This window comes from Dipodomys merriami, unplaced genomic scaffold, assembly GCF_024711535.1.
Source record: "Dipodomys merriami isolate MVZ:Mamm:240054 unplaced genomic scaffold, mDipMer1.0.p SCAF_3, whole genome shotgun sequence".
In the NCBI taxonomy this organism is placed as follows: Eukaryota; Metazoa; Chordata; class Mammalia; order Rodentia; family Heteromyidae; genus Dipodomys; species Dipodomys merriami.
Window position 1 is genome coordinate 46912540 of NW_027204492.1, and position 1153433 is coordinate 48065972.

At 36.1% G+C, this 1153433-nt stretch overlaps 1 protein-coding gene and 2 pseudogenes across 5 annotated transcripts; 1 reads left to right on the forward strand and 2 right to left on the reverse strand.

The window, feature by feature from the left end:
- Window positions 1-127669: 127669 nt before the first annotated feature.
- Diaph2 (diaphanous related formin 2) lies at window positions 127670-940414 on the reverse strand. 4 transcript variants are annotated; one of them, XM_070040098.1, is made up of 28 exons: window positions 940007-940414; window positions 891014-891046; window positions 888264-888440; window positions 873456-873560; window positions 867092-867112; window positions 764811-764950; window positions 734911-734985; window positions 734762-734831; window positions 730548-730684; window positions 727860-727968; window positions 722004-722114; window positions 716668-716786; window positions 713839-713955; window positions 711156-711274; window positions 709220-709284; window positions 704175-704279; window positions 699955-700233; window positions 698108-698222; window positions 608028-608129; window positions 606359-606453; window positions 585491-585592; window positions 572133-572372; window positions 551038-551167; window positions 464001-464126; window positions 368390-368553; window positions 325014-325149; window positions 293210-293305; window positions 127670-132384 (listed from the first exon to the last, which is right to left on the reverse strand). In XM_070040098.1, the coding sequence occupies exons 1-28, from the start codon at window positions 940136-940138 to the stop codon at window positions 132317-132319; spliced, it is 3288 nt and encodes a 1095-aa protein (XP_069896199.1). In that variant the 5' UTR covers window positions 940139-940414; the 3' UTR covers window positions 127670-132316. The 4 variants fall into 4 exon arrangements, with proteins under 4 accessions (XP_069896199.1, XP_069896200.1, XP_069896201.1 ...); XM_070040101.1 differs by lacking the exon at window positions 127670-132384 and adding an exon at window positions 291710-292113; XM_070040099.1 differs by lacking the exon at window positions 867092-867112.
- LOC138839461 (transcription initiation factor IIA subunit 1 pseudogene) lies at window positions 479334-481210 on the forward strand (annotated as a pseudogene). Its single transcript, XR_011375979.1, has one exon. The product of XR_011375979.1 is annotated as a transcription initiation factor IIA subunit 1 pseudogene (transcript).
- Window positions 940415-1131610: 191196 nt separating the features above from the next.
- On the reverse strand, window positions 1131611-1132302 carry LOC138839462 (chromobox protein homolog 3 pseudogene; annotated as a pseudogene).
- Between the last annotated feature and the right edge of the window lie 21131 nt (window positions 1132303-1153433).

Consider the following 1153433-nt stretch of genomic DNA (forward strand, 5'->3'; position numbering starts at 1 on the left):
AGTTAATTGCCATATAATGGGTTCTGTATAACCAGAGGAAGGTGAAGGGCTAAAGAAAAAACCACATTGGGGTTTTTGAATAGAAGGCAGCTTTAGTACAGATGATGCTAAACAAAATTTGAATTTTCATGCAATCTTCCAATTTAGGAAGAAAAAAATGTTTCTTACTGATTCTTTAGAAATGAGAAATTACCTAACTCATGTAAAATAATCTTATCTACTATTTTCCCAGCTAACAATACACTTTTAGCTGCTTGACTCAACGTATCTAAATAATTTATGAAGATTTTACTCAATAGTTTAATTGATTTTTTTTCCACCTACATATGAGAAGAACTTAACCAATGCTAACCAAGACTAATTTCCTGAAAGGTCCTGAAACATGCAAGCTAGAATTTACCAAATGGCACCCTAATGGTCTCTATATTGATGCAGCTTCTCCAAGTGTCTTCCTCTCCCTCCAGGAAAAGCACAAAGCTAGTCAAAACCCTCAGAGAATTTGGCTCATTCACAAGGAAAGATATGTGAGGATTACTCAAAGCGTGTTGATTAGACCTGAAATCTGGTTGATTTGGAGGTGATGTTCCCTTTGCACAGCTTTCTGACAGACAATTGAATCCAAGAAGAAAACAACTTGTAAGTGAAAGTATGTATGACAAATATTAATGAATACTAAGTACATCCTGCACTCCATGGAAATTTACAATGCAATGGTTTTAGTTAAAATTGATTTCTTCCAGAAAATAAGAACTGGTTCCATCCGAAATAGTAAGTAATGGAGAAAATGGCCTGATTTAACAACTATATATTTAAGTGATCACTGTATTTATCCATGAAGCCTATGTTAGTTGACATTTCATTATAATGGTCATTATTTTACTTAATTAGCATAGTTTTAGAACAATCTGTCTTAAAACTTGTGCCTTGGCTCAGATAATGTACAGTTACCATATTCTTAAACAAACATGATGTTTTGCCGACATCAGCTTTATTTCTTTAGAATGTTTTCAAAACAAGTAACAACTTTGAGTGAAAGAATAGAAGGAACCGCTGGATTTGTACTATTACCTACCAGACAGCTACATCTAATCATATTCATTTATATAAAACTCACAGAACGTAAAACTGATCCCTTCAAAATATAAAATTAAGTTTTATTTAGTATGTTCAGAATGTCATGGAAGCACTGAGTAGTTATTGCTCATTCCTCCCTCCCTCCAGCCCAGAAGCAGTCTGAATAATCTGCTGTTTGTACCTATAAATTTTAGTCTTGATTGTCAAAGTAATTAGACTAAGAGATATGTACAAGATTAGCAAAGCACATCTCCAATTGTGTCTGTGAAGGTATTCTCAGAGAGGATTAGCTAAGGTGAGAAGACACACTAATCTGGGTAACACCATAGATTGGAACCCTGGATTAAATAAAAGAGGGGAAAGGTGAAAGCACACCAGTGCAGTCATTATGTCTCTCTGCTACCTTGCCACCATAATGTGAGTTTCTTTCTGTGCCCCAACATGATGGACTGAAACCTCTGGAACCTTGAGGCACTATTAATCTTTTTTCCCTTATGTTGTCCTATCAGGTATTTTGTCATAGAGACAAAAATACACAGAAATATGCCTATTCCAAATATTTCATATAAACAGAAACATACAACTTATAGCTTTTTTGTGATTGGATTCTTTAAGTTAGCAAAAAGATCATTCACACTATAGTATATAACAGTACTTCATTCTGTTATATGGCTCAATGTTATTCCATTATAGTTATATACCATTACTTGTCTATCCAGTCATATGCTTGACCATATGATTGGATAGCATTTGAGTTATTTTAACTTGTTAGCTATAGAGAGCAGTGTTGCAGTGAACATTTACATACACATTTTTGCTTGAAAATTTATCTTCAATTCTTTTGGGTATGCTGTACCTCTAGGAGTAAATTTGCTAGATAATATAACAGGTTTATGTTTAACTTTTAGAGCAACAGTCAAACTGTTTGCCATAGTAGCTACAAGATTTTGTATTTCTTCCAGCAATGTATGAAACAATATGACACAATTTGTCCATATTATCACCAATACTCGTTATTTTCATTTTATATGTTTTTTTAAATTCTAACAAACCAAATGGGCTTGTAGTAGTGTGCCATTGTAGTTTTGATTTGCATTTTTTTAATGAGTAACAATGTTGAGGATTTTTTTCATGTACTTGTTTGTTAGTTGTATGTATTTTCTGGAAGTAGTCATTCAGGAACATGGCTTATTTTTATTTATTTTACTTTTTTAGTAGTACTTAGCTTTGAATGTTGAGCTTAGAATTTCTGAGGCAGTTATGATACCATTGAGCCATGCCTTAAACACTTTTGGCTTCAGCTATTTTTCCAGTAAGATCTTGTGTATATGCCAAGACCATCCTCCTCCTATTTACATGTGGCCCATAGCCAGAATAACAAGTGCACACTACATGCACGTTTGTAATTATTGGTTGAGATGGGAATCTCACTAACTTTTTCCCTGGGATGGCCTCAAAGTGCAATATCCCAATCTCTACCTTTCAAGAAGCTAGGATTACAAGTATGAGCAATCACTCCTAATAGAGCTTTGTCTTATCAAATATTTATAATTGTTATATATATACTACACACTAGACCCTTATCAGATATATGAGCTCCAAGTCATTTTTTTAATATATTAGCCTTCTGTGAAAATAGGCCTAGAGTGACATGAATTTGTAGCACTTATATATCATCTGCTAAAAACAAACATTCAGTAGAAGACACAATGAATTCCATCCTTGTCATTTTAGTAAGGAGCAAATAAAGTCTTCTTTTATCCTGGATACAATGAAATATTTGGGGGACATGAATTATATATCCTTCTTACCCCAGGAGATTGGTATAGTGTAACAAACTATAAGAAAAGCATTTCCAAAGCAACAGCCATATTCACAAAACATTATGTTGGAAATTATCTGTACAACTTGAAGGGGGATTGTAGGGGAGGAAACAAATGAGGTTATGTACTTATTACCTTACTTATGTAACTGTAACCCCTCTGTACATGACCTTGACAATAAAAAATAAAAAAGAAAAGAAAAGCATTTCCCCATTCATAAGAGAAATGGTTGTTAGAACAAGAAATATCTAACCTATAGAAGAGAAACCAAAGGGGATATGATAGCTGTCCACAAATATTTAAAGGACTGTCATATGAAAGAGCAATTAGAATTGTTTTATATATCTCCAAGAGGTGAAACCAAGGCAAATAGAAGAAAAAACCTTAAGGGAAATATATTTTCAAAGCTCTAAAGTATAAAACATTCTAATAATCAAACAAATCCAAGACTGGAATGGGCTGACATGGCAAAATTTAAACTTCTCATTTCTGATTAGGAATGCATAACCCTTTTATTAGGCAGAGAAGTTAGAACTCCAGTTTTTCCTTGTACACTAGGTATGAGGTCTGCAATGAAAAGCTCTTTCAAGACTCAGTTTCTTATATATAAAGCTGAGCAAAACAATGTCCACCTAACAGGAATGCTATAGTGTTTAAACATTCAGGCCAGGGCATATCCTTCTTGACTGTAAAGGTGAGTGAAATCAATGGTATTGGCTTCACTGGTAATTTCTCCTTCCCTCCCTCTCCTCTACCTCTCCTTCCTCCTCTTCATACTATCCTAATCCCACTTGACCAAATTTTATAAAAATAGAATATTTTATGTAATCCAACTTATATAAAACCTTTTGGAATTTCAATATTTCATATGCTATAAGAGCTGTAACTCCAACCTAGCATGTAGTGCTATAATCTATGATGTACTTGCTCTCAGGTTGCTTTAGGCCAAAAGAGAAGAGGTCAGTCAGTAAGAGGAAACTAAGTATCTATTATCTTGCCAATAATAATTTAGATTATGATTGGAAGCTGATCTATCCATAAAGGAAAATTTTACTTTACAAAGGAATTAGATTAGGAATGTTTTTGTGAAGCAATTATAGTATCAAGTAAACTTCCATAAGAGAAAAACAGGAAGGAACAAAAATAGGATAAAATAGCTACCCAAACACGCTATCCACTTCCTCTTCCTCCTCTTCCTTCTCTTCTTCCCCGTGTCCTTGCCATTCATTCATCTCCTGCTTTGTGCTCCATTTTTCTCCTCCTTTTTATAGTTTTACATTTAAATTTGCCTATGTTAAAATTTTTTATAGTATGACTCCTTCACTAGCCTAGAAAAGGATCCTGTGGTTGAAACAGGGTTAGGGAGGATGACAACCATACACATGGGCAGCCAAATAAGGAGTATCAGAACAGAAATTTGGAGAGTGATCTGTCGAACAGCCCAGCCAGAAGTTACCTACCAGAGTGTAAGAATCTAAGCCACATAGTGGGGTACTTGGTAAGATTTGTTGGAACACGGGCAAGATTAAGAGAAATCTACCTTAAAAAAAATGACAAGAGCCTGGCATGGAGTTCTAAGTTCATATGGGGTAAGGATATTTTGCCCACGGAATGAGGTTACAGCAACAATGAGAAATGAGTACATACTGAAAGACTTACTAAATTGAAAAAAAAACATAAAAAAAATTAGAGCAAGATTTCACTTTTTTGTGATACTTAGATTGTGCACTCAGAGACTTGCACTTGCAAGGAAGATTTTTTTATCCCTTGTCCCACACCACTCACTCGAGGATTCCTCAATGTCAGAAAAAAAATTAAAAATATGGAAAATAATAAACTCTATGATGCTGGAATGAAATTACAGCTAATGGTGTGAATATAAGGATATCAATCTACATAAATAGATAAAATGAACATAGATGCTAATTTGTAAGCATATCCCATATGTTTGGTTCTGAGTTTTTCATGGGGAAGCCATTAGAACAATGATATCTCAATACTAATAAATGTATCTACCATTTACATCTTAGATCCCCAATACATTTCTCCATTCGAAGTAACCATGATTCTAGATCTAGGGCAGGGAAAGTACAAAGTGATTGTGGGATATGTTACTGGTTTATATATATATATATATATATATATATATCCTATTACTCCTAGTATCTTCTTGCTTATATATATAACATAATATATATATATGATATATATAATATGTTATATATATGATATAAGAGCCAATGTCCACTGGCCAAACTTGAGAAAGTTTTAAGTATCCAACAAAGGTCCATCCTTCTAAAGTGGCGCTATGAGAAGCACTGGTGATATCAGGGTGAAGGAGAAAGGCAAGTATGATCAGCATTTTCTATCAGGACCCTTTCAACAACAAGAGTACTGCAAGAGAATGTCTGGAATGAAGATTTCAATCTTCCCAGGATCTAGTGATCAGCAGGCAGCAGCCTTGGGCAATGAGAGAAAAGGAAAAATCAAATTGAACATCTGGTTGTAGAAAATCATAAATCAACATCTCAAGATCAGGGGGAAAAGACACAAAATTAATGAAGAACTAGAGTCTGAATATCATCCAAGTATAGATAGAAAATAATCAGGAAGGTATCAATAATTTTGTGGATGTGTTTTTATGAGATAGAAGATTAGAAAGTGGCTGCAGATGATAATGAACCTAGTTGTGGAAGTCCAGATAACTGTGAGAATAAGTCAGAGTCATATAAAGCGGAATGTATTGAAGAATTCCAATCTTCTGAGTACCATGGAGAATAGAGGAGCTGTAAAGAAACAAAACAATGCAAATGCAATAATAAAATGGTGTACATTAAATCCAAGGGTTCAGAACTCCTTGGCTTCATATATAATATTTGTACTAAAAGTAATCCTTATTGTTATAACGCATAGGGAAGACCACTTATGGAGCACAGACCTTTGTATTACAATTTCAAAAAGGTTATTTTTATATAACTACAGAATATTCACTTTCAAAAATAGGATTACACTTTTATGGGTATGATTATAATTATTTTCTGTGAATAGTGAGTTGTATAAAATAAGAAATAAGTATAGTACTTAATTTCATTTTATACTAGGATCATCAACATTTTAACCTCCCCTTTTAACCTTTTCAAACACATTATGGTTAGACACATTTAGGTTTGGGTAGCTATTTTATCCCATTTTTGTTCCTCCCTGTTTTTCTCTTACGGAAGTTTACTTGATACTATAATTGCTTCACAAAAGCATTCCTAATCTAATTCTTTTGTAAAGTAAAATTTTCCTTTATGGATAGATCAGCTTCCAATCACAATCTTATTGTGATTGCAAGATAATAGATACCTAGTTTCCTCTTACTGACTGACCTCTTCTCTTTTGGCCTAAAGCAACCTGAGAGCAAATACATCTTAGATTATAGCACTACCTGCTAGGTTGGAGTTACAGTTGTCATAGCATATGAAATATTGAAATTCCAAAAGGTTTTATATAATTTGGATTACATAAAATATTCAATTTTATCAAATTTGGTCAAGTGGAAAAGCCATTCTTTGTGATAGGATGTAGAGAAAAGGATGCAGACTCACTTCTGAGATGCTCCTGCCCAAATCTGAAACATGGACCAATTAGGATGAACACTACACAACCCTAAACCTGATTTTTGGAATTTTTTTTTCTTTCGAAGACACTATTGGGACAATGGTAAAACATAACTAGTTAGTAATGTCCTGATTTGGGTGGATGTATTGTGGTCATGTAAGAGACAGTTTTGTTTGTAGAAAGTATGCACTAATCTGATATTATGCAGTAACAGAACATCGACTTGCCTCAAGTGATTCAAAATGGTGAGTCAACAATATAACATGTTGCTAATCAACTTTACAACTTGGAGGAGGGCATTGAGGGGGAGGAAAAATGGGAGAAAAATGATGCAGGGGGTAACAATGTTTGACAAGAAATGTACTCACTACCTTACATAAGTAACTGTAACTCCTCTATACATTACTTTGACAATAAAATTAAGTTAAAAGAGAGGAAAATGACATCTGTATTGTATTTGCAACTTTTCTATTATTTTGAGGTTATTTTTAAAAAAGGAGTAAGAAACCTAAAACCAATTTATAAACAACACTATTAGTACTTCAAGTGTATGAAGAGTCATTCGGCAACACCTGACTTATAAGAATCTGATTGCAGTGACTTTTGTGACTATGATTTAAAAGACCAATTCCATCATTTATCCCAATGATATTTCTTTTCTGTGGATGATACTCATGAACATAGCTCATTATCCTTAGTTTGGAGGTGAAGGGAGAATCAGGGAAGCAAAAAGCTGTCCAACAAAAGAGCTATGTGGAAGAGAGCACTACAGTACTTCAAACTTGGCTTTGAAGAGAGATGTTATTAGAAACTAATGCTTGCTATAGTTGCCTTAATTGATTTCTCTTCCACCCCCCAGTAGCTGGACAATTGCTCCACTCTTTGATGACAGCTTTGTATAACAGCATTTAATTAATGTGTTCACTCAACTAGTACCTTGCTGTTTTACTGGCAAATCCATCCATTTTAAAGGCCTCACTCCTGTCCAGAGTAAACTTGTTCACTTTTTAATCGAGAAAAAGAGAGCTTGGGCTATTTTATTAGGACATGGAATAAGAGCAGGGGACTTTAACTTAGAAAGGTAAGAGAATCTCTTTTCTTAGCATTATGACCAGGGAGCATAAAACAGTCCAGGAGCCATGACATAAAAGTAATGACCATCAAGTGTGAAGTTAGCATAACATAAATATAATAAACTTCAGGCAAAAACATCCAACCAGCAACACACAGTAAGATTACTCCCTCATCCTTTTATATTACAGAATGATAAAACCACTTTCAGAGAGAAATTGGGACTTCTCACAGTACTTGTGAAGTTATTACAAGCTTAGGCCCCACCATATGGGGTACATCTACAAACACCAACTCTTTAAAATAAAACTATATTTCAAACTCTCTGCCTTTCAACTTGAAAAACAACCTATACAGTCAAGGAAGGAAGGAAGGAAGGAAGGAAGGAAGGAAGGAAGGAAGGAAGGAAGGAAGGAAGGAAGGAAGGAAGGAAGGAAGGAAGGAAGGAAGGAAGGAGGAAGGCAGACAGGTAGGAGAGAGAGAGAGAGAGAGAGAGAGAGAGAGAGAGAGAGAGAGAGAGAGAGAGAGAGAGAGAGAGAGAGAGAGAGAGAAGAGAAAAGAGAGAGGGGGAACATCATTAGTCCACCAGGTATAAACAAGTGTCCTATTTCCTGAAGAGGCCTTTGCTGTAGAGCAGAGATCTGCAAAATATACCCTTTAGCCAAATTCAATCTGTTTTATATACTTACATAGTGGCATTACATTTTACTTATTGTCTGTGGTTGCTTTTTTACTACAATCAAAGTTGAGTAGTTGCCAACCCAGACTATCTGTTCCACTATACCTAAGATAGTATACCTAAGTGCCATCTGGCACTTTATAAAAAATTTGGCCCTGTTGTCACTGTATTTGATTTGGGTACCCTGGGTATTATATATAGGTTTATCTGAATTGGGGAAGGGAATGTGAACAACAAAATGGTGAGACAAAGGACAAAGAGGGAAACCAATGCAACTGCGATACTCACCAGAGTATCTGGGGGGGGGGAGTGGGAGAAAAATGAGGGAGGGGGTAACAAGTTCGACAACAAATGTACATATTACCTTACTTATGTAACCCCCCTGTACATCACCTTGACAATAAAATTAAAAAATAAAAAGATGTGGATCTTTGACCTAGAAGTACGTCCAGTCTGGAGATATGGCTATCCACCTAACTTAAAGCTGTCAATCCCATCCACCTTGCCTCTTTGAAAAATCTGAACTATCCACAGGTTGAAAAGAATAAATCCAGTGACCTAACCCACTTTTACCCTCTGACCCACTTCAAATAAGTCCAGGAAAAGAAACCCGGTCCCATTGCAAATGCAAATGGCTTGTGGATCAGCTAGTTGGAATTATCTGAGCCAAGCTCTGTGTACATGTCTGTACTGTTAGCTACCAGAAAGGCTAAGGCAGTATAGGGTTTGGACAAAAGAAACCAACCAAGTGGTTCAGGCAGAAAATTGGGGAGAGCCTACTGTCCACCTGCATGAGATGGAAGATGCATAGGAAGGGAAGGGAAGGAGAGGGGAGGAGAAAAGAGGGGAGGAGAGGGAAGGAAAAAGAAGGAGACAGGGGAAGAGAAGGGAAGGGAAAGGGTGGGGAGGGGAGGGGAGAGAAGGGGTGAGTTCTGGTGGGATTTTGGGGAGGAAGAGTGACCACTGACCTCAGATTCTGGTAACCTCCCAGGGTCCTAAAGCAGTATGACTGGGCGTTCCATGATGTGACCTAAAGAAATAGGAGCTAACTGCCCCCAAATGTGCTGGTCACTTGAGTAAAGCAGGTGCTGCACAGAGACTTATTTCTGCGGGAGGACTTGTGGTGTCCCGCATGGAAAACAAAAGAGGGGAAAGTCTACAAGCAGACTGGCACTAAGAAAGCCACCCTTGTCCCAGGCAAACCTAACAGGCAGGAGAATCTATTGACCTCTGATAATCAAGTTCAGTAAGGGCAACATAAAAAGTCGCTGTCTCAGGAGAAAAACAGGGTAGCATTCTGGGTTCCTTCCTGATTTATTGACTTTGCATCTTTATTGTTGGGGTCCAGGAATCTACAATAACGGTGAGATATTTGGACATCATGAAACTTTCTAAGTTTGAGCACCACCATTAGAGTCGTTGGTTCTTTTAAAGTGGTAAGAATTTCTTGAAAAATGATTGCAATGATGTATGAGCTTAATAAGTGGTACCTACATTGAGCTTTTTGTTTGATTGTGTTTGTTGATAGTACTAGGATTTGAACTCAAGTGCTCTATCACTGATACACAGTCCCAACACCAGCCCTGTGTTAGCTCATTTGCAACCAGTTACACCATACCACAGCTCACAGAAGGTATACATGGAATGGAAAGATGTTGATGGGATCAGAAAGGCACTTACCTTTAGAGGGCCTGCTTTATAATTTTCCCACAGGTCTGCCTCCAGAAAGTATCTACAGGTCATGTTGAAGTTCTTGGTATATCATTTCATCAGAAGTCACACTTGACTTTCAAGTGATGGCTACTTGACCAACAAGGTTAGGAATCTTTGTTACATGCGTTATAGAAGTCCTTTCTAAGTAAAGCTGGTCTCATGGGTTCTTGAACAACAATGCATCCTTCTATAAGCAGAAGAAAGAATTCGAACACTCCTTTGCTGGCATTTCCAAGGAGAGAAGCCAAAACTCAAAGGTAAGCCTTCCTGGACAAAAAAGGTAGCCATTACTGGAAAAATCCCCAATTCTATTTTTGTTCCTGTCTTACTGTTGATGAATTAAACAAAAAATATCATTAGGTTTTGGGGGTAACAAGCTTCCTTTCTTGTTAAATACTGTAAAGCCAAGCTTTGTAGGCAGCTCTGGCTGATTACCAAGATTTTCAAATTGACTCTTCCACTGTATAGAAGGAATTTAAATTCTGTATCTAATTTTAATTTGCATCACATACTCAGGCATGTTGTGTTAAAGCATCTGTTAGCATTTAAAGAGGGGGAGTTGATAATATTGATCTTTCTTGTGTAAATTGGCCAAGGTGATCAATTTTGGGTTGCAAACTTTTGGTGTTTAAATGCATTACCTCAATATCATTTAAGCACAGTCAATTGTCAACCCCATTGACCCATAGTGTTAAGTCTGAATTTGTATGTAATTCAACATTTCCAGGATGGTGACATGAGGGGGGGGGTGTTGGTAATTTGTAAGCCAAGAAGATCTGTCTTTCTCTGGCAAGCTAATTCCAGCATGTGCTACTGAAACAGTTAGTCATGTGGTCTTTGACATAGTTATACTTAGCACTGCTCAGAAATCATTCTTTCCTCCTTATCTTGGTTTCACTCATTAGAGAATAACCAGGTTTGTATTACATTAACATTCAGGAAGTTAGTATGCAGGCAAGGAATTATTAATGGTGGCATCTGCTGTTGCAAAACATCATGAGGTACATAAAAAGGCCAAACCTTGTTGGTGTGATGATACTGACAAAAAGAAGACATTTCATGAGTAAAGGGTGGTAACTAAATTGAGAACAAATAACTCCCTTTCAAGAGGACTTCTCTGTTCTTTGCCCATGCAACAGACTCCCACTATAAAGAAATACCTTGATTGAATTCTCTATTGATTTAGATTAGGAATAGCTAGAAGTAACAAAATCCAAAATACTACTGTTTTAAACACATATGGTTTAATTTCTCTTATAACAAATATAGACATTGATCCAGAGATAGCTAGGCAGTTCTGTGTAATTGCCAGAGACGCTGGATCCATCAACTCTGGAGTGTGCCTTCTGCTTAAAATTCAAGAGGATTGCTTCAATAATGCAATCATTTTCCTTTAACCACACTGCAGAAGTCGCATGTAAACCTCGTTTATGTATCAGTGGCAAGATATTGTCACATTACCATACTAAGGCACAAGGAAGCCTGGGAAAAATCATATATGTTTTTATCCCTTCCCATCTTCCCCCCTCCCACCGTACGCCCCCACCACCACTGTGCCACAATTGTAAAGTTCATTTTTCGATATAACATCTGGTACATCTCACTGTTGCAATGCGTCCACCTCCCCCTCAACAAATTATACCTACAACAAATACAGTGAAAACAAGGGATTAACCATGGGGGAGGGACATACAAAGCAACAAAGAAATATATTATAAATATGTTAGAAAGAATAGCAAGAAAGAAAAAACATTTGAATCTTTATCTTAGGGTTCATTAAGCCTAACATCAACTTATCTGACCTTTTCTACTTGTCTCAGACATATAATAGTTATTGCAAATAAGGGAAACAATGGCACCTATGTTTCTTTGTGCCTGGCTTACTTCACTTAATATAATTTTTCCAAGACTTTCCATTTCCTAAAAAATGGGGCAGTGTCATTATTTCTGACGGAGGCATAGAATTCCATTGTGTATATAACCACATTTTCTTGATCCATTCATCTACTGAGGGTCATCTGGGTTGGTTCCATCTCTTAGCTATGGTAAATAATGCTGCAATAAACATAGTTGTGCAGGTAGCTTTAGTATAGCATTGTTTGTGATCATTTGGGTAAAAGCCCAAAAGTGGGATTGCTGGGTCATAGGGGAGCTCTATGAGGAGTCTTTTGAGTAACCTCCATACTACTTTCCAAAGTGGTTGAACAAGTTTACACTCCCACCAACAATGCAGTAGGGTTCCCTTTTGTCCACATCCCCTCAAGTTCTTGATTATAACCATTCTAACTGGGGTGGGGTGGTATCTCAATGTTGTTTTGATTTTCATTTCTTTTATGGCTAGGGAGGTTGAGCATTTCTTCATGTGTCTTTTGGCCATCCTTCTTTCCTCTTCAGAGAAGTTTCTCTTTAAGTCTTTAGCCCACTTATTTATTGGGCAGTAGTTTCTTTGAGAATTTCTTGTTGGGGGATTTAACTTTTTGAGTTCCAGGTATATTTTAGATATATGACCCTTGTCCATTTTATGGCTAGTGAAGATCTTCTCCCAATCTGTTCAGTTTCTATTGATCTTGCTAGCTATGTACTTTGCCATGCAGAAGCTCTGCAATTTCATGCAATCCCATTTGTCCAACCTTTCTTTGATTTCCTGTGTTTCTGGGTCTCTATTAAGAAAATTTTGGCCTGTGCCAAGGAGACCTAGGGTTTCTCCTATTCCATCCTTTAATGTTTTCAGAGTGTCTGCTTTGACTCTGAGGTCTTTGATCCATTTGGAGTTGATTCTGGTGCAGGGTGATATATAAGGATCTACCTTTACTTTTCTAAAAGTGATTAACCAATTTTGCCAGCATTATTTACTGAAGAGGCTGTCTTTCTTCAGTTCTATATTTTTAGCTCCCTTATAGAAGATTAGATGGTTATAGGTCTGTGGATTCATTTCTGAGTTTCCAATTCTATTCCATTGGTCCTGAGGTTGGTTCTTCTGTCAGAACCAAACTGTTTTGATTATTATGGCTTTGTAGTAGAGTTTGAAATTTGGTATTGATATTCCTCCAGCACTTTTCCTTCTGTTGAGGATAGTTTTTCCTATTCAGGGTCTTTTATGAATTTTTGGATTGCCTCTTCTATTTCCTCTAAGAATGAGGCTGGAATATTGATAGTTATTACATTTAATTTATACATAGCCTTGGGAAGTATTGGCATTTTCACAATGTTGATACTACCAATCCAGGAGCAAGGGAGGTTTATACACTTTCTAAGCTCTGTTTTGATTTCCTTTTTCAGGTTTTTAAAGTTTTCATCATAGAGTTACTTCACTTCTTTTGTTAAGATAATTCCTAGGCATTGTATTTTTTTGTGGGGCTATTATGAATAGAGTTGTTTCCTGATTTAAGCCATGCTTTTCTCATTGTGGTCATACAGAAAAGCCATTGATTTTTGAGGGTTAATTTCATACCTTGCTGCTTTGCCAAAGTTTTGAATCAACTCGAGTAATTTGGGAGTGGAGTCTGGGATTCTTTAAATACAAGATCATGTCATGTGAACAGAGGAAGAGTTTTATTTCATTTTTCCTTATTTGGATCCCTTTTATGTTTGCAACTTGTCTTATTGCTGTAGCTAGGCATTCTAATACTAAATTGAAGAGAAGTGGAGAGAGTGGACATCCTTCTCTTGTTCCTGAGTTAAGAGGAAATGACTTCAGTTTTCACCATTAAGTATAATGCTGGCTGTAGGTTTGTCATATACAGCCTTTATTATATTGAGGAATGTTCCCTGGATTCCTAATTTTTCCAGAACCTTCATCATGAAGAGGTGTAGGATCTTGTCAAATGATTCTTCTGCATCTATTGCAATAACCATGTGGTTCTTATCCTTGCTCTTGATGTGAGGAATTATATTTTTTGATTTGTGTATATTGAACCAGATTTGCATCCCTGAGATGAATCCTGTTTGATCATGGTGTATGATTTTTTGGAAGAATTGTTGAAGTCGACTGGCCAAAATTTTGTTGATAAGTTCTGAATCAATGTTCATCAAAGAAATAGGTCTATAGTTCTCTTTCTTTGATGAGTCCTGGCCTGGTTTTGGGATGAGGATTATGATGGCTTCATAGAACGAGTTCAGTAGTAAACTCTCTCTTTAAATTTTATTGAAGAGTTGGAGCAGTAAAATGGTGTGAGCTCTGCTTTGAAATCCTTGTAGAATTCCAGTGTAAATCCATCTGGTCCTGGGCTCCTCTTTGATGGGAGGTATCTTATTGCTGTGTCTATTTCAATGCTTGATATGGGCCTGTTAAGATGGTTAACTCATCTTTGTTTAATTTTGGCATGTCAATATTTGTTAGGAAAAGGTCCATTTCTGCCAAGTTCTCAAACTTATTAGCATAAAGGTTTGATAACTCTGCCCTTATTATGTTCTGAATCTTGGTTGTTTCTGTAGTGATGTTTCCATTCTCATCTCTGAGTTTATTTATTTGGGTGTGTATTCTTCTTTTTCTGATAAGATTTGATAAAGGTCTGTCAATTTGTTAATTTTTTCAAAGAACCAACTCTTGGCTTTGTTGATTCTTTCTATGGTTTTCTATGATGATAATTCATTTAAATCAAACTTAATTTTAATTGTTTCTTCCATCTACTAGATTGGGTTTATCTTGCTGCTCTTTTTCAAGGAGTTTCAGATTTCTCATTAAATTGTTCATTTCAGATGGCTTCAATTTGTTGATGTAGAAACTCAGAGCGATAAACTTGCCTCTGAATATTGCCTTTGCTGTGTCCCAGAAGAGCTGGTAATTTGTGTGCTCATTTTTGTTGAATATCATGAACATTTGAATTTCCTTTCTAATTTCTTCATGACCCACTTGTGATTCAGCAGTGTGTTGTTGAGTCTCCATGTGTTACAGGACTTTCTTTGGTGGCTTTTAGTGTTGAGTTCTAATTTTATTCCCTTGTGGTCTGAGAGAATGCAAGGCATAACTTCAATGTTTCTGAATTTGGACAAGTTTGATTTGTGACTTAAAATATGGTCTATTTGGAAAATGTTTCATGTGCTGCTGAGAAGAGCATGTATTCTGATGCTGCTGGGTGAAATATTCGGTAGATGTCTGTTAAATCTAGTTGATCTCTGCAGTTGTTTAGATCTGCAGTTTCTCTGTTGAGTTTTTGGCGAGTTTTTCTACCTAGTGGGTATAGTGGTGTGTTAAAGTCCCCAACAATTAATGTCTTTGGATCTACATGAGATTTGAGGAAAAGTAGTGTTTGGCAAATAGATATTTGGAATTTTAATATCCTCCTAAAGTAGAGATCACTTAATTAGTATGTAGTGACATTCTTTATCTCATCTCAATAATTTTAATTTGAAGTCTATTTTATCTGCTGTTAGGATTGCAACCCCCACCTGTTTATAGGGGCCGTTTGCTGGGTAGATTTTGTTCCAGACTTTCACTTCAAAATATATTTGGTTTTATGGGCAAGGTGTAACTCTTGAAGGTAACAGATAGAAGGATCTTGCTTTTTAATACAACTAGATAGTCTATGTCACTTAATTGGAGAGTTAAGTCTGTTAAATTTGAGAGTTAGGACTGAGAGGTTTTTGGTAGTTCCTGGCATGTTATCCACCTTCTTGGGGGCTGCGAAAACTGGGTTCTTCCTATGGTTGTTGGATTCTCAGTTTGGGTGTTGTTTCTTGGCCTTTATTGTGGTCTTGTTGATTTTATATGGGTAGGACATCTTTAAGTATCTTTTGTAGGGCTGGTTTGGTGAACATATATTGTTTCAGTTTTTCTTTGCTATGGAAAGTTTTTATTTTACCTTCGGTTATGGATATTTTAGCTGGGCACAGTATTCTTGGTTGATAGTTGTTTGTCTTAAGGGCATGGCATACATTATTCCAGGCTCTTCTTGCTTTAATTGTCTCTGCTGAGAAATCTGAGGTGATTCTAATTGGTTTGTCTTTATAGGTGATTGATCGTTTCTCCTTGACAGCTATAAGGATCTTTTACTTGGTCTGAATTGATCCTGTGCAGATTATAATGTGTCGGTAGGATGTCCTGTTCTGTTCTGGACTATTTGGGGTTCTAAATGCTTCTTGTGTCTGAATAGGCCTATCTTTTTGCATGTCTGGGAAGTCCTCTGGTAGGATCTTGTTAAATACAATTCCTAGACCATTAACGTCTGTCTCTAGGTGCTCCTTTACAGCCATTATCCTCAGATTAGGCCTTCTGATGGAGTCTTCCAAGTGTTGAATAGATCTATCATATTTCTTGGATTTGTCTTGGATAGTAGTATGTTCTTTCTCTATAATTTCTAGGCTCTCTTCAATCCCCGAGATTCAATCTTCTGCATGGTCTAACCTACTATCAAAACTTTCTACTTTGTTTTTTATTTCCTTTCCTTATAATTGGTTGGCTTTGATGGCTTCAATTCTTTGTTGGAGCTTTGTTTTAGATCTTGTATGAACTTCTTTACTTCCTTAAGTTGATGTTCAGTGTTTATTCTCAAATCACTTAGTTGATTGGTTATGGTTTCCTTGGCCTCCCATTCCTTATTTCAGGCTCCATTCAACATTCCCTTTGTGGTCTCCCTTAATTCTTTCAGCAGTATGTTTATGGATTCCATGAATGCCTCTACTGATCTTTGTCTATTCTCATCCCGTTCTTCCAATTCTTGTATTACTCTTTGATTAGCTTTCTCACATTTATGCAATTCCTGTCTTTCTCTTTGAGTGTACTCAGCCTGCTCTCTCATTTCCTGTATTAATCTTTGAGTAGCTTCCTCATGCTCACAAGATTCCTGTATTAATATTTGGTTTTCCTCCTCTCACTCCTTATTACACTCACACTGAGTCCTTTGCAGCTTTTCAGTCTTTCATTCACCATGTTTACTTATAGTGTTTTAGAGCTTTTTGGGAATCTCCTCTGGATTATTCATTAACTGTTCTGTCACCTGATTATCAAGAGTGGGAGTTGAGATACCCGGTCTTACCATTTTTCTTGTGTTTTTCCAGCTTGTTCTGCCTATTTGGTATGAAAGTAACTCCAATTTTGTGCTAGAACACTATTTTAAGGCAAGCATCAACCAGAGTCCTGTAGTTGCACAATCAAAATAGCTGCAGATAAAATCTAGTTCAACAGATACAATCTATTCAACATCAAACAGCCATGGATTAATGGGCTAAGAATTGCAAAGAATAATTTGGCAAACCAGAAATTGTTTGATTTATGGAGAAATGTGGGTGAAAATAGGATTAGAGGGATGTGGAGCGGTAAAAGGAGAGTGAATTTAATGGAGTCCTAATCACAGAGACGGAAATGGATTGGACAGAATGATAGGAGAGAGATTAAGAAAAACAAACAAGAAAAAATGGAAAAACAAAAGTTTAAGTTTAAAAAGTGAATCACTTAAAAATTATGTAAGTATAAAGAAGTGATATTGAGACAAGAAAAGGATAGGATGGGAGGAGGGGAGGGAAAGACAGGAGACATGAAAAACTAAAAAACTAAAAACTAAAAAATAAACTATTAAAATAAACTATAAACTAAAAAATAAAAATTCTTAAAATTAGTTATGTGAAATATTATATAGGTATAAAGCATAATACTGCTATTAAAGAAGTTAAGCCTGAGAAGTTGTGAATTGAGTAATAAATTTCTGGAGTAAGTATGTACACAATGGGGGATAAGGTCTAATAATCAAAGACAGGTATATATCTGGGGATGAGCAGAACAGCAATTAAATCATGCAAAAAAAGAAAGAAAAAAATGAAAAGAATAAAAAAAAAAACACCAAAAGGTCAAACGAGAGTAACAAAGATTTTTTAAAAAGCACACACACATATATACCTAAAATAAAAGTTATCAGATAAAAAAAGATTAATAGAAACAATTAAGAAATAAAAATATTAAAAAATGTACAAAACAGAGTTCTTTCATTTTGGGTGGGAGGGGGGGTGGAATGGGAAGATCCTGTATCTCCCCTGTGTCTATAACCAGTATCTTGGTGCTTGTGGTGTTTGGTTTTCCTGTGGCTTGATTGGTTTCTTAGGTCAGTTTCTTTAAGCAGGCAGAAAAATGCTCTGCTTTACCCAGGATTTTGTGATCCTCCTCCCAGGCTAGTTCAGTGGGAGGGAGATCTGCTTTGAGTATCACAAAAGAGAGAGCTAGCTGTTTCCTCTAGTTTGGAATACTGTGATGAGGCTAGGTTCTGGGTAGGGTTAAGACCTTCATCAAACAGTAGCTTTTCCTTTAGGGGATAGCTCCTGAGATACTCACAGAGCCCAGCCTGGAGCCATTCTCAGGATTTATGTTTACTGAATTTCAATTGTTTGTCTAGACTGCTGTAGGGAGGGGCAGCCTCTGGCTCTGTTTACCCAATGAAAAAAGTCACTCTTCTACGGGCAGAGCCTTCTCTACCTGAGTGGGGTGACTTTTGCCTGGGTGGAGCTGAGCCTGGCAAGTCAGGTCAGGTTCCTGTGACCTGCTAAATGATTCTTTTGTTTTCTTCCAAGGCCTGAGTTGGAGCTAGCTGCTCAGCTGGGCCTTTGTCAGTATCAAAGATGGAGGTCTCAGGTGGTAGGGGAGGGTGGCCTGAGAAGGAGTGAGGATGTCCGGGTTCTATGCACTCCAGAGTCCTGGTTCCTGAGCAGTCTCTAGTCTGTGATCTGCAGGATGAAGATATCTGTTCCTTGTCAGGTCTTGCTGGTGGTGAGTAGAATCTGCTTGCCTGCCGCGTCTGGCACCTTTGTCCTGGACTCTCTCTGTAGGTATGGTGGCTATGGCCACCACTGCTGCTGCCATGCAGCCAGGGCTACTAGCAAGTGCTCAGATCTGTCTCCTTGCCCGGATTTTCCCTCTCTGGACAAAGTCTGTGTACTGTGATGGCACACTTGGAATGATTCTTTAGCCTAGGACTGTTCACTGGAACAGTAAAACTACTTTCTATGCAAGAGTGTGTTTAGCCTCCAGCTTCTTGTCCGCCATATTCCTCCTGACCCATCTTGGAAATATCATATTAAACACATGGTTTCATCAGACAAGTGGGAGAATAACTGAGGGCTCTCTGGATGGCTCTGCCCAATGTGTTTTGCTGGAGGGAGATAAAAGAATAACTTATTCAAGATTTTTGGTTTTTAGGATTTTATCAAATATCAACAAATTGCTTTTTGCCCATGTCTAAAGCCATCTAAGTTGCTTTTGATAGTTTAAAAAAGTTGGAAAGTGATCCAGTGAGAGCAAGTAGACGGGAAGAGGCATATATAATATCAGTGTTTCTCTCCTGAGTGGTTTCCAAACATTTCTCTGCAATTGCTTACTTTACATTAGTGCACTGTGGGCATAATCGGTGTTATCACTACTGGTTTACTAAGAAAGTGAGTTTTTTTTTTTAATGCATTGTCATCTTTTTTTTAAAGGAAGATGTTACATTGACATTTATTACATACTACTATCCACACATTAATCTAGAATCTATTATGAACATTCTAGACAAATGTATATAAATATTAACTAAAGAGTGCTGTTTGTATCACAAAAGAATAAAATATTTTTTGAATATTTTTTATAGTGAAAATACTGCACAGAGCGGTTACAATTACATAAGCAAGATAATGAGTACATTTCTTATCAAGCATTGTAGCCTCCTCCTTTGTTTTTCACTTCCCATCCCTTCCCATCCTCCTCCCGCCCCTCCCCACCCAATCCTCTTCCCCTCCACCAAAGTTGTAAAGTTCGTTTTCGGTGTAACAACTTGTACATCTCATTGATGCAATGGGTCCACCTGCATCCCTATTTATACGATTTGTTTTTTCCCTTCCCCTCCACAAATTATACCAACATCAAATACAGTGAAAGCAGGGGTTATACCTTGGGGGGAGGGACAAAGCAACAAAGAAATCATATTATAAATGTGTTAGAAACAATCGCATGAAAGAAAAAAACATTTGAATATATATCTTAAGGTTCATTTCCCTAACATCAAATTATCTGACCTTTTCTGCTTAACTCAGACATATACTAGCTATTGCAAATAAGGGAAACCATGGGACCTATGCTTCTTTGGTCCTGGCTTACTTCACTTAATATAATTTTTTCCAAGACTTTCCATTTCCTAACAAATTGGGCAATGTCATTCTTTCTGATGGAGGGATAGAATTCCATTGTGTATATATACCACATTTTCTTGATCCATTCATCTACTGAGAGGCATCTGTGTTGGTTCCATATCTTAGCTATGGTAAATAAGGCTGCAATAAACATAGTTGTGCTGGTAGTTTTAGTATGGTCTTGTCTGTGATCATTTGGGTAAATGTCCAAAAGTGGGATTGCTAGGTCATAGGGTCATAGGTCATAGTGGAGTCTTTTGAGGAACGTCCATACTACTTTCCAAAGTGGTTGAGCAAGTTTACACTCCCACCAACAATGCAGTAGGATTCCCTTTTGTCCACACCCCCTCCAGCATCTGTTGTTATTAGAGTTCTTGATTATAGCCATTCTAACTGGGGTGAGGTGGTATCTCAATGTTGTTTTGATTTTCATTTCTTTTATGGCTAGGGAGGTTGAGCATTTCTTCATGTGTCTATTGGCCCTTCATATTTCCTCTTCAGAGATGTTTCTCTTTAAGTCTTTATCCCACTTATTTATTGGCAGTTGTTTCTTTGAAGATTTGTTGGGGGATTTAATTTTTTGAGTTCCAGGTATATTTTAGCTATGAGACCCTTGTCTGTTGTATGGCTAGTGAAGATATCCCAATCTGTGGGCTTTCTATTGATCTTGCTAGCTATATCCTTTGCCATTCAGAAGCTCTGCAATTTCATGCAATCCCATTTGTCCACCCTTTCTTTGATTTGTTGTGTTTCTGGGTCTCTATTAAGAAAATTTCGGCCTGCACAAAGGAGACCTATGGTTTCTTCTATCCCATCCTGTAATGTTTTCAGGCTGTCTGCTTTGACTCTGAGGTCTTTGATCCTTTTGGAGTTGATTCTGGTGCAGGGTGATATATAAGGGTCTAGCTTTAGTTTTCTACAAGTAGTTAACCAATTTGTACAAGTAATTCAGCATTTACTAAAGAGGCTGTCTTCCTTCCATTCTATTTTTTTAGCTCCCTTATCAAAGATTAGATGGCTATAGTTCTGTAGGTTCATTTCTGGGTTTTCAATTCTATTCCACTGGTCCTGAGGTCTGTTCTTGTGCCAGTACCAAGCTGTTTTTATTACTATGGCTTTGTAGTAGATGCATTTGCATCTTATATTAAAGCATACTGATTGAGCTACTAATGTTTCTTACATAAATATAACTTATTTGTTATTTTGAATACTTTAATAGCATCTACCTACCTTAATCTTCTGTCATCTCAGGTGCCTTCTGGTTGTCCATGAGGAGTCAAATAGGAATTTGATTAAATTAAATTATGTATTTAGGGTCTATTGCCTAATTTGGGGAACATTGCCTTCTCCTGAGATCAAAGAATATTTTACTTTAGAATTCTTTTAGTACTTACTCTTAGGGATCTCTTTTCCCTGAGAACTTCTATATGTATGATTAAGTTTGTTGAACATATACTTAGAAATGAAAAACTCTGACTAGGATGATTCACAAGTTGAGGATTGACTATGCTGAATGATTTATCCCAGACTGTCTTTGCACAACTCTTTATTTTATGCATCTTGGTTGTCTTTTTGACTGTCCATCTATGTTTACTGAAGGAATGCAATTTTAAATTTAACGTGAGTCCAAGAGAAATATAATTGAAAGGTAACTTTCTCCCAAATAATATACAGGGGAAAATAGAAGTGATTTTAAAATTACCAGTGTCACATTCATTGATGTGGATAATCATGAAATAACTATACAATAAAGCCTCACTTTGGGGGGCCCAGTAATTCAGAACTTGTGATTAAATTTCTGTCCAGCTCCTGCTCAAATTACCATTACACTATCTCCGAATGAATGTCTAGCTAAACAAAGAAATACTGTAAACAAGATTGCAAAGGGTACATGGCATGTTTAACCCTGGAGGGACTGATCTCTTTTTAAAGGCTTTGAAAAGTTAGTTATTTGCATGCAAATGAGATCTACTCATTACAAATAAGTCTCATCTAGTCATTAAAACTTTTCTGACAGTACTTCATTTGTAAGCATTTTCTTACCAGCTAGTTACTATATATTATTGAAAATAACATCTCTATCTAACCTTTTAAATATATAACTTAGACCCTTCACCAATTGCTCTTATGTTTTCTATGTCACTGAAGTTTTATCATGTGCATGAAGAGCTTTGTTGCTATACACATGCTGAAATGAATCCACTTGTAGTGTAGTGGCTGCTCTGAAAGTTGGCCAAGTAGCTCTAGCTACATACAAGAAGGTATTCAAAATAACGTAAAACTATCAGACACACACAAGCTCTAAATGAGCTTGTGAGTAGGGAAGACACTGCTCAGGCATTCCAACTTTGATTCTACTCCAGTTACATCAAGTCACAGCCAATGTTATAAAAAAATATTATAAAAGACTATGTTTTCTTTGTTTTTGTAGATCAGAAAAATCCAGCTGCAAATTGGGATACATAGATATGTTTAAAACAATCTATTTATAATACTTTAATATATTTATATTTATAATATATTTCTAATACCTTTAAATACCAATGGCCTTTCGCTAGAAAACATCATGTAATTCAGTTAATTGCTCTATTATTTGAAACTCAAGACTTAGTTCCCTGGCCTTACCAAATAGTCTCATTCATTTTGGTTATGAGCACAATACAACAGAATCCAAAACTGAGTTTTTCTACTTTTACCTGGAACATTCTTTCCATCTCCTCACTTATAAAATTGAGGTCATCTTCCTCACTGAAAATTTAGCAAAGCACTTAGGAAATATTATCTTAATGATACCTGCCACTAATGCTATTGCTATTTTTTGAATTGAGAGACCAAGGAAATAATACTAAAAAAAAAAACCACTTTGGAAAGGACATATGGTCTCATCATTGGGAAGTTGCAACAAACTTGGGCAGTAAAGTCTCCATTGGTTGGCTTTTAGCCACTTACTGAATAGTTTTGAAACCCAGTTAACCTTTTTATAAATTGCCACTACTTGAAAACCCATCATGAACTGTGTGTGAATGTAACTGCAAAAGTCACAGTGGGATCAATAGTACCTTCCAAACCAAGCACATATAAAGTCTGTCCTCTGATTAGTAAGTGTGGCCACTATCCAAATTGTTTGCCACCTAGATTCTCTATATGCCACAACATATTGTACATACAGAAGAACTTCCCTGGTTCAAAGCATTTCAGTATTTCTAAAGATATACTCATAGATCAGAAAAAAACCTGGGAAAACAGCAATATAAAAGGACAAAATATAAAAAGGAAAAAAAATTGACTGGGACTCAGACAACAAAGCACATTCTTTTTGTTTTCTAACAGAACTGCAAAACTTTCAAGAGGAGGCCTTTTCATTCTTTCTTGGTATCTTAATCTAAGAATATTAATTCAATAATACAACAATCTATTTTCAGAAATATTTATTATAGCTTTACCTATAGGCTCAGACACAGGTTTACATGAAGAATTTAAAGAATATTGGTTCTTCCTCAAAATTCTAGCCAAGTAAATTAGAGATAGAACTTTCCAGATGAGAAGAAAATATGTATCAAAATTGACCGGTATGTATATCTGTAGCATGTTAGCTGGGCCTGTTGACTCATGGGAACTGCTTGGGAAATGCAAATCAAGATGGCAATTTGAGACCACCTCAGGCAAAAAGTTCATAAGGTACCCATCTCAACCAATAAAAAAGCTGGTCTTGATGACACACCTATCATGCAGCTATATAGAAAGCATAAATAGGAGGAGCACTGTTCAAGCCAGACTAGGCATAAACAAATACAGAACCCTATTGGAGAAACAACTAACACAAAACAGCCTGGGGGCATGGTTCAAGTGACAGAGTGCTTCCCTGGCAAATATAAGACCCTGATTTCAATCCCCAGTCAAAATAATGAAATAAAATGTTAGGACTATTACAAAGAATTTAATGAAAATAATAAAGCAAGAATATTGAAATATAATTTAATTTTTAAGAAGAGAAAATCAGTTATCCTTCTAAGATAATCACTTACATTGACCTACCCTCCATTAAAAGACAGAGTTATACACAGAAAACAGGTATTGCATATAACTCTGACATATTCAAAGGTGTATGAGTAGAAATCAACATCTCCTGTCTCCTGTTTTGTATGGCACAAATGGATAAAGAAAATTTGTACTATGTTGGAAATGAACTATACCACTTTTTGGGGGGAAGGGGGGACAGTGAATTGAAAGATCGTGACAGAAAACACTAGGAGAAAATGAGGTAGGGGGTGACACTGTTCCAAGAGAAATGTACTGAGTACCTGACTTATGTAACTGTAACCCCTCTGTATATCACCTTTATAATATGAATTTTAAAAACAATTAAGAAAAAAATAAAAAATAAAATTTCTCAACCTTCAACTTCTGTTCATAGTACCTGCCACGCAGGCATTGCCTTACTAATATCACATTTCATTCTGTCTTCTCACCCTCCCTCTCATTGCTAATTTCATCTCCTTCCATTCCTTCACATCTGAAGAATACTATATCTGAGCTTTATTTGTATGATTTATTTATTATAATATTTTAAATGCTATTTAGAAAGTTCCTCTTTTCTGTATGTGAACATGTGTTTTTGCAATGGGCCTAGCTCCTCAATGAGATGTGTAGATGATTTCACATTTTCCTGGTAACCAAAATCATGCAGAGGTAAAGAAATCTTGGAGAAAAAAACTTTACTGATTGACTTGTGTAAATTACCAAGCCCATATACAGAAATATAGAATGACATCTTCACTTATTTACCATATTGGTGTCATCACCATGTGATAATGAGGAAGTCTACCTACAGGAGTTGAAATTTTTCCAGTGTGTTCTTATGGCTATTAAATCTGTTCATTCTAAAGGGGTTAAAGAAATGCTAAGTAGTAGCAGTGTGGACAAATTTACTTAAAGCAATAAATAATGGAATCTATGTTCCATTTTTCATTTCTCAAAAAAGCAAGTACATCAGAAGGAAGCCAGTCATTTTTTTCAGCTTTGATAGTAAATTTGCAATTCAGAAATAATTCTTTGAGTTTTTATGCCTTCCTGCTCAATTTATCATTGACAGGTGAGACTGGTGCCTGTGGGTTGGTTTTATATTTATTAATACACAACAATTTGTGGAGAGTTACTAGTAAATAAAAGGTTCCTTGTTCAAACAGAGGGGGCCTGAAAAGAGGTTGGGCTGAAGGAGGTAAAGGAATGAATGCTGTAAATTCACGAAATGAAGTTAGAAGGCTCACAATAGGAATTCCTAATCCTGAATAAACCTCAATGTAATAATTGTCCTGTTTTTCATGATATATATTTAGCTTTTCATCTATTCATGTGTATCTAAGGTTCTGCTACCTAAACACTAAACATAACTGACCTTTCTGCTTTTTCCATTGGTTAAATATAATTGAGGAATAGTGTATTTCTTATGTTTGAATATCGTTGTTGGGTGATTGCATTTTAGGATAATGAAGTATTCCAAAATGAAGTAATACTTTATCATCACACTTTTTTTGTTTTTTGGTTTTTTTTTCGGTCATAGGGCTTGAACTCTGGACCCCAGAGCTGTCCCTCAGCTCTTCAGCTTAAGGCTAGTGTTCTACCACTTTAGCTACAGTGCCACTTCTGATTTTCTGGTGGTTTATTGGAGATAAGAGTTTCATGGATTTTTCTGTCTGAGATGGCTTAGAACCATGATCCTCATAGCTCAGCCTCCTGAGTAGCTAGGATTACAGGCATGAGCCACTAGTACCCAACCATCACACATTTTTTTAAAAAACAAAATAACTTGGCTGAGAGTTTAACTTGGGTCTGCATACATTAACAAACATTAAATAGCTCAATCAGATATCTCAAATACTGAAGACTAACATAATATTGTTATAAAGGCTAATGACATGATGAGAACTAAATTTAAAATATAAAATACTACCACTAACTTGAATGCCCTACTCTAGTCTTTTCTGTCTCTTTCAAAGGTAATTACTGTCTGGTATCTTATGTTTATCATTCCCTTCCCTTGCTTTCTCATGTACATTTACATCAAGTTATAATTTTTCTTAGTTTTATATGATTCCCACCATAAACTTTTAAAAACAAGAAAAAATATGTTCTTACTCAATTGGGTTTCTTTTTTCATACAGTGTTTTGAGAATCATCCATGCGGTTCTGAGAATCACCTTAACTTTTTCAAAAGAAGATTGAATATTTTGTTCTTCCCTTTTCTTCAATACAATGTCCTGAGAATCACCCATTTGATTGTACTTCATTTGTATTCACTATTATATACTATAAAGTATATAAAACAATGTGTTGATTTATTTTATTGTTCCTAAATATTTGGTTTATTCAAGTAAAGGGATACTGAGGACAGTAGTTCCATAAACATTATTGTTCATGTCTCATGTGTTTTAACTATTTTACTGTCATTCTAGTTTTGTTTTTCTTATTGATTTGTAGGCTTTATATAAGTATGTGTAAAAATTTGGATACTAGTTCTTTATCATATATGTTACCTTCTACCAAATAGTAGCTTGTCATTTTACTTCCTTTATGATGAATTTGTTTGGCAGGTATTTTTGCCTCATTTCAGTGGTGTCATAGTCCATTTTATGTTGCTGTCATAAAACATAACAGACCAGGTAATTTATCATTAATGCAATTTTACCTCACAATTGTAGAGGCTGTCTAAGATGAAATGGCTGCATCTGGGGAAGGGCTTACTGATACATCATAACGTATCTGAAGGCATCAAATGAGGGAAAGGTAATCCTTTTTAAAGAGTCACACTTTTACAATAATGTACCCATTCTCACAAAATGGCATTAATACAGTATTGAGTCAGTGTTTAGTCACTCCTTACAAATCCAACCTCTCAATATTTTTAGACAGAGATTAAATTTCCAATAAACAAACTTTGGAAGCACCCTCAAACCATAGCAAACGGACTTAAATTTCAACCATCCTTTTCTCTAGTCTGTGCTTTCTATATTTTTTAAATATTCTTTTACATCCTTAGAATAATAAATCTATTGTTCTTCAATTGCTTTCAAAATAGTATTTTTACCATTTACATTTAAGTCTTTGGTCCACTAATAAGAATTTTGAATATGTGAAATAAGAAATCTATTTTGGTTATCTATTGTTGTATAACCACCACCACAAAACCAAGTGTATTAGAACAATTTATTACACCAGTGAGTTCACAGATTGACAGTCCGTGTCATATGTTTTCACTTGGTGACCCACTTTTAACTACTGTCAGATGGTAGTTAAATCTGAAATCATCTGAATGGCTCCCCATTCATGTAGCGAATACCTGGGCTAGACTCATGTTCCGCATTCCACTTGGTCTCTTCATGTGATTAGATTCAATTTCTTTACAGAATCTCATGATAATTGAACTTCTTATATGAGAACTACCTTACCTGAGTGTAAACTTTTCAAGAGTTAGGAAGTGGAGCCTTCCAGTTTTAAAAGAACCAAAACCAGATATTGGCACATATTCTATTGTTCTGCCACATTCTTTTTTTTTTTTTTTTTTTTTTTTCAGAAAAGTCACATAGCCCACCTCTTTTTTTTTTTTTATTGTGAAAATGCCGTACAGAGGGGTTACAATTACATGGGCAAGGTAATGAGTACATTTCTTATCAAGCATTGTTGTCTCCTCCTTTTTATTCTCCTTCCCATCCCTTCCTATCACCCCTGGCCACACTCCCCACTTCCCCATCCCCCTACTCCCCACCCCCCGGCCAAAGTTGTAAAGTTCGTTTTTTGACATAACGTCTTGTACATCTCATTGTTGCAATGGGTCCACCTGTATCCTTATTTAAACAATTTGTTATTTCCCTTCCCCTCCCCAAATTATACCAACATCATTACAGTGAAAACAGGGGTGATACCATGGGAGAGGAACATACAAAGCAACAAAGAAATCATCTTATAAATATGTTAGAAAAAAATTGCAAGAAAGAAAAACATTTGAATCCTTATCTTGGGGTTCATTTCACCTAACATCAACTTATCTGACCATTGCTGCTTGTCTCAGACATATACTAGTAATTGCAAATAAGGAAAACCATTTTTCACTAGGAAAGAAAATAGCCCTACTAATATATTAAATAATGAAATTGCTTTTAATTGACCACTGAATCCAAATTTATTATTTCTCCATGCATAACTTTGGCTATTAAAATATGCATCTATCACTTTTAACCACTTCAAATGTTTTCAGGAGAGAGTTCTGGCAGTCCTCTCAATACTAAGTTTCAACACAGACAATTTTCTATTTCTTTTATTATTAATATTGGGTTTTGAATACAGTGTCACATGGTAGCTAGGCATGGTAGCTAGTGTCTACCACTTGAGCACATTACCAGCCCTTTTTGGATTAAATTACTTTTTTCAGATTAGATTTGGCATTTTTATCAGACCATAATCCTGCTGCCTGTGTCTTCTAGTAACTAGAATCACAGACATATACTAGTGTGCTAAAGTTTATTTGTTGAGATGGAATCTTGCAAACTTTTTGCTTGGGCTGGCTTTGAGCTGCCATCTTCCTGATCTCCACCTCCCAAGTAGCTACGATTATCGGTGCATACCACTATTCTCACCAAGACAACCAGTTTTCTTCAGAATCCTTCAGTGTGTGAAGGAGGAGTGTTTTTATTTCAAGGTCATCTTTACACTGAGGAAATAGTTTTTGGGAATCCTAGTTTTATATGAGCATAGGGATCTTATAGCAGATTTCTCATCTACTTTGCCTTGATCTTTATATCCTGTTACCCATATTTACAAGGTTATTTTTAAAAGTGAATTCTCAAGTTAACTCTTTGGCAAAGCCCTCAAGACAAAAATCAAGCTTACTTCTCCAGGTTCCTCCTTTCATTTTGTTTCTAATTTCCTCCTAAATTTCTTGTTAACTAATTTATGTACACACACACACACACACACACACACACACACACACACACACACAGAGAGAGAGAGAGAGAGAGAGAGAGAGAGAGAGAGAGAGCATTGTTAAAGAAGATCAATATTAATGAATGACACTTGTAGGAGAAGGGATAGAGGACATAAGATAACAATACCTTGGAAGCTCCCTGTTCTAGGACTGTGGAATTCAGTGAAGATTGTCATGATGTCCTTATTTTTGTAATATGTTCATTTCATGTTGTTTGTTTTTTAATAGTTATTGTTGAAGAAGTTAAGAATTGTGTCATTCAGGTATGAGAAAGGAATGAGGTGATGCAATACAGTAATCAGAAACAAGCTTTCTAAAGTTGTTACCCATTACAGCCATTTCCTGATATATAATTTGTATCATCACTTGATACCTTTAATTTAGTTGTGACATGTACAAATGATTATAAATGAGTAATATATGAAATAACACATGCCATGTAGAATTCAGCTTGTGCTGGTACTTAATAACATAAATGTTAGTTATAGGTGCTGTTGCTCTTAAAATAACCAATATTGTGAAATGAGCCTCAACAATGATACAGAAGATTACTGATATTTGTCCACAATGACAATGACAAATTTTCTGCCTCTTTCATAAAGACCATAATATGTCCTTTGTCTCTCAAAAGGAAATTATCAGTACATTACAAATAGTGTTTGTGAACAAGAAAAGTTCTAGTTTTATTGGAAATATGACCTTATTCCACCTTAGGTTGAACAACAGTGTCCACAACAAGGCAAGTCTATGGGAATATTTTAAATTCCAATATGCTCAATGTTGTTTATAATATTATTTACTTGACTGAGAAAGTGTTGAGTGAGCTGGCTTTGTCAGTGTGCAGTTGCATTTACAAACTTCTTTTTTAATGATCACCAACCACCTCCATAATTTGGATATAATAGCTAAACAATTACCTACTGCATTTGAACTGAAAACAGAAGAAAGAAAGTCATTTAATTGCTAGTAATTTTTCCTCATTATACAAAAGCCCTTCCGTATTGCTTAGTAACATAATAACAACCAGATAAAACAGTGATTTAGCACTCAATAACTCGTTTCCTTTCTTAATAGCCAAACTGTAAAGACCAAATGGCCTCATATAGTATAGAAGCCATAAGGCAGAAAAAAGTATATTTTCAATATTTAACCATCTTTAAAGGAAAAAAAGCAACTGGATTTTGTAAAAAGTTGAGAATAAGGGAGCTTTTTCTCCTAGTTCATTGTGTATTTGTAAGTCTAACCCAACAGGTTAACACAAAACTGTCTACAACTTACATTGCTCTTCCCTATGCCTTCCTCCTCATTTTTGGAATTATACATGCACTCACATACATGATCTTCTTACTCTATTATGTAAAGGACTTGCTATAATGACAGAGTAGATAAATAATTCTCTCTGGGTGGAAGAAAAGGAAAAGCATATGATATGCATAAATCTCATTCTGTGGTTTAACTCCCAGTTTAGCCAGAGCAACCCACAGAGGGTCTAATTTAAAAAAAAATCTTGAGTATCAGAAAGGTCACACATTTTCTGGCAACTTTCTTATAAACTAAATTCAAGTAATTTATTCATAATAGTAACTATTTCCATTGTAAACAGACAATGAAAGAAAATGTAGTCTGAACAGTGACTTGGAAACAGCAATTCTTCGGCTTTGCTTATAGCATTCGTGTCAGCTGCCTCTGTAGACTTGGTACATGCCAGAAGGCTACTCTAAGGATTAATTAGCTTCTTAAATGCTTTGAATATGAAAATGTGCTAATTGAACATGACAGATTGAACTCATGAGGAAAAAAGAGACCAAAATTTAGATGGAGAGAATGTAGAATGGCTACAGCATGGCAGATTATTTGATGTTTGTCATTTTTACCTTGGAACAATAGAAAGAAAATATCGTATCCCTAAGGGATATATTGCTTTGTATAAGCAAAAAGAGGGGAAGAAGGAGGTTAAAAAATCAACAAGCACTAATAAGAGTACTGAGATCCATAACCAGAGACTAGAAGTGGGAGACAGTGAAGATGAGGATGAACTATATAAGAAGACAGTGCCAGGCATTGTGGCTAGGAAAAAAAGTAGCTAATCTTTCAAGGAAGGAAATATGACACTGATCTTAGGAGGCAACAAGCATTTTGGTACGTAGAAAAAAGATACAAGAATAGATAATTAGACTTACCGCAGAGGAAATAAGTCAGGAAAAAGAGAGGGTGACTAACATGAATGTTGTAAGTAGATAGCTACTATAATACCAAACCAATGTTATTGAATAAAAACACACATGCTGATATGTGATGTAATCCAAATTGTAAGGAATGATTGAAAAATCAGATAAAAAAATTTCTACTGCAACATAATCTAATCATATAGTGCTTTTTATTAGTTGAGAAAAAGAAACAGTAAAAGTTACAGGTAGTAAAAAATGTGGTTTTGGTCAGGTATTAGAATATGAAGGAAAAGAAAAATGGAACCATTACACAAAGATAGAAAATGAACAGACATTAAGATGATACTAAGATGAGGAGCAAGACCTTAAAAGAAGAGATTTGTAGAATAATAAGGACCAGTATGGGACTTTGATGTGCATGTTACCTAGAACTTTAATAAAAAGTTTAACTGCATGTGTAGAAATGTTGGAAAATTAAAAAAAAAAAACTAAAGAACATCCGAATGTGTGCCATCAGGCAAACAAAAAGGTTAGAGTTCAAATGCAGGAATAGTATTATCACTTCATATGCTTTTCTCATTGACCGTTCATCTCTTCTTCATAATGGCCTTGCATGTCCCACATTCATTTGCTTCTGCAGAGTAAATGTGTATACTTACCTAAATCACTGAGTCATCATATTAGCCTGTAACACAGCAAAGTCACAATCAGAGCTCAGATTCACAGTTAGAAATTTGAATGTCATTATTCCTATTTCCTTTCAGGAGAGTGATTCCACTCAACAAGATTGCTAGCACTTTCACCAGTCCAGAACTTTGGGGGGAAAAGAAACATTTCATAGGTATCAAACTAAGTCTAGAACTTCAATTTTTTTTAAATTGTGAAAATACCGTACATAGGGGTTACAATTACATGGGCAAGGTAATGAGTACATTTCTTATCAAGCATTGTAGCTTCCTCCTTTGTTTCCCCTTCCCATCCCTTCCCATCGCCCCCTCCCCCCTCGCCCCCGCCCCCTCCCCCCCCCCCCCCCCCGCTAAAGAACTTCAATTTTTTGACAGGTTTTTTGAAAGTTAATACCTTGTTATGAGTTTTCCTTGACTTCTTTTTAGTTTGCATAGGGTTTTACCCTAAAATGCTTATAGAGCATTTCTTGAATGAACACTACAGAATTATTTGTGATTTAACTAGTTATGTCTTCTGAATTGGCCAGATAAAATCCATAAAGATTAATTACATAAAAAGTTTCCTCCTAAATATCAAAATTCCTAAGAATAAAATCATTTGCAGTATCCAGATCAAGATCACCAAGTATCCCATATAAGCTTAAGGCACAGACTGTTACTACTTCCCAGCTGCTTTGCCAACTCATTCCCACATACTTTATCCTCTGGCTACTCTGTCTTATGTCATCCTAGCTAATTAATCTACAGAACAAACATAGGCCTTGATTCTAAGCGAATTGACTATATGTTACGTTAAATGTTCTTGAATTGTTTAAACTTAAACAAATTCAGTATTCCCACCTGTAAGTTACATTAACTAGTCACTCAATAACTAGGTCATTTATGAATTATAGCAACTTTCTTGGTATGTTGACTTATTAGACCTATAACTTTTTCAATAAAAAGTAGTCAGTACTCATTAAAGAAAAATAAGTATACAAGGTCTGGAAGAAGACGGAGGAGGAGAAGCTGGAGGCTAAACAAGCTCTTGCATAGAAAGCAGTTTTAGTGTTCCAGTGAAGAGTCGTAGGCTAGAGAATCAACTAAGTGTGCCATCACAGTACAGTTTGGCCAGAGAGGGAAAATCCAGGCAGCTTGGTCAAGGAGACACATCTGAGCACTTGCCAGGAGCAACAGTGGTGGCAGCAGCTGCCATATCAACAGATAGAGTCTGGGACAAAGGCACCAGACACATTGTGTGAGCAGATTCTACTCACCAGCAGCAAAAACTGACAAGGAGCACAAATCTTCATCCTGCTGATCGCAGACCAGGGACGGCCCAGGAACCAAGAGTCTGGTGTAAGTAGACCCAAGACATGCTCACTCCTTCTCACGGAGCAGCCCCTCTCCCACCACGGGAGGAGAAGATCTCTATCTTTGATACAAAGGTCTGGCCAGAGCAGCTAACTCCAACTCAAGCCTTGGAAGAAAACAATAGGAACCATTCCAAAGGTCACAGGAACCTGACCTGAAATGCAGGGCTCAACTCTACCCAATGTACACTTGCCCTTCCCAGGCACAGGAAGCTCCAACTCAGAGGAGAGATTTTCTTCATTGTTTAAACAGAGCCAGAGGCTGCCCCTCCCCACTGCAGCCTAGACCTTCAGTCTCAGCAGCAGGAGGGAGCAGGGGGGGGGGGGTGGGGGGTAAAAAACAAACAATTGAAACTCAGTAAACATAAATCCTGAGAATGGCTCCAGGCTGGGCTCAGCTAGCCTCTCAGGGAAAAGCTACGGTTTGCTGATAAGCCTCAACTGTACTCAGAACCTAGCTTCATCACAGCAACTCCAAGCTAGAGGAAACACCACCTCCCATTTTTGTGATAGTCAAAACAGATCTCCCTCGCACTGAACTAGCCTGGGAGGAGGATCACAAAGTCGTGGGTAAGGCAGAGCTCCTTTCTGCCTCCTCAAACAAACTGACTTAAGAAACCAATCAAGCCACAGGAAAACCAAACAACACAAGCAGACCAAAGACGCTACCAAGAGGATGGTTATGAACAGAGGGGAGATACAAGATCTCCCCACACACACACAAAAAAAATCAAAGACCTCTTTTCTCTACCTAATTTTTTAATTTAAAAAGTTTTCTATTTTTTTCTTTCATAATTTTTATTTTAGGTGTGTGTGTGTGTGTGTGTGTGTGTGTGTGTGTGTGTGTGTGTGTGTGTGTGTGTCTGTTAATCCCTTTTAACTTCTTGGCCCTTTTTGACACTTTTTTTTTCTTTTTGGGGTGACTTAACTGGTTTTCTGCTCATCCCCAGATATGAACCTATTGTCGATTATTAGACCTTATCCATCATTGTATACATAATTCAGAAATGTATTACTCAATTCACAGCCTCTTTGGCTTAACTTCCTTAATAGTACTAGTATTTGTACTTCTTATTTTTTATTTTTTCATTTTTTCTTTTTATCTCTCTCCTCTCATCCTATCCTTTTCTTTCTCAATATCATTTTTAATACTTGCATAATTTTTGTGTTTCATTTTTTAAACTTAAATTTTTGGTTTTTCATTTTTTCTTGTTTGACTCTCTCCTTTCACTCTGTCCAATCCATTTCCTCTCGGAGATTAGGACTTGGTTAAATTCACTCTTTCCTTTTAGTTCTCCACATCCCTCTAATCCTATTTTTCCCCACAATTTTCCCTAAACATATTATTTTCTAGTCTGCTGAATCCCTCTTTGATGTTATTAGCCCATTAATCTATAGTACTTTGATGTTGAATAGATTTAATCTGTTGAACAAGATTGTATCTGCAATGATTTTGACTTGCAACTACAGGACTCTGGTTGATGCTTGCATTAAAATAGTGTTCTAGCACAAAACTGGAGATACTTTCATAGCAAATGGATAGAACAAACCAGAGAAACACAGAAAAATGGCAAACCCGGGTATCTCAACTCCCACTCATGATAATCAGTTGAAGGACAGTTAATGAATAATCCAGAGGAGAGGTGCCAAAAAGCTCTACAAACGTTACTGGTAAACATGGTGAATGACAAATCAAAAACCTGCAAAGGACTAAGTGTGAGAATGATAAGGAGGGAGACTAGGCTAACCAAAGATTAATACAGGAACTTCACGAGCATGATGAGGCTAACCAAAATTTAATAAGGAAACTTTTGAGCATGACAAATTTAATCAAAAATTAATACAGGAAATGTGTGAGCAGGCTGAGAACAGTTAAAAAGAAATACAGGAATTGCATGAGCATGAGATAGCTAATCCAAGAGTAATACAGGTATTGCTAGAGTGAAAGGAGAATAGACAAAGATCAATGGAGGCATTCGTGGAATACATGAACAGACAGCTGAAGGAATCCAGAGAGGTCACAAAGGCAATGCTGAATGGAGCCCTTCAGAAGGAAAGGGAGGCCAAGGAAACCATAACCAATCAACTAAGTGATTTGAGAATAAACCCTGAACACCAAATTAAGGAAGTAAAGAAGTTCATACAAGATCTAAAACAAAGCTCTAACAAAGCCGACCTATTAGAAGGAAAGGAAATTTAAAAAAAAAAAAAAAGGAGAAAAACTTGACAGTAGGTTAGACCATGCAGAAGAAGGAATCTCTGGGATTGAAGACAGCCTAGATATAATAGAGGAAGAACACACAACTATCCAAGACATATCCAAGAAATATGATAGATCTATTCAACCTTTGGAAGACACCATCAGAAGGCCTAATCTGAGGATAATGGGTGTGGAGGAGTACCTAGAGACAGAAGTTAATGGTCTAGGAAATTTGTTTAACAAGATTCTAGGAGAGAACTTTGTAAATATGCAAAAAGATAGGCCTATTCAGATACAAGAAGCTTTCAGAACCCCAAATAGACCAGAACAGAACAGGACATCCACCGTCACATTATCATCCCCACAGGATCAATTCAGACCAAGGAAAGGATCTTTAAAGCTCTCAAGAAGAAAAGATCAATCACCTATAAAGACAAACCAATTAGAATCACCTCAGATTTCTCAGCAGAGACAATAAAAGCAACAAGAGCCTGGAATGATGTACGCCATGCCCTAAAGACAAACAACTATCAACCAAGAATACCCAGCTAAACTCTCCTTCATAACTGAAGGTCAAATGAAAACTTTCCATAGCAAAGAAAAACTGAAACAATATATCTCCAACAAACCAGCCCTACAAAAGATACTTAAAGATGTCCTACACCTAGAAAATCAACAAGACCACAATAAAAGCCAAGAAATAGCCCCCAAACAGAGAATCCAAGAACCATTGGAAGAACCCACTTGTAGCAGCCCCCAAGAAGGTAGATAACATGCCAGGAACACCACTTAGTCCTAACTCTCAACATTAACGGACTTAAATCTCCAATTAAGCGACATAGGCTGTCTAATTGGATTGAAAAGCAAGATCCTTCTATCTGCTGCCTTCAAGAATCACACTTTGCCCATAAAAACAAATATATTTTGAAAGTGAAAGGCTGGAACAAAACCTACCAAGCAAATGGCTCCCATAAACAGGTCAGAGTTGCAATATTAATATCAGATAAAATAGACTTCAAATGAAAATTAATGAGAAGAGATAAAGAAGGTCACTACATACTAATTAAGGGATCTCTCCTTCAGGAAGATATTACAATTCTAAATAACTATTCATTAAACAAGGAGCACCCAAATTCAGCCAAGAAATACTACTTCCCCTCAAATCTCACATAGATCCAAAGACATTAATTTTTGGGGACTTTAACATAACACTATCCCCACTTGCCAAAAACCCAACAAAGAAACTGCTGATCTAAACAACTGCATAGAGCAACTAGATTTAACAGACATCTACTGAATATTTCACCCAGCAGCATCAGAACACATGATTTTCTCAGCAGCACATGGAACGTTTTCCAAAATAGACCACATTTTAGGTCACAAAACAAACATCCAAAATCAGAAACATTGAAGTTATACCCTACATTCTCTAAGACCACAAGGGAATAAAATTAGAACTCAACACCGAAAGCCACAAAAGAAAGTCCTGTAACCCATAGAGGCTGAACAACACACTGTTAAATCACCAATGGGTCACGGAGGAGATTAAAACAAAATACAAATGTTCATGATATTCTACAAAAATTAACACACAAATCACCAGCTCCTCTGGAACACAGCAAAGGCAGTATTCAGAGGAAAGTTTATAGCTCTGAGTTCCTACATCAACAAATTGGAGATATCTGAAACCAACAATTTAATGAGACATCAGAACCTATTTGAAAAAGAGCAGCAAGATAAACCCCAATACAATAGACAGAAAGAAATAATTAAAATTAAATCAGAATTACATGAATTAGAATACAAAAAAACCATAGAAACAATCAACAAAAAGAGAGTTGGTTCTTCAAAAAAAATTAACAAAATTGACCACCCTTAGCAAATCTTATCAGAAAAAGGAGAGAACACACCCAAATAAACAAGCTCAGAGATGAGAATGAAAATATCACCACCGAAACAACCAGGATTCAGAAGATTATAAGAGAATACTCTCAAAGCTTTATGCTAATAAGTTTGAGAACTTGGCAGAAATGAACCTTTTCCTAGCAAATATCCACATGCTGAAACTAAACCAAGATGAGTTAAACCATTTTAACAGGCCCATATCAAGCATTGAAATAGAAACAGCAATAAGAGACCTCCCAGCTAAGAAAAGCCCAGGACCAGATGGTTTTACAGTGGAATTCTACAAGGCCTTCACAGCAGAGCTCACACCAATACTTCTCCAACTCTTCAATGAAATTGAAAGAGAATGTTTTCTACTGAACTCGCTCTATGAAGCCATCATAACCTTCATCCCAAATCCAGGCAGGGACTCATCAAAGAAAGAGAACTATAGACCCATTTCTTTGATGAATATTGATGCAAAACTTCTCAACAAAGTTTAGCCAATCGATTTCAACAATTCTTCCAAAAAAATCATACACCACGATCAAACAGGATTCATTTCAGGGATGCAAATCTGGTTCAATATACACAAATTAATTAATATAATTCATCACATCAACAAGAGCAAGGATAAGAATCACATGGTTATCTCAATAGATGCAGAAAAAGCATTTAACAAGATCCAACACCTATTTATGATGAAGGCTCTGGAAAAATTAGGAATCCATGGAACATTCCCCAATACAGTAAAAACTGTATATGACAAACCTACAGTTAGCATTATACTTAATGGTGAAAATTTAAAGCCATTTTCTCTAAACTCAGGAATGAGAGAAGGATGTCCACTCTGTCCACTTCGCTTCAATTTAGTATTAGAATGCCGATCTACAGCAATAAGACAAGATGAGAACATAAAGGAAATCCAAATAGGGAAACGTGAAGTAAAACTCTCCCTCTTTGCAGATGACATGATCTTGTATTTAAAGAGTCCCACAGACTCCATTCCCAAATTACTCAAGCTGATTCGAAACTTTGGCAAAATAGGAGGGTATAAAATTAACCCTGAAAAATCAATTGCTTTTCTGTATGCCCATAATGAGAAGAATGTGGATGAAATCAGGAAAGCAACTCCTTTTATAATCGCAACCAAAAATAAAATACCTTGGAATTTACTTAACTAAATAAGTTAAGGACCTCTACAACGAAAACTTTAAAAACCTGAAAAAGGAAATCAAAGCAGAAGTTAGAAAGTGGAAAAACCTCCCATGCTCCTGGATTGGAAGGATCAACATCGTAAAAATGGCAATACTTCCCAAAGATATCTACAAATTCAGTACAATACCTATCAATGTTCCAACCTCATTCTTCAAGAAAATAGAAGGCTTGGGAGGACCAAGATGGCGACGGGGCAGTAGGGAAACGCCACAGCTCTCTCCAACCAAAAAGAGAGTTCGAGTTCCAACGCTTAATCTCCCCAACAAAAAGACGAACACTCAGAGAAAAACCAGAGGCGGAGAATAACAAAAAAAGAAAGAGAGGAAAAGAAGAATTTCAGAAAAGAGAAAAGCGAAGACCCCTCCCCCAACCTTTACTGGCCGCGCGGCAGTGCACCAAGCCGCCGGCCAGCCGGCCCGTCGGGGGCTGCGGGAGCCCCAGAGACACAGGGGGCCGCTTTCAGATCACCAGGTACCGATTTGCAGAACAGCGGATCGCCAGGAACACAGAAACCTACCAGCCGGGAGTCTCCACGAGGATCCCACCCCCACCCCTCACTCTCCACCAGAGCAGAGAGGCTCCATCCTGCCAAAGCCGCTGGGCACCAGCAGCGCGACAAAGGGACCACCTGCCCGATCGCGATCGCAACGACCCGGCGGGGTGCCACTCGGGCCCCAGAGACACCGCGAAGAAGCTGCCTGAGCATGGACACTTTTGACCCGACAGCTTCGACAGAGGCAGAGACAGAAAAGAATGACACAGAGCCACCACCGCCCAACCCATCCTGCAACCAATCCAACTGAACTCGGATTGCAACAACAACTGACGACCTACACCACACAGAAACAACCAGCTCCAGGGTGAGTACCCCACAGGGGAAGTGTATCCCTCAAGGGAGACCAGAGCTGGAGGGAATCCCCAGACCCTGACCTAGACTCCCTACTCCAACACCCGGACCACAGGACCCACTAAAACTGGGAACTGTTTGAGAGCTCCACCAACCCGTGGAGCACACTCAATTGGCCAGGCTAGAGCAAGAGCGCCCCTGGAAGGGAGCTTAAATGCCCAAGCCAGGAACAGTGCCCCTGGGTCAAAACTACCAACAGTAGAAGAAATTTGAACAGTGTCCCCCAGGCTGCATAACCTAGGTGGTATACACATCAGCACAGGCCTAACGAGCGCGCTCCAGGCTGGGGCCAGAACCAGGCCCGGGGATCCGGCACCTGAACAACACAACCAACTCCTCCCAACTGAAGTCAAAAGCTGAGCATACGCCTCAACAGAGGGGAGAAAACCAGGAAACAACACTTCCCGGGAAGCACGCCTGTGACAATAAAAGACCTGGAGGCCCAGGACAAGAGAAACCCAAACCCACCAAAACTCCACCCATATACCCTAGACTGGGAATTGGGCAACACAGGCTGCCAGCACCTGATAGTAAGCAGGAGCTCAGACTGTTAAGGCAGCTCAGCAATAGAGTGGTAGTCTTGGATGTATGAGGCCCTGGATCTGATTCCTCAGCATCACAAAATCAAAAAGAGTCAGAAGTGGTGCTGTGGCTCAAATGGTAGGGTGCCAGCCTTGAGCTGAAAAGCTGAGGGACAGCACCCAAACCTAGAGTTCAAGCCCACAACCAGCCCAAAACAAACAAACAAAAACACATCAGGAGCCCATAGCAGACTCCAGTATTTGGGAGAGTGCATCCAGAGCATCTGTTCTTCACAAGAGCACCCGTAGGAGCAAACACAAGCAGTCTAGGCTGCTCAACCCTTTCAAAGGGGGGAACTGCTAGCAATCTACAGCAGAGAGCTGAGAATCCTAAGTAAGTCAGAATAGCAGCTGGAAATAGGTTCCCAACAGAACCCAGATCAGGCACACACTCTCTCTACCAATACAGAATCAGCAACCAAGCAAAGACAGACACACCAAAACAAAATTGAAGAGCAGTCTCCTGAACCTCCATGCGAAAATCACAGAGAAAAATCACAAGGTTTACCACCACCCAGGACAGCAAGCTCACCTCAAAAGCCAGCAGCCACGCAGGGGAGAGCCCCAGTGGGAGCAAAGCAGGAATGGAAGACAAAAACTACATCCAAGGGTTGCTGGAGGCAATGACTCAAGAAATAAAGCGAGAAATTGACCAGAAATTGAAAGAGCACAAGGATGAACTATCCAAAGAGATACAGTGTATCAAACAAGAGATGCATGCAAAAATAGAAGCTACACAAACCTCAGTAAGAAGTGAGATAAATGCCAAATTAGAGGTAATGCATACCTCATTGAGAGGTGAGATCAGTACTCTGAGAACCAACATTGAATCCATAAAGGGATCCATTTCCTCCATGCAAACCACAATAGAAGCCACTGTCAACAGAGTGAATGAAATGGAAGGTAGAGTGTCAGATACAGAAGACAGAATACACCAACTGGACCAAAAAGTGACAGATATGGAAAAATCACTCAAATTAAACCAAAGGGAAATTCAAGAGCAAGCAGATGATGCTAAAAAATTTAACCTTCGCATAATTGGAGTGGACGAAAGTGAAGAATTCCAGAACAATGGAATGCAACACCTATTTAACAATGTAATCAATGAAAATTTTCCCCACCTCAAAAAGGACCATCTTAACTACATCACAAAAGCTTATCGAACACCCAACAAGCAAGACCCCAGGAGACACATTATAGTAAAAATGATAGATCTGAATAATAAGGAAACAATCCTGCATGCAGCAAAAATGAAGAAGGAGCTATACTACAATGGGAAAAAAATTAGAATCACTGCAGATCTCTCCACACAAACAATGAATGCAAGAAAAGCCTGGGAAAGCACCATACGAGCCCTAAGAGCCAATAACTGCCAACCGATATACTGATATACCCGGCAAAGCTAGCATTCACATTCGATGGAGAACTGAAAACTTTTAATAGCAAAGAAAAACTAAATGAATACATAAACATTAAGCCAGCATTACAAAGAATTCTAAGAGGAGAGACACAACCTGAAGAAAGCAACCAGGAACTGGAGCCTGCCCCAAACAGGCGTTACTCAAAGTCTAACTGAGCAAGCACAGGAGGAAAGGAAAGAAGAAAAACTTAGGAAATGGAATGGCAGGGACAACAATGCATCTCTCTATACTTTCTCTTAATATAAATGAGCTGAATTCGCCAATTAAAAGAAAACGAACTGAGGACTGGATCAGAAAACAAGACCCATCCATCTGTTGCCTTCAGGAGACCCACCTCTCAGCCAAACATACAAACAAACTCAGAGTGAAGGGTTGGAAAAGGATCTACCAATCAAATGCCCCCAGTAAGAAAGCAGGTGTAGCTATCCTGATATCTGACAAAATAAACTTTTCATTAAAATCAGTACAGAAAGACAAGGACGGACACTACATATTAATAAAGGGAACAATCCAAGAGGAGGATATAACCATCATCAACTTATATGCCCCAAATATTGGTGCACCCAGATATGTCAAACAAATGCTCTCAAACTTACAGAATAAAATAGATCCCAATACGATAATACTAGGAGACTTTAACACAGCACTCTCACCAAAGGACAGGTCTACCAACCAGAGGATTGGCAAAGAACCTACTGAATTAAGAGAGGCCATACTTCAAGCGGGATTAACTGACATCTACCGAGTATTTCACCCTAAAACAACACAGTACACATTCTTCTCAGCAGCTCACGGAACTTTCTCCAAAATAGAGCATATCATAGTTCATGCAAGGAACTTAAGCAAATACAAAGGGATCGACATAATCCCCTGTATCCTATCTGACCACAGTGGAATCAAGCTAGCTCTCAATAACAAAGCATACCGCAGAAATTTCTCTAATACATGGAAATTGAACAGCACACTCCTTAACAATGCCTGGATAACAGAAGAGATCAGAGAAGAAATAAAGCATTTCCTACAACTCAATGAAAATGAAAACACCTCACAAAGAAACTTGTGGGACACAGCAAAAGCAGTCCTGTGGGGCAAATTTATTGCCCTCAGTGCCCACATCAAGAGAATGGAGACAGACCAAGTAAATAATCTCATGTTGCAATTAAAACAGCTAGAAAAACAAGAAAAAATGGGACCTAAAGCTACTAGACGAAGCCAGATAACCAAATTGAAAGCAGAGATTAACCAATTAGAAAATCAGAAAACCATAACCAAAATAAACCAAACAAAAAGCTGGTTCTTTGAAAAAATAAACAAAATTGATGGCCCGTTGGCTAGATTAATTAAAAAAAGAAGAGAGGGTACCCATATTAATAGGATTAGGGATGCCACGGGAAACATCACAACACATACCCAAGATATCCAAACAATTCTAACGGACTACTTTCAAAAGCTATACTCTCTAAAGGAAGAAAATCGGACAGAAATGGATGCATTTTTAGAGAAATACAAGTTGCCCAAACTGAGCAAAGTAGAAATAAACCAATTAAATAAGCCAATATCCTATAATGAGATACAGGAAGCTATCAAAAGTCTTCCAACAAAAAAAAGCCCAGGACCAAATGGATTCACAGCAGAATTCTATAAGACCTTTAAAGAAGAACTAATACCCATACTCCTCAAGCTCTTCAGAGAAACAGAGAAGGAGGGAGCTATCCCAAACTCATTCTACGAAGCCAGTATCACACTCATCCCCAAACCGGGCAAAGACCCAACCAAAAAGGAGAATTACAGGCCAATTTCCTTGATGAACACAGATGCAAAGATCCTTAACAAGATTCTAGCTAACAGAATCCAGAAACACATCAAAAAATTATACACTATGACCAGGTAGGCTTCATCCCAGAGACACAGGGATGGTTTAACATATGTAAGTCAATAAATGTAATCCAACATATCAACAGAGCCAAGGTCAAGAATCACATGATTATCACCACAGATGCAGAAAAGGCCTTTGATAAAATTCAACATTCATTTATGCTAAAAGCTCTGGAGAAAATAGGAATAGAAGGAACATTTCTAAAAACAATAAAAGCCATTTATGACAGACCAAGAGCCAATATTATACTTAATGGGGAAAAGCTACAACCAATTCTCCTAAAATCAGGAACAAGGCAAGGATGCCCACTGTCTCCACTCCTCTTCAATATAGTCCTGGAACCCTTAGCCAGGGCAATAAGGCAAGAAAAAGACATTAAAGGGATCCACATAGGGAAAGAAGAAGTTAAACTATCCCTTTTTGCAGACGACATGATACTATACCTTCACTATCCCAAAAACTCCATCGCCAAACTCTTAGAAATCATAAATCACTTCGGCAAAATAGCAGGATACAAAATAAACCCAAAAAATCAGTTGCCTTCCTGCACAATGTACAAATGTACAAGAAGAGAGGGAAATAAAGGGAGCAACCCCATTCACAATAACCTCCCAAAAAATAAAATATTTAGGAATTAACCTAACCAAAGATGTAAAAGAACTTTTTAATGAAAACTACAAAAAGTTAATGAAAGAAATTACAGAAGACACCAGGAAATGGAAAGACCTCCCATGCTCCTGGATATGCCGACTTAATATAGTAAAGATGGTAATACTTCCAAAACTAATATACAAATTCAATGCAATTCCTATTAAAATCCCAATGACGTACATCACTGAAATACAGAAAACAGTCCAAAAATTCATATGGAACAACAAAAGACCTAGAATAGCCAAAACAATTCTAGGGGATAAAGGCAATATGGGAGGGCTATCCATGCCAAACTTCAAACTCTACTGCAGAGCTATAATAACAAAGACAAAATGGTAATGGCACAAAAACAGACCCGAAGACCAATGGAACAGAATAGAAGATCCAGAAATAAATCCACAGGCCTACAGCCAGCTGATATTCGACAAAGGAGCCAAAAACATACAATGGAAGAAACACACACTCTTCAACTGCTGGTGCTGGGAAAACTGGGCAGCCACATGCAGAAAACTAAAAGTGGACCCCAGCCTATCACCATGCACCAACATCAACTCAAAATGGATTAAAGACCTTAACATTAAACCTGAATCTCTGAACTACTGCAGGACAGAGTAGGAGAGACACTTGAACTAATAGGCACAGGAAGGAACTTCCTGAACAGAGTCCCAGGTTCACAACAAATTGGAGGGAGACTTGACAAATGGGACTACCTTAAAATAAAAAGCTTCTGCACAGCTAAATCTATTGCAACCAAGCTAGAAAGACAACCAACTAATTGGGAAAAAATATTTACCAGCAATATATCAGACAAGGGGTTAACATCCTGTATATACAGGGAACTCAAGAAACTAATCCCTCCCAAACCTAACAAACCAATTACTAAATGGGCAAGGGAACTAAAGAGGGACTTCTCAAATGAAGAAATAAAAATGGCAAAGAAACACATGAGGAAATGTTCATCATCCCTGGTGGTGAAGGAAATGCAAATAAAGACAACCCTGAGATACCACCTTACCCCAGTCAGAATGTCCCACATCCACAAATCAGCCAACGACAAATGCTGGAGGGGATGTGGAGAAAGAGGAACTCTATTACACTGCTGGTGGGAATGTACACTTATACAACCACTTTGGAAAGCAGTCTGGAGGGTCCTTAGAAAGCTAAAGATTGACCTCCCTTACGACCCAGTCATACCACTTCTAGGCATCTACCCTGAACAACAGGAACCAATATACAAGGACACGTGCACCTCCATGTTTATTGCAGCACTGTTCACAATAGCTAAGATATGGAAACAACCCAGATGCCCCACCAAAGATGAATGGATCCAAAAATTGTGGTATCTATACACAATGGAATATTATGCAGCCATTAGAAATGACAAAATAATGACATTTGCAGGGAAATGGATGGAGCTAGAAGGAATCATGTTGAGCGAGGTAAGCCAAGAGCAAAGAGGCAAATGGTACATGCTCTCCCTGATAAGTGGATGCTAAATCCAAAATGTTAGGTGATACGACAAAACTAACAGGACTTAAGAAACAAAGAACTCCCACTCATCTGGTCGAACCACTACTAAATATCTCCATGCTGCTGACCACATGTATGGTGTATAACGTGTACACCGATATATGTTATAGATTGTGATACACAATTTGCTCCAGGAAAGTTAGACTGAACTTGTGACTTTAAATGAGCATCATTATTCCACAGTACTTTGAAATTCGTGAAATTATGTAATCACTTAATCACAATCAAAAAAAAAAAAGAATCTCGGGGAAGGTAGAGAGGGAAAGGATGATAGGGGAAAACAGTGGAGGGGGTAACAATGCTCAATAGGAAGTGTACTCATTACCTTACTCATGTAACTGTAACCCTCTGTATAGTATCTTGACAATAAAAAAAATCTTAGGGGCTGGGAAGTGGCTCAGTGGAAGAGCTCTTGCCTGGTATGCATGAGGCCCTGGGTTCGATTCCTCAGCACCACATAAGCAAAAAAAGCCAGAAATGGCGCTGTGGCTCAAGGGGTAGAGCACTAGCCTTGAGCTGAAGAGCTGAGGGACAGCACCCAGACCCAGAGTTCAGGCCCCATGACTGGACCCAAAAAACAAACAAACAAAAAATATCTTAAAAAGGAAAGAAAATTAAGTATACAGGAAAAGAAAGGGAGGAAGGAAGGAAGGAAGGAAGGAAGCAAGGAAGGAAGGAAGGAAGGAAGCAAGGAAAGAAGAGGCAGTGGGGAGGGAGAAAGGAAGGAAGGAAAGAGCAAAGAATTTGAAAGGTATTTTTCCACAAATTCTATACAAATGGTCCAACAAGCACATAAAAGATGTGTGACATCATTAATCATTAGAAAAACATACAAATCAATCCTACAATGAGATACACCTTGTATCTGTTACAATGGTTACTACTGGATCGCTAGCTTCTGATCCAAAAAGCAGAAAGTGAAATAAAACAGTGATTAAAACAATTATTACATGAGTCCACTAAACTACATTGTTATAAAATGTTGTTACCTAAAGTTGGAGGGAGTAAACAAGAGAGATATTCAATGAGCAGTTTCTTTTGCAAGATAAAAATGTCCTAGAATTTTGTTGCACAAAAACATGTGAAAATAATTAAATATTCTAAATTGTACTGAAATGGTTAAGATGGTATACTTTACATTGTGTGTGTGTGTGTATGTGTGTGTGTGTTTAGCAAAATTAGAATTCTAAAAAATACAAGGAGTGGCTTGAAAGCACCTAAACAAAGGGGCTCACCAGTTTGCCAGGCCATGATATGAATGGGCCCAGGGTCTCTCTGCTGAAGGATACCAACACCTAACCAGCCACCAAATAGCTACCCAGTCACAAAACAACTCAGCCAATTACAGGCACATGTAAGAGCAACAAAGCTCAAATTATCTATCTATCTATCTATCTATCTATCTATCTATCTATCTATCTATCTATCTATCTATCTATCTATCTATCTATCTATCTATCTATGTATCTATCTATCTATCTATCTATCTATCTATCTATCTATCTATCTATCTATCTATCTACATATATATTACCCAAATATTTGAGAAAGAAAAAAAAACAAAAATTGCTCATCACTGAAAATCTTCCAATTTAGAAAAAATTAAGGGGAAATTTATGTAAGTATATATAATTATATAAGTATAAATATGTTTAAAAAAACACCTATTTGTATGCTTATTCTTATCATCCAATATTGTGATATTGAGCATTTTGTGGATATATATTATATATCCATAAATTTTAAGAGGAATTCTTGGATGTGGGATCTCTGGAGAAAAGCTACATAAAATAAATTACTCAAATGTCTTAAAAGCATCAACTGAGTCCTCTCAAAAATAGAGAATGAAGAGTCGGTTTTCCTTCAGATCCACTTACCACATTACACTTTTTTGAATCTATCCTTGTTCAATGAAAAATTCATTTGATCGATTCACTTAATAAGCGAAGAAAAACATATGTAAAGCACATATTAGTGAGTAGATCCTTATTGTAGATGAATGTTGCACAAATAAAAAGTATTTATTGCAGTTTCAATATCTTCCATCTCTATGAATTGCAGTGGTTTTCATTGCCTGTGGTATAATGCAATATATATTTCAGAGACAGAAAGCTGACACTAAAACATTGTATGTTAATAATACTATGAGCATCAATAAATTGCATGTTCATAAATCCCTTCACAATATTTAATTTTATCCACCCCCTGGAAGAAAAAAATATTAAAGTCTGTTTATGTTTCATCTTAGTCTATTTTAAATACCAGCTAGTCTAAAAATAGTATGTAGGAGAAGGTTATTCAGCCAAGACTATCATTAAAATGTTATCAATTGACACTTTTTTATTAAGCTTCATCCTAACTAAATATTTTGGCTTTCCAGAAAAGAAATTCCTGTTCTTTTGAAACAAGGATGTAATTAATTTTTGTTTTCTCTTATTATCTGCAATGCAAGTATGACCTAGATCTTGCATGTGCCCATGAATGAGGAAAAAGAAATATTTCCTTAAGTAGACTAGATGAATACAAACTAAGGCATTTGGCTAATGTTCAAGAATCAGTTACTTAGGTGACTAATATCTTTGGTCATCTCCCAAAAGCATTGAGTTACCATCAATAATGCATTAATGGAGTTTTGACATTTCTTGGCAATTCTCTGTAAATATTCCTCTGAGAATTAGCAGAACTTTGACCCAGTATACAAGGAACCAATAACAGCCCTCTAGGTCAATCTCTGGGCCTTAAATCATGCAAAGTTCTGTAGGAAGTAATTGTTTCAGTAAAGTTAGTGATGCTTGGAAGGATTCTATATGATCCTTAAGCACAAATTTCCTTTCTAACTCTGGAGTGTGTAGGTATTTTTGAGAGATTGGTGTACGCAACTACTATAGCATCTCCACTAATATCACAGCTAGAAGAAAGAAGTCCCAGCGAGCCCCCAAGAAAACAGTTTCTACTCCTGCTCTTTGAACATCACACACAAAACAAATGGTGGGAAACCATTTTACAAAATTTCAACAATAGAACTAAGTCAGTGTGAAAAGCCAAAGTAACTCCATTTTGAGATTAACCCCACCATCTTGTGCTAGGCTGCCCTCAGAGTAACCCCAAGAGAGAGAAAACAACAATTCTCAGAAAAAAACTGCAGGTTGCCGCCGACCCTGCCCACCCTTAAGAAACAGAACAATTGCCCAAGTGTTCCAGTAACAGAACATAATGGTTTTGCAACCATCAAACTGTCAAACATGGACCAATAGTTCAGAAAAAGGGCAGTGCAGTTAGGGTAGACTCAAACCTTGATACATGGGCCAATAAAAAATTGACTATGCAATCTTTATAAATGTTAACCAATCATGTAACTGCTTGTGTGGAAATTCCCTAAAGTTGTTTGTTCAATACTATAAAAGCTGTGCTGATTTTGTGCTCGGGGCCTCTTAGCATCACCAGTTACCGAGTGCACGGAGGACCAAGCTTGAGCTTGCAAATAAACGACTCTTTTGCTGTTTGCATTGGTCATGGTCTCTGGTGGTCTTGTAGGGGTCCTGAGTCTGTGTACAACAGTGCAAAATTCAGCACTAAACACAAATTTTGAAAGTGCTACCAGAGGATGATGGCAGAGGAGAAGCTGGGGGCTAAACAAACTCTCATGTAGAAACCAGTTTTAGTGTTCCAATGAAAAGTCCAAGGTTAGAGAGTCACACCCAGTGTGATATCATAGTATAGAGAGTTTGGCTAGAGAGGAAAAATTTCAGGCAGCTTTGTTAAGGAGATAGATTCAAGCACTCGCTGGTGGCCATGGCAATGGCAGCAGCGGATGCTGCTAAAAGCAGCATATCAACAGAGAGAGCCCAGAACAAAGGCACCAGAGGTGGTGTGCAAGCAGATTCTACTCACCACCAGCAAGAACTGACAAGGAGAAGTAATCTTCATAATGCTGACCACAGACAGTTGCAGACCTTGAACAGCCCGGAAACAAAAGGAAAGGTGTGAGTACCACACAAGACATCCTGACTCCTTTTCATGGAGCAGTAATGGGAAGGTAGCTCCTCCCCCACCACCTGAGAGGAACTCTAATCCTTGATATTTACAAGGATCTGGGCAGAGCAGCTACCACAAAACTCAGGCCTTGAAAGAAGACAATAAGAGCCATTCAACACGTGGGGCTAAGCTCTACCCCAGTCCAAAGTTGCCCTTCTCAGGCAGAGAAAGTTCTGCCTATGGAGAAGTGACTTCCTTCACTGGGTAAACAGAGCTAGAGGCTGCCCCACCCCACTGTAGCACAAGAAGCAGACCCAGATGCTGAAGGGTAAAAGAGAAACAATTGGAAACTCAGTAAACATAAATCCTGAGAATGATTCCAGGCTGGGCTGTGTGAGTGTCTCAGGAGCTAGCCCGTGAGGGAAAAGCTACTGACTGCTGACAGGCTTCAAGCCTACTCACAACCTAGTCCCATCACAGCATCTCCCAGCTAGAGAAATCAGCCATCTCCCTCTTTTGTGATACTCAAAGCAGATCACCCTCCCACTGAACTAGCCTGGGACCAAGGTCATAAAGTCCCTGGTAAGGCAGAGCTTCATTCTGCCTCCTCAAACAAGCTGATTTAAGAAACCAATCAAGTCACAGGCAAACCAAACACCATAAGCAAACCAGAGACTACAGCAGAGACTGGTTACAGACACAGGGGAGACACAAGATTTCCCCCCACACACAAAAAAATTAAAGATCTCTTTTTTCCACCTAATTTTAAAAAATTAAATGCTTTTAGATTTTTTCATTTTTCTTTTAATTTTTAATTCTATTTTCTCTTTTCTCTTTTGATCCTTTTTGGATTTTTTGCTTTACTTAATTGCTGTTCTGTTCATCCCCAGTTATACACCTGACTTCAGTTATTAGACCTCATCCTTCATTGTGCATACTTAATTCAGATATAATGGTGTAGAGGAGAGTCTAGAAACAGAAGTTAAACATCTAGAACATTTATTTAACAGAATCCTAGCAGAGAACTTCCCAAACATGCAAAAACATAGGCTTATTCAGATTCAAGAAGCCTTTAGAATGCCAAATAGACCAGACCCAATCAAGACATCTACCTGTCACATTGTAATCCACACAGGATCAATTGAGACCAAGAACAGAACCTTAAAGCTGTCAGGGAGAAAAGATCAATAACCTATAAAGGGAAAGCAATCAGAAAAACTTCATGTTTCTCAGCAGAGACAACTAAAGCAAGAAGAGCCTGGAATGATGCATGCAACACCATAAAGACAACTATACTATCAACCAAGAATACTGTACCCAGCTAAACTCTCCTTCAAAATGGGAGGTCAAATGAAAATCTTCCAAAGAAAAATTGAAACAATATATCTCCACCAAACCAGCCCTACAAAAGATACTTAAAGACATCCTACACATAAAACACCAACAAGAACATGATAAATGCCAAGATACAACCTCCAAAGAGTGAATCCAAAAATCATAAGAAGAACCCAGTTGCACAGCCCCCAAGAAGGTGGATAACATGGCAGTAACTACCAAACACCTCTCAGTCTTAACTCTTAATGTTAATGAACTTAACCCTTCAACTAACAGACACAGATTTTCTAATTGGATCAAAAAGCAAAATCCTTCTATCTTCTGCCTTCAAATGACACACCTTGCCTACAAAAGCAAATATATTCTGAAAGTGAAAGGCTGGAATAAAATCTACAAAGTTTGAGAATCTGGATGAAAGGGACGAATTTCTAGCAAATATTGACATGCACAAACTAAAGCAAGGTGATTTAACCAACTTAACAGACTCATATCAAGCATCAAAATAGAAACAGCAATAAAATATCTCCCATCCAAGAAAATCCCAGGACCAGATGGATTTACAGCTGAATTCTATGAGGCCTTCAAAGCAGAACTCAAACCAATACTCCTCCAATTCGTTAATAAAACTGAAAGTGAAGGTTTACTACCAAACTCTTTCTATGAAGCCATCATAACCCTCATCCCAAAACCAGGTAAGGACTCATCAAAGAAAGAGTACTATAGACCCATTTGTTTGATGAACATCTATGCAAACCTTCTCAAAAAATTTGGCCAATCGATTTCAACCACTCATTAAAAAATCATAATCCATAATCAAACAGGATTCAGTTCAGTGACGCAAAGCTGGTTCAATATATGTAAATCAATTAATATAATTCATCACATCAAGCAAGGATAAGAACAACATGATTATCTGAATAAAGGCTGTGTATGACAAACCTACAGCCAGCATATACTCAATGGCAAAAAGCTAAAGCCATTTTCTATAAATTCAGGAATGAGTCAAGGATGTCAACTCCCTCCACTTCTCTTCGATTTAATATTAGAATGCCTAGCTAGATTAATGAAACAAGATGCAGGTATAAAGTGTTAAAATGGGGAAAGATGAAATATAATTGTCCTTCTTTGCAGATGACATGTTCTTGTATTTAAAGCACCCCATGGACTCCACTCAAGTTACTTGAGTTGAGTGCAAAGTATTAGGGTATAAAATAAACCCTCAAAAATCAATTCTTTCACCCATGAGGAGCAGCTTCACCACGTGGCTCCATGTGCTGCACGTGGCTCCATGTGAAGCACCCAAAAACTGAAGAAAGCACTCAACACCAGACCCGTGGAAAGTTAGGAAGGAATGGTGAAGATCTCTGAGTCACAGGATGGCCCACTCCAACCTGACCCTAGGCAGCTAAGGAGAAGGAGCAAATCCAGCAATCACCGCCATTACAACTGCCAGAAATCGCAGAAATCGTCTACCACCAGCTACTGACCTTGTGAGCAACTCAATTGGGTCTACTACCTTGGGGTTTAAATTCTCTGTGGGATCCTGAAGCCCCCTTTCAAAAGGAAGGGATCACATCAAAGGTGAATACAGACCTAAGGTCTGTTCCTTAAGCTACTGTGGCTACCTGGGAAAGCCTGGGAACACAGCTCTAGGTCTGTGATAACAATGCACAAATTCGAATCCCCTAAACTTCCCTCCATCAGGCTTGAGAGAGGGATTCAAGGTAGCAACTACCCTCTCAGGTCAAATGGTCATCTGGACACTATCAAACCACGGGGAAAGTGGACTACTATAAGGCATATAAGGTTTTATCAGGAGTTTACTTAGAGGACTACATGGAGACTCTAGCTATCCAAACAACCCGAAAAACCCACTCTTTAGATGTTTTTAGTTTGTTTCGTCTGATCATTTGTTGTTTGTTTTTGTTTCTATGTGTTCTTTTATGTATTGTTTTTTAGGATTTGCTATTACACTTAAATCTTCTATTTTTCACTATTATTTAGTATTTTCTTCCACTTTTCAATTTCCTAATTTTGCTTTTTTCCTCGCACTCTCCCCTTTTCATTTCTTGCTACATGATACTACTACTTTGTCAGAGCTACCCGTCTAGTTATATACACAAAGTAAGGCCTCCTTCTATGTGTGTAAACAATAATTACAAGAATTATCTTAGCTTAAGCAACTTTTCAATACTCTTTGAATAAAACTTTTTCTAATCTCAGCGATTCTCCCAAATATATATAATTTCTTTTCTCATCTTCATCTAGATATCTAAGCTATTCCTTACATAACCTTTTTAAAAAAAAATTCTTTTCTACCTCTTACAATCTGAAAAAGTTCTCTATTCTCTTCCTACTACATGTACCTCTCCTCTAAGATGTTCTTAACCCTCTACTATGATTATACCCAATTTGTCTTCTGAACTTAAATTTATATCTCTCCAATCTTAAAACTTCGCTTCTCCATCTTCTCCAGTCCATTGATCCCTAACCGTTTATATCTGACCCAACTTACAGTTGGTTCCATTTTAACTGAGTACAAGAGGCCCATCTTATTAACTTTAAGGTGAAGACCACTTATCAGCCAGACACAGATTGTCTCAAAAGCTACAACTATATGTAATCTCTACCCCAGAACCACAACATCCCTCTCAAAGCAAAGAAAAAGAGCTAAATAGGTAAACACCTACCCATAATTCTGAAATCCTAAGATCTAAGCATCTACACAACACCAGGTTGGCTCTAGCCTTGAAAGACAGTATTACTATTGTCGTACTGGTGTGGTTTTTGTGTCCAAATGGGTAGAACTAACTACAGAAACACAAGAAAGAACAACTAACAAACAACTAACTAACAACTAACATCAACTAACTCCAACACCATCTCCACATAAACAAGCTAGAAAACAGTCACAGAATGACCTAGAGGATAGTGCTCAAGATATTTTAAAAGCCTGGTTGGTAAATCTGCTGAATGAAAAATTGTGCAGCCTGAATAGAAGTATAAAAGAATGTGATGAGGCCAACCATAAGCTAATAGACAAATTCATGGCCTCCACAAATAACAGGATAAAGGAATTCCAACAGAAGGAGAAAGAGTCCAATGAAAATATAGAAACCCAGGTAAAGCAGTGGAAAGATAAGTCCAAAACCAAACTCCAGGAGGTTAGGCAATCTATTCAAGACTTAAAAGAAAACCTCAATAAAGAGATATCCACCATTGAGAAAGACCAGCAAGAAGGAAGGGAGATAAACAGCAAAGTAAAAAAACTTGAAAGAAAAATGGAGGAGGCAGAAGAGTCTCTGAAGCAGAAGATAGTTTAGACTCCATAGAGAAAAAGAGTGCACAGATATTCATAACAAAACCAAGAAACATGACAGATCACTGCAGCAAATATAGGATACATTCAGAAAGCGTAATTTGAGACTCATAGCTATACAGGAGGGCCTGGAGAGGGAAGCCAATGGATTAGGAAATATATTCAGCAGAATCCTAACAGAGAACTTTCCACATATACAAAAGGACAGACCCATCTAGATACAAGAAGCTTTTAGAACCCCAAATAGACTAGACCAGAACAGGTCATCCCACTGCCACATTATATTCCGTAAGGATCAATAGGCACTAAGGAAAGAATTCTTAAAGCTTTCAGGGATAAGAGAATAATTGCCTATAAAGGTAAGCCAATCAGAATTACCACAGACTTATCAGCAGAGACCATAAAAGCAAGGATGGCCTGAACAGGTATGCCATACCCTAAAGTCAAGAATAATCTACCCAGCTAAGCTCTGATTCATAGCAGAAAGACAAAATAAAAAACTTCATCAGCAAGGAAAATCTGAAACAATATATCAATACCAAACCAGCTGTACAAAAAAATCCTCAGAGATATTCTTGACATAGGAAAACAACAAGGACAGAATATTGGCAATGAAATTGTCCACAAACAGAGAACTAGATAATCACAGCAAGAACAGCCAAGGAAGAGCTCCTTCCCCCAAAAAAATGGATAAAAGGGTGGGGACAGACAAACACCTCTCAGTGGTAACTCTGAATATTAATGTATTTACCTCTCCAATTAAGCTACATATATTGTGTTGCTGGATCAAAGCAAGATCCTTCTATCTTCTGCCTTCAAGAGACACACCTTGCCCACAAAACCTAAACATTCTGGAAGTGAAAGGCTAGAATAAAATCTACCAAGCAAATGGACCCTATAAACAGGTGGGAGTTGCAATCTTAATAGCAGATAAGAGACTTCAAATTAAAATTAGTGAGAAGACATAAAAAAAGTCACTACATACAAATTAAGGGATCCCTCATTCAGGAGGATATTACATTTCTCAATATCTGTTCAGCAAATAACAGAGTGCCCAAATTTATCCAAGACACATTACTTTCACTAAAATCTCACATAGAGCCAAAGATATTAATTATTGGGGACTTTAACACACCACTATCCCAGCTGAATAGATCAACCTGGCAAAAACTCAACAGAGAAACCTCAGATTTAAGCAACTGCATAGACTGACAAGACTTAACAGACATCTACTGAATATTTCACCCAGAATCACAAGATTACACATTCTTCTCAACAGCACACAGAATATTCTCCAAAATACACCACATTTCAGGTCACAAACCAAATTTGTCCAAATTCAGAAACATTCAAATTATGCCCTGCATTTGCTCAGACCACAAGGGAATAAAATTAGAATTCAACAGCGAAAGTCACCAAAGAAAATCCTGTAACACATGGAGGCAGAACAACACACTGTTGAACTACCAGTGGGTCATGGAAGAGATTGGAAACAAAATTCAAATGTTCATGTTATTTAACAAAAATGAACACAAAAACTATCAGTTCCTCTGGGACACAGCAAAGGCAGTACTCAGAGGTAAGTTTATAGCTCTGAGTTCCTACATTTACAAATTGAAGAGATTTGAAACCAACAATTTAATAAGGCACCTGAAGTTGAAAAAGAGCAGCAAGCTAAACACCAATCCAGTAGATGGAAACAAATAATTAAAATTAATGCAGAAATAAATTAATTAGAATCCAAAGAAGTATAGAAAGAATCAACAAAACAAATATTTGGTTCTTCAAAAAAATGAACAAAATGACCGACCCTTAGCAAATCTTATCAGATAAAAAGGAGAACACACCCAAATAAACAAACTCAGAGATGAGAATGGAAACATCACCACTGTAACAACCAAGAGCATTATAAGGAAATACTTCCCAAACCTTTTTGCTAATAAGTTTGAGAATCTGAAAGATCAGCATGAATTTCTAGTAAATATTGACCAATACATACAATTTTCATCTGTGTTAATTACTGTGCGACCTAATCTTTCATTTATCTTTATGCACTTAAAAGATTTGCTTACCCACTATCTCATTCTATTTTCTGTACTATTAATAATGTATCTCAAGGATGGGCAGGCCCTACATTCCTCAGGTAAGAACTTCACAGATAAGATAGAAACTTTAGTTAAAATGAAATATCTAATATATATTTTGGGTGTAGGTAAAACAAATCCAATCATAGTTCTTAAATTTAGAATAAGATAGAAACTTTAGTTAAAGCAAACCAAAAATATATTTTGGAGGTAGGTAAAAATAGAATTATAGTTCTTAAATTTAGACTATGATAAGTTATCTTCTCTAGGTAAACTAAAGAAAAAATTTAAATTTCTTCTTTTCATTCTACACAGAGAAAGAGACAGAGGCCAAGAGCAAGGGAAATTTTGTGTCTTGGTAAATATTATATTTGTGACATATAATGTTGAAATAATGTCTTTGAAAATAATTGGTCTAAAATAAAATGTAGGGGGGAATAATATTTCTTGAACCTACCACCAGAGAGAGGGAGAGATAGACAGATACACAGACACACAGACACAGACACAGACAAAGACAGACAAACAAGAGGAATATGTCAGGGCATTGTTCATTAGTGCTGTCTAGAGAAATCACAAAGAATTCTCCAAATGAGGAAAAAAATAATGTTCCTATTTTGAGAGTCAAACCACTCTTCCTAGTTTATATTAACAAGCATTTGTTTGTATTTCAAAGGGTGGGAGGGGTAATGGGGAAAAGCACTTCTTAATCCCAGTGAGTACTACCAATAAAAATAAAACATTTTTTCACACTGAAGTTAAGTATTTTTATTTAGGTTTAAGACCAGGATTTGAATTCAGAACCTGATGTTTTGTATTCTGCCAACTGAACCATTCCTTCAACCCTGAAATTATGTATTTTAACAGATTTATATAAAGTGTTCATATACAAAATCTATTAAGGGCTCTTCTCCAATTTAAAGATTTAAGTAATTCAAAAATAAAGCATTTGATATTTGAAAAAAGTGCAGGTTTACAAATTGTGCATAGTTTATCACAAAAACTGCAAAAAGTGATAGCAATTGTAATTTTGTTTTTGCTTTTTTAATATATATTTTTATTGTAAAGATACTGCACAAAGGGGTTACAGTAACATGAGTAAGATAATGAATATATTTACCATCGAACGCTGTTACCCCCTCCTTTGTTTTTCCCCTACTATCCCTTCCCTCCCCATCTCTCCAAATTCTCTCCCTCCCTCCAACTCGGAAGCTGTAAAGTTCATTTTCAACATAGTGTCATGTACATTTGAAAACCACATTAAAATCTGTTATATATTCTTCCCGCTTTTCCTTTTTGTTTTTGTTTTATAACACTCTTTTAAAAATGTAGAAACCGCCAGTTGCTGATGGCTCACACCTATAATTGTAGCTATTCAGGAGGCTGAGATCTATCTGTGCATTATGGTTCAGAGCCAGCCTCTGACAAAAACGGCCATGAGACGCTTACCTCTAGTTAAGCACCAAAAAAGGTGAAAGTGGAAGTATGGCACAAAAAAGTTGAACTCATGGAGACAGATGTGTGCTAAATTACAAAGGGTTCCTGTTTTCTTGGAAGTGTTGCTACGTGGGAGACAGTTTCTCCTAAGATAGAAACACCAGCCAGTATACTTCTGTTTTAGTAGATGCTATGGTTTCATTTTAAAAGATTCTCGCATTGTTGAATTCTATCCAAGAGACCAGAGACAAGTTTCTGCTGATGGGTTTGGTTCCTAGTCTCTGATTTGTTTCCATGGTAAGCATTCAATTTGCTCAGAAGGTAGCATCATTTTGCTTTCTCCAGGCAAGTCTTCATTATATGATCTAAAGGGAGTGGATGCATATTTTTACAGTATTTTTCATAAAATCTTTGCACATTTTTTTTCAATCCAGGTGCTTCCAAAAGGGTCAAATATTGTCAAACACTTTTTTGGTCAAATTTCACTCACATATATCTCTTTAATTGGAAGATCTTATTTTGCTATGAGAAATCTCTAGATATAGACATCATTCATCCTATAAATATTCACTGAAGAGCAACAGGGCCTGAAGTAGAGAGAAGAGCCATGCTTGTTCTCAGAAGCTAATACTCTCAGTTATGATATGTTTTTTTACTCATCAGTATTAGGTTGAAGCATATGATATTGCAATTTTGGTAGGTTAAAAATACTAGATTAATGGTAAATTCATGTGAAATAATATAAGTTGAATTGAAGGGGAAAAATGAAAAGTCCAGTGCAGTTCAGCTGAAAGGAGACTTCATTTTCACATGGGATTGCAGAGTGATTCGGAAGAGAAAAGAGAAGCTGTTGCTTTTTTCTGACTTGTTTATTTCCTGTGTTACTTTTTCATCACTATGCAATAAACACCTGGGAAAATCAACTAAAAAAGAAGAAATATTTACTTTGGCTCATGGTTTCCAAGGTTTTTCTCATGGACATACACTCCCATTATTTCTCTCTGGTGGCAAGGCAGAAGATCATGGCATTAGGGGAGAGGAAAAGAAAGCTACTCACCTCATAGAAACTGGGAAGTAGGAAGTGAAAAAGGATACAAGTACAAGATATATCCTTAAAAGGCACATTTCTAGTGACTTACTTCCTCAACTAGGCCCACCTTCTAATAGTGCACTCAACTATGATCTCACCAATGGTTTAATCTGATGATGAGGTGAGTACCCTCATGATTTATTTACTTCTCGATAGTGACCCCAGCTGAATCTAAGCATTCAATACAGAGATCTTGGGGAACATCTTATATCTAAATGACATTTCTTATTCTCATCATCATGAAAATTCCTTACCTGCCAATTCACATTGGTTTAATAGTTCTTTCGAACTTCAAGAAGCAGAAATGTGAATAGAGGAAGATTGCTTTTCAAAGAGGATATTGAATTAAAACCATCCAGGATATGCCAATGAATAGGGAGGTATGTGGTGCTGAAATGAATCTAGTTAGAGCATTGATGGCACAATACATAAGATGAGATGCTCTGTTCTCTAAAAACTGGGAAACTATGGTCTGGAGGAATGCGCAAAGCCCCAAAATTGTAAATGAAAGTACTTGTCTTTTTGGATAGTGCTAAGGCTTGGTTATGCTTCCTCCAAAACTCAGATGAAATAGAGCGATGGCTCAAAGTTGTAGAGCCCTAGCCTTGAGCAAAAGAGTGCACGGATAGAGAGCAGGTCCTGAGTTCAAACCCCATGACCAACAAAACTATGATGAAACTTAATCCTCATAGTTGTGGTGTTAAGTATTGAGGCCTTTAGAGTTGAATAAGCCCCCAAGTTTCTATTTTCATGAGTAGATTCATGCTTAAGATAAATTTGCCCTTTTTGTCCTTTGTGTCATGTGAGAATATAGCATTTCTTTCTCCTAGAGAGTTCAATAAAGACATGTCCACTTAGAGGCAGAGATCACCCCATCATCAGACATGTGGGTGCCTGATGGACCTCCAAGCCTCCAAAACTGTGAGAAATAACTGTTATTTTCTTTCTTCATATAGAAATTTATTGTCTTTAACTAGTTACACAAAGAAGTTTCAATTCAACATGTCACAAACTTCTGTTCTCTTTAAATTACCCAGTCGCAAGTATTTTCTTATAGCAGTACAAATATACTAAGAGATATTAGATGTTGAGCTTATTTTTCTGAGGGTGAAGAGACCTAGAAAATTAATCCATAAGAATCTCAGATATATTTAAGTCTGTGACTTAAAATCCATGACATGCTGAAAAGATATGTGCACACACACTTTTTTATGTGAATGTGTGTACTTGAAGAGAGATTATGCAGTAAATAGAGGCAGAAGGGTAACTGCCAATGGGAGACATTAATGAACAATTTGGGAAGTGTTTGGTATACATGGTTAGAAAATTTTTATGCAGTGGATTTGATCAGAAGTAATGAAGTCTAGTACAATGGAAGTGTTGAGAGGGGCAAAAAGACCGAGAAAGCAGTATAGGAACTAGACAGGACAGAATTGGCAAGATTTAATGATTAACTGATGGGACAAGAAAGGTGAAGGGTATGTAGCTAATGCTAAACTTTTAAATGAAGGTAAATGGAAAGGAGGATCTATTTCCCACTTAATGAAATTTTATATATTTTTATTTTTTAATGTTCTCTTTTTTAAAAATAAGTTTTTTTAATTGTAAAAATACTGTACAGAGATGTTACAGTTACATGAGCAAGGTAATAAGTACATTGCTTGCCAAGCATTGTTGCCTCCTCCTTAAACATTTCCTTATAAAAACCACACTGTACCCCATATTTGTACCTTAGTATATATATATATATATATATATATATATATATATATATATATACATGTACACACACACACACACACACACACACACACACACACACACCTCTGTTTTCTTCTCCTTAAAAAAGACAATGTACTTTTTAATTCTTTGTGATAGAAAATTTCAAACATATTCAATAATAGAAGGAATAATATATGGAACCCCTTGGTATAATGTCAATGTAATAATTATCATAAATGTTTATATAAAACAGGTTTCTGGTTTAGCAACAATATAATTTATACTGAAATTCTCCAGATAGCCTAATTCTCTATGGCTAGGTTTTTCTCAATAAACCTCCTAAGAATGTACATAAAATTGTTTATGTGGCTAGAGATGTTGGTCAGTTGTAGGGCACTTGCCTAGCACACACAAGGCCCTAGATTGAATCACTATCACTTTCAAAGAAAAACCAAACACTGTAAGTTTCTGTGTATTTGTAGAGGCACAGAGATTTACAACTTTTTACAAGTTCTGGCATACAACAATGTCTCATGAATGACCTGCTTCCCTCCCAAAATAATCTCTGGTCTTACCAAAGAGAATTATTTCAGAGTTGATTTCTGGAACCATGCGCACAAGTCAAGCATGACTCTTAATAGTCACAATGCTTCTGGCTAGAATTTGGTTGCTTCAAGATTAAGTACTAAAAATACAGGATTCTGAGTAGGTATATTCTTATTTGGAATCATGGAGATCTGGAACATGGAATGATGCTCATAGTGGATATGGATATAAATTGACATGCCTAAGATGACACCATGCTTAGCTACTAACTGCAAGTTCAGGAAGCTCTAAGAGAAAGCCTAATAAGAAAAGGGATGCTAATTGTATTCAGTCTGTATTATTTTCATTCTGCACATTTTGGGGATTGTCTATTATATATCAGGCACTATAGTAGGAAATATAAAAGCAGTCTCTATTTTTGTGAAACACTCCAATCAAAAGCATAGATGTCACTCAAGTTACCCAATAACTGTGTATCCACAAACTAAGGTACCTACTAAAATAAAAGACATTCCAAATAGCATGTTTAAATGCTTGTCCTGGAAACAAGTATGAAATTGGATCTGTACCCTAAATCATGGTCACTGTTCACAAACTAAAATTTGATTGTGGCTGATGCCCAGTACATGATGAAAACCACAGTGCATGCACAGTAGTATTTGAGGTACAAGTAAGGAGAAGATACACCTTGCTGGACAATAAAAGCCTTAGTAATGAGTGTTGTCTCTTCTTGCAGAACCTGTACTATGAAGTTTATAGTACAGGTCCTGCAAGGAAGGTGAGTAAGCTGACAGGATCATACCTGAATTTAGGGAAAAAATAAATTTGGAATGTAAATAAAAGTTGTATATCCCTTATCCAACATTCTTGCCATGAGAAATACTTTGAATTTTGGAATATTAGCATATACCTAATGAGATATTTTTGAAATGAGACTCAAGTCTAAACACGTTCCATATACATCAGCTACATAGAGTCTAAAAAGAATTTTATAAGAATACTTTAAATGAAGAAGTATTTTGAAGGTAGTTCATAACATACATGAAGTAAGGAAAAATTTTCACTTAGAGTATTATAATAATGCTCAAAAAGGTTTTGATTTTAGAGAACTTTCCATTTTGAATTTTGGATCAGACCTGTTTAACTTTTATCAAATTTGGGCAAGTACACATGAAGGAACTAGTTTGTAGTTCAGGTAAATTGATGGCTTTTGTAGTTCAGATAAATTGAAGGCTTATATTAGAATGGTGATGAAGAAGATGGAGATAATTGGATTCTATGGGAACCCTGTGCTTCAATATGGAAGCAATGCATTGCAATGGAAAGCTTGAGCCTCACTGCACATGTGCACATTGCCATTTATATGCTAAATAAAATAGTTTCCCGGTCATTCAAGCTGTTTAAGCTAGGGTAGAAGCTCTGCAACATGCTGAAAGTCACATAGTAAATGGCCAAATCAACCTCTGAGCACAGACCTATGTTCAGGCTGTGTATACAGGATAATAGCCACTGATTAATTCTACAGAAAACAATTGATGGGGTAACATATAGTCTTAGCTTCAGTCAATCAGCACAAGTTATTGACTGTGCACAGTGCAGAAAACACAAGTATCCCACAAAATAGACTCACATGTACAAAGAAACAGGCACTATCTCAATCTGCATTGAATGAATAAATTCTAAATATTGAATAGATCCTATTGAATCTAGCACTTGGCTCTGCAAAATTGCTAAGGACAACTCACAGCATAAGTACGCGGAGGAGTCTGAGTTTGATAGGGCAATTTCTAGCTATTAGAATGGGAATGTGGGGAAAGTCAATCCTCATAGGTGTAAATAAGGAAAGTTTAATGATTATTTCTCCTAAATAAAAAAAGTAGCAGGTCTGCTGCTTTCTCTTTTGATTCATCTTTTGCCAATGGTGTCTTTGTTTCTCTTTTTAAAGTACCTATATAAACACAACCACTATTAATGATGAAACAACAACCCCCTAAGACTAGGCTGTATTTATAAAAAAAAAAAATTCTAAAATCTCCACCTGTTACGGCTTTGTTTTCTGAAGAGTTATGTGTACAATTCATTTCACAAGCCTGAATGAACTGGCTGATATTGCTCTGCCAGCTTTTCAGAATCTCTGGCACTTTGAATCATCTAAGCTGATGATGTTCATAATAATCCTAAAGATCACCACTTCACTATCTACCATCTCCATTCTTGCCTGAATCTTGCCAGCATCCTGTTCATTGTTCACCATCTTTACCACTGCCAATTTCTGGGTTTCAATCAAGTTTCTCACCATGGCACATTGTGTGACACATCACTGGAATGCTGGGAAGAACATTCTCAACCTGTGGTTCTCACTCCTGAAGTGTGTGTCAGAATCACTTAGTGGAATTGCTTACAAATGGAGACTCCTTGGTCTGATTTTGTTTTAGATTTTCTGAAGGTGAGTCATAGGAAAATAAATCTTTGGAAGGGGAAAATTTCCAAGTTGTTTTGAAAAGAATGAAGTGTATTAAAACTCCTGAAAACTATTTGACTTTTTTCCCTTTAAAGGTTTCAGATTCTCAACAAATAAAAGACAAGTTGGCATGTTACCCTTTCTGTTCCTTTCAAGAAAAAATTGACTGTTTCCTAGAGCATGGCATTGAATTAGAGCAATAATACTAGCGCCACTTGTCACTGGGGCACAAGATGTTCTACTCATGACAACTACCATTTGTCTAACACTTAGTGTGTGTTATTCCCCATGAAAAGTGAATTTAGCAATTCATTTTTTTGATACTGACGTTTTATTAGACTCTTAACTAATTGAGTTCTTATTCTCAATTATAAAAAAATTGTATCATTCTCTCAATAATTTTAAATGGTTACTTTAAAATGTAGATGAACCAGGCACAGATGGCTCATGCCTGTAGTCCTAGCTACTCAGGAGGCTGAGATCTGAGGATCATGGTTCAAAACTAGCCCAGGGGCTGGGAAGGTGGCTTAGTGGTAGGGTGCTAGCCTTGAATGCATGAGACACTGGGTTCGATTCCACAGCACCACATAAGCAGAAAAAGCCAGCAGTGTCACTGTGTCTCAAGTGATAGAGTGCTAGCCTTGAGCTGAGGGACAGCACATAAGCACAGAGTGCAGGCCCCATGACAGACAAAAAAACAAACAAACAAACAAAAGCCACCCCAGGCAGGAAAGTCCATGAAACTCTTTGTTTTAATTGTGAAAATACAATACAGAAGGGGTTACAATTACATGGGCAAGATAATGAGTACATTTCTTATGAAGCATTGTTGCATCCTCCTTTGTTTCCCCTTTCCATCCCTTCCCATCACCCTCCCTCACCACCCCCTCCAAAGTTGTAAAGTTTGTTTTTCAACATAACGACTTATACATCTCATTGTTGCAATAGGTCCACCTGTATCCCTATTTAAACAATTTGTTTTTCCCTTCCCCTCCCCAAATTATACCAACATCAAATACAGTGAAAACAGGGGTTATACCATGGGGGAGGGACATAAAGAGCAACAAAGAAATATATTATAAATATGTTAGAAATAATAGCAAGAAAGAAAAACCATTTGAGTCCTTATCTTGGGTTTCTTTTCACCTAACATCAACTTATCTGACCTTTTCTGCTTGTCTCAGACATATACTAGTTATTGCAAATAAGGGAAACCATGGCACTTATGCATCTTTGGGCCTGGCTTACTTCACTTAATATAATTTTTTCCAAGTCTTTTCATTTCCTAACAAATGGGGCAATGTCATTCTTTCTGATGGAAGCATGGAATTCCATTGTGTATATATACCACATTTTATTGATTCATTCATCTACTGAGGAGCATCTGGGTTGGTTCCATATCTTAGCTATGGTAGATAATGCTGCAATAAACATAGTTGTGCTGGTAGCTTTAGTATGGTCTTGTTTGTGATCCTTTGGGTAAAAGCCCAAAAGTGGGATTGTTGGGTCATAGGGGAGCTCTATGTGGACTTTTTTGAGGAACATCCATACTACTTTCCAAAGTGGTTGAACAAGTTTACAGTCCCACCACCAATGCAGTAAGGTTCCCTTTTTTCCACATCTCCTCCAGCATCTGTTATTATGAGATTTCATGATTATAGCCATTCTAACTGGGGTGAGGTGAAATGTCAATGATGTTTTGATTTGCATTTCTTTTATGGCTAGGGAGGTTGAGCATTTCTGCATGTGTCTATTGGCCATCCTTCTTTCCTCTCCAGAGAAGTTTCTCCTTAAGTCTTTATCCCATTTATTTATTGGCAGTTGTTTCTTTGAAGATTTGTTGGGGGATTTAATTTTTTGAGTTTCAGGTATATTTTTTTAAACAAGTTTTTAACTTCAACATTTTATTTTTTTTAATTTTATTATATTTTATTTGAGAACATACTGTACAGAGGGGCTACAATTACATGGGCAGGATAATGCATACATTTCTTACCAAGCATTGCAGCCTCCTCCTTTGTTTACCCTTCACCTCCCTTCCCAGCCTCCCCCCTCCCCCCACCCAATTATATCCCCTCCCTCCCCCACACCGACATTGTAAAGTTGGTTTTGACATGACATTTTGTACTTCTCATTGTTGCAACAGGTCCACCTGAATCCTTAAACGACTTGTTTGTCCCCATCTCCTCCACATGATATACTGACATCAAATATAGTGAAAGCGGGGGTTAAACTGTGGGGGAGGGACATAAAAAGCAACAAAGAAATAATCTTATAAATGCGTTAGAAACACATGCATGAAAGAAATGAAAACATTAAAATACATATTTAAGGGTTCATTTTCCTAACATCACATTATCTGACCTTTTCCGCTTGACTCATACCTATACTAGATATTGCAAATAAGGGAAACCATGGGACCCATGCTTTTTTGGATCTGGCTTACTTCACTTAATATAATTTTTTCCAAACCTTTGCATTTCCTAACAAATGGGGCAATGTCATTCTTTCTGATGGAGGCATAGAATTCCATTGTGTATATATACCACATTTTCTTGATCCATTCTTCTACTGAGGGGCACCTGGGTTGGTTCCATATCTTAGCTATGGTAAATAATGCTGCAATAAACATAGTTGTGCTGGTAGCTTTAGTGTGGTCTTGTTTGTAAACATTTGGGTAAATGCCCAAAAGTGGGATTGCTGGATCATAGGGGAGATCTATGTGAAGTCTTTGGAGGAACCTCCATACTGCTTTCCAAAGTGGTTGAACAAGTTTACATTCCCACCAACAATGAAGTAAGGTTCCTTTCTGTCCACATCCCCTCCAACATCTGTTGTTGTTAGAGTTCTTGATTTTTGCTGTTCTAACTGGAGTGAGGTGATATCTCAATGTTGTTTTGATTTGCATTTCTTTTATGGCTAGGGATGTTGAACATTTCTTCATGTGTCTATTGGTCGTCCTTCTTTCTTCTTCAGAGAAGCTTCTCTTTAAGTCTTTCGCCCACTTATTTATTGGGCAGTTGTTTCTTTGAGGATTTGTTGTTGGGTGGTTTAATCTTTTGAGTTCTGAGTATATTTTAGATATGAGACCCTTGTCCGTTGTATGGCTAGTAAAGATCTTCTCCCAATCGGTGGGCTTTCTATTGATCTTGCAAGCTATGTCATTTGCCCTGCAGAAGCTCTGCAACCTTATGCAATCCCATTTGTCCAAACTTTCTTTGATTTGTTGTGCTTCCGGGTCTCTATTCAAAAAATTTCGGCCTGAACCAAGGAGACCTAGGGTTTCTCCTATTCCATCCTGTAATGTTTTCAGAGTGTCTGCTTTGACTTCAAGGTCTTTGATCCATTTGGAGTTGATTCTGGTGCAGGGTGATATATAAGGATCTAGCTTTAGTTTTCTACGTGTAGTTAACCAATTTTGCCAGCACCATTTACTGAAGAGGCTGTCTTTCTTCCATTCTATTGTTTTAGCTCCCTTATCAAAGATTAGATGGCTATAGGTCTGTAGGTTCATTTCTGGGTTTTCAATTCTATTCCATTGGTCCTGAGGTCTGTTTTTATGCCAATACCAAGCTGTTTTTATTACTATGGCTTTATTGTAGAGTTTGAAATTTGGTATTGATATTCCTCCAGCCGTGTTCTTTCCGTTGAGGAGCGTTTTTGCTATTCGGGGTCTTTTATTGTTCCATATGAATTTTTGGATTGCCTCCTCTATTTCCTCGAAGAATGAGGGTGGAATTTTGATAGGTATCGCGTTGAATTTGTAGATAGCCTTGGGAAGTATTGCCATTTTCACGATGTTAATCTTGCCAATCCAGGAGCATGGGAGGTTTTGCCATTTTTTAAGTTCTGTGTTGATTTCCTTTTTCAAGATTTTAAAGGTTTCATCATAGAGGTCCTTCACTTCTTTGATTAAGTTAATTCCTAGGTATTTTATTTTTTGTGGGGCTATTACAAATGGAGTTGCTTTCCTAATTTTAGCCACACTTTTCTCATTGTTGGCATATAGAAAAGCCATTGATTTTTGGGGGTTAATTTTATAACCTGCTACTTTGCCAAAGTTTTGAATCAGCTTGAGTAATTTGGGAGTGGAGTCTATGGGATTCTTTAAATACAAGATCATGTCATCTGCAAAGAGGGAGAGTTTTATTTCTTCTTTCACTATTTGGATCCCCTTTATGTCTGCATCTTGTCTTATTGCTGTAGCTATGCATTCTAATACTAGATTGAAGAGAAGTGGAGAGAGTGGGCATCCTTGTCTTGTTCCTGAGGTAAGAGGAAATGGCTTTAGTTTTTCACCATTGAGTACAATGCTGGCTGTAGGTTTGTCATATACAGCCTTTATTGTACTGAGGAATGTTCCATGGATTCCTAATTTTCCCAAAACCTTCATCATAAAGGGGTGTTAGATCTTGTCGAATGCTTTTTCTGCATCTATTGAGATAACCATGTGGTTCTTATTCTTGCTCCTGTTGATGTGATGAATAATATTAATTGATTTGCGTGTATTGAACCAGCTTTGCATCCCTGAAATGAATCCTGTTTGATCATGGTGTATGATTTTTTGGATGAATTGTTGAAGTCGATTGGCCAAAATTTTGTTGAGAAGTTTTGCATCAATGTTCATCAAAGAAATGGGTCTATAGTTCTCTTTCTTTGATGAGTCCCTGCCTGGTTTTGGGATGAGGGTTATGATGGCTTCATAGAATGTGTTCGGTAGTGAGCTTTCTCTTTCAATTTCATTGAAGAGTTGGAGGAGTATTGGTGTGAGCTCTGCTTTGAAGGCCTTGTAAAATTCCGCTGTAAAACCATCTGGTCCTGGACTTTTCTTAGCTGGGAGGTCTCTTATTGCTGTTTCTATTTCAATGCTTGATATGGGCCTGTTAAGCTGGTTTAACTCATCTTGGTTTAGTTTTGGCATGTCAATATTTGCTAGGAAAAGGTCCATTTCTGTCAAGTTCTCAAACTTATTAGCATAAAGTTTTGAGAAGTATTCCCTTATAATGTTCTGAATCTTGGTTGTTTCCGTGGTGATGTTTCCATTCTCATCTCTGAGTTTATTAATTTGGGTGTGTTCTCTTCTTTTTCTGATAAGGTTTGCTAAGGGTCTGTCAATTTTGTTAAGTTTTTCAAAGAACCAACTCTTTGTTTTGTTGATTCTTTCTATAGTTTTTTTGGATTCTAATTCATTTAATTCTGATTTAATTTTGATTATTTCTTTCCATCTACTGGATTGGGGTTTATCTTGCTGCTCTTTTTCAAGGAGGTTTAGATGTGTCATTAAATTGTTAGTTTCCGATCTCTCCAATTTGTTGATGTAGGAGCTCAGAGCTATAAACTTGCCTCTGAGTACTGCCTTTGCTGTGTCCCAGAGGAGCTGGTAATTTGTGTGCTCATTTTTGTTGAATAGCATGAACATTTGAATCTCCTTTCTAATCTCTTCCATGACCCACTCATGATTCAGCAATGTGTTGTTCAGCCTCCATGTGATACCGGACTTTCTTTGGTGGCTTTTGGTGTTGAGTTCTAATTTTATTCCCTTTTGGTCAGAGAGAATGGAAGGTATAACTTCAATGTTTCTGAATTTAGACAAGTTTGCTTTGTGGCTTAAAATGTGGTCTATTTTAGAAAACGTTCCATGTGCTGCTGAGAAGAATGTGTATTCTGATGCTGCTGGGTGAAATGTTCGGTAAATGTCTGTTAAGTCTAGTTAATCTATGCAGCTGTTTAGATCTGTGGTTTCTCTGTTGAGTTTTTGCCGAGTTGATCTATCTAGTGGGGAGAGTGGTGTGTTAAAATCCCCAACAATGGGGCTGGGAAGGTGGCTCAGTGGTAGAGCGCTTGCCTTGCATGCCTGAGGCCTTGGGTTCGATTCCTCAGCACCACATAAGCAAAAAGAAAAAAGCCGGAAGTGGCGCTGTGGCTCAAGTGGTAGAGTGCTAGCCTTGAGCTGAAGCGCTGAGGGACAGAGTTCAGGCCCCATGACCGGACCCCCCCCCAAAAAAAATCCCCAACAATTAATGTCTTTGGATCTATATGGGATTTGAGGGAAAGTAGTGTTTCTTTAATAAATTTGGGTGCTCCATTGTTTGGCGAATAGATATTTAGAATTGTAATATCCTCCTGAAGGAGAGATCCTTTAATTAGTATGTAGCGACCTTCTGTATCTCTTCTCACGAATTTTAATTTGAAGTCTATTTTATCTGATATTAGGATTTCAACTCCCGCCTGTTTATGAGGGCCATTTGCTTGGTAAATTTTGTTCCAGCCTTTAACATTGAAAATGTGTTTGTTTTTAGCGGCAAGATGTGACTCCTGCAGGCAGCAGATAGAAGGGTCTTGTTTTTTAATCCAACTAGACAGTCTATGTCGCTTAATTGGAGAGTTCAGTCCGTTAATGTTAAGAGATAGGACTGAGAGGTATTTGGGAGTTCCTGCCATGTTATCCACCTTCTTGGGGGCTGCGAAAACTGGGTTCTTCCTAAGGTTCTTGGATTCTCAGTTTGGGTGCAGTTTCTTGGCATTGTTGCAGTATTGTTGGTTTTCTATGTGTAGGACATCTTTTAGAATCTTTTGTAGGGCTGGTTTGGTGGAGATGTATTGTTTCAATTTTTCTTTGCTATGGAAGGTTTTAATTTGGCCTTCAGTTATGAAGGAGAGTTTAGCTGGGTACAGTATTCTTGGTTGATAGTTGTTTGTTTTTAGGGCATGGCATATGTCATTCCAGGCTCTTCTTGCTTTGATTGTCTCTGCTGAGAAATCTGAGGTAATTCTAATTGGTTTCCCTTTATAGGTGATTACCCTTTTCTCCTTGACAGCTTTAAGGATCTTTTCCTTGGTCTGGGTTGATCCTGTGTGGATTATAATGTGATGGTGGGATGTCCTATTCTGGTCTGGTCTATTTGGGGTTCTAAAAGCTTCTTGTATCTGAATAGGCCTATCTTTTTGTATGTTTGGGAAGTTCTCTGCTAGGATCCTGTTAAACAAATTTCCTAGACCATTAACTTCTGTTTCTAGGTGCTCCTCTACACCCATTATCCTTAGATTGGGCCTTCTGATGGTGTCTTCCAGGTGTTGAATAGACCTATCATATTTCTTGGACTTGTCTTGGATGGTTGTATGTTCTTTCTCTATAATATCTAGGCTGTCTTCAATCCCTGAGATTCGATCTTCTGCATGGTCTAACCTGCTGTCAAGACTCTCTACTTTGTTTTTTATCTCTTTTCCTTCTAATTGGTCAGCTTTGATGGCTTCAAGTTCTTTGTTGAAGCTCTGTTTTAGGTCTTGTATGAATTTCTTTACTTCCTTAATTTGGTGTTCAGTGTTTGTTCTCAAATCACTTAGTTGATTGGTTATGCTTTCTTTGGACTCCCATTCCTTCTGTTGGGTTCCATTCAGCATTCCCTTTGTGGTCTCCCTGACTTCCTTCAGCTCTTTGTTAATGGATTCCATGAATGCCTTTAGTGATCTTTGTGTATTCTCTACCTGGTCTCTCAATTCCTGAATTACTCTTTGATTAGCTTCCTCCCGTCTGTGGGATTCCTGCAGTTCTCTTTCTTCCCATTCGTGGGATTCCTGCAGTTCTCTTTGAGTGTTCTCTGCCTGCTCACGCAATTCCTCCCTTTCTCTTTGAGTATTCTCAAGTTGTTCACGCAAATCCTGTATCAGTTTTTGAGTAGCTTCCTCACACTTATGATATTGCTGTATAAACTTTTGGGATGCCTCCTCTCTCTCCCTATCACGCTCATACAGAGTCCTTTGTACATTGTCAAACTTCTCATTTATCATGTTTGCTATTAGTGTTTGTAGAGCTATTTGGGAACTCTCCTCTGGATTATTCTTTATCTGTTCTAATCCCTGATTATCAAAATTGGGAATTGAGATACCCGAATTTGCCATTTTTCTTGTGTTTTTCCGGCTTACTCGGCCCATTTGAGATGAAGATTGCACCAGTTTTGTGCTAGAACACTATCTTAAGGCAACCATCAACCAAAGTTTGCGTTTGTACAGTCAATAGTCTACAGATACAATCTAGTTCAACAGATACATCTATTCAACATCAAACAACTATATGTTAAAGGACTTCGAACCACAGAAAAGAATTTGGAAAACCAGAAATTATTAGGATTAGGGAGAGATGTGGGTAAAAAATAGGAATGGATTGGTGTGGGGAGGCACAGGGAGAGTTAACTATGTCCTAATCACAATGCAGGAAATGGGTTGGGTAGGATGCAAGTAGAGAGAGAGAGAAAAAGAAGAGACGGAAAGGGGAATGAAGAGAGACCAGAAAAAAAATAGAAACGTAAAAATTAATGTTATTATACAGGTTAAAAGACCGTCTATTTATAGAGGAATGTGAATATGTTCAGAGAAGGGGAGGGACATAGAGGAGATGTGAAAAACTTTAAGGATGGGAAAGGGAGAAGAAAAGATCAGAAGTTCAGTAGAGCTAGACAAAAAACAAAAAGATAATTAAGAAAGAAAGAAAAAGAGAAAGAAGACAAGAAAAGAAAGGAAAATGCTCGTTCACGTATTCCTAAAATAAAAATTATAAGATGAGAAAAAAAAAGTTACTGGAAAACAATTATTTTTTAAGAAGAGGCAAAAATTAAAGATTAATAAAAGTTTTAGAAGGGAAAAAAATTTATATATATATATATATATATATATATATATGGTAACAAAAAACAAAAAACAAGCAAAAGAAGAAAAGAAGAAGAAGAAAAAAAAAGAAAAAAAAGTCTTTTGATTTTTTGGGGGGGTGGGGGAGGAGTGGGAAGAATCCTGTATCTCCCTTTTGTCTGTAACCAGTCTCTTGTTGGAGTCTCTGGTCAGCTTGAGGTCCTGTGGCTTGATTGGTTTCTTAAGTTGGTTGGTTGGAAGAGGCAGAAAAATGCTCTGCTTTACCCAAGATTTTGAGATCCCACTCCCAGGTTAGTTTTCTGGGAGGGTGATCTGCTTTGAGAATCACAAAAGAGGGGGATGTGGTGATGAGGCTAGGTTCTTGGTAGAGTTGAGGCCTTTCAACAAACAGTAGCTTTTCCCTGGGGCTATTTTGTGATAAAGCTCACAGCGCCCAGCCTGGAGCCATTCTCAGGGTTTCTGTTTTTCAATTGATTGTGGTGGCTGCTAGAGGGAGGGGCAGCCTCTGGCTCTGGTTACCCAGTGAGGCAAGGCACTCCAATGGCTGGCGCCTGAGCTGGGTGACTTTTCCCTGGATGGAGCTGAGTCTGGCAGGTCACTTCGCCGTTAAGTTCTTGTGACCTGCTAAATGACTCGTTTTATTCCAAGGCCTGAGCTGGAGCTAGCAGCTCCTCCGAGCTTTGTCGGTATCCAAGATGGAGATCACCTGTGCTGGGGGGGGAGGGGTGGCCTTCCCTCCTCTGCTCCCTGAGAAGGAGTGAGGACGTCGGGCTTGTACTCACGCCGAGTCTTGGATCCTGGGTCGTCTCTGGTCTGCAAACAGCAGGATGAAGATGTCCGCTCCTTGTCGGTTCTTGTTGGTGTTGAGTAGAATCCGCTCGTCCGCTGCGTCTGGCTCCTTCGTCCCGGACTCTCTGTGTCTCAGGTATGACCCCGCGGGGGTGGTAGCCGCCGCGACCCTGCCGCCGCATCGGCAGCTGATGTGTTTCCTTGGCTTCCCCTCTCTTGTCTAACTCTCTGTCCTGTAATGGCACACTTGGTGTGATTCTCTGGCTTAGGACTGTTCACTGGAACTCTAAAACTACTTTCTATGCGAGAGCTTGTTCAGATTCCAGCTTCTCCTCCGCCATCTTCCCGGAACTCTTCAGGTATATTTTAGATATGAGACCCTTGTCTGTTGTATGGCTACTGAAGATCTTCTCCCAATCCGTGGGCTTTCTATTGATCTTGCTAGCTATGTCCTTTGCCATGCAGAAGCTCTGCAATTTCATGCAATCCCATTTGTCCAACCTTTCTTTGATTTGTTGTGTTTCTGGGTCTCTATTAAAAAAATTTCGGCCTGTGCCAAGGAGACCTAGGGTTTCTCCTATTCCATTCTGTAATGTTTTCAAAGTGTCTGCTTTGACTCTGTGGTCTTTGATCCATTTGGAGTTGATTCTGGTGCAGGGTGATCACATCAACAAGAGCAAGTATAAGAACCACATTGTTATCTCAATAGATGCGGAAAAAGCATTTGACAAGATCCAACACCCCTTTATGATGAAAGTTCTGGAAAAATTAGGAATCCTCAATACATTAAAAACTGTATATTAAAAGCTGTATATTAAAGGGTGTATATTAAAGCCAGCATTTTACTTAATAGTGAAAAACTAAAGTCATTTCCTCTTAACTCAGGAACGAGACAAGGATGTCCACTCTCTCCACTTCTCTTCAATTTAGTATTAGAATGCGTAGCTACATCAATAAGACAAGATGCAAAGATGCAAGCATAAAGGGGATCCAAATAGGGAAAGATGAAGTAAAACTCTCCCTCTTTGTAGATGACATGATCTTGTATTTAAAGAATCCCATGGACTCCACTCCCAAATTACTCAAGCTAATTCAAAACTTTGGCAAAGTAGCAGGGTATAAAATTAACCCTCAAAAATCAATGGCTTTTCTGTATGCCAACAATGAGAAAAGTGTGGCTGAAATTAGGAAACAACTCCATTTGTAATAGCTCCGTGAAACTCTTATCTCCAATTAATCACCAGATAACCAAAATGGCACTATGGCTCAAATGGTAGAGCACTTGCCTTTCAATGAAGAGCTCAGGGACAATGCCCAGGCCCATAGTTCAAGCCCCACAAATGACACACACGAAAAAGAAAAACTTCCATAAAACATAGATGACACTTTCCATAAAAAGGGGGAAATGAGAATATCTCTACAATTTTAAAACCAAAATATTCAGAAATATAGGCATGGGTTAATAAAATATTACTTTCTTAATTCTAGAATATTTGTTGTAAGCATACAGTAATTTTATATTTTAATGTAGACTTAACAATCTCATAATGATTTACAGTTGTTTACATTATTTAGAAAAGAAAATTAACACAGAGGCTAAATAGTTTTTCCAAAAGGAAGTGGCCAAGTTAGCATTTGAACCCTGGTCTGGTTGGTGACAAAATTCATGATCTTAATAAAAAAACAATCTGCTCTTAGACACATGGCCAGAATCTGATTTTAAACAAGGAACACAGATAAGAACCAAGTACAGGTCTCCATTTTCTGCTAGCTTCTTAAAACCTTAATATCATGAGCCCCAGAGTTATAATAAAAGATTCCTCCTAGAATTGGTGAAGTAATTACGGCTGGTAACACCCTATCCACTCACAAAGAAAGATTTCTTCTCACAGGTGAGTCTCAGGAGAAAAAAAAAACAGCTGGGATAACAAACCTCAGGCAAAATTGACAATGTTTTGTACACCCTGGCTGTTTTTAGGTTATTTCAGCATTACAATTCCAACAAAAGTCTCAGATATTCCCTCTATTTTGCTGAGATGCCATTACTTACTGTGCAAACCACACAGCAGACATGAGATTGCCAATACTGCAGGTGAATGTTGGCAGCAGCAGAAGTCCCTTGATGCCATTGTCTTCCTGACCACTGAAACTCTTCCAATCTCCTGCCCCTCTGCAAGCAGCATTTCTCTGTTCACTGACATAGCCAGATGCTTTTGTTCAGGCCCATAAATAGTGAAATAAACACAAAAAGGTATCCTCTACTTCATCGCTATTAAGGTACTGTAATTGTGGCAAAGTGCTGTGCTAAATTTGATGGGTCTGTGGCAGAGTTCTAAGAACTGGATAAGAAACAAACGGATTTTATAACAGATGGTATTCTCTTTGTGTTATTAGCATTTGCTTCATAGGTTTTATCTCTACTACATTTACCAGGGATAAGTAAACACACTAATCCTGAGGCTTCCCATTGTAAAACTCCTTTTGAAATATAGTACATTGTTTATTTATATTAAGATTCACAGCATTAAGGCAAAATGCCTGCAAATGCTCTTAATTTTACATGCAGAAGTACATTTTAGAAATAACCTCTATATGATGTGTAAAGTAACATTATTTTGGGGGATTTCCTTTCTCATGTTGCATATATTACATTTCATCTCAAACTGCATAACTTTGATGAAGCACCAGTCAATAAAAAGGATCTACTCATTTATGATTATTTATAAAAATAAGATTAAGGCTCACTGCTTCCTGAACAATCACATTTTCATGTAAGGGGTAAAACCACAACATAAGATGTAGGTTGCTCATTCAGCCACAGAATGGCTGCATGTGCATATTGGAGAGCCCTCTTTACCACCCTCTGAAAAGCCTTCTTTATCTTGTTTGCACTAATAAAGAGATACTGAAATAATTTGATATTGGCAGACTGTCTGTCAACTGAAAGGACAAATAAGGCATAAGTGAGTTTTCTTTGTTATATCAAGAGACACAAAAATCAGAACGACAATTTTGTCATTAATCTTTGATGCAGAGGATGATATATTCAGCCTTGCCTCTATTCACAGCAAGACAGCAAGGAAAGATGTGGTTTCATATGTACTTGCCCTTCTCAAGAGACACAGGCCTCTGATTGCCCTCTTTCTGCCATCTCAGTGTACTGATTAACATTATTTTACAAAGCAAGTCAAGCTTTAAATAAATGACAAGTCTTAGAAACACCATGACACCTTGTTTTGTGTTTTGTCCAAAATTTTAGAAAAGAAAACAATTGACACAAATAAAAGTTTTCTCATCTTTAAAGTTAACTAAGATTATTCTATGATGGGATCATGGAAGTTTGTGAAAAATCCTACCAGCAGTTTTTGTTGATATTGTTGTTTTGGTGGTGGTGATAGTCATGTTTTTCCCCCTAAACTCATTTATATATCCACAAGAAAACAGGTGCTTTAAAGGACTCAAACCATTAAACATATCTTCAGGCTAAATCCAAAATTTTGACAAGTCTGTTAGGAAAGACAGTTGCTCTCAGTACATTATTTTGCTTGAAATATTCCTATTTTGATACTTTGTGCTATTTTCTTCACACCATCATTCTAGGAATTTACAGATAAAAATGACCACAGAATACCTCTTTAGATCATTTTTTACTTTAAACCAATCTTGTCAGCAGCCATATCAGCCTCTAGATAGAGGGTGGATCATCTTTACCTGCATTGAATTATATTTATAGCAGTGTCCTCCTCAGGTGAGTCAGTATTTCTCATAAGCCTTCTTTGTAATTAGCAATTTAAGCTAATTCTTCGTGAAAACAAGATACCAGATACTAGTACCAAGTATCTTAGGTTTCGTCAGTTAATATTAATAAAGATAGATACCATTTAGTGGAATTCTATAACAATTAGTTGATATTGATTGCCCAAGTGTTTTGATGAATGACCAATTCCTTCACCATCTGCCTGGAAAATTTGCACAGGATCAAATGAATCCTCCAAGACAGACATTTCCAGCATATCTTTGGATACAGTGAACCTCTTTGCAGTGGTTTTCTCCTTCTTTGCTTCTCACATTTGTATTCAATACAATGGCTGTTTTGAAGACAAAAATCTCCCCAACTGGGGCAGTGGGGGGCAGGGAGGAAATCAGCAACTGGACAAACAAACAAAAAAAATCAACTGTTAGAACCTTAGAATTCAACAAGATGGAACGTTAATCAAAGCAAAATATTACATTATCAGTGACAATGAAATTTACTAACAAAGCTCTGCTCATCAATGTTTCCACTCACAACTCTTTTTCCTCCCACCTCTCCTATTTTTTCCCTTCTGCTGGTTCCTTAAAGCTGCAGTAAATCATGTTGTGAAATAAGATGAGTCTGCATAGCAAAAGCATTAAGTGTTCACATTCTGCAGCATACCAATGAACTGCCTTATGTTAGAACTCAAGGTTGTTAGTAAGGCTCACAAATATTATCATCTCCTGTGGTGGAAATTTACTACCCATCCAAGAGAGTGGCTTTTACTAGCACAGCCAATATCAACAAGGCCTCACAAACAGCAGATGGGGTCTCTTCACAATAGTTCAGCATTCTTCACTGCACGACGCCCAATTCATACTTGGAAGTGAAAGTGTCAGCATCTGTGATAGATCATATGCAAGCATCATGTTAATCACATGAGGAGAAATGTGGCTGAAATGGGGATTTCTTGTGGAGAAGTCAAGGTAGTTCCAAGAGAAAGCCATGGCCAATCAAGTGTGTTTGAGAGCAGCAATGCAATGTTAGAATCACCTCATATTGCATCAGTGAGGGAGGCAGGCAGACAGGCAGCATTTCTAGCTAATCATAACTCTACTCAAAACTTACTTATTGAGTAGCTTCAGTAAGCTTTTCTCTGTCTTCTGCTCTAATCCAGCCAAGAGTGTTTGGAGTGATGTTGGAGGAGCAGGGTGCATGTAAAATTGGTGGATAGGAAACACTGAGAAGATAATGGGAAATTTGGTTTTTAAGGGTCATCAAAAAAAAGTCATCAATGTCTCCATCCCTCTTCTCCCTTCTTCTCTCTACCATAAGGGGTCCAGAGTTTTTGAAAAAGTTAGAGAAGTGACATATTATACCACTTCCTAATGGAAGAGAGAAATTCAGTGAGTAATTATTTTAGAGGGAAAATCCATGCTTGGAGTGAAATAGGAAACAGTCTCTGTCTCTCTGTCTCTGTCTCTGTCTCTGTCTCTGTCTCTCTCTGTCTCTCTGTCTCTCTGTCTCTGTCTCTGTCTCTGTCTCTGTCTCTGTCTCTGTCTCTGTCTCTCTCTCTCTCTCTCTCTCTCTCTCTCTCTCTCTCTCTCTCTCTCTCTCTCTCTCTCTCTCTCTCTCTGTCATAGTAAAGTTTCTAAGACAATTTGAGTATACAGAAAAGGTGATAGCACTAGGAAGGCAAGTTTTTTTTTCTACATTTGATTATTAGAATTAAGCCCTAAAAGCTTTGAAACCTGAAATTTAGCACATTTCAAATCCATATTGGGGGCTAATTGCTCTGGCTAGTTAGGCGATAGATGAAGAAAAAATGTCTCAAAATTGACAGAGATCAGAGAAGAGATAATATGCTGATGAGAAACATTTTCCTAACTAAAAAATAGTTTTATAATTGGGGTTTTGACAGAGAAATTTAACCTCTGCAGGTCTCTAGTATAGAAATAGATCTTTTGATTTCTAATCTTAGCTTATGACCTGTAATCTATGTTGACTATAAATTCTTTCTCTTGAAGGCATGAAACCTATGTTCTCAAAGGAATAAAAGCAGAGATTTTTTTTTCATCTTGGTGGAAAACTTGAATGACCAGCAAATAGGAACAGTATGCTTTTTAAATGGTTTATCCTTCCAAAAGGACAAAGAAGATTACTAGGAAGAAAATCTCTAAAGGAAGTAGGCAGCAAGAGTCCTGCTGAGACAGAGGAGTGGGAAGTCTTATAGTCACTCATCACAGGACTCTGAGGTCAAAAGTGCTGTGGTCCCATAGGAGAAATGAAGAATATTTTTTAAGATTGACTTGCTTCTAGGAAATAAGAAACAAAGACTTGTGTTTCCATGCATACTCAAGTCTCCTTTCTTCCTGTATTTTCCTTAGATTCATTTCCTCAACAGGAAAAAAAAACTGTGGTTAATATAAATGTCATGTCATATATTACGAAGCAAAACCAAAACTTTTTCCTGTAGTCTGTTTGCCACCCTTCTCATCATTTGAGTTTTCTTCAAACTTCCAAATTACTCTGAGAATTCTCTTGTATTGATTTATACTTTTGTTTGTCTGTCTCCTAATCACTCCACTTCTCTATTGTATTATCTTTTTCCCTTAGAATCTCTTGGAACTCCCCCCACATTCCCATTTTACCACAATTCCTTTGAAGGTGTCTTAAACATTAGACCCAGAGACTTGCATATGATAAAATATAAAGCATTCTTTTATCTTGTTCTCTCTTATTTGAGTTGCCTATCCACCCTAGACATTTGGCTTTCTCTTATTTAATTCCCTGCTTTTTGTCACATTGACAATCATCAACTAGTTTTACTTCTGCTTATGAGTTATGGTCCCTCCTTCTTAGACTTGTTGCTAGGATTTGTCTGAACTCTGGGCCTGGGCCCTGTCTCTCAGCTCTTCAGCTCAAGGTTAGTGCTCTACACTTGAGCACAGCACCCACTTCCAGCTTTCTCTGTTTACGTGGTGCTGAGGAATCAAACCCAGGGCCTCATGCATGCAAGGCAAGCATTCTACCACTGAGCCACCTTCTCAGCTCCCAGGTAAATGTTCTTAACAGGCAGATCCTAGGTTACAGGCTTTTGCTGTTCAGCATGTTCCTCTTACACCAGCTCATATATACCCATGCCTATGAAAAGATAGCTTCATCTCTGACCTTTTTTGTACCTCAGTCTTATATCTAACTGCCTAATTGGCATCTCCACTTAGAGATCTTAATGATATTTCAAACTCTAAACTAATACAGAAACGTTCTTTCTCCCCAAACTTGCAGCATTTTTCATTTCCTACAAGGTAATCACTACTGCCCCCTTACTACTTTATCCAAACCACTAACAGGGCACTATTCACAACACTTTCTAGCCCCTTTCCTCCTGATTTTAATTTGAAAAATTTCTACCTCTCTTCTCTGCCGAGCTTTTTTCTATACTGGTACCACTACCCTATCTCAGGACACTATTACTGGTAACCTAGTCTACTACTACAATAAGTGCTTCACTGTCCTCTCACTACTCTTTGTCCTTGCTCAAATGATTCAGCTACACTACTGTCACTGACATTCCACTTTGATCAATTGACTGTTTTATTAGCTTGCATATGACTATGCTATTTTGTGATAAAGTCTCAAATTTTTAGATTGGATTATAGTTCTCCATCATTTCAACTTCCCTTTCCTATTCAAATTCTATGTCACTACACTTTCCTTATTCTAGCTCTGCTTAAGTTTTTTCTTTTTAAATCTGCCAAAATTTCCAGGTTATCTCTTTTCCCTAGTTTAGGTTTTGTTTTGTTTTACAATGTTGGAGGTGAAACCCAGGGCCTTGAGTAGGTTAGGCAGGCACTTTACCAATGAGTTACACTCCCAGACCCTTCCTTAGACTTCTGTACCTGTCATCTTCAGGGAACAATCTTTACTTCTGAACTGTCTTTTTACCTCTTTGCAAATGTCTTTACATGTCATCCTAAGAGTCACTTTCTCAGAGAGGATGTTGGGTTCAACTGTATATCTGCTTTTCCTCACATAGTACTCATTATACTTATGTGTCATTACTTGATTTTTTTTCTTTTTGCTAAATTCTAACCTCTCTGAGGGCAAGATCCTTGTATGTCTCACTCCTCAACTTCTCCCCAGTACTTAGCACAAGTACTCAATATACAGCTTAGCTAGTGAATGATTGATTTACTGATGAGGGAAATTTTATGGAAAAAAAAGTATCATGGAAATACTTATGCTTTCTTTATCCTGGAAGAGTGATTAGTAGTCTATGTAAATACCAACTCTTACTCAGGTTTTCCATAGTCATCTCTAGAGGAAATTTTTATAATACTTAAAGAGTTATCAACCAGAAGGACAATGTCTATATAGAATGAGAAACAAAAAATAAATGTAATTATTGATGATTTGGACTACTGCAGAGCCTTTTTAAATGCTCTGACCATGTGGTCGAAAGGCTCTTCTCCAGAATCAATAGAAGCAGGATAAAAAGTTGAGTGGGAGAAAAAGAGGATGACTAAGGGAATTGGATCCTCAAGGAGTGGTCCTGTGTCACAGTGAAGCCAACAGCAATTCTGAGCTTGTTCATAGTTGAGAACAAGCATTACAGATGCTAAAGTCATTGAAATACAGTCAGTGTTTGGAAAAGAGCAGCTACAGTCTTCTAGAATAAAAAAAGTGGAAAATAAACAGTAGATGATTCTCTGAAGCTAGAGGTTTTAGTTCCATCCCATCTCCTATGTACAATGGCAGTGCCCTCTTGTCCTGAGTTGAGGGAAGCTGGGCAGGTCTTCCCTGCATGACTATTTTCTTTTGTCCATTGAGCTATTATGTATATGTCAGCTGTCAGATGTGCCTTTCCCATTCTAGGTTTATATCTCTAGTGTAATACAAGCTTTTCAAAGAGAAATCACCCAGTACCCTTCCCCAGATATAACGATTCCTCTCCTGCTGCTTTCTTTCTAAACTACAAATGGAAAAGAAAAGAGAGGAGGGGAAAAACACTTTCAGGTTGCAAAATAAATGTGGGAAATGGTAAAGACACAGAAGAGAAATCAAACTTGGCACCTATGTGTTTCTGACTGAACAACATACTTTCCTTTTATCTGAAGATATTTGATTTTGTAGCAACAAAATTCTAGAGAATTCAAAATAGCATATTGAGCATGTGTAATGCCATATTGTCTTCTGTACCTTTACAAAGACATGCTGAGCTATGTTCCTTTGAATGTTCATGCATGTGGTTATTTGAACGTATGATTCAAAAGAAAGAGGAAAAAGAAACAGAAGGGAAGAGACCTTGAGGTAATATTAAGGACCATGAAACAAAATTGATCTTTTTCTATAGAAAGTTTCTTCCAGGAACCTGGTGTACTCTACAACATTGCCCAGAGCAGAAACCAAATCACCCACACTTAACAGCTGGGTTCATCAGTTGCAAAGGGCTTTTCAGAATTTTCATAACAAAAAGAAAATGAATTCATACAATAACAAAACAAGAGATAGGGGGACACATTAGAGTCCTGGAGATTTGCAATAACAGCTATTTGAGATTCACTTTAAAATCAAGTTCAGAAAAAAATGCTGTCTTACTTCCCAAGACTGAATTATGATACTTCCCTTAATTATTAAATGCATTAATGATGTATCTGCCTACTTTTAGAATTATAATCAATATTTCCCTCAAAAACAGCAATTTGTAAGTAGCAAATGTCATCAGGAATGAGCAAATGCAGTGTTTATTTCCTATCTCATTTCAGATTCTTCACAGCTAAGAGTTTTCTAAAAAAAAAAAAATACATGGATATCTAGTGCTTTGTTTCACCATGATTCAATGTTTAAACAGTGAATTCCTCATAGTAAGGGTGATTGCAACTATTTTTTAACCTGGATTTGCCTTCCCATCTCTCTCCCTTTTCTGCTTTATCTGTCTTCCCAGGATCTCTGTCGCTGTAACCGTGTGTGTCTGTGTATGTGTATGTGTATGTCTCCCCTTTTTTCTATCATTTCCTCCATCATTCTATTTCTGTTGTCTTCTGATGCTCTTAGTTTTAGAATCTATAACAGTATCAAGTCTTTGGTTCTAGTAGTCTCTTGTCTGCTAATGTCTATATATACATTTACTTATTTCCTGACTTCCCCCTTGTTAAATTTCTATTCACCATGCAAGGACTAATATATATATATATATATATAAACATTTTTCTTGACCTTCCTCCCTACTCAGTCTTCTACTCCCTTAACTTGCCTTTCTTATAACCTTTCACACAGCATTTAATATGCAATGAGAAGAGACAGCATGAGTGACTATGCCTGCTACCAGCCACACATAATATCTAATGCAGTACTGAAAAGAACCCTTGATTAAAATAAATAACCTCTACTTGAGTACTTCAATATTCATAATCTTACTTTGAGATCTTAAGCCTATTGCTGCTAAGATTAGAAGGAAGGCATGCTTCTCTCTGTCTATGGTCTTAACAGTGGATCTAAACCAATAGCCCAGGAACTAGTATAATAATTTCTAAGTTAACTTGGACAGAGTAATATCTTTTCCTAGACGCACCAATTCCTGCTCCCTGACACTGCATTTATAGGTTAGAATAACGTACCTTAAACTTTGTTATGCATCAGAATCCCCGAGGAAGCTTGTTAAAAACACAAATGCCTAGATCCTACCTAAGAATCAAATTTGGGGGGGGGGAGGGATACTAGGTATTTGTATTTCTAACAAGGTCCCCAGGGCATTAATGATATTCAAAGATGAAAATCTATCTTTAGGGAAGGATTTTTGTTGGTTAAGCATTGATTTCCTAGTTGGCCTCATTTAAAGTGAAAATACTCTAAGAACAGCCTCATAGTAAGTAACTAATGTCTCAGTATAAATGAGTTTACTATGAGGGTTCTTAAAGGCATGAAGGAAAACAATAAAAGAATTTAGCCTGCACTCTGCTAGGCACCATACTCCCATATTTGTGCAGCTGTTAGGCAAACTCTCCATTTCTGTGGTATTATTCACTATAACAACACTCTAGAATTCTCTTCTCACACTCACTTTCATCCTATGAATAGTCTTGCTATATAAAATACTGAAATCTTCATTTAACTTATATTTCAGATAACTAATGAATAAGATTGATAATATATCCTTAAAATGAACTGGAATGTCTTTACACTAAAAATCATTAACTGGTTATCTGAAAATCCAATTTAATTGTATTCTGTATTTGTATGTCTTAAATTTGGCAATTTTACCCATGGAAGGAGGGCTGAATTATCTTAATATATTTATTGTTTCATGTCTTATAATTGTAGAACTAAAGGCAATTTTGAGTAATTTGTCTAGTCTGTAGCCCCAAACTCCATTAGGTGAGACACCTCAAAGACTTCAAATAAAAAAGAAAAAAAACTATAAAACTCTTTTGACTGCATTTTCAGTTACAACCTTGAGTTCAGTACTATTTGTGATAAAGCTCAGATATTTTCCTTACTTGCCTTTATATCTGTAGCCTATTTCTGACCTGTATTTTCAGTCAGAAGTTAATTTTCTCTCCTCAACACCCACAATGATTATGCTACTTTAATCTTCATAGTGTCTCCGTGAGGTAGGTATTGTGATTCCATTTCACAATTGAAAAAAAAATGATAGGCACTGGAATAGGGAATGGACAGTGAAAAGTTTGATTCACAGCACCTGATTTATCCTTGGGTATTTGTTTAGGGACATTTTTTCACCTCATTAAAATGAAACTGACATCAGAATCCATATTTGACTTAGCTACTAAACTATACTAGTCCTAGTTAGGCCTGCTGGCTCACACATATAATTCTGTCTACTCAGGAGGCAGAGATCAGCTGAACAGAGTTTGAAGCCAACCTGGGCAAAAAGTTCATAAGATCTCATTTCAATCCTGAAGAAGCTGAGTATGATAGTATATGCCTATCTTCCCACCTATTTCAGAAGTGTAAGTAAATAGGTTGGTCATCATTCAGGCCATCTTAGATCCAAAAATGTGCCTCTATTTGACAAATAGTGAGCATTAAAACCACTCATTTCATGTCTCAAGTGGTAGTGCACTTGTCTAGAAAGCACAAGCTCCCAAGTTTAACCTTCGCACCACAAAAAAAAAATGTACTGGCCTTAAATCATGAGAAAAGAAACCCTTTCACTACTAATGATGTCTTTATCTAGTTTGACAAAAGAGAAAGTGAAGTATTGTCCGTTAACTCTCTTCCTATGCTTTATGAATGCACAAATAATGTTTTCTATAAACATCAAGGCCACTGACCAAGATAAAAGGCAGCATGCCTAAGGGGAAAAATTCCATCTCCTCAAACGTCAATTAGAAATGTTTATTACTGGTATTGGATTTAAAGGTTCACATTTATTCCAAGAAAATAGAATGAATCCTCTTTAGGCTAAAATGTATTAAAGGCTGCAGGTAGGATGTAGTGCTGCAGAATAATTGCTAAAGACAAATGACCTTCGGAATCTAGCATTAGTCAGTTGCAGGTAAGAAAAGAGAATATAGAGAATAGGTCTGTTCAAAAATCATCTCTAGATTTATTCAATGGTTCTTTATTTTAAGCTGTGAATATATACCATGCACAAATATTAGCTTTCTAAATGAATTAAGGGAAAGTAAGAATAATCACTGAAAATGATCCAAGAATGACTCCAGTAGGAGTATTTTTTTAGCTTACCTTAGTTACATGGAGAGGGGCATTTCATTGTTCTTTTCTTCAATGATTACAATATATTCCTATCAATCTCATCCCCTCTATTATTTTCCATGACCTGCACCTTACCCAAATATTTCCAGCTGTTTTCATTGTTCTGTTTTCATAGTAGCAAATATCTATTTTTATCATATTCAACTTTGTTGTTAGACTAGCGCAATCCTGCTGATCTGCTTCCTGAGTGGATGGGAATCTATTTCTCTTTCCTTACCCTTGAATATGGACATTAATATGAATCTGAACATCTGTGTCTGGACATTTGATTGAGAATTCCGTTGTGCATGTTGAGATGTTCCTATACATACTATTTAAACATGACCTTGTAGCACATGAGCTATAGCTCTTCTCATCTATCATGCTACAAATGAAATACAGACATCTGATGTCATGCTTGCCCAGCAAGAGTCACTAATGCAAGGTGTCTGCAGACTCAGCCCTGCCAAGTTATTATGCTAGTACTGTCCAGGGGAGAAAATTCATTAGAAGCTTCAACCACACTACTAGGTGGAGACTAAAGTCATTGTTGTCTTTAGGCCTATTTTCTCACATGCTGGGTATAATCCATGGATATCTGGGTGCTGCTTCCCTGCTCCACTTACTATGTTGGATCTCTCTGGTATCAATTTTTACCTGAATCAAACCCAAGAACAGCACACCTCTTGGGATATTTTTACAGTTGATTTTCAAGTATTGTTGTTAGAAGTAAACCCTGTACCCTTCTCTTCCATGATCATTTATATCTTCATCTTGTAGCTAGTTTGTTTTCTGCATATTTAGTTACACAATCATTCTCATTGGTGACCATTTCCCATGTTATTCAGAGACTCCTCACTCTTTCTTCTTGAGATTGTGTATAAGTCAGTCTTTATTGTACATGGATTGTATTGTACTGTATCTCAACTACATAAAAGTCACTCACCAAATAACTATCTGGAAGTATCCAGATAGTTAGGGTCTTTATCAGATCCTAACATGGCATTTGCTGCATCCTATATTTTGGCAGAAATAACAATATTTTCTTGGCTAAGGTAGATTTTTCTCCACTCCTCAAATGTCCTTTGATAGGCTATTTCTAAACTTCTAAGAAGCTTGAGGAATCCAGGTTACCATTTTTCTTTACCTTTACATATAAGGCATGAATCATGAACAAGTTGTGAAATATCTTTCTGGAATGCCATCCAACTTTTTTCCAGGGTCATAATAGCTAAAAAGATAAATAATTTTTGTAATGTTTGAGAGATTGACCATAATAGGTTCTTCATGCACATTTTTCGTTTGAACCTCAGTGCTATATTAAAATATAAAATAGTACATTAAAATAAAAAATAATATAGATTCTTTTTCTGGTTTCTTATCTGTTATTGTGTCTACTTCCCAACACATAGGAGGCTCTCCAATTTTGTTGGTGAATACACTAAGTTCTAGTGTTATAATATTAACCCTCTGGTTTACAGATGAGGCTTATAAATCTCAGATATGTGTCCAATAATATACAATCAACAAATGGAAGAGTCAGGGCTGAAATGTCAATCACTACCAAAAAGAATTTTTAGCTATTCAGTTATGTGATGCAATAAGGACATTCTTACACATTTGGTTACTCAATAGCCTCTGACATTCACTAAAGAATCCTAATTGGACTCTCCACCTAAAGCAGTGCCTATGGTACCTTATGACATTAAAAGGACCTGAATCATGAAGATAATCAGCCTTGTCAGATAATTTATTCTAAAGAGTTCTAGGATTAACTTTCCCCTATCCAGGAAAATACACGATGAGGAATGGCAATCCCAAGCAATATAGCAAACCACTGAAAAAATATTAGTGTAGGACTTTTCAGTGGGACCTTTCAAATCACAACACATGGGTGCTCTTATGTTTAAGGATATAAACACACTTATTCTTCTCTCTCCATTTACATTTAGCACATTAGTAAATACATATACCACATGTAATATCTAATATATTGACTATAATATAGATATTAGATACAGCAAATGGCATGAATGGGGCTGATAGAAGTAGTGACATTGATCAAGATGTATTTTGCTTATTGAAACTTTTTTGTACAATTAGTTAAAGATAATAAAAAAATTTAAGAAAAATATACATATATACATATATATACTGAATGAATATACTGAATGAATTCCTTAGTGGTGTAAGGTATAAATTATTGCAATGTACTGAAATATGAGATGTGACAGGAAACCATACTGGCTTCTGTCATAGAGCAGGGTAGAGAGTAGAACAAAAAAAAATCAGGCAAGGTCCCTATTTTTTGTGACCTTAACTTTTAGTTGAAGAGTTAAAGCAATTTAACAGTAATACAGGAACTGTCAGAAGGTTGTCTGTGATTAACTTCCAAATAAATGGTCCAGGTAATGCAGGCTGAGCTTAAAGGCACAAGACTTCAGTATGGACTAGGAAGGACTCATTTCTTAGCTGACACCTCAGAAAGTTGTTCCTTTGTTTCCTGGTAGCTGGCCTATTATTTTCAAAGCTTACCATTTTATTTTCTAAATGGGCCTCAGAATATTTCTTTACTCAAAAGAGTAGCCTAGGGCTGGGCATATGGCTCAAGCGCTACAGTGCTTAGATAGAAAGATAAGACTCAAGAGTTTAAACCCCAGTATCACAAAAAAAAATCCAAATGGTGTAATCTGACTGTGTAGCTAAGCAATGAGGTATCTTTCACCTGTGAATTGCTCCATCTATCTTCTATTGCTCTATACTACTGTATATGAAAGGAGAATCAGATGCAGCTGTTATGCTGGAAATGCAATTGACAACTGGGGGGTATTGACGGGAAAAGTAGGAGAAAAATGAGGGAGAAAAAAATGAGGGAGAGGGTAGCAATGCTCAACAAAAAAGGTACTCATTACCTTTCATATGTAATTGTAATCCCTCTGTACATCACGTTGACAATGAAATTAAATTTAAAAAAAATGCTCGTTTACTTCAAATTATATTTGTTGTGCTGTTATGACCTGGGGGCAAGACAATCCATGGAGGCACAGTTAAAGGTGACAAAAAATTTTATTTACACCAGAAAGGAGGCTGTGAGTACATCTTCCTGGGCTAGCTACCCAGAACCAAGAGCAGATTGGCCCTCCAAACCTCCAAAGATCCAAAGGAGCAGGCCTCCAGACATCTTGACTTCCCCCAGGCCTCTTCACAGGCCTCAGGCCTCTTGCCTTTCTGCAGACCTCTCCAGAGGCCTCAGGCCTCTCCAATTGCATCTCCGATCTCCTTTTTTCCACCTCTCCCCGGGCCTCTCACAGGCGTGGGAGGTTGCCTACCTGTAGGCCTCTTGCTCACTTCTCTCCCTTCTCTCTTCCCCTGGATCCTTCTCCTCTGTCTTCTCCTCGGAGCATGCAGCCTATTTATAGGCTGTGCCCCTGCCCCCACTCCAAGGCTAACTGCCCATTGGCTCCGCTCATTGGACCCAGCCCAAGCCACCTACTGTCCAAGTGCTCCTCCCATTGGCCCATTGCCCAACCACTCCCAGACAGGGAATGGGGGCGCAGGCAGTGGTGGCCTGGCCTGTGGAGCAATAACAGTAGGCCCCACTGGTTGTTACTGTACCACCTTTAAAAAAATTCAGCTTTTCCTACATTTACTTATGAAGTTAACCTATCAAAAATTCCAATTATTGCACCTTTTTACAAATCCACTGAATCACAGTTGCAGAAATTGTTATTTAAAATAATAAAATTTATGTTTTATGCATTGGCACATACTTATGAATAAAATTTGCTTCAAAATAATTGAAGTGTATTTTGTGATCCTTCTCCCAAGAAGGATGGCCAATAGACACATGAAGAAATGCTCAACCTCTCTAGCCATAAAAGAAATGCAAATCAAAACAACATTGAGATACCACCTCACTCCAGTTAGAATGGCAAAAATCAAGAACTCTAACAACAACAGATGCTGGAGGGGATGTGGAAAAAAGGGAACCTTACTGCATTGTTGGTGGGACTGTAAACCTTTTCAACCACTTTAGAAAATAGGATGGAGGTTCCTCAAAAGACTCCACATAGAGCTCCCCTACGACCCAGCAATCCCACTTTTGGGCATTTACCCAAAGGATCACAAACAAGACCATACTAAAACTACCAGCACAACTATGTTTATTGCAGCATTATTTACCATAGCTAAGATATGGAACCAACCCAGATGCCCCTCAGTAGATAAATGGAGCAAGAAAATGTGATATATATACACAATGGAATTCTATGCCTTCATCAGAAAGAATGACATTGTCCCATTTGTTAGGAACTGGAAAGACTTGGAAAAAATTATATTAAGTGAAGTAAGCCAGGCCCAAAGAAACATAGGTCCCATGGTTTCCCTTATTTGCAATAACTAGTATATGTATGAGTCAAGCAGAAAAGGTCAGATAAGTTGATGTTAGGGAAATGAACCCTAAGATATGTATTCAAATGTTTTTTTTTTCTTTCAGGTGATTGTTTCTAACACATTTATAAGATGATTTCTTTGTTGCTTTGTATGTTCCTCCCCCATGATATAACCCCTGCTTTCACTGTATTTGATGTCAGTATAATTTGTGGAGGGGAAGGGAAAAAACAAATCGTTTAAATAAGGACACAGGTGGACCTATTGCAACAATGAGATGTACAAGTAGTTATGTCGAAAAACGAACTTTACAATTTTTTGGGGGGGAAGGAGGATTGGGTGGGGGGTGGGGGGGAGGATGGGAAGGGATGGGAAGGGGAAACAAAGTAGGAGGCAACAATGGTAGATAAGAAATGTACTCATTATCTTGCCCATGTAATTGTAAGCCCTCTTTACAATATTTTCACAATAAAAAAAAAGAAATACATAGCTTCTTTTAAGTTTCTTTGTTTCTGTAGACTAGCTAACCTACTAGTATTTGAAAAGTTTTACAATGGATTTCACTAGTCCAAATAATTCATAGTATATAAAAAAGTTTTGCAAAAATAGAGGCCTTATAATTTGAAAAATCAGCAGCATTAGATTATGTTAGTAAATTTAGTGGAAGTTTCCTTGTCTCAGAATAATAAATGTGAGAAATTGTACTCTGTTATTCTGTAAAGTAAGGGCAATAATGACAAATTCCCAGAAGTTTGGACAGATGTGGAGTTGAAGGAGATTCATCCAGAAGGAGTACATTAACAAAACCTGAACATACAAAGCATTTTAAAAGACTTTTCTGGAAGACTTTTTCCCAATTGAAATGTTAAGTATGGTCTTGGGAGTAAGCTTTACTTACTAAAGCTTTGCATGACCACATGAAGATTTTCTTCAACTCATTTCCAGGAGTGCTATTTTTCATTCAAATATATTATACATATCACTGACAAATTTACCTGTCATCTCACAGAATTTATTACCAGCATTTCCTGTTCATGTCAGCTTCATCATGTTGATGTAGTCAATAGCAGCAAGTCTAAAGAAATAACAACATCTCAACTATGAATTAACTTTTCAATCAATTGTGAGCTAAAGCTCTTCTGACAGAAAGTAAAGTTGCTCTTACAATAAACCTTATTAGACTTTGAAATGAGGGGACTGAGTTTCTTAGTTCAGTCTCTATTTGATCTACATTGAAGACTAGACCCGAAAATAATTTTTAAAGCTGATCCATATATTAGGTATAGTCAAGTTACAAAAAATAGTGTGGCATGTTCATCATGTGTAAGTTAAACAAACAAACAAAACAAAAACTATAAAATATTGAATATTATTCTTTATGCAATTGTAAGCTCTCTCAACAGGAAATTCTTACTTCTCCATCCTTTGCTAATCTACTATTTGGTTAGCTCAGCTCTTCTGTCTGTGCTTTTCTGCTTCTTCCACTACTGACCAATTGGACAATTTTTTAGTCTAAAATAAAACTTCTTGTGAGTGAGGATTTAATTGGTTAGAATTCTTATGCCATTTGATCTCATCGATTACTTCTTTTTACAAAGTCTTCTTTATGTCTATTTCCAATGGAATTTAGAGAAAAAGAGTAGGCATCAAAAAAGTGGACATGTTCCAAATGTTTTCCAAATAATTTTTTAGCAATCAGAGAGATTATTTTACATAACAGATGGTTTTATTGAGAAACATATATAGAACAAAACTTGTCAACAAGGAAAGTATTTTCCAAATAGGTTTTCTAATTATACAGACCAATGGTTATATGTCCAAGTTTGAGAGGCTAGAAGTAACATTATGTGAAAAATATAGCACCTTGATAGATTATTTCATTATTATTATATTTTAAGATTCACCCTACTTTGGTTAGATTTTATTCCATTTGCCAGTTATAATACAGCACACTCATTTGAAGAATCATTATATTACAAAAGCTTTGCCAGCCCTGTGGAAAGCTACCCAAGTTAGTCCGATCCAATGGTCCTGCCAACAGCATCTCAGATGTTGAAGAATATCACTAATTGTATCATTTGAAAGGACAGTTAACACAGCCCAAATAAGAAGAAAATACAAATAGCAGGATATTTGAACAAATCAAGTGGTTGTGAGGCCAATCACTTTTGTAGTCTTCTTATAACATGTCTTTTCTCAGATGAACTGCAAGGACAGGATGTGATATAGGATGTTTAGAAAATTATGACCAATTACAATCTCATTTGGATTATCCAGTAGCCCAGTAGTTATGTTTTTCACTGTTAGAGTTTTCCTGGAACAAATGTCTTGAATCTTTTTTTTTGTTTACAACCATAATTTTACTGGGAGATTCTTGTTTGTTAATGTGCTCCTCTGTTTTATCAATGCTTTCTCAACACTTAATGTGAAATTCAGAATGATATGTCCCAGCAAAAAGTGACATGACACTATACTAGTCAGCATTCCCTATCTTCATCCCCAGCCATTTCTTGTAATTGCTCCTCTTTAATCTCACTTCAACTACTATAGTTATATGTATGTAAGAGTGAGATGGATAACTTCATCAAAGTACAATTGTTATGTGTTTAACATAGAGACATTTCATAGTGATAGTTAACAAGATTTGATAATGTTCAATTGCAACTTAATGACTTGAACCAGGTACCTTCATTATTATTTGATGCCTGGTTGGCTTCTAGTGAAGATCCCAATGGGCTGGAGTTATCAGGGGTATGCTTAGTTCCTCTGGATATAGTATTCGTGTGAAGTTTAAATATTGTGTGAGTATATTTTGAATGACTGTTCCTTTACTTGAGAATTTGAACGTGTTGCACAAATATACTTGCACACAGAATCAGGAGTGTCATTTGGGGGAAAAGTAGAGAAAAATTGTGTCATTGTGGTCTGCTTTGGGAAAGAACAGAAAGAATTAATCCTGTTCATTTACTTAAAAAGTATTTAAGTGCTTCCTTTAACTAGGCATGGTGAACATTGCCTATAACCTTAGTACTCAGGAGGTTGAGGCAGGGGCTCAAGGCCAGCCTGCATTACATAATAAGACTGTCTCAAAAACAAACAAATGCAAATTAAAGAACTAACTGCATACCACTAGATGATGAGGATAGAGTGTGACAATTAAACTTCATTATGATGTAGGTTCCTGGAAGATTTGCATGTAGAAGAAGAAATGGGCTTTAATCAAGTAATTCCACTAATACAACTGATTTATAAACACAAACAGGCACAGTATTTGAAGGGAAAAACATGATCATCTGAAAACATATAGTTTAGGAAGCTGAATGAAAGTAGGAAGCCAGAGAGGGATATCTGCAGAAGAGATATTTGAGTCAAGATCCCCAAAATGAGTACAGATTGACTTAGTGTATATTTGGGTGTGTGTCTGTGGAAGAATGCAGAAAAGCATTCAAAATTGACAAGACTGTATGTATGGATTCTTCAGCAAGGGAATTGTGTCTTGTCATTGAACTGAAAGAAAAGGGAAACAGTGAAAACTGGGACTAGAAGGTTAGGCAAGGCTACATTTATAGAGCTTTTTTGACCCAGATTTGATTGTGATCCTAATATCAATAGAAAACCAGAAGTAGATTTTATTCATGCAAGTGATACATGGGATTTTTGTATTTTAAAGACTACCCTGGTATCTATGTTGAGAATGAGCAATTAGCAAGAGTAGAAATGGACATAATAAGAACAAATGAAAGAACATGGTAGATGAGGTCTTGAATGAAGAAGTTTCTGTGGATGAATAAATCAAGGAGAATTACTTGACACCTATCTGAATATGCATGGACAGATCTACTCATCATCTTGAAGGGAGATTCATCTTCAATCTCCCACCTCTCTTTTTGTCAGCCTAGCTTCTGTCTAATTATCAAGAATCCCAATTTAATGAAGCTGAGTTAAGGTTTTACTTTATTAAAAGCATTCACATTTAAGGAAATTAGGAGAAACATTGATTCAAGAGATGAAGATTAGTGTTTCTTGGAGTTCCAGGAAGATGGCAGAGGATAAGCTGAAGGCTAAACAAGCTCTTGCATAGAAAGCAGTTTTAGTGTTCCAGTGAACAGTCCTAAGCCAGAGAATTACACCAAGTGTGCCATCACAGTACAGAGAGTAGGCCAGAGAGGGAAAATCCAGGCAAGGAGACAGATCTAAGCACTTGCCAGCAGCTGTGGCTGTAGCTGCGGCTGCAGTGGCGGCGGCCATAGCTGCCATACCTGCAACACAGAGAGTCTGGGACAAAGGAGCCAGACGCGGCAGGCAAGCGGATTCTACTCAACACCAGCAAGAACGGACAAGGAGCAGACATCTTCATCCTGCAGTTCACAGACCAGAGATGAACCAGGAACCAAGACTCGGCATGAGTAGAAGCCTGACATTCTGTCCTCACTCCTTCTCAGGGAGCAGAGGAGGGAAGGCCACCCTCCCCCCCACACTACCAGAGATCTCCATCTTTGATACTGACAAAGGCCTGGCTGAGCAGCTAGCTCCAACTCAGGCCTTGGAAGAAAACTAGAGTCATTTAGCAGATCACAAGAACCTAACCTGACCTGCCAGACTCAGCTCCACCCAAGGAAAAGTCACCCAGCTCAGCCCACCAGCCCCAGGAGTGGCTTTCTTCACTGGGTAAACAGAGCCAGAGGTTGCCCCTCTCTTTAGTAGCCTGGACAATCAATTGAAATTCAGTAAACATAAACCCTGAGAATGGTTGCAGGCTGGGCTCTGTGAGTTTCTCACAAGCTAACCCCTCAGGGAAAAGAACCTAGCATCATCACAGCATCTCCAAACTGGAGGAAACAGCCATCTCCCTCTTTTGTGATACTAAAAACAGATCTCCCTCCCATTGAACTAGCCTGGGAGGAGGATCACAAAATCCTGGGTAAAGTAGAGCATTTTTCTGCCTGCTCAAACAAATTGACTTAAGAAACCAACCAAGCCACAGGAAAATCAAACACCACAAGCAGACCAGAGACTCCAACAAGAGGCTGGTTACGGACACAAGGGAGATACAGGATCTTCCCACCCGTCCCAAAAAAATCAAAGTACTTTTTTTTTGTACCTTTTATAAAAATATTTTTTTCTAAAACTCTTTTTTTAATTTTTAATTTTTACCTTTAAAAAAATTGTTTTCTACTAACTTTTTTTTCTTCCTCATAATTTTTATTTTAGGGGGTATATGTGTGTGTGCATTTTTCTTTTTTTTTTCTTTTTGAAAAATTTTTATTTTTTTTTTTGTTTTTTGTTTAGCTCTACAGAACTTTTGGTCTTTTTTTCTTTCTTTCTCATTCTTTTCACCTTTTCTTCTCTTTCGTTCTTCTGTGTGACTTAATTGCTGTTCTGCACATCCTCAGAAAATTAGTGTTTCTTATAGAATAGTATTTCTCAAACTATTATCCAAAAATGTTAAAGTTGGAAATGTGGAAAGGGGAAGGCTTTATTTTTTTTTAATCAAATTCTGCTGGGCATGATGGTGAACACATTTAATTCCAGCAGCACCTGTGAAGGTGAGGAATGAGGTTCTGTGAATTTCTGGCACCATTGGTACATAGTGAGACCTTGATTCAAAAAATTATATTAAGTGAGGTAAGCCAGGCCCAAAGAAACATAGGTCCTATGGTTTCCCTTATTTACAATAACTTGTATATGTCTGGGTCAAGCAGAAAAGGTCAAAAGCTATGTACACACAACTTGATAAGATGATGTTAAGTGAAATGAACCCCAAGATAGGGACACAGTGTTTTTTTCTTTTTTGGAGGGGAGTCTGGTTGTGGGGCCTGAACTCTGGGCCTGGGCACTGTCTCTCAGCTCTCAGCTCAAGGCTAGCACTCTACCACTTGAGCCACAGCACCGCTTCCAGCTTTTTTTTTTCTGCTTATGTGGTGTTGAGGAATGGAACCCAGGGCCTCATTCATGCAAGGCAAGTGCTCTACCACTGAGCCACCTTCCCAGCCCTGGTTTTTTCTTTCTTGCTATTGTTCCTAACGTATTTATAATGCACCATGTGATTTTTTGTGTTGCTTTGTATATTCCTCCCCCATGGTATAACCCCTGTTTTCACTGCATTTGATGTCGGTGCCTTGCATCTTGTATATACACTTCTGTAGCTTGGGGAAGTGAAGGGAAAAAACAAAATGCTTAAATAGGGATACAGGTTGACCCATTATAACAATGAGATGTACAAGAAACTATTTTGAAAAACAAACTTTACAATTTAGACAGGCAGGGGGGATGGGAGGGAGTGGAATTGTGGAGGTTGGAGGGAAGGGAGGGTAGGGGAAAAACAAAGAAGGAGATAACAATGCTTGATAGGAAATGTACTAATTACCTTGCTCATGTAACAGGAAACCCTCTGTACAGTATTTTTACAATAAAAATGTATTTAAAAATAAAAAAAAGAGGACTGGGAAGATGGCTCGATGGTAGAGTGTGTGCCTTGCATGCCTGAAGCCCTGGGTTCGATTCCTCAGCACCACATAAGCAAAATGAAAAAAAGCCAGAAGTGGTGCTGTGGCTCAAGTGGTAGAGCGCTAGCCTTGAGCTGAAGAGCTGAGGGACAGCGCCCAGGCCCAGAGTTCAGGCCCCACAACTGGACCCAAAAAACTAAAAAAGAAAAAAAGCAAAGAAAAACATCACACACCTGGGACTACTGTACACCTTAATAGTCAGAATTTGTGGTAATGCATGGGAAAAGGCATGTTCAAACCTATTACCTAGCTTCCCTAGCTAATTGTAATGAATATTCCAGTTTGAGAACTACTGATTATGGTGGCTAATTTGGAGGTTGATTTTGAATAAGGAAAACCATTGTGACATAGAAGAATGGACAAGGCCTTGCTGGTAGCAAGTGGTCTTCACAAAACTGTCAGGAGCAACAAGCCAGTTCGATATAAGGAAACAGTAAAAAGCAACGTGGAGGTTCCTCAAGATTTAAACATACGATTACCCTATGGTCCAGTAATTCCACTCATAGGCATCTATCCAGTAGAACACAAACAAGGCTACAGTAAAACCACCAGCACTACCTTGCTCATTGTAGCACTAGTCACCATCACTGAGATTATGGAATTAGCCCAGATACCTCTCAATGGACTAATGGATAAAGAAAATATGATATATGTATATATATATATATATGATGTTTTATCTGTTAGAACGATATTGTATAATGCAAAAAGAAATGGAAAGACAGAATTATATTAAGTGAAGTAATCCAGACCCAGAGAAACACAGTTGTCATGGTTTCCTTCATTAGTGGTAGTTAGGATGTGCCGAAAAATGTACAAATAAACATGTTGGGTGGCATGCAAGCAATTCCAAATGAATTAACTAAATTAAAATAGACGCTATGAGATCTCTAATAGTACAATTTCTTTGAAAGACTAAGTAAAAACCCAACAAAATATGCATCAAGAAATGGGTACTTGCAAGGAGAGGAAAGGCCAAGGGGAGAGGGGTAGTCAAGGAAGGAAGGAGAGAAGTAAAATGCAGTCAAGAATTTATTGTATATACCAAAAAGTGAGAAATGTAAGGGAAGGGGAGGGTCATAAAGGGATGAGTATTTGAAGGGGTGACACAGATAATAATGCATTCTGTTCACATACTTCTTTGTTAAATGACACCTCTCTTGTTTAACTACTTAACCAAGAGTAAGCTATACGATCCTTTTGTTGGAAGGAGTGAGAAATTACCTTGAGTAGGAGAAAAGAAAGGAGAGAAGACAACATGCCTTAAATGACACAAGTACCAAAGATACATTGAGTAAAGCAATTTCTGCAATCTCACAATCATGGGATGAGGTACCTGAGGGCCACAAATGTGCAATTTTCTTCTCTCATAAAATGCAGTGAACAGAAAACACAATCTCTAGTCACTGGTCTGGTCTGAATGTTCTGATCTGAATATTTGTGCCTCTACCTCAAAGTTCATATGTTGAAATGGTAATCTCTGATATGATGGCATGAGGAGACAGAGAATTTCGGTGTTAACTAAGTCCTGAAAGTAGAGACACCAAATTTGTGGATTAGCTCTTATAAAAGGGATCCTTAGAAAACTAGCTCCTTACTTCACCATGTGAGGAAGTCTTACCATGTGAGAAAAGTTCATCTATGAACCAGAAAGTAGGTCTTGATCAGGCACCAATCTGTCAGAATCTTGATCTTGGATTTTCTAACCTCTAGAACTATGTGGAATAAATTCTCATTGTTTATATGCTACCTTAATTATGTTGTTTGGGGTAGTTATAAGAACCTTAATGTTTCCATAGCAAAGAAAAATTGAAACAACACATCCCCACCAAACCAGCCCTACAAAAGATTCTTAAAGATGTCCTACATATAGAAAACCAACAAGACCACAATAAAGCCCAAGAAACTGAACCCAAACTGAGAATCCAAGAACAATAGGAAGAACCCAGTTTTTGCAGCCCCCAAGAAGATGGATAACATGGCAGGAACTCCCAAATACCTCTTAGTCTTATCTCTTAACATTAACAGACTGAACTCTCCAATTAAGCAACATAGACTGTCTAGTTGGATTAAAAAACATTCCTCAATACAATAAAGGCTGTATATGACAAACCTACAGCCAGCATTATACTCAATGGTGAAAAATTAAAGCCATTTCCTCTTACCTCAGGAACAACACAAGGATGCCCACTCTCTCCACTTCTCTTCAATCTAGTATTAGAATGCCTACCTACAGCAATAAGACAAGATGCAGACATAAAGGGGATCCAAATAGGGAAAGAAGAAATAAAACTCTCCCTCTTTGCAGATGACATGATTTTGTATTTAAAGAATCCCATGGACTCCACTCCCAAATTACCCAAGCTGATTCAAAACTTTGGCAAAGTAACAGGTTATAAAATTAACCCCCAAAAATCAATGGCTTTTCTATATGCCAACAATGAGAAAAGTGTGGCTGAAATTAGGAAAGCAACTCCATTTGTAATAGCCCCACAAAAAATAAAATACCTAGGAATTAACTTAACCAAAGAAGTGAAGGACCTCTATGATGAAAACTTTAAAATCTTGAAAAAGGAAATCAACACAGAACTTAAAAAATGGCAAAACCTCCCATGCTCCTGGATTGGCAAGATTAACATCGTGAAAATGGCAATACTTCCCAAGGCTATCTACAAATTCAACGCGATAACTATCAAAATTCCACCCTCATTCTTCAAGGAAATAGAGGAGGCAATCCAAAAATTCATATGGAACAATAAAAGACCCCGAATAGCAAAAACGCGCCTCAACGGAAAGAACACTGCTGGAGGAATATCAATACCAAATTTCAAACTCTACTATAAAGCCATAGTAATCAAAACAGCTTGGTATTGGCATAAGAACAGACCTCAGGACCAATCGAATAGAATTGAAAACCCAGAAATGAACCTACAGACCTATAGCCATCTAATCTTCGATAAGGAAGCTAAAACAATAGAATGGAAGAAAGACAGCCTCTTCAGTAAATGGTGCTGGCAAAATTGTTTAACTATATGTAGAAAACTAAAGCTAGATCCTTATATATCACCCTGCACCAGAATCAACTCCAAATGGATCAAAGACCTTGAACTCAAAGCAGACACTCTGAAAACATTACAGGATGGAATAGGAGAAACCTTAGGTCTCCTTGGCTCAGGCCGAAATTTTCTGAATAGAGACCCGGAAGCACAACAAATCACAGAAAGGTTGGACAAATGGGATTGCATAAGATTGCAGAGCTTCTGCAGGGCAAATGACATAGCTAGCAAGATCAATAGAAAGCCCACCGATTGGGAGAAGATCTTTACTAGCCATACAAGGGACAAGGGTCTCATATCTAAAATATACTTGGAACTCAAAAAATTAAACCACCCAATAACAAATCCTCAAAGAAACAACTGTCCAATAAATAAGTGGGCGAAAGACTTAAAGAGAAGCTTCTCTGAAGAAGAAAGAAGGATGGCCAATAGACACATGAAGAAATGTTCAACATCCCTAGCCATAAAAGAAATGCAAATCAAAACAACATTGAGATATCACCTCACTCCAGTTAGAACAGCAAAAATCAAGAACTCTAACAACAACAGATGCTGGAGGGGATGTGGACAGAAAGGAACCTTACTTCATTGTTGGTGGGAATGTAAACTTGTTCAACCAATTTGGAAAGCAGTATGGAGGTTCCTCAAAAGACTTCACATAGATCTCCCCTATGATCCAGCAATCCCACTTTTGGGCATTTACCCAAATGTTTACAAACAAGACCACACTAAAGCTACCAGCACAACTATGTTTATTGCAGCATTATTTACCATAGCTAAGATATGGAACCAACCCAGATGCCCCTCAGTAGATGAATGGATCAAGAAAACGTGGTATATATACACAATGGAATTCTATGCCTCCATCAGAAAGAATGACATTTCCCCATTTGTTAGGAAATGGAAAGGCTTGGAAAAAATTATATTAAGTGATGTAAGCCAGGCCCAAAGAAGCATAGGTCCCACGGTTTCCCTTATTTGCAATATCTAGTATAGGTATGAGTCAAGCAGAAAAGGTCAGATAATGTGATGTTAGGAAAATGAACCCTTAAATATGTATTTTAATGTTTTCGTTTCTTTCATGCATATGTTTCTAACGCATTTATAAGATTATTTCTTTGTTGCTATGTATGTCCCTCCCCCACAGTGTAACCCCCGCTTTCACTATATTTGATGTCACTATAATATGTGGAGGAGATGGGCGCAAACAAGTCGTTTAAGGATTCAGGTGGACCTGTTGCAACAATGAGAAGTACAAAATGTCATGGCAAAACCAGCTTTACAATGTCGGTGGGGGGGGAGGGGGGTATAATTGGGTGGGGGGAGGGGGGAGGCTGGGAAGGGAGGTGAAGGGTAAACAAAGGAGGAGGCTGCAATGCTTGGTAAGAAATGTATGCATTATCCTGCCCATGTAATTGTAGCCCCTCTGTACAGTATGTTCTCAAATAAAATAAAATAATATTAAAAAAAAAAAACAAGATCCTTCTATCTGCTGCCTGCAGGAGTCACATCTTGCGCCTAAAAACAAACACATTTTCAATGTTAAAGGCTGGAACAAAATCTACAAAGCAAACGGCCCTCATAAACAGGCGGGAGTTGCAATCCTAATATCAGATAAAATAGACTTCAAATTAAAATTCCTGAGAAGAGATAAAGAACGTCGCTACATACTAATTAAAGGATCTCTCCTTCAGGAGGATATTACAATTCTAAACATCTATTCGCCAAACAATGGAGCACCCAAATATATCAAAGAAACACTACTTTCCCTCAAATCCCATATAGATCCAAAGACTTTAATTGTTGAGGATTTTAACACACCACTCTCCCCACTAGATAGATCAACTCGGCAATAACTCAACAGAGAAACCACAGATCTAAACAGTTGCATAGATAAACTAGACTTAACAGACATCTACCGAACATTTCACCCAGCAGTATCAGAATAAAAGTTTTTCTCAGCAGCACATGGAACATATTCTAAAATAGACCACATTTTAGGCCACAAAGCAAACTTGTCTAAATTCAGAAATATTGAAGTTATACCTTGAATCCTCTCTGACCACAAGGGAATAAAATTAGAACTCAACAACAAAAGCCACCAAAGAAAGTCCGGCATCACATGGAGGCTGAACAACACACTGCTGAATCATGAGTGGGTCATGGAAGAGATTAGAAAGGAAATTCAAATGTTCATGCTATTCAACAAAAATGAACACACAAATTACCAGCTCCTCTGGGACACAGAAAAGGCAGTACTCAGAGGCAAGTTTATAGCTCTGAGCTCCTACATCAACAAATTGGAGAGATCTGAAACCAACAATTTAATGACACATCTAAACCTCATTGAAAAAGAGCAGCAAGATAAACCCCAATCCAGTAGATGGAAAGAAATAATCAAAATTAAATCAGAATTGAATGAATTAGAATCCAAAAAAAAATCTATAGAAAGAATCAATAAAACAAAGAGTTGGTTCTTCGAAAAAATTAACAAAATTGACAGACCCTTAGCAAATCTTATCAGAAAAAGAAGAGAACACACCCAAATTAATAAACTCAGAGATGAGAATGGAAACATCACCACGGAAACAACCAAGATTCAGAACATTATAAGGGAATACTACTCAAAACTTTATGCTAATAAGTTTGAGAACTTGACAGAAATGGACCTTTTCCTAGCAAATATTGACATGCCAAAACTAAACCAAGATGAGTTAAACTAGCTTAACAGGCCCATATCAAGCACTGAAATAGAAACAGCAATAAGAGACCTCCCAGCTAAGAAAAAAGTCCAGGACCAGATGATTTTACAGCGGAATTTTACAAGGCCTTCAAAGCAGAGCTCACACCAATACTCCTCCAACTCTTCAATGAAATTGAGAAAGCTCACTATTGAGCACATTCTATGAAGCCATCATAACCCTCATCCCAAAACCAGGCAGGGACTCATCAAAGAAAGAGAACTATAGACCCATTTCTTTGATGAACATTGATGCAAAACTTCTCAACAAAATTTTGGCCAATCGACTTCAACAATTCATCCAAAAAATCATACACAACGATCAAACAGGATTCATTTCAGGGATGCAAAGCTGGTTCAATACACGCAAATCAATTAATATTATTCATCACATCAACAGGAGCAAGAATAAGAACCACATGGTTATCTCAATAGATGCAGAAAAAGCATTCGACAAGATCCAACACCCCTTCATAATGAAGGTTTTGGAAAAACTAGGAATCCATGGAAGATTCCTCAATAAAATAAAGGCTGTATATGACAAACCTACAGCCAGCATTATACTCAATGGTGAAAAATTAAAGCCATTTCCTCTTACCTCAGGAACAAGACAAGGATGCCCACTCTCTCCACTTCTCTTCAATCTAGTATTAGAATGCCTAGCTACAGCAATAAGACAAGATGCAGACATAAAAGGGATCCAAATAGGGAAAGAAGAAACAAAACTCTCCCTCTTTGCAGATGACATGATCTTGTATTTAAGGAAGCCCAAAGACTCCACTCCCAAATTACTCAAGCTGATTCAAAACTTTGGCAAAGTAGCAGGTTATAAAATAAACCCCCCAAATCAATGGCTTTTCTGTATGCCAACAATGAGAAAAGTGTGGCTGAAATTAGGAAAGCAACTCCATTTGTAATAGCCCCACAAAAAATAAAATACCTAGGAATGAACTTAACTAAAGAAGTGAAGGACCTCTATGATGAAAACTTTAAAAAATTTTTTAAAAGGAAATCAACACAGAACTAAAAAAATGACAAAGCCTCCCATGCTCCTGGATTGGAAAGATTAACATCATGAAAATGGCAATGCTTCCCAAGGCTATCTACAAATTCAACGCAATACCTATCAAAATTCCAACCTCATTCTTCAAGGAAATAGAAGAGGCAATCCAAAAATTCATATGGAACAATAAAAGACCCCGAATAGCAAAAACGCTCCTCAACGGAAAGAACACTGCTGGAGGAATATCAATACCAAATTTCAAACTCTACTATAAAGCCATAGTAATCAAAACAGCTTGGTATTGGCATAAGAACAGACCTCAGGACCATTGGAATAGAATTGAAAACCCAGAAATGAACCTACAGACCTATAGCCATCTAATCTTCGATAAGGGAGCTAAAACAATAGAATGGAAGAAAGACAGCCTCTTCAGTAAATGGTGCTGGCAAAATTGTTTAACTATATGTAGAAAACTAAAGCTAGATCCTTATATATCACCCTGCACCAGAATCAACTCCAAATGGATCAAAGACCTTGAAGTCAAAGCAGACACTCTGAAAACATTACAGGATGGATTAGGAGAAACCCTAGGTCTCCTTGGCTCAGGCCGAAATTTTTTGAATAGAGACCCGGAAACACAACAAATCAAAGAAAGGTTGGACAAATGGGATTGCATAAAGTTGCAGAGATTCTGCAGGGCAAATGACATAGCTAGCAAGATCAATACAAAGCCCACGGATTGGGAGAAGATCTTTACTAGCCATACAACCGACAAGGGTCTCATATCTAAAATATACTTGGAACTCAAAAAATTAAACCACCCAATAACAAATCCTCAAAGAAACAACTGCCCAATAAATAAGTGGGCGAAAGACTTAAAGAGAAGCTTCTCTGAAGAAGAAAGAAGGATGGCCAATAGACACATGAAGAAATGTTCAACATCCCTAGCCATAAAAGAAATGCAAATCAAAACAACATTGAGATATCACCTCACTCCAGTTAGAACAGCAAAAATCAAGAACTCTAACAACAACAGATGCTGGAGGGGATGTGGACAGAAAGGAACCTTACTTCATTGTTGGTGGGAATGTAAACTTGTTCAACCAATTTGGAAAGCAGTATGGAGGTTCCTCAAAAGACTTCACATAGATCTCCCCTATGATCCAGCAATCCCACTTTTGGGCATTTACCCAAATGTTTACAAACAAGACCACACTAAAGCTACCAGCACAACTATGTTTATTGCAGCATTATTTACCATAGCTAAGATATGGAACCAACCCAGATGCCCCTCAGTAGATGAATGGATCAAGAAAACGTGGTATATATACACAATGGAATTCTATGCCTCCATCAGAAAGAATGACATTTCCCCATTTGTTAGGAAATGGAAAGGCTTGGAAAAAATTATATTAAGTGATGTAAGCCAGGCCCAAAGAAGCATAGGTCCCACGGTTTCCCTTATTTGCAATATCTAGTATAGGTATGAGTCAAGCAGAAAAGGTCAGATAATGTGATGTTAGGAAAATGAACCCTTAAATATGTATTTTAATGTTTTCGTTTCTTTCATGCATATGTTTCTAACGCATTTATAAGATTATTTCTTTGTTGCTATGTATGTCCCTCCCCCACAGTGTAACCCCCGCTTTCACTATATTTGATGTCACTATAATATGTGGAGGAGATGGGCGCAAACAAGTCGTTTAAGGATTCAGGTGGACCTGTTGCAACAATGAGAAGTACAAAATGTCATGGCAAAACCAGCTTTACAATGTCGGTGGGGGGGGAGGGGGGTATAATTGGGTGGGGGGAGGGGGGAGGCTGGGAAGGGAGGTGAAGGGTAAACAAAGGAGGAGGCTGCAATGCTTGGTAAGAAATGTATGCATTATCCTGCCCATGTAATTGTAGCCCCTCTGTACAGTATGTTCTCAAATAAAATAAAATAATATTAAAAAAAAAAAACAAGATCCTTCTATCTGCTGCCTGCAGGAGTCACATCTTGCGCCTAAAAACAAACACATTTTCAATGTTAAAGGCTGGAACAAAATCTACAAAGCAAACGGCCCTCATAAACAGGCGGGAGTTGCAATCCTAATATCAGATAAAATAGACTTCAAATTAAAATTCCTGAGAAGAGATAAAGAACGTCGCTACATACTAATTAAAGGATCTCTCCTTCAGGAGGATATTACAATTCTAAACATCTATTCGCCAAACAATGGAGCACCCAAATATATCAAAGAAACACTACTTTCCCTCAAATCCCATATAGATCCAAAGACTTTAATTGTTGAGGATTTTAACACACCACTCTCCCCACTAGATAGATCAACTCGGCAATAACTCAACAGAGAAACCACAGATCTAAACAGTTGCATAGATAAACTAGACTTAACAGACATCTACCGAACATTTCACCCAGCAGTATCAGAATAAAAGTTTTTCTCAGCAGCACATGGAACATATTCTAAAATAGACCACATTTTAGGCCACAAAGCAAACTTGTCTAAATTCAGAAATATTGAAGTTATACCTTGAATCCTCTCTGACCACAAGGGAATAAAATTAGAACTCAACAACAAAAGCCACCAAAGAAAGTCCGGCATCACATGGAGGCTGAACAACACACTGCTGAATCATGAGTGGGTCATGGAAGAGATTAGAAAGGAAATTCAAATGTTCATGCTATTCAACAAAAATGAACACACAAATTACCAGCTCCTCTGGGACACAGAAAAGGCAGTACTCAGAGGCAAGTTTATAGCTCTGAGCTCCTACATCAACAAATTGGAGAGATCTGAAACCAACAATTTAATGACACATCTAAACCTCATTGAAAAAGAGCAGCAAGATAAACCCCAATCCAGTAGATGGAAAGAAATAATCAAAATTAAATCAGAATTGAATGAATTAGAATCCAAAAAAAAATCTATAGAAAGAATCAATAAAACAAAGAGTTGGTTCTTCGAAAAAATTAACAAAATTGACAGACCCTTAGCAAATCTTATCAGAAAAAGAAGAGAACACACCCAAATTAATAAACTCAGAGATGAGAATGGAAACATCACCACGGAAACAACCAAGATTCAGAACATTATAAGGGAATACTACTCAAAACTTTATGCTAATAAGTTTGAGAACTTGACAGAAATGGACCTTTTCCTAGCAAATATTGACATGCCAAAACTAAACCAAGATGAGTTAAACTAGCTTAACAGGCCCATATCAAGCACTGAAATAGAAACAGCAATAAGAGACCTCCCAGCTAAGAAAAAAGTCCAGGACCAGATGATTTTACAGCGGAATTTTACAAGGCCTTCAAAGCAGAGCTCACACCAATACTCCTCCAACTCTTCAATGAAATTGAGAAAGCTCACTATTGAGCACATTCTATGAAGCCATCATAACCCTCATCCCAAAACCAGGCAGGGACTCATCAAAGAAAGAGAACTATAGACCCATTTCTTTGATGAACATTGATGCAAAACTTCTCAACAAAATTTTGGCCAATCGACTTCAACAATTCATCCAAAAAATCATACACAACGATCAAACAGGATTCATTTCAGGGATGCAAAGCTGGTTCAATACACGCAAATCAATTAATATTATTCATCACATCAACAGGAGCAAGAATAAGAACCACATGGTTATCTCAATAGATGCAGAAAAAGCATTCGACAAGATCCAACACCCCTTCATAATGAAGGTTTTGGAAAAACTAGGAATCCATGGAAGATTCCTCAATAAAATAAAGGCTGTATATGACAAACCTACAGCCAGCATTATACTCAATGGTGAAAAATTAAAGCCATTTCCTCTTACCTCAGGAACAAGACAAGGATGCCCACTCTCTCCACTTCTCTTCAATCTAGTATTAGAATGCCTAGCTACAGCAATAAGACAAGATGCAGACATAAAAGGGATCCAAATAGGGAAAGAAGAAACAAAACTCTCCCTCTTTGCAGATGACATGATCTTGTATTTAAGGAAGCCCAAAGACTCCACTCCCAAATTACTCAAGCTGATTCAAAACTTTGGCAAAGTAGCAGGTTATAAAATAAACCCCCCAAATCAATGGCTTTTCTGTATGCCAACAATGAGAAAAGTGTGGCTAAAATTAGGAAAGCAACTCCATTTGTAATAGCCCCACAAAAAATAAAATACCTAGGAATGAACTTAACTAAAGAAGTGAAGGACCTCTATGATGAAAACTTTAAAAAATTTTTTAAAAGGAAATCAACACAGAACTAAAAAAATGACAAAGCCTCCCATGCTCCTGGATTGGAAAGATTAACATCATGAAAATGGCAATGCTTCCCAAGGCTATCTACAAATTCAACGCAATACCTATCAAAATTCCAACCTCATTCTTCAAGGAAATAGAAGAGGCAATCCAAAAATTCATATGGAACAATAAAAGACCCCGAATAGCAAAAACGCTCCTCAACGGAAAGAACACTGCTGGAGGAATATCAATACCAAATTTCAAACTCTACTATAAAGCCATAGTAATCAAAACAGCTTGGTATTGGCATAAGAACAGACCTCAGGACCATTGGAATAGAATTGAAAACCCAGAAATGAACCTACAGACCTATAGCCATCTAATCTTCGATAAGGGAGCTAAAACAATAGAATGGAAGAAAGACAGCCTCTTTAGTAAATGGTGCTGGCAAAATTGTTTAACTATATGTAGAAAACTAAAGCTAGATCCTTATATATCACCCTGCACCAGAATCAACTCCAAATGGATCAAAGACCTTGAAGTCAAAGCAGACACTCTGAAAACATTACAGGATGGATTAGGAGAAACCCTAGGTCTCCTTGGCTCAGGCCGAAATTTTTTGAATAGAGACCCGGAAACACAACAAATCAAAGAAAGGTTGGACAAATGGGATTGCATAAAGTTGCAGAGATTCTGCAGGGCAAATGACATAGCTAGCAAGATCAATACAAAGCCCACGGATTGGGAGAAGATCTTTACTAGCCATACAACCGACAAGGGTCTCATATCTAAAATATACTTGGAACTCAAAAAATTAAAGCCCGCAACAACAAATCCTTAAAGAAACAACTGCCCAATAAATAAGTGGGTGAAAGACTTAAAGAGAAACTTCTCTGAAGAAGAAAGAAGGATGGCCAATAGACACATGAAGAAATGTTCAACATCCCTAGCCATAAAAGAAATGCAAATCAAAACAACATTGAGATATCACCTCACTCCAGTTAGAACGGCAAAAATCAAGAACTCTAACAACAACAGATGCTGGAGGGGATGTGGACAGAAAGGAACCTTACTTCATTGTTGGTGGGAATGTAAACTTGTTCAACCACTTTGGAAAGCAGTATGCAGGTTCCTCAAAAGACTTCACATAGAACTCCCCTATGACCCAGCAATCCCACTTTTGGGCATTTACCCAAATTTTTACAAAGAAGACCACACTAAAGCTACCAGCACAACAATGTTTATTGCAGCATTATTTACCATAGCTAAGATATGGAACCAACCCAGATGCTCCTCAGTAGATGAATGGATCAAGAAAATGTGGTATATATACACAATGGAATTCTATGCCTCCATCAGAAAGAATGACATTTCCCCATTTGTTAGGAAATGGAAAAACTTGGAAAAAATTATATTAAGGGAAGTAAGCCAGGCCCAAAGAAACATAGGTCTCCTGGTTTCCCTTATTTGCAATATCTAGTATATGTATGAGTCAAGTAGAAATGGTTAGATAATGTGATGTTAGGAAAATGAACCCTTAGATATGTATTTTAATGTTTTTTTCTTTCATGCATGTGTTTCTAACGCATTTATAAGATGAGTTCTTTGTTGCTTTGTATGTCCCTCCCCCACAGTTTAACCCCTGCTTTCACTATATTTGATGCCAGTATAACTTGTGGAGGAAATAGGGAAAAACCAGTTGTTTAAGGATACAGGTGGACCTGTTGCAACAATGAGAAGTACAAGTTGTCATGTCCAAAACGAGCTTTACAACGTCGGTGGGGGGGGAGAGGGGGAAGGAGAAGGATTGGGATTGGGGGGGCGGGGGGAGGTTGGGAAGGGAAGTGAAGGGTAAACCAAAGGAGGAGGCTGCAATGCTTGGTAAGAAATGTACGCATTATCTTGCCCATGTAATTTTAACCCCTTTGTACAGTATCTTCACAAATAAAATAAAATAAAATTTCAAAAAAGAACCTTAATATACTAAGATAGTCATATAGCAATAATGGCCAATCTTGACTATTTTGAATTTATGTATTAGGTATTTGGCAAAGTATTTTTAAAGAATCACATTGTTTAATCCTCACAACTTCATTGTGCAGTATCTACTGTGATTATCCCTGTTTCATAGATGGAGAAATTGAGGCACAAAGACATAAGTAACTTGCTTATGGTCACATAACTGGTAAGTGGCTAAACCAGATATTTTGCTTGTCTTTACGAATTCCAACTTTAGTTAAAATGCTAGGCCACTCACATGAATTCTGACTCATGCCCATCATGGTTGGCTGTCCTTTAAAGAAGGGCACATGAATTCACTTGGACATTACAGTCATTCACTAAAATGAATACTAAAAGCCTTGGAGATCCACAGGGAATTCAGGTTTTAGTAAGGTTTCAAGATAAGCACACAACCACTTGAAGAACTTCTATAGTATTGCTTTCTAGACTGGTGATGACTACTTGAGGAGGTCAGAGTACTTGTGGAGGGTAGGCAAAGAAGGAACTTTAAAGCAATTTGAAAGAGTACTTATCTATCTGTTGATGTTAATAAAAATGGCAGCCTTGGCCAGATGTCGTGGTTCATGCCTGTGATCCTAGCTAATCTAGAAGCTGAGATCTGTGGATGGAGCTCAGGCAGGAGACTCCATGAGACTATTATCTCCAATTAACCACTAGAAAGTTGGAACTGGAGCTGTGGCTCAAGTGGTAGAGCTGTAGCCTTGGGCAAAAAGCTCAGTGACAGTTCCCAGGCCCTAAGTTCAAGACTTAGGAGTAGCACAAAAAATAAAATAGGGGCCTTCATTTTATATGGCTTTTTACGTTATATTTGTCTATTATTTTTGCAGTACTGAGGCATCAACATTATCCTTGTGCATGCTAGGAAAACCAAGCACTCCATTACTGAGCCATAAGCCCAGCTACAGTCATTTATTTTTAGGATATTTTACAGGGGATTTTATAAACTGAACATTGAAAAGGCAAAACAGCACAAAGCACCTGGTTCTTTATTCCAGACAGCTTATACTGCATGGGCCTAATGAGAAGAATAGAAATGTAAACAACTATCCATTGGATGATAATTTCAGATTTAAGTATAAATGGTAGCCTGACCAGTAGAACTGATCCAAACTTTTGTTTTGACATGGAGCTTCTTCTAAGTTACTGAATCAACTTCTTGAGAGTTATTATGACAGCAGGTTAGCATGTGAAAAAGTCCTTTATAAATAGTCTTAGACTCTTAGAGGTCATGCATTCAGTTCTAGGCAATTACTGTCAGTTTAAACATTCAAGATAAAAGAGAGTGTATAATTAATGAAGCAGAGGCATATAGACCTGAGTAGTCAATTCAGTGGGATAATGGCATGAGGGGTGGACAGAAAAAAAGAAATTCTTTTTTGTCTAATTCCAACGCTTTAATCATGAACTCAGAAAATTTCTATTGATGAAGCCACTGCATCTCTGGTATTTTGGTATAGCAGACTAAGCAGATGAATTCTAAGACCCCAGACACATCCATGACTGAGCCAGACTTGTAGCATGGGAACCAGAGCACATAGGTTACATGGTTGAATCTCCACATTCAGCACCTTGTTCAATGCTCAGAAAGAAATTCACTATCGAATAGAAAGTACCATATAGTAAATATCCTACTTACTCCTCTTGTTTAATTGAGAAAAAGAAATTCTTGCTATACTCATTGACAATATTCACAATCAGTTGTTAAAGAATTCAGACACTGTTTTGGGGGTGGGAGGTCCGGTTGTGGGGCCTGAACTCTGGGCCTGGGCGCTGTCCCTCAGCTCTTCAGCTCAAGGCTAGCACTCTACCACTTGAGCCACAGTGCCACTTCCGGCTTTTTACTTTTTGCTTATGTGGTGCTGAGGAATCGAACCCAGGGCCTCATGCATGCAAGGCAAGCACTGTACGACTGAGCCCCCTTCCCAGCCCGAATTCAGACACTTTTAATTTGTATGTTTGCTATAAGTAGAGCAAAACACAAGAAAGATTCAGTAGCATTAAAGATGTCCTCTTCTGCCACTATTTATTCATTTATTTTCTTCAACACATGACATGCCAGACCTTCTGCTTGACACTCATGAATATAAAGATTAAGCAAGTTTTATCTTTTATCCTCAAGGTGGTCATAGTATAATGGGCAGACGTGGAACAAGTTGTAAAGATAATAAAACTTCATAAGTAATAATGAAACAGTGTTTCTGAAAGGAGTTGATGTTTCCAAATGTGAGAAATAGTTTGAAAGAGCCTCTCAGTATTATGTCACTTCACACAACAGAGTAAAACAATAAGCACATTGGTTTCCTTCCTTCTTTCCTTTCTCTTATTCTTTCTTTCTCCTCTTTCTTTCTCTTTTTCTTTCTTTCTCCTTTCTTTCATTCTTTTTCTTTCCTTCTTTCCTTTTACTCTTTCTTTCATTCTGCTGCACTGATGAATGAACTTGAGATCTTGTATTCAATACCATATAGATTTCTTAATACAGAAAAAGTGTTGCTGGTGGGGACAGCCTGCTTTCACTGTCCAAGCCACAAGTGTGGCGAAGTTCACCTGGGTATGTAAATGCACACCAGTATCTTTGCAAGAGGTACAGAGGGCAGAAAAATGGCAGAATATCTGACATGCTTATCCTAACATGGTATAAAAAAGGGTTAATATCATGATTTGTTGTAATAAGAATGTGCCTATAAATTTATTAATAAATTCACTGTGTGGTAAAAGACACAAAATTACACTTGGATATAATAAATTTTATAGGACTCTAAATATTCACACAGTGAGACCAAAGGAGGATGTTCTTAGGAGTGGATCACAAAAGCTCAATAATAATGTACATATGATCATACAAAATGATGTTGAATGAAATGAACTATAAGAAATGGAAATAAAAGGACTTATGTTATTTTGTTTTTTGTTTTTTCTCTTTTGTTGCTGCTTTTTATTTCTGTACCATTTGTCTTGTATGTAAGTTGATCTGATTTGGGGAGGAAAATGGGAGACAGAAATGATGGGACAAAGGATGAATTAATTCAACAATGATACTCATTATGTTGGAAATGAACTTATACAATTTGTGGGTAGGTGGTCAGGAGAGAAAAACAGAAAATGAAAGAAGAGGTGCCGCTGTTCAAAAGGGAATGTACTCCTTACCTGACTTCTATAATTATAACTCCTCTGTACATAACCTTTACAATAACAAAAATATTTTTAAAAAGACCTATGAGAACTATAGAGGCTAAAATAAAACAAAGCATTGGAAGGAAGGAGACAAACTGCATTTTGGACTATAAACCTACAACAAGGAACCAGTGTTTAAAGAGCAATTGAGGCAGGGGAAGAAGACCTTTGCATTTCCTGCTCCTTTTCTCCTCTAAAGTACCTGTTACCTCTACACACTTAGAAGCTAAGGTCATCCATAGCTAGAGCATAACTCAAAGTGTTTGCTCTTGAGGCATTTAGGACATTGTACAAAGCAGCCAGTTCTTGGAACCTGAAGTCCTGACTCTCAAATCCTGCACTTCACAAACAGGCCATGTTCAATAACCCCTATAGACCTTGCAGACTTGTTGGGAGGCTCAAACAGGATCTAGATGTAAAAGCATGTTGTGAACTTTTAAAGGGTATGTGCTAATGTCCTCTAATGTGCCCTCTGTCCCTTAAACACCCTGTGGTAATCAAAAGCCCTTGAGGATAAGAGAGATAATCAATGTAGAGCTTGCTAAGCCCCTTAGGAGGAAGCTAGTGTGTAGAAATAGTAATAATAATGACCCACATCTGTTTCTTGCTGATAATGTGTCTCTTTAAAGTCTTGACACCAAAAGTGCTCAACACATAATGCCCTCTACTGTTGAAAGTGGGCTACATTACCATGTTTACTGCCACGATTTTGTTTGTAATTCAAAAACAAGTGGCTTTTTAAAAATTTATTGTTCTTAAGCTTTCATATTTCTTGCTAAAATTTGGCGACAGATATTTACATAAATGTCACATGCATACAATGATCATCTCTCTATTGTTTGAGACCATATACCCAATCATAATGAGGTATTGGCCACATCTGCTTAGACACAACGTCTTCAGGAAACTTTGAGATTGACATCACAGAAGAGGCAGAGCTCACAGAAGATCAAGGATGAAGAGTGTAGTTTTTAAAAAAAAATAAAATAATGGGATGATGGCAGTCCAGCAAATGTCTTAAAGAGCTCTTGGTCCCTTTAAATGCATTCCATGTTTCTGGTTTAGAAGGGCTTCACCAGTTACTAGGGCTCCCTCTTGGTGATCAGTGGCTCAGATCACCCAGAAAAAGCACAAAACAGGCTTGCTAGAAGTCCCATTATGAAGAGAAGTGGGCAATTAAAAGGCAGGCAGAAGTTGGCAGGGAGGCCAGAAGTAAGAAGAAATATTTCATGCACCTTAACTACCATAGGTCATCCCAGTCCAGATGCTTCCCAGTGAAATCTAGGGTCAAAATTATAAGAATCACTGGGATCCTGAAAAGGATCAGGAAGTAAGCAAAGTTGACCTCTGTAATTGACATCTACCCTTCCCCCATCCTGGGCCCTCCCTGGCCTTCCTAGGTTGCAATTCCTTTCTGCCTTTCCTTCATACTCATATTCCTGAGCACCTTCTCCAATTAAGCTCTGGCCTGGACAATTTATTAGCGATAAGGAATTAATAGCTGTTAATGGCTTTGATTCTGAAATGGGCTTTCTCTCTTGAAATAGTGGCAATTAGATGGTGAGGATGGAGTGAGGAATCACTTCCAGATATCTCTCCCTTCCCCGCCCCCCCCGCCCCTATCACATGATTAATGTGGTGACAGGCTGGCCTTCTAGGCCAGAATTTGCACTATAATGTAGAGATACAATTTAAAACATGGTAATATTTTTTTTATTTACCTCAGACAGAGAAAACTCAGTGGGCTAGACACTACAGTTCAATATATCAGGATTAAAGCAATTATTGCAAACTAACTTAATCATTCCTGAATATGACTTCTGAGGCAGAGGTATTGTTTTATCCTACTATTACCACCAAATAAATAGAGGCTTGTAAACAAAAAGGATTATCTATCCTCAAAGGTTCCAGTGCTTTGAATTAGAGAAGTCCCTATTACACACAATAGAGTGTCTGTTATGGCAGTATGAGACGCTAAAAACATGAATGAAGTACAGGAAAGGCATCACAGCTAATATGTGGCTGTTTTCATTTCCACTGCTTATTTTTGTTCAAAAGGCAACTTGAGTATAATACTAAGGAAATCTTAGCATTATCTCTGAGTGCATCTACTCAAGGCCAAAGACCAGGGAGTAATTTCAATGATTTCCTCCTTTTTTAGCCATGGATTTTAGATTTCTGTGTCCAAAATACTTCAACATGGAGTCACTACAGGAACATTCCAGAAGATGAAGAGCAGTGCTTCCCAGGCTTTAATGTGCACACAAATAATCTGAGCATCTTTTAAAATAAAGATTCTGATGCATTGGTCTGGAGTAACACCCCAGAAGCTTCATTTCAAACATGTTCCCTGGTGATGCTGATGCTTCTGATTCATGGAACATCTCTTGAGTATCAAGTAATGCTCTAGATACAGTATAGATAGAGAGTATCATTGACTTGTAGTAGTATATGAAGAAGCCCAGGGGAAAAGTAGCACAGTTTTCTTTTCTAGATCAAATGATAGGCAACAGAAACAAAAAGGATGTGTAAGTTTGATTGCTCCAGAAAGACTCAAATGTGAATATGATAGATTTCAAGTGACTCACACCAGAAAGGTAGAAGCTTTCTCAAGATAAAGAACACATGCCTAGTAGTTAGCATATGTGTTATGGGCTCATACTCCCTTTGTTCAAGTTCTACTCTAGCACTTACTAACAAGCACTTTGATCACACTATCTTACCCCCTGAGCCTCAGTTGGTTCATTTGTAACTTACGAATAATAGAGGCCATCTAAGAATGGTTGTGAGAATGAAATGAAAGAGTATACAGCTTTCAAATTATACCTTCCACATAGTATGCACTAACTGGTAGCCATTGTAACACTTCCTGTCTTTGAGCTGTATGATACTGTTAAGTACTACTAGGCTTCATTGAAGTGTTAGCCAGCTTGGTAAGTGCCATTCTGGCTTTTGATGTGAATCTCAAAGCAGCTTCTACTGTTTGAGACATAGGAAAAGTCAGTGATTTTGGATTTAGATGAATGGAATTCTGGAAATAGTATTACAAAAAGAAGGAAAACTCCATTTGAAGAAAGAGGCATTTCAAAATGAAAGAGCATTAGAGAAACAGATTCTGCCAAGAGACAATGTTAAATCTGGGTTATTTTCCAGTCTGTGGCAGCCCAGCCCAAGAGAGGGGAAAAGAAGGACAAAGGCTTGGAGAAAGCTATTCACAGGCCATCAACAAAGCACCAAGCATTGTCAAATTATAGGTACAGTGGTTGGATAAATAAAGGCAGTAGACATTACCTCACTTTCTGGGACTTAGAGTTTAGATGGGAAGACATTACAGTGACAATTCACACATGCATGCACACATAGAGAGATAATTACACACACACACACACACACACACACACACACACACACACACACACACACACACACACACACACACACACACACATATATACATGTAGCAAACTTCTGGTGAGGAAACCTGGTAGTTCAAGCAGAAGGCATATTTACACACAAAATAGATTAGTCTGAAAGGGAAACTTGGGTTTGATTGAAGGTGTTTAAATGTGAAATGTGTGGCCCAGGCAATTAGAGGTTAATGGAGGTATCATGTAGATAGGGGTGCTATAAGCAAAATAAAACTTCAGGAAGATTAATCTGGTAGTAGTTTGAGCAATTTAGCAATTATTTTACTGAGTTAATCAAATGGTAGAACATGGGCCTAATAAGAGGAAAGGCCCTGAGATCAACTCCAGCAACACCAAAAAGTGGGGCAGAGGAGAAGAAATGTTTGCTTACATCTTCCTTCCTTCCTTCGTTCCTTCATTCCTTCCTTCGTTCCTTCATTCCTTCGTTCGTTCGTTCGTTTGTTCCTTCCTTCCTCCCTCCCTCCCTCCCTCCCTCCCTCTCTTGCTTCCTACTTTCCTTCCTTCTTCTGTTTTCTCTTTATTTCCCTCTCTTTCTTTTTCTTCCTTCCTTCCTTTCTTCCTTCCTTCCTTCCTTCTTTCCTTCCTTTCTCTTTCTTTCTTACTTTCTTTTTTATTCTCTTTCTTTTTTTATTCTCTTTCTTTTTTATTCTCTTTCTTTTTTATTTTTTTGTCAGTACTGGAGCTTGAACTCAGGGTCTGGGCACTGTCTGAGCTTGTTTTGTTATTCAAGGCTAGCTCTCTACCACTACAGCTCCACTTCCAGCTTTTTGTGTGGAGTGAGCTGAAAATGAAGATTCTCATTCCTGCCCAAGATCATTTCAAATCACAATCCTCAAGTCTCATCATCTTCAATAGCTAGGATTATAGGCATGAGCCATTAGTGTATGGCTATATAGGTATGTAATATTTATCACCAAAGAAATATTCTCCATACCAATATTTTAATAACCTTGCTATTGAATGGCTTGGGTAGATGGAGTGGTAATGTATACATAGCCTTTGCTAACTTCTCTTAGTTGGAAATGCATGTGTTATCTACTCAAAGCATTAAGCATTTTAAATATAAATAGTAAAAATAACAATATACTATGAATAGTATTTTTACTATGGGAAGATGGAAGAGAAGAAAGTTGAATTTTCATTTAAACAACTTGGAAAGACTTTTTTGAGTATGTAGGTCATAGTGCTGAATCTTTGACGACACTTCCATGAGTAGTGGTTTCACTGAGTCATGTCAAGCAGAGGTCAGAGCTCTACTATCCAGTGCTGTAGCTTCTACCTGTAATATCTGAGTTGCTATTCTCTGGCAGAAAGTTCCTCCAATTGTCTGGCCTCAGTCCCTCCTGCTGTTGGAAATTTACTCTCTCACCTGAATCCCCTTTTCTTTGGAAAAGAAGGATATCCATGGGAACAAAAATGTGAAATCAGAAAACAGAACAAAATTATTGATAAAGGGGAAATCCTCTTGGTAAAGAAAAAAACCCAGGTCTGGGAAGGTGGCTCAGTGGTAGAGTGCTTGCCTTGCATGCCTGAGGCCCTGGGTTCGATTCCTCAGCACCACATAAGCAAAACGGAAAAAAAATCCAGAAGTGGCGCTGTGGCTCAAGTGGTAGAGTGCTAGCCTTGAGCTGAAGAGCTGAGGGACAGCATCCAGGCCCAGAGTTCAGGCCCCATGACTGGACTTTCCCCCCAAAATGAAAAGAAAGAAAAAAAACAGACAAAGGCTGATTAGTAGTCAGCCTTTGCCCCTTCTCCATCTTTGCTAAAAAGTAAAAGAGCGTCTCTCCCTCACTCAAGTTTACCAAGCTGGCAGCTTTGCAGAAGACTACTGACAACCTTGAGGCTTATCACCAGCTGCACTGAGTTGCTATATTAGTGAGAAGCTTATAATAAAACAATTTCTGTAATAGTGTCAATAGCATTGATAGTATTGGTTATGCTGACCAAACCAAAATTATGTTTTACCTATGCTCCTGTGACTTAAGGCTATGATTTTGCCATGGTTTGCTTCTGTAACCTTGATTGCTTGCCTCAGTAACAGGGCCTTAAGCCCATCAATTAAAGACCACCACTGACTGGTCCCACTATGAGTGGCCTATTGCAGATTATTACATACGATGTTTACCATAAAGAACAAATGAATTTAAAGGTCATATAACTATAACTAATGAAAATGTACCAAACCTGCCTTGCATGGTTTGTCTATGTAACTATATGTGACCTACCCCTATAAAAACCCATCTTACCCTGAGCTCAGGGCCATTATCCTACTTTCCTGGTGGTAGGAAGTGGTCCTCGTGCAGTGGCAATAAAGTTCCTAGCTCTTTTAACTGGGTGTCCTGGGGTCTTTTTTGGATATAGGACATTATACTACCCACATGTGGCTATTGAACATTAGAAATGTGACCAATATGTACAAATTAGGAATTGTCAGAAGTTTAAAATGCTTATGGATTCTTGAAGACATTGTATAAAAAAAAGAATAAAAATTTGCTGGGCACCAGTGACTCAATTCTTTAATCCTAGTTACTCAGGAGGCTGAGGTCTAAGCATTAAAGTTTGAAGCCTGCCTGGGCAGAATAGTCCACAAGACCCTTATTTCCAATTATCCTGCAAAACATGGAGTTATGGTTCAAATGGTAGAGTACCAGCCTTGAGAAAAAAGCCAACTGAGAAAAAGGCTCTGAATTCAAGCCCCCGTACTGGTACAAGTACAAAACTTTACAACAACAAAATTTACAAAATTTGTAATAAGTAATTTTTTTATTTTGACTATATGTTAACAGATAATATTTTGGATATACTAGGTCAAATAAAATATATTAAAATAAATTTTCTTTGTTTTTCTTTGCCTGTTTGTTTCATATGGACACCATATAATTGAAAATTACATTTATATCTTTCATTAGATTTCTCATGATGTCCAATGTGGAAATTTTCAGAGATTATTTGTTTAGGTCACTATGGCTGCAACAGAAAATGTACACTGAGAGTAGGAGGAAAGGTGGGTAGAGTAGGCGAGGACAAATTGTGAAGGATGTTGGTCACTCAGCTGGAGATTGACTTAAGCTGAGTTTGGACTCATTGTAGATTTTGAGTGTGGGAATCAGGTGGTCAGAAGGTTGCTCTGGAAAAGAATACAATTGTAGACAGCAAGAGCTGTTATGCTGGTAATCAAAGACGCACTCAAAGATAAATGTAAACTGTACTCTGAAAAGGACATTGATATAATTGAGTCGGGGATGAGATAAACCTCAGAGGACTTAAAGTTTTCAGCCCTAGAATCAGTACTAGTGATAAACATAATGAAATTTTGAGAGAGAACTGGATGAGGATCACCTGGGAGAGATGATTTTGATTATTGAAATGGTGAGCTTGAGGTGGATAACTAAAACCTAGGTCAGAGGGAAGAAGAGATGGGTTTTGGGATCACAATAGAGGTGATCCATCCAGTCTGATAATTATACCAATTAGTATTTGTGTGGCATTATAGCACATGGAATGTGCTCATTCTGTAGACTATGTTACATACTCATTATAGTAATCCAAGGCTCAGAATGTTTAAGTTTCTGGCCAATGGTCAGACAGCTATCACTGTAATGAACTAAATAATGCCTACTGGGTAAATGTACAGTAATCTTAGACTGCAGATTCTGCATTTTCAGTGCCTTCACATTCCATCTTAAGTTTAGGGCCAGAATCAACTCTGGACAACCTTAGGGTTCACTTTTGTCATCAATCTCTATCAATGATATTACAAATGTCAGTTTTAGGGATGAGGAAACAGAATCTGGAATGTTCAGTAAAAGATGAAAATGTCTACTAGTTTACAGTATGAACTCAGGTGTTTTAGAAGATTGTGTTTTGTTCCTGGGTGATCATTTTTACTTTTCTTCAAAGAGTACATCTCTACATCCCGCTCCTTTGCAACTGACGTGACCTTTGCGAATTGATGTGGCCTTTGTCATAGAACTTGCTTTGAACAATGGAATGTGAGCCAAAGTAACTTCCACCACATACAACTTGAAGCTTTAAAGTTCTTCATGGTTCAGCATCATCTGGTGTTTTCCCTTTCAAACATGTGCTTTTGCCACATCCAAAACAAGGGCTTCTTTCAGTCAAAATCCTATACTGCAGCAAAACCAGAGATTACTTGTAGCTACTTCAACTATCCTTCATTATGATAACTGAGGTTTGAGAGTTGTTTGCAACTATAACAAACTCAAAGTTGATAAATACATTGCTCCAACATATGAACTTTTTTTTTAACAATGATTGTACACAATTACTTGCTTATCTGGTTAACTTCTATTCATTCTTTATATCTTTCATAAAATATCACTTCATTGGTCAGGTATTTTTGTTGAAGAGGGTAACAATGGTAGAGCACTTGTCTAGTGTGCACAAAGTCCGGGGTTTAATTTCAAGTGTCACAAAAAGAGTTCTTTCATGAACTTCCAATATAATTTAGGTACTAATGTTCCCTACTGTATACAAGCACGCACACACACACACACACACACACACACACACACGCCATTACTTTCTTCTATAGAATTTATATTCTCTGCACTTACACGTTTATAATCATATATTGATTTAAATGTCAACATGTTCCACTTGACTGCAAGCACATGAAGTTCTGCAAAACATATTTTCATCACTATTACATAGTGTCTATCAGAATGCTTGTCATCTAGTAGGTGTTAAGTGTATATTTGTGGAATGTATAATAAAGAATTGCATAGCATTGTTAACATAGTAATTGACTCATAAACCAAAAGGGAATAAGGACACTGCAATTACAGAAATAAGATTCCTAAATAAACTCTGGGTGAAAAGACGAACATGTAAAGTTTCTTTTCAAATATTCTCTTTCAAGGAACCTGAAAGCAGTGGTATTTCTCAAAATGCTTCAAAAGAAATCTACTTTCCAGCTGACTTCTGTGGCCTGGCAGGTTTCCTGTCTGATACTAGAGATGGCTGCTGAAGCCTGCAACTGTAATAGAAGTACTCCTCTGAAAGAACAGACAGCTATTGCCACAGTGCTTACCCACATGGAATAAGACATTTTCCCACTATTCTCCTTTTGAGTGATTGATGAAGTTTAGCAAGAAATAGGGGAAAGAAAGAGGTTCTGGGGTGCAGAATGAGTATAGTAGATGCCTTTTTGTTCAAAATCAGAAAAACAAGGCAATTTCCTCTAATTTTGGTCTTCCTATTAGACAACTTAAGAAGTGACTCTGGACTACAATACCAAGCTACCCATGAAGAAAGACTATGAAGGCTTTGTGGACAATGGGCAGCTTCTCCATGACAGTGTCATATACACCACACAGGCTCAAGTTGTAGGAAGGAGGAAAATGGGACAATTCTGTGCTTCGGATCCTGACATCTCTTATATGGGGAAAACCACAAGGTCTCACAATGGAGAAAACCACAAGGTCTCACAACTTAAATACACACACACACACACACACACACACACACACACACACACACACACACACACACAAAAAGACAGAGAGAGAGGGAGGGGGAGAGAGAGAGAGAGAGGGAGGGGGAGAGAGAGAGAGAGAGAGAGAGAGAGAGAGAGAGAGAGAGAGAGAGAGAGAGAGAGAGAGAGAGAGAGAGAGAAGCTAACGTATACTTCCAATGGATAGTCAAGAACTCATAGAATCCCTTTCTTACCAGAGGTGTCCATTAATTCTGTACCCTGAAGCTCCTGTTTTCTGTGACTCCAGAAAACATAGCCAGGCTGGGTTCCTCAGTTAGAACAGAATAGAGGACTCTTATGGGGATATAGTGCTCTTTGAAGAAGTAAAATAAATGTAATAAAACCAGGCAGCATAATTGCCATGACTTATAACCCATGGCATTTGATTATAACAAGGTTGGTACATTACAAATAAGTTCCACATTTACAACTATGCCTTGATATTTACATTTATTAAATTGTTTAGGGAGGTGGTTCCTGGATGCTGGAGGCCCATATATAAAACGTTAGCATAACTGGAGTACAGCCAAATCCCTCAGTGTTCATTGCAGACACTTGTTAAAAGCTTGACCTTGGAGGCAAAAGCTTCCCACTTGTCTTCAACCAGTCATTAGGTGCTGAATGTATTCCTCTAAAATAAACCTGCTGTCATCACAGTTTGGAGAGTTTGTCCTCACCACTGACCTTAGACAGGTCCTAAGTTCCCAGGATGGTCATGAAAGCTACGTTCTCACCTAGATGAGAAAAATTACCTCTGATTTTTCTCCATTACCTGTACCCAGGTGTTCCTTTCCATTTGTTTAATTCCCTGAGAGGTAACACCATACATTAATTCACTGAGCAATTGCTTTGTATAAAGGCCCAGAGATGAATGAGAGAGTTATTGCCATCAAGGAACTTACACTTTAGTCAAGGATACAGAAAACCAACTTCAGTATAAGGCACAGTGAGATACAGACCATAATAGAAGTATGAATAAATTGCTATGCTAGCACACATTACACTACTTTAGTGGGATGAAGATAATTAAGAAAAGCTCAAAGAGTGGCCTTTATCCTTAAAAGAGAAAAAGGACCAGGTTGGGCTCTGTAGCCATACCAGTGTAACTGCAGGTTTGTAGCACGGCACAAAGGAATGTGCTCTTTGGAGGATGCCATCAAAAGTTTTCTTATCTTATCATGGCTGCTGCCATGATAATTCAGGTACAAGATGACTGCAGAAATATAGTTGAACCAATTTTGCCAGCACCATTTACTGAAGAGGCTGTCTTTCTTCCATTCTATTTTTTAGCACCCTTATCAAAGATTAGATGGCTATAGGTCTGTAGGTTCATTTCTGGGATTTCAATTCTATTCCATTGGTCCTGAGATACGGAACCAACCCAGATGTCCCTCAGTAGATGAATGGATCAAGAAAATGTGGTATATATACACAATGGAATTCTATGCCTCCATCAGAAAGAATGACATTGCCCCATTTTTAGGAAATGGAAAGGCTTGGAAAAAATTATATTAAGTGAAGTAAGCCAAGCCCAAAGAAACGTAGGTCCCATGGTTTCCCTTATTTGCAATATCTAGTATATGTATGAGTCAAGCAGAAAAGGTCAGATAATGTGATGTTAGGAAAATGAACCTTTAGATATGTATTTAAATGTTTTTTTTTCTTTCATGCATTTGTTTCTAACGCATTTATAAGATTATCTCTTTGTTGCTTTGTATGTCCCTCCCCCACAGTATAACCCCTGCTTTCACTATATTTGATGTCGGTATAATTTGTGGAGGAGAAGGGGAAAAAAACAAGTCGTTTAGGGATACTGGTGGACCCCTTGCAACAATGAGAAGTACAAGATGTCATGTCGAAAACGAACCTTACAACTTTGGTGGGGGGGTGGAGGATTGGGTTGGGGGGTGAGGGGAGGCTGGGAAGGGATGTAAAGGTAAACAAAGGAGGAGGCTGCGATGCTTGATAAGAAATGTACTCATTATCTTGCCCATGTAATTGTAACCCCTCTGTACAGTATGTTCACAATAAAAAATTTTAAAATTAAAATTAAAAAAAAAGAAATATAGTTGAAGAGTTCTGTCAGTTACAGGTTACTCTGAATCTGAGACCTTTGAAGTCCAAGGTAGTTTTATTAATTAAGAAAAATGAAAAAATTTGAAGAAGGCCAAGAAAAGTAACTTAGGAGCTATTTCTAATAGTGTGAAGGATGAACTGAGATAAAGAGAGAGAGAAACATCCATCTGGTTGGATATCAAGGGCTGGATATCAGAAGAAAGAAAATACAAAAAGCTGCTTCAGTAGTTTCTAGCCTTAGAAATTAGAGAAACAATAGTGCCAATGGTGAAACTGACAAATGGAATGGAAAAAAAGTTTGATGGAGAATATGTATGACTAGGCATAGAGGGAATTCAGTGTGATCTCCTATGTGAGTGGGAAGGTGGTTCTGGAGTGCAGGAGAGAGATCATAGAGCCAGCCATCTGCTTGAAATTGTCAAAGCCAAGCATGTGACTAACATCACCCTGGGTGTGGGGATAACACAAGTGAAAACTATAGAATTAATGACTACTTATTGTTCCTATGAAGACCATCACAGATAAAGGGGAATGAGTTTTCTCAGAGGCAAGGGAAGGCAGGGCTAGGTATACATGGTGAAAGACATGAGAGAGAATAAGCTGGATGAGGAGTCAGAGGCATTCCAAAGAATTGGAAATTAAGGAGTTATAGCCTTGAAGGACAAAGATTCACAGGAAGGTTGTAATAGAATAGTGGCATTTTGAGGATGATGTAGACTGAGAAGTAATGAGATGATGGAATAATGGATGCAAAAAGTGAAAGTCTTTTCAAAAGTACAAAGCACTACATAATATAAGGTCACCGAAAGTCAGCTTTCTATCACAGATGCTCTGGAGTCAGAAAGCCATTAACATGTGTAAGATATCTATTTTCTCATTATTCTGAATTCAGCTAGGGGCACATAGTATATGACCCCTTTCATTTATTACCCCTCCCTTCCTCCTCTAGGCACCACTGTAAGTGTTACCAGTTGTTCAAGTAATGTTCTTCGTTTCTTTTGAGTTGTTAAGAAACCTAGGCCATTGTGATATTATATGCCACAGGGTTCCTAAAGACTATTGAAAGAAAAATTCATAGTGTTTGAATATTTTCAACTTAATCCTCATTGTGATATCTGGGTTTATGTAGGAAAATAATGGATACATAAGATACTTGGGTTATGAATAGAACAAGTCGAAAAAAAGATTTGCATTTAGAATTGAATAATAGCAACTAAAAAGCTCTTTAGTGTTACATGATCCAGTAGTTAACTGTAGAAGCAACTTTATATTATCCTTTGAGTACAAATGTATTTAGCATAGAGGACACAGTTTGAAAATCTGAGATTCTCAGAAAACACTGTAATAGGACACTTTTCTGTTCCTTTAGAGTAGTAATTGTTCAAGAACCACTTAAATGTACAGCTTAAAATATTAACCAGACACTTAGGATGCTCTATGAACTAATTAAAGTTCTTCTCATGAATTACACTTCATGTAAATGTCTTTCTTTCCTGTCAGTATAAGACTAAACTAAGACCTAACATTTTATGTCCACTCAGCGTTTGTCAGTTTCTTCTTTGAAGTCACCTCATTTTCTCTCTCTGTATTATTGAAAAGAAATGAAAAGAGGGTAAGTATAGTCATTTGTGCAGCTACTTTGTTGGTAGAAACAGGAGGATCATGGTTTAAGCCCATATGGTGAAATAAACAAAAGCCCACTGAGACCTTATCTCAAAAACAAGTGGAATGTAGTGGAACTTTCCTAAGTTCCTGTTTACTCAAGAGGCAGAAATTCATAGATCAAAGTTCAAGGCCAGCCCAAACAAAATTATTATGTAACAAACAAAAGTAAAAAGAGCTATGGGTATAACTTAAGTGGTTGTTTTCCTAGCAAGTGCAGGGTCTTGAGTTTAATACCCAGTACTAGAAGAAATAAAAGGAAAACAAAAAGCAAGGGAAGAAAATGGGAAAAGAAAAACGAAAAGTAAGCAAAAACCTAGAGAACTTACCCTTGCTCTTATTCTTATAATCACTATCATATTACTGAATGAGTTATCTTGTCTGATCTATGTCTCTATGATTTGATGCTACTTGTATGTAAGACTTATATGAACCATTCAACCATACATTCACACACACACCACCACCACCACCACCACCACTACCACCACCACCACCACCACACCACACAGTAAGATCCTACCACGTAGCCAAACTGAGGCTGTACATATCCAATGTACCACTGAAAAGATAAATTCTTCTTTGTTCAAGTTTTCTATTGAAGATAGCTATTCAGGTCTGAAACCTCAGTGTCATATTTGACTCCTTCATTTCCTCATGCCCTCAACAACCAATTAGTTGTTAGTTCTTTAAATATCACCTGTATCTGACTCACCACTGCCACCCCAGCATGGGCTTTTATTTGCCAGAAGTATTACTGAAATAGCTTCTAACAAAGGTGGCCTTCTAAGATCTCTTATTTCTTTATCTGTCCTACATAGAACACTAAGGACTTGTATCTGAAATATTTCAGGTTTGTATTTGTAGAAAACCTTTCAGCGTTTCCCTATCATGCTAATTTTTCATGGAGCCTACACTCTAGTTAAATTGTTCAAGTGTTATATTTTCGGAGTCTAGGACTGTATATAGCACACAGTAGGTGTGAAGTAAATATTGACCATATGAATAAAATCATCACACATCCAAATGTACTTACATTTTAAACTTCAAGTGCCATCCTCTTCAAAGAATCTACATTGATACCTTCTTTCTACCTCATCTAAGATGAAAAGTAACATGTTTCTATGTAACTTCTGTGGTTATTATCCATACCATATTTTTTAAAAAAGAAACAGCTTCTTTGAGTGGGTACGCAGTAATTTGAACAGCCACATTGATAGTAAGGCTGAGAAAGCTTTAGCAAAGTAGAGAAGCTGTGGTTTTATGATATTTAAGATATTTTTTATTTTTTATTTTATTTTTGTCGGCCATGGGGCTTGAACTCTGGGCCTGGGCGCTGTCCCTCAGCTCTTCAGCTCAAGGCGAGTGCTTTACCACTTGAGCCACAGCACCACTCCCAGTTTTCTGGTGGTTTATTGGGGATAGGAGTCTCATGGTCTTTCCTGCCAGGGCAGGCTTTGAACCGCAATCCTCAGATCTCAGCCTCCTGAGTAGCTAGGATTACAGGTGTGAGACACCAGTGCCCAGCTTTTAGGATTTTTTTGTCTAATAAATCTTATACTTTGCTCATAAGCATCTAGAGGTAGAAATGTTGGCTGAACTTCAATTTGACAAGATATAGCTGAAAATATTATCTCAGCTAATTTCCAATAATTAGGGACAAAGTTTTGATTTGCATAATCTATGTATTTACAAGTTATATCTCCCTTTCAGTGTAATAATATTTCATTTTTGGCTATTGTGACTATAGATATATAAATAAATTTTCTGTAAATAGCATTTTTGTATATAGCTTTCTTTTTATTATAAATCAAATAGATAGCATGCTACATACATTGCATATATATCAATTTCCAGAAATTCAGCCTTTGGACTCCTGCAATTAAGCTTAAATTCCCCAAGTTGTAGATACTGTTTCTACACTTTCTACTGAGGATTTCACATATTTAGGTCTCAGAGGGAAGAAGGGGTAGAAAAAAATGAATGTACTTGATTGCTGGCACAAACTATTCCAAAGGAAACAATGAATTTGGCAGATGTGGGATCATATCAGTTATAGACACAGTTATTACACTGTCAAAGTGCTGATCATCAAGTCAGTCCACTGATGATGAAAGCTCTCCAGAGAACAGTAAACCTACAACTTTCCATTACTTATTCCAGATATTTACTCCTCTGAACATTTGAAGCCTGTTTGTTTTAGTGCTATACTCGAATAAATTTTTTCCATAAAAACAGTTTCTCTGAGGCAGATAAATCACCCTTCTGAAGTTTCTATATTTTTTAGCTATACATACAGCTCTCTACTCCTCTGGCAAGCAATGGGAAAGAATACTAAAGGAAGACCACATGATTCATACAATATGAATCTTTGAGTATGTCCTATTCAAAGATCAAATTCTAATGAAAACAATCTTAAACTTCTTTTAAATCAAAGCTCCTTGTAGAAAGTTTGCACATCTTGTCAACATTTCCTAGTTCATGGCATTTCATTAATCCTGAATAATTATCACAGGAAGCACAACACTTAATGCATATCTAAATTTTATTGAATTAGTAGGCATGACATAAAGATTACAAGTGATTCTTGGTTCTGCTTAGAGGCAAGTGTTTATTCCAAGGCAAAATGAGAGCACAAATCTAGTTTCACTGCTACTGAAACGCTTTGTGAAGGTTGTTTGATATGGCCACAATCTCCCTCACTACCTATTCAATGCTGTTTTTTTTGTTTTGTTTTGTTTTGTTTTTTACCTCGGTCTTCAGCTGAGGGATTCACAATGACTAAATTAAGTTTGTAAAGAATCTTCTGTGTTGGAGATAGTTATGTACCTACAATATGAATCATAGAAGATATTTGGTAAAAGACTCTATAAAAGGGGCAAAAGAGATACACAGTATAAAGACTGATTTTTTCAATCTAATTGGCCATAGTGGCAAAAATACCAAGCAAAATTTCAAACACACTTTTTATTTGGTCTATTAAACAACAAAGCATCCAGTAGTGTGTGCAGATAACAGCTTTTAGAGACAATCTTGGATTTTGCATGAGCCCCAAGGGCATATTTTCAAACATATATATTTATGTGCAATGACTAGTGTAGTGATTCAATGGTAATCCCTAAAAAACCTTTACACCGAATCTGTAAAATTACCTATATGGACAAAAAAGTCTTTGAAAATAAAAAATGGGGAGATTAGCATAGGTAATCTGGGTAAGTCCTAAATGCCCTCATACTTGTCCTAAGCAAGAAGTAGAGGTAGATTAAATATACACAGGGGTGAATTATGTAAAGACAAATAAGCAAGAGAATTCACAAGCCAAAGGAAATGATTTGGGAATTTTAGACCCTATTACTAAAATTAGGAGATTCATTGTTAGAAAAGTATGTTGTGGAGATAAGGCCAAGAAAGTAGGTGGACCATCTTTGGTTAGTGCTGAAGAGATTAGGCAGAGAAAGAGATTCATGAATTCTCTCAATGATCTCAACAGAAACCAAGGACAGAGATGAGATTATCCAGAAAAGGTCTGTGAGGCCCCTCTTTTCTAAAGATGTGAATTATATGGTGAATCAAAACATGTGACTCAAAACCCACTAGTTTTTTGAGACTGTTTTATCAGCAGAAATATTCCTAACTTGGCCTAAAAAAGAGATTGGACAAGAAGATCAAACTAGTGGCACTATGGCTCAAGTGGTAGAGCACTAGCCTTGAGCACAAAAAGGCTCAGGGTCAGTGCCTGGGCCCTGAGTTCAAGCCCCAGGACCAGAAAAAATAAAATAGAAAGACCAAGCTATCAGTTTACCAAAATTCTGCAAGCTGAAAATAGACTTCATCTAGTGCGAGGCAACCATAAGTTACTCTCCAAGTTAAACAATCATCAAAAGGGCAGTGGTGAGGGTGCAAAGTAGAGGCCCAGGCATCTGAGCAGAGATGCAGGTGTGAGTCAGGAGTACAGAGACTAAGGCCCAGTCCACTGTCTAAGAGGAAAGATCTGGAGATCCAAATGTTAAGAGTCAAGAGATACAGAACTCTGGCCCGGCCTTGAAGCCCATGAAGAATTTGTTTGACTACTTTTTTTAAGTGATTATGTCAGCTGACTCCTTTCTTTTTTTCACTATCTCCTTTATGAAATATGGATGTCTCATCATTATCCCATGCTGAGCCCACTCTTGCTATATTGGAAGAAAAATTTCCTTTCCCTTGTTTTAATGGTTAGTTTGTAAGTGAAGATGTATATTGTCCCAAGAATAATGATACACAGTTTTACTTATACTTGATTTGGATAATCTAGATGATGAAATTTGGAACTTTGGAACTAATGATACTTAGATGAGATTTCAGACATAAAGTTGGAGTTATAATAGGTTGAGATGAGAATATTGGAATAGGATGAATGTATCTTACACATGGGTCAGATCAAGATTTGGGGAGGTCAGAGGGCAGATTATAGTGAGCCGAATGTGGCTTCCAAAAACAGCATTTGTATGTTACTGTATTTGGAAAAAATGTCTTACAGAAAATTATATTAGAGATCTTTAGATGGCAACATTATTCTAAAATAATCTAGATGGTGTTATGTATAAATATATATCACCATAAACATATTTAGAGAAAGGCAGAAGATTAGGAATAAGGAGTAGAAAGTAACATAAAAACAGAGGTAGGGGCTGGGAAGATGGCTCAGTGTTAGAGCGCTTGCCTTGCATGCATGAGGCCCTGGGATTGATTCCCCAGCACCACATAAGCAAAAAGAAAGAAAAGCCAGAAGTGGCATTGTTGCTCAAGTGGTAGAGTGCTAGCCTTGAGCTGAAGAGTTGAGGGACAGTGCCCAGGCCCAGAGTTCAGGCCCCACAACTGGACCCACCCCCCCAAAAATAAACAACAGTGGGAAATGTGTCCATAGGCCAAGAAATGCTCATAGCCACCTGAAGCTAGACAAGACAAAAAGTCATCTGTCGTACCTCTGGAGGGAGTAAAACAATTTGCATAAATGGTACTGTCATGTGTGGCAGTAATAAAATATTTTAGTAAGACTTAGTCCTATGCTAAATATGGGTGATGATTTTCAATGTAAAACAAAACTGCAAGTGATTAGAGATCTATACCAAATGAGCAAACATTTTAATTAGGCTCTGAAAGGCTTTTGATGTTTGTGAAAAGCATGTAGAATTGCTTGAAATACAAATACATAATTTATCAATAATAGTGCTCCATTCTTACTTCTTCACAAGCTAGAAAATAAGGCAAGTTCACATCCAGAAAAGGTGATATAAACATCAGTATTTCTACCTTGACCAGCTTGATAATATGGCATGGCAAATACCCCCAATTTGAGGTGTTTTTCTATAACATGAAAAGTTATTAAGAGCCTCATAAAAGACTTTGTGAATTCAAAATGCAATAGATATTTACATAAATTAATAGAACCTAACCTTTGTGGTAGTTGTTAATAAAAAGAGTGCACAAAATTGATACATCCTTAAACATGTTTGTGTGTCTATGTGCATGTGTTCATGCAAGTATGTGCATGTATGCTTTTAGATAAGAAAAATGGAAAATTTCAGATATTGTTACTATTTGATTTCTCTAATGTAACAACTCCAGAGTTAAGAATCAGAACTAGTTGTTACTTGTTTATATTATCTCAGATGGTGACTTTTTAAACTAGCCATTGTTCTTGGGTGCAAATGTCTATAATGCTCTTTAGAGAAGTAAAAATAGGATTTTCTATATAAGAAATATAGATACAAAAATCTTTTACAGTAATCACAATATTCTGCATGAATTAGTCTTAAAATTATATTCTAGAGAACATATAGCAATTATTTCAACATGTATTTTCAACTTACAGACATGTTAAGTAAAACTTTCACTCTCTCAACTAATTAAAAATGTTGAGCTTGTTTTCCTTCTGAGAGTTATTCTAGCAACATTGTTAAATTTGTTAATAGAAAGTAAGTAAATATGATGATGACTGAGAAATTCACTTGTTACTGAGATATGGAATCACTGCAAAGATATATAGAGAGATATAAATATATGCAAACATATATACATACATATATAGAATTTCTTCTTCAGATCACTCAAGTAGGCAAGGGGAGTAAAAATGGAGAAAAACAATTCACCTTTTATTGCCTCCTTCATAAGAAATCTGTTTCCTCTCAAGTCTTTTAGAACTCTCTCCACTCCCTTCAAGGGGGTCAAGGGAGAAAGAATAGGGAGAAAAAAAACCACCACAAAATAGGAATCAGTGTTTTTCTTTAAAATCTAAATAAAGGTATTAGAATTTTCAGGTTCATCTCTAGCATAAACATTAAAATGTAGGTTTTTCCTCTTAAAATAGCAATATAAAGTATTAGTATAAACTAGATATCTATGCATAATTAGAAAATACTTCTTTAAGGTTTAAATCATTTTCCCTAACTAATTCTTTAAACTTTGGTTTATTTTTAGCAATGATAAGTGCCTGCAATATCATGCTGGAAAACTAGACTAATGATAAGTTTACTTTCAGCCAAAGTAAATGAATCCATCAGTTTTCACTTGTGACAAGATTCTAAATAACTTGGCTGGGGTAGAACAGTATGTTTGTTGAAATCCCCAAATGGTGGGCAATATGAGCCCCTTTTCAAAACATTAACATGAATATCTTCCTAGACCTTTTCCTTTTAGATACATAATAAATGGTAGAAGCAGATGCTAAATAATTCTATTTCTTTTGTTCTCTTGCTTCTTACTCTTCTTGTTGTTTTGGGGGAGTAGAGCTGGCGTGACCCAGCCATATCAGATTTAAATTTTTTGACAGATTGAATGTTTTTGAAAGCCTTAGAACTCTTCAATTTCTAATACTTTCCTCTTCAGAGCCAGGTTACACAATATATATATATATATATATATATATATATATATATATATATACATATATATATACACAACTAATATATAGCATTACCCTTAAGTGTAAATGTAATATTATAACCATGACAGTTGTGCTGAAATTAGTATAATTGTAGGAGGAGTACTGTTTACAAACACACACTACTTTATCCAGCTTGGCTTAACTTTACAGAAATGCATTTAGTTGACTCCAACCCTTGAGTGCATGTTTTGTTCTTCTCAAATTATCTGATTTTGTTTACTTAAATATTTTCATATTCTTTGGTATCAGCAATCACTTAGATGACAAGGTTCCTCCATTGTGGCGAGAGCGTGACCTTTCCAAAGGTACTCGTCTGTTATCTGTAAGACAAAAAGGAAAAGAACCAAAAAACGTGGTGAGCTTCAGATCTTGGCTATTTCAGGATGTCAAGTGAAAGGAGGTTTTCAAACATTCCTGAAAAATCACTTAAATGAATATGTAAATAAGCAACAAGGAGCCCAGATCTGAGGAGTTCACACTGCAGCTGCCTGGCTGAGTTCAAGAGTTCTGCAATCAGCAATAAATGACTTTTCTTGGTAAGCAAAGTCAGAATGATAAAAGAAATAGAAGAATTCTCTCAAGTACAGTCCCCTTGGAAATAGCAAGCAACAACAAAATTCCTTGGTAAAGATGTTAAATTGAAAGAATCTATGTTCATTGCCTTTTGTTAGAAAGCACTTCAATTCCCTGTGAGTTTTCAGTTTTATGTTGGTTACCTTTAGAGTTTGGGCAGATCAGAAAAGAGTTGTTTGTTTTTTTTTTTACAATGATTGTATAATATGGCAATCAAAGCAGCTACTGAATTTGCCTGATTGTATGATTTAAACAAATTCAATACATCATATAGTCATTATGGGAATGAATAATAAATGGAACCTAGAATAGGCCCCACCCGTCACAGGAAGAATAATCACTGCAGAGATAACTGTTGGCACAAAGCTTGGAAAGCAAAGTTTAAAAGCATTGAAAGTTGCTGAAAATAGTTTTTGCTTTAATAGGAAAAAGGTTTACAGCTCTGTATTGTGATGATAACTACTATATTATTATCACCTCTGTTTTATGCTCAGCTTAAATGCAGTTGATGTGGGTGAAAAATCCCTTTTTGACAAAACCATTATATACTTAGATTCTCTATCTCAAATGAGAGAAGGTCCCTAGAAATAAAAACCACCAGCAGCATTTACATAAATGCTAACACTTTACACTTGTTAATTTGCTAATTCACACAACATCCCCTGGAGGTAAACCCATTTCATTCCATCCTATTATCTCTGCTTTAGTGATGAAGGTTATACAGCAAATCAATGGTATGATAGGGGATCATACTGCAAAGTTAATGCCTGTCAGGCCTGCTTTATGCAGTGGCTATATGTTTGGACCTTTTTAATCTTTTTTCTAAGGTGATGATGCCCAAGAAATACATCTTGCCTGTCACAGGGGGAAGATGGCTTGAGAAGTTCTGAGGTGCCTTTCTCATCTCTTGTTAGCATCTCTTGACTGATTCTGGTTAGCCTGTGGTCAAAACACAGTGCAAACAAACTGCTTCCCCTGACCTTGGCTTCATTAAGGAGGGGATAACACTGTTCAAAAAGAAATGTACTCATGACCTTACCTATGTATCTGTAACCCCTCTGCACATCATCTTTACAATAAAAATTTTTAAAGTCTACTGAGAGCTTTGAAATGCAATAAATATCACAGGAAATAAGAAAGCAAGAAGGTATTTTCTATACTTGAAGATATATCAGAGTGATGGATTATTTGGGTATTCTTTTGAAGATATCATTAAGAAGTCTATTATTCAGTCTGTGATAATGGATCACAATTCAGCTAAAAATGTGGAGATAGCATTCTTGGATAAAAGGATTATTACTTAGATGTTCCTAGTTTGCATACAGATTGATTTGGGACTTCTTAGAAAACATTTACAAATGACTTATAGTAAAATGGCTCCTGTTACATTGCTAGCATTTAAGCATGCAACTTTTAAAAGTTACCTGTCATGGGAAGGACCTCCAAAGTCCCACAGGATTCTCCTAGGTTTGTGTTTTGGCCACAATGTGTCCTACATGCTAAGTCAACAGTCATTCATGCCTTCTCTCCAAGAATGCTTCTGCCTTCCTATATAACATTTAGATGTCCATTGACACCATCTTGCAACTTATCTCCCTTTTATGTGCCTAACAGGTCTCTGAGATAATAATTATGGGAAGAAGAATTTCTGTAAAGGTCACCACTTACATTTTCAAAATGTCAACCCACAACCTTGTTTATGAAAATAAATACTTTTAGAAACAATGGCAACAATTACTTATCTCAGTCTTTTGACTTATTTTCAATTCTCTGTACATATGTTAAAGCAAATTTATTTATAAAATGCATATATTTATATTCTAGACATGTATGGATCAAGCTATACGTGGAATTCAGAGGTTATCATGAGGCATATATATCTATATGTACACATATAAATCTATATATACATATATACTTATATATGTATGTGTGTATATGTATATATATATACATATACAACATTTTTCCATCTGTCTTTATATGTTAATGGCTAGCAATCTAGTGATAACTTTTTCTTTTTTAATTTTTATTTTTTATTATGAAATTACTGTACAGAGGGGTTACAACTACATGGGCAAGATAATGAGTACATTTCTTATCAAGCATTGTAGCCTCCTCCTTTGTTTCCCCTTCCCATCCCTTCCCATCCTCCCCCCTGCCGCTCTACCCAATCCTCCTCCCCCCCACCCAAGTTGTAAGGTTCGTTTTTCCACATAACGACTTGGACATCTCATTGTTGCAATGGATTCACCTGTATCCCTATTTAAATGATTTGTTTTTTCCCTTCCCCTCCACAAATTATACTGACATCAAATACAGTGAAAGCAGGGGTTATATCATGGGGGAGGGACATACAAAGCAACAAAGAAATAATCTTATAAATGTGTTAGAAACAATCACCTGAAAGAAAAAAAAACATTTGAATACATATCTTAGGGTTCATTTCCCTAACATCAACTTATTTGACCTTTTCTGCTTGACTCAGACATATACTAGTTATTGCAAATAAGGGAAACCATGGGACCTAAGTTTCTTTGGGCCTGGATTACTTCACTTAATATAATTTTTTTCAAATCTTTCCATTTCCTAACAAATGGGGCAATGTCATTCTTTCTGATGGAGGCATAGAATTTCATTGTGTATATATACCACATTTTCTTAATCCATTCATCTACTGAGGGGCATCTGGGTTGGTTCCATATCTTAGCTATGGTGAATAATGCTGCAATAAACATAGTCGTGCTGGTAGCTTTAGTGTGGCCTTGTTTGTGATCATTTCGGTAAATACCCAAAAGTGGGATTGCTGTGTCATAGGGAAGCTCTATACGATAACATTTTTTTCATGCTGAGAATTATATCTTCTTTGAATTACAAATTGAAAAATCACCTAATGAGTATTTTGAAATACAACATTCTCTATTTGTGGTATTAAAGACTAATAGTCCTCATAAGTTGGCATTCATTTATGTGAAAAGAACAAGTAATAGATATTATTGCCATTAGTAGTAACAGAGTAATTCAAGTGATTGTGAGAATGTTTCTTTAATTGTATATAGGTAGAGGTGGTAGGCACTTATGTGATATGATTTGATAGTTGAGATTCTTGAGATTCTACAATATCAACTCTCAGCCAAATTCACTTTTATTAGTCTCCCAACACTACTGATACTGCTGTGACTTAGCAGGCAAAACACTAAAGGTTTTATGCCAAGCCATCACTAATTTAAATTCATGTATTTGCTGGGTATGGTGGATAATGCCGGTAATACTAGTTACTTAAGAGGTGGTGATTGGTAAGATTATATTTCAAAACCAGCCAGGGAATACAAGACCTCATCTCAACCAATAAAAAACTGGGCATATTGGCCTGTGCATGTCACCCTAGCTATGTAGAAAGTAATTAGAAAAATCATGGTCTAGGCCTTACTGGGGTGAACATGGGGTAAGGAGAGAAGAGACCCTATTTGAAAAACAGTGAAAGCAAAAAGGTCCATGGGTATGGTTCAAGTGGCACAGGAAATGCTCAGCAATTGCAAGATCCTGGGTTCAAACCCTAGTATAGCCAAAACTTCCTACAAAAATTAACAGCAGAAATAACAGTTGAACGTCTCATATATCTATGATGTGTAGGGCTTTTTTAATAAGTACTGGCATCCCTTTCTAATTTTCCTGTTGGGATTTTGGAAATGAAAATGAGAAAAATGTGTACTGGTGGGGAGAGAAGTTTTCTATGTGTGTAGATTTATTTATGACATTATGAAAGGAGCTATATAGGAAACTTTCTCTACAAGAAGGAAAAATGACATTATTTTCTTTCTCTGTTTCCTTTCTCCCAATTAATGGACTAGCACATCATAGTAAATAAGAAATTCCAGGTCTAATACATCCTCATGGACTAAGAATTCATAAGACCAATCAATATATCTATATGGTTCAGAAACATGAAGATTCATGAAGTAATATGTCTAGGATGCCAATTCCAAAACATAGCATTCAAATCTATCATAGCTCATTGTAAGCAAAAGTGAATATATAGCCCTTGGTTATCAGTGGCTTGTTTTTGAAATATACCCAACATGAAGGCAAACAAATTCTGATATTATGAATGGACTTGGTCAATGAATGACGTTAAAGTGAAAGATATAGTTACATCAAAGTGTGTATGCTATGGAGTAAAGGTGGTCAAAATGAAATCGACATTCAATTTTTCACCCAAAGGGAATAAAAGTACATGACCCAGCTTTAACATGATTTTTCAGGGTAACCAGTAAAATCAAGCCTCGTCCTACTGTCATAAGAGTTATAAACTTCGTGCCCTTCATTTCTTTATTTCCTTTCTTTTTCTTTCTTCCTTCCTTCCTTCCTTCCTTCCTTCCTTCCTTCCTTCCTTCCTTCCTTTCTTCCTTCCTTCCTGCCTTCCTTCCTGTCTTCCTGCCTTGCTTGCCTGCCTGCCTGCCTGCCTGCCTGCTTGCCTGCCTGCCTGCCTGCCTTCCTTCCTGCATTCCTTTCTCTCTCCCTCCCCCCCTCCCTCCCTCCCTCTCCCTCTCTCTTCCTCCCCTCACACTCCAAATCTCTCTCTCTCCCTCTCCCTTTTTTTCATTTGCTTCTTCTGTGGCTTGAACTCAGGGTCTGGGCACTCATGACACTTTAGTTCTAGGCTAATTGATTACCACTTAAACCACAACTCCATTTCCAAGGTCTTTTTTTTGTAGTGAATTGAAGACAAGAGTGTCATGAACTTTCCTGCCCAGGCTAGCTTAGAGCCACAATCCTCAGATCTCAACCTCTCGAGTAGCTAGGATTACAGACAGGAGCTTTTGCTTTTTAAGCAAAATTTCATTTGGCATTCATCTCAAAACCTTTCTGAGCTTTGCAGTGAATGGATTAAAATCATTACTATATTCCTCTAGAATTCATGTGTGTAATCATTTATTTAGCAATTATGCACAGAACATATATGCCACGAAATACTTGAATATCAGTAAGTTTTAGATCCATACCCAGTCTATATCTTAATTTCCTCCTTACTGAAAATATTCTCAAATAACAGGTGAACAAGCACAGCCCCCTTATTGCCTAACCACAACATATCATGAGGCAGATTTAAAACTTAAGTATGCAATCTGGCAGTGTGCTATTAATCTCTTAATAACAAAGTATACACAAAAGTCTCTATTTTGCATATTTGCTAAGGAGGGTTCCATCCCAGCAGCAAACACAAATACTTTTAGGGCACATTTAGGCACTATTATAATTACAAAACAACTTAAGATACAGCTTAGAAAACAAACTCAGTGAATCCCAGGCTTGTCCTGTTTTGTTTTGTTTTTTTTAAAGATGGAGTTCTATGTGTTGAGTTACAATGAGCTAAGAGATACTAAGTTTTCCAGTAAGTTGGGATTTTGTTTTGCTATTTTAATTCGGTGGTGGAGAAGGTATTCAAATCTTCACATGTTTTAGTCAAGTTGTTTAACACTAAGATGCACCCCAGCCATGCCAGTGATGTTTTTAGAATTCTCAGCATCCTCATTTTCTTGGTAACCTAACAAGGCCTCTTCCCTTGTCTTCTCATTTGTTTTGGTGATAGCAGGCTACTTTTCTTGTTACAATACAACAGAGTCCAACACTAACCAAAAAAAATCACTGATTTTATCTAGATACTTTATAATTCTCATTGTTTTTTGCCTTGTCAAAACTAAATAACTAGAAATAAGTATATAATTTTCTGGGCAGGTGATAGAATCTGTTGGTTTGTAAACCCTTATTTTTTCATGTTTTAGAATAAGCTACCTTGTAGGAACCATAGGTATTAACTAGATTGAACTGTTTTATTCCAGTGGAATTGTATACACAGGGTGCTGTGGATAAGAGCTAATCAATTACTTCCATATAACAATTAAATAGTCCAAGCCCTATTCTGATCTCAATGTCATTGTAATGTTTTTAAGTCTAGGAACTGGCCCTGTTGTATAATCTATATTCTTCATTACATGCAAATAAATCCATGCAAAAACAAAACAAAACAAAACAAAAACAGAAACCGAGATTACTGTGGTAGTTCAGGTTGGCAGAAGAGAGGAAAGTTATTTTAATGATGATGGTAATGGAAAGCAATAATGTTAAAATAGTTCAGAGGCTACTGTGACTATAGATACACAACTCCCATTAACTGTAATTGGAGTTAAGCACATATAATGACAACAAAATAGACTCCTAAATGACTTTCCAATTGGAAAATAAGCAAATGTATTCCAGGAAACAGCATGCTTTTTTGTATTCTAATTGAGGTGCACAAATTATTTTCAAATTGATATTGCTGAAGGTATGAGGTTGATATTTTTCCTCTGCTTAGGGACATAGATCTGCTGGAGGCAGCATCCATACAAGAATGCCTTTCCTTTTCTTAATGCTCAGCATTCGTTATGTTATTAAAGGAAAAGTCTCAATAGTTGCAATGGATTTATTAATTCAGTAGCTTGTTATCAGCATGAAACTCTGCTGTGCTAGGGGAAAAACAAATTATATTTTACAAAACTGCAGTAGTGCGATTAAATCATTTTTCTATATTTCACTTTCTTCTTATCCTCCCTTCCAGGTAGTAACTCTGCTCTCTATCTCTATTATGAACCTCATATTTTGCAGACTATCAAGTCTCGTACTAATATAAAGGTACATTATCAAATAAACTCAATTATAGTAACTTAGGAAGATTGAAATAAGCGATAAAAGTAAAATCACATAGTATAATAATATTACTTCAAGGCATTAAAAACTTAATCCATATTAAGCTACCAATGCAGAAACTGTACAATGCTTACTTTTATCTATCAACTAACTTTTTGGGATTTTAAATGACTAACATTTACATAATTGATAACTTGAACATTTCAAATTATTTAGAAAATATGGTGCAGAAAAAAATAAAATCACTATATTGTTTAGTATTGCAAGTGACATGGACCTTATTCTTGATTGTATTCAAATGTCAAATCTAGTGGATAGCTTTTTTTTAAATGTCCTTGGTTTTGTCCATTAGCCACACATTCTGTTTGCTTCTTTACTGGACAAATTGTCTATGAAGTTGAAAGTCCAATGGCGATGCCTGCAGATATAGAAAATATGGCAACTGTTGACACCATAAATATATGAAGAATGTTAGACAACAGTAGAAAAGGCTCTCATGGAAATTATACAAATGAAATTTACATTGAAGAGCAAGTCAGCAGAAACTACATAACGTATAAGGAACTTCACAAGATATTTATTATAGTGACTTATAGGTAACAGTTTCTTACATTATACTATCTGATGATAAAGTAATTATCTAATCATTAGCAATGCCTCAGGAACTGATCTTTGAATTCACCTTCTGTTATGCTACTTATGGAGGGAATATATTTTGGCATTAGTATAAGGCAATACTTCCTTTTGTCCATCCATCTGCCTACAAATTGTTACTCTAGCATCTATCTGCAAGGTACCAGAACAGGCACCTTATACATTATTAGGTTGAGAAGGTGAATGTACCAAAAACTATAGCAAAGAAATCTGTAGCATCTACCACATTTTAAGCACAATGGAGTTTCAGAGTAAAGAACAATCTATGCTTCCATCAGAAAGAATGACACTTCTCCTTTTGTAAGGAATAGAAGAACTTGGAAAAATTCATATTAAGTGAAGTAAGCCAGACTCAAAGAAACATAGGTGCATTGTTTCCCTTATTTGTAATAATTAGTATACATCTAGGACAATCTTAGTAGATGAGCAGAATAGCTCAATAGCTATGTACAGGTGCATATAGGATGATGCTAAGCAAAATGAACTCCAAGACATGGAAACAAGAGTTTTTTCTTTGTTGTTGTTTTTAATGTACTATGTGATTTATTTTTTCTTTTGTGTTTCCTCCCTGCTGTCACTTTATTTGATTTTGGTACCCTGGGTATTGTATATTTGTTTATCTGAATTAGGGAAGAGAAGGGAAACAAAAAAATGGTGAGACAAAGGACAAAGGGGGAACCAAAGAAGCAGGATATTCACAAGACACTATGTTGGAAATGATCTGTACAACTTGCAGGGGAGGGAGAAGGAAAGAGGGAGAAAATGAGGGAGGAGGTAACAAGTTTGACAAGAAATGTACTTACTACCTTATGTAACTTAAAAAAATTCATTGTCAAGGTGATGTACAATCATATCCATTGAGTGCTGGAGTTGGGTATCAGCCTTAAATGATCAGTAGAAGCCAGGTGTTGGTGGCTCATGCTAGTAATCTACCTACTCAGGAGGCCAAGATCCAAGAATGGTAGTCTGAAGTGAGCCCAGGCAGGGAAATTTTTGAGATTCCTATCTCCAATTAATCATCTACAAAGGTGGAAGTGGAGATTTGGCTCAAAGAGTGAAGCACTAGCCTTGAGCAAAAAAGTTCAGGGACAGGGCCTAGGCCCTGAGTTCAAAACCAACCCAGGACCAAAACCAAAAAAAAAAACAAAAAAACGTTGGTGGATTTCAACAGGAACAAACCGGAGAATGGCTGCTAATTTTTGATTAGTAGCAAAAGAGAGTTTAGTTTCTGTGTTACTAACCGTTCATTGATTAGTCTTGCTATTGGGAGTAACCATCATTGAAAGCAATGAATATATAAATGGAGGATCAGAAAGCCTATACATTTAAAACCATTTTCCCTAAGAAAAAGAAAAAGAACTATTTAATATAATGAAAGGGAATGTGCTGTCAAAATCATAGTTATAAGGACAAAGATAAAGTAGTAGTTACTTCTACAAACAGGTGGTTTTCTTTCTAATTGTATTTCAAAAAGATGTTTTGTGTGTAGAAGATAGCAGTTCTTCTTTTGAAAGTCAGCAGAAAAAAAAAGGCATTTTGAAGTCATCTGGTGAGGCTCTGTTGTTGAAGCCTAGACAGGACTATGCAGAAGAGACAGTAGAAAAGCTGACTAAGGCAGATTGCAATGACCTGCGCCAAGACTGCTTGGCAGTGTGAGAGCTAGAACAACCAGTTGGATAGGTGCAGAATAAACTAGTTGTTAAATGGCTCTGGGGCTACACTGTTAATTCATTACTACCTCTAGTCATTTCTGTGTCTTTCTACTCCATGTGTGGCACAAATCACTGTGACTAAAAATCCTCAGCATCAGTGATTTCTTTATCTTTGATCATATGATGGACAATTCTCTGTCATTTTCTGTGACAGTTTTTTTTTTGTGATCTACATGAGTTTTGTGGCTGATATGCTGACCTAGAATATATTTATTTGTCATCTACTTTTGTATGAGAATCACTCACAGGCCATATATCTATTCTTTTTGTTTTTAACATGTGTGACTGTCTCTTGGGTTTTGGTTGCCTGTTTTTTTGCTGATGATGAAAGTTTTAGAGTAGTCAAAGTCAGTAGCTTAAGTAGCTGCAAGTACTCTGTGCTAGGGGATGTTGAGGGGGCAGTAAGCTAACTGTCTACAGCATTAAGGTTGAAATGACAGTCGTTCCTATTGCATGTTGCCTCTTGCTCCTGAAGGCCCAAATCATACAAATACAACATCAACTACAATTTTGAGTAGAGGACTCTTAATCTACAGCTTACAATGCAAGAGCTTAGAAACAGGTGCTTCCCCTTAGTAGTGGTCCCCATGGTAACCTGATTTTAATTGTTTAACCAGTCGTATGGACAAAGACAATCTGTATAGTTAATATTATAGACACTTCAGCAGCTGCCAGTGTCATTGTTTTAAAACAAACTGTCCCTTAAGGTAGAAGCCAGTCAACAGTTGTTTTAAACATGAGCAATTAGGACAGAGTTTAAACACAATTTTCAATTTCAAATTCATAACTGACAGAAGTACCTTTATAATTTTATTGTCTAATATAATCCATTTACACCATAACTGCCAGTCACAGATTAGAGGTGAGTAAAAATGGCTAGTAATTACCAACTTATCTCTTTGAAGTCTCAAAAAAAATCACTCCTGATATTAAATATATTACAATAAAGTCAGTCCTCAAATTATCAGGAAAAGGTATAAATATGAATGGTTGTTTTTCTATAGTTCTTGTAGCAGTGTTAATATTTGGTTAAATCATAAATACCTTGTATGTTATCTGGGACTAAATACAGGATGTAAACTATATGCAGTGCAGTATAATAATAATTAGTAGAAAAATACAAAAAAAATCTGTGATAGTAAATATTTTTTAGCAAGGCATGTATTATGAGTTATTTTCCCTACATCGTGCAGGTGATGGTATGTAAGGGTAGTGTGGAGTAACTTGATGCTAAATATTACTTTATGTTTTAATCACCGTTCACACTGGTAATGTGATAGTAGATTAGAGCAAAGCTAACTGATAAATGTATCAGTCTTTGAACTTACAAATGTAGGCTACTAGACATTCATATTCTAATTAGCTGCCCCAAATTACTTATTTGTAAAATGGCATTCTAAATACCAATTTCCTCATCTGAAAATCAGAGATAATAGTAATGCTTATGCTATAGGGTGAAAAGGAGGATAAATGAGATAACTTAACAATTGGTCCATACTGACTTTTTTTTTTGGTGATGGGATTTGAGCACTGTCCCTGATAATTTTTTTTTTTATTGTGAAAATCCCCTGAGATTTTTTGCTCAAGGTTAGATCTCTACCACTTTGAACCATGGTGCCACATCTGGTTTTCTGGTGATTAATGGTAGATAAGGGCCTCACAAATTTTTCTGCCAGAGCTGTCTTTGAACCACTATCCTAAGATCTCAGCCTTCTGAGTAGCTAGGATTACAGCCATAAGCTATTGACACCTAACTCCATACTGATTTTTTAAAGGTGTGACTACTTTCATCATGTTCACATGAATGCCCATTTGCAGCCACACAAACACATCAATAATTCTCAAGCAAAAACTTGTTACTTACGATTGCTATGCACAATGTAGTATTATAAATAGGTTAAAGTTCTTGTTGTATGGCCATATGAGTTTATATCTTTGTTCTACCACTTAATAGCTGTTGTCCTAAGTTTAAATTTCTCCTTTGTAAACATGAAAATAATACTAAAGTCCCTTCAACAGTGTAGTTATATGAACTAAATAATGTAAATGGACCAGAATGGTATCTGTTATAGGATAAAAATGTACGTTTTTTTAAGAAAAATGCACATTTCTTATTATAAATCAAAATCCAAAATTTTAGGGGCAAAATCTTATACTTTTTAACATCAAGAAAATCTCATTTTGACACTATGGCATTTTTAGCCGCTTTTGGGACAAGCTAAAATACAAACAGATGTTTATAAAAGCCTTCATTTCAGCTTAGCCTATATAAACAAAGACTTAAAAAAGACTACCCAGGAAGTCAGAACTAGATTATTTCTGGAGATTCCAGTGGCTTGAATGATGTATCTAGTAAAAGAGGTCACTCATTTTCTCCCCACCCTAGGATAGCAGAATTGCAAGGCAACCTGTGGACCTTTAATTTGGTTTCCTGAGTGGTCTATTCAGTAGAAAGAGGGGTGAGGATAGCAGGGGAAAAACAAGGAGGGGGTAACAATGCTCAATAGGAGATGCACTCCTTATGTAACAGTCATCCCTCTGTACAGTGTCTTTACAATAAAAAAAAATAAAAAAAGAGGGGCAGGAGATTTGCCTTCATAAGCAGAATTTATTCTCATGTTGGGTATAGTACCATCTGTCCAAAAACAGGTCTGCAATTTGTCTGAACTCTTTGATGTACCTGGCATAATGTGAGAGGGACACAGAGATAAAAGAGTAGGTCTCTTTCTTCAAGGAAGGCATTATTTAATTGCAGTCTTTTGGCTAAAAATTAGTCAGATGGAGATGTTAGGGTTTCCTCTGTACTCATTCTCAGCCAGTCAGCTTAATAACCTAGATTATATTGTATCCTGATACTTCAATATGAAAAAATTCAGCTCTTTGCTGCATGATATTCTCACTTAAATGTGGGTATCATACAAAGATAATAAGAATATAGGGCCAAGATGTGGTAAGAGTAGAAGTGTATTAGGACTTTTAGGAGCACAGAAAAGGAACATTCAGCTAAGCCTTGGGGAGACAAAGAGAAGGCAAAGCTGTGACTGACTGTTTAAGGCTAAGAATGACTATGGTCAGACTATATATTGGTCTTGTGTGCCATTTTATGGCTCTTGTATTTTATATGTGCAATAGAGAGGAAAATTGTAGGATAGTGCGATTTGGTGTTCATTTAGTAGATGAATTTAAGAGGACATGATCTGAGTTAGGGATTGGGTTGAAGATGGCTTGCCAAGCTTCTATAAGGCCCTGGATTCAATCCCTAACAACACACACACACACACACACACACACACACACACACACACACACACACACACACACACACACACACACACACACACACACACACACACACACACACACACACACCCCACTTGGGGACTAATTGGATGTAGTTGCTAGAGGAAAAAACAGGACAAATCAAAAGTTTCTAGTATATACGTTTGGGAGAATGGTGGTTCCATCAACTAGATAGGATATGGAGGAGGAGGAATTGCATTCAAACAGAAGATAATAAATCCAGTTTAGAAAGTTGGGCATGTCTGTTAAGCATTCCAGTGGAGGTGGCCAGTAAGCCATTAAATATTGTACAACTAAAGTTCAGGGGAGAGGGTTGGCCAATGATTTGGAAGATTCACTGCATAAATGGTATTTAAAAGATGAACTTAGGAAGAGAAATTGACAAAGAATGTACACAGCAGATATTCAGAGAGGTACAAAAACAAAACCCATGTGAGTGCACATTATGGAGCAGATATTTTGAAAAATGGATTAAGCAAAAATATCATATATTGTAGAAACTTCAGTAAAATAAAGACAGAAAACGATCTGATTTAGAAATATGGAGGTCATTAGAGACCTTAATGACAGCAATTTCAATGAAATAAGGGGAGCAGAAGCCAGCCTGCAGAAGGTTGAGGAACAAGTAGAGGCAATGAATATAACTTACATTTGAATTTCCCATGACCCTGTAAGAGCTGGTATTTCCTTAGAGCAAGAATATTTATCACCGGTCACTGTGCATGATATACCCAGCATCATTTCTTGCTGAATCTGTCCTGCTCATAACATTTTTTTAACTTAGGGAAGCAGCATCAAATATCCTTTCCCTTGATCCCAACAGTGTCCACTGCTTAGACAACAATGAACATCTGGCCCCCTATTCATAAGTTAGCTAGTACTTAACACAAGACAGGATTTGTGATTTTTTTTTAAAATGGACATTGCACAAAAGAATACTAAGCAAGTTGATGTGAGGCAGAAAGGAATGAACAGTCTCACAGGGGAAAAAATTGAAAGCTCATTATGCTTCTTAAGGTTTCCAGAATAAGATTCTAGTCTAAAAGAGCCCAATATAATATGACAAAGACATTAATTATATTATAATGACTCTCAAGGTCATAGCCAATTGCATTAAAACTAGTCAACAGAGCTATTATAAGATTATTTTTTAGAGTAGGGTATATTTTAAGTTTGGTTTTCATTAATATGTTATGGTAAACACTGTTGACAAAGGCCTATCCTATATCATCACTTTATAGGAAATGAAATGTCTTGTTCAGTGATATATCATGGCCTATGTGTACATTTCTAATGTACTAATGAAGGTGTCACAAGAATTTGAATACCAAAAAGTTTTCACAGTTGAGCTATCAGAGTGTGACACTACTGCATGTAACACTGTAGGTAAGCTGCATCATATGAAAACCTACAACAGAGCAGTCAGAACCATCATTTGGATGTGAACCAATATATTATGAGAACATAATCTTTGTGGATCAACTTATGTTCATTCATTGTAAAGTGAATAGTAAATATTCAATATTCTGTTACTGATCTATGCAATAAATGTACTACATGCTTCTGTATATACATTTGAATCCCAGCCTTATCCTCATGTGAGCAAGACAAATTTACCAAGTCATTGAGTTAAAACTAGAACTGGAAAGTTGCTCATCCACATAGAGAAACTTCTGTCAGAAAGCCCAGAAATTACTAACACCATTTTGTCCAGCCTGGTTATACAACAGGGGTTCTTTGAATTAATATCAATAAATACAAAATATATAAATCTATCATAAACTACATATTTCTATCATTATTAAGTGTATTGGACACATAAGTGGATGCTAATATTATTTTATGCATTTAATACTTTTAGTAACTATAACATACAGGATTTGTGCCTATTTTTACATTTCTTGGTATTGAAGTAATCATATATTTGAAATAATTTAAGCTAATTACTAGGGACCACATTGAGTTATGCTGCACTTAAAGAGATCCATAGTGACCTTTTATTACTCTTAAAATTTGAGAAAGAGTGCATTGGCAAGACAACTCACTATACTCAGGATTCAATGGATTTAAAATAAGACTAACCTGACTCAAACCTAATTTCAAGCAGTTTAAAAAGACAAAACTGCAATGAAAATGGGAACAAGTTAACTTTCAAAATGACTTCAGAGGGCTCATTGATTAAACTTCCCCACAAGATAAAACACATGAAGATAAAAGTGAACAGATTTCTGCTAAAGGGAGTAGCTCAGGGAGATTAGAATATATGTGTGTTAAATTTTGCTTTAAAATTTGTGGTATGGTGCACATACTTCGAGTTTTTGTGTTTTATAGTGTTTGTCTACAAGTCCCATTCCACACAGTGAGATTTCTCTTCTTTTTCTTTTCTTTTCTTTTTTTCTTTACTACTCCCTTTGAACCCAGTTAGGTTGGTTTTATTTGTTCTTTGTTCATACATATCATCCTACATATTTATATGCCTACTTTGCTGTTTACCCCCTTTTACGAAAACCTATTCTTCAAAGCCCAACAAAATTCTCATTTTTCTGATGCTTTTAACCTTCATTGAGTATTGTCTTCTTGGGAACTCCAGAAGCACATACTTAATTTGAATCATACAATTTAACTTTTAATTTTAGCCAGCTTCACACTCTTCAATATCATTTCATGTATTGCCTTTCCAAGAGGATAGTACTGGGATGGCAGATAATTCATCTCCACTGCCTTTTTATGATCTTTCTCAAAACAAAACAGTTGAGATATATGCATGTTATTTATTTTTAGAAGTCTGGGATTTTTTCAATTATATTTGTATTATCTTTAAGTGATTGTACAAAGGAGTTCCCATTCAACAAATCAGTTTATAAATACAACACATATTGATCAATGTCACCCCTTTCATCATTCTCCCCCATTACTCCTGATTCTTTTTCTGAATAAAACTTTTATGAAGATTTACAGATAAATATGTCATTTGTTCCCACATATGCATGTAAGTATGGGACAATAGTTTATCAACTATCTTTTTACTATATTCTTTCATGATGAGTCTAATTGTGGGCTAGTTCTAGAGATAGCTTTGTATTTTTAGGAGGATAAAGAGAAAGATAAGTTTTGTGAAGTATAACAGTTGGCAGCACTGATAGCTCCAGTGTTAACAACATAAAAACAGTGACATGAAGTGAAAGATACTTCCTTAGAAGACTTTCTTTTGACTAAGTTTATTACAATCTCAATTTTATATGCTCTATTTTTATCCTATTTAGAACACTTGTCACCAAATGCAATGACCATAATTTTAAGGCCCAGGCAAAATTTGTACACACTGCTTCTGAAAGATTCCCTGTCAGAATTATTTAACTACCTTTCATATGACACTTCAATAGCAAATGCTTTCTACCAGATTAATGTTCCAAGATATAATTTCCATAAGCAAAAAACGTTATACTATATGAATAAATTTTATAAATACAGATTCCACTGCATTGGAGGGTATGTTCCATGATGACTATTTATGGAAAAGATTATCTTGAATCAATAACATTCCCGCCTTAAATACTAATTTTTTTCTTTAATTCTTCATTTTCCTTGACCTGTCTGTAGTATATAATACTGTTGACAGCTATTCCTTCCCTAAAACTTGTTCTTCATTTGCCTTGTAGAATACTCTTGTTTTCAAACTATTTTGTCTAACCATTCTTTACTCTCAAGCTAACTGTTCTTTTCCTATTCACTATGTGAAAGTCATTTCAGAATTTTTTTTTTTTTTTGGTCGGTCACGGGGCTTGAACTCTGGGCTAGGGCACTGCCCCCTATGCTCTTCAGCTCAAGGCGAGTGCTCTACCACTTGAGCCACAGCACCACTTCCGGTTTTCTAGTGGTTTATTAGAGATAAGAGTCTCACAGATGTTCCTGCCCAGGCTGGCTTTGAACCGCAATCCTCAGATCTCAGCCTCCCGAATAGCTAGGATTACAGGCGTGAACCACCAGCATTTTTTTTTTTTTTTTGTCGGGCGTGGGGTTTGAACTCTGGGCTTGGGTGCTGTCCCTCAGCTCTTCAGCTCAAGGCGAGCACGCTACCACTTGAGCCACAGCGCCACTTCCCAGGATTTTTTTCGGTGGTGGGGTTTGAAATCTGGGCTTGGGTGCTGTCCCTCAGCTCTTCAGCTCAAGGCTAGCGCTCTACCACTTGAGCTACAGCGCCACTTCCGCTTTTCTGGTGGTTTATTGGAGATAGGAGTCTCACAGTCTCTCCTTCCCGGGCTGGCTTTGAACCGCGATCCTCAGATCTCAGCCTCCTGAGTAGCTAGGATTACAGGCGTGAGCCACCAGCGCCTGGCCCAGGATTTTTTTATGCCCTTTCCCCATGCTATTCTATATACCTTCCTTAAGTATATTCATCTATTTGTAAAACTTCAACCACTCTATCTCCCATATGCTAATGGATCTCAATTCTGTATTTCCTAGGCTTCAGGATACAGCTTCAGTCACCTTCAACCTCACACTCAAGATTCAAACTAAAATGATTTCTTTTTACTTCTTCATGTTTCCTTGTTTTAATGTCTGGGATTAGCCTATTTCATGAGTGGAAATGTGTCCCTATGAAATTCTTATAGTGAAGTTTTTAACTATCTATATCTAAGAAGAAAGTGAGTTTATTTGTAGTTAGTATTTTCTACAGTACTCCATTTAAAATCAAGGTATTAAAGTAGGTAGTAATTGCTTATGATAGAGTCATTATATCAAGGAAAAATATGGAGGCACACATTAAGAGAGAATGTATTGTGGGAATGACATTAGGGATAATGTGAGAATGAACACAGGGATCAGGAAATGGTTTGCGTTAGCCAAAGAATACCAAGTATTAACAAACAACCACTAGGAGCAAAGAGAGTTATCATGGACCCAATCTTTTCATAGTACCTTCAGAGAGAGCATGTCCAGGCAAATACCTTGATGGTAAACCTCCAGCCTCCAAAACCGTGAAACAATAAAGTTGTATTGTTTAAGCCCTTAATTTGTGACACTTTGTAGCAGAAGCCTAGTGCTTTATTATAGCAGCCCTAGAAAACTAATGCAGCTACCATACATCAGTCATAAAATAGATAGGTAAATGAATAAATCATCCTGGATGTCTCTCCACACATAACACCCCTTTCAAACTCTCATATGAACTTCCTCAACAAGTAAATTTAACTTATTCATCATTCTTGGCTCCAGTTCTTTACCACCCTCTTGATAAGCACTCTAATACAACAGATACTCTTTTATTGCTTTTGTTGCTATAATAAGAGAATCCTATTAACTGTAATCCCAATCATGTAGGAGGTAAAGATAGAATTGTGGTTTGAGGCCAGCCTGGGCAACACATCCTGAGTCTGCCTCAGAACAAACATAAAAAAAACAATAATGATCTGGGCATTACTTTTATCAGAGGCTGGTAGGAAGATCACAATGGCTCCAGAAAAGAAGTGGAAAATAAACTAAAATATAAAGGGCTGCAGCTGTGGCTCAAGTTGTAGAACATTTGCCTAGTAAGCACTGATAAATGATATATAAATAAATGTACAAAGAATCATATTTTTAAGTTCAAAAAATCCCAAAATCCCATTGCAACAACAAGATGTACAAGTCGTAATGTTGAAAAAGAAACTTTACAACTTTGGCCATGCGGGGTGAGGTGGGGGGAGGGGCAGATGAGAAGGGATGGGAAGGGGAAACAAAGGAGGAGGCAACAATGCTTAAGAAATGTACTCATAAATTAAAAAAAAAAGAAATGTACTCATACCTTGCCCATGTAATTGTAACCCCTCTGTATGTTATTTTCACAATAAAAATTTTTTAAAAATTCACCCGAATAAATGTGTGCATGTGCATATGTGTGCCTGTTGAAAACTATTCTTTTTATATATTTTTATTGTAAAAATACTGTACAGAAGGTTTACAGTTACATGAGTAGGGTAAAGAGTATACTTCCTATCGAGCATTGTTTTTCCCCTACCATCCCTTCCCTCCATACCTCTCCAAATCCTCCCTCCCTTCCCCCCCACCCCTGACATTGTAAAGTTCATTTTCAACATAGTGCCCAGTACATCTCATCATCACAATGGGTCAACTTGCATCCCCATTTAAGCATTCCGAGATATCCCTTCCTCTCCCCAAATTACAAAAATGTATATACAAGATGCAGAACACCAGAATCAAACACAGTGAAAACAGGGTTATACCATGGGGGAATAACATACAAAAGAAACAAGAGAATCACATGGTGCATTATAAATACATTAAAAACAATAGCAAGGAAGAAAAAAAACACTTGTATCTCTGTCATGGGGTACAAATTCACTTAACATAATCATATATAGTCATATGTAAATAGCCTTTGAACTCTGCTTATCCTAGGCATGTACTAGTCATTGAAAACAAGGTAAACCATGGGACCTATGTTTTGGGGGTCCTGGGTTACTTTACTTAATAGAATTTTTCCAAGTCTTTCCATTTCCTGACAAATGTCATTCTTTCTGATTGAGGCATAGAATTCCATTGTATATGTATAACACATTTTCTTGATCCACTCATCTACTGAGGGGCATCTGGGTTGGTTCCATATCTTAGCTATGGTGAATAATGCTGTGATAAACATGGCTGTGCTGGTAGCACTGGTATAACCTTGTTTGTGATCACTTGGGTAAATGCCCAAAAGTGGGATTGCTGGGTCATAGGGAAGCTCTATGTGGAGTCTTTTGAGGAACCTCCATGCTGCTTTCCAGAGTGGTTGAAAAAGTTTACACTCCTACCAACAAAGCAGTAGGGTTCCCTTTTGGCCACATCCCCTCCAGCAACTGTTGTTATTAGATTTCTTGATTCTAACTGGGGTGAGGTGAAATCTCAACGTTGTTTTGATTTTCATTTCTTTTGTGGCTACAGAAGTTGAGCATTTCTTCATGTATCTATTGGCCCTTCTTATATCCTCTTCAGAGAAGTTTTTCTTTAAGTCTTTAGCCCACTTATTTATCAGGCAGTTGTTTCTTTGAGGATTTGTTGTTGGAAGATTTAATTATATGAGACCCTTGTCCATTGTATGGCTAGTGAAGATCTTCTCCCATTCCATTGGCTTTCTATTGATCTTGCTAACTATGTCCTTTGCCGTGCAGAAGCTCTACAACTTCATGCAATCCCATTTGTCCAATCTTTCTTTGATTTGTTGTGTTTCTGGGTCTCTATTAAGAAAATATCAGCCTGTGCCAAGGAGACCTAGAGTTTCTTCGTTTCCTTCCGGTAATGTTTTCAGGGTGTCTTCTTTGACTCCGAGGTCTTTGGAGTTGATTCATTTGGAGTTGATTCTGGGGTAGTGTGATATATAATGATCTAGCTTTAGTTTTCTACAGGTGTTTAGCTAATTTTCCAGCACTATTTACTGAAGAGGCTGTCTTTCTTCCATTCTGTTTTTTTTAGCTCCCTTGTCAAAGGTTAGGTGGCTATATGTTTGTGGGTTCATTTCTGGGTCTTCAGTTCTGGGTCTTCAGGCTGTTCTTGTGCCAGTACCAAGGTGTAATGGCTTTGTAGTAGAGTTTGAAATTTGGAATTGATATGCTTCAAGTGCTGTTCTTTCAGATAAAGATTGTTTTTGCTATTCAGGGTCTTTTATTATTTCATATGGATTTTTGGATTGCTTCTTCTATTTCATTGAAGAATGAGGTTGGGATTTTGATAGGTATCGCATTGAATTTGTACGTAGCCTTTGGCAGTATTGCCATTTTCAAGATGTTAGTCCTCTGAATCCATGGGAGCATGGGAGGTTTGAGTGAATTCAGCTTAGATTCCTTTTCCTCGTGAAGAGTTAGGCATATCTGTCTTTCATAGTTGTTCAAGATATATTGCAAATCTTTCAATTTTCCTATGTGCTTTGAAGCCTTCAACAAGAGAATTCTACTGGAGATCGGTAAGTTCAGCACTTATTATAGGGCAGAATCAATATATCTTTCCACTCTTTAGATCTTTACATTTTTTTACATCGGTAAAGTCTCATTAAATAAGTTGTAGAAGAATCAAAGACAGTCAATTTGCTCTTAAAACCTTATTGTGACATGGTAAAACTGAAACATTGAATTACAACAGAATGCCTAATGCTACTTTCTTCTTCAATAACCAAAATTATATTTGATGTCATTTTATTTTAGGGAGAAAAAAGGTTGTGACCTCCATTGTTAGTAAGTTGGATGGGATAACAGATACTCTCTTCTCTCCCTCCAGTCATTAAGTCATCTTACATACTTTGCTTCCAGTTGGCAAATGCTTGAGAGCACTTTTATTATCTTTAATTCTTAAGAAAATCATTCCTAAAAATAGTCATCTCCTTTTCTTCCTCCCTACATTAGGCTATGACACCAATATACACACAGAGCCTAGTTAACACATCACACAGGAAAATCATATTGCCAAAAAATACTGTGATTTCTTGTGAATATTGTAGCATGTCCCTTTGGACCACAGCAGTGAAACTGTTCCACTAAACCTTTAACATAAATTTGCTCAATGGGACTGTGCATACAGGTGTGTAACAATTATTAGATCTGATATCTGAATGAGCTCAGGTTCCCATTAGAGTTTGACTGCTTGAATGACCCCATTATTTTCTTTCCACTGCTCCCCAAACTGATCAACTTAATTATTCTGACTATCAAAACATTTAGGACATGAATTTCTGATTTGTTTTAAACCATGAGGGACATCTCAAAGTGCTTCACTTAAAAAAAATCACAATGCAGAAGAAATGACTCTGAAGATATGTTAGAAGCTTGGAAGTAGGGCAGGGCCATGATCTGTGCTGGGCACACAGAAATCATACTTTCTTGGAATGGCTCTTCCATTTAGATTTCTCCCTGGTACCAGTTTTACCTTAGTGATATCACTCTCCTTTGGAATATTCAATGCAGAAAGCATTACTTTGGCTGTAGTGGGAGCAAGGGGGGGGGTAGAAGTTAAATCTGTGTTCCCTGTCATAATACATTCAGATTCTTCAAAGAACTACTATTCAGAAGAGCAAATAAGATGCTTTTCAGAGAGAGCCAAATATAGATACTCTTTGGCAAGAGGAATAAAGAAAGAACTCCGAGAATGGGACCAATTTTCAAGTTCATGCATAAGGAACACAATCTTTTACTAGAAAGTTAAGGTCAAACTGTATTCTTTAATTTTGTCTCTCTCAAATAAGGTAGCAGATTCACCTTAAACAATAAATAAAGTTGTTTAATGAATAAACACACGAGTGGTAAAATGGGAGAAGGGATACCAGCTAGAGCAAGAGCAGCTAGGATTAAGGTCACACTTCCACCCTGATTAGCAATCTCACTTTGGCCCAAGTCCCTTCCCCCTGCTGAGACTTCATTTTCCCACCATTAGGGAAGGAATGATAAGGGGAAAACAAAGGAGGAGGTAACAATGCTCGATTAAAAATGTACTCATTACCTTACTCATGTAACTGTTTTTACAATAAAAAAATGTACAAAAAAGCATATTGCCTTTGAAATACTAGATTTGAGCATTACCTATAGACAAAGTAGTATATTAGCCATTGTATGTACCAAAGTAAAAAGAGGACTATTTTGAGACAGAAATATACAGATTCTGATAAATCACAGTTGCTTCATAATTGGTGTCTTCAAAAGCAGCTCCAGTATCACCCATTATTTCAGTTTACATTAATGACTATTAAGAACATGTATGTTTACCTAGAAGAAAAGAAGAAGGCATTAAAGTTTAAAAGGTGCCAGTTTAACTCTCATCAATGAAGGCATCTGTCTTTTAAAAGAGTGAAACTGACATCAAAATGGTCCCCCTTGCACCCTGACTCATTTCACTAATGATATATAACCGCTGCTGAGCCTGCAATAAACGTGAGTGTGTCCAGTCAAATTCCCATCAGCTTACAGCCCAATCTGACTCCTTAAGATAATAAATAAGTAAATGAGGAAGGGAGACACAGGAGACTAGCACAAGTTTCTGCTGCCAGGCATTCCCTGACATGGGCCTTCACTTCACACTTCCGCTCAAAGTACCTGATTTGACAAAGTAGACAGAAAATCAGGAGACAAGTCTCTTCACCTCCTCTCCCAACTGTTTGACAGGAGTCAATAATGATTTGTTCACACAGCTACAATCTAACAATTTGAGATGAAAGTGTGACGAGAAACTTTCTGGCTATTCCTTACAATATTTTATTAAAGAAGGGTGCAAAATGCATTTGCCTCAGTGGGGCTATTCTCCTCCTCTGGTTCAACACAATCCATTTTAACTGTTGGCAGTTTAAATAACAGAAGTTACAGGCAGTCATGCACAGACTCTGCATGCCACATGAAAGTGATGGATTCAGATATGGAAACAAAAATGGAAAGAATTAAATACAAAAAAAAGCGTTTACCTTCTATAAAGAAAATTCTTTAATAACTGCACCTAGGAAAAATTTATCTGAGCTTGTGTCCTTCTCCTATCTTATATAAAGTCACTACCTTACTTTTCTTCCCAGCTACATCTACTGACAAGACTGTCAAAAACAACTCACCCCCTTATATTGCAATAATCATCTACTGTATTTTTAATATTCAAAACAAAATTTCTTAATACATAATAATACTGACAAATCTCTCTATAGTTCCAATGTAAAATGATCTATTTTAAATTAATATGATAATCATCAAAAAACCTATCCATAATTACTACTTTTAGGTTAAATAAAATATCAGCATTTTTAATTCATGTTTAAGTTAACATTTACAATTCAGCTGCTTGCAATATTTAAATGGAATTGAATATGTTATAAGAAAGCTTAAAAAAAAAAGAGTAGGACTTTAAGACTGTTTTTTTTCCTTGAGTGCCTTGTCATCCTTCATCCTCACCACTACTTTATAGAAAGCCCAAAGAAAACCTTAAAGGAAAAGCATCCTTGACATTAGCCAGATGATCTCATTGTTACCTATGAACTATTTTTCTATGCTCAATACCTGTGATTAAATTTCAAAATGGTAATGAATATTTATAATCAAAGCATGTCTATTTTTATAAACTGTTATAGATACAAGATTAAGTGATGATTTAATTCACAAGACTCAGAAATTCACATTTAAATTGGTTAATGCACAGGAACAAAAAGGATTGGGTTTGTCTTGGCATCATATAAACTTTTTATATGAACTCGGACAGCACTGATATCTGTACCCATCTAGGTCCCAGGATTTTCTCATAGAAGAAACAGCTCAGAAAAATAAATAAACAAATAAGTAGTAAATATATTACTTCATTAATTTTGGCAGTACTGAGTCTCAACTCAGGGTCATATGCTTTCTAGGAAAGCACTCTATCACTTGTACTTCACACCCCCCCAAGGCTATAATTAGCAAATATGTAAGTTAATGGACAGATTCTTTCCTATTGCATTGTGAGAAATGACTTCGGTCTTATTTAGTGCCCCATGTTTAGACTGTCTGACTTTAAAACACATGAAAGAGGAGATTCATTGACATTTTGCATTAATTGATTACCTTCCCTAATCATCTCCAGCTTCTCTAGCATTTTTTTGCATGCAACATTATGCTAAACACCTCTGGGATTTGGTAACATTTGTTCCCTCTTTATGAAGATAGAGTTCTTAACTATTTCATAATAAACCTGAAGACTGATTAGCCCCATAGCTTCTCTTTTGTTGGGTTTCCAAATGCATTCATGTTTCCACATTAAGTCAAGCAGAAAGTAGGTTTGTTTTTGTTTTTTGTTTTGTTTTGGGTCCGGTCATGGGGCCTGAGCGCTGTCCCTCAGCTCTTCAGCTCAAGACTAGCGCTCTACCACTTGAGCCACAGTGCCACTTCCAGCTTTTTTCTTTTTGCTTATGTGGTGCTGAGGAATCGAAGCCAGGGCCTCAGGCATGCAAGGCAAGCACTCTACCACTGAGCCACTTTCCCAGCCCCCAGAAAGTAGTTTTGATAGCACATTAGTTCTCAACTCATGCATATCAATAAAGTAAAATGTTTTGAAAATACACATATATTTTTAAAAACAGTCTCATGGACTTTTGTTTGGAATTATTCAATGGAACATATTATTTTAGAGCTGGGGTGAATTTATGGATTATTTAATTGAAGTCTAACCCTTTATTTGAGAATCAACTTGTCATAAATATTCTTTCCATACAATAAAGAGATGAAATTGAGAAGCTTAAATCAAGGAATAGGAAGTAAGGTAATGAAGCTTATAATGATAATTATTCTATCATTCACTTATTAGAGAATTATATGACTAAACTTCTATAAAGTATTTGTGAAGAAAAACAGCAATAACATGACAGATCACAATCATCTGATGAGCATAATAATCACTCTAGAGCAGTCATTAGGGAGTAAGAGGGAATCTGAAATTGCTAAATATTTTGTTATTCTAAAATAGCAGGAGTTGATTATAAGGAAAAGTTTCCTGGATGGGATTCTGTAATGTGCATTTTGATGGGACTAAAATATACTTCTAACAGGCACTGTTCATCAAGTTCCCATATGTACATTTTTGTAAAGACCTGAGAAGAACTCAGCAGCAGTATATGGGCTCAAAAAAAGTACATCCTGGTGATGTACTTGCATTTGTATTTAGGTACACATATTTAGTGTTTGGCATAACATCTTTATTAAAATGTATTAGATGTAGTTCAGATTCAAAAGTTAAAGCACTTCTAATGAAAGTTAACAAGGCCAACTGTACTGCTCTCTTGTGATTTCACCATGGTCCATAGCACTGATAGAGTTCAAACCTGCTGTTATCCAATAATGCTCACAGTCACTACTTTTGTCAATATTTGTCTTTAATACTATTAATAATATATGTCTTGATATGTAAGGCACTGTAAGGTTTTGCTGTAAGGTGGATATATTTTTACATTTGATTGCTTGTTAATAAAATATAATCCAAAGCCACCTGTCAGGTGAAGAAATTAAATAAGAGTTCTGTTTTACAAAGTCTCCATTTCTAAATATTTTCTGGAATTTGTACAAGCTGTATGACATCAACAAGTATTTAAAACTTAAGCAAAATTCAGTACCTTTTTGCATGCATTTTTGTGCCACTTACTATTGGATATACCTTTTTTAAGTTTTTTTTTTTTTACTGTTTTATAAAAATGATGTACAGAAGAGTTATACTTACATATGTCAGGTAATGAGTATATTTCTTTTGGGACAGTGTCATCGCTTTCCTCACTCTCTCCCAGTTTTTCCCTCCAACTCACCTATCCCACAAGTTGTATAGTTCATTTTCAATATAGTGTCTAGTGAGTGCCACAGTTGCAATTGTTTACCCTTTGTCCCTCCATTTCTATGCTCCCCTTTGCTTCCTCTATCTGTTTTAAAATGCTATAAAGAGTTATCTTTTACTTATTTCAACTCTGTAATGCTTTTTTCTGATCACTGACCTCTTATCCAGCTTTCATATTCCTGCAAGCCATAGTGTAACTAGAACAAAAGGAGATGGATGTTTATGTATACATAAATTTATATCCATGACTTACATAAATGAGTTCCATTACATTATAGCCACAATTCCTATTTATAAAATATTTCCTTTTCCTTCTGTTAAATAAGGGTTTTGAAATTAATTTTTCTCCATGATTCAGACTCACAATTTCTTCTGCCTTCACCTAGAACACATTTCCAATCTTAGTAACATTCTAGCAGTCTCAGGCCATAGCAATGTTATCATTTCAATTGTCTTCTGGATAATTTGTGATTCATGATTTTTTCCTTACTTGTATGATTCATCATTAATTTCCTGGGGTCATTAGTCAGTCTACCAATAACATGATCCTCTCTAAATAAAACTTCAAAAAGTTTGATCAGCTCATAAGTTAATTTAACTGAAATCATTAAATCATTAACGTAGGAGTCTTACTTCATATTTACTCTTCACTTAAATTGCTTATATAATTTTAAATTGCTGTGTATCAAAATATCTGAGTGCCCCTATAAAATTTTATAGCAAAAATATACATTTTAATAAGGAAAAGCAGCACATTCATTTTTAAGTTCTTAAAAATACACTAATTTCCAAATTTTTACTGTGTATGTTGTAAACTATTCCATAATCCCAAACACAGAGAAAAGCTTCTTTTCACTGGACTGGCCACTTGAAAAGAGCTATGGTAAAAAGAAAAGACCACACTGTCCTCATCTCTGCAGACAATTGCTTACTCTACTTTCATAGGGTTTTTTATTTTTTTTTTATTTTATTTTACTGTAAAGATGTTGAACAGAAGGGTTACAGTTACATGAGTAAGGTAATTAATACATTTCTTGTTGAATATTGTTACATGCAATAGAAATTGGTAGACAATTTTAGACTTTTGATGATTACTATTGAATGAGGCCCCTTTTGTACAGTGCCAGTGATGTAGATATTTAGTTACACAGGCACAGAGTAGGTCTTCAGTTCAGTGTTAGTGAGTCTTGGTTTCCTGTACTCGACAAATACAACGCAGACTAGGAAAGTTCCCTCTTGCCATTTCTCTTGCTATGTGAACTGCCTGCTGAAACACCTGCAGGTCTTCCAGACAAAAGTGACAGTTAACAGGCAAGAAAAAACTACTGAGAATTGAGAACAAATGGGAGCATGAGGCAATAGCAAGTTTATACTTTCTGCATGCATTCTGGGGGTGAAGCATACATATTGTAAAAAGAGTCAAAAGGCAGATTGTCAGGATTTATGAGGAAAAGATTCCATCTTTTCTCATTATATAATAAGCAATGATCAAAAAGTGCTTCATCAGACTTACGGGAGATAAAGAAGGGAGCTATAATTCAATTAAATCATGATTTATAGACAATGTTGCAACATCAAAATGAATATTGTATTCTGCCACAATCTATTTGCAAAGATATGTGCATATGTATTTTAAGGATAAGAAAGGTAGTCATTTTTCATTTCATTCACTTCTAATTAGCATGCACATAAATAACTTCCAGAAAGAAGATGCAAATAAATAATAAACTATTTGTATGTCTTCAAATTTTCTTCAGTATACATGCATTGTTATAGATATAATCAGTGTTTATATACTATCTAATTTATTTAAGAATCTTTCCTTTATATATTACTATGGTTTGTCAAGTAATGGTGCCACCAACACACTGAACCTGTTCCCATCCATCCTGTCTAGCACCACACATTATGCTGGACATTATGAAAGATATATCTTGCTATCTTAGTGTTATTTTACTTTGCCTTTCTATATTTGCTGATGAAGTCTCTTTCCATATGATTTCTGGAAGATTATCTTTTTCTCTGCTAAAGCATTCTAAATAGCAAGTATTCAATGTGATTTTATTTTCTTTGAGGTATTTGCTTACTAAGCAAATACTCTTCTACTTTAGCCATACCTTCAACTTAATTTTGCTTTCACTATTTTTCAAATAAGGTCTCACTTTTTACTCAGCCTGGCCTGGGTTACAATCTCATTTACACTTCCCATGTTTCTGGGATAGGACATGCACACTGCCATGCACAACTTTTTATTTAGTTGAGAAAGGGTCTCATGAACTTTTATTTGTGTGTATTGGCCTCAAATTCTGATTCTCCCAGTCTGAGGCTCCTGAATAGCTAGGATTATAGGCATGAACAACTGTACTCTTTTCAGTGGAACATTCTCCAATTGCTAAAAATTTCTATCGGGCATAAGTTTTGTTTCCTGCTTGTTTAGCTCATCCCAGAATTTAATACATTCCAGCATTTAATACATATATACAATGAATGTTAATAAGACACTTGAATGATTTAAAAGTGAGTATTCCCTATCTTCCCAAATAAAAAACATACTTCATCCTAACTGTCTAAGCAGATATCTCTTGGAAGAAAGGAAGTTGTCTTATATACAAGTCTTTACAAGGTCTGTGATTAGAAAGAACATTTTCTAAATTATTTTAAAATTAAAGCATTCTTTTGAGAAAATAAATTGGCCTTGAATGACTCCAATTAATAGGGGCTTTAGTTGCTTGTGGAAGTAAGTTTATCAAATTAGGAGGGTGGGTACAGATTACCAGTTGCTAGTTCATTACAAATGGCCTTTGATAGCCTGATATAGCAAGCCCATTGCTTCTCTAAGAGTGCAGTAACCAGTTACTTACAGTATTTCCTCCAACCTCGAGCATATTAACTTGTACTAAGGAAGTAAAAAACCTTACTTTTGGATGTCTGATGCTGATCAACACAATGATCACCATTGTGTCTCAACAACTTCCTGAACTAGGTTTTCATTAGCTAGAGTGACTGGCGTCATTCCTATACTGCTTCTAAGATTGAAAGAAGATATCAAAGCCTGCCAGCCTAGGAATACAGGCTAGCTTCTGATATTTTCATTTTTCCCTAAGTGTATTAAGGCATCCACACTAAAGCTATTCTACCACTTGTCAGCTCACTCAGGAGCCTCATGAGAGTTTCCTGTGGTGGATCCCTGGTAGCTTGGCATTTCACTTTCAGTGAACTCAGTACAGCTTAGTTCAGTTTAATAAGTTTTTGATAGCAAAAACTACTTCCTCAAAGTAATGAAAGTGATAATGTCTGACATTGAAGGAAAAATATTAAGTGCAAAATTATTCTCCAATTAAAGAAAAGGAGCATCCTTCATGCAGTAATAGATGATTCTTTCCTTTTTTTTTTAAAGAAAAAATATGTCCTTCCTTGCAGTGATAATGGAAAGTGGTTTGCACTATAAGCGTAGAATTAGACATGCTACTGTTCTCTCCTAGCTCTGAATGCATAAAACTGAAGAATTAATCTGTCAAATATCCTAAAATGTGCCTACTTTCATTGTCATCAATCCTTCCAATTGGTCACCCCCCATGTTGCTTTGTAATTCTATATGCCTGTTACATATTTAAAGGGTTTAATGTTTATCATTACTTCATTAAAAAAATTTTATTTCCTATGAAGGCAAGCTTTATTAATTTCTATAATAGTCCTTTTTCAGATTGTAAGATAAATAAAATAGACATCTAGCCTTCTCAGATATGCATCAATTTTATGAGAGCTAATTATGAGTTATGAAATCAATTAGAATTGTAATTTTTCCTATGGACATTTCAACAGAAAATAATGAAGAAAACACTGTTAAGTTTTGTTACTATTTTTCTGGATTGGGGGTAGGAAACAAAGGAGAAGGCTACAATGCTTATTAAGAAATGTACTCATTATCTTGCCCATGTAATTGTAACTCCTCTGTACACTATTTTCACAATAAAAAAAGAAAGAAATACAATTCTAATTGGGCTTTTCATTTTTATAAATAAAAAAATTATTTCACCATCCAACTATACTAACTTTAAGAAATGTATGTATAAGAAATGTTTAAGAAATGGACTATGTATATTGGAATAAGTAATAACTTTTCTGTTCTCACCTTTAGTCCAAACAAACAGATATTTCACAATTCTAGTTATCTTAGGATCTACCTTTTTAGAGAAGTTCTGTATCATGAATGATAGGATTAATCTCCATATGTATAAGCCTCATAATGTATAAGAAAGAACATTAAATTTAGATTTGGATGCCTCAGGCTCAAATTCTGGTTTGGCCTCATTCAATTAGAGGATTAGGAATGAAAATCTACTTTTCCAATCCCAAGTCTTCTCATCTGTAAAAGGAAAAGAAAAATACTCATCTACCTCTTAAGATGATTAAACAATGTTTTAAAGTAAGTGTTGATAAACTTAGCTTACTAGGAATTATTAAGTTTTCTTATAGCTGGCTGTATTGAGTACAAGTCCTACTTAAAAGACAGGTTCTTTTTCAAATTGGCTAAAATGCCTATTTCTGTTGTTAGGTTTCTATTTAATACTATGATGCTTTGAAAAGTAATCATGGTTTTAACATAAATATTCTATTCATAGAAGAATATTAGAAGAATATTTTCATTCCATCTCAACATATGCCTTGTTTTTATTTAGCCATTTTCTTTTTAGTTCAGGTTCTGCACAAGCAGCTCTGAGGAAGTTTGCAACCAAGATATCAATTGACACAGTAATGATCTGAAATGTCTGCAAGGTCCAATGGGAAGTTTTAGCAAATGCCAGAGGTTCTCTAAGGGAAGGCAGATCCTCAAGATGGAAAATGATTTGGGAGTTTAGTACGAAAGATATAGCAGTGTATTGAGGAACAGCTTGCTTCATGATCAAAGGTCAAGTAGCACAAGTTTAACACCCAGGAAAGTGAAAATTAACTAACATTGTGATTAGGGATGCTGGAGGGTACAGGATAATTTAAGAACGATAAAGCCAACTCAAGATCACATTTCAAGAGGTGTCAAAATAAATATTTTCAACCCTCTTCCTTCCATTCTGACAATTGCTTAGAAAAATCAACAACTGAAAATACATCCTAGGAAATCATCTGTCCAGTAGTCAGCAGAATATTATTGTTAAGCTGCATTTAAATGTGAAGAATAATTCACAGATTTTTCAGGGAAGAAAAACTATCTTGACATCTCTAAGTATAGTACTATTGGTATGTCTATCAGTGGCCACCCTGAAACAACAAATCAAAAACAGGTTGGACAAATGGGATTGCATGAAGTTGCAGAGTGTCTGCATGGCAAAGGACATAGCTAGCAAGATCAATAGAAAGCCCACAGATTGGGAGAAGATCTTCACTAGCCATACAACAGACAAGGGTCTCATATCTAAAATATACATGGAACTGAAAAAGTTAATCCCTCAACAATAAATCCTCAAAGAAACAACTGCCCAATAAATAAGTGGGCTAAAGACTTAAAGAGAAACGTCTGAGAAGAGGAAATAAGAAGGACCAATAGACACATGAAGAAATGTTCAACTTCTCTAGCCACAAAAGAAATGCAAATCAAAATAACATTGAGATTTCACCTCACCTCAGTTAGAATGGCTATAATCAAGAACTCTAATAACAACAGATGCTGGAGGGGATGTGGCCAAAAGAGAAACCTATTGCATTGTAGGTGGGAATGTAAACTTGTTCAACCACTTTGGAAAGCAGTATGGAGTTTCCTCTAAAGACGCCACATAAAGCTCCCCTATGACCCAGCAATCCCACTTTTGGGCATTTACCCAAATGATCACAAACAAGGTTATACCAACACTACCAGCACAACCATGTTTATCACAGCATTATTCACCATAACTAAGATATGGTACCAACCCAGATGCCCCTCAGTAGATGAATGGATCAAGAAAATGTGGTATATATACACAATGGAATTCTATGCCTCCATCAGAAAGAATGACATTGCCCCATTTGTTAGGAAATGGAAAGACTTGGAAAAAAATCATATTAAATGAAGTAAGCCTGGTCCAAAGAAACATAGGTCCCATGGTTTCCCTTATTTGCAATAACTAATATATATTTGAGACAAGCAGAAAAGGTCAGATAAGATGATGTTAAGCAAAATGTACCCCAACACAAAGACATGTGTTTTTTTTCTTTCTTGCTACTGTTTTTAATGTACTTATAATGCACTATGTGATTTTCTTGTTTCTTTTGTATGTCCTTCCCCCATGGTATAACCCCTGTTTTCACTGTATTTGATCTTGGTATAATTTGGGGAGCAGAAGGGAAAAAACAAAATGTTTAAATAGGGAAACAGATTGACCCACTGCAACAATGAGATGTACAAGATGCTATGCTGAAAAATGAACTTTACAATTTAGGCTGGGTGGTGGGGCGGGGGGAATGTAGTTGTGGAGATGGGAGGGAAGGGATGGTAGGGGAAAATCAAAGGAGGAGGCAACAATGCTGGATAAGGAATGTACTCATTATCTTGCTCATATGATTGTAACTCCTCTGTACAGTATTTTCACAAAAAAAACATAAAAATAAAAAAAAGAAATGAAAAGCGAGTATGCAAAATAGGAATAACTCTAGGATATGAAGTCTTTTAGCCTCTAAATTGTTTCAATATACATGGTAAATATTACAGATATAATTCTGATTCTAGTTTAACACTTTTGAGTTGGAAACGTTCTCCTACACCTAAAATAAAGTGCTTGAAAACCACTTCGTTACTCTCTTGATTCAAACTGTTCCCAGACATCTCTTTCCAAAATCTAAGTTTGATTTTTGCACTCTTGTGCTTAACATTTTCCGAGGGATTCCATCTCATGGAAAAGTTCTACCTCATGTTGGCTGCTGTCAAGCACCCAGCCTCATCTCCTACTTTCTTATTCTAATTTTAAGCCTCACATTTTCATTTCTTACATTTCTGAGACTAGCAGTGTTTCTTATTTGTCTCAGTTTTGGGGGCACTGTCTGTCAAAAAAATAAGTGATGTTGACTACATAGTGAAGCTTCTTTTTCTTGCTCAAGTTAGTTTTTAACTCTTCAATGTTCACCTTAAATATAAAGCCTTCCCTGGCAGCCTTCATCTCTTTCCCACTGAAGAGTAGGGTTTTCCTTGTATGGTGCTTACCCTGCATTCTGTATCCACTGCCATTATCTAACACAACAAACATTAGTGACTTTTTTTTTATGCTGGTCCTGGGGCTTGAACTCTGGCCTGGGTGCTGTCCCAGAGCTCCTTTTTCCTCAATGGTAGTGCTCTACCACTTGAGCTTGAGCCATAGTGCCACTTCTGGTTTGTTTTTGTTGTTGTTGTTGTTTGAGTAGTTTATTGGAGGTAAGAGGCTCACAGACTTTCTTCCCAGGCTGCCTTCTAAATGCAATCCTCAAATCTCAGCTTCCTGAGTATCTAGGATTATAGGCAGGAGCCACTGGCACCCAGCTTTTTGTTTGTTTTAACCTTGGTTCCTCAACTAGACTTGGGGACATTTTGAATTATTATTAGACAACAGGGATATGCTCTAAATCCCTAATACTTAGAATAGGGTCTGCATCATTGACATCTACTAATACATACTTGTTGACTAAAAAAAAGTGATTAATTCAGAATTCATCCTCATTGCTTAGGGACTAGTGCTAATGCTTACCTTGGTTTAGCAATCCCCCTCCCTGAAGATAATCTAAAAATAATAGTGTAAATAAGATTCAGAGAGTATTTAAAATGCTTAAGAGAATAAACTTTTCAAATCCCTTCAAGTATTTCATAAGCATCAATTTACATACAAACGGTCATATGTTAATTACAACTTAGTCATATTTGCTCATTAACATCAGGTCCTTGAGGATTGTACTAAGCAGTAATTCTTTTAATTTACTCCTTCTATGGGTTTCCATATTCTATTTTCATACATGTATATGAAGTACTTTGACCAAATTTACCCTCCCACTTTTACCCACTCCCAACAACACATTTTACATTCCTGTCATTTTTTCTTTAGTGTATATTAACTAGGAAGGGTTTAACTATGGCTCTGCAAACATTCATATACTATACTTTAATTAGATGAATCTTCTCTATGTAGGCAATGGTTTGAAATAATTGCATCTGGTTAACATAGTTTGTGCTCCTAAGCATTCTACATAAACAAAATGGCACTTGCTTAAAATATTCTTTAATTTAAATAATATTCTAAAAATCACATGGCCTTTCCAAATTTTCAAGATCAGTTACTTTATTTTAGAAGTTAAGGACATTGTTACTTAATGGATCAAAAATATTCACAAGCGTATGGGAAGAAATACTCTATTATTTAATGTAAAACCCTATAAACACAAAATAAGATCCCTCCAGCAGGTAAGGTCTGGCATTTAGTATCATCAGTGCATGCCAGTGCAGATTCCATACAACTTACCCTAGTGCCTACTTACAGAAACTCCTTGCATTCCTTGAGACAAGGTCTTATAACCCCATCTTCTTTTACCTTTTTATTTTTTTGCTTCCCCCTGGAACAGCCTTTATATATTCACAACCACTAATTTCATCCATGAATTCCAATATTTTTCACATCTTAACTCAAAAGCAGCAATGCTATAAAGCTTTTGTAGCTATCTTCAACAGTGTTAGTAACCTTTTCTCATGGTCCCATAGTATTTTGTTGAGATATATATTACAATACGGATGATACATACTATAATTATGTGACTATGTATACCCTAATTTGAATGCTATCTCTTAATGTGAGCATTAAATGTTATTTATTTATTTTATATCCCTGGGACAAAGAAGGCACAATTTGGGGGTTGAATTGTTGGTATAGATGAGTACTACCTTACTGGAAATGAACTTCTGGGGATTCAAATTGTTGGAATCAATTTGAAACATCATATTGGGTTACAGGGATCCCTAAATCTAAATGATGCTATAAGGGGAGAGATAGTTGGATTCCCAGAAGACACACAGAATGGAAAGGATGCCATATTATGATAGAGGCAGAAACATTGGAATGCTAGCAGAATCAATGGGAACAATTTTGGAAATTGCTGAAAAGAAACAGAAGAAAAGAGAGAAATAGAACTCATGCTATCTCAGGGCTTCCATATGCAAACAACCTTGCTGATATGCTGATTTCAAACCACTAGTTCACAGTTCCAGAACTGTGAAAGTTTGTTTGTTTTTAGAAATGGATTTCCCACTTAGTTGGTGGGAATATATTTCAGTAGTCACAGGCAACCCACTATATTTTTAGTGAATGCATAAATAAATGGATGGGGAAAAACCTAATAGAGAAGATCTGTTAGTAGAGGATCTATGTCCAGTGATCTTTCTTAAATGTTTACCCATGCCCACTAAGTTTCTGAGTCAGAACAATAATGAGTCCCTATATAACTTCCACCTATGTTTTTTCCAGGATAATTCTAGAGGCAAGATTCTGTCACAAAACCCATGGGTGGCTGCTTACATCCAACATAGTTCCCCCCTGGGAACAGAGCAAAGAGCTCAAATCCACAAGACCATAGGGGAGGGATAGTGTGAGAAAAACAAGGGAGAGAATAACAATGTTTGACAAGAAATGTACTCATTACCTTACTTATGTAACTGTAACCTACTCAGTACATCACCTTTAAAACAAAATAAAATTAAAATAAAAAGATTAAGGATCATGAATGATCAACTAAAATAGGTTATGGTTTGTTGGAAATTAATTGCCTCTGAAATTTTCCTTACTCAATGGTAGAATGGCAAAGCAACTGGAGGGTTGCTATTACTGCAATTGTTTAAATAACTATTTTAGTCTAACTTTACAACACAAATCACAGTAAAGGATACTTAAAACTGGGTAAGATATTGCATCTAGTTATTTCAATAACATGGCCTCTGCTAAACAAACATAACCATCCCCCTTTTGTAAACAACTTTGTTGTTTACAAAAGACTTTGACACACTGTCTTATTTAAAATCAATATAAAACATCTTTTATTCATTTTTTTCATTAAAAATTCCTTTTCCACCTTACTCTTTTTTTTAACCATGCTGACATTGATTTCCTGGTTTTTTATTTGAAGTCCTTCTCTTCATCTCTGCTTCTATTTTTCTTTTGCTTTTCTCCCATTTACAACTATCATCCATCATATTCAGTATAATGATGTTGCTGTAAAAAATATTTGTTTTCACCTTTCCAGCTAGCTCTTTCTTATTTCTCTCACTTAAAAGCCATAGAGTGAAATAAAATACAAAACTGAAGGTAAAGGAAGACTGAATTTCTTAAAGGTTGCCATATAGCTCTTTTTTCTAAAGAATGCAGCTCTGGTTTGTAGAGAATGGGCATGCAACTATTTGTGGGCACTAAAGTTAGCACCACAAAGAAGTAATATAACTCAATGAGACCCATATTCTTCCTCTCTTTCAGTGAGACGTTTAAGTGAAAACAGACACAGTTGAGTAATGGCAGAGTTTAAACCCAGAAAGAGATATACATTAATGATACAGACACTTGAAACACAGATTGTATAGCTCTGAAGAAACATATACCAAATGTCCCACCAGTCAGTTTTCTTAAACAACTTCTGGAAAGGCTTGGCTGAAAGTAATTTATAATACTATGTCTGCTGACAAACTCCAACACTAACACTGATAGACCTACAGCTGCCTTATTGGGAGATCTCAATTAGGTTTATAGTGGCTCTAGTTTGAAAGAAAGACTTGTCTATTTTTGTCTGGTTTGGGGGCCATTGTTGAGACACCAGATATTATTTGCTCTTATTTATGTAGTAAGTACAGTAACTTACTTTGTACCAGGAACTAATCTACCTGTGATATAAATCTGCTTACTCTTCATAACCCTGTGAAAGACAATCTGATTATCTCCATTTCTACAGAAGGAGATGGGGGGGGGTCACATAGACATCAGATAACTTGTCCAGATAATATCTATACTAATTCTTAGAGGTCAGTTTCAAATCCAAGCAGTTCCTCCCTTTTCTGTAGTCCATGTACAAATCAGCATTCTATCTCATTAAGTGCTGTCTTGAAGATTCCAGATTAGTGTAGGACATCTTCAGCCTTTCTCAGTTTCTTGGATTATGGGTTAGTTTCAAGATTCTGTCAGTCTTCATGATTTATTCAGTGACTGAGGTGAGAAAGCATAAAACAGATATTGCTGAAATTGTATGTAGAATGTATGTACTATTTCTCCTCTGAGAACTTAAAAATGAGTCAATTAAAAGGCCTTATGTAGACAAAAGAAAATTTACAAATATTTACAAAGCTTTATATGTATCAAGAGGTTGCTGAAGTATTGAGAAAAGAGGAAAGAAAGATTTGGGGTTTGTGTGCAACAATTCCCTGTAGATTCAAAACAGTATGTGTAAGTAATCACTAGATAAGCTGCTATAGATCCTACATATCTGCTTACAGAAAGATGTACAATTTGAGACTGATTTCTAGAGCTGAGTATGTCTCTGCTATGTTATCTACCATGAGGTTAAGACTAGCTAGTACTTGAACTCCACACACTGTAATAGTGTAGCAGTGGGTAGCTAGAGAATATAAACATAATATGTATGCATATTATATATCTGAAAATATATGTTCATGTACACAGGCACATATACATACATACACTCATATATAACTTGAAATGATTGAGAGTTTATTGTACATCACTTTTCTGAGTTCTTTACATGAAGCATTTAATAATCATCACACCAAACCAACAATATAGGTACAAAACTGAAAATCATAGTGAGTTAGTTAACAGAAGAGTAAAGATGCAAACATAGACTTTCTGACACCATAGACATATAACCTATTGTGTATCATTTTAGTTAGGCTCTACTTTGGTACATGTAAGTGTCATCAAAAGGTACTATACCTTAAAGTCTTAAACCTCAGTGTGGTGATACTAGAAAGTAGTGGATTTTTAATGTCATGGAGTCATGACCTTCAAGGGGATTATAAGATTCAGTCTCATTTTTTTCTCTGATTGTACATTCAATATTTGATCAATTGGTCCAATATATGTTCCCCTCACTGGGTGCCAATCTAAGGTGGCTGACTGACCTTGGATTTGAACTTCCAAATTATGAGTTAAATAAACCTTTTATTTTACCTTATAATTACTCAGGTATTTTGATATTATGATGTGAAGCTGACTGAAATAGGCTCCATGTTTTCCTACACTTTTTTTTTTGTCAGTCATGAACTCTGGGCCTGGGCACTGTCCCTCAGCACTTGAACCACAGTGCCACTTCCAGTTTTTTCTGCTTATGTTGTGCTGAGGAATCAAATCCAGGGCCTCATGCATGTGAGGCAAGCACTCCACCACTGAGCCAACTTCCCAGCCCTCCTACACTTTCTTACAGCCCTTTTGCTTTCATAGTTCCCCAAATATTTTTAAAAATCCATGTACTACATGAAGCCTTCTAAAGTCACTAAGAGATAAAGATCAAGAATTCATTTAAATGTCAAAAGCTACAATTTCTCATTTCAACACGGAAGTGGCCATATTAGATTTTTACAGTTTTCTTCCTAGGATTTCTCTTTCTGGATTAAATAATTGCTGCATATACAAGATCCATCTCTAAAAGCTCATTTTTATTTGTAATGAAGGAAAATTTGGAAATTAAAGGCAATGTAAAAGAAATTCAAATCAAAACAACATTGACATTCCACCTTACCTTAGAATGGCCATTATCAAAAAATCTAATAATAACAGATGCTGGCAAGGATGTGGCCAAAATGGAACACTACTACACTTAGTGGGAATGTAAACTTGTTCAGACACTCTGGAAAGCAGTATGGAAGTTTCTCAAAAGATTAAACATAGAGCTCCCCTATGACTCAGCAATCCTACTCCTGGGCATTTACCCAAATGACCACAAACAAGGCTATACTAAAGCTACCAGTACAACCATGTTCACTGCAGCATTATTTACCATAGCAAAGATATGGAACCAACCCAGATGCACTTCAGTAGATGAATGGATCAAGATGGTGTGATATATATATATATAATATATATAATATATATATATATATATATATATATATATATGAGTTTTGTGCTTCCATCACAAAGAATGACACTGCCACATTTTTAAAGAAATGGAAAGACCTAGAAAAAAATTATATTAAGCAAAGTAAGTCAGGCCCAAACAAAAGTAGGTTGCATTTGTTTCCATCATTTGTAATAACTACAATATGACTTTGATATTCTTTTTTTTATAGTGAAAGCAGGGGTTATATTGTGGGGGAGGGACATACAAAGCAACAAAGAAATAATCTTATAAATGCATTAGAAACAAATGCATGAAAGAAAAAAACATTAAAATACATATCTAAGGGTTCATTTTCCAAACATCACATTATCTGACCTTTTCTGCTTGACTCATACATATACTAGATATTGCAAATAAGGGAAACCATGGGACCTATGTTTCTTTGGGCTTGGCTTATTTCACTTAATATAATTTTTTCCAAGTCTTTCCATTTCCTAACAAATGGGGCAATGTCATTCTTTCTGATGGAGGCATAGAATTCCATTGTGTATATATACCACATTTTCTTGATCCATTCATCTACTGAGGGGCATCTGGGTTGGTTCCATATCTTAGCTATGGTAAATAATGCTGCAATAAACATAGTTGTGCTGGTAGCTTTAGTGTAGTCTTGTTTGTAAACATTTAGGTAAATGCCCCAAAGTGGGATTGCTGGGTCATAGGGGAGCTCTATGTGAAGTCTTTTCAGGAACCTCCATACTGCTTTTCAAAGTGGTTGAACAAGTTTACACTCCCACCAACAATGCAGTAAGGTTCCCTTTTTTCCACATCCCCTCCAGCATCTGTTGTTGTTAGAGTTCTTGATTTGGGATCACAATAGCACAATTGATAAATGCTTAGGACCATATATAATGAAGCATAATAACATTAACTCAAGAATTGTAAACAAGAGGTTATTATATCCTGTATGCAGTTATTTCTACTTTTTTCTATGTTAGTTTTCTGTACCCTTTGTCTTGTATATAAGTTTATCCTATCCATGGAAGGAAGAGGGAATCACAGAAACAGTAATGTGGTTTCAGTACTAGAATAGGGAGAATAGACACTAGTGTGGGGAGGCAGGGTGACTATTAATTGTGGTGGGGAGGCTGTACAGCAAGAATGAAGGAGGGTGAATATGGTCAAAATACTTTATATTCATGTGTGGTAATGGAACAATGAAGCTTCTTGAGGGTTTGAGAAGGTTGTAGGAGAAATAAGAAGGAATGATGGAGAAGGAGAATCCGATCAAGGTATATGGGGTACATATACGGAAATGTCAAAATAAACTCCTCTTTATGTATCCAATTAATGCTAATATCAATGTGGAAAAAGGCCATTTACAATAAATGAACCCCATAATACACTTTGCTATAAAGGCAACATGAACTGTGGATGAAAGTGGGGTTGAATGTAATCCCCAATGCCCACATCATCCTGTGCTCAATTAAATTAGATTAGAAAACTGGGCCATGTCACTGAGTGCTGGTGCCCAAATGTACTCACTATCTTGCCCATGTATTGTAACCCCTCTGTACAGTATTTTCACAATAAAAAATAAAAATTAAAAAAAAGAAAGAAAAAATGAACATAGCTGACAAAACTCTCCTGACATGTCATTCTTTCCAGATAAAGGCCATCCTACTCTTGCAGCATATTTATAAAATAGACACAAAATTAGAACTCACAACAAAGGGGCTCAGGAAAGTCACAGAGAATGAATTATACTTTTAAAGAGTGGGCTATGTGGCATATACTTGGGAATAAAAGAGAACTAATTATCTAGATTAAAATGCTGTTAAACTAGAAGTATGCTTCAGTTGTAGACCTGCCAATCAAGCTCAAGCCCTGAGTTCAAAATCCCAATACTGATAAGAAGCAGATCTTAAAGTTATGAAATCACCAAAAAAAAGTGTGATTGTAATGGATACAGAGAGTAGGGAGGAGGAGGAGAGAAAAGGGAAGAAGGTGGAAGGGGAACAACAAAAACAGTGGGACAAAGGGTGAAGCAATTCAGTAGTGAAATCTACTAGAGACTAAGTTGGAAATGAACTATACAACTTGGGTAGGGGGAGACAGGAGGGAAAAAACTAGGAGAGTATGAGGGAGTGGGTGACACTCATTTCAAATGGAAATGTATTCATTATCTGACTTATGTAACAGTGACCCCTTTGTATATTACCTTATAATAAAATGTTAGAATACTAAAGTCAACATAGTTTAACAAAAATAAAAGGGAAGGGGGGAGTGATGAAAAGAGAAAGACATATATGCTCATACACATAAAATAAAAATGATACTGTATTTGATTTTGGTTTCCTGTGTCTTGTATATAGGTTTATCTGATTTAGGGAAGGGAAGGGGAACAACAAAATGGTGAGACATAAGACAAAAGGTGAACCAATGCAACAGCAATACTCATAAGACAATATGTTTGAAATGAACTTTACAACTTGTGGGAGGAGGAGGTTGGGGGAAGGGAAAGTGGGAGAAAATGAGGGAGGTAAGTTCGGTAAGAAATGTACTTGTTACCTTATGTATGTTACTGTAACCCCTCAGTAGATCACCTTGACAATAAAATTAAATTTAAAAAATAAAAAATGAATGACAAGGAAGTTTGGCTTTGGATTGCACAAAGCATTCTGGCATCCTCATGTCTCCTCTTTTTTTTAGAAGGTACTGATTTCCATTGTCAGGAATGAGAAGGTGGGTTTGAATTTATGTCTTCTCCAGTGACTACTGGATCATTTATATCAGTATTGTTTATTAAAGACCATTTCACAAGAATTGATGTCAAGCTTACTCTAAATTGTTTGTAGAGGACAAATGTAAATAAAATACTTAGAGAAATGACATAGAACAGCACAAAGACCAAAGAATTCACAATTAGGTGGAGTTGCAGTCAACTGTTAACACTATAATTTGCCAGCTGTATGATATTAAGCAACAAATTTAACTTCTCTGGGTCTTGACAACAAAATGGAGATAATGATACTTATCCTATGAAAATACTTTCAGCATTTGATAACTGACATCATTTGCCCTACATTGCTGCTGGAAAAACAAAAAGTTAGGTTGTAGGGGCAAAGATTCGAACGCTGTAAACTGAAATAAGGCAAGGAAAATATGAAACACTTTCAAAAGAGATATGGGAGCTACAGTTAGTTCTGAAGAAAAGATTATCAGCAGCCAATTAAAACACTGATTTTATCCAAACAGCATGTGTGTAAACTAAGAGGCATGCTGTTCATGCTTATACATTAACAGATTAGGGATTAGCTCCTAACTCTCAATTATCCACAAGCAACTCTCAATTTTTGTCCTTTTCCCCTAACTTCTTTCTACCTATTATGCTTATTTTACTCTACTTCTTCACATTTACACTTCCTCTCACTTTAGGACAGCAAAATCTAGAAGAGATGATCCATTTAATTTACCCATATAAAATTCTCTATTTGTGGTGTGGAGTTTGAACTAGAGATGCAGTGTGTGTGAGCTAGGGAGAAGACAATTTCTTCACTTTTACTCTCAGTCTGAATGGAGAAACCATTGACGCCTCGGCAAGACTTGGGGAAGCGGGCATTCATCGCCGCTGTATTTGGGTCCTCATTGAATATTCCTACATTCCTCCCTCCCTCCCTTTCTCCCTCTGTCCTTTCCTTCCTTCTTTCCTTCCTTTTCAGTACTGGAGTTTGAACTCAGTGCCTTCTTCTGCTTAGCTTTCTACTTTTGGCTAACATTCTATCACTTGAGCATGCATCTAGTGTTGCTTTTTGTTAGTTACTTTGCTGATGGAATCTTATAGAGTTTTCTATCCAGGCAAAAATAATCCTCTGGAACTCAACTTCTTTAATAGCTTGAATTACCAGCCTGGGCCACCTACACCTAATATGGATCTCATGATTAGTATAAAATCAAGTTCCAAATAGAAATAATTTGGAGATAAATGTGCAACTTTTTCTTTTTAACGTGCATGAAAAAAAGTTAACAAAATGCTGCTTGGTATTTGAGAGAAAAACAGTAAAAGTGATTGACACATAAGAGGTCATATAGTCATGCTGCACAGAGACAAATACACTCTGTGGGAACATGATTGTAATTCTGCATTGCCTAGTGGAAGGACATCTATTATCAGCAGCCATATGACAGCTACATGAACTGAGAGATGGTTCATGATGTAACTTGACAAAGGTCAAAAAAAAAGTGAAGGGAAAAACTCCATAAGGTTTTATGCTTGCTGATATAAATGTACCTCAACTTCTTATACGTTTATTGAGCTTTGAAAGTAAGGTTATGGTGATAATACATGTAGCTACAAGTAAAAATTAAGAGCCACATTTTATTAGTTAATATCTAGGTAATAATGGAACAAACAGTACAAAATTCATTAGAGGAGGGAGATTCTTTTGCTTTTAGAAAAATAGAACCCAATGTTTTAATATCATACAAATCAATTCATTTTATTGCACTGGTTTTTCTTTTGATTTCCAGAGGATCACCTTAAAGACAGCCATATGGATTGTTCATATATTGTCTTATTTGAATTTGAGAATCTTCTCAAAGTGAATGATAAAGATTTCCTCAATCACTGAGAAGGAACTATACTCTTCCATTTTAACTCAGTTAAAAATGTGAGGAAATATTAAAAAGTAAAGACCACTTTTGAATTCAATTTGTTCTTTTTTTCTCATTAAGACTAAGTTGAAAATTGGATATCCAATTTACCACCGAGAGGGTATTCAAATATTTCTGCTCAATCCCTAATTGCTTCTAAATTCACTCAAAGGAAGATTATTAATTCCTCCTGACAGAAAATCAAGATTTAATGAGCAGCTGACAGCCCTTAGGAATTACTGGGGAAATTTAATATGATAGTTTTGACTAAATAATGTACTTTTTACATATATGAGAAACACATCATGCAGAGTAAGGAGCATAAAGTAAATGTTAGTTTTGTTGTTAAAGTTTGGACAAGTGATTAATTTAATAGTAACATATATATATGTATATATATATATATATATATATATATATATATATATATATGACTTTAAGGGAGAAAATGCCATCTCTGCCGATATTGTGACCTATATTATACATTTTGATAGATGGCTGTAATATTTTCTAGCACTTTTAATTCAACTTTTAAACTTTTAACAGTTGTCCCTTTTGCATGTACTTAGTTGTTTCTAAGAAAGTGACAGAGGTTTCTATTTTCGTGATTTAAAATATGGTGATAATCTAAACCTCCTTGAAAAAGAGCAGCAAGATAAACCACAATCCACTAGACAGAAAGAAATAATCAAAATTAAATTAGAATTAAATGAATTAGAATCCAAAAAAAACTATAGAAAGAATCAACAAAACAAAGAGTTGGTTCTTCGAAAAACTTAACAAAATTGACAGACCCTTAGCAAACCTTATCAGAAAAAGGAGAGAACACACCCAAATTAATAAACTCAGAGATGAGAATGGAAACATCACCACGGAAACAACCAAGATTCAGAACATTATAAGGGAATACTACTCAAAACTTTATGCTAATAAGTTTGAGAACTTGACAGAAATGGACCTTTTCCTAGCAAATATTGACATGCCAAAACTAAACCAAGATGAGTTAAACCAGCTTAACAGGCCCATATCAAGCATTGAAATAGAAACAGCAATGAGAGACCTCCCAGCTAAGAAAAGTCCAGGACCAGATGGTTTTACAGCGGAATTTTACAAGGCCTTCAAAGCAGAGCTCACACCAATACTCCTCCAACTCTTCAATGAAATTGAAAGAGAAAGCTCACTACCGAACACATTCTATGAAGCCATCATAACCCTCATCCCAAAACCAGGCAGGGACTCATCAAAGAAAGAGAACTATAGACCCATTTCTTTGATGAACATTGATGCAAAACTTCTCAACAAAATTTTGGCCAATCGACTTCAACAATTCATCCAAAAAATCATACACCATGATCAAACAAGATTCATTTCAGGGATGCAAAGCTGGTTCAATATACGCAAATCAATTAATATTATTCATCACATCAACAGGAGCAAGAATAAGAACCACATGGTTATCTCAATACATGCACAAAAAGCATTTGACAAGATCCCACACCCCTTTATGATGAAGGTTCTGGAAAAATTAGGAATCCATGGAACATTCCTCAATACAATAAAGGCTGTATATGACAAACCTACAGCCAGCATTATACTCAATGGTGAAAAACTAAAGCCATTTCCTCTTACCTCAGGAACAAGACAAGGATGCCCACTCTCTCCACTTCTCTTCAATCTAGTATTAGAATGCCTAGCTACAGCAATAAGACAAGATGCAGACATAAAGGGTATCCAAATAGGGAAAGAAGAAATAAAACTCTCCCTCTTTGCAGATGACATGATCTTGTATTTAAAGAATCCCATAGACTCCACTCCCAAATTACTCAAGCTGATTCAAAACTTTGGCAAAGTAGCAGGTTATAAAATTAACCCCCCAAAATCAATGGCTTTTCTATATGGCAACAATGAGAAAAGTGTGGCTGAAATTAGGAAAGCAACTCCATTTGTAATAGCCCCACAAAAAATAAAATACCTAGGAATTAACTTAATCAAAGAAGTGAAGGACCTCTATGATGAAAACTTTAAAATCTTGAAAAAGGAAATCAACACAGAACTTAAAAAATGGCAAAATCTCCCATGCTCCTGGATTGGCAAGATTAACATGGTGAAAATGGCAATACTTCCCAAGGCTATCTACAAATTCAACGCGATACCCATCAAAATTCCACCCTCATTCTTCAAGGAAATAGAGGAGGCAATCCAAAAATTCATATGGAACAATAAAAGACCCCGAATAGAAAAAACGCTCCTCAACGGAAAGAACACTGCTGGAGGAATATCAATACCAAATTTCAAACTCTACTATAAAGCCATAGTAATCAAAACAGCTTGGTATTGGCATAAGAACAGACCTCAGGACCAATGGAATAGAATTGAAAACCCAGAAATGAACCTACAGACCTATAGCCATCTAATCTTCGATAAGGAAGCTAAAACAATAGAATGGAAGAAAGACAGCCTCTTCAGTAAATGGTGCTGGCAAAATTGGTTAACTACATGTAGAAAACTAAAGCTAGATCCTTATATATCACCCTGCACCAGAATCAACTCCAAATGGATCAAAGACCTTGAACTCAAAGCAGACACTCTGAAAACATTACAGGATGGAATAGGAGAAACCCTAGGTCTCCTTGGCTCAGGTCGAAATTTTCTGAATAGAGACCCGGAAGCACAACAAATCAAAGAAAGGTTGGACAAATGGGATTGCATAAGATTGCAGAGCTTCTGCAGGGCAAATGACATAGCTGGCAAGATCAATAGAAAGCCCACCGATTGGGAGAAGATCTTTACTAGCCATACAACAGACAAGGGTCTCATATCTAAAATATACTTGGAACTCAAAAAATTAAACCACCCAAGAATAAATCCTCAAAGAAACAACTGCCCAATAAATAAGTGGGCGAAAGACTTAAAGAGAAGCTTCTCAGAAGAAGAAAGAAGGATGGCCAATAGACACATGAAGAAATGTTCAACATCCCTAGCCATAAAAGAAATGCAAATCAAAACAACATTGAGATATCACCTCACTCCAGTTAGAACAGCAAAAATCAAGAACTCTAACAACAACAGATGCTGGAGGGGATGTGGACAGAAAGGAACCTTACTTCATTGTTGGTGGGAATGTAAACTTGTTCAACCACTTTGGAAAGCAGTATGGAGGTTCCTCAAAAGACTTCACATAGATCTCCCCTATGATCCAGCAATCCCACTTTTGGGCATTTACCCAAATGTTTACAAACAAGACCACACTAAAGCTACCCGCACAACTATGTTTATTGCAGCATTATTTACCATAGCTAAGATATGGAACCAACCCAGATGCCCCTCAGTAGATGAATGGATCAAGAAAATGTGGTATATATACACAATGGAATTCTATGCCTCCATCAGAAAGAATGACATTTCCCCATTTGTTAGGAAATGGAAAGGTTTGGAAAAAATTATATTAAGTGAAGTAAGCCAGGCCCAAAGAAGCATAGGTCCCATGGTTTCCCTTATTTGCAATATCTAGTATATGTATGAGTCAAGCGGAAAAGGTCAGATAATGTGATGTTAGGAAAATGAACCCTTAAATATGTATTTTAATGTTTTCGTTTCTTTCATGCATGTGTTTCTAACGCATTTATAAGATTATTTCTTTGTTGCTTTGTATGTCCCTCCCCCACAGTGTAACCCCCGCTTTCACTATATTTGATGTCAGTATAACATGTGGAGGAGATGGGGACAAACAAGTCGTTTAAGGATTCAGGTGGACCTGTTGCAACAATGAGAAGTACAAAATGTCATGTCAAAACCAGCTTTACAATGTCGGTGTGGGGGGGGGAGGGGGGTATAATTGGGTGGGGGGAGGGGGGTAAAATTGGGTAGGGGGAGGGGGGAGGCGGGGAAGGGAAGTGAAGGGTAAACAAAGGAGGAGGCTGCAATGCTTGGTAAGAAATGTATGCATTATCCTGCCCATGTAATTGTAGCCCCTCTGTACAGTATGTTCTCAAATAAAATAAAATACAATTAAATAAAATAAAATAAAATAAAATATGGTGATAAAGGAGAACAGAGGAAGTAATATCATTGGGATACATTGTATGTGTATACAGAAATGTTAAAATGAAATTCAACTTTGTCCAATTATTATACAGTAATTTTTTGAAAATGTAAAATAATCTAGTGAATCATGGAGATAATACACAAAGGTAAGTCATACCCAAAGACCAATTGCATATGATGAAAGAAGATGAGGGAGAAAGAATATTGGATTTGAGGGTAAGGTGAAGCCATGATATGTGTATACTGAAACGACTTTATGAAAGAATCTGTGTTTGCAATGGGACTTGAACATAAAATTGGATGAACATGATGAACTCTCAGGGAAATGGGAAAGGTAAGGAATAGGCAGAGAAAGGAGCATTATTCATGTGAGCTGGACTATACTGTAGAGCTAGAAAACATCTATTGAAGGCCAAACTCTGGAAGTTCTTGTACACCAAGCTACTGAGTGTCTGATAGTAAAATATCACATGCTTACTTCATCAGTACAATTGTAACAGCCTTAAGTATAGAGACTGCTTTTCCTATGACAGCCAAATATACCATGAGTGGGGCACACAGTAAGTCATCAACTAAATCTCAGGGAATTATGGCAGCCAAATACACCATGGATAGGGCACAAAGTAGGTCATCAACTAAATCTCAGAGAATTGAACAAATTAAAAACTACATTTTCCAATGGTGTTTTTTACGCAATTTTTCTACTTTTCCTTAAGGCTTCTTCATAAACTTCCTTTAAAACTAGACTTGAAATGGCCTTTCTAAGATCAAAACATGAAGAGAATGTTAACTCAGTGATTCTGACAGCCTGAAGAGTCCTGACCTAGAAGAATGCCACTGTTGCAGCTCAGGGAGTCTGTGGAGCCTGGTGCTCCTTGAACCCAAACTGTTAAAGTAATATCTTTTGGTACATTTTACAGGAAAACTGACTTTTTGTTCAGTAAAAATGACATGGCGTAAGTGATTTTTATATGGGTTTTTAGCTTCCAGATAGTCTCCATAGGGAAATAACATCAAAACTAAAGTTGTGTGGAAAAATGGAGAGACAGCAACATTGGTTTTGTGTATTTGGTTTCTGGTGTCCCTCATAAGAGGAACGCTTTACAATAAACTAGAAAAAGAACTAGCAGGTAACAATCATTGACAAATCTCATTTAGTTGCTAAAATGACAATTGGGTTACTTTGGTTTCAGGTATTCTATGGAATGATTAATATTATTTTAACATAAAATAATATGCATTTAACCGTGCATAATATTGACTTAATATTCTACTAATTTTGATTACTTGGGAAGAAAGTATGTTTTATGTACTTGGAATCAAATTTAAATACATCTTACCAGTTTTCCCCTTCCCTTCCAGCTACAATTGCATGAGACATAATTCTCATCTTTGCGGTAGTAGAGAGATGACAATTATAGGAGTTTGATAGAGAAGGGCATTTCTTGTGGGTTTTATGAATTAAATATAATGTGAAGTAATCCTTTTTTTCTACCAAAGTTCAGTAATTCACTTACAAAGGAAGCTCAACAATTATTACAGTAAAGCAGCAATCAATTTACATTGAGGGATAGTGATAGATAAATCATAGTACCTGACACCAACAAGCACTCAATGTTTACTGAATGAATAACATATAAATATTTCTCAATACTATTAGATTTTAAGGGGTTCAACAATACCATAATCAGAGACATTTGAAAACATTTTAAACAACACTATGAAAGGATATTACAAAAAAGTGTATATAAATATGGTTCTACCTAACAATATGCTAGATTTGCCATAATATGGTTTTGTATATTTTCAGTTCTGTGATACACTACAGATCAACATATATTATGTGCAGCTTCTCTAATCTAGAGGTAGAATCTATCCTTGTAGTCTGCTTTGACCAGAAGAATACAGTACAAGTGACATTTGTGACTTTTGACCTAGGTCTTGAGGCTGTAATTTCCATTCTGAATTTCTTGGAACACAGCATGTGCCATGCAAGAAGAAACCTGAATGAACATCCCTTGGCAGATGTTATAAGGTTTGAAGCACTTGGCTAACAGGCCCAACTAACCATCAGACAGGTGAGTAAACCTACCTGGATCCTGGGGCTCCTATAGACACTCAAGATAACTGCAATTACATAAGTGACCTGAGGTGAGATTAGTAATCTGTGTGCTGTACACATATTGCAGAATAATGAACAATCCCTTTAAGCCATTAAATATTGTGAATTTTATACAGCAACAGATAGTGAACATACCTTCCCATAATTATTCCATTTCTTCTGCCCCTCATTCTTCCTATTCTTTGTAATTCTGTATACTTCCCATCTCAGTCTCAGTTTATTTATCCAGTATTTTTGAGAAAACTTGCTGTTTTCTCAAACACATACTGGGTATGTTTTTGCTACTGAGTTTAGCATATATGTTTAAGAGCAATACACGCTGTCTTATGCTCCAGGATCTAAAACCATATAACCATCACCTAACACTCTGTCAGGGAAGTAGATTATGCCTTCCTTGGCCATGTGTTACATATGTAAAAAATGTGTAAAAATGCAACAGGTCAAACTATCAACTTTGAATTTAAAATACCATCAAGAAAGACATACTGAGAAGTCTTGTTTCTTCACACTTACTGGGTAATTATAAGTCACTTTTTCTAAGCTGCCACCCATTAAAAATTACACTAGTTTCAAGCAAGATCAGTAAAGCATCAAACATGTCTATATTTATTTATATATAATGCAAATAACAGATGTATAATTTATTGGTGTTCTCTAAGAAACATTTGGTCCTGAAATTTTGGGCTTCTAGAACTTATTGTTAATTAAATTCTAATATAGGCCTCAGGTAGGGTTTTGTCCTCTTATCTATACCTCTGGAACCTGAAAACTTACTGAGGGTCTTCTGACTGGGAGATTGGCATAAGTGGTTTTTCTACTGTGAATATGCTACAAATTAATTGTGGCATGGCTGCCACTTCAGGATACCTACTCTCTGCTCAGTCCCATAACTATCAGATAAAAGAACACATTTCCATCTAGGAACAAGACTCAGAACTTAAAATCAGGACATAAACTGAAAAAAGAAGATAAGGTCCCATCCTTTGTAAAGTTAAGTTACAAGATTAGAAAATATGGGAGGGGCTAATTAAATCTGTTTTATTCTTTGAAATGGTAAAAACCTGGGAACTATTCCGTAATGGCTAAAGACACAGTGAAATGTATCGTAAAGTCCTAAAGATCACTAGGGTTTTTCGTAGGCCTCACTCATTTTACCCAAACCAACATATTGTCTAAGGATTAGATGTTGGTAGACTGTCTTGATTATCTCCCAAATATAGAAACTACTGATAGAAGCTGACTGAATAAGGAGCAGGACATGTTTATCTCTTTCTCTTTCTCCCTATTTTAACTCTGTTTTACAAATAAATCCTTGTTAAAATATAAAAATAAGATAACATAACACATTTCCTATCAGCTCTATACTGATTCAATGAAGTCACTCAGTTCTAAACCATATTTCCAAGTACATCTATGTGCAAAACATACCAAAAAATTCATTGTCAACCATCATTTCAATGTATACTGTGAGATTTCACTGTCTCTTTTTGCAGTGCCTTTTCAAAACACTTACAGGGTTAAAACAAAAGGGAAATGCTATAAAGTCCACCTCATTTGTAGTTTCTATATGAATATAATTTCTCATGAGAGGAAATAGAAAATATAGGTTAAATATCCCTAATTGCTAATTTGAAAATCCAAAATCGATATTTCCAAATTCTTAAATTTTTTAAGAGCTGACTTGGCTCCATAAATAGAAAATTGCACCCTGAACCTCATGTGATTAGTCACAGCTAAAACATGAGCACACTAAAATCACTACATTATCTTCAAGCTATGTGTATATAGAAAGATATAAGACATAAGGACATAATAAATTTTATATTTAGATTTGTGTTCCATCTCTCTATATACATATCTTTGAATCAAAAAAAAAAAAGGAAACACTTCTGGTACCAAGTACTTTGTGTAATGGACACTCAATCTGTGCCTCCTCTTTGATTGTGGGACCATATTTATCCTGATTTTTTTGTCAGTTGTGGGGCTTGAACTCAGGGCCTAGGTGCTGTCCCTGAGCTCTTTTGCAAGGCTTGTGCTCTACCACTTTGAGCCACAGCTCCACTTCCAGTTTCCTGGTGGTTAATTGGAAATAAGAGTTTCACAGGGACTTCTTTTCTGCTGGGGCTGGCTTCACACCTTGATCCTCAGATCTCAGCCTCCTGAGTAACTAGGTTTATGGACAAGAGCCACTAGCACCTGACTGACTTTTGTTATTATGTTCCCTGTCAACCCTTTTGTTTATGGCATACTAAGAAAGAAAATTCTAGAAAGCAATTACACTAGATGATCTTGGAGGTATACAGACATATATATGTGAGTACATAGACATACACAATATAAACATCAGAAAAGAGAAACAATATTTTGTGTTGCTCTTCCCTTCCCAGCACAAGCATATCACAACATAACAATGTAGAAATATTTGAATTCTTTTGGGGCATGACAGAAATGTACAAAATAAGGAAGTATTTGAGATCATTATGCCTTCCTGATGAGTATGTGAAATTATGAATTTGCCTAGTTTTCAGATGGCAGGCAATGCTGACAGGAAAAAAATTACTTACCTTTGGACATCATGTGATTTTGCTTTTCTATCTCTTAACTACAGTTATAAAATTATAGTACTTCTTTGTGACATAATAATGATTACTCCAATACCTTTAAAATGAGTTTCATCTCATTTTTAAAAGCGTTAAAAGCAAATACTGGAGTGGAAAAGTGCTCGTCACCCTGGTGAGGATCTAAGTGAATTGGGATGCATAATAAATGTAAATAATGATTTACTCCTTATCTCCTTGACTTTAATTTTCTGTACTTTTCTTGATTAATAAATAGAATTTGAGTTTGGAAGTTAATATTTGGGAAAAAATGTCATGGTCAATAGAGTTAGGTTGCTCATGAAGAATAGGCCATTTTGATTCCAGGTAGAAGATAGTTTCTCTCTTATCTCCAAGTTCACCTCAACATTTCTTGTTCTCACCCATGTGTGATCTCTCACTCTCTTTGTCACTCTGTCTGTGTAACCCCCTTAGTACAGTATCTGTACAAAAAATATTTTTAAAAAAGTTACTGAAACATTATTTTTAAAACCCTAACTTTAATGATATATAAGTAATGATTACTGAAGATACTAAATGTGATGCACCTTTATTTCTACAGGAAGTTTTCAACAAGGCTCCTAACCACTGTTTCACTCTTGGACTATCTTTATAGCTAATTGAGACACATTTTTGCACATTTTTTGTTTGCTTTTTTTTTTTGTCGATGGTGGGATTGGAACTCTGGGCCTGGACACTCTCCCTAAGGCCTTCAGCTCAAGGCAACCACTCTACCACTTGAGCCATAGCCCCACTTCCAGTTTTCTGGTGATAAGAGTTTCATGGACTTTCCTGCCTGGGTTGGCATTGAACCATGATCGTCAAATCTCAGCCTCCTGAGTAGCTAGGATTTCAGGAATGGGCTACCAACGCCCTGCCTTGTGCACAGTTTTAACATCTTGCAGTATTGCCTATTTTACACATGACTGATTTTTATATTTATATCTTCTAGTTGACTGCATAATGATAATCATTTCTCTACTAATAAGGTGGTAATACTTAATATTTTCTTAGGATTTTAATTTATAAACTGAGTTTTAAAAGCATTCCATTTGGGCTGGGAAGGTGGCGCAGTGGTAGAGCGCTTACCTTGCATGCTTGAGGCCCTGGGTTCGCTTCCTCAGCACCACATAAGCAAAAAAAAAAGCCGGAAGTGGTGCTGTGGCTCAAGTGGTAGAGTGCCAGCCTTGAACTGAAGAGCTGAGGGACAGCGCCCAGGCCCAGAGTTCAGGCCCCATGACCAGACACCCCGCCCCCAAAAAAAGCATTCCATACAATTAAAATATTTTAAAAATAAATCTGATAAACAATTTTGAATTTAACTATTACTTTAGAAATATGACAATTACTACAATATTCTACCAGAACTTTTGCAGTATCATTTAAAAACTATCCAAAAAAGAATTGCATCTTATTACAACTCTTGTAAAGTTGTCCATTTATAACTGACATTTCTAATTTCCTAGAACTATTTCTTGTTTAATTAAATACCACACACACACACACACACACACACACACACACACATACACACACACACACACACACACCCACACAATGGAAGGTAGGATTGGGAAACAGGATAAACAAAAAAATAACAAAATAATAAGAAACAGTATCCATTCTTGAAAAGAAGATGGCGGAGGAGGAGAAGCTGGAGTCTAAACAAGCTCCCGTATAGAAAGCAGTTTTACAGTTCCAGTGAACAGTCCTAAGCCAGAGAATCACACCAAGTGTGCCTTCACAGTACAGAGTCAGGCCAGAGAGGGAAAATCCAGGCAAGGAGACACATCTGAGCTCTTGCCAGCAGCTGCCATGGCGGCAGCAGCGGTGGCGGCAGCGATCCCAGACACCATACCAGAGCCACAGAGAGTCCAGGACGAAGGAGCCAGACGCAGCGGGCGAGCGGATTCTACTCAACACCAGCAAGAACTGACAATGAGCAGAAATCTTCACACTGCAGTTCACAAACCAGAGACAACCCAGGAACCAAGATTAGGCGTAACTTAAGAAACCAACCAAGCCACAGGACCACAAGCAGACCAGAGACTCCAACAAAAGACTGGTTAGAGACACAAGGGAGATACAAGATTTTTTGCACCCCTCCCAAAAAAATCAAAGACCTTTCCTCTTCGTCTTCTTCTTCTTCGTCTTCGTCTTCATCTTCGTCTTCGTCTTCGTCTTCTTCTTCTTCTTCTTCTTTTTTGGTACCTTATATAAAAAATTTTTTTCTTTTCTAAAACTTTTTTTAATCTTTAATTTTTCCCTTACATAAGATTCTTAAAGATGTCCTACACATAGAAAACCAACAAGACCACAATAAAGGCCAAGAAACTGCACCCAAACTGAGAATCCAAGAAACATAGGAAGAACCCAGATTTCACAACCCCCAAGAAGGTGGATAACCTGGCAGGAATTCCCAAATACCTCTCAGTCCTATCTCTTAACATAAAGGACTTAACTCTCCAATTAAGCAACATAGACTGTCTAGTTGGATTAAAAAACAAGATCCTTCTATCTGCTGCCTTCAGGAGTCACATCTTGCCCCTAAAAACAAACACATTTTCAATGTTAAAGGCTGGAACAAAATCTACCAAGCAAACGGCCCCCATAAACAGCCGGGAGTTGCAATCCTAATATCAGATAAAATAGACTTCAAATTAAAATTTGTGAGAAGAGATAAAGAAGGTCGCTACATACTAATTAAGGGATCTCTCATTCAGGAGGATATTACAATTCTAAATATCTATTCGCCAAACAATGGAGCACCCAAATTTATCCAAGAAACACTACTTTCCCTCAAATCCCATATAGATCCAAAGACATTAATTGTTGGGGATTTTAACACACCACTCTCCCCACTAGATAGATCAACTTGGCAAAAACTCAACAGGGAAACCGCAGATCTAAACAGCTGCATAGATGAATTAGACTTAACAGACATCTACCGAACATTTCACCCAGCAGCATCAGAATACACATTTTTCTCAGCAGCACATGGAACATTTTCTAAAATAGATCACATTTTAGGCCACAAAGCAAACTTGTCTAAGTTCAGAAACATTGAAGTTATACATTGCATTCTCTCTGACCACAAGGGAATAAAATAAGAACTAAACACCAAAAGCCACCAAGGAAAATCCGGTATCACATGGAGGCTGAACAACACACTGTTGCATCACGAGTGGGTCATGGAAGAGATGAGAAAGGAAATTCAAATGTTCATGCTATTCAACAAAAATGAACACACAAATTACCAGCTCCTCTGGGACACAGCAAAGGCAGTACTCAGAGGCAAGTTTATAGCTCTGAGCTCCTACATCAACAAATTGGAGAGATCTGAAACCAACAATTTAATGACACATCTAAACCTCCTTGAAAAAGAGCAGCAAGATAAACCCCAATACAGTACATGGAAAGAAATAATCAAAATTAAATCAGAATTAAATGAATTAGAATCCAAAAAAACTATAGAAAGAATCAACAAAACAAAGAGTTGGTTCTTCGAAAAAATTAACAAAATTGACAGACCCTTAGCAAATCTTATCAGAAAAAGAAGAGAACACACCCAAATTAATAAACTCAGAGACTAGAATGGAAACATCACCACGGAAACAACCAAGATTCAGAACATTATAAGGGAATACTTCTCAAAACTTTATGCTAATAAGTTTGAGAACTTGACAGAAATGGACCTTTTCCTAGCAAATATTGACATGCCAAAACTAAACCAAGATGAGTTAAACCAGCTTAACAGGCACATATCAAGCATTGAAATAGAAACAGCAATAAGAGACCTCCCAGCTAAGAAAAGTCCAGGACCAGATGGTTTTACAGCGGAATTTTACAAGGCCTTCAAAGCAGAGCTCACACCAATACTCCTCCAACTCTTCAATGAAATTGAAAGAGAAAGCTTACTACTGAACATATTCTATGAAGCCATCATAACCCTCATCCCAAAACCAGGCAGTGACTCATCAAAGAAAGAGAACTATAGACCCATTTCTTTGATGAAAATTGATGCAAAACTTCTCAACAAAATTTTAGCCAATCGACTTCAACAATTCATCCAAAAAATCTTACAGCACAATCAAACAGGATTCATTTCAGGGATGCAAAGCTGGTTCAATACATGCAAATCAGTTAATATTATTCATCACATCAACAGGAGCAAGGATAAGAACCGCATGGTTATCTCAATAGATGCACAAAAAGCATTCGACAAGATGCAACACCCCTTTTATGATGAAGGTTTTGGAAAAATTAGAAATACATGGAACATTCCTCAATACAATAAAGGCTGTTTATGATAAACCTACAGCCAGCATTATACTCAATGGTGAAAAACGAAAGCCATTTCCTTTTAACTCAGGAACAAGACAAGGATGTCCAATCTCTCCACTTCTCTTCAATCTAGTATTAGAATGCCTAGCTACAGCAATAAGACAAGATGCAGACATAAAGGGAATCCAAATAGGGAAAGAAGAAATAAAACTCTCCCTCTTTGCAGATGACATGACCTTGTATTGAAAGAATACCATAGAATCCACTCCCTAATTACTCAAGCTAACTCAAAACTTTGGCAAAATAGCAGGGTATAAAATTAACCCCCCAAAATCAATGACTTTACTGTATGCCAACAATGAGAAAAGTATTGCTGAAATTAGGAAAGCAACTCTATTTGTAATAGCCCCTCAAAAAATAAAATACCTAGGAATTAACTTAACCAAAGAAATGAAGGACCTCTATGATGAAAACTTTATAATCTTGAAAAAGGAAAACAAACCAGAACTTAGAAAATGGCAAAACCTCCAATGCTCCTGGATTGGAAAGATTAACATCGTGAAAATGGCAATACTTCCCAAGGCTATCTACAAATTCAACGCGATACCTATCAAAATTCCAACCGCATTCTTCAAGGAAATAGAAGAGGCAATCCAAAAATTCTTATGGAACAATAAAAGACCCCGAATAACAAAAACGCTCCTCAACAGAAAGAACACTGCTGGAGGAATATCAATACCAAATTTCAAACTCTACTATAAAGCCATAGTAATCAAAACAGCTTGGTATTGGCATAAGAACAGACCTCAGGACCAATGGAATAGAATTGAAAACCCAGAAATGAACCTACAGACCTATAGCCATCTAATCTTCTATAAGGGAACTAAAACAATAGAATGGAAGAAAGACAGCCTCTTCAGTAAATGGTGCTGGCAAAATTGGTTAACTACATGTAGAAAACTAAAGCTAGATCCTTATATATCACCCTGCACCAGAATCAACTCCAAATGGATCAAAGACCTAGGAGTCAAAGCAGACACTCTGAAAACATTACAGGATGGAATAGGAGAAACCCTAGGTCTCCTTGGCTCAGGCCGAAATTTTCTGAATAGAGACCCGGAAACACAACAAATCAAAGAAAGGTTGGACAAATGGGATTGCATAAGATTGCAGAGCTTCTGCAGGGCAAATGACATAGCTAGCAAGATCAATAGAAAGCCCACCGATTGGGAGAATATATTCACTAGCCATACAACAGACAAGGGTTTCATAGCTAAAATATACTTGGAACTCAAAAAATTAAACCCCCAACAACAAATCTTCAAAGAAACAACTGCCCAATAAATAAGTGGGTGAAAGACTTAAAGAGAAACTTCTCTGAAGAAGAAAGCAGGATGGCCAATAGACACATGAAGAAATGCTCAACCTCCCTAGCCAGAAAAGAAATGCAAATCAAAACAACATTGAGATACCACCTCACTCCAGTTAGAATGACTAAAATCAAGAACTCTAATAACAACAGATGCTGGAGGGGATGTGGACAGAAGGGAACCTTACTTCATTGTTGGTGGGAATGTAAACTTGTTCAACCACTTTGGAAAGAAGTATGGAGGTTCCTCAGAAGACTTCACATAGAGCTCCCCTATGACCCAGCAATCCCACTTTTGGGCATTTACCCAAATGTTTACAAACAAGACCACACTAAAGCTACCAGCACCACTATGTTTATTACAGCATTATTTACCATAGCTAAGATATGGAACCAACCCAGATGCCCCTCAGTAGATGAATGGATCAAGAAAATGTGGTATATATACACAATGGAATTCTATGCCTTCATCTGAAATTATGACATTGCCCCATTTGTTAGGAAATAGAAAGACTTGGAAAAAATTATATTAAGTGAAGTAAGCCAAGCCCAAAGGAACATAGGTCCCATGGTTTCCCTTATTTGCAATATCTAGTATATGTATGAGTCAAGAGGAAAAGGTCAGATAATGTGATGTCAGGAAAATGAACCCCTAGATATGTATTTTAATGTTTTTTTCTTTCATGCATTTGTTTCTAATGCATTTATAAGATTATCTCTTTGTTGCTTTGTATGTCCCTCCCCCACAGTATAACCCCTGCTTTTACTATATTTGATGACAGTATAACTTGTGGAGGAGATGGGGAAAAACAAGTCGTTTAAGGATACAGGTGGACCTGTTGCAACAATGAGAAGTATAAGTTGTCATGTCGAAAATGAGCTTTACAACCTTGGTACGGTGGTGGGGGGGAGGACTGGGAGGGGGGTGAGGGGGAAGCTGGGAAGGGATATGAAGGTTAAACAAAGGAGGAGGCTGCAACGCTTGATCAGAAATGTACGCATTATCCTGCCCATGTAATTGTAACCCCTCTGTACAGTATGTTCACAAAATAAAATTAAATTAAATTAAAAAAAGAAATAGTATCCATTCTCATAATCCTCAGAATATTAAAAAAATTCTCAGAACCTATCAGTACTTTGGTGCTGTATTCATATATTATTTGTCTCTTCTTTAAATTGAGCATTTGCTTGGTGCAATTATTTGCTGATTCAGACAGCATACTGAGTACGATAAGCATAAAGGACAAGCATTGTCTTTAGGGATCTTTTGCTGTTAAAGGAGATAGATAATCATAAGGTTTTTTATTTTTTATTTATTTTTTATTGTGAGAATACTGTACAGAGGGGTTACAATTACATGGGCAAGATAATGAGTACATTTCTTATTAAGCATTGTAGCCTCCTCCTTTGTTTCCCCTTCTCATCCTTTCCCATCGTCCCCCCTGCCCCCCACTAAATCCTCCCCGCCCCCCCCCACCAAAGTTGTAAAGTTCGTTTTCGACATAAGGACTTGTATTTCTCATTGTTGCAACAGGTCCACCTGTATTCTTATTTAAACGACTTGTTTTTCCCCTTCCCCTCCACAAATTATACTGACATCAAATACAGTTAAAGCAGGGGTTATACTGTGGGGGAGGGACAAACAAAGCAACAAAGAAATAATCTTATACATGCGTTAGAAACAATCACAGGAAAGAAAAAAAATACATTTGAATACATATCTTAGGGTTCATTTCCCTAACATCACCTTATCTGACCTTTTCTGCTTGACTCAGAGATAATCATAAGGTTTTAACTTAATATTTTTGATGACAAAATAATTTTTATCCTACCTCATTGTCTTATTTTAGAAATTGAGTATAATCATAACTGCTCTCCAATGGGGTAAACATGAAATATACATTTTAATGATTGGGTAAAATATTCTTAGAATGTGGGAGAGATAGTATATAAAGTGTAAATTTATTTATTTATTTAGAATTTTTTTTGTACCTGGGCACTGTGTCTGAGCTATTTTGCTCTAGATTAGTACTCTACCACTTGAGCCACAGCTCCATTTCTGTCTTTTTGGTATTTAATTGAGGATAAAAGTCTCACAACTTTCTTACCCAGACTGGCTTTGAACCATGATCTATAGATCTCAGCCTCCTAAGTAGCTGGGATTACAGGCATGAGACACTGGTGCTGTGCATAAAGTGTACATTTTTACATTATTTCTATAAGGCCACACAGTAGAAAAAGGTCTCAATAGATTTAAGTTCCACTAAGAAAATTAAGGATGATTACATTGATTGTATACCTGTTTGTAGAATCTTAGTATATGTGTATATATATATATATATATAGTATATATATATAATATATATTTCCGATACTTCTTAATTGTTTTTAAAGTGTAAAAATCAAATGAATACATAAAATAACCCATGAAAAGACCATACACACACACACACACACACACACACACATATAAGTATATCTGTCTGCATTATGGGAATATTAATATATTTACCAAGTCACCTATTTGCTCATTGTACTATTACTTAAGTATAAATATTCTGCTTTCAGAAAATGACATGAGAGCTGGATGCCTGTAATCCTAGCTACTGAGGAGGCTGAGATCTGAGGATCGTGGTTCAAAGCCAGCCCGGACAGGAAACTCTGTGAGACTCTTATCTCCAATAAACCACTAAAAACCCAAAAGTGGCACTGTGGCTCAAGCAGTAGAGTGCTCGCCTTGAGTTCAAGAGCACAGGGACAGCACCCAAGCCCAGAATTCAAGCCCCATGACTAACCAAAAAGAAAAGAAAAGAAAAGAAAAGAAAGACATGAGTTGGTATCTGGCATAGACAATATAACTCAAAATAAATTCAACTTAGTACCTGCAAATTTTTGTAGGTTTTGGCTTTCAAACCCTCATACATTTAAAGGTCAGCATGAAAAAAAAAGATGGACTATATTGTTTTACGTCCAGATAGTGACTTGTTTTACCCTTTGGAGAACCTTCTGCAAAGACCTTGTTGGGAGATTGAAAATCTGAGTACTTTTATTTTTTCAACTACAATGTCCCACTACACCTATTAATATCTTAAACACCAAAGACTTGGAAGCACTGAGGTCATTTTAACTACTTCCAAGTATTCTTGTCATTAAAAGATTACACGGCTATATAACTTTAAAAAATTTTAAATATTTACTGTTGACTGGGTTATAAAGTCAGCTATTAATGTAATGAGCAAACTGTTATTTGGTTTCCTCTATTCTTTTTAAGCATATTTGACATTTACAAAGTAAAAATTGCCTGTGGGTTATAAATGAAAACTAAAATTAAAGACAAGTTTATTCAATACGGTTGAAATTAATCTCAGTCTCAGTAAGGTGCAGAATCTATTCGTAGGGCAAGTTTCTTTATTCAGGATTTTAAACATAGATCTACTTAGAAAGAAATCAACCACAAAGGAAAAGTCAATTTTGTTAATCTTCACGTTTGACTTTATTTTAGAGGGGGGTTTCTGGCTAGTACAGCATCCTTTTCAATTTGTATCAGTATAATGTGCAGTAGATACACTTGATTAATGAACTGATTAGAAACTTCTCTAATTATTTTTATGGTAGTTTTTTCTTCATTATCAAAGCTGCTTTTGTAATGTTTTAAGTTAGAGTTCTTTAACTGTGGCATTCCAAAACTTTAAAGACAAGTGTGTTCTCCTAAATAGGATGAACCAAAGATATGAAAAATATGTACTTTCAAAATAGATTCCTAAGACGTTTCTTATATATGAATCCTATATTGTTCACTTCTCTAAAAGCTACAAATACAAAGAATCACTAAGCTTTTGAAACAGACTACAATTGTTAAGATTATACCAAGCATTATGGAAAAAATTATGAATTTATTAATAATTCATTCATCTTTAAACTATATTATATTATATATAGAAATAATGGAAATAAAATATTTGATAATTTGCCACAAAGATAAACCAGGCCAGATATTTGACACCTAACAAATTACAAAACTTAGTGGCTTATGATACGATGCTAAACATCTACTCTGTTGATTTTTACATGTTAAAAATCTGGGTTTAGCTCAGGTGGTGCCTCTGGACCCAAGATGTATTACAAAGCTGCATTGAATACAGTGGCCATAGCATGTGTTTCACTCTGAATGTTCCAGCAGCCCAGGACCTACTTCCCTGCTCATTCCCATGGTTACTGGAAGACATGTATTCCTAACATGTGGGTCTCGCAATGAATTGTGTAAATGTCCTACTAACAAGGCAACTGGTGAAACCTGGAGGACACAAAATACAAAGTTAATCACAATCTTCTGATAACCTAATCTCAGATGTGACATCTCATCCATTTTCCTCTATTCTACTGTTAGAAATCAGTGGTTAAACCAAGTCACACACACTATAAATACTAAGAGGCAATAGTCATGAGGACCATCTTAGAGGCTGTTTACCATACCTACAATCTGTTAAAATTAAGCAAACATATCTGCTTAAATAAACTTGAACTCTATGAACATCACCTTAGTGATCCCTGTCACTTCCAATCTACCATTCAAATGATTTGGCCAGTAGGCATTCAAAGATCTAGTATGATTTTGAAATTTGATTTATAAAAAAAATTAACAGTTCTTCTAACCAAGCAGAATATTGTTCAAACTACCATTCATATATTGGAAGAGTCATATAACTATTCCAGGATCTGAATTGTCATTCCAATTACAAGTAGTCTTCTAATTTTCAACATTATGTACTTTTCCACCTTCACACTCTGTCTGAAATACCTTCTTTACTGAACTTACATTCTTGTCCTCCTGTTGAAGTTCCCAATTGATGGTTAACCTAATCCTTTAGGATGGAATTCAAATCTGCCATTAATTCTTCTGAGACACACTTAGTAAAATTCAGTTCTGAGTGAGACAGTGGTGGCTCATGCCTGTAATCCTACCTACTTAGTATGCTAAGATTTGGAAGACTATAGTTCAAGGGTAGCCTGGGCATATACACAAGACCCCATTCTCAATCACTAGCTGGGCATGGTGGCATGTGCCTGTCATCTGACCTGCATGGGAGGCTGAGACTAGGAGAATCATGGTTCAAGGGCAGACCCAGCAAAAAGTTCGCAAGACTCGATCTCAATGAAAGAAACTGGGTATGGCAGCATGCACTTGTCATTGCCACACTATTCACAATAGCCAAGATATGGAAACAACCCAGATGCCCCATAATAGATGAGTGGATCCAAAAAAAGTGCTGCCTATATACAATGGATTGTACACAACCATTAGGGAGAATAAAATAATGTTATTTGCAGAGAAATTGATGAAACTAGAACAAAACATGTTAAGTGAGTCAAGCCAAGATCAGAGAGACAAATGCTGCATGATATGTGGAAATTAGATCTAAAAGGCACTGGGATATGAAAAATTCATATTTCTAGATACTCACATACAGTGTGACCAAAGGAAGAGAGTATTAGGAGAGAATCAAAATGTGTAATACCCAAGCACATACTCATATGAATACAAAATAATATACATACTGAAAAAACTCAAAAGATATGGAAACAAATGACTTTTTTCTTAATTTGTTTTTTTTCTTTTTTTGATGACTGTGTATTCTTTACCTTATATACAGTGTAGTCACATGCACATCTGTGGGAGGGTGAGGGAGGGGACAGAATCAGAGGAAAAGGTGTGAAAAAGTGCAGAAGTGGAGCACATTAGCTACATCAGACAGACATTGATGAAAGTGAACTAGGCAACTCATGGGTGGAGATGGGAGAGAATAAGGGAACAGATGACACTATGCCAAAGGAAATGTACTTATTTCCTGACGCATGTAAAGCACAATAAATTGAAAAAAAAAAGTAAAATTCAGGTTGGAAAATGTAAGTAATCCTAGTCACAAAGGATTAAGGCAACATGCAAGGGGAGAGAAAAGGAAAAGTAGAAATATACAAATGAGATGAAACATGACTAAATGGATAAGATGAAATATAACCAGAAGTAATGGAGTTTTTAACTGTCATTTCCTCCATGGGAGTAAGAAATGCTTCTTTCTTTTTCCATTTCTCCCTTCTCTGTTATACTCAAATAAATCCTTGCTAAATCTTTCATTTTATTAGACTTTCATTTCTTTGAGACAGTGAAAAATGCTTTTCATGAGTGTGCAAATCTCAAGGACCTGTGATTTTATGTGGAAAACAAGAAACTTGAGGGAACTCCTCTTCCATTCTCCAATGATAGAAAGATAAAGTTGAAACACTGGAGTCAGAATGTATATTCAAACCTTTCCTTTGGGAGAATTACTAAATATCTCTGAGTCACTACTTCTTCTTTTACACAACAAAAATAACAAAAGTACTTCTGTCAAGGATTATTACATAAATAATTTTATGTAAAGCACTTAATACAGTTGCTTTCACTGTTGGTACTCAGTGTAAGCTAAACTGCGTGTTAACTATAAATATGATAGGAACACTGTAAAGTGAGGACAAAGTTCTTTGGAGATAAGATTAAGTTTTAGTACTTTGTGTACAGTGCTTTGCTTTATAAGTTTTATCTTTTATTATAATAAATTGGAAACCACATGATTTATTATTTATTATGAATTATTATTATTACTTGAGAAATGAATGTTGAGCAACATCAAAAAAAGTAAGTTCCAGGAAAAAATAAGATAGTTGGAAACTACAGATTTTGGCTACTAACTCAGTTAAAATAACTTCCTTTTTTTCCAGAATCACTGAAATTATGTACACACACACACACACACACACACACACACACACACACACACACACACACACACTCACACACGATACAACTTGTTGGGAAGAGGGCATATATAGGTACTTGAGTATATGCGCTGCTTATAGAGCAGAAATTCTTTGCTTTTATTTTCTGCTCATTATGATTGTGTTTCAGTGAGTGCCCTACTGTGTGGTTGCAGATAACTGTGAATCCACCGAGAACATTTTCCTTTATTACAGCATTGTCAAAGGAAATCAACTAGATTCTCCAGAAAATTACCAGACTAAATTATTGTGTTTTCTCCCATTTGAGAAGAAATTAACACAAGATGACTTGCAACCATTGTAGTAAAAATTGGTTTAAAAAAGAATCATCAATAGTTGTTAAATTTAGAGGAGAAGTTGATGTACAGCAATATATTTACAGGGTCTTAAAATCTCTCTCCACAGATTGTTTATTAGTTGAAACAGGGAAAATAATACCTATAAAGTGGAGATACCAGGCAATATATGGATGAGATGATTGAAATTGACATCACCAATGAGGGACAAAGATATTATGTGCCTACAGAAGTGAAATCTTAAGAAGGACAAACTTAGCTTATGTAGTGATCTGGACAAGAGTGCATAACTTGAATTAATCATAAGAAAAAGAAGGTAATACAAAATAACAGCAGTATTTTTCATATTTAACCATGTGATACAATATCATGAAGATCTGTTGAACATTAAGGGATGAAAAAGACACAACACCTAAATGTAATATGAGATCCTGGATATTGGAGGGGAAAATTCCACAAAAGATATCATTTGAACAACTGACACAATCAGAATATGGAGTGGTAAGTAAAAGTATTATATTAATAAAATATTTCCTCAGCTTGTTTTACTGTTGCTACTCAAGTGAACAACTCTGTGCTTTAATAAACAGTCCCAGAAATATTGACAATAAAGGCATATAAGAACACAAATGTAAAATGGTGATGTTTGTTTATTTTAAGTTACTAATAATACAATACCATAGATTAGGGAAGTTATGAAGAGATATATTTATTATTCATTTATTTATCTGCACTAGGGTTTGAAATGAAGGGTTCATGTTTTCAAGGCTGGTGCTCTACGGCTGAGCCCTGTCCCTATCCCCTTTTTGGCACTGGTTATTTTTAAGATAGTGTCTCACATCTTGCTTAAGCACATTCCTGGATCATGATCAACTTAGTTAGGCTTCTTGTCCTAGGTGGGATGACAGACACACCTGACTGTGCCCAGCTTCTTCTGTTGAGATTCAAACTGTTTTGCCTGGTCTGGCTTGGTTTTATTCCCAATGTTAGCCTCCCACATAGTTTCAGATGACAGGCATATGACATTGCAACAAGCAGTGAGTTGAGAAAGGGGTCTCATGCACTCTTCTGTCCAGGTTGGCCTTGAATCATGATCCCCCAATTCCAATCTTCCAAGTAGCTAGTATTACAAGAAGGCGATATAGCACTTAGCTAAAAAAATTATTTTGTTTATAGCTCTTGAGTACAAAATGTAATCTGGTGGATTACTAGCAGAGTCCTAATGAAGTTCAAGGTATCATGTGGAAGATACAGGGAACATCAAGACAACTTGTCTTTTCTAGCCCCTCTTCTTACTCTCTTCTTATTAAGACCCCAAGATTCAGTCATGGGGATATAATTTTAACAACTGCATCTCAGTACAAGAAGCATTGGTGACACTGAAGCCATATTCCCTCCATGGCCACAATGATTCAGAGAAAAGGATCTGTAGTCAATTTTCTTATCTTATATGTAACTTTCTGATGAAATTCAATTATTGGGATGGAAGGAGTAGGGGAGGTAGGGGAAAGAAGAGATAATAGGGAAAAAAGGAGGGGGTAACAATGTTCAGCAAGAAATGTACTCATTACCTTACTCATGTAACTATAACCTCTTTGTACAGAATCTTTTCAATAAAATAAAATTAAAAATAAAAATTCAAATTATTAAAATTTTACAAGTTAGGAATAAAGATGAATTTGGGGAATCTAATCCAGGAAATTGATCTACCATGATAAAAATTGACTATATATGAACTACAGCAAGCAAAATCAAATTTTCAACTACAACCTTAGGTCTCTTGGACAGCTTATTGTGGTATAAGTCAAGTAAATGTATGTCCTCAGGACATTGAGGTGTGGAAAGGCCTTTCCTAATAAGGAAAAATTTATTTGCAGTTGTGTCATCCATTTCTTCAAACAGGATCAGGAGAGGAAAAAATCAGTGCACAGATCAAGGCACTTATACTTTGGGATTTAGAATTTAGCTTTTTAAAAATTTTTTTAAGCTACATTCAACTCTTTCCCACTCTTATTAGTTGCTTTCTTGCAGAGCCACTTCCTTTGTTTCAGATATGCTGTCTGCCAAGTGTGGCAGAGAAACCTCTTTCTAGAGGGAATGACAGTGGGCCACAATTCAAGATGGAATTAAATTTAGTGACACTTAAAATTTGGCCTGGACTAGAATGCAAAAATGAAATGTTGAAGTTTTATAGCACACCAAACTCCCTCTGCAATCACTCAGGAAAAAAAGTGTCCCACAGCATTCAAACTAGCTTCTCAGAAATATTATAGTTGTAAAATCTGTGACACCAGTAATAGTTGTGCCAAACATGGGTTTTATTTTAGCAAGTTGTTTACCTATGCCAATATTTAAGAGTACTTCTGTGCAAAGAGATGTGGATAATAGTTCTCTTTATAGAAAAATCAATGTACCCAGATAGTTATAAAATATAACAGTGTGTACATGTGCATGCATTATGCAAGTACAAATAGATCTATGTTGGGCCAGATATGATCTAATCATACTGGAAGTTTGGTTTAGGTATAAGGTGTTAAAAAGTGCTGAACAGGCTTTTCTCCTTAGAGTGAAGCCATATATTTCATATTATTACTAGCAAATTATATTTGACATGTAATTTGAAAATGAAGTTACTGTAATCTACAATAATTGTTCAACAACAGGGCTAAGCAATGAAGCCTTTCATAAGACAAAATGGATTTTAGAATTCTAGAGACTTTCAGTTACAAGTAATTAGAAATGCAATTTAGAACACTTACAATGTATTTCTTTCAATGGTTAATTACGTTAGAATAGCTATAGTTCCAAATGGTGATGGACTAATAAATTGTAATAATCACCTTACTAAAAATTGGATTGTAATATTTTAATAAGCAGCATATAAGACTATACAATCTCTTCTTTCCAATCCTGAAGTTACTTCAATAACCACTGTGTTGATATACATAGATGTACATAACAGGCTACAATCTCCTTGGGGGAAGAAAATCTTTCTCAGAGAAAACTATACATTCCTGCTTGAGGTAATTTTTGTTAGGAAAAAGGTCTGACAAGGCTCCACTGATACTAACTTGACCTGCCATTCCAGGGTAGAGTCATCTAAAGATGACGATGAAGTTACTGCGACAGTCAAATTTGTGAAGTGATTGCCAGAGGCCTGGTTTGCTGACATTGAACAAGGTCAGATTTCGGGATGTGAAGTAAGTCAGAAACATCTTTCACTTACTGCAGCCATACAAATTAGGTCTAGAAATCATGAGATGTATAGTAAACCAGGTAAACAGTCAGAAGAGTTTCTTACCAAAAGATTCAACATATAATTCAGAGGATTAACAATTGTCTATTCAGAGATAGTTTCAATATCATCACTATGAAAAAGGCAAAGTCACATAAAACAAGCTTGTAGTACACAACTATATGTGGGCTAGAACACTACAGCCTTTTCATGTACTTATTTTTCCTAATTAATTTATAAGACATAACAAAAGTAGAAAAAATATAATAATCTCTGATATCATAATATTACAAACCTTCTCTGCTGCTTGTTCATTTACTCATTCATCTATTCATGTATTCATATATGCCTGAAGTGCCTATTAAGTTCGAAGTGACAAGTTTAATGCTAGATCTACAAAGATAAACAAGACCTAGAGCCCCCAATGAACTTATAGCCTAACAAGAGAGACAGGACAGGAAGGCAAATAAACTAAGCATGGGGCAGTGTTTCAGTTCAGCAGGAATATCATGCTGGAAGTATCATAGGAGAACTGAGGAAGTGTCTACAGCCCTCTAGGTGATGGGGCCAAACTGTTTGAAAGGTTAAGCATGAGTTTGTTGAGTGAAGAGAATTAAGGGAGGGAAGGCCCAGCAAAGGAGCATAATGAATAAAGTTCTAAAAGAATGATAGACTGGAAAAGACAACACTGGAGTCTGGAATGCCATTTAAAATATAACTGCAGTAGTTTTGGCAAAGGATGATGAGAGAATTAGAATACTGGCAGTTAGAACAGTATTATGGTTACACAGTCAAGAAACAAATAATTAACAGTCAGAATTCAAAGACTGTAAGTGTTGATGGAGTCTATGGGAAAGAAGAAGCTATCTAGGTGTACTCACTAGATGGTGGGGCCATATACACAGTCAAACAGGAAGTGATTGTAGATGAAAATGTAGAGTTATGATTTTGACATGCTGACTTAAAAAAGCCTTTGATAACATCTAGGTAGAAGTGCTTAGCCGATGTTTGGTTATGCAAGTCTGAAGTTCCAGAAAGAAATGTCATTTGTAACTACAAATTTGGGAAATATTTACCTATAAAAATATGAGTGTGCTAGGTGTTAGTGGTTCACACCTACAATCCTAGCCATTCAGGAGGCTGAGATCTGAGGCTCAAGGTTCAAAAGTCAGCTCAGGCAGGAAGTCTATGAGACTCTTATTTCCAACTAACCACCAGAAAACTGAAGTGAAGCTATGGCTCAAGTGGTGAAGCACTAGTTCAAACCCCAGGACTGGTACACATACAAAAAGTATGATTGGGTAAGATCATAGAGAGATTCTTACATGGAGTGAGAAGAGCAGGGGCTGAGGATAGAACCTAGGTGAAAAATAACATTATAAGTGCAGAGAATAAAGGAAATATCATTGCCAAGGTAACAAAGGAAATTATTGTTAGAAAAATCAGGTTAAGTGTGATTTCACAGAAACAACAACGACATTTGACTTTGTGGAGAAATACATAAACAACTATGGAGATGACAGCAAAGGTACAATATCTTAATTATCTCTGTGTTTCTCTCTGAAAAGTATCTAACTCATTGTAAGTTCCCAATGAATATTTCTTGAATGAATGAATGGATGTTAATGTGAAGAATGTATATTGTTAAGTAAAATTTAAAGGCACATGGATATTGAGAGCACTTAAGTAATTTTCATTATGGTACCTCGGGTACTATCTTGTTGGTAATAAAATGGCAAATGAACATAATGATAACTATCCATTGTGGGAGAAGATTGTTCCTATATAAAAGAATATTTATCGCAGCAGTGGAAACAAGTAAGCTGTATAACGTATACAAACTAATCAAAGTATAACAAATATTACACAACTATTATAATTATTTTCCAACACTATTCTAGATATTGGGGAGTTTTTGGATAACTAGAAGGATTAGAGATTTTCCCTCATAGGATTTACATTCTAGTACAAGAGTAAGGAATAGTCACTGATGTAAAAATAACTACATGGTTAATAGATCCCAAACAGAGCCATTGAGCAATAAAATAAAGGAACAAGAAGACGTATTTATTCTACATTTTTACACTAGAATGTAAATGATTCTTTTTCCAATCTTAAACATGGTTTGAAATTTTATAAAACAAAAAATGCAAGATGAATTCTAGAGTCAGATAACCAACTATTCTGGGATGAACTGACATAGTATCAATAGGTTAAATATTGTTAAATATCTTGCAAAGCCGAAAAGAGTTGTAGTAAAAAATTATAAAATGAATGTGACAACTACTATTGGAAGCACAATTTATAGTGAGAAAATCTGTCTCTGAAACTGTCCAGAATATTTACATGGATTTTCCTCCCACCTTGTTTTCCCATCCTGCCCAAATACCTGCCCAAAGTAGGATAGAGTTGATAAGAAAAATTATGTCATGACACACTTTTGGTACAGTGAATCTTGGTAGTTGTAGAAAGAGGAAGTAATTTCCCTTGGCAGGCAGTATTATGATCAGTACTAGCAACGTTTGGCTAATTGGAATTCCAAAGGACAAAGATAACCACTTAAGTAAAATAGGATTATTAATTTGAATTGACATGAATGAGATGTACAACCCATCTAATCTTGGTCACTATCTCAGGCTTGTATCTGAGGTTAGTTAGAATTCTTTCAAATCATTTCTATACATATTAGAAAGGGCCAGTATTGCAAATAGGAATCAGGGACAAAGGAATCGCCTATGAATCCATTTATTTTTCTATCTGGTCTCAAAAAAATACTGGGTAAGAGGAAGTATGGAAGTGCAGATTTACAGAAGAAAAAAAAACATTCCTGTTTTCCACCTTTCATTTCAAAGTTCACTAAGCAATAAGAATAAAAGTCCTAAGAAAAAGCAGCCTCTTTGCCTTAAGGCTGAAATGAATTGCCACTGTTCACAGAAGCCTTGTGAGACAGAAGTTTGAATTAGTCTGTTCCTCCTTTTTTCTGGAATTTCCAAAGGCATGAAAGGAAACAGCACCACTTTAGATAATAAAGTCAGCCTAGCCCTCCTGAATCTGCTATGTAAAGTGTTAAAAACAAACAAACAAAAATACCTCTATTCTTTGCTTGTGATCACAAGTTCCATTTTCTTGTACCCTTTAATTCAAGACTGCTGCTGGGAGGAAACACACCACTAGGGAGGCTGTTAACTTGTGAACAAACAAAATCCATGTTTTTCCAAATAGGGAAAGGATTGTTCATGGGCAGGAGGTAAATATATTTACTATTTGCAATAATACACTTGTAGTTCCCCTTTTCCCAGCAAAAGCAAAAACATATAAAATATTAAGAATGACTAAGGCCCAAAAGAATGAATTCCATTAGCAACTCAATTATCACTAGAACCTAGGTCCTGATTTTTGTTTTGTTAACTGAGTGCTAAACTTGAATCTCACAAGCACCATATGAATGATTAAACACTCCTATAATCTGTTACGTTAAAGTAGGAAAAATTCTATAGTCACAACAGGACATGAGTTCTAGTGCTAAATTTTCTACTAACTACATATGGAAACTTGAATAAATTTTTCACCTTTATATGAAACAGGAGTTAGTTAATGTATCGAAATTCATTTTCACCAATTTCTATGATTCTAGGACTTATATAGTAAATGCTGTAGACAGACACCATTATTAATCTGAATCGAATAACAAAAGTTGTTTGGCAAAGTGGTTTTATGGTTCACATTTCCTAAACATTTCAAATAATTTATCATTTGAAAGACAGAGATGCACATAGTTGGTACTTAATAATTGCAACTAGAATTAAGCTGCTGATGATACAGGCATGTATTACAATGCCCAGCCTTATATTGTATAAGTTCTCAAAATTACATAAAAATTTCACTTGGTTTTGAGGGTGCATAGAGATAAGGAATATGTAAATAGGGAAAAGTAAGTGAAGGGAAAAGTAAGTGAGGAGTATATATCTGATGGGGATCTGCTGCCTTACACATGGGACCTGTCACTGCATCTTCGTGTAGCAGAAAGGACAAACAAGGTCCCTCAGGCCTCCTTTTACAAAGGCACTGACTTCATTCATGAGGGGGACACAAATACTCAAGAATGTAACAGGAGTGATAGTTAATTGTACTTCATAAATAAACATATCAAGGCAAGATTAAATAATTGGTTGATGAAACAGGTAACTATGAACTTTTTATCATCATTTTTAAAACCACTATTAAAAAAAAACAATCTTAGCGGGGAGGATTGGGTGGGGGATTGGGGGGGGAGGGATGTGAAGGGTAAACAAAGGAGGAGGCTGCAATGCTTGATAAGAAATGTACGCATTATCCTGCCCATGTAATTGTAACCCCTCTGTACAGTGTGTTCACAAAAAAAACATAATAATAAAAAAAAATCTTAGGTTTTGTTTTTTATTTTAATGTCTCTTTATTTTGTTAATAAAGATTGTAGAACACACAGTTTCCCTTTCTGTTCTGGCTTCCAGGAAGCTCAGAGTTAAATTTAATGCTCAACAATTGTAACCACCCTTAATTTGATAATCTGGAATGATTGTCTAAAAGTTTTTCTCTAACTTTTAATGTTGCTTTATTGACCTTTTATTGTAAAGTATCTGAAATTTTTCAGCGAAGTAGATGGGGGAATGATAGCTTTAAGGCATTTCAGACAGGAAGCAAAAGAAAACAAGAGGGAGGGAGGAAAGCAGGGAGGGAGGGAAGTAGAGATGAAGGGAGGGAGAAAAGAAGACAGCTGTAATGCAAACAGGCAGGCCCATAAGCTGCTACTTATCTGTAAAATTTAGATGATAGGAAGAAATATGAGTGACTGGAATTTCCTGATATTAAATCAGAGAATAACAGGATGACAAAGGAGACCAAGTTACCTATTGAGCTAGGGTGTAGTCAACATGTATCAACATTCTATCTAAACAGAGCAAGATGTGTGTGTGTGTGTGTGTGTGTGTGTGTGTGTGTGTGTGTGTGTGTGTGTAATTTAAAGACACAATAAAATTATAATCTGAAGAAAATCATTAGAAATAAATCAGCATTGAGTAATTATTTCCATAAAACCATTGCTATTGTGTGAGAAGTTTCTAAATGCTAAATAGATGTGGAACACAGAGCAATAGAGAAGGTAAAATTCAGTGCCTTTGGCCAATCACTGGCACTATACAGAGCTACAGAAAATTGTTTTTTTTAATGTGATAAAGCATTTTTGAAAATGCAACACTGTAAACTCTTTGAAGTTACACTATTTTAACAATTTCCTTGAAAAGCAGTCTCTACATACATCAAAAATATTTTTATTTCAACTGAAAAAAATGAAGAGGAAAAGAAGGTCTAAGGAAGCTAAGATTAAAGTAAAATGAAATAACATTCTTGTTATCCAGATTTGGTAGGTGAATTTTTTGATGCACTTTTAGAATGGAACATTGAAGGAAGAAGGGAGGATCAATGTTTCAAAAGAACAAAAAACAGTATATGGGCTGCAGAAAAATAAACAGCAAATAATTTATGTGACAATAATTGATGTCAGAAGCCTGGGCCATTGATCAAATATAACTCCTGCTGAAAATTATAAACAACTTTTTAAATGATAGTGTCAAGTATATTTCTTTTTGTTAGTTATATTGAGGGCTGTGCATGGATTACTATTCCTTTAAACATTTAAAAACCACTTTAAAGGCATCTAACCAGTTTTAAAGGAGAAAAATAAAACATTTAGCTGGTAAACATGGTATGTGAAATGTTATCTTCTAACCTGTTCTTGTAGACCTAGGCAATGACAATTTATTGCATTTTTTATTTGTTCCAGGAAAATTACCCATGAATTTGATTTTTTTTGTAGTACTGAGGTTTTGAATTCAAGGCTTAATGTGTGATAACTGAGCTGTTTTTCACTGGCTTTTTGAAAAGCCCATACTGAGGTTCTAAGGTTTGAACTCAGGGCCTTTGGCTTTCAAGGCTGGCACTATACTACTTGAGTCATGCTTTCATCCTGGCCTTTTGCTAGTTATTTTGGAGATAGTCTCATGGAATATTTGCCTTGGCTCGTTTTAAAACATAATATTCTGGATCTCAGCTTGCAGAGTAGCCAGGATCACAGGTGTGAGCCAACTGTAATTGGATACTTTGTTTGTTTATCAGGATTTTTTTGTGGGATTTTTGAGGATTGGGTCTCACTTCCCACCAGGGTATTGCCTGAGCTACAGTGAAACTATTTTAGGCCTTTTATTTGTTGCTGGGATGACAGGTGGGTGGTACCTCATCTTCCTTCTATGGAGACAGAGTAGCTCAGATTTTTCTGCCCAGGTTGGCCTGGCACCATGAGCCTCCAAATCACACCTTTCCATGTAGTTTGAAGTGACAGGGATATGCCACTATGCCCAGCTATGGGTTGAGAAGGAGTGTCTTGAACTTTTCTGCCTGATCTGGGCTTGAATGATGATCCTCCCATTCTCAGCTTTCCAAATAGCTAGGACTACATACATAAGCCACAAGTACTCAGCTTGAATTTGTGTGTGTGTGTGTGTGTGTGTGTGTGTGTGTGTGTGTGTGGTGTGTATAAGATATTTTCATTGTAACCATGAAAATAAGTAACTAAAATAATACTACAATGTATCTCCTTTAAAAACTAGGAGATCCCAAGGGGGGATGACTTTCTTGGTTTATCAAGTTTGCAAAATAATATCTACCATATTATTATTTGTTTAAATAAGCATTTGCCCATATCCCACTGTGAGCAAAACTGAAGTAGCCTACCTAGCCTGGCTGTAGCGCCTGAAATTGAATCCATCAAAATGGACTGTTGAGAATGTTCAATTCTCTTGTTTTATAGGTATCAAGTATTAATTATATATCCAACTCTCAATTATCTAGGCTAATGGAGAGGAACAGTACCATGGCTAATTTAAAACAGCAAATAATCCAGAAATTACTTATGTGGATTTGAAAAGACATTCTAAATCCAAAATTACCTTGGAGGGATGAGTCACTATCCAAGAACTGGCATTAGGAATCCTGAGGGCTGAACAAACTTTTACAGATCTCAAAGCATTATTATTCCCGCTTCTAGAACTGGAGGAGCAGCTATTATCCTCAGCTAGAGAGGAAAGCTTAAGAATGGGAATGGCAGCAAAAGCCCTGGAGGACAGTAGCAAAACAAGCTTCTTGTACAATCTCAAATTTTCTCATCGGGGAATTTCCCAGCTCATTTAAAAACTCAAGCTGCATTCACTTGTGTTCTAACATACAGACTCTAGTCTGCAGAGAAGTCCATAGTTTGCAAAACGACCCAGATTAAATGAACATTTCTGAGAGGAAAACAGAAAAAAAATATATGGACCTGAAAACAATTAGAAGAACTTTTGAAAGAATATCTATTCCAGTAGGGACTAATAAAAGGTCAAACTCTTATAGGGATTCTCCCTATCTTGATTTTTTTCAATCATTCCTATGCTATTCTCACATCAATTCCAGCTTCATAGTTAAATGTAAATGAATTCACTGACTTTAGATATCCAGTACATGAAAAATAAACATTAAAAAAAAAGAATTTGTGCAGGGAAGGTGGCTCAGTGGTAGTGTGCTTGCCTCACATGCATGAGGCCCTGGGTTTGATTCCTCAACATCACGTAAACAGAAAAAGCCAGAAGTAGTGCTGTGGCTCAAATGGTAGAGCACTAGCCTTGAGCTGAAGAGTTGAGGGACAGTCCCTAGACCAACAAAGAAAAGAACAAAGAATAAAGAATTCAGTGTTGAGCTAGGAAGGTGATGCACACCTGGAATCCTAGCACTTGAGAAAATAGATAGCAAGTTTAAGGCTACCCTGAGCTACATTAGTAAAATTTCTGTAAAAAAAAATGACTAAAACGTTTTGTTGAAGTGTACCTCACAAATCCAGCTCTTACTAAAATTGAGAAAAGCATAGAAGGAAACAAAATGGCCTACCTAGCCCATGCCAGTTTCCATGGCAGTGAGACTTTTCACCCATTTAAAATTTGCAGAGAGCTTAATAGAACTCTGGCCCCAGCACTCTTGCCCATTTGATTTACTGTAAAACTTTGCATTTGCAGTGCCAGGGGCAGCAGGAATCGGTCCAATGCTAAAGTGCCATTCATTTTCAGACCCACCTGAATTTCCAGGTGAGTAGCTATATTTCCATAGAGTTCTACTTCTATGGCTAACATCTTGCTTATCCTGTAAGAGCCATCTATTCTGGGGTTTGATGAGTACCAGCCTCGGGAGGTTTAACTCAGCATTTGGCTCTGTATAGGGAGGTTTAACTCAGGATTTGGCTCTGTAAAATGTGATTTTGTACTTCTGACATCAGCCATATGTCCAATGTTGGAAAAATTGCATTTTTGTCTGTAGGGTTTCTTTTAATAAAAACAAGGCTAGAGGAATGTGGAGATGATGTTTGTAAATAGATTTTTTAAAATCATAAAGTGTATTGGTTTCTGAGAGGCTCCAAGAGCATGTCTGACCAACTGACCACTTAGCTACTCAATGCTTTAAGATTTACTAATGAAATCAATAAGTTTAATTTTTATTAGTAATACCTTTTAATAGCAATTTGTTTTTCTCCTAATTTTTCCTTAAATAAAGATATTATTGTATCTAAGAAATGATTCCCCTAGACCCTGCTTTCATCCTGTCAATAATTGTGAGCTTGATATGTGAAAGGTTCACAATTTCTATACAACTGCCAGATTTTGACAAAGTTGCAAGAGACATGGTTTAAATTGCTCATCCTTATCAACTCATTGATAAGAATGAAGAATCAAGGATGTGAGGGCGATCTGGTTACGACATCTGTCACCCCATTGATCCTCAGGGTTAATTTGGCTGATCGAGCTGGGTAGGTGAGTGTCCCCTTCCTCCCTCACTGCTCATGTGCGTTCCTCCCAAAGCTGCATGCTGGGTTGAAAAGGATGAGCATCTCCCATAGAGGAATAGCAGCACTTCCCTGCTAGAACCTCCAAACAAACTCTCAAGAATCAAGATAAGCTGTTGAATTTATTATGTAATTTGTTTCTTCAAACTATGGAACATGTTTATAAATTAAAAGAATACACTCAGAAAATAAAATAACTGAATTAAATTTGCTACTTGACCACAGTAAACGGGTAAACTTAATAGCAATTTATTTTTTCCTTCTAATTTTTCCTTAAAATAAAGATATTATTGTATCTAAAAACTCTAAAATAAGTTTCAAATGCGCTATAATAATTTATTCTATGTTACTGTAAAGTGTCATGATGAAAAGTACTGGAATGAGGATTTGGAGCAATTCAAAAGTTAAATAAAAAAGGTGATTAATAATTAGGCTGATCATTCAAATCATTTCAAAATGTTCATGTGTATCAAAACATCATGTGATAGACGAATACGTTCAGTTTTAATCATTTATACTTCAGTAAACCTAGAAAAATGAGATGTAGAATTTTTTTTAATCTTGCATTATTACAAGTGAGAAAAAGGAAGATAGAATGAAAAACAAGTGGTCAAGTCAGGGAAATGGCTAAAAGTTTACTAGAAAATTAGCTAAAAGCGATGATACAGTATTTGTACGATAAACAAATGTCCTGGCCTCCTTTGTGAAGATGTCAAACTGCAGTGATCTTGTTGGAACAAAGGTTATTTACACATTTACTTTTATGTGTATGTTTTATTTTTCTAAGACTTAATTATCCAAGGAAAGAGAGCAGTTTTTATTTCTTTTTCTACTTCCCACAATAGTAAGCTCATAATATTTCTCAAGAAAAGACTGTTCACTCAGCACATTTGTTACCTCCTGAGTTATTCTATGTGTATGAATGTAGTTCTTCAGAAGGTAGAGTTCACTAATCAAGAAACTTTCCTAAATAAGAAATCTCTTCTTGGTTTAATTATGAATGAATTTTGGGACATACTACTCCACAGTTTGTCACCTTTGCATTTAAGAAAACATCAGAAACAGAAAAGTAACTCTTGACATCCCCTTGCTCTCTCCTGTGAAAGAGATCATAAAACCTTCACTCCAGATCTTATTTCCTTATATCAGAGGAAAAGAAAACCCTGACTATGAGAATATTAAGACATCAAATATCAATAACCAGGCCTCACTAAGTACTCACAGTTTATTACCATTACATTAACACCTTTGTCCAAGCATACTTCTCCATCTACCCTCAGACTTACCAAATCTAAGCATAAAACACGTAAGTTTCTGATTCTTCAGGTTTTCATTCCTTGATGAAGCCTCCTATATCATGTGAAACATACACACATATTGAATAAATCTGTAGTCTTTCTCTTATCTGTCTTTTGTTAAGTAAGGGGACTTAGCTATGAACCTAAAATGAGGAAAACGGTATTACTTTCTCATTAAACTACATAAGGGTAATAGACTCTACATAGCATGATGAAAGACCTCTGTACAATACACACCCTGTGCCAAAATCAAATGGAACAAATTTTGCTTTTTCTTATTACTCAGCAATATACCATTTTCCAAAGGAAAGGTCTATAAATAATACTTTGATGGGTATAAGTTATCTATATGCACTCAAACAACAACAACAACAACAACCGTGGTTTGTTTTACTGCTTGTTATCTCATGTCACCCATATTAGCCACAGGCATGAGAAGGTGGCAGAAGGCTTGTGGTGAGAAGCAGTTAGTATAATTCAAGAGACAGCACATGTGAGTTTGCTGTTCTCCGTTTTATAAAATTCTTTAAGTTCTCAGTTTTATAAAATTCTTAACAGTGTGAATTAGACACTTCTATTAATTTCCTTTCCATTCTCTATACTAGATAAGTAACATCATTAGTCCTGACAAAGATCATGAAACTGAAAGGAAATCAGTATATACAGTAGTATGCTTCAATTTCTTTCATTTATAATTAAGAATCTCCATTACTGCATTTTTCAGCCTCATTTTGTCAACCCTAAATCTATGCACAGAATGAAAAATGAGTAGTTCCTTAATAAAGCCAAGTATTTAGATTAATAGCAGTATGGTAGCTAAGAGGAAATGCCTAAGAGAATACTAGGAGTGAGAATAGTTCAGATTCAAAGACTAATAGAAACAAAGACTTAAATGAAAGGTCATGCAATTATTCTTAAATCTCATACCGAATGTAATTCTAATTTTTAGTGTTGAAAAGATAGATTTGAGTGGCAGAAGTTATTTGGTGATAAGGAGGGCACTAAGAAGGATAAATGACACTGAGTGGAGAACTTCGCCACTTGTGGGATGGAAAAGAGAAATACAGAATCTTCTGATCTCCATCTTGTATTACTAAGAATCCCATTTTTTCTACTTCTGGGTTCCTCCTATCTTCTCCCTTCTTTCTTTCCACTCTCGGAACTGTTCCATGTATCCTCAGCATTCTACCATCAGTTTTTTCTTTTTATTTGTATGACTTATGCTCTTTTTTTATTGTCAAGGTGATGTACAGATGGGTTACAGTTATATAAGGTAATATGTACATTTTTTTGTCCAACTTGTTAGCCCTTCTCTCATTTTTGTCCTGCTTTCCTTCACTCCCCAAACCCCCCACAAATTGTACAGATCATTTCCAACATATTGTCTTTGTAAATTTCGCTGTTGCATTAGTTCCCCCCTTGTCCTTTGTCTCACCATTCTGTTGTTCCTCTTCCCTTCCCTAACTCAGATAAACATATTTACAATACTATAAGTTTTAAAGAGTTGTGGCATTATTATACTTTATGAAAAGTATTTTTGAATTTCAAGTAAAATGATTTCATACAAATTAAAGCCTTCCAAATGCCACAAACTTAGAGAGCTTGAGAGTGGAAGCTCCATTTAAGAATAACTTTTTACCTGTCAAGAATATAAAGTGATCTCTTAGGAGCAAGCCACAATTTTAGAAAGTTTTTAGATTCAAATATGATTACTTCTAATAAAGAACCTAGATAATTAAGACTTCATCAAGAATAAAAGGTGCATTAAGATGGGAAGCCATTAGTAAGTACCAGAATAAGACATCTTGACAAGTAAGATCTGTTTGGAGTTCTTTTCCCTACATAGCTATTTAGGTCAGAAGTTTTAATGTAAAGATTCTTTAAAAGACATTACATAGCCGGGTGCTGGTGGCTCACACCTGTAATCCTAGCTACTCAGAGTGCTGAGATCTGAGGATCTCGGTTCAAAGCCAGCCCAGCAGGAAAGTCCATGAGACTTTTATCCCTAACTACCAGAAAACTGGAAGTAGTGCTATGCCTCACGTATGTGGTAGAGGAGTAGCTTTGAGCCGAAGAGCTCAGGGTCAGTGCCTCAACCCAGAGTTCAAGCCCCATTGCCAAAAAAAAAAAAAAAAAAAAGAAAAAAGAAAAAAGAAAAAAGACATTATATAGAAATGTTTATAAATATCTTCTGTTGTTGAAGGGTAGATTCCATTAATGCCTCAATCTTTAATTTAAAAATAACAATTGACTAAACTTAAAAACATATATTTGTGGATTTGCATATGCTTATGTCTATACATATAAATATATGTATAATATCTATCTTTCTACAAATACTTAGCACATGATTCTAACTTTGGGACTATTTAGGATGATAAGAGGAACAGGAGAAGGAGAAATAAAGATGGAGGGGAGTAAATAATATTGAAATACAGTGCAACTATGCATGAAGTCTGTATTAGTAATCTTAATGAACACTTCTGATCAGATGGTGAGGGAGGAGGGAAGAAAAAGCAACTGACAGGTCTATTATGAGCAAAATATAATATAGGCACATTTGAAATGCCACAGTAAAATTCTTTAATGCAATTAATACACATTCAATTTTGCAAAAAAGAATACCGCGAAGCAAACGAGCCTCTGATGGGGGACACCAAATACCAGTGGGAAGGGCACTAATGACGAGAGTAAATGAGGATGAATAAGGTTGATGTAATGTATTTGTAGGTATAAAAATAGAACAATGAAAGGAGTATTTTTAAAAAAGGGAATACTCTGCAACTTCAGGTGGGGGGAATGGGGAGTTGGGAGGAGTGTGGGAGATGGGGGAGGGAAGGGATAGTGGGACAACAACAAGGAAGGGAAAGAAGGGAAGGGGTAACAATGATCTACAAGTAATGGACAGATTGCCTTACTCATGTAACCGTAATCCCTCTGTACAGCATCTTTACAATAAAAAAGAATAGGTTAAGAGATAGAGAGTGAGGTTGATCAGGATATATTATAAAAATGTGTGGCAATTTCACAATGATGTCCCCTTTGCACAATTAATGCAAACTAATAAAAAACTGATTGTGCATGCATTATATGCATGTGGAAATAATAAAGATGGCTATCTACTCCATATAAAATAGCTATGCAAACAGAATTTAGCCTCCAATATTTAGTGACATTTTGGTGGGGTTTTTTGGTTGTTGTTGGATTTTGGGCTGGGGGTGTTTTCTTTTGTTTTGGTAGGTGTTGCTACCTTGGTAATATTCCTGACATGTAGAATAAGAGACAGCAACCTTTTCCTTGTAAAGTGCCAGATAGCAAATATTTCACACTTTGGGAGCCTCATATGGTCTCTCTTGCATAATCTTCCTGGTGTATTTCTTTTGCAATCACTGGAAATTAAAAACTTTATTCTTACCTGTAGTCTGCAAGTTTGATATGTCCCACTGACATAGTTTGCCAACTCCTGATCTTGATCATTGTACAGCACCAATACAAGCATATTGAATATGTGTTATAATGAATAATGTATTCTCAATCTCTATAATGTATAAGAAAAGTAACTAAGATAGTATGGTCAATACCTTCAAAGAACTGATGGATAAGAAAATGAGAAAAATGGACAGAATATACATAGAACTAATGGCAGTCAGTGTTCTGAGGCAAGTTGGAAATGTAAATAACATTTCAGCTGACTATTGGACAGGGCATTTAATGAAAAGGAGGTCAAATTAGTTCTAGGTGAAAATCAGTTCTAATAGCTTAAAGAGGCAATTTTGGAACTTATGGAAAAAATATATAGTCATTTCTATACCTCTGAGAAACTATAAACCAAGAGTTACAACACTTGCTGAGGTTACAATTAAAATTCCTTTAACTTGACATTTAGGCAAAAAATATCACTGGAATGTTAAGAATTAAGGAAGATATTTTCATTTGGAAAATGATTGATTTATTTGTCTTGTTTTAGTAATATGCAAAGGCCACTATTAATGTTATGAGGCAAACAAAGTAAAGTATTAACTATAAACCAAGTACTGAAATCCAAAAAAAAGACTTAGCAGATATACAGGGACATACTGACAACAATTCATTTAATGACTGATAAATAGGACAACAGAGACCTTCTTAATGAAATTTTGCATAAGCATTTTTGTACAAATTATTTGACATTTTTAATATGTCAGGACAGGTGTGGAGTTGGCTTTAAACTGTTGTTCATTTAGATGAAAACAGGTGCAGGAAATTTTGAAAAAAAAATCCCACAACATACTAAAAGGATAAATTTGAATGTTCTAGGATTGATGAGTTAAAAAAAAAAGAACATTATCTCATTTGCTGCATTATGCTTCAGTGATAACTATGGCAGAATTGACCTTTCTTTACTAAGTACTACATATGTTCATTCTTTACATGACATCCAAATGGATTCAAAATGTGATAAGGCAATTGGCTATTACTGCAAACTTCAGGATGCTCATTTGCACAAAAGAAGTTGTTCCATTCTGTTTTCCCTACATCCTAGGATAATATGCACAACCTAGGGCATCTTGAATCCTACTAAAAACATTCCTAGCTTTCGTCTGTCTTTGCTAATGTGGCTTCTGAGTATAGGATTGCTCCCCTCACCCCTTATCTTATATGATGACGGATGCCTTTTACTTGCTTACCTCTCTGTTGAAAGGCACTGTTGTAAGCAGTATAGTTTAACATGACTGGTGTCACACCCCATAATGATCATGATCTCATAGCAGACAAGACACAGAAAAGAAAGGACATCATCAATCCCAGAAGAGGCCATGGAGAAATTATGAACCATTTACCTGCATAATATGATGGTAAGACATCATAGACATAATAACTCACTGAGTTTTGAACTGACAAGGATGACCATTTCATACCCCATCTTCCACCTGTCCAATTAGGAAAGACAATATATGAAAAGTGTTTTCTGATATTTGAATCACTGAAAACACAGTTCTGACCTGTGTTTCTTACAGCCATGTAGCCTTTACTGGCCTATGTTTATTAGGTTGTGTGACACATTGTTTTCTATGTCAACATGTCTATTAGTGATTCACTCCTAGAGACCCATTTAAAAATCAAGTTTAGATTATGAGAAAGAATGTAGTGGCATTAAACACGTCCTCTGGGAACACTATCCCCTAAAAAACTTCATATTAGTGTGTTGTTTTTTCTATTCCTATATCAGACAGGGATTAAACAGAAGTGCATTGAATTTTGTTTTCTTTTTCATCTCTTCAACATAAAAACTGACCAAGTAAAATCACTTAGGTTGACTGCTATCATTGTGCACTGGAAAGAAACTGTAAGCACAAGATCTGTATACAAAGGCTGCTCTAGTGAGCAATGACTTATTTATCACAGACATTTATGTGGGAGTTAGAAAACAGATCTAGGATGCTTGCCTGGCAGCTGACTTACAAGAAAAGAACATTTGAGAACCAATGACAAACATTATAATCTTCTTTTGCTACAATACAAAAAAGACTTGTAAAGGAGCAGAAAATAAACTAATCTATGTACCTGACATATTTTTAAGAGCATTATTGGCTCAAGATGGTAAAAAAATAGGATAGGTCAGTCTAGAATTAGGGCAGATTATCCATTACATATTTATTAGCAAAGGAGCTAGAAAACATAGAAATTCCCAACTCATTAAACTACAAGGAAACACTTGGGAAAACAACAATGCAGAATCTTTCTCACTACAGTAAGAGCTCTACTAGAAAATACTATGATGTAGCTAAGATATGGAACCAACCCAGATACCCCTCAGTAGATGAATGGATCAAGAAAATGTGGTATATATACACAATGGAATTCTATGCCTCCATCAGAAAGAATGACATTTCCCCATTTGTTAGGAAATGGAAAGGTTTGGAAAAAATTATATTAAGTGAAGTAAGCCAGGCCCAAAGAAGCATAAGTCCCATGGTTTCCCTTATTTGCAATATCTAGTATAGGTATGAGTCAAGCGGAAAAGGTCAGATAATGTGATGTTAGGAAAATGAACCCTTAAATATGTATTTTAATGTTTTCGTTTCTTTCATGCATGTGTTTCTAACACATTTATAAGATTATTTCTTTGTTGCTTTGTATGTCCCTCCCCCACAGTGTAACCCCCGCTTTCACTATATTTGATGTCAGTATAACATGTGGAGGAGATGGGGACAAACAAGTCTTTTAAGGATTCAGGTGGACCTGTTGCAACAATGAGAAGTACAAAATGTCATGTCACAACCAGCTTTACAATGTCGGTGTGGGGGGGATGGGGGTATAATTGGGTGGGGGGAGGGGGGAGGCTGGGAAGGGAGGTGAAGGGTAAAAAAAGGAGGAGGCTGCAATGCTTGGTAAGAAATGTATGCATTATCCTGCCCATGTAATTGTAGCCCCTCTGTACAGTATGTTCTCAAATAAAATAAAATTAAATTAAAAAAAAAAGAAAATACTATGATGAACTTGGACATATTTTTTTTGGGGGGGGGTCTGGTTGTGGGGCCTGAACTCTGGGCCTGGGTGCTGTCCCTCAGCTCTTCAGCTCAAGGCTAGCCTTGAGCTACCACTTGAGCCACAGCGCCACTTCTAGCTTTTTTTCTTTTTGCTTATGTGGTGCTGAGGAATCGAACCCAGGGCCTCATGCATGCAAGGCAAGCGCTCTACCATTGAGCCACCTTCCCAGCCCCGAACTTGGACATATTCAAAGATAATTACTGGAAATTTTTTCTCATAACCAGATTTCTTGTATTCCAAATATTAGAATATAAAACATATGTAACTCTGAAACTAGCCTGAGCATATTAGAAGAACTTTTATTGTTTGAAAAGGAACTTTGGGGTATTAAATTCATCATTACATTCTGGATAACAGAGTTTTTCCATCGAATTTGATGCTATCTAATAACTACTTATTTTAAATAAGAAATATTCTGATACTTCTGAATGCATAAAATTACAACCAAAGCACTGTAGCCTATTTTCCAGAAACAAATAATTGCTTTTTATTTATTTTTATCTCCATTTCCTTTTGTGTGTGTGCTCTTGCTATTATGTTTCTCTTAACTTTCTTTCTTTTGTGTATTTACCTCACTTTTTCAACTTGTGCTTCAGTTTCTGTATTGATCACAGGACCATTTGGTCTGAAGCTACTTTTCCTCATTTAGGGGATCTAATTTTTCCATGAAATTCTGATGTTTTGCTTTCATCATTAAAGAAAAGGAGAGAATGAAAGAGTTTAAAGAAGAGAATTGTTTGGTTTATCCCAACATAAAGAATAGAATAAGAATGAAGTGGATTGAGTTCTAGTCTCTATCACACTTGGTTTGCTTTGTGCTCTGGAGGAAATCATATGATGCTCCCTTGGCCTGGTGTTCTTCTTGTGGAAGAACATGATTTGTACATGATTTGTAAGTGTTCTTCTGGCTCTATTATTCTCAATTCTAATGTCAACAATAACACAGGACACCAATCCACCAAGGCAATTTAAATACACAGAATTTCCCTGCAGATCTCACTCTGGAAGTAGATCTAGGTAGTCTATAATGTGTAAAGGTGGTGTTATTTCTTTACTTTAGTCCATTTGAAGTGTTCCGTTAATGGTATGTTTTCTTGAGGAACAGTTCCATTTCTTATTCTTATCATTATCTCCAAATAGTGTCTGGAACGTAGCAACAATGAATCAATTAAATTCAGGTCTTTGGAATTATTTTTTTTTCTGTAAAATGGCATGGCTAATGAAAGCAACAGCATTTCAAGAAGAAAGATTCCTACTTCATAAGGGAATCAGTGTTTACCTCTTAAATAATTCACTGCAACTCACTGTTAGAACTCTATGTACCAGTGGATGCCTCGTGTTACTTGAATTTCAATTCTTACTTAAAATTGTGATATTTGGAGTCAAAGGCCTCAGAAAAAAACTGACTTTGGGAAGTATAAAACTACAGCTACTGAAATAATTTTTCTAGTAAGACATTTTTGTTGCTTAAATTCCAGAAGTGAGTCTAAGCTAGTCTAATTAAAATTCTAATCATGATTAGTATTTCCCATGAATATTAGCATTTTAGTGAGAGCTGTAGTACAATAACTTCTCAGATTCATACACTGATCTTTAAAAAAGTTAGACAAAAATTTCTATACAAGATGCAGGGCATTGACATCAAATACAGTGAAAACAGGGGATATACCGTGGGGGAGGAACACACAAAGAAACAAAAAAATTACATGGTACATTATAAATACGTTAGAAACAATAACAAGAAATAAAAAACCACTTGTGTCCCTATATTGGGGTTCATTTCTCTTAACATCATCTTATCTGGTCATATGTACATTTCTTTTGACCTACACTTGGGAAGGGAAGGGAAAAAACGAAATGCTTAAATAGGGATATAGTTTGATCCATGGTAACAATGAGATGTACACGACACTATGTTGAAATATGAACTTTACAATTTAGGCAGGGGAGGGTAGTGTAGTTGTGGAGGTGGGAGGGAAGGGATGGTAGTGGAAAAACAAAGGAGGAGGTAACAATGCTTGACAGGAAATGTACTCATTATCTTGCTCATGTAACTGTAACCCCTCCATACAGTATTTTTACAATAAAAAACGTATTTAAAAATAATAAAAAGTTGTAGACATATTATCTTCCTCAAAGGAAAATGCTGGCATTTGTCTGGACCATTTTATTTTAAAAGTATGCTTTTTCTGCATCTTGAATTTTACATTTCTAACAGTTAATGATGATTAATGGTAACGGACACATGTAAGACTATAATGCACCTAAATGATACATTTGTAATTCATGTGAAACAACATAATTAGTTCTCTGAGGGTTCATCAATATATTATTCTACTAAACAGGATACTTGAATGTCCCACTTGAGTTTTAAATGCGATATGAAGCCTTTATTTTAAGCATGGCTTCCTCTGTGTAATATTCTCATAATTATTTTTCAGCAACAAGATATATTAGGTTGTTTTTTCTAGCTGTTATCCCCTCATGCTGTGAAGAAAGCAGCTCCAAGAATTCATTCATTTTAATGCAAAACTGATGCATTTGAGAAGCTATATTTAAAATGAGAAAAGGAAGAAAATATCTAATTTCAAAAATTTTTATGAAGTGACAAGTGGAACCTAAATAACTATATTTTAAAAGCTCAAAATTTATTAAAGTGTAGAAGATATTCTTACTCTCCTTTCTATCCCACCCCCTTGAAATATTAATATATTAGTGAATGAGTGAAAGTTTTAAATTTAGATTTGATTCATGTAATAATAACTTGTGATCTTTCGATCTACAACATTTTACTATATTTTATGAAGAATAACAAATTGCCCTAAATATAGGAGACAAATTACTGTTTAACACATGTAGCCTTTGAAAATAACATTACTATATTTTTTGCTCAAGATTTAGGTCAGAATTAACAAAAATCATATAGCTGATAAATCCCATAAAAGTTCCACCACTTCTTGCAACATCTACATGCCCATTAAATTAAAACTTAGAAACTCCATGATGCTTTACTCATGAGGTTTCATGAGGTGATTTAATGGCTATTCCTTCCACACTTTCAGTAATCTGATTTGAAGCCACCGTTATCAATTCATTTCTTTAGAAAATTCATGACATCAAAAAATAGTATACATCTCTGTTCTGTAGCCTATCGATGCCACTAGCTCTATGAAAGGAGAATATAAATTGGCAAGCATAAACCCATTAAAGGCTTCCAAAAGGACTGATGAGATTTTTAATTCCAATGCTGGACATGGGGAGGGCACTTGGTGGGAAATGTGTTCTAAATTACTTTGAGGTAACAAACTACAGCATTAACTTCACATTATTCCTTTTCTTTAGGAGGGATTGAAAATAGACATTTGAAATAAAAATTTTAAAAGTGTATTCAAGAATATAAGACAAAGTTACTATTTAAAAAATGATCTGGCCTATATATGAGAGTAGTAGAGGTAGTAGCACTAGCAATTTATGGCTTGCAAAGCAATAAGACTTACATGTATCACCAAAGGACTAAAAACAGTCAATTGAGTCAGCTTGGAAATTATTCTATACTATATCACTGCTCTGACAAAATGGATGTCTTGTAAAATCAGTGTACTCATAGATATTGTTACCCTAGTATATAAATGTGTAATATACTCATTATTCAGGTTTTACAAGGGGTACTTAACTGAAATAATGGATAGAAAAGCACTATGCCAGAGAGAAAAGTGCTTTTATTATTAATACTAAGTTCTTTCTTAGAATATATAAAGTTTAGTATAATCAGTTTGGCTCACCAAGACAAGGACAATGAAAGAGACTTGAATTTCTTCCCCTTGAATATACTGAGTATTGTTTAGTTTAAGAAATTTATTAAATTCTCCCTACAAAGTATCTAATGCAATGACACATTTAACTAGGGACTTTGCTAATCTCCTGGGCCAAGTTTTTTCTTGTTCAGTTTCAAATGAGTCCAATTCAACCTGGGCAGAAACCACAGTAATTTTGAAGGATATGGGGAAATATTAGATATTATGGATGCTGTAGGGAGGGGGGTCTCAAAAGGAATAAAAGGTCTTAAGAAACCCACCTGAAAATCATATCTGCTATGATTGCCAATGAAATATGAGTCATAAATACTAAAAGATTATTTAGCAAGAAATCGACATACAATTTGTAGAGAGCTTGCAGAATTCTATATTTTACTTTCCAATTTTACACAACAACATTTTATGCAGGATGTAGCAACAATATAACGTAGCAACACATTAAATTGTGGCCTTAACAAATAAGTACCTCACATTTCATATCTATAATCTAGAGTACAGTGACAATTCCTAAGTGCTGTGCAGATCGTCAATATGATTAATGTGGGACTTTGCTCTATCAACATAGAAGCAAAAAGATAAGAATGTTGATTCATGCTTATTATTAAGATGTGCTATCTTTCCAATGTCAAAAAGCAAGTCAACATCTAGAGATTGTTCATTAATGTATCACAATTGCAACCTTTCTGATCCTTGTTCATGCTATTTTAGGTACCTCATTGACAAAACAAAGCATTTAGTTTATAAAATGATGGCTCATAGCCAGAGATATAATCTCCAAGTTAATAAAAAGGAAGTATTGTAGAAGACAAAAGATAAGGCTAAACCTATCACAGAATAACAAAGGGGACATTATTCTGTTGTGCTGAGTGAGGCTCTGTAGAATTAAGAAAAGGCAAATAACTGGAGGATTATGTGTGTGTGAGAGAGAGAGAGGAGAGAGAGAAAGAGAGAATCACTTTTAAAAAAGAACTCTAAATATGAGAAGTATAAAGTAGTCTATAATGAAACACTTTTTAATCACATTGTCCAAAGCCAGGCAAGTTTTAAAGCAGTAAACAAAAGCTGGCTTCTAATGTATCAAAGACCCCTCATAGAGATCATCACTATATTTCTTATTAGACATCTTGCAGGCCAGAAAGAAATGGCACAAAAGTGCTGAAATAAAAAAGTCTGCCATTTATGAATATTTTACTTGAGAAATCTGTCTTTCCAAGGCAGAGATAGACTTTCCCAGACATATAATTGGGGGGAACTCATTATCACAAGATGTGAAGGGAATTTTTCAAGTTTAAGTGAAGGACTGCCAAACAGCAACTAAAAAATATGTAAGAATTTAAATCACTGGTAAAAAGCTCATAATTCAATGACAGAAAATTTGCCCCTGAAAGGTATGTGCAGGGAGGTTTAAGGGAAGGGGAGTAGATTAGTGAAGAAAGAAGGAGGAACAATACAGTTAAAAATATTCATGCATAGCCTATGAAACTAAGAAAACTGAGACTGAGGAAAAGGGTGGCATCAATCAAGATGCATTGTACTTATGAACTCATTTGTTGATTGGTAACTCCTTGGTACAAGTACTTAAAGATAATAAAAATACAATTAATTCATTAAAAAATAAAAGATATGGATACTACATATAGATAAACAAATATAGAATACAGCATTATTAAAATTCTTATTTATAAATCAATTAATTCTACCACAAAATTTGATTATTAAAATTAATCAGCACTATATAAATTTGTTAATAAATAAACACTATCAAATGCTGTAAATCAGAACAGTAATAACAAAGTGTATTTGATGTCGGTATAATTTGTGGATGGGAAGGGGAAAAACAAGTCGTTTAAATAAGGAAACAGGCAACAATGAGAAGTACAAATTGTCATGTCGAAAACAAACTTTACAACTTTGTTGTGGCGAGGGGGGGGGAGGATTGGGGGAGGGGTCAGGGGGAGGCTGGGAAGGGATGGGAAGGGGAAACAAAGGAGGAGGCTACAATGCTTGATAAGAAATATACTCATTATCTTGCCCATGTAATTGTAACCCCTCTGTACAGTATTTTCACAATAAAAAAAGAAGATGCCAAAGTATAATTTTGCATGTGATTAAAGACTAAAAGTTTTCTACCATTAAGCTACATCCTCTACCCTAGAATATTACATACCATGATGAAGTAAAATATGTTTGTATGAAGTAAAATGGTTCAACATATATGAATCAACTAATGTGGCAAACTACATTAATAGAATGAAGGATAAAAATAACATGAAATATCAATAAATGTAGAAAAATGTAGAGAAAATTCAGTACTACTTTCTGTCAAAAACTAAGTATATAACAATTTATACAATAAAGATGGCATATAAAGAGCTCACACCTTATTTATTCAATGGTGAAAACTGAAATCTATTCATGGCCAACCTAGACTACTTAGGAAAGCATGGTCTCAAAAAGAATTAAATAAATAAATAGTTAATTAAATAAATAATAAATAGAATTTCCAAGAGGAAACACAGTAAGAGTTCATTTTTCCTGTAACAGAACATGCATCCTTTATCTCTCTGAGTCTAACTTACTTCATTTAATGTAATTTTTTCCAGGTTTATCCATTTCCTACAAATGATATAATAGCATAATATCATTCTTTCTAAAGGATGAGGAAAATGTTATTAGATATATATGAGATATCTTGATATATATCTTATTTTCTTGATCTATGGAAGGGAATGACAGATTAAAAAGTGACTACCTGTTTGTACTTGTCTTTTAGTCATATATGTAGTATATATATATATATATATATATATATATATATATATATATATATAGGGTAGAATAAATTCTATTTATATATGCCATATATATATATATATATATATATATATGAATGGTTATAGGTTAGATAACAAAATGGGTAGAATTTGCTCCCATTCTGAATAATTCTATAAGCTGGTTACCACGTAAATACTGAATTATATTTTGTACTATGGTCTGGATCTTAACTGCCCCCCAAGACTCAAGTGTTGAAGGCTTGGAGCCTCTAGTGACACCACCGACAAGCAGTGGCCTAGTCAGAAGAAGTGTTTGAAGTATGAGGCCTTGAATGTTATACTAGGACCCTAGCTCCTCCTTTTGTTTATCAGGGATATTTTGTCAGAATGGAAAGCAGGACAACCATTAATGTTAGATAAACTCTATGTTGGGTTTGCCTTTCATTTCTTATGCTCTAGAATCCCAAAATACCCAAAGAACCCTAGGGTAAATAAAGGTATATTAAAACCAAATGTTATTTTCATGGTCTAAATAACCTCAGAGAATAAATGTAGGCAACTTAACCATAGCTGTGCTGTGAGTTCCATAAATGGTTCTCAAAAGCTATTTTCCCACTAATCCAAATTATTCATTAGTTTAAGGTAAGAAGTATATAACATTGCAGATAAATAAAAATTGTGAAAAACATTGCCATTCTACCACCATTTTGTCTTAAATTACTGAAGGTAACTTGTGTATTTCTCTTTTTTCTTTTCTTTGCAAAAAGAAGTACAAATTAGATGCAGTTTATTTTACTTGAAAAGAAATGCTGATCTCCATTCAGAGCTACTAATACCATTCTTTCTTTTTTCTTTTGTACACACAGAGGAAGGGAAAGCAGGATGTGGGGGAAGGAAGTATTACAAAGACCTTTTTGTAAAAGTGGGGATTTTTCTGCACCTTCAATTACCTCATGACAGGTGCAATGACCACTTTGTGGCAATTTGTACTTGCAAATATAACATATCAGTAAAAATGAGGCCATGCTGAAAATTTGCCCCCAGATGTTTAAAGGACATTGAGTTTTGCCTCAAATTTACACATACGTCAATGCCAAATGACAAATTTCAAGTGTCACAAATTCAGACATTGATCAGGGAATTGGAGCTTCAAAACCACAAAGCTGAAACTTTTGGACCACGAAATATTCAACAAAATCAATGCAATTTTTTCATCTGAAGTTAAAAAAATTGGCAAACTACAATGAAGACTTATTTTTCATATATTTTGTTCTGGAATCTTTGGGGAAGGGAGAATGTAATTCCAGTCAAAACCTGATGATAACTGTATTTTCTAAATGAGCTTTTCTAAATGGATCTTTTTGAACAGGTGTGGAAATATCATTTATTTGCATAACACTCCATTTACAACAGGTTCATACATATGTGTGTGTGTATGTGTGTGTGTGTGTGTGTGTGTGTGTGTGTGTGTCTATATCCACATTTCTTTGCACTTCAAGGCTATGAAGATAAGAGTAAGATTTATTCTCATTTTATAGAAGAAAGCATTGAGTATAAGATGTTTGAGATAAAAGAGCTAGAAAATTTGGAATTAGAAGTTAAGAAATTAAAAAAAAAAACTAGTGACTTTCATTTATGCCAAGCTAAGACAAATTATCTCTTGTTTAGACCTGATAATAGTTGATGAATCACCTTTGGGTGTGAGACAGGTGCTGCTGCTAGTCACACTTGTCTTTGGTATTTACAGTATCACATTAACATCTTATGCATCTTCTGCATGCTCATCAACTTTAGTAACTTCATGCTCCTTAGTTACATAGTCACTTGAGAATAAACTGCATATCTTATTGTATTACATACAGTTGATGATAATAAGCATTGTACTGAATGCCAGTAAGCATTTGCTATTACTTTAAGGCAATTTTTGTTATCACACTGGTTAAGGTAATATGATGGACACGATGTAGTATGTGTGTATGTGCATATGCACATAACAGTTTGGGGGCTTGAATTTAGGGCCTATGCACTGACTGTTAGCTTTTTTTGCACAATGCTGGCACTCCACCACTTGAGCCACAGCTCCATTTCTGGCTTTTGGTGATTAACTGGAGGGAGAAATTCAGCCCCATAAGCTAGGAAAATGGAGAAGAGAAAAAGAATAGTTCGGACTGGATCACCAACAGGCTAGAACTATTCATTGCGAGTGAGGTGCACAGACCTTCCCACAAGTTTGGAGGTTCTGTGATGGACTGGAATTTTGGGTGGGCTTAATGGGTCTTAACAAGGAAGCAGAGGATTAAAAAATAGGCCATTGCAACAATGAGATGTACAAATCGTTATGTCGAAAAACGAACTTTACAACTTTGGGGGGGGGTGGATTGGGGAGGGCGGGTAGAGGGTGGGGGGGGTGGATGGGAAGGAGAAACAAAGGAGGAGGCAACAATGCTTGATAACAAATGTACTCATTATCTTGTCCATGTAATTGTAACCCCTCTGTACGGTATTTTCACAATTAAAAAAAAAATAGGCTATGGTCTTTTCCAGGCTAAGGGCCGTGTCTTTGGTCAGGCCCAGCATGGAATGCTCTGCCTGGGAAGAGGGGCCTTTCAGCTAAGCCAAGGTCAGAATGACCTTCGTGCAGACAAGCAGGTGAGTGAATACCTGGTGTTGTGTTTGACCTGGGAGAATAAGGTGGGCGTCAATCTTTCATACTCCATCTTTAAATTCATAAAAAGATAAGGCCAAGAGGGGAGAGGCAAGTCCTTCATAAACGGTCTTTGGATACATGAAAAGGATTGTATTGAGAGGGGACCAACATTGAATTATGAGAACAAAGCAGATTTCCATCAGAGTCTCATGGACATTTCTGCTCTGGCTGGCTTCAAACCTCAGTCCTCAGGTTTCCACCTCCTGAGTAGCTAGATTACAGATGTGAGCCTCTTGCATCCTGATGGGCCTGATTTTAGTCTTACATATTTGTGAGCCATGAGAAAGCATTGCCAAGGTCAATATAGTATTGATTAGAATACAATATATTCCTTCCATGGATGGCAGCATGAACACATAGAAAAGAACCTATTTCTAAATCATAAAAGAAAAACAATATCAATAATACCAGCTCTGTATTGATATTGTAATCACCATCTACTGCTAAGAGTTTATCTTCATTATGTTAGTTAATCCTTAGAACAACTCTATTAGGCAAGTATTGTTATACATTTTATGGCTAAGGAAAGTTTGTGAATGTTGGTAAATTGCCCACATTCACACAATTCATAGCAGCAATAAATGGATCAGAAACCAGTTAATCAGTTTAAATATTGCTCTTTAACCATTCTGTCTCGGTACTCAAACTTCAGTCCTGTATAGAAGAATAAACCAAGGCACTTGTTAAAAATGTAGCCTCAAAAAATGTAGCCTCCTTGGTGCTATATAATACAACTTAGTAGTTCTGGGGTAGAGTCTGAAAATTGAATTTGAATAAGGTTCCCATGTGTGAAGTCTGAACAAAATATACAAATTTTAGGTTTGGATTCCATTTTGTCCAGGAATTGTGTCAGCAACTCCCCTTGATCCCCAAATTCCAGGAACAACCCTCTTTACAGTAAATTCCACTAACTATATCTAATCAGTTGATAACAGGAAAAACCCACAGTTCCAGATATTCCTGCAAGTTAAAGACCACTCAGTTGCAGCTCAGACCATCTGCTTTAGCCAATCATTTTGAAGAGCATCAACCCCATGAACCAGCTAATCCCCAGTACCTGGTCGGTTCCCACCACTGGTTATGCTAATCATCTTTTAAAATTATTCTATGATTTTCCTGCGGTGTGATATGATTTGTTAAGTGTTGCAATGATGCGTAAAAGTCCTTCAAAACCTCATAAAAACCCTGCTAGAGGAAGGGTTGGGGCTCTCAACTCTGACCTGCTGCGTTGGTGATGGTTGTGAGTCCAGGCTCCAGGTTGCAATAAACGACTCTCTTGTGCTTACATAGGAATCAGCTCCTTGGGTGGTCTTTGGGGATCCTTATCTGTCCATAAGACATGTAATTCTTATGCTGATTTTTTGGGGGGAAGGTTTTTTTAAATTATTATTAATTTTTTATTGGGAAAATACCATACAGAGGGGTTATAATTACATAAGCAAGGTAATGAGTACATTTCTTATCAAACATTGTTGCCTCCTCCTTTGTTTCCCTTTTCCATCCCTGCCCTCCCATCACCCCCCCACCTGCCCTCCAGTCCCGTCCCCCCCTCCCCGCCCGCCCAAAGTTGTGAAGTTTGTTTTTCAACGTAGCATCTTATACATTTCATTGTTGCAATGGGTTCACCTGTATCCCTATTTAAACAATTTGTTTTTTCCCTTCCCCTCCCCAAATTGTACCAACATCAAATACAGTGAAAACAGGGGTTATACCGTGGGGGAGGGACGTACAAAGCAACAAAAAAATCTGGGAGAAGGTTTTTAACCATACATTATACTGACAGTAGCTAACATTGTTTTGTCCTTACTAATTTCACAGTAGTCTTTTTCAAAGAAATTTATATATATATGGGGTAGTTTTTCTTTCCTTTATTTTTTTTAAAGACTCATGGCTTACTGTCTCACTATAGTCAAGAATCTCACCAGGAAAACAGAGTTTGTAATATAAGATGTGATCTGAGTGTACTGATATTTGCATAAATGGTTGAATAAGTATAAAACAAGTTTAGTCTGATTCAATTTACAGACATTCTCCTTAGGTATAAGTAGAGGCAGCTACATAGGTAAGAGAAAAGAAGACAGAATGGAGAGGTTAAGAATGAGAGAAAGGAAGCCAAACTAAAAGACTGAGCTACTTTTGGACATAAATAAGCACATTTCGCTCAAAAGACAAACAGGTTCTGATTAAAATTTGTGTTTTGGCAGCCCTGTCTTTTATATGGTTTTTTTAGGTCCTTAAATGGAATGACAGGGCACACAATCCAATTGGCAGTTGTGATTAAGAGGTCAGTCAATGAATTGTATTTTTTTAAATCTCTCTCATTCCCTTTCAACTGGCACATTAGGCTTCTAAGTTATTCATCTCAGCAGGAAGCAATAGCTGAACACCACCCTCCACTCACAAGTCTAAGGCCAAGCTTCATTATTACCTATCACTTCAAGGAAACAAATTCAAGGACTTTTAGATAATCCAGGCACATATATAGCTTTTCAGTCTCAATTATTGTTTTCTTTTTTCTTCCTTCTGAACTATTAATCTAGTATGAAAAGCTTAAAAAATTTAAAGGCTTTTTAGAAAAAGAATCACTTTTGTCCTTATACAAAAGATTAGCAAAAAAAGGTACTCCCAAGGACAGAATCCGTTAAAAATCAGATTATTTCCACCATGCTTCTCTATTATTCACCTGTCAGTAAAGTATGTTCTCTTATTGTTTTGCTTTGAATGCCTATTTTTATTTGACTGGAGCTATATGGTCATTTTTGTATTTATTACCAAGCTCTTTAGGTTTCTTCCACATTCTGCTACCCCCACCCCACTGCATGTTTTTCTGTTCTTAAAAACTGGGCCACATGTCTCTGAGGAGAAAGTAGAGCATTATTTCATTCCCACCTTTTCTTCTTTTTTGGCATCTCTGAGGCCTGCTATGCCCTGAAGTGCTTCCACTCAAGCTAGACCATCAAATCAATTATCACAGCAGTCTGCTTTCCAAATATGAATGGCAATGAATGACAACACACAAGGCAAACTTTCAGCTTTCATTTGTCATTGGTAATGTAAATCTTGTTTTTTTCTTTTTTTGATCACTTCCCCTTTTCCTTTTCTCCTTTTGATCCTTGCTACCCCCTCCATCCTTCCTCCCTCATAGACATTCCATTGGGCCAGAAGGAGGGTCCAGCCATTTGGCCAAATTCTTCCCCCTGTTGCCTGTGGCTCCATTGTATCAAACCTTCAAATAAAAGCTTCACCTTTATGAATCAAAGTCACAAGAGAAAAATGGTCTGGGAGACATTATTGTTATAAAATCTCTTCCTGCTAACCTCTAAGCCTGATGATTATTGCATCTGAAGAAGACAACAGTATTGAATCCTTATTTATTTGGGCTGCTTAAAATTCTTGCCTGCTTCAGTATTTGAAGCTTCAATTGTTTTGTGCTTAATGTTGTTCATTTCATATCTAGTTCTTGGTTATAGGAAATACTTCAATTTTTAAAATGTTATTATATTCTAGCTGTTAAAAATGATTGAGAATGCTATAAAGGGTGAGAGTGGTTTAAGCAAACTATAACTAGCTTTCATAATGCTGTATGTGGTCATTAATCCATCACGTTTGTAAAGATGTCTGCACTTTCTAGTGCATTATTTCTTTTCTCAAGCTGGCAACAATTCTTTTCATGGACAATGATGCTATACTTTTCCCAATTATATTTATAAACATTGCTTTAAAAATGAGTTCAAGGCAGTAATACCATTTGAAAATAGCAGGCAACAGAGTAAATTATGCCAACCACTGTTAACTAGAAATTCTGTGCCAGAATCTTAGACTATAGATTGTCTTGGTTTAGTCAAATAATGATGAGCTGGGTAAATCTGCACTTATGAACCAGTTTCAAAGATGAATTAAGTTGTTGATTGTTTTAATTAGTCTACTATCTTTGAAAATACTACATCCTACTTTATGACATAATAAAGAATACAGAATATGAATTGAGAAATCTAAGCAACTCCATTTTATTTAAGACCCCCATCTCAGTTCTGTGACTTAACTCATGACCCACTTTAGCCTCAATGCCAGGAATTTATGACAGAAAGCCATGCACAAACAATTCTTAGAGCCATAGATGGCATTTGCTTAAGGCAGGTGTTTGCCCCAGAGTGACTTTGCCCCTAGGGCTAAGAGTTTCAGTGAAAACCATATAATGTTCCGACCATATAATGTTCTGACCAACCGGTTCTTCAGAGCCCAACATGCCAGGCATACTGTTGGTCCAGATGTGACACATAACCATTTGTGGTCAAGCTATGGACCACGGATATTTTTCTGTAAAGGTCAACCAATCATATTTGCCCAGCTTAGCTTGCTTTAAATGTTAACCAATCATGTAATTTCTTATGTAAAAGTTCCTTAAAGTTGTTTGTTCAATACTATAAAAACTGTGCTAATTCTATGCTCGGGGCCTTTTAGCATCAACGGTTACCAAGTGAACAGAGGACCAAGCTCGAGCTTGCAATAAACAACTCTTTGCTGTTTGCATTTATCATGATCTCTGGTGGTCTGTGAGGGGGCATCTGAAAATGGGTTACTTCAGAATTATAAATTTAATCCTTTAGAAACAATACAGTTCAAGAGATAATGACAGAGACTTTGCCTTGACTACACCAGTCAGGATCCTCTGAAATCTTTTTTTGACTAAACCTAACCTTGGGCTGTCCTTAGGCAAACTGATTTACATTTTTGCAAGAATACTTGTGGATTCATTTTTAGTGAAAATCATATATCCTCAATATATGACTAGAGACTTTATTCCCAACCCTTACTATCCTAGCATCCTGGCTTGTCTTCAGGACGAGTTCTGCCAAGTCAATTTTGAGAATCAACCTTTATACCCATGCATCCTCTTAGTAATTTTCCATGTACTATGTTATAAGTACTTAGTACCTGTTGGATTTGGAGCTATCATTCTTGATCTGCTACTACAAAACTCCATTGTGGTAATACCCCTGCATAAAGTCTACCTTACCACCTTTAACAAGTAATTCAATATATTTTTTTGGGGGGGGGGTCTGGTCGTGGGGCCTGAACTCTGGGCCTGGGCGCTGTCCCTCAGCTCTTCAGCTCAAGGCTAGTGCTCTACCACTTGAGCCAGAGCGCCACTTCCGGCTTTTTTCTTTTTCTTTTGCTTATGTGGTGCTGAGGAATCGAAGCCAAGGCCTCAAGCATGCAAGGCAAGCGCTCTACCACTGAGCCACCTTCCCAGCCCTAATTCAATATTTTCATAACAAGCCATACAGAGAAAAGAAAAGTGTTATGTGCTAAATGTCAACTAGACAGTACACATCATGGAATTTCAGCATGGAGTGGTCAATGATGCTTTCATGAGGTAGATAAGATATGATCTATGCATGGTAGAAATACCTATTAGGTTTTCCATAGGATGAGTAGGAGTGGTTATTGCCAATGGGCTAGTGGGCAGCATAAATTGATTTACTCATGGGTTATTCTTTGCAATAAATATTTTTGAGCTCTAAAGTCTTTGACAATTTCTAAAAATAAATGTCGACTAAAACAGAATAAAAAGAAAAAAGAAAAAGAAAAGAAAACTTGTGCAAGGTAGAAAAATACAATAAAAATGATAAAACTAATAAATAGCTCCCTTGTTATTCTTAGGCTAGTGGGTATGATATGCTGCGTCAAAATGATTCTCAAGGGATCAATAATAGCTATAATTCTAGTTCAAGCTGATTAGTGTTCTTATAAAATAATCCTAATCTCTTAAGGAATTGAGAGTTGCTCCAAAGGAGCAAAGGCTCTTAATGGTCTATTTATATCCAGATCTATAAAGACATTCTGGGCAGAGAGAGTAGAAATCCTATAGTAGTTGCAATCTATGGCCCTTGGAATCCCAGCATATATCCCTTGGAGGGATACTGGACAGTGTCTATGTTTACTGTACTATTTTCCTTGGTCTGCTGAAACAATATACTATAAACTGGGTGAGTTACAGCAGAAAGAGATTCTCTCAAAGCTCTATAGGCAGGAACACTAAAATTATGTGCTGGCAAGATTGGTTCTTTCTAGAGCCTCTGGGGGAGAATTAATTTCATTCTTAGATGTTTGTTGTCATCATCAGTCCTTGGGATTCTCTACCATGTGGCTGTATCACTCCATTGTCTGCTTCTACAGTCTCAAGGAATTTTTTTGTGTATCCTTGTGCCCCAGTTTCTTCTCATGGCCTTCTTATAAGACCTCTAGTGTTTGGATTTAAGTTCACCGTAACTGAGTATGACCACAATTAATTTGATTACATTTGCAAAGACTCTGTTTTATGTGTTCTTATTTTATATGGTCCTATATATGTAGTTAGGACTTCAGCACATTTTTAGTAACACAATTTAAACCTCAATCTTTTCATAATGAATTATTACAGTATTATTTTCTACACAGGATTACATCATCCTATCCCAGTGATTCGTTTCCCAGCATTTTTACTTTTGTAGAACGTATCTACCTAATAAAAATCTGACTTTCAACTAAAATGGAACTTCTAATTTCCAATCAAGTTTAGTGCACATTAGAGTTGTTTTTAAAATCTATTCTCTATTTGATGTAAAAGGAACAAGGTAGTCCACTCAGAGTTACATTAGGCCCTGTTGGGAGATAAAAAAATTGATTAAAAAATTGGCTTCTACTCATATAGTTTACAGCCTTGAGGTTTCACAGCATAGAATGTTCAGAGTGGAAGGGATCAAAATCATCTCTTCTAAACTACTTATTTTATAAATGAGGCTTTTGAGGCCAAGAGAGGTTAACTAACTTGCCCAGAGCTCACAAAGTTAATTGGAAGGAACATGCAAAGGAAACAAAAGAGGGGCACAATTTTAAAGAATTTCAGCTAGCATTTGGCTTTCATATATGAAGTACACAGTATATGTTGATGATGTGCTATAAAGATATTAAATCAAAGCCATGAACAATTTTGTAGTAGAAGAAAATGCTCTTTGTCTCTTTTACTCTGATCTCATAAGCTTCTGAGGAAGCAAAATAACTCCCTAATACTTTTCCCCCATGGGAGCATGTGTTTAGTCCAAGTCTGTTTGTCTGGGGAAGCAATACTTTTACCGTGGAAAGGTAAGACATGTCTTCATGGATCAACTGTTCTGCTTGCTGTAATGATCCGATGCCCACAAACTGATGGTGGAGTTAGTTGTCGCTCAAGTAGGATGTGGATAAAGAGGAAAGACTCGGGGAGATCCGGGAAGATGGCGGAGGAGAAGCTGGAATCTGAACAAGCTCTCGCATAGAAAGCAGTTTTAGAGTTCCAGTGGACAGCCCTAAGTCAGAGAAACACACCAAGTGTGCCATCACAGGACAGAGGGTTAGGCAAGAGAGGGGAAATCAAGGCAAAGAGACACATCTGAGCGCTTGCCAGGAGCCGCCGCGCCTGCGGCAGCGGACGCGGCAGCGACTGCAGGGCACCATAACTGAGCCACAGAGTCCGGGACGAAGGAGCCAGATGCGGAGGGCAAGCAGATTCTACTCAACACCAGCAAGAACCCACAAGGAGCGGACATCTTCATCCTGCAGTTTGCAGACCAGAGACGACCCAGGAACCAAGACTCGGCGTCAGTAGAAGCCCGACATCCTCACTCCTTCTCAGGGAGCAGAGGAGGGAAGGCCACCCCTCCCTCCCCCCCAGCACCGCTGATCTCCATCTTGGATACCGACAAAGCTCGGCGGAGCTGCGAGCTCCAGCTCAGGCCTTGGAATAAAATGAGTCATTTAGCAGGTCACAAGAACTTAATGGCGGCGTGACCTGCCAGCCTCAGCTCCATCCAGGGAAAAGTCACACGGCTCGGGCGCCAGCCATAGGAGTGGCTTTCCGCACTGGGTAACCAGAGCCAGAGGCTGCCCCTCCCTCTAGAAGCCTCTACAATCAATTGAAAAACAGAAACCCTGAAAATGGCTCCAGACTGGGCTCTGTGAGTTTTTCACAAAATAGCCCCAGGGAAAACCTACTGTTTGTTGAAAGGCCTCAACTCTACCCAGAACCTAGCCTCATCACTGCATTCCCCTCTTTTGTGATTCTCAAACCAGATCACCCTCCCATTAAACTAACATGGGAAGGGGATCTCAAAATCTTGGGTAAAGCAGAGCATTTTTCTGCCTGTTCGAACAATCTGACTTAAGAAACCAATCAAGCCACAGGACCTCAAGCAGACCAGAGACTCCAACAAGAGGCTGGCTACAGATACAAGGGAGATACAGGATTTTTCCCACCCCTTCCAAAAAAATCAAAGAACTTTTTTTTTCTTTCTTCTTCTTCTTCTTTTTTTTGGTTCCGTATATAAAAGAAAAAAATTTTTTTTTCTAAAACTTTTATTAATCTTTAATTTTTGCCTTTTTTGAAAAAAATAGTTTTCCAGTAACTTTGTTTTTCCCTCTTATAATTTTTATTTTAGGGGTATGTGAAGGTGCGTTTTTCTTTCTTTTCTTGTCTTCTTTCTCTTTTTTTTTTCTTTTTTAATTATCTTTTTGTTTTTGGTTTAGCTCTACTGAACTTCTGATCTTTTTATTCTCCCTTTCTTATCCTTTTCACCTTTTCCCCTCCTTTGTTCTTCTTTATATGACTTAACTCTTGTCCTGCACATACTCAGACAAACCCATAGTTAACTAGTAGACCCTATCCCCCATTGTGTTCACACTTAATCCACAAATTTATTACTCAATTCAAAATCTCTGAGACTTACATTCCTTAATAGCAGTACTACCTCTTTATACCTATATAACATTTTAAGCCTTTCACATCTCCTCTACGTCCCCCCCATCTCTCATTATACTCACGTTCCTCTCTAAATAGATTGTTCTTGTTTCTCCATAATATCATTAAGTTTTACTTGTCTATTTTTTCTGGTCTCTTTTCATTTCCCTTTCCCTTTCTTCTTTTTCCTCTCTCTCTCTCTACTTGCATCCTACCCAACCTATTTCCTGCTTTGAGATTAGGACATAGTTAACTCCCCTGTGCCTCCCCACACCAATCAATTCCTATTTTTTTCTCACATCTCTCCCTAACCCTAATAATTTCTGATTTTCCAAATTCTTCTCTGCAGTTCGAAGCCCATTAACATATAGTTGTTTGATGTTGAATAGATGTATCTGTTGAACTAGATTGTATCTGTAGACTATTGACTGTACAAATTCATACTTTGGTTGATGGTAGCCTTAAGATAGTGTTCTAGCACAAAACTGGTGCTATTTTCATCTCAAATGGGCAGAGTATGCCGGAAAAACACAAGAAAAATGGCAAATCCAGGTATCTCAATTCCCAATCTTGATAATCAGGGGACAGAACAGATAATGAATAATCCAGAGGAGAGTTCACAAATAGTTCTACAAACACTGCTGGCAAACATGATAAATGAAAAGTTTGAAAACATACAAAGGACTCTGTATGAGCGTGATAGGGAGAGAGAGGAGGCACCCCGAAAGTATATACAGGAATATCATAAGCATGAGGAAGCTACTCAAAAACTGATACAGGATTTGCTTGAGTAGGCTACGAACACTCACAAAGAACTGCAGGAATCCCGCAAATGGGAGGAAGCTAATCAAAGAGTAATACAGGAATTGAGAGAGCAGGATGAGAATACACAAAGATCACTAAAGGCATTCATGGAATCCATTAACAAAGAGCTTAAGGAAGTCAGGGAGACCACAAAGGGAATGCTGAATGGAACCCAACAGAAGGAATGGGAGTCCAAAGAAACCATAACCAATCAACTAAGTGATTTAAGAATAAACAATGAACATCAAATTAAGGAAATAAAGAAATTCATACAAGACCTAAAACAGAACTTCAACAAAGAATTTGAAGCCATCAAAGCTGACCAACTAGAAGGAAATGAGATAAAAAACAAAGTAGAGAGTCTTGACAGCAGGTTAGACCATGCAGAAGATCAAATCTCAGGGATTGAAGACAGCCTAGATATTATAGAGAAAGAACATACAACTATCCAAGACAAGTCCAAGAAATATGGTAGATCTATCGAACACTTGGAAGACACCCTCAGAAGGTCTAATCTAAGGATAATGGGTGTAGAGGAGCACCTAGAAACAGAAGTTAATGGTCTAGGAAATTTGTGTAACAGGATCCTAGTAGAGAATTTCCCAAACATACAAAAAGATAGGCCTATTTAGATACAAGAAGCTTTTAGAACCCCAAATAGACCAGACCAGAATGGGACATCCCACCATCACATTATAATCCACACAGGATCAACTCAGACCAAGGAAAAGATCCTTAAAGCTGTCAGGGAGAAAAGGCTAATCACCTACAAAGGGAAACCAATTAGAATCACCTCAGATTTCTCAGCAGAGACAATCAAAGCAAGAAGAGCCTGGAATGATATATGCCATGCCCTAAAAACAAACAACTATCAACCAAGAATACTGTACCCAGCTAAACTCACCTTCATAACTGAAGGCCAAATAAAAACCTTCCATAGCAAAGAAAAATTGAAACAATACATCTCCATCAAACCAGCCCTACAAAAGATTTTTAAAGAAGTCCTACACATAGAAAACCAACAAGACCACAATAAAGGCCAAGAAACCGCACCCAAACTGAGAAGCCAAGAACCATAGGAAGAACCCAGTTTTCACAGTCCCCACGAAGGTGAATAACATGGCAGGAACTCCCAAATGCCTCTCAGTCCTATCTCTTAACATAAAGGACTTAACTCTCCAATTAAGCAAATTGACTGTCTAGTTGGAGTAAAAAACAAGACCCTTCTATCTGCTACCTGCAGGAGTCACATCTTGCCCCTAAAAACAAACACATTTTCAATGTTAAAGGCTGGAACAAAATCTACCAAGCAAACTGCTCTCATAAACAGGCGGGAGTTGCAATCCTAATATCAGATAAAATAGACTTCAAATTAAAATTTGTGAGAAGAGATAAAGAAGGTCGCTACATACTAATTAAAGGATCTCTCCTTCAGGAGAATATTACAATTCTAAATATCTATTCGCGAAACAATGGAGCACCCAAATTTATCCAAGAAACACTAATTTCCCTCAAATCCAATATAGATCCAAAGACATTAATTGGTGGGGATTTTAACACACCACTCTCCCCACTAGATAGATCAACTCGGCAAAAACTCAACAGAGAGACAGCAGATCTAAACAGCTGCATAGATGAATTAGACTTAACAGACATCTACCGAACATTTCACCCAGCAGCATCAGAATACACATTTTTCTCAGCAGCACATGGAACATTTTCTAAAATAGACCACATTTTAGGCCACAAAGCAAACTTGTCTAAGTTCAGAAACATTGAAGTTGTACCTTGCATTCTCTCTGACCACAAGGGTATAAAATTAGAACTAAACACCAAAAGCCACCAAAGAAATTTTGTAACACATGGAGGCTGAGCAACACTCGATTGGATCACCAGTGGGGTTTGGAAGACATTAGAAAGGAAATTCAAATTTTCATGCTATTCAACAAAAATGAACACACAAATTACCGGCTCCTCTGGGACACAGCAAAGGCAGTACTCAGGGGCAAGTTACAGCTCTGAGCTCCTACGTCAACAAACTGGAGAGATCTGAAACTGACAATTTAATGACACATCTAAACCTCCTTGAAAAAGAACAGCAATATAAACCCCAATCCATTAGATGGAAAGAAATAATTAAAATTAAATCAGAATTAAATGAATTAGAATCCAAAAAAACTATAGAAAGAATCAACAAAACAAAGAGTTGGTTCTTCGAAAAAATTAACAAAATTGACAGACCCTTAGCAAATCTTATCAGAAAAAGAAGAGAACACACCCAAATTAATAAACTCAGAGATGAGAATGGAAACATCACCACGGAAACAACCAAGATTCAGAACATTATAAGGGAATACTTCTCAAAACTTTATGTTAATAAGTTTGAGAACTTGACAGAAATGGAACTTTTCCTAGCAAATATTGACATGCCAAAACTAAACCAAGATGAGTTAAACCCGCTTAACAGGCCCATATCAAGCATTGAAATAGAAACAGCAATAAGAGACCTCCCAGCTAAGAAAAGTCCAGGACCAGATGGTTTTACAGCGGAATTTTACAAGGCCTTCAAAGCAGAGCTCACACCAATACTCCTCCAACTCTTCAATGAAATTGAAAGAGAAAGCTCACTACCGAACACATTCTATGAAGCCATCATAACCCTCATCCCAAAACCAGGCAGGGACTCATCAAAGAAAGAGAACTATAGACTCATTTCTTTGATGAACATTGATGCAAAACTTCTCAACAAAATTTTGGCCAATCGACTTCAACAATTCATCCAAAAAATCATACACAACGATCAAACAGGATTCTTTTCAGGCATGCAAAGCTGGTTCAATATATGCAATTCAATTAACATTATTCATCACATCAACAGGAGCAAGAATAAGAACCACATGGTTATCTCAATAGATGCAGAGAAAGCATTCGACAAGATCCAACACCCTTTCATGATGAAGGTTTTGGAAAAATTAAGAATCCATGGAACATTCATCAATACAAGAAAGGCTGTATATGACAAACCTACAGCCAGCATTATACTTAATTTTGAAAAACTAAAGCCATTTCCTCTTAACTCAGGAACAAGGCAAGGATGTCTACTCTCTCCACTTCTCTTCAATCTAGTATTAGAATGTCTAGCTACAGCAATAAGACAAGATGCAGACATAAAGGGGATCCAAATAGGGAAAGAAGAAATAAAACGCTCCCTCTTTGCAGATGGCATGATCTTGTATTGAAAGAGTCCCATAGACTCCACTCCCAAATTACTCAAGCTGATTCAAAACTTTGGCAAAGTAGCAGGTTATAAAATTAACCCCCCAAAATCAATGGCTTTTCTGTATGCCAACAATGAGAAAAGTTTGGCTGAAATTAGGAAATCAACTCCATTTGTAATAGCCCCACAAAAAATAAAATACCTAGGAATTAACTTAACCAAAGAAGTGAAGGACCTCTATGATGAAAACTTTAAAATCTTGAAAAAGGAAATCAACACAGAACTTAAAAAATGGCAAAACCTCCCATGCTCCTGGATTGGAAAGATTAACATTGTGAAAATGGCAATACTTCCCAAGGCTATCTACAAATCCAATGCAATACCTATCAAAATGCCAACCTCATTCTTCAAGGAAATAGAGGAGGCAATCCAAAAATTCATATGGAATAATAAAAGACCCTGAATAGCAAAAATGCTTCTCAAAGGAAAGAACCCTGCTGGAGGAATATCAATACCAAATTTCAAACTCTACTATAAAGCCATAGTAATCAAAACAGCTTGGTATTGGCATAAGAACAGACCTCAGGACCAATGGAATAGAATTGAAAACCCAGAAATGAACCCACAGACCTATTGCCATCTAATCTTCGATAAGGGAGCTAAAACAATAGAATGGAAGAAAGACAGCCTCTTCAGTAAATGGTGCTGCAAAATTGGTTAACTACATGTAGAAAACTAAAGCTAGAACCTTATATATCACCCTGCATCAGAATCAACTCCAAATGGTTCAACGACCTTGAAGTCAAAGCAGACACGCTGAAAACATTAAAGGATGGATTAGGAGAAACCCTAGGTCTCCTTGGCTCAGGCCGAAATTTTCTGAATAGAGACCCGGAAACACAACAAATCAAAGAAAGGTTGTACAAATGGGATTCCATAAAGTTGCATTGCTTCTGCATGGCAAAGGACATAGCTAGCAAGATCAATAGAAAGCCCACAGATTGGGAGAAGATCTTTACTAGCCATACAAGGGACAAGGGTCTCATATCTAAAATATACTTGGAACTCAAAAAATTAAACCCCCCAACAACAAATCCTCAAAGAAACAACTGCCCCATAAATAAGTGGGCTAAAGACTTAAAGAGAAACTTCTCTGAAGAAGAAAGAAGGATGGCCAATAGACACATGAAGAAATGCTCAACATCCCTAGCCATAAAAGAAATGCAAATCAAAGCAACATTGAGATACCACCTCACTCCAGTTAGAATGGCAAAAATCAAGAACTCTAACAACAACAGATGCTGGAGGGGATGTGGACAGAAGGGAACCTTACTTCATTGTTGGTGGGAATGTAAAGTTGTTCAACCACTTTGGAAAGAAGTATGGAGGTTCCTCAAAAGACTTCACATAGAGCTCCCCTATGACCCAGCAATCCCACTTTTGGGCATTTACCCAAATGTTTACAAACAAGACCACACTAAAGCTACCAGCACAACTATGTTTAGTGCAGCATTATTTACCATAGCTAAGATATGGTACCAACCCAGATGCCCTTCAGTAGATGAATGGATCAAGAAAATGTGGTATATATACACAATGGAATTTTATGCCTCCATCAGAAAGAATGACATTGCCCCATTTGTTAGGAAATGGAAAAACTTGGAAAAATTATATTAAGTGAAGTAAGCCAGGCACAAAGAAACATAGGTCCCATGGTTTCCCTTATTTGCAATATCCAGTTTATGTATGAGTCAAGCGGAAAATGTCAGATAATGTGATGTTAGGAAAATGAATCCTTAGATATGTATTTTAATGTTTTTTTTCTTTCATGCATGTGTTTCTAACGCATTTATAATTTTATTTCTTTGTTGCTTTGTATGTCCCTCCCCCACAGTATAATCCCTGCTTTCAATATAATTGATGTCAGTATAACTTATGGAGGAGATGGGGAAAAACAAGTCATTTAAGGATTCAGGTGGACCTGTTGCAACAATGAGAAGTACAAATTGTCTCGTCAAAAAGGAGCTTTACAATGTTGGTAGGGGGGGGGGGGAGGATTGGGTGGGGGAGGAGGGGGGAGGCTGGGAAGGGAGGTGAAGGGTAAACAAAGGAGGAGGCTGCAATGCTTGGTAAGAAATGTACTCATTATCTTGCACATGTAAGTGTAACCCCTCTGTACAGTATGTTCACAAAAAATAAAAATTTTTAAAAAATTTTTAAAAAAAGAGGAAAGACTCCACCTTACGTGTTTGCTAAAAAGAGTTTTGGTATTCACTTGAGACTCTTGTTTCAAAAACAGACCACATAGTTACTGATTGAAGACAAAAATGGTATATTACCTACCTGAAGTATAACCAATTCTTAAAATAGCTTAAAGGTCAGTTTGCAAGTCAAAGTTTTTCTTTCTTCTTTGATTTGCTTTGGTTTTTGTTTTGTTTTGTTTTATTGGTCTTGGGGCTTGAACTCTGGTCTTGGGCGCTATCCCTCAGCTCTTCAGCTCAAGGTGAGAACTCTACTGTTTGAGCCACAGTGCCACTTCCAGTTTTTTAGTGGTTTATTGGAGATAAAGAGTCTCAGGGACTTTCCTGCCGGGCTGGCTTTGAACCATGATCCTCAGATCGCAGCCTCCTGAGTAGCTAGGATTACACATGTGAGCCACCAGTTCCCGGCTTTTCTTTCTTCTCATAGAAAATATTTGATATATTAAAAAGGGCTACCAGTAAAGGCATTAAGGACCATTGTTAAAACAACAACAACAACAACAAAGTATTATGGCATTCTAACCTAATTAAAGACACAACAAAACATCAAAAATATTGGAAAAAAAGATAAATCACAGTAACAAATCTGAAATTTACTTATTTCATTATTTCAACTAGCATTCAATTGATTCAGTCTAAATTAGAGGAACTAAAATTTATTCTGATTTGTTTAATATAAGGATAAGTTTATATTTGCTCATAAAAAGGAGAAGATTTTAAATTAAGGAAGAAAGGTATTACTATCCAAGTGTGCTATTTTGAGGTGCATTGAAAAATTAACTATGTTTCTCCTAATTTATTCAGTATTTCTTGCAAAATATTCTTTACATAATTATATCTCTTAGAGCTAACTCTAAGAACTGCAATTTCAAATTAGGTGATTTCAAGTACACCTATATGCCTAGATGTGAATTATACCAATTTCAGCATCATCAGCTTGAAAATAAAGTTGTAGAACAACCAAGTAATATTTTATAGATTAACATAAACAAATTTACCTCATTAGAGAATCTAAGATAAAGCAGAGTGCCACATCCTCTTTGAGGTATTTAAAATAAATAAAAATTTGAAAAATATGCATTATAATTATCATCTCTATGAGTAATAGCTGTGGAATCAAATATTTGGCTTTACCAGTAGTAAAAATGGAATGTGTTAATGCATATCAGCCTTCTTGAGGCATTTTCATACACTTGTGATACTATGGAAAAATTAGGTTGTGACAAGATCAGCTTTACAAGAAAGTTATAATGCAAGCTACCTTGAAAATAAAAACCAACTTCCTAATTAAGTAACTAACTAAAGGAGTTGTTCTTACACTATCAGTTGGCTTCTGCCTAGAGAACTGAGTCGTGTCATTTATGATGTATTTGAAAAGGGAATCTCTTTATTTTTCATTACAAAATTCATGATGATCTGTAATTGGAAAAATGCCCATTACCTCATCATTAAATCTAAATTCTGTAATAGTCCCCACATTTTACTTTGATGGTCAAACACACACACACACACACACACACACACACACACACACACACAGAAAGAGAGAGAGAGAGAGGAGGGGGGAGGGAGAGAGCTCAATGTACGGTTCCAATAAGAAATTTATAGCAAAATATAATTTTACATACTAGTTCAAGTTTAAGAATGCTTCAGTAATTAATTCACCTCATGACATCTGTAGAGCTGATTCACTTGCATAACTTTTTCTTTCTAACAATATTTTGGAAAAGGATATTTTCAAATATCCTTTTTAAATAGTAGTATTACTCATTCAATTGAAAAATTAATTCAACAGCTCAGGTTGTTTTGAAGTCATACCTTATAGTATAAGTTATGAAATAAAAGGACTTTAAGTCCTTAAATAGTGGTTGGATTCTACCATTTCATTCCTCAGACTCAGGAGACACACAATTTAATTAACATTAGGCAAAAGGCAGGCATGGGAATGGTGGCAAAAAGGTTTGTTTTTTAATGTATATAACTTTGCTTTTTTACTGAATTTTGCTAGTTTAATTTGCAAATCCTCAGCTACAGAAGTAGCTTAAGTATAAATTTATATTTTCTACCACTAACATGTCAAAATATTCCTCCTCTTGACTCAAAGTGAAAGTATAACTATAGCAAGGGACAGTGGTACACACATAGAATCCTAGATCTTGAGAGGCTAAGGCAGGAGGTTCATAAGTTGGAGGCAACTCTGGGCTAAATATTGAGAGCCTGTTTCAAAAGATTATATAATTATATAATTATATATAATTATATATAATTATATAATTATATAATTAAAAATATATACATATATTAAAATGTATACATATATACATATACTTACACACACATATGCTGGGTGCCAGTGGCTCACACCTGCAATCCTAGCTTTCAGGAGGCTAAAATCTGAGGATTGCAGTTCAAAGCCAGATCAGGCAGGAAACTTTCCAGACTATTATGGACAATCAGCCACCAGAAAACCAAATGTGGCACTGTGGCTCAAAATGGTAGAACACTGATCTTGAAGGAAAAAGTTCAGCAACAGCACCTAAGCCCTGAGTTCAAGCCCACAAAAAAAGGACAAATGTGTGTGTGTGTGTGTGTGTGTGTGTGTGTGTGTGTGTGTGTGTGTGTAGGAAAAATTGATCACTAAATCACAATGCCATTGTCAAATATGAGTATGTGACTTGAACCAAAATGTGAACATGACTTTCATATGTTAATATGTGATTCATCTCTAAATAGACTCAAACTGATGATACATTACAGGTATTTCTCTTAAAATGGAAAATATTCTTTTTAAATATTAGTATTAACATGCTGGTTTCTAATAATACAAAGTAAAGCTGTAATGGAGCTACATTTTAAATGTAATATGATATAGATAGATAGATAGATAGATAGATAGATAGATAGATAGATAGATAGATAGATAGATAGATAGATAATAGATAGTAGGATTTCTAACATTTTCCTGATGACTTATATAGGGTGTTCTGTTGTTTTTATTTAAATAGGTCATTTTTTTCTTTAGATTTACAATAGCAATACCATTTTTCAGTCACTTTGCATAGCCCTACAATATTTCTCCAAATGTCCTACAGGTGCAACTTAACAACTACATTTACTTAGCTTGCATGGTAATTAAAATCTGAGCTTACATTTCAAGATGGTACTTATACAGCACTGACAACAAGCCATTTTCTTGACAAATAACCAATTCATTGTTAGTCTGCTTAGAGAAAGACATTCATAAAATAGCCTGTGCTTTTTCCCCTCTAATTCTAATTTCTACAGATGATCGCTATTTTCGGATGACTCTAAGTAGCTAAACACGAATAAAAAAGAATACCTTTCTGGCTCATTAAGGCAATTGCTCAAGCTGTCATTAGCATTACCTCTCTGAAAATGCAGTACAGGGTGCAGCAGTCCTTGTCTGTGGCAGAAACTAATAACTCAGAGCTACCTTTTTGACAGCAAGAGGAAATTTACATATTTTACATATTCAATGAGTAAAAGAATAATTTCCATTAATCAAATAAACTATGTTTGGGGGGATGTTTTCCGCATTTGAAATATACCTGGGTACCTTGTGGACTTAGCTATGACAATCACACACTGCATGAATTAATTGGACCAAAGCAAAAAAGATTCTTTACCTTTTATTTAACCATATTCATTTTCTATAGGGAAATTGTAAATTATATCTCAGAAGGTAAATAGTAATGCCTGAAAAGATGAGATGTACTGGTTTTCATCTTCAGACCTGCAAGGCTCACTACTGGTCAGATAAGGTAGAGGCTAGGATTATGCCTTGAAAAGCTGAGAAACGAGATTTTTATCATTAAATCAAACCTGCTGGGTTTAAACTCTGTGAACTTTAATTATCTCACATTTAATTAAAGGACTAGATTAAACCAAAAGTGGAAGGTAGGGGAAAGTCCAGGCAAAGGAGGATCTGAGAGTTGTTGGTGATGAGGTTACTTCATTTCCACAAATCTGATTTCTCATTTCTAATAAAGCCAGCTTGCTTATAGAGTAGATTCAAAGAAATCACTTAGGTGCACAATACTGGAGATTATCTAGTCCATCTCTGAATGATAATTTCTCATGTTTTTTAATTCTTGACAGTAAGAGGTTCTGCATAAACTGAAGAGGCTTCCAACTGTTAAGGGCAACATGAGTGAGTTTACCAGAGAATAAGCCAATGAAAATTTTTATACTTCACCAACTAAACAACAATGTGTTCCAAATGTTCCATTTAATATTAATATTACTTATCTCTCTGTAGGTAAGACAAAGCAACTATTTTCAGAATGCCTTGTTTCATAATAGAATAGTTATAAATGAATTATTTAACTAATAAGTATCCAATAGTAGTTTATTCTAATGGTCAGCAAATTTTCTCTATAAAGTATCTGGCACGAAATATTTTGGGCCACAGAGTCACGTAATTGCTTGACTCTGCTGCAGATAATACATAAGTGAATGAACATGTTTGTGTTACTCCCAAATTTTCTTTATAGAAAGTTGAATAGCATACATAATTTTCATATCAGAAAATACTTTTCTTTTTGTGACTACTTTCCAATAATTAAAAGAAATCTTAGATTTTACTAACCCCTGTATGTCAGCTACCATTCTCCTTTGTATTTAAGTCATTATGAAGGAGAGAGAGAATGTTATAAAGTGTAGCCACTTTGAATAATGATTGAGAAAGGACGAAATTATTTAAGGATTGACAAATGATATAAAACCATATGTAGCAAAGAGTACAAGTGTGTGAGACATCTCATAGGGGTTAAAAGTATACATGGGAAGACCATGACTCAGGATAGCTAGAACTGACACAAAACAACTCACATACCAAGAGGAAGTAACTGGATTCATTTAAGTGTTGGAAGAAAAAGAAAGAGTATTACAGGTGAAGGAAATAATAAGAACAAAGATGGAGCAATGTGAATTAGCAGGTTGTATCTTTGGCAAATTTGGAGAAAAGCATGTCTATATAAGTATAATCTGTAAGGTCTGCTCCTGGTGGCTAGCAGACTCCACCCTCCCCACAAAATCTCCGCCCAATACCTGCGTTACCTAGGCAACTGGCACACCTGGAAGAGGTCACATCTGCATTGCTGAGGTCACATCTGGATTCGATGTGGCCATACCCTTCCCCGCCCCTACCCTAGATAAGGCCTAGCCCAGGGCCAGATGCCCTCTTTCCCAGGTCTCTTTCCCAGCAATGTGAAGTGCCAACCGGAAAGATGAATAAACCTACCCCTTACCTGAATACCATGTGCGTGCTGTGGTTCTTACTCGGCTACCTCTTTTTAAAAACCTAACATAATCAATTGGAGAAATTCATTCATTCATTCAACACACAATTGAATGACTTGACACACAATTTTTCTGTGTGTCAAACAGTATGCTAAACACTATAGAGCCTGTGATGAGTCTTACTCAGCATTGCTTAGTCTGGGTAGAAGGACAAATAAGCAAACAATTGCAATTGGAAATAAAATTTAGCATATGATACACTAAAGGCTAAAGCTGTCTGATAACATCCGCAATAACTTTTAAGAATTACAATTCTGAGCATTCTACTCATTAGCATGGAACACAGAGATCTCTGATTTATAACCTTTAAAGGAATACAAATGCAAAATTAAGTCTCCCGTGTTGTCTCCTTGGCTTGATTATTTTTATATTTGAACAAAAATAACTGCTTTTCCTAGAGAAGTGGTAAAATCACATCAACTTCCTATAAAAAATTTCAAGACATCCTCTGAAGATTACAGTTTTAGGTGGAATTATTTTTTATTGGCTTGATTCACTAGAACAGGGCATTATGTCACTTGTCCTAGAAATATGCACATACCTGTCTGTAACCCTTTTCAGCAATGAGGCAAATTACTGTGGAAAAACCTGAAGTATTTTTTCACTAGAGATCTTTAAAAAAAGATTTATATCTACCTGCATGAGATAGCTCAGAATCAATAATGCCTAGAGCACAGCATGAATTTTCAACTCTGAAAACTCTTTAAAAAGTATTCCAATGAATATTTTCACCAATTAATCACTCATTCCTGAAAATATTGTGATACTACAAGTCTTACGAGGCCTAAAAGTTGAACTATAAGTGCACTTGGAACTATGTCCAAAAAAATTGTGAGCAATTTCATGAACCTTTTGCATGAGTTATTAAATGAAATGTAGCACTGGAAAGAAATAGCTTGTGGTTTGGAATTAGATAAACTGCTGTTCAGAATCTGATTCAACTATTCACTAGCTGTGACCTTGAGAAAGCTACTTAATTTCTCTAATCCTCCATTCATTCACACGTAAACCTGAAAAAATAAAACCTAATGCCCAGAAATGTTGTGAAACAACAATGAGATGGTTTATCTATGACACAACACAGTGACTAGCAAACAGGAGACAATGGATAAATGTTAAATTATCCCATTCTTTTTTCAATGTAAGCTTCAACTAAACCATTTTAGGGCAATGGCCCTGAATAGCAGAAACAAAGATATAATTTCTGGGTTGATTAGAGACCTAGGCAATGTTAGTGAACATGGAAGAGTAAACAGCATTCTGTATATGTGTCACCTTTCTCCTGTGATGATTATTGGTAGCATATCAGTAATGCTAGCTAAAAACCAAGTCTACTATTGAACCTATCTTCCTGAATCCTAACATGCATCTGCATTCCTCACTTCTTTTAAAATTATCTCAGCATGGACCCCTACTTAGAAGGGAAGGTTTTGGTTAAGGGCAAATAAGTGATGAAAACCAACCAACCAAACAACCAAGGAGAGCGTAATTTTCCTATCAATGCCTCTTTTGTTGTTGTTGTTGGTGGTAGTTGTGGGGGTTGAACTCTGGGCCAGGATGCTGTCCCTGAGCTCTACAGCTCAAGTCTAGTGCTCTAAAATTTCGAGCCACAGTACCACTTTTGGTTTTCTGGTGGTTAATTGGAGATAAGAGTCTCATGGACCTTCCTGCCCAGGCTGGTTTTCAACAGGCAATCTTCAAATCTCAGTTTCATGAGTAGCTAGGATTACAGGCATGAGCTACCAGAGCCGGACAATGCCTCTTCTAAAACAAAACAAAACAAAACAAAAACTATAGTTTAGAAATATTCTTTCCATCTTCTCAGTTATTTCCAAACTCATTCCCATACCCTTGGGATGCTGGAAAATCAATGCTGCCAGTTGTTAAGAATATGTCGTTCTTTTTTGACATGACTTGTACGTCTCATTGTTGCAATGGGTCCACCTGTATCCCTATTTAAACGATTTGTTTTTTTTTTCCCTTCCCCTCCACAAATTATAACAACATCAAACTTTGGTGGGGGCGGGAGGAGGGGTGTGTGGGGGGTGGGGGGAGGATGGGAAGGGGAAACAAAGGAGAAGGCTACAATGCTTGATAAGAAATGTACTCATTATCTTGCCCATGTAATTGTAACCCCTCTGTACAGTATTTTTACAATAAAAATAAAAATAAATAAAAAATAAAAAAAGAATATATCATTCTTGAGTCTCTGTTAAGCATTACAATATTTCCTTAGTAAATAATATATTGGAAAGGCTCTCTGAACTAACAAGCATACTCCTTTTGTGAGAACTAGCTCTCATGATATAGGAATATTTCCCATTTTTCTTTTTTAACCTGAATATTTCATATGCTTTGGGACTGAGTCAGTTGCATGATTTTTTTTGACTTTTATTAATTAATTTATTTTTCTGCCGGTCCTCTACTGGGGCTTGAACCTGTCCCTAGACTTCTTTTGTTCAAGGCTAGTAATACCACTTGAGCCACAGTGCCACTTCTGAATAATATATGTGGCAAAATATAGCTATCTTCTTGGTTTTTGTCTTCAGTTCACATAATCGTCACTTCAATATTAAACAGTATACATTTTTAAAAAATGCTTTCAGAGGATAGGGATCATGTCTAAAACATCATTTATATTGTGCTTAACACCTACCAGAATATTCTGAACCCTACAGTAGGCATATAGTGTCATATCAATGGAAGCTGGAAATATGCATTATAGACAAAAGCATCTTTTCTTCCTTAGTCTATATTTTCTTCCCAAGCATATATTTTGTTACCTGCCATGAAGTCAGCAATAAGAGGCACATAGTATATATTATGGCAGAAAGCCTTAGCAGAAAGAAAGAAGACTTAGTATCATATTTCTTTTAAAAACTCTTACCATTTGATTTCATAAAAAGTTATGTTGTACCACCAATCTAGTTTAAAACAGAACTCAGGTCAATTATGTAACTAATCTTAGATTTGTCCTTATTGCTTAGGGATGATTAATGATTGCAGGAAAAAAAAGAAAACTTCTTTGAAGTGTGTAAATGTATGAATAAATATGATAATACTAAAGTAAGGTGGTCAGTTCTGGCCAGCACAATATTCTAGGGTCTGGCATCTTATATTCATGCTGGGGGAAAGGAAACTCCCAGCCTGCCTCCCAGGTAATGGGTGTGCTTGGATCCCTGGAGGCAGGGGTGGGTACTTGACCTATGGGTTGCTGAATCTGTCAGTCCAGTGCCTGGGACTGGGATATTTCCTGTGGATCTGCCTCTGCTCCAACCTATTTAGCTTAGTGGCCATTATGCCATGTCACGTGTGTCTCTGTGATTGTGTCCTGTCTCCTGGCTCATCTCTGGTCATCATAATATCCCAATTCAGCTCTCTATTGAAGCTGAATTGGCTTGTTGGTATTGTTTTTGTTATGTCTTTCCTCTTTAGCATGTTTGCTAGCTGTGTTATGTGTATTTGGGGGCTGCAGACTTTTGTAACAACGGGTGGCCTGTAGCCTGTTAACTGTACAATAAAGACTCCAATATTTCAAATGTCAAAATGTGGCTTCTGTGATGATTCATCTTACAACAATACAATCTAGGACACAGAGTAAGACCAAGCCATGGCCAGGTTCAGGAAAGATCATGAGCTCAAGCCTAGTACGAGCCACACAGATAATTCAAATCCTGTCTGGGCTACATAGTGAGAGGCTGCCTCAAAAAACAAAACAAAACACCACAATACCAAACCAACCAATTTGTTTACAATATTGATTCAAATCTGTGCTACTGTAAATTAAAATGGAAATTTCAACAAATTAGACTGCAGATATTCATTTTTATTTCATTCATAATATGGAGGTCATGATGAATATGTCACATAATAAAAGGATAAACTGGTTATTGCCAATGTTCCAATTCCAGCTGCATTCTTGCTTATTTCTTTGGAAAGTAACAAGTTAATGAATAGATGCTACTCTCTATAATACAAATGTCCTTCACTATTAGAATCTGTTGAATTTAGCAATGAATACATATTCATGAATGTACGTTACTCTCAAAATAGGGATTTAGACAGTGTAGTCCATTAAACTTAAGTTTATTTTTCTCCCAGGTGTTAGCCATGGAATCAACATTTTGGTCAGTGACCTTTTCATGTTGTTTGCCCTAATGGATGCCACCTGGAAATAAAATCAACTGATGTTTAACGGAATAGGTTTTTTTTTTTAAATCTCCACTCTGGGAAGGGTATTGTTTCACAAAGAAGTAATTAATTCATAATATCACTGATGAATATAGATGTATAAATACAACTGTAATTTAACCTGGTAGTAATTAAATGAGTTAAAATTCTACAATGTGCTTTTTGTTATATATTCAAATTATATCATGAGAATAATAATTAGAGCCTATCTACCACAACTAATTTGATACTCTCATAGTTGAATTGTTCATTTTGGTCATTCTCCAATGGTTTCTTGCATATTTGTTGAGTTCAACTGTGTTGTCAGTTTGCTCTAGTTAGAGCATGTTTGAAAAACAGACTTACTCTGTTTCTTAGTGTTTTATAACCATAATTATTTAAGTAGTTAATGAGAATGTGAATATGTAATAATAGATATAATATATTAATAAGATATTAAGCAAAAGGTTCACATGAAACCTAATAAATCTTGTACCTCCATATTTGCTTGATTTTCTTTATAATTAATAATCCTTATTAAAAAAAGAATTCTTTAGCTGAGTGCCAGTCGCTGATGCCTATAATCCTAGCTACTCAGGAGGCTAAGATTTGAGAACTGTGGTTCATAGCCAATCTGGGCAAGAAAGTTCTCAGGACTCTTATCTCCAATAAACTACTCAGAAAAAGCCAGAAGTGGCACTATGGCTCAAGTGGTAGAGCACTATCATTGATCACAAAGATGCTCTGGGACAGATCCTAGGCCCCAAGGTTCAAGCCCCAGAACTGGCAAAAAACAAAACAAAAAACAACAAAAACTTCAATGTGCTCTTTAGGCTTAGCTAACAGACATACCAAGATCAAACTTATATAACATGCTTGTCAAATATAGAAGACACACTTTACACTATGAAAAAATAAATAATTTTCTCAAAAATTGTTAAGGTAAGATGGATGGAGAAGAGAGTCATAAAGTTCATATATATTATATATAATGTGATACATAACATATATGTATATATATGTATATATGTATCACATTATATATAATGTATATATATATATATAAATATATATATATATATACACATGATTTGTACAGTGGTTTGTTTTTGTGTTCAGCTAAGACCAACTACCATCTGAGAACCTCCTATGTGATTCTAGGGACTAATCAACATAGCATTTTTGTCCTTACAAACTTGTGTTACAATCATTCTATTCTAGTTAACCTAAGGAACTAGAGAGGTTACTATGGGCACTGGCTATGCTCATAAGTAACTTTGGCAAAGTCTAATATGCAGAGTATTATAATGACCTGCTCTCTGGGAAGAACTGTCTGTTGTGTGGACAGTGTGATGGAAGTAGGGATGCAACGTGGAGGAACCTTAAGAGGGAAATTTCTGCTTCTATTTTTTTAAGTATATATTTTTATTGTAAAGATAGTATACAGATGGGTTACAGTTACATGAATAAGCTAATGAGTATATTTCCTATCAAGCACTGTTAGCTCCTCCTTTGTTTTCTCCTACCATCCCTTCCCTCCTCACCTTCCCAAATCCTCCCTTCCTCCTCCCTCCCCAACCTGAAGTTGTAAAGTTCATTTTCAACATACTGTCTTGTACATCTCATTGTTACAATGGGTCAACCTGTATCCTTATTTCAGCATTTTGTTATTTCCCTCTCCCTCCCCAAATTAGAAATATATATATAAACAAAATGCAGGGCACTGGAATCATACCATGGGGGAAGAACATACAAAAGAAACAAAAAAAAAATCACAAAGTACATTATAAATACATTAAAGACAATGACAAGAAAGTCTGCTTCTATTTTTTAAAGAAGTATTCTCCTGACAGCTTGGTTTGATTGACAGCTATTACAGGCTGACCTAATGAACCTTCAGCCTGGATAAGCAGTGAACTAAGTTTTACCATAGGCATCATCTCTAAGCCTTGGTGATCTGACTGAAGTGGCACGCCTCCAAATACCACTGCAAATATTTATTGCAACCCAAATTCGATGTTCTCAAAGTGATTCTTCAGCTTTTATAGTCCCTTTGCAAATCAGATCCTTCCAGATTTAGATTAAGGATCTAATTGTGTATCCCCATGGAAAATGCTTGCTCTGTGCTAGGTCTTTCTACAGGGGTAAGTTACAGTACATGATAATACCACACTGACACAAAGGTACACATGAAATGATCTGTTTATTCCTCTGTAGATAGTGAAATGTACCTTCAAGCTATGCTAAATACTATTGTTTATCTTATTTACTTCTTTCATTTTTTTGTTCTTCCTTGTCATTGGAGCCAGCTTATCAATGGGCAACACAGATGAGATCTAAAGTCAGGATAGGAAGGATTCAGGACTGTGATTAATTCCAAGGAACACAGTACAAAAGCAGATCCTTGAGTCACATTTACAGGATGCTTCCACACTGCAGACTTAAAAAATAATTTCACAGCAATTGTGAGGAAACCAGCTATTAGAAACTGGGAAGACTGGGGCTGGGAAGGTGGCTCAGTGACAGAGTGCTTGCCTTGCATGCATGAGGCCCTGGGTTCGATTCCTCTGGAAGTGGCATTGTGGCTCAAGTGGTAGAGCGCTAGCCTTGAGCTGAAAAGCTGTGGAACAACACCCATGGCCAGAGTTCAGGCCCCATGACTGGCAAAAGAAAAAAATTTAAAAAAAGAAACTGGGAAGACTGTATTTATTAAAATATTTGTGCAACAGCAACAGAACCTGGATTGGTATATGATTACTTCTCTAGAAATAACATGATATTTATTTTGGGCTGCTTAAAGAAGACCACAGTTAGAACATGGAAAGCAATATTAACATTTCCAACTTCTCAAACAACTTTTGTGATGGAGTTTTCCTCTCTCTCTCTCTCTCTCTCTCTCTCTCTCTCTCTCTCTCTCTCTCTCTCTCTCTCTCTCTCTCTCTCTCTCTCTCTGAAACAGACACAATTCTAGAGTGAAACAGGGTTGTTTAGGGTTGTTTATTTCATGGAGTCAAATCACCTTATACAGTTCTAACAGTTCTAGTAAAAGTACTTGGCATAGTGATGAGCTCAAAATATGATCTATGTAGACAAAATTATGATCCATGTAGAACTACACGGTATGTTTTAAAACACAAAATTAGAATTATTAGAATTATGTCTACTCATAACACCTCTTTTCAAAGAATCTCTTTTATATGGTCCCAGAAAGAAATAACACTCTCTGCCCCATGTGATCTTGTCCCTGCCTGGGCTCAGTGGACACAAGTTGGACAGATGAGTTAAAGGGAAAAATAACCTATATGCTAGACTATGCCAGGCAGATTCCATCACAACAAGTTGAACTCAGAGAAACTAAAATCTCATAAGGATAATTACTTGAAGAAAGGGTCATACTACATTATAGCTGTAGCAGTCACATTCAAGCATGAAAATCTATGGAGAAAAAGAAGAGACAAGAATGAATAAAGCCACAGAAGAACAAAGAAAGCAACTTATATTTATAAAATCTTTTAATTTTGGTTCTATTTCAAGGCATTGGATATCCAGAAAAGAATAAATCTTCCTTTAGTTTACTTGAGTTGAATCTCCCAAACTACATGTAAGCATGCAAATACTATGACATGGTGTTATCGGGCTTTAATTTAGCTTTAGTTTGTCAATAAAAAATTTACACAAATATTTTAAAACTTTTCATGATTTTCCTGGGGTTGGAATCAGGGCCTCATACTTGCTAAATGAGTCTTCAACCACTAGAAATAAGCCTCCAGCAGTTTTTTTGTGTTGGTTATTTTTGAGATAGGGTCTTACTTCTTGTCTGAATATGTGCCTGCCATATGAATCACTGTAGCTTAGGCTTCTTGTCATAGCTAGAATGAAAGGTTTGCACTACCTTGCCCAACTATGGGTTGAGAAGGGGACCCTCAAACTTTCCTGCCTAGGGTAGTCTCAAACTGTGATCCTCCTGATTTCATCCTCCCAAGTATTTACGGAATGGCTAAATGCACAGAAAGTTTACAATCTTTTTGTAAAAATCAGATATTCAAATTCAACATATCACACCTGCTAGGATGATGTGCTGGTTCAGTCCACAGACCCTACAATTATATGATGACCTTGGACATGTTACTTTTTATTTCTTTTCCTCAGTTTCCCTCTTTATTAATTGATATAGAGACATGGGGTTTAGTGCAAAAAAAAAGAAAAGGGACAAATTGAATTTTTCTCACTGAAGTAGAACCCAAGTGTTTCTGTAAGAAGTCAGAAAGAGGAGATTGACCAGGGTAAGTAAAGCTTGCCCCTAAAAACTAGCTTAAAAGCACATGAACTCATGCTGGAAAAGATATCAAAACCATCATGAATGAACACATCTTGAGGAATATTGGGCTAGATGTATGCTATTTCCTGCCCTGAATTCCCTTATGACTCTCTGTATAAACACTTGGTTTAAATAACTTTTTGTCCTTTACAAACAGAAGAGGCCTAATTAAGGAAAAGGTTTATTAATATTACATTAATTTTAGTCTGAAAATTAAAAACTAATTATGTATGCACAACACAGAAGTTAAGGGATATCTCAGTTGCTTCCCATTTCAAAGATAATTTTTCTAGTGATCTCCAGCATTATTAACACAATACTCTCCTTTCTATCTTTCTGGGTAAAAGTTTGTTTTTTTGTTTTTTTGTTTTTTTTATCTTTAAACCACTTTATTTATAAAAAAATTCATGAGGGTGGGTAAAAGTTTTTTAACACCATCTCATCACCAGGAACTATATGGCACATGTCTCAAGAATGAGTAATTAATCATTCTATATCCATTTAGAATCATTACATTCATTTTGCTTAACATGATAGATAATAGTTGGAGCCTACATTCTTCCAATTAAAATGTGAAAATGTTCTTTTACTGATGTCCTTTACCCCTTACACGGCTAACCAAACTCTAGAGTATACTCTCTAATTAGCACCCGAAAATATTTTTTAATACTGAAAAAAAACAGCAACCTAAGCACAAACCAGAAGAAAAATAAGACTACTGCAAATTGCTACCAACTTTGGATGATTTATAGGAAACAAATTCTACAAAGCCTCCTTAATGGTAGGATATAAACAGTTTTTAATGCTATTTAGTTAAATGATAATTATAAAACTCATTGAACTGAATGAGAATTAGGATTGTCAGACAAATGCTTGTAAGGGGTTAATTAATTCATGTGAACCACACAACTTAGCTGAAAATGGGCTCATTATTCTAAGCTACCAACTTTGTCTTTTTCTCAGCATTGTCTTCTTTTCTCCATCCCATTCACCCTGTTACACCCCCACCTCCAGTAGCACATGTCAGGAGAGAGAATGTTTAAAAGGAAACGCAAGCTAAAGGCATTTTGCAAGGGTACAAAGATGTCTACTGGAACACTGAAATGGAAAGATTATTTATTAGTACACCATGGTTCATAACATCCCAAAGGGTTCAATATTTTCATTACTCACACAAACATCCCCCCTCCTCCTTTTCAAATGCCTCATTACAGCTAAGCCTGGAGCTTTTTCCTTAAAAACCTTTCCTCTGAAATAATAATATGGGGTTCCCTACAGGCCAAGGGTATTATTACAGTCAAAATGCATCTATCTATCTATCTATCTATCTATCTATCTATCTATCTATCTATCTATCTATCTATCTATCTATCTATCTATCTATCTACCTACCTATCTATCTATCTATCTACTTAGATACTCTCTTATATGCTATTTTTAATAACAAAGTATTTAGTGGGAAAAGAATTTGTAAGCTATATATGGAAAAGCCTAGAGGAAGATGGCAATATCCCCGATTTGAAGGAAACGGCTCTTGAAGCTTATTAGGTGGGTATAGGAGACCGTAATAGGATTATGAGTTTTGGTTTAGCCTGTCCATCATTTCAAAATCCCCATCACTAAAGGAAATATCTTCATAGGGGTCTGAGATTAATATTGAAGCTGCTTTATTTAATTCTTCCTACTTTATAATGCCGAGGGCTAATTAGTTCCATCTACTTTCTTCAGGCTTGTCAATAAGGCAAGTTGAAAGCCAAGAACCTGTGAATTATGGATTAACCAGTTCTGTAACAGCATATTCAAGAACTTAGTTAGTTAGCTACTCCAAAGTGTAACCCCATTACAGGCACTGTAAAGCAGAAAATACTGTTTTGTAATCTTCTGCTTAGAAGAAGACAAACTATATCCTGCAAATAAACTTTATTTTTTGATGTGTTAATCAACATCTTAGACAGGTCAAACTAAAAGAAATATCATTTAACAATTTGTCCGAATGTCCAAAATAGCCTACTAAAATAATAAGATTCTTAATATCTGCTCTAACAAATAATCTTTTGTTTTCTTTTTTGTTGTGGGCGGGGAAGTGCAGAATAAAAAATGTTAAAAGAAAGAAAATCAAAATATTGACACTAAAAGATATTACTTTTTTAAATTTCATATTAACTGAACCTGTATCCCTAATTCCTTGGGCTTTCTCATCACATTCCAACCCTGGTATTTCCATAGGCTCTTTTCTTGTTCAGCTAGAACCTTTTAGTGCCATAAATCCTGAAGTTAGAAGGCATGTTAGAGCTAAACTGATATAGCTCTTTCATTTCAGACTTGAATTACCTGAGATCCAAAGGTTAAGTGACCTATGTGAGGTCCTATAAACTAGATGACTATAGTGCTGGAAGATGAAACCAAGATTCCCAATTCTCTTTTCAGTACTTGTTTTCTTCTCTTTCATGCTAAGCAGCCGGTGAAACTGTCAAGATTTGCTACCTTCACTAGGCTGGTGAGTTAACCTCCAAAAACCAGTGATCCCCTTTCTAAATATGTTTCTTTTCTTAGCCAGGAGGCATTGAGCTGTAAGAATTTAAAAAAATCCCAATGTAAGTTTTGAGACACAAGCAAGCATGTGCATCACATCTTCAACAACATAGTCCAAACTCTTCAGTCTCCACAGGTATCTCCTTTCCTTAAAGGGCTCTGTCTGCTGTCTGTCTGTCTGTCTGTCTGTCTGTCTGTCTCTCCTCTTGGACAGTACTGGGGCTTGTTCTAAGGGTCTTGTGCTTGCTAAGCAGGTACTCTACCACTTGAGCCATACCTCGCTCCCCTTCTTGCATTGGCTTATTTTCAAAGGAGAGTCTTTTTGCCTGAGAGGCCTAGGCTCCAGCAATATTCCTATTTGTTCATACTACTTCACTTAGTCATTAGTTTAGATGGAATGTCATATATTATTATGCTTGGGCTGGCCTTGAATCCCAATGCTCCCAATCTCAGCCTTTCAAATAGGTATGATAACAGGCATGATTCACTGATAACCAGCTATAAATGCTAAACTTAGTTTATTTGCTATGATGCCCTTACCTATCTCTGCAATTACCTTTTTCTGGAAGAGGAGCTCTACCTACTCAGTACCATTGTGTGTGGTTCAATCACCACACACAGCTTTAAAGAATCATTTTGACTTCTATTATGTCATCAGAATGAGTATGTCCCCCACATTCCATCATCTTCTTTCTCCTACATACCAATTATATTCTATCTTCATTATCATTGGGGTAGAGATGGCTCTTTACTCCTCTCATAAATTAATGCTCTCTATAAATATTCTATAAACACCTTCAATTTCTCCCTCTTTAAAACAGCCTTAAAAATAAATAAAATAATTACCACTAGTAGTAATAAAAATGCTATTGTGTGCTAGATACCATTTTAAGTGATTTGCAGGTATTTATTCATTTACTTCTTGTAGTAACCTATGCGATAATTCTTGGCTTGTATAAATGTCCATCAAAGGTATATATGTTACAAATTGGTTCCTAAGGTCATGGTATGGAAGATAGTGGGGCATTTAGAATTAGGGGATTTGTGGGAGGTGCTTAAGTCACCGAAAACCTGCCCCGTAATAGGACTATGTGAATCTAGCTTATCCTCTCTTCTGTTTCTGGCTGATGAGGTTAAGTAGTTTGCTCTGTCACATGTTCCTATCATGATGTAATGCTCTATCAAGAACTGAAATTTTAGAATTGTGAGGCCAAATAAACTTTTTCCTTTTACAAGTATCCTCTTGTACTTCATTATATTACTATAATAACCAGGGAGACCCAATAATCAGCCAGGCCCAATAATCAGCATGTCCCCATGGCCGGGCTCCCTGGAAAGGGCAGGGAGGGCATTAAGAAGCGAGACTCACCAGACCCAGCCACTGGAGGGAGTGGGGTGTGGAAAAGCTGATGTCACCACCCCATGGGTCATATCCCCAAAAGGAGGCAGGGCATGCTGCTGGAGGGGGTGGGGCCTCAAGCCCTACATGGCAAGATGTCAAGAAGTGATTGGACAGTGAGCAGCTTGGGGGAGAAGCATGAATGACGTTTTGAAACCATTAGACATATGAAACCCCTAGTCCTGCTAGAGTGGGGGAAGCCTATATATAGGCTGCATGTTCCTATCCCTGGGGGAATGGAGAGACAGCAGGATGGGAAAGCAGGCAAGAGGAGTTTACAAGAGCAGAGCAAGGCAGGCCTATGGAGGGCAGGGTAAACCTCTTCCAGAGGTCATTTGGGCCTCCTTGAGGGGGTCATTTGGGGCCTTCCTCCAGAGAGGCCTGTTGAGAGGCACCTATGAGAACAGGGCAGGGCAGGCCTGAGGAGAGTGGAGAAGCCTGCAGACAAGGAGGAAGGAAAGAAAAGGAGAAGCCTGCCCCTTTGGAGGTTTGCAGACTAACTAATTGGTGGTTTGTAGTCCTACTAATATAAGAAAGGTCGGGGCTGCCCATTGGAGGCTTGGAGGTTTGGTGTTTGAGACTATCCTTGGTTCTGGTTATCTAGCTCAGGACAAGGTAGTTGCAGGCCCCCTTTCTGGAGTAAACGGTGTAAATAAAAAAAAAAAAATAGTCACCTTTAACTGTGCCTTGATGGATTGACTCGTTCTTTAGAGGTCATTGTAACTGAAAGCTGATGGATATAGATAGGTATTATTTGAAACAATTGAAATCTAGATTAGTGAACATGCCCAAGATAACCAAAATTTGAATGCAGAGAACTCAGGAAGTCCAAGTATTATGCTGTTAAGATGCATATAGCTATAGTAACCATGAAGAGATATACTCTAATGTGGTGTCCTACAAACTTGTCAGCCCAAAGAATTGTTTAGAAATTAAAACAAAAAGCTAGTATGCTACTTCTCCCTTCATATGCACTAAGTCACACTGTAGGAGTGGAGGAGTAGAGATGGGTAGAAGTCCGGAGAGCAGCAAATCAGAATTATTTAGAAAGCATTTTTAAAATTCTTATGCTCATGCCAATCCTGAGAAACCCTGGTTCACATACACATGGTAATTCCCAGGCCTCACCATATACTAGGAAAAGATTCTAGGGAAACAACAGCTTACTGAAAACTGGCAAAAAAAAAAAAAGGGCCGGGAATGAAGAATTTATGAATATTTGTTTTATAGAAGTAATTAACTATTAAAGAAGGAACGATAGAATATTGCTCTTTAAAAATGAGGAGATCTAAGTATATAAAAAAATTTTAAAATAGCCTGGCATTGGTGGCTGACGCTTGTAATCCTACTTACTCAGGAGGCTGTGATCTGAGGATCATGGTTCAAAGCTAGCTCAGGCAAGAAAAGTCTGTGAGACTCTTCTCTCCAATAAAGCACCACAAAACCCGAAGTGGCACTGTGGCTCAAGTGGTAGAGCGCTTGCCTTGAGCTGAAGAGCTGAGGGACAGCACCCAGACCCAGAGTTCAAGCCCCAGGACTGACTGACTAAATAAATAAATAAATAAAATGAAAAGAGATCTATGCAATGACTATCAATGTCTGCTAATATACCAAGGAGAATCAGCTAGCTACTATGTACTCCCCTGTAAAACCACATGAAACCAAGAATTATAAGGACATTTTTCCAAAAAGACAGAACCTAAATTTTTTCAATAAGCTTATAGAAAATATATAGAAGGAACAATAACCACAAAAGTTATATCAGTGAAATGCAATAAATGAAATATAAACCCTGTCAGACAAAAGAAATATGTATGGCTAAGATTTGCTTCCAAATAGTCAAGGGTAGAGGTATAGTTTAAACAAGATTATCCATGAATTAATTTATGTTGAAGATGGGCACTGGGTTTACGAGTTTTCCGTACATTATTCTATTTGAAAATTTCCAAGAATAGGTGTAAAAAAGCACTGACTATTGGAGGCGAAATATAACATGCAGCAATTGCAACCAAGCCACTCATTTAAGAGAGCTGGAGCTGGTTGCATACCATCTGTAATCCTAGGTAGTTAGGAGGCTGAGATTTGAGGATCACAGTTCAAAAGCAGTCTGGACATACAAATTAGATACTCTTATCTCCAATTAACGAGCCAAAAGCTAAAAGTAGTATGGTTCAAGTGATAGAAAGCCAGCCCCACTACTTGGACAAGGGAGAGAGAAGGGAATGAGTAGAGAGGGGGAGGAAGAGAAATCTCTTTCTGAGCCTTCTGAGGTTCATTTATAGGCATTAGAGCACATGCAAATTAATATCCTGTACATACAAATAGATCTTTTATTTCTTGCTTCTTTGATGTGTCCATGACTTCTCAGCTAGATAAAGGATAGTGGCGTACAAGATAGCAGTATTTTTCATTTATTGTTTAGTTGACTTATTGATATTTGTTTATTAGTTAAAAAGGAGATTACATCATTTCTTTAGAAAGAAGAAATCAATTTACAGTAAGACATTAAGAAGACAATAAGTATGATTCTGAAGGAGGTAGGACAAGTGAGATCCAGGAGCAGAAAAGAACTGACATTGAGGGAAACCAAGGGAACCTGGATAATACTGTTACTTACTGAAAATGAGTATTGAAGAGAGTAAAGAAAATCTGTTCCAAATACCAAGGCATGTGCTTCAGTGAACAATGAAAAAGATTAAGGAGATTGCTAAGCAGTGATGTGATGTAACTAATTCTATAAATACATCATATGAAAAATAAGGGCAATGAATTAATTTTTTATATTTATTCAGTTTTATGGTTGCTCTAGTTTTTTATATTTTAAGAGTAGGAGACTGAGGAGCAACTGTGCTTCAACTCCAACACTACTAATGGGGATCTGTGATTATAAATATATATTCTTTATGTTGTATACATTTTCTTAGGAAACTTGCCAAATAGCTTGAATAATTTATGACATTATTTTTGCACTTTACAATAGTTAGGAAACATGTGAATATTTCTTTTCTTACAGTGTGAAAACCTAGAAAAGTCAAGGGCCCACCAATGAAGGATACATCACACAAGGAAAACCTCATATTTGAGCAGATATATTTTGACAGATACCTGAGTTATTTACAAAAGAATAAGTATAATCAGATAAATATGTGTTTCCATTGACATCTGAGGCTAATCATTCAATGAAGAAAAAGAGAGAGAGAGAGGGAGGGAGTAATGCTTCAAGAAATAGCTATGGACACTTAAGAGAGGAAGCTTAGATATAATAATATTGCATAATTTAATAGGACAAATAGCAGCAGGGTAATTTCATTTTAAAATAGAAAAACCTAAAGATCTCTGCAAGCCAGAAACCTCAGGCAATAAGTTAATCTGGACAATTGAGTGCTTGTCCATCTCAAATAGCAACATATTTTATTTACCATTTTGCACAAAAATGTTTCAAAAAGCTATTGTATACTTTGCTGCCTTCATAAAGACAATCCGTTGAAAATACTTTTTTGAGGATTCATATAATTATCATGAATATAAGATGTGCTCTCAGTACAAGATCCAGAGGGTGCATACTGGGATGAGTCCTTGCTTAAATAGTTCCAAACTGCTCTATTTTTGAAGTTTTCATTTAAAAATAATGTTGTAATGGGTCAACTTGTATCCCCATTTAAACAATTTGATTTTTCCCGATCCCCAAATTATACCAACATCAAATACAGTGAAAATGGGTTATACCATGGGGTAGGGACATACAAAGCAACGAAAAAATCATGCGGTACATTATAAATACATTAGAAACAATAGCAAGAAAGAAAAACTTTATCATGGGGTTCATTTCACTTAACATCTTTTCCGCTAGTCTCAGATATATACTAGTTATTGCAAATAAGGGAAACCATGGAACCTATGTGATACAGGTTGACCCACTGCAACAATGAGATGTACAAGATGCTATGTCGAACAAAGAACTTTACAATTTAGGCCGGGCGAGGGGGGAGGAGAGGGGGGAATTGTAGTTGTGGAGATGGGAGGGAAGCCATAGTAGGCAAAAAACAAAGGAGGAGGCAACAATGCTTGATAAGAAATGTACTCATTACCTTGCTCATGTGATTGTAATTCCTCCGTACAGTATTTTCACAATAAAAACATCTAAAAATTTGTGGGTGTGTCATTCCTAAGCACTGTCCCCTGTGCTTTTTGCTCAAGGCTACTGGATCTATCACTTTAGCTACACCTCCATTTCATTTTGTTGGGAGTGCGATTAATTGGAGAAAAGAATCTCATGAACTTTCCTGCCCAGGATGGCTTCAAGTAGCTAGGATTACAGGCATGAGCCACCAGTGCCCAGTGAAAATTTATTTTTAATTATTATTTCATCATTAGCACATGGTCACTAAAGGATATTATACTATGTTTAAATGGGTTTAAATCACCCATAATATCACAGCATAGCCACAGAGAATTTTAATATTGCATGAGATTTCTGTTATTGTGACAAAGTATTTGAAATAATTTATTATTTATTATCTGAAAAAGGGGTTTCAATTCAATATATTAATATGTCACATCTTTTTTGTCAGTCCTGGGGCTTGAATTCAAGACTAGGCTCTGTTCCTTAGTTCTTTTGCTCAAGTCTAGCACTCTCCCACTACAGCTATATCTCAACTTCTGGCTTCTTGATTAACTGGAGATAACAGTCTAATGGAGTTTCCTTCCCAAGCTGACTGTGAACTGCAACCCTCAGATCCCAGCACCTTGATAGATGTCACCACTTTCATCATTCTTCCCCATCTAGAGAAATTTCATTCTGGGGCCACCTGGCTCCATTTCTGAGTACTGAGGTGAGGCTGATACATGATGGTGGAAGGGATAGTAAGGATATGGTTCACACCTCATGGTAGCAAAGAAAAGGCAAGGAAGGAGACAGGGAACAAGATACACATTTCAAAGGTATGCTCTTAGTGACCTCCTCCATATAGAGTCTGTCCCTAACACCACACCACTTACAAACGCATCATGGAGGAGTCCATTGACATTAAAGCCCTGTTGATCCAATCATCTCTCAATAGTGCCAATCACTGACATTCAAGAGTTGAACACATGACCTTTGGGGGACATTTTATATTCAAACCATAGCAAATATTTTCATGTATTTCATTCCAACATTTATTTTTATTTTTATTTTTTATTGTAAAAATAGTGTACAGAGGGGTTACAGTAACATGAGTAAGGTAATGAGTACATTTCTTATGGAGCATTGTTACCTCCTCCTTTGTTTTTCCCCTACCATACCTTCCTTCCCCACCTCCCAAGATCCTCCCTCCCCCACCCCCAAATTGTAAAGTTCGTTTTTAACATAGTGTCTTGTACATCTCATTGTTACAATGGATCAACCTGAGAATTTTGTTATTTCCCTTCCCTTCCTCCCCTCCCCAAATTAGAAAACTGTATATACAAGATGCAAGGCACCAACATCAAGTGCAGTGAAAACAGGGATTATACCATGGGGGAATAACATACTAAAGAAACAAAACAAAACAAAATCACATAGTACATTTAAATAAGTTAGAAAAACAATAGCAAGCAAGAAAAAAAACAGTTGTGTTCCTATCATGGGGTTCATTTCACTTATCATCATCTTATATGGTCGTATGTAGCTTGTGACCTTTTCTGCTTGTCCTAGACTTATAGTAGTCAATCTCACTTTGGGGCATTTACCCAAGGCTCTACTGAAGCTACCAGCACAACTATGTTTATCACAGCATTATTTACCATACCTAAGATATGGAACCAACCCAGATGCCCCTCAAAAGATGAATAGATAAAGAATATGTGATATATATACATGCATACATAAAATGGAATTCTACACCTCTAAGAGAAAGAATGACATCGCTCCATTTGTTAGGAAATGGAAAGACTTGGAAAAAAATATATTAAGTGAAGTAAGCTAGGCCCAAAGAAACATAGGTCCCATGGTTTCCCTCTAAGTCCAACATTTTTAAACAACTATAAATATTCATATAGTAGTGAGAAATCATTAGCAATTTTGTAGTTTGCTTGTCTGTATTCATGGGTGTGCACAGGGCCTTTTGCATGCTAAGCCAAGAGCTACACCATGGAGCTGCATCTCCAGACCTTTGTTTGTTCATTTGTTTGTAAGATAGAGCATTGCTATGTAGATCAGGCTAGCCTTGATCTCATTAGGTAGCCTCCCTTGATCTCGAACTGAGATCCTCCTGACTCAGCCTTCCTACAGTTTTGAGATTACAAGTATAAGGCTGGCTAGAGATGACCCAAAAACACTTATGTTTTTAATTGTACTACCTGTTTTTTTGATGATTAGCTCATTCTCTTCAATTTAGTGAAGATAATAGCTATCATTTTTCAGTACTGCCTGTGAGCCTACAAATATCAGCCTTCTAATGCTGATAAGCCATTTCCCATTTGCAAGGGAATGAAAACAACCAGAAACTCATGTTTGATAGAACAATGTCTAAAATAAGAATAAAGAGAATTTTAATGAGAGACTTAGAAGGCTCTCCAACAATGTGTGGATTAGACAACTTGGTCACATTCCTTTTGCCTGTTAAAGGATTTTTTTTTCCATTTTTCAAAGAGATAGATGGTATTTCCAGGTAAGTATTCTTGCTGAAACTGCTGAATTAGGAGAGGCAAAGTGGTATTGTGCTGCAATGCAGCAAATGACTGTGTTTGTCCTTCAATAATAGCCCTATTGTATGACTCATATGAAATATATAAATCTTGTAGTTAAAAAAATAAACTTTTTGTGGCTGAAACTAATAGTTTATTGTGGCTCTCTCTTCCACAGTAAATAATACATTCATTTGAATTAATGTTTATCTTTATTGTTAGAATTTGGCTATAATAAATCTTTGTTTAAAGATTATATATATACATTTGTAAAGAAATGTAAGGACTTAGAAGAAATTATGTTGTGAATACAGAAGCTAGACTAAGCTTACAAACTCATAAGTAAATACATTGTGTGGTATGCAAATGTATATAAATGTATTAACTGAAATGTGGGAGATTAAAGAGAGATCTCAAGTAATTCCTTAGAAAGCCAAAATCAAATTTCAGCAAGATAAGACACCAAGAAGCCAGTACTCGAAAAGAGTGGTATGCGATCAAGGGGAAAGGAAGTAGTCAAACAGAGAAAAAAAGAGGGGGAAAATGCAGACAAGAATACAATGTATATCCTACAAAAGCAAGAAGAGTGAGTGAAAGGGAGGGATGGGTGAAAAATGTTAAAAGTATCACATTCGTTAAAATATATTGTATTCATAAACTACTTTGTTAAATGGCAACTCCTTTGCACAACAACTTAAAGATAAAAATGATTTTACAAAAGAATACATTCATATGGATATACATATATAGCTATATATAGTTATATATGTATATACCGTTACATATATAACTAGCTATAAAAGATTCTATGATCTGACTTGGCTCAGGTAAATATTGCTGTGTATCTGCTAAGTGATAAAGAATTCTTATTTCACTTCATATGTGCTGATTTATAAATGTATTATATATAGAAAAATGTTTACTATAGCAGTATTTATGTTAGCAAAGCTGGGCACAGTAGCTCACATAAACAATACTAGTTATACAGGAAGTTGACATAAGATTATTGAAATATGAAGCCAGCCCAGGCAGAAGTGTCTGCAAAACTCTGTCTCAAAAATGATAAGCAAAGAGCAAGGCTGGAGGTATGGCTCAAGTTATCAAGCATCAGTTGTAAGCCAGAAAGCCAATTGAGAGAATGAGGCCCTGAGTTCAAGTTCCAGTATCATACCAAAAAAAACCCTAAATTCAATGATAAATTGTAGGCGTTAATAGTGAATTATCATATATTTATACATTGTGACAGTATGCAAACATTAAAAATGAGATGTATAAAAGGAGATTCATTCACATGTGAATACAAAGTTAGGTGAAAAAGTACGATATACAATGGTGTACATAGTACAGTTTAAGCGGTGTAAAATAGGCATAGAAATAGAAGTAAAAGAAAATAAACCAATGTTACTAACAGTTGTTTCTGAATATTGACACTAGATGTATTTGTCTTCATAGTTCATATATATCTAAATTTACTACAATGAGAATGTATTATCTTTTATGATGAGAAATATCATAGAAGAGAAAAATGATAATGGCATTCACATTTCCTTGTCAAGCAAAGAACAAATACAAGGAGTATATAAATGATAAGACAGAGTATGTATGTATTCATTCACTCATTTGACTAATCTTTACTGAGATACCCTATCTGCCAGGTTCACAATCACATGGGGGACTCAAAAAACTTTCAAATTTCCTTGCTATAGTGTTTATATCTTGGAAAATGAAACTAAACTGTATTGTTTTAGTCAGACTATCCTGGAATACTCACAAAGGGGTAATGCCCAAATTGTGATTTTTCTAAGCATCTCTTCTCATGTGCTATAATTATTTTCACATTCATATTCATCACCATCAAAATCAAATATAAAAAAATACCAGAAGGTTGTAGCACTTGAGAGTAAGAATCCACTCAGAGTTGTTTGTCAGGATGGTCTAACTCTGAATAACCTCAGCAGGAATTCCTAGTAATTTTTTTAACGTGCTGAATTTATCATTTGAAGACAACCCCTAGACACTGATAGCTTCTGCTTATGTTTCATGAAAGCAAATGGAATGTTACCATATTCATATTATCTTTATACTTCCAACAGTGCTGTGATGGCTATGGCTGTTCTAATCATGAAACTTAAAAAATGCATTTGTCTCTAATAACAGACACTTAAATCAGAACAACATGAAAATCTTTATAGGGATACTATTAGAAGTATGAAGAAGTTGTGCTTCTTTGTTGCATATTTAATTTTGTTTGGTTTTTTTAAGAAAGATATATTACTTTAGCAATCTAGTGTAACTAAAATATTTGATGTTTCAATCTATCAAAGCAAAATATTGGTGCTATGCTTTAAAAATCTTTTCCTAGATTGAAAAATAATGAGAAGAAAAAAGAATGACTAAACCCCTGAAATCGCTTGTACTTCATTCAAAATAATTTTTCTTTCAAAACATTTTACTGCAAAATATAGCTGAGGTAGGAAAATAAAACATTCTCCATATTAAAGATATAGCTAAAGCAAAAAAAAAAAGATTTCGTGATTGAATACAAACATTAGGTACAAGCACTATTTCCATTTCTTTGTAGGGTTAACACAGAAGCAGCAGATGAGTTTATCAGAATTATTTAAAACCTGGAAGTGTGTGAGGGGCTATTTAAATTAAGACTTGTTGTAATTGTCTCCTGTAGAAAATAATCATATTTATTATACATTGAAAGTGATAGGGAATGCAACTGGGAACTCAATATACTGCATTTACTACTGTTAAATACCCTATAAATTCTGGTTTATGTTTTAGTTGTTCATATGCTAAATCAATTATAGATATAAATGAAACCAATAATATTTTCTCCATATTAAAAATAATGGCAAAAAAGCCCTGCAAAATTTATATGGTCTCATATCCTTTCAACCATGAAAATCGTACTGTGTACTGTATGATCTCTCTACCCTAACTTAAGTTTCCCTTTCTAGCATAATGATAGTCTAAGGCCATATTTCCTCATGACCTTAAGGCAGTGTGAGATGAAGCAGGTGACATAAATACATAGTCACACAAAGCCTTTTGAGCTACTGTAAAAAAATATTTAGATTTTCACCTAGAGGCATTGATTTAATGTAGAGATAATAATCTTTAAATACTTTGAAGTTCTCTTCAACTTTTACATAAAAATTTTTAAATAAAAATTTTGAAGACATTCACATCCACATCTCACTTTATATTTACAATCACTGGATAAGGCAGTGTGTCTTTATTTGTGATTAACTTATGAATAATTTTATTGATATATGGGCAATGTTCTAGCAGTATGAAGATCTCCCAAAGTTTTTTTTTGTTACTAATTTTCTCTTTAAAAATGTGTAGGCCAGTGTATAGGAGGTTCATCCTGTGACTTAAAGCTGTCACTCAAAAATTGGCAATACACTTAAATGAAGGGTGCTAATCCTATTACTATTCTGTTCCATCATAGAAAACCAAAATATGTAGGTATGTTAAGAAAAGATACAGGCTATAATTACAGCACTTCAGTAAGTTGTGGGACATGAGAGTTCCCAGATTCTTCTGAAAATAGAGAAAGAAGTTGAAGGGTAGCAGAACCACCATTGTGGAGACTCAGAGACTATAATAAGAAAGTCTCTCACCTAAGGGAGCATAGGGAACTGGACAAATCCTAGAATGGCACTTAGTACTTCCACCACATCCCCAAAAGCTACACGTGTGTTCACAGAATATAGCTCCTTTCACCAAGTCAGATAGGCAAACAGGCTTTTATAATTAAAATAGGGTAAAGAATGTATATCTACTAATTTAAGATGTCCACAGGTGGCCCTTAGGTCTGAACCACTGTAAAAATATATACATGACATGATTTTATATTGTCTTTAAAAATTTTTACCTCTGATTATCCATTTGTCATTTACATTACCATTAAAGTGTAGCCTTAGTATCCTAACCAGCAGGTATGCATATGTAAGTTTTATTTATTAAAAAGGTCCAGCAGGCACTATTCATTTCCAGACAATGTAAAATTTGTAAAATAACATAAAAGTCTTCATGTAAATGCCACAGCACTCCAAAAACTTGAGCTGATATTCACACAATGCACAATAATTGCTTCATGTGCTTAAGTAAAAGGCAGCTGCTGTTTAGACTTACATATGCTACTCAATGCAGAGGACAGTACATGCTAAATACCATAGGCATTTGTCACTGCATAAGCAATTTTACTAAGTACAATGTTAGACACACAGCAAGCTTTCAGTGCTAAGTATTTTCCAAATTGATGGTGAAAGGTGCTAACCATGAATACAAAGGGACCCTCATTCATATACAAGTCCCCTCCTCCACTCTTTGTTCCTATGGTTACAGCTTTTATTTTATTTTATTTTGTTGCTTGTCATTTGACTGGGGATTTAGTCAGATAAAATTCCATAGGATGATAATACGAATTATTTTGTTTAAAGCCCAGCAACCAATTGAAAATACTTATTGTCTATATGTTGTTTCACAAAAGAAAATATAACTACATTGTATAAAGCTGTTTATCTGTTAATTAAGTTAGTGAATATTAGTTTTATTTAATTACAAGATTCATAAAATAAAATGCATATGCTGTAAATACAGTTTATATGACAAATACTTTATTTTTTAGTTGCCTTAGGACTATATGAAGTGGTTTGGGTTTAGCCCTTCTAAAAATCAAATTTAGTAGGTATGGGCTTTCCTTACATAACTGATATATATATATATCATATATTGATATATATAATATATATGTATCATATATTGATATATATGATATATACCAATATATATCAATAAAGGCTGAGACTTAAGGCTTGCAGTAATAACTGTGGGGACAGCAGGGCAAATTTATTATCTGTGATCCCTCCTTTATCTCTGTCTATTACATCTGGGACAACTCTAGTACTTAGGTGATATGATTAAATCTTATTAGTGAGGGCTTTTCTATCTTAATCACAAATCTAGCATTATAAAATCCCAAAGTAAAAAAAAATTAGCATAGCAAATGTCAGGAAACTAAACAAATTAAAAGATACTGTCAATAGCATGCGGCTCTGTGAAAAGGACTAACAGCCTCAGTTAAAAAGTATCAGGAATAGGGAATGGAGCTTTGAAAGGAGGCAACAAGGCAAGAAAGACATTAAATGTCAAAGCACAAAAGCTATTTCAAGCACAATAGCTATTACATGAAGCCACCAGTCCTTTGATTAGTATTTTAGTATTTGCATCACTGACATACATGGGTTAAAATAACATAAATCTGTAGGATTCTCAAATTATCAGCTTACACAAGTGCTAAACAGGAGTTGTAACAGAAGAGTCACTTGATGGCATTTATAAAATTGCAAAACTGGCTTAAATAGAAACTACAAAGATTATTAATGATATATAGTGGTTTCCAAAGAAGCTTACTTCTTGTTTTCAATTTTCTATTGCAATTTCCATAAAGGTTCACATAACAAATAATGAACAGTATAAATTACTCATGAATTCTGCTACAATTAGCTTATAAAGCATTCTAAGTATAACAAGAAAATAAGTTTTTGTGTTGTTACTTTAGAAAGCAAAACATTTGTGTGATAAAAAATATTAATTTTCTATTCTTCTGATGTGGAATTTTGGCATTATCAAAGGAGTTGGAAGAAAATACTTTGGTGTGCATATTGAATTTCTCAGTTTAATAATGAAGATGTGGTTCTGTGTAATCTGAAGTTAATTCAAAGCTACTGAATAAGAAGTAGTATTCTACTATGCCTGTTTTGTTCTCTCTTCTTCAAATTTAACAAGTGCTAGTAGCGTTCAGAACACTATTCACAAAAAGTTCAAATTAGATGTCAAATTTGAGTAAGTCAAACTTGCTTTCTATTATTTGAATGGGGGTTAATCAATTTTTTATATTAACTACTTAGAGAAAATTATTTCCCTCACAATAAGACTTGCAGCTTTATGAAATTAACTTCAGAATCAGTGAGCATTTCATAAATAGTGTTATCTGCAAGCCAAACCAAAGAAAGTGACATGTGGGATGAGAAAAGAGGAAGAATCGGAGAAAAAAAAACATGCTTTGGAGATGGAAGTTGAGCCTCAGCTAAGTCCTGTCATTTGCTGTCCCAAATGAAAGTCACCAGAATATCAGCAACACTGAATTAAAATAGTGACTTCTTTCATTTCTGATGTGGTTTTGGCCTATGAAGGATTTTCTCCCTAATGCATATATAGCAAGCAAACTCCAGGTCATCTCTAAAGGTGACACTACTATGACAGTAATCACAAAGCTTCTGATTGGAATTGTTTTTCTATTAGGAGTGATTGATTGGCAATTATTCCTTAATATTCTCTTGGATACTTTCATTATTACAATGAGATGCATAGTCAAATGACCTGAATGAAATTGACAAAGAAGCAGTAGAGGGGCTGGGCACCATGGCTCAAGCCTTTAATCTCAGCTACTCAGGAGGTGGAGATCAGGAAGATCATGATTTGAGACAAGCCAGGGCAAAAAAATACCAAGATATTATCTCTACAAAGAAGTTGTGTGAGGTGTTACATGCTTCTAACCTCAATTATGTGGGAGCTCTAGATAGGAAGATCAAAATTGGAGACCAGCCTGAGTAATAAGCAAAAGACCCTAACTGAAACAAATAACCTAAGGCAAAAAGGGCTAGTGTGTATGGGGGCTGTACCTCAGGTGATAAAAGCCCCCTTGCCTAGCAAGACAAGGCCTTGAGTTCAAATGCTAGTACTGACACCAAAAGAGGAAAAAATAGTGTTTTAACAAAAAACCTCAATGAGGCAATCACATCATTTACAAAGGGAAAACCTGAGACCTAGTCAAAGAATTTGTATCTACCTCAAAGCCTTGCCTGCTAAGAAAAAGAAAGAAATAATGACATGCAAGACCATAGCAACAGCAATATTTCTGAAGTAGGACACTTAGAAAAGGGCACAAACTAGTATTAATGTTTCTAGAGACATCACATTATTTCCTCTGCAGTTGGCATCTTAGTGGAAAGAAGTAACAGAAGAGGGGAAAACATGAAAGAATAGTTAGCTCGCAAGGAAATTTGCTTAAACTAATAAGGAAAGGAATTCAGAAACTGTTTCCTCTAATAATCTCATAACCCAAGGCTAGAAGAAAAGGTCATAGCTAATTGATACAAAAACAGCTTTGGACACACAGGTAGGAAGTGATGTTCTGTGATGAACTTCCTTCAACCTCCAATTATAGCAGGGCATGAGCCACATTCTTTAGAAACAAAAAAAAGAAGCAAAAAAAGGGACCTCATACTTCAAAATTCATAACATTTTCAAGGGAGTTTTCCTTTTCTGTTTTTTTAGGGGGTTACATTTAACTTTTATAACCCCATCAAATATGAAAACAAAATTTAATTGATGGTCAACAAGGGAAGTTAAGTATTAATTTGCAATTTTATATAATAAAAATATTCTTGCATAATTAGTATTTTTAAAAGAAAATCATAATGATGCTACTTCCCAAGTGCCATACTTTGATTTAGGTAAACAGATAAATGCACATAAAGGAGAGTCTCATTTTTTACTGCAATTAGCCTTCAAATTAAAAGAAATGTAAATGAATGAGGCTGTATATTTTTAAAATATCAGTGAAAAAGCATTACATATCAATTACTGATTACATTTCCATTTCCTTAGGAATAACTATTTTGTTTGAATGCATTTAGAATGACAAAAACCAAAATCTACTAATGTACACATATGTGTTGTTATTTGATAAGCTTGCATGAAAATATACTCCCTATATTTTTGTTTTAAACTTATTTTTTATATGTGTCTGTGTGTATACCTCCCGTATTAGGTATTGAACTCAGGGCCCTGTGCTCTTATTTGGCTTTTTTGTTCAAGACTGGCATTCTACAACTTGAGCCACACCTTCATTTCTAGCTTTTTTGCTGGATAATTGGAGATAAGAGTCTCACTGATTTTCCTGCCTGGGCTGGCTTTGAACCTGGATACTCATATCTTAGCCTCCTGAGTAACTAGGATTATAGGCATGAGATACCAGTACCCAGCCAGAATGTCTTTTGATGAACAAAATTTCTCAATTATGTAGCCAAAATTATCTTTCTTTTGTAGTATTTTGTCCTGAGTAGCTACGATTACAGGAATGAGCATGTGATGTCTAGCTATGTATACAATGTTATAGAGTAAAACAATACTGCAGTTATTTTGCTGATGCTTTACTATCTCACACACATAACTCTCATTAATTTCAGTGTTGATAAATCCTGGAAACTGAGGCAGGCACCAGTAGCTCACACCTATAATCTCAGCTACTCAGGAGGCTGATTTCTGAGGATCATGACTCAAAGCCAGCCTAGAGAGAACCGTCTCTGTGAGACTCTTATCTCCAAATTTGTAAGTGATGCTGTGGCTTTATAGTGATAGAACACTAGTCTTGAATAAAAGAGCTCAGGGACATTGTCTAGGCCCTGAATTCAAACCCCACAACTGACAAAAAAAAAAAAGAGAAAATATTGGGCACCAAGAGTTTTTCATCCAGTAATTTTTCTCTATCCCTTTCAAATATCCTTCATTACCTTCACTCTGCTACAAAGATCATGATAATTAAGCATAAAGTAAGAAAGGAGCAGTTGAAACAGTGTAAAGAACCAGCTTGTACAAGCAGAAAAGGTCAGATAAGTTGATGTTAGGTGAAATGAATCCGAAGATAAGGACTCAGATGGTTTTTCTTTCTTGCTATTGTTTCTAACATATATATAAGATGATTTCTTTGTTGCTTTGTATGTCTTTCCCCCACGGTATAACTCCTGTTTTCACTGTATTTGATGTTGATATAATTTGGGGAGGGGAAGGGAAAAAACAAATTGTTTAAATAGGGATACAGGTGGACCCATTGCAACAATGAGATGTACAAGACGTTATGTTGAAATTTACAGCTTTGGTGCAGGGAGTGGTGGCAGGGGAGGCAGTGGGAGAGGGTGGGGGGGAGGTGGAAAGGGATGGGAAGGGGAAACAAAGGAGGAGGCAACAATGCTTGATAAGAAATGTACTCATTACCTTGGCTCATGTAATTGTAACCCCTCTGTACAGTATTTTCACAACAAAATTTTTTTTAAATTAAAAGAAAAAAAGAAGCAGCTAGTCATGAGTGATGGAAAATTACAAAGGAAACTGAAAATGGAAGGATTGGTGAAATGATATCACCACGTGGTTCAGGCAGAAAAGATTCTACTTGGGGAGCTATAGTGCCAGGCTTCTCTAGAGAATGGTGTCATGTACCAGCTTGACTAAGGTAGAGAGAGATTATATAGTGAAGGGGGAGCATGACTAGAGTGGATGAGAAATGACCTGAGTGATCTCAGAGTCTGTAGGACCTCCTCCTGCCCCCAGGTGCAACAGTTACCTGGGTTACAGGTGCTGGGTGGGGACTTCTAGGGAAGGCTACCTGCAGTCTTGAACAGGGAGATAACAAATGGGGAGGGATCCAAGTGAGGTTTGGAATGGAGAGAAAACAAAGAGAAGGGGACATCCTTCCATGTGGTGGATGATAGGGTATTGGGTTTAACTGGCACCATCTTGTCTTCATGGTGGAGGCAGAGAAATCCCACCTCCTAGGTAATAGGAGGGCCTGAATTCCTAGAGACAGGGGCAGGACTTGGACAATAAGTTACTGGACCCTTCAGTCCTGTTCCTTGAATTTGGGAAACTTTTGAGTTTGCTGGGACCCTGCATCCTGAACCAGACACTATTTAGGCCTGGACCAGCTCAGGCATGGGTATGCCATGCTACGTGCTCCTATATGTTCCTGTCCTGTCTCCTTGCTCTCCTCGGTTCAACATGGAATCCCACTTCAGTTCCCCATTGGAGCTCATCTAGTTCATTGGAGTTTTTCTGCTTTTTCCTCTCTTGCTCTCATGGCTCAGTTTCCTGACACGGTTAACTGTGTAGTAGAAAGACCCCTACTCAGGCATGCATGCCCACCTAGTGATCGGGAGTGACAGAGCCAACCGCAACAAAGTTGTTAACAAAGAAGCAACTTTACTGAGAAGGTTCCTACACTGACCTGTCAGGGCTGCAGCACAGGCTCAGGAGCTGATACTGCGATCCTTAGCAGCCCACATATTTTGCCTTTTTATTTTTTTCCGTCCAAACAGGCAGGAAGAGGTCTTCTTGCCTTGTCTCTGAGAGGAAGCTTATTGTCTTGTTACCCATGGGCCATATATATATATTATTTATTTATTATTTTTGGGGGGGGGTCCCGTCATGGGGCCTGAACTCTGGGCCTGGGCACTGTGTCTCTGCTCTTCAGCTCAAGGGTAGCGCTCTACCACTTGAGCCACAGTGCCACTTCTGACTTTTTTTCATTTTTGCTTATGTGGTGCTGAGAAATCGAACCCAGGGCCTCATGCATGCAAGGCAGCGCTCTACCACTGAGCCACCTTCCCAGCCTGGGCTATATATTTTTTAATAAGTTTTTTATTGTGAAAATACTGTATAGAGGGGTTACAGTTACATGAGCAAGGTAATGAGTACATTTCTTATCAAGCATTGTTGCCTCCTCCTTTGTTTTCCCCTACCATCCCATCCTTTCCACCTCTCATGAGGTCAAGCCCGTCACTGTGCAGGTGACCAGTGGGGTTGTAACAACCACAAAGGATTGTACAGCCATACCAGAGCATACACAGGTCGCCAAGGAGGTTACAGTTTGTCTGTAATGGCTGTTTAAACCAGCCTACCACCTTGGTTTAAAATGGCATGCAAATTTAGCAGGTAAGGCCAGGTCTACCTTTCGGCAAAAGGCAGAGTTTACTATAAGCACATGCAAAAGGCAGGGTTTACCATAAGCACATGGTGTCACCAGTTTGAGCCAGATTATAACCTACATGTTTTTATGGGTCAGTCTTTAACTGAATAATCACGGGTGGGTTAGGTTAAGGGGAGGGGAACCAGATGCATTTTTTTTTCATTCTGTGAACTAGGCCCATTGAGTCTAAAGTCCCTAAAACAAAGGCAAAGCTCAAAATGGAATCATACCAGCTTAGGACCCATCTCAGGGTCCACTTCAAGTGTATTCGTGGGTCTGCAGGTCTTTGGACCTGCAGGAGTCCACTTGCAGATGCCAGCTTACCAATAAAAACCCCCAATTCAACCTCTTAAATTGTGGCATCTTCCTATCTCACCACTGGAATTCCGTATAACAATACTACACCTAAAGACAGAAGAGCTTTGTAGTACAGATCATCCCAAATTGAATATTAATTACCTACAATGATAAAGCCGTACCCTAGAGTAGAAAAAGTCATCTTATAGGAACCACATTGCTCCCCTCAAGTGATGACAGCTATAACAACTTCCTTGGAACCAAAAAACCCAGAACTTAGAGAATGATCAGACAGGTCACATCTGTAACTGTGACTGGTAAATTACACATACTTTTGTCATCTGTCCTTAATTCTTTTACTTAAAATCTAATGCTCATGTCTCCAATCATAAGATCGCTGAACAACATCTTGTCTTTGTATGGCATGCCTAAGCCACATAATCTCTTTCTCTATCTTATTTCTTCCTAATAAACATCCCTATAAGTTTCACTATGTTCTTATCTTGCCTGAATTATTCTCATGGTGGACCCAGGAAATGAGGGTGATTATCCATGCTGAATCTCCAGCAACAGTGGTAAATATTGTCAGTCTTGTCCAAGTTTTTCCCTAAGGGTTAAAAGGCTGGGACATGAGAAAAATCAAATAAGACGTCAAAGGACACTGAAACTGTGTTTCCCTCATCATTCCCAGTTTTTCTACCATCCATTGCCACAGTATGAAATACCAGCCTGGGGTGAGAAAGTAAGGAACAGTTTAAAAGACAGGATTGAACAGGATTGTTCTGACATAGGAAAAAGGAAATTTGAAAGGGATTGCAAAGGGCCTCAGGAGCACAGATTATGGGAAGTGAAAATAAAGTGACTAGGGAGTCTAAGGATAGTCTATAATATACAAAATCTGTATGGACAGCATTTAATATGATCATAACACTTTCTCTGCGTTTTGCATCATCCTCTGCCAGGAAATTTCAGTTTGAACTATGAAAACTGATGGGTACTATTTTTATTCCCATTTGTCCTTCTTGACTCTGTCCCATCTGAATTCAACATTATTATCATCTCTGGTAGCTTTCTGAAAACTCATTATTATGGTGGAACTTTATTTTGAAATTTACTTTCTGTTGTGGCCCATTACTTGCTAATCCATAATGGCCAATCACAAGGAGGGGCATCTTGGCATCTCCAGGTTGAGAAGTTTTTAGGGCCATTACCTGAAATCATTTTAATGTTTTCTAGAGGTTGTTAAGAGTTCATTTAAATTTGCATGGAAAATAAAACATATATTAGGAAAGGCTTTTGTTTTAACTTGGTAAGTCCCTTTTCAATGCAATGATGTTTATGTTTGAGTCAAATCTACTGATATAACAAAGGTTTAATATGCAGATATAAGGTAAAAAGCACCATCATTTTTCATTATCTCTATCAGGTATCACTGATATGCACAACTGTGCATATGTCATATGTCACATTGGATTGTCCACACACAAGCACACACCATCATTACAGAATAGCTGCACATATTTGAAGATAATCTATCAGTTTATGATGGAAGAAGATAAACATGTGCACTTTACTAGTTATCAAACTGCTAAAGCTCTAATAGGTATTACAACTGTGCAATAAAGAAGAAATCTATGCCTGGTAATGTTAACATTTCAAACAACCATATAAAAATCTTATCTTTCTTTTTGTGATTTTCATTTTTGTCTAAGATATACATTGACTTTCTGAAACCAATGCAGAGTTGTAAATAATGTATGGAATGAAAAAAAATCCTTGTTCATTGCCTACAGAGTACTACTGCTTGCAGTATACTACATCTATGCTAGACAAACAATAGAACAGACAAGTAAACTTAAAAATCTCACCTTAAAACCATCCCAACTGGAAAGGGAAAATACCATCCTAGATTCCAGTAGTTCCTCAAACAAACAGTTAAATCCTTAGAATGTCCCTACATACTAGATTAAAATCCCTTGAACTTCAAAAAATCTCATCTCCTGAGAAATTCAGTGAGAAAGTTGGAAAAGGAATTATTTGTTATTCTAGAAAGATTCACTTTCTCCTGTCTATTTTCTCTTTTACAGAGCATATTTGCAAAGATCAGACTACCTCAAATGAAACAAAAGGCTACATTGTGGTTATTTTTTTCCTTAGTTTTTGCCAGTAGTAGTTGTAAATTTTGCATTCTTTATCGTAGGTAAAAGTGAAACTAACTGTGATTTTTAAGAGTTTTAAGTCCCAGGTCCAAGCTCCATTGTTTAATATGTCAAGTCCACTCAACCCCACTATAGAAGATAAAACTGATGCATAATGGTAGAGGTCAGAGAAAAGAGATTTAATTAATGTGGCCCAGAGCACAGTGCATTTCAGATCATCTTCTTTGTACAGAAATTTGTGTTAGGTTTAAATAGAGAAAGAATAATTGGAGACAAGTGGAAAAAAGTATGGATAATTATTCAACAGTCCCAGTCACAGGGGTGATCTTGTAGGCCATAGGTAGTGGTCACTAGCTCATTGTCTCAATATTGGTCAGGTGGAGCGTTCATACAATGAGCCATTGCTACCTGGTATGTGTGTGGTGAGGATGGCGGTGTCTTTTCTCCTATTACAAGATGTTTATCCTTCAGTCCTGTCCTTGGATTCCAAAGTGACTGCAAAGTGACTTCAGGAAGGCAAGGTTTAGCCCAAAGAACACAGATACAAAATGATCACAGAGTTGTAAAGTTTTGTTTTTAGTTAATTCATGGGACTAAATAAGGAATCAGTGCTTGAGAAAAATCTATTTATAAGCACCAGTTATAATTTGAGAATGTCAAACAGGTGTCAGTCAAATGCAAGCATGATGGGCAGGAGAATTAGAGTAACACCTTATATTTATATAATATATGAATACATATGTTGGCATTTTTCTCCACCTCTTAAGCTAACTATAAATGTCATGAGCAGATAATATACACAGGGAAGTCAAGTCTGCCCATAATATAAGCTAAGATTTAATGGAATTCCAGTTACAATGATGTAGAATGAAATTTCTATTTCCTTCATTCTTCAAATTTGAAACTTCAGATATAGCATTTGTATTAAAAACGTTTCCTGATAGATCCAGCATTTTTCTGATAATTGTGAAATATTCACCTAGCAGTTGCCAAGTTTTACACTGTACTGAGTTATATACTAAATGCTAAGAGTAAATCACAATCTTTTAATAAGAAAATAGAGTTATAATCCTTATAGGACTTTTAGTATTTTATATCATCTACATTTGTAAAAGAGTTGGCATTGACCATAACCATAAAGCTTTCCCAGAAGAGGCGAGACACTTTCTTCAATTCAAAGTAGGTATGCTCACATGTTTTGCAAACACAAAGGATGCAATGAATAATCCACATACCTACTGATCTCTGTTTTCCTCCCTTTACTTTTCATGCCTCTTGTTTTAAAAGGAAAGGTTCCCCAGGGTTGAAGTTTAAATTTCATTTCTCAGAAGAGGTATGTATAAAGGTATAGCAAAAGTTATAGAGAGGCGAATCTGTCTGTCTTTAGCCAGTGGGGCAGCACATGGAAGGCAGGAAAGCAGGAAGGCAGGAAGGAAGGAAAGAAGGAAAAAAGAAAGGAAAGAAAAAGAAGAAAGGAGAGCCCTGTGGGTTGGACAGGTAACAGAACCTTTTCCCAAGCAATTTCAACAGATCTATGAGGGCCAAGAACAAAGTACTGAAGGCCAATATTTGAAGAAAGGAAGTTGGAAGACAGTTAAAGAATCATTTGTGTCCTTTAGAGACTCTGATGTGAAACTTTAATCACTTTCAAGATTCTTGTATAGAATCAACAAATGACTAGTATATCTAATTTTTCTTTCAAATATGTGACAGCCCTACACTTAATTTAGTCCAATTTTTTTATGTCAGTACAAGGGATTGAATTCAAGGCCTCTCACTCTTGCTGGTGCTGTGCAACTTGAGCCATTGTTCCAGTTCAATTCAGTCATATTTATTAAGTACTAGTTAGTAATGTGTGCCTAGTACTTTCCAGAAAACACCATTACAAACAGCAGAATTTTACTCTGCTAAGTTAAAAATGACCATCTTGGGCAGGGTGGGGGGAGGGAAACTGACAGAAAGGGAGAGACAGAGACAAAGAGACAGAGACAGAATGTTTGGGAGGTAGAAGAGAGATATGCCTGAGTTAATTAGGTGGATCAGGGAGAAGAGTGCAAAGTGGGAAAGGCAGAAAAAAAGAGATCATCATCACAGAATTTTGTCACCCCAAGGATTAACTGCTTTACAAATAGTGACAGGGTTATAGTTGGGGGATTATAAGTGGGAAAGGCAGAAAAAAAGAGATCATCATCACAGAATTTTGTCACCCCAAGGATTAACTGCTTTACAAATAGTGACAGGGTTATAGTTGGGGGATTATAATTCACATGTGATCCTGTTGAGATGAAGAAAGGAGGTGGTAAGAGGCAAATCAGATCATTCTTACACAGTGTTCTCAGCCAGGTGAGTTAATTTGTTTTTTTTTTTTTTTTTTTTTTTTTTGGTTTGATTTTGTTTGTTTGTTTTTTGGTAGGTGGTGGGGCTTGAACTCTGGGCTTGGCACAGTCCCTGCACTCTTCAGCTCAAGGCGAGCGCTCTATTGCTTGAGCCACAGTGCCACTTCCGGTTTTCTAGTGTTTTTTATTGGAGATAAGAGTCTCATGGACTTTCCTGGCTAGGCTGGCTTTGAACCTCCATCCTCAGATCTCAGCCTCCTGAGTAGCTAGGATTACAGGCGTGAGCCACTCCCCCTGCCACGCCCCCCAGCTGTTATCTTGGTTTTATCTTGACTATAAGCAGAGAGAGTGGATATCAAGAGTCTTAGAGAAGTGATAGATTCAGTGAAGGTTGAAAGTATGAGAGTGGATAAGATAATCTGGAGAGAATGTACGAAGTAGTGGACCAAAAACAGAACTCTGTAGAAAATATTTAGCTCTGGTTCTCAGTGCTGGCCACTTACTTTTACGTAGTTCTTAAAAAATCACGAACATTCAGTTTCATACTGAACCAATTAAATCAGAATCTGTGGATTTAGAACCTAGGCAACAGTATACATTAAAGCTACTCAATAGCTACCTGTGGTTGGGTACAACTCTAATCCGAACATGTAGGAAGCCAAATCTCAAAAAATAAAAAAAAAAATAGTAATTACGTGGATGGTTTTGCTGTGTTGCAAATGCTGAAATGTACCAATTTATGAGACTATCTTGGAACCTGGAACCCATGAGAGAACATGAAGTAATTGATTGTTTTGGTAGGGAGAAAAGAAAGTGTGAGATCACAGAGGTGAATCTGTGTCTTTAGCCAGTGGGGCAGCAGATGGAAAACAGGAAAGCAGGAAGGCAGGAAGGAAGGAAAGAAGGAAAGAAGAAAGGAAAGAAAAAGAAGAAAGGAGAGACCTGTGGGTTGGACAGGTAACAGAACCTTTTCCTAAGCAGTTTCAGCAGATCTATGTAGAAAGCTTTTCAAAGAGAAATGTTTAATAGCAACAAATACAACTGAGAGACCCTGGTGGCACATACCTGTAGTATTTGCACACAGAAGGTCCAACAGGAGGACTGTAATCTCAAGGCCAGTCTAGGCTACATAGCAAGACCTTGTTTAAAAAATAAATAAATAAATAAAACCCAGAATTAAAGCATGAACAAATGAAGGAGTGAATGTAAATGAGAGTATCAAGAAAACAAGGCTTGAAAAGGACCTATTGGATTTAACTTTCAGAAATTCATTGATGACCTTAGCATAAACAGTTTTAGAGAGCATGTTCCTGGGTGGAGGGTGGAAAATGGGGATATATTAATTGATTTAATTAAATTCTTTTTTAAAAATTTTTATTTATTTTTTATTGTGAAAATACTGTACAGAGGGGTTACAATTACATGGGCATTGATTTAATTAAATTCTTAAATGCCATTGCTTTGGAATACTACTTCAGCCATTTTCATCACTTCATCTGATGTTATTTTGAAGTGTGTACTAGTATCAGTTATATACTTTGGGTTTTTGTTTTATTTCTTAATGAAAATTAAATGTTTCTTTTGGAAGAGACAAGCACACATATTGATTGATAAAATTTAGTTTTGCACCCAAAGAAACATAGGTCCCATGGTTTCCCTTATTTGCAATATCTAGTATAGGTATGAGTCAAGCGGAAAAGGTCAGATAATGTGATGTTAGGAAAATGAACCCTTAAATATGTATTTTAATGTTTTCGTTTCTTTCATGCATGTGTTTCTAACGCATTTATAAGATTATTTCTTTGTTGCTTTGTATGTCCCTCCCCCACAGTGTAACCCCCGCTTTCACATATTTGATGTCAGTATAACATGTGGAGGAGATGGGGACAAACAAGTCGTTTAAGGATTCAGGTGGACCTGTTGCAACAATGAGAAGTACAAAATGTCATGTCAAAACCAGCTTTACAATGTCGGTGTGGGGGAGGGAGGGGGGTATGATTGGGTAGGGGGGAGGGGGGAGGCTGGGAAGGGAGGTGAAGGGTAAACAAAGGAGGAGGCTGCAATGCTTGGTAAGAAATGTATGCATTATCCTGCCCATGTAATTGTAACCCCTCTGTACAGTATGTTCTCAAATAAAATAAAATAAAATTTAAAAAAAAATTTAGTTTTGCATTAAGGACATCAGAAGCAGAAGATGGTAGTCTATCTTTGATCATTCTTTGACAACTAGTGAACAAATTGAACAAGGACCATTTATGCCCTATTTATATGCAAAAATGTTCTAAGCAAGCACTGATGATGTTCTTTATAGAAATTTCAATCATTTCTGCTTGTCTGTTCTGCTAACACAATATAATCAGCTCTGCTTCACATTTCCTCATTTGTGATCACTGCAGGACAGTAGGAGGTAAGGTCAATTCCAGATGATTTTTATGAGAATATGAATATAGCAGGCTTCCTTTAGATATTGGATATAGGACAAGTAAGGATATGCAATTACTTTGCAGCAATAAATTTCTCTTGGTAGTTTTAAATCTATGTCAACAATTCACAGACATGCTAACATTGGAAGCTAAACTCACACCTGCTTATTTACAAACCTCCAATTCAGAAACAACTGGTTGGAATAATATATATTAAATGAGTGATGCTAGACTAGTGTAAGTAGGTATTCTGAATTCACAACTACAAAAACCTACAAAGCCTTTATCAAGGCTGTCATCAGTACCTAAAATTTCCTTGAAAATTCAATACTTTCACAACTAAAGGTAAACAATTATTCTGCCTTCCTTCCTTCCTTCCTTCCTTCCTTCCTTCCTTCCTTCCTTCCTTCCTTCCTTCCTTCCTTCCTTCCTTCCTCACTTCCTCCCTTCCTTCCTTCCTCCCTTCTGTACTGGGGTCTGAAGTGGAATACCTCACTCTTGGTAGCCAGGTGTTCTGACATTTGAGCCAATCTGCCAGTTCTTTATGTGCTGGTTATTTTCAGAAAAAGGGTCTTCCTCTGTGTCTAGACTAGTTTAGCCCATAATCCTCCTATTTGTGCTTCCCTACATCACTAGGATCATAAGTGTACACCACTGTCCCCAGTCTTAGGTTCAGATGATAGTCTCATGAAATTTTTGCATAGTATGCTATGAACCATGATCCCTTGATTTTCACCTCACAAGTAATGATGATTATAGGCTTGAGTTGCCCTTCCTATTGCCTAAGACTATTTTCACACATTAGTCTAACTTTCTACAGGATTTGATTATGTTGACTAGTTCTCCATTCTGAAATTCTCTTCTTTTTTCTTCTTTCTCGTCTCTTCCTTTCTGTCCAATTTATTCCCTAGTCATTTGCTAGTTTCTCTATTTGTTTCTTAGTTATTATAATTCCTGCATGTGCCATCTTTTACTTCTCATTTGACATGTTTTCCCTGGGTGATTCTAAAGTTTCAATAACTACATCTGTGCACATGTTCCCCAAATCTTTATCTTGACCTTCCGTGCTTCTGCTTGATTAGGTATGTTGACACAACCCATGTGTACAACACATGTGTAATCCCAGCTACTTGGAAGGTGGAGGTAAGAAGATAATGCTTGTAGGCCACATAATTTCAAAATCCTATCTGAAAAATAAATTACAAAGTAAAAAAGGTGTGAGTATAGCTCACTTGGTAGAGCATCTGCCTAGCAAACATGAGGCACTGAATTAATTCCATTGTACTTGCTCTTTAATTAATTGATTACTTACATGATTAATTAAATTCCTGGCTGGATCTTTTTGTAAAAATGTTTTCATCATTGTCACCACATCCTTTTACATCTGCATCTGATGTCCTATTTCTTTGTTGTTCCTTGATTCTTGTTCTTCCTCAAAACATAGCTCATATGCTACTTCCATCATGAAAATAAATTTTTGTGAATCCTCTAGGTAGTTTGTGGCTCCTTTAGCATTTTCTGCACTCACATACCCTCACATTTATATTATGCACAATTGGCATAACACATTCGTGGGTTCTTCTCTATGAATGTGACCAAACATGGGTTAAAAATTTAAAAAGAAACAGGAGGCATACTAGATGTATACAGACTATATTCTTTTCTTAAATTTTTTTTTATTTTTTGGTCGGTCGTGGGGCTTGAACTCTGGGCCTGGGCACTGTCTCTCAGCTCTTCAGCTCAAGGTGAGCAGTCTACCACTTGAGCTACAGTGTCACTTTTGGTTTTCTGGTGGTTAATTGGAGATAAGAGTCTCATGGACTTTACTTGCTCAGGTTGGCTTTGAACCATGATCTTCAGATCTCAGCCTCCTGAGTAGCTAGGATTACAGGTGTGAGCCAATGGAGCCCGGGCAGACTATATTCTTATCATTATCCCTTAAATAATACAATTGTATAACATTTATACTATATTAGATATAAGTAATCTAGGGTTAATTTAAGGTTTCAGGTTGATGTGCATCAGTTATAGACAAATACTTCACCATTTCATGGAATTGCTTAAAGTATCAGATATTTTGATGGATTCTGTGTATCTTTGGTCCAATCTCCCGTGGATACCAAGAGCTCTGGAGGTCCAGCCCCATGCTTAATCCATCTTTTCACTTCAGGATTATCACACTGTTACCTGCCACGCTCAATAAATATTATTTGGATGCATGTCATACTTTGATTATTTGTTTGCATTATTTTTTTGTAACTAGATTTACATTGTATAGTGCAACATATTGAATTTACTATATACCAAATGAGGTTTAACGATCTAGCAGAAGGTCACTTTAAGTTCAAATGGCCAGATGTCCTTATCTAGAGGCCCTAGAACAGTTGCTTGATTCACTAACGCTCCTGACTTACCCTCTCTCCTAAACCAGATAAACAAACATGGCAGGCACCAGACCAAAATTTATTTTCAGCTTGGACTTTGAACAGATATCCTGAGTTGTCTCCCCACTTCCTCCAGTTGTGAACTTATTTCCCACCAACTGTCCCACTGTTAGTTACTTTCAAATCACAACGACTAGACAACTAACATTCCTTCATACATGCCATAAATACTTCAGGTTATAAGCAATAAGATCTTTTTTCCTAATAAACCTGTGCTGCTGTTGATCATCTCTTTGTTTTCTTTTGCCTTTCCCACACCTCTTCTTGAATCTGATAATCACTACATTTACAAAATAAGAGATTGTGGCACATCATGGGAAAGGACTCATGGAAGTAAACATTTCTGAATGACCAGTTGCACCTTGTAATAATAAAACAACTAACACAACATGCCAGCAGCCCTTGGACATCAAGGAATGAGGATGATACTGGGTGTTCACACAATCTATCATGGACTTGTCTTGTAGCTTACCCCATTATCCACATCCTAGATCTGGGGGCTGTGATTTAGAAGAGAAAGCTGTTTCTCTAAAAACTGTTGATAAGATGTAAAGGCCAAAGCAATACTATTTGCTACCTCAGTAGAGTAACAACTTAAAAGGAGAGAAAATTCCTGCTCTTCCATACACTTTACAAGCAACCACTGTGAAGTTCTAGTATTATGCAGTCATGTCTCACCAATTATAGAAAACAGCATACATGGAAATACATGGAGTTAAAGGCTAAAATGGAGGAACAGTATTGTGTACTCATTTCTGTCTATGAAAGTTGCCCTAAAAACTTCTAGGAATGCTTCAGAGATCCCTTATAACAGATGTGGATCTGAGGTATATGCAGAAACAACAGACAACAAAATTTGGGTTTTGTTATTTATGTGAGACACAGGCTTGAGGTAATGTGTTTGGGTTCTCTGTGAAGTTGTTTTTCCAACAATACCTAGAGTTTGTTCCCCCCCCCCATTGTATAATTTTATTTTCTTGTCCCCTATCTGTTCTCAAATGGTAAATTATATCTTCTTATTTGTACTGCTATCTTGATACATAAAACTAGGATCATGTGTCTCCTGAGTTTCTTCTTTCTTTCAAATTTAGTTTTCTTGGTTGCCCTGTGTGGTTCTAAAACCAAAATATATTTATTCTGTTTCCTGGTTTCATATCTTTGTAATGCTTCTCTTGTGAGTTTTATTAATGTCTAAAACTATATATCAAATCTAGTCATAGGCGCAATAGCCCAGTTACATATCTACCTATTGTAGGCAAGTCTGTTTATATTTACTTACAGTAGGCAAGGAAAGAAGTCATCTGCTTGGTTGGGGAAAGAGTAGCGAGGTCTAAGTATTTCTAGCAACTTTATTAATGAAACAGATTTGGAATTGTGCATTTGTGTTTTAAGGGTGGTTTTCATTCCTGTACTATCTTTATATGCTTCTTTCTTCTCCAAAGCATACTTTTGACCTTGTAACAACAAAGTCAAGAATACTTATAGATGAGTAATTTGTCACAAAGTGGATTATGAATGCATGGAACTTGAAACCCTATGAGATAACAACAACAAAAGACTGTAATAAAGGGGTCAATCTAGTTCTGGCAAAATGCATAGATTATAAATCCTGACTAGGTTATGATGTAACAAGAAGATTCTCCTTTCACATAGTAAACTTCTAGGGACATGAAGAAAGAAGGGTTAAGGAAAGTTCCTCCAACTCCTGTACTACATAAAGATATCTTTATCTCCATAATTCAATCATAATATTTTCTTTCCAAAATATGAGCAACTAGAGTCATATGATATTGTGCAGGCTTGGTTCCTAAACTATGAAAGAGCCTTCTCTTAGCATCATCATCTATTCACTGCACAGTGCCTGCATTCTGATTTGCAGCTTTATTACAATATTGAAAGGATATTCTTTTAAAGTCATGAGAAAGCTCCAAAATGATAAATCAATTAGTCTTTATCATTTGGATTCTACTACCAAATATGAATTGTCTCCTTAAAATTTCACTCTTCTTCTGGGCACTGGTGGCTAATGCTTGTAACCCTAACTATTCAGGAGGCTGAGATGTGAGGATTGTGGTTGGAAGCCAGAATGGGCAAGTAAGTCCATGTGACTCTATTCTCCAATTAACCACCAAAAAGCCAGAAGTGAAGCTATGGCTCAAGTGACAGAGTGCTAGCTTTGAGAAAAAAGCTTAGGGATAGCATCCAGGCCCCAAATTCAAGCCCCAGGACCAGCACAACAAAAAACAAACACTTCCCACTTTCTTTCCTTTTAGAACAAAGTCTGGATTTTCCTCCTACCTGTCCTTCCTAAGCTCTGCTTTTAAGGCCTGAGTGGAAGCATCTTCAAAACTCTTGTGTCTCTCAACTAACAAGCTCAAGAATGCAATCATTTTGTCATGAAATCTGTACTCATATTTCTCAAGAAGCTTATGAACATCTTAATTTCATTGCTCTGCTACCAATTTTAGCTTATCTTTTTCTATAATCACCACTCCTTTCCCTGTTCTTAATAGTACCACAATTTGTCCTTCTGGCCAATCAAACTAAAAACCCTAGGATTATCTTTGACACCTAGCTACTCTGACAGTAGACATGTAATTTATCATTTACTCCCTGTAGCTTAAAGGTCCTAATGCTTATCTTTGATCATGTTCCTATTGCTTAAAAACTTTCATTAGATCTCTATTTCCTAAGGAATTATATGCTAGGAACTTAGTCTCTTACTTCAGCACTTCAAGATGTGGCTCTAAGTCAATTTTTTCAGAATTATTTCCCTAATGTTCATTCTACTTTATATATCCTATTAACAATTGGCTAAAATTATGCTTTGTACTTGTTTACTTCTATGTTTTTATGACATTTCATTTGACTGGAATGCTACTGTCCCCACCCTCCAGCTAACACTGCTGAAATCCCTACTTAGTCTCCAAAGCCTTTTCCTTCAGGAGTATTTTTCTGTTATATCCAATAAGGCATGCTATCATCTTCCTCTGAACTCACATATGATGTTATTAACACCTTTTCTCTGATACCTCCTATCTTGTGTCTTACTCTGTAGTCTTCCTGCACATTTTATCTTTCTTACAAGACACAAAGGGTTTATAATCTTATCTAAATTATTTCTGCATCTTCTATAATGTCTAGCACAGTACATTTCACAAAACAGATATACAATAAATTTATCAATATTTAAGGGCTCAATTCCTAATCTAAGCTTGACATCAGCAAAGCTTGTGCTCTGGGTTACTATTCAGCTACTATGCACCAATTTAACCACAGAGGCGGTTTATTGCTGTTTATTACATTCTGAGTGGTGGGAGCTTACACTGTGTCATTTAGTAATATTTTTAGTATCATATCTCTTGATATGAGAGTCTTCTTTGAAAATATCTTTTTTCCTTTTTATTTGTTGGTGGTATTTGGATTTGAACTCAGGGCTTCATACTGCTTAGGCTGTTGCTCTACCACTTTACCACTTTTCCCATCATTTTGGCTTTAGTATTTTTTTTTCAGAGTCACTTGTTTATATGCCAAGTTGGCTTCAGACCATCATCTTGATACCTAAGTCTCCTATCTAACTGGCAAGCTCTGTCTTATATAGTTTATTTGTTGAGATGAGGGTATCACTAATTTTTTGCTTGGGCTGGTGTTAAATTGAAAGTAGCCTGATTCTGGAATTTATGCCTCCAAAGTACCTGGGATTACAGGTAGGAACCACTGTACCTAACCTCCATTTTATGGGCCAAGAACAATATTTGGGAGTTTGTTCTGAGAAGCATTTCATTACTTAATATAATGTCTTTTGGGAAGGATCTATGACTTAGGCAATTATGTAATTCATTAATTTTTTATTTTCCACTGAAAAGTATTGGCTATCATTTCATATTGATTAAATATAGAACTGAAAACATTGCATAAAAAACACAAAAGTAGAGTTCTGTATTTTTCATACAGTGATTTCTATCTACAAGTGATGCTAATGAAGATGGCCAATACAATAGGACAATTTTGCTGTGTGGTGTTGGTTGACTGATTTGATTGGGGGGAGGGGATGCATTGCCTCTTATTTTTCTTTCCTTGGGGGAAAATAAGTAGTCTTTATAATTGTGCTTTTCTCTCAACATATTCAAGTGGAACTTACTTTAAAAGGGCATGGATTCCAGTCAATGAAGAAAATCTAACCAAATCAATGGATATTGGAAAGAGAAAACAACTTAGGACCAGTAAGAAAAGATGATCTAGGTAGAAAGGCATGACAAGAAAGAAACCTATAAAAGTTCCTGGTGCCAGGCACTGGTGGTTCACACCTTTAACCCTAGCTACTTTGGAGACTGAGATCTGAGGATTATGGTTGGAAGCCAGCTCAGATATGAAAGTGCAGGAGACTCATCTCCAAATAACAATGTGAAAACCAGAAGTAGAGCTGTGTCTGAAAGTGGTAGAGCAGTAGCCTTAAGCAAAAAAAAAAAAAATCTCAGGGGCAGTGCCCAGGCCCTGAGTTCAAGACCCATGACAAACTAAAGAAAAAAAAGTTCCTGGCTCTGCTGCTTCTAGAAAGAGGCAAGCACACAGTTTTTTGGGGGAGCTTCCAGCTCTTCTAGTATTCCAGATGTTTAACCTACTTTTAGCACTGTGTGTTCCTAGATTGTCTTCACTTCTGGCTATCTGAATACTTTTGCAATTTGGCCAGCCAACCACAGCTATATGGGTTTTTTTTTATCTTATTTGTTTACAAGTACATTCTAGCTATGAACCAAGGGTGCCTTCAACTTAGACTATTCAGAATTAGTATTTTATACAGTTTGTGAATATAAGCTTGGTATTTCACTGTTGACAACACTATATTCCCTTCAGTATCAAACACACAAAAAGAACATGGAAAGATCTCTCTCCTGGTACTGTCTTTCTAGAATTGGAATGAAGTGAACGACTTTTCAGGCAGGGTCCTTTGCAAATGTGCATTTTTAAAATAAGCAGACTAGGAAGCTTATATAAAGTTTTTTTAATGGCCCAGAATGACATGCTTTTAATTAACAACATCTTAACAGAGAAGTAAAATGATACAAAAAATTAGTTCAGTTCACTTTTAACTATTATTGCTCTGATCCTTCAAGAAAGAACAGTGACAGCTTTTGTTTTCCTGTAGCATCAGAAGGAGCCTCTGACAGCATGGTAGAACATTCTCATTTTACAGATAAAGACCAAAGAGAGGTGCAATGACTGCCTCATAAGTGCGTATTAGCAAAGCTCTTAGCTTTCTGCCACGCAACATTGCCTTACAAAATGTATAACCACCATATAAATACATATTTTCTTATCATTTTCTCATGCCTTCTAGTCTTTTTGTAGACAATCTTCAATATCTTCGTAGACACAAAACTATCTTATTGTCCAACCAAAAGCCTTCTCTACTCACAACCAAATCAGCTTTAGGCTATTCTCCAGAGGCTGGCCCTAAAGGGAAGTAGTAGAATTTTACCTACAACCTATCAACATTCAAATAGAAAAAAAAAGATGATTATCATTTACATTAGCTTTGGTCACTAATATCACCATCACCCAAGGTTTTGTGGACTACTTTGCACTGGCTCCCTGTTCATTTATTGCTTTACTAAATTACATTGCTTTTCAAGCTATCAATTTCCATTCTAGTAACATAATTAACTTTCAGCCCACATACAGCACATGCTATTGAAGTGAAATCCTCCTTATTTAAATTAAATAGAGTTTACATATTTGCTATTCATTTTCTTCTTACATGTACTTATCTAGATAGCTTTATAGCCTGGGAAGGGGAAACTGAAAGTCAGCATATCTACTTTCTTCCTCTATCTCTAGAAATAGGACCATTGCAAATATAAAACCTTACCTGGAGGTGGTAGACAGTTAAACAGCTGGATTATCCTGAGATGAGCTACTATTTATCTCTGCAATTGAGTATGAATAAATAAGGACAACCTTCTAGTTCCACTTAAGAAGGGGTGGCCTGCTTCTTTTATATTTTCCTTCGTTATCAATGTTCATAGTGTAGCTTTATCAAATATACAGAGACAAATGTTCCAATGCTTTTTGATTTTTGATTATGGATTGGTTTTTTCTGTTTTCCTATTATTAACAAATAGATCATAATAAAAAACAAAATGGCCTATACTAATAGGCATTGTCTCAGTTTCCTTATCCAAAAATAGCTAATGGTTGCTGTGACATCTGTGGTCTAATTATTTATAATAATTTAATTTTATTTATGGTTTTAAATCACTTTCCACCCAAACCACATGGCCATAAAATAACAAGATATTTAATATTAACCACTGTAGGAGTTCTTATTTCAATAGTTACCTCAAGCTAACATTTGCTAACTTCAAAGTTTCAATCATGTAGATGTAGAAGCCTGCTGAGATTTCATACATGAACTGAGATCAACAGTTAGGAAAGAGTCTTCATGAAAAAGTCCACATCCTTTTTTATGTTTTGTTTTGTTTTTGCAAAGAGGTGGTTGACACCTAACAGTCACCTTTTCATGCCTATGTCACTTGGAGTGGGGTATTACCTGAGTTCCTTGGAATCCGCTTTCTACGGTCTCGGAATGCTGCACCTGATTGCAGGGCTTCTAGAAGATTATCCATCACACCAGTCTCATCACCCTCTGGAGGAAAGGAGAAATTGGAATTAATCTTGGAGCAATTAAAGTTAAACTACAGGAAAATAAAGGGGAAAAACTCCTGTCAGATTTACATAATACCCCTAAATTAAAGACATATATCTGTTTTAACATAATGGATCCTGTCAGTTTCTGGCACCACAGACTACTTTGCTTATTATGCACCATTAAGCAAAATTCATGCCAATCCCACTGTTCTTTCAACTTGAAGACCTTGTCTTTTGTATTATTGATGACACGCTCAGTATGCAAATAAACAGTAGCTGATCTGTTACTTCTGCCTTCTTATTAAGATTCTTAAAGGATATTTCTGAGCAAGAAACCACTGACCCAGCTTAATGCAATCAATGTGCAGGGTGCAATTTTATGAAGCTGAGTTATACAAGGTTAAATACTGATTGTATTAATGCTTCAGCATTCAACCATCATCTGTGATTATCTCAAAATACACTATTTGTAAAACACATTTGCATTCAGTTCTTATCTAATCCATATCTTTTACTCATTTTGAAATGATGACTTTGTATAAAGCCAAGGTGATTATGTCTTGTGAAAGGCCATATTTTATAATGGAGAGAATTCTTTTGTGTACCGAAGCTTCCTGTGGAAAAACTGTGTTGAGAAGCCATGGGTGAAACATTTAAAAAATGTTCATGGAAATGCCTGACAGAGACAGAATTTGAAATATTTCATCTTACCCGTATCATTGACAGCTCTGGCCATCAAACACACTCTGAGGATTTATTCCTATATTTTTTCTGAAGGTGTCAAATGTCAGAAACACTAGGAGGCAGCGGATAATTAAAAATCTGAGTCTTTCTCATCCTAATGAACTAATTGATGGGTTAGTTAAATGTGTAGTTCCTACACAGGCAGAAGGGTTAAGAAAAGAAGGATGGTGATGGAGAAGACATTGTTTTTGATGTTAGTCCAAGGTTAAACTTAAATCCTACTTTGCTTAAAGAATTAACTGTGAGGTACCAGATCACAGAGAAAAAAAATTCTCTTGTGGGACAAAGACAAGCTAAAATCTTTTTATGTGCTTCATTTGACTTGAGACTTCCTCAATATTAGTTACAGTAATTTATCCCGTTTTTTTTTTTTTATTTTTTGGTCGGTTGTGGGGCCTGAACTCTGGGCCTGGGAACTTTCCCTCAGCTTTTTAGCTCAAGGCTAGCACTCTACCACTTGAGCGACAGTGCCACCTCCGGCCTTTTCTGCTTACATGGTGCTGAGGAATAGAACCCAGGGCCTTATGCATGCAAGGCAAGCACTCCACCACTGAGCCACCTTCCCAGCCCAATAATTTATCCTTTTAAAGAAGACTTTCTAGGACAGGATATTGAATACAAATGAAGGGAACCAGGCACTAATGACTCATGTCTGCAATTCTAGCTACTCAGGAGACAGATCTGAGGAATGTACTTCTAAGCCAGTCTGAGCAGGAAGTTTGTGAGACTCAATAACTCCAGTTGGCAAATCAAGAGAAGTTGGAAATAGAGCTATGACTCAAGTAGTAGTGAAAGCCTTGACCAAAAAATTCTAATGGACAGAGCCCAAGAACATTAATAACCAGAACAAAAAAAGAAAAGGAAAAAAAAGATAAGGGAAACACAAGTTCACAGCTACAACATTTGGTGGAAAGAGGAAGAATGAAAAGAAAAACCTCACTGACTAAACAGAGAAAGAGGATTGTATCCTTTTAATATGCAGGAAGTTCACTGAAATCCCATATATAGAAAAGAGGAAGAAATAGTAGGTGGGCAGTAAGGAATACGGTGGGTGGAAATATATATGAAAGAACTAAATTTTATACAGTGGATGATTTATGTTTATTTTATGTTTTCATTTGGAGATATGACTTGAGATCAGGCAGACAGTAAAGCTACCATCACATTCCTAACTTGCCCCAGAACCTCATGCAGGTTAGTCAAGTGCTCTAGCACTGTGCCTCAGACTAGCCCTCTTTGCATGACAGCTAGGAGAAGGTAAAATGTATAAGGTACATATTAGCCAATTCACAGTTCTATGTAGGACCATGGAATTTGTCCAGCACTGTTTGATAATAAGCATGTAATACAGACCACAACTACAAGTGACATCTTAAATATTCTAACAGTCATACTAAAACAGGAAATGTGCAAAATTAATTTAATAGGTTAGGTAAATATTTAGCTAACCATATATAGAAATTAACAATATATTTTGCATTATTTCAATGAGACAGACTCAGAAATTTAATGAGTATTTCCTTTGGCATATGTTAATTCAGATTAACTGTAATTGAGCCACATATTGCTGCACTGAGTACCACAACTATCAGCTAGGAAGATACCCAATCAACTTTAGAAAGACTTTCTACATCACATTTGAAAGATGGCAAGGAAGAAAGGTAGGGTTATTTCTAAATGCATAGGATAATTAGGCAACAAATAAAGGCCTGAACTGACAGGAAAGCAGAATGGACAGGATGGATATTACAAAGATCTTAATATAGTGTAATAAGACTTAATTAGGGATGGGGAAGTTGAAGGAAAGAGTTAGGTTTAAGGAAATGTAATAACCTCTTTGAAATGACAGGAATATATTCTTAGAGGTCTCATATAAGAAGCTAGAAATATGGGTCTAGACGTGATGAGTAAAGTTGGGCAGAACTAAAGATTTGAGTGTATTTGGAAGATGGATGAGATAGTATATCCAAAGGAAAAGAGTGGAGAAGATATCCAATTCCTGAAGTCCTCAACTTCTTTTAAGAAACTAAAAATTATTTAATAGACAAGTAAAAATTGTGTATGCTTACCGTGTTCCAATATGATGTTTTGATATATGTGTACCTTGTGGAATGACTAAATCAAACTATGTAACATAGGTATTAGCTCACGTATTTGTAATTTTTGTGTGAGAGAGAACACTTAAAATGTACTTCTCACAACAAGTGGCAAGTAGACAATATGCCGTTATTAACTGTAGTCATTATGATGTAAAATGGATGTTTTGTACTTACCCTTCCTGTAGAAAAGAACTGTATTCTTTAACCTAATATCCTTTTACCATCAATTTTTCCATCCCCTAGCTTATTCCAATGTTTAATGGACAGTTGAGAAAGACAGAACTGAGACGGCAAAGAGGGAATTTTTCAGAGTAGAAATCCAAACAAAAGGAAAAGAACAAGGGTGCAAGTGATTTTTAAAAATGACTTCTAAAAATGGTAGTTATAAAGACTGTAGAAAAATGAATATATTTAAACAAGTGAACAGAACAGAATACAAAGCAGGATAGATGTTACTTAAAATTCTTTAATGGCATTATTTTGTGATTAGAATAAAAGAAGGAAAAAGCAAATATGACATAATGTCGAGAAAAATTAAAAAATAAATCCCTGCTTCATTTAGTGGGTGCCACCTGAAAACATTTACTGAAATATTTTGCAAGAGCAATGTTTTTCATCGTTTTTCATTGTTTTTTTTGTCATCCCTGGGTCTTTTTAGGCATCTTTCCCTGCAATGTTCCTCACTGTTAGAACTAAACACCATAGATATGTCTCTGTTGATTTACCATGGTTCTTTGAAGGATTTCAAAATGACTATACTATTTAAAATCTTTTTCTACCCACATTCCCAAGGCCCAATAGCCTCCCCCATGTGGGTAGTTGTGGGGTGCAAGAAAGTGTTCTATGGTTTGCTAAGAACAAACAACAGCAACAAAATTTGGTTTTGTACATACTACATATAAACAAGGGAAAAGTGGATTTCATTCTATTATCTTTAAAGGAATGAAGTGATTTTCATACTGAAAATATCTAATGTCTAACTGGACTGAATCAAAGATCTATGAATATACTCATAAAACCAATTTATATTTCAGAAAATCTTCTTAAAACAAAAATGGAAACCAACATGCTAATTTGAAACCCATTATCCTTCATTCTGAATTCATGTCACTGAAATTTGGTTTGTGGTTGAATAGTATAAGGTTGATAGTGTACCTTTAGGAAGGTCCGAGTTGAAGTTCCCACTTTTAGTTTAACATGCAGCCATCTGAATGAAAATCTGCATACATCTGCCTCATTCTACCTTAGTACTACTGTTACTAAACAGTCAAAAAAAAAAAAAAGAATGCAATCCAAAGGATTATGTGCTGTGTCTGAAGTGCTCCTATCCTTCATGATTGCTGGAATGCAGAGTTAATGGCCAGAACTCAAACAACTTCCTTGGATTTTGAGGTAAAGCCACATGCTAAGGATAACAGAGTAACAAGATTTTGACAGGAAGATGCCCTGTTAATCCTAACTATACTATTGGATGTTTTATGCAAGAAAGAAAAACATTAACTGGGCACTAGACAGTTGGTCATGCCTTTAATTCTAATTAAGCAGGCTGAGATTTGTGCATTATGGTTCAAAGATACCATTGTCAGGAAAGTCAGAGAATTTATTACCAGTTAAGCAGCAAAATGCAGGATCAGAAGTATGGCTCAAGTGGTAGGGCTTGAGCAAAGAACAGAAAAGCTGAGAGAAAAACTTAAAAAAATTATTTCTAGGGCTGGGAAGGTGGTGGCTCAGTGGTAGAGTACTTGCTTTGCATGCATGAGGCCCTGGGTTCGATTCCTCAGCACCACAAAAACAAAAAAAAGCTGGAAGTGGTGCTGTGGCTCAAGTGGTAGAGTGCTAGCCTTGAGCTGAATAGCTGAGGGACAGTGCCCAGATCCAGTGTTCAGGTCCCACGACCAACAATTAAAAAAAAAATTTCTAAATTGATAGAACATTAGAATATCTTATTCAGTTGTGATTAGTTGTAAATAGGTTTTCTGATTTAAGACTGTATTTAAAATAAAAAATATTTTCAATGGAAAAATCTGAATGAGTACATATAGAAAAAATGTTTTCTTACATCTTATAATACCTAGGTTACAGAGTGAAAGCATAAGAAGGGGAAATTTGGTAAAGCTTTTAGTCACTAAAATGATAGTGTATGGATATAGCTGAGAAGTAGCATTCAGAGGCCAGTTCATAACTTCATAGTGAAATCAGTCACAGATATTGAAGCAAGGAGGCCAGGTCTGGGTGCCCCCCCCCCTTCCCCCCATCACCTGCCTCCCAGGTAATGGGTGTGCCGGGACCCCTGGAGGCAGGGGTGGGCACTTGGCTGATAGGTTACTGAATCTGTCAGTCTAGTGCCTGGGACTGGGAATTTCCTGAGGATCTGCCCCCTGTGCCAACCTATTGAGGCCCTGACCAGCCTAGCTGCCAGGACTCCATGTAACAAGTGTCTTTGTGATCGTGTCCTATCTCCTGGCTTATCTCCAGTCATCATGGAGTCTCAATTCAGCTCTTTGGAGCTGAATTGGCTGGTTGGTATTGCTTTTATTATTTCTTTCCTCTTTAGCATGTTTCCTAGCTGTGTTATGTGTATTTGCGTGCTACAGGCCTTTGTAACAACTGGTGGCCTGCAGCCTGTTAACTCCAATATTCTATATTTTAAAATGCTAAGGAGCTAGGTGTACTGCTCAGAGACCAAGGACTCTGTGTAAGGTGCTTATTGCCACAAAAAAACATGTGAGTCATATTATCTTCTTGCTTCAACATAGTATTTGTCATTTAAAAGTTGAATGTCTTGCTGATCTTAACTTTCACCTGTGTTATGTTGACTTAATTTCCCTTCCAAAATGTTTGAAGATATTATAGATTAAACCAAGTAAACCATTTTTCTGCTATACTTTTATGCAAGACTATCTTCTGATGGTTGGCATACCTTTATTTTGATGCAGTTCTCTATGGCTTTCTCATTTTTGTGTGTATTTTCAAGGATTTTTTAAATAGCAACAATGTTGAATGACACAGTACCTCTAATGCAGGGTAAAAGGTAGGCCTGTCTGTTTTAAAGACAGATCATATGCTCCTTCAGGGAAAATGTTATTCAGGTTTTCTTTCTGCCTATTGTAACAGATTAGGGTTTCTTAAGCTTTAAGGCACATCCGCAGTGATGCAAATTCACTGTTTGTGTACCATCCATCTGGGCTCACCTTTGTGTCACCCTACAGGAGCTGGAGGGCAAGCAAAAGCAATATAAACCTGAGAACATAAAGCTTACAACTGCCAGCTGTACTGTGAGTAATAGAGTTCACATCTCTGATTCAGAAGTCTTGTGTTTCCTGCTATCTGCATGATACTGAGGCAGGCTAACTTGGTTAGCATGAACATAAGGTACAATTCCTGACCTTTGATAGTTTTTGAAACTATTTTGTTCTCTCTTTTCTTTACTACATGTTCATTACAATCATCCTTACTAATCTAGTAACTTAAGTGCCTAGTGTCTTTGATCTTTCTTTTACAACGACTGCTCTCTAATTCACTAGGCCTTAGAATAACCAAAGACAATGTAAGGTCAGTATCCCTTATCTGAAAAACTGGAACTAGAATGTTTCAGTTTTCAGAGTCTATTGAATTTTACAATATTTGCATAAAGTTTACCAATTGAGCATCCTTAATCAATCACCCAAGGGTTTTAAATTTTTTTTTTGTTTTTTTTTTTAACTGTATTTTTTTGTCTTTCCTTTTTTGGTACTGGGGATCGAACCCAGGACGTTGCACTTGTTAGGCAAGCACTTTGCCACTGAGCTACATCCCAGCCTGGGTTTTAAATTTTTTCTGATTTTGAAGCATTTCTAATTACTGATTTTCAGATTAGTGATATTCAATCTATACTATAAAAGACATTTTCTAAACCTGAACACTGGTAGCTCATGCCTACAATTCTAGCTATTCAATGAGCATAGGATCAGAGTTCAAAGCCAGCCCAGGCAAGAAAGCCCATGAGATTCTTATCTCCAATTAACCAGAAGAAAGCTGGAAGTGGAGGTATGCCTCAAATGTTAGTGATTTTCATTTGAGCAAAAAAAGCTAAAGTTTAGTACCCCATGTCCTAAGTTCAAGCCCCAGTACTGGTATTAAAAAAAAAAAAAGGCTTTAGATCAAGTGGCTTCTTGAATTCCCAAATGTATAATTAAAGATTTCTGCAAAACTGTTTAGACCTGAAGAAAGTTGCTATCAATAAGTCACTGTTAATTGACTGAAAATAAATGGCTTCTGGAAGTGGCATTATGGCTCAAGTGGTAGAGCACTTGCTTGAGCTGAAGAGCTCAGGGACAGCTCCTAGTCCCAGAGTTCAAGCCCCATGACTGACCAAAAACAAAATAAAACAAAACAAAAAACCAAATGGCTTCTTCCTGAGGTTAGGGAGACCACCTTTCTACATGAGGCAATACTCATACAGATAAGTTATGTACTCTCAACTGAGAAGCTGAAAAATACTTCATGCAGTGAATAGGGCTTAAGGCTCAGAATATATTGAATTTCTGTAGTACTTTACTTATTATAAGTCTACTTAAATGACTAAGAAATGCAATAAAAAATCAAATCCTAATGAATGGTTCAAATGTGTAAAAATTTACATATATAGAAATTTACACATTTTAAGTGTTCTGTTGAGGAATTTTAACAATGCTTATACCCACATAACTGATTGGTAGCCATGAATGATAAGGAAATGTCAAGGAACTTTATTTTAAAATAGAGGACAGGATCACAAGGTCTCCGAGGAAAACATTGTACTTAAACATTCTCAGCTTTTGCAACCTACCCAGGTCTTTCCATAAGATGGGATTTTTTTTAGTATCCCATCCACCTAAATATTAATGAAGGCTCTCTTCTAGCCTAAAGTGGATCAAGAAACATTTCCTAGAACAATACACCTTTAACTTACCCACTCAAGCCAGTAAACCATGCCCTAGAAGGCAAATGTAATTTAAGAAACTCCCCTCCACTCTGTCCCACAGGCTAGACTTAGAGAGAGAGTTTGTACTCCAACTCATCTACTTTAATAAAAACTTGTGCTGAAAAGGTATTGTCATTTTCACCCTAGTGATAACCTGACTTTTACTATATGGAAAGATTAATCTATTCCTAATAAAATTTCCTGTTTAGACAGAACTTTCTCATCACCTGCCCTGACTCTCCACTAACCTAACTTCTACCACAATCAAGATATTGAACATTTTATCACTGTGTCTATTTTGTCCCCTCCACTCAGGAAATTTTTATCTGATTTCTATCATCTTATATTTGTTTTACCTATTCATACCATGTATTTTAAGAGAGGAGAATCAATGTGATTTTGAAATAAAGCTCACATGGCCTGCCTCATGAACTATGAGGAGAGAAACAGAGTCGAAAGATGTAGGTAACTGTTATTTACTACAGCCAAGATATGGAATCAGCCCAGATGCCCCTCAATAGAAAAATGGATCATAAAATTGTGTAATATATATACAATGGAATTTTATCCATTCATCAGAAAGAATGACATGGTACCATTAGAAAGGAATTGGAAAGACTTGGAAAAAATAATATAAAGCCAGACCTAGACTGTATGGTTTCCCTCATTTGTGGTAGCTTAAAAGTGCCTATAATTCTACAAGTAAACATACTAGGTGGTAAGCAAGGGGTACAAATAAATTAACCAAAGTGTAACAGATTCTATGGAGAGTGAAAATAGTATAATTATCTTAAAAGATTAAATCAAAGCCCAACAAGTATCAGAAAATGGGTACTTGAAAGAGGGTAAGGTGAGAACAAGGCAAGGTGGGTAGAAGGGGAAATGGGTGAGAATGCAGGCAAGAATTGATTGCAAATACTACAGAATTGAGAAATATAAAGGAAAAGGTGGGTTGAAGGGAGAAGTTGTTCAAGTGATGACACAGATCAAGATACATTGTACATGTAAACTTCTTTGTTAAATGGCAAAAATTCAATACAAAAATTTAGATAGATAAGGGAAGGGCTGGGCTGGGTGGCGTGAGTGAGGATGTTGAAAGGGGTGACAGTGATCAAGATGCACTGTATTCATAAACTGCTTTGGTGACTGGCAACACCTTTGTACAACTATGTAAATATAATACAAATATTCAAAGAAATAAAATATAGAGGTTACAGTGATAAGATCAGCACAAAGAGACTTGTATTATCAAAGTAAGAAGTTTGAATGTGCTTCAAGATATAACGCTCGACAAGAAATGTTCTCACTATCTTACTCATGTAACTGTAATCCCTTTGGACAGCATCTTTACAATAAAATAGAAAAAAAGAGGAAAAAAGAGGAAAGAAATAAAAGATACTTTAAAAGCCACAGTTAAATATAACATGATGAAAGTGGCATTTATGATCAGCCTTATAGCAGTATGCAAAATGGACTAGAGGAGGTCAAGAAAACAACTGCACAAAGAATAGAGTTTAATTCATAGTGACAAATATTATCCTGCATATAATATTGGTTAAAAAAGACTAAGAAGAAAGTAAAATTGTCTTTGTGAGCAAGGTCATTGCCAGTAGTAACGGAGGTTGGCAGGATAAGAAGGCAGTGACAAGTGGAATGCAAGAAAAATCAGTGTTAAATTCAATCTTTGTTGCACTATCTATCATAGTCCAGATTAAGAACATGGTATAAGATGTATGGAATGGTTAATGACACAGAATTAGAAGACCATTCACTCATCAAAGGAAGGAAACAAAAAATTCCTTCTCTGGGAATCTACAAAAAAGGGATGCCTGGGGCTGACAAATAGCTGTTATAATTTAACATAGACCAACAGACGATAATAAGTAAAAGTCTACCTCAATATGGGGAAAATAAAATAGTGTGCTATAAGACATTAATATCTGCAGGATAAGAAGAATCATATTACCGCAAATGAGTCAGAAGAGAAACCAAACATTGGTTATATAAACAGACATATATCTATACAACTTGTACTGGTCCATAAGTATTCCTAGAAAGTGTATATCTGATAGGAGGGTTTTAGGGGGTTGGTTTTGTGCTTTAATTGGAATTGAGCTTATAGTCACTTGGAAAACCAGCAGATGACAACTAAGCTAATAGTTTATGAAGTTATTTATGGCCAGAAAATGTTGAAGAAAATCAAGGTATTGGCCCAAAGAGATTAACGAGGGCATAAGTAGAAACCACAGTGTTCTAAGGGAAATAATAATGGAGGTAGATATTCCTGCCTAAAACAAGAGGAAAGAGGATATAGAAGCTCAGAGAAAATGACTAGAAACTATGTGTTGTGTTACAAGCCAAGTAGTAATTACATTATTCAGTAGCTAAAAATTGCAATCAATAAAGAAAAATATAACATTTCTAAGCTGAGGCCTTACCCAGTGAGATGTGTCATAAAATTAAATTTACAACAATTAAAGTTAAAACCATAGAGAAAATGTTCCTTAGATAGTTCACTCATTCTGTTACCTCATCTCCTTAGCAGAACAGGTAACTAAAGAGATTCCTATAGTGAAATAAATCATCAGATTCTAGATAAATCTCTGAGCAAATATTATACTTTCTGAACTATTGTAACTTCAGGTTAAGGTTTTAAGTACACCTTATCATGAAATAAATATTATATGCTGGGGTAACAAAATAAATAGATATTACATCCACCCCAAAATGATGAAAGATGAATTGATTTTGCTCCAAATATCTACCTGAGAGGTGTTACCTAAAGTTTCTTAGGGAAAAGAAGTTATTGAATTAACTTTCTCTGATTATTTGCAACTGAAAGAGAAGCTTGTTAATATAAATGAATGAATTTCTAATGGTGAAGTTTCATTGCTGGATCATTTTGGACAGAGGCATATCTTTGGCAGTTTACCTAAGGCAACAGAGCTTAATAGTAAATGGTAGTTAAAAATATTGTTCATGCTTACTCCTTTTTCTTGGGTTACTTATTTGCTAAACGATTGGGAAAAGTAAATTATATTTTCTGCAAATAAACAGCCAATAAGCCTGAATGTTTATGCTTACCAGAAAAACACTTGTTGATGCCCCTGGTAAAATATCTCACATTCATTATTTTAAATAATTAATATTTGAAAGAAACCTTTGAAATAATTCTTGTGTCTTATCAGAATCAATCATTTACTAAGGGCATAAAACACTTCTGAAAGGAAAGGCAAACAGGAACAAACAAAAAAGGAACAAATTTAACTCGGTTCCAAACCATCTACCAAACTGAATCCAAGTTTGCTTTCAGAAAAGAAAAGGTGAATATATTTTGGGAGATAGGAATACTAATAGCAGCCAAGTATTTATTGAGAGCTAATAATATGCCAGGCATGGTTCTAAGGGATTTATATTGAATCCTATTTCATTTTTCTGGTAAAGAAACATATAAACTGAGGTAAATTAACTTGTTTCAAGTCACTTCGCTGGGAAGTGACAGAAATAACATTAGAATTCAGGAAAGTCTTGACTGTGGTTAAGTCCATCTGCTACACAGCTCACATGCTAAGGATAGATTTTGCATTTAAAATGTTTTTTTTTAATCTTGAACTAAAAGAGAATATTTTGTGTTTCATAAGAATTTTATAAAATTCCACTTTCAGTTCCCAAGTTTTACAAAAGCACATTCTTCATTATGGATTATTTTTGCAGTGTTTGGGTGAAAAGGGCAGAGTTTAGTTGCAATAGAGACTTTATGGTCTGCAAAGCTTTGGATACTAATAGTGGACCTTCTAAAGAAAAGGTTGCCTGCTCCTGTTGTAGAGTACACAACAACAATATGAAAATCATGCTAGTCCAGCCATTGCTGCATCTCATATGGTGCCTCTTATACTGAAGACTCTTGGCAAGGGCTAAAAGCTATATCATAAAACAGGGCCTTACTGCAGATGGAAAATGAGAAAGAGCTGTATTTAATATATGGGTACTTGTATTTGATATGCTTCCATTTTTGAAGGCCAAAGCCACAAAAAGATAGGATTATGATTCTGCTAATATATTTTAAGGATCAAAGTATTTCAAGTAAAGATTTTTATATTCAACTTTTTCAAGACAACTTTCTTGGCTAATGTGATCAAGGTTACTTTTTTGCATGTGTTTCCTTTATTTACTTATGTAATTTCACATAATCACTCACATATAGTTTCAATATCCCTTTTTCCCATCCCCCACTACGTACTGAATTCTTTTTTTTTATTGTGAAAATAGTGTACAGAGGGGTTAAAATTACATGGGCAAGATAATGAGTACATTTCTTATCAAGCATTGTAGTCTCCTCCTTTGTTTCCCGTCCCATCCCTTCCCATCCTCCCCGTCCACCCACCTAATCCTCCTCCCCCACCACCAAAGTTGGAAAGTTCGTTTTTCCACATAAAGACTTGTACATCTCATTGTTGCAATGGATCCACCTGTATCCCTATTTAAATGATTTGTTTTTTTCCCTTCCCCTCCACAAACCTCAAATACAGTGAAAGCAGGGGTTATACCATGGGGGAGGGACATACAAAGCAACAAAGAAATAATCTTATAAACATGTTAGAAACAATCACCTGAAAGAAAAAAAAACATTTGAATACATATCTTAGGGTTCATTTCCCTAATATCAACTTATCTGACCTTTTCTGCTTGACTCAGACATATACTGGTTATTGCAAATAAGGGAAACCATGGGACCTAAGTTTCTTGGGCCTGGCTTACTTCACTTAATATATATATATATATATATATATATATATATATATATATATATATATATATATATATATAATTGAATTTCTCATCTCATTAGACAACACAAGCAGTGCTGGGAAATGTAAGGGTTTATGTGGCTGACTTTGGGTTTTCATTATCCTAGATCATAGATCTGCCCACCACCTCCCCTTTACGATTCATGTCCATCAGTTGAAGTAGAAGACTTGTTGAGTTATTGTCACACCTCTCCCTAGCCTGTATTTCAATCAGAATTAGCTATTTTTTTCACCCTTTAAGTTGTAATAATAAAATGACTAACTTGAAATTAATCTTACTAAAGTAATCATCAACATGACAGTCCTCCAAGGTTTTTGAAGTTGTTCAGATTATATCTTTTCTATACAGACGTTTAGCTAATTTCTAATATGCATGCCTTAATACAGGTGGCTAGCTCACACCATATTTACAGCAGAATCTAAAAAGTGCATATTGTTTCCAGGTTCTGAAGGCTCACATTGGTTGTAATAATAGCTACTTGGGAAGCTGAAATCCAGAGGATCACAGTGTGATTCCCATTTTTTAGAATAAAATTCCAGGATATTATATCCTAAAACAAGGAGCAAAGACAGGACTAGTGGTAGAAAATTAGCTGAGCAAGCAAGCTAACAAAGCACAAGGCGCTGACTATAGGACAAAGGGGGAACCAATGCAACAGTTATACTCACACTATGTTGGAAGTGAACTTTACAACTTGGGGGGAAGGGTGTGGGGGAGAAGGGAAAGTGGGAGCAAACAAGAGAGGGGGTAACACTGTTTGACCAGAAATGTACTCATTACCTTTCTTATGTAATTGTAACCCCTCTGTATATCACCTTTACAATAAAATAAAATTAATTTTAAAAAAAGGATTATGAAGCAGGAGTTACACATTCATTTTTTTTGTGGGTGAGATGAAATTTAGGGCCTCACTGGAACTATACTTCCAGTTTCAGAAAAGGTCTTGCATTAACTTTGTCTGAGCCAGCTCCAACCTACAATTGCTCTATCTATATAACATCAAAAAAGCTGGAAATACTACGGCCACATCTAGCTTTCTTTTATGGGGCTTGAACTCAGGGCCTGAGTACTTCTTTTGCTCAAGGCTAGCGATCTACTACCTGAGCCATAGCTCCACTTCTGGCTCTTTGTTTGGAGTATTTTATTGGAGTAAGAGTCTCATGGACTTTCCGGCCCAGGCTGGTTTTGAACCATGATCCTCAAATCTCAGTCTCCTACATAGGCAGGATTACAGGCGTGAGCAACCAGCCCACCAATGCATGGTTTAAATTTTGTTTTGTTTTCTTTTTTCTTTTAGATAGGACTTCAGTAAGTTTTGCTTGGGCCTGCCTCCTATTCCATTTCTCTTAACATTGTCTCCCAAGTATCTGGATATTGAGGATAACATGTAACATGAAGGATTATATATTCACTTATTTCCAGAATTATATTTAAATGGCCTTGAAGTCCAGTTCTAAAAGAAAGGCCACATGTCTTGAGATTCTTCCTCTAACACTGCATACATTTAAATTTACAAAATTATCTAGCTCCTTTCTTACTGTCTATCAAATGGATAGACTTATTACAATATTGAACAAAAAGCCTAATAATCTTTTTTGCCAGTCTTGGTGCTTGAACTCAGGGCCTGGACGATGTCTCTGAGTGTCTATATTTTTGCTCAAGGCAAGCACTCTACCACTAAGCCATATTCTCAGTCGCAGCCTAATAATCTCATAAGAAATACAAACATAAGTCTAATGGGTCATTAGAGAGGGGCAGAAATAACTTGGACTTCCAGAACAAAATCCTTTGTAAAATGTATAGTGATAAAGGCATAGGCAAGTGTACATGGAAGTGATTTAGAAATCTATCCTTAAAAGTAAACAGTTAGGCAGTCATGATAAAAATCACATACAGAATAGCAATGGTCGTCTACCATGAAGTATAAAAAGGCTGGAAATGAGAGAATTGGTACACTTCATTGCTGCTGATGCTTGGCCTGTAGGAAACAAGTAGACAATTCATCAACTGCCAATCCAGATTTCTTCCTTTGTTTCTATACTGAATCAACTCTCCTGCCAACTTCCTGTACAACTGCAAAAAGGCAATAACAACTTCCCTCCACTTACATATAAATGGAACTACTGTTTATCTTTTAAGTGCCAGAATACGTGTGTGTATTTATGTGTGTGTGTATTTCTCTGAACACCTTAATTTTGAATGCCCAGATAGGTTGCATGGTTTCCTTCATTTGTGGAAGATAGAATGCACCTATAAATCTGTAAGTAAAAGGGTTGGGGGGTATGCAAGTGGTTACAAATGAATTAACTATAGTAAAATAGACTCTATGGAGAGCTCAAAATGTTAAATCTTTTACAAAGACTAGGCCAAAAGATTAGATTGATCCATATGAGATAGTCACTTTTATAATTCATAGATGGTCAAATACTAATAATTTCATATGGTTAACTGAGCTAATTAACCTATTCAGTCTCTTACCAGCCCCCAAGAAAATATTTCCAAATAGAAGGGTACACAAAGAAAAGTAGAAGATTATACAATGAAGAAGAAAATAATATAGTTTTTAAAGTAGTTTCTAAAATGCTTTACTTAGATCCTACAATTCCAATCTCCATCTTATAACTTCATGAATCACTAATACAATCAAGAGGTAAAGTTCCAAATGAGCCAAAACTTTCAACACAGCCAGCATGCCCTTTTGGTTATTATTTCCAAGATGGAGATGCTGTAGAACTTCTACTCAGGTCAATAATTTGTGATTCTTTCCCTAAAACTTCGAAATGATTTTGTAAGATCTCCCAGGATTCTGTCCCTTTGCTTCACTTCAGCAAAGGGATGCAAGGCAGCTTATCATGTCATTTTAATGAAACAACTTAGAGGTATGAGTTCACTGGGGAGAGATTTAGGAATCAAAGCTTAAGTAGGGCTTGTGAAAGTAAGTTATACAGTACTGAGCAAAACACAATCTCTAGAACTCATTTTTTCCCTCAGCAAGCATTAATGAATGTCAAACCTTTATAGATTACTTAATGTACTTAGAGAAAGAGAATACTTGCTTATTTTTCTAAAACCTTGATTCAGACAGTATTTCACTGAGAATTAAATAAATAAATACACATAGTGCTTTTTAGAGGGAAATTCAGCAATTTACAAAGAAGTCAAATTGACTTTTTCTATTGTAAGCAAATAAAGTAATGAAAATTGTGTTAATATTACCTAGCATATCAATATTATCTGCCCTGTCTGCACTTTCTTCTTAATTGTAATTTTATTTTGTGTATTATAATTTATCAGATAGGAGAACAAAATAACCAACTCTGCTCACCCAAACGCCTAATTACATTTTCCATGCTCCTTGTCATTTTACTGAGTTTCTTGAAAGAGAACGACAGCATAACTTTTATTAATGCCAGGAAATGCATTTTTCTTTTTTGATAAAAGAAGAAAGGAACTTTCACATTTAAAATTCATTTTTTTCTTGTAACATTTCCAATATGACACAAACCTAGGGCAAATAAAATTATTCTAATAAATATTAGAGCCAGTGGACCAGTGAGAGAAACTCAGAGCATGTTGTGATAGATCAGATACAAAAGAACATCTGAAATATAAAAATCATTGAACTTGTAGGAAAACTGAATAATTCAATAGTTTTTCATTAAAGAAAAAAGAAATGTAAACAATAGTAATGATTAACTGAGGTCTGTGGATATAACAGAGAGGGCTGATGAATGTGATGAGAAAGTTTTCAAAGTATGACACAGTGGAATATCATAGTCAGTAGAAATTACTAGTTAGAAGAGACTACTTTTACTTGGGTGCTGGTGGCTCAAGCCTGTAATTGTAACTACTTGGGAGGCTATGCTGGAAGAACTGTGGTTTATAGTTCAAGGCTGGTCAAGCCAGAGAGGTAATCTTACCTATTTGGAAAGCTGGTATTGTGAGAATCAACAGAAAAGTTTTAGAGATACCTTCTCAATTAAACAGCTGAGTGCAGTGGTGTACAGTTGTTACCCTTGCTATGACATGAAGCTTAAAATGGGTGGATTGAGGCCCAGGCATAAGCACAGGCAGGAAAAAAGACTTTTTTCTAAAAAATAACAAGTATGAAAAAGGGTTGGATGCATGACTGTATTAGAGCACCTGCTTAGGAAATGTGAGGCCCCAAGTTCAAAACCAAGTACTGGTAAAAAAAAAAAAAAAGGTCTGCTTTTTTATTTTCTTAATAAGGGCATTAAAAAGTTAAAAAGTTAGTTCTAAAGATTAAGCATTTGTTAGGAAATGGAAAGACTTGGAAAAAATTATATTAAGTGAAGTAAGCCAGGCCCAAAGAAACATAGGTCCCATGGTTTCCCTTATTTGCAATACCTAGTATATGTCTGACTCAAGCAGAAAAGGTCAGATAAGTTGATGTTAGGGAAATGAACCCTAAGATATGTATTCAAATGTTCTTTTCTTTCATGTGATTGTTTCTAACACATTTATAAGATTATTTCTTTGTTGCTTTGTATGTCCCTCCCCCATGGTATAACCCCTGCTTTCACTGTATTTGATGTCGGTATAATTTGTGGAGGGGAAGGGAATAAAACAAATCGTTTAAATAGGGATACAGGTGAATCCACTGCAACAATGAGATGTACAAGTCGTTATGTGGAAAAACGAACTTTACAACTTTGGTGGGGGGGGGAGGAGGATTGGGTAGAGGGGCAGGGGGGAGGATGGGAAGGGATGGGAAGGGGAAACAAAGGAGGAGGCTACAATGCTTGATAAGAAATGTACTCATTATCTTGCCCATGTAAATTGTAACCCCTCTGTACAGTTATTTTCACAATAAAAAAAAAAAGAAAGAAAATAACCCACAAAAGGCAGAGTTGGAGGCATGGTTTTAGTGGTAGTGCACCAGCTAAGAATACCTGTGGTCTTGAGTTTAGACCTTGATACTGAAGAAAGTAAGAAAGAGAAAGAGAGAGAAATGATAGAAACAGAAAGAAAGAAAGAAAGAAAGAAAGAAAGAAAGAAAGAAAGAAAGAAAGAAAGAAAGAAAGAAAGAAAGAAAGAAAGAAAGAAAGAAGGGAGGGAGGGAGGGAGGGCGGGAGGGAAGAAGGAAGGAAGGAAGGAAGGAAGGAAGGAAGGAAGGAAGGAAGGAAGGAAGGGAAGAAAAGGAAGAAAGAGAAAGAAAAACACTCGGTTGAAGGAATAAGACACATGAAATACCTGTAATAAAAAGAAGTATAAAGGCTACATTCTATAGCAATAGAAATTGTACAGAATCAAAGTGCTGTTGATGGTTCCCTGAATATCCATTAACTATAGGGGGATTATCTGCATTTTCACACTATTTTTCTTTTGGGGCATTAAAAACATGCCGTTTTGACCCTTTATAGAGTTATAGAGTTGTATTATATGCAGGCATATTTAAAGGCAAGGAAATGTACTGACTAATCTGGAGAACATCCTAATATTGTATAAAAATACAATCACAAAGATAAATTCAGAGGATTTATATTGCTCACAGTGAACTGTGCATTAAGCACAAGACAGATCAGAAGATATGCCATAAAATTCACTATTTCACACCCTATTCCATTACTGCCATGGATTGGATATAGTTTGACTGTGTCCCCCAAAGACAAATATGTTCAAATTTAATGCCCATTGTGAAGGATTACAAGGGTGGAAACTTAACCTGACTATGATGTTTAAAATGGGGGTCTTTAAGGAGGAGGCTGCAATGCTTGGTAAGAAATGTATGCATTATCCTGCCCATGTAATTGTAGCCCCTCTGTACAGTATGTTCTCAAATAAAATAAAATAATATTAAAAAAACATGATTAAGCTTGGATAAAATCAGCAAGGTGGCTTTCATAACAAGTGGGATAGAGATCAGAAGAAACACACACTTATGCTCCCTGCCTCTTGCCATGTGTAGTCCCACACTACCTTGAGACTCTGCCAAGTGAGAACTGGCACTGCCAGTTATCCCCAGGTACAATCCCTTGATTTTGAACTTCTAGAATTGACAGCTCAAATCATCTTCTTTCATTAAATCATACCCAGTTTGTGGTATTCTGGATTAACAATAGAAAACAAATGAAGACAATTATTCCTTGGGAATGTTGTGTAAACTCTCTGTAGATATAATGCCTTCAGTCACCTGGGATTAAATGAGAAATAGGATACCGAAAAATATATGAGAAATTTGAAGCTGTTTGTACAGAGTATGTAAAGTATTCATCAGAGAAATCTGTTCAAACCTACTTTGAGATGAGAATTATTTCTTAACATATCCAAAGAGGGTTGACGAAGATTATTTCTTGACAGAAGTTATCATGGGAAAAGCTCACTTTATTTGCTACAGAGATCTTGTTGAAATTGATAGGAAAAGAGAGACATTTTGAAATAAATAAAAGAGGTCACTTACAGGAAGAACCTTTTTATAGAAGTTGATTGGTAAATGAGCATTACTTATATTCAACTCAAAGCACACATTTTGTTTTATGAGAAAGTGTGCGGATTTTCCTGCCTTAAGTAATTGTGTCACTCAGTAAAACTCAAAGGTTTTGTAGACACGCACTGGGCAGTCTTAAGGGTCCTGCTATGGAGAGGGCTCCACGTATACTTATTTTAATGTATCTTGAAGTTTTTAATCTTTGATCAAGAGGCTCTACAATTTCAGTTTCTAGTGAGACCTGCAAATTATAGAGTAGGTTCTGGCAAAATAAAACCAATCTATAAAGTACGAACGATCTTGATTTTCATTTTTTCACAAATTGCATTTTGAACATTGGAAAAAAATATAGACTCTTCAAAATGATGTAGTAGTTCCTGATAACTTTGTAATACTATTTTCTTTTATATCCTTTTATAAAACTGTATCAAGAAAAATTTCCTAGTGGTTGTTACTTCCTTTAGAGGTTACACTGACTTCAACATACTCACTGTGTGATTTATTATGAAATTGTCTTATTGCTATAATTCTTTATAATTGAATAGATATTCTTGGTAATTAAAAACAAAATTAAAAGCAGAAAAGATAGAAGCAGTAGTTCAGGGTTTCCTTTCCTTTAAGTTCAGATACTTGATGGTATGACATAAAGATGTAAAAGTGAAAGCAATGAAAACTCTCACACATGCTTATTTTCTATTTGTAGAATGTTGAAAAAAACAAAATTAAGATTAAACAAAGAAGACTAATAAAAAAAGAAGGGGAAGAGAATGCAGAGATAATATTATATACAGACCCAAAGAAACTAAGAAAATTGAGGGGTTGGATTGGGTTAGGAGGGATGGGGGAAAAGTGCTGAAAAGGATGATTATCAATTCAGATGCATTATACTTATAAATTGATCTGTTGAAGGGCACCTTGTTTGTACAACTACTTAAAGATAATAAAGACAAGGGAAGGTGGCTTAGTGGTAGAGTGCTTGCCTTGCATGCCTGTGGTACTGGGTTCAATTCCTCGGCACCACATAAGCAAAAAGAAAAAAGCCGGAAGTAGCACTGTGGCTCAAGTGGTAGAGCAGTAGCCTTGAGCTGAAGAGCTGAGGGACAGCACCCAGGCCCAGAGTTCAGGCCCCACTACCAGACCACCCCCCCAAAAAAAGACAAAGTATATATAAAGACACATAAGTGTAATATAAAATAAGCATGCTAATATTATACTAATAACTAGTAATATTCAATAGATGGGTTAAGAGTTAGGCAATTCATTATCTAGCTACTTCCTATTATGAATGAATTCTATTTTAATACACCAAGGACAGTGCTCCTAAAGAAATTCGCTGATAATTCAATTTACAAACTAAGCAGACACATATATACAACATGCACATAGAATATACATGATCATTCCTTATTAAATCATTTACCTGAGTTCATTTCAGAATGTTGAAGTTTTCAAAACATGGCAATGTAATCAATCTAAGCCACATAGAACAACAAGCACAATGAAATGTCCAATGCTGAAGGGATCCTCCCAGCTTGTCATCGGAAGCCACTTGGTTTTGATTGGACCTTTCATTGGCTATAAGTTCTACATTTATAGGAATCACTGGGTGAAGGTGGCTCTTGTTAAAATCCTAGCTACTTAGGAGGCTGAAATCTGAGAATCAAGTTGTAAAGCCATCCTAGGAGGCAATTTTGTATGAGTCTTATCTCCAATCAATCAGTAAAAATCTGGAAGTGGAGGTGTGGCTCAAGTGGGAGAAGAGTAGCAATGAGCAGAAAAAAAAACTGGAGCAGGAGTACGGGGCCATTAGCATGAGTGCAAGCACAAAAACACACACACAGGATAAGACTTTCTCTTTCAAATCAACAGCAATCTCATGATTCAATGCAAAGAATAAATGAGAAAAATTGCAAACTCTAATATCCTAGAGTGTAGGAGAATAATGCAATGAGATTAGCTCTACTCTTATTCTACTATTTAGTCCTAAATTAGCCTTGTGACTTCAAGTAAGACTTTTTCAGTTAACAGACTATAAAATATGTCACTGTACATTTGTAAACATTAGTTGCATTGGAAAGGACATACAATACCCACCCAATCTGTCATTTAGTAGGTCTATGGTGAAGTCATAAACTTTATATTTCTAAACTAGAAACTTTCTAATTCTCAGGTTATATTGAAGCTGCTAATCCAGGGACTGAATTTGGAGAACCACTGCCCTAGCTGAATGCCAAGACAAGAATGTGAAGTGCAGCCCACAGCTGTAGGGCTCCTGAGGTACCTATGAATGTAGTATATTAACAATAAAGAAAAAAGCTAGGTTCTAGTGATTCATTCCTGTAGCTACTCAGGAAGCTGAGATCTGAGGATTGCAATTCAAAGCCATCCCAGACAGGAAAGTCTGTGAGACTCTTATTTCCAATTAACCACCAGAAAACTGAAAGTGGAACTATGGCTCAAAATGGTAGAGAGAAAAATCTCAGGGACAACACCCAAGCACTGTGTTCAAGCCCCATAACTGATGAGAGAGGGGAGAGAGAGAGAGAGAGAGAGAGAGAGAGAGAGAGAGAGAGAGAGAGAGAGAGAGAGAGAGAGAGAGAGAGAGAGAGAGAGAGAGAGAGAGAGAGAGAGAGAGAGAGAGAGAAAGAGAGAGAGAGAGAGAGAGAGAGACAGAGACAGAGACAGAGACAGAGAGAGAGACAGAGAGAGAGACAGAGAGAGAGACAGAGAGAGAGAAAGAGAGAAAGAAAGAAAGAAAGAAAGAAAGAAAGAAAGAAAGAAAGAAAGAAAGAAAGAAAGAAAGAAAGAAAGAAAGAAAGAAAAAAAGAAAGAAAAGCAGTTTTTATTTTTTGGAATGAAGAATCTAAGTCTAAACAATGGCAGTGGGTTGGTTTGGAAATTAGTAGTAATGATAGCAAGCAAAATGGGTGGGGGATGCAGAAGCTAAGTAGGGTTGGGTTGGGGATGAGCTACCAGGAAGCCAAGAGGTAATACCCAGAAACTAAGACTGATCAGTCTATGCAAGGCTTTCAATCAAAGAATTAAACTAGGGAGTACACAAAGTTACATGATGCAATTTGGTTTCTTATAAACTAGATGAGAAAGAATAAACTAAAATGACCAGAATGCATGATGAATGCTTTTGATGTAATGAGACAATTGGAAGGGAGGAATACATACTTTTTGGGTAATGATTCTGTCTAGGCTCTAAAAAGCTCCAAAGAGACTTTGTCACAGTCATTGGAAGGAAATTCTAAAACATGCCTCTTAGGCTGAAAGTCTAATTCCAACTGAATGGTTTGAAATGCAAAAAGGGATGAAGAGAAATAAATGATAAGTGTAAAGTGAATACTAACTGAATGAAAATAGTTACCTAACTGTTTTGTCCTAAGATTAGTAATGTAAGATCCTGGTAAAGATATTGCATGCCTTTCTAGCAGTTTTATACTTCAATAGAATTCTCAAAAATGACTAATAATAGTCAACTATATCATTCAAGAATAACACACAGAAATAGTTATGTGGCTATCTACATAATAATATGCATAAATCATATTTATTTTTATGTAAATTATATATATTTCTACACCAGAAGGCATCTTTGCTAATGAATTCAGCCTATAAAACCATATGCACATTCACATCAGAAGATACAGAGACAAAATTGTATTGATTTCGCCCACAGTTTCAGTCCTAGAAAAGCACCAAAAATACCTTTATATATAGAATCTGACAGTCAAGAATTTAGGTCTAAGTTTGATGAATTGTTTGTATCATCTTCCAAAAATAATACTCTACAAAAAATACTGTTTGAAGCACCTGTATTCTTAGGATCTTCCAGGAAAAGTGTTAGGTAGTAGCCTCATGCCAAATTCCACATTCTGAAATAACCAAAATATGAGAGGTATATTATAACTTATGGGACATTACATTTCTTGCAAAATTCTGAATCACCCAAATGTTCTTCAGAAATAGAATGAAAGAAGAAAAAAGACCTCCTGTAGTGCCTAATATAATTGTGAAAACACAAAGCAGAGGAAATGTAAGGAAACACAAAGAGACTGCTTAATTCCTTTCAAATAGAAACTGAATCGCTGAGGCAGTTCTTACCACTTTATTTATGTATCAGATGGCTCACAAATCATGATGTCACCCACCAGGAAGCAATGCATCAGGATGAATGTGACAGTACAATAACTCTGAATAAAGTGGGGAGAGGTGCAGTAGAATGATAAAATGGCATCATCAAGCTGTAAAACCAGTTTTATGGATAACTATCATATAAAAACATTACATGGAAGTCAGGATGAGGTGTCAAAAATAAGTGTACAGACAAAAAGAAAGGAAGCAGCAACAAAAATATGCTTATTACAAAGGACTTATATTTGGTGAACTAAGGTTCTAATTTGTTTATATATTTGTTTTTGTATTTATGTATCTATTTATTTTTGTGCTGGTCTTGAACCTAGGACATGGAAGCTGTCTCTGAGTTTTTTGTTTCAAGATTAGCACTCTACCACTTGTGCCACAGCTTCACGTCTGGCTTTCTACTGGCTAATTGAAGGTAAGAGTCTCATAGACTTTCTATCCAGGCTGGCTTCAAACTGCAATCTTCAGATCTCAGCCTTAGTAATAGGGTTACAGGAATATGCCACCTGCACCTGGCTAAGGCTGTAAATATTTAAATATCATAGGTTTAACATAGGGATACCCAACTTCTACAGAAACATTTTCTTTCTCTACCACATTTGAAGCAACCAACCAGCTTCCTATACTCCCTGTCAAATGAACAAACAAACAAACAAACAAAACCTAGCATATGGTCCAATAATACAATTTAAATGATACATCCTTTTTAAAACATACTACTTTTGGAATACATTTTTGAGAATGTCCCTCAATAATATTTACTCCTTGGTGTCATTTAGCATGTAAGCACTAATTATTTATGATGTCTTTAAAGAACCACATCCTTCTGTTGAAGCGTTAAATCATTGAAGTCTAGGTCACACAATATCATTTCTTAAGTTTATAATACCTGTGACTTTAAGAGAAAAAGCAAACACATTTTTTTTCTAAAAATGTTTGTATTATTCCTCTGAGGTATCAAGAGGAGAGAAAGGCTGACAGAAGATAGGCTGGAAGCTGTATGACAAACTTTCCCCGCCTGGCTCATTTCTACCAACTAGAAAAGGGGTACCTTTGGGGGTTTTATCTATTGTCATGGTTGCTCAAGTGAAAATGGATATTTTCAACATGCTTTAGTCACAGGAGTTCAGAAGGTTACTAATAAGCACAGGCTTATATGTATTGTGGGGGTAGAGCTTGCTTGCATTTAAAGCTGAATAAAACTGTAGTCCCTCAAGTTTGGTCTCAATTTCCCCTCAATATATGATCAGATAGCCCTTAGAACAAAGCAGTATTGACTGTGAGGAAAAAGAGATGCAAATAATACTATAACAAGATCTAATAATATAATGGATTCTGGTTACAACGGACAACAGCTCTGACTCAGAACCAGTTGCCTCAAACAAAAAAGCATCTTTAAAAACACTGGGAAAGACACAAGGGAGGCAGTTTCATATGCCATACTGAAGTTCAGTAGAATGAGGTCGGTTAAGCACTGTCCTGAGACACACACCTTTCATTTTCAATTGTTTCAAAATAAAAAAAGAGATATCCCCTTTTCAAGTTGGATTGTTTAAATGCACCTACAGCTACTCCTGTCTAGCAAAGGCTAGGCAATCTCTGCCTGCTGATGCATTTCAAAAAAGGTTCAATTGGCAAAAGAAAGCAAGTGCAAAGGGTTCTTGACAAAAGAGGACTAGAGGGAACATATTTTCCTTTCACAGAAATACTGTAGAAAATCAGACAAGGTAGCAAGCAATTCAACCAAGAATGCATATAATATTAGTGAGAGAAAGAGGACTTTTGGGAAAACTCCAAAGATCCAACTGCATCAAATTATTGGCTTAAAATTCGAGGTAAGGATCACATTATAAAATTAAGGAGCTAAATGGCCAAATAAAAATTTGTGAGAACTTTCCAATTACAGCATAGCTTAGCCCAGTATTCTCTTCCAATGCAACGGCCTTATTCCACAGAAACACATAAGTCAACAAAGGACCTCCTGAACTCTGTCCCATTCTCAAAAGGTCTATGCTGAAATCTTAGACATGTAAGTGTCTACCCTATTTATAATGTTTTAAATGATTCCTGGAAAACCTTGTCCAAGGCCCAGCAAAGAGACAAGACAAATCAAATTTAGGAGCTGTGAAATATCTACTATGATAACAACAAAAAAGCAGTTGCTTTTAAAAACAATGTATGCTTAAAGTAGGTTGTACTGGCTCAAGCTAATAAAAAAGGTGTTTGATTAATGTGTTTTGTTATTATGCCATCCATAGTTAATTCCACGTTTAAAAGGATGATTTTTTTAATTTGAATCATGCCATCACATACTCAGTTATGAAATAGCATATAAAGCCTGAAATTTAGATGATAGTCAGATATTCTAAGTTTCAGTTTTAGTATTTATCTAATATTATAAACAGGGCATAACTGCTTTTGAAACAAAGACATATTTTCTTACTCTTTTTCTCCTCAAGAGTAAAGATAGGTCATAGTTTATAGACTGTCCCTATGTGAATGGTATTACTTAGAAGGGACTATTCAAAAAGAAGACATATTTGGGGGCCAGTGACTCACACCTGTAATCTTAGCTACCCAGGAGACTGAGATCTGAGGATTGTAGTTTGAAGCCAGCAAAGTCTGTGAGACTATTAAATCCAATGAACCACCAAAAAAGTGGAAGTAGTGCTGTGATACTGAGTAGTAGAGCCCTAGTCTTGATGAAAAAGCTCAAGTACAGAGCCCAGGCCCTGAGTTTAAGACCAACAATAGACAAAAAATAGAAAAGGAAATGTGTGTGTGGCGGGGGGATATGGACTTGATCTCTGGGCTCTGACACTGTCCCTTAGCTTATTTGCTTAAGGCTGGTGCTCTACCATTTGTGGTAGACTCTCATAGACTTTCATGCCTTAGCTGACTTTGAACTGCAATACTCAGACCTCAGTTTTCACAGTAGCTAGGATCACAGATGTGAGCCACTGGTGCCCAGTGAAACATAAAAGTTTTAAAGTCAAATGTATATAAAATATGTGATGAAGTATGTCTTTTATGTATTAAATTCTGTACACTGTCCTTTGCATGTATTCCCATATGGCTCAAATATTTTAAGAGCCATTATTTTGTACAGAAGAGTCACACACAGAGAGGCAGAAAGTTGTATGGTTAATAACCCCTTAAGTAGGTTAATAGTCCTGAGGTACAAGATAACAATACTATGATTAGGGCATATCACCCTTGCTCAGTACACTGTAGACACTCAATAAATACTTGTAGAATTAAATTAAAAAATCACTGAGAGGTTTACATTCATAATAATCCTTTTGCACATTTAATGTAACAATAGATTTTGTCCTGATTCTGAAGCAGTCCAGGGACTCAAAGATTTGATGTGGGTGGAACTAATATAGTTTTCAAAAAAATGTTATTAGAGCCTCAGGGTTTGAGTGTAGTGTGTTGGTTCTATGAATCTGGTGGGTGTAATTAACTGCCATGAATCCAAATGCATTTGACAGAGAACAGAGTCAAGTTAATTGCAATGATGGTATATAACAGCTGTTATTCATTTGCTGCTTTCTTTTGGTAGTAAGAATTAGAATGTGGACCCCAAGCATATTTTAATAAATGATTAGGCCACCTACAATGTGTTTTGGTCTTTTCTTATAAATTCAATTTCATTGTTTTCACCCATCTGCTCCAATATTTTCATGGATTTCTGCCCAGTAAAGTTGAATAGGCATACATAGCAAAAATCAGATACTATAGAGAAAAGCCAAATTAGTAATTGCCAGCATAACTTATCTTCTACATAGGCTTGATAAAATCTATCTAAATGTTCAGCACATTGAAGAGAGCTCATAGAGATCTGCAAAGCTGAGATTCTACATTAGAATCTAAGAACTCTTAATGAGACCTAAGCAAATTACCTATCTTGTGTCTCATATTTATTTTTGTCTTTCCATTAAAAAGAATATTTTTAGTAGATGTAGAAAGTTGTTTTAATGCTAAGGCAGTAGAATGAGAGTTTAGCAGTTGCTTCCAGGAAACATGCCAAAAATGTAATTATTTTACATGTGAGGTCAGGAAAAATATTACTAGTGATAAGGGACTCAAACATACTATAAAAATAACTAAAAACTTCAACTCATCTAGAGTATAGTCTGGAAATAGTACAGATTAGGTGAACTCTTTTAATCAATGCACACTGACCACAGATAAACTAAATAATAGCCCACAGACTGGCAGACCCTAATGATCTACCAGTGAACACATATTGAGTGTTGGCCATGTATACAAAAACTTACGTCAGCACCAATACAGTTCACATTGTCACTTGTGTAAAGTTATGTGTGTGTATGTATATGAGCTAGATACCATTTCCTTCCCTGTCTTGTAGGCTGAGGATCAGAGAGGTTGGTTGAATTATTCAAGGAGATTCTGCAACAGGGTAGAGTCAGAATTTGAAATCAATCTTGTCTGGTTCCAATGGAAAAAGGATAGAATCCATTTCAGTTGCATGCTATACCAATGAAAGCAATGCCTGTTAGGTTGTGACTTATTATTTCATGTTTGCTACAATGGGAGCTCATGTTTGTACCTCAATCCATTAAACCAGAGCTTGAAATTAGAAAGTCCAGAACTATTTGTGGAATGAATGAGAGTATGGCATGATCAGTACCTTAAAGTAGGCCGAATGATGTTTCATTACATTAACACAGTAGCAGGGAGGGGAGAAGAGGCTAATACCTATAATCTCAGCTACTCAGAAGATGGAAGTCAGGAGGACTGCAGTTCAAAGCCAACCCAGGCCAAAATGTAAGGCCCTAACTGAAAAATAACTATAACATAAAGGGCTTCTGGTATGACTCAAATGGTAGAGGGCCTCCCTAGAAAGCATACTGCAAGAGGAGGAGGTAACATGCTGGAGAAGAAATATACTCATTACCTTACTCATGTAACCCCTCTGTACAGCATCTTTACAATAAAATAAAAATTTAAAAAGAAAGCATACTGCCGTACAGCAAAAATAATAATTATTATTGATTTCATATTAAAATTATAATAATAGACACACATGTATACTAAACATGTAAGTTTGTTGCAAGCTTCAAACAAATGAGCAACAAATCTTCATTGTACCAAACAATGTCATTTGAGAAAAACGTCAAATACCTCTCAAAGAAATACCTATAGAACAAGGAATAAAGCACTGATTTTGAATAAACATACTTTTTTTTTGAAACACTGGCTAATATAAGAATCAAGGTGATTTAAATGAACACAGTACCTGCCAAATTTTTTGTTATTGTTGTTTTCATTTCATAGACTAGGCTTTATTAAGTCAATGATTTTTCTCCAAGTATACAAACTCATTTAAATTTGCATTATTATCAATAAGCTGTTCATTAGTATTTATAAAATATACTGGAATTTCTGGGTGCTGGTGGCACAAGCCTGTAATCCTAGCTAATCAGGAGGCTGAGTTCTGACGATCATGACAGCTGAAAGCTAGCCTGTGTGGGAAAATCCATGAGACTCTTATCTCCAATTAACCACCAGAAAACCAGAAGTGGAGCTGTGTCTCAGAGTAGAAAACAACTAGCCTTGAGGGAAAAGAGCTCAGGGATAGCACCTAGGCTCTAGTTCAAGCTCCACAACTGGCAAAAAAAAAAAAAAAAAAAGGAGCTGGAATGCTGGATATATGGTCTTAGTAATTTATAGTATCAGAGGTGCTTAAATACTACTACTTTGATCAATTCCATTATTCATGGGCTTTGATCCTATAATTTTGGTTACTATAATTTAATGCCAGGGTATGACTTTAGGAAACATACCTTGGGACTGCTCAAATAAAAATGATGGAATTCAGATAAGTTTAATTACTTATAAGATGTAATTGCTTTAAATCTTGGTAGACAGCAAAAACCAAAATTGCTGTCAGTAACTACTGAGTGAATGTAAATACTTAGGTATCATTTATCAAAAATGTGCTAATCTCTTCTATGCAGACTAATTTATTGACAAGTCTGACTAAGGTGGCACATTCTTTGTCATCATCCTAGAAGCAAATAGACAATACTAATTTCCATCCAATCTTTATAATGAGGAGCAAAAGTACTCCTGATTAAATAATATCTACATAAGAACCACATTTGTAGTTGGTAATTCTAAAACATCCATTTTATGTAATCTTTTCTGTTGCCTCCTCCCAGTCCATGCAATTATTTTGATGACTTCTATAACTATGAAATATTTATTTACAAATATTTGATAAGCTTTCTCTATGTATAGAATCAATTAATCTTTCCTAGTGATTCCTAAGTTAATTTTCATTATATCAACATACATAAAGATTGGAGAACATAGGTCATATTTTCATAGTTTGCATACTGTGTGCATACATTTTAGAGTACATTTCTTGATTTAGCATAATTTTGCTGCATTTAAATTAGATTCCTCCATTTTACATTCAAATGCATGGTATATTACTATTCATGCTCTAATTATAATTATTTGTGAAATGGTGCAATAAATGTTAGCTAAATGAATTAAATACCTAAGATGCCAAAAGACATCAATACATACCTATCTATAGATAAAACTGCTGTTCTTGAAAAAAAAAATCCTTGCCCCTCAGTAAATCTGTTACTTGTAACTTCCACTGTCTCTTTTCATCCTTTCATACAATTTTTCCTTCCTATTACCACCTTCTTAAACTGCCACTGGTATAAAGTCCTTTCAAGGGAATCAGGTATGATTCCCTTTTTCCTTTACTTTTTATTCTTTTTCAGCTACATCTTCCTTGTCATCATCTCTCCTTTCTTGTGCTTCTGGCTTGCTGCCTCTTTACTCCAGAACAGGATTCTGACTATCAGTTGAGATCTCCTTCCTCATCATGCCAGAAACTCCCCACTCTCATTTCCAGGGCATTTCTCAGTCTGTCTCCATTCAACCTTTCCCAGGACTTTCCAAATAAAACTGTCCTCTAACAGTGACAACAACAGAAATTTTGCCCTGAACATTTATCCATAAGACACTGGCAGTTTGCCAAAAGACATCATTATATAGTTGCTAATTACACTAGGGTATAAATAATAACAGTCGGTATTTTCATCAATTACCTCAGTTAGCCCTCGCAAATAACAAAGCATGTATTGATATAATTCCAGTGTATATATGAAGAAATCCAGGTAAGAAAAAATAAAATACTTATCAGACATCCTGTGTAACCAGGACTTGAAGTTTGGGCCTATCCTTTTAATAGTTTCGATGTATTTCCCAATGGGCTATTAACAATCTACACAAAGCCTATTGCCTTTCCTGCTGACATATATACTGCTGAAATTGTTCCCTTGTACTTGTATGTTTTCAGTCAAATAGCATCCATCATTCAAAATCTACCTTGACCATTATGTCCAGGGACTACTTCACTTTCTTCATGAAACCTTAGGTTTGTTTCATCCATTTTATTGGCTTCCTCTTTCATAGTTCTACATAGCAGATCATCTGTATCATATCTATTAAACAATTTACTCTTTGCTGGATCAGATTTAGTCTCTCCAACAAAACTGAAAACTTCTCAAAGGTAGCGGTTATTTCTTGAGCTTCTTCCAGATTCTTCCATGATACTAAATGGCTTTCTTTCATAACCACCACCAACAAATATATTCTAGGCCCTGAGATATACACTGTATTTATCCATTCCACTTAATTGTCACTGAAACTGTAGTATAGTAGGTAAATGGCATTGTCCTATGGTATAGCTAAGGTAATTTATACATGAGGAGATAAAAGAGGAGAAGAAGGTCCGAACTAAATGGAACAGTTAATACTGATGTTCACAGTTGTTGCTGTTGTTCAGATTTTGAGACTCAGCCTCAGTGCCCAAGCTGGCCTAGAACTGATCATCCTCCTGCCTATCTCTGCTAAATACTGAGATAACAGGAATGTGACATATTGCCTGACTATTCCTTTCTCATTTTGACACCAAACCAAACAACAAACCTACCTATAATATACAGTCATTCCTGCTAACTAAGAAAACAACTTACTCTGTACTAATGTGGCTATAGCAACACTTTGTACTTAGGTTCACAACTGAACAAGATGTGCTGTTGTTTTGTTCACCTCGTAATACATCTATCAGTGCCTATAATGACTTCCAGTGCTCAATCCCCCAAGGAAGACTGTACTGCACTGTCAACAAATATGTGCCAACAAAGTGAAATTAGGGTTTGTGCCTTGTCTCCCATAGTGGTTTTTCATTTCATCTAATTCTCTTCAATCTCACCAGTGTTTCGTGAAGAGCGAAATGTGATGGTAAAATATATAAAATAATTATTTTAATGACATAAAAATTTGACTGGACCATCAAAAACCCTTTGTATAGAGTGATAAAAATATAAAAAGAATTATGAGAGAAATTTAAAGATAATTATGAATTGTCTATCAAGAATACAAGTATTATATGATCCCAAATAAATGAGATTATTTTGCCTTTTCTGTTCCTTAAAAAAAATCATAAATACTTTCATACCTTTGTTCATATCGATGAGCTGTTTCTTTTTCTTCTGGCGCTCTACCTTTTCTTGTTCTGCTTTCTCTTTTGCAAGCTTGGCTCTCCTACTCTTCTCCTCCATTTCTTTTCTCTTATTGTTTTCTTTCATGGCTTCCTGCAGGTAATTAAAATTAAACAAAAATAAGCTCATTACTTATATAATGGAGAAGTTGTTCTGTTTTAAAACTAATTAAATATTCAGACATGGAGAATGATCAAAGTGGCCTCAAAGTGCATGTATACATTTTGGAAAGAGATTGATAATCTTAAAACCTCTCCAGGAAAAGACAGACTGTCTGCAATTATTGTTACTTCAACTATCAGAAAATTAGGGACATTAATGTTACAGATTTAACAATAAAATTATTTTTTCCATTGTTGAATCTTGAAAGTTTTCATGTGTAAGAAAACACTTAAGACTGACTTAGTATTTTTTCTGTTATATGCACAATGGCAATTTACAAAAAAAACATTACTTCATAGCCTATTTGTGAAGAGAAATGAGTTACATATTTAAAGTGCTTAGAACAGAGTCTAATATATTCTAATCAAGTACTTTAAGTCTGAAATGATGGTTGTAGCATTGTGGTACTGGTGGTAATGATTACATCTAATGATGCAGGACACGAGACAATCAACAGTATCATCACAGAAAAGAAATAGCAGCAAGTTTTGTGACTTTTTCTGGGCCTAAGTTTTCAGAAATGCTAAAGCAGATTTCAAGCTATTGTCTGTTTTATTTGGGTAAGATAATTGAAGAATTCTAGTAAATGAGTATATCTCAGTACACAGTATTAAAAGAAAGTTGAAATGATCCTTTGGAATAATATGAGCTTCTCTTCAGTTACGACAAATCACTAATATAGACACAATCAAACATAAATTCCTTCCATTATGTTGCTCTGGATTTTTTTTCCTTTATGATTATCAATTATGTAGTCTTCACCTTATATACAAACTATTTCCCTAAAACTACTTTGTTCCAGAAACTGTAGAAGAAAAGAAAATCATTAACAAGAATACACCCAAAAGTTTTTGCCTGAAGGGAATATACTTTTTTCATCATATAAAAAAGCACAGTTTTGAAAATTGTCCTACAAACATTGCCAAAAAACCTCCTGACTTGCAAACTGTGAATATTTTTATATTCATTCATTGGTACCTCCTCTTTCTATTACGTCAACCATAGGCTAAGAACTCACAACTACCTGACTACTGTAGACAAGCTTAAAAGACCACCACTTAAAATTAAGTGGAACACTAGAGCCATAATTTTGGAGCAGTTTCTGAACCTCAGCACTATTGTCATCTTGGGCCAGATCATTCTTTATTATGGTTCTTTCCTATGCACTATCGGATGTTTGGCAGCATCTCTGACCTCTTCCCATTAGATACTAGTAGTATCTCTCCTAGTGTAACAACCAGGAAGTATTCTAGAGATTGTTAAATGTCACCTGGAGAGCAAAACTGCTTTAGATTAGGAACTACTAAATTTAACAGTTTCAGAGAGATAAATGATACTCAAAAATTACAAAGTACCCACACTGACAAATCACGTTTCCTTGTACAGAGTGAAAACTGAGTCTTAAATGAGTTTAAGTAATTTGTCTAATGAACAAAAAAGGAATGACACACTGGTACATAGTAAAACATGATGAAACCTTAAAACATACTAAGTGAAAGATGCCATATAGAAATGGTTAAATACAAGATAGTAACATTTATATGTAATGTCCAGCTTAGATAAATCTATCTCTAAAAGTAGGAGAGGGGCTGTGAGTGGAAGGGGGAAGCATAAAGAATAATGCTAATCAACATAGGCATTAGCACTGATGTCTGAAACTCCTGCTCTCAGGAGGCTGAGAAAGGAGTTGACACAAGTTTTTAGAGTTCTGGACCATGTAGAAAAACTCTATCTTAAAAACAAACCTTCAAAAGGTAGATTTCAACTCAGGGATAAAATAGACAATGAAAAGGTATCCAATATTCAGGTAGTGATACTAAGAACCCCTAAGATCTTTAAAAAATTTTTTAGATTATTTTATTTAGATTAGTTTTTAGATTATTTATTGTACATAGGGGTTTCAATTCAACAGCAGTTCATAAATTATAATGCGTCTTGACCAATGTCACCCTTTGCCTAAGATGAGAGGAAAAGAAGAGTGGAAGAATAAAGGGGGATTTTAGCCTATGAATGACATTGGTAGAATTTTTGATGCACTCAACAATAAACAAGATCTTGGTGGATTTTCCTACTATCAAATCAAAGATTTAGTAGCTTGTATTTATTTTTCTTCCAGTGACAGAACTTAACATATATTTGATCTTCTCAGTTTCCAGGCATGCAATTTCCTAAATCCTTGGAATATTCAAAGTGATAGTCCTTTTGTATGCTAATGAGCTGTTAAGTGCTGGCCAGGCACTAAATGTACAGTTTTAAGACAAACAAAAACAGGATTAAAGAGTTGGAACTTTCAATTTCCACTCTCTATCTCCAGGGACAGGTAAAGAGTTGAAGGTTAAATTGATCATCAATGGCCAGTGGTTGAGTCCATCATAAAATGCATTAATAAAACTCCAAAAGGAGGAAGTGGCACTGTAGCTCAAGTGGTAGAGCACTCGCCTTGAGCTGAAGAGCTGAGGGACAGTGCCCAGGCCCAGAGTTCAAGCCCCACGACCGACCAAAAAAAAAAACAACAACAAACTTAACATTTAGCCGGGCGCTGGTGGCTCACGCCTGTAATCCTAGCTACTCAAGAGGCTGAGATCTGAGGATCGCGGTTCAAAGCCAGCCCGGGCAGGGGAAACCGTGAGACTCCTATCTCCAATAAACCACCAGAAAACCGGAATTGGCGCTGTAGCTCAAGTGGTAGAGCGCTCGCCTTGAACTGAAGAGCTGAGGGACAGTGCCCAGGGCCAGAGTTCAAGCCCTACGACCGACCAAAAAAAAAAAAAAACTCCAAAAGGACAGGCTGCAAGCTCCTGGACATGTGGGGGCTTGCAGACCATAATCCTATGCAGGCAGGGAGATATCATCCAACTCTCTAGGGATGGAAACTCCTGTCTTTGAACCACTCAAAATCTCATCCTTCATCAAGCTGCTTATTTGTGTCTTTCTAAGTGTCATTTACAGCAAATCGGTGAACATATTTCCCAGAGTAATTTTAGCCATGCTAGAAAATTAATAGAACCTAATTAATATAACAGAACCTAACTAATCAAACCTAATTAGTAGAACAGTCCATCTACAAAGGTAAAAACCAAAGAACTTGGGTACCGCATCTGAACAAGGACAAGGCCATATTGGAGACTGAGTGCTCAATCTTACAGATCTGATACTAATTCCACGTGGATAGTATCCTTCCAGGACAGACAACTAGGGTCTCCTGCTCTAGAATCCCCTATAAGCAGGGAGAAATCATTATACCTGATGGGAATCTGCTTTGTTCTCATAACTCCCTGTTGCTCCCTCTCAGCCCAATCTTTTTATGTATCTAAAGTTGGAATGTGAAGGATTGACTCTTGCCATATTTCCCCAGCTCAAGCACAACACCAGGCTCCCACTCACCTGCTTGTCTGCAGGCAAGTTATTCTGACCTTGGCTTAGCTGAAAGCCCCCTTTCTCCCCAGGCAGAACATTCTACTATAGGCCTGGCCAAGAACATTGCCTTTGGACCCCAAATGGGCTCATAGCCAATTTTTATGTTCTCCTTCCTTGTTAAGCTCCATATAAACCCAGTTAAAATCTGGTTCCTGGCAAAACATTCATACCCATAGGAAGGTCTTGCACCTCTCTGGCAATAAAGAGTCCTAGCTTGTTGATGATGAAGTCCAGTCTATTCCTTTTCCATTCTCCTTCATTTTCCTAACAATACCTCTTTAGGTCACAAAAATCTTCACTCTTGATTATTGTGGTGTGAGAGTAGGAAAAAACAACAACAACCATATAGTTTTACTACACATGTCCTTGTATTGATATCAATTTTTCTTCCATGATGTTTTAAATACATACTATCTCATCTTTATTTAAGAAAAAGGGAGAAGACCCCCACAGTATAACCCCTGCTTTCACTGTATTTGATGTTGGTATAATTTGTGGAGGGGAAGGGGAAAAACAAGTCGTTTAAATAAGGATAAAGGTGGACCCGTTGCAACAATGAGAAGTACAAGTTGTCATGTGGAAAACGAACTTTACAACTTTGGTGGGGGGGGAGGATTGAGTGGGGGAGTGGGGGATGCTGGAAAGGGATGTAAAGGGTAAACAAAGGAGGAGGCCCATGTAATTGTAACCCCTCTGTACAGTATGTTCACAATAAAAAATAAAATAAAAAGAAAAAAGAAAAAGGGAGAAGTAAGCTGCCAAGTAGACAATATTTAATTTTATTTTATAGATAATGAAATTCAGGTTCATGTAGGTTATGTGATATGCTCAAACCTACATCCTTAAGTACTAGAACAAACTAGAGTTGCTGCCATCCACATCAATGTTCACTTGCATTTCTATTATACCAGGTAAACTATGTGATGCTCCATTAATTTTTTTTTTGGTCAGTCGTGGGGCCTGAACTCTGGGCCTGGGCCCTATCCATTAAATTTGAATTTCAGATAAACTGTGAATAATTCTGTTAGTATATGTATGCCCTATACAATATTTGGGGATATACATATTTTTAAAAATCATATAACTTACATATAATGATATAATATTACTATTTATCTAACATTCAACATTAAATGGGCATCTCAAATTGCTATTCCAATAATCTGGCAATCTTTAAGACTGTATTATTAATCTTCTCTAAGTATCTTGATAGAATAAGACATATAATGAAGACAGGACACATGATTATCTAAAAATACAAGTCCCAATCTAATTCATGTTTTCTCTCCCTTTCCTTTTTTATTTTTGTCGGTCGTGGGGGGTGAACTCTGGGCTTGATCACTGTTCCTCAGCTCTTCAGCTCAAGGCTAGTGCTCTACCACTTGAGCCACAGCACCACTTCCGGCTTTTTTCTGCTTATATGGTGCTAAGGAATTGAACACAGGGCCTCATGCATGCAAGGCAAGCCCTCTACCACTGAGCCAACTTCCCAGCCCCTCTAATTCATGTTTTAAGAATGGAATTGTTGATATCAGTTATTGGTAGGTATTATGCTGTCTATGGACTTGAGACATAATATTTTTAATAAAAAATTTTTAATAAAAATTTAAATCAAATTTATGTAAAATCAAAACCATTGGAGCTAGAAGAAAATAAGGCAACAGCTAACATGAAAGGATCTCTAATGGAGAAATTTGGCAAGTATAAATAGAATAAATTTCTGCTTGAAAAGGAAGCTTCCATGGAGCACTGCTGAAACAACATAAATGAGGCCCTAACACAGAATGAAAGAGACCAAATAATAGGTTCAGCAGTTTCTACCTTTCGTGATCAGGAATAGAATTAACTGCAAATAATCACACAATTTGTAATGGCATTCATAAGCCTCAAGAGGACAAAACACAAGAGGAAAATAATTTCTGTGGTTTGACATTAATAAAAGTAAATGAAAATATCTACAAAGGCTTATTGTTTACAAATAACACAGGCTGTGGAGTAAGAAGCTGGTCCTGATGTTACTTGTCGTGTTTTTATGAAATAAAATAAAAAAGAACTGATCTGAAAAGATTCCCTTTCTACTCTCTGGTTTGACTTTAGGGATAAGAGACATATGTTTGTATAATACTCTTTCCTTACAAAAAAAATTGATAAATACAGACGAGGGCTAGGGATGTAGATCAATGGTATAGTGCCTTCCACACATGTGCAAAGCCCTAGGATCAATTTCCAGCACAGCTCCCCTGCCCCCATCTGCTGCACAAAAATAGGGAAGAGAAAGGTAGGACTTTTTTTTCAGTACCAAGAATAGAGTTCAAGGCCTCATGGTTACTAGGCAAGCTAGTAAAGCTAGTAAAGCTACCACCCAAGCCTTTTGCTTATGGTCTGCTTTTCATATAGGGTTTCCTGTTTTTTTTTTTTTTCTGAACCCATATCACACAGAGATCCTGCAATCCCTGCCTCTCCCAAGTAGCTGAGATTGCATGCATGCACCACTATATCAATTATGAGAGATTATCTACCCATCTTCTCCAGGGCTGTCCTTTAGCCTTGATCCTCCTATCTCTACCTGTCAAATAAGAGGAAATAGAAATATCAACAATCTTTAGTTTTACTACGATGAAAGAAAAGAAATTTGAAGACATTAAAAATAATAATAAAAGTACAAAAGCTTATCGGGAGAGAGCTCTTTGGAGGGATGGGATGTATTCTTATCTTCATAATTTTTTACAAAACAGAAACCCAAGAAATAAAAGACCAAAACAATAAGAATAAATTTAATGTCAAATTACAGCTTTTAAATAATTGATAATGATTAGCAATATGGTACTTCTTATCCAATAATATTTATGCCTCTCAGACAATGTAAATTTATAACTTATAACTCAAGTATCAATCATTACTTCTTAGGGTTGGAAATTCCAACACATCTGTACAGGAACCCACTCTGCTAAAAGGATGCTAATTGAAAAAGTGTTCTGATAGAAACCTCATACAAGATAAGAATCTGTTTACAGAAAAAATTTCAGTTTCACTGGCATATCTGTTTTTCAAGAGTCAGAAAAAAGTACAAAAAGAACAAAATTTATAACAGAAAATGTGTCTAAGATTTACTATGAAACATTCATCAACCTAATTTTAAATCTCACACTGAAATCTCTATTGTCTAGTTGAAAACTAGAATAAATTAAAATAAATTAAATTAATTAAATTAATAAATGAAAACCAGTTGTTTGAGGATACAGGTGGACCTGTTGTAACAATGAGAAGTACAAGTTGTCATGTCCAAAATGAGCTTTACAACGTCGGTGCGGGGGTGGGGGGGGAAAAGGGGGGAAGGAGAAGGATTGGGATGGGGGGTAGGGGGGAGGCTGGGAAGGGATGTGAAGGGTAAACAAAGGAGGAGGCTGCAATGCTTGGTAAGAAATGTACGCATTATCCTGCCCATGTAATTGTAACTCCTCTGTACAGTATGTTCACAAATAAAATAAAATTAAATTAAAAAAAATAAAATAAATGAATAAATTAAACAAAAAATTTTAAAAATGAATAAATTAAATTAAAAAACATAAATTAAATTAAATTAATAAATAAATTAAATAAATTAATTAAAAATAAATGAATAAATTAAAAAAACATATTTCCCTTGCTGTGCATAATTAACAAATGAGATCTATGGACTAAAATTGTCAAATGCAAAAAAATCATATCAATGATAAGACCTCTCATTATCCCAATAAAGCTTTAAGAAACAGATAAAACTAATTCAAAAATTTTCAGGCATTTCTGATGCTAGTCTTGGTGTTGTCTAGCTTATAGGATATGAGCATCTTTCAACTTTGTGCTATTTTTCTTGTTTTTGTGTTTGTACTGGGGTTTAACTCAGAGCCTGGAGATTATTCTTTAGCTTTTTCTCTCAAGGCTGGAATTTTACTACTTGAGCCACAACTCCACATCTGGCTTTTTACTGTTGAATTGGAAAGAAGAATAACTTGGACTTTCCTGTTTGGGCTGACTTCAAACCTTGATACTCAGATCTCAGCCTCTTGAGTAGCTAGGATTACAGACAAGACCCAGGGCATTTAGTTTGTTATCTGAAATGATCACTGTCACCACCATCATCACAATAAACATTCCTATTTCAACCATCTCCAGTGGCTTATTTACTGCTTCAGTTCAGTGCTAATCAGATTGCACCAACTCTTGGCAAATACTGTAACCTCACTGAAGGCAGAAGGCATATTTTAGAGACAGAAAAGATTAATTACGAACAGGGTTCCTAAAGGCAGAGAAATCTGTTTTCAAACCTAAGCTCCATCACTTACTCTAGAAATCGTGTGACCTTGAACAAGATAGTTATCTCAACTTTCAGAGCTTTAGTTGTCACATCTGCAGAATGGAGATACCATAACTTACATCACAAAATTGTAAACTACGTAAAACTAAAATTATGCTTCTAACCTTATAGCTGTGATTATCATAGGAACATATGAAATTTTGAACCATAAGAATTTGCTCACTGACAGACAACTGAATATTATGTGTGTGTGTGTGTGTGTGTGTGTGTGTGTGTGTGTGTGTGTGTGTGTGTGTGTGTGTGTGTGTTTGGTGTATGGGGGGTCGTGTATGAATACTGGGGCTTCAACTCAGGGCCTGGCTGCTGTCCTTTGAGCTTTATTGCTCAAGGCTGGCACTCAACCTCTTGAGCCAAATGTCCACTTTCAGCTTTTTGCTGATTAACTGGAGATAAGAGTCTCAGGGATAATCCTCAGATAGCAGTATCCTGAGTAGCTAGGAATTAGTTATTTTGGCTCACAGTTTCAGAGTCTTCAGTCTATCATGGTGGACCAGAAGAGCTCACATCATGGCAACCAGGAGGCAGGGAGAGAAATGGCTGCATTAATGAGCTTTCCTTGATTCACCATTTATTCTATCCAGACCCCCAGCCCTTGGATGGTGATGTCGACAATGAGGGCAGGTCTTCCACCTTAATCCTCTTTGGAAACACCCTTATAATCATGTTTTTCTGATTCCTTAGATGCATTTCTATCAAATCAGATTGATAATTGAGATTAACCATTGCAACAAATTCCTATCATTTTTAACCAAAAAAGTGTTGGTTTTTAAATGTTCCATATTTCCTTTTTACTGTTTCATATAGTTACCTAACACTATCTTTGCTTTAATTGGTCTGGCTGCTAGTGTTTTCTATATTTGCCCAGAAACAAAGATAAAAAAGTTGGTAAGAAACACAGATCCTAATGTATAATAACTGCTAACTGATATGTTAGTTGGACTGAAGTTTTTATTTATTGTAGAAATAGTTGAAAATCTTACACAATATCAATAGCAGTAGCAAACTAATACCCATACTTGTCCAGATGTTTTCCTCATCTATTTTATTTTATTTTATTTATATATTATTTTAATTTTTTGCCAGGCCTGGGGCTTGAACTCTGGGCCTGGGCGCCATCTCTGGGCTCCTTTTGCTCAAGGTTACCACTCTACCACTTGAACCAAAGTGTCATTTCCAGCTTTTTCTGTGATTAATTGGAGTTGATTCTCACAGTCTTCCCAGCCCCATGTGGTTTAGAACCTTGATCTTCAAATCTCAGTCTCTTGAGTTACTAGGATTATAGGGATAAGCCACCAGAACTGGGGTGAATTCTTCTATTGTAAAATGATCACAGCAAATTACAAATAGAAAGCTAAGTTTTCAACATTTAACTCAGGAATCAAACATCTAGATGATTTTTAAAAACTACATAAAATGATGGCAATGATTCATTAGAATTTCCAACTGCAATTGGTGATGAATTAAGCCTTTCCATTTAAGAAAGGAAGGAAACCTTGTCTATAATTAACAACAAACATTAGATATTTTCTTTCATAGTTTTACTATGCTTAAAGGGCATACTGTATTGAAGAAGTCATAACAAATGCTAAGGATTTCAGCTGAGTTTTCAGCAGAATCAATCATATTCTGAGAATTAGAAACTCTGAGGACATTATCAGCACTGTAACACCACTAAACATTTTCTTTCCCAGAGATTTCCCCTTATTATACAAGTGACCTTTAAAACTCCTCTTATGAAAGATCTCATGAATACTTCATCAACCAATCAACTACGATTGCTACAGAGAGATATAACTTTCTTCCTCACTAGAATAATTAAAGTCTTGATTAGCTTGCTCAAATAGTTAGGTGTCTCAGTCATAGCAAACAAATAACTTGATATAGTAGGTAGATAAGTATTAAAGTCATGCTTGTTTAACCTATCATATTGTATGAATCATAGATGGATAGTGGGCCATAGATAATGTACTAAACTGCAGCAAACAAACTAGAAAATTTCTTCTTTCTGATTTCTAGCATCCTGTATTTCTTTCTTCCTATAAACTATGTCGTTTAGTTGGATCACCTTTCTAGACAGTACTTTCCTTTCTTTCCCCTAAAGCTCTGTCCTCATCTCTGTCTCACTTCTTTGTCAAAGAATCCATCTATTCATATTCATAGGTAAAAAATGAGACTTTTAATAATCCATTTGACCCTACTACCTCTCTGGCATAATCATATTCACAGCAACTGTGCTCATGACCCATTGGGGCCCCTCACTGGTTTTAACTAGAGGATCTCAGTTTCCTCCTCCATCCATGAAACACTACCTGATCACCTTTTACACAATAACCTACTAAATCCTTCCTGGTTCCTTCTTCCCTACTGTTGTCTTCAACACATATACTCATTATCTTGCCCATATAATTGTAACCCTTCAGTACAGTATTTTTACAATAAAATAAATAATTTAAAAAGGTCCAAAGCCAGTGAAACTTTGAATATTCTTCACATTTTCTAAGAATTAGCAGCTGGTGATACTTGATTTACATAATAACATTTTTCAGTCTGAGACTTCTCAAACCATTAAATTACCAAGAACATCTCTACACACAGTTCCCTATATAACTACTATTACTTTATTGTGAAAAACCTTATCAGCCTTGAAAAAGAAAACATTATCCACCATGAAAGGTAGGTTTGTTTCTAATCATCTACAGGTTATGGTTCACTGGCATCTATGATTATTTTTTAAAATCTCAATGCCTAGTGTTTCTGAGGCCTGATATCTAACATCTGTCACAGCAATGTAGCTCAATTTTTTGCTAAGAAAATTAACTTGAATAGAGATTAACATTTGTATACAGCCTCAAAGGTTAACAAAAAGAGATATGTTCTAATTGTGAAAATGAGGTCTTTGTTTTGAAGGGAATATTTGCAGGACTCACAAACAGTACTGTCTTGTGTTTCCAAAAAAATTTTGGTTTAAGACAAAACCTCAGGTCTAGTTGGCTGGTTTATACACAAAGTCTCTTGAATAGATTCCTATGAATGACTCTGTTTTGAGCAGAATAGAGACACCTAAAAGAAACTGATATTCTGCAGGTGAGGAAGGCAGTTGAAGTAAATTCAAGTGTTCACTGAAGTAGTCCTCTTTTATTCAACCCAAACAGCTTACAGCTCAGCCTCCTTAAGAAACAAATAAAAAATTAATGTCTTTCACTTGCAGTACATATTAGGAGGAATGACAGACATACAGATCTTTGCACACCAGCATGGTCGTGAAGAGAATCTTAAAGGTAAATTATTAACAACAAGAAGAAAGAAAAAAAGGTTGTTATGTGCAAATCTCCTTGGATATTAAACTTGCAGTTGTTTCCAAAGCGGTCATGCGCCAATAGTGATGGCTGGCTGTGATCCCCAAGGCCTTCTTTTAAAATTTGCCTTGCAACTGCAAAAACATGTGATCTGAAGTTAGAGGGAAAAATTGTCTCTCCTGTCACAGTCCATTAGAATGCTGAACTATGATTAGCTAGAAGTTAATCTGCAATCTGTAATACAGAAAAGGTTTTCCAATGCTGCGGGTTTCTGCAGACATTTTTCGTAGTAGGTATGTGAGTATCTGGCTCTGCAGCTAGGAAAGAAAAACAATTGAGTTCAACATGTCTCTATGGGCTTCTATTTGATTATATGAAATTAATCTATAACACTTCTTTTTGGAACAAGAGGGAAAAAAATGAAATTCTAGAGTGACTGATACAATATTTTAATGGGAAAATGTCTTGAAGAGGTATGAGTGTAGGAAATGACTAAATAAGTGCTATATTATAGGTTTGAGACCAGATTTTACTGCCATAGTACTGTCTCCATCTTTAAAGAAACAGTAGGAAACAGTACAGTGAATAAAGGTTTTATTATTGTTGGCCTGTGTGTATAGTATTCTGGAGATTGAATCTAGGGCCTAAAGCAAGTATTCTACCAGTGAACCTCAACTTTGGTTCCTTAATAAAGTTTTGATTATTTTAGTTTGGATGGGTTATAGAGCAACTTATAGGCTTGTATAAGAATATCTAATTGTCCTTGATAAGAAATGTACTCATGAGTTAGAAGAGAAGATGGCAGAGGAGACCTGGAGGCTAAACAAGCTCTCACATAGAAAGCAGTTTTAGTGTTCCAGTGAACAGTCCTAAGCCAGAGAATCACACCAAGTGTGCCATCACAGAACAGAGAGTTAGGCCAGAGAGGGAAGATCCAGGCGGCAGCAGCAGCAGCAGCAGCGGCCATAGCCGCCATACCTGTAACACAGAGAGTCCAGGACAAAGGCGCCAAATGCAGTGTGGATAAGTAGATTCTAATCAACACCAGCAAGAACTGACAAGGAGCAGACATCTTCATCAGGCAGTTTGCAGACCAGAGACGACCCAGGAACCAAGACTCCAGTGGGAGTAGAAGCCTGACAACCTCACTCCTTCTCAGGGAGAAGAGGAGGGAAGGCCACCCCTCCCCGACCCACTACCAGAGATTTCCATCTTTGATACGGACAAGGGCCAGGCAGAGCAGCTACCTCCAACTCAGGCCTTAGAAGAAAACTAGAGTCATTTAGCAGGTCACAGGAACCTAAGTTGAACTGCCAGGCTCAGCTCCACCCAGGGAAAAGTCACCCAGCCCTGGCTGCCAGCCCCAGGAGTGGCTTTCTTCACTGGGTAACAGAGCCAGAGGCTGCCCCTCCCTAGAGCAGTCTTAACAATCAGTAAACATAAACCCTGAGAATGGCTCCAGGCTGGGCTCTGTGTCTCAGAAGCAAGCCCCTCAGGGAAAAGCTACTATTTGCTGAAAGGCCTCAACTCTACCCAGAACCTAACCTCATCACAGCATCTCCAAACTGGAGGAAACAGCCATCTCCCTCTTTTATAATACTCAAAACAGATCCCCCTCCCATTGAACTAATCTTGGAGGAGGATCACAAAATCCTGGGTAAAGCATAGCATTTTTCTGCCTGCTCAAACAAACTGACTTAAGAAACCAACCAAGCCACAGGAAAATCAAACACCACAAGCAGACCAGAGACTCTAACAAGAGACTGGTTATGGACACAAGGGAAATACAGGATCTTCCCATCGCCACCCCCCCAAAAAAAAAAATCAAAGAACTCTTTTTTTGTACCTTTTGTAAAAACATATTTTTTCTCTAAAACTTTTTTTAATTTTTAATTTTTAACTGAAAATTTGTTTTCTAGTAACGTTTTTTGCTTCCTCATAATTTTTATTTTAGGGGTATATGTGTGTGTGCTTTAAAAAAATTTTTTTTTTTGTTTAGCTCTACTGAAATTTTGATCCTGTTTTTTTTCTTTCTCATTCTTTTCACCTTTTCTTCTCTTTCATTCTTCTTTGCATGACTTAATTGTTGTTCTGCTCATCCTCAGATATACCCGTGGTCAATTATTAGACCTTGTACCCCATTGTGTGCACACTTAATCCAGAAATTTATAACTCAAATCAAAATCTCTTAGACTTAAATTCCTTAATAGCAGTACTACCTCTTTATACCTATATAATATTTTAAGCATATTTATTTTTAAGTTTTTCACATCTCCTTTCTATCCCTCCCCTTCTCCCATTCTACCTATGTTCTTCTCTGAATATTTCATATTTTTTCTCTGAATATTTGCATAATTTTTAAGTATTGCACTTTTTAATTTTTAATTTTTGCTTTTCTAATTTTCTTGTCTTTTCTCTTTCTTTCTTCATTTTTTTCTCTCTCTCTACTTTCATTCTATCCAACATATTTCACGCTTTGAGATTAGGACTTAGTTAACTCTCCTTCTGCCTTTCCACATCCCTCTATTCCTATTTTTATGCATATCTCTCCCTAAATCTAATAATTTCTGGTGGTCCAAATTCTTCTTTGCGGTTCGTAGCCCATTAATACATAGTTGTTTGATGTTGAATAGATGTACCTGTTGAACTAGATTGTATCTGCAAACTTTTGACTGTGCAACTACAGACTTTGGTTGATGCTTGCCTTAAGATACTGTTCTAGCAAAAAACTGGTTTTACATTCATCCCAAATGGGCAGAGCAAGCCGGATAAACACAAGAAAAATGGCAAGTCTGGATATATCAACTCCCACTCATGATAATCAGGGGTCAGAACAAATAATGAATAATCCAGAGGAGAGTTCCAAAATAGCTCTACAAACACTGATGGTAATCATGGTAAATGAAAAGATTGAAAACCTGCAAAGGACTATGTATGAGCGTGATAGGGACAAAGAGGAGGCAAACCAAAGGTTAATACAGGAATATCATGAGCGTGAGGAAGCTACTCAAAAATTAATACAGGAATTGCATGAGCAGGCTGAGATCAGTCAAAGAGAGAGTTAGGAATGGCGTGAGCAGGTTCAGAACACTCAAAGAGAACTACGGGAATTGCGTGAACATGAGGAAACTAATCAAAGAGTAATACAGAGAGAGCAGGATGAGAATACACAAAGATCAATAGAGGCATTCATGGAATCCATAAACAGAGAGCTGAAATATGTCAGGGAGACCACAAAGGGAATGCTGAATGGAACCCAACAAAAGGAATGGGAGTCCAAGGAAACCATAACAAATCAACTAAATGACTTGAGAATAAACATTGAACACCAAATTAAGGAAGTAAAGAAGTTCATACAAGATCTAACACAAAGCTCCAACAAAGAATTTGAAGCCATCAAAGCTGACCATTAGAAGGGAAAGAAATAAAAAACAAAGTACAAAGTCTTGGCAGTAGGTTAGACCATGCAGAAGACCCAATCTCGGGGATTGAAGACAGCCTAGATATTATAGAGAAAGAACATACAACCAGCCAAGACAAATCCAAGAAATATGATAGATCTATTCAACACTTAGAAGATACCATCAGAAGGCCTAATCTGAGGATAATGGGTGTAGAGGAGCACATAGAGACAGAAGTTCATGTTCTAGGAAATTTGTTTAAAAGTATCCTAGCAGAGAAATTCCCAAACATGCAAAAAGATAGGCCTATTCAGATACAAGAAGCTTTTAGAACTCCAAGTAGAGCAGACCAGAATAGGACATCCCACATTCACATTATAATCCATACAGGATAAATTCAGACCAAGGAAAAGATCCTTAAAGCTGTCAAGGAGAAAAGATCACTCACCTATAGAGGGAAACCAATTAGAATCACCTGAGATTTCTCAGCAGAGACAATCAAAGCAAGAAGAGCCTGGAATGATGTATGCCATGCCCTAAGACAAACAAATATCAACCAAGAATACTGTATCCAGCTAAACTCTCCTTCATAACAGAAGTTCAAATAAAAACCTTCCTTAGCAAAGTAAAATTGAAACAATATATCTCCACCAAACCAGCCCTAGAAAAGATTCTTAAAGATGTCCTACACATAGAAAACAACCAAGACCACAATAAAGGCCAAGAAATGATACCCAAACTGAGAATCCAAAAACTATAGGAAGAACCCAGTTACCGCAGCCCCAAAGAAGGTGGTTAAAATGGCAGGAACTCCCAAAAACCTCTCAGTCCTATCTCTCAACATTAACCGACTTCACTCTCATAGACTGTCTAGTTGGATTAAAAACCAAGATCATTCTATCTGCTGCCTCCTGGAGTCACATCTTTCCCATAAAAACAAACACATTTTGAAAGTGAAAGGCTGGAACAAAATCTACCAAGCAAATGACCCCCCTAAACAGGCGTGAGTTGCAATCCTAATATCAGATAAAATAGACTACAAATTAAAAATCGTGAGAAGAGATAAAGAAGGTCACTACATACTAATTAAGGGATCTCACTTTCAGGATGTTATTACAATTCTAAATATCTATTCGCCAAACAACAGAGCACCCAAATTTATCCAAGAAACACTATTTTCCCCCAAATCCCACATGGATCCAAAGACATTAATTGTTGGGTATTTTAATACACTACTCTCCCCACTAGACAGATCAACTCCGCAAAAACTCAACAGAGAAACTGCAGATCTAAACAATTGTATAGATCAACTAGATTTAACAGACATCTACCGAACATTTCAAAAAGCAGCATCAGAATACACATTTTTCTCAGCAGCACATGGAGCATTTTACAAAATACACCACATTTTAGGCCACAAAGCAAACTTGTCTAAGTTCAGAAACATTGAAGTTATACCTTGTATTCTCTCTGACCACAAGGAAATAAAATTAGAACTCAACACCAAAAGCCACCAAAGAAAGTCCTGTAACACTGGTGCCTGAAAAACACACTGCTGAATCATGAGTGGCTCATGGAAGAGATTAGAAAGGAAATTCAAATGTTCATGGTATTCAACAAAAATGAACACACAAATTACTAGCTCCTCTGGGACACAGCAAAGGCAGTACTCAGGGGCAAGTTTATAGCTCTGAGTTCCTACATCAACAAATTGGAGAGATCTGAAACCAACTATTTAATGAGATATCTGAACCTCCTTGAAAAAGAGCAGCAAGATAAACCCCAATACTTTAGATGGAAAGAAATTACTAAAATTAAATCAGAATTAAATAAATTAGAATCTCAAAAAACCATAGAAAGAATCAACAAAACAAAGAGTTGGTTCTTTGAAAAAATTAACAAAATTAGCAAATCTTATCAGAAAAAGAAGAGAACACACCCAAATAAATAAACTCAGAAATGAGAATGGAAACATCACTGCAGAAACAACTAAGATTCAGAACATTATAAGGGAGTATTTTCCAAACCTTTATGCTAATAAGTTTGAGAACTTGGCAGAAATGGACCTTTTCCTAGCAAATATTGTCATGCCAAAACTAAACCAAGATGCGTTAAACCATCTGTACAGGCCCATATCAAGCATTGAAATATAAACAACAATAAGTGACCTCCCATCTAAGAAAAGCCCAGGAGCAGATGGTTTTACAGCGGAATTCTACAAGGCCTTCAATGCAGAGCTCACACCAATACTCCTCCAACTCTTCAATGAAATTGAAAGAGAAAGCTCACTACCGAACACATTCTATGAAGCCATCATAATCCTCATCCCAAAACCAGGCAGGGACTCATCAAAGAAAGAGAACTATAGACCCATTTCTTTGATGAACATTGATGCAAAACTTCTCAACAAAATTCTGGCCAATTGACTTCAACAATTCATCCAAAAAATCATACACCATGATCAAACAGGATTCACTTCAGGGATGCAAAGCTGGTTCAATACATGCAAATAAATTGATATAATTCATCACATCAACAGGAGCAAGAATAAGAACCACACGGTTATCTCAATAGATGCAGAAAAAGCATTCGATAAGATCCAACACCCCTTTATGATGAAGGTTCTGGAAAAATTAGGAATCCATGGAACATTCCTCAATACAAGAAAGGCTGTATATGACAAACATACAGCCAGCATTATACTTAATGGTGAAAAAGTAAAGTCATGTCCTCTTAAATCAGGAATGAAACAAGGATTTCCACTCTCTCCACTTCTCTTCAATCTATTATTAGAATGCCTAGCTACAGCAATAAGACAAGATGCAAACATAAAGGGGATCCAAATAGGGAAAGAAGAAGTAAAACTCTCAATCTTTGCAGATGACATGATCTTGTATTTAAAGAATCCCACAGATTCCACTCTTACATTACTCAAGCTGATTCTAAACTTTGGCAAAGTAGCAGGGTATAAAATTAACCCTCAAATATCAATGGCTTTTCTATATGCCAACAATGAGAAAAGTGGGGCTGAAATTAGGAAACCAACTCCATTTGTAATAGCCCCCCCCAAAATAAAATACCTAGGAATTAACTTAACCAAAGAAGTGAAGGACCTTATGATGAAAACTTTAAAAACTTGAAAGAGGAAATCAACACAGAACTTAGAAAGTGGCAAGAACTCCCATGCTCCTGGATTGGAAAGATTAACATCGTGAAAATGGCAATACTTCCCAAGGCTATCTACAAATTCAATGCGATACCTATCAAAATTCATACCTCATTCTTCAAGGAAATACAAGAGGCAATCCAAAAATTCATATGGAACAATAAAAGACCCTAAATAGCAAAAACGCTCCTCAACGGAAAGAACACTGCTGGAGGAATATCAATACCAAATTTCAAACTCTACTACAAAGCTATAGTAATCAAAACAGCTTTTTACTGGCACATGAACAGACCTCAGGACCAATGGAATAGAATTGAAAACCCAGGAATGAACCTAAAGACCTATAGCCATCTAATCTTTGATAAGGGAGCTAAACAAATAGAATGGAAGAAAGACAGCCTCTTCAGTAAATGGTGCTGGCAAAAGTGGTTAACTACTTGTAGAAAACTAAAGCTATATCCTTATATATCACCCTGCACCAGAATCAACTCTAATGGATTAATGACCTCGGAGTAAAAGCAGACAGTCTGAAAATATTACAGGATGGAATAGGAGAATCCCTAGGTCTCCTTGGCACAGGCCGAAATCTTCTTAATAGAGACCCAGAATCACAACAAATAAAATTTGGACAAATGGGAGTGCATGAAATTTCAGAGCTTCTGCATGGAAAAGGACATAGCTAGATAGATCAATAGAAAGCCCACAGATTGGGAGAAGATCTTCACTATGCATACAATGGACAAGGGCCTCATATGGAAAATATACCTGGAACTCAAGAAATTAAGTCCCTGAACAAGAAATCTTCAAAGAAACAACTGCCCAATAAATAAGTGGGCTAAAGACTTAAAGTCAAGCCTCTCTGAAGAGGAAAGAAGGATGGCCAATAGACACATGAATAAATGCTCAACTTCCCTAGCCATAAAGAACATTGAGATACCACTTCACCACAGTTAAAATGGCTATAATCAAGAACTCTAATAACAACAGATGCTGGAAGGAATGTGGACAGAAGGGAACCTTACTGCATTGTTGGTGGGAGTTTAACCTTGTTCATTCACTTTGGAAAACAGTATGGAGTTTCCTCAATAGACTCCACATAGAGCTCCCCTATGACCCAGCAATCCCACTTTGGGGCATTTACCCAAATGTTCACAAACAAGACAACACTAAAGCTACCAGCACGACTATGTTTATTGCAGCATTATTTACCATACCTAAGATATGGAACCAACCCAGATTCCCCTCAGTCTATGAATGAATCAAGAAAATGTGGTATATATACACAATGGAATTCTATGCCTCCATCAGAAAGAATGACATTGCCCTATTTGTTAGGAAATGGAAAGACTTGGAAAAAATTATATTAAGTGAAGTAAGCCAGGCCCAAAGAAACATAGGTCCCAAGGTTTCCCTTATTTGCAATAACTAGTATATGTCTGAGTCAAGCAGAAAAGGTCAGATAAGTTTATGTTAGGGAAATGAACCCTAAGGTATGTATTCAAATGTTTTTTTCTTTCATGCGATTGTTTCTAACACATATATAAGATGATTTCTTTGTTGCTCTGTATGTCCCTCCCCCAAGGTATAACCCCTGCTTTCACTGTATTTGATGTTGGTATAATTTGTGGAGGGGAAGGGGAAAAGCAAATCAGTTAAATAGGGATACAGTTGGACCCATTGCAACAATGAGATATACAAGTCATTATGTTGAAAAGGAACTTTATAACTTTGGTGCGGGGGGGGGGGAACGGAGGGGGGATGGGGAAGGATTGGTTGGGGCAGGGGGAGGATGAGAAGGGATGGGAAGGGGAAACAAAGGAGGAGGCTACAATAGTTGATAAGAAATATACTCATTATCTTGCCCATGTAATTGTAACCCCTCTGTTCAGTATTTTCACAATAAAAAATAAAGAAATGTACTCTTTATCTTGCCTATGTAATTGTAATTCCTCTGTACGGTATTCTCACAATAAAAAAACAATATCTAATTACCTAAAAAAATAGAATTAGAAACTCACTGAATAGGAAATATACTCTAATTACCTAAAACATAGAATTAGAAACTCACTGAATATGAAATATACTCTACTTAGACATAGCGTCCTAAGATCCATCAGGAACCTATCTTGATGATCACTCATAAAAGGAAATACCTCCTTATATCTCAGCAAAAGCTGACTGATTTTTAAGCCCCTTTCTCTTCCATGGACCTCTGTAAAAAAGAAATATGTTCAGCATATTTCTTTAAAAAGAAATTTCAAAAAGATATGGCTTAATCATAGCAAAAACTGTAGTGCCCAGTTTCCACAAATGTAAATAATTGTCAAAAGTAATGCAAGAATCTTAATTTTAAAGGAGCACGATACAGGCAGGGATGAGTCAAGGGTTCCTTCAAAAAAATTGTGGTCTTACACTAAAGCTACCAGCACAACTATGTTTATTGCAGCATTATTTACCATAGCTAAGATATGGAACCAACCCAGATGCCCCTCAGTAGATGAATGGATCAAGAAAATGTGGTATATATACACAATGGAATTCTATGCCTCCATCAGAAAGAATGACATTTCCCCATTTGTTAGGAAATGGAAAGGTTTGGAAAAAATTATATTAAGTGAAGTAAGCCAGGCCCAAAGAAGCATAGGTCCCATGGTTTCCCTTATTTGCAATATCTAGTATAGGTATGAGTCAAGCGGAAAAGGTCAGATAATGTGATGTTAGGAAAATGAACCCTTAAATATGTATTTTAATGTTTTCGTTTCTTTCATGCATGTGTTTCTAACGCATTTACAAGATTATTTCTTTGTTGCTTTGTATGTCCCTCCCCCACAGTGTAACCCCCGCTTTCATTATATTTGATGTCAGTATAACATGTGGAGGAGATGGGGACAAACAAGTCGTTTAAGGATTCAGGTGGACCTGTTGCAACAATGAGAAGTACAAAATGTCATGTCAAAACCAGCTTTACAATGTCGGTGTGGGGGGGGGGAGGGGGGTATAATTGGGTGGGGGGAGGGGGGTAAAATTGGGTGGCGGGAGGGGGGAGGCGGGGAAGGGAAGTGAAGGGTAAACAAAGGAGGAGGCTGCAATGCTTGGTAAGAAAAGTATGCATTATCCTGCCCATGTAATTGTAGCCCCTCTGTACAGTATGTTCCCAAATAAAATAAAATACAATTAAAAAAAAAATTGTGGTCTTACCAAGTATCCTAGGTTGACCTGGAACTTATATGTAATACAGACTGGCCTTAAAGTTGTGAAGGTAATCCTGCCACAGCCTCCTGAGTGCTAGGATTCCTAGTGTGTACCACCATGTCTGAATTTAATAAATTTAATAATGTTTAGATTTTCCTCTTGGTTTTCACTACTTGTTGGACACACTTGTTGGACATTATTTATAAATTATAGGCCTTTACATTCCCACATGTTTTTCTTTTTTTTTTAATTTAATTTAATTTTATTTGTGAACATACTGTACAGAGGAGTTACAATTACATGGGCAGGATAATGCGTACATTTCTTACCAAGCATTGCAGCCTCCTCCTTTGTTTACCCTTCACATCCCTTCCCAGCCTCCTCCCGCCCCCCCAATCCCAATCCTTCTCCTTCACCCCCTTCCTCCCCCCCCCCCCCCCCCCCCCCCCCCCCCCCGCACCGACGTTGTAAAGCTCGTTTTGGACATGACAACTTGTACTTCTCATTGTTGCAACAGGTCCACCTGTATCCTTAAACATGCTTTTCTAAGAAAGACAAGGAAATGTCTGGAAATAATACTCTAAGAGATGTGCTATTCAATGTCTCTCTGTTTTCAATGCTTTAATTTTAAAATGGAGCATTTCTTTCTTTCTTTGAAGTAGAATTGTAAAGTTTTGAGACTGGTTTTGATATTTCTGTGAAATTATGAATCCTGTCTTCAAATAGCCACCTTGAGAAATCCTAAATTGATTTTGGGAAGGGCTTATTATGCTGATCAAAACTCTTCTTTCAGAATTGATTTCTGAATCAAGTGAGATCTATCTTATTATTACAGAACAGAGGGGTTACAATTACATGGGCAAGATAATGTATACATTATCTTATTATTTTAGATTTACACCATTGTATACCAGAGATTTTTGTTAACTGATTTGATCCCCTATCATATGCATACAAATTGCTTCAACATCACTTTTGGCTGTTTCTAACCATAAAATCCACTTTCAATTTGAAAAGATTAAGTATACTCAGAAAAAATATAAAACTATATAGATATTTGGAGTAACCAAAATGAGTTTCCAAAAATTTTAGGGTAATGTATTTTGTTGCCAGTCCTGGAGCTTGAACTCAGGGCCAAGGCACTGTCCCTGAGTTTCTTTGGCTCAAAGTTAAGTGTTCTACCACTTGAACCACAGCTCCATTTCACCTTTTTTGGTAGTTCAGTGGAGATAAGAGTTTCCTGCCCATACTGGATTCAAACTACAATCCTCAGATCTCAGCTTCCCTAGTAGCTATGATTATAGATGTAAGACACTGGAGCTGGACTCAATGTCATTATTTCAACAATGGCAAGAGGTATAAAATTTCCTTTAACTATATACATTACATTTTTTTAATATTATTTTATTTTATTTGAGAACATACTGTACAGAGGGGCTACAATTACATGGGCAGGATAATGCATACATTTCTTACCAAGCATTGCAGCCTCCTCCTTTGTTTACCCTTCACAAAAAAATATTCACACCTTACAGACGGCCTAATGCATGCTGAGTACAGTCCCAGTCAACAAATCTTTTTCTGGTATCCTACACATGTCTTTGTCTCTATGCTACATTCTTAATGCTGTTAATTTACATTTTACTCATTCCTAATTAGCCTTGATCTTATTTCTGATACAATGAACACAACCTGTAAAATTCTTCTTCTTCCTTCTTATCTTGCACCTTCTCCTGCTCTTCCTTTGAATGAAGGGTTAGAAATCTCTGTACATACATCACCCTAACCATGATGGGAGAGACAAGGAAAGACAAAGTAGGCAAGAAAACACAGTGAAAGTAGTCTGATTAACATCCAGTGAGTTTTGCCTTCACTGAGATGTGGCAAAAGTAATTCATTATCCCATATGTTGTCCCATATAGTTCTCTGTTCTAAGAATTAAGACTGACAGGTAAGGCTTCTACTCCTAGTACAGAAGCAGTATTATTCCTTATTGGGTATATCTCCAACCTTGAACTGGCACACTATCTTAACTGCCACTTGAAATAATGTTCTAAACTTATGTTTCCTGTCATCATTGAATATCACATGAGAGGGACTAAAATCTTAGGGAATAAAGAGCTATTTCTTCAAATAAATTGAAATGGTGTCCTCAACTTGCTATTCACAAAGTTTTCTGGATTACTAGTCAAAACTTTGTGATCTTCTAAATAGGAAGTGATTCTTTGCTGATTTGTTGTCCTATCTTCCAAGTATTGACAGCAAAATGCACTTCCAGTAATTATTGGCTAGCACCTTTACCTTTATTGATATTGTCTGAACAGTCAGTGTACTTTTCAGAGGCAGGAAAATATACATATAACCGTAAACAATGGATGGATCCAAGCAAAACATATAAAAATGAGAGCCCTGATGAGACATAGAAAAGTAGAGGAATGCAGCACCTATAGGTTACAGTGGTCCATAAATTAAACCTCACACCACCATATTATATTGTTAGTAGGGATGATGAAATTTTCATTAATTACATGACAGTAGGCATAAACATAAAACCTTTTTTTCCTTAAAGTGGAGACTTCAAGATGTACTTTCTCTTTCTTACATATAACATTACGTATTTGTTATGCATTTCACACAATACAGTTAGCCTTTATGCCTAATTTGCTTCAGTTTTGGCTTGTTTCATAGCCTCAGAAAGGGTGATCACTTTGTTGGTTTAGTTCACTTCAGGTGTGATTTTCTTTTTTTATATGTTATTTATTGTAGAAATACTATACAAAAGGATTACAGTTACATGAGTAAGGTAATGAGTACATTTCCTATCAAGTATTGTTACTTCCTCCTTGGTTTTTTCCCCTACCATCCCTTCCCTCCCCACTTCCTCACCTCCCTACCTCCTCCCACCCTACACCACATTGGAAAGTTCTTTTTCAACATAGTGTCTTGTTTATCTCATTGTTGCAATGGGTCAACCTATATCCTTATTTCAGCATTTTGTTATTTCCCTTCCCCTCCTCAAATTAGAAAAATGTATATACAAGATGCAGGGCACCAACATCAAATACAGTGAAAACAGGGTTTATACCATGGGGAAGAACATACAAAAGAAACAAAAAAAATCACATAGTACATTTTAAATACATTAAAAACAATAGCAAGAAAAAAAAACAGTTGTGTCTCCATCTTGGGGTTCATTTTACATAACATCATCTTATCTGGTCATATGTACACAGCTTTTGACCTTTTCTACTTGTCCCAGACAAATAACAGAAACCATGGGACCTATGTTTCTTTGGGACTGGTTTACTTCAATTAATATAATTTTTTCCAGGTCTTTCCATTTCCTAACAAATGAGGCAATGTCATTCTTTCTGATGGAGGCATAGAATTCCATTGTGTATATATACCACATTTTCTTGATCCATTCATCTACTGAGGGCATCTGGGTTGGATCCATATCTTAGCTATGGTAAGTAATGCTGCAATAAATATAGTTGTGCTGGTAGCTTCAGTGTGGTCTTGTTTGTAATCATTTGGGTAAATGCCCAAAAGTGGTATTACTGAGTCATAGGGGAGCTCTATGTGGACTTTTTTGAGGAACATCCATACTGCTTTCCAAAGTGGCTGAACAAGTTTACACTCCCACAAACAATGCAGTAGGGTTCTCTTTTGGCCACATCTCCTCCAGCATCTGTTATTATATTTCTTGATTATAGCCATTCAAACTGGAGTGAGGTGGAATCTGAATGTTGTTTTGATTTGCATTTCTTTTATGGCTAGAAAGGTTGAACATTTCTTCATGTGTCTATTGGCCATCCTTCTTTCCTCTTCAGAGAAGTTTCTCTTTTATATCTTTAGCCCACTTATTTATTGAGCAGTTGTTTCTTTAAGGATTTGTTGTAGGGGGATTTAGTTTTTTGAGTTCTAAGTATATTTTAGATATGAGGCCCTTGTCCATTGTGTTGCTAGTGAAGATCTTCTCCCAGTCCATAGGCTTTCTATTGATCTTGCTAGCTATGTTCGTATGATTTTCTACTTAAATACTCTTAACAATAAGCCTAATATGCTACCTAATACAAAAGAGGCACACAATACCTATTTTTAGTTAATCAAGTCAGTGCTTAGTGGTTTAATGTAAATACTAGCCTAGCATGCATGCGAGCACATAGACACATGTTCACACACACATACACACACACACATGTATGCATGTTTGCGTGAACAATATTCTTACTTGGGTTTGCTTTTTGTGATACTTGGTCCTTTTTTTAATGAGCTGTACTTAATCTATAAGCTAAACTTACTTGTTTGAAGAATATGGGTAAACCTGAATAAATGTATTTTGAAAAGTAAGAGGAGCTAGAAGTTTGGGAAATGCCAAACTATGAACAAAAGATGAAAATTCATTCAATTAAGGGACAGAATTAGATACATAGACATAAAGTGGAAATTTATTGGAAGGACACACTTCTTGGATATTTTCTAGATTTCCAAAGTCAGAATAGTAGGCTCTGCATTGATATTTTAAGAAAAGGAACTCTAAGATATAAAAACAAAGTTATGGAAAGGTGGTGAGGCAAAGCAACCCAGTCAAAAAAATGCTTTCTGTAAAATAAATAAATAAATAAAATAACTATTTGAAAGGTTAGCTAGCTAGTGTCTGAACAGTCAGAAGAAATATGACAGAAGCCCTAAGCCCACAGAGAATTTCTCCATTTATATTCTGGGATGTGCTATTTCCATAGGTATATATGTCTGAGTCACTAGCTTATAAAACAGAAAAAAGAAAATGAATATAAAATTTCATGTCTCCCTTAAGCATCTTGAATTTTGGGTATGCTACCACCACAGAGACAGCTGATGTGTGAAATATCTGCAACCAACATAATGTGGATCATTTGAAAATTGGGTTTGAATGAGACAGAGGTCAGAACCAGAGACATTCTGCTTTGAACTCCTCTTTTCCAAACTAGAAATAATAAGAGCACTACTATATATTAGTGATTGCATTCTGGGAAGCAAGCCATTCTATCTGTGTATGCAAACTCTAGCTACATATCACAAACTCATCTCACTTGTGATTTTATCCTTGATCTTGACCTAGATTTGGCCGAATATTACTGCTTACTGATGGGAATATCCTTTCCTGGCTATGCTAATGATCTACTGCCCTCTCCTTTACCTCCCTCCTCTCAAGATAATATGCCATTATTTATAGAGGAGTATTCTGGTCACATTATGAATCTTGTTTAAGTTACCTTATTAATTGGTATAAAAGGATTTTTTTCCATTAGGTTGGACATGTTGAACAAATAGCTTACATGAGGATTTAGAGAGTTTACAGATGCACTGGATTTTATTTCCTGTACAAAACTTTGGAATAAGAAATGCCATGCTTCAAGATCAATAGAAAGCCCACCGATTGGGAGAAGATCTTTACTAGCCATACAACGGACAAGGGTCTCATATCTAAAATATACTTGGAACTCAAAAAATTAAACCACCCAACAACAAATCCTCAAAGAAACAACTGCCCAATAAATAAGTGGGCGAAAGACTTAAAGAGAAGCTTCTCTGAAGAAGAAAGAAGGATGGCCAATAGACACATGAAGAAATGTTCAACACCCCTAGCCATAAAAGAAATGCAAATCAAAACAACATTGAGATATCACCTCACTCCAGTTAGAACAGCAAAAATCAAGAACTCTAACAACAACAGATGCTGGAGGGGATGTGGACAGAAAGGAACCTTACTTCATTGTTGGTGGGAATGTAAACTTGTTCAACCACTTTGGAAAGCAGTATGGAGGTTCCTCAAAAGACTTCACATAGATCTCCCCTATGATCCAGCAATCCCACTTTTGGGCATTTACCCAAATGTTTACAAACAAGACCACACTAAAGCTACCAGCACAACTATGTTTATTGCAGCATTATTTACCATAGCTAAGACATGGAACCAACCCAGATGCCCCTCAGTAGATGAATGGATCAAGAAAATGTGGTATATATACACAATGGAATTCTATGCCTCCATCAGAAAGAATGACATTTCCCCATTTGTTAGGAAATGGAAAGGTTTGGAAAAAATTATATTAAGTGAAGTAAGCCAGGCCCAAAGAAGCATAGGTCCCATGGTTTCCCTTATTTGCAATATCTAGTATAGGTATGAGTCAAGCGGAAAAGGTCAGATAATGTGATGTTAGGAAAATGAACCCTTAAATATGTATTTTAATGTTTTCGTTTCTTTCATGCATGTGTTTCTAACGCATTTATAAGATTATTTCTTTGTTGCTTTGTATGTCCCTCCCCCACAGTGTAACCCCCGCTTTCACTATATTTGATGTCAGTATAACATGTGGAGGAGATGGGGACAAACAAGTCGTTTAAGGATTCAGGTGGACCTGTTGCAACAATGAGAAGTACAAAATGTCATGTCAAAACCAGCTTTACAATGTCGGTGTGGGGGGGGAGGGGGGTATAATTGGGTGGGGGGAGGGGGGTAAAATTGGGTGGGGGGAGGGGGGAGGCGGGGAAGGGAAGTGAAGTGTAAACAAAGGAGGAGGCTGCAATGCTTGGTAAGAAATGTATGCATTATCCTGCCCATGTAATTGTAGCCCCTCTGTACAGTATGTTCTCAAATAAAATAAAATACAATTAAAAAAAAAAAGAAATGCCATGCTTTAGGCTTGAATTCTTTCAATGTGAACTTCTGTATAGAGACTTTGTCACTCCTGGATATTAGTAAATGCAAACCACAATGTTAATTTCTGCATATTGTGTTTCATATTTAAGCACTATAAAGGAGAAACAGGCCACAATGTTAAATGCAAGTGATTTAACATGTCTAGGTTTTTTTGTTTTGTTTTTTTTTTTTTTTTTTTTGCCAATCCTGGGGCTTTAACTCAGGACCCTGGCACTGTCTCTGAGCCTCTCTGTGCTCAAGGCTAGTGCTCTACCACTTGAGCCACACTGCCACTTCCAGCCTTTTCTGTTTATGTGGTACTGAGGAATCGAACCCAGCGCTTCAGGCATGCTAGGCAAGCACTCCACCACTAAGCCACATTCCCAGCCCACATGTCTAGGTGTGGAGAACATGGGCAGCAAAGATTGCGCTCAGAGGGAGTTGAGTGGGCAGAGCCTGATTTGCTTTACCTTCAGTGCATAACCAGACCGTGGAAGCTTAGGTGCATGATAGGGTGTGACCTTCACAGTGTCTGGTTCCTTTTCCTTCCCTCCCATGACACGGTCTTTTTTGCTTTAAAAAGTGATTGCTATGTGTTAATAAATGAGTTTGAGTTCCTGCTTGACTTGATTCCCTGCTGCGTCTGATTGTCTCCTGGGCTAAGGGAGTCTTGCCTCCTGGCTTAAGGGAGGCTGGGGAATGGGCGAGCGGTACACTTATCTTTCTTCCAACTCCGTCCGTCTTTCGTGGGACAGACGAAGACCCGACATCTAAATTTTATCCTGTAACATTAATGACTATTTCACTTATTTTAAAGTACCAACTCCGCAAAAGAGAGTTAGAATTTTTTAATCTTTCAAAGATTCTTTGAAGTGGCAAGACTTAGAGAAAGCAAAAAGGTCAGGTATATGTTTAAAGACTACTCCTTCTCTAAGAATTTTATCACAAAAAGAGAAAAAAATATCATAGCACAATAAGTAGGTAAGTTGCTGGGGATGAATAAGAAAAACGTAAAGGATTATAATTGGTCCAAAACAAATAGTTAATTAAAAATGGCACTAACAAATGAGAGGTTTGATCCTAGAATGTTCAAATAACATGGAGTAAACTTGAAATACTTCTTGTTCACAAAGGACACAGGGTAGAGAGAGTAGTAGCACATGTCTGTAACCCCAGCACTTAGGAGAGGTGGCTTTGAATAAACATTAAGATATAATGAATGTGAATTGGTGATTGAGTAGTTCTAAATTCTGAGGAGAAAAAAATAGTTAGATAATTACTTCATTAACCAAAGATAACATGGGAGGAAGTAAGAAATGTAAACAATTCCATTTGGAAATGCTGATTTTGAAGTAGTTGTAGACTCAATAAACTATACTCTAGAGTTAAGGATTATGATCCCAACTTAGGAAAGCATGTAAGTCAGGAAAATAGGTATGAACTGCCCAGAAAATATATTCAATAAATAATTACTAAAATCATTATAGCCTTAGTAATGTGAATACTTAAGATGTTAAGAAAAGGATGACAATCTTCCTGCTACCTGGTGAAACCAATATCATCTTAAAAGATCCCATTCAGTGGCTACTTTCTCTGCTATGTCTGCACAATAAACTCTAAGTCCACAGAAAATTAAATAGGCAGAGAAGATACTTCTACTGATGATCAAAACCAAGAAATACTGCCATCATTATGAAAAAGGACTGTTTTAGTGATCAGGCTATATGAGTAATGTTTATCAGGGAGAAATAGAAAGTATAAATTATTTATTGTCTATCTACTCTACTACAGGCACAAACTGTCTTTTGTTTTCATGGAAGCAGTAAGATGAGGACTACAGGCTGAGCACGACTCCTGGCTCATCCAGTCATCCTGGAACCACCCTGTAGTAATTCTGTTTGGCATGCAAGATGAGTACAGAGTTTCTGCCTCAGGGGCCATATACAAAGTAGTAAATGCCACTTGAAAACAAAACCAGAAATCAACAGCTGAATTAAGCCCACATCTCTGAAGAACATCCTAAATTCCAGTCCCCTCAGAAGTGATCTCCTGTCTTAAGCTGGTACTACCTTTGAAGGTTAAATTCCAGACTATATTTGTTTCTGTCATTGTTCATACCTTAACCCCCTTAATTTACCTGCTGCAAACTTTCTCAGTTAAAAAAACTACATAGTTAATAGTTTCAGTTTTGTGCATCCTGTAAACTCCATTTCAGCTGCTCAACTGTAGTGTGAAAGAAGTCAGAGATAGTGCATAAAAAAAGAAAACTTTATTTATAAAAAGAGAAGACTGGATTTGGCCTCAGACCTCAAGATCTTCTATTTTATCCATTCTTTGACCATTACCAAGATGGGTGCTCTTTGCAGAAAAAGGCCAGCTTTTTTTGTTCTTGTTGTTTGAGCCTTGGATTCTTGCTTTTTTTTTCTCAGTGGTGTCACTCTACCACTTGAAGGGCCACCCTTCTGGTTCTTGCTTTTTTCTGGCTAAGGATTTTTCTACCCTGAGCTACTTTCTTTTTTTTTTATTTTAATTTTTATTTTTGTGAACATACTGTACAGAGGGGTTACAATTACATGGGGAAGATAATGAGTACATTTCTTATCAAGCATTGCAGCCTCCTCCTTTGTTTACCCTTCACATCCTGAGCTACTTTCAAACCTGATCTAAAATTTCATCCTCCTGAACAGCTAAAATTTTGGGTGTGAGCCACCAGTGCCTGGTAAAATGCCAATTTGAAAAAAAAAAAAAAACATAAAGATGCGTTATGAGAGAAAAAAATCATTAAACTTTTTTTGGTTGGTGGGGGGTGAGGAATTCCTACATATATGACATCCTTCCAGGAATGAGAAAGATTGTCTTTCCTCCAAGTATGTCTTCATTCAGCTAACTATGCTATAAGAAATGCTTGACAGAATTGTTCCAGTGGATTAAAGTATTGTCCTGAATTTAAAGGGCATGTAGGTAATACAGTGTGAGTGACACATTAGTACTGCATTAGTTTATCAGATCAACTACCTGACAGTTGGCAGTGAACAAGGACCAGAGGGCAGGAATTCAAGATGAACTAAATGTCTTTTTAAGTTACTTGTAATTTTTCATACGTTTGGCACTAAAATATGGTTCTACTCCACTACATGCTTTGCTAACACCTCATCTTCTGTCAGAATTTCTTCTCTAGGAATCCATTTGAGGATGTTCATGGCTGTCTTCTGAAATAAACTATATGGATTTCCTTGGGAAAACAGTAGACACTGAGAATGAATTAATATTTAAAATTAATATTTTTACTATTAAAATACAGTTTTGCTTTGTTTGCTCTTTGCTCCAACATGCTTAATTAACAGGGACAAGAGCCATAGACTTAGAAATGTCATTAGGAAAAGACCAAATGTCTTCTCATGTTTTCTTCTTTTAAGTTTTGTTTTGAACTTTATGTGTAAAAGTAGGTAATGTGCCATGGTTGTAGGTAAAGTTCGCTATTTTCATATCTTCCATATTACAGACATAATGTGACAAATATTTAACGGAAATAGTAGTGCCTTTGGATACACTCTTCCTTTAAATATTATAGAATTCATTTTTATTGCTTATGAACCATATAAGATGAAATAGGATTTGCATAAAAGTCATCTAATTGTAACTAGTAAAATGAATACATGATCTCTACAAGGAAAAACTTATGATATCAGTACTCAAATCTTAGATTATAAATATTGACTGTAAAATGGAACTGTGTAACAAATGTTAAAAGCAGCCAATATTAGATGGCCACCCATAGTATTTGTGTTCTAGCATGCAGTATAAATTTTCTACCAATGTTTATCGTTGATCATCTTGCTATCCCCCATGCAATTCAGGTTCCATAAGGGCAGAGATTTTCTTTTTGTGCTACTAAAGATTAAGCTCAGTGTTTTGTGTTTGCTAGACTGGATTTCTATCACGTGAGCCATGCACCCAGCTTGAGGCAAAGTGTTTTTGTCTTAATTTATGGAAAAAGTGTCACAGGTCCCGTGCTTAAAAAACATCTTGTCATTTGGTAAATACTCAACAAATAATTGTTGAATGGAGATAAAAGAGTGAATGAGAAACGTGAGTCAGAAAGCAAGCTGGAAAAGCAGTTATTTTTTGTAACTATATCCTAGCTAAAAATAACAAATAGGGAAGGATAACGTGACAGTAAATGAACAATGTTTTTGATTCACATTTCTATTTCCCAAGATGTTTTTTACTACTTAATAAGGACACATATACTTTCCAAAAATACAATATATTCATTTGTACTCTTGCAATTCCTTTCTCTCCCATTTATGTATGTATGCATTTACAGCATTACTGGGTGTAAACTGCCCTAGGCCTCGTGTTTGCTTGGTTTTTTTACTCAGCTGGTACTGTACCACCTAAGCCATGTCTCCAGCCTACCTTTTTGCTGCTTATTTTGGAGATAGAGTTTCAGAAACTTTTCTGCCTAGTCTAGCTTTGAGACATGATTCCAAGCATCTATTTTAATCTCTGCCTAGTTAGGATTACAGATATGAACCACTGCTTTCCAGCCATGTTTTTCACTTGTTACTTTTAGGATTAGGTTTCACTTTCTGTCAAGATGTACTTTAAGTTCCTATCCTTGATGGGAGACAGATGTATGCTACTGCTTCCAGCCATCCTTTGTAGAGATAGAATCCCATGGATTTTTCTGCCCAGGCTAGCCTTAGAACATTGATTCTCCCATTGTCAGCCTCCCAAGTAACTAGGATTACAGGCATGTGGTACTTGTGTGCAGTTTGTAACAGAAAAATTTGACAATGATGAGCAGGAATTTGTCTTTGTACTCTATCAATTTTGTTCATATTTTTGTTGTCTAACCCAATTTAGCCAATGGCAGGCTTCTCACTTGATCTTTCATACTATGTTAAAGTTTAAGAATAGAATATTTTCAGAGGAATATACTTCCAATACATTTAAGCATAATTTAGGCAAGTTATATCTTAAGTAAGCCTTTATGAAACAGGCCTTAATAAATAGGCCAAAGCATTTATCAAAACAATTGCATGACAGTATAAAACAAAGGTATCTGCATATTCATGTCTATTGTAGAACTGTTTCACAACACTCAAGTTATGGAAACAACCCAGATCTAGGATGGATGAATGGATAAAAAATGATGTGATCTGTGATGTGGTGTGTGTGTGTGTGTGTGTGTGTGTGTGTGTGTGTGTGTGTGTGTGTGTGTGTGTGTGCGCGCGCGCATGCGCACAATGGAACTTTATTCAGCCATTAGGAAGATTAAAATTATGTCATTTGCATGGAAATGAATGAATTGGGAAAAAAAGTCATACTAAGTGAAGTAATCTGTGCCAAGAAAGACAAAAGGGCACAAATTTTCTCAGATATCTGTATCTTATACACAAATATAACCTCCCATGTACCAACACAGGGACATATACAATCAATTTTTGTTAGTATATGCAATAATGAAATGCCACAATGTGAAATAAACCTTTCAAACTACTAACTGTTCAACAGAATGAATATCAGGAATCTGAAGCATGTTTTGATTGAGAGGGGTGGGCTAGTGGGAACATAGTAGATTAATGGAAAAGGGAACCATACACAAATACAGTTATAATACTGTAAGAGGAAATAGGAAAGTAAAACATTAGGGGAAGAAGTAGATAGAAGGTAAGAATGAAGGAAAGGGTGACTCTGATGAAGATGCACTAGATATATAAATTGATAAGGTGAATTGTAACCCCCATATATAACAATTTGAAAATAAAATTTTAAATAAATGAATGATTAAAAATGAAATAATACAAATCAATGAATACATAGTCCAAATTAAAGTTTGATAAGATAGCTCAAGCCTATAATATGAGATACTTGGGAGAAGCCATATGAACAAGGACATAATGGTACAGAAACTGTTAACCACAGTGATCAAATCAATAATTGAAGCTAATTTTAAAATATTAAAATTATGTGACAAATGGATGCACTTTTAACTTATCTAGTATAAATGTCTTGCATAAATTTTCTTATCTCATATAAATTCCTAATTTGGATCATTGTAAATTGTTTTCCAAATGATAAAAAAAAATATTAGCCAATAACCCTGAGGCCAAGATTTTCAATTTTAGGACTATTGAATTTTTTTTTATTAAGAAATGTTGTTTATCAGTTGTTTATCAACAGATACTATTAGCACCTCTTTTCCTTAGTGGTAATAACCAAAAATGTTTCTAGACCTTGCAAAATGTCCTTGGAAGGCAAAATCACCCTTGTGTGTGAACAACTGGCCTAAATTACTGCCCAATTCAGTCTTTTAGCAGGTCTTTTGGCCTAGATAATTTGCTGTCAGTCAATAAGGACAGCTTTCAGTCAATTAGTAATTGAACCTTGGTTATTGCTCATCCAAGCATATTGTGGATAACCTTTAAATCATAATAATTAGCTGATAACTGCTTCTGTGGCAATAAAATTGCTGTTTTTTCACTTTGAACTCAGCATGGCACACTAAAGTTAAACACCAAAATGATGTTGGAGAGAGCAAAATGGAAAGGATTTTTTTAACATGAAATGTCATTCGGAAGAACAACAATTATCATGCCCAGTATAGATGTCACTTATTCTGTAATGCCTTCCTTAATCTGCCGAAATGAATGCATCTCTTCTGTGCTTACTTGTTCTTCCTATATAGGTATCATATTTTCATTATCAAAATTTCTTCCCAGTAGAATGGAGCTCTGAACAGCAAACAATTGAATTATTCTTGGCTTGTTTGATTCATTCACTACCTTCTCAATTCATTAAATCAGTTCTATCTGTGCTTAATAAGTAGACCTGTGCATGCCTCATACTAGTTCAGTTATATTGCTAATCCTTGAGGATACTGCTGTGGACATATTACAAGATAAACAAATTAAGATGGAGATAGAAAAGCACATGGCAAGGATATGCAGATCAAAATGGGAGGGTAGAATTGTGCTTCTTACAGGAAGTAATTGAACAACTTGATCAAAAAAACTGGAGGAAGAATGAGGGACCAAACAACAAGACAAAAGTTGCTCAATGGACACAATTCCAGGCAGAGGCCTGCCTCTAATTGCTTTGGAGGGGTTGGGGATAGGGCAACTTTTTCTGATAAAAGGTGAATAAAGAATACTCACATAAAGATAAGCTGGGCATTGGTGGCTCATGCCTATAATCCTAGCTACTCAGAAGACTGAGATCTGAGGACTGCTGTTTGAAGCCAGAACAGTTTGTGAGGCCCTTATCTCTAATAAAATGCTCAGAAAAAGCCAGAAATATTGCTGTGGCTTAAGTGGTAGAGCACCAGCAAGGCCCAGGACCAACAAAAACAAAGAAAAGAAAGATGAATTAGAATTAAGAATTCAACAAGCTGAGAAGGTATTTGCATTAATCTCAAGGATCTCCATATGCAGGATATAATACAGATACTTTGATAGATATTTGATATACCTTGAGGTACCTTTGGTCAATATGAAGACTTCTGGAAAAGGTCAGTTTGTCTTCTGCATTTGTTTATCTTATAACTTTCTTATACTTCTGGCTTTTGGACATAATTCAGCAATAATTTATTTATGATGAACACTTATATGAAAAATCTATAGGAAATCTCAGACACTATACTTCATATTCTAGTCCTAATTCTTACTAAACATTAACAAAATAACTTATTTTTTAAACTTTTTCATTGTGACTATTATAATGCCTTCAATTTTTTTTTGTCACTCATGGGGCTGGGTACTATTTCTGAATGCTTTTTGCTCAAGTCCAGTGCTCTATCATTTTGAGCCACAGGACCACTTCGGGTTTTCTGGTGGTTAATTGGAGATAAAAATACACAGACTTTCCTGTCAGAGCTGGCTTTGAAATGCAATCCTCAGATCTCTAGGATTACAGGCATGAGCCACCAGCGCATGGCTTATACCTTCAGTTTTTAATGGTCAAAATTTAGTTAGTCACAAACAATTCTGACAACTTTCAGAAACATTTTTAAAAGCATTTATGATACTTTTATGTTTTATAATATTAATTTCAAATGTATACATATTTTAAAACCACTGAAACCAGAAGGCATTTTTCAGATGCTGGAAAATTGTACAAATATACTATGTAAACTATGTGTAATATTGTTACATATTCTTTTAGTTGTTCATGATATAATATTTAGTTTTATTATGTAAGGAACAATCATATCAGAAAATGAGGACATCCACTTCTGGCCCAAAGAAAAGAGTCAAATAGAATACAAGACATTATAGTTGACATGTTTTTTTGAAAATGAATTCAATGACATTTATATAAAGCATAGTCTACTCTCCAGCACAGCTGGGGAATAAAGTATTCTGGTCAAATATTGTACTTAATAGAGTTACCATATATTTTACATGGATTGCCTATTTTCAAAGAGTTGCAATAGATTAAAATAAACCTAAGGCTATGTAGCCAGGGTGGTCCTAGCTGAGCTCAAAGGAAATTATCTGGGTATGTGTGATTAACTAAAGGCAGTTGGTTGGCCCTCAGGTTTCTATTTGCATGAAATGATATATACTGGCATTTTATTTATACTTGGCTTCCAGGAAAAGAAAGATTGACGCCTAGGTGCCTGAACAAAAGTGAGGAAGGAGAGTAATGAAGTGGTACATGGTATTAGGGTCCTCTTCAGGTAGTTAAGAGTTGAAACATTTTTTAAAGCCCCTAAGGAGAAAAGGATCAGAGTGGAAGTGGAAGGAACTGTTTTAATGAAGTGTCCTGTGAAACACAGCTACTGATGCACTGAGCACCACACTACTATGTTAGTGGTGAAATTGGAGCAGTAGGAGGTTATATCCTTGGCTCACATATAGGCATCTCACTGAATGTGACTTCTAGATGTTTTGTCCAAAGGAAAAACACTTTGCAGGAAGGAACTGGATCTATAGCAAGACACAGCACCAGAGGGTTTTACCAATTATGTTCAAAACTATATATTCTAACCAGTGTAGATTAGGAAGTACTCAGTCGCTCATTTGTGCATTAACAAAAAAATCAGAACCATAGATGATACATTGTTAGCATGTATGAGACAACTCCAGATGAGTTGTGGAAACAGAGAATACAGGGACTTGAATCCTGCCAGTGTGTGGGGGGGAATAAAAGATTATTTGGAATATTTGTAATACTGTCAATAAGGCAATAGTTTTCTGAATCCCCAAGGAGTAAGACTTGGAGAAATTAAGCTTACCAAGAAAATTAAATTATTACTAAGGCACACCAGGATTTTTTAGTTTCTCAAGGTCATTTTCATAACATTAATTACCACATTATTAGTAAAGCAAAGAGAAATCATCTTATGAAGCATAAAATAGGGATTTGAGGTTACTAGAATTCTAGGTATCAGTAAGTCCACCAGTTTTATAACACCCATATTTCATTAAAGTTTCCTTTAAATGTTATGAGCTTTGTGAATTGAAGATTTTAATGAGTCTCAAAATAGCTTAGTGTTTTTGGATCAGGAATTATACACATGATGTTTTTGTGCAGAAATTCATTCTAATTTCTTCAAAGGCAAATTACCTTTAATGAATGAATAAAACTTACTGTATGATTAATTTAGCCTTGTAAGTCTAACTAAATGCAGATGTTCACTTTGGTTTTCCAATTATAGAATCGATTTATACAGGATTGAGGCTGTGGAAAGGTGAAGATGGTTTAAGGGAGATGAGAGGTTCTTGAAATTAAGTTTTCATACGAGAACATGGTTACAGAGAACTAACAGCAAGTTTATATTTCAAAAGAACAGTTATTTAAAATAGAAGGAAGAGCATCTCTGAGAACTGATCAAAGTTTGGACTTGGTTTCCATATTCTTTGTGAATACCAACTATGAGAACCATTAGGACATAAAGACCATTACACACTGGCCTCTTAGTCTTCTTGTAGTGTGTTGTTTATGTTTCTGTCTCACTAGGTAGCATAGGCTGCCCTTGAGTGCAAGCTCAATCCAGCTTCTCAAATTGTTGAGATTTCAAGTGTGTATCATCAAGCTACACTTACTATAGTTTGATACATGGTCAAAATTTCTCCATCCAGTAATGAATTTGCTGTTGTCTCATGTAACTTTCTAGATTGGGCCTTTCCTAGTGTGGGCAGAAATTAAATAAGTGCTAGTAGTCCATTTGAAACTAACCATAGATGTTCTAGCCATTAAGTACTTTTGTAAACAATAGTTTACAAACTATTGTTAACTATTCACAAACCATTGTAAACTTGTTTACAAAAAGAGCCCACAATAGATCTTCATTAACAAGTTTAATTGTGAAAATTCAAAGTTATCTTCAGGATTCCAGGACATGAGTCATGAGATCATTGTCACAGTCTAGTAGAAAATGGTAGAAGTCTAGAACTAAAAGTGTCACTGACCATGAAAAAAAAAGGACAGGCTCTAAAACTCCATCAGTATTTGATACCCTTCAGCCTGTGAAAAGCCATTTTAATGTTCATCTCAAAGCTGTCCCAAAGTTTATTTATCAAATAAATAATTGCACATATTTCTTTTGTTGAAAGAAAAACTGGTAACATGATTAATAGCAATGATAATATTTTAGTTTTAAATCATGTCAATGCATCTAATAAGTCTACTGAGCCTCATTCCTATATTTCTCCTCTATGAGGTATAGAATGAGGACACACACAAAAAATATTTACTGAGTGCCTGGGTAATATATTGTTTGTTAGAAAAACAAAACAAAAACATACAGAAGCATCAGGAAATTAATAGATTGGAAAGAGAAAAGAAGTATTTTCTATAATTTATTTGAAGCTATGAAAGTTATTGAAGTATAATACTTGACTCCAAACACTTTCTGAACAACTGAAATTAATTTTTTATGCCTAAGCAAGATATTGTATGGTGGTGAAACATATAAGGTTCAATCTCAAAAGAATAAAAGACTACAGTCAACTATTTGAACTAGCAGAATGAGTGAAGCGTAAAAGAGAATAAACAAAAAACATGTTTAGACATTGCATAGATATGAAATGAGTTTCTACCACAAAATATTTAACTTGAATTCAGGGGTTGTTAAATGATCTTGCCTATGTTATCAACTGATGAACTCTGAGAGAAACTAACTAAAAAATGTATATTCTCAATTTAGAACTGTTTCCAATTACACATATTCCATATGAATATACCATACATTTATTTTGAATACCTTTAATATTCTCATTAGCTGAACAGTAGATAATATAAATATTGATAACTAATAGAGCAGCATTAACCAATTTGGCTGTCATTCATTTGAATGTGAACATGTTGAAAAAAGTCTTAATCCATAATGTCAGCTCCTTCGGTTTATTTCTATTTTCTTCATCTTTTAAAGGATATCTTTCTTTGAGAAAGATTTTTTTGGTATATGCATTTTGTTTATGCTACACATGCCAAATAGATCTCCCAAGATGAAATTCTAAGCTCATTTGGAAGTAATTTTTGGTAGCACATGAATCAGAACTCTTATTTTCTTCTCAGCACTACTGGTATTTTATTGCTTCCATCTATAGTCCAATATGCTTTTAGCGCTAAGAACCCTGAGGCCAAACACACAAAGCACTACGAAAATGGGAACTTCTGGCAATTACAATTTTTGTCTCTCTTTCAGGGTTCTTCCCTCCCCTAGGAGAATGAAATCACTTTAAACTCACTATGAAATAGGAACATGGTGAGCACAAATGATTGACTGAAGTTGTTGATGTTGACTTAGGAGTCTTCAACTTATAGGTCAGGTATAAAATCCTTAAACATGCTTATCAAAATCTGCTTGTCAAACTCCTGTGAATTTTTCCAGACTCTGCTCAAATGTCACATTCTTTATGAAGGCTTTTCTGGCCAGCACAAGCAGATTTAGGCAATTACTCCTTTTTTATTAGGATCGTACTTTAACACATTACTATGGCAGAATGTAGCAAATTATATTACATTTATTTTTCTGTCTTCCTTTATTCATGGAGGAAAGGCTAATTCCTTTCTTTGATTTCTGAACCAGAATTTTATCAAAATAAAAAATTGGTTCTCAATAATTAATTGAAAGAATAGTCATAAAAAGATCAATAATAATAACCTAAAAGGGAATAGCATAGGTTCCAAGGTCTTTTTTACCTAGTGGTGAAAACAAAATGCAGTAATTAGCACACTATTTTATACATGAAGGAACAAATGCCTAGAGAGGTTACAAGATCTACACAAGTTCAAAACTGCTAATTTGCACACCTAGTTCTCTTGCAAATGAGATGGTAAGAATTTGCACACAGAAGTGTGAATGCTAGTGTTATATAAGACAAAGCAATGGCTGGCCTGAAGAAGAGAAGGTAAGTTAACTTGAGATTGGTTGACACATTGTAGGATAGATAATCTTACTTGTTTTGAAACCAACTGGAACAGGTCTCAGGAAGTATAGTACACATTAAACTAGACAAAAGAATTTCAGAGTATTCTCAATGAGAATAATTTGTGACAAATTCTTTTTCTTCAATCATGCTACATAGGCAGTGAATTCAGTAGAGAGAAAAAGACATAAAACATTCACGTCTGCCATTTCTGGAATTCTGACTACAACTCAAAAACTATTAAAGTGGAAGGAGTTGTTAGTGATCACTACTCTAAGCCTTTTATTTTCTTTTTTAATTGTTTTAATTTGAAAACACTGTACAGAGGGGTTACAGTTATATGAGCAAGGTAATGAGTACATTTCTTATCCAGCATTGTTGCCTCCTCCTTTGTTTTTCCCCTACCATCTCTTCCCTCCCACCTCCTCAACTACACCCCCACCCCCACCTAAATTGTAAAGTTTGTTTTTTGACATAGCATCTTGTACACCTCATTGTTGCAATGGGTCAATCTGTATCCCTATCTAAGCCTTTTTTTGTATCCTAAGCCTTTCTTTTTACAACCAAACAAAACAAACTACAGGAAGAAAATAGCTAGAAAAGGTAAATGACTTACCAAAAGTCACACAGCCAATTAATGGCAAAAGAAAGACATAAAATGCAGTCTTCTTAACAACAATATTTTTTTGTAAAGCTATAATTGAAAAATAATACAAGAGTAGTAACAACGCTTGTAAGCATCTGGTTCATATGACTAGACATAGGTTATAACACAGGAATTGTCCTTAAAAGAAAGCTGTGCCAGGCACCGTTGGTTCACACCTACTATACTCACTACTCAGGAGGCTAAGATCTAAGGATCATGGTTTGAAGCCAGCCTGGGCAGTAAAGTCTGTGAGACTCTTATCTCCAATAAACTACACCAAAAAAGCCTGAAGTGGTGCTCTTGATTAAGTGACTGCGCCACTTTCCTTGAGCTACAAAGCTCAAGTACAATACCAGGCTCTGAGTTCAAGCCACTAGACAAGCACCTTCTCTCCATGCCCTCTCCTCACCCCCCACTCCCCGCAAAAAAAGGAAAAGAGACGAAAGAAAGCTCTGAACATTAGAAGAATACTGCATCTATGCTGGTGCTTCTGTGTTTATTGAAAAAGAAGGCATGTACAGTGAGAGGCAATGGTTTAAATTTTGATTCATATCAAAACAAGACATTTTTAATGGAGACTGATAATACTCTGTGTGTGTGTGTGTGTGTGTGTGTGTGTGTGTGTGTGTGTGTGTGTATGTATGTATGTATGTACCTCCATTTACCCATAGAAATTGTTGGTGCAGAAATAATTGTTGGATTTTTTTCATTTCAATATGTGTAGAGAAATATATTTCTGATTTCCATTTGTTCTTGACATACAGTACTTCCCCATTCTATATGGGGGAGACAATGGACTTGTTTGATAACAATCATCCTGCTGGGGATGATTGCCAGGTTCTTTCTTTCAATATATAGACACGAACCTGTGTGATGTTAACTACCACTGATGCCTTTCTATTTCTTTTTCAATATTTTAACTGTCATGAGCCTTGAACTCAGGGCCTGGGCTCTGTCCCTGAGCCTCTCTAAGTTCAACTCTAGAGTTCTACCCCTTGGTCCACAGTACCATTTCTGTTTTTTTCTGTTTATGTGGTATTGAGGAACTGAACCCAGGGCTTCATGCATGCTAGGCAAGCACTCTATCACTAAGCCACATTATCAGCCCATGCTTTTCTATTTCTATCATAATCATAGTGTGTCCTTCTTTCTACTCCTTCATTAGATTAGGAGCTGTATTAATATTTCATATATATAAGACAGCTTTTATTATGATTTCTTCTAAGAACCTAATGAGCACATTAACTACCCAACCCCAACTAATTCCAATATTTATTATTACAGAGCTATAGACTAAAACCAGGGACCACATTCTGATAGTAAATTAGGTATTCACTAGCTCAATATAACACCAATTTCTTATTTAGGTTGCAAAAGGAACTTGTTCATCAATCACCATATATGATTTGTTAAGTAAAATGTGATTTTGGATACTAATTTTAAGCTGGGGGAAATTATAACATTATGCTATATAAGGCAGGTTCATTAAAGTACAGATTAATTCATTTTCTATTAAAATTTTCATAGAATCCACTTTGGAAAGCAGTATGGAGGTTCCTCAAAAGACTCCACATAGAGATCGCCTATGACCCAGCAATCCCACTTTTGGGCATTCACCCAAATGTTTACAAACAAGACCACACTAAAGCTACCAGCACAACTATGTTTATTGCAGCACTATTTACTATAGCTAAGATATGGAAACCAACCCAGATGTCCCTCAGTAGATGAATAGATCAAGAAAATGTGATATATATACACAATGGAATTCTATGCCTCCATCAGAAAGAATGGCATTGCCCCATTTGTTAGGAAATGGAAAGGCTTGGAAAAAATTATATTAAGTGAAGTAAGCCAGACCCAAAGAAACATAGGTCCCATGGTTTCCCTTATTTGCAAAATCTAGTATATGTCTGAGTCAAGGAGAAAAGGTCAGATAAGGTGATGTTAGGGAAATGAACCCTAAGATATGTATTCAAAAGTTTTTTTTTTCCTTCATGCGATTGTTTCTAACACATTTATACGATTATTTCTTTGTTGCTTTGTATGTCCCTCCCCCACAGTATAACCCCTTCTTTCACTGTATTTGATGACGGTATAATTTGTGGAGGGGAAGGGGAAAAACAAATGGTTTAAATAGGGTACAGGTGGACCTGTTGCAACAATGAGATGTACAAGTCATTATGTTGAAAACGAACTTTACAACTTTGGTGGGGGGGGCGGGGAGGATTAGGTAGGGGGGGCGGAGGGGAGGATGGGAAGGGGAAACAAAGGAGGAGGCTACAATGCTTGATTAGAAATGTACTCATTATCTTGCCTATGTAATTGTAACCCCTCTGTACAATATTTTCACAATAAAAAAGTAAAAACAAGAAAGGAAAAATATTTTCATAGAATATTTCCTACATATACATAAAGTTGAAGAGAATTCACTTAGACTCCCATTATACATTAATCCAGGCAATAATTTTTATCCAGGTATAAAACATCTGTCACAAGTATGAAATATCCATGAATTTCTGATAAAGTATTATAACATAAAATCAATATAGTCTATAGGCACATAACATTTTCAAGAAGCCTAGAAACAAGAACAATAGGCTTTTCAATGCTTCAAGATACATTACTCACCAAAAACAGAGTTCGGAAGTTGTTGAGATCGCCAAAAAAGTCTTCTATGCTCACAGTCTTAGAATCAAAAATGAAGTATTCTCCAAGGTTTTCATAGAGCTTTACCATGTTATTGTGCATGGTGGATAGCTTTTCAAATTGTTCTCTGGCAGTTTTGATAAAGTTGTAACTTTGTGTTAAGGAACCTGATCCAAAAGTATTTTTGGAACAATCATTAGATATTAACACTGAATCAAACCATGACTTTTATAAACATTTGTAGAGCACCTATACTTTTTTAATTAGTTTGTTAGGACTGCCATTATGAAAAACAAAGACTGGGTAGTTTAAACAACATACATTTATTTTCTCATATATCTAAAGGCTAGAAATCTGAAATGAAGGTATGGGCACGTGTGATTTCTTATAAAACAGCTCTTTCTTGGCTTGTAGATGGCTATTTTCTTACTGTATTCTCATATGGTTTTCCATCTGAGTGTGGTATTTATGTGATAATGTTTTCTTCATATAAGGACACAATTCATAATGGCTTAGGGCACATCCAAGTAACCTTTTATATTAATTACATCTGTAAAGGCCCTATCTCCAAATACAGTCACATTCTGAGGAATGTAGAATATTGGGTGCTTAGGACTTTTAAAACATATGAATTGGAAGGACCAAGCACACAATTTAGTATAAGTTGTTAGAGTTGATGAGTTTTTAATTGGTTAAAATTTGTTGAAGTTGATGTTTCATTGTTTAGTGAGTTTGGATACCTCTAATTTAGGCAGAACTAAGGCAAACAATATGGGAAATATCTCGATTATCTCATATCTTTTATGAATGAAGGTAAAAGCAAGCAACAACTTCAGATAAAAACTTTAGACAAAACTATACAAGTAGTTTTTCTTTTTTAAACATAATAGAGAATCAGACAGGAAGATACAGACAGACAGGCAGACAGACAGATAGACATTATAATGGGGAAAGAAGCTAAAAATGCTACATGTAAGTTACATCCATGTATACTTTACATCCACATAGAGAAATACATGTACTCATAAACACACACACACACACACACACACACACACACACACACACACACACACACACACACACACACACACACACACACACACACCAGATAAGTTGAAATAGAGGGCAAAGTGGGAGAAGAGAGTGACAAAATTCGGGACACACTACCCCAAAATTTGGTACGTGAGCATTTAAGCAAATAGCATAAACAGATTTCTCTTTCCGAAATTTACCCTTCTTGAGTGAAGCAGCCAGACAAGAATGATCTGATCTGCCTCCAGAGAAGGCCATAAAATCCTCAATCCAGAGCTCCACAACCTCCATCTGAACAAAACAATTTCTCTTATCTTGGGACATAAACACAGTGAAGAATCTGATTAGGTCTTGCTAGATTCCTCTCAATGTATGCCCAATTTATCCAATCTTATTTCCTCCTAACTGTCCACTATTTATAAAAATCTAAATATAATACATAATAATACATAGATGTTTTCTTTAGGTTTTCATCTCTGAAGTTTCCCATATATCATGAAACTTTTATTAATTAGCTAGGAATGTGGGGACATACTTGTAATTCCAGTACTCAAATGGCTGAGGTAAGAGGTCCAGGATAATCTGGGTTACATGAGACCCTATCTCAAAACAAACAAACAAAAACCTCAAACTAAAAATCAAATTAAATAAAATCAACAACAAAAAATAAATTACTTTAAGTAGATTTGTGTACATTCCTTTTGCTAACTTCTCTTTTGTTTCAGCCAAGAACCCAAAGATGGATAATGCACAGCTCACAAAGAGGAAAAGCATTTCAGAGACACAAGAGGAGGTGGGGATGGAGTAAAAAAGAAAAATAGTTGTTTTCAAACTTTTTGCTGGTTCTGGGGCTTGAACTGAGGACCTGTGAAGTCCCTGAGATTTTTTTTTGCTCAAGATTAATGCTCTATCACTTGAGACACAACTTCACTTCTGGTTTTTTGGTGGTTAATTGAAGACAAATCTCCTGGACTTTCCTGCCTGGACTGGCTTCAAACCGCAATTGTTATATCTCAGCTTTTTGTGCAGTCTTGAGCTACTGAGGCTCAGAAAATTAGTTGTTGTTTAGAAAGAATTTTGTATTGTTTTGGAACCCTAATCATTGAAACTCTTGTTTAAACTAGAATGCTTGTGGAGTCCCAGATGAAATGTTTGAGACGGATCATTTCTAAGAGGTTCCAAGATTATGCTAATGCTACTGGTCTAGAATCACACTTTAATAATATGTTCTACAAAATTACAATCCCCAGAAAGTAATTATAAGTTTATTTTTTAACAAATTAGTAATAACACCACCAATAACTACAACACTATCAAATATAAAAATGGCTCCTACTAATAGTATATTACTATGCATCCATGTATAATAAATATATATATATATATATGAAGAAATGATTATATTTACAGGAAGAAATTTTTCCTAGCTTTAGAAAATATATTGAAAATGACCTGTTATGTGACTTAAAAGTATAAAAACAAATACATTGGTAATAATTTCAAACAGATATTATGACACATGCTTATAGGAATGTTCTAGATAAATGTAAGTGGACTAATCCTAAATAAAAAAATCAATATTCTGAAATTAGATTCATTAAAAATCTCTAGTGATTTCGAAAGTAAAGATCCTTAGAAGGAAAATAAATAGACTTGTAATTATGAAAGCATAATAAAGGGTATACCACTTTAGGATACATTACAGTGAATTAATATTTTGCGGCAGAATTACTTTTTTTTTTTTATCAGGAACTGAAAACTGTGGCTTGAAATCCTGTATTTTATGGGGTTTTACGAATTCTTCCAATGTGTTTTATTATAACCTGGAGCCGAATTTATTTTCTGTGGGAACACAGTTCTCATTTTACAGTGGAAGTCAATGGGGAAATCAGACCACTTCTGGAAAATTACTTTGGAGCTGACACTTATGGAATATACCAGGACTTTAAAAAATGAGATGCCCCCTACCTATGGTTGTTTTTGTGCCATTAAACTATTAGTATTCACATTAAGCAACACAAGCCCCTTCCTACTAACAAGTGACATTAAATCTTTCAACTTGCAAGTCTATTTTGATATTAATGAACCTGAAAGAATCAATATACTTCTAATGGATACTGCTTTTATAGTCACAAAAGGATGCATAATATTTCATGTATATTCTAATTTTATTTTCTGAGTGTGTCACATATAGTTTTGATAATTAAGAACATGTTAATACCAAACCAAACCAAACCAAAACAACAACAAAAAACTAAAACCAATTCCAGGAACTTGCTAGGCAGAAACACTTTGAAAGGTCATTACTTGTAACCTATTTGCAATGCAAACTATGAAATCATTTGTTATGTGTCAGAAAGCTCAAAATCAGTAAAATGGTAAAAAAAAAAAGCCACAGATAACAAAGAAGGCATTATGTAAACATTCCTCATTTATTCCAATGCAGTATTCATGGGTTAAAACATGCTCATGTCGTGAAACACAGTTTTCTAAACTTGCACTTATAGTAGAAAAACTGATTTCAGAAATTGAGCACCAAAGTGAAAAAATGTGAAAAATTCTAGCAATGGTTTATCTTTCAGATAACAAGTGGAAAGCAGCCCACACTCTTTAGTCCTTGTATTCTCTACAAAGCCATTATTTATAAAACATATAAATGGAATTAGGTGTCTATATTTATGACATAATGTAACCCTTTAACTGTACTGTACTTATGAAAAAGGTGAGAAACACCTTTTAAACTAGCCTGCTGTTACACTTCCATGGGATTAAGATGGAATGTAACCAAGAATTTTTAAAATGTGTTGTACACTATTGGGATGGCTTTAACTAGACCAGACAATGTGCTGTTAGCTGTGTTTTCAGAGCACTCAGGGAGAAGCCCACAGCCATGTTTACAATGGAAAGGGAAAGCTGGTTATGGGCATATTGCTCTCTCAGGAGAAGTTCTCCTGACACAGTGCTCTGAGGAACTACAAAAAAGAATTGTTAGCAAAGTAGTGAAAAGGACATGTGCTTCAAGTGCCCAGAATTCCTGGCCTTTGCACTACAGTTCTAACAGTAGAGTACTTTGGTGAAGATGACTAGACTATTGGTGGATCAAAATGTAGGATGGCTTCTTCCATCTCTTAAGCAACCTTGAAGAGCCAGGAAGTATTTGTAAGTGGGGAATCCTGAGAAAATTATAAACTAAGATTTTAAAAAAAATGTATAGCCATATCAACAAATAGCATCGAATCAAAATCAGAGGAGAAAATGTAATTCAGAATATTTTTTTCTTACAAATCCCATTTTCAAAGTCCTTGTTCTATGAAGATAAGCGTTTCTGATGTTGTTTTAGCATAGGAGTCTATGAAATACACACACATCACCTCTCTAAAAGAAGTGTCCATTTAAGAGTTATAAAAAAGTATGTGTCCATTTTAAAATATTTTCAGGCAAAAAAGTCAACTATTCAAAAGCATTATTAACTTGAGGCCAATTGAGTGTTAATCATGATTCTGGGAAGTTACATTTATAAAACACATATCAAGTCCAGAAAGTATTTTCTTTTTTATTTTAAATAAGTTTTTTTTAATTGTGAAAATACCGTACAAAAGGGTTACAATTACATGAGCAAGGCAATGAGTACACTTCTTATCAAGAATTGTTGCCTCCTCCTTTGTTTTTCCCCTACCATCCCTGCCCTCTCATCTCCAAGACTACATTCCCCTCTCCCCCTCCCTGCCCAAAGTTGTAAAGTTCATTTTTAGACATAACGTCTTGTACATTTCATTGTTGCAATGGGTCCACCTATATCCCTATTTAAGCAATTTGTTTTTTCCCTTCCCCTCCCCAAATTATACTAACATCAAATACAGTGAAAACAGGGTTACACCATAGGGGAGGGACATACAAAGCAACAAAAATTCACGTGGTCCCTTATAAATATGTTAGAAACAATAGCAAGCAAGAAAAAAACCACTTATGTCTTTATCTTGGGGTTTATTTCGCCTAACATCTTTCTGACCTTTTCTGCTTGTCTCACACATATACTAGTTATTGAAAATAAGGGAAACCATGGGACCTATGTTTCTTTGGGCCTGGCTTACTTCACTTAACATAATTTTTTCCAAGTCTTTCCATTTCCTAATGAATAGGAGAAACCCTAGGTCTCCTTGGCACAGAACGAAATTTTCTTAATAGAGAGCCAGAAACACAACAAATTAAAGAAAGTTTGGACAAATGGGACTGCATGAAGTTGCAGAAAGTATTTTCATACTAATCTCTTGAAAATACAACCTCAAAAACAGTGGTAATAATGTAAGTTCCATATAAAATTGTCTAAAGCTTTTTTCTTTTTTTCTAGCTTTTTCTGGTGATTAATTGGAGGGGATGTCTCATGCACTTTACTTCCTGGGATGGCTTCGAAGCATGATACTAAAATCTCACCTTCCCGAGTAGCTAGGCTTACAAGTATGAGCCACTGGTGCTTGTTTTTTTCATGTACATTTGTAAGATAAATAAAAATTTATAGATTATATACTTTAGTAATGCAATAAATGGTATGACCTTAAATTCATTCAAAGATTAGTACCTAATGAGAAAGTAAACTATTTAATTTATACCTTCATTTGTACTTTATATATATATATATATATATATGTTCATATTACAGGTATCTATACCAACCTGTGCATATACTATCTGAAAATGAGTGTTAATAAACCTTGCTGTCTAAGTGGTAGCATGGCTTTACTTCATCAAATACTAGGTAGAGAAAACTGATTATTATTTAACTTAATTTTCATCTTAAGGTAAATTGTTACTACAGGAAAAGGCAGGTCATTATAGCTAGAATATATTGTAGCAGAAAACTGTACATGAAAGAGTTTCTATATCATACAGTTAATTGCATCAAATTCTTCCTTAAATTTGCTTATATTTGTAGACATTACATCAGTTGAAGTGTTAATAAAAATTTGAAACATTAAATATCATTACTACTGGATTGTTGAAGAATATGGAAAAATCAACTTGAGATCCACTTAACCTTCACACAATCTTTCATTAGCAACATGGCATAATTACTCATTTAAATAAAAGAAAATCACAAATGTTCACTCTATTGAAAAATACAGATAGTATTTCACCTTTCCACAGCTTGTCAGAAAAGATTCCCATAAATCCTAAAAACAAATTATGAATTTTTCCATTTAAATTTCTACTCAGAAATTATTAATATTTCACAGAAATTTCTTCAAAATATGAAGGCATATTTACACTAGCTGAAATTTACTTATGAACCCTGTAATATGTGATGAATACATCTTGAATAATATTTAAAAGTGTGAAACATTAACAGGGGCAATGTGGAACACATTTGAGTTCCATATGCTACTTTATGTTAGGTCTAGATACAGACTAAAAATTTTCATTAAAAATCATATGATAAAACAGAAGCATTGGACATTTAAAGTTTTGGTTTTTTGTTTTGTTTTGTTTTTCTGTCAGTCTTGGGGCTTGAACTCTAGGCCTGGGAGCTGTCCCTTAGCTCTTCAGCTCAAGGCTAACACTCTACCACTTGGGCCACAGTGCCACTTCCCGTTTTCTGGTGGTTTTTGGGAGATAAGAGTTTCACGCATGTTCCTGCCAGGGCTGGCTTTGAACCGTGATCCTCAGATCTCAGCCTCCTGAGTAGTTAGGATTACACACATGAGCCACAAGCACATGGCTCACATTTGAAAAATTTAACAGAGCCTATTTAAAAGATTCTGAAACAAAATCCTTAGTTTTTAACATTTAGGAGGCAATTATGCCACCAGAAAGGGAAATATTTTGTAATGATCCCACTTTTCCACAAATGGCCCAAGTACCTGTGATAAACAAAATGCTTTTAAATTAGCCTCCAGGGGCTGGGAAGGTGGCTCAGTGGTAGAGTACTTGCCTTGCAGGCTTGTGGCCCTGGGTTCGATTCCTCAGCACCACATAAGCAGAAAAAGCTGGAAGTGGTACTGTGGCTCAAGTGGTAGAACACTAGCCTTGAGCTGAAGAGCTGAGGGATAGCGCCCAGGCCCAGAGTTCAGGTACCATGACTGGCAAAAAAAAAAAAAAAAAAAAAAAAATCCCAGGGAAAGTTAAATTAGCCTCCAGTTAAAGGCACAAACAACTATACTGGTTATTGGAAAAATGAGAAGTACACTCAGCAGTCCTACTTTTGCCCTATCCTTAGTTGTTACTTTATCTATCTTTCATTCACTCTTTCTTAGAGGAGGGTAGATCTCTGTATACTTAGAATCACAACAGAGTGATTTCTTTATTCTTTTCACTCAAACACATACATTAAATGCCTAGTAGGAGATAGGCATTTTCTAGGTGCTGATGACAGCAGCAAGTTTTCAGAAAAGGGTACTGCTTTATTAGTTGATGACAGTTTAGTGTGGAAAATATAAATTGAGCAAAAAATTCAAAACTTTTTTTTAATGGCAAACTGAGGAATGTGACTGCAAAGCATAAGCTTTCATTCGACTGTATATTTGGAAATTCTAAACTTAGACTTGTAGAAACAGAAGTAGGCCATGAGTCTAGAAATGCTGCTTGAAGTAGGAAACATTTGAATGGAAAATGCTAGGAGAAACACCAAGGTTGGGTCAAGCAGAAGGTTCCTGAGGTATGAGAAATTAGACTTTATGGATCTATTAAAACATTTTTCCTGAAAAACATGCTATTGAAGAGTTTTAAACAGGAAAGTAGTAGAGTCAGATTATCTCTACTTTTGAATGCATAAAAATGCTACTTAAATTGAAACACACACAATCAAAAACTACTAAGATTGTCCAAATTACAAGAGTATAAATTTTATAAATATTCAATTGAAGTATATTTGATAAATGATAAAGAATGTTACATAGAATCATAGATTCTTAAAATATAACAGGTGTAAAGCAATATATAACCACCAAGAATGGCACATAAATAGTTGTGTCTGGAGTAACATATGAGTTATGATGATAATTTTTTGAGATTGATGTATATATCTTGGAATATCATTATTATTTAATATTCATAATGTGGCATATAAATAGATCAAGTTCTATCTATAGCGTACCTCACATTTAGCACTCAGAATCATTTATCATTTGGTGATAATGTGTAATAAACTACTACAGATTAAGTAGACAAAAACAAAGTGATAAGACATGGCTCCTAACCCTTGTTGAATATAATGAACTAGTGTTGGAAGATAGATAAATAACAATAGAGCAGCAGTAACAAGAACTAATGTTTACTGAGCTTCTAGAATGAACCTGGCCCTAAACTAACGAATATTTTTTAAAAAAATCTAATCCTCCCAATGCCCTATGACCTACAAATGCTATTAACCCATTTTACACATGATAAAATTAGCTCTAGCAAGGCCAGCCAAATTTTTCAGTGCCATATAGATAATAAGCAGATTCAAGATCTGAACTGGGGTTTCCTTTCCTATATGTTGGCTATATAAAATTATGTTCTAAACCAGCAGGTCAAAAGGTTTCCTCTGTTAAAAAGGGCAAAAAAAAGTGTGACTTCAAATCAACTGCATAAAAGTAATCAAGAAAGATGTGGGAATACAGAGAAAGGTGCAATTCTAGGGTTCTGAGTAAAGTTGGAGGAGGAAGAATTTTTCTACCCAGAGAAAGTGTTTTATAGACAGTGAGAACAGCATGATCAAAAGTATCCATGTATCTTGAGTCATCAAGCAATTGTGGCTATTTTGGGATAAAGTGGTTTGGGCACATTGGAGATATCAAGGGGGTTAAGCTTGGAAAAAGTTGAATATTTATTGAAGTTTTCATATTTTCTTTGTAAGAAATATGTACTCAGTGGCTTTTGTGTATAAGAGTAACACAATCTTGGGCTGGGATGGTGGCTCAGTTGTAGAGCGCTTGTCTTGCATGCATGAGGCCCTGGGTTTGATTCCTCAGCACCACATAAGCAAAAAGAAAAAAGCCGGAAGTGGTGCTGTGGCTCAAGTGGTAGAGTGCTAGCCTTGAGCTGAAGAGCTGAGGGACAGCACCCAGGCCCAGAGTTCAGGCCCCACAACCTGACCCCTCCCCAAAAAAAGAGTAACACAATCTTATGACTTTAACTTTGGGAACCGAAAGAAGGATGGTTTGGAGAAATAAAAAAAATGGAGCCAGAGAAAGCAATTAGAAAACAAAAAGAATAGTACTGAAAATGGAATGGCAGAACTAGATATAAGAAATGGAGGAAAGCTGAGAGTACTGGTCAGAACTGGGGAAGCTAAGGCAAGAGGATGATGACTTGAAGGGCAACTGTAGCAAAATGCTGTCTCAAAAAGAAAAAATAAAACACACAAAGAATCACAGAGAAGGTACATTGCATGGGACATGATAGCTGGCTAGTGATTCATGGTTAGGGAAGTAATGAAGATCCCAATTGAGTTTACTATCCTGGGAACCTCAGAGAATATTTTGTGTACTGAGTGAAGTGTGAGTTTACTTCTTTCTATTCAGTTATAAGACAAAGCAATTACAATAGAAATCTTGTTAGGATCCTTGTAATTGTAAAATAACAGATTCCATAAGCATTCCAGTCAAATGGAACTAAAAAATTTCCCCTTTGGGGAGATACTTTTCATAAATTTGTTTATAAATGCCCAATTTAGGGTTGGGAATTGAAATAATTAATTTTAGGTATGTACTAATAATATTCTTTCAATTAAAAAGTAGCTTCAAGTTCACTTGGTAATCTTTTACTATTTCATGTTTATGTTTCCTTGTACAATTGGCAGTGGGGTAAAGAAATGAGAGTGAGAACAGAAAAGTCACCAGGCACTGGTGGTTCACACCTATAACCCTAATTATTCAGGAGGCTGAGAGCTGAGGATCATAGTTTAAAGCCATCTTGGGCAGCAAAGTCCTCGAGACTCAGATTTCCAATTCACCACCAAAACAATCAGAAATGAAGCTGTGGCACAAGTGGTAGAGCTGCAGCCTTGAGCAAAAGAAGCTCAGGGCCAATGCCTAGGCCAAGAGTTCAAGCCCCGGGACAGACCAAAAAAATCTAAAATACATAAAATACATCAATAACCAACAAAGTACATTGGAAAGGCCTATGAATTGTGGTAAGAGATATGATCTTTTATTTTTCTGCATGTACATCTGAATTTCACTTCCTTCTGTTTAGGTACAAAATAAAGCAATTATAGTTGGAATTCTTTAAGGTTCCTTTTAGTTTTAAAATGACAAATTCCACAAGACAGGTAAAATGGAAGCACTAACATCTTCAGAAGAAGTAAATATGTTGATTTTTTAAAAGATGGAAATATTTGGATATGTTATTGGGCGGGTTGCATAATTTATGTCATCTTTTGATTTAGACCAAAGGCAGGTAATGGTAAAAATGTATTTTGTACATAATTTGTATGTCTTGTGATCTCTAACACAGACAGGCTTAAAGGACTCTATAAGTACATGACAATCACAATTTGACCTGTGGTTAACAACTTAAAAAGAGACACATTACTCTAAAATAAAATAATGGCATGAAAGACAACCGGTTGCCTATTAAGAAGTAATTTCTTTTCAGTCTGGCCTGTTTTTCACCCTTAACATTGAACTTCCAACTCTTATTTCCCTAACCTATGAAGATCTATGTTCATTTGTCAGAATCCATTCATGTTGTAATCTCCTATATGCTATCCAATGCACATCATCAAGTAACCTAACCTCAGCTTTGATGACTTCCTGAATAATACTTTTTGTATGGTTGCAAAAAACAAATACAATGAGGATATAAAAACTTATAATAATACTTCAGTCAAGGCAATCAAATATTTTAAAATGCTTTCTTGCTAATTATTCAATACAGGAAACAGTTTATGCTGGCTCAAGTGGGGACAAGAATTTCTATTAGGGATATTTTATTTTGTTGGAATGTTTTTCTTTAAATTATTGTTAGTAATAGTAGTAGTAGTAGTAGTAGTAGTCATCTTGGGGTTTGAGATTAGGGCCTGATGTCCCATTTTTTTTTCTGTTTTTCCCTCAAGTCTAGAGTTCTAATACTTGAACCACAACTCCACTTCTTTTAGTGGTTAACTGGAAATATGAGTCTCATAGATTTTTCGGCCCAAGCTTGTTTGGACTGAGATCCTTAGAACTCAGCATTCTAAATACCTAGGATTACAAGCGTGTATATGTGTGCCCAGCCTTCAAATTATATTTTTAAATATATTTCTTATACTTTTCACCAATTGCTTATTTCTATGTGATCCTAAATGTATACACATATATGAATACCATACATGTGTGTGGGTTAGTTTTGATGGGTCACTAATAGGTATGGTATTATTCTAATATCAATTTAATATGTCTTAAATAGGAAATATCATTAGGTACTTTTAACACTTTTAGACTTGTTACAGTGACATTACTTCTAAAGAGCACATTTCTTTGTTATTCTTTCCATTGTTGGAGAGATAAATATATACTCTGTGAAATTTTTTGCTTGAGGAAAACAAACAATAACAGAATAGCTTCAGTAGTGTTCTGTTTGTGACATGGATACAAACTAAGTCTGCAAATTGACTTTTAATGTATTTGTTGTCTCTGGGTGTTTCTGACATCTGAAAAACGTGATCTTAGGAATCATGTATGTGTCAATGTCAATGTGTTATTGGAAGACACATTGTGTAATAAAATAAAAATGTGAGAATTTTGAAGAAACCTCTGCACTTCTGTGTTCAGAGCAGCACTATGTATAATAGCTAAGAAGTGGAAGCAACTTAGGCATCCCTCAGCTGTTGAAAGGATAGGGAAAGTGAGGCAGATATTCACAGTGGAAAACTTTACAAAGTTTGGGCACCTTGTCATATATTACAACATGGATGAACTGTAAGAATATTCATCTAAGTGAAAAAAAGCCAGTCCCAGAAAGACTACTGTATTATCTCAATTGTAAGAAATATCTAGGACAGGTGCTGGTGGCTCAAACCTGTAATCCTAGCAGTAAGGAAGCTGAGAAATGAGGATTGTAGTTTGAAGTCAGCCTGGGCAGGAAAGTCCATGAGACTCTTATCTCCAATTCATCAGAAAACCAGAAGTCAAGCTGTGACTCAAATAGTAGTGCACTAGCCTTGACCAAAAAAGTTCAGGAACAACACCCAGGTCCTGAGTAAAGACTCATGACCAATTATTTAAAAAAAAAAAAACTCAACTAGTCAAACTCATAGCAACAGAAAGTGCAATGGTGGTTGACAGGGACAGGATAGAAAAATAAATGGGGAGTCGTTGTTCATTGGGTAGAGTTTTAGTCATCTCTGCCCAAAACACAATAGATTTTTTATTAATAGTGTCTCTTTAGTGAATACTACTGTATATTTAATATTTGTTAAAAGGAACTGATAATTTTATGTGGCTTTTTGATACAATAAAAAGAAAAAAGGTGAATAAGGACTAGCTCTACACATACATACCCATAAGCACACACACAATAAATAAAAAAAAATTCCCCATCTCTCATGACAGTATGCAAATGTAAGGAAGAGTAGTCTGGAGATTTCTCCTTCTCCCTTTTGCAATTTAGTATAGACAGCATTGTTTAGGAGTTGGGAGACAGAAAGAGACCGAAAGAGAAACAGAGAAAGAAGAATAGAGAGAGGGAGAAAGAAGGAGGAAGGGAGATGGAGAATTGAATGAAAATAAAAATCTACCAGTGAAGGAGAACAGAAAAAATTCCAGTAGTTTTGCCCAGATAGAGTTTGATATGTACTTTTCAAACTACATTGAGACAATGTGAAAGAAGTTATGTGTTATTATTTGAGAGCTGTGGTTATTAGCTTTTATGATCTCTGATAAAAACTGATGATAAGTGGAGAACCCTACAGTTCTTTGCTACCTTTTCTACACTACCTTTTCTACACTACGTCCTGTTGAAAGACATATTGCACCTGAGAATATGGAAAGTATCATAGGTTGTTCTAAGAAAACCGAGATGTAAAGAAAAAAAAAACAACAAGAACGTATAGAACAGATATAGTGAAGCAGGTAAACAAAAAGTATTACCCAGGCCAGGCCCAAAGAAACATAGGTCCCATGGTTTCCCTTATTTGTAATATCTAGTATATGTATGAGTCAAGTGGAAAAGGTCAGATAATGTGATGTCAGGAAAATGAACCCTTAGATGTGTATTTTAATGTTTTTTTCTTTCATGCATGTGTTTCTAACGCATTTATAAGATTATCTCTTTGTTGCTTTGTATGTCCCTCCCCCACAGTATAACCCCTGCTTTCACTATATTTGATGTCAGTATAACTTGTGGAGGAGATGGGGAAAAACCAGTTGTTTAAGGATACAGGTGGACCTGTTGCAACAATGAGAAGTACAAGTTGTCAAGTCCAAAACGAGCTTTACAACGTCGGTGGGGGGGGGGGAAGGGGGGGAAGGAGAAGGATTGGGACTGGGGGGGAGGGGGGAGGCTGGGAAGGGATGTGAAGGGTAAACAAAGGAGGAGGCTGCAATGCTTGGTAAGAAATGTACGCATTATCCTGCCCATGTAATTGTAACTCCTCTGTACAGTATGTTCACAAATAAAATAAAATTAAATTAAAAAAAAGTATTACCCAGGCACTAGTGGCTCATGTGTATAATCCTAGCTACTAAGGAAACTAAGATATGCGGATCGTGGGTCAAATCCAGCCTGGATTTGAAAGAAAGAATGTGAGACACTTATCTCCAATTAACCACCAGAAAAACAGGAGTAGATCTGCAGTTCAATGTAATAGAGCATTAGTCTTTAGCCTAAAACTCAGGGACAGTGACCAAGACCTGAGTTCAAGACCATGAACAGAAGAAAAAACTTACTGTTGCTGTTATGTATTTATACTATTTTTATTTTGTTAGTGGTGCTACTATGAATTGAACACAAGTTTGCATAGGTTAATACACATTCTAGCACTGGCTTACAGACCTAGCTTCAATATAAACTTCTATAGTATATCAATACTTGTATCTTCCTGAAGTAATACTTAGTATTATTTTAATGTAGCCATTTACCTTTTAACATCTGAGTATACTCTCATTTTTGCAGGGTGGGTGGCATTCAAATAAAAAATGTCCCTTTTATCCACAAATGTCCAGACATTGTGTAGACATAAGAATAAATAGTGCCAGAATGTTGGTCTGATATTCTTTTGCATAAAACACATCTCCAAGCACATATTAACTGAGCAGCAGATGGTAGTGGAAAGAAAATCAGTGAGATTGCAGTGAGGGTGAAACATGCTCAGTAAGTTCTGTAAAGATGGAAAGCTGGGCATGAGACACCATATTGAGTAAGCAAATGTAATGTCTAATCCGCTTCTTTCATCTTTACTGCTTTTAATTCATCCTGTCTCTATAAATAGATGATCACTTTTATCCTTATGGCTTAAATCTATTTTTGATGGAAAAGGAATTAGTTTACATAATAATATATTTGGGGAAATAATCTAGAAATACAGATTCTAAATGATGTATATAGTGCTTAACGTTCACCAAAGGAAAAATTATTTAGATGAAAATATTACTGTAGTATTAGCAAAAATGATGAGTATGGCTGTACAGTATATATTTTTGTTGTTTCTTTTTGCTCTTGTGGTTGTTTTTTTTTTGACAGAATGTGCTATGTAGCTCAGGCTGGCCTCAAAATCATAATCCTTGTCCCTCTGCCTCCCAATTCCTGGATGACATATTTGTACATTTACTATTAAGAAATTTTAGCTAATTAATATTGACACTTTATCAAAACTAGATTGAAAATGAAGTATATAAAGTAATTAAGAACAACAGATGCTAGAAAGAAAACAATGAGTTAATACTCACAGCTAATTAATATATTTTTTCAATAAAATAGTTACATAGTGAAACTAGACTCCAAGATAGTAGTTAACAACAGAGGAAAAACCCTGATATTTATAAAGGGTATCTTCATTTTAGATGAATTAAGAAGTGATTGTTTAAGTAGATTGTAGGGAAATATAAAAAAGTACTATTAGAAAATTCAATGTAAACTGTATGTAATAATCTCAGCACTAAAGAGGCTGAGGTAAGAGTATCCCCAGCCCTCACCCTGCCAGTACTGGGGCTTGCATTCTGGATCTGCGAACTGTCTCAAGAGCTTTTTGGTTCAAGGCTATCACTTGATCCTTAGCTCCATTTCCATCTTTTTGTGGTTAACTAGAGATAAGATAATGGACTTTTCTGCCCTGACTGGCCTCAAACCTCAATCCTCAGATCTCAAGCTCCTGAGTAGCTAGGATTACAGGCATGAGCCACTGGTGCCTGGCTGAGGCAAGATGATTTTAAATTCAAGGTTAGCAAGGGCTACCAATCAGGATCCTATCATAAAATAAAGGGTAAAGGATAATGTATTAGGGAAATGAATACTTTGAAAGGGTTAAACATAGAACAAAGAAGTGTTTCAAAATGAAAGACTTTGTAATCAGCTCAATAACACAAATTAAGCATCCTGATATTTTATAATGATACAGATTTGTGAGAATAAATACATTTGTAAGTAGTGTTATTTTCTCAAATTTTCAAACTGTCCAATAAAACAACCTCCTTTCCTTTTTTACTTTTAATCTACTCCTGTTTCTCTCTTCTACAAATGACCAATTAGGGACTCCTTCTATGAAACACATATATTGCTCCTAGGACAGAATTATATCAGATATCATGGCAGGTCATGAGTGAAGCTGTGACTTCCATGCTGAACTTAATGCATGCATATTTGCCAAGCAAAAAAGACTCTTCAACCAGGGAAAGTCACTGAGTGCAGCTTTGCAGAATTGCAGATCACAATGAAACTTCCCATTGATGCCACTTCGCTGAAACCTGAACTCAACCAACAGGGTTGTCCTGAGACCACATTTTCTGCAGTTCTAGACAGGCTGAAAATGGTATTATCATAGCCCATTATAATTTTCAAAGCAGCCATTCTAAGCTCTAGGAATCAAGACTATTTTGCATGCCTAAAAATCCCAAGGCCTAGGAGGTGGGTAGGTGATTATTTCTGGCTGTAATTTTGCTAAGTTTCTAAACCAGTCATACTTTAATTAAAAGCTTTTCTTTTTGGGGGGGGGGTCTGGTCGTGGGGCCTGAAACTCTTGGCCTGGGTGCTGTCCCTCAGCTCTTCAGCTCAAGGCTAGCACTCTACCACTTGAGCCACAGTGCTACTTCCGGCTTTTTTTCCCCTGCTTATGTGGTGCTGAGGAATCGAACCCAGGGCCTTAAGTATGCAAGGCGAGCGCTCTACCACTGAGCTAACTTCCCAGCCCCAAAAGCTTTTCTTTTTAGCTATTTTGATGTTAATAATATATGGCAGTGGCATTCCTAGTACATGTTCCCCAAACAGTGATATAAGCATTATTAAATCTAATGAGTGTTTATGGAGCATTCCATATGTGACCCACTGTGAACCTTTTGAAATGTCAGTTTAGTAGATAATGCAGAAAGAAGGGTTGGTATATACAATGACATGCTTTTGTTACTATAGTTAAGCCAGGCCCAAAGCAACATAGGTCCCATGGTTTCCCTTATTTGCAGTAACTAGTGTATGTCTGAGACAAGCAGAAAAAGTCAGATAAGTTGATATTATGTAAAATGAACCCCTAGATAGATATTCAAATGTTTTTTCTTTCATGCGATTGTCTCTAACATATTTATAAGATGATGTCTTTGTTGCTTTGTATGTCCCTCCCCCACAGTATAAGCCCTGCTTTCAGTTATTTGATGTTGGTATAATTTGTGGAGGGGAAGGGAAAAAACAAATCGTTTAAATAGGGATACAGGTGGGCCCATTGCAACAATGAGATGTACAAGTTGTTATGTCGAAAAACAAACTTTACAACTTTGGCCATGGACGGGAGATGGGAAGGAACTGGAAGGGGAAACAAAGGAGGAAGCAACAATGCTTGATAAGTAATGTAAATGTACTCATTACCTTGCCCATGTAATTGTAACTCCTCTGTATGGTATTTTCACAATAAATAATAAATAAATAAATATATAATAAAGCATACTAGAATTGTGCATTAAGAAATATTTAGCAAGAATCAGGCATGCTTGTAGTCCTAGTACTCAAGAAGTAGAGCCAGGAGGACTATGAGTTCCAAGACAGCCTGGGCTACCTAGCATGATCTTGTCTCAAAAAAGAAAAGTGAGGTATATATCTCAGTTGTACAGCATTTTCCTAGCATATACAAGATCTTGGGTTCAGTTCCTAGCACCAAACAAGAACAAACTACTAAGAACTAAATATAAGGAACCACACACTCAAAAAATACATAAAGTAAAACTACAAAGAAAAATGATGCAATGCATGACTTATTCTGCCTAGACATGGAAATGATAATGATTTCCAGACTGGACTATTTCTATGCTTTATACTGTAATGTCCTACCATTTGTATACTAATAGTCAATATTAACTAGATTATTCTATATTCCTGAAGATATGTACGTGGTATATGTATTTTACGTTGTTGAGCAATGCTCTCAAGGGTACTATGTCTTTAGGGAACACATTATAGATAAAGAATGTGCACTAACAAGGCACAAGATTAATCACAGAACAGTCTGTTCAGGAGCATGCAGGGGACAATGCAGGTTGTCCATTGGCCTTCATCTACTGCCATGTGCACAAATAATAATGACCAGTGTTTCAAGCCTTAAGATGATTGGGAACATGTTCAAGAAAAATAGTTCACTCATAGGAGGTAACAAGTGGCATTTCCCTCCAGGAGTCACGACATGGACATAGTCTTAAACTGAATATACCATTTCTCTATGGTACCATTTTCTATGGTACTACATGTAGATACCTCCAGATCTCTCACACATCTTGGTTTGTGTGTCAATTTTTGCAACATGTCTATTCAATTAGACAGAACAAACCCGAAGAATAAACATGGAGAGTCTATTATTAGGAAAGACAAGAGATGAAAAACAAGAGTTCTTTTTACAAAAGACAAATTTTGAGGAATTTATTATTTGATACTATGAATAAGGTTGTTTTGTCAGTGTACTGATCTTAGGGTGCTTTCTAAACACCTGGCAGGCAGAAATTTTTCTTAAAATAATTAATGAAAAGAATTTTATACAAAATGACAGAATAAAAATATTAAGTGTTACATCTGACTTTTAGCTATATGAAGCACTTATGTGCTCCTTTTACTGCTGCTTTCTATATCATCAAGCACCATTTTTCATGAGCACCCACATCATCCTCTGCTTGATCAAACCATTAGACAAAGTCATTTCCCAAATGGGAGTATCACTGAAAATTTTAAATTACCAAAAAGCTCTATTAAAGCAGAGTCAACTCTAGGCACCAAAGAGTAAATGTTTTCCTTAAAGTTGGATAATAGTAGAGTCAAATTGGATTAGGTACTGAATATAAAAGATGAGAGCCAAGTTTTAGACTTAGGTACAAGTTTTTTGCTTTAGTCTGTTAAAGAGCCTCTCCTTGTCTTAGAACTTTAAAAAACAGCAAGCTGAGTTGGGGAGGTGGGGAGGGTAGGGATGGTAGGGGAAAAACAAAGGAGGGGGTAACAATGTTCAATACCTTACTCATGTAACTGTAACCCCTCTCTACAGTATCTTTACAATTATATATATATATATATATTTATATATATTAAAAAATAACAAGCTGTAAATACAGGCAAAGCTCAAGAGGTAGAGCTAACCTTGAGCAAAAATAATTCAGAGATAGCACCCAGGACATGAGTTCAAGACCAAGGCACTAAATAAACAAATAAGAAAAGCATAAATTACTTTTACAAGGGAGGGGCTTCCATTGTGACATTTCCTACACAGTTCTATAGTGAATGCCAATCAACCCTACTCCCTCTATCATTCTCTCCTCTAAAAATAATTGAAACAAGATTCATAGTTTCTTCAGAGACAAGTATACTCTTTGGTTTTCTTAGGGGAGTGATCTGGTTTTTGCTTTTTTTTTTTAGTTTAACAACTTCTTGCTCAATTTCCTGTAATATTTCATATTGTATATTTATTATTATTAGGTATTTATACAAAGAGGTTGCAAATCCACAAGTCAGGTTAAGAGTACAAAGCATCTTGATCAATGTCATTCCTTCTATGGCTCTCTCCCACCAATTTTTCTCCCCTACCAAATTTTACATAATGTACATTGGCTACAATGACTACATTTATTTACCCTTCCTTCCTCCATTCATGTGCCTGTCTTCATTCCCCCTCGCCCCAGCATGCTTCTGCTTCTTAGTATTCATTTTGTTATATTTTGTTATGTTAGTATTCATTAGTTCTTCAGAGGAGCTACCACTGGACTCTTTCCCAAATATATCACTCTTTAATCAGGTGTGTATTTGAACATGCTTTTGAAAGACTAGGAGAAACTGGAGAAGAAAACTGTTCACTTTGGAAGGCTACATGATACTGTACTGCAAATACTAGAGATGTAATAGATCTTTTGTTATTAACCTACTAATTAGTCGGGTAGAAAAATCTCCAAGCCCCATCTTTAATCAAACTAATACTGTGAATAGTAGGTTTTCAATTGAAAGGGTTTCTTTTTCTTGAAAAACTAATCAAGATCAGAAGATTTGATGAGACTTTTAGATCTCTGTAAAACTGTACATATTAAATCAGTGGCTAAGTAAGACTCAGCAATGGTTTCTGGTGTTTTCTTTCTGTATGCCTTCAGGCACACACATGTAATTTTGTGCTTCAAGGATTTAGTGCTTCATAAAAATACTGAAGGATGGTTATAAAACATAAGCCAATGCCCTTTGGAAGTAATTAAAAATATGGCCCCTACCCATACTCATTTCCTGTCCTTTAAGCATTGATTCTTTTTTCATTCTATATTCAGCTTCCCCTCTAACTCACAAAATAAATTTCATTTTTTGTAATTTCTCATAAAGAATTATGTGCTTAAGCTTATAGAAATGGTTCACAATTAAAAGTAGTATGCTTCTTAAATATATTTTATTTTACTACTTGTGCTGGTCCTGGGGCTTAAACTCGGGGCCTGGTGCTGTCCCTGAATATTTTTGCTCAAGGTTATTGCTGTACCACTTGAATCACATCTCCCTTTCCTGTTTATTGCTGGCTAAATTGTAGATAAGTGTCTCATGAACTTTCCTGTGCAGGCTGGCTTCGAGGCTCAATCCTGAGATCTCAGCTTCTTGAGTAGCTAGAATTACAAGCATAAGCCACCAATGCCCAGCTCCAAATATGTTTTCTTAAAAAAACATTAATTCTAATAAGAATGAACTGAAGAAAATATTAGTCCCGATTTAGAAATTATATAGACTATTTTTTGTCCTTAAAATACGGTTTTATTGTCATCAAATGGGCCTCCAAAGTGAGAAATACAATGTATTTTCATTAAACGCAGTGGCACATGGTTTTGATGAATACATTAAAATGTAGATACAATTAGATTTTCAACTTTTTTGCTATGTGCTTTTTCATTTGACACTAACATTTGTTAATTCAAATGCTTTAATAACATTGCAAGTTTCTCAGATATCACAGTTTTTCTATTAAATGAGTTCAGTCCTTACAAAGTAAATGAAACGAATGTAAAACAAGTTTGTTTGGGGAGTGGATACCAGCAGGAGCACAGGAAAAAGTAGAAGTTGAGGAGGGTGAATGTGGTCAAAGTACTTTAGACACACCTATGCACATAGAACAAGGAAACCTGTTGAAATTGCTTTGAGATGGGAAGAGGAATGAGAGAAAAGGAGTGCATTGATAGGGTATATTTTATGTATATATAGAAATTTCACAATGAAATCCTTCTGAGAAATTAATGTATGCTAATAAAAAATGTATCTTTCCAAATTATGCCACTTGCAAATACATTTTTAAAGGCATAAATTAGCATATTTTTATATGAATGCCTAAAATCAAAATAATTTCTTTATGATTTTCAATAAAGACTAGAATTTAACTAAAGATCTGACAAGTAACCATCACATATATGTACATGAATTGGGCACAATATTATACACAATTCCATTTATCTTATATTACTTCCTTTTTTACAATGATAATATTCCTCCCTCTCTTCTTCCTTCTCTGCAATGTTTCCTTCTTCTCTTTCTAACGATAGGTCAACATTTTTGGTTATATACTAAAGACTATGCTAAGCCTATATCATATGCCACTTACATTATTTCAGATTCCTACTGTGTAGAAATTATATAGTTCACATGATTTGCTCAATATGATATATCCCAAATGAGATACACAGGGAAGTTAACTGTATTCTTAAATTTGTTTCCATATCACCGTAAATATCGCCCTGATTCCCTGGCAAGTAACATTATTTGAAGATTAATTCTCATTCTAGCTCTCTGAATCTGCAATTAAAGAATTTCTCGATGTTATTCAAATATTTGAGGTTACAAAAATATGCCTCTAGTCAGTCATCTCATAAATGATATCATAAAAGATAACTGGCAGCCATAGTGAAATCATAAATAATAAATGAATTAGTAATAAAAATCTCTTCTAGTACCATGTGAAATTAAAGATATGGCCTTTAATATAAATATTTTTATAATGTTCTGTTTTAATCCTCCTAGGCCAAATATGTTGTATAATTCAAGTAGAAGGAAGGGTCCCGTTTGACTCAGGTTTTAATGTTTGCCCTATATACACTGCAACTCAACTTGAGAGAGAAGATTGAGAGGGATTGATCAGTTCCTTGTCCCTGAAATACTCTTGGCTTTATACCACAAAGTCCTGGTTGGGGAAAAAAATTATTTCTTTGCAAAGCCTTCACAGAGGTCATATTTAAATATATGATCCTTAAGGCTGTTTAAGTATTTACAGTCTGATAATTACATGAAAATAAGTGTGTAGAAGCTGGGCACTGGTGGCTCACGCCTGTAATCATAGCTACTTAGGAGGCTGAAATCTGAGGATCACAGTTCAAAGCCAGCCTGGGCAGGAAATTCCGTGAGACTCTTATCTCTAATAAACCACTAGAAAACTGGAAATGGTGCTGAGGCTCAAGTGGTAGAGCACTAGCCTTGAGCTGAAGAGCTGAGGAACAGTGCCCAGGCCCAGAATTCAAGCCCCATGACTGACCAAAAAAAAAAAGTGTGTAAGCCTTTTGGTTAGGAAGAAATCTGTCAAGCTACAGAAAATTAGCTTTCACACTAATTTAATATCAATATTACACTACTATAATAGTATATATTGTTATATCTATGTATGTGTATATATACATATATATTGCAATCCTCTAATCTCTGCCTTTCACATATTTGGGATTTTATAGTCATACACCATCATATTTGACTTTTGATTTTTCTTCATACTTTTACTTTGCAACCTGTTCATTAATTTTCAAGAATTCTTGTTTTTTTTGTTTTTCATCTACTTTATTTTTTTAAATAACTTTTTTATTGTGAAATTATGGTACAGAGGGGTTACAATTACATGAGCAAAGTAATGAGCACATTTCTATCAAGCATTGTTGGCTCCTCCTTTTTTTTCCCCTACCATCCCTGCCCTCCCATGTCCACAACTATACTCTCCCCCCCCCGAAACTGGCCAAAGTGGTCGTTTGTTTTTTTGTCATAGCATCTTGTACATTTCATTGTTGCAATGGGTCCACCTATATCCCTATTTAAACAATTTGTTTTTTCCCTTCCCCTCCCCAAATTATACCAACATCAAATACAGTGAAAACAGGGATTATACCATCGGGGAAGGACATACAAAGCAACAAAATAATCACATGGTCCCTTATAAATATGTTAGAAACAAAACAAGCAAGAAAAAAACCACTTGTGTCTTTATCTTGGGGTTCATTTCGCCTAACATCAATGGAAAATACTCAAGTTTAACAATCTAGATGTATAGAGTTAAAAATAGTATTTTGAGGACTCTACAATAATACTTATAGGGTCTTTCCCCTTGAATGGGAAAAAACAAAAATGTACTGCTACTTTTGCTGCTTTGATTCTTCTCTATTTGAATCCTATAAGGAAATGTCATATATTTCTGATTTTATTACTAATATGAATGAGAAGCTCTAGCTAAGCTTAATGTTTCTATAGTCTTACTACTATACTTTCTCCAATTTTGGGTAGTTTAAGATATTGGTGATGATCTGACATCTTAAATACTGTAATCAAGTTACAGTGATTAGAATTACCAACAAGGTCATAATACACTGCTGCTGAAAGTAGAAGGGAATACAGATAATTAATGCTTCCTTTAATCACATTCACTCATATGTCATATGAAGAAGTACCACCACATTCTTTCATAAATTCAAAATGTAATATTCCACAATTCTACTAATTTCCCCCCAGCATTATTAGTGAAAAATACAAAAAATGCAAAAGGGTTCATATCTCTAAGATTGAATTCAATGTGATTGTTGTTAACACCAACATATCTCCTGTCAAATCAGTGTATGCGTTTGAACATCTCACTAATTTTACTTGAAAAATCATCGGATAATAAGCACAAGATCAACATCTGCTTATAATCAAGTGAAATACAAGACCAATCACTGTGAAAGAAAAAGGAATTTTGTTTGAACTTTTCTATGTATTCCCTCAGTCACACACACACAACAAAAATGGCGAGGCATTAAAAAAGCGCCCTTGTCGTTCTGGCCTAATGCTTATTTTCAATCATCTTTATAAGTTTGAGTTTAAGGACTTAATCAGGAGAACTGCTGACAAAAAAATGGACTGGACTGAAGAACTTAAATTTGCAATCAGAAAAAATGGTGATTGGGGCAAATGACAACGTGTTAACATTTTCAGTGTTCACCTGCTTTAGTTCATTTCTTACAGATTGTACCTGGAATGGACACAGGAATCCTTCTGGTTTAGGCTCAACAGAAAGTCATCCATAGTTTTCAGAAAATAATAGGAGCATTACAATAGTCATCACACAATTCATATTCCAAGCAATTTGCTTTCTCATCTTGTCTAGACACCCTGCCCTGCTTTCTATTATCCTTCTGTTTCGATTCATGTGATTCCCATTATGAAAGCTAGAGCACATCAGACTTTATCAATTTGGCATGGACCCCAATTTGTAAGCACATTTGCCCATCTACAAAAATGTTTGAAGATTTTGCTCCAGGAAAATGCAAACTTAGAGGAAAACTAGTTTTGTAAAACATATTTTTCCCTTACGGTGCAAATAAAGGCTATCTAAGTAAGGCTTGAAGTACAGTTAAAAGAAGAATAAGAAGAGGAAGAAGAATTGTCTCCCCTTAATAAATTGCCTATTCTACCTATTCCTTGATTTTGGGTTTCTGGGGCCTTTGCAAATCAGTAGATTTGAAGACAAGAAAGTAAGAAGAGGAAGAAAGAGGAGAAAGAAAAAGGAAAAAGGAAACAGAAACAGGAAGGACTATTTATTATATAAATTAATCATTGTCTTCATGGTATATATAAAAAAATCTTATTTGCATGGCTCACTTGGGTATAAGGATGAAGTTTTCCAAGGTTGCTATGGCAACCAGCTAGAAAGTATTGACTACCCTAAGGGGTTTGATATCACAACATGAAGTGGGTAAGACTTTATGAATCCCTGTTCCAGATATTCAAGTCTATGTAATTTAAAAAGAAGATGAACTCCACTGAATCAAATATAATTGAAATGCATTCTTTTGTGGGGATCCAAGACAAACATAAGTATAGATAGATGTCTTAAAGGATGTCTGATACAGTTCTTTAGGTAAAATCACAAGTGTAAACAGGATAGACATGTTAGACAGTGTTAGTCATCAGCACAATAAATATATGAAATTGTGTTTCTCAAGGTTCTAAAATAATACCCACACATCAAAAGTATAGTTCTTTACAACTCTTCTGATACAAGAGGAGTTTTTTTTTAAATCAAGCACTGGAATGGACATTTGAAACATGTCTCTCATTTTGTCATCACAATGGAAGGATGTAGGTGAGAGCTTATGGGGATAGAGAAGCTGATAATCATTTAAAGGCAGAACCAAAATTTCAATCCAGATTTTTCTGGCTTCAAAGATCGTATTTTTTCAGTTAAAACTATGGATTAAATATGATGCCATATTTGGAAGCTATATCTAAAATACAAGTATACATGATAACATATACAGGGTTTTTATGAAAATACAAACTGACTAAATGATAGTATACTTAGGGGAGGAATATAAAGGTGTAACTCCTCTGAACAACTAATTAACTGCTCAAAAATGAATACCAGGGGCTGGGAAGGTGGCTCAGTGGTAGAGTGCTTGCCTTACATTCATGAGGCCCTGGGTTCGATTCCTCAGCACCACATAAGCAAAAAAAAAAAAAAAAAAGAATACCAGGAAAGAGGGGGGAGAAGGAAGGCAATGAGGGAGGGACACAGAAATGAAAGGAGGAAGGATAAATAACTGCAGTCATTATTTTCATTATATATAATATAAAAATTGAACTATACAACTTTTGAATAGGGACAAGAAAGGAGAAGATGGGGGGAAACTATGAAAGAAATAACATTGAACAAGATTCATGTCTTCATAACCTAACATGGAATTTCAACCTCTTTGTACAACTACTTAAAAAATTAAGTCAAAAGAACAGTATCCTTTCAAAAAGGGTTGCAATGAAATCAAATTTATAAATGAGATGAAAGTGAATCTTGTATTGTGTATCAAGGAATGAAAGTAGAGCGGAATTTCCATTTCTCCTCCTCCTCCTCCTCCTCCTCCTCCTCCTCCTCCTTCTCCTCCTCCTCCTCCTCTTTCTCTTCTTCTCCTCCTCCTCTCCTTCTTCTTCTCCTCCTCCTCTCTTCTGTCTTCTCCTCTCTTTTCCCTTCTCCGTTCTTCTCCCTCCTCCTCCCTTCCTTCCTTCTTTCTTCCCCCTCCTCCTCCTCCTCCCTCCCTCCCTCCTTCCTTGCTTCCTTGCTTCCTTGCTTCCTTCCTTCCTTCCTTCCTTCCTTCCTTTCTTTCCTCCTCCTCCTCCTCCTCCTCCTCCTCCTCCTCCTCCTCCTCCTCCTCCTCCTCTTCCTCCTCCTCCTCCTCCTCCTCCTCCTCCTCCTCCTCCTCGTCCTCATCCTCATCCTGCTCCTCCTTTTTCTTTTGCAGTATTGGAGATCAAACCAATGGTCCTGCATGTGCTATGAATGTTCTACCATTGAGACATATCCCCAGTCCTTTGATGCATCCTGATGGAAACTCTTTGAGCCTCTTGGAAAATACTTTGAGAAATGATTAAATTGTACCATGAAACTTTAAAATGCACTTCACATTAATCTCCACTAAAAACAGAAGTTAAAACAGAAATGTATTTCTATTACATCACATCATACATTATATCCCTTGATTTATTTGTGTACTTATTTTTATCTCTCTCAGAGTTTTTAAGGGAAGAAATAAGAAGGATAAGAGTATAATTTTAAAAAGAAGAGAATGATAAAAATAAAAATTGGTCTGGAGACATAAACACAAAAAGCATGTTTCCATCAAAAGGGATACCATATTATTCCTTATCATCTATTCCTTTCTTACCACTTGTCTGTGGGAGGGAAATGGTAAAGATGTGAACCAATTCTGTTTCAAAGGATAGTTCAACAGAAGTATTTCTCAACAACAAAGTCCAGTCTGCCTTCCAGTGACTTGGGGATACACTTATGTTCACATAAAAACATATTATCCTGAAAATAGTAGTCTAAACAAACAGTATTTATGGTTTATAAATTTGAACAAACTGAATGAATCACTTATGTATTCCTCTAAATTCTTTTAGCATCTTTCCAGTCCAAGTTTATTTCTTCCTTCATAAACTCAAATGGAGAAGAAATCAGACCCCATAACCCACAAAGATAAATACCACAGATATTGAAAACTTAGTTAGAAAAATAAATCTACATCATAAGAGACTCTTATCTTTTACTATTGGAAACATGGTGACTCTTATTGAAAGTAGACTATCAGCATTCTTCATAAATTGTTATCAGTATTTGTTTGTTTATGATTTGACTAAAACTCAACAGTAGAGATTGTACACATTGTATTCTGCCATGATGAACTTGTCTCATACCTTAATGTACCTAAAGGAAATATATTGTCAAATGTTTTACTCTTACTATTATGTCTTCCCAAGTTATTCAACCTAGGTAAATGTGTATTCACATTTATTGCTTCATCAGAACAGTCTTACAGAACAGTGAGGCTTACTTTATCTTCACTCCGTGGTCTTATTTCCAAAGTCCATCAGAGAACAGAAAACAATCATTCCAAAGCGTATGTAACAAGATATTATCTAACAAAATCTGAACTGATTTTGAATGACAGGAAGTCATAAAAGTATACAATAAAGTAAGAGTAAAAGGAGCTTAGACAATGAAAGTAGAAAGAAGTAGCATGGTGTAAAATAATATAAAGTCAAACCTTTCAAAATATACTATATGAAAGATCATACTGATCAAGTATGAATTAGTATTTGCTATCAAAACTGGATTATTTTTGTCAGCAATGTGAAAAGATCTATAATGAATTCTGTACATGTCATTATCTTATGTCTACTTAGGGTCACTGGTATACAGCAACAAAACAGTACCCTGAAATTCAAGTTCAGTAACATAACTATAAAGCTAACCAGTTCAAAAAGAATATTATTTTTCTAATAACCTTAAGTTCTTTATTATCTCTGGTAATGCCAACACTATATTGTACTTCCCAATTGCTTAAACCAGTAACCTTCGACATTTTTCTTTATTCCTCTCATGCCCCACACATTCATCTAGTCTACACTAAAATTCCATTCATTCTCCTGGTGGCAAAAACTTAAGGACACTGGAGATTATAGTTCTTATTTATCAAAGAGGTTACATAATGGGAATTTCATATGCTTCCAATGGATGTAATTAGGTATAGGTCTAATTTATTTTACAAGTTCTAAACACTACTTTGATCTAAACCACTATTATTACAAAAGTATTCTACATTATTGTAATTATTTCTTCTCTGGCTTGCTTGCCACATTCATTAACTTGATCCCTTATTCCAAATTGAGACATAGTTTTACTATTTAGCCCCAGATGGTCTCAAATCCACTATGTAGCCTGGATTGGCCTTGAACTCATGATGCTCTTGCTTCTGTTTCCTGAGTACTGGGATTATAGGAAAGCTGCCACAAATAGCTTCAATCTGTTCTAAATACAACAGTTAGAGTGGGTTTATTTATACTTAAGACAATGAGTGTTTCTCCTCTGTTCAAAACCTTTCAATGACTTCTCATCTCTCCTTTATGTAAAAGATCAGGTCTTTTTTGTGACCCATACAGTTCTCTATTATTAAGTATGAAACTCCCTCATTTCTCTTGCTTTTCTGACCTTATCTTTCATTATAGCTCCATTCTCTGGCTTTAGACAGCAATACTCATGATATTAAATAGGATACACAAAGTATGTTTACTATGGGGGCTCAATGCCTTTGCATTTGGTCCTCCTCTGCACAAGTTAAATTTGAATCATTAAATAATCAAATAGAACAAGTAAAATGTATATGGTATAGAAGCATTCTGGAACAAGTAAGAAAAAATAGTAAATAGAGTATACAGAGAAAATTTGTCCACAGAGACTAATTTGCAGAAAAGGCAGACTATAAGGATAAATATTCAAAAATGGGGAGGAAGCTGAAAGTCTTAAGTAGAAAGAAAAGAGTTAAAAGTGTTATTTTGGAATTTAGACAAGTATATTATTCTTGGGTCATTTATAGCGATTGTCTTAGCAGCTTTGAATGCTCATTTGAGATTTGTAACATTTTAGTGTCTTTGACACACACAAGAACATGAAATGGTGAATGTAATTAACTATACTTTTAAATGCTGAAACAAAGTGAACATCTATTCTATCTAAAACACCAACATACCCTAAATTACTTTCTTTCTTTCTTTGTTTCTTTCTTTCACTTTCTTTTCTCCCTCCCTCCCATCCCTTCCCTCATCCATCCTTTCCTTTCCTTCCTTCCTTCCTTCCTTCCTTCCGTCCTTCCTTCCTTCCTTCCTTCCTTGCTTATGTCTTTCTTTCCTTTCTCCTCCTCTCCATTCCATTTTTTTCTTCTTTTTTGGCATTGCCAGTGTTGGAGATTCATGTAAGTACATCTACTATAGAGTTATAACCTTAATTCTTTAAATATCTTTATTTTATCTACTTTTTCCCTAATAGCAAGTACCTCAAAAAAAGTAAGTACCTTTCTTTTCTTCTGTATAATACAGTATTCACAGAGCCTAAAATGGTTGTCTGGTACATTAGAGAGCAGACATATTTTAAAATGAAGTTCATCATCACGTTAATTCATTCCTTTTTTTCCTTTTCAAAATCTCATTTTTGTGGCAATTTTCTGTCAAATTCAGAGTTAGGAAATCTCATGTGCTAATTTCAGTGAGGAGGGCAGGACAACAGTATAGTGAGAATTACTTTAAATACTTTTATGACAATGTTTAGTATTAAAATATGAGTCTAGGGGCTGGGAATGTGGTTTAGTGGTAGAGTGTTTGCCTAGCATGCATGAAGCCCTGGGTTCGACTCCACGTACCACATAAACAGAAAAAGCCAGAAGTGATGCTGTGGCTCAAGTGGTAGAGTGCTAGCTTTGATCAAAAGATGCTCAGGAACCTGATGCCCAGGCCCTGATTTCAAGCCCCAGGACTGGCAAAAAAAATATGAGCTTAGTCTTTATCTTTTCCTTTCCTTTCACTTTTTGTCCCTAGCAATACCACTTCTCCATTAAATTTCTTGTTATGGCAAGATTAGAATGGGAAGAGAAGAAATAACATCTGGTCTTCAGCATACTTTGTCTGCTAAACTACTTCCTCAACCACATGGCTCCATTTTTCAAGGACTTAAGTGATCTACATCACAAGAAGAGAGGAAATCTAAAAATTACCTCCTGGGTTTGTATAACTGAGCATTGACCAGAATCTATAAAATACTTTCGTCATTGACATGAAAAACAGTTTTAAGAAAATCAATATGAAAAATAGCTATAAGAAAATTAAGAGAAGTATGGGCCTTGAAATATTATTTACAAAACTTTTTTTCATAGCAATACTAGTAAAATAATCAATTTCAGTCCTTTTTTTCTATTTAAGTGCTGGGGTCAAATCCAGGCACTTTCTCTTTCAAGCTAAGAACATTTGCTCATGAAATCCAACTTTACAAAGTATTTTAAAAGTACAACTACAGTTCCTTTAGTTTCTTCTATGACAAGGATACCTTATTGCTAAAGCTAAGGGAACATTCAGAAATAGTATCTAAGGCATATACTTCATTATTATTTAAGCCTTGTCAAGGTAGCAATTAACACTGGATTAAAATTTTAAAAAGCAAAATTGAAGGGGTGGAGGGATTGCTCAAGTTCACGAGTGCCTGGCTAGAATGCAAAAAGACTTGAGTTTAAACTTTAATTAAAAAAACCCTAAGTAAATAAAATTTTAAAAATACAAAAGCAAAATTAACGCAAAAACCCTGATAAAAGAAAATGTGGAATCCAAATCTACTAGTTGTGGTTATTTTTTTTCTTCCTTTAGAACTTTACAACATCTAGAAGTGAGGGAGGAAATGTAGTATAAGACCAACTCAATGGCAAGATTAGAGCCCTCACACATCTCTGCCTTTTCAAATAGCATTGGCCTTAATAAGTACAGTATGGTAAGTCTTCTGATCTGAAGATTAGTCAAGCTCAGTCTGTAAGTCAAGAGTGGGTTAAGTAGTAATGAAATACTGTTTCATTTAATTATGAAGGTATGTGATTAATGCCTAGTCCATTCTCTTTCTTTCCAATCTCGACTCACACAGAATTATGTAAAAAAATAATTGTTAATATGCATGTCATGTTACTGTTTGAAAGTGATTCTTGTTACTCTCATAAATCTACTGTAAAATCAGTGATGACATTATCACTGAGACTTATTTTATTGGTTGGAGAATCTATATGATCTAAATTTCTAAGCAGCTAAGGCACAAATATTACCAGTGTCACCTTTCTGAAGGACAGGTGTAAAATACTAAATAAATGGGTTGGGGATACTTCCAGTGCTGCAAAAAAAAATAATAAGAAGAAAATTAAGTGTACACAAGAAACCTGTAAGGGAGATGTAGTTATGGCAACTTGCCTGTGGTCATGCTTTGCCATGTATACAACTAGTGTTTGCATTATCTTCATTCACACAGGATCTACAATCTACAGAAAGTGTATTTAATATTATGAAGCAATAACGAGAACCTTTGGAAGACTTCAAAACTCTCCTCAAGCAAAGACTATTGCTAAGTCACATTTAACTATAGTCTTCCTCTAATCAACTGATGATTCAATTTCCTAAGAGAAAGAATTTCATATTGTTAGAGAAGGCAGGGAGTTTCAAAAAGAAAAACAGGTCAAATGAGACAAAGGGAAGTAAATACTGCAAGCTCTTCCTTAAAGGATTTTTTCATACTCACACACACATACACACAACTGTGTACACCTGTGCATGTACATGCATGCCTATAGTGAACAAACTATTATTTCTACTTTATGGGAAAACAACCTTAGCTTCATATGGCAAGGGTTGTATAACTGGCAAGATAATCTTGGACATTCAGAAATTACCCTGTTTTTTCTATCTTCCATCTCATAGTGGGATGTGATGCTTAAATTTTATTTGCACTAATACTAAGTGCTGCTTCTTTAGCCACTCCAGACCATAAGGGACCTGATCTCAATGGACTATTGTGATTCTATCTTGTAATACCCCATTCACAATTTAATATCTATCCTACAATCCAATCAAATGTAACAACTCCTCCTTAGCTCTCAAATTTTCCCACTTCTCAGCCTCTGAAATCTCCCTTTAGTGTAGAAAGTCTTTCTCTTACTCTATCTTACTTTAGATACAAAGCTGAAAGTCAGTTCCTTTGAGATAGAGGATAAAGTTACAAAGCAAGAATTTATCAATTCCAAGAAGCTAAATTGGATAAATAAAAAAATATTTAAAAGAAAAATCCACATGGGGAAATGGATTTGTGACTGTGTTCCTTCAAGGAATGAAGTAATAAATCAGACTGCAGAGAAATGGAAAAGGCAGCTTTCCAGGATACCTGGCATAGAGTCTACTATTGATGATCTGGTAATGCTGAATTTCTTTCAGATAAGAAATGCTCAGTGTTTGTAAACCTTTCATTCAATAAGAATCTTTTTCCCTTCAATGATTCCTGATAGGTTCCTGAGTGAAAAAGATGGTTGGCACAAGACAATCTGAACTTTCCAGATCTGATGACAATATACAGTAAGAGGACAGCAAGGCCACTGATACGTCCCACAGCACCTGTAAGCCCTATCCCCAGGTCTGCCACTGAAGCAACTCTGGGGGCCAATGGGAGCTAGGTTAAATTCTGCTGTATGTACCTCTGCCCTCATTTCCTAAAACATGGTATATCTTTGACTAATTAAATCAGAAGCTTTTTCAAACTAAGGAAGGGAAAGGAAAGGGAAAGGCAGAAGGAAAAACCGTATTTCTTTGCTAACAGTCTGAATAGGACCAGAAAGGTCTTCTAGGAAAGTTTTTTCTAGAGTACTATAAATTAATGACACTGGGTTTTCTTCAGTAATTTTTTTCATACATTTTATTCAATTTTGTTCTATTTATTTTACAGACAACCCTTTCTGGGGTCAGGAAAAAATCTATAATGTGACCAGGTAATATGCTATTAAAAGCAGTTCCAGGTGAGGAGAAACAAACACTATCCACTCAAGTAGCCAACAATACCTTAGTAAGTGATCCCTCCCTTCCTGACTCCCATTCTCTGAGGATGTTCATAGTATGGTATCTCGCAGCTCCCACACATGGCTACACTATTAGATGGTGTTTCCTCTAAACTTGGGGTTGGATAATATCTATTGACTTTGGATACTTTCCTCCCAGGACTCTTGGACCACAGGGAATCTAATGCCCTTCCATATTCTGTGTCCTTGTGCTCACCTCTATCAAAGGATAGAGAGCCACAGTGCATTGCCTATATTGCTGTATCTACTTGAAAGTGTGGGCAATACCTTACAAATACAAAATAAACATCACTGCAAGTTCTTGTTTATAATAAAACCACATAATATACTAATCAATACATTAAAAATGACAATCCAACTATGTTGGAAGCAAAATACCCACTTTACAACATCACAAGGTGTATCACAGCATACAGAATGCAATTTGTGAAAAGACAGCTTCATGTCAGTGTTTATATGCAATAGCATCCTTTATTAAAAAGGAAACTGCTATAATAACTGCAAATCATAGTGACAGTAGAAATTGTGCTATCAACAAACCCATCAAAATGGAATCAGGCATCATGAGATGAATGCTATCATAGAGGTATGTACAAGTGTTTTTCCCCATATGGGATTCTCTGCCACTTCATTTTGAAACTAGAACAAGGGCAACTGTGTCTAGCCATATATCGATCTGAAATTTTTCAGTGTTATTCTGTTCCCAGTAATACTTCACAGAGGCTTTTATGCTGTAATACGAGCTTCTTTCATGATCATAGATTCAACATAGTCCCACATTCTTAATACTGCCATTATAATTACTCAAGTTCAGCCATTGTCATTTATTTTCAAATCACTTAATTCTGTTGTAAAACATGTTGAGAATGTTTTTAGTAAATAATACAGCAAATACTATGTTAACAGACTGAGAATGCTTGAATACTCTGTTTATGGTATACTGGTGTAACAGGAACATATGATCTGAAAGCTGCATCCTTTCTAATTAACAATAAGAAAGTTGGCATTCATACCTAGCTTTGTAACATTCTGATATCCTTCATGTACTATAATTTGTATTATTTATATAGTAGCAAAACACATTCTATTCTTCCTTATCAGGGTACCAATAAAGCATCCTTCAAAAACCAACCGCATTTGTCATTGAAAGTAAAATTCTATTTGAATCACTTCCTCTCCCCACCCACATCCAGAACATGTCAACAAGGATTTCCTATAATGAGGAATCATTTCTAATATGGTTTACAGGTATCTTACAAATAATATTTGAAAAGTTCTGTCCACTTTAGACCACTTTTATCCAAACCATAGTACATGGTTGAGATGTTAAAGTATCATCAACAGACAGACAGACAGACAGACAGACAGACAGACAGACAGACAGAAGACACACACACACACACACACACACACACACACACACACACACACACACACACACACACACACACACACACACACACACACACACACACACACACACACACACACACACACACACACACACACCTGGTAAATAACTTGAGTAATATATATCTTAGACACATTTAGAGTTTTAAAATGTAAGTCATAAGACATTCTGGAATAAATGGAACTGATTATTTTTTGTTAATCCAATATATCCAAAACTCATTTCCCATAGGCACCCTGACTCCTCCTCCTCCTCCTCCTCCTCCTCCTCCTCCTCCTCCTCCTCCTCCTCCTCCTCCTCCTCCTCCTCCTCCTCCTCCTCCTCCTCCTCCTCCTCCTCCTCCTCCTCCTCCTCCTCCTCCTCCTCCTCCTCCTCCTCCTCCTCCTCCTCCTCCTCCTCCTCCTCCTCCCCTCCCCCCCTCCTCCCCCTCCTCCTCCCCCTCCTCCTCCTTCTTCTTCTTCGGCTAGTCCTGGGCCTTGAACTCTAGGCCTGGGTAATGTCCCTAAGCTCTTTTTGCTCAAGGCTAGTACTCCAGTTTTTTCTGTGACTAACTGAAGATAAGATTCTGATGTACTTTCATACCCAGGCTGACTTCAAACTGAGATCCTCAGATCTAAGTCTCCTGAGTAGCTAGGATTACAGGCGTGAGCCACTGGTGCCAGGCTCACACTCATTCTTTTCTTTGCCTATTTACAAATTGTTTTAACAGGCCATCGAACAATATTCCGTAGAACACAGGAAGCCAGCACTAAACTCAATTTAATAATAATTATTTACTTCCAATAATTTGAAAGCAAGAACCGATAATAATAATTTTTGATAATGCTATTTTACCAAAACAGGAATTTAACATTTTGTGGAAAGTAACAGATTAAGAAATACAAGGGAGTCAGGCATTACTGGCTTATGCCCTAAACCTTGGCTTCTCGGGACTCTGAGATCTGTGGATCAGGGTACTAAGCCAGTCTTGGCACTAAAGTCTGAGAATTTTATTTCTACTTAACTACCAAAAAAACAGTGAAACTATAGCTCAAGGGGTAGAGTTCTAGTCTTAGGTAAAAACCTCAGGGAGAGCAACCAGTCCCTGAGTTCAAGCCCCAGCATTTATTTCTCCCTTTTAGACACTTGTTACAGAGCCAAGGATAGCCTGACCTGCTCACCATTATCTTGCTTCAGCCTCCCAAATGCTAGAATCACATTTATATGCAATGAGGTTCATCTCAGAAGCACTTTTGATGGCTGATCATATAGTGAGAATATGCAAAAAATAAATAAAAACTGCAACTAATGAACATATAAGAAAGGGTTTCATTGGCTCCACAGAATATGACGAGTGACATTTGTAAAAGGTTTATAAAGTTCCTAATACTTTGGGACATACAGTTCTAAAGTTCTATGCTTAGCTCTATGATCTAAACAAATCTAATAAGATAAGCCAAGCTTCTCATAGGGCTAATTTGCCATAAGATAAAATGCTGTCTAAATTTGAGACAGTGCTAAAGACAGTGCAAGGCAGTGAAGATTTCTTTTCATAATATCAATGTTATATTTATCTTTTTGTTCTGGCAAATGTCTGGGGTGGAATTCTATTAATTTTTCATATAACAAAAAATTTTTAAATACTCCTAATTTAGCCAGGCATTGGCTCATACCTGTAATTTTAGCTACTCAAAAAGCTGAGATTTCAGGATTGTGTATTGCATAGGGCATAATTATGAGAAAAAAGGTATACACACTTAGTATAGTTTTTCTTAATATTTTTGTTGGGTGAAGCTTGTTAAATCTCCAGTTTTGGAACCTACCAACTGCATGTGCCTTATTCAATGAATGTAAGGATGGTGTCGCATTTATACAAAAGCTACTCAACCAATTGGTAACATTTTCATACTTGTTACATTATCAATAAACACAGAGCTGTGCTTCTTGAATATTTTTAAAAATAAGCTATTTTATTACCATATAATAATAGTCACTTATGTCAGTCAAGTATAAGAATTAGGTTCTGAGCCGGGTGCGGGTGGCTCACGCCTATAATCCTAGCTACTCAGGAGGCTAAGATCTGAGGATCGAGGTGCAAAGCCAGCCCAGGCAGGAAAGTTTCTGAGACTCTTATCTCCAATAAACCCACTAGAAAACCGGAAGTGGTGCTGTGGCTCAAGTGGTATAGCGCTCACCACCTTGAGCTGAAGAGCACAGGGACAGCGCCCAAACCCAGAGTTCAAGCCCCAAGACCAACATAAAAAAAAAGAGAATTAGGTTCTGGCTTGTCATTTTTAAAATTATCTTTAAGGAGTTGTACAAATGAGTTACCATTACATGTCAGTTTATGAATAAAATGTAACTTGATCAATATAACCCCTGTTAAAGTGAACACCCTTCAATGAATTATTGTTTCTATATATAAACAAATACTGCATAGTCATTATAAGAAAATGTCCCACTACTTGTGACATATACTAAAATATGAAAAAGAAAATAGTATTATTGATTTTTCGGTAATAAGATTAGAGACAGTATCTGTTATTTATATCTACTATGTCTACCAAAGGATCAGAGGCAGTCAAATGTCCAAAGACTTGTAGAATAAGTTGTCTTATTTACATTCCTAAATATTTCACTCTATCACTCACTTGACAACTTTTTTTTTCAAAAACCTAAATGAGAAACTGATCTGAATAACATACATCTTAGTACTAGGTCCCAAAGTATGACCATTTGCCAACTACAGAAGGAATCAAGAAGGCTTTCAAATCTTTTAGCTGTCAGTCATTGTAATTACAATCGGTTACCATATTTGAATGGGTACTTCACTATTGAATGCACTTATTAATCTATAACTTATGAAGCATTAACTTTCTTAAGAAGCTGTATCACTATTCTGAAGACAGCTATATACACTATGAAGAACAATGTACAATTTATTCCATGAACTGCTATCAAGAACATCTACCATTTTAAAGTCTTTCAGGTGTCAAAAATGCCTCCAAAACAAACTCACATGTAAGTGCATAAGAATAGCAAAATATGAGATTTCTGCAAATAGCATAGAATTGCAAGTTCCCTATTCAACATTAATTCAATGCTTATCAGTGTTCAATGCATAACTGGGAACAGAATTCTCGTTACATCATTTCTATCTATGATCATGTTTACCTGTTTATTACCATACAGAGTTCCCAAGCATATAGTGATCTAGGAGAAAGAGGTGTAATAAACAAATCACAACTAGTATTTGAACAAAAAGAAAACTGTCACAGATTTTTCAACTGGAGTACAATTTAGTCGATTTTTTATTTTGAATGCATTTTTAATTTGTTCACATAGGGCATAAACTAACTACAAATGACATTTACTATGCAACTTTGATGAAAGAGTATTAAGTCTGTTTCCTTTCATCAGAACAGCTATATCTTTTTCAATGTATGTATACAACTCATCATTGTCTAATTGGCACAATAACACTTTTCTTTGGGGTGATGTTTCATACTTTCTTTGTATTATCCATCCTATATTTTGCTGTCACATTGGTAAAATGGAAGTAGCCCAGAGGATTTTCTGTGGATAAGATGTTTAGATTTCAAGAACTTATTTTGTCACTAACCTCAAAATGTCTCTGAAATAAATGGATTATATTCAGTGATTCCAAAGTTCCTAAAATTCAAATTTATGTTTTAAGTCTTCCTAAAGTATCTTGCTATCAATGAATTCATACAAGATAAAAATTTCAGCTAAAATTCCTTGGAGGGGATGAGTACTTAGATGTCAATACAGCATCTTCTTAGATTTACATCTAATATTTCCCCCTAAAACTGACATATACCTCCAATCCCTTGCTTCTTCTTTTTCTTAAAATTTTATTATGAGACCAAGTTTCTCTAAGTTGCTCTGACAGGCCTCGAAATCATGATCCTCCAATCTCAATGACCCAAGTAAGTGGGATTATAGGAAAAAGCTACACAATCAGTTCTTTCTAGCATATTCTGTCAGCACTCTCCAAAATGAATTTTATCCACAGGGGATGATGGGAATGTGCACTGAACACCTTCATTATGTTTAAACCTTAATTTTTATGATTTCACATATTAGCTTGTTACCTGAAAATAGTGTTAACACTACTACTAATAATGGTAATGGTGATTCAAAGCCCAGAGACTTACTCAGTTGAAGGCCTTATTGATGCTAATAATAATGTCCATTATTATTTATAAAGGATATTATGTGTGGAGGACTATGATGGACCTTTAATATTTTTCCCTTAGTCTGGGCACCTAGCTTCTATTACTTGTCCTCTTGATAAATCATTTCATGATTATCTAAAATAAAAGTTCAATTGGCCGGGAAATATTTTTTTAAATTTTACTTAATTTAATCCTTGCATTTATCAATTCAGCCTCAATAATGGAGGCAAGAAAAGGGTCTCATATCTAAAATATACTTAGAACTCAAAAAATTAAATCCCCCAACAACAAATCCTCAAAGAAACAACTGCCAAATAAACAAGTGGGCTAAAGAGAAACTTTTTGAAGAGGAAAGAAGGAGGGCCAATAGACACATGAAGAAATGCTTAACTTCTCTAGCCATTAAAGGAATGCAAATCAAAGCAACTTTGAGATTCCACCTCACCCCAGTTATAATGGCAATAATCAAGAAATCTAACAACAGATGCTGGAGGGGATGAGGCCAAAAGGGAACCCTACTGCACTGTTGGTGGGAATGTAAACTTGTTCAACCTCTTTAGAAAGCAGTATGGATGTTCTTCAAAAGAATCCACATAGAGCTCCCCTATGACTCAACAATCCCACTTTTGGGCATTTGCCCAAACGATCACAAACAAGTCCATACTAAAGCTACCAGCACATCTATGTTTATTGCAACATTATTTACCATAGCTAAGGTATGAAACCAGCCCTGATGCCCATCAGTAGATGAATGGATCAAGAAAATGTGGCATATATACACATTGAATTCTATGCCTCCATCGGTGGCTCACGCCTGTAATCCTAGCTACTCAGGAGGCTGAGATCTGAGGATCGCGGTTCAAAGCCAGCCCGGGCAGGAGAGACCGTGAAACTCCTATCTCCAATAAACCACCAGAAAAACCGGAAGTGGCGCTGTAGCTCAAGTGGTAGAGCGCTCGCCTTGAGCTGAAGAGCTGAGGGACAGCGCCCAGGCCCAGAGTTCAAGACCCACGACCGACAAAAAAAAAATAAAAAATAAAAAAATAAAAAGAATGACATTGGCCCATTTTTTAGGAAATGGAAAGACATGAAAAACATTATATTAAGTGAAGTAAGCCAGGCCCAAAGAAACATCGGTCCATGGTTTCCCTTATTTCCAATAACTAGTATATGTCTAAGACAAGCAAAAAAGGTCAAAAGCTATGTACCTAAGACCATATATGAGGATGTTAACCAAAATGAAACCCAAGACAGGGACACAGGCGGTTTTCTCTTTCTTGTTATTGTTTTTAACATACTAATAATGTACTATGTGATTTTTTTTGTTTCTTTGGTCTGTTCTTCCTTCAAGGTATAACCCCCATTTTCACGGTATTTGATTACGGTGCCCTGCGTCTTGTATATACACTTTTCTAATTTGGGGAGGGGAAGGGAAAAACAAAATGCTTAAATAGGGATACAGGTTGACCCATTGTAACAATGAGATGTACAAGACACTTCGATGCAGCAGTGCGGATGGAGTAGTTGAGGAGGTGGGAAGGAAGGAATGGTAAGGGGAAAACAAAGGAGGAGGCAACAATGCTCGACAGGAAATGTACTTATTACCTTTCTCATGTAACTGTAAACCCTCTGTATAGTATTTTTACCCAAAAAAACATAAAAAATGGGCTTTCTATTGGTCTATGGAACCAACCCAGATGGCCCTCAGTAGATGAATGAATCAAGAAAATGTGGTATAAATACACAATGGAATTCTATGCCTCCAGAAAGAATGACATTGCCCCATTTGTTAGGAAATGGAAAGACTTGGAAAAAATTATATTAAGTGAAGTAAGCCAGGCCCAAAGAAACACAAGTCCCATGGCTTCCCTTATTTGCAATAGCTAGTATATGTCTGAGACAAACAGAAAAGGTCAGACAAGTTGATGTTAGGTGAAATGAACCCCAAGATAAGTATTCAAATGTTTTTTTTTTCTTTCTTGCGATTGTTTCTAACATATTTATAAGATGACTTCTTTGTTGGTTTGTATGTCCCTCCCCCACAGTATAACCCCTGCTTTCATTGTATTTGATGTTGTTATAATTTGTGGAGGGGAAGGGCAAACACAAATCGTTTAAATAGGGATACAGGTGGACCCATTGCAACAATGAGATGTACAAGTCGTTATGTCAAAAAACAAACTTTACAACTTTGGCGGGGGTTGGTGGGGGTGGGGAGTCGGGGGAGGGATGGGAAAGGATGGGAAGGGGAAACAAAGGAGGAAGCAACAATGCTTGATAAGAAATGTACTCATTACTTTTCCCATGTAATTGTAACCCCTCTGTACGGTATTTTCACAATAAAAAAAATAAAAAAATAAAGGGGGCAAGAAGACCAAAAAATTATATTTTTCCCACTTTGTGTTGCGGGGATAAAATACACACAGGTTAAAGGACAATTGAGCTTCTTGATAATAAATCTGTGAGAATAGTGAACATCATACTCATTATTTTATAAATATTTAATAACAAATTTTGTATGCTGAGTTGTCTAATGAAAAATGTTATATTTGACATCAAATTTGATTTGCAAACATGATTTCCTTAATCTTCACATTCTTTTAAAGTTGAGTTTTATAGTTTTGCTATGATTATCATATGGTAGATTCCCTCACATTGTGAAAAACCCAAGGCCTCCCTGACTATTTCTTACTAAGCATCCTATCAAAAATGTAAAATATTATGTACAATCCATGTGTCTATCTGGGTCTATCTCAAATGAAAAACTAAAAAAAACCCTAAACTCATTTTTATCATGTTCCCTATTCATTCAAAACTTAAGAAGTTTCCTAAAGTTATGAAATATAAGATAATCAGTAGTAGGTTTACCTTTCTCTCAAACACACCCCTCTCTCAAAATTAGCATGCACATATTCTAAAGCAGAAACAAAACAATAGTCATAGTAGCTCTTGTCTTACCTACTAGAATCATAGCATTTTCCCTCTCTTTCAATTGAATAACACATTCATTCACACGTGCATGAGCACACACACATTAGTGCATGACAAATCAACCCAGAAATAAACTGGCAGAGTTGTTAGGGTAACTGGGTAGAACACTTTTCACTCACTAGCTCCTGTTTGACACCAGTGCTATTTTCATGAACAAAAATCTACAGGAAAATTTAAAATGCATATTACTAACAGATGGTTAGAGCCCTTGCTGTATATAAGTCTACATTATAAAAGAAAGACAATAGTATGCAAGGGCTGCTTCCTTATTTTCAAATTCTATTTTATTGTATTATTTTTCAATTAAAATGAAGCCATTTAATGATCAAGAATTTGATATAAGCTGATAATATAGGTCAAAATTTGGATATGCACTTTATGAAAATTATTTCTCCAAAGGCCACCTTACAGTTCCATTTTCTTACGTGGTTTGTTGCTTGTGTAATTTCTGTATATCAGAGTTTGTTAACGCATGATGTTAATGAGGCCAAGGTCATGAGTCTCATTCCTGTGTAAGCCAATTACAACCAGGTTGTACAGCCAGTATCCACCACTTTACCTGGGGTGAAAGTTCATCTTCTAGGTAAAAAGAGAAAATAGAGAGAATATAGATGGGGCTAGAAAAATGCCCCCCCCCACATATTAATGACAGCAAGCTGCTGCTTCATATTCAAATAGAGAACAATATTCCTAACATGTTCACATAAACAGTGAGAAATTATAGTATAAAATCACAGTCATATCAAATACAAATTAAAAAGAATTTAAGAATATATCAATAATATGTGCGTATGTATGAAAGGATTAAGCTTTCAGTGGGAAAGTAAGTAATATATACAGTGGTTTTTATATGTTCTGAAGACATTTGTACATAGGAAGATGTATAATATGGATAATTATCACTTATTATATACAAATAAGTGCATAAATAATATGAATTTGTTCATAACACAATTTATAAAAGAATAGTGTTCAAGAAAGTAATTAGAATTGCTTATAATACAGCACAAACAAGGAGGAATAGAGAAAATTCCTATGAAGGCCTAATGAGTGTGGAGTTACTCTATTTTTCTTGAGGATGGGGTGAAATAAATGTATCTAGCCATGCTTCAGGAAGATCTACCTCAGTACAGTGTATAAGATGGACTGGGAGAAGGTAGATCCTGGAAAAACTGGTTATACTACTAAAATGGTTTTGGCAAGAAATAACAAGAGCTCATATAATAAGAAAAATAAGCTGACACTATTGTAACAAAATTTCTGCAGAAGTAAAAATATTATACCACATGTCAATTTAATAAACAATTTAATGTAGTACTTAAGAGTTTCTATTACAGAGAGAGATTATGTAGCTGTGAGTCTCAGGTCTTTCATTTATTAGTCTTCCAACTTTATTTTATTTATTTCCCATGAATATTAGTTGATTGTACTATAAAAAGGGATCCTAATAACTCCTAATTTCTAAAGTTATTCTGAGAACAAAAGGCTAAAGATTCAACATATGGTAATTGCCCAAGAAATGAAAAAAGTACTATTACGTTATTATTATGTTATTATGTATTTATTATTATAAATATTATTATTATTAAATGAAAGTAGATAAAGAGAGTTATAAAGAAAGCAACTACAGAAGAAATCCATATAACAAAGGGCAGTGGTGATAACATTAAAAATACTAAGATTCTCATGCCTGTAATCCTAACTACTCAAGAGGCTGAGATCTGAGGATCACAGGCCGGGCAGCAAAGTCCATGAGACTCTTATCTCCAATAAATCACTAGAAAATCAGAAGTGGTGCTGTGGCTCAAGTAGTAGAGTGCTGGCCTTGAGCTGAAGAGCTGAGGGATAGCGCCCAGGCTCAGAGTTCAAGCCCCACGACAGACAAAAAAAAAAAAAAAAAAAAAAGAACTAAGATTCCAAATGTAAGTGAGTTAGTTTAGTATTAAACTACAAGTTTAGTTGGCCATGATGGTTCATGCCTGGAATTCTACAATCAGAAACGGACGGAGCAGAATCACAAGTTTGAGTCTAAGCTGGGCTACATGGTGGAACCCGTGTAAAATAAACAAAAAAGGGTACAGATACATTTGGATATAGGGAACACACACACACACACACACACATACACACACACACACGTACAGCCAACACAGAAAGCAAAGGTGTGGTGTGAAGAAGACTAACAAAAGTGATGTAAACATAATAGTACTATGTATTGAGGGATTGATGGAGGTTATGAGAATAGTAAAGACTGCCAAGAGAAATAAGAACAGAAGATATAAGAATGAATTATAAAGGTAGATGAAGTGTTTCATATCCAAATAGAAGAATAACTATATTAATGGAGCAAATAAAATGTATATTGAAAGCCATGTACTTACAACTCCATAAACGTTCATTGAAATTTTGCTCATAAAATGGCCCTCAACTTTACATCTCAATTGTCTGATCTTTGTACATTATAGAGAAAAAAAACATAATGATGCTACCATGTAAGAAGTAGTTTCAAAGTTCAACAGAGTATGATATATCTAAATTTTTGCATGAAGTACAATTGATTTTTTCTTGTTTTTGACATTCCTGTAATTATCTATGAGAAATTAATATAAAACACCCTGCCTTCTGTAACTAAAATGCACAAATGTAACGAATTAATCAAATTAAAATGCAATTTCTTTAAAAACCCTACAAACCTCTATAGGAACAATCTTCATCTTTAGATCCAATAAACATGCGACAAAATGATACTTAATGAAAACATAAGTGACTTCTTTCTGGGGCTCCGTTTTCTCATCTATCAATGAATAGCAATGGACTCAAATATTTCTAAGTTACTTTCTACTCATAAGAAATAATGCTACTCTCTTTCTAGAAATCTTGCTACTGGATAGTAAAAGAAAACAGGAGGCAGGGTCTGGGAAGGTGGCTCAGTGGTAGAGTGATTGCCTTGTATGCATGAGACCCTGGGTTCGATTCCTCAGCCACATATAAGCAGAAAAAGCTTGAAGTGGTGTTGTGGCTCAAGTAGCAGAGTCCTAGCCTAGAGCTGACAGTACCCAGAGTTCAGGCCCCAAGACCAACAAAAAACAAACAAACAAAAAAAAAACCCAAAAAACCCCAACAAAACAGAAAGCAGTCCAGGGTAGAAAGCAAGGGATAAATAGATAAACTGTTACCCTACCAAGGATTTAAAAAAGGAAGGAATACAGTTAGGAGTGACTGGTACATGAGAGATTGGATTCAGCCAATATTTTCTCCTAAATACCTTCCATCAGCTTATTTGTATAGTATTTTCTCTGTATATAGCAACCTGCATTCCACCTGGTTGCAGATAAGAAAATTTTATCATAGATAACTTTGAAATACTATTTTAATAATAGGAATAGTTTTAAAAATTCAAATAGTGTTGCTTGCAGCTCTACCCTGAAATGTAATCACAATTCATGTACAAATTAGAAACAAAGAAAGAGAATCAAGAAAATGTGAAAGCCTGACTCTTAAAAGAACGTTGTTTTTCTCTAGAGTATAATTAAGTCCATCTGCTTAAATTAAAATGAGGAAATAAATGCCTAAAACAATCCAAACATAGTCATTTTATGAAAATAATCAAATATTTATAAAAAAAACAAACATTTCACCAAGTTTACTTGCTATATCTATTAGGAAAGACCAGATATTCATATATTGAAATCTCTAGTCCTCACATTAATATCAAGAAAAGAAATAACAACAAAACAAATAAAATAAATATTATGTATGAGAACAAAATATCATAGAACATGAGAGATATTGAGTGGTTTATGTGATTTCTAGAATTTATACTTATAATGTACAAAAGTAGTTTTATTAGCTGGAGTCTTTTGTAGATTCACAAAGCCTTTTAAATTTCCATGATCCTACTCAATCTTCTCTTTTATTTAATTAGCGAATGCTAATCTCACTTGTCAGCTACTTCTGACTTTAATAAGCTTAAATGGGGAAGTCTGGTACATAACTGTTCAGCCAATAAAAGACTTTTTGATTACATAAATTTCCGAATGGCTATTATTTAGCGTACTACGTAAGAATTTATATCCTGATTGCTTCTGAATGCATTTAAAGGAACAAAATTTAATATATAAAAATTAAATTACATGTGAAAATAAGACAACAGCAGTAGATATTCTTGCACACAAGAAGTAATAGACAAGTTACTTTTGAAATTGTTGACAGAGCTTTTTATTAATATGTATTTTTAAAGGCACAAACACCTTTTAATCTTCACAATGATAGTTATCATTATCTTAATCTCCATTGCTTATGAACACTATGAACTTTAACAATAAAAATATGTATATTTCTTTCATTTTGGTTAATATCAGCTGTTCTCTCTTTCTCAGTCTCTCCCTCCTGTCATGGTCCTTGAGTTGCTTAGTTCACTTTCATCAATGTGAGGACCAAGCTTTAAGTTCCTTGACCGTAAAAGGAAACCAGGATACTTCAGACATAACTTTTAATCAAAGATCCAAAGAAAACAATCCACAAAGGAAACAGATATCTCTCCCATAAAGACTTTACTGGCATTAAACTAAAAAGTATTATCATGTGGACATGTACATAAAGGGTTCTGAAAACAGAAAACAATACCAACAACTAAAATAAAATTCAGTAGTTGTGCAGTAGAAATACTGCACATATAAATACTTTAAAAACTCTTTCTGGTGGGAATATAAGCTGGTACAACCACTCTGGAAGGCAGTAAGGAGGCTCCTCAAAGACTGAACATACAACTCCTATCCAGCAATACCACTCCAGGGCATTTATCCAAATGATCACAAACTAGTCCACACTAAAGCTACCAGTACATCTATATTCATTACAGCATTATTTACCGTAGCTAAGATATGGAACCAAGCCAGATACCCCTGAATAGATGAATGATTCAAGAAAATGTGGTATATTTACACAATGGAATTCAATGCTTCTGTCAGAAAGAATGGCATCTCCCCTTTTGTAAGCAAATGGAAAGACCTGGAAAAAAATCATATTAAGTGAAGTAAGCCAGACCCAAAGAAACTTAGGCTCTCTGGTTTCCCTCATTTGCAATGATTAGTATAAGCCTAAATTAGTCCTGACAGAGAATCATAATAGCTCAAGAGCTATGAACATATGCCCATACAAAATGATGCTAATTGAAATGAACTCCAAGACATGGAAACAACAGGTCTTTTTTTTTTTTTTTTTTTTAGTTGTCAACCTTGATGTCGCCAATGTAGTATATCTAGTTCTTTCTTCTTATTTTATTTCTCTTTTCCCATTGGTTTATCCCTGGTAATCTCTGTCTTTGATTCTGGTAACATCGATCAGGTATATGCATTTATCTGATTGGGGGAAGGGAAGGGAAATGAAAAATGCTAAAAGAAAAGATGACCCATTGCAGTAATGATACTATCAGGACACTATGGCAGAAATGAACTTTACAATATTGTGGGGGAGGAGAGGGGAAAGGTAAGGGATAGTGGGAGAACAACAATGGAGTGGGTAACAATGTTAAATAATAAATGTACCTTACTCATGTAAATGTAACCCCTCTGTAAAACATCTTTAAAATAAAATGTAAAAATCTGTTTCTATAAAGAGCTATTAAATAATGAAACTAGCAGTCTAGTATTTTAAATGTCAGAAAGACTTATTTGAATCCTGTATTCATCCATGGCTAGCCATGTAAATTTTGGCAAGTACCTTAACTGTCTCCTTATCTACAAAACATGGAAGATAATACATGACCAGCCTGACAAGCAGATGGATCAATGAAAGGCATTAGTACTCATTTTCTTAAAAGCAACTAGTAGTGTTTGGTCTCTACACCCAAAAATCTCTTTTTCTTCCAAGTGAATAGGTTTTATAATGAATCTCTGTTTTGTTGTGTGGGGAGGGTGCTAAACTCAGGGTCTGGGCGCTTTCCTTGTGTTTATCCATGCTCAAGGTTAGCATTCTATCCATTGAGCTACAGCTCTACTTCCAGCTTATAGTGGAAATAAGATTCTCATGGACTTTCCTGCCCAAGGCTTCAAACAGATTTTTTATTTTTATTTTTATTTTTTTTTGGGTCCAGTCGTGGGGCCTGAACTCTGGGCCTGGGCGCTAGCCCTCTACCACTTGAGCAACAGCGCCACTTCTGGCTTTTTTCTTTTTTGCTTATGTGGTGCTGTGGAATCGAACCCAGGGCCTCAGGCCTGCAAGGCAAGCACTCTACCACTGAGCCACCTTCCCAGCCCCTCAAACTGATTTTTTAGTTCTCAGACTTCTGAGTAGTTATGATTACATAGGTATGAGCAACCAGGGCCCAGCATTTTTTTTACATTTAAAATTTTTTTATTTTATTGTAAAGGTGCTGAACAGGGGGGTTACAGTTGCATGAGTAAAGTAATAAGTACATTTCTTGTTGAACATTGCTACCCATTCCTTTCTTTTTCTCCCACAATCCTGTACCTTCCCCACTTCCCCCCACAAGTTGTAAAGTTCATTTATAACGTAGTGTCTTATTGTTGCATTGGGTCATTTTTTGTGCTGGTTTCAGCATTTTCTTATTCCCCTTCCCTTCTCCAAATCAGATAAATGTATGTACCAGATGCTGGGTACTACAACCAAAGACAGTGATTACCAGGATAAACCAATGGAAAAAGAAAAATGAAATAAAATGAAAAGAAAGAATTAGATACAGTACTTTGATGACAAGGTCAACAACCAAAAAATGACCTGTCACCCGATTAATAAGTGGGCTAAATAATTAAAAAGAGACTTCCTTGTCAAGGAAAAAGAATGGCCAATATACACATGAAGAAATGTTCAACATTGCTGGCCATAAGAGAAATGCAAATAAAAACAACATTGAGATTCCACCTCACCCCAGTTAGAATGGCCATTATCAAGAAAATATATAATAACAGATGCTGGCAGGGATGTGGTAAAAGGGAATGCTACTACACTGTTGGTGGGAATGTAAGCAGGTTCCGCAACTCTAGAAAGCAGTATGGAGGTTCTTCCAGACTAACATAGAACTCCCCTATGATCCAGCAATACCATTCCTGGGCATTTATCTAAATGATCACAAGCAAGGCCACACTAAAGCTACCAGCACAACTTTGATCATTACAGCATTATTTACTATAGCTAAGATATGGAACCAACCCAGATGACCCTCAACAGATGAATGGATCAAGAAAATGTGGTATATACACACAATGGAATTCTATGCTATCACAATGACACTGACCCTTTTGTGAGGAAATGGAAAGACTTGGAAAAAAAATCACATTAAGTGAAGTAAGCCAGACCCAAAGAAACACAGACTCCATGGTTTCCCTCATTAGTAATGCTTAGTATATGTCTAGAATAGTTCTAGCACAGGATCACATTTGCTCAATAGCTATGTACATATGACCACACAAAATGATGCTAATTTGTATGTCCCTCCCCCATGGTATAAGCTGTTTTTACTGTATTTGATGTCGGTATAATTTGTGGAGAGGAAGGGAAAAAACAAATTTTTTAAATAGGGATACAGGTGGACTCACTGCAACAATGAGACGTACAAGATATTAGGTCAAAAAATGAACTTTAGAACTTTGGCCGGGGGGGGGGGGGGCGAGAGGGGAGGGTCAAGGGGGAAAGATGGGAAGGGATGGGAAGGGGAAACAAAGGAGGAGGCAAAAATGCTTGCTAAAGAAATGTACTCATTCCTCCCTGCTCCCCCCCACCAAAGTTGTAAAGTTCGTTTTCGACATAACGACTTGTACATCTCATTGTTGCAATGGGTCCACCTGTATACCTATTTAAATGATTTGTTTTTCCCCTTCCCCTCCACAAATTATACCGACATCAAATACAGTGAAAGCAGGGCTTATACTGTTGGGGAGGAACATACAAAGCAACAAAGAAATGATCTTATAAAGGTATTAGAAACGGAGGATTGGGGGGGGGCGGGGGGAGGATGAGAAGGGATGAGAAGGGGAAACAAAGGAGGAGGCTACAATGCTTGATAAGAAATGTACTCATTACCTTGCCCATGTAATTGTAACCCCTCTGTATGGTATTTTCACAATAAAAATAAAACAATAACAACAATAGTAATTATAACAATAAAAATGGTGCTAATTGACATGAACTCCAAAACAAGGAAACAACAGCTCAGCTTTATAATGAATCTTATATCATTCTTCTGCTGAAATCTGCCAGATCCCTCAACAAGTTCAAGAACTAATTAAACCCAGGACCTGCTGCACAGGCATATGCTATGTACTCCCACAAGAGCTCATTGCTTAAAAGGGCCTCATGCTAAAGCTTAATACATTTCTATTACCATCCTTATTTTTATTTTTGAGACACAATTTTGATATGTAGCACTGGCCTTTACATATGGATTCTCTTTCTCAGACTCTGAGTGCTGGGATTCCAGTGTGCAGCACCATTCCCAGCTTGAAATTCTCTTAAAGAATTTTCTAAGAAGAGTCTTATATTTTCATTTTTCATTGGCCCTACAAATTAAGTAGCAAGTCCTGATCAAACTCTTTGATTTTGAAATCTAAAGTCGATAGAATGTGACTCTGGCTTACCTCTCTAGCTTTGCCTACCAGCTTTCCCCTAGACTTTTTCTTAGGCTCAGTCATGCTGAAAATCTTTTAGTATATTGTATATTCTGTGCTTACTCAGTCATCTTTGTCTTTACTCCTACAATCTCCTTTTTCTCCCTTTGCATCATATAAGCTGAAGGCAAAGCAAATGAGCCTTTTCAAAATGTTCAAATAAAATCTTACTTCTAGAATCCAGCTGCATTTTGCAATACAATTTAAGGCAGATTAAAGATTACTGAGCTCTAATAACCAGTAAATATGTAGGCATATAATTATATATTCATCTTATATACATGTCATATATTACATATGTACATATTAATTATGTGTACATATATATAAATATATTTCCAAGTGAAATAAAAACAAAATGGAAGGCTTGAGATAAAGATTTGGACTGTTGTTATTTCTTAAAGCTCACATTGAGCACAGTCTTCTGAGTGGCACCAGTTGAAGGTTAGGAACTACCACCATGGTTTTCAGAGGTACAAATTTCATATTCTGTTTTAATTGGTCTGGGATGGTGCCTAGGCATCAGTATTTTTTAAAAGTTCCCCCAAGTGATTCTAATCTCTTTCCAGGTCTGAGAACCATTGAGTTACAAGAACATTAAAGAGCAATAAGTTAAATGAGATGTAGCAGCTCAAGGTGTTGAGGTATAAATAAGCCAACTAATTGCCAGCACAGAACTGCTGGGGAAGCCTATTAAATGGACAATGTAAGTGAAGACATAAATAGGCTAATGTTTAAGGCAAATGAAATTAAAGACATTAGGGGCATTACAGCATTTATTGTATTGGTGATTCATCTTGAATATTTCTGAGTGTCTGAATGGACTAAATAACGCCTATAAATGTTTACACTAGAGAAGATTGTGGATAAATGGTAAAAAATTATGGACATGTTATATTTTAGCATTCATTTATGAAGCAAGATCTCTATCTTTCCTGGATGCTAAGATTTCTTTAATCAATTCTTTATTTGTCTGGTAGATCCCACAGCTCCATGTGAGCAAATATTAGTGTGCTGACCTACAAAACATCCATAGAACTGGCACTGATGTGGTGAGAATTCCTCAATCAGTAAACCAAACAGATCAAATGATAAAGCTGTTACAAAAGAAGAAATGCTGTTGATAATTAAATTTAAAATAGAAGACCTTCATGATAAAAACAAAGGTGCTGGAGGGGATGTGGACAGAAGGGAACCTTACTTCATTGTTGGTGGGAGTGTAAACTTGTTCAACCACTTTGGAAAGCAGTATGGAGTTTCCTCATGAGCCTCCACATAGAGCTCCCCCATGACCCAGCAATCCCAATTTTTGGCATTTACCCAAATGTTCACAAACAAGACCACACTGAAGCTACCAGCACGACTATGTTTATTGCAGCATTATTTACCATAGCTAAGATATGGAACCAACCCAGATGCCCCTCAGTAGATGAATGGATCAAGAAAATGTGGTATATATACACAATGGAATTCTATGCCTCCATCAGAAAGAATGACATTGCCCTACTTGGTAGGAAATGGAAAGGCTTGGAAAAAATTATATTAAGTGAAGTAAGCCAAGCCCAAAGCAACATAGGTCCCATGGTTTCCCTTATTTGCAATATCTAGTATATATATGAGTCAAGCAGAAAAGGTCAGATAATGTGATGTTAGGAAAGTGAACCCTTAGATATGTATTTAAATTTTTTTCATGCATTTGTTTCTAACGCATTTATAAGATTATTTCTTTGTTGCTTTGTATGTCCCTCCCCCACAGTATAACCCCTGCTTTCACTTTATTTGATGTCAGTATAATCTGTGGAGGAGAAGGGGAAAAACAAGTCGTTTAAGGATACAGGTGGACCCGTTGCAACAATGAGAAGTACAAGTTGTCATGTCGAAAATGAACTTTACAACTTTGGTGGGGGGGGTGGAGGAGGCTGGGAAGGGATGTGAAGGGTAAACAAAGGAGGAGGCTGCAATGCTTGATAAGAAATGTACTCATTATCCTGCCCATGTAATTGTAACCCCTCTGTACAGTATGTTCACAAGAAAAACAAAACAAAACAAAAAAAAAGTTGCCTTTCCAAAGTTATAGGAAAGTGTGACTATAGTGAACTTAAGCAGTTCTTCAATAGAGAGAGTGAGAACTTTTGAGAAAAGAAAGGTATATTTTCATTAATATAATTTTTCCAAGTCTTTCCATTATCATACGGGCAATATCATTCTTTCTGATGGATGCATAGAATTCCATTGTGTGTGTGTGTGTGTGTGTGTGTGTGTGTGTGTGTGTGTGTGTGTATACCATATTTTATTGATGCACTTGTCCATCGGGGGGGGGCATCTGGGTTGATTCCATATCTTTGCTAAGGTAAACAATGCTTCAATTAACATGTTTGTGCTCTTAAATTTAGTGTGGCAGAGTGTGTGGTCAATTGGATAAATTCCCAGAAGTGGAATTGCTGTTAATAAGAGAATAAGACAGACCCAAATAAAAATAGGTTGCATGGTTTCCCACATTTGTAGTAATTAGAATGTGCCTATGAGACTACAAGTAAATACAATGGTGGATAAGACAAAAAATTACACTTGGAGTAAGAGCAAAGATGGATATTCTTAGGAGAGGATCACAAAGGCTCAACAGCTATGTGCATATAATCATACAAAATGATGTTTATTGAAATGAACTCCAAGAAGTGGAAACAAGAAGCTTTTTGCTATTTTACGCCCCCCCCACTGTTTTTGATTCCTGTATTGTTTAAAATCTTGTATATAAGTTTATCTGTTTTAGACAGGGTAAGGGGAAACACAGAAATGGTGGGACAAAAGGTGAACAACTGCTGCAGTCATGCTCAGTAGACACTATATTGAAAATGAACTATATACCTTGTGGGAGAGGGCGTCAGGAAAAAACAATGGGGAGAAAATGAGGGAAGAGGTGACACTGTTCATAAAGAAATGTACTCATTTCCTGACTTATGAAACTGTAAGCCCTCTGTACATCACGTTGACAATAACATAAATTTAAAAAAGAGATAAAAGTATAGTTAAGGACACTAGATCTGAAGTCAGATCTGGGCTTCAGTCGAACTATGCTACTTATAGACTAGCAATTGAATCTACTGCAAATACATGTCTCAGTTTTTCTCATTAAAAAGGACGGTTGAAGCCTAGGCAGGAAAGTTCATGAGACTCTTATCTCTAATAAACCACCAGAAAAATGGAAGTGGCGCTGGGGCTCATGTGGTAGAGTGCTAGCCTTGAGCTGAAGAGCTAAGGGACAGTGCCCACACCCAAAGTTCAGGCCCCACGACTGACAAAAAAAGTGGTTGAGAATGTTTCAAGAGGTGGTGTTGATCATAAATTGGTTCATTGAATGGCTAGTCCTTTGTAAAATTACATAAAATAAAAATTTAAAAAGGGGTTAGCTGGGCACTGGTGGCTCATGCCTATAATCCTAGGTCCTCAGGAGGCTGAGATTTGAGGATCACAGTTCAAAGCCAGCCAGGGCCGAAAAAGTCCATAAGACTCTTATCTCCATTTAACCAACTGAAAACGAGAATTGGCAGTGTTAGTGCACTATCGTTGAGATGAAGAGCTCAGAGACAGCACCTAGGCTGAGTTCAAGCCCCGTGACCCACAAAAAAGAAGGGGGCATTAATCAGTAATTGTTGAAGCAGAGGACAGGTATATGATATTGATCATATCATCCTTGCTACTCTTGTATATGCTGAATCATTGCCATAATTAATACATGGTAAAAGATAGTTTGTATTTTGATGGATTAGGATAAAGATTTACAAGGAACTTGAACAAGCTCCATTCACAGTAAATGTAAAAAGTTTGCTTTGTTTATAACAAATCTAGTCACTTTCCTCTCCAATTTCACCTTATTCTGTGTAAGCATGCTGTTCAACTATAACAGTACCCCACCGTCACTCTGCTGACAAGTCTATAGACAATTCAGCCAAAATTCAGTATTGAGCTTTGTCATACCTGGTTCACAGAATCATTCCCAGAGTTAATATCATTTTGAAACATTTATATGAGAGTTCAATAATTTTCATCCCTCACATTGGCACTATATAATTGCTTGTATAACAAAGAAATGTTTATTCCCTCTCTGAAATTTTAAACTCAAAATTTTGTGTACAGGAAGGGTGATCAGTTGCCCATATAAGAATCCTTTCTAAAGAGGAAACTCTGGAAAGGTGAGATTTAATACTAGAATCCAGGAAGAATAGGACAAGAAGAAAGTAACAAGCTGAAGGAAATGCATTATCCACATTAAGGAAGTTGGAGTGGGAGGAGGGGTGTCTCAAGCAGAGAAGATCATCTTTATGGCATGGAACACCCAGCCTGGAAAGCAAAGGAGGTTACATTAGTAACTTCAAACCTGTGAGGTTAAATTTGATAGAATTGCCAATGCTAGATGTTAGTTTTCTAGTTTCTCAATTAACATTGTACTTGGAAAAAAAATTACAGACATACAGCAAAAACATCCTGAGAAGGCCGGGCGCTGGTGGCTCACGCCTGTAATCCTAGCTACTCAGGAGGCTGAGATCTGAGGATCGCGGTTCAAAGCCAGCCCGGGCAGGAGAGTCCGTGAGACTCCTATCTCCAATAAACCACCAGAAAACCGGAAGTGGCACTGTAGCTCAAGTGGTAGAGCGCTCGCCTTGAGCTGAAGAGCTGCGCCCAGGCCCAGAGTTCAAGCCCCACGACCGACAAAAAAAAAAAAAAAAAAAAAAATCCTGAGAATTGCCTATGTTTTAATACAGCTACAGGGTAAGATATTAGCTAGGAAATAAATGTTGAAGAAGCAGCATGGGTTTGATTGTCAGTACTATAAAAGAAGAAATCAGAAAACAGGTTCATGTAATAAGATAGAAAATGCAATTAAGGTGGAATTTGAACAAATATTTCAAATAACTGAGTCTGTATGCAGATTTCATGCATTTGCAATTTTAACTTAAACATTTGCCAAAATTAATTATACAAAGGGTTTCATAGTAATAATCCACATATGCACACTTATATGTAAACACATATATGTAAATACACATATATATGTGTGTATATATATATATATATTTGATAAAACTAAACTCATCAGTGTAACATTTGTCATTGTCTTCACATTTTTGCAATGAGGACATGTACTGTTTTTCATCATTTCCTAAAGGGTCAATCTGCAAGCCAGGTTGATAACTGGCAAATTCAGAGGAGTAATTTGACTCCAGCAGCTCACAACTGTAATCCCAGCTACTGAGAATTGCAATTTAATACCAGCTGGACATAAAAGTCTAGGAGACTCCAATTAACAAGCAAAAAGTTAACTGGAGGCTCAGTTCAGCTGTGAGTGACAGAGCTGAGGTAACAGTTTCAATCCCTGAGTTCAAGCCTCAAAAATATATTGCAAGGGCCAATATCTTTTATTTATGCATCCTGATTGTCAACAGAATGATGTTTCATTACTGGGGCCCAAAGCTTTCCTTCTCACAGTTACTGTAGTAAGTTCTTGTATGAAAAGTACTGTACTAAGTAATTCATTATTTTGAAACAAGAAATATATACAAGAAAGTTTGGTGAAGTAAGAGTGTAAACTTGTTCAATCACTTTGGAATGTAATACAGAGGTTCCTCAAAAGACTCCACATAGAGCTCCCCTATGACCCAGCAATCCCACTTTTGGGCATTTACCCAAATGATCACAAACAAGACCATACTAAAGCTACCAGCACAACTAGGTTTATTGAAGCATTACTTACCATAGCTAACATATGGAAATAACCCAGATGCCCCCTCAGTGGGTGAATGGATCGAGAAAATGTGGTCTATATACACAATGGAATTCTATGCCTCCATCAGAAAGAATGACATTGCCCCATTTGTTAGGAAATGGAAAGGCTTGGAAAAAATTATATTAAGTGAAGTAAGCCAAGCCCAAAGAAACATAGGTCCCATGGTTTCCCTTATTTGCAATAACTAGCATATGTCTGAGACAAGCAGAAAAGGTCAGATAAGTTGATGTTAGGTGAAATGAAGCTCAAGAGAAGGACACAAGTGTTTTTCTTTCTTGCTTGCTATTGTTTCTAACATCATTTTTTTTTGTTGCTTTGTATGTCCCTCCCTGACACTATAACCCTTGTTCTCACTGTATTTTGATCTTGGTATAATTTGGGGAGTGGAAGAGAATAAACAAATTGTTTAAATAGGGATACAGGTTGACCCATTGCAACAATGAGATTTACAAGACATTATGTTGAAAAAATGAACTTCACAACTTAGGCGCGCGTGGGGGGGTAGGAGGGAGGGGGGAGTGTATTTGTAGAGATGGGAGGGAAAGGATGGTAGGTGAAAACTAAGGAGGACGCAACAACACTTGATAAGAAATGTACTCATTACCTTCCTCATGTAATTGTAACCCCTCTATACAGTATTTTCACAATAAAAAAACTTATTAAAAATGAGAGACTCTTATTAGACTTTAATCCAGCCTATTATTGCCATTACTCAGATTGGTCAGTACCTCTGACTAACCATTTTTTAAAACTTTAAAATATGGATCAAGAAAATGTGGTATATACACACACACAAACACACACACACACAATGGAATTCTATGCCTCCATCAGAAAGAATGACAACGCCCCATCTATTAAGAAATGGAAAGACTTGGAAAATATTATACTAAGTGAAGTAAGCCAGGCCCAAAGAATCATAGATCCCATAGTTTCCCTTATTTGCAATAACACTAGTATATGTCTGAAACAAGCAGAAAAGTTCAGAAAAGTTGATGTTAGGTGAAATGAACCCCAAGATAAGTATTCAAATGTTTTTTCTTTCATGCGATTTTTAAAAAAATATTTATAAGATGAGTTCTTTGTTGCTTTGTATGTCCCTCCCCCATAGTATAACCCTTGCTTTCACTATATTTGATGTTGGTATATTTTTGGAGGGGAAGGGAAAAAACAAATGGTTTAAATAGGGATACAGGTGGACACATTGCAACAATGAGATGTACAAGTCGTTATGCCAAAAGTGGAACTCTAAAACTTTGGCCAAGGGGGGGGGGATAGGAAGGGGAAACAAAGGATAAGGTAACAATGCTTGATAAGAAATGTACTCATTACCTTGCCCATGAAATTGTAACCCCTCTGTACGGTATTTTCACAATGAAAAAAAAAAAAGAAAGAAAACTAAAGCCCTTATATATCACCTTACACCAAAATCAAAATCAATTCAAAATGGATCAAAGACCTTGGAGTCAAAGCAGACACTCTGAAAATATTACAGGATGAAATAGGAGAAACCCTAGGTCTCCCTGGCACAGGCTGAAATTTTCTTAATAGAGACCCAGAAACACAACAAATCAAAGAATGGTTGGACAAATTGGATTGCATGAAATTGCAGAGCTTCTGCATGGCAAAGGACATAGCTAGCAAGATCAATAGAAAGCCCATGGAATGGGAGAAGATCTTCACTAGCCATAAAATGGACAAGGGTCTCATATCTAAAATATATCTGGAACTTAAAAAAATTAAATCCCCCAACAACAAATCCTCAAAGAAACAACTGCCCAATAAATAAGTGGGCTAAAGACTTAAAGAGAAACTTCTATGAAGAGGAAAGAAGAATGGCCAATAGACACATGAAGAAATGCTCAACCTCCCTAGCCATAAAAGAAATGCAAATCAAAACAACAATGAGATACCACCTCACCCCAGTTAGAATGGCAAAAATCAAGAACCCTAACAACAAAAGATGCTGGAGGGGATGTGGACAGAAGGGAACCTTACTTCATTGTTGGTGGGAGTGTAAACTTGTTCAACTACTTGAGAAAGCAGTATGGAACTTCCTCAAAAGACTCCAAATAGAGCTCCTTTATGACCCAGCAATCCCACTTTTGGGCATTTGGGCATACTAAAGCTACCAGCACAACTAGGTTTATTGCAGCATTACTTACCATAGCTAAAATGAAAACAACCCAGATGTCTCTCAGTAGATGAATGGATCTAGAAAATGTGGTATATATACACAATGGAATTCTATGCCTCCTTCAGAAAGAATGACATTGCCCCATTTGTTAGGAACTGGAAAGACTTGCAAAAAATTATATTAAGTGAAATAAGCCAGGCCCAAAGAAACATAGGTCCCATGGTTTTCCTTATTTGCAATAACTAGTATATGTCTGAGACAAGCAAAAACGTCAGATAAGTTGATGTTATGTGAACTGAATCCCAAGATATGGATTCAAATGTTTTTTTTTCTTTCTTGCTATTGTTTCTAACATAGTTATAAGATATTTCGTTGTTGCTTTGCGTGTCCCTCCCCCATGGTATAACCCGTTTCCACTGTATTTTATGCTGGTATAATTTGTGGAAGGGAAAGGAAAAAACAAAATGTTTAAATAGGGATACAGGTGGATCCACTGAAACAATGAGATGTACAAGTCGTTATGTCTAAAAACGAACTTTACAACTTTGGCTCACGGTGGGAGGGAGTGGGGGTGATAGGAAGGGATGGGAAGGGAAACAAAGGAGGAGGCAACAATGCTTGATAAGAAATGTACTCATGTTGAGAGATAGAACTGAGAGGTATTTGGGAGTTCCTGCCATTTAATCCACCTTCTTGGGGGCTGGAGCTCCTGGGTTCCTCCTATGGTTCTTGGATTCTCAGTTTGGGTGTGGTTTCTTGGCCTTTATTGTGGTCTTGTTGGTTTTCTATGTGTAGGACATCTTTAAGAATCTTTTGTAGGGCTGGTTTGGTGGAGATATATTATTTCAATTTTTCTTTGCTATGGAAGGTTTTTATTTGGCCTTCAATTATGAAGGAGAGTTTAGCTGGGTACAGTATTCTTGGTTGATAATTGTTTGTCTTTAGGGCATGGCATACATCATTCCAGGCTCTTCTTGCTTTTGGGTATTTACCCAAATGTTTACAAACAAGACCACACTAAAGCTACCAGCACAACTATGTTTATTGCAGCACTATTTATTATAGATAAGATATGGAACCAACCCAGATGCCCCTCAGTAGATGAATGGATCAAGAAAACGCGGTATATATACACAATGGAATTCTATGCCTCCATCAGAAGGAATGACATTGCCCCATTTGTTAGGAAATGGAAAGGCTTGGAAAAAATTATATTAAGTGAAGTATGCCAAGCCCAAAGAAACATAGGTCCCATGGTTTCCCTTATTTGCAATATCTAGTATATGTCTGAGTCAGCAGAAAAAATCAGATAAGGTGATGTTAGGGAAATGAACCCTAAGATATGTATTCAAATGTTTTTTTTTCTTTCCTGTGATTGTTTCTAACGCATTTATAAGATTATTTCTTTGTTGCTTTGTATGTCCCTCCCCCACAGTATAACCCCTGCTTTCACTGTATTTGATGTCGGTATAATTTGTGGAGGGGAAGGGGAAAAACAAGTCGTTTAAATAAGGATACAGGTGGACCTGTTGCACCAATGAGAAGTACAAGTCATTATGTCGAAAACGGAAAAAAAAAAAAAAAAAAGGAAACGAACTTTACAACTTTGGTGGGGTGGCGGGGGAGGATTTGGTGGGGAGGTGGGGGGGAAGGATAGGAAGGGATGAGAAGGGGAAACAAGGAGGAGGCTACAATGCTTGATAAGAAATATACTCATTATCTTGCCCATGTAATTGTAACCCCTCTGTACAGTATTTTCACAATAAAAAATAAATAAAAATTAAAAAAAGAAATGTACTCATTGCCTTGCCCATGTAATTGTAACCCTTCTGCACGTTATTTTCACAATAAAAAAAGAAATATACTCATTATCTTGCTCATGTAACTGTAACCCCTCTGTACAGTATTTTCACAATAAAAAAAAGAATGTATGTATGGTGTATATACAATTTACTCATCCATTAAAAAGATCTTGCATCATTTTGCAAAGAAATGGAAGAAACTGGAAAATAAGTCATGTTAAGTATGGTCCAGAAAGACACAAGACACTTGTTTTTCTCGCGTGTGGAAGCAACAATTTATAAACAAAATAAACACCAGGAAATGGGTACTCAAAAGCAGGAGGAGAGATCAAGGGATGGGGGTTAGGTGCATTAAGAGAGGAAAAGGGGAAGAATGCAGTCAAAGCATATTCTACATAATTAAGAAAACTGAGGGAATGGGTGGGGTTGTGAAAGATGGGGAAGAATGTGTGAAATGGGTGATATTGATCAAGAGGAAATGAATTCATAAACTGCAATGGTAACTGGCCACTCTCTCTTCAAGTAAAGATAATAATTTAAAAGGAAATAAATACCATGCAAAGAACAAAATATTGTGATAATGGCCAAACAGACATGGCCCTCATTTGAATATAAATAGATAGAAGTGGGAATAATGATTCTAACATATTCCTATCTGGGAGGCAATCCTTGCTTTAAGAGAAAGTCATTCAATACTAGAAGTTTAAGGGGTCAAAGATAGTACACAGTCAGATTCTTAGGTCTGCAAACTTTTTACCTGAGTGACAGTGGGCAAATTATTGTCCTTCTATAAACCCCCAAAAGCAGCGACTCAGAGGTTAATATCATTGCTGTCATCATTAGAAGTCATACATGAGTAACTTCATTTATAATGACAGTTTAAAATAAACATAAAATTAAAGAAAAACAACTTCCACAAAACAAGCACATTCTTCACAAGTAGACACATAGCTAGATAATAGACATAAAATTAAACAGATGTAGTAGTCGTGATTTGTCAACCAACTGGTTATATGACTACATACAAGTTATATAAATGGATAAAGAATGCAAATTTCACTCACTTATCTACCAACACCCTTCCTTTTTTTTTTTTTTTTTTTGGTTGATCGTGGGGCTTGAAATCTGGGTATGGGCACTGTCTCTGTGCTCTTCAGCTCAAGACCAGTGTTCTACCACTTGAGCCACAACGCTGATTCCAGTCTTCTGGTCGTTAATTGGAGATAAGATTCTCATGGACTTTCCTGCCAGGGCTAGCTTTGAACCATGATCCTCATCTCTCACTCTCCTGACTAGGTAGGATTACAGGTGTGAGTCACTGGTGCCTGGATAATACCCTTCATTTTAAAACTTGTGTGTGAGTGATTTTTTTCTTGCTTGCTATTGTTTTTTAACGTATTCATAATGTATTATGTGATTTATTTTGTTTCTTTGGTATGTTCCTCCCCCATAGTATAACCCCTGTTTTCACTGTATTTGATTCCAGTGCTCTGCTTCTTGTATATACACTTTTCTAATTTGGGGAAGGGAAGGGAAAAAACAAAATGCTTAAATAGGGATACAGGTTGACCCATGGTAACAATGAGATGTACAAGACATGATGTTGAAAATGAACTTTACAACTTTGGTGGGTGCGGGGGAAGAAGGGAGGTAGTTGGGGAAGTGGGAAGGAAGGGATGGTTGGGGAAAAACAAAAGAGGAGGTAACAATGCTTGATAGGAAATGTACTCATTACTCATGTAACTGTAACACTTCTGTACAGTACTTTTACAATTAAAAAATATTTTAAAAAGAAAACTTGTGTCTGAGACACAATTATGTTATATCTTAGTATCTCAGTGAGTAAAAAATACTGGAATGTAACAGAACACAAAACATATTACATCAAATTTGCTATGTAAATCAAGAAAGTCACCTATTAAAAATCATGTTATTGGTAGTGAAGAAAAAATAAATCAAACATGAGCCTAAATGAATATAGAGATCTTCTAATACATTACAATTGCTTCCCACTTCTTTTTAGTTACACCATGCCTGTGGCTGAAATTGTCAAGAAAAAAAACCCCAAAAATATAAAGTACATCTATTGAGAGGACAATAACAGAAAAGAATTAATGTTAAATTCAGTAAAAGAATATGCTTTTCTTAATTCAATTGGTCTGTTATTTGGATGTATACTTTTAAAAATTCACTGAAAGTGGCCACAGGGAAGTACTATTTCGGACTTCTGGGGGTAATTCAGTTCCAATTCTGCAGGCATAGGCACATTAAGACAAAATATAGGTGCCTTCCATTATTTATAAACCCATGAGACATTGTCTAGTTTATTGTTGAACTCTGAGCATATAATTTGTCAAATTAGCTTTCCCACTCCCCAAGCTTCCCAACTGAGTTGTTAATCATTAAAAAAAATGCTATTATTCCTCTCAATATTTTCTTTCTTACTTTAAAGTAACATGCTAATGTGGGTTTTAAATCGGAACACTGCCCCTTTCCTCAGTTATCATTAGAAAAGGCTAGTATTTTCAGTAACTGTACATCCAATGCTGTTATTATTAGCACATTTAATATGAATGCAGTATTTATCTTTTATGGATTTATAGACTAAGATATGAAGCTTTACATTATCTATTTCCCCTAAAGAATTCCATGAGTTTTGTTGCAAATGTATATGCAATATATTATTTTTTATCTTAAGAACTCTCTTAGGCATTTTAAAAGATAACACCATTTATAGGTAATGTATTAAAGAGCCTTAAAGATCTAACATTCATGAATTTCAGGAAATTTCAAGAGATCCTAGAAAACAGACTAGGAATCAGATTGAATCTGAATCTGTTTAATCATGAATGGCTACACCCAGGTTAAACACTAAGGGTGTTAATGTATTATATTTAAATTCTAAAGAAGAACTTGTTGCAGATGGATTGTCCTATTCCAACGATGTATTTATACATAAATACATATCACTTTTCACAAAACACTTTATCTGCATGCTGTGTCTCATGTGAGTCTCAATAGTGCTATTAAATATAAAACAATTGTAAGGGAGCATAAATAGTTTTACTCTCAGATTTGGGTTTAAGAAAATGTATCACGATACAGAAAACAGTAAATATTTCAATTTAAGACAAACTTGATTGGATGTGGCTGCTCATATCTATAATACTTGCTATATCAGAAGTGAGACTGAGAAGATCATAGTTTGATATTGGCTCCAAGCAAGAATGAGGAGGGCAGGTTAAAAATAACAAAAAATACAAAAAGCGCTGGAGGAGGCTTGGTGCAAGTGACAGTACCTGCTTAGAAAGTATGAGGCCCTGAGTTCAAACTCCATTATTACCAAAGGGAGGAAAGAACTTAGGACAAACACATTTATTTAACTTACTTTTAAAACTACTGAAAGCACACATGTAAAATAGCCGTAACTTGACTTAAATTAGTGATAGCTGAAAGCTATACAAAGGAATCTGGGGGTTTTAATTTTATTCATCACATTCTACCTCAGGGACCTGGGGAAATGCAGAGAAGTGCACTGAATATTTATGAGGCCTTTGGGACTCTAACAGGTTTCCAATTGCCTTGTTTGTTGCAATCTGCTTGTCAAACTATTAAAGGAAGTAAAATCCACATTCTATCCCCTATTGTATATACAGACTTTCCCTGTTAATTAAATCAAAACTACATGATTGCAAGAACTCAGAAAGAACATCTATAGCTTCGCAGCTTTTCCACGCTATCATTTAGAGAAATTTTTCAGTGGCTATCATATTAAATACACATTTTAAACTTGATTACTAACCATGTTCACTTAAACATCAGGTTTAGGAAGCCTAGTATTAAATGCCTCTGTGCTAGTCCTTAATTATAGGTACTGCAATATAATTCTCATCAGATGTGTAGTTAGTCACCACCCAGATGAGTCTTCACACTAAATAAGACTGTGAATAAAAAAGGGGGAAAAATGATGTTTGAAGAGGAAAAAATGGAAAATCTTTATCTATGATTTACACTTGTATCATCCTTAAAGTATTTATGATATAGAAAGTGGGAGACTTTAGAAGCCACTTGTAACTACAAGCAAGCCAACAGTAAGGCTAACTGGGTTCACTTTTCTTTTCAATCCAGACCTCAGCCTCGGCTGATTACAGCAGTACAAACATATATACAAGTCGCCTGAGCTGAAATAGTGCTCATTGCTAAGCACTATCATTTTGAATCTGGCATGCAAATAATTTACATCCTTTTAGGGTACTAATCTCCTCTAGGTTGGATTTTATGCAATGTGATATATAAAGCAGGTGATTAATTTTTAGGAGTTATCTAAAAAATAGATTTTCTTGGGGCTGGGAAGATGGCTCAGTGGTAGAGCGCTTGCCTTGCATGCCTGAGGCCCTGGGTTTGATTCCTCAGCACCACATAAAGCAAAATGAAAAAAGCCAGAAGTGGCGCTGTGGCTCAAGTGGTAGAGTGCTAGCCTTGAGCTGAAGAGCTGAGGGACAGTGCCAAGGCCCAGAGTTCAGCACCCACGACCGGACCCAAAAAAAAAAATAGATTTTGTTTGATATGCTGAACATGCTAAACATTTTTGGTAGGATAACACGTGTTTAGTGAAGACAAAATCCAATTTGGGGGTTTTATTATATTATCTAATCATTTCATTTTTGAAGTTTTTTGTTGTTGTTGTTTTGTTTTTTTGGTGCTAGTACTGGGACTAGAACTTGGTCCGGGTGCTTTCTTACTTAAGGTTGGCACTCTACCACTTGAACCACAACCCCACTATCAGCTTGTTTGCTGGTTAATTGACGATAAGAATCTCAAAGATTTTTCTTGCCAGGCTGGCTTTGAACAATCCTCAGATCCCAGGCTCCTGAGTAGCTAGGATTACAGACAAGAAGCATTAACATGAAATAGCACTCCATGAAATAGTCTCATGGCATTCAAAATGAAAGAGAAAATCATATTTAAATTCCCTATGAACATGTGGGAGCAAATTCATCATTCTGAGCTAGGAAAAAAATGTAAAAAGTAACTAGTTCAATTACTTCATTTTTAATAGTATTTTTATTGACATACATTTGTTATACAAGGAGGGTTTCATTGTCATACTTAATGGCTCCATTTTTGACAAATGAGGAACTGGGACTAGACAGATGAACTATTTGACAACCACTGGAGCATTGCTGTTTCAAAGGGTTAGGATTTGAACTCCTGTAGAGTTTAGGACTCTAACACTCCATGTGCTTCTTCAGTGGGAGTACCTTTTTTTAGAAAGCTCAAATTAACTTTTAATTAATCATATGATAAAACTTCTACCACTGACTAGAATGATTCTATTCAGTAGCAGTCTGTGCAGTTTAGGCATTTCTTAGTTTCATTTCAATAGGCTTTTCTAACTTCAATGCCTTAAATATGGAGTCATCTAAAATTACTCTGTTTCTATGGAATGGACACAAATCAACTTATTTGGGGAATACATGCTCATAGAAAAGCTGTTTATCATATCCCAATTAACATGTTTATGTTCAAACTTCTTAGTGTCACATTGAGTTTTGACTACAGGCATTTCAAATTCGTGAGGAGAATGTAAGCCATAAATTCTGGAGGGGATGACAAGTATGTTTCAGCTTGCATGACAAGACAAAGCAATTGCCTAGAATGTGTTGAGAATTCTGAGGTCATCTCTAATAGTGGAAAGACTGTGAAGCTATACAATCTAAAAATGAGAGATTTCCCCTTGGCTGTACTTGACAAAGGAACCTTGTATTTCTTTAAAAATTTCTTAGAAGTAAAAAACAAATCGTTTAAATAGGGATACAGGTGGACCCATTGCAACAATTAGAAGTACACTTCGTTATGTCGAAAACGAACTTTACAACTTTGGTGGGGGGTGGGTGGGTAGTGGAGGGGCGGGGGGAGGATGGGAAGGGATGGGAAGGGGAAACAAAGGAGGAGGCTACAATGCTTGATAAGAAATGTACTCATTATCTTGCCCATGTAATTGTAACCCCTTTATACAGTATTTTCACAAAAAAAAATAGATTGTGAAAAAAAAAAACTAAATGTGGCTGGAACTAAACGTGACTGTCTAGTCAATAGGCATGTGGCTTAGTTATGAAAGGAACTCACTATAGTGAATTAGCAGGCTTAGCCACCATCTTCTCCAATCTTTAAAGTAGTAGTATGAAAGCCAAACCAAGGAAAAAGACAAAAACAAACCAACTGCTTTAAAAACTGGGCCTGAAAAGATAATGGAAGAAAAGTTTTATTCTACTTATCTAACCAGCAAGATAACTTTTAGGTTTTGCTTCTTATAATAATTCTAGTTCTCAAGACTTCGTGAGGAGCTAATCAAGAACGAAGATATGTATACAAGAACATCTATTTTTCTTCTATAGTTTAGTCACAAGAAAATCCGAATTATTTTTGGTCTGTCTTTTCACACATCCTCACACAATTACCACAAACATTGCCTTAACAAGTTTAAGTCACTGTTTTATTTTCAAGATTTCACTTGGTTTAAATCATTAGAAAGAAATTAATGATGACCAAGTCTAGTTTGGGTTGGCAAGAATGTCAAAACCAAAAGTAAATATATGGAATTTTTAGTATAATAATGTGTCCTATAGTTCATGTATTAAAGTGACCAATGTAAAATGATATGTGAAACTAGGTACTGACTCAGTGGAAACATAAAATAATTACTATTCTAGCCCCCAGGTGGCCTAATTAGTCCCACAAACTTCTAGAGTCATTTTACATGTAAAAATTTCCTTTTATAGCTATGCTTACTGAAAAGTATCTGCATACCATGGATTAGTATACAATTTAGCTGATGCTAAACATTTCCCAAATTATTTATTTAACAATACAGAAACGTAATCATGTAATTGTTCATACCATCATCAGAGGTACAATAGAATGATCTAAATTCAAAACCAGCTCTGCCATTAAATGGGTACAAAACCTTGAGAATATTCATGTTTCTCTGTTTGTGAAATACAGTTGAAAATAGTGTATTTAAGATGCCTAAATACAATGACTAGTAGTTTGTATTCAATACATGTTATCTTCTTTACAAACTTGCAACTCAGATGATAGTTATTTTGTTTGTACCTAGGATGCACAAAGCTAAAATAATTATATATAGATTTATATTCAAAGGACCAACACAAACAAAAGCTGCTGCTTCTTGGAGCTACTACAGAGTTGACAAGGACATTTATTTATTTTACTATACTCCAAAAATGCCATAAATATCTTCTTTTATTTTCTTGTGAGGCATTACATGTGGTCATTTAATTTCCTGTTATATTCCCATCTTATAAATTCTGTAGTCTATTTGAATTATTTTCCTGTCTTCACTGATAGTTCCTGCACCTACTAATTTATTACCCATGAACGTAATTAAAGTGCTGTTTACTGGTACTCCTTACAGATCACTAATGAAATGTTAATTAATTACAGGCCTAGCACGATCAGCATTCTTACATAATGAAAGAAACTCTCCCATCCCATTATATTTTAGTTCTCATCCTAGAGTCATTTAACATGGGTCCTTGACTAATACAACGTCAACTTATCCTTAAAATGATCTTTTAAAAACTTATGCTGCATTCAGGTTTTCTATCCGAGCTAATTATCAGTAAGGCAACAAATAAATGTATGACATTAAGGTTATGCCACAAGTGACAAGAGAAAGGATAATAATTTGCTCATAAATAGGTCTTTGATGTTTTTGTAACATGGACATATACACCATTTTAATAATTTTAATATCTTGACTCATTCATATATAAGGAAAATGTATTTTTCATAGACATAAAATAAAATGAAATACTAATCCATACCCTTCTTCCCAAGACTAGCAAGCAGTCATCTTTTGGAGGAAAAAAATCTGATCTGAACTTGACTATAGAACTGTGTGATGCTCTAAAGGCCAATTGAATTGTTAGGGTACAGATTCAATATTTTTGTGGAATTCTCCACTATGATAACAATATTAGCCAGAACAATTGGCACCACAGGAGCACCCCATGACGGTAAGCCAAGAAAATGTTTCTATTGGACTCACATTGTGGCAGAGAGCTTTTTAGATGATAACATTGAATCTTTTCAAAGAGAATTCAGGACTGATCAATACTGAATTACCTTGCTGTCTCTCAAACATTTCATCCAGACATTTTTCTGGGGAAATCTGTGTCTATAGTTCTCTATTATTTAATATGGCAAACAAAACTTTAAAGAAACTCAACATCAAAGTAAAAAATGTTTTTCTTGTCGTGACTGCTTTTAAACATACTAAGAACAATTATGGGAAGCAAAACATTGATGAATACTGTATTTCACTCATTCACTCACTCATTGATTTGCTTAATCATTCAACATTCAAAAATATCTATTGTTCCTTTATTTTGCATGAGGCCTGATATTAGGTACTGTGAGAAATACAAGGCTCATTATCAGCCTCTGCATGTATTTTTGCAAGCCTGTGAAGAAATTAAGGCATGTATACAGGTACACTTAGCAAGCCATTGCTTATTTAAAAACCTAACTTGAAAAAGTGCACAATAGTTTTCATCAGCTTGTATCATTGATGTTAATTGCAACATCTTGGATAGCAATAAAACAACTAAGTAAAGAGCACATACTTTGTACTTAATGCACCTGGTACCATTCATTCTCCTCAACAAGTAGCACCTTGTACATTCTGCACACAGTAGGTACTCAATGAGTAACAGAATCTACTCCTTTCAAATGTGATCTTCTTTATGAATCTAGGCATGCAACAAATGGGAAAGACAATGCAGAACCCACATAGAAGATACATGGAATGATTTATAATACAAAGTTATGCGGAAAATAAAGTGCCTTTACAGGCAAAAAGCAGATACAGAACCCATAGGTGAATGTAGTAGCAAAAGCAGAGTGTGGCTCAATTCAAAACTCTCTAGTAATTACATCTATTTTCAAATATAGCTTGCTGTTTCAAGAGCTAGTTTGGTCCTTGTCAGTTCTAGAAAACTCAAGAGATCAACACAGCCACTTCTCAGGATTGCCAGAGGAAAGTTTCTAGCATCAGACTCAAGGAAAGGTGTTAAGATGATGGAGGAGTAATACAACATTACTTAAGGGGGTCATCTAAAGAGCTCAAAATCGATCTCTGCAAGTAACATGTGTGGCCTTGGGTAACTTAGCTCCTGCAGACTACAATATTCTCAGCACTTAAAAATGAGGTTAGCTGGGTGCCAGTCGATAAGGCCTGTAACCTAGCTACTCAGGGGGCTGAAGTCTGAAGATCGCAGTTCAAAACCAGCCCAGCCAGCCAAGTCTGTGATACTTCCAATCTCCAATCAACCACCAGAAAATCAGAAATAGCTGAAAGTGGTAGAGTGCTACTACCCTTGACCAAAATAGCTCAGGGACAGTGCCCAGGACCTGACTTCAAGCCCCTCAACTGACAAAGACATTGATAATAATATTTGTCTACCAAGGGTTTTGGAAGAAAATTTCCACACTTCACAGTTGTATCTTATTTTTTACCTATTCCACAAGCCCAAGGTCAGAGATGAATATTTCTCATCCTCTTAGATAAGGTATTTCTGTACACTTCACTTGAGCCACTTATTCAATCTGGAATATCATAATTGTGTTCATGCTGTGAATTTCCCCCTACAACACTGTGAATGGTTCAACGAAGGGATACTATTTTATCATCTTTGTTGGCCACTTTCAATTCGACAGTTGCTCTACCTAATGTTAACAATTGGAGAAATATAGGGCTTCACGTTTTATATATGTAATTAGAATTTATTACACTGGTTATTATCATCTTGAAGATGTGGGGAGATAAGTACCAGTCCCAACACTAAAAACTGAATAAACTTGAGCAAGAAGTGACAAGTGATTTCCCCAAGGTGACATAGTTGGTAGAACTAGGGACATAACAAGTCTTAGCTGCATGTTCTATCCCATGACAGCATACCATTTCAAAAATCAAATAATGACGGCAAGCATGATGTTCTGTTAATACTGTAATTTTCAGGTGGTCAGATAAATGGTATCAACATATCACCACAGCATAAGAAATGTGAAGCGATTTATGATGACAAGTTTTCCTCAGGATAGGGCTTGCCAAAACACTCAGTTAATGGGAATTGGAATGATTTAAATGATTTAAAAATAAAGCATATTATTTTGCAAATAGGTAAAATATAAATAATTAACAAGTGGAATTCTTTTTAAATGAAATTACCCAAGCATGTGTAATAGCACAATTCAAGGGTCAGTAATTTGTTTCATTTTACAAATTAATAATAAGGGGTGAAGTATAAGAGTGGGTTCCTCAAAACCTAGGGAATTGCCAAGAGCTACAATGGAAAAAAAATTAGAAATTGGACAGAAATCAGAACTTGCTTAATTTCTGCCGTAACTCTTTAATTATGGTAAATTGCCAGGGCCAACAGTACTTAACATTTTTTTAGGTTACAGTAGTTCATTTGGTAAATGACTGTAAATGACACCCAAGTGAATTTCATTTAGTGGCCTGAGTATATCTAGCCACTGGGGATCAAGAAACTTACATCCTTATTAAGAGGTGGAGACTATTTTGAACAGGGCCCTACATGACACAGGAATTATTCATGGAGGTCAAGGCAAGGCCATGTGATTGATCATACATTAAGTGTTCTAAGCCTCATGGACACTATTATATAAGAGGAAATCAAAGGGCTGGAGTGTCCTAAAAGGTAAGTATGTGAAAAGCCTATTTTGTGCCCCAGGTAATATCTTATTCACTAAGCAGGAATTGACATGCCTTGACATGCAATTTCAACTCCACTTAGTGAACTCAAGTCCTTAGTTCATTCAATAACCACTTCTGAGGATCAGAAGTTTCCAACACAGCATCTCAGGGACAAATTTATTTCTTGTCTGAGAAATTAAGAAGTTATTGGGACTCCCTCACTATGAGCAGTGAAGCTTGGCTATTTTTACTTTTTTGTATTTGCCAGTCCTGGGGCTTGAATTCAGGGCCAGGGAACTATTCTTGAGCTTCTTTTGCTCAAGGCTAGCACTATACCACTTGAGCCATAATGCCACTTCCAGCTTTTTCTGTTTATGTGGTCCTGAGGAATCAACCCAGTGGTTCAGGCATGCTAGGCAAGCACTCTACCATTAAGCCTGACAGCCCAGTAAGTTCTATTTATTTTTTTTTAAGTTTGCTATTTTTTTATATTTTATTTTTTTAATTGTGAGAATACCGTACAGAGGAGTTACAATTACATGGGCAAGATAACAAGTGCATTTCTTATCAAGCACTGTTGCCTCCTCTTTGTTTCCCCTTCCCCCCACTCAATCCTCCCCCCCCCAAAGTTGTAGAGTTCGTTTTTTCAACATAACGAGTGTACATCTCATTGTTGCAATGGGTCCACCTGTATCCCTAGTTAAACGATTTGATTTTGCCCTTCCCCTCCACAAATTATACCAACATCAAATACAGTGAAAGCATGGGTTCTACCATTATAAAAAGCATGGGTTATAAACATGCAATTGTTTCTAACATATTTATAATTAAGTTCTATTTCTATGTACTGGCCTTATTAATCTTAATGAGGGCACAGAGGTAAAAAAAACAAAACAGAATAATATTAAGGCTATTGCCAAGGTCAGTGTTTTTTTCCTATAATACTAGCCAAAGTAAACTCATTTTTATAAAGTAAAAAGGACATATTTAATGGATTAAAATATTATGCAAAAAGAATATGTGACAGATGGCAAAGCTGAGCAACATTTACTGAAATATTTAACTTGGATCCAGCTGACACACTCCACTACATGTCATACACAGTATTACTATTATTGATAAATCAGAAACTATGCAGACTCTTAATGTGTACAAAGTCAGGTGGAACAATAGATAATTGACAAAGTTAATTTATATTACAATTAACTTTACGTTGAGTCCAAGTGGCAACATCCTGTGCAAGAAAATCAATTCTTTTATATGTGCACGTTTCCAGTGCAACACATCATTTCTTGGTTTGATAACAGATATTGGAAAGATTTTTCTTGTAGATTAGCTATATTTTGCAACCTCAAAATAAGCAGTTTCTTCTATGCCATGGAATTTTATCCATACTGAAGGATGTGTCAAAAAAATAAGTTCTGTTTTAGAAAATCAACAGAAATCCCATTTCTAACACACTGTCTTGGCGAAAAGAATTAGTCTGTCAGTTTTGACAGATCCAACCAAATGCAGTAATTTCTCTTGAAAGGTAAATTTAAAATAGATTTGGCAATTAAAAGTATGTATGAGGTAAAGAAATTCCTGTAAACATGGAAATCTTTTTTAAAAAACCTGAATAACCATGCATTTATTTTTATTTAAAAAACCTATATAACCATGTATTATTTTTGTTTTATGCTTTACTGAAAAAAAAACAATTTACACATTGAAATGTGTGCTACTTTATCAGGATAAAAGGTTTTTGCTCTGTATTTCTTTATAAATGTTCTCTTCTCCCACCCCACTTTACAAATGAATCATGGCAGGGAGTTACATATGTGGAGATGTAACAGGATAGCTAACCACCGAAGAATCATTTGTTTAGAAGGAGACAACATAACTGCTTTGTATTAAAATTTGCCAGATGTCCTGGCACTGTTCCAATAAGAATGAGGATAGTCATTACACTAATCTTCAGGAACTACACATAAAGATAATAGTGGCCAAATGGAGAGTAAATGGAATTCACTCTTTCCAAAGACATCATCAAAATAAATGCTGGCAACAGATCCTTACCAGACAAAACAATCTGTAAAAAAAAAAAAAGAAAGAAAGAAAGAAAGAAAGAAAAGAAAAAAAAGAAAGAGGAAGAAAAGAAAAGGAACAAACAAAATGGCTAGAATCTGCACATTCCAAGTTGTACATAGAATTTTTAAATCTAATGATTATACAATTTACATCATAAATTATTTCATGACAAGTGCTATGATTATTCCCCATTAGCATCTGGCAGTTTGTGATTCACAGGCTGTCAAAAAATATTGTTACAAAAATGAGCAAAGTGTTCAATGCTAGGATTAAACTGAGGATCTGATGCATGGCAATCAAGCACCAATGAGTTCTAACCTCCAGCTCTTAAGCAACATTTTGTATATATGTCTGTAACAGAACCCCCACCCTCACAGACACACATCCATCTTGTGTTCTGTTGTAACAGAGGGAAAAAAATGCTCACTGAAGAAACTTAACTAGGCCCATACATGGCTTTTTTTTAATAATGTGTTTCAAGATGGGCCCTGGTGGCTCATGCTTGTAATCCTAGCTACTCAGGAGGCTGAGATTTGCAAATTGTGGTCCAAGTATAGTCTACGCAGGGAAGGCCATGAGACTCTTATCTTCAATTAACCACCAGAATACCAGAAGTAGAACTTTGACTCAAATGGTAGAGCACTAGCCTTAAGCAAAAGAGCTCAGGACAGTGCTCAAGGCCCAAGTTCAAACCCATGAGTGAAAAAATATTTGTGTTTCAAGAAGGCAAGAAAGAGAGGGCACTGCCAACAGAAGTTGAAGACATTTAGTGATGCTGTGAGAATGAGTTAGTCCTAAACACCAATTAACTTCATGAACTCTGAAAAATTCAACTTGGTATGGTAATATTACTAACCACTGAGAATGGTACAGTTACAGTATTATTACTCTTTCTTTCTGGCCAACAAGGACTGATATGCCTTGCTTATTACTAGCTCAGTACTCATCCATATTTATTTCTGTTTGGTTAATGACACGCCAGCCATGTCGGCATTCTGTTTCTTTTCTCAAGAAAATTTCATTTTGAAATTTACTTCTTCCATCCTTCCATCTTACCCTCATTCTTCCCTTCAGTCCTACCCCTTTTCAAATAACATTTGGTGTATTTCATTATGCTGTTTTCATGTACAAATATAGGAATATCCTTTGTTCTCTTCACTCCTCAGTATGTATTCTTTTCTTCTTTCCTCTCAAACATCCTACTTTCACATGCCCCATTACCATTACTATTATCAACATTTCAGGTCTATACTTCACAAATGACTGAGAACATAACAGATTTCACCTTTTTGAGTTTGGTTTACCTTGCTCAATATGCTAACAACCATTCAGTTTCATTCCTTTTTCTGGAAATGACATAATTTTACTTTTCTTTTGGCTGAGTAATATTCCATGGTAAGTCATCTCTGACAAATCCATTTCAGTTTATATTTGAAATTATTGTTCCAGTGTTTTTATAGCTTGCAATGGAGCTGTTTATAGATTTTCTTTAACCATCCATCGGTTGGCAGGCTCCTCAGCTGATTACATAGTCTGTCTATTGTGAACAGAGCAGTAGTAAATATGGTATACAGTAACTTTCTTAAACATAATAGGTTCATTTACTTTTCTACACATTTTTGAATAAGCTATTCTACCTACTCCAAATACATTTATCTATATCAATCACTGAAGTCTGCAATTTCAGGGCTCAGTTCAAATGTCATCTTAACAAAAAGGCCTTTTCTAGTTTCTCAATCTGAAATAGCTCCCCACTCACTGTTACATGACCAGGATGTATTTCCTTTAATAGCAGTTAACACTATGAAGCACTAACTTCTCAACCCCTCTTCACCCCAAACTAGGAATATAAGCTTTATTGAAGCAGGGAATTCATCCATCTCATTATCCTTAGTACCCAAAAGTCCCACTTAGAAAATACAGATGCGCCTAGCCTTTGGACGGAGTTTTATTACAATAAACTCATGGAAAATGGAAAATTCCCTAAGCTGACAAAATGCTATTTAGCACCACTAACATCATAGCTTAGCAGGACAATACAATTTTGCCTCGTATGATCATATGGCTGATTGGGAGTTATAGCTCACTGTTCCTCAGAGGTCCCTGCTCTGGTAAACATACCTTGAAAAAGGATCATTAAGCTGAATACTGGTGGTTTACACCTATATTCTTAGCTACATAGGTGACTGAGAACTGAGGTTCACAGTTCAGAGCCAGCCTAGGCAGGTTTATTCACGAGACACTTATCTCCAATTATCCACCAGAAAAGCTGAAGTGGAGTCCTGGATCTAAGTGGTAGAGTGATAGCCTTAAGCACAAAAGGTCACGAACAGTCCCCAGGCCTTCAGTTCAAGTCACAAAACTCACCAAAAAAAATCATCATCATCATCATCATTATAAGTATTAATTCTTTTATGTAGCTTCAATATTGATCATATAGCATTAACATACTATACATGAGGTTTTTTTTTTATCAAAGTAGAATTTTTAAAGTGTGTCATCACTGAATCCTTGAGGGGGGCAGGGTGTCAGGGCATCAAACACAGTATAGACTTGATAAACATTGTTGAATGAAAAGAAGAATTTGTTACCTATGGGAGTAATGTCACAGTATTATTTTTTTAATCAATCCTGGTAAAATGAATTGGGAAGGAGAGTAAGTCAAATGTAGCACTTAATGTTTGAGCAGAAGGATGGATACACTACAAAGGTCTATGAACATGAGAACTTTCTAGAATTGAACACAATGTGCAAGAGCACCTCGTACTACCATTTTATACTTAAGCAAGCTTATTTACATAATTTGGAAGTGTTTTCTTTTCCTCAGATTTTGTGAAGCTAATTTACTAAAGTTGATACTTATTTTTTCTTCTGGCAAAGGAAATGTTTTCAAAAACATTCTTTGTATGATGACATTAAGATTTAGATGCAAAGCAATGACTTTAAGAAATAACAATCACAAATTCCAAAGAGTTTTTCAGCAGTGTTGGTACTATGAATTGGAGAAGCATTAGTATATGAACCTAAGCACATTTTGGCATTTTATAAATCCATGAACAACAACAGATACAGAAACCAAATAGGAAAGCAACATGTCCCTTGTGTACTGACAGTTAATAAAATTATGGAAATCTTCCCTTAATTAACATACAAATAATGTAAATCTCCTAACTCTAGGTGTTTCACTCACATGCACTTGCAAGACCACACACACACACACACACACACACACACACACACACACCACCACCACCACCACCAACAACAACAACAACAACACCACTAATCAAAGGAATTGCCAGGAATTTTATGACCTTACAATTCAAAGTTATGACTTTGCAATCAAAAACAAGATCTTTGGTATTTTAAAAAAACCAATCATTTTAACACCTCCACTGCCTGTAGGCAGCAGGGTTCTCCTGTAAGTCTTACCCCTGGCAGCTGCATTTCATTTTTATTTGAAAAGACTGATCCAGTGTTTTTATAGCTCTTGATTAAGCTGTTTAAATAAAAAAAAGAGTAAATGTTTAAAGAGGAAACCACTGTTGTTAAGCTCTATGTAAACTAGTAATGGGCAAGTCTCAGGTGGTTTGAAAGTTGTTTGGATAAATACCTCAATCTATTCCAACCTCTTCAGTTGAAAAATTCCAGCTCCCACAAGGTTAGTAGAGCTTTAGGGTTTCTACTGAATCTGACATAGCTTTTCAAAAAATATCCACACTCAATCCCTAGCTAATAGTAAAAGAAACTTTGGGGGAAAGAAGTTCACAGAGTTTTTGAAATATAAAATGTCCTTGCTATTTGGCTCAATTGGAAAGATTTCTAAGTCTCCAATATTGAAATTGTACGAAGAATAGAAATCCAGTAAGACCAAAGGCAAGCAACTACATGCCAGGGAAAGTCTACTTAGCAAATAAGTTGTCCAGTTACCAGGGTGCAAAACATTTTTAAACACCTATAAACAATTAAAGATTCATCTTCATGTCTCCTCTGATTTTTTTTTCTAAAGGAGGTCTTGTTATGTAGCTTAGGCTGGTCTATACCCTCCCACCTCTGCCTAAGTAGCTAGAATTACAGACAGGTACGCAACTAAGAAGTCCTGGCTGAAATGTCATCCAGCCTACAATTCACGACTCAAGCATTAGCCTTCTTAGAAGAAACCCGGATGACTGACACACATTAGACTTCTTCAGTACCAGGAGCCATGGTTGTCTACTTAGTGGTTTCATATCGACCTTTTCCAGCAGAATAAAACTTCCTCATGGGTAAGTATTGCCTTTTGTCATTACTGTATTGTAAGTGCTTAGCACATATTAAGTCATCAATAAATAAATATTTACATTTAAAGAATATTTCAAGAATGAAGGCTTCAAAACATCATGAGCTAATATGATAGTATAATAGGTCTTCATCCCATTTCATCCAATTTCCTTGGCATACAACTCCTTAAACATCTTGTGTTTCTGAAGAGATGTTTCTATGCTATATGGAGTTGCTTGATATCTGCCAACCCCTGGGTATTTCTACATTGTGACCAGAAGTACCAAGGCAAGATTACAGGGTTGGAATTTTTAGATTAATTGCTGCCCCCAACGCCCAATCCCAACAGGCCTTCTGGAAGGGAAAAAGAAAGGAATGAAAGTTATATTGATCACTAATGGCCAAGGATTTAGACAATAGTGCATATGTAATGAGACCATCATAAAACTCTCAAAGCCAGAGGTTGGAGCATTTCTGGATAGCTGAACACATGATGAAATAGTCTGTGGCATTATCTAACAGATCTCTCTGTGCATCTTTCCCTTTGAGTGATTTAGAATAACAAATTAAAGATAAGCAAGTATTCCTGTGAGTTGGTGACCAACTGTAGCAAGAGAGACACACCCAAGGACAGGGCTGTGGGGGAACCCTGATTTATAACTGGATGGTAAAGATAGATATAACAAGTTGGAGAGTGGGGGGATTGAAGACCACAATCTTGAAACTGAGCCCTTAACTTGTGTAATTGGATGCTGTCTCTAGAGAGATAATGTCAGAATGGAATTGAATTAGAACAAACTCAGCAGGTGCCAGATGCTACAGAATTTTGTTCTAGCTGGTAGGGAGAAATCCACATATGGTTTAGGGTCACAGAATTCTGTGAGAGCAGAGGAAAACTGGCAGTATCTTCCCAACCCATAGTGAATATGATGGTATTTATGACACACATTTCAGAGGAGACATGAGAAGTTTGAAAGAGAATTTTTAAAGTATTTTGTGAAATATGATAGAAATTCAGGTTGTTTTGACTTTATTACAATATACTGTAGGGCAATTAAATGTATTAGTGAAGGTAAAGAAAAAAACCTACCTGGTCTGAAATTGGAAACTGTTAAGACTTCCTTGGATCAGTAGTTGGCAGGTAGCAAGTATTTGTTGATATATGTAGATACCAGGCAGTGACTTAGAAGCAGGGAGAAGAACCAAAATTCTTGGTTGTCAGTAATTTACAAGCCGCCAAATAGTATTTGAGCCATTTAGATCACTATTCTGAATCATTTATCCTCATTGGCTGAATTTGCAAGTATTGGTGCTGTAAGTCTCCATAAAATCTTTTTCTGACTTATTAAGTCAGAATGATCTTTCAGGTAGGTCTGGTGGTACATACCTTTAGAGCTTATGAGGCTAAAGTAGGGGGACTACTATTACATATTGACTTGAAGGGCAGCCTGGGCTACCTAGTAAGTAGGAAGAATCTGCCTCAAAAAATTAAATTGAAAAATAAAAATAATAAAAAGTACTTGTTATCATTAATTTGTGCAATGAACTTTGCATAAGTTTATGATATTTACCATGCACATAATGTCTAGTAATGGTTTGAGTATACTGTTGATTCTATTTTCTAGCTAAAGTTTGTGAAATGCAAATGCTATTATGTCTTAAATATATCACATAAATTAGAATTCCTGGGCTGGAAGGTGGCTCAGTGGTAGAGTGCTTGCCTTTCATTCATGAGTCCCTGGGTTCAATTCCTCAGCAACACATAAGCAAAAAAGGCCGGAAGTGGAACTGTGGCTCAAGTGGTAGAGCACTAGCCTTGAGCTGAAGAGCTCAGGGACCGTGCTCAGGCCCAGAGTTCAGGTCCCACAACTGACAAAAATAAAACAAAAATAAAATTAGAGTTCCAATGTTTTGCATACTACTCATACCTAGTCATCCCAAGAACAATTAAATAAATTATGGTTGAATGAAAAGGAAATATAAAAGAATGGAAGGCATAATCTCTGCATCAATTATGTACTGATACATGAACATTGAGTTAGCTATAATAGATGACCTAACACATATGCCCATTTGTATGGTATCTCAATGTCTATAACCAATTAATTACTGTTAGCATCTCTGTGAGTTTACACTAACTAATCAAATAATGTGGAAACCACCAAACAACAAACATAGTTTAATAATACATGTTCGTAATTTTTGTTGTTGTTGTTGGTTGTGGGGCTTGAGCTCTGGGCCTGGGCACTGTCCCTCGAACCACAGCGCCACTTCCAATATGTTTGTAAATTTTAAAAACCCATCATGTCTATATTGATTGCTGACTTTACATCTTTACTTTTGAATTCTACTACCCAATTCATTGTAAATGATTTCTGGAAAGTAAAATTAATATTTATTTGGTAGGGCTAAATATCAAAGATAGAACTCCATAAACTAGGCTAACACTTTCCACTAAGTTACATACACAGATCCCAAATAGCTTTTAATATTCATCTAATATAGGTATATTTAATGATGAGTATTACTGAATTTAAATAAATATATTAAATGAATTTCCAACTCAGAATCACATTTTAGATTATATATGAGAAGATGTAGCAAACTGGCTTTTTACTATGACCTTGAAATAAAATAAATCATATATGCATTCATTCATTCATTCATTCATTTATTCATGACCCTAAGACATGACTGCAAAACATCGTCTATTGGAGTAGAAATACAGTGGATAGAGGAAGGAAGAAAAGAGCAGGCGATAAGGCCGAGTATTATAGAAGTACACTATATCTGTAAGAAAGTAACATAATGAAATCCACCAAAAACCATTAAATGTGAGGAAGAAGGAGGAAGGTAGGATGGGTGAGGTGAGTCTGATCAAAGTACAATGTGTATATGTCATACATATTACAATGCTAATAAAGATGTTTAAAAGGTGTTATTATACTTAATCCTAATAGCAACACATGAGGAAGATTAAGTCCAGTATTTATATTTCAGTTTTACTAACGGGTAAACATTACATCTTTCCTAAGTTCAGAAAGATCAAGATACAGTTCACGTTTACTGAAGAACACTCAAAATAGCTTTATATTCAAAGGATTAAGAAAAACCCTTTGCATTTGTAAGAATATTAAAGTTTGGAAATATATATAATAAAATGAGCAGTACACACACATATTTATATATATCTATAAATACAATGAGCAGAACATTTCTCACTGATCTCTTTAGTTTCTTAGTCAGGTACATGCTAAAATATTCTAGATATCAATGTATAAATAGTTGCAGGGTGCAAATTTGTGAGTGCCTTATATGATATAAAAATGCCATTTACTAAACATTTACTTGATGAAAAAGGGGGAATGAAAATTTCACCTATGTACTGTATGTGAGTGCACACGCATGTGCACATGCAGGTGTACCTGTACTGGGGCTTGAATTTAGGGTCTCACACTTTTATTTGGCTTTTTTGCTCAAGGCTGAGAGACTGTCACTTAAGCCACACCTTACTTCCAACTTCCATATGCATCATTTTTATCTCAGTTACTCATACTTTTCTTTTCTATGACATTACAAGATGAGTATCTCCTGTACATTTTATTGATGACCTTTGCAAAGCCTGTCTATAACTCTCCTTTTAGTTTGCATTGATTTTCCATTCTCACCATTAGTGAATCTCTTAGTCTTAAAAGAATAGCTGAGATGTAATCCTCTTAAGTTCATTATAAGTCTAAATGTATGTGCTATGAGATATACATACATATGTGTGTATGCATGCATATATTTTACAATTATCAAAATTTAATTGGTTAATTTTCAGTAATAATAGTCTTATGTTCTTTACATATCTAATTTCACTAATGACTTGGGACAACAAACAAAATTATCACCCTGTCAGCACAAAAGATAGCATCATTACATTACTAACCATCTTAAATTGCTTTCTTTCAGATTTTTTTCATTCTTCACTTTATAAAATAACTTGTTTACCTCAAACCTTAAAACCAATGGAAAGAATAGGGATTTTTTATCAATTAAAAACCTCTGTTTACTTTCTGTCTTTTCTATAAGATAATCTGAAACAAAGTCAAAGTAGAAGTAAGTGAGTAGACTACCACAGTAAGACAGTAATTAAAGTTATACTAACATTCCTATGAACTCCTATAACTTACATACTAATCTTTAACTTTACATTAGAATAAAACAAACTCACAGGTTCATTATTATGCTCAATGTATGATCTTGTAAACATCACAATGTCTTCATATGAACATAGAGATATGCTATATATTATTTAGAATATATGCATGTATACCCCAAATAACCACATTGCATGACTCATTTTTCAAAGCTTCTTCTTGTATTAGTTCTATTCAACATGAATAAATCCCAGAAAAAGGTTTTAATCTCTTAAAACTTATGCTTCTAGCAAGAAAGATGAGAGTTTGTCAGGTTGAAGGTATATTAACTCTTTCAGACAAATTAAGCCCCACTTTATGTTCTGAAAAAGATGATTTCCCAGATCAGTGTCCAGTGGCCAAAAAGGGTTTATATACCCTTTTACCAAGCAATATATTCTCTTCTCACAATTAGCATTATGCATCAAATGTTTTATCAATTCCCTGAAGAATGTTTGAAAAAGATAAGACATAGCTTGTGCAATTTCAACCTGAATTTCAAACAAGTGAGACTCTTAAAAATAGAAAAGAAAAAAAAAACAAATCCTAAAATCCTATGCTCCATTCCAGCAGTTTCTTAAAATGTGATTTCTACCAAAAGCCATGCCAAGAGATAATATTCAATACCTGTATTTTACATGAAAAGATGATAAAGGACTCATGTTTGACCATATGTGAGGTTCCGTTCTTTGTCAAACTAAGTTCATGACAGCCAAACTAGCTAATGTTCTCAATTTGAATGACAGAATGCTGAGATTGAGATCATGATAGGATGAACTGTGAACTATTTAAATAAATATTTATTAAGCACTTAAAGCATTGTTCTTGGTTTCTTGCAGAATACTCAGTGATAAGTAAGAATCCTTATATCAATAGACTTTATAATCCATACCACAAAACAGGCATGCACAGGAACAGAGCATAGGCCAATGAACAAGTGTGATAATCAAAGGATTAAAATGTTATGAGAACACTGGGGATAGGGAAATTAATTCTGATTGCTATGATTAGAGAAGGCTTTCTGGAGGAGAAGCTAATGTGTAAATTAGATTACAATCTTTTCAAAAAGGATTATTTTTCCCATTTGAGGGGATGAGGAAAAGAAGCAATAAAATAGTTTCACAGAGAATAAATGTGGAATTCATCTCAAATGTACATACCTTTCTGAACTAAAAGACAGCAGAAATAGGTACACCATAGCTAGAAGAACAAGATGTCTGGTCCAAAAGACCAAATTTTTTATATGACCCTAAGGAACAATATTTGTTACTTGTGCAATTTCGACCACATGGTTCATACATAGTAGAATTTTCCTATTTAACATTTAGTTAATAACAGCTGCTTCCTAATAGGATACCTTCAGATATCGCTTGAGATAGAGGGAAATATGTATAGATATATATGTACACAGGATTGACATTTCTAATGTGAAAATATTAAATATGAAATGCTCAAATTCTAAAACAATGTGAGTTCAGATAGGATGCCATAGCGCAAACTTCCATGCCAGACATGGGCAAGTCACAGTGTTAGGTCTGCCCAGGAAAAATGGCCCCTTCCCTTTGTTCTCTCCATTGCACATGACCCTCCCTAGTAGTCCCCACCCAGCACCTGTAACCCAGGTAACTGGAACACCTGAGAGCAGGAAGATGTCCCTTTGGCTCTGAGGTTACTTCCTCATTCACCAGGTCATGCCTCTTTTGGACAGTGACAGGTACCCAAGGCTCTGAGGTCACTTCCTCATCCTCTCAAGTTGCACCTCTTCCTTGTCCTCCCCTGTATTATGTCTCTCTACTTTAAGTTCTCTCTCTACACACCTATATCTGGTGCAGGTTGGCTGTATGGTTCTCCTAATAAACTCTTTTCTGCCTGAATTGCATGGAGTTCTCCTTTCTCCATGCCTTACAACAGAGATATTAAAAATATTGTGTAAGATTATCCTCAATGCTGTGCTTTAGTGGCCCATGTCTATATTCTTAGCTACTCAGGAGATCCTGGGATCATGTTTCAAAGCAAGGATGAGCAGCAAATTCTACAAATTTTTTTTTTTTTTGGTTGGAAGTGGGGCTTGAACTCTGGGCCTGGGCACTGATGCTCAGCTCTTCAGCTCAAGGCTAGCCCTCTACCACTTGAGCCACAGCTCCACATCCAGCCTTTTCTGATTATGTGGTGCTGAGGAATCGAACCCAGGGTCTCATGCATGCAAGGCAAGCACTCTACCACTGAGCCACCTTCCCAGCCCCTACAAATATTTTTTTTTATCACAAATAACCAATAAAAAGCCAGAACTAGAGACATGGCTCAAGTGGATAAGTATCAATTATGATCAGGAAAAAAAAGAGAGTTCCAGACCAGAGTTAGAGCCACAGTACTGGAACATGGTGTGGGGACAGGGGTGAGATTACTCACAAGATACAAGTTTAAGATATAAATAAAAGTGAATTTCATGTGTGTATTAGGATCCCATTCCCAAGATACTTCAAAATTCCAAAAAAAATATGAAACATTTCTAGCCCCAAATTTTTCAGTTAAGATTTATACTAAACAGTGAGTACATGTGTATGTATTTTATGTATATTCCTAGTGTACTGACTGACTGTAGGGTAAAAATATTAAGGAAGCACCTTCAAATCTACATTTTGATTGGGGCTCCCCCTTGGTTTCTTTCCTTGGTCCAGGATAGCCTATTTTAGCAAAAATTCCTTTGGGGAAGTTTAGGCAGAATCTTGCCCAATTAGAATCAGACCGCTCCCTCACTATCCCTCAACTTCCATTCCCCAGTCTCCAAGCTTGTCATAAGCAAAAATCCTCATAAGTTGCTTTACCTAGAATATTTGTATCCATGGTATCTCCTCTCAGAAATTTTCTATCTATTTATCTCTACTGACCTGTGTGATCTGGATGTAGCCCAGTTGTATGCTGAAATTTTTCTATCCGTATTGCAATAATTCCTGAATAAAATTTGCCTTCACCATCACTTGGAATTTTGTCTCTTTTGAGAACAGTTTATATTATTGCTATTATATTACCATTTTTATTTTCTTAATCAATGTACAACTAAGTGAACTACAAATCTCTAAGACTATTATAAAGTATGTAGATTTAAAAAATGTTAAATTGTTAATTATTGATTTATTTTGCAATACTAAGTATCAACTCAGGGCTATTAGTACAAGACCTTTCTTTTTCAAGTAAGCAATTTTCTCCATTTTGTTTTTGAAAGCAATTTGCTTTTCAGGGTATGTGTCACATCCATAGCTGGCCATACTTTTACTTTGTCTTTTTAATCCTTTACTATTCCATATTATCAGCCTCATAAAAGAAATTCTGGCTTTGACTCCCCAATTCTCTGATATGATGACAGTAGGCTACAAAGGAAAAGATCAGAAAAACAGACATGGTAAACTTTTCTTCATTCTAATATGAAGTTTGAATATTTCTTTGGGAGCCAGAAAAAGATGTCGATTATTATATAAACAACAAGACATAGTGGGAATATAGGGAGGGGGATATGAGAATTTTTTCTATTTTATATGTCATTTACATTATATAGATTATCGTCCCCATAAAACTATTATTGGAATGTTCTGAAAGGTGATAAAAGTTTTACATGTGGTCAAATAATTACTGAATTTTCACCCATTTCAAATCTTCTTTTAATGGGGAATAGTGGAATAAACTTTAATATACTGGCAGTGCTATGTGTATACCCTCACATCTGTTTTGAATTGTCTGAGAAGGACAAAGTGCTTCCTCAGTAACTTGATTTGTAACTACTCAAGATGATTCACACAACTAGGAAATCCCAGGTGTTAATGTCATTAACATTCTGTCAGCTCTTCTTGTCAACCTGTTAATAGTACTCCTGATGCTCAGTCACTCCCTGCCCCCCAGTTGGAGAAAATATTTAGCCAGCAGTCAATCAAAAAGTGAGGCTGATTTTGGGCAACAGATACCTAGGCCATTGACAAAATATCTGTGAGTAAATGTGGTAAGAAATTTGTCAACAAGATATAAACAGAAAGGTCAATGTTGTGATTAAAAGTTCTTTTTTAAAGACAGTTTAACATGCTAAAGGTGGACCAGAAAACCTATTTCAAAGTCTAAAGCCTTCTTTTAAGAATGAGTTTTTCCCTGTCTGAAACAATTACACACAGTAAAAAAATAATGCAGGCAAAGAGAGGAGTGTGATAGGGGGTAGAGAGGAGGACAGGATAGGAAGAGGTAGAGCTCTGAACACAATAGCTTATGTCCAATAATAAGATACCTGGACGTAGCCACAGAAAAAGGAATGTCTCTTTGATCTCTTGTCCTCTGCAAATAAGGGATCACAGAAATTACAGTTCCTCAAACATGCAAAAGTTGCTGAGCTCCTTGTACTCTACCTAAGACTGTCATTTGAAGTTGGGCACCTGTGGCTCTAGCCTGTAAACCCAGCATCTTTGGAAGCTGAGATCTGAGGATTGCCATTCGAAGCTAGCCCAGGCAGAAAAGTCCATGAGACATTCATCTCCAATAAACTTCTCATACAAGTTCAAACGTGGCACTGTGCCTCAAGTGGTAGAGTACTATCTTTGAGCAGAAGAAGCTCAGAGACAGTGCACAGGCCCTGAGTCCAAGTCCCAGGGGTGGGAAAAAAAAAAAAAGAAAACTTCTATTTGAGAGGTGTCTTGACCAATCGACTTCAACAATTCATCCAAAAAAATCATACACCACGATCAAACAGGATTCATTTCAGGGATGCCAAGCTGGTTCAACATACACAAATCAATTAATATAATTCATCAAATCAACAGGAGCAAGGATAAGAACCACATGGTTGTCTCAATGGATGCAGAAAAAGCATTTGACAAGACCAAACACCCCTTTATGATGAAGGTACTGGAAAAATTAGGAATCTAGGGAACATTCATCAATACAATAAAGGCTGTATATGACAAACCTACAGCCAGCATTATATTAATGGTGAAAAACTACAACCATTCCCTCTTAACTCAGGAACAAGACAAGGATGTCCACTCTCTCCACTCTCGTCAATCTAGTATTAGAATGCCTAGCTAGAGCAACAAGACAAGATGCAAACATAAAGGGGATCCAAACAGGGAAAGAAGTAAAACTCTCCCTCTTTGCAGATGACTTGACCTTGTATTTGAAGAATCCCACAGACTCCACTCCTAAATTATTCAAGCTGATTCAAAACTTTGGCAAAGTAGCAGGGTATAAAATTAACTCTCAAAAATCAATGGCTTTTCTGTATGCCAACAATGAGAAAAGTGGGGCTGAAATTAGGAAAGCAACTCCATTCGTAATAGCCCCACAAAAAATAAAATGACTAGGAATTAATTTAACCAAAGAAGTGAAGACTTCTATGATGGAAACTGTAAAAACTTGAAAAAGGAAATCAAAACAGAACTTAGAAAGTGGCTAAAACTCCCATGCTCCTCGATTGGAAAGATCAACATCGTGAAAATGGCAATACTTCCCAAGGCTATCTACAAATTCAATGCAATACCTATCAATATTCCCACCTCATTCTTCAACGAAATAGAAAAGGCAATCCAAAAATTCATATGGAACAATAAAAGATCCTGAATAGCAAAAACAATCCTCAACAGAAAGAACAGTGCTGGAGGAATATCAATATCAAATTTCAAACTCTACTACAAAGCCATAGTAATCAAAACAGCTTGGTACAGGCAGAACAAACCTCAGGACCAAAAGAATAGAATTGAATACCCAGTAATGAACCTACAGACCAATAGCCATCTAATCTTTGATAAGGGAGCTTAAAAAATAGAATGGAAGAAAGACAGCCTCTTCAGTAAATGGTGCTCGCAAAATTGGTTAACTAATTGTAGAAAACTAAAGCTAGATCCTTATATATTACGCTATACCAGAATCAACTCCAAATTGATCAAAGACCTTGGAGTCAAAGCAGACAAACTGAAAACATTACAGGAAGGAATAGAAGAAACCCTAGGTCTCCTTGGCACAGGCCGAAATTTTCTTAATAGAGACCCAGAAACACAACAAATCAAAGAAAGGTTGGACAAATGGGATTGCATGACATTGCAGAGCTTCTGCATGGGAAAGGACAAAGCTAGCAAGCTCAATTGAAAGCCCACAGATTGGGAGATCTTCACTAGCCATACAACAGACAAGGGTCTCATATCTAAAATATACCTGAAACTCAAAAAATTAAATCCCCCAACAACAAATCCTCAAAGAAACAACTGCCCAATAAATAAGTGGGCTAAAGACTTAAAGAGAAACTTCTCTGAAGAAGAAAGAAGGATGGCCATTAGACACATGAAGAAATGCTCAACCTCTCTAGCCATTAAAGAAATGCAAATGAAAACAACATTGAGATACCACCTCACTCCAGTTAGAATGGCTACAATCAAGAACTCTAATAACAACTGATGCTGGAGGGGATGTGGACAGAAGGGAACCTTACTTCATTGCTGGTGGGAGTGTAAACTTGCTCAACCACTTGGGAAAGGAGTATGGAGGCTCCTCAAAAGACTCCACATAGAGCTCCCCTATGACCCAGCAATCCCACTTTTGGACATTTACCCAAATATGTACAAACAAGACCACACTAAAGCTACCAGCACAACTATGTTTAGTGCAGCCTTATTTACCATAGCTAAGATATGGATCCAACCCAGATGCCCCTCAGTAGATGAATGGATCATGAAAATGTGGTATACATACACAATGGAATTCTATGCCTCCATCAGAAAGAATAACATTGCCCCATTTGTTAGGAAATGGAAAGACTTGGAAAAAATTATATTCAATACGGTAAGCCAGGGCGAAAGAAACAGTTCCCATGGTTTCCCTTATTTGCAATATCTAGTATAGGTATGAGTCAAGCAGAAAAGGTCAGATAAGTTGATGTTAGGGAAATGAACCCTAAGATATGTATTCAAATGTTCTTTTTCTTTCTTGTGATTGTTTCTAACACATATATAAGATGATTTCTTTGTTGCTCTGTATGTCCCTCCCCCACAGTATAAGCCCTGCTTTCACTGTATTTGATGTTGGTACAATTTGTGGAGGGGAAGGGAAAAAATCGTTTAAATAGGGATACAGGTGGACCCATTGCAACAATGAAATGTACAAGTTGTTATGTCAAAACAAACTGTACAACTTTGGTGGGGGGGAGGAGGATTGGGTGGGGGGAGGGGATGAGAAGGGATGGGAAGGGGAAACAAAGGAGGAGGCTACAATGCTTGAAAAGAAATGTACTCATTATTTTGCCCATGTAATTGTAACCCCTCTGTACAGTATTTTCACAATAAAAATGAAAAGAAATGAACTTTTTGAAATTAATTTTTCCATGCATTTCATTTCATGCATTTGTCAATATCTCTGATGCCATTTTGCTAGCAGGAATCTTGCTATACTTGGAGAGAGAATCTCTTCTCTACACTATTTTCTTTTGAATCAGAATGAGAAACCAAGTTATACTGGATAGTATAAAGGAAAATGGGCTTACTCCAAAAAAGACACTGGGTTTAGGAGGCTAGAAGCAACTTTAGCAACTCAATTCATACAAGAGCTTTCTTTTTCATTGTGCTGTTTGCTTTAGTTTTTGAAAGTCACTTTAAAAGGCATGGACCATCTCTTTACAATGCAGATTATAACTTTTTGTGGCTATGCTCTAAAACGGTGATTTAATGATAATTAAGTACCTGTGTTGATCTATATACAATAAATTTGTTTTAAACTATAAAGACAGCACATCCCTGTTTGATCATGTACTTTTTAGTGTGCTAAATACAGAAGCCTGGACTTAAGCGCTATATACATACCAGGTGTTGGGAATTGTGATATACATATGATACTTAAAAAATCAGATAGGGTCTTGTATATCTCATTGTTAAAATGGGTCAACCTGTATCCTTTTCCAGCATTTTGTTATTTCCCTTCCCCTCCCCAAATTAGAAAAATCTATATACAAGATGCAGGGCATCGGAATCAAATGCAGTTAAAACAGGGGTTATACTATGGGGGAAGAACACATAAAAGAAACAAAAAAAAATCACATAGTACATTATAGGTACATTAAAAACAACAGCAACAAAGATAAAACCTCTTGTGTTCAATCTTGGGTTTCATTTTGCTTAGCATCATCTTATATGGTCTATGTTGAAAATGAATTTTCAACATAGAGGGAGAAGTTGGGGAGGTGGGGAAGGAAGGGATGGTAGGGGAAAAATCAAAGGAGGGGGTAACAATGTTCAATAGGAAATGTACTCATTACCTTACTCATGTAACTGTAACCCCTCTGTACAGTATCTTTAAAATGAAAATATATTTTAAAAAATCAGATAGTGTTACTGATGAGGGGCAAAGAACATGGAGAGCATGTAAATAGGAAACTGTCAGTAGGTTGAGGTCAAGTTTACCATCGTATGCACTGTAGTATTTTCAGTCTGGCAATACCTATAATACCCTAAGTGTAGAGTCAATATTGTGAAAGAGGAAGGATGAACATTATGGTGCTATTATGGCATAGCATGATCTCAGAATGTATTGCCTTTGTACCTTCATATTCACTTGTTCTGTAGATATTATGCATTCCATTGCTACTAACTCTAGCCTTGTTGCTGTTTTCAAAGCTCATAGGTCAAGAAGTACAAGGGGGATTTTGAACTTGGTTCTGATAATGAGATTAATCTTTATGTAGTGTAAGTTTCCCGTGGAGAAAAACTGCTTGGATCAGTATGTGGGCCTACAGATATCCAATTTAAAGGGCTAGTGACCGGAAGCAAAACAATTAACGGGAAAGGGAAAGAAAAACTGGAAACATTATCTACTACAAAGAATCTGTCTAGAAATGGAAACATGATTTTAATTTTTTTTTTTTTTTTGCCGGTCATGGAACCCAAACTCTGGGACTGGGTGCTGTCTTGCACCTCTTCAGCTCAGGGCTAGCACTCTATCACTTGAGCCACAGCACCATTTCTGGCTTTTTCTGCTTATGTGGTGCTGAGGAATTGAACCCAGGGCCTCATGCATGTGAAACAAGCACTCTAACACTGAGCCACCTTCCCAGTCCACTTGATTTTAATAGTAAAGCAAGATCAAGGGCCCTGTTATAAAATTTTTCTTCTCTTTTTGAACAGCCAGAAGGGGAGAAAAAATATTAAGAAGGCATCAGAATTCACATGTCTATGATAATTATTTATCTTGTTACTTTCTGGAAGGTTGGAATCTTCAAAAGAGGAAATGATCTGAGCACTATTTTCTTGCTGTAATTCACTAATGTATAATTTTTTAAATATAAAGTGATGTTTATTGAAAAGACTCCAAGAAATAGAAACAAGTGGTTTTTTTTTCTTGTTGTTGTTTTGCTCCCTTCCTCGCATTTGCTGGCGTTTTTGTTTTCTGTACCATTTGTATTGTATGTAATTTTATCTATTTGGGGGGAGTACGGGGCAGGGGAGGAAGAGAAATGGTGGACAAAGGATGAACTCAGCAGTGATACTCTCTAGACACTATGTTGAAAATGAACTATATGACTTGTGGGGAGGGGTGGAAGGGAAAAACTGAAGGAAACAAGGGAAGAGGTAACATTGTTCAAAAAGAAAGCCGCTCATTACATGCCTTAGGCAACTGTAACCCCTCTGTACATCACATTTACAATGACAATAAAAAATAAGGATATTTAAGATAGAAAAAAAGAGTAGCATCTCCCTAGGAGAGTTTCCACTCCTTTTCAAAGGAATATATATATATATATATATATATATATATATATATATATATATATATATATATGTATATATATATATATACATACATATATATACATACATATATATGTGTATATATATGTATATATATATATAAATACTGTAAAAATACTCTACAAAGGGGTTACAGTTACGTGAGTAGTGTAATGAGAACATTTCCTATTGATCACTGTTACCTCCTCCTTGGTTTTTCCCCTACTACCCCTTCCCTACACAACTTTTCAACTTCTCCCTCCCCTCCACAAGCTGTAAAGTCCATTTTTAACATGATGTCTTGTATATCTCATTGTTACAATGCATTAAACTATATCTGTATTTCAGTATTTTGTTATTTATAACTTTAACCAACTCAAATAAACAAAAGTTTTTACTCTGAAATAAATGTCGTGTATTTTGTTTAGTGTTCTTTAAACTGATATGCAAATTAAAAGCCCCATGCATTTTAATATAATTTTCAATTCCCTTGTGGACAAATAGTCACACTTTAGTTCCACTTAAATGAAGAATAGCTGTTCATCTGTAACATACAGATACAGAAGGCTCTGGATTTTCATTTTAAAGTGCTTAATTACCTGCATAAATAGAGAAATAAAATAAGGAGTCCAGGCCAAGTTCATAAAGGTTTTAAATTACTTTTCTTTTGCTAAATGAGCAACAAAGAATCAGTGTTGCAAGCTGTTGTGGGACATAAGCCAAATGTAGAAGAAAATGTTGAAAAGAACAAGAGGAATAGGAATTGAATTAAAAAAAGATATGAGGCATGAACCAAAATCAAAACAGAAAAAACAAACAAGAGAAAGTGTATGTGTGCATTCACGGAACAATATGAGAGTTGGATTTTTAAAAAATCAACTAAAAAAAACAAAACTGATATGGTTAGTCATTCAATGCAAAAATATTTGAGGACTCCTTGCTTCAAATCACTCATAAACTTATGCTTCCAGTATTTCTACTTTTGAAAGTACTCATTATCACTGAAGGACAACAAAAAACACAGTATTAATTTATGAACCAAAACAAATAAAAATGACTATTACAAAAGTCTAAATAGCCAGTCTAAGTAATTCTCAGATTAAGCATCTTGATGCCTAACTCAGGCTAGAAAAAAGTGGATCAGAGAAGAAAAAGACATCACATATAACCGTAAAACAAGCTGACTCTCCTATAGTTGTTGAAGAAATTTACTTATTATCAGATCAACAATTTACAGTATTTATTCCCTCTAGAGATATAAAATTGTTAATCAATCCGCAGTTCAAGATAGTTATTTACACCCAGTAGAAAAGGATATGGCTTTAACTTTTTAAAACCAAAATAGGAAGAAAAATTTGTCAGCTCTAATGTTGTTTATCTTCAGACACCAGCTTTAACATTAAATAATTCAATTTCTCAAGTTCTTCTTTCATAAGTTTTTGTAACTTAGATGTAAAATTAGGGTTTCAAATATATTTAGCTGGGAATGCTAAATGTTATATATAATTATCACTGGTTTAAATGTATCCCCTACTATAGACCCATTTCTTTGATGTACATTGATGCAAAACTTCTCAACAAAATTTTGGCCAATCGACTTCAACAATTCATCCAAAAAATCATACACCACGATCAAACAGGATTCATTTCAGGGATTCAAAGCTGGTTCAATATACGCAAATAAATTAATATTATTCATCACATCAACACGAGCAAGAATAAGAACCACATGGTTATCTCAATAGATGCAGAAAAAGCATTCGAAAAGATCCAACACCCCTTTATGATGAAGGTTTTGGAAAACTTAGGAATCCATGGAACATTCCTCAATGCAATAAAGGCTGTATATGACAAACCTACAGCCAGCATTATACTTAATGGTGAAAAACTAAAGCCATTTCCTCTTAACTCAGGCACAAGACAAGGATGTCCACTCTCCCCACTTCTCTTCAACCTAGTACTACAATGCCTAGCTACAACAATAAGACAAGTTACAGACATAAAGGGGATCCAAATAGGGAAAGAAGAAATAAAACTCTCCCTCTTTGCAGATGACATGATCTTGTATTTAAAGAATCCCATAGACTCCACTCCCAAATTACTCAAGCTGATTCAAAACTTTGGCAAAGTAGCAGGGTATAAAATTAACCCTCAAAAATCAATGGCTTTTCTGTATGCCAAAAATGAGAAAAGTGGGGCTGAAATTAGGAAAGCAACATTTTTAATAGCCCCACAAAAAATAAAATACCTAGGAATTAACTTAACCAAAGAAGTGAAGGACCTCTATGATGAAAACTTTAAAAAATTGAAAAAGGAAATCAAAACAGAACTTAGAAAATGGGAAAAACTCCCATGCTCCTGGATTGGAAAGATCAACATCGTGAAAATGGCAATACTTCCCAAGGCTATCTACAAATTCAATGCGATACCTATCAAAATTCTAACCCCATTTTTTAAGGAAATAGAAGAGGCAATCCAAAAATTCATATGGAACAATACAAGACCCCCGAATAGAAAAACGATCCTCAACGGAAAGAACACTGCTGGAGGAATATCAATACCAAATTTCAAACTCTACTATAAAGCCATAGTAATCAAAACAGCTTGGTACTGGAACATGAACAGACTTCAGGACCAATGGAATAGAATTGAAAACCCAGAAATGAACCTACGGACCTATAGCCATCTAATATTTGATAAGGGAGCTAAAAAAATAGAATGGAAGAAAGACAGCTTCTTCATGAAATGGTGCTGGCAAAATTGGTTAACTACTTGTAGAAAACTAAAGCTATATCCTTATATATCACCCTGCACCAGAATCAACGATAATGGATCAAAGACCTCGGAGTCAAAGCAGACACTCTGAAAACATTACTTGATGGAATAGGAGAAACCCTAGGTCTCCTTGGCACAGGCCGAAATTTTCTTAATAGAGACCCAGAAACACAACGAATCAAAGAAAGGTTGGACAAATGGGATTGCGTGAAGTTACAGAGTTTCTGCATGGCAAAGGTCATAGCTAGCAAGATCAATAGAAAGCCCACGGATTGTCAGAAGATTTTCACTAGCCATACAATGGACAAGGGTCTCATATCTGAAATATACTCAGAACTCAAAAAATTAAATCCCCCAACAACAAATCCTCAAAGAAACAACTGCCCAATAAATAAGTGGGCTAAAGACTTAAAGAGAAACTTCTCTGAAGAAGAAAGAAGGATGGCCAATAGACACATGAAGAAATGCTCAACCTCCCTAACCATAAAAGAAATGCAAATCAAAACAATATTGAGATACCACCTCACTCCAGTTAGCATGGCAAAAATCAAGAACTCTAATAACAACAGATGCTGGAGGGGATGTGGACAGAAGGGAACCTTACTTCATTGTTGGTGGGAGTGTAAACTTGTTCAACCACTTTGGAAAGTAGTATGGAGGTTCCTCAAAAGACTCCACATAGAGCTCCCCTATTACCCAAAAGTCCCACTTTTGGGCATTTACCCAAATGTTTACAAACAAGACCACACTAAAGCTACCAGCACAACTATGTTTATTGCAGCATTATTTACCATAGCTAAGATATGGAACCAACCCAGATGCCCCTCAGTAGATGAATGGATCAAGAAAATGTGGTATATATATACAATGGAAATCTATGCGTCCATCAGAAAGAATGACATTACCCCATTTGTTAGGAAATGGAAAAACTTGGAAAAAATTATATTAAGTGAAGTATGCCAATCCCAAAGAAACATAGGTCCCATGATTTCCCTTATTTGCAATATCTAGTATATGTATGAGTCAAGCAGAAAAGGTCAGATAAGGTGATGTTAGGAAAATGAACCATAAGATATGTATTTTAAATGTTTTTTTTCTTTCATGCATTTGTTTCTAACGCATTTATAAGATTATTTCTTTGTTGCTTTGTATGTCCCTCCCCCCACAATATAACCCCTGCTTTCACTGTATTTGATGTCGGTATAATTTGTGGAGGGGAAGGGGAAAAACAAGTCGTTTAAATAAGGATACAGGTGGACCTGTTGCAACAATGAGAAGTACAAGTTGTCATGTCGAAAACGAACTTTATAACTTACGGGGGGGGGGGGGAGTATTGGGTGGGGAGGGAGGATGGGAAGGGATGGGAAGGGTAAACAAAGGAGGAGGCTACAATGCTTGATAAGAAATGTACTCACTATCTTGCCCATGTAATTGTAACCGCTCTGTACAGTACTTTCACAATAAAAAAATCAAAATTTTAAAATATATATATATATATAAAATAAATAAATTAAAAAAAAATAAATGTATCCCCTAATTGTCAATTCATCTGACTATCCATTTATCCATTTATTCTTCCCAATCGTCCTCATTTACAGAAAAGACTCACCTCTGATTGTCCTATGAAATTTGTATGTTCCCTAATAATATGCAGTTGTATACATCAAAAGAGGAAAGAAAAATCTCAGAAAAAACTTGTAATCTCATCATTACCTTTAAGTACTTGGTTACATAAAGAGATTCTCATTTTAAGTTTACTCAATCTGCCCAGGACTTACCTTGCATATCTTGTAGACTTTCCAGTGAAATTCTTCTTTGACAAACAGCAATTTCTCTGATCTAATTGTTCCTTTGCCTACTCTACCTGGTTTAAAATAATTTAAAACAGAACTTTTGCTGCTAATATTTTTTTAAAAAAACATATACACAAATTCATCTGGACAGTGATACAGCATAGTTATTCACCACTTTTTAGTTATAGATTGATAAATATAGAACTAACCAATAGTAGACAATAAGTAGACAGACAGACCGACATAGGGACTAACAAAGAAACACTTAAATAAATAAAGGATATCTTCATCTTTTCCACAAACTTATCATGCGGGCTTTCTGGTTCTGGAAATCTCTTGATGTCACCTTCCAGACAGGCAATTTGTTCTTCCATTGCTGTAAGACTGCTCTTGAGAATCTGGGCTGAAACTGAGGAAAAACATATAAAATATTTAGAATTATTGATCACATATTTCACAAAACAACCGAAAATTGAGTTTGTTTGCGTGTGTGTGTGTGTGTGTGTGTGTGTGTGTGTGTGTGTGTGTGTGTGTACTTAATACGGACAATGGATTCATGAGTCTATTCACATTTTTTCTGAATTATTGCTCATAAAAATTCTACTTACCAAGAAATAAATGAAAATGTGTAATATAATACACCAAATCATCATGTTTAATATGGGAATGTCACCGTTTTACTCAGCTATTAGTTCAGATGAACCCATTTCTATCTAAATTTATTGATGGAATTCATAATAATTCATTCTTTAAAATCGAATTTGAAGATTAAAGAGAAACTAAGGTTCAAAGTGACTTTATCATATTAATGAATGTTCTTGGAGCTATAAATGATTTAAGGTTACATTATAGGAAAGGATCAAATATTTTTCTTTCTGTTAAAATATTGGGATTTTTATAAATGAATACTTATGGTAAAAAGTTTCCATCTTTAGAAGTTTCCATTCTCAAGAGATATGAAAAATAAGTGCTGTTACAAAAAGAATTTAGAGCAGACTTGAATGAACACATATGCACATACAAACCCAAAAGCTTCAGTGTGTCCTCCAACACTATCATTACTTGCTTTAATTATCCCTAACACTCTCTGCACTGTTCTTTTTTTCTCAGTGACAGCTAATAATTTTTAGTGTTGTATTCAAGCTGCTCTAAATACATGCATACTTTAGATCTCTCACAATGTCTTCTTTCTCAAAGAGGTACTTTAAATAGACATAACCATTTTATAGATACTCTATTATTGCATGACTGCCACTTGTGTCCAATGATATATCTATCAGTATCATTAGCATGGGGCAGGTTTTAATTGAAGACACAAGTTGATAGATAGCTAGTAAATAAGCTTTTTAACCACACCCCTCAAACACTGTTCTTTAATTAAACACAATGAAACAAAAATAGAAAAACATTGCAATATTTTTAAAGCAATTTTTGTCTTTCCTATACACATATGAATATTACAATGAAAAATTAAAGAGGATGACAAAAATCAATCTGACAAATTTTAGCCCTACTACTCTGATACAAATTCATCATTGACAGGCATACCTTTATAACTCAACAAGGAGAAATCACCTTAAATTTACATAGAAGTTCACAATTGAAAATCAAATACCAACATTAAAGACTACTTTTTCCCCTTATTAATGTCAGTTCAAATAGCTTTGTCCAATTTAGTTCCATTTGTTTAGATCTGACAAGTTTAGAAATTACTCTTTATTAGATTAGATTAAGACAGTTTTATCTTGCCAAAAACTTACTAATGGTCCAGGAATCATGGCTTGCTTTATTGAAGGATGGGTTTGCTATGAACAAAATAATTCTGACTTAAAAAAAAACAACAGCTTCTTCATGTATAGACTTGCTAATTATTCTCCTTCTATACTTGTTTGGCTGGAAAGTTAAAGACCTGAAATTGGTCAGCTAGTTGTGTCCTTTGGTATGTAATGATGGGGAGGCAAAATATAGAATTCCAAGGTATAGTTTATGTTGAGAGAATCTAAGAATCAACAAGTATGGGAGGTATTTAGTGAGGGTCCACTGAAACAGACTCAAGTGTCCTTTTACATTTTGTTTGTTTGTTTTTAACTGGCCAGTTGTGGCACTTGAACTCAGGGCCTGAGTGTGATTTCTAAGCTTCATTGCTATGGAGGCTAGCATTCTACCACTTGACCCACAGCTCCACTTTTGACTTTGTTACTGGTTAAATGGAGGTAAGAGTCAAATGAACATTCTTGCCTGGGCTCATTTCAAATCTTGATACCCAGATCTCACAGTCCTGAATAACTAGGATTACAGGCATGAGACACAGGTGCCTGTTGAAAGAGGTGTCCATCTTAATCCCTAAGTGAACCATCCTAATCTATGAAGATAAAGAAATAGGGAGAAGAATCTAAACAATTAGGGTCTGCTAAATTCCCCCTTAGTTTTTTACATCTAGCTTATATTTTCTTCTCCTTGCTACATCTTCTCAGGACTTCATATTCTTTAGCAAAACTAATACAAAAATCAGTCAATTTTAATTTTTCTTTAGGTCTTCATTTCCTTCTGAAAGTTCTGATGTCACAGAAATTTCAAATAAATTTGTTTTGTTAATGAATCTTGTGTTACAGGGGTCTCAACCAATGAACCTAAAATGTGTAGAATGTAAGATGCCCTTTTTTACTGTACAGCAGTAATAAATTCATGGTAACTTTCTGCATTAAAAATGTATACAAAGGCCACACTTAGGCCACAATAGTAATCTTTCTACTTAAGAGCAATTAATAAAAATGAGATGATTCCTTCAACTTTCACTAAGGAGAAGATAATAACTTGCATCTTTTAATTGTTCAATACAGAAACAGCTAAATTACTAAACAGAGAAGACAAACTAAGTCTGAAAAAAACAGGCTTGCTGAGTTTTCCTCTTCATTGTGTTGGCATTAGATAGTACTGTTTTATCCATGAAGAAAACTTACATTCTTAAATGTAAAAAGAGAAAGGTTGCCTTGGATCTTGGGTCTTTATATCAGAAGTTCCCTATTTATTTTAGCTTGATTTAAAACCATTTGTTTGCTATGACTTTTTTTTTTTTTTTCAGTTGAATATTCTGCTATTATTTTTATGGTAAGTAAGGTAAAGAATCCATTTTGGTATATGAAGAATGGTAAGGATCAATGTCAATGTAATCATAAGAATGTCCATCAATACTTATTGTTGTGCTTTATGCAGAATACATGAGAATATTTACTGCATGAATATGTACTTTTTAAGAAATCTTGGTACACATTTAAATTCTGTCTGTGTTATTGCAAGTAAAAGGATATGTAGAGGTTAGATACAAATGAGAAAGGAAAATGAAACAGAAGAAAAGTAAGAGATTTTTTTATAGTCTCTCAATGTTTTTTTCTGTCTTCTGTGTACTTAGGATTACAGATGTGAACCATCAATACCCTGGCTCCAAAAAGCTCTTAATATTCTTGACTTCCAAAGATAAAACATTAGAGATATAATAATCTAGGAGTTCTACCTTACATGCAAATTTATTATAATAGCATCAAACAAATAATGCCACTGTACAAAATACTTATGTTTTTTCATAAGAAATAAAAACTCAGGTTACATAGTGTCATTGAAATCATAGACTTAAGTTTCCATAACAGCACATTAGATTGAGTGTGCTTGTTAAGGCTTACAAGAAGAGAGCGCATAATCCTAGGAGAACAAACATGAGGGCAAAAGAAAAACAAAAACAATACAAAGGATCAGTTGTAGAACTGGCAGCAGTTTTACAAAATTCAATTGGTTGCTGGATGTCTCTGATTGTCTCCCATAGGGCTCATTCATGAACATAAGACCTGGGCAATCACACAGGGCCCACATTTACAAGGTCCATGAGCTTTGCTTAAAATGATGTTGTCAATGTGTTTTGAAACTCACCATGATTCCTGCAGTTGAGCTCCACATTTTTATTTTCCTCTGAGCTCCCCAACTTATATAGTCAGTACTGATCATCAGATAAAACAAATGTCTTTGGAAGTGCTGATTAGAGGGTTGATTAGCTGTTCATTTGCCTGCTGGCTTCTTCATATTTCCTGTTTCCTCCCTGGTGAAATTGGTTCAGTGGATATTAACTCACTGCACTGGTCTCCACTTGGGTTTAGGAAGGGGTGATGGCACACAAGGGGTACACAATAACTCCAGATAAGAAAACGTGTACATATGATATCATCATTAAGTTGTTGGTTTTTTTTTTTTGGTCAGTCATGGGGTGCTCTTCAGCTCAAGGCGAGCACTCTACCGCTTGAGCCACAACACCACTTCCAGATTTCTAGTGGTTTATTGGAGATAAGAGGTTGACCCATTGTAACAATGAGATGTACAAGACACTATGTTGAAAACTAACTCTACACCTTGGCGGGGAGGAAGGAGTTGGGGAGTGGGGAGAGAAGAGATGTTAGGGGAAAACAAAGGAGGGGGTAACAATGCAATAGGAAATGTACTCATTACCTTACTCATGTAACTGTAACCTCTCTGTACAGTATCTTTACAATAAATTTTTTTTGGGGGGGCCCAGTCGTGGGGCCTGAACTCTGGGCCTGGGCGCTGTCCCTCAGCTCTTCAGCTCAAGGCTAGTGCTCTACCACTTGAGCCACAGCGCCACTTCTGGCTTTTTTCTTTTTGCTTATGTGGTGCTGAGGAATCAAACCCAGGGCCTCATGCATGCAAGGCAAACGCTCTACCACTGAGCCACCTTCCCAGCCCCACAATAAAAATTTTTTAAAGGCCAAAAAAAAAAAAATGAGTCTCACAGAGTTTCCTGCACGGGCTGGATTTGAACCGTGATCCTCAGATCTCAGCCTCCTGAGTAGCTAGGATTATAGGCATGAATCAACGGTTCCCGGCCATTAGAAAGCTTTATATGTACTTATAATAAGCTGATTGAACTCTGTGTGTGTGTGTGTGTGTGTGTGTGTGTGTGTGTGTGTGTCCGTGTGTGTGTCCGCCCACGCTAATCCTAGGGATTGAACTCAGGGCCTGGACAATGTTGCATCAGTTTATCACTCAAGGTTTGTACTCTACCACAGCTCTGCTTTCAGCATTTTGGTGGTTAATTAAAATTAAGAACTTCTGGGGCGGGGGGGGGGGGGGGGGGGGGGGGGGGGGGGGGGGGTTGGGAAGGGGAAACAAAGGAGGAGGCTACAATGCTTGATAAGAAATGTACTCATTATCTTGCCCATCTAATTGTAACCCCTCTGTACAGTATTTTCACAATAAAAAATAAATAAAAATAAAAAAAAATTAAGAACCTCACAGACTTTTTTCTTGAACTGACTGTCTTCAAACCTGATCCTCACATCTCAGCCTGCTAGGATTACAGGTGTGTGCCAACAGCATTACTAGTGCAACAGCACACTTGAACTCCTATCTCTTACTTTTCATTATGCCTTGGTGCAAAAATAATCAAGTCTGCTCTCTATTGACAGGAAAAGCATCAATTGTGTCTTCTTAATCTACTCAGGCTATAATCAATTTCTTCAAGAATTCTAATGTTATTAAAGTCATTTCCTAAATACATAAGTAATAACTAACATTAACTAAGTCCTATAAGATAGATATTCTTCAAAGTAGTTTTACATATTAACTCCTCTAGTTTTCATTATAATTCCATAAGGTTCACACTGTTCTCAACCAAAGGCATTGTAAATGTAAAGCAATGCTTATAAAGCCTATGTTGTCACCATCCTGAAATCAAATCAGTAATATTTGCCACTCATTGATACAATGGCAGCCTACTTATATATGTAGTTTGTGAATAGAGTGTAGCCTCAAGAATGGTCATAGGAGGCAAGAACACAGAGAATTTAATCTTAGTTAAGGCAATAATGACTTGAGGTTTATTAAGCCAGTGATTTGAGTCTGTGGACCTTCATTTCCTCATTCACAAAAGGAAGGCAGATACCTTCCTTAAAAGGCATGCAAGTTAAATAATTTAACAAAGTATGAATTATTATACTTAGTATATAATAGATCATGTATAAATATTCCAACCATCGATATCCTTTCTCCCCAAATAAAAATTCAACTATATATGTGCCACCAAGAATTAAACAATATAGATACAATCTAAGAAAAAAAAGCAGACATTCTCTACCTTCCTATTTGCTTCCAGGCATAGCTTGATTGAATTTAGTATCAATATTCTTTCTTACCAATAGTATTTCACTTTCTGTTTCTTGACTTTTCAAGGCACATGGAATTTTAGGTCTGGAGATTCATGACAATTATACCGACGAACAGGCAAATTGTTAGAAAGTAAAGGAAAGATTCAAATTTAAAAGTATTTCTGGAAACTAAAGCCTGCAGAATACTTCTTATTTTCCTGGAGACAAAGTTATTTTGGCTTCCTAGATTGTCTAAAGATACGAGGCAAAAATAGTACACGAAATAAATTAACATGTGTTTATTACCTGCCTGGTTGTGTCCTCTGAATACATTTGCTTTAATCTTAACAGGTGGAAGTCAAATATTGTTATGATTATTTAACTGTTTAACTTTCTCTTAGCCTACCTTAATTTAATTGTGTATGGGGGTGGGGGTTGGGGCTGGGTTTGTGTGAGGTGGGAGAGACACAGGGAGGACGGGGGGGGGGGGGGAGGGCAGAGATGAACATTTTTACAGGAGTTTTAAAAGTCTATAGCCCAAAAGCAGTGGAAGATTGCTTGGGAACAATGACACTCCCATCACCTGCTGTCTCTTCGGCAACTATTATTTTGCCTGAAGCAAATGCTATGTGAATTTTCAAATTGCAAGCTAAAAAACAAACTGAAATCTCGTCCTCTTACCAACAGTCTTAGCTCAAGGCCAGGATTGGGAGTACAAAAGCAAGGTGAAACTTCCAAAAAGCAGCCTTGGATATAGGCTTGTCAGAATAATTTGTTCTCATCATCAAAAGAATGAACTTCATCAAAGAAGAATCTTTCTATTCAAGCCCCATTTACTTGGTACACACCTGCAATCCTAGCAATCCAAGGCTGAGTGAGACAGGAAGATCTAAAGTTTGACACCTTAGCTCAAACAAAAATTCCCCTCCTCGGTGCAATGCTTGGTAAGAAATGTACGCATTATCCTGCCCATGTAATTGTAACCCCTCTGTACAGTATGTTCACAAATAAAATAAAACTAAATTTAAAAAAAAATTTCCCTCCTCCACCTACTACCTTTCAAATGAAAATAAGTTAAGTCCAATGTTTATTAAGTGGATATCAGACCATTCTGATGTGTCCTTCCAAGGAGATTTTATTTAAATGGATGACAAAGTATTCATCCCCCAGCAAAGATTGCCAGAAATTTTCAATGTTGATACATCCTTTATGACAATTCTATATTAATGTCTTTACTTGACAAGACTGTAATGCATTCATCCATCAACTTGGACTTAGAACACTAATGGCAAAAGTAATCATTGTCAGGTTCTAAGCTATACATCTATTATGGATGTTATTCATTTTATCTTCCTGAACCAGAATGTAATTTCTTTATTTAGAATGGTATTCACTTAGAACCATTGCCAGTATGCAGTAGATGCTCAGTAAGGAAACACATGCATTATCTATAGCTGTACCTTTTTTCTTCTCTTAGTACTCTTTTGGGCAGTTAGCCAAAGTCCCTGCAGTAACTTTCCAAAGTCTTTGAAATCACACCCATTATAACCTGGCAAGTGTGAAGATTTGTTAATGATATAATCTTTTGTTAGTTTTCCTGAAAATAGTCTTCTCTTGCCCTGATTCTGGAAGTCCTATTTTAAATTTTAGAACCTCCTTCAATCCCTGACTTAGAGGATATTTTCACAGTTTTCTGGCTTTCATTGATGATATCAAGATTGATACAAAATCTGTGATATTAACCTAAATATCTATTTCTGTAGACTACTTTAACTGTAATATGTTGGTTGAATTGTGTAAATGTTGCTTTTTCTTTACCTTACACTCTTCTTCCTTTTTTGGGGGGGCGTGTTTTTGGTCGGTCGTGGGGTCTGAACTCTGGGCCTGGGTGCAGTCCCTCAGCTCTTCAGCTCAAGGCTACCACTCTACCACTTGAGCCACAGTGCCATTTCCAGCCTTTTCTGCTTCTGTGGTACTGAGGAATCGAACATGGGCCTCATGCATGCAAGGCAAGCACTCTACCACTGAGACCCCTTCCCAGCCCTCTTCTTCATTTTTTATGTGACAAAATCCTGTTCTTTTCTCATGCTATTCTACAGATAACTATATTTATTTTATCATATTACAGACTGTTCAATTATTATTTCTGAATATAAGACCTACTTTATTCACTTTATTGTCTCCCAAAACTTCTGACATATATTTCTCTTACATCATCATCCTCTCAATTCTTTGTGTGATATTTTGATTAGGTACTTTAAATCTTTGTATCTCAGCCTCCAAAGTAGCTAGGGTGTGAGGCATTGCAGTCTGGCTCAACAGAATTAATATGGTATTAAAATCTTTCAATATATTTCCCTTAAAAGTATCATTTCAATCACAGAAATGATGAGACAAAGGGTGAATCAATTCAACAGTGATACTCATGAGACACTCTTTTGGAAGTGAACTTTACAATTTGGGTTGTGTGCGGGTGATAACCAGAAAGGGGTTACGCTGTTCAAAAAAAAAGGTATTCATTACTTGACTTATACAACAGCAACCCCTCCCTCTGTATATGACCTTTACAATAAAATTTAAATTTATTAAAATAAAAAAAAAACATTGTCAAAAGTAGCCATTTAATATGACAATATGGGACCTTAAAATTAATTAGTAAAATTATAGACCAAAGGATATATAAAAAGTGAATTTGCTAATTAAGCCAAGAAGGAAGTAAATCCTAATTTAAGAAAAATGAAATGAGAATGGTAAACTTTGAGATTTGATAATATTTTTACATGTATGTTTTATTTTATAGAAAAACAATTGAGCTAATAGAAATATCTTGAAATACCAAATAGAAAACAACTTATATTCAATATTGCCAAACAAAGTTGTGATAAACCAGTGGGGTTATAAATGAGCATTTATAAATGCTTTTATGTAAGCAATGACTTAATTATAACATTACTAATGTGAATTTTTACTTCTATCATATTATATCCTTAATAAGATATGAGGAGATTCATGAAGTAATATACCATGAGGTTATTTTTCACATGCCTTTAATACAAATCAAACACATGTAGATAGAGCCTTCATGGAGTTATAATGCTATGTACTAAAAGAATGTTAGCCTTATTGTATATAATTTTTTGTGATCATGGTCACCTTTCCCATATACTATTTTTGAACTAATCAGGAAAGTTAATAGTATCACATGATTTGGAATATACTCATGTGCTTCACATAATTTTTCGGGGACAAATTTAGTGCAAGAAGTCCATAGCTTTTGTACAAACATGATGCCATCATTTTCATCTAAGTTGAGCAGAGGTTATTAATGACATCAGTGGTGTTATGTTGAGGTCATAATGCTGAAGCCATAACATTAGCTTCTATTTCACATTAGTGTGGCCTGGATTCATAATTGTTTTACTGTGTCAAAGTGTTATATATAGGTCAGACAAAGGGAATGCTTGTGCAGGTAGAAGCATCTTACATGGTAAGATACTGCACCGTAACTGTAGGTACTAAAATGATTATTACATGCCCTAAAATAATACAATGGCAATGTAAATTAAAACAATTAGAGTAATATAATTGTGTTAGATTTCTAAGCTTCTCACTACTGAAATTGATTTCTAAATTAAGTAAGGCCTGATTGGTATTATAATCTCATAAATGTAGTATATTTTTAAAATATTTTTTCCCAGTACACAAACAAATATAAAACAAATATGGGACTGTGGCTTAGTGGTAGAGTGCTTGCCTAGCATGCACAAAGCCCTGGGTTCGATTCCTCGGTACCACATAAACAGACAAAGCTGGAAGTGGTGCTGTGGCTCAAGTGGTTGAGTACTATCCTTGAGCAAAAAGAAGCTCAGAGACAGTGCTCAGGCCCCAGAACTGGCAAAAAAATATTGCAAATAAGGTCCAAGAGGTAGGTAGCAGTCTTCTAGGTCATGGTAAGGCCTATAAATAGAAGACAAACTTAAATTAAAAAAAGATAACCTTAAGGTATATGGGAAATGGTGGGAGGGGTTAATAATGAAAACAATGAAATAGTTGTTGAAACTTAGATAGGAGATGATGGTAGCCTGGATTAGGGTGGCCAAAAATGGCTCAGTATTTTGTTTTTGAGCTAGGAGTGGTGATGCAAGCTTTTTGGGAGGCAGAGGTCAGGGGATCATGGATTGAGGCCAATTCAAGAATAAACTTTTTAAGACTACATTTTATTCATTGTCTAGGTGTGGCAGGGTATGCTTGTTATCCCAATTATTGGGAAAGCACAATGGCTGGGTATAGTGGCACATGAATGTCAACCTCAGTGACAGGAGGAAGCACATATAGGAGGATCACAGCTCAAGCCAAAAGCAAGACCATATCAAGAAAATAACGAGAGTAACAAGGGCCTATAGGCACAGCTCAAATGGTAGAGCACTTACCCAGCAATCCCTATTACTATAGTACTGTCAGAAATGTGGAATGGACTCTAATAGCTTCAGTATTATGACCTTATGCAATCTCACTACTGTCATGACAACCAGTGTTCAATTTGGATGAAATTTTAACGTCTTCATGTTTACACACATCTCTAGACTTTTTAAATTACTCAGTGGTAGTTCTAAGGTTTGAACTTGCAGTCTATTGCTTGCTAAGCCATTGTTTTCCTACATGAGGCATGACTCTAGTACTTTTTATTTTCATGGCATATGATATGTATTTCAGATGTACATCTGACTGAACATCAAGTAGACGAAATTTAAGAAGAAAAGTATGGGCAAAATAAGAATAACTTCTGCATTTCTGACACCAATAACAGGAACAGAGCTATTCAGAGAGGAGATGTGGGAAACAATCAACGGTTCAGCTTTAGGCCTATAGTTTCAACCTTATGAATCATCTAAAATGGGACATGAAACTGAGATTTGAAATAGGCAGTTGAACCCTAATTATAGTAAAGAGGTTGTTTCTGAACACTGAAAATAGGAATATATTTGCATTTAGATCCCACTTACAACCATAACATCAACTTCATTACATTGTTAGGAAATAATAATAGTCCATAGCTTTAGTTTTCTGGTTATATAAATCTTAATAATAATTCTTGTATCCTGGACTCATTTTGAAATGCAAACATTTGTACATGTTGGATAAGGTCATTTTCCTTTGGGCTATGTTCATAATGTACTTGTATGTCCCCCCTCTCCTGTGCCTTTCCCTGTCTTACTCTACAAATACCCAAGTACCAGGCATATTTCTAATATTTCCTCCTTCAAATGGCTTATTGTTTCACTTCTCTTAAAACAAATGTTGCTGGTAACAACCAGGAAGTTAACTGCATTTGGAGACCCTGTAAACCATCAGAATTTCACCCCAAAGAAGGAGAAACTTGAAAGACTGAATTGTTTTTCACTCAAAAGGCACAGAATGCATGCATTAACACAGAAACAAGGACATAGGAACAAAGTGGTTGGAGATGGTTAAGCCAATTAATAGTCAGTGCATGCTAAGTCTTCTTTATTTCCTGCCTCTCTTCTACAAGCTTTACGAGGATATATTCAATAGGTATGTCTGTGTTCAAGTTATAGTTCCACAAACTTCTTTCAGGGTATGTAAATATTTTCCACATTTTACATATTGGATAAGTATATGGTCATTATTACTTAGTAGACTGAGCGATTGGGGATGCTGCACATGTTGGCTTTTGTTATCAAGGCAATCTGTTGGTGACCTGACTGTAATAAAGTCCTTTGAGAAACTCTCTCCTTCTCTTTAATAATCTAACCTGCTATCCACTTCAATAGATCCATCAATACAAGTTAACATTTGTTATCTTAATCTTTGGTTTTTGATAATTGAAATGAAAAGTATAATAATTATGGGTCATTTAAATAAAAACATTTTCCCCAGTATTTGGAGGGTCTTCTAGAGCATTAGTAATAGATTTTAAAAAAAATCTTCAAATCCACCCAAATGATAATTACTTTCAACATAGGACAACTGAAAATTAAGATTAATCATGCAGGTATATCAGGATCTCACTAAATTTGAAAGCAACTACTATTTCAATATCATATATGGTTGGCTGATTAACAGTTGCAGAATGACAATTTTTAAGGATAGGACCACAAGAAATTCCATGCATAGATCAGAATTTAAACTGATCTTACTGACAAAATAGATATGGGTCTTCCAAAATACTTTTTCTAGTGCTTGATACTAGACAGTCAATATGAAATATGTGCTGATATTTTAAAAATTGTATTCATCTACTGTTAAAATTATCCAGATTTGATAATGTCAAGAAATACATTTAGCCGAGGGCCCACCAGAGAAAAGTGCCAACTAAATGACAGTTGTTCTTCAAGTGAGACACAAATAAATGTGTCCCACTAAATAGCATTCCCCCAAACAAATTCAGATTAGTCAATAATAAATCATAAAATCTGGGTGCACATTATGCCAGACTTAACTTATTAAAAACTAAAACCTAATTTTGTCAGTTATAAGACTTAAAATAGTTCTCTAATTCAGATGTCTGCCATGGTATGCCAGAAAAAAAGATATGGCTATTTTAATCACACAAACCTGGTTTTAGGTCAGACAAGTCTAAACTCAAAAACTTATTAAGGTGATTAAATGAAATATTATATAGAATTCACTGATATAAACTACCTATATGTGATTTTTTGTCTGTGTGTGCTTCTGATATCAAAAACATATGTTAATAGACACAAGGCCCTTCAATATCTGACTTTCTTCCATCTATCTTTGACTTTCATTCAGTATCATTCCTGACCTGCCAACAGTGAATTGCTAGGTCATTCCTGCTATACTCCCTTGGTTCACATTTCATCTGGTTATCATCTTCTACCCTATTTCTGTCCTTTGACCTTCCAACCACATTAGCTGAACTCTTCTCAAAAGTATTCTAGGATCTTTTAGATGTAGTAGCTCTCCAATTCTTAATGCTTCTACAATACTTTAAAGGCCTTTTAGTTCTTTGAAACAAAGACTTAACAAAAACCTTGGTGCTAATGGTGGAATTTAGTGGTAAAAGGCTTATACAACATGTGTGAGGTTCTGGGAGTGATATCTAGCACTGCAATAAACAAGTGAGTAAATGCATATATACATGCAAGAGGATTTAAAATTTATTCTAAGCTTCTACTATATTTTTCCATTTATCTAATATTTAAAAAAATCTTTGACCTGAGATACCATTTCCTTTACTTACCCAATTAGAAAACATAGACTTTTAAATTGATTACCTTGTAAATCTGAGGGTACAGGTTACAGGAATTCTATATACTACTAATAGAGAAACAGATAATTCTTTTCTAGAAAAGAAGGAGCCGCTTAGGAGGCTTCTGAGTAAGTACTTACAACCTTTGACATATAATAAGAGTTGTAAACTGTCTTTATGAAATAACTTTCTCTTTTGTTTGTAGTGCCAGAAATGTGACATAAAATAAATGTACAGAAATAAAGAATGACTGAAAGAAAATAATGTACTATAGTGATATCAAGGTAATATAGACTATAATGTTACAAAAATAACAAAAATACTTCTGATTTCATGCAAGTAAAAAATTTTGAAATGTAAAAGCATATATAATGTTTGACCAGAACTGCCAATGCCACATTTGTGTGTGTGGGGGGGTCATATGTTTGTACTAGAGCTTGAACTCAGGCCCTCACACTCTCACCTGGCTTGTTCTATCACTGCTGGCCCAACTTGGGCCATGCCTCCAGTTTTAGCCTTTTGCTGGTAATTTAAAGTGTCTTAAGGATTTGTGTGCCTGGGTAGGCTTCAAACCATGCAACTCAAATCTCATCTGAGTAGGTAGGACTATGCACATGAGCTACTGGTGTCCAGCTGTAATTTGTTTTCTTTTTCTTCTGGTCCTTGGGCTTGAATTCAGAGTCAGAACACTGTTCCTGAGTTTATTTCTCAAGGCTAGTGCTCTACCTCTTGAGCCACAGTTCCACTTTGGGATTTTTTTTTTGGTGGTTATTTGGAGATAAAGAGTCTCAAGGACTTTCCAGCCCAGCCTGAATTCTTCAAACTGTCATTTTTAGAAATCAGCTTCCTGAGTTAATATGACTACAGGCATGTTGTCCAGCTGTATTTTATATTTTGCTTTTAATAAGATCTCTAATAAAAACAAACTCCCAAAGTGGTTGAACAAGTTTATATTCCCACCAACAATGAAGTAAGGTTCCCTTCTGTCCACATCCCCTCCAGCATCTGTTGTTGTTAGAGTTCTTGATTTTTGCCATTCTAAATGGAGTGACGTGGTATCTCAATGTTGTTTTGATTTGCATTTCTTTTATGGCTAGGGAGGTTGAGCATTTCTTCATGTGTCTATTGGCCATCCTTCTTTCTTCTTCAGAGAAGTTTCTCTTTAAGTCTTTCGCCCACTTATTTATTGGGCAGTTGTTTCTTTGAGGATTTATTGTTGGGGGATTTAATTTTTTGAGTTCCAAGTATATTTTAGATATGAGACCCTTGTCGGTTGTATGGCTAGTGAAGATCTTCTCCCAATCCGTGGGCTTTCTATTGATCTTGCTAGCTATGTCCTTTGCCATGCAGAAGCTCTGCAACTTCATGCAATCCCATTTGTCCAACCTTTCTTTGATTTGTTGTGTTTCCGGGTCTCTATTCAGAAAATTTCGGCCTGAGCCAAGGAGATCTAGGGTTTCTCCTATTCCATCCTGTAATGTTTTCAGAGTGTCTGCTTTGACTTCGAGGATTTGATCCATTTGGAGTTGATTCTGGTGCAGGGTGATATATAAGGAAGTAAGCCAGGCCCAAAGAAACATAGGTCCCCTGGTTTCCCTTATTTGCAATATCTAGTATATGTATGAGTCAAACAGAAAAGATCAGATAATGTGATGTTAGGAAAATGAACCCTTAGATATGTATTTTAATGTTTTTTTCTTTCATGCATTTGTTTCTAATGCATTTATAAGATTATCTCTTTGTTGCTTTGTATGTCCCTCCCCCACAGTATAACCCCTGCTTTCACTATATTTGATGTCAGTATAACTTGTGGAGGAGATGGGGAAAAACAAGTCGTTTAAATAAGGATACAGGTGGACCTGTTGTAACAACGAGAAGTACAAGTTGTCATGTCGAAAACGAGCTTTACAGTGTTGGTGCGGTGGGGAGGGGGGAGGATTGGGTGGGGGGGAGGCTGGGAAGGGATGTGAAGGGTAAACAAAGGAGGGGGCTGCAATGCTTGATAAGAAATGTACGCATTATCCTGCCCATTTAATTGTAACCCCTCTGTACAGTATGTTCACAAAAAAATAAAATTAAATTAAAAAATAAAAATAAAAATAAAAACAAACTCCCTGGGCTGGAGCTGCGGCAGGTGGCAGCAGCGGCTGCGCGGGGAGTGGCAGCACGGGGAGTGGCCGCTGGTGGTGGTTACCCTCCCCGGCAGCGTCCTCTTGGGGTCCTCTTGTGTGTGGAAATGGCGAACTCGGCAAATACAAATACTGTCCCTAAATTATACCGATCTGTGATTGAAGATGTTATTAATGATGTGAGAGACATCTTTCTGGATGATGGAGTGGATGAGCAAGTCCTCATGGTACTAAAAACTTCATGGGAGAATAAACTAATGCAGTCTAGGGCAGTAGATGGATTTCATTCAGAAGAGCAGCAGCTTTTATTGCAAGTTCAACAGCGACATCAACCCCAGCAGCAGCAGTATCACCATCATCACCACCACCATCAGCAAGCTCAACCTCAGCAAACAGTACCTCAGCAAGCACAGACCCAGCAAGTCCTTATTCCTGCATCACAGCAAGCCACAGCACCACAAGTTATTGTTCCTGATTCTAAACTGATACAGCATATGAATGCATCAAGCATGAGTGCTGCTGCTACAGCTGCTACCTTAGCACTGCCTGCAGGTGTGACTCCTGTTCAACAGATATTAACAAATTCAGGTCAGCTTCTCCAGGTGGTCAGAGCAGCCAATGGTGCCCAGTATATCTTTCAGCCTCAACAGTCAGTAGTTCTACAACAGCAGGTTATACCACAAATGCAGCCTGGTGGAGTTCAAGCTCCTGTTATACAACAGGTCCTAGCTCCTCTTCCTGGAGGGATTTCACCACAGACAGGTGTCATCATCCAGCCTCCACAAATATTATTTACAGGAAATAAGACTCAAGTTATACCTACAACAGTGGCAGCACCCACACAAGCACAAGCTCAGATAACTGCAACTGGCCAACAGCAACCACAGGCCCAGCCTACTCAGCAGCAAGCTCCATTAGTGTTACAAGTTGATGGAACTGGGCATACGTCATCTGAAGAAGATGAAGATGAAGAAGAAGACTATGATGATGATGAGGAAGATAAAGAGAAAGATGGAGCTGAAGATGGGCATGTGGAGGAAGGGCCCCTCAATAGTGAAGATGACATGAGTGATGAGGAAGGACAGGAACTCTTTGACACAGAAAATGTTGTTGTATGCCAATATGACAAGATACACAGGAGTAAAAATAAATGGAAATTTCATCTCAAGGATGGCATCATGAATCTTAATGGAAGAGATTATATATTTTCCAAAGCCATTGGAGATGCAGAATGGTGAAGAGTTGTTTCTTTTCTTTTATAAATAAAACAAAAAATTAAAAAAATTTAAAGTGGACGGTTTGAAACTTGGACATATATCAACCACAACTTCACTTCTGCATGTCTGCAAAGTGCAGTAGAAACAAAGCTACTGGAACAAAGATAGACCTTGATGACATAGACACTACTTCTAACTGGCAAGCCATGGAACTTTAGCACCTGGGATACTTGGGGTGGGAGGGAAGGGTTTTGTATAGGAGAACCATAATTGTCAATTTTAAATATAAGAACCTGCCACTGGTAATTAGCATGTAAAGCTTTGTCTATATACCTGCCTCCAACTTGGGCTCAACCAGAAGTTACTTGTTGGAATGAATTGAAGAAACTTCCCTTTTGATAGATTGAACTGAAATTGCTTATTGTATGTGGTTATATTTGATAAAAATTGCGCGTGAGCTTTTTACAAAAGGGCAAAATTATGTGTTGAATTTTAATTCACTTGTTTAAGGAAACAGTTTAAAACACGGAATAGGTCTTAAATATTTTTACTTGTTATTCTCCCTCAATAATATATATCTCTTCTTTGCTTTATGAAACATCTATTTAAGATGTACAGGAAATAATAAGTGATCACAGTTTGAAGACAGTTTGACCCAGAAATTGATATTTTAATTAGGTTTTCATACTTGTTAAATGTAATTTGAAGACTTAGGTCTTATCTGAGTTGAATGGAATTAAAATGGCAAATTTAATTTCCTTACTAAAAAAAACAAAACAAAACAAAAACTCCCTACCTTTAAGTGGTAAACCCCTATATAACTTACATAATCATTTGACATGTTACAAGAAAGAGATGTTTAGAGTTAGGAATGAGTTGTTAGCTAACAAACAATGAACTTCTTTAAATGTGTAGAGTGATTCTGTGAAGTAATACTCACAGAAAACACTATTGTATATATGTTATGCTATGAAAATCTGAATGACCTAATCATTCTTCTCTAAGACCCAAATACATGTCTAAATGATGCTCAGAGTTCTCACCCTATTCAAACGATACCATTTAAATCCAGGCAGTCTCTAAGGTCATAAAAATATAGAATATTGAAAATTTATTCATCTTACACAGTTGGGAAAATATCAGGCAATATAAAGATGAAATAAAAGCTCAGATATTTTAAATATCTTTGCAAAATGTTATGCAAGCATAAATACACAGATAATCTGGTCAGAGGCTCTTTGAGTTTTAAATGGTCACCAATATATTACTGAGATATTGCCTTGCATATAATAGATAAGTATTGAAATAGCTAAATAGATATGTATAGAACTGATTTTGCTATTCTAAATCAGTAGCTGGCAAAACACTTCCAAAAGGAAAAACAAGACTGTTGGCTATTTTTGTATGGCTTATGAGTTATGAGTGCTTTTTACAGTGTTAAGTAGTTAAAAATGAACAGTACTTTGTGAGACATGAAAATTGTATGAAATTCAAATTTCACTATCCACAAATCAAGTTTTATTGGGTTGTAGCCAGAGTCCTTCATTTACATAAGGCCCATGGCTACTTTTGTATCACAAAGTCTAAGCTGATTACCTGTGTCAGGGACTTTATGTTATCCACAAGGTCTAAAATATTTAATATTTGGCTCAGTACAGAAGACAAGTTTGCTGATCCATGTTCTAGATTTACAAATGTGAAGCCTTGGGAGGCACATCAGCAACTTTCCAAATACAGATTTCTCATGAGGAAACAAAAAAGAAAAATGAATCAAAATTGGAATAGCCAGGGGCACACAATCAAGGGTCTGGATTTTTTGCTTTTATATGAACACAAAACTACCAAGAGTTTTTGCATAGACAGTTCCTATCAAATGTACATTGTGGATTTGGATTCTATAATGTGGACCTGTTATTAACTTTATTCTTCATAATGTATCAATGAAAAATAATAGGATATCCTTCAAAAATAAACAAACCAGGAACTGTTTGATATTACAGTATCTAAGAGAGGAGGATCAAGGGAAATTCTACTTTAAATTTTTCAAATCAAGTAAATAAAACATAAATTTGACAGATGCATGTAGAAATGTAGGCAGGATATATGCTAGCAAATATAAACAGAAAGATCATGTACTATAAAACAACATGAAGTTCAATCTCAATGTCCAAATTACCACTTTTCAAAATAAGACAGAACAATCTAAATCAAATTTTCCATCCAAATCAAATCTCTACTATCCCATCATATACCTTCCTTTTGGACTTTTCTAAAGATTGAATAAATGACCAAAACATATCCTTTATAACTGATCTTTTTGTGGTTATAATAAGCTTTAAAATGATATTACAATACATTCCAGAAGTTACCAAGTTACAGATCTCAGCACACATGGAAAAGTGTGGTCTCACACACACACATGCACACACACACACACACACACACACACACACACACACACACACACACACACACACACACACAAAACACCCACAACCCTTTCATTCTCTTAATATTTCTACAGGATATATCTGGCAATTATCTGAATGTAATTTATGTAAAATCTAGGCAAACACCTAAATTTTCCTGAATGAAGGAATGGCTCAGTGTTAGAGCACTTGATTAGAAAGTGCATGGCCCTGAATTCAAATACCAAAACACCAAAACTGAAACAAAATCAAACATAAAATTTTCCTAGAAGTAATATAAGTAGGAAGCAACAGAGCCAACATTTGAAATCTATTCTGTATTCTGATCCTACATGCTCTACTGTCTCTTAGGGATACAAGTTTTAGGCAAACAAATATTTCCCATTATGGGACATACAAACTGAACTGTAAACCTACATTTCTTGTAATGGGTCAATTTAACACTTCCAGTGTATCTGCTAATGACATGTCACTGTCCTTTTGTAATGATAAGGAAGTAAGAGGAGAGAAAAGCACAATCTTTGTCTTCAGGAAGCTTATAATTTTGTAGTAGGTTAAATATTTTACATACGTGGTTGTATACTTGAATATACTTTAGATTACAATGGTGGGTATTTTAGATTACATTATAGTAAATAGTAAATACAAAAACATTTTAAAAGGGGAGAAATATAATACTTTCAGTGAAATGTGACAGCCAATAAAAGGAAATTTTTTAATCAACTTTACGATAAAAAACAAGAAATGATTATTATCTGGGAGTTAGAGGATGGACTCTTGTCTGAGGAGTATGGACATCATTTGGAAGTGCTCTTGCAAGGAAAAAAATAGCAAACTATTAATTAAATAGCAAACTATTTTGACTCTGGGAATCTAAGTTTATAAAGGTTATCAGGGTATGTCTTACCAGTAAGGGAGTTAAGACCACTGGGAGGATACAAAGGTAAAGCCCAGAAAAAACAAACAAACAAAAAACCTGGCTACTGTTTTCTCATTGGTTCTGCAGGAAAGGCTTATCCAAACCCAGTAGCCTTCTAGAAGGCTAACTGGATAATTCTTTTTTGTGTCCCTAGCCCTTAGTAAACAGAAGTACAGCAGAGCTACATTCTTGTGGGAGGCCATTAAGAGAAAAACCCACATGTCTGTTCATTGGACTGGAGGTAGATTGAGGAGTCTTGGTAGGTTTGTGGGGGAGGGTTCCTCTAACCCTGATGACACTGCAGCTCTGTCTGCCTCATAGAAGTCAAGCTTGTCTCCTTCCTCTGTGCTTAATATGGTCAGATGTGTTGTGTAAGTTTTCGAATTACCATTTGAGTATCTTATGTGAATCTGAGTGTTTCTGATTGGGGCCGGTATGGACATGAGAGTGAGGGGGAGCCTGCAGTTGTTTTTGTCAGGGCTAATCCCACTGATGAATTTCTTTTTGGTGCTTTTGGTCTATACTCCTATTTTCCCTTTTTAAAAAAGCTGATTTCTGATGGTGGCTGTGACTGGAGAAAGGCAGGGCTAAACACTATGCCTAGTGTTTCTGAATCTTGTCTTTACAGTCAGGTTTTTCCTGTTTTTGCATCTTACCCCCACTTATTACAGTTGCTTTCAAAATTAAAAAAAAAAGGTTATCAGGTAGACTGTGTGACTTTTGTCACCTATGCAGAACTTAGAATTAGAACAGAGAACAAGAAAAGCAGAGTGTGAAGAATAAAAGCTAAGGAGGAGGGCTTGGAGAACATTGGAAGGATTCTACGGTGCTGGATAATGTGTACTTAAAATGTGGAGATGATGTGCCAAATACTCTACAAATGTTGGAAGTAAAGAAAGAGAATAACACAGGAGGAAAGTAGCCCAAATGAGGGTGACGGACAAATCAGTTCATAAGATGTGAGCTATGTGGGGATGGTAATAGATAGAAAAAAAAATAGATTGGAATCTTGGTGCTACCCATTTTCTATGGCTGACAAGCTCTAGTGTTCATGTGTTAGGATGGAATGGAGACTAAGGAGCTCTGAAGCCAAGCTGTAGAATGGGATGGATATAATTTTTAACAGGCATCATTCCATTATAACTAAATAAACCAACTTCTAGATTTTCATGTCATTTTAAGGTATGTCTTTTTGCCATGAAGATTTTTTTCTTTAAATTGATCCTTATATTGATGGAGGATTAGGCTGTGAAGGAAGAAGTTTGTGGAAGAGGGTATGAATTAACAGAAAGTAAAAAATAATACTTTAGTACAATATTTTGTTATCTCTCTGGAGAAATGCAGATTGACAAAATTATAACTTGGTTCATTGAATGATATGCAAAAATAATTTTGTTTTCCTTATTTTCAAATTAGATAATATAAAAATAATTGTCAATTTTTTGAAACTGTGAAAGGCATGTTACTATAAAATTGTTTTTAGTGACTTAAATTACATGGAATTCATAAGTTATATAAAAATACTGGGATATTTTTAATATGACACCCTAAATTTAAGATTTTTTTTCTCTTGTATCCTTTTTTAAATGCATTTAAAACCGTGACATAAAGCTACAGTGAATTCTAATTAATTACATATATACTGTTTACTTAACCAAATTTATTTTTAAGTGTCAACAGTTTTGAAGTATAAATATGGAGTAGTGAAAAAAATAAAATAGTATATCCAGATGTTGAGAGATGAGTGAACTATTCCCTGAGTGAAATCCACATATGTTTTGTAAGCCAATTAACTCTTTTAAGGCCTCTGGAGGGCATCACTAAGAACTTTTTCAAGAGTAATTTACTAAAATAAAAAGCCAGAAGGAATTAGTATGCCTCAAAATGTGCCCAAAGTAGTCCAGTAAACAATAAATTAAAATTTGTGATCTAATGTGTAAAATACTATATGTACAGATTTTTACTCAGTAAAATACCCAATTCATCAGGTATCTTTAGAATTTATTTTGATGAAAGTGCAACATTACTTTCACATGATTCTTGAAGGAATGGACAACATAATAATGAAAAAAAGCTTGTTTTGGAACAGAAGACTCAGTTTCCATGTGATCTTAGTCAAAAGGCAAAAATCTCTAAGTTTTCTCATCTGTAAGCCAAAAATAATAATGTCTGCCATGTCAACTTAATTATGGTGGAGAGGGGGATTCTGTGTGTAAACATATAATAAAGAGTTGTGAATTTTTGTAGGTAGTGTTTGAGATATTAAAAATCTTTGATAGACAATATTATGAGTGCTAACAAAAAATTACACATGACAGCAGGATAGGGCTGTTCCCTGGGCTTTTACTTATTACTAACTATGAAAGGTAATATTTAGAAAGAAAAGTTCATGATATGAAATATAATTGTCATAGGAAAGTTCTCAGAAATGTCTAAATTTCAAAGCAAGGGCTATCTTTATTTGGAGGAACAACTTTACAATCCTACATATATGTAAATGCACCCGTTGGTACACTATGACTTCATTAACATTATAATTATACATACACATGCCACTTTCCTCAAGTACATTATCATGTTTACTCCAACAGAATCACCATTCTTCTACCTATCATTGCTTAAAACTATACATAATCTTTCATTTCTTTTTAATAACCAGATTCTGAGGATTACCATCCACTAAGACTTTTCAAAATGCCTTTGGCATCCATACATTTTTATTCATAAAACATACATTTTAAAACCCATATACTAATTATACATTAGAATGAGTTTTTTTGTTCTATTTTCATTCACTGGCATCCATGTTTTCCTTTGAGACTGGCGCTTTTATGAAGTTCACAATCATCTCAACAGGCCTCCTATCTTTCAAGCCATCTCACATAATACCTCTGGGAAAAAAACTATTTTTTAGAACACTGATGTCATCACATCACTCCTTGATTTGATGAGGTAAAACCTTCAATTACATTTGAAAACCCAAATGCTAACATAGGTTACCAAATAATGAATCTAACTAATATCCTGTGATAGTTTAACACAAATGAAGAGCTTTTTAGGATAAAACACAGTAAAGTCATACAAATTAGTGGGAAACTGAAGGGGTATCCCAAATATAAAAAAAAATCATAGTCAATGTGGTGAATATAAAATGAAATAGCTTTTTAAAATCTCATTTAGAAACTTTACGGTGTCTTGGGAACTAAACATGTACTTGTGCGGTTTTAACATCTCCATGCACAATGGTACATCAGTATTATGCACATCTGTCTGTGGTATATGTCATATACTACAAAATAAATCAATTCTTTAAATATGTCATTTTTCATGATATATCCCTCAATGATCTTGCAAAGACTAGCTCTCAGCTGCATTTTTAGCATGACACAGAGAGAAATCTCAATTTTGCCAACATAATCTTATTTTCTTGCACTTCTATAGTTTCTCCTGTGCAACTTGTTACCAATGTCAATCTTTAATAAGTAGCAAAGTACAAGGATTCTCATTTTATTTGAGATTTTATTCATTTAGGGGGAAAAAGTTCCATTACTTTTTAGAAATAGAAAAACTATGTCTTATTTACATAATTGTAAACTTCTCATTTCCTTTTCTCCATTAGCAGAATATTACTATCTAATAAAGGGTAAGATCTTAGGAATAAAAAAACATACCTACACTAATGAGTACTATCAGAGCAACAGACAACATTGGAAAAACTTTTGCTTGTCTTTCATACCATATATAAGCAGACTTCATTTTCTACATGAATTTTTTCTTTACAAAAACAATATTTTTAAATATTCAGTACACAGACTGCAGCATATAATCTCAATCATATTGAGGCCCAGGGACTCATATTGATTGGAATTAAATTCTAAGTATCAAGCAGGAAAATTAGAATTATTCTCCTAAGATTTTATAATATACCTTCCGGGTTTTCCAAAACAAAATGTGGACTAAAGACTTATTAATGTGAATTGTTTAAGGATCTAAACATCTACATAGGAATAATTTGGACATTTCAAAGCTGGTCTTATATTTACTGACCTACATTTAATTAATATATTTTAGCTTGCTGTTTACAGCCTTTTCTTATATGAAATAAAGATTAGCATTTTAGCAACTAAGTCTTGGCAAGACTTAGAATGAATTGAGAAATAGTTGAGATAATTCTTTAAAAGCTTTTTCATTTTTAGACTTAACCTGATGAAACCATCTATACTTATTTTTTTCTCAAGAAAAGTACTCTTTTCACCTGCATGTAGTTAACTGCTATTTCCTTTTCTTCACAAATGGATCATAACATACTAGCACATTATCCTATATATAGTACATAAGATTGTAAATACTGGAAGGAACAAGTATGTTACTCTCCAGTGATCTAATTGTTAATCCCTTAAGAATAAAATAAATTAAACCCTAAATAATCAATGGGAAAAATGGAGGAATAATTCATGATACTCACATGTAATATTGCCATTACTATTTTGTAAGTCTTTTACTGAGTTCAGGATAATTTGGAGCTATGTATAGCTAGGATATTTTGTTAAGGCAAGATATATTATATGACTAAAAAATGTGACGTAATTTTCACAATAGCCACATCTAGTAAAGAGCCAATATGCCCAACCATAGATGAGTGGATCCAAAAAATGTGGGTCCTATACACTGGAATTTGGCACATCCATTAGAAAGAATAGCATGATGTCATAAACCAGGAAATGGATGGACCTAGAAAAAATCATGTTAAGTGAGGTAAGCAAAGCTCAGAGAAAAATAGTGCATGCTTTCCCTCATATGAGGAACCTAGATGTAAATACCACAGAATAAATTATATAGTACTCTAGGTATTCACAGTGAGAGCAAAGGAGGATACTCATATGGGAGGAACACAAAGGCACAATGCCTATGGGCAACTGATCATATACAACAATATTGATTAAAGTGAAGTTCAGGAAATGGAAACAAGCGGATTATTTCATTGCTGTTTTCTCTGTGTACTGTTAGTCTATTTGTCTTCGGGAGGGAAATGGGGGGTATAGAAATGGAGAAAAAGTGTGGAAAAATATATCGAGTATTCATTAGACACTATGTTGGAAAAGAACTGCACATGTCTCTAGACATTCACAACTAGAAAAAGGAGTGGACCTCAAAGGCTCATATTATCAGATAAAATAATATTTTAAAAAATGAACTCCAAGATTTTAGCGATTCTAATGGGGTTGAGGTGGTATTTCAATGTTGTTTTGATTTGCATTTCTTTTATGGCTAGAGACGTTGAGCATTTCTTCATGTGTCTATTGGCCATTCTTATTTCCTCTTCATAGAAGTTTCTCCTTAAGTCTTTAGCCCACTTATTTATTGGGCAGTTGTTTCTTTGAGAATTTGTTGTTGGGGGATTTAATTTTTTGGGTTTCAGATATATTGTAGATATGAGAACCTTGTCCATTGTAGGGCTAGTGAAGATCTTCTCCCAATCCATATGCTTTCTACTGATCTTGCTAGCTATGTCCATTGCCATGCAGAAGCTCTGCAATTTCATGCAATCCCATTTGTCCAACCTTTCTTTGATTTGTTGTGTTTCTGGGTCTCTATTAAGAAAATTTCAGCCTGAGCCAAGGAGACCTAGGGTTTCTTCTATTCCTTCCTATAATGTTTTCAGAGTGTCTGCTTTGACTCCGAGGTCTTTGATCCATTTGGAGTTGATTCTGGTGCAGGGTGATATATAAGGATCTAGCTTTAGTTTTCTACAAGTAGTTAATCAATTTTGCGAGCACCATTTACTGAACAGGCTGTCTTTCTTCCATTCTATTTTTTTCAGCTCCCTTATCAAATATTAGATGGCTATAGGTCTGTAGGTTCATTTCTGGGTTTTCAATTCTATTCCATTGGTCCTGAGGTCGGTTCTTGTGCCAGTACCAAGCTGTTTTGATTACTATGGCTTTGTAGTAGAGTATGAAATTTGTATTGATATTGCTCCACCACTGTGCTTTCTGTTAAGGATTGTTTTTGCTATTCGGGGACTTTTATTGTTCCATATGAATTTTTGGATTACCTCTTCTATTTCCTTGGAGAATGAGGTTGGAATATTGGTAGGTTTCGCATTGAATTTGTACATAGCCCTGGGAAGTATTGCCATTTTCACGATGTTGATCCTTCCAATCCTGGAGCATGGGAAGTTTTTGCATTTTCTAAGTTCTGTTTTGATTTCCTTTTTCAGGTTTTTAACGTTTTTATCATAGATGTCCTTCACTTCTTTGGTTAATTCCTTGGTATTTTATTATTTGTGGGACTATTACGAATGGAGTTGATTTCCTGATTTCAGCCATGCTTTTCTCATTGTTCGCATACAGAAAAGCTATTGATTTTTCAGGGTTAATTTGATACCCTGATACTTTGCCAAAGTTTTGAATCAGCTTGAGTAATTTGGGAGTGGAGTCTGTGAGATTCTTTAAATACAAGATCATATCATTTGCAAAGAGGGAGAGGTTTACTTCAGCTTTCCCTATTTGGATCCACTATATGTTTGCATCTTGTCTTATTGATGTAGCTAGGCATTCTAATATTAGATTCAGATGCTGGAGGGGATGTGGACAGAAGGGAACCTTAGTGCATTGTTGATGGGAGTGTAAACTTGTTCAACTACTTGGGAAAGTAGTATGGAGGATCCTCAAAAGACTCCACATAGAACTCCCCTATGACCCAGCAATCCCACTTTTGCACATTTACCCAGGAACCAAGACTCCATGTGAGTAGAAGCCTGACGTCCTCACTCATTTGCAGGGAGCAGAGGAGGGAAGGCTACCCCTTCCTACCGCCAGTACCGGACATCTCCATCTTGGAGACCGACAAAGCTTGGCGGAGCTGCTAGCTCCAACTCAGGCCTTGGAATAAAAGGAGTCATTTAGAAGGTCACAAGAACTTAATGGTGTGACCTGCCAGACTCAGCTCCACCCAGGGAAATGTCAGCCAGTAAGGGCGCCAGCCATAGGTGCGGCTTTCTTCACTGGGTAATCAGAGCCAGAGGCTGCCCCTCACTTTAGCAGCCTAGTCATCAGTAAACAGAAACCCTGAGAGTGGCTCCAGGCTGGGCTCTGTGAGTTTCTCACAAACTAGCTCCCAGGAAAAGCTACTGTTTGCTAAAAGGTTCAACTCTACCCAGAACCTAGCCTCAGGACCAATGGAATAGAATTGAAAACCCAGACACCTAGCCTCAGGACCAATGGAATAGCCTCAGGACCAATGGAATAGAACAGACCTCAGGACCAATGGAATAGAATTGAAAACCCAGAAATGAACCTACAGAAGTATCGCCAGCTAATATTTAATAAGGGAGCTAAAATAATAGAATGGAAGAAAGACAGCCTGTTCAGTAAATGGTGCTGGCAAAATTGGTTAACTACTTGTAGAAAACTAAAGCTAGATCCTTATATATCACCCTGCACCAGAATCAACTCCAAATGGATCAAAGACCTCAGAGTCAAAGCAGACACTCTGAAAACATTACAGGATGGAATAGGAGAAACCCTAGGTCTCTTTGGCTCAGGCTAAAATTTTCTTAATAGAGACCCGGAAACACAACAAATCAAAGAAAGGTTGGACAAATGGGATTGCATGAAGTTGCAGAGCTTCTGCATGGCAAGTGACATAGCTAGCAAGATCAATAGAAAGCCCATGGAATGGGAGAAGATCTCACTAGCCATACAACGGACAAGGGTCTCATATCTAAAATATACTTGCAACTCAAAAAATTAAATCCCCCAACAACAAATTCTCAAAGAAACAACTGCCCAATAAATAAGTGGGCTAAAGACTTAAAGAGAAACTTCTCTGAAGAAGAAAGAAGGAAGGTGAATAGACACATGAAGAAATGCTCAACCTCCCTAGCCATAAAAGAAATGCAAATCAAAACAACATTGAGATACCACCTCACCCCAGTTAGAATAGCTATAATCAAGAACTCTTACAACAACAGATGCTGGCGGGGATATGGACAGAAGGGAACCTTACTTCATTGTTGGTGGGAGTGTAAACTTGTTCAACCACTTTGGAAAGCAGTATGGAGGTTCCTGAAAAGACTTCACATAGAGCTCCCCTATGACCCAGCAATCCCACTTTTGGGCATTTACCCAAATGTTTACAAACGAGACCACACTAAAGCTACCAGCACAACTATGTTTACTGCAGCCTTATTTACCATAACTAAGATATGGAACCAACCCAGATGCCCCTCAGTAGATGAATGGATCAAGAAAATGTGGTATATATACACAATGGAATTCTATGCCTCCATCAGAAAGAATGACATTGCCCTATTTGGTAGGAAATGGAAAGGCTTGGAAAAAATTATAGTAAGTGAAGTAAGCCAAGCCCAAAGCAACATAGGTCCCATGGTTTCCCTTATTTGCAATATCTAGTAAATGTATGAGTCAAGCAGAAAAGGTCAGATAATGTGATGTTAGGAAAATGAACCCTTAGATATGTATTTAAATGTTTTTTTTCTTTCATGCATTTGTTTCTCACTCATTTATAAGATTATTTCATTGTTGCTTTGTATGTCCCTCCCCCACAGTATAACCCCTGCTTTCACTATATTTGATGTCGATATAATTTGTGGAGGAGATGGGGAAAAACAAGTCATTTAAGGATACCGGTGGACCCGTTGCAACTATGAGAAGTACAAGGTGTAATGCGAAAACGAACTTTATACCTTTGTGCGGGGTGGGGGGGGATTTGGTGGGGGGGCCAAGGGAGTCTGGGAAGGGATGTGAAAGGTAAACAAAGGAGGAGGCTGCAATGCTTGATAAGAAATGTAGTCATTATCTTGCCTGTGTAATTGTAACCCCTCTGTACAGTATGTTCACAAAAAATAAAAATAAAAATAAAAAACTAAAAAAATTGAGCCATAATATAGAATGGTCTACGATTTTCTACTAAAAGTGTGGATGAAGGCTAACACAACTGAAAATAAAAACTCAGCTGATATAACTCTATTTAGTTTACTTTTATTTGAAAAATATGGGGAAAATTAGTACATAGAAATGAAGATTGGTATAGTTGGAAATGTATCTTTAAGTAACAAGAAGACAAGCAAGCAACCAGAGTAAAAATTTGACCCTTATGTTACTCAGTAAAATTGAATCGCTTAAAATGTCAAATATTAAAACTAAGAAAAATTCTCTTTGAACTCAGAACTAAAGAAAACTTAAGAACAAGAGCCAAGCTAAGGTACTTTTGCATTTTAAGACAAAGCAAAAACAAGCCTCTAACATATTCTAATCTCCAGATAATATGCTTCAAATTCAGGGATCACATTATATCAGCACTCTACTTTATCATCAGCATGCAAATGAAGACTGATTATGTGACCTTAAGACCTTCCTTTAAAATTTTATACCATATTATCATATTTGTTAAAGTGAATTTAGGAGCAATCAAATGTATGATTCATATTTAATATGTGTTCCCATGGAAATCAACTTTAATTTCAGTTTATAGGCTAATCTACTTTGGTCAGAAGTATTTAATCATCCAGGAACACATCTTTTCCTCTGTTCCCTAAACCAGACCTTATATTTTTCCAAAACTGAAATCAACAACAAAACATCAAAGAATGAGAGAACAACCCTTGATGTGGTTGAGATGCTTTTAAAATGTTGACTTTGAATCAGTTTATTCTAATCTGAAGTCAGTCTTAAAAAGCTTTACAAAAAAGGAACACAATCATTTTTGCTAAAAAGGGACACAATTCATTTCCATTAATTTTGGAAAAATTTTTCACAAGCATTTCCAGTGACCAACAGGTAAATATTATTTTCAATCAAAAGGACACAATATAACTACCTCTCTTTCTTCAGAGCAGATATATTAGTAAAGAAATCCTTTGCTTAATAAGTTACAAATTCCAGGAGACAAATCTCCATATCTGTGCAAACTATGGTTTTATTTGAGTTAGACTCTGAAAGTTTGGGAAAATGGGGATCATTTAATTTAAATATCCATGAATAAATTATTATTTTAACCTAAATTCAGCATAATCAATAAGATATATATATATATATATATATACTAATTTGAATAATATGAAACTAATATTTTGTATTGCAAATGTGTGAAATATGGGAAAATATAGATGGCTTGACCTAGTGTTATTTTTTTTTGTCCTGACACAAACTTCCAATCAACCAACTATGCATACCCTCTATAGACATCTTAGGCAGTAGAAATGGCAGTATCATTCCACTGGGTACATTGTTAGGGAAAAATAAGTCTAGTCAGGGAGTTATTTCATGTTAAATTAGGTCATGTCTTTTATCTTTTTTAATGTAACCGAGAAATTCAACAAACATGACACAAGCAATGCATTTATCATTTCTACAACATGCAAAAACAAATCCATTGAAATGTTATTTTAACAATGATGTTCCTATGATATAAATAGATTGTACAAACAAAGATTTATTTATTTATTATCATTGTTGTTTACATCTACTAATTCTTATACAACTGGACACCAAGGACAGTGAACACATTTCAGTAGATTAATTAAAATAAATATACACACAATAATTATCAAACAATGTAATAAACTGGTAGAAAAACAGCAAAGGAGTAAAATATGAGGCCACCAGCTGTAAAGTGAAGATTTGAAATAGAAGTTGGCATAGCTTGTCAGTAGATTCTCTGTAACCATGCCAACAGTACTGTGGAGAGGTTCTCTTCCCAGCTACCATCTGCTCTCCTCCCCTCACCCCCCACAACTTCCTTACTTTCCTCTCATCCCCATTGTACCATGGCAAAACCAGTGCTGCCCAAGTATCTCATTTCACTGTAAAACTACTATGCGGTGGCAGGGAACAGATGGTGGAACAGAAGTGTTTACCAGTAAACTCCCATCTTCAAATTTTTGCTTTCTTAGCTGTCCTTAAGACCTAAGTTAGATAGTGACATTAAAGGTCATCAGACACTTGTTTGTCCTTTTAAAATTTATAAGCATTTGATGAGATCAGACTGAGAAAGTGGATCTGTCAAAATAAAATTAACATCACTGAGGAATTCTAAAAATGGAAGTTCACTTGCCTAGATAGGAGATACAAAAATGGTAAAAATCTGAACAAAGGACAGTCAAGGAAACATATGGACAGAAAGGGGAGAAAGAATAAAAGACACTATACAACTAATGTGGTCTGACAATACATATAAAGGTAATGTGAAAATAATCTTAAAATATCAACTGTTCAACTTCACACATGTATGTATATGCTAAGGGTGAACAATATTAAAATTCAGTGCACTTGTTTAGGACAATGGCAAAATGAAATGTGAAAATTTTTGAAAAATGGAGGGTATATAATTAGTTTTTCATTCTTATACTGTCGAGATATGCTTGGTGTGCAACACATTGAAAATGTAAGCAATAGGGTTTCACAGACTTGTATGAGAGTAAACAAAATCAACAATATACCCAAAACATTTTCAGACAGTATAGGTAGGAGAAATAAACATGATAAAAATTATACTGATAATTTTTAATGGTTTACTATAGGTAGCCTAGGCATGTCAATAGATACAAAGTAATCCAGGAAACTGCAAATTTAGCATCCCAAGTGCCTTCTCATGAAGCAAAGATAGGAAGGTAGTCCCTCCCCCACAACCAGAGAAAAACTCCATCTTTGATATTTACACAGCCCAGGCTAGAGCAGCTAGCACAACTCCACCTTAGGAAGAAGACAATAGGGGCCATTCAACAGGTCAAACGGATCTGCTGACCTGCTTCAGGGCTCACCTCTACATCAGAAGGCCTAATTTGAGGATAATGGATGTAGAGGAGCACCTAGAGTCAGAAGTTAATGGTCTAGGACAATTATTTAACAGTATCCTAGCAGAAAATTTCCCAAACATGCAAAAAGATAGGTCTATTCAAACATAAGAAGCTTTTACAACCCCAAATAGACTAGACTAGAACAGGAAATCCCACTGTCACATTGTAATCTGCACAGGATCAATGCAGACCAAGGAAAGGATCCTTAAAGCTGTCAAGGAGAAAAGACCAATCACCTATAAAGAGAAACTAATTAGGCTAACTTCAGATTTCTCAGCAGAGACAATTAAAGCAAGAAGAGCCTGGAATGAAGTATGCTATGCCCTAAAGACAAACAACTATCAACCAAGAATACTGTACCCAGCAAAATTCTCCTTCATAACAGAAGGTCAAATAAAAACCTTCTGTAGCAATAAAAACTGATACAAGAAATCTCCACCAAACCATCATTACAAAAGATACTTAAAGATGTCCTACACATAGAAAATTAACAAGAGCACAATAAAGGTCAAGAAACAGCCCCCAGAGAATCCAAGAATCATAGGAAGAATCTAGTTGGCAAAGCCCCCAAGAAGGTGGATCACATGGCAGGAACTACCAAACACCTCTTAGTCCTAACTCTCAATATTAATACGTTTAACTCTCCAATTAAACCACATAGACTATCCAATTGGATCAAAAAGCAAGACTGTTCTATCTGCTGCCTACAAGAGATACATGTTGTCGACAAAACCAAAAATATTCTGATAGTGAAAGGCTGGAATAAAATCTACCAAGCAAATGGCCCCCATAAACAGGTGGAAGTTGCAATCCTAATATCAGATAAAATAGACTTCAAAGTAAAATTAGTGAGAAGAGATAAAAAAAGAAAGGTTACTACACACCAATTAAGGGAAATCTCCTTTAGGAGGATATTACAATTCTAAATATCAATTTACAAAATAATGGAGCACCAAATTTATCCAAGAAACTCTACTTTCCCCAAATACTCACATACATCCAAAGACATTTATCACACCACTATCCACCCTGGATAGATCAACCTGGCAAAATCTAACAGAGAAAACTTCTCTGAAGAGGAAATAAGAATGGCCAATAGACACATGAAGAAATGCTCAACTTCTCTAACCATAAAAGAAATGCAAATCGAAACAACACTGAGGGTCCACTTCATCCCAGTCAGAATGGCTATAATCAAGAAATCTAAAAACAACAGATGCTGGAGGGGATGTGGCCAAAAGGGAACCCTACTGTATTGTTGGTGGGAATTTAAACTTGTTCAACCACTTTGGAAAGCAGTATGGAGGTTCCTCAAAAGACTACACATAGAGCTCCCCTATGACCCAGCAATCCCACTTTTAGGCATTTACCCAAATTATCACAAACAAGACCATACTAAAGCTACCAGCGCAACTATGTTTATTGCAGTATTCACCATAGCTAAGATATATGGAACAAACCCAGATGCCCTTCAGTAGATGAATGGATCAAGAAAATGTGATATATATACATATATATATATATATAACATATATATACCACATATATATATGTACCACACATATATATATATATGTATATATATACACATACACACACACAATAGAATTCTACACCTTCATCAGAAAGAATGGCATTGCCCCATTTGTTAGGAAATGGAAATACTTGGAAATAATTATATTAAGTGAAGTAAGCCAGACTAAAAGAAACATAGGTCCCATGGTTTCCCTTACCTGCAATAACTAGTATATGTCTTGGACAAGCGGAATAGATCAAAAGCTATGTACATGTTACCACACAACCTGATGCTAAGTGAAATGAACCCTAAGATAAAGACACAAGTGGTTTTATCTTTGTTGCTATTCTTTTTAATGTACTTATAATGTACTATGTGATTTTTTTTGTTCTTCCCCCATGGTACAATCCCTGTTGTCACTGTATTTGATTCCAGTGTCCAGCATCTTGTGTCCTGCATTTTTCTAAATTGGGGAGGGGAAGGGAAATAATAAAATGCTGAATTAAGGATACAGGATGACCAATTGTAGCAATGAGATGTATAAGAATGTATGTTGAAGACAAACTTTACAAATTTGGGTGGATAGTGGTGGGTGGGAGAGGGGAGGGAGTAGTTGGGGAGGTGGGGAGGAAAGGGATGGTATGGCAAAATAAATGAGGGTGTAACAAAGCTCTATGTGAAATGGACTCCTGTCTTGTTCATGTAACTGTAACTCCTCTGTACATTTTACAATAATATATATGCATATATATATATATATAAATAATAAGAGACCATCAAATCAACCTATATGGCTAAGAATAGTAAAACCTATCATGAAGAAGAGGATAACAATCAAATTCCAATGATCAGGAGTTCTAATATATCAGATCCCACCTCTAAATGTAGAAACACAGGAACCTGAGATCTGAAGATGTCAGATCTTTGAAGGCAGCCAGACAGGAAAATTTGTGATACTCTTATCTCTAACTAAAAATAAAGAAGCAGGGAATGGAGCTATAGAAGTAGAGCTATAGCTCAAGTATTACAACACTAGCCTTGAGCAATAAAGGTGAGAGACAGTGCTTCAGCTGAGTTCAAGCCACTCGACCAGCAGAAAAAAAAAAAAGAGAGAAAAAAAAGGAGGCATAGTGGAATGTGAAAAATAAGAGAAAATGAAAGGCCAATCTAATTAGTTCTGTATATGAATGTAGGAATTATCATAATGAAACTCCCTTCAATAATTAACATACATTACAAAAATGAAAGATAGGAATGAAAAGAAATCTTGTCCTGGGTGAGGGTACTAGGGAGAAGAGGAAAGGGGAAAGACAGTGAATGTGGTCAAGCACATTATGTCTATGTGTGAACATAGAACCATGAAGCCTAATTTGTTTTGTAAGGCAGGGAAGATCAAGGAGAGTGATGGAGATGTGAGTCTAATCAAGGTAAATGATATGTATACATTGGCATGTAAAAATAAAACCCTCCTGAACAGCTAACTGATGCTAATAAAATGAGAATAAAATTTTTCAAAAATATTCCTAGGAATTTACTGAATAACTGTGACGATTTTGCATGTTTGCTGTTCAGTTTGAGTGTGTCCTTGCCAATCTTCTAAGTGGTCTATAATTCTCAGATAGTAAATCTAATCATTCTGACACCTACAAAATATTTTAGACTGTGGTCTGTGAAAATAACATTATAGCTTTTGATTATAAGTAACAGAAGTGTGATTGCATATTCCTATGATTACCTATCCCATAGTGTATGAATGTTAGATATATTAATTTTTTTGCAGGGGAGGTAGTTCAGTTGTGGAATTTGATCTCAGGGACTGGATGCTTCCCATGAACATTTTTGCTCAAGGCTATCACTCTACCACTTTGAACTACAGCACAACTTTGGGGTTTTTTGGTTGTTAATTGGAGGTAAGAGTCTCATGGACTTTCATGCACAGGATGGCTTTAAACCACTATCTTCAAATCTCAGTCTCTTGAGTAGCTATGATTACAGGCACTGAGCTGTTAGATCCTTTTATGACTCCATTTCTCTGCCCATTCAACTCCTTATATCTTCATTTGTACTGGGCATTATCCTAGCCTTCCTCTAAGATCAATAGCCAGCAGTTCAGGCTGGGAATACAGATCAGTTGTAGAACTCTTGACTAGCATGCCTGAAGACTTGGCAAACTTTAAACCCCAGCACTGAAGGGAAAAAGTCCATAAGCAAAAGAAACCCAGCTACTTAGTAAAGCTTCAAAAAGTTTAGATGATTGTTATGTGCAATGTAATCCACAGCACTGAGGTTCACATTGGTAGGAGTTATGAAACACTGTAATTCACTTAATTAGGTATCTTCTTATCCTCAAAGTATGTGATACATAGTAGATGTTTAATAAGTGTGTACTGAATGAATTAGTAAATATGAAACGACAAACATTTTAACAACATTATTTTCTATAGTAAATAAAAATACTTTTTGCATATTGCCCAAGAATATTCAGCTCCTTACTAATACTTAAAAAGTTATCAGTTATTGGAAACATTTTTTAAATGTATGAAGCAATATTTGTTGAAGCTTTGCATTGGATAAAACAAAGACAATTTTAAAACATGATATATAGAAGCATTTAGGTAGTTTTGGTAAATAACGGCAATTTGATAGGAAATTAAAGGACTGGCTTAGCTGTTAGTCTTGATGATATTAAACATAATAATGCCACAGAGTATGTATATTTTAACATTTTGATGAATATGTATTTTTTCATCTTGGATACATGTGAAAATAGAAGTATTCTCATGAGATTATGATGATTAACATTAAAAAGAAAAAAAAAACAAGAAAGAAACAAACTTCCCCAGTTCGATGAAATAAAAATTCAATCTATGTTTTTGGCTTAAGGCAGATTTGAAAATATTATTTCATTATAAAATTATTTTAATACATTTTCATGTCATCTTAGTTTTAGGTTGCTTTGATGAGCTACATACACTACAAGTAAATTATGCAATTCTCTCTCTCTTCAAGGTGATTTCTACAAAAAATAGAACACTTACCCATCATTAAGCATCATGCAAATTTTACATTAAAACACTTCTGACTGACACTAGTGGCTCATGTCTATGATCCTGGCTACTTAGGAAGCTGGGATTTAAGGATCAAGGTTCAAAATCAACCCTAGGCAGACAATACCACAAGATTTGTACTTCCTTAACCAGTAAAAAGACAGAAGTAGATGCATGACTTCAGTGCTAAAGCAAGTAAGCAACAAAGCAAGTAAGCAAGAGAGCGTAGACCAGAGTTCAAACTCTAGGATAGACAAAAAAAGCCAATACAAATCCAAAAACATGCATACTGAACAGGAGCTAGCTATAACACTGCATAATACCTAACCGGAAAGACAAAAGAGCAGAGGGATACAAATTCTGAGAAGAGTCACAGGATGTATAAGGTATGTGTAGGGGTATAAGAGTTCTGTTCCTTAACCATATTGTTGCCATCGTCAGCAAAGTGAACACATATATGAATCATGAAAGAACAATCACTGGGTAGGTTGGTGGTGCTAACTCCAAGGAAGCATAGCCAAATGGTACTCCAGTGGTCAGCAGGACCCAAGCCTAGCAAAATCTTAATTTTTGATCACAAAATGCCTTCAATTTGTTCTTCTGAATGATTTATCTTTTTCCTCAACTTCCCATCAACATTATCTTAGGATTATGTCCTGCATTATATGATAGAAACTAAAAGGAAAGTACAGCTTTGTAAGATCAATGGGTTTTGTGGAATGCATGCTTTCTGTAATGTAAGAAAAACAACTAATGACATAAGTGTATCGTTTGTACCAAAACTTGATGGAACATTACCCACACCGTTACCTAATCTTGCATAACTCAAAAAAAAAAAAAAAGAAAAGGAAAACATTCATTTCCAAACTGGACATGGTGGAGATCAATATCTTGTTTAATCAACAATGTATAAGATTTGTCAAAAAGAGGCAAAATGAATTTATTTGGTTATGCCAAATATTGAATAAATTTATAAATTAATTGACTGTGCTGATTTACTTTAAGTGTGATTTTAATCTCTCTATTCCTAGTGTCTATTTTAGCAAAACAATATTTCAGTTTGTAAGAGCTAAAGTGCAGTGTGTACTGATTTCACTGTCTTGTCCATTTCCCTTGCTAAAAGAGACAGAACAAAAATTTAAGAGAAGAGTGCTTTGTAGTAAGTCCAGCCCAAAGTAGCTCCTGGCCTCATCAGAGTTTAATGAAACATTCATTCTAAAAAATAAATTAAGTGACATTTTGGGATCATGCTTAATGAAGCGGATATCTACAGAAGTTCCACACTGCAATAGTGTTCTTATAATCTGTGGAGAATAGAGCAAGAGAATGTCATCAATCATTTGGGACAAAATGGCATTGTATGGAATAGAAACTGTTGAACCTCACTACCTCTTGGTCTCAATCATGGCCCAGAAATGATTTCCTGGTATGTCAGGACTGTAAAATAGTTTCCAAATGTGTACACTAATCCCTTAAATCAGTATCTCATCATTGTCAGAACCACATGAAAACAGTGTTTGGAACACTCTGGAATGAACAAAATCGGACAAAATTGATATTTGAAATACAGAAAACAAAATTTTGAAATAGTGAATATTCCTATAAGAGAAATAAAAGATAAAATGTTGAAGGGAAATGCCAAGAGCTATACTATAGAAGAAGCTTCATTAAAAGAAAAAACTTCATTAAATCATTAAAAGACAATACATATTCCTAACAAAGGAATGTACTTATCATAATACAGTGCTGAGATATCTATAAACTAGCATTAATATCTATGATTCCAAATGAAGAATGTCCCTAAAAATTAAATGAGAATAAGTTTAAAGTGCATTTGCAAATATAAGCAGATTAAATCATAGTTATAACTCTTGCTAAGATTTTTGACAATCATGTTTATTTAAATATAATTAAAATAAAGGATGGAAAAGCATTTGCAGCAAAATATGTTATAGAAGGAATTTCTAGAAAATAAAGAGCAAAAGATTTTATCTCAATCAATAAATGGGTAGCAGACACATGGAGGCAATTGAGCAGAGGAAGTAATAAAATTAGGGATTAAGAATCAGCTTAGTTCTTCAGCACCTATGAAGCAGGCTCAAGGCACTGAATTCAAACTCCTTTACTGCTATGCTCAAAAATAGGGAAACGCCACAGCTCTCTCCAACCAAAAAGAGAGTTCGAGTTCCAAAGCTTAATCTCCCCAAGAGACCAACAACAACAAAAAGACGAACACTCAGAGAAAAACCAGAGGCGGAGAATAACAAAAAAAGGAAGAGAGGAAAAGAAGAATTTCAGAACAGAGAAAAGCGAAGACCCCTCCCCCAACCTTTACTGGCCGCACGGCAGTGCGCCAAGCCGCCGGCCAGCCAGCCCGGCGGGGGCTGCGGGAGCCCCAAGAGACACAGCAGAGACACAGGGGGCCGCTTTCAGATCACCAGGTACTGGTTTGCAGAACAGCAGATCGCCAGGAACAGAGAAACCTACCAGCCAGGAGTCTCCAGGAGGATCCCACCCCCACCCCTCACTCTCCACCCGAGCAGAGAGGCTCCATCCCGCCAAAGCCGCTCAGCACCAGCAGCTTCACAAAGGGACCTGTCTGCAGACCACCCGCCGGCCCGATCACGATCGCAAAGACGCAGCAGGGCCATTCAGGCCCCAGAGGTACCGCAAAGAAGCTGCCTGAGCATGGACACTCTTGACCCGACAGCTTCGACAGAGGCAGAGACAGAAAAGAATCACACAGAGCCACCACCGCCCAACCCAGCCCGGATTGCAAGAACAACTGACAACCTACACCACACAGAAACAACCAGCTCCAGGGTGAGTACCCCACAGGGGAAGTGTATCCCTCAAGGGAGACCAGAGCTGGAGGGAATCCCCAGACCCTGACATAGACTCCCTACCCCAACACCCGGACCACAGGGCCCACTAAAACTGGGAACTGTTTGAGAGCTCCACCAGCCCGTGGAGCACACTCAGCTGGCCAGGCTAGAGCAAGAGCACCCCTAGAAGGGAGCTTAAATGCCCAAGCCAGGAACAGCGCCCCTGGGTCAAGACTACCAACAGTAGAAGAAATTTGAACTGTTTCCCCCAGGCTGTATAACCTAGGTGGTATACGCATCAGCACAGGCCTAACGAGTGCGCTCCAGGCTGCATAACCTAGGTGGTATACACATCAGCACAGGCCTAACAAGCGCACTCCAGGCTAGGGCCGGAACCAGGCCCGGGGATCCGGCGCCTGAACAACACAACCAACTCATCCCAATTGAAGTAAAAAGCTGAGCATACGCCTCAACAGAGGGGAGAAAACCAGGAAACAACACTCCCCCGGGAAGCAAGCCTGAAACAACAAAAGACCTGGAGGCCCAGGACAAGAGAAGCCCAAACCCCACCAAAACTCCACCCATATACCCTAGACTGGGAATTGGGCAACACAGGCTGCCAGCACCTGATAGTAAGCAGGAGCTCAGACTGTTAAGGTGGCTCAGCAATAGAGTGATAATCTTGGATGTATGAGGCCCTGGATCTGATTCCTAAGCATCACAAAAGCAAAAAGGGTCAGAAGTGGTGCTGTGGCTCAAACGGTAGGGTGCCAGCCTTGAGCTGAAAAGCTGAGGGACAGCACCCAAACCTAGAGTTCAAGCCCACAACCAGCCCAAAACAAACAAACAAAACACATCAGGAGCCCATAGCAGACTCCAGTATGTGGGAGAGTGCATCCAGAGCATCTGTTCTTCACAAGAGCACCCGTAGGAGCAAACACAAGCAGTCTAGGCTGCTCAACCCTTCCAAAGGCGGGAACTGCCAGCAATCTACAGCACAGAGCTGAGAATCCTAAGTAAGTCAGAATAGCAGCTGGAAATAGGCTCCCAACAGAACCTAGATCAGGCACAGACTCTCTCTACCAATACAGAGTCAGCAACCAAGCAAAGACAGACACACAAAAACAAAATTGAAGAGCAGTCTCTTGAACCTCCATGCGAAAATCACAGAGAAAAATCACAAGGTTTACTACCACCCAGGACAGCAAGCTCACCTCAAAAGCCAGCAGACACACAGGGGAGAGCCCCAGTGGGAGCAAAGCAGGAATGGAAGACAAAAGCTACATCCAAGGGTTGCTGGAGGCAATGACTCAAGAAATAAAGCGAGAAATTGATCAGAAATTGAAAGAGCACAAGGATGAACTAGCCAAAGAGATACAGGGTATCAAACAAGAGATGCATGTAAAAATAGAAGCTGCACAAACCTCAGTAAAAGTGAGATAAACGCCAAATTAGAGGTAATGCATACTTCATTGAGAGGTGAGATCAGTACACTGAGAACCAACATTGAATCCATAAAGGGATCCATTTCCTCCATGCAAACCACAACAGAAGCCACTGTCAACAGAGTGAATGAAATGGAAGGTAGAGTGTCAGATACAGAAGACAGAATACACCAACTGGACCAAAAAGTGACAGATATGGAAAAATCACTCAAATTAAACCAAAGGGATATTCAAGAGCAAGCAGATGATGCTAAAAAATTTAACCTTCGCATAATTGGAGTGGACGAAGGTGAGGAATTCCAGAGCAAGGGAATGCAACACCTATTTAACAAGATAATCAATGAAAATTTTCTCCACCTCAAAAACGACCATCTTAATTACATCACAAAAGCTTATCGAACACCCAACAAGCAAGACCCCAGGAGAAACACTTCTAGACACATTATAGTAAAAATGATAGATCTGAATAATAAGGAAACAATCCTGCATGCAGCAAAAATGAAGAAGGAGCTATACTACAATGGGAAAAAAATAAGAATTACTGCAGATCTCTCCACACAAACAATGAATGCAGGAAAAGCCTGGGAAAGCACCATACGAGCCCTGAGAGCCAATAACTGCCAACCCAGACTGATCTACCCGGCAAACTAGCATTCACATTCGATGGAGAACTGAAAACTTTTAATAGCAAAGAAAAACTAAATGAATACATAAACATTAAGCCAGCATTACAAAGAATTCTAAGAGGGGGGACACAACCTGAAGAAAGCAACCAGGAACTGGAGCCTGCCCCAAACAGGCGTTACTCAAAGTCTAACTGAGCAAGCACAGAAGGAAAGGAAAGAAGAAAAACTTAGGAAAACGGAATGGCAGGGACAACAATGCATCTCTCTATACTTTCTCTTAATATAAATGGGTTGAATTCGCCAATTAAAAGAAAATGAACTGAGGACTGGATCAGAAAACAAGACCCATCCATCTGTTGCCTTCAGGAGACCCACCTCTCAGCCAAACATACAAACAAACTCAGAGTGAAGGGGAGGAAAAGGATCTACCAATCAAACGCCCCCAGTAAGAAAGCAGGTGTAGCTATCCTGATATCTGACAAAATAAACTTTTCATTAAAATCAGTACAGAAAGATAAGGACGGACACTACATATTAATAAAGGGAACAATCCAAAGGAGGATATAACCATCATCAACTTATATGCCCCAAATATTGGTGCACCCAGATATGTCAAACAAATGCTCTCAAACTTACAGAATAAAATAGATCCCAATACGCTAATACTAGGAGACTTTAACACACCACTCTCACCAAAGGACAGGTCTACCAACCAGAGGACTGGCAAAGAAGCTACCGAATTAAGAGAGGCCATACTTCAAGCGGAATTAACTGACATCTACCAAGTATTTCACCCTAAAACAACACAGTACACATTCTTCTCAGCAGCTCACGGAACTTTCTCCAAAATAGACCATATCATAGTTCATGCAAGGAAGTTAAGCAAATACAAAGGGATCGACATAATCCCCTGTATCCTATCTGACCACAGTGGAATCAAGCTAGCTCTCAATAACAAAGCATACCGCAGAAATTTCTCTAATACATGGAAATTGAACAGCACACTCCTTAACAATGCCTGGATAACAGAAGAGATCAGAGAAGAAATAAAGCATTTCCTACAACTCAATGAAAATGAAAACACCTCACAAAGAAACTTGTGGGACACAGCAAAAGCAGTCCTGTGGGGCAAATTTATTGCCCTCAGTGCCCACATCAAGAGAATGGAGACAGACCAAGTAAATAATCTCATGTTGCAATTAAAACAGCTAGAAAAACAAGAAAAAATGGGACCTAAAGCTACTAGACGAAGCCAGATAACCAAATTAAAAGCAGAGATTAACCAATTAGAAAATCAGAAAACCATAACCAAAATAAACCAAACAAAAAGCTGGTTCTTTGAAAAAATAAACAAAATTGATGGCCCATTGGCTAGATTAATTAAAAAAAGAAGAGAGGAAACCCATATTAATAGGATTAGGGATGCCACGGGAAACATCACAACACATACCCAAGATATCCAAACAATTCTAACAGACTACTTTCAAAAGCTATACTCTCTAAAGGAAGAAAATCGGACAGAAATGGATGCATTTTTAGAGAAATACAAGTTGCCCAAACTGAGCAAAGAAGAAGTTAATCAATTAAATAAGCCAATATCCTATAATGAGATACAGGAAGCTATCAAAAGTCTTCCAACAAAAAAAAGCCCAGGACCAGATGGATTCACAGCAGAATTCTATAAGACCTTTAAACAAGAACTAATACCCATACTCCTCAAGCTCTTCAGAGAAACAGAGAAGGAAGGAGCTATCCCAAACTCATTCTACGAAGCCAATATCACACTCATCCCCAAACCAGGCAAAGACCCAACCAAAAAGGAGAATTACAGGCCAATCTCCTTGATGAACACAGATGCAAAGATCCTTAACAAGATTCTAGCTAACAGAATCCAGAAACACATTAAAAAAATAATTCACTATGACCAGGTAGGCTTCATCCCAGAGACACAGGGATGGTTTAACATACGTAAGTCAATAAATGTAATCCAACATATCAACAGAGCCAAGGTCAAGAATCACATGATTATCGCTACAGATGCAGAAAAGGCCTTTGACAAAATTCAACATTCATTCATGCTAAAAGCTCTGGAGAAAATAGGAATAGAAGGAACATTTCTAAAAACAATAAAAGCCATTTATGACAGACCAATAGCCAATATTATACTTAATGGGGAAAAGCTACAACCAATTCTCCTAAAATCAGGAACAAGGCAAGGATGCCCACTGTCTCCACTCCTCTTCAATATAGTCCTAGAACCCTTAGCCAGGGCAATAAGGCAAGAAAAAGACATTAAAGTGATCCGCATAGGGAAAGAAGAAGTTAAACTATCCCTTTTTGCAGACGACATGATACTATACCTCCACGATCCCAAAAACTCCATCCCCAAACTCTTAGAAATCATAAATCACTTCGGCAAAATAGCAGGATACAAAATAAACCCACAAAAATCAGTTGCCTTCCTATACACTGATAATGTACAGGAAGAGAGGGAAATAAAGGGAGCAACCCCATTCACAATAACCTCCCAAAAAATAAAATATTTAGGAATTAACCTAACCAAAGATGTAAAAGAACTATTTAATGAGAACTATAAAAAGTTAAAGAAAGAAATTGCAGAAGACACTAGGAAATGGAAAGACCTCCCATGCTCCTGGATAGGCCGACTTAATATAGTAAAGATGGTAATACTTCCAAAACTAATATACAAATACAATGCAATTCCTACTAAAATCCCAATGATGTACATCACTGAAATACAGAAAACAGTCCAAAAATTCATATGGAACAACAAAAGACCTAGAATAGCCAAAACAATTCTAGGGGATAAAGACAATATGGGAGGGCTATCCATGCCGAACTTCAAACTCTACTACAGAGCTATAATAACAAAGACAGCATGGTACTGGCACAAAAACAGACCCGAAGTCCAATGGAACAGAATAGAAGATCCAGAAATAAATCCACAGGCCTACAGCCAGCTGATATTCGACAAAGGAGCCAAAGACATACAATGGAAGAAACACAGCCTCTTCAACCGCTGGTGCTGGGAAAACTGGGCAGCCACATGCAGAAAACTAAAAGTGGACCCCAGCCTATCACCATGCACCAACATCAACTCAAAATGGATTAAAGACCTTAACATTAAACCTGAATCTCTGAAACTACTGCAGGACAGAGTAGGAGAGACACTTGAACTAATAGGCACAGGAAGGAACTTCCTGAACAGAGTCCCAGGGTCACAACAAATTGGAGAGAGACTCGACAAATGGGACTACCTTAAAATAAAAAGCTTCTGCACAGATAAAGCTATCGCAACCAAGCTAGAAAGACAACCAACTAATTGGGAAAAAATATTTACCAGCAATATATCAGACAAGGGGTTAACATCCTGTATATACAGGGAACTCAAGAAACTAATCCCTTTCAAACCTAACAAACCAATTACTAAATGGGCAAGGGAACTAAAGAGGGACTTCTCAAATGAAGAAATAAAAATGGCAAAGAAACACATGAGGAAATGTTCATCATCCCTGGTGGTAAAGGAAATGCAAATAAAGACAACCCTGAGATACCACCTTACCCCAGTCAGAATGTCCCACATCCACAAATCAGCCAACGACAAATGCTGGAGGGGATGTGGAGAACGAGGAACGCTATTACACTGCTGGTGGGAATGTACACTCATACAACCACTTTGGAAAGCAGACTGGAGGGTCCTTAGAAAGCTAAAGATTGACCTCCCTTACGACCCAGTCATACCACTTCTAGGCATCTACCCTGAACAACAGGAACCAATATACAAGGACACGTGCACCTCCATGTTTATTACAGCACTGTTCACAATAGCTAGGATATGGAAACAACCTAGATGAATGGATATGGAAACAACCACAGATGAATGGATCCAAAAATTGTGGTATCTATACACAATGGAATATTATGCAGCCATTAGAAATGACAAAATAATGGCATTTGCAGGGAAATGGATGGAGCTAGAAGGAATCATGTTGAGTGAGGTAAGCCAAGAACGAAGAGACAAACAGTACATGGTCTCCCTGATAAGTGGATGATAAATCCAAAATGTTAGGTGATATGACAAAACTAACAGGACTTAAGAAACAAAGAACTCCCACTCATCTGGTTGAACCACTACCAAATATCCCCATGCTGATGATCACATATATGGTATATAACATATGAGCACCGTTATATATTACAGACTGTGATAGACAATTTGCTCCAGGAAAGTTAGAATGAACTTGTGACTTTAAATGAGCATCATTATTCCACAATACTGTGAATTTCCGGAAATTAAGTAATCACTTAATCACAATCAAAAAAAAAAAAAAAAGAACCTTGGGGAAGGGAGGGAGGCAGGGGATGGTAGGGAGAAAACAATGGAGGGGGTAACAATGTTCAAGAGGAAGTGTACTCATTACCCCACTCATGTAACTGTAACCCTCTGTATAGTAACTTTACAATAAAAAAATTAAAAAAAAATAATAAAATTAATTGAAAGTACTTTTAGTTAGAGTAATAGGAATTACAATTTTTGGAGTGGTAAAAACAGATATTGCTTTAAAATTCCTATTTTTTCTTCAAATGGTTGTATAAAAGGTTTAAAACTTAACATTCCCATTTATGTATTCAGTGAATCTTCATCAGTTATCCTTTCCTTCATTTTGGTTCCTCCCACCTAACACTTCCCAATGAGTCAATTCAAATTTCTCATTTACTTTTTCATACACACACACACACACACACACACACACACACACACACACACACACACACACACACACACACACACACACACACACACACACACACACACACACACACACACACACACACACACACACACATTGAGTACTATGATTGTAAAGAAGTTAAATTGCAATAAAAGAAGTTATACCGGGGTGGCAGGGTCGCGGCAGAGTCCGCAGCCCGGGCCATAACTGAGCGCTCACACAGACAGTCCGGGACGAAGGATCCAGACGAAGCAGGCGAGCGGATTCTACTCAACACCAGCAAGAACCGACAAGGAGCGGACATCTTCATCCTGCAGTTCGCAGACCAGAGACGACCCAGGATCCAAGACTCGGCGTGAGTACAAGCCCGACGTCCTCACTCCTTCTCAGAGAGCAGAGGAGGAAAGGCCACCCCTCCCCCCCCAGCACCAGTGATCTCCATCTTGGATACCAACAAAGCTCGGAGGAGCTGCCAGCTCCAACCCAGGCCTTGGAATAAAACGAGTCATTTAGCAGGTCACAAGAACTTAATAGCGAAGTGATCTTGAAATCCACATAGAATTCACTTTCTACCAGATGTTCTTTCTCCATATGTGGAAATACAACATAATTACAGAAACACACACAGTGGTGTGAAGATCATTTTGTGTATGTGTGAGTATAAGGATGGCTCAGACAACCTGTGATTTCATGATGCTATTCAGAAAAGTGTACAACTTAAAATTGAAATGTGTTTTATTTCTGGTGTCAATTTCATGGATAGAAAATCATGGAAAATAAAACCTCAGAAAAAGGAGGACTACTGTATACAGTAAATGGTTCTATTCCAATTTCTGTATTTTCATCTTGAAACAAGTTGTTGGTGAAGGTTACAGTGAACATTTTCTCTCCTTTTCTGTAACAAACTTTCAATACCAGCTCATAATTGAAGCATTTCAAGTTATTTCTTTCTTGGTATCTCTGCCACTTCTCTGTTTATTAACATTTGATGACAAATCCTTTGTTATTAGCTTTGTGAATTTCATACCACTGCAACCATATTTTCTTTCACCAAATATCTGTTAGCATTTGTTGATATCCTAATGCATACAATCTTCTGTTATACCCTGCTTTGCTTCAGAGCAGATAAGAAGGCAGTAAGGCAGAACTGAATGAAAAATGGTAGAATGTAATACTGAAAATCCTCGTTTATATTGTTCTTTCTACATGCCCAGTAATATAACCAAACAAACATACATACACACATGTGTGGGTAGAAATTTTTCTAAAGGTATGATTGCCACCACCATTTTGAGCTGTGGATCCAAGAATGAACATCAAAATTTTGTTTTCCTATATAATTGTCACCACATTTCAGATGACTTTTTATTAGGGTATTGGTGATATATTCTTTCATAGTTTATGTCTCACATGGTAAAACTGAAAGTAGATATAATTGTAGCCATTTATTGTAATCAAATATTTCAAAGATTACTTAATTTACTATGAAATTGTGTTTTGAAAATCAATACAGCATAACAAATAGTTAACTTAGGTTTTCATTATTCATGCAGCTGTTTTCTATAATTCAAATGTTCAGGCTCTAAAATAAAACTCCTCTGCTGAATGCAAATCATGCTGGCGATCAACATCTAGTCCTTTTCAATCAACATATTGTATTTTTTCTTTCTCTCTCTTAATATATACGAAATAATATTTCAATAACAAGTTTGCAACATTAAGGAAGTGCTTCATGCCTAGATATTTTAAAGGCATTATCAAATCAGAGCATATGTTTCACACTGAAGATTATCCTTAGTACAAGACAAAGAAAGAAAGAGACAGGGAGAGAGACAAGGAGAGAGAGGCAGTCTGACAGACAGACAGACAGACAGACAGGCAGGCAGGCAGATAGACAAACACACAGAGATAGAGATAGAGATAGAGATGGAGAGAGAGAGAGAGAGAGAGAGAGAGAGAGAGAGAGAGAGAGAGAGAGAGAGAGAGAGAGAGAAATTTGCAATATGGTAGGTGAATCAGGCTAAGTTTGTATTACTTTCCACTTTCCAGCAACTTATGTACTTTTAATCATTTCTCAACTTACCAGTGGTACTACTCAATGTCAATTTCTAAATATATTTTAAGGTACAATGCTGAAACAACTTGTTATATTTTAATATTTAAATAGCCATTAACTATGATACCTATAATTCATGAACTGTTATTCAATATCTTTGGGTGTTTCATGTTTTAACTATCTCCCAGAGGGTAACATTTGCTTTTATATTTTTTATATCCTCATTTGATTGTAGAAGCGACTAAACTGACATGTGTCTGTCAAAATTTGCCTGTGTTTCTCATTAACTCTCATGACTAGAAAAGTGACCCATATGCCATGATCAAACAGTAGTCATACATCTGTTTTCTCCTCTGTTTTCTATTAGCTTTTGAGCTTTGAATCTGTCTGAAATTTATTTGAGGATACTCTGTAAGATGGAGAACTATCTTCACAACCCAAATATTTCAAAACAATTAATTGAATAATCTATACTTGAGAAATAAATTATAGATTTTAGGAACTGATTTTGATGGAGCTAAGATAAAAACAATTACCTCTACTAACTTGAATTTTAGTTTTTTCTCTTACAGACAAAATTAATATGCTCATATGTAGTGTTAAGCTATAAAGTGGTTCATTTAATCATACCTAATTGAATTTATAATTTGATAATGACTTCAGGCTTGCATTCTATAATAATACTGTTACTCTCTCCACTCCACAATCATCAAAGTATTGAAGGAAGGTTATGCTTTCTAGCAGCTAAACCCTTCAAAACAAACAAGAATTTTAACCTTGTTCTCGGAAATTAAATGGGAACAAGATGTTTTATTAAAATGGTATTCATATTAGGGAGGAAAATGAATGCCATTTAAGATTTCAAAAGGCAAAAAGTCACAAGTTTGGAGCTAAGACATGGAACATTTATAAGACTTGGAATCACTGGCCTGGGGTTCAAAGTTATGAGTCAGTTGTTTACTAGCTAGTTTTATGCTTTCAGACATATTAATTACAGTATCTGAATTTCATTTATACCATCAGAAAAATGGTATTAAAAGCAAAAATGTCCTCATAGTCTTATTGGGAATGCAAAGTCTGACAATGTATAGAAAAGATGTGCTAAAGCCAACAGAAATATATATATATATGTATATATATTATAACTATATAATTTCAGGTGTACAAAAGAAATAGAATCATCAATGATGGGTCTAAATTTTCCACTGAGGTTGATATCCTTCTTGCAGTAGAGAAATTAAACTGACTAAGCAGTTCCTTGGGTCAGATAATAATTTGTGAAGATGTTAAAAATCCTGCCTGATAAACAGGAAAATAAAATAAATGAATGTAACATATAATTAAATTCATTATGCCATTGTTTCATTCAACTCATCAGCATTAACCTCACCAGAAAATGAAATAGATTTTCTAGCACCAGGAAGCAACCAACTAGAAGGCAATCAATGTGTTTATTAAATAATACCAATGGGGAGATGACTCAGTCTTAGTACAAGGACAATGAAAACACTTTAAATTTCTTGAGAAGACAAATGCACCTTTAATTTACTTTTATAAAAAGAGAAATCAATAATTAAAAAGAGCTTGACAAACTAATTTAACTGAGTAATGAAGGTAATCAAATGCAACATTAGCATATTAAGACATAGGAAGTTTGAATCTGGTGAAAAAAATAGAAAATTGACATTAAGGTTAATTTAAAACAAGAAATGTATTATTGAGGGAGAGGAACAGGTAGTTTTCTACTTTATTCAGGGCTAAAGATGAGGGATGTGGATGCTTGGATTGTATTCTATTTGATGATGTCATGACAGTGAATGTGAATCTTGGTTAAATTTAGTTCTCTATCACCAATTTTCTCAACTGCATAATAAAGAAATTAAAGTAGACTAGTTTTTCTAACGTGTTATATGTCCAAAAGCATGCAAAGGTGAGGGGGGGGCACTGCATAAATTTCTAGTGCCAATGTCGGCTCATTCGTTTGAGAGGAAAGTTTCTACCCTTTCATCAGATCCACCATCTCATAAAAGTGGGATTATTTTGATAGGAAAAAGAAGACGTAAAAGAAATAATCTCTAAATACAGAAGCACTTCTTAATATTCAATCTATTTATATGTTTATCTTAATTTTTAATGTGTGGTATGTATGTTTCAAATTATTTAACTAGAGACTGTTCAAGACAGACTTCACAGATTAATATTTGTCTGTGGGTCAGGTTTGGACCCCATAGAGTATTAGGGAGAGCTCTTGTCTTCAAGGGCTTAATGCTCTCTTTTTGTGCTGCTTTTTTATAAAACAGGGAAAACATTACTATTATATATGTATATATAAACCAGCATTAGTATGGGGTAGTTAAGTATAGAGATGAAAAGAAATTTTAAGGAAGTACTTATTTTCACTTGTACAAATGCAGAGTCTTGTCTAGGATAAATTATTTGTTTTGTTTGTGGTTATTTTACTGACATGCATATTGGACACATAGCTATTTCATTTTTATTGCCTTCCTATGAGATGATTAGACTCATATTCATCTTCTCAGAAGGCACTTTTGGAGGGCAACAAACCCCATGCCACTGCCAACCCACTTCCTTTCCCTATATTTCCTGAAAAAATTAATTATAAAGTGATTATTATAAAAAATGCAAAGTTGACAGGCCTAAATTATAAAACGTGTTTCATTTATATAATTGTTGAGAACATGTAAGCATAGAATGCCAGTGAGTGAATAATGGGTTTCTTAAGGGTTACACTGAACGCTTAACAAGACAAATTGTTATACTAAAACCAAATTTAAATATGGTTAGATATCAGCAATCTCTGGGTATATACTACATGTGTGGCATTCTGAGTAGGATGGAATCCCAGTCTGCATCAATCCTGCTCCCTATGGAAGATTCAAAACACTTTCTCAATCTTACCTACCTTGGAATGTGAGAGAAACAACATAAAGTTGCCTAAAAGAACAGATTCAAGTATGTAACTTTTTATTTCTAGGTATGGGATCAAAGTCCACTCAGAACAGAGAAACGGGGAAGGGAGAACTTTATAGGAGGAAGAACTTCACCCTTTCTCTTCAGAAAATGGAGGAGTAAATAATTAAAGTCATCTATACAGCTCCACACTGAGGCCAGGACTTTTAACTTTCCATTCTTCCATAGGAGCAACATTGTATAGCACCCATGCCATTTTTTCTCAAGCTGCTTAGATGCTATGATTTGATAGTTTCAAAATGAAAACACCATAAATTTTACATCTTTTTTTAATGTATGTGAGTGTACATACTTCTCACACTTCTGTTTGTTTGTTTTTCCTATCAGTTGTTGGGACCGAACTAAGGGCCTGGACACTGTGAGTCATGGAGTTTCCTCCTCGACCTGGCACTGAACCACAATCCTCAGATCTCTGCCTCCAGAGTAGATAGGAGTATAGCCCTGATCCACCAGTGCCCACCCAGCTGTACAGCTTAATTTCTGCCAATTCACAGTAATAAAATGCCACCCTCAGAAAAATGTTTTAAACTTTTAAATCCTTTTTACCAATTATGACTAGTACACATTCTAGAATCAGAAATTTCCTATTGTACCCTGCCAATAACATGTAGAATTGTCACAAAACCCAGACCTCTCAAGATACAGGTACCTGGAGACAAGTGAAAAGCGCAAAGACAAGCAAGACCACCAATGTTATGAATGCACACAGAATTTGATCAAAAAGGAGATGAGCAATGCCTAAACAAGTGGCTGAAAAGCAAAGAATTAAATCTATCTGTTGACCAGTAGTTGATAGAATACTTTTTTGTTATTTAAGACTGGTAAAAAACGTTTTGATACTATGTAAAAACAGACATTTTCTAACACTGCTGCCTTTTTTTTTCCTGAGCCAAAACACCCATGCACTTGGCCAAGTAAAATTGCCCAGAATTTGAATAGGTAGCCTTTACTGCCCACACATTGTCAACCTCTGCATTTGCTCCTGCCCTAAGAACTACATCATCATCACAGTTGCCTCATTAAGCATCTCTTCAGGGCCTTGCCCTACTGAGGCACAACTGACACTACAAGTTAGATTTAAAGGTTACATTTTTTCACAAGCAGTCTAACTTACTTTCTTTCTCTTTTTGACTAGGCACAGAGAATGATTATTATTAATTTATAACAATTGCAGCCATTTGCAGTCAGAGATATTTGATGACAATGATCTTATGAACAGAGTAACCAATACAGGTGATTTGTTTGTAGTACTTGAGATGTAACTGGGGGCTTCCTACCTGGTAGACATAACACCTCTAACATTTGATATATATTATATCCCTGAAATTGGTGTTGTAAAAGATCATTTACAATGCTCACTTTGAAAACACATACATTAAATCTGATAAAAGATGAACATGATTTGTGTGTAAGGGTGACATGCAAATTCTCCAAATGTTCCACATTTTTATTATTACACACTGAATACAGGTTACTCTATGTGTGTCAAGTTAGATATTGAAGGCTCACACTTGTAGTATTAGCTACTCAGGAGGCAGAGATTGAGAGGATCATTAAAGCCAGCAAGTGAGCCTCTTTCTCTAATGAACCAGCAACAGAAGAGAGACTGGTGGCGTGACCCAAGTGGTAGTGAGACAGCCATGAACAAACATGCTGAATGAGAATGGAAGGTAATGAATTCAAGTCCTAGAATCCACCAGAAAAAATGTCAATAAAAAGCAAATATATTTTGCAAAAACATTTATAATTCACTATTCCTTTTCCTGAGATAAACCTTGGAATATGCAATGCTTCTGTAGCATCCTGCCAATACTTATCATGAAAGGAAAAAGAAGAATGGGAGGGAGTTTAACAAAAGATTCACAGGCCAATTTCTTTTGTGGTTTATTTCTCAGAGACTTCTAATGGGTTAATGTGACCCATGGAGTCACATTATTCTTCTGTTTTTCTAAATATTGCTGTTATAAGACTTGAAGTCAAACCTTGTTATTGATTATACTGGATTCACATATAGCTTCTTGTCAGTCATCCTTTCACTTGACTGCCCCATTAAACAGCCAGGATAATGTCTTTATTCATCTCTTGAACTCTTGAACTATTTACCTAGTTCCTCTCTAAATTCTCTATCTGCTGAATTTTAAATTCTTGTGTTCTTCCTCCTTACTTGGAGCTAAAATCACTGTCTTGGCAAAGTGAGAAAAAAAATAATCTTGCCAACTCCTATGGTTGTTATTTACCTTTCATCATTCCTTAATTTTCCAATACCACCTGGTCCATGCATGATTGTATATATGCATGAAATCCAAGATTGGGAATGCAAATGGTGGCAAACTCAATGCAAAAAAATGCACAATGCAAAACATACACACATTTTAAACTACAGAGAAAATCCGTTACACATTGCATGATGTGGCATAAATGTGCTTCTATTACCATAATAAAATGTTTGGAATTTATTTGTAAAATATGCACACATGACTGTAATTAAAATGCTCAGTAGCATTGTAAATTCAAAGGAATTTAGAGAACAACTATCATTGCTTTTACTGGAAAACTAGCATCTGTCTGTAATTAAAGTTACGCAGAGCAAAGAACTCAATTTCCTACCTTGCTGGATAAACTATGTACTCATTATTGAGCAATTTGATGTTAAAATCAATTAAATTAATAGAACAAACTCCCAGTAATTTTTCCACAACAAAGAGTCATCTAACTAGCCTTTTGCTTTCATCTCCAGAACTGTTGATTATACAGGAATACACAGCAGTAAGGGATTCCTTTTTCCATCATTCACAGCTATTCGTAGCCTATTGCTTCAGCTTCTCCATGGTGGCTCACGTTATCCAACATCTTCTCGTCCATACCTAATATTTTTCTGAACCTTTTTTCTGGAAGCTTCCAATAACTGTTATCCACCTGACTTGAAGGTCTCATAGCAGTACATACTTTTTTCAACTCCTTTGTGAAAGCTGATAGTGTTCTTTAACTCCCTGCTGTTCTAAAATTGCCTTTGTTCATAGGATCCTGAGACATAGGACCAGGTTTGTCTATCCTCCCTCACTTCTGTAACACTGTAAATTTTTTCAATCTTTTCTAAAGTATCATCTGTAATCTTTGTTATTTGCTATAAAGAATGAGTTCACCAATAGGTTGGGCAACTTGCAAAAATTTCTCAAAGTAGGAACATTTCTCCTAAAATTCTCTCTATAGAATGTGCCAACATTATACTAAATAGATCACTATTTTCACCCTGCCCTATCACCCCACTAGATACCCCTCGAAAAACTTGTTTCCAAAAAAGACATCAGTTTTCAAGCATCTTGTCTGAAAATCCTTACTTACATTTGCACTTTCGAATTTCCTTACCCCTTCATTTTTTCAACTGCTGGTTCTGTCACTGGACTAGCTCTACTTCTTTCAGATTTCTACAAATAAAAACACTAATCACATCTCACACAGACAATCATATAGTGACTCTAGTGTTCTTTAAGCCTTATTTCTCCTTCTTAGATATTATTAAATTTCAGCCAGAATATGGCAGTTTGTAACCATATTCTGATATTGGACACTGGCAATTTCTAATGTATGAACTACATATCAAAATAATACATTAAGTTATGATTCTGTCATATCTGTATGAAAGGATAACAGGATGTGGTCATTCAGGGTTACCACTCACCTTGAAAAAGGCACGTTTTTCATTATAGAATGAACTGAAAGAAAAGGCCTTAAGGTAGACAGGTAAAATGATATAGCTTCCCTTGGTATATAATTCATGAGTCATAAAATCCAGAATGATTGTCTTGGATAATGAGTAGCAACTGACACTCAAAATGTGAAGCAGAAAAAGAGAGTGGAAGGAAGTATCTAAAAACGTCTTTCACATTCCCTAGCTCTTCATGTAGAATAGGGGAGGACCTGTTGGCTGAATTAGCTATCAACCTAACTCCTGTGTTTGTGAACCAATCTGTTCAGATACCTTATACATTGACTTTTGGATCCTTAGGGAAAGTACTGATAAAAATGTAAACCACTCTCATTTGTGTAAAGAAAAATGAGCACCCTTAACTTTGCTCCACACTTAGGAATATCAAAATCATTATGAATTAATAAACACCATCAGAATGTAACATGTATTATGCAAAATAGCTCATGCTAACCTAAGTTATTAGCAATCCTTCCTTAGAGGAAGAAAAATATATTTATATATACATATATATGAAATATTTTTTATGAGGACTTTGGCCAAATCCTTCCTTGGTACCATTGTAGGAAAGGAAAGGCATACAAACAAGATAGCAGTAGTGTTGGGTAGATTTTAATTGGGTCTAAGAGATAAATTCAAAAGCTATTAATTATGAGACTGCTGTCAACACAGTAGGAAGTTTCTTCTGCCAGTCACAGTCATTTCTTCTTGTTCCTGTCTTTTCAACAGATTAGAGACTTAAGAGAAGCTGTTTGCCATTCTATATGTTAAATTTGTAAATTACACAATATGTAAAGGGATTGCTAATATGCCAGAAATCAAAATGTTATAACAGGTAGGAATAATGAACCTTAAACCAAACAAATTTTAATTTAATAGTGACATAAACAAATCTTACAATTTGTTTTTTTTAAAAGATCCAGAATTTGAGATAGTCCCACAATTTAAGATAATCGAACTTAACTGAAATTTGTGTATAAAAATAAAAAAACCCACAAAAACAATAAGCCTTTCAGTTGACCACAGAGACAAAATGGATTCACAGCAAGATATAATTACTATAACAGCTAAAATATCATGGTCTATCATTGACAGTCTAAAATGGGCATCTGTGCTCTGAAAATTGAACTTCTTAAGTATAATACATGCATAAGGCATGGATCAACTGTGTTCTACAAGGGCAAAATATATTTGAAATATAAGGGCTGACATCTAAGAGGGACATTTGATAGTTATAAAAAATGAATATATGAGCAACCCATATTCTAGAGAGATGGATAATCAAGAATACTTTGGAAAAAGCAACGTAACTATAATATAATATTAACTACCATAAAGAAGTAACTTAGAAAAATGAACAAAATGGAACAAGCTTCAGATATCTGAGTAACTATTATTAGAAGGAAGAATGTCTCCAATTCTGTATTGTCCCTAGATGGAACTGACTGAGAGCGAAATTCAGTATGAAGAATATATTTTTAATGAAACAGGAGCCCACATAAAAGGAGAATTCCATGTCACTGGACATCAAGCTCTCATTGCTGTTGTAGAAAGCATCGGTGCATTAGAAGAAGAGATGAAATTAGATCATCCTCTAAGGTCATTGCAAAAAATAAGATGATCTCATGATTCTGTGAAACAAGTAATAACCAAATCATAGAAGAATAACCAATTGAAATTGTCTACCATTTTGCAAGGTGTTCTTACTTTTCAAAGTATTAATTCAGATGCTGTGGGGAAAAAAAAATCTCGACTGCCCTAACATTAGTAAGATATTATTTTGAGTTCATTTGCCAATCATGATTGTTCTCACTGAGTCATACATGCTTTCCCCCAATTTTCCTAGGTGAGACAAATTTGTAAAGTGGCAAGGAGAATGTAGGATTTCAGCTTTATGAATGTAGGATAGGCATTTGCTCCTGTAAAGCTAAGGGAGAAAATCATCCTCACCAGACGATGAGCTAAATAGCTAAATTTTATGATAAACATCTTCCCCGGCACTACTCTGTGATACAAGTGAGTGTGTTAGTGTTTATGCGCATACATAGAATGTATCCATATGGATGTATCTATATGCACATATAAATGGTAGGATACATACTGACTTAAAGGTGCAGGAACACAGGACAGGAGTGAAAAGACAACAGAGTCATGAGATTTAACACAGCAACTAAGACATCTTTCTAGCAGGCCTCCAAATTAAAAAGTTAGAATGAAGGCCTTAATTATCAACAACAGGAAAAGAGAAAGAAAGGGAAAATAGAATAGGAGAGAGAAATATGAAAGCCTAGGACCTAAGTAGTAGATAATTCAACAGACAAATTATATACAGAGCTTCATGAAGTATGATTTATTCCAACATAATATTTTTTCATGATAATCATCTCATTATTTGGCCACAATTAGAAATATTGGTTAAATAAAATCTCTGAAACAGGAAAATTTCACCTGGTACAGGGTTATAGCACTACAAATCAACAAAAGCCAGTCAGAAGTTAATTGCACATTGGCAAATTACATTTTGCTGCTCATTAGTATCTGAAGATTAGTACATTCATTTCTAAATCCAAGAGCCTACAAAATACAAATAATATCCATTTTCTTTCTCATGTTTTGTTGTTCATGCAGCACATATTTATCTTAATGAGTACATGGCTTTTTAAACGATAGTTGTAAAACACTATTTCCATTTCAGAGTAATCAGTAATATCCTGCTTGAATTTTGTCCAGAACAAAAATTGTGCTAAACAGAATCTGTCTCCTGATGATTAGTATAAAATCTGAAATTATAGCTTTTAAATTCTGGTAGAAAATGATAAAAATGCTTCCTGCATGTGATATTAAAATTTAGAATAGACCTAGTCGAATACAGTGAAGGCAAAAACAAACAACACTCACCTTTTGAAAAGACTGCATTCCACAGGATTTCAAATTTATCTTATTTTCACTTCAGTCTTCTTTAACACTTTATAATCTGATCTCTATCTTTTCCAGTCTACCGAGATTATTTTGCTACCTCAGAAAAGTGGCCCAGAGCCAACAAATCCAAAGACTTTTTAAACTTCAACCCATGTGCTTTCTTTTTTAAAAATTTTACTGCTGGTGGGCTGGGAAGGTGGCTCAGTGGTAGAGCACTTGCCCTGAATGCATGAGGCCCTGGGTTTGATTCCTCAGCACCACATAAACAAAAAGAAAAAAGCTGGAAGTGGTGCTGTGGCTCAAGTGGTAGAGCGCTAGCCTTGAGCTGAGGAGCTGAGGGAGAGCGCCCAGGCCCAGAGTTCAGGCCCCACAACCGGACCCAAAAAAATAAATAAAAATAAAAATTTTACTGCTAACCCTTTTTTATTTTTTTTCATTGTTATTGTAGAGCTGATATGAAGAGAGGTTATATTTATAAGAATCAGATAATGAGTATAATTCTTTTTGAACTGTCTCCTCTTTAGTCACTTTCTCCCAGTCTTTCCTTCCTGTCCCCACCCACAAGATATCCAGTTCATTTTCCACATAGTGTCTTAGTGAGTATCACTGTTGTATTTGTTCATCCTTTTTCCACCTTTGATGTGCCATCCCAGTTCCACTCACATAAACCAACAAACAAGACAAAAAGAAAAAGAAAACAAAGACAGCAACAGTGACAACTAAACTTGGGAGTTCATTTCATAGAATATTATTTTATATGATCTCAACATTTGTCCACCACTCCTATACATAGTCTCCTTTGGCCTATGTATGTTAATGACAAGGATCCTATATAATTTATGGTGTCTGTGTGTGTGTGTGTGTATGTATGTATGTATGTATGTATGTATGTATGTTTGCATGCATGTCCATGTGAGGGCATGTGCATTTATTTATTTCAGTCATTCAGTGTGTTTACATATAGATTTATAGTCACATTCTAGTTACTACAAATGAGGGGAAACCATGCAGCCTAGATTTCTTTGGCTCTGGCTTACTTTACTTAGCATACTTTTTTTTCAAACTCTTTCCATTTCCTTACAAATTAACCCTTTTTTTTGAAACTTTCTCTTCTATAGGTTTTCAAAATAGTACCTTACCATGATTTCCCCAAACACAAGTTCTCATTTTCACCAAAGTTCTTTCTTTGCCTATTTTCCTTTCTTGCACTCTCTGCCCTAATGATCTCTATTAATCTCTTCATTTACATTACCTTTGTGAGGATAGTTGCCAAGGGAGGTACTAATTAACAAACACTATTCTTTTAATTCAAGCATCATATGTTTTACTCACTAGTAGAGAACTTTAGCTACATACTCAATTGATAATTCAAACCACTGAAATGGGAAAAAAAATCATTAGCCTTCACTCAACTTACTATTTTTGCCCTTCAAAAGAAAAAGAAAAAAATTCTTCCTGTTCAGTAAAGCTTATGATGGTATTTGATGCTTTGTCTGTATATGTAAAAAGAAGTCCTGATGTCAGTTACATTTCTGGCTTTTATTATTGTTTGGATGTTTATAGTAATAGTCTTGTCTGTCAGATCACCTGTCTCAAAAAATACTTCTTATATTCTTCAGCTACTATCAATTATTCCCTGCCCTCCTTCTGTTTGTATACAAAAGCCATTCTCCTTGTCTTGAAGTCGATGACCATTCTTGATGCATTTCCCCATCTATCTTTTCAGTTAAATTTCACTTGATACTATTAACATGTCCTAATGCTCCAGCCAGATGATCCTGATTACTACTTCTAAAATCAATTCTGTCCTTTCTTCACCTTGTCTCTGGATTGACTTTGTCCTTTCTATCCCAGATTTCCAATCTTTTTCTTACATATTTTGCCCCTAGTCAATAGAGATCATACCAAGATTTCAAACTTCTGAGATTCGACCCAGGGATGACTCTCACATTTTCTGAAATTCCTTAGCTAGTTTTCCCTACCTTCACTGAATTCCCATAGTGTTTTCCACAATGCATTTTAGGGTCCATTTTTATTGTTAAGGATATTGATAAATGACAATAATAGTGAAATAATAGTTGATGAGGCATTAAAAGAAGGTTCATAAATTCTTAACTATCCTATTCTATAGGCCATATTCATATATGACCATCTGGTTATAAAAACTAAATTAACAATACATTATTGGTCACATACTAGAAAGCAAAAAATTGCTAAAAAAATCACCTTTGCTTATAAAAGACTAACATTGTTATATTAACTGAAACTAGGACTAGGATAAGTATGTAGTAAAGCACTCCTCTGTTCAACACACACACTCAGAGTGGAATTATCACAAAATCATAGGTTCCCATTCATCTGGTAAATACTTAATGTGTATACATTAGTAATTCCATTACCACCATGAAATATGCCCATTTTTACTAGACATATGGTAGGATTGCTGCAATCTAAATTATACAATAGTTTTCCTAGTCAGTTTGTGCTGCACTAACAGAAGGTCACAGATTTTGTAGTTTTAAACCAAAGATTAGTTCTGATGGTTCTGGAGGCTAAGAGATCCAATAATAACACAATGATAGGTCACATTTAGGGGATTTCTCCCTGCTTCTATTATGGCATGTTGTTCCTGCCTCTTCTACAGCAAAAGAGAAGGAGTCCATTCTCTCAAGCTCTTTCATAAGAGGCTTAATCCAATACATAAAAGCTCCATCATCACAACTTAATCACTTGCAGTACTTTGAAACAAACAATTAAAATTTAACACATGACATTTGGGAGACATTCAGATGTTACCAGTGGTGAAATAAGGATAGGTCAAAGTATAATGCTGTCAGAAGTATATAGTAAATTAATTACTGTTCTGAGAAGCTCTGTGTACATCGGTCTTTAAATATTAATAATAGGACCAGCTGTTAGTGGCTAACAGTTTAAATCCAGAGTGGACAAAAAAATCTAACAGACTATTATCGCCAAGTAACCAGAAAAGAGCCACAAGTAGAGAAGTGGCTCAATTGGTAGAGTTCCAGTCTTGAGTGAAAAAGTCAAGTGGCTCTGAGTTCAAAGCCCCAGTAATCACATGCACATGTTAAACACACACAATAGGATTGCAGATGTAGCTCAGTGGTAGAGCACATGCCTAAGGTGTACAAAGCCATAGTCTCCAAACCACGAAGTATATGTGTGTATCAATATAAATACCCAGACTCAACACTAAAACAATAATTCTTTTACACATCTTTAAAAAACAGTAATATCACCTAATTTTTCTCTTCATCATTCCCTGAGAAAACCCTTAAATGTTATTGAGACTTGTAAACTACATTAAGTTGATAACTCTGCAATACAGAGAAACTCTGTACTTAATTGGTAGGAAACTAGAGCACAGAGAATTTATGTCATTGATGAAGGAAAGAAAAGGCATCAAGGTTTCTTATTCCCAATCTGGCACTTTTTTCAATAGACCAGGAAGAACAGGAAATTAGAAGATTAACTTTTTTTCTTTTCTTTTCTTTATAGTAAGATATTACAAAAGAAGGGAGAAAATAAATGTATACATAAAATTCCAAGGGAAAATTATTTATTCCCTTATGGTATTTGAACATGCAGTAATGGAGAAAGGAAGACCATACAGGAGAGGAGACCGGAAAACAAATGAATATTAACAGGGTTAAATGAAGACTTTCATACAAGGGTTTTGTTGGAAATACAAATTCAGAAGTTAGAAAAGTCAAAAAGTTTTGTGAGAAATTTGTAGCCATCAAAGTATAAAGAAACTAAAACTTGGAATTAAATTGTGAGAGGGCATAGGCAAGTGAATAAAATGCCATAATGGAGGAGAATTGAGTTTTCTACCTAAGCCACTTACTTGCTTGGTGATAGTTGACACATTATTGAATCTAATCTGCCTGTACCCTTATTAGTAAAATAAGGTGGGACAATAGAGAACTACAAGCTAATTCTAAGAGTACATGCTATAGATTTGTAATAGACTAACTAGGTCAGTCCCAGTTAGATGATGGAGGACAGGAATGGCTCAGTGTGTATTGATAACTACATTTGACTGTGCTATCAAATACCAAGCAAAATTTGAAATCTAGAATACGAATTTGCTTTGATTCAAATAAAGCAATTTTATATGATAACTATTAACAGGAAACACTTCTATCGTATAATAATGCTAACCAAAGAAAAAGAAAGGAGGATTGAAGACAAAGACCTAAAATGAAGGGTGGACAAAAAATGAAGAAAGATTAAAGGCCAATTAATTAGTAACCATGGGACAGTGCTATTTGGAACAATGGACAGCCATTCTTAAGATGCATGGATTCAGAGTAGGAAAAAAAGTTTATTCTTAATACTAAATTCTAGAAGGAACTAAACAATGAATATCTGATTTTATGATCTCTCTAATCCAGAAGTTCATTTTATCATGCAAGCCTGTCTTAAAGTTTAGATAATACAAAGAACATAATAACATATAGAAACTTCTAAGCTTTGCAACTGGTGACATCTAGATATATCTGTGAAGGATTATTCTATGAACCGTTGTATATAATAGACAAAAAAAATAAAAAAAACAACAATTACTAATGAGTGTAGGCTGTCAGTTCATTTATTTTAGGCATCATACATCTCAGAAGTAACCGACTTTTCTCACATTTTTCAAAGTAAAAATATTATCACTTTAATCTTTGCAGACTTATAAAATGCTTAAAATGAATTTACCAGAGCAAGTAGCATCTGACTAAACTAATCATAGGCAGCTGTCAGCCTATTAACTTTACATCAGTAGAAATGACCAAGGAGGGTAGAGGGAGTCTAAAAAGGCAGCATTTCCAACACAACTCCTACTTTAATACAAATGCAGTAATTAATCTCCATGCAGACAGACATCACTGTTACAAATAACACCATTTCATTATTCAGGCCTTAGCATACTGCCATTTCAGCTGCCAGCCAAATCAAGAGGCAGTTGAGGAATTTTAGTAACAGAATGGAAGAATGCAGTCCTTTGAAAATTTTTCACTTGCTCATGAATTCCTTAAATAAGAGTTCAGAAGCCTTAAAAATATTTTCTCCTGGAAGATGGTGGAGGAGGAGCTGGAGGCTCAGCAAGCTCTCGTATAGAAAGCAGTTTTAGTGTTCCAGTGAAAAGTCCTAGGCCAGAGAATTACACCAAGTGTGCCATCACAGTACAGAGAGTTTGGCCAGAGAGGGAAAATCCAGGCAAGGAGAGAGATCTGAGCACTTGCCAGAAGCTGTTGCTGCGGCAGCCGTACCTGCCATACCTACAACACAGAGAGTCCTGAACAAAGGTGCCAGATGCAGCTGGAGAGTGGATTCTACTCAACACCAGCAAGAACTGACAAGGAGCAGATACCTTCATCCTGCAGATCGCAGACCCAGAAACCAAGAGTCCAGCATGAGTAGAACCCTGACATCCTTACCCCTTCTCAGGTAGCAGAAGAGAGAAGGCCACCCCTCGCAACCCACCACCAGAGATCTCCATCTTTGATACTGACAAAGGCCAGGCAGAGCAGCTACCTCCAACTCAGGCCTTGGAAGAAAACAAAAGATTCATTTAACAGGTCACAGGAACCTGACCTGACCTGCCAGGCTCAGCTCCACCAAGTGGAAAGTCACCCAGCCCAGGCAGAGGAAAACTCCTGCCCCAGAGGAGTGTCTTTCTTCACTGGATAACCAGAGCCAGATAAATAGAGCTCCTCCCTACAGCAGCCTATACAATCAATTGAAATTCAGTAAACATAAATCCTGAGAATGGCTCCAGGCTGGGCTCTGTGAGTCTCTCATAAGCTAGCCCCTCAAGAAAAAGCTACTGTCTGCTAAAAGGCCTCAACTCTACCCAGAACCTAGCCTCATCACAGCATCTCAAAACTAGAGAAAACAGGCATCTCCCTCTTTTGAGATACTCAGAGAGCAGATCTGCCTCCCACTGAACTAGCCTGAGAGGAGGATCACAAAAAGCAGAGCATTTTTCTGCTTACTCAAATAAAATGACTTAAGAAACCAATCAAGCCACAGGAAAACCAAACACCACAAGCAGACCAGAGACTCCATCAAGAGACAGATTACAGACACAAGGGAGATACAGGATCTTCCCATCCACCCCTTAACCTCCCAAAAAAATTAAAGAATTTTTCTGTACCTTTTTTTAATTTTAAAATTAAAAAAAATGTTTTCTAATAATTTTTTTATTTTTCCTCTTATAATTTTTATTTTAGCTGTATATGTATGTGTGTGCTTTTTAAAAAATCTCTATTGACTTTTTGGTCCTTTTTTAACTTTCTCATTCTTTTCATTTTATCTTCTCTTTCGTTCTTTTTTTCTGTGACTTAATTACTATTCTGCTCATCCTCAGATATACCTGTCATCGATTATTAGACCTTGTGTACACACTTAATACTGAAATTTATTACTCAATTCAAAACCTCTTAGGCTTAAATTACTGAATGGCAGTATTATCTCTTTATACCTAAATAACTTTAAAATATTTTTTAGTTTTTCATGTCTCCATTCTATCCCTCCCCTCCTCTCATCCTATCACCATTCTTCTCTCAATTTCACCTTTAAAATTCGATCAATTTTAAGTTTCACTCTTTAAATTTAAATTTTTGTTTTCCATTTTTTTCTTGTCTCTTTTTTTCCTCTCTCTCTCCTATCATTCTGTCCAATACATTTCCCTCTTTCAGATTAGGACTTGGTTAATTTCACTCACCTTTTACCTTTGCACATCCCTCTATTCCTATTTTCCCCCACATTTCTCTCTAAACCTAATAATTTCTGGTTTGCCAAATTCTTCTTTCCTGTTCTTAGCCCATTAATCCATAGTTGTTTGATGTTGAATAGATTGTATCTGTTGAACTAGTTTGTATATGCAGCCTTTTGACTGTGCAACTACAGGACTTTGGTTGATGCTTGCCTCAAAATAGTGCTATAGCACAAAACTGGTGTTACTTTCATATCAAATGGGCAGAACAAGCCAGAAAAACACAAGGAAAATGGCAAGTCTGGGTATCTCAACTCCCACTCATGATAATCAGGTGAAAGAACAGATAATGAATAATCCAGAGGAGAGTTACCAAAAAGCTCTGCAAGCACTACTGGTAAACATGGTGAGTGGAAAGATTGAAAACCTGCAAAGGACTCAGTGTGAGTGTGATAAGGAGACAGAGGAGGCAAACCAAAGATCAATACAGGAATCTTATGAGTGTGAGGAAGCTACTCAAAGATTGATACAGGAATTGCACAAGCAGGTTGAGAACAATCAAAGAGAAATAAAGAAATTGTGTGAGCAGGCTGATAACAAAGAGATAGACAGAAATTGCATGAGCCAGTTGAGAACAGATAAAGTCCGGAATTGCTCGAGCAGGCTGAGAACGGTCAAAGAGAACAACAGGAATTGTGTAAATGTGCGGAAGCTAATCAAAGAGTAATACAGGAATTGCAACAGCAGGATGACAATAGAAAAAGATCAATAGAGGCATTCATGGAATCCATAAACAGACAGATGAAAGAATTCAGGGAGACCACAAAGGGAATGCTGAATGGAACCCGACAGAAAGAATGGGAGTCCAAGGAAACCATAACCAATCAACTAAGTGATTTGAGAATAAACACTGAACATCAAATTAAGGAAGAAGTTCATATAAGCTCCAACAAAGAATTTGAAGCCATCAAAGCCAACCAATTAGAAGGAAAAGAAATAAAAACAAAGTACAAAGTCTTGACAGTAGATTAGACCATGGAGAAGATCAAATCTCGGGGATTGAAGACAGCCTAGATATTATAGAGAAAGAACATACAACTATCCAAGACAAACTCAAGAAATATGATAGATCTATTCAACACTTGGAAGACACCATCAGAAGGCCTAATCTGAGGAAAATGGGTATAGAGGAGCACATAGAGACAGAAGTTAATGGTCTAGGAAATTTGTTTAACAGGATTCTAGAAAAACTTCCTAAACATGCAAAAAGATTCAGATACAAGAAGCTTTTAGTACCCCAAATAGACCAGACCAGAACAGGATATCCCACTGCTACATTATAATCTGCACAGGATCACTTCAGACCAAGGAAAAGATCCTAAAAGCTGTCAAGGCGAAAAGATCAGTAACATATAAATGGAAACCAATTAGAATCACCTCAGATTTCTCAGCAGAGACAATTAAAGCAAAAAGAGCCTGGAATGATGTATGCCATGCCCTAAAGACAAACAACTATCAACCAAGAATACTGTACCCACCTAAACTCTCCTTTATAACCAAAGGTTAAATAAAACACTTCCATAGCAAAGAAAAACTGAAACAATATATCTCCACCAAACCAGCCCTACAAAAGATACTTAAAGATGTCCTACACATAGAAAATCAACAAGACCACAATAAAGGCCAAGAAACGACACCCAAACTGAGAATCCAAGAAACATAGGAAGAACCCCGTTGCAGCAGTCCCCAAGAAGGTGGATAACATGGAAGGAACTACCAAACACCTCTCAGGCCTAACTCAACATTAATGAACTTAATTCTCCAATTAAGCAACATAGACTGTCTAGTTGTATTAAAAAGCAAGATCTTTCTACTGCTGCCTTCAGGAGTCACACCTCACCCATAAAAACAAACACATTTTGAAAGTGAAAGGCTGGAACAAAATCTTCCAAATAAGTGGGCCCCATAAACAGGCAGGAGTTGAAATCCCAATATCACATAAAATAGACTTCAAATTAAAATTAGTGAGAAGAAATAAAGAAGGTTGCTACATACTAATTAAGGGATTTCTCCTTCAGGAGGATATTACAGTTCTAAATATCTATGTGCCAAACAACTAAGCACCCAAATTTATCCAAGAAACAATACTTTCACTCAAATCTCACATAGATCCAAAGACATTAATTATTGGGGACTTTAACACAACACTCTCCCCACTAGATGGATCAACTCGGCAAAAACTCAAAATAAAAACCAAAGATCTAAACAACTGCATATATCAACTAGATTTAACAGACATCTACCGAATATTTCACCCAGCAGCATCAGAATACAAGTTTTTCTCAGCAGCACATGGAACATTTTCCAAAATAGCTCATATTAGGTCACAAAGAAAACTTGTCCAAATTCAGAAACATGGAAGTTATACCTTACATTCTCTCAGACCACAAGGGAATAAAATTAGAACTCATCATCAAAAGCCACCACAGAAAGTCCTGTTACACATGGAGGCTGAACAACACACTGTTGAGTCACAAGTGGGTCATGGAAGACATTAGAAGTGAAATTCAAATGTTCATAATATTCAACAAAAATTAACACACAAATTACCAGCTGCTGTGGGACACAGCAAAGGCAGTACTCGGGGGCAAGTTTATAGCTCTGAGTTCCTACATCAACAAATCGGAGAGATCTGAAACCAACAATTTAATGAGACAGCTGAGCCTCCTTGAAAAAGATCAGCAAGATAAACCCCAATCCAGTAAATGGAAAGAAATAATTAAAACTAAATCAGAATTGAATGAATTAGAATCCCCCCCCAAAAAAAAAACAAAGAAAGAATCAACAAAACAAAGAGGTGGTTCGTGGAAAAAAATAACAAAATTGACAGACCCTTAGCAAATCTTATCAGAAAAAGGAGAGAACACACTCAAATAAATAAACTCAGAGATGAGAATGGAAAATTCACCACAGAAACAACCAAGATTCAGAATTATAAGGGAATATTTCTCAAATCTTTATGCTAATAAGTTTGAGAACTTGGCAGAAAAGGACCTTTTTCAAGCAAATATCCACATGCTGAAACTAAACCAAGATGAGTTAAACCATCTTAACAGGCCCCTATCAAGCATTGAAATAGAAAGCGCAATGAGACCTCCCATCTAAGAAAATCCCAGGACCAAATGGTTTTCAGCAGAATTCTACAAGGCCTTCAAAGCAGAGCTCACACCAAAATCCTCCAATTCTTCAATGAAATTGAAAGAGAAATTTCACTACTGAACTCATTCTATGAAGCCATCATAACCTTCATCCCAATCCCTGGCAGGGACTCAGCAAAGAAAGAAACTATAGACCCATTTCTTTGATGAACATTGATGTAAAACTTCTCAACAAAATTTTGGCCTATCGACTTCAACAATTCATGCAAAAAATCATACACCACGATCAAACAGGATTTATTTCATGGATGCAAAGCTGGTTCAATATACTCAAATCAATTAATATAATTCATTACATCAACAGGAGCAATGATAAGAACCACATGGTTATCTCAATACATGCAGAAAAAGCATTTGACAACATCCAACACCCCTTCATGATGAAGGTTCTGGGAAAATTAGGAATCCATGGAACATTCCTCAATATAATAAAGGCTGTATGTGACAAACCTACAGCCAGCATTGTACTTAATAGTGAAAAACTAAGGCCATTTCTTCTAAACTCAAAAATGCGACAAGGATGTCCACTCTGTCCACTTCTCTTCAATCTACCATTAGAATGTCTAGCTACAGCAGTAAGACAAGATGCAAACATAAAAGGGATCCAAATAGGGAAAGATGAAGTAAAACTCTCCCTCTTTGCAGATGGCATGATCTTGTATTTAAAGAATCCCATGGACTCCACTCCCAAATTACTCAAGCTGATTCAAAACTTTGGCAAAGTAGCAGGGTATAAAATTAACCCTCAAAAATCAATGGCTTTTCTGTATGCCAACAATGAGATGAGGGCGGCTGAAATCAGGAAAGCAACTCCATTTGTAATAGCCCCTCAAAAAAGAAAATACCTAGGCATTAACTTAACCAAAGAAGTGAAGGACCTCTATGATGAAAACTTTAAAAACCTGAAAACGGAAATCAAAACAGAACTTAGAAAATGGTAAAACCTCCCATGCTCCTGGATTGGAATGATTAACATCGTGAAAATGGCAATACTTCCCAAGGCTATCACCAATTCAATGCAATACCATCAATATTCCAACCTCATTATTCAAGGAAATAGAAGAGGCAATCCAAAAATTCATATGGAACAATAAATGACCCCAAACAGCAAAAATGATCCTTAACAAAAAGAATAGTGCTGGATGAATATCAATACCAAATTTCAACTTCTACTTCAAAGCCATAGAAAGGAAAACAGCTTGGAACTGGCACAAGAACAGCCCTTAGGACCAATGGAATAGAATTGAAAACCCAGAATGAACCTACAGACCTATAGCCATCTAATCTTTGATAAGCGAGCTAAAAAAACAGAATGGAAGAAAGACAGCCTCTTCAGTAAATGGTGCTCACAAAATTGGTTAACTACTTGTAGAAAACTAAAGCTAGATCCTTATATATCACCCTGCACCAGAATCAACTCCAAATTGATTAAAGACCTCAGAAACAAAGCAGACACTCTGAAAACATCACAGGATGGAATAGGAGAAACCCTAGGTCTCCTTGGCACAGGCCGACATTTTCTTAATAGAGACCCAGAAACACAACAAATCAAAGAAAGAGATTGCATGAAATTGCGGAGCTTCTGTGTCAAAAGACATAGCTAGGAAGATCAATAGAAAGCCCACGGATTGCAAGATCTTCACTAGCCATACAACGGACAAGGGTCTCATATCTAAAATATACTTACAACCCAAAAAATTAAATCCCCCAACAACAAATCCTCAAAGAAACAACTGCTCAATAAATAAGTGGGCTAAAGACATAAAGAGAAACTTCTCTGAAGAGGAAGGGATGGCCAATAGACGCAGGAAGAAATGCTCAATCTCCTTAGCCATAAAGGAAATTCAAATCAAAACAACATTGAGATTTGACTTCACTCAATTTAGAATGGCTATAATCAAGAACTCCATAGCAACAGATGCTGGAGGGGATGTAGCCAGAAGTGAACCTTACTGCATTGTTGGTGGGAGTGTAAACTTGTTCAACCACTTTGGAAAGTAGTATGGAAGTTCCTCAAAAGACTCCACATAAAGCTCCCCTGTGATCCAGCAATCCCACTTTTGGGCACTTACCAAACAATCACAAGCAAGACCATACTAAATCTACCAGCACAACTATGTTTATTACAGCATTATTTAACATAGCTAAGATATGGAACTAACCCAGATGCCCCTCAGTAGATGAATGGATCAAGAAAGTGTGTTATATATACATAACGGAACTCTATGCCTTCTTCAGAAAGAATGACATTGCCCCATTTGTTAGGAAATGGAAAGACTTGGAAAAGTGAAGTAAAGCAGGCCCAAAGAAATGTAGGTCCCAAGGTTTCTCGTATTTCCAATTAACTACTATATGTCTGAGACAAGCAGAATAGGTCAGATAAGTTGATGTTTCGTGAAATGAGCCCCAAGATAAGTATTCAAATGTATTTTCTTTCATGCGATTGTTCCTAAAATATTTGTGAGATGATTTCTTTGTTGCTTTGAATGTCCCTCCCTCACAGTATAACCCCTGTTTTCACTGTATTTGATGTTGGTATAGTTTGTGGAGGGGAAGGGAAAAAACAAATCGTTTAAATAGGGATACAGGTGGACCCATTGCAGCAATGAGATTACAATTTGTTATGACAAAAAAAAGAACTTACAACTTTGTGTGGGGGGGCGAGATGAGAGGAGAGGAGGTAATGAGGTGGGAGATGGGAAGGGATAAGAAGGGGAAACAAAGGAGGAGGCAACAATGCTTGATCAGAAATGTACTCATTATCTGTCCCATGCAATTGTAACCCCTATATATGGTATTTTCACGATAAAAAAATATTTTCTCCTTTTCTTTAATGAGCCAAATAACACTTTATATTTTCCTAAGTCATGAAGTACAGAATTATGGCACCACCTATTGTGACCTTACTTAAATCCTGATACCAAAAGACAGTTGGTTGGATACTGAAGGAATAGTACTGGTGTTCAATGAAAGGTAAGTGCCTCTTTCCATATTTTTCTCTACGAACATGGTGCTCTGAAAACAAAGGAGGAGGATGTTCGATAGGAAATGCACTCATTACCTTACTGATGTAACTGTAACCCCTGTGTACAATAAAAAAAATATACAAAAAAGGCATTTGCAAAACAGCTGCAAGTCTATTTTTTGTTCATAACGTAGTGTGTTCATCTTTTAGGGAATAGTATGAATATTGTTGTTAACTCCTCTGTTCAGCATCTTTTCATTATAAGAAAAAAAATTAAAACTATTCCTAAGAGAGACACATAAATTCAGGTATAATCTATGCAAAATTTCACTCTTGTACAAAAGATATACAAATATATATCTACATTGGTAGCAAGTTTCATAAGGACAACCTATATAGAGGCTGTTAATTACATACATCATGTATTTTAATACTTTAATAGACAAAATAAAAAAACCCTGCAGTCATAACTGTGATGATCTCCATGAACACAAAAGTAAATGGAAATTAAATGGAAAATATTTTACTACTAGAAGTATACTAGGAATGCATAGTAATTTAACTGAAACCGCAATCATGAACTGGATTAACAACGAAGGTAGAGAATATAATATACAGTAGAGTAGAAAAAATGTCTGAGCCTACTAAACAGAATGTAACTCAGTTTAGCTGAAGAATATACTCTTAGGTGATAGGAAATAGAGGACTTGATGTTTACAGAGCAAAGTGTTCGGATTTTCATTGTTAAATAGCAGCATGATTAGTTCATATGCAATATGATATATTTGTTTACTCTTCATTTCCCAAATTTAGAGAAATGTATATACCAGATGCAGGGTACCAACATCATTAAAAAATCAGTAATATATTAATATATCATGATTCGCTGTGAAACAGCTTTTTTCAGCAAATACTTTTTGGCATTGTTTTGCATTGTTGGGAATGGATCTAATCAGTAAAATTGAAGAAATAACAATTCAGTCATATCTGATTTTCAAAGCATGTTAAAGCTACTTTAGGTGTGTCAGTGACAGGTGGCTCATGTATATAATTGTACTACTTGAAAGGCTGAAAAATGGACAGATTACGGTTTCAGGCCATTCCAGGCAGAAAAATGTCAGTCCATCTTAAAGGAATGAAGATGTACAGTGTGGTATGTGCCTGTAATCCCAGCTATAAGGGAAAAATTGAAAGAAGCAGGTCATGGTCCACATATGCACCATCATAGGAAGCAAGACTCTATTTCAAAACAGCCATCACAGATAAGGACTAGAGGAATAACTCAGAGTTGAAGCAGTTGCCTTGCAAGCAAAAGGCCTGAGGACAATCCCAGGACAACATACACATATACACAAATACACATACACACATACACACACACACACATACACACACACACAAAGAAATGTTAGTGAATACACATACACAAAGAAATGTTAGTAAATACACATACTCACAAATACAGAAAGAAATATCAGTATAAAGGGTTTAATTTTGTTTCATAATAATTTAATTAGCACTTAGTTTTCCCCAGAAAAATAAAAAATTTGTCAAAAAAGTATTTTTTTCCTTTCCTGTATATATTCAGGGCCTGAATGTTTGTTTATGAGCTCTTTTACTCAAAGCTCTTTTACTCAGCATTGTTTTTTATATTTTTTTTTTGGGGGGGGCGGTCCGGTCGTGGGCCTGAGCTCTGGTCCTGGGCACTGTCCCTCAGCTCTTCAGCTCAAGGCTAGCACTCTACCACTTGAGCCACAGTGCCACTTCCGGCTTTTTTTTCTGCTTATTTGGTGCTGAGGAATCCAACCCAGGGCCTCAACCATGCAAGGCAAGCGCTCTACCACTGAGCCACCTTCCCAGCCCCCTTACTCAGCTCTTTCACTGAGCTCTTTTACTGAGATGAACCACAGATCCACTTCTGACTTTTTGGTGGTTATTTGGAGAAGGGTCACAAAGACTTTAACTGCGTAGGCTGTCATTGACCTATGATACTTAGATCTCAGGCTCTTGAGTAGCTAAGATTACAGGCCTCAGCTACTAGGGTCTGGTACTCCTTCAAACACACAGACACACAGACACACAGACACACACACACACAGACACACACACACACACACACACACACACACACACACACACACAAAGCTCTAGCAAAAGTAACTATGGTAATTGTTACGTATTGATTTTTTGACAGTGCTGGGGATCAAATCCAGTACCTCATATATATTAGGCAAGTGCTCTATCACTCAGTCACATTCTACATCCAAGCCCCAATATTCAATTTTATCTATGGTACTACAGTGCTTTCACCTATAAGCCACACAAACATACTGGCAATCAGCACTATTGAATAAAACATTGCTGATGAGTATACAATCTGTCTTTGTGTGTAAATTGCCTGGAGTTCAGTTTACACAGAGTTCAAAAATCTAGAGAATGAAATAGAATTGATCTAATGCACATGAACTGTTTCTGACACAATTTGACAATTACTTATGGGAGACATTTGTACTTCCTCTGATATTTTACAATTTTACTTCCTCTGATATACTTACTTCCTTTGACCTTAGTTATTTGCTTAGAATTTAAAAATACAGTAATAACACAAATATCATAAATATAATCTTGTAAATAGCATCATTAATCATAATTATTTCTATGCTTTTTAAACTATATAAGACAAGAATAAGGCAATAAAATGAACAAGATAACTGATTATGGCTCTTAGAAAACCAAGAAAAATAGTTTACAGATATATATATTACTTTTCATATGCAATAAAATATGGCAGTGATTTTATTTCATAAAACATCATGCTCAGAAGGTGATTCTGCCTCAATTAATGACCACACAAAATAAAATTATACATTACAAACTATTTGAACTTCACAATCATTTAATATTACATTAAGGTTCAACGTAAACATTTATGTGCCAATTTGAAATGATAGTGAATCTAAGAGAATTAGTTTGGGGAAAAAAAGAGACAGACTATAAAGTTTAAAAATGCTAATTGTTTGGCACTGTTTTGAGAATTGATCAGACAGAATAAATTTTACATATCCCAAATTTAATTTATGATACTAGAATCTGAAATTATATTTACTTCTAGAATTTTTTCAGCATTTTTGAACATAAGTATTATGGCTGCTGGTCTCAGAAATAAAATCCATCAATAAAGGGTGATAAAAATAAATATAGGTACTTTTTTATTATTACATAATTTAGGAGCAATAGCTGAATATAAACATCATTCTTCTTATCTTGGCCATATTTCTGCCTTACTGTTTTCTTCACTCTCCATTACTGATACATCCCAAATTCAATGCATATTGAAATGCCACATAATTCTACAATTCTAAATTGAATTGTTTCACTGTTTATGACTCAGGTAAAAAGGGGGGATTCAAGATCATAAAGATACTTTATTTTTCATGCTGGTTATGGGGCTTGAACTATTGGCCTGGATGCTGTCCATGAACTTTTCTTGTTCAACATTAGTGCTCCACCACACAAGTAACAACCACGGTTTTTTAATCATTTAATTGTAGATAACACTATCAAGAACTATCCATCTGGCCTGGATTTGGACCCTGATCTTCACATGTCAGTCTGCTAGGATTACAGGTGAGTCACTAGAGCTCAGCTATTTTACATTTTACAAAATGAGATTTGAATATATAGAGTTTATATTGTGTATAAAAGATATTTAAAAAGAACATTTTTTAAGAGCTTAAATTCATTTTTAACCAATTAAAATTTTGAACTATATATTTCATTTAAAAATTATCTAAATGATCTAGAATTATTTGATTGTAAACAAATAATGTTGAAGGAATCCTTAAGCTAATATGACTTATATGATATTTTATTTTGACAATTTTATATTACTTTTATATCAATTATATTCATATTCTGATTAGGTATCACACTAATTACATAAATTGCCCAAAGACTAGCTGACCGGTAGCATATAAACATTGATTAGAAATATTGTAATTATTACCTTGTATAGTATAAAACTACATAGCCCTATGAATAAAGATTTAAAAGTTAAAAAAAAATAAAATAAAATAAGAGCAAGTGCTGGTGGCTCACACCTGTAATTTGAGCTACTCAGGAGGCTAAGATCTGAGTTCACAGTTTGGACCCAGATCAGGTAGAAATGTTCAAGACACTCTTACTTCTAATTAACCAGCAAAAGCTGGAATTGGTACCATGTTGAAATGGTAGAGCACCAGACTTGAGCAAAAGAAATTGTGTGAGGCTTTGAGTTCTAGCTCAATACCAGAACAACATATATGAAAAATTGAATTAATAGTATTTATATATGTATATACATATATACATATAGTATACTGTGTAAATAAATATAGGACAAGTCGTTTAAGGATACAGGTGGACCTGTTGCAACAATGAGAAGTACAAGTTGTCATGTCCATAACGAGCTTTACAATGTTTGTGCAGGGGGGGAGGAGGGGGCGGGGGGGGGGGGAGAAGGATTGGGACTGGGGGGGGAGGGGGGAGGCTGGGAAGGGATGTGAAGGATAAACAAAGGAGGAGGCTGCAATGCTTGGTAAGAAATGTACGCATTATCCTGTCCATGTAATTGTAACCCCTCTGTACAGTATGTTCACAAATAAAATAAAATAAATTAAAAAAAAAAGAACATTTTTTGATCTAAGAAATAATTTTTATTTCTGTAGACTAATTCTATATATTATTATTGTAGAGAGTTCTACATTGCTACTTTCACAAAACAGTCATAAAGTGGGAAAAATTTAAGTACCAATGATGATTTTTATATATTCCTCTACAGGAAAGAATTCTATAAACCATGTAACAGCTTTGGTGCAAGACCAACTGTATTTCTAAATTAGTTGGTCATCTGTATGCAGGTGGATATCATTAGGTACATATTGAAGCTTTACTTTCCTAAGCTTTATTTGGGCAAATAGTATTTTCCAAGTACAGCAATAAGCTAGGCTGGCATTTGGCTCACTTACTTCTGAAAAACACTATCTGACTGCATTGTTAACAATGCAAAGTGTTGGAAATGACTTGCTGGCCACCATATGCCAATGTTTTAGGCCTTGGAAGATTATACGCCAGTGTTTGCCACCAAGGCCTGCTTATTAGCCACCTGATTTATGACCTGCCAGCTTTCTACAATTAAAAAAGACGTGATCATTTGGGCAAATGCCCAAAAGTGGGATTGCTAGGTCATAGGGGAGCTCTATGTGGAGTCTTTTGAGGAACCTCCATACTGCTTTCCAAAGTGATTGAACAAGTTTACACTCCCACCAACAATGTAGTAGGGTTCCCTTTTGGCCACATCCTAGTCTAATAGTCTATATTTTATTTATTAGTAAGTATAATTGACATTATCTTTAATCTTGACCAGTCAACCCAATTCATGGTAGTATCTTGCCTCAATCAGTATAGTCAATAACCAAACAATATATGCCTTGTCTTATTGCAATTCATTTTTCCACCTAACAGCTTGCATGAGCCTTTGAAATATAAGCCAGATTGATACTACACTTAAGTGTATAGGAATGATATCAAGCTTGTTAATGGATTCCCATCAAACTCTGAATGACATCCAAAGTTCATTCAAGGCCTTTTAAGGTCATACATTCTCTGGCTCCTGGCTTCCCCTCCAGCCTCTCTATCTGCCATGTTCTTCCTCACTCTTTTTGTTACCACCACAGTGACTCTCTTATTCTCCCTCCAATCCATTAAGGATTTTCAAGTCTCAAGACCTTTTCATTTGCTCTTTCAATTACTTGTGGTGTCCTTCACTGAGATATGAACATGAATTGTTACTTCAGTTTCATCAGTTCAAATATTTCCTGCCAGGTGTCAATCTCCCTAACCACTAAATATAATATAAAATCCTATATCATGGCCTATTCCCTAGCTTTCTTGTATTTTAACTTGCTTTATTTAATGTTTGTTACTAAGTAGAATTACATGTATTTGTCTGCAGAACTTTTCTTTATTCAGTATTTTAGGTAAGGTGTTGAGAATTGTGCTAAGCCTATGACAGATGGGGCAGAATAATTATTTCTTTTTATTTTTTTTTCTTGAGTCACAGCGCCACTTCCGGCTTTTTTTCTTTTTGCTTATATGGTGCTGAGGGCCTCAGGCTTGCAAGGAAAGTGCTCTACCACTGAGCCACCTTCCCAGCCCAGAATAATTATTTCTTATGAAAATGAATAAATGAATGAACTGTATGAGATCAACTTAATGTTTATGATTGCAAATATACATACACAGAAAATTCTCATTATTCCTCATTATTCACAGACCTGATCACTTGCTAAAATCTATCTGGAAATTCATTCAATATTGATTCACAGATATGGAGAGTGGTGAGAAATTAGTGTTGTGACTTTCTCACATGAAGTTGAGTAACCTGATGCCCTGGCTTCAGTGTCCATTTTAGTGCCTAACTTCTTGCCATATTTTTCTGATATTTGCACACTATTTTTAAGGGTCTCTGTGGCAGTGTGTGGGTGTGAGCACACGCACTGTTGGTCATAAGGCTTGAATTTGGGACCTGGGTGCTGTCCCTGATCTATTTTTCCTCAAGTCTAGTGCTTTACTACTTTGAGCTACAGATCCATTTCCTGTTTTCTGATATTTAATTTTTATTTATTTACTTATTTTTGTTGGGGGAGGTAAGAGTCTCATGGACTGAGTGCCTGGGCAGTCTAAGAGCCACAATCCTCAGACCTCAGCTTGCTGAGTAGCTAGGATTACAGGCACGAGCCTCCAGCACCTGGAGGTTTGTATTTGTATGCACTCGAGACTGGCATTGAAATTACTGTATAATCAAGGCTGACCTCAAATTTATATTTCATAGTCTCAGTCTTCCGAGGGTGGCATTACAAGCATGCACCTGAGGAAAACTGTGTTATTAAAACGGTCCTAAGTAGCTGAGCGCTAGTGGCTCATGCCTGTAATCTTAGGTACTCAGAAGGCTGAAATCTGAGGAATGTAGTTCAAAGTCAGCACAGACAGGAAAGTCTTTGACACTGTTACCTTGAAATATACACCAAGGAGATAGAAGAGGAGTTGTGGCTTAAGTGGTAGACTACTAACCTGAGCAAGAAAAGCTCAAGGACAGTTCAAGCCCCAGTACTGATACACATACTTAAAAAATGACCCCACATATAATACTGAAATGCTGACTAGCATTCCAAGCAAAAGAATGCTATGGTGTCCTTGACAGAGAAAATACATGGGCTACATACACTTCATTCAAGTATGAAGTATATTGTTGATGACCATCTGAATAAATATGCTAATGCATTAACAATAAATAGTAAGTACAGTGTCTTAAATAGGAAATGCACATAAAATAAGAGCATGGAATGTTGAACTGATAAATATTGTGATCAGAGATTTATTGCAAACTAATAATTTAGTTTCTTTAGAAAAAATTGGTCAGTATTTATAACTCTGTGATCACTCTATTAAATATAGTTTCTACAGAAATTAGAATCAACTGTAAATAAATAAAAAATATAAATAAAATAAAAATAAATAATCAAATATGAATAAAGAAAAATCATTCAGGATTTTATGATTTAAAATTGATTTTGTGCATATTACTTAAAATTTTTATATATTTTCTTTTGCCAGGGAAATTTGTGTGTGTGTGTGTGTGTCCGGTCGTAGGGCCTGAACTCTGGGCTTGGGCGCTGTCCCTCAGCTCTTCAGCTCAAGGCTAGTGGTCTACCACTTGAGCCACAGCACCACTTCTAGCTATTTTATTTTTGCTTATGTGGTGCTGAGGAATCTAACCCAGGGCCTCATCCATGCAAGGCAAGCGCTCTACCACTGAGCCACCTTCCCAGCCCCTGCCAGGGAAATGTTTTAAAGATAAATTTTGTCAAAACATTATATGTATATACATTCTATGATTCACATTGTTATCGTTTGTCATAGAAAGCCATTTGAATAATTCCCAATGTTTAATTATTGTAAATTATTAAATTATTATTATATTGAATTACTGTAAATGGAATTCTTGTATAAAAATTCTTCTGCCCATTTATAATGAATTTTTTTAGGTAAAATATTTAAGGATTTCCAATTAACTTGAATTCCAATTAACGCTAATTAATTTTGCACCCTAAAAAATTGAATCTACTTTGAACTTCATTTCCTCTGTATGTCTTTTTGTTGTCATTGTTGGTTGTGGGGCTTGGACTCTGTGTCTAGGCACTGTTTCTGAGATTTTCAGTGCAAGGCTAGTGCTCTACCACTTGAGCCACAGCTCTACTTCCAGTTTTCTGGTGGTTTATTGGTGATAAGAGTCTCAGGGACTTTCCTGCCCAGGGTGGCTTTCAATTGCAATTCTCAGATCTCAGCCTCCTGGGTAGCTAGGATTACAGGTGTGAGCAACTGGCACCTACACCACTATATCTCTTTTAACAGCATTGACTATTTGTGATACACATTAATTTTTTATTTATTTATTTTTTTTGTCGGTCCTGGGGCTTGAACTCTGGGCCTGGGCGCTGTCCCTCAGCTCTTCAGCTCAAGGTGAGCGCTCTACTACTTGAGCTACAGCGCCACTTCCGGTTTTCTGGTGGTTTATTGGAGATAGGCGTCTCAGGATCTTTCCTGCCCGGGCTGGCTTTGAACCGCGATCCTCAGATCTCAGCCTCCTGAGTAGCTAGGATTACAGCGTGAGCCACCAGTGCCCGGCCACATTAATTTTTTTAACCTGTACCAATATGGTACATGAAACTAACTTGTATAATATTGGGATACTTCTGGGCATTTTTTCATAATTTGTAAGGCTGAACATTCTGAGATATTTTTCTTTTAAAAATGTTCAACCCATGTGCCATTTAAGGGATAAGAATCATTCCTACTAAATTTCGATGTAGCCTAAAATAATTCATAGAAATGTTTCATGGATCTGGGTTTTCAGCTGGGTGGCAGAGCTCTAGCCTGGCATATGCAAAGTCCTGGGTTTAATTCACATACCTACTTAAAGAAAATATGAGACAACTCATTTTCTTCTGAAGAATACTGCTTCAGTATGGTTTATAATAGCAAAAGACACAGGAATTATTGTACAAGTTCAAAAATTCGTCATTGTGTAGTGTGTTGCTGTTCTCAGTATTAACAAAAAATATTTACCATCATGGGTATATGCCGGCACACATGGCTTACTAAGGCAGATCTTGCTTTTTTTTTTTTTTTTAACCTGAGGTAGCCTTGAGTCATATTCTCCTGTTCCCTACCTCCTGAGTAGCTGGAATCACACATGTGAGCTGCTGCACTTGGCACTGTTAACTGTACTCTTAAAGCACAGCTAATTAAACTTTAAGGTACACTAGTATTTGTAACTTTTATGATTCTGTGTATTTCTAATTTAAATAATTAATATTCCAAAGCAAGGAAAGAATTTACCAAAGATAATATTGCTTCAATAGCATATCTTATATATATATATGCATATATATGTATATATATATGAAAACACCTTTTCCAACTGTGCTGCTGATATTACACTCAGTGCTACTACCAGTATAAAAATAAGGATACAGAAACATACAAAGAAATCTTAGCTCATGTTTAACTGTGTGATCTGGATCACTTTTCATGATTATTCTGAGAACTGGTCTCCACTGTTATAAAAACCATAAATAATAGATAATAAATAATAATAAATAATAGGTACATGTTAAGCCACAAAAGGCAGTAAACATTGAGCAGAAATACACTAACAAAATAACTTGAAATAAATACTACAAATTTATATTTACACTACCATTGGATATGTGACCCCAGGGAATTTCTTCAGTATTCTGTGTCTCCTCTTTGTTGAGGGTAAAATGATGAAGTGGGACTAAATGCCCCTTAGGCACCTATGACCATGGGTTAGATAATCTTTAAAGTTCCCTATTTCACTCTGTGTGTCTGTCTCTGACTCTCTCTCTCTCTCTCTCTCTCTCTCTCTCTCTCTCTCTCTCTCTCTCTCTCTCTCTCTCTCTCTCTCTCTGTCTCTCTCTCTCTCACTGTCTCATTAAACACTAAATTTATACTCTACTTTTCGCTTTTCTTCTATATTTCCTTGAAATTTGTCTAGATTTCCTCTAATTAGAACTTTTATCATTATTAATCCTGTGAAGCAATCAGACTGAATAAACAGATAAACAGTAAATATGATGACATGAAAAAACAGCAGATATCAAATACTGTAGTTGTCTATTAACATTTACAGTTACTTACATCATAGGAAATGTACACTGCTCATTAGAAACTCAACTAGCTTTACTCTTTAAGATAGTACTTACTTAACTGAAATAAAACCCCTTTTGGATTTATATAAAACCTTAGGATTAATTGTTCTTTCAAACACATTAATATAATTTTCCCCCTATTGAATGGAATAGTTTTAATTAAACTTTACAAACCCTATTGGTTTAATCCCTGGAGCTAGCTTATAAAACAGTAGAGGGTTTAAATCAAACTATAAAAATCTTTAAAGATGAAAGTTAAAATGATAGCAATGGGAGGGGAGGGGCGAAATAATCAAATATATCCAGGACACCAGCAATACTTTACAATATATATATATATATATATATATATATATATGTGCAGGTGTATATGCAGATATATTACACAACATACATATGTAGTGGTTAAAATGAATCACTAGGAAAAATTGAATTTTGAGAGTATCAAAAATAATTTCAGCTGGGTACTGGTAGATTGAGGCTGTAATTCTACCTACTCAGGAAGCTGAGATCTGAGGATAGGTTCAAAACCAGCCATGGAAGGAATGTCCAACTAAGCCTCAAAATAGCTGAAGTAGAAGTGTGATTCAAGTGGTAGAGCACTAGCCTTAGGTGAAAAAAACTAACTTACAGTGCCCATTTCCTGAGGTCAAGATCTAGTCCTGGCTTTCAATGTTTTAAAAGTATCAGTGTCCATAGTAACCATTTTCCTCTTAAAGAAAGATCATGATTGTAAGGATCTCCAGATTTATAATGTAAACTAAACTAAAATGAACAGAGAAATATTTTATCATTTTTAATAGTAATAAAGTTTCATTATATAATTGGCTTCTCAATTTCAAAAAGGCCATGAGACTGTTTAAAATAATGTGATATGTTCCCCTCCCTCACTTGGCTTGCTCACATCCCCTGTCCCTACAAGGATATCTAACTAAATAACTAAACAAATGTAAATAAAAACATAATTACTCCTTATGCATCATAAACTTCTTCCACCAAAGTACCCCTAATGGATAAAACTTTCTATTAATATCATATACTTCTCTTTACGTTTCAATTTCAGGTGATTTTTTTCTCCCTTTCAGGTGATTGTTTTTTCCTTTTCATCCTTGTGACATATATCTTTAGTGTTCAAAATCAGCTTTTCACTTGCTACATAGTTAGAAAAGATCTTCAATTTTTCAAATACAGTACCTAGATTCTAGTAATGCAAAATCTTAGAAAAAGACGTTAGTAGTAATACAGGTTTTTTCTTGTTAAATGTAAGTTGTATAGTATAATCATTAACTAATTTTTTCCTTCATCCTTGCAGATTTTTTGTTCAAGGTACCTTTTTGTTATTGAAGAAGGGCATCATTACATAAGGAGCAATTTGATTATTAAAAATTAGTAATATAGCAATCATCTGTTTTTGTTTTCACTGTAAGAGTGTGATGTGTAGAGCGTATTAAATATGGTATAGAAAGTGATAGAATAAGACTGAAATTGCTAGTAGATTAAACAAGACAAGTTTGATTCAAATATTAAGGAAAGGCATTTATCTATAAATAAGATATAAATGACTTGACTTTTCATTAGTTTGTTTATTCCTGAAGACTAACTTCAAAAGTATTTTCTCCTAAAGGTTTAGTAAGAAGACATTATGAAAAAAAGGAAATGGATTCTGAACTGTGATTTGGCATATGATGGCCAGTTGTCTTGGAGGACAGGGCAGGTGAGATTTCCAAGCAGAGGATGCATCATGAAGTCATACACACCGAATTATTAGAGAGGAATAAAAAGAGCTCAAGAGAATATATGTCTGGGTGCACTGAAGTGAGAACTAGAAGGAAATGAAGGAGGCAGAATGTGCTTAAAATCTCTCTGAGTTGAGAACTCAGAGACTGAATTTAATAGAGAAAGAAAAAGAGCTAGTCAAAACAACTTAAGAATGGGGATGGGAGGGATGGGGCAGGTGTGGGGGGGGAGGGTTGGGGGGAAAGGTGGAGGGTTGGGGGTGGAAAGGGATGGTAAGGGGAAGCAAAGGAGGAGGAAAAAAACGAATGGCGATTGCTATAACCCAAACACTGGGATGGGAAAACACAATAGAAAACACAGTAGAAAAACATGGCTGTTAAAATACATTTGAAAAAATAAGTTGGTGATTATCAGAAAAGAAGAATATATGTAAGGATTTAGCAAAAGCCCAGGGATATAAAACAAAACTGAATGTAATACATGCTTATCTGACCCTGAGGACATACATAAAACTAGTCCCTCCTAACAGGACAATAAAAATAATGTATTCAACATACACTATGTAAAATAAGAGAAAAAAACTGTATTATGCTTCTGGTGCATCAATTCTACTACTATGACTACTACCACTAAAGACAGTGGGTAAAACAACAGATAAATTCTTACTATATGTCAAGCTTTCTATTGGAGGCTCTTCATATGTTAAATCATTGAATATTATTATTAGTGTCATTTTATTTTACAGATGACAAAACAAAAACTTAGAAGGTTAAATTACTAGCTCACTGATACAGAACTAGAAAGTAGAAAAATTAAGATTAGAAATTGGTAATAGGACATTTTAAAACCTGTGTGCTATAGTCTACCTTTAGCAGCAGCAGCAGTAATGGTTAAATGTTATAACTAATGTCTATGTAAATATCTAAAAAACATCATACATACAAATGCAATCATATATTATTTGCAGAAATTATGAAAAATGAGTCATTGGGAGTATCTGTTGCTGTGTGAACATCACTGAATATTTGTACTTTAAGATAGCTATGACATCACAGATGGTATTATTTTATGTGATAACCTTCATATATACAATTTGGTGCATTTTTGACAGAAATATTATGCAGCACATATATAGTTATATCAGTGGTCATATCATTAGTTAAATATCTATATTGCATATGTAGCTATGTGCCCAAGCACTGCTACAATATGCAGGTATTCTCAAAAGACAATGTAAGTCAGGCATAATGAGAAGAGTGTAGGTCATGAGGGCTCTAACTTCCTCATGAATATATTGATGATTTTAAACAGGAATGAAACTGCAAGTTCATGTCTTGTTTTCTTTTATATAGTAATATCTTACAAAATATTCTCATTGTTTTGTTTGTTTCTGTAATTTACAGGGAAATAGTATTGTATTGGCATGGTCTCAGCTGGCTGCTAAACACTGTGTACATGAAGATTACCAGCGCAATACAGAATTTTGTAGAAGTTTGCGACATCCTAATGACAAAAATTGAAAGTGAAAATAGGTTACATTTCCAACAAGTTTTGACACAGTGAGAAGCTTCCCACTAGATCTTAGACTTTCAAGCCTACAGAAACAAAGCTGAGTGCATTATAAATTACAAAGTATGTGAGATGCAGTGATAGTAGCATATAGATAGATGTATAAATGTTAAATAAGTAGACTTTAGAAACCAAAGATTTTCATTATAGATTTCATTTTAGTTTTTCCATATTATTGCAACTATAATACATTTTCAGTTACGTTCATGTGAAAAAAAAACAATATAAGAATAAAATAGGGATACAGGTGGACCCATTGCAACAATGAGATGTACAAGACGTTATGTCGAAAAACAAACCTTACAACTTTGGTGCAGGGAGGGGAGGGGATGGAAGGGGATGGGAAGGGGATGGGAAGGGGAAACAAAGGAGGAGGCAACAATACTTGATAAGAAATGCACTCATTACCTTGCCCATGTAATTGTAACCCCTCTGTACGGTATTTTCACAATAAAAAATGTTTCAATCAAAAAAAGAATAAAATGCACAATAATATAGACAGAACATTTAATGTACCGGGTGCCGGTGGTTCACGCCTGTAATCCTAGCTACTCAGGAGGCTGAAATCTGAGGATCACGGTTCAAAGCCAGCTCAGGCAGGAAAAGTCCGTGAGTCTCTTATCTACAATAAACCACTCAGAAAACAAGAAGTGGCACTGTGGCTCAAGTGGTAGAGTGCTAGCCTTGAGCTGAAGAACACAGAGACAGCACCCAGGCCTAGAGTTCAAGCCCCACAACTGACAGAAAAAAAATATCTATATAGATATACTCTGAATGTTATTTCTTCTCATAATGTATTAAAATTCAGTTTACATATTTTACAAATATTTAAAAAATTCTGATAGCGGACAATCAAAAAGCAATAGAAATGGGCACTGATATCTCATGCCTTTAATCCTAGCTCCTTAAGACAATGAATGCTAAGGATCAAGGTTCCAACTCAGCCCAGGCAGGGAAGTCCATGAAACTTTTATGTCCAATTAACCACCAAAAAGCCAGAGTGGAGCCATGGGTCAAATAGTAGACCACTAGTCTTGAACAAAAGAAAACTCTCTGGGACAACACCAAGGCCCTGAGTTCATACCCCAGGATCACAAAACAAAAACAAAAACAAAAACAAAAAAAGTGATGAAATTTGATAAGTGTTCTGACTTCTAGAATTTTACATGTCAAATTATAATATAATATTCTACATATTATTATTTAAAATAATGACTTGTCAGTAAATGTGCCTCTAAACATAAAAGTTTGATTTTTAAATCCAAGAGGTAAGGAACAGGAGTTTTTTAGAAAGTGTTTCCAACCAAGCTGTCATTTCCTAGCATACTACAAACACTTGGCAATAAGAATATATATATTACCATGGAGCTAGAGTTTATCTTTTAGGTTAGTCTGGTTCTTGAGCCACAAAACAAGTTGCATTGGGTAAAACTGAAGAAGTACATTTCAGATTTGATTGACAATACGAAAGTAGCATAAATGACCACTGAAAAATGTTCATGAACAGTATTTGCAGTTTTATTGACCCACTTTTTGTCCTTCAAAGGACAATAAAAGATCTATGAAGTTAATATTTTACATTCATAGTTGGATAAAAAAAATGTTTTAGGTTCTTACTAAAAGTCCTCAAAGGAGTAGAAAGAGATAACTACAGTGTAATTTCAAATTATATATATACATATATTTCCAAGAATAGATAATACAAAATGGATAGGATAATTCTCTCACATTAAAATATTATAGGCATTGTTGGTTCTTCTTTTTGAGTCATTCCTCAATGTTGCCAAGTAACACCCATTTTATCCCTTAAGGAGGCTTTCCTGCCCACTAAAACTAAATGGCACACAATACTCTCCCACCAAAGTTGTAAAACATGAGGATACAGTGCTTTGCTCACGTGATGTTCTGTCTTCAAAGTAAGTCCCTAGCTCTTGTCTGTAAGTCCCTATCTTTACATTTTTACCTTTGGACACCTCTGTGAATCCATTTTTTTATTTTTTATTACAATATTTTTATTCCATTATTTTTTAAAAAATTTTTATTGTCAAGGTGATGTACAGAGGGGTCACAGTTATATAAGTAAAGTAATAAGTACATTTCTTGTTGACCTTTTTACCCCCTCCCTAATTTTTCTCTCACTTTCCCTCTCCCCATTCTTTCTCTTATTAATCGTTTCAAAATACTTTTTTGGTTTATCTAAACTACAGGATATTACCTTTTGATACAAACTTTTCACATTAATTCTTATTATATGGGCTTTTTCTGTGTATGTCTATATATCTACATGTCTTTTAAACTTCATAATTTACCATATGATGAAATTACTATCTGACAATCGTTTTGCAAAAAAATACATTTAAGTTATTACAAAATTAAAGCATCAATGCATTATCTTCTCAGAGGTATGAAGACTTCAATAGCCTAACACTGATTAAATAAAATAATGACAAAGCCTGCTATGGTGGCTCATATCTATAATCCCAGATACTTATAAGGCAGAGATAGGAAGGAACTCAAATTTAGGTTTAGACAGGTAAAAAGTTCATAACACTTTATTCTCAAGCAATGCAAAGCTGACTATGTTAAAAGCATAAATAGGAGTATCATAATCCAGGTATGCTTGGGCAAAAAGTGAGACTTATTTGAAAAAAAACAAAAGTAAAAGAGCTGGAGTGTGGCTCAAATGAAAATGCTTTTTGCTACCAATCAAAAAGTGCTAAGTTTAAACCTATGGAGCAGGAAAAAAAGAATTAATAAAGAAGACAGGTTTTTTTTTTTTTGTAGTTCCTATGTGAAAACAAAATACTCCCTCTTTTTGTTCCTCCTTACTTTAGCTTGTTAAAGTAAATCCTTCATAAACCTTTGAAAAGGGGAAAAAAGAACAGGTTGTCTGATATAAAATAATGGAAAATAGTTTCCTGCTTTTTTGTATCAGTAAACAAATAAAAATACTTTTATGAATAATGATGTTCATAGATTTCTTTTTTAACCATACCATTAAAAAAAGTACTAAGACCAGAAACAGCTTAAAAGCAGTAAAAAACAATTACCTTTGCTTGCACTCTCTACATGTTCCAGTTCATCAGGAAACTTCAGAATATCTCTGTATTTCTCCTCACAAAGTTCAGCAAGAAAATGCAAAAGTGTTGTTTTTTGATCTGATGACTTTGTATCTCTAATCTGGAAAGAAACAAGATGAAATTTTTAGCATTTTTTAGTCATTTAAATAACAAATATAAAAACAAAGATAATGAATGAAGAGTGAATTCAATTCATTGTAACTCATGTAAGGTTTTTTTTTTTAAGTTGTAGGTAAGTTTTTAATGGGTACTAGTGACAATACTGTGGATTTTTAAAATAAGCTCTAAATAACCAATAAAATAAGACTTATTCAATATTTTTAAAGATGTCTGAATTTTTGTGACAAACTATTCCAGTCATGAAAGAACATATATTTAAGGATTTGTAGTAATAGTCCCAGTTAAAGTGTTGTTAGCTGCATTCTGTTATCACTTAATTATAATAACATATTTTTGAAAGTTGGATTAACTTATGAGATATTTGTTTCCAGCCTTCACTGACACAAATTAACATAATAGATTAAGCAGTCGTTATCCTTCTTTACCTGAAAAATTGAACAGAAAATAATTTTGAGATCCCCTTTTCCCCCCAAAATACAAAAGGTTTCTAATCACAGAGTAGTGATAAAAAATTATTAGCTTGGGGCTGGGAAGGTGGCTCAGTGGTAGAGTGCTTGCCTTACATGCATGAGGCCCTGGGTTCGATTCCTTAGCACCACATAAGCAAAAAGAAAAAAGCCGGAAGTGGCGCTGTGGCTCAAGAGGTAGAGCGCTAGCCTTGAGCTGAAGAACTGAGGGACAGCGCTCAGGCCCAGAGTTCAGCCCCCACAACTGGATGCAAAAAAAAAAAATTATTAGCTTATATATTTTATTTCTTTTTCAGAGACACTAAAGACAAATGGCATAGTCAGAATAAAAAAAATCATAGTACAGAAAAAAGTACATATGTATAATAAAAATCTAATGTCTTTATTATAACTGTTTTATAACTAGACTAAGCTGGCAATGAACTTAAGGATTATTTAGAAACAGAATAAATTACAAAGTATCAAATTTTCTCATTCTTTTGGCTGTTTTAATTCTATAATCTTTAGATTGTCCACTGATGTTTATACTGAGTCAGGGGTTTTAGCTTTAAGGATTACTTCGTTTAAAATAAATCAGTATTATTCACGAACAGGTTTATTAAAAAGTTGCAGAGGATATTTAGGTAATTACAAAGCAAATTAATCTGTATGGTTTTAGTGATTAAGAAAGAAAAACAGGCAGTATTTAATAAAATCAGGCCATATTGTCTCTGTTTTGAATCATAGCTATCAACAACCATACCTATCATGATGATGTAACCAACTTCAAGGAAATATTACTCTCAAGGCTCCATCCACATAAAGAGACATAATGTTGACAATTCAAGTGCTTGTAATTATTTCTTTTAGAATTTCTATGAGGATCTTATCACATATAGGTAAAATATTAAAATTTTGCATACTCACAAGCATCCACTAAATACACTGAATTACTACAAGGTAGAGTGACACAATCCAAGGACTAGCTAGCAATCTGTCTTCAGTAAAGCTAACAGCCAGAGAGCTGGGAGGCTCTCATTCCTGAAGAGAGATCTTCACTTGGGGATTACTTTGATATATGCTTACACATTCCATTATTTTCAGAGTTTGGTGACTATTTCAAATAAATTAACATTTTCTGCTTACAAATTATTTATCCTCCTAAATCCTAAAAAGACCAGATGCTTAGTGAAATTTCAGGTATTGCTTCCTAAAGTAATCTGACTTATATTTTATGAAGTTTATGGAGGCAGAGACAAAAACAAAAACAAAGAATACAAAAGACCAACAAAACCCATCTCATTTTTAATGGAAACCAAATTGTACAAGTATATTGTAGCTGTAAAAAATGTGCATGCCTAACATGGAAATGAAAACAGAAATAGAACATTTGCAGCGTGTTCATATATCAATTTTATATGTGATCTTTTTTCTTTATCTCACATATTTTACATTATAAAACTTACGCTCTCTATGTATCCCTAGAAAAAATTATTAATATTTATTCAACAATAATACTACAAATAATTTAATTTCTCTTATGAAATTCAGCAGTGTCAATGCTCATATTTTAAAAGATAAAGCATAACATTTCAGTTAAATAAATATCTTAATTTCCACGATGAAATCAGAAAGGTTTGTCATAGGCCGAGTACGACTATGCTTTTTTTGAATCATAATATTCCCTTCAAAGCCAAGGCAAATATGGTCAAGTGTCTGTCTTGTCAACTGAGAAATATCTTATTTGGGCTGGAAGACAAACTGCTTAATACATATTGCAGTATTTATTTAAATAAAACCCTCACACAGTCAGTTTTCATGTTTCAAATTGGCAGAAAAATCATGACAAATAAGTAGTCTTTTAAATTTTCTGCAGGTATATGTCTTGTAGATTAATTTTTTAAGGAAATAAATAATAGTTGGAAATGTGACCTAAGTGATATAGCAGTTACCTAGGAAGTATGAAGCCTTGTACTCAAACTCCAGGACAATATATATATATATATATATATATATATATGCATATATGTATATATGATGTATATTCATATATACACATACATAAAAATATACGTACAAGTATATATACATGAAAGAATTGTTTTCCTTAGCATATTACATTTACTTTGTATTTTAAAAACTAATTTTACTATTATAATTAAGGTGTTCTACAGAGGGGCTACCACTGAGGTAATGAGTACATTTCTTTTTTGGAGGACGATTTCAACTCTTCCTTTAGTTTCCTCCAGTTTCCCCCTCCCATCCTTGCCTAATTTATGTTGTATTTTGATAAACCTCTCTCACCTCATCCATACCATTCACACTTTCTGGCTTTGTTTAGTTCATTGTCAGCACACAAAGCAACTAAAAACATTCAGTGTCATCAATTATAAAACTTAATGGAATTGACCCAATAATTGGCTTGTATAATTATAAATAGCTGGATAGATTCATCTCATGGAGTAGAACAAGAGTAACCTCATCTGAGTGTATACAAAATCACTTTCAAAGAGTGTAGGGCAATTTATTGAGAAATAAAATTGATTTGCATTCGATAGCTGGTTAGCCTGAAATCTTGTTAAAATTTGACATTAACATCACATAGGCAAACATTTTCCCAGCTCCTAAGTCCCAGTGGTAAAGATCTAGCCTGTGTTAAAAGGCCTGCTCTAGTCAGAAGCAAAATGCCTTTTGTCATTCCTGTCTGTACTTGCCTCTGCTTTCTTCTTGCTGGCCAAAGTTAAGCAGGGCAGGCAAGATACATGACTTCTTTTTATAAAACACAGAAGGCAGAACAAAATGGCCACTTCACAATCCTCCTGCTTGAATATATTTTTCAAACAATAAAACAAACACAAATAGCAGATTCAGAAATTAGAAATATTTGAAAAGGTTAAAAATGTTTTTTAACAGACTTTTTAGTGAATGATAACAATGATGACAACTGCATTACTTAAGTGTCATTAATTAACAAACCATGTACCAGTTATAATTGTATTTGTCTGACTAATAAATGTTCCACATAAAGATTAGCAGCTGAATTTAAATAAATTCCCTCTACTTAATCTTAATAACGTTGAAATGGTACATTACTAGAAAATTCCTCAACTAGAACAAAACCTACTTCTATAGTTTAACTGGATAGTTTCTCTTTTAAATAAGTATGAATGTTACATGAAAAATGTAATATCTATCTTTTGAATGTTTAAATACATGACAAAAACTTCTGTTATGCAGATTGCAAAATAACTCAATGAATAATTGACACTTAAGAGAGTTGTGTTTTTTTTCAATTTCCATACCCTCCTGCAAGCCAGAAAATTGTCAGTCTTGCTATTGCTCTGAAACCCGACTGTCTGAATCCACAGCAAGCCGCACACAGCCAGAGAGCTGGAGACAAGATTTTAATGATGTACATCAGTCACACTCATTCATTCTGTGAAGGACCCCTTCTGTAGGTAATTTTCTCTTTGGCTGAGATTGAAGCCTATTTCTTATTGCTTTGTCCCCAGTGGGAACCGAAAACAACTGGTCACTATCCTCTGTATAACAACCTCTCACAGAGGGTAAGTTCTCTTCTCTTCTGGTTCTGTTTTCCAAGCTAAACAACTGCAGTTCATTTACCCTCTTGACACAGATGCTAGTCTTCAAATATTTAATTTTTTTCATGTGTAATTGGGCTCTATTCAAAATGTCCATTTCCAAGGTTCCCATGATCATGTGGAAAAACATACAAATATCTAGGTTTTGCACACAGGCTCTTCATAAGCTGGCACTGGTCTGTCTTCCTAAACTCCTTCCTGCTGTTTCCAGTCTGATCACAACTGCTTCAACATATACCATGCAGTCTCATACCATTGTGCTAGCTTTCTACATGCCTTCTTGTCTCCTTTTTATCTGTGAGGCAGATTCCTACTCATTGTTAAAGACTATCCCAGTATACCTCATTTCGGAAGACTTCTTTTTCACATGATTAATTAAGGATTTGGGGGTGATTGATGTTCTACATTGTACACATTTCTAAACATGTGTCTGTCAATGAATACATTACCTTCTTCAGGGGAACAGAGTTCCAATTTAAGAATATCTTTGATCCAGAATAAAAACAAGAAGGTTGGAACATACTAGGGATTTAATAAATGTTTTAAATGAAAATTTCCTTCACTTTTAACCTCCATTTGAGTAGGCTTTAGAATAATACTTGCACATTTAACTTTACTCTTGATTTTACACACACACACACACACACACACACACACACACACACACACACACACACAAACACACACACACAGACAAGAGGTCAGACTGTTCCAGGACAATGTACATGCTGAGGTAAGTGAGAGTGAATGCCCAAATAAAGATATTTGTCTCACTGCAAGCAGGAGACTCTCCGGAAATTTTAGATGAGATGGTTAAGGATATATGAAAACTCTGAAGACTCGATTTCTGACTTTTGTAGAAAATGCAAAGTTCTACAGAAAAGAGGTGATGCATAGAATTCTGGAATGGCAAATACTAAAGACTTTTCTAATTAAAATGACAGAGTAGGTACAGAAGTAAAAGAAAGGGCAAATTTTAGACACTGCAGAAAAAAAAAACAAGATTTAGTCAGTGGACAAGAATAAAGAAATGAAAAACAACAGAAAATTTTCAGAACATTTAGGTTATAATAAAAGAATGATACCTTGTTTGTGATCATTTGGGTAAATGCCCAGAAGGGGGACTGCTGAGTCATAGGGGAGTTCTATCTGGCGTCTTTGAGAAACCTCCATACTTCTTTACAAGAGTGGTTGAACAAGTTTAACTCCCGCCAGCAATAAATAGGGTTCCCTTTTGGCTACATCACCTCCAGCATCAGTTGTTATTAGATTTTTTGATTATAGCCATTCTAACTGAGATGAGGTGGAATCTCAATGTTGTTTGATTTGCATTTCTTTTATGGACAGAGAAGTTGAGCATTTATTCATGTGTCTATTGGCCATTCTTATTTCTTATTCAGAAGTCTTTAATACTAAAGCTATCAGAAAAACTATGTTTGTCACAGCAGTATTCACCATAGCTAAGATATGGAACCAACCCAGATCCATCTCAGTAGATGAATGGATCAAGAAAATGTGGTACAAACACACACATACACACCACACCACACACACACACACACACACACACACACACACACACACACACACACACACACACACACACACACACACACACACAAATGGAATTCTATGCTTCCATCAGAAAAAGGGAGACTGCCCCATTTGTTAGGAAATGGAAAGGCTTGGAAAAAATCATACTAAATGAAGTAAGACAAACCCAAAGAAATATAGGTCCCATGGTTTCCCACATTTGCAATAATTAGTATACATCTAGCATAATTTCATCAGATGAGAAGAAAAGCTCATATGTACATATGACCATATAAGATTATGCTAAGTTCCAGGAAAATTAGAATGAACTTGTGACTTTAAATGAGCATCATTATTCCACAATACTGTGAATTTCCGGAAATTATGTAATCACTTAATCACAATCAAAAAAAAAAAAAAGAACCTCGGGGAAGGGAGGGAGGGAGGGGATGGTAGGGGGAAAACAATGGAGGGGGTAACAATGTTCAAGAGGAAGTGTACTCATTACCTCACTCATGTAACTGTAACCCTCTGTATAGTATCTTTACAATAAAAAAAAAGATGATGCTAAGTGAATTGAACCCCAAGATATGGACACAAGAGGTCTTTGTTCTTGTTGTTTTTAATGTACTATGTGATTTTTGTTGGTTTCCTTTGTATGTTCTTCCCCCTATGGTATATCCCCTGTTGTCACTGTACTTAATTTTGGTACCCTGCATCTTGTAAACACATTTGTCTAATCTGTGGAAGGGAAGGGGAATAACAAAACCCCTGTTTTCACTGTATTTGATGTAAGTGCCCTGCATCTTGTATATACAATTCTCTAGCTTGGGGAGGAGAAGGGAAAAAACAAAATGCCTAAATAGGGATACAGGTTGACCCATTGTAACAATGAGATGTACAGGACACTATGTTGAAACACTAAGTGGGGGGGGGGGCAGAAGGAGGGGAGTGTAGTTGTTGAGGTGGGAAGGAAGGGAGGGTAGGGGAAAAACAAAAGAGGAGGTAAGAGTGCTTGATAGAAAATGTACTCATTACCTTGATCATGTAACTGTAACCCATCTGTACAGTATTTTTACAATAAAAATGTATTAAAAAAAAGAAAAACACTGAAACAAGAACACAGAATGACCTATTGCAACAATGATACCCACAAGACAGTATATTGGAAATGAACTGCATTACTTGGAGAGGGTGTAGGAATGAGGGAGGTGGGGGAGGGAAGGGATAATGGGAGAACAACAAGGGAAGTTTTAACAATGCTCAACATGAAATGGACTCATTCCCTTACTCATGTAACTCTAACCACTCTGTACAGCATCTTTACAATAAAATAAAATTAAAGAAAAAGAAAAAAAATGACTCATTGTGTCCAGAACATAGAAAATAACAATAATAACTGGTTTTAGGAAGGAGTTGGCCACTAATGTTTTAAATAGATTTATTCCCTATTTGCATGTACTCGGAGAAGGTACTTATGACTATACCATTCTCTCTGATTCATTTTAACCTATGTTCTTCAATAAAATTGATTGTAAATATATATATATATATATAATATATATATATATAACCATATGCCTTGCCTTAAAAAGTCCAAGTATTTTTATTTTATACAACACATATAAAAATTTACATTCTTATTCATAATAATGATTGCACAAAGATTTTGGATTCACCATCACTTCCTACTTGGGAAAGTAGCTCAAACATTTCACATCCTAAGATATTCAGTTACTAAATAGGTAAATATTAAGATATGTTTGTGGAATTGATTAAAATAATGTATGACCATGACCATCTTCATTACCTTCCATACTGGAAGTGATGAAAAATATCTTACCCCACACACAGAGGAAGTCATCATCATCTCCTAAGTCCCTCTGTGATCTGACTTCGTAGGCGACCAATGTCTTTTCAGGTCTAGTTATTATTCTCTCCCACCTCCTCATAAACCCCTTCAGCTGGGTTATTTTCCCTGCATAATTCACTCAGCATTCCAAACATTGACACTCAATATGTATTTATAATACATTTATCATGAGCCTATGCACCAGGCACATTCATCAATTCTACAACTTATTTTTAATCATCAAAAAAAATCCTCAGTGAATTAGCTACTAATATGTGTACTTTACTATAAGATAGAAATAGTTTGAGCCAATCCACATGGATATTAGGGGTTGGTGCCAGAACAAAGCCTGACATACACACAAAGTAGACTGACTCAAGAGTTATGTATTAGAAAGATGTTTGTGTAAGACAGATGCTGTTGACTCATGCCTGTAATCCTGCCTATTAAGGAGGCTGTTATATCAAGATCGCAATTCAAAGCCAGTCTTGGCAGGAAAATCCATGAGAATTGTATCTCCAATAAACTACTCTGAAAAAGCCCTAAGTGGTACAGAGGGTCAAGTGGTAGAGTGCTAGCCCTCAGAAAAAGACTGTCAGGGACAGCACCAAAGCCCAGAGTTCAAGCCCCAGGAACAACACAAAAATAAACCAAAAAAGAAGAACAAAAAAAAAAAAGATGTATGAAGACAAGGATCAAAGCGCTCATTCAGGAAGAGTAGTGGTTGATAGAAAGGAGACTTTCCCAATTTCTTTGAATACAATGAATAAATTCTGCTTTTGTTTTCCCCTGATTTACATATATTGTATTTGTATCATTTAGTTTTATTATTGTTCATATATTAACATATATTAGAATGATATATATAAGTACACACCAATCACCATCAACCTATTATCAATTTTTTCAATCTTCTTTTTTTTTGGGGGGGGGGTGTCCGGTCATGGGGTCTGAACTCTGGGGCTGGGTGCTATCCCTCAGCTCTTCAGCTCAAGGCTAGCGTTCTACCACTTGAGTCACAGCGCCACTTCTGGCTTTTTTTTCTGCTTATGTGGTGCTGAGGAATCGAACCCAAGGCCTCAAGCATGCAAGGCAAGCACTGTACCACTGAGCCACCTTCCCAGCCCCTATCAATTTTTTCAATAATTTTGAAGGACTAAATGTTCCAGACAAGCCAAAAATAATTAGAATTAATTCAATGATTACAGAAATCTTCAGTGAACGTCAAACATTGTTTCAAAGCAAACAATAAATGGATAATAAATGTTGATTCTCCTTTCAAAAAAGGAGTGGAATATCACCTGCTGAACACGGCAAGGCGGCATGCTGGGCTGAGGAGGACACATGTATGTAAATGGCAGTCTTCACCAAATTTGTACAAAGAAAGGCTGAAGACGTGCTCTAGTAATTTGTGTTTTAACAAACTGAGAAAAATTACTGATAGAAGTTCAAGGTGATTCTGATGGGTGGTAATGTTTGAGAGCTACTAAAACAAAATTTGAAGGGAAAAATCCATGTGAGAAGTGCTTGGCAATTACTATCTACAGATTCCCTAGATACTCTCACAATTGCTCTTCAATATGGCAATTTAAATGATCAGCATGTTTTTAAAGCTTGGTGTCAATTAGAACTAAACTGACTAGAAATTTGTGGCTTCGGAAGGTCAGAATTGCTCTGAATATTCTTTATTAATTCATGAAAAGTGAGAATTATTCGTGTCATAATTTACCACTTGCTAATCTAACACCAGAGTGAATCAGTGCACTCCATGCTGTGAAGGTTACAAATACATCGTACATGTGTCTGTTAAACCATCCCTAATCTTTCATCTAATACTCTATTGAAAACACACTTAAATGCATCTATAATATGTTACATTGACTAGGTATTGGCAGAGGGATGGATTAGACAACCCAGGAAATGGCTTATGCCTTCTGCCCTAACCTGTGCTATAAATCCATTTTTGATTGATAAATTTAGTTGTTCACCTGCTTACTTGAGGAGTGCAAATCAGAGCAATGTGTGTGTGTATGCACGTGCACGTGCACACACACGTGTGCACACACAAGTAATAGGGCTGAAACTCATGAGCCAAGGTGTCTTAGCTATTTTTTGTCCAAGGTCAGTGATCTACCACTTGAGGAACAGCTCTACCCATGGCAATTTGGTGGTTAACTGAAGATAAAAGTATCATGGACTTTCTTGTACAGGATGGCTTACAACCATGACCCCTAGAGATCTCAGCTTACAGAGTAATTAGAATTAAAGGCATGAAAGACAGGTTCCTGGCACAAGATAACCAATTTTAAGATGAAGATAACAGGTTTCAATATTTTTCATAAAACTTCCTGAGTTATTAAGTATTTCCTATATCTGAATTTTGGGAGTATTATATTAGCTGAAAGGAGCCTATTGCCTTGACCCATGTCAAAGGGAATGTACTCATTTGGATCTACATAAAAAGAAAAAGAAAAAAAAGAGGAAGCAACATCCTTGTCCATGACACTGACACAGATGCTGATATGGACACTAGTATTTTTATTTGGGATTAAAGCCCTAGAATGAGAATGTTGGTAGATTCCCATGGACCAAACTGGTAGACCTTTATAGCTCTGTGCAAATCAGTCTTACACCTTAATTACAAAATGGTACAAAGAACTGTCAAAATGACCTCAGAAGCAAATCATGAGCCAGCTTCATGACAATACTTCCTCAAAGAAACAAGAATGTGAAGGAGGAATATCAGCTCTTCCACAAATTGCTGTATAATGTATATGGATCAGAGAAAAAAATGATTCGCATACAAAGAATATGAGAAAGGTGCCAGTGGCTCACACTTATAATCCTAGCTACTCAAGAGGGTGAGATCTAAGGATGGCACTTCAAAGCCAATCCTTGAGACTCTTATATCCAATTAACCATTAGAATATTGGTGGCGCTGTGGCTCAAAGTGGTAGAGCACTCAGAGACAGAACCCAGGCCCTGAGTTCAAGCCCCATGATTAACAAAACAAACAAATAGAGTATGAGAAAGAAAACAGAAAAAGCAGTGCATCTTTCACTTAAGGAAATATTTCTGGACACACATTTAGGCAGGTGTCTTATTAAAGTAGTATTAAAAGTTTAATGTAAGAGCCCATATCTATAGATAATATCCTTTCTGATCTTTTTTTCTCAGGGAATTTATTGATACAAATGGTCACATGGAACTCAGCAAAACTAACAGGCTCTGTATTGAAAGAAAACAGAATTGCCTACTCCCTTGCCCCAAGGAAAGAGTGCTAAAATATAGCAACACTTCACAACACACGCTTATATTAGATTGTCCTTGAAAGAAATGAAATCCTGAAATGCAGGAAAGGAATCTGGTAAAGTTGTTGAAATAAAACTCCCTAAACTACCAATAAGATGAGATGATTCAACTTTTTTTCTTTTTGTAAAATTTTTCCCCAATCATGGATTCTTTTATTCATATTATATTTGTATATTCGTGGAAGAGTTAATATTTAAGCAATCATGAATGCTCCAGTGCATCTATCAAAACAACTACTACTGCTTGCCAGTCTTGATACAGCATATGAATTCTAATGTTACTCCTTTATTTAAACAAAATTAAGTTCTGTGCTCTCAGCCAAGGATTGTTTACAAATTATTGCTTTCTTCAACACCACTACACATTGCAATAACATTGAGAAAGATAATGTATTTTTAAAGATTGCAATTACCATAAAGACATTAGCTCTGTAGCTACAACCAGACAGGTTTAATACATGCTTTCCTGGCTTTATTTCTAATTCTGTCACCAAAAATGTTTTCGTTTTTTTTTTTTTTTTTGGGGGGGGGGAAATGTAACATGACCAGGCCTGACACTAATTCAAATGTAAAGTACAGTGGAAAGATGTCTTCATTCATTATATAGACTTGGCTGTCCCTTTTTGTACTCTTGATTTTTGTATTATAATGGTATATTCAAGAAAATACAAGAACACATCCTATCAACTGTACAAACAGTAAAGCAAATTAAGAGCTTTATTACTTGTTAGGTTAATTTATGGTAGCAATCAGTGAAAGGAAAGCTTAGACTTGAAACTATGACAACATAACATAGAATAAGGATTCATCTCAATTGCTACCTTCAGGCCCAGCCAAAAACAAAAATACTTGATATTAGTGTCTTAGGGAAGACAAATAATACTTTCCTACTTTTCTTACTCCATTTCTCAGTCTTGTGCTCCCATTCATCTAAGGTACATGGCCTGCCTGTGCATTAGACTGAAGTTGCCAGGACCAGTGGCAAAAAAAGAACCATTGATGCTAATATTAAGAAGGGGCAGAATGTATTAATGACATATATCTATACTTTACAAAAGGAGTCTACCACTTTTATGTGCTTTCAATCAATCAACCTGTCTATAGCAGATTTATGGAACAGAAATTCTTCAGATAGTACTCTTAAGAAAAATATAATTATTTTAAATTGGTAAAGAAATAGTTTATAAGCACAACTATCTCTTAGGTATTAGGTAGTTTCTTCTCAGATATAGTTGAAATAATTAATACACACAAAGAGGATTTCATTTTACAAAATGGCATGAAGTCTGATAGGAAATAAATTTGTTTTACTCTTCCTTACCAAAAGGGTGCATGGGAGTAATTTGCTATGTATGTACGCACTAAATAAATGGCATCTGAAAGCCAGCCATAATGAGGAACAACTTTGATGGTCTAAGCCATGATTTTTTTGTGGGGAAGGAGGGTTCAATCAAAATCCAGGACTGGGCCAGACACTGATAGCTTATGCTTGTAATCCTGGATACTCAAGTGGCTGAGATCCATAGGTTAATGGTTTAAATCAGTCAAGGCAGAAGAGTTTTTGAGATTCCATGTCTAATAAAAACTGGCAAAAAGCATGGTTAGATACTTGCTCAACAGTATAGCACCATCTGATCAAGCAAGCTGTTTAAGCACAAGGCTGTGAGTTCAAATTCTGGTAATTGGACAAAAATCTAGGGCTGAGAAATAGATGGAAAAGTGGATGCTTAGGAATTTTTAACTATGTTGATGTTAGCAGCTATATTCATCAATCAACTATTTGCTGTCACTAACATATATGATTTTATAAGGCGAATAGACATATTTGTCTATTGAACATTGTCCTTAACATTTCCCTTTTTGTGAGTATGGAAATGATTTTTTCTGAATTACAGATCATTATTCATGGAATTATATCTAGGTAAAGTTATGATAAAAATGAGAAGCTGAGTTCTACTCTATTATACATGAAAACAATTGACTTCTGATAAAATCACAATATAACAAAATATCAAATATCCTAAGGACATGCTTTAAGAAATCAATAAATTCATGCATTTTTTCATCTACTTCATAAAGTTGAAATTTAGAAACAGAAAGGGATATGAAATAGTCCAGGCTATGATTGATTAAAAATTCTTAGAATCTCTGGCTCTCCTTCAAATTCTTGAAAATTATTTGTAATGTTTTTCCCTGGAACATATTTGTAAGTATTCTTTTTAATATGTTTTATGCTTTGGATATAGGAAGTGGAGTATTATTTTCAAAGATATATTTTGTCCCTGCCCTCCCTCTCTCCTCTGTTCTAAGTATGTCTGTCTCTGTCTCTCTGTATATCTGTCTCTCCTCCCCACCACCAAATACCCCACTAGTGTAGCCAGCTGACTCAGGGTTGAAAATTCTGAAATCATGAGTTTAAATAAATCTTTCCACCCTTTAGTGGTTTATCTCAGGTCTTTTATCACAGTAATGAAAAATTGACGAACACCTATTTGTACCTACCATGCTTAAATCTGAAGAATAAGATTCTTTGTGCAATATCCTCTAAATAGCTTCTATGATGTCCTACCCAGATATTTGGAACTCTATTAAGCCTTCACATGGAACATTTATTATCAATTTTCTTCATGTACACATTTTTTCCTGGAAAATCTTATAATTAAGTGTTGTTAGAAAGGTGATTTTCATGTTTGTGCCTAAGTACTAAGCCAGGAGTTATATGGACAAATAACTACCGTATAGTAGTTTCATTGCATTATTGTCTTTGAACAGGTATTGAATCATTTTAAATAAAACATCTAAATAAATGTAGAAAATGTGTAAGAACAAGAAAAAAATTACAATATATCCTCATTGCAGCAAAAAAAGGGGGAATGATATTCTGAGAAGCTAGATTTTAAATAAAGAAAACAAGGGAGATAGAAACACTGAGCAGCAAAGCTTTGTTCTTGTCCTCATGACAGAATCCAGAAAAGCAATATTGAAAATATTATTTGTGGGAAAGAAGCAGAGTACAAGTTGCAAATGGGTCTGGCATTGTTCTCTTCTTTTCCACAGGAGTGGACTAGCTTTTACAGCGTGACGCATCATCTAAGGGAGTACTTTATTGTCTTGTATTAGCCAGTGTTTATGTGCAGCTTAATTTATTTTTCATCTGTGCTATTATATAAAATCTATTCCCCTCTCTCCTGACATGCATGCATACATACATACACACACACACACACACACACACACACACACACACACGTGCATTCATGCACACAACCCTCCCTGTTCTTTCTTTTCTCTTGTTTTACTGTTATAATTCTCTATCTGCTAGCTAGCTCACAAGCAACTCGAGAACTGGAGATGGATTTTTTATTTCTCTTTTTCCCTGCAAAACTTCAAACACTTGTCTGCATAAAGACTCAATAAATGTCGTCTCCTTGCTGCCTAAGCAGCAACAAAAAGTATTAAAATGAATATAAATAATAATTACTTCTCCTAAAATTATCATGCAGTTGTATTTCAGCATTAGCTGTTAGTTTGTAAACCTCCTTCCACTGTCATTGGCCCTCCTCATTAAGGAAGTACAGGGCCTATATTAGGATAGCTCTTTGACAAGCTGGAAAAGCAGCTTGTAAGATGACTGGTCACATTCAGTCACAGTAGCCATGTTTTTGAACAACAATCTCATACAGGGTTGAAATCTCCTTTGAACAGAGCTTTCATAGAATAAAATTGCATTTGTTTTCAAACTTACTAATTATATTCACTAAACGCTGTTCATGTTGTCGACTTTCCCCCACTGTGAGAATTACAAAATCAGTCATACGATTAAACTCAGAAAATGACTACAGCAATTCACAGAATACAAAGCCAGCTGGGTTCATTTAAATCCTCTATAGAAACAGTTTTTGTGGTGAACCAAGCTAGCCCCATAAATCATCATTTTTTTTCTCTTCTTTAGGACTAAAAACATTTATTGTCACCTTTGATCTATGAGGACTCATCAAGAATCCCTCTCCCAAATTAAACTAGAGAATTAATCCTCTCTGCCAGCTACACCGCTCAGCAAAACATTTACCTATCATCTTTATTGCTTAGTCAGAATGATCTCAAAAAGCAGATTTACAGCACAGGAATTTTTATAAAAGTGTAAGAGCACTTTTTTAATTAAACAAAAGATCTATTAATTTTTTGGTTGTTCCTTGAAATGCATCAACATTTAACAATTCAAACACTAAGCCATACATCAATCTTTTATGCAAAGTAAATTGTACACTTCACTGTAGTTCTACAAATATATACATATTCTTAAATATTTCAGAATTATCACTTGCAAAAGAAGCATAATTTGGAAATTCTTACTTTGCACTTTAAAATGTAAATCTGTGGGCTTATGTGCAATAATAAATACTGAACTCAATCCTCTATTGCTCTGATTTTATAATCTGAAAATCACGACATTCCTTTAGATCTTTCTCTTTCCCTTTCATTATACTGCCCAATAAATTTGTCTATATCTGTCTCTCTCTACACCAACATGGACATACACTGTGTTTAACATGATCTCGCTCTTAATAAATTTTTCTTACTCCTTCATCATTAACAAAACTGTCCAAACTGCAATCTCTTGCACATAAAATTGATGTCTGCATAGACATTTAACAAGTAGGCCCAGTTAATACTGAAGGAAAGTGTGTGTATACACATGTATAACTATACCTCTTATAGAAATCACCCAGTAAATATAACATGTAAGTTAAAATCAGCATTGCAGTATTCATATCATTCTCCACAATAAGAACTTGGTATGTATGTATGTATGTGTGTGCATGCATGAATATGTGCATGCACCCATACACATACCTGTGCATGTATGTGGGTATTTGTTTTTAATACAAATCATTTTCACATACATAATAGAGAAAGATATTGAAGAAATATGAGGATTGCTCATAGCAGGAAGTTTTACAGAATACTAATCAGTTATCAATAGGTATGAAACTACAACTACTATTCTCTAGAAAAATTTAAAATTGAAAAATTAGAGGCATAATAAAGTTTTTATACAATCTGTAGTGTTATAAATGTTCCAGTATCTAAACAGATATAATCAAAATCTGAAAAAATAAACATTACATTTAAATATTCACTGATTAATATTTACTGAAAAATAAATAAATATTTCAACTTAGGAAAATATCTTTAAATGATTTTGTGAGGTATCTATTTTTAAAGGGTGGATGAGAAAAAGTAATTTGTTTTAGTGAAATCATACTGCATCAAAAGTACAGCAATGAAGAAGTATTTACAAACTTTGTCAATTATTGACCCATTTTTATTACATAACTTGATACATTTTTGCTTTGGGATTTTTTTCCTTTCCATCTCCTTTTCCTAACATGGGCTACAAAGAATCAGAAAGGTATAACAAATTTCCACATAAACATACAATTAGAAAACAAATCCCATTTGGAAAATTTGAGTTGACAAATAAATATCACCTCCCAAGGCTATTTTTTTACTTTGAACAATCTATAAAAGCAGCAATATAACATATAAATATACAAGAGTTTAAGTATTCTATACCTCAGAAGACTGAATAGCAAACTATTTTCTGAATCTAGAGGATTATAAACCCAAGGAGCCATGATCACCTGTTTCCAATTTTCAAAGAATTGCACTCTTTATAAAAAGCATGATCTCTGAAAGTGGTCTAGTTTTTATTCAGATTTTAAGTGACATAAAGAATATTAGAAGTAAGAATTTCACAATGGATTTCTGAGCTGGTATTCAAGTATCTTGCTTGGTGGAGGAATTAGATAACTGGAGCAATGTTTTTTTTTATTATCAGCATCAAACATGCACACGCACAAATGTCCACATGCACAGGTTAATAGCATGTGCATTAGAATACATAATGAGTAATATGGAAATGAAAAGACCTTACTGAGAACTATTTATGTACAAAACTAAATTGAGTGTTCTATAAAATTAAATATTTCTGTATATTTTCACTTAAGTAATATTAATGTTTGCCATTTCCTAAATATGAACTTTGTGTATTTATGTACATGAATAGGAAACTAAACCCATGACACAATCATCATAACAGAATCCAGAATGTCACCAAAGGCGGTATAATATCTTGAAGTTCAAGGAAATATTCAGTAGTTCACAAAGAATGCCGAGTAAGCACAGTACAATAAAACAATGGATTTAAATAAAGGTCAAACATCACATCAGCTGGACAAAGGGAACCATTTAAAATTAAGAATGATATCCTGTCCTCTTGTCATTCTACACTTCTGATATAACTATTTCAGAAGTGAATGTTCTTGCTTCCATGAGCCATAGACAATCCTTAAATTGAAATGTTTGCTTCCACTGCTCATGAATTATGAACAAATGGACACTACATAATATACTGTGTTCACTATGTAGTGTGCTGACATTTTCAAATGTAAAGTATGATGAATGAATTCTTTTCAGTTTTGCTGTAGCACAATTTTTTTTTCAATCACTGATGGGACGTATCACCAAATGAAAATTCTCTACTATAAATAGTCCCACAAAAGAAAAGCACAAGTTAAACTCTATGTTCATAATCCCCACTGCACTCTCCTCTTGTATGGTCAAGGCTTCTTCTTGTGATAGGCCCGAACCTTAGCCATCCTTCAAGATTGTTTTGTTGTTTTCCAACAGCACCCAAGCACCAGGGGACCTCATTTCTGAACTACTGTCAATGGTGATTACGTTTGTAATTCATTAACAGTGTACATTGTGATGTGACATAATAATTTACTTATTTCCTGGCTATTCAACTAGACATGCTTCTTGAGGTTTTTGTGTTTAATGTGCTGTTTATATGACACTGGTGCACAGGTAATCAGTTCAGTCTTTATTACAACCTACATAACACTCTTTCCTCTGTCCCTAATTTTTACCAGCCCTATTTTTGATAATGGTAGTTTTTGAGGTCATAATTTTGTCAATAAAGGTTCTGTGACCTCCTCTTGGACAATGAGTCACTTTGAAATCCATATTAAGAAAATGACTTTCTAATTAAACTATAAATCAGATAGGCAAGGATGAAGAAAATGGATAAAACTGGTATGTCCCAAAGCCAATCCTTAAAAGACTGGCAATTCATTCTTCCTACCTTAATTCTCTAAGCTACCACAACAGCTGTTCTTTAAAGGCCAATATTTCTAGTTTTTGCCAGTATGTGCTGAGCTATCTCAGATCCTTTCAATAAATTCTACTTTCTGCTTGAATCATGCAGTCATTTTCTACTTTTTTCAGGCAAAGACCCTTATCTGATGTACCTACAAAGCAGATTACAGAGGGAAGTACCCGGTGCTTCATAAATGCTTTGTTCATTTGTACATTATATATGCCATTACATACTGAAAACAAAAAGAACAAATGTCCCTGAAGTGAAACATGGCTACTGGTTAGAATTCTAATAACCAACAGGCTAGTACAACCCAGCTAAATCTGAGAACCCATCTTTATTGAAGTGATTTTTACTACAGTTCAGCACACTGGTTTGGTGACTCACAAAGTGATAATTCACTGCTGAAATTAACAAAGCATTTTCTGGTGTGGATAGTACTTACAATAATGATACCCTTTAGTATTATTTGACATTTTGATTAACCCATCTGTTTTCCTTGTTTTCCAGAAATCATAGCAGCCAATTGTGACCATCTGAATTGTTTTATACTACCTTACTGTAAGATACATATGATACGTTTGAATGCTTATTTCCTGGTTCACTCCATGAATAATTTAATGTACCTCCTGGCTCTTGTGAAAAGCAGTATATTACAATTTCAAATCACCAAAAGAAGGAAATGATTAGAAAAAATGAAAAAATGGAATCATTTTGAAGCATAATCAGTATTCTGCAGAGAAATTCCCCTACAAGTTTTAAGGAAAAAATTCACTAAAAATCATTCAAGTAGTCTATTATACGTGAAATTTTATCAGTAATTTTGAATTACCATATATCAATAGTTAACTTCTTTTGAAGAGATTACGGACCTAACTTCACTATTTCTATGTTCTTCAGTAAATTTACATCATTTTTAGACAGTTACATCTAGTCAGAATCCTTTGTATTGTAGGAACATTATTTTAATCTCAGACATTATGGTAATATCATGCATGTATATGATATTTCTCATTACTAATCACAAGTGTTTCCAAGTATTACCAAGCAGATAAAGAATCTATTGAAATTTGTGTATGCTGGGGAGGGGGATTTGAAAACCTTCACTTCTTTACATTCTAGAACACCTATAACTACATGATAGTATTTCCCGAAAGATGATATTTTATTTTATTTGAAGTTGGCAAAAATCTTTGTGCTGAATCCTTTGAGTATACCTCTAGTGATAGATGTCAGACCAGCACTGTATGGAAGAACTTTTATTTGACAGGTAGATGACAAGAAGAAGCCTCTCTCCAAAATGTAAGATGTAATAGTAAAATTTTTCTGTACATTTAATATAATCACATGTTCCTGTGTCTAAATGGCTTATTCATTCTTGTTTCAAAAAAAGCAATTCTTATAATTAATTTGAACACAGTGAAATTAAAGCACTTAATATGGAAATTCAAATTAGGATAGTTTTTAAAATTTTTTGTATGAATTAAATGTGAAATATATATCTATTATAAATTGGTAGTGATGTTCTTTAGGTATAATATTGTTGTCTAGAAAAAGCATTTTAGATTCATATATGTTGCATATAGCATAAATGCTAAGCTATTAGCATCTTAGTAAAGGATAACTTTATTAGTATTGGTTATATAGCTTGTGTTAGTTACTATATAAAATCCTAAATGGGCCATCTTATCATATAAATTTGGCTATGATTTATCAGGCTTATGAAATAACATAAATGTAAACTCTAGCAAGATGAAATTATTTATTTTGCAATATCTGTTATTTGTTCTCTTTCCTTTTGTTCTTCAAAGATACACATAATTCCACTACATATTTCGGGGGGGAGGTGTTTGTGTGTGTGTGTGCACGTGCCTACATCAGTCGTAGGACTCAGGGCCTGCACACTGTCCTTGAGCTTTATTTTGCTTAAAGTTCATGTTCTACCACTTGAGTCACAGTTTTAGTTTCAGGATTTTGGGGTAGCACATTGGCAACAGAGTCCCAGTGACTTTCCTGACAGGAATGGCTTCAAACTGCAAGATCCTTAGATCTCAGCTTTTGAAGTAGTTAGGGTGTGAGCTAATGATGCCCAGGAGTACTTCATTATCTATAAATGTTATTCTGTATATCTCTCTGGGTTATGTTTACCAGGAACAAATTGTCTTTATTCATATTAAATTGCTAGTCAATGGATATGCAATGTACATATATTTAGTATGCTAAAAGTAAGAAATTCACAGTTATTTCTAGATTTGGAATTCTGTGATAATGTACTTCAAGAACTAACTAAAATTCTGTGGTGTTTTGAGATGTGAGAGGAAATGGGGGAAAGTGGTGAAATGTCATAGACAAATTGCTTGTTTTCAGATTTGTTCTTATCTCAAAGATTTCTTAGAGGACTTAACCTAATTTGTTCAGTTTTTTTTTTTACTCTAACAGAAAAGTCTTTTCAAGGATATAGACATGTACAACTGCTTTTCTTTCTAACCCTTTCACAAGAGTTAAAACCTTAAAAATTATTCTGTAAAATGGTACAATCAAAACAGAATGATGATTATTGTTTATTTAAAAAACTATTAGTAAATAACACTTAAAAACGGATTTAAGCTTATTTCACAACCAAATGTAGTAAGGAGAAAAATTATTTTCCTAGACTACCATGAGAAAATTTTCTGCCTATTTTCCTCATCAAATTTACCTCCCCAAATACTTTTTGGAATAACATAAAATAAGCGAAAGGGATTAAAATACAATGTTTCTTGTATTTTATAAAAAGAATTTTGGGGCAATTTATAAGCTGCACTAAGATTTAATCAGCAAAAAGTAAGTACTACAGAAGTAAATTCATACAACCTATATGCATTTGACTGCAATACCATTTTAAAAAGGAATTTCTTTTCATTGAGATATAACTTACATACCATAAAAGTTGCTCATTGAAAGCATATGGTTTAATAGGTTATTATTTCTTTTTGATTAACTCTTCTCACAGATAAGATTATGGTTATCAATTAGCATAATAAAATAGAACCTTACCTTACAAAGAAAGTTGATCTTAAAACCCAAAGACTGGGCATTTCTTGAGCCTGAGTTCATGTAGTTTCCAATCAACAGAACTAACTCCAAAAGTTTGTTAAAGCTTTCACTTTTCTTCAGTTCTTCACAAGCAAGAGTTACTGCTATGATGCTGGGTTTGATGTTGTTGACATGTTCTTCAAAAGTGAGCTTGAAAAGAATGCTTTTGAGGCGAGATGGCAGCATTTTCACTGAGCTTATCTGCAAGATAAGGAATGCTCTCTGAGAACAGAAATTGAAAGCCACTGTTTTAATGGGGATAATTTCATAGACAATGATAAATTCCTATATGAAGTGAATATTCTCTGGGTTATGCAAATACTATGCTTTGCTTATTTTCAAAATACTCAAGAAATTTTTTAGCAATACTCCAAAACTATTGGCCATTCAGGTTTGTTTAAAAAGAAATTAATTCAGTCTTATAAAATTAACAATATGTTTACCAAAACTTAACAGTTGTCATATGTTTAACTGCATAATCATTAGCCGTTAAAAGAAAGCAAGTCCCACAACCTGTCTCTGAGGTGATCTAGGGAAATTTACACATAGGAATTTGATTTGAGTGAGTTGAACCACAGTTAACTTGTGTATTTGATGCCAGAAAATATGTCAAAAATTTCAAAAATATTATCTAACACTATGCTCTGTGAAATTACACAAAAAACTCTGTGCATTTAACAATTTTGAAACCTATGATTTCTATTCATAAAATATATTAAATATTTATGTACATTCTAAAGAATTTCACCTACATCAAAGATGTTGATTTTAGATAAGTCATGGAGAAATTACTGGAACTTACATTCAAGTACAATATGCAAGAATTTTGTGCTGGTTTTCTTCAAAACAGTTCATCTTGGGTTTTAATTATTTATTTCAGAGAATGGGCTTATGTTCTACATTCCCTTTGTTATACCTTCAATAATAATTTTGATTTTTTTAATTTAAACTTTATTTTACAGGTAATATACAAAGGAGTTACAGTTATGTAAGTCAGATAATGAGTACATTTTTAAACTCCCTCCCAAATTTTCTCCCACTTATTCCCCTCACATGTCCTTTCCTTCCAGAAGTTGCAGCTCAGCTCAATACTAGCCAAGCACCTTGGAATAACCTTATTTTTACTTTTTGATTTCCTATAGCTCAAAAGTAATTGCAGCAGAGAGATTTTGGAGAACAGACATATATAGGCACATAATGAAAAGAAATCATTAGACATCTTAATTATTAATTACTAGTTTCCCATAACAAAGACTCTAAAACTTGGCATAATATTCAAATTATGACCCATAATAATATGTTAATTAATATCAATCCTTGGTTTGTATACACACACACACACACGTGTGTGTGTGTGTGTGTGTGTGTGTGTGTTTGTGTGTGTGTGTGTGTAGACACCACTGTTAATGGAATTTAAACTCTGGGCTTTTCAGCGTTACTTGCCATTTTTGAATCACAGCTGGTGCTCAACTATTTAAGCTCCATTTCTGGCTTTTTGGTGGTCAAAATAAGAGTCTGATAGATTTGTCTATTGTTGTTCACTGGAAATATGTGTCTCGTGGTCTTGCCTGCCCAAACTCCCTAAGAACCACAATCCTTAAGCCTCCGGGCACAAAATCCTGAGACGCTAGTACTACAAGTGTGACCCACTCGAGAGAAGCCTTGCAATGTTTTTAACAAGTTTCTTATAATAATCTTTTATTTTCAATAGTTACCATTCTAGCTCGAATTTTAGGTATTTCAATGCACATTATTTTAATACTAATATTCTCTCAGAATATTCTGTTTTCTGCTAGAAATCTCTAATTAAGGAAAAATGATATCTCTATGAAAGGGAAATTATATATTACTTTTCTGACATACTGTGTTTAGAGCATTACTACAATATGTATGGAAATAGTAATAAGTGGGGAAACAGTTTAATGAGATAATTATTAGAGTTAGTGGGTCTGGGAATTACCTGAATCAAAGGTGTAGGAGAAGCAAGTGTACAGAAAAAAAAGAAATGAGTCAAGGACTATACTTTGAGGAGCACATAGAAGAATGTCTTGCATACATTAAAGTGTCAAATATTTGCTGGTTGATTTCAACAATGCTCCTTAGCTGACTAACCATTTTCTAGACCTTTTCCCAAGAGAGACAGATTGTCTACTTAACAAAATTAAGAACTGATGGTAATATTTTGCTTTCCCCTAAATAATGTTTTTAATTATGATTATTAATCTCTAACCCGTCAGATTAATTTTATGAAGAATTTGTGCATGACAAGGGAGTTGGGGTTGCCATTTTTTGGGAAAAAGTTTTATTTTTTCATTACTCATTTGCTACAGCAAGGTTTCATATGTGAAAAATGATATATGATTAAAAATGAATGATTATGAAATGATTCAATAAATATATCCATTATACGTATAGGGAGCAAAATGCTGCATTAAGAATATGTATAGTTGAGTAATAGGACAACATCAAGAAGGAGGATATACCTTATACAAAGTCATTTGCAATGACTGACACCACTTTAAGAGCTACCTTAATCCATATTTAGAGCCCCTTGGAAGTTTCCTTTTTGTACTAGTCCTGGGGATTGAATTCAGTGTATGGGAGCTGTCCCCTGAGCTTTTCTTTCCTTTGCTCAAGACTGATGCTCTACCACTTGAGATACAGCTTGATTACCAGCCTTTTGATTGTTAACTGGAAATAAATGTCTCATGGACTTTTCTGCCCAAACTGGCTTTGAACCACAATCCTCACCCTCCTAAATAGCTAAGATTACAGAAATGAGCCTCCAGCATCCAGCCACATATTTTATTTTAAGGGTAGAGTTCAAGAAAGTTATGTCTTCCATTCCCAGAAGGGGAAAAGATAATCTCTGTATACTGCAGACTAAAATGATAAAGTTGTTTTGAAAAAAACATGGACATTTGAATTACACATACATGTGCTTAAAACATACAGTTATATGTCATATAACTTTCTAGTTTATGTCATTGTGCAACTTACATAATATTTCTGAATTATTAAATTCTAATCAGGAAAGTGCAATTTCCGTTCAGATTTATGTAAGATACGAAAACCAGGTTTGATGGGACATGTATGTAATCCCAATTCCTTGGGAGGCTGAGGCAGGACAATCTGGCTTGGACAACATAGTAAGATGCTGTCTCAAATACTGTATGGCAGGCTATTTGCAAATCTCCTAAAGCAGCCATTGACACAATGTGAACACTATAAAACAATACCTACAGTTGTCCTTAATTTATTCTCAGAAATGCTTTCTAGCAATAAAATATGGTCCCTAATTTTCTCAAACTTGACAGCAAGTTCCTCTCATTAACAATTAAGAAATATGTGTTTACAGCACTCAATAACAAACAAAACTCATTATCCACTGGAAATACTGTAAATATTATGTTGACTATCATTTTTGCCACTTTTACATTATGACCTATATTTACTAACAGAAATGGTAATGTATTTATATGTGCTGATATGAACTCAAATGAGGAAATAGAAGTGGTAAAGCCCAATAGGTACCTTTCTTAACAATGAACAACCAATCAGTAAAAGCTTCTAACATGAATCAACAATCAGTAAAAAATCTCTTATAATGAAGCAATTAGTATATAGAAACCATAGGAAGAGAATTTTCACAAACACAAGTGTGATCTTTTATGATCAGAGACAATTATCATAGACAATAGCTCCATCAGGGGTTCTGACTTATAAGGGAATATCTTGAATAACCAAGTTTAGAAATAATAGGAAGCACAGAGCTACATCCCCAGACACAGATACAATTATGAAAAAGCCATGTCTTGTAAAGGCACTTAAGTGTACCTAAGTGATATAAGTAAATAAAACAAAAACTCTGCTGAAATGTCTATTTGTTTTTCATTGTGGTCCCTTGCAGCATTTTAGTTGACTGGCATCCTTTGTTTTATAATTCATTCCTTCAAGTGCTGTGAGATGCTGACCAGGGTTTTATATTATGTAGAGGATTTATTTGTGTTACACTGTACTTGTCTATCAAATCACATCAAGCAACTCTCATTTCTTTAGCTGATCTACACTACATTTAAAAAAAGTGCATTGACAGATTCAGTCAAAAAAAAAGCATAAAAAGAGGGTTATTTCCCCCAAAGAGTTAGGAATATTTTTGTTTATATAATTTGAATTTTTTCACTTTACATCTATACAGCTGGTGAATATTGATCTACTACCAAAATACCCTAGAAATCCGCAGAAAATGCTGAGTATAAAGATAATGGGAGAATAAGGACATTACCACATTCCTATTATATAAAGAAACCCACATTTAATGCCTATTCAATGTAAGCATAATTGAAACTCTTGTCTTATCAAAATATGAACAGTAGTAAACCTAAAGAGGACCAGGCATTAGTGATTCATGCCTGTAATCTCAGCTGTTTGGGAGACAAAGAATAAAGGATCAAAATTCAAAAAGCTAGCCTATGCAAAATGTTACCAAAACTGCACCACTGCAAATAAACTATGCTTGGTGGTGTGTGCCTGAGGTGCCAGGTAGGAGGTTTATAGTCCAAGGCCCACAAGGGAAAGAAGTACAAGATCCTATCTGTAAAATAAAGTTAAAAGGGCTGGTGTGTGTACCTCAAATGGTATAGCACTTGTCTGGTTATTACAATGCCCTGAGTTCAAACCCATATACTAGCAAATAATTCAATAGATTTCACAAAAACTACAACCTATATATATATATATATATATATATATATATATATATATATATATATATATATATATATATATATATATATATATATATATATATAAAATTGGGGGGGGGTCCAGTCCTGGGGCCTGAACTCTGGGCCTGGGCGCTATCCCTTAGCTCTTCAGCTCAAGGCTAGTGCTCTACCACTTGAGCCACAGCACCACTTCTGGCTTTTTTCTTTTTGCTTATGTGGTGCTGAGGAATCGAACCCAGGGCCTCATGCATGCAAGGTAAGCGCTGTACCACTGAGCCACCTTCCCAGCTCCAACCAATATATTTTTTAGACCCAATTTCCATTGCATAAACACAAGTTTTGTACTTTTTTTGGTGCCAGTCCTAGGGATTGAACTCAGTGCTTCGGTGCTATCCTTGAGTATTTTTCCTCAAGTCTAGCATTCTACCATTTGAACCACAGCTACACTTTGGATTTTTAGGTGATTAATTGTAGATAAGAGTTTCACAGACTTTTCATTGCAGTGATGGCTTCTAACTGTGACCCTCAAATCTTATCCTCCTTAGTAACTAGGATAATAGGAATGACACACAGGGACTCAAAAATTGGCCTTTTTGACACAATAATGAAGATGAATAAAGTCATGCTAAGGAAGAATGGATTTATGATATAAGTATAAAAGTTAACTAAATTAAGACTCAAACACAAGGACTGAGGAAAATTATGTCTCAAAGTATAAATAGATTCCTCATATTTTAGTAAACAATAACTTCCTCAAGAGCAGAACCTCTCCCACTTGTATGTTATACCTCCTGCATCATATTCAGTTTTTGGCCTGGACTAAATAATCAATAGAGGTTTACCTTCTATGTGAAACAAACAGAAAATGTTTGCACGTTACATGAGAGAAAAGGGCCATAGTTAATTTGTGAATAGAAGTTTTGAAAAAAATAGTGTTGAAAATGGATTCCACATCAGAAAAATAATGATGTGCTGATAGGGGATATTTCCCCAAAGATTTTGAAATGTAGAAATTATGCATCAACAAATATCTACTCATCTTTAGTTTAGAACAGGGCACAATAACAACGTCTGCCCCCAAAGACGCTGAAAATTCAGAAACATCACATTAAAAAGGTGAAAAAGAATTTCAGAACATCCTTTTGAAAACAACTGTTTGAGATCAAGGATAGCAATGAAAGCTATTGTAGTATTGTGTTATTGTGCTAGAGATTAGAAATACCCAGGAAAAAGGAGTTGTTTTTTGTTAATTTAATGAAAAACAATCAACTGACATCCATACATATACTGTAAAAACCAGTTTTTGAGTGGCTTTATTTTACCTTGTTTTATTACAAAATCTTGATGGGAATTAACAACCCTGTCCTAAGAATGGCTTATGATGAGAAGTTAATGAAATGAACAAGAATAAAAATACAGGGATTTGAGAATGAGTAAGGGTAAATTTTCTGTTTCCAGATCTCAAAATTATAAAGCCAACATTTTGTCAAAAAATACACATGTAGAAGAGGTGGGATTTATATAATAGAAAGAAATAAAATAGAAACAAATCAGTGTGTTTCATAGCAAAACTATGTACCGAGTGCAACCAGACAACATAAAGACAAATGTGATTTTGTTTCCCTATGAACACGCAGAAGTGAAACACAATGTAATATTAATGGTAAAAATGACATACAATTTTCTATCTGAGCTAAATGCTTTTTGTACTATGTTAAAGAAAAAAAGATTTTTAAGTATTTTCTTTTCATTTAAGGTATCTTAAATAGAGATTAGAAGATCTTATGAGAATTTAAAATAATTAAAAAGCATGACTACACCACGGAACTAAACACAGGCAGAAAACCTCTCCTATAGACTTTATATATTTGTGTTCGAAACAGAAAAAGAATTCAGTGTGCTGTCAGAAAAATCACATAATCTACAGTTTTCATTACAAAGATTTTTATCTCAACATCTTTTTGTTAGATTACAGCTTTGGAATGTTTTTAATTGAAAAATACGGGTAATTTGGAAGTCAGAGAAACAAAGTACCAATGACTAAGAGGACTAATTATTGCTTTCTTTTCTCAGAAGATGTGTTAGCTTAATAGATATACACAGAATTGGTCTCCATACTTAGTGCAAGACAAGTGGGAATTTCCACAGCTCTGAGGATTGAGAACAGCTGAGCTGCAAACACACTCTGTAAAAGCTCCTGCTGGGGGTTCTAACTGACAGAGCTTTCAAAGATCTGTGGTTTTCTTCCAGTAAAGGTACAGCATATAATTACAACAATGTTCCAAATTCAATTCAGTGGGAGGCAGGTTGGAAGACAAGTCAGTGGGAAGCTATGCAGCCAATATACCTCCTAAAAGAAGAATATGATTGACCACAAAACATGTGGGAGTTAGCATGGCCCACTTCCCAGGAGGGCTACTTCTAGACAGAGAAAGATCTCTGGGTTGTTTTTTGTTGTTGTTTGTATCTTCCTTTTACTTCTCCCCTCTCTTTCTTTCCCCAACAGATTAAATGTAACTATAAGCAAACCTAAGGATGTGACTGATAAAAATTAAAAATCAAAAAGGTTAAAGAATGCACTACAGTCCAGCTTCAGCTGTTTTTGCCAATTTTTATTGTTTTTGATATTAATCTTATGACTATCTTAATCAATCATACAGGAGTAATATCACTTCCAGCCTAGGTCTGTCCTTAATTGATGACATTTTTATCATTTACAATGTGATCGAGAAAATTCCAAAGGGTGATGCAGATTGGTGGAAGGGCATTACTGACTGAGGCACTGAGTTCTAGGTTTTACCAGGACAGTGGTGAGACGCGCAGGGGAAAAAAGATGTCAGAAATTGTTTAAATCCTTCAATGTTATTTTGTGCCATATGGATATAGAGTAAGAAAGGATAACAAAGGTATCATCTTAATATTCCATTCAGGAAATATATACAGCAAAATTTCTTTTTTTTTTTTTTGTCAGTCGTGGGGTCTGAACTCTGGGCCTGGGTGCTGTCCCTCAGCTCTTCAGCTCAAGGCTAGCACTCTACCACTTGAGCCAAGCAATACTTCTGGCTTTTTTTCTGCTTACGTGGTGCTGAGGAATCAAACCCAGGGCTTCATGCATGCAAGGCAAGCACTCTACCACTGAGCCACCTTCCCAGCCTACAGCAAAGATTTATTAGGAGCTTATCATGTGAATAAAATCATCACGATCTACCTGTAACAACTAGAAATCTTGTATGAGTTACACATTAAATAAAATACTTCATAAACATTGTATGAGTTACAAACATTCAATAAATAACTCCACAGTTAACAGTTAAAAATGTAGTTCCCAAGCCCCTCTGTACAGTATGTTCTCACATAAAATAAAATACAATTAAAAAAAATGTAGTTCCCATAAAGAAAAAATTTTTTAAAGCATGGAAAAGCTTAATAGAGATTTATTTTCAATTGATAGCTAAGTGATAAATCATTGGGAAAGCAAAGTTCACAATGGAATTCTATGCCTCCATCAGAAAGAATGACATTGCCCCTTTTGTTAGGAAATGGAAAGACTTCGAAAAAATTATATTAATTGAAGTAAGCCAGGCCCAAAGAAACATAGGTCCCATGGTTTCCCTTATTTGCAATAACTAGTATATGTCTGAGACAAGCAGAAACAGTCAGATAAGTTGACGTTAGGCAAAATGAACCCCAAGATAAGGACTCAAATGTTTTTTTCTTTCTTGAAATTGTTTCTAATATATTTATAAGATATTTCTTTGTTGTTTTGTATGTCCTTCCCCCATAGGGTTGTATTTGATGTTGGTATAATTTGGGGAGGGGAAGAGAAAAAACAAATTGTTTAAATAGAGATACAGGTTGACCCATTCCAACAATGAGATGTACAAGACGTTATGTCGAAAAATGAATGTCACAACTTTAGTGGGGCGGGGGGGGGGGGTTGAGAGGGCAGGAATGGTAAGGGGAAACAAAGGAGGAGGCAACAATGCTTGATAAGAAATGTACTCATTACCCTGCTCATGTAATTGTAACCCCTCTGTACAGTATTTTCACAATAAAAACTTATTAATAAAATTTTTTGTTTTGTTTTGTTTTTTTTATTTTGAAAATACTGTACAGAGGGGTTATAATTACATGGGCAAGATAATGAGTACATTTCTTATTAAGCATTGTAGCCTCCTCCTTTGTTTCCCCTTCCCATCCCATCCTTCCCCCACTCCCCAACCTAACCCTCCTCCCCCCCCACCAAAGTTGTAAATTTCATTTTCGACATAGGACTTTGACGTCTCATTGTTGCAATGGGTCCACCTGTATCCCTATTTAAACGATTTTTTCCTTTCCCCTCCACAAATTATAACAACATAACCTCTGCTTTCACTGTATTTGATGTTGTTAAAAAAAATTTAAAAAGATGAAACTTGAGAAATAAGCAGGAGAGCCTAGGGATGAGAGAGGACAGCATGCAGAGCATGTACAATAGTCCTGAGGTAGGAAAGTGCATAGGACATTCAAACCCTTGAGAATGAAATGCATTGGAGCTGACACATGATGAGCAAGAGTCCAAGAAGCAGGCTTGTAGCTAAAAATAATAGTACAACACTAATGTTTTAAACAGCAAATTATATGATATACAACAAAGATATTCTAGCAATGTCACACTAACAGCTATGTTGAAACCAATTAGGAGAAAGGCAAAATTTTCAGTGGGAGAAACAAGCTAAAAGGAAACTGTGATGGTTAAAGAGAAAGGCCAGGGTGGCACAGACTAACTCACCGGCAGTATAGATTGAAGTAAGTAGACTTGATGTACATAGTTATGATTGAGGTAATTAATGACTTTTCCTAGATCAATTTCAATGCATTATTCAAAGCAAAGTCATGACTGCTATTGGTTGAACAGTGAGTGAGAATTAAGGAAGCAGAGAGCAAATGAAGATTAATCTTTGAAGAAGCTAATGCTAGGAAATGAAGAGAGGTAATAGCTAGCAAGAGACCTCAGGGTCAGTGATGCATTGTCATTCATCCATCCATTTACTCATTCATTTTAGGAAGCATGTGACTTCAGAATGTTCTTTCTCAAGGGCACAGTAGAATTAGATAAAATGAACAAACAATAGGATAACTAATAGTAGTAAAGAATGCTAGAAATATTGCTGCTCTAAAGGAGTCAGGTAATAATGACACTCAAGGCAGAAGTAAGAAAATTAACATGTAATAGTAGAACATCTACATGTCTCTCTACTCCTTTTTTTTCTCTCTCTCTCTTACACACACATACATACACACACACACACACACACACACACACACATTTTCTTTCTCAGTAAGTACAGTATCCAAAAGCTTTGCTATGAGTACCATTTAGATTTGTCGCAATCAATACTAAAAGTGATAATGATATTAGTGATAATAATTTTTTCTCAGGTTTCATAGAATTCATAAATAAAAGACATGAGTTTAGCTATATAACAGGGAAACTGCTTGCCTTTGCAAGTATCAAATACTGGATTTTAATTCTAAACACAGTAAGAAAAAAATCATTAAGACAAGTGCAGTAGTGTCATGTACTGAAGAGGGTCACTTGAATTCACAAATTGAAAAATAGCCCGGACAATATGAGACTACATCTCAAAAACACAAAAGCAAAACAAAAGATTTGGACAGAGATGACTTTCCAGGTACATTTTTTCTTGGCAAGCAAGAATTTATGGTAGCTGTGTGCCAGTGGATCGATTCTGCAATTCTAGTTCCTCAGGAGATTGAGATTTGGAGAATCCATAGTTTGAAGCCAACATAGGCTGAAAAATCTGAGAGACTAAAACTGTAACCAGCAAAAAGCAGGTAAGGGGGCATGGTTCAAGTAGTAGAGTGCCATCAAGACAACTTAAATGGAATGGAGTTCAAACCCCAGTATGGTCAGTAAAAAAATTTTGTGTTGATGAAAAAATGGAGAGGAGTCAAAGGACTTGCACAAAGTAAGAAATAAATGAATAAAGGAAAGGAAAGGCAGAATGAGAATGTAAAAGTCTTGACCAGTAAATTCAGGGAGATATTGAAGCTATATGATACAGAAATCACTTGACAGACTTTTTCTTTTTGGCAGGGAGAGTCTTCAGGCTTCAATTCAAGGCCCAAACATTTATGTTTAAAGCTAGTGCGTGATCTCCACTTCCAAATGAGAGTCTCACAGACTTCCCTACCTGAATTGTCTTTGAACCACTATACTCAGATCTCAGGCTCTTGAATAGCTAGGATCACAGGCATGATCCATGAGCATCAGGCTAACAAACAAAATGCACAGTAAAGAGTAGATGGGGGAAGAAAACAGACACTAAGTGTCTCTGTAACCTGAGTGTCATTTGTACAAATGATTTGTTTTATCAAAGCCGTCTTCATTTCAGAATATTGATGCATAAGAGTAAAAAAGAATGCTAGTGTCTAAACAGAGAAGTCATTGAATTTTGAAATGTTTTAGCAAACTTTAACAGATTTAAAGTATGCTAATATTAAATTGCAGTCTCAAATTACAGATAATAATCATTTTGTAATTCAACTCAATAATCATTTACTGTCTATTTTGTATGAAATACAGGTCTAAGCACAGCAAAGCACACATTTAAATGACTATGGTAAATTATTATTTCAAAATATTATACATAAGATGAGTTTACCTAAACTTTATGTGATAACTCTTGAATAATAGAGTTGCAGGCAATTTACATAGTATACAATGCCTTGCAATGTCCTTGACTCTTTTCCCCATAGACATGAAGCTTCAGTACAGGGAGAGTAAATAAGAAGACTAAATGGATTCATGTACACAGTGTCCTAGAATTATTTACGGTTATGTGCATAAACAAGAAATCTTTTCCACTTTCAATTTTGCCTTTAGTTCAGAAGGTATATTGCTCTTTATGTCCCCAAAATTCATTTCATCAGTGTGGTACCAAGAATACGCTTCTTGAAGTACTAGCCTGGCAAACTAATACATCTTCCAAGATAAACTGCACAAAGGAAAAAAGAATAACTTCAGAGAAACTGTGTAGTATACCTACTGTAAAAGAAACATGACCCAGCTGAATTCTTTGATAGTGGATAGCTTTATTTCAATTATAATGTGAATTTGAGTAGTATAGGTTTCAAGTGAGGGGTCTAAAAAATGTTATTATTTAACATTGTGAGAAAGTGTGTATGATTAAACAGTATCTAACGAAATCAGTGGACCAACAAACAGATCTGCACAAAAAGAAGGGAAATAAGTGCTTCAGGTTTAGTGCTATGCTATATTTGATCCCAAGTACACATGACAGATTTCAGAGATTTGATAGAATCCTTCTTTGTTCATGTAATAATGCTATATCTAGAATTAAAAAACTTTAAATATGGGCAAGGAGTTATTGCTCATGCTCAAAAGAAACCAGCTCAGGTTCATTCAGCATAATTTGAGTTTAAATAGAATTTTTAAATGCAAACTATCAAATCAACTCAATTATAATGGAGAACTATTTGAAAAGATTATAGAATATTTTAAATGAAGCAGGATAGGTCTGAATATCAGGTCTACTGGCAAGTTAATAATTTTTGTTAGACAGATGGAAGATATTCAGGGAGCTAAAGTAAAGCTTGTAACCATAGCAGAGCTGTTCATCAGAAAGCAAATAAATTTATATTGAATACTTAAGTAAAAAAATAGCTTTTCACCCAGAAATTAAATAAATAATGATGCTCTTTTTCCTCTCACTTTTTGTCAATTATTTGAATAGCATGTTGGAGAAATGCTTAAAATATAGAACTATATCCTTTAATACATAATTCACACTTAGTCATCTTTTGAATCATATAAAATGAAAGGGGGGTAAGGAAAAATAATTCACCCCAATAATAAACACATGATGATTTAACCACATGAAGTATATTGGTAAGATTTCTGCTTCAGCTGAAATTGTACATTGCAAGCTTTCCATCAATTAATGACATCCTATAGGAAATCTGAAAAGAGTTGTGCTTTTTCTATCACAAAATATAGTACAGAAAATGGTCCCTAGTATTTTGTTACTTATCTAGATAGTGCTCTTTTATTTTAGACTAAATGATTCATGGCTGAAATCTAATAAAAGCAAAATTAGCACAATAGTACATATTATTTTGCACATGATAATCAATTAAAATAAGGGCCATAAAGATACTATGAAATATTTGGTCACATTTTATGGATGTAAAAATTAATTTTGCCATTTTTACACTACAAAAATATAATAGGTATATTAATATGATAATATACTAAGGAATATTGCATTTAATTATGTGGATACATAGTAGCAAAACACATCATCAATTGAAATGTCTTTCTTCTAGCAAGACTTGTTTTGTTTTTTGTTGGTCTCAAGGTTAATGCTCTACCACTTGAGCCACAACACCACTTCTGGTTTTTCATGATTATGTGGTGCTGAGGAATTAAACCCAGAGCCTCATGCATGCAAGGCAAGCAATCTACCACTCAGCCACCTTCCCAGCCCCTGAAATGTCTTTCTTTTTATTGTTCTGACAAGTTATGTCTGCTAGCTGAGTTTGTGGTCCTACATATTCAATACATACCACAACTCCAAACTGCTCGGACTCACAGAGGTCATCATATTCATTCTTCAGCTGCGCTAGTTCATTAAGTGTTTTCTGCTCAGGAAGATGCTTCACAAGATTCTAAAAAGAAATAAAAGAAGGTTAGTGGTTTGTTATTAGGATATACACATTGACAATTCTAAACATAATTATCTTGTATAGCAAATTTTGGTTTGGATTTATGTTATAGTACAAAGTATCTCCCAAGAATCACCAAAAATATGCTACAATAAAATATGAATAAAATGTACAAATTCATTTGGTTCACTCCATATGATAGTACACACATAGTAAATACAAGATAAGGTTAGTGCCAGTGGCTCAAGATCTGTAAGTTCAAAATACAAAACCAGCATACACAGAAAAGTCCACAAGACACTCTCTCCTACTAACCAGCAAAAAGCCAGAAGTAGAGACATAGTGCAAGTGATAAAATACCTGCAATGAATGAAAAAGCTGAGCAAAACTGCAAGTCCTTTATTTCAAGTCCTAGTACCAGCATGTGCAGAGACAAGTAGCACATTTTTTCTCAGACATGTAAGTTAAAGCTATAGCACAAATACACATGATAACATGCACAATGCTCTGTGCATATAGATACAAACTACCCAACTTAAGGACTATATACTTAAGGAAAGAGTAGGATGGTGTAATTCCTATGAACAATTAATGAACTGTTTACCAAAATGAGTATCAGGAAGTGGAAGTGGTTTTGTTTGTTTGTTTGTTTTGCTTAATGGAAGAAGTAATGGGGGATACATGAATGGAGGGGTGAAGGGTGAGCAGATACAGTCATTATTTTATGTTTATTATGTAAAAATTAAACTGAAAAAATTAGACTGCAGGGACTGGAGAGGACTGCAGGGGGAGAGTGATGCAAGGAGTGACATTGGTTAAGATAAGCTGTTATGAATGAACTGGAACCTCTTTGTATGAAGACTTAATAATAAATAAAATTTTTTACAAGAAAAGAAATGACCAGGCACGAACAGCTCATTCCCATAATGCTAGCTATTCAAGAGGCTGAGATCTTGAGAATTGAGGTTCTAAGCCAGCCAAGGCAGGAAAGTCTATGATATACTTATTTGTAATTAACAACAAAAAGCTGGAAGTAAGCTGTGGCTCAACTGATACAGCACTAGACTTGAACACAAAAAAGCTCAAGGATAGTACCTAGGCTCTGAATTCAAGACCTAGTACTAGAAAAACAAATGAAGAGACAGGAAAGATACTTTATATTGATGGAGAAATCTATATCCATATGTTGACATTAAAAATACTATTTTATAAAAGGCAGTTTAGGGCTGGGAAGGTGGCTCAGTGGTAGAGTGCTTGCCTTGCATGCCTGAGGCCCTGGGTTCGATTCCTCAGCACCACATAAGCAAAAAGAAAAAAGCCGGAAGTGGCACTGTGGCTCAAGTGGTAGTGCACTAACCTTGAGCTGAAGAGCTGAGGGACAACACCCAGGCCCAGAGTTCAGGCTCCACAACCAGACCAAAAAAATAAATAAATAAAAAAAATAAAAGGCAGTTTATGCTAACAAAGAAAAAAGTGAATATTATACCTAAAATTAGAATTAAAAATAAATCTATTACTGTTAGTTTTATACACACATGTAAAATTAGAATACTGTGAATAAGGGTAGATAATCAAATTAGTTAACATAGACAAAATGGACTAGACATATAAAAACAATGAACAATTTCATAAATAGAAAATTTCTATAGACCTATAAAAAACTAGACAGAATATGTCAGTAATCAAAACCTTCTGAACAGTGAGATGGCTAGGACTTAATGGTTTCAGTATTGAATTCTATGAAATATTTAAAGAATTAAAAGTGTTTATACTCAATGAAACAGGAAGAAAAGCTTCTGAACTCATTCTGTGAAGCCAATATGAGCCTATCCAAAGCTTCGCCAGAAAAGAAAACTAATATCTTTAATGAGCACAAATATAAAATTCTTGAAAATATACTAACAAATGGAATTGCGGAGTAAAACAGAAGACTAAGTTGCATTTATCACTGGAATTGAAGTGTGATTGAATAAAGAAAACTAATTAATGCCTTATACCACATTAATAAAGTAAAAACCCACACACTTATTTTAATTGATTATGAAAAAGCACTTTATAAAAATCAAACATCCTTAATTGGGAAAACACACTATAAAATAGAATTAAAGGAAGCTCTACAAACAAAATAAAGGTCATATATGAGAAAACTACAGCTGACATCATACTTAATGGAGACAGACTGAATGATTATATGCCAAGATAAACAAGAAAACAAGATGCCTGCTCTCACCACTTATATCCATTATATATTGAAGGTTCTAAAAAAAAAACAATTAAGCACATAATGCAAAAACTTACAAACTACTAAGGAAAAATAATTTTTTTTTCAGAGCTCATCTCATTTTATTTTTTTAAATTTTATTTTATTTATGAACATACTGTACTGAGGGGTTACAATTACATGGGCAAGATAATGCATACATTTCTTACCAAGCATTGCAGCCTCCTCCTTTGTTTACCCTTCACCTCCCTTCCCAGCCTCCCCTCTCCCCCCCCATCCTTCCCTCCCCCCACACCGACTTTGTAAAGCTCCTTTTTGACATGACAATTTGTACTTCTCATTGTTGCAACAGGGCCACCTGAATCCTTAAATGACTTGTTTTGTTTTTGGATAAGAAGATCTTAGGGGAGGAAAACACTAGTCAGTCCATAAATATAACACCACACAAATATATAAATTAAGCAAACTTTGGGTATATATAATAAGGAAGAAAAAATCAGTTTTATTTCATTCATTTTATGATACTATCCAAACAGCACCTATAAAATATTACTTTACACTTGGGACTATCTCTTATAGAAATGGACAATATCAATGGCAAGGAAATGATAACTGGAACTCTTTTGCATGGGTGGAGAGAGGGAATGTAAAAGTTTGGCCATCACAGAAAATAGTTTGATGGTAATTCCGAAATTAAACAAAGCTGAACCTTCCAGATGCCTATGTACTTCTAAAAAAACTATTATGGTTGTCATGGTGACATGGCCAAGAGCTGAGCTTAAACATGATTTCTGGATTTGTATGCAATGGTATTTCCGTATCAAGTTAGAATTTGAGTTTGTAGACTCAATACAATAAATTGTCCTCTTCCATATCTGGGTGGACACTAGTCAATCGAGGACCTGAACAGTATTAAGTGAAGTAAGCCAGGCCCAAAGAAACATAGGTCCCATGGTTTCCCTTATTTGCAATAACCAGTGTATGTCTGAGTCAAGCAGAAAAGGTCAGATAAGTTTATGTTAGGGAAATGAACCCCAAGATAAGGATTCAAATATTTTTAATGCAATTGTTTCTAACATATTTATAAGATAATTTCTTTGTTGCTTTGTATGTCCCTCCCCCACGGTATAACCCCTGCTTTCACTGTATTTGATGTTGGTACAATTTGTGGAGGGGAAGGGAAAAAACAAATCGTTTAAATAGGGATACAGGTGGACCCATTGCAACAATGAGATGTACAAGTCATTATGTCGAAAAACGAACTTTACAACTTTGGTGGGGGGGGAGGGGAGGATCGGGTGGGAAGGGATAATGAGAAGGGATGGGAAGGAGAAACAAAGGAGGAGGCAACAATGCTTGACAAGAAATGTACTCGTTATCTTGCCCATGTAATTGTAACCCCTCTGTATGGTATTTTCACAATTAAAAAAAAAAGTCAGAGGAAAGAATTCACCCTATTTCCTGCCAGTGTGCTTAAGGTGTCTTTGGACTTAAAGATTTTTACCATTGGCTCCCTTGATTCTTAGGCCTTAAGACACAGGACTTAGTCTATAATTATGACAAAAATTTTCCTTGAGCTACAGTTTCTAAATAGAAAGTGGTAGAATTGCTCAGCTCCCCTAAAATATTTGAATCAATTCCTTATAATGAATCTCTTTATACATGTATGATATTTCAATATATTGTATTTCATACATAATACATATTTTTCAAAAAATATATAGGCCATTGCTTCTGTTTCTCTGAAGAATTCCAATATACCTAAAAATGAAAATGAAAGAACTAACTCTACATAAATGTTCGTAGCATCAAGATTTATTATCCAAAACACGGAAAATATATCCATCAACAAATGCATGTCTGTCTGTCTGTCTGTCTGTCTGTCTCTCTCTCTCTCTCTCTCTCTGTCTCTGTCTATCTCTCTCTCTCTCTCTCTCTCTCTCTCTCTCTCTCTCTCTCTCTCTGTCTGTCTCTGTCTATCTCTCTCTCTCTCTCTCTCTCATACACACACAGAATCTTCTTTGGTCACAAAGCAAAGAAATTTAAATGCATGTTACAATAGGATAAATGGTGAAAGCATTTTTCTTAGTATTAAATTCAAAGGGACAAATATTGTTGAATTCAATTTATGAAAGATAACTGGAATGGGCAATATTTTAGACACAGAAATTAGAATGGACATAATAAGCTGTGAGGAGGGTATAAAGAGCTATTGCTCATAAGCTACGGAATATAAACTTAATGCTATTAAAGTTTACAATTAAAATGGGCAAAATACTAAGTTTTATGTCACATGGCTTTTCATAATAAAAATACAAGTAGGGTAGACAACATAAATTACTAGTAAAGCAAGTGTAATGTACCCCAATGTAAGTATCTTTTAATTCGCTCTCCCACTTTTTTTTTTTTTTTCTGGTCCTGGGGCTTGAATTCAGGGCCTGGGCTATATCCCTGAGGCTCTTTGTGCTCAAGGCCAGGGCTCTACCATTTGAGCCGCAGTACAACTTCTGGCTTTTTCTGAGTAGCTTATTGCAGATAAGAGTCTCATGGATTTTCCTGTCTGGACTGGCTTTGAACTACAAATCTTCAAATCTCAGCTTCCTGAGTATCTAGGATTACAGGCATGAGCCACCAGCGCCTGGCTTCCTTCTACTTAATTTTGTGTTTCAACAATTTTTTTTGAATACCATGCGACTGGCTTAGAAGAAAAAGATATGGATAAAACTACATAATATGAATATATTCAAATAAAATCAAGAGCACTTATTAATTTGAGTTATGAATGATATTTTTATAGAATAAGAAGGTAAGTAATTACCAAGGTATCCTTTCATTTTTGTAAATTATTTTGGATGCATTACTCAAATATGTTTTGTAAATGTTTCTGCTAGTGGCTTTAAAAAATAAATTATATCATTAAGAAAACAAACAGTTTGGTAACATGAATAATTTACATTTCACTAAAACAAAATTAGAGTAGGAATAATATTAAAATTATGAGATAAGTTAATCCTACCTACCTGAAACTATCTCAATTTTAACTTTGTGAAATAAATACAATGCAATGAATTGAGTCTAAAATAGAATTTTAGCCCAGAAGATGAAATGTTTTGTTGTTATTTTACTTTACTTCTAGCTATAGATATCTGTTAACTCATACTCTCAATGCAGGCTCCTCAATGGGAGGTGACATAGCTTTTCTTTCTCTGTTCAACTATATGAAATATTTAACACACTCAGTAGGTTTAGGTCTATTCTTAATCTAGCTTCTATTTTATAAGGAACTTCTACATTTATATAACTGCCAGTGTTCAGTAGGTTCAACTTGCAAATCATAATAAGAATAAAACTCACTGAATGAAATATGTAGAGACACAGATTACTATTAGAGTATATGATGCTTCAATGAGACAATTTCCTAAACAAAATCCCATGCTGCAATTAGCCATGGTAGCCAATGTTCACAAACATCTGATAATTTTTACATGCATATTAAACTTGGTAGACAAAAATCTTGCACTATCTGGATAATAGTATGTTATCATTCCTATAAATTCCTAAACAGAAGAAAGAAAAAGGAAGATGATGAAGAAGATGATGAAGATGATGAATTATAAATACACAGGACAGAAGGAAGGAGGAGGCAAGGGAGGGGAAGCAAGTGCCTAAACTCTTTTTCACCCATTCATCAAAAGCATATCAAAAGGGAAAGTGGGAAAAATATAGGGTTACAAGGAGGAAACTGAGGTTTACGTGTATGGTCATAGGAATTAGACTAAATTTTATCTGTGTGATGGACTAAGGAGCTTCCTAGGAGAAAATGCTTGTAAAGGAAGGGAAGCCAGAGAAGGCAGACAGGCTTAGTTGAGTAAGAAAAGCTGCATTTTGGTATCCAGGCCCCACCTAGTTACACCTCACCTTGTCAAATGTCAGCCCTGCCAAGAGGAGAGAAGAGCTTTCATACCGATCTAATCAAATATATTAGAATACAGAAGGGCTAACCTGGGGCATGGGGTGTAGGCCAATGGAAGAGCACTTGCTCCCCTAATGTGCCTGGGAACTAGAGCTTCAGCCCCAGCACTGCAAAAAATAACTGTGGGGGTTAGAAAATCAGATTTATATAGTTTCCATATAATTGGCATTTAGAAGGCTGTAATACCAAAGCCACTGAACTCTTCCCCTGGCCCCACACACAGCTGCCCCCACGAGCTGTTCAAAACAGGAAATGAGGTAAATCATTTGCAGCTATTACATGGAAGCTGACAATATTCATCTGAGAACTATGCACACAAGCTTCTCTGAGGCCAGTGGAACCACTAGGAGGCTTTTGAAAAAAAGTTGAAGTTCTATTTTCACTGCATTTGATGTTGGTATAATTTGGGGAGCGGAAGGGAAAAAGCAAATTGTTTAAATAAGGATACGGTGGACCCATTTTAACAATGAGAAGTATAAGATGCTATGTCGAAAAACAAACAACGACTTTTACAATTTAGGCTGGGGGCACGGGGGCAAATCACTTGATAAGAAATGTACTCATTACCTTTCCCATGTGATTGTAACCTCTCTGTACAGTATTTTCACAATAAAAAACTTATTTTAAAAACAGTTGAGGTCCTACAATGAGCTAACAGCAATTTAAAAAAAAGAAAAGAAAAGAAATCACAAAACCACATGCGAACTGATGAGGATCAGGTTGCAATTTATAAAATGTGCATTGCTCAAAGACTCTGTACTGAAAAAAATTAACATAGATCTGGAATTTAATGCGTCACTGACATTGTGACTATTTCTGAACTGTAAATAAATTGCAAAGGTGAGTTTACAATTCAGACAGCCTGTATGTGTGCTCTAAGTGAAAAGACATTCACAGACACACAAGCTAGAAACTACAAATTCTTAAATACAACAGATTCTGGCAAAATATTTGTTCATGGGCAAGAATTCTGTAAAATTTCAAGGCACCAATCCTATCTTACATTTCCCCTTCTCCTTGCCTCTGCCTACTATGAATTATCATTTCAGGTCCCCCACCCCCAATATTTCAGAGTTGGTATATTAAAGATCAATTCTGAGTCACAATGAAACCTTATTCTATGAAATGTCAATGAGCTGAAATTCAGAAAGAAAACAACAAAGGAAAAAGCAGGAACTGAGTCAGCAAATGAAAATATTTTCCTTCATCTTTTATGCATCAGAACTTCACTTTTGGATAATTGTCAGTGTTACCTGAAGGAATTTCTATTAACACACCACAGGCTTTTAACTACTTTTTACATTTCTGCAAATACTCTATAATGCTTCCAAAACGTTATTTCTTTTAAAGGTTAATTGCACATATAAAGGTTACTTAAGTAAAGGTATTGAACCTCAGTGCCCTTTCCTTTTTGCCAAAACATAACTTTTATATTTTGTCTTATATCTTATTAAGTCATATCAGTAGTAGGAGAGTTAGGTTCATTCCGATTAAGTCTATCATTTCCCACATAAATGGACTGCACCCACTATTTCTTTTTTAAAATATATTATTACAGTATTTTATATATGAATGATGCGCAGAAAGATGGAAAGATGGTAGGTAGGTGGCTCATGCCTCTAATCCTAGCTACCCAGGAGGCTGAGATCTAAGGATTGCAGTTCAAATTCAGCCGCACAGAAAACTGTAGAATTGAAAACCCAGAAATGAACCTACAGACCTACAGCCATCTAATCTTTGATAAGGGAGCTAAAAAAAAATAGAATGGAAGAAAGACAGCCTCTTCATTAAATGGTGCTGGCAAAATTGGTTAACTATTTGTAGAAAACTAAAGCTAGATCCTTATATATCACCCTGCACCACAATCAACTCCAAATTGATCAAAGACCTCAGAGTCAAAGCAGACACTCTGAAAACATTACAGGATGGAATAGGAGAAACCCTAGGACTCCTTGGCACAGGCCTAAATTGTCTTAATAGAGACCCGGAAACACAACAAGTCAAAGAAAGGTTGGACAAATGGGAATGCATAAAGTTGCAGAGCTTCTGCATGGCAAAGGACATAGCTAGCAAGATCAATAGAAAGCCCACGGATTGGGAGAAGATCTTCACTAGCCATAGAACAGACAAGGGTCTCATATCTAAAATATACTTGGAACTCAAAAAATTACATCCCCCAACAACAAATCCTCAAAGAAACAACTGCCCAATAAATAAGTGGGCTAATGACTTAAAGAGAAACTTCTCTGAAGAAGAAAGCAGGATGGCCAATAGACACATGAAGAAATGCTCAACATCCCTACCCATAAAAGAAATGCAAATCAAAACAACATTGAGATACCACCTCACCCCAGTTAGAATGGCAAAAATCAAGAACTCTAATAACAAGAGATGCTGGAGGGGATATGGACAGAAGGGAACCTTACTTCATTGTTGGTGGGAGTGTAAATTTGTTCAACCACTTTGGAAAGTAATATGGAGGTTCCTCAAAAGACTCCACATAGAGCTCTCCTATGACCCAACAGTCCCACTTTTGGGCATTGACCCAAATGTTTACAAACAAGACCACACTAAAGCTACCAGCACAACTAGGTTTATTGCAGCATTATTTACTATAGCTAAGATCTGGAACCAACCCAGATGCCCCTCAGTAGATGAATGGCTCAAGAAAATGTGGTATATATAAACAATGGAATTCTATGCCTCCATCAGAAAGAATGACATTGCCCCGTTTATTATGAAATGGAAAGACTTGGAAAAAATTATATTAAGTGAAGTAAGCCAAGCCCAAAGAAACATAGGTCCCATGATTTCCCTTATTTGCAATATCTAGTATATGTATGAGTCAAGCAGAAAAGGTCAGATAAGGTGATGTTAGGAAAATGAACCCTAAGATATGTATTTTAAATGTTTTTTTCTTTCATGCATTTGTTTCTAACACAATTATAAGATTATTTCTTTGTTGCTTTGTATGTCCCTCCCCCACATTATAGCCCCTGCTTTCACTGTATTTGATGTCAGTATAATTTGTGGAGGGGAAGGGGAAAAACAAGTCGTTTAAATAAGGATACAGGTGGACCTGTTGCAACAATGAGAAGTACAAGTTGTCATGTTGAAAATGAACTTTACAACTTGGGGTGGGGGGGGAGAATTGGGTGGGGGGATGTAAGACATGAGGGTAAGTGGTAGTCTAGACAAAAAGACCAGGTAAATTAGGTATTGGGGGATCACACCTGTTTCCTAGTTACTCAGGAGGCTAAGAGTGAACAATCACAGTTCAAAGCCAGTCTGGCAGAAAAGTCTCTAAGACCCCATCTCCAATTGTGCAGCAAAATACTGTACTGGAGTTGTGGTTCATATTGTAGAATACCATCTATCAGCAAAAAAAGCCAAGTAATAGGTAGTAACAATAGAAAAGTGATCTATTATACTAGTGCTATGAGAGTGGGAGGTAAGAGTATAGCTTACAGAATCCTTCAGTAGAACAGTCAGTAAGAATGTACTCTGAATATGATTGAAACTCAGGGAGGAAAACAAGAAGGTGGGTATGTAGTTGATACAACAAAAAGTAATAGGTATTCTACTAGTTATGTTTTCTGAAGTGATAGATGAGTGTTTAAATAGTTCATCTTTAGGTAAGAGTTTAGCAAAAGAAAGATGTTAGCATAAAAAAATATATCCAGGAGAACTATCTACATTTGTATTCTATTTTTTATCATTTTAAAAATTGCAATAGTTTTAACATATGCATATCTTTAATGTTCATAGCAACTTACTTGATAAGAATATATTTTGCTCCTTCTGTTAGCATAAATCTGAAGATGGGGGAAAAGGGGAATTTTCCAATGATATATAGGGAATAAGTGACTAAAACCAAAAACATATTGCTGACCACTATATAGTGAAAGTTTAGTATTTTAAATAAGAACAATGAAGAATAGAAATACTAAGGAGATTATATGGTAATTAGTCATGGCACTCAAGAAAGAAAGGCAGACATATTTGATTTTCCTGTGAGGAAAACAATACTCAGTTATGCGCATTGAACAAAAATTAAACAACAAAAGCCAAAATATTTACTCTCTTTCTCTCACAAAGCTGAAAAAATTTACTTCATTAAATGGCTCTGTCATACTAAATCCTTCATATGGGACACAATCAGTAATAATCTTAGTAGTAGTAGAGCTATGGTCTCAATTTAATAAAATGATATATATTAATGCAGAAATGGAACTCAATATTCCTTACATTGCTTTAAATAAAATAAAGTATATTCCTTGGCACCAAACTATAATAATATTACCATATAACGTAAATAATGGACAGCAACAAAGATATTTTTAATATCTACTAACATAGGGAATAATTCCTACTCTGTTTTGCAATGAGACACTGTCCACAATGTTTAGTTTTTAGACCTTTGGTGGTCAATATTTATTTTACTCGAACAGTAAATTTCATTGAGCCACCCATTTCCATACAGCAGGAAGAAATATAGGTCAAACATTGGGGGTGAAAAGAAAGTCAGTGAACTGAGAATCATATGAATTGAGATGCAATCCCAGATTGACTAGGATTATTTGTCTTACTTAAATGGTATATTTATTTTTAAAAACCTTTTACAAATGTCACACAATGCATTCAATAATATTAAGCTGTAATGGTAAACCAAAATGCCCACATAAAAAGTAATAAAGGCAAAAATCCTATTCACAAATGCATGATTCATCTGTATTCACAGCAGAAAAACAATTATGGCCTGTAATTTCAATAATGCTTGACTAGGTGTATTTGCAGTTTAATGAGAATGCAGCCTGTCAGAATGAGAGCTTCACATCAGTACTTTACATTTCTGGAAAATTGATTTTTTATAAACAAAATATGGTTATTTTGTTCCTGCATATACTATCCAAATCTTCAAAACCTGTCATGAAGTGTGTAATGAATATAGAAAATGAAAGCAAATAAGTGAAAGCTTCTGAAATTCTAAAACTTTACTATTTTCCAGAAATGTAAGTAATTGTAGATCAATAGTCTGCCAATGGAAACAAGTTTGTTCCTATGAGGATATTTATCAAAACCTGTAGGCATTTTGGTTGTCACAGTCTGTGGTGAAAATGCTACCAGAATTTCAAGGGTAGAAGTCATGGATACAGGTCAATGTCCAGAATCTACACCACATCACTCCACAATGAAATGTCATAATGCCTTAGATAAAGAACTGTACTTTAATCGTACACTATAAGAACTCATCAAATGTTTTTGTTTTTGTGGTTGTGAGGTTTGAACTCAGGGACTCTGTACTGTCCCTGAGCTTTTTTGCTCAAGGCTAGTACTCTACCATTTTGAGCCACAGTGCCACTTCCAGTTTTGTCATGGTTAATTGGAGATAAGAGTCTCAGACTTTCCGGCCCAGGCTTTGAATTGTAATACTCAGATCTCAGCCTCTTCAACGTCCACAGCTACTGGTGCTCGGCCATCAAACATTTTTAAATGTAGTTATTGTGTGATTACTGAGATATTCAAAAGGACAATACATAGGACAAAAATATGTAGGACAATAAGTCTCTAGCTACTGCAGAGCTTTTATAAGAGCATAAAATCTCCTGAATATATTTTCTTCTCTCTAAAAATAGTTTTGAAGAGGTTATTTCAGCTGCTATTATGTTATAATTATGTGGAAGTATGGTATAGCATGAATATTAGGTTACATTATATTGTAGTTGATTTATGTTTTTAATAGATTAGATTAGTATTAGGTACATTTTTGCTGGCACTGAAAATATGGAGTTATAAATGGAACTTGTAGGAAGCATAAGATATGTGAAAATTAATGTATATGAAACGTTTTCATTTATCTCATTCACATATAACATAGAGAAAGTGATAGTGCAAAGGCTTATAAATTATTCAATCTATGTCTAATCAACAATTGTGCCCTTTAAGAAAATGTATATATATTTAAAATGAGAAATAATATAGTAGGGAAAAAGGCATTGTTTTCTGTCTCTGTCATGAATTATATCAAGATCTTCAGTGACTGTCTTTTCTACCTCATATCTATTGCCTGGGAAATATTGTTTTCTAGTGAGAAGTAGACTCAGAGTTCATGTTAGAGTAGGAATGGGTAACAATTAGCCTTGTATCTCATTTCCTAGTTTACAGTTCTAGAAGTTTACTTAAAAACAAAGAAAAGACATTTTCTAAGTTCTGCAATAGCAAGGAATCCTCAACAACTCTAACATCACCTCAGTTCATTAGGTCCAATGTGTTCATAGGATGAAAGAACCAGAATTTAAAAGAATTTTCACCAGGACTTAAATCTACAAAAAAGCAAAAACAAAAACAAAAAACATTTTTTCTGATCTTGAGGCTACGTCTTGCCTAATTAGATTTTTTGAAAAGCACTGTTCTGACTTAAAATATAAACAGGCTTCGTTCATTGTATTTGATAAATATAGATTTCAATCAGTACTTAAACCCTGAATCTAGTGATATATTTGCAAAGCCCTGGGTGAAAACTATATTTCCATTTTTAAAAAAATTAATTACTACAAGAAATTTAATTAGTTTGGTCTACAATTACTTTATTGGTAAACTAATAATCAGTGAGGTTGACAAATCAAAGTGATAAATGAAATACTGGTATTACTCTGCAACAGACAAAGAAGACATTGAAAATATGCAGTTAAAAAGTTTCTTAAAATATGTCTGACTTAAAAAATAGATTTAAATGAGCAAACAAATGTCAGAGAAAACCTGAGTCAATGTACAAAAGATAACAAAATTTAAAAAAAAATCATCCAAACACTCCCTAAAATAAGCACTCAACAATTCTGTTAGAAATAAAAGATGAATAAAGAATACAAGCTCATCGATCAAAGTATTTTCAGATTGCAATAGCATGTCATAAAATAATGACTTACTCCATTGTGATGAGAAATAAGAGGTTCCTGTCATTGTTAATGTTTCATTTTCCCTAAATAATTATGAAAATGAACATGGTAAAGGCAAGTTGTTATTTAAGAAAAAATGTTTTCAAATTCTATAACACTAATGCTATTATAACTTTAATTAATATACTTGTTGTCTTCTATGGTCATCAACCATTGAAAAGTGCACAAACACATGCAGTCCTACAAGCCTGCATAAAATACAGATTGTCGATAGCCACGTAAATAGATCAATGATTACAAAGATGGATTGAGGAGACAAAAACAAGCTCTACTATTATACATGCATGAACTTCCTGACTACAAGAGTAATTATACTTTAGAACGGGTTAATTGAGGGAAGTTGAAGAATTTTTTCCCCTGCACAATCAATAGATAACTATCTATCTTTGATGACAAAGGTATAGCATTGTCTGGAATGGGGGAATGGATGAGATGACCTTTGCTTCACTCTAATCACTTTGTCAGTATTCAAGAATGAGTTCCATCAATCACATCATCTGTTTTGAGATTTAAAATTACAAATAGGAAAGCATAAGTATATGGGAACCTGTAGATTCTACATAGTGCATTCAGTACAGTAATAAATAATCAAGTAGAGTTCAGAAAAGTAACACAGACAGGATATGTAAAACTTTGGTGGAGGAGACAAGCTAGAATATTACCATAGAGAGATTTATCAACCATAGAGAAGGTATCTGTGTGGTTTCTGGGTCTGAAGGAGCTATACTATTTACTGAGGACAATTTGGGCATTTTATATAATAATAGTAATAGTAGTAGTAGTGGTGGTGGTGGTGGTGGTAATAATAATAATATTATTATTAAGTGAAGGGAAAGTAGGAAGGGTGGAAGAATGCAAAAGAATAGAATGAAGGAAAATTACAGAAACCACAGCAAATGGGAAGAAAGCAGTACGAATGCATTTGTCCCTTTAAAATGTTTGGAGATGGCATAAAGAAACTCACTGAAAGCTGTCACCAATAGAGATTGGGTGACAAAGAGATAGCAAAGGAGGGAGTTAATCTAAATAAAGCATAATATAGTCATGAGAGAGATATCAAAGTAAAACACTGTAACTATATTTGAAAATGAATGATAGGACAGTGAAGAACAGGCTATGTTGGAAGGAGGTTACCAGGGAAAAGGGAGACAGCAAATGGAGAGAGTAAAGTACTGTGAATATGGTTAAAGTACTTTAGATGCATGAAAGGAAATAGAGCAATGAAACTTGTTGAAATTATTTTAAGAAGAGGGAGAAATAAATGAGGGACAGTCATGGTAGGTGATGAGGTTGATTTGGATATATTGTATTCATACATGGAAATATTGTAATGAAATCTTCATATACAACTAACATATGATACTTTTTAAAACATGAAGAAAACTGTAGTAAGCAGAGAACAAGGGTCCAGAGATAAATAGATCATTAGTTAGATAAATAGATCATTTGTTTTAAAAATATGTGTTTGTTTTATAATGGAGATTTTATTAAGAAAGAAGGAATAAAACAATACTACTTAAATGACAGTGCAATTTAAAGAGATAACACTGCATTATAGGGTAACTTAAAAACAACAAACTGTAGGTTTCAAAAATGCTAAAGGTAAACATTTAGAATTTACTCCATAGACAAATGATAAAGGAGGATAGGGTTAAGCCAATTTAAATGTTTTAGAATGTTCATTTCTATGAAAACATTACATGGCATTCCAATGATTTGTATCACTGTCATGAATTTATGAATCAGTTAAAGAAAATAACTTTCCTCTACTGCCTTCTGGCCTGAGATGTCTCCTTTTGCACTGATCTGGTGCCTGCAAGGTGTGTGATCTGGAGAAATATAGTCATTGGCATTGCATTTGTCAATGTTTCTCAATAGGAGCCTGAAAAATGTCCATGGTCCTCATTGTCCAATAAGAACCTCTTTATAAATAACTCCAATCATCACTGTTTTCAATTCTGACCTCTTTTCTGACTTCCAAACCATTTTTCAGGTAACACCTGCAAAACTTAAGTCTTCTAATTTTCTTTTCTCTCCTTTCTTACTTCTTTATCAGTGATCCACTCAAGTTTCTCTACCACAGGGATTAAAAAAAAATATTTTTAACATTCTTAGCCACCTACATCTCCCTTTTCCCTACATTTGACATATTTTAGATCTTCATTATGCTTTATACTTGAAATTATTATCTCCCAATTATCTACTCTGTTGACATCTGGCCACATTATGGATACTCTAAGTTTTGCAATGTTCCAAACACAGTCTGACCATACTCAAACTTAATTGCTTGACATACAAGTAGTCTACCACATTCACAAAGATTGAAGCTTACAGGAGAAATGAGTCAGCTTGAGACAACTCAATGCATTAGGAAGTAGTAAAGTAAGTGGCAAATTGCAAAGTGTGTGACATTACAATTCCAACATTTAAGCACTACAAAGAACAAATAAAGTGCATTTGAGAGAAAAAGAGACTGTCAATAAGTCACTAGGTTGTGACCACTTTGTCTCTACACTATGATCTGGACCAATATACTCATCATCATTTATATTCTTCTCATAACCTCTCCACATAACTGAACTTACTAAGAATAATAAAGATATCAATCTTTATATACTGCAAGTCTTTGTCCACCCTATCAGTTTCTTAATCCTAATAAAACTTCAAAGCCCACTTTAAGTTTGTTCTAGAAAACCCACTTAAGGAAGAGCCCAATCTGAGCTAAGGCTCCTTTTTAGTGCCAGAAAGCACTTTGTCTTTCACATCCCTTCTTGAAATAGAATAAAATACATAAGGTAAAAAGGAAACTAATTAGGGCTGGGAAGGTGGCTCAGTGGTAGAGCACTCGCCTTGCATGCCTGAGGCCCTGGGTTCGATTCCTCAGCACCACATAAGCAAAAAGAAAAAAGCCGGAAGTGGCGCTGTGGCTCAAGTGGTAGAGCCCTAGCCTTGAGCTGAAGAGCTGAGGGACAGCGCCCAGGCCCAGAGTTCAGGCCCCACGACCGGACCCAAAAAAAAAATAAAAAATAAAAAAAAAAGGAAACTAATTACATTAAAACAGTTATAAATGTATTTACAAAAATAAACCATGATACAATAATACATTTGCTTCTTGATTAAAGAATTAAAAGAGTAAGATCTAGTGGCAGACCTAATAAGTACTTTACTTCTGAAGTAGTATTGAGTATAAACAATGTGTCAAGAAATCTGCCAGAATCAGAATATGATATGAAAATATTTATTATTCCTATTAGTGTCAGATTTAGAAGTATGATTAATACTACTTTAGTCTGCTGCCTATAACTTTAAGTGAAATACTAAATACTAATTAGGAGTAAATTAAAATAAAGATGTTATTTTTTATATATTCAAGAATAGGACTTTGAACTCATAGCTATCAACTCTTTTCTATAACATCTATAAAAGTGGTTCTGCAATAATGATACTCTACATGCTATGTGGATCATGTAATTTTCACACATGCCTCAGAAGTTTGAACATACATTCCCTAACAAAATGATATTTTTTCTGTACTTACTAACCATTCCAATACACTAAATATCTCAAAAAAGATGATTTACCTCTGAATCACTCTTTTGTAACTACTAATTTCATTTCTTTGTAAACTTTTATATGTAAATTTTTTTCAAATTATTTTTATCCTAACGCTATCTTAGAATTCACTAGTTTTATAGAAATCAAGGTAAATTACACACAAGCAGCTTTTCAAAGCTGGAAAAATGATTCTAACAATCACCTAAATTGAGTACACATTATTTGGAAGTAACTCATAATTGCATATATTAAAAGCTCCTCAACAACCTCAGATACACTGTACTTTTAAATGTTTCTATGTGTTACTTAAGAATTTTAGGATATTTCAGTTTCTTCCACTTGGTGACACCCAGCTTCTATCTTAAATTTGACCACTTCAAAAAACAGAGATATTAGTACTTTTATTAATAACCATAACATTTGAGCTTCATCTTGTTGATTAAATAAAAGTAGTTTTATTTATTTTTTTTAGTAAGGCATTTATCCATTCAAGTAACTAAAATCTATTCATTGTCTTGTAAGGAAGAATATATTGGCACATAATCAAGGAAATAATACTGGTGTTAATTCAATCCCTGGAAACTAATGTATACTTCATTGTTTTTTGTTGTATTTATCATGAGAAGACAACAATGTTACATGAAAAACAAACTATGATTATGCATGGTTGGAGTTTAGCACTGTAATCAAGCACAACTTACAACAAAGTTAATCTGATGATACATATTTAATGCAATGCATTATCGATGTGCTACATGGTAATTAGACACAAATGGTAAACAGCTCATATGAATGGCAAATAGATGTTACTTTTGCCTCAATGAAGCAAACATTCCTGGTATAAGAGGGTGAAAGAAATGCTTGTGATTATAGTCTTTTCTCTTACATGAGCAAAGCAGTCTTCTTTAGGGGATGAAAAGATCATACAATAGTTTACAGTGAAGGGGCATTTTCCTTGACCAAGAGACCAGAGACACTTTACCTGTCTAAATATTCACTGTCAACTTGAATAACTCATTGACTTATAATTTATGACTCATACCCAAGTGACCCTATTGTAATTATATAGATTATATTACATATTAAAGTGTTTTGCTTTCTTATAAGCAGATTACAAAAATAACTTTTGATTGAATAGAGTGAGGAATGAGAAAAGTTTTTAGAGTATCTGGCACTACAAAAGAAAGCAGGTTGACTTTTAAAAGAGTCAGATCATGTAGAAAACATGGGAAAAACAGAAGGCACAAAAATTAATGGGGCAAAGCCAGTTGCTAATGACTCAGGCCTGTAATCCTAGCTATTCAAGAGGCTATGATCTGAGGATCATGATTCAAAATCAGCCCCCACAGCAAAGTCCCTGAGAGCCTTATTTCCAACTAAATACCAAAAGCCAGATGTGGAGTTGTGGTTCACTATCTGTGAGCACATGAAGATCAGATACAATGTCCAAATGCTATGTTCAAGCCCAAAGATACCAAAAAAGTGAGCAAAAACATAATGACAATGACCACAACAACAATAACAAAAATCTTATATATGCATACACTTATAGGAAAAAGAAAAAAAGGATAAAGATTTAACAATATGGTCTAGAAAATAGGAAGGAATGAGACAGGAGTATATCAATACATACACTATAAGTAGAAAAGACACACAGAATCTGCTGCTTTGTATTATTAGAACACAATCACCAAACTGTACTATAATCTAAATTTTAGGATAACATGATTTAACTGTAGCTGTTTTCATGGTAAAACTTTTGATATTAAACAAATACTGTCAAGAATTTATACATAATTACTGACTTATTCAAACTTGAAGTAATTCATTCCTCCGAACTGCACTAGGCTTCCCAATTTAAAAAGAAGTCAATAGACATTGTCTATGCCATAAAAATAAAGTGAAGTACAAAAAAATCCCAGGTAATGTTTCAATACATACACCTTAACAAATGGCAGCATATGATGTATTCAATAAATACGAATCTCAGTTATAGTATTCCCTGAAGAGATGAAATTATACCTTTAAAAATAAGAAATGTTTCTTAAATTGTTACAGAGAAGTAAATATCATAGAACCACTCAGCACATTCAAATTTGATTTTATTTACCAAGGCATCAAGGAAAAGCTATTGAAATATAATGGACAAAATAATGCCAACATGGATTAATTCTTCAAAATCTTACCATAATTTGGTTATATAGAAGAGATCAGTAGACCTTATCTCAGAAAAGAAAAACAAATACAACAATAACAATAGCAAAACAAAATTATAATAATATGTCCTTCAATTAATTTGGAGTTCTATGTTATAAAATTTAAACAAGAAAGAGACAGACACAGAGTTTTATATGATGATACACACACACATATCTATCTACCTGTGTGTGTGTGTTTGTGTGTGTGTGTGTGCACACGCACACGCGCACATGTAGACCCGCCTGTGTGTGGGTAGGTACCAAATATGCACATATATATAAGTATAAATGGATGGATGGAGATAGATAGATAGATAGATAGAGAGAGAGAGAGAGAGAGAGAGAGAGAGAGAGAGGGAGAGAGAGAGAGAGAGAGAGAGAGATAGAGAAAATGAATTCTACGAAGAACTGGTACAGTATTAACAATAATGTAATTTTGATGAGCAAAACACTATAAGAAGAGGGGAACAAAAAATATAATGGATTGAGTCATGATAGTTCTTGTTTTGAATTCCAGTCTCTACTGTACAACTTATAAGCTAGGGGACCCTGGAAAAATCTCTAAGCCTCAGTTCTTTTTGTGTAATAAATAAATAAATAAATAAATAAATATATACACATACACATATGCTGAGTGTTGTGGCTCATGCCTGTAATCCTAGCTACTCAGAAGCCTAAGATCTGAGGATCACATTCAAAGGCAGCCTGGACTGGAAAGTCCATGAGATTCTTTTTTTTTTTTTTTATTGTGAAAATACTGTACAGAGGGGTTACAATTACATGGGCAAGATAGTGAATACATTTCTTATCAAGCATTGTAGCCCCCTCCTTTGTTTCCCATTCCCATCCCTTCCCATCCTCCCCCGCCCCCCCATCCCCACCCCCACCCCCGCACCAAAGTTGTAAAGTTCATTTTTCGACATAACGACTTGTACATCTCATTGTTGCAATGGGTCCACCTGTATCCCTATTTAAACGATTTGTTTTTTCCCCTTCCCCTCTCCATGAGATTCTTATATCCAATCAACCACCAGATAACCAGAGGTGGTGCTGTGGCTCAAAGTGGTAGACCACTAGACTTGGGAAAAATGAGCTCAGGGACAGCACCCAGGCCCTGAGTTCAAATCCCATGATGGACCAAACACACAAACAACAAAAAAAAGAAAATGTATTAGATCTATTAGTGCTTATCTTACGCTGATTACTATAGAATTCATTAAAAATTTTATATAATACAAATAGTGTTTAACACAATCCCCAGAATAAATTAAGCACATAACACAGTTTACTGTAATCTAGGCACTGCTGATTCAGGTATAAAATCCTGCTATTCAGAAGGCTGAGAATTGAGGATCGTAGCTCGAATCTAGCACCAGCAGGAAAATGTCTGGGACTCTCTCTCCAATTAAACACCTAAAAGCCAGAAATGGAGCTGTAGCCCAAAGTGTATAGGATAAGCCTTAAGCAAAAAACTCAAGGACAGTGTCCAGGCCCTAAATTCAAGCTCCTAGACCAAGAAAAAAAATCTTGAATGAGCTTTTTAACTTTTGACCACTTAGCTTTTACACTAATAATAAGGTAATAGCAATAGCTACATAATGGTGCATTTTGATGATAAAATAAATGTACTTTCACGTACAGTGAATGATAGGGACTGATACATCTACTTATATTTTAAAGAATATTAGCTTATTAATGAGAAAGAAAAAGAATTAGAACCCAGATATTGAGTCATCCTATTAAAATAAAAGTAATCATTGCAGATTCTATTATCCAAATATTGAAGAGTATTTTCTATCAACCCCAATGAGAAAATAGCAATTTAAAAATAGCTGAGAAAATAATTTAAAAAGTTATCCAACTTACCTGAATTAAAGCCTCACTCAGCATGTCTTCATTAACCTCCAGAATAATGTTTTTTATGTCTTCATATGGCATACGATATGATCCCAGGAAAATTGCTTTAAAAAAAAAGGTGATCATACTAAAAATAGAGCAGGATCAAAAATTAAGTCCTAATAAATATCTGGTTCTTATTTTATAGAATACAAACTTATAGAAATATGACAAATCCTAAGTGTCTGAATCATTAGTGTGCTCTGCATTACTGCTGACATTCATATGATGTCCTATTATGTATAGTTTTGTGGTATATACTAAATCAATATTTCCTGTCAACATTTACTCAGGTATATTTTATGTCATTGTGGAATAACTGAACAAATTATACTTAGAATAGCTCACATGTACTTAGGAAGTATTTATCAACAAACTATCCCATATTAATTTCCCATTAAATATGCTTTATTTAAAGAATATACATGTGCTCTTTTCTTGAAGATATTAGAAGTGAATTATATTTCCATGAAAATATCTGCATGATTTCACTGGTACCAAAAGAAAAATGAACCTTCAACAATGAAAAAAGAATTACCTAGATAGAAAAATCAAAGATCTCCACATCAAATTATGTTGACAGATATAAACCAGCAATAAAGATCATATTGTGTTTTCAGTGGAAAAAATCATGATCCTTAACTTTATAAAGAAAATGTATTATCAGGTAAGCAATGTACAAATTCACTAAAGGTATTATATTTATTTCTTCTTTTTTTGTGGGGGAAAAGGGTTTGCAGCTGCCAGTGCTAGGGCTTGAGCTCTCAGCCTGTGTGCCGTCCATGACCTTTTATCTTCAAAGGTTAGCACATAAGCTCCATTGCTGTTTATTTATTTATTTATTGGTGGTTAATTATAGGTAAGAGTCGCATCGAGTTTCCTGCCTATGCTGGCTTTGAACTATGATCCTTGGATCTTAGCCTCCTGAGTAGCTAGGAATATAGGGATGACCAGAACCTGTCTTTGACTACATTCCTAGTGAAAGGAAATTGATGAGATTTTGAATCTGATTCTCTATAGCACACTCTATTACAAAAAAAAATCTTCTACAATTAGAAATACTTGATGTTTTGAAGTTTCTCATGTATCATGTTTTGGTGTCCTTAGAATCTTAACAGTCTACTCTATTGTCATAAACTTCTAAATTTAATGCATAGGGGAAAATATGTCAAAGTACAACATAGATGTAGAAGGTCAGATTAACTATTCAGCTATTTTAGAAAAGTCATAATTAATGGATGACTAGTTCAGTAATCAGTTTTAATTTGTTGCAGTTAATTTCTCTGATTGCATCACGAACACTTCAAACATAACAAAATAGCAATGAAAAGACTTGCAGAGGTTGACTAGGGAGTACTCTAGTCAGAAGGGAAAAAATTAACATTTTTCCTTCAACTCTGCTGTATGTTTCATTAGTAACAGTATTTTTCAAAAGTTTTATCCATCTAAACTGACCAAAGCTGAAATTATAATTTTGCCAAAATGCCTGTAATAAAACATAACTCAAAACATATTTATACAGAATATTGTTGCTAGAAGACTCACTGTGGAAATAAGTTACACACTTTTAACTTGCATTCAACAGCCACTAACAACATTATCACTATGAGAAATAGTAAATGCAGAACATTTTACATACATAGATTCTGGGCTGTTTTGGTATCCAGAATCCTCAATTCTTTCATTTTCTTCTTTATAGGCACAGCCTTCTTTTCTTCTGAAGCTTCTGCACTTTTGGAAACTGAAAAAAAAACATTGAATCATAAACAATTATGGTATTAATCCAAATACATGAAATAACATTAGTAAGGTATATTAACTACATTAATAAAGCTCATTCTGAAATCAATATATGTGTTTATTTCATTAATTCAGAGAATAAACATAAAAATATAGAACTGCTTAGAGGTTTCCCTACAAATTAAATATCAGGACTTAACTAGAAAAGTTAAGCCAAATAAAACACAAAATCAATTGCTGCCTAACGTACAACATTAATTACTTCTTTACAGGTACCTACAGCAGTGCTGGAATTAAATGTACAGCAAAATCTCACTAATATGTACTAATTGAGGAAATAGGGAAGACATGCATTTCTCCTAAAATATGCTAAAATTGAGACATTTATTTCATTCAATGAACTTGCTTTAAAGTACCTAAGATAACCAACACTAAAGAGGTTTCCATAGAAAAATCCCTACTCTTTTGTATGTCCGTCCCCCACGGTATAACCCCTGACTAGGGATACAGGTGGACCCATTGCAACAATGAGATGTACAAGACATTATGTAGAAAAATGAACTTTACAACTTTGGCGGTGGGGTGGGGGGCGACACAGGGGAGATGAGATGGCAGTGATGGTAAGGGGAAACAAAGGAGGAGGCAACAATGCTTGATAAGAAATGTACTCATTACCTTGCCCATGTAATTGTAACCCCTCTGTATGGTATTTTCACAATAAAAAAATTAAAAAGAAAAAAGAAAAATCCTTGCTGAATCTGCTTTGAAGAACAGCTATGAAGCAGTCATTTACATATACATAATTGGAGAAATTCAATGATATGGTATTTTCAGTATGTTAGCTTGGTCTCTTGTATTATTTTAAAGATGTTACTGACTTTTTTAGAACAAAAGACTTACCATTACTTTCATTACACGGTTACCCTCTCACTCCAAATAGTTCAAAATACTGGTACTACCAGTAGTTGCCCTGTCAGCAAGTATGGGTCAAGCTACTACATAGTAACCATCTGCCTGTTCTTTTTTTAAAATTTATTTTATTGTAAAGATGCTGTAAAAGGGGGTTATAGTTACATAATAAGGTAAGGAGTACACTTCTGCTCTCTTAAAAAAATAGAACCAAAAATCAATGTGGTTGTCTGTTATGAAAATGAATCATGTGTCTCAATTCTGTAGTTATCACTGATGGTGCTCATCAGTTGACCTATTCCAAAGTAAAATAAGGTTTGTAGATAATGGAATAATCAATTCAAGAGAGAAATGGAAAGCCAACACTTACATTCCAATGGCTCTTGTCCCAACAATAATCCTGCTCAATTTCATCACCAATTCATATGTCTATAACCATGCTGCTTTCTCTAATGAGTGTTACAATTATCACTACATTCTGAGACAATGATACTATTATGAAGTATAACACAAATAAATTGTTATTGTTGTTTTTTTAGAGTAAAATCTCCACATATTCTTAGATGAGATTTTCTGGGTTTCTGTTTTGTTTTATTTTTGGTTGTTATCTTATTCTTGGATATTACCATCAGGGAAACGTTCATAGTATATTATAAGATACATGAAAATATTGTAAGCCTATTAAGATTCTCTTTGCTTTAATAGTGTAAAATAAAGAGAATTAAATTAGTATAGTAGAGAAAGAACAGATATGTAAATAACAAGTTTTAAGAGTTCTTAAATTTTTAACAGAGTGACAAGTCTGAATTTATATACAATCTCTGAGTAAAAAACATAATAATTACACTTGAAAATTATGGTTCTTATTAAAAGTATCAAGTAGTTTGTCATGTTGACTGAATGTACAGTTATTGCTAACACTGGAAGAAAAATTACGTTTAACCTATTTCTTTTTGAATCTTCAGAAAATATTCCACAAAGGATATTTCAAAGGGCAGAAAGGCCTTCTGAAGCAATAATCAACATTTTAGCTTAGTCTAACTTTTAAGGCACAGTCAACTTAAAACAACTTTATAAAGAATTACATGACAATTCAATAACCATTTCTTTTGTCTATTAAAATGAAATGTGTGAATCATACTAGCAGTATGTCTAGAAGTATTTAGAAAAATTAATTCAGTAAAAGGAACAAGTCAAGAAAATTGTTTTGATCTCTCAATTTGCCCTAAATTCAACTTCAGAAAACTACAATGCTGTACCATGAAGGATATATAAAAATTGTTCTGTAAAACAACAGTCTCCTGGATGATACAGGCATACATGAGTCATTAGTGTGAGTTCATTCATTATCATATTTTCCATTAAAATATAGTTGGAACTCTCCCATTTTTAATTGGAAAAAATGGTTTAAAATTAAAATTAGATGTCTCAAATAAAGTTCACAGCATTAAAAAAATCTTAGCATATTTTCCTTGTATTATATAACTTGGCATACATTCTAGGATCAAAAGGCAATCAGAATTTAATGTCTGAGCTGTGCTGTTTTGAGAATTACTATAGTATATCATGTTTAAAATAGTTCCTTAATAGGCAGGGGTTTTAAAACAATCATGTTTTTGCCATTATTTCTGGCAATTCACCAGTGGCTAGTATTTTGGATGGCTTCCTATTTTTAAAACATATTTTTTAGGAGAAATAAAGTTTATTAGGACAATAGTCAAGAGAGACACAGCAGGCAGGTAGCTGGTCAGACAAAGGGGTGGAGCTTCACACAAACAGGGCTAGGAGTGGGGGTTTTGCCTTTGGTTACACTACTTTTGGTTTGTCATTCTCTGGGAATCAATTTCTTGCACCAAGGTATAATTTCACATGTGAGAATGGCTCCTGGTTTTCATATCTGTGTTTCATCTGGCCCACTTCCCAGACCTGAATCACTTCCTCATTCCATTTGGACCTTGGTATTTCTCTGTCTGCCATGTCACCTTAAATGGGGCTCCTCAATGTCTTCCTCTCACAGAACAACAAAAGCTATCCTGGGTTAGTGAGGGGGAAGATCTCCTCTTTTATAACTTCTTCAAACTGGGCAACATCTTTAGAGACGCAGCCAGACTTTTTGACATCTCCCCAAAGGTAGGAAATAAGAGCTTGTGGGTAGTTTTGAGCTCCACTTTTATTTCTTTTTTTGTACATTTTTTATTGTAAAAATACTGTACAGAGGGGTTACCATTACATGAGCAAGGTAATTAGTAGTTTCATATCAAGCATTGTTACACCCTCCTACCATTCTTTCCTTCCCTACCTCCTCATCACCTCCACCCCTTTCCCTGCTTCCAAAGTTGTAAAGTTCTTTGTCAACATACTGTCCTCCTTTGTTTTTTCCCTACCATCTCTTCCCTCCCACCTCCACAACTAACCCCCACCACCCAACTGCCAAAGTTGTTGTAAAGTTTGTTTTCAACATAGAATTCAAATAGTATTGAGAAGTCAAATATCCTAATCCTATTCAAGGCTTCTTAAGTTAAAAATCATTGGTGTTCACAGTTACCCCAATATGTTGCTTGTACTTAAATAACTTTTCTCTCTGTTTTCTAAGTCTTAGAAAACTGAAAATAAATAAATTATAACATATCTATAATTACTTGAAATTATATTGATTTGACTTTTGTATAAAAACCTCCAAGAACTGACTTTGTTATTAATTGCTCTAAAGTCCACAGGTTCACAGTACAGCCTCTGGATAAATGTGATCTCCTCAGCAAATGAAAACTTATATTGCATCTGAGTCTGAATCCAATGGATTCAATTAATTAGAGTGCTTAAAATAACACTGCTAATCGACAGAATAATAATGAAACATTATAAAATATGGGTAGTAAGAATATAATGATGGGAATAATAACAACACTTGTATTATTGTTAAAGATATGTTCACGTCAAGATACTCATTATCTAATATAAAATGTCTACCGAGTATTCTTTTATTTTCTTCAATACATGGATTTTACAAGCAATTTTGCCATAAATCTGTTCCTTTAAAATGGAGGGATGCCAATCAGCATAAATAAACAGAGTCATACACTTTCCTCAATCTAATTTAGTCAATTTAGTCAATTACCAAGAATCCCGTATTAATTCTACTAATTTCAGCTATCCTAGTGGATGCATAGCACATGTGGCAAGATGTTCATCATTCCTAGAAAATATTAAGATATTTTAAATGAGAATACTTGAAGATTTACATAGCTACAACTAGCCTTAATGATGATAGTATTTTTATATAACTACTTTAGCTTATCTAAAACTTCTGGTGAGATAGATTCTTAAGTGTCAAAATCAATGATAATCATCCATCAATTTATTCATTCAGAAAATATTTGCTAAATGTCTGTATTTTCACCTATCATGAGCATACAGAAGCAGTTAGGACTGAAATACTCATATCTCATGGTCATACATAAACTACTAGTTACAGAAAGTGTCAAAAATTATCTAAAATTTATAATTTTCTTTAGTCGTAGCAATATAGTTGAGTGAATATAATTTGAATAGTAGGGAGGAAATATTGTATTGCATTTTATTATAAGGAAAATGTGAAATATTTGTCCTACATTATATTTGTCCTACATTATAGAAAAATTCTGAGTAAACAAAAATTAACGTCATATTCATCAATTAAATGCTTAACTCTTAGTTACATCTTTACAAACAGAAGAATTGTGACCTACACTGACCATGCATGGTAATACTTGCCTATCATCCCAAGGCCTGAGAGGAATAGGTAGAAAGATCACAATCCACAGCTAGGCCCAGGCAAAAGTACATGATCTTATTTGAAAAATATACTAAATCAAAAAAGACTGAGAGAGGAATGGTGCAAGTGATAAACTGCCTAACAAGTACAAGACCCTGTGTTTAAACTTCAGCATTATCAAATAAATAATTTTAAAGAGAGGGCTGATGTATATAGATTTGAACATATTTTATCCATGCATATTCAATTCATGGTATGATTTTACAAACAAGAAATTCTTTTTAATGCATTAGCTGAAAAGGGTATTTAAATTTCAATTCATATTTTAATCATGTTAAGATGAGGATAAGAATGACAATGGCAGACAGAAAAATCTATGAGTTCTGTGTATGATATCAGTGATGTTTTTTAATTTGGTATTTTTGTTCTCTTTGTGAATTACACTTGTGTTTTCATTTCTGGAAATATACAAAACTTATGGAAAAATGGGCAAAGATAGAAAAAGATACACACATATAACACAAAATTGAAAAAGAGTACACAAAAGAAACCAACACTATCACAATCACCATCAAAATCAACTGATATTAAATATATTCTTTGTACCTGGAACTAATTAACTTTTACATCACATTAACAAAGTCATTTTACAAATGAAAACAATGCCATTTAGCTACTAATGCAAAGATGCTCACAATCATTAGTAATTAGATAAATGTAACTTAAAATATCCAAAGGAAAAAAATTGTCATGAATTTGTAATTTTATTCATATTTCATACCCAAGAATAGTGGTATGTCCTTATAATCCAAGAAATCTGGAGGAAGAGGAGGAGGCTCTCAAGTGTGAGGCCAGTTTAGGCTACATAGACTCTGTCTCAAATTCTTTGTTACCCAATCAAGGCTTACTGATTAAATCCTTATTAGGAATATGGTCTCAAAATACTAACTACTAATGATGGTGTACAGAAGTAAGATTTTGGTGATGCTACTATTAATAGGAGAATGAAAAATTACACATCAATTTTAAATAACTATGATACAAAGTATGTTTATCATAATTACAACGTAACCACACATCAAGTAGTCAAGGAAACATGTATGTGTACTATAGCAGTGTTCATAGCAGTAAAAAATTACAAGCAATGCGCATGGCCAAGTATTAAACAATGGATAATGTGTGGTATAATAATATAATGGAATACAACTCCATATCCAGCAATGAGTACACAATAGATAAATATTTCAACAAGGACAGATCCAAATCTAACATAGAGTAGAAAAAAATAAACATGGTGGAAAATAGCATTCACAGTAGAATATCATTCATTTAAATTAAAAATAAAACACGGGCAAATGTCATGTATGGTTTATAGATGAATCTACATAGTACTCAGCAGATTAATGGCAGTGATTGCCTTAAGGGTGGGAAGTGATCCTGGAATAGAAAGAACTTTGGAAACATTTTATACCTCAAATCTTTTATTCCAATAAAAGCAAAGATCTGTAATAAACATAACTAAATGTTAACATCTACTACCTGTACATGACTGGACTGGGAAGCCCCATAAATAAGCCTCTGTGGACAATCACCGATAGCTCCTGCCTGTGATCCTAGCTACTCAGGAGGCTAAGGAGAATTGTGGTTCAAAGCCAGCCTAGGCAGTACAGTCCCAGTGAGATACTCATTCTCCAATTAATCACTCACATACCAGAAATGGTAGAGGGCTAATCTTGAGCACAAAGAGGCTCAGGGACTGCCCAGGCCCTGAGTTCAAATCCTACAACAGGAAAAAAATAAGAGCCTATGGAATTTTCTCATGGGGCTTGGGGGAATACAAATCACGAACAAATTACACAAAAACTCCAAAACATTTTTACAGAGTGTAAACTGAGAGCCTTGGTATTTCCAAGGACCAAGTGTATGGACACAAGTCCTAAGCAACACTGAAGACAACAATAAGAATACAAGAAACAACCATTTACTTTGGAAAGTCAGCACAATCTTTTCTTCAAATGTGTTCGAGTCTATTTTGTAAGGAATAGCGTCTTTGCTTCCCAAGTCTTCAAAGGCAAATCTAATACAATATGCAGTAAAAGATTGCATGGCTGTCTGTCTCCTTTTTCATCTTCCCTATTATAGCTGTGAAGCTTTCCCTTCCCATGTCACTTACAGCTTAATAGTAAGGCATCCAACAGAAAAGTACATTCGATCCTGACACCTGTGTAGTACCTGAAGCACTACTAGGAATGACATTATTAACAGTGTTCCTGGAATTCAGAGCACATTAAATAAGACTAATGGGTCTAATGGTAGGAATCACACATACACAAATACACACACACACACACACACACACACACACACACACACACACACACACACACACACACACACACACACACACACACACACACACACACACACACACAGAGTAATGATTAAGGAACAAATCTCACTAGTTATAGTTTATACAAGTAACCCCAAATAAGGAAGCACATGTTACTGTAAATTAACATATGCATAACTAATATACTTGCACACCTGTCCATTAAGCCAATTGCTGAACACTGCTAAATGTCACCAGAACACTACGTTTAACAACATGCATAGCTAATGTTGTATATTTTCAAATGGGCCTCAATAGCACAGCAGGTAATGTATATTTTAGGAAGGGCAAATAAGGATACTTTAGGGTTTTAAGAACAAATTTCACTTGGTTTTACTGGTAATTTTAATGCCTAACATCAGGTATCAGGGAATGATTCCTAACTAAACGTAGAAATTGAAAATTAAGGTTTTTGACATTCTTTCTGTTCACCATTAACCTATATGAAGTTTCTTACTCAAGCTGAGTCCACTCTTGGCTTTTTAAAAACTATCTAAAATTTTTCTGGCTACCCTAAATACTTAGAAAACTTCCTATTATGTTAACTTTCATTAATTCATGTCACAAATCAATGAGTCAGATAATAAACTCAAGGGGTACATGTGGCAAACACAAATGAATGTACTAAGAAAACCAAAAGAGTACGAAATATGATGGTAACAATATTGGTTAGGGCAATAGGCCATTTGTTGCTGAAAATACAGTTTAGGTTTTCATCATACACAAGCTTTTTGTATTTAATGTGGTCATTCTCAGATAGGTATAAATACTGCACTCAGTATTGCTCAACAAAGAAACAACTGACATTAGCTTCTTGGTTTTCCTTCTCCTCTTTTGTCACTTTTTTAAAATTATCTATACCTTTTGTCTTGTATTTAAGTATCTGTTTGGAGAGCACAGAAATGGTTGGACAAAGGGTGAATAAATGCAGCAGTGATACTCACTAGATACTATGTTAAAAATGAACTTTACAACTTGTGGGAGGGTGGCAGGTGAGGGAGGCAGCGGGCAGTAGGGAAAAACAGAGAAAATGAGAGAAGAGGTGACACTTTTCCAAAAGAAATGTACTCATTAGCTGACATATAACTATAACAGCTCTGTACATGAACTTTAAAATAATAATTTTTTAAAAGGATGCAGTTAACTTTGCTGAACAAGACTAAACATGATAACATCTTGAAATATTTGTAGGCAGGGTCTATTTCTGGTACATTTGAGCATATCCATATGTAGAGATCATCAGGAATTCATTGATAAAATGAGGCTAAAATGAGGAAAGTGTCATAAAAGAAGCTGGTTTAATATTTACTTCTCATATTTTGGCTATCTAAACTTGTTATGCAATAAACTTCTCAAATTAAGCGTATCCTAAACCAGTCCTAATGTTAATCCCTCCCTGTCCTTTTCCATCTTTTCCATTTCAACAAACAGCAACTCCATTTTAAATAGTCAAGCACAGAGAATATGGAATTATCATCTCACAGTTCATATCCCTCTCTTATATAAATCTAGTACTTAATTAATTAGCATTACCTTTGCTGCTACCTAAGTGTTTTAAGCCACCATCACTTCTGACTTAGGATATGATAGTATCTCATAACTAATTCCCATTCCACTTTTGCCAACTTCACGCTGTCCTAATAATCAATTACTTAATGTTATTACTTTGCTGAAAATTCTCTACTGACTTTCTGTCTTCCTCGAATGCCTCTTTTATTTCTCCTGTTGTTAGGACAACAAGACTCATGACTAATGACCCTCTTCTCAAACTAATAGGCATTTCTGTTACAGTAGTACGCTTCTGTGAAGAATGTCTGACACCATCTTTGGGTTCTTCTTTTCTCTTTTCCCATTTACTTGTAATCAGTATTCTAAATATTCTAAATATATTCATATCTACTAATTTTCAATGAATCATTATAGGTAAGCCCTTAGGAACTGTGCCTTTTATTTTTTTTTTAATTTTATTTTATTTTATTTGAGAACATACTGTACAGAGGGGCTACAATTACATGGACGGGATAATGCATACATTTCTTACCAAGCATTGCAGCCTCCTCCTTTGTTTACCCTTCACCTCCCTTCCCAGCCTCCCCCCTCCCCCCACCCAATTATACCCCCCTCCCCCCCCCCACACCGACATTGTAAAGTTGGTTTTGACATGACATTTTGTACTTCTCATTGTTGCAACAGGTCCACCTGAATCCTTAAACGACTTGTTTGTCCCCATCTCCTCCACATGTTATACTGACATCAAATATAGTGAAAGCGGGGGTTACACTGTGGGGGAGGGACTCCCACACTAAACAGGCACTGGTGGCTCACATCTGTAATCCTAGCTACTCAGGAGGCTGAGATCTGAGGATTGTGGCTTAGCAAGCTCAGGCAAAAAATTCTGGGAGATACTTATCTCCAATAAACTACTCTGAAAAAGCTAGAAGTAGTTCTGTAGAGTGCTAGCCTTGAGGAAAATGAAGCTCAGGGACAGCGCCCAGGTCCTGGGTCCAAATCCCAGGAATGGGGTTTGAACTGAAGAAATTCCTGCCCACACTGAAATAATTGCTCTACAGGCATATAGCACAACACCAGGATGACTCCATATATACTCTTGAAATTTACAAAGAAAATGAAAATATTATAGACAGCAATCCAGAAAAGTCTTCTGTAATTTATTGCAAACTTCAGAATCAAACAAGGAAAACAAAACTCTCAACAATTAGGACAACACTAATGACAAATAATAGTTTTAATGAATGATAGGGATCTTCATGGAACACTTAGTCAATTTTAAAATTAACGAACCAGATATAATTAAGTGAAGGAGTTTTCCATGTCTTTATTTGTACAGTTTCTCATTCTGTTAGGCATACAGAAGTTGTTAAAGTAAAAAGGTTTAATGGACTAATTAAAACTGTCTGTGTATATAATAAGTGGTAAAGTGCCCTTGTGACAGCTGTATCAATAAGAGGGTTAGAAGAGAAAACCAGGAAAAAATCTGCTATTGAAAAAAAAAGTAAAAAATAGTTTAAATAATTTATTTCTGCTTGGGAATTTCTCTCTTCTTTATCAGGTCACTGAAAACAAGCAAGATAGTTAAGGACATGAAATATGTGCAATAGGAAGAGAGAATACTTTATTCAAAGCTCTTTTCTTCAAAAAGGGAAACCATACTCCAATGAAAGCCTAGTTAAGTTTGACAAAATGCTAAGCTAGTACACTATTGCTGAGTGTCCTTCCCGTTGCACACTAAGTAGTCACTTTAAAGTTTGTGTGTGTTACACCAATAGATCTCAAGAAACAAATCCTAGTGAAAGTAGATATTCCTGAAAATAACTTGGTTTTATGTCAAGAAATTTTCTTATACTGCTAGCTAGTAGCATGCTAATGCCACCTATAAAGAATAATGATCATCTGAGTTCAAAATAAAAGGTATTTCTCAAAGAAAATTGAGTTAAACAATTCAACAGGCAAATTCAGTTTAATATTGATCCATTGATAATCACAAGTGGTCTCTGTGTATGTATATTATAAATGTATCACTGTTAGTTGGCTACAGTTGAACAACAAACTTCCATGAAGTACTTTATTCTGTGAAATGCCAGAAATACTTTAGAATATAGGCTTTTAAGAACTAAAACTAAGGTAAAATAAAATAAAATGTGCTTGGATGTGGGCCCAGCTGAGAAAAACTGTCTCCTGTGAGAACTAGATTTTAATAATACCCTATTTGTTGCCATAGAGCATTTTAACATTAGTGTAAAAGACAAACTATTGAAGAAGAATATGCACTTAGTAATTTACAGTGCAATAATTAGCAATTGTCTAATTACTGCCTAGTGCGTACCTTTTATTATTTTTGAGGCCAAGAGTTAACTAATAGAGGGCTTTTCATTGTTTATAAAGGAATGTATGAGATAAAAATCAATGTTTAAACTGAATATTACTCAGATGCCTTTTCTATCCTGCAAATATTATCCTTGCCCATTTTTTTCAAATCTGGAATGCACATAGACACATTAAAATTTCAAGGAAAGCTGGGCATTGGCAAGAAGGCCCAGTGCTGGTGGATCACTCCTGTAACCTTAGCTACTCAGGAAGCTGAGATGTAAAGATTGCATTTCAAAGCCAGGCCCGGCAGGAAAGTCCAGGAAAGTCTTCTATACAGAGATCCATCAGAAAATAAGAAGTGAAGCTGTAGCTCAACTTAGTAGAGTGTGAGCCTTGAACAAAAGAGATAAAAGAGATAAAGGAAAGAGCCCAGGCCCTGAGTTCAAGCCCTAAGAACAACAGAATAAAACAAACAAAAAGATGAAGTAAATATGTCATATAAAAATTAGAATGAAACCTGCATCATGTTGGGGAAAAAAATCAGAGATTCCTGAAAGATTTACCAGACAGTAACTAAGGATAAAAGGGAAAATAATAGTCCAGGTAAGAAACAGCTAGTAATAGAGAGAGCAAATAAATTTGCCTGGATCAAGATGGCAACCTGCTGGCTATTGTTCCTAGGAAACTATTTCAGACCTACTTTCCTGGCCATTAGGCTGGCCTTTACTTCACCTAGTCACTTTAGTACTACCACTATGGGGGATTATTGTTGCTTCGCTCCTGGCTGCCACCCAAGTGTTCCTCTGCTTTTAGCATAGAATATTTTGAATCTGAACTTAAGCATTGGTTATAACAACTGAGAAGGAGAAAGAAGGCATTACATAAAATGTGTAACTGGGTGTCAAAAAGGACAATCTTTTTAGTTTCAAACTGGCTAAAAGGAAATGATAATTTTTTATTTCTTCCTAGAAAATATTAAGCATCATGAAGTCCATGTAAGGGGAAATGTCACAAAGAAAACCATTAATCTATACAATTAAAATTTATTAGCAATATATATATTTGAAAACCAAAATAAGGTGTGACTTTCAATAAAAAAAAAGAAAGAAGCACTAATATATCAAGATTTCCATTTAGAGCTCATTGAATTAAAGGAGAAGACACTTTAAAGAGCGTGGATTGCCAGACATGGGTTACTCCCACCTGTAATCCTACCTAGTCAGGAGGCTGATATCTAAGGATCTTGGTTCCAACCCAGTTTTGTCAGGAAAGGCTTGGGATTCTATTCACCAAAAACTACTCAGAAAAAGCCAGAAATGGCACTATGGCTCAAGTAGCAGATTACTACCTTTGAGCATAGGAAGCACAGGGATAGTTACTAGGCCCCAGGACCAGCACAAAACAAACAAACAAACAGATATCAGGTATCGGGTATACTAGGGAAAAATGAAACATAAAGATCAGTAAGGATAAGTGGATATGGAAATGAAATTTCTTAACATGAATCCTGATATCTTGATTCATATATAGATATATACATGTATGTGTATATATGCAGATATGTACACAGATATACACATAATTATTAATGTTACATCATGAATTATTGTTCAGATGATATGCTGTGTGCCTAATATAGTTAAAAGTTTATGCGTTCTAATCCTTTTTTTTTTTGGTATGTGTATGTCAATCCTGAGCCTGGGAGTTGTCTGTCATATATTTCATCCCAAAATAGTGCTCTACTACTTGAGCCACAGTCTCAGTTATAGGGTTTTGGAGGTTTTTCGGAGATAAGACTATCCTGCCTGGGCAGGCTTCAAACCTCAATGTTCAGATCCCTGCTTCTTGAATACCTAGGATTACCAGCATGGGCCACAGTGCCTGGTTATGCATTCTAATCGTAAGAGGTTTTTGTTTATTACTTACTGGGGATAAGTATAATGAAGATAGAAAAGGTATGACAAGACTAAATTGGGTACAAAATGCTACGGTCTCACCTTACACATGTATCTATATTGTCCTACTATTTTATCTATCCATTAATGCTCAAATAAAATAAGTCATCATTTTCTCTATGAAAACTCCTCTACTTGCCTATAGCACTCACAGGAAGGTCGTTTCCACATACTGGATACCTTATTTAACATTGACATATGCACTTTATTATTTTACCTAAGGTCCAAACTCACAGGGAAAAGAACTTGCTCTATAGAGTTTTATCCCCCATCTCAATACTACCTCCAATCACATCTGCAAAATGGCACTCAGAAAATACAATGTGAATAAAATGTTTGAAACATTACAGGTGAAGGAAGATAAAAATACAGGAAAGAGCATATGTATTTGATTATCTGGAGTCAACTGAAGACTAAACAATGGGGATCTTTTAAAGGCAGGTTCAGAGAAAAAAGATCATCCAATTAAGAGGACAGAAAGAAGAATTTAAAAAAGTATGAGAGTCAGAAGTGCACTTACCATCACAAAATGTTTCAATAAGAAAAAGTATCAAAAGTAACAAAAAGGTCAAGCATAGAAAACAGGCATTTCAGGGAATACACAGCAATTTCAAAGGAACTATCATGACAGAAGCTATGTTAGAAAAAGCAAGAAAGGCCACACACAGGAGGCATTTCATAAAAAAATAACTTGAAGCATGGTGGCAAGATGACAGAAATGAAGCCACTTTGCATAAGCTTACTGATTACAAAAAGGCATCTGATTACCAAATTCAAGAGCAGCTTTTATGCTCAAAATAATTTCAGAACAAACCCAGCATTCAATGACTTACTCAGCAAGATCAATAGAAACTGTGAAAAAGAGATTATACTGTTCAGCGATCCATGTTGCATCAATATCTATAATGGAATGAGACAAGGTGATACAATGGCCCAACGCTTCCTGAAATTGCTCTTTAACAAAATCAACCAGAAATATAAACTCCACATAGACAAAAAGCAAGTACCACACCTACTTTTTAGTGATGACAAAATAGCATTTTACAAGGTCATAAGAAAAGTAGCCTGAAGCAGTAAACCTATAGAACCAGACTGGAATGATTGTTTAGAAAACTGAAGATGTGCATAATAAACAATGCCCATAAGCCATGCCAACACTTTGGCAAAGAAACATGATAACCACATTTTATCAGAGTCAACAAAAGAAAACTAATATGCTAAGTGGTAAATGACAGAAGCAGCAGCCTATATGCCATTTTTATTGGCATATAAAGTTAGTAGAGAGAAAACTGCTACTGAACATTGGAATGCTACTTAATTCTATTAATATTGAGGCTACACTAATACATGAAGTATTTATCAACAACACTGGCTGAAAAACATAGACTGGCTGACACCCAATTACCTATTGTGAATGTGTGAATTCTGACCGTATACAGGCCTAATGGTAGCTATTAAATCTTCCCTCTACTCCAAATACAGATGGACCAGGTATTTGGCCTGGCAATAAAACAATAGGTGGCTTTTACAACTTAGGAACTGCCTCTATAACCTTATTAAGTGAAACTATTTTAATCAATTAAATTTTCTGGGTCTATTTAGTTAGTTAAAAAGCATGTGTCTCAATATCAACCCAATAGAATTTGAGAAATAGTTAAGTTACTACTGGGAAGGAGGCAAGATGTAACCAAAGGAATAAAAGAATCTTGGAAACACTAACTAGCCTTAAAAAATTTTAAGAGTTGGCAGGTGCAGGCAGCTCATGCCTGTAATCCTAGCCACTCAGGAAGCAAAGATCTGAGGATACCACTTCAAAGCCAAACTGGTGAGGAAAGTCTATGAGACTATTAAGACTCTCATGTGCAAGTAGCCACCAAAAAGTCAAAGTGTAACTAGCTTGGCCTCAAGTGATAAAATGCAAGCCTTGAGCAAAAAAGCTCAGGGATAGCTCCTAAGCCCTGAGTTCAGGCCTCAAGACTGACACAGCATTATTTACCATAGCTAAGATATGGGACCAACCCAGATGCCCCTCAGTAGATGAATGGATCAAGAAAATGTGGTGTATATACACAATGAAATTCTATGCCTCCATCAGAAAGAATGATATTGCCCCTTTTGTTAGGAAATGGAAAGACTTGGAAAAAATTATATTAAGTGAAGTAAGCCAGGCCCAAAGAAACATAGGTCCCATCGTTTCCCTTCTTTGCAATAACGAGTATATCTCTGAAACAAGCAGAAAAGGCCAGATAAATTGATGTTAGGTGAAAAGAACCCCAAGATAAGGACTCAAATGGTTTTTCTTTCTTGCTATTGTTTCTAACATATTTAAAAGATATTTCTTTGTTGCTTTGTATGTCCCTCCCCCATGGTATAACCCCTGTTTTCACTGTATTTGATGTTGGTATAATTTGGGGAGACGAAGGGAAAAACAAATTGTTTAAACAGTGATAATGTGGACCCATCACAACAATGAGATGTACAAGACGTTATGTCAAAAAATGAACTTTAAAACTTTGGAGGGGAGCAGGGATGGTTAAGGGGAAACAAGGAGGCAACAATAAGAAATGTACTCATTACCTTGCTCATGTAATTGTAATCTCTCTGTATGGTATTCTCACAATAAAAAAACTTATTAATAAAAATTTAAAAAATTAACGATCAATATGATTATCAAATTAACATTTCAAGTAAAATCTTTAAGTTTTATATAAATTGATTCCATCTTCACATGTCTCTATGAGCCCTGTATAAATGTAGTAATTTGGTTTTCTATTGGTTGCTATTAATAATGTTGGTTATCTTATCTATTTGAAAAGCATGTTAAAATGTTTCCAAACCCTTAAAATTTATTGTATTAACCCATCAAAATGCCACAGTTAGTATTAAAAAAAAACTTACACTTGCACTAATGAAGTAACTCTGTGCTAATTACTAATGCAAATATGATTCAAATCTAGATCCATATCATTTCCAATCCACACTCAAGCAACTACAACACACTGCCTATCAATTAGTTAAGTGATCTGTTGTGAAACACAAAAAGGAATGTCTGCCATCTAATCAGCATACCTATAAAGACCAATTTACATTCAATGGTCCCTAACAAATGCATTCTATAGAGTAAGCTGCCATTAAAAAAAGAAATTCTTCAGTTACAGATAAATATAATAGGCACAGCAAAATCCATATTAAGAATGATAAAAGGAAAAAAAGTCTGGCTTCACAAAAAGAAGAGAAATCAATCCACAGGCTATCTACTGATGTACTAAGCAGTAATTCAAGCATGAGGCAATGACTTAACTGGTTCCCAAGACAAACATCATTATTCACTGGCAGATTTGGGGCTCCAACCTATTAATAGATGTGGTCTATAAAGACCTAACTCAGTAAAGAATCTTGCTTAAGTAAGTCCAGTCATTAATAATCCATTGCAAAACAAATGCATACTCAAAAATTATATAAAAATCTTCCCTTCTATTACAACATGGAATGAAATTTCCAGAGCAGAAACTACCTTTGAGAATGTTTTACCTCTTAGCAAAATAAATAGTATCAAAGCAATAACAAAAACCTGTCAAATACAGTAAGTCAAAAGAGGCTATATTTTCGGGAGTTATTCAAAGCTGGAATTTACCACCACATCAAGGCTCTCATAGCTATAGCCTCAATAGTTGGCCACACTAAAACCATTTAAAGCATAAATCAATGAAACTGAAATACACAAAAACACATAATTTAATAGACGAATGAGAACATTGTTACTTTAGATGAGAAATATATTAAGAAAGTTTTGATCTTTGCTCTCTTCACACCTTCATAGAAAATATCCCACTGAATTTAGGATTGGAAATTACATAATCCGAGTTGGGGTAATCTTTCTATCTTTCAACCATATTTATTATGATCCTTATATATACATCATTACAGATATATAACTCCACACTGGAAACATTCTCTTCAGTGTCTTTGAAGACCACATTTTCTAGTAAATAATCCTGCTTCTCACGATTCTTTGAATTTTCCATGTTTTTATTCTGTCTACTCTTTACATATCATTGACCTAAAAGTCCCCAAGCTCTAGAGGTTTTACTTTACGTTCTTATTTTGTATTATCCAGTACAGTTATTTGAATAATTAATTTTTGTGCTTACATTTTTCAATTCTTTATCATTAGCCCAGACTTTTCTTTTACACAATTGTGTAACTTTTCCAAAGGACTTTCAAATGAAGGTTCTCCAATATGAACATATTCCTGGTTATCTCATTTTTTTTCTTTTTTCTATTTCCTACATGAATGAAAGGCATTGTAACCCAGTACAGCTCATAAAAGGAAATATGAAATCAGCTGCTACTGCTGAGTGCCTCTCTAAGCTTGAGTTCCTCTGGTAAAATTCTGCTTCTATCCCTTCTGTCTTACTTAGAATTTCTAGTAATTATTTCCTGAGTCAAACAAGCATTAATACACTAAATTCTGCAATATTATAAGCAAAGTAAATAACAGTTAAAGAACAATCTCTGTTTTGAAAGGGAGTTGGGGGAGGGAAGGGAGAGTAGGAGCAAAACAAAGGAGAGAGTAACAATGCTCAATAAGAAGTACACTCATTACCATACTCATGTAACTGTAACCCCTCTGTATAACTTCTTCACAATAAAATAAAATTTAAAAAAATAAAAAATAAGTGTTACTAGAGAAAAAAAGCAATGTATTAATATATATATGAGGTACGAAGTTATAAGACTTCAAGGACTTTGTTTTGACTTTCATTTCTTTTACTTTTCCATTGGAATTTCTTCTAAACTTAATTCATTCCTGGTATAATATTTGTAACATTCTAAGATGTTATTACTTATCATTTAATTTTTCTTACTAACCATGAAATAAAGCTTAAGTTATAAGCGTGGTATTCTAGACATTTAAAGGGCTGAATTAAATCCACTAAATATCTCAGATGAGCCAATGTTCCAGCTACAGCTGAATACTCACAAAACCTGTACAACATCAGGAAATTACAAGTTTTTAAACCTCTGTTTAATGTTCTTTGTATCCAATCTTCTTCAGCCTCAACACATTTGGCCTGATGGAAATACTATCTGCTCAGGGATACTTTCCTGACCTCTTCCAAGTAGACTTAATTATTCCACCCTATGAGCCTCTCTAGAATTTTATTCCTATCATGGATATACCATTTAATATACTGTATAATACTGCTTCAGAGAGCTCCCTCATTCACTGTGAGTACCTTACATCTATCAGCCATGTCTTGCCCATCTTTACCATCACTAGAACTGAGTACAAAATTGACTTACTAAGCACTGAAAATAAAGATTGTTGAACTGAATAAAAGTATTGTGTGTGCAAACAAAACAAGAAAGAATGACAATGCCCCATTTGTTAGGAAATGGAAAGACTTGGAAAAAATTATATTAAATGAAGTAAGCCAGGCCCAAAGAAACATAGGTCCCATGGTTTCCCTTATTTGCAATAACTAGAAGAAATCAAAGACAAGCAGAAAAGGTCAAAAGCTATGTACATATGACCATATAAGTTGATGTGAAGCGAAATGAACCCCTAGATAAAACAACTTATTTTTTCCTTTCTTGCTACTGTTTTTATTGTATCTAAAATGTACTATGTGATTTTTTGTTTCTCTCGTATGTTCTTTCCGCTTTGTATAACCCCTGTTTTCACTGTATTTGATGTTGGTGCCCTGCATCTTGTATATACACTTTTCTAATTTGGGGAGGGGAAGGGAAATTAGGAAATGCTGAAACAAGGATATAGGATAACCCATTGTAACAATGAGATGTACAAGACACTATGTAGAACACGAACTTTACAAATTGGAGGAAGAGGGAGGAGTTGGGGAGGTGGAGAGGGAAGGGATGTTATGGGAAAAACAAAGGAGGTAATAATGCTTGATAGGAAATGTACTCATTACCTTACTCATGTAACTGTAAACCCTCTGTACACATTTTTACAATAAAAACATAAAAAGAAACAAACAAAAACACACCTAAATCCTATTTATTAGAAAGTAAAATGAATCCTAATTTGACCCCAAGGTAGGTTTTCATAACTCTTGGACCTTACTACTTATAACTATAATTCAGCTATATATAAGATGTCACATCCATTCATTAGTACATATCACATTTAATAATGGCTACTCAGTGATTCATGTGACTTTTATATTTCCATCCCTAGTAGAAAATATAGCAGGTGCCATATGTATTTCCCTGGTAAAACCCATTATTGGTTTTAGATAACAACAAAGACAGATTTCCTGTGGCAAAGTGCCACAGTGTCATGTCATTCTACAAGACAAGCACAACTTTTTTGAGTGCCTAGAGCCTGCAGTGATTATAGGCAGGCATTTTTACAGTCCTCAGCTGAAAAATCATAAGCCACACACATACAAACAGAAGCACGTGGCATTCATTAAATGTCCATTAATAAGATAACACTTTTTTACACTGAAGTGATTTTGTTTTTTGGGACACTCTTGTGAATAATAAGGGGAGAATGGTGTAAGAGTCATTGAATACATGAACTATTGATAAAATATAATTCTTACCCGTGAAATCATCACCTCAATTACTTTTGAGTTTTCAAGAGGTAGCTGTAATAATGTCTTATAAAATTGTGTGTAATTACCATAAATATATAGGGTTAGAAAAGGCAAGGTACCATAATTGGGACAAGTACCAATATTTCACGTTTAGGAAACAAAGTGCAAAATGGAAATAAAATAATTTTAAGATGTCTCATGTCTATACAAATATAGCTTACCTGGACCTTCTGCGTCTCAAAGTGTGGTAGCATATATATCTTCATATAAAGTAAATTTTATAATATCTTCACAATAATTTTTTTTTGGATTCTGGTAAGGTTTATTCATCGTTTTGACTGGCACCAGGCCATGTTGGCCCTCCACGTGGCTGGGAAAGGCCTGGGAAAGAGAGAGAGCTGGGAAAGAGAAGACAGCTAGAAAAAGAGCTAGAAAAGAGAGAAAAGAGCTAGAAAAGAGAGCGTCTGGGAAAGGTGGGAAAGAGAGAGCTAGGAAAGAGAAGGGAGCTGGGAAAGAGGAGAGAAGGAGAGAAGGAGAGAGCTGAGAAAAAGCTAGAAAAGAGCAGAGAGAGGTCTTCACAATAATTTAAATGTACAGATATGTGGTAACTAAAGTAAGGAAACCCTTGAGGCTAAAAGCTAAGTGAAAAATAAACTCCAATAGACAAAAATCAGCAGAGCCAGTTTGACCTGGAGTGAGTTTCTTAAACACAGAGAACTTTGAGCTTCCCCTTCCAGGCCTCAAGTATGAAGAACTAGAAATCAAGCCCATGGCTTCATGAAAGTGAAAAGTAACAGAAAATGGCCCCATAAGCCACAGAGAACTTATACCTAAGTTTCGCAGCAAATGAGAAATGGAACTTGCTCATTTCCATGAGGTCTTGAAAAGATAATTGGTCACTTCAAATCTTACTGTTAAGTAAGGAAGGTAAAAATTGTCTTTGAAAATTCCTAGGCAAAAGCAGCCTTCATTACAAGATTCTAAAAGAAAACCCTAAGCAAAAACTTGAACATGATTCCAGGATGGTAGCTATCTGGTAAAAAGCAATAGGAATCTTGACTGAGGAATATTAATGTGCAAGTAAGCCTTAAAATATCAGCACAGATAAATCTCCAAGAAAGGCAAGAGACTGAAAATGTTAATAAAGAAGGGGACAGTATAAAAATAACTAAACTAGGTACTGGTCGCTCTCACCTATAATCAAAGCTACTCAGGAGGCTGAAATCTGAGGATCGTGGTTCAAAGCCACCCAGGCAAGAAAGTCCGTGAGACTCTTATCTCCAATAAAGCACCAGAAAAGTGGAAGTGGCCCTGTGGCTCAAGTGGTAGAGCACTAGCCTTGAGCTGAAGAACTGAGGACAGTGCCCAGGACCAGAGTTCAAACCCCATGACCACACCCCCCCCCAAAAAAAGAAAACTACGTAGTTGTAAAACCAAACCAAATGAAATTTCTTTGAATTAAAATCAGGATGTCTATAGCAAAAAAACAAAACAGAGATTTGGATATTCATTTAGTGGAAGAGATAGATAAAAGAATTATCAAAAATATCTCACTGAGTGATTGATGGAGAAAAATAGGAGTTATAAAGAAAATATAGAATGGCAAAGTATAATTTCTATACAATCTAAATTCTAGAAGGTCAGAATGAATAAGACAAGCAGAGGCCATATTTGAGGATATAATGGCTGAAAACTTTCTCAGTATTTATATTCTTTTTCTTCTAATGTTCATTTCCAAAAGCATCATTGTTTTCATTATTGTGATGACAAGGATTATTATTATTATTTGAGATAAAAATCTCAAACTGTCCAGAAACTCCCTATATATCAAAGGCCCTGGTCCCCATGCTCTTTCTCCTTAAGTCTATTGATATCTTCCTTCTAAAATTCTTGAATACTTCCAAATTTCATATCAATTAAAATATGTATTTCTTAGGTTATTTGTGAAAGGCCCTCATGATGCAGCTCAAACAAACTTTTCTAAAACCTGTTCCTCACGTTATTCCCATTCCATCTTCAACAATAAACCTTATGGTCTAATCACATGCTAGGGACTTGATGGCCTAGGAAAATGATATAAACTTCAGGTTTTCAAAACAAAATTGTTGTACTGAACGCATATTTTCTCTTCTATTTCAACCACAATATTAAATGTCTGAATCAGATGTAGCTTTAAAAATCCAACTAAATTCCCTCCACTTCCAGGATAACTTCCATTAGCTCCCCTTTTTGGTGCTTCTCCATGTAGTCCTTTGAAACTAGTATACCACTTGATATTTATCTCATTAACAAGACTTTTATATGGGCAGTATTTAATTAGTTATTTACATATACTCTTAGACATGAAGCTTCTAGAAATAAAATAACTTAGATGTGTGGGTTTTTCTCTTTTCCTTTTTGGTGTCACCTGCATTTGACCTCATAGCTTCATCTGAGCAGGAACTCTAACACTTGAGTTATATCCCCATCCCTTTCTGCTTTGGTTATATTTGAAATGCAGTCTCTTATTGTATCTGGGCAAGGCTGTACCTCAATTCTTTCATTTATGCTTCCTGCCATAGCTGGGATGATAGACATTCACTACCATACCCAGATTTTTCTGCTGAAATGGGGAAACCTGAGCTTTTTGCACAGGATGGCCTTGAACTGCCATTCCTCAAATCTCAGCCTCTGCAGTAGCCACAGACATTACCCAGCAGCATTCAGACCTTAAAATCTATATGGACTACAATAGATAGCACAATATCTTCCACATAATTGGTGATTGATAAATATTGTTAGAATTAACAAATAGCTTGGCTCTTACAGACAATTCCATTTATAACAATTATATCAAAAGCTTTAAATGGGATTATAGGAACTGTAAATCTGTTTATCAGCTTTTTCTATTTTTCTTTTTTGGTTTGAACAGGGACAAGAACATGGCATGTGATACTTATACTCACTTGCTGAACCTCTACAAATTAAGCCATGCCTCCAACCTCATATAAGCTTAATTTTATTTATTTATTTATTTATTTTAATTTTTTTATTTTTATTTTTGTCTGTCATGCGGCCTGAAATCTGGGCCTGGGCCCTGTCCCTCAGCTCTTCAGCTCAAGGATAGCACTCTACCATTTGAGCCATAGCACCACTCCTGGCTTTCTTTTTGGCATATGTGGTGATAAGGAATCAAACCCAGGGCCTCATGTATGCAAGGCAAGCACTCTACCACTGAGCCATCTTCCCAGCCCAGGGATAGGTCTTGAGAAGTATGGAAAATCATAAATCAGATGGACATATTAAATAGGCTCCTCTGGAAATGATCTAGTTTAATGTAACACTCAAAGAGCATAACAAAGTTCTGTTCCCTTAAGCTAAGCCAACTTCTTTGTATGCTTTCACAAAACTGACACATTTGAATAAATACAAAAACGTTTCAATGTAAGTTAGTAAGACTATTTCCTTTCTAGAAAAGAACAAAAACCAAAAAACGTGGTTCAATTGTTTATAACTTGTTGAATTCTCATATAGATGTATCAATTTAAATTAAATCTTTTAAAATACTCGAATTATGCTACTACCATCTAATGAAACAAGTGAGAATACATGGATTCTCATAAAGCAAGAACAATAAAAGGAAAATATGATTCAAAGGGAAGCTTTGGTTTAAAAAAAAATCAAACATGTCAGAAATTGTTTTAAAAAGCAAGCATCTGATTATCATTGTTATAATACTGGAAGAAAGAAATGCTAGTAATTCCAAGATGTGTTTTAGAGAAAAATGTAGCACTAAAAAAGAGGATTATAAAATAATATATTTGAGAGATATGAGATTAAAAGCATATTAGTTTTCACTACTGGATAAAGCATTGACAATAGAGGGGAAAAAAAAAACAAGAAATGTCATCACATCATAAGCCCCACATTGTGACCTGATGAATAATGTATCTGACAATCTGGTGTTACACATTTCGTTGGGTGAAGGAATGGACTGTACCATTAGCATCACTGGAAACACCAGTAATTCAAATAATTTAAAAAGAAATAGAGCTCCCTGCACAGTGCTTAGCTTATAGTAAGTGCTCAATTATTATCTTGAGTATAATAAAAAGGACATAAAGTACACATTTGGGGCTATGGCTTACCATCCGCTATTTGTTGTAAGAACAGTTATCAAGCAATGCAAGAGTAAAGGGAAATTGAGATGCTTCAGAGGAAAAAAGGAATTAAATACAACTAATGTCAGAAAATAAAGTAGACAGAATATAAGACCTGAACATGTAGAAATGTGTTGCAACATATGATACTTCCCAATTATAATACAATATATTTTTTAAGAAAAGAGTTAGCATGCACAGAGTAAACTCTACAACACTGATCTTTTAAATTCATATTTCTATTTTATTTTTGGCTTATATCAATTATGTGGTGGGTTGAATTCATTGTTTTACATCTCAATACATGTTTATACTGAAATGCAAAGATGTATAAAGTTAGAAATATGAACAAATTCAAGAATTCTACTTATTGCACTACACAAGGAATTACTAAAGCTGTATTATGCAGTGGTATTTTTAAAGTGGAAATAGATTCTGCTTTCTCACTAAAACTCCTGGTTTAATTGTGTTGATATTTTAATTCCTTATTTAATTAACTGCATCACTGAAGCAACTCAATTATTGTTAATACATGGCCATTAGATAAATCTATATATTTTTCTTATGTTACTGCTGGTAAGTATTTGCTAGAGCTTCACCTTACACAGTTTATTAATTTTATTTATTAATTTTATTATTAATTTATTATTATTTAACAATTTTAAATAATTCAATTCATTGCCTGCAATTAGGCTACTATATATAGGTATGAAATTATCTTAAATGTGGACCACACTAATGACATATATTTAAAAGTAGAATCCCAAAATTTAGCTTAAATATTATGCCCTAAAAATATTTTTGTGTGTGTTTACCAGTATTGAGGCTTAAAGAGTCAGGACTTGGCTGCGTTCCCTTATCTTTTTCACTCAAAGTTGGCATTCTACCACTTAAGCCACACCTCCACTTCTAACTTTTTACTAGTTAATTCAAATCTCATAGACTTTCTTTTTTGCACAGGCTGGAGTTGAAACATGGTCCTCCGATCTCAGCCTCATGAGCAGCTAGGATTACAGTTGTGAACCACCAGTGCTATGGGAATTTTTAATATTTTGTACTCTGGTAACTTAAAACTGACAATTTTTCTTGTGTTCTAAGAGTAACAAACATATTCTATATAGAGGTAGTGGTCTTCATGAAGATGAAAGAAAACAAAAGGAAATATAGAGATTATATTGTAGATTTGGAAGAGAGACAGAGGAAAGGAAGAAATTAACAGTAGATAAACTTCAGTAGAGTATATATAGAAATGTGATTTGTAGTACTTTAATATGGAAATGTTTGTATGTTTGAAATGGTTCCAAAATAAAAAGTTAAAATATAAGACATGTGCCAAATACACATACCTACAATCCTAGCTACTCAGGAAGCTGAGATTTGAGAATGGAGATTCATAGCTAGTCTGTGAAGAAAATTATTTGAGACTTCCATCTCCAATTAGCCAGCAAAAGGCTCAAAGTGGAAGTATGACTCATGACAGAGTGCTACCCTTGTGAGAAAGGCAAGCAAGTTCATGACACATTGAGTAAAAGCACAAAAATAAAAATTAATAATAATAAAATTAATAAAAGTAAAAGTAAAATCCATGATAAAATATTTTTTCTTATTGTTTTTTATTTTGTTATAGTATGCTACTTCCCTGGTCTTGCTTTAAGGGAAATATTTTTAATGACTAAGTGATATTACCGAATAAAATAAAATCTATAAGCATTAAAGTACACTATCATTAATAGCATGGAATCCTAGAAGGGGTATAAAGACATATAGAAATATAATCTTTGGAATTATCTATGTATATGCCAAGGTATAATTTTGATAAAATTATTAATTTTTCATTAGAATGACATACAACAGAATCTGAAAATCATTTAACACTATCTAGTACAACTCCTTAATTTTCTATTATAAAACTGAGGTCACAGCCGGGCGCTGGTGGCTCACACTTGTAATCCTAGCTACTCAGGAGGCTGAGATCTTAGGATCACGGTTCAAAGCCAGCCGGGGCAAGAAAGTCTGTGAAGCTCTTATATCCAATAAACCACCAAAAAACTGGAAATAGCGCTGTAGCTCAAGTAGTAGAGTGCTAGCCTTGAGCCGAAGAGTTGAGGAACAGTGATCAGGCCTAGAGTTCAAGTCCCACCAATGACCAAAAAAAAAAAAAAAAAAAAAAAAAAAACTGAGGTCACACTGCCCTAGACAAGCAAAACTAAAAGAGCAGAATTTCTCTGGAGCTTTTCTACCTGCTAAAAAATACATTTGGCAAACTTGAACAATCAGAAATATTCAAGGATATTTTTATATACGATTTCTATGAAACTGAACAAAAAACATGTTTTATCCTTGAAACATAATCAAAAAGTTTAAAAGTTGGTAATTATGTAGCTTTATGTACATCATTTTTTATAAAAGTACTATGTAAAAATAACCGAATAAACTAGGAAAATACATTATTAGCATAGCAAGCTACCATTCCACATAAACTGTCTTCATTAAGTGTACTGTTGAAGCTAGAAAAATGCAATGAAATCTATTTTCATTGGCCTACTGACAATGCATGAAGTGATCTGTATTCAGTCATTCGTTTATAAGGTAATTGGTTTGCCAATATTTAATTTTCATACTCTTCTTGTGAAAAAAGTATTAGCGTAATTCAGCTAAACTAGATTTCTCTATTTTATGTTCATGTCTAAGTCACTACCTTGCAGTAACAAAACACATTAGCAATTGATTTGGTCTATTCTATCATCTTTTCAGTGAATTCATCATCCACATTGGAAATATATCCACAGTTTTTAAGTTATTTGTAATTCTTGATCTAGTTCTTATCCCAAATCTAACTTTAGTTGTTCAATGTTATGGTCACATTCTGATCAACAAAATAACAGAACCTCTATAATTCCACCTCAATCACAGTATCTGATGAACAATTTTCCTACTGCTCCAGTTTAATTAAATAACTTGCTAAATACATCTTACTTGGTTATTTACTTATTCATTAATTCGTTTTGTGGTGATAGGATCAAACCCATGACTTTGTTTAGACTAGGCAAATGCTCCATTAATAATCCATTAAAACTCTTATTTTATACCCACAGAGCATCTAGTTCAAATCTTCTTCAGAAACTCGTAATGCATCAGTGATCTAAATGTCTTACAAACTCAGTGGACACTATATCCATTGTGCATTTAATCCCTCAGCAGTATTTATTTCAGATCCCCTTTCCTGGAACATTTTTGTTTTTGTTTTTGTTTTGTTTTTTTTTTTGGGAGGGGGTCTGGTCGTGGGTCCTGAACTCTGGGCCTGGGCATTGTCCCTCAGCTCTTCAGCTCAAGGCTAGCACTCTACTACTTGAGCCACAGCGCCACTGCCGGCTTTTTTTTTTGTTTTGTTTTGCTTATGTGGTGCTGAGGAATCGAACCCAGGGACTCATGCATGCAAGGCAAGCGCTCTACCACTGAGCCCTACCTTCCCAGTCCCTCCTGGAACATTTTTATATCCTGGTTATGGATCCAAAGTGTCCTACTTTATCTGCCCAAACTGTCATTAATTTGGTGTTTTGGGATTTTGTGGATTTTCTTTTTTTGATCTTTTTTTCAACTTTCTTCCATCTCTAATTGATAGAAGGTACAAGGGCTTCTTTCCTGTACTTTTTTCTTACCCATATGCACAATCTTTCATGAATTGATTTCAGATACATTATTTTAATGTCATTTATGTGCTAAGATCTCAAAACAATATATCTATGAATTTTGACTTCAAATCTAATTACTTTCCTTACATGCCCAGTATAATTTCTATATAAAAGTATTTTCAATGTAATATGGCAAAGGCACAATTCTTCATTCCTAACCCCCAAATCTGCCACAGCCCAAGTCTTTCTTTACTCAGTAAATGCACTAGTTGTAACATATTTCAGTTAGAAAAGTAAAGAATTTTGCTTAGTTTTTGTCTTTTATTCCATATATCTAATTAATCAGCAAGTCTTAACTGTTTCAAACCTCAAAACATTTCTCAAAAAAAGTAAATAAAAAAAAATCAGTGAACAAAGTAAATAAGAAAACAATGGGCTGTTGAACAGGGGGAAAGCCAGGGACCCAGTGAACAAGTTTTGTTGTTGTTCTTGTTGTTGTTGTTGTTAAGATAAAGGGAGTGATTAATAGTATAAGATGTTGCTAAGAGGTTTAAAGAATGATTGAGAAGCAAACATTGAAGGTTTCTAAGTTTCTAGAGAAGTACAGACTATGGATTAATAGAGATTGAAATTTAATTGAAGTGGACTAAAGAGAGCAAGTTGAAATCATAAAGATAAATATTAACATAACAATAACAATATTTTCCCAAGGGTTTTACTCAGAAAATCAAAGAGATTGAGATTGGTCAGAGAGGACTATTAGACAAAGATAAGTCCCTTTTATCAAGAGAGGATATACTGGAGCAAAATGAAATATTGCTTAAAATAATCTAGTTGAGAAAAAAAAGTAAATATGGAAAGAGAAGCTTAAATTTTCTTTTACTACAAAAATTAAAGTTGAGGATGGGAACCAAGACACAAATGAACATGTAGCTCTTCTCCAAGGGCATGGACTCATTTTGTTCACAATAACAGGACATAGTAGGGAGACAGACACAGAGTAGATAAACAGAGGGAAATGAAGGGGCTGTTGATCAAGTGTTAGTGAAATATAAGGTACATTGTAAAAAGTGTGTCTATATTTGTGTGTCTCATATAGTAGTGTAGTGTGTGCTTTAGAAAAATACGCATGGAACATGAAAGAACTGAGAAAGGAAAGGTATAAAGGTGTGTTAAAAAGCAAGATGGAGAAGATGAGAGGGAATTTAAAATACAGCACCAAGCACCTAATTGGTTTATTGTAGAATAAATATATGTGTGTGCATTATATATACATATATATTCATGGATTATTCTTTTACTGCAAAAAAACACAATTTCTTTTTATTCAGAGAAGTGATTTTAGAAGACAAAACACATTTTCTTTGTTGTATGCCCAAGTGGAAAAAACTGTTGTTCACAAATGAAATGACACTATTACAGATAAACAGGATATTCATTTTTCTTTATGCAAATCTATTTCTATATAGAGATTTCAAAAAACTGTATTATATAAAAACATGCAATTAATATTACACTGGGGTAAAATTATCCAATTCAAGCATCTTCTGATTATGCTGTGGTTTACCATTATATGATTGGAAAGCATGATATCTTAATGTCAAGAGTATTTATTTAAAATTGTATCAAGTAAGCAAGTTGTATTTACCAAACCAGCAGTACTAGCTGAAATTGTTTGTCTTCTACTTAGCATTTTAATTCAAGGCTTTCTAAATGCAAATTAGGGAAAGAGAGATTGCTCACTAGGTAGCAGATTTTTTTTTCAAGTTTAATATCTCAATTGTATTAGTGGTGTTATTTTATTGGTAGTATATTTGCATACAGACCATGCATGGTCACCAAAATCCTTTATTAATATTAAATTGTATGCCTACAATTCTCTGCTAATGAATCTCTGCAATGTCGCTTTAAAATGATCCTCCAGGAAAGGTGAGGTATTCACTATTTTATATAAAAAGGTAAACTAATATTTGGCCATCTAATTTGCCAAACAAAAACAAACAAAACAACAATTAACAGAGTCCATTATACCTCTTCCCCCAAGGGTATCTAAAACCATCCCAAGTTATGAATGTCGTTCCATCTTAGCCTTTTAATTATTACAGAATTGAATTTAGTTATCACAGAATAACTAAAACACTATTTGAACTAAGGATGAGAATATTCAAAAGCATCTAATACTATCTCTCCATCAAATGAAAATAACAAAAGAGTGAAAGAGAGAAGACTTCTGTGAAAACTGTCTCATTATAAGTTTATAAAACATGAAATTATGAAATTGGAGAAATTTGTTCACATTTAGAAAATGTCGTTCATTCACATGAGAATATGTCAATAGGGAAAAATCAACCTGAATTCCAGTAACAATAACAGCTACAAAAATAGAAACTTTGAACTCTTAAAAACCAACCATTTAGTTTTATCATCTTTCACTCTGGATTAAAAAGAATTATATTTTCAAACGCTGAAATGAGTAAATTTGAATGATCAAAATATTCATGTGTAATTGTTACTAGGAAGTTATTTTTAAAAAATCCATTTCAACCTGGCACTCATGGTTTGGGGCTGTAATCCTCCTCTCAGATGGCTGAGATCTGAGGATCACAGTTCAAAGTGAGCCAAAGTAGGAAAACCTGTGAGACTCTTATCTGCAATTAACTATCAAAAAAGAAAGAAGTGGTGCTGTGGTTAAGAGGTACTGCTAGATCTGAAGTCAAAAGTTCAGAGACAGCACCTAGGTCCTAAGTTTAAGGCACAATATAGGCACACACACATACACAATCACACAATCACACACACACACACAATCACACACACAATCTATCAGTTCACAGTTGCATATCAATTAATATTTAAACTTTTTTGTGGAATTTCACTCATATGATTTCCATTAAACTCTTACAAAAACAGTAACTTCTGCAAGAGAAATTGCAGATTAAGATTAAGCAATTGCAGTCTACAATGTGTACAGGTGTCTAGCTTAAAGATATTCCTGTCAGGTTCTTTTACAAGGAGTAAAAGAAGATAAAGTCTGTATTCTACATTTCTAATGGTATTTAGTTCAGCTGAATGCTTTACTTCAGTAACAAGCCAACTTATGTTTGACCCAGAAACAATGTAAATAATATAAAATTTTCTCACTAATAAATAGATATGGCACGAAGATTGAGAATACCATTAAGAAAAGTCAAATTTTCCCATTATTTTACATTTTCTCAGAGCCAACAAATAATTAGTACTAAGGAAAACTATTACTTTACACAACACCACTGTCAAACTCTAATAGAGAAAATGTGAAGCAATATCTATCACAAGCAAGGAATAGCTATGTCACTCTTTTTTACAAAAACATCTGAAAAATAATTAGAATGTCACACTCTTTGAACTGAGTTGAACACCTTAAAAACAGAAAAATTTCCTTATGGGAAGGAGGAAGGGTGAATAAATGCATTGATGCTATTCTGTACATTATTTGGAAAATGAACTATGCTAAGTTATAGGCAGGGATTAGAGGGGAAAAGTAAAGGAAGGGGTGACTTTATACAAAAAGAAAAGAAATGTCTTCATTACCTGACTTATGAAATGGTAACCCCTCTGGAATAATACTTTAATAATAATAAAATTATATTTAAAAGAAAAGAAATATTTTCTTCTGTCACCAAGGCTTTTATCACTTGCAAAGTTTTTTCTCATATAACACTTCATTTTATTACTATAGATACTCAAGTTGGCAACCTCCTGCAGCATCTGTTGCAATGTCATACCACAAAAAGTTCTTGATAAAGAAATACCAGAAAAAGTTATGAATGAAATGAATGAATGCAACTAAGAAGAGGTGATTTTCATTAAGGGATAAGTCCAATATTAGCATACAATAGACAGAATACTGTGTACTTGTGGAAGCTCATAGAAGTATAAACCAAAATGGGTAAATCTTGATGTAAATTATGGACTTTGGGGAAAAATAATTTATCAATATTTTGTTTGTTGCAACAAATGCATCACAGTAATACAAAGTATTACAAATACAGGAAATTCAGTTAGGGAATCCTGTGAATGCTCACTTAGTATGTACCAGGCACTGAATTTTGTCCTCAGTACCATGTATCCAAGGGAAAAAAAAAATCTGTTGGTATGTGCGAATTCTGAATTTTCTTCTTTTCTGTAAGCCTAAAAGACACAGTTCATTCAAAACTGAAGAATGTCTTTTCAAATTAGGAGATTCCAGATATGTAGAAAACACTATCTTTTTCAAAAAGTATTATTTTAAAAACATAAAGAGGAAAAAGTAGAAACGGAATGCTACATAACTCCCAATGAGAGGTTACAGTCATCAAAAAAAAAAAAAGACTGAGGGAAGGCAAACAATTAAAACCATATGTATTATTTATTATTTTGATTTCTAAAATGTAGCAGGGCAAAATGCCTCCAGCACCATGTACAAATGTGTGTCAATCTACATATTAAAATGAAAACCCTTCAAAACAACTCAAACACTGGCTAATAAAGCTGAGGTATACATGAAATTCAAAGTGCATTCAATGCAAGCACAGGTCTAAAATGACTGAAAAGGATAAACCACCTCGAGGCAGGTTTGCTCAAAGCTCTGACATATGATAATGTGAGCTACAGTCCTGTCAGGCCAGGAAGGAATAATATATTTCATCTGAGAACCCAACATATTTCTAACCTGTAACAGCCCAAGTTCGGAAATGAAGGTTAGGCAAAATTATCATGAGATCTATAAGTAAAGCAGTACGCAAATTGATTTAGATATGCTTTGTTAAATTATGTAAACTGTGAAAACACTTTTATCTCACTGTGTTAAAAATGTCAATATGTTTAATAAATGTTTTCCATAATAATGCCTTACAAAGAATACTACTACAGATAACATATTCTGAAATACACACACACACACACACACACACACACACACACACACACACACACAGAGGTAGGTTAATTGCCAAGTTTCAGCCTACAGAGTTTTGACAATAAACAATCACATAATAAATCACTAAAAAGGAAAAAAAACAGTTTATTAGGTCAAAAAATTAGACTCATGAAAGTAGAGTAGAAATTAAGTGTGCAATGGATATCCATATTTAAAAGGTCCCTTAATATAATTTATTTGACAGAGAGTCAACTAACTTAACAAATATTCAGTAAAGTTTATGCAGAAGAGAAAGCATGCATAAGCAGGGTCTCTGGTTTTGATTCACCTACACAACAGCAATTTTAGATCACGTCCTTTCACTTTTCATGTTTTGTGTTTTGTATGTTGTCATCTTGACTGTCCTGGGGCTTAAATTCAGGGCCTGGTTCTATCCAGGAACATTTTTGCTCAAGGTGACCTTCTACCACTTGAGCCACAGGCTAATTCTGGCTTTTTGGTGATTATTTGAAGATAAGAGAATCATGACCATTCTGGCCTATGGTGGCTTTGAAATGTGATGTTAAGATCTCTGCCTCCTGAGGAGCTAGGGTTACAATTGTGAGCCACCAGTGCCTGGATTCATATGATTAGGTTTTATCACCTAGATAGGTTCAAATCTGTTTTTGGAATGATGACTGCCCCAAATTCCATATTTGTATGTGTTCCTCCTACATCAAAAAACTCTAAGGCAATGTACAATGATAGGGAGTGCCTCCCTAGAGCAGGAGGAACTGGCTCAGCTCCAATCATAAAGTTAGAAGGAGACTGAAATCCGGCCAAGAGGCTGTCACAGATGGAGACTCAGGAAGGAAAATATGAAAATAACAAATCTAGTACCATTTGAAAGGAAGCCAGGGACAATGAATAGCAATACATGTATAATTTCTCTTGAGTCTGTCTATATTACAATTATTACACTGCTCTGTTTTCCTGAAGAAACTCCAGTAAAACTTTTCAGTCTAAAGAGAAATTCTAGTTTAAATGATTCCACCCATTTTATACAAGCACAATGGGAACTTAAGTTCATCTTCAAATACCTTAGAAGAAAATTAAGATAAATGGAAAACTTGAAGAAAAAAGCACAACCCACATGAAGAATGGCTAATGTAAAAAATAAGAAAAATATTATTCCTTCAATATGGAAAGGAATAAAAACTGTATGAAAAAATGAACAAAAACATGAATGGCCAATATGTAATAAAATGCTTTAACAGATTAGTAAGCAAGTAAATATGAAAAATAAGAGTTTTTAACCCATCAATTTAGCTAAGGTTTTTTTTTAAAATCATGACATTTAAACTTCAAGAAGTCTCTAAATTAATGCCACTCATACATGAGTTGGAACAAAAACTTGAACAACCTTTGTAGAAACAAGTTAGCAATACACAGCAAGATTAAAATAGCCTTAATCCATATATATATATATATATATGTACATGTATAAAACATATACATAACCATTACATGTGGCATACCTAGGCCAAATAATTAGAAAACAGTTAAAATATTAAACGGGAAGATGGATAAATAAATCATGGTACACTTATTTAAGCATGTTTTGTGAAGATTGTGGGTTCGAAAATCAGGATAAAGTTTATATTACAAATACAACAAAGTTCTGTTTATAAAAAGTACATGCAAACACAAATGTGCACAATGAGAGAGTATATAACAAGATGTATAACAATCCGACTAGCTAGCTGTGGAGGTATTTGTAATCCTATTCTTGGGGAAACAGAGGCTGGAAGACAGAAATTTCATGGCCAGTCTGGGCTACACAATAAGTCTGAAATAAGCCTACAAGGGCAAGACCGTATCTCAAATCTTGAGGGAAAGAGACCTTATATTGTGGCAACTACAACAACAAAGCACATATAGGCCAGATTTCCAGCATTTGCAAGAACAAAAAAGTGTGAAATACTGCATGTCTACAATATGTACATATGCTTAGCTCTAGGCAGCAGAAAGCCTTTTATCACCAGCTCTACTAACACCCTGTTCAACTTACATACATTTTGTAATATAAAATAATGTCAATAAAGGTGGGAGTTCAGTATTGAAGGAAACCATATTTCCTCATGTAAAATACTATTTGTCTACATTTTTGCAAGATGTTGCATAGCCCCATGATCATCCATGAAAATGTTTCAGTTCTTGCAAAGTCTTAAAAAAGTTTATAAATGACTTTCAATGTTTTATTACTAATTTTACATCTAAAATTACTGAATTTTCTTCAATGATCCTGACTGTTCTAGCAGATTTAAGATGTCTGCAAATGAAAAGGATACAGAAAATGTTAGTGAAGTCAGTTATAAAATGACTTTATATAAAATCTAACCATATATATAAGCAATGCCAATGTTTCACTTTTTTGTAGTATGGGAGTACTTTTCTACACCAAAGAACCTTGTTACATTTCAAACATCAAAATAAGGGGGCAAAAAGTTGGCTCAGTTGAATACTCCAGTTGATATTTTAATTCTAATTTTTTTTAGTCACAGTTAAATATAGCTCTAATATTATACCCCTTGCCCTTTTCTCTGACTCCTCTTATCCAGGTCCTTAAACAAACAAAATAAATTAGTGGTTTCCACTTTCTAGGTCTTTCCTCAATAATGATTTACTTGGCAGAATCTAGGTTTAGCATCTCTCTAGCTAAAGGTACATACTTTAGAATGTAACAGCTCCACATTAACTTTATTTAAAATATCATGTTGAACATGGCACCAATAGCTGACACTTGTAATCCTAGCTACTCAGGAGGCTGACACCTAGAGCTTCATATCTCAAAGCAGAAAAGTTTACAAGATTCCATCTCCAAAATAATCAACAAAAATCTTATCCAAAGGCATGACATAAAAAGTAGAATACTGGTTGTGAATCAGAAAGCCAAACTAGAGTGATACTCAAATGTTAGTGCATTTCCAATTCGAGTCAAAGTTAAACTTCCCACTCATTAGCTTGATGGCTTATCTAAAGCACAATCTTGTTCCACACCTTATATATAAAAGTTTGTAAAAGATAGGTTTGTATTCATTTGATCACACTATCTCATGATCTGCAACTTCTTTTTTTTCTCCTCTAGAAAGTGAGATGCTGCAGAGTCAAAAAGTTAAAATGCTATTTAAAAATTCTTTATACAGTATAACTCCTGAATTTCTTTTCATTAACTTCATGCAAAAATTATTCCTAATAATGGAGTCCCATAGATCAAGACTGCTTATATGAATGTATTCATATTTCATGCTAATCAGTCTCTGTACATGTATCTCCTTCCCTAGTGTGACCAGTAACATGTGTCTCTGTCCTAGATTGCTCATTAAATCTGCTATAGTTCATTTGAGCACTGTATCAGTGTGACTGAATTAGATATTACAGAATCCAAGGCCTATGATTCCTTCCTCTTTTGTATTTATTACACGATCTTACAAGCAAAGCTCTGGTAGTATTGTTGAAATAATGCATACAGTAGTCGAAACATTCTGTAAGTGTATAAACAAGGTTATCACAAAGGTAGACTGGTCTCCTCAATACCTCCATTGTACATGCAGGTAATATGCCAAATATCTGACAAGGTTTGAGAAGTAGCCATCCTTATTCTTTTTAATGGGGACCACTGAGACCAACAGCATCTAGAAAAATGCTAAGCTCATAGTTACAGAAACTTTTCCTAGATTACTGTACACACACACACACACACACACACACACACACACACACACACACACACACACACACAAACTTTAAAAAAAATTAAGTCATAAAAAGAATTCAGAGTTATAATGGTAATATACTGACTGAAATGTAATGTTCTGAATCTAGTTCTTTATAAGTGACAGAAGGAGGTTATGTTAAACTAGCACAGTGGTGCAGGGGTCTCAAGTGTGGATTAATTTTTAAATCATTACATGGAGATAGTTTGATTTCTTTTTTCTAGTCCAACGTTATGAAAGAACATTGCTATAAGCTGAAGTTTTTTACTTTCCGTTCAGAACCAGTTCTGTGAAATCCCAAGGTAACATATTTTGCAGACTTGACAATTCCATATTGATTTTCACTTTCCTAGGTTTTCTGAACCTTAGGCTAAAAGCATTTTAAAAATCTTTCTTACATACACGATATAGAGTGTTTTGAAGACTAATATGTATATTACATGTATTTTTATTCAAAATTTATTTGCAACTTGATTATCTCCTTGCATAATAATAAAAATGCAGTGGCGTACAAAATATGCAGGATTACATATACATGTCAATTAGTTTTACCTCACTTTAATTTCTGTGTGCAAACAACTCTGACCAATTGCTACTTGGCAATGCCTCTAACCTGGCATTTGCCATTATTAAGTTGAACTCATAAAATACTATGTGAAAAAATGAATGCATTAGAAATACCCATTCTACAAGATATGATGCAAACTTTAAATTTGAAATTACTATTAAGTTATTAAAAACAAAGGATGTAACAATATATTGATTTTATGCCATCCTTTGTACAAGAAGTTATCAAAAGACAAGTTTGATTAATTTTTTCTTTAAATATATGTGTCTTTCTTAGGAAGCTCTTGTATAATACCTATTGATAACCTAAAAATCATCAAGATATGAGCCTATGCAACATTTGTGGTTTAAAAGACAACATGATTTACCAACTATTACAAAAACTATTTACATTCTACTTATATGTAGCACAAAGTAATTGACCTCTCAAAAGAGAATTTACCAATTCTCATAAAAATGACGTATCAACTCTCTTCTCTCAAACATCCCTAAAGGAAGTACTGTTTACTTATTTTTAGACATGCTCTATTGCTTGGTTTTCTTTAAATACAGGGAATTTAAATAATTCATAAAGTTCTTTATTTAGTTAAAAATTATTTATGGTAGATCAGTAATCATTGTACATAGAAAAATGGAGAAAGAAGAAAAATTCCACAAAGTAAGAAGAAAACCAAAGAAACTAATATAGATGACCTATGAAGGAGACATTCACTAGCACCCCAATACATGTGACTCAGTATATTAAAACTGGCATTTTTTGTCTATAGTACTGTTGTCTTACTTTGCAAAATTAATACATTTTAATAAGAAGATTTAAAATATGTCAAATTGCTATCTGCTTTTAATTATTTGCTAATCTTCCTGATAAAAATCTCACATGTTCATTTTTTGACATGGAATACATATCTAATGTAGGCATACCTATGGAAATATGATATCTGAAAAATCAAATATTCTCAACAAAATTTTAAAAACAACTCTATTTTTCCTAGTAGAAAAGAAGCAAAGTCATTGTGGATGATTAGCAATGAATTTGAGACATTGAAAATATATTAACCAAAACCTTTGAAAAGGATACTGAACAATGGTCTACATGTTCTTTGAATATAGTAGGACTTCAGTAAATGTTTCTATGAAACTATCAATTAACATCCACAATAGGCAGAAAGAGAGAAAAAGAGAGAATGGGGGGAGAGAGAAAGGGAGCTGGAGGAAGAGAGAGAGATCTGAGAATAGCATGAAACAACCACTGTGCTCAGTAATGAAGTCAGACTCAGAGGTCTATCCTTTTGGGCAAACATTTTCAAAGGCTGTAGGGCTAAGATTGTAGGTAAGTGCTACAACACATGCTTAACATGAACCCTGGTTTCAAGCACCAGTGTTCATGTACTAGCAGTGTGTGAACAAACTGACACACAATAAAAGGATGGAAATCAAATCAAGTTTTCATAATATATTGGTTTTAAAATGCTCTAGGAACCTGGTAATGTTGGTTCACTCCTCTAATAGTAGCCATTCAAGAAGTGGCATCTGAGGATTTTGGTTCCAAGCCAGTCCAGGAAGACGACTCAGTGAGACTGTTACCATCAATGAACTAGTAAATATCCAGACATAATACTTAGCTCAAGTTATAAAGGATCAGATGTGAGCAAAACAGCTGAGTGAAGGTCAGACACTGGTAGATTATTCCTGTGAAATTATCTACTCAGGAGGCTGAGATCTCAAGATCTTGGTGATTCAGAGCCAGCCCAGTCAAGAAAGTCCATGAGATCTCCAATTAACCACGAAAAGCTGGAAATGGAACTGTGGCTCAAGTGATAGTGTGCTAGACTTGAGCAAAATACCTCAGGGACAGTACATAGGCTCTGAGTTCAAGCCCCAGTACTGGCATAAAAGAAAAAGAAAAGGTGAGTGAGATAGCAAGAGTAAGGGTAGAAAAGTATGCTCTAGCAAAAATATTCAAGTACTTTCATAATCCCACTCATTTTTTAAAATATTTTACTATAATAAACTAATTATGAGTTTTCATTGTGAAAATTACAATATTCATATATTATACTTTGATCAAATTCACCCGATCTATGATATTGCTTTCTTAATTCTGTTTTTCCATTGTCCTTCTTAACAGATTTTTGTGATTTCATTTTCATTATGCTATTGTTTATATATATATAATACATGTATAATGCTATTGTTTATATATATATATAATACATGTATATATGTATTTTTAAAATTGAAATATATGTAATTGATATATATATAATACTTATATAAGTCACCCTTTTCTTCTATTACAGCCTGCTAAATTCTCTCAAACATCCTCAACTTTATAATCATGTTATATTTTGTTTCAGGTTTTAATTCTTCATCTGAGAAAAAAGGTGCAATATTTGTCTTTCCAAGTTTGGATCACTTAGTGTGACATCCAGTTCCATCCATTCTCTTGCAAAATGGCATAATTTCATTTGTTACAGCTAAATAATACACAACACTTAGAGGACTTGAGTGTTTTTTTATTCAGTGTAATACAACAGCAATAGGAGATATAAAAAGCAGCCAGAACTTAAAAAGGAGGGAAATAAAATAAGAAACTCTTTATACATAATGGCTATCACAGCTATCTAATAGAATAATACTGACTACTGATTTGACACTACATTGATCAACACTCAAACTTCCAATCAAGATTTCAAGGATAACTTTACAAAACAGAGTTGTAAATTAGAAAATTGAGGAATATACACATATAAACTTTAATCAAATTATAAAAATATTTTTTTCATTTTCTACAATTACAGAACGTATATCTCAAAGTTCTTATTCTTACAAAATTAGTCATGTACAATGTCTTGCCTAGATTTCTGCTGCTGTAAGGAGAAGTTAGGTCTCTTTATCTTAGAGCCAAATGCCTTCTCCCAGCTCCCTAATCAGTTCCCAATCATCTTGTATCATAATTCTAGCAATTTTGTACATATTTTAATATTTTTAATATTTTAACCTGACAATATTTTCTGCTTAACATATTCATATTCTATGATTACTTTAGGATAAAAATTGAAACTCCTACACAGCACATGCTAGGCCATTACTGAGTTGGCAATTTCTTGTTGTTCTAAGTGTAAGTACACTACCAATCACCTGAGTTATATAAAGATATCCTGGCACCCCAAACATGAACCTGTGCTTCAACAGAATTTTGATTCTGCCTAGAATTCCCAGCTACTACTTTCTTAATGGCTAATCTCCATTACGACTATGAAACTCAGTTCTACACAAATAGCTATGGACACTTCTTCCTTGCTCCTCTCCATCTAGTTCAGTGATTCTTCTTCTTCTGTAATCTCACAGTAATCTAATCATCTCCATTTTTGCATTTATCCATGTGAGAATAATAATCTATTCATCTGTCTATTATCTCTATTATACCTGAATTCCCTAAGGACCTCTTACTGCTGTCTATCATTCAGTACAGTGCCTATAAAAAATAGAAAGCACTTAGTAAATGAGTATTGACTTAAGAAAACAGAAAAGCAAGCAAGAAAAAAAAATAGTTGTGTTCCTATCTTGGGTTTCTTTTGTATGTTCTTCCCCCACAGTATAACCCCTGTTTTCACTGTATTGATGTCGGTGCCCTGCATCTTATATATACATTTTTCTAATGTGGGGAGGGGAAGGGAAATAAATGCTGAAATAAGGATACAGGTTGACCCATTGTAACAATGAGATGTACAAGACACTACGTTGAAAACCAACTTTACAATTTGGGAGGGGGGAAGGGAAGGGATGGTAGGGGATAAACAAAGGAGGAGGTAACAATACACTATAGGAAATGTACTCATTACCTTACTCATGTAACCGTAACCCCTATGTACAATATTTTTACAATAAAAAAACAAAGAAAACAGAAAAGCAACTGGCATTAACAGTTAACCTCTTTCAAACAAAATAACATACAAGTATGCAAGACCTACGTGGAATGATGCTAAAAAAACATCCTTTGAACAGGGATGTCTCAGCAAGGTTTAAAGAATTTTCTATGTTTTTAATTTACAACTTTGAATATTGTCATCAGATGATTTGGGGCTTTCTCCCCTATTGATTCTAATAAGAACATAAGGTCAGACGAGGTGTGTGTGGTATCATATCAGTAATTACAGCTGTTCTACAGGAAAAGACAGGAGGATCACAGTTCAAAGCCAGTCCAGGAAAAAAAAAGGTACTGAGATCCTAACCTATCTTAAAAACAAGATAGGTGTTGTGACACATGTCTGTAATACCATTATCATGGCAGATTGCAAGTAGGATGGTAAATCAAAGCCATCCTGGGTGAAGAGACAAAACCTTATCTGAAAAATATCTAAATAGCAAGAGCTGGAAATTTGGCTCAAGACAAACTGAAAGGCTAGCAATTGAAAGGCCTGGAGTTTAATTCTCAATACCACCAACATAAGGAAAAATAAACAAAAATGAAAAACAATAAAAATAAATAATAAAAGAAAAGTAAAGGGCTGGGAAGGTGGCTCAGTGGTAGAACACTTGCCTTGAATTCATGAGGCCCTGGGTTCCATTCCTCAGCACCACATAAGCAAGAAGCCGGAAGTGGCACTGTGGCTCAAGTGGTAGAGTGCTAGCCTTGAGCTGAAGAGCTGGGGGACAGTGCCCAGGCCCAGAGTTCAAGCCCCACGACCAACCAAAAATAAATAAAGAAAGAAATAATAAAATAAAATAAAATGATAACCCCTCTGTACAACACCTCAATGATAAATTTAATAATAAAATTATTTTTAAAAAGAAAAGTAAAGTAAATGATAAAAGAAAAAAGAAAGAAAAGCCCATTAATATCATTCCTCAAAATCTTCTCTTTATGCATCCTGGTTAAAACTACGTATGATATCTCAGGTGGGGCTGTAGAATCCAATGTCTTCCATACATAAATGACTCATCTGAAATAACTTGTGGACATCAGACAAAATATGTTCTAATGCAGTATGCTTGAACTCAGATACTAAGGCCCTATTCACAGTAGCCAAAAGGTGAAAATAACCCCAAATGTCCATCAGGTGATGAATGGATAAGTAAGATATGGTATTCCATGTTATGACATAAAAAAGAATAAAAAAATCCATACTATAACATAAGCTTTGAAAATTCATGCCAAATGAAATAAATCAGACAGAAGGACACAAATGACACACTATCATATGTATGTAATGCACAGATTAGGTAACTTCAAAGAAATTAGTGATTGGTTGGGGCACAGGACTGATGCTGGAAGATAAGGAGAGATTGCTAATGGCTATAAGTTTCTTTAAAAAGAAAACCAAAGTGAGTGAGTACCTTTATCAAGAATGTCTACTCAAGCATAATGTAAAGGAGGACAATGATAAGAAACAACTAACAGGGAGGCTGTAGAGACCAAAGATCCTGTTTTCAGTAGATTAACAAATATGGGTATCCTAAAAAGAAGAGAGGCACTGTGAGTGGACCTCATATTGAATATTACTGGCCATGAATTGGATACTCTTTGTTTAGATTTTCTTTTGAACATGAGGTTTGAAACATGGGGCCTATGCCTGGTCCCTCAGCTCTTTTGCTCAAGACGCCCCTATCACTTGGAGCCATAATGCCATTTCTGGTTTTCTTGTGGCAAATTGAACTTTCCTGACCAGGCTGGCCTTGAACCAAAATCCTCAAATCTCAGCCTCTTGAGTATCTAGGAACATGAGCCACCAGCTCCCAGCCAAGAATTACACTCTTAAAGCATCATTTAGATACTGGGAAAGAGTTATATAGAAAGCCATTTTATGTCCAATTTCAAAAGTCAGTCTATGGAATATTTTGACTTGGCTACTTCTCTAATGCAATTAATCTTCTAATGCCTTAAGAAGATTAAAATATTATTTATGCAAATGACCAACCTTATATTTGACATTGCTAACACTTTTTTCCTCATAATATAGAATTTTAAATTAAAACTTCCAATTTAGTACAATTCCTGTGTTTATTCTGAAGCAATTATTTTATTGCTCCTCAAAATACTTAGATGTAATTGCATGAAAAGCAAAAAAAGGAAACTAAACAAACTTGATGTTTACATGCACCAATGTATGTTAGAGGCTCTGGTTTCTTTTGGCATTAATTGAATGATACTCTTTATATAGGTCCATTGTGCAGTGATGAGTGAAATGGCTACTGATGCTCTTTTTATAAAAGACTCAGTCTTCCTCAGCAGAAGCAGGTGCTATCCAACAGCTACTGTTGCACAACAACTTTCCAGACAAAACCTTTGCACAAAAGGAATATACAAATAATTCCTGGGAAGCCTCCTCTTCCAATTTCCTAGACAATAGCCTAGCTGCAGTAATGGCATATGTGTCTTTTTAAGGTCAATTTGGTAGCTGTGCCATTTTTTAAAATATAAAATCCTACAAGCATATTTATAAGACACATATCTCGTGGAATTTGACATTTGGGGCTATATTTCATTACTGGAAGAATGTCTTACAATCAGGGCTTTACGGCAGACAATCTTTTGGAGGTTGATACTCATAGCATTAACATAATTAAGTACTGACAACAAATATCTTTATAGCCCTTTTCTTGATTACCCATCCTATTTTAGACTAATCTATTACTTTAAAACTTACTAATTGCATATGCTGTTTTTTCTGTACAGAAAGAAGAATCACAGCTTATGAAGAATTACAGCTTATGAAAATAGGAGGTGATATCATTATTGATAAAAAGAATTTACATTGAAAGTAATATTATGTGTAATTGCGCTCTGCAAATAATTTGCTTAAATGCATCTTCATCTTAATGGTCACAGACAATTTCTTTTAAATAACAGTGAGAGTGCCCAGCTGACATTGTATCACAGGTTTTCATATTCATTGACTTTTATATTTCTAAAATACCTATTATCTTAGAGTAGTCCAACATAAATCATGGAATAAAATAGCATTGCCACTCTGAAAATGAAAGCAAAAAAAGTGAATAGAACCATCTGGATTTATTTAAGTTATGTTAGAACTCTTTAAATAAAGCATCACCAACACTGAATTTATATGTAGCAAATTCTCCTGCAAGGAAATTCACAAGCTTTTTAAAAGACAGCCAAAAGATGGATTTTAAAAAATGTGACAAAAAATGTATTGCTGATAAACCACCAATAAGATAATTATCAGAAGCCTCAGGATGTAGTTATAAGCTGGATGAAAATAATTTTCCAAGAACTGTTAGGAGAGGAAAGGGGTAGAACAACAGTTTTCACCCTAAACATTGAACTAAAACAACAAGAGTCAGAGTCACCTGCAATTTGAAGTGCAGAATATAGAAAATTTCCAATCTATTTAGACCATTGTTTCTAAAGATGAGTATCCCAGAATACTTGGTTAAATTAGACTTGGTTAGGAAAGCAAACAATATAACTCAGATAGACTATAAAAGAAATTCATCATGTTTTGAAATATATGAATTGAATTTTTAAAAATAATAATACATTAATGTATTCAACATTAAAAAATTGAAGCTTTTATACTATTGCATTGGTTACTTTTTATTTTCAGATGAAATGGTAGCTACACCTGTGTGATCAATGATATGGTCCTATCAATTGTTCAACCACCGTACTGTGTATAAGGACAATCACCATTTTTTAGACACTATCTAAAATACATTATTTTTAAAGTGAACTTTGGATTTCAATGCCTGCCAATTGCCTTTATTCCCTTACCCAGTTGGAAACATAAGGGCTTTCAGCCCTATAGCAATATACTCTCAAATAAATGAAACTCCGTTTACATATAATGGTAGTAGGAAAGAGCCTGGCCTATTAAAAACTATTGGTCTGTTTGGAATGTTAAGAGACAGTGTTATACTTGGTGCGGAGCCAAGTCTTGGCTAAATCCTAGACTTTAAGGTTGTTAATGTTCAGAAAAGGAGAATAAATTAGTTCTCATTATTAGATTTCACAGTAGAAGGATATCCTTTCTATCTGAGATTTACCAGCGGGCTGAAATTGTTTATAATTTTCTTAGTAAGTGACATGACACCTAAAAACTTATAAAAGACTTGTTTTAAGCCGGGCGCCGCTGGTTCACCCACAGGCGTGAACTAGCTACTCAGGAGGCTGAGATCTGAGGATCACGGTTCAAAGCCAGCCCAGGCAGGAAAGTCCGTGAGACTCTTATCTCCAATAAACCACTAGAAAGCCGCAAGTGGCTCTGTGGCTCAAGCGGTAGATCGCTCACTCGCCTTGAGCTGAAGAGCTGAGGGATAGCGCCCAAGCCCAGAGTTCAAGCCCTATGACCGACAAAAAAACCAAAAACGAAAACAAAAACTTGTTTTAGAGATGTATATTCTCAATTGACCTTTTGACCCTTTTACTTTCATGATATGTACATGGAGATATATACATCTATACGTATCTATATATCTATAAACACATATCTTTTCTTTAAATTTAGATTCCATATATGAATATTTTACTTTTAAAGTCTGGCTTCACCCACTCAACATGAACGTTTCCATTTGCATCGGCTTCTAAAAACATTACATGATTTCATTCTTCAAGGCTGATATTTCTTTATCTATCATTCATACTAGTCAAATAGGCTTATTTTGGGGGAAGTGGGGAGGGCCTAGTCCTGGGACTTGAACTCAGGGCTTAGACTCTGTCCCTTATCCAATCTGTGCAAAAGGCTAGCACTCTATCACTTGAGCCACAGATCCAGTTCTGATTTCCTGGTGATTAATAGGAGATAAGAGTCTCATGGACTTTCCTGCCTGGGCAGGCTTCAAACTATGATCCTCCGGTCTCAGCTTCCTGAGTAGCTAGGATTACAGGCATGACCCACTGGCACCTGGCAACAATGCTTTTTAAAAAGAAGTTCAGAGGGCTGGGAAGGTGGCTCAGTGGTAGAGCGCTTGCCTTGCATGCTCGAGGCCCTGGGTACAATTCCTCAGCACCACATAATCAAAAGGAAAAAAGCCAGAAGTGGCGCTATGGCTCAAGTGGTAGAGTGCAAGCCTTGAGCTGAAGAGCTGAGGGACAGCGCCCAGGCCCAGAGTTCAGGCCCCATGACGGGACCCCCCCCCCAAAAAAAAAAAAAAAAACAAGTTCAGAGTTTATAAACTAACTTGAATAGATCAGGTTATTCCCAATTTGAGAAAGACATCAGAAATTTTAATAGGGAAGTTAAGAATAATCATATTGTATTTGGACCATAATGCTGCACCATGTAAATTGGGTATTTGCAACTTGCTCCTCTTCCTTCTCTTCCCTGCAGACCACACTCAGGAGAAACAAGTGGAAATAGAAGTCAAATTATTCAGGTCTGCACTTTAGCATATCTCTGTAAATTTATATTTAAAAACAATCTTCCAAACATTATGAAGTTGAGAGAGGAGCCAAGTAATAAATGACAGGTATACAAAGAGAGCTACTCTTGCCTTCCTAGCTTATGCAGACTAAAACAAAATTTTTATCAGATGTTGGGAACAACCTCGATCTGCGTCTTTTGCAAAGATAATGATTCTGGAGTATGTCTGGATGAGAGCATTAATGGAGGGGGGGGCTAGGGTTCTTTTGGAGATATTCTAGGATTCTTCAATACATTGTGATCTTTCAAATTTCTTCATTTCAATGAATTTGACAAGATTTATGAATAACATTAAGAGAATACCACATTATTAACAAAATCCATTGCCAAATAAAAACTTTTCTCCAAGTAAAATAGCCTAAGTATCAATTGGAAATATTAAAACATCTACTTTAATTAGTTCATCTAATCTAATGAAATAATGTCTATGTCTTCCTATGGGACTTGATACATAAGAAAAGTACACATGCCACATATATAAGTGAGGTAATAAAATTCTTGTTTTACCATGCTTGGTTTATTGCACATATAATGTCTCCTGCTTTCATCCTTGTTTTTACAAATGACACAATGTCCTTCTTTTAAAAGATTCACTAGTATTTCACGGTGTATATAACCCAAATACTCTTTATATCTGTTAAGGGATATATATGTTGTTTCCATATTGTGATTATTCACTAGTACTGAAAAGAACATGGTGATGCAGATATCTGCTTGACATATTCATTAATTGCTTTGGATATGTACCTAGAAGTGGACCTGCTTGATTATATTAATTTTAAGATTCTAAATATTAAAAGACACTAAGAGGAATACAAGGTGCTAATAATCCATCAAGATCTCATGTGAGGGGAAAGAGTCTTTGACTCTAAAAAACTTAAGAACTTTGTAAGAAACCAAGAAATCCCTTCATGTTATCTGCAACTTGTATGATATCTCAATCTTCTTATATGTAATAACATTTGTCAGTGAGTGACAATAAGTACAACTGCAAAACCACCTTGCTACAAAGTATACACCCCCAAAAGTTAACTGTTGTTAATTAGAAAGAAGTCCTATAAGACACAGTTCCATGCATGCATGCACAAATGCATAAACAATGTTGAAAGAATACTAAGTAAATTAGGAATTCTGTTCCCTAGTCAGCCAAACAAAAGTTAATTATATTATTTTTCAAGTTCATTCTTATTACAAAGTATATCAAAGTATGGCATAGCTGTCCTTTGTTAAAATTTGTTCATATGTAAACTGGTGTGAAGGAGCTACACAGCTGTAAATCCAACAACTTACGTACTGCTCAGCTGAGAGCTTGCATTTGCCTGGCCCTTTAAGACTTTTTTTTAATCCAGCTGATGTTTCCATTGAAATGGCATTATTCCCATTAGCTTTAGGGTACAGGTAGATTTAAAATACAGGAACCATAGCATTAATAATTTGATGAATTCCCCCAAGGATCTCTTTCACATAATGATGTGATAATCATAATCTTTCCTGGTTTTTATAACTTCATTAACAGCCTTATTTTTGTAGAAGACAAATTTCTGTATGTTACCAGTGGAACCTAAATCATTAATGTTTGGATTTGCATCAAAATAGACAAAAAATATTATCAGACAGTTTAAGTAAAAAAAAATTATTTTGGTAACTGTTCCTGAGAAGGATGCTCAAAGAAGCAAGTAACTTTGAATCAATAAATACACATTTGGAACAATTCTTTGTTATCTTCCCAGTTGAAAAAGAAGGAAGGAAGGGGAAGGAAGGAAGGAAGGAAGGAAGGAAGGAAGGAAGGAAGGAAGGAAGGAAGGAAGGAAGGAAGGAAGGAAGGAAGGAGGGAGGGAGGGAGGGAGGGAGGGAGGGAGGGAGGGAGGGAGGGAGGGAGGGAGGGAGGGAGGAAGGGAAGGAGGGAAGGGGAAGGAAGGGAGGTGGGAAGGGGAAGGAAAGCAGGTAGAAGGAAGGGAAGGAGGGAGGGTGGGAGGAAGGAAGGGAGGGAGGGAGGGAGGGAGGGAGGAAGGAAGGAAGGAAGGAAGGAAGGAAGGAAGGAAGGAAGGAAGGAAGGAAGGAAGGGATGGAGGGAGGGAGGGAGGGAGGGAGGGAGGGAGGGAGGGAGGGAGGGAGGGAGGGAGGGAGGGAGGGAGGGAGAAAGAGGGTAAAAAGGAAGGAAGGAAAGAAGGAAGGAAGGAGGGAGGGAGGAAAGGAGGGAAGGAGGAAGGGAGGAAGGGAGGGAGGAAGGAAATGAGTTAAGAAGGGAAAGAGAAGGGAAGAAAGGAAAGAGACTAGAAAAGAAACCAAATTCTTACCATTTATGTTCAAAATGTGGAAGCAACAAAGATGTCCCTCAACTGGTTGAAAGAATGAACAAACTGCCACACCTGTGCCATGGAATACTATTGCAATGATAAAATAAATGAGCTTTCAAATCATGAAAAGATACCAAATAAGCATATTTCTCAGTGTCAATTGAAAAGATTAGTAAAACGATAGAGACAATAAAAGGACAAGTGATTGTGGTGGGGGGTGGGTCAAATGTAGAGTAAGTTTTGGACAACGAAACTATTCTATATGACACTGTAACATGATTTCTCCAAATTCATAGAACTGTACAGCATAAGAAATAAAAGGTAGCAGTAACAGTAGAGGAAAATGGAGGGGTGGATAGGACAGATATAAAGTGGTGCTTGAAAATTATCTTTACTTGCTATTCTATTTTTCCATCAATGTAAAACTTACAAACAAGAAACAAAGGAGGAGGCTACAATGCTTGATAAGAAATGTACTCATTATCTTGCCCATGTAATTGTAACCACTCTGTACAGTATTTTCACAATAAAAAAATTCAAACCATGAAAAAAAACTTACAAACAAGGTCAGTAAAAAGAAACAAAAAAAGAATATTTAATTATTTCTGAGTGGCTCTTTAAGCAATTAGGTTCAAAACATGTCAAACATAATACAAAAGCAAAAATACATGGATGTGTCTTGTATTAGCAATGATCCTTCTCATTGTTTGATATGGGCTGCTACTATGATGTCATCTAACATTATGCCATACAACCAAAAGGGTCATTGCTAAAGCTGGTTGAATGCTGTTTGGATTTGGAGCCTTCAAAATTGAAAGCTAAGTAAACATCTCATTTTTATAAAGAATTCACCCTCAGTTATTTTCTTATTGTAACAGAAGATGGAACAAGATAATTACTTTGCAATAAACAAAAGATAATTTTAAAAATCTCAAAACCTCATTAAATACAAATATCTAAATATAAAAATTTTACACAGAATTTCCAAGATACTATCCTCTACTCTCTCACATACAAATAGACAAGTAAAATTAGAAGACTCAAAATAATAAAATACCTTCATATTATCTAAAATGAGTAACCAACAAGCAGGAAATACATGAATATAAGATGTTAGTGCTAGGAGAAACTTGAAGTATTTCGCCTCTTCTTGGACTGGTCTTATATTTAAAATATGGACACATACCTCAAAGGCATAAACCAGATTACCACACACAAAGGGTACAATATCCTGTCTGAACTATTAACCTCCAACAGGGTGTGCAAGCAACAATTTCCTTGTTCTCCTAGGGTTTGCAAGCAACAATTTCCTTGTTCACCTAGGCAACAAAAATTCTGCTGCATCTATGTGCTTCTCTAAAGTCCTGGTTCTTTACCATTCATGTTGGCATAAAGCACAAAGTAAAATTAATTAGAACCAGGCTACTTCCACTCATATGGCTTTTCCTACTCATATAGAGTCACATGAAGATAGTGGCAGTAATCAAGAAAAGAGGCAGTCAGGATTTTTTTTAAGTCACATTACTGTAAATTTCTTTTTATTTTATCTCCTTGTCGTTGAAATATTTGAAAATTGCTAAGGGAACTCTCATTGCTAGTTACGACTTGCATGTCAAACTACCATGGAGATGCACCATAAATTCACAGGTATGGTTAAAATACTAAATCAAATAATAGGTGATGTGATGTTATCTTTGGTTTAATTTAAAAGCACATATTTTCATTTATATTAACTATGTAAAAGAAAAAAGTGCTAAAACAAAGACAAAGAAACTTACAACTGAATATGCATGATTGTAAAATGTACTGAGAAGGTCCAGCTTTATCCTGGGACTCCCTTCCTCCCTATTTAAATTAAATCTAAATTCATGTGGTAATGCATGGTCCTTTATCAAACTTTTATTGCATTTATGACATTTTACTTAATATACTATTTGCAATCTCTGAAAAAAGTGTTCTTCCAATACTAATATCCAAATTGAAAAGAGAAGGGTAGACATTCTAATTCACTGGTGTACCAAAAGCAATATTCACACAGGGAAATTTAAAAGATTATTGGTAAATGAAGGAGGGGGTAACACTATTCAAAAAGAAATGTACTCATTATATTACTATGTAATTGTAAGCCCTCTGTGCATCATCTTTACACAAAATTTATCAAAAAGAAAAAAAGAAGCAGGGCGCCTGTGGCTCATGCCTGTAATCCTAGCTACTCAGGAGGCTGAGATCTGAGGATTACGGTTCAAAGCCAGCCCAGGCAGGAAAGTCCTTCAGACCCTTATCTTCAATAAACCACTAGAAAAATGGAAGTGGTGCTGTGGCTCAAGCGGCAGATCGCTCACTCGCCTTGAGCTGAAGAGTGCAGGGACAGAGCCCAAGCCCAGAGTTCAAGGCCCACGACCGACCGACAAAAAAAAAAAAAAAGGTTAGTGGTAACTATAGTCCCTTCCTCAATCATCACATGGAAATGATTCCGTTATTAGCAATTCTCTATTGAGACATATGTACTTTAGAGTTAAGATGTGCTTATAATTGTTTGTCACTATTAAAATACATATGTTCCAGTTAGGTATACCTGCAAAATACTTACAGATTACTTAAAAACAAAAGTGGTGCACAAATTCACACCTACTTTGACAGGAGCCTATAGAAGCACCCACAATCAGCCAGCGGTGCCAAGAACTAAAAAATAGATCATTTCAATTTAACCTGAGAGACTAGTTTCTGTCATGACTGAAGTATTATCTCCTGAATACCACAGAATGCTGATGAGCTATAGCAGGAGCTGAGACAAGTACGGACAATGTAGGCAGATGCAGTAATTGAAGCAATGATTCACTTTGAGAGATTAAAGCAAACTATATTATGTTGGACATCTTGGAAACTGTCTCCTTTATAATAATATTCTTTGGGCGAGATAGAAGGAATTTGTCAATAGCATTTCACCATGTAAATAGCGGCTCTAACCTCAAACTACTACGAAAAGAAAAAAAGACTGCACAGAATGAACATCAATTCCATCAACATAAGCATTGTATTAATAGTAAATAGAACTATCCTAAATAATTAGAACCATTCTGGTTATTAAAAATAAAGATTATTTCTCCAAATTTTCTTCTATTTTTTGTCCTAATATACCGCAATAAACTGGGCATTGATGCTTCACATTTGTACCCTCGCTACTCAGCAGTTGGAGAGCTGAGGATCAGAGTTTGAAGCCAGCCCAGGCAAGAAAGTCAGAAAGACTCTTATCGCCAATAAATCTCTCCCACAAAAGTTGGAAGTGGAACTGTGGCTATCAAGTGGTAGAGCACTAGTCTTGATCTAAAAGCTCACGGACAACACAAAGGCCCTGAATTCAATCTCCAGTACTGGCACCAAAATTAATAATGATAATTATGATGATGATGATGAAATCATATGAAAGTTATTCTAATACAGGAAGTATAACCAAATATGTTTTCACTTTCTGCTAATCTACCTAAACTCCCAGGCTAAGTGAATAGTTATACAAAATGAACAAGAACAATCTCAAAGAAATACTGAGCATCAATTTTATATGAATTAGCCACTGTTGGGTTTGCATTTCATGAAAAGGAAGATTAAATGTGGATTTCATACCTGGTGAACTGTCCCACCTACCAATCCAAATGAAAACAAAAAGGGTTGTGATTTTGTATAAAGACATACCCACCCCACCCCCAACCCAGCCAGGTTTGTGGTCTAAGAATAAAAATATATTCCTACTATACTAAATCAATTGTAGGTCTTGACATAATCATTTAAATTCTCACACACACAAAATAAAAGGTTGAATAGTTTTATAAGACATTCCTAGAAACAAAACTATTTAAATGTCATCTCAGAATGAAAGAAAAGATAGGGGAATTGATCGATATGTAGCTTTAGTGTATAAGATAGAGCACTGGGGTTAGAGCTATTAATTTTCTCTTACAGATACCATCTGCTGTAAATGGCTAGACAAAGCTATTCTAACAGTGATTGTGAGAACAGTATTTGCTTCAACTGAGGACGAAGTATTACATCTTGTCCCCATACAGAAGACATAAGCATGACATGCATTTACAAGTGGGCCAATACACATTAACAAAAGAAAGAAGGCAGGGAATAAACTTGACAATAGGTCAGTATATTCGATTCTGATTATTATAAGAAGCTCAATTGAGACTATCAGAAGCCAGGTCACTAAAGAACAAAAAGAACTCTGATAGAAATGACAATGGAGATTACTGAGCTGAGCTCTTCTCTATTAGGCATCAGTGAAAATGAAAATGAAATACTAGGGGATTTAGGGAAAGCAGAGCATTTATATAATAAGAAATGGAACTTTGTCAAATGCCTTTTAAGAAGTAATGATGGCTAAAATCTTTTTGGTTCCCATTCAACCTTATTAGAAAATATTTTAAGCTAATGTGATATATTTTGATGACTCAAAGACACTCTAAGTAGCATAACTTCTTTTAGTGAAACCTCCATATTATTCATATGACTTTAGATCATTAAAAGCACTCATCACATTTTTAATGCTTTCACCAATCCATGTTTAATGAAATTTAAACATATTATTTCAAAAACAAAATCAAGCTGAACACCAGTGGTTCACACTTGTAATCCTAGATTCTAAGAAGCTGAGATCTGACTATCTAGTTCAAAGACAGTCTAGGTAGGAAAATCTCTAAGACTCTCTCTTCAATTAACCACCAAAAAAGCCAAAAGTAGAGTTGTGGCTCAAGTACTAGAGAACTAGCCTTCAGCAGAAAAAGCTCATCAGGGATAGCACACAGGCCTGAGTTAAAAACCTGGGACCAGCAAACAAAAAATAAAATAAAATAACTGTAATGGATCAAATAATAAAATTGAATTAGACCCAAAATTTGGATATGCTTCTAACTCATGCTTTAAATGTATATAATAATAATAAATCTGAGTAACAATGGTAGCCCATATATATGTATATATATATATATTTTTTTTTTTAAGCATGTCCTATGGTACAGGCCACTATTTTTAAGTATTTTCAAGATTTTAGACCAGGAAACCCATAATTTCTTTGTGTAAATTACTTTAGAAATGATATTATTACCCTTTTTTACAGATGAAGAAATTGAGATGTTCAGAGATTATGTAACTTGCCAAAGTCACTTCTTGGAAGTGGATGAACAGGGATCTAAACCCAACACTCTCACTATCCAGCTCATTGCCTTTAAGCATTACACCAGTGCTTCACAATGTGCCTGCTATCTACTGTGAAAAGGACTGATGATGTCTCTTGCAAGTAGCTTTTAAATGCCAAATGTCTATGCCTAGATTTCTGAGAAGCACAGACTAAGGCATTGATCTGGTTCAATGTGGAGGAGGCTCAGGATTTATGAAGGTATTAGGGGAAAAAAAGATAAAAATAGGATGTTTCATGAGAAAAACGAAGAAATAAGTATAGAGAGAAATAGAGGCAAAGAAGAGTACACAGAAAAAGTAATACAGCAAAAGTAATAACTATTATAACTACTATTTCTACACTTCTGCTGCCTTTTCTTCTTTTAATTATTAACTATGCCAACTTCTGTGATGTGATAGTGTATTTCAGATTTTTTTCCTTAATTGACAAGTCTTAGAAAGCCCAGAGCTATAATTTTAATTATCTGAAACTCATCTCTAATAAGATATAACCACTATGCCAAAAAGGTATGCATGTAAAAATGGAAATAATTTATGACATTACAAACAAAACCCTTTGTCACTTCTCTGCCCTTATTTTCTAATTTCCTAGATTTATTTACCAGTGGAGATTTTGGCTCCATGATCAATTCTCAGTAATCCTTACATTGCCCCTTCCATGTCCACTGCTATTACCACAGTTTCAATGCTTTCATTGACTTTCTCGTTAAGACCGTAACATAGCTTTTGACCTTTTCTGCTTGTCCCAGAAATTTACTAGTTATTGCAAATAAGGGAAACCATGGGACCTATGTTTCTTTGGGCCTGGCTTACTTCACTTAATATAATTTTTTCAGTTCTTTCCATTTCCTAACAAATGGGGCAATGCCATTCTTTCTGATGGAGACATACCACATTTTCTTGATCCGTTCACCTACTGAGGGGCATCGGGCTTGGTTCTGAATCTTAGCTAGGGTAAATAATGCTGCAATAAACATTGTTGTGCTGGTAGCTTTAGTATGGTCTTATGTGTTATCATTTGGGTAAATGCCCAAAAGTGGGATTGCTGGGTCATAGGGGAGCGCTATGTGGAGTCTTTTGAGGATCCTATGTACATATGACCAGATAAGATGAGGTTAAGCAAAATGAACCCCAAGATAAGGACACAAGTGGGTTTGTTTCTTGCTATTGTTTCTAACGTATTTATAATGCATCATGTGATTTTTGTTGTTTCTTTGTACATTGCTTCCCCATGGTATAACCCCTGTTATCACTATATTTGATGTTGGTGCCCTGCATCTTGTATATACACTTCTCTAATTTGTGGAGGGGAAGGGAAAAAAACAAAATGCTTAAAATAGGGATACAGGTTGACCCATTGTAACAATGACATATACAGATTGACCCATTGTAACAATAAGATAAACAAGACACTATGTTGAAAATCGTTCTTTACAATTTAGGGGGGATAGTTTGTGGAGGTGGGAGGGAAGGGATGGTAGGGGAAAAGCAAAGGAGGCAACAATGCTTGATTGGAAATGTACTCATTACCTTGCTCATGTAACTGTAACCCTTCTGTACAGTATTTTTACAATGAAATTTAAAATTTAAAAATTTTTTAAAGACAGTAACATAAAAGGCTTGGCACTACTGCCTCATGCCTGTAATCTTAGCTATTCAGGAGGATGAAATGTGTGGAACATGGTTCACATGAATCACAGATCTCAGCAAGCCAAGGCAGGAAAGTCCATGCCATACTTACGTGCAAAAAGTCAGAACTGGAGCTGTGGATCTAGTAGTAGAGAGCACCAGCGTTAAGAACAAATACTCAGAGAAAGGACCCAAGCCCCAAGTTCAAGCCCCATAATTGGCAGGGGAAAATAAAAGGACAATGACATAGCTAAGATCAGTAACCCAATTTCACACACACACACCATTCTACTCATATCCAGATGCCAGATATGATCATTTTGAATATTACCCTACAAGACCCATCAATTTAGATTTAATCTCACATTCAGAATGTGTTTCCCAAGAATAGTTTCTCTGAATTTCCACTTGTCATCTCCATATATACATATATATACATATATATATTTCTCATTATTCTTTTCCCCCTTTGTTCCACTGTACAAAGGGGCTTCTTGATATTCCCACATACACATATATAATATACTTTGATGATCCTCATCCCCTCTATTAACCTTTTATTAATCACTCTCTCCCTTTCTAGTGCTCACAATACCTCAATGTGCATTTTCATAACTCAGCTGTAAGCTCCCATCCTATAAAACTTTGTAAACTAAGCACCTGTGTGTTTAAAAATAATAGGAACTTGCTGGGTTCAGGTGACTCTTGCCTGTAATCCTAAATACTTAAGAAGTTGAGATCTGGGGGGAGGAGGATTGGGTAAGGATGCGGGGGGTGGGGGGGAAGATGGGAAGGGGAAACAAAGGAGGAGGCTACAATGCTCAAGCATTATCTTGTCCATGTAATTGTAAGCCCTCTGTACAGTATTTTCACAATAAAAAAAGAAGTTGAGATCTGAAGATCATAGTTCAAACACAGCCTGAGCAGAAGAGTCAGTTAAACTCTTTTCTCCAATTAACCACCAAAAAGCCAGAGGTAGAGCTGTGGATCAACTGGTAGAGTGCTAGACTTGAGCAAAAAGAGCTAAAGGACAGCACTCAGGACCGAAGTAAAAGCCCCAATACCACACACACACACACACACACACACACACACACACACAAACACACACACACACACACACACACACACACACACACACACGTGTGCAATATTAAGACCACTGGGGTTATAAATAGGTAGCTGCACATTTCTTTATTAGGGTATAGGACTGTAGACAGTTTAAGACTGATGTTCATTCCAGCAAAATAACTATGCTGAGCCTTCCATATAATTAGGGAAAATCAGTAGTATTAAACTATTTGAGAGCCAAGGACAAACATATGTTTAAGTCAACTAGCCAAGTGTACACAACAGAATCTAAACCCAAAGTTCCCACCATACTACTTTCCTATTATTTTGCTTTGCACATTCCATCTCTCAACCCAATTAGACGTACGAGAATTTGCTAGTCCTTTCTTATTTTTTTTTATTCTTGTTTGTCTTCTGATACTGGTAGCTTCAAGCTTCTAAGATTATTCAGTATCTAAGAGACAAAGTGATATCACAACGTTTAATTTCTTCAATGCTAACACGAGGTACAGCTAACTATTAAGGTACAGTAGGCACATTGATAACCACACAAAGTGACAGCTGACAGCAAGGGAGAAGACAAAATACCTATAAAAAGCAGACACAAAAACTATTAGGTGGCAGCAGACTGGGACCATGAGCCTCTCCTGATATTCTCTCCATGCATTTCTCTCCAAGTAAAAACTGACAAGCAAGAACAGAGCATCTGTCCACCCCCTTTCCTTCATGTCTATTTTCTGCTCAATAAATACATAAAGAGAAAAAGGAGGTGGGCAGTTATTTTTCCAATCTCTTTGGTTTTCAATAAGTTTAGTTTGCAACTGCCTCTTTTTGCTTGTAAAGATGCTCACATAACAGATGAAGGCAATGTTCCACTCTCAGAAACTTAGTTAACAAATTCAAGGTGAGGTCCTACACAGGACTTTTAAGGCATCCATTTATCCCTTAAAACTTTTCTGTGGTGAAATCTTACTCATTCTTCAAAGTCCAAGGCTACTCTCTTTCATGGTCTCTGTAAATAGCTCAGGATTGTGGGAGCAATGCACATCACTCTCATAAATCTGGTGGTACCATCCCTATTTTCTAGCTGACAAAGTTATCGTTCCCGATTTCCAAGGTTTTCCAATCAGGAAGTTTTGTCAAACTTCAAAGGCCATGTTCTTTCTAAATATACTATGTTTCCTAAAAAAATTCTAGTTTTTATCATTTAAAGATATTAAATACAATAGTCTCTCACTGCTTTCTACAAGTTATGTGCTTTATTTCCTCTGTATGGTTTATTTCCAGCCCTGTATGGCAATTACTATAAAACTCAATTTACATAGTGTGGAGCCTGAAAGCAACTAGATAGATAATTGTTTTGAGTTCAACAATGAGTAAAACAAGGTTTATAATCCATTCCTTTTGCAGTAAATCTGGTGCTTTCCACAAAATTATAGTGCTGCCTCCAGAACTTTAAAAATATTCTTAACACAGATCATTTTATTATCCAACTATTTATAAAGTTGCCATGTACCAGACATGTTGAGTCATATTTAATATTTCTATTTTTTGTTTTCAATATATTAAATGGTTTATTGCATACAAATTACATGGTGACAAAGGATCTAAAATCAGCCATACTAGGCTGATTGTTCTTAGTAGAGTTTCAAATTTCTGGAGCTTCCTTTTGTGATTCCCTAATCGGACTCAACTGTGACTGTATATCCTAGAAAGCTTTCCCGGATATACCTCTATCAGAATATATTGTGCAATCTTCTCTCTCTAGCAAAATTCTTCATTCTTCAGAAACTAAATTAAATCCAAAGTGAGACTCAGTCAATTAAAATTCCCAGGGCAATTTTTCATATCCTTACATGTAGCAATTGTGACATCATAGTAAAACTGACCTATTCTCTACATCTATACTCATGTCTCAAACTAAACAGAATTCTTCCATGTCATTTTACTCATTAAATTTTAGTCTCAGCCCAAAGGGAATATAATATATGGCAGTTGCTCAAGAACTATTCATTTGGATGAATGACTAATAAATTAAGCAAGGATTAAACAATATATAATGCACTTGTTAAATGGAATTCTGGAGGATTGTGATGTAATGATGTTTTGTTGTGAATAGAGGAAATATCAACATGAAAGATATTTTACAGGAATTAATATCTTCATAAATTATTTTAGTTTGAAGAAATAACAGGGAAGCAAATACATTGGCAAACACTTGGAATTAGGACTGAAAATTAAGATTTTGCTTCTTGCCTTAAGTTGTTTTTGAAGCAGAACCACTTGAAAATGTCAACATGATCATAAATAATAACATATGGTTATAATAATACATGGGAATATTTTAAAAAGAGACAAAAGTTTGAGATATTTTGCTTCATCCAGAACATCTAGGGACAAATTTGTACAAGTGGACCCATTGCAACAATGAAATGAACAAGTCATTATGTCGAAAAACAAACTTTACAACTTTGGTGGGGAGGGAGGAGGATTGGGTGGGAGTGAGAGGGGGACTATGGAAAGGGATGGGGAGGGGAAACAAAGAGGAGGCAACAATGCTTGATAAGCAATGTACACGTTATCTTGCCCATTTAATTGTAACTCCTGTGTACAGTATTCTCACTAAATAAATTTAATTTAAAGGGAAAAAATAAAGAACATGGGAAACAAATAAAAGATAGTATGAAAGCTAGAAATGGTAAATACATCAAAAAGGAGAATGTCACTGGTAAAAGCAGGGGAGGGTTCAGGTGTATATTATAGATTACAATGAGAGAGAGCTAAATGTTATCATAAATCAGACCACAATTTAACTAGGTTTGATCAAGGACTGTTCAGTACTGCAATATTTTAAAGGTCTTAAAATAATTTCCTAACAATGAAATAAAGTTCTAAAGTTCATATATCATTTTCCTTTAAGAGATCACTTTTTACCATGTGTCTCTTCTACCTTTTGGTGATTAAGGAGCAAAATAAAATTAAAAAAAGAGAGATGTAAAGAGAAGTTAGAATGTAAATTATTCTTGCCTAACATCATAACATATTATAATGTGACCAATTTTATACAGTGAGTTAAAACAATAAGAATAAAAGGGAGCATATTTAGATCTTGACCTACAAATTAAATCTAATCTCCCATGGAATCGATATGGTCTTGCTTTAGGAAAATGTCGATTTTTATCACTGTTGTTTTCTTAACATTAGTTCTCCCAACAAGTATAAATTCAATTTTGGCTTAGCAATCAATACTTTATACATACTCTTAACAGTTCGCAGGAGTGGGACACATAATAATGATGCTTATATGTGTGTCTATGTGTATATGTATGTATATATGTATATATATTAAAAATAAGTTTTTCATTAGACAATGAATAAAAGTTTTAATAACATATCCAAACTTAGATAATAAAAATACATGGAATACTAGGTACACAGAGAAAAACCAATGTGCAAATGAATCATTAAAACTGTAGATACATGGATTAGATTTGACCCACTGAGTGACAACAGATTCACATCAGTGAGAAGAATGCACATTCATGGATTAATGATTTGAATTACCATGGAAGTATTTATTCATCAGCCTTTATATTGTTTCAGATTTACAACAGGAAACCTAATTTTAGCTATTTACTATTTTCTCTCCCTGATTTTGAAATATTCATTCTGATTTCTAAAAATACCTGCATAAAATTTGGAACAAAATTTAGAAAATCAATGTTTTTCCAAAAGCAGAGCTATTTAAATAAATTTCTACTTTGATAATCCAAATGGAAAAACTAAAAAACATATGTGCATTTTTCACTGTCTAAAGCTTATTGGACCTTTTTCTTTATTCAGAGATAAAAACTATGAAACAGACAAGTTGAAAGCTAAACACTGATATACATGATACTATTAATAAATACATTTAATTTGTGAGTTTCAACTAAATTAGAAATTCTAAGTACTGTACTTACCAGTTTTGTATTAGGTAAGCCAATTTGAAATGTTTGCATATTCAGCATTCCTCCAGTGAGGGGGTAAGAAAATATCTTGAAACAAATACCCACTAAGAAGGGAACAAAACAAATAGATGGACTGTTTCTTACCTAAGGGGTTGGAGTAGGGGAGAATGGTAGAAAATGAGAGAGGGGGTAATACTGTCCAAAAAGAAAAGTATTCATTACCTTACTATGTAACTGTAACCATTCCTGTATGTCACCATTACAATAAAATTTAAGTTTAGAAAAAATCTGTAAACATGTTGAGAAAGACCAATGAGAACATTGACAAGTAATGCAAGGGCATTTGGAAAGCAAACTGCACGAGTTAATGGGATGTATATTAAGAAAATGAAAGGCTCCACTTGGGCATACTTAACTCTTCAGTATTCTCAAAGCTGATATAAAGGAATAATTAGAAGCAAATAAGATTGTAAAGGAGGTAAGCACCATGATTAGATGAGTCAGAAGTATCACATATTTCACTTGGGGAAATGGTACATGACAAGCACATGAAGAGTCTGTAATTCATATGCATAAGTGAACAAGCAAACTGGTCTGGCTAAAGCAATGCTACATTTCAGACAATGAACACTGACTACAATGGTTAAGTGAGTTCAGTGAGTTTGAAAACAATGTAATTTAGTCAACTGGTACATAAAACCAGCAACTACAAAGTAAGAGTGCTATACTAGCCACTGAAGTAAGGAGACTGGGTCTAAGGAAAAGTCCTTAATAATAAAGGATATTTTTTAGTTTACAAATGAGTTTTAAGTTGGTAAGTTACAGAAAAGTCTTACTCTCCTTAGATGACTGGATCCTGATTTCCCTTGATTGTGTCTACATTTGATTTGTTTTTTATTATATTTAGCATCTTTGATAGATTTAAAAGTTCACTGTTTTTTACTTATTTTGTGTGGACATCTGATTTGCATTCTACTTTGTTAAGATTTTCATGCACCTTGTGTGGTTTGTGGGTTATATAAGCTTTGTAACTGGAGTCCTGCTGCCCAAGAGGGCTCCTATAAAGACCCAAATCAGTATTTTAAGTGGTGGCTTATCTGTTGCCTGACAGGGTCTACTATATAACACAACCTTATAGACTATGAAGGGAAATCCAACAATTTTAGTAAGAATATTGACATGGTCAGATGTTGAAGATCAGTTCTAAAAACAGTTAAGGAAGAACTGACTATAAATCTAGACATAGAAATGCCTGCTTCAAGGAAAGAATTGAGTAATAGGAAGTATCAAAACAATCATGTGAAAGGTACTGTTACAAATATTTCACAGATATTAACACATTCTGGAACTAAAACTACAGGAAAGATACTATTATCATTCCCATTTTACAGATGAAGAGACTGAGTTAGTAGGCTTGGAACCCAGAATCTGGCTCCTCTAGAACCTTCTTTTCTAATGTAATTCTACTTTCTAGTGAGTCTTTTTTTTTGTTTTTATTGTAATCTCCTCATAATACCAAAGCAATAATAATGCAAATGCAGGTGACTAACATTAATTCTAGGGTAAAGGATTAACATGGGTACAAAAATGTAAGTTTTCCATGTGTGTGTGTGTGTGTGTGTGTGTGTTTGCGTGTGTGTGCGCGCACGCGAGCGCGTGCGTGTGTATGTATGTGTGTATGTATGTATGTGTGTGTGAGTGTGTATGTGAGTGGGGGGTTATTTCCTTCAATATTGGGGAGGGAGGGCACTGCAGATCCTAGGTTTTGAATTCAGTACCTAGGATCTGTCCCTCAAAAGTTTCTGCTCAAGGCTGGTCTTCTACCTATTGAGCCAAAGCTTCACTTCCAGCCTTTTTTTGGAGGAGTTAAGTTTTTAGAGATGTTAATTTCAATTTTCTTTTCTGGGTGGGCTCCAAACTGCAATCCTCAGATTTCAGCCTACAGATTATAGGACTAAAGGCTTGCACCACTGATATCTGGCTTCGTTTCAATTTTTAATGATCTCCCTTTGTAGCTCAGGATAATTTTAAACTCAAGATTCTGTGCCTCAGATTTAAAATGCCATGCATACTTCTCTTTTCATATTTCTTATAAAAAATTACTGGTCTGGGGGAGTGGTTCAGTGATAAAGCAAGACACTGAATTCAAACCTCATTACTGTCACAACAGAAAATTAATACCTATTAGGCTACATTAACTGACAAAAATATTACTAATAATGTAGAAATCTGGCTTTCAAACTGAAAATCATTAATATATCCATCAAAACGTGAAGATTGTCATTTTCCTATCCATATAAAAACAAAATTAACAGATCTCATTAAAGTAAACTGATTCAAATACAATTATATTAACAAATAAAACTTCTCAGTAAATTATGTCAGAAAACATATGAGTGAAAAAGATTTTAGGCTGTTTTTCTGTCTACATTTGTGATTCACATCTTTTGAACAGGTATGCCATGGAGGTCAAAGGCCCACATAAAGTAATTGCTATATTTATTGAGGTGTAGTAGAAAAATAAATTCAGTATAGAGTTATCTTTACTACTAGAAATATGTCCATTTTAAATCCCAAAATGTAGATTAGAAGGATGTCCTTTAAGGAAGAAGTATTTGCTTCGTAGGTGAAATGTTGCATTTTAACTATGAATACAGACTTCCATGATTTAATCTGACAAAAATTAAGTTAAAAGATTCGGAGGAAGATAGCAGAGGAGAAACTGGAGGCTAAACAAGCACTCACATAGAAAGCAGTTTTAGTGTTCCAGTGAACAGTCCTAGAGTAGAGAATCACACCAAGTGTGCCATCACAGTACAGAGAGTTTGGCTAGAGTGAGAAAATCCAGGGAAGGAGACAGGTCTGAGCATTTGCCGGTAGCCACAGATTTGGCAGCAGCAGCAGCAGCCATAGCCACCATACCTACAGAGAGAGTCCAGAACAAAGGCGCCAGATGTGGCAGGCCAGCGGATTTTATTCTCCAATTAATCGACATAGTCTAGTTAGATTTAAGAACAAGATCCTTCTGTCTGCTGCCTTCAGGATTCACAACTTACCCATAAAAACAAGCACGTTTTGAAAGTGAAAGGCTGGAACAAAATCTACCAAGCAAAAGGCCACTATAAACAGGCCAGAGTTGCAATCCTAATGTCAGATAAAATTGACTTCAAATTAAAATTAGTGAGAAGAGATAAAGAAGGTAGTTACATACCAATTAAGGGATCTCTCCTTCAGGAGGATATTACAATTCTAAATATCTATTCACCAAACAATGGAGCACCCAAATTTATCCAAGAAACACTAGTTTCTCTCAAATCTCATGTAGATCCGAAGACATTAATTGTTGGGGACTTTAACATACCACTATCCCCTCTAGATAGTTCAAATCGACAAAAACACAACAGAGAAACCACAAACCTAAACTAGATCAACAAAACTAGATCAACTAGATTAAACAGACATCTATCGAATATTTCACCCAGCAGCATCAGAATACATGTTTTCTCAGCAGCACATGGAACATTTTCCAAAACAGACCACATTTTAGGTCACAAAGCAAACTTGTCCAAATTCAGAAACACTGAAGTTATACCTTGCATTCTCTCAGCCAATATCGATATGCCAAAGCTAAACCAAGATGAGTTAAACCATCTTAACATGTCCATATAAAGCATTGAAATAGAAACAGCAATAAGAGACCTCCCATCTAAGAAAAGCCCAAGACCAGATGGATTTACAGCAGATTTCTACAAAGCCTTCAAAGCAGAGCTCACACCAATACTCCTCCAACCCTTCAATGAAATTGAAAGAGAAATTTCATTACCGAACTCATTCTATGAAGCCATCATAACCCTCATCCCAAAACCAGCAAGGACTCATCGAAGAAAGAGAACTATAGACCCATTTTTTTGATGAACATTGATGTAAAACTTTTCAACAAAATTTTGGCCAATCAATATCAACAATTCAGCCAAAAACATCATACACCACGATCAAACAGGATTCATTTCATGGATACAAAGCTGGTTCAATATATGAAAATCAATTAATATAATTCATCACATCAACAAGAATAAGGATAAGAACCACATGGTTATCTCAATAGATGCATAAAAAGCATTTGACAAGATCCTACACCCCTTTATGATGAAGGTTCTGGAAAAATTAGGAATCTAGGAAACATTCCTCAATACAATAAAGGCTGTATATGACAAACCTACAGCTAGCATTATACTTAATAGTGAAAAACTAATGCCATTTCCTCTTAACTAAGGAACAAGACAAGGATGTTCACTCTCTCCACTCTCTTCAATCTATTATTAGAATGCCTAGCTACAGCAATAAGACAAGATGCAAACATATAGTGGATCCAAATAGGGAAAGCTGAAGTAAACCTCTCCCTCTTTGCAAATGATATGATCTTGTATTTAAAGAATCTCACAGACTCCACTCCCAAATTACTCAAGCTGATTCAAAACTTTGGCAAAGTATCAGGGTATAAAATTAACCCTGAAAAATCAATAGCTTTTCTGTATGCGAACAATGAGAAAAGCATGGCTGAAATCAGGAAATCAACTCCATTCGTAATAGCCCCACAAAAAATAAAATACCAAGGAATTAACCAAAGAAGTGAAGGACATCTATGATAAAAACGTTAAAAACCTGAAAAAGGAAATCAAAACAGAACTTAGAAAATGCAAAAACTTCCCATGCTCCAGGATTGGAAGGATCAACATCGTGAAAATGGCAATACTTCCCAGGGCTATGTACAAATTCAATGCGAAACCTACCAATATTCCAACCTCATTCTCCAAGGAAATAGAAGAGGTAATCCAAAAATTCATATGGAACAATAAAAGACCCCGAATAGCAAAAACAATCCTTAACAGAAAGCACAGTGGTGGAGCAATATCAATACAAATTTCATACTCTACTACAAAGCCATAGTAATCAAAACAGCTTGGTACTGGCACAAGAACCGACCTCAGGACCAATGGAATAGAATTGAAAACCCAGAAATAAACCCATAGACCTATAGCCATCTAATCTTCTATAAGGGAACTAAAAAAATAGAATGGAAGAAAGATAGCCTCTTCAGTAAATGGTGCTGGCAAAACTGGTTAATCACTTTTAGAAAACTAAAGCTAGATCCTTATATATCACCCTGCCCCAGAATGAATTCCAAATGGATCAAAGACCTCGGAGCAAAGCAGAAACCCTGAAAACATTACAGGACGGCATAGGAGAAACTCTAGGTCTCCTTGGCACAGGCCAAATTTTCTTTATAGAGACACAGAAACACAAGAAATCAAAGAAAGGCTGGACAAATGGGATTACATGAAATTACAGAGCTTCTGCATGCCAAAGGATATAGATAGCAAGATTAATAGAAAGTCCATGGACTGGAGAAGAGCTTCACTAGCCATACAACGGACAAAGGTCTCATATCTAAAATATAACAGGAACTCAAAAAATTAAATCCCCAACAACAAATCCTCAAAGAAACAACTGCCCAATAAGTAAGTGGGCTAAAGACTTAAAGAAAAATTTTTCTGAAGAGGAAAGAAGGATGGCCAATAGACACATGAAGAAATGCTCAACCTCCTTAGCCATAAAAGAAATGCAAATCAAAACAACATTGAGATACCACCTCACCCCAGTTAGAATGGCTATAATCAAGAAATCTAAGAACATCAGATGCTGGAGGGGATGTGAACAGAAGGAAATCCTACTGCATTGTTGGTGGGAGTGTAAACTTGTTCAACCACTTTGGAAAGTAGTATGAAGCTCCCCTATGACCCAGCAATCCCACTTTTGGGCATTTACCCAAACAAGACCATACTAAAGCTACCAGTACAACTAGGTTTATTGCAGCATTAGTTACCATAGCTAAGGTATGGAACCAACCCAGATGCCCCTCAGTAGATGAATGGATCAAGAAAATGTGGTATATATACACAATGGAATTATATGCCTCCATCAGAAAGAATGACATTGCCCCATTTGTTAAGAAACAGAAAGACTTGGAAAAAATTACATTGAGTGAAGTAAGTCAGGCACAAAGAAACATAGGTCCTATGGTTTCCCTTATTTGCAGTATCTAGTATATGTCTGAAACAAGCAGAAAAGTTCAGATAAGTTGATGTTAGGTGAAATGAACCCCAAGATAAGTATTCAAATGTTTTTGTTTCGTGCGATTGTTTCTAACATATTTATAAGATTATTTCTTTGTTGCTTTGTATGTCCCTCTCCCACAGTATAACCCCTGCTGTCACTGTATTTGATATTGGTATAATTTGTGGAGGGGAAGGGAAAAAACAAATCATTTAAATAGGGATACAGGTGGACCCATTGCAACAATGAGATGTACAGGTCATTATGTAGAAAAATGAACTTTACAACTTTGGCGCTGGGGCAGTAACGGGAGGAGGGGAGAGACGGGACGGGTTGGGGAGGGGAGATGGGAAGGGATGGAAAGGGGAAACAAAGGAGGGGGCAAGAATGCGTAAATAGAAATGTACTCATTACCTTGCCCATGTAATTGTAAACCCTCTGTAAGGTATTTTCACAATTAAAAAAAATTTAAAAAAAACAGAAATTTGAACATATATATCTATATCTATATATGTATATATATATAGATATATATTGCAATGGTTAAAAAAACTAAGTCAAAATAGTGGGCAATGACATTTGTAATAAAAACACAAATTATACAAATGATAGCTGAATATCTACCTTAGACGTTTTACCACTAAATTCACTGTTTCACCTTTAATGTTTATGTTAGCCACTGAAATATCTTTTCTATGAAGGAATATTGAAGACATTTAATATAATCAAAATGATCACCGTCATCAGGTGAAATGAGAAAGTCCAACAAAGAACAAAAACCTTGAAGATGGCTAACTAAATACGAATGACTTTAGAAGTAGGGATGGGAATACAGCCCAGCCTAGAGAAAGACTAATGATGGCTCAAGTTCTCCTGGAAGCCTATGAAACTCAGAAATGCTGCCAAAATGAAGAACAGCTGTATTCTGAGGTTTGAAATTCAGAGATGCATCTATAATCTTTAGTAAACAAAGGAATCAGGATTCTTATATGTCAAAAATAGCTTAATAGGACTGAATACTAAAATAATTTGAAAAAAATCTCTACAGCCATAAGATACCCATTTTCTAAACATGATTGAAAATTAGGTTAAAACATTATGATATGTGATGGATCATGGTAGCTCAGGCCTATAATCCTAGCTACTCAAGAGATGGAGATGTGAGGATTGTGGTTTAAATCATCCAGAACAGCAAAGTCTATGAGACTCTTATCTACAATTAATAATTGAAAACAAGAAAGTAGAGCTGTGGCAAAAGTGTAGAATTCTAGCCTTGAGGAAAAAGCTCAGGAACAGTTTCTTCTCTGAGTTCAAGGCCTAGAATGGAACAAAAGTAAAGAAAAAGTAAAAAGTAGAGCACCAGTGGTAAAAGCCTGTAATCCTAGCTACTCAAGAAGCTGAGATCCGAGGATCATGTTGGCTCAAAATCATCTCAGGCAGGAAAATCTGTGAGATTCTTATCTCCACTAAACTACAAAGAAAAGCCAGAATTGGAGCTGTGGCTCAAGTCATAGATTGCTATCTTTGCAGAAAAGAAGCTCCAGGACAGGGCCCAAGCTCTGATTTCAAGCCCAAGAGCTGGCATAAAAAAAAAAAAAGTAAAAATGAAAACTTATGACATGAGATTATTCTGTGCAGGAAATAATATATTTTACATACCATCTAAGCCTTTTACACACTGAAATAAATGAATTCACATTACTTAAACATCTGCCAGATACTAATACTACAGCATTTCTAAGGTTACAAAATAAATAAAGCATACATGTATATGCACTTAAGTATGGATAGATAAAACTCAATGGAAGAAGAAATTATAAACTTTGCATAGACTAACTTAACAATTTTCCATTCAAGTACTTACTAATATACATCGAAGACATAATCTTTAGATTTGTTGACTTTATGTAGTCACATGTACATATGCAGATTATATTTTATTATTAGACTTTTATAATTCCATAAAGAGGGCCAGGTGAAAAAAAACTCATTAAGAAACAACAATTCTTCTTTAGGTGGAAGCAGATTTAACTGATAACAATATATACTGCACCAAGTGATAAAGTATAACAACAAAATAACACAATATTCCAGTTTTACTTCACTACCTTTGATTTTTCATGTGCCTAGTTTAAGTGGGACTTTATAGACAAAATGGTAAATGCTAAATTCAATACCGAGGATCAAGAATTCATTGCATTCAACATAACTACAAGTATTTTATGGACTATCCAAAATCCAAATCCAAATGCATGGCATATATACATACTCATTGAGATTGACATAACTATAGCAATTTAAACTGAATAGCTATTAAATAAGAATTGCAGCTATGGACTAAGTTTTGACACAACATATACTCTCATTAAGGTAATATTTAATGAACTAGTAGTTGTAACTAAGAAAAGTAATAAGCAAAATCTGGCCTTATCATTAGAAAATTTCCTCGCAAATGTGACAGTATTGTCAGTGATAATTCAACCACCTAGTTTTTTTTCTGTCAACATTTTACTGACAAAATGCCCTAATAGAATCCTTGACCTTCAATAAAGAATTTAAATGTATCAAGCACAAATCATTAAGTATTTTTCAAAGGCAGACAGTAACAATTTTGACATTTTACAAGGTCATTTTTCATAAGTCTAAATGAAAAAAAGTTTTTGTTCTATAAAATCGCTAACAATTTTCATTAAATTGTATAAAATTAAAATTAATAAGGTCAATCATGTTTTAATTTTACTAGTATCAAAAACTATGTAACAAAAATAATGAAATCAAATTATATTTATTCTCAACCATTACACTCCATTGTGAATAAAATAATTTTAGGACAGAATCTCTACTGGAGAATTTACTTCCTAAAGAACTACTTTGAACTTCAGAGGTTTATAGCTACTTTTCTGACTTTATATTATTTCCAGGTGAATAACAGAGATAAATAAGCAATAAAATGCAATATGGAACTAACAGAAATCTAATGCTATAAATAGAATTAAAAGAAATTAATAATCTGTTTTAAGTCTCTATTTTAAAGGTTACTTAAATAAGACTGCATTGATTAGATTTAAATCTCTTTCTCTCCTCTCTCTATTAGCTGAGACAGAAAATGTATTTTTAAGATATTAAGTATGTTAACCCATATTAGAGTACTTTCAGATAGTGCTTAGAGAAAGCTAAGTGAATGCATTTTATTCATTTGTCAATTGTCTCCTTTCAAACTTTGATGCATGTATGTATTGCTGTAATATATTATACATTAATAAAACTGCTACTTTGCCATGATGAATTAGACCCAAATTTATTTCAATTAAATATCCATGAGAATATCTGATGAGGCTTCAACTACATAGCAACATGCCAACTCTTTGTCTCCAGGCCAGGTTGCATTTGTGAGTTCCAGACCATATAGTTTTTTAGTTGCTAAATATCTATCTCCAGCTGAGAATTATCCTCAATAGGACTCACAGTTCATTTTCTCTTTATCCTACAAAACTTTCTACTCCTTCTTGTGTTTCCTCAATCACTGGCATCATCAGATCCCTTCAATGATCCTCAACTCCAAAGAATTACAATATGACTTTCATTTATATCAACTGTTAGAAAATATAGGATAAAACCAGTAACATTCTCCATACTGGTAAACGGAAAAGATTTGTTACTGTCCTCCCTTGACATAGCATCTTGGGAATGCTTCCTTCTTCCCCATCCTCCTCTAGCTCTTCATTATGTAATCTTATCTATTTTAATGGATTTAAGTGCCATACATATGTAGATGAATGCCAGGCCTCAAACCCAGATATTCTGTGCTTAGATTTTTCAAAACACAATTGCCTTCAGAACATAGCCACTTAACTTTCATACATTAGGAATTTATTATTTTTGAAGATTAACTTGTTTTCCTAGTGTTCCCTGTCTCACTAGATAGTGCCATCCTCTGTGTACCTGCCTGCAGAAGTGATGTATAATTCCAGTTAGACTTGTACTTTCTCCTTTCTTATTTGTCTGTCACATTCCTATATTTAGTCACTAAAAACTGTTAATTTTGCATTCCAAATATTTATCCCTGCCTTAACTTCCTCACTTCCACTGCCTAATTCATGATCAACTGCGTTATTTTAAGTCTCCTAAGTGTTCTTCCATCAGTCCTAAACTTTGCTGCTAAAAGAGATCATCCCAAAATGGAATTTGATCATACCACTTCAAACCTCTAAATAAAAATACATTAGGTTACCTCTAAATCATAAAGAATAGTCCTTCCATATTTTCCAACCAAACATTTGAAGCCTGGCTCACCAAAATGTAATAATTGTACATGCCTATTCTTGTTCATGTAGGTTTTTCTGCCACAAACTCCCTTCTCCTATTAGAAAAACAAAATCCAGGGCTGGGAATGTGGCTTAGTGGTAGATTGCTTGCCTAGTATGCATGAAGTCCTGGGTTTGATTTCTCAGTACCACATAAACAAAAAAAGCCAGAACTGTCACTGTGCCTTGAGCAAAAGAAGCTCAGGGACAGTGCCCAGGCCCTGAGTTCAAGCCCCTGTACTGGAAAAACAAGAAAAAGAAAAAGAAAAAGAAAATCCACCTTTTTCCACTAATTTTCCTAAAAAAGAAAATATGATTCATCTTTAATTGTTCTGAAATAGGATGTTTTCATAATAATAAAGTAATTACAATAGTCAAAGCAGTTACCACATTGTACTATAGCAATTACTTTATATATTTACTTCCGTTTTCATAAAAAGTTCTTTTAGGACACAAACTATATCTTACCCATCTTATTCTTGCATTAATAATGGGGGACCCTGTTATAGTATTATCTCCCGAACAGCCAAAATATTATCTTTTGGGCCTTATTCACCAAAAAAGCTATGATAGGAAGTGCTTTACCCCTTTAATTAGCAAAGAACACTCTAGTCACTTACAGTGTTTTGTTATGGAGTGTTATATTAGTTCTGAGATAACATGCACGTTTAATTTTGTAAGTCTTTAAAGTTTATGACAAAAAGCATTTTAAAAACAAAACAAGGTAGGCCAGGTGAAGTGGCACACAAGTCAATCTCAGGACTTGAGAGTCAAGTGGATCTAGAATTCAAGGAAAACCTAAGCTACTTAGACCCTGTTTCCAACTACAAAGTCGATTGTATTTTTTTCCATAATAAAGCCATTCTAAGGTAAACCCTCTGTAAATATTTCAGATAGAAAATATGTCCATAAGAGGAATCACGATATTGGCAGCACACACGATATGAATTGTGTTTGTTAGGAAACATTCTTTTTTTTTTGGGGGGGGGGTCCGGTCATGGGGCATGAACTCTGGGCCTGGGTGCTGTCCCTCAGTTCTTCAGCTCAAGGCTAACACTCTACCACTTAAGCCACAGCATCACTTCTGGCTTTTTTCTTATGTGGTGCTGAGGAATCGAACCCAGGGCCTCGAGCATGCAAGGCAAGTGCTCTACCACTGAGCCACCTTCCCAGCCCATGTTAGGAAACATTCTGCTCTAGTTCATTTTCTCAGTCTTCTTCAAACTAGAAAACATGTGGTTGGTTCTTGTACTACCTTATTTTGTTTGCCCTTGTTAACTCTCCTTATGTACATTGCTCACATCATAACTCATTTTATTCTCTGACCTTCAGTCAGTTTATCATCATCACATTCGTGGTACTATAGATATTCAAAGTAAAAAGCAAAATCAGAAGTTTAAATAACAAAAACAAACATGAAGCTGGAAATAAAAGGAACAAGACACTGTTCAAAAACAAATGTATTCATTACCTGATTTCTATAACTGTAAACCCTCTGTAAAACACCTTTATAATAAAAACTAATTAATTTCTTAATTAATTTTTTAAAAAGGAACAAGAAACCATTTATCTTAGGGAAGCAGTTGGAAGAGTATAGGGAGATCATTCTATACTGTGCCTGTGCCCTGCAAGAAAAAGAAACATGGTGGTATGTAAAATGGCATGTTCACTGTTGTAATATTCCACTCATTATTTCATTTTTCATAGGAAACCTCCAGGACAGATCTCTTTCACAAAATACTTAAAATTTAAAAATAAGTACCAACCTACCAAAAAGCAAATAAAATGGCTGGTGTTAAAAAGATAAAGGGTAAATTCTTTCTGCTATGTGTTTTTATTATCTTGATTTTATTGCTGCCCTTTATCCAATTACCTTTTCATAGTTCTACAGAGGTTTAATGCCAACCAATCAGTATAAATACTATTATCAATAATGTTCATTGTTTAATATATCCAAATGAAACTAGACTCCTATATTCATCATATTAACATTTCAAGGTCAGAAAGTGGTTCTGCAGCATGAATATCAACAATATTCACTTATATTTGTGGAGTACATTTATCTACAAACTATAGTTTTTTTATTCCTTCTCCTATCACTTCCCTCTGCCTTCTCTAGGAGTCTTCCTTTATTGTGATCATTTTAGTTGTGTTGTACTGTTGGTTTTTGCCTCCACCAATGAAAGAAAACATGAAATACTTCTTTTTATTGGGTTGGTTCATTTCATTTAACATGATGATCTCCAGTTTCCCAAGAACTTTAAATTACTATTGGGAACCTTGATGATTGTGGAATTTTAGTGAGGGGTATTCCTCAACACACCTAGGCATATACATATAAATTCCAGGAAAATTAGATGGTTACTGAACTTAAAAGTTATAACACAGTAGCTGTTCCATTACTTCATTCATTCTAGGTATTTTTGAAGTTTGATTGCGTCTAAACAAATATATATGATTTGAGGCAGAGTAACTACATATGATATGCAGAGCTCTACAATCTCTCACTGTCCTAAAGATAGAACCAATATACTGTTGATTATATATAAGTTCATACATATATGTATATTGTTTTTATCCAGACATCCAGTATAAAAGTAGCAGTTTTATGATGCAATAAATTCTATAAGCACTACATTAAACAGAAAATTTCTTATACCTACTAATGTTATTTAATCCCCAGTGAAAGAAGCAAAACAAATGATGATTCATGATATAGTTTATAAGAAAAGAGAAATAATACTGTTACAATTAACAAATTCATAATTATAGCACATTAAAAATAAATAAATAAAAACTAAAACCAGACCCTGGGACAAAATGCCTTATATTCAATCACCATTTTCCTACTTACTAGCTGTGTTATCTTGTCTAAGTTACACAGCTTCTCCATGCCGTGGATATAAAGGAGAATAATGATGGCAATAAGAAAGTGTTATTGAGAAGATAATATGACTTCATGCATGTATCATAATAACAATGTCTGAATAGTAAGTAACATATGTCAGCCAATACTATTATCATGTGTTTTCCATCTTCCATCTGAATCAGTTTATTAAACTGGATATTTTTTTAATGTACAAGACCATAATGATTCCTACAGAGGTCAGAAGGTATACAAACGACATGAAATACATAATATTTTGAAATAAGAAGGTACTGAGGAAGAAAGAAAATTCTGAGGAATCTTCAAGACTCCAGTGATATTGACAGAATGACAGCAACTGTAACTCTTAAGGGTAATATTAGTCTTATTCTCAACAAAGATAAATAATTACATGGTCTTAGTGAAATTAGCTCCGTTAGCAAGGGAAACAGGAAGGCAAAGAGAAAGAGGAGGAAAGAAAGGCAAAGAGAAAGAAGAGGAAAGAATAGAGCATCTCAATATAGAGTATAATTTGAAGGAAATATGTAGAGTTAGTGGCAGAACATTTAAATACAGAGTTCCTTGTAGTATGGTCTGCCTAGACTGTCTCCAGACTATATGACATTAGTGTCTAAATTGCAGTCCCTCAGGTGGTATACTGACCTGAGGGGAGACAGTTAGGGAAGAAGAGATACTGCCAATAATTCAACCCCTAGTCAAACCTTCAGCCAGGCCCACACCCTGATGCAATGAAGACACAGCATGGAAAGGTTAAGGAGTTCTAAACCTGATACAAATCACTTTTTGTATTGCTTAACTCACTAAATTCTCTAGAGAAAACTTGGATAAAACTTTGTTAAACTCCCACCATGTTGAAAAAGCCACTGAATAAAGCAGAACCCAGTGCAATTCAGGACATGTACAGATGAGTGAGATGTTAAGTAGACATGCAAACAATTTATATAAATTCTAAGACATATTTATATGGGCAACTTAAGATAAGACACGAAAACAACATTGGTTACCCTTCTACTTCCATATGCATGACTAGACATGCTTTTAAATCTATTAGGATAACACTTCCAGCCTACAAAATAAAATTAAACTACTAAAATCATGTGACTGCTTTCCAGTTTTGCTAAACCAAATGTAAAATAATAATAATAATAATAATAATAATAATAATAATAATAAAACCATCAGAAACAGAGGGAAGACCAGTTGCCTAAAAGATAATTTCTATGGGGTTGATTAATCAGACAAACTAAGCTATCTTACAAAGAATAGCAAATCTCAACTGTAATATACTTTCCACCTGCATTAGAAAGCTGTTCAAAAAGATTATTATATCAAAAGCTACATTATCTGCATGAATGCAATTCTTTATAATGTAATTCTTTGCACTTTCACAAATGAAGTTATTAAAATGATGCTTAAATAACTCTCTGCCAAACTGAAATTAAGTAAAATATATTAGAGTTGACTATAACTCAATGGTGCAAGATAAATTTGGAAAGCTTAGCCAGCCTGCTCAGGATTAAGATTTGGTGCTAAGTTTTCTGGGCTATAAAACATGAGAAAATAATGAACAATGGCACTGTTTTACTAGTTCTATTCATTCTGTAGGACTGATATTATACAAACAATTGTTTAAACATGAACCACTGAGAAAGTGAGAAAGTGTTTGGCAATCTACCCTAATTAATTTGTAATACATCCAAACATCTCAAAATAGTCACAAAGTTTTTCATATAAATTCTAATCTATTTTGGCAATTTTAACATAATTAAAATGTTACATTTCCCCTTGAGGTCTAGAGCAAGATAATGTATAACCTCTTAAAATTTTCTATATACAGGATATTAAGTCTACATGGAAAGAGTACTTTGGAATATGGTACTATAAGAAGTCCCAAAGAAATGACCTACATTTCTTTCTGAATTAATTTCTTTTTCTATGAAAAGGGTTTTTATTTTTAATAAGTATACTTTTGGTGCCCCTCAGGCACATAAATAATGCAAAAAAAAAGCTTTCATAGATTACAATTACAGTTGTAATGAGAACAATATTCTCTCTTCACCAGTGTGAAAATTTTCAATTTGTAATTAATTCATTCATGCTGTATATACAGTATGACCTCAGTCTAGAATAAATCAAAAGAAACACTTAATAGTACAATATTCTTTTGACCAAATAGCTTAACACAGATAAAAATAAAAGATTGTTTTTACAAACAAATCAAAACAGGCAAAGACCTCTCGAGGTAAAGCAAAGGTTAATGATGAAGCAATAGTTTATTTCTAAGTATCAACACTGAGCTAATTCAAATTGTACTGTACATCTTATTTCTGAAAATATTAGGGGAACAGATCCAAAGTTGGTTTGTATTAATTAACACATTTGTTTTTTAAAGTCTTTTTCCATTTTGTTCCATAAGTATGAGCCTTTTAGGCCTTTCCTGATTGGATGGTTAGAATAATATATTCATTCACTGGACAGGTGTCTCTTTGGTGTAAGCCTTGGTCTTTTAAGGAATCAGCTTATCTGATTCCTGAGCTTTTCTCATGTCCAGTATCCAATCCATCCATGAGGCCTGCTGGCTTCAATTCTAAACACAAGTTTTTATATACTACAATTTATGTGCTTTGAAAACTTCTTCCCTTTACTATCATGTTTAATCCCCCACCTAAGGAATTGTAGATAATTATTTAGAACCACTAACACAATCTCAAATCCACAGTCACTGCATGTTTATTATTCTATCTTTTCTGTTAGTTTATAGGTTCTGAAAAAAAGACAAGACTACATTTGCCTTAATTACATGTATATCCTCCAAGGCCCACACTGGCATCTGGCAGAGTAAATGGCTCATTATATAGATATGTGAATTTATGAATGCATAGGAGATAAACTTATTGATGACTATTAATGGGCCTATATGGTCTAGAAAGTGTTTACTACATAACTGCTTGAAATTTTTAAAAAATACATTTTTTGATAAATTATAAGCAGTCCCTTCTAACAAAAATTCCATCTCTTAGTCTTTAAAACAAATGCCCAATAGCTAGCTAGCAGGTTGTACAGATTATCCTAAACAGGTTTTATTGATATCTTATTGTTTGCTATGTTTTATACTCAACTCCCATTTCTGAATTCTAACTACAGAACAACCACATTCACTGGATCTTATTTCTGAAGTTTGGAGCTTATTATTGTACTTGGAGTGATCCAACCCCCCACCCCCTTGCAGTGCTATGAATAGAACTCAGAGCCTTGCACATACTATATACATGCTATAACTCTAATCAATATCTTCATATATGGATCTGCTCTATTATAAAGAGTTTTAGAAAATAATGACAGGATACAGAAATCAGAGGGTAATCAAGGAGAAAGTCTCTGGAAAATATTGTCCACTACTATACACAATGGTTCAGTTATGATATGACACTTTAAGCCTATCTAAACAATAAAATAATAATTTGGACTGTTAAAATTCTTTAACATATTAGGAAAGAATATTTAGCTTGGAATGTAAGTCAATAAGCCATGAGTCTGGCAGGGCAAAACAAGGCAAACAAATTGTTTTCACCACTGAGAATTCAGTGTTACTCCTTCTATGGGTCAGAGGCCTAATAGAGTAATAAGTATTCCATGGAAAAGAGTACTGTATAAACATATGATAGAAATTCAGTACATTTGTTTAATGAGAAAATAAGACATGAAAGGCAGCCTCAATTACAGCTTGGAGAAATTGTTAGATTAATGCTGTTATCTCATGTCTATAACAAATTAGTCTCTATGTAGGCCATCATTACTTATTAACAATGATATAAAGAAATGTAGCTTATAATACCCAACTGTACATTGATCCAAGAGTTCTATCTGCCTCTGGTGACAGAAGGGAAATGTGAATGTCTGAATGTTTGAGAAAAATTGGTGGATAGACTTTTATGAAGTTCAGTTGCATCACATTTAGGTTTATGATACTATTTGCAATATTTCATTTTGATTAAAACTTAGCCTAAAATAATCTTCAATCAATAATAGAGATTAACATCAAATATATTATGTTATGGAAAATGTATCATATATAACCAACACTTTTGAACTGAAAATGGTCAGCATAATAATATACCAAGACTATTGAATAGTCAATTTCACTTGGTACTGGTGAGTTCTTTACAAGTATTGTTTCATCAAATACCTGACCATTCTGTCTTATAAATTAAAAATACTTTTATGTCTTAAAGAAAAAAATACTGCCCATTTTGATTGACAAAGAAGTAATATTATATACAACCCAGTTCCCAACGCAGTAAGTGTAAGGGAAACAGGTTGCATTAATTCCATAATTTTGAGGATATATAGCTTCAAGGTCAAAGGTATTTTAACATGTTTATTCATTCACTATTATATTGCTGTAATACAATATACATCATAAAGCAAAGCACATTTAAATTTCCTATCCAAAGATTCTAATGAATTTCAATAATATAAGTAAAATTCTGATGATCTCCAAACAACCATTTTACAAACCAAGGCTAATTCCACTACTTCCTACAAAGAAAGGTACCTTACTCTCACATGAACTTCCTCATTGGTAGGGTCATTAGAAACTTGATTCATCTAAAATCAAATCAATGTGAGTCTAGGTAGGTTCATAATGTGCAACTATCAATATATACACAAATATACATTACTAATACCAATGTGTATCAAAGTTCATGCTTACATTCTTATTTTAAAGATTCAAATTTAAATTACTGCACATAAATCCTCTAATCTAATATAAATTTAAAATTGAAGCCGGGCGCTGGTGGCTCACGCCTGTAATCCTAGCTATTCAGGAGGCTAAGATCTGAGGATCGCGGTTCAAAGCCAGCCCGGGCAGGAGAGACCGTGAGACTCCTATCTCCAATAAACCACCAGAAAACCGGAAGTGGCGCTGTAGCTCAAGTGGTAGAGCGCTCGCCTTGAGCTGAAGAGCTGAGGGACAGCGCCCAGGCCCAGAGTTCAAGCCCCACGACCAACATAAATAAATAAATAAATAAATAAATAAATAAATAAATAAATAAATAAATAAATAAATTTAAAATTGAAATTTCCAGAGAATCTGAGGGAAAAGACTATTCACGTTAAGCTTAGTGAATAAGTATGGGATTAGCATGAAGTAGAATGTTATTATAATTGATTGGGTATATGCATTAAATAATAAAATAAAATAATAAAAAAAACAGAGCTGGGAATGGGGCTTAATGGTAGAGTGCTTGCCTAGCATGCATGAAGCCCTGGGTTTGATTCCTCAGTACCACATTAAAAAAAAAAGCTAGAAGTGGCCCTGTGGCTGAGGCCCTGAGTTCAAGCCACAAGACTGGCAAAAAACAAAAGGTAAAAATAAATAAAAAATAAAAGCAGCATAGTGATATTTAATTTGGGAACTAATTTGACAAAAATTGTTCTTTTTCTAATTTTAAACTGCATCAAAACATTTTAAAGCAATCCACTTCAAACAGTATTTAAAAGGGATTTTGATAAGTTAACATATTATTTCCTTCAATGCTACATGCTGCCATGCTTGGTATTAACAGTCACCTCTTAGAAGACATTTGGAATGACTTTGGAACTCAAAATTCTAAAGCATTAATATTTGTATTTCAGGAATGATTATATATGTGTATATATATAGAGAGAGAGAGACAGAGACAGAGACAGAGAGACAGAGAGAATGTGTTTAGGTACTTAGTTTACAGTATTTATTTCTAACAGTCATATGCACTAGATGACTCCATGAAGGTTTAAGAATACTATTGGAAGACTCTACCCCATATAGTCCCTCGTTTTGGTAATGGCAAGTAATGATCAAAGCACGTAAAAACTACTAACAGTAATACTGGTTTAGAATCATCAGCCTTAAACATGGCAGTGAAAACATTGATTTCTTACCAAAGAATCCTGAGATGCATCCTACAGAGCAGTTCTACAAGGAAGGCCGTTTGGTAAGAATGCACTATTTTTTTCAACATACTTATAATGTACTATGTGATTCTTTTGTTTCTTTTGTAAATTCTTCCCCCATGGTATAATCCCTGTTTTCACTGTATTTGATTAAGGTGTTCTCCATCTTGTATATACATTTTTGTAACTTGGCGAGGGGAAGGGGTATAGCAGAATGCTTAAATGGGAATGCAGGCTGACCTATTTGGACGATGACATATACAGGACACTATGTTGAAAACAAACTTTACAATGTTGAGGGTGGGGAGGGAGGAGTTCTGGAGGTGGGGAGGGAAGTTCTGGTGGGGGAAAACCAAAGGAGGAGGTAACAATGCTCAATAGGAAATGTACTCATTACCCTACTCATGTAACTGTAACCCCTCTGTACAGTATCTTTACTATATATATATGTATATATATATATATATACACACACACACACACACACACACACACACACACACACACAGAGAGAGAGAGAGAGAGAGAGAGAGAGAACAGCAACCTTAGATACACTTTTGATCTTCCACCCAAACTGCAAATGCCTTCAAGGTTGATTCTACAGTGAGTATACGTATATGTCGAGAAGGAACAATATAGTTCAGACTCACACCAGAAATCAAAAAGATGAAATGGGAGCATAGTTTCTATGATAAGTACTTCAAAAATACACAAACAAAACTAAATTACAAGTTATTTCTTTCATGTAGATTATGTAAATTAGTTTATATGTAAAATATGTATTTATAAATTTTTATTTGATTACAAGAAGCATAGGACACGAATGGAAGACATTATGAGGTTTTTTTAAACAAAAGGATAGCTACTAAAAATTTAAGAGTTTACACCCATAATCCTAGCTACTAAGGAGGCTAAGACAGGAAGGAAAGCCCAAAAGACACTTATCTACAACTAATTACCTCCCCCCCAAATTTGGAAGTAGATCTGTGGCTGAAGTGGTAGAGTGCAAGCCTTGAGAGGGGGGAAAAAACCTCAGGGACAATACCTCTGGCTCCCTGAGTTCAAGCCACAGGACTAGTTCGCTCCCACACACATACCAAAATAAAACCTTACATAATACTAAGGTATTCTATCTATACAACACAAAGATTTTACAGCCATATTCTGATCCATTGTGCAGATATAATATATACATATAATATCCACCATGCAGATTTAGTAATAAAATTAATTATTAAAATACTAAATTGTCAATGTTGTAAAAGACAAAAGCAAGACAAAGAGAATCAAATACCAACAATTAGCAGGGGTTTTTATCTGACATTCACAAGAACAAAGAACAAGAAAAACCTAGAAGAGTGATAGCATCTTTCTTATTGCTGTTTGTACAAGGAAAAGAATCTAATAACACCAGCTTCTCTTTTCAAAAGAAATTACAAATATCCTAATAGCATCACATGTTACAGAGTAGTTACTCTTTTGCCTTCTGTTCAAAGTAATTACATGCTAAGAAACAACACATTTCTCACATATTGCCAAAAGCATATTATCAGCCTAGTCTTATCGCAGGAAACCAGATATACTCCAATCTCAGCAAACCACTCTAATGAAGGAAATAATGATAACTTACAATAGTTATATCTGCCATTTGAATGTCTCCCATATTTTGTTTGGCTCCTACAAAAGTAATTCAAATTAAAAATTATTATCTTTAAGCCATATCAAGAGATGGTCAAGAACATAAAGAGGAAAAGATGTGGACAAGCAGGGAGAAATGAAACTAGATTTACTACTTGCCAATAATAAGCCAAAGGAAGATTACATAGGCATGGAGAACTGAATGAAGGGTGCCAGGAGCTTAAATATCTTTCCCATTCTTCATACATTCAGTTTTATGTTAAAGGACATGTTTCAATATACCATAACCCATGTCATTAGCAGGCAAATTGTTTCGTTACTTGTGTATCTTTATGGGTATATTGTTACTGGGTCTCAAAAACTGAAATACATTAATATCCTGCATAAGCTAGATACAGATAGATAGGAAAAAAAATGTAATTAAAAGGACAGGAATTCACACATAATAGCTTGTCCTCTCCCTGTGGGAAAGATAATGGGGAAAATAAGGCTTGACCTGAAATTTCTTATCATAGAGATTTAATGAGTACAGTGCTATTACAGAAAGATATACCAGAGGTAAAAAGTCTAGGCCAGTGGATTCAAGATTATGGCTAATGCATTGTTTTTGTATGGCTATGCTCAAATAGCAAGCATAGCAAAGTCATGAAGAATACAGATTATGTGGAGAGCCTGCCTGAGCTAAACATCTAACTCCAATTTGTTCACCAGCAAAATATCATGATAGCTGGGTGCTAGCAGCTCACACCTGTAATCCTAGCTACTTGGGAAGTTGTGATCTGAGTGTCATGATTTGAAGCCAGCTTCAGGCCCTTGAGATTCTTATCTCCAATTAACTACTCAGAAAAAGTCTGAGGTAATGCTATGGCTCTAGTGGTAGGGTTCCAGCCTTGAGCAAAAGGAAGTTTATAGGACAGTGCTCAGGCACTGAGCTCAAATCCCAACACTGGCACAAAAAACGTCATCATGAACAGCATAGGATAGACAAACCAAATAAAATAATTCATGTAAAACTCTTCACAAACAAACTGGCATGTGGCAAATGTACAACCAATATTAAGACTTATCATGGCTGAAATTCTCAGTTTTCTTATGAGTCTGTAATATATATTTATCTGCATTTTCACAAACACTGTTGATAATTATTCTGTCTTATTGATTATTATATTTTACAGTTATTTAAATAGCAAAAATAAAAAATTAAGTACATTCCTTAGAATCAAGCAACCAATCAGCAAATAGACATTGGCTTCAACACAAAAAGCTTCTCATTATTTAACTGTAACAATGTTCCCATTTAAAAGACATGATGACATACAACTATAATCTCAGAACTTTTTGAGGCTAAGACTGGGCTACATAGCTTTGAGTATGTAGAAAGATGCTACCATTTCCCCAAACATATATATATTTTTTGATTAAGCTATAAGGATATATATTATCAATTAAACTAATCATAGGTCATTTTGAAAATCAATTTGGCTTCCAAATTTGAAAGCTTGAAAGAAAAGAGAAAACAAATATTAAAAATTATAGACAGTTGCCTAGAATCCTAACTACTCAAGAGGCTGAGATCTGAGAATCGTGGTTCAAAGCCAGCCTAGGAAGAAAAGTTCCTGTGAGACTCATATCTCCAATAACCATTCAAAAACTGGAAGTGGAACTGTCGTTCCAAGTGGTAGTGTGCTAGCCTTGAGCAAAAAGGACTCAGGGACAGTGTATAGGCCCCGTGTTCCCCATAACCAATAAAAAAAAATTACCCAAATGAAGATGGATGCAGTATGTTCTTTGTGTGGCAGATATCAAGAGGCCAGACAAAGCTAAAGATTAATATACTAGCCCCAGGACCAACAATAAATAAATAAATAAACTAGATGTGGTGGCAACAGATTGTGATTCCAGATGTGTAGTAGAGAAGATGTTTCAATGACTTCCTGAAGACAATGAATAATTTCAGTAATTACTGAAATATTCTAAACATAGAAGGGCTATGATCACTACCACTGAGCACTTGAATGAAGAGATAACAAGTGGGATTCATTTGAAGTCATCAAGGTAAAAGTTGTCATAGTACTTGTAATTACTAAAAAAAAAAAGTACATTGTATATGTCTGTGTAGTAGGCAATTTCTCAAATGGCTTTTGGGTGATTCTTGCTTCCTGCTTTCCATGCTCTTCAGTAATCTTCCCCAATTTCCATGAGGACTGACTTGATCTTAGGCTAGAAAAAGATGTTAATTTTCTCACTTGTTGCATTTTTACTTCATTCCTTCTTAACATGCTGACTTTGATGAACCACACAGCATTTTCTGGGCTCCCCCATTTGAGAGATTCACAAGTAAAGAAATGAAGACAGTTATTTTTTACAATAACCAATGGAGAAAAGAAGTACTCAGTTTGACAACCAAAAAGGAACTGAATCTTCCCAGCAACCATATAGGAGACTCCAACTTTGGCAACACCTCATCAAGCACTATCTAAAGGTATTACTTATATATAAAGTTATCAGAGTTGAACTTTTCTAAATTAAGAAAGGAAACTTCTCTTTTTTAACGCAGTCTGAGACTCGTCTAATATTCAGCTGAAACAAAGCATGACTCTATAGTTCAATACAACAACATTAGAAATATACACTGGATTCAATATAAAGTATTTCTTTTTGTAAATATAAAACTAATTAGCTAGAATAAATATAAATGAGAAGCTATGTGATTTGCAAATGTTATTAAAAGAACACCTGTTACTATTATTATGCTTGATTTATATATATTTAGAAGGTAAAAATGGAGAAAGGCAGTCTCACAAACTCAAAACTCAAATGAGTAATAATAAAATAACACAAGGTATCTAATGTTATAAAGTAGATTACTGGAGATAAGAGTCTCATGAATTTCCTGCTTGGGCTGGCTTCAGATTGTGATCCTCAGATCTAAACCTCCTGAGTAGCTAGAATGAAAGGCATGAGCCACCAGCTCCCGGCTTGTAAGTATACTTTCTATTTACACTATCTGAAATAATTAAAGTTTCCTCATTTGTTCTCTTCTGTGTTAAAGCTTACAATATGGATACATGCATATTGTGTCATTATGAGAAATTATTGGTTAGGGTATCACCTCTCTCCACTCACTTTAGCACCATCATATATGGGGAGAGGACACTCCTTGTTTTCATGTGAATTCTAAGAATCTCTATCCTGTGAAGATGGGGATGTATTTGATTTTTTTATTCTTGGCCTTTGCATTATTTCACAGAACTATCTAGCGAGGGTGGGCTTCTTTAGAGGCAACCAGCTGATTGTGAAACTAAGAAATACAATTTAAAATATAATCCTAGAAGGAAAATGCTTTTGTATAGATGTATATTTTCAAACTCAGTTCAAACATAATCTTAAAGCTATGCACAATATTTCAAGCACTGTAAAATTCCATTTATGTGCATTTGAAATATTTATAGCACCTCAATTTTCTGTTATTATTAAAACTAAATTGCACTGTAGAAATCTATTATTGAAGAAGCTAAATTTTATTAACCTCATGTTTATTTCTTATATTTCCTCTAAGCAACATTAAAACCAAAGAAATTGCTTACAACTTCCACATACACACTATCTTTGTTCTTCCTGAAACCTCTAGAGAACACTAGAAATTCTAATTAGAATTAGCAGTTATAAGCTACATATTATTTTGATTTTAGTTAATATTAACTATCATTACTTTAATTCTTATATAATATCATTATTACCTATAGTTAGTATAGTTATTTTAATAAGTATGACATTATCATTGTAGCCTTGATGGTTATATATCTCCAAATAATATCAAAGTTAATATAAATTTTAAGTAGAAAACAAACACAAATTCCAACAGTTATATATATGATATATATCCTAAATACACATAGAGTCCTTTCTAGCTGAATATATTGCATTAACCAAGAAAGCATCTTCTTTCTCTGGGCCTGGGCACTGCCCCTGAGCTTCTTTTGACTTAAAGGGAATGCTCTACCACTTGAGCACTAAAGAAAAATGGCCTGAGGGCATGGTTCATGTAGTAGAGTGCCTAACTAGAATGTGCAAAACCATGAACTGCCAAACCACTTTTTTTTTTATTTCCCCACTGTGGCCAAAAATATAAGTCACCCTTTTTCCCCATTTTGCTCTATATTATGCCATTTTCCCTTAGTACAAGCAAGCCTATGGAACTGGAGCCAGGTCTTATACTAAATGTTTAAAAAAAAACAAATTTAGTGTGAAGTTCTCCTTAACACCTCATGTTTTCTTACTCCCCCATGTAAACACCAAATGCTATTGCCCTGCTTTCAGTGCCATGTGTTTTTCCTTCCCCACAGTTAAATAGGTAATAGGCCTAAAGCTGTACCTGAAATCTGAGTACCTTAACAAACCAAAACCTCAGCTGGAGGCCTGGCTCAGAGGTAGAATACTTTTTTTTAACATGCCCAGGATTTAATCTCCAGGACTACACAGACACCTACATAAATAGTAATTTAGGAGTAGTAAATTTTTAATAAATGGCTAAGATGCAGCTAACCACAAACATCCAACCTTCAGCAAATCACAGGTAGCGAAGTGAACACATCATATCAAACTAAGGCATATGCTTAAGTACAGTTAGGCAGCAGATTTCTCTCCTTTGTTTCCATAATTAGACTGCAAATGCTGATCATCGATCATACTGTTGGGTGGAATTCTTAGGCCCTCTTCTGATTCTGAGTGCTGTACAATACATGATTGTATCGTAAAATCAGTATTTACTCAAGTAAGATCTGCTAAATTAAATTTGTCTAAAATTTTTTTTAAAAACTTTGCAAACAGCATTCCCTGAGATCAATCGCCTCTTTCCTGATTGAAATTCTACTTAAATGTCCAGGCTTAGCTCAAATTATATACTTCTGGGATGAGATCTCAATCTTCCCTGCTCAATATTAACTACTTCTAAAATTCACTCCAACTTCACTAAATACAGTCAGTGTCCACTTCCTACATCCCTCACTGTGTGGTTCTATGTGATGCTCAGAAGTTATTCATTTCTTTCACTCACATTTGCACATAGTAGGTACTCAACTATTAGCTAAATGAAAGACTTGTCCTACCCAAACACAAAAATAATCTGTTCTCAAAGTATTTCCTCTAAAACTTTAATAGGGCTGGGAATGTGGCTTAGTAGTAGAGTGTTTGCCTAGCATGCATGAAGCCCTGGATTTGATTCTTCAGTACCACATACACAGAAAAAGCCGGAAGTAGTACTGTGGCCCAAGTGGTAGAGCACCAGCCTTGAGCAAAAGAAGCTAAGGGATGGTGCCCTGAGCCTGAGTTCAAGCCCTAGCACTGGCACAAAATAAAAAGAAACCTTCTAAGAATAACTAATTCAAATAGAAAGTATAATTTTATGGCACTTTCAAATAGTAAATATTTACACACTTAAACATTATAAATATTATCACTGGAATATTTTTAAAGCTTTCTATTTCATAATTCTAAGCTACTTTAAATTTTTAAACATTGTCTTGAAAACACAGACTGGTAATATTTTACATCTAGGGAAAATACAGAAATGAACTCTCCAACACCCTGGTAGTATAGGGAATATTTCTAAAGTTAAGGAAGACTGAGTCTAAATGCTTTGGAAAAAGGTCTTAGAAACAAAGGATGTGTTCCTCATTCCAAAAGGCAGCTCAATGAGTTGCAATGAGCAGCAGATTGGGGAGTAAGTGAAGCCTTAGGGTAGGGAAGCCAGGGCAGAGCTCCAAGTTTACTAGAGCCACAGCCTCCAGATGATCTCTTGCTCAGACTGCCACCTATTGGCCAAAGGCTGAATCAAACCCAAGAGAAGTGGCAGGGAACATCAGCTACTGCAGGAAGACCACTGGATAGTTATTGAGTGATATTTTTAAATGATAGCTTTGTGTCATTAAAATGTGCTTTGACCATATTCAATATGTGTAGGATATTGTATAATATCTAACTGAACTCTTAAATATACCTTCAGAGTGGTGCTAAAAGATGCCCCTAGCCTGATACGCACTTAAGCATTCAAAATTAGGAGACGAAGTGCAATATCACGTAGAAAATTTAGAGAAGTAAACAGTAATAGCAATACAGCATTCACAGCAGTGAGAATATGAGTGCCTGTAAGTGATTTTTGTTTGATTTTACTTCGATTTGATTAGGCTTTAGCAGCTGCAAGAAGAGTTGCTTCTATTGTAACTGATGAGCTAAACAGAAGAGCAGGAAATCCTCTTGCTGAACTAATAGCTGTATTAATTGTCAATCACTTACAAAACACACACACACAACATGAGATAAATGAAGGAGAAATGAAAATTAATGCTTATTAATTGTCTGCTAAATACCAAGCACTGTGTTGGTATAACCTTATTTAACTCTCACAGAACTACTAGGCAAACATTGCTCCACTCACTTTATGGATGAAAACATTCAATCACTAACATTATAAGTAGCACTGCTGGAATGGCAGTATGGAGGACTCCATTGCATCTAGCTTTTAAATCACACACTAACTTGAGCAAGTCTGCTATAATGCTTTTGATAGTTTCCCCTCTATCTCTAGCATCAGTTTGTTTTTCCAAGTGTAATATAATGTGTGCTTAATCATTTGTAAAGGTCCCAGCTGACTGCAAAATTTTATGAAATGTATGTTTCATATAGGACTCAATATAAGAAAAAAATCAATTAGTAAAAGAATAGCTGTTCAATAAAAAATGTAGGAAGAATTAGAGAAAATTCATAGTGAAAGAAGATAAACTTGGCTATGAATAGAAAAAAAGCTGTTCAAGAGCACATTTATCTATTTCTATGTATATGTGTGTATGTGTATATGTGTATCTTATATATATGGCCTGAAGACAATTTTACCATATGTTTTGGTGCACGTATGTTTTGACTACAACCTGCCACATGAGGTCAAGTGTAAATTTTGTACTTATGGCATCATGTTAGTGTTCCAACAGCTTTGCTTCTAGAATTCATCCACAGATAAGTCTCACATTTGTACACAAAGGCATATATAGCAACATGTTTCCCACAGCAGATTTTGAAGTAGTAAAACACTGAAATTAATCTAAATTTAACTAATGGAGGGGGGCAAATGAAATAAGACAGGTCCATAACACTGAATTCTGTGTGGTACATGAAAACAACTCAAAGTGTTTTTAATGAAGACAGCAAGGAATAAGAAAAATAAACGCTGTAATTATCTAGAAGCAGTCTAATTCTAGAAAATAATGTGGAAAATCACTACTGTTTTTCTCAGACTTTTTAAGTCGCATTTAAGGGAAAATTATTTTTCTTCATCACATATTGTTCCTTTTTAAATTATTATATGAATACTTTTCAAGAAACATGAACATATTACTCCAAAAAATAAAATAGTAGAAGGAACGGAAAGAATTGTTTTAAATGCAAAATTCCCCCAAAATAGTCTACTAGCCCCAGATTACCATATATATATAAATGAACTTCAATTTATAGGGAACAAATACAATTTAAGTATTTCTGGTGTACAAGGTAAGGTAGGAGGATTGAAAATGAATAATAACACGCTGCCTTCTTCCTCTCCTCCAATCTCTCAGACACACTGAATTTTCCAAAATTCATGTTCAGGGCATGTTATAACAAATCAGACAGAATAGTAAAAATGTGAATTCCAAGGACATGAAAGTATAAAAGATTCATTCAGGCAGAAAAAAAAAATGATGTTTAACTGAGCTATTACTCCTGCAGTAGTTGGACAGACATGCTGAAATAAAATGCCAAAAAACTCATAAGTATCAATGATTATGTATGAGATTTAAAAGATGCCTGAATAGTACTAAAATCATGTGTGAAATACAGAAAAAGCTTAACTATGTAATCATATGGATTAATTATCAAATCAGTAAACATACTTATTGGACACCAGATTTTCACACTGATCCTGAAAGTATGCTCATAACAAAAATGATAAAGTTTTCTAGGAAACCAAGTTGGTAAGTAATATCAGTTTAAGAGAAAAGACTATATAAGCCCTGTCACCAATCTTATTCCAATTCTATAAAATCTTCTAAAGCATTAGTATTATCTTCCAATACTTTCTATTACCTAATACAGTAAAAATTCATCTCTGCTTCTTAGCAAAAGCAAGAATTTTATGTCTATATGCAGAATAACACACATTCTAAACATGAATAACAAAAGCTTTATTTTCAGACGAACAATAATATTTACATGAAACAAAATTTTAAAAAAGAAAATTTCCCCATTTTGTTATTCCCCTGTTTCTCCCCAGATATATGTATATACAAGATTCAGGATATCAAAATCGAGTACAGTGACAACAGGGGATATGCCATAGGGGAAAGAACATACAAAGGAAACAACAACAACAAAAATAATAAAATCACATGGTACATTTAAAACAGTAACAATAAAGACAGACTCCTTGGGGTTCATATCTTGGGGTTCATTTCACTCAGCATCAACTTATATGGTCATTTGTACATGGTTTTTGAGCTTTTCAGCTCATCTGATAAGATTATCCTATATGGATGCTACTTATTACAAATAAGGGGAACCATGTGACCTAAATTTCTTTGGAACAGGGTAACCTTACTTAATATGGTTTTTTCTAAGTCTTTCCATTTCTTAACAAATTGGATGGTGTTGTTCTTTCTGATGGGAGCATAGAATTCCATTGTATATATGTACCACATTTTCTTGATCCATTTATCTACTTAGGGGCATCTGGAATAAGGACACAGGATGACCCATTGCAACGAAGATACCTACTAGACAGTATATTGGAAATGAACTTTACAACTTCGGATGGGAGGAGGGGTGGGGGATAGGAGTGTGGGAGCTGAGGGAGGGAAGGGACAACAACAAGGAAGGGAAGGGGTAACAGTGTTCTAGAAGTAATATACTCATTGCCTTACTCATGTAATTGTAACCCCTCCATACAACATCTTAACAATAAAATAAAAAAACTTAACAAGAAAATTTCCTTTAGTTCCTGGATAAATTATAATTAATGTTAATCTATCTTTGACTCTATACAATTGAGGAAATTACACATACACACAGTATTAGAAATATATGTTTAACAGAGCATAGAATTCCAATACATCAGAATAGAAAACCTATATTTTAAAAAAAGTAAAATGTACCTTTTATGTTGGTGGCAAAATTCAAGGCCAATTTTGCAAAAAGATCTGGATTCTCAAATTTCTCTTCTTTTACTTTTAACCAGACACAGTTTTCAGATAAGTCTTTAGGCTCAATCTGAAACAAAAATAATCAAGATTACTTTCTAAAATATTACTACTTTTCAAAGAATTCATGTTCAGTAAAGTTAAATGAAAATCATTTTATCTATCTACTAAAACAATTGCCAGATTTCTCTTAAAACAAATAAATATTCACTAAAAAAAACTGTCAGAATTCTACTTGTATGTGGAAAGTTAAACCAAAGCAATAGGCCATTTATAAAATAATATTTAAAATATAACTCTCTGGAAAGGAACCTTGAAAATAATTTAGTAAATCCCCTTCAACTCACATACATTATTCTTGTTTATTGATGATTTTTTAAACTGGAAAGCAGAGACTCAGAAAAGTTAATTTCCCATATTCCTTGATAAAATTCAAGACAATAAACATAATATTTCATACTATGTGCCAAGGTATTGTTGTAAATGAGTTGGACACATTAACTTACCCAAGCCTAACAATAAACCTTTAATATAGAACCTATTAGTACTACAAAACTTAAAAAAAAGGAAGCTTCCCAAACTAATAAATGGCAGAGCTAGGATTTAAATCTAAAACATCTTGTTCAGAGAACTGTTTATCTTCACGGCAACACAATGCTTTTATGAACTATAAATATCATGACAACATGTGCTAAATAATGGAATGTCTCATCACACTTACATAAATAAGTAAAACCACAGATTATGGATCATATAGTTGGTGACTCATTCTTAATTAAATATTTGGTGGCTCGTTCTTAATTAAAAACAACCACAATCTGAGACCATGTATATGTGAGGAATCACTTTAGGTATGTTCTTGGACATATGTAAATGTTTTTCCATTAGAAGAGAAATTCCCAATGATGAAAGAAGACTTTGAAAATCTCTGTAATTATTTAAAAGGAAGCATATTGTTTGATAATACTAACAAAGCAAAAAAATTCATTGGAAAGTATTTTCATACATCATATCCATTGAAAAATAAGTTATATGACTGTTCCATATTGTTACTTATTCTATCTGAAAGCTTAAAGTTAAAAACAGAATCACTCTAATAGCAAAATTCACTAAGATAACAAGGTTCAGTAACAAAAATGGTTATATTATAATCTTCTTGTATTATATATTATATATATGTGTAGCTGTATATATGTAGATATATACATATATGTGTAGCTGTATATATGTAGATATGTATACACATGTGTATACATATCTACATATATTATACTACTAGCCAGGTACCAGTGGCTCAGACCTGTTATCCTAGCTACTCAGGAGACTAAGAACTGAAGATAGCAGTTATCTTCAATTAACTACCATAAAAGCTAGAAGAGGAGCTATGACTCAAATGGTAGAGAGATAGTCTTGACTACAAAAAATCATGGACAGAACCCAGGCCCTGAGTTCAAGCCTAAGAAACCAATCCCCCACAACACCACATACAAGCAATAGTACTGAACATTAACAATGTTAAAAGAATTCAAACAATTCAAACTATTATTCACTTGCTGGTGTATTTCCTGTATTAGTCTCTATATCCCTTTGATTTCCTTTTGCCTTCCTCATAATTTTGGAGGCAGGGTTAGCTCATGTTATCTGGGTATCAGATAACATGATTGCTTTCCTCACAAAGGAAAGCAATATAGTTAGCAAACACCATCTCAAACATTCTGGAGAATTTACACATAGCAAAGCACTTGTCATACCTTAATGGTCAACCATGACCAGAAAAAGGCAAAATACTTATTAAGTATTACCTTTGACCAATTGATTCTCTTCATGGACACTTCGGGCTTATAGATTTTTTTCTGTTTCATTCCATATGGTAGACTCATAGACACTCCTCCAGGGGGAGGTGGTGGTGGAGGAGGTCCCCCAAACAAAGGTGGTGGTGGTGGAATACCAAGCATTCCAGGTGGTGGGGGAGGACCTGATCCAGGTAGAGGTGGAGGTGGAGGTGGTGGTGAACATGGCCCAGCACCAGACATGGGAGGAGCTGGGGGAGGCCCTGTAGTACCAGATGAACCAGAGAATACCTGAAAAAGAAATGATCCAAGATTATATGTCTATAAGAAAATGCAGCAGAAAGAATATACATAGGTAGACATTTGTGCTTTAACATATCTGTCTTATTTCATGTTTAATATTATGTGCTTTGAAAGATTATGGAAGGGACTTTAGAAAATTTCCTAAATGTTATAAACTAGAAAGTAATTACAGCAAGACCTAAATGCTAGAGAAGTTAACAGTTGCTACAATTTTGCAAAATATTCCTCTAAAACAATGAAAAAATAGCCTTCATTACGAATATGTTCAAAGAAAAAGTATATACAGCTTGTTCCTGTTTGACTATTTTGATTAAGTAAAGAGGCTGGGAAGGGAGGTGAAGGGTAAACAAAGGAGGAGGCTGCAATGCTTGGTAAGAAATGTATGCATTATCCTGCCCATGTAATTGTAGCCCCTCTGTACAGTATGTTCTCAAATAAAATAAAATAATATTAAAAAAAAAAGAATATTTAAAACAAGTTCATGGATTCAATTCCTATGGGGGCCAATTACCTTTACACAGGAGTGTTTCACAGCACCACTGATCTAGCTGTCTTCTAATACCAATGATTAATACTAAGTAGAATCCATCTAAATAGTAATATGTGCCTTATCAACATTTTTACATCTATTATAGCTTTTTATCCTTTATATAAACCTTGTAATGCAGATGGGGCACTTTGAGCTCACCTTCACCTCAGTGCTGATAGATGAGAAAAGAGAAAGGACAAAAATCTTAATGACTAATCAAAGTTGCACAGTAAGAGATGTGATTAAAATTTGAATGTACTTCTCTGCAGAGCAATTGTGCTATTCCCAGTACAGCATAATATTCACTGTATACTAATTTATGAAAAGTTATCATTTGTCAAAAAAATAAATTTTGAGCAGAAAATATTACTTCTAATGTTGTGGAAAGACTAAGTTGATTCTCTAATATCAGTGGGAAACATTTTACTGCATATAATATTACTTTTGATGAAAAAATCGATACCAATTTTCTAAGAGTTACTAATCACATGCTAATTTTGAAACAATAAATACAAAGACTTCTTTAGTAACCACAATATGACGTTAGAAAGCTTTAAAACAAAAGAAATTTCTTGGTATGTTATTTTTATTTGTGATGAAGTCCTTTAGTCTTTACTAAAATGAAGTTTTAGCTTGAAATAGTGAATAGAGCTAACTTACAAATATCTCTGCAAAATAAATAATTTAAAGCATATCTTGGAAATAATTTAAATGACATTACTATTTACAAAAATATTGATTTTTTCATTCATAAGTATATTTGATTATGGAAATGTTGCCCATAATATTCACTGTAGTCATTAATGTGAATATGCATGTGTGTACATACACAAAATATAGAGGTAAAGTCTTTCTAATCCTTAAATGAAAATCCTCTCCTAGAAGGATATTATATTCTGAGATCAGGAAATATAAGACAGGATGAAAACATGAAAAATTCTTTTAACTTTGTGGTTAATGTGCAAAATTATGTCTGACTTTCACAGTCTTGACTGAGATTAAAGAAATTAAAAATGGATAAAAGTTTAGGAAATTAGCAACTTATTTTATAGGTTCTGCATTCAGATGGGTTTTTCTGAGTACTTTGAAAGGCAAATTTTCTCCCATATTTTTATTAATAGATAGCAAATTAAAATTATAAAATGGTAAATTTATAAACATCAGCCAAATATTTAGTTCATTAAATATTTCCTATGAAGCTTATAAAAGTATAAAATGTTAGGATTTAAAATAGGACTTGCCAGGTGGCTCACGCCTATAATCCTAGCTACTCAAAGCCAGTCCCTGCAAGAAAGTCCATGAGACTCTTATCTCCAATAAACCACTCAGAAAATCGGAAGTGGCACTGTGGTTCAAGTGGTAAAGCACTAGCCTTGAGCTGAACAGCTAAGGGACTGCGCCCAGGCCCAGAGTTCACGCCCCATGACCAACAACAACAATAAAAATAGGACTTTAGTGGTAGGTTGGAGCTTCAATTTCAAAGGGGATGTTTAACATGCATAGATGAGCAATAGTTAGTCTTTCTAACATGGAATAAAATAAGCCAACAACGCTCAATGTTCTCAGGTCTATGAAAAGTCTGTTTCCATCAGATATTAATAAGCATTTGGATAAACTGTTTTGTCATCAAAGGAACCAGAAAGTTATATGAAAAAGAGTATCATTTATGTACGTGTGCCAGCAATGGGGCTTGGACTTGGGGCCTTGTGTTCTCCCTTGGCATTTTTGCTCAAGGCTAGCATACTACCAACTGAGCGACAGCTCTATTTCCAGCTTTATGATGCTTAGGAGGAGATGAGTGCTCAGGATTTTTCAGCCCAGGCTTGCTTTACACCTCAATCTTCAGATCTCAGATTATGTCAGTGTCCTGAGTAGCTCAGATTACAGGGATGACAGCTTCTTCGATGTAGGCTATCTGAAACTCTTTAAACTTACTATTATAAATCTCCAAGAAAGAATTTTAGGTGTTCAAAATATGGAGTTTAGAGAAAAACTCTAACGTATAGGAAATATCAATAGAAGGAAAAGTATATAAGCAGAAATTTATAGACAAACAAGAAAATGTAACTCAGCTGCAGGAGAGATTGTAGTTAGAGGTATAATCAGGAACCATGTTACAAAGCACAGATAAGGCCATGCCACAATAACTTAAAATTCCTAGCAAGGAGATTTTATTTAATACCACAAGTAACAACTATTGGAGTAATAATACTGTTTTTACAAAGATTAATCTCCTCTCCCATAAAGGATGAATTTGAAGAGGAAGAGACAGTAAGAAAAGTATCTTTTGTAACAGTGCAGGCAAAGTGTAATGGGTATGAGTTTAAGGGATGGGATTTTGAACCAAGAGGGGGAAAAGTCAGATAATCAGTTTACATTAAACAGAGATAAATTTAGTTTGTCTAGAAAGACAGAGAAAAGTAAAGAACATACCAACCTTGCTGTTTTAAAGAAAAAACAAAAAAATAAAAAACGGAGACCAAGCTTTGATGTGAGGAAGGAGGGAGGGAAGGAAACAAATACAGCTTGATTTCAACATGAAGCAGAACATTCCTACGGGGATAGCTAGAAATGGAAGACAGACTCACAAGACTTGACACTTACTAAAAAGTGATATTTCACAATAAGACACCAAATGGGATGTCTGTGACAAGATATACATAGAGGAGGAAAAAAGAAAAAGAAGAGCAGAGAACAGAAAAGAGGGGATGCCAAACTAAAGAGAAACTGAATTCTCATTTAAAAGGGGAAATCACATGATATAAGGAAATGATAAAATATTGTACATTAATAAAGCAGGACACAGGCAGGAAAACATACCAGTAAGGAACTTTTCAATATATTGATGGGATAAGACATAGTAAATCAACCACCCCTAAGGAGCATTCACTACGTAAACATACTCTCATTTCTTAATATTCATTTAAAACATACAGTATATTGAGGAGGGTACTCAATCTATTCTGAAGTTTAGACACCATAAATAAGATTACAAATGCATACAGGAGCTTATCATCCAAGGGAAATATAAAGTGCATAGGTTTTCAAATGGCAGTAGTTTAGATTAAAAAGGGATCTGAAAAAGGTTTTGGGATAATTAAAATTAATGAGCATTTCCATATTCTTTTGGAAATGAAATACTATACACCCAATTTTTCATATTACAATGAAAATTGTATCTCAAAAACATTTTGCTTGTGACATATATTCTGTTAAAAAATTCAGGACAGTTTGAGAAATTGATGCTTTATTTTTTTTCTAAATATTAAAACAATATATTGTCCAGGAAGATCAAATTTATAATTTTTTCAAGTAAATGAGAAACAGTTAAAAATAGTCTATTTCCGGTCACAATTTTCTTTCTATGACATGACATAAAGTCTATATCTAGTTTCATTACCTGGGTTCGAAGTTGCTGGATTTCTGTTTCTAGCTCTTTGATTTTTTCTTCTTTTTTTTGAAGCTCAGCCTGAGCTTCCTGTCGAGCGGTAAATTCTTCATCGAACTGCAATGATCAACATGATAAACATACAGCAAAGAATATACTTTTAAGAAAGCTTCAAATATTATGTACTAAACAAGTGGAATGCTTAGCCTGGTCCAAAAATCACTCTGAAAATTAGAGCTATTAAGAATTTTAAGTATCCACTTTGGTAAGTGATATTTAAGAGAGAATATGCCCCCATCCATCCATGATAAGCAAACCAATATGACTTTTTAAAAAACATTTTTTAAATAGTTAGACTAAGAAATGTCTGTTCAAGTATTATGAGTACTTTTCCAGCATTAGTATTTGAAATATGATTATAGAGTATGTACGAATCCTTCAACCGATACTTTTACATTTAATATACTAGAACATGAAATCCAAAAATATACCACTAAGAAGTTTCAACTCCCTAATTATATTTAATCTTGAAGAGACTGAACTTTTAGAAGGCACAAATGAGTTATATTAACAGGAACTAGAATGTTTCTATGAAAATCTTAATTGCCTAGCATCAAAAAAGCAGTGTTCCACAAAATATGACAGTAGAATGATATATGCAATGTTCTCTACGGATTAATGAAAATTTTCTTTCAAAGTGATTTTTATTAATTTTATTAATTTTATTTTATTGTAAAGATGCTGTACAGAGGGGTTACAGTTACATGAGTAAGGCAATGAATACATTTCTTGTGGAGCACTGTTACCCCTTCTTTGGTTGTTCTCCCACAATCCCTTTCCTCCTCCAATTCGCAAACTACCCCCACCCACCCCGTCAAGTTGTAAAGTTCATTTTCAATATACTTTCTTGTACCATTGTTGCAATGGGTCATCCTGTGTCCTTGTTTCAAAGTTTTTTTATTCCTCTTCCTCTCCCCAAGTTAGACAAATGTATATACAAGATGCAGGTACCAAAATCAAGTACAGTGACAACAGCGATATACCATAGGGAGAAGAACATACAAAAAAATTACATAGTACATTAAAAACAACAGCAAAGAAAGACCTCTTGTATCCCTATCTTGGGGTTCATTTCACTTAGCATCATCTTATATGGTCATATTATATATATATATATATATATATAGACCTTCTCTGTTCATCTGATGAATTTATCCTACATGTACACTAATTATTGCAAATGAGGGAAACCATGGGACCTATATTTCTTTTGGTCTAGCTTACTTCACTTAATGTGATGTTTTTCCAAGTCGATCCATTTCCTAACAAATGGGACAGTGTGATTCTTACTGATGGAAGCATAGAGTTCCACTGTGTGTGGGGGTGAAGTGGGGGGTATATTTATATACATATATGTTATTATCTTGATCCATTCATGTACTGAGGGGGATCTGGGTTGGTTCCTTATCTTAGCTATAGTAAATAATGCTGCAATAAACATGGTTGTGTGGTAGCTTTGGTATGACCCTATTTGTCATTGTTTGGGTAAATGTCCACAGTTGGAATTGCTGGGTCATAGGGGAGCTCTATGTGGAGTCTTTTGAGGAACCTCCATACTGCTTTTCAAAGTGGTTGAACAAGTTTACACTCCCACCAACACTGTAGTAGGGTTCACTTTGGGCCACATCCTCTCAAGCGTCTGTTGTTATTAGTTTTCTTCATAATAGCCATTCTAACTGGGGTGAGGTGGAATCTCAATGTTGTTTTGATTTGTATTTCTTATATGGACAGAGAATTTGGGCATTTCTTCATGTGTCTATTGGGCATTCTTATTTCCTCTTCAGAGAAGTCTCTCTTTTAGTCTTTATCCCACTTATTAATGGGGCGGTTGTACCTTTGAGGATTTGTTTAAAGATGGTGGAAGGAAAAATATGGGGAGAATGGGGGAAAGGGTAATATTGAGCAAGAAACTTTATGCTTATAACCTGACTTGCATAACATCTATGTACAACTACTTAATAATAAGTTTTTGAAAAAGAGAAAGACTTTTTAAAAAGATGGAAAATGAGAGGTGAAAATACAATGTATGAAACCAGATCCTATGTAAACAGTGAATATACATTTCCTATAGCTTCTCCTACCTCTTACCTTCGTACAAGCTCTAAGCAGGCACAAAGTGGCCAGCACAATTACAGTGAATACTGTGTAGTTCCAGATACAAAACATTTTATTTGTCTTTTATTGTCAATGTCATCTCAAGTCATTGAAGAGATCTGCATATTATTCCAACAATGTTGTTACTGTTCCCAAAACATAAATTACTGTTCACATTGATCTTTATACTTTTGTCGAACAATGAAAAACTATTTAAAGTGTTAATAGTCATCCTCATCTAACCTTTGGAAATTTCAGAATGCTATTCTCATCAATAAGCAGCCAGGAAAACTGGATGATGATACTATTTAGTCAAATTTGCAATACAAAGTAGTAAGGCTTTTACTCATCTCTACTTGAATCCCTAGACAATGTCTCAATATTCCATAAAGACTGGTCCAAATCATCTTGAATGTCTTTTAATTTCAAAATGATCTAAGAGAGAGAGAGAGATCCTATATTGTGAACATCTGCAAATTCATGACTACCCATGTTATCTGAATTTATACTGAAATACCACCATCCAAAGTTCACTTCTCCTGTGTGGTATTCAAGGATGGCATCAATACAAACACACTGCATACAATTTTTCCCTATAAATGATACATTTCAAAGAGGCAAATGATATTTCTGTTTTTAACTTAAAGTTATCTGTCAATATACAGAATAGGAATCACAAAATCCTGAAATATGTCACCTAAAAGAGTTTTTGTCATGAATTCACTTTTTGATGATGAAGAAACTAAACTCCAAAAAGAATAAATAGCTTACTTGAAGTTTAGTTCAAATGCTAACACCTGCCAGAAATTTTTTAAAAAATATTTAGTGTATATGAATTGTGGGGGTATCAATAAGGTTTTCATTGATATGTAGGTAGGTAGGAAGGGAGAGAGGTAAGGAGGGAGGGATAGAGTGAGGGAGGTTCTTTGATGGATAGATGAATGGATGGTTGATGGATAGATAGATAAGATATAATATATATACATATATATATATATATATATATATATATATATATATATATATATATATATATATCAGTTACTGCATCAAACTCACCTTCTCCTTCACTCTTCTCATCCCTATACCTCCTTTCTTAAAAGAATTCCTACTAATTTCACTGACACTTTTGTAAAAACTACTTTACACTTTCTCTTAAAATGAGAGAACTATGGGAATACATGTAAGTATTGAGTACATTACCTCAATACATTTCCATTATAAATGTAGGGAGTATAACTGAAGCATTAAAAACTGACATTTTTCCATAAAATCATGACTCCTTTCCCCATATTATATGTATACCGATAACATTACTAGATTTAATCATGCTCTAATCTTCTGGTATGTACCCAAGGAATAGTCAAAAATTAAGGAGATACTAAGATTTGCAGAAGAAATTCTAAGGGTTGTATTTAAAGCAAACATTCAAAATATAAATGTCTACTAATCAAAAAGTATTCATTTTCCTTTGCCAGTAAAAGTGATAGCTTTACACAAACATTATACACAAAGCTCAAGCTCTTAAAACCATTCTGGTAACTAAAAGAGCAAAGACATTTTCTCCAGATGCCCTAAAGTAAGTCTATAATTTCCAGAGTGATAGCAAAAGTGATTATCTAATCTCCAAGGTGAGTCATAACTTTGAAAGGAAAGCACATTATCATGCTGTCAGAAGACTGAAAACGGGAGAACTTTTATAGTATGCTTCAGAATCTTATATTAAGTGAAGTAAGCAAGCCCAAAGAAACACAGGTCCCATGGTATTCCTTATTTGCAATAACTAGTATACATCTAGGATAATCTAACAAAACAAGCAGAAAAGGTCAAAAGCTATGTTCATACGACCATATATTAGATGATGCAAGAGAAATGAACCCCACGACAGGGACAAAATAGGTTTTTTCTTTGTCACTGTTGTTTTTAAGGTACTGTGAGATTTATTTTTGTTTCTCTTGTATATTCTTCCTCCATGGTATAACCCCTATTTTCACTGTATTTGATTTCAGTACCCTGCATCTTGTATATACATTTGTCTAATTTGGGAGAGGGAGGGAAATAAAATGCTGAAATAAGGATACAGGTTGACCTGTCGTAACAATGAGATGTACAAGACACAATGTTGAAAAGGTACTTTCCAACTTCGGAGGGGGGGAGGTGTTGTGAAGGTGGGGAGGGAAGGAATGGTAGGGAAAAAAACAAAGGAAGAGGTAACAAATTGCTCAATAGGAAATGTATTCATTACCTTACTCATTTAACTGTAAACCCTCTGTACATTATATAGAAAGAAGTAGTGACTACAAACAATTGAGTCTAAACTGGAGGGAGCAAAGCATCAGGAAGAACCATTCAATATCCTATTGATGACCACAGCTCCAAAATTTTGGTAAATACCTTACAGACCTCTAATACAAGTAAAAGCTACAGGAAAGCAATGTGGGAGTTTGTCTTGGGTATTTCTTTTCTTCTCTTACTTTTTTCTTTTTCTTTCTTTCTTTTTTGTTGTTGTTGAAACACCAGGACTCCAACTCAGCATCTGATGCTGTGCTCATTAGCTGGCATTCTACCAAGTAAGCCACACCTTCACCCCCAAGAGTAATTCTTTTCATTTTGGTTTTAGTTGTTTGTAACTATGTCCTTTCAGCAACCTAGTTTTCTTTGATGTGTCATTGTTAATATAATATGGAGGCTAGTTGTCTTCTTACATGAGATTAAAGGGAATGAGGAGAGAACAATAATAGTATTCTATCATTAGAACATAAATATTCTATGGTTATGGTTGAATCCAGAAAAGCAAAGTACTACCTAAAACAATTTATAAGGTTTCATATAAAGAAACAAGTAGAATATGCACTGTGATTAAATGTTTGATTGAACAGTATGGCTAATATTCTATTTCTTACCTTTTTTGAAAATTCTGCTGCTTTTTGTTCACTTTCTTCAACTTTTGCCTTGTTCACACAAGAATCTGTGCAATTAGAAATTATGGCATAAAATCTCTACCAAAGATGGCTACCAGTACAATCCTATACAGAAGGTATATATTTTAATGCTAGCTAGGCTGTTTCATTTTATCACTTTATCTCTCCTCCTCAATGCATTTGATTAGCAGCATACAATCATAAGTACCTAGCACACAGCACACAAAGCAAATGTCTGCTGAACTCCAATAGAGCTAGCAAAATGCAACAGTAAAGTTTGTGTCAACTAACATCTCTATTTAATCATAGCCAATGTATGTAATGTGGAAAAAATCCCATATCACTCCCTCTACAAAATATAGAATAAAACTATTCAGTTAGTCATTCTCAGTGAAAAAATATGAAGTTTTGCTGATGATGTAAAGTGGGATAAGCTGACTGAGAAGAATTTGGCCTTTGAAAATTTATATTCAACTTTCTAGCAGTCAACCCTAAGAAAATAATGAAAGTCAAACATTCATGTACAAAAATGTTTACAGAAGGTTCATTTATAATTGTCAAAACCTGAAAACAATTAAGATGTGTAATAATGAAGGACTACCTAAGGTAGATGATAGTCGATGAAGGGGAGTATTATGCAAACATTAAGGGCTGTACTTTGAAGGTTTGCACAGATCATATTACATACATGACACTCCATTGATGAATATAAACAGAGATATACAAAAATACATAAAGTATTGAATATTATGGCAAGCCTACCCTGTGCAATGCAGTGAAAAATAATATGTAATTGGCATCCAATAGCTGTTCCTTTCCTTCTTTAAAGACATTTGTGAATGTTTGAACCTTAGTAATGATTATTTTGATTAGCTATAAATAAAACCACTTTACTATACAAAGCCATGTAGCACACATATTTCCCAATCCTACTTAAGTTTTTCAACCTACTGAACATTATTCTAGATAACTACTAGTGATGATATAAGGACATTTCCTCAGCAATCATAGTGAAAGAATAAGATCACCTCAAATTCTTCCCTAGCTGTACCATCTCTGAAATACAGACTGATCTACTTGATAGTCTTGAAAACTCTTCTAATTTGCTGAAATAAAACTGTATTTCTTTTTTCAATCTTGAGAAGTAATAATATAGCTATACTACCAATGAGATCCTACTGTACATACAGTAACACTACAAAAATATCATAGATGCCAGGCTGACCCATTGTAACAATGAGATGCACAAGACAATATGCTGAAAACAAACTTTACAATTTAGAAGGTGGGGGGGGGTGTTGTTGTTGTGGAGGTAGGAGGGGAAAAACAAAGGAGGTAACAATGCTTGATAGGAAATGTACTCATTACCTAGCTCATGTAACTGTAGCCCCTCTGTATAGTATTTTTACAACAAAAACATATAAAAAAAAACATGAATTAAACGATTTCAGCATAAGGATATTAAAAGTGTAACACTCATCTATAATATTAAAATTTTGTATGGATCTGAGTTTAAATTAACCTCAGTAGTGTTGAAGCTTATCAAGCAGGCTAATATGTCTGATCACAGAACTCTCAGGCTCATTATTAAAAATTAATAGCATTTTGGTTTGGCACTGTATTTTTTCCCACTGATTTAGTGGTTGATGACAGGTTGTATAACATGATCAGGTTCAGTATATAATTATAGATGCGTGTACTTGTGTAAATGTTGAAGTGCAATGATGTACAAAAAGAGGGTTCACATGTTTTTAACAATAAACCACTGATAAAAATTAATAGCAATTGAGTACAAATAAATACAATGATGCACAAGTAAGCAACAGAAATTTACTGAGATGTGTACCTTTTAAGAAAGTGCCTACTATATAGAGGGTATAAAACACAACTGACCATAAGGATAGTATTCCTTCCATACCTATCAGATGAGTGAAATCAACGTCTAATCTTTGCCTATACTTGAAGTCTGGGTCCATACCACTGCAGTGCAGTACAATCTGTGAAACACACTCCTCAATTATTTTATAATACTGGGGCCTGAAAAACAGAAAACATTTGTGAATGCTTTTTGAACCTATACAAAATAAGTCTCTTAGGAAGGACTCAGTATAGCCAAAAATCTAAGCTTTTTTTTTTCTGGTAATACAAAACAAAAAACAACTCTCTCCAAGGTTAGTCTGGACCATATGTTGCCAAATTCATTGCCCTGAAATAGATGTAAATATGTAGTGCTATAATGTTCTACTTTGCAGGGATTCATGCTTGTGTTCAAAGATTTCTATGAACCTTATCCATCCACTTATTGTTCATAAATTTGATGAAAATAAATGATTCCTCAGTTCTGTATCCATGAATATAAAAATGTTCTACACATCCAAAAGTTCTCAATTTCAATAAGTAATAAGTCGCTTGGCAAGCAATGTCTTGAATTTACTGCACCATGTATGCTGATGATGGCTATACAGCTTACAAAACTGCACTGATGTATTTAAGTTACAGATCACTCCAAACATCTATGCAACATTTATTTTCAAAAAATCCATTTTATAAAAGCATAGATACTTAATATGCATCACTATAGTGGCATACTGTTTTAAGTGTGAAAGATTTTAAAGTATCTCTTAGTTCTGAAATGTATCAAGGTAATTCTGGCCTCAAAAAATACCACTCACATATTGCAAAACTGGCTTGTTTTTTAAGCCACTTTTTGCATTAAACTCTGAGGAAGATATAGTATCTGGCATGCACTAATAAACTCAACAGGGAAAATTTAGTAAAAAAATAATACTACTGTATCCAGGCTACAGTACAGTTATCTAGTCATTAATTGGAGATAAGAGTCTCATTGCCAAGCACCATTGGCTCAAACCTGTAATCCTAGCTACTCTGGAGGCTGAGATCTGAGGATCATGGTTCAAAGCCAGCCTGGGCAGGTAAGTCCATAAGAATCTTATTTCCAATTAACCACCAGCAAACCAGAAGTGGCACTGTAGGTCAAGTGGTAGAGTGCTCGCCTTGAGTTGAAGAGCTCAGGGACAGTGCCCAGTCCCAGAGTTCAAGTCCTACAGCTGAACAAAAAAAGGAAAGAAAGAAAGAAAGAAAGAAAGAAAGAAAGAAAGAAAGAAAGAAAGAAAGAAAGAAAGAAAGAAAGAAAGAAAGAAAGAAAGAAAGAAAGAAAGAAAGAAAGAGAGAGAGAGAGCGCGCGAGAGAGAGAGAGAGAGAGAGAGGGAGGGAGGGAGGGAGGGAGGGAGGGAGGGAGGGAGGGAGGGAGGGAAGAAGGAAGGAAGGAAGGAAGGAAGGAAGGAAGGAAAGAAGGAAGGAAGGAAGGAAGGAAGGAAGGAAGGAAGGAAGGAAGGAAGGAAGGAAGGAAGGAAGGGAGGAAGGAAGGAAGGAAAAAAAAACCACTACTGTATAAAAATCATGATCTAAATGCCCATTAAATATAGCTTGTCAACCTGCTAAAAGTGTGAAAATGAAGCAAACATATTGTAATAGTTCTTCTATGTCTTTAGTCATAGGGTTGGCCTTAGGATTAAGAGTCAAAAAGCAAGACAGACTAGGCATTGCGGACTTTTTTAAGTCACCATCAGATTTAAGGTAATTAATAGGATCCTTATAGTAAAGTTGGTGATTGTTTGGGTGAATAAGGAAAATGAAACCATTCTCCCTGAAGCACGGTGAACCATCCACAAATAAAATAAAATTGTGTGTCACACTTTTACTTCACAGGGATGCTCTTAGGATTAAAAGGAGGCCATTTGTGAGTAACAGCTCTTTTCTTCATACTTACTGTGCAACAGGGGAGTTTCATACAAATGGTGCCCCCAGGGTAAGTGAGTACTCCTCGGGCATTGTTAAGTGTATAATTTAGAAAGCCAAAATCATTTTTACCATTATCTTTCCTGCACGTAAACAACATATAACTTAATATTTTAGCCATCTTCTGTGTCTCTGTAATAGGATATCCATCAGATTCTTGTACTGGCCTGAACTATAATAATGCTCTATATTGTTTTGAGAGTTGTCATCTTCATTACACTTCCCTTCAATCAAACAGGTTTGGAGAAATCAGAAAACCTAGCTTGTCAGAATTTCATGCAAATTAGCATAAGAAGAACAGTTAAATATAACACCATGGTCATTAGCTTATAGATAATTTTAATCACTAAGAAATTTTTCATAACATTCCAGTTTTCAGATCTATATCTCATTAATAGATTCTATAACTTTAAACTCTACAGGCTATCATTAAACTTATTTATGTTGAAAACTTACATTTAAGTGAAACATTATTTTCTTAGAGACTAAGATGACATTTTTATTAAATAAAAAAATAATGGAAACACACTGCTTATTAAGATTTGTAAGATAGAAAATGTTCTATAATCTTCAATGTACTGTGCGTTACCATTATCTGTTACTGATAGTCTTCTGGATTGAATACCCCAATTAAAAATAAATTATTGTAATGTTACAGAAAGCTATGAAAGTACATATATTCTATGTATGAATATATTATCCAGGTAACACTGAATTGTTAATTTTCCTTTAGTACAATTTAGTTCAATTGTAAGTATACTAGTTCCAGAACTGCCTCTTACCTGATATAATAATCATTTCTGATCAGCAAAAAATGTTGTAGAATGGATAAAAAATAAGTTTCAGCAGCAGTGTCTTTCAACATATTATACAGAAGATGGTATACTTCATTCATATCAGTAGAAAATAAGTAAAGGAAAACAACTAGACTTTGATGAATGTTGCATTAAAAAAAAGCAGCTTAATTTCTCAAAATATAGACTTATAATTTTGCTTCCATTACTGTTTCCAAACCTTCAGCTCCATGCACAATAAGCATTTAAAAATTTATCTAAAGAAAATACTATGTAATTATTAAAATATTTTAATTAGAGAAGCAAATGTAAAGATCATTTTCAAGATCATTTGACTTCCAAAATCTTAAATGATCTTTCCTTCATTGTTTTGTGAAGTCTACATTCTAGTTGGTACCACTGGAATAGCAATGCCATTTATAAAAATAGTATGTTGTTAATCTCACTGTGGTTTTCATAGACAGGTTAATTATTTATTCAAGACACTACTGTTCTTTTTTCCCTTCCAAATGAGGAGAAAATGAACAACTTCTTAACTACTAAAACCCACAAAACTAGTTTTAGTTTGTCAAAATGAAATACTAATCTGAAATTATTAGTTGACTTCATTTGTGTTTTATTACATAATAAAAGATGAAGGCTAAACACAAGAGAGATTGAAACATACTTTTCTTAGAATATAAAAAATAGTAGATTACTTTTAAAGGTGGAACAATTTTTTTTAATTGTCAAGGTGATATACAGAGGGGTTTCAGTTACATAAGTAAGGTAATGAGTACATTTCTTGTCAATCTTGTTACCCGTTCCCTCAATTTTCTCCTACTCCCTCCCCCAACCCTTCTCCAAGTTGTACAGATCATTTCCAACAAAGTCTTGTGTATATCGCTGTTGCATTGGTTCCCCCCTCGTCCCTGGCATAAAACAAAGAAAGAAAAATGGATGAAACTCTAATGCCTAGAAAGAAGCAAAAATGGCTTTAAAACTTATATTTGTTATATTTCACTAAATTGTTATTTTAGTGATAATTTAACTCATTTTCTTGTTTAATGTTTGATGGCTCTTCTTCTTTACTATGATATGACTGTTTAGAGTATTCATAGTAGGAGAGGGCCTGAGTCCCTAGATTTGAACCCATGTCTGTTCTTTGTCATCTGAGCATCTGGGAACATTGTGGTCCATTTTTTTGTATCCCAATTTTCTCATTTGTTAGAAGTATTGATAACTAGAAGCATTATATCATGACTTTTAGCACAAGATAACAAATCTCAGGTATGTAGATCAAGACTGGTGAATGGTGCTACATATATGCTGTCTTATGTTTATGAAAAGAGTCTGAAAAATATTAGTATGATTTTTACTTTTTAGAAAGGACACGTGTTCACTAGAATAGATGCACAGACAGATAGGTAGATATTGACATAGTGTCCATTACGATGTTTTGATGTGTGTATAAATTATAGCACTGGTAATTTAAACTTGTTGCTATGTGCTTGAATTTGCATCCTATTAATAAGTTTTTCAGAAATTTTCAAATAAAAAGAAAAAATATAGTAGATGAGTAGATACTTTTTGTATATGAGAAAATAATTTCAAAAATGGATTCATTTTTATTACAAAACTGTGGACTTGTAAAACCAATGTAAAATAAAAGTAAAAAAAAAAATGTAATCCAGCATTCTAAAAACAACATTTTTTTCTGATGTAGAATTAAATATAGATTGAATTACTACTTAGATACCATGTAGGAATGTAGAGTTAAACTATCATAAGGTCTCTTGAAATGTAGAGGATGGATACAAAGTCAAATTTAAGAGATATCTATAAAAATAAACACATTTATTATTGATATGAAAATATTTACTATTAGAGAAGCCAATGTAGACCAGTGTCACAAATCTTGGGTAAGAAATTACTACAAATTATTCCTTATAATAATGTCAGTGTTGTTCATTGCATACACACTTATCAAATACTGGCATGTAGGAATTCAGTAGGAGCACTGGAGACGAAAAGATGAAATATAATGTTTCTGCCCACAATCTCAGAGGGGCAGAGGAGTAAATAAAATAGAAAAAATAAGGTACTATGGGAGTTTCATGTAAAGGAATATTACTTCAGCTTTCTTCGAAGGCTTGAAGATAAAGGAAAAGAACGTATCAATATAAAAAAGTGGAGCTCAAAGGTGACTTTGGTTTGGAATGTTTTCCCATGTACTATAATCAATAAGATAGGTATATAAATGAGTGTGAAACAAATGGGCAGCCATGATATGACCAACACCTCTAAGATTTTAGATTATTTAACATCACATCATTACCCGAAGAAAACTACGAGTTAGCTGTATTGCCTCAGTTACTTCCATAACATGCCTTGATATAATCAGATACTATAGTAGCTAAAATATTTTTTCTATTTTTAAGAAACACAAATATCTTATATGCAATGGAACATTGACTTCTACTGAATAACATAAACTGAAAATGTGTATCAGCCATGTCACATGTGAAATCAGTGAACATTTCCTCATATTTTTTTATATAATGTGCACTGGTTTAGGCTCCTGTCTATTGGAGAACATTGGGCAGAAGTTACGTATAATACAACAAGCCACTGTACTGATCTTAGTATAATCTATGCAGATCAACAGGATGGCCTGATGATTCCTTAACATGAATCATAGTCAGTCATAATCTCACAGTGAGGGTCCAAAGCAAATAAATGGGTATGAGATAGCCTATAAGAATTCTAATAATGGTCCACAAAATCACCCACAAATACTGTTTACACAAGTTATTTTTATAGTTTATCAAAGGATATTCCATTTCAGCTCGAATGTCATTGAGACGGTGTGATAGTTCAGTTATGTCATCTTCTTTATTCTCATCAAACACTCTTAATTGAATATCAAGCTCATCATTTTCTTTTTCTTTGAGATCCTAATATATAAGTAGAAAATTTAGCAGAGGAATAACAGTTTAACAACAGCATATTTTGATAATAAGGAACAGAAAGCAATTATTAATTTATACCCACAGGAACAATTTCAAATATTTACCTAGGCATTTGGATGTAGCTAAATTTTGTTACTTCAAAATAAAAGAACCTCATTGTTTCCACTTTATTGCCCCAGATAGATTATTCACATTAAAAAATAACAATCACTTCTACAACAAGAAAACGAAACACTAATTGCTAAAGGCCCAAATTAAATGTTTGTTTTGATTTAACATACTAATAAAAGATTGCTAAAGAATTCATGCAGTTAGAACATTCATGTATGCCTCTGTCCAAAAAAATAAATAGAAGACACACAGGAATCAATTATATTAATGAAGAACAAATACAAGGATATATTCAAGCAAAGCAGTCCCAAGTATGGCATGAAAGAGATTGTACAAATTTATATTAAATATTTTGTGATTTTTAAACCAAAAAATGCAAGGAAATAGTATCAAGCTCTATTTTATGCCAATTTTTTTTTGTCTTAGCGTAATGACAGAATAGCAACTTGAGGCATTCAATTTTTATTTTTGTAATACATCATTAGCACATGCATTACAAATTTCTGATAATTTTCAAAGTAATAGCAGAAAATAATTGTAAACATGCCATACTAGAGGACCTCTATGTCCATTATGCTGCAGTTTTCATAATAAAAATGAATAAACACAACTGTGGTTGCTTAAGGGTGATAGCAAAAGAGGTACTAAGATGTTCAGAGTTGAATTCTAAGAGGATATGTAAACATGATGTACTTCATATTAGGTAAACAAAACAAAATGGAATGCAATTATAGAGATTTAAAAGCTATTACTAAAGCCAAACACATATCTAAGGAATTTCTCCATCTTCCTTCTCTAGTATTCATGAGCAAATTTGTTTGCTAAAAGCTTATAAAACACATGAAAATACCTTTTAATATATTTCTATATAGTTTCATCAAAATAAATAATAAACATATTGGTATCCTCAAGAAGAACTTGATTTGGTTTTAATTGTCCCATTTGAAGTGAGATGAAGATATTTATTGAAATGCACAATTATCTAACATAAGTGGATCATATTAGGTGATTTCTGAACTATATTCAGAAAATTACAGAGGCCAGACAAAACAAATATGCTGAATTTTACAAAAATGTATCTTAGCAGGGCGCTGGTGGCTCACGCCTGTAATCCTAGCTATTCAGGAGGCTGAGATCTGAGGATCGCGGTTCAAAGCCAGCCCGGGCAGGAGAGACCGTGAGACTCCTATCTCCAATAAACCACCAGAAAACCGGAAGTGGTGCTGTAGCTCAAGTGGTAGAGCGCTCACCTTGAGCTGAAGAGCTGAGGGACAGTGCCCAGGCCCAGAGTTCAAGCCCCACGACCGACAAAAAAAAAATACAAAAACAAAAAAAAATGTATCTTAGATTCTAAAGACTTTTCTGTATTCTCATGTCATAACATAGTCTCTGAGACAGTCATAAAATCTAAACATATTCAACTGTTTGCAAAGTTAATAAATTTATTTTAAACAGTTCCAAAGAAATTTATGTTAAACAGTTCCATTTACTCAGCATTGGAACTTAACAAAAAAATGGAAATCAGTGAAAACAACTGTTAAATGTATAATTTATACAGTATGTTATAAAAAGATATACATGTATTAATAATATAAAATATATTAAATGTTCTTTATTAATAAGTAAATAAGCATATAGACATACATATATTTAGCTGAATTTATTAAATTCCCATTACTCAAGTGTCAGATACAGCCATAAATTCTTGATAAAAATAAAGATTTAATGAAATGTTTTTTAAAAATTATGTGGTACAATTAATATGATAAATATCCAATATCGTACCATGTAAAATACTTTAAATAAGTTTCAGTTATTTATTAACTAGAGTTATTATACACAGTCATCAAACTTTTTCTGCATAATCCTGGAAACACTTTAGTTACTTTCTAAATAGTTCACTTCAGTAAAATCAAAGCTTATTATCAGTATATTACTGATTACCAGCCAAGCAATTAAAATTGAGTTTTCAATACATAAAAGTTTGTCAGTCTTTTCTTTTCCTTTTCCTTTTTTTTCTTTAATTTTTGTGCCTCCTGGGGCTTGTACTCAGAGCCTGGTTACTGTCCTGGAGCTTCTCTTTGCTCAAGGCTAGTACTCTACAACTTAAGCCACAAATCTACTCTCAGCTTTGCTTTTTTGGTTGCTGTTGTTGGTTTGTTTTTGTTTTGTTTTGTTTTATTTTTGGGGGGGTGGTGCTTATTTGGCATAAGAGTCTCATGGACTTTCCTGACCTACTGGGTTTTGAATTGTGAACCTCAAACCTTAGTCTTCTAAGTAGCCAAGATTATAGGTGTGAGTCACTGGCAACTGGCCTGTCAATCTTTAATAAAAAACAAAACTGCCCCTTGTCTATATACACCATTTCTTACTACGTTATGTTAACTAAATACTTAATTTGATAGTTAATTAGCTCTTAACTTTTGTGTGTATGTCAATATGGGGAGTTGAATCCAGGCATTTGTGCTCTCACTTGGATCCTTCACTCAAGGCTGGCCCTGTAGTACCACTTTTAGATAGGAAGCTAATGAGATAGTAGGTGATATATAGGATACCTTGGTTCTACTCTAAAACTTAAGGAGCTTAAATAGGATGCTTGCTACCTTGCTGAGGATCACTGGGACCTGAGATTATGAGAAGTAGAAATGTTGAAATAATGTGATAGTTAACGAAAAGTATAATTGGAAGTAACAATGAAGAATACATATGGCAAAAAGCACATAGTGTGACAAGAAGCTTTATGTAGAACAAACGGCCAAGGGGAAATTATAACATAGATGCACTATTGCAAAATCTTAGCTGTTAGTTTAACCAAATGGATAACATGAGATCCCTGAGCACAGCAAACATTAATACATTACCACAAAAGTGCAAAGGTAAGGATAAGCGCTATAATGTTGTATCTGTTTTGAAAAGAAAGGAACTAAAATAAAGTGAGAATACTTTTTTGCTACTCATTCAGCATTACAAGTCTGAATGTTCACTTATCACCTGACAGGGAAATGAAAGGCAAAAGAGTAATAGCCACAACTAAGGCAAAATACACCGTGTAGAGAAGGAGTTCCTGCAGCCAGCAAACACCCAAAGATATTACTGTCCCCAAAGCAAACCCAGCACAGTAGGCACAAAAAAAACAATGAGAAGGCAAGTAAAAATCAAACTAGAATCAAGATCATAAGATTATCTCTAGCTATCTAAGGCCATAGACTTTACAGGAGAAGATAGTGATTATTTTAAAAAAGAATATATTACATATGCTATAATTGACACATTCACTTATATTTCACTGTGTTAACTGTACGCAGAATATCTATAATAATTACATAAACTGTTGCTTTGATTCACTCCAACCAATAAAGTTGATAAAGTCAAGAATTCAAAAAGTAGTAAAGATGGCTATCACAGAAATATCTCAAACCAGGATGGCTCAATCTTATATACTTCGTTATAAACCTTCTTTGAGTGTACCAAATCATTCAACTTATAATGAAGAACTTCATTTAAGAGAGTGTCCAATTAAAGCCTGGTGCTGGTGGCTCAGGCCTGTAATCCTAAACACTCAGGAAGTTAAGGTCTGAGAATCGCCATTCCAAGCCAGCTCGGGCAGGAAGCTCTGTGAGAGTCTTTTCTCCAATAAACAACCAAAAAGCTGGAAGTGAGTCTACAGGTCAGGAGGTAGACTGCTAGACTTAAACAAAAAAGCACTGAGTTCAAGAATAAAAAGACTATCAGAAACAGATATATAATACACATAAACTCTTTACCAGCAAACTTCCCTATTTTGATATATCTAATGTTTTTGTTCTTGTTTTCCTTTGCCCTTTATTTTCCCTTCCTTATTTTTAACACAGTGAACAGTTTAATAATATTTCACTTTTCTCTTTAATAATGTTATAATTTTAAAGAAAGTGATTCTTCAGTTAATGTATTTAATAAATAAAAAATAGAACCACAGTTCTATTTACAGAAAAGGGGTACTCATTTATCTCAGATAGAGACCATAAATTATTCTAAAACTATTTTAGCACTATAATAATTAGAAAAAATATCACATTAAATTTAAGTTTGAAAATAATACTACTTCTCATTAGAAAAGTTCCTAAAACACTCCAGTGAGAGAACTACTCTTAAGCAATGTGGCTAGAACATGCTATGCATGCCTATGTGGAAAATAAATGGAATGAATCTAAGTTATCAAAATAGAAAGCAAAACATTTTAATACAAATATTGAAACCAAAAAGACTAGTCTTTTATGTTTTCCAATATGCAAAAATTAAAAGATAATAACTTCTCTTTCGACTTACGACATAAAATCCCACATGATTTTGGGGTACATTATTAGCTGGATTCTGAATCATCACTATTAACCATCACAGTCACTGCAGTAAAAATATTGCAATATTTTAAAGTTAGAAAATGCCAGGTATTGAAGCCTCATGTTTGTAGTCCTAGTTAATCAGGAGGCTGAGATCTGATGATAATAATTTTTATCAGCTGGGGCAAGAATAGCCCATGACACTTTTGTCTCTATCCATGGAAAAGCCAAAAGTACAGATGTGGCACAAATGGTACAGGGCCAACCTTAAGGCAAGAAAAAGTTCAGGGACAATGCACAGGCACTGAGTTCAAGCCCCAGAACCAGGAGGAAAAGATGAAAACAAAGATGAAAAAGATAAAGAGGACAAAGGAAGATTGGGAAGGAGGAGGAAGAAGGAGGAAGGACTAGGGAGGGGTAAGGGGGAGGAAATGGGAAGGGGAGGGAGAGGGGTTATGGGGAGGAAGAGAAGACAGGAGGAGAGGGAAGAAGGAAGGAAGGAAGGAAGGGAGGGAGGGAAGGAGGGAGGGAGGGAGGGAGGGAGGGAGGGAGGGAGGAAGGAAGGAAGGAAGGAGGAGGAGGAGGAGGAGGAGGAGGAGGAGGAGGAGGAGGAGGAGGAGGAGGAGGAGGAGGAAAGAAAACAATACTAAAATGTCTAATGTTTTACAAAGGAAAATAGCATAAAGAACCATGTATATACTCTGCTTCAAGAGGTACATCTATCCAAAGAGAAAATTATTAGTTCATCAGTATAACATGTTTACATTGCACTTACTGGTAATATTGTCTTGAGGCCTGAACGAAGGAATTCATTCCTTAAATGTATTCGAAAATCAAGATCATATGGAGAAGTGACAAGGGCATTTATCAACTGCATGCATGCCACCTGCAATAAGAAAGTACATTTTGTAAAAAAAATATGTTTAAATAAACACTTAAGGAAGTATGTAGGTAAAGCACTCATAATATATTCAAACAGAAGATGTGATGGATGATCAAGTATGTTATGCTTTGCTGAACAATATAAGGTATTATACTCCCTATGTGAAACCTGGAGTTCCAAATGTGAGCATAAGGAACCATTTTGAAAACATCAAGAAATATGACTGTCATATCCAACTGTTCTAAGAGTGTACTTGCCCTCAATTCCATATATTTACAAATAACTTTCCAAACTAACTCGGATAATGTATACTAGTACCCTAATATTAAACAGGGAAAAATAATAATATACTAATACACTGATTCATACTGTTCCCATCCTCTTAACAGGATGGATTTAAATGAATACATAAAACATTAAATTATGTAATTAGAAATAATGTAATCATGGGAAAAAACTAACTCAAGCCTATTAAGGCAACTAGAAGGTGTTTTGAGACTAATACTAATGTATATTGTATAATAAAGTATACAAAGCTTTGATTTTGAGGTCCCTATTATAAAAGGGGTGTCATTTGCTTGAGCTGTAAATCAGAAGAGAATCTATAGAATAGTAATTCCCAAGTATTCAATATATTACTTCTGAACAGCATTTGTTGAAAATGCTGCTCAAATCTAAGGTAACTAATAGTCAATTTGAGAAACTGCACACTTAAATTGATCATTATATTAAAAGTATGCAATGACTAGAAAAGTGTTGAAAAACTTGCCTGAAAGGAGAATCCCAAAAAATGTCAAATGTAGGAAAGGTGTTAAGTATAAATAGAAGGCATATAAAAACAAATAGTATGGGAAAAAAACATATTAACAAAAGAAAAACGTTTCAGATACAGCTTGGCTAGAATTTTCCAGATCTAGTACTAAGATTTTCAAAATATAAAATTACTAAAAGGTATAACATTTTTTATTTTTGTAACAATATCTTATACCTAAAGCTGTTGAGGAAAGATTTGCCCAACTATCTGACATCAAGATTCAAAAGCCAAATATTACTTTTTTTAAAGGGAAAAATTGTATAAGATAATGGCAAGTATTTGGCAAATATTTAGTCAATGTTTGTTTTATTTTGACATCTAACCAGTCCTAGAAATTAGACTATACTGTTCATATATAATTTTGTTCTCTACTAATGTTATAAGCAATACTGGCAAAATATTCCTAAGATTCTATTTAAATCTATAGCAAAACTGGGATTGAGGCATACTTCAAGTAGTAGAGGAACTGCCTAGCAAACACCAGACACTGAATTAAAACCCTAGTACCACCAGAAAATAAAAATAAAATGTGGCTAAGAACGTGACTTAGTGGTTGCTTGCCTATCCTGCATGATGCCCTGGGTTTGATTCCTTGATACCACATTAACAGAAAAGCAAATATAATTAATAACATAAACAAAATAAAGGAATTATGTAAATCTCTACAGTTGCAATGGGTGAAATAGTAATATCCATACACCATTCTACATTACTGCATTTGCTTGAATAACTAATGCTATAAATATGATATGACCAAATAAGCCAAATGTAAAAGCCCATTCCAAAATTAACAAAGACAAAAGTTGTCATCTACTAGCATTGTTTTTGCAAAAAGCAATTGTAGTTTATGGCTTGTATTAATACCCTAAAAGTAGAACATTTCCAAAAGAGGCAAGTCCTATCACTGTATCTTTTAACAAATAAAATTACTTTGAGCCAGACACCTGTGGCTCATGCTTGTAATCCTAGCTACTGAGGAGGTTGAGATCTAAGAATCATGGTTCCAAGCCAGCCTGGGCAGGAAGGTACATGAGACTCTTATCTCCAATATAAATCACCAGAAAACCCAAAGTGGTGCTGTGGCTCAAGTGGTAGAGCACTTGCCTTGAGCTGAAGAGCTGAGGGACAGTGCCCAGATCCATAGTTCAAGCCCCATGACAAACAAACAAAAAAAAGTACTTCAATTAGGAGACAATAAAAATAGTAAAGGTCAGGGATTGAGGTCAAGGCTTTTCTTTGAGTGGGTTCAAACACTAGTACTACACATTTTCCTTGGTATAGGTGCCTCACACCTGTAATCCTTGCTATTCAGGAAGCTGAGATCCACAGATTATAGTCTGTTACTGAACCAGGCAGTAAAGCCGACTAGACATTGCAAGTTAGCCAGCAAAAGGTAGGGCTGTAGGCATGGTTGAAGTATTAGGACATCAGCCTACCACCTGAACTCAAACTCCAGGAAAACAAAGACGAAAATAGAAAATCTATATGGTTCTACTGCAAATATTGAAAAATTTTGGCACATTCCAGAAGTCTTATATATTGACCCAACAAAAAAATTTTAACACTCAGAAAAGTAAAAAAAATTCATCTGGTCCAGGGTGATATATACAGATCTAGCTTTAGTTTTCTACAGGTGTTTAGCCAATTTTGCCAGCACCATGAGACTCTGCAATAAACTATTCAATAGAAGCTGAAAATAGTGATGTAGTTGAAGTAATACAGCACTAGCCTTGAGCAAAAGAGGCTGAGGGACAGCACCCCAGCCCTGGCTTCAAACCCCAGGAGCAGCACCAATATAAATAAATAAATCATTTTAAAACACATTTGTGATTCTTAGAACATATGTAATCATTTGAATATAACAAGAACTATGGGATAAAATTCTATGTCTTTACAGTTAATAGAAGGTGCATGCATATTTAAGGTAGAGAAGCAACTGAATAGAGAAGACAAATATATATATATATATATATGACCATAATATACATATATATGTACATGGGCATGTGGGTAAATACAGAGGAGGACAAGAGAAAATAGGGAAAGAATTACTGAGAAGATCAAGAACAGAAGGGGAGAAGCTCATTAAGGAAACAGAGAAAGAAGAGTTAGAGGCAATCAAAGAGCAACAGAGCATGCTATCTGGAAAGGCAGGGGAAGTAAAACTTTCAAGGAGGTTGGTGGTCCATAGCGACAAGATTTGAAAGAAGTCACTGGATGTTGAAATTAGAGAATCATTATAAACCTTTAAAAATATAGTGAGAGTGCTGAGTTTGGAATGGTAATTTGGAAAGAGTAGAAACAAGTATAGATTATTCTTTTGGCCACATTCAGTACAAAATGAAAAGGGATGAAAGGCTGGCAAGAAGTGGGGAAAGAAGGTAGTACATTACACGAGATAGAAAAAGCTCCTGATATGAAGATGTTAATGAAGACAGCACCTAAACACCTGTAATTTCTTATGTATTCCTTTAAAAGACTGAAAAATAATGAAAATCCTATCCTACATACCAAATTTCCCTTCAAAGGTGAGTTAGGAAAACAACTCTACAAATAGGGGAAGTATATAGTTGTTATTTAAAAAGATAATTAGTCCTGTATTTTAACAGAATTACTTCCTGAGACTGTAATAACATTTTGAGAAGTCTCAGGATATTACCAAAATAGAAAAGTAATTTTGTTAAAAAACAGCACTAATTATATTTTTTAAAGAACAGATTTAAACTTTTGTTTTTCTTTTCTGCATTCTGAATATATTTTTGAACTTTTAGAGAATTATTTTTTCATTGACATTAAATACTCCTAATAAAAAGCCCACTTCACAATTCTTATGAGAGCACTAAGCTCTGTATATAACAAAGTACTAATATTTGTAGCTCATTCAAGTAAGGAATTTCAAACTGTAGCTTGCATATGTTTGCATCTATAATCAGTATTCAACAATTTCCTTAATACTTAGCAAGATGTTTATAATTCTTCCATATGTTATTTGTTAAACAATTACTATTTTCTCATTTCATTGTGTACAGCTTCCTGAAGTCTAGCAAATGTCAGATTAGACACATCTCTTGGAGTTAAACTACTGTATGGTAGAGGTATCATTTTAAAGGATAAGTAACACAATATATCAAAGTTGGCAGCTCAAAAACCTAAGTCAAATCATAGTTCTACTTCCTTAACAGCTGTGTGTTTGTAAGTAGGTGTCATCTCCCAGAAACTCAATTCCTTGATCAGTAAACTGCAGAGGATAATACGTAACTCATAGAATTATTATTAAAAATTAATTTTTAAATGGTATAGAGAAAGCATACAAAGAGGTGACATTGTTCACAAAAAGAACTGTACTCATTAACTGATTTAAGAAATGATAATCTCTCTGTACAACACCTTAATAACAAAAATTATATTAAAAACATTTCTTAAATATATAAATATTCATAGCTCAAGTGTGGTGAATTGAATAAGGAATGTAAAAAGTTGAATATAATTAATTACTATTTTCCATAATACAAATGGTGCAAGCAAAGTACCAATAAATACATATGCTTAAAGTCAAGGAAATTTAGTTAAGTCCAATCATAAGAATAACAACAAAATTTCAAAAAGGCACCTAAAAAAGAGACAGATTTCAATCTTTCACTAGAGGTAGGAAATTTTATTAAGATGAAATTTTATGACAAGAAGGAAAAGGAAAATTGGAAGCTATCTCAATTTAAAAAATCATATTTGATATAAAAAGGACACATAAAAGTATATCAAAATTTTACTCATAATTGAAGTAAAAGAACTGATACAGAAAAATCTTTAAATATTTCAAGAAGTATTATATTTTTATTACACTACAGATTCTATTTAGATAAGCCAGTTCATTTATCTGATAAATTTCAAACTCTGGGGGAAAAGAGTATAGATGCTTTTTAATCCAGTAAAAAAAAAAAGAAAAAGGAAAAGAAAATCAAGTGTGATTGTTTCACAAAAGATAAATAATATAATAAACAGTATAATATAACTTCATAAAATTAATGTGGAAATATATTCTCTGTTAAATGGCAAAGCAAGAGCTTAAAAAACATCACAAAGACCATTTTTCATGGTGCATTAAATGGCATAGACACTGATGAAAAAAACAAAAAACAAAAAAACAATTACTATCCGAGACCAAACTGGCATACAATTCTAGCTTTCACAAGGCGTGTTACCTTTCCACAAGAAATTTATCTCCCTCAGTTTATTCATCTCAGAAACAAAATAGAGCCAACATTTATAAAAGATTTTGAGAAATTAAATGCTATATGCAAAATAAAACATTTTATACAAGCCCTCATATTATAAATATGGGCAATAAAAATAAGTTCTCACTAATCAATAACAAAGTCAGCTGTGTCATTACCAGAATCCACCTAAGAATAGTCAACCTGTTTTGCCATTTAGGTTATGTCTACAAAAGGCATTTAGGTTAGGTTGTGTCTACAAAGGACTAGTACATGGACTCTGACATACGGGTTGCAATTCAATCCTCCCACTTTGGTAAGTAACACCTTCAGCTGCTGTCTGAATGGCACAGAGAGATGTGTTTAATTTTCTAAAATTTCTACCAAAACCCTAAGTTTTCTGTAACACTTGCAACAATGTGACATTGATTCAATTATTGTTTTTTGGCCAAGAGTATTACTGAAGCCTCTATTTCCACATTTTATTATATTAATCACTAAATTATGATATCAATGATAATCATAAGTGCCATATTTATAATTCAGAAGTAGTTTTCCTAATTTTAAACAAATTTTTATTCCCACAAACAAAATGTATAGCATCACAAAGTATTTTACTTTTACATTGCATTCTATTTAAATACCAGCTAAAATGCAGTTGGTGTCATACAAAATAAGTACTCTAAATATAACTAAAAGCAATTTAAAACAAGAGGAACTCACCTGTAACTGCAAGGCCTCATGACTTTCTAATCCTTCCACAATTAGTGAAAATCGTTCCCTGTTATTTCTTTCTGCTGCTGCCGTAATAGCCCCTAAAAGTTTGTCTAGGCTGTAGAGCAAGAGAGAGAGAGAGAGACAGCGAAATATAGAGAGAGATAGAGAGACAGAGAGAGAGAGAGAGAACAGAAAACAAAAAACAGAAATGACAAATATTTCTTACACGTTTTGCACATATATTATTCCACGTACACTTACCTATTTGATTCCAGTGTTTACAGCTTATATAGCTTTGTATGCCCCTCCCCAATGGTACGACCCCTGTTTTCACTGTATTTGATGTTAGCATAATTTGGGGAGGGGAAGGGAAAAAACAAATTGTTTACATAGGAATAGAGGTGGACCCATTGCAACAATGAAATGTACAAGATGCTATGTTGAAAAACGAACTTTACAACTTTGGGGGGGATGGAAAGGGGAAACAAAGAAATAGGCAACAATGCTTGATAAGAAATGTACTCATTACCTTGCTCATGTAATTGTAACACCTCTGTACAGTATTTTCACAATAAAAAGACTTATGAATAATAAAAAATCTTTAGTTCTTTTGTACTTTTTAAAAGAAAAGTTAATGTATGTATTTATAATATATAACACATATTTTGAACCATACATATTTGGGAAATGGCAAAAATCAACCAAAGTAATGTATACATGATCTCACATACTTGATTTTTGTGTATACATGACACTATTATTGTAGGTACAATAATGTACAACTCATTATATTAAGCATTCCTTCTAAGTGAAATAGTATTACAATATATAGATTGTTCTTTTGCCAATATACTTTTACAAGTCAAATACTGATGGTTTTTAAATAATTTTAGAGCATAAAAAATTAATTGGGAAAATAGCTTCTGTGTGAACTTTTAAAAATAATGCTTGTGGATCACATACGTGGCTACTCAGTAAGCAGATATCTGAGGATTGTCATTTGAGCTTGCCCAGACAGACCAATCCAAGAAACTCATTATCTCTAATAAATTTTTAAAAAGCTGGAACTGAAGGCATGGCTCAAGTCATAGAGTGCCAGCCATGAGCAAAAAAAGTACAGGTCCTAAGTTCAAGTACCAGTACTGCAAAAGAAAATTAAATTAAACCATTTATTCAAGTGTAAATAGAGTGACATTTTAAAAAGAAAAGTTCCTAGCAATTAAAAGCATCAGCATAAGCAGTGCACTGTGGCTAATGCCTGTAATCCTAGCAATTCAGGGGGCTAAGATCTGATTTGAAGCCAGCTCAGGCACGAAAGTCCATGAGACTCTAATCTCAAATTAACCACCAGAAAACCCAAAGTATGCTGTGGCTCAAAATGATAGAACACTAGCCTTGAGCAAAAATCTCAGGAATAGGTCCACTATCAAGTTAAAAAAAATTGTATGTAAGAAACCAATTCATCTAAGCAAAAGTACTGGTATCTCCATACAATGCTAAGATCAACTTAAATTCTATGTAGTATTCTATTAGTAGCAAATGATATCTAAAATTATAATTAAATCAAAAATTGTATGAGGTTAGTGTATAATTTATGGATTAAGAAGTGAAAATATTTACTAAAATATTGACATACAAACTGATTTTTATATATAGCATTAGGAAACTACTTTTGCTATTGGTATGTCATTTGGTATCATTGAGAAAAGAGTTAAATTTATACATAGCATACTTTTTTAACATATGTGTTTTTGATCTCTAAGCATGGTAGCTAGCACAAAGCAGCATCTCATTTATTCAAAAGGTTTTAAGAAAGTCAACATATTAGAGCATACATCTTGCCAGGTGCTACTGGCTGAAGCCTGTAAATCCTAGCTACTCATGAGGCTGAGATCTGAAAATCTTGGTTCAAAGACAACCCAGGCATGAAAGTCCATGAGACTTTGATCTCCAATTAACATCCAGAAAACAAGAAATGAACCTGTGGCTGAAAGTGGCAGAGTCCTAGTCTTGAGCAAAAGAAGTCAAGAAAACACCCAAGCCCTCAGTTTACGCACCAAAAACCAAAATCAAAAAACAAAAACCAAACAAAAATACTATGCTCAGCTCTATTTTGATTCACATGGAAAGTATCATTATCACACTATGTTTTCCCAAGAAATATTTTGTCTTTAGAATATATTTAAGAAGCCATGGCTTCTTAAAACTAGACTCATTAATGACATGAACTTTTAACTTTCACTTCAGAGTCAGTATTATTACCATGCAATTAATTGCCACACGCATACACACACACACAAAACACTATCAACAACCTTGGGTTCTTTTTAACAGTTTAAGTTATTTCATTTTGCAAATAATTTGTACAAAATTTAGTGAACATAAGTGAGTGAAAAAAATAACTTTCAGAAGTTAATAGTATAAAAGCAAACAGTGAATTCAGTGAGTCAAAAAACATGACATACAGTGGGGGAGGATGGGTGTATATTTATCAATTTTTAATTCATCTTTGAAGAATTTCCTTTTAGGATTCTTTCTAAACCTACTTTTCATACTATCAACAGAATATAGACACACAATATAAAATATTAACCCAAACTTTCCTACATCTAATATATTTTCCATGTAAAAACATAAGACTTAATTTCTCAAGTATCATTTTAAGTATAGTAAGTAAAATACAATAATACTTACATGTTGTCTTCTCCAACAATACAAATAGCAGAGAGTAATTTTACTATTTCAGTCATCATGTTGGGTTGTTTGGGGTCAATTGCTCTTGCCAATAGGAAAAGGCTCCTTTCATCTCCCAGAATTCTTTGCAATCCAAACTAAAGAAAAAGAAAGAAAGAACTTCCATTCAAAATTAAGATGGCTATAAAACATATCTTCCATGTTTAAAAAAAGTGACTTAAGTCACTTTTTTTCAAAAGCAAATGCTTCCAAAGTAAACTTCTACCTAACTATATAAACGGTTTTCAAATGAAATTACATCTTTGTTTCTTTATTTGAAATGACTGCATCTTGTGCTGTGATCATGTATGACCTCCAGTAGCCTGCACTAAGAAGTACATAAAAATTTCAGGAAAAATATAGGATCAGTATTTTTTTGGGGGGGGAGGGGAGGGTCCGGTCGTGGGGTCTGAACTCTGGGCGCTGTCCCTCAGCTCTTCAGCTCAAGGCTAGCGCTCTACCACTTGAGCCACAGTGCAACTTCCGGCTTTTTTCTTTTTGCTTATGTGGTGCTGGGGAATCGAACCCAGGGCCTCATGCATGCAAGCAAGCAGTCTACCACTGAGCCACCTTCCCAGCCAGTATTATTTCAACAAAGGAATATTGGCCACAAAATAATATGATTGTAAAATTATTCATATGTTACTTGGTATCCCTGAAAAAGTCTAGAATGTCTGGTTAAATTGCCCAGTACAATGAAGGTAAGCACAAATTTTTGGTTAAAATATAAAATCTCTATTTTATATTATGAGCCACTTACAAAAGCAGTAAACCTTGGTATGGATTTTCCCATACCTTCTTACAGTTATACTCCTATATCAAATAACCACAAACACTTTAATAGCAAAGAAATACAACCTGGTTTTTAAGAACCACAATTAAGCAAAGGAGACACCATTTTCACATAGGTTTTAAGCTAAACCCTACATAGGTGTATGCAAATGCACAAAGGTCTAATAGATATATCTTTGAGATTTGTTATACCAGGAAGACAGTGTTTAGTTTCATTTTTATCACACAAAACACTTCTCAGTTTCTCATAACTATTTTTCTTTCATTTTAGTCAAATGGTAAAGTCTAACATTTCATCAGATTACAGTTGCCACTTTAAAGTAAATTTTAGCTAAGTACTAAACATACGAATGCTAATTATAATAATTTAACTTACAAAAGAACTTGTGGTAGGGCAAAATATACCTAATGCTCTTAAACTTATAGGTCAAATCAATTAAATGAGATTGAAAACATTTAATTCTCTTAATTTTTAATTGTTTAATAATTTCTAGCATGTAGGGAAATACTATAAAACTAAAGATATAAGAAATAAATTGGAAAAGCATCAATCCAAATATGAGTAAAATTATGTCAATAGATATTAAGAAACAATGGATTGGTTTCATGGTCATACTAGTACAAGCACAGGGGAAAAGAGTTTTCAGAATATGCTAAACCCTAAAGGACCAAGATAATTCAATGCTTTAAGATTTTAAGAATTTAGGGCTGGGAAGGTGGCTCAGTGGTAGAGTGCTTTGCATTGCATGCCGGAGGCCCTGGGTTCAATTCCTCAGCACCACATAAGCAAAAAGAAAAAAGCCGGAAGTGGCGCTGTGGCTCAAGTGGTAGAGCGCTAGCCTTGAGCTGAAGAGCTGAGGGACAGCGCCCAGGCCCAGAGTTCAGGCCCCACAACCGGACCCAAAAAAAAAAAAAAAAAAAAGATTTTAAGAATTTATTGAAATGCAACCTCTGGTTTTTCTGTATCTGGCTTATTTCACTTAATACAATTCATAAAATTCAGTGTCCTATTGTAATTCTCTTCTGCAATCTGTTTCTGTAGTGGTCTTATCCAAATTTGAAAAATAAAGTTTTTTCAGTTAAAAAGAAGAATTTATTGCAATACAATATTTATTCCTACACAATGTTAATATATTGTATATTTTTAATTTTAATAGTTATGCCAATTGTCTCACGTGCTTATACTTTTAAAAGAACTGTTTATTCATGTTCTAAGCACCTATGTGAAAGACATAAATACAGCGTAAAATCTAACCTTAGGTTAGGATAATCGACATCAAAATATCATGTTCTTCAAAACTGCCAAACCATTACAAAATAGGAAAAATGTGCTGACGTATCAAGGTATATCCTGTAGGAATAGGATTTCTTAGAAAGGCTTACTACTACTAAAACTTCCTGGGGTGACTATTCTGATTGTAAGTCTTTGACAGTTGACAAGGGCAGTCAGTAGGAATTTGTAACTAATCTTAATTTGCAGATGGGGAGCATGATCAGCCATAGGTTAATTCATTTTCCAAACGCTATTTCAACTTATTAGTGGCAATATATAAACCATATCTCCTGATCTCTAGTGCTTTGTTCCCTTTCCAATATATTATCATGGTTCTCAAATGCAAAAAGAAATCTATCATCAACTCTCCAGAAGCAATGTTCAGTTAGCGCTTCTTGTTAGATATCACATACTTTGTAGCCAGATTAAAGAACACAGAAATAAAGAAATTATATACAGAACTGGTAGGAGCCTTTTTATAAGACATTACCAGAAACACCACTAAGAGTATATTCTATGAAGGAGACTCATGTCCACCAGCAATCATATTTGACACAATGCAATATTCCTTGAAGATCATAGAACATATGCATACTTATGTGTAATTACATATTCCTAACAAAGACTGTTTGCAAATTATTAAATATAATTGCAAAATGGTTGCCAGTGGCTCATGCCAGTAAACCTAGCTACTCAGGAGGCTGAAATCTGAAGACTGCATTCAAAGCCATCCGAGTCAAAAAAGTCCATGAGACTCTTATCTCCAATTAACCACCAGAAAACCAGAAGTGGTGCTGTGGTTCAAGTAGTAGAGCAGTTGCCTTGAGCTGAAGAGCTCAAGGACAGCACCCAGGCCCAGAGTTCAAGCCTCAAAAATGACTGGGGGGGGGGGGCGGTGGAAGGGCAGAACATCGCTTATTAATAGCTATTGTTCACATGTGGCAAGTTTCTGATTATTGTTACATTTATTTCTATTAAGAATTTTAAGATTATTAAAACACCTTCTAAAGGTAATTATGTAATTAAGTGAATGAATTAGCTTATAGCTATATAGAGGGAGAATTTATAAGACAAAAAAATTTAGTGTAAATTTTACACTATTGTACATACATGGTATTGTATATATTATATAACATATATTATATAAATTATTATATATTATGCTTTTGGAGGCATTGATCTGCGTAACCCCATCTGAGCTCCTGTGTGCCCTGAGGGTGCATCCAGGCATGCATTCCTCTGGGGGAGGAAGGGACACCCCTTCCTCCTTGCGGGGCAAAGGTTCTGCGCCCAGCACCAGAATCAGGTGATGGTTTGTAGAAAGTGCCATTCCTGCTTCTCTTAGTTAACCCCATAGAACAATGCCTCGAGACCCCCTTTGTGTACTCACTTGTGCTTTACCTACTTTTACAACCTTGATTACTGGAACTACTCCACATTTATTGACAAGGATTAACTTTTCCTGCTTACTGACTTAAAAGTTAAACTCTCTTTGTCTGTGTTCCCTTAAAACTGTTTAAGATTAACTCTCTGCCCCTGACTGAAGATTTACTTCTCCTGCCTGTGTGCTGTACACAAGCATGTGAAGTTTCAATAAACTTTGTCTATACCCGCATGGTGTATAGACAAAGTGCCTATACCAGAAATCTCGTTCCCACTGTGGAAACAGTAACATTATATTATATATAAAGCCCCTGCTGTCATCCAGAGATGTCTTTTACAGGCTAACTCACTGATATCATTAGAACATAAAAGAGAAATCTTAACTTTACAATGCCCCACACACAAGTAAAAGCTTATCCTTGATAATTTATTTTCAATTGAATAAAAACCTCTCTGAATGAAAATTGTATTCAACTTAAAACATTTAAATTTCCTATTACCATAAAAAGAAAAAATTACCAAAATTGGAAAGAATACTAGTAGGTTTGTGCAACTGCAAAACTTACCAATAAATATTATATGAAGTATTTTGAAAGTTATAATGATTTGCATCATAAAGACTTTTGTAAAGTGAATAAGCACACAGTATTTTTTCTGTTTCATACTTTTCATACCATTAGGCAAGTTTTCTTGTTTCATAATAGAGGCAGAAATAAATACAACTTACCTTATTATTCATAAATGCTTTGAGGCATTGAATAAGTTTATACTGATTCTTTTTATCAATATTTTCTTGCCTAAATAAAAAAAATAGATCATATTATATTGCATTTCAAATTTCCCTTTTGGTGAAATTTTTTAAATGTTTTTTCTTACTGTTTTTTGTCCAGGAGCTTTTCCAACACATCTAAAAGGAGTCCCAGACCTTCATGACCAAAGTTGTTAACCCAGCTAAGAAAGAAAGAGAATAACCAGATAAGTTCCTTTATTTTAAACAGTAAATATACAAAATGAAATTTTGGTTTTCAAATCTGATAATATTGTCTTTACATGTATCTATTTTTTCTATTTCTTTTGTTTCAAATATTGACTCTCTGAGGGTACCTCAGAGATATTCCAAAGCATAAACTTTGAAAGGCTTCAAGGTGCAAATAACTATTTTGATGCAATAAGGTTTTTGCACTATGAGTCTTCTAACCAAGTATGAACTTTTTCATTTCTACTGTACATAATCTTTATCTCGTAAGGTCTGATTTTATGATTGTTGCCACATACCTTACCCACCTGTATCAATTACTAGCTCCATAAATAATATATTTATCTTATTTACCTTTCCATCTTATATCTCATTTAGTAGAGTGCCTTATACATCATCACTAAATATTTATATCATGTATAGCCAACACTAAATTGATTCAATAAATTTAAATTTGTAATTCAAATCTAATTAAATTTACTACTTTTTGTGGCAAAAAGAATAAGGAGTCTAAGCTGAGTGCTGGTGGTTCACCCCTGTAATCCTAACTACCCAAGAGGCTAAGATCTGGGGATCACAGTTCAAAACTACCTCTGGCAGCAAAGTCCATGACACTCTTATTTCCAATTAACTGATAGAAAACTGGAAGTGGCTCTGTGGCACAATGTGGTAGAACACTAGCCTTGAGCAAAAGAGCTCAAGGATAGTGCCCAGGCCTAGAGTGCAAGCTGGAGCCCCAACCAAAGGAAAAAAAGAGACACCATCTAATACTGCTGCAGAAGTCCATAAACGTGTGTGTGTGTGTGTGTGTGTGTGTGTGTGTGTGTGTGTGTGTAGCAGACTTCTGAGAAGCAAGAATTAAAATATATAATCTCTCTATACACACACACATATGTATATATATATATATATATATATATATATATATATATATATATATTTCGTGATGCTAGGGCCTCATACATGTCAGATAAATATTATAGCACTGAGCTGGTCCTCATACATGACAGATAAATATTATAGCACTGAACCACATCTCCAGGGTCTATTCCATTCCACAATTTTTAAACTATCATTTCATAGCTAACTAAGGTGAAGCTAATCAACATAGCAGAGAACTGTATTTGTAGGAGAATATCAGAAAGAGTGATGGGGTCACTGAAGAAAATATATTTTACAATAGCGGATATTCAAAACCAATCAAATCGAGAATATATCTAGAAGCTCATTTTAAACAGATTCTGCTTTAATTTCTGTAATGGAAACAAGAAAAAAATCAATATGGCATTGTAATGTTAATTGGAAGCAAGCTACTATACAATTAAGGCATGTAATCACCCAGCACAATGAGCTATCTTCTCTAAATATACTTGATAATCAGTGAGATGGTGGGAGAACGATAAAAGGACATCAATTCTGAGTGTAATATAGTTTCTAATCTATGACAGCCAAAAAATCACCATATACTATAGCACAATATACCAATATAAATATAGGTATACACAATAAATAACATTGCAGTAATGTTAAAATTATAATGTTATAAATTATACAACTTTCAATATCTATCTGCCTTGGCATTTGGGACAAAAATCTGTAATTTCTTTAAAATTAGTATTTACAAATTGTGTTTAGGTTTTAAATTTGAATTGGATTCCCATATCTAGTGCTAAGAATTTTATCAGGATTATTTCTTTTTAGGTGTAGGGAATTGTTTGACACAAGAACATGATTTATATTTGTTCATTTGAAATAAGTTTACCCACACATGCCAGACAGTTTCAAATTGTGCAATTACTATTATTTTCCTCAAAAGTGTGGGGGGGGGATGATGGAGAGATATAATCATGAAACCTAAGTGTGAGGCAGAGGGAACTACTTATTACAAATTAAAGAGAAGTCTCAACTGAGACTATTTTAGGCTGATGGACAGAAGTGTCCTCTAAGAAATCACTAGACTTTTTTAAATGAAGAGAATAGGAGTCCCAAAGAGATGGTTGCTAGGGTAACAAAATAATTATGATATAGAATGATATAGAATCTTTGTTCCCTTTTGTCTTGCTAGTACTGTAGTTGTCTGTCTTTCAGGTGTCAGTTTCTGGTGCTTACTGTTTATACATTTTTCTGTCCTTTCCTCCTTTTCTTCCTTCCATATTTCTCTCTTTATATGAATGTATGAAGGTGTATATAAACACACATACATGCACAAAACACATGACACACACACACACTAAAACACACATACACTACAAATGAAATGAGGTAGGTTTTTAAAATTAATTTTAGCTGGGTACTCTGGCTCACACCTGTAATCCTAGCTACTTAGTAGGCTGAGATCTGAGGGTCAGGGTTCAAAACAAGCCCAGGCACCAAAGCCCATGAGACTCATCTCTTGAAGTAACCACCAAAAAGCCAAAAGTGGAGATGTGGATTAAGTGGTAGAATGCAGGCCTTAACCAAAATCATTAAGGGACAATGTATAGGCAATATGTTCAAGCTCCAGAACCAATTCTAGGGGGATAAAAAGTAGTTCAAAGCAAATTGTTAATTATAATACATGAGTTGGTATACCAGAAGTAAAAGTCAGTGATTCTCAAACTATGCTTCCAAACCAGTTTCCACATCTGGACTTGAATCACTACCATCCTCATCTCTGCCATTATGTCCCTGGGATTATAAATGTGAGCAATCATTCCTGACTAGTATTTGAATTTTTATACAATATATAAAATAGTCCAAACACATATTTCACTTCATCTATTCATGGGCAAAAAAATAAGACTATAATTATTGGAAACTCATATTAGTTACTTATATTTAATTTTAACCACATGTAATTTCTGGCCAGTTCAGATCAGCATAATCATGGAAATTACAAATAATTGGGGGTGAAAGGGGGGGAAAGAGAGAGCATTGATAGTTCATACAGAATCATGACAGTAAAAACTATATTTATGAGTTAAAGTCTTAAAATTGAAATATATTTCAATCTTTCACAAATTCTCAGGTCACTATTTTTATTATTTTTGGGGGGGCGTCTGGTCGTGGGGTCTAAACTCTGGGCCTGGGCACTGTACCTCAGCTCTTCAGCTCAAGGCTAGCGCTCTACCACTTGAGCCACAGCACCACTTTCGGCTTTTTTCTTTTTGCTTATGTGGTGCTGAGGAAACAAACCCAGGGCCTCAGGCATGCAAGGCAAGCGTTCTACCACTGAGCCACCTTCCAGCCCCTCAGGTCACTATTTTTAAAGTGCCAATATATACCAATCAGCATAATTAAAGGAAAGAAAATCTTACATTTAAGGAAAGTATCAGAGCATTCATTTAAACCTAAATCAAAAGAAAGCAAGATTCTCCCCTCTCTACCTCTCAAGGGCTAAATAAAATGGAAAAAAAGATAAAAAATCTTTATAAATGTACGTTTTATACTGAAGAATAGGATGACATTTGTTACCTAAGTTTCATTTTCCCAAAACCTCAGTCTTTTCTCCATGAATTAGACTTTCAGACTCTTAATTATTTAATTATATTCCATGTAAACATAACTTGTATATTTGGTAAACAGGAGTTCAGTACATTATAAACAATGGAGACTGCGTGTCCATTTGTGGTTTGAGTGACCAGATTTATGTCTATTAAAAGGTTAAAGTTAAAATTAGAAGTTCTATACTGAGTCCCACAAAGCTGTACAAGCAATTGGTCTCATGTGACAGAGTGCAATATTAGTCATGTCATCCCTTTATCACTATTTGTGCAATGCTAAAGTCTAGTATTGAGGGTTATGTGTTCTATACAAAGGATTTTATTTCTCTCTAATGGTCTTCTATTCCCATGTGTAATCTCATACTACAATCCAAATCATTGGAACATCAAATAAAATGAATGGTAGTTCAGCTTCATGGGAGAATTCAGAAACTTGGTAAAATTTTAACACATAAAACCAAAAATTCAAAGAGTTAAGGGAAGTTTAGAAGATTATTGTTAAGCACTTTTTTGTTTATTTAATGCCAGTGTTGCCAATGTAATGCTTCTCAATGCAATTAAAACCCAATCTTAATTATATACACTTAGGGAAAGAAAAAGGATCCAGGATGATTAAGAACAAAGTAAAGCTCAGCAAAACAATATTGTACATTTGATTCATGGATCAGTATCCTCAAAGAGTAGCCAAGAAGAACAATATCTTCATCAGGTTTAAGGAATAATTTGTCCAGCTGAATCAACTTCATAATGGTTTTCCTATCAACATGGATTTCAACTCAAAATAAAATGTTGCCAGGTGCCTGTGGCTTACACCTATAAATCATACCTGTTAGGAGGCTAAAATGAGGATTGTGTTTTCAGAGCCATCCAAACAAAAAAGTTGATGCCTTAGCTCCAAAATAACTAGCAAAAGTCAGGCTGATGGCATGGCTTAAGTGGTACAGTAAGAGTGTAATGAGCAAGCAGAGAAAATACAACATCTTGAGTTCAAATCCTAGACACTCTATATAAATTCCTAAAAATAACAAAAAAAAAAAAGAGGGAGGAATTTCAATATGGTATAAATGACTTAGAGGTTGTTTGGGTTTTTTGGTGTATTATTTTGTTTGTTTTGTTTGTTTTTGCTGGTCCTGGGGCCTGAAAACCAGGACCTTGGCTCTGACCCCAAGGCGCTTTGTGCTCAAGTCGAATACCCTTCCACTTGAGTCACAGTGCCACTTCTGGCTTTTTCTGAGTAGTTTACTGAAGATAAGAGTCTCATGGACTTTACTGCTCAGGCTGACTTCAAACCGGGATCCTCACATCTCAGCCCCGTAAGTAGTTAAGATTACAGGTGTGAGCCACTGGCACCAAGCAACTTGGTCTTAATCCAATAAAAAACTTACATATCCATTAGAGTTTGTGTATATGAAAGTAGAACTGGGCCTTTGAATGTCCTTGGATTCACTGTGACAGATCAGAACATGAACTGGGTCTGACCAATTATAAAGCACCTATTTAATGTGATACAGCCATTTCCAGACATTTGCCTTTGAAGCATGACATTTGCTGACCACTTAGTTCACCTGATTCATAGAAAAGTTGAATAATCAATTATTTAGCTTGCCCTCTTACTGGTTTTGACTGCAATGCCATGATAGAATACTACTCCCTAAGTAAACATCAAAAATCACATTTCATCTTTCTCTGTGGCTACATTTATTCTCACATCCAGTCTTATTGGAAGGTTCTTACTCTGTCTTATTGCTATGTGCATCATACGAATTTTAAAGAATTCCTTAAAGATGAAGAAATGTGTACTCTTCCAAGTTGTTTAAGTGATATGGAAAACAAATTCCTTAAAAAATAAAAAGAAAAACAATTCCTTTTCTATATTAGCAAGAACTAGTAAATACATGAGTTACACAGCATAGTCTCCTTAGGGAAAGAATTTAAGTAAAATTATTCTCTCAAAGGACACAGGTTCCTTATTCATTAAAATCAATTTCTTAAGCTGCCCAAATTATTTTGGAGTTAGTTTTAGAAATGGCTTAAACCCAAATTGGTTTAAATAACCAACAAGTTATGCAAGAGTACTACCTTCTCACATGTTTTTAAAAATTATCATTACAAGACATTATAAGACTTCTTTTCCCACAGTAATGGTAGGAGTAAAAATATGTTTATTTTTTAAAAGTCTACGAAAATGAAAACAGGCTCTTCAATTTCTAGTAAATAAGAGAATGTAAGAGGACAGAACATTCTACACCTTAACAAAGCCCAGTCACACTTTACATCTTCATATGCTTGAAATTTTGAAGATAATCATGTTAGGACATTTACTGAAGCTGCCTGCTAAGTGATACAACCAGTCAAACTTATAATAAACTGTTAACTTCCACAAGAAAAATGTATTCATTTATTTTCCTAGCTAAGTAATACATTTAAAATTCTATCCTGCACCCCATAAGACATTCAATTTCATTTGATTTAGTGGAATTTTATTAAAATGAACTCCATGCAAAAAAAAAAAATCACAATACTAATCAGTAAGCCCTGGAAATGAAACGGAGCTGACACGAAGTTTATCTGTCATGAACCAGGTAAGTAAGAAGCTCTTTGAATGCAATGAGAAAAACAGAGGCAGTAGCACATACCACCTACACATATACTTTTTTCCTAACCCAGTAGGTATCATATACAGTCCCATTCTGGTGGGAAATGAATTTAAATGAATTTTCTTGCTCTGTAACAGGGGTAAGGAGCACTGAAGAGTAATTGTTATTTGATTACTAAACAACACAAATGCAACAGTTCTCACCACCAGGTGCACTGCCAAAAACATAAAATTAAAGACTCATTATCCACTGTGATAGCTATGTAGACAAAGATAAAAAAATTTAACAGATCACAGCTATTTTTAGTATAGGAGAACCATAACCAAATTTTAACAGGACTTTTTCCTTACATTCTCATTTTGCAAATGCCCTGCCACCTCCAAAAAGATGATGGAAAAGTCAAATGTTTTCCCTCAGAATGGGATCTGTAATGGTTAATTGCTTGGGATTTTTTTTTTTTGGGGGGGGGGGGGGGAACCGGTCGTGGGGCCTGAACTCTGGGCCTGGGTGCTGTCCCTCAGCTTTTCAGCTCAAGTCTAGCACTCTACCACTTGAGCCACAGCGCCACTTCCAGCTTTTTTCTTTTTGCTTATGTGGTGCTGAGGAATTGAGCCCAGGGCCTCAGGCATGCAAAGGAAGCGCTCTACCACTGAGCCACCCTCCTAGCCCTGCTGGGGATTTTTATATATATTTTTAGATTGTTCAGCTCTGAGAAAGATACCATAGAGATGATGTGATGTACAGTGACAAAAAATTGTATATATCAAACAATTTGCTACACATATTTTCTCTCAACAGAGCAGGAAATGAAGCTAATTGAAATATGTATTACTTCACTTATTACTTATAACTTCACTTATCTTTATCCCTTTTGGTATGGTAAAAACGTAAAATCTACTTTCCAAGCAACTTTCAAATATACACTATACTGATATTTATTGTAGTCAGCTAGAAATATAGTAGATCTTGTTTATTCATCCTAACTACAATTTTCTATCTTTTGACACAATGTCATAATATAGCCAGTTTTACTTATTTTTAAGACATTAAGTTCTTTAATATTGCCAATGACTTTTAAAAATATAAGCCATGAAAAAATATATATATAAACCGTTCATATTTAAAATCTTTAATAAAAACACATTAAACATGTTGGAAATATTTTTTTTCAAAGTCAAATTAAGCCAAGATAGTCATCACTTTGGTTGAGGAAAAGTAACATAAAAAGAAGGGCATAGTCAGATGCCAGCTACTTAAGAGGCTAAGATCTCATGATTTTGATTCGCTAGCCCAAGCAAGAATGTGAGTAAGACTCATATGTCTAATTATCTACCCAAAAGCTAAAAGTAGAGCTATGGCTGGAGTGATAGAGTGCTAGCCTTGAGAAAAAAAGCTAAGGTATATCACCCAGACCTTGAGTCAAATCCCCAGGAGCAGCACAAAAAAAAAAAAAAAAAGAAAGAAAGAAAAAAGAAACTAGCAATTTGGATAGGAAGAAAATCTTCTAATGTTTTATAGCACAGTGGAGAAACTATGGCTTACAAAAATTGTGTATTTCCAATAGAAAAGACTATTTATTCCTTACACAAAGAAATACTAAATATTCAGAGATGAATATGGTAATTACCCAGATCAGATAAGTACATATTACAAATATTTATGGAAATGTTTTAAAGGGCTCATAAATATGTACAATTAAAATGTATCAGTACGAAATCCGAAAAAAATAGCAGATAACACTATAGCTAGCCTTCTTCCTCTAGGAGAAAGCAATGGACAATAACTAAAGTGATTTCTCATAAGATGAGAGAACACCCCCAGGTCAATGTTCCTTACCACTTAAAGAACAATGGCATTTTAACTGACACTTAAAACACTAAGCTCAAAGATGTTACAGAACTCCTAAATATCTTCTATATCAAAGTAAAATCTATGCATGTTTAATGTAATTATAGTGTTGGATCCATTTCATGTTTCTCACTCTCTGACAGATATTAATATATGAAAATTTATGATCATTTGATTTTTTAATTGTTTACAATATGCCATTCCTCAGTAGTTTGGGTTTTTTTTTTGGGGGGGGGGGCGGTCCAGTCGTGGAGCCTGAACTCTGGGCCTGGGCGCTGTCCCTCAGCTCTTCAGGTCAAGGCTAACGCTCTACCACTTGAGCCAGAGTGTCACTTCTGGCTTTTTTCTTTTTGCTTATGTGGTGCTGAGTAATCGAACCTAGGGTCTCAGGCATGCAAGGCAAGCGCTCTACCACTGAGCCACCTTCCCAGCCCTGTTTTTAGTTTTTGTTTTTGTTTTTGTTTTTGTCAGTTATGGGGCTTGAACTCCAGGCTTGGGCGCTGTCGCTCAGCTATTCAGCTCAAGGCAAGTTCTCTACCACTTGAGCCACTCTTATTGGAGATAAGAGTCGCATAGACTTTCCTGCCCAAGCGGGCTTTGAACCGTGAGCCTCAGATCTCAGCTTCCTGAGTAGCTAGGATTGAAAGCATGAGACACCAGCGCCCGGCCATTCTGCAGTAGTTTTGATAAGCAAATGTTGAATGAACATATCCAAGAAATGATCTCCACAAACCTCTTTTGAAAGAAAATATCAAAGGAGACAGGTTACCGCGTAAGGAGTATCCTCAAAACCAGGGAAAGTTGGAATCAATCTGAGTACTGCCAATAACACCAGAAAAGAGGTCTAACCATAAAATAGATCTAACAAGTGCAAATGAGCTGAATTGGGGTATAAGAAGGCTTGAATTTCATACTTAAATGACAGACTACTAAATCACCTAACTTAAAAGTTGTTTCATTTTCAAAGTACAATATGTGCTGGGTACCAGTAGCTCAGACCTATAATCCTAGCACTTTAGGAGGCTGAGATCTAAAGATCATGGCTCAAAGCCAGCAGAAAATTCTATGAGACTTTTATCTGCAATTAACCACAAAAAGCTCAAAATGGAGGGATGTCTCAAGTAGTAGAGTCGTAGCCTTGAGAAGCTCAGAAATACTGCCCAGGATGAGTTCAAGCCCCAGGACCAGCACCAAAAAAGAAAAAAAGTTCAGTATGACATGATGCTGTTTTCTCTATACTGCCTCTATACTACTGGACTCCATCACACTAACAACAACAACAACAAAATATTGTCAGATTTAAATTACCTAATGTGAAAGTATACACACTGATAGTGTTACTGCTGACCAGATGGGAAATATTTGAAAGTTAGTTGTCCATGATTTAACATCAGTGAAACAGCAGGGGTCATAGCGCAAATACTGTTATCTAGTACACAGAGATCTTCTTTCAATCAACCACAAAGACTAGCAGTTTTCTGTGTTAGTTGGCACCTTAATTCTGAGTTGTCAGATATCCAGGTCCTATAAAGAGATATTCCAAGGGGAGAGCCTTAGGGGCATTTCTCAAATAGAATACAACTTGGTAGTAGGTTAAATTACTAAAGAACTGAAAACCAGTAGTATTCTGCTAGGTCTTTGTACAAACACCACTACCTTGATGTTTTGTAAGTTATAGCCACATAGAGAAAACAGACATTCATAGAGATCCTCTGTACTTTATGGAAAACTATCAGCCACTCACTCTACTGTGTTCTACAATGCCCTTCTTTTGAAGACCCAGAAAATAAAATTCTCAGAGTACAGAATTAGAAAGAATGTCCCTTCTTTAAAAAAAAAACATAGAAGTGCAGTCATTTGTCAGGTCTGTCTTGCAATATTTACCTTTTCCTGCCTTGGATAAAAGGAAACTTGGAAGTACCTTATACAAGGGTCATTACCTTGCAATGTTCTAGGCTTTTTCTGCTTGCTTGTTGGCGCATGTATTTCCCCCATGTGTTAATGATAATTGTAGATGTGTACATCTTTTAATTATGCTATACAAGCAATAAAAACTTTGGTAACAGTTCTGTAATAGGGCTGGGAAGGTGGCTCAGTGGTAGAGCACTTGCCTTGCATGCATGAGGCCCTGGGTTCGATTCCTCAGCACCACATAAGCAAAAAAGAAAAAAAAAACGGAAATGGCACTGTGGCTCAAGTGGTAGAGAGCTAGCCTTGAGCTGAAGAGCTGAGGGACAGCATCCAGGCCCAGAGTTCAGGCACCACGACCGGACCAAAAAAAAAAAAAAAAAAAGTTCTGTAGTAATAAGAGGAGCATATTAATTAGTATAGTTTGTATCTTAACACATTAATCCATATGAATCAAAATAAAACCATTTCAAGTAATAAAAATCAATAATAAATTTCTTCCAAATACTTATTTTGAGTAAATAGAAAATGTAATAAAAACATATTAAATGCTTTTGAATGTGAGGAAATTAGTCTTCTATTAAGAAATCTAAGCAAAATGGCAGTGGCTCTGGCCTGTAATCCTATCTCCTCAGGAGGCTGTGATCTGAGGATCAAGGTTCAAATCAGGAAAGCCCTTGAGAGTCTTATCTCCAATTAACCACCAAAAAGGTGGAAGTGGATCTGTGGCTCAAGTGTTCATCTTCAGGAAAAGAAGCTCTAGGACAGAGTCAATACTTGAGTTCAAACCTCTGAACTAGTACAAAAAAAAAAGAGGGGAGAGGAGGGGAGAGAAGAGGAGGGAAGGGGAGGGGAAAAAATAAGGGGGGAGGGGAGAGAGGAAAAGAAGAAGGGAGGGAAAAGAGGGAAGGAAGGGAAGGGAGGGAGGGAGGGAGAGATGAAGGGAGGAAGAGGGAAGGGAGGGAGGAAGGAATCTAACTAGACAAGTGCCCATGGCTTATGCCTATAATACTAGCTGCTTAGGAGCTCTGAGAATGAGATCTGAAGATCATGCTCCAAATCCAGACTGGGTAGGAAAAGTCTGTGTTTTTCTCATCTCCAGTTAACTAACCCAAAACCAGAAATATGGCTCAAGTGGTAGAGAAAAAGCTCAAGAACCCAGGCACTTAGTTTAAGCCCCAGGACTGGCATAAAAGAAATTTAAATGGGCCTGGTACACTTGCTGTTGGATTTCATTGACTTTTATAATTATATGTTTAGTTATAAGTTTCTGCAAATTTTAGATAGTATATATATATATATATATGTGTGTGTGTGTGTGTGTGTGTGTGTATATATATATATATATATATACACACGCACATATATATAGGTGTTCTAATGAAAAACATTTAAATGGTAAAAATTGGAACCTTGGTACATATGTTATATATTAATAAAATAACTACCAATACAAATATTTTATCTCACTAAAACAAAACATCAAAACTTGGTAATTACAATATGTGGTTCAAATGGCCTATACAGAAAGCATGAGGTCCTGAGTTTAAAACTAAGTTTTGCCAACAACAATTAATAAATATGAATGCCAGGCATATAGTGGTACAAGCCTGAAATCTTAGAACATAGGAGTTTGAGACAAACTTTGTAGATACCTAGCAAGACTTCCTTGGGAAAAAAAAAATCTAAGGTTAGGTGTATGCCTATAATTTCAGCTAGATGGGAGGCTAATGGAGAAGGAAAGCTGCCTGAGGTTATCTGGGTAAGAACTTGAAACCTTAGTAGAAAAACAATGAAATCTTAAAGGTGCCATGGCATAGTTTGTAGAGTATTTGGAAAGAAACCATGAGAATCTGAGTTAAAACACTAAGCAAAAAATTTTAAAACAACAACAAAATCTTGGGTGCCTAAATCAAGGTTATACTTTGAAGTAGAGGGTATATGATTAAAAAAAAAAACACCAACAATAAATCAAGCTGGGCTAAGTATTGGTGGCTCATGTCTACAATCCTAGCTACTCAAGAAGCTGAGATCTGAGGATCACAGTTCAAAGCCAGCCTGGGCAGAAAAGTCATCTCCAAGCAACCACCAAAAAGACTCTGTGGCAAGTGGTAGAGAGTTAGCCTGGAGCTTAACAGCTCAGAGAAGTGCCAAATCCCTGTGATCAAGACCCAGGAATGGCACTAAATCAATAAAGATAAACAACCCCTAATCCTAGTTGCTCAGAAGGTTGAAATCTAAAGAATCATGGTTTGAAGTCAGCCTGTGCAGAAAAGTCCATAAGACTCCCTATTCAAAGTAATCAGCAAAATCAGAATGGTGATATGGTTAAAGTAATAGAACACTAGCCAAGCAAGCAAGCCCAGCAAGTCCAAGGACTGAAGTTGAAACCCTAGACCTAGAAAAAAGAAAAGAAAAAGTACTTCAAAGTCACTTAAAATTTATTACAGCAGTTAAATTAATATCAGTGTATCGCTGATAATAACTGAAAGAGTTGAGCAGGATTTTGGGGAAAAAAGTACTTAAATTGGCATAACTGCTATGGGTTTACTATTTGCTATTGTGTGAGGGTACACACACACACACACACACACACACACACACACACACACACACACACACACACACACACACACACACACACACACACACACACACACTCACAAGTTATTTTAAATATGTACTTGAGGGGGCTGGGAAGTTGGCTCAGTGGTAGAGCGCTTGCCTTGCATGCCTGAGGTCCTGGGTTCGATTCCTTAGCACCACATAAGCAAAAATAAAAAAGCTGGAAGTGGTGCTGTGGTTCAAGTGGTAGAGCACGAGCCTTGAGCTGAAGAGCTGAGGGACAGTCCATGCCCAGAGTTCAGTCCCCACGACCAGACCCCCCCAAAAAATGTACTTGAGCCTGCACAAGTGGCTCAGGCCTGTAATCCTAGATACTCAGGAGGCTGAGATCTTAGGATAGAGGTTCAAAGCCGGCCTGGGCAGGAAAGGCTATGAGACTCTTCAATAAACCATTCAGAAAACCAGAAGTGGCACTGTGGCTCAAGTGGTAGAGGGCTTGCCTTGAGCTGAAGAGCTGAGGGACAACACCCAGGCCCAGAGTTCCAGCCCCACAACTGACAAAAGAAAAAAGAATTAATAAAATAAATTAATTAAATTAAAAAATAAAAATATGTACTAGAAACTTAAAGCAACTACAAAATACCTATATTTAAAAAAACAGCTTTAATAATAGTGCTCACAGTGCTATCTTATGAGTTGCATTCACAATTGTAAATCCTGGTCATATTTCTACATCATTAAAAACAATGACCTCATCATTCAATTCTACATAGGCAACTCCCTGTGAAATACCCTGACTACTGATTGCACCTATCTTTATATTAACTCTCTAAGTAGTGTTGGCTGCTTTTCCAAGCTTTTAATAAGTTTGATAAGGCTGTTTAAACAGTTATTAAACTCATAATTGAGAATGTAATTCTATGCCTAATTTATATTGCTGTCAAGATTCAGCTATTTTCATTATGATGATTATGTTAAAACACATATTTGTTAATGTGCTTGAAAATATATTTAAATCTAAAGGGAAGAAATATTCAAATAAAAATAAATGCTCCAGAGGTAATACAAATAATAGCACATGTATAAAATCATTAAAGATATCTTCCGACCTTAATCAACTTAAAAACATTAGCTAAGGAAGCTGCAATCCATTGGGAAGTGAATATATAGACACTATGCCTTGAGACTGGCAGATAACTAGATCCCAAGCAACATAGAAAAAAAATATCTTCCTAGTGGGGTAAAATGCCCCTCAAAAGCTGTAAGGCAATTTCAGAAACAACTCAGAAAAGAATTGCATGCAATCACAACTCTGTGATACTATTCTTCAAACCAGTATTTGCTATTTTTGTCATTTGTTGAGAAATCATAGTGACAATGATTTATTGCTACACATTTTCTTTGGATCTTCATAAGATGTATTGCAAAATACCTATACATCCTTTAGCTGGTAATAAAATCACACAAATTCATTGGTCATTTCTCAGTAGCTGCTGGCTTCCTTACATACACTTTAGGAAAGGCATATGGAAAAAATAATTCTGTAAATAATGGAGTTCTCAGTCTAAATCAAACACAGATAATGATATTGTTTTATATTCAAAGCTCATGGATTTTTAGAATAGAGTTGAAAATATTCAATTTCATTAATTCAGCATGCAACAGTAAAAGTACTGTTGTATAAAGCATGCTATGCTGTCTGTAGCTTATGGATATGGTTCAAATGAAACCAATAGGTTTCTTTCCTATGTAAAGGAAGTCAGTAACATTCTTTTTCTCTGATTACAGCTAAAAATGCATGGCCACAAAACAGTGCTAGATTAATTCAAATTCATTCTCAATGCTAGAGAAGCATAGGTTGTTATTGATGTTGGGTCAATAACCACATCAAATCACACATTATTGTATATAAATTATGCAATATCAGCCATCAAGAAACAAATAAGAGGTCAAGTGGGTCTCTTCCCAAAGGAAATTAAAGTCAAAGTGAGAAAAGCAGTTATACAAGCATAAAACTATTATAGAATACAAGAATGTATATGTAAATGTATGCAGTAGAAAAATAAATGTTGAGGAAATATATAGTAAGGGAATGATTTGGGGACATGACCAGTTAATGATGGTTTATCAAAGGAACTTGAAAATGGTTGCCTTTAGCATAAAATAGTATAAAGTAATTATTTTCTTAGTGCCTTTTTGATCCAACTGATATTAAATACCATGTGAATTTGAAATTCATGACTCCACTTAATATTCCAAAATATTAGTGTGTATTTGTATTTATTAATATTTTTATTTTACTCAGGACAATGTGTATATGTGTGTATTTATTTATATTTTTATTTTACTAGAAGAAGAACCAAAAACATTAGTCATAACTGGTAAGGTAAGGCAGAAATCAGGCCTGAGAAGGCAAATGAACATGAAGTTCAATTAAATACTTAATTTTCATCAATATTTAAGTAATTATGAATATCTGCCTGGGGTTAATTAAATATAACTATAAATAGAAGAAAACAATGGGATAACAAGAAAACCTCAAGCTTTATGAAGAAAAGTTTTCTCCCCTCTGCAAATACTTTCTAAGCATGATCCTAGTTCCAGTAGTAATGGGAACTAGGCTAAAAGTAGGAAAACAGGAAAGAATGATGTTTATAGCTAGAATGACTCCATATGAGGCCCAAAGAATTCCACTGAGGACCAAGACTACCACAGAGAGTAAGTGCACAAGGACTAAAAAAATCAGCACATACATTCCATTGTGACTTTTCCACATAATAACACATCTTTCAGAATTTAGTACAACACAAATTTTGCCTTTATATAAGTAACAAGGTACATAACACTACATTACGGATAATAAAACTACCAAATGCTTTTTCTTTTTAGCTATTCAAAACTATTATATGCTGTACACAGGAAAAGAATTTTCCTGCTGTTATCAATGGTTTTAAGGATTATGTTCATTTGCATAATTCGAGGGCATATAATATCCACCTACCAATGCTAGACAATACCTTATTTGGGAAAAAAATCTTCATAGGTAAAATTAAAGGACCAAGATAACATTTGTATTGAATGTAGGTGAGTCCTAAATCCATTGAAAATATCCTTACACAGGTGACACAGAAACTTAGAAAAGGACTTGTGCTGATGGAGGCAGACACTGCTGTTTGTATACAATTAACTAAGGAATTCTACAAGCCAAGCTAAAAGATAATTTAGGAAGAGCTTCTCTACAACAAAGCCATAGTAATCAAAACAGCTTGGTACTGGTACAAGAACAGACCTGGGGACCAATGGAGTAGAACAGAAAACACAGAAATGAAACCACAGACCTGAAACCACCTAATCTTCAATAAAGGAGCTAAAAAGAAATAGAATGGAAAAAAGACAGCCTCTTCAGTAAATGGTGCTGGCAAAATTGGTTTAACATCTGTAGAAAATTAATCTAGATCGGTATATTTCACCCTGCACCAGAATCAACTCCAAATGGATCCAAGACCTCGAGGTCAAAGCAGACACCATGAAAACATTACAGGAAAGAATAGGAAAAACTATAGGGCTCTTTGATACAGGCCAAAATTTTCTTAATAAAGACCCAGAAACACAACAAATCAAAATAATGTTGGACAAATGGGATTGCATGAAACTCCAGAGCTTCTGCCTGGCAAAGGACATAGCTGACAAGATCAATAGAAAGCACATAGATTGGGAGAAGATCTTCACTAGCCATATAACAGACAAGGGTCTCATATCTAAAATATACTTACAACCCAAAAAATTAAATCCCCCAACAACAAATCCTCAAAGAAACAACTGCCCAATTAACAAGTGGGTTAAGACTTAAAGAGAAACTTCTCTGAAGAGGAAATGTGAAGAAATGCTCAACCACTCTAGCCATAAAAGAAATGCAAATCCAAACCACATTGACATTCCACCTCACCTGGGTTAGAATGGCTATAATCAAGAAATCTACTAACATATGCTGGAGGGATGTGGCCAAAAGGGAAACCCACTGCACTGTTGGTAGGAGGGTAAGCTTGTTCAACCACTTTGGAAAGCAGTATGGAGGTTCCTCAAAAGACTCCACATTGAGCTCCCCTATGACCCAGCAATCCCACTTTTGGGCATTTACCCAAATGATCACAAACAAGGCCACACTAAAGCAACCAGCACAACCATGTTTATTGCAGCATTATTTACCATAGCTAAGATATGGATCCAACCCAGAAGCCCTTCAGTAGATGAACTGATCGAGAAAATGTAGTATATATATAAAATGGAATTCTAAGCCTCCATCAGAAAGCATGACATCGCCCCTTTTGTTAGGAAATGGAAAGACTTGGAAAAAAATTATATTAAGTGAAGTAAGCCAGGCCCAAGGAAACATAGGTCCCATGGTTTCCCTTATTTGCAATAACTAGTATATGTCTAGGACAAGCAGAAAAGGTCAAAAGCTATGTACATATGACCATATAAGATGATGTTAAGTGAAATTAACACCAAGAAAGGGACACAAGAGTTTCTTTTATTTGCTATTGTTTTTAATGTTTTTATAGTGTACTATGTGATTTTTTTTTTGTTTCTTTTGTATGTTCTTCCCCCACAGTATAACCACTGTTTTCACTGTATTTGATTTGGGTGCCCTGCATCTTGTATATACATTTTTATAATTTGGGGGAGGGTAAAAGAAATAAGAAAATGCTTAAATAAGGATACAGGTTGACCCATTGTAACTGAGATATAAAAGACACTATGTTGATGAGGAACTTTACAACTTGGTGGGGAGAGGGAGGAGTCAGGGAGGTGGGGAGGGAAGGAATGGTTAGGGAAAAACAAAGGAGAGGTAACAAGACTCCATAAGAAATGTGCTCATTACCTTACTCATGTAACTGTAACCCCTCTGCACAGTATTTTTACAATAAAATCATGAAAAAAAGAAGTGATCCCCTTTGAGCCTCTGGAAGAGGCACCCAGGTAACTCCCTTGATTCATATTTCTGGCTACCATAACTGTAAGAAATTAAAAAGCACTCAGCTTCTAGTGATTGTTATAAATGTACTAGGAAATTAAAATCATAATGTTCAATGCTTTTTATCATTTCAGGGAGTGTTTTTCTCTTATATGAAATATTATATGCTCAAGATTAATTATCTCTCAATAGGATATTTTATTTCCTCTGCACCTTAATTCTTAAATAAATTGTTCTCATTCTTGGGTTTGCTCTTACATTGGTTTCTTCCTTGTTCAAATTGTATTGCTTCATTGCTTTTATTTACATATTTGTTTTTTCCAATAGGAAGATTAATTGATTCTTTGCTATGGTTTGCTGCAGTTGCTTATTTGCTAGTTTCTATGAGGCAGCTTGGGACTTTTATAGCGGAAGTTAACTAGGAAGTAAAGTATGGTTTATAGACAGTTTAAATCTGGTGGAAATAGGAGTTGTACTTTATACTATGGAGTGATTATAGGCAGTTATAAGAAACAAAAGGTGTCTCATTAAAAAATTTCAGAACACTGATAGGAAAGTTAAGTAACTTGCCTTCCCATAGCAATTCTATAAGCATTATTTAAAATCCATGTTGATGTTCACTGTAAATTTCAAAGAGGAACATTCTGTGCTACAGTTTTAGCACTTATTTAAACATCACATTTCCTGTACCACGTGTCACCTTGCAGATGAAAACCATACTTAAAGTATTAGTGAAAAATCTTAGAAAAACTGTGTAGAATAAGGAACTTACAAAATGGTTAATTTAGAAGAGGAAAATTTGGATGTGGGATGAACTGACCTTGTTTTGCAAAAACTTTCCCTCCACACTCTCTTCTAATCTTTGATTTACTTTCACTTCCCTTCCCCAAGGTTTCTTTAATCTTTTAAAAGCCAATCTTTTCAAGTGTTATTCTCTCTAAGCTCTCCTCCTCAGCTCCAGTTCTTACAATCCAGCATACATAAAAGAAAATGCAAATACTAGCCACAGGCAAAAAAGATGCCCAGCTAGGGATTTCAGACCTGGAGTCTCAAAGTAACCCCTGGTATACAGTTAAAGGCCCATCACAAATGGGTGTCCTGGAGAGCTTAACTTCTTCCCTCAGGGACAAGCTAGGAGAGAACCAGTTTTTCCATCTACTTCTGTCTCCTGATTAGTAAGCAGTAGACTTAGATTTTGCTACTACCACCAATTATTAACTTTGTGTGTGTGTGTGTATGTGTGTGTGTGTGTGTGGGTGTGGGTGTGTGTGTGGGTGTGTGTGTGTGTGTGTGTGTGAGAGAGAGAGAGAGAGAGAGAGAGAGAGAGAGAGAGAGAGAGAGAGAGAGAGAATTACCATGCTAGTACTGGAACTTGAATTAAGGCCTCAGTATTGACCATGAGCTTTTCTGCACAATGCTAGCTCTCTACAACTTGAGCCACAAGTCTATTTTTTGGTAGTTACTGGAATTCAGAATCTCCCATACTACCCTATCCATGCTAGCTTCAAACCTCTATCCTTAGATCTCAGCCTCCTTGAGGCTGAGGATTATAGGCATGAGCCACCAGTGCCAAACCCTATTTTGTTATTATTATTGTTATACATCTGTTCTATTATTTTAAGACAAATATTCCTTTTTTAGGAAAAATAATTGTTTTAGGGGAATTCAATCCCAAGATAAAAAGAAGTCACATTTTGAGAGGGCAAATTAAGAGTCTTTATTAGAAAGTTGGTGACTGCAAACAGACACATATCCTCAATAAATCTCATCTCGAATATCCATAACACTGTTAGAAAACCTAGCCATAAGAGTAGTAAAGCAAAGAAAGAGCAGAAAAACAATACCAACAAACCATATCAACTCAAATTGACAGCAGAAGTGGAAATACATGGTGACCTGAGGAGAGGCAGGAGACAGGGAGCATGGTGCAAAATGGTGCCTGAGCTGGTCAGGTCCTAAATAGTGTCCTGGTCAGGGTGCAGGATCACAGGTTGCTCCAGAGTTCTGTGAGTTCTTTGCACAGGACTGGCAGCTCCGGCAACCTATTGTCTTATTGTCCCTGCCTCTAAGAATTCAGGCAGTTCAATTACCTGGAAATGGGACTTTACCTTCAGCAAGCAAGAAGACAAGATGGCACCAGTTTATTCAAATTCCCTTTCATCCACCATATTGCCAAGATGGTACTGGTAGACACAGTATCCTTATTTCATAGTATTAAAAAAAAAAGAATTGAGGATGAGATTCAAATAGACAATAAAGATGGTACTGGTAGATGGTACTGGTAGACCCAGTGTCCTTATTTCATAGTATTAAATTGAGGATCATAAAGGTGATAAAGGTGATGAAATAGGTGATAGAAACAATCGAATGAAAGAAAAAAAACATTTGAATACATATGTTAGGGTTCATTTCCCTAACATCAACTCAACTGACCTTTTCTGTTTGACTCAGACATATACTAGTTATTGCAAATAAGGGAAACCATGGGACCTACACATTTATAAGATTATTTCTTTGTTGCTTTGTATGTCCCTCCCCCTGGTATAACCCCTGCTTTCACTGTATTTGATGTTGTTATAATTTGTGGAGGGGAAGGGAAAAAACAAATCGTTTAAATAGGGATACAGGTGGACCCATTGCAACAATGAGACGTACAAGTCGTTATGTCGAAAACGAACTTTACAACTTTGGTGGGGGGAGTGTTGTGGGGGGTGGGTTGTGTGTGGGGGGGGTGGGAGGATGGGATGGGAAGGGGAAACGAAGGAGGAGGCTACAATGCTTGATAAGAAATGTACTCATTGTCTTGCCCATGTAATTGTAACCCCTCTGTACAGTATTTTCACAATAAAAAAAAGAAAATAGGTGATAAAGGCCAAGAGAGCTGAATTGAAACGTTGTATAAATACTTAAAGATAATAAAGTTGAAGTAAAAATAAAATAAAAGGCCAAGAGACTTTGATGATGATTTTCAGGACTCAAAGGAAAAGACACTGGCATTCTGTTTCATTTCCTCTCCCATACACAGACACACTGAGGCACTGCATTATTTAAGTAACAGCCATGCCAAAGAGGTCAAATGTGATTCAATAAGTCCCATTTTGGGACAGTGACTGTGCCCCAAAAGATGATTCTGGAAGGCCAGGGACAACTTAATGCTCCTAAACCATTCTGTGCAGCTCACACTTTGCTACCTTCTTGGAATCTAGGAAAATCAGACCAAAGATCACCTACCATAAGGCATTAATGACTATAGACTACCTGCTGCCACCTCTGAACTCCCTGGTAACATAGAATGTTTTAAGTATTCCAATCTCATCAAACCTAAAGTCCAGTTTTGTACTATGATAAAAACACCTAAGGATGGCAAGGTTGGAGATGCCTGAGGATGGGCTGAAGGCCTCAGTTGCTATGGCATATCTAGACATGTATATAAACTCATAACTCTTCTATATGTTTGACCTAGTAAACTTTCCTATCACTTTTACTACACTCATATCTGATATTTTCTCATGCTGGACATAAAACCTGGAGTAGATTAGCTGAATTTATTGTGATATATTTTGGTGCCATGACTCAAACTATGTATGTCATTTTCTTTTTTTTCCCCTTTCCCAATCCTGAGGCTTGAACTCAGGGCCTGGGCACTGTCCCTGAACTTTTGCTAAAGGGTAGCACTCTACCACTCGAGCCCCAGCACCACTTATAGCTTTTTCTGCATATGTCTTACTGAGGAATCAAACACAGGGCATCATGCATGCTAGGCAAGCACTATACCATGTAGCCACATTCCCAGCCCAAGTATGTCATTTTCTGACTGGTCCATTGGAAAGCAACTCAAACTCCCTCCTGTTTCAAGTAGTAATGAACTAAAGCATGCTATTGCCATGATCCAGACACTTTTCCTTTTACCTGGAATCCTCTACATTCCTGTGTCTGAATCAGATCTAATATGTTATTTGTGTACTTTGTCTTTGATTTGAATGAAACAGGCTTTTTCTGACTTGATTAAACTGCTATCTAGGTTAAGGACATGCCAATTTGCTCAGCTCAATAAAAACTTTACTGTTTGATTTTTGCCTGACAATGTTACAGCTTCATTGCCATCTGCTGCCACCATTGCCTGCTGGCTTTCTACTCCCAGGAATTCAAGGAATGAAGTCCAGGACAGGAAAGAGAAAGAAAGGTGTAAAGAATTTTATTCAGAAGTGAAGCATCTTGCTTGAAGGCCAGTACTGCTACTCTATCACTTCTCTTGCACTGGTAGTACTATCTAGGCAATTCAGAGTCTAGGGACTCTGATACCCTGGTATGTTTTCTACTTGGTGGCCTTCATTATAATTAAATATTTTATAAGGGGATACTTATTGATCAAGTCCCACAACATTCTGATTTTATTTCGTGTGTGTGTGTGTGTGTGTGTGTGTGTGTGTGTGTGTGTGTGTGTGTGTGTGTGTGTATGTGTGTGCTGCTAGCACACAGTGCCTCATGTTCTTACTTAGAATACTTGCTCATGGCTGGTGAACCACCACTTGAGACTTGCCTCCAATATTAGTGTTTTGCTGGTATAACTGAAAGTCAAGTCCAATTTTCTTCCCTGGCTAGCTCCAAACTGAGATTCTCTGATCTTAGCCTCCTGAATATCTACGATTGTAGGTGAGAGTCACTACTGCCTAGGTACAATAGTACATTTTTAAAATACTGTATTTCAAAAACTATATGGAGATAGATGAATGGCTCAAGTAGTAAGGCCAGGCGAGTATAAGGTTCTGAGTTTAAACCCTAGTATACCACAAAAAAAAACCCTAAAAATCTACAAAGAAAAATTTTAAAACAAGTTTTAAATGTCTCTATCAGATTCTGAAACAAATCTGCATTATAGAGAACGTAAGTCATATAACTCAGATTTTTACATACCTATGTATTTTAACTTTTTTATGTTAATCAAATTCCTTGAGTTTCAGGTTTTATTAGATATATACACATACATACATATATTGTAAAACTAGAGGATTGAATTAGATGTTCTTTCTGATTCTTTTTAACTACTGTGTAAATGAAGTTATAAGTTATATTGAGGTTACTGATTTACCTCCAGGGTGCTTAGCAAATATGATGAAATTCAAGGACTCAGATCTATGACTTCTAAGGTATTTCAACTTATATGTACCTTTTGTTGATATTAAAATTTAAACACAGTACCTGGCACTTACTAAGGTGCTCTAACACTTATGTTACTCTGCCAGTCCCTTCTTAGGATACTCTTTTTGGAAGATTGGTTGTAGGACTTGAACTCGGGCCCTGAGCTCATTTGCTCAAGGCTAGCACTCTAGCTCTAATCAGCCACAGCCCAACTTCGGGTTTTCTGGTGATTAATTGGAGATAAGAGTCTCACGGACATTCCAGCCCAGGCTGGCTTTGAATCATGATCCTCAGATCTTGGCCTCCTAAGAAGCTAGGATTACAGGCATGAGCAACCAGCACCAGGCTGTTAGTTATTTTTGAGATATAACTTTATGCCTGTGACAACTGGACTGTAATTTTCCTATTTGTGATTCCTTGTGTTACTGTGATGACAAGCATATGCTATTCAACCCACCAATTGTGTTACTCCATACTTTGGAATGAGAAGTACATACTATGGCACCCAGACACTAGTTGAAATGAAATCTCATGAACTTTTACGAGCAAGTTTTCCTTGAACCATTATCCTCAGATCTCAGCCTCCTGAGTAGCTAGGATTACAGGAGTGAGCAACCAGCACCTAGCTTAAAATTTTAATGGTACTCTTCCACCAATTAAGCCTGTATTTTCACTAATAGAAAAAAAGCACATGAAGCTGGGCACACACCTGTACTCCTGGCTACACAGGAGATTGAGACCTGAAAATGATGGTTCAAAGCCTGCCCAGGCAAGAAAGTCAGTGAGAATATTATCTCCAATTAACCAACCAAAGAAAGTGAGAAATGGAGCTGTCACTCAAGTGGTAAAGTGCTAGCATTGAATAGAAAAACTTAGGGAGAGCATATAGGGTCTCAGTTCAAGCCAATGAGCTGAACCAAAATAAATAAAGTGCACCTGAAGCTAAACATATTATAAAACTGAGCTCTATATAGGTGCATGTAGGGGATTTTTGTTTTTTGTTTGTGGCAGTATTGGATTTTACAAGTGGCCCTGAAACTTTCTAGGAAGGTACTTACTTAGTAATGCCTCTAACCTGCATTGTTATAAGTTACTTTTTGAGAAAGGGACTTTCTTTCTACAGCGCAAGCACTTGAACTGACATCCATCTATATTAGGCTTCCCATCTCTGCTAGGACAACTGGCATGTGCAACTACGTCCAGTTTCCCACCACTGAGTGTTCCAGATGTTTGTCCACATTGGTGTAGAATGATTATCCTCCCAATCTCAGCCTCCTACCTAGTCTAGAATGACAAGTATTTATCACCAAACCAAATTAGGAGTTGGGAAGAGGTCAGGATCTTGTAAATTTTTCTACCCCTCTAGCCTCAAAGTATGATCCACTTATACTCAAGGGCCATCAGTGCCCAACTTAACATTTTTATTTTTTAATGCTAGGCTTATTTAATTCAAGTCAGATTTTTGTTTTGTGCTAATACTGGGGGCTTGAATTCAGCTGAATTCAGTTAGTTGGCGTTTTTTGCTCAGGTTTGGCACTTTACCCTTTGAGCTACTTCCATTCTGGGCCTCAAACCCAAGCATAGACTGGGCACTGTTCCTAAACATATGTGATAAATAATAGCACTCTACTTGTTGAGCCATAGGTCTACTCCCAGATTTTTTTGATCAGTCTCAAAGACTTTCCTCCCTGGGTTGGCATCAAGCCGTGATCTTCAGATTTCAGTAAATTGTGTCTTTCCTCTTTTCTAAGGATGTCATCTAGATTGAATTACTTATCTTTTGTAGGCCTCAGTTTCCTTATACTACTTACTACCTCATGGTATATGTAAAATTTGTTTATTTGGGGTTTGGTTTTAGTGCTGGTACTAGTCATTTAATCCAGGATGTTGCATTCTAATTTGATCATATTTTTGCTCAAGGCTGTGGTGCTATACCACTTGAGCCACAAGTTCAATCCCAGATTTTTGCTGGTTAGCTGAAAATAAAGAGTTTCGTGGACTTTCTTGCTCAGACTGACCTAGAATTGTGATCCTCAGGTCTCAGTCATCTGAGTAGCTAAGATTACAGGCAGGAGCCACCAGTACCTGGGTCCACTTCCAGCTTTTTTCTCTTTAATAGATATGTCCGACAGATTTTCCTACTTAGGCCAGCTTCACTCCCCCAAAGTAGCTAGAACTACAAGCATGAACCAACAGTGGTCTTGTAGCTTGCTTGCCTTTTCAATCAAGCTTGGCACTTCTTTTTGTTTTTGTTTTACGGTCATGGGGCTTAAATTCTGGGCCTGGGCACTGTCCCCTCAGCTCAAGGCTAGTGCTCTACAACTTGACCACAGCACCACTTCCGGTTTTGGGGTGGTTTATTGTAGATAAATTTCACGGCCTTCCCTGCCCGGGCTGGAATTTAACAGTAATCCTCAGATCTCAGCCTCCTGAGTAGCTAGGATTATAGGCGTGAGCCACCAGCACTCAGCTTATTTCTAACTTTTTACTCAAGTCAGATGTTTTTCTTTGTGCCAATCCAAAGGCTTGAATTCAGGGCCTGGACACTGTCTCTGAACTGTTTTGCTCAAGGCTAGTGCTTTACCACTTGAGCCACAGCTCCATTTCTAGCTTTTTTGCTCCTAGAAGGGGGATTGTTGTTTGGGGCCAATACTAGGGCTTGATTTCGGGACCTCACACTGTTGCTTGGCTTTTCACTCAAGCTTGGCACATTACCACTTGAGACACACATCCTCTTCCAGATTTTGTATGTGGGTGCTAGTCCTAGTGCTCAAACTCAGGGCCTGAGTGTTGTCTCTGAGGATTTATACTCAAGGCTAGCAGTCTACCACTTGAGCCACAGCTCCACATCTGGCTTTTTATTTCTGGTTAATTGAAGAGTCTCAACAGACTTGTCAACCAGGTCTGACTTCTAATCAGACTCCTCAGATCTCTGCTTCCCAAGTACAAAGTATTACAGTGATTCACTAGTGCCCAGCTAAGAATTTTAATTTAATCCAAATATCACAGTACTAAACTTTTTCTGGGTGTGTGTGCCAGTCCTGGGGCTTGAACTCAGGACTTGGGCACTGTTCCTAAGCATTTGTGGTCAAGGCCTGCACTCCAACCGCTTTGATCTACATATCTTCTTCCCACATTTTCCTTAGTAAATTGAAAGTAAGAGTCACAGACTTTTCTGCCCTGCTGACCTAAAAATGATTTGAGGAATATAACAGTATTTCGTCTTAAGAAATCATAAATCTGTGGCAATAAGCACTTGACCTTTTGAAATTTGAATCCAGGCTACCATTTTTAGCACATTTGAATGAATCAATTATACTTATAAAATTTAATAATTATAACAATCTAGGTCCAAACATGAAATAACTAATTTTAAGACAAACATATTCTCTCATCTTTTATATAGCTCCTTTTCTCCATCTGCCTTTCATTAATAAACATTATTTTAGGGAAAAACAGCTTCAGTCAGGAAAAGAGAAAAGTTCAAAACAGCATGGTTTTCTTTCAGCTTCAAATAAGGAAACAGTAAACTTCTAAACATTATAGTGCCAAGTTGCTAGAGGATGTCAGTTAGGATCTTCTGTTGAAAAGTCCCTCTTCTTAAAAGTCAACAATGTCAAGGGCAGGAGGCAAGGGCTTTTGGATGATGAATGTTTACTTCATGGTCTCAGACAGCATATTTGAAGGGCTCAGCATCCACAGTGGCCCTCATTGATCAGATGCTTGATGGCTTGCTGAATATTCTCAGTGGTTCAGCTGGGAAGCTCTCACTGCAGATCGCTGAAACTCTTGCCCTCCATGAGAGTGCACTTGTGAACCAAATGCAGCACCTCCTCCATGTGGGTGGACTGGCAAGGAATCTAGAATGCCACTGTTCTCATGGCTGCTGCTCCTGTGGCCACTGCTCTTATGGCTGCTTTGGTTGCCACTGCATTCCTCACCGCTCTCGTGGTTGCTACCCTCATTCCTGCCACCAGTGGTGCCCACCATTTCTGGCACCTTCTCAGATGCAATACTTTGCCCCACATAGACTGAGTAGGATTTTCCCAGAATCATATGTGTATTCACCATTTCCACAATATGGATGGTGAGCTCATTCACGTTTTTCAGTGGGTGGATACACACTATCTGAAGAATATTGTTTCCACCCAAATACTGGAGGAAACAGAACACTTTCGCTTAGGCCTTGACCATCACCAACTGCGTACCATTCTTCTCAACAACATCCTCAAGGGCATCAATTGGCTGTGAGGTGATATCATCAATTTTATAGCAAATGAATTTTGAAGTGACCTCAATTTTCTTGACAACTCCAATAACTGAGATATGGCCAAGTTCATGCCCGTTAAGGGTGAACACATTGTTCACCATAATAGAGGACAGAAGCTGGCTTATGCTACAAGGTAATATTCCCTAGACACACTGCCAGACTGCCTTCCTAATTCAGGGAAATTTGCCTCCTCTGGTGGCTGTTTGTGGCCTTCACTAGCACCAAATATACTGCTATACCTTCTCTTTTATATCTTGAGAGTAGCTTCAGCAAAAAGGGGACACAAGACCTACTGGGCTAAGTCAGCCCCTCTGTAGACTGCTTCTACATGCAGCAACTATGTCTCTGAGATCATCAGCTTCTTGTTTCAAGCCTAACTCACAATACATGGAAAACCATTCACCAGAGTGCAGAAGCCTCAAGGGAATCAGGACTTGACACATACTCACCATGACACCGTACTGTGAGGGGGACGCTTATTACTAGGCTGACTTCTTAAAGCTACACACATGATTTCAAGCATTTCTCACAATCTTTATAAGATTGGTTATTACTACTAAAAAAATCTGTCCAAACGTGCCCCCATCATTATGGAATGTCAAAATTTCTAGTTGTGTGTTTTGGAGGCTTTTTTTGTTTTGTTTTTTTGTTTTTGTTTTCGACATATGGTCTTCTTATATATAGTACAAACTGCTTTCAGATTTTTCCAGTAGCACAAGTTGGTCTAGAAATCATCATCTTGTTAACATGTTTCCCTACTGGTATGATTATATACACACTACCACAGCCACTTCATACTTGCCGCTTCTTTTTTTTTTTTTTCAATCATAAGGCTTGAACTCAGGACGGCGCCCAATACCCATACACCCACGTGAGTCACAGCTCCACTTCCAGCTTTTTCCGTGGTTACTTGGAGAAAAGAATCTCATGGAGATAGGAAATGTACTCATTACCTTACTCATCTAACTGTAACTCCACTGTACAGTATCTTTACAATAAAAACTATTAAAAAGAAAAAGAAAAAATAATAATGATCTCACGGACATTTCTGCCCAGGCTGGCTTTGAACTGTGATCCTCAGATCTCAATCCTCTGAGTAGTTAGGATTATAGGCATGACCCACCAATGCACGGCTGATTATTTCATCTTTAATCATTCATTTAATAACTACTCCAGTTAATCAACTGAAATTTTCAGCCAAAGAATTCATCAATATTTTACAGGTGCTACTGGTTTTGGTGTAGTAGGGTTAGGACTACACTCTCAAATCACTAACATGGTGAATAATGCTCTCTAAGAACTCACATCACTTGCTCAAATTATTAATTTTGGGGGCATTCTAGTAGAAATGGCACGATTGTCATTTTAAACATTATAATATCTAAAAATAAATCTCAGGTTATTTCTGTGATAATAAAGTTTTCATAAACCTACAATTTAAAATAATTCTACTAAATGAACTATGGCTATAAAAATAATTTCTATCAAATATTATATAAACCAAACCTAATTAATTTTAAATTATTTTGAAAGTTCTTTGTACAGATAAAAACTGCACAAGACTTAGCTGTAATATATGAGGAGAAAGCCAAGCACAGGTGGCTCACACCTGCAATTCCAGTTAGTCAGAGGACTGAAATCTAAAGAGCCCACCTAAAAGACAGCTTGAGCAGGAAAGTCTGTGCTATTTGATCTCCAATAACAAGGAAAAAGGCTGGAGGTGGATCCGTGGCTGAAAATGGTAAGAGTACTTTACTTGAGCTTGAAAGAGATCAGGGGTAGTGCCCTGGTCCTAAAATCAAGCCCTAAGACCAGCACAAAAATAATTATATATAATTATATTTTTCCATATGTATGTATATGTGTGTGTATGTGTGTACATCTACATATGTGTATATTTCTATATATCTATACATATATAGATATTACAGATTATTTCTTATATATAGATACTATACATATCTATATGTATATGTACACACATACATATATATACATATGTAGAAATCATGAATAAAATCTCACAAGATTTTGTATACTCCAGTAAAATCAGAATGCAAGATTCTAACAATTATATAAGTACATCCTCAAGCATTTCATGTTACGCTGACTATTTTTTATGTCATTTTATTGTAGGCCCTATTAATTTCAAGGCTTTGGTTAATGAAAACACATCACTGGAATCCATCATTGGCAAGGAGCCTCTCCCTTATCTATCCTTTGTAGCTAATAGCCAAAATGTACAGCATCTTAAAGAAGTTTGTTATTCTCTTTTTTTTTTTCAGGTGGCATCACTACAGCTTGAACTCAGGACCTGGATGATGTCTCTGAGCTTTATTGTTCAAGGCTGACACACTACCACTTGAGTCACAGCTTTACTTCCAGCATTATGCTGGTTAATTGTAGATAAAACTTTTCTCACTAACTTTATTGCCAGAGCTAGCTTCAAACCTCAATACAAGTGATGTCTCACCTATTGTGGGGGTATCTGGAATGTAACTTTTAAAAGGACTAAAATACCCAACTACTATTTGTAATTTGAACAATCATTATATGAGTTATATGAATAGGTTTCCATGGAAGTGGGTATTTCTGGCCCTGTTTCATAGAACTAGAGGAATGAAATATTCAAGTAATATTCCAATTCTTACAAATTATCCATTTTTAACCCAGCCTGAGAAGAAGGGATGGGAGGAGGATGTGGGGAAGAACTATGGAAGAGGTGACATTAATCAAGAAGCATTATACTCATAACCTGACTCATGGAATTGTAACCTCTTTGTACAACTACTAAAAAAAATAAAAATAGCTTATTAATTAAAGATTAGCTTAACCAAATGCATTGTTAATGCTTACAGCATAAACAATCCAAACAATACTACAATACTATTATTAGACATTATTGCTAATATTATACCTTAGGTCAAATAAATTTGAGGCTAAAGTCACACATATTCACAAATTTATGTACAATGTAAATTATTTGAATCACAGCAAAATAATATGAATCACCTACCTGACAGGATTGCTGGTTAAAGAAACCCTCAACGATTCCAGGCAGTTAAGAAGTTTCTCATCAGAAATGCCAGATCGTAATTCATGGACATACTCTTGTGAAGACAGGGTGCATTCATGTTTGCTATTTTTCAGCCCACCCTATGAAATAAGAAGATACATTTAATGATTTTTAAAAGATTTTAAAGTCAAATAGAATATATACGTAGTTTCTGTACAAAATATATTCCCTTCTTAGGCTGTACTAGTAATTAAACGTGTGTGTGTGTGTGTGTGTGTGTGTGTGTGTGTGTGTGTGCCGTGTGTGTGTGCCGTGTGTGTGTGCCGTGTGTGTGTGTGTGTGTGTGTGTGTGTGTGTGTGTAGTAGGCAAGTACTATAACTTTAAACTATTTTATCCAGACAATTTTTCTGTTGTTATAGTTGTACCAGCCACAGGACTTGAACTCGTGTGTGTGTGTGTGGTGTGTGTGTATAGTAGGCAAGTACTATAACTTTAAACTATTTTACCCAGACAATTTTTCTGTTGTTATAGTTGTACCAGCCACAGGACTTGAACTCAGGGCCTATCACAATTCTTCCCCAATTTTTCAGAATAAGAGGTTCTTCAGGAAACATAGATGGTACTTATTTTTCCTTCATTTCTATTCCTTTTGTTGTTGCCAGTTTTGAGCCTTGAACTCAAGGTCTGGGTGCTATTCCTGAGACAAGAGTCTCAAATTTCTGTGCTTAGGCTAGCTTAGAACAGTGTTTCTCGGCCTGGCGCCGGTGACTCACGCCTGTAATCCTAGCTACTCAGGAGGCTGAAATCTGAGATCGAAGTTCAAAGACAGCCCGGGCAGGAAAGTCTGTGAGACTCTTATCTCCAATAAACCAGTAGAAAACCCCAAGTGGCGCTGTGGCTCAAGCAGTACAGTGCTTGCCTTAAGCTGAAGAGCTGAGGGACAGTGCCCAGGCCCAGAGTTCAAGCCCCACGACCAACAACAACAAAAAAAAAAGAACAGTGTTCCTCAGATATCATTCCTTGTGTAACTAGGGTTATAGGCATGAGGTACCAGAGCCCAGCTTCAGCCCACAATTTTTTTGTGTGTTAAAAACTTAGTAGTAAAATTATATGATATACTATTCCAAGGTTTCTTTATCCACTTTACAAGAACTGTACTGCTAGTGTTCATGCCCTGAATAGACTAAATAGGCTTGAACTACAGAATTTAACAATCCTGAATAAGGATTAACCATAGGGAGTCCAGTTTATTTTAAGGTATTTATAGTCCATTCTAAAACAAAAAATAAAATTATTATAAAACCAAAATTTATAACAAATATCAAAATAGCACCATATCTCAAAAAGCAAATGACAATTTACTAAAATATAAAACAAAATGGTCTCAAATTAGGATGCTCAAACCATTCTAAAGCAACTATCTCTTCCTAACTGATACTTTCAAGTTGGAGATTAACTTTAAAAAGTCAAGAGACTGCTAGGCACTGGTGGTTCATGGCTGTAATTCTAGGTACTCAGGAGACTGAGATCTGTGGATTGCTTTTGGAAACCAGCCCAGGCAGGAAAAGTCCTTGAGATTCTTATCTCAAATTAAGTACCAGAAAACCAGAAGTCAGGCTGTGGCTCAAAGTGAAAGAGCATTACCCTAGACAAAAAAGGAGCTCAAGTACAGTGTCCAGGCACAGAGTTCAAGAATCAGGACTGGAAAAAAGTCAAGAAATGCATCTATGTAATATCAAATAGTCTTTAATTTTTCAAGCATAAGAATATTCCTAAGCTTTCTCATAGTTCCTTGGCTTCATTACCTTGCTATAACAATATAAGTAGTTCAGGCAATAGCCTGGGAAGAAAATATAAATACATTCACTGTACTAACACCTTAAATTTTACCTCCTAGATGTCACTAATTATAATTTCTGCTTTCTTATACTATAAATGTAGTCTGAAATAAAACTCTAGTTTGAGTCTTGTTTTTGAAGTACATGCAACTACACTAACTTTAAGAATGTTATCATTTGGATTTTTATAAAGTGTTCATAATAATGAATGATGCCTCCTAAATGCAACAGTAATCCATCATTGATCATTTCTGAATTTTAAAAGGCCCATTAAATAATAAATATTAAAGGCATAATAAAACCTACATTTAGGGGATCTGTACTTGGTTCATAGTTCTATGACAATATTTTCACTATTTTAGCAATCTTTTTTGTATGAGGAACTTCAAATATGACAACCACCACACACTGTATCTAAATGTAGTCAGTCTCAAGAAAAGAATGATACTTTTTAAACTTGTCCATAACAATTACTAAACAAAAATAGTTTCACATTTCAGCTCCCATATTTTGTTACAATGGCCTTATTCCTTTGTTAGGAGATAAGTGGGTATTGAAAATGCAGGATGAATTGCCACATGGATAATATGGTTAAATAAAAACCTTACTTTGAAATAACTTCTATATTCCTGTAGTTTGGAGGTATTTTGTTATTGTAGGTTTGTGTGTTTGTTTGTTTGTGTAGGTTCTGGGGCTTGAACTCAGGGCCTAGGTGTTGTTTCTGAGGTTTTGCTCAATTGTAGTGCTATAGCTCTATTCCCTGCCTTTTGGTGATTAAAAGGAAATAAGGAAACAACAGTCTCATGTAGTTTCCTGCTTGGGCTGGCTTTATACCATGACCTTCAGATCTAAATCTGCTGAGCAGCTAAAATTACAGGTACAAGCCACACTTCCCAAATATATTCCTATAGTTTATCTAGCCATCTCTTACTTCACAAGCAATAACATCATAAATACTTATAACAGTATAAATACAGAGCATAATTTTGAAGTTATATTAGTATAGAATTATTTAGTCCATGTACTACTTTGAAGAGAACTAGTATAAGAAATTAAAATTTTATAAGTCCATAGTCTAATTCCACTTTAATACAATCTTTAAACTTATTCTATTGACTAATAGATAAACAGAGCCTACTGAAGCACCCTGGAGGCTTGTATTTTGCCATTTTGTCTGCCTGAAAGATTTTTAGTCTATCCTTTAAGTATCCACCCATCAGTCTTCCTTTGCTCATTCTAGTTAATCTTCACTTTTTATTTCTCATGAACATTATTAACTTTATGTAAGTTTATCATGTGCCCTGTATTTTCCCTTCTAATTAGAACATACTCTATGAAGCAGGAAGATTGACTGCCTTGTTATCACTGTATCCCCATATAGTAAGAAAGAATTTAGCACCCTATTGACACTCCTTAGTTTTTGTCACAATGGTTGGATATTAAATTGCTGAATAGCTGATGAATTTTGAACTGCTTACATTTCCAAGTAGATTTTAACTCTAGGGATGGTTATTATTAGTGTCAACTTTACCAAATCAAGGGATGCATAAGTTAGTATTTTGACAGAGTTTTCCCAGAGACACTTAGATTACAGGACATTGCCCTGGTCAGGGATTTATTGATGGATTCAAAATTTGGATAGACTATCAGGAGGTGATGGGAATGTGGAAGGTAGAGACATGGGAAAAAGTCGAATGTCAGATGCAACTTTAAAGGGTATATCTTGGCACTGGCTTCTTCCTGCCACTCCTTTACTTCCTGTATACCATAATGTGAGAAGTTATGCTCTGCCATGTGTTCCCACCATGATGATTTGTCTTCCTTATGGCTCAAAGTAATGAAGAACTGAAACTTCTGAAACTTCACAAATTGAAACTTCACAAATTAAAACTTCTGAAACACAGTTGAAATAACTCTCTCAGAGCAATGAAGAATCTGATTAATACAGCATTATTTCATAATATTATAGGGCCTATGAGTTTTGAGTCAAGTCTATTCATAAATACTGAGAATACTGCTGGGGACAGCATACTCCTAAACCACATGGTTTGAATCATGCCCCAATCACTTTAATTTTAGAAACCTTAAATAAACAATAATCTCTGTAAACCAATTAGCTCATATAAGGTATGTAGGTAAGAAACACCTAAAATTTATGCTTGTTGTGAAAGTTAAGACTGTACACAAAGGATGCAAAACAGGCATTTCATATGTATCCTACTATGGACACCAACAAATATTAGTTAATTTTTTCTAATTAACCCTATGATTATTAATTTCATTATGAGCAGGGTGCTAATGGCTCACACCTATAATCCTAACTACTCAGGAGGCTGAGATCTGCCAGATCGCAGTTCAAAGCAAGCCCGGGCAGAAAAGTCCGTGAGACTCTGTTCTCCAATAAACCACTAGAAAACAAGAAGTGGCACTGTGGCTCAAGCGGTAGAGCGCTTGCCTTGAGCTGAAGAGCACAGGCACAGTGCCCAGGCCCAGAGTTCAAACCCCACAACCGACAAAAAAAAAATTCATTATAGACTAATACACCAGCTTAGAGCTCAACCCACCCTCATCTCCCACTACATAATCTAATAGAACATGATTGAAAATATAAAACTTTGTAGAACAAATAACTTTTGCTAAGCTTTGTAGGACTTTGGGGTTTCACATAAGTTTACATTTAAAAATTTTGAAAACATGATGACATGTTGATTGAGGGTAGACTGTCCTTGAAGATCAGTTCTAATAGGCTCATTACAGAAATAATGCAGCTCAAATAATTAGTGAGGTTGCAAGAATAAAATGCAAATATGATGGTCCTCAAATCATACCTTTAACCACTATATACCACTTTTTTGAATAAAAGATTGAAGCAACAAGTGTTTAATACTGAGATTTCTATTTTAAAATGTCGTCAAACTATCTTTAACATTATCAATATAGTACAACATAATATTTAAGAAATCACCAAATTAAAAAACAGTCGAAAGGATTAAACTAAACCTCACTATACTTAATAGGGTTATAATATAGAAATTGTTTATTATTAACATCCTGTTCTGATACTGAACAAAGGAAACAACCAGATAATGGATAGATAATAATGGAACTTTTAATTAGCTGCTCTGTATGAGATTAATGAAAATTACCACTGTGCCCATTTGATCTTTAAAAAATAATGCAGACCAAGTTAGCAATTAGCGTACATCATGCTAGTCTAAAGCAAAGTTTAAAAAAAAAAAGGTTCTGTAATTTTAAGCCATTTCTTAATTTGAAAAACATTAGGATGTAGATACTTTTTACAACTATATTGTATCCTTTTAAGCCAGTACTCAAAGAACTGAAACATATTTTGGGTGAATTTATTAATCGTGCATTCTCCATACTGATATGAAATATTAATATTCTTTAAAGCCAATGTTCTGAAAAGCATATTTTAAGTATATGGCAAAGATAACCAATTCCGAGTTTAAGTTGTTTTCACCCAAGCATATCTTTCATTCCTTAAGGTAAAAGCTTATTTACTTAAAAGTTACATAGTTCTAACCTGAAAGGAGTTATTGATTATACACTGGATTTTTCAGATATAGCATGAACACAGATAGCAATTGCTATTAAGAGTGTCATCTTCAAATAAAAGGGAAACACTGTCATGAAAGCAGTAATACTGTCACCGTTATTGACTGTTTTATAAACTTTAATGTAGTGAAGTTTCCTTGGCTATATTTTAATCAAGTGAGCTTCTTATCTTCCATTGTAGTTCCATGAAAGCACAATGTTATAGATTATCAAGATTGGAATTAGATATACAAAGGTATATAATATTCTTTAAGAGGTTCTTATAACTTGGAAAGTATTAGAAAATCCAGAAGCCATTTTAATCATCTGTTCTTTGAGATCAAGTAGGAAAAGTAAGTACCATATCCAAGTCAAACCACCAATTTGATCTAATAATGATATACTTCAGTGAGCTATACAACTCTAAAAACATTACTCAACATTTAAGATGGCTTCTATTTATTAAAGAAAAGTATCTCTTAAAACCATTAGTTACCTGATTCATTAAAAACATTAAAAGTAACCTAGATATATCACAGTGCTTCAAATAATGTTGTAAGAAATCTGCATTAAAAACGTTTTAAAGCCAGGTGCCAGTGGCTCACTCCTGTAATCCTAGCTGCACAGGAGGCTGAGATCTGAGGATCGTGGTTCAAAACCAGCCAGGGCAGGAAAGTCCATGAAACTCTTATCTCCAATAAACCACCAGAAAATTGGAAGTTTTGCTGTAGCTCAAGTGGTAGAGCGCTAGCCTTGAGCTGAAGAGCTGAGGGACAGTGCTCAGGCCCAGGTTCAAGGACCACGACCGACAAAAAAAGAAAAAAAGTTTTAAATGCCTGATCAAAAAATGCAGTGTAGGGGCTGGGAAGGTGGCTCAGTGGTAGAGTGATTGCCTTGCATACATGAGGCCCTGGGTTCCATTCCTCAATACCACATAAGCAGAAAAAGCCGGAAATGGAGCTCAAGTGGTAGAGCTCTAGCTTTGAGCTGAAGAGCTGAGGGACAGTGCCCAGGCCCAGAGTTCAGGCCCTACAACCGACCAAAAAATGAAACAAGTAGTGTAAAAATTACTATAGGTCAAGTATATATATGGTCAAAATAGTCAATATACATATATGAAAGCAGAACAATGAAACCTGTTGAAATTTTATTACATAGAAAAAATAAAGGAGAGTGATGGTGGGGCTGAAGTTGTATATATATGGAAATGTCATAATAAGCCATCCTTATACAACTAAGATATGTTACAAAAAAAGAAAAGCCCCATCAACTGAGGATCATGAGATGTCAGTGTCATTTCCCACTGTAGGAAACACTTTTTTAATATGAAAGCATATCCGTAGTGTGAAGGCAATATGCAAAATAGGAAAACATGTAAAAAGTTCTATGGCAGAAAGAAGTAATTTTTATACCAATATATTTGGCATATCCAGTGATTTCATTGTATTAGTTAAAGACAGAGACAAGATTGAAAACTTACCATTTGTTAAATTGAGACAAAAAATATGAAGATATTTAAATAAAACATTTCCCTTCCTGTTTCACAACACTTTAGAAATCCAATTTCAGGAATAACTTTGGACATTGTAACAAAGCTAATTTAATAATATTTGCATAGTTTATAAGATATTTCCTAAAGTCCAGATAGAAACTATATTTTAAGTAGGTAATGATGCTATAAAACTGTAGATGAAATAATGTTTCTTCTACCGCACAAAAAATTACCCATTTTTTTCAAACCCCTACTCTATCAAACAATTTAGTAAATGCTGTCAATCATCATTCATTTCCTTCCTTTACTACTAGGTAGGTGCCAGTAGTAAAGTATCCAAATCAAAAATAAACAAGAAAAAGAAAAACTGTAACTAATTGACACATGAAAATAAATCCATGTGTGAAGTGATACTGAATAGGACTGGCACATTAGAAATCTGAAATAATTTACATTTCTATAACACAGACAACTTTCCATGTACTGTCTCATCTAATTCTAATAAGAGACAATCTTCTAAAAACTATGTTCATATAATATGACAACTGAGATTATGTAACTAGCAAATAATTATTAGAAAATAGACTAGACTCCAAACTACAGCGTTCCTTTCTGAACACGTCCCAAACTGATATCCAAGGAACATAGTGTGTTCAAAATGGTGGATTATTACAAAAAGAGGAAAAGGATGAAAGCTGGGTAAATTATCTCAGTATTCCTTACCCTTAACAATATTGTGAATTTAGTTGTCATTGACTAAATTCTATTTCTATCTTACAAAATGGGAATAACATAGTTACTACTCATAGACTTGTCATTAAATATAAAATATGAACCTTTCAGTCACATGGTATTGGCCTCAGAAAATACTCAAGCCTTTCTTTCATGCCTTCTCTAAAAAGTATGCCAACATGGTATTCAACAAAGTTAATGCAGATAATTTTGAGGATGTGGCTGCTGACTGTGAAGTAAAAATGCATGCCAATCATCCAGTTTTCTAGAATAAAAGGTCAGAAGATAGGACAATTTGTTCAAGAGAGTAAGGAAAAGTACAAAATCACCATTAATGAATAGCGTAGTCACGTTTTCTGAAACACATGATCAGTCATCAGCTGCTGTAAAACTTGTAATTTTTTTAATTTACAGAAGTATGAAATATGGAAACTATAAAACCAACTGCTATGTGATTATAAATAACAAATGTTATTTTTACCCTTAAAAAAGGCCTAATAAGGCACAATGTTTAGTATAGAGTAAGCATTTAATGATTGCTGGTATGGATTATTGGTTGATTTAATGTATATTCTTTATCAATTTCCTAGTGAGAGGCACTAGCATTATGAAGTTATTAACTTCTAGTCACCTAAATACTTAGGTAGAAATGAGCTGTTAGATTTTTTCTGAGATCTTTGAGAAAAGGCTCCTACCGTAGGTAGGAGATTATAGACTCTTATTATCAAATGATATACTCCAAGGATCCAAAGAGCACCTTGAAGTATCTTAGAGGCTCAAGAGGGAAAGTGTGAACAGTAGGATTATTGGGAGTGTTCTAATCCTCAACTGCCTTAATAATGAGAGTATTTGTACATGTATATATTCATATTCTACATATGAAGTCTTATGGAAAAGTATTTCTGATGTTAAAGTTAAACCTGAGGGAGATGATCTCAATAGTCCTGCTGTTTTGAATCTGTGATTCAAAGTATGCTACTACATGCATACTAAAGAAGACATTTCTTCTCAAGTATGAATTTTTAATTGACCACCATATTCTCTGCACATACATTGATGATTTCAGTTTTAAAGTTCTTTCCAAAATGGTGTCACTGAAACATAAGACACCTAATACCTTTCATATTACAAAAGTACCACTTAATCTTTATTGAGTTCTCAGGAGGTTTCATGTTCCTCAAGAAGAGAGAAGGGGAGGCAGAAAGAGAAGAGGAGGCAAACAGCCTTCACTGTTTGGCATGCAGTAAGAAACAATAAGCAGAACATTATCAGAGTAGGTGAAGTAGATTGTGAGCTACAAGGACACAGGGCTGACTATCTGGGAGAAGGTAAGGCAGTCTTACAATACTGTTCACCTACCACAGAGAAGGTAAGTTTCCACGCTGTACTCAAAAATGACATGTTGAATTGAAACCTTTGTAAAACTCCTTGAAAAATATATAAATAAATAAATAGTTTTAAATTAAAAAACCATTGGGCAAGAATAGGATATGGCATTTGGGGGAATTAGCTAGTATGATTTTTTAAAAAAACTGGAACTCAGGGTTAATGATTCTCAAATCAGGATTATTGAACATAGTTGTAATGGTCTATAAACCATGGAAGGTAATAAAAAAGTTCTGTAGTTTCATTTCCTGATAAACTAGATCTCTTGAATAGCCCAACTTCCATCCAAGAACTGACTTGTAATCTCTGTGTTCACTGTTTTATTTGTGTGTGTGTGTGTTCACTGTTGTATTTAAAATCATATTATTATGGGGCAGTCAAACATCCACTAGCTCAAACTAAGAAAATAGTCTCAGTCTTATGTATAAATATTTGTATCACAGGAAGTGGCGTGGTAGCTCAAGTGGTAGAGTGCTTGCCTTAAGCTGAAGAGCTGAGGGACAGCTCCCAGGCCCAGAGTTCAAGCCCTACAACTGACAAAAAAAAAAAATCTGTACCACAGTAAAGATAAAATGACATGACCTCATGCTGTTTGCCCTCACAAAAAAATTTAACCACAGATCAAAGAATATAGTCTGCACTCTATTATGTTCACATTGTGAACTGCCTTTCTATTGACCATGTATACTTGTTTTTAATGGGTTACATAACAACATTAGTTTAGTTTATATCATATTTCATGTTAACAGAAAACTAAACAGTATAACTAAGATAGTAACTCAACCATAGGATCTTAGAGGATTTTCATTTGAAAAGGGGTCTACAGTTTAGCCAAACATGAGAAACTTCCATGGCTAAGAGAAGGCCTAAGAAGAGTTTAGCCTGTGAAGTTTCACAAACATAGCTGGGTTTTTTAATGGTGGTTCAAGTAGAAGCAGGTGACAGAGGAAAACAGAAGCAGTAGATTTGTTCAGAGACTTTCTAAAAATTATGGAGGAAAGGTGTGATGTAAGCTCATATTTAGAATTAGAAAACAATAGGTTAGAGCTTTTCTTTAACACATAGATAAGAAAATAGGAATGTGGGGGTGGCAAAGATGGAGTAACTAAAATGCCATCCAGGGCTAGGCAGCCCCTCTGAAGTTAGTTGTTAATGTGGGCATAGAAAATCTTGGGAGGGTCACATGACTTGGGGCCACATAATACAATTCTAAAATAAGATATCCCAAAATCAGATCTCAGGTGTTTGGGGTTTTTTTTGTTGTTTGTTTGTTTTTAGGTTTTTGCTTTGTTGTCCTTGAGCTCTTCAGCTCAAGGCAAGCACTCTACAACTTGAGCCATAGCACCTCTTCCAGTTTTCTGGTGGTTAATTGGAGATATGAGTCTCAAGGACTTTCCTTCCCTGGGCTGCTTTGAACCATGATCCTCAAATCTCAGCCTTGTGAGTACCTAGGATTATAGGCATGAGCCACTGGCACCCGGCTTGATCGCAGGTCTTTCTAAGGCTGGTGTGCTTAACCAGTGAACAAATTACCCTTTACTAGAAGTAATACAGTTGTGTTGAGGATTACCATGAAGAATATACTATGACCATGAGTAACAAACAGTTTACTCCTTGCCCTTCCTTTTCTCAAGGACTGAGAGAGCAAAATGCTGAACTGGGGATCAGCCTTTTCAACTGTTTACAACAGATGACAGAATGGGAGTCCACTGACTTTATTCCTTTATTAAATACAAAGAAAACAAGCCCCCCCCCAAAAAAAAAACAAAGCAACTAAATAGCTTTCTCTTTTAAAAATTTTAAATAACAAATGGCCAACAACTATAGGAAAAACTGCTCGATTTCACTAATCATTAAGAAGATGAACATCAAAAACTACAGTGAGTTGTCTCATGCCTGTAATCCTAACTATTCAGGAGGCTGAGATCTGAGGATAAAGACTTAACATCAGGTATGACAGAAAAATATGTGACGCTCCTATCTCCAATTAAACACACACAAAAAAGCTGAAAGTAGAACTATTGCTCAAGTGATAGAGCACTAGCATTGAGCACAAAGTATAAGGAGAGTACCTAGGCTCTTAGTTCAAGCCTTACAACGGTTACACACACACACACACACACACACACACACACACACACACACACACACACACACACACACACACACACACACACACACACACACACTCTGAGATATCGTGTCTGTCCAGCTAGAGTGATTGTTATAAAAAAGACAAAAAACTAAATATTGGTTAATATATGGAGAAAGGGAGTCCTTTTGGAATGTAAACCTAATACCTATTATGAAAAAAACAGAATGGATAATCATTTAAAAATTAAAAAGAGAACTATGATTTGATGTAGCAATCCCACTACTAGGTATATATCCAAACTAAATGAGTATGCTAAAAAGATATCTGTACTTACTTTTTTTTTCAGCATTATTGAGAATAGCCAAAATATGGATGCAAACTGAGTACTAATCAATAGAAGAATAAATAAAGAAAATGTTGTACAAATATAGGAAAATGATTATTCTATAAGGAGAAAGAAATCCTACCACTGAAACAACAGTAGAATTGAAAGTCAGTATATTAAATAAAACAGGTGGGTGTATGTATGTGTGTCTGTATATATATATATATATATATATATATATATATATATATATGCATATATATATCATAGTATATATTACATATTATATATATAGTATACATACTAGATATATTATTCATAGAACGTTATATATAACACTTATACTATTGTATATTATTCATATATTATACATATACTATTTTTATACATATATATTATATATTATTTATATACTATATGGTGTGTATATACTATATATATATTTATGTATACACACACACACACACACACACACACACACACACTATATGATAATAGACTGGTGGTTATGAGGGACTGAAATTTTAACAGGTGAAAGGAGGTCAGAGATATCAGTGAAACAATATAGATTTATAGATAGATAGGAATAAGTAAAAGAGCTCCACAGTACATTGGGAGATTATAATTAATGATGATACTATATATTTCTGAAAAATGCTCAGATTTTGAACATAAAATATTACCACCATGAAAATAACTGTGAAGAAATGCATTACTAATGAGCTGGCTTTAACTATTCTCATACACACTCAAACATACATTTCATAACACAATGACAAACCATTCAATTTTATATCAATTTAAAAAATAAATGTGAATAAAAAGAATCTAAGAACACTTATATTAAGAAGCCCACAGCAAAAGTACAGAACAAAATATTTTCCAAAGAAGTATGCATACAAAAAAGGCATTTTAATCTGTATATATAACTGATTACTCAGTTTTCATGTTCCATGACCTAAAAAAAAGTGCAAAATTACAAGTGAACACTTAGTTTTAGTAAACCCAAATGTTCATGTTAATTTAAAAAATTGCATGCTTGGAATGAAAGAATACTTTAATGGTATAGTCTTCCATTTTCAGTTTTGGGGAGGATAATATTAAACATTGATCTCATTTAAAAGCATGTATACTCAGACTATATTTACTGTTTTGTTTTGTTTTGGTCGTGGGACTTGAACTTGGCACTGTCCCTCAGCTCTTCATCTGAAGGTGAGCACTCTACCACTTGAGCCACAGCACCACTTCTGGTTTTATGGTGGTTATTGGAGATAAGAATCTCAAGGACTTTCCTTCAGGGCTGGCTTTGAACAGAGTGATCCTCAGATCTCAGCCCCCTATGAAGCTAGGATTACAGTCCTGAGCCACCAGCACCTTGTATTTACATTTAAAATAGACATAATTTATTCACTGGGTGGTTTGTAAAGTTTGAGGGGATTAGACTTCAGTCATATAAATTTTATTTAGATCAAGTCTATATGAATATACAAATAACATATTTTTGAATTTCATTACTTATTACAGGAGTTGCTTTCAGGTGTAAACATAAAGTATATAGCATCATGATAGAGTTAAGTATAGAATATATATTTAATCAACAACAACCACTTTTTAAAGTAGTGGAATTGATCCCAGGGCCTAACCAACCTGAGCTACATCATCAACTTTTGGTTTTTTTAAGGCTTAGACTTGCTAGGTAGCCCAGACTAACCCCAAACTCAGGATGCTTCCTGAGTAGGTGTTGGGATTATAGGTATGAGCCAACATACCTGGTACATCCACTTCTTGAATGTACTGTGTGCCAATTTATCACTATATGCTTATTAACCAAATCCGTAGACACAAACTTACAAAGCTAAAGATTATTCCCATTTTACAAATGTGAAGACTGAAGCCCACAAAAGTTTAGAAATTTGTCTGAGGTCAAACAGTAAGTAAAACAGATTCAAACTTTGTCCATTTTAACTCTCCCAATGTTCTATGTAATTTTGAGTCTACCTCCTTCTAAAATTCATCTGATTTCATCCTGCATTGCTAGATACTAACTTGCTGCTCTAACTCACTTACTCTGGATTACCCAAGCCTATTTGACATTAAATTTTATTCCTTAAGCTTGCATAAATCATCGTGAATTTTGTTCATAATTGCTGGCTTCCCATCATTCATTCCCATCTAGAGTTTATCTTTTGTTTGCAGCCCACCACTAAAACAGCTGAATAAATATATAGATATAAATACATAGATATATAGTGTAGCATATATACATATATATATATATGTATGTATGTATGTTTTAGTCTTTACTTATCTGTACCCTTTGTCTACATCACAGCTACTTGGGAGGCAGAGATTAAGGATTAAGACCAGCCTGGACAGGCGGGCTGGTGGGGAGGGGGGGGAGGAGAACTGTCCTTAACCAAGCCAGGTATGGTGTTGCAGGCCAGTGATCCCAGCTATTTGGCAGACAAAGGTAATGGGATAACATCCAGAAGTGAGTCTAGGCAAAAATCATGGGACCTTATTTGAAGGGAGTTGAAAAAAAAACAACAAACTAAAAGCAAAACAGTTAGTGTTACAGCTTAAGCAGTTGAAGGACTGACCATGAAGTATGGGGCTCTGAGTTCAAGTCCCAATGCCAAACAAAAAATAAAATACATGTGTACACACAAATACCTGACCTTACATTTGGGAAGATAAGTTACTTAGAGTTGATCATCATGAGAAATAATCTTGGTGGGATAAACTTGTGGAGATTTCTTGAAACACTACATAGCATACCACATACACTCGCTAGCATAATGACAACTAATTTCTCAACTTTGGTCAGATTTTCTTAGTTTTACATAGATCAGTACATTTCTTTTAATCTGGAAATGAATCTCTAGATTTATGGCCTTATATAAGCCAGAGAATCAATTATCCTTAATCACATGAGAACCCACAAATCAATCTATTTTTCTGGCCCACTGACAAGTCAATGTTGAACAGAAAGCTGTGTACAAGGTGTTTCTAGATGGGTTCCCGATTCAAACACATTAATACAAAACGAGTATGCTGACAAAAGAAACTCAATGGAGTGGAAATTATAGCCCTTAGAGTTTAAGCCTTGCACTGTACCAGTTTCCTTTATGTTAAGACACATGCAGGTGATCTGGCTGAATCTGTTTCCTTTGCTTATGAATATGAAGGTGCTGGTGTGAAAGAACTATATAAGGATGCTTGCATCTTGAAGATTTCACAGTTCTAAGGAGTAAAGTTATTGTCTGAGACCTGTGAGCAAAGTGGCTCAGTATCAGGACAGAACAGGGGATAAACTTTTCCCTCAAAGCCTTACCCTTAAGATTCCTACTGCTCCCTCATTGTTCTCCATAATTTTTCATCTACAACTCATCATAACTTTCACTATTTTGGTAGATTTCTTCAAAGAAAGGGACTTTTAAATGATTTAAACAATTCTTCCAAGAATATAGCTATAGCTCAACGTGTGACACACTATGACTAGAATTACTGAAAATCATGTCGTTTGAGGATAGGGCTTCTTTCTCTAGTGTATTTTTCATTTACTGAAGCATAAAAATCTGCATGGGGAAGCATTTTTATGAGAAATACCATATAAATTAGTAAGTTTAGAGATGCGTATCTCACAACTAATTTGTGACAATTCAAACAAAATGTCATGCACCATTACACTAAATACGGCAAAAAAGAATTTAATTTGAAGCATTCCAAAGCATTCATAGAAAAAGTTTCTTAAAATATTAAAAATTGATGCAAGCTCACTATCAAACTAGCTGAGTGTGTGAAAGCAAAAAGAATAAAAACTAAAAGGCAAAAATTCTATTCTTGGTCCAGAAAATAATTACTTCTATGGCCATCTACAAAGCGAAGCAATTACTGGTCAAAGCAGATCCAGTCTACAAGCTCCATATACTGGACAGCTTTTACACCAGAAATGTTACATTTTGAGCACAGAAGCATTCTTTGAGTCTTCAGAAATCTATTCTGTGCATATAAGACATTCATGGAGCCAGTAACTGGTAGTTCACACCTGTAATCCTAGCTTTTCAGGAGTCTGAGATTGGAGGATCATAGTTCAAAGCTAGCCTGGGAAGGAAACACCATTGAGCCTCTTGTCTTCAATTAACCATCTAAAAACCAGAAGTGGAGCTAAGTGGAAGAGTGCGACCTGTGAACAAACAAGCTCAAGGACAGTGCCTAGACACTGAGTTCAAGCCCTAATACTAACCTATCAAAAAAAGATATTCATGGAAGTAAATGAATTTTGTGCATCATTTTTACACTTTTAGCTTCTATCTCCGTGTGTAGTTAACTCAGTCAGTCACTACTAAGCAACAACCATGTTCTACAAACTAGCAAAAAAAATATCACTAAGACACAGCTCAATTCAGTTAAAAAGAATGAGAATAATATTTGGCTTACCAACAATAAATTTAGGGAAAATTTCCTTCCCCTTAGCCCAAAAGTTGTATAATGTCAATATTTTTTTTTCTAATTTAGAAAAAGTGAGATTAACTGGATGTTCATGGCTCACAGCTATAATCCTAGCTCCTCATGAGGCTGAGACTGAGGATCGTGGTTCAAAGAGCCCAGGAAGGAAAGTCCATGAAACTCTCATGCCCAACTAACCAGAAAATATTCCAAATAGAGGGGGGGGGCGGGGAGGGAGGAAGGGAGCTGGAAGTGGAATTGTGGCTCAAGAGGCAGAAAACTAGCCTCGAGTTTAAAAAGCTTAGAAACAATGTCTAGGCCCCCGATTTCAAGCCATAGGACTAGCATTTAAAAAAGGAAAAAGCAAAATCAATACATAGGTTTAACTTTGTAAAACTCATAAAAAGTACTGACTCAAATAATGAAGAGAAATTCTATTACATGTTACTGAAAAACTCATTGCCTATTTCTTCAAATTAAATGTCACCAATAACATTTATTTATTTATTCATTTATTCATTTATTTACTTACTTACTTATGTACTTATGTTGTTGGGGGCTTTGAATTGAGGGCCTGGGCCCTATCCCTGAGCTTTTTCACTCAAGGCTAGTACTCTACCACTTGACCCGAACATCCACTTACAGCTTGGGGTGGTTAATTGAAGATAAAGAGTCTCATGGACTTTTCTGCCCAGGCTAGCTTCAATCTATGATCCTCAATCTCAGCCACCTGAGTAGCTAGAATTACAGACATGAGCCACCTGTCCCTGGGTTATTTGGGGTTTTTGGGTGTTTCTGGGTTTTAAACTCAGGGCCTGGCACTTGCTGAGCAGACTGATCTACAACTTGAGCCATGCCTCTGTGTAATAGCATCGTGTTGATAATCACTAATTAGTCACTTCTTTTAAATAATGTCTGTTGACAAGATTGTGGGCACATATATACACAAATAAATAGAGACAGTCAACTAAAGTCCACATTCTGGATATGTTTAGGATCACTTGGTTAACACTAGCATGAGTTAGAATTGTCTAAATGGGGTTAAGTCTTGGAAATTCAAGGTAATTTGATCAACTGTCTACTATGTTAATTCACTTTGTCAGATATTGTGGATAAAACTGAGACGAAAAAATGGGAGAGGGAGAATGCTAATTAGCTTCAGTGAGTTGACACAATTACAATGACTCATGCATTTAAATACTGAGAAATTCATTTCCAACCATTTCTGAAACTTTACTGTGTAAGGAACATTGTGCTTAGTCTTAATAGTACTTTGACCAAGAAGTCAATGCTCAAGTTCAAAGTAAAAATGTAACCCTTAAGGAGTTTACAAACATATACATATAAACTATGTATAAGCCAAAAACATTCATATTGACAAAACATATACTCAGTATCAAACAAGTAGCTGACTGTGGATACAGAAGGAAACCAAGTAGAAAATGCTCTCTTTCTAGATGGTCTTTATTGTTTAGCAATACAAACAGAAACAGGGTAGTAAGAAAATGCATCGAAGGAGCTGGGCGCTGGTGGCTCACGCCTGTAATTCTAGCTACTAGATCTGGGGATCATGGTTCAAAGCCAGCCTGGCAGAAAAGTCCGTGAGACTCCGATCTCCAATAAACCACTAGAAAACTGGAAGTGGCTCTGTGGCTCAAGAGGTAGAGCACTCGCCTTGAGCTGATGAGCACAGGGACAGTGCCCAGGCCCAGAGTTCAAGCCCCATGAAGAAAGAAAAGGAAAGGGGAAGGGGAAGGGGAAGGGGAAGGGGAAGGGGAAGGGGAAGGGGAAGGGGAAGGGGAAGGGGAAGGGGAAGGGGAAGGGGAAGGAAGGGGAAGGAAAGAAAGAAAGAAAGAAAGAAAGAAAGAAAGAAAGAAAGAAAGAAAGAAAGAAAGAAAGAAAGAAAGAAAGAAAGAAAGAAAGAAAGAAAGAAAGAGAAAGACAGAATGAAAGAGAGAAAGAGAGAGAGAAAGAGAAAGAGAGAGAAAGAGAGAGAAAAAGAAAGAAAGAGATAAAGAAAGAGAGAAATAAAGAGAAAGAGAGAAAGAAAGAAAGACAGAAAGAAAGAAAGAAAGAAAGAAAGAGAGCAAAAGAGAGAAAGAGAGAAAGAGAAAGAGAGAAAGAGAAAGAAAGAAAGAAAGAAAGAAAGAAAGAAAGAAAGAAAGAAAGAAAGAAAGAAAGAAAGAAAGAAAAAGGAAGGAAGGAAGAAAGAAAGAAAGAAAATGCATCGAAGGATGCAACCCAGCTCTCTATAAAGGCTTCCTGGAAGAAGAAATGTCTAACTTGAAACCAGAATGCTAAACAGGTAGATTAAAGACAGGAGTGTGAGGCAGGTGCAGGACAAAGGCCCTGCAAAGACTGCAATGGAAGTTATAGTAAAGATAAAGTACAGCTATGGGGTGTGAGCATGGGTGGGGTTTTGGACTGGATACAGCAAAATGTAATCACTGAGGAGTTACATGTTTATAATTGTGTAGAAAGTGGAAGAAAGGAAAGGAACGCTAGAAGAAAAGGGAGTAGGTGGTTACTACTCTAATTCTAGGTTAGGGTTAAAGAGACCTAAATTGGAAAAGTAATGGATTGGAAATAAGAGAATGAGAAAAAGTATGGGAAAACAAGAAAAAAAAGCCATGGTCAAGGAGTACAAAATTAACTTGATAGGATGAATAAATTCTATGACTAAATATCTCAAAATAACTACAAGACAGAATTTTGAATGTTTAACCCAAAGAAAGAAAAAATGCCAAAGGAACATGTATGTTGATGTTTTTAAGGAAACTTCGAAGACAATGCTTTTAAAAAGCATTAAATATCTTACTATAATAGAATATCATTTTTACAATATCATCCAATGTTTGAGGATAAGCTGACATTTTTCCATAGTTGAAAGAATACATAATAGATTTCTTTAAACTGCCATATTGATAGAATGTTTTCATATTTCTGTATATTCCACATAATCACTTGAGTGCCTACCAGATATTCTTTTGAACACAAGGCCCATAATGTGAGTATTTTCCTCTTTTTCATATTTTCTGTCCACTACAATATTTTATTAGTATAAACAATCCAGCAAGGAAACACTTTTACCTTCTTTTGGATAATTAGGATAACTCATCAAAGCACTATATCACAGGTGTCAATGGCTATCCACATTTTGTAAAACTGTAAAATTGCTTTTCAAACAGATTTAATGCTACCAGCATAAGAATGTAATAAACAAATTCCATGGTAGTAAGTAATGTCACTTTTATTATATCCCCTGAATAGACTGAAATGATACCTTATTTTCAAATTTTCCTTTCTAAATTTGGGTTTTCTTTCACTTTCCACATATAAGCTGATGTTTTTGGTATATTTCTCCATCTGAATGGAAATGTTTCCATCATATTCTACACATTGCTTGGATGAGTAATAAACCTGTAATAAATTTGTAAATATTTTTCTTAGTCTTCTATTTTTAACTTTGCTAAGTATAGAGTTTACTCATTCACAGTTCCAAATTTTATCTTTAATCACTTCTATTCATCTGAAGCTTTCAAAATTTTCATTTCAATATTTATGTTTAATCTATGACTTTGACATGCAGTATGTAGTATGGAATTAATTTTTCCTCATTTTTATAGATTACTTATTTAGCGAACAGGATTACAGTACTCACATCCTCACCATTATTTTACAGCTTTACCATAAACAAAAGTATATATATATATATATATATATATTCTATTTGTGAGTTCTCTAACAAAGTAGCAATTATACCATATATGCTACATATACAGTATATATGTATATATATATAATAGTACACTATATAGTATATATAGCATCACATATACTATATATACTATAGTATATATAGATATAGTATAGAGAGAGACATAGATATACCAACTATCTATCTATAGTGACTCATAGTTGTCACCACATTTCAGCATTGGCCATTACGTCAGTAAACACAGTTGACAACAAGGCTGAACCAGTCCAATATATACCATAAACAGGCAGTGACAGTCTTGAATCACTTCTGTGTGTATGTGCTCATAGTAGGAATTAAATTAAGGCCCTCGTTTTCTGCTTAGCTTTTTTGCTCAAAGCCAGTGCTCTGCCACATGAGCACATTTTGACTCCCACCTTTGTGTTGCTTAATAGGAGCTAAAACCTGGCCTTTGTCTGCCCAGGTTGTGTTGGGGTTTTGATTTGGTTTGGTTTTTGTGCGTGAATTCAGAGCCTGGACACTATCCCTTAGCTATATTGCTCAGCATAGTGATTTGACATTCCAACTATAGCTCCACTTTTGACTTTTGGGTGGCTAATTAAGAGATAAGAGCATCACAGGTTTTACTACCTTGGCCGGCTTTAAACCATGATCCTTAGGTCTCAGCCTCCTGAGTAGCTATCAGTACTCAGCTCCCCACACCTAGGCTGCCTTTGAACCACAATCCTCTGATCTTAGCGACCTGAGAGGATGCCACCAGTACCTAGGTAGGGATCACTTTCTCTAGTGCCAAGCTATCTAGATATATACTTCAAGGGAATAAAATAAGCATTGCCATTTTACTTCATCAGATATCACTTCTATCAATGAAAATAATGGGTTCATACATGCATAAACTGTTTCAAACACATTTGACTAATAACAAATAATCTCAAGAGGAAATATTTAGCTCGTTTATTACAACAGGCATATATATAGTTGATTCCCAATACGGGATTAAAACACATGTTAGCTATAAATTAAGTATATCTTCCAATATATAGAAAGCAATAAGGTATAAGCATTTTCATTTAATATCGAATCATCTTATCCTCAAAACAACTATGCCTGATACATAGGTAGATAAGGACAGAACAAGGAAATGAGTAGATGCAGTATAGTAATTCAATCTTATAAGCCTAGTTATTAGGAAGGCAGGGATCTGGAGATTATATTTCAAGGCCAATTTAGGCAAAAAATATCTGGATACTCCATCTCAACCAATGACTGGGTATGGCAAATATGCCTGTCAAGGAAGTGCAAGTAAAAGGATAGAAAGCCAGGCTGGCTGGAACATAATAACCAATTGAAAAGGAGACTACAAATTTGGTTCAAATGGTAAAGCATCAGCCTAGCAAGCACAATGCCCTCAGGTTCCATCCCCAGTACTGTTCAAAAAACACAATGGAGAGTACTCATGCAGCTCCAAACGACTGGATGAAACAAAATCCAAGTGTGCTTTATCTGCTCTTGGTTAATGCTCTTTCCTATATCATGTATGAGCCTTTTAAAAGAAAAATCTGGTTAGTCCAATGTGAACATATTTCCAACTGCAAAAGAAAAGCAACATCATTTTGCAAAAAGTACATGAAACACATTTAAAATAACTTGGTTTGGTAACTATTGAAGATAGCAAAATTTTTGTCTTAGAATTCTACACAGTAATTCATTTTAAGTGTGTATTCGAAAAATAAATGATATCACAAGATATTTTACCTTGGAACTTTCACTACTGTGAAAAACCTATTCACTTCTGGTTAAAGAAATAATTTGCAGAAGTGGCGTGGTAGCTCAAATGGTAGAGCACCAGCCTTGAACACAAAGAGGCTCAGGGAAGTGCCCAGGACCGAGTTGAAGTCCCACAACTGACAGTTACAAACAATATTTTTAAAAAGAAATAATGTGCAAATCCTGAGCATTTTTAGAAATAACATTCTGAAGTGTTCATTCCAATGTAAAAAAAAAGAGAAAACTTTGAAAACATTTAGAAAAATTATACATCACACATTCCAACAACATTCACAATTATGTTCATGTAAAATAATCATAAATGAAATACCAAGGCAAGTATCTTCACTCTCTCCTTAATTTAAAAACAAACCAAAACAATTCTGAATTCAAAATGATACTTACTGCTGCCAGTTTTTGTCTAGTAACAACGTTCATACCTTTCATTTCATTGGTAATATTGAAAACACAAGTACAAAGACCCTGTTTTCTCTCTTTTGTTGTTGTTTCTTATGGATAGCACGTCAATTCGGCACAACAGAGCTTCTCAATAAGTACTTGAAAAGTAGCTACAGTCAGCTCTGAATTATCAGAAAGCTTGTTGTATCTTCTCTTTCTTCATATCTGGACAAGGTTTGCTTTTTTTTTTTTTGTCTTTTTGTGTAATACTAGGACAAATAAATATTCAGTGGTTTTGAGGTATACAAAATGCAACAAATTAAAACCTGTGCTATTAGAATTCCGCCAGAAATTTTAACATGTATTACCACAGTAAGAAAGCATTAGAGAAGGAAAAAAAAACTTGAATTCTATTTTTAATTCCTGAAACAAACCTAGCAGTTATATAACCTTGTATTAAGGCAACCAAAAAACATACCTGTTATCATCCAAAGGAACCAAGAGATCAGTATGTCAGATGGCTAATCAGAGCAAGAGCTTATATTACAGGAAGAATCAGGCATCTAATAGGCTCCTTTTCAGCACCATTCACATATCATACACATTTGGAGCTATTCCTCTCTCTATTCTCATGTAAATATTTTAATGCATTTATTATTGTTAGGAATTTATTGTATATGTTCTGTTCTTAATCAGAGTAGCCAATGACCCTTTGCTGGCTGCCATATTTCCCTCTCAATATTCCAGTTGCAGCAATTTGAACCAATGTACACCTCAAAGCTTAATTTCATATAAGATCTAGGTTCACTAATGTTCATTTCCAGCAAAGTTCTAAACCTGCCATATTTTATGTTTCCATCCTGTTCTAAACCTTGCAGTGTCCAAAAAAACTTGAAGCTTTAGCTCTGATTATCTACCATCTCACATGCTGGTTATATATTTTTAAAGCATTAAGCTCTTGTTTTTCCACATTGAAAAATGTTTTCCTACTCTTTGCTTATTTAATCTATACTCATCATTAAAGAGTCAACTTAAATATCACATACTCAGGAAAGCCTTCCCTGTCCTCCCAAATGAGATTTTCATAATCACTTGGATGTCTACTTTAAGTATGTAGGATAATGAAAATGGATAATGGTTTTATATGTCACCCCATCATCATGATGGGTACTAAACCATACTTATTTATTGCTGCACGCTTCTATAATATTCAATAAAAATGGACACTCAGCCAGGTGCCAGTGGCTCATGCTTATAATCTTATCTACTAAGGAGGCTGAGATCTGAGGATCACAGTTCAAAGGCAACCCTGGCAAAGGCAGTACTCAGAGGTAAGTTTATAGCTCTGAGCTCCTACATCAACAAATTGGTGAGATCTGAAATTAACAATTTAATGACACATCTAAACCTCCTTGAAAAAGAGGAGCAAGATAAACACCAATCCAGTAGACGGAAAGAAATAATTAAAATTAAATCAGAATTAAATGAATTAGAATCCAAAAAAACTATAGAAAGAATCAACAAAACAAAGAGTTGGTTCTTCGAAAAACTTAACAAAATTGACAGACCCTTAGCAAATCTTATCAGAAAAAGAAGAGAACACACCCAAATTAATAAACTCAGAGATGAGAATGGAAACATCACCATGGAAACAACCAAGATTCAGAACATTTTAAGGGAATACTTCTCAAAACTTTATGCTAATAAGTTTGAGAACTTGGCAGAAATGGACCTTTTCCTAACAAATATTGACATGCCAAAACTAAACCAAGATGAGTTAAACCATCTTAACAGGCCCATATCAAGCATTGAAATAGAAACAGCAATAAGAGACCTCCCAGCTAAGGAAAGTCCAGGACCAGATAGATTTACAGCGGAATTCTACAAGGCCTTCAAAGCAGAGCTCACACCAATACTCCTCCAACTCTTCAATGAAATTGAAAGAGAAAGCTCACTACCGAACACATTCTATGAAGCCATCATAACCCTCATCCCAAAACCTGGCAGGGACTCATCAAAGAAAGAGAATTATAGACCCATTTCTTTGGTGAACATTGATGCAAAACTTCTCAACAAAATTTTGGCCAATCGACTTCAACAATTCATCCAAAAAATCATACACCATGATCAAACAGGATTCACTTCAGGGATGCAAAGCAGGTTCAATATATGCAAATCAATTAATATTATTCATCACCTAAACAGGAACAAGGATAAGAACCACATGGTTATCTCAATAGATGCAGAAAAAGCATTCGACAAGATCCAACACCCCTTTATGATGAAGGTTTTGGAAAAATTAGAAATCCATGGAACATTCCTCAATACAATAAAGGCTGTATATGACAAACCTACAGCCAGCATTATACTTAATGGTGAAAAACTGAAGCCATTTCCTCTTAACTCAGGAACAAGACAAGGATGTCCACTCTCTCCACTTCTCTTCAACCTAGTATTAGAATGCCTAGCTACAGCAATAAGACAAGATACAGACATAAAGGGGATCCAAATAGGGAAAGAAGAAATAAAACTCTCCCTCTTTGCAGATGATAGGATCTTGTATTTAAAGAATCCCATAGACTACACTCCCAAATTAATCAAGCTGATTCAAAACTTTGGCAAAGTAGCAGGGTATAAAATTAACCCTCAAAAATCAATAGCTTTTCTGTATGCCAACAATGAGAAAAGTGTGGCTGAAATTAGGAAAGCAACTTCATTTATAATAGTCCCACAAAAAATAAAATACCCAGGAATTAACCAAAGAAGTGAAGGACCTCTATGATGAAAACTTTAAAAACCTGAAAAAGGAAATCAAAACAGAACTTAGAAAATGGGAAAAACTCCCATGCTCCTGGATTGGAAAGATCAACATCGTAAAAATGGAAATACTTCTAAAGGCTATCTACAAATTCAATGCAATACCTATCAAAATTCCAACCTCATTCTTCAAGGAAATAGAAGAGGCAATCCAAAAATTCATATGGAACAATAAAAGACCCCGAATAGTAAAAACGCTCCTCAACAGAAAGAACACTGCTGGAGGAATATCAATACCAAATTTCAAACTCTACTATAATGCCATAGTAATCAAAACAGCTTGGTACTGGCACAAGAACAGACCTCAGGACCAATGCAATAGAATTGAAAACCCAGAAATGAACCTACAGACCTATAGCCATCTAAACTTTGATAAGGGAGCTAAAAAAATAGAATGGAAGAAAAACAGCCTCTTCAGTAAATGGTGCTGGCAAAATTGGTTAACTACTTGTAGAAAATTAAAGCTAGATCCTTATATATCACCCTGCACCAGAATCAACTCCAAATTGATCAAAGACCTCGGAGTCAAAGCAGACACTCTGAAAACATTACAGGATGGAATAGGAGAAACCCTAGGTCTCCTTGGTTCAGGCCGAAATTTTCTTAATAGAGACCCGGAAACACAACAAATGAAAGAAAGGTTGGACAAATGGGATTGCATGAAGTTGCAGAGCTTCTGCATGGCAAAGGACATAGCTAGCAAGATCAATAGAAGCCCACGGATTGGGAGAAGATCTTCACTAGCCATACAAAGGACAAGGCTGTCATATCTAAAATACACTTGGAACTAAAAAAATTAAATCCCCAAACGACAAATCCTCAAAGAAACAACTGCCCAATAAATAAGTGGGCTAATGACTTAAAGAGAAACTTCTCTGAAGAAGAAAGAAGGATGGCCAATAGACACATGAAGAAATGCTCAACCTCCCTAGACATAAAAGAAATGCAAATCAAAACAACATTGAGATACCACCTCACCCCAGTTAGAATGGCAAAAATCAAGAACTCTAATAACATCAGATGCTGGAAGGGATGTGGACAGAAGGGAACCTTACTTCATTGTTGGTGGGAGTGTAAACTTGTTCAACCACTTTGGAAAGTAGTATGGAGGTTCCTCAAAAGACTCCACATAGAGCTCCCCTATGACTCAGCAGTCCCACTTTTGGGCATTTACCCAAATGTTTACAAACAAGACCACACTAAAGCTACCAGCACAACTATGGTTATTGCAGCATTATTTACCATAGCTAAAATCTGGAACCAACCCAGGTGCCCCTCAGTATATGAATGGATCAACAAAATGTGGTATATATACACAATGGAATTCTATGCCTCTATCAGAAAGAATTACATTGCCTCATTTGTTAGGAAATGGAAAGACTTGGAAAAAATTATATTAAGTGAAGTAAGCCAAGCCCAAAGAAACATAGGTCCCATGATTTCCCTTATTTGCAATATCTAGTATATGTATGAGTCAAGCAGAAAAGGTCAGATAAGGTGATGTTAGGAAAATGAACCATAAGATATGTATTTTAAATGTTTTTTTCTTTCATGCATTTGTTTCTAATGCAATTATAAGATTATTTCTTTGTTGCTTTGTATGTCCCTCCCCCACAGTATAACCCCTGCTTTCACTGTATTTGATGCTGGTATAATTTGTGGAGGGGAAGGGGAAAAACAAGTCGTTTAAATAAGGATACAGGTGGACCTGTTGCAACAATCATAAGTACAAGTTGTCTTGTCGAAAATGAACTTTACAACTTGGAGGGGGGGAGGATTGGGTGGGGTGGGGAGGAAGGATGGGAAGGGATGGGAAGGGTAAACAAAGCAGGAGGCTACAATCCTTGATGAGAAATGTACTCACTATCTTGCCAATGTAATTGTAACCCCTCTGTACAGTATTTTCACAATAAAAAAAATAAAAATTTTAAAAAAAGAAAAATAATGATTCTTTTTCAACCATTTCAGAGAAAATTTAAAGATAAAAATTGCTAATTACCTCAGAAAGGCATTCTAAGAAATAAAAAGACAAATATAAAACCAAAAAATTAAGAAATTAACAATGCAGAATATCGTACTTAGATTCAGAAATTTGTGTATAGGAAAAAAAAGCCTAGACTTAAAGCTGTTTCAAACAATTCACTTAACATCTTAATGTTCAATTCAGATACACCTGAAACCTAAAAACCAAGTCTGCCACTTAGTTGCTTTAAAATTTTGAGATTTTTCACACAAAACCTATAATAGAACAAGCTAAGCTCTACAAAGAAGGATTTAGTATTTTTTATCTTGCATGTGAGTACTTGTACATTTTACTTCATTTCCTTTAACTGTTTGAATGATGAATGAGGCCATTTGTATTTTTGTTAGTTTCTCTATATTTTTGTGCAATGCTATTAGAATCTCTACTATGTGATTTAAAAGAAATATCTAGTATCAGTAGAAAGACTTAGCTGTGGATTAATATGAATAAGAACAAAGGGATAAATATAATTTTATCAATACTGTAGTACTGAATATTTTCACACATCACATAAGGTGATACCAGTAATATATTTGTGTTTGAACACTGTGATACAAAGTGAAGCTATCCATAATTTTGAAAGAACCATTTTTCAATTTCAGAAGTAAGTCTAGACAAGTACAAAGACCTTCTTTACTAATTTGTCAAAAGGAAGCACTAAACATTTAAATCTAGAATATGCACAGCCGGCCCTGGTGGCTCAAGCCTGTAATCCTAGCTACACAGGAGGCTGAGATCTGAAGATCGCTGTTCAAAGCCAGCCCAGAGCAGAAAAACCCATGAGACTCTTATCTCCACTAAGTCACTAGAAAACCAGAAGTGGTGCTGTGGCTCATCTTGAGCTGAAGAGTGCAGGGACAGCACGCAAGCCCAGAGTTCAAACCCCATGACTGACAAAAAAAAAAAAAAAAAAACTTAAAAAATGTAGTAGATATTCCTTAAAAGTAAATGCCTAAAAAACATAAAATAGTAAGAAACTGAAGTTAACATGTGTAGTACTTATTGGAAAGGAAATATATTTGAATTTACTAATCAGAAATGAAAATTTCACCAACGTACTGATGGCTCTCATCTGTAATCCTAGCTACTCAGGAGGCTGGAGATCAGAGGATTGTGGTTCCAAGTCAGCCCATGCAGGAAAGGAAGGAAAGAACATTCTTATCTCAAATTAGTCAGCAAAAACCTGGAAGTGTAGCTATGGCTCAAGAAGTAGGGCACTAACCTTGAGCACTAATGCTCATGGATAACAGCCAGGCTCTGAGTTCAAGCCCCAGGACCAACACAACAGAGGGAAAAAAAAAAAAAGAAGAAGAGTAGAGAAGAAAAGAAAAAGAATATTTGTTTTTGAGAAACAAGAGGGAAACTGTGGCATACTAAATTTAATAAGATTAAAACTTGGTATTTTCTAAGGCTCTAATATACAAATACTCTAATAATAATTTTAAACCAAAAGTATGCAAGCAAATTTGTGTCTACATAAATGCATAATACTCTTAGAACAAGTCTTTATAACAACAATTTTAAGCACAATAAATTTGTTATTAATTGGGCAAAATAGATTACTATTTCATTCTCCGGGTCCAACACTGAAGCTTTCAAAAAGCTAAAAAAAAAAAAAAAAATACATACAAAGGACCTGTCTTCAAGATGGCTTAATGGAAACATATTCACTAGTCATATAGCTAGAATACCTTAGTAAAATCTTGACTCTTCCATTTTCATTAGGTTTTTTTTGAGGGGGGGGGGTCAGTTTGGGGGCTTGAAACTCAGGGCCTGCCTGGATGCTGTTCCTAAGCTCTTTTGCTCAACGTTGGCACTCTACTACTTTATGTCACAGCTCTACTTCCAGTTTTCCAGTGGTTCATTGCAGATAAGAGTCTCGTGCTGACTTTTCTGCCTGGGCTAGATTTGAACCAGGATCCTCAGATCTCTGCCTCCTGAGTAGCTAGGATTACAACTGGGCATCACTAGTGCCCGGCTTGGCTTCATTAGCTTTTCATCAAGATAAGTTACTCAGACTCTGAAACTTCTACTACTATACAGAGATGTCAAATAGGAATAATAACTGCGCTGCTAAATGGGATCTTTGCAATCCAGATCTAATTAAGTCACTTTTTTTTAACCTTATACTATTTATCAGCAACCCAAGCCGATAGTTTGATGCATCTATCTTTCCTTCAACAGTCCCTCTATATCTCAGCACCCTCTACTGTACTCACAAAACTTGGGTAAAAACAAATATTCCTTAAAAAACTGTTATTGAAGAACAATCAACTAAAATCCCATAGAAACTGTGAGTGCCAAGTAAAAGCATTGTAGTCTATAATTTCAGTAAATATGACATGAATATACTGAAAAGAATAAGACAAGTATATCTAAAAACAAAGTTTTAATAAATTTGATGAATTTGACCTTCAAAATGCTACCTGGAAAATGTCAAAAATACAGGAGCCATTTCCTAATAGTGTTTGAAACATTCAGTAAAATTGCAAAAGATGTTTGGCTGAATTGGAATGAATTGGGATGCCTAATGTCTATTTTATTTCAACCAATTAAATTGTACTTATAATAGTTTAAAATAATTGAAATAATTTACTACAGGTTTAAAATATTAAACAGATTAGATAGCTGACAGTCTAGAGTAAGGAGTTTTACAGAGATATACATTTCAAATTCATGTATTACTAAATAAAAATTTGAGCACAAAGTTTCAACTACCATCACAAAAAATATTACTGATTCTAACTGTAACTCACAAACAGTTAAATTCTGTGGCACATATACAATTACTTTTTTTTCAAAATCCAAATATTGATTAAATGGAATTACTGACATAAATTATGGCCTATTGCTATATTACCTTATTTAGTGTTGCTATCGTTAAATGCCACAAACTATATATTTGCAAAGAGCGGAAATTTATTTTTTTACTGTTTGAGGGCTGAAAAGTCAAAGATTGAAGAGGACACATCTGGTGATGCGTCATGACCTAATGAAGAAAGCAAAGACAAAAGAGAAGTGCAAAAGTCAGCAATGGCCAGGCACTGGTGGCTCATGCCTGTAATCATGAGACTGAGATCTGAGGATTACAGTTAAAAGCCTGCAAGGCAAAAAAAGTCTGTAAGACTCTCACCACCAATTAACTACTCAGAAAAAAAGGGGAAGTAGTCCTGTGGTTCAAGTGATAGAACACTATACTTGAGCACAAAGAAGCTCATGGACAGCACTCAGGCCCTAAGTTCAAGCCCCAGGACCAGAGCAGGATGAGGGGAGGAGAGCAGAGAACAGAAAGAAATGGCATGACTTGCAGCCAAGATTTTGGTTAGACATTCTCCCAGGCAGAAAAAAATCTATGAGACTCTTATCTCCAATTAAGTAGTAAAATTTGTAAGTGTTAACACTTGATAAAGTGTCAGCCTTGACTTGAAAACTCAAATGAAAGTGCAAGGCCCCAAGTTCAAACCCTAATAGCAGGATGTATATGCAAAAAATGTATGTAGGCAAAATCTTCACTCATCCCATTGTCTAATCTCAGAATTGAGATGCCATGCCAGCTAATCATCACTTGCTTTATTTGTATTTGACTGCCATTGAAACTAGCATTTGTAAATATAGAAAATCAGTGTCTGAAAAATCATTTCAAATATTTGTGCCTCCAAGCCTAAAGTAATTACTATGATTAGAAACAAAGGGTTAATACTACTTCTTCCTGACCTACAGTTCTAACAGAGTCAGACATTCAGCTAGTAGAATTCAAAATAAACATGTAAAACTCAGGAGCTTCTACTTTTTTGCCCTCTTTCTTTGATTTTCATAGGAATGAAAGGCCATGGAAAGTGATATCATCAAGTGAAAAAGCAGGAAGCACTGTTACTTCTTACAGTTTCTGGTACTGATTTAAGAGAATGTATCTATCCTTAAGTGAATTTACCTGAATTAGGTCAATTCACTAGGTATATAATCTTCGGACAGCTATTCTGTGCCTCAGTTCATGGTTCAATGAAATGGAATGAAAATACTGTCTACTCTACCCTGCTCACTATGTTAGGCATACATAAGTGCTCAAAAATCTCAACTATTGTTACAATTATCATACCAGCTCTTCTGTCTGCAGGTAGCTCACACCCATAATCCTAGGTACTTAAAGAATCTGAGATCTGGACGAACTTTTGCTTCTGAGTCAAGCCTCATAGACTCATCCCCCAAAATAACCAGCAAAAAGCAAGGCTAGACATATGGCTCAAATGGTATAGGCCTAACCTCGCCAATGAGAGGCCAAGTTTAACTCTCAGTATCAACTACAGAGGGAAGAAAGAATACTTGAAGATAATGATTTTTTTAAGACAGGAATTCATTTTGATGTAAACACATCATGTTATTTTACGGCATTTAATAATAAAAGAAAGGCCAATGGAATTTCTTATTTATTGTGTCAAGAGACACTTGTTGATAAACCCTAAGAAAAACAATATCCTAAATTCACTGGGAATAGTTTCCCCAAAATTTTTGTTAGGAAAACAGGAATGCACAAAGTGAGAAAAAGTCATCTAGGAGTCCCTTTGGTGTCACATTAAAAAACAAAAACAACCCCCCCCCCACACACACACACACAAAAAAAAAAAACCAGAAGCTTGTCCAATTATTCTGCATATTTTTTGAGGAATCATTCTGTATTTGCAAAGGAACTAAAAGGTTACTGGAACTAAGCAATATAAAGGTTATTGCATTCTTTTGAATAACTGGATTATGTCTGATGTAATATGGATTCATCATTGATTCAGATCATTTTTGCCATATTTTCCATATAATTGTTTTCCATCCAAAAGCATGCCAAATCTCTAATGACTTCATCATTCATGAGGAAAGATTTCAACAATTATTTCCTACTCCTGAGAAATTATAGCTGGGTAAAAAGAAACCAATGCAGAAATTAGGGTGGAGAGCAAAAATAACATTATTTTTCATAGCAATAATGAAAAAACAGAATTGTTGTCTTAGGCTTAATGGGAACATAAGAGGAAGAAGCAGCTCCAGGTGAGAAAACTTGGAAAATCATGCTCATAATTAAAAGGATCAAACTATATTAAAGCAAACAAACAAAAATAGTAGGAAGTACATAAAATTACATAACTACTGTACAAAGTAAGAATTCTCAGTGGATAATATTCTAGATAACATTTGTGATGGACAGAAAGCAATGAGTGATACTTTTATTCACATTTAATGAATCTAGTGTTTAGAATATCATTCGCTTTCTCTTGCTCTGATCCCCTAAAACTCTAATGAGGTGTGGTGGGGACAACAATGCTAATCTTGTCTCTATCATTTGTCATGAGCATTTCTCAGCAGAGAAGTTTGTGCCCTTTAAAAATTCTCTTCAAAAAGCATACTGAGGTAAATGCATTTTATCCCCAATCCTTCACTATTGCCTACTTTTTCTCCCCCAAAATTATCAGCAATGCAGACATGAAAATTACTTTAAAAGCTTAACGCTGACTGATTTTGAGCAATCGGTCAATTCACTTTGAATAGGCAGAAGATGGTTCACATTGCCAAAGAGCTCAGGCCCTCTATCTATTCAACAATACACTGTACTACTGTGGCAAACAATTGTCATGTACATTACTAGGCACTGCAGAAATAAAGAATTGCAATATGCCCTCCAAATTTATAGATTCTATAGCTCCAGGTCATATAGCTCAGATTAATGGGAAAAGAAACAAAACAGTGGTAGTCACAGCCATAAAAATAAAAAACATAATAAATTCCCATAGGACAACTTAAATTTTCACTTTAAAAGCCTGTGGGGTTACATACAAAAAGCCATTAATCTGTTTACTCTGTATGAATTACTAATCTACTTAATATACCATGGTGAGAGAAGGAGCTAATGTTTGTTACCACTCAATTTTTTTTCTTTTTCATTCTTTCTTTGTTTTGTGTGTATGTGTGTGTGTGTGTGTGTGTGTGTGTGTGTGTGTGTGTGTGTGTGTGCTGGAGACAAGATCTAATTAAGTAGTCTAGGTTAGTCTGGAACTCCTGACCTTCTTGCCTCAGCCTTATAAATGCGATGTAACATGTGTGTGTTACAATGCCTAGCTTAAACCACACATTTCGAAAACACCAGAGCATATCAGCAAGGAAATCCATACAATACAAATTATCTAAGTCTGATCACTACTTCATTCAATTTTTTTTAAAATAACTTCTAGAGAGTGGCCTTAGACTGCTCACAAAATGCACAAAATATTAAAACCAAAGAGACTACCATTTATTATTGAGTTACAACTACACATCAGGTCCTATGCCAAAGGTTTCTATTCATATCATGCCTAAACTCTTACTTTCAAGGTATGAACTGTTTCCTAATTTAGGAATAAAGAAAACAGTTAACTCCTTATGGCCACATATTAAACGTTGGAGGCAAAAAGTTGGAATCCAACCCAACTAGTCCCAAAGACCACACATGGTTTTCATTATACCTCACTGCCTTGATGGCATTCTATTCAGTACCTCTTAAAGCAGAAACTCCAAATCAACACATATTGGGTTATCAATTATTTAATTCTTTTATGCAAAATATACTTCTCAGTAACTTATTCCTTGATTCTATTTATGCTGTTTGGGCCCACACAGATTAAATCTATTGTTTTTTCCAGATCACTCCCCTTTAACTATTTGAAATAACATATTGTCCATGCACTCACAAAGGTAGCATTGTACAATGAAGGCCATGGGATGACACTGGAACATTGAGAGATAGGGAGGAGAGGGAGAATGAAACTCAACACTTGGGAAGTTAAGGCATAAAGATCACAAGTTCAAGTGCAGGCTGGGCTACAAAGAGATATCCTATCTTGAAAAGCAAATAAAAATAAACACACAAACAGTGTTCATTAATGTCAGTTTTTAATTTACTGGAACTAGATCCTCCAGCAGTCATTATGACTGTACTGCTAAAACAGGCACTATGTAGAACTCCAGAATGCTAGTGTGGCATACCAAAAGTAATTGTGATTTCATACAAAATTCACAATGTACTTTAAAACACCATGCCAAAATGGGCCAGATTACTCTACATTTTAACAAAAAGTCTTTCCTATGTTAGACTGTCCAAATTGTTATTAAAGAACATTAAATACATTATTAGAATAAATTATACTACTGATTGATTACACCAGAAGAATTTGCAGTCTCAATTGCAAAATATATGGGCTCGGGCACAGCTCATTTGGTACAACGCCTCCTGCCTAGCAAATACAAGGCCTAAATTTCAAATTCCAGTATTACATTCCATAAAAAAAAAAAAAACCTAAATGGAATTGGGCACTGGAGGCACACACCTTTAATCTTAGCTACTCAGGAGGCAGAGAACTGCAGATTGCAGTTCAAAGCCAGTCCTTGCAGACAAATTCTCAAGAGACTGATCTTCAAGTAACCAGTAAAAAGCTGAAAGCAGAGGAGTGGCTCCATTGGTAAAGCTCTAACCTTGAGCAGAAAAAGCAAAGCAAGCTTCCATAGATAACATTTGTCTTTCTAAACACTGACAGGTCTTATATAAATGGTGCTTCTCCTTTAATTTATACCTGATATCAAAAGAAATTAAATTGCCTAAGTCAAAGATGAACTGCAGAACTATTTTGACATATTTAGAATTTTATATCAAGAATTCCATGGAATGAAATTCATCTCAAATTATAATTATAAGTGCACAATTTCACTGCTTCTGGAATTGGAGTAATTATTTGTTAATTAGGCTTAACAAAGGACAGAAACAGGAAAAATTATGAATCATCTCATTAAAGAAAAGGGTAACACATCTCTACCTTTTGAATAAGGAAATGGAGTGGCTTTCCTAAGACTCAAAGGAAAACCCAACAAGATGTTAATGCTCCTTAATTTATCAAGAGCTTGTTCTTTTCCCTAGCACTTAGGCTTGTATGGAGCTGTAGGATTAATGTTCTTTTAATCATGCAGTCCATCTAGTATCTCTTTGAAATGTGATCAGTATATATTTTCATAGGATTGAGTAGGTAAATATCTCTAAAGGAAAAGTTCTTAAGTAATAAACATTATGTCCCTTACAAAAAAGGGCAGCTATCATTTCTATTTGGGGAAATAACTGTAATATTACCCAAAGTTATTTACAATATATTCTAGTTTAAGTATCCAGGCAGAAAAATAAGACGTTTATGACAGGAAGACAAAAATCTTTTTATAAAGAGAGGGGTTTTTGCAACTAAAAGTGTTTAATGATTAATTGCCTACAGGATAAGTGGAACCATCCCGTATGTAAATCCAGACTAATGATGGGCCAAGATGAAATTTTCCTAAGTGTTTTAATATAAATCTTAAAATATTATTTTTCATATTTCATAACCACAACAGAATTATAAGGGGAGTGCTAAAGCTTGCTAGCTTTTAAGAGCTCTGGTTTGTGGAATAAATAGTGTGCTCCCTGTTATCAGTGAATGAGGGAGTTCATATTGATGTGAATTAGCACTCCCTCTGTAATATGCTAAGCATCCCGGAAAAATCTGTGTCACCATAAATCTCCTAGACTCATTCCAGTTTGCTGTTATCCACAAAGCCATATGAAATCAAGCTATTACCACACACTGTAGAGGGTTAGGAATTTGATGGACAAAATCTAGTAAGCATTTAGAACACCATCTTTGTATATAAATTAACCAAAATTGTACTATTTACAGTAAAAAAGTAGATTTATTTCTGTCCAATTTCCTTTTCAGTGGAAGTGAAAAACATACATATGTGCATACATATATATGCATAAAGATTTAAATACATAAAGGAAAATAACAGTGAAGAATACTAATACCATTTAAAAGTTATGGCAATCATTATTGTCTTTAAATTATGCATTTAAGCAATTTTACTGAATGAAAAACTTGCCATTTTACTTTTATAAAGCTTATGTATAAGTAAAAGAAAGGAATAGGTTGATGGTAGTTTAAAAGGCTGTCATATTTTCTCACTTAGCATGAATAGTCAAGAATTATGACTGTACACTTTGTATACCTATTAGCAGAGAAGTTTTGGAAATTCATCTGTGTACTAGTTACAGAATACACTTGTAACAAAATTAATTGGGTAACAAATATTACAATGAGAATACTGAACTTACTTATCTGCATATCTGAAAGTGTATGTACTTTGGGGAGGCACATAATCTGTACAGGTATGCTATTCTACCACCACTGACTTAAGCTTTGCAATTTACGCAAATGATTTACCTTCTCTAAGCTTCAATGTACAAATGTCAGGGCAATGTGAGGGTTTCATAAATTGTGCCACTCAACTAATGCTACTTTTCTACTCACTTACAAATGCTCTCAAGTATTTGTGAAATTCCTTTGTATAGACAAATTATGGACATAATTATTGAAAGTTTTCCCAAGTCCAGTGAAACAGGGATCCTAAAATCCTGTAGCATGCAATGCTGTTACCATACTCTCAGATCATGCTTCTTTCAAAATCTTGTCACTTTAAGAACTAATTTACAAAAGTCTCTTCTAGAATAATCTTGTATAATTCATAACTTTGTATGGATACAATGGCAACAATAACCTTCGCATAGTTTAGTGCACTCCAACACAGGAAAATGGAATTAAAAACACAAGTTTGGGGAAAGGAAGGGTGACACCATAATACCAGTCATGCTTGATTTAGCTGTTCAAGTTAGCAAAGATTGCTACCTCCTACCTCCACCAAAGTGTGTTTCTTTCCCCTAAATCTGCACTTGTAAATCTAAAGAGCCATTCTTTAGTCACACCTGGATTCAGATCCCAGCTCTGCCATTTAATAGGTGAGTGATCTTGGTAATTAGATCACTTCGCCTATCTTCATTTCATCTTGAAAATGGGGACAGGCCACCAAATGCAGAGTAATATTGCCAATGCCAGATGAAATAATGTATGCAAAGCACCTAGTTGACATCTAATATATATCATTTTCTTCCCCTATAGATCTGCTAAAGTTAAGATTCCCAAGGGAATTCCAAGAAGTTTATAAGTTATATTACTACATATAATTCCACAATTATTGACTATATGCAACTCAGCAAGCGTTGAGTTTAACAAAAGACATATGCAATTACCACTGATGTTAAGAAGTGAGAAATTTGTAAATGAAAAAGTATTATGAGAATAAAAACCAAGCGGTCATTCCTGTGGAGGGGAGGGGCATTGATAGACAATAGGAGATGAGCAATATAAATACACAGACCTCAGCAAATGTGCAACAGGCTGTGCTGAACTGCTGCTGAACAATAGGAAACAAGCTGATCAGTTTGCATTTTAGAATGGTAACTGAAAGCATTGTTATAGGATTAGAGGTATAATCTGGAAGGCTCCCCTTTAGAAAGTCTTATTAGCAGATAGTTCATACCTGTAATCCTAATTACTCAGGAGGGTGGTATCTGAGGACTGAGGTTTAATGCCAGCCCAGGCGGGAATGGCCGTAAGACTCTCCTCTCCAATTAACCACCAAAAATAGCTGGAAATGGAGCTTTGGCTCAAGTGGTAGAGCAATAACCTTGAGCCAAAAAGCTCAGGGAACAGTGCCAAGTCCTTGAGTTCAAGCCCCAGAACCAGTAGTAGTAGTAGTAGTAGTAGTAGTAGTAGTAGTAGTATGAAGAAGAAGAAGAACAAAAACAATAATGTAGGCATAAGCCAGGAGGGTTGGATAAATCCTGTAATCCCAGCTACTTGGGAAGCTCAGATGGTTCAGCCTCAGATCAAGTATTACCACTGCTTCAGCCTTTGATGAAATCCTCCTAGCAGGATTATGCCATAAGGAGAAAGCACATCAAAAGTCAAAGAGCCTGCTTAGTTTGTAGTTTTATAAATCTGATTCTAAAGTCCCACCAGAGTTACCTTAAAAATCTCTTCTGAGGTATAGGGCCCAAATGACCTAAGAACCTCTTATTAGGCTATACTTCTTAAAGGTCCACAGTACATCAACATACTAGAGAATAAGTTTCCTACATATGAACCCTTGAGAGAACCACTCAAGCCATATCCAAACCAATGCAGAGGAAATGGACAAAACAGCATTGACACGATCATCACTAATGATGTATGTTATCTCTATTCTCTTACATAACTAGAGTGGAACAGAAAGGAAACATATCTCTAAACTTTTCAAACAATACAGGACAAGTTAACATCAAAAGAAACAAAAATCTGAGAGTGACAACCTTACTGTACAAAATCAAAAGGTAAATAAGACCATATTTTTCAGATAATGCCTTTACAGGCTGATACGCCCCACTTGGTAAGTTGTTAGCACTATTCTGATAGCATCAAATAATCATAGATAAAAGGATAGGAAAAAAATCAAACATCTGGATCTACACTCTCCAGTGTGGGAGCTATTATTTACATGAAACAATCTATCACTTGAAACACAGCTTATTGGAATTGAAAAGTGCTATAATAACATATTAAAGAATTAGTACAAAAAATTATGTATCTCAACTGATTATACATTGAAATAATACACTGAATATACTGAATTAACTGTCATTAAATGAATTTTATTTCTTTTTATTTTGTAATTGTTTCCAGAAATTTTTAAACTACATATGACTCACATTTTATTTCTTCTGAACAGCTCTGTTCTAGATGAAATTTTTACAATCCTTCTAGTGCAGTAATTCAATGCTATCAAGACTTCACTGTTGAAACAAGGTCTTGCATCTTTGTGCAACCTGATGGAAAAAAATCTAAAAACAAAGATCCAGACATTTAAAAAAAATAGCTGGGCACTGGTGGTTCATGCCTGTAATTTGAAGCTACTCAGGAAGCTGAGATCTGAGTATTGTGGTTCTAAGCCAACCCAGGCTTTTTATCTCCAATAAACTATTCAGAAAAAGCTGGTTGTTGTGCTGTGATTCAAGTGGTAGAGCACTAGCCTTTAACACAAAGAGGTTCAGGGAGGAAGTAAAGTAAGAAGGCAGGAAGGAAGGGAGGGGGAGAGTGAAAAAGGGAGGGAGGGAGGGAGAAAGGAGAAACTGAAATTGAATACCAAATTGACATTAAATACCACCAAATATAAAAACATAACCATCAACATTAATTGTAAGACAAATGAAATTTAAATTTATTACTTAAAAGCACTTGCACTGTCAGTAGGAAAGAGAAGTTCATGCCCAAGGTAAAATATTCTTTTGCTGGGGCTGGGAAGATGGCTCAGTGGTAGAGCGCTTGCCTTGCATGCTTGAGGCCCTGGGTTCGATTCCTCAGCACCACATAAGCAAAAAAAAAAAAAAAGCCAGAAGTGGCACTGTGGCTCAAGTGGTAGAGCGCTAGACTTGAGCTGAAGAGCTGAGGGACAGTGCCCAGGCCCAGAGTTCAGGACCCATGACCGGACCCAAAAAAAAAAAAAATTCTTTTGCTTCAATTAAACTCCTAAGTTAATGTTGAACATAATTTGACAAATATTAGGTATTTAATTGTTTTAGAAATGTAATTGTTTTAGAAGCCACTCACCAGCACAGTAAGAAATTAAGCCTCTTTAAATTAAAAATGACAATGTACCATTTCTCTAAGAAGTAATTAAATCAGAGTTCACAATTAAACAGAGAGATCCTCTATAATTTTTATGTCTAGAACACAGGCAGGACATTTTAGTTATAAAAAGGTAAGAGCACTAAATTTTAGCATATATTAGGAGTGAAACACGAATGTTTTAGCAGGAGAGAGGAAACTTTTAGTGTGAAAAACCATTTGGATATTTATACAATTCCTGGGCCATACAAAATGATCGATACAGGCAGAAACCTCTGGGAAGCCAAAGAGAAGCATAAGAGAATCATACATATTTATCACTTCATGTAGTTAATGATTTCACAGGCCTTGTATGGCCCAACAGAGAAGAGGAACCTCACCCCTTCAAGAGATAGGACTCAGGCAAAGAATGTTTTTGAAGTGAAGTGCAATAGAGGTGAAGTATAAACATTTAGGGGATGATTTAAAATTCTCTAACCATAAAGGCTTCATTTTTGTAATCAGAAAGAAAATGATTTTAATCCAGTCTGCCTGACTCCAAATCTACCATTGTTAAACACTTTATACATCTTTATGTATATGTGTACAATCATATATGTGTGCATACTTGGTGTGCACACCCTCCCCCTTCACATACACACACATCACCATTTGGATAAACTGCCTGAACGAATAATTTACTGTTGCTTCCTTTTGAAATACTCCATAGTAAGTATTTTCCCGAGATGTATTTATCTATATGATTTTGCCCTGCTAACTTTATTCTCATAAATCCCTTCCTTACAATTTATCTTATATACTTCTCCTACATGAGTATCTCTTGGAAAATCTGATACTATATATAAAATAAATCTACTGTAGAATTTAGGAGATTTTTCATTCTAATTAACAAATGAAAACTATACACAGCTATGAAGATTCAAACATATAGTTAGAAATGTGATGATAAACATTAGACTCCAAATTTTCTGGCAAGAGAACTCAGCTCTCTGATAGCACATTTAAATACTGACTTAGGGAAATTCATTACAATTCTGCATAGGCTTAGCTCCAATATTAGAAACATGCCTCTAGGCTCATTTGTACAAGAATTTCTTATTCAGCATCTCAGCTGCACAGGTTTCCATACAGAAATGAGCAGGTAAAAATGGTTAGAGCTTCATTATGAGTCAACATTAACATAATTACTTTCCATCTATTACAGTACACTGTTTGACTCTCTCATTTCTTTTCATTTCAATCATTCCTTAGAACACCCACAAGGCCCTGTTAAAGAAATGAGACTTCAGAGGTTGGGCTATAGAAACTGAGGGGAGCTAAATAGTTTTGTAATTTTCCTTTGAAATGATCAAGTGTTCCACACTAACATAAATGGCGCAATTCTTCATTCTTAATACAATATTTCTTTACATCTCTTAAAACAATGTATATAATTAGATAATGACGTGAGACTGATTTCCTTTGCTATCATAAAATGTGACAATAAATTAACTATCCTGCTTTGTTTTTTAACAAACAGAACTTAATCTTCCAAATGTGCATTGTCTATCACAGATATCTCAGGGACTATCTACTTACTATAATTATGCTGCCACTGCTGAAATCATTTCTGAACATCCTTTTGGGGAGGAAGAAATTACCTTCAGGGAGAGTTTGCCACCCAAACAATAAAACTTTTCTCATTTTTTTTTATATTTTAAGGCCAGGATTTAATCAATTTAGTCACTCAGCTTATTCATCAGACTTAGGTAGAAAATGGGGCTATTTCCAAAGATTATTTCCACATTCAGAAGATAAAGGTTTACTACCATCAAGGGTACTAGAGAGAAACATCACTTAAGTTCAAATATAAGCTTTAGAGCTTACTACCAAACCATTTATTGAGCAGCTTACTTCAATTTACACTCATAATCTCCCCAGTTAAAACAAGAAGATTATAATATCTATTTTCAGACACTTTCTGAGGGTATCTGATAAATAAGAGCATCTATAAGAGCAGAAGCAATGGTGCCTCAGAAGAAGTAAGGGAACAGTACATATATATACACAGTATTTATACTATGATAAAAGAATTTTAAAAACCATATATGAAAAGCAGACTAAAATAACTAAGGCATTCTGATGTGCCAACTATGATCCAAAAGGTCCACCCCATTTCAATCATTTAATACAATATATACATTCCTGAAAGTAACATAAATAATTTTATAACAAAAATTCAAGTCCTCCATCTACTTAGCATATTATAATCAAAACGTCAGATCATCAGCTATTTGTAAGTGTGGGATAAAATATAATTTCTGTTCTTAAGGGGTTGAATTGTTTCCAAGGTCTTTGGGTCACCTCCCCCAAACACACACACACATACATACAAGCATGCACGCATGCTCACACACAGAGACTAAACCATTAGTAGGGGTTAATATGTACATCCAAAGTTCCTCTAGGAAAGCCACTACCTAACATAGCTTATAGTTCCCAGGGCCTCATGCTTACTAGGACAGTACTACTTGAGACATACATTTAGCCCTTTTATGCTTGCAAGGAAAGTGGTATTTTCAGTGTGAACTCTGCCACTATATTGGTTAGAATGTCTTTATTCTTTATATTAAACATACTGACAATGCTGTCTTAAAATGAAATTAATCAGATGCCTATGATTCAAAGTTGAGAAAAATAGAGCCATCATGAAAAACAATATTTTGCAGCTTTTTTTTCCTGTAATAAATATAAAGAATTAGTCTAGGTAAGCCTAATTAGCCTATCAGAGGAAAGAAGAATAATTAACAATTAATTATATTCACTAAATTATACAAAATCTAAGATTGTTTTGTTAATAAACTAAAGTATAACTGGCTATGTAATTATATGGAAATCAATATTCCTTTGAGAGCAGTCATTTATCAAGAGAAAATCGATTCCATAACCAAATGGCATTTTATGAGTACATTAAACTGTAGATAACAAAAGTTTCTAAATCACTGTGTGTGTCTCTCACTCTTGCAAAAACTAGGTTCACAGTCAGACTTACTATTTCTATATTACCAGACACCATTTTCATAGTTGTATTTGTATTAAAATATAATATTTGGGTGGGGAGTAAGGGAGTAAGTATGCCAGTTACGGAGGTTAAACTCAGGGTCTAGGCATTATCTCTGAACTTTTTTTTTGGTCAAGGCTAGCACATTCTACCACTTTAGGCTGTGGCTCCACTTCCAGTTTGTTTGGTTTGGTTTTTTTAAGGTGGCTAATTGCAGATAAGAGTTTCCTGGACTTTCCTGCACAAGCTGGCTTTGACTGCAGTCCTCACATCTCAGCTCCCTGAGTAGGTAGGATTACAAGCATGAGCCACTGGTGCTAAAATCTAAAACAAAACCTGACAGGAAATATATTAGGCACGATAGGTTAGGGCAAGGGTAAGGGCAAATTTCAAAGTTCCCCAAGCTCCTTTTATTTGCAAAAGGTCATTCAAATCAGCAAACAAATCTACATGAAACCCAAGAACCTTTATGCACTTTAATATCTTCCTAGAGACAATCCACAGGGTAAAAAAAGACTGACATGATCTCTCTATTTGAAAGTGAAGGTATTGTTGAGAGAATTGTTAGTTCATATATTAAGAGGCCTTAGAAAGCAGCATGAACGACGTGTTCGATTAATGTCAGCTGCCATTATTATTGTTGTTTTGCTCTAACTTTATAGGACATATCCTCTGGATCAAGATAGTTTCCACATTGCCACTTTGTTTAAATTCTGGTTCTAATTTTCCTTTCCCAAGAACATTCTGTAAAGATCAAACAATAAAATGTTAACATTTTGGGGGGGAAAAAATTTGGGATTTTTTTGTAAAAAACAGTCCAGACTCCTAAATGTAATAGTGAATAAATAACAGATGTCCAATAATTAACTGCTGATCAACTAGTATGTTTATCTTCTTTCTTACCAACATGTTTTACAAAACTCTATATAATAAAAGGAGACCAATCTTGGTGGTGGTGGCTGACACACCTGTAATCCTAGCTCTCAGGAGGCTGTGATCTGAAAATCACAGCTCAAAGCCAGCATGATCTATTATCTCTAATAAACTACTCAGAGGGAGTAATAAGTGGCACTGTGGCTCAAATGGTAGATCACTAGCCTTGAGCACAAAGAGGCTCAGGGACAGCCCCTAGAACCTGAGTTCAATGCCAGGACCAGCCAATAAAAAAGATAAAAATTAACCAATCTGGACTAAATATTTGAAATTTTAGTTTCCATAAAGAATTGTTACTGGTACCTGGTGGCTCACACATACGATCCTTGATCCTATTAGAAGCCTGAGATCTGAGAATTGTACTTGGAAGCCAGCATGGGCAAAAAACTCTTCAAGAATGTATTTCCAATTGACCAGCAAAAACAAACCTGGCCTGGAGGTGTGGCTCAAGTGGTAGAGCACTAGCTATGAGGATAATATGTCTATCTCTGTGTGACACACACACACACACACACACACACACATGCACACACGCGCGCCAGTACATCCCTTTGGAAAGCAAATGCAAAGCTGAAATACCATTTGTTATTTTTCAGGGTTCTTCCTACTGATAGGTACATATTTCCAAATACCTGAATCTAATTCCTTAAAATTTTTGCAAGTATTCAATAGAACTATATTTATCTTCCTATGTATAATGTATTATGCTACTCATCTGAACCAAAAGCTGTGAAAAGAAACAAAAACACATTCATAAAACATACTAAATCACAATTTCCTGCATAAATTATTATTAAATATAGCTTAATGAGAAATAAATATTTCAGATAGGCTCTGGTGGCTCACAACTGTAATCCTAACTGCTCAAATGACTGAGACTTGATTATCTCAGCTCAAAGGCAGACTAGGCAAAAAAAAAAACTGGGAGGTTTTTCTTGAATTAACCACAAAAAAGTCCGGAGTAGAACTGTGTGCCAAGTGGTAAGAGAGCCAGCCTTAAGTGCAAAAGCCACATAAGAGTGTGAGGCCCTGAGTTCAAGCCCCAGCACTGACACAAAACAAACAAGTAAGTAAATATTTTAAAGGCAATGCTTTAAATGTATTACAAAAGAAGGGAAAGCAAATTTTCTCTTATTTTCTATATCAGAGCATCTCTTGAAGGAGGTCAGGTCTGGCCAGCGCCATATTGCACACATGGTGGATGGTAGGGTCTGGCATTTACTCTTCATACAGGGGGAAAGACCCCCCCTTTTTACCCCTCCCAGGTAAAGGGCACCTGGAGGCAGGGGCAGGCAGGCACTTGGCTGATAGGGTACTGAGTCTGTCAGTCTAGTGCCTGAGACTGGGAATTTCCTGAGGATCTGCTCCCTGTGCCAACCTATTCAGGCCCGGACCAGCCTAACCGCAGGACTCTATGCCACATGTGTCTCTGTGATCGTGTCCTGTCTCCTGGCTTATCTCCAGTCATCATGGAGTCCCAATTCAGCTCTCCACTGAAGCTGAATTGGTTTGTTGGTATTGTTCTTGTTATTTCTTTCCTCTTAACATGTTTCCTAGCTGAGTTATGTGTATTTGCGTGCTGCAGGCCTTTGTAACAACTGGCAGCCTGCAGCCTGTTAACTGTATAATAAAGATTCCAGTATTCTATATTTTCAAATGTGGCTTCTGGAATGATTTACCTTACAACATATAACACACAACATAGGGCCCCAGGGCCAAGCAGTGCATCTGGGGTTCCTTGAAGCCACTGGTGGATGGTCTCAGTGGGCTGGCTGCCATGGGACTGAAACCAGTACAGGGGAGGCATGCCCCCTGAGAAGTTCCAGGGCCCTGTGGTCTTTCAGTCACTTGACAGCCAGCTCCTCGACGCCAGACTTGCCATCCAAACATCTTTTTGGAGTCACTTAGAAATCTTCCGGAAGTCTCTGTTTCTCTGACCTGTACTCTGTCCTGTATTGTGTTTATATGTTTTTCTGAAACCTGGGACTGGTCCATCTGGAAATTGAAGAGTATAAGGGAGCAGACATGCTCCTTGCCCTTCTCCCCCTCCCCCTTACCCGGCCCTTCTTCCTCTTGATTGACTAATCTGAGAAGCTCTGGTGGAGCTCAGTGGGAGAGGCTCACTCTACAGACTTTGGTACTGTGGAGAGTTTTGCAGCTTCTGTTGTCTCTCATACAGTAGGGAGTTATGGATACGGTTGTGTTGGGGGGTCCACTCATGGTGGGAGAGGCCCCAGCTCAGCGGCTTTTTCTGTGTTTGTCTTGGTCTTGTGTCTCTTGTGTTTGGTTTTGTGTCTTTATGGGGGGAAATCAAAGCCTGCTATGTGCTGTACCCGCCTTCTCCAAGGAGGTATTTGGGAGTGTGCAGGCAGCTAAGGGCCTGGTTCAAACAACTAGCTAATCTTAGCAGTTTAAGCTAAAATTGGGTGGGAGGGATAGGAGTCAGGCAGCATGGTGGGCTAAGAGATTAGCTTCTGGTAACCTCTCCCTTCTTCCAATTCAAAAGGTCAATTGATGTGCAAAATACTCTAACAATTAGGATATAACTAAGCTAAAATTGGGTGGGAGGGGTAGGAGTCAGGCAGCAAGGGGGGCTAAGAGATTAGCTTCTGGTAACCTCTCCCTTCTTCCAATTCAAAAGGTCAATTAATGTGCAAAATACTCTAACAATTAGGATATAACTACTCTTCAATAGAAATATTTAATATGCTAATATGCCTTGGTAGAACTAGAAAAAGTAGAACAGCAAAGTAATTTGTTAGAAATCTTGGTCTTGGAGAGTAAGATTGGCAAAAAAAAAAAATCTCTTGCCACTAAAATTCAGGAAAATGTATGGCTGATATTCATTTTGCACACTTTAAGATCTTTGAGCACAAAAATGTATGTATGAACTTGTTAAGATAAAAATTGTCATCATGATGTTAAAAATGTATACGTTAAGTTTAAACTGCAAGAAAGGACAGCAAGTTAGGATATTAGCAAAAGTGTAAAAGGGTTATTGCATTTGTTTTAAAGAACTTTAGTTAAAAGATTTTGTAAGCATTCTTTAATTTGGAAACAAAAAATCTGATGTTTTGATGTATAAGGCTGTTCGCATTGTAATCAAGTTATCTGGCTTAGCAAAACAGATTGAAAACTTGAGATTTATTTCCCACCACTGCTAAAATTTGAGAGTGAGTATTAGAATCTGGACCTAAAGTTTTGTTTACCATTGTTAAAGACATTGCTTCTTCTGTGTGTCTAAACTGTTTGGTTTCTCAGAGATTAAAAAGGACAGGGATAAGCCTGTGTGCTTATCTTCAGGGGAAGTGTGCTCTGGAAAAGTGCAGCTCAGCAGCTCCATGCATGGTGGGACAGGCCCTGGGGGGAGTCCATGCATGGTGGAAGAGGGCAAGATGGCACAAAGGAAAGTTGCAGCTGCAGCTCCATGCATGGTGGGACAGGCCCTGGGGGAGTTTACACATGGTGGTAGAGGGTAAGCTGGTAAAAAAGCAGTTCATCTAACCCTACAGAGTCAGATTGGGTATATGCCCATTCTGTAGTATGGGCAACTGGCCCATCTTCGTCCTGTCTCTTTTCCATTCAGATGAACACTGGAAACCTGATGGTAAAAATTGGTGCTGTAATATCTCTAAAACTGCCCCTTAGGATGTATTTAAATTGAAAACGTTTTAAAGCAGAGTTTAGGTATGTGATGTAATTTGCTTTCTATGCTTTTTGCAATTGGATGTATTTTTTAAAGGACAAAAAGCTGCTAAGTCTAGATTCTTGGTACAGTGTTAGTGCTTGTAAGTCTTGCATTAAGAAAAACTATTTCTTTTTTGTTGTTGTTGTTGGTCCTGGGGCTTGAACTCTGGGCTTGGGCGCTGTCCCTCAGCTCTTCAGCTCAAGGCCAGCGCTCTACCACTTGAGCTACAGCGCCACTTCTGGTTTTCTGGTGGTTTATTGGAGATAGGAGTCTCATGGTCTCTCCTGCCCCGGCTGGCTTTGAACCGCGATCCTCAGATCTCAGCCTCCCGAGTAGCTAGGATTACAGGCGTGAGCCACCAGCGCCTGGCAAAACTGTTTATTTCTTAACCATACTCAGACTGCAACAAAAGGAAAGGTGTCCAGGTTAAAAAACAAACAAACAAAAAACCTGTGGCTGAGGTAAAGGTTGTGCTCAGTGTCCCAAGGGGGCATTTAAATGCAAATTACATTCACTTTAGGTAAAGGGATTAAAAATGGTGTCTCCATTGTAAAAATTGGGAAGTACTAAGGGAGTGGCTGGCCTCCCAGACAAACTTTAAGATTAAAATTTTCCTAAAAGTTTCTTTAAAATTCCAAGAAGGTAAATTAGGACTACCAAAATGATTGTTTAATTGCTATTCCAGTTTTTCCTTATAGGTTTTTTTCTAACAGTTTCCAGCAGGCCCACAAGTTTGTCAGATGTTGGCTCTTAATAAGTTCCAGGTAAGGGGCTGGGAAGGTGGCTCCTGACTGTCCTGTGAGTGTCCCCTGACTACAGACTTACCTTCTCTGCCCCTACGCCCTATATAAGTGTATGATGTTTTAATAAACTCTGTCTATACCCGCATGTTATGGTCCCTTTCTGCCTACCAGACAACGAGTTCCTAGGTCTTGTGTGAACAGCAACAATCAACCAATTTTGTTTTGTCCCTACCATGTGCTAAATAATATTTAGAGTAACTTGGATGTTAAAGGTTATTTCATTCTCACTGAAGTAGGCCCTGAGAGGAGACTGGTACAGCTTCTTTCCAGGCTTTGCTTTTGTTTTAGGGATTTTTTTTTGGGGGGGGGGGGGCGGTCCGGTCACGGGGCCTGAACTCTGGGCCTGAGCGCTGTCCCTCAGTTCTTCAGCTCAATGCTAGCGCTCTACCACTTGAGCCACAGCGCCACTTCCGGCTTTTTTCTTTTTGCTTATGTGGTGCTGAGGAATTGAACCCAGGGCCCCAGGCATGCAAGGCAAGTGCTCTACCACTGAGCCAACTTCCCAGCCCCAGTTTTAGGGATTTTTACAAAAAAAAAAAAAAAAAAAAAAAAAAAAACTCTAAACAAGGCTAACTCAACCTTGGTTCCAACCAGCCCAGTTCTTGGAATGGAAAGAATGCCTCTAGGTCCCCCTCCCCTTAACAACTTAACCCACCTTCATTGTTCTGTTAAGGACTGACCCATTAAACAGATAGCCAGTAATTTGGCTCATACTAGCAACATCAGGAGCTTACCATAAACTCCGCCTTTTTCACATGCTTATATTAAACTCTACTAAACTCCTCCTTTGTGTATGCTTACCGTAAGCTCCGCCTTACCGTAGAATTCAAGAGTCATTTAAACCAAAAGTGATAGGCTGGTTTAAACAGCCATTATGTGACAAAGTGTAATCTCATTGGCCACCTGTGTGTGGTCTAGTATGACTGTGCAATCTTTTGGGTGTATGACAATCTTATTGGTCACCTGAGTGACCAGGTTTTACCTTGTGAATTTTGTCTTTAAAAACCTGAGTACATGGGCCACTCCGGGTTGCAATATGCTGTGGCTCTGGCTGGTCAGTGTAGGAACCTTCCCAATAAAGTTGCTCCTTTATTAACAACTTTGTTGCGGTGGGCTCTGTCACCCCGGATGACTAGGTAGGCTTGCCTGCCTGAGTAGGGGTCTTCCTACTACACTCACAAGTCTACAAAGTAGGTTCTATTTTTTTTTTGTCAGTCGTGGGGCTTGAAAAAGTAGGTTCTATTCTTACCAAAGGTTTTACAGAAAAGGAAAGAGAAATACATGGAGATTAAGCTGAAATTATCCCTAAGTGCCCAGAAATAGAAAATGACATATAAATATAGATCTATGAATCCACAATTTTTAAGGTGATGGGGACAATTAAACTCAGGACCTGTTGCTTGTGAGGTAAGAGTTTAACCACTTGAACCATGCAACAGTCCTTTTGCTTTTAGTTAGTTTTTCAGACAAGGTCTCATGCTTTTGACCAGCAGGCATCAGACTGATTCTTCTACTTCCCCTTAGCCAGGATAACAGATATGTGCTTGACATGTCCAGCCCTAGAGAATGATTTTAATTACCAAATGACACAGCCTTTCTAAATTCTAGAGAAACAAATAGCACATAAACCTCGAAGGAAATATCATATCCTAATAGCGACAATGAGAAAAATTTAAGAGAATAAAATGATGGTGAGTGAGAGTTATATTTTGGTAAGATGTTAGGAAAGCACTTTGAGGAAGTGATACTTCAACTGAGACCTGAATAAAAACAAAGAGCCAGTTATGTAAAAAGCCTGAAGGAAAAGCATTCCAAGCAAAGGAATCAGGTAGCACAAAGGCTGTAACATGGTAATGACAGGTAATGACAGAAAATTCCAGAAGAAGGAACACCCAAAGCTAGGGGAAGAATAAAAGGTCTACTTTGCTAATCCTCCACCAAAGGACAATATTGCACAGAACACTTGTTCATGCATCTTCACAAATTTATATGGCATTAAGCATGTCTGAGAACTGAAATTGCTGGGGCAAAATTTGTGAGATCTCATAAAATTTCCTCCATAAAGCATGACAAGAGCCAGGTGCTGATGGCTCAAACCTGTAATCCTAGCTACTCAGGAGGCTGAGATCTGAGGATCATGGTTCAAAGCCAGCCTGGGCAGCAAAGTCCGTGAGACTCTTATCTCCATTAAACCACTAGAAAACCAGAAGTGGCGCGGTGGCTCAAGTGGTAGAGTCATCTTGAGTTGAAGAGCTGAGGGACAGTGCCCAAGCCCAGAGTTCAAGCCCCAAGACCAACAACAACAACAAAAAAGACAAGAGAAACAACTGGTACCAACAGAAGAGCATGCTTGTTTTATATAAACTCTCCTATACTAACATCAAATGTTTTCAACTTTTACTAATTTGTTGCATTTTTTAAAAATGTTATGTCTCTGCTGGTTTAATCTTGTTTGAAGTTAAATCTTTTTCATGTATCTATTAGTTATTTGTGTTTCTTTACCTGTAAAAGTGCCTGCTCAGGATTTTACCATTTCCTAAATTGGGACATTACTTTGCTAGTGTTTATTTTGTTAAAACAAACTTTTTAGCTATTAGCTGAAGTTCTTTGTCACATGTGTAATAAATACATTTTTTTCAATTGGTAATTGAACATTTAACCCTGCTTATGATCCTTTTATCAATTAAGTTTAGGAAAGTGAGTAACTGATCTTTACTAATTTTAAATACTTCTTTGATCCTACACTAAATCCCCACAAGCATTAATGTCTCCTGGGCTCTCTGTTCAGTGCTAGTAATCTATTGGTCCATTCCTGAAACCAGACCAGACTATTTTAATTACTATAAGCTTTAACCTTTTTCCTATCTCCTTCACTGTACTCCTATGACAGTTTTTTCCTGGCTACTCCCAGATATCTATTCCAAATAAAATTTCACATTAGGTTGCCAGTTTCTTTAAAGAAAAATTAAATCCTGATGAAATTTTAGTAGTATGTCATTGATTCTTTCTTATTGCTATAATAAACGGAACTTATCTTCGCTAACAACCATTAAACTTACTATTTCTATATGGAAATGCTATTAACTTTTCTTAACATCAGACATTCATGTAATATGTAAGTAGTTTCACATATTCCCTTTTACTCTTTACAGCTCTCTTATCTCATTACATTTTGAATACCCTCTCCAAAATGGCTGGGATGAAATATGGGCTAATCCTGATGATTATAAACATCATGGTCATGTTACTGACTGAAATGGTAATTCTTCAAGTATTTTCCTACTATACATTAGTGATATATACACTGAGATATATACTTTTTGTCATGAAGGGCATAAGTACTTTCTTATTACATTATATTTTTTCTTGTGCCAGTACTGGGGCTTAAATTTAGGGCCCAGGCTGGCACTCTTATCAACATGAGCCACAGCTTCATTTCCAACTTTTGGGGGGTTAATTGGAGATAAAAGTTTCACAGACTTTCCTGCTCAGGATGGCTTTTAAAGGCTTCAGATCTCAGCCAACTGGCGCTCCTGGATGTTTTAATATTTTTAATCGTTATGTATGTATGTTGAACTTTTTCTCATCTATTACCTGTGGTAATACATATTGAGATATTTTTCTTTTGTCTGTGTGAACAGATTCTATTTATTCCCTGAAAGAATCCATACATACTTTCAGCACATACTTTTCACCATCAAAATAATGTGCTAACTTTTCCACAAAATCATTCATATATGTATAATCTCCTGTGGTTTCCTTCTTTATTCACACAAACCACACCAATTTACCTGGTAATTGGAACACAATGAATGTAAAAGGGAGAAAATTCTACAATGTAACAATAAAATAAAATATTACATCACCTAAATCAAGATTTCCTATAGGAAATTTTCACAGGACACTATTATCTTAGTAAGTAATAACTTATGAATACCCTGGAATCACTTAAGTATTGGGGTGGCCCCCCCAATATTGGGGTCGAGACTGAAACAAAGCGAAAGTCAGACAAAGCTATATTTCACACCAAGCATCTAGAAACAGACTGATTGGTCAGGGCCACCTTGGCAGAGAGCAAATCCCACTCAGCTGCATGGGCTAACTTTTATAGGGAACAGGCCATGCAGTTAGGCTGGCCACATGCAGGTGGCCAATAGCATTGCAACACTCACACAAAATTGCACTTATGTCAGGCCACATGCAGGTGACCAATGAGGTTACAACTTATACCTAACAGTTGTTTAAACTAGCCTACCACTTTGGTCAGTTTTGGCATGCAAGTTTGGGGGGAGGGGGTGTTACATATGTGCTCTTTACTGATTGGACATGTCCACTTGGCCTGTAGGCTACATTATCAGAGACTTGCAATCCACATTTTTCCTAAACTTGTAAACAACAAGATGTATGTTTAACCAGGGTGGAGTCACATAGGCTAACTGGGTCCAAACATTAAGATTGGGTCCCAACACTAAGATTTGGAAACAGTGAGTTCACTAAAGTTAATTAACTTTGTACCATAAGATATCATAAGATATTTCAAAATTTTGAAACTTTTAAGTGGGTAAGATGAACTGTCATTCTTCAATGGAAGAAGGAAGATGAGATACATGCAAAATGCCCCCCACACCTTGCAAAGTTATTTGGCTAAAACATTTCCCACATCCACATAGGCCAAATAATATTATGTTGGGCTCTAGCATCTAAAGATAGTAATTGAAACAGCTCTCCAGCCAATGGACCTCCTTCATTGCTGTTGTTAATCAACACACCAGCCAAATTAATCCCTGGGCTAGAGGCATGGCTCAGCAGTAAAGTGCCTGCCTTGCAAACATAAAGCCCTTGAGTTCAAACTGCAGTATTGATAGAAAGAAAAGAAAAGAAAGAAAGAAAGAAAGAAAGAAAGAAAGAAAGAAAGAAAGAAAGAAAGAAAGAAAGAAAGAAAGAGAGAGAGAAAGAGAGAAAGAGAGAAGAGAGAGAGAGAGAGAGAGAAAGAGAGAAAGAGAGAAAGAGAAAGAGAGAAAGAGAGAAAGAGAGAAAGAGAGAAAGAGAGAAAGAAAGAAAGAAAGAAAGAAAGAAAGAGAGAAAGAAAGAAAGAAAGAAAGAAAGAGAGAAAGAAAGAAAGAGAGAAAGAAAGAAAGAGAGAAAGAAAGAAAGAGAGAGAAACAGAGAAAAAGAGAGAAAGAAAGAAAGAAAGAAAGAAAGAAAGAGAGAGAGAGAGAGGAAGGAAAGAAGGAAGGAAGGAAGGAAGGAAGGAAGGAAGGAAGGAAGGAAGGAAAGAAGGAAGGAAAGAAGGAAGGAAGGACAGATGGACTGGAGGGAGGGAGCGAGGAAGGGAGGGAGGGAAAGAAAGAGAAAGAAAAAGAAAAAGAGAGAATGAAAGAGGGAGGGAGGGGGAGGAGGGGAAAGGAGGGAGGGAGGGAGGGAGGAAAACAGAGAGACAGAAAGACCAAGAGAGACTAGGGAAGCAAGCAAGCAGAAAGAGAAAGGAGAATGGAGGGAGGGAGAGAAGGAGGGAGGGTGAATATGGTCAAAACATTTTATGTGCTTCTGTAAAAATGAAACAAGCTTGGAACAATGAAGGATTGGTTTGAAATGTGAATAAGAAGGAGAGTGAGGGCTAGGAAGGTGGCTCAGTGATAGAGTGCTTGCCTTGCATGCCTGAGGCCCTGGGTTCGATTCCTCAGCACCACATAAGCAAAAAGAAAAAAAGCCGGAAGTGGCGCTGTGGCTCAAGTGGTAGAGTGCTAGCCTTGAGCTGAAGAGCTGAGGGACAGCGCCCAGGCCCAGAGTTCAGGCCCCACAACTGGTCCCAAAAATAAATAAATAAATAAATAAAAATAAATAAAAAATAAAAAGAAGGAGAGTGAGGGGGTAAAGGATCTATGTCTGATTAAGGAACAATGTAAGCATACAGTAGCATGTCAAAATGAACCCCCATTGGACAACTCACTGTAACTAATGAAAAATGCAGAAGATAGCCGGCTCTTGACTATCATGGCTCTTCGCTTGTGTTTTGTTGTTGTTTGGTTTTTGCTGTTTTCCTCTTTAAACACTTGACTAGTAATTTTTTTCTTTATTTCATAATAAGATACTCGGATTCTTTAAAAGTGCTATATACACAACATATGATAAAACTTGAAATATTAAAGGTATGAATTAAAACTACCTTAATCTAGGTTTTAATGACTGGCAATCTCTGTTAACTGCTTTTCCTTCCTGAGAATGTTCTATTTTTATGCATCATCCTATTTTTATGTCAACATTTAACTAAGAAAATATTTACAAATATGCCTCGCAAAATATTTTAAACTTAATATTACATCTGTCCTACTTCATTAAAAGCAATTCTATTTCCAGTGTTTAAGTCATTATCTCCTCAAGCAATCCATATATTAATTCTTTCATCTGAAAAGTTCATCTACTCAACTTCTAGCAATAAAGCTATATAACAAGCTATGTAATCTAGGGCAAGACACTTCCCCACTCCTTTAAAAAGAGTATGTTGAACTAAATATTCTCCTATGATCTATTCCAGAAGCAATCTTCTCTCACATCCAAATCAGACATGCTCCTGTCTCAGCAAGTTAAGATCTCTTCCTGAATGTTATATGTGTACATAACTCATATAAGATTATATACCTTAACTCTCTGAAAATATGGCACTAATCTACCAACAGACAAATGATAATAAAGCACAATTACTTTGTGATTCAAGGGAGAGAGACTAGTGTCATAACAACAGGAGCCTGCTGGAACAAAACTGCTCAACTTTGGTTGGACAGGAAGCAGAAAGAAAGGATGAGGCTAGGGCAAGATACATCTTTCCAGGGCAAATTCCAAGTGTTCTACTTCCTCCAATTTGGCCCTGTCTCCTACTTTCTATTACCTCCCCCAAATGGTAGCCTATTAATGAATCCATCAAATGATTAATCCACTGATTGACCCTGTTCTCAGTCAATAGGACTCAATTATTTCCCAAAAGCCACCACCTAGGGCTGTATATGTAGTTTGTGGTAGAGTGCATGCCTAGCATGAATGAGGCCCTGGGTTGGAGTCCTCAGTAACATACACACACACATACACACACACATACACACACACACACACACACACACACACACACACACACACACACTATTTAAAAAAAAAAACAGTGTTCCCATGACAACCTGCAAACAGGCTCTCTCCTATGGCAGTGAGGCTGCCTTTAAATAATAATTTTTAAAAAATCATGAGCTGACAACCTTGCTCCTAATAGGTGAGCTAAGGAAGGGCATTTCAATATCTAAATCACAACTACTTTAAACATGAAAACAACCATCTACCATTTGTATTCATTTTATGTTAGGTGGGCATGGGTTACAAAAATGAGGTAAAAATATAAATTAAGGCAAAGTGCTTGCCTACTAAGTACAATGTCCTGGGTTCAATCTTCAGTAACAGAAAAGAAAATATTAAAAAAATACAGTTTAAAAAATATAAATTTAGGGGCCTGGGAAGGTGGCTCAGTGGTAGAGCGCTTGCCTTGCATACCTGAGGCCCTGGATTCAATTCCTCAGCACCACATAAGCAAAAAGAAACAAGCCGGAAGTGGCACTGTGGCTCAAGTAGTAGAGCGCTAGCCTTGAGCTGAAGAGCTGAGGGACAGCACCTAGGCCCAGAGTTCAGGCCCCATGACCGGACCAAAAAAAAAAAAACCACAATATATAGTTAGTGATATTAGAGGAATCCATGAAATAACACTGTTTCCAAGAGTACTATGACTACTAGAAAAACAATCTGTATGCACGCACCCGTGTGTGTGTGTGTGTGTGTGTGTGTGTGTGTGTGTGTGTGTGTGTGTGTGTGTGTGTGTGTGTGTGTGTGTGTGTGTGTGTGTGTGTGTGTGTGTGTGTGTGTGTGTGTGTGTGTGTGTGTGTACATACACAAGTGAGAGAGAGGAAAATGAGCATTACAAATGTCATTCTGACTGGCAGTTAATGGCCCAGGCCTGTAATCATAGCTACTCAGGAAGCTGAGATCAGAGAGGAATGTGATTTGAAGCCAGTCAGAGCAGAAAATCTGTGAGACTCTATCTATAACCAGCAAAATGCTAAATGGGAGGCTTGGTTCAAGTAGTCAAGTTCCAGCCATAAGCAAGAAAGCCAGTTGAGCCCAAGGGCCAGAGTATGTATGTTTGTGTTTGTGAACTCTCTACATATATAAATATGTATGAATATACACACATATATAATATGCAGTGGTAGAACCTTCTACAATAGCATATAATAACTACTAATAAAGGACAGTATAGTTGGGCACTGGTGGCTCATACCAGTAATCAGAGTCTCTCAGGAGGCTGTAATCCTATGGATTACAGTTAGAAACCAGGTCAGGCAGCAAAGTCCCTATGAGACTCTTTTCTCCAAATACTCAACAACATCAAAAAAGCTGGAAGGGGATCTCTGGCTTAAGTGGTAGAGCATGAGCCTTGAGCATCTCAAACCCAGAGTTCAAGCCCAAAGACAAGGGGAAAAAAGATGCTACATAGTACCATATTTTCTTATGTAGCAGGAAAATAAAATAAAATAAATAAAATAAAATAAACTTAGTCTAAGAGACTTTCATAGACTTATATAACAAAAAATAGCTCTTATTTCCATTTTTGTGATTTTTACACAATTTCTTTTTTTCTTCTTTTCAAACCAATACTGGGGCTCAGGGACTTGCACTCTTGCTTGACTTTTTCCTTGAAGACTGCTACTCTACCTGTTCAGCCACACCTCTACTTCTGGAACTTACTATAATTTCTTACATATATAAGAGGACCAATACAAAAACAACATTCTCCATGAAAATATACAAGGAATATATTTATATATAACTGGCTATATCCTTTAGCAAAGTACTAAAAAATAGAAATGTCAATAATCAAACAATATACGTCAATCAAAATGAAAACTTTATTTGACTGAATGGGTACCTTTTATCTGACTGACTGAGTACTACACAAGTACTTAATAATTGTAAAGGAAGAAAAATAAGCCTATTTTTATTACATATGAAGAAATACCAGAGGATTAAATCTCTCACATTGAGATTTATCTGAATAAACAATTTTCTTAGTTAACACACAGCATAGGATTGTAATATATGATGCATGTTCAAATTAAACATTTATATAAGCAATTATGGGATAAAAGTATATAGTTTATAAGCCAATTTTTTACAAATAATAATCAAATGGTTTTTAATACCTCATAAGATTGCTTTTCTGAGAATATAAAAACATTCTGAGGGGGAAATCTCCCAAAGAACATCTGTAGGGAAATTGAACTGGTATACTTTTCCCTTACAACTATATAAGATGGCATAATCTCTTTCTGAATACATTAATCAAAGCTGACATTGCAAAGCATTTATTTGTTTGTTTTTAAGTACTCACTGCCAAGAACTTTGGACAGTGGGACTCCTTTTATCACAGAGAGCAGATGGGAAGATTAGCAACTACCAGACTTGGTTTTGTTTTACTCTTCACATCTGTAGTAAAGCATTTCATTTCCAAGAAGTTTATAATTTAAGGACATACAATTTCCCCCATGTGTGCTCTTCAAATTCCAATGTCTGGTGCTTAGTTCCATTTCATATATTTGTATTTTTCCCCTTTGAAGGCATTATTTTTCAGCTTCCCAAGGAAGGAAAGAAGGAAGGAAGGAAGGAAGGAAGGAAGGAAGGAAGGAAGGAAGGAAGGAAGGAAGGAAGGAAGGAAGGAAGGAAGGAAGGAAGGGAAGGAAGGGAAGGAAGGGAAGGAAGGAAGGAAGGAAGGAAGGAAGGAAGGAAGGAAGGAAGGAAAGGGAGGGAGGGAGGGAAGAAGGGAAGAAGGAAGGAGAGAAGAAAGAAGGAAAGAAAGAGAAAGAGAGAGGAAGGAAGGAAGGAAGGAAGGAAGGAAGGAAGGAAGGAAGGAAGGAAGGAAGGAAGGAAGGAAGGAAGGGAGGGAGGGAGGGAGGGAGGGAAGGGAGGGAGGGAAGGAGGGAGGGAAAGGGAAGGGGAAAGGGAAGGGGAAAGGGAAGGGGAAAGGGAAGGGGGAAGGGAAGGGAAGGGAGGGAGAAGGAGGGAGGGAAGAAGGGAAGAAGGAGGGAGAGAAGAAAGAAGGAAAGAAAGAGAAAGAGAGGAAGGAAGGAAGGAAGGAAGGAAGGAAGGAAGGAAGGAAGGAAGGAAGGAAGGAAGGAAGGAAGGAAGGAAATGTCCATGTACAGCTATCATCTTTACACAACTGTTTTCTTAATAACATTTTCTAGAAATAAGACATTTGAGGATCAATATAAATATTTTTTTTTGGTCGGTCGTGGGGCTTGAACTCTGGAATATAAATATTTTCATTGCTTGCCTTTCACTCTGCTAAATTCCCTTCAAGAAAGTTTATACCAACTTCCAAAGTCAGTCATCAAGAACTGAGAGTCCCTGGGCTGGGAAGGTGGCTCAGTGGTAGAGTGCTTCCTTGCATGCGTAAGGCCCTAGGTTCGATTCCTCAGCACCACATAAGCAGGAAAAAAAAAAAGCCAGAAGTGGTGCTATGGCTCAAGTGGTAGAGCGCTAGCCTTGAGCTGAAGAGCTGAGGGATAGCACCCAGGCCCAGAGTTCAAGCCCCACGACAGACAAAAAAAAAAGAACTGAGAGTCCGTGCTCCTCTGCACCTCACAAATCTAGCAATAATTGGGAATCTTGTTTGTTTAGTACACCGCACTATTCTATTAATAGGTATTTCTTTTTGTTGTTGTTGTTGTTGTCAGTCATGGGCCAGAACTCTGGGTCTGGGCGCTGTCCCTTAGCTCTTCAGTTCAACACTAGCACTCTACCACTTGAGCCACAGCGCCACTTCTGGCTTTTTCTGCTTATATGGTGCAGAGGAATTGAATCCAGGGCCTCATGCATGCAAGGCAAGCATTCTACCACTAAGCCACCTTCCCAGCCCAGGTATTTCTTTTTATTATTAGTGAGGCTAAGCATACACATTCCCAGGCACAAGCCCACTCTGACATATCATATGCGCTGTGTGCATCATATGTACAATTCACACTTTGTAAATATGTTAATCACCTTTGATCACATTTCTGTTATTTTAGTTGCTAAGAACATTCATATGTAACAGTGTTGATCTATAATGAAAATTTTCTAAACTAGCTCCAAATTCATCACTTCCTTTTTAATAATGTCCATTATATTTCAGGTTTACGAAAGTCCCCCCACCCTGGGCATGGGGCTTGAACTCAGGGCCTGAGTGCTATCCCTGAGCCTATTTGTGATCAAGACTAGTACTCTACCCCTTGAACCACAGTGCCACTTTCAGTCCAGTTCTTGAGTAGTTAACTGGAGATAAAAAGTCTCACAGGGACCTTTCCTCTACAACTGGTTTCATACTGCAATCCTCAGAACTCAGCCTCCTGAGTAGCTAGGACTACAAACATCAGCCAACAGTACCCAGCAAAAGTTCCTATTTTATATAAAGTAAAAGCTATGCTTAATTTTCTATCTTCTACCTTTTAATTTCCCAAAGCTGCTCCTGTCTCAACAGCATGTAAATATTGTCAATACTCAATCCTATTTCATGTATGGTTTTATCTTTGTGCCAAAGTATATTCTGGTGAATAGTGTGTGATACAGAGAATCAACTCATTTCTGTCATCAAAATTTTCATAATATGTGTTCAACAAAATCAAAATCACCCTTAAATCAATACAAGTCCTCTCAATTAAATAATTCCAGGGAAAAATTTATACATTCAAGTAAGTTTTCATTTTAAGTTCAATCCAACATCAAGCCTATGGTTACTGGAAACTTAGGGAAGAGAGGAACATGTTTAGAAAACCAAACTCAGTATTCCTTTGTTTTAATAATTATATCATTATAAAATGGCTATTTTTATAGAAGAGAGGAACATATTGTTCAGAAAACCAAACTCAGTATTCCTTTGTTTTAATGTTATATAATTATATAATGGTTATGTTTATATTACTGACAAAAATTGGCAATACAGAAGATTGGAAGTTAATATGGATTCGATGGGTTTCTTAAGGCCACAAGGTCTACAGGTTCCTCATTTTTTTCATAAAATTTAGTTCTACTTTAAAATCTATGTGTGCTCTGAGAAAGACTAGTATAGAATCTTTAAAAAAAAAAGCCAACACCAAAAAAAAAAAAAAAAAAACCACAACCTAGCAGATATGTCTGTGATGTCTTAAAAGCAGCCAAAACAATGTATCTGACAGGAAAATCTAAAACAGACATACAGAATTTTGCCTGTTGTGAGTTTGTATGTGGGAGACTTATGCAACTATGTCTTGCCTATAAATAAAAATGGATTGTAGAGCTTTAGAAAAATAGTTCAATGCATCTGTAAAGTGTTTCCAAAGTGAAAATAACTTTTTAAGAGCTAAAAGTCAGACCCAGTATGAGTACTAGTGACAGCAAACTGTCAGTTACCTTCAGTCTCTCACTTTGAAGGCCATAAAAACAATGAAATAGAATCAAATGGTCTTTAAATTATGAGAAAGATATTGATAGTGGATTTGAGATTAAAGAGTTGTATTACAGTCATCGGGTGACTTTAAAAATCACGATAAAAACTAAAACTTTAACATAGTCCTTAATTTTTTTTTACTTTAATCCCATTGTATGCACACATGAGCTCACCAGTACTAGTGCTTGAAGCACTCACTAAACACCTAGGCAATGTTCCTTAGCTATTTCCCTCTACTCTAAGTGTCATTTGGGCCACAAGTCTTGCTACTTGCATTTTGGTGATTAATAGAAGAATCATGCAGATATTCAGGCTGACTTCACACTGTGATCCTCAGATCTCAGCTTCCTGAGTAAGTAGGATTAGGGGTGTAAGCCACCAATGCCCAGCTTGAATTCCACTTTTTAGGCACAGTTTCATTTCCCCAAAGTTTTAGTTGTCAATGGTTAACAGCAGTATAAAAATGCTAAATAGAGCTGGAAAGATATTTCTAATATCTTTCTAAATATATTTCTAAATATATTTAGAAAAATATATAGATATAAAAATATAAATATAAATATATAAATATTAAATATATTTCTAAATACCCACTGATGGACGAATGTATAAAGAAACATTATGGCCAGGCATGATGGTGCATACCTGTAATCCCAACTATCCAAAAGACAGAGAAAGGAGGATTGCAGTCAAAGGCCAGCAATGGCAATGTTGATGTGAAACCCTATCTGGAAAACAAACTAAAAACACAAAGGGCACGGCACCAATGGCTCACACCTGTCATCCTACCTACTAAGGAGGCTGAAATCTGGGAATCACAGTTTGAGCCAGCCCAGGCAGAAAAGTCCCCGTGTCACTCTTATCTTCAATTATTACACAAAAACCAGAGATGATGCTGTAACTTAAAGTTGTAGAGCACTAGCATTGAGCAAAGAGCTCAGGGACAGCACCTAGGCCCTGAGTTCAAGCCCCACAATAACTAGGTACACTGCTCAAGTGGTAAAGCTCCTCACTAACAAATTTAAGGTCCTGACTTCAATTCCTAATATTAATAACACACAAAAACACATACCAGAATATTATTCATCCATAAAAATAAGGAAATCCCATTATATACTACAGCATGGATGAATCTGTGACACTAAGTAAGTCATTAAAAGAGAACTCATTCCACTTAGCAGGTGTATCTAAAGCACTCTTAAATCAAAGCAAAAAGTGGAATGACAGTTGCCAACTCTGTGGTAAAAGGGAAACAGAGAGTTAATGTTCAATAACTATGTTCTGGCATGAAAGGTAAGAAAGTTCTGGAGATTTGCTGTAAGCATTGCACGTTTAAAAAATGTTAAGAAGGTAGAATACATGCTGTATGCTTTGAGCACACAATTTTAAGTTAGCCATGTTTTAAAATACATCTGAAATGTGCAAATACAATGATCCATTTCTACTTTGAAATCAGGCAATTGTTCTTGGAAAAAATTAATTGGCTTTTCTCACTATAACCTTAGAATAATGTTTAATTTTTAGAGTGATACAAGTAATGGTTCAATGGCTGGTATTTTATAAATTTTATTATTGTAGTTATTATTTCAGATTTATGCTTCGTTTAAGTTCAATTAATGCCACGTGGAGTTTTATCTATTTACCACATATTGATTTAATCAGCCATTAAAGGAAGCAGAGAGTGAGGAAAACAGCACCTGTATTAAAGTACCTAGCAAACTAGAGTAGTAAGCAATACAAAACATCATGAAAGGGCTGGGAAGGTGGCTCAGTGGTAGAGCACTTGCCTTGCATGCATGAGGCCCTGGGTTCAATTCCTCAGCACCACATAAGCAGAAAATTTTTTTAAAAAGCCGGAAGTGGCACTGTGGCTCAAGTGGTAGAGCGCTAGCCTTGAGCTGAAGAGCTGAGGGACAGCGCTCAGTCCCCACGACCGGACCCCCAAAACATCATGAAAATATTTTTTTAAGAATGGGCCAAACAATGTCACACACTTTTATTACAATGTTTATTGAGATATAATTAGTAATTTTGAATTTATGTGAAGAAAAAAATGAACTGCAAAGAGAGCTGACATGTTTTTCGAAGGTACACAAAGTGACTTGGTTAGTTGGTTGATATTTCTACAACACCAAATCTTTTATAGTTGAGAGAAGATGTGGGTGTTTCCTTCTCAGTGATCTGACCCTTATCAACCAGATTCTCTAATATTAAACCTTTTATCTCTGTTGATGAATTCTCAGTACATTTTCCCTCCACTTAGCATTTTAAGACTTACTTTCTTGGTTCAGATGCTCTTTATGGGTCCTAAATCTGTTTTTTTATTTCAAACATTAAAGTAATTAATTAGAAGATAATGTGGATTCATATATAAGCAAACTAAAATCCAAGTCAATGTTGTCACATTCTAGGAAAAATAAAACCTAAGCTTAAACAATCAAAAAATTATAGTAACCACTAAAGCAGGGACTTTTCACTGCAATGATGCAAATAAGGTTTTTTTCTCCACTTTAAGTAATCAACTATTTTGTTTGCCTTGCTTAGTACATGCTCACTCTCTTATCCCTTAATTGCTTTTGTTCTGGACTTGTCTGACTCAGGAAGCTTTGTTTGCTAAAACAAATTTTAAAGTCTGAATATGACCTTTTCCTTAAATAGATTACTTAGGATTCCTCTGCACCATGGAAATCTATGTCAAGGTGCCTATGACATATATCTATGTTCCCTGACTTCCTTAAAGTTGTTCACAGGTCAAGATGAATTATTACTGACCTGGCTTGTCCAGTCAGCCTAAGAAACCTACATATATCTTTCCTCGTTGCCAATAGGAAATGTATATAAAACTGAATAACTCAAAATATGAATGATTTTTAATGTGAAAGAGGTAAGGCCCGTTTAACAGAAATGAGAAGACAATGAGTCAAGCAAAAATACACTGGATCATATAGAGCTATAACCTATGAAAGATAATTTTGCCTATCTTTAATATTTCAGGAAGTGGAGCTGTAGCTCAATTGGTAGAGAGCTAGCTTTGAGCTGAAGAGCTGAGGGACAGCACTCAGGCCCAGAGTTCAAGGTCCACAACCGACCAAAAAAAAATTAAACTTTAATATTTCAAATTTACATCCTGGGTATTCTAAATTGTGTGGTAGTGATGCACTATTATACTGGAACAGAAAGGATTTATTGGCAAGATTACATCTAAGTAAGGGGAAAGTTCTTCCTCCAAATGGACTATAAGAATTCTGAATACTAAGGTAGAGATTCATGACACAACTGCAAGGTTTCTGAGGAAAACAATCACCAAACATCCTGGAAAATTACACCTGTATTTATTCCAATGATAGCCAGCAGCAACAAAACAAGCTAAGAGCTCCCTATTCAAATTTTACTTTCTAGTCACTCCATGCTTCCCAATTATACTGATGGTGAATAATGGAAAGAGTCAGCAGGGAGGGCAGATTCTACATAATTGGAAAAGGTAATTTCCTATAGTATGTGATTTCAAGGCTATTCTCGGGGTGTCATCTGCCTTCCCTTTGTTCCTAACCAGAAACACCTAGCATTATTCTATTCAAAACATAACATCAGAAGGAGTATTTTCCAAGAGTCATTGTTATTCCGACTATATGGTACATTACTTTGGATTTTCTGATAAAGTTTTTCAATCCTCTCTCGTGTGTGTGCGTGTGTGTGTGTGTGTGTGTGTGTGTGTGTGTGTGTGTGTGTGTGTGTGTGTGTGTGTGTGTGTGTGTGTGTGTGTGTGCGTGTGTGCGCGCGCACTCACTCATATGCATGCTTGTGCCAATACTGGGGCTTGAACTCCAGACCAGGAAGATGTTCCTTAGCCTTTTCATTCAAAATTGATAATTTACCACTTGAGTCACAGCTCTATACCTAGCTTTTTGACAATTAATGGGAGATAAGAGTCTCATGGACTTTCTGCCCGGGCTAGCTTCGAATCATGTTCCTGAGATCTCAGCCTCCTATGTAGCTAAAATTACAAGCATGAGCCACATGGTACCTAGCTCCTTTCACTTCTAGATTTTAAAATCTGACTCAAAACAAACAAGATTCAACGGTGAAGGTCACAGGATATTTTGCAATCTAAATCATTTTTGTAAGTTACAGAAAGTTTACAGTGCAAATTTTCCAGCATGAATACCACCAGTAGCAAGCTAAAGCTTGGGTGGCCAAAGTCCAGGCACATAGCTTTCCAAGAATAGACTAAGACTTCCCTAGCATGGATCTGTTTATATTACCAAGAGGAGAAAATGTTAATGTATCATGTTTGCACTTATTTCTGATCTACTGGATGAAGTCAACAGTAAGTATAAACTGACTAAATACATACCACATAAGACATCCCCCTGCCGAGCTCAAATGTTTTTTGTTTTTGGTTTTGGTTTTTTTGGGGGTTTTTTTTGGCATGGGGCTTGAACTCTAGGCCTGGGCGTTGTCCCTCAGCTCTTCAGTTCAAGGCTAGCACTGTACCCCTTGAGCCACAATGCCACTTCCAGTTTTCTGGTGGTTTATTGGAGATAAGAGTCTCATGGATAAGAGTCTCATGCCCGGGTTGGCTTTGAAAGGTGATCCTCAGATTTCAGCCTCCTAAGTAGCTAGGATTACAGGAGTAAGCCACAGGCACCAGGCTTCAAATGTTCTAATGATTGTTCAATTCTATGGTCTCAAAAATAAAGTTATAAATATGTCCTAAAATTTAAAGAGTTAATTCAACAGATCTCTCTTCTGTGAGGAACTTAGGTACTTCCTCACAGCTGTACTCAAATACCACTTTTCCAGTAATCCTGTTTAAAATCACAACCACCATCAATGGTACTCCATGTGTGTGCATAAAATTATGTATTTATATATAGACAGATGTGTATATGAATGAATGTATATTCTTTTCTTTGTCTTTTAACTTTTTGTTTTATTTTTGTCTGTCATGGAGCTTCAACTGAGGGCCTGGGTGCTGTCCATGAGCTGTGCTCAAGGCTAGCTCTCTACCACTCTGAGCCACAAATTCACTTCCGGTTTTCTGAGGATTAATTGGAGATAAGAGACTCACAAACTTTCTTGCTGCAGCTGGCTTTGAACTATGATCCTCAGATATCAGCCTCCTGAATAGCTAGGATTACGGGTGTGAGCCACCAGCGCCAGGATGAATGTATTTCTCTCTCCTAAATGTACTCATTATCTACTCCAATTCTTAGAACATAGTAGGTAGCCAAATAAATAATTGTTGTATAATCTAATAGATTCTTTTATCTAATCATTAGGATTATTGCCAGGGAATTTACCTTAGACTTCAAACCTTTCTTGTTAGTATCATGAAATATTAAAGAATTACAATGATTCTCATACTCAATGAGCTTGTTTTCATATTTGAAAATGACACTATTGACAAATCAAATGCTTTTCTCAAAAGTTTGAAACTAACTCCAGTTAGATCCTGAAGACATTAGTGCCCCACTAAAAAGACAAGCTTTTTAATAACCAAAGCAATTACTTTAGAAAAATGATTATTATCACTTACTTTTTAATTTTAGAATATATTTATAACTATTTTTAGAACAGTAGAAAGAATTGAACAATTATCATTGTTCAATTAGAATATTCTTGCACTACAGTCCAGAATTAACTTGCCTAAATATCCCAAATTATGGCTCTAAAATGATTTGTATTACAAGAACAAATATGAAAATTAGCAGTACCTCATACTATTCAGAATACAAGGAATTTCTTTCCTAATAAGAGTTATATAAAATATATCAGTCCTAGCCAGGCACTGGTGGCTCATACCTGTAATCCTACTCAGGAGGCTGAGATCTGAGGATTGAGGTTCAAAGCCAGCCCCAGCAGGAAAGTCCATGAGACTCTTATCTCCAATATACCACCAGAAATCCGGAAATGAAGCTGTGGCTCAAGTGGTAGAGCACTAGCCTTGAGCTGAAGAGGTAAGGGACAGTGCCCAGGACCAAAATTCAAGCCCCATGACCAACTCCCCTCCCCCCCAAAAAAAGTCAGTCCTTCCCTTATCTGTCATTTAACCAGTAAGAGAAATAATTCCTTCTGTTCAGAGGTTAGGACTGAGGAATGAGGAAGCAAGAAGAGACAATGAGTATCAATATTGTGAGTTTCACTGTAGATATTATAGATAGAGATAACATTTTAGCTATCTGAAAAGATAAGGCCAGAAGGTAGAAGACAAATATATGGAAGGATGATCTTCCTTTGAGCAAGTAGTTTAATCTCTCTCAGCCTCAGTTTCCTTATTTGCAAAATGGAGGTACCTGTTTGCACAATCTGAGACTGCATCTGGCAAGCACCAGCAAGGTGTATTTCTCTCCTTTGCCTCTACAACACTGGCCCTCAGTGAGTGCTCACAAACCAAGACTAGAGCTGGGATTTTACATCGAACTGTTCTAACACTGAGTGGTTTGAGTAAGTGGGATGAATACTGAAGTAAAAACAAAAATAGCCAGGCACAGCGGCTTACATCTACAATCCTCGCTACTGAGGAGGCTAAGACTGGGAGGGCTGAGGTTCCAGGCCAGTTTGGGCAGAAAGTTTATGAAACCATATTTCAACCAATGAAAAGCTGGTGTGTGTCTGTCATCCTAACTATGTAAGAAATATAAAACTACATAAAGTTAATGATATAGTCTTATTTTGGCAGGCCAAGATTAGTTAGAAAACTAAGAGCCTTGAGCAAAACCAGGAATTGAGCAAAACTATTGAGGAAAGAAAATATCAAAGTTGGAAATAGAAGCAGGATACAAATACTTAGAAAGCACAGGAGATTCAGGGAAGAATGAAAGCTGTAGGCATGGCTCAGTGGTAGATTGCCTGCCTAGCTAGTGTGAGGTTCTGTATTCAAATCCCACTACAACCCAAAGGAGGGGAGGGTTAAATCATATAATACATGGTATCATACACCAAAATGTATTTAAAGTAGATGACATTTTTTAAAAAAGACATTGGATTTGGACTTCACCATAAAGGGAGATATAACCTTGGTAAGGTCATTAATAAAGTATAAATGCAGAAATTGTTATCTAGAACTGACATATTATGCTCTGTTCTGCATGGCGACACTAATGGAGCTATTAGACATGTGTTGTCAATTAAAATCAGTTCACCATATAAATGACATAATCTATGATGGGTGATACAAATCATTTTATGGTCAAGGATAAAAACTAGTAGAACCCAAGACAATAGCATCAGATTTCCTACATAGATTTTCTGATCTGGTAAATATAAATTGCTATATAGAATCTCTAATGGTGTTATTTTAAACATGAATGCATCATTATATACTATGCATAACAAGTTAGAAAGGAAACATCTTTAAAACAAAGAGATAACAAGTAATGGTGGACATATTTATGGTAGATATATAAATTAATCCACTACTTTATAAAACTATAATCCCTTCTGAACTTGAACCTATGCATATCTTAAGATGCAACAACTCCATATGCTAAACAGAAATGTATGCATAGTACAAAAAAAAAAACATTACAACAGTATCCACAGCCAAAAAATATTTCTGCCAATATTTGAAAGGGTGAGTTAACTGGGGTATATTTATACAATGGAATCTCATACTATACAATAGTATTTCATTTATTTTATTTCTAGTATTTATGGTAAACTATAGTCCAAACCCCAAATCTAGACTGAAACCTATAAAGACTATATTTACACAACCATGCTCATGATCAATCATATCCATATCAATGATAGCTGCTTGTGTACTACCACAGCCAAGTGTAATAGTTGTGACAAGGACCATAGGCCCCCCGTTCCAAGTCAAAGTCTAAAATATTAACCATCTCTCCCTTTCCAGAAAAAATGGCTTTTTCAGGTATACAAGAGCAAAATGAAAAACTAGTTATAATCACAAAGATGGGGATGAGCGAAGGAAGTCAGACATCAAAGTAGACACTGTGATGCAATTTAAAATGAAAAACAGGCAGTACTGGGTCAGGCTTGGTAGGTCGCATCTGTAATCCTATCTATATCTCATCCAACAGATTTGGTGATGCACTCCTTTCATCGCAGATACAAAGGAAGTGTAAATATGAGGATAGGTCCACACTGGTGGACTAGGCAAAAACATGAGACTGTATACGAAAAATAGCTGTCATAACAATGGCTAGATAAGTGGCTCAAGAGGTAGAGGACCTGCCCTTGCAAGTGCAAATTCCTAAGTTTAAACCCTTGTGTTTTAAAAAAAGGCAGAAGTAGAATGTTAAAAGCCACAGAATGAAACTTGCAGAATGAAATGGCTATCTTTGAGGAGAAGTTGGACTATGATAATTGGAAAGACCTGGAGTTATTCATTTCTTTAATTGAGTATGGATTACATAAGCATATTCACACAGATTATTTATAGGTTATGATTTGTGTACTTTTCTGTTAATGCCTTGCTTAAATAATTGTTAATTATTTAAATAAAGATTACATGCCAAATTATTCGTAGTAGTTACTCTTAGCTTGGAGGCTGAGAGAAATGAGAGAGTATTTTAAATGTACTTATGTAGTGTTGAACTTTTAAACAACCCTAATATTTGGAAAATACAGAAACAAAGCTATAAAATGGTATGCTGTTAAATGTGAAAATCTTTTTGGTAACAGGATGTCAGAAAGTAAATGTTTAAATCACTAAATATTCCTAAGTTTTGTGAGCCAACAATATGACATCCATGTAATACCTGTTAGTTGAAAGCTTCATAACCCTATGAAATTCTCTCTTATGTTTCTAAAATACAATCTTAAATTATCTTTGTCAGATTAGAGCTGTTATACATCCCCCGTCTTTAAGAATATTGTACATTAACATGATGGTCTTAACCTTTCCCTTAAGCTAATTCTCCTCCTTCTTTAAGAGATAAAAGACTTCAAGAATTGAATGTGACATTAAAAAATTGGTGCTGGCATCTACCAATTGTTGCTTAAAATAAAAATTTAAGAAAGAAATATTTCTGCATGATTGAACAATGGCTCTCTGTAGCAAAGTTCTTTTGTCTGGTCTTTAATACAACTCCCTAGAGTGCCTTGTTCTATATGCCACAAAACAATGATGTAGAGTTTTTCACAAAGAGCCCATCTCCCTACTGAGGTGCCATTACAGGATAATAGCTGTCTATGCTACATAATTCAATGAGATATATTTTTGTATTAAAATATCTGTTAATCAGTTTTTAAAGCTGTGATGTTCAAAAATCAGAACAATATGTAAAACATCCCTTTACCAAAGGGAATGACTAATCTTCTGTATGGCTTTGATAAGTTACAAAAAACTAGGTTTATCTCAGAAGACTGGTTATGATTAATATGCAGTTCATAAAGCTCCTTAGCTCTGAATGGTCTCTCTCTAACAGAATCTAATAAAGATAGGTCACGCATTTTTCATATTCCTTTTTCACCCATGACAGATCTCTAATAGGATTTATATGCATTGGATATTAATTGTAGCAAGTACTGCACCAACTGTAATAATCCTTCATTTCTTTGCCTTTTTAAAACTATACATAAATTACGAAGTTTCCATTTTTGTTTGACTGTAGCTCTCACCGACGATCAACTGCTTTAATGATAGAGAGGTAGAGAAAGATTAAGAGCCACCTTACTTAGTTCACTGAAATGCCAAATGATACACAGGTCCATAAAGACAGCTGTGAGAGTTGCTTTAGCTATCTCTCCCCTGTGTCAGAAGAGCTCAAGTATATAACATCAGTGAAAACCTTGCACTTGGAATTGAAGAGGAAAGGACATGCTTTTAATAACCATCTCACAGAGGGGTGCTGGCAGTAACCCATCGTTCTGATGAAGTATTGCTCTTGCAAGTATCCACAGAGACAACACAGGAAATGTAAAGATGAGATAGTGCTACCTAGAATGAGAAACAGAGTGGCCTGGGGACTAAAACAGTTCTTAATTTTAGCCCTGAACTCAAAAGACACTTCACTTGTATCTAAAGGAAAAGAAACAGAGCTTGGAAGACTAGTCAAATTCTAATTGCAGTTAAAAGAAGTGGACAATTATATTTTCACATTCCAAGTAACACATTATAACATAAATAGTGAAAAATTTCATTCTGCAAAAGAGCATAGAAAGAGATTTCAAAAACTAATAAAATGTCCCTTTATACTCTATCTAAAACACTTAGCCATTAGTGAAGAAAATCCAATGGGAAAAAAGGTAGGTCACACACAGCTACAATGATTTGCTTTTACTTGAAACTGACTACATTCAAAATCAGCATGTGAACATCTCATGCATAGATAAATTTAGGGGGAATAAAACCATGAAAGATTGTAAGACTCATTAAACATAGGATTATTTCACAGTTTTACATACATGTGTACAAAACATGTCGTGTTGTCATTGAGTTAAGGTTACCTTTTAAATGCAACATCCAAGGGGAAAAATGAACTAAAGTTCAATTATCCATTAACTGAAGAAAAGTAAACAAACTGACCTTATCTATCTATAAAAGTTGCAATAGGAATGTCTGCTTCTGACCATAAAGAAGTAGCTGGTACTAGACTAGCCCTCCATCTGCAAACAACTAGAAAATCAGACAAAATATATGAAACAACTGTTTTCAGATATTGGACAACAGGACACCGAGGGCTGTGATCCCTGAGAGAAAGGAAACAAATTAATTGGGCCCTGCAGCAATGCAAGCTTTGTATATAGAAGTACATTCCCCATTTCAGTGCAAGGAGTGGCCAACCTGTGCAGAGTACTGCAATATTGCAGCGCAGGAGAAAGAGAAATGAGAGATGAGGGAGGCTGAGACCATTTGGATTTATGAAGCATGATATCAGAGATGAGTAATCCCCACAGAAAAATAGTGATGGATATCTGCAGTGGAAGTTACTTGATCTGCACATGTGCTGAGAATACTCCACTAAAATGGACAAGGAAAAACTAAGGAAAAGAACAACGAACAGAGAATATGCTTAATATGTACTGGATCTTACACAGGACTGAGAGATATTTGGTTCTGATCATTCAGAGTGGAGGTACTTCACTAAGCATTCAGAGACCAGAAAAACTCTATACTTGAGGACTAAATTAGCTCTAGAGCAAATCCTACTTCAGATTCATGCAAACAAACCATTAAAACAGTCTTAAAATGATCAAGGCTAGAATCCCCATGATGAGATTTAGTGTCATTATAAAAAGGAAGAAATATCAGAGCTTTTGTTCCAGCTATGTCAGGACTTAATAAAAAGGAAACTGTGGAAAGCTAGGAAGAGGAATTTCAGTAAGCCAAATATATCACTACCTGGTTGTTGCATTTCCCACATTCCATAACCATGAAAATAAATATCTTTTGTTTCACCAACCCAGGCTACTACTATATTTTATCATAATAGCCCAAGTGACAGAGACAACCCTATACACACAAGTACACAGGAACAGAAATATGTATATCTATAATTTTTTCTGTGAACTAGATTATAAGTTTGGTAATGGTGACATTCTATTATCACTATCCCACTTGTATAGTGACAATTGCACTGTCCTATACATTTTATCCAGCAGTCAAATGCAGAAAATAATCTATAAACAGATTTTTTGGTACTTCAAACTATAATCCCCTAGTTGGGCTATAGGATAGGATCTTTCTTCTGATTTTTCCAACTATGACATATACACCCTTTTAATAAAGAAGGTAATGTATAGAATGACTAGTCAGGGGGGAGACTAAAGTTTCTGGTCACAGGTAGAGATGTTCTCAGAAACGTAGTAAATGGTTATTCTGAGGACAGGGTAGAGGTAGATAAAAAAAATTCTAGGATAATAATTTTAACTATATTATTATGTTTGCAAGTATCTCATTGTTTATGAAAACATAGCTTTTTGATTAGAAGAATTTGCCAGAAGAGTAAACAAGATGCATTTTGATGCCATACAAAGGGCAGGGACTTTTATAGCAGGCCTGAATTTCACTTCTGATTCTGAAATTAATCAAATTCTGACTCTGTTCTCTGGGCAAAAGCAGTATTAGACAACTTCTTTTTTTTCTTTCAACACAGAATCTTGCTATGTAGCCCAGGCTGGCCTTGAACTCTTAATCTTCCTACTTCAGCCTCCTGAGTGTTGGAAATAAGAAGACTTCTTACTATCCCAAACTTTCATTTTCTTCTTCCCCTGAAACAGTTACCTAAGTAATACAATTGATGGGACTCTGTCACCCATTCTCTTTGGAGAAGAATTATTCAGTTAAAGAGTGCTACCCATTAATAGATCCACACCTGACTTCTTTGTCCTTTTTTATTGGACCTACATGGCCCTTGTAATTTGCATCCTCTACTTCCCCCCAACCCGCGCCTCCCTATCCACCTCCAACTTATTTTCCTCAAGTTAAGCCCCTAGGAATCCAGATGCATTATAAGTGGTTTAGTGTTGTTTGGACTAAGGAGTATCCACCAAATGTCCAACATAAAAGAATACTATACAGCCATTGCAAATTGTGTAGTATCATGAGTCTTGTCATAGAAAGACCACTATAATGTCTCCATAATAGTGAAAAATACTCCCCCCCACACACACACACAACCTTAACACTACTGTTCTTAGGACACTCAGATTAATACTCTTTTTTAATGGATGGAGGTCTATGTTTTTAATGAGTTTTCTACAAGATGATTATGCTATGGTTATAATGATAGTTCTTTTTATTATATTTATCTATTTTATTTATATTTGTCTTGGGGCTTGAACTCAAGGCCTGGGCACTGTTCCTCACCTGTTTTGCTCAAGGTTAGGACTCTATCAGTTTGAGCCAAAGCTCCACTTCCTGTTTTCTGGTGATTATTTGGAGATAAGAGCCTCTTTGACTTTCCTGCCCAGGCTGGCTTTGAACTGCGACCCTCAGATCTCAGCCTCCTGGGTAGCTAGGATTACAGGCTGCAGCCACTGGTTTCAGGCAGGATAATGCTTTGTAAATGGTGAAGCAAGAATACAAAGAAAGGGGGGAGGGGGAGTGGGGAGGATTGGGTGGGGGGGCAGGGGGAGGATGGGAAGGGATGGGAAGGGGAAACAAAGGAGGAGGCTACAATGCTTGATGAGAAATGTACTCATTGTCTTGCCCATGTAATTGTAACCCCTCTGTACAGTATTTTCACAATTAAAAAAAAAAAAAGAAAACTGACAGCAATGGAAAACACACTTCTACTTTACACCGCTTTTCACTTAGAACACTTTATCAAGTAACTGTTAAGACATGTTTTATGTGTGTGCAAATATATGCTTTGTTACTATAAAAAAAAAGAATACAAAGAAAAGAGAGTCTTAAGGTCAAGAATGATCAATTATCAAAGACTCTAGAACTAGGTTTCCGAGTACGCTCTTTTCTCTAACAGAACTTGTAGTATAGTAGATAGAACAAAAGAAATCTAAAATAAGAGCTTTTAATAGCTTAGACAATTCTATTATTCCTGTACCTATCACTCTTGTGTGTGTGTTTCCTGGTCCTGGGGCTTGAACTGAACACCTGTTACAGTCCCTGAGGGTTTTTTGTGGGGTTTTTGTTGTTGTTATTGTTTTGGCTCAAGGCTAGCCACAGCTTGAGCCACAGCTCCACTTCATGCTTTTTTGGTAGTTAATTAGAGATACAAGTCTCAAAACATTTCCTGTCCAGGTTGGCTTTGAACCACAATCCTCAGATCTCAGCTTCTTGACTAGCTAGGATTACAGGCATGAGCACGAAACCCCAGCTCTATCACTGTTTATAATACAACAATATAGCAAAATTAGAACTTATAACAGGTAGTGAGCCTTGTAACAGCCTCATAATAAAGGGATTTTGCTGTCATTCCATTGTGTTTATTCATTGATAAGCATATTTTTCAAAGCATCCAAACTTATCAATACTAACTTAACTAATACCTCCTTAGAGGCTACTTTACCGTAACTTTAATTATGAAATGTAATGCAACTGAAATAAAACAACAAAAAAAAAAACATTACCAGGCCTACACAAAGAAAACTTTTTTAAATATCTAAAACAAATAAATTAACATTGAAATGAACAAACCAACCTTAAGTCTCCAAAGTTACATTAAATTTACATACCATTGAAATTATGCTTTTATAGCAACTGAAGTGTTAAACTAACTGCAGCATACACAATTTCACATATATCACAAGATTCAAATTAATAAGAATTTTCTAGCTAATCTGATAGAAAATCTATCTCCAAACCTGTATGTTTATACAAGCAGATCTGATTTACAAGTACGTTGAATTCTAACGTCTGTTTGTAAATCACTTGGAATAAAAATCCGGGACATATTTTACTTGTAAAATATTTTATTTTACAAACATATTTTATTTTAAAATATGTTTAAGTAAAATGTGTTGGTGTCAAGGCTACACTGAAAAGTACACTTATGACAATGGGAGTAAGCAAGCCCTTAGGGCGGGATTGACTCAAGAGGAAGCCCTGACAACTGTGATAATGGTCCTATTCCTGCTTTGGTCAGCCCTAGAAAGCCAAAGCATTGGAGAAGCATTCCAGCATCATGGGATGGAAATACTCTCATTATCTGTAAATAAGCAATCAAAAACTACATCAAAACAATATAGGAAGAATAAACAAAAACCTACCTGGAGACTAGTAAATATCATGCAACAAAGGATTGCTTCACAAGTCTGTGCTTAAAAGTAACAGAAAGAGGGTCTGCATTTCATTTTAGATAGGTAGATTCTCCTGATAGAAATTTTTAGAAAAATAGGATCAACCAGATCCTGCCTCCTAGGGAGTACAATTCAGCACAACAGTTGAGAGGTCAACCACATGGGACCTTGGACATTAGTTAGCAACTCTGAATTTCAGCTTCCTAAATCGGAGATAGTATTGGTAACTTTGTATAATTACAATGGAGACTACATGAAGGCACATGTGAAAAGCTTTAATTTATTGTAGTATCCTGGCACACGTAGGAAGTGGTCAATAAGTGCTACTGGGGAATGTGGTCTCACAGACAGAGTGGAACAGAGATGGCCCTTTATGTAACAGAACTGACATCATTCCTCTCCCACTACATAAATAAAACCATCAGGTTGTTAATGAATTGCATTCTAGAAATCTGAAAAACAGATTATTAGTCCCTTCCCATTGGATGGTACCAGAATTTAAGCATCTTTATCAAATTTCTAAGCTTACTTACCTTCCTTTTCCCTACAAAATCTTAAGACTTCTTTGCTTCATCAAGAATAGGTAAGTTTTAAAAACATACGTTTTATGGGAGAACAGTTGTTTTCTTTGGAAATAAATCTACAAGCTATCCATGAGAGGCTACGAGAGAACATAAAAACTGCATTCAGGATGTTGGTAATTATTTCTTGAATTTCCCCTTGTTCATTTGCTATAATTATTCTGTACTTGTGCCTATTGGTATTTTTAATTACATTAGATACTGAATAAGCCATGAACATATTTTTCAATGAGTTTTCATAAGGAATCAGATAGAATGAATCCTTCATCTGTATAATCAGTGATCCATGAATAGGTCCTGTATTCTTAAAAGATATCTCGTTAAATATAACAACTAAAAAGAGGGAGAGCTAGCCAATCCTGATGAAAACTCTTAGAACTTCTATTTTATACATACATTGCACTGATGAAGAACATACTGAATCTCCACTTGATGACATCTCATCAAGATCAATTTCCATTCTGTGCAATAATATAGCAATGCCCTCTTAAACAACTGAAGAGTATAAAGCTGTTTTTCATCCAGTGAAATATCTGAAGACTACTATATTTTTATGGTTCCTCCTGCTGTTAGCTGTCATATCTCACTGTCAATAACACCTTTTTTTTCCTTTTCAAAACATAAGATTAACTGAGTGAGAGCCTGAGTTGACACCCATGATTTTCTAAAATAGTATTTTTTATTCTCTTTTAATTTGCAAAAATGAGAGCAGTATCATAAATGGTTGAAATCAGCCAAAATGTTGAATTACTAGTAGGGGGTGGGGAGCAAGGGGGGAGGTGGTGCTGTTGAATATAAAACTGCATAATTATATTCCCAAAAGCAGGAAGGCAAAGTCTAATTGATAGAAATCTTTAAAGTCAGAAAAAACATTATCACAAAAAAAACTACATAATGCAGTCATCAAAGGTGATTTTCTGTCAATCATCAAGGAGATGCCATTGATCAGGAAATCACCTAAATAGCTCAGAAATTCAGCTTTTGAATGCTTTAGGATATGTGGAAATGCAACAACAAACACAGACTTTCTGGAATCATCAATTTGTTTTTTGCTTAGCTTCTACCATATGAACATCCCAACCCACCAACCAAAATTTATACAATTCAAGTCTGAATAAAAGCCATTATAATTGTCTATAACTATAAAAACTAGTCATGGCCAAAAATCAAATGTATGTCTGGATGATTGTACTTACAATATGACATGTACTACAATCAATTAATTATACTTTTAGCAAGTTTTCACGACCTGGTAGGGGAGTGGGAAATCAAGTTATATCTAGCATTGAAATTCATAAAACTCAAGAAAGAAATTTATCAACAATGCAAGTGGATGAACAAGCACGTAAACCACAAAAGCACTGGATATACCTCAAAACATTAGGGCTGAGGAAAGGGAAGGTAGTACATGTATATAATCCCAGGTACTCAGAAAACAAAGGTAGGAGGATGTTGCTCTGAGGCTGGCCTTGGTAAAAGCATAATTCACTGAAAAACAAAGTAAAGCAAAAATGGCTGGGGCATGGCTCAAATGGTATAATGCTTGCTTCACAAGCTAGAGGCTCATAATTTTAAGAACAAAACAAAAACCTCTCCCTTTTTAAAGAATTAAGCATATGACTTATTTGAAATGCTTAAAAAATAACTACATACAGCCTCATTCTCTTACAAAAAGCAATGCTTATAGAAAGTCATTTGGGGTAGAAAAGTTAACATAGCAATCCTAAGAGTTTCTTTGTAGAAGGCTTGCTTACAAGAGTGGCAGTTGTTTAGTGTTTGGTAGCTTAAGTTTAGAGAGTGCTCAACTGTAAGAGGAGTTTTACTAACAATGTGGCTTTACTCTGGGGAGACCAGATTTTTCATATGTACTAACCAGAGTGTCTAATAACCAGCCACTAATTAACACTGTGGGCTCCTCTCTCTAATGACCTTCCCTGACAGGAACATGGCATATGTTTTGCTGCCATTTCCCTATAGGAATGAGCAAGGAGAGAAGAGGGAAGGAATCTTTCACTGAGGAGGGAAATGTCAAGGCAGCCTACTGATGGCTCATCAAGACTTTGACCTTACTTTTCTCCCTTATAAAGCAGATGTGTGTCTCCCCTATATCATAGGACTAATTCGTAACTTGTCATGAAACTATTTCCTTAATTGGAGGAGTTTGAACTCGGCCTTGTGTTTTCTAGGCTGGCATGGTAACTTTGAGGGATATCTTTAATAACACCATTTTTAATTCTGTAAAGTCCTTTTTAAGAACCCCCAAAAGTAAAGATAGTCTTGGAAATGTTCCCACATATGCCCTTGTGTTGAGTATGGAAAAGAGAAGGGTGGCTTGTTATCTAATGAGTACAGTAGGAAGAGTATATTACAAATAGCTTATTGAAAATTAACTGTATTTCAATGGACATATACTGCTAATGCTCTTAATGGCTTAACAGGAATATAAAATGGAAAAACAGTCCTTTTATGAAAGTCTTATAAGTACTAATAGAACTTGGTACATAAAACAAACCATCCTCCTAGAAGTGACCATGAAGCAAAAAAAATTACTCCTACTTATTAAGGAGGCTGAGATCTACAGGACTACAGTTCAGTCAGCCCTTGCAGAAAACCCCATGAGAGAACTGGGAAAGTGGCTCAGCGGTAGAGCGTTTGCCTTGCATGCATGAGGCCCTGGGTTCGATTCCTCAGCACCACATAAGTAGAAAAAAAAAAGCTGGAAGTGGCGCACCACATAAGTAGAAAAAAAAGCCGGAAGTGGCGCTGTGGCTCAAGTGGTAGAACGCTAGCCTTGAGCTGAAGAGCTGAGGGACAGCGCCCAGGCCCATAGTTCAGGCCCACGACCAGACTTCCCCCCCCCCTCAAAAAAAACATGAGACTCCATCTCCAAAATAACCAGCAAAAAGCATGACTGGAGGCATGACTCAAACAGTAGAGCACCAGCCTTGAGCAAGAAGCTCGAGGAAGACTGTGAGGCTCTGAGTTCAAGCAATAGTATCAGCCCCCAAAATAATAATGCCATTGTCTGAAATATTAAAAAACAAAAAGATGTTAACTATTTCATCATGGTCATTATACTTTTCTCTCACCTGTAATTTGACTTGCACAATCTGCATATTTTCTGAGATAATAACTGGGATGTTGTCTTTCAAGCTGGAAGGCTTGCCACACCTAGTCATTGTATGACTGCAATTTATCACCTATCAAACACTGACAAAATCAACTTAAAATACAAATAGAAACATAATCCTAACCTTCAAGGATACCACAAACTCCTAAAAGAGATACAGAAGTAAATGAATCAGTGTAATTTCAGACTGCAGGTACAAGAAGTATTCATGAATGGATCTGAAAAATGCAGATGTGGAGCATGTAATTGATGATCCATAACATGATATACCACTAATGTTAGAAAACAAATGTGCGAAAAGGTGCTAAGCAGTACAACACCTAAGTAACATAGTCTTAAAATTACAGATAAGATCATTACTCTAAGCTATATTTTAAAATAGATACACAATTTCTTTTAAGCTCTAAATTTAGAAAACTAATTTTTCAAGATATAAATTTACCTGATACAAATGCTAGTATGAAATAAGCTTAGAAACTAAGACCACTTTAATCAACCAAAGGACTGATGATTAAATTACATTAAGCCCTGTATAGCTTTGAAATTAACGTATTTTGTGTTTCTATTAGAAAAACTTCCCAACATTAAAAGATATGTTTCATTCCATTTGAAATGATATTGAAAAGAAGCCTAATTTTTAACCCATTTCCCATAAACCAACAAAAAGCCAATGTCAATAGAGGGGAAATAAATCTTGAAATTACTTTTAATCACTCCATTAGATTTGAAAACCTCTTTTACCTTAAAAATAATCACCGGTATGTTTTTCTTTACACACAATCCCCTTTCTTTGAGAACTTCAGAAATATATTAGTTCAAAATTCATTCCTTGGTTCCCACTGAGATTTAAATTACCTGAAACTAATAGCCATACTGCACGAGTTCTACTTCATAGCTTGTAAGTTGAATTCGCCAGCATGACATCTATGTTTTATATATGTAAATTCCACAGGTTTACTTCCACAACAGTGGTTACCTAAAAGATAGGTACTGCTGCTGAAACAAATATACAAAATGAGACGGGAAGTGGCCATAACTTTTGTTGCCTGCCTATTTTGTGCTGGCAATCATGAACAAAATGTAGATAGTCTAGAACACAAAAACTGAAGATAGCAGCTCAAAGCTGTACAAAATTTACAATGTCGGTGTGGGGGGGAGGGGGTTATGATTGGGTGGGGGGGAGGGGGGAGGCTGGGAAGGGAGGTGAAGGGTAAACAAAGGAGGAGGCTGCAATGCTTGGTAAGAAATGTATGCATTATCCTGCCCATGTAATTGTAACCCCTCTGTACAGTATGTTCTCAAATAAAATAAAATAAAATAAAAAAATATATATATATGAAAAAGAAATATTTCCATATAAATCAAAATAAGCAATATGGCTTACATCATAACAAAAATTATTTTGATACAGAAGCCACTGCTTGCATACTAGCTTTGCTTATTACATTTTCTAAAATTTAGCATGGGCAATATTAAAAGAAAATTCACTAACAGAAATACATATAGTATTGGCCAGAGTTTTGCTTTACCTATTGAATTTTCCCCAGTACTACAGGAGCTTTAGTCCACAGAACAAAACCTTAAGCTCTTACTATAATAAAGTAAAAGGATTAACATCATTAGCAATGAAAATAAAGCTAGGGAAAAGAGATTCCATTTGGAGTTCTCTCACTTCTACAAGTATCTACTTCCCTTGTTAAATAGCTATGCAAATAACTTTGTCAGAGCTCATCAATTATATTTGATACCTACTTTTGATGCTCTCACAAAAATCTACTTTGAAGAACAGCTATACACAATAGTCACAACTCATTTCAAGTTTTAATTATTTGCAGCCCCTGTCCTACAGTACCTTAATTACTTCCTGGTCATCAGGTAGGCACTTACTGCAGGCTAGAAAGTTCTTCACAGGTTATCAAGGAGCTGTTTAGTTCATTTCAGTGGCTAAATGCTTGATTACCACCACACTAAATAACCTTTATACTACATAATGGTGTGAAGTTTCAATGATGGCAACAGGGGACATTTAGTACCTTTATGTAGAAAAGGACCTATGGGTACAATCATGTTTTCATCAACTTGCTTGGATTTTTTTTCCGCCAACTCTGTCTTCACACATGCCCAGGTTTCTTCAACCTTGTGGAAGTCTTTACTTGACTTGGCTCACTTCCTTGCTCCCTGGAGCCCTCAAGAACATTCTCCTCACCCCCCTCTCCTGGCTCCACTAACTCCAGTTCATCCTTGTGCTCTCTAACAAGGGCCCTCCCCCAGTACACAGTCATTGGATCCTTTAATGTTTTCTGTCTCTTTTGTCATCCTTAGAGAGCCCCAAATTTTCTAAGGTTTAAATCACCGTGCCTACATGTGAAATGCTAAGGTGGAATGCCAGATCTTCTCCAGAACCCATGTTAATATTAGGTTTCATTATTGTTGTATTTAGAGGTAGGACCTTCAGACCACTAGGGCTCTTACCTTTCTGTTATAAAAGGACAAGCTTGCATGTTATCACTTCTTTGCCCTTTTGCTTTCCACCATGCCATGACACTACATTGCCCCCTTCTGGAGAACAGAGCAAGATGGACCTCAACAGATGCAGTCACCTTGATTCTGATTTCTAATCTCCAGGAATGTTCTTTAGGAAAGACCCAGCCTTTGGATATTTTCTTACACCACCACACTGAGATTAAAACAAGGAATCACAAAGTAACTCATGCTTTTCCCTTTTAGCTAATTCATATTTAGTTTCTCCAATATCTTCATGGGTTACTTCAATTTATCTTTGCAATAAACCCAAATCTGGTACTCAATAACAAATCATTTCCTTCCCCTCATAAGAACAGTAGCAATGACTAATAGATAATACTCCCAACTTAATCTTGCAAATTGATAATCTTAATACCAAGACTGCATATACAGCCACAATTCAAAGCCACTTAAACTCCACATGTTCCAACTGTTTTTTAGTGGTAAGGGTGATTTAACTCAGGGCCGCATACTTGCAAACTTGCTAGACAAATCCTTTCCCCCAAGACTGAGATAGACAGATGATAGAGATAGATAAGAGATAGGGATAGATATCTTCAAAACATTTCTTCCCACCCAACAATCTCAAATACTTCTAAAGACTACCACCAGCATCTGCTACAGATAATTTTAAAATCTCCAATCTCTTGACAGTAGTACTACTCCAGATTATCTCTACTCTTTGCTCCCTTCTTAGATATCACTTTTTAGCTTCTGTTCAAGGCTATATTTCTGGTATCAGTCAGCAGCTTGAACATGCCTTTTTCCTCTTTTCATTAACCTATGTGGTCACGTGTAAAAATGGAAACCTTGACTTTCCCTTGGTCTTGGCTGATGTTCATGTTCTCCTCCTTACCTCCTCATTTTTCCCTCTCCTCTCCTCCTAATTTAGACACAAATCCCGTATCCAGGGCTTTTCCCAGCATCACAATAGATCCTCCTCACTCCATTCTCTATTGCATAGAGGTATCATTTCTCCTGGTTGTTTTGCCAGAATGACAAGATTTACTTACAAGGCTTACTAAGATTTCTCTGCGATCTCATCAGATGCACTGGTCAATTAATATCATATCATCCCTAGTTAATAAGGAAAATGCTTTTGGAGAAGTTAATACAGTTGCATTATTACCAAAGAAAAAGGTTAACTTATAAAGACTGAATAAAAGTAGAAAATGTTACTCCCATGTTTCACAATGAAGGTACAGAAACCTATCAAACAAACACATCTATCAGAATCCAAACACTAGTTTAAGAAAACTTTAAATTTCAGGGAACTCTCTTCTGCTTTTGTTTATATCCTACCCAGAACCAAGGAAGGTACCTGGCATGTTCCACAATCACTCAATATAGTGCAGAAATATTAAACATAGTATATATACCACTAAATAAAGGTATACATATACAAAATTCACACCTCAGAAACAGGAAATATATGTACATCTAAAAGCAGTATATGATCATTTTTAGACCTCTTCTTTTAAGAACATTGACTTCATTTGATTCAAGATATATTCTATAAATACATGCTTTAATACATCTTAATTGTAGTTTAATCTATTTCTACCTATTTCCTCGATTTTTACCTGACTATTGGTAGAGGACTTATCTAACAAGGTCATGGGTCCTATCCTCAACACCACAAAAGTCTGGGGTCAAGTTTCTTTCAGTGCATGTAGGAAGGCAAGAGGAATACAAATTCAAGGATAGCCTGGGCTACATATCAAAAACTTACCTTAAAAAATCAATTTATTGGACCAGGAAGTATAGTTTGGTGATATAGAACTTGCCTAGCAGGCACTTATTTCCCACATTTAAAAAAAATTCCCTAGGGCTGGGAAGGTGGCTCAGTGGTAGAGCACTTGCCTTGCATGCCTGAGGCCCTTGGTTCGATTCCTCAGCACCACCTAAGCAAAAAGCCGGAAGTGGCGCTGTGGCTCAAGTGGTAGAGCGCTAGCCTTGAGCTGAAGAGCTGAGGGACAACACCCAGGCCCAGAGTTCAGGCCCCACGACCAGACCCCCCCCCCAAAAAAAAAATTCCCTAGTAAAAAGAAGAAGAAAGAGGTAGAGGTAGAAGGACAAGGTTTGGGGAGAAGTAGAATAATAATGCAGATGAAGGAAGATGAAGAAAAGGACTGCAAAGGCAAAGGAATGGGGAAAAAGGGAAAGAGAGAAAAGGAGAGGTGAGAAGAGGGGAGGGGAGGGGAGTGAAGGGGAGGGGAGGAGGTGGAGAGGGTGATGGAGATGGAGATGGAGATGGAGATTGAGATTGGAGATTAAGATGAAGATGAAGATGAAGATGAAGATGAAGATGAAGATGGAAGAGAAAGAAAGAGTTGGGGGAGGGATAGAGGGAAGGATTAGGTACAGTGGCATACTCCTATAAACTCAGCTACCAAGAACAAGACTATCAGGAGAATGGCAAAGCCAGTGTATGGCATTGGGAAGCAGAGATCAGTATGATTCAAGTCCAGTATATGTTAAGTTATTGAAATTCCATCTCAACAAACAAGTTGAGTATGGTGGCATGTAAATCATGCTTATATAATGGAATTTCAGAAATGCTTTATCTAATCACTCAGATTAAACCAATCAGAGGACAGATGCAATCTTGAATGTGGTGAAGGTAATGAAAGTGTAATCAGAAGGGTAATATTCCATCATTATGAAGGATTATGAAGGATACAAAACTGAGCTAAACTTGACCTTGATCTTACTGATAATATATACTTTAATGACAATTCAAATATGACAATGCCTTGATAGAGCTGTCCTCCTAATAAGCTCCTGACCACTTAGCCATAAACTACATTTCAGACACAGAGACAGCTAAGTGTACCTGTTCTTAATGCCAAAGTCAAGACTACTAAAATTACCCTTCTTCTTACAAAAGAAAAACAAGAATCCCAATTTCCACCACTTATTTTATAAAGCTGGAGAGCGCTTTTGAAAATCCTGAACACACACACACACACACACACACACACACACACACACACACACACACACACACACACACACACACACACACACACACACACACACACACACACACACACACACACACACACACACACACACACACACACACACACACACACACACACCCTAAGTGAGCATACTAAACTCACAGCACGAATATAAATGCAATGAAAAGTCTCACACACACACACCCTAAGTGAGCATACTAAACTCACAGCTTACAACAGATATTCTCTTTAAAAGTAGTAGTTTAAAAGCTTTTTTGTCTCCAGGATTAATCATTTTTTTCAAGCATATTGAAATAGGATTCCATAAGTGGAGATTGACTTTGTTAAGCAAAAACAATGAGACTATAGGGCAAATAAGCACCTAACACCAGGCAAGTGGTACAAGCGCTACTTAAACAACTCATATGGATGACTTATATCAGTTCCTTTTAGCTATATCATATGAAACAAAATCAGATTTTCACCATTATGAATCTCCAAGTGTTGAAGTTCCAATATTTAAAATATAAAATCGAATTTAACACATTAAAATAAAATGCAATGTTGGGATATTTACTTATTAAAAAGACAAAGAAAAGCTACATTGTGAGTTGCACACAAAAATGAATGCATCTAGTTTTACAAGTTACTAATTTGGAGGTCTTTAAACATATGCTTTATTTTTGTAATGTTTATGTATGTGTATGCTTGTACTGGGGCTTGAACTCAGGGATTGCATTCTCACTTGGCTTTTCACATGGCTGGCTCTCTGCCACTTGAGTCACACCTCTACTTCCAGCTTTTTGCTGGTTAGTTGGAGATAAGAGTCTTGGGTATTTGCCTGCCACTGCTGACTCAGAACTGCAGTCCTCAGATCTCAGCCTCCTGAATACCTAGGATTATAGGCATGAGCCACAGCTGCCTGGCTCTCTTTTTAAATTTGCAGAACTCATGAAGTACCATTTAAAAAGCCTAAAGAGAAGAACTTACAAGGCAGACAATTTGAAAAGCATTTTTCTGAATGATTAAGTAAGTTTGAAAAGCTTTTTTCTGAATGATTAAGTATTAAGACAACCCGCATTGCACTAAGCATACACCATAATTTTTTTTTCAGAAACACAGATATATATTCATGCGTGATAGTTCTCAAAAATAACATCATGGCCCTTTAATAGGGAACCTTGAAAATACACATGACTAAAGGTATTCTAATTTAACAATAATCTGATAATTGTCTCATATCCAATATGATCCAAAAGTAGATTTTTAATGCTTAATACTTTTCAGAAAGATTGCCACTGCAATAAATAAATGTATCCTGTTAAACATTTCCCCACTTTAAATTCCATTCCACCTGTGCTGAGGGTAGACACAGAACAGCTCCTGAATGAGGAGTAATACATTATCATGAGAATAGTGATCTCATAAATTGCAAACCAAAAATGCGTTGTTTAATTTGCTTATTTTATGTGTTATTTTCAGTAAGCAACTGAAAGGCTTATACAGAGTGGCCATCAATATGTTTTGGCAATGAACTGAATGTAAATGAAGAATCAGTGATACTTCAAAAATATATCAAAAAGGGAAGGGAAGTTTAGGGAAAGCAGTACTTTACACAAGAATGCTGGGTAGCATATGAGGAGGAATGGTGACACTAAAAATAAATAAATAAATAAATAAATAAATAAATAAATAAATAAATAAATAAATAAATAAATAAATAAATCACCATTTTGTAATAATCCTTCTTACAGGCAAGCTCTTACCCAGCATATGAAATGTTTCTGGGGAACAAGTTATTTGCACAGTCTCAAAGGATAATGCCACATAGCACTTGTAAATTATGAAAACAAATATGTAGAATACCTCATAGACCAAATGACCACAGTTAACATCACCAAGAATGTGGAAGCTGATATATGTTTGTACCCCAGGATGCAATGCAATGAAGATGAACATCACTTTTGCAGCATCTTTATGAAGAATGTTTATCCTAAATTTAGTCCTGGGGAAGCAGTCAAACTCAAGTGGTGGCTCACTACTGAAATCCCCACTACTTAGAATGCTTAGATCTGAAAATCACACAGTTCAAAGCCAGCACAGGCAGGAAAGTCTGTGAGATTCTTATCTCCAATTAACCACCAAAATAAGCCAGAAGTAAAAGTATGGCTCAAGTGATAGAATTCCAGCCTTGCAAAAAAGGCCATATGACAATGCCTCGGTCTTAATTTCAAGCCCTGATATTTGCACCAAACACATAAAATAACATGCTTGATTTCCTCAAAGTGTTAATTTTTTTTAAGTCTAGGGACTGTTGTACAGTAAACATTAGAAACACATAACAAATCTAATTTAGGATCCCTGATTGGATTCTGGGGGAAAAAATTATAAAGGGCATTTGTGAATAGTTGTAAAACTTGAAACAAGTGTGTGTTATTAGATAACAGCATTGTATACAAGATAAGCTCCCTAAATTTGTTAATTATACTCTACATATATATAAAAGTTCCTTGATCTTAGGAGATATACACTTCAGTATTCAGGGGTAAAGCCTAACAAGTTAGCAATGAAAACTCAGACAAATAAAGGAGAAATGAGAAAAAGAATAAAGCAAATATAGTATAATGATTATGATTATAAAACCTGAGGGTGAGATGTATGGATACTCATTGTAATACTTTTGCAATGTTTCCAGAGCTTTGGATTTTCTCAAAATGAGAAATGAAAGCAAATAATAAAGTATGGCAGCAAGGTCCTTATATTATAACTTCATTAAGAAAAAAGACAAAATGAGGGGGCTGAGAAGGTTGCTCAGTGGTAGAGTGCTTGCCTTGCATGCATGAGGCCCTGGGTTCGATTCCTCAGCACTACATAAGCAGAAAAAGCCAGAAGTAGCACTGTGGCACTAGTGGTAGGGCCCTAGCCTTGAGCTGAAGAGCTGAGGGACAGCGCCCAGGCCCAGAGTTCAGACCCAAGATCGGCAAAAAAAAAAAAAAAAGACAAATTGAGAAACCATACAATAAGTAATTCCTTTAATAAAGGTATTAACTGCCAACATTCCAATCGTGTTTTAAGTCATTTCCAATGATTAATTTGTTCTATATGAAAAGCTTAGAAACATTTGGGGTGATTTTAATAAACTTCTTCAAATGCGATAACTGAGAAATAAAATTAAAATTATGCAATCTGATGTGACATTTTATAATTGAACTACATTAAAAACAAAAGCATGAAATTGTTTTAGCAGCTATTTCAGCCTAGTCATCTGTTTAATACAAGTCATTTTTGGAAATGAAAATTTTTCTTCATTTGCAATAATAATTCTTCAGTGCCCCCCTGAAATAAAGAAAACTGAGTTTTACAAAATTTTGTGAGACTTACTGAAACGTTTTCTGCTATTTTTATCCATTTGATACTTCTATAGATTATTATACAAATTATTCATATTTCACAAATGTGAAAATGTATCATCATATATAGCTGCCAAGCTAAGAAAAGAGATTTAGTGTTGTTTCACATCTTGATAGCATTTTGTGTATCACTTTAATGCAATAACAGTTATAGAGAAAAACACATAAAGATGGTCTGAAAATGCTTACATATTCAAATACTGCTACAGATAAAATCATATCACAACTACTCAAGGCATAAAATGCTTGTATATACTGAGTTTGCATTACCTAGGCTACAATGCAAGGAGTTCAGGTACCAGAATTTAATAAAAAGCTATATTCAATAATATGCTACAATTTTCCAAAATTATCTATCAGTTTACCTCATCATAAAACAGACTCATTTCTGAAAAGGGAAACAGAGCTACAAAAAGGTAGAAACTATTCTAAAAATATAACTATGTGGTAGAGAAATGACTGGATATAAATGGACCAAATTATCAACAGTGATGTATATATGAGTTTAGAGAGGTATGGGTGATGTGTTTTTAATTCCATTTTCTTAATTTCATTACCTAATTATATGAAATGCATTATGTCACTCTATGAGGATACTATGAGGATAGTAAACTTGAAAATTATTTGTTTAAAATCACGCACTTGAAAGAAATACGGTTTTTTGAATTTAAACATTTAATGCTACTTAAAGGGCAAAGTCTTTACTACCACAAATCTGAAAGTAGTATGCCAGAAACTGACCCCTCTCAGACTTCATATGTCTTCACTTCTAAAAATACTTCTAAAAATAAAAAATTCACTAAAAAATTAGTGAATCCTAATTTATAGATCATATAGATTATCAAGTGGTGAAGAGTTCAACCAAAACATGAAAATGCTATCATGTCTGTGTGGTATAAAATGAAGATATTTTAATACTTAGATGGAAGATGGTGATAAGACTCATAATTATTTGTGCATTTTCATAAAGAGTGTGATAATAAGCCAGGTGCTAGTGGCTCACACATGTAACTCCAGATAATCAGGAGGCTAAGATATAAGGATCGATACTTTAAACAAGCCTGGGCAGACAAATCTGCAAGCCTCTCATTTCCAATTAACCACAGTAAAACTCCAGAACTGGAGATGTGGTTCAAGTAGTAGAATGCCAGCTATAACAGAAGAAAACTGTGATAGAGACTGAGGCCCTGAGTTCAAGCTCTAGTACCAACACAAATACACACACTAAATAACATAGTGGAACCCAGGAACCATCTTAGAAGTCCTAAGCTTTCACAAAGGTGATAAATATAAACTGGCTTCAAAACTGACAGCAAGGAATGAATGAACAAATGTAGGACTGTATTTGGAGTTACCAGAAATGGTGGTCACATTCTTTATATTAGGAATCACCATGACAATGATTTCTTTAGCTGATAATTACTATCTATCATGACTTCAATGTGTAACATGTTCTTTATTTGGGGATGGGGAGGGGGGATTGGTTGTAGTGCTTGAACTCTTGGACTGGATGCTCTCCTTGAGCCACAGAGTCATGTCCAGCTTTTTCGGGCAGTTATTGGAGATAAGAATCTCATGGGAACTTTCCTGCCTCTGCTGGCTTTGAATGGTGGTCCTCAAATCTCAGCCTCCTGAGTAGCTAGGATTACATGCATGAGCCACCAGCACCCAGCAATGCACCATGTTTCATAGTTAATAAATCATTTCATCCCACTAGTAGGATATTGAGAGTAAATTCAAAAGGGCTCAAAAATGGTTCAATGTTTTACCCCAAACCACTCAACCATTAAGAGACAGAGCCCTGACCTACTAAATACCAGGCCTTCAAATTCCAAATGCTGTCATTTTCCACTCTGTTGTAATTAATGCCATCCATTTTGTGGCATGGTTTTTCTATATACCAAGCTGTGAACAAACACAATTGGAAAAAATTCCAGGTAAACAACTAGATGTCTTAATAAATAGACATAGCACCACTTGATTTCCAGGGTACGACGGCAAATTAGAAGCTTTACCATGTGATTCTGCAAATGGGAAAAATTAGGGTAACAAATGACAGGCTATGTTCTAAAGCAGAAAGAAAGGAAGACTACAGAGAAGCACACAATAGAGCTGGGTACTACTCAGGATGCTGAGATCTGAGGGTCTAGGTTCAAAGGTTAGCAGGGCAAGAAGTCCATGAAACTTTTATCCCTGATTAACCAGCCAAAAGACAAGAGGTGCATCTCAAGTGGTAGAATACTAGCCTTGAGCGTAAAAGCTAAAGTACAATGTCCAGGCCCTGAGTTCAAGTCCCAAGAACAGCACAAAAAAAGAATTGTAAGTAGCACCACTTAAAGCCATCAGGAAACACACACACACTGAATAAAATATGAGTATTTACATTGGTTATATTATCAAGTAAGTTGCACTTCTGAGGTCCCAAACTATAAACGTACTAGAAACAATTTTTTAAAAAGACCACAGTGCAATATGTAGTGGCTTCTACCTATAATCCCAACTACTTTACGTGAAGAAGTAGGAAGACTGTGATTTAAGGTCAGGCCAAGCAATAAACTTAGCAATACCCTCTGAAGAAACAAGCAGAGTATGGTGGCCCACACCTGTAATATAATCCCTGTTCAGAAGCATGGTCCAAGGCTAGTCTGATCAAAACAACTGGACCCTACCTGAAAAAAATTACTAAAGCAGTGGGTGGGGGAATATAGTTCAAGTGGTAAATAATTTGCCTTTTCCAATAAATGTAAGGACCTCAAGGGAGCTTAAAAAATAAAAACCTGGCTATAACCTGAATAGAACCTGGCAATAAGTGAAAAAGATGAAGAGTCCCTTAAACCTACGAGTACCCTAAGAGAGATTGCATGGATAAAATGAACAAGCCCTTAGGAAAGTAATCAAGAAGAAAAAGACCAACATTACAATTAAAGGAACTTACTTTTTTTTTTTTTAGGGGAAAAGGGGCAAAGATTTTAGGATGTTTGACCACATTTGCAAAGGGAGAGGATATTGGTTTTTGGTTTTTGGTTGCCAGTCGTGGAGCTTGAACTCTGGGCCTGGGCACTGTCCTTGAGCCTCTATGGGCTCAATGCTAGTGCTCTACCACTTGAGCCACAGCGCTACTTCTGGCTTTTTCTGTATATGTGGTACTGAGGAATCAAACCCATAGCTTCATGAATGCTAGGCAATCACGCTACCACTGAGCCACATTCACAGCCTGAGGACACAGTTTTTAAGATGAATTATAAACTAAACTTGGAGCTTTCAAATTTCAGTTTATATACCGTTTCTTGTTAGAGAAATTGCAAGTATATAGATATTAAACACAATGATTCATAATTATGTTACTGCTGTTACAGCCTAGTGTGTTTTAAGATGTCTAAGGTATATTAAAACATGGTCCTTGCCCTCTGAGAGCTTATAAACATTTTAATTACACAGTATTAATTAAACAAAACTAATTAATTATGAAAGCCAAGACTGCATAGAAAAGGTGAGCATGAATGGTATAAAACTCAAAGAAGCACAATGTTTAATCTCTTTTAAGATACCAGGAAAATGGCTTTGAAAAAATTATATGCCATTGCTAAAAATGTAATTATTTTTAATATTTCTATTTGGTTCTTAATGCAGCAGCATCCTTTTCCTCATAATGAAGTTTCAGAGTGTTATCTTTTGTCGGCACTGATGTTAATTGCTTGCAAATACTTGATATGGAAGCACAGAAATGATTTGTACTGGGTCATTTGGGGCCCACAATGAAGCCTGTGCAGACAGCTCTTCTGCAGTGAGGGTTCTCTGTATTCTGTAGGCATGGCGATAAGGATTCTCTCACTGGCACATGGTCATGGACCAAATTCTCACGGGGTTACAAAGGGCAGACGCCTATAGTGTTCATTATCCACAGCTACGTAAAACCTACCAAATCTTGCTAAGATAGTGGAAAAGGCCAAGCTTTGACATCTTTCTGACCCCATTCATATCCTGGCTTTCCCAGTTTATTACTGTTAAACTGGAAGCAATAGGCATGCTTTTTTAAGTCTTTCTCTCATCTACAAAAATATGGAGCAAGTTGTTCATGAGAATTGCATAAGTTTTCATGTGGAGCCAGCTTAGCACAATTCCTGGTACCTACTAATCTTTAATAGTTAGCTATTATTAGGTTTAAAAACGAATGCTAAGCGGGGCACCAGTGGCTCACACCTTTAATCCTAGATCTGAGGATGCTGGTTCAAAGCCAGCCTGTGCAGGAAAGTCCATGAGACTTTCCAGTTTCCAGAAACTCGAAGTGGAACTCAAAGTGATAGAGCACTAGCCTTGAAAGAGCTCAGGATCAGAGCCTAACTCCTAAGTTCGAACCCCATGACAGACAAAACAAAAAACAAAAACAAAAACAAAAACAAAAACAAACAAACTCTAATATTACATTAGTATAAAATCTGAGGGATGTCATAATAAAATACCACAGTCTGGGTAGCCTAAACAACAGAAGTTTACTTTCTCACATTTTGTGAGGCTTAAAATCCAAGATTAAAGTGTCAACAAGTTTGATTTTTTTTCCAAGGCCTCAACCTAGCATGAATGTCCAAATTTCCTCTTCTTATGAGGACAATAGCAAGATTGCATTGGGCCCATCCTATGGGTTTCATTGGAACTTACTTCTTTTTTTTTTTAATTTAATTTTATTTTATTTGTGAACATACTGTACAGAGGAGTTACAATTACATGGGCAGGATAATGCGTACATTTCTTACCAAGCATTGCAGCCTCCTCCTTTGTTTACCCTTCACATCTCTTCTCAGCCTCCCCCGTCCCCCCCAATCCCAATCCTAATCCTTCTCCTCCGCCCCCCTGGAACTTACTTCTTTTTTTTCTTTTTTTTTTTTTAATTGTATTTTATTTTATTTGAGAACATACTGTACAGGGGGGCTACAATTACATGGTGGAACTTACTTCTTTAAAGACTCTTATCTTCAAATACAATTACATTGTGCCTTAGTGAGCATTAGGATTTCAACATAATTTGGGGAAAAGACACAATTCTGCCCATGGTATGTAACTCTTCTCATGTGAAGCAAAGTCACTCCATACAATAAGAAAATCTAAAATAATTTGGGTAAGAACCTCAGTTCTCATGAAATACAACTCAATTTAATAATACAGAAAGAATGGATTTAAGCTCATTTCACTTTTTAGCCCTCTGAAGGCACACAAAACCATCATGATCATTGTCATCATAGTCATCATTATCATCATCATCATCATCATCATCATCATCATCATCAACCAATCAAAATCAATGTAGCTAATTGAGGTGTACAAAGCCATTACTATTATCAAAGCACAAGAATCACATTGTAAAAGTACTTGATTCCTTTGATCCCAAGTTCATTGAAGAAAAAAATGAAGACAAGTTAGTTAGAATTTACAAACAGATCAACATAAAAAGTGAGCCCAGAGAGCTTTAAATATCTCCAACTGATGCTGTTAAAATACATTTTTTTGTTTTCCATAGTTTTAGTAGATATAGCTGCAACTATAGTAGCATGTTATTACTGTATTAATAGGTACCTGAACTTTAGTGACAATAAGTTACTCCAACTATCACTAATCACATGATAATTATTTAGAAATGAATACTTTCATACAAATACATACATATGTAAATCTAGTTACTAATTGAAATTATGAGTATTAGTTGACAATTGACAGGAAATAGTTTTTCCAGCACATACTAGCTATATGTATCTACATCTGTCTCCCCAGGACCGGCAGGCAGTCTGTCTGTTTGTCTGTCTGTCTGTCTTTCTCTTTCTCTCTCTCTCTCTTTCTCACTCTCTCTCTCTCTCTCTCTCTCTCTCTCTCTCTCACACACACACACACACACACACACACACACAATTATGAGTATTAGTTGACGATTGACAGGAAATAGTTTTTCCAGCACATACTAGCTATATGTATCTACATCTGTCTCCCCAGGACCAGCAGGCAGTCTGTCTGTCGTGTCTGTCTTTCTGTCTGTCTGTCTGTCTGTCTGTCTGTCTGTCTGTCTGTCTGTCTCTCTCTCTCTCTCTCTCTCTCTCTCTCTCTCTCTCTCTCTCTCTCTCACACACACACACACACACACACACACACACACACACACACACACACACACATCAGAAGCCTACATTCTAAATCTAAGGAGGAAGCTAGGCATGGTAGCAGTTACATGAAATCCTAGCACTCTGGAGGCTGAGGCAGAAGGATTCAGGAGTTCCAGGCCAGCAGAAGTAGGTTGGCTCTAAATAACTTATTTAAATTATGTAACATACAAACAAATCTAAGGTGGCAGTTTTGCTATAATCTTGTTTTGCCCTTACTCCATTCAAAAGACCTAATGTTGGTTCTGCTAAATAATCTTTTCTTAACAGATAAGCAGATAAAAGAAACTTGATTATCTAAAACAGAAAATGGAATCAAATATGTGGGAATGGAGCCAACATTTTCAATACAGATGCTCTTTTACATTGAACATAATCTGCTTGGTGTCCTGTTTTCCCCTGCAGGCAAGGCTGGGATAGAAAAAGCACCACTTCATAAAAAATAGCCTATGTCCTACCACCTTAAGTTTTACACTGGCAATGGCAAATCTTCCACAGAGCTTTTAAAGGATATGGAGTGTAGAGATTGTATCTTTCCAACAAAGGCAAGCAAAAACACATGCGTGTGTGTACATGTGTGTGCATGCATGTATGCGAGCACAAACACACAATCACGCATATAAATTCACTTACAATTAATTAACTTATGCTATGATACTCATAGGCTATATAAAACTGGCAAAAAATGTGTACCATAGTTGAAAAGAAAAACAGACCAACTCAATATGAAACAATGGCCATCCCAGTTTTTGCACAACGTATATAAAGCAGCAAATTTTCTATCTACTCACTTACCTGATTGTGTCTACACACAAAATAAAATCCTCAAATAGAAATGCCTAACAGTCACAACCAGAATGCACACAGGTAGTAAACTTGAAATGCAGAATCCTATGTGAAAAATACATCTTTTCTTTCCAATATGAAGATATATTTTAGAAATATTTCTAAAATACAACCCCATACACATAAATATTATCAGTTCGCAAAATTTATAGGAAAACATAATGTCAATGTTTATGCTGCCATTTAGACAATGCCAAATTCACAAGGTATGAAGAATATTTCATAATCTACATTATCATAGAATTCTTAAACAGTAAATTTAACATATCAAGATAAAACAACAATTTATTATAATGTACTGAGAGGGAAAGTAATGATGAAAAAATCACTTTAACAATGAATGTAGAATTAAAAACAAGACCTTTCAAAATATGTAAATATTTTTATCCAAAAGAGTACACAAATCAGCTAGCAATGATAAACATGTTAGAAAATGAGAAAGGAAAAAGAAAAAAAATGAGAAAGTAATTGTTGCATATAAGGAATATGAAATTAGAAAGACTGAAATGAGTACTTTAATAGTGTTTCTACTATTTTTAAGAGATCACTTGTTATATGTCATCATTAAAAAGTCTCAGGCTTTATTGTGATCTAATTATGAAATCAATTTTTTTTACTTTTATAGAATAGTTAAAAATAATGGCATTATTTTTATTCTAATTGAATTTAGTTTTTAACAAAATTATCACCAATATAAAACTAAATACTTCACAGTAGCAACTATTGTATAAACCTTAAATCCATGGGGGGTACGGAGGAGTCTGTATACAAGAAAGTGATGTTTTACCACCATGAAGCAACCACTTCAAACTCCAATAATCAATATTTTGTCTCCCCCTTCTGGACTATGTCATTATAAAAAGAAAACCAGCAAAATAAGATATAATCTTTTTTCCCAGGATGTAGTCAACTAAGTGCCCCAGACCCAAGTATACAATTAATTGAAGTAATCGTTAAGATACTGTTCTATTAATACCCTAATAAAATTTTAGTGTAATTATGCAGTAACAACTGCAGAGGCCAGAAAATACCTTACCATGCTTACTGATATTTATGGTTAGTATTGTTACTAGGTTGTGCTTATAGTGAAGGAACATATCAAAAACATTTTGAATCTAGCCATAAATTTACACTTTTAACAGGAAGTTACTCTTGGCATTGCCTTCCTCGCTAGTCTGGGGAAAGAAGCCCATTTGGCTCTATTTTAAGAAATAGGCTCTACAACAGTCACTCAATTAGCACCAGTGATTCTTTGTGGCCCATTTAGGACAAAGAAATACGCATTTTTACCTGTCTTTCATTATGGCAGGCATGGCCTCCTTTTTTGTTGCAGGGAGGGGGCGGGGAGGGGGGAGGAATGTGCTGTTACTGGTGATTCAATTAGAATACTGGGCACTGTTCCTTAACTTTTTCACTCAAGACAGGCACTTTACCACTTGAGCCGCAAATCCACTTCCAACTATTTTTTTTAAGTTTATTGTCAAGGTGATGTACAGAGGGGTTACAGTTACATATGTAAGGTAATGAACCACTTCCAGCTTTTTGGTAGTTAACTGCAGATAAGAGTCTCACAGAAATTCAAATGTGACCTTTTAATTATCCAGTAGACAGTAACATTACAGGATACTGGGCCCATGTAACCTCCATTACCTAGTGAAAGCATTCTGGCTTCAGTTTATAAACAGGTAAAAGCTATTCCAATTATAACCAATGTATAGTATCAATGTGCAGAATATATTTACAAGAGTAAAAGCAGTAGTTTAAAACAGAGAAGCACATGATAAAATTAAACTGTTAATGTTATTAAGATTGCAACATACTCTTGCATGGTGAAACTATCCTCCTGCTTCTGTAATCTTAATCAATTCTCCTTAATTTATAAAACTTACTGAATTCATCATCCTGGACTCCAAATGTGGTCTTGCTCCTGTCTTCTTCAATAGGAATCCTCAAGTACTTTTAGTCATCCAGGCTTGAATTTTCATTCATTATTGATTCCCCTATCTCTTCTTCCCTTTTCAATCGTTTGCTAAGGGTGATATATTCTACTTCCATGATCTCTCTTTCTCTCTCACACACACACATCTATCTATACTATCCATTTAAAGTTTCTACTAAGCACACTGAAGTTCTTATTACTGAAACGATTGCAACAACACCTACTTGGTCTCCCTGCCCTCTTCTCTAACCTGTTCAATTTCCACTGTTCCATTAATCCTCCTGAAATACATCTCTGAATTTATCAATCCATGGCTCAAAACTTCCCAAGGCAAGTCACTGACTAAGGAAGGTCAGAATTCTTCGGCATTTCTCTCCTAAAATGAATTTAGGACACCTAAGTAAATATATTTTCAATCACCCTCCATAGCTTTTGGAGTTCTTTAATAAATACATGCCATAATACCCTTTATTCACCCTACTTCACCTACAGTGGCCTCTTTGCTAGTGGCCAAATACTTCATGCACACTCCGGCAGGCCTTTACACTTGACCTTCTCCTTGTCTGCAGAGCTCTCCTTTAGATATTTGTGTGTCTCTCCATTCTGATGTCATTGTCCAAATATCATTTGCTTGGAGAGCTCCACTATTTAAAATAGCATATACCTGAGCACTCTGTGCTTATTCATGTTCCTTTTTTTATTTTTTTTCCTTTCACAGAATTTACCACTTACCAGTCATCATATTTAATATGTGTCCTTATTGTCTGTTTCTCTGACTAAAATGGTAGGTCCATGCTTTATCAGCCTCGTACTGTACTGTAACTGGCAATAGGAGTTAAGATCCAGTTTTTAAAATTGTCTGTTTTAGCTCTATCTCCCTACAGGAAATACCATGCTGGGAATGAAAATGTACCATTTCCAGAGCTGTAATCCCTGCCACTAGGAGAAAGGCCACACCTCAGTTCCACAGTCAGGGCTCAATTGGGGCTTATAGCTAAATCTCCATAGGCGAATATCCTGGTTTTTGTTCCTACAACTTGTTGCCACCACTGTGGGAAAGGGAGTGAATCACAAGGGCTCCTATCCTCAATTTAGCCCAAACTGTAAGTTCTTTTATTTAATACATCATTTTTGTTTTAAGGTGAACTAGCATTTGATCCTAGAGCCAAACTTTATGGCCAGGAGCTTTGGTAATAACACTTAGAATACTGCCCAATATGCAGTTGGCACCTAGTAACATTTTGTTCAAGAAAGCAAGGGAATAGTGCCACAAGGATTTAAGTGGTCACAGGGAATGAATGAGTGGTAAATCAAAACATGCATAATCAGCTCTTTCTGATGCCAAAACATTTTCCCAAACAGCCCTGGCTGCTGCCCTAGGCACTCAATTATTAATGTTATTTATCACTGATCACTATAATTTCAATCATGTGTCATCATATCAGTTCTTACCTCCTCCCCACAAGGAAGAATGCTTATTTTTGATTATTGCTCACTTGCAATGAAATTAAATCAATCATCATAGTTGTTTTCTAATTCTGTTTGATGACATGTGTTACAAAGGGATAAAAATGCTATATGTTGGTTCACAAAGACCTATAACACTTATGTAGAACTAGGAGCTACTGAAAAACCTTATTCAATTTTTCCTACTGCAAGTAATTTTTACAACTTTGATAACTACTGGAAAGTATTTTATCATTTCCCTACATAGACTCTATCTCTATAAAATCCTCAACTATTTGATTAACTTAAACTATTTATTAAAATATACTCTTATCAATATTGACTTCAGACCATGTATCATTACATTTTTTTCTCAAAGCCCAGCAATAATCCACATCAAAATACACATACCTTCCAATATATAACCAAAGTATTCTCCTTCAAACATTCAGCTAACTCCTCCTACCATTTGTGACCCAGAATACTTAGCAAAACATAAGAAAAATGTAGCCCTATGCAACTTTATTATGTAGTCTTTATACTTTGTCTTACATATCAAGCATTTTATAGTATTCACTAAATTTTGAAAATACCTAAGTTGGGGCCAGGTGCAAGTGGCGCACACCTGTAATCCTAGCTACTCAGGTGGTTGAGATCTGAGGATCGCGGTTCAAAGTTAACCTGGGCAGGAAAGTCCGTGAGAGTCTTATTTCCAATAAACTACTCAGAAATAAACAGAAGTGGCACCATAACTCAAGTGGTAGAATGCTAGCCTTGAACCCCGAGAGGCCCAGGGAGAGAGCCCTGACTCGGAGTTCATATACACTTTGGACATACTTATTGCAAAGGTTACTTACATACAAGGATATATTAAATACAAAAACTATATTTCAAAATTCTCCTGAATTTATTTAGTAATACTAAATTTAGTATTGCTAAATATCCTGTTTACAATGGGAGAAATTGAAGATCAGAGAGGCCGTGTAAATTATCCAAGGTCACACACAGGTAGTATAAAGCAGAGACAAAAATCTGAACCCAAGTTCATTTTAACTGAACATATGACCCCTACTAAAGTGTACATTCCTTTTTAGAATGCATATGATGGTCATAAAAAGACAAGGCCATAGGATGCTAATTCAAGGGTATAAATTACTATAAATAAAATAGAAATGTCATAGAAGAAGCCCTTATGGAACATTAAAGTGAAAAACTATAAAGAAACTGGAAAGAAAGTGCTATATGATTTCCCATAAATTATTATATGGAAATAAGTTGGGAATCAGGATTAAGATAGGCCTCGTGGAAGAGCTGTAAAATGTGGGCAAAATATTTATAAAGGAAAACATTCTAGATAAAAAAGGATTTAATAAGCAAAGTCAGAAACAATATTACCTAAGGTAGAGGGGATAGTTGTATTTGGGTAACAGGCACTTTTCTAGCTTCCCTTTTAAAGTAAAATTTAAAATGCTGCATAGTGAAGAGGAAGTCTGATAGTCAAGATCAGCAAGGCCTCAAAGCCTTCAGTTCTGCTTCAAATACTAATATTGGAGAAACAAAGGGAATAGTGAGCTATGCAGACTAGTTTTACTCATATTCCATCTTTCCTTTTTCAACCTGTTACATCATTCTCTTTTTTTAACTAATATGACCATAGCCATAATATTTGTTTATTCTAGAATTTCACCTATGAAATTCCTATTGCTCTTTCTTTTCCTTCCTTCCTTCCTTCCTTCCTTCCTTCCTTCCTTCCTTCCTTCCTTCCTTCCTTCCTTCCTTCCTTCTTTCCTTCCCTCCCTCCCTCCCTCCCTCCCTCCCTCCCTCCCTCCCTCCTTTCTTTCTTTCTTTCTTTCTTTCTTTCTTTCTTTCTTTCTTTCTTTCTTTCTTTCTTTCTTTCTTTCTTCCTTTCTTTCTTTCTTTCTTTCTTTCTTTCTTTCTTTCTTTCCTTCTTTCTTTCTTTCGCCAATCCTGGGGCTTGAACTCAGGACCTAGGTACTGTCCCTAAACCACTTTGTGTTCTCTCTCATTTGAGCCATAACACCATTTCCAGTTTTTTCTGAGTAGTTTATTGGAGATAAGACTCTCACAGAATTTCCTGGTTAGGCTGCCTTTGAACTGTGATCCTCAGATCTCAGATTCCTGAGTAGCCAGGATTACAGGTTAAACCTCCTAATGAGACTAAGACACAAAGACTTTTTGTAACTGACTTTTAACCAGAGTGATTGTATACACTCTTTTTTATTCCTCTCTTTAGTAGCAAATTACAGATAAAAAAAAAAAAACAATCTTCTTTGCCTAAACTCTAACCCTTCACATTTCCTTTAGGCACTAATTTCAATAATTGCTTCCCTTTGTAACAGGATTTTCCAGCTCATATGTGGGAAACATCACAATAGGTTAAACAAACAACAACAACAGGGGGAAGGGGGTAGCAGCTCCACAAAAAATGTACCCATTCTGGGAACCAGGTAGACACTGCTGGCCTCCCACTTTGCAATCTTTACTACATTGAATCATCAGGGCCTATTGTTATTTTTTTTAACCTGTCTGCCTTCTTCCCCATTAGACCTAGATTATTGATGGCAGAAGCTAGGCCCATTAGCAAAATGACATTACAAGGAAGGGATGTTACAAGGAAGGAATTTCTTCAAATATACATAACATACTGCTATGGGAAGGAAGGAGTTACCTAGGACCTTCTAAGACTGACACAAAGCTCAATCTTGATGGATATTTATGAGCTTCCTGATCACTAAAGAAGAAAAAGATAGTTCAACTCAAAAACAGGATATACTTGATTTAGAGGTGATATAGAAAAGTGTCTTCAAGAATTACCATGTATTTCCCTGTAGATGTTGTGAATAGGGAAAGGAGGGAGCATTGAAAGAGGATTGAGGGAGGGAGGATGGGAAATGAAGGAAGGAAAACTGAGGGAGGGAAGAAAAATTTTTTTTGGGGGGGTCCTGTCGTGGGTCCGGAACTCTGGGCCTGGACGTTGTCCCCCTCAGCTCTTCAGCTCAAGGCTAGCACTCTACCACTTGAGCCACAGTGCCATTTCCGGCTTTTTTCTTATGTGGTGCTGAGGAATCGAACTCAGGGCCTCGAGCATGCAAGGCATGCACTCTACCACTGAGCCACCTTCCCAGCCCCAGAAAATTTTTTTAATTTTACTGTAAAAATACTGTACAGAGGAATTACGATTACATGAATAAGGTAAGAGTACATTTCTTGTAGAGCATTGTGAAAAAAATTTAAGTAAATAAATATCAAATATATTCACTCTTCTAGATAATTCAGTACTCAGTAATATTAAAGGCATTTTATTGAACAACTGTTTAAAAATGAGTAGCAGGAAGTGGAAACGTTTTGGTGGTAAGGGCAAAGAGCAGAAGGCACACAAATGGAAGGAGGAGGAGTGAGCAAATGCAGTCATTATATTTACTGCACATTATGTAAAAATTGAACTATATAACTTAAGGGTAAGGATATTAGGGGTAGTAATAGGGAAGAATAATAAAAAGGGTGACATTATTCAAGATGTATTCATAATTTGAGTTACAGAATTGAAACCTCATTGTACAACTGTTCCCTGCTCCCAATCAGAAACACTTAAGTCAATGTAGGACACTTCTGGCTTGTTATATAACAGTTTATCATGTAATTACATCATTGAGTTAAAGTACCTTAGTGTATAAAACCTTTTTGTTTGTTGTTGTTGTTGGTCATGGGGCTTGAACTCTGGGCTTGGGCACTGTCCCTGTGCTCTTCAGCTCAAGGCTAGTGCTCTACCATTTGAGCCACAGCTCCACTTCCGGTTTTCTAGTGGTTTATTGGAGATAAAGAGTTTCAAGGACTTTTCCTGCCTGGGCTGGTTTTCAACTGTGATCTTCAGATCTAAGCCTCCTGAGTAGCAAGGATTACAGGCGTGAGCCACCACTGCCTGGCTCACCACTGCCTGGCTCGTGTATAAAGCCTTTAAGTGACAGTAAAGAAAGAACCTTCAAAGATAATTAAAGTTAACCATTTCAATATATCCATTTAATAACTGAACTCTAGAAAAAAGTGACTCACTCAAAGTCACAGAACCAATGAACAGCACCTTATACAAGTCCTGCTCACTGCATAGCAAGAGTTTTTATTACACTAGTCTTAGTTCAATGATAGGCAAATCTAAGTGACACACTGTAGCAAGAATCCTTATGAGCCAAAAAGAGAAAAAAAATCCAGTTTTAGGAGTTTCCCTTTGCCATCAGAGAAACTGAGGTTTCTCACACAATTTCTACAGAATCATACAGATATAAATAATAGAAAAGAAGTTCCAATATAAGCATATTCTAGTTCTAAAACATTTCCAAGAATGACAAAATATACTCAGCAAAGCAAAATATCCAATCATCTAATGAAATAACTCTATGCTTTGGTAAAACATGTGTAGATACATACACCCAAAAAAAAAAGGGAAACATATACTCTAAGCAAAACCCACAAATCCCCAAAGCTCAAATTAGGGCCAAGGATAGAACCCATCTTTTGTACTTACCGTAACTTTACTTCCAACTATCTGTATGCAGTGAGTGGTCAGCAAACAGTGGTTATGGTGTAAAAAAAACAAAAAAAAAGAAAGAAAAGAACAGCAACAATATTAGTAATCAGAAGCTTTACAAAGAAGTTAGGTATTTAGTAAATTAGTAAGTAGCTAATCCTAATTTTACTTTTAATACTTTATATCCAGAGGCCCAGTCATATATATTAATATGAATTTGTACATATTTCAAAAGTGTGTTTAGTCTATAAGGATAAGGATTTCCAAATAAAGGAGACTTGCTATTTGAATATGGGATGCTCTTAAAGGAAATCGAAATATCAAGTAACGCAAAGTTAATTGTAAGCTGGTATTAGATAACAGCATATAGCATCTCAAAGGCATCATCAACAATTGCTTTTTATGTGGCAAATGCTACTTTCTTTCCTTACTATGCAAGTATATTAAGTCTGAAATAAGATAGTTTAGGAAAATGAATGCTGCACTAAATATCATCTATAGATGTTAGGAGTGAACTTTAAGTTGAAAACTGGACTATTTTATTTTGTGAAAAATGCAAATTATCTAATATTAGTTTATATTACACTTCAAAAAAAGATAGACTGCTTATCGCTGTAGTTTGAGTTCATTCTAGTACACATATTGTAAAATCTGAATTTTCTCTATAACGTGAGGACAAAAGAACATTTTATTTCTAGACAAGTACATAATTCTAGAGAGAAGATTTCAACTTTGAGCTTCCTCACAGATAAAAGAGGAATTCTTTGAGTAAAAAAATGTGTTTAAGAAAGCAAAAAGCAAGCGGGGCATGATTGCTCAACCCTGTGCAAATAGCTCAAGCCTGTGCAATCCTACCTACTTAAAGAGGTAGAGATCAGGAGATCATGACTTCGAGGCTACCAGTGCAAAAAATTTGCAAAACTCTATTTCAATCATTAGCTGGGCAAAGTGTTTCATGCCTATAATCCCACATACCAAATAGGAAGATCACAGTTCAAGCCAGCATGGGCATAAAGCGAAACCTTTTGTCAAAAAATATGGAAAACAAAAAATGTTGTAAGCGAGCATCTGCATAAGAAGTATGAGGCCCTGAGGTTAAACCTCAGTACAAAAATAAAAAAAAAAAACAGAAATAGTTTTGAGTATAACCTACGCCAAAATTAAAATATAAACCAAATCACTGTTAGCAGATTCATATATCTGAATATCAAGTAGTGGCCAATTAAGAGCTAATCTATGATATGAAATCATTAATCTGATAGCACTTATTATCAAGATGTATTGTTCAGCTAGTGCTTTAAAAAGAGAAAGCATTGGGCTTTGGTGGCTCATGCCTATAATCCTACTGAGCTATTAGGATTGTGATTCAAAACCATTACAGGCAGGAAAATCCATGAACTTGTTTTCTTCAATAAACCACCTAAAAACCAAAAAAAGAGCTGTGGCTCAAGTGATAAGAGCACTAGCCTTGAGCAAAAAAATCTCAGGGACTCCAAGCAACAAGGCCCACAAGAAAAAAAAAATGTCCATTTCAAATTCAGTAAGCATTCCTAAGATGAAACTGTCACAAGATGCAAAAAGATAATGACAGTTTCCAAATAAATTATTTCAGAGGAATCTATGAGCTCAAAGAGGGAAGCAAGTTTCTTTAAAAATCCATTTGTTAGGAAATGGAAAGGTTTGGAAAAAATTATATTAAGTGAAGTAAGCCAGGCCCAAAGAAGCATAGGTCCCATGGTTTCCCTTATTTGCAATATCTAGTATAGGTATGAGTCAAGCGGAAAAGGTCAGATAATGTGATGTTAGGAAAATGAACCCTTAAATATGTATTTTAATGTTTTCGTTTCTTTCATGCATGTGTTTCTAACGCATTTATAAGATTATTTCTTTGTTGCTTTGTATGTCCCTCCCCCACAGTGTAACCCCCACTTTCACTATATTTGATGTCAGTATAACATGTGGAGGAGATGGGGACAAACAAGTCGTTTAAGGATTCAGGTGGACCTGTTGCAACAAGGAGAAGTACAAAATGTCATGTCAAAACCAGCTTTACAATGTCGGTGTAGGGGGGGAGGGGGGTATAATTGGGTGGGGGGAGGGGGGAGGCTGGGAAGGGAGGTGAAGGGTAAACAAAGGAGGAGGCTGCAATGCTTGGTAAGAAATGTATGCATTATCCTGCCCATGTAATTGTAGCCCCTCTCTACAGTATGTTCTCAAATAAAATAAAATTAAATTAAAAAAAAAAAAGGTACAGAAATCAAAAACAGTGACAAAAGAAAAACCAACCAACCAGTCAACCAACCAAACAACCAACAAAAATAACAAAAAAGCTTCTTGTTCCCGTTTTTGGAATCATCTCAATAAACATCATTTTATATATGAAAAAAAAAAATTCATTCAACCCACTGCTCACAAACTGTAGGGTTTATTCAGTTGAACAAATGCCTCTTTGGTGCCCTTAACAGGTTTCTGAATTGAACGACATCCTATTGACCTAAATTATTGCCTCTCACCAAAAGAGACAGAGGTTGTATTTGACCCTTGTTTATGTAGTGTAGACATGAAATTGAGGGAAGAAAATATGAGCCTGTGTTAATTAAAGCAGGTCTATACTCAAGGAAATAACCAAAATATCATCCATTTAATGATTCATTTGGAGAATAAAATGAGTTCTGCAGCTAAAGCACATACAGAGATAGATCAGATTGATTAGTCAAGGACAGGCAAGAGAAACTAGTTTGGTCGTGTCTAGGTTCAATTGTAGCATCATATCCAAACCACACCTGGAAAGAACCTAAGAAAAAATGTGTCTGATCATGGCCAAAACAAAACCATAATAAATGCATAAACAGACACATACAGACACTGCAACTTTTGACTACTTGTTATACAAGTTAGCCTGGCAATTCTGTGATTGACGTCACTGTTTGAAACTGAGATTTTCACAATGGCTGTGTATATGCTGTGAATTACAATGCAAGGTCCTCTTCTAATTTATCAACACAAAATGTTAAAATTTATACACTAATTTGTATAATACTTTAAAAGTTTGCTTTCTATTTTTAAAAACACATGCAGGTATTTTGAAAATATAAGACTCTTTGGGGTTATTTGTGGGCAAATAGTACATATAATATCAACTATCATAGGTCAGGCCCACAATTACATTTCTTACAATATCAGAATCGTGCAACCCATGGGGGATAAATGCACAGTAGGTTCTCTTCTATCCACATATTTAAAGTTCATTCATCACTGAGAGTTAAGCAAGATACTGTTCTTTCAACATTCCACAACTTTCTCTATTGTAAGAATTTCAAGAGGAAAGCTAAGCAATAATTTTCATTATTAATGTGATTCCCCTAGCATACTACTACACTATGCTACTTTGACCAAGTTAATTATACAACAAAAGATTAAGTTTGCTTTAGAAACATCTTCACCTTACTTTAATGTCCTTAGCCAGGGCCCCAGAAGAACAATGGACATTTCTCATTGAGCTCACATTTTGTTTGGTTCATATTCTTTTGTAATTTTCATTGTATTTTTTCTATTTATTGTTTCTTCTATGTATTATTTGGCAGTACTAGGGCTTGAACTCAGGGCCTCATAGAAAGTGCACCATGTGAGCCATGCCCCTAACCTGTCAAAGTGAAAATGTACAATTTATGCTTAAATTTTATTGTCAATGTCACATATTTCACATGTAACTCTAAAACATTTTTCCACCAAAACTCTAGCCAATAACTTGCTTTACTTCAAGACGAAAAAGCCAACTATTTTACTTTAGCTAGTTATTTAATTTACTTATTAATTTTACTTAATTTTATTTATTTTATTTTAGTTATTTTTGAAATGCACTTTCATAAATTAGTAGATATTACCACATTTGCTTTAAATGAGAAAAGGGTTTTAAGGAGTGTATCAACATAGGGAAAAGTAAGAGTAAAAAAATTACAAAATGTGCAAAGCATACCTAAAGTCTAATGAAAGTGTAATAGGAACCTTTGTTATGCATAGTAACAGCCATGCATTTGATGAGAATTAGTGAAGAGAGTATTATTATTCACGTAATGTCATCCCTCTCACTTTTTTTTGTTTTTTGTCAGTCGTGGGGCCTGAACTCTGGGCCTGGGTGCTGTCCCTGAGCTCTTCAGCTCAAGGCTAGCAGTCTACCACTTGAGCCACAGCATCACTTCCAGCTTTTTCTGCTTATGTGGTGCTGAGGAATTGAACCCAGGGCCTCATGCATACAAGGCAAGCACTCTACCACTGAGCTACCTTCCCAGGTCCATCCCTCTCACTTTTAAGAGGAAATTACATAAGCAATTTTCATAGTTTTTATGATATTAAACAGTAGTAATTATTACCTCCCCAAGGTGAGAAACCTTCAAAACATGCTTGTCAACAGGTTTTCTTTCATCAAAATATTTGTCCCAGGAAATATTTTTACAGAAGATTCTAATCTGGGAACTCTTAAGAAAGGGCAATAGATGTAGGTATACTACATGTAGGTATACTGAATGAAATAAGCAAGGACAATTATACTCACTAATGTTGATTTTGAGGCTAGTGCCTTAAACAGGAAATCTTCATGTCTTTTGAAAAACATTCTATTTCCATTTTTTGAATAAAGCAGCTTTCAAATACACTCATCTAGTATTTTACTCTTCTTCCCATATTTCTGAGGATCACTCCTCAGACATTGAGCATGCTAAGCAAATGTTCTACCACTGCCCTATATTCCTAGTTCTATTTAAATAAACTTTTGCATTTTAAATCTTAAAAAAAAGAGTGCATAACTTAAAAGGGTACATTTCATTGGTCAGTTGAAGGAAAATAAGAAAAAAATGGAAAGAAGCTCTGAAGACAGAATGAGGAATAATCAAAAGTTCAAGGGATAAGAGCATTGAATAATCAATACAGTTAGTTCCACTTACACACACACACACACACACACACACACACACACACACACACACACACACACACACACACACACACACACACACACACACACCAAATAAGCCAGAAACACTAACAAAATCCTTTCATGAAAATATCATGCAATTTTTCTCATGCTATCTGTTTCGTGCACTCCAATTTAGTTTTATATAGATTTACCAGCATACTTGCTTTTAAGTATTTGAAAAGTAACACTAAATGTACACCCTGCAATTCCTAAAGCATTTTACTGTGAACAATAACTCAAGTGCAAAAATGAGAAAAGATTCATTGGAATTTCAAAGTAAAATCCTATGCATCACCTAATTCTATTGAAAATGACGCTCATGGCAAATTTCACTTATCACTTGAAACATATTTCTCCCCTTGGATACCAGAAGCAAATCAAAAAACATGCTGTTGCTCAGCTCTGCTAGAGCTGCATTGCATTATGTTTAAATAGTTCTGCATTCAGATTTAGCTTGCTTAGAGTACAATACAGAATCAATACAATCACAAAATTCAGTAATTGCTACTGGATTATTGTACTAAAATAATATTAATTAGACAGCTAAAGAACTTTAGAATATATTTTTCAGATGCAGAAGTATTCTTTTACTCATCAACTGCTTACCTTTAAAATATAGATTTGAAATGTTCATGTATGCACACACACATATATATATATATATATATATACACAACAAAATTACTGTGTATGCATGTTTATGTGTAAGCAAACAATGCACAGGGATTTTATTCATTGTAAATATGAAAACCTCTTTCTTTATGAAAGTAAAAAAAACACATTTGCCAATTCAAAAATACAGTTTTGTATAAAAACAAATCAAAACTGAAAACTATTTCTGAAAGTGACTTAGGAAGCTAACAAACCAAAACCCTATTAAAACAGTGAACCCTACTTTCAGGCCTTAGGAATCACACCTGATTTGATTAAAGCTCCTATTAAATGCTTCCTTTACCTTAAACACAGCTGTACATAAATTATGAGACAGCTTCCACAGCCTGCATTATATAAAAGTTTAAAAAAATCGTGAGCATATTAAAAACATTGCTAAAAATGTATATTCAAATATTAGATGCACAGCTTTAATGTAAACTTGATTAAAAGTGACTATGGTATGTTTGTGCCTTCTCCTTCAACTGTCCAAACTTTTCATCTAACAACCTGTCTCAATGGCTATAAAATTTTTACCAAGTGCACAAAAACTCTGTCCCAAAACTCATTGGACTATACTACCTCAGGAACCTTCCACCCATATGCATCCATCTTTAAACTGCTTCCTAAACAGCCTGTATAAGTACAGAGGCAAGAATGGGAAGATGTAAGCTTTGTTCATTTTTAAACAGATAATGCTAAGTCTAATCTTAGTGCCAGCAAAGTCTCTGTACTTACAGATTTGGCAGTAGCAGAAATATACTGAACAACCATTTCACGCTTGGTGGTAAAATCTTTGTCTCGTAAAGGAGCTTTCTTTTCTTCATTAAGGTTCATGTCCTCCTGTAGGAAAGAACATTTACTATGAGTGGTCTGCTTAAGAATTTCAAGTGATTAATAAATATTAATGATGTTTACATCTTAAAATATTCTTGCATGCTATAACAAACAGAAATAGTATTTTGGGGATATTTCCTACTCATTTTCACTCCAGATGACATAAACTTGTTTAAATTTCACCATGTGTTCATAGTTTCTGTTACTACATAGCCTAGCATGGAGCAGAAAAAAATATTTTTAAACTTTTCCACAGACTAAATGGGCATATGAAAAGCTATATATTTACCTGGATAGCCAATGCATACATACACAAATTACTTTTCAGTAGATGCTCCCATAAGCCCAGGAAAGCAATTATGATTGTCATGATTGTCAAATTAACAGGGAATATATATATACATATATATATACACACATATATATATATGTGTGTACACACACACTCTCTCTCTCTCTCTCTCTCTCTCTCTCTCTCTCTCTCTCTCTATATATATATATATATATATATAGAGAGAGAGAGAGAGAGAGAGAGAGAGAGTGTGTGTGTGTATGTGTGTGTGTGTATACATGTACACACAGCACTAAAGGAAAAAAAAGCTGCTGCACTTAAAAGAGCAAAAAGAAGCAGGGCACCGGTGGCTTAGACCTGTAATCCTAGCTACTCAGGAGGCTGAGATCTGAGGATCGTGGTTCAAAGCCAGCCCAGGCAGGAAAGGCCATGAGACTGTTATCACCAATAAACCACTAGAAAACCAGAAGTGGCACTGTGGTTCAAGTGGTAGCACGCTAGCCTTGAGATATAAAGCTGAGGGGCAGCGCCCAGACCCAGAGTTCAAGGCCCATAACCGACAAAAAAAAAAAAAAAAGAGAGAAATATACTTATTATATTGGGATAACAAAAACTACTCCTTGGAAACGAAAACATTGTTATTGAGGTTCAGTTAACTTTCATATGGTTGGGAATCCACCTTTATTTTTGTGCTACAAAACATCTAACAAGTTCATCACAAAAAAATATTTTCTTCATTATAAAACTCATGTCAGTCTTTGTAACATAAGAAGAAGACACCCTTCATGAAATATGAGGGAAGAGGGAAATTACTGGGTTTTAAATTCCCCAAGAGAAAAAGTTACTCTACAAAATGGGTTAAAATGCTACAAATCACATTTAAAATGGGATGTATACCCATACAGACAAGGTAGTAAGGACTGAAAGCTTCATGTTAGTTTGTCTTGTTTTCTTGGCTGGCACTACCTCCTTCAGCTCTGCTTCATGCTGATTATTTTGAGATGGAGTAATTTTTTTTTTTTTTTTTGCCTGGGCTGACTTTGAAACATGATCCTCCAGATCTCAGTTTCATGAGTAACTAAGTTTACAGGTGTAAGCCACCAAAAAATATTTAAGAATAGGCATTAATCACAAAAAAAGGATGTTCACCGTTATTATTTATAAGATGTACAAAACACTATGTTGAAAATGAACTTTACAGCTTGGCGAGGGGAGAAGCTGGGGAGAAGCTGGGGAGTAGGGAAGGGATGGTAGGGGAAAAACAAAGGAAAGGGTAACAATGCTCGATAGGAAATGTACTCATTACCTTACTCATGTAACTGTACCCCCTTTGTACAATATGTTTACAACAAATATATATATATATATATATATATATATATATTTAAAAAACAGCCATCACGTTACTACCATAAGAATAGCTACATTTTAATAAAGGTAAAAAATACTTGCAATGGTGTAAAAAAATTGATACTTCACACATTGCTAATGGGAAGGTGAAATGATGCAGCCATTTTAGAAAACTCTGGCAATTCCTCAAACTAGTTAAACATAAGTTTAACATACTATATAATTCAGCTTACATATCCAAGCCAAATGAAAACGTATCTTTACATTGGGTGTGATGACACATACCTATAATCTCAGCCCTCAGAAACCTGAGGGAGGAAGAACATGAATTCTAGTCCAGCCAGGAATATATTGTTAGACCTGGACTCAAAAATTATATACATTTCCACAACAAAACTTATAAAAAATGTTTATTAGTTACATTATTCCTGATAACCCAAAATTAACAAAGTACCCAAATATCTAAAAAGTGATAAGTAAACAAAATAAGATATACTTACACAACAGAGTATTACTCAGCCACCAAAAAGAATCAATCAGATAAACTCTGAAATTGTATCATGCTAATTGAAACAATTCAGGCATGAACGACTATGTATTATATATGTCCATTTGCATAAAATACCCATGCAAGCCAAATCTATAGAGATAGAACAAAAAACTAATGCTTGCCACTGTCAGGAAAGTAGAAAAGAACAGATTTGATTAGTATTGTTTAAGGATATGGTGTTTCTTTTAGGGGTAATACAAATAATATGAAATTGATTGATTTATAGTTGCACAGGAGTTGAATATACTAAGAACACAAAATTATTACGGTATATGAATTGTATGTTTCCATTTGACATTTGAATTTTTGTAGTTTTTACGTTTTGGTTGACATTTAATAACCACATATTTATGGAGTACAGTGTTATGTTTTGAATCATGTATAAAGGGTATAATGAAAGAATCAAGGAAATTAGTATATTCATCATCTTAAACATACATTATATCTTTATAGTGTCAGAAATATTCAAGGTGCTCATATATAGCTATACTGAAGTATAAAATACACCACTGTTAACTATAAATAACTATACTGGGCAATGAATCACCAGAACTCTAGTCTCCTATTTAACTCATACACTGCACTCATGGACCAACCTTTCCCCATCCTCTCTCCCTCCATACACTGCTCAGCCTCTGGAAAACACTATTTCATTCCTCATTTCTACAAAAATGTAAATTACTGGAATATAAATTAGTATAGCTATTATTTAAAAATAAAGTGTAGAATTTCCACAATTGAAAGTGGAACTACCACCATGTGCTGGTGGCTCATGCCTGATATGCTAGATATTCGGGAGGCTGAGATTTGAGAAATGGCAGTTCAAAGCCAATCTGAGGAGAAAAGTCCATAATACTCTGGATTCTTTTCTCCAATTGTCCACACACACAAAAAGAAAAACTGGGAGTAGAGGTGCAGCTCAAGTGGTAGAGTGCTAGCCTTGAGTGAAAAAAGCTAAGGGACAGAGCCTGGATCCAGAGTTTACCAAAAACAAAAAACAAAAAACAAAACAAAACAAAACAAAAAACAGAATTACCACCAGCCTCAGTACTGGGTATATAGCCAAAAGAAATGAAATAATGCTGGGCACCAGTGGCTCACGCCTGTAATCCTAGCCCCTCAGGAGGCTGAGATCTGAGGATCATGGTTCAAAGCCAGCCAGGGCAGGAAAAGTCCTTGAGACTCTTATCTCCAATAAACCACTAGAAAACCGAAAGTGACGCTGTGGCTCAAGCGGTAGAGCGCTTGCCTTGAGCTGAAGAGCTGAGGGACAGTGCCCAAGCCCAGAGTTCACACATCTGCACCTCCATGTTTACAGCAGCATTGGTTACAATAGCTGAGAAATAGTTTACATCTAATTTTTCCTCACTGGATGTGCTACATAGCCACAATGCCATGCTCTTCAGCCATAATAGAGAATGGAAGCCAGTGCTAGAAGTGTGGGTCAAGTGGCAGAACAGAAGGCCCTGAGTTTAAACAGGAAGGGAGGGAGCGAGGGAGGGAGGGGGGGGAGGGAGGGAGGAGAGGAGAAACTGAAACCCAATCTTTTCCAACAACTTGGTCAGATCTGAAAATGAGTACACCAACTGAAATGAGTCAGGCCCAGAAAGATATAAAAAAGAAAACCCACATATTCTCATTTACATGATGAACCTAAAAAATTAGATGTAAATTTTTAAGTAAAAATTAAATATTTTTCTTCCTTCACTGTTTCAATAATTCTAACCAGTCTATTTACTAATCAAGTAAACTAGTTAGCAAAGAATATCAAAGGCTCATGTGAGAATGTGATAGCAAAACAAAAAAATCCATGTAAAATTATCAAATATGTCTATAAAATACAAATTTAGTATCTCTAATCCATAAATCCAATGTCCAAAATTCCTGGAGCATGATTTATGAAGACTTTTTTAATGTCAATATGATACTCAGTAAGATTCAGATTTGGGAACATTTTGGATTTCTGATTATGAGATTAGGAATTATCAACAAAGTCTACACAACATTTTAATATCCAGAAATGAAAAAAAACCTGAAAAACATTTTGGGTAAGAGATATTGAACCTATACTCACTCTACAGACAGGGAAAACCTCATGATATTTACCTGTACCCACTACAGTAACAGATCATTCATATTAAATATTCATTTTTTGTTAATCACCTTTTCTACCATATTTATTTAATTCTCGTGTGTGTGTGTGTGTGTGTGTGTGTGTGTGTGTGTGTGTGTGTGTGTGTGTGTGTGTGTGTGTGTTGAGCAATGTGGTATTAGATCAGAATCAGGTCTTCTTTCAATGACATTTGTGTGTGTGTATGTGTTGAGCAATGTGGTATTAGGTCAGAATCAGGCCTTCTTTCAATGACATTTATTTGTGTGTGTGTGTGTGTGTGTATGTGTGTGTGTGTGTGTGTGTATTGAGCAATGTGGTATTAGGTCAGAATCAGAATCAGGTCTTCTTTCAATGACGTGTGTGTGTGTGTGTGTGTGTGTGTGTGTGTGTGTGTGTGTGTGTGTTGAGCAATGTGGTATTAGGTCAGAATCAGGTCTTCTTTCAATGACATTTGTGTGTGTGTGTGTGTGTGTGTGTGTGTGTGTGTGTGTGTGTGTGTTGAGCAACGTGGTATTAGGTCAGAATCAGGTCCTCTTTCAATGACATTTGTGTGTGTGTGTGTGTGTGTGTGTGTGTGTGTGTGTGTGTATGTGTATTGAGCAATGTGGTATTAGGTCAGAATCAGAATCAGGTCTTCTTTCAATGACATGTGTGTGTGTGTGTGTGTGTGTGTGTGTGTGTGTGAGTGTGTGTGTGTGTGTGTGTGTTGAGCAATGTGGTATTAGGTCAGAATCAGGTCTTCTTTCAATGACATTTGTGTGTGTGTGTGTGTGTGTGTGTGTGTGTGTGTTGAGCAACGTGGTATTAGGTCAGGATCAGGTCCTCTTTCAATGACATTTGCGTGTGTGTGTGTGTGTGTGTGTGTGTGTGTGTGTGTTGAGCAATGTGGTATTAGGTCAGAATCAGGTCTTTCAATGACATTTCTATAATACTATGTAGAAATAATGGAGACGTAGTGGCTTACACAGCTGTGATTATGCCTTCAGAGTAGAATTACTTCATAAGAAAATAAACAATAAGGGAAATATTGTCACCATTGTGATCAAGCATATCAAGACTATATATTAACTAGTCTTCAAAGAATGCAACCTGCTAATAATGCCACCTCCACAGCCTTATTGCCTAAACTACTTTTGACCATAGCTATTATGTTGTTTTTTTTTTTTTTTTTGGGGTCCGGTCGTGGGGCCTGAACTCTGGGCCTGGGCACTGTCCCTCAGCTCTTCAGCTCAAGGCTAGTGCTCTACCACTTGAGCCACAGCGCCACTTCCGGCTTTTTTCTTTTTGCTTATGTGGTGCTGAGGAATCGAACCCAGGGCCTTGAGCATGCAAGGCAAGCGCTCTACCACTGAGCCACCTTCCCAGCCCCGCTATTATGTTTTAATAATACTAAGTGAATGTAGTTGTTACATGCATTATGCTATTACAGATTTTCATTATTATTTTTTCATAATGCTATTCTGTCTGCCTGGAGTACTGTCATCTTGGCCCCGCCCTCATGTGACCTGTTATACAAACACACCCACACCAAATCCACATCTGGCTAAGATATTTTAAGATTATGCTCAACTACTGATTTCTCAGGAAGTTTTGCCTCAAAATGAGCATGGACGGCCTACTCTGGTTCTTGCATATTCATTCAACATACACCAAAACTGTGTGATAAATGTATCCCCTCAAAACTACAAAGTAATAGAGGGCACAAAATTATTTATCTCTGTAGTCTAAGCAAACAGAACAGTTTCTATAGTGCAACACACATTTAATAAATAATTGTTGATCCAGTGCAATATTTGGGATCATACTTTAAATATTTTAAATTGCTGTAGAGTCATCATCATGTTTGATACTTATATATTGGCTGCAGAGACTGACTGAAAATAGGTATCATTTATATGAACATACGAGTCTATAACAACTCATTTCATTCTTATGGAAATAAAAATATACACTACTAATTAGGCAGCTGATACTTCCAAATCATTAACTCCAGCTTTATAATACAATAATAAAACTAAATAGAGCAATACTCATAATTCAATATTAACTCTCAACAACATAATTGAATATGAAACTACTTCTTTGCACACTAATTTCAAAACACAAAATCAAGCTTTTAGTAAGTAGAACATTTATTTAATGAATCTACAATGGTTCAAAATTGAATATATCTACAATTCAAAAACTAAAAACTTTCTATAAATTAAATGTTTCTGTTCCTGCAATGTCTTAATTTCAGCTTAAGGCTAGATGATTCCACTGTTTTTAAATCTGAATTTTATTGCCTCCTTCTGTTCATTTTTAATGGCAACTATGCAAGTATTTTACAATTTCTAGGCTATGAAGTACTGGATGAATGACAAAAATATATCCTCATATGAACAATGATTGAAACAATGTGTGACTATTTTAAGGTTTTAAATAAATAGATTTATCTAAACTGATTTCTAAGGGGTGGTTCCATGACTCTTCTAGTTCCTATTAGCGAGAAAGAACAAAACATTTCTTTTTAAAACTCTAATGAAGCCAGGCACTGGTGGCTCACACTTGTAATCCTAACTACTCAGGAAGACTGAACCCAGCCTGGGCAGCAAAGTCTGTGAGACTTTTACCTTCAATTAACTACCATAAAGGCAGAAGTACGGCTATGACTCAAGTGGTAGAGCCCTGGCCTTTGAGCACAAAATATCAGGGATATTCATGTGACTTGATATAGGAACGTAGATGTGGTTCTAAATAAATCAAAGGGAGAGTTCAATTTCAGGCAGACAAAAAGCATATATAGCCTAGAGTCAGATATGAAAATTTAAGACTTTCTCGGGACTACCTCATAATATGAGGTAATATCATGAAAGCAAGCAATAAACTGGAGAGGCTTAGGTGCAAATATAGGAGGCTCCTAGAAGAATGTCATCCTAAAGTATTAAACCATCATTATGTAAAAAAAGCAAGTACACTAGAAAATCTGTATGAAGGTATATCACTTAGTTCTATATGCAAAAACAGGCAAATGAACTTAACAGGTATCTTCTACTTTTAGGCTAGAGGAAATCTCTTCTTGGATTGATATTTTGTATTCAATCATTTTGAACTAGAATCAGAAGATATTCTTTACAAAACATTAATATCTGCATATTTTCCTGTAGTAAATAAGGGAAATAAATTGTTCATCTTCCCCAGTTCCTTAGAGAGATACATTTGGAGATATGAGCCACCAAGAAAATAACTGGTTAAATGAGGTCATAAGGATGAAGGCTGTGATGCTTTAGGATTTGTGTCTTTATATGAAGAGGCACTAAAGAGCTGGAACTTCATGTCCTTTCTCTATGTGGGCAAACAGCTATTAAGATGGCAGCTGCAGGACCCAAGTAAGGAGGCCTCAGAATCAAAGCTTTATCTTGCCAGCACCTTGAACTAAGCCCTCTAGTCTCTGATGAAAACATTTCAGTTGTTTAAGCCATCCAGTCTGTAGTAACCCATAATGACAACTCAACTTTGTTTGCATAACTTACCTCAGAACCTTAACATCCTTCCTCTCATTTTACTATTTTTTCATTGTTTTAATCAGGTAAAAATATCTATTATTATTACCACTATTACTGAAATATTTCATTTTTTTTACCTTGTCTATATTCTAGAGAAAATAAAACAGGCAATCTTAATTACTTTTAAAGAAAGGTTAGAAACAGTGCTCAGGCCCTGAGTTCAAGCTCTACTACTTCTCCCTCTCTCTTCCTCTCTCTCTCTCTCCCTCCCTCTCTCCCTCCCTCCTTCCCTCCCTCCCTCTCTCTCTCTCTCTCTCTCTCTCTCTCTCTCTCTCTCTCTCTCTCTCTCTCTCTCTCTCTCTCTCTCTCTCTCACACACACACACACACACACACACACATACACACAGCAGTGAAAGAATCACTGAATTTCTATTAGTCATGTTAACTTGGTGTAAATAAAATACCTTAAGTGTTCAAAAGATCCAGATGGCTGTACCTAGACAGTTTGTAGCCACTTAAGGCATAAGAGCTCAGATGAAAAGGAAAGTCAGAGGAAAAAAAAGTGTTCAAATATTATCTCTCAGAATAGTATGCAGCCAAAAACAAGAGGCAAAGGTATGATATAAGTGAATGTTACTGGGGAATGATACAAAAACTCCTCATGCATTTCTGCTTCCAAGGTTCTGTTGTAAAGTTTCAATTTTGAAGAACTACATACCCTCCTTTCCCCTCAGGAGAGTTATGTCAGAATAGATTATTTCAACCTGAGAAAATATAAAATATTATTTCACTTTGTCAAGATCTTTAATCCAGAACTCAATCTTCAGGCAGTGTTTAGAATACAGATATTACACACAAAACTCTCTGGAGCAAGGAAAGGAAGTCTTAGTAATATTTTATAGACAATAAGCATTGAACTTTCGCTGACAATAAGCATCAATAATTCACTGTATCCATAGGTTCAACTGATACATAGGTAGCTTAGGGAGAGAATTCATTTTTACCAACTTGTAGTGTATTGCAACATACTTAGATGATACGGAACAGTTTAGGTGCATTTGCTGATTATTTTGTCTAGTTTTAACTAATTCAACCCTCAGAAAATGGCTCTAAATGATTCCTACAATGACAACACATTGAGGATAATAGCATAATACCAATGATGCAAGCAAGCACAAAGAAGCAAGAAAATGTTAGACTATTACACATCCTAATCATAAATCTGAGACTCTTGTCTGATATCACACAGGAAAAAAATCTAAGTCTAATAAGCTATCTAAGGCTAATAAGACAAATATTTAAATATGGACAGATAGCATTCACCCTGATGACTCTGTTTATGTTTAACTCATACTTTAAAATATTAGGAACGATAGTAGTATTAAGGCACCTCAAATTACAAAGTCATTTAAAACTCAAGCATCCAGTGTATAAAGAAAGCTTCCATTTTATCAGCAACAATTAGAATCCTCTGATACTCAGTCCTGTACCTTAGTGATATTTGGTAAAATTAATGGCACATGTTATGAAACCTCTTTGAAATTTCTTTCTCTACTAGCAAAGGACAAAAGGTCCCATGGAACTGGGAAAGCACTTGGTAAAGGCACATGCAAAATAGCACAGTAGTAATCTAAAATATATTTCTTGCCAGCAAATTGTATCAAAAGAAACTGAGAAATCTTTGCCCAAAATTGGCTAAAGTATCAGAAAATTACTCGTGTGGGAGGTTTACTATACAGCTGCATAAAAACAGTGTTTTATAAAACAGTTTATAATACTTGCTAGATTGTTTTAAGAATGAAATATATAAACTACTTTTCTTTGAGTCACTAAGAGGACAATTTACCACAGAAAAAGAAATTTACCACAAAAAAATACAAGACTAATTTAATGTTTAAAAAAAAAAAGATTCTTTCCAGAGAAAACTACAACTGGGTAAGGATTCCTCAGTAAGATTACCCAAATATGTAAAATTCAAGTAGTGGCTTGAAGAAAGAATATACCTTTTAAAAACATATTTATTTATTTATTTATTTTGGTTGTAGGGCTTGAACTCAGGGCCTGGGCGCTGTCCCTGAACTGGTTTTCTCAAGCTTAGTACTCTACCATTTTGAACCACAGCACCACTTTCACTTTTTTTAAGTGGTTAACTAGAGATAAGAGTATCACAGAGATTTTTTTCTGCACAGGCTAGATTTGAACTGTGAGCTTCTGATCTCAGCCTCCTGAGTAGCTAGGATTACAGGCATGAGCCACCTGTGCTTTACTGCTTTTATTTTTATTTTTAAAATACAAATGAATTCCAAATACAGTACAATATTTCTAATTGCAATAGAAAGTTATCATGAAAATATTTTGTACTTTACAAAGATATCTCAGGCTATGTCAAGATAAAGTATTTCAAAATTGCTGAAAGTAAGTATTGTTTAGGAAAGTTGTAGCCACTAAAAAAAAAATAAGGCAATTAGTAAGAAAACATGGAAAGAGCCCACATGTCAAATGACATTTGTTGAAGATTTAATTTTTAAAGCCCATCTTGAACCCATATATCTGGAAATAGAAAAATGCAACACTCCAGATGAGCTGTACTAACAACCAACTACCCTGAGGGAGGAAGGAAATTTAGTAGGTACTCTTCAGCAGGAAACATTTGCTTGATTCATGAATTGCACTGAGAAAAATTAATAGTGTGATTTAATAAGTGTTACTGTGTTTTATTTCCATTTGAACCTATGTATCAGTGTCAGATTTGTCTTTCAACTATGAAAGATCAAAGCCAAGTATCAACATAAAATGAACTTAGAACTGAACCTTCTAATTGCTGTCCATTTTAAGTATAGACATTTTTTAAAAAAGGAGACCGTGACACTACTCTCACTCAAAAGTTATTAACCATGACAGCAAAGACTTTTGGAAGACTAAAAACTAAGTTCATTGTAAATTATATGAAAGTCTTGTTCATTTCATGCTTCCCACTTTTTGTTATGTATTTTGTAATGTTATACCATCAGTACATGCATATGTTCATAAGTTAAAACAGTTACTTGATGAAGTATCTATTTATAGGCACACATATCAATTCTTTTTCCCCTGGTAAGAGATGCTACTACTAAACTACTCCATAAGTCAAAACAGTAAATGCCTTCATTATTTCAAGGTTTTGTCTCTGGCTTTGTCTTGGATTTTTGTTTGTTTTTATTTATTTTGAGACAAAATTGCACAGTGTAGTCCATGCTGACCTTGAACTCCCTGGGGAGCTTAGCTGACCCTTGTCTCAGTATGTCTAGTGCTGGGAATACCAGAAACATTATAGACATGAGCCATTATACCCCACCACCATTTCAGTTTATCTTTGTGCTCAACTCTGCTGTAGTATAAAGGAGTCACTGAAGGGTTTCACAAATGGTCAAAACCTCATTCATGGACAATGAAATTCATAGTTTTCATGTGCCATGAAAGTCTTCTTCATTGGCCTAGGGTTTGAATTCAGGGCATAGTGAGTATTAAACAGGCAGTCTACCTCAATTCCAGCCCTTCTTCCACACCACTTTGCTTTAGTTTTGTCAGGTAGGGTAGGGTCTCTCATTTTTGCCTTGGGCTGGCCTCAGATCACTATCATTCTACCTACAGCCTACAAAGATCATGCACCAACACACCAAGTTCCTTAATTGAAATAGGGTCTAACTAACTTTTCTACTTTCTTCCTGGGCTGGCCTTAAACCTAGATAATTCTAATTTGTTGCTCACAAATATCAGGGATTATAAGTATGTGGTAGGAATAATATCTTTGGGATCCTTGTCTTCTGCAATAAGTACTTGGCATTTGTAAGGGAGTTTTGTGATAGTAGGGCTAGTGTTTGAGTCGTTCACAGCTCTTTGTTCAGAATTGAAGAGTACCTGTACCTAGAGAAGGCCTTGGAGTGGGATGGAGTACAAAGTTCAAAACTATGAGAATGGTTGTAATGCCAAAAAATAAAGAATGATAATTCAAAAGTGACACTGACTCTCATAGTTCCTTCACATTTTTATCTGCTTTCTTCCTGAGCCACTGTACAGGTTAAGAGGTTAAGAAGTATACACTTAAGCAGCATATTCAAAGTTATCCCAGTACATGGAAGTCATTTGTTCACATGGCTCCCTGACTAACCCTTGGGCTCTCCAATGCAAAAGGCAGTATTGAATTCACATTTATACCTCTGGCCTCTAACATCCTACTTAGCACACAGCACATTCCAATAAATGGCTGCTAAAATGCACAATTCACTTCTACAAACTAAGGAAGAAGACACACCAGTTTAATAATACATCTGTGCTGTATGAAATAAGTCATTATCTGAAACTTTCAAAATTTGGAGCTTTAGGGGCTGGGAAGGTGGCTCAGTGGTAGAGTGATTGCCTTGCATGCCTGAGGCCCTGGGTTCGATTCCTCAGCACCACATAAGCAAAAAGAAAAAAAGCCAGAAGTGGCGCTGTGGCTCAAGTGGTAGAGTGCTAGCCTTGAACTGAAGAGCTGAGGGACAGCACCCAGGCCCAGAGTTCAGGCCCCACGACTGGGCCAAAAAAAAAAAAAAAAGATTATAAAAAAAAAAATTGGAGCTTTAAATCTAACAGTAATAGCCATTTATACCATTACTCAGAAAACATATCTATAATTACTCCACTGAATATTTGTAATGGGAAAAGTGACATCAAAAGCATGGAAGAGATGTCAGTTAGTAGGATATTAGAAACCTACTCACATACTAGAAAAGTAAAATCAGACCATTCAGATCTAGACTCACTTTAGAGTAGTAGTTTTTCCAATGAGTTACTAGTAACTAAGTAAGATAGCAAATAGCAAATACGGCACTGCTTAGACTAATTTCTCAAGCAACAAGTCTGTCACTCATCACAGTAAGATAGAATTCTATTTCAATATTGCCTTTCCTTAAGTTTTTCATCAAAAGTTACATGAAAGCATACCACTGCCTAGAAATTCTAAGTCACAAACACAGTTAGGATATATAATGTTAAGTTTATTTGACACAATTAATGGAAATAGTTTATACTCTAGATATGTCATCCAAAAACATATATTGTGTTTTTAAGAAGCTAAATGATCTGAACAGATGTACAGTAGTTCTCTGAAGCCCAAAACAGCCAGACAACAGGAACAGCTCAATAAAGGGTAACAAGAGACTCCAGCAAGACTGTCATAACAATCATCAAATAGCACAAAAACATTTTTTACATTATTTGTAGAATGAAGGACACCTGCCAGGAGTGAAATAAAAGAGGAAAACGAATGGAAGTCTAGTTCTGTGTTTTCGAAACAGTGGCATAAATACCTCTTCCAAATCAACCGTGATAATGCCATTTAAACAGTTTTCCATCACTAGATTGTTAAGTCTTCCTTTTCAATTGAGCTGCTGTAACAAGCAATTACAGCCAACTTTCTGTCATCAGTAGGAAATAATCCATCATAGCCTAGCTTTATCTGATACCCAATATAGCCCATCAGTATCTGTGCAAAGAAAACATGCTAATTTTGTGAAAAGCTTAAATAAAACATGACTAAATGTAGATGTCATAAAACAAACACCAAAGTTTTAGATTTGAATGTACTGAAGCCTGAGTTCAGGCACTTACTAGGTTGGGCATATGACTGAGCCAATTTTCTTATTAGCCTTTCTTAAAGTTTTAATTTCCTTATTTGAAAATATGATAGAAAGATATTATGTACTTAATGCTATTATCAGTAATACCAACTAAAATAGACATCGAAGCTACTTTTCTGTCTGGCATAAGGCCACAGTAACTAAAAATGATGCTTAGTCAGCATATTCACTATAAATTGATGATGGCCAAGATACAAACAGATTTTTCTCAAAGAGATACAATCCTTAAGTTTTCTGTTAACCATGGTTGCTATTTTTAACCAAATTATATTTTGGATTTCCTATTCCTCCTGTATTACCCAATTTCTGAAAATATATCTTCTTTTAAAATAACATTCATACGTAAGAATGTTTCTGTTTTGTTGTTATTGTCATGGTTATTTTCAGTGATTAAGTTAAGCTAGGACAACGAAGTGGTCCACTGAGTAGAATCTTGGTGATCAGGAATTAAAGAAAGAACAGAGTTTATTTGATAAAAAGAGAGAATGTTACATATATTTGTAATATATATTCAACAAATATTTATATTCACATTTGTTCCCTTACTGATTATGAATATAGTTAAAAATTCACCTCTTTATAATGAATTTAACAAACAAAATATTCTGTTCTGACATACATATGTACATTGTGCAATGACTAAATTTAACCAATGAGGTACTATGTATTATTTCTATAGTTTATATATTGATCATATTTTTCTTCGTATCCTAGCATTATTAATACATCATCATATAATCATATAATCACCATACTGCACAACAGATCTTTTGAATTTATTCCTATCAAGCTGAAATTTTGTGTCCTATGACTACCATCTCTCAAACCCCATCCATAACAACCCAAATCCCTGTAAACACTAGTCTATGCTTTACTCCTATGAGATGAACTTTGTCACATTACACAAAGCAGTGACAACGTTCAGTAGCAGTCTTCCTATGCCTGGTTTATTTCACTTAACATAGTACTAACTAAAACCACAATAAGAAGTCATCTCACACCTGTCAGAATACCTGTTGTCAAAAAGACAAAAGATAACAAGTGTCAGAGAGGATTTGGAGAAATGGGCATCTTTATACACAGTTGGTGGGAATATAACTTAGGATAGGCATTCTGGAAATAATGTGAAGGGCCTTCAAAAAAGATGTGTTCTGTTCTTTACAAGACAGAAACACTGTCTACAGAAACATACTGAGTTCTATAGCAAAACAATGGACATACACATTTGAAAATTCCATTCAAACTAAAGGTCTAACTTACCATCATTTTTTCAAAGAGATCCACAACCTCCTTTTCTGACAAATTCAAAGATCGTTCATCATATAAAGGCTGAGCTGCTGGAAACTCACTCACAGCAACTTGAGAATCAATAGGATGTTGAATGAGAAGTTTTTCTTTTTTGACGGTGGATTTTCTAAAACTTGTAATTCGGTCACGCTGCAAACAGACAAAAATAAAAAGCTCTGAGAAAAAGCTCAAGAACCATAAGCAGGAGAATTGAAACATCAAAATGGCAATGAGTATAATACATATCATGACTGCCTCCTGACAAAATGATATTGTAAGCAACAAGCTCCACTAGGAGATTATACTTCACAAGAATGAAGCCACCCTTGAGCTTTAGAAGGCTAGGGGTGGAAATTATTCCTCAAAAGTCAAACTTAGCCCTTTGTCATTTTCTGTCTTGCACAGTTAGTAGATAAAGATTCTGATAAAAAAAAATCTTGTAGTTAGTTAGAGAGAATGGATAATTGGTGGCAACTTTACAGCTATGGAAAAGAAAAACAAATAGATTCTGATATTGAACTATAAGGGAAAATTACAGCACTGCTTGTCTTCTCCAAAGTGCAAAACCCATAACAAGTGTTCCTGAGTAATCTATGTTCAGCAGTCGGGTTCAACAAGGACTTGGAGGCCATATTACCTGGGTTTCTATCTAAATTGCCAATTGCCAGCTCAACATCCCTATAAAAATGACTGCCACCTCATATCTAAACTAGGAACAATATTACCGACACCATAGGATCATCTTAAGATTTAAATAAGTTTAGTGCAAGTAGCGATGTTTTATTGCTGTTACAATTATTGTTGCCCTTCAATGTTTTTATCCTGGAACATTCTGTTTTAAACCACAAAACATCAGACATCAAAAATTAGTATTGCTCATGAAACTGAATGCAGCTCAATTTTATTCTGGTTTCTGTTAGGAAGCACATGCATCCCCTCAGCTCATGTTGGAAAAGCAGGCATGTTAGCTAGAAGGACAGTGTGTGGCCACTGCCATGTCACCAGCATCCTTACCATTACCCATTACCTTAACCATACAAAGAGCATCACAGGCAGTATTATCACCATTTCTGTAAAATACCTTGACTCTCATGAAAAGAATATATTCTACATTTTACCAATTCAAAAAACATATTTTTAAAAAATAAAGTTCACTGTGGCTCAAGTGGTAGAGTACTCGCCTTGAGCTGATGAGTGCAGCGATAGCACCGAGGCCCAGAGTTCAAGCCCCACGACCAACAAAAAAAAAATTTTTAAAACAACAACAACAACAAAAAATAAGGTGTGTGCTTTGAAAGAAACATAAACAGTTTATTTAGGATTACAAAATGATATAAGCATGTGGTTGCTGACAAAGGTGTTATATAAAGAAGAAACACAAGAAATCAGCTAGACCAACTCCCAGCATTACATGGAATAAGAGACTCAATTAAATTCATGAGTCTTTGGTTCCAATCTCAATATTTACACATTAACTTAAAGAGCCATTTCTTTAAATTATTTTCTTTTAACTCTTTGAGGATGTTCCACTAAGAGATTGTACTACTTTGTAACAGTGAAGCAGCCCTTGAGCTCCCAAAGGCTAGGGGTAAAAAGTATTTCTCAAAAGTCATTTTCTATGAAAAATTTTGAGGAAAATTAAATTGGTTTATATATGTAGTACACCTTTGTACAACTCTTTAAAAATAGGTAATCCCAAATAAACTGTATCAAGTTCTACTGAATAAAATGGTGGACATGAAAGCATTTAAATATGCAACTTGACCGTTAAATTAATGTATCTCCTCCCTTTCCCTTCCCTTCAGACCACTTAATATTTGCTTTTGCATTGCTAGCTTTTTTTAATTAAGTAACAATATTACTAGCATAGAGATTTGATTTATCACTGGGCAACAAAAGAATTGGCTTTTGATTTCTGATATATCTTGATAAGAAAATAAACTCAAGCCACAGACTTTCATCTTCATAGAGCAGTAACACAATTTCACATTATTGTAAACAGATAATTTCACCTACACACAAAAATAAGACATTAAAATACCATGTTTGAAATGTAGCTTGAAAAGGCCTGCTTAAGTGTTGGACCTATAACTTTAAGTCAGTTTTACTGTGATAGACTGAAATTGAAAATTTTTTAAGCTTTTAAATTCAATAACACATATCTGAGTAACAAAATGGACTTACATTACTTTCTCTTTAAAATTAATATCTTCCAATATCAGTGTTTAGTATATTCAATTTATGTGGCTACCAGAAAAGGAAACAAGTTTAACAGAGTCTAGAGTTATTTACAGAATTTTATAAATGGTGTGGGTATATATCAGGATGATAATAAAATAATAATATTCAAAAAGTAGAGGTTACTTTCTTTACAACTACTCCCTTCTACTATGCCTTGCAAATATCCAAACTTTTTTTTTTTTGGGGTCCGGTCGTAGGGCCTGAACTCTGGGCCTGGGCACTGTCCCTCAGCTCTTCAGCTCAAGGCTAGCGCTCTACCACTTCCAGCGCCACTTGCAGCTTTTTTCTTTTTGCTTATGTGGTGCTGAGGAATAGAACCCAAGGCCTCAGGCATGCAAGGCAAGCGCTCTACCACTGAGCCACCTTCCCAGCCCCTATCCAAACATTTTTATGTGTTACATATATCAATGCTTGAATGTCCACTCATTTTTAAAAATAACATGCATAAATAATATAATAACATGCTTCTAAGTACACCTTACCATATCATCTGCCAAAGTTTTTATTTGAATGTTCTATTTTGCCAGAAGGAAATAAACAAGAAGAAATACCAGTCAGATAAAAAGAAATTCATAGATCAAACAACACGATAATAATGATAAACTTTACTTTTGTCAACTTAAACAGTAAAAAAAAAAATTAGGAAGTTTAACATATAATCAATAAATCCTTTATCAAAGAAACTAATTCAGAGAGTGAAAACAAAGTGGTTTTTTTTTTTTTTTTTTGGTCGGTCCTGGGGCCTGAATCTGGGCCTGGGCGCTGTCCCTCAGCTCTTCAGCTGAAGAGCTAGCACTCTACCACTTGAGCATCAGCCGCACTTCCGGCTTTTTCTGCTTATGTGGTGCTGAGGAATCGAACCCAGGGCCTCATGCATGCAAGGCAAGCACTCTACCACACATTCCCAGCCCACAAAGTTTATTTTTAAAAGGGGGAGCTATCTATTTGTTTTTAAATATAGCTACTAAGATCCTAAAGCTGAATCTGGATCAAATATCACAAGCAAAAACTACAAAATCATAGGCCCTTCTAGGGCTTTTTTTTAAGTTTTATAATAAATAATAATGTTTTAATGACACCTAAATTTATAGAACAAAATGTAACAGGGAAAATGTCATATTCAACAGTGACAAAACTAAATGTTGTCATTCCATTATGTATGTTAATTTCTCAAAATCTCTCAGTATTTTGCATGTGGCTTTCTACTTCCTAATAGTGTACCCAGAATCCTTGGAAATTGTGTTTTCACATTACTAAATAAACTAATAGAAACTATCAAACTATCAAATTAATGACTCATATAAAGCATAACATACCACTACTTGGAGAACTGCAACACAACAAAACTAAAGCAATTCATAAGGTATTTCAAATCCTACAATAACATATAAGCAGAATAAAGTGCACTTCAGATATAATCATGTATTGCTTTGATGGTGGTATATGTTCGGAGACATGCATTAAAAGTGATTTCATTATTATGCAAACATCAGAGAATATACTTAAACGAAGATATTATGGGACCACCGTGTGTGTGTGTGTGTGTGTGTGTGTGTGTATGTGTGTCTGTGTCTGTGTGTCTGTGTGTGTGTGTCTGTGTCTGTGTGTATGTATCATGCCATGGTTGACTGAAAATTACTATGCAGCACATGAATGTAGAGTGAAGTTTAAGTTGAGAGCTATGATTTAAAAAATAGCCAGATTTTGAAAAAATATGTTAGGAATTAAATTTAACCCTTCTGCTATAGTCCTCATACATTATGTTTTACAAAATTAGATGGGTAATGTATATTGATTTGAGCATGGGTGTTCATACCCTTCTTTACTAACAAAAATCATCTCTCACTAGAGAGAATTATTGAGGAAGAACTGCATGATGTCAGGAGCTCAGAAAATTATCTTCAAATACCTTCAGTTTCCTCAGAAACCTGAAATTCTAACCTCTACACTGTGTCTTCAATACAATCCCCAATCAAACTTTACTGCTAGACCAAAAGGAAAGGGAGGGGGGGCTCTTTATATCAGAACAGAAACTATTTTAAAGAAGGATGAGTTCCCCCTAGGGCTTTCTTTATCAGCGATTTTCTCTTTAGTTTCTTAGGTAGTTCCACAAAGCCCTTATGGGCCACAAGCTTCATGGTTTCTTATAATGCAGAAACATAAAAAAAAAAATCATGGCAAAGTATCAAAAGGGCCTGAAATAACCCAGCCACTATCCCGATATGGGCCTGTCCACCTGGGTTTTTGAGACAGATTATATCATTATTTGAGCAACTCCAGCTTTCCTTTTTTTCCCATCATCTGGGGTTACAAACTAAAGATTGGAAACATCTGTATTTCCAAAGCAGAAATATGAATTAGAGGGAAATGTGATTTGCTTTAGTCAAATCCCAAAAGTTAAGGTACACATATGTCAGAAATACTTCAAACCTGTATGTCAGAATTACTTCAAACCTATACCTCACTCAAACACATCTTGACAATTTAATCATAGGAGGAAAACTAAGGTGGGGGGTGAGTGGAGATTGCTATCAATAAGTCCACCTTGTCCTATGGGAAGAGACTCCAATCTTCTCTCTGCACTATTTCAATCTTTTTTGGAATTAGCATATTTGGGGACACATTAAACCACACAGCATGGACAACTACAACAACTGGGTGGAATCTGAGATAACCTGGGAAAACCTCTCATTCTGTGAATAAGAAAATAACATGCATACTAATGATACTAACTGCATTCCATTTGTATATGCTTAAAACTTCAGTGTTACTGGTCTCCTTCCTCTCCATTCCCTACAGCCAAGCAGCTAGTAGTCCAGTCCCACTGAAATCTTACTACAACCCCCCCCAAAAAAGAATCAAGTTCAAATATGATCAGCTCTTTAAATTTCTATAGTAACCTTCCAGCCTGTCTCTCCGCTTCCACCTTCACAGTCATACAGTTAATCTTGATCATAAGAAAGTAAGAACTGACAAATCGAAAACCAAAGTCAGATCAAGCCACTCCTTTGGGAAAAAACCTTGCAATAGCTCTTTATTTGCACTCTCAGTACAAGTCAATGTGGTACAATAGCTTTCAAGGCTGTATGGCTTACACAAGCTGGATACCTCTGCTCCCACTGTTTACACTGATTACATCACTGCTCCCAAATAAGGCAGTCAACCATAGACACTAGGCTCTTCCCTTAAGCTTGGAATGTTCTTTCTATTATCTATATGACTTCCTCTCTCACCCCTTACAGGGTTTTTGCTCAGTGAGATCTATCTAGTAGGAAACAGGAAGAAACATGGGTTTCTTCCACATGTTCCCACTACTTCTGACCTGATTGTGCTCTTTTCCTTTCTTTAAATAGGCCTTAACATACCAAACATTATTTGTAATTTATTTTGTTTAATTTTTTTGTGAAAATACCAATACAATTACATGGGCAAGGTAATGAGTACATTTCTTATCAAGCATTGTTGCCTCCTCATTTATACTTATTTATTGTTAGTTTTCCTTGCTAAAAGTATGAACTATCCAAGGACTGGGATTTTTGTGTGTTTGGTTCTGGGGTGTAGCCCTAATGCTTAGAGTAGTGGCTGGTCCACTGAAGTTCAATAAAGACTATGAATCTCATATTCCCATTCATAAATATCCAATGCCTCACTTTCCTAGCATGTGCAAGGGTTGGGCTCAATCTCTCACACCAAAACACACACACACACACACACACACACACACACACACACACACACACACACAAAATATACTTTCCTTTATAATTATGTTTTTCTAGGTTAAGCACCTAAATATTAGATGCCTATAGTTAAGCGCATCTCAAGCTACAAAGAAGTAAACACTATGGATTTTATTCCTGATTACAAACTATGGAGCTACTAAGGAGTTTAAAAAAGTAAATAATTTTTTAAAATTTGAGAACGACATAGGTGACCAAAGTAATCTTTATTAAAATAACATCCTTGGATTAAAAGCACTGATTAAGGTCATTGTACTCAGTTCTTATTATGCAAATCTAATGATAATTGTCATTACAATTGAGGGCATATTGCACCAATAGTATAGTGACCATTTATTTTCATTAAAATCAAGTTTGGTAAAGCAATCAGACTGTGCATTAGTCAAGCAAGCTGAGTTTATTAAATTTTATTTATGATCAGGCATACTAAATAGAATTAGTACAGTATTATGAGAGTATTGTATAATTATAAAAGTATCACTCTAGAGTCTCAACCCCTTAAGAATAATTGCAATGCAAGAGACCATTATTGCAAGAAAATTAAGTTTTAATTTTCTCAATCAGGCAAAAATTAACAAAAACAGCAAGATGTAAAGATTCAACTCTCTGATGGCTAATCTTACATAATAATACAATGTTTTATAAATATTGTGCAATTACTCTAGTACCACAGAAATTGGACAACTAAATTGCATATAATACAAATGCTTCTCCATCAACTCAAAAACTCTGGCACAGTATTTGACAATTTTCTTCTCTTTTAAAGAAAATCACTAAGTTGGTAATTATGACAAAGATGCTTTAAGCATCTCACTCTCCAAAAGGGTTGGGGCAACAGAACACAGGAAAACATTTAACTCAATTGAATATGTATTTGCATATCTACTATGCATCTATTCAGTGCTGGGCATCAGAATTACAATGCTAAGCAAGGTAAACATGTCTTCTTTCTTTACAGAATTACAGTGTAGTTAAAAAAACAACAACAGAGGAATGAAAGTACAATCACAAGAAAAGATTCTGTGACCTACATATACTTAACCAAAGTTAGAAAAAACTTGAAGGGCAAAGACCAACACCAACCATTGATTCAGGGTTTGATTTCTCAGAATGACATCTCTGCCAATACCTGCCAGCAGATCTGTGGCTGTCATAGAAGGAAATAGGATTCAAAGACTTACCCCCCCAACTTCTCATGTGCTATACACTGAACCATCAAAACCAGTACGACCAATCAAGACAATGCAACCACCTACCTGGTTACCAAGCTATACAACCTGTGTGAGCAGTGAAATATTTTATTATAAAAGCTTGTGTCAGCCGAATGTCTCTCAAGTGTGCTTATCTCACCAAGAATGGTATCTATAATCTGACATTTCAAACCGAGCTCAGTGTAGAAGTTTTGTTCTAAAATGACAGGAGGAAAAAAATAAAATAAAATAAAAATGACAGGAGGAAAAAATTTGAGCTTTCACAATCAAATACTGACTATATTTTAAATTACCCCCCAAATACTCTTCGATCTCCTTTCTAACAGTGAGGAGCATTTTCAGAAATTCACACATCATCTGAAGCACTGTTGTCCTCAATCACAATTAGCACTTATTAATAGAAAGTAGATCAAATAATGGTGTTCTAGGAATGGAAATTTAAAGAGATATGCCCTCAAATATCAAACGCTCAGTAATTGGGAAGATGAAATTACAGACACGAGGGCTGGGAATGTGGCTTAGAAGTAGAGGGTTTGCCTAACATGCATAAAGCCCTGGGTTCAATTCCTCGGTACCATATAAACAGAAAAAGCCAGAAGTGGCACTGTGGCTCAAGTGGTAGAGTGCTAATCTTGAGCAAAAGAAGCTCAGGGATCGTGCCCAGACCCTGAGTTCAAGCTCCAGGACAGGACTGGCAAAAGAAAAAAGAAATTGTGGACACTAAGCTCTGATTCTGTACATTGTTCTGCTATTGTTCATTTTATTTTAGTAGAGCAATGCTTTTATGCTTTTGTTAACTATAAGCACATCATCTCAGAAATACTGCCAAATCAAAGCCTCAATTTTTAACCCACCAGAGTGTTTTGCTATCACACATGAAAATCCTTTCCATCATTCCTATGATAAGAAAAACTTCCTTTGGGGACTTTCTTCTAAAAATGCCCCTTTAAATTGGCAAAGAACAAAATCTTTATGTTCAAGAGATTAAATATGACATCATAGTACAGTTTTCTTTAGGAAGCAAAGGACTGTTATTTAACTGGATTAATTTTGTTTGTTTTTATTTTAGTCTGTCCTAAAAAAAATATGCTCAATATTGAATTGCCATAAACTTGCCATAAACTTGTCATGAGTGGTGATTGTGGTGTGAGAAACCAGTAGTCGGAAAATAGTTCAACAAATGTATGACTGATACTACAGCCTTCAAAATAATTTCACTGGAGGAAGTCACTTAGTACCTTAGTATAGTAGCAAACACAAATGTAGAAATAGTCAAGCTTTTAACTAGAAGTAGCTTTTTCTTGAAGTATAGAAATATTTGTTTGCTTTGTACAAAACCATTTCAAATAGAAAAAAATGTTTGGACATGAAAGCACTTGTTTCTTACTCTAGGAATAATGAACAAGAGGGATGAAAAACCAGCCTTATGCAAATACACATGTTTCAAAATCCAGCAGGAGTTTGTACATAACAGATACACTTAGATCAATGAGGTAGTGAAGTGAGATTCAATAGTTGATAAATTTTTACAGTTTGTAAAGAAAAACAAGAGGAATGAATCAACCAACTAGCAATCAAGTGCCCATTTCACAGCCAGCCCAAGATGGCACAAAGGAGTGAAGGCTGGATTCTTCAGTTAAGGCACTGAGAATCTAACAAGGGAATGAAAACTAACTACTTTAAAACAAGTAGATAGCCAGGTACAGGTCGCTCATACCTGTAATCCTTAGGAGGCTGAGATCTGAGGATTGTAGTTGGAAGCCAGCCAAGGCAGAAAAGCCCATGGGATTCTTATCTCCAAATAATCACCCAAAAACCAAAAGGGGAGCTGTGGGTCAAGTGGTAGAGTGCTAGAGTTGAGCACAAAAGCTCAGGGACAGTGCCCAGGCACTGAGTTCAAAGTCCATGACCAACAAAATCAGAAACAAAAATAAAAGTAGATATTTAAATGCTAACCTATGAAGTTCTAAGGTTTGAAGCTTCCTTGCTCCCCAGACCTCATTTACATTGTTCAGACTTATCACCCTCACAGCACCAACCACTATTTGAAGTAACATTGTTATTTACTTGTTTGTGTCATAGTTTCTAGAGAACAAATTCCATCACAGAAGACACCTTAACTGTTTTACTCACCTTTCTGATCTCTAACACTTAGAACAATACTTTGCACACAACACCTGCTCAAATATTTGGTAAAAATTCATTTAGGTACCACAAAATTCAAGGAAGAAACATAAATAGAACTTCATTGAGAAACTATGTAAGAACTATGCCCTGATTGTTGGCTAGAAATAGCTAGAAAGAGCAAAGAGGGAAGTCAGAGAAAGAGCTTCTTCACCATTTTAATTTGAGGAAGTTGAGGGGGTAGACTGACTAAAAGAAAGGATATAAGTAGGAATGCATTAAATTAGAGTATGTTCATTGAGTCAGATTAGAAGCAGCCTGACAAACCACTAGATTTCATGCCATCAGTATCCTGATTTTCTGTTTCTCAAACAGGCATGAGGAAGGTTTTAGAAAGCTAACTTTGGGTGGTACAGGTCCATAATCTTTTATCTGAAACTCTTGAAGAGAGATAAGTTTTAGAAGTCAGAAGGTTTTATGATTTTGAAAGGAATATAATCTGTACAGCCTACATTACAAAATATAATTGGTAGTCTATGGAATAGCATACTGATTCAAATACATTCATGGTTAGCAGAGAAACATGAATGCTCCACAAAACAAGATCAATCAATCAAGAATACACACAGCATCAAGAAGGCCAGTTTGTGGCCAAATTATTAAAGTCCATTTTGCATGCTTTCTGATTTTAGAATTGCAAAAGAGTTATGGGCCTGTAATATTCAGCACTGAATAGCACAAAACAAAACAAAAACAGTTACTATTTTTACTGAGACTTTCTTTCATCAAGTACTATTTTAAAAGTTTTAAGATGATTTCCATTAAATAGGAGTAGGCACTGTTCCATTTAATATTTGCATTTTGATTAGCATTTAGGTCTGACCAGACCCCCCAAGCTCTAAAATTGTTAACTACATTCTAAAATCTGCATTGAAAAGTAAGCTCAGTGCTTTTTTTTTTTTTTTTTGCAAGGGAGTGGGGGGGGAGTGTCAGTAGTGGGTCTTTGAACTCTGGGCTTGGGCACAGTTCCTGTGCTCCTCAGCTCAAGGGGAGCGCACTATCACTTGAGCCACAGCACCACTTTCAGTTTTCTAGTGGCTAAATGGAGATGAGACTCTCATGGAATTTTCTGCTTGGGCTGGCTTTGAATTCTGATCCTCAGATCTCAGCCTCCTGAGTAGCTAGGATTACAGGCATGAGCCACAGGCACAGACATTTTTTTTAAAATCAGTCTGGGTCTTTGAGACTCCCTCCCTCCCTCCCTCCCTCCCTTCCCCTTTTTGTGGAGGTATAGAGAAGGTTGGTTGTTGCTTTTAGACAGCTCTCACTGAGGAGCCCACGCTGACCTCATAGTCAGCATATCCACCTCCTGCCTCAGTTTCTAGAGTGCTTGGATTCATAGTTTGAGCCACAGTTTCCATTTCTCTGAGTCCCCACTGTGCCATCCTATTTTTGCACTGTTTCTTTTTTTTTTTTTGCACTGTTTCTAATATGAAGTAAGCAATGGAATATGTGATGACTGATTAAATTGGGGCTAGGAGCAGAGACAAAAAGAGAATGTGATCTAGTTGTGAGATGATCAGGGCTCAGATTAGGATGGTGGCAATAAGAATACAAGGCTGTTATGTTAGTATATGTAATTTTATTTAAAATTACACTTGTTTTTGAAGCAATGTACCCAGACATATGATTGTTGTTTGTATTAAATAGAGTAATTTAAATATATGTGGTTGTGATTACTGTTTTTCCAACACACAAATAACCTCTAAATGGCTATGATTATCACTCTGGAGATTCTTATCTCACAATGACTTGCCATGTATGTACTTCAAGTAGCTTTTACAAATAACCACATCATTTAGTTTTCTGAGGTAGCTGCAAAATTAATTTGACAAAACAAAATGATTCACTCCTTTAAAAATTCAGGAGTATGAAGCACCTAAAACTGAAAATTATACCTGAATTGTGACTACAGCTATTTTTGTAACATAGTTTTTGTAGGAAAATAATACATAGATGCAACCAACAATTTAATATCAAAGTCAGTGCTTAAAACTGTTATTTATGAATATGCTACCAACTCTCAGGGGACATGAGAATATGCTCCCATCTCAGGAGAGTCAAATCTGAAAGTTGATAGGTATAACAGTTACTTAACTCCTGTGACATATGGTATAACTCATTTTAAAAATGCTTTCCAAACTAAAAGTAGACAGCTCATCCCTCACAGAAAGCATCATAGCTTCTTTGAACTCCCAAAGAAACAACTTTTAAAGCAACTAAATATTCTATTTCAATTTTAAAAGCATTAAGCAAACTATGATTTTCTGATAGGCAAAAATGATTTTAGTTTTTAGAAAGCTTACAAAGGGCTTTTTAAAACAAATTGGTATTAATAAAAATCATTAAATTGTGTAAACTACATTTTTCCAAAAATGAACTTAAGATTGTATGCTGGGTAATATCTCTGTCAAAACTTTTTGGCCTCAGGGTGTTATTTTGGTTTGTTTTGTTTTGTTCACTTGGTCTTAATTTGAGTAAAGAATTCCTTTCTAGCTGAGCACTGGTGGCTCACGCCTATAATCCTAGCTCCTCAGGAGGCTGAGATCTGAGGATTGTGGTTCAAAGCCAGCCTGGGCAGGAAAGAACATGAGACTCTTATCTACAATAAAACCACCAGAAAACCAGAAGTGGCACTGTGGCTCAAGTGGTAGAGCGCTAGCCTTGAAGAGCTGAGGGTCAGCGGCCAAGCCCAGAGTTCAAGCCCCATGACCAACAAAAAAAAAAAAAGAAAGAAAAAAAGAATTCCTTTCTGAGATAGTGACACAATTTTGTCAAAATAACAGAGAATACATTTGAGAAATACAAAATGTTAATTTATACCAGTGTATATTGCAGATATAACGAATTAAAAGTTTAAATTATTTGACTTTTTACTTTAAGCAAAGGCAGAACTTTTTGTTTATTCTGATAGATCTCCTCCAAGTTCATCTACTCTTAATTCTCTAATTTTCACTATTGACTATCTATCTGACCAACTGAGGGGGATAAAGAACTGCAAATAAATTTGTACTCATGGCTGGCTCTACATTGCATGTGATACATACATTCATTGAATCAGTTACAAAAATGAAAAATAATGAGCTATTTGTTACAGTACAAGCAACCTAAAACCTAACTCAAAGTCCCTACTCATGTACAGTTCAAAGATGATTTAAAAAAAAAAACTTTTATTTCAGGTCCTGAAGTTCTGAACTCAGGACCTGGGCACTATCCCTGAGCCTCTTTGTGCTTAGCACTCTACCACTTGTGCCACAGTACCACTTCTGGCTTTTTCTGAGTTGTTCATTGGAGGATTACAGGTGTGGCTCCTGGTTCAAAATTTCTTTTATAATGTTATGATTTACTGAAATTTGTCAGTCTAAAGATTTTGAAGTAGAAAGCACACACTTTCCCCTCTCTCACCTATACTTTTGAACAGTACCTTATATATTAATATATAGATTATCCTTTGCATAAAGCCAGAAAATATGAAGTAGCTATTAACCTATCTTACAATTCATTGATACTGCTGATGCAAACAAGGACTTCCAACCAGCAAAATTAAGTTTCATAGTAGCTCCAGAAAACCCATGACAAATATTTATTATATCTCTGCACATAATACTTCAGCATGGAAAACTTGCCAATAACACTCAGTATGTATCAGCGATCTTCTTTGAGGAAAGACAAAGTTCTGCAGGATGAATTTGAAAAGTTTTACTGACTTTAACAGTGTTTGTGGAAATTACTATTTTCCTCACTGCTGAGGAATTTGGTTTTGTAACAGTTTGGCTAATTAGGGCTTAGCAAGTTTGAACTTAAATGCTACTGTGCAACTGACAGAATGATTTATAGTCAAGGAACTCATTGAAATATAACTACAGACATTCTTAAACATTTATAGAATTTTTCTTGCTATGTTTTCATGAGTTATAGCCCCAAATTAATACACCAGCACCAGAATGATGGCCAAGCTTTTTCCATCATTTGAAAATGTTTCTTCCACTATTCTATTCACTAATAATGTTATACTTACTTACTCTACACAAAATAACCTATTTAAAGAATATAATCCATATTATAGAAAGCTTGACATACATAGACTCATTACAGCCTTAAATGGCATATGGAGCTAGATTTGTCACTACCTTCTCCTTCAGAACCAATTTTCTCAATGATGACTGAATAGCCAGTCAGCTATAAAATATGTATTTTTTAACCTATAAAATACCTTTAGGGTGGGGGGCTGGTGGCTCACACCTGTAATCTTAGCTACTCAGGAGACTGAGATCTGAGGACTGGGGTTGGAAGACAGCTCATGTCGAAAAGTCCCCCTGAGATTCTTCTCTCCAATTAACCACCAGAAAACTTGAAGTGGTGTGGTGACTCAAATGGTAGAGTGCTAGCCTTGAGCCCAAAGAGGCTCAGAGACAGTGCCCAGGCCCTGAGTTCAAGCCCCACATCCAACAACAACACGACAAAATACGTTTAGACTAGGCACTGGTGGCTCACATCTGGAATCCTAGCTACACAGGAGGCTAATATCTGAGGATTGTGCTTCAAAACCAACCAAGGCAGGGAAGTCTGTGAGGAAGTTATCTCCAATTAACAACCAGAAAACCAGAAGTAGCACTACAGCTAAAAGTTATAGAGCACTAGCCTTGAGCAAAAATCTCAGAAACACCACCTAGGTCCATGATCCTAGGCTCAAGCTCCATGATCAACTCCCTTCTCTCCCCCCCCCCCAAAAAAAAAACCGAAAACAACAACAACAACAACAAAACACCTGCCTTTAGATTTACAGTCTCAGTAATTAGTATTCCAACCCCCTCCTCGTTGGAAACATTTTCTATGCAAAATATACATCTGACTCAGTGTAAAAAACGATTTTTGTTGTCCTTGTTGGAAACAAGAACTCATAAGTGGTATCTGACATTTTCCCTCATTGGCTGTCTCTACTACCTGAGCCATGCCTCCACTCTCCCTGGATTTTCTGTCCTGGAGACAATATTGTATTCACAATCATCCCCAAGGGGACAGAAGAAGCAATTGGGCATTTATTTATTTCAACTTAGGAATTCAGAACATAACAAGGGAGAAATCATAACTCTAGATGAAACTCCTTGGGTATCTTCACAGGGAACCTGGACACAATTTACCCCTCTGGCTAAAAAAAAGTATTCTAGGGGTCGAAATCCCTTTATAAGGATTGCCTCTAGTAATTTGTTAAAGAGCTGAAGTACAAAGTTTAATCCACTAAATTGAAGAACTTCCTCTATTTCAGGTATCTACTGAGTTTAAATATCTCAAACTTTTATAAACTACACACAAGTACCCTTCTAAATGAGCTCTAAATGAGCTTTAAAGAATGAGCTTTTATTTTAACAGTCTCTGTTCCTCTCTCTCCCTCCCACTCTCCCCTTACTCTCCCCCTTTTCTCTTCCAGTACTCGGGCCTGAACTCAGGACTTAGGTGTTGTTCCCTAACTTTTTCCCTTCAATGCTGGCACTTTATCAATTCAGCCCCAGTGCCACTTCTGGCTTTTTTGTGGTTAATTGGAGATAAAGAATCCTCTTCAGTAGCAAAGATTATAGGCACAAACTACTGGTGCCAGATGACTCACTCTGTCTGTCTCTGTCTCTCTGTCTCTCTCTCTCTATCTTTCTCTGTCTCTCTGTCTCTCTCAGCAGGGCTTGAACTCAGGGCCTGAGTGCAGTCCATGAGATTTCTTTGCTCAAGGCTAGCGCTCTACTATTTCAGTTACAGCTCCACTTATGGCTTTTTTTTTCACCACTCCTTTTACAACCACAATAGAATGTATTAAAACAGGCAATTTTTAATATGAAATGCAGAAGCTGTATGTAGACACGAGAACATACACAGTTCCTAAACATAAAATGCCACTCACATAGGGAAAGAATGGCCATTTTATAAAACATTATGAAACAGTATAATTCACTAGTGTCTTAAACAGTAGTATTTTCCTGAGCTATGTTTTGCCAAACCTATGGAGACCACAAAAACAGATGAATTTGTATCTTATTACGCCCAAGGTCTTAGTTCTTACCTTGATTATAACATTTATCACAGTATATAATTTCCCTATAAAGTGTATGGATTTCCTGAGATAGGGACTGGGTCTTCCATAGTTTGGGATATGTTACATAATAGGTTAAATATGACCTCTGTATATTGATTGGCCTCTGTGTTCCTTACTTCAAAACAAGCTAAGATCCATTGTCTCAAAGTCTACTTGCTATATTCCGACTTCTATAGAGCCAATTATTTCAAATGTTGCCACCCCCAAACAATTTTTAGCCTTCCTCCTTTACATATACTGCTCCAGCTAAACATCACCAAGCCAAATAACGGGAGATGATGGTGAGGAAAGAAAAAAAAAGTGGGGGGAGAGAAACAGAGAAAAGGAAAAAGAGAGAAGAAAGGAGAGAAAGGATTAAAGGGAACTACTAACCATCAAAAATTCAGAAATGGAACTGTGGCTCAAGTGCGAGTGCCAGCCTTGAGTAAAAAGCTAAGGGACGGTGCCCAGACCCTGAGTTCAAGCCCCAATATACACAGACAGATGGAGAAAAGATGAACACACACACACACACACACACACACACACAGAACAAATGAATATCACTTAAATTGCCAAATTGTGAATGTTATTATCAAAAGGGACTAGAATTGATTCATAAGATGTATATTAATATAGAAAAACATTTATTATATAATTTATGAATACTACTAATTATGATTCACTGACTACTCTATACAAAGTACTATTCCTAGTGTTTTGACTTACTTAATCCTCACAATAAATCTGCAATAGATATCATTATCTCCATATTTTATTAGTAAAATAAAGCACACAGAGTATAACCTAAAGCCATGTTACATATTATTCCTTGACATGTATCAGAAAACCTGTTCTATCACCCTACTAGCCAAAGAAATATCTTTAAAGATGAATAAAAAACTGCATGCCATACCATGTTACTCATATGGCTCAGATAGAAGCGCCTCAGCATATACCTCTATTCTCTTACTTGAAAAGTAATACAACATTCATACTTAATATCTTAGATCATTTACCTACCTTACTGTCAAAATTCTAGCTCTAGATCAGTAAGGTCACTGTGCCTCCCAGATTGCTTCCTATGAGAACTTAAGTGTGTGCAGTTCAGCTTGTGTATAAGTTGCTGTACTTATTTTCTGACAAAAACCTTTCTAGGTATTCATTAGTCAATAGTTGACTAGCTAATAGTAAAACACAAAACAATCAGCAACAAATACACTCTCATGAGCACATACCAAGAGATTTTTTTCCCATGGCATTTGCATTAAAAATATGGAAGGACAATGTCAAGAAATAAATACTAATGGCTTCCCATAAGATGAATGTATAGTTTGGATTTGCAAAAAAACAAAAAGAAAAAAAACTATTCTATTTACTTAAATTATACAACAAGGAAATTAGGTACTCTCATCATAAATCTTAAAAAATTAAAAACCTCCCCCAGATTCTGCATTCATCTAACTATAGTTCAAGCAACATAAAAATAGTGCATATTAACTTAATTCTTCAAGGACATGACAATTTCAACATATATTTTGGAGATTGCCAACAATGAACAATTCATTTACTTTGGCCTAGCTCCGTCAAACAGCTTCCCTGAGTTTCAGCAAGAAAGTAAAACCATAGACTTAAGAGTCAAGCTAAAAGGATACAAGAATGAGTTAAAACCAGGGTAAAATGAGATGGTGTCTATAATAAAGTGCTAAAAAGTTTCCTAGTAGCGCCATCTCCTAGGTAAGGTAGAGTTTCAGGGAGTTGGAGAATAACTCGAAATGAAAACAAACCAAAAAGAATTGCTTTTAACCATCCATTTCTAATGGAGAAGTTTATTGCAGGCTCTCTAGAAGTACTTTTATAATGTCAAATCGGTCAAATTGCTGATAAGTTTTCCAGTAAATTCCAAGCTGATGACAACACTCCAAATAAATATAGCATTGGATTCTTCGGTCATCTCTTCTCCCTGACATCCTGACCCATAAGAATGTTTGTTTGTTTTTTTAATATACAAAGTTATAGAATGAAATACTCTCCAAACTATACAGCCTATACAAAGTAATGAAAGTGTTACAAGAAGACTTTTTCAAAGGATGAATCAAAAGTGAAAATCACTTAAACATTGTATGACAAGGCAGGAGTTGCTTATTAGAGATGATAAACTGAAAGGTCTTTGTGTTTCTATGCTTTACAGTAGGACAACCTTATATGTATTTTCACCCTCCAGAGTTTGACTTACCCAGTTAATTGTAGTCTGAAAACATCAACATTTGTCTTAACTCTTCCAAGAGAAACCACACTCCAGTAAGTTGTATTATAATGTGGTTACAGTTTTCTTCTACTTTATTAGAAATTATGTAACTAACTCCTCTGTATATCATCTTCATAAGAGCAATCAAAAAAATTTCAAGAAATTATTGTTAATCTCTTACCATCCTTAAATTTTAAGCTTTTTACATATACACGTGTGTGTATGTGTGTATATGTATGTGTATGTGTGCTCATGGGCACTTGTGTGCACATCCACTAGAGGTCTTGGAATGTGTTCCCTGTGGATAAGCAGGACACTTGTGGAGCTTGTTTGTATGGTTTTTTTTTGTTTGGGGTTTTTTTTTGGGGGGGGTGGGGTGGGTCCGGTCATGGGGCCTGAACTCTGGGCCTGGGCGTTATCCCTCAGCTCTTCAGCTCAAGGCTAGGGCTCTACCACTTGAGCCACAGCGCCACTTCCGTCTTTTTTCTTTTTGCTTATGTGGTGCTGAGGAATCGAACCCAGGACCTCAGGCATGCAAGGCAAGCACTCTACCACTGAGCCACCTTCCCAGCCCTGTTGATATGTTTTATGAACAAAGGACTTTGATACTTAAATCCAGAAGAATGGAATTTTCATGACCAAGGTTGGACAGCATGTCATAACAAACAACAGGAAAGGAATAGATATTATCACATAACCAGGCAAGAAAAACTATTTGGAATCTAGGAGAAGCTGTATGTATTCCGTTTATGTGAATGAACTACATTCAATTAAAAAAGAAAAAGAAAAAGAATTGCCAAGTGACTACTGAACAAAAGAAAGCTTAAGATCATTGTTGAGTAAAGATTTCCACTAAAATCCAAGAGATTATACCTGGTATCTCAGAAAGCAAGTAGGAAAGGTTTCATTAATGTTTAGCCTGGGGATAAGCAGATGTCCTGGGGGTAGAGTGAAGGAGAAGAGTAAAAAGAGAATGGAAAAAAATCCCCATCCATTTAATTAGGTCTTTCAAACCTGAGCCTATGACTTCCACTTCTGTGGGATTTTACCATTTGACCCAAAATAAACAAACAAAAGATAAACAAATAAAAAGTAAACATTTCAAACAATGGGTAAGCACTAGACAAGGCCACAAAGGATAACGATGTTTGAAACATTCTACACAAATGAAGTTAGCCCCAGGATTACCCCCACTCTCCCAAATAGGCTAGAGAGAAAATTCTAGGCCATGGCCTCAAGACAAAGGAATCCAGGCAGAGTTCTGGGCACACCCAGCTTTCAAGAACAAAGAATCCAAGGCCAGGCTATTAGAAATAAAAAAAACAGAGCCCTGGACTAGTGTGTTCCATGCAAGCACATGCACACACACATATACACATACACATACACATACACACACACACACACACACACACACACACACACACACACACACACACACACACACACACACACACACAAGATCACAAAGCATACAAAAAAAGCAGGACTATATGACCCAAAAGGAAACCAAAAAATTACCACACACACACACACACACACACACACACACACACACACACACACACACACACACACACACACACACACACACACACACACACACACACACACACACACACACACGATCACAAAGCATACAAAAAAAGCAGGACTATATGACCCAAAAGGAAACCAAAAAATTACCAATCAAAACAAATGATAAAATTAGCAGACCAGAGTGTTTTCATTTTCTCCCACATGCATGTATGTTGGGTGTGGGGAGTTTGTGGAGCTTGAACTTAGGGCTGAATGCTGTCTATGTGCTTTTTCCCTCAAGGTTGGCCAGCACTCTTACCACTTGAGCCACAACTTCACTTCGGGCTTTTTGGATTTGTTAGAGATAAGACCCTCACAGACTTTATACCCTGTCAGATTTCCAGGCCTTATCAACTCAGCTCTCAGCCTCCTGAGTTGCTAGAATTACAGGTGTGAGCCACTGGGGCTCCAAATATTGAAAGGGGTCAAATTAAACTTCTCATGATAAAAATTACAATGGGGTTACTGGTAAATCAACATGTTGTACAATACACTTGAAGACATATATTGTAGGAATTTTCCAAAATGAAATGTAGAGACGAAAAGAAGAAGAAAAAAATAGTATTAAGCACATGGTGGAATTTTTCAAGTGACCAAAATTTAAATACAGTTAAAATTCCAAGGGAGAAACTCTGGGGGATAAGCAAATACTTAAAAAAGATACACTAAAGTTTTCAAATTTGGTTTTAAAAACAAAATAAAACCCTATACATTCACTGACCCAATGAAATCCAACAGAAGAAAACTACTAGAATGCACTGATAAAGAGATAAAAGGAAGAAGGGATATATTATGTCAAAGGAAGGAAGAAGGTGAATCATACAGCACTGAAAAGAAGTTCAAAGTGACTATACTAATATCAGGCAAAGTAGGCTGCACCACAAAAAATGCATAATATGGGGAGAAAAATGCTGAGATTACAGGTATATACACCAGGTTTTGTTTCTAGTTACTGCCAATAGGAAGTTATTTTGCCTAGCTGATTTGTCCTCCTTTAGGTGAAGTTATTCAAGCAAAATAAACTTGTCAAATCAAAACTTAATTATCAACCACCATAGAAATGAGAGCATTGACCAATTTACTGATTTATTTATTGACTCAATCTTCACTATAATTTAATAAACACATGATAAAATGTCACACTCTGTATAGAGGCTAGATATAAAATGGTAAGCAAAAAATAAAATAAAATGAAATACGGAGTCTGGGAAAGTGGTTCAGTGGTAGAGTGCTTGTCTCGCATGCATGAAGCCCTGGGTTCAATTCCTCAGCACCACATAACCAGAAAAAACCAGAAGTGGCTCAAGTAGTAATGTGCGAGCCTTGAGCTGAAGAGCTGAGGGACAGTGCCCACACCCAGATTTCAGGCCCCATGATCAACAAAACATAAAATAAAGTAATTGAAATATGATCCATGTTTCTACACAGCTTATAAATTTATGGGAATGAAATACATTAAGGAAACACAAAAACTTATTAAGCGCTATGATGGAAAATACATGTACTATGAAAGCAACTGGAAGTTAGAGGGGGAAAAAAAGGGTCACAGGAGGAGTCTATGCCAAATCTTTTGAACAGCCATTTTCAAAGATATTTTTGCAGTTTCCCTTAACAGTGGCTCACACCTGTAATCAATCCTAGCTACTTTAGGAGGCTGAGATGTGGGAGAGGTTCAAAGCCAGCTCAGGCAAACATGTTCAAGAGACTATTATCATCAATTAACTACCACCCCAAAGCCAGGAGTGGAGCTGTGGCTCAAGTGGTAGAATGCTAGCCTTGAGCAAAAAAGCCAATGGATAGTGCCCAGGCCCTGAGTTCAAGCCCCAGGATTGGCTGATGTTTTTTTGTTAGTTTTATAGGATACTATGGAAGTTTAGTCTTACCATGATACAACAACTGTACTCATTTACCCAAATACTTTGGAACTTATGTCCACATTAAAAAAAAAAATACTTCGAAGATGTAGTGTCGCACCTATATGCTTAGCAATCAGGAGGCTAAGGCAAAACTACAAGTTCCAGAGGAGGGTAGGAAATAAAGAGAAAACTTGTCTCAAAACAATCTGTTAAGTAAGTTAAACTTCATTCATAAGGTGTTCTTTAATAGATAAATGGGCAAATAAACTATGGTTACATCCAGACAATGGAATAGTATTTAGCACAAAAAAGAAAGATGACACCAAGCCATGAAAAGACATAAGGGATCCTTAGATGCGATGTCACTAACTGAAAGAAGAAGCCAATCTGTAAATTCTACATGATTCCATCTATATAGTACAATTGTGGAGATAGCAAAAAGGTAAACAGTGCTAGGAGAAACAAAGGGGCAAAGGTAGTACTCAATATGATACTATAATAACAAATCTGTGTCATTAAGCATTTGTCTAGACAAATACACAACACTAACAGTGAACCCAAAGCAAACTGTGGACACTGGGTAACAATGATATGTCAATACAGATTCCTTAACATACCAAACACACCACTGTGACTCAAGTTGTTGATAGTGGAGAAGGCTGTTTATTTGGGTGGTGGGGGATTAGGATGGGAAGAAGGCTCATGGGAACTGTCTGTACTTTCTGCTGGCAAAACTAAACTGGAAAAAGTAAAGTGAACTTCAAAAACAATCCTTGACATAAGAGTTCAATTTCACACTGCTACCAAAATCACTACCTGCAAAAACAGGAGAAAACGGGTATAGGAAATCCACTCAAGTAGTGGCTATTGCCCTAGAGCACCTACTTTCTCATGCAGAAACTTGAAATAGGTATCAGGCTATACCCTGAGTGTACAGGTATTACATAAACATGTGTACATTTTGCACAGGCATAAAATCACACACACATATACATACATATACAAACACAAAAAGAAAACAAAAAAAAACCCACCCAAAACATACTACTCTCCTGATAGGTAGCCAGAACAATTCAAGATAATGTATCAGTTTGACTAAATGGGAAGCATTCAAAAATTGGGTCTCCCAGTCTCTTCTCCTCCCCTTGGTAAATTCATGAGGAGGAAGTAGGAAAGAAAAATAATCCAAAATATTTATAAAACATTACACTTGCTGGAAACTATTACCAGTATAGTAGAATTTTTTTCCAAAAAAAAATAGAAAACAAAGGAACAAAAGTAGGAAGAAGTCAAGAAGAGTTGAGGGGAGATGAAGGAGGGGGCATAAGAAGGGGAAAGTCCAGGATCATGGGGAGAGGGGAAGGGGGAGAGGAGAGAAGAAACATGATTTTTTTAAGGGAACAACAGAGGATCTATGAGTAATTTTCTAAACCTAGGTGAACTTCATTTATTTTTCTTCATCATTTGAACTAGATTACACATGACTTTGTAAAAAAGAGATCAAAGAAATGATAATCCTACATCAGAGAAACTAAAAATAGTGTTATGTATTGTGATGATAAGGAGGGATGAAGAAGCTGGTTTGTGAGCTTAACAATCTTCTAACAAAGAAGGAAGTCAATAGATAATATCTAAAATAGATAAAGGAAGACATAGCAGTATATTCAAAGATAAGGGGGGAAAACAGCACAAGAATTGGTAAAGAATGCCAGAGTTAAGTAACACTAGGTATAGGAAGGGGAGGTGTATGTGAATTACTTTTTGTTATAAGCCCTTCTGAACCTCTAATTTTAATTACATGTGTTGATTGCTTTAATCAAAATAAGTTTTTTTTTCTTTTTGTCAGTTGTGGGTCTTGAACTTAGGGCCTGGGCACTGTCCCTGAGCAATTTTGCTCAAGGATATCTCTTTACTTCTTGAGCCACAGCACCAACTCCAAATAACAGAATTTAAGGGGGAAAAAAGACAAAAGGAGAAACTTTAAAAAATCAAACTGGCAGAGCTCTAGAAGGTTGTCACTAAATGAATTATAAATAAAATCCACAGTAGCTGGGGGTGGAGTTCAAGTGGTAGAGCATTTGCTAGCACCAGAAAGGCCCTGGGTTCAATCCTTAGCACCATGAGAAAAAATTAAATTAAATGAACATCCACAAAAAAGCAACAACAATGTGAATAAAACAACTTGGGAAGGTGTTACTAGTGTGATCAAAGATAGAGTGGCATAATACAGTGGGATCCAGAGCACTTAGCCAAACAAAGTAACAAAAGAAAAATCGAAATTTCTTCATTATCACACATCAGAAACCATAAGCACAAGATTTGAATCAACAGACAGACTGGCAAACTGACAATTTACAATGGAAACTATGAGGTGAGTTAATTCTATGACTCCCGATTCTGTTTGTTCGTGCAATTTCTACAGGCCAGAGACCTAGTACGTTATTCTTGCCAACAGAGTAAGGACAAAGCATAGCTTTACTCATCCTACTCTGAAGGGAGGGCCAGATTTGAGTAAGCCTAGATAGTCTCAACAAATGACAGAAACCTGCAGTTAAAAAGAGTCTTCTGATATGGGAACATTCCAGAATCCTACCGGATTTTCCTGGAAAATGTTGCTTAGCAACCACTCAAACAAAACTCCAACACTCTCCCTCCTTCCAAAACAAAAAAAGTATGAAGAAGACTGTTAGGCCTTTTCAATAAAGATAAAATTAAATAAATAAAAAGGAAGGCTGTTGGGCTGGGAATGTGGCTCAGTGGTAGAATGCTTGCCTAGCATGCATGAATCCCTGGGTTTGTACCACATACACAGAAAAATCCAAAAGGCACTGTGGCACAAATGGTAGAGTGATAGCCTTGAGCAAAAGAAGCTCAGGGACAGTGCCTAGGCCCAGAGTTCACAAGCTCCAGGACTAGAGGAGAAAAAAAAAAGCCTGTCAATGTACAAATAGACACAATCTTCAAGTTGCCTAAGAGGAAGAATAAATGTACCAGAATGCATATAGTCCTTTATAAGAGCTTGAAAAACTCTTTAATTATAAAGACTCCAATACTATATACTGACATCACTTCCTACTTTATCAGTCTCCCAAAAAAAATCATATTCAATAAATGTCTTCATCTGTCATAGAAAAGATGTTAGAATTAAGTAAGAATCTGGTATCAGTAATTTGCAAAAAAAAAATAATAATAATGAAACAAAATCTGGCTGAATACCATGATCATTCAAGAAAGTTTGGTTGGCAGGTCGGTTATGCCTAGAAATGACAGGGGAAAAAACTGCTAACTGGAATCTCATGTCATATAATGGAAAACAAGTTTTTATTATGAAGTACTATATAGATATAAGATACAGTGAGTGGTAAAATTTTATTTTATTTTTTTTTTTGTTTTTTGTTTTTGTAGGTCGTGGGGCTTGAACTCTGGGCCTGGGCGCTGTCCCTCTCAGCTCTTCAGCTCAAGGCAAGCACTCTACCACTTGAGCTACAGCGCCACTTCCAGAGTGGTAAAATTTTAGAAGTAGGTTAAAATGAGAAATTACTAAAAGCAAAAATTATCTTCAACATTTATTATAAATGATCACCTAAAATCAGAATTTAGTAATTTTTTATGTACACTTAAGGCCCTTTCATATACTTTCATCAGCTGGAGTTCAGAGCAACCTTCCTTTTGAAATTGCATCTTTAATGCATTCTCTACCCCCTGCAATTTCTTTCCAAGAGAGAATTCCAAGACAGCTGCAAAGTTCTATAACTCCTTTTAGAGTTTGGTTATTTTTTCTTAGGCTTTCAGTTGTTCACCTATGCTTAATCAATAACCATGTTCTTAGGTATTTTATCCACTCATGCAAAAGACTTCCAAATTTTCATAAAAGGCTTTCTTTCATGCATGCATCTCATCACTTTAAGTGACATATAATTTAATTGTATTAACTACAACAGTGATTGCAGCTGGCACATACATATTTGAAAACAAATGCAAACAACTCTTTGGTATACAAACAACTCAACAAGTAAGCACAGCATATGAAGTCTTTTTTTATATGTTTTTATTGTAAAAAATATTGTACAGAGGGGTTACAGTTACATGAGTAAGGTAATGAGTACATTTCCTATCAAGCATTGTTACCTCCACCTTTGCTTTCCCCCTACAATCCCTTCCCTCCCCACCTCCCCAACACCTCCTCCCTGCCCCTGCCCTGAAGTTGTAAAGTTCATTTACAACATAGTGTCTTGTACATTTCAGCATATGAAGTCTTAGAAAGCAATGTGTTTTGTTTGTTTGTTTGTTTGGGGGTACTGTTTCTGGAGCCTTAACCCAGGGCCTGGGTACTGCCCCTGAGTATTCCTGTTCAAGATTGGCACTATACCTCTTGAGCCAAAACTACACTTACATTTTTTGGAGGGTGGTTAATTGAAGAGTCTCAAACTTTTCTACCAGGTGGTGACTTTGAACTCCGATGCTAAGATCTCAGCCTCCTAAGTAGTTGAAATTACAATTGTGAGCCACTGGCACAAGGCAGAAACCAATGCTTTGAATGGCATTCATTTGCCTCAATGATCAAATTCTCTAAGTTTACAAAGTGCATGCTACCGCTGTGAGACATACCTCAGGATGTTGGGGTGTCACATAGCAATAAGAAAACAGAAGGAACTCGGCAAGTAAAGTTTTACTTCTGCAGGAGTATGTGCCATCAACCAAGAAATCTGGCAAGCAAGCACACAAAGCAGGCAGGCTGCTCCTTTTGCTTAATCCCTAAACCCAGCAGGCCCTGCCCCCCTGCTCAGATTGGCTGAGCTCAAGTTCACCATCTGCAAAAAGATGTGGATTAATTAACAAAATACAACTAAAACTCAATGAGCTTGTAACAGGATATCTTAAGTAAAGTGTAGCTGGAAAATGATGTAACCAAGATGTAATTGACAAGGGCCAAGCCACCTGGCCAACGCAGGAACTATTCAGCAAAAACAATTCTCACAACATTGATATTAAGGAAGCACTGACTTTGATAGAAAAGACAGCTTTTCTTTCACCATTTCTAGATAAGTAATATGAAGAGATTTTGTTAATTATTCCTTGTATTTAGCCGGTATGAAATACTCCTTTTACTCAAAAGCCTATACAGAAAGTCCCAGACTTATGTAACTCCCACATAACCACCAATTTCCCTCTTTGCCTATTCTCAACTCTAGAATGCCCTCTGGTGTTTTTGCTAGCAGTCATGATAAAAAGAAGATCTACACAATGCCAGTACCTCACAAATGTCCTGGCTACTAAGGAAGTGGAGATCAGGCTTTTAGTTGAAGGACAGTCTGGACAAAAAGTTGGCAAGACCTCATAGCAACCAACAAGGCAGCCGTGGTGCTTCAAACAGTCAGCTTCAACAGGAAGAATGAACAAGAATATCGCAGTCTGGGCTAGCCTGGGCAGTAAGTGAGACCCTCTATCAAAAACAAGCAGAGAATGCTGGGAACTGGTGGCTCACACCTGTAATCCTAACTACTCAAGAGTCTGAGATCAGAAAAATCAAAGTTAAAAGGCAGCCTAGACAAGAAAGTCTGTGAGACTCTTAATCTCCAAGTAACCACAAAAAGCTGGCAGTGGAGCTGTGGCTCAACTGGTAGAGCAGGGACAGCACCCAGGCCCTGAGTTCAAGGCCTAGGACTAGCATAAAACAAATAAAATAACCAAAGCAAAAAGGACTGGAGGTGTGCTCAAGTTGTAGAGCAAGCTGCTTAATAAGCATGAAGGCATGAGCTCAAAGAAAGAGGGGAAGGATTCTGAATGAGATGAGCTAGTCCATGAACAAAGGCCAAACTTGAAAAGAAGAAATAAGGTCTGGGATGCAGATCTTAGGTGGTGAGCACCTGCTGAGCATGAACAAGGCTAAATCTAATCCCCAGCTACCGCAGGGGGTGGGGGTGGAGTGTAAAGGCTTAGAAACAACTATCCTGATAGCAAAACCTTAAATTAGGACTGTTTATGATCATGCCTTCCCCTAAAACTTTCTCTTTCACTGCTAGATTTTCTTCACTTTCCTGTGCTACAGCTGGATACTTTCCCAACTAGTCATCTTTAAAAAATAATAATACAGCACCTGCAGAAATGATATTAGCATAACTTAACTCACTTTCATACTTAGAAGAGTTAAGTGTCATGATAAGAGTGGAGAGTTGGGGAAGAGGTAGATAATGTTATAACATTAACTTTCTGGCAAGATGGGGGAAAGGTGTCACTTAAAGTGATAGTGGTGGACTTAGCAAATCCCAAAAATAAAAATTTCCGTTACAAAACATAATTTAGAGTCAGCCTTGCACTCAGAAAAGAAGACAAAAAATTATCTTCATTGTTCATATGCCACATGATGCATTTCTGGTCAGATTGGAGACTCATACTATTAATGAAACAATTTGTCCAGGTGGAACACACCTGTAATCCCAGCTACTTGAGAAGTGGAGATGGGAAGGATTTTAGTTTGAGGCTATAGGGGGAGGAAGAAGCTTTCAAGACCCCATCTGAACCAGGCATGGTAGCATCCCAGCTACACATACATAGGATTGTATTCCAGACAAAACTTAGAGACATTAGTTGAAAAATAACTAAAGAAAAAAAAGGACTAGAAGCATGGCTCAGGTGGTGAGAACCCTAAATGGAGAAACACCAATACTGCAGAAAAAAATAATGATAATAAAGTAAAACGAATAAGGGAGTTCATCTACAATGTAGATTAAGTGGGGTTTGGAAAAGGGGTAGAGCTATCCTAGGAATTTAACTTCCAGTTATAACAGGTTCCCAAAGAAATAATCTCTCAGATATAAAAAGTCTTATAAAGCCTTTATAGAAGACTGCATATTCATTACATTCACAGAGTAAAATATTAAATGCAGAAGAGATAAAGGGAGAAACTCAAGTTAACATTCCCAAGAAGGACATGTTTGTCATTAAACCACGGTGTTCACATCATAGCTTACTAGCAGTCTGTCAATGTTTGCTTATTTGTGGCCCCCTTGGACAACAACTGCACACTGTATATAAAGGCTGAACTACAGCTCCACCCACAGATTCTGTGTACCTCTCTTCTGTAGTTTAAGGTTGGGGTGCAATTATTTCCTGTCTAGGCCTATTAGCCACAATTTTGTAGATATTTTTTCTGTATGCTGACATGAAGAAAATTAGCTTTTACTATTTACACATATACTCAGGAGATTTTCCTATGTTCTATTCAGGAATCAACTTCTCTGCCTGTGGCAAGCTTTACTCACTATCAGACATTGCATAGTCACCTACAGAGAATGCGGCCTAAAGCAAATTCTTCTTCTTACCTGTTGCATCCCAATTCCACCTACCCACTGCATGGTGAGCAAGATTCTTCCTGCTCCCTTCCAGTTGCCACTCCAAGGCAATCACTAGGCTGATAGTTTTGAAATCTTACTCTTCACCATTACTAGTACCACTGCCCTGGGTCTAGACTTCCTTTTTTTCTCTGCTAGTATAGCTTTCTTGCTTGTCAGCCTCAAGTCTCACCTGTTTCTAATTGTTTTAAATTTCAGGATCCAGAACCAAAAACTTAGAGGTAACATGGATTCTGAGCCAGTAAAATTACTTGAGTGATAGAGATCAGCCCTAGCTCATCAAGTATCACTTTACTCTGAATGGCATGCAAGAGTGGATCAGGGCCAATTCAAGAGCAGAGCAGAAGGCCAATGCAGATGAGACAGATCCTCAGGTGCTGCCAAGCACCCATTTTTGTCACAATACTCTAATGTGTCAAGAAGACCCAGAAAATTCAATTTATATCTGTAAATAACTAATTCTCAAACGTTACAAACAAATCATTATTTTTGACCTTTTTGTGCATGTACTGGAGCTTGAAGTCAGGGCCTAGTACTGTCCTGAGCTTTTGCACTAAAGGCTAGTGTCCTACCACTTGAGCCAGAGCTCTACTTCCATCCTTTTTGCGGCTAATTGGAGATAAGTCTCAGAGACTTTCCTGCCAGGCCTGGTTTTGAACTACAATCCTCAAGTCTCAGCCTCCTAAGTAGCTAGGATTTCAGGCGTGAGTCACCAGAACCCCAATAACAAATTTAACTTGAAACCACAGTCAGGGAAGCACAGTTCAAGCAGTAGAGTATCTGTCTTAAACCCTGAGTTCAAATTCCAGTAATGCATATATATATACATATATATATATTATTATATATATAATATGGTAATATGTATTTATACATATATATACATATAAATTTTTAAGCAAAGTAATGTGGGCCAGGAATGACTTATAGGACCACCATGCTGCAAACTGTGCATAAGATCAGTGGCTTTTCAACTTTTAGAGTCCAAAATGATCTAGGAAGGAGAGTTATGTAATGCAGAGGCCTGGAGCTCAAACCTACAGGGATCTGAGTCAGGAGATCTGGGAATCTACAATCTATATGGTTTTCAGCAAGTTTTCCTATGATCTTTAAGCAGGTGTTGTTAAAGCTACCCTTAACAAATCTATGTAAAAAGTCATCTAGAAAATTAAAACTCATGAGAACAGTGGGAAAATGAAAACTGTATTTCTATATTTAAAATACTTCAAATGTTCTAATTTCAACATTTTTTCATGGAAGTATAATGTAATATCATACTTGCTTAACCTTAATAATAGTGTTCATTTAAAGGTATATTTTCAAGTAATACATGAACTTGGGAAGATTAAGATGTAACTTGGCAGGCAAGGAGTGTGGGCACACTAGGCAAAACAAGTGACAGAGTACCTGCCTAGTAAGCAGAAGGCCCTGAATTCAAATCCCAGTAACACATACACACAGAACTTTTTTCATTGTACATACTGGACATTTCAGATCAACAGTATTATGACAGTTATAATTAGCATTAAAAAGTAATGTAAAAGTCAAGTGTTTTCTCCTTGCAAAACAAAAAATAGAAAGTATGTGTATTTTTGGACTGTCAAACATTCTAAAAGAAATCAGGAATTGCATACAGCAAGTCTGTTTTGACTGTAATAAAAGCAATCACTACTCATTAATGACAGGTTTCCTAAATTCAAATTCCCTGCAGGGGTATTTTTCTTCTTAGAATAAGGAATATCCATGCTTTAAGCTTATATTTGTTCCAGTCTACTTGAAAATTCTGAAAGTATGCAAACTCTCATCCATGGGTTTGTGAAGGCTTAAGGTCCTCTGTTTTGAATTATTATAAATTTTAAATGATTTTTTTCCCTTGGATAGTGAGTGAGGGGTGGAGGAAGAGGGCAGCAGGAAGTTTTTAGTGACTCAGATCCTAGCCTATTTTAATCCAAATTATTAATCCTTCCTGTCTCTAAATTCCAGCCATTCCTGTGACAACAAATACCAAGCTATATATAACTGTTGTTCTTACTTACACTATTGCAAATTTCTTAATAACTAGTATATATGTCTCATGATCTATATCAATCAGCACTAAGTACAATACCAGGAAACTGAGTGAGGTGTACAATATACATCAAATAAAATGATATCTATGGGAACAAAAAAGTGTCCCATGCTCATGAACAAAATAAAGAGAAGGGGCAGTAGTAAAGGCAGAGCCCCTGCAAGCCAACCCTGGACTGTGACATACAACATACAGAATGGCCAACAGGAGAAATGCTTGGGAAATAGATTCTTCTGGACATCCCACTTATGGGGGTTACTAAAAAAGAAACAGACTATTCTGGCTCATAATTGGGCATCTGATTCCAAAGGCAACAGCAGTGGGGAAAGGGAGGGAGGATAAGCCAGTCATTATTTTTGACTCAATATACTAGGGAAACACCTGCCCCAGGGCGTTTCATGAGGCCATGTATTTATAACTCAGGAAATTCCCATCCTCTACATTTATAGTAATGCTCAGTGCTTGGAGAACTCAAAGGGGATTTTGGAAGAATCACAAATCTCTCTCCTGAGAAAATATCTAGCAAGAGATGATTCATGTTTCCAAAAACCTATCATCTCTTTAGAAAAAAAAGTTTGCAACTCAAAAAGGAGCTCGAAATTTTCCTCGACCCATGATATGTCATGTTTTTGTAGGTAAAAAGTACTTCACACACAAAAAATAATAATCACTTACTTTCAGTAAGACACATACTAGGCGATACCTCTAAACTCTAGAAAACTAGCACAAGACATCCAATTTTGACTTAAATGTCTTCTTCTTCAACTAAACTGAAAGTAACAATTGTATACCACAAAATCAAGACCATTCACTTTTCCTTTTTAGAAAACTGCTAATGCCAAACACACACACACACACACACACACACACACACACACACACACACACACACACACACACACCCCACATTAACTTGATGTCTACATCAACATAAATGGCAATAAAATCAACTACAATAAGTATCATTCATATGTTGTAAGTCATGTTTTCTATAAGAAGTAGATATAAGTACACATAGATTGATATACCATCTATAGGAAATCTTGGGCAAATTATTCAAGTCAAAAAAAAACATAAAAATGGCTAGATTTGTATTCTCCTGTTTCTTACTTCAAATTCATAGGGAACTCAGTTCCCAATTACCTTGTCTTAAGTGTAAATAAAACTAAGTTGACATCATCAATACAAAGACATGCCCTAAGACTACATTGTTATAGTCATGAGCAATGTGTGTCTTACATTGTCCTAGAAGGTTCACACATGAAAATTGGAAAGGGCAGCACATAATTAGTTAGAGGTCTATATCATAAATCTTGCAGCTTCTCTTTGAATCTTTCAAAGATTTTAAGACTGTAATTCAGCTAAAGACACAACAAATTCCATTTGACAGTAAAATTCTTTTTTTTTTGGTTTGTTTTTCTTTTTTGCTTATGTGGTGCTGAGGAATCGAACCCAGGGCCTCAGGCATGCAAGGCAAGCGCTCTACCACTGAGCCACCTTCCCAGCTTGACAGTAGAATTCTTGTAATCTAAACTACCTGACTTTTAGGGCAGTATCTATTTGTAGAGGAATAAAATAACAAGAACTTTAGACTTAGAATAACAAGAACTTTAAGAGAGGCACAGATCTACAGAACTGTAGTTCTATATTTACACTACAAAAATGCCAATTACCACAGTTGTGACAAACCATTTTAGATTTCATCATATCTCCAATAAAAAACATCTAAAGAAAGATTTGATTGAAAGCTCCAATCACAGCACCCTACCCCACCCCATTTCCCTGTTCAAATACTCTGTCAGAATGAAGTCCAAACTTTTGGGTGAGCATTCAATGTTCAATGGATTGAGCTACCATCTCCCTATCCACAGGGACCTCTGCTGATCTCACATACATCCGGGCCTCAAACATGGTGTAAGTTATTACTTTCCTTGTAGTTGGATATTATATGCTGACAGTCTGTGTTCCCTTAAGATTACTATGTTTAAACCATCCCCCCCTCCATGTGCCAGTATTAGGAGGTATTATTAGGGGCCTTGGATACTAAGAATTCAAATGAGGGATTCCTGACCTTGTAATGTTGTAAGGTAAATCATACCAGAAGCCACATTTTAAAATACAGAATATTGGAGTCTTTATTATACAGTTAACAGGCTGCAGGCCGCCAGTTGTTACAAAGGCCTGTAGCATGCAAATACACATAACACAGCTAGGAAACATGCTAAAGAGGAAAGAAAGAACAAGAACAATACCAACTCTCCATTGGAGCTGAATTGGGACTCCATGATACTGGAGACAAGCTAGGAGACAGGACACAGGACACCATCACGGAGGCACATGTGGCATGGAGTCCTGCCAGCTAGGCTGGTCCAGGCCTACATATGGTCAGTGCAGGGAGCAGATCCTCAGGAAATTCCCAGTCCCAGCCACTAGACTGACAGATTCAGTAACCTATCAGCAAAGTGCCCGCCCCTGCCTCCAGGGATCTAAGCACACCCATTACCTGGGAGGCAGGGGTCTGGGCACACCCATTACCTGGGAGGCAGGTGATGGGGAGAGGGGGTTCCTTCCCCCAGCATGAAGATGCCAGACCCTACCATCCACCATGTGAACAAGCCCCCATCCCCCCCACCCTCCCACCTCCCCAACCCCAATCACCTGACTCCCAGGTAATGAGCGTGCCTGGACCCCTGGAGGCAGGGGCAGGCACTTGGCTGATACGGTACTGAACCTGTTAGTCTAATTTCTGGGACTGGGAATTTCCTGAGGATCTGCACCCTGCACTGACCTATTTAGGCCTCGACCAGCCTAGCTGCCAGGACTCCATGCCACATGTGCCTCCGTGATTGTGATTGTGTCCTGTGTCCTGTCTCCTGGCTCATCTCCAGTCATCATGGAGTCCCAATTCAGCTCTCCATTGGAGCTGAATTGGCTTGTTGGTATTGTTCTTGTTCTTTCTTTCCTCTTTAGCATGTTTCCTAGCTGTGTTATGTGTATTTGCATGCTACAGGCCTTTGTAACAACTGGCAGCCTACAGCCTGTTAACTGCATAATAACGCTTCTGGGTGATTTACCTTACAACAAAGGTAACCTGAGACTCATTTTGTATTCATCATTATATGTGACAATAAGCTTCTTTGATCATAACTGTTTATGGTAACAACTAAGTAAAATGGAGGATGTAAAGTTTGTTTAAAATGCCAAATATAAGTGCTCAATACATGTCAGTTCCTTTTCATCACCCTTTCTGGGAGTCTGTAAAAAGCAAGAGCTTCACATTTTCAAATGTCTGCCTTTACAAAACTCCAAATTGGAATGCATCATGATCCCTATCAAAAAAGGCTTGACTATGAAGTTTACCCAAATATTCTTAATTATCCAGGCCCCAGATGGACCTATTTGTGAAGCTTCCTGTCCCTGCCAAAACTAGATGTGGTACTCCTAAGAGCATTCTAACTGACATCTATTTCTTACCAGACTTACTACTTTGTAACTAGGTCCTGATGAGTAAGACCTCCAGTATGATACCTCATACATAATGATGCACATGGACTGTAACATCCATTGGCAATAAGCCCAGTTGTCAGTTACTATGGCCACATGCTACAGAATTAAGTTATGCTGCAAGAAATGGAAGGTTGAAGGGGAAGGTGCTGATCATATGACCTTCAAGAAGGCAATGAAAAGTTTGAAAGTTATAAAAAGAAAGGGAAAGTACTTAGAAGTCACAGAAAAGTGGGGAAATAAAAAGACAAGAGGCTGTTCAGGAAGCTGAGACAATAAAGCTAATAGCTTCATTTAGAAGAAAATACAAATACAATTAATTGGGTGCTTAATAGTATCCCTAAATATAAAAATACAATTGGTCCTAATGAGTTGGGTGTGAAGGAGTCATTGACTTTCAATGACCAAATGAAAGAATTGACCTTGGCTCAGCAGGAACTGAGAGCATCAAGGACAATCAAGGACTAATAGACTAATACAGTCTGGTGTTAAGTCACGCTGGAGGAAATTTCAACTTGAAAGGTAAACTTGAGTAACCTCATTGTGGGGGAGGAGGCAATTTTTAGGTTCCCTGGAGCAGAATATTAAAACAAATACAACTATACACTGTTTTCAGGTTCTAAGGTGTTTTTAATAGTACACAGCATCAATGGAAACTGCCTCTTAGCTAACAATGATATTGTACTGAACTTAGATGTTGTCAATGGAAAAGTTTGGTATCATGTGCACAGGTATTTGATAAGGCATATAAGTACCTGTAATTGTATGTGAAGAGGAACAGATAAATGATGAGAAAAATTGAAAATCACAGGCAAGGCAAGTTGGGAATTTGGGCAGCCAACAAATTAAGCAACAGAAGCTGCTAGAAAAACTGCAACATGGGAGTTTAAAATCCATACCATGAAAGGCATTGGTGGCCCACGCCTATAATCCAGCTACTTAGAAGGCTGAGATCTGAGGATCAAGGTTAAAACCAGATGGGCAAAAAAGTCTGTGAAACTTTTATCTCCAATTGATCACCAAAAAACCTAGAAGTAAACTGTACCTCAGTTGGTAGAGTGCTAGCTTAGATTTAAAAGGAAAAAGAATTCAAAGATAGCCCCCAGACCCTGAATTCAAGCCCAAGCCCCAAGACTGGCACAGAAACATAAATAAAATTCATACATAAAACAAAAATAAAATGAAATCTATCCACCAGCTACATTTGATAGTACAGAACTGTAATCCCAGACCTCAGAAGGTTGAGGCAAAAGGATTATCAGGCTCTACATCTATGCTATAGACCCTGGCTCAAAGAAAAAATAGTAGTAGTAGTAGTAGTAGTAGTAGTAGTAGTAGTAGTAGTAATAGTAATACATAAATAAACTAAAATCCATGCAGATGAAGAGTTAAAAATGACCTGCATCAAAAGCTGTTCAGATATTCAGAAACTAGTGGAAGGAAAATAAGCTTTTGAATCATTAAGAATAAATATTCCTTAGGTGTCAGAAATAAGGTAAATGATAAGAGGCACAATTTAGAGCTATAGATTTGATAAGAGTCCAGAATCTAGCAGGTTTATATTAGTAGAAAAGAAGATGAAAATAAAAAAAAAAAAGAAAATAAAAGTAGGGAAAGTCAATAATACAACTGATACTTCCTTGAAAATGGCTAAGGAGCAACCAGAAGTTTTTCACACTTCATATACAAAAACTCCTAAAATGTAAAACAAGGTTTTCTTCCTCTTGGAGGTCTTTCTTAATCTTATCATTCTGTGCTAAGTCATTTTTGCTGGGATAGGGGGATGCTAAGACTAGACATGTAGAACCTCAAGAAACATCTTAGCCTCTTCTCATTAGATCTTAGTATCACCTTCCCCCAAATTGTGAAATTGAAACTATCTCCACATATCACCAGTGTTCTCTGGGAAGTAAAACTGTTACCCTCTTAGAACCACTGTGTCAAGACAAAGAACAAACTTTGGGTTAAATGAAGGTAAAAAAAAAATTTTTTTAAAGCTATCAAATGGCAGGCACAAGTGGTTCATGCCTATAATCACAGTTACTCAGGAGGCAGAGATCAGGAGGATGACAGTTCAAAGTCTGCCCAGACAAAAAGTTTGAAAGACCCCTGAACACCCCCCCCCCAATCTGAACCAATAAATAGCTGGGTGGGTAGCTGCCTGTTATCTCATCTACATGGAAAGGGCATGTAAGAGGATCAGGGTTCCGGATGACCTAAGCATAAATGTGGACCCTATTCAAAAAATAACTGAAGCATAAAGGCATTGAGGGTAGCTCAAGTTATAGTCTGTTTGGCAAATGCAAGGCTGAGTTCAAACCACAGTACCACCTAAGAAAAAAAAGAAAAGAGGAATGAAGAAAGGGAAAGAGGGAAGAGGGCAAGAAGGCATGAGAGAGGAAGTGAAAGAGTGAAGGAGTAAGACCAGAGACAGCACCCTAGCCCTGAGTTCAAGCCCCAAAACAAATACACAAAAAAAGAGGTATTTGGGCCTGACATGGGTGGCTCATGCCTATAATCCTAGCTACTCAGGGGGCTGAGATCTGAGGATCGCAGTTTGAAGCCAGACCAGGCAGTGAAGTCCATGACATGCTTATTTCCAATTAATCACCCAAAGGCTGGAAATGGAGCTGTGGCTCAAGTGGTAGAGCACTAGCTTTGAACAAAAAAAACTCAAAGACAGAGTCCAGGCCCTGAGTTCAAGCCCCAGAACCAAGACAAAATATTTTTTAAAGAATTTTTTTATTGTGAAAATACCGTACAGAGGGGTTACAATTACATGGGCAAGATAATTAGTACATTTCTTATAAGCATTGTTGCCTCCTTCTTTGTTTCCCCTTCCCATCCCTTCCCATCTTCCCCGTCGCCCTAAAGAAATTTTTTAAGTAGATGTTTAACATTTTCTTAAACTGCTCAATTACTACCTTTCCTATCCTGTCTCTCATTGTAAGTTGATAAGTCATTGTTTTCCTTTTAGTTTCATGCTGCACTATACATAATAAACATAAAAAGAAAAAATGATTAGTGATTATCATAATGACCCTTCCAAAAAATGCACACACAGCCCAGGCCAGCCTTGGGCTACACAGTGAGACCTTGTCTCAAAAAAAAAAAAAAAAAAAAAAGCAGACAAAAATTAAATGTTAGTGATTATAAATGCCAAATATCCCAATTCCAGGCTCTAAGCATCTACTGATAATAATCTGGGTCTCCTTTGCCTATCATATTTACTTTTCAATAAAAGACTCCCTTTTATTTTGAGGAGGAATGATGTTGAAAGCTGAGGGAAGCAGAACTCAAACTAAATTATGTACTTCCATATTATTTGGCACTTAAACCCAGTTAAGTCTGCTATTACTCGTCACCTGTCACCATGTAAATAGTCACAATGCTTTCTACAGAATCATTTTTTTATAAAAAGAGCATTTGGCTGACTACACCACACTTTTTATAGCAGACAATCTTTAGGCAAGGCAGACACAGGAAGCAGCAGGAGGAGGTGGGTGGTTCTTGGCACTGTCCTAAACAAGAAACAATACATAAAGTGTAACAAGAGACAGCCTTAAACCACAGCACTGTTACTTCACACAAAAAGTTCACAAATAAACAGAAGAGTGGTGGAGGTGAAAAGGAAGAGCAACTCAAGAGATGATATAGGGAGTAGGACCTGCACGGAACTTGCTCATAAGTTCTAGAAATGCCAGAGAGGGATGGGAAGAGAAAGAGAATCAGCAACAATAGTAGAGGGAACCTTGTGGTAACCATGCAATTACTTAATAATGGCTGGATTGCCATTTTTGAGAACTGTGTTCAAATAGCCTTAAAATCCCAGCCACATCATGTCTATACTCCTGGCTCTTTTCTAGCAAGTAGTTATGTATATACCCCCACTGTTTCATGGCAATAATTCAAAGACTTTTATTCTTTTGATTTGTTACTAGCACTAAAATAATAAATGGCCCCTGAACTCTTTGTCTTCTAATTTCTATGTACACACAATCCCAATGGCAGCCCACCAAACATCTGTGTGCAGGGCCAGGAGATCTTCAGGTTCATTGCTCTTAGGCAATACAGAAAATCATAGTTAAAAACATGGATTTCATAGTCATCCTGGTCTTGAAAGCCAAATTCACCACTGCATTTCCTCAGGCAACTTACTAATCTGTTCAGGGCCTCTTTTTTTGTAATCACACTAACTGATTGCTCTGAGATGAAATGAATGAAAGCAACTGAACATCAAACCTAGAACATACATATGCTTGCTGGGTATGCTAAGAGTTTTACACTGGGTATTTGCTGGGCTTTTTCTTTCTTTTTTTGTTTTTGTTTTTGTTTTTGTCATGGGGCTTGAACTCAAGGCTGGCATGCTGACCCTGAGTTACAGTGCCCCTTTGAGTTTTCTGGTGGTTAATTGGTGATAAGTCTCACAGACTTTCGTGTCCAGGCTGGCTTTGAATGGTGATCCTCAGATCTCAGCCTTGTGAGTAGCTAGGATTATAGGTGTGAGCCACTGGCACCCGCTTTCTTTCTTTCTTTTTGCAATAGCAAATGATCTTGAGGATGAAGTAATATCTCCCCATCCCAGAAAAGAGCAAGTTGTCTTCTCACTATAAAAGTGTCTTTTCTCCCAAACTCAGTTGTTGCACAAGACAACTAATGTTATTCATAGACCCTTAGCCTGGTCTACTCTGGGAGACCCAAAACCCTAAGGAACCAGTGAGTCTAGCTGATAATTCTGTTCATTGCTTTCACAGTGAATAATGAATTGTCCTTTGTGTATGCTTCTGGAGCCATGGGTCTTTTTCAATCATCCATGAACTGATAGAAATAGTGTAAGTGCCCAGATTCTTCACATATGTATACAAAGCACTTGGAAAAACAACAGAATATCAACCTATGATAGTGTGTATTACTGACAGTCTCCTCTGTGAAGCTTGTGTACTGTACGTGATCACTGAACCAAGCCAAACACCTGCAGTCTTGGATACCCTAGAACAGAATATATTGAGCTATACACACTGGACAGTGTGTGCTTACAAGAATGTCGCTATGGCCCTTACTTGACTAGGCAAAGTCTAGACTCCAGGTAGGTTAGCTAGGATATTTACTCTTTAGCATTTCAACCTTAAACAATCATCTTTCATAATTGAACTGAAATCCAGAAGTCATGTATTTATGTTAGGGCAGATTCCTTACATCTCTCAATAACCTTTGACTCTTCATATGTCAAAAGCTGAATGAAGCCTTGTAGATCATCCATTTAGACTCCCTTGTTTCACAGAATAAACTGACAGCCAAAAACAGGACACATTGACTTACCCAGAGTTACATTTTAATAAAATACTCAGCTCATTTCTATATAACCTTTTAAATAGGCAAAAAAAAACTCAAAACAAAAGTTACATGTCTTATTCAGCTTGTTTAAATCCTGTAGCCTACAAACTATTTTCAAATTCAACAGAATACATGTACAGTCTTAAAAATAAGAAATGGTGTACTAAGATCAAAATATTAATAGCTTGGTGCAGGTGGCTTACATCCATAATCCTAGATATGCAGAAGACTGAGAGTGAGGGTTATGGTTTGAAGTCAGCTCAGGCAAGAAATGTTCATGAAACTTATCTCCAATTAACTACCAAAAAGCTGGAGGTGCAACTGTGGCTCAAGTGGTAAAGTGCCAGCCTTGAGCAAAAGAGCTAAGGAAAAGCACCCAGGCCCTGAGTTCAAGCTTCAGGAGTAGTGTGTGTGTGTGTGTGTGTGTGTGTGTGTGTGTGTGTGTGTGTGTGTGTGTGTGTGTGTGTGTGTGTGTGTGTGTGTGTGTGTGTGTGTGTGTGTGTGTGTGTGTGTGTAATTTCTAGTAACTCATATCAACATGATTGGTATCTATGTGAGAAATGTTTTGATAATTAAATCTATCACATTCACTGTGTGTGTGTGTGTGTGTGTGTGTGTGTGTGTGTGTGTAATTTCTAGTAACTCATATCAACATGATTGGTATCTATGTGAGAAATGTTTTGATAATTAAATCTATCACATTCACTGACAAGTACCAATCCTTCTATATTGATAATATTCAAGAAAACCAATAAGGAATAACAAAGGATAAAATGGCCTTCAGTGTTAGACACACTCAAGTAGTACCAGATTATTTAAAGGGAGGGATGAGATGAGGTTGAAAGCAGGGATTTGTTACAAAATAATATCACACTTTCATCCACAATTAGCAAAAACAGGTAGGAAAAGTGTAGCAAATTGGGCCCACAGCCCAATTTCTACTGTACAATTTCTACTTTAAAGAGTAACTATTATCTCAATTTCATTTTATACAGCAGTATGAACACTTAAATATAGGATTGGTTCTCAGGCCAACTCAGTTAATACAAAAATAGAGAAGTTAGATCCCAAAGAATTTTACAAAGCCTATGAAAATGAGTTGATGAAGCAGCTAGAGACTGTATGGAAGTCTAAGAATTTAGTTGACAAAATATGGACAAACCTTGCTTTAGTAAAAACAAAGACAGGAAAAATCCAAAATACCCAACATAGATAAAATCCAGAACTTTTATGTTTTCTTTTCCTTTTGGGGGGGGCATGGTAAACTTATTCTTCCTCTAATAGCTTGTTTTGAGACCATTAGCTACTCAACCAAAGAGGGAAAAAGGCAGTGCCAATACACAACAAAGCTGTGAGGGCAGACTAGGTAAAGGTTATTTTTTCTCTCGAATCTTTTATGTACACACTGACTCTTCTGTTAAAACATTGATTTTGTAATGTTAGGTTCCAGACTGAAGTGCATATCAGAGGAAATGCTGCAGCCAATTTGTTTTAACCCGTGTTAACTTTCTGTATGTTCTTGCCTTGTATTGTAGGCAGCATAAAAGAAAATAAAGTCACAACACAGATTTCAAAAAGGCAGTCATGTTCATATTATTTATGACTGACTATGTGAAACAATAATGTTGAAAAACTTACTGGAAGATGTGAAGAAAGTGAGATGCCTTCACTAGAGAAGGCAATTAGCATACTGAACCTTCAGCTTAGGTTCTCAAGGACACAGCCATCTATGTTTGAGGATTTCAGTAATTCAGAAGCTAATGGAAGTTGGTGCTGTGGTTCACATCTGTAATCCCAGCTACTTGGAAGGTAGAGATTGGGAAGATCATGGTTCAAGCTTAGTTGGGGGGGTGGGAGGTAAGTTCACAAAGCCCTCACCTCAACCAATAAAAGCTAGGCACAGTACCACACCACACAAGAAGCATAGATACTGTCCAGGAAAGCCAGGGGATAAATGTGACTCTATCTGAAATATAACTAAAGCAAAAAGATTGGAGGGCAGGGAAGTGACTCAAGTAGTAGAAGACTGAGGCACTAAATTCAATACTGAGGGGAAAAATTCCTACTCTAAGTAGGAAGTTAAATTATGTCCTTTGCTTAATGAATTTCCAATCTAGTATGAGAATCTAGTATGAGAATAAAATCTAGCTGGGAAGGTAGCTCAGTGGTAGAGCGCTTGCCTTGCATGCATGAGGCCCTGGGTTCGATTCCTCAGCACCACATAAGCAAAAAGAAAAAAGCCAGAAGTGGCACTGTGGCTCAAGTGGTAGAGAGCTAGCCTTGAGCTGAAGAGCTGAGGAACAGCGCCCAAGCCCAGAGTTCAGGCCCCACGACGGGACCCAAAAAAAAAAAAAAAGAAAGAAAGAAAGAAAGAATATTATCTATCAGGTTTTAAATGCAGTAGCTAGCCCACATAGGACTTTCTGTGAATTAGAAAAAAACGACCCAAGAAGATCTTGTCTTAGGACTAGTACATCATTCCTTTAATATCCTTAGGAGGATCCAATCCATATAGTGGCCTTGATGTATTATCCACACATGGCATTCAAGTTCATAGTGTGAATGAACAGCCTACACTAGATCTTGCTATCTACATAAACAATCTTCCTAAACAGCTCCAGCCAGAATAACATGCTATTAAATGTTTAAGGTTTTCCCAGTGATTGATTTCAAAGCACATAAAAACAGCTCCTCTATAACTTCACTCCCTTGAGCAAAACGAAAGGAGAGAATGCCAGAGAATGCTGTCAGAGCCCAACAATTAACGAATTATCCCTCATCTCCAAGCTTTAAGGGAAATTGCCCACCTGACTGGATCAAGAAATGGTCATCCAAGAAGTTGGATCCACCAAAATCAGAGAAATGATAGGACTAACACCATCAGCAGTATTAAGTTGTTGTCTGGAATGTAGAAGTTACACAATTCTTTTAGCAAATCTGTGTGAAATTAATGTCTCATATTCACCCACTCCACCCATTGCCAGCTGCATCACCTCATTACTGAAGTCCAGTATTCAAAATCCTGAGCCAAGAATTTTGAGTCACTTGCAAAGATTTATTCACCCACCCAGTCATCCAGCCTTCCTAGCCTAGAGCAGACCAAAGTGGCTAAAAAAGCAAGAACAAACTTGGCAATTCTTTGGAAATGAAGCTAGAGCTAGTAATATAAATTTCCTTGTTGTGTGAGTGTATTAGTTACTTGAATCCTTTTTTTGTGCACCAGTCCTGAGACTTGAGCTAAGGGCCTAGGCACCTTTTGCTCAAGGCTAGTAATCTACCACTTGAGCCACAGCTTCACTTCCAGATTTTTGATAGCTAATTGGAAAACAGAGTTCTGGACTTTTCTCCCCCTCTGCCCACCCCCTAGGTTAAAACTCCAGTCCTCAGATCTCAGCCTCCTGAGTAGCTAGGATTCAAACGTGAGTCAGTGTGGTGCCACCTTGAACCCTTTTTTCCCACTCGGTCCTGGGGCTTGAATTCAGGGCCTGGTTACTATCCCTGAGCTACTACTTTGTGCTCAAGGCTAGCACTCTACCACTTGAGCCACAGCTCCACTTCTATCTTTTTCTGAGTAGTTTGTTGGTAGTCTCACTGATTTTCCTGCCTAGGCTGGCTTCGAACTGTAATCTTCAGATCTCAGCCTTCTGATGTTTTTTTTTTTTTTTTTGTCGGTCGTGGGGCTTGAACTCTGGGCCTGGGCACTGTCCCTCAGCTCTTCAGCTCAAGGCGAGCACTCTACCACTTGAGCTACAGCGCCACTTCCATCTCAGCCTTCTGAATAGCTAGGGTTAGAGGTATGAGCCACCAGCACCCGGCTTAAATCCTTTATTTAGAGGTCTCAAAAATGTTTTATCTTTTTGCCCAACTGTCTATATTTCCCTAGGGGAAGAAAAAAAATCTCACATTCCTCCCAAAATGAGGAATGAGTGATTAAGCCAGTAAAGTAGAAGTCTTAATTTGGTCAGTAGAACATAGCTATTCCAAAGAGTCTATACTTGTCAAGCCAACTTTTGTGGTTATTTCTACAGACGTATGAGTTGATGCTTATTAGCTAAAGTATAACAGATTCTGTAGGAAGCTCAAATAGTTTAACCATTTAGAAAGACTAGGTCAAAGCCCAACAAAATCAACACCAGGAAGTGGATATATCCAAGAGGTGAGGTGGGGCCAAGAGGAGAGGGGTAGGCAAATAAAGGCAAGAAGAAAGGGAGGATGCGGTCAGGAAATCATTGTATATACCACACAATTAAGAAAAGTGAGAGAAGGGGTAGGTTGAAAAAGGGTGAGAATGTTGAAGAGGTGACACTATTCAACCTGCACTGTATTCATAAACTGCTTTGTTATAAGGCACCTCCTTTGTACAACTACTTAAAAGATAATTTAAAAAAATTAAATAGTTGCTTTATAGAAACATTTCATGTGAAGTAAGTTGCATCCAGATTTTGCCATTTAAGGCTGTATTTGTTGAATATACATTAATTAGGAACACATGAGATTAAAAAGCTATTTTTAAGCCTGGCACTGATGACTCACACCTATAATTCTTAGCTACTCAGAAGGCTGAGATCTGAGAACTGAGGTTCAGAGTCCATCCAAGCAGACAAAACCCTGAGACTCTTATCTCCAATTAATCAGCAAAAAACCAGAAGTAGAGGCATCATTCGCATGGCGGAATGCCAACCTTGTACAGAAAAAGTTGAACAAGAGCATAAGGCCCTGAGTCAAGCCCCATACTGGTGTACAAGTATGTGTGTGTGTGTGTGCACGCACACACATGTATATATGCATACACACACAAAATCTATTTGTGAGGCAATTGGGGATATTTGTTTATGAACTGAGCATTAGAGGACACCAAAATAAATTAATTTTTTAAAGTAGCGAATGAGTATGTTTTTAAGAAATCAGTAATTTTTAGAGACGCATACTGAAGTTTGTAGGCAAAAAATGACATATCCAGGATTTGTTGGCTACAATGGCCAAAAAAAGTCATATTAATTAGTTCTATTTTAAAGGAAAAAGTTATCACTTTTACATTTATCTTGGTAAAACCAACAAATTAAAAGTATGTGAAAAATCTTATCTACTGGTATTCTACTTATATCCAGAATACTATATTAATTAAATTATATTTTATGTTCATTTTCATACCCCTACATTTTTCATTTTTGTTATTTGTTTCTCATATATATATGACTGTGTGGCTTTTTAGGTTTTGTCTCTGTGACTTTTAGAATTAAATATCATAAACTTGCTTAATTTCTCCAAATGTTGAATACTTCTTTATCAAAACATGTGACTTACAGAGTAGCAAGTAACACTTAAAAAATTCTACATAATAACTCTCTTTCTCTTAGGTGTGTATCAGACTTGCTAGGCTGTTTGGAAATAATTTCTTCCTAATGAAATGTGTTGGATTTGTACTTAGGCCTGCCTGACCTGCCTAACCACACTGAGAAGCTTCTCTCTTAAAACAAGTACTACTTTATAAAGCAATGACAGAAGAGGAGACAAGGAAATAGCCAATTTGCTGATCTGTATTTGGTAGAAATGTTGCTTATTCTTCCTAAAGCAATACTGTAAAACCTTCATGGAACCTAAGAGTGTATAAATAGAGATGAGTTCAAAACTATGCTTTCATAGCCGGGCGCAGGTGGCTCATGCCTGTAATCCTAGCTACTCAGGAGGCTGAGATCTGAGGATCGTGGTTCAAAGCCAGCCAGGGCAGGAAACTCCGTGAGACTCTTATCTCCAATAAAACCACCAGAAAACCGGAAGTGTTGCTGTGGTTCAAGCGGTAAAGCACTCGCCTTGAGCTAAAGAGCACAGGGACAGAGCCCAAGCCCAGAGTTCAAGCCCCACGACCGACACACACACACACACACACAAAACTATGCTTTCTATACTCTTTTGCCAAAAGAATGACACGAATATATTTTGGGACAGGCACAAAGCAAGCACTAAGACTCAGTAGTGTCTCCTTAAAGCTACAGAGTTATCATTGAGACAGAAAAAAAAAGATTCAACCTGATCAGGTACATAAGTTTTACATGTGTTAATTCATAAATGAACATCTATTATGTTTGTACTATTTTTAGAGCATTCTATTTTTACAGTGTTCTTTGAGATCAGGTTGAACAAATAATATTTCAATGACATGCTATTGCTCAAGTTCTTGGTATTTAAGAGTGAAAGCTAGGTGGATTACAATTATAAAGTGTTCAAAAAAAGAACAAAAGAAGACAGAGATTGAATAACTTACTTTTAGAGTCCCTGAAGCATAATGACTCAGTGCTGTAGATAACTTCTACAAGAGAAGTGATAGCTTTAAGATTTATTCACTATATTAGTCCCCTAACACTTCTGTGACTCAGTTTCCTTATTTGTACAATATGCTCCCTGACAAGAGAGAATGTCAGAGACCAACTGAAAGTTTCTTTTGTTGCTGTTATTATAAGGGTGATGTACAATGGGATTACAGCTACACAAGTCAGGTAATGAGTACATTTCTTTTTGAACAGTTACCGTAGTGATAGTTTCTTTTTTTTAGAAAAATTGTGAATGCCTCAAACTGATGAATAGAAAGAAAAAACTAACCTGTTTCTTAAAATTGCAAGCCAGGTGTCCGGGTAATCTTAAGCTACTCAGGAGGCTGAGACTTCAGAATCTTGGTTCAAAGCCAGCTTAGGTAGACAAATCCATGAGACTCTTATGTCCAGCAAAAAAAAGCTTAAGTGTTTGAGCACCAGCTATGAGGAAAAATGCTAAGTCAAGTAAGAGAGAGGCCCTGAGTTCAAGCTCCAGTATCAGCACCCAAAAATAGACACACACACAAAAATTTACAGTGGAAAAAAAAAAAACTTCTAGCTTTGTTAGTTAAGTGAAGATGAGAACCTCACATCAGCCTGTCTCAAATCTCCATTCTCAGATCTCAGCCTCTGAAATTCAGACTTTTTTTTTTTTTTTCGGCCGTGGGTCTTGAACTCTGGGCCTGGGCGCTGTCCCTCAGCTCTTCAGCTCAAGGTGAGTGCTCTACCACTTGAGCTACAGCGCCACTTCCGGTTTTCTGGTGGTTTATTGGAGATAGGAGTCTCACGATCTTTCCTGCCTGGGCTGGCTTTGAACCGCGATCCTCAGATCTCAGCCTCCTGAGTAGCTAGGATTACAGGCGTGAGCCACCAGCACCCGGCTAAATTCAGACTTCTTTAGGGCCATAAGAACTTCATCACACCCTGACTTTGTTTGGATTCTTATAACCTCCAGAGCCTGAACTTCCATGTAGAGAAACAGTACTAAAACTGATGAGCTAAATAACATTTTTCTGTTATTAGTAGGAGATTCAAAATATTGGCAAGAGAATACAGAATATAGAACTATGAACTGTAGTGTCCTTTCCAGTGTCCTTTAATCTTTTTGTTTGTAACCTCTGCTTAGCATTTAACATCAGAAGTTTGAGCTTTCTGATTAATATCTGCAAGACAGAAATTATGTCCCCTGACTAATTTGCTTGTTTGTAATAGAATTTACACTCTGGATTTCCTTGCCAGGTAGGTGCTCTACCACTTAAGCCATATTTTTGGCTTTTTTTTTTTTTTGGTCCGGGTTATCCTTCAGATAAGGTCTTATTTCCTTACTTGAAAGCCTGACCGGACTGTGGTCTGCCTATTTTAGTCTTCTAGTCATTGCTGGGAAGACAGGCTCGTGAAACTGCATAGAGCTTCCCTCTGTAAAGGAGAAGTTATGTGGAATGCCTGGGCTTAGCCTTGACCCAAGAACATTCTGTTCTCAGCCTCCCAAGTAAGTAAACAGAATTACAAATATGAGTTTCTGGGGCTGGGAAGGTGGCTCAGTGGTAGAGTGCTTGCCTTGCATGCATGAAGCCCTGGGTTCAATTCCTCAGCACCACATAAGCAGAAAAAGCCGGAAGTGGGCTGTAGCTCAAGTGGTCGAGCGCTAGCCTTGAGCTGAAGAGCTGAGGTATAGCTCCAGGCCCAAAGTTCAGGCCCATGACTGACAAAATATATATATATATATATGAGTTTCTGTTACCTGGTATTTCCATATATACAATATACAACTTTGGGTCTCAAATATACCATGCCTCTACTTTTTTCTTTTGTCATGGTTCTGGGGCTTGAATTCAGGGCCTAGGCACTGTCTGAGTTTTTGTTCCTCAAGGCTAGCACTCTACCACCAGAGGCACAACTCCACTTCCGGCTTTTCTGATGGTTAGTTGGAGATAAGAGTCCCACAGACTTTGCTGCCCTGGCTAGTTTCAAACCTTGATCCTCAGATCTCATCCTCCTGGGAAGTACTGGTTCTGGGGCTTGAAGGTGGCCTGGGCTCTGTCTCTGAGCTTCTTTTGCTCAAAGATAGTGGTCTACCACTTAAGCCACAGCTCTACTTACAGTTTTTTTTGGTAGTTTATTGGCAATGAGTCTCACAGACTTTCCTTCCTGCTCAGGCTGGCTTTGAACTACAATCCCCAGATCTTGGCCTCCTGAGTTGCTAGGATCACAAGTGTGAGCCATGGGTGGTAGGCCCTCTATGGTTTTTTACTGCACTATCCACTGCATATTCCTACAATAACTTAACATGATACTCTTTAATCATCAACTTCCTGTGTGTCTCACAATGACCATCTTTATCTGGGACATTATATCTTACTGTGTAGCTCACGTTGGCCTTAAAGTACTTCTGCCTCTGTGCTCAGGATACTGGAATTACAGGTATAACTCCATGCCCAACTGAACTCTAAGCATCCTTACATTACTACCCTGTAGAGCAACACCTATCATGTCATAGGTACAAAGTAAACATGCTGACTAAATGAAATCATTGTGCTTAGAGCCTATTATCTAAAATCAAAACACTATTCACATAACTCTAAACAAATACTCCAGAAGATATGTAATAAACAGAAATTTATCTTGTGTTATTTCTAGTTACTAGTTTGACCTTACTGTCTCAACAAACCAAAAGAAAAAGGAAAGTCAAATATTCAAATATTGTCAACTTGTGTGTGTACGTACATGCACAGATGGTGTTAGTTGAATAGTGACTTCTCTCACTTTTTTTTTGTCAGTCATGGGGCTTGAGCTCTGGGTCTGGCCTCTGTCCTTCAGCTCTTCAGCTCAAGGCGAGGACTTTACACTACTTGGGCCACAGTGCCACTTCCAGTTTTCTGGTGGTTAATTGGAGATAAGAGTCTCACAGACTTTCCTGCCAAGGCTGGCTTTGAATCTCAATCCTCAGATCTCAGCCTCCTGAATAGCTAAGATTACAGGCATGAGCCACAGGCATCCAGCAATAGGGACTTCGCTTAATGGTTAAGTCACTAAATATGAAAGATTTAAGATGTAGTTTCTTCAACACTTTCAGAGCTCTCTATTGTATTTAACAAAATACAGTACATCTTGACACAAAATTACTAATTAATCTACAAGTCACACTGTTTGATGGCATATTACAATGTGGGATAGTTACATAAAATCCAAAAGACAACTACTAATGCACAATTCAAAATGCAATGAGTCCAAGACAGGTTCATCTTCCTTTCAAAATACCAAAATAAAGGGGTAATCATGAGGAAACAGATATGAAGAAAACCAAAATTAACTTTAATAAATTACGTTAAACATGTCATTACAGTACTGAAAACCCACCCCCCCCAAAAAAAACTCTCACTAATACTCAAGAAAAAGTTGAAGGTATAAATGAAAAAAGTACCTCTCTATAGAAAATATGCCTTCACCTCCAGTTGTCCAGAAATATGAGGAACTAAGTGAAAACAACTGAATCACAAACCTTACAGTTTAAGAATCCATTATATTAAAGAGTAATGTAATAGAAACTTTCCTTCTAGTTCATACTATATAGACTTTGTGTAGATAACTTTTTACCCCTAGAAGAGTTTAATTCATTATCAGTCACCCTGTGGTCAGTGCTGTTTTCCTTCTCCTTTCATGGCTGACCTCCCCTCCCAGATTTAGAGTAGAATCAACTGTCATTTCCTTTACTGTATTTCTTTGGTATTGCAACAGCTCTTACTCTTTGTATAGGTGATGGTGCCCTTGAGAAACTATAAAAAGCTCTAAGCCTCAGAAAATAAACACAATTTGTTCTCATACAATTGAGAAGTTTAAGAAGCAGTAACCCCCACAACCACCCACACAAATGATTTCTTTAGCCATAGGGCTCTCTTTTATAATCCCACACAACTCCTTTATACACACATATGCAATTAAGAAATATTGCAGTGATTAACATAATACTTGAAATTATAATAAAATCTCATTGAACTAAACTTTTAAGAAATATTGCAGTGATTAACACAATACTTGAAATTATAATAAAATCTCATTGAACTAAACTTTTACTAGCAAAATTTTAAGAACCCCAGATGAACTGTTGACTAAAAGTTAACAAAATCTTATGGTTTTGCCACATTGTTTGCCTCAAAGTTTGTTATAGTGATTTTCTAAATCTGTTTTCATTAATTCTGACACATCTGCCTATAAAAAAAATAACAGAAGGTTTAAAAGTTTTGCTTGAGGAACCAAACAAACAAATAAATCTACATGGTATTTACAAACTCCTGGATTTAAGTATTTTTCTCTACTGTAGCAAGCCATGTTCTACATGGAGCAGGAAAATTAGCTAGGAACTCAAAGTGCCACCAGGTCTTAACTGTCCAGTTACCTTGTCAAAATCAGTGAGATATAAAAGATGAAACCAGGGAAATGACTAAAGGGAAGGGAAGAATATATTCAAGTAATAGAGAGAAACGCTTAAAATGGTAAAGATTTTGCTGTATGTGCTGAACTATTTGTGGAAACTATCATCCAACTTTTTTTACTTTAACTTTTCATACCGACTAAACCGAAGTTTTAAACTAGGGCAAAAGAAAAGAAAAAAGTATAATCACTGACAAATTTCAAAATCATATCATCACAATTTAAAAGATATTTAACTCGAAATTTCAGTCACAAAGCGTTTCTAAGTTTTATCACCCATTAAACCCATTAACTTTCCACTAGCAGAGACAAGTGAAAGAACCCATGACTCAGTTTATTTTTAAATACTAGGTAACAGGACAGTTGGAGTAAATACGTTTTTCAATGTGCCTCAAGTTTCTCGGAACTGATGAGACTTTAAATTTGACATCAAGATCTACTGCATCAAGCAAGGGAAGGCTGTACTATCTCCTGAAACAATCATGTTTTGATGACTGTTTTCCAAAGGACAGACCAGTAATTGAAATTCAAAATAGGAACTAAAAGTGAATAACACAGAACATGTCTCGCCATCTCTATTATAATCTTGTTGCTGCTCAAAACTGAAATCTAGACATGCAACATGTGGCTAGGCTAATGGTTCCTGTCTGGCCTAAGAATTTTCAGCTGTGAGTATTGGTGGAATCTGTGTGGCTTTCATGCCACCCAAAGTAGAAAGTTTACGGAAAAGAGGAATCCTTTGAACTAATAAGTTGAGGGAACTCCAGTGTTTGCCAAGGCAATAGGAGGCCCCATGGATTTCATTGCTCCGTGGGTTTGAGTGACGGGAAATGGGCTGCTAGCACTGGCTCAGAGTTATCAGGACTGGGAGCTTCGCACAGTATGTCCAATGCTTTGGGACACTCTTAATCAACTGTGTGTAAGACCATGTCCAGTACTCCCACACAGTTCACTTGGTGGCACTTGAGCAGCTTTCAATTCCCACGCTCTCCCCATTGTCCTCCAGAAATGTTCCCGGGGAAGAACACATGGAGAAAAACCGCACGTAGGCATGTCTTCAATTTCTGGTAAAGTCTGGGGGAGGGGGACCCTACGTGGTGTTTTTTTCCTGACTTGCACGACTCAGAGTGGGCTCCCAAGTATTCAGATTGAAAATGAAGGAAAGGTTCCCCTCTCCCTTCTCCCTTCAATTAAGAGGGAAAACACAGTAAGTGATAAGAGGTGGGATGGAAATTGAATCGCGCAAAAATAAAATAAAATAAGAAGGGTTGTGGCCACAAGTTAAACAACAACCGTACTATCGCGGACTCGAAGTGTCCCCTCGTTAGGGTTGGGGTGTTATTTCCCCACCATCTCTTTGGCTAGCAAGAGAAATGGATTAAGTGGAGAATGGGATGTTCTTCCGCCCCCACGCCAAGTATGCGCCTCGGTGTGGCTGCTCCTTTCGCGGATCCCAGACTTAACAGAGCGAGGTCGCGGTCACTTCTGGGATGAGAGCACCCCCCCCCTCCTCCAGATTCCCTCATGTATTCAGCGACAGACAGGAAAGACCCGGGGCTCTCCCAGTCCCCCCTTGGATGCCGGGGATAGCGGGAGCACTCACCAATTTGGGTTTGTTTTTCGTTTCCTCTTCGTTGGCGGCCCGGCTCCCGGTGCTACGCTTGTTGCTCCGGCCCCCAACGGGCTCCTCGCTGCCGCCTCCCGTTCCGGACGCCGCCGCCCCAGGCTGCTCCATCTTTCTCCGGCTCGGTCACCTGTGCCCTGTAACCCTACCTTCTCCTCTACCGGGGGAGCCCCTCGCGTGCCCACGCTGCCCCGCGCTGAGTCGGCAGCACGTCCTCCTCCTTGGGGGAGAGGGTCGTGGGGCCGGGATGTTGCAGATCTCAGGCTTCTGACTTCTACGCACCCACGACGCAAACACGCTTGTGGCTACTACCCGCTGCTGGGACCTAAACACCCGCTGCTGGGACCTAAACAGCTGCAATTACCACGAACGCTGTTGCCGCCGCCCTCGGGGCGGTGTTTAGGGGGTGGAGGAAAAGTCGGTGCCTATCCCTTTAAGACGGCCTCCACACACGTGATTCATCTTAGTGCCGGCGACCGGCCGCCCCAGCACTGAAAGCTGCTTCCGACTTGGGGCTGAGCGGGCCTAGGCTACTGAGCATGCCCGGCACTGCGACTAGCTCCTTACAGGGCACTTTCAGCTGTGCTGAAGCACGGATTTCACTTCCTACTAATGTAATGGAACATGCCTGGGAACTAACCAGGAGAGTGGAGGGGCGGCCCATTTTACAGATGGGGACATTGAGGCATGAGGAGGATTGAGGTGCCCCTTTACTTTTTCATTGGAACTTGAGTGTCCCCATTCACAGGCCAAAACCTCTTTTATGGCTTAGGAGCCCTTTGCGGGAATGTGGTCATGCTACAAGCTGTGGGAAGGTAGGAGTCAATGTGGAAAGACTTAGGTGCCTCTCAGGCCGTGATTGGGCTGGGACTGAGGAAATACAGTCGGTCCTTTATTCCCAGGCGACCAGCAGGGGAGTGGAAACAGCCTGTACCCTCCATCTAATCCTAACAGTGTCATTAGGCTCTTTAACCAAAGTACAGATTTCAGTTCACAGTGGAATTGACGGCTAATTTTGCTTTCCTAATCTAGTTCAAAGATAGATTTGTTAGGAAAACGTGAGTCAAAACTTAATTTCTGATTTAAATCCCTAAACAACTGTGGACACCACAGCAGAGTATGCTGATTTTTAGTCCTTAAGTATTTTCTCCTCTAGAAGGGGCCCACATATACTTTTTAAGAACGAACTCTTAAACAAACCCATAGGAAACTTTAGAGTGACAAGGCAAAGTTTGAAGGAACCTGCAGGCTATCATAGAACAATCACCCATATGCTAATGCAATGGATGCATGTAATATAAATTTAGATGCCAGGACCATAAAATATCCACATGCCTGTTACTGTCTTCAGGTTATGACTTCTTTTGCACTCTCCCACCACCCTTCCCCCCCCCATGAACTTGTAAAACGTGTGAAAATTTTCACATCCTAAAAAAGTAGTAGAATTTCTATCTGAATATACTCACAAGCATTACAATGAATTTGACAGTGACCAGGATGTGATAAGAAAATTACCTTGGACAGTAAAGTGAAATTTTTAAAAATGCATATCTGAAAACTGTGTGTGTGTGTGCGCGCGCACGTGTGTGTCTACTGGAACTCGAGCTCAGCTTTTTGTTGGTTAATTGTAGATAAGAGTCTCACTGACTTTCATGCTCAGATCTCAGCCTCCTTTCGAGTAGCTAGGATTATAGCTGTGAACCACGGGTGCCCAACCTGAAAACTGCTTTAAACCCAACTTTGTCCTTGTCCTTAACTTTCTTTTTAATCATTCAGGCATGACATACTGCTCTCCTGAAATGATAAATTACCTAAGGACAGCAGCAAAGAAGGACTACATGCTCCTGGTCAGTGTAGTCAGACCCAAGGTAATTTTGCTTGGTTTAAATTCCTGTTTGACTTAAATTGGAGACAGTTTGAATTTTACTCACCACACATACACAAAATTTAATGTAACTGAGTATCTCCCCTCCTAAAATTTTAAGTAAAACTGAAGGTTACAGAAAGATAATGACCTGTTTCTTCAACCAATGGTCCCAAGAAATACCTGTGAGAGAGATATGGGTGTGGGCCAAAGTTTAAAAGCCCTCCAGCCCCAAACATTGCTCAATAACCTGCTCAGTAGTCATTTCTTGAGCTCTTCTAAAAAAGCTGGATGATTTACAAAATGCTGTGGGTTAGAAGTATGAAGATGACATAATTTCTGCCCTTTGGAATCTCAATCATGGGGAAAGAAACTTTCAAAGAATTTTTCTTTGAACAGATTTGAACAGGAAGCACATGATAGAGGTAACTAACCAAGAATCCTGAAGAGGATGCTTAAGCGGAGTATTGAATAAAGTTCCATTAAAGGCATTAAGTACTTGTTGACAACCCGTAACTTCTAAGCATCCTGAATATAGTGGTGAAGAAGAAAGACAGATGTGGTTGACTCTTATGGAGCTTAGAGGAGAGTTAGGATATTAAACAAAAAAAAATTGAGCAATTTCAGAACAGTAAATAAATAGCATTCCAGTAAAAAAAAATAACAATAGCATGTGCAAATACACTGTGGCTAATAAATTTAGGTGGGCAGGTAGGTAATTGCCAAGAGAAGCAGAACTAATAAATAGGTTTGGGAACAGATAGGGGCTTCAGATCACAAAGGCTCCTACTATAAGTTTTATTATTGATGTTTTTTAAATAGTGTGGGCCAGGAGTATGCAGGACATTATAATACAGATGAATTGATATTGTTTTTGAATGTAACATTGGGTTTCACCATCCTCACGCCAAGCTAAGTTATATTTGATATTCAACTCAAGACATTTGAAAAGCATCTATAGTCTTTTCTACCACAAAAAAGTAAAAATGTTAGTCCCTGTTATAACTTATATTTCAACTTAATTGTGATGATCTCATCCCTGTCTTGATTCCTGATTTTTTTTTTTTTTACATTTTGATTTAACCAGTAGTTAAAAACAAATTGAAATCTTTCTTCCCACATCAGGGCGATTGTTAAAAGCCAGAACTGAAAGAAAGAAAAAAAAGTTGCTAGGAGTTGTCTTCAAACTTTCTTTAGAGCCATCCGTTACCTAAACAATTTGGTTCAGTCAATAAAGAAAACTTGTTTTTTTTTTTTTAAAAAAAAGAAGAAATAATCAACTAAGGTCTCAGAAATATTTATGAATTGAAAGTTCACTCTTAGTTTGTTTACTCTTAGTAAACAGATACCTAGGAAGCATAGTCTATGTGTGAAACACCAAACTTAAGTGTCATGCAAATTTTTATGAAGTGCCAAACAGCCTGGAACCACCTGCAATCCTACCTACTCAGAAGGCTGAGATCTGAGGATTGCTATTCTGGGCAGAAAAATCTTTGAGATGCTTATCTCCAATATACCAAAAAAGCCCAAAGTGGAGCTGTGTCTCAAGTGGTAGAGCACTAGCCTTGAGCAAAAATAAAAGCTTAGGAACAGTGCCCAGGACTAGCACCAAAGGGGAAAAAAAGTGCCATACATTCTACTACAGTGTTACCTATGTCCCCCTAAAGAATCTATCATTCTGCAAAGTTGGACACCTAGGACACAGGGATTCTGGAAAAATGCAGTTAAGGAAGACCACTCACATCCAATATAACTGTGAAACAATACTCATTCTGATAACAACACTCAGGAGGTTCAATTTCCACTGGCCTTTGCACCCAGCATCACAATTATCCACATAATGACTTTATGCTTCCTCCTTCCTCCTGTGGGCATTTACTTTTAGGAGATGCATCTAATTGAAGAGTAGTCAACATTGTTTTGTGCTTTACCACTTGAGCCACAGCTCTTGCAGCTTTTTGGCAGTAACTTGAAAGTAAGAGTCTCACAGACTTTCCTGCACTGGCTAGCTTTGAACTGTAATCCTCAGATCTCAGCACCTTGAGTTGCTAGGATTACAGGTGTGAGGTACCAGTGACTAGCTAGAATAGTCAACTTTTTTTTTCTTTCAAATTCTTTATTGTGATTGATTACATAATTTCCCAAATTTCACAGTATTGTGGGACAGTGATGCTTAGTTAAAGTCACAAACACATTCTAACTTTTATGGGGCAAATTGTCTATCGTCGTCTATAACGAATAGTCAACTTTTATAAAATGTGGTAAAAAGATTTCTTTTAGCTTGATAATCCATATTCATAGCTCTCTTGGATAGTTTATTGTGGTTGAAGAAAATAAAGATTGAATCCACTAAACCAGTAACTATTTATATTTTAGCCAGCGTCTTGTGCAATATTCTTTGTATATTTTTTAAAAGTTTTGCTAAGAGTTCTTAATTGTGAGGAAGTTTGCTTCTGTTTACTTTCAAACCTAAAATTCACACATGAAGCTGGGCAATAGTGGCTCACTCCTGTAATCCTAGCTACTCAGGAGGCTGAGATCTGAGGATTAGAGTTCAAAGCTAGCCACTGCAGGGAAGTCTGTGAGACTCTCACTTTCAAGCAAGCTTGAGCAGGAAAGTCTGTGACACTCTTATCACCAATTAACCATCAGAAAACTGGAAGTGGTGCTGTGTCTCAAAGTGGTAGAGTGCTAGCCTTGAGAGGGAAATAAAAGCCCAGGGACAGTCCTCCAGGCCCTGAGTTCAAGCCCCATGACCAACAGAAAATACATCCATCCATCCATCCATCCAAACGTACATACATACATACATACACCCATACATCCATAATACATACATAAAATGAAATTCACACATGAATCAACTGGACTTCCAGATTTTCTTAACATCATTCACCTTTTCATGAATTACTAAAGACATAGTTGTAGTACACAAACACTTGGAATAGACCAAGAAATATAAGAATTTGGTAATTCATAAACCTAAAATCTACTTGAGAATATAAAGGTATCACTCAGGCACTGTGGTTTACTAGCTACTTTGGAGATGGAGGCTGGGGAGTTAGTCTTCAAGGCCAGCCCAGACATAAAAGTTTGGAATCTCAATCCATAGCTAGGTAGGGTGGTATGTGTCAAGTGACCTGGTCAGCACAATTGGCAGAGTGCCGTGGCACACACTTGTATTCCCAGGACAAAGGAAATCACAAATAGAAGCATTTCTGTCCAGGAAGCATCAATCAAGATCTTATCTTTAAAAGAACACTGAGCTTTAGCAGCTCATGGCTGTAATCTTAGCTACTTGGAAGGCTGAGATTTGAGGATCATGGTTCAAAGCTAGCCAGGGCAGGAAATGACTCATATCCAATAAATCACCTAAAAATCGAAAGTGGAGCTGTGGTTCAGGGACAGCAGCTAGGCCCTGAGTTCAAGCCCCAAGCCTCCAAAAATAAGATATAAAGAACTGACATTTAAAAAAAAATTTAAAAAAAGGGACTGGAAGCCAGGCACAGGTGGCTCTTGCCTGTAATTCTAGCTATTCAAGAGGCTGAGGTCTGAGGATTGTGCTTCAAAGCCAGCCCACGCAGGAAACTCTGTGAGATTCTTATCTCAAACTACCAGAAAACTGGAAGTGGAGCTGTGGCTCAAGGGGTAGAGTGCTAGCCTTGAGCCGAAAAGCTCAGAGACAGCATCCAGGCACATAGGTCAAGCCCCACTACTGACCAAAAAAGAAAAAGGACTGGCAGAGTGGCTCAAATAGAAGAGCACATGGTTAGCAAGTGCAAGTCTCCAAGTTCAAATCCCAATATTGCCAAAAATAAAAAAGAAGAAAAAAAGAAAAAATAAAAGAAAGCTCTAACTTAAATTGAATGTAATGTGGTAAAGGAGTAATTTTATTTAATCCTCTAATAAATGAACTTTGCAAGAGGGTAATGCTTGAGCCTTTGAACTAAGAAACAGAGGTCAGATTTCAGTAGGCAAAGAAAGGAAATACAAAAAGACAATATATGGCATGTCCTGGAAATAATGCTGACCAATAATACTGAGGGGCCAGTGAAGCTTGAGTAGAATAATGAGAATATGAATGTTGAATAATTGTAGGAAGTATGGTCATCCCCATTGTCTTTTGCCAATATGCAAACAGAAGACACTGTGGTAGTCAGTGATAAGGATCTTTAACAAGAACCTTACAAAACAACAAGTGTTTTAGGAGCTGTTTTGGCAGTGGTACACAGAATAACTTTTAGCACTGAATTTAAATTTTATTTTTCCTTTAGTACAGGATTTCTTTCCTTTAATAAAACTCTTCACAGAGCCCTAGTATATACAACAGATACAAATCTGGCTTACCTGTTTGTACTTCATGTGAGAGTGGAGGGCTCTTGCTCAGGTCTTGGCTTCTCTGTTCCCCCCTGAGACACCCATTTGAGGAACCACTGGTGAACTCTGACTAAAAGTAGATAATATCCTCAGGATTGCAACTTGAGAGGCCCCAGACGTATTGAAGAGAAACAAATGACTCCAAAAGAAGCTTAAAAAGAAGAAAACTATTCCTCCCCACAGATTTTGTGCACGAAATAAAGGAAAAGACAGTGAACAAGAATGAGCAACATGTGGGCCCAAATACATAAAAATGTAGTGGCAAACTGGGCAATATTATCTCAATAGGTGCTTGTTATTGGCAAGTAAAGCTAGACCAAGGAGTCTGGTACCCAGAAACTAAAAAACCTTATTAGGGCTGGACAGGAAAGCTAAGAAGATCCCTGTAATCAGTAACCAATAGGAAGAGCCTAGACAAGGTGATAAAGCATTAACGGGAGAATAACAGTATGGAGCAAGAAGGCAGGCCGCCAGACTATGGAAGTCCTGCCATGGATATCCTGGTAAGCAGACAGAAAATTAAAACACAGAAAATCCTGTAGCAAGCAATAGGCAAAAGTTGAATCATATTATGGAGCAGGAAGTCTGCCATGAGGATTGGAATTAAGAATTACCAGTCATAAAATCTGGGGAGAGGAAGGGGAATAGCAAAACACTGAAACAAGGACACAGGATGACCCATTGCAATATGCTGGATGGTATATTGAAAATGAACTTTACAACTTCGGGCGGCGAGGTGGGTAGAGAGGATAGGAGTGTGGGAGCTGGGGGAGGGAAGGGATAGTGGGACAACAACAAGGAAGGGAAGGGGTAACAATGATCGACAAGTAATGTACTCATTGCCTTACTCATGTAACTGTAACCCCTCCATACAACATCTTTTTTTTTGTGAAAATACTGTACAGAGGGGTTACAATTACATGGGCAAGATAATGAGCACATTTCTTATCAAGCATTGTAGCCTCCTTCTTTGTTTCCCCTTCCAATCCCTTCCCATCTTCCCCTTGCCCCCCTCCATACAACATCTTAACAATACAAAAATTAAAAAAAAAGAATATACATTAAAAACATAAGGAGACCTGTTTCAATGGTAAATGTGCTGTACAACCAGACAGATGTGTAATCCCATGTCTGCACTGGAATTAGATTCCAAACACCTGTCTGACATAGCTAACTCTGACTACCCCATCTAATAAAGTCCATATGAGTCTCAACAACAACAACAAAATTCAATGCATAGCATACAAAATTAAGAAAAGTGAGGGAAGGCTAGTGTTGGAAAGGATACTGGAGAACGATTGCTCAGGTTGCGCTGTATTTATAAATTGGTTTGTGGAAGGGCAACTCTTTTGTGCAATTACTTAAAGATGATATATAATATACATATATATTATATATAATATTTTCCTGGTCCTGGGCTTGGGTACAGTCCTTGAGCTTCTTTGTGCTCAAGGCTAGCACTCTACCACTTGAACCACAGCTCCACTTCTGGCTTTTTCTGAGTAGTTTATTGGAGACAAGAGTCTAGTGCACTTTCCTGAATATGCTGGCTTTGAACCATGATCCTCAGAGCTCAGCCTCCTGCATATATGTTTTGTTTTGTGTTTTTTTCATTATTTTTTAATTTTTTATTGTGAAAATACTGTACAGAGGGGTTACAATTACATGGGCAAGATAATAAGTACATTTCTTATCAAGCATTGTAGCCTCCTCCTTTGTTTCCCTTCCCATTCCTTCCCATCCTCCCCCTGCTCCCCCACCCAATCCTCCCCGCCCCCACCAAAGTTGTAAAGTTCGTTTTCGACATAACGACTTGTACATCTCATTGTTGCAATGGGTCCACCTGTATCCCTATTTAAACGACTTGTTTTTCCCCTTCCCCTCCACAAATTATACTGACATCAAATACAGTGAAAGCAGGGGTTATACTGTGGGGGAGGGACATACAAAGCAACAAAGAAATCATCTTATAAATGTGTTAGAAACAATCACATGAAAGAAAAAAACATTTAAATACATATATTAGGGTTCATTTCCCTAACATCACCTTATCTGTCCTTTTCTGCTTCACTAAGACATATACTAGATATTGCAAATAAGGGAAACCATGGGACCTATGTTTCTTTGGGCCTGGCTTACTTCACTTAATATAATTTTTTCCTAGTCTTTCCATTTCCTAACAAATGGGACAATGTCATTCTTTCTGATGGAGGCATAGAATTCCATTGTGTATATATACTACATTTTCTTGATCCATTCATCTACTGAGGGGCATCTGGGTTGGTTCCATATCTTGAAAACCCAGAAATGAACCTACAGACCTTTAGCCATCTAATCTTTGATAAGGGAGCTAAAAAAATAGAATGGAAGAAAGACAGCCTCTTCAGTAAATGGTGCTGGCAAAATTGGTTAACAACTTGTAGAAAACTAAAGCTAGATCCTTATATATCACCCTGAACCAGAATCAACTCCAAACGGATCAAAGACCTCGGAGTCAAAGCAGACACTCTGAAAACATTACAGGATGGAATAGGAGAAACCCTAGGTCTCCTTGGCGCAGGCCGAAATTTTCTTAATAGAGACCCAGAAACACAACAAATCAAAGAAAGGTTGGACAAATGGGATTGCATGAAGTTGCAGAGCTTCTGCATGGCAAAGGACATAGCTAGTAAGATCAATAGAAAGCCCACAGATTGTTTTTTTTTAATAAAAAATTACAAAAATTATCCGTCGCTTATGAGAAAAAGGCAAAGTACTCTTTCTAAACAAACTAATTATATGAAGTCTATGAAAGGGAGACAGAAGTTAATAAAACTGTTATCTACCAGATCTGTGAGAACAGAACAGAACTAAAAGCAATAGGTTTGCTTCAGGCTGAGCCACCAAACTCCTGAAATACTACTTCTCAAATCCTATCTGATTAGGAGCAAAACTTGTCCCAGTAGAGAAAAAGAAAACGAACAAGAAAAGGCCTGGGAACACTATTAACTAGTAACAGTCATTTCCTGGAAAGTAAAGGTTAACGGTCCAGGTCTGATGGATTTGAGAATTGAAAACTAGACATCTCTAGGCACCGGTGTCTCACACCTGCAATCTTCAGGAGGCTGAGATCTGAGAATCATGGTTCAAAGCCAGCCCAAGCAGAAAAGTCCTTGAGACTCTTATCTCCAATAAACTACTCAGCAAAAGCCGGAAGTGGCCCTGTGGATCAAGTGGTAGAGTACTATCCTTGAGCAAAAGAAGTTCAATGATGGCACCCAGACCCAGAGTTCAAGCCCCAGGATTGGTACAAAAAATAAAATAAAATAAAATAATTTTTTAAAAAAAGGAAAAAAGAAAACCAAGCATCTAAAAGCACATCCCCACAAAAATTGGCTCAAATGACAACAGTGCCAATTTCTACTGGGGAAAGTGTTGAGTCTGATAGACACTTTGGAATCCTCAGAGTCATGCACCTTATGATTTAATACAGTATGCTGAAAATGAACTCTTTGAACTTTATCTAGAAAATATGTTTTTAACAAAGAACAGACTTCTCTGTTCCACATTAACCAAAGCTCAAATGTGTTTTTGAAGACTGGCTTCACAGCTCACAAAAAACAATCATTCAATCTTAAAGTTACTAACACAGTTGGAATATTGAACAGTAAGCAAAAAGAGAAAAGCTTTATTTACTTTCTAAATTATGTAGATTAGAGAAGCACACAATAGTATTCATAGGGATATATTAACGTGATGAAGTTTAGGCTTTTCCCTTTGTGTTTTATTATTATCATTATTGTTGTTATTATTGTTATTATTTACCAGTCCTGGGGCTTGAATTCAGAGCCAGGCACTGTCCCTGAGTTTCTTTTGCTTAGGGTAGCAGTCTACCACTTGTGCCACAGTGCCATTCTAGCTTTTTCTGTTTATGTGGTACTGAAGAATTGAACCCAGGGCTTCATGCATGCTAGGCAAGTACTCTAACACTAAGCCTCATTCCCAGCCCCTCCCTTTTTATTTAAATTTCATTTAAATTTTTTTTTCCTTTCTTTTTCCCTCCTTCCATCTCCTTTTTGCTTTTTAATATTATCTTGCTAGTCTCTGTGTGTGTGTGTGTGTGTGTGTGTGTGTGTGTGTGTGTGTGTGTGTGTGTGTGTGTGTGTGTGTGTGTGTGTGTGTGTGTGTGTGTGTGTGTGTGTGTGTGTGTGTGTGTGTGTGTGTACTGAGTTCAACAGGCCTGGGCACTGTCCCTGAGTTTTTTTGCTCAAGACAAGCACTATACCACTTAAGCCACAACTCCAATTCCAGTTTTTTGGTGCATGTTAATTGGAGATAGGAATTTCATGGACTTTCCTGCCTTGGCTGGTTTCAAACTGTGATATTCAGATCAGAGCCTTCTGAGTAGTTAGGATTACAAGTATGAGCTGCTGGTGCCAGGCTACAGGTAAATATTTCTTTGCTTCTGATTATGTCTTTATTAGATACAGATACAAATCAGTTGTTCCACCCCCTTCCTTGCTATGTACACAGAAATAACATATACCTACATATTTTTCCAGAGAATAGGCATTTTCACACAAATGCCAATTTTGCCCGTCTCTTCTGGGAAACACAGGAGATTAGCATTCAGTTTCTGACATACTGAAAGAAAACAGTCTAACATAAGACCTATGTCTGATATGTAGAAATGCCCATAAACCCCATGTATACATCTTATGTGAATAACTCTTAGGAATGTATATAAATTGATTAAGTAGAGCAACCTACAAACGAAGTCTCTATTAGATTGTATTTTACCTAATACAGTATCAGAGAATACATCAGTCTAAACTTACTTTTCAGTCTTCTATCCAACATATCAAGATTAAATGGTTAAATGGCACCAGATTCACTCAGTGAACTTTTTTTTTGGGGGGGGATAGAGATTTGCATGTGCATATTCTTTTTTCCTTCCTTTCTTCTTCCCTCCCTTCCTTTCCTTCCTTCCTCTCCCTCCTTCCCTCCCTCCCTCCCTCCTTCCTTCCTTCCTTCCTTCCTTCCTTCTTTCCCTTCCCTTCCCTTCCCTTCCCTCCCTCCCTCCCTCTCTCTTAGAGATGGAACCCAGTGTTTTGCACATGCTACAATACTAGGCAAGTGCTTTACCACTGAGCCAATCTCCAACTCAGCACTTGAATTTTTAAGATAATTTAGAAGAAAGACTTTGCATCAGTGGATGATTTCTTAAGAAAATGATACCAGGATATTTACTACTGCTCTTATTTTACTTTGGTGTGTGTGTGTGTGTGTGTGTGTGTGTGTGTGTGTGTGTGTGTGTGTGTGTGTGTGTGTGTGTGTGTGTGTGTGTGTGTGTGTGTGTGTGTGTGTGTGTGTGTATGCACCATTACCAGATTTGCGGTCAGGGTCTTTAGCTCTCATTTAGTTTTCTTGCTCATGGCTGGTACTCCATCACTTCATGTCTGCAATCCACAATTTGCTGGTTAATTGGACATGGAATCTTGGACTTTTCTGCCCTGTCTAGCTTCCAACCTTGATCTTCCTTGTCTCAGCACTTGAGCAGCTTGGATTATAGACATGAGCCACCAGCATCCAACTTTATTTTACTTGTACTTGGAATTTTTTCAGTATCTTTGTAACAGTGACTTTCTGCTGCTGTCAGGACAGAAAGGTTAAGTTGACCCATTTTATCAACATTAGCAGCTTCACCATATAAATATGCAGATCTGCCTCATACCCCTATGAACAAACCTTGATTTGCATCAAAATTTTCATCCTTTAATCTCTTGCTATGTTATTGTTTCACACAATTAAAATATCTCCAAAACTCAGTTCAGTAGTGGTCATATTCAAAGTCTCAGAGCTAGGCTTGATTCCATATCCACAGAAGAATGATCTCCCACTGCAGGTACAAAGCCCTGGAATAATATATAACATAGCAGAACATTACTCCTTTTTTGTCAGCTGTGGGGCTTGAACTCTGGGCCTGGTTGCTGTCCCTAAGCTCTTCAGCTCTAGGCTAGCGCTCTACCATTTGAGCCACAGAGCCACTTCCTTTTTTCTAGTGGTTTATTGGAGATGAGTCTCACAGACATTCCTGCCTGGCCTGGCATTGAACCGCAATCCTCAGATCTCAGCCTCCTGAGTAGCTAGGGTTACAGGTGTGAGCTACCAGTGCCTGGCTCTTTTTCCCTGTTATATACAATATAGGAATATGTAATCAGGTTTTATCTAGCATATTAGAACTTACACATATAATTTTAATTAACTACTATTATATTAGCAAGCATTGAATACTAGCCATATCTAAAGCAGTGTGAATGATGTGCTCACATTCATGATCTCCGTGGGTTTAATACCTACTCATGGCAATTGCCAAATACACAATTATCTCCAAAATAATTTTCCAGGAGTACAGAGGTGGAAATAAATTGGGAAAGTTTTATGTGAAACAGGAACTCGAAAAAGAATATACTCATTACATTACTTATGTAACTATAACCCCTCTGTACATCACCTTTACAATAAAAAAAAGAAAGAAAAGAAACAGGGACTTTAAAATATAAGTAGGACCCTAAATGTTAAGAAGAAAGGTGAGAGCATTTTAGTTAAAGGTACATCAGCAACTCAGAGAAAGGAAAAGTTGGGGCTGAGATTCATTAGTCATTTAATGGACTGGTTTTGTGAGGACATATTGGGAGGTTAAGCTGAAAAAGCAGAATGGGGCCAAATCAAAAAGACCTTGAAAGTCACCCTGAAATTTAAATTTGTTCTGTGGACTGTGAAGTCACTAGAGAGATATATGAATGGGTGAAACACACACTCAGACCTATGTTTTAACAAAACTGCCCTGGCATTTGTAGGACGAATGGTTTATAAGGCAAAAAGTTGGAGGTAGAGAGACAAATGAGTATGCAATTCAACTGCCCTTCTCTTATTGGGGAATAAGTATGTTAACTCCACCTGGGTATCATCTATACAAACTTGACATTGAGTCAAAATAGCCTGGAGAATGAGAGCTGTAAGGATGGGCTGAGTCTAAAATCTACTAGGAATAACTATAGATTTATAGCTTTCTCTATATATTAGAGTGTAAGGGATAAAAACCTCCATTAGATTTGGTTTGACATCCCAAGAGTTTGCAAGATCAAACAAGATAAAGATTAAAGTGAGTAGGTATCATGAGGAAGAAAGAAGCAGCGATGGTAAACAGTCATAAAACTACATGGGTATGTTAGTCAGGTTCAGGTGTCCTGAGGTATTTACATGTTTCAATAGGTCAGACTATGATCTGGAACAGAAAAAAAAAGAGAATGAAAAGATGGGAATAGATTTCACAGGTCATTTTTTCTCAGAATTTAGTAACGATGCAGACGAGAGAAGCAGAAGATGATACTCAGATTTCAATACTGAATAACAAGAAAAGTGAAACTTCTTAATTCACATTAGGAATCCAGGAGGAGAAAGGTATTTGCAAAAATATGATGATGAGTTATAAAAAGAAGTAACATTTCAGATGTCTGCATGTCTTGCAGAAGGAGATTTCTTTTTTTTGTTCTTTTTGTACATTTTTTATTGTAAAATACTGTACAGAGGGGTTACAGTTACGTACATTTCCTATTGAGCATTGTTGCCTCCTTTGTTTTTCCCCTACCATCCCTTCCCTTCCACCTCCACAACTACCCCCCTCCTTCCCCCTGCAGAAGGAGATTTCATTAGAAATTAGTTCTGGTACTTATGAAAAAGTTTGGAGATAAAATTTGCAAGGATGAAGATTTAGGGTCTTTTAAAAAATATAAATTGAAAAAAAATGCAAGTAGGGGAGATAATCATGAAAGACCATGTAGGGGGTTATAACCAAAAAAAAAATAAGTCTCTGAGGAACACATTTTTATGTGTGGATAGAGGAAAGAAACAATCCAAGAACAATGCCTAAGAGAGTTTATTACTCAGTAGAACTGAGATGTCAGTACCAACTAATGAAGCAGGGCAGATGATAGCATTATATAGATTAGTAGTCTAGCAAGAGAAATATCTTCAGTATTTTATAGATTGATGCTGAGAAGAAAAATTCAGGGAGATACACTGGGCATAGGGGCAAGCAAGCATCTACAGGCTGAGACAAGAGGTTTGCTTGTTCCGGAGCTCATGGTCTGCCTAGGCACTGGTAGTTTAGCTACACAGGAAGCTAAGATCTAAAGATTGCAATTTGAAACTAGCCTAGGCAGGAAAGTCTATGAGACATTTATCTACAATTAACCACAAAAAAAGCTGGAAGTGGACCTGTGGCTCAGGTGGTAGTGTACTAGTAGCATTGAGCGAAAGAGCTCAGGGCCAGTGCACAGGCCCTGAGTTCAAGCTGAGGGTGGGGAGAAGTCCTATCTCAAAAAGAATCCAGACAGGTAGGGTGGGATGCAGGAAATTGCAACAACACAGAAGCTGTATATTAAGTTAAAAGAGATGTTAGCCAGCAGCAAAGTCAAGAAGAATGAGGTGTTCGGTGACATTAAAGACAGTCATCAGGAAAGTGATGAACAGATTGCTTTTTCTTAGAATTATTGTCTCACTGGAGGAATATACCAGTATAAAGCTAACCCTGCTCAGAGCTCCAGTTTTGAAATTGCTTTTGGAGACAGTTAACCAGCCAGGCAAGAAAAAAAGTCTTATTTCTTCATAGCCCAAGGGTACCCACTGTTGACATTCACATGTATGTCTCTTTCTTTTACTCCTTCCCTTTCTCACCTGCCCTTCCTCCTTCCTTCCTTTCTTCCTCTCTTCCTCCCCCTCCTCCTTCAACTCCTCCTCCTCTCTCCTCCCTCTTCCTCTTCCTCCTCTTCTTCATCTCCCTCTCCTTCTTTTTTAGATCATAGTGCTTGAAGTCAGGGGCTGGGAACTGTTCCTGAGCTCTTTTGCTCAAGGCTAGCACTCTACCACTTGAGCCACAGCTCTGCTTCAGGTTTTTAAGTGATTAATTGGAAATAAGAGTCTCATTGGGAGTTTTCTGCCCTGACTGGCTTCAATCCAGATCTTAGTCTCCTGAGTAGCTAGGATTATAGGCATGAGTCACCCACACTGGCCTACCTTTTCTTCTTCTGTTTTATTTTTACCTTTTCTTCTTTACTTGCTTAGTTCATTATCCTCCCCCTTCTGTTTGATGTAGTATACCTAACCCCTGCTTCCTGTCCCACAGCCTCTACTGGAGTTGGCCTGTGACCAGAAACACAGGGCAGTAGAACCATATAGGGGTGGGCTACATTCAAAGAGCCAAATTCTAGCTGTTATCCCCAAAGGAAGTTTGTGCTATGATTTCCTGTAGCCTTTGGGACCTTGTCCAAGTAACTGATCTTTACTGTGCCTTAGCTTCTTCATAATAAAATGTGGTTATGAATAATCTTAATATCATAGTCTGCTTTGACAGAGAAACTAATCAGTTTGTGCAAAATGTTTAGTACTATTCATGGCACATAACAAGTACTTCATAAATGTTAACTCGTTTTACTTTTCCTTGAGATATATTTTTCCCCAAATATCTTTATTAAAATACAACTACCTTACTGTACATATTAATGGGTGCGTTTTGATGCAATCTGATGTATGTCTTTAACTTTGTGCTAGCATCACCTCAATCAAGAAAACGAATATGGCTATCACCTGAAAAGTTTTCTTCTACCCACTCCCACCTTAATCTTTTCCCTAGGCAAGCACTGGATTTTCATAACTATGCATTAGTTTGCATTTTATAGGGTTATGCATAGAGCCATGTAACATGTATTAATTTCTCTAGCTTATTTCACTAGGCATAATTAGAGATTCATTTATGCTCTTGCAATTTTTTTATTTTTTATTTTTTTATTGTGAAAATACTGTACAGAGGGGTTACAATTACATGGGCAAGATAATGAGTACATTTCTTATCAAGCATTGTAGCCTCCTCCTTTGTTTCCCCTTCCCATCCCATCTTCCCCCCCCATCCTCCTACCCAACCCTCCTCCCCCCCCACCAAAGTTGTAAAGTTCGTTTTTGACATAACGACTTGTACATCTCATTGTTGCAATGGGTCCACCTGTATCTCTAGTTAAACGATTTGTTTTTTCCCTTCCCGTCCACAAATTATACCAACATCAACTACAGTGAAAGCAGGGGTTATATTGTGGGGGAGGGACATACAAAGCAACAAAGAAATCATCTTATAAATGTGTTAGAAACAATCGCATGAAAGAAAAAAACATTTGAATACATGTCTTAGGGTTCATTTCCCTAACATCAACTTATCTGACCTTTTCTGCTTGACTCAGACATACACTGGTTATTGCAAATAAGGGAAACCATGGGACTTATGTTTCTTTGGGCCTGGCTTACTTCATTTAATATAACTTTTTCCAAGTCTTTCCATTTCCTAACAAATGGGGCAATGTCATTCTTTCTGATGGAGGCATAGAATTCCATTGTGTATATATATCACATTTTCTTGATCCATTCATCTACTGAGGAGCATCTGGGTTGGTTCCATATCTTAGCTATGGTAAATAATGCTGCAATAACCATAGTCGTGCTGGTAGCTTTAGTGTGGTCTTGTTTGTGAACATTTGGGTAAATGCTCAAAAGTGGGATTGCTGGGTCGTAGGGGAGCTCTATGTGGAGTCTTTTGAGGAACCTCCATACTACTTTCCAAAGCTGTTGAACAAGTTTACACTCCCACCAACAATGCACTAAGGTTCCCTTCTGTCCACATCCCCTCCAGCATCTTTGTTTTTAGAGTTCTTGATTTTAGCCATTCTAACTGGAGTGAGGTGATATCTCAATGTTGTTTTGATTTGCATTTCTTTTATGGCTATTGGTCATCCTTCTTTCCTCTTCAGAGAAGTTTCTCTTTAAGTCTTTAGCCCACTTATTTATTGGGCAGTTGTTTCTTTGAAGATTTGATGTTGGAGGATTTAATTTTTTGAGTTCCAGTTATATTTTAGATATGAGTGCCTTGTCCTTTGTATGGCTAGTGAAGATCTTTTCCCAATCCGTGGGCTTTCTATTGATCTTGCTAGCCTCTTGAAATTTTTTTATTACTGAATAGTGTTCCATCTTATGGATGTACCACAATTTTGTTTGCTTGTTTTTGCAGTTCTGGAGACTGAGCCCAGAACATATATGATAGACTAGTGCTTTACCACTAAGCTATATCCCAAGCCCATTCTTCTAAAACTTAATATTTTGGGTGCTACATTTAAGTCTATGGCCATTTTGAGGTCAATTTTGTCATGACATCATGTATGGATTGAGCTTTTCTTTTGGCATGCAACTATGCCACTGCCATTTATTGAAAAAACTATCCTCCAACTTTTCAGTTTCTTCCATCTCACACCTTTGTAAAATATCAGCTGTCCATATATCTGTGAGTTTATTTATGGACTCTATTATGTTTAATTTACCTGCTTATCTATCCTTAGTTTAATATCACACTTTTATTGCTATAATTTAAAATACATTTTGAAATCAAATAGTGTCACTCATCTAACTTTGCTTATGTCTTCCAAAATTTTATTTCTTAAAAAAAATAAATCTGTTGGGTTTCCAATAGGAATATATAGTCTACAGAACAATTCAAGAACTGGCATCTTTGCAAAATAAGTAAGAGAAAAGTCATTTGTTTGTTTATCTGTCTTTTCTACCTTCTCTCAGCAGTATTTTCTGGTGCCATTGTGAGATTTTCTTTTTCAAAATTGATTTCTATTTTATTTTTATACTATTATAATGTTTTATGTATTTTATTGTACTTTCTTGTTTATATTATCTCCTACTTCTCCAGTATGTAAACTCTTCAAATGCAACAAATTTGTTTCTTTGATTTTTCTAGGCCTAGCATCTTTACCCGTGCCTGGAATAATGTAGTATTCAGCAAAGCTATCTTGATTCCACCAAGTCAACCAGATTTTGCCAAAAATTGGATTTTAAAAATTTATATTAAATTCATATATTCATAGTACCTTTTTATTAATATGGAAATTTGAAATAATAACCTTGTAAATTTTTTATTGTTATTATAAAGTTGATGTACAGAGGGGTTAGAGTCACATAATAGGTTAAGAGCACATTTCTTCTTGAACAATGTCACCCCTTCCCTGCCTCTCTCCCAGTTTTTCCCTTCCATCCCCACCCACAAGATGTATAGTTCATTTTCAGCATAGTGTCTAGTAACACTACTACATTTTGAAATAATGACTATTATGTGTTGAACTGTACGCTCCAAAATTCGTATGTTGAAATCCTATCCCCCACTATCTCAGAATGTGACTGTGACTATGTTTCAAAAGGGTTTTTTTTCAAGAGGTATTTAAAACAGGTCATTAAAGCCCAAATCGAATATGACTGGTGTTATATATAAGAAGAGGATTTTAGGGCACAGAAACATAGAGGAAATTCCTGTGAAGACACAGAAAGAGACAGCCACTTGCTTGCTAAGGAGACAGTTCTCAGAAGAAGTCCACACAATCTATACCTTGACCTACTAAATTTTTTGGGGGGAGGGGCTGATTCTGGGGCTTGAACTCAGGGTCTAGGCTCTGTCTCTTGGCTTCTTTGGCTGAAGGCTAGTGCTCTCCCACTCTAGCTATAGCTTCACTTCTGGCATTTTTGGTGTTTAGCTGGAGATGAGTCTCATAGACTTTTTCTGCCTGGGCTGGCTTTGAATCACGATACTTAGAGCTCAGCCTCTTGAGTAGGATTATAGGCATATGCCACCAGAGCTTAGCAATCTCCTGAAATTTAAGGAAATAAATTTCTATAGTTTAAGCCACTCAGTGTGTGGTACTTTGTTATGATAGCCCTAGCAACTAATAAAAATGCAACTGACTAATAAGATCACTAAAAGATTGTTTTAGTACCTATAGGATTTAGGAAGGAGGTAATACTAGGGTTTGAACCTAGCTTCATGCTTGTTAAGATGGAGTGATATCCCAATCTAAGCTTCTCACCCTGATTTTCTCTTTTCTTATGCCCATCCTGGGGTTTGAACTCAGCTTCTATGTGTTTTCCCTGAGCTTTATTTTTATTTATTTATTTTTCTCATGGCTAGTGTTCTATCATTTGAGCCACAGCCCCACTTCTGGCATTTTGGTGGTTGATTGGACTTAAGAGTTTCACAGGCTATCCTACCTGTGATGATTTTAAATCACAATACTCAGATCTCAGCCTCCTGAGTAGCTAGAATTACAGAATGAGCTACCTGTGCCTGTCTTTTGCTGGTTATTTTTTAAAATAGGATCACACTTCCTGTCTTAAGGATGTGGCTGAGCTGCAGTCTGCTTACTTTATGCTTCCTGTCACCACTGCTGAGATCACAGACATATGTTACCTCATCCAGCTTCCCTCTGCGGAAATGAAATATCCTAGACTTTTCTGCCTGAGCTAGCCTAAAACCAAAGTCATCCCACTGGCACCTGTGGCTCATGCTTGAAATCCTACCTACTCAGGATACTGTGATCTGAGGATCAGAGTTTGAAGCCAACCCAGACTGACTAACCTGAAAGACTCTGAATCTCCAATTAACTGCCACCAAAAAGCAAGAAGTAGAACTGTGGCTCAGTTCGTTTAGTACTAGCTTTGAGCACAAAAATTCAGAGACAGTGTCCATGCCCTGAATTCAAGCCCCAGGACCAACACAAAACAAACAGCTCCTCAACAAAAAAGACCCACAAAACAAAAGCAAAAAAAAAAAAAAAACCAACCAAACAAAAAACCCCAGTCCTCACAATCTCAGCCTCCTATGTAGTTGTAATGACAGGCATGTGTCATTTCACCTAGCTATGGGTTGAGAAGGCATCCACCACATAATGGAGGAGTCTGAAACTTTTCTGCCCCAGCTAAATTAATCATCCAGATCTCAGCTTCCTAAGCAAATATGATTATACAAGTGAGCCTCCAGTATCCATGTCATAGCCCTATAAGAAGATTTTTATCTGTCTAGTGATCCTGTGTTTCTTTATTGTCATTCTCTTACAGAATACATTCTGATAGTTCATTATTCTTTGGTTCTCTTCTGTTTCATGGTGGTTGCTTCTTGTTTTTGTTTTTGTTATTTTTTTGTTTGTTTGTTGTTGGGTGTGGGGATTGAACTTAGAATCTAGGTGCTGTCTCTGAGTTTTTTTGCTCAAAGCTAGCTCTCTACCACTTTGACACCACAGCTCCACTTCTAGGTTTTTTGGTGGTTAAATGGAGGTAAAAATTTTATGGACTTTCCTACCTGGACTGGCTCTGAACCATGATCTTCAGACTTTTGTCTCCAGAGTAGGATTACTTGGCATAATTAGAGCCACCAGAACCCAGATGTTTGTTTTTTAAACAAAATAATCCCTCAGCTCCACGGTAGAAAAATCAGAAGATTAAGTAGAAGAAGCACAGCAGAGGTGACAGTTTCTTACCCTTTGACACCTTTTATACTTTCCAATGAATCTTCTAATTTCTGTAACTGGGCATTAGCACTTACTTCTCCTACATTATTAATTTACTAGCACAATATGTGGGCAAGGAAATTTATCTTGGGAAACTATGAATTATAAATGGAATTAGTGTATATACAATAGAAGGGCTAGTTCTTTTATTAAACATCTTTGTTTTTGATGTTTCATTTAAAATCAGAATTAGGTCAAATTTTATCACCAAAAAAGTTCTAGGATGCTATTCTTTTTTCAAAGGGGGCAATTGTGTTTGTGAATTTTTTTCCAAGAAAAGTTACAAAGAATGAATAGGAATATTCAGAGCTTTTCTGAAAACAAAGTAATATGTTACAATCTTTTGAAGTTTAATAGCATATTTCTAACAAGATATGACCAGCTCTAGAGAGCCAAACGATAGCTATTCTGACATAATAACAAAATAGAATATCAAATTTCTCTGAAATGGGATACCTCTAGCCAAAGTAGAATATTCATAGGCCATAAAATTCAGGGATTCCACACAAATGAATTGATTCCCAAGAGTAATCTAGTTCACTATAGCTACCTAACCTTTGACAAGGTATCTAAAGAAATAGAAAGGAAGAAAAACAATATACACAATATATACAAAACAATATAATTCATCACATCAACAAGAGCAAGGATAGGAACCACATGGTTATCTCAATAAGTGCAGAAAAATCATTTGACAAGACCAACACCCCTTTATGATGAAGGCTCTGGAAAAATTAAGAATCCATGGAACATTCCTCAATACAATAAATACAATTAACAAACCTACAGCCAGCATTATACTTAATGGTGAAAAACTAAAGCCATTTCCTCTAAACTCAGGAACAAGGCAAGGATGTCCATTCTCTCCACTTCTCTTCAATTTAGTATTAGAATGCCTAGCTAGAGCAATGAAAGAAGATGAAAACATGAATGGGATCTGTATAACAGAGATGAAGTAAAATTCTCCCTCTTTTCAGATGACATGATCTAGTACTTAAAGAATCCCACGAACAATGCTTGCTAAGAAATGTACCCAATACCTTGCTCATGTGACTGCAACCCCTCTGTACAGTATTTTCATGACAAAAAAAATTCAAAAAAATAAACACACAAAAAAAAGAATCCCACAGATTCCATTCCCAAATTACTCGAGCTGATTTGAAACTTTGGAAAAGTAGCAGGGTATAAAATTAACCCTCAAAAATCAATGGCTTTTCTATATGCCAACAATGAAAAGAGCGCGGCTAAAATCAGGACAGCAACTCCTTTTGTAATAGCCCCACAAAAAATAAAACACCTAGGAATTGGGCTGGAAAGGTGGCTCAGTGGTAGAGCGATTGCCTTGCATGCATGAAGCCCTGGGTTCGATTCCTCAGCACCACATAAGCAAAAAGAAAATACCTAGGAATTAACTTAACTAAAGAAGTGAAGGACCTCTACTATGAAAAATTTAAAAACCTGAAAAAGGAAATTAAAGCAGAATTTAGGAAGTGGAAAATCCTCCCATGCTCCTGGATTGGAAGGATCAACATCATTACTATGGCTTTGTAGTAGAGTTTGAAATTTGGAATTGATATTCTTCCAGCACTGTTCTTTCTGCTAAGGAATGTTTTTGCTATTTGGAGACTTTTATTGTTCCATATCAATTTTTGGATTGCTTCTTCTATTTCATCTTAGAATGATATTGATAAGTATCACATTGAATTTGTAGATAGCATTTGGAAGTATTGCCATTTTAACGATGTTCTGCTTTAATTTCCTTTTTCAGGTTTTTAATTTTTTTTATTTATTTTTTATTGTGAAAATACTGTACAGAGGGGTTACAATTACATGGGCAAGATAATGAGTACATTTCTTATCAAGCATTGTAACCTCCTCCTTTGTTTCCCCTTCCCATCCCTTTCCAGCCTACCCCCGCTTCCCCACACAATCCTCCCCCACCAACAAAGTTGTAAAGTTCGTTTTCGACATGACAACTTGTACTTCTCATTGTTGCAATGGGTCCACCTGTATCCTTATCTAAACATCTTGTTTTTCTCCTTCCCTTCCACAAATTATACCGACATCAAATACAGTGAAAGCAGGGGTTATAATGTGGGGGAGGGACACACAAAGCAACAAAGAAATCATCTTATAAATGCGTTAGAAACAAATGCATGAAAGAAAAAACATTTAAATATATATCTTAGGGTTCATTTTCGTAACATCACATTATCTGACCTTTTCTGCTTGACTCATACATATACTAGATATTGCAAATAAGGGAAACCATGGGACCTATGTTTCTTTGGGCTTGGCTTACTTCACTTAAATTTTTCATTGTAGAGGTCCTTCACTTCTTTAGTTAATTCCTAGGTATTTTATATTTTGTGGGGCTATTCAAAAGTGTTTCTTTTTTAATTTCAGTCACACTCTTCTTGTTCTTGGCATACAGGAAAGCCACTGATTTTTGAGTGTTACGTTTATACCTTGCTACTTTCCCAAAGTTTCGAATCAGCTAGAGTAACTTGGGAGTCGCATCAATGGGATTCTGTTAATACAAGATCATGTCATCTGCAAATAGGGAGAGTTTTACTTCATCTTTCCTAATTTGGATCCCCTTTATGTTTGCATCTTGTCTTATTGCTGTAGCTAGGCCTTCTAATACTAAGTTGAAGAGGAGTGGAGAGAGTGGGCATCCTTGTTTGGTTCCTGACTTTAGAGGAAATGGCTTTAACTTTTCACCATTAAGTATAATGCTGGTTGTAGTTTTGTCATACACCACCTTTATTTTGTTGAGGAATGTTCCATGGATTCCTAGTTTCTCCAGAACTTTCATCATAAAAGAGTGTTGGATCTTGTCAAATCCTTTTTTTTTTGCATCTATTGAGATAATCATGTGGTTCTTATCCTTGCTCTTGTCCATGTGATGAATTTTATTGATTTGCGTATATTGAACTAACTTTGCATCCCTGAAATGAATCCTGTTTGATCGTGCTGTATGATTTTTTTTTATGAGTTGTTGAAGTGAATTGGCCAAAATTTTGTTGAGAAATTTTGCATCGATATACATCAAAGAAATGGGTCTATAGTTCTCTTTTTTTGTTGAGTCCTTCCTTGGTTTGGAGATGTGGGTTATGATGCCTTCATAGAAAGAATTTGGTAGTGAATTTTCATGTTTAGTTTCATTGAAAAGTTTGAGGAGTATTGGTGTGAGTTCTGCTTTGAAGGCCTTGTAGAATTCAGTTGCAAATCCTTCCAATCCTGGGGTTTTCTTGGGTGGGAGGTCTTTTATTGCTGTTTCTATTTGTATGCTTGATTTGGGTCTGTTAAGTTTGTTTAAACCATCTTGGTTTAGTTTGGGCATGTCACTATTTCCTGGAAATTTGTCCATATCTTTCAGATTCTCAAACTTATTAGCATAAAGGTTTGAGAAGTATCCTCTTATTATATTCTGAATCTAGGTTGTTTCTGTAGTGATATTTTCATTCTCATCTCTGAGTTTGTTTATTTGGGTATGTTCCTTTTTTCTGATAAGATTTGCTAATGGTCTGTCAATTTCATTAATTTTTTTCAAAGAACCTACTCTGTTTTGTTGATTCTTTCTATGGTTTTTTGGACTCTAATTAATTTAATTCTGATTTAATTTTATTTTATTTAATTTTATTTATTTGTTTCCAAATAAATAAAGAGCTTGTTGCTCTTTTTCAAGCTGCCTCAGTAAATTTTTGCTTTCAGATCTCTCCAAGTTGTTAATATAGGAACTCGGAGGTATAAACTTGACTCTGATTATAGCCTTCGCTATGTACTAGAGTCGCTGATAGTGTGTGTGATAAATATCATGAACATTTGATTTTCCTTTCTAATATCTTGCATGACCCACTGGTGGTTCAACTGTGTATTGTTCAGACTCCAGGTGTTACAGGATTTTCTTTGGTGGCTTTTGGTGTTGAATTCTAATTTTATTCCCTTGTGGTCTGAGAGAATGCAGGGCATAATTTCAATGTTTCTGCATTTGGACAAATTTGCTTTGTAGCCTAGAATATGGTCTATTTTGGAGAATGTTCCATGTGCTGCTGAGAAGAAGGTGTAATCTGATGCTGCTGGGTGAAATATTCAGTAAATGTCCTTTAAATCTAGTGGATCTTTGAATATGTTAAGATCCGAGATTTCTCTGTTGAGTTTTTGCTGGGTTGATCTATCTAGTGGGGAGAATGTTGTCTTAAAGTCCCCAACAATTATTGTTTTTGGATCTATGCATGATTTGAGGGAAAATAGTGTTTCTTGAATAAATTTGGTTGTGCTGTTATTTGGTGAGTAGATATTTAGCATTGTAACATCCTCCTGAAGGAGAGATCCCTTAATTAGTGTGTAGTGACCTTCGTTATCTCTTCTCATTGATTTTAATTTGAAGTCTAGTTTATCTGATATTAGCATTACAACTCCTGCTTATTCATGGGGCCCATTTGCTTGGTAGATTTTATTCCAGCCTTTCACTTTAGAGTATGTTTGTTTTTGTTGGCAAGGTGTGTCTTTTGAAGACAGCAGATAGAAGGATCTTGCTTTTTGATCCAACTGGACAATCTATGTCGCTTAATTGGAGAGTTCAGTCCATTAATATTGAGAGGTAGGACTGAGAGGTGTTTGTCTGTTCCTGCTTTTTATCCTTTTTTTGGGGGGGGGAGCTGTGCCTTGGCTGTCCTTGCTGTGATTACATAATTCTCTGTGGACCGTTTCATTGCCTATATTCTGTTCTTTTTGGTTTTCTATATGTAGAACGTCTTTGAAGATTTTTTTGTACAGGTGGTTTGGTAGCAATATATTGCTTCAGTTTTTCCTTGCTGTGGAAGGTTTTTATATGTCCTTCTGCTATGAATGAGAGCTTAGCTGGGTAGATTATTCTGGTTGGTAGTTATTTGTCTTCAGGGCAGGGCCATCCTTGCTTTTATGGTCTCTGCTGAGAAGTCTGAGGTGATTCTGATTTGGTTACCTTTATATGTGATTGTTCTCTTCTCCCTGATAGATTTAAAAATTCTTTCCTTAGTGGCTATTGATCCTATATGGATTATAATGTGGTGGTGGGATTACCTGTTCTGGTCTTGTCTATTTGGGGTTCTAAAAGCTTCTTGTATCTGGATGGACCTGTCCTTTTGTATATTTGGGAAGTTCTCTGCTAGGATTCTGCTGAATATATTTTCTAATCCATTGGCTTCCCGCTCCAGGCCCTCCTGTATACCTATTAGTCTCAAATTAGGCTTTCTGAATGCATCCTGTATTTCCTGCAGTGATCTGTCATGCTTCTTGGTTTTGTTATGAATATCTGTGTGCTCTTTCTCTATGGAGACTAAACTGTCTTCTGCTTCAGAGATTCTTTCTTCTGCCTCCTTCGTTCTGCTTTCAAGGCTTTTTACTTTGCTGTTTATCTCCTTTCCTTCTTGCTGGTCTTTCTTAATTGTGTCTGCTCTTTATTAAGGTTTTCTTTTAAGTCTTGAATTGATTGCCTTACCTCCTGGAGTTGGTTTTCAGACTCTCTTTCTACTCCTTTATCTGGGTTTCTATCTTTTCATTAGACTCTTTCTCCTTCTGTTCGAGTTCCTTTATCATTTTATTTGTGGAGTCCCTGAAATCATCATTCACGTCTGGTTGAAATCATGTTCTCTTATAGTCCTATGCAGGGTGTTCAGTTTTCATTCAGCAGATTTAGCACACATGTTTAAAAAATATCTTGAGCATTATCCTCTAGGTCATTCTGGGATTGCTCTCTAGCTTGTTTATGTGGAGAGAGTGTTGGGGTTAGTTGATTGGCCATGTTTCTTGTGTTTCTGAAGCTAGTTCTACCCATTTGGGGACAAGAACCACCAGTATGACAATAGGACAGTCTTTTAGAGCCAGAGCCAACTGTGTCATGTAGATATATAGATCTCAGGGTTTCAGAATTATGAGTGTTTCCTTATTTAGCTCTCTCTCTCTCTCTCTTTTTTTTTTTGGTTGGAGAGGGATGTTGTGTGTCTGGGGTAGAGATTACGTATTGTTATAACTTTTGAGATGAGCTGTGTTTGGCTAAATGGTCTGCACCTTAGAGCTAACAAGATGGGCCCCTTGTATTCAGCCAAAATGGAACCAACTGTAAGTTGGGTCAGATATAAACCATTAGGTATTAATGGACTGAAGAAGATGGAGAAGAGAAGGGTTAGGTTTGTAGAGATATAAATTTAAGTTCAAAAGTAAAATTGGGTATAATGATAGTAGAAGGATAAGAACAGCTTAGGGGAGAGGTATATGTAGTAAGAAGAGAACAGAGACCTTGTTTCTGAGTGTAAGAGGCAGAAAAGAATTTGAAGGAAGGTTATGTAAGGAAGTGCTTAGAGATCTAGATGAAGATAAGAAAAAAGTTATATATAAGGATATTTGGGACATTTGCTGAGATTAGAAAAAGTTTTATTCAAAGGGTATTGGAAAGTCACTTAATTTAAGATAACTCCTGTAATTATTGTTTACACACATAGAAGGAGCCCTTACTTTGTGTATAGAACTAGACAGGGTAGTCTGAGAGTAATAGTATAATGTGAAGAGAAACAAAAAGGGGAGAGTGAGAGGAAACAAAAATTAAAAATTAGGAAAATGAAAAGTGGAAGAAAATACAAATAATAGTGAAAAATAGAAGATTAAAATGAAATAGCAAATCCTAAAAACAATACACAAAAATAACATATAGAAACAAAAACAACAAACGATCAGACCAAAAAAAAACCACCCAAGAGTGGGTTTTTCGGGTTGTTTGTGGGAGCTTGAGTCTCCAGGTAGTCCTCTCAGCAGATTCCTGATAAAACCTTGTATGCCTTGTGGTAGTCCACTTTCCTTGTGGCTTGGTTGGGAACAGGTGGCCTTTTGATGAGGGAGAGTGACTGCTATCTAGAGTCCCGCTCTCAGGCCTGATGGCAGGGAGTTTGGGGATTTCATGTTTGTAGACTATCACAGGCCTGGTGCTGTGTTCCCAGGCTTTCCCAGATAGCCACAGAAGCTTTAGAAACAGAGCTTACGTCTGTGTTCTCCACTGATGTGATCTCTTCCCTTTTGGAAGGGGGTTTGGGTCAGAGGGCTTTGGGATCCCACAGAGTTGCCACCCCCAGGGAGTGAACCCAATTGGTTTACTCACAAGGTCTGTAGCTGGTGGAGCGCTTGACCACAGAGCCTGTGCTGTGGCTGTCAGGATGGGGTTGGTGGTTTCTCACTTGGAGGGGCTGGGTGTTGGGAGGACCAGGTGGGGGAGTGGCATCTGCAGCAGCTGAAGGGTCTCTTCTGCAGCGCTGGGAAGACCAGGTAGAGCTTGGTTCAGCCAGCTGGAGTGGGCAGCGGAGGCTGTGCTAGTCTTCAGCGGAGGCTGTGGGAGGCGGTGGGCAGCCTTAAGGGTGGCTGCCTGAGGCTGTGAACTGTGTCAGTGGTGGTGCCTGCAGCAGCGTGAAGCTGCAGTGGCTTTGAGAGGCTGGGGTCTGCGCCTGGTGGTGGCAGGGAAGAAGCAGGTCCTAGCAGAGCGCCCAGTTGGTAGGGTGGTGGGCCTGTGCAGTGAGGGATTGGCTGTGGCTCCCTGGGGGTCGTGTGCAGGGTTGGCGGGGGTCCACGGGGATCCTGCCAGAGCTGCAGGCATGGGATGACTTTGGGAGCTTACCAGGTCTTGTCGATTTCAGGCAGTTGTAATGCCAGTATTGTTGGATTCACTCCTTTTCTGTAGCTGCCCTGGGGCAGGGGTGGGGGTGGGAGGCTGTGTGGGGGAGGCTGTTAGACAACTTGGAGATCTTCACTAGGTTCCTTCCTAACTTTCTGTGGGTCTGGTCTTGAGTGCTTTCTTCCGTTTTTGGGTGCTTCTCTGCTTAAAGTCTGCAGAAAGTGCAGCTCAGTGCATGGGGCCACGTGATGCAGCTGCTCTGCAGGGGTCCTGTTCACTGTTTCTCTTTTCACTTTCCTTATTTGCCTGCTAGGATATTCTTCTTGTAGTAGGGAAAGTCTTTAGATATTTAGAGTTTGATTGGAGTGGGTCTTTTGAGGTAAAGTGTGGCTGTGCCCTTAGATCTTCGTTTGGTCAGAGACACGTAGTGGGACTACCAGTGAGAGTGCCGCCCTCTTCAGTCCTCTTCCTCTTGATTCTTTACACATTCTTTGGGACAATCACCAATACCCATGACTTCAACTGTCATCTATATAATTAATGACTATCATGTCTCTAGCCCACATCTCTCTACTAAACTCCAGATTCCTATTTCTAATAGCATAGTAAATATCTCTACTTGATTGATAACTGTATTCCACATCGGAATGTACACAATATATTATTCTACTCATTTTCATTCTACCATTAAATCTTCTTTATTGACTGGTCAAAATTTGGGTAAAAATTCAGATATCCCCAATGTGGATACTTGTATATATTTAAACAGAAGAAATGAAGAACATGTTAATTTTGACTCTCTGGAGAAGAAAGACAGAAGGTAAAAGAAAGTGGGTTAGGGAAATATAATTCCCTTCGTTTCCATCATGATTAGGGAAGCTGTTGGGGATAGTTTACTGTTTCCCAAACAGATCTAACAATCACAGTCACCTGTATCATTTGCTAAACAAGTACACTCTGGGACCCTTCCCTTGAGATTTGGTAGGTTTAGACTAAGGTTTAGGAATCTGAAGGTTTAATGAGGACCCAAGGGATTCCAAGAGGCTCACAATGTTTGAGAATTGATAGAGTGGAAAAAAATCCAGGCTTTGCAATCATACTAATACCGAGTTCAAATCCTAGATTCCCCTCTTTCGGGATGGCTGATCATGAAATTAATTACCCACCCTCAACCTCCCTGTCCATCCCTACAAAATGTTGTTTGGGGACTACACAAATTAATGTACATAAGGCATTTGTCTTACATTGCACATTGCAAAACAATAGTTGGCATTATGAAATGCTTTTAGTTTCACTTCATTTATACTTAAATATGAATCTCTGGAGACTTTTTAGCAAGATATGAAGATGGCCATGGATTCTGCAGAACTTTTGCTTGCTATAGGACCTGCCATTACCACTGATGCCAGAATGAGAAAAATTGTCATTGTTATTGTGATTAATGGCTGTGGGTCATCTTTTATTTGTTTAAGCCTTCTAATGGAAAGTCAGCATTCAGAGTGTAGGAGGGTTCCAATTGATTCAGAGAGGTACAGGATGTTACCTGACCCCAGGGACTTGATTTTTTTTTCCTCCCTAAGATTTTTTTTTAGCTTGGTACCTTTTATTTTTATTTATATTCCTTTTTGCTATTACTGACAGTTGAATCCAGGATCTCAAGCTCTCAACTGGCTTTTAAAAATTAATTTACTTTATTATTATAGAGGTGATGTACAGAAGGATTACAGTTACATGAATCAGGTATTGAGTACATTTCTTTTCATACCGTTTTATCTGTTGCCTCATTCTCTGCTAGTCCCTTCCTTCCATCTCCACCCATGAGTTGCATAGTTCACTTCCATCAGTGTCCAGTGAACTCCAATGCTGTACTTTTCACCCCTTTCTCATCGAATTCTGTGCACTACACACTACCCTCTTGAAGAAGTACATGTGAATACATAATACCTAAATACATAATAAGGTAAAGAAGACAGAATCATCAAAAACTCAAAACAAAACAAAAAGTCTTTTGTTTCTGTATCTTGGCGTTCATTTCAGTTTGTACATTACTTTATATAAATATGAAGAGACTCTTAGGCATTGTGCCTTTGTGTTTCTCTCCTAAGAGTATCCTCTTTTGATCTCACTGTGTGAGAGTGCCTAAATCCCTGTATAATTTGTCATATCCCAATGCATTTTAGATCTAATTTCCTCATATCAGAGAGAACATGAGGGTTTTTTTTGTTTTCTTTTTTTTTTTTTTTTTTGCATTTACAAGGTTTTCAGACTTTAGCCTCTCTTCTGAGTTCCAACTTGAAAAGGTCCAATAACATTCTCCTTTGAGTTACACTTTAAGCAGGGCTTTGAAAGCCTTCAGTGCCTGACCTCCATTCAAATTAGAAGGGGGCAGGGTGTCAGAGAGACAGATGTGGACGCATGGAGGAAGCCAACCAGGAGAAAAGTCAAAGACATACTGATAGAAACATGAAAAGATGATGAGAAAAGATACAAACAGCTGAACACAGTTAGATAAAGAAAGCAAGGTGTTGAGGAGAGAAAGAAAAAGGATAATGGAGAGAACAGAGACCTATAGAGAGCTAGATAAGGATGTACTTACAAGATAAAACTAAATACATAGAAAATGACACAGATGTGGTAGGAAGACTTCTTTTGTTACGTATGTGTGCATGCTGTCCTGGGTCTTGAAACTTGGGATCTGGGCATTGTTTCTGAGATTATGTGCATAAGGCTATTGCTCTACCACTTGGAGCTACAACACTATTTCTGATTTTTTGGTAGTTAATTGGAGATAAGAATCTTATGGATTTTCTTGCCCCAGCTGGCTTTAAAGTGAAATCCTCAGATCTCAGCCTCCTGAGTAGCTAGGATTACAGGCATGAGCTACTAGTGTCCAGCTTTCTCTTGTTATTTATACAAGTACATTTTTTTATTGTGAAAATATTGTACAGAGGGGTTACAATTACATGGGCAAGATAATGAGTACATTTCTTTTTTTTTTGTTTGGGTCCGGTCATGAGGCCTGAACTCTGAGCCTGGGCAATGTCCCTCAGCTCTTCAGCTCAAGGCTAGTGCTCTACCTCTTGAGCCACAGCGTCACTTCCGGCTTTTTTCTTTTTGCTTATGTGGTGCTGAGGAATTGAACCCAGGGCCTCAGGCATGCAAGGCAAACGCTCTACCACTGAGCCACCTTCCCAGCCCCATGAGTACATTTCTTATCAAGCATTGTAGCCTCCTCCTTTGTTTCCCCTTCCCATTCCTTCCCATCCTCCCCCCCCCCCCCCCGTCTCCCCACCCAATCCACCCTACCGCGCCCCCCCCAAGTTATAAAGTTCGTTTTCAACATAACGACTTGTACATCTCATTGTTGCAATGGGTCCACCTGTATCCCTATTTAAACAATTTGTTTTTCCCCTTCCCCTCCACAAATTATACTGACATGAAATACAGTGAAAGCAGGGGTTATATTATACTGTGGGGGAGGGACATACAAAGCAACAAAGAAATCATCTTGTAAATGTGTTAGAAACAATCACATGAATACATATCTTAGGGTTCATTTCCCTAACATCACCTTATCTGACCTTTTCTGCTTGACTCAGACATATACTAGATATTGCAAATAACATTTTATATAGAGTATTTTCCTGGCAGTCAAGGAAGGAAATATTCACTCATTTCACACAATTATAAAGTCATACAAGGCATACTGTGACATGCAACATCGAAACATAAAGTGATTTGTAGTCCCAGAAGGAAAGAATAGATTCAGCTGGAAGATGAAGGAGGTAGCATTGAAGCTTGGACTCTGAACAAAAAAATAAGGATTTATCAATTGGATAGGGAAGAAATTTTCTGATAATGAAAACACCACTAATCAAAACTTGAAGCAAGGAAAATAAGGAACACATTGAGTAAAGAAGGAATGGTACAGTTTGATTATGTTTGAGAGTTGAAAAGGAGAATATTTGGAAATGCATGTTCTCAGGGTCTTCATCCAATGTGTACTGTATGAGAATCTGTGAGAACAGTGCCCTGGAATCTATATTTTTTATCAAGCCCACAGTTGTTTACAGTGTACTAATCCATAAAGAGCACAATTTGAGAATGTTAATCTATAGGTGGAAAGGTAAAGTTTCATTCTGCTGTTAGGAGATAAAGATTTGGATACAGTGGAAAGAAAATGTAGGTGTGATTAGCTGTTGAGTCATTGCAGCTCAGTGGACCAAAAAGGTCATAATTTGAATCTCAGCTTCAGTACTGTACTGAGCTATGGTTACAGTCTAGATAAATAGGGCCAGATGACAGTTGGAGAAAACTGCTAATTAATTAAACCTAGTCTAAGGTCAGACCACCAACCGGCAGACACAAGTTCTTTTTTTTTTTAATGGGAGAATATGGATAAAAAGAATAGGGAAGATCTGAAATAGAACTTTCCTTTGACTTCTCAAACTCCTCTTGTTTATTTTTGTCAGATCTTAAATAGTTTCCTCTATAACTAGATCAGAATTGACTCAGATTTTTATTCATTAGTAAATTATGTTAGGAATGCATCTGAAATTCAAGAACAAGGTGTACAATGGATCACTATTTACAAAGGCATTTAGATGTTTTTTTGAAAGTGAAGGAGAAATATCTTTTCAGTGCTATTTGAAAAATGAAGGAAATGTTTGTATTGTCATGGTATGTATTTTGTGAAAGCATCTCATTATTTTATGGTAAGTGTCCTTCAACTGTGGAAACCTGTGTAAGGTAGAACTGTTTTGCTTTCCATTAATGAAGGAGCCACAGGACACAGCTCCCATTATTAGTGGTTAAACTGACTTTGAGATTTTCTGTTGCTCTTGAAGCTATTCATTTTTAATTACTACTAAGAGTACTGCCTTCTCTCCTAGACAGCCACATAGTGAGAGTGTTAGCCAGCTTTCACTGAGACAAAACGCTTGAGAATAACATCTTAAAAGAAAGAAAGGTTTATTTAGGCACATAGTTTTCAGAGGTTTTATTCCATAGTCTCCTGGCCCCTTCCCTTGGAGCCTGTGATGAGGCAAAATGGGAGAAAGACATTTACTGACAATAACAAGCCAAAGAGGAGGGGTAAAAAGCCCAGAGTTGTAATATATTCCTAGGAGAACAGTATGTCCAGTTGTTCCTTCCTTCAATCAAGGTCCACCCTATCAAGTTTCTACTACCACCAAATATCACTGTCATGTAGGGAACACATGTTCAACATATAAGCTCCTGCTGGACATTTAAGACCCAAACTATAATAGTAAGCTCCTGATGGCAGGCACCCTGTCTTGCAATTCTTTATATCCCTCCATCCAGCATGGTAATGTAGCAGGCTCTCAACAAAGATGTAACATACATATGAGTAGTAGCAATGAACAGTTGCATAGGTCCACTTCATGCTTCACTGAAGTCTGGAAGCAGAGCTCCATGTGATAGAATTTTCATCCATCAATTCCAGTGTTTGCTACTGACATTTTGCACTTTTAAGAATGCAACATTTAGAGTTGATTATGGCTGAGTCACTGTTAGTAAAAGGTGTGGAAACTGAAGAAAATTCACAGGTCTCATATGAATCATTCTTATGCTTTATAATAATGAAACTCATGTACATATAGACCCCAGTATCAGAGTCCTAGAAACTTGAAGCAATCTACTCAATTCCTCAGTGTTTGTGTAGACATGAATTAAGTCCGTTCTACTTTCATCCACACTAGTTCACATGAATCTGTGCATAAACATATCAGGAGCAAAAAGAAATTGTCTTCTGGGTACAAAATTGGGCACAGAGTTAAAATCATCATATGTGACTTTATCTATGGTGACATTTCATAAAAAGCAGACACTTCAGATTTTTTTGTCTTCTTTCTGACACTTCCAATTTACTAAGCACTGCCACTAGAAAAAACGAGGCAATTCTGACTGTTGTGAAAAACACTAAACTTACATTTTCCTGTGGCTACAATCATATATCAGAAATAGAGAGGTTGATAGGAGGCAGCATTTGTGTGGAAAAGAAAAATGCACCGGCTCTCCAAGAACTTTAAGAAATGGAAAGCATTATACAAATTAGTCCAGACATTTAATTATGCATTTAATAAATATTTTATTCAATTATGGTCTTTGAATATTTCTCAGAATTATTATCAAATGTATGCTTCCTTCTTTTTTGAAATTCTATTAATTTTCCTTTAATAGCATACATACAATGATACAATTCATCAAGTAGTTTCATTGTGGTAATTCTACACATGTATATATTGTATTTGATAAATTCATCCCCTCAATTTCTCTTTTTTGTACTGTTTCTTTAAAAATATTTTACTGGGTTTTATTATGTTTTTCCATACTTAGACATAATGTACTTTGATCATATTTATCCCTCCATCATACTAAATAAAATACCTATTTAGATATAGATTCTGCATATGACAGAAAATATTCAACATTTGTCTATTTTCCATCTCTCCATATATTTATTTAAAATTTTATTGTTATTATAAAGATGATATACAGAGGGATTACAGTTACATAAGTCAGGTAATTAGTACCTTTCTTTTTGGACATTGTCACAGTTGCTCTTGCTGTCTCCTACTTTTTCTCTTCCATCGCCACCCACAAGTTGTAGAGTTCATTTCTAGTGAGTATCACTGTTGCATTTGTTCATCCTTTGTTGCTCCATTTCTGTACCACCCCCCTTGCCCTCCCAAAGACAGGTAAATGAACAAACAACACAAAAGAAACGAACAAAAACAACAACAAAGAAAAATCCTGTTGTTTCCATTTCTTGGAGTTATTTCGATAAATATCATTTTATATGATCAGAGGCATATAGGTATTATACCTTTGTGTTCCTCTTCTAAGAGTATCTTCCCTTTGGCTTCACTGTCTGTGAATGCCTAGAGTCCTATATAATTTATCATGTCCCACACACTGGATCCACATTTATCTTCATGTTCCAGGCTTACTTCACTTACTATGATCTACAGTTCTGTCCATTCTCATTTCATGACATAATGTTATTCTCCTTTATGGCTTAATAGAACTCAGGGCCTGTACACTGTCCCTGAGGTTTTTACACCCATGGCTGGCATTCTACCACTTTGAGACACAGCTCCATGTTTTCTTATAATCTTTAAGTAGTTGTACAAAGGAATTGTCATTTAACAAAGCAGTTTATGAATACAATATATATCGATCAATGTCATCCCCTACAACATTCTGACACGTCCCTCCCCTTCTCCCTCCTTTGCGCATTCTTCTTTCTTTGCGTATTGATAATTTGATGGACACCTAGACTGATACTATGGCTTGGGTATTGTAGTAAGTGCTACTACGTTCTTAGTTCCTGGGCAATGGGCGTCCTAATCATAAAGTTGTTTCCTGTATTTATATTTGAAAGTGTTTTCCCTATGCTTTCATGTAGTAATTACAAAATTTTGGATATTAATATAAGATTCTTTTAAAATTGTTTTTGGTACTGGGTGACAAACAGGGAGCTGGTTTCAGTCTTCTACATGTGTATATCCAGTTTTCCCAACACCATTAATTCCCCTGTATGACTGTAGTTATTCTCTGATGAAATGCTCCTGAGATGAACTCATCCATTTGCACAAATGTCAACAACAGGCCCTGACATTTGTCAGAATGGGTCAGAAAAGTGGAGGATGGGTCTGAGAACCTAATAAGACTTCCAGAGGCAGGCAGTCTGGAAAGAACTGGGTGGCAGACATTTAGCAGTTAAACAGGGCCAGGCACAGTGCTGAGGTTCAGGCAGGCCAACAATTAGTAATAAAAGGTGGCTTTCAAGAGATGGCAAGAAGCCAGTCATGAGAATAAGTTTCAAAACAGACATATTTGAACCATAGAGGAAGAAATGTTCTAGGCATGGGTACCACGTATGTATGAAGCTTTGATTGCAGGAGATCTGGTTATAAATAATAAGTAGTGGTGATGAAAAGTGATATTATAGTACCAGAATTGGGGATGTAGTTGGATATGTAGGAGATTCAATGACTACAGTTATTGTGATTAGTTAGCATTTGGGGTTGAAGGCAATAATATCCTGTGACCTGTGACCTTTGTTAAAACAGGTGCCTGCTACCATTACCCTACATAAGATAAAGATAATTTGTGTGTGTGTGTCTATCTGTCTGTCTCTCTGTCTGTCTGTGTGTATGGGTGCACTGATTTTGGGACTTGGGCCTGGGCATTGCCCCTGAGTTTTTGTGCACAAAGCTAGTGTTCTATCACTTGAGCTACAGCTATATTTACAGATTTTTTGAGGTAAATTGGAGATAAAAGTCTCACCAATTTTCCTGTTCCAGGCTAGTTTTGAACTGTGATCCTCAGATCTAAGCCTCCTAAGTAGCTAGGATGCAGGCATGAGCCACCAAGGAGTGAAAAATGTAATCTTTGTGTCTGAATATTTCCATTTGCCCATAAATTCTCACCTTTAAAATGTGTTTTACATTCATTCAACAGATGTTTATTAAACATTTTACATAAAGTACAATGGCAAGATAAATAAGACAATATACCTCTTGTGTAGCTTGGATCACAAGCATATGACACCATACTTTTCATATTCACTGAGATGGTGTCTTCTTTGGAATTATAAGTGTGAGCCACCAGGAGAAGCCCATATTTTAGGCAGCATTGTGTTTAGTTAAACTGAATCCGTTTTTATACCTTTCTAGGTATGAGAATCACTGAATGGGGCTTTGTGGAACATCTTGTTTTTCCTTGCTAAAAACAATTTCAACTGACAAGTTCTTTGGTCTACCTTTTCTTTATTCTTGACATACAAATGAGTAACCTAGAGATGAAATCACCATTTCCAACCCTTGATAACAAATGTCCATCTGCAATAATTATAAAATAATAAGTAGCCAATCTCTATGCCTAATGATGTTATAAGACTTTTATTTTCTTTGGATTTTGTTCTGTGACCTTCATTTTCTTTTGTGTCTCTATTATATGTCACAAAATACTATACTAAAAAATGAACTGAATACTGAAGTTTAGTCGTTTGTCATAAAGAGTTCAAGAGACGCCTCCCAGCCATAGGAGACAATGGCTCATGGGAATGCTTGGAGTTAGAAGCACTCATGTTGAAGAAATGACAAGAAGACCAATCTAAATGGATATTTGGAGAGGAAGTGATTGGAGACGAAATGGGAGAAGTAAGGGGGGCAATAAAGAGGCCATATAGCCAGATGCAAATGGCTCATGCTTGTAAACCTAGTTGCTCAGGAAGCTGAGATCTGAGGATTGAAGATTGGAGCCAGTTTGAGCAGGAAAGTTGAGATTAAAGTTGAGACTTTAATCTCCAATTAACCACCGAAAGCTGGAAGTGAACCTGGCTTTCAACTGGTAGAACGCTAGCCTTGAGCACAAAAGCTCAGGGACAACACCCAGACTCTGTGTTCAAGCCTCAGGACTGACACCCCACAAAAAAATCTATGTGTGGCAATGTGGATTTCACTATAAAGTCATAAAAGGAGTTATTTATGAATTTATTTTTTATTTTCTTGGCTTGCTGAGGATGGATCCCATGGCCTCGTACATGCTAAGGAATCTCAGTACCATTCAGCTATATCCCCTGCATAAAATTTTAAGTAATCTAACATTTTCACTTTAGATAGATGCTTCTGTTAGGTTATTTAAGATGGCTTGGGAGATGAGAGATGAATAGTAGGCAGATTAGAAATGATGTAGAATAATCTAAGTGAAAAGCCAAAATAAGAGTAGTAGAACTAGCAACTGTAGAAAAGACTGAAATTACTAACTAATCTCTTAGGAGTGATTAAAAATGTTTTTTTTAAGATAGAATAAACATAGATTGAATGTTAATTTTTCTTTTGAGGTAGAGTCTTATTACTATGTAGCCAATACTGGCCTCAAATTCTACTACCTCAGCTTCCTGAGTGCTGGGTTTATATGTTACACCACTATGCGTTGTTAGATATTAGAATTTAAAGTGAAGGATGAACGACAGGTTTCTGTGTTTGGTCAGCAGATAGTAGTCCAAGATAGGAATATTGAAAGATGATTGTTAAGTATTCATCTGATATCTATGTTAACCAAAGTAGCAAACTTAAGTATGTTTTATCAATTGAAAAAGAATCTCTATGTAGTGGTAATAATATAGGTTTAACTCTTAGTTGTTGGGGTTTTTTTTGTCAGTCATGGGGCTTGAGCTAGAGACTGGGTGCTCTCTCTAAGCTCTTTTGCTCAAGGCTAGCACTCTACTACTTTCAGCCATAGCTCCAGTTCTGGTTTTCTGATGGTTAATTGGAAATGAGACTCCTATGGGATTTTCCTGCCCAGGCTGGCTTTGAACCTTTATATTCAGATCTCAGCCTCCTGAGTAACTAGCATTACAGGTGTGAGTCAACAATGCCTGGTTTAACTCTTAAGTTGAAGTTAGTATTTTTACAAAGTTACTGTCAGACAATTTCCATGTAGATGAAGATTAAAATAACAGTTTTTGATGCTTATGCAATACTCTGTGTATGCTGTTCTTTAACATTTTTGAGAACATTGCTAGAAAAAAATATGTAAAAGCTTACTAAACAGCTGTACTACAGAAACATAGTAGAATTCTTGTTTCTTCGTTTCTCATTTAAGGCCAATTCAAAGCTAAGTAAAGAGAACATGATGAATGGAAAAATTAAGAAGGAAAGCAATGTGCTGTAGGAGACATTTAGCAGATGTTATTTTAATGTGTCTGACATAGCTCTGCATAATTTTATACCTTTATGAGTTCATTGTGATAATGGTGGCAGGGAGAAGCAGGCTTCAGGTATGATACAATTTGAGTTTTACTTGATACTTTCATTAAAATATTTTCATGAACTCTGTGTTGCTTCAAACCAGCCTAGAGAGTACTAACATAAAACCATTTTCCCCTATCTGCATGTTCTTCCCTTAGCTAAACCAAGCCTGGATGCACAGTAGGTTGCCATTTGGGATAACTGAGAACCTGCTATAGTGAAAACACTGATATCTACAGTCTAATGACAATGATTGGAAAAGGTTGGTTGAATTTAATTTTTCCTACTTGAGTAAAAACCAGGAGCCCATATTTGGAGAAAACAACTTACAGCACAGCAGGCATTTATTTCATCTGGGCATAGTTGGGCTTACTGCTACTGCTTTCCCAATCAAATAGGTCTACAGGAAGCATTTTATATAGCAGCTGTTACATAGGTGCTGCTATTATTGTTAAATAGTACAAGACTGATTCTAACAATCCTGGGCTGATTGGAAAATAACAGATATTTGTGGAATAGTTAGTTTTTTATGAGCTAGAAATATGGATTAGGAAGTTGTTGATTGGGTTGCCTGAGCTTCACCAGTAGTTTCAAAGAAAAAGATAAAAATAAAAGACTAACTTGGTTTTTGGAAGCTGTGCTCCTGAGTTTGTAAAACATTTGCTGGAGTAACATCAGCACAAGGATAGGATTTGCTTAATTTTTGATTCAAGGCCTAGAGATTCAAGGCATCAAATGTATTTTCATCATCTTATTGCATATCTTTATTTTTTTGGGGGGGGATAAAGTTCACTTGGTGAGACTGGATGTAAACCAGTCCAAAGGGAAATTGTTTTTCTTGATCCCCAAATCTCATTCATATTATATCCAGAAGCCTAAGAATTCATTTTGCTTTTAACTTTTTTCCTTCTACCTCATCACAGATGGTTTTCATAGAAATGTGTAGTCTTTTTTGATTTACTTGAATTATTATTTTTCCTTTCATTTTCCAGGGTACTTTGCAGAATTCAAAACTATTTAAATTCTACAGCAGGCTAGTTATATATCAGGATAGAAGCAAAGGCTCACTAATCAGAAAGCTAGGAATGCAATGAGTGTAACTCTATAAAGACATTACAGTGATTTGAAACCAGATCAAGTGGTAAGGTAGTGGTTATAATGGCAGATGTTCTGCAGCACAACAACTTTGCATGGAAGTGGGAAGGTACAGAAAGAAGCCATCACACCTTAAGACAAGTACATCAGAAAGGAAGACTGGAAAACACATCTGTACTCATATAAATGGTTTCTAATTTACTTCATACTGTATTAAAGGGTCCAGAGTGCCATATGACACTTCTACTTGGCAAAAAACTAAATAAAAGGAATGGCTATATTTCACTTCTATGTACACTTTATAAATGAAATTATGCAAATCAACCATCTGAAGATGATCATGGCTAATAGTAACATCAGTAAATGCAAATTAGTCAAATTTTCCAACCTCTTGGAAAGTATATGTGTTTTAAAGTCATGTTATTTGCCCTTGTAAGGAGCAAAATAAAGTAGTTTAAAAGACGTTATTAGATAGTCACACTTAAAAAACTTGGCTTTTGGAGGGAGAAAGGGTAAACAAATGCAGCTGTGGTACTCACTAGACACTGTTGAAAATAAACTATACAACTTGTGGGTGGGGATGGGAGGGAAAAAGTAGAAGAGATTGAGAGGAGTAGGGACGTTGTCCAAAAAGAATTGTACTTTTTTTTTTCAGTCCTGGGGCTTGAACGCAGGGCCCCGTGCTATCCTTGAGCTTTTTTGTTCAAGGCTAGCTTTCTACCACTTTGAGACACAGAACCAGTTCCAGTTATCTGGTGGTTAATTGGAGATAAGAGTCTCACAGACTTCCTGTCTGGGCTGGCTTCAAACTGTGATCCTCAGATCTCAGTCCTGCCTCCTGAGTAGCTAGGATTACAGATGTAAACCACCAGCTCCTGGCTAAGAAATGCACTCTTTACCTGACTTATGTGACTGTAACTATTCTGTACATCGCCTTTATAGTAACAAATTTTTTTTAAAAGAAGAAAAAAATTGGCTTTGACAAGTTCAAGAAGTAAGAAGAAAGGGTTCAATATTTTTTTTAGATGGGGGAGTGTTTATCCTGTGACTTTTAAAATTTTTTATTATTATAAAGATGAGAAGTTACAGTTATGTAAGTCATGTAATTAGTACATCTCTTTTTGGATAATGTTACCCCTTTCCTTACTCTCTCCCAGTTTTCCCCTCCTGTTATCCTGTTATTTTTCTAAAATCAGAATGAACTATTTGAAACAATTATGGAATCTTTGTCACTTTGTTAGCAGAGCGGATACTACATGTGTTAAAATTGAGAATCAAATAGGATTCACTTCAAGCCAGGAGGAATGGAGACATTATGCCAGAATAGAGGACAAAGGTAGCCTGTAAGCATCATGTATCTCAAAATGTAGTTTGACTACTTACCTAAAAAGACTGTCCAGAATATATATGGTAGGGAATACATAGAGCCTTAAGAGATTCCCAGTTTTGACTCTCACTATTAGATAATGAATACAATAAAAACATTTTATAGTAAGTCTTAAAGTTAGGTAGTGTCAATCCTCTGACTTTGTTCTTCTCTGTCCAGATTATTTATATTGGCTATTCCTGCTTTCCATATAATCTTTAGACTTAGTTTGTCAATATCTATAAAATAACTGGCTGAGGTTTACTGTGCTTAGAAAATTTTTGATTGTGACATTTGAGCCTGAGAAATTGAATGGCCCTTAGAGGTTTCATGCTAGTTAGGCTTTTGTCTATGTGACAGAATAGTTGACAAAGATGACCAAAACAAAGAAAGAATGCTCACTGATAGGCCAGTGGTTTAGAGTTGGCTCTTTCAGTACAGCAACTTGAAGTTCAGTTCCCACTTTGGGAAGTCTTTAAGCCAGATGCTTGTGACACATGTCCATAATCTTAGCGACTCGGAGCACTGAGATCAGGAGATTGCAGTTGGATGCCAGCCCAGGAAAAGTGATTGTGACTCCATTTCCAAAATAACTACCAAAAAGCAGATCTAGATGCAGGGTTCCAGTGTTTGAGCACTAGTTGAGCTACCAAGCTGAGACAATTTGAGGCCTGAGTTCAAACCCCAATACCAGGGAGGAGGAGAAGGAGAAGGAGTGGGAGGAGGGGGAGGTGGAGGGGGAGGAGGAGGGGAAAAGGGGGAGGAGAGGGAGAGGTGGAGGAGGGGGAGGAGGGAGGAGGGGGAAGGAGGAAGAAGGAGGAGGAGGAGGGAGGGAGGGGGGAGGGAAGGAAGAAAGGAGGAAGGGAAGGAAGAAAAGAAAGAAGGAAGGAAGGAAGGTTCACATTGGCTCATGGTTTTTGAATCTTCAGTCCATGGTCAGTTGACTCCATTGTTTTAGCCCCATGTCAAGAAAGAAATATCATGGCAGATGGATATAACAGGTGGGGGAAAACAAAGCTTCTCCTTTTTTTTTTTTTTTTTTTTGCCGGTCTTGGAGCTTGAATTCAGAGCCTGGGCATTGTTCTTGAGCCTTCTGTGCTCAAGTCTAGCGCTCTACCACTTGAGCCACAGCACCAATTCTGGTTTTCTGGGGATTAATTGGAGATACTAGTCTCACAGGCTATCCTGTCTGGGCTGGATTTGAACCACGATCCTCAGATCTCAGCCTCCTGAGTAGTGAGGGAGGCTTTTTGAGATTGATTAATATTCTTTTTCTTGAGATAGGTGATGCTTATGCAAATTGTTTCATTCTGTGAAAATTCACTACGTTGTATGGTTGGAGCTTATGTACTTTATATTTTGGTACAAACAAAAAAGGAAAAGCTCTAGCAGTCTAATTTGGCCTACTGAGTTATATAAAAGCTTCTAGTAAATCTTCAAGTAGAAATTTATTTTTGTGGGCTGGGAATGTGGCTTAATGGTAGAGTGCTTTCCATCATGCATGAAGTCCTGGGTTCGATTCCTCAGTACCACATAAACAGAAAAAACTAGACGTAGCACTGTGGCTCAATTGGTAGAGTGCTAGCCTTGAGGAAAAAAAAAGAAGAAGAAGAAGCTCAGGGACTGTGCCCAGGCCCTGAGTTCAAACCCCAGAACTGGCCTATATACATACATATACTTGTGCTATTACTGGGGCTTGAGCTCTTTGCTTTAGGCCATCACTCTATTACTTGAGCCACATATTTAGTCTTGGCATTTCGCTGGTTAATCAGAAATAGGAGTATCGTATTTGTCTGCTTAGGCTGGTTCCAAACTTGGAGCTTCTTGATTAGCTAGAATTATAGGTATGAGCCACTGGGAGCCCACTGAGAAATGTATATTTATAACAGTTTCACTTCTGGAGTGTTTGCTACACACCAGACAATAGGTTAATATCTTGAGTAAGAGATTCCTTTTTAGAAATGAGGTAGGACTGGAATATAAATGTGTCTGATATCAAAGTCCAGGCTCATGGCCACTATCCTATATTACTTCCAACAGGATCTGACATTTTCTCCCTTAATTGTTTATACTAAACAGCTGTGATTCTTTATGTTTTCTTTTTATACCAAGGGACAATGAAATACTAAAAATAATTTTAAAGGCATTTCACTATACCAAAATAAAGTTGAAAGACATCTGTTTGCTCCAAATAAGTCCAAATGACCCTTCATTCATTCATTCATTTATTCATTTGTGTGTGTGTGTGTGTGTGTGTGTGTGTGTGTGTGTGTGTGTGTGTGTGTGTGTGTGTGTGGTGACTGAAAGCTTAGGTAGTTAAGGTATTAGGAATAATTCTTCACTTGATTCATGACACTTGAATATGTTGCCCAGTATTTGAACATAGCTGAACACTGAGCAGTCTTATGAAATTCTCCCTATGGTAGTCATTTAAAGTTTTTGTCCCTTGCTAAACAAATGTGAACTTCATAGGAAGACTTAAGAGAAGAGTATCTTTCAAATGGGTGGGGTGCTGACAGCCCAAAGAATGACTGTATTTGTCAATCCAGCTTGAGGAGTGAATGAGTTGTATTTGGGTTACTTGGAGAGTGGTAGGTGACCCTCAGGCAGTTGTTCTACCAAAATCTCACCACCCCTTGATTGTGTTTTTCTTTTTTCTGTTGGGCATTAAGCAGGGCAGGACTAGAGATGAACCATCCAGAAAGGCAATTATTTACTCTAGGAAATGTTAAGAGTCTCAGTCTCAATTACCCCACTGCATTATTGTCTAGTTTTGTTTGTCTTCTTGCCTCCACTCCACTATAGGATAAGGTCTCTGCTCAGTCAACATGGTGGCTTCTGTCCCCAAATGTAAATGGTCATATCAAACATAGTGGGCCAGTTTTCCAACACCCCTTCAGATATTCTAATTTAGAATCTTATAGAGTATGCAGCAGTTTAATATTTTCCAATGTGTGCTGACTTGTACACAGAGATACTAAATTGTATCTGTCATTGTTCATCTGTTGCCCAAGGATAATATTTGCTAGTTTCCCAGGAATGTTTTATAATTTCCTCTTCATCTTGACTACTTCTCATATTCATCCTTCTGATTCTTAATGAATTCATAAAACTGCAACACCACAAGTCATACACGAGACTGTAGCTCTTCCCTATACACACTGATACACATTGAAAATGGGTCATTTAATCTTATTATTGGCTTTACACTCTTAAATACTTTATAAATTGTAGCTAAAGTAACACATATTCATCATTTGGTTACTGAATTTAATATATAATCACCAAAAGATGTGATTCTATTTTTTTCATAAAGGCAAGTACTTTCTTCTCTTCTAGGCTAGTCATTTAGTTCACCTGTTGAATAATATTGATGATTATTCTGATTTTTTTGCATTAAAAATAATTTGTTTCCAGATGTGGTGGTACATGACTGTAAACTCAGATATTGGTTAACAGAGATGGAAGAATCATGGCTGACAACTAGCTGGCTGAACATAAAAAAATCTAGCAAGACTCTCCTGCTCTGAAATATTAAGCTGGGCATGATAGTCTGTGCCTATAAGCCTGCTGTAATCCTAGCTATCCTGAAGGCTAGAGTAGAATTATCATTGTCTAAGGCAGGATCCAGGTAAGCGTTTTTGTATCCATGAAACCCTGTCTAATAAGTGAACTAAGCAGGGTGAGCCGGGCACAAGTGGCTCACGCCTATAATCCTAGCTACTCAGGAGGCTGAGATCTGAAGACTGAGGTTCAAAGCCAGCCCGGGCAGGAAAGTCTGTGAGACTATCTCCAATAAACTACCAGAAAACCAAAAGTGGCGCTGTGGCTTAAGTGGTAAAATGCTAACCTTGAGCTGAAGAGCTGAGGGACAGTGCCCACTTCCAGAGTTCAAGCCCCACGACTGACAAAAAAAAAAAGTAAACTATAGCAAAATGAGCTGGGAGTGTGATTCAAGAGGTACAATGCTTGCCTAGCATACCATGAGCTCCTGAATTCAAAGCTTACTAATATTAAACAAACAAAATATTTTATCCAGTATTTAGATTTACTTTTATTCCTTTAACCAACTAAAAGTATCTGATCAATTCAACATTTTTATAGTCTAAATGTTTAACTCATTTTTTATGTGACAACAGCCTAGGAACATATAGCAGAATATAGTACATGCACCTTGATTTGTGTTAAAACATTCTAATTTTATTCACTGAAGTTTTCACAGAATATAGTATAAAGTTCCTGAAAGGAAGGAAAAATGAAGAAGGTATTATTTCTAAAGAGAAAATTTCAACAAAACAAATAAAGTAATAGGATAGTTAAATTTTTGGTATTCACAATATTATAATACATACAGTTAGCTGATAAGACCATTAAGTAATCATTATCTATATCATGGAGAACAATAGATCCTCATTCTATTGAAGTATCTACAGCAAGCCAAGAGATGTTCCTTTGTTATAGATTCTATGTGTAATTATTGAGTTGTTACCAAAGTTTAAATTTGCTCAAGATTAGAAGCCATGGTACAACCACGGACTCTCAACCACCTCTAAGTAGCTTGCATTATTTCAAAACTTCCTAGATTCAGACCATACTATTAGCCTTTTCTTTTCTGTTCATTTCCTACCCCTTCTCCTTTTCTTCTTTCCAGTTTCTGCTTTTTCCCCTTTCCTTTCCCTCCCTCCCTCCCCTCCCTCCTTCCCTCCCTCCCTCCCTCCCTTCCTTCCTTCCTTTCTTCCTTCCTTCCTTCCTTCCTTCCTTCCTTCTTTCCCTCCTTCCTCCCTCACATTTTTTTTTTTTGCAAAATGAAATAGGACAAAAATTCCATTAAAATGCAGTAGTATTTCTGTATTGCCTTTAGGTGTAATTTTTGACTTGTTTCTCTTACAAACACTTGATTATAAATCCAAATGGATATTTTAAAATCAGCCTTAGAAGAGAAATATCTGAAAATAATCTGCTTTATAAAAAGAAGAAAGCGGACTTACAATATGAAGATTTATAGGAAAAATTAATCTGACCTGTTGCTAAGTAGGTTTTGAAAGGAACTTTCATATAGCATCATAGCTAATCTGTGATAGCTGTTACATAAATAGACTCTTTTGTACTATACCAAATATAAAATGCTCTCATTTCCAAACCCCTGACACCAAACAAACAAGAATCCTTTTAAAACAATAGGCCATTGCTGCAATCAAGTCAATTTCAGCACTCCTTTCCCAGAGCTATTTTGCATATTGGGTCATAGAACAGTTTTAGTCCTAGTAAGTGTCTATTTTGGGAGTTCACCTACAATCTGGTGACATTATGGAAAAAAGTATGAAATTAGAACTGTAACGTGAATAAAAAAGGCAAGCATCCAGAGTTTAAACCATTATCCTAGTACTTAGCTACTTTTCATTTATAAAGGTGCTTTTTAAGCACTAATTAATCTGCTTAAAACCCCTGTGAGCTTGGCTGGACTGAGGAAATCAGCATTTTATGAAGAGAAAAGTAAAAGTTCTGAGTGGAGTTACATTTTTCCATAACTCATCTCCTAAATAGGCAAGTCAATTAAATTCCTCTTATCTGAACAGTCATTTCAGTAGATTAAGAAATTTCATTTTGCCTGAAACCCACAGCACTGTTCCATCAAACCAGTCTCAGAATCAAGAAAGCAAGGGAGCCCAGAATCATTCTGGATATCGGGACCCCTTCAGGATCAGCAGTGAACTGAAGGAAGGGAAGCTAAAGCAACAAGGATACTGATCAACATAACCCTTCTTTTCTTAAAGAAAAAAAAAAAAGAACCAATTAGCTTACCATGTCTAATTCCTCCCAGGTCAGTAATTCATTTCTGACTATGGCCTTTTCAGTCAAACTTCTGTGGCTAAGGAATGCTTGTGGTTGTCATTGACAGCCACTGGGCAGGCTTGAGGCATAAACAAGACAGAAGACTAAATAGAAGAAGAGGCAGTTGTTGTGGAAGAAGATAGCCAACAAATTCTTAAGGTGAAAGCCATAATTCCCAGCACTAGCCCAGAAGGCAATGAGATAAATGCATTAGCTGTTAAAGCAACACAATACATTAAGTAAATTAAAGGAAGAGTGACAAGATTATGTTGTTAAGTGCATGAAGATCTTGACACACAATAATCAAATCATGGAGAAGTCTAGTATCACAGGAAGACAGAATCTGACCTATATAATATATGCCCAATAAATACCTCAAATCAAACCATGACATTGTAACAAAGAATAGCAATGAAAACTGTACACTCAAGTGCATATACACCCACACAGTTACTCATACACACATACAATCCTGTCTACCCTGCTCTATACTTTCCCATAGCATTGCTGGTTGGTTTATAACAAACTTCATAATTGACATAGTGTATATTCTCTTTGACCCCTCTTTGTGTGGAAACTAGTAAGTTTAAAAACTTTGTTTAGCTGGGCATTGGGGGCTCACACCTGTAATCCTAGCTACTTAGGAGACTGAGATCCAGAAGTGGAGCTGTGGCTCTAAGTGGTAGAACACTAACCTTGAACAAAAGAGCTCAGGGACAGCGTCCAGGCCCTGAGTTTAAGACCCACAACTGACGACTGACTAAATAAATATAAATATAAATAAATAAAAAGCTTTGTTTTACACATTGATGTATGTCCACTGCATCTGGCATTGAGTTAGCTCTCAATCAATATAATGAATATTTGCTGTGTCAAGTAAAGATGATACAGATTTAATGCTTACAGGATGAGGCTTTTTTAAAAATTGCTTTTCCACTTACAAAAGAAGAAAAATAAGATAATATACCAGTATAAAACTGTGAGCAGGTACCAGTGACTCAGGCCTGTAATTCTAGCTACTCAGGAGGCTGAGATCCCAAGGAAGTCTAAAGTCTAATTAACCAGTGAATAGCTGTGCTGGAGGCATGAATCAAGTGGTAGAATGCCAGCTAAAGGAGTAAGAAAAGTGATTTTGAGGCTTTGAGTTCAAACCCCAGATTACTAAAAAAAAAAAGTAGTTGACATAGAATGTGAAAACAGAAGAAAAACATACTCAAAGAGCACTCTGAAGAATTAATGGGTAAAACATTCTGGAGGGTCCCATTCTTCATTATAAGGGTTTTTGTTTTTCTGAATTTGGCTTATCTTGTTCCACATGATGATCTCCACCTCCATTTTTCTGCAAATGATAATTTCATTCTTCTTTATGATTCAATATATGTATATGTATATCACATTTTCTTTATCCATTCATCATTTGATGAGTACCTAGGCTAACTCCACAGCTTGGCAATTGTGAATAGTCCTGTGATAAACATGATTGCATAGGTGGCTCTATTGTATTTTGACTTACACTCCTTCAGATATATGCTCAGCAGTGTTATAGCAGGACTGTAGAGTATCTACCATGGATCTGTATTGCACATTCACTTTTCAAATCTAAAGTATTCAAATAAATTATGGCACAGTCTTACAATGGAATACCCTGCAAAAACCCAAATGAAGTATTCAAAAATTCTCACATAAAAATCCTTCAAATGTGAGAAATGTGGCTAAACATCCACATATCCATAAAATTGCCTTTAAGGTTTTATCAATTATAGTAATAATTACATAATTAGTGTATCTTCTCACAGAGCCTCATGTGTGCTTTAGTTGGCTATACCAAAGAGAAACTGGAGAGAAAAGTCTCAACAGAAACAGAACAGAAAGCCAATGTCTTTAATTTCCCTATTGAAGTCTTTCTTTCTCCGTGTGGCAAGACAAAGTAATGTACATATGGCCGACTCCAGATTATGGAGGTTGGTTAAGGAAGGACTGGAGCAACATGGATCAGTGAAATCCACTGATAATCTCAAAGCTTAATTTTACCTAATAGTTGTAACCACCTCCTGGACAGAGCCCTTCCATAGAGCTGCTAATGAGAAGCTTAATTGAGTGGTTTGAGTTCATCTTTCAGTTATCTTTTGCAGGAGCTAATAAACAGTGAAATGGTCAAAAAGCTGTAAGCCGAAGGAAGCAGTGGGAGAAAAAGCAGGACATGGATACCTAGGAACTGGCTAATCAGGCTCAAAATGAGTACTGCGGGGATGAAGCCATTGCCTATCTACATAACTAAATACCATGGGGATCTGTGCCATGAAGCCAGTTTCCTATTATGAGTTTTCACATGGGCATATTCTTGTTTGACTAGCATGGGATAGTCTTAGAAGTTATCCATACCATAATGCTTTTCACTGGTGGCAATGATTGGCCATTTATTGTCAGAGCACAGCTAATCAACTGTAGGCTCCTCTGCTAAAAATGGCCAACAGAATTCTTATGAGTCAGGACTCTGGCAGGCACCTCTGCTTTTAGACCTGTGGGAATGTTATTGATTTGTTCCATGATTTTACTAGTATCCAAATCTTTTTTAAAAAAATTATTGCTTCAAATTTAATGTTTCAGTAAACAGAGTTTGAGAGTATTTTTACGCTGGACAGTCTGTGATTTAGGTTAAGCATTTACTTTTCAAGAACTGTTGAAAACAAATGTTTTTAGAGTATAATTATTTTCAAGTGTTACACAATAAATGAATTCTTCAACTAAAACTGTATCTATGATTAGTAATTTAACTCTCAAAATATGAAAATAATTTCTTTTGAAAAGGGAATACTTTAGGTCAAATTTCCTGCTACATTCACTAATATTGCAAAGTTCAACTATATGTAAATATAATTATTAATGCACCTTTCTTTAGTGATAGTGAAAATGATTTCCATTCATGGCAGTAGTTTAAAATAAAGTACACTGTAAACCATGTGATATTTGTATGTGATAAATTTGTACCTGCACATGAATATTATTTTGCACAGCAATTGGGGATAGTAATCTCCACTTATTGTAGTCATTTTGAATCAATGAAATGTTTAAGCATTTTTATATCAACTGTTATTTCTTGATCTTGTTCTATGATAATGTGTCCTTGTGAATGCATTGTGAGAAAAAAAAGGATAAAGGAGCTGTTAATATATAATGTGTATGTTTCAGCTACTTGAAGATTCTATGCTACATCCTAACTTTTCCTTAAATGTAAAGAAATAGAGTAATTTTTAATTCAATCACTGGTATCATTCACCAAGTGCTTAACTAAAAAATTAAAGTTCCAAAATTTCTATGTTAGTGAAAATTGATGTGAATTATAGACTTATTCAATTTCCTTTTGTGTGGATGAGTTGTAACATGCATCCATAATGACTACTTGCTATGTGTCTGAGCAGATAGTAAAGTATTTTATATGTATTGACTCAAGTTCAGAAAGAAAGAGGAAGATCGTACTATTGTATGTGTATTACAGATGAGCAACAGATTCATTTACCATAATTCACCTACAATCCATAAGTGCTAGGATTCAGATTTAAACTAAATTAGTTGACTCCAGGAGTTAGCCTTGGTAAATCTTCACTTACATTTCTATTGCCTAAAGTACATAAGCTAAGTATTTCCCTTTTTAGGTAATCCAGAATCAGCTTCCAACTCTCATCTTTTTTTCTAACTTTCATCTTTGTTACTTTGGCAAGCAAGTCTTCCATTCAAATAGTCTCACACTAATTCTGTTTGTGCATACACTTTGAGTTCTTTTCCATGGATTTATCAACTGGATTTCTCCTTCAATTAATCATTTCTGACTTATTTTTTAATCTTCCCCAGTGACATGGATCTCTAGTAAACACATAAGCCAACAACTAATAAGGGGACTCATTATAGTGTACTGTGTTTGCAAAGCATTTTGTAATTTACAAAGCACTTTCACATGCTTTCATTCATTTTGTTGTTACAGGTTTATTTGTTATTTTTTAATTATGAAAGCTATTCATGTGTGGCAGGAATCCTAGAGTGAGAGGCTAACTTGTGATATCACCCACTGTGGGTTCAAACATGTTCAGGCATAGCTAGATGCCCAGCAGGGCAGACACATCAGGGGTTTATTTATAGGATGGCTTGAAGACTCAGATCTGAGCTATAATAACTGGACAAATTGAAATTGATATCTGCCCCCAGCACTAAGACCTCTCCTTAAGCTATGAGCGTCCTTCCTTGTCTAAAACTACAGCTGAGTAGAGGGGTAGGAACTAACTGGTTTGATCAGGAAGACAAGAAGGCCTGTATTAATGGAGGAAGAGGTTGCTGAATACAGCATGTGTGGAACTGGGCTGTGCTGAGAGCTGAGAGGCAGAGTGGTAGTGCCAGGTTCTGATAGAGCATGGGTCAAATAAAAGAACTCTAGCATTAGAATCATCCTAAGAACTTGAAAGCTGCGGCAACTGGGTTCTTCCTACGGTTCTTGGATTCTCAGTTTGGGTGAGGTTTCTTGGCCTTTATTGTGGTCTTGTTGGTTTTCTATGTGTAGGACATCTTTAAGTATCTTTTGTAACGCTAGTTTGGTGGAGATATATTGTTTCAATTTTTCTTTGCTATGGAAGATTTATATCTGACCTTCAGTTATGAAGGAGAGTTTAGCTGGGTACAGTATCCTTGGTTGATAGTTGTTTGTCTTTAGGGCATGGCATACATCATTCCAGGCTTTTCTTGCTTTAATTGTCTCTGCTGATAAATCTGAGGTGATTCTAATTGGTTTCCCTTTATAGGTGATTGATCTTTTCTCATTGACAGCTTTAAAGATCTTTTCCTTGGTCTGAATTGATCCTGTGCGGATTATAATGTGATGGTGGCTACCAGCACAACTATGTTTATTGCAGCATTATTTACCATAGCTAAGAGATGGAACCAACCCAGATGCCCCTCAGTAGATGAATGGATCAAGAAAATGTGGTATATATACACAATGGAATTCTATGCCTCCTTCAGAAAGAATGACATTGCCCCATTTGTTAGGAAATGGAAAGAATTGGAAAAAATTATATTAAGTGAAGTAAGCCAGGCCCAAAGAAGCATAGGTCCCATGGTTTCCCTTATTTGCAATATCTAGTATATATCTTAGTGAAGCAGAGAAGGTCAGATAAGTTGATGTTAGGGGAATGAACCCCAAGATAAGTATTCAAATTTTTTTTTCCATTCATGCAATTGTTTCTAACATATTTACAAGATGATTTCTATGTTGCTGTGTATGTCCCTCCCACATGATATAACCCATGGTTTCACTGTATTTGATGTTGGTACAATTTGTGGAGGGGAAGGGAAAAAACAAATCGTTTAACTAGGGATACAGGTGGACCCATTGCAACAGTGAGATGTACAAGTCGTTATGTCGAAAAACGAATTTACAACTTTGGTGGGGGGGAGGATCGGTTGGGAGGAGGGGGGAGTGTGGGAAGGGATGGGAAGGGGAAACAAAGAGAAGGCAACAATGCTTGATAAGAAATGTATTCGTTATCTTGCCCTTGTAATTGTAACGCCTCTGTATGGTATTTTCACAATTAAAAAAAACTCATCAGATTGTGTGTGTGTGTGTGTGTGTGTGTGTGTGTGTGTGTGTGTATGTGTGTTTGTGTGTGTGCACATGAGCATGCCTGTCTTGGGTCTTGAACTCAGGGCTTTGGCATTGTTCCTGTTCTTATTTTGGTCAAGGCTAACACTCTACCACTTGAGACACAATAAAACTTCCAGCTTTTTTGGTGATTAACTGGAGATAAGAGTCACTCCTATTTCCTCCCTGGGCTGATCCTCAGATCATAGCCTCCTGAGTACAGGCAGGACCACAAGTTTCTGGCTATCAGATTCTTTTATTAGGGGCTCAGGCTTCAAAACAAAGTAACATGAACAGTGAAAACTTTCTCTTTCTGATAGTGGATTTGACTGTAATATCCAGTATGTAATGCAGTAATCTTAGCACTGTTCTCAACACTGTTCCCATGGTATGACGTACAGTCAGAATTGTAGTCTGATGCCAATGTTCTTGTCATGCCTGTATTAATACAGATCCTAAGTCATTGGCCTTTTTACAAATTCTGTGAAATATCAAATATCCATCCCCAAATTTCCACATTCTTTTACATTAATCAAATCACTTCCTGCTGCTTGAAATTCAGAGCCCTAAATAGGCACCTCCTCAATATGTTGTATAGTCAACACAACCCGAGGCACAAAACATGAACAAAATATACCAAATTCACTTATGGATTAAAATAACTATGTAAAGCATTATTAGATCAAATTTAGTATTTCACAGAAATAATTTTTCATAACTATATAGACTTGTTTCAGGGTTATCAAGGTATTTTTCCTCAAAGCAATCTACTTATACCTGACATCTGTAGCTTAAAATAAATTAGTATATTCGTAGATGCTTTAGGTAAAGTTTAATATCCATTCTTTCAATTCTAGAATAATTAATAATTAAATACTATATGCTGTATATTAACCTAGGCTCTTGTTATACAGATGAGTAAGACACAATCACCTACTTTATAAAATATATGGTCTAATCAAAACAAAAATGGGAGCATATAAAAAACATGAGTTAAATGCTTTGGAAGAGATTTTCACACATTATTATGGTGGTGTAACACAGTGACTCAATACAATCAAGAAATTCAAGAAAGGCTTAAAAAAAAACCTTCAATTAGTTGTGTAAGAGGAATTTCATTTTAACATGTCCATTTCTGAATCCAATGCCTCTTGATCAGAGTCACTCCCTCAATCATTCTCCCTCCTCTTCTCCCTTCCCACACCAGTCTCATCAAGTCTCTTTGATCCATTTTCATATATGAATACTTATAACAACCATCTTTTCTCCATAAGTCTGTCCCCTTCCACTAGTTAATTATATCCTAATCAAGATGTGTTTTAGCTTGCTAATATTCACTCATATTAATCTTCCTGTTGGGACTGGGAATGTGGCTTAGACATAGAGTGCTTTCCTAGTATGCATGAAGCTGTGGGTTTGATTCCTCAGTACCACACAAACAACAACAAAAAAGAAATAAATTTGAAGGTGATCTGGGAATGTGGTTTAGTGGTAGAGTGCTTGCCTGGCATGCACAAAGCCCTGAGTTCCATTCTTCAGCACCACATTAAGAGACAAATCTGGAAGTGGAGCTATGGCTCAAGTGGTAGAATGTTAGCCTTGAGCAAAAAGAAGCTCAGGAACAGTACTCAGACCCTGAGTTCAAGCCCTAGGACTGGAAAAAAATTAAAAAGAGGAATAATTATTTAAAATAATAAACTTCCTATGGGTTCATCCATGGAAAGTATGCATATGCGCATTAGTCAAATTGATCATAATCTATCTACCTACCTATCTATGCATATGATCCTGTGTTTATATATATGTTTATATATATTTATGTGTTTATATTTTGCATTTAGGATCCACATTTGAGAAAAAATACATGACCATTTTCCTTCTGAACTTGTTTAACTTTGCTTAATATAATGGTTTCCAGATCCATCTATTTCTCTGCAAGGAACATATTTTTATTCTTCTTTATAGAAGAATAAAGTATCTATCTAAAATGCATCTTGATCACATTTCCTTGATCTATGTATTAGTTGTGGGGCATCTGAGCTGTTTCCATAGTTTGGCTATTGTGACTAGCCAATGGACACGGCTGTGCAGGTGCTTCTGTCGTGTCCTGTCTTTCATTTGAAAAAAGGCTTCTTGAATAGATCATTTTGGTTGTGTTCTGAAAGGCTTGTCTTAGAAAAGAGACGGGGCTCCTCATTTCTTGATCCTAAACAGAATCAGAAAAGAGGAGGTAAAGATGAAGGTATATCATTGATACTAGGAAATAACAGATAGCTGCTCAATCTGCATTGCCTAAAATTTGCCCTTTCCACTTGATTTCCTACTGCCATGATTGAAATCACAATTTTAACTTAGATGCCCACAATAGTTGCCTAACTCTTCTTTCTGTTTGCTCTTTTCTTTTTAACTTTCTAATTTATTTTCTGTTTAGCAAAAAATAGGTGAACTTTAAGAATATATAAAAAATTATATTCTTCCATACTTAAAACTCTTCAGTGGCTCTTAAGGTAACATCTTGCATTATCTGGCACCTACCTTCTTCTAGTCTTATATATATATATAATTTTATTTGTTTCTATCTATGTTCTAGTAACCAGGGTCTCCAGTAACTCCTGCCTTTGGACATTTTGAGGACTGTTTTCATACCATAGCTTTCCATTATCTCCACATATTCCTTCATGGATTTCTCATTTTCCCATGTTGGGTCATATCTCAAGGATCAAGTCCTCAGTCCAACATTAACTGACCATTTTCTCTCATTCCTTTTTTGCCATTTGTTTTTGTCATCAGAGACAAGTCTATACTACTCTTGTTTATTGATTTTTCTACTTCTCCCTTAGAATGCAAGCTCCTTGAGTGCAGGAACTTGTCTGTCACTTTCACTTCTATGGCCCTACACATCACACTCATGTTTGATCTTCAATAGCCTCTCAATAAATATTTGTTGAATGAATGAATCTTCACATAGTAAAAGACTTCTATATAATGGTAAAATGCTAAATGTTAAAAAATGTTAAATTAGAAAATATGTGTAATATAAAGGTAACTACAGCATGTAAAGGATTAATACAGGCACATTTAGAGAGCTGCTGCACATCAATAAGCAAAACAGTAACAACGAAATTAAAGATGTTCCAAGAATATGAACTGAGAAGTCACAGAACTCCTACACATATAAAAATATCTTCAAATGTTAATCAAAGAAATAGAATTTAAAATACACATTTTAATCTATTAGCTTGGTAAATACTGATACAAATGTTAGAATCAATCACTGTCAGCTTTACATGCCATTGATCAAAGCATGTTATTGATAAACCTTTCTGGAAAGCATTTTACTATTATCTTCTAAATTTAATTACTAAATACCTTTTGATCCCACATTTCTATTGCAGGAATTTTTTGTACATTTTTATAGTAAAAATGCTGTATAGAGGGGTTACAATTACATGAGCAAAGTAATGAGTACATTTCCTATTGAGCACTGTTGCCTCCTCCTTTGTATTCCCCCTACCATCCCTTCCCTACCACCTCCACAACTACCCCCACCACATCCTCCTATAAACCCCTTGCCGTAGAAGTTGTAAAGTTCATTTTCAACATAGTGTTTTGTACATCTCATTGTTACAATGGGTTAACCTGTATCCTTATTTAAACTTTTTGTTTTTTTCCTTTCCCCTCCCTGAATTAGAGAAGTGTATATACAAGATGCAGGGTACCAACATCAAATACAGGGGTTATGCCTTGGGGGAGTAACATACAAAGAAACAAAAAAATCACATGGGACATTATAAATACATTAAAAATAATAGCAAGAAAGAAAAGACCATTTGTGTCCCTATCTTGGGGTTCATTTCGCTTAACATCATCTTATATGGTCATATGTACATAGCTTTTGGACTTACTTGTCCTACACATGTACTAGTTATTGCAAATAAGGGAAACCATGTGACCTATGTTTCTTTGGGCCTGGCTTACTTCACTTAAGACTTGCAGGAATTTTTTAAGTAGACAAACATAAATTTGTGCAGACACAAAGTGTTTTTCTTTACCTGTGTGAATCGGTAGCTCTATTGTAATGCATGCAATATCATGATATGGTAATGTCATGAAGCATTTCTATAAGTAGTGGTTGGTAAGACTATGATCTTGCTATTTATGTTTTTACCTGTTCCTCTTTTCACTTTCTGAACCTCTTGAACCTTTTCCAGGTCCTTCTAAGTCATCATCATGCAACCAAGAATTCAATGTGTGTACCACAAAAATAAAAAAAGTAAGGAAAGGGGTGGGTTGAGGGATGGGTAGGTGAAAAGGTTGAAAGGGGTGATGCTGATCAAGATGCATTGTATTCATAAACTGTTTTATTAAGTGATACCTCCCTTGTACAACTACTTAAAGATAATAAAATTCAAAGACAAAGAGTGTGCGTTCTTTGCTTTTTTTCATTTCATTTTTAATGTATGTCTTAGAAGAAACAAGAGAGGAGGCCCTCTTGGAAGCTTTCGTTGAGTTCAGAAAAATACAAAGCTTGCCAAGAAAATAGAAGCAAAAGGGACTCTCTCTACCTACTCTATTTCTAGTCCTACGAAGTTGTTAAAGTCATCTGGACAAGAGAGAGTTTGTATAGTAATAAAAGACAAGTCCTTGGGAGTGTTTTTAACCTAGACACTGACAGACTAGAGCTAGAAGTGTATGGATAATTGGAGTGAGCCAGTAGTAAGGGACACTTTAAGTACTCTTAGTTATGACTGTCAGAGAGCCAAGTGAAAGCTGAATTGATACTTCCAAACATTCATCACTAGGCAAGAAAGCACCAACAGGCAGCAGAGTCATGCCATCTTTTATCTATAAGAAAACATTTTGCTTTAAGACCTTACTAAGATATGTCTGAGACAAACAGAAAAGGTCAGGTAAGTTGATGTTAGGTGAAATGAACCCCAAGATAAGTATTCAAATGTTTTTTTTTCTTTTTTGCCATTGTTTCTAACATATTTATAAGATGATTTCTTTGTTGCCTTGTATGTCCCTCCCCCATGGTATAACCCCTGCTTTCATTGTATTTGATGTTGGTATAATTTGTGGTGGGGAAGGGAAAAAACAAATCATTTAACTAGGGATACAGGTGGACCCATTGCAACAATAAGATGTACAAGTCATTATGTTAAAAACGAACTTTACAACTTTGGGGGGGGGGGAGAGGAGGAGGAGAAAAGGGATGGGAAGGGGAAACAAAGGAGGAGGGAACAATGCTTGATAAGAAATGTACTCATAACCTTGCCCATGTAATTGTAACCCCTCTGTACGGTATTTTCACAATAAAACAAACAAACAAACAAACAAAAGACCTTACTAAGGCCCTCCCTTGTCTTCATCTAGCAGAGATAACCTATTCCTGGGCTTTTCTGGTTTACATCCAGACTAGTCCTTGTGAATATTCCTCTACTCTGATAAATTATCCAAGGCAGAGAGGTGATGAGTAGAAAAAGTTCTGTTGTTGGTTCTTTGTAGGACAACACAGTGGTAGAGAAAATAGACTTTTATAGTAGATGATTGAGCAGGGTACCTGTGGCTTATGCCTGCAATACTAGCTACTCAGGAGGTTGAGATCTTAGGATCACAGTTCAAAGCCAGCCTGAGCAGGAAAGTCCATGAGACACTCAGAAAACCGGAAGTGGTGCTGTGGCTCAAGTGATAGAGTGCTAGCCTTGAGTTGAAGAGCGCAGGGGCAGTGCCCGTATACAGAGTTCAAGCCCCGTGATTGACAAAAAAAAAAAAATGTTTGGTCAGTTGACAGATAGGTGATAGATAATTGATAGCCAGACATAGAGCAATAAATAGGTAGGTAGTGAATCCAAACTGTAACAGTGAGTGAAATTTAATGGAGAGAGTTTTACTTTTACTTTGTTACATATATTTCTTTCTTTATTGTGTGCCTTTTTAAGTGATAAGCATACATTACTTTCATCATAAAAAGTGCTCCAATAAAGAACAGACAAATCTCCTGGATAATGCAAACACTGCATTTGATCTGACTTGTTGATAAGGAGAATAAATTAGGCATTCCTTCTGAAGCACTTAATGTCTACAGCAATTATTTATTAATGTCAGTGTATATAGAGCATCCAGTCACTTGGGGTCAGGACAACTTTAAAAGCAGCCAGAGTACAGTGAGAAACAATTGTCTACCACTACATGCGATGTTTACCAAATACATCTCAGCATAACTCTCAGTTCTCCATCCTTAAAGCCTCTAGGCTTATAGTTATATATTCTTTTATATGTTACTAATTTGGGCATTTGGGGGTCTCCTATTCACTTCCATGTTATCAATATTCTCTTTATTGCCATATATCATTAGAAAAATACATGTGATCCACAAGACCCACAATACATAAAATGACTTGTAATACTGGGGTTCAAACTCATGAAAGTGATTTTGTTAGGGTGTCACTCTACTGCTTTGGTTTTAGTTATTTTTCAGATAGGGTCTTACTTGTAACAATGCTAGCCATTGACTTCCATTCTCCCACTTATACCACCCACAAGGTAGGCATTAGTGATGGATACCACCACATCTGGATTGCTGATTGAAATGTATCTTGATAATTGTGCTGTCCTTGAACTGTGCTCCTCCCAAATTTCACTTTCCAAGTAGCTGGGATTATAGGCATGAACCACTGTTTCTGGCTTATGAAACAATTTATTCCCTATAATAAGTTGACTGAATTATTTTGATCCTTCAGAGGAAGGAATTGATATGGGGAGCCTTATAATCGCCTCAACTTTTTGTTTGAGCACTTTCTTGACCATCGTACAGGGAGAGTGGCTCTCAGTGAGCCAAGAAAATAGAGTTCAGAATTGAAGGAGGCCAATCCAAGTAGAACTTGTAAGACAGAGTACTGGATGGGTAGGTGGGAGCTGCATATAGAAATGGCTCTAGACCAACCCAGATGCCCCTCAGTAGATGAATGGATCAAGAAAATGTGGTATATATACACAATGGAATTCTATGCCTCCATCAGAAAGAATGACATTTCCCCATTTGTTAGGAAATGGAAAGGTTTGGAAAAAATTATATTAAGTGAAGTAAGCCAGGCCCAAAGAAGCATAGGTCCCATGGTTTCCCTTATTTGCAATATCTAGTATAGGTATGAGTCAAGCGGAAAAGGTCAGATAATGTGATGTTAGGAAAATGAACCCTTAAATATGTATTTTAATGTTTTCGTTTCTTTCATGCATGTGTTTCTAACGCATTTATAAGATTATTTCTTTGTTGCTTTGTATGTCCCTCCCCCACAGTGTAACCCCCGCTTTCACTATATTTGATGTCAGTATAACATGTGGAGGAGATGGGGACAAACAAGTCGTTTAAGGATTCAGGTGGACCTGTTGCAACAATGAGAAGTACAAAATGTCATGTCAAAACCAGCTTTACAATGTCGGTGTGTGGGGGGGAGGGGGGTATAATTGGGTGGGGGGAGGGGGGTAAAATTGGGTGGGGGGAGGGGGGAGGCGGGGAAGGGAAGTGAAGGGTAAACAAAGGAGGAGGCTGCAATGCTTGGTAAGAAATGTATGCATTATCCTGCCCATGTAATTGTAGCCCCTCTGTACAGTATGTTCTCAAATAAAATAAAATACAATTTAAAAAAAAATGTAAAAAAAAAAAAAAAAAAAAAAGAAATGACTCTAGAAATCTACATATGACTCTCAAGTCTTTGGCTGAATCCAATCTTTGCATATCTAGGGTAAGACTCCACAAAAAAATTGTCAGGAAAAATGTAACTACTAGGAAGCCATAAGTCAATTTCAAAACTTCACACAAAAATCTATGAAACAGTTTGGTTTCAACTGGCAAGAAAGGAGAGACACTATTGTATATCTGAGGCACTGACTGGAGATATCAGTACTGGACACTGAGTACCTAATACTAGGTACTGAGTACTTCCTTACTGAATTCTCATTTCTTTAGTATTGGCCTAAATACAAGCCTCAAAAGCATTAAAGATGATCTTCACTTTATTTAACCTCTTGCCAAAATAAAGCCCTAGGCTTTTACAAGTGTCTACTTTGTGTCTTGCATGTAAACCAATCCATAAATATAGGCTAATTGATTGATTAAACCAATGTTGTTCAAATCTTAGCATGCATGAAAATTGAGTGGAAACTTGATAAATCAGATCAATCAGATTCATTAAACCTGAGATGAGGCCTGTTGATTTGCATTTCTAATAAGTTTGAGAAGGAAGATGATATTACTTGTCTTCAAACCACATATTGACAATAAGTATCTGAGACTACACGGTAAACTTCAATTGCTGCAAAATCCTACATTTATTTGTCTCCCTTTCTTTAATATTTTTATTTAATTTTTTTGGAGATAGTCTTTCCATGTAGTCCCAATTGGTTTTGTATCTGAGATTCTCCTGCCTCAGCCTCATAATTGTTGGGATTACAGGTCTTTACCATCATGTCCAGCAAAGTCTCTCTTTAAATCCTACCTCTTCCATATAAAAGTTTCTATGTGTCAAGCATAGTAGCTATACTTTCTAACACATATTTCATACCTTTTTCCTGTACCATAGTGATATTTATCATGGTATTTATAATTCATAAGTTGTCTTTGTGATATGCTAATCTTGAATACTAAATTGTTTTTAAAATTAGAAACCAATTTTGAGCTATACACAAAACTGACCATGCTCAGCGAACATATTCTAATAGAATATTGACTGGATGAATACATGGCAGAGAATTGCTGCAGAACCAGTTTTTCATAAGCCAGGCCAATTAACAAGCTGATATGTTCCCAAATATGTACCATAGTGTGTTGACTCCTAGATGGTAGAAATAAATTGCTTATTAGAAAATAACAACCAGTTGATGGAAGTGAAGACAGAACTACAGAAATCTTTGCTCCTGCTACTTTGCATATAATGAAGTCAATGAAGTGTTAGATAGAATTTGCATCCCTGAAATAAGAATAACTTAAACAAAAAAATGTCTAATTATTCTTCACGGTTAAGCCTAATTATTGTTAGTGGCATACTCTAACTGCTGGGAAAGGTCAACAATTTCCTCAACAATTATCTTCTAGAAGGAACAACCCTCTAACAAGGATAAGGAACACACAATTTTAAAGAGTTTTGGAGCTGAGAAACACAGAAGTAAAAGTTTAAGCTGCAGTGTGTTCTTATATGGAAAGTGTGATAAGATGAGCTTTTTTCAAGTTGAAAGCCTTCATGGTATTCTTTTGTATAGTTAAGTGAACATATGAGGTTAATGTCTGGGGCACAGAAGGCAGTTTAAGCAAGTTCTACCATAGATTCTCTCTCTTTCTCTCTCTCTTTTTTTTTTTGGTCGGTTGTGGAGCTTGAACTTAGGGCATAAGCACTGTTCCTGAGCAATTTGGGCTTGAGCCACAGCACCACTTCCCATTTTCTGGTATTTAATTGGAGATGAGTCTCACAGACTTTCCTGCCCTGGCTGGCTTCCAACCTGGATCTTCAAATCTCAGCCTCCTGATTAGCTAGGATTATAGATAGGTCTGAGACACCAGAGCCTGGCTCTATTTTAGATTTTTTTTAAACTTTTTTTAAATTGTGAAAATACTGTTCAGAGGGGTTACAATTACATGGGCAAGGTAATGCGTACATTTCTTATCAAGCATTGTTGCCTCCTCCTTTATTTCCCCTTCCCAACCCTTCTCACCTCCCCCTGCCCCCTGTCTGTCCTTTCTCCCTCCCCCCCTCCCCCCCGGCAAAGTTGTAAAGTTCGGTTTTTGACATAACGTCTTGTACATCTCATTGTTGCAATGGGTCCACATGTATCCCTGTTTAAACTATTTGTTTTTTCCCTTCCCCTCCACAAAGTATACCAATATCAAATATAATGAAAACAGAGGTTATACCGTGGGGGAGGGACATACAAAGCAACAAAGAAATATCTTATAAGTATGTTAGAAACAATAGCAAGAAAAAAAACTTTTGAGTCCCTATATTGGGGTTAATTTCACCTAACATCAACTTATCTGACCTTTTCTGCTTGTCTCAGACATATACTAGTTATTGCAAATAAGGGAAACCATGGGACCTATGTTTCTTTGGGCCTGGCTTACTTCACTTAATATAATTTTTTCCAAGTCTTTCCATTTCCTAACAAATGGGGCAATGTCATTCTTTCTGATGGAGGCATAGAATTCCATTGTGTATATATACTACATTTGCTTGATCCATTCATCTACTGAGGGGCATCTGGGTTGGTTCCATCTCTTAGCTATGTTAAATAATGCTGCAATAAACATAGTTGTGCTGGTAGCTTAATATGGTCTTGTTTGTGATCATTTGGGTAAATGCCCAAAAGTGGGATTGCTGGGTCATAGGGGAGCTCTATGTGGAGTCTTTTGAGAAAACTCCATACTACTTTCCAAAGTGGTTGAAAAAGTTTACACTCCCACCAACAATGCAGTAGGGTTCCCTTCTGTCCACATCCCCGAAAGCACCTGTTGTTATTAGAGTTCTTGATTATAGCCATTCTAACTGGGGTGAGGTGGTATCTCAGTGTTGCTTTGATTTGCATTTCTTCATGTGTCTATTTGCCATCCTTTTTTTCTCTTCACAGAAGTTTCTCTTTAACTCTTTAGCCCACTTATTTATTGGGAACTTGTTTCTTTGAGGATTTGTTGTTGGGGGATTTAATTTTTTGAGTTCCAGGTATATTTTAGATATAAGACCCATGTCTCTTGTATGGCTAGTGAAGATCTTCTCCCAATCCATGGGTTTTGTATTGATCTTTCTATCTATGACCTTTGCAATGCAGAAGCTCTGCAATTTCATGCAATCCCATTTTTCCAACCTTTCTTTGATTTGTTGTGTTTCTGGGAAATCAAAACAGAACTTAGAAAGAGGAAAAACCTCCCATGCTCCTGGATTGGAAAGATCAACTGTGAAAATGGCAATACTTCCCAAGGCTATCTACAAATTCAATGTGATACCTATTAATATTCCAACTTCATTCTTCAAGGAAATAGAAGAGGCAATCTAAAAATTCATATGCAACAATAAAAGACCCTGAATAGCAAAACAGAAAGAACAGTGCTGGAGGAATATCAATAACAAATTTCAAACTTGACTACAAATCCATAGTAATCAAAACAGCTTGGTACTGGCACAAGAACAGACCTCAGGACCAATGGAATAGAATTGAAAACCCAAAAATGAACCCAACTATAGCCATCTAATCTTTGATAAGGGAGCTAAAAAATAGAATGGAAGAAAGACAGCCTCTCCAGTAAATGGTGCTGGCAAAATTGGTTAACTACTTGTAGAAAACTAAATGTAGATCCTTATATATCACCCTGCACCAGAATCAACTCCAAATGGATCAAAAACCTTGGAGTCAAAGCAGATACTCTGAAAACATTACAGGGCGGAATAGGAGAAACCCTAGGTCTCCTTGGCACAGGTTGAAATTTTCTTAATAGAGATCTACTTTAGAGTTTTAAGGGTAGATATTCGATTTGTCCATCATCCTCGATCAGTGTAAGATCTGATAGCAAAGGAAAGGGAGCAGTTGAGGCCAAGTAATAGTCTCTATGAAAGGCCTAAGGAGCCCCACTTCTTATTTCTAGTCTAGGTCTTAAACCAGGATGGGAGTTGGTAAACCAAGAATGATTGTCACTAAGATCTGGTTCAATACAATTCAGTCTGATACTATGTAGAGATGTGAGGCCATAGATGTAGCTGGAATGTGATGTGTACTTGGCAATGTCTCCTCTGAGCTGTTATTCAGATCCTTTCATAGAAGCAAGCAGCATGACACAGTCAGAAGATTTCAAGAATTTGAGATCCCACCCATCACTCTTCCCATCAGTGCTAGGACTAACGTATTTGTCCTAGCATATATGTCTAATTATGTATGGGTGAAGTCCATTTCAGGCCAGATAACTATGCGATTATAAATGTCTCAATAGACACATTCTTGTGAAAACGAAGTAGAGTCATTATTTTAATTGAATAACTTGCGACTAGGAATTTGATGGCTATGCTGTTTCTCTTAATTGAGCCCTAGTTCTGCAATAGATAAAAATGTCACAACAAGATAGATATTTTTTCCTAGGGTAAGTAATATTTTATTTCTCTGGAAGACAGCATTTTTTCTTTTTAAAATTTATTTATTTATTTTTAATTTTAATTTTTATTTTTTGTGAACATACTGTACAGAGGGGTTACAATTACGTGGGCAAGATAATGAGTACATTTCTTATCAAGCATTGCAGCCTCCTCCTTTGTTTACCCTTCACATCTCTTCCCAGCCTCCCCTCACCTCCCCCCCACCAAAGTTGTAAATATCGTTTTCGACATGACAAATTGTACTTCTCATAGTTGCAACGGGTCCACCTGTATCCTTAAACGACTTGTTTTCCCCATCTCCTCCACAAATTATACTGACATCAAACATAGTGAAAGCAAGGGTTATACTGTGGGGGAGGGACATACAAAGCAACAAAGAAATCCCACTTTTGGGCATTTACCCAAATGATCACAAACAAGACCACACTAAAGCTACCAGCACAACTATGTTTATTGCAGCATTATTTACCATAGCTAAGATATGGAACCAACCCAGATGCCCCTCAGTAGATGAATGGATCAAGAAAATGTGGTATATATACACAATGGAATTCTATGCCTTCATCAGAAAGAATGACATTTCCCCATTTGTTAGGAAATGGAAAGGCTTGGAAAAAATTATATTAAGTGAAGTAAGCCAAGCCCAAAGAAACATAGGTCCCATGGTTTCCCTTATTTGCAATATCTAGTATATGTATGAGTCAAGCAGAAAAAGTCAGATAATGTGATGTTAGGAAAATGAACCCTTAGATATGTATTTAAATGTTTTTCTCTTTCATGCATTTGTTTCTAATGCATTTAAAATTTATTTTTGACTGTTCTTAAGGGATGGTGTTGGGAGGGATTGGGGTGAATGATGTTTAAAGGTGAAATCGATTAAGATGCATTGTATTCATAAACTGTTTGTCGAATGGTAACTACTTTGTACAACTACTTAAAGATAATAATAATAATTAATAGCAATAAACAGGCAATAGTCTTTGGTACTAGTCAGGTGCCAGTGGCTCATGTCTGTAATCCTAACTACTTGGGAGGCTAAGAATGGGAGGACTGTGGTTCCAGACCAATTCAGGCAAAAAAGTGCACAAGATTCCTTCTCAACAGAAGAAGCTAGGTATGGTAGTATGTACTACCTGATCACAAGAAATGAGTCCTTATTTCAAAATTAACCAACATAAAATGGGACTAGAGTCATGTTCAGTAATAGAATGCCTGTTTAGGAAATGAGAGGTTCTGAGTTCAAACGGCATTTTTGTGAGTGCTCTACTAATCAATATTTTGGTACTATGAAGAGTTAATTTATCATTAGTGCCATCTTATCAATAAAACCATTTTCATGAGCTAGTCTGAATGGTCCTGTCTTATTGCATAAGAGCTTGGTTGGAATAAATTATAATTACATTTCTTTTATGCTGAAATAAAATGTCATTTCCTCAGGTCTTTACTCACTGAACTATTAAACGTATTAAATGTGTATTCTAATAAACTACATTTAACTTTTTTTAACACACCATCTTTATTGGTTTCCTTCTATCCTCTATTTCATTTACTGATCTACATTTCTGTTTATGCCAGCATCCTCTAATAATGTCATGACTTGCTCAGCAAAATCCTATCACTTCTGGCTACTGACCAAGCTTACACAATGTGTTTTCACATAAAAGCTTCCTCATTGCAGACTGCAATGTGAACTATTTTGGTAGGGATTTTTTTATAATGCTACTTTGTAATTAAATGAATGAAAATTAAGGATCTCATTTCACATTAGCTGTACAAAGTTATTATCTAATATTCTGACCAGAAGAGCTATTGGTTCTTCTGACATTTGAATACTAATGCTAGTAAGAAAGTATGTCACTTATCCTAACTCATAATATCCAATCATACTTGAACACAGCCTAATTATAGTTAATAAAATGGATACATATATAAGCACAAATCATTCATGAAGATTCACTGTTTAGATTAAGATAGCATCTTCAAGCTTCCATAAAAATGCTACTGTAATTCAAAGCATTTAGAATTAGTTCATCATCATGTATTTTTTGAGAGAATCACACTTCTGATGGTTTAAAAATGTTTAGTGATGAATTTGGAGTTTTTAAATTATGAAAATTCAAGGGTTCTTATGTTTTATTATTTTTTCTAATGAAAACACTGAAAAAGTGATTAATCTCTCATGGATATAAATATAAAAGTAAGTCATTTTCCTAAATCAGAAAACGACTATGATGTGAACAGACACTAAAACACATGTTACTTGATAAGTTCTATGAAAAAACATAATAGTTTTTTTGTATAGTGTTTGCTAAGCATAAATTGAAAGTCCTTGAGCAATAACCAATTACACAGTTTTTCCAAATGCTGATTTTGAAAATCCATGAATATATATGAAAAATATATAGTGTATTTATTTTTCATTGCTAAAATAAGTGGAACTTGCATTGGCATGGAATTTTAAATTCAGAAATGGTTCTTCTTGTCATTGGTGCATGTGTGCACACATGCAATGCTCACAGGGGATAGAATTTCTTGACTAGTTAAGGAGTTAATCAGTTCAAGGTAAGAGTTAATTAAGGGAGTGCTGGTAGTATCTGCATTCCACATTCTCTCTGGCTACTAGAATGTTATTCCATTGCAGTAGAATGACAAGTAAATATGTTGAAGTATGATAGGAAAATTAATATGTGCAGTGAGTTGGCCTTTGTCATTCAGATTTACAGATCATGTTGTTGCTCCAGTTTTTATCAACAGGCAATATGTCTATTTATATTTTAAATCTAGGAACTTGTGTGGATCTATGGACTAGAGTATGTTTATCTTTGTTAGATCTATCTTCATCAAAAGTATTTAACTACACCCATGAGGAGAATGTTAAAATCTAAATATTTTATTTTACTCCAAACAAATAATTTATTCATCAGCTTATAATACAAATTCACTTGGGATCTACTTTTTAAATACCCAATCTCAGTACTCAAATGAATGTTTCAATTCCTTTTTTAAAATTTCACCTCAGATTGGGAATGTGTCCAGTGGTAAGATACTTGTTAAGCATGTACAAGGGCCTCAGTTCAATCCCCAGTACTACAGAGCAAATTTACAACTTTTATATTTGAAAAAAATATACACAATTAAGCTATTACAGAGCCTATCAAAACAACCTATTTTCATCATAGAATTCATTGGCTTAAAATGTGTCCAATTGTTAGATAGTTTAAAGTCTTTACTAAGCCGCTTTTCTCATATTATGCAATATGATTAAATCAGTCAGTTACAGTTTTTATTTTGCTTCAAATGATATGGAAAAGTCTTGGAAAAATTACTAATTTCTTCATTTGATATATTTCAGGTTATTTATTAAATTCATGTTAATTAACAAAATGAAATAAGAAAGAATGAATGCCTTGTTTCTCCTTCCCATTTTAATATATAACTGTTGAGTGTTAAAATCCAACTTTCATTTGTTAAAAACAAATCCAAACTTCCTCATACCATGTTTGAAACAATTATAGGAAAAATACTGATGTTTTATGGTTTATTTCAAACATGGACATGTTATTCAAGAAATCACCTATTTCTGGATCATATAAGTGCTAATATGATCGCAAAACTATTTTAAAATTAGAGTGAAAATGTCTGTTATGACAAATTTATCTTACATTATACAGCCTTACAAGCTTTTCTATTTTCCCACCAATTTTACTACCAAATAGGCATCATCTTGGTTTACTACTGCATTAAATCAAAACTTCCTTTCCATGTTTCTGCAGTTTTCTATATCCAGAACTTTCTCTGACTGTCATATTTCAAAATTTACTTTCTGTTTCAGATGCCAGAAAAAGCTTTTTAAAACAAAGGAAGTCAAGGGTTGCACAATCCAGACAAAACTATCCTGGTTGAAAAGGATCATTTGCAGAGTTACATGAATAATTCACTCAGATATGTTCTAGGACCTTCTAGTTTCCAATTAGATTCCTATTTTCTAGATTTTAGATTGATTTCAGTAGAGTTATGGGTTATCTTCATGACTTTGTTTATTTTTGTTTTCTTGTTTTTACCATCTTTTTGAAGTCTGTGGTATTGTCTTCTACTAGAACTCCATCTGTTACTGATCACCAGACCCCTCCCATTGTTCTACTTCAACCAATCAAGTTGATCTCTTTATGGTCCCACTTCAGCTGTGATGCACACTCTTCCTTAAAATTCATGCAAGTTTTTGTTTCTACTGTTCTTCATCCTGGAAGGACTTCGATTGACTCCAAAGTTGTTCCAATCCTATGTAGCCCTCAACATCTAAATTGATTTCTACTACCAGTCTTCTGTACTGTTTTTACTCACTAGGGCTTCTCTTCTTCCCTCACTACAAATCCCTTCTTGCACACATAACTTATATCTCAATCATTTACTTCCCCATTCTGCAAGTATTTATTTAGGGTTTTTTTTCCGTGCTGTCCTTCAGCTCTTCAAGACTAGCACTCTACCACTTGAGCCACAGCTCTAGGTCTGGCTTTTTCTGTGTATATGGTGCTGAGGAATTGAACCCAGGGCCTCATGTATGCAAGGCAAGCACTCTACCACTGAGCCACCTTCCCAGCCCCTTTATTTAGGTTTTATTGTATGCTAGACAAGACCTTGTAGCAATAAGTCTAGTGGAGGAATACACATATGATGACACAATTTAATAAGTATTATAATGTGGAGGAACAAGAGACTACAATGATGTACCATGGAGTCTGAATTGGATGAGGAAGGAGGTAAAGCTAGAATAATGATGGTAAGTATAAAGGCATACAGATTTGAAAAGAATAGAGGACTTGCAAGGTCACAGAATAAATGCAGTGGAACTAATGGGGCAAAGGAGCTACAAAGATAAGAGACTGTGGTCAGAGACCAAGATGTATTAATTGAAGTTTTCCCAAGTTGTGCAGTTGGGGTTGATAATGAGTTCCCAGATCTGACCATGTGAGTAAGTAGCTAAAAGTTCAACATTAAATTTCTCTTAATTTCCTTTGCATTAGATTACTTTTATAATAAATGTATTTGAAATATGTACATAAGAGGTAGTTCTTCTATAATCTCCTATTAGTATGGATGGAACTGATGATTGTGTTGTGTCCTAGCATTTGGCCAGTCACATGAATTTTGGAAGAGAGGCTAGGCTTTTCCAGGTAGGGAAATATGAAATATGACAGGCATTCCAATGAATGAAAATTCTCCATTTCTTGAGTCATAAAGATGAAGTAATCCATGTAGAGAAGAGTTAAGACTCTAGATGGGAGCCTCTATTGACTTATAGCAAGGAAGGAAACAAGGCTTCAGTTCTATAGTCACAGTGAGCTGAGTTATGCCATAATCACATAACTTTGGATCGAGAGCCTAAGTCCAGAAAAGAACCCAGTCTGTCTTCTTAGCAACAACACAATGTTGTTTTAAATCCCTAATTTTGTGTTAATTACTGCTACAGTTTGTATTTGCAATAACTGCTAAGGTTCAATCTTTAGCCAGTGACACTATTGAGAAGTAGTGGAAAGTGGTGGGGCCTAGGGAAAGGTGTTTGGTCATTAGGCCTTTTCTGCCCTGTTTTCTGGCTATGATATGTTGTGCTGCCATATATCCAAAAGCAATGGGCCAACAAACTATAGAGTGAAACCTGCCAAATTGTGTCCCAAAATAAACCTTCCTTTTTTTTTTTGTTTGGGTTAGTCATGGGGCTTGACCTCTGGGCCTTGGCGCTGTCCCTTAGCTCATCAGCTCAAGGCTAGTGCTCTACCACTTGAGCCACAGTGCCACTTCCAGTTTTCTGATGGTTCATTGGAGATAAGATTCTCATGGAATTTCCTGCCCCAGCTGGTTTTCAACCGTGATCCTCAGGTCTCAGCCTCCTTAGTAGCATGAGCCAACAGTGCCTGGCTTAAACATTCCCTTCTTTTAAGATGATTATTACAGAAAATTTTTGTCACAGTAACCAAGTAAAAGATTTAAAAAACTAATAAATAGTATGCTTTGTATATTATAAAATATATTCATCATAAATAGAGAGTCTGCTTGTAATCCTAGCTACTCAGGAGGCTGAGATCTGAAGATCATGGTTCAAAGGCAGTCTGGGCAGGAAAGTCCATAAAGCTCTTATCTTCAATTAACCACAAAAAGCTGGAAGTGGAGCTGCGGCTCAAGTGGGAGAGCACCAGCTTTAAGCACAAAAAGCTCAGGGACAGCGCTCAGGGCCAGAGTTCAAACTCCAAGTTTGATCCTGGGTATTAGGATTACTGTATTGAAAATGCTAATATATGTAATAAAGTTAATGTGCAGCCAAGGTATGAAACAACCCCTTTCTAGTCCTTTCATGGAGTGTTGGCCTAGTCTTTGAACTCACATTTTTGGCTGATTTCCTGTTTCTGTTGTCTAAGCTCCCTCCTGCGTATGACTAGCCAGCCACCAAATATTGCTGTTTCTTTTCCTTACTGTAGGAAGTATATGAATATCCAGGGCATAGCAAGTCTTCTTTTTGTATGTAGTTGTAAACCAAAGTAAGATGAATTAGTGCGAAGATTGTTAAGAAAGTGTCTCTTTCCTGCCTTTTCTTTTCCTTTTTGTGGTGACCACTAAAACTATGTACTGAAAATAGTTTGTAAGGTAGTTCACATCTGTAATCCCAGAATTTAGAAGCTGAATCAGGATTGTGAGTTCAAAACCTATCTTGGCTACCTAGGATACATAGTGAGATTCTCTCTCAAAAAACAAAGGAAGGAAAAAGGAAGAAAGGCAGAAAATGAAAGTAACTGAAAAGAAAAAGGAAAAGGAAAAGGTAAAGATAAAGATAAAGTAGGATATGTAAAGACTTGGAAAAATTGTGTTGAGTGAAGTGAGTCAGCCCCAGAGAAACAAAGGTTGCATGTTTTCCCTTATTTGTGGTAGATAGAATGAGCCTATAAACCTATACAGAAACAACATTGGGTTGTATGCAAGAGGTTACAAATGAATAAACTGAAGTATAATCGACTGTATAGAGAACTCAAATAGTATAATTTTGTAGAATGACAAATTCAAAGTCCAGCAAAATGAGCACCAAGGTATGGGTACTTGCAAAGAAGGTTGGGGCCAAGGGGAAAAGGGTAGATAAATGAAGGGGGGAAGGGAGAGAATACAATCAAGAATTCATTGTATATACCACAAAATTAAGAAAAGTAAGGGAAGAGATGGGTTAAAGAGGGGTGAGTGTTGAAAAGGTGAAACATCAAGATGCATTGTATTCATAACCTGCTTTGTTAAATGGCACCTCTTTTGTACAACTACTCAAGGTAATGAAAATTAAAAAAGAAAGAAAAAGAAAAAACAGGAAATTCGTTTTTAAATCACAAAAATGGAAGAAACTCAGGTTCTTAAATCACAAAATGGAAGCTGTCCCAATGATTCTTCTTTGGATTATTGTACAAGTTGTTAGTCATAGATGCTAATATATATATATATATATATATATATATATATATATATACTCATATATTCTCACAAACAGAACTTATATACATTTGGTATGGCATAAAATTATATAACCTTCTCCATAAATAAATAGGGATGCTAAAAGCAGACATGTATGAAAAGTATCTAAGCTTCCTGCAAGACTCTTCTTTAAGGGTAAATGCAGTTTCAGTGACTATTATGGAAGGATTGAAATGAGGGACACACACCTGGGGGATGACAAATGAAGACAATAAGAGAGACTGATTCTCTGATGACATTAAGAGCTGCCATTCTGAGCTTGGATATAACAACCACTAGATTTTTTTTTATTATACAAAAGCAAAAAAAAAAAAAAGAACCTCATATAAACCAGTGCTTTTCAGGTTTCCAATACTAAAAACAGAACATAGTTTTTCATTCATCTTTTCCTGCTGTCATACCTTCCTTACTTTCAGGGACCTTATGGATTTGTGCTCCCTGGCTCTTCCTGATACTGCGTGTCCATCTATAGCTTGCTGTTATTTCCTCATGTATCATCTTTTTTTTTTTTGGTCAGTCATGGGGTCTGAACTCTGGGTCTGGGCACTGTCCCTCAGCTCTTCAGCTCAAGGCTAGTGCTCTACTACTTGAGCCACAGTGCCACTTCTGGTTTTTTTCTACTTATATGGTGCTGAGGAATCAAACCCAGGGCCTCATGCATGAGAGGCAAGCACTCTACTACTGAGCCACCTTCCCAGCCCCTCATGCATCATCTTTGTCTCCTGATTCTTGGTCATCTCCAGTTGGACTCTCATGCTTCTAACAGAAACCTAACCAGGCTTTGATCTAAGTTAGGGTGAATAGGTGACATTTACTTTTAGGTAGACTTTGAAATATTTCCAATCTGATGTAAATTCAGCAACCTGATTCTCTCAGCAGGTTTTTTGTCCACTTTTCTCAATACCAACTTTTTATGGCCTTGCCAGCTCCATTTTCAGGTGAAAGTGAAAGAACTAGTGGGATATAGATTATGTGACGGACAACACCCTGTGAAATCCATCATTCAAGGAGTAGAGGAGATGGGATAGTGTGACCTATGATTTATAGGTGGGAAGACACCACTTATCATCTCTAGAAACATCTGCTATAGCTATTGGCGGTGTTCATGCTGTGTAGTATATTGTTTTCTAGGCAGGATAAATCTTACATCCTTGTTAGGCTTGTTTATTTCCTTTGTATATCCAAGAAAGTAGGAAAACAATAAAAGATTCTCACAAGGTAACTCACAGAGCAGTAAGTTTTGTTCCCAATCTCTGAGGATGAGAGTAAAAATGTGACTTTGTGGTGCACAGCATGTTCTGGTTGCTTGAAGAACACTCCTTGAGAAAAGCAGAATTGAAGTCACATCTGCTGGTGGCTCTATGGCTTCTAATTTGCCCATCATCACTTTGAGACAATCTATAGTCATTAACTTACAGAAAAAAAACTACAAAAAAGAAAGGTAATCACACCTACTAAAAAGTCAGATAAAAAATACTGTTTCTCTAAAGTAGACGTATTTTCTTCAGGGTACTTAAATGCCTGTTTTTTGAAGATCTTACAGTTTTGGTCTAACTGTATGAGTTCTAGTTCTTAAATTGAGTTGATTAAAATGAACAAGTCTGTGGGGTGGGATCCATATGTTCACAATCCAATTAATAAATATTTTCACTTGACTGCTCTTCTTATATTCTTGTCAGTACTCCTTGATGCTAGTATAACTGTTAATTCCTCAAATGTCTTAAGCTAGAGTTACTACAAATCTGATAGAAAAATAGAATAGCTTATTTGGAGACTATTTATAATCATTTGTGCTTTGAAGAATAAGTAAAATCTAATCATTAGCCTGATTTTCTTTAATCATCATTTTTTTTAACTATCAGTAAGACAGGTGTTGTGACTCACATTTTTAATCTTAGATAGGAGGCTGAGAGAGATCAGGAAAATTGTGATTTGATACCAGTTCTGGTAGAAAGTTTTGAGCCTGCTTCCCTGTCAATGAATAACTGGGCATGGTAACACATGTCTATCTTCTTACCTAGATGGAGGACTGAGATCAGGATTGTTGTTCCAGGCCACTCCTTTCAATAGAGGAAGTTGTGCATGGTGGCACATACCTGTCATTCCATGTACGGTGCAGTGGAAACCATAAAATTAAGGATCATGGGTACAGGTGCAAAACTGGGCAAAAAGCAAAACCCTCTCCCAGAATTATGAGCACAATAGAGGGCTGGCAATGTAAATCAGTTGTTGAATGCCTGCCTAGCAAGAACATATGCCCAGAGTACAAGCACCAGACAGACAGACAGACAGACAGACAGACAGACAGACAGACAGACACACACACACACACACACACACACACACACACACACACAAGAGAATGGGAAATGATTGACATATCATCCAATTCTCAGTTCAAACACCAAAAGTTGAGCCAATATTGGTCATTATAGGGAGTCTACCTAGGTTATTTACTTCTTGTTAGACTAAAACGATGTGATCAGAACTAGAGCTAGGAAGACAGCCAAGATTCAAAAGTGTGGAAGGCTGAGGTCTAGTAGAAATGAGGTGAGAGGAAAGTAATGAATTCCAGAAGAGGGAGGTCAAGAAACAGGTTCACAAACTTAAGTTTGCTCTGCATAGGAATGAAGACAGACCTGAAGCAAAGTAGGATACTCTTACTGTCCACCTGAACATTGACAGCATGTATACCTGAAGTAGATATTTTAGGATTTCAAGACCAATCAGTTTGGGATATAGATGTATTAAATTCTAGGAAGTTACTTCTGGAGAATCTGAACCTGTGTGGCTCTTACTAAGTTTCTTCCTTCCCTTCCCTTCCCTTCCCTTCCTTTCCCTTCCCTTCCCTTCCCTTCCCTTCCCTTCCCTTCCCCTCCCCTCACTTCTCCTCACTTTCCATTTCCTCCCCTCCCCTCCCCTTCCCCTCCCCTTCCCTCCCTTCCCCTTATCCTTTTCTTTTCTTTTCTTTTCTTTTCTTTCCTTTAGAATCTCATAGGGTAACATAGGATGGCCTGGAACTCACTGTGGATCCCAAGATGCCCTTGAATTCTCAGTATTCCTGACTCAGCCTTATGAGAACTGGGATTACAGGTATGAATCATCACACCTGTAATCAATACACTTGCTGCATCACCAGGAAAGAACAAGAACAGTGAATGGCTGTGTCTAACATCAGAAGTAAGGAACTAAGCTCTGGTACTGACTCCTGGAGAAAGAGGCTTTTGATATCAGTGCCAGGGTGCAAGGAATTGAAGATGATGCAGATTTGCTTGAGAACATTACATCTGAGTACAGCTAACCCCTTCCTAGAAATGATTTCCATTCCTAAATAAATGATCAAGGATGCATTGGCATAAATAGCTATGTCCGTCTCAGTATTGCTTATGGTAGAGGAATAAGGTTAAACACCTGACAACAATAAGGAACTAGTTATAAAGATATAGCATATACTTCCTTCTAAAGGAATATATATAGAAAATAATTTATTAACCAAGATAAACTTTAAAAAGAGGATTAAAGACATGTATATAAAATAGCATTTACAGCCCCCCCCCTCAGCTCTCTGTACCTATTATTCTGTATTATTCCTGGTAACAGTATTCATGACCACAAAGCACTTTTTATTTACCTGCTTATTTTTCATTGTTCATATTCTTTTCTCCTCTTTAGAATGCATGACCCATAAGGGCACAGACTTTGTTTTTAACCATTCTTCCCCCATTCCTAGTAAAATGCTTGGTGTAGAGTGTGTACTTAATAACTAACAGTTGTATGTGTTGTACAGCAGCAAAAAGTGCAGAAACACAAAAGAATGATTTAAACACAATTTGATGGTGATTAGGTAAAACTTTTTAGATAAGATAGTTGCTGAATCTATAGTAAAGCATGCGCAATGAAAGTCTTTTGGAGGTATACTATTACATATGGATCAATGGTTTAAAACACACCAAAGGACCATACTAGGTCCATGATTCCCACCTGAAATACAACTTGGGAGCTAGTTTCACATTGCTGAGATCCATTCAGTAATTGAATTTTTGATGACCTGTCTGCTTGTGGATGCTGCCATGCATGGTGTGACTTTTCTGGAGGTTTACAGAAGTTTACAGTTAGATTCTTTTCCAATTTTTCCTTAATTAGCTTCACTTTTTTTTGCCATGGGCTCTTCATGATGAAAACGTTTAGTTTTCTTATAAGTTTCATAATATATTATGAACTTTCCTTTCTCTAGTTTTCTGCATGTTGTAAAAGTCTTCTAAGTATTATGATGATGGAAAGGAAGTTCAGAATCTGAATATATTATTATATGATGAAATAGTTCACTATGACATATGGGAAAGATGAGATAGAATTATTTTTCTATAAAAATGATCTCTTTCATCACGTATCCTAATATTAAATAATAATATCAGCAACAGTAACAATGACTACAATAACAGCAGTCTATATATTTGTGTATGATACTACATATTTCCCAAGCCTCCATGTATATTAATTCATTTGAATCCCAAAATAGATAAGGGAAAAAAGATATGGATATGGAAAGTGACTTTTTCAGTTGCACAACATGTATTAAATTTTGTGCTTATGACTTAAAGTATCCAGTAGGAATTAGAGGAAACATTCTCAAGTGGCCATTATTCTCTAAAAGAAAATACTGCAATATTGTATTAATACTTTATAATTAGGGTGGGAGAGCACAGAGTGCACAAAGAACTGGTGCCAAACACAGAAAGTGATCTCCTAGAACAATCTTTGCCTGCTATGATAAATAGCATAGATTCCATTTCTGTTAAAATTATGTTAATAAAAGTGGATTAGGGCTGGCCCACTGGTGGTTCATGCTGGTAATCCTAGCTACTCAGGAGCTGAGATCTGAGGATTTCAGTTCAAGGAGAGCCCAGGCAGGAAAGTCTGTGAGACTTTTATCTCCAATTAATCACCAACAAGCCAGAAGTGGAGATGTGGCTCAAGTGGTAGAGCAGTAGCCTTCAGCAAAAAAGCTGAAGGAAAGGATGCATGCCCTGAGTTCAAGCCCAGGATCTGCACACGCGCGCTCGTGCGGGCGCGCGCGCACACACACACACACACACACACGCGCGCGCGCAGAGAAAAGGATTGAGTTCTTGTAGTTTCAAGTAAACTTGAACTGGAGAACATATTGTAATAAGTAAAGATTTTCCAATTTTTTAATAGTATGATAAAAATATTTGAGTGATACTACAATAAACAGGAAATATAAAAAATGCATTAAGAAATAAGAATAAATTTCCATTTCCAAGAGGTTGTTGCCTATCACATTGAGCTATGAAGAAAACAGTGGAAATGAATTTTGATTCTCAGATTAATTTAAAAGAAAGTATTGGGGCTGGGAAGGTGGCTCAGTGGTAGAGCGCTTGCCTTGCATGTATGAGGCCCTGGGTTCGATTCCTCAGCACCACATAAGCAAAAAGGAAAAAAAGCCGGAAGTGGCACTGTGGCTCCAGCAGTAGAGCGCTAGTCTTGAGCTGAAGAGCTGAGGGACAGAGCCCAGGCCCAGAGTTCAGGTCCCACGACCGGACCAAAAAAAAAAAAGAAAGAAAAAAAAAAGTATAAAGTAGTAGAATGGGTTTCGTCATGAATTAAAATATAAAAATTTAATCCTCAGTTTTAAATATTGTATTACAAAAATTAAACTCTGCCTGTAAACTAATCAATATATGATCTATCTTCCTTGAAGAGCTTGGTTTACAAATGCTGCATAATATCAAACATTGATTATTTAATATAAGTGTCACAAAATGCAATACTTGGAATACAAGCTAAATTCATTTATAGTCCACGTATCACATGATAATACTAAAATTGCAAGATTAAGTTAAAATTTTGTTAGTGTTAAAGCTAGTCATAGTCCATTTAATTATTTAGAAGAATTATAACATTATCAAGGATAATTAGATAAATAGGAAAATCAATTATAAAGGACTCACACAAAGTTTTAAAATACAAAGAATAGTTGGTATACATCCAGTACATATGCATCTGGAACTTAGCCAAGGCAAAAACACCAAGGTAATTGTGCCAAGATTTATGTAAAATAAAATTATATGGCTTTTAGTTACATTGTAATAATAGTGATATAGCAGAGAGAGTTTAGTATTTTGGAATAAAAGACAAAAATATTTAAAAGCATGTAGCTTTTTATATGTACTTTGGGAATTACAATATGAAACCATAAGAAATAATTTGCAAAGCAAATAGGAGTGGTTCTTCATGTGAATAGTCTCCATTTACACCTCCAACAGCTGGCAAAAGTTCTCTTTTAGATTAAGGTTCTGCATTTGAGTGAAGTACATTGTAATGAAGACCTAACAGTTGTATGCAACAGGATTGTAGAACTTTTGAGCTAAATGAGAACTTACATATCATCATCCCTTGATTAAAAAAAAACCTTTAGTTTGCAAGACAAACCAAGAGCTCTCATGTGATTTTCCCAGGCCACAAGCCAGAACTGATAGAATCTAGACATTTCTCCTTCTTGGTACAAAACCCATTCCTTTGTAACATACTGCTTTCCATTTGAGACAAAGATGTGATTTTATCAAGCACACAAGATATTTAGAAGTCAAGTTAAGAATAAAGGTGTCAGTTTCCAGACTACTAAACTATTACTGTGATAGGCACAGAGCATAACCACAAAAAGAAAATCCTCCTTCACAGGGGCATTCATTGTATCAATCTATCTTTATTCCCCCAAATCAAGCAAAGTAAACTCTTCCCATACATTGATCTAGATGAACAGATGGGAAATGGGACACAGATTCAATGAAACTCTTTTACAGTCAATGAAATTCTTTGCCAACTCTAAAAAAGGCAATTTCTTTAACCAGTTTAAAGACTAATATTTGGATTAATTCACCTGCACCCAAATCATGAAAATGCCTAAAACAATGGAACATCTGCATTCTGATTTATTTCAATGGAAATATATAATCATTACTGAGGCTTACTCCTGTCCTATGTCTAGAAATTCCTTAATATTGCTGTGAAATTCATCTATCTCCAAATTCATGATCTTGTTTTCATGCTCTTACAGTTCCTTGTGTATATCTGGAATGACAATTGCATTTCTTAAACATATACTCCCATTGCTTGGGAGGCGGAGACAAGAGGATCTCAATTCTGAGGCTAGCCTGAGTTATTCAGTGAGACAATCTCACAAACAAAGAAAAATCAAACTAAAAACAATCTTAAAACTATCAGAAAAATATCCTTATATGCTACACTATCAAAATTCACTAAAATTTGTAACCCAGACTGTTGCTTATCCCTTCATTCTCTTGTCTCTCAACACACAAAATGTTCTCAAGAATAGAAAACAGTTAAGATGCCAATGCTTGGTAGGTGGTGAGATTCTCTCACAACTTCACTGACTCATTCTACCACATGGCATGGTTGCATATTCAGGTTATTTCAGGACCATCCAAATATCCTAAAAGGTGAATCCTGTAACTAGCAAATAGTTTTCCTTGGTATTTAATCATGAGAAAACAACCAGAAGGATAGGCTATGCCTAGAGGCTCTAAAGAAGTTGTTTTTATGGATTTGAAGCAGGATAACTTATAGAAACTGAGGCCTGGTGTAGGCAACTAAGAAATATGGTATCTAAAAACTTAGAAATGCTATCTTTGCTTCAAAGAGAGGCAACTGAATGCATTCTTTCCTAAGGGATGCAATTTTCACCCAAGAATTCACAACTGCCTGATAGGATGCCCTAAAATGCAGATAGCAGGATGTCTCCTCCTTTCAAAGATAAGAATCTGTTTTATGGCAGGGTGCATTCTTAGCTGGAACACCAGGTGAAGCTAAAGCAAAGACAAAGCACCTAGTTTTGCATAACTTAAAGCCAGACCCCCTGCCTTTACCCTATAAATACCCAACAGCCCTAGGCGTTGGGTGTCTCTCTGGGTGTTTCCTTGTCTGTGTTTGTGTCTTTGTGTCCGTATGACAGCACCCACACTCTGCTAGAGTGTGCCCCTTCCCTTTCGTTTGCTTTTTTGCCTATTTCCTTGCTTGTTTACTTAATAAAGCTCTGCCAAGTTTTCTTACCATTGTGACTTGTCCAGAAATTCTTATTCTGCGATTGAAGTCAAGAACCCTAAGTGAAGAGTTCCTGTATTTAAAGGGGAGCTTCATTAATTCTCACCTCTGTCGGGTGACAGATTGAAGTATGTCCCCAAAATAACTGGAAGTACTAATAGTACCTCAGAATGTGATTAGGGTCATTGAAGTTAGAATAATTTAAGATGAGGTCATTACTAGGCTTTAACGCAATATCACTGGTGTACTTCTGCAAGGGGAAATTTAGACATAGATGAAAAGCAATGTGAAGACATTGGGGTAGAACAAATCATGTTAAGTGAGATTAAGTCAAGCTCAGAAAGACAAATGGTGCATGTTGTCTCTGATATGCTGAAATTAGATCTAAAATACATTGGGATATGATAAACTACACTGGATTCTAAATATGCACACACAGTGAGACCAAAAGAGGATACTCTTACAAGAGAAACACAAAGGCACAATGTGTCAGTGCCTCATCATATTTATATAAAATAATATATATCCAAATGAACTCCAAGATATGGAAACAAGACTCCTCTCTTTTCTTTTTTCCTTTTTAAAAAAACATTTATAATCTTGACTTTTTGATGATTGTGTCTTCTTTTTCTTTATGTATGGTGTATACAAGTGTATATCTTCAGTGGGTCTGGAAGGAGGGTACAGAACTCCAGGGGAAAAGGGTGGAAGAAGTGCAGCAGTAGAGCTCACTGGACACTGATGAAAGTGAACTATACAATTTGTGGGTAGAGATAGAAGGGAGATATTAAGGGAACAAAAGACACTGTTTAAAAAGAAATGTACTCATTATTGACTCTTGCAATTGTAATCCCACTGTACATTGCCTCTATAATAACAATGAAGTAAATTAATAATAAAAAAGATATTTGGAGTGGATAATAGATAGTAGATAGAAAATCATGAAGAATGACCTAGAATAGGTCATTCTTTCATCGTCCGTAGGAGGACAATTGACATTTAAATTTTGGATTTCTGGCTCCCACAATTGGAAGACAATAAATTTCTGTTGGTTAAGTCACTCAGACTGCAGTAGTTCATTAAGGCAGCTTTGCCATGCTAATTCCAGTTGCCTATCAGTAATTGACCAAAAAGACCCCAAACTTTTAAAATGTCAACTTCCCATTGAATACTCATAGGTCACAAGGTAGAAGCTACAGAGATAACATTGAATAAGGTCTTTTGTATATATGAAGGCCTTTAATGTGTGTGGTCATTCAAAAAAGTTAACTAACAGACATCACTAAGCTGACTCAGAAATTTAGTTCCACAGAATCTCAACTTCTTAAGTTTGACTTCATGGTTCAAAATGTATTTGATATATTTAGAGCTCAAAAAATTACTGGCTTTCCCAAAGAAAAAAAACCCTCAAAAACTCAACAACCTAATCAATAATTGGGCTAAAGGCTTAAAGAGAGACTTCTCAGAAGAAGACAAAGAATGGCCAACAGACATGAAGAAATGTTCAACATCTCTGTCCATAAAAAATGCAAATCAAAACAACTTTGAGATTCTACCTCACTCCAATTAGAATGGCCATTATTAGTATTCCACCTGCCCAGGCTGGCTTGGAACTATGATCTTCAGATTTCAGCCTCCTGAGGAGCTAGGATTACAAGCATGTCAAGAAACCTAACAGTAACAAATGCTGGTGGAGAAGTGCCCAAAAAGAACCATATTACACTGCTGGTGGAAATGTAAACTTGTTCAATCACTCTGATGAAGGTCCCTCAAAAGACTAAACAAAGAGCTTCCCTATGACCCAGCACTTCCACACCTGGGCATTTATCCAAATAATTACAAACAAGGCCACACTAAAGCCACCAGCACACCATGTTTATTGCAACATTGTTTATCATAGACAAGATATAGAATGAGACTATATGTCCCTCAGTGGACAAATGGATTAAGAAAATGTGGCATATATATATATATATATATATATATATAATATATAAATAGCACTGGGATATTATAAATTATATAGGACCCTAATCATTAACAAAGGCCAAACGAGGCTATACATATGTGTGGTGGACAAAGTCTCAGAAGGAGCATAGCTCCATTTGAGGCTATTTGGTGATCTCAGACTTCTTAGTAGCTAGGTGCGAGCCACCTGATTTATGTTCTTTCGCTGGTTCTGTGGACTGAACTCAGGCTCTGGGCATTGTCCCTGAGCCCTATGCTCAAGGCTAGTGCTGTTCCACTTGAGCTACAGAACCACTTTCAGCACTTTTCGGAATAGTTTATCGTATTGGAAATAGAAAGTTTCACAGACTTTCCTGCCCATGCCGGCTTCGAAATACAATCATCAGAATCTCAACCCCCTAAGTAGCTAAGATCACAGGTGTGAGCCACTGGTGCCCGGCTTATGTGTGATTTTTTAAATTAATGGGCCATATGGTGAAAAGGAAGAGGAACAAAACGGATAGCTGAACATTTGTACATATATTATCTCATTTAATTTCCTCACTAGTTCTATGAACTATTTATCATCATTAGCTCCACCTTAAAGATAATGAAATGGAGACAGAGAGAAAATAAGAGAGCAGAAAGTGCTGAAATTTTGTTTCCAACTGATCTCTAATTCCCAAACCTGTTTGTTCTGTGAATCTTTTTCTGAGAGAAAATGAGGAGAAATGGATAATATATGTACCCACTTAATTCATGTAGTGCTATACATGTTTATTTGGGATTGGGCCATGAATATATGTATCTAAGGCAGATATGAGGCAATGTTTTGCATCTAGAGAATAGATTCATCCCCAAAACATCAATAAATATCTGAAAAAAAATTTAAGTTGCCAACTTAAACCATTCTTAGTTCTTAGCAGTACTTTTTTTAAAAAAAATATTTTTACTTTTCTTGGTTGTGGGTCTTGAACTTAGGGTCTGGGTGCTGTCTTTGAGCTCTTTTGCTCAAGGTTAGTGCTCCACCACTTTGAACCACAGCTCCACTTCCAGTTTTTCATTGGTTAATTGGGTATAAGAGTCTTACAATGACATTTGTGTTGGGACTGGCTTTGAACCATGATCCACAGATCTCAGCCTCCTAAGTAACTAGGATTATAGGTGTGAGCCACTGGCATCTGGCCCTTAGCAATACTTTTTATAGCTGAGATACTATGCTTTTACTCAGGCTTTCTGTGTAGAGAATATAGAAACTGATCCTGTATTGGTTATGTATATTTCTTCTCTTCAAGTGTGAGTAAAGGCACTTTCCCAGGTCAATGTGGGTGAATTAACAAGATAGCCTAGGAAAGCAGATTTTGAAGTCAGGCCAGTGTCTGAAGCCTGTAATCCTAGCATAGGAAAAGGACATGAGAAAAGATGGGGGATGGATATCCAAGGCCATCCAGGGCGTAAAAGTGTGTTTTTAATCAATGGCTTTGATTTGAAAAGTTTGGCTGGATGCAGTAGTACGTGTCATTCACAGTCTAAGACATATTGAGCATAAACTGAGACCCTTTCTTGAAAATAATCAATGCAAATTGGATTGGTGTAATGGCTCATGTAGTAGAATATTTGCTTAGCAAGTGTAAAGCTCTGAGTTCAAATCCCAGTTTAGCCCAAAAGAAAAAGAAAAAGGGAAGCAAACAAAAACAAAAACAAACAAGAAAAAATTGAATTTGCTTACCTAGAGAGTTACTCTATGGCTCATAGATATATTCATATTGACTAAATTCAATCAATTGATAAACAACAAAATATATATCCCTTACAGTGAATGGAATGTGTATGCTCAAGTAACCGAAATGTTCTCTCTGTATAGAAGGTCCTACACAATAGAAAGGTGACATGAAGAGCAAGTGGGATGAGATTAGCATGAAATAACTAGTGACTCTGAAAGATCAGTGTATCCATTTTGGGAATTAGTCTCTACCTTTAACAGGACTACAGTATCCTACAGTCCTGACACAGGACATATGTCTTTCTTCTGGACAGTTTAAAGTGCTAGGGTGTCTTGCCAAGGCCATTTGTAAATGTTCCTGTCGGATTTCTTCCAGAGATTCATGCTTTGTTTAGATATGCTGCTATATTCTGTTAAACTTGCTATAGTCTGGGAGTCCTTATTGTTCTTTAATGTGTCTTTGCCCATTTATGATCAGTTTCATTAAGTCTTGATTTTCTAATATCTCTTAGAGTAATTTCCAAAATTATTAGAAGGTATCTTAGTGTTACCTGAACATATTTTCTCCTTTCTTCTATGTATTTCCTGCAATGTATAAAGCTTTACATCCTTATTTTTAGAAAGGTATTTTATTTTATAGTTTTTGCTAAAACTTCTGTTATTTGTGTTTTGCATTTTTTTAGAGTATACCATGTCATTTTATTAGACACTATAAAGCTTTTAATGTTAGGAGATTTGCTGTATTTTCAAATGAGCAATTTTATTTATGTTCATGGGGCTTGAACTTGGGACCTGGGGACTGTCTCTGAGCAATTTTGCTTTGAGCCACAGCTTCACTTCTGGTTTCCTGGTGGTTAACTGGAAATAAGAGTCTTATAGACTTTCGGCCTGGCTGGCTTTGAAATCCCATTCTCAGATCTCAGCCTCCTTGGTAGCTAGGATGATAGGCATGAGCCACCAGCTTCTGACAGCAATTTTTATTTATGTTAGAGAAAAAAGAAAAAAGCAAGAAACTTTCCTGTGGGAACTGATTTCATGTTTAGGGTTAGATATTTTAGTAAGAAGCTAAAATAAATATTCATTGTAAAATGTTTAAAATTCCACTGTTTTTTTTGTCACAGGTAAATAAATAATACATTTCAATAACTAAATGATTACATGTGTATAGTTAAAGTGTATATTATAAACACTCTGCTATGCTTTGTGTAATACTTCTATTTCTGGAAAGTACATTATAAAATATAGTTCCAAAACAAGAAGCCAGCAATTCTGAGGTCTTTCTGTACATTTGAATATTTAGTGCCCTGTCCCTTATATCTATAAAATAAATGTCAGAATGTCATGCTGGGACATGGCTAACAACAGGGCCAAGCCTTTTGGTTTGGCTCAAATCCAGAGTCTGACAGAAGGAAGCAAAAGAGGTTCCAGGATTAACAGAGTTCTTTGAAAAGGAATGCTAGTTGACCTATTGAATTTAAAGTGCATTTGTGAGGAGGTTCACATGAAATTAGGTAAGAAGAACTACTTTGAAAATAATTAATTGAAACCTTTTAGAAATAAATAGTATACATCTAATGTTTTTATCAGATGAGCAAAAGAGCTCAAAAGCTCTGTACATATGACCATGTTAGATGATGCTAAGTGAAATGAACCCCAAGATATGAACACAAGAGGTCTTTCTTTATTGTTGTTGTTTTTAATGTACTATGTGATTTTTTGTTTCCTTTGTATGTTCTTCCCCCTATGGTATATCCCCTGTTGTCAGTGTACTTGATTTTGGTACCTTGCATCTTGTATATACATTTGTCTAATTTGGGGAGGGGAAGGGGAATAACAAAATGCTGAAACAAGGACACAGAATGACCTATTGCAACAATGATACTCACAAGACAGTGTATTGGAAATGAACTTTACAACTTTGGGTCAGGGGCGGGCAGGGAGGAGTGAGGGAGGTGGGGGAGGGAGTGGGAGAACAAGAAGGGAAGGGGTAAATGCTTGACAAGAAATGTCCTCATTGCCTTCCTCATGTAACTGTAACCCCTCTATACAGCATCTTTAAAATAAAATTAAAAGAAATGAATGGATAAGATAATGATTTTTCTCTTGACACTTTACATATTGTATGTCATAAAATACTAACCCTACAGGAAACTCTAGTCTTATCTAAAATTTCCTTTGAAAATATGTCCAGATTTTTTTTTAACTTTCTTCACTCATTCCAGTAAGCTATATTGTCTGTGCAGACAAGCCACACGTCTTTTTCAGGTACAACTTTTATCTTGAGCTGCAGAATATTACCACCAGCTGTCCACTATGTATCTCCATTTGGATGCTGACAAATCACAATATACTCTGCATCATCCAGTAAGCCATCACCTGCATCACGTCTTCAATTACAAACGGTTTCTTCCTTTAGTATCTCAAACTTACTTTATAATTGTTTGGTTCCCCTGTGCCCCAAGATTTGTCAAGTTCTCTAGGGTCAAATACCACAACATCTCTTGCTGTTTTACTCCCCTGCCTCATTTCTATTTCTATTGCTGCTCTCTTATTTTGGTGCCTCATTACATTTTAGCTGGATTAATGTTGAGTCACCTTTGTGTTTATTCTCCTTCAACTATTTCTATTCTACCACTTTGGGGAATAATGTAAAACATGTTTGATCACTGCATTCCTCAGTTAATCTGCTTCAGTGGCTTCTTTATTGCTTGCTACATAGAATACAGTTCTAAGGGACTGTTCATCACATGGCTCCAACCAACCCTATTCCAGTACTTGAGCACAAGTATGTAGTCATACTAAGGTACTTGTAGCTCTCTACTTTTCTATGTCAGCTCTTGCTGACATGTGCCTCTTTCTCTTCTTGGAATACCCCTTTTGCTCTTTTCTTACTAGTTTTTTCTATCTTACAAATTGATTTTTAAGCCTCAGATATATCATCTCATTCAGGAAACTTTATTATCCTCCTTATATTTGCATGATTTTTATTGTGTAGTATATATATATATGTGTGTGTGTGTGTGTGTGTGTGTGTGTGTGCATGTGTGCTGATCCTGGTGCTTGAACTCAGGGCCTGGGCACTGCCCCTGAGCATCTTTATGCTGAAGGGTAGCACCCTACTACTTGAGCTCCACTTCTAATTTGTTTGGTGATTAATTGGAGAGAAGACTCTGATGGATTTTTTTGCCCAGGCTGGCTTCTAACTGTGATCCTGAAATCTCAATCTCTCAAGTAGTTAAGATTACAAGCGTGAGTCATTGGTCCCAGGTTTATGTGGTACTTTTACAGCACATTCTATTTCAATTGTTTATTTTTTGCTACCTCTCATTAGACTGAGCTCCCTGAGGATGAGGATTTTTGGATGATTTGGCTGTATTACCAAATAGTTGATCCTGTAATCCAAGCTACTAAGGAGGCAGAAACAGGAATGTCTGCAATTTGAGGCCAATCAAGTAAAGTTAGTGAGACATTATCTGAAAAACAAAATACAAAATGAAGAGTGGAGAGGTGTGGCTTCAGTGGTAAAGCACTTGTTACTCACATGTGAGTCCCTTGGTTTAATCCTCAGTAACACACAACACACAGACATACACAACACATACACACATGAGTTAACATTGCTTTGCACAGGTAAATGCAAGTTTCTTTGATCAATTATTTATTATAAACTTCATCACTAACATTCTAACTAGCATACTATTGGGCAGAATTAGCACATATGTAACCCAACAGCCTCTATTAGGTTAGTGCTCCACTGGAATCAAGGTATCAAGAACAACAGCAAGGGGCTGGTGGCTCATGCCTTTAATCCTACCTACTCAGGAGACTGAGATCTGAGGATCATGGTTCAAAGCCAGCCCTAGCAGGAAAGTGTGAGTCTCTTATCTCCCATTAACCATTCAAAAACCAGAAATGGAGCTGTGGCTCAAAAAGCAGAAGTGGAGCTGTGGCTCAAAGTGGTAGCCTTGGAAAAAAGATGCTCAAGGACAAGTGCCCAGGACCTGATTTCAAGCCTCACAATTGACAAAAAAGAAAAATAAAAAAAGAAAGAAAAAGAAAAATAGGCAGGGAAAAACAAAATCTGGTCATGACTAAGATCTAGAAAATTGGATTCATTAGAAGATTGGATTCAAATACTGGGAACATACAACACAAGTTAAAATCCTAAGTCAAAATAAAAGATTTAATTTGAGTAATGTTAGGATTGTGAGTACCAAAACACTGAGACAATTCAGAGAGGTTATTGTGAGTCAATCATGGCCCTAGACTTGGTGACAAATCTTGAATAATAGACCAGCTTTTCAGTGAAAATTACCAAAAGATACATTGTGCCTAGTTTCTGGGCCTCATATATGAGGAACATGGATTAGATAGAAAGTAGATGGAAATTCTTAGTGACTCCCAGTCTGATGGAGACCTTTGACACTTGCAAATTCATTCCACACTGACTAAGGTGTGGTGCGAGGGCCAGATCAAAGTTCTTCTATCTTGAATGTGGACAATAAAGCTACAAGTGTTTGAAGAAAAATCAAACTTTCCATATTAAGATGTCTTTAAAATGTTGATCTAAAAAAAGTTGATCTACCTTGAGTGTAGACCATAATGCCACATGTAGTTGAAGAGAAATCAAACTTTCCATATTATGATGTCTTTAAAAAGTTGATTTTAATGGATTTTTTTTGTTAATAAAGTCATTAAGTATACAAGAGGAGTGACCTTTATCTCAGACTTTACATTTTTGCTTTAATGTATAAATCAATATGCAATTGATTTAATTAAGAATCTGAGGATAGTTCTTTCACAACATGACTCATTTTACATCTGTAAATATTTCAATTGCCAAGAGTTTTGCTACAGGTTGTGTGACTTTCATGAATCTCAAATGGCTTTTTAAATATCTGTGGTCTAAGTGTATATTAACTATACATCAGAATAAGTTGGAATGAAACTCCTAAGCCTGAAACTTTTTCATTTTGCTGTTAGTTATATCCCTTCCACTAGACCTTTTGAGGCAATCATATTAGGCTAATAAATTTTCTGTTGCTCCAAAGTGGTTATTATTTTACTTTGGAAGAGCCAACAATTCTGTTTTGGGGAGACATAGTAGGAATACAATGTATAGCTGATATTAGAGTCCCTTCACTTCCCTTCCTTTCCCTTCCCTTCCCTTCCCTTCCCTGCCAGTCCTAGTGATTGAATTCAGGGTGTGGGTGCTGTCCCTATGTTCAAAGTTAGTGCTCTACCATTTGAACTACAGCTCTACTTCTGTTTTTTGTTTTTGTTTTTTTTTTTTTTTTTGGTGCGAGACAAGAGACTCATGGAGTTTTCTTGCTTGGGCTGGCTTTTAAGCATGATCCTCACATCTCAGCCTCCTGAGTAGCTAGCATTATTGGCATGAGCCACCAGCGCCCTGCTCCACTAAGTTTTGTAATGCATATTGATAGGTTTTGGAAAGTGCCTATACATTTTGTTGGCTTGTAGTAATACATGGCTAGCTTGTGCTATTTCACTTTTCACATCTTACATCTTACCTAAGCTCCTTGAAAGCAAGGTTTATATTTGATTCATGCTGTGATTCACAATTCACGGTGCTATTGCCTAAGTGAATACATGAATGTGGCTTTATGTGACAATTTTACAGCTGTAATGAAGACTGACAATTCACTTATTCAACATTCTTTATATTCCACCTTTGCAATATTTATAACCTATTATCTTTCCTCTATTTAAGTTTTAATGCCCGCATGGATATTTGTGTGATCTAAGACAAAAGGCATCAAATTTGGATTAAATTTTAGTCACTTATTACAGTGAGTACTTTTCTTAAAAATCTTTAGACAGTGTTTTTTTCTGGGCATAATATATAATTTTGTGTATCAATTATTTTTAAACAAAAATGTTATGCTTCTTTTAAAGACTTTCCTTATTAGAGCTATAAGGTCTACTATCTCTGGGCAAAATGAGTCATCTGATAAATTAATAGTCTTGAAAATAAAAAGCAACCTTAAAGAATTACCCAAGAACCGGGCGCTGGTGGCTCACGCCTGTAATCCTAGCTACTCAGGAGGCTGAGATCTGAGGATCGCGGTTCAAAGCCAGCCCGGGCAGGAGAGACCGTGAGACTCCTATCTCCAATAAACCACCAGAAAACCGGAAGTGGCGCTGTAGCTCAAGTGGTAGAGCGCTCGCCTTGAGCTGAAGAGCTGAGGGACAGTGCCCAGGCCCAGAGTTCAAGCCCCCATGACCGACAAAAAAAAAAAAAAAAAAGAATTACCCAAGACATTTCTTGGATAGTTTAATGAAATGTCTTAAAACAGTTCATTCAGGCTAATTTCTATTAAGAAAACAATCTAAAAGATTCCCCTACTGATCAACACAATCTACTACAGTTTATCAGAAGTTTGTCTTTATGTGCACCTATATCATTTCTGAAAAATTGACAACTTGTTTTCTCCATTCTGTGTTCAGCCAAGGTAGAAAAACAGTTTTATAGAGTGAAATATTAAAGTCATAACAAGTAACATTTCACCTACCTGTTGGTTATTCACATATCTTCTTTAAAATCATACCTGTTTAAAACAACAGGATGTTAAAGAGCCGATGGATATTTTGAAAAAATATCATCATTCTTCTTGGCTTAGATTGATTTATTTTAACTGGTTGTTTTGGTCTGAATGTTTGCGTGTACCACCTTGCCTCCAATACCAGCAATTCACATATAAAAATTATATCATCTGTGTACTGGTATTAGGTGAGACCCTTGAAGAGGTTCTTTTTTTTTTTTTGCCAGTCTTCAGGCTTGAACTCAGGTCTAGCAGTTTGCCACTTTGAGCCACAGTGCCACTTTGGTTTCTGGTGGCTAATTGGAAAGAAGAGTCTAAAATGAAGCTTATTAAATTGAACTCCAAGAAATGGAAACAAGAGCCTTTTGTTTTTTCATTGTTGTGTTTTTGTGTGGTCTTTTTAGTGTACTGTTTGCATTTATTTCCTTCTTCCCCTCTTTGGTTTATTCCCTGTTGTTACTTTTTTTAAAATTTCTGTACCCTTTGTCTTGTGTATAAGTTTATCTGATTTGGGGAAGGGAAGGGGAATCACAAAAATGGTGGGACAAAGGGTGAACCAATGCAACAATGATACTACATACTACATTGAAAGTGAACTTTCCAACTTGGGGTGAGGGGAGTGTGTGTGAGGGAACTGGAGAAAATGAGGGAGGGGTTCACACTGTTCAAAAAGAAATGTACTTGTTTAATAACTTATATAACTGTAACCTCTCTGTACATCACAGTTACAATAAAATTTTTTAAAAAACAAGTTAAAAAAAAAAAGAGTCTCACAGGCCTTCCTACCTAGGCTGGCTTGGAACTATGATCTTCAGATCTCAGCCTCCTGAGTAGTTAGGATTACAGGTGTGAGCCACCAGCATCTGGCCAATTCTACTGTTAATAAGGCACTCAGTTGATGGCATTATGTTATAGCAGTCCAAACAAACTGAAACCCAAATATACATAATTTTTTTGGGTCCGGCCAAGGGGCCTGAACTCTGGACCTGGATGCTGTCCGTCAGCTCTTCAGCTCAAGGCTAACGCTCTACCACTTGAGCCACAGCTCCACTTCCGGCTTTTTTCTTTTTGCTTATGTGGTGCTGAGGAATTGAACCCAGGGCCTTATGCATGCAAGGCAAGCACTGTACCACTGAGCCACCTTCCCAGCTCCATATACATAATTTTTTTATGTTTTTTTCTTTGGTCTCAATAATCTGGAATAGTTTTCTAGCCTTCTTGTTTAATGAGTATTCATTTTTCCTTTATTCCAAAAGTATTTATTGAAATTTTCAGTCAGCATTTGGATAGAAAAAAGTAAGCCCTTGGGTCTGCACTTGACGAAATTCAATCTAATTTGACAAAATTAAATGATAAGGGCTGGGAAGGTGGCTCAGTGGTAGAGTGCTTGCCTTGCATGCATGAGGCCCTGGGTTCTATTTCTTCAGCACCACATAAGCAGAAAAAGCTAGAAGTGGCACTGTTGCTCAAGTGGTACAACGGTAGCCTTGAACTGAAAAGCTGAGGGACAGTGCCCAGGCCCAGAGTTCAGGCTCCATGACTGACAAAATAAAAGAAAAAATATAAAAAATTAAAAAATAAAAAAATAAAAAATTAAATGACAATATAAGGAGAGTGAACCATAGATCGTGAATCAAACCTAGATTGCCTTTAGTTATTTTTTTGTTGCTAGCCCTGGGGTTTGAATTCAGGGCCTGGACACTTTCCTGAGCTTTTTTTGTTCAAGGCTAGTACTTTACCACTTGAGCCACAGAACCACTTATAACTTTTTCTGTTTATTTGGTACTGAGGGATCGAATCCAGGGCTTCATGAATGCTAGGCAAGCACTCTACCACTAAGCCATGTTTCCAGCCCAGCCTTTAGTTATTGTAAAGTTTTATCAGAATGTAGCCAAGTTTATTCATTTGTATATTGCTTGATATTACTTTTGGCTGACAATGGCAGAGCAGATTAATTGTGACAGATTGGATAGATGGCCTGCAAATTTGAAAGTATTTGCTATCTGCTCTTTTACAGAAAAAAAGTTCGCATAACCTTAATTTAAGTTAGTAAATGAGTAAGGGGTAAAATGTCCAAGATTTGGGAAGTAGCACAGGACAGAACTGCAACAGTTCTTCCCAATCTGTGAGATGAAGAGATAGTTTTTTCCCTATCATAAACCCAAATGATTTTTAGACACAATAAAAATAAAGAATTAAAAATGAAAGCCAGGCACTGGTGGCTCACACCTGTAATCCTAGCTACTCAGGAGGCTGAGATCTGAGGATTGCAGTTCAAAGCCAGCTCAGGCAGGAAAGACCTTGAGACTCTTATCTCCAATAAACCACCAGAAAACCAGAAGTGGCGCTGTGGCTCAAGTGGTAGAGCGCTTGCCTTGAGCTGAAGAGCTGAGGGACAGCACCCAGGCCCAGAGTTCAAGCCCCACGACCAACAAAAGAAAAAAAAATGAGACAAGGTACACCATGTAAAATAATTAGATTCAATTGGCATAAAATTACCATCAAGTTATAATAAAACTTCTAATTGTTTGCCTTCCTTTTCAGTACTTACCTCATGATAGACCTGTTTTAAATAGTCCTTATATGGGCACCAGTCCAAGGATCACATTTTTCCTTAGTACTTGTCTGGAAAATAACTGACCAAACCAATCTTCCCTCTGCTAGAGACACTATGTTAATACAATATTTGCAGTCAGATTACAGTCAAGGAGATTTCAGGCCTGTGAAATATTCTGTCTTATGAAAGTAGCTTTTTATAATTCTGTTCTAATATATTGTCTTAACATAACTTAGGCCTGAAAAGATAATCCTGTCTCTCATTTTCAGGATTTTGTCAGTACATTATGAATTCTGTCTTGGTAAGCTAACATGACAATATCATTTAAAACGTTTTTGGTCATCTTTAAGTACTCACACAAAAGAGGGCCTACATAACAAAACAGTTTATGAGTACAATAAATCTTAATCAATGTCACCCCTTCAACATTCTCACCCCCTTTGATCCTCTTCTTCTCTTACTTTTCTTAATTTTGTGATACATACAATGAATTCTTTTTTTCTTTTTTTGGTCCGGTCTTGGGGCCTGAACTCTGGGCCTGGGTGCTGTCCCTCAGCTCTTCAGCTCAAGGCTAGAGCGCTACCACTTGAGCCATATCACCACTTCCGGCTTTTTTTTTCTGCTTATGTGGTACTGAGGAATCGAACCCAGGGCCTCATGCATGCAAGGCAAGCGCTCTACTACTGAGCTACCTTCCCAGCCCTACAATGAATTCTTGACTGCATTCCTTCCCCCTTCCACAATAACATGTTTTGGTGAAAAAATTGTTACTTGTATGTTTTTAGCAAAAGTGTATTTTTCTTTTTGTTGACATATATACGACATATATATATATATATATATATATATATATGAAGTTTGTCATAGGCATTCTATAACTTAATTATGATTATAGTTATTCATCCATACATTGGTTACAATCTCTAAATTTATGACACCAAAAAGAGATTACACTAACAGTGTGTATATTATACTGCAATAAAGCTGAGAAATGCAGATTGGAGAATTTCTGCTTCTGAAATTTCTCATCCAGTGGGTAGGAAATTCTGGCAGTGGATAGAAAAAGTGGAAACAAAAATATATGATGTCAGCTGAGTGCCACTGGCTTATGCTTGTAATCTTAGCTACTCAGAAGGCTGAGGTTTGAGGACCGAGGTTCAAAGCCAGCCTGGGTAGAAAAGTCCCTGTCAGATTCTTATCTCCAACTAATCCCTGAAAAACCAGACATAGAGCTGTGGCTTAAAGTGGTAGAATGCTAGCCTTGAGTAAAAGAGCTCAGGGACAGCGCCCACACCCTGAGTTCAAGCCCCATGACTGACAATATATTTTTTAAACATGTGTATATGTGTATTGGCAGTCTGTTTTCAGGAAGCTGCTGAAAACTTTGTACATACTTTGCCTCTGGGAATAGAAGTACTTAAGTCTAGGGAACAAAACTTCCTCTCTCCAGAAAAGTGCTGTTTGGATAGAGCCAAATCTAATCTTTAAGATAAGTATTCAATATTTTTGGTGCCAGTCCTAGGGCTTGAACTCAAGCAGTGGTTATGCACTGTCCCTGAGCACTTTTGCTCAAGGCTAGTACTCTACCACTTGAGCTACAGCTCAACTTCCAGTGTCTGGTAGTTAATTGGAAATAAGAGTCTCACAGATTTTCCTGGTACAGCTGGCTTTGAAATATGATCCTAAGATCTCAGCCTTCTGAATTACAGGTATTGCAGGTATTATAGGATTATAGGTATGAGCTGTTGGCTCTTGGGTATTCCTTTTTTCTTTGATCAATATGTGCTCCCCTTAGATACAATTAGGATTGAGTCAAGTATCAGAGGCCTGTGAGTCATTCTGACCACGTGAGATAACCATATGCTTTTTTTTTTTTTGTCAGTTGTGAGGCCTGTACTCTGGGCCTGGGTGTTTTCCCTCAACTCTTCAGCTCAAGGCTAGCACTCTACCACTTGAGCCACAGCTCCACTTCCGGCTTTTTCTGCTTATGTGGTGCTGAAAAAATCGAACCCAGGGCCTCAAGCATGTGAGGCAAGCACTCTACCAATGAGCCACCTTTCCAGCCCTGGACCATATGCTTTTGTAGTTTGTAAATTTCTTAATTCATGATCAGTGTCTGATAGAGGTAGATATTACAAACACAAGCAAACTTTTATTTCCTTATTTATTTTTTATTATAAAGTAGACATTTCAGTTACATAGGACAGGTAATAAGTACATTTCTTTTTGAACAGTGTTATCCGCTTCCTTATTTTCTCCCAGTTTTTCCTCTCCTGACTCCACTCCCCAACAAATTGTACAGTTCATTCCCAACATAGAGTCTAGTGAGTATCACTGCTGAATTGGTTCATCCTTTGTCCCACTGTTTCTGTGCTTCCCCTTCCTCTCCCCAAGTCAGATATACTTTTACACAAGGCAAAGGTTACAGAAATAAAAAACAGTGACAAAAGGGAAAAAGGAAAAAAAACACAACCACAAACAGTACAATAAAAAGCCTCTTGTTTCCATTTTGATAAGTTCATTTCAATAAATATTATTTTATATGATAATATGTACATAGCTATTGAGCCCTTGTGATCCTCTTCTAAGAATATCCTCCTTTGTCACTGTTTACAGTCCTGTTTAATTAATTATGTCCAAGTACAATTTTTTTTGTCTTTTACTATCCATTGTATTTACTTGTAGACTTATAGGCACATTATAATTATTACAAATGAGGGAAACCAGGCATCCTATGTCTCTTTGGGTCTGGCTTACTCCTCTTAATATAATTTTTTCCAAGTCTTTCAATTTCCTTATGAATGGGGCAATATCATTCATTCTGATGGAAGTATAGAATTCCATTGTATATACATACCACATTTTCTTGGTCCATTCATTCATTGAGAAGCATATGGATTGATTCCATATCTTAGCTATGGTAAATAATGCTGCAATGAACATGGCTGTGCTGGTGGCATTAGTGCAGCCTTGTTTGTGTCCATTTGAATATATGCTTGGTCATAAAGAAGCTCTATGTTTAGACTTTTGAGGAACCTCCAGACTGCTTTCCAGAGTATTTGAACTCACTTGGGAGAGCATTAGACTGAAACTATAGACTCTGGGTAAGTGGTAGAAGTATTTCATGGAGGGAAAGAGTGTGGGCTGCTAGTAGCTATGAAACTTCCATGGAAGAGATTAGTTTAATGTGGCTACTTATGGCTAGGATTTATACAGGAAAGTATGTCAGATGTGAAACTTGAGATGTACTATTTATTTCTATTTGGAGATAGTAAGGAATGTTGACTTATTTTTTGGACAAGGAAAAGCTATTAACAAGAGTTACATAAAGAATAAGAATTTTCTTTTTTTTGGGTCCAGTCATGGGGCCTGAACTCTGGGCCTGGGCGCTATCCCTCAGCTCTTCAGCTCAAGGCTAGTGCTCTATTACTTGAGCCACAGCTTTTTTTTCCAGCTTTTTTCTTTTTGCTTATGTGGTGCTGAGGAATCAAACCCAGGGCCTCATGCATGCAAGGCAAGCACTCTACCATTGAGCCACCTTCCCAGCCCCAAGAATGAGAATTTTTTTTAGAGACTAAATTCCTGCTTGCTTGAGACTATATTTTAACTTCATCTTGTATAAGAATTAATAACATTTCTGCATGTGCATTTTATACTTCTGACTAGACCATGAGGTCTCATGAGCAAAAATCTCTTATTTTTTGCTTGGATAAGTCTTACTGAAATAGTGGGAAAGTGTTCCTCGTTCTTTTAGTCCATTATTGCCTTACATATTGGTCTTTTTAATCATTGTCAGATTTCCTATCTCTCTCTTAAGTATTTAGTCTGAATCCTGCAACATATTCACCTATTATTGGAGAGTTACCTAATAGTTCCTAGATAATATGCTTTTATGAATACATGCTTTTGTTATAGCTTTTTTAAGGAATACAATGCTGACTCATATTTATCTTGAGTTTGTACAACATCAAGTCCAAGAAGGACTTGGCAAAGAGCTGAAGTATTTGCTGTGAAACAACATTTGGCAACTGACCACAAAATGCTCACTAAATGAGGAAACTATGTTTTGAAAGGCTGGCACCCTGTGGAATAAAGTTGGCTCCCTGTGAGGTTTACAACACAATTTGTAGTTGTTTCCCAACTTGTCCTGTGGAATAATACTGTAATGTCTCATACTGGCAACTCTTGACTGCTAAGTATGTGCTGTAATCTCAAGACTTGTGGTTTTAGTGGATCACTTTTACATTTCTAGAGAAGAATATATAATCTACCAAGCATTTTTCCTTGTTGAAAAAGGGAATGGAGAGAAAGTTATTGAAATTTTCCAGAGCTAATATGCCTACTCCTTCACCCTTGCCTTCCAGTGGTGGGTTGAGTGGGCCTCCTCTGTTCTCACAATATAAATATTATTCTTTTTTTGGGGGGGGGTGGAATCTGGTTGTGGGGCCTGAACTCTGGGCTAGCATTCTACCACTTGAGCCACAGCGCCACTTCCAGCTTTATTTTTTTTTCTGCTTATGTGGTGCTGAGGAATCGAACCCAGGGCGTCATGCATGCAAGGCAAGCGCTGTACCACTGAGCTACCTTCCCAGCCCCATAAATATTATTCTTTGGAACTACTGACCATGGTATCCACATCATGAATTTACATATTGATTGAGCATATTAAATGCAGGGACTGATTCTTACTCATCTCTATACCGTAATGGCAACTAGAGTAGCCATTAATGAAGAGCTAGTTAATGAATATTTGTTAAATTGAGCTAAGATACATAATATTGATAATAATAGTTAATATCAAGTACAATTACTTTGTACCAGGTATGGCTTTTAGCTCTCTGGAAGTTTTGAGGCATTTCTCACTGTAGTCTTGTGAGATATCCAAGTTACATAGATAAGAAAAATAAAGACAAATGAAGTTAAGTGTCAGGTATGTTCAGAGATAGAAGGGCTTGCAAACCTGACTAAAGTATCGTATATACAGGGGTGGATTCCCCTGGTGTAATCCCTTTGAAAAATTAACAGACAATTAAAAAAATAAATATCAGGAAGCAGAAATATGTCTTGTTTGGTGGTGTGCATTTCAGGGGAGAGAGGCAGATGGGTGGAGAGAGGAATGAATGACAAATACAGTGAAACTCAATGTCCATATGTGAAAATGGAACTAAGAAACCTTAGGGATGAGTAGGGTTGGGAGAGATAGGGGAAGACACTTATTAGAAGGGGTGACAGTGATCAAGATGCATTGTACTTATAAACTGTTATTTTGAAAGGCCTTTCATTTGTATAACTAAAGATGATAAAACAATTCATTTAAAAGAAAAAACTCCAACTTTTAAACATTTTTTCTGACTTTTTCTTATTTTTAGTTATATTATATTAAGTTGTAAACATAATCATAAGGAAATAGTTATTATATATATATATCTTTCCATCTGGAAAGCTAACTTCATTTTCCCCATTCCCTAGAGCCCCCATAGCTAAGGGGAATGATCATAAGCAGATGGGAAAGACCCAGTCTTCCCAGAGACATCAATCTTTACATGGACCCTGATGCCTCCAATGGAAGTTAAAAGAGTCCCTTTGGAGCATCTCCAGTAGAAGCAGGATGGAGATGGTGGCAGAGGAGTGACCATGAGGCAAGTTGTACCCTGCCCAAGTGAGACTGTGTTTACCAGGAGGCAGGAAAGGCAGGCAGATGGACACAGAGTCTCTAGGTAACAGGTCCTTGCCAGCCCTCCAGGGTTAGGGGTAAGGGGAATTACTTGGGGGGCATCAATAGATAATGCCATAATTATTAACTTATAAATTCTCATTGGAAAAAAGTTAAATAACATTATGGAAAAGCTATTTTTTTACCCCTACTCCTTACCCCAATCCTTTTTAATGTAAGTAAATAATTTATTATTTTGCTGTATGCTATGGTGTGGATAACAATTTTTTCTTCAAACATTCATGTATAGGAAGTAATATGAAAGGTGGTTATACCCTTCAGTGGCTAAATCTAGTTGGGCATCATCAGAAACACTATCCTTGTAAGAGGTTAATGTCGTTTTTGTGAAAACCCAAATTGTTTTTTTTGAAGGTTGTTATACACACAGCAACCACCAAGATTGTCCTCTACCTTCATTCTGACTTCCTGTCTTGCCATGTGGTATTTTATTCTTTCATGTTCTCCTACTGTGTTTATCCATCATGTTGTAATGACATACAACCAATAGGGCCTTCACTAAAGAGAGTGATGTGTTTGGACTTTCATTACCCCAAAGGAAGTCTAAATGCTTTTCTTTTTTTATGAATAAGCCAGCCTCAAATATTTCACTATAGTGATAAAAAGTGAATTGCCTTTTGAAAAGGAGAAATGAAAATGATAAAAAAATAGAAATATCAAGAAAATGCAAATTAGTGCTCACAGTGAGATTTAAAAAAATTCAACCATACAATCAGAGAAAATATAAATGTGCAAACCATGCTCATCACCTAAATTAGATAAAGGGCATTATCAATATTGCACTTTTTGAATTGCCAGTGCCTTTCAAGGAGGTAATCTGGCTATAACTCATCAAACTGAAAATAATGTTCCATGTGTAAATATTTTTGGAAATTTCTCTTCTGTGACTGACTTGAGGGAAACTATTAGAGTGATAAAATTTTAGCTATTTTGCTAGCAGGTCTATAGTACCTATAATGAGAATATTAGATTTAGTCATAAAATTGCCTTTTAAGACTAAATACACGATTAGGGCTGGGAAGGTGGCTCAGTGGTAGAGTGCTTGCCTTGCATGTATAAGGCCCTGATTTTGATATCTCAGCACCACATAAGCAGAAAAAGTTGGAAGTGGAGTTGTGGCTCAAGTTGTAGAGCCTTGAGCTGAAGAGCTGAGGGACAGAGCCCAGGCCCAGAGTTCAGGCCCCATGGCCAGAAAAAAAAAAGACTAAATACATGATTACTATTTGTAATCTAAACTCTAATGGCAACTTTAGAAACTGAAAAGGCTATCCTTACTGGTAGGTGCTAGTTATTGATTTTCCTTTGATGCTACACTAACCCCACAAATCTCACATTTACTAAGAGGTAAAATTAGAATGAATATGCTGAACTACTTAAACCCAAAGCCAGTACTCATAACTCAAAACTCCATAGCCTCCAATGTTTTTCAAGCCAAGTGTTAAAAGTATCAGTTGGTAGTAAAGTCACACAATTTCAATTTTCTGTTGTTGGGACCAGTATTTATAATGTGCTTGTTATGCTTATTTATTTTTCTCTTAGGAGTGATCGATAAAAGGTTATTTGGTCCTTTCATAGTCTGTCATACTGTCTTGTTCCTTTTATTTTTCATTTTCATTCTGTCTGTATGTCTACCTGTCTTTTTCTGAACTACACTGAGCTGTGGAAATTATTGCAAGTTTCAATCTCTCTCTGTATTTTTTTTTGTACAGTTAGAAAGAGAAATGGATTTTTTTCCACAAGACATCTAATTTTAGCATTGTTGATGAAATGTCTTTGAAAGTATGTTTTCAAAATGTTGTTAGTCTCTTTCTGTAGTCCTTGTGGCCTAAGCAACCATCAAAATTAAATGTTAATACATTGAGAAGAGGAAATGAGCCCAATATAGAAAAGTTAAAGAAATATTTAATGAACTCCTACTATGTGCCAGCATAGTTACAGGACCTTGTGAGTAACACAATAGTAAACAAAACGTAAAAAGGTAAAGAGAAATATGGATATAGTCATGCTAAAATGGATATAATGGCATAATGTTTGCTTTAGAATTTCTAGTTGATGTAATATCTTTTTTTATATTTTTTTCTTTTGTTTTTGTTGGTCATGGGTGTGGGCACACTGTCCCTGAGCTCTTCAGCTCAAGACTAGTGTTCTACCACTTAAGCCACAGCACCAATTCCTGTAATTTATTTTTCAAATAGATCAGTCACACATATTTATGACTTTAATTTTAATTTTAATTAATTAATTAATTAATATTTGGGTCCGGTTGTGGGGCCTGAACTCTGGGCCTGGGCGCTGTCCCTCAGCTCTTCAGCTCAAGGCTAGCGCTCTACCACTTGAGCCACAGCGCCACTTCCGGCTTTTTTCTTTTTGCTTATGTGGTGCTGAGGAATCAAACCCAGGGCCTCAGGCATGCAAGGCAAGCGCTCTACCACTGAGCCACCTTCCCAGCACCTGACCTTAATTTTTATAGTACAGTAATTTTATTCTCCTTGAATTTTTCTGTTTTGCAGTGCTGGGAATTAAACCCAGGATTTCGTATATTTTAGGGAAGTGTTCTACCACTGAGCTATATGTATCTCCGGTATAAAATTTCCTTTCAATATTTTTGAGATACTGATATTTAAACTCAGGCCTCATGCTTGCTAAGCAGGTCCTCTACCATATGATTTATGCTTCCAATCCTTTTTGCTCTGGTTATTTTTGCCTCGGCCAGCCTGGGCCATGATCCTCTTACTTACATTTCCTATATAGCTGCAATAACAGGCAAGAAGCCCCTTGCCAAGCTGTTGGATGAGAGGGAGCCTCATCATATTTTTTTTTTTTTTTGGCATTGACTGGACTTGATTGACAAACCTCTTGATCTCTATCTTCCAAGTAGCTAGGATTACAAGTGTGAATCACCAGAACCCAGCTAACCATTTTATTTAAATGGGTAAAACCAAAATATTAATGCTACTTGTTTATTTTTCTCTTTTTGTTTCCTGAAATAATTTTCAAAGTATTCATTTTTATTTTAATTATTGATATGAAGCATTTGGGGCACTCAGTGCTTCCATGTTGATAAAGATTTCTGTTCTAAGCTGTATGTTTTTTTTTTGAGTCACATACTATTTGGATAAAAGAAAGACTATAACAGCAGTAGAATGCTAGTGAGATCTAAGAAACTATTGTTAAAGAAACTTTAGCTTCAGCATGTAATCATATATGAATAGTTTGTATGGCTAATCTTCTTTGAAGAGGGATTTACAATTCCTTAGTAAACATATGTCTCATAAACTTTTCCACATGTGCCCTGTGAAGAAAGTGAATATAGAATTATATTTTTATTCTTAGTATATTGGTGGTCGAACTTGCCCTAGTCAGAGAATGGCTCCTCATAGGGGTGCTTAGTTGTTTTGGAGAAGACAGTATAGTTCCCTTCTGTGATGGCTGATCTTGTCCATTTGATTGGATGGAGGGAGATACCTAGAGATTAGTAAAGTACTTCTCTGTGAGGATCTGTGATAAAATTTCAGAGACAATTAGATCACGAGGGTCCTGATCCACTAAATAGATTAATCCCTTGTTAGATTTGTACTATGATGGTAGTATGGGGTGAAAGAGTGGGTGGTAACACCTAGCTGGAGAAGAATACTTCCAGGTGCCTGCCCCTAGGGGCTGTATTTTGCCTGGCATCTGCCTGAATTGCCATTTCTCTGCTTCCTTATTACTATGATGTGGATTGCTCTGCTCTGCTTACCTTCCCCATCATGATTGAACCCTCCGAAACTATGAGTCAAAATAAATTTTTCAAGTCAGGTGCTAGGTGGCTCAGGTCTGTAATTCTAGCTCTGTAGGAATCTGAAATCTAATGAGCATATTTTGAAGCCAGCTCAGTCAGGAAAGTTTGTGAAATTCTTATCTTCAATTAACCACCATCTCCAATTAACCACCATAAATATTGAAAGCAGAGTTGTAGCTCAAATGGTAGAGTGATAGCCTTGAGCACAGAAGCTCAGGGATAGTGCCCAGGCCCTGAGTTCAAGCCCCAGTACTGGCACCAAAATATAATAAAAATAAAATAAAATAAAATAAGTCCCTTGCTCCTTGAAGTTACTGTTCTTAGGTATATGGTTATGGCGACCATACAAATAACCCATTAACTTAACTGCTCATATCTCCTGTGTACTAATAAAGCACATGGTAGTACAGTCAGCAGTCTTAAAATTTTGAAAACCATTTTAAGGTTTAGTTTCCTCATCAATACATATCACATTGTAGGAACTCTATAGTTACTTTGGGTTAATTCGACTGGTCAAGATGTAATAATTGGTATGAGCAGTATGGAACACTGATTTTGGATGCATGAAGACTTGATTTTATTTTTAATTTCTCCATTTATTAACTATATTACCTGAAATTTTCAAAGTCTGAGTCTGTCCTTCAAAACAAAAGAAGCTAAATCTTATTTCCTTTCAAATCTATGATCTGGTAATCCAAAGTAATGAATAAGACTTGCCCATGTTTCTCGTTTCCCACCCATGCCTTATAATTACTTACTTTTCTGCCATTCTATAGAGTTTATGCTTATGATTCTGCTTGATAATATATAACAAAATGATACATATTTTTAAAAAGTTCTCAAATGTACTATGGTAAGTTTAGTAGATAATTGGTGTATAAAGAATAAAAAGGCAGGTTTTTCCAGAATGTTGTTTTTCTGGGCACAGTTACCAATGGTTTCAAATCATACTCCTCAAAGAATAACAAGTCTTTTCCTCATTGCTTTTCCTTACACTCTTGCTTTATTTTTAGCTGAGCTAAGTATCTGTGTGTTAGAGACCAAATTTCCTCAAGCTGGCCTTTTTTTTCAACATATGCAATTTTTCTAATCATAGTTATTTGTGAGAGCAAGACTGTACATTTCAATAGGAAAGGCAGCAGAATCAGCCAATTTTAGGAAAAAATAGACCACTCATGAAAATGTGTTGGTATATTTATATACAGCCTCAAAAGAAATCAGTTGTGGTAAATATGAATATAATATGTGAATATTTGTATTTAAAACAAGAATCATGTTCTTGATCAGATAAGAAAAACACTTTAGGATGACAGATATTAAATACTTCTGCTTACTTTTTTAGAGTTTTTGCTAGAATTTAATGACATAAAATATAACATTATGTTCTAGACCTCCTTTGTTCTAAAGTAGGAAGGAACACTTCTGAGTATCTTTGGAAATAGTTAAATTGCATCTACATTCTGGTCTTGTTTCCTTTAATTTTCAATTGTCTATCAAGAATAACATATGACAGTGAATCCCACTATTGTTACAAAATCAAAAAGCTGTGGATGTAGCTTAATGATGGAGTATTTGCCTAGCATGCATATGGGCTGGTTTCCATTCCTAGCACTGCAAAACAAAAACAAAAACAAAACAAAATAAAACAAAATCAATGGAATCACAATCAAAATGATTACTTTCACTTACAAGCTTCCTATTTTCTTCAATTTAGATTTTTCCCACTGCAAACCAGAAAAGAAAAAAGTATCTCCGACATTGCTTTAAGGAGGTCTGAACCTTCAAAATCGGCTATATCTAAAAAAGAGCTAGCTGAAGCTTGGGAAGTTGAAGAGGTGAAGCAGAAAAGAAGATGGGAGAAAGAAAGATTTAGAAATGGAGTGATTCAAAGGCAAGAAAAGGAAACATGAAATAGAAGATTGGTTCCAGAACAAATTTGTGAATCAAATTAGAAGTTGGGTGGGTCCCATCATCTTTTTTTTTTCTTCTTCTTCTTTTGGTCATTAGGCTTGAACTCAAGGCTTGGGTGCTATCCCTGAGATTTTGTGCTCTAGCACTCTACCCCTGAGCCACAACACCCCTTCTTGTTTTCTGGTGGTTAATTGGAAATAAGAGTCACACAGATTTTCCTGCCTGGGTTCACTTTGAACTGTGTTCCTCAGATCTCAGCCTACTGAGTACTAGGATTATGGGTGAAAGCCACCAACACCTGGTGCAGCTTGTTTTGATGAGATCAACAGGCATACTAAAACTTATAATTTAAATTTCTTTCTAAAGCTTAAAGCCTGGGAGCCATCTTAGAATCTTCATTTCCCGAGATATTATACCAATTATACAGTACATAACAAGCACTTGCTGGAATAAATGGATGAAATCCCTATTGTTCTTTCTTGTCTAGGTTTCTTATATTCAGGCTTTTTAACCTATTACACCCCTGTCAACCTAACCCAAGAAATACTAAGTCTTTATACCTCCAGTATTTAAGTTTCTTCAAAATTAGATATAAATTGATTTCCATTGAACTGCCTGTACTGCCCATTAGTCTTTCCACTTACCAAACTCAATCTCCATTTGTTGTCTGTCACATAATTTTGGTTCTTTCTCTTCCTCATACATGCCCTCTAACTTTATGACAATTTAATTCAATATCCCTGCATATTCAGTTCAAGTCTTATCATGTCTATGAAATCTTTTATGCATATTTCAACAAAGAAGAATCTCATTTAAATAAATTTCTGTTGTAACCTTTGTGTCAGACATCTTGGTACTTAATCCTATTTTTTTCTCCTCAAGAGTATCTGTTTTTTCTTTTAAAGAGAAAATGTGCTTGAAGGTATACATTATACTTATTTCATGTCCCCTATAATTGTTAGCACAGTTTTTGAATGAATGATTGATGTAGTATAGTAATAGAAGGAAAAAGGGTGATTAATATAAACTTCAGTTTCAGAAAAGTGATACAGTTGGTGAGATTGATGGGAATACAGTGCAAAAATGTGTGAAAAAGTAACAATGAAATATAACTATATATAGCGCAAATATATATAACTATATAACTATATATAACAATATATATAACTCATATAACTATATAACTAAAAAATAAACCTTTCATTTTATTAAGTAACCAACCAATGAAGCAACTTAAAGACTGGAAATATCTTTGATATCTCAAATTTAGACTAGTAGCATAATGTATAATTGTTCAGCATCATTAATATAAAACATTAGATAGAGAGCTTTCTAGAGCAACCAATTAATAGTCAAAAACAATACAATACAAAAGTATTTTTGGGAAGTGGCACTGTGGATCAAGAGGTAGAGTGCCAGCCTTTGTGGGGCATGTGGGCAGCAAAGATGGCGCTGAGAGGGAGTTGAGTGGCAGAGCCCGATTTGTTTACATTTAGTGCATAAACAGCTTGTGGAAGCTTAGATGCATGATAGGGTGTCACCTTTTACAGTGATTGGTTGGTTCCTTTTCCTCCCCATGCTGCCTGGTCTCTTTTGCTTTAAAAAGTGCTTGTTGTGTGTTAATAAACGAGTTCCTGCTTGACTTGACTCCCTCGCTGCTGCTGCGTCTGATTGTCTCCTGGGCTAAGGCAGGCATCTGATTGTCTTCCGGGTTAAGGGAGGCTGGGGAATGGGCCAGAGGCACACTTACCTTTCCTGGGATCCCATCCGTCTTTCTTGGGACAGACGAAGGCCTGACAAGCCTTGAGCTAAAAAGCTCAAGGACAGCACTCAGGCCCAGAGTTCAAGCCCCATGACCAACCAATATATTTGAGAATTTGGGAAGAGACATGGAATTAGACTTTGGAATGGGACCACTGGATAAGCTGTGGGAGCTTGAACTCTGGTCCTGGGTGCTGTCCCTGAGGTCTTTAGCTCAAGGCTAGCACTATACCACTTGAGCCACAGCACCACTTCCAGTTTTGTGGTAGTTAATTGGAGATAGGAGTCTCACGGATTTTCCTGCATGGGCTGGCACAAGTCATTGTTGATAGAGTCATATCCAATGAGCTTTTCCTTTTTTGTCGTTTGTGGGACTTGAACTCTGGGCCTGGATGCTGTCCCTGAGCTCTTCAGCTCAAGGTGAGCACTCTACTACTTGAGTCACAGTGCCACTTCCGGTAAATTGGATATAAGAGTCTCAGAGACTTTCCTGCCAGGGCTGGCTTTAAACCGTAGTCCTTAGATCTCAGCCTCCTGAATAGCTAGGATTACAGGCATGAGCCACTGGTGCCCGACCCAATAAACTTTTAATAAGTTAAGTGTTGTGCTTCTTTCAAAACTTAAAATTGTTGCCAATGAAAACAGATATTGAGGGAACTGATATAATTATCCCCACATATTCCAGAGAACTGAAAACCTGATCGCAAATGACCTGGAAGAAATAAACAAGCCACTTTAAAGGCAAGAAATTTTTTGAGGCTATTAATGGGTTAGTAAGGTAAAAACTAGGTGAAACTTGTAATTATTACAAATACTATTTTACAGCTAGGTAAATTTTAAGCAGCAAGGAACCTTAAGTTAGAAATGTTTTATCTGAATATCGCTGAAGTGGAGAGTGGCCAATTGGTCAGGGGATTATAAAATCATCATAAAATTAGCACATTCTGAATAAAATGCTAATTTTGAACCACTTCATTAAATTGACATGCATGTTTTAATAGCTCATTTTCCATTTTTTCTCCTTAACATTTTATAAACGTCAAAATACACATTAAGAATCATGCCTTCCCTTTCATTCTGAAATTATTATTTTAGATACTACTGAGCAATTTCAAACATTTGAAATGCTGACATTGATTGATAAAATTATTCATAATACATGCCTATTGCTGATTTAATTACTTTGGGATTAAATGAAGAAGCATTTTAAATGATATGCTCTAATACAGTTCAATTATTGAAAACAAATCAAAAAAGAAATATATTTCAAAAATGACAGATGATAAAAGGACCTTATTTTAGTGGAAAACATTATTTTAAAATGCAGAATAAATTAATGGTACACAGGAAAGATGAATACCTTGTTCTTTCTCTTTAAATATCAGGATCATCAAGTGCCTGTAAATATCTACTCTAATTGATGTCATGCTTTTCCTGGACCTTGATACATAGCTGGCTGTGTCTCTTAAGAGCTAAATACCGTTCAGTCCTTCTGCTTGTCTGCCTACCTGATTCCTTCCTGTTGCTATGTCATTTGTTCTTAAAACCCCATTTCCCTCTAGGATTTAACCTCTCTTTCTCTAAAGTTCATGTATATGTCACAGCCTGTCATACTAATGCTGTCTGCACCACTTGTCAGTAAAATGAGCCTGCGGTGCTGGAAGGGCTGCAGCTTTGAGAGAAGCTTCAAGCATAATACAGTCAACTCTTGTCAGGATGTGATGTAAGATGGAGTTTCAGGGCTGTGATGAAGAGGTCTTCAAATTTAAATAGCTTCTGCTAGGCAAATCGCTCAGTGTTTCTCAGGTAATTGTAATCCCTTAAATCAAACCACTTCTCAAGGTGTGCAATGACATGGTTATCAAATGTTTTAAATGATTTCTTGAGCATCAGAGCTGAAAAAAATGACAGGTTTAGATTTGTTTGAAATTCATAATATTTGTCATTCAGCCTCTGAACCAGCTTGTTCCAATCCTTTGGAAAGGGGCTGTGCAGATGGCAGTCACTTGAATGTCTTTTTTTCCTTCCAGAGAGATACTGCTGTCCCGGAATTAGCTGCATATTAAAGGAAAAAATTAGACTCTTTAAAAATAAATTCTCAGCTCCTATGCAATGTAATCCTGTGAAAACCTGTTACTTTAATTAAAAACAAAAGAAAATCTCAGTCCAATAATATACACAGTTACGTGTTTAGAGTAAGATTTTCCTTAAAGTGAACCTTATATATATTTAGTTGAAAATTTTAATTTATTCTGCTTCAATATCTCAAGGAAGATTAGATTATATGTTCAATTAGAGAATTTCTACTCTCAGATAATTCCTGAATTGTAGAATGTTGAAAACATCAGTCTGCTGTAACCAGTGTTTATTAACCATTACTAAGATAGAGAAATTATAATGTCTTAAAAAAAAACAAAACACCAGTGATGATCATCTGTTTCACTCATTAACATCCATGCAGTATCTATTTTAATAAAGGTTCTGCTTCATTAAGCATAAAGAGGATATTTTAGTACAGGATATATTATTTTCCCCCTCAGCTAACAAAATATATGAGGAACATGATTATCGAAGTCAAAAAGAGTACAATGAATCAGTGCATGGAGACAAGGTGGCAATGTCTTCTCATTATAGGTGGGATACATTAGATGTGGACAGAAATGCACTTGGCCTTTTCTCTTTTGCATTTCTCTCTGTCTCATCACTAATCATGTGATCTTGTAGTTCTCGATGTATTTTTATACTTCTTGTACAAACTGTGCTTCTTAAAAGTAAGGACTCTGTCTTCCACCATCAGTACTACCTCACTTAGCCTTCCTGCCTTCTCTGCCCCATCATGGCCTATATAAGGTGTAAAGGAAGGCCTATTGATCAGTAATTCCATTAAATTTCTTTTTATTTAATACACTTTCTGGCTTAATGAATATGGAATAGATGTTACATACATCATTTTGTTTCAACCTTTGGCAAGAAAGCTTAAGGAAACAGGACACAGGGACATAAGGAATTTATCACCCCATGCATAGATGAGGAAACAAAGATCCAAGGTAATTAATTTACTGAAACTTACTTTACTATTAAAATTTAGATCTACCCCGAGACAGACTAGGTAAGAATCCTTATCTATCAATCATAAACACTGTTAAGAATTGATATGAAATATATTTATTGTAGTATTCTATATATTTATATTATATATCACCTACAGTTTAACATTGTTTATACAGCTTTTGTAAAGGACTAATTAATATAAAAGTGTAGACTTGATTATATTCCCTGGAGCTATGTTTTTATTTTCTCCTTAAAGGTGTTAGAAAAGTTTCACAACTTTTCTAAGAACTTTTGGTGAAATAGATCAGTCATTCTAGCAGTGTGTGAACATAATATTCTGGGCTTGAAATAATAGGACAATAAATTTGATATTAAATTTTGGAAAATACTTTATGTTAAACTTGACTGGAACTCTGAGTAATTTCAGTAAAAGCAAAGCTATGTGAAGATATATGAAGATATCATAAAATATGTTTTCCCGACTGTAAAGTACACTCTTCCTAAAGTAGTCCATGCTTTGGCTCATTCTCACTTGTAATGGTTTTCCAATAATACAAAAGCTTTATGTTGTCATTTAAAGTGGAACCCACTCTAAACAAATGTTAAGTTGCTGCTCCAGTGTTTAATAAACTCCAGACACTGCTACCTGCTGCTCTTTTCTCATTGATGGGAAAATCTCTTAGCAGGTCAACAACCTTATTCCTTGAAGCAATCAAAAAGCATTTGGCTCATTGCTAACAAGGAAAACAGAGAAACAGGTGTGATATCCCATCAAAATAAGTCAATTTTGGTCTGGAAATGTAACTCTGTGGTCAAGCACTTCCTTTAGCATATGCAGGATACTTTCTTCAACACCCAGCACCAAAAAGAAAATAGCTCTACATCTTGTGGACTTGGTGGATAACTAGAAATATTTTCTTATTTTTGAACCCCTTTCTTTTAATACTTTAAATGTTATTGGATGATTATTAAAGATTTTCTTTTGTTTGGTCGTGGGCCTAAACTCTGGGTCTGGGCACTGTCCCTGATCAAGGCTAGTGTTCTACCACTTGAGCCATAGTGCCACTTCTGGCTTTTTCTGCTTATGTGGTACTGAGGACTCAAACCCAGGGCCTCATGCATGCAAGGCAAGCACTCTACCACTGAGCTACCTTCCCAGCTCCTAAAGATGTTTTTATTTCAAACTCTTCCTCCTTCCCTCACTCCCTCATCCTCATGAGTTCTTGTATTATAAGGTCAGTCACCCCCCTCAGGTTCCAAAGCCACTCTTTAAACAAACAAATTAACAAATAATAACCCTTGTCTAAGTCTTTGTTGGTATAGAGTTTTCCCAGAGGGCAAAAGTGGACAAAGACTTACTTTCTGTCAGCTGTCAAACTGGTGAGTGGTTATCGCTAGAGGAGGAAATTAGCCGAGCCATTCATCAAGGAAGTGTCAGGACCCTGTTGGTGGGAGGTGTATTCTGGAGGGTTTACCCTGGAGTCATTGAAGGCCTGGAGAAAACATTACTGGACATTACTGGAAGGAAGGTGTATCATTCATCCTGCTTCCTGCCATATGTGCTCCTGAGCACAGAGCCTTGCAGATGGCAAAACAAGAATTTAGAGGCATTACTAGGTAGTAGAAACATCAGTAATAAGGGAGAACCAGACATTAAGGATTAGCCTCGTCTACCCTCATTTTCCTGATTTTATTGAGCCCTGAGATTCCTATAGGATCAAATAGTGAAGAAAGCTCCAATAACAACTGCTTGTGGGTGTTCCTATCAGCTAAGAATTGTGACGAGTACATAATATCTTCTTCTCATTGTCCAGATCCACAAAGAATGTTTGCAAATATAAATATTTTATATCATTATTTAAGCTACAATTATATGACTAATTAAATATCACTTATTTGTCCATTCAACAGTTTATGAATACTTAAGCACCAAGAGCTTTTCTAGGCACTATGCTTACATGTGGCAATGAAACTATATCATCCTGGTCCTTTCTGGCCATTTTTTCCAATGTCATTATTATTGTTGTTATAAGGAGTTTCACAAGCAGTTACAATTTTATAAGTCAGGTTATGAGTACTTTCCTTCCCTTTCCCCAATTTCCCCTGCCCTATCCCTACCCACAAGTTACATAGTCTATTTTTTAGTGTATATTGAATACAATGACTGCATTTGCTCACTCTTCCTCCCTCCATTCTGGTGCCCTCACTTTGCCCACTCCCCCCAAAAGAAAAACAAAACAAGTTAATTCCAAACCATTTTTTTTTTGCCAATCCTAGGGCTTGAACTCAGGGCTTGGGTGCTCTTTCTGAACTTCTTTTGCTCAAGGCTAGTTCAAGGCTAGTGCTCTACTACTTGAGCCACAGAGCCACTTCCAGCTTTTTCTGAGTAGTTTATTGGAGATAAGAGTCTCACCAACTTTCCTGCCTGAGCTGGCTTTGAACTACAATCCTCAAATCTCAGCCTCAGATCTCAGCTAGGATTATAGGTGTGAGCCACTGGCATCCATCCACCTGTGTTTCCATTTTTTGGAATTCATTTTGATAAATAGTACTTTAGATGTTCAGAGAAGTTATTCCTTTGTATTCTTCACATACATATATACTCCTTTAGTCAGTTTGTGTGTAAATGCATAAAGCCCTGTATAAATAATCATGTTTAGTTGTATTTTAGATCTAGCTTCCACATATGAAAGAAAACATGCTTTGTTTGGCTCTCTGAGCTTGGCTTACTTTTCCTAATATGGTTTGTTCTAGGTCCATCCATTTCCCTGCAAATGACCATGCTATTTTTTCTGATGCAAGAGTAAAATTCCATTGTGTACAAGTACACATTTAATTGATCCACTCAACTATTATAGGACATTTAGACTTCTAATAACTTGACTATTGTGAAAAGTGCAGCAATAAACATGGATGTACAAGTGTCTTTACAATAACCTTACTTGTAATGTTCTGAGTAGGTGCTCAAGCGTGGTATGGATGGATCACAGGGTAGTTCTATGTTGTTTTTTGAGGAATCTCCAAACCACCCTCCAGAGTGACTGTACTATCTTACATTCCCACCAGCAGTGTAGTAGGGTTCCTTTTCCCCTACATCCTTGCCAGGATTTCTTCTTGTTTGAATTCTCAATGTTCCCCAATTTTACTGGAATGAGATGGAATCTCAATGTTGTTTTCACTTGCATTGAGCATTTTCTTGTGTGTTTATTGTTCACTCTTACTTCTGAGAAGTCTCTATTCAGTTCCATTGCTCATTTGTTGATTGGTTTATTTATTTTGTAGGGTTGGTTAATTTCTTGAGCTCCTTGTATATTTTGGATATTAGGTATTTGCTGGATACATAGCTGGTAAAGATTTTTTCCCAGTCTATTTATTGTCTTTCTTGTTTTGTAACTATGTACTTTGCTGTGTAGAAACTTTTTGAAGTTTGACGTAATCCCATTTGCCAAGTTTCCCTTCTATTTGCTGTGCCCCTAGGACTCTTTTCTAAAAGTTCCTGCCTATGCTTATAAATTCTAATATTTCTCCTACTCCATCTTGCAGTAATTTTAGAGTTTCAGATCTGATGTTGGAGTAGCTGATATTGGTGCCTGGTGACAAACAGGGATCCAATATTACTTTTCTTTTTTGGGGAGAGGGTCCGGTCGTGAGGCCTGAACTCTGGGCCTGGGCGCTGTCCCTCAGCTCTTCAACTCAAGGCTAGCATGCTACCACTTGAGCCATAGCACCACTTCCCGCTATTTTTTTTTTCTGTTTATGTGGTGCTGAGGAATCGAACCCAGGGCCTCATGCATGCAAGGCAAGCGCTCTACCACTGAGCCACCTTCTCAGCCCCCCAATATTTCTTTTCTATAGATGGGCATTCAATTTTTGAAATACTAATTACTGAAAAGCTTATCTTTATTTTCCGACTTACATTTTTAGTTCCTTTATTGGATATTGGAAAGCAGTAAAGTATATCAGTTTATTTCTAGGTCTTGTAGTCTGTGCCAATGGTCTTTGGGTCTGATTTTGTCCATCTAGACATTTTAATTGACCTCTTTTTCTTTTGCCTTGCGTTTGCTCAGACATTAAAAAAACAAACAATAAACCCATATTTGGTATTGCTATTGCATAGATTCTGCCAGACCAGGCATTTTACAAATTTTCTAATCTTATTCACCATGGTGTACCTCAACTTAATAATTGCTAAAGAACTCCCTTTATATATCTATATCTATATATATTTTTATTATGAAGATGTTGTTTTGAGGGGTTACAGTTACATGAGTAAGGCAATAAGTACATTTCTTGTCAAGCATTGTTACCCCCTCCTTTGTTAAGAATTTCCTTAAAATTAGTCATTGATAATTAAGTTTCAACATATGAATTTTGAGGAAAACATTCAGAATATATCTTTTCTCATAGGTAAACTCCACATGGAACTACACCAGGACTTTCCTGGCTGGTAGCAATTTTTGACTTCATGGGACCCTTTCTGTATTAAAAAACAAAAACAAAAACAAAAACAAAAAAACTAAACATGTTTTTGCCTGTCCTATGCTTGAACTTCAGGGCCTATTCTGTCCCTGAGCTGTTTTGCTCAAGACTAGTGCTTTACTACTTGAGCCATAGTTCACAGAAGCTCTTCTTTTGATTCTTTTTAGTATTTAATTTGGAGATAGGAGTCTCATGGACTTTTCTGCCTGGTGTGGCTTTGAACCTTGATGTTTAGTTCTTAGTCTCCTGAGTAGCTAGGATTATAGGCATAAGTCATCTGTACTTGGCCTGAAATTATACTTTATGACTATACTGATAGAAACACTAGTATAATCATAACAGTGTTATTCACCTTTCCTTACATTTATAAATGAAATTAAAAACTTTTGTGTGGCTCCAAAATGTGGTTATTAGACACCATATCAACTATGCCTAATGGATGAATTGGCCTACTTTCACAAAGAAACCTGTGTTTGTCTTAGTCTCCACACTACACTCAGTGTCTACTATCAAGTAGATGTATAATATATAGCTCTTAAATGTATAAGTAAAGTTTTTCAAGCAAAAATTATTTCTAAAAACAAACAAACAAGACTTGAAGCTGGTATCTGGTGGCTCACGCCTGTAATTCTACCTACTCATGAGTCTGAGATCTGAGGACCATGGTTTGAAGGCCCAAGCAGCAAAGTCTGTGAAACTCATCTCCAATTAACCACTCAAACACTGGAAGTAGCTCTGTGACTCAAACTCAATAGAGCACTAGCCTTGAGCAAAAACCTCAAGGAAAGCATCTAGGCTCTGAGTTCATGCCCGACAGATAAGTAAATAAACAAAAAGTAAATAAATAAATAAAAGATTGAAAGTCATTTATTTTTTTGTGGGGCCTGGGCACTGTCCCTGAGCCTCTTCATGCTAAAGGCTAATGCTCTACCACTTGAGCCACAACGCCACTTCTGACTTCTGAATAGTTTATTTGGAGAAAAGTCTCATGGAGTTTCTTGCTGTGTTGGCTTTGAACTTCAATCCTCTGATTTCAGCTTCCTGAGTCTCTAGGAGGCTACCAACTCCCAGCTTGAAAGTCATTTTAATTGAGTAAAGATGTAATAATTTCATTAGATTTTTATCCTCAATTTTGTTTGTGCTCTAGTTTCACACATGAAAAAAATTTGATACTCTCCCATTGTATTTATTATTAAAATATGGTTTAATTATCATTTGAAGTAAGGTCTTGGCTATCTAACCTGTTCCTCATTTTAATATCAAAATGGGAACATAGATTTAAGTAAGATTATTTTATGTTAATTGTTCCATAGTTCACTACTAGATTTTTTTTTTACTTAGGCAAATAAGGACACAATACACAAATTTGCTAGTCTGGTAGATTATGGAATAGTTAGAGGATGTTTAAAAGTCAATTCTACTTTGCTAGTACTTGGGATGTGCTTTTGACAGTTGTTGGATTTTCAATTTTGCTAATTTACCTAAGGGATCATCAAACACTGACACCTTGGTCCTTGCTAACTAGTGTGTAGTCCTTGCTCTCAAGGAGCTCACAGGTTAGTAAGCTAACATCCATATAATTTCCTTTTGGAATTAAGGTGCATGATAATATTAGTAATCAAAAGGCTGTTATGTAATTATGGAATAAGAGCAAGATAATTGGCAGTCATGGGAGAAAAGTTCCTCCTAGTTATGTTGAGCCAAGCAAATGACTCCTGTTTTACTCTGTAGTACATCTTTTTAATGATAGAATATTTATATCATCTTGCTCCTTTAGGCAGTGTTGAAAATGTTATTTTTCTACCACTATAAGTCCTGACATCATTCTTCTTGCATTAAATATTTTATGATTTTGCAACATGTAGCAATTTCAATGGAAATAGATATTATTTGCTGATAGCATTTTAGGTTATATGATTAATGATGACATAGCTAAAAGCTCTTTTGTCTTATTAATAACATTTCTCCCATCTAGGATGGATAATCTGTGGGAAGGTTTCCCGTCATTAATTTAAACAGCTAAAGAATGTAGATTCTTGTTTGGTTCCACTGGGGTGTAACTTAATTTGGTGACTATGAGTCAATTGTTACTTCAATTAAGCCTCCCCTAATCCATGTTGATCAGAATCAATCACTTCTTTCCTTGAGTTCTCCCAATAGAGTATGTATATCTCTATTTAGCACTTACTTATTCTGCTTTAGTTACTTGCCCAATAGTCTTCTCTCTGTTACGTGAAAGAGGGTGTCTTGTTCATCTTTGCATTCCCTGAACACCTAGCATAATGCCTTACACATAACAAGTCTGATAAAAAATCATTTCAATGATAAAATAGTTTATATTGCTTATGATAGCTTCAGACCTTAATTTATCTTTTAAGATTGTCACTTTTAAAAGTATCCATTGCAACAATGAAATGAAGACACTATGTTGAAAAACGAACTTTACAATTTAGGTGTCGGGGTGTGTGTGTGTGTGTGTGTGGAATTGTAGTTGTCGAGGTGGGAGGGAAGAGATGGTAGGGGAAAAACAAAGGAGGAGGCCACAATGCTTGATAAAAAATGTACTCATTACTTTGATCATGTAGCTGTAACCCCTCTGTACAGTATTTTCACAATAGAAAACTTATTAAATTTTAAAAAGCATGTATATATGAACATGTTTGTTGGAGCTCTTCTGTGAAATCTGCCTACAAATTTTTTTTCCAAGGAGGACTTTCATCAGCTAGGCATCTTTTAGTGTTTATAACCTTATCACTACCAGCCATAAATTTCTTTATAAATGCCAAGTGAGGGTCACTAGGCTAATGGATTTATTCACTATGACATTATAGGAAATTATGCCATCCAACTTGCCAGCAGTTGCTTCAAGGTCAAACACTGAAATGTCTAAATAGATCACTAAGGGTGTCTGGAAGATTCTTTTTTTTTGACATTTCTTCTTATTTCTGTATCTGCATTCCCAACACTAATTATATATTACTACTTTCCAAAGACAAGAGGTCCTTTTACCCTTTTAGCAAATACTTCTTTGACTAAAAGGTACGAGGAATGATATATATATATATATATATATATATATATATATATATATGTATGTATATATATATGTGTGTGTGTTTGTGTGTGTGTGTGTATAATACACAAATAGAGAGAGACAGATCATAGATATACCATATATGTATAATGCATGCACATATAATACACACACACATACATACATACATACATACATACATATTACTTGAAGGCAGGGATGATGTCTCATATTTTCTGTGCTGAACCTCTTTCTTCATTGTAACTTCTGAATTCATAGTCGACATTTATTCTATGCAAATTTTGAAATGCCACATGTCATTTTGGCTTGATTTGATTCAGCATACTTTCCTTGTCCTCCACACCACATGTGTTAAGAGCACTTTGGGATATCAAACAGAAAGAGTACTCTGAAGGGGATGGAGGTGTGGAAACACTTCCAAGAGGAGAGATTAAAAAAAATGATAGCTTTAAGATTTTGGATGATAAGAAAATTGAGAATCAATACTGTGACTAGCACATATTTTGTGGGAAAGATTTCATCTTTTTACCTCCTATTGTCTCAAGGAATCTTTGGTTTTTAGGGAAAATTCTAGAGCTTTCATTGGATAGGCAATGCAGTTTGTATTATTTTATGGTTGAATATTATATGAAAGGGCAGTCTCAAAGGCTGGATTAGTTGGTGGCATTCCAGCAATCACCTTTATATATACTGGTCTGTTCAAAACCCTGAATTGGATTGTAACCCATTTGAAGAGGAAAAATCAAAGAGGAGTGCAGAGAAACCTTCCTTTACACCAGTGCCAAGAGAGTATGTTAGAATTGAGTTCTAAATGTAGCAACGGATTTGAATCAAGAAAATATCGGAAAAGACCGCAAGTGAATTCCTATGAAGGAACATATTCCCATCAAGGAATATATTTAATTCAATGTTACCTTTTACTTACCAGGAACATGCCATCGGCTGGTACAGCAAAGTAGAATTCTATTGTGCTTGCCTCGAAGTGCTGTGTGTAATGAAGTCATTGACAAGCACTATTTGTTTTCTAAAGACAAGCCAAAAATTAGCAAAACCCAATCATCTGTATTTCCATTGATGACAGAATATAGATTTTCTTTATCTTCTCTTTATCTGTCAAGAAATGGAAGCATATAGCTACCTTCCAGCCCAATGTATTTTCTCTTATAAGTGGACTCTAGACCAAAATATTAGTAGCAGTAACTACAGCAATAATAATATGACATGATTACAGAAGAGGGACTATTTGGTGAATTACCAGCAGAGGAGAACAGGGAAAAAGACAGGGTAATGGGGATTAATATGGATAAATTATGTATATATGCACACACACGCATGCACACACACACACACATAATGATGAAAGCCACTAAAAGAGTTAAGGAGTGGAAAGGAGACAGGACAGGGTTTAAGAAAGAGTAATATAGGGGCTGGGAAGGTGACTCAGTGGTAGAGTGCTTGTCTTACATGCACGGGGCCCTGGGTTTGATTCCTTAGCACCACGTAAGCAGAAAAATAAAGGTGGAAGTGGCACTGTGGCTCAAGTGGTAGAGCACTAGCCTTGAGCTGAAGAGCTGAGGGACAGCACCTAGGCCCAGAGTTCAGGCCCCAAGACCAGCAAAAAAAAAAAAAAAAAGAGAGAGAGAGAGAGAAAATACATATCTATTTCTGACCTCATTCACATGATGATACCCAATTCCATCCATTTTATCTGCAGTTGACATAATTGTATTCTTATTTACTGCTGAATAATACTCCATTGTATGTATGTACTGTATTTTCTTAAATCAATCATTAGTTGGCTTCATAAGCTGACTCCTTAGGGTATTGTGAATAGCATTGCAAAGAACATTGGTGCACAAGTGCCTCTATTGTACCCTGACATACATTCCTTTAGAAATATGCCCAAGAGAGGTATAGCAAGGTTATATGTTAATTCTAAGTTTGATGAAACTCTATGCTGAGTTGCATAGTGGTTGCACTAATTTACATTTCCACCAGCAGTACAATAGGGTTATCCTCATATTATCTCTTACATTTGTTGATGTTTGTGATAAAACACCTCATTTTTAAAAGTCTTTCAAAATGTATGTTTTCTATATTCAAAAACATTGTTAAGAAATTATGTGAAACAGATGACAGCATGTATGCAGGTAAACCATCAATATGATTTGTTCATAATAAATTATGTTATATAGAGTATAATATAAATATCAGCTTTCCATTTTTTACAAGAAATGTAGAAATTCCTTAAGCTGTTTTAATTTTGAGTACCACAGTTGGATAAAATACTAGATTCTAATTCTTATTAATCTTTAGTTATACTATAAAGTTGTATGTAGGAGAAATTTTGAAGTTTTTTCTTAATAATCAGTGACATCAGTGAATGAATAAATACAAAATACATGGTATATTCTCAAGTGAAGTATTATCCAGGCTTTAAAAGGGGAAATATTGTCAGTTGCAAGAAAGGAGAGCAACCATGAGGATGTTATATGACAGGAACCAGGACAGAAATAAAAAGTGCTCATTTATATTAGCAGTCTGAAGTCGTTGAACTCTTAGATAGAGAGTTTATCATGGTGATTAGCAGAGACTGGATCCTAAGTGAGGATTAGGGAGAGAGAATGAGATTGGTCAAAGGACACAAAGTTTTAGCTAGAGACAGAGAGTCCGGGACGAAAAAGCCAGACGCAGCGGGCGAGCGCATTCTACTCAACACCAGCAAGAACCAACAAGGAGCAGACATCTTCATCCTGCAGTTTGCAGACCAAAGACGACCCAGGATCCAAGACTCGGCGTGAGTAGAAGCCTGATGTCCTCACTCCTTCTCAGGGAGCAGAGGAGGGAAGGCCACCCCTCCCCCCCCAGCACCGGTGATCTCCATCTTGGATATCGAAAAAGCTCGGAGGAGCTGCTAGCTCCAACTCAGGCCTTGGAATAAAACGAGTCATTAAGCAGGTCACAAGAACTTAACGGTGAAGTGACCTGCCAGACTCAGCTCCATCCAGGGAAAAGTAACCCAGCTCAGGCGCCAGCCATTGGAGTGGCTTTCCTCACTGGGTAACCAGAGCCAGAGGCTGCCCCTCCCTCTAGCAGCCTTCACAATCAATTGAAAATCAGTAAACAGAAACCCTGAGAATGGCTCCAGGCTGGGCTCTGTGAGTTTTTCACAAAATAGCCCCAGGGAAAAGCTACTGTTTGTTGAAAGGCCTCAATTCTACCCAGAACCTAGCCTCATCACTGCATCCCCCTCTTTTGTAATTCTCAAAGCAGATCACCCTCCCATTAAACTAACCTGGGAGGGGGATCTCAAAAACTGGGGTAAAGAAGAGCATTTTTCTGCCTGTTCTAACAAACTGACTTAAGAAACCAATCAAGCCACAGTACCTCAAGCTGACCAGAGACTCCAACAAGAGGCTGGTTACAGACAAAAGGGAGATACAGGATTCTTCCCACCCCTCCCAAAAAAATAAAAAAAAAAATCAAAGAACTTTTTTTTCTTTTTACTCCTTCTCCTTTTCTTTTTTCTTTTCTTTTCTTTCTTTGGTACCTTATATATATATATATATATATATATATATATATATATATATATATATATATATATATATATATATATATATATATAATATTTTTCCTTTTCTAAAACTTTTATTAATCTTTAATTTATGCCTTTTTTGAAAAAAATTGTTTTCCAGTAACTTTTTTCCTCTTATAATTTTTATTTTAGGAATACGTGAATATGCGTTTTCCTTTCTTTTCTTGTCTTCTTTCTCTTTTTCTTTCTTTCTTAATTATCTTTTTGTTTTTTGTCTAGCTCTACTGAACTTCTGATCGTTTTTTCTCCCTTTCTTATCCTTTTCACCTTTTCCTCTCTTTTGTTCTTCTTTATGTGACTTAACTCTTGTCCTGCACATCCTCAGATAAACCCATAGTTAACTAGTAGACCCCACTGTGTACACACTTAATCCACAAATTTATTACTCAATTCAAAACCTCTGAGACTTAAATTCCTTAATAGCAGTGCTACCTCTTTATACCTATATAATATTTTAAGCATTTTTAAAAAGTTTTTCACATCTCCTCTATGTCCCTCCCCTTCTCTCAATATATTCACATTCCTCTCTAAATAGATGGTCTTTTAATCTCCATAATAATATTAACTTTTACATTTCTATTTTTTTCTCTGGTCTCTTTTCATTTCCCTTTCCCTTTATTCTTTTTCTCTCTCTCTCTACTTGCATCCTACCCAACCTATTTCCTGCATTGAGATTAGGACAAAGTTAACTCTCCCTGTGCCTCCCCACACCAATCTATTCCTATTTTTTACCCACATCTCTGCCTAACCCTAAAAATTTCTGGTTTTCCAATTTCTTCTCTGCGGTTCGAAGCCCATTAACATGTAATTGTTTGATGTTGAATAGATGTATCTGTTGAACTAGATTGTATCTGTAGACTATTGACTGCACAAATGCAAACTTTGGTTGACAGTTGCCTTAAGATAGTGTTCTAGCACAAAACTGGTGGTATTTTCATCTCAAATGGGCAGAGTAAGCTGGAAAAACACAAGAAAAATGGCAAATCCGGGTATCTCAATTCCCAATTTTGATAATCAGGTGTCAGAACAGATAATGAATAATCCAGAGGAGAGTTCCCAAATAGCTCTACAAACACTGCTGGCAAACATGAAAAATGAGAAGTTTGACAACTTACAAAGGACTCTGTATGAGTGTGATAGGGAGAGAGAGGAGGCATCCCACAAATTTATACAGGAATATCATAAGTGTGAGGAAGCTACTCAAAAACTGATACAGGATTTGCGTGAACAACTTGAGAATACTCAAAGAGAAAGGGAGGAATGGCATGAGCAGGCTGAGAACACTCAAAGAGAACGGCAGGAATCCCACGAACGGGAGGAAGCTAATCAAAGAATAATACAGGAATTGAGAGACCAGGTAGAGAATACACAAAGATCACTAAAGGCATTCATGGAATCCATTAACAAAGAGCTGAAGGAAGTCAGGGAGAACACAAAGGGAATGCTGAATGGAACCCAACAGAAGGAATGGGAGTCCAAAGAAACCATAACCAATCAACTAAGTGATTTGAGAACAAACACTGAACACCAAATTAAGGAAGTAAAGAAATTCATACAAGACCTAAAACAGAGCTTCAACAAAGAACTTGAAGCCATCAAAGCTGACCAATTGGAAGGAAAAGAGATAAAAAACAAAGTAGAGAGTCTTGACAGCAGGTTAGACCATGCAGAAGATCGAATCTCAGGGATTGAAGACAGCCTAGATATTATAGAGAAAGAACATACAACCACCCAAGACAAGTCCAAGAAATATGATAGATCTATCCACCACCTGGAAGACACCATCAGAAGGCCTAATCTAAGGATAATGGGTGTAGAGGAGCACCTAGAAACAGAAGTTAATGGTCTAGGAAATTTGTTAAACAGGATCCTAGCAGAGAACTTCCCAAACATGCAAAAAGATAGGCCTATTCAGATACAACAAGCCTTTAGAACCCCAAATAGACCAGACCAGAATAGGACATCCCACTGTCACATTATAATCCAAACAGGATCAACTCAGAACAAGGAAAAGATCCTTAAAGCTGTCAGGGAGAAAAGGGTAATCACCTATAAAGGGAAACCAATTAGAATCACCTCAGATTTCTCAGCAGAGACAATCAAAGCAAGAAGAGCCTGGAATGATGTATGCCATGCCCTAAAAACAACTATCAACCAAGAATACTGTACCCGGCTAAACTCTCCTTCATAACTGAAGGCCAAATAAAAACCTTCCATAGCAAAGAAAAATTGAAACAATACGTCTCCACCAAACCAGCCCTACAAAAGATTCTTAAAGATGTCCTACACATAGAAAACCAACAAGACCACAATAAAGGCCAACAAACTGCACCCAAACTGAGAATCCAAGAACCATAGGAAGAACCCAGTTTCACAGCCACCAAAAAGGTGGATAACATGGCAGGAACTAGCAAATACCTCTCAGTCCTATCTCTTAACGTTAACGGACTGAACTCTCCAATTAAGCGACATAGACTGTCTAGTTGGATTAAAAAACAAGACCCTTCTATCTGCTGCCTGCAGGAGTCACATCTTGCCTGTAAAAACATACACATTTTCAATGTTAAAGGCTGGAACAAAATCTCCCAAGCAAACGGCCCCCATAAACAGGCGGGAGTTGCAATCCTAATATCAGATAAAATAGACTTCAAATTAAAAATCGTGAGAAGAGATAAAGAAGGTTGCTACATACTAATTAAAGGATCTCTCCTTCAGGAGGATATTACAATTCTAAATATCTATTCACCAAACAATGGAGCACCCAAATTTATCAAAGAAACACTACTTTCCCTCAAATCCCATATAGATCCAAAGACATTAATTGTTGGGGATTTTAACACACCACTCTCCCCACTAGATAGATCAACTCGGCAAAAACTCAACAGAGAAACCGCAGATCTAAACAGCTGCATAGATCAACTAGACTTAACAGACATTTATCGAATATTTCACCCAGCAGCATCAGAATACACATTCTTCTCAGCAGCACATGGAACGTTTTCTAAAATAGACCACATTCTAGGCCACAAAGCAAACTTGTCTAAATTCAGAAACATTGAAGTTATACCCTGCATTCTCTCTGACCACAAGGGAATAAAATTAGAACTCAACACCAAAAGCCACCAAAGAAAGTCCGGTATCACATGGAGGGTGAACAACACACTGCTGAATCATGAGTGGGTCATGGAAGAGATTAGAAAGGAAATTCAAATGTTCATGCTATTCAACAAAAATGAACACACAAATTACCAGCTCCTCTGGGACACAGCAAAGGCAGTACTCAGAGGCAAGTTTATAGCTCTGAGCTCCTACATCAACAAATTGGAGAGATCTGAACCCAACAATCTAATGACACATCTAAACCTCCTTGAAAAAGAGCAGCAAGATAACCCCCAATCCAGTAGATGGAAAGAAATAATCAAAATTAAATCAGAATTAAATGAATTAGAATCCAAAAAATCTATAGAAAGAATCAACAAAACAAAGAGTTGGTTCTTCGAAAATCTTAACAAAATTGACAGACCCTTAGCAAATCTTATCAGAAAAAGAAGAGAACACACCCAAATTAATAAACTCAGAGATGAGAATGGAAACATCACCACGGAAACAACCAAGATTCAGAACATTATAAGGGAATACTTCTCAAAACTTTATGCTAATAAGTTTGAGAACTTGACAGAAATGGACCTTTTCCTAGCAAATATTGACATGCCAAAACTAAACCAAGATGAGTTAAACTATCTTAACAGGCCCATATCAAGCATTGAAATAGAAACAGCAATAAGAGACCTCCCAGCTAAGAAAAGTCCAGGACCAGATAGCTTTACAGCGGAATTTTACAAGGCCTTCAAAGCAGAGCTCACACCAATACTCCTCGAACTCTTCAATGAAATTGAAAGAGAAAGCTCACTACCGAACACATTCTATGAAGCCATCATAACCCTCATCCCAAAACCAGGCAGGGACTCATCAAACAAAGAGAACTATAGACCCATTTCTTTGATGAACATTGATGCAAAACTTCTCAACAAAATTTGGCCAATCGACTTCAACAATTCATCCAAAAAATCATACACCACGATCAAAGAGGATTCATTTCAGGGATGCAAAGCTGGTTCAATATACGCAAATCAATTAATATTATTCATCACATCAACAGGAGCAAGAATAAGTACCACATGGTCATCTCAATAGATGCAGAAAAAGCATTTGACAAGATCCAACACCCCTTTATGTTGAAGGTTTTGGAAAAATTAGGAATCCATGGAACATTCCTCAATACAATAAAGGCTGTATATGACAAACCTACAGCCAGCATTATACTCAATGGTGAAAAACTAAAGCCATTTCTTCTTAACTCAGGAACAAGACAAGGATGCCCACTCTCTCCACTTCTCTGCAACCTAGTATTAGAATGCCTAGCTACAGCAATAAGACAAGATGCAGACATAAAGGGGATCCAAATAGGGAAAGAAGAAGTAAAACATTCCCTCTTTGCAGATGACATCATCTTGTATTTGAAGAATCCCATAGACTCCACTTCCAAATTACTCAAGCTGATTCAAAACTTTGGCAAAGTAGCAGGTTATAAAATTAACCCCCCAAAATCAATGGCTTTTCTGTATGCCAACAATGAGAAAAGTGTGGCTGAAATTAGGAAAGCAACTCCATTTGTAATAGCCCCACAAAAAAATAAAATACCGAGGAATTAACTTAACTAAAGAAGTGAAGGACCTCTATGATGAAAACTTTAAAATCTTAAAAAAGGAAATCAACACAGAACTTAAAAAATGGCAAAACCTCCAATGCTCCTGGATTGGAAAGATTAACATTGTGAAAATGGAAATACTTCCCAAGGCTATCTACAAATTCAACGCAATACCTATCAAAATTCCAACCTCATTCTTCAAGGAAATAGAAGAGGCAATCCAAAAATTCATATGGAATAATAAAAGACCCTGAATAGCAAAAGTGCTCCTCAACGGAAAGAACACTGCTGGAGGAATATCAATATCAAATTTCAAACTCTACTATAAAGCCATAGTAATCAAAACAGCTTGGTATTGGCATAAGAACAGACCTCAGGACCAATGGAATAGAATTGAAAACCCAGAAATGAACCTACAGACCTATAGCCATCTAATCTTCGATAAGGGAGCTAAAACAATAGAATGGAAGAAAGACAGCCTCTTCAGTAAATGGTGCTGGCAAAATTGGTTAACTTCATGTAGAAAACTAAAGCTAGATCCTTGTATATCACCCTGCACCAGAATCAACTCCAAATAGATCAAAGACCTTGAACTCAAAGCAGACACTCCGAAAACATTACAGAATGGAATAGGAGAAACCCTAGGTCTCCTTGGCTCAGGCCGAAATTTTCTGAATAGAGACCCGGAAACACAGCAAATCAAAGAAAGGTTGGACAAATGAGATTGCATAAAGTTGCAGAGCTTCTGCAGGGCAAATGACATAGGTAGCAAGATCAATAGAAAGCCCACCGATTGGGAGAAGATCTTTACTAGCCATACAACGGACAAGGGTCTCATATCTAAAATATACATGGAACTCAGAAAATTAAACCACCCAACAACAAATCCTCAAAGAAACAACTGCCCAATAAATAAGTGGGTGAAAGATTTAAAGAGAAACTTCTCTGAAGAAGAAAGAAGGATGGCCAATAGACACATGAAGAAATGTTCAACATCCCTAGCCATAAAAGAAATGCAAATCAAAACAACATTGTGATATCACCTCACTCCAGTTAGAACGGCAAAAATCAAGAACTCTAACAAGAATAGATGCTGGAGGGGATGTGGACAGAAAGTAACCTTACTTCATTGTTGGTGGAAATGTAAACTTGTTCAACCACTTTGGAAAGCAGTATGGAGGTTCCTCAAAAGACTTCACATAGAACTCCCCTATGACCCAGCAATCCCACTTTTGTGCATTTACCCAAATGTTTACAAACAAGACCACACTAAAGCTACCAGCACAACTATGTTTATTGCAGCATTATTTACCATAGCTAAGATATGGAACCAACTCAGATGCCCCTCAGTAGATGAGTGGATCAAGAAAATGTGGTATATATACACAATGGAATTCTATGCCTCCATCAGAAAGAATGACATTGCCCCATTTGTTAGGAAATGGAAAAACTTGGAAAAAATTATATTAAGTCAAGTAAGCCAGGCCCAAAGAAACATAGGTCCCATGGTTTCCCTTATTTGCAATATCTAGTATATGTATGAGTCAAGCGGAAAAGGTCAGATAATGTGATGTCAGGAAAATGAACCCTTAGATATGTATTTTAATGTTTTTTTCTTTCATGCATGTGTTTCTAACGCATTTATAAGATTATCTCTTTGTTGCTTTGTATGTCCTCCCCCTCATTATAACCCCTGCTTTCACTATATTGGATGTCAGTATAACTTGTGGAGGAGATGGGTAAAAACCAGTTGTTTAAGGATACAGGTGCACCTATTGCAACAATGAGAAGTACAAGTTGTCATGTCCATAACGAGCTTTACAACGTCGGTGCGGGGGGGGGGGAAGGGGGGGAAGGAGAAGGATTGGGATTGGGTGGGAGGCTGGGAAGGGATGTGAAGGGTAAACAAAGGAGGAGGCTGCAATGCTTGGTAAGAAATGTACGCATTATCCTGCGTACATAGCCTGTAATTGTAACTCCTCTGTACAGTATGTTCACAAATAAAATAAAATTAAATTAAAAAAAGAAGAAACATAGGTCCTATGGTTTCCCCTATTTGCAATAACTAGTATATGTCTGGGACAAGCAGAAAAGGTCAAAAGCTATGTACATATGACTAGATAAAATGATGTTAAGCAAAATGAACCCCAAAGTAGGGACACAAGTGCTTTTTTCTTTCTTGCTATTGTTCCTAACATATTTATAATGTACCCTGTGATTTTTTTTGTTTCTTTGTATGTTCCTACTCCACGGTATAACTCGTTTTCACTGTATTTGATGTCGGTGTCCTGCATCTTGTATATATAGTTCTCTAGCTTGAGGAGGGATAGGAAAAACAAAATGCTTAAATAGGGATACAAATTGACCCATTTTAACAATGACATGTACAAGACACTTTGTTGAAAAATGAACTTTACAACTTAGGCGGGCGGGGTGGGGGTGAGGAAAAGTGTGGGGGGAGTGTAGTTGTGGAGGTGGGAGGGAAGGGATGGTAGGAGAAAAACAAAGGAGGAGGTAACAATGCTTGATAGGAAATGTACTCATTACATTGCTTATGTAACTGTAACCTCTCTGTACAGTATTTTTGCAATAAAAGTGTATTTAAACTAAAAAAAAGTTTTAGCTAGATAAGATGAATACATTTTACAAATTAAATTTTTATAGCAAGTACTATATGATTAAAAGTCTAATAGATTATCTTTCAAATGTCATTGTCACAAAGATTGTATATCTGTGAGATGAGGATATAAGATTTAGTTGATTTCATAATTCTACAATGTATGTAAAATTAAAATATTACCTTGTGTCAATAGTATATATAAGAAAAAATGTAAGAAGACTTAAAGAATTCTGTTGTGCCTAAATTACTGTAAATTCTAAGTTACAAATGATTCCTTAGGATGGTTCATCTTTCAATTTCATTCTTTTTTCTTGTAGTGCTGGGGCTTGAACTCGAGACTTTTGTTTTCTAGGCAGGTGTTATATCACTTGAGCCTACCCCGACAACTTTAAAAGACATTTTATTCACCTACATGCTCTGAAAGTTACACAAACTAAAGTTGTATCTGTTCCTCCTTAACATCTGTAAATCTACAAAAATGGTGGCAAAAATGGATGGTAGTATGTACATTAATAAGGATAGTTTAAATATGAGTAGAAAGCAATGCAGAGTCAGAGAATTCAGATCAGGTTTATCAAGCCTTAGCAGATGAGTGAGTACTGTATATTCAACAAATCCTTGGAACATTATGCATTTTTACGCACTGACAGGTCCAGAAACATAAACCATGGAATTCTCTGTGTGCTTCAGTCCCTTTTCCAGGGACCTTACAGACCCCTCCCTAATGGGAACACAATGATGGCCTTTATCCTACTCCTGTACCCAAATCTAGTGCTCTTAATCCACATTGCTGCTTTACTCTCTACCTCATATTGACATGCATTCAACTTAAGGGAGTGATTTTTTCATTATTAAGAATTGTATGTAAACTAACATTTTTTGTAGTGTGTATACTTTAAGTGAATTATGCATGGGTCTGCCAGAGAAGTTACAATTCTGTCATTCCACCAGGAAATCTGGACTGATTTAAAAGTATGATGTGATTTTAAGCCACTTTAGGATCCATTGCAATATAGCACAATATATATAATGTTATATCTGAAGTGAACAGGTAGAAACAAGAATGACAGATATATGAGGTGTTAATCATTTAATGTTATTTCTAAATTATTCAGAGTGATTCCCAAGACAAACATTATCTTCATTTCACAGCAAATCCACGTAGACTTGACAGATAGCATATGGAAGCTTTATATTTCCCCTACCTTTTTTCTTCAGATTCATAAGTAAATAATAAGTTGCCTTGCTTCTTTATAAAAGACAGAGCTACATCAATAGGTATCATCCATCAAATAAAACTTAGATCATACCCCAGGGAAATTGATTTTCCCCAGACAGCTTCAAAATCCCCTCAGTAGTCAACATACTCTTCTACCCTCGCTTTCACATGGACAAAAATTGCTTTCTTTCTTGAATTCAACAGAGATTTAGCTTTATCTAAGGCAACCCTCTGGGACATTAAAAAAGCTTTCTCAAGATTGTATCCTTTATTTGTCTGCTACAAAGAAAACCAAGCAAAAAGCCAAGCTCTAAGTAACAACTACACATTACTTGGCAAGATTCCCCCTTTATGAGCAGGTCAAGGCCTGGCTGTTTCATTCTCAACTGCAGAAATAAGTCATTGTTACCCTTTGGTAAAGAAGAGCAAACTGAGGAAAAACAAAGCAACCCTTTTAAAGCAGAGAAAAGAAAGATCAGTGAAACTCAATGGATGACCTCCGTCAGTTGGAGAGCTTTCCATAATCTTCCCTTTCAAGAATGTATATGGAAGCACTCATCTCTTCCTTCAATAGAGTCAATGAAAAGTTTTCTTCATGTTGCTAATGAGAATTCAAAAGACATTTCCAAACGAACATTGACATCATCTTTATTATTAAAGGAACTATGTATAAAGAAATAATTGGGAAGATTGCAATAGATATCATCAAAACAGAATTTAGCTTTTCAACTTAGGCAGCATTCCATATTCGTGTATTAAAGACCTGTCTATTATTAAAGAAAATCTACCAAATTCAGTAAAAAAGGTTTATTCCAAAAACTGAGGGAGGCTTCAAAGAACTTAGCACAAAAAAGACTATCTACTGGATGGCTCAATGCACTGAAGGACACATGATATTAGTGTTTTAATAATTCACTAAGTGATGTGCTGCAAATATGTGGACAACTGTATCTCACTAGACTATGACTGACTTGTATATGAGACATTTGTAATTCTACTTCATTCTTCAACTATTGTTATTTTCAGTATGGCTGAGTTCCTTCTTCCATTGTTCTCCTTTCCAAGACTACTCTCTCGCAGTCTTCCTCAACGTTTTGCATGTTACATACACTGATTCGTTTATATAAAATTTTATTATTATTATTAAGGTGTTGTACAAAGGAGGTACCATTTCATAAGTTAGGTAATGAGTATATTGTTTTGTTTTTTAATAAGTTTTTATTGTGAAAATACTGTACAGAGGGGTTACAATCACATGAACAAGGTAATGAGTACATTTTTTATCAAGCATTATTGCCTACTCCTTTTTCTCCCCATCATCCCATCCCTACCATCTCTAAAAATACTTCTTCTTCCTCACCCCCACTGCATAAATTGTAAAGTTAGTTTTTGGACATAGCTTCTTGTACATCACATTGTTGCAATGGGACAACCTGCTTCAGTATTAAAACAATTTATTTTTACCCTTCTGCTCCCCAAATTATACCAATAACAAATACAGTGAAAACAGGGGATATACCTTACGGGACATGCAACGCAACAAAAAATCACATGGTACCTTATAAACATGTTACAAACAATAGCGAGAAACAAAAAACCACTTGTTTAGCACTTCATGTGTGTACTGGCCATTCTTATTTCCACTTTAGAGAAGTTTCTCTTTAAGTCTTTAGCACACTTATTTATCAGGCAGTTGTTTCTTTGAGGATTTGTTGTTGGAGGATTTAATTATTTGAGTTCCAGGTATATTTTAGATATGTCCATTGTATGGCTTGTGAAGATATTTTCCCAATCCAATGGTTTTCTATTGATCTTGCTAGCAATATCCTTTGCCATAGAGAAGCTCTGCAGCTTCATGCAATCCCATTTGTCCAACTATTCTTTGATTTGTTGTGTTTCTGGGTCTCTATTAAGAAAATTTAGGCCTGTGCCGAGGAGACCTAGGGTTTCTCCTATTCCTTCCTGTAATATTTTTAGGGTGTTGGTTTTGACTTTGAGGTCTTTGAGCCATTTGGAGTTGATTCTGGTTCAAGGTGATATATAAGGATCTAGCTATAGTTTTCTACAAGTGATTAATGAATTTTGCCAGCACCATTTACTGAAGCGGCTGTTTTTCTTCCATTCTATTTTTTTTAGCTCCCTTATCGAAGATTAGGTGGCTATAGGTCTGTGGGTTAATTTCCAGGTTTTGAATTCTATTCCATTGGTCCTGAGGACTTTTCTTGTGCCAGTACCAAATTGTTTTGATTACTATGGCTTTGTAGTAGAGTTTAAAGTTTGGTATTGATATTCCTCCAGCACTGTTCTTTCTGTTAAAGATTGTTTTTCCTATTCGGGGTCTTTTATTGTTCCATATGAATTTTTAGATTGCCTCTTCTATTTCCTTGAAGAATGAAGTTGGTCTAATCTTCAATAAGGGAGCTAAAAAAATAGAATGGAAGAAAGACAGCCTCTTCAGTACATGGTGCTGGCAAAATTGGTTATATCGGTATAAAGAAATAATACAACTATTAATGAAGTTAAGCCTAAGAGGTAGTGAATTGAGTAATATGTTTCTGCATTAGGTATGGACATATTGAGGGATAAGGTCTAATAATCAATGACGTGTATATATCAGGGAGAGGGCAGACCAGAAATTAAGTCTCGCAAAAAGGAAACAAAGAGAAAAGAAAAAGAAAAAGACAAAAAGGTCCAAAAGGTCAGAAGAGATTTTTTGGAAAAGCACACACACACAAACATACACTCCTAAAATAAAAATTATGAAAGAAAAAAGAAAAAAATAGAAAATAATTTAAAAATAATTTTAAAAAATAGGTAGATAAAAGAGTTCTTTAATATTTTTTTTGGGGGGGAGGAAGATCTTATGTCTTCCCTGTGTCCATAACCAGTCTCTTGGTGGAGTCTCTGGTCTGCTTGTGGTGTTTGGATTTCCTGTGTCTTGATTGGTTTCTTGTCAGTTTGTTTGAGCAGGCAGACAGCTCTGCCTTACCTAGGACTTTGTGGTCTTCCTCCCAGGCTAGTTCAGTGGGAGGGAGATCTGCTTTGATTATCACAAAAGAGGGAGATGGCAGTTTCCTCTAGTTTGGAGATGCTGTGATGAGGCTAGGTTCTGGGTAGGGTTGAGACCTTTCAGCAAACACTAGCTTGTCCCTGAGAGGCTAGCTCCTGAGACACACACAGAGCCCAGCCTGGAGCGATTCTCAGGGTTTATGTGTACTGAATTTCAATTGTTTGTCTAGGCTGCCATAGGGAGGGGCAGCCTCTAGTTCTGTTTACCCAGTGAAGAAAGTCACTCCTCCGGGGGTGGAGCTTTCTCTGCCTGGGCAGGGTGACTTTCCCCTGGGTGGAGCTGAGCCTGGCAGGTCAGGTCAGGTTCCTGCCACCTGCTAATGGCTCCAGTGGTTTCCTTCCAAGGCCTAGGTTGGAGCTAGCTGCTTGGCTGCCAGGCCTTTGTCAGTATCAAAGATAGGGATCTTCTCCAGTGCTGGGGGAGGAGCTGCCTTTCCACCTAGGCTCTGTGAGAAGGAGTGAGGATGTCAGGTTCTACTCATGCCAGACTCTTGGTTCCTGGGCCTTCCCTGGTCTGCGATCAGCAGGATGAAGATTTCTGCTCCTTATCATTTCTTGCTGGTAGTGAGTAGAATCTGCTTGCATGCTGCTCTGGCGCCTTTGTCCTGGACTTTCTCTGTTGGTATGGCAGCCACGGCCTCTACCGAAGCTGCTGCCCCCACGGCTACCAGCAAGTGCTCAGATTGTCTCCTTGACCAAGCTGCCTAGATTTTTCCCTCTCTGGCCAAACTCTCTGTATGATGATGGCACCCTTGGTGTGATTCTCTAATCTAGGACTGTTCACTGGAACACAAAAATTCTTTCTATGTGAGAGCTTGTTAAGCATCTAGCTTCTCCTCCGCCATCTTCCTCCAGTCTCTCTCAAGAAAGTTTTATCCCAGGGAAGTCGTGCTGTGGCTCAAACACTTGCCTTGAGCTGATGAGTGCAGGGATATAGTGCTCAAGCCCAGAGTTTAAGCCCGACGATTGACCAAAAAAAAGAGAGAGAGAGAGAGAGAAAAGAAAGTTTTATCCCAAAAATGGAAGACTACTTCAATATATCAATCAATGTAGTCCACCATATATATCAACAGTCAGAGATTGGACAGACATGCTCAGTAAAAATATGACCAGCTCAACCTCATGCTGCATAAATATTTAGAAGCAGAAGAGTATTTCATCCAGTCCTGCACAAAAGGCATTCCCAGTGCAGCACTCTAAGTGCCTCCCAGAGCCCCTCTGGATGGTAGAGGCCAAGGGATTCAGGATCTACCCTCTTCTTCTTATGGACTCTACACACGAGTGTGAATTTTTCTCCCAGAAGTAGTCAGGAAATGGTGTAGCAAACGTGCAGCTAGCAATGGTACAGGCAGAGGTCTGGTGTGGCGTTTGGTCTTTGAGCAGTTTGGGTTCCAGTGGAGTAGAAGGCAGGAGGCAGATTGACCCTCGGGAAGTGAAGCGGAGGATCCAGTGATCCTGTCCTCATCAGGGTCACTGCACCAAATTGAAGGCTTACCTAAAGGAAACTGCCATGCAGTTCAGGCAGAAGATGGTTTATTGAGAGGGCGAGGCCAAACTGCTGCCTGCACACAAGATGGAAGCCAACAAGAGCTATATTGTTTTTTGACAGTCACCCCTACCTTCACTTTCCCCCAGTTTCTTCCTCCCATCCCTGCCCACAATAGCATGATTGCATTTGTTCACCCTTCCTCCCTCCATTTGTGCAACCCTCCTTTAAATCCCTGCAAAAAAAAACCCAAAGCAAAAACAAACACCAGCACCACCACCAAAATAACAATCATAACAACAACAAAGACATGTTTCCATTTCCTGGAATGTGTTTAGATAAATAGTATTTTAAATATTATAGAAATTATACCTTTGGGTTCCTCCCCTGAGGGTATCCTCCTTTAGTCTGAATGTGTGTGAATGCCTAGAGTCCTGTTAAGTTTATCAAGACCAGTTTTATTTTAGATCTAGTATCTTGGTTTTTTAAATGTGTTTCTTTGCAATAGTAGGAACTATTTAAAGAAATGGAATTTGTTTCAATTTTATTTTCTATTTTTGTCAATTTTGCTCTAGCGTAGAACCCTACAGTTAATATTTATTGTTCTATATTCCAATTGTCCATATTGTAGACAGACAGTGGTCTTAGGATAAGATTTGGCATTTAGATTCAGCCTTTTCAAACCATCTGCATTCTATGAGTGAATAAACACAAACAAATTTGAATTGGTTTTCTATCCCCTGCAATGAAAAGACTGTTCATAAGAATAATAGCCGGCACCAGTGGCTGAGATCTGAGGATTGTGGTTCAAAGGCAACCCCGGGCAGGAAAGTCTCCATGAGACTCTTTTCTCTAATTCACCATTCAAAACCCGGAAGTGGCACTGTGGCTCAAGAGGCAGAGTGCTAGCCTTGAGGACAGACAGGCTCGGGGACAGCAACCAGGCCCTGAGTTCCAGCCCCACAACCAACAATAACAACAAGAAGAATAATATCCCGAAGAGTGGTGGTAGAAAAGAACATATCCCCAAAGTGGAACTGATTGGTGATCACTGGAATGAGAGTCATTAAGAGTATCTCTTCCAGTTGGAAAACTGACAAAGCTCTATGGTTCAGTAGCCTATTAAACTGTCTCTTTTGTATCTTAAGATTTGTGACTCACCAAAGTTTAGGACCATGAAATAAATACTTCAGGATATTGGACTTCATTGACTATTGCTTTTGACCTTGAATAAATGTCTGTGGAGAGGATAAATGCTGTGTTCCTACCTGGTCTGCCTGAAAGTAGAGGGAAGAAAACAATACTTTCCACATATGACAAGCTATAACAAATGACAGGTACACATGATGCTTAGCAGGTTGGAAATGCTGTACACTGTGCTCCAAGCTAAACTGAACTGTGAGCAAACTTTAGGGTTGGTACTTAATAGCTCTTTATATAGGCTTGTATCCTGTGTGCCAAGGGACACATTTATTTGCAGTTTATAGAACAGTTGATTGGGAAGCTGCCTTGCTCAAAGATACAGATAAACTATATGGCTACCACATTCTATTTTACTATTGCCTGTACAGTCCCAAGAAAAAATGAAACAGATGCCATATCATCAAAGGTTGGATCAATGACCAATGCTGCTGGTTCTGTTGCTTAAATATAGAAAGCCTGAGGGACAGATTCAAGTGCCATGACTCAAGAAGATGTGTGTCTTTGTTTACTAGGTCATTAAGATAACCAGATGGAAATTGGCAACAAGCCAATTAAAGTGTTAAAAGGATTTGATTGATAGCCTTACCTGGAAATTAGCCCAAATCTTAGAAAGTAGTGCCCAACAAGGGGAAAAATTAGTCAAATAACATTGTTGGGACTTCCTTTAATTTACCAGTTAAAAGAATCAACTACCCAGGTGCACGTAGCTCATGTCTACAGTCCTAGCTACTCAGGAAGTTGAGAACTAAAGATTCTGGTTAGCAGACATCCTAGGCAGAAAAGTCCCTGTAAGACTCTTCTCTTCAATTAATCACTCAAAAACTGGAAGTGGTGCTGTTGCTCAAGTGGTAGAGTGTTAGCCTTGAACACAAAGAGGCTCAAGGACAGAGGCCAGGCCCAGAGTTCAAGCCCCACAACTAACACAATTTTAAAAAGAGTCAACATAGTCTTTCTTTCTTATTCTGTCCTCTTCACATCCATGAATCCTAACACAAGGCAAAATAACTTTTATATAGAAAACTATGCTAGGTGTTGTCCCATATTCTATGCAATATTCACAACATTCCTATTATACAACAAAGACAGGCACCATGTTCTATGCAGTATCTCATCTTTTCCTTCATTTTGCTTAATGGAAATTGATGTTCAGAGATATAAGTACACAATAAGTGCCCATGGTCACATTGTTATTAATGCTCCATTCAGGATGTCACCCATTTGTTTAATATTAAAACCCAAACTTTTCCAACTATATCACACTTCTCAATAAAATGGGGATGATGTTTGCCACACAGAATTCTTACAGATGCCAGGCACACAGTAACTGCTAAATAGTTCATCAAAATGCAAAAGGCAAATAAATAGGCAAGTAGTAGATAAAGGGAATTCTTATCAAGAATTTAACATAATTTATGGTGGCAAATCTTATATTTAATGGCATCTTATTATTTAAAATCTATGATCAGAAAATGGTTATACTCAGCAGCTAAGGAGATAAATTATATTGCTGTGATCTTTCAAAATATAAAAGCTACCTATACACAAAGTAGATATCATTGTTCTGTTTTCACAAAGGCTAAAATATATTAAAATACGTCTTATTAAAGCATTATAATACTTTTAAGGTTACAAGCTTGGAATTTTTAGCCTGCACAATATAAACTACAAATCATTAAATGCATGACTTTGTAATGAGATTTCTCAATATAAAATACTACATACGTGACTTAAACTTCTAGCTTTGCTTTGCACAGTTTCCAGCTATAAAATAAATTATTCATAATGAGTTAATGATCATCTCGGTGTACCATCATTCCTATTTTTAAATGATATTCAAAAGATTAAATACCCAGGAATTTAATCATCATTTGCCTGCACTAGTTTTGAAAATAAGTCTCTTGATCAATGCAAAATTACCAAACCCTCCAGATGAAAGATAATTTTGACACTACCACTGATAATTTTCTTATGAAAAAGCTAATGACTACACTCAGTTGATTGAAGACTTTTGAAAGTTTATAGTAATAAATTGCCTAATATTCTGTTTTCTTACAAGAACAGGAAAAAATATTACGCCTGTAATTTTGGATGATTCCTTGATTTTCATCATATGGGTGATTGAGCTTAAGGAATTGTTGGAGCTCATGCCTCTAGTCTTTCCCCCTGAATGTACAGGTGCTTAATCACAGCAAATGTCTTAAACACAAAACTCTGTGCAATATCCTCTCCATATACTTAGACTTGCATAGAGAAAAAACTAGCAGGCCATCAGAACAACTATTGTTTCCTCTATGAAGCCATGAAATAGAATGATTGACTAGCATAAACTTAGCATACTCTGCATCCTCCAGTCCCCAAAACAAGTCTTGATGCCAATCAATCTTTTACATATAAAGAGGAAAAGCATTAATTATTGCCAAATAAGAAGCATAATATCCTTCCAACTTTAAAAACAATAATACAGGAGAGTCCGGGACGAAGGAGCCAGACACAGCAGGCGAGCGGATTCTACTCAACACCAGCAAGAACCAACAAAGAGCGGACATCTTCATCCTGCAGCTTGCAGACCAGAGATGACCCAGGATCCAAGACTCGGCGTGAGTAGAAGCCCGACGTCCTCACTCCTTCTCAGGGAGCAGAGGAGGGAAGGCCACCCCTCCCCCCCCCAGCACCGGTGATCTCCATCTTGGATACTGACAAAGCCCGGAGGAGCTGCCAGCTCCAACCCAGGCCTTGGAATAAAACGAGTCATTTAGCAGGTCACAAGAACTTAACGGCAAAGTGACCTGCCAGACTGGGCTCCATCCAGGGAAAAGTAACCCAGCTCAGGCGCCAGCCACTGGAGTGGCTTCCCTCACTGGGTAACCAGAGCCAGAGGCTGCCCCTCCCTCTAGCAGCCTCAACAATCAATTGAAAAACAGAATCCCTGAGAATGGCTCCAGGCTGGGCTCTGGGAGTTTTTTTTTTTTTTTTTTTTTGCACAAAACAGGCCCAGGAAAAAGGTCTCAACTCTACCCAGAACATAGCCTCACCACTGCATCCCCCTCTTTTGTGATTCTCAAAGCAGATCACCCTCCTAGAAAACTAACCTGGGAGGGGGATCTCAAAATCTTGGGTAAAGCAGAGCATTTTTCTGCCTCTTCCAACAAACCGACTTAAGAAACCAATCAAGCCTCAGGACCTCAAGCTGACCAGAGACTCCAACAAAAGGCTGGTTACAAACAAAAGGGAGATACAGGATTCTTCCCACCCCTCCCAAAAAAAAAAAAAATCAAAGGACTTTTTTTTTCTTTTTTTTTCTTCTTCTTTTCTTTTTTTTGTTTGTTTTTTGTTTTTTGTTACCTTATATATATATAAATTTTTTTCTCTTTTAAAACTTTTATTAATCTTCAATTTTTGCCTCTTCTGAAAAAATAATTGATTTCCAGTAACTTTTTTTTTCTCCTCTTATAATTTTTATTTTAGGAATATGTAAATGAGCATTTTCCTTTCTTTTCTTATCTTCTTTCTCTTTTTCTTTCTTTCATAATTATCTTTTTGTTTTTCGTCTAGCTCTACTGAACTTCTGATCTTTTCTTCTCCCTTTCCCATCCTTAAAGTTTTTCACATCTCCTCTATGTCCCTCCCTTTCTCACAACATATTCACATTCCTCTCTAAATAGATGGTCTTTTAATCTCTACAATAACATTAATTTTTACGTTTCTATTTTTTTTCTGGTCTCTTTTCATTCCCCTATCCCTCTCTTCTTTTTTTCTCTCTCTCTACTTGCATCCTACCCAACCCATTTCCTGCATTGTGATTAGGACATAGTTAACTCTCCCTGTGCCTCCCCACACCAATCTATTCCTATTTTTCACCCACATCTCTCCTTAATCCTAATAATTTCTGGTTTTCCAAATTCTTTTCTGCGGTTCGAAGTCCTTTAAAATATAGTTGTTTGATGTTGAATAGATGTATATGTTGAACTAGATTGTATCTGTAGACTATTGACTGTACAAATGCAAACTTTGGTTGATGGTTGCCTTAAGATAGTGTTCTAGCACAAAACTGGTACTATCTTCATCTCAAATGGGCAGAGTAAGCCGGAAAAACACAAGAAAAATGGCAAACTCGGGTATCTCAATTCCCAATCTTGATAATCAGGGGTCAGATCAGATAATGAACAATTCAGAGGAGAGTTCCCAAATAGCTCTACAAACACTGGTGGCAAACATGATAAATGAGAAGTCTGACAACTTACAAAGGACTCTCTATGAGCGTGATAGGGAGAGAGAGGAGGCATCCCAGAATTTTATACAGGAATATCATAAGCGTGAAGAAGCTACTCAAAAACTGATACAGGATTTGCGTGAACAACTTGAGAATACTCAAAGAGAAAGGGAGGAATGGCATGAGCAGGCTGAGAACACTCAAAGAGAACTGCAGGAATCCCACGAATGTGAGGAAGTTAACAAAGAGTAATACAGGAATTGAGAGACCAGGTAGAGAACACACAAAGATCACTAAAGGCATCCATAGAATCCATTAACAAAGAGCTGAAGGAAGTCAGGGAGAACACAAAGGGAATGCTGAATGGAACCCAACAGAAGGAATGGGAGTCCAAAGAAACCATATCCAATCAACTAAGTGATTTGAGGACAAACACTGAACACCAAATTAAGGAAGTAAAGAGATTCATACAAGACCTAAAACAGAGCTTCAACAAAGAACTTGAAGCCATCAAAGCTGACCAATTAGAAGGAAAAGAGATAAAAAACAAAGTAGAGAGTCTTGACAGCAGGTTAGACCATGCAGAAGATCGAATCTCAGGGATTGAAGACAGCCTAGATATTATAGAGAAAGAACATACAACCATCCAAGACAAGTCCAAGAAATATGATAGATCTATCCAACACCTGGAAGACACCATCAGAAGGCCTAACTTAAGGATAATGGGTGTAGAGGAGCACCTAGAAACAGAAGTTAATGATCTAGGAAATTTGTTTAACAGGATCCTGGCAGAGAACTTCCCAAACATGCAAAAAGATAGGCCTATTCAGATACAACAAGCCTTTAGAACCCCAAATAGACCAGACCAGAATAGGACATCCCACTGTCACATTATAATCCAAACAGGATCAACTCAGAACAAGGAAAAGATCCTTAAAGCTGTCAGGGAGAAAAGGGTAATCACCTATAAAGGGAAACCAATTAGAATCACCTCAGATTTCTCAGCAGAGACAATCAAAGCAAGAAGAGCCTGGAATGATGTATGCCATGCCCTAAAAACAAACAACTATCAACCAAGAATACTGTACCCAGCTAAACTCTCCTTCATAACTGAAGGCCAAATAAAAACCTTCCATAGCAAAGAAAAATTGAAACAATACGTCTCCACCAAACCAGCCCTACAAAAGATTCTTAAAGATGTCCTACACATAGAAAACCAACAAGACCACAATAAAGGCCAACAAACTGCACCCAAACTGAGAATCCAAGAACCATAGGAAGAACCCAGTTTTCGCAGCCACCAAGAAGGTAGATAACATGGCAGGAACTCCCAAATACCTCTCAGTCCTATCTCTTAACGTTAACGGACTGAACTCTCCAATTAAGCGACATAGACTGTCTAGTTGGATTAAAAAACAAGACCCTTCTATCTGCTGCCTGCAGGAGTCACATCTTGCCCGTAAAAACAAACACATTTTCAATGTTAAAGGCTGGAACAAAATCTACCAAGCAAACGACCCTCATAAACAGGCGGGAGTTGCAATCCTAATATCAGATAAAATAGACTTCAAATTAAAAATCGTGAGAAGATATAAAGAAGGTCGCTACATACTAATTAAAGGATCTCTCCTTCAGGAGGATATTACAATTCTAAATATCTATTCGCCAAACAATGGAGCACCCAAATTTATCAAAGAAACACTACTTTCCCTCAAATCCCATATAGATCCAAAGACATTAATTGTTGGGGATTTTAACACACTACTCTCCCCACTAGATAGATCAACTCGGCAAAAACTCAACAGAGAAACCGCAGATCTAAACAGCTGCATAGATCAACTAGACTTAACAGACATTTATTGAACATTTCACCCAGCAGCATCAGAATACACGTTCTTCTCAGCAGCACATGGAACGTTTTCTAAAATAGACCACATTCTAGGCCACAAAGCAAACTTGTCTAAATTCAGAAACATTGAAGTTATACCCTGCATTCTCTCTGACCACAAGGGAATAAAATTAGAACTCAACACCAAAAGCCACCAAAGAAAATCCGGTATCACATGGAGGGTGAACAACACACTGCTGAATCATGAGTGGGTCATGGAAGAGATTAGAAAGGAAATTCAAATGTTCATGCTATTCAACAAAAATGAACACACAAATTACCAGCTCCTCTGGGACACAGCAAAGGCAGTACTCAGAGGCAAGTTTATAGCTCTGAGCTCCTACATCAACAAATTGGAGAGATCTGAAACTAGCAATTTAATGACACATCTAAACCTCCTTGAAAAAGAGCAGCAAGATAAACCCCAATCCAGTAGACGGAAAGAAATAATCAAAATTAAATCAGAATTAAATGAATTAGAATCCAAAAAAACTATAGAAAGAATCAACAAAACAAAGAGTTGGTTCTTTGAAAAACTTAACAAAATTGACAGACCCTTAGCAAATCTTATCAGAAAAAGAAGAGAACACACCCAAATTAATAAACTCAGAGATGAGAATGGAAACATCACCACGGAAACAACCAAGATTCAGAACATTATAAGGGAATACTTCTCAAAACTTTTTGCTAATAAGTTCGACAACTTGACAGAAATGGACCTCTTCCTAGCAAATATTGACATGCCAAAACTAAACCAAGATGAGTTAAACTATCTTAACAGAACCATATCAAGCATTGAAATAGAAACAGCAATAAGAGACCTCCCAGCTAAGAAAAGTCCAGGACCAGATGGTTTTACAGCGGAATTTTACAAGGCCTTCAAAGCAGAGCTCACACCAATTCTCCTCCAACTCTTCAATGAAATTGAAAGAGAAAGCTCACTACCGAACACATTCTATGAAGCCATCTTAACCATCATCCCAAAACCAGGCAGGGACTCGTCAAAAAAGAGAATTATAGACCCATTTCTTTGATGAACATTGATGCAAAACTTCTCAACAAAATTTGGCCAATCGACTTCAACAATTCATCCAAAAAATCATACACCACGATCAAAGAGGATTCATTTCAGGGATGCAAAGCTGGCTCAATATACGCAAATCAATTAATATTATTCATCACATCAACAAGAGCAAGAACAAGAACCACATGGTTATCTCAATAGACGCAGAAAAAGCATTCGACAAGATCCAACACCCCTTTATGATGAAGGTTTTGGAAAAATTAGGAATCCATGGAACATTCCTCAATACAATAAAGGCTGTATATGACAAACCTACAGCCAGCATTATACTCAATGGTGAAAAACTAAAGCCATTTCTTCTTAACTCAGGAACAAGACAAGGATGCCCACTCTCTCCACTTCTCTTCAATCTAGTATTAGAATGCCTAGCTACAGCAAGAAGACAAGATGCAGACATAAAGGGGATCCAAATAGGGAAAGAAGAAATAAAACTCTCCCTCTTTGCAGATGACATGATCTTGTATTTAAAGAATCCCATAGACTCCACTCCCAAATTACTCAAGCTGATTCAAAACTTTGGCAAAGTAGCAGGGTATAAAATTAACCCCCCAAAATCAATGGCTTTTCTGTATGCCAACAATGAGATAAGTGTGGCTGAAATTAGGAAAGCAACTCCATTTTAATAGCCCCACAAAAAATAAAATACCTAGGAATTAACTAAAGAAGTGAAGGACCTCTATGATGAAAACTTTAAAATCTTGAAAAAGGAAATCAACACAGAACTTAAAAAATGGCAAAACCTCCCATGCTCCTGGATTGGCAAGATTAACATCGTGAAAATGGCAATACTTCCCAAGGCTATCTACAAATTCAACGCAATACCTATCAAAATTCCACCCTCTTTCTTCAAGGAAATAGAAGAGGCAATCCAAAAATTCATATGGAACAATAAAAGACCCCGAATAGCAAAAACACTTCTCAACCAAAAGAACACTGCTGGAGGAATATCAATATCAAATTTCAAACTCTACTATAAAGCCATAGTAATCAAAATAGCTTGGTATTGGCATAAGAACAGACCTCAGGACCAATGGAATAGAATTTAAAACCCAGAAATGAACCTACAGACCTATAGCCGTCTAATCTTCGATAAGGGAGCTAAAACAATAGAATGGAAGAAAGACAGCCTCTTCAGTAAATGGTGCTGGCAAAATTGGTTAACTTCATGTAGAAAACTAAAGGTAGATCCTTATATATCACCCTGCACCAGAATCAACTCCAAATAGATCAAAGACCTTGAACTCAAAGCAGACACTCCGAAAACATTACAGGATGGAATAGGAGAAAACCTAGGTCTCCTTGGCTCAGGCCGAAATTTTCTGAATAGAGATCCGGAAACACAACAAATCAAACAAAGGTTGGACAAATGGGATTGCATAAGGTTGCAGAGCTTCTGCAGGGCAAATGACATAGCTAGCAAGATCAATAGAAAGCCCACCGATTGGGAGAAGATCTTTACTAGCCATACAACGGACAAGGGTCTCATATCTAAAATATACTTGGAACTCAAAAAATTAAACCACCCAACAACAAATCCTCAAAGAAACAACTGCCCAATAAATAAGTGGGCGAAAGACTTAAAGAGAAGCTTCTCTGAAGAAGAAAGAAGGATGGCCAATAGACACATGAAGAAATGTTCAACATCCCTAGCCATAAAAGAAATGCAAATCAATACAACCTTGAGATATCACCTCACTCCAGTTAGAACAGCAAAAATCAAGAACTCTAACAACAACAGATGCTGGAGGGGATGTGGACAGAAAGGAACCTTACTTCATTGTTGGTGGAAATGTAAACTTGTTCAACCACTTTGGAAAGCAGTATGGAGGTTCCTCAAAAGACTTCACATAGATCTCCCCTATGATCCAGCAATCCCACTTTTGGGCATTTACCCAAATGTTTACAAACAAGACCACACTAAAGCTACCAGCACAACTATGTTTATTGCAGCATTATTTACCATAGCTAAGATATGGAACCAACCCAGAAGCCCCTCAGTAGATGAATGGATCAAGAAAATGTGGTATATATACACAATGGAATTCTATGCCTCCATCAGAAAGAATGACATTTCCCCATTTGTTAGGAAATGGAAAGGCTTGGAAAATATTATATTAAGTGAAGTAAGCCAGGCCCAAAGAAACATAGGTCCCATGGTTTCCCTTATTTGCAATATCTAGTATAGGTATGAGTCAAGCGGAAAAGGTCAGATAATGTGATGTTAGGAAAACGAACCCTTAAATATGTATTTTAATGTTTTCGTTTCTTTCATGCACGTGTTTCTAAAGCATTTATAAGATTATTTCTTTGTTGCTTTGTATGTCCCTCCCCCACAATGTAACCCCCGCTTTCACTTTATTTGATGTCAGTATAACATGTGGAGGAGATGGGGACAAAGAAGTCGTTTAAGGATTCAGGTGGACCTGTTTCAACAAGGAGACTTACAAAATGTCATGTCAAAGCAAGCTTTACAATGTAGGTGTGGGGGGGGAGGGGGGTATGATTCGGTGGGGGGAGGGGTGAGGCTGGGAAGGGATGTGAAGGGTAAACAAAGGAGGAGGCTGCAATGCTTGGTAAGAAATGTATGCATTATCCTGCCAATGTAATTGTAACCCCTCTGTACAGTATGCTCTCAAATAAAATAAAATTAAATTAAAAAAAAAAAACAATAATACAGGGGCTGGGAAGGTGGTTCAGTGGTAGAGCGCTTGCCTTGCATGCATGAGGCTCTGGGTCGATTCCTTAGCACCACATAAGCAAAAAGAAAAAAGCCAGAAGTGGTGCTGTGGTTCAAGTGGTAGAGTGCTAGCCTTGAGCTGAAGAGCTGAGGGACAGCGCCCAGGCCCAGAGTTCAGGCCCCACGACCGGACCCCCAACCCCCCCAAAAAAACACAATAATACAATGAGGTAAAAACTTTATGAATTCTGGTATATATCTTACGAACAAAATGTAATTTACCCTAGCATTTCTTCTTCCAAAGAATAAAACATAATCAAATTATGCACAGAAATTCTTAAAAATGATTCTTTCACAGTTTATTAACATCAATTAATAGTACAAGAGGATGTCATTTTGACATGTCCGTATATGTATACTACGTATGTTGATCAGATTCACCCTTTCCATCATTCAGTTTCATTCCTCCTCTACTTTGCCCAAACCAATACCAACAAGCTTTGATGCTCCTTTCATGCACATGTAATAAAACATTTCTACCAAATTCACCCTTTATTTATTGGAAAGGTGAGGGACACAGGGGTTACAGTTACATAAGTCAGATATTGGATACAATTATTTTTGAACAGTGTCACATTTACAATTCTTTTTGAAAAGTGTCACATTTTCCCTCGTTTCTCACAGTATTTTAACCTCCTGACCCCCCTCCCTCACAAGTTGTATAGTTCATTTTCAACACTGTATCAAGTGAGTATCACTACTGTATTAATTCAACTTTTGTCCCAGTATTTCTGTGTTTCTCCTTTCCCTCCCTAAATCAGATAAACTTATATACAAGAACAGTGTCACATTTTTCCTCATTTCTACAATATTTTTCCCTCCTGAACCCCCTCCCTAACAAGTTACATAGTTCATTTTCAACACTGTATCTAGTGAGTATCACCGCTGCATTAGTTCAACTTTTGTCCCACTATTTCTGTGTTTCTCTTTCCCTCCCTAAAACAGATAAACTTATATACAAACAAAAGGTACAGAAATTAAAAACAGCCACAAAAGGGCAAAAACATAAGGGGAAAAGATTAAAAAAACACATACACACACAAGAAGTAAAATAAAAAAACCTCTTGCTTCCATTTCTTAGAGTTCATTTCAATAAACATCATTTTATATGATCTTATGCACATAACTATTGAGCCCTTATGATACTTTCCTAAGAATATTCTCCTTTGGTCTCACTGAATGAATGTCATATAGGTTGCATAGTTTACCTCATTTGTAATAAGTAGAATATGTCTATAAATCTACATTAAATCCAATAACTAGTAAAAGACAAAAAATTACAATTGGGCATATTCACTCTTTTTTACCCTCTCTGTTCATACTCCCCCTCCCACTATGCACATGGCTTTATAAGACCTATTTTATTTGCCTATCATTTGTTTTTTCAATGCATGCTAATTGTGCAAAGGTGTTTCTCTGTGGTATTTCACATGTATAAGTGAGGGGATTGATCTGTTAAAAGTGTTTTTCTTCTTTGCTTTTTTCTTTTTACTTCTTTCCTGATTGAACACAGGACTCTACATATGCCAAGCACAAACTGTATGACTGAGGTACATCCCCAGTCCATACAAAATTAAGCCATTTAATTTTGGCATCTCATTTATTCCTTGGTTAAACATGTTGCAGATTACAGTGAAGTCTTTCATCTACTTTTTCACTTAATTCTAAAAATAGTTTGAAGAAAACTTTTTACAAATGCAAAGTATTAATGAATAAAGGCTATTAATGTTTTTTTGTCTGTCATGGGGCTTGAACTCTGGGCTTGGGCACTGTCCCTGAGCTCTTCAGCTCAAGTCCAGTGCTCTACCACTTTAAGGCACAGTGCCACTTCTGGTTTTCAGGTGGTTAATTGGAGATAAATGTTTCTCGGTATTGAAAAAAAAAAAGAGTCTCACAGACTTTCTTGCCTGAGCTAGCTTTGAATTGTGATTCTTTCAGCCTCCTCCTGAGTAGCTAGAATTACAAGCTTGAGCCACTCTCACATGACCTATTAATATTTTTATACTTACACTGTATACTTTATCACAGTTCAAACACAATAGTCCACACTCCTTCAAAAACAAAACCTGTGTGCTATGATTTTAGCTAAAATTGTGTAAACATCAAAAGGATATAGATTCTACTCATCTTTGTTAGTATTATGCTCACCTTTGGTCCTCAGCTCCACCCAGACATAAATGCCTCCCATCCCTGGAGTTCCTGCCATAAAGCTGGCCCCTCCCTCCCTCCACCCAGATCCACCTGGGCTCCCATCCACCTCACTTCCAATCCTCAGACCCCTCCTGCTACCTGGATGGTGATGGAGGCCATGTGCTCCCTCTTGGGGGAAATATGGTTCCTCTAATAAACTTTATAATAACCTTTCTCCTGTGCCTACTTGCCTCTGCGTGGTCCCCTGGAATGGATGTGTGGGACCCTTCATTAGTGGTGGCCATTATGGGGATAGGCTCCCGGTGGATTTGCTCCCCCCTCCACTTTGGCAGGGGGTCCAACCAGCTGCCCTGGGGACCTATCCTGAGATCCTACACTCCCGTAGCCAGAGGACCACCAAAGTAACTTTCTCCTGACCGAGCATTCTTCCTGCTGCGCATCCAACACCACTAATTAAGTCCTATCTACAGGTTAGTGGACAGTCTGTAGTTCTGGGTTTCCAATTTCTGTGTTTCTGTCTATAAGGCCACTGGGCCTTTGTGGGCTAACTGAGCCCCACCCCTGCTATCTGACCAAAATCTTGGCCAAGTGCCCAGAACTGGTCTCTCTCTCTCTCTCTCTCTCTCTCTCTCTCTCTCTCTCTCTCTCTCTCTCTCTCTCTCTCTCTCTCTCTCTCTCTCTCTCTTTTCTCTCTGTCTCCCCCCTCCCCCTTAAACTCTGTCCCTGGCTGTTGAGGAGCTTCTGGTAACCTCTCCCTTCTTCAAACTAAAGGTATTCACAAGTTTTTGATATGCTAAATGCCTTGGTAAAGCCCTGGAAGAATGTAGCCCAACAATAGCTTGTTTATACTCATTGAGATAAAAAAAGAAAAGGGAAAAATGGATGCCGTTAAGGTTAAACTCTCCCAAAATTCAACAGGTTTGGAAAGTGTAAAAAATTATATTGTTTTAAACAAAAACTTTAGATAAAAAGATTTTCAGTTCTTGTTAAGCATGGAAATTAAATCTCTCTAGCAGTGAACATGTGGTGGATGCACCATCTTGGCATTGTGCTAATTCAGCTGCTGTTTTGCACCTACTCAACTTGATTCTGTGACACCACCTCCCCCTGACCTGACCAGTGGTGCCATTATGCTATGCCACGTGCCTGTTCATGTCTCGTCTCCTGTTTACTAAAAGTTTCTTGTTGTTGGCAAAGTTTTGTATTTTAAACTGACGATATGGTTTCATCATAATTAGGAAAAGTAATACTGCTAAAATTCCAAAACTTTAAATGGCCGATTTTAAAATGTAAGTGCACTCTATAATCTGTGCACAAACATGTCTATTGTCTATATGTAAATAGTTATGGTTTCAAGGTTACCAAGCATTCTGCATACTAAAAGATCTTTGTCAATAAAAGCTGTGATTTAATCTAAATTACTTTAAAACTTTGAGACCTGACTATAAACCAAAAAACAAAACAAAACAAAACAGGTAGTTTTAAAAGGCCTTGGGAAAGGAGTTAAAAAAGACAGTTTCCTTCGCAAAGTAAATGAAGTTGGCAATTAAATTGGCGTGATTTATGTCATTCCTATGTCCATCTATGCTAATAGTTAAATATTGCACCTCTGACCCTGGCTAGTAAACTAAGGCTAAGGGTTTAATTCTGTGTTTTTTTCCCCTGTGCACCGATCAACTTCCTTTAAGATCAAAGGACCAGAGTAACTCAAAATGCAGTGTGGCCTGTAAATGGGAAATGCCCAGGAATCAAAACAAAGTTGTCACAGCTGTCTAAAACAGTGGCACCTGCCTGCTTTAAAAGCCAGTGTACACCAGGTCTTTAACCAATATATATAGAGAATCTTGAAGGTAACCAACCGGAAGAGCAACAGTCCATACATGCTGGGAGATGTCACAGCCTTGCCCAGATCTTGCTGTCCTTGCACCATCACACATGACCGAAAGTCTGCTAATTTGGGGTAAAATAATAAATAATAATAATAATGTTGATCCCCACAAGTTAGACCATGAGGGGTATATGAGCAAAGGACTTGACTTCTATGCTATTTTACCATTGATTGTATTTCTAAAGGAAAAGAGATGCTACAGTGCTAGTACATTAAGAAAATCTGCTAATTTCCTAAAGGTAACTCAGACTACAGAAAAAAATGGCCAGTCCTTAGATTCCTACTACTGCTACACTGCTCACAGTTGATGTGCCTCCAGCAGGGCACACAGACTGCAGAAAAAAGTGGCCAGTTTAAACTTTTGCCCAAGAGGTAAAGTGTGTAGCCCAGTGTTTCAATGAGGCATTTAAATGCAAATTTAAGTAACTTTACAAAAGGGATTCAAATGGCATCCCCTTTGTAAAAAATTTGGAAAGTTGTGTGGTGTGGCTGGCCTCCCAGACAAAAAAGTTTAAAAGATAAAATTGTCCTAAAGGTTTATTTCAATGTAGAAAAGATAAATTAGGATTATTCCAGTTTGCCTTTATAGTTTTTTGTAACAGTTTCCAGCAGGCCCACAGTAAAAGACAGGACAAATTTGTCAAATGTAACTTAGTTCCAGGTAAGACCATGCTTATAAAACTACTTCCAATGACCATCTTTATTGCTTTTAATTGGAGTAAAAGTGGCCACTCCGGGGACCCTGACCCTGGCAATGTTAAAACATCCAAAGGCAATTACAGGCAATTGCTTGGATGACAAAAATGGTGTCATATACTGAGTTACTTGAGCCTGACCCTCCAAAAATTGATCAAAGCCAGGAGGTCATGGAAAGATAGTTTGTAAACATGCCTAAGCCTATGTTGTTCTAACAGCAAAACTTGCCAGTCATCTGAGATAATGGGCAGTAAAAGCTAAGTTTGTAAAATGTAAAAATATTTTAAATCCCAAACTCCCTGTATCTGGCAGTAACTTTTGAGCTGGCACCAACCACATAAATTCACTTGTTAAAAAGCCCATAGAGCTGAGATTATATCCCTAATAAGATCTGTCTAAAGACCTACAAAGGTAGGCATTGTTGGTACCACTAGAAATCAGGTTCCTCTGTCAGGCAGAAAATGCTTTTGTAAACCAGAGTGTTAAAACAGGCTATGCTGCTGTAGCCCAAAAAAAGCCTGTACATTTGTTCAAAGTTAAATCTTGTATATAAGCCAATTTAAACAGGCTGCCCAGAGGCAGTGGGTGCCAATGAGTCACAGGTTAAAAACATCTACTGAGTTTTATTAAAAAAAAACAACAAAAAAACAAAAAAAAACAAAAACAACTCTGACAAGTAATTGTTAGTCAATTGTTAACAAGGTATAGGTAACCTCTATCTCATTGATCTCCTTGTTGCTTTAATTGGAAATAAAAGGGCTTTTGTAACAAAAACTCCTTTTGCCACAGTTCAAAGCCATCCTGGGCACAAAGAATCCCTCTAAAACTCCATCTTCCAGCTAATCAGCACAGAGCCAGGCTGGAGGCATGGCTGGAGATTCTCACCTCTAAGTATCCAGCCAAAGGCTGAAAGTGGTATTTGTAAGGTCCACTCCTGGATGGCGAGCAGACTCCACCCTCCTCGCAGCAAAGTCTCCACCCAGTACCTGCGTTACCTAGGCAACTGGGACACCTGGAAGAGGTCACATCTGAATTTGATGTGGCCACACCTTTCCCCGCCCATACCCTACATAAGACCTAGCCCAGGCCCAGACGCTCTCTTGCTCTCTTGCTGCCCCCTTTTTTCTCTCTTTGTTCGTTTCTAGCTCTTGCTGCTCTTCTCTTGCTCTCTTGCTGCCCCCTTTTTTCTCTCTCTGTTCGTTTCTAGCTCTTGCTGCTCTTTTCTTGCTCTCTTGCTCTCTCTCTTTCCCAGCCACGTGGAGTGCCAACCTTGCCTGGTCCCAGCAGGTCTACCCCTTACCTGAATACCACGTGAGTGCTACTGTTCTTACCCCTCTCTCTGCTCTTTTCTCTCTCTTTCCTCTCTTCCCAGGCCTTTCCCAGCCACGTGGAGTGCCACCCTTGCCTGGTCCAAGCAGGTCTACTGAATAAACCTACCACTTACCTGAATACCACGTGCGTGCTGGTGCAGTTCTTACTCGGCTTCCTCTTTTTAAAAACCTAACATAAATGGTGCCGTGACTCGGATAAAGGCTTAAAGTCAGGATAGCTGGGATTTCTCTGTTTTTTTTCCCTCGTTTTTTTTTTTTTTTTGTTCTTCCCTTTTTGCTCTGAGGAATACCCGCAGTTCTGACGGCCTTTTGCAAACCAGTCTGTCTGCGGCGGAATCAACGCATCGTTACCATTGCTGCCTTCACATCCACACTTCTCTACTCTGGTGAGTGAAACTACTCTACGGCTCTCTGTCACTCAGTCTCTGTCCAGACGTGGCGCTACGCCAGAGAGCTCCTACGGCCTTTAGCTGAAAGGCGGTCACCTCTGAAGCCGAGGACGCTTGGCTTTGGGGGCTTGGCCATTTCTCTCTAGAGGGCTCTGGGGGAATTCGGGACGCCGCTTCTGCCTGGTCAGCTCTCCTTCACTCACCAGACTGACTCTCCTACTCATTTAATGGGGTGCTGCGAATCACGCCTGAGCCGTGAAACCCCTTTGAAATGTCTCCCGCGCTCCCTGGAAAGCCAGAGAGCCTCATTTTTATGCCATTCTCAGAAGCACAGTTTTTGCTACTGCAATGGTAAATGGTCAGAAGTTTAATTTCAGGCTCTTTGCTCTCTCTCTGCCATTCATGGGCAACTTTCTACCCTTTTTTTCTACAACTTTTTGGCTTGTGCCTTGAAGAGTGTGACGCAGGCTGGGTCCCAGGGACCCCCCTCTAGGTTCCCTCTCAAAGGCTAGCCAATGTAGGCTTAATCTATTCAGGCTTTCTTTGCATTCTTTCAGAAATTCGCCATCTTGAATCCGCCATCTTGGCCACGTGGTGGGTTAAGGGTTTGGCCCCATCTGACCCTTAACCTTCCACTAAGTTTACTACTCCATCTATTCTAAGGTGCCTTGCTAACAAGTTGCTCTTTTCACAGGCCCTAGTAACTGAGGCCCAACCATCTGATGTGCTTTGTTAGCAAAGATGTCTAAATGTTGTCAAAATTTTAGGTTTTGAGTTTTGCCTTTTTTGTTTTGTGTTGTGTATTCTACTACTGACTACATGGTTCTAAAATACTGGGCATATCTATGCTAAAATTCTCATCACATCTAATGAGTTTTGTCATTTCAAAATATTTGTTGGCAATTCTTGATAAGAACCAGGTAAGCTCTACTTATTCTACTTGATCTCCTTGTTGCTTTAATTGGAAATAATAAAGGGCTTTTGTGGCAAAGATTTCAGTTCAAAGCCAGCTCGGGCTAAAAAATCCCTAAGACTCCGTCTCCCAGCTAAACTCTGCAAGTGGTACTATAACTCAGTGTGGCAGAGTGCTAGCCTTGAGCAGAAGTGCTCAGGGACAGTGCCCAGGCCTTGAGTTCAAACCTCCTTAAATACTAGTGGTACTATAACTCAAAGTGGTTCAGTGCTAGCCTTGAGCGGAAGCGCTCAGGGACAGTGCCCAGGCCTTGAGTTCAAATCTTGAATACCAACTGGGACAAGCCATCCCAGCAACGAGCACCTAGACTCAGCCAGTCTAGGGAACAAGGGAACGTTGAAAGGAGTAAGAGGAGATGATGTCACATCAGCTACTTTGTGCCTGCCCTTTCAAAATTAACCTGAGCCGGGAGGTCAGTAGGAGTAAGAAGCCTACCCAGCCAATGTCTATACCTGTCTACCTATTAACTGAACAGGAATTTATATTCTTGCCTTTGTCACCTGACTTCTCTACCTAGTCGCCAGATGTCAGAAGTAACTAGGGACATTTCTACCAACATTTTCAGCCCCAAGTCCTTCCTCTTGCCATTTATTTGCTCTCTAGTATTTTTTTTTCCAGCCCCTCAATGCTCATGAGACTTCTCCAGATTTCATCCAAGGACTCACGCAACCAAGGGACAGCTGCTGTTCACTGCCTTCTCTGGGAGGAGACCAAATTCCAGCCTTTTACCCCTATTGTCGACGCCCCTTGTCAGCAGGAAGTAGCCAGAGAGAATCCTCGCCCTATTTCATGATTATTAAAAGGCTGGAATGTAAGGTCCACTCCTGGATGGCGAGCAGACTCCACCCTCCTCGCAGCAAAGTCTCCACCCAGTACCTGCGTTACCTAGGCAACTGGGACACCTGGAAGAGGTCACATCTGAATTTGATGTGGCCACACCTTTCCCCGCCCATACCCTACATAAGGCCTAGCCCAGGCCCAGACGCTCTCTTGCTCTCTTGCTGCCCCCTTTTTTCTCTCTTTGTTCGTTTCTAGCTCTTGCTGCTCTTCTCTTGCTCTCTTGCTGCCCCCTTTTTTCTCTCTCTGTTCGTTTCTAGCTCTTGCTGCTCTTTTCTTGCTCTCTTGCTCTCTCTCTTTCCCAGCCACGTGGAGTGCCAACCTTGCCTGGTCCCAGCAGGTCTACCCCTTACCTGAATACCACGTGAGTGCTACTGTTCTTACCCCTCTCTCTGCTCTTTTCTCTCTCTTTCCTCTCTTCCCAGGCCTTTCCCAGCCACGTGGAGTGCCACCCTTGCCTGGTCCAAGCAGGTCTACTGAATAAACCTACCACTTATCTGAATACCACGTGCGTGCTGGTGCAGTTCTTACTCGGCTTCCTCTTTTTAAAAACCTAACAGTATTGTGACTCTAAGTGGTAGAGCCCTAGCCTTGAGAAAAAGTGCTCAGGGACAGTGCCCAGGCCTTGAGTCAAAACTGTAAATGCCAACTGGGCCAACCTATCCTAGCAATGAACGCTGAGACACTCACCAGAACAAAATCAGTCCTGATCATGGAAAACCATGGAGAGGAGTAAGAGGAGATGACATCCTAAATGGAGTCACTTTATGCTCATTCTTTCAAAATTAACCAGAGCCAGAAGATCAAGAGAAATAGTTGCTTGCCCACCTAATGTCCATACATATCTACCTTCTTACTGGGTTTAACAGTCTTGCCTTTGTTGCCTGCTATTTGTATTTATAGTAGCTTCTTACTGTTACTCCCAACAACTCCATTATGCTCTCCCCTACCTACTTGCCCAAAAGACCTAAATACCCCCTTCCTGCCTTTCTGTCCTGAGTCTAGTTATCCCTCCTTCCCTGTAATGGGCTGCAACTGGGCTTATACTCCAAATATAATGTTTCTGGCCCAAGGCCAATGTGTGTTCTCTTATGTCATTCATGTTAACTGACCTTGTCACACTGTCAGCTTTTTGCCTGATCTTTTACCTATATTTCCAAAAGTCTCTTTCAACAGGATAACATCCCCTGCCCAGGCTACCACTTGGGAACAAGTCAAGGCCATCCTGTTCCTACAGGAAACCAGAGACACCACTTACACTTCCCTGCCTTGTCCAGTGCAGACCCAGACCCTAAAAACGCCAGCTTCAGGGATTCCTTGATGCCCCCAGTCCAGCAGGAAGTAGCCAAAAGAGCCAATGACAGCCGTTCGCTCTGATATGTTTAAACATTTCTGCTACACCCTTCTCAGGTTACTGTTATCCTAAAGCAGGAAAAGTCTTACTCCCCTTTCTCCAGGATGCCAGGAGTCAGGAGTCTGATACAGAAAAGGCAATTTCAGGTTTTGATAGCCCCTTCTGGGAGTCAATCCTTCCATGACATATTCCTCTCTTGGGGTTCTAACAATTTTTGCCTTTTATTGTGTCTTACATTTTAGATAACTATTGTCATACAAAAAGGAGGACCTTTACCAACCACTGTCAAGCAGAAGCTTCTTGGGCAGTACCGGGCCAAGCAACAAAACAGGGACCCCTGACTACTTAATCCACTTACAGCAGGAAGTAGCTCCAGAAGAAATTCCCTCTGCCCATTACCCCTCTCTGCTCCCCTCTCCCCCCATCCCGGGCCTAGTATCCCATATTTTTATTAAACAACAGAGCTGAGAATGTTAGTATTATGCTCACCTTTGGTCCTCAGCTCCACCCAGACATAAACCCTTCCCATCCCTGGAGTTCCTGCCATACAGCTGGCCCCTCCCTCTCTCCACCCAGATCCACCTGGGCTCCCATCCACCTCACTTCTAACCCTCAGACCTCTCCTGCTACCTGGATGGTGATGGAGGCCATGTGCTCCCTCTTGGGGGAAATATGGTTCCTCTAATAAACTTTACAATAACCTTTCTCCTGTGCCTACCTGCCTCTGTGTGGTCCCCTGGAATGGATTTGTGGGACTCTTCAATCTTTCCATGTTTTAAAATATTCAGAGAATTTACTGAAGAGCTGAAGGACAGCGCCCAAGCCCAGAGTTCAGGCCCACGACCGGACCCCCCCCCCCCAAAAAAAAGAAAGAGTAATATAGATGGTATAATTTTGATCAAAGTACATTATATACATGTAAGTAAATAGCACAGTGAAACCCCTTTGTACAACTAATTTTTGCTACTAACATTTTTTAAAGATGTGGTATTCTTTTTTTTTTGGTCCGGTCTTGGGGCCTGAACTCTGGGCCTGGGCGCTGTCCCTCAGGTCTTCAGCTCAAGGCTAGCGCTCTACCACTTGAGCCACAGCGCCACTTCTGGCTTTTTTTTCTTTTTGCTTATGTGGTGCTGAGGAATCGTACCCAGGACCTCATGCATGCAAGGCAAGCGCTCTACCACTGAGCCACCTTCCCAGCCCCCAAAGATGTGGTATTCTTAATTACATCAGATTACCTTCTTTCCAAGTTATTACGATTCAGTGAAATTTTATCATCTATGTACATAGAGATTCACATGCTCTTTTATAGGAGGCCAATAACGTCTCAGCACTTTGTATGACCTTGTATAAATGACTTTATATAATATAAAATATTAAAGATGAAGAACATTGTTAGAAGGGTAAAAGAGCTGAGGCTCACCTCCAGACCTCCTCTGTTCTAAAGGCTAGAGAACAGAAAAGTAAAATGCTAGTTTCCCAAGGTCGTTCCCTATAATTTGATTAATCCTGGAAAAATTGTTAAAAATAAGACTGTCATTGGATAAGGATAATACTGAATATCCAATCTACGACCAATAATACATCATAATTGATTAAATTTGAAGAGAGGAATTAGGAACTGAGCCAAACCCCTCTCCTTCTCTCTCTCTCTCTCTCTCTCTCTCTCTCTCTCTCTCTCTCTCTCTCTCTCTCTCTCTCTCTCTGCCCTTCCCATCCCCTCATCCTCCCACTCCCATGTTGGCCCAATTTTAGTAGAAGTAGATTTTATCATTTACTTTATAGATAGATAATTGGTTATTTTGTTTTTCATTCTATGCCATTTATTTGCTGCATAACATTGCCCAAAGTATTAGAAGCTCATAACAACCATGTTTTACAAAATCTCCATTTCTGTACCTGAGAGTCTCCAGTTTTGGATGTCTTTCAAGGATAAAAATTATTTCCTGACGCTGCCATCATCTTAAGACTCAATTTGGGAAAGATCCATTTCCAAGTTACTCAGGTGGCTGTTGGATGGCCTCAGATCCAATTACTACTTTTATCTTGGTGGTATTGGAGTTTGAATTCAGAGCCCTGTGCTTGCTAAGCGTTGTTCTACCACGTGAGCAATTCTCCTAGTCCCTTTTTGCATTGATTATTCTCAAGACAGCGTCTGACTTTATGCCCAGGAAGATTGTGTTGTGGTCCTCCTATTTGTGCTTCTTGAGCCGCTAAGATGACAGGAGAAAGCCACTGCACACCTTCAGAAATTCTCTATACCTTGAGATACAGGTGCATCCGCTATGTCAAGCCATTGTTTAACATGGAGTCTCATGAACTTGTCATCACTGAGATGGCCTTGAACTATGATTAACTGATATGCATTTCCCTAGGATTACAGATATGAGACCTGCACATGCCACATCTGCACATTAAGTAACTGTTATGTGCAGTCCAAAGTGATTGCTCTAGAATCTCCCTGCCAGGCATTGCTTTATCTTTATGATTTCACATGAATATTCACAATGTATTCCAAGTAACTACAAAAACTCTTGCATAAAAGTTGTACTATTCCCCTATTTTCCAAGCAATTGAGTCCAGAAAAATTGTTTCTTTATGACCTTATAGGTACCCAGAGCGAAGATTTCCTAGCTTAAGAAACACTAGATTATTTACAAATTCATCACTTAATCAGGGACTGGTCATGCAGGGCTGGATTTCCCTCAATGTAAATTCATTGGCTCTGCAAAAAAAAAAATTACTATTAAATCAGGTGTCTCATTCAATCCTGACATTTTGTATTTGATAAAAGTTAATGCTTCCTTTTTGACAAATGGGGATACTTAAAATGACTGAAAAATTGAATAATTGCTGTCTTCTCACTTTTCAAAAAGAGGACTTGATCTCATTAATCAGGGTAAAGATATATTTGCTATTTATTTATCTGCATTTTAGCTTTGTAACACATTAGGTGGCAATTTATGCTATGAAATGTCTCATCTATTTTGTTCAGAAGGGGAAATACCATGTAAGGAGAATTTTTGAAATCATAAGTGAAGAATGAAAAGGTTATGTTGCTGAGAGCTGGTAATTCATGCCTGTAACCCTAGCTATTCAGGAAGCTGAAATCTGATACTGGAAGTAAAGTCTGTGAGAGTCTTTTCTCAAATTAACCACCAGAAACAAAACAAAACAAAACCCTTGAAGTGGTGCTGTGTCGTGATAGAGTGCTAGCCTTTAGTCTAGGCCCTAAGTTCAAGCCCAATGACTAGTTGAAAAAAAAAGGTTAGGCTAAGGCAATACCTGTCAGGGAATGTTTGAACTATCCTAGCAGAATATTTTTTAACTGCTCTGAGTCAGTTTTACATTATTCTTCTATTATACTGATAAGCGCTTTGACAAATATACTTTGTTAAAATACATTTTGGGGCTGATAGGATGAAATCCTAGGCATACAAGTTTTACCTTCTTCATTTTTGTTTTCTTTTAACACTATATTTAAAAAATATTTCTGCAGATTTATGACAATGAGTCTGCTATTTTTGAATCTTGTGCCAAAATTAAAGGAATCTCATTTGGTTAATTTGTATTTGCCCACGAGGAATGCAAAGCCTAGTGTCTTTCTTTCATTTTTCCTGGTGAAAATTTTTTACTTTCAAAAATTTTATTGGTGACCAGAGGAAGATGGCAGAGGCGAAGCTAGAAGCTAAACAAGTTCTCACATAGAAAGAAGTTTTAGTGTTCCAGTGAACAGTCCTAGATTAGAGAATCACACGAAGCATGCCATCACAGTACAGAAAGTTTGGCCAGAGAGGGAAAATCCAGGCAGCTTGGTCAAGGAGACAATCTGAGCACTTGCTGGTAGCCGTGGGGGCAGCAGCTTCGGTAGTGGCCATGGCTGCCATACCAACAGAGAAAGTCCAGGACAAAGGCGCCAGAGCGACATGCAAGCAGATTCTACTCACTACCAGCAAGAAATGATAAGGAGCAGAAATCTTCATCCTGCTGATCGCAGACCAGGGACGGCCCAGGAACCAAGAGTCTGGCATGAGTAGAACCTGACATCCTCACTCCTTCTCACAGAGCCTAGGTGGAAAGGCAGCTCCTCCCCCAGCACTGGAGAAGATCCCCATCTTTGATACTGACAAAGGCCTGGCAGCCAAGCAGCTAGCTCCAACCTAGGCCTTGGAAGGAAACCACTGGAGCCATTAGCAGGTGGCAGGAACCTGACCTGACCTGCCAGGCTCAGCTCCACCCAGGGGAAAGTCACCCTGCCCAGGCAGAGAAAGCTCCACCCCCGGAGGAGTGACTTTCTTCACTGGGTAAACAGAACTAGAGGCTGCCCCTCCCTATGGCAGCCTAGACAAACAATTGAAATTCAGTACACATAAACCCTGAGAATCGCTCCAGGCTGGGCTCTGTGAGTGTCTCAGGAGCTAGCCTCTCAGGAACAAGCTAGTGTTTGCTGAAAGGTCTCAACCCTACCCAGAACCTAGCCTCATCACAGCATCTCCAAACTAGAGGAAACTGCCATCTCCCTCTTTTGTGATAATCAAAGCAGATCTCCCTCCCACTGAACTAGCCTGGGAGGAAGACCACAAAGTCCTAGGTAAGGCAGAGCTGTCTGCCTGCTCAAACAAACTGACAAGAAACCAATCAAGACACAGGAAATCCAAACACCACAAGCAGACCAGAGACTCCACCAAGAGACTGGTTATGGACACAGGGAAGACATAAGATCTTCCTCCCCCCCGCAAAAAAAATTAAAGAACTCTTTTATCTACCCATTTTTTATTATTTTAAATTGTTTTCTAGTTTTTTTCTTTTTTCTTTAATAATTTTTCTTTTAAGAGTGTATGTGTGTTTGTGCTTTTCAAAAAAATCTCTTATGACCTTTTGGTCCTTTTTGACTTTTTCTTTTCTGTTTGCTTCTTTTTTGTGTGACTTAATTGGTGTTCTACTCACCCCCAGATGTATACCCGTCATTGATTTTTATACCTTATCCCTCATTGTGTACATACTTAATGCAGAAACTTATTACTCAGTTCACTACCTCTTTGGCTTAACTTCTTTAATAGCTGTATTATTTCTTTATACTGATTAACTTTCAATTTTAAGAATTTTTATTTTTTATTTTCATTTTACCTTTTTATCTTTTCCCTCCTTTCATTCTATACTTTCCTTCTATCAATATCATTTCTTTATACTTATTTAATTTTAAGTGCTTCACCTTTTTAATTTAAATTTTTGTTTTTCCAATTTGTCTTTTTTTTTTTTCACTCTCCTATCATTCTGTCCTATCCATTTCCTTCTCTGAGATTAGGACTTGGTTAAATTCACTCTCCTTTTACCTCTGCACATCCCTGTAATCCTATTTTTCCCCACAATTCTCCCTAAACCTAAGCATTTCTGGTTTGCTGACCATTAATCCATAGTTGTTTGATGTAGAATAGATTGTATCTGTTGAACTAAATTGTATCTGCAGCCATTTTGACTATGTGACTACAGGATTCTCGCTCATGCTTGCCTTAATACAGTGTTCTAGCACAAAATTGTTGCTGCTTTCATATCAAATGGGCAGAACAAGCTGGAGAAACACAAGAAAAATGACATGTCCAGGTAGCTCAGCTCCCACTCAGGATAATCAGGTGACAGAATAGTTAATGAATAATCCTGAGGAGAGTTCCCAAAAAGCTCTACAAGCACTACTGCTAAATATGGTTAATGAAAAGATTGAAAACCTGAAAAGGACTCAGTGCAAATGTGATAGGGAACGAGACGAGGCAAAGCAAAGTTTAACACAGGAACTTCACCAGCATGTTGAGGCTAACCAAAAATTACTACAGGAATCTCCTGAGGGTGAGGAAGGTACTCAAAGATTAATACAGGAATTGCATGTGCAGGCTGAGAACAGTCCAAGAGATATACAGGAATTGCGTCAGTGCGATGAGAATAAAGAAAGATCAATAGAGGCGTTCATGGAATCCATAAACAGACAAATGAAGGAATCCAGGGACACCACAAAGGAAATCCTGAATGGAGACCATCAGAAGGAAAGGGAGTCCAAGGAAACCATACCTTATCAACTATGTTGAACACCAAATTAAGGAAGTAAAGATGTTCATACAAGATCTGAAACAAAGTTCCAACAAAGAATTTGAAGCCACCAAAGCTGACGAATTAGAAGGAAAGGAAATAAAAACAAAGTAGAAAGTCTTGACAGTAGGTTAGTCCATGCAAAAGATCTAATTTTGGAGATTGAAGACAGCCTAGATATTATAGAGAAAGAACATATCCAAGGCAAATCCAAGAAATATGATAGATCTATTCAACATTTGGAAGACACTATCAGATGGCCTAATCTGAGGCTAATGGGTGTAGAGGAGCACCTAGAAACAGAAGTTAACGGTCTAGGAAATTTGTTTAACAGGATCCTAGCAGAGAACTTCCCAAACATGCAAAAAGATAGGCCCATTCAGACACAAGAAGCTTTTAGAACCCCAAATAGACCAGACCAGAACACGAAATCCCACTGTCACATTCTAATCCTCACAGGATCAATTCAGACCATGGAAAGGATCCTTAAAGCTGTCAAGGAGAAAAGATCAATCACCTATAAAGGGAAACCAATTAGAATCCCCTCAGATTTCTCAGCAGAGACAATTAAAACAAGAAGAGCCTGGAATGATGTATGCCATGCCCAAAGACAAACAGCTATCAGCCAAGAATACTGTACCCAACTAAACTCTCCTTCATAACCGAAGGTCAAATAAAAAACTTCTATAGGAAAGAAAAACTAAAGAAATATATCTCCACAAAACCTACCCTACAAAAGATACTGAAAGATGTCCTACACATACACAACCAACAAGACCACAATAAGGGCCATGAATTTGCACCCAAAATGAAAAATCAAGAACCATAGGAAGAAGCCAGGTGTCACAGACCCCAAGAAGGTGGATAACATGGCAGGAACTACCAAATACATCTCAGTCCTGACTCTTAACATTAATGGGCTAATCTCTACTTAAGCGACATAGGCTGTCTGGCTGGATTAAAAAGCAAGATCTTTCTACTGCTGCCTTCGGGAGTCACACCTGGGCCATAGAAACAAACACATGTTGAAAGTGAAAGGCTGGAACAAAATACTAAGCAAATGGCCCCCATAAACAGGCAGGAGTTGCAATCCTAATATCAGATAAAATAGACTTCAAGTTAAAATTAGTGAAATGAGATAAAGAAGGTTGCTCCATACTAATTAAGGGACCCCTCCTTCAGGAGGATATTACAATTCTAAATATCTATTCACCAAGCAAGGGAGCCCCCAAATTTATCTAAGAAAAACCACTTTCCCTCCAATTTCACATAGATCCCAAGACATTAATTGTTGGGTACTTTAACTCACCACTATCCCTACTAGATAGATCAGCTCGGCAAAAACTCAACAGAGAAATGGCAGATCTAAACGACTGCATAGTTCAACTAGTTTTAATAGACATATTTCACCCAGCAGCATCAGAATACACGTTCTTCTCGGTAGCACTGGGAACTTTTTTCAAAATAGACCACATGTTAGGTCACAAAGCAACCTTGTCCAAATTCAGAAACATTGAAGTTATGCCCTGCATTCTCTTAATCCACAAGGGAATAAAATTAGAACTCAACACCAAAAGCCACCAAAGAAAGTTCTGTAACACATGGAGGCTGAACAACACAATATTGAATCATGGAAGAGTTCATAAAGGAAATTCAAATGTTCATGATGTTCAACAACTTTGAATACACAAATTACCAGCTCCTCTGGGACACAGCAAAGGCAGTACTCAGTCACAAGTTTTCAGCTCTGAGTTCCTACATCAACAAATTGGAGAGATCTGAAACCAACAATTTAATTAGACATCTGAACCTCCATTTAAAATAGCAGCAAGCAAAACCCCAATCTAGTAGACGAAAAGAAATAATTAGTTAAATCGGGATTAAATGAATTAGAATCTAAAAAAGCCATAGAAAGAATCAACAAAACAAAGAGTTGGTTCTTCAAAAAAATTAACAAAATTGACAGACCCTTAGCAAATCTTATGAGAAGAAGGAGAGAACACATACAAATAAACAAACGCTGAGATGAGAATGGAAATATCACCACAGAAACAACCAAGATTCACAACATAAAGGAATACTTTCTTTCTTCTTTTTTTCTTGCTCCATTTTTTTATTTCTTTTCTTTTTTTTTATTGTGAAAATACTGTCCAGAGGGGTTAAAATCACATGGGCAAGATAATGAGTACATTTCTTATCAAGCATTGTAGCCTCCTCTGTTTCCCCTTCCCATCCCTTCCCATCCTCCACACCCCACACAATCCTCCCGCTCCCCCCCCCCCGCACCAAAGTTGTAAAGTTCGTTTTCGACATAAAGTTCGTTTTCTCATTGTTGCAATAGGTTCACCTGTATCCCTATTTAAACGATTTGTTTTTTCCCTTCCCCTCCACAAATTATACCGACATCAAATACAATGAAAGCAGGGGTTATACTTTGGGAGGAGGGACATACAAAGCAACAAAGAAATAATCTTATAAATGTGTTAGAAACTATAGCATGAAAGAAAAAAACATTTGAATAGATATCTTAGGGTTCATTTCCCTAACATCACCTTATATGACCTTTTCTGCTTGACTCAGACATATACTAGATATTGCAAATAAGGGAAACCATGGGACCTATGTTTCTTTGGGCCTGGCTTACTTCACTTAATATAATTTTTTTCAAAGCCTTTCCATTTCCTAACAAATGGGGCAATTTCATTCTTTCTGATGGAGGCATAGAATTCCATTTTCTTGATCCATTCATCTACTGAGGGGCATTTGGGTTGGTTCCATATCTTAGCTATAGTAAATAGTGCTGCAATAAACATAGTTGTGCTGATAGCTTTAGTGTGGTCTTGTATGTAAACATTTGGGTAAATTCCCAAAAGTGGGATTGCTGGGTCATAGGGGAGCTCTATATGGAGTCTTTTGAGAAACCTCCATACTGCTTTCCAAAGTGGTTGAACAAGTTTACACTCCCACCAACAATGCAGTAAGGTTATAAGGGAATACTTTTTAAACCTTTTTGCTAATAAGTTTGAGAATCTGGAAGAAATGGATGATTTGCTAGCACATATGGACATGCCAAAACTAAACCAAGATGAGTTAAACCAACTTAACTGGTCCATGTAATCATTCAAATAGAAAAAGCAATAATAGACTTCCCATCTAAGAAAAACACAGGAACAGATGGATTTACAGTGGAATTCTACACTGCCTTCCAAGCAGAACTCACAACAATACCTGTCCAACTCTTCAATGAAATTGAAAAAGAAAGTTCACTATAGAACCTTTCTATGAAGCCATTGTAACCCTCGTCCCTAACCAGGCAGGGAGTCATCAAAGAAAGAGAACTATAGACACATTTCTTTGATGAACCTCTGTGCAAAACTTCTCAACAAAGTTTTGGCCAATTGACTTCAACAATTCATCCAAAACATCGTACACGACGATCAAACAATTCATTTCAGGGGTGCAAAGCTAGTTCAATATACACAAATCCATCAGTATATTTCATCACATCAATAAGAACAAGGATAAGAACCACATGGTTATCTCAATAGATGCAGAAAAAGCATTTGACAAGATCCAACACCCCTTCATGTTGAAGGCTCTGTAAAAATGAGGAATCCAGGGAAGATTCCTCAATTCAATAAAGGCTGTATATGACAAACCTACAGCCAGCATTATAATTAATGGTGAAAATCTAAAGCCATTTCCTCTAAACTTAGGAACGAGACATGGATGTCCACTTTCTCCACTTCTCTTCAATTTAAGATTAGAATAACTAGCTAGAGCAATGAGAGAAGATCCAACATAAATGGGATCCAAACAGGGAAAGCTGAAGTAAAACTCTCCCTCTTTGCAGAGGACATGAACTTGTACTTAAAGAATCCCATGAACAATGCTTGCTAAGAAATGTTCTCATTACCTTGCTCATGTAAATGTAACCCCTCTGTACAGTATTTTCACAAGAAAAAAATTATTTAATAAAAAAATGTCCAATGTTTTTGTCAGGCTCTCTTCTAAAATTAATTGGAAAAAGAAAAATTATTTTTTATAGATGAATGTCTACCACATTGACCTGTCCACATAGGAGACTGTCCTTTTTGAGCTGTAGATGTAGGGCATTGTTTATTTTTTTTTTTTGTTTCCTTTTTATATTAGAATAAGTGCATTTTCATCTTGGCTTTTAGAAATAAATCTTACTCATTTTTCTTCTTATTTTGACTGTTTATTTGGTCTCTGTTGTCCTAGTAGAGGGAAATTTCTTGTCATACCTTCTTTGTTTCTGAGACCTAGAACTACGACAGCAATGGTTCCAGCACTGCTATAACTTTGTATTTCTGTTTAGTTTTTGCCTCACAGAACTGCTTTTCTTGATTTTGAACTAGTTTGCATCTTGTTATTTTTATCTGTACATAATATATTTGGCACAGTAGAGATACATTGAATTTGGACCTCCCCATGTCATTTCCCCTTGTCTTTTATTTGCTGAGGTTTTTAATTTATTTTTTTGACAGTTCTAATTACACTTTGCCATTACAGTTTCCTCCTCTACTTTTTGTCCTCCTCTTCCTCCCAAAATAAATGAATACTGTAACTCAGCATGTCAAATCTTCTTACACTTTGGATGACTTTTATAAAATTGTTTCTTCTTGAAATATCTTAAAACAAAGCCCTGATTAGGGTAATATTTGAAAACGTGTTGTACTTTCTAATAGACATTGAATATATATTCACTAATTACTTTGAAATTCAGATAAAATATACTCATTATTTTCAAAAAAATCTTCACTATGGAAATTTTCAGATAGAAAAGGTACAAATATTTGTAAAACAAGTTTCTATGTGTCTATCACCCAGCTTCAACAAATTATCTCCATGCTTTATTTACTGTATTTACCCTGTTTTCTCCAAATACATCTCCACTATGATATCATTTCAACTACATACAGTTTGTTTTGGATGTCTAATAGATAAGACCTTAAAAAGTATTAGTATGACATTATCACTCAAACAAAAGTCATAATTGTAAGGTTTTAGGTGAGAAAGGACCACGCACAGAAGAATAAAAAGATTGTCCGGAACGTTTATTGGGGTATGCTCCTGGGTGAACTCCCTGGTCTGGATCAGAGATTTTGCACTGAGTTTAGTTATAGCAGAGCTTTTATAGGCAGGGTAATAGCAGAACTTGTAGTGAGCAGGGACTTGTAGCACGTAGCTTGTTTTGCCTGTTTGAACGGTTTTAGGCCAGGGCAGTCAAAGAAGGTTGACTCAGATGGTGTTTTTGATAGCTTTCTAGGCAGCAGCCTTTTTTTTTTTTTTTTCCAGTGGCCTGATATTTTTCCCCGGCTGCTTACTTCCTCCAGCAGCCTGACAATAATTTGTTCATATAGTCAAATAGATTCCTGTTCAACATTCTCCAATTATCTCAAATATGCCCTTTTACAAATATGCCTTTTGAAATCAGGATGTAATCAAAGTTATCTATAAAAATTATTGTATGTTACATCTGGTATAACAATTTCCTTCACTCCCTTTAGCCCATATACTACTAATTTGCTGAATAATCTGGATCAATTGCAGAACATATTTATTTTACTTGCAAAACAATAACATAAAAATAATTACATTTTTTGAGAATAGAGTCAATCCCATTCTATATGTTGATAAATTGCAAAAGACTTCAGAAGAAAAAGTAAAATATTTTTAAATTTTATTTTAATACTTTTTTATTATAAAAATACTGTACAGAGGGGTTACAGTTACATGAGTAAGTTAATGAGTACATTTCCTATCAAGCATTGTTGCCTCCTCCTTTGTTTTTCCCCTACCAACCCTTCCCTCCCACCTCCACAACAACCTTTCTCCACCCCCCCATCCCCTGCCTAAATTGTAAAGTTCATTTTTCAACATAGTGTCTTGTACATCTCATTGTTACGATGGGTCAACATGTATCCCTGTTTAAGCCTTTTGTTTTTTCCCTTTCCCTCCCCAAATTAGAGACATGCATATACAAGATGCAGGCACCAACATCAAGTACAGTGAAAACAGGGGTTATACCGTGGGGGAGGAACATTCAAAGAAACAAAAAAAAAATCACATGGTAGATTGTATATATATTAGAATCAAGAGAAAGAAAGAAAAAATTACTTGTGTCTCTATTTTGGGGTTCATTTCACTTAACATCAACTTATCTGGTCATATGTACATAGCTTTTGACCTTTTCTACTTGTCCCAGACATATACTAGTTATTGCAAGTAAGGGAAACCATGGGACCTATGTTTCTTTGGGCCTAGCTTACTTCACTTAATATAATTTTTTCCACATTTTTCCATTCCCTCACAAATGGGGCAATGTCATTCTTTCTGATGGAGGCATAGAATTCCATTATATCTATATCTATATCTATATCTATATCTCATCTTTTTGATCCATTCATCTGCTGAGGGGCATCTGGGTTGGTACCACATCTTAGCTATGGTAAATAATGCTGCAATAAACATAGTTGTGCTGGTAGTTTTAGTATGGCCTTGTTTGTGATCATTTGGGTAAATGCCCAAAAGTGAGATTGCTGAGTCATAAGGGAACTCAACATGGAGTATTTTGAGGAACCTCCATACTGCTTTCCAAAGTGGTGAACAAGTTTACACTCCCACCAACAATGCAGTACGGTTCCCTTCTGTCTACATCCTCTCTAGCATCCATTGTTATTAGAGTTCTTGATTGTAGCCATTCTAACTGGGGTGAGCTGGAATCTCAAGGTTGTTTTGATTTTCATTTCTTTTATGGTTAGGGAGGTTGAGCATTTTCTTCATGTATCTATTGGCCATTCTTATTTCCTCTTCTGAGAAGTTTCTCTTTAAGTCTTTAGCCCACTTATTTATAGGGCAGGTGTTCCTTTGAGGATTTTTTTGTTGGGGGATTTAATTATTTGAGTTCCAGGTATATTTTAGATATGAGACCCTTGTCTGTTGTATAGCTAGTGAAGATCTTCTCCCAATCCGTGGGCTTTCTATTGATCTTGCTAGCTATTTTCATTGCCATGCAAAAGCTCTGCAGTTTCATGCAATCCCATTTATCCAACCTTTCTTTGATATGTTGTGTTTCTGGGTCTCTATGAAGAAAATTTCGGCCTGTGCCAAGGAGACCTAGGGTTTCTCCTATTCCTTCCTGTAATGTTTCCAGGTTGTCTGTTTTGACTTTGAGGTCTTTTATTCATTTGGGATTGATTCTGGTGCAGGGTGAAATTTTATAAGGATGAAGCTTTAGTTTTCTACAGGTAAGTAACCAATTTTGCCAGCAGCATTTACTGAAGAGGCTGTCTTTCTTCCATTCTATTTTTTAGCTCCCTTATGGAATATTAGGTGGCTATAGGTCTGTGGGTACATTTGTGGGTTTTCATGTCTATTCCACTGGTGCTCCGATCTGTTCTTATGCCATTACCAAGCTCTTTTGATTACTATGGCTTTGTAGTAGAGTTTGAAATTTGGAACTGATATTCCTCCAACACTGTTCTTTCTGTTAAGGATCATTTTTGCTATTCAGATTCTTTTATTGTTCCATAAGAATTTGGGGGGGGGCTGGGAAGGTGGCTCAGTGGTAGAGTGCTTGCCTTGCATGCATGAGGCCCTGGGTTCGATTCTCCAGCACCGTAAGCAGAAAAAAAAAAGAATTTTGGGATTGCCTCTTCTATTTCCTTGACGAATGAGGTTGGAATTTGTAGATGGCCTTGGGAAGTATTGCCATTTTCACGATGTTGATCCTTCCAATCCAGGAGCATAGGAGGTTTTTCCATTTCCTAAGTTCTGTTTTGGTTTCCTTTTTTAGGGTTTAAAAATTTTCATCATAGAGGTTCTTCGCTTGTTTAGTTAATTCCTAGATATTTTATTTTTTTGTGGGGCTATTTCAAAAAGAGTTGCTTTCCTGATTTCAGCTGTGCTCTTTTCATTGTTGCCATACAGAAAAGCCATTGATTTTTGAGGGTTAGTTTTATACCCTGCTACTTTTCCAAAGTTTCGAGTCAGCTCATCTACTGCATTAGATATCTAGAACTATGGGCCAAAATATTCTAAAACTTAGACCAAAGCAACTAACATTTATTATCTTACCAATCTTGGAGGGTCAGGAATTTCGACGTGGCTCACCTGATTTCTTACGGTCTTTCATGAAATTACAGTCAAGTTATTGGCCCAGATTGGATTTTCGTTTTTGCCTTTTATTTTCCTTTGGCTGAGTCTCACCATGTATTCAGGGCAGGCCTTGATCTCTTGTCTTTTTCTCAGAGTCTCTTTGTCTTGGAATTATAGGCATGTGTGAACATACCAGCCTTTAGAATTGCTTTAGTAGTTGAACCATGCTGCCACACCTTCTTAAAGTAGATTTTTCTGGTAGACTCTCACTTTTACCTGGCCTTGGGCAGATTCTTCTACTTATACATACTGTGTACTCATGTGAATACTGGTACTTTATTTAGTAAAGAATGTCCTTAACTTGAAGATAAAAGACACTTACACTCCATGGACCCTTCCACCTCTAAAAGTACATTCTTTTAGAAATTGCATCATTAGAATCCCGTAACATTTCAAGGATTATCTCAGTGACAAAATCAAAAGACTACTCAGCAAATATCAATAGACTTTTTAGGCCTTTAAACTTCTTATTAGTACATCATAGTTAATATTACAGGCATGTATTATTAATATTATTGTCATTATGAAACAGGAAAAAGAGTAATTATAGTAACACCATGGATTTAAGAAAATGTTATCAGAACAAGAATTCAGCATGCATAATTTATTACTTTATTGCTTCTTATTTTAACAGCATTCACATGGACACTTAATCATATAAATTGAAGACATGGTCCAAGATGGGGTATTGTAGATATGATAAAGATAGAGTGAACATATTTTGGTAGTATTCAATAGCTACCTTTTAAATAATTCAAATAATAAGACATCCTTTCTGACAAGGCAAGTGATTTGCCTAAATCAAAAGACAAATTTTTAGCTGAATTCTAATTTCAAACAGAACCACAATTCTTGCTTATTATAGGTTTTTTCTAGTGTTCTGTACCCACTCCCAAATCATTAAAAATCAAACTTCAATAGTATCCACTAAATTTTTCTTGTATTCAGTGGCATCTATAATGGAAAATATCACAACAGCCCAAAAGAAAAAAAAACACCTTAGTTCCAATTTTAGTTTTCTTTGTCTTAAATATTTAATTGACAAATAAATATTGTACATATTAAAGATGGTGGGGGTGTGGATGAGGTTAACACAGTGTATAGTGATTATCACAATGAAAGAAATGAATACACCTATCTCCATCTATGGTAAATATCACATCCCTAGAAATTGGTCATGTTGTAAAATTTTCGTGTTCATTCCCATTTCATGACTGTTGTGAATAGTGAAGTCTCTTCAGTATACTGACTTCATTTCAAGATCAGTAGATCATAGTTCTATTTTTAAGGAATCTTTATATTATTTTCCATAATGGCTATACCAATTTTTGTTTTTACCTGCACTGAACAAGTGTCCAATTTTTCTTTTATGGTCACCAGTAACTTTACATCTCTTGTCCTTTTTACAATGGTATCCTACTATGTGTGAGTTTATAACTAATTTTCATTTTGATTTACATTTCTCTCTGATTAATGATGGTGATCACATGGAACACATTTTCATATGCCTGTTGGTTATCTGTATGTCTTCTGAGGCTTCTCTTTATTTTTGTTCTGGTACTGGGGCTTGAATTCAAGGTCTTACAGTCTCCCTTGGCTTTTTCACTCAAGGCTGGCATGCTACCACTTGAGCAACAGCTCCACTTATGGTTCTTTGCTGATTTATTGGAGATAAGCCTCTCATGGACTTTCCTGCCTAAGTTGGCCACAAATTACAATAATCAGATCTCAGCTTCCTGAGTAGTTAGGATTACCCATATGAGCCACCAGCACCTGGTTAAAAAGTCTTTATTTATATACTTTTCCCACTTAAAATTGGTTTTTTTGGCTTTTAGTTTTGGAGGTATCAAGACTTGAGCTTAGAATCTATACTCGCTAGTATAGGCACCTTACCATTTGAACCACTCTCTAGTGATTTTAGATTTAGGTATTTTAAAAAAATATGTTCACTTTTTATATCGTAGCTAACTTGAACCATCATTCTCTAGATAATGGTTAGCATTACAGGATTGATTTTCTCCTTACCTCTCTTATTTGGGTTGTTTAATTTCTGCTGTTAAGTGTATTCCTATATGCTGTAGATATTAACTTCTTGTCATGTATATAAGTCTGCATTTTTTCTCATTCCATAAACTATCTTTCCTTTTGTTGTTCCCTTTGCTTTGTAAAAGCTTTTGTTTGGTACTGTCTTGTTCATTTTTGCTTTTATTTCCTGTACTTTTGGTGTCAAAAAAAAAAAAACATTGTAAAGACCCAATGCCAAGGAACTTCTTGCCTATGTTTCCTATGATTATGCTTTACATCATGTACTTAAATCCACTTTGAGTTAATTTTCCAGTACGGGTATTAAAAAAGGATACAATTTATTCTAACACCATCTATTGATGAGGATTTCCTTTCTCCACTGTTCATTATTACCACTCTTATGAGAAATTAATTGGTCATATATGTATATCTCTGGATTCCATATTCTGTTTCACTCTCTGTGTGTGTGTGTGTGTGTGTGTGTGTGTGTGTGTGTGTGTGTGTGTGTGTATGTGTGTATGTTTCCAGTATTGCAGTGTTTGATTACTATACTTGTGTAATACAGTTTTAATTAAGGGATGTGGTATCTTTAGCTTTCTCTTTCTTTATCAAAATTGCTCTGGCAATTGATTGAAGTGGCCAATGTACTAAAAAAACACATCGCATGAGCTATTTTTTCTTCTTTTTGATAACTATTGAACAAAAAAAGCAATTGATGGACAAGACACAAATATTGTCAGCTCAGATACTCCAAAATTTGTGGGTTTTGATTTATATAAGGAACTTGAAAAAAAATAAACAGTATTGTTTATATACAGAGAGACATAAGCTAATTTATAAAATGTGAATAGTTTCTCCTGAGTCATTTTAAAACTTTTTGTCTATAGAGAATTGGAAACAGCCTTTTGAGAAACACACAATAAAATAATGAAGAATATACATAGCAACTATCAAGGCCAGCTAAAATAAAATTATGAACAGAGAGTCAGAATTGTGAAAAAGCAGGTGATAAGAATCTGTGTAAAGCTGAAGCTGAGCTTTAAATTTAGCTCTAAGATTCCAGAAAATTAAAACAATATAAGATATTTTTATTATCTTCAAGGAAGTTTTTCAAGTACCTTTTAAATTCCAAAAGAAATTACAAATGTTGAGCTTCCCATTAGGAACAATCATTGATAGTGTGCACAACCATTTCAATCTGTAACAACATCTGTAGTAAAATTTAGATTATTGTAAATTATTGTAGTGTTAACACACATTTTACTTGTCAAAGGTTATTTCTAAGGACTAAGTTAGCCTAGGCTATGAACATACTCCTCTGACAATCTAGTTTAAGCCAAGAATAAAATATATTTTAATTTGTTGTGTTTCTGGGTCTTTATTAAGAAAATTTTGGTCTGTGCCAAGGAGACCTAGGGTTTCTCCTAATCCATCCTGTAATGTTTTCAAAGTGTCTGCTTTGACTCCGAGGTCTTTGATCCATTTGGAGTTGATTCTGGTGCAGGGTGATATATAAGGATCTAGTTTTAGTTTTCTACTAACCAATTTTGCCAGCACCATTTACTGAAGAGGCTGTCTTTCTTCCAATCTATTTTTTTAGCTCCCTTATTGAAGATTAGATGGCTATAGGTCTGTAGGTTCATTTCTGGGTTTTCAATTTTATTCCATTGGTCCTGTCTGAGTCAAGCAGAAAAGATCAGATAAGGTGATGTTAGGGAAATGAACCCTAAGATATGTATTTAAATGTTTTCTTTTCCTTTCACGCGATTGTTTCTAACACATTTATAAGATGATTTCTTTGTTGCTTTGTATGTCCCTCCCCCACAGTATAACCCCTGGTTTCACTGTATTTGATGTCGGTATAATTTGTGGAGGGGGAGGGGAAAAACAAATCGTCTAAATAGGGATACAGGTGGACCCATTGCAACAATGAGATGTACAAGTCGTTATGTCGAAAAATGAACTTTACAACTTTGGTGCGGAGGAGGGGCAGTAGTGGGGAGGATTGGGTGGGGCAGTGGAGGGAGGATGGGAAGGGATGGCAAGGGGAAACAAAGGAGGAGGCTACAATGCTTGATAAGAAATGTGCTCATTATCTTGCCCATGTAATTGTAACCCCTCTGTACAGTATTTTCATAATTAAAAAATGAAGAAAAAATATATTTTAAATAAGCGATATTTTAAAAATATCCAAAAATGATGTGCTGAATCTCATTTAAATAATTCTTCAAGAATATAATAAAATATAGTTATGAGTGCTTTGATCAAAAAACCGTACAGTTAGCTTGTAGAACATGTCATTATGAACTATAGAAATAATTTCAAAGTAATTACCACAGGATAAATTATATACTAAAATGATTTAATGAACTCAATTTAAAAAACCATGTTATTTCAATAAAGCATGACGATTGGAAGCAGTTGACATACATTTTTGAGGTATGTGGAGATGCAGGGACCAAAATTTTAAATGTAAATGTTAATAGAATATACTCAGTATGCTAGAATCAGATCATACTATTTCTTGTGATCTAATTATGCCCATTTCATCCTCTCTTCATTGTCATATCCTGATGATGATTTGAAATTCAAGATAGTATGTTTTTATTATCCAATTCAGCAATTTGATATGTACTACAAAATGCCCCTCCCAAAGCACCCCACAGATGTTTTGAGAAACTACTTTAGTGAAGCATCATAAAATAAGTATACAAAACATTCATATTACTATTTTATAAAGAGAAAGAAGAGGAGCACAAAGAAAACTAGAGAACTGAGGAGAGAAAATTTGAAAATAATAACGTAGTAAGTCTAGACATATTTATTACATCTAACAGCATTCCAAAATTGAGACTAGATGTACTGCCCATCATAATACATATGAATACATTAAACTGTCTTAAAATAATACAAATATTGTAACACTAGTTTAAATATAAAGCAAAACTCAAAGCTATCTCAGGCAAATGCAAATGAAAAGAAGGAAAAGTTTAGTATTTCAACACCAGGTGAAATGGAATTAAAATTTTAAAGCATAAAAGAATATGGAAAAATTAGGTTTGTACTGATGAGGTAAATTTAGTTTATTAGATAATATACCATGAAATTTTCTGGAATATAAGGGAAAGTTGATGAATTCATCACCATCAGGACAGATTTTAATATCATTCTCCTAATCTTAGGCAAAATCAAGTAAGAAAGAACATAAAAAAGAGACATTTTATAATGTTATCATGAAAGTATGTTATATGCATGCATGAAAATAACACAATGAATCATTGTACAGTTAAAACATACTAATAAAAATAAAAATAATGTTATTAACTTGTTTTTCAAATGTCTATTGTTTGCATATGAAAACTTGTCTATATTTTAATCTACAAGATAATCTTATGTCATTTTTCAAATTGAAAATTGTGTACACCATGATTTTATCAAAAATTTATAAAACCATATATAAATACCAAAGTTATAAATAGAAAAATATGGAAAAAAGTCAACCCTTAAGCATGCCAAGTTTCCTAAAATAACTGTGGGATCTAAAAGAAAACAAAGTTTAGTTTAACTATTTAGAAAATGTTCCTGGAAAAAAACCAATACTGTCTTAATTATGAGCCAAACATTCAGAGGAACTTTACGTGTTTTAAATACTAATAAAATAACTATTTGACACAAGTTATAAACACTGACATTAACATCCTAAATAATAAATTAGAAAAATGAATCCAGTAATATAAAGACATATTTAGCAATTAGAGAAATACTATGCTCTTACTTCATAGATGCTTCAATATTAGGAAACATAATAATTTATTATGACAAGTGAAAGGAGGAAATTATTCTAAGATGCTTATAAATATATACATTTTTTTTGGTGGTGGGGAGGGTTTAACAGATTTTCCAAATAAAATTCCTGGTAAAAATAGAAGAAAGAGAATTTCCTAACATTATAGGAAAACAAACCTGATCAACATTTAATGAAGAAATATGAGAAACTTTCCACATTGAGACTCAGAACAAAGTTTTCTAAAGTGTATGTTGAATAATATTGTTTGTTAAAGCAATCATAAAATATATGTATATATCAGCTATAAGTAAGATAGAAAATTTTCATTATTTTTGGTTGCATAATTCTTTATCTGCAAACTTCTAAGGATAAAATATGAAGCTATATATTAATTATTAAAGTCAGTGTATTTTTTAATAGTTCAACAACTATCCATTTGATAATAAAATGAAAAGAAATCTTTACAATGCCAATGTAAACATAAAAGTAATAGGGCTGGGTTTGGTGGTCCATGACTGGAATTTCAGATATTGGGTAACTGAGGCAGAAGGACCAAAACCTGAGATCACTTCAGACTACACAGCAAGATCTTCTTTTAAAAAATAAGGAAAAATTATTGGTATTGGTGGCTCAAAACTGTAATTAATAGTTACTTAGGCTGAGATTAGGAGGACTGACTGTGAGTTGAGCAGAGTTTGGACAGAAAAGTTTGTGATAGTCCTTTTTAATAGATGATGTTGCATCTGTTGTCTTAGCAATGACAGTAAACCTAAAATAGGCAGTGGTGTCTAGAGATTTGTCCAGACAGGAAGTAAAATTGTATCTCAAACATAACCAGTATAGAAAAGGCCTGGAGCCATTCAATACTTGATTAGCATGTGAGATGCCTTGAGTCCAAATTCAATTACTATCTCCAAATCCAACCTAAAGTAAAACAAAACAACCACTGAAACAAATAACATTTTGAAGATGCATGAAAACTTTAATAAATGAACATACTATAAGTAGTACATATACAAATGCATTATGCTCATTAATTTAAATCACTTTAGGTATGTGTGTACTTAGCATCAGTATGTATGTGTAGATGAGATGTGGAAAAAGCATCTTAAAATTCAACTGACAAAATAAATGTGACACCGGAATCAAATAGTGTGAACACAGGGGTTGTACCAATGAGCAAGAACATAGAAAAGAAACAAAAAAAATCACATAGTACATTATAAATACATTAAAAAGAACAAGAAAGATAAAATATCTTGTGTCCCTGTCTTGCAGTTCATTTCGCTTAGCATCAGGTTATTTGGTCATATGTACATGTCTTTTGACCTCTTCTGCTTGTACTAGACATATACTAGTTATTGCAAATAAGGGAAACCATGGGACCTATCTTGTATATGCATTTTTCTAATTTGGGGAGGGGAAGGGAAGTAACAAAATGCTGAAATAAGGATACAGGGTGACGCATTGTAACAATGAAATGTACAAGACACTATGTTGAAATGGAACTTTACAACTTTGGGGGGAGGGGGGAGGAGTGGGGAGGGAGGAGTTGGAGAGGTGGAGAGGAAAGGGATGGTAGGGGAAAAACACAAGAAGGGGTAACAATGCTAGAAAGGAAATGGACTCATTACTTTGCTCATGTAAATCTAACACCTCTGTACAGTATCTTTACAATAAAAATATATTTTAAAAATTAAATGAGAAGATACTCAATTTGTAATAGAGTAAAAGAATGAAAGGAGATTATTTGTCTACAAGATATAAAAACATATTTTGGAGTTTCAGAAATTGGAATGGAGAGCAGTCAGTGCCAAGAATAAAAGATGAATGAGGCAGATACTCCGCGTTTAAAATCAAGAAGGCACAATTATTCAATAAATGACTCTGAACAACTGGATAACCACTTGCACAAGAATAAATTCTAGGTAAATTGAAGAACAAAATGTACCAAGTAATAAATACCAGCACATATGAGATGCTAATATATAACAAAGATGGCATTCCAAATGCAGTAAGAAAAGGATGGAATATATAATAAGAGATTCTGGGACAACTGGCTCTCCATATGGAAGAAAATAAAGCTCTATCTCACATCATATAAAAAAAAACCCAGACACCCCAGATGGGTTAAATACTAAGTGTAAACAAATAAAAATAAAAGTCTTTTAAGAAAAATAAGAAGACTATGTTTATAGCTTATGCCTAAGAGATAAATTGGCAAACAAAAGAAAGAGGAGTTATATTATGAAAATTTAAACATTTGATTATATAAAAAAGAAAATATTTAATATGGCAAAAAATACAATAAGCCAATAGAAAAAATGATAGATTTGGGAAAATGCTGATAGTAAAGACAGTTAATATATAATATATAGTATTATTAAATTGTCTTTTACTTGTCTAAAAGAAAATAACAATGCATAAACAGCAAAGGATATAAAGGATCAAATTGCAAAAGAATAAAAATTTAAATATATAAATATTCAAACTTCAGTAACAAGGGGATTAAAAAACCTTAAATAATGAATAATGTTCTATCAATATCAAAACAGATTTTCCCCCATAGGATTTCCTTCCTTAAATTGGAATTTCCTTTAGAGTCACTGTATTCTAGACAAAAGTCATGCCATAGTTTCTCTTGCCACACAGGCAGTTTAGACAACTGCACTGCCCTAGTATTTTATGCAACAAAATCTTGGGAGAAAAGAACATGGATATTTAACACTGTCTGAAAATTTTACATTGATATTTTCTGATATGATAAAAATACACCCCAAATGGCAAAGCTTTCTTCCTTTTCTATAGCTTAATAATATTCTGCAGTATGGATATATATTGTGGCTATATATTACATATATATTGTATATATGTATAACAACTATTTATTACAAAGCTATCATCTGTCATCTATATCACATTTTATTTGTCTTTTTATGTGACAAGGTTTCACTATATGGCCTAGGTTTTCTAGGTTATCCTTCTGCGTCAGTCTAATAAGTGTATTATTGCAAGTGTACACCCCTGTTCCACCTATACCTCACTTTCTTTATCCACTTATTGAGGACACCTCAGTTAGTTCTCTATCATGACTATTGTCAAAACTACTGTTCTGTTTAAACCTCACACAGACGTGATTAGTTCTACTTAATTGGGAAAGCAATAAACTTTTTTTCCATCTACTAAATCTTATGTGAATTTGCACCAAAACACCCTGACCCACACACCCAGAATAATGCTTAACTACATATATGGGGACCACATGCTACAGTCCACTTGACATGACTTAAGCATCATAAGTTCACTAGTTGTTAACACCTGTATGCCAAGTTATCATTTTCATATAAAGAAATAAGGTCATAATCCCACCTAACCTTATAACTATCCTGCTTACAACAAACACCTACTAGCCCCTTTCCAAAAAGAGGAAGTGAAATATTTAATGTTTCTACTCTTTTTCCTGAATATTCATGATTATGTAGCTAGATCATTACATTCTTATACCTAGTACCACAACTGGTGTATAGTGGGAGTTATCTACTGAACTTCTAAGCATGTACATGCTTTCCTTTTCATCATGATGGTCTTACTACATTTCTTTATTTCTCAGGATTTCTGCCATGATCAGATAAAAGCACTGAATATGAAAAGCCTAATGTATGCAAAGTATTTCCACAAATATAAGGCCTTTGAATAACTTGTATATAACCCACAAGGTTAATAAATCTTAATAGTTCAGAAAATTGTAATTGGATTTGAATGGGCAAATGTTAATGTACATTCTCCTCCAATGTTTAGTAATTCTATAAAAATGTAGCACATCTATAGCAGTCAAGATCTTTACAGTGTATTTTAATACATGATAAATTCAAGAACATTTCTTATCTCCTAGAGCAGTTGTGTATCTTAAGAACTCATCATCATAAGCATTCTCTGGATTTTCACTGAATTAATCTTGAATAATTAATGAATATAAAAGTCAGGCAAGTACTTAGCATGTTAATAATTTGTTTCAATGTCAATTAGGAAAAATAGTCTATTTGGCATGGTATTTGGAATATGTATTGTATAGTTAACATTGAGCTCATACATGGGAAAGGTTTCTAATAAAAGCATATACAGGGATACAGATCAATTTTATTGGTGAAAGTCATGGCTAATAGGAAAACTAGAAATACTTTGACTTAATAAAATTATTAGCTATATTGGGACTATTCTTAAAATTATGGTTTGTTTGTAGATCTATATTTACATAATATTTACATATTTCCACAAAATGGTCTATCTTAAACAGTAGTGATGTAGAGATTATGTAAAATGCAAGTGTTAAGTAATATTAGGCAAAATGATTGTAAATTTAATACAAATAGAATTGAAAGGGCAGTAACATTCATTCATATTATGGTCTTCCAAATGTATGTATCTTATCATTCTATTTCTAAAGATCTTTATTCAGTCATGATTTATTGACACTTATTCAAAGCTTCAGAATTAATTCATGATGAAAGATTACATAACACCAAAAACAAATGCCTTAAGCTAAGGCATGTCAAAAGCCTCTATCTATTTGTCTAGGAAAAGCAGTTTGTAAATTTAAAAATGAAAAATATAATCTTATTATAAATTTAGCTGGGAATTTATTTGAATTTTAACCCACTTATAAGAAGGGGAAAAATATTCGGCAGGTAAGATTTTCTTTTTTTTTTTTTTAATTTAATTTTATTTTTATTTGAGAACATACTGTACAGAGGGGTTACAATTACATGGGCAGGATAATGCATACATTTCTTACCAAGCATTGCAGCCTCCTCCTTTGTTTACTCTTCACCTCCCTTCCCAGCCTCCCCCCTCCCCCCCACCCAATTATACCCCCCTCCCCTCCCCACACCGACATTGTAAAGCTGGTTTTGACATGACATTTTGTACTTCTCATTGTTGCAACAGGTCCACCTGAATCCTTAAACGACTTGTTTGCGCCCATCTCCTCCACATATTATAGTGACATCAAATATAGTGAAAGCGGGGGTTACACTGTGGGGGAGGGACATACAAAGCAACAAAGACATAATCTTATAAATGCGTTAGAAAATCATGCATGAAAGCAACGAAAACATTAAAATACATATTTAAGGGTTCATTTTCCTAACATCACATTATCTGACCTTTTCCGCTTGACTCATACCTATACTAGATATTGCAAATAAGGGAAACCATGGGACCTATGTTTCTTTGGGCCTGGCTTACTTCACTTAATATAATTTTTTCCAAAGGTAAGATTTTCTTGTAAACAGTTGAAAGACAGCCCATTTTGACAGTGTTTTCTAAACATTGCTATGAATTGGTCATGAGAGATTGGTTCTTAGAACAGTTGTAGAGTCTTTGATAAATTTGAACTGAAGGTTTAAGAAACTTGCATATTTTTTCATTGTTTATCTATCCTTATGGCCTAGACTCAAAAGAATTCGTCCATTATATAGGGTGGCACCAGTATTGATTTTTTAACAATTTAAAACAGCATACCTAGAGCTTGAAATGGGGTATTGTGTTTGACAATCATGCATGAGGCCCTGGATTCAATTCCTTGGTACCACATAAACATAAAATAAAAAAAAAACAGTGTTAGAGGAATATCGATACCAAATTTCAAACTTTACTACAAAGCCATACTGGCACAAGAACAGACCTCAGGACCAATGGAATAGAATTGAATACCCAGAAATGAACCCACAGACCTAATCTTCTATAAGGGAGCTAAAAAATAAAATGGAAGCCGGGCGCTGGTGGCTCACGCCTGTAATCCTAGCTACTCAGGAGGCTGAGATCTGAGGATCGCGGTTCAAAGCCAGCCCGGGCAGGAGAGACCGTGAGACTCCTATCTCCAATAAACCACCAGAAAACCGGAAGTGGCGCTGTAGCTCAAGTGGTAGAGTGCTCGCCTTGAGCTGAAGAGCTGAGGGACAGCGCCCAGGCCCAGAGTTCAAGCCCCAAGACCGACAAAAAAAAAAAAAAAAAAAAAAAAAATGGAAGAAAGACAGCCTCTTCAATAAATGCTGCTGGCAAAATTGGTTAATCACCTGTAGAAAACTAAAGCTTCATCCTTATAAAGTATCACCCTGCCCCAGAATTAATCTCAAATGAATAAAAGACCTCGGAGTCAAAGCAGACACCTTGAAAACATTACAAGAAGGAATAGGAGAAACCCTGAGTGTCCTTGGCACAGGCTGAAATTTTCTTAGTAGAGACCCAGAAACACAAAAAATCAAAGAAAGGTTGGACAAATGGGATTGCATGAAACTGCAGAGCTTCTGCATGGCAAAGGACATAGCTAGCAAGATCAATAGAAAGCCCATGGATTGGGAGTAGATCTTCACTAGCCATACAATGGGCAAGGGTCTCATATCTAAAATATACCTGGAACTCAAAAAATTAAATCCTCCAACAACAAATCCTCAAGGAAACAACTGCCTAATAAATAAGTGGGCTAAAGACTTAAAGAGAAACTTCTCTGAAGTGGAAAGAAGGATGGCCAATAGACACATGAAGAAATGCTCAACCTCCCTAGCCATAAAAGAAATGCAAATCAAAACAACATTGAGATACCACCTCACCCCACTTAGAATGACTATAATCAAGAACTCTAATAACAACAGGTGCTTTTGGAGATGTGGACAGAAGGGAACCCTACTGCATTGTTGGTGGGAGTGTAAACTTGTTCAACCACTTTGGAAAGTAGTATGGAGGTTCCTCAAAAGACTCCACATACAGCTCCCCTATGACCCATCAATCCCACTTTGGGCATTTACCCAAATGATCACAAACAAGACCACACTAAAGCTACCAGCACAACTATGTTTATTGCAGCATTATTTACCATAGCTAAGATATGGAACCAACCCAGATGCCCCTCAGTAGATGAATGGATCAAGAAAATGTGGTATATATACACAATGGAATTCTATGCCTCCATCAGAAAGAACGATATTGCCCCATTTGTTAGGAAATGGAAATACTTGGAAAAAATTATATTAAGTGAAGTAAGCCAGGCCCCAAAAAACATAGGCCCTATGGTTTCCCTTATTTGCAATAACTAGTATATGGCTGAGACAAGCAGAAATGGTCAGATAAGTTGATGTTAGGTGAAATGAACCTCAAGTTAAGGACTCAAATGGTTTTTATTGCTATTGTTTCTAACATATTTATAAGATGATTTCTTTGTTGCTTTGTATGTCCCTCTTCCATGGTATAACTCCTGTTTTCACTGTAGTTGATGTTGGTATAATTTGGGGAGGGGAAGAGATAAAACAAATTGTTTAAATAGGGATACAGGTGGACCCATTGCAACAATGAGATGTACAAGTCATTATGTCGAAAAACGAACTTTACAAATTTGGCTGGGGTGGAGGTGGGGGTGGGAAGTAGGGGATTGGGGGGGTGGGTGGGGAGATGGGAAGGGATGGAAAGTAGAAACAAAGGAGGAGGCAAAAATGCTTGATAACAAATGTACTCATTACCTTGCTAATGTAATTGTAACCCTCTACAGTATTTTCACAATAAAAAAATAAAAAAAGAAACAATGTGTCCTGTGATTTAGTGGCAAACACTGTGTTGTGTGTCACATGAGTAAATTTGAGAGTCAACTCTTATAATTTGTAAAATGGTAATAACACCCACTGGACTGTTGAGGAGATTAAAGAAAATTCTGGGTATATATTTTCTAAACTATGGAACAAATGCAAATATTTTATAAATTTAGTAACTTTGTTTCAGTAACAAATAAATACTAATATCATTTCCATTTGTTTATGGATACTTTGTTTCAATTTTCATTACTGAAGGTACTGAAATAATTTTAACAGATGAATTATTTTCCAAACCAGTTCAATTGTGTTCTTTATGTGAATATAAAATGAAGTATATTTTGTGCTTTTACATTGAGTTAAAAAATTTTAAATCCATTTCTGTCCTTTCATCTGGTAAGTTTTGGGTAACTAGGTAAGTTTTAAGTGTATATTGGGAGATATATCTGTTCTCAAATTGAGATATATCTGTTCTCAAATTGTGCCTTTAATGAATATGACTTTTTTTTTCTTTTGTAAGATCAAAAATATCACCTCCATTATAATTTTATTCTTAAAGCTATGGTGCCCAGTTTTACAGATTTGTCCTTTTAGGAATCAAATTCGTTCTTTTGGCTAGTTAGGCACTGAGCTATGAGTGGAGCTGTTTATGAGGTTCTCTTTCCTAACCCACGAGTTGTGTGATTATGTAAATATCATGGCTACTATCCTCATATTTCACTGTACTATATAAAGTAAAAATAAATATTCCTTAGTAATTAGGAATCATAGAAGTAGTTTTAGTGTTGGAGATTACTTTTTAGGACTCATATTTAATTATATGGATCAATGATCTGCTTTAGCACAATGCCTTGTGTTTCTAAAATAGACATTGATGGTTGGTATATAAACAGATATTTCTAGTAGCAGTTGTACAGGTTCATTGTCTGAATTTGCTTTGTGCTCCATAATATTTATAGAATAGTAAAAGATCATCCATTTTTCATTTTTTAAACTCAACTGAAGCTAGAGTAGAAAACAATACTAAACATACTGGCAATAATGAAGCCTTCACTAAAATCCAAAGTGGTTGCTATAGAAACTTACATTTGGATCATTCCAATAAAAGTGGAATGAAAAGAATTTCAAATGCGATATTAATTTCTTAAATATGGAAAGAAGAGTTGCTGTTTGATATTTGAGTGAAACTAGGCTGCTGTTGAACCTGCTAAGATGACTGATTTTCTCTTGTCTACTCTCTTAATAACAAAAAAGGGAAGCTCCTCACTGCAGAAGAGAACTGTTAGTTTTGCTTATATTAATCTCCCTAAGACATATGACTATCACTTTATCCAAGAAACTCATAATTACCTGTAGGAATAGAAGGCAGATTGAATAAAGCAGTACATTTACAAATTACCTAAGGAATCTATTTTTTTGTGTTTATTTTCTATTTTCTCCATCACCTAGATAGAGGTGCAGATTCATATAGAAATAGAAGAGATTTTACTATGGTAGGAAGGAGGGGGAAATGCATGATAAGCGAGGAGCTGCTCATTAAATATTAGGTCTTATAGTAAAACCACAGGCATTCTATTCTGTTAAGATGACTTTAAAATTTCCACCCAGAAGTATATTCATTGCCAGAAAGTGGTTGGTGTTAGTACTTTTTCTTAGATCTGAAGATACAAGTATCTTAATCAGAAAAAAATGGGTGCTAAAGAAGCTACGGGCATTGTTATGAAGAGAGGAAGCATTAAAAATCAACACCTCTATAAAGTCTTCTCTTGATTCCCATAGACAGTGGTAAGTTACCCTTCCTTCTTTCCTTCCTTCCTTCCTTCCTTCTTTCCTCCCTCCCTCCCTCCTTCCTTTCTTTCCTCCTTTCCTTCCTTCCTTCAATGTGTGTTGAGCAAGTTCTAGTTTCAGACACTGTGTTCAACACAGGAGACATATTACTAAACAACACTAAGGCAATTTTGTATCTATGGATTTTATAGTCAAGTAGAGGACAGAAAAAATGATTATGTGGATATTTAGAATTGTGCTTATCGATAAAATAGAAAACTAAGTGGTACATTGAGAGTGTATGACACTAAGAAGATTTGAGGGCTTAAAGAAGGATTTTCGGAGGATGTAATATGCAATATTTATATTATAGGTAAACAGCACTTAGCTAGCCAATGACTGTAAGAAAGGACATTGAAGAAGAAGAAATGACATGTGCAAAGACCCTGAAGTGAAGCATTTTGCGGCAAAGAGAAAGCCAACAAAGCCAGAAGATAGTAACAAATTTAAGATTACACTGGTGAGCAATGTTCTTAGAGGCCATGATCTGGCATTTGGACACTTACTGTGCTTTTCTCATTTTACTGCAATTATTTGTATACCGGCTTAAAAATCCTTTGTTTTTAATTTTTGTGTATAGTATGTCTATTACAGGGATGGATACATAGTAAGTGTCCATTAAATGCTTGTTGAATTAATGAAATAAAGGAAAAGTGACTGTCTTATAATTGGAAGAACACAATAATTCCAGATACTGGAAGTCAGCTTCTATGTGACTATTAATGCTGTTATCATGTCTTAAAATGAACAAGCCACATCTAGTTTTACTATTAGTAAAGAGACTAGAAGGGGCTGGCAAGTGAAATGAAGAAATGATAAATGAAACTAAGAAGAAGTCAGCTTTTTAAGTCAAATATGTTGTTATTAGTATAATTAAAATATATACTACAGGGAGGAAAAAAATTGAAAGTCGAGGATTCTATGTGGTTTTGAAACTGAATTAAATGAGGTGAATTGTTTTGAGGTGAATTGTTCTATTTCTGAATGTTACATAAAATAAAAGTTGTGAAGCTGTTAGGAAGTTAATGATGTTAACAGTTAAGGTAACTGTTATAATTTCTTTAAACTCTAATTGTGTATTTTAATATGATAATTAGAAATTAAAACCTTAGCAGGGTACTGGTAGCTTATACCTGTAATACTAGCTACTGAAAAGGCTGAAATCTGAGGATTGTGGTTTGAAGCCAGCATGGGCAGGAAAATCCATGAGATTCTTATGTCAAATTAACCAGCAAAAGGTGGCAAGAAACTGACTGGTACTGTGGCTCAAGTGGTAGAACACTGGCATTGAGTTCACCCAAGCTCTGAGTTCAAGCTCCAGTATTGGCAAAAAAAAAACTTAGAATTTTTAGGCTTGCCATGCATATTGACAGAGGAATTTCAAACTGTGTGTCTGTTATATTCATTTGACACAGCGGTCATGACAGGTGTCTATCTCATTTCCTCAACAGGACACCAAGTCCTGTATGAAAACGATCTTCGACTTTACATGTCTGACAATACTTTTTGTAGATGGTGCTAATTTAGTTTTACTGCAAAACATATAACAGAGATTTTTTTCAGAGATTTTATTTTTAGTAATCTTATTGTTTTTAATGTGTAATAATAACGAAAGAGTACCTGGGTAATATTACTTTATGAACTCTAGAATAGTTTAAAATTAAAGCCACTGAAAATGAAACATTAGTAACTATTTCAATTTGATATGGAACTTTTAGGTATTTAATTCTAATGTGTTTTTGATCATCTCATAATGGAAACACTAAATATAATGCATATGGCTTCACAAATAAACATTCTGAAAGTTGTTGTTTTCTGTTACCAAGATTTTCACTCATAATCTTTAAATTATTGCCACCATCAAATTGCATTGCCAGAGAGAAGCCATGGAAACATTTCATTTTAATCTGTTTACTGAATTTTAGAATTTTTCCCCCCACCTGATTTTGAAAGAAATTACATTTGGTACTGTATTCAGTGCTTGCTATATTTTATTTAGCCATACAAATACAAGATCATGTTAATTTTCTATAAAAGGTGAATTCTACTTGGCATAATTCCTGATGAATTAATTTAGCCATGTATTTGAAAGAACATGAGAGAAATAAACCCAAAAATGTCACACAAAAGACCTTAAATTAGAACCACAATATCCAGTTTCTAAGTTCTATCATAACATTTAAATGCTACAGTTAAACTCTGTGATCCATTATAAAACACTAACACTTATCAGTATTGCTTTTTAAAGAAAATTATACTGAGAAGTAATCCTAGGGCCTCACATCCTTGGCAAGTGCTCTCCTACCTGAGTAATGCCCCAGCCTCCTCACTAGTATTTTCTTTTGTTTCTTCCCATACAAATAAAGTGTTAACAATATAAATGCCATTAAAACTTCCACGATTTATTGAGGTAACTTTCTGTTCTCATTGCCTGTCAAGTTACTGCATCATTGGATCAATGAAAGAAACGTCTATGAGCTTTCTAAATGTTAGAATTTTAGCTCCTCTAAACTTACAAGACAAAGTAGATTTTATGTATAAATAAGATGTTTATTGGGCCTCAGAGGCTGCTAATAGCTTTGCAATAATTTCTTAAATTGTGGGTGTGGGGGGAGGACATGATGCCACCTTTGGATTCTTAGAATTCTGGTTGTTAATAATTCTGACAATTATGAGAAATAATTGAGCACACACATTTGTGGTGGTAGTCATATGGCAGGACTCCTACTACATATGTGTGTGTGTGTGTGTGTGTGTGTGTGTGTGTGTGTGTGTGTGTGTGTGTGTGTATCCAGACAATGTGAAAACACTTGGTCCATACACATTGGATCTTATGAGTATTCATAGTAGTTGCATCTTTGCATATCTTCTCTGCAGTAATCTGAACTGACTCTCTCAATGTGTTAAATATCTTGTTCTCTTTGCATCATCTTATCTGGTCATATGTACATAGCTTTTGACCTTTTCTGCATGTCCTAGACATATACTAGTTATTACAAATAAGGGAAACCATGGGACATATGTTTCTTTGGGCAGGGCTTACTTCACTTAATATAATTTTTTCCAAGTCTTTCCATTTCCTGATAAATGGGGCGTCTCATTTTTTTCTGATGGAGGCATAGAATTCCCGTGTGTGTGTGTGTGTGTGTGTGTGTGTGTGTGTGTGTGTGTGTGCGCGCGTGTGTGTGTGTGTGTGTGATCCATTCATCTACTGACACAAGAGGTTTTATCTTTCTTGCTGTTGTTTTTAATGTATTTATAATGTACTATGTGATTTTTTGTATGTTCTTGCATTATGTTATAAACCCTGTTTTCCCTGTATTTGATTCTGACACCGTGCATTTTGTATATACATTTTTCTAACTTGGGGAGGGAAAGGAAAATAACAAAATGCTGAAACAAGGATACAGGTTGACCCATTATAACAATGAGATGTACAAGACAGTATGTTGAAAACGAACTTTACAACTTCGGGGGGTGGGGTGGGCAGGCAGAGGGAGGAGATGGGGAGGTGGAGAAGGAAGGGATGGTAGGGGAAAAACAAAGGAGGAGATAACAATGCTCAATTGGAAATGTACTCATGTAATTGTAACCCCTCTTGCGGTATTTTTTACAATTAAAAATATGTAAAATATCTTGTTTTTTTTCAAGTCATAAGTCAAAAGTCTCTTCTACTTTAAGATTGCTTGATAAATTGATAAAGCTTTAGGCAGTCTATTCCTGTTTAAGAAACTTTTATTAGGCTATTTTAAATATATAATTGGTAAATCATTATGTAAAATCTGAAGAATATTTTAAATAAGTTTTTATTGTGAAAATACCATACAGAGGAGTTACAATTACATGAGCAAGGTAATGAGTACATTTCTTATCAAGGATTGTTGCCTCCTCTTTTGTTTTTCCCCTACTATCCCCTCCCTCCCACCTCTGCAGAATATTTTAAAATCTTTGTATATGCAATCAGAGAAAAATCTAATCTTACTAGTAAGATTAAATGAGGGAGGGGGCAAAAATGTTTGACAAGAAATGTCCTTACATATGTAACTCTAACCCCCTTGTAAATCACCTTCAGAATAAAATTAAACTTAAAAAAAGGATTATACTAAAAAATCGGTTCATGGAAATTCTCCTGAGTAAAGGGTCTTTCAGACTATAATTTGTGGATGGGAAGGGGAAAAACAAATCGTTTAAATAGGGATACGGGTGGACCCATTGCAACAATGAGATGTACAAGTCGTTATGTTGAAAACGAAGTTTACAACTTTGGTGTGGGGCGGGGTTGGGGGGGAAGGGGTGGTGGTGGTGAGGATTGGGTTGGGGGGTGAGGGGAGGATGGGAAGGGGAAACAAAGGAGGAGGCTACAATGTTTAATAAGAAATTTACTCATTATCTTGCCCATGTAATTGTAACCCTTCTGTACCGTATTTTCACAATTAAAAAAAAAAGATTCTTTGAGGCACTCCAAAAAGATACAGAACTTGTCCAGGTTTTCTTTTCCTACTGGCCTCAAGCCAGGTATCAAGTGATTGGGCATACTGTAAATAATTTGCTTATGCCCCAGGATTACACACCTTTACATGTTACTTCAAAGATCCATCCTCCAACTACTTCTGTAAACTAAATCCAGAGTTCAGAAACCCTCCATCACACTATCTGCTACATTCCTATTATTTGTATTGTCCTCTATTGATAGGGGAACTCATATAATGATAGATGTCTATGCCTCCAAGGACTTAGGAGTTTAACACTTAAACACAAGTCAAGTTGAGGCTGAGCTCAGGATACCAGTAAAAGTAACACCTACCAAATGCTAAGTGATGTGACTGCACCCCTTAAAAGACTCCTGGATCTTTCTCAAGAGTGATTCCAATAGGCTTCTCAGAGTTCACCCACAGGGACTTTAATCAAGCTTATTTACTACTGTGCTAGATGTATCTGCTCTTGTCTGAATCAAGCACAGTCCCAAATTGACTCTCTCATAATTTTATTTTCAAATGACAAACAGTATCTTTCAAATGTTTTGATGTATGATCTGGCAGATGTAAGAGCCACTGAAAGAGAGAAATCATTTTTTTTGCAATCAGATCACCTACTGATTCCTATCCTCAAGTCATATCTTAGTTCTTTCTCTTACTTTGTGTAACACAATCCCCCAGCCCTCCACCCCTACCCCACTCTACTGTTTGAACTAACTGGGCCCATGGCAACTTCCAGGAATCTGTCCTTACAAACTTTGATTATTTTATGTCACCTTACTCATGGATGAGCTAGGAATCCTAAATATCTTTTTGTCATTGTCTTTCCAACTTCTATCCTACAGGGTAAATCAGTATAGCACTCACCTCTACTGTATTAAAATATTTCAATATTGTCAACTCTATACCAACTTCAAATAACTTTGTTAATAATGGTTGTCAGGTGTGTTTTTCAAAATCAGTTTCCCCAGGTCTGTGTTCAGTTTTTCTGCTGTTTGTATAAGGATGATAGGCATAAGGAAATAAAAAAATGTCAGAGAAATGATTGTCAAATATTGTGATGATTAATCTGTGTTGTTAACTTGATCCAATTGAAAGATGCCTAGGATATTTCTGTGTGTGTCTGAGACAATGTTTCTGGAGAAGATTAAACAGTGAAGGCTCTAACTTAATGAGTAGTTTAATCCATTAGCTTCAAACTTTAAATAGACTATCAGATGGTACATTAATGGAAGATGGGGTCTGGTTGGAGGAAACAGGTCACTGTGGATGTGTCCTTGCAGGGAGAGATATATATTGCCCTGGCCTTTACTTGTTAATTCTTTGTTCTGCTTCCTGACTGCCATGATGTGACCTGCTCCATTATTCCCTTCCTACCATGATGGATTGGACCTCTGAAAGCATAAGCTAAATTATACCTTTCCTCCCTTTCATTGTTTCTGTCAGGTATTTTGTCACAGAGATGAGAAAACTAACAAATATTGTGATGAAAAATCTATTTTGCTTGAGACATGGTAAAGAAATAGAATATCAGTTTTCATATTTTTTGAAGAAATTGCATCTTTCTGTTTTATAGTTTTATTAAAATCTAAGTCACATAGCATATTTATTTCATCCTTTTATTGTTTGGTATTTTTTAACTGTATTTTTTAAAATATAAAACTATTTATTAGCCCGGCGCTGGTGGCTCACGCCTGTAATCCTAGCTAATCTGCAGGCTGAGATCTGAGGATTGCGGTTCAAAGCCAGCCCGGGCAGGAGAGACCGTGAGACTCCTATCTCCAATAAACCACCAGAAAACCGGAAGTGGCGCTGTAGCTCAAGTGGTAGAGTGCTCGCCTTGAGCTGAAGAGCTGAGGGACAGCGCCCAGGCCCAGAGTTCAAGCCCCACGGCCGACAAAAAAAACAAAACAAAACAAAACAAAAAACTATTTATTGACCACTGTTCACCATTATTTACAATAAAGTAAAGAATATACAGTTGGGTAACATTCTGATTACTACAAAGTTGTTTCTATGGCTTTTGTGGAACCAGTAACCCAATACTGAAAAAAATTGAACTTACATGTAAGGAATGAGTTGGGGTAAAGAAAAAGCATGCAGGTCAATAATTATAAAATTTTGATCATTTAGGCCAGCAGGTCCTAAATAGTTGAAATCCCTAACCAGTTGATTTTACATTTCCATGAGCTGAGACTTAGATCATGACCCATGAACTTTTAGTATACAGATTCCAATATTCTGTTAAGGAATGCTCACTACAGAAACTTTTAATGAAAGGAAATAAAAACGTCTTAGTTTTTTCATCTGGATGAGGAAAGTTGTTGGTAGTGATAAATTTTTTCCTTTCAAGAAGTTTTGCAAACCTACTGCATTTGTATATCTATGGCAGAGGCAGGAGGACCTAAAGTTTGAGGCTAGCCTGGCTACCTAGTAAGTTCAAGGCCAACCTGAGCTGCCTAGTGACCCTGTCTCAAAAAACAACAAAAAAAACTAAAACAAGGTCCAGGGATATAACTCAGTGATACATCATTTGCCTACATATGCAAGGCTCTGGGTCTGATGCCAAACACCTCTAAACAAGCAAAATCTCCAAAACAAAAAACTATCTATGTATTTTGTTTACACGCACACAAACACACACACAAAAAATACAAGATGGTCCTTCAACATAGCAGTTAAAGACAAGCTGTTTTGATTAATGACCAAAAAAAATTGCCTAATATTAAAAATAAAACACAACCTGTTCCTGAATGCAGAGGAAATATACCATGGAATTAAATATTCTTTTCTGATAAAAGAAGCAACTACAGAAAGCCTTTATTATATTTGTTCAAAGTAACCAGTGCTATTGAGGAAAAAAACCCAAAAAAATCAACTCCCCCAATACTACTTTCAAAACCATTATCAAACCTGATTTTCTTTAGAATGTAGTTATTGTTTCACACCATTAATTCAAAAACCAAGACTCAGATTTTATATATATGTATAAATATATATAAAAACAATGCAAACAATTATTGAGCTTCATCTTCTGGACAAGAATGCCAAGTTAGTCTCTCTTCATAAAATGCAATTACAGTCTGAGGACATTTCATATTCGCCTCTTTTGCGAGCACCAAGTCAGCTTCATCCGAATCTTTCCATTTCATGAGAAACATCAGTTCTCCACTGCTGTCTGTGGCACCAATTATTCATTCAGGATCTAGACCCCTGGAAAAACCTCTTGGTTTGTCAGCAGTATCTCTTTTCTTCTTTGATTTGCTATCATCAGATTCACTGTCTGATAAAGATTTTCTTTTTGTACCATCCTTTTTGAGAGTTAAGAAATGCTTCAATTAATTCTGGACAATCTAAATTTTCTTCAGGTTCCCAAGTATTATCAGCATCTGTAAATCCTTTCCACTTCAGGAAATATTCTACTTTCCCATTCACTACACGTCGGTCCAGTACTTTTTCCACAACAAATTCTTCAGGCTCTGCTTCTTCAACTTTTTTACTTTTTCCATTCTGTTTCTTTCCCATTTTTTGCAATGCAGTTTTGTTAGAGGCCATTTTTAATTGTAGACTTGAAGAGCTATTATTCACCACCTCAGATGCTCCGGGTCGCGATCCTGCAGCTTAACTGTATTTTTTATCTTTCTTTTTTACTACTGGGGATCGAACCCAGGATGTTGCACTTGGTTGGTAAGTGTTTTGTCACTGAGATACATCCCAGACCTATTTCATCCTTTTGAAGAATAAATTTTTAATATGCTGACAGGTGCATGTGTTTATCACCATTGGAAATTCTGGAACCTTCTCATCACTTCAAAAGTGAAGCTAAACAACCTACTCTACACACTTTAGTTATCACCTGCATTTTCCAAAGCCTCACTAGCTCTAAGCAACTACTTTGTCTGTGTATTTGCCTGTTTTGGACATTTGCTGTCATACGATATGTGGTCTTTTTTTTGTATGTTTTTATTGTAAAAATACTGTACAGTGGTTACAGTTACATGAGCAAGGTAATGAGTACATTTCCTATCGAGCATTGTTGCCTCCTCCTTTGTTTTTCCACCAATATCCCTTCCCTTCCACCTCCACAACTAGCCCCCCATACCCACCACCCACTCACTGTCAAAGTTGTAAATTTCTTTTTCAACATTATGTCTTGTACATCTCATTGTTACAGTGGGTAAACCATTATTTAAGCACTTTGTTTCTTCCCTTCCCCTCCCCGAATTAGAGAAGTGTATATACAAGATGCAGGGCACGGACATCAAATACAGTGAAAACAGGGGTTATACAATGGGGGAGGAACATACAAAGAAACAAAAACATCACATGGTAAATTATAAATATGTTAGAAACAAAAGCAAGCAAGAAAAAAATATTGGTGTCCCTATCTTGGGGTTCTTTTTTCACTTAAAATCATCTTATATGGTCATATGTAAATAGCTTTTGAACTTTTCTACTTGTCCTACACATGTGCTACTTATTACAAATATGAGAAACAATGGGACCTATGTTTTTTTGGGCCTGGCTTACTTTGCTTAATATAAGCTGTTCCAAGCCTTTCCGTTCCCTAATAAATGGGGAGATGTCATTCTTTCTGATGGAGGCATAGAATTCCATTACATATATATATATATATATATATATATATATATATATATATATGTATATATATATACATATATATATATGCCACTTTTTCTTGATCCATTCATCTACTGAGGGGCATCTGGGTTAGTGTGATATCGTAGATAAGGTAAATAATGCTGTGATAAACACAGTTGTGGTGGTAGCCTTAGTATGGCCTAGTTTGTGATCATGGATTGCTGGGTCATAGGGGAGCTGTATGTGGAGTCTTTTGAGGAACCTCCATACTGCTTTTCAAAGTGGTTTAACAAGTATACACTCCCACCAACAATGCAGTAAGGTTCCCTTCTGTCCACATCCCCTCCAGCATCTGTTGTTATCAGAGTTCTTGATTATAGCCATTCTAACTGGGGTGAGGTGGTATCTCAATGTTGTTTGCATTTGCATTTCTTTTGTGGCTAGAGAGGTTGAGCATTTCTTCATGTGTCTATTGGCCATCCTTCTTTCCTCTTCAGAGAAGATTCTTTTTTATTTATTGTGAAAATACTGTACAGAGGGGTTACAATTACATGGGCAAGATAATGAGTACATTTCTTATCAAGCATTGTAAGTCTTTAGTCCACTTATTTATAGGGCAGTTGTTTCTTTGAAAATTTGTTGTTGGGCATTTAATTTTTTGAGTTCTGATTATATTTTAGATATGAGACCCTTGTCGATTGTATGGTTAGTGAAGATCTTCTCCCAAACTGTGGGCTTTCTATTGATTTTGCTAGCTATGCCTTTTGCCATGCAGAAGCTCTGCAACTTCATGCAATTCCATTAGTCCAACCTTTCTTTGATTTGTTGTGTTTCTGGGTCTCTATTAAGAAAATTTCAGCCTGTGCCAAGGAGACGGAGGGTTTCTCCTATTCTTTCCTGTAATGTTTTCAGGTGTCTGTTTTGACTTTGAGGTCTTTGTTTCATTTGGAGTTGATTCTGGTGCAGGGTTATATATAAGGATCTAGCTTTAGTTTTGTACAAGTGATTAACCAATTTTGCCAGCACCATTTACTGTAAAGTCTGTCTTTCTTCCATTCTACTTTTTTAGCTCCCTTATTGAAGATTAGGTGGCTATAGGTCTGTGGGTACATTTGTGGGTTGCTCAGGTCTGTTCTTGTGCCAGTACCAAGCTGTTTTTGTTACTATGGCTTTGTAGTAGAGTTTTAATTTTGAAGTTGATATTCCTCCAACACTGTTCTTTCTGTTAAGGATCGTTTTTGCTACTTAAAGTCTTTTATTATTCTACATATATTTTTGGATTGATTCTTCCATATCCTTGAAGAATGAGGTTGGCATATTGATAGGTATCACATTGAATTTGTACATAGCCATGGGAAGTATTGCTATTTTCACGATGTTGATCCTTCTAATCCAGGAGCATGGAAGGTTTTTCCACTTCCTACATTCTGCTTTGATTTCCTTTTTCAGGTTTTTAAAGTTTTCACCATAGAGGTCCTTCACTTCTTTAGATAAGTCAGTTTCTAGGTTTTTAGTTTTTGTGGGGCTATTATAAAAAGAGTTGCTTTCCCGATTTCAGCCAAGCTCTTCTCATTGTTGGTATACAGAAAAGCCATTGTTTTTGAGGGTTAATTTTATACCCAGCTACTTTCCCAAAGTTTCAAATCAGCTTGAGTAATTTGGGAGTGGATTCCGTGGGATTCTTTAAATACAAGGTCATGTCATCTTCAAAGAGGGAGAGTTTTACTTCATCTTTCCCAATTTGTATTCCCTTTATGCTATAGCTATAGCTAGGCATTCTAATACTAAATTGAAGAGAAGTGGAGAAAGTGGACGTCCTTGTCTCATTCCTGAGCTTAGATGAAATAGCTTTTTGCCATTAAATATAATGCTGGCTGTAGATTTGTCATATACAGCCTTTATTCTATTGAGTAATGTTCCATGGATTCCTAGTTTTTCCAGAGCCTTCATCACAAAGGGGTGTTGGATCTTGTCAAATGCTTTTTCTGCATCTATTGAGATAATTATGTGATTCTTATCCTTGCTCTTGTTGATGTGCTGAATTGTATTAATTGATTTGTGTATATTGAACCAGATTTGCATCCCTGAAATGAATTCGGTTTGATCATAGTATATGATGTTTTGGATGAATTGTTGAAGTCGATTGGCCAAAATCTTGTTGAGAAGTTTTGCACCAATGTTCATCAAAGAAATGGGTCTATAGTTCTCTTACTTTGAGGAGTCCCTGCCTGGTTTTGGCATGAGCATTATGGAGCTTCATAGAAAGCGTTCAATAGTGCCTTTATACTTCAATTTCATTGAAGAGTTGGAAGAGTATTGGTGTGAGTTCTGCTTTGAATGTGTTGTAGAATTCCACTGTAAATCCATCTGGTCCTGTCCTTTTCTTAGATGGAGGTCTCTTATTGCTGTTTCTATTTCAGTGCTTGATATGGGCCTGTTAAATTGGTTTAATCCATCTTGGTTTAGTTTCAGCATGTCAATATTTGCTGGTAAATTGTCCATTTATTCCAGATTCTCAAGCTTATTAGCTTAAAGTTTTGAGAAGTATGTCCTTATAATATTCCGAATCTTGGTTCTTTCTTAGGTGATGTTTCCATTCTCATCTCTGAGTTTATTTATTGGGTGTGTTCTCTTCTTTTCCTGATAAGATTTGCTAAGCCTCTGTCAATTTTGTTATTTTTTTCGAAGAACCAGTTCTTTGTTTTGTTGATTTTTTCTATGGCTTTTTTGGATTCTAATTCATTTAATTTTGATTTAATTTTAAGTATTTCTTTCTTTCTACTGGTTTGGGGTTTAGCTTGCTGCTCTTCTTCAAAGAGCTTTAGATGTCTCATTACATTGTTGGTTTCACATCTCTCCAATTTGTTGATGTAGGAACTCAGACCTATATACTTGCTTTTGCTGTGTCCCAGAGGAGCTGGTAATTTGTGTGTTCATTTTTTTTTGAATATCATGAACATTTGGATTTCCTTTCTAAACTCTTCCATGACCCAATGGTGATTCAACAGTGTGTTGTTTATCCTCCATGTGTTACAGGACTTTCTTTGCTGTCTTTTGGTGTTGAGTTCTAATTTTATTCCCTTATGGTCTGAGAGAATGCAGGACATAAGTTTAATGTTTCTGAATTTGGACAAGTTTGCTTTGGGACCTACAATGTGGTATATTTGGAAAATGTTCCATGTGCTGCTGAGAAAAACGTGCATTCTGATGCTGTTGGGTAAAATATTCGGTAGATGTCTGTTGCTTCTGGTTGATGTATGCAATTGTTTAGATCTGCAGCTTCTCTGTTGAGTTTTTGCTGGTTTGATCTATCTAGTCGGGATAATTGTGTGATAAAGTCCCCAACACTTAATGTCTTTGGACCTATGTGAGATTTGAGGGAAAATAGGGTTTCTTGGATAAATTTGGGTGTTCCATTGTTTGGTGAATATATATTTAGAATCGTAATATTGTCCTGAAGAGAGATCCCTTAATTTGTATGTAGTAACATTTTTTATCTCTTCCGTCTAATTTTAATGGGAAATATATTTTATCTAATATTAGGTTTGCAACTCTGTTCTGTTTATGGGGGCCATTTGCTTGGTTGATTTTAGTTCAGCCTTGACTTTCAGAATGTTTGTTTTTATGGGCAAGGTGTGACTATTGAACACAACAGATAGAAGGATCTTGCTTTTTAATCCAGCTAGACAGTCTATGTCGCTTAATGGGAGAGTTAAGATCATTGATATTGAGAGTTAGGACTGAGAGGTGTTTGGTAGTTCCTGCCCTGTTATCCATCTTCTTGGGGTCTGCGACTCTCAGCTTCTTCCTATGGTTCTTGGATTCTCAGTTTGAGTGTGGTTTCTTGGCCCTTATTGTGATCTTGTTGGTTTTGTATGTGTAGGATATCTTTAAATATCTTTTGTAGGGATGGTTTGATGGAGATATATTGTTTCAGTTTTTCTTTGCTATGGAAGGTTTTTATTTGACCTTCTGTTATGAAGGAGAGTTTAGCTGAGTCAACAACATTCTTGGTTGATAACTGTTTGCTTTTGGGCATGGCATACATCATTCCAGGCTCTTCTTGCTTTAATTGTCTCTGCTGAGAAATCTGAGGGGATTCTAATTGGTTTCCCTTTACAGGTGATTGATCTTTTCTCCTTGACAACTTTAAGGATCCTTTCCATGGTCTGAATTGGAATGTCCTGTTCTGGTCTGGTCTATTTGGGGTTCTAAAAGCTTCTTGTATCTGAATAGGCCTATCTTTTTGCATGTTTGGGAAGTTCTCTGCTAAGATCCTGTTAAACAAATTTCCTAGACCGTTAACTTCTGTCTCTAGGTTCTCCTTTACATCTATTATCCTCAGATTAGGCCTTCTGATGGTGTCTTCCAAATGTTGAATAGATCTATCATATTTCTTGGATTTGTCTTGGATAGTTGTATGTTCTTTCTCTATAATATCTAGGCTGTCTTCAGTCCCTGAGATTCGATCTTCTGCCTGGTCTAAACTACTGTCAAGACTTTCTACTTTGTTTTTTATTTCTTTTCCTTCTAATTGGTTGGCTTTGGTGGCTTCAAATTCTTTCTTGGAGCTTTGTTGTAGATTTTGTATAGACTTCTTTACTTCCTTCATTTGTTTTTTTAATCCCTTATTTGATTGGTTATGGTTTCCTTGGGCTCTCTTTCCTTCTGACGTGCTCCATTCAACATTTCCTTTGTGGCCTCCCTGTATTCCTTCAACTGTCTGTTTATAGATTCTATGCATGCCTCCATTGATCTTTGTCTATTTTCATCCTGCTCATGCAATTTCTGTATTACTCTTTGATTACCTTCCTCATGCTCACACAATTCCTCTTTTACTCTTTCACTATTCTCAGGTTGCTCATGCAATTCCTGTATGAATCTTTGTTTATCTTCCTCCTACTCACTAGATCTGTGTATTAATTTTTGGTTAGCCTCAGCATTATCACACAGTTCCTGTATTAATCTTTGGTTAGCCTAGTCTAGCTCACTCTCAGGCTCATCCTGAGTTCTTTGTAGGCTTTCAATCTTTTCATTCACCATATTTACCAGTAGTATTTGTAGCACTTTATGGGAACTCTCCTCTGGATTATTAACTGTTCTGTCACGTGATTATCATGAGTAGAAGTTTAGGTATATGAACTTGCAATTTTTCTTGTGTTACTCCAGCTTGTTCTGCCCATTTGGTAAGCAAGTCATACCAATTTTGTGCTAGAACACTGTATTAATGCAAGCATCAAACAGATTCCTGTAGTTGCACAGACTGATTGACCTAGTCAAAATGGCTGCAGATAAAATCTAGTTTAACAGATAAACCTAATTCAAGATCAATCAACGATGGATTAATGGGCTAAGAACGTCAAAGAGGGATTCTGCAGACCAGAAATTGATAGGTTTAGGGAGAATTTTGGGGAAAGATAGGATTAGAGGGATGTTCAAGGCAAAAGGAAAGAGTAAATTTCACTAAGCATTAATGTCAGAGAGGAAATTGAACAAAATGAAAGGAGGAGAGAGATAAAAAAAGAAAAACAAAAATTTAAATTAAAAAATGAAACACTTAAAAATCATGTAAGCATAAAGAAATAATACAGAAGAAATGATAGAATGAGAGGAGGAGAGAGATAAAAAGGAAAAATGAAAAAATATAAAAAGAAAATTAAAAATAGAATACTTAAAATTATATAACTATAAAGAAATAATACTATCGAAGGACTTAAGTCTAAAGATGTTGTGAATTGAGCAATCAATTTCTGAATTAAGTATGCACACAAGGAAGGATAAGGTCTAATAATCGATGATGGGTATATATCTGGGGATAAGGAGTACAACAACTAAGTCAAGCAAAAAAAGGACCTAAAGGTTAAAAGAGATTTATACACACACACACACACACACACACACACACACACACACACACACACAGGAACACACACCTAAAATAAAAAGTATGAAAGAAAAAAAACAAACTTAAAAAAATTAAAATTTAGGTAGTAAAAAAAGTTCATTAATTTTTTTTTGTGGGGGGGATGATCTTGTATCTACCCTGTGTCCATAACCAGTCTCTTGGTGGAGTCTCTGGTTTACTTGTGATGTTTGCTTTTCCTGTGGCTTGATTGTTTTCTTAAGTCAATTTGTTGAGCAGGCAGAAAGAAGGTCTGCCTTATCCAGGACTTTGTGTTCCTCCTCCCAAGCTAGTTCAGTGGGAGGGAGATCTGCTTTGAGTGTAACAAAAGAGGAAGATGGCTGTTTCTTCTAGCTTGGAGTTGCTGTGATGAGGCTAGGTTGTGGGTAGGTTTGAGGCCTATCAGCAATCAATAGCTTTATCCTGAGAGGCTAGCTCCTGAGACACTCACAGAACCCAGCCTGGAGCCATTCTCAGGATTTATATTTACTGAGTTTCAATTATTTTTCTTTTACCCTTCCTGCTGCTGGGTCTGTTGCCTCTGGCTCTGTTTATCCAGTGAAGAAAGTCACTCCTCTGGGGGTGGAGCCTGCTCTGCCTGGGAGGAGCAACTTTCCTCTGGGTGGAGCTAAGCCCGGCAGGTCAGGTCAGGTTTCTGTGACCTTGTGAACTGCTCCTATTGCTTTCTTCCAAGGCCTGAGTTGGAGCTAAGTGCTCTGGCTGGGCCTTTGCAGTATCAAAGATGGAGTTCTTCTCCTATGGTGGGGGAGGCTACCTTTCCACTGCTGCTCCTTGAGAAGAAGTGAGGATGTCTTGGGTGTACTCAAGCCAGTTTCTTGCTTTCCAGGCCATCCATGGTCTGTGATCAGCAGGATGAATATTTTTGCTCCTTGTTAGTTCTTGCTAGTGGTGCATAGAATTTGCTTGCTCACTGCATCTGATGCCTCTCTCTGTTGATATGGTGGCTGTGGCAGCAGCTGCTGCAGCTGTTGCCAATGTTGCAGACACTGCAAGTACTCAGGTCTGTCTACTAACCAAGCTGCCTGGATTTTTCTTCTCTGTCCAAACTCTTTGCACTGTGATGGCACACTTGATATGATTTTCTAGCCTAGGACTGTTCACTGGAACACTAAAACTGCTTTCTATGCCAGAGCTTGTTTAGCTTCCAGCTTCTCCTCCTCCATCTTCCTCCACACTCCCCGCAATGTGTGGTCTTTTGTGCCTAGCTCATTTCACTTAGTATATTACTTTCAAGTATACATGTAGTAGTATGTATCACTTCAGTTCCTTCTGTGACTGTATAGTATTTTAATAGCCATTTTGGGTTTTCATAGTTTCATGGTGATGCATATCTGTAATTATACAACAGTTGTGAGGTTGAGGCAGGAAGATCATAAGTTGCATATTTTGGGAAATTCTACAGCACCTGAACAATTTTCATTCCTGTCAGCAATGTCTAATAATTCTAATTTTTGCATATCCTCCATAACTTGCTCCTTTATGTTTTATTTTTTTTTAAATTACAGTTATCTATAGTGACTGTGAACTGGTACTTCTTTGTGGTTGGCTTTGATTTGGTTTTTCCTACTGTCTAATGATATTGTGGATCTTTCCCTGTATATTTTGACCATATATAAACGCGGACCCACATGAATGCACATGCATGTGCATACACATACTCATATTCTGGAAACTTTGGGAAATACTCCTACTTGGAGAAAGTTCTTCCCTTTCCTCTATTATCTCCTCATCAAACTTCAGATAACTAATATTTTATACTCTTACTTGCACAAAATGGGTGTTTTAATGACTACAAATGGTATATGTGTCTTTTTGTTCAGCTTATTTTATTTAACATAATGTCTTCTAGGTTAATACATGTTGCCACAAATGGCAGAATATCCTTTTTAAAGGATAAAATAATATTCTATTATGTTTTTGTCTATATGTCTGTCTGTGTCACATTTTAAAAATCCATTAATGTGGTGATGGATGCTTAAGTTATTTTAATTTCTTAATTATTGTGAATATCGCAGCAGTACACATAGGAGTGCAAGTATCTCTCATGCTGATTTCATTTTCTTTAGCTATATACCCACTAGTGGCAAATTTGGTCATATGGTAGTTTAATTCTTATTTATTTTTATGAGGAATCTCCATACCATCTTCCAAAATGGCTGCCGTAAGCTAATGGTGGTGGCTTATACCTGTAATCCTAGCTATAAGAAGCCTTGGAGGTAAAATAGGTGTAATAATTGAAAATATCACCAGCAATGGCTGATGATCCCCAATATTTATCTTTCATCTTCTTACAATAGCCAATCAATCAGTTGTGAGGTGAGATCTTAAGGCTTTGATGTTTAATTCTCTGATTATTTGTAATGTTGGACATTTTTCATATATCTGCTAGTTATTTGTATGTTTTTATATAAAAATTATTCAAATACTTCTCATTTTTAATAAGGTTTTGAGTAATTTAAAAATTTCACATATGTTTGATGTCTTCTTTTCTGATAGATTATTTATAAATATGTTCTTCCATTTTGTGGGTTGTCTCTTATTACTTCCTTTGCTGTGCTTTTTACTTTGCTGAAACCCTATTTGTCTCTTTTGACTTTTGTTGTTTTGCTTTGGTTTTTTGGGATTAAGTCCCAATAATATTTTCTATGCTTAATGTCATGTAACATTTTCTCTATATTTTCTTCCAGTTGTTTTATAGATTCCATTTAAGTTTTTAATCTATTTTGAATAGATTCTTGTAAGAGTGATCCTTTCACATTTTTCTGTGTGTATGTAGATATAAAAATTTCCCAACATCAACTTTACAACTTCGGTGCGGGGGGGGGGGGGGATTGAGTGGGGGTGGGTGGGGGGAGGCTGGGAAGGGATGTGAAGGGTAAACAAAGGAGGAGGCTGCAATGCTTGATAAGAAACGTACTCATTATCTTGCCCATGTAATTGTAACCCCTCTGTACAGTATGTTCACAAAAAACAAAAATTAAAATAAAAATAATAATAAAAAAAATTCCCAACATCACTTATTTCTTTCATGAGTTCTTAATACCCTTATCAAAAAGTCCAGAAAAAAAGATTTATATGTAACATATATTACAGTTAAGTATATGCCTGTATATTTATTCTTTTTATTGCCCAAATTACTAGTGTATTTGCAAATTATTGCATATATATGTTATGCTTTTGTGTTCATGTATGAGTTATATTTATGTGTATAAGTAAGTTATACAGCTTCATATATATTTATCAGAAAAGATGATAAGTATTTTAATTCCTTTGTTTCTTCCACACTAAGAAAAAACTCAAGAACTTATAAGAGAGTAGTAGCAAATAAGGGAGAAATCCCCAATACAATTTGTTCAATTGACAATCATTCCTGGAACTCTGAAGATAAGAAACAAAATGACTTTCATTTGAGGAATTTCCATGATTGAGAGTAGAAGGTAAAGTTGAAGAAAAACTTGGAGTGAGGATCAAGGTGTTTCACTATTTACATAAGATGTGGAAAGAACACTAGTGAAGCAGCTCATCATAAAATTGAATGACAGTCTAGAGAAATGGTCTTTGTAAAATCACAATCAAAGAACTCCTGGAGAATAAGATCGTCACCAAACTACACTGTTGATATGCTTTTAATCAGAGTACTAACAAATCTGGAATGATCCCAACAGGCTTGGATTAACCTACTTGTCATCTGTGCACTGAGTACACAGATAACCAAGAAGTTTTTGCTTAGGACTTTTTGGTAGGAAGCCAGTATTTCATCATCTTAAATATATAAAAATATTATCATCTCTCTGGTTCATGAGATTAACCAAGAATACATATCAGGAAGATACTCAAGGGAAATATAGTTTATTTTAAAATAGAATTTTTACATATGTTATTCTTACTTCATTTAGTAAGAGTAATTTTCTTTTATCTATGCCTTAATGTAAGCAGCCTGTTCTATACTTTTCTGTTCCTTGGAATCTTGTTATAGAGTAGAAGTAGAATAAGGCTAAACTTAATAAATGCTAACTTGTTATAGCCAGATATGAATTTTGTGATCATTATATATTATAGTAAAAGACAACTTTACCAATTTTGTCATTCTAGAACACAATGCCTTTATAGTAACACATCCTGTCCCACCTAGAGGCAGAATACATAGATTTAAAGGTGAGCACACAGGTACTGACTATTTAACTCATTGTTCCAGGCTTACCTTGATATAAGAATTCATCTGCTTCTTCAATCTTATTTAGTGGGATTTCCACATATCTAGATTACTACACATACGCAAATAGCTAATAATAGCAATGACCATTTTATTTTTTTCAAAAATGTTTTTTATTGTAAAGATACTGCGCAGAGGGGTTACAGTTACATGAGTAAGGTAATGAGTACATTTCTTATCGAGCATTGTTACCCTCTCCTTTGCTTTTCTTCTACTATCCCTTCCCTCCTCACCTTCCCACCCCCCCCTCCAAGTTGTAATGCTCGTTCTCAACATAGTATCTTGTATGTCTCATTGTTACAATGGGTTAACCTGTATACTTGTTTCAGCATTTTGTTATTTCCCTTTCCCTCCCCAAATTAGAAAAATGTATTTACAAGATGCAGGACACTGGTATATATATTTCAATGGAATTCTATGCCTCCATCAGAAAGAATGACACTGCCCCATTTGTTAGGAAATGGAAAGACATGGAAAACATTACGTTAACTGAAGTAAGCCAGACCCAAAGAAACAGGTCTCATGGTTTCCCTTATTTGCTATGACCATTTTCAAAATGGACTATTAGCTTGTAAGATGGCAATCTCCCACCCTTCTTTATGTATCAAGGTTATTTAGAATATTGATCAACATTTAGAATGTTGATGATTCTTTTCCAGAATTCTATGTGGCAATTGATTTAGTTACACCAGTGACTACAGAAATAGGACAGACTTAGGCACATAGGGTTGGCTTGTTATATAATAACTGAAACACTACTCTCTTTTAAAACTTTTCATTATTCAGTAATCATCCTAGTACTTCCCACAGTGCTGTCTTCACAAGACCACAGTACACCAGTATTTCAGGCTGTTAGAGAGGACTTTCTTGGAGTTGTAATACTTCTGAGGCAACAGGTAAAAGTTAAAGAGGTTCCTACACTTTTATTGCTATCACAAAGTGATGTACAAAGGGGTTACAGTTTCATAATTAAATGACATTCATGATTACAATTTTTGCTAAGAATCCAAAAGTTGAAGTGTGACTAAAATCTTAAAATCAAGTTTTGACTCTTCATTCTAATTAATGCAACAAGTAGCTATAAGGCACTCACTATAAACCTTACTGACAAATATTTAATTCAGTTTTGTTAACACATTCCCATATACCCCTAGGCCAAGCTGTATGAGGGGGTTGGTGGGGAGTGTGTTGAATGAAATAAATTCACAGAGGTACATAAATGTTGGGGAGGATAGGGCATTGCCTTTTGTCTTGACATTCCCTTTAACTTTCAGAGGGAAGGTCTTTCTTCCATCCTGTTGCTTTACAATGTGGATTGTGAAGCCTTGTAACCACAGAGAGACTATGACTGTGATGTGCCTTTTTAGCATGGGACAATAGGAAACCTCATAAATTATGTCTGTGCCTAGAGAAATAGAAAAATTTCCATGCCAAATGTAGAAGCCTACACATTATGGACAGACAACCTGTATGAACTTATAGGGAGGAACCAGGCAGCTGCACTTTTTCATTTCCCTTTAAGTTGATATTGCGTAAGACTTATTTGAATGAGTGTCAATTTCTCCATCTTTCCAAGAAGAATTTTCTATTGGTTAGAGGTTGACTCTTAACAGAAGCAGCAATTATATTTTGTGTTAATGACGGTGAAAAGAACATAGATGAAGCATTGGGGACTTTTTGTAGAAGCATTGGTGAAACTAGAAAAGAAAGATCTATGCATATTATACTAGGGTCTATGGCATGATTTATGGAGACGAATTATAGAGGTAGGGTCAAGATGAACAAATTCAATTCCAGAAGCAGACCACTGTTGTGGAAAGAGAGCAAGTCTACTCCAAGTATAACATGGTGTGAATGGATCAGACTGTACTTAGACCATGCCCAACAAACTTGAATCTAAATCTTTTAGCCCGGAGGCTTCAGGAAAAAGAATAAATCTCCTGGAAACATTCAAATCCAAAGAATTAGCATGATTGGTGCCAACAGTTTTGGCATTGACATAATGTAGTATCTTTAGTGCAGCATCATGCAGTTTCCTAAGGGTGCTGTACCACAAGATTATAGCTGTAACACATGGTAGCTCTTCAAGCTCCTTGTAGCTACTGGCATTCTTTTACTTATGGCAGCATAACTCCAAACTTCTGTCTTTGCATCATCTTGTCCTTTCTGTATCTCTGTATATGAAAACACTTTTGTTTTTGAATTTGGATTCTACCTTACTTCCATATAATCTTATTTTAAAATTTGAAGCTAGTTATGCTGCTAAAGACCCTATTTCATGAAAGATCATGATTCTACAGTTCCAGGTAGACATGAATTTGGGGAAGATAGTGTTCAGTACATTACAATTAAGAATCTCATCATAGGTATCTGCAGCAGTATTACTATAAGCATTGAGCATGTTTATCATTGCTAAACATCCTGGCTAGGAGTATTGGCACGTGACTCTATCCCAACACTTGCGAGACTGAGGCAGGATGATCGCAAGTTGGAGGTCATTCTGGGTTACAAAGCAAGATTGTATCTTAAAAAGGAAAAGAAAAGATAATAGCATTCTTAAGCTGTTTGTGAAGAGCAGCAGTGGAAGATACTTTAAAGGCAGCTTAGGACAGAAAATGACTAATGACCAGTAGAATAAAATTATTATAAAAGTTATAAATTGGGAAAATTAGTCAAAAAGCTCACATAGAGATTTTGCTTAGCTGTTCCCAGTGAATTACAAGTAAACTTCATCATATTAGTTATAGCAATCAAAAATAGAGCAAAGATGACAAAATAGATATTGACTGGATCACTGCAAGGAAATTCCAAATGAGAAGGATGGACTTAGTAGTGACAAGAAAAGCAGAAGTTGACTGCAGAGTTTCTTCAGATTTGTGAGTGGAGTTTGTTGTATATCCAGTTTTGCATAGGTTCTGGCCACCAAAACCAGTAAGCCAGTTAATGAAATTATCTCCATATATTGCCACTGTTTAACAAAAAGATAGGGGAAAGTGATCAACAAAATGAGTCAACCAATGAGAATCAATAATTTCATAGTTAAAAAGAAGAAAGGAGATTAATAAGAGATTTGATCAAGTGGCATTTTTACCCCTTGTGCAATGAAAGAAAAACAATGATGAAATAATATGCTTTTATTACCACAAATGCTGTCTAGTATTATGTTAAATGGGGAAATGCTTAAAATATCCAGAAATTTTGGCCTAGTCCTTCTTCAGAAAAAATTAAAGAAGCATAGATAAATAATATCACCTTGTTTCAAAGTTTGTGGTATTTTCTGATTCACAAGCTTAAAGTCACTAAAAATAATATTAACACAAAAGCAAAAACCTACCAATACTTCTTTACATGACTGACAAAGCCTTAAATTGCAAGATATTCATATCTTGGTCATGTTTATGACATTATTACAACAAAAATGCATGTATACTTTCTATGATGTGGACAAACACACAGGTATTTCTGTCTATATCAAAAACTATAACAACCAGTCCTCTGACAATATTGTTAATATTCTTACAAAAGCGTAAGAAATAGATCATCTTTAGTCCTCCATTTTAAGTCTTGTTTCAAAATTTGGTAAAGCATTTTTGTTTGAGTGATTATTTTGATAACTGTTTTATCTATAATTTAAACACCTCTTAGAATCTGTCATCTTCTTGACCTTATTCTCTTTCCACCTTGCCAATGTACAGCAGTGGATAAACTCAAACATCTGTGCTGTTTGCTTATGCTGAGTTCTGCTACAGGAAGCTGGAGAATAGTGCCAACTGGCTCCACTACAAATTTATGCCATTTAATCTCAACTGGGCCTTCAATACTGCTTGGCAATTCTTCATTCATCCCTATGATGATGCCCCCAGAAGCTGCTATAAAGCATGTTTTTATTTTTTGTTTGTTTTTTAAAATTTTTCTATAAGCTCTCAATCCCCAAAGAAAGAAATAAAGGATAAAAAACAAAACAAACTCCAAAAAGTCTAATGTCAAGAAAATATTCCTGAAATAGATTGTAAAAGTGTTTATTAAAACAGAATCATGTACCTGAAGAAATTAATTCGGATCACTCACTAAGAGATATATTCTAATAAAATGACTGGAATTGATAGGGGGGGGGAATGCTTTTTGTTAAAAGGGATCAAAATCATTCATAAACAAGGGAAAATCAGATTACCATCAGATTTTCACAGCAAAACTTTATTTTAGTAGAAGAGAAGTAGTTATTTCATAAAGCTAAGAAAATAAAAATGTGAGCCAAAGATTTTATATCCAGCTTGATTTTCAAATAAAAACACCAACGAATAGTTTCACAAGATGCAAGAAGTCAGAGAATATGAGCCCCTTCCCATGTTAGAGAACACACATCTACCAACAATAATGTCTTGCAATGTCTCCAATCTCAAGCCCCATGGTGCAGATGATTAAAGTAAGTTACCATAGCGAAGAGAGGCAACCAAACATTTTATAATATATACAAACTTTTTATAATATATACAGATGAAAGAATAAACCACCAACTAGGAAGACAAAGAGAAGACAAATCAATCAAAATCTGGCCACATCTATAGATCCAACGATCAATTTACAGAAAAACGTAGGCTAGAGCAAAATCCAAAACCATGGAAACTTCTAGAGGACAAAGGAGAGTTTAAGCCGGTGGCTGGTGGCTCACACCTGTAATCCTAGCTACTCAGGAGTCTGAGATCTGAGGATTGCGGTTCAAAGCCGGCCTGAGTAGAAAAGTTCTTGAGACGCTTATCTCCAGCAAACTACTAAAAAAAAGCCAGAAATACAATCACTTTTTTGGGGGAGGGAATGTGGGAGAAAAACAAGGGAAGGAGTAACTGTTCGACAAGAAATGTACTCATTACCTATGTAACTGTAACCCTTCTATATATCACCTTGACAATAAAATTAAATTTAAAAAGAAACAAAAAACAAATGTACTCATTACCTGACTTAAGTAACTGCAACCTAACACCTTTACAATAAAAAATTAAATTTAAAAAAAATGAAAAGAAAAGCCATAAGTGGTGCTGTGGCTCAAGTGATAAAGCTCTAGCCTTAACCACCAAGAGGCTCTGGCTCAGGAACAGAGCCTGGATAAAAAAAAACAAACAAAAAACTAAAACTAAAACAAAACTAAAAACCTAAAAACATTTTTTAAAAAAGAATTCATTTTAATAAATAAACTGGATGTGGAAAAAAAGATGGAGGAGCAACACGTTAAGTTCTAAGAGACTTAAATGTTCTGAGAAAAATCTAACTAATGTTCACAAACAAGTGTTTGGGTGATAAATTTACAAAGAAAAGAACTGATTATGCTAAAGGTCAGGATGAGAGTAACTTCTGAGGAGACAGAGTTATGTTAGGATTAGAGATTGTGATTAGGATAGATGAATTGAGATTTGCCAATTTATGGGTTGTCAGGTAAAATTCTAATTTTTTTTAACCTTGGAGGTTGCGTACAACAGTATTTGCTTCACAGAAATTGCTTAAGGTATAGATTTGTTTTATTAAATTTTCTTCATTGGTTATACTTTACAATGAATACATTAAAAACATCAGAAGAAGAAACATTATGCATTGTTACATATTGGCTATCTTTTCATTTTTAGCAGTGACACATTAACACCCAGTCTGAATGCAAGTAATCTCATAGCAGAACCAAAGAGGGCAGGGTCAGAATCACCTAATTGCATAGGAAATAAACAACTCCAATATTATTCAATGTTCTGCAGGCAAAAAAATTCATAAAATGTATTTCTCTGCTTTTGACTGCTACAAGTCCCATCACTTCCATTATTTTATATATGTATTTTTCATCTTTGTAATCATAGTTGTGAATTTAAATTGTAGTAATTGGCATTTTCACATAAAATCAACAATTTCTTTCATTTAAATCAGAATTGTACTTTTATATTGTGGCTCCTTTTTTCTTTTCTTTTATAAGATAGAAATTTTCTATACAGTACAGGCTGGCCTTGAATTTAAGAAGCTCATGTCTCAAGCCTCCTGATTGCTGGGATTATAGGAATGTTTATATGTAATTATGTGTTTAAAACATTGATAATTGTAAATATTAGGCATATATAGAAGTAGTTGCAGTAGTGTGATGAATTTCCATGTACTCATCAGGGAGTCTCAATAATTGTAAAGCCATGAAAACCTTCTTTCATCTATACACAAATATCCCTTGTTACTGTATTATTTCAAATCAAATTCTAAGACATTGTATTATTTTCATCCTGCTACTATAAGTTTTGCTTAGGATCTTTGGTTTTTGTGTTCTTGTGAGAGAAAATTTCAACTCAAAGTGTACTGAAAGTAATAGCAAAGTTTATTAAGAATAGTACAGTTTTTAAGAGAAGGAAGAAGCCTGGCACCAGTGACTTACACCTGTAATCTTAGCTACTGAGGAGGCTGAAATTTGAGCATGATGTTTTGAAGATAGCCAGTTGGAGCAGGAAAGTCCTTAAGACTCATCTCTAATTCACTACCTAAAAATCAGACATTTAGGTATGGTTCAAATGGTAGCAGAGCCCAGATTCTGAGTTCAAGTCCCAATATTACCACAAAAATAACTAAATAAATAAACCCTGTAATTATTCATCCAGTAACATTTTTATCCTAAACTGTAACTACAAGATTAATGTGTAAAGACTTTGGGTACTCTATGTATTTTCTCTCCTTTCGATCTTCTCGTTTTTACTATAACAGTTTTGCTGTTCCAAGTCATTTTGAAATTTTGTTAGTCTGCTGGAATGCAACATACTGTAACTCTTAGATTCATATAATATTAAATAAAAAGAATTATGTAAAGGCATTCTTTTGGAAACCTAATGTGGCATCAATGTTTGTATCTGTAGCCATGTGTGATTTCTCTTTCATTCTATCAATCACATATGGAAGTTATCTAATTAAAAAAAGGTAAAAGGAACCATGGAATCAGTAAGTTGGAGATGAGTAGATGCAAAAGATTAGAAAGAAGGAGAATTATTTTGTAGGAAAAGAATTTTAAATGTTAATAAGTATTTGTCATAATGTAAGGACGAAAAAACAGAAGGCTTGTCCCAGTAGGGTTGTGGTAGGTTTTAGGATGGGATATAATTGACTGAAAGAAATTTCAGTGCTGGACAGGTTGGTTCAAGAGTGTAGATTTTTTAAGCATGAGTCTTGAGTTCAAAGCACATACACAAAATCCCTCAATCTGAGATGACCTACTCTCCTCTATAAGGGGATATTCTTCCTTCTCTTTCTTTTGAGAAGGATCGGGGGAGGGGTAACCAGGGTGTAAAATCAAGGTCTTGTGCTCTCACTTGGCTTTTTGGCTTACAGCTGGCATTCTACCAATTGACACATATCTACAACCAAGTATTTTTGCTGGTTAATTAGAGATGAGAGTCTTCTGGACTTTCCTACAGGTACTGGCTTCCTTCCATGTCTCTTGAGTAGCTAGGATTACAGGCATGAGCCATCAGTGCCAGGTTTTGTGGCGGAGAAGAGGTGGTGATGGTGGTAAATCTTTGCTGTGGTGCAAGTTTTGCAAGATAATAATCTGAAATTAGAGAGTCAAGTTGATAATAACAAATCAAATAGCCATAACCATAATCAGAGGAGCATAAAGTCACTTGCTCCTGGGTAAGGGCACCCTTAAATCTTCTGGCTGTATTTGCCAAAATATGTCAGTGGAGATAGGTCATTGCATTTAGGGATTCCAAAAATTCTGGCCAGTCAAAGAAAGACAGATACAGAGGAGACAGGAGCAAGTTTGTTCATGTAAAGCAAAGTGAAAGAAAAGCAAAAGTCTAAATGGGAGAGGTGATGGGAGTTCTTTGGATGTTCAGACTACAGCTGTTATTTTCTGTGGACTGAAGGCATTGTGGATAATCAAGACCTTGCTCTATGTCACAAGCAGGTCTGTTAATGTCTGCAATCTAAGATGTGATTCCTTATCGTCAGCCAGACCATGGTTCACAGCCATCAGTTTATCTAACTCCCTGCCATGCTGTTTTAGTAATTTCTAAGTATGTTTCAAGAAAGTATGCAATAATGAATTCATTAGGAAAACAGTGTGCTCAAAGAGTTTGCCAAATACAGTTACTTAAGACCAATGCCTACTGAGTGCTAGTGGTTCATGAAAGCTACTCATGGTTCAAAGTCAGTCTAGGCAGACTCCAATTCCAATTAGATGTCAAAAAGCTGGGCTGGAGGATTTGCTCAATGGTAGAGCATCAGCCCTGAGCTTAAGCCAGGATACCTGCACACACACCTATATGTACACAAAACAAAAACAAGAAGGAATGGATGCAGGGTACCAAAAGAAACAAAACTTCATAGCTATACCCCGAAAATTTCTAATATCTTGTAAAATTAACTTTCCAGATTTGTGGTTGCTTATGTCACGAGTGACATGTCCACAGGACACAAAAGCCAATACAAGTAACAATACTATCCAGAAAATTCCTATTATTTTTCTAAAGTTAAATTTGTACACATTTTAGTTGATAAATCTAATACACATGCATAATAGAAAGAGAATTAACCTGGAATAGAAATTTGAGTTAGTCCTAGGTTTGCTAACTTATTTTATTTTATAACTTCCTTAAGCAACTACTTAAATTTAGGAGCATGTTCCTTCGAAGGATGAGAGCGATATCTCAATTTCCTTCAAGCTCTGTATCTCTAAATTGACCTTGTACCAATACCTCTTTTTGGAGTTAGAAGATAAAGCTTTAATGCTCTCCAGAAAAAGTTAACTGTAGTTGAAAATTTCTCTAAGAATGAGGTTAAGATAAAATGGCATTTTGTGAAATGCTTTAAAATATAAATTTTAGCTGAGCATACAATCACTGCTGTTCCAAGAATCTGCTGTTTGTGAGGGATTTTCTGGCATAGGTATGTAGATACAAGCAGAGATTTTTTTTCTAAAGAGCTGGAAAAGCACTCATTTACCATAATGAAATGCTCATTTTAAAACGATGTTAAACCACCATCCATGTTCAGATAAGTTTCAGGATCAGATTTTCACCCAAATCTTAAGGTACCTTGGGAAATAATGATATTTACTTTCAAAAATAAGCTTAGCAATGACATTTATAGAAAATAATGGATTTACAAAACTGGATCCTAGTAGGGTAAATATCCTCTGGTTTGAAAGGGCTGTTAGTTTGCATTAATAATGTTCCAAGGTCCAACTTCTATCATGAGAACTACCCAGTGAAAGATATGACTAAGCTCACTGATTTCTCTCCTTTAGTGAATTGAGACTCTCACCTCATGGGAACAGGTGATTCAGAAAGATGACATGTAATTCCTAGTTCTCTCCAATAATTCATTAACCTAATAGGGCTGCAGATCTAGCTCAAGTGGTAGAGAGCTTGCCTAGCCCATGAAAGGCCCTGGGTCCCACCCCTGGACTACACATAAACTGACACCCAGACACAGACAAAGACACACAGACACACAGACACATAGACACAGACACAGACACATCACTGAAAGAAATTCAGTTTCTAATTTTGATTTTTTGTTCATCTACAGTCTTCAGCATCCAATTCAACTTCTGATCCTCCATTCACATGGGGTTCAGAGGTATTGGATCTCTCTAGCAACCTTTTTTTTCCTTCTTTTTTCTTGTGCCAATTCTGGGCCTTGAATTCAGGGACTGGGTGCTATCCCTGGGCTTTTGTGCTCAAGTCAAGCATTCTACCAGTTGAAACACAGCTCCACCTCCAGGTTTTTGGTGGCCATTCCCCTTCTCTCTCTCTCTCTCTCTCTCTCTCTCTCTCTCTCTCTCTCTCTCTATATATATATATATATATATATATATATACACATATATATATATATGTATATATATATATATATATATACCTGTACATACGTACATAAGTATAGAGCATGGTGATTGGGGTGGAAACCTGTGGGTAGCGAAGGGCAAAAGGACTGTGTGAAGGGGTATAAATATGATCTCAGTACTTCATACACATATATAGAAATAAATTAATG

Excerpts from the sequence above, each read along its gene's own strand:
- Diaph2 (XM_070040098.1), bottom strand. The coding sequence starts at position 940,138 with ATGGAGCAGCCTGGGGCGGCGGCGTCCGGAACGGGAGGCGGCAGCGAG. Across the intron at positions 716,787-722,003 it reads GCCTCAAGACAATATTACCA|GATCTCAAAGAAAAAGAAAA; the intron begins GTAAGTGCAATG and ends CTTATATATTAG. Across the intron at positions 698,223-699,954 it reads AGAGAATCAATTGGTCAAAG|ATTGAGCCTAAAGACTTATC; the intron begins GTAATACTTAAT and ends TTTTTGTTTCAG.